This window comes from Lissotriton vulgaris, chromosome 4_1 (assembly GCF_964263255.1).
Source record: "Lissotriton vulgaris chromosome 4_1, aLisVul1.2, whole genome shotgun sequence".
In the NCBI taxonomy this organism is placed as follows: domain Eukaryota; kingdom Metazoa; phylum Chordata; class Amphibia; order Caudata; family Salamandridae; genus Lissotriton; species Lissotriton vulgaris.
The window spans coordinates 672,553,757-673,707,189 of NC_141691.1; the positions used below are offsets into that span (position 1 = coordinate 672,553,757).

Here is a 1,153,433-nt window from a genome sequence, read left to right on the forward strand (position 1 = left end):
GCTCAAAATGGTGGCTCTGCCAAGATTTCTGTACTATTTAGTCAATCTTCCCATCTATGTCCCTGCTTTCTTTTTTGCTGCTCTAGAGATGATACTCAGGGATTTCATCTGGGGTCCCAATCGGCACAGAGTGGCAATCAAAAAGCTATATTTACACACCGATCAAGAGGGCCTGGTGCTGCCCTGCTTTGAGCACTACTATCTGGCTGGCAGCCCAACTTCAATGGATTGCCAGATGGATGGCAGTCCACCAGCGTGATGACACAGCGACCAGACGCCCATCTTACACGCCCCCACAGATCCTTGTGCTCTTTCAACCTGGCGCGAGGGTGCGACCCCTGAACCCCTTTTTCTGAACATCGCATACAGATGTTACCGTAGAAGCCGAGACAGACCACCTTACGCCCCTGCACTTCCTCTGGAGGGAACCCCTGCAGGCCAAGCAACACTTACGTCTACCACACTGCAGCACTTGCATGATGCTGGTGTACAAACACTGGGAGATCTCTTTTGGGACGGCCCACTTATTCCGTACACTACACTGGTGTCTGGCGAGTGACTCCCAGCAGGACAATTCCTACTACACTTGCAACGAACTGGGGGGATCTTGCAATAGAACCGCAAACACATCTTACAGTGCAATATTTGCATGTCATGGGACGAGGTCGACACCTAATGCGGTAGTTTGCGGCTTCATTGCGACAGCACGCAGAGGTAAATTTAGCCCCCTCCGACAAAAATGGGAACATGACTTGGGCCGGCAACTCACAGAGAAAAACTGGGAGCAAGCACTGGCTAGCCCGGTGCAGATCCCTAGAAATGCTAGATTTAGAGAAATCCAATTCTACATTGTGCAGAGAGCGTACCTCACACCAGCCAACATCAATAGATATTTTCACCGGACTGACTCAGCCTGTCCCAGGTGTGCCACTGTAGAAGCGGACTTGGTGCACATGCTTTGGGGCTGCAGCACACTGGCTGCATACTGGGAGGGAGTGACGACCATTCTCCGTACCTGTACTGAAAGAGAAATACCTTTCGACTGGCCCACGTATTTGCTCCACATGTTCCATAGGAAGCGCAATACCAAAGTCACCTCCAAAATCCTGGAACTAGGCATGATAGCAGCTAAAAGATGAATTACTAAAAGGTGGAAAGCACCTGACCCCCCACACATACAGGCATGGAGGAGTTCCACTCTGGCGTGTGCTAGGGCAGAAGGTATAGCGATCCGGCATGAGGAAATCAAGGGCCTCAGGAAAATACCCATATCCACTAATTGGGAGGCAATCCTGACGTCGCTGCAATAAGATGTGGATCTGTCTGACCAGACCACAGATAGCTCTGCCCCGATAGTGACTCCCTGCATGCGACACACACACATACCACTGATGGAGCAAGTATTCGCACGTTACACGACTTGCTTGTATTCAAGAACCTCAAATAACCTTAACTTTGTAACCAATCAGTTTTGTCTTACTAATATTGCACATTTTACACTACACGGGGTGTCCCAGAGAAGCTTGCCTATGTGTTTATTAATTGTAATACGCTTGCCTTTAAATTGGTTGCTGCTTTGCGGGAATTTAGTCTGCGCATGCGTCGGTCATACCCATGTGATGTGACGCACTCGCAGTTCTGGAGGGAAATTGTTGCTCATGCGCAATGCATCTAAGATGGCCGCTTTGTTTTCTCATATGCTCCGAGCTTGCATTGCCACTTTTGCAAAGCTGTCTGTTCTGCTTAACTCCTAATGCTATAGTTATTATAAAGTAAGGGGTGTAGTATAGTCAATCATGGTATACAGTGTATTCATTTTTTCTGTGTTTCTAAATTGTTTTCGCTTGCTTTTTATATATCGCATTCTTTGGGCCTGAGAGGCGCTTGCTACTCCATATTTGAAGCTCATATGGTCCCAGTCACGTGATGGGGGAAGAGAAAGTCATGCAGCAGTGGAACTCAGCCAGCTGGCAGCCAAAGCCAAGATGCTCATGAGAATCGACCTGTAACCCAGCTGGACGAAGCCGAACTGTACCTGCAGTTTCAACAATTGTATTTAACTAATGTGTACCCCATTGTTCTCCGTAAAACATATGCCATGGGAAGTTAGAATTTAAGGGGTGGGTTAAAAAATGAATATTAGGCCTGAGAAAGTCTAAAATTTAGGTGATGTGATGACCTAACCTCCTCCTTTGACCAATCAGAATTTAGGGAACCTTCCACTTGCAACATTGGTGGGTGGTACACTGACCCAAAAAACAGTATAACTAGCCTAGGTTTAGCTAGAGAAATTGTCCGACTTGTCCGAATAGCTGACCTGTCACTGACCCAACGAACTCTATAGGTGATTGATACAGAGAGCTGCGGAGCACTCTGTCCGTAATTTTCATAGACCCAGTCGGGGTTTTGGGAACCTTAAGTGCTGGCGAAGCACTTTGCTGGGAGATTCGAAGCTGCAGGTGTTGGTCGTACCCTTTGGTGAGCCCGGTCCTGATCCAAATACTGGGGTTATCCTGTCCTGACTGTCCATGAGCTGTACCTGCTCGCCTACTGGCAGCCTAAGTCCTTGAGGGATGTATGACGTTACAACGCATACTTTTACTCCGCATACCATTACAACGCGGTATTCACAACGCATACCACTACAACGCATAGCGCTTTGGGGTGCTGGATAGTGGTAAGTATAATTTACTATTCTAACTCCAGTCCCCGTGGACCCTAGGGAAGGTGTTGGATAGTAAATTAAACTTACCTCTTATCCTAGAGCGCCCCCCAGCGCCATGCGTTGTAATGGTATGCGTTGTAATGCCTGCGTTGTAGTGGTAGTGCGTTGTAAAAAATGCGTTGTAACAGGTGAATACCGTCCTTGAGGGTCATTTCCCGCCTTTCCCAACTGACCCGTGGCCAGGGTTAGTCTTCAACCTATCCTAGGTAAATATAACTGAGTGTGGGTGTTTGTATAAAAAGTATAGGAATAGATAGGTATGGATAGGGAATATACAGCTCTAAAAATGGAGAAAAAATGTTACAAGTCTAAAATGTGCATACCTGGGGTAATTTGTGTCTTTTATTGCTATAGCAGGTAGTACAAAACCTAGATGACAACAACCATTCCAATCTGTTGGAAGCCATGTATAAGCCTTTTCTCCACAAATAAAATAAATTGAGTCACCTAAGTAAAGTGGAATGCTATTATTTCCGGCCGTCATTTCAAATGTCATGTTACAATTTGTACTATTGCCCACCTGATATGTCCCATTACTTTTAATACAAATACTCCCTATTGCGCTGTGTTTTCTTATTTTTAACTTCAAAAATGGTATATTCTTATTTGCCTCTTTTGATGGGCCTGCTATTCCAGTGCTTGTATTCTGAGCTGGAAAGAGTGGAGTAAAGATGTCAGACAGGGGGAATGTTGCATTCTGTTCTATTACTTCCGTGCAGTTCCCCAGTGTCAGGATATCTGCCATATATTTGTTATATAATGTTCCTGCAGGCGGAGCCATAGTTGTCCCTGCACCAGAAGTTCTTATCTTTAAATTCTGCAAAACAGCTATTAGCTCTATTTTTACTACTGTTATGTAAATGGCGTAACAGGATGCTGCAAAAGGCAATGGAACTTGAACCAGGGGCAAACTTTGGTCTACAGAAGCTGGGAATTGCAAACATATCCAGCAATTTCCCCTTGTTAATATCTTATTGGTATGATGCAACAATGTCACAAAGGAATTGTGGTGCATATCTTCTCTGTGGGCTATTTCTTCAGGTGACAAAGTGTATGCAAGTATGGTAGCAGGGGGTGTTGGTGTTGGGACCAACTGTTCCATGGGATAGAACACGTCCAATAGATATACAGTTATTAATGCTAGCAATAACAGACAGAATATCACCCCAGGTATGCACATTTTAGACTTGTAACATTTTTTCTCCATTTTTAGAGCTGTATATTCCCTATCCATACCTATCTATTCGTATACTTTCTTTAATTAGGTGTAGCGCTATTGATGACACTATGTTGTGAATTATCACTGTGAATCTTTACTATAATATAAGCTAAACACACAAAAAGCATGAACACATATAAGGTGAGGCTGTAGTACACAATATATTGCGCACAGCTATTCGTTAATATTTCAGATGGCCTCTGAGAATTTCTTGGTACTTCCCGCCTCCCAAAGATATGCATGTAATTCTTGTAATGCACGATCCTTTGATCATGTATATTAATTGTTAGTGCAGCCACACTTAATTTTACAGGAGTGTCCACTGTACCTCACCCCAAAAGTAGCTTTCTAAAGCTGGCTGTCTTGATGACCTGGAAAAAGTTCTTTGCTGGTGGCTGCAGCAGCACGGGTGCTCGCAGTGACAGAAGGACTCGCAAATACCTTCTGGATCAGTTCATCTACTAATTGCTACAGTGGCACGGGCACTTTGCAGTGGCAGGAGGACTCGCAAATACCTCCTGGATCAGTTCATCTACTAATTGCTGCAATGGCACACTCTTTGCTACTCAGCTTTCTTTCTAGACTAATCATTCCCTGATGACTTGTTGTAGACTCTTCTTGTTATGCAAACAGGCTATTACCCCTGGTGGTAGTGTGCAATATACCCTAGTTGAATTTTTCTCAGCCTGAAAGTACTCTACTCAAAGCTTCTTGTAATGCTATACTATTTAAATCTCGCATTAGTTGGTATTCTAGCTGATCAAATACTTCCTGAAGGTAAATTAGTGCGTCTTCGCTGACTTCTTCACTGCTATTCTCAAAGTCAAAAATTGTTGTCAAAATATCTGTTAGGATAATATCTAGTAGTAGTACTTCATCTATTTCCTGTAGAAGATCAGTTACCGGAATTACTGACATTTCATCTCATTCTTCTTTGTAGACCTCAAATTGTACCTTTTTTCCTCTTTGATCAGTTCTGGTGTTGGCATGTGCTGCTGACCTGGGTCTTGGCTGGATGCAGTCTCAGGAGGTGCCCTCTTGATGTGGCTGGCGTGGATCCAGGATTTGTTGTTGGTGCACTTCACTGTTGTCTTTGTGGTGTGGACCCTTCCAGCGAGCTTGGAGACAGTTAGACCTCTGGAATGATTTTATGAGCACCCAGTCACCGGGCTTGAACTTGTGCCCCTCGACCTGCAGTGGCTCTGGAAGGGTCCTCCTCACCTGCTGGTTGATAGAAGCAAGAGTACGTGTGAGTGACATGCAGTAATCATTCAACAATTCATTCGTCATCATAGGCAGAGCATTTTTGTCTGGAACTCCCCAAGCTACCATTGGCAACCCAGTGACTATTTCATGTGCACTGAGTTTTGTCTTGGCATCCGGTGTGCTCCTCATGCTCATTAGGGCAATTGGTAAGGCATCCATCCAGGTCAATTTTGTGTCAGCACATACTTTCGCTATTTTGTTCTTTAATACGCCATTTTTCCTTTCTACTGCACCAGCAGCCTCTGGATGATAGGCACAGTGCAATTTCTGCTGTATTCCCAGAGCCTTGCATGTTAGTTTTATTATTTCATTACAGAAGTGGCTGCCATTGTCTGAAAATATTGTTTTTGGGACCCCAAAACGTGGGATCAACTCTTTTATCAGGCACTTGGCTGTTGAGGTGGCATCGTTATGTTTTACTGGATATGCCTCTATCCATTTTATTTTTTTGTATGTACTTTTTACTTTGTAGAGTTTACGTGGCTGCTCCAGAAGAAGGCGCTGGTCGCCGAAACGCGCGTAGAAACTCATTGTGCCACTTATTCGTCAATTTTTAACCTGTGTTTATATAAAGTCTTTTGAATGTATTTTTTATTGGCAATGTATTATACAGGATTCTAATTTTGTCATTTCGTCGTTATTTTAAAAACTGTAATATGTCATTGATCTTTCAATTTTTAAATAATAAATAAAATACCCATTTTTTGTAGTAAGTTGTAGCCAATTGTCCTTCTATATTGTTTTATGTCCTAAATATCAGTTGCCTAGGTTGTTTTTTGTCAAATGCCTTGTTTTCCCTGACCTAGGAACTATTGTATCTATGTTTCCAGGGGGTCCTTGCTAAATATACGTCATCTATCCATTTTGAGTACATACACACTACCACCAGGATATACCTATACTTATTTGTAGGTGGCATCTACACATAGTCAATTTGCAGGGCTTCAAACGGCATTGTTGGTTTTTCAAAGTGGCCTTTAGGTACTGGAGCAGTCTTACCCACATTGTACTGTGCACATACCATACATGTTTGACATATCTCCTGTGCTGTTTTTCTTATGTTCTTGTTCACCCAGAATTTGTCCATACAATTCACTATGCCATCCCTGCATATGTGGGCCGGGCCATGCATGGCCAAACACATGGAGTAGACCATTTTGTCTGGCAACATGTACTTCTCCTTGGTCTCATTCATCCAGCATCCTTGAACAAATGACCCATTCTTTGACCAACTCATCTGTTCCTCTACTGTTGCTCCTTGCTGCATTAGTCTTACACCTTCAGTTGTTAGGTTTAGTGACTTCACTTCTAGAGGTAATTCTTGGGCTGTTAGTACTAATGCTGAATGACGTTGTGCTGGCTGTTTTGCTGTTGTATCAGCAAATGCATTTCCCTGGCCTACTTTGTCTGTAACCTTTTTGTGAGCACTGCATTTAACTATGGACAATTTCTTTGGAAGTGCCAAGGAGTTAAGTAATTTGGTGATAAGCACTCCGTGCTGTATCTTTGTGCCTTGTGAGGTAATAAAACCTCTTTCCTTCCAGAGTCTTCCAAAGGAATGTGCCACATTAAAGGCGTATTGACTGTCTGTGAATATGTTACACACCTTCCTACAGATAACTCGCAAGCTCGTGTGAGTGCCACAAGTTCTGCTGCTTGTGCAGACAACTCAGGTATCTTACAGGACTCAACCACATTTTTATTTGTTACAACTGCATAGGCTGCTGATGTATTGCCTTCCTCTGTTCTAAGGCAGGAACCATTCACCCACAATTCTCCTTCAGCATCTGCATAGGGTGTATCAGTCATATCTATTCTACCCTTTGTTTGCTCCTCAGTTAACAAAATACAATCATGGTCTGAGTCCACTAGATCATCAGTGGGAACAGGTAACAGAGTGGCAGGGTTAAGAACATTACACTTGTGAAGTGTTACATGTGCTGCAAATAAACAGATCTCATACTGCGTGAGCCTGGCATTTGTGAGGTGCTGAGTACGTGTCTTATTCAGTATCAGCTCCACGGCATGTGGAACATAGACATCAACTTCATGTCCCATTATTATGCTTTCTGCACGTTGTAATGATAAGGCAGTTGCTGCAACCGAACGTATACAGCAAGGTAAAGCCTTGGCTACAGTATCCAAGGTGGCAGAGAAATATGCGCATGGTCTTTTGTGGTCACCGAACCGCTGGCAGAGAACCCCAAGAGCACACCCGTCAGACTCATGAACATAGAGTTGGAAAGACTTAGAATAGTCTGGTACGCCTAAAGCAGGAGCAGAGCAGAGAGCTTGCCGAATGGCAAGGAAGCTTTGTTCATGTTCTGGCAACCACTGAAGGGGTTCGGGCGTGTCCTTGTGGGTCAGGGCCAATAAAGGTTTTGAAATCAAGGAAAAGTTAGCAATCCAATGTCGACAATAACTGGCCATACCTAGAAAGGCTCGCACCTGTTTTTGGGTGCGTGGCACTGGTGTCTGCAGAATCAATTTAATGCGCTTATCATCCAATCTTCTCTGCCCTTTTGACAGGATGTGTCCTAAATAGGACATTTCCTGATGAACAAATTGTATTTTCTCTGGTGAAACCTTGTGACCACGTTCAGCTAGGAAGTTTAACAAATTAACGGTGTCAGTTGTACAGTGTGTCTCAGAGGTGCTACCAATCAGCAGGTCATCTATGTACTGTATTAGCACAGAATTGGGTGATAAATTGAATGTGTCTAGTTCTCTTTTCAAGGCCTGATTGTAAATGCTTGGGCTCTCTGTGAACCCCTGAGGGACATGTTGGAAACAGTAACTTTTTCCGTTTACAGAGAATGAAAAGAGGTTCATGCTAGCCTCATCCACTGGAATTGAGAAGAAGGCATTTTTTAAATCTACTACTGAAAAATATGCCATTTCTGGTGACAATGTTGACAATATTGATACTACATTTGGGACAACCGGGAACTGTGGCACCGCTATTTTATTTATTTCTCTGAGATCAACTATGAATCTGTAATTCTTTTCATCAGTATTTCCATTCCCCTTTTTCAGGACCGGTAGAATTGGGCTGTTGCAAGGACTGCCTGTTATTTCTTTCACAATCCCTTCTTTTATTAAGTCAGCTACTATATCCTGCAACCCCTTTAGACCTTCTGGAGCTATTTTGTACTGTGGTATCCTTGGTAATTTCACATTCTTTTTGACTGTAATTGTTACAGGTGTGATGTTCATTCTCCCTGTGTCATTTTTATGTTTTGCCCATATTCTCGAATCTATCTGGTCAAATATTTGTGCTGGTATATTTTTTATTCCTATTGACAGTAAACAGTTCCCCATTTCCTCTGTCATCTGCCCATCTACTTCCAAGAAAACTCCATCTGCCCTACACTTAATTGTTGCATTCATTTTTTTTTAGCAAGTCCAATCCCAACAAATTAAATGCACATTTGTCTGATATTAGAAATGAATGGGTGTCCTGTATTGGGCCTATACTGTATTTCAAGGGTGCCGAAATTGGACTTGTTACAGGTATGTTGGTGAATCCCACTGACTTATTTACTTGTCCCGAGAGAGGAACATCTTGAAACTTTTTCTTTGTCAAGGAGGAATTGGTGGCCCCTGTATCTATTAATAATTCCACAGGTGTACCTTCAATCTTTGCCCTTACATATGGTCCAGTGGGATCTACAGGGATTACCATCCTCTGTATTACCTCTCTCGGGCCTCCCTATCGAACATAGTAGTCCCATTCTCCTTGGGGCCCTTCTTGATAGATCCCATCATAAGGGTGGTGCACCTGCATTTTTGGTATTTGTTCATTATCTATACTACTATTATAAAGTAAGAACTTTGAACCTTTGAGGCGGGTAAACTCGGGAACCACAGCGCCAATCCAAACACACGATACATCATTAGAATTGTCAGGGTCTGCAGAGTGACATAGGCTATATATACCCAAAAAATATAAGTTCTATAAAAAATATACATTCATAAAAAAGTAGTCCCTTGGAAGTAGCACCGGGCGTGTGCGCTAACGACGTGAACGTGCGTTCTGACATCATCTAGCGTGGGGGGAGCGGTGGACAGGAGCGCGAGGAGGTCGAGGAGCGGCGGACAGGAGCGTGGGGAGGAGCGAGGAACTCAGGCTGAGGTAGGTGAAGCGCGGGGAGGATCGGAACGTGTGCGGCTGAGTGAAGCGTGGGGAGGAGCGGAGGAAAGGACTCGGGCTGAGGTGGGTGAAGCAAGGGGAGGAGCGGCCCGTTAGCGCTCACACACGCCTGCGGGAAGTCTCCAATGTGCGGCTGACAGGAACGTGGGGAGGAGCGGAGGAAAGGACTCGGGCTGAGGTGGGTGAAGTAAGGGGAGAAGCGGCCCGTTAGCGCTCACACACGCCTGCGGGAAGTCTCCAATGTGGTACCACATTCACAATGGAAATAAAAGACTGAACGCAAAATAACATAATAATAAAGAGAGACATGTGTGCGTGTTTGCATAGGGCATTGGTCAGCCGGAGATGAGGTTTATTGCTAAGAGGTGGAACGCAAAATAACATGATAAAAAATAGAGACATGTGTGCGTGTTTGCACATGGCATTGGTCGCCGGAGATGAGGTTTATTGCTAAGAGGTGGGTGAAGCAAGGGGAGGAGCGGCCCGGCCCGTTAACGTGGGGAGGAGCGGTGAACTGTGTGCAGCTAATTAGGGGCCCTGAAGGTGGCGGGTGCGCAATGGGGGCCCCCCCCGGACAACGTCGGGACGGGCTGCTAGTCAAAGATATTTGTGTTGGGGGATACTCTGTTGGGCCAGGTTGTGAGTCACGTCCTTGTTGTTGATATCCAGCTCTTCCCATGCTCCTTCCCCGGCCTCTTGATCTCCCCATCCCACCCCCTCTTTGTGACTGTTTGACGGGGTGTGGGCATTGAGCTCTCCAATGATCATGTTCCCCACAATTATAGCATCCCTGTGTGTGTGTTTGTTCATTTGTAGTTGTATGCTGTGTTGGGGGAGCCGAAAATGACCTTTGTGGGCCCCCACGGCCCCTTCCTCTCACCCTGCCTCTTTGTCCTCGGCCGCTATACTGGTTTGCCTGCTGAATTAAAACTTTTGTTTATAACTCTTTTATTTTGTTATTTTTGCTTTCCAAGTCCTTTTTCCCTAGCATCTCGTAATACTGTGCTAATTGCAAAATCTCTGTCAAAGGTTTGCATGACCAAGTTGGATTGTACTCTAGAATCCCTTCCTTAATTGTAGGTTTTAAATTATTTACAAAACAGGAGACAAGTGCGCTTTGTGTTGCCTCTTTTTCACTGTCTAAATCACATAGGCTGTAAACACTTTCTGTATTCTAGCGAAAAACGCAGAGACAGTTTCTTCAGTATCTTGTATACATCCATTTAATTTTGACCAGTCAGTTTGTTTTCTTGTTACCAGTGTATTTACTTTAGCCATTATTTTGGCTGGTAGGTCTTTAATCTCATCCGATATATCCTCTCCTTGTTCCCTTTTTTCTGACGTTATATCTTCCCATTTTATCTTTAAACATTCATCATCCTCTCTCCTTATTTTTCCCCAAATGTCTGGTGGCAATATTATAGAAAACATTTGTTCTATGTCATCCAGGGTGAGAGTGCCAACTCTTAGTATTATTTCTGTCTGTCTATACCATTCTTCTCTGTCTTGTCTAATATCTGGAAACTGAAGCGCAAATCTGTGTAACTCAACGTTAGACCATGGTGTGTGCACTTTAATAGTAGTGTGTCCTGGCTGACTTCCTGGTACTTCTCTCAAAGGCATGGTATGATTAGGTGAAAGAACACAAGACTTAGCAGCGGCGGTTTTTCCATTTGGGCGGTGGGGCGTTGCCCCACTAATAATTATCAAGCAATTTATTCGAGCGGCGCGTTAATAAAAGTTTTATAAATTAACGCGCCGCTCGAATAAATTGCCCGATAATTATTGCCCTGCTGGCGGCCGTGGTGTCAAGCTTCACTCATGTGTGTCAGTATGCACTGTCTGACACTGGGTGGCGCTGGAGTGCCGGCACAGTGCGCACTGCGCATGTAGCGTTTGCCCGACTGCCTTTCTGCTGTTTGCAACTCAATGGATTTTAAAAAGCAAGCACTGCAGAGTACGGGGTTTGCCGTATGCAACATACCCCAGTGCTTGTACAATGAGCGGCGTTTTTTTCGTGCTCAGTCCAATCCTGATGCTGCTCTCTTTAGAGAGCAGTTCTCCTCTAAAGAGAGCAGCGTCAGGATTGGCTACACTGACTACGACTCACTGTTCTGTTCTTGACTTGTACCACAGTGACAGTCTAGTGTCTCACCGCGGGGGTGGGAGCATGTAACGTGGCAGGAAAGCAATGCCCAATCACTGTAGTGGCTTAGTGTTAAGCCATTCAGTGATTGGGCATTTCTTAGTTGCTGGGCAAATCGGGCCGGCTCCAGTCCTCGTGGTAGTCCTGACTCGTGTGCATGAGGGACTGACAGAGACTGTCTGGTCTGAGGCCTAGTCGTCGTCGAGTCTGCACCCACCTGCACTTGAATTATCGTCACCTTGCCTCCATTTGATGTGATCTCTTGGGTTTTGTTGCAGGTGAGTCGAGTCCGCAGAATTCCTCAAGTCACTCCAGCACAGGGTTCTGATTGATTCATATACCCCAGGCCAGCGCAGCGCTGGGGTATATGAATCAATCAGCAGCGCAGTTTTACATGAATCCGGCATGCTGGAAGAAATGACCAGGACCAAGCTGAAAAGTGTCTTGCGCACCTTCGAAAGAAATCAAGTGTTGAATTGATCCAGATATATATCCCACAGCTGCACCCCAAATCAGGCAAACCATCCGCTGGGGTCTGGGCCAAACTAGCAGGCTGACTTGCCGGGCTGCTCACTTTTCAACTTGTTCTTTTCTTTTTTTATTATTATTTGCGGTGATAAAAGCTCTCTGTGGTACTTTTCGCAGCAGAGAAACTTTATAAACTGAAAAGACAGTTTGTGATGTGACACTCCCACGTGGCAAGGGTGTGAGAAGTGTGGGGGTGAATGTATGGGGGGCTTGTAAAGCATCTGTGTCCGGCAAATGGTTCTATTATCACTTCTCCTGGGGGGCCTCTTGGGGAGATCTGAGGTCTGGGGGCCGCTGGCAGGGGTGAAGAGGGCCCCACCGGGCCAAGGCCCCCCCACCCCCCATGGGGGGCCGCCGTCCCTCCTGCAAGGAGATGTCACTGAATACGGGGTCAAAGGGGAGATAAGGAGACAGAGGGGGAGAGGGGTGTGGAGGGAGCGGGGCAGATAGAGAGAGAGAAAGGAAAGATGGACAAGAGAGGTGCAGAAAGCCGGGGGCGGATAGAGAGAGGAAGGAAAGATAGACAAGAGAGGTGTGGAGGGCGCGGGGCAGAAAGAGAGAGAGGAAGGAAAGTTGGAACAAGAGAGGTGTGGAGTGCGCGGGGCAGATAGAGAGAGGGAGGAAAGAAAGACAGGAGAAGTGTGGAAGCTGAATACTGAATTACTGTGGGAATCTCTAATTCTACTTTCATTTTCCCACTTAATATCTTAATTTCAACCGCTGGGGATGTCATAAGCTAGGGGAAATGTGACCGATCTCCTGCAACTTTACAGACCTCCTAATTCCCAAAGTGACTCGGAAAAGGATGGTAGTTGCATTAGGGCACTGCTTTCGAGTAGCCTTAATCACACTAAAAGTATTGTTTTTGGAGAATTGCTGCAAGGTGTTGTTTTTGCTACGTGTTTTCGCTGGCACACATAGTGGTTATATCAATCACACTCTCTAACCGACACTGTGCATCTGTGCAAGAAACTAATCACCACATTGTGCATTAAAAAATTCAGAGATTGCCTTAGACAATGGCTGCTGAAACAATGGCGGAGGGCGGGCCGGAGATGCCTCGATGGTAGAATAGGAAATTCACGTACTTTTGCTAATTATGTGCGGTCAAAAGTAACAAAATAATTGTAGAGCAAGGGAGATATGTCAGAACGTTTAGCTTTTCACTCAGCTTAGGTATGTTCTATGTATGGCATTGAGACCCGCACTTTGACCCGCTTGCGCATCTTAGTTTACGAACAAAAATAAATGACGGGTTGTTAAGCATGTATTGTATTGCATAATGAACTTCATCGCACAGTATAGTTTTACTGTATCTATCTTTCTCTTTAAAAAAGATTGCTGTTTTAAGAGTTCTGCCTGCGTATTTATTTAAAAAGTTACGATTGGACTAGCGCGATGCAGCGCGATTTATAGCTGCGTAGGTGGGCCTTTACAATAATAAGTAAACAGAATGCATCTTTTAAGTGTGTAGTGCGCCCGTGCAAAGCTTTAGCAAATGTGGTTAACGGTGCTTTTTGTTCATTCAGATAATGTAGTAAGTTACTATTATTCGAAGCTGAAATTTCAATGTTGTTTAATGAACCATGCATACAATAAAAAAATGCGTAATAGATCGCAAAGAATATTTCAATTGGTTTGGTGCTGAAACAATGCGTGAAGTAAATTGGACGCCTGTACGTGTGCAGCTTTGTGGATGCGCCTGTAGTTTGTCGCTGGCTGGCAGAGGCGCAGAGCCATCTGAGCTGCTAATGTGCGCCAGTAGAAGAGGCTCAATTAGTTGTAGCTGTCTGAGCAGCCTGTTTGCTTGTCTGTCGTCTGCAGTACGGTTTTCATTTTATGCCTCACCACTTTCAAATGTCACCAGCTGCCACTGAGACTTAGATGACTGTTGTAGTTCCCCCTCCTCTTTACTTTTCTTCAACCCTTGACATTTTCTTTCTATTATTATCTGTGCGTCCACCCATTCAGTTAATATCTTTAGTGCTTCTAATCTCTCTTTTTCTGTTGCCGCTGTGTCTTCTAGTACCGTTAGTAATTTGTTATGTATTTATTAGGCAAATTTTCAACACGTGGGTATCCGTCAGAAGAGGGCCAAAACCTCTCCCAATTCTTAAATCTGTGAAACGCCTTGTTGTCCAAATCTATCAAAGCAAAATGTTGAAATGCTGGTGTGTAATGTACTGGGAATTCGCACCTTTCATTCAACCACAATGAGGACCCTTTCTTCATAACTTCATCTATCCATGCCTGTACCTCACTCTGTTCTTTCTGTGAAAGTGCTAGTTGTGATCGCAGACCCCTTTTTCCTATAAGGTTAGAAGATGTCTCTTTCTGTTGTATAGTAGTTGTGTATTTTTGTATTTGTGATGCGTTTTGTGATGTTTGTGGGCTATATGGAGGATGAGTTGTTAATAATGCTTCTATTACAGGATCCTCTGTATCTTCCTGTTCTAAGGGAGCATTAGGTAGAGTGGGGTAAACATCTGGTATTGGTTTGTGAACTGTAAAGCATTTGTCTATTTCCATTTCTTTTTCCCTACAACTTGTTACACATCTTACTTGTGCCTTGTCCCTATCATGTGCCATAGCTTTTCCTATCGTTGTCCAAGGTTCCCCTGACAATCTATTAGCGGCATATGACCGCCATGCATGAAACGCATCACATTGTAATAAACGTACTTTCTTCCCTTTCTTTTCACGTTCCCTTAAACAATCTTCTAAATAAAGCATTTTAGCTCTATCAAGTGTGCCATATTCTGGCCATTGCAAATCAGGATTTTTCCTGGTATAATGAGTCCATTGATCTACATGAACAGCTGTAGAGTATCCTTTTCTACGTGCCACGTACCATGCTGGTGTGCCACGAGGAGGTGTCGGTTGAGTGACATCTAAGGCTGCCCTACGCCCTTTGGCGGTACTATGAAATAGTTTACTGAGCATTTTTTTTTTACTAGAAAAACACAGTTGTACAACCTATTTTAACCATATGCATGTATTTTTAGATGTCTTTCAGAGCTGAATGCATAGGCATGCTCTGTTTGGAGGCAACCACACTTTGTCCCTCCTGAGGCAACCACCCACGGCTCCTCTTCTGTCCTTGGGATCCTCACGATCTTTCACAGACTGGACAGCCTTCCTTAGGCACCTATGTTAAAGGCGCCCTCAGACCTCCCCTAGGGACCCCTAATGAATCCCAGTGTGTACCCTTTGAGGTATCATAAAAACAACATTCAATTTATAAAATTGAGTTCAGTGCATTAAGCACTGCCTACCTGATCATCAGACCAGTAACGCCATTGTATGCGTCCTTCTTGTTTTGGCAAAATCACCTGATGGCTCGAAGGGAGCTGCTGGTATCTGATGTCAAAGGCTTATCAACTGGAGCCTTTTTTTGTCTGGGCCTTGCAGGAAACCAAGTCCAATCAGCAGCTGCGCAGCATACACCGAGACTGGAAGGCCCCCGAAGAGTCCCGAGACCGCAGTTCTTTAACCCCTGCAGAGACCAACAGTCCCCAGCGAGTCACAGCACCATCTGTTAAAGCACTGCTTTTTAAGGGTAATTAAGATAGACACACACAAAGGCTTCAAGTGTGGCTCTTTATTGCCAATGAACTGCAGTTGAGACAATTTGCCAGTAGGACTGCAAAGAGATCTAGTTTTACAGAAAGGAAATCAGTCCTTATATACATTTTACAGAACCTGGATACATTAATCATTAACACCAACATCATGGTGTGAGCATTTCACAAATATGTCCACGTGTACATGGACACATTAATGATTAACAACAACATCATGGTGTGAGCATTTCACAAATAGTCCACGTGTGCATTTACCTTATACATGACGCACATGACCATGTTAATATTTAGCCAATCTCTTACGCTACTGCCTCCTGACCTAGAGCCTAAGTCTGTTATCTTGTTTTTGTCAAACATGCACTGTTTGAGATGGTCAGCAGCTGCTCGTGGTTTCTGCTTTCTACGCACAATTTCCACACACGATATCTGTCCTAAGCAAACACTTTACCCAAGCAGGGGCAGAGCAGATTGACACGTCCCAGTTCAGAGAGCCAGTTCTAGGAATTAACTCTCTGAACCGGCTTCTGTAAACAGGTGAAGGCCAGTGAATCATTACATGTGGTTGAGTTACACAAGAAGTGACACGTACTCTTTCATTTTCAATCCATTTGGTTTTAGCTGAATTTCAGACAATTTAGTGTAACCAACTGTGCATCATGGAGCTGCCTTTCATTATGATTAGTGGGCTCATAATATTTGTAAGCAGGTGAAACACAGAAATTAATGTAAAACTATGGTTCACTTTAATGTATCCCTTCATCAAAGGGCTAATTAATTTTTCATCTTTCACAGAATCGACCTGTAACCCAGCAGGACGAAGCTCAACTGTACCTGCAGTTTCAACAAATGTATTTAACTAATGTGTACCCAATTGTTCTCCGTAAAACATATGCCATGGGAAGTTAGAATTTAAGGGGTGGGTTAAAAAATGAATATTAAGCCTGAGAAAGTCTAAAATTTAGGTGATGTGATGACCTAACCTCCTCCTTTGACCAATCAGAATTTAGGGAACCTTCCACTTGCAACATTGGTGGGTGGTACACTGACCCGAAAAACAGTATAACTAGCCTAGGTTTAGCTAGAGAAATTGTCCGACTTGTCCGAATAGCTGACCTGTCACTGACCCAACGAACTCTATAGGTGATTGATACAGAGAGCTGCGGAGCACTCTGTCCGTAATTTCCACAGACCCAGTCGGGGTTTTGGGAACCTTAAGTGCTGGCGAAGCACTTTGCTGGGAGATTCGAAGCTGCAGGTGTTGGTCGAACCCTTTGGTGAGCCCAGTCCTGATCCAAATACTGGGGTTATCCTGTCCTGACTGTCCATGAGCTGTACCTGCTCGCCTACTGGCAGCCTAAGTCCTTGAGGGTCCTTTCCCGCCTTTCCCAACTGACCCGTGGCCAGGGTTAGTCTTCAACCTATCCTAGGTAAATATAACTGAGTGTGGGTGTTTGTCTATCTAAAAACTTCTCTCTCTTGTCCCGAATAAAGCATAATTGCCTACGTCCTTTCCCTGTCTCTCTATAAATAAGGTTTTCATGCAAACTTGTCTATTAGCATGTTCCACTTTTCTCCCTCCCTTTAGTCAAATATTGAATCGTTCGCACATATAGTATGTTCCATTCTTACCCTCCCTATAGAAAGTAAGCACATCTTGATAAGTCAAACTGCATATGTCAGGAGTTGCTCAATGCGCCTACGTAAGGAATCCGGACTACATCTCCCAGCATGCTCATAGTCTAGGGGAGGAGCACAAACGATAAAGGTCAGCAAGAGCGCTCAGGAAGTGCGCGTAATTCTGTTCTTTCTCAGAGGCTAGCAGGCTTGATTGTCTCCTGTTCTTCTTCTGCTGTTGTTCGCAGATTCCGCAACGCCCTCCGGTGTTGCTGGTTCCGATACTCTCGTCCTGTTCCTCTGTCCTTGTTGCGAACCGCGCTGCGGGAGGTGGCAGCTCTGGTCATGCGTCCATTTGATTTCTTCCTGACTATCTTCGCAAGGACTCTCTAGAGCCGCGTTGTTGCAGCGCTGTCTTCTGGACCCCGTTTCGGTTCCTCTCACGATGACGTAAGCGTTCGAGAGTTGAACTGAACGTGGGGTTTTTGTTTGTCTTGAAACTGACTTTGGATTTCCTCACGCTGAAGTAAGCCTCGAGGGTTGCGATTGACTGAGCCGAGTTGTGCTCAGGTAAGCTCTTTCTTCTTTTCCTGCTCGCGCTGGATACAAGGCACTGGACATTTACAAACTTGGCTATTCACGCGGGGCCTGGTGCTGGGAGTAAGAACCCTTGGTTTGCTCGCGCTATTGCCTGGCGCTGGGAGTATTCATCATTGGTGATTCTGAATGACTCTGAGTTTATTATTTTGTTATTACCGCTGGAACTTATTTGGAACTATTCCTGTTCGATCAATTATCAACTGCATCCCATGCATAATACCTCTTGATGCTGTCCCTACCTACCGTGGGGGTGTTTTTCCATTTGGAGTGAACCATTCCGAGTGGCATTTTGGTATGTATGAGTGTTTGGACTGAAAGACGTTGTGACCGTATGAATAACATCTTATGCCTTATTTGTTGTAGATTTGTCTTTTCGTGGTCTTGGAGAGAAGTATCTTCGTTGATGTTTATTAGTTGGTATCTTGAGGAGAGAAGGCTTCGGAAGTTAGACCACAGGTATTAGTTCCGACTTAGTGAGACATTACGAGAGTAGACTGTATATGCTGTGTATTTACACTGTGTTCTTTTTTGCAGGCATCCCCTTCCCAGCGGTTCCGGCCCTTACATCCTATTTTTCCCTCACCTGATTGCCTCATTACTCTGAGTTCCATCCAGAGTTGGGGACGTCGGGAGGTGCACCCCTTTGTGCATCATAACGAATCCAGGAAGCAAACGTGGATCTGACAGCATAAGTTTCGTTTCCCTGAACCGTTAGTGAATTTCAAAAGTCTACTTTGATTAGTATGTTCCCTTTCTCTACCCCGCCTTTAGTGAAATTGTGAAAGTCTGCAGATCTAAAATAGCGTGTTCCTTATTTTCCTGTTCCTTTATTTCTGAATTATAAATGTTTCTTACTCTCATTCATAGTTATACAATATTTCTTATTCTAGTTATAGATAGTTTGATTTTTGTAAACCTGTGGCTCATGGCATATGAAGAAGAAGATGATTAGATAAAGGTGTTTAAAACTTCTTGCGTCTGTGGTCATTATAAAGAGTATAAAAAACGTTATTTCAATGTTACATGGTATTTTGGTGTTGTCTACTTACTCCCACAGCTAGCTCCCTGATCCATTGTGATCATAGGTACCTGTTTCAAGGATTGGTAAGTCAAGTACACGGAAAATTAACAAAAGTGAACGGGATTACTGATAAGAGTGGTGACCTGCGCGCTCTATCAGTAATTTTCTGGTAGCAGTAGTATGCTTAGGGACTAGTTAAGATAGGTAGATAGGTTACTTGTTGATAAACTGTGAAAAATAATAAGTGCTGCTAAAAGTTTTTTTTGCTGCTAAATCGATCGATCAAATATAAAATTGCTTTGAAATTTTATGAAATGTTATGAAATGTTTTGATGAAATGCTGCTATATTATTATATGTATTAACAAACTCGTTAGTGATCGTTATATGTTTGTCTGGAATCTCCGGAGGCAGAATTGAGGGTGGTGAGTAGAATCCACCTCGCGCTGAGGTCAGTGGCTCGAGGAAAATTAGTGTATGGTTAAGCAGAACTGGAAGCGCTAATTAGGGTTTTTCTGTATGAATAGTTGAATGAATGATAGCAACAAGTTCGCTAATGAAACTTCCGTTCTGATATAACCTAGTAAGGGTCACACAAGAAGGAGTAGTAGGTTCGTCGGAGCTTGAGTGATAGCAAAAGAGTTCGCTAGTGAAACTTTACTTAGTGTGGTATCCCGAATTTTTACCTGATCCGAAATACTTAGGTTTGGTAAGGATCAGATGCTAAGAGGCAGACCTTATGATATGTACGGAAGTAAAAGAAAAATGACTCTCGTAGATAAAGTGAAAAATTACTTCAAGAAGGATAAACCCATCAAAACTAGAGAGGGAATAATCATTCCACCACCTAATACTCCCGCATCTTTCATGTTATTTGACAAAGGGTATCATACCTGTGTATGGTTGGAAAATTGGGTGGAGTATACCAAAGATGACGGGATTTTAGCATTTCCTTTAGATGGTACCTTTAATGGTAGAATATTGTTTAATTTAAGGACCCGAATGAATGATTTACATCCCAGACCAAGGTTGACGCAATATGAGGCTTTAGAAGAATGGGAGATTGAGGCCTTTGAGCGAGATAGACCTAGAATTGACAAAGGAATAAGTAAATGGTATCCGAAAATGAAGGGAGAAGCAAAAGAGAAAAAAATGAAACAGTGGAGACAGAACATGATGATAGAAGGACTATTACCAGTACGTACTGTAGACGAACCCGTAGGAGGAAAAAGGACAGAGAAAACCCAACACTTAATAACTGCGGGTGATTCAGAAGATGAATACCTGGAGGATTTATTAATGAAAAATCCACCGCCATATGATGAGGAGTCTAGGTCCTTGAGTTCGAAAAATTCATTCTTTAGGCCTTCCAGTAATAGAAGGGCCAGTGCATCTGATACGACAGGTCCAGGTTATAGGCCTAGTGGTAATGAGGGATTGAGCATGCCCGATACAACTGTTCCATGTTATAGACTGTCTTGTGGTGAGGGACCAAGTATGACAATTCCAACTGCACCAAATCTTTACCCTCCTTTAATTCCACAAGTAATACATGAAACCTCTGTGGAAAAGGTTTTACAGGAACGAGAAAGAGAAGCTCTAGTTAAGCAGAGAAATGAACTCATTCAGAAAACATCCCAGCTAAATTCAAGTCCTGAAGCTCTGACAATTCCAGTAACTATTGGCCCAGTTGTCCCTCTATATGGGGATAGACAGGCTAGTCCTGAAAAACCGGGTTTTAGAACCCAGCAGCGCCAGGGAAAACGCTTGAAGTCTTCGGATTCCCCTGCCTCAGCAAACAGAGACACGGGACACTTCTTGATGACGTCAAAGACCAAAGTTTATTGGCTGCAACCGGGAACAGAGGTCTACGAAGCACAACACAGGTGGTTCGCTAGAGACTGCACAATTTCAATGAGCGAATCATGGTCTTTTATGCCAAAAATCACATTCCAGAGTAGCATCAGTAACATACAAACTAACCAATCACAGTGTGACATTTCAGAAGTAGCGCATGACGACAATCCCATTTTCCGTTGTCCAGCCCACCAGAAATGACCAAGCACATTCCAATATCCTGTTGGATCAGGCCGGACAAACCCATTATAAAACCTCAACCCATATCAGTGATTATGTCGTAAAGGAAGGAGCAGAAACCGATTGGAAGCAAGATAGAAAGTTGGGTGCAGTGTACCATAAACTTCGGCATGTCCTGCTCTTTGATCTTTATCTGACCAGGTGCTTAACAAGGAAACTGGCTCAGCGAGGTCAGCCTCGGGCAAGGAAGTCAGTTCGGCCAGGTCATTCAGAAGTCAGCTAAGGTGTACGTGTCCCAAGGACTTGCTCGGCCGCAGTCATCGGCCTATGTGAGGGCAACCACACAAAATGGCTGCCGTACACAAAATGGAACCCGAGGGTCCAAACGAGATCCCTGAATATGTAGTGTTCTCATTGATCGATTAAGACGAAAACACTCGTACACACCGCACTCGTGATTTGCTGTCCGCTGACACCAAAATCGTCTATTTCCGACGACCTTTATGGAACGGGTTCGGAACCACCGAACCACAGACCCTCAAACCACGGAACTACACTCCAAACACTCCAGGTATTACTCCAGCTGTAGTGCAGCCAAGAAAAGAGCCCTTAATAGTTGATGATCAGGCAAGTGAATGCAAATCTGTGATTTCCCTAATGGATTTGCCCATAAGGGAACCAAAAGGCAGTGCATAGAGAAAGAACACTCAGACTAGTGCAAGAGAAGTCCTGATAGAGTCATCTGCAGGTACTCGAAGTGCCACGGTAGTGACTCCGGAAAAAAAAAATAGATCGATGGACCCGAGAATTAGAAAAGATAAATCCTCAGCCAAAACCATTAGATATTTACAAGTTAAGAATAGAATTGGAAGAACTGATGGCTGGGAATGTGGGACTAGACAGGCTGAACACCCTAGGGGCCAGATGTAGGTAATTTTTATTTTCCGACCTCTTAAATACCGAGTCATACCGACTCGGTATTTCAGAGGTCGGAAAATAAAAATACCGAGATGTAGGTAATTGCAGATGTGCAATTACCGAATCGGAAACAGTCGGTAATTTCCGATGCGGTAAATACCGACCAGTTGATGCCCATGCATTCCTATGGGCTTTGAAGCCCATAGGAATGAACGGGCATTTACCGGTCGGTATTTACCACATCGGTAAATACCGATAGCCACAAGGGAGCAGGGGGTGTCACTTTGACACCCTCTGGCACCCCCAAAAGAGGCTCGGGTGCCATGTGGCAGGCATACCTGCCCTAAGGGCAGGTCTGCCTGTCATATGGCATAGGTGTGCATGCACACATGTGCATGCACACCTGAAACGGTATTTTACCATCAAGTATTATTTGATGGTAAAATACCGATTTTGTACTGCTTGTGGGACTCAGAAGAGTCCCACCTACATACCAATTTACCGGTATCCATAATGTTACCGACTCGGTATTTTACATACTCGGTAAATTTACCTATCGGTAAATTTACCGAGTCTGTAAATTACAGGGACCTACATGTCAAATTGCTTTTACCGGGTGGTAACGGCCGAATTCGGCCGTTACCACCCGGTAAAAGCCTACCTACATCTGGCCCTTAGTGAGGAAGAGTTGCTGTTTATTTGTAAAAATATTACCAGAAACACCAGAGTGTTCCATGAGAAATTAATGGACACAGCAGCTAATATGGGAATAGATGTCAGCAGATCCAAAGTATTGCAAAAGCCCTACAGAGCAGAATTTTCTGACAAAGATTTAGAAAACATGAACGTGTCAGGGAAAAAGGTGCAGATAAGAGACTTGCTGAACCTGTTACAGAAATGGGGAGATTTAGAAAAATGGAAAGCCAGGTGGGCAAAGAAAAAGGAAGACAGTAGATCCAGACAAGTGTCTTCTGAATATGTCCTAAAAGAGGCTGACAAGGCAGAAACATTGTATCCTATGAGAGAAGTGCCAGGTGGAGGATATGTACATGTTCCATGGTCCAGACAGGATATTGTGTCATTTACCAATGATTTCCCAAAAATTACGAGAGAAACCTGTAGAGTGGTACAGACAGGTCGAGAGATTTGTAAAAGTGCAAAAATGCCTCCTGAAAGATCTAGATGGGTTATTTGACATTGTGGTTCCAGTAGATTTGTGGACAGAATGTAAAATTGCTGTTTATTGGCCAAGTGAAGAATATGCCAGAGACAAAAAGACAGGAGCTCCCTCAGAGGAGGTGATGAGAAAGTATGACCAGGTAATACTGTACTTGAAAGGGAAGGTGCCTGCTAAAGAAACTGATTGGACCCGCATAGATAGAACTACCCAAAATCGTGATGAAACTGTACATTCATACTATGAACGACTGTTACAGGTGTTCAAAACGTACAGTGGCCTAGATAACATTGAGATGAAGGATATGACCCATTTCATTTATCGATTCGTGTTAGGGCTGAGACCTGAAATTTCTCAATGGATCAAAGAAAATAAAATCTGTTGGCAAGCCAAGCCTATTGATGAGGTTCTGAAGTATGCTAAATATTGTGAAGATGAGCTGGAAAATAAACTAAAAGAATTAAAGGAAAAAGTTATGTGGGCGCAAGTAAAATTAGCAGAGCGCCAAGAACAGCAGTTAAGTAAAATAAACAATACCCAGAATCAAGGCCCTGGGGGTGGAGGAAAGCCCCGAGTAAAAATGAGCCGAGAAGAGGCTCGGAAAAAGTTTCCCTGTCATGAGTGCGGAAAGATAGGGCACTGGAACGACAAGTGTAAGGCTGTGCAGAATGATAATGTCCAAATTAATGATTTAAATCCGCAGGTGCAGAATGAGGGGCCACGAAAGACACAACAACAGGTAAAACAGCAACAGTTGCCTCGTGCACCTAGGTCAAACTATAGGAGCAAAGCACAACAGGGTGAGGAAGCAGAGGTTTGGGAAGGAAGGGAGGATAGAAATGCAGCTACTACGCAATTCCTGTTGAATGATACATTCCTCTGCGATGAACCTTACTGACGGTGCCTGAGGGGGGAGGACGAGGAGTGCGTGCTTGGCACCTCCTTGCCGGTAGCCCAGTCAGGGCCATAAATTGAAGGAAAGGTTGAAGGAAATGACGTCACCTTTCTGTTGGACACTAGTGCTACCCGTTCTACTGTGAGAACAGCAGATGTTCCAAACCTACCCCTCTCGGGAGAAGCAATCCAAGTAGTGGGTGTTTCTAATCAATTAATTAGTACCCCAGTTACCGAGCCCATGGAGATTGCAATAGGGAATTTTAAAGTAATACATAGATTCGTTGTCTGCGATTCAAGTCCTGTGAACTTACTAGGACGTGATTTGCTGTGCAAAATGAACTATACCATCTTTTTCACACCAAAAGACGTTGAAATTCATACCACAGATGTAGACGGAATTTATAAATTAATGCTATTAAGGCCTGACTCAGAAATCAAAAGACTGACAATACGAGACTTACCTGAAGAGTGTCAGAGACAGTGAAATCAGAGGTATGGGATTTCACTGGGAAAGAGGTAGGATTAATGGCAAATGTTGACCCAATTAAAATTTCCATAAAAGAAGATGCAGTTTACCCAAATACCAAATAGTACAAAATGAGTGCAGAAGTAAAAGTAGGGGTTGCCATCGAAATAAAAAGATTGTTAGAATCAAACATCATACAGGAGGTAATGAGCAGTCCTTGTAATTCGCCCATAATTGGAATCAAGAAACCGAGTGGTAAGTACAGGGTAGTGCAGGACCTGCGCAAGGTAAACAAAATTGTTGTTCCTTGCTGTCCTATTGTGCCAAACCCTGCAGTGATTTTGTACCAAATTCCATGGAATGCTGAATGATTTACCGTTATTGACCTATGTCACACATTCTTTTCAATCTCATTGCATCCAGACAGCAAATTTATTTTCTCATTTGAATTCGACAGTCATGTCTACGTCTGGAATCGAGTCCCTCAGGGGTACACAGAGAGTCCTTCGATCTTTAATCAGATTCTGAAAAAGTGCCTTGAATCATTGGTCTTACCTGGAGAATAAGTCCTTGTCCAATACATAGACGACCTCTTGGTGGCGTCTAAAAGTCGAAAAGACTGTGTTGTTGACACCATTGCCTTACTGAACCATTTAGGGGAAGGAGGGCATAAAGTATCACCAGACAAACTACAGTTCTGTACCTCTTCAGTGAAATATCTGGGGCACCAGATAGAGAAAGGTATCAGGAAAGTAACCACAGAAAGAATTAGGATAATTCGAAACATGTATCTACCCAATACTCAGAAAGAGATCAGAATGTTCCTTGGAGTTGTAGGATACATACTGTAGACAGTGGATTGTGGGATTTGCAGTTCTAGTAAAACCATTAATAAAAATGACAAAGAAAAGAGCAAAGGACCCAGTGGAGTGGGATGAAGAAAGCATGTCAGCTTTTACAAGATTACGAGAATGTCTGTGTACAGCTCCTGCATTAGGGATGCCTGATTATTCGAAAGAGTTTGCATTGTTTTGTGACACACAAGACAATTGTGCACTGTCAGTCCTAACCCAAGCGCATGGGTTGACTAGACGTCCGGTGGCATATTTTTCTGCTTATTTGGATCCAGTGGCTGCTGGATTGCCTGGATGCCTGAAAGCAGTAGCTGCAACTTGCATGAGTCTTGAGCAGAGTGAATCCATCATTATGGGACATCCTGTAACTGTGTATGTTCCACATTCAGTTGTAATCTAACTGACCCGAACTAAAACCCAGTTTCTCACACCTAGTCGGCTGACTAAATGTGAGAGAATTCTGGTGGGTGCAGCAAATGTAACCATTACTCAATGTAACATATTGAATCCAGCTACCATATTACCAAATTCACTCATTGCAGAAGTAAAGGGAGAGGTCGAGCATGATTGCATTGACCTGACCGAGTTCAGTACAAAACCACGCCCAGATATCAAGGAAATGCCCCTGCCTATTGAAGATTACGAACTGTTTGTAGATGGCTCGTGTCTAAGACATGAGGATGGAGGCCTAAGTGCTGCTTACGCTGTGCGTACATTAGAACGCTCAGTAGAAGCGTCCTATTTGTTTGGAGTCAAGTCTGCACAAGTAGCCGAATTGGTTGCATTGGCAAGAGCCTGTAAAATTGGGAAAAATAAGAGAATAACCATATACACGGATAGCCAGTATGGTTATGGGGTTGTGCATGACTTCGGCCAATTGTGGCTGCAAAGAGAGTTTCTGACTTCTTCAGGTACTCCTATCAGAAATGGGAAAGTTGTACAGGAGCTACTGGAAGCAATACAGTTACCAAAAGAATTGGCAGTGGTCAAGTGTGCTGCTCACAAATCTGGCAATGACGATGTGACAGTAGGTAATCGATATGCTGACCAATTGGCCCAACATTGTGCAAGACATAGAATGTCAGCCAATATCAAATTGGGGGGAATTGGAAACAGCTGCCAACTTATGGTGTTTGAAGATGTGCAAACATGGGAAGAACTAAGAGATTTGCAAAATGTAGCAGGACCAAAGGAAAAGAGAAGGTGGAGAAAGTTTGGTTGTCAGAAAAGGAATAAGGATGGTGTCGTTGTTTACACTGATGGTATGCCTGTATTGCCTGACAACTTGCTTGCTCCTATGGCCCGGCTAATTCACGGAGATGCACATATAGGCAGGGATGCAATGGTTCGTGTTTTTAGACAGACATGGTTCAATTCGAAATTCAGAAACATGGCAGAAGCACTCTGCCAGAGGTGCTTGACCTGTCAACAATACAATCCTAGAAAAGGAACAGTAGTTTTACCAGGTACAATTGGAAAAGCAGAAGGTCCTTTTATAAGATTACAAATTGACTTTATTCAGTTACCCCCCTGTAAAGGAATGAAGTACGTCCTTGTCATTGTTTGCCTATTTTCAAAATGGGTAGAAGCTTATCCTGCAAAGAAAAATGACAGCATCACTGTAGCTAAATTGTTACTGAGGGAACTAATACCTAGGTACGGTTTTCCAGTCACAATTGAATCAGACAGAGGTGGGCATTTTCAGAATGAAATCATAGGCCAAATCTGTGAAGCATTCAAAATTACACAAAAACTGCACTGTGCATAGCCCAGAGGCTTCTGGAGTGGTAGAACAACTGAATGGCACTATCAAGTCAAGATTGGGAAAGATGTGTGAATCTACTGGAATGAATTGGATAGACGCTTTGCCCCTTGTCCTGATGGGAATCAGAAGTATTCCAGATTGGAAGACAGGCCTGAGCCCCCATGAGATACTGATGGGAAGAGTAATGCGACAAGCATGGGTACCAGGACACAAACTGATAAACATTTCTGATGATTTGGTGCTAGAGTACTGCAAGCAACTGGGTGACCAAGTGCGTTCTATCTCTCACCAGATTGGGGAAGACGCCGTCGCCAGGCCAGCAACTCCAGCCCATAATCTGAACCCGGGTGATTGGGCTGTACTAAAGAAACACACCCGGTCGAGTTGCCTTGCACCGAAGTGGGGAAAACCGAGACAAGTGATTCTTGTTACCACAACAGCGGTGAAGTGTGCAGGTGTACCAAAGTGGATCCATGCCAGCCATACGAAAAAGGTGACAGAAGACGAAGAAACTAAGGCTGAAGTTTGTGCAGCTGAGGGGGTCTCCTGAAGTTGGTCCTGAAGTAGCTGATGACGAACAACTGAGCACCAGTCAAGATGAGTGGGTCCCAGTAATCGAACTGACGTTCGATCCAATAAGAACCAGAAGACAAACCTAATTAGATAGAGAGTGGGATAGTGAGGACGAGACAGGAATAGAAGAAGAGAATCAGATCATTGAAATCCATGTCAAATCTGATAATGAGGAAGGTCAGATAGGGACAGAACAGGTTATCAACACACCTCCAAGAACTCCTGAAATTGAAAAGGGACAAATAGAAAATAGGGCGGAAGTTCAAGCAGAAGAAAATCAAAGGTTCGAAGTGCTTGAACAGGATCAGATAGAAATAGATAAATGTGTTCAGGAAGAAGAAACTTAAATAAAACAAAGCCAAATTTAGCATATACCTGAACCAGGCCAGCTTAGGGACCAGGCAGAAGAAACTGACCCAAGACCCGGAACTAGTCAGACAGATAGGGAAGAAGAAACCATTGAAGCAGATGTGCCTGAACGAAAATAAAAGAGCATTAGAAGAAAGCCAAGTAACAGTACCAGTCAAAAGATTCAAGAAGAAGAATAGAGAACCAAGGTTCATAAAAAGACTGAGACTAAGACTAAAGACTGTAGAGGAGAAACGTGAGCAAAGGAAATAGGACTCCAGTAAAGCTGAACATTCTGGAGCAAAGCCTAAGAGAAGAAGTGCTCGAATAAAGAGACTGAACAGTAAATATCAGAATTCTGAATGGACTTATCTGGTGTTGGAGGAATTTGAGAATCTTGATATAAGTGACGAAAGTGATGAAGAATTGATTGCTGACCAGAGTACCGAAGAAGAAAGACCAACCTGAAGTTGCCCTGTGTAAGAAACCTGTACAAAGTTACAAAGAGGGGTTGAAAAACTTCTTTTGAGCCAAAATGTCTGATTACAATGTGAATGGAAGGCCTAGACGTAATTGTTGTAAAACATGCTGCCAAATATGTTAATGTAGTGTAGCACTATTGCTGATACTATGGATAGGACTGACAATAGCTATTCCGTCCATGATGAGTAAAAACCCGAGTCTGTACCCCAATAATAACCTACCGGATGACACTGCAGAATCACACACTAGAAGTACACCACAAAGTATAGACGTGCTAGACAGACCACTTAGCCTGAAACAAACAAAACTAGATTTAGAAGCACCAGATGAGGAAGAATTACACTTTAACAAGATTAAGAACAAAACTCATTTAAATGTTTTCGCAAACCTATTAGTACATTATGTAGAGACGATGGAAATAGATGACTGTTATGTCTGCATGAAGCTACCCACTTCAGTAGCTGAAGGTGTGACTTACCACCACTTGCCCTTTACCTATGGAATTTCCTGTAGTATACTAACTAGCTTATTTTACAGAAGAGGACCGTTACAATATTACTACTCAAATCTTGATGTGACATTTTCTGAAATTCCTATTCGAAGAAACCTGAACCCTGTACATACGACTCGAGATGTAGCTAAATACAAGGGTGATTATTTTCTAACTGTAGGAAAAATTAACATAGATGACGCACACAAAAATAACTTGACTTGTTCTTTACATGAAAAGGTGAAAGAATTTCTGGATATGGTAGAAAAGAGAAGAGAAAGTTTCCAAAAGAAAGCCAAAGACAAAACTGAGAAGGTTCCTAAATGGCCAGAAAGTATAGGGAGCACCTCAAATGGTGGAGCCAATGCTGCCATGTTGCTGGATTTCGAAAAGAAAGGGAAACTTTGTCTTCACAGAGAAAAGACTAGTTATTATAATAATATATTCATTGGTTCCAGTGAATGCGAACATAATTACAAGGTTATTGGGGGTTGGGGATTCAAAGATGGGTCAGAGCCAGTGTTTCCCGGAATTTATTTTATATGTGGAAACAAGGCTTATTTCAAATTGCCGGACCATTGGTACGGAAGCTGTTACTTTGGTATTGTCTTCCCAAAGATATACCATGTGGGGGAAAGCACTGGAAGCACTGAAAAGACTAATAAATTATCACGCACAAAAAGAGATAGTGCCGGAGAAATAGTGGGAGATATTTTTAGTGCATTGATACCTGCAGTGGGAGTGACTCTGAATACACACAGAATTTGCAAATTGTCAACAGTAGTGGATCGGTTATCTACTGACACTGCTGGAGGTTTCCTTGTGGTCAATACCGAAATGGTTGCGATCAGATCTATGGTTTTACAAAACAGGCTTGCTCTTGACACCTTATTAGCAAAAGAGGGCGGAGTCTGTAGAATGTTGAAAGCGCAACATTGTTGCACTTACATACCTGACAAAAGTGTGGAAATCAAAAGGTATGTGAAGAACATTACAAATTTGGAAAAAGAGCTCAAACCACTGGAGGTTGACAGTGCCTGGAAGAGACTAACTGATGGCCTCTCCTCTGTAGGTCATTGGTTTTCTAACTTAGGGAAACGTCTTTTGAGTAATATACTGATGCCAATCATGGGGATAAGTATAGCAGTGTTTATCATATTCATTTGTTGTAAATGTCGCAAACATCAGAAAAAGTACACTGTGAACAAGAGAGGAGTGAAGAGAAATGTGGATGAAATGGAATTGGAGGAACTGAATAATCAGATTTTTAAAAGGGTGAAAAATTCTCAACCTGATAAAGAAGCTAAAAAAAAATTGAATCGAATGTTTGAAGAAATTGAACTGGGAAAAATGTGAAAAGTTGGCATCTGGTTCCATTAATAGTGATGATAGTAAATATCATCAAAGAGGGGATTGATGGAGCAAGTATTCGCACGTTACGCGACTTGCTTGTATTCAAGAACCTCTAATAACCTTAACTTTGTAACCAATCCGTTTTGTCTTACTAATATTGCACATTTTACACTACACGGGGTGTCCCAGAGAAGCTTGCCTATGTGTTTATTAATTGGAATACACTAGCCTTTAAAATGGTTGCTGCTTTGCGGAAATTTAGTCTGCGCATGCGTCGGTCATACCCATGTGATGTGACGCACTCGCAGTTCTGGAGGGAAATTGTTGCTCATGCGCAATGCATCTAAGATGGCCGCTTTGTTTTCTCATATGCTCCGAGCTTGCATTGCCGCTTTTGCAAAGCTGTCTGTTCTGCTTAACTCCTAATGCTATAGTTATTATAAAGTAAGGGGTGTAATATAGTCAATCACGGTATATAGTGTACTCATTTTTTCTGTGTTTCTAAATTGTTTTCGCTTACTTTTTATATATCGCATTCTTTGGGCCTGAGAGGCGCTTGCTACTCCATATTTGAAGCTCATATGGTCCCAGTCACGTGATGGGGGAAGAGAAAGTCATGCAGCAGTGGAACTCAGCCAGCTGGCAGCCAAAGCCAAGATGCTCATGAGAATCGACCGGTAACCCAGCAGGATGAAGCCGAACTGTACCTGCAGTTGCAACAATTGTATTTAACTAATGTGTACCCCATTGTTCTCCGTAAAACATATGCCATGGGAAGTTAGAATTTAAGGGGTGGGTTCAAAAATGAATATTAGGCCTGATAAAGTCTAAAATTTAGATGATGTGATGACCTAACCTCCTCCTTTGACCAATCAGAATTTAGGGAACCTTCCACTTGCAACATTGGTGGGTGGTACACTGACCCGAAAAACAGTATAAATAGCCTAGGTTTAGCTAGAGAAATTGTCTGACTTGTCCGAATAGCTGACCTGTCACTGACCCAACGAACTCTATAGGTGATTGATACAGAGAGCTGCGGAGCACTCTGTCCGTAATTTCCACAGACCCAGTCGGGGTTTTGGGAACATTAAGTGCTGGCGAAGCACTTTGCTGGGAGATTCGAGAACCCACTCGGGGTTATTGGCAGATTCCTTGCAGAGAGGGAGTAGCACAGGCGTTGCAACCGAAGCTGCAGGTGTTGGCCCTACCCTTTGGTGAGCCCGGTCCTGATCCAAATCCTGGGGTTATCCTGTCCTGACTGTCCATGAGCTGTACTTGCTCGCCTACTGGCAGCATAAGTCCTTGAAGGTCCTTTCCCGCCTTTTCCAACTGACCCGTGGCCAGGGTTAGTCTTCAACCTATTCTAGGTAAATATAACTGAGTGTGGGTGTTTGTCTATCTAAAAACTTCTCTCTCTTGTCCCGAATAAAGCATAACAGCCTACGTCCTTTCCCTGTCTCTCTATAAATAAGGTTTTCATGCAAACTTGTCGATTAGCATGTTCCACTTTTCTCCCTACCGTTAGTCAAATATTGAATCGTTCGCACATATAATATGTTCCATTCTTACCCTCCCTATAGAAAATAAGCACATCTTGATAAGTCAAACTGCATAAGTTTTGTTTCCCTGAACCGTTAGTGAATTTCAAAAGTCTACTTTGATTAGTATGTTCCCTTTCTCTACCCCGCCTTTAGTGAAATTGTGAAAGTCTGCAGATCTAAAATAGCGTGTTCCTTATTTTCCCCTTCCTTTATTTCCGAATTCTAAATGTTTCTTACTCTCATTCATAGCTATACGATATTTCTAATTCTAGTTATAGATTTTTGTAAACCTGTGGCTCATGGCATATGAAGAAGAAGATGATTAGATAAAGGTGTTTAAAACTTCCTGCGTCTGTGGTCATTATAAAGAGTATAAAACCGTTATTTCAATGTTACATGGTATTTTGGTGTTGTCTACTTACTCCCACAGCTAGCTCCCTGATACATTGTGAGCATTGGTACCTGTTTCAAGGATTGGTAAGTCAGGTACACGGAAAATGAACAAAAGTGAACGGGATTACTGATAAGAGTGTGTAGGTTACCTGATTAAAGTGTATAGTGAAAATTATTACGTTTTATGGGCCCAAGTGTGCATTATCCGGTAACGAAGTTAGTCGGGTGATCTGCGCGCTCCATCACCCTCACAGTCCCTTACAGGTACTAGACACGTTGTCACCCGGCAGCGCATTGACACTCTGTGGTGACCATGTTTCGGTCACCAACCACCACGGCAACATATAAGGGCACAATAAACAACATGCAAACGTGCAGCAACTAACAGTTGCAGGACGCTACAAAGCACTATGATGCCTGATAGAATGTGTGGGTGCATCTTGGAAGGGACTAGCGGTTGGAGAGCTGTGTGTCGGAGTGGCTGTTCCCTGGCGCTCACCTGTATTTATTCTGCTTCTTAATAAACAAGCTATAATTTAATTCCCTGGTCTGCAAGCATCATTACAATTGGCGACGATGGAACGTGGAGGAGAATTCACGCACTGGTAAAGAAGTTATATTTTGTGGATTTACGGACTGTGACAAAAGAAGAATCGCTGTGTGGATTATCGTTTATCGTTTCACACGATTGGTAAAGGATAAAAAAAAGTCGGAAGCAAGATTGGACTTCAACAAATGAACGGCGGTAAGCGAATGTGGTGAGAAACTACATACCCCTAGTATAGAGAGTTGGGGAGATTGGCACAGTGTCCGTTGAGTCTCAGCTTGCTCGCATTGTTCAAACGAGTGGCAAGGTTCGGCACGGGCTGTGCGCGTGTTTGGAAGCTTACAGGAAGGCTGAAGAAGCTTTTGCGATGAAGGATATGATGCAATAGCGTAAGGTCACGCAACGCGACCTTACGCAGCGGCCATTTTGAAAAGCGGAAGGGATTAACTCGTATTTATCGGAAACCAAAAGAGGAATATTTTATAAGTGGTGTCATCGAAGGTGGATTGTTTGGAAATAAATCCAAAGATGTATGCTGTACAGGTGAGATCGTCGGGTGGTATTAATAAATAACAGAGAGGAATAAAGAGAAGAACTTTCAGGATGGAGAGAGGGGATTCAGGTGAAATCGTAGTCATTGACACAAGTGATAACGAAGGAAGTAAAATGGCTCAACAGAATTTTACAATAAGCACTCCTTCACCATTTTGGGCTACAGGTACTCATCCAGAAATAAAATGGATTGAGTGGAAGGAATACTTCATTAATTATATTGAGGCTATAGATGAAGAAAAGAAAATGAAACCTGAACAAAAAAAAAGAATTTTATTACATTCCTTAGGAGCAATTGGGTTGAAGACGCACTCTCGTATGAGTAAAGTGGAAGATGTGAATTTGGACGTCTTTGAAAATTGTATCAAGGATATGGATAAATACTTCGCACCTAAAGTGTGCATGGGTGTGACTAGGCACAAGTTCTTTCAAAGGAAGCAAAGCAAGACTGAGACGGTTGACGAGTGGATTGATGATTTGAGGAAACTTGCAATTGATTGTAAATTTGGAACCTTACACGATGAGTTGTTACGCGATAAGTTGGTGATGCACAATAATAACTCAACGCTACAGGATAGACTATGGGTGAATGGTGATGCACCATTGGATGATGTGTTGGCCATTATGAGTAAAGCGGAGATGTCTGGGAGGTGTTCTTCAGTAGTTAAAGAAACTGAACAGGAAAAAACTGCAGGTGCCGTTTGTAAATTACAATCACATAACAGACCACAGATGAAATATCAACAAGGTTCGCAGGGAAGATGGACTGGTCAACCGACAAGATTTCCTAGGAAAGATACTAGAGGAGAAGAAAGAAGATGTTATCGCTGCGATAGCAAAAAACACTTGGCGTTTAGTAGGACATGTCCTGCTGTTAATAAGAAATGTGGTATATGTGGAATGATTTGGACATTTTTCAAAAATGTGTTGCAAGCGTAGCGTGGTCAAGTATGTTTGGGATGAGGATGAAGTGGTGGTTGAGGAGGAGGAGGAGTATGTTAAGAGTGCGAGAGGTAACTATGTCATCAACATTTCGGATAAAGCATTGGAAGGGAAACCGTTATGTAAAGTGTCCTTAGGTGGTGTAGTTGTGGAAGTGTATGCGGATTCAGGATCACCTTGGACTATCGTGAATGAAGAGGTTTGGAAAAAAAAATTTGTGGGAAAAATTGGATATCAATTGGGGAAGTCAGATATTTGTCCCGTAGGCTATACGGGGGAGAGAATTGAGATGTTGGGTTATAGGTGGCTCACATTTATATTCAAAGGAAGGAGTACAAGAGGGAGGTTATATGTGTCTAAGGTGGGACCATCAGTTTTGGGATGGTTCGATCAAAAAAATGTAAATATAATTTTGGACCCCAACAGTGAAGAAAAAGTATTGGTTATGGATGAGGAGAGCAAGTTGAGTGACGTTTTGATGAAAGAATTCCCTGGAGTGTTTTGTGCTAAGCTAGGAACACTAAATGGGTTTGAGCATAGAATACTGCTAAAGGCTAATGCAGAACCTAAAGTGCATAAAGTTACACCCGTCCCAATGTTGATCAGAGAGGAGGTGAAAGGAGAGTTACAAGGCCTACTGGCAAAGGGTATCATAGAAGAGGTGGAAGCTTCTGAATGGATTAGTCCAATTGTCGTAGCACGAAAGCCTAATGGCAAGATTTGCCTATGCATAGACTGACGCCATTTAAATAATAATATCATCGTAGAAAAATTTCCCTTACCTAAGATCAACGAGATGGTTTCTTCATTTAAAGGTGCCACTTGGTTCTCTACTATAGATTTATCCGCCGCGTACCATCAGGTGCAGTTAGAACCAGAATCAAGATACCTAACAGCCTTTATCACACCGTTTGGGTGTTATCAATTTAGGCGAATGCCTTTTGGATTGGCGTCAGCTGCGGCTGTTTTTCAAAGGTTGATGTACAGGCTATTGGGAAGTATGGAAATGATTGCGTTCTTCCAGGATGATATTTTGGTAGCTGCAAAGGACAGGGGGGAACATGACTTTAAGTTAAGACAAGTTTTGGAGGTCCTAGAAAAGGCAGGACTTACAGTGGAATTATCGAAATGTAAGTTTTGCCAAAGAAATGTATCTTATTTGAGACACATCATAAGTGAGGAAGGGGTGAAACCTAAGCCGGCTTTGATTGAGAATATAGTGAATTCAAGTGTGCCAGGTACAAAAGAAGAGGTGAGAGCATTTCTTGGAATGGCGGAATATTGCGCAAAATTTTTAAGCAATTTTGCGTCAAAAGTATTTAATATTCGCAATTTGCTTATGAAAAATACGAAATTTGTTTGGACAAAGGAATGCCAAGATGAATTTGACATGGTGAAAGTGGATTTACAAAAAGTCAATGCACTAGCAAGTTTTGATCCTAACATTGAATGTTTGTTAACAACGGACACGAGTGATAAATGTATTGGTGCTGTGTTATCTCAGAAAGACGTGAAGGGGAAGGAGAAGATTATTCTTTTTGCATCTAGGGCACTTTCCCCAGCTGAAGTCAGGTATCCTATTATCGAAAGGGAGGCGTTGGCATGCGCATGGGCGCTGGAACATTTTAGAGCTTTTGTGTGGGGCAAACCAGTTACAGTCAGGACTGATCATCATCCATTAGTAAAAATGTTATCTTCTGATGGTATTGTGGGTGCTTCTGCGAGAATGGCAAGATTATCAATGCGCATGAAGGAATTTATTTATAAAATGGTGTATTTGCCAGGTAGAGACAATATAATTGCAGATTGCCTATCTAGGTTACCTTCTCCACTTGAGGAATGCTTAGATGACCCTTGAGGGACTGTTAGTATTGCCCTGGTTCATGATTCTGGTGCCCCTGTTATCAGCAACAAAGAGTGGTTGAAAGAGCAAGAGAAGGATGTAGAACTCAAAAAGATCAAGGAGTATATATGTGTTGGCTGGCCAAGACAGTGATTTTTGGGAGACAAGTTAAGAGCATTTTGGGAAGTTAGAATGGAGTTGTCCTTGGAGAAGGATATACTTTTCAGAGGTGACAGAGTTGTTCCTCCAGCGTCCTTGAGGAAGAAGGTCCTGGAGCTATGTCACGAAGGACATTTTGGTATTGGGAGGAACAAAATCATGGTGAAAAATGTGTTTTGGTGGCCAGGTGTTGATAAGGACACGGAGGTCTTTGTTAGGAGTTGTGAGATTTGTAATTCAGCAGATAAGTCACTCAGGACTCTGAAACCTTGCATGAGTGAGGGGTTGATTCCCGAACTTCTGTGGGAAACGATTGCGGTGGACATCATTGGGCCCATTGGGGAAATTAAAGAGTTTGGATTGGTGGCTATTGATTTATTGACAAAATGGCCAATTGTGAGATTTGTAGACAAAGCAGACACACAAAGTGTGTTAAAAATTTTGGACAAAATTTTTATTATGGAGGGTTTACCGGTTTGTATCCTTACTGACAATGGGGTGCAGTTTTTGTCTCACATGGCTGCTTGTTATTTTCAAAGATGTGGTGTTAAACATAAAACGACTGCATTATACAATCCAAGTGGTAATGGTACAGTTGAGAGATTCAATAGGGTGATCAAAGGTGTGAGTCAGGCGGCGGTCAGTAAAAAGATGGATTGGAAAGTTCAGGTACAAAAAGCAGTGTGGTCATACAGGACTACATCACAAGTTAGCACGGGATTGTCCCCTTTTGTTATGATGAGGGGAAGATTACCGAGAAGCAAAATCAATCCTGGTTGGTTAATGGAGGGCAAAGTTGCACAGTGGTCTCCTACTGCGGTGAAGAACGATTTAGAGTTACTGCATTCTAAGAGTAAGGAGTATTATGACAGCCACCATGGCACGAAAAATGTGGAAATTAAAGTTGGAGAGTGGGTGTGTGTAAGGTAACCTTATAAGGTACCCAAGGGTGAGAGTCAATTCGAGCCTAAAAAACAGGTCATTGAGGTCCTGAGGAATGCTGTGAGATTGAGTGATGGTAGAGTGTGGAACTTGAAAAGCATTGCTGTTGGTCGTGATCAGTGTGATGTGGTGGGGACAGAGTTGGAAAATAGTCAAAATATATTTGACTGGATTGATGACCATTTTGATGATAGTTGCATACATCCCCAATTGGCAGGTGTTGATGTGGACATGAGTGGAACTGTATGTGACTTACCTTCTTTGGGTCAGTCCTCCTGTGAGGGGCGGGGGAGGGTTGCCAATGGTTGCAACAATGATGTTTCTAACAATGACAATGGGGATTCCAATTGTGTTGAGAGGGGCTTGGGTAAAAGAACACATGCTTTACCCTCTCGGCTCAAAGACTATGTTATGGAATAATTTATTATCGACTTCAGTTGTGTCGGTACCTTTTGGTTTTGGTTTTGGTTTTTCTTTTCCCTTTTGTTTTTTTTATGGCTTATGGTTGTGTTCTTCTTCTCTTCCGTTGAAGAGAGGGGGATGTGTTGTGTATGTCTTTAAGGCTTGTGGTGTTGCTAGAACGCTATGATGCCTGATAGAATGTGTGGGTGCATCTTGGAAGGGACTAGCGGTTGGAGAGCTGTGTGTCGGAGTGGCTGTTCCCTGGCGCTCACCTGTATTCATTCTGCTTCTTAATAAACAAGCTATAATTTCATTCCCTGGTCTGCAAGCATCATTACACCCCGACATTTAAAAAGGATTGACTTATGGCACACTCCTACTCAAGAAGAGTGACCGGACTATGGACCTCCTTACCTCTAGACTTATGCACCACCACTTCGATTGTTGTCTTTAAATCTAAACTGACACTTTAGCTAAACCTCCTCCACAGTTTCAACCAATAATTGTACTTTTAATACGTTTCGAACTATTGCGTTAAGTCTAGGACTGCTGTTATACTAACTTTATTGCCATTCTCGTTGCCTAATGAAACTCTATGCCCCATGTAATAATAATCACGCACCCCATGTAATATTCCTGTCCTATGTAACGATAAACATGTACCTTATGTAATATTCATTTTCTATGGTAAAGCGATTTAACAACACCTTTTGGTAACATCCGTGCTACATAACAAAAATGCCTGAATAAATTCTACAAGATGAATGCAGCGGATTTTTGAGCGGGCCTAATCAAACAAAAAATACATAAAACTGCGTTGGCCTGGAGTCTGACAATTCTGTGAGTGGTGAAAACACACAAATGTCAGTGTAGAACAACCTTCCTCGCAAGTTATTTGCAAACTCATGCCCTGTGGTCATACAGGACTACATCACAAGTTAGCACGGGATTGTCCCCTTTTGTTATGATGAGGGGAAGATTACCGAGAAGCAAAATCAATCCTGGTTGGTTAATGGAGGGCAAAGTTGCACAGTGGTCTCCTACTGCGGTGAAGAACGATTTAGAGTTACTGCATTCTAAGAGTAAGGAGTATTATGACAGCCACCATGGCACGAAAAATGTGGAAATTAAAGTTGGAGAGTGGGTGTGTGTAAGGAAACCTTATAAGGTACCCAAGGGTGAGAGTCAATTCGAGCCTAAAAAACAGGTCATTGAGGTCCTGAGGAATGCTGTGAGATTGAGTGATGGTAGAGTGTGGAACTTGAAAAGCATTGCTGTTGGTCGTGATCAGTGTGATGTGGTGGGGACAGAGTTGGAAAATAGTCAAAATATATTTGACTGGATTGATGACCATTTTGATGATAGTTGCATACATCCCCAATTGGCAGGTGTTGATGTGGACATGAGTGGAACTGTATGTGACTTACCTTCTTTGGGTCAGTCCTCCTGTGAGGGGGGGGAGGGTTGCCAATGGTTGCAACAATGATGTTTCTAACAATGACAATGGGGATTCCAATTGTGTTGAGAGGGGCTTGGGTAAAAGAACACATGCTTTACCCTCTCGGCTCAAAGACTATGTTATGGAATAATTTATTATCGACTTCAGTTGTGTCGGTACCTTTTGGTTTTGGTTTTGGTTTTTCTTTTCCCTTTTGTTTTTTTTATGGCTTATGGTTGTGTTCTTCTTCTCTTCCGTTGAAGAGAGGGGGATGTGTTGTGTATGTCTTTAAGGCTTGTGGTGTTGCTAGAACGCTATGATGCCTGATAGAATGTGTGGGTGCATCTTGGAAGGGACTAGCGGTTGGAGAGCTGTGTGTCGGAGTGGCTGTTCCCTGGCGCTCACCTGTATTCATTCTGCTTCTTAATAAACAAGCTATAATTTCATTCCCTGTTCTGCAAGCATCATTACACCCCGACATTTAAAAAGGATTGACTTATGGCACACTCCTACTCAAGAAGAGTGACCGGACTATGGACCTCCTTACCTCTAGACTTATGCACCACCACTTCGATTGCTGTCTTTAAATCTAAACTGACACTTTAGCTAAACCTCCTCCACAGTTTCAACCAATAATTGTACTTTTAATACGTTTCTAACTATTGCGTTAAGTCTAGGACTACTGTTATACTAACTTTATTGCCATTCTCGTTGCCTAATGAAACTCTATGCCCCATGTAATAATAATCACGCACCCCATGTAATATTGCTGTCCTATGTAACGATAAACATGTACCTTATGTAATATTCATTTTCTATGGTAAAGCGATTTAACAACACCTTTTGGTAACATCCGTGCTACATAACAAAAATGCCTGAATAAATTCTACAAGATGAATGCAGCGGATTTTTGAGCGGGCCTAATCAAACAAAAAATACATAAAACTGCGTTGGCCTGGAGTCTGACAATTCCGTGAGTGGTGAAAACACACAAATGTCAGTGTAGAACAACCTTCCTCGCAAGTTATTTGCAAACTCATGCCCTCACTGTGTCCTATGTAAAACCAGCTGGTGATGCGTCAAAAAAGAAAGAGGAGGAGCCTCGAGAAGGCGGCCCTTGGCAGTGACAGAGAGGAAAGCCTCGCCCTCGCTGCACTTCTGGTTTGGAGGGTATCGGGAGTTGTAGTTCCTCGTCAGGCCGCTCATGGTCTCGTGTATTTCTTCCTGTTATTATGTAAAGATAAGTGGAGAGAAGGAAAGTTATCCTCTTGGTTAGTGTCTGAAGGGGCGATGAAATGTAATGAATTGTCTGTGAACTGCAACAGCCTCACAGCTATCTTAGGCGAAACGTGTCCTGCTCTGGGCAGCTGCCCGTGTGCTGTGCACTGGGGCTCTGCCTGCTGAGGTGGGGCAGCTCTTGAGAGCCATGTGAATAAAACATGCTGACCGCGGGGCCGTGCGTGTGCCCGCCTGTGCAGCGTGTGTTCACTGGGAGCAGGAGGCGGAGGCTGTGCCTGCGCGGGGCGGTGTGTGTCCGGTAGGGCTGTGCTGTTGGCTGCGAGGAGGAGCGCCCAGGCCCGGCCTCGTCAGCTGCAGCCGGAAGGAGCGCAGCGCGAGCGGCCGCAGCACCTCTTTCAGCTCCCGCCGGCATCCGCACGCAGCGCCGAAGCGGAGCCAATGTAGCGCCGGGCCTGGGGAGGGGACACAACAAGATGGCGGGTAGGTGGCTGACGGCTGGAAAGGGGGCCCCATGGCGCTGCTGCCTAACGCCCTCGGGTATTCGTAGTCGCCCCAATGATTTCCCTTGCCCATACAGACTCTGTTGCGCCCTGGCTGTAGTGCGGGAGTGTGTCCCTTCACTGGGCTGTGGGGTTACCTGCCTTCTGGCTGAGAGGGTGCTTGCTGGGCATGGATGGACTGTTGGAAACGTGTCTGCTTCTCCCCCTGGTCTGCCTGTGTGCATTCATGAGTGTCTCTCTTTTGTTCCTCGTTTCAGATTTGTCGTTGCTGCAGGAAGATCTGCAAGAGGATCTGGACGGATGTGAGTACTCTGTTTGTTGTGACAATGCTGTGTGTTTTGGGACGAAGGCTGTGATTTCATCTACCTCGACACCCTTTTTTGCTTTCCTCCTTTTACTTCCTTTCTGGAACCCTGACTGGTGTGCAATGACACCGGGTAACTCTTCTCTCTGCTTAGATTAAAGGTCTGCCTGCACCCCCCAGCTTGTTTGACGAGGCAAGCACTGCTCCTATCCTGTCAAAGTTAAAACAGTTGTACTTTGACATAGACGTTCTGGTGCCGCGTGACATTGAATAGTGTTTAAAACACTGTTGGATGGCTATTTGTCACAATTGTTTACTTTTTTGTTTTTTTAAATACTAGTGTCCGACCGCCTTTTCTAAGTATACATAATACTTTAGCTACTTTTTAAAATTATTGTAATTTCGTTGCTGCTAGCCCATGTTCTCCATCCTCCGTGGGTTGTGCCTTTAGCAGACAGTATTTGTTGCTTTACATATTCTGTTACCGCATTTTTATTTTGCACTATACTGCGCTTCAAACATCGCTGTCAACCAACCTCTTATGTTCGTGGTGTTGAAACGTTTTTGTACAATCCCACAGAGGTGCAGCTGTTCTACTCTGACCATCCAAAATAAATAGGTAGTGTACTCTACTGTATATTTCTGAAAATAGAAAGGATTGACACACTATACAAATGTTAAGTAACAGTTGTATAGTGTGTGCGATTGGAAATTGTCAGGTTTATTGCCCACTCCAGCAAGAAGCATATGTACATAGTTTTTTTTCTTTAGCAAATATTTAATACCCTGCTCTCCCCATACTTGTCTAAACCAGCGCATGTCACATCTTGCCCAGAAAGTGTACGTTTGTTCACTTGCTTTGACTTTTGGAGTCACTTGCAAGTAGTGTATGTCTGTGTATTAGAATTTTATCTTTAAGAGTCAGAAAATACTAGACCATTGCTCAATTGAGTTAGAAGTTTCGTAGTGCTTAAAGTTCGTGTTTATTTAGTTTCCCCTCCTTATCAAAATTAAGTTATGCATGTGCTGTTCTCATTGTAAGACTGGTAGTATTTCTTCATTTGAGACATGTTGAAGCAAAAATTAATATGCCTCCCATATTGGTGCCTCGTCTGACCTCAACTGGTGGACGGACTGGATTTCTTTCGTTGTTACCAGCACAATGAGAGTTAGGCGCATATGCTATTTTGAATTTGTTGTGCTGATTACTTTTATCTTCTTTTCTATTTGAAGATGATAGTCTCGAAATTTCTTTTCAGAGTCTCGGGTGCTAGACTTTTAGGAACAAATAATTCCCAAGGGCAACAAAAGTTTATGCAAACATGTAATTAATGCTGTTGACATTGAGAGCAGGCATTTGCTTGTGTATAGGGTGGAGGTTACTGATTTATGTTTAGGCGAGGTATGCTGTGTTGAGAAGGAAGCTATTTTGGTTTCATAAACATTGTGTTGATGTGCTACCTTTTTTTGGGGGGAAAGCTATCAGTCTGCTATTCTGTACACTGAGCGCAAAATCTTTTTGATGCACTGCAATACCCATGTCCGTAGGTTTGGCAGTTCATTTGTCCGCTGTGATATCCACTGTTTCGGTAAGGTTGCACCTCATTTTTCTACATTTAGGCAAGGGCAGAATATAACGGGAGGTACCAAAGGGTGTACAAAGTCAAGGGTAGATGTATAAACTTTTTCTTTCATGATTTGAAGCAATTTTTCCTTCACATCTAGATTGTAAATACTTTCTTGTTCCCTGTTGGAATCTAGGACTAATACAAACAATATAGTCACTCAAGTCACTTGTAATACACAGATGCTTGGTGATGGCAGTTCAATTTCAGTATTTCTTTTAGTCTTGTGTGAGACATGTATGCGTTATTCATAAACTGCCTCGGCATGTACTTTGTTTGCAACCAGAGAGGCAACACCAATGAAAGTCCATTCCACCTTTGGGCCACCAGGATCATCTGGTATGCCCAGTAGGGCCACCCTAGGGGTAAGAACCAGGGGTTAGTCAAGCAACCTGTGAGAGTTCTTATGTTACCTTCTGCCAGTAGCAAACCATCAAAGGGTAAGTCCAAACCACATGGTAAAAGACCGGGCACAGAAAAGCGAAAACAGGTGACCAGTTTGATTCTACCACCTCAATAGTCATATAGGGGGTCGTATAAATCCAGTTTAGATAATTCAGTTGTATCAGTCTAAGGCGCCTGGAGACATCCATCATTCGGGGACAATCCTAGCTTCCCATCCATTCTGTTGTTGATTACCCCGATCCATGCATCCCACCTGTGTTTGTGTGTCAAACCAATTCGCAGTATTAATGATTACAGAGCGGTACATCTGGGACATTGCACCCCAAGAAACTTTCCCGGTTAATAGTTTTGCTTTGAGGGGGCTGAACTCGGAGATGCCAGTGTCTGGAAGGATGTTGGGTGTGAGGGCATGGCTCAACTGCAGATACACACCATATTGAGTGTGGCTTGGGAATCTTATCGCTCTAGTTGCGCATAAAAGGGGCTTCACTCGACCCGGCACTCGATTCTGTGAGTGTCTGGGTCCCTCCTGAGGCGGAAGCCGGGAGGCTGTGTTGCTTGTGTCACTTGAATTTTAATTCTATTTGTTCCCAATTTGTTATTAACTTGAAAGCTTGTAAAAATCGGCAAATTCATTACTTAACAGCAACTGTACCTAAATAGCTTGACTGAAGAAGCTTTATCTGCTGACTCCTTTCCCCCTCCCTCCCGCAGCCCTGGGCCACTCCCAGCCGAGTATTGACGCTGTGGAGTTGGTCCCGGGCACAGAATAGAGGCGGCCATATTGAGTGTGGCTTCGCAAACTTCGCGGTCTAGTTGCGCATAAAAGGGGACGTCCATGCAGTGGACGCGTTCAGCGGACGTGCCCGAGTCGTGCCCGTCTGCGCCCGGACGGGTCCAGGGATGCTGCCGCTCCCCTCACTTATTCTCCTTCTACTCTAAGGAATTTACAATCCGCATACTGTGCTTTATCTCCCGCTTGCCTAGATCGTGTTTCATCACTCGGCATTGCGCGCAGAGCATCCCTTCCACGTCCCAGTGTCAAGACCTCCGCCTGTCCTAGTATTAGTGACACGCGCATACGTGTATTATACTTAAAAACAAGTTCATTCGTAAAACATCAGGCCAACCCTTTTCTTCTACTTACTGACGAAAGCCCCAATATCCTCCTACTCACCGAAACCTGGCTGACTGACAACTCTCTCCCTGATATCTTGGCAGCATTGCCCCCAGACTACTACATGCTTAACATTAATCGACCTTCTGGTCGCGCTGGTGGAGGGGTGGCAGCTGTCATACGAAAAGAGTTCAAATTTATCACTACATCTTCTCTCACTCTTGCTGACGTTGACAATCTTATCATCAGTCTGGAAACGGGGGAGGGAGCCCATACCCTCATTGTTGTTTATCGCCCCCCCTACTCTATGCCTCTGTTACCCGTCGCCTTTAGCGAACAGCTAGCTAACCTGATTACCTCACCTGCCCGAGTCGCTATTTTTGGCGACTTTAATTACTGGTACAATGATAGCAACGCTGGCCCCCATGCAGCGGAACTATTTGAAGTTCTTTCTAACTTCAACATGACCCAACTTGTCACCTCTCCTACCCATATTAGGGAACATATATTAGATCATATCTGGACCCATAACCTCACGTTCTCCTGTCCTGTAGTCACTCCTTGCATCTGGTCGGACCATCATATGATCGACACGGTGATCACAATCAGGGGTCGTGTCAAGGTTCCTCCCCTGGCAGGTGGGGTCGCTCGCAAATGGAGCGCCCTTGATTCTCAAGGCTTTCTCTCTTTTTTTGGCTGAGACCCACCCCCACCGCGTAATGTCGCAACTGTCCATACTCTGGAGGACGACTTCTCCAGCTGGATCACAAAAGCCAGTGACTTTTTTGCCCCCATCTCCAGATTCCCTCGTTCTCGTCACAGTAAATCACACAGGTGGTTTAACTCCTCCCTGAAAACCCAGCAGCTTGAACTACGCCAGACGGAACGTAAGTGGAGATGCAACTACTCGCCTATTGACAGAGAAGCATACGTCGCCGCACGAAAAAAATATAAAAGTGCAATTACAGCAGCAAAATCCTCACACATCTCTGAAAGGATCCTCGTTGCCCCTAACAAGTCCAAGGAGATCTTCAGAGTGATGAGTGAGCTCACGTCTGACGCTAGAACCCTCCCTTCCCAGGCCCCCACCCAAGAGTCCTGCAAAGCCTTAAATAGTTTTTTCATAGAAAAAAATTAAGATTAAGAATACCATCCCTTCCGTCTCTCCCGCTGTTAAATCTGCTTCCTCCCCTGAAAATCCATTCTCATTATCATGCTTCCAAACCCTTGATTCTCCCACCCTGGCAAAACTCGCTGGCTGAGTTAAATCCGGCTCACCTAACGATTGTTGCCCGCCCTCTGTTCTTGGCGACATCTGATTTGGCTCTGCTGGACTGCATTTTGCCTCTGTAAACACCTCCCTTGAAACTGGCTTGGTACCCAATTCCTTCGAAGAGGCTGTCTTAGTACCCCTACTGAAAAAGCCCGGAGCCGACCCGGAGGACCTCGCCAACTATCGGCCTATTTCTCTCCTGCTCTACCTATCCAAACTCCTGGAGGCACACGTCACCAGTTGCCTCTCTCACTTCATCGAGCGTATCAACTTCCTCGAACCTAATCAAGCCGGCTTTAGACCTGCCCACTCCACCGAGGCTGTGATCCTGGCAGTTATGGATTCTCTAAGGGGCAATGCAGATAAAGGGTCTCCTCAGGCGCTCGTCCTACTGGATTTGTCGGCGGCGTTCGACACGGTTGATCATAACATCCTTCTCCACCGTGTCGAACAAGCCGGCATCCGGGGTCTGGCTCTGGCCTGGATTAAATCTTTTTTGACAGGCAGAACCCAGACGGTACGTCTAGGCCCTTTCATGGCCGCTAAGGAGCTATCCATCTGTGGAGTGCCCCAGGGATCCTCCCTGTCCCCCCTGCTCTTCAACCTTTATCTCCAACCGCTCATCCATTCCTTGAAGAGGTGGGACATTACCGTCTTCAACTATGCAGACTGTGGTAAAGGAAGTAACAGAGTCCACTGTAGAGATAGGTTCCTTTATTGTAAGTTCCTTCCAAGATATTAAGTACAGAAGTAAGACCCCACCAGGAGCCAGCTGTTAGCAGCTCAGCCTGAGTTAACCAACTGCCACAGTCAGGTAAAGAGAGACACTGTGAGCCAGAGAGTCACCCAGGAATTCTATGATGTCACAGATGGCATAGTACAGTCTATCTAGTCAAGAACATTAGAGAGGACATTTACTACACAGACGATCTGCAAATCATCTTCCCCCTCAACTCTCCTAATGCAGCCCTTGACCGTCAAGCGGTTATGTTACACATCCAGCAATGGATGAACCTTAACCAGCTCAAGTTAAACCCGGGGAAAACAGAGCTAATCCTCCCGGGTAACAGCCCGACTTACTGGGGCCCACAGTTCTGGCCGGTGGAGCTTGGCTCCCCGCCTGTCCTGGAGAAGTCAGCTAAGAGTCTCGGGGTCATCATAGACACAGAGCTCTCCCTTAAGCCTCAGGTGGGTGCAGTTGTATCATCTTGCATGTTTCAGGTCAGAAAAATCAGGAAAGTCTCCCATCTCCTTACACCTGAGGCCCTGATACAAGTCTTGATTGCCCTGGTGCTCTCCCGCCTGGATTTTTCCAACTCTCGGTACCATGGCCTACCCAAATATCTTCTACATAGGCTCAAATTGTGCAGAACCAGGCGGCCAGACTGGCCTATAAAATCCCGAAGTGGCAGTCGGCGAAACCACTACTTCGCAAACTCCACTGGCTGCCGGTCGAACAGAGGGCTGCGTTCAAGATCGGCTGCCTCACCTTCAAAGCTATGTTTCGAACTTCCCCTGTCTGCCTCAAATCCTTAGTCACTCCCTACTGTCCGGTATGCAACTTACGGTCCTCTCATCGCCATCTCTTAGCTGCACCCCCAATTAAGCTCAAAAAATTTGGTGGCTGTAGATTTGCCCACTTGGCCCCCAAACTCTGGAATCTGCTGTCCCTTCCGCTTAAATCTTCCAACTTCCTTCTGGAATTCAGAAAACTCCTGAAAACCAGTCTTTTCACACAGTCTGGCTAGCTCCCCTCTTTTACATCTCTCAGCACCCAATCAGCGCCAGGAAACTTATGGTGACAGAGCGCTATACAAAACTCCATTAAGATAAGATATTTATGAAATTGGGTCCGAGTTGTGAGTGATCTTAAAACCACTGCACATGGCCCCCTCCACATACCTCCCCCAGCAGTGTGATGCCTATATTGTCCCATTTATGGAACCTCTCCAGGCCTGCTGTATGGCGCAGCCGTTTGCTTATCCACAGGGGGTCTGCAACATATATTTATGGTCCCAGGCAACAAATCAAAGTGAAGATCTCCAGCACAGAGATCACCCGGGTAATTTCTGGCAGGGACTGTGGGTTTGGCGCTCTGTACAATGCACCCATTATGTTGTCTAGGCTGAGCAGGGATAATTCTCAGCGATAGGTTGGGTTGTCCCATTCACTGCTAAGCCATTCGTTAACCCTAATCAGTTGTGAGACCGCATAGTAACAGGGAAGGTCTACCATCGTATGGGGAATGCCAACAGTTGGCAACTGTGATCCGGGTGCGACCTCCTGACCACAGGAAGGAGCGAATGGTGCAGTTGAGGTTTTGGAACCACTGGTTAGAAATCTGGAGTACGATGTTCTAAAACGTATATAGGAAGCTAGGCAGTAGCAACATCTTATAAGAGGCTATGTGTCGTAAAACATGAAGCAGAGGCACATCCACTTCTAGCAGTTTCTTTTCATAGCAGTCTCTAGAGGTACCAAGTTGAGGTGCTTTGTGAGTTCTGGGAGTAAAGATATGTGGATCCACGGGTATTGAAGGGTAGACGTCACATTGGGATATCCGATTGCCAGGACTAGACGCTCATGTTGCTGCTAATCTGCATCAGTAGGGATTTAGATCTTCTTTTTAGATCTGTTTATTCGCAGTCCCAGTGCCTTCTCGTACAGGTCAAGCTGCGTCAAACACTGAGAGCCTGAGGTTTGTGAGCCGGTGATGAAAAGCAGAAGATCATCTGCGTATAGTGCAGTTCTCTTCTTTGGCCTCCCAAGATCACCCATGAAATTGTGCGTCACAACATACAAATCTCACAAGGGGGTACATTTGTTCTTATTTAAGTAAATATACATGTCCTGAATTTGGTATGTGAATTATGGATGATTTAGGTTTGTGTTGTGCTAATCCACTGAGCTGAAATCTGATATTCTGCTTTTAGACTAATAGTAGGACTCTTTTGGTGAGAGGAAAAGAGTGGTAAAATACTTTTTTTCTACTCTAGAGTTCTTCTTAGTGCTGTCGACCTCCTAGATGATTTATTATCTTTCTTTTTACTTATGCATTTTGTTCTTGTTAAGATGCTGTGTGATCACCCATAACATTTTCTGTTCTAGTAGGGCAGAGCTAGCTTAGATGTGGAACTTTGATATGCTTAAACCCTCTCGCAAGGAAAAATTCAGATTGGCTTCCTTTGTAATTTAGACTCCCTTAGCCCAATTGATTTTCATTGATGTTAGCACGTAGAAGTATTGGGCTTTTACTAAGACCACGAGGTGTAAAATAAATATCCGGAGCTGTTAAAATTATGTCAAGAATAATTGCTAGAGCTTGGACATACTGCCAGATGAAAATAGTTTGTTAATTAAAATCTGCAAAAGAATTCTGGGCTTGATGGGTTCACATACCCAGAGGTGGGTCCCTTGCTCACTTTGCCACTGGATTCAAGCTAGCCTGGCTGATAAAGGGTGTTACCCAGAAACCGGTCCCAGGATGCTTGTTTCCAGTTCAGGGAAGACCTGGTTTGACGGTTCAGGCTGGACTGTTCCCATGAAGCACAGGGTCAAGACTGATTTGCATATAGCTGGGTCTGAACTGAGGTGGCGAAGTGACCTAAAGAATGATGAATTCAAACCAGATCTGTGACTGGGGGTGAGTGTCTGATAAGTTTCAGCGCTCCGTCCATCATCTCCTTGTTTACTTCACGTGTGGGGTGCCAGGGGTACAGTGGGGGTTATGATGCCTGGTACCAATATTGGATAACAGTTTGGGAGGAATTTGGAAGAGACTTTAGTTGTCATTTCTTTACTTTGCAAGAAAAAAAGTAAATGGGCTGATTATTGTGCTCCTTTTGACTATTAGAAATCGTGAATAAAAGCCCGAAACCATAGCTCTTTTCACACAGATTTGTTGCAGAGCTTCCAAATAATACACAATAGAAATGTGAACTCTCAAGAAGTGTTATAACCATCACAATGGTGATGTCTTAGTTCTTGCACTGAAGCTACTAATTGCGTAGTTTACTAGTTTGACTTGAACTGTTTTAATCCTATGGCAGTGATGGGATTCTCTTGGGCAAGGCTTTAGTCCGCTGCAGCTCAAAAGGAAGCATAGTGGAGGGCGTGGCTAAGATGGCGGCCTGACCAGACGTGTCCTGCGAGGCTCCCGGCCCTAAACCCCATATCGCCCCTTCATTAGCGTGCAATACCCCTAAAATTTACGGAAACCACGACCGGAGGGGCAGCACTTACCCCGGTGCTCTCTTGCTGCCGATCTGGGACGAAGCTGCCTGCGGGAGCGGTGGATGAATGGATGAGGCCCTTGCCAGCAAGAAGCAGCGTTATGGCGGCTGCGGGAGCCCGGCACCTGGTGTGAAATCTGCACCCTTGGGACTTGTGCGGCAATAAAGTTGGACCGCCCACAGCGGCCGAGAGCGGCGAAGCGCCTGCGGCGGCCCCCAGGACAGCGGCTGGGTGACCAAGACTCCTGACGGCTACGACGCGGTCTGCCCGGGCCGCAACTGTGTCTGGTGGCGGCTGGGCGGGCTGCCACAGCAATCGAGGCCCCGGCTTCGGGCCTGGTCCGCGGAGGGCAGTGACTGGGCGCCAGCTCCTGCACCCAGGGACATCGCAGGCACATCTACCGGAGGTCGCGACTCCGAGCCTGGTGAGTGGCGCATCTACCGGAGGTCGGGACTCCGAGCCTGGTGAGTGGCAGCGAGCCCCAACGCCTGGTGTGCCGGCCAGAGCGGGGACTGCGGAGGAGGCGGAGGACCCGGGTTCGGGCCCTGGGGAGCGCCGGGAGCCACCCGGAGGCCCGAAATTGCAGAGGCTGTTGTGTGCCGACGCCGGGTCCGCTAGGGTGCGTCCCGGAGACCGGCAAGTGAGGAGCGCACCCCCCGGCCCATGGGACTACCTGCCTCAGACCCTGAGCTCGGGACCACAAGGTCGGACCTGTAGAGGAGCACTACGGTTGGTTGCCCCACACAAGAAAGGAGAGCATTACCGGTCCTGCGCCGAGGTGGCAGTGGCCCGCTCCACTGGATCCCCAGCCGCGGCTGGCCCCTGGAACCTCGGCGGCTACACTCTGGGCCCCCTGTGCATACGGTGGACCCACCGCATGTCCCAACTGACCGGCACAGTGAGTCTCCTCGAGAGCCATGGCCAACCTACGGGAGGAGCTCCTGCCGCCTTACACCCCCGATCGGACGGAACTGCAGGGTCCCGGGCTATTACATCGGGAGCACGACGGATCTGGATCAGTGCTGGCCGACTCGGGGCCCTGTCGAACGGGAGATAGGGCCTGAAGACACCCCAGCGGCCTCGCTGCGCTGCCCCTCAGACCCCTGGCTGAGCTCATGGGCCTCACGGTCCTTGCCCACGGTTTTGCGGGGGTGTTATCTGCGGACTGGCGGGAGACCCCACTGGCCCTTCATTAACTCTAGAGCTCCGACACCATGGCCACCGCGGGACGCAAAGGGACCCGCAACATTGCGGACATGCTTCACAAAAATGCCCCAAAAGGGGAGTGCGCCCTAAGACACCAGTCAACACCTCCAGCCAGGACGATGAGTCTGCTCCCATCACGAAGGCCTTCCTGGCCTCCCTCTTCAACACCCTGAGGGACGACTTCCAGACCCTGAAGCAGGAACTGGCGGGAGAACAGCGGGAACTACGCAGGGACATAGACGGTCTGGGGGAGCGCGTGATGGTGGTGGACGAAGAGAACCAGATCCGCAACATGGAGGTGGAACGGCTGCAACAGGAGATCCTCCGCCTTCAAGACCAACAAGTGGACCTTCAGGCACACTTGGAGGATCTCGAGAATCGTTCCCGGAGAAACAACATACGGGTCCGGGGAGTTCCGTTGAAAAATGAGGGGAACAGCATCGTCACCTACCTGCATGAGTTATTCCGGGAGATCCTTGGGGAGCCTGGCGAGTTCGACATCCGTATTGACCGCGCGCACAGGGTCGGTCCAGCGCGCCGCGCACAAGCCCCCCCCTCCGGACATACTGGCTTTTCTCCCCGAGTTCCCACTGAAGGAGCGCATCTTGAGGGAGGCCCGATTGGTTGTTTCAATCACCTTCCGGGTAGACCCGGTGGCCCTCTTCCAGGATCTCTCCGCCATCACCCTGCAGAAGCGAAGGGTCTTCAGGGTGGCTACGGACTTCCTAAGAGACAAATGAGTGCCATACACATGGGGGCCACCCATTCTGCCTCATCTTTAAATGGAAAGGGACATTACATCAGCTCAGATCGCTCCGGGACACATGCACGGTGCTGGACATTGATCTCTCGGAGGAAGCTGGCTCAAAGGGGACATCCCCACATCGATCGCCGGAGGAGCCCACGCGAAGCTCCAGAGACAGTTGGCAGACCGTGTGACGACGACTATCCCCTAGGTTTTTTCCGAAGCCTGATCCTCTTGTGACTGCTCAGGAACGAGAGGCGGCTGTGCAGGAGGTAGCTGATAACACAGCGGCCAAACAGTAAGGTGTTTCTGTTAAGGGGTTTGCCCTCATGCTATAGCTCCATCTGGGGGGGAAGGGCCGTGGGGCCACTGAGTCGGCCGCTGCCATGTTCTCCACCACTTTGACACTCTACAGACCTGGACTCTGTTCCGATAGGCCCGAGACTATGGGAAAAGTTTTGCGGGATTGTTTGGGGGGGGGGGGGAATGTTGGGGGGGCAAGGGAGGTGGGGGGCATTGGTTACGATTGGGGCTGAGGGTTGGAGGGGGTCAAGTTGGGAGAGTTGGTTCGGTTGGGAGGCGGGAGGGAGGGGGGAGAGGAAGGTGTTCAAGGAGGGTTAGCTTGGGGGATACTCCCGGTGTGCTTCACCCGAGACAGATTGCATAGGTCCGAGAGGTTGGCGAACCTCTGACACGCATTACACTCCTTACATGTCCCGACTATGGCGGACTCCACGCTGAAAATTCTTACCTTGAATGTAAAGGGGCTTAACAACCCCATCAAACGCAGGGCCGTCCTGTCCTATTTGGAAAACTCTGGCGCAGAGGTGTGCCTACTCCAAGAAACACACCTGTTACCCAAAGACTGGCACAGAATGCGATCCAAGGCCTTCCCATTCCAATACTACTCTTCAACACCTGAGAAAAAGGCAGGGGTGGCCCTACTGGTGGCACGTCATTTCAAGGGACGGGTAGGGGATAAGGTAGCTGAAATTAAAGGTAGATTCTTGGCTTATAACCTTCAGATGGGTGGGATGACGCTGGTCATAGGCTCACTTTACGCTCCAAACTCCAAACAAGAACCATTTCTCAAAGGGGCCCTGGCAGACGCACTAACCCCTAACACGAAGTCCGTACTGGTGGGTGGGGACACCAACCTGGTAATGGACTCCAACACATACAGGTCAGGCCATCGATTCGGGTTTGCGTGAGCAATCTCAACTGAGGGGAGCCAGTGGCTATCGGACAGGGGATTTGTGGACCTATAGAGAAAACATCACCCTACCACCCCGGGTTACACTTTTTACTCCCACGTACACCACACATACGCTCGACTTGATCACTTTTTTTGGTAACATCGACTTGGCCCCCCTGGTAAACGACATAGAAGTCCTCCCGGCAGCACTTTCTGATCACGATGCACTCATGACACACTTTCGAGTCCCGAGAATCGCGATGCGGAAGGGTAGATGGCGCCTCAATGAAGCCCTCCTGCAGCATACAGGAAAGCTACAGCTCCATGATCGCATTATTGAATACCTACGCGTGAATGATACTCCTGAGGTCTCGCTGACCGTGGTGTGGGGAACACTTAAAGCGGTGGTGAGGGGGGACCTAATCGCTGTGGCCGCTTCGGAGGCCAAAGAGTGGAGGGATAAGCGGCAATCCCTGTCCAGCCAGGCGCTTGAACTAGAACGGGCTCATAGTCGAACCGGGGCCCCCAGGATTTGGCACCAACTCAAGGCAGTCGGGGACCAGCTCGCGAGTTTAGACCTGGACAGAGCAGAATATGCATCCCTTCGTTTACGCCACACGTACTATGTAGGCGGCGATCAAAACAGGGGGCTTGCTCGCGAGCAGCCTTAAGGGCAAGACTCTGCGCGCTAAAGTCTCCTCCATTCAAACCCGCGAGGGGCATACCACTCAGGAGGACGACCAGATCGCAGAGGCGTTCCGGGCATTTTATGCCTCCCTGTACACTGCAGAACAGCCCACCGGGCAGACGGCTGCCGAGTCCTATCTCAACGGGACGGCAATCGCGCCTCTCGATGAAGCCACTCTGGATTTTCTTGACGTGCCCATCAGGACGGATGAGGTTATCTCCGCGATCGCACGCCTCAAGCCGTTAAAGGCTCCTGGCCCGATGGCTTTTCGGCGGGCTTTTAGGTTTAAAGCATTTTATTAAGACAAAAGAATACGGGGAGAGGGAACAGGAGGTTAGAGTTACATACAGTACAATAAAGGAAGAATCGTCGTATCAGGAGCGTTTTCGTGGAACAGTTCGTTAGGCCAGAGGAGAAGCAATGGTAGATGAAAAAATGAAATGCAACTTATATCTCCACTCTGCGCATATCCAGCATCCCAAATCTAATCAGAGAAGGCAATGAAGTGAACACAGAAAAGCACAACCCGTCCCCCTCTAGAACCCCCGCCCCAAGGAGAAAAAAAAACGACTCCCCAACTCCCCCCAACCCCATCGTCCAATGGCCCATTACCAATACTACCCGCCCCAGAGCCACACCCCCCCCCACCAAGAACCCGCCCCCCACTTATCCTAGTCTGCCGGAGTCACCGGCGGTGTCAGCCTCAGAAGCCTGAGGTACCTCGGGCAGGTGAGTTCCCTGAATTCGGTGGTTAGCAGCGCAAGGAAGGGTTGCCACAGCTCATCAAATTGGTCTATCTCCCCCGCCACCGTAAACAACAGTTTCTCCATTCCCAGCACGTGCCAGAGTCTATGTAACCAACCCGTGATGGAGGGGACAGTGGTGGTTCGCCAATGGATAAGGATATTCTGGACCGCAGACCCCAGCGCGATTGCGATCTGCCTGCACCTGCGGGACTTCAGCGGATACATTAGGCCATTAGGGAGGCCCAGTAAAACATAGGCCGGAAAGCGCGGGAGCTCAATTTCAAAGTGCTTATCCACCTCATCCAGAACCTCCTTACAATAGGCGGTCAGCAAGGGACAATCCCAAATAATATGTGAGAGGGTCCCCACCTGTCCGCAACCTCTCCAGCACCCCTTATCAGTGTGCCTATGCATCTCATACAGTCTCTCCGGGGTGTAGTACCAGTACGTGGACACCTTGGTGAATGTCTCCGTAAGACCGGTATGGTACGCAGAGTGTCTTGCCCGGTGTGCGATCTGGTCCCATTCCTTGTGGCTGAGTGTCCTGCCTAGTTCCCTGTGCCATCGTTCCCTCCCCGGGTTATAATAGTGGAACGGTGGGGGCTGTAGATGCTTATAAAGATCAGTAATCAATTTAGCATCAGAGGTTCGGGTCACCAACCACCACTCATACGGTGTGATTGGACGATCAGCGGTGTCTCGCACTTGGGGCTGGAGGGCCCAAAGTCGGACCTGCATGTAGCGTAGTCTATCCAACTCTGTCAGGCCGAATTCCTGCCGAAGCTGCTGAAAGGGAACCACGCCATCCGGCCCATATACCTGAAAGAGCGCTCCGCAGCCCGCAGTCCTCCAATGGGAAAAAGCGCCCGGCTCCATCCCCGGGGAGAAGTCCGGATTACCCACAATGGGTGTAAATGGCGAAGGAAAGGTGGTAAGGTCCCGAGCCTCGCAGACTGCGTCCCACACCCTCAAGGGGACCCGCGTAACGAAGGAAGCGTAAAGGTTGGGGGGCCGGTGAGCACGGCGCAAGAATGGAACCTCTTGTAGGGTGCGGCCCGCCACCGCCTGGCCCTGAAAAAGCCAATGCTTGTCGGACTCCCACCTGCTCCACTCTACAAGGTATCGTAGCTGCGCCGCCTGAAAGTACTTACGGAGGTCCGGAATACCAAGGCCCCCTGCTTCCGGGGCAGGCGTGGAGAGGACCCTCTTCATCCGCGGCTTGCGGCCTTGCCAGACAAAGCGGGAGATATCAGCCTGCGTTTGTCGAATCCAGCCCACTGGAGGCTGGAGAGGCAAAGCTCGGAAAAGATATAAGATCTGGGGCAGTACCGTCATCTTAACCGCCGCGATCCTTCCCAGCCAGGATAGTAGGCCCTTACTCCAGCGGCCCAGCTCCTCCCTGATCTTTTTACTGAGAGAAGTGTAATTGGCCGCCACCATCGCTGGCAACGTGGGTGCCAATAAGATCCCCAAGTACGGTACAAGGGACGAAGACCACTGCATAGGGAAGAGTCGCTGAAGGTCCCTCCTAGTGTCCGCAGCCAAAGACACATCTAGAGCCACCGACTTGCTCATGTTCATTTTAAAGCCGGCCACACGTGCAAAGGCATCCAACTCGTGGATGCAGGCGGGTAAGGACCTCCTAGGGTCGTCCAAGGTCAGCAGGGCATCGTCCGCATAGAGGCTGACCGTGTGGACATACTGGCCCATCTTGATCCCAATAGCATCCGGATTGTGGCGGATCCTTTGGGCGAACGGCTCCATGTAGAGAGCAAAAAGGAGTGGAGAGAGGGGGCAGCCCCGCCTCGTGCCGCGCTCGATTGCAAAGCTGCGGGAACTACACCCGTTGACTCGCACCGACGCTGAGGGATATTTATAGCAGTTGAAGACCATAGTGCGGAATTTATCGCCAATTCCCAGTTTCCTGAGGACCAGCTCGAGATACGGCCAATGAACTCTATCAAAGGCCTTCTCAGGATCAACTGCTAGCAACATCCGCTCCCCCGGGATCCGCGAGGCCTTCTCTAAGATGTGCGTCACCCGCTTGGTATATTCAACCGTCTGCCTGCCGGGCACAAAGCCAGCTTGGTCCGCCTCAACCAAACCGGGGAGGTGCAGGGCCAGCCTGGATGCCAGAATCCCCGCGTACAGCTTGAGGTCGACATTTAGGAGCGAGATGGGCCTATACGAACTGCATAAAGCCCGGTCCTTCCCGGGTTTCGGAATCACCGAGACCGTCGCACTCAGGAGATCCGGTGGGATGGCTCCCGGGTCGGAGAAGGAGTTAAATAGTCGAGTTAAGACAGGGGTCACAACCGGGCAAAAGGTCTTATAAAACAGGGACGTGTAACCGTCCGGGGCCTTCCCGTGCTTCAACCGGGCTATAGCGGAAATCACCTCCTCAACGTGAATATCCCGCTCCAGATATTCCGCCTGAGCGGGATCCAGCGCCGGAAGGGGCACCGACTCTAAATATTCCTCGGTGTCCCGCGGCGAGGAGGGCTCCCCAGCGTACAGCGCCTCATAGAAACTGCTGAAGGTCTCCGCCACCTCCGCGTCTCCGGAAACGGCCACCCTGTCTGTACTCAAAAGTTCCTTCACTACATTACGCTGTTGCGCGACCCGAAGCCGATGTGCCAGGAGCTTGCCGCACCTGTCCCCCCCTGTGTAATAGGCATGTTTCAAGCGCAAGGCAGCGTATTCCGCCCTATCCAGGTCCAGCGCCGACAGAAGCTTCCTTGCCGCCTTCAGCTGCCTCCAAACCCTCGGAGCTCCCGTACGGCGGTGGACCTGCTCAAGCTCCCGAACCTGAATAGTCAGTTCATCCCTCTTCCGTTGCCGCTCCCTATTTTCCGCCGAGGAGATGGAGATGAACTCCCCCCGAAGAACCGCCTTCAATGCAGCCCACTGTGTCGCTAGTGAAGTGTCGGTATTACTATTGTGTGTCTGATAATCCTGTATGACCTCTTCAATACATTTCACCACTGTCTTCTTGTGTAAAAGGGTGTCCCTTAGGCGCCACATCCCCCAGAGGGGGAGGCCGCCGGCCACGCAAACGCGCCAGTAACCGGCGCATGGTCAGACAGAGTCAGGACCCCAATGTCCGCCGCTGTAGCAGCGGCACGCATCGGCCCACTAACCAGAAGATAATCCAACCGTGCGTAGGTTCGGTGCGCATGCGAAAAATAGGAGTAGTCCCTATCCGTGGGGTGCATGGAGCGCCAAAGGTCGTGTAAATCCATGTCTGCAATCCGGGCCTTCACAGCCTGGGAAAGTTCTCCAGTCTGTGGAAACCGCTGCGCCGATCTATCCGATGTGGAATCAAAGACGATATTAAGGTCCCCCCCTAGGATAACATGTCGATCAGGAGAGGCAGTGATATCCACCAGTACTGAATCCAAGAAGCGTTCCTGGTGGTCATTCGGGCTATAAACAGAGCCAACTGTAAACGCTATACCTCCCAGGCGGAGGCGAATTGCCAGAAGCCTCCCCTTCTGCTCAGCATATTTATATAGCACCTCCCCCCCTAAAGGAGCTCGCTATGAGAATGGCCACCCCAGCGTCTTGGTCGCTGCAGTGGAGAAAAACTGGGTGGGGAACTTAGCAGAGCGCAATCTATGGCAGTCACGGGACAATAAGTGGGTCTCCTGCAAAAGGCAAATGTCAGCTTGCATCCCCTCAAGCAGAGACAAAATCGCCCTGCGCTTAACAGGATTATTCAGTCCCTTAACGTTAAGGGTCACCACCTTCAGGGACGACATGTCTCCCAGGGACCAGGAACGCTATGCTGCGGGCAAGGAACCAGAGGGCGGGGGGCGGCCGCGCGGGACAGGCCAGAGCAGGCCAAGCGTGGGCATGGACAACATCGGACAGGACTTCCCCAACTCTAGAACAACACCCAACCCCACCCCAAACACATCCATGGCAACTAGCCAAATGCAAACTCAAACAACACATTGTCTCAGTCCAGTGCTTAATTTGTAAAATATGAAGTGCAGGTGCTCAAATCTTTGTCAGACGCCACACCTACTTTTCGATGGCTCCACCCACTTCATCAACTGGCCCCACCCACTTCCTCTATTAGCTCCACCCACATCCTCAACTGGCACTGCAAAAAGTCAGATGAATTTCAGCAAGGGACCTCTACTTCCTGGGATTGTCTTTTGATAAAACAGCTGAGTGTGTGTGACAATGCACCTGCCCCAACTCCAAGTCATCATTTGACAAGTTCAAATCCAAGCAAGGGTGACTCAGACTTGCATACTTATAAAATCAATAAAAACACACCGTTGGGTTATGCTATACATACAGCATGTCATCCTGGGGCCTGTTTTCATAAATGTCATCTGTACTGAGAGATGTGGAGCACAATGTGTTTGTGAATACGTTGTTTAAAGTGAAAGCGGTCACATTGTGCCAGTGGCAGCCTATCTCCACATGGAATGGAGGTGACACACAGCTTCTCCCTGGACACAGTGACATTTTTCTGACAGCCTCCACTGTCACAGCTGCAACAGATGTCCCAGGTACAGACGCATCTGTACTCTTCTGTACCTTTCATTGTCCCGACGTGCACTGGCCTTTACAAATTTGAAATGCATATTTATCCGAACCCTTTCCCCTCACACTGAGAGAGGGAAGTGTTGATTATTATGCACAACTGCACCAATAATGTGTCCCCTCGAGAATCATTTACCATAAGAGCCACCAAAACAAGTGTGCTGTGCATGAAAACCACACATGTGCAGTAAGACACCAACTTGTCTTCGTCTTATTAGTCAAGGAGCACATGTGATAGAAACACATTTGAAAAGGAGCAGGGGAAAAACATCAAAGTGAGTGTGGACATTACATGCTTGCGGGACGTAGCTATCATAAGCACTGCAGGCAAGGTCACAATGGGGCCCAGGGAGTTGACGAACCACTGAACTTCAGTTATGCCAATCCGTTACTAAAACTGGGGGTGGGGGAGGATCATTTTTCTTCTTGTGTTGGGGCCCATTGCCCCTTATCCACTCCACTGTAACTAAGCATCTTCAACTTGCACCAAAGCATACGTTCTGTGTTGCTAACGTGAATTATTCTGCACTGCTGTTTCTATCCTTGGGTGCACGAACATGGCAATGCTGGTTTATACAATGCCTGTGAAGTCCTCCAGGTATTTATGCAAGCTAGTACTACTGATGATCATACAAGGCAGTGCTGGCGAGGTAAATCCGTGGCACCCTACAGAGCATGCAGAGGATGCACACACGGAACCCCACAGGAGTAGCGAAGAGATGCACAATTTATGGGTAGGCGTTTCTAATTTACATGGAATGACAGCCAAAAGCAGCCAAGACTCGACCCTTGACAACTCGCCCAATGCAGAATGTTTCCCAAATGAGAAAGGCCTCCACTTCTTGAAATTCAACATTCATGTGAAAACGTTGTTAATTGGAAAGGCAGCGCACAACATCGAACAGAAATAGAGAAGCCTTGCCAATACACTTCTGAAAATTATACTTATTGCCAAGTAAAAAAAAGAAACAATGCGTTTGCCAGATTTGAAATTTGTAGCCTGCAGATTATGGTCTTTTACAATGAGTGCTGCTATTAATCTCAGATGGCTCGCGGACAAGTTATTCATTAGCCCCCAGCATACCCCCACCCCACCCCCCCAGCCCCTCCTGCCACCAGGACTAGGGCTGGAAGCCACTGCTCGTCGCGCAATATAACTAGCTTCAGATTAAATTAATGGAAGACATTTCAGGTGGTTGACGAACCTACTTCGGTAAGTAGTTTTTCATTTGCACATTGTCTTCTTAATCTGCATATATGGCACGATTACCACTTACTTTACATTAAAAGAACGAAAAACATGGCACGCTTGAAGAGCTCCTTTACCAGTGCATGTGCCCATATGTCAAAAAACGTGCCTAAGATACTAGAGTGGGTGGTATGATGAAGGGCGCACATAGGTCATTTAAATGATATATATGTTCTGAAAACAAATATTGAAAATATCGGTTGCAATAGTCTTATCTGCTTGGCTCTCTGTAGCTGCACTACTGTATTTTATGTATACACTGCGCAACAGGAAGTAACATCCCTTACCATTAATATTTTGACGGAGATATTTTGTGAAACATATATATTAAGTGTGTCGAATTAAGGATTTAAAATAGCTGAATAAACCAATGTTAACGATGTTGTACAATAGAAATGCTTTGTGGGAAAGTTGCGTAGGTTGTATGTAAGTCAAATTTTTACAGAGAACTTGAGATAAAGTGAGTTTTTTTTTCGCTTTCACCTGTACAATTGTTGTTTAGGAAGTATTCATTTGTGGTGATTAGGGCCAACTATCTCTCTCATGTTGACACGTGTGGCTCCTGTGGGATGGGCTCATTTATTAGGTATGGTCTGGTCTCGGCTGTTTTTGAAAGGAAATGGAGGATTCTTCAAGGGCAGGGGCAGGCCTTTAACTTCTCAACCCCGGCCGGTCCTGTCTATTGTGATGTATAATAATAAATGTGTAAGTGGCCCGGCGCCGGCAGACGCTACTAGGCCAGGGCAGGCACAGTGCGTCATTGAGTCTTGTGAAGCTGCTGCCGGAGCTACAGAGGATATATTACTACTTAATTCAAAGGCAGGGGCCGAGCAGGGCCTTTAACATTAACACCGGCCGTCCCGGCCCTATTGTGATAATAATGTGTGTAAAGCATCAGCAACCGCTACTAGGCCAAACAGCAGGCCAGGAACAGAACAGTGCATCATCGAATGGAGTCGGAGCTACCCCAGTGCACGCCGCCACGCCACCACTGACTGGGCATGTCACATGTGGCATGATGTCTGACTGACTGCTACAGTACTTACAGTTACACTCGCCGTGGTCGGACGGCCTGTGGGGCACTTCATTAACTGATAGGCGGCCTGGTGGTGGTGGTGCTGCCTTCCCTCAATGTGGTTGGAGTGGCTGTAACTCGTGGGGTGCGGGTGTGCGGGGGTGCCGGAGCGTGGCAAGCGGAAAAAAACAGCGTGCAGCGCGCACATCCAAAACTGAGTCTGACCCAATCAATGCCTGACTCCCGCCCAGTACTGCTCCAGAGTCCCTCCCACCACCGGAAACAGTTGTGAACTAAGGCTCCGTGCCTGCATGTGCGACGCCGTGGCCGTCATGATAACTTTATGAATATCATAATCATTATTATGATTAATGAATGCAGCCAGCAATTGCTTTTCTCCGGATCTCCGGCTTACATTCACACTGACTGAACCGAAGCACACTAGGATTCTCAGGAGACCCAGAACAACACTCCGAGTAACTGAGTCATCATACGTGACGACGTGCAGATGCGTGTAGACCCGGCCCTGAAAAGAAAGTGCCGGTGCTAAGCACCGGAAAGCACCGGCACAAATTAAGCGCTGTCTCAGTCAAGCCCCAAAGCGGGCAAGTCCGTAGAAATTAGAAAAGTGGACGTCCGGCCACTCACCTCCGGCCGCTCCCCCCCGTCCTTCCCAGCCCCAAACCTGGCATCGAAGAAGCTATGTTCATCTCCCCCCGGAGTGAGTCTAGGCCGTCAAGGCCACGCCGTTGGAGTCGGCTAAGTCCCTGGCTGCTGCCCTCAAGGCACCGGCCATGTCCGCCCTGATGGTAGGGGAATCAGGACGCCCAGCGCTCGCCGTCGATCGTCTCCTCGCTGATCTCCGTCGGCCCCTTCTCTCTGATCGCCTCCATGACGGTGTGGCTCCATCCTCCTCTGTGGCCGTGAGCCCCAGGACACCGCAAATGTCTTGCAAGGAGCGTAGCTGATGCAGCACACCGTTCCAGCGAAAGATCAAGCGGAAGGGGTGCCCCCAGGAGTACGGCGTCCCCTGTTCGCGCAAGAAGTCGGTGGCAATCCTGAAGGACCTGTGCTTCTGCAGTGTGATGGCGGACAGGTCCTGATAGAGCGCCACAGGCCGCTCCCGGAAAGTCAGTGGCAGTTTCCTACGGGCTTCAGACATGATGCGCTCCTTCAGTGGGAAGTCGGGCAGGAAAGCTAAGATGTCCGGCGGGGGCGCCGATGACTGGCTCTGTCGACCAACTCTGTGAGCTACATCAATGCGGATAGGGAAGTCCGCGGCCTCCCCCAGGATCTCCCGGAACAAGTCCTGTAGATAGCCCACCAGGTCAGTCCCCTCGTCCGCAGACTGCACACCACGCACTCGAATGTTATTTCTCCTTGACCTGTTCTCAAGATCCTCAGAGTGGGCCTGGAGTTCAACGCACTGCTCCCGGAGACGGAGAACGTCCTGTTGTAAGTGGACAATCTCATCGTCCCGGCGTTGGGCCACCGTCTCAACCCGTTCACCGAGGCCCTCCACCTCTCTGCGGACCTCACGGACCTCACTAGCCACTTCCCGCTTCAGTGTCTGGAAGTCCTCTCTAAGGGAACCGAACAGTTCTTCCATGAAAGATCTCGTGACAGGGGGTTCCCCCGTAGGCGCGTCCGCCGAGGCCCGGGAAGACCCCGGCGACGGCTGTGCTCTGTCCCGTAGCTGCTGGGCCCTGCCAAGCATATCCGGCAGGGTGCGGTCCCCCTTCTTCGAACCACCTCTTCCAGACATTCCAAGCGCCTCAACTGCAGAGTGGGCACAGGCCCGACGCTCCGGGGAATGTCCAACCACCAGCAAGCACTCGATATGGGGAGCTCCCGGCAGGACCGGGGAGCTGCGCCACAGACGACAAAATGGCGGGTCGATCCGGGCACTACAAGCCGCGGGCGCCCAGTCGGGATGGCATCTGGAACCGACACTGGGGGGGCCCCGGCCAGTTCGCTCCACAGGAAGATAGCTGTGCAGAGGCGGAGGGCGCAAGAATCCGCCGCCAAGGGACTCCGGAGGAGGCCAACGACACCAACCTCTCGAGGACAAAATGGCGGCTGGGTGGGGCCAAGCAGATCCCCCCCGAGCCCGGCGACACCACCGGGCCACACCAGAAACCGGGCAATCCGAAAAGTTCCACAGCCGGGGCCGCACGGTTACTTAGAGTCGGCAGATCTGGCCCCGGCCTCAAGCCGATCGCGCTCCGATCCCGAGACCGGAACCTTCGCCATGCAGGATGTCACCGCCTCAAGTCCAAGCGCCAGAGCGCGCATTCAGAGTCCTCTGCGTAGCGGGCCCCCCAGCCGGTAGCTCTCCTTTTGATCTCCGTCGATCGCCGGGACGGTCTCCACCCCGATCGCCAACTTTCAGCACTAGGCCCAGCCAAGGCGCATGGACAGCACTCCGATACGCTCCGCCTCTCGGGCGCTCCGTCGTCTCTCGATCTTCGATCGGTCTTTTGAGGCGCTTCCACCGGAGCGATTAGGGCCAAAGCGGCATCAATGCGTGCACCGGGTTCTCCGCCACACTCCTCTCATCCGCTGAGCATCAGCGGGGGGAGAAAAGCCGAAGAAAAGGGCTCGAGCCTAGTCGGGCTGGAGGAGCTGCGGGAAGAAGCGTCCGCTCACCCAGCCATCTTGGCCACGCCCCCTCGGCGGGCTTTTATAAAGCTTTCTGCCCCTACTGGCACCAATACTGACCAGGCTATTTAATTCCTTCCAGGGCAGGGGCTCTATTCCCAGGACATGCTGTAGGCTGACATCGTGGTCCTTCCCAAGCCGGGCAAGGACCTGTCTCATTGCGCAGCTTACAGACCCATCTTGCTCCTTAACCTCGACCTAAAACTATTCACTGGGGTGCTGGTGGCGCGATTGGGGCCCATGTTTGCCGGGTATCATCGAACCAGACCAGGCGGGTTTCATTCCGTACAGGCAGTGCGCAGACAATACCAAACGCCTGCTCCACATCATCGATAAGGCCCACTTCAATGACTCCAATGCAGTCCTGCTCTCTGTGGATGCCGAAAAGGCGTTTGACAGGGTGGACTGGGGGTATCTCGATGCAGTCCTGGTGCGGTTCGGGATGGGAGACCGGTTCCGCACGTGGGTCGCTAGCTGCTACGCGGCCCCGCAAGCCACGATTAATGTCAACGGGGTGCGCTCACGGCCATTTGACTTCCGGAGGGGCACCAGACAGGGGTGTCCGCTCTCACCCCTACTGTTTGCGTTGAACATCGAGCCGCTCGTGCAAAGGGCTGGAGATAACCCGGCCATTGTCGGTGTTCGGTTTGGCGGAGAACCACAGACCATAAGTCTTTACGCGGACGATGTCCTCGCTGCCCTGGAAGCTCCCTCGACATCTGTGCCGGCCTTCCTCACAGAGATGGAGGATTTTGGGAAAGTGTCGGGTTTTAAGATGAACTTCGAGAAATCGTTGATCTTGCCGCTGGGGTGTAACGTCCGTGCGACTGCACGAGACTCATGGCGATATGGGGGTCTTTCGTCCCGGATGTCGCTGCCGTACCTAGGCATCTCCCTGACACAGAGCACTTCCCAAACGGTCGAACAAAACTACACGACTCTGCTTGCTGAACTGCAAGGTGATCTGGCAAGGTGGCGCCGGCAGACACTCTCTTGGCTGGGGCGAGTGGAGGCAGTCAAAATGTCTCTTGCCGAAAGTCCTGTACTTGTTCCAGACCATCCCGGTGACTCCGCCAATAGGCATGCTCTGGAAACTGCAAGATAGCATCAGACATTTTGTTTGGGCTGGCAAATGCCCGCGAATTCGCAGAGACCTGAACACGCGTGTAACATCAGAGGGCGGCTTGGGGGTTCCTGATCGACGCCGCTACTTTCAAGCGACGCAACTCCGATACCTTTTAGAATGGAGCAGACCCGAATCGGAGAAAAGGTGGTTATTCCAAGAGCGAGCTATGGGCCAGATGTTCTTAGGGAAAGTTCCATTCCTGAAACGCACCGACAGGCCCTCGTACCTTAAAAAATCGCCCATCACGAGAACAGTGATGCAGGTATGGGACAAAGTGGCGGTCCCGTGTGGCCTAACCACCTTTCCGTCTCCGATGACGCCCCTGTTTGATAACCCGACCTTTCCACCGGGCATGATTCCCGGGTCGTTCCCGCAATGGCGGCTGTCGGAGTGCAATGTGGCTGGCGACCTCTTTGATCCCGAGGGTTTCCTGCAAATGCACACCCTACAAGACTATTACACGCTCCCTCAGATCAGGCACTGGCTAACGACGAGAAAGGTGCTGCCCCACGTGAGCAGACATCTCACACCTTACGAGAAATGGCTACACACGAAAACAACGGACAAACAGGCGATTACAGACATATACAAGATGCTCGGCCCTCCTCCTCCCGCCTTGCGGTCAGAGGGCCAAAAGCGATGGGAAAGAGAATTGGGCCGCTCCTTCACGGACAAAGAATGGCAGGACATTTACTTCAGAGCCCACCACACTGCCCGGAACGTAGCTAGCAGAGAATCTGCGGTGAAAATAGCATACTATTGGCACCTCACACCAGCACGGCTGCACCAGAGCAATCCACGTAGGGACCCGACATGCTGGAGAGGGTGTGGGCACACAGGGACACTTACTCATATATTGTGGGAATGTGCGGAAGTACTGGAGTATTGGGAGCAGGTGTTATGGGATATTGATAAACACTTTGAGACAGAGTTCCCCCGATTCCAGCATATGCACTTCTCGGTCTCCCCAACGCCATCATGTTCCCCCTCAAATCGCTCAGGGGGAGGCAGATGGGGCTGGCCATGGGGGCTGCCACTCAACATGTCCTATAATTATGGGGCACCAAGAGGAAACCCACACGCACGGGGTGGCTCCACAGGCTATGGTACATCATGGGTATGGAAAAGATACAAGCTTCCCCTCACTCAGACACGAGACCCATTCCTGGACACTTGGCAACCCCTAATTTCCCTTCTGTCCGGCGAATTTACCGAAATCACATGCCCAAAACACCTCAGGGTGCTCCGTCTACCGGATGACTTTAGGAAGAACACAGAGACCTCCAACTGAACCTCACACTATATGCATGCCTTAGATCGCTTGGTCCTCTTCCTCCACCGACCACACCGGGGGGAGGGATACGGGAGTTAAAGGGGGAGGAGGGTTGGGGGAATGGAGATTGTTAGATGTTGATGGTACTGTTTCATGACATTGTCTGTCAAATCTGGGCCCTCACCCACCTTCATGGACACATTCTTTTGCACAGAGGTGAGACTCGCCCCTGAGCGAGAGGGAGGGGCAGCCAGCTGGAAGGGCGGGAGGTCCTTCAAACTATTATCATGTCGTCTTGTCATGTGTTTGTTATTAAAACCTCAATAAAAATGATTTAAACCAAAAATAAACCTAGATACGTCCTCATTTTACTATATAGAAAAGTATTTTAACCAGTTTCTCTCCTCATGGGGAAAATAAGGTGGAGAAGAAGAATTTCTCTCACCATTAGGGAAACTCGATGCTTGCTGAAAAAGAATTCCCTACCTAGAGAACTCTTTCCATCCATTGGATTACCTGAGAGAAAGAACACTAGATCCCGCTCTAGGACTTTATCACTTCTGTTACTCAAACAGGTATGCTGCTCTTCGAGTTATCACTACATACAATTCCACAAGGGAAAAAGGGTTGTAGGGACAGTTTTACGACCAACTAGCAGATTTAATCCCCAATATCACTAGAATACATTAACAACAAAATATTATGGTCAAAGCAAAGAGTAAAGGCGCAACACCTGGTTTCTTAGCCCACAACTAGTGTATGTCAACAAATAACAACTCACCCATTAGGTTAGACTAATATATGAGAGTGACTTCTATGAACATAGTCACATTTCCTTCAACTGCCCTTAGTGGCCAGTGTCATCATCTGGATCTCCTTCTTTCCTACCACAGCACCTCTTATTCATAGAGGGGAATCATGTGGATTGGATTTCTTACCAGTCACTGAAATCTCGGCAGAAAAAAGGCTAGTGAAACCTAATGACCCACTTGGTCAATAGCTCACAAAACGTAAACCTAAGTTGTATATTAGAGTAGCTGATGGATAGTGTTGGTGCAGTGCAAAAAATGTGAAGATTTAAAAGGTAGTGGAAGAAAGACACCTTTTTATTCTATTATGTCTCCCAAACCGATTTAAAAAAAAAAAAAAAAAAAAAAAAGCACAGAAGCGGCTTGTAAGAAATACGCCGCTGATCTTTATCGGTCGACTGGTTTCAGCCAAATGGGCCTTTTGCCCTGGCTTTCTTCAGGACCTAAGCTTTACATAGCTACTGCATACGTATGGGTATGTTCTCAGAACACTTGTCTATGTCACTATCTCTTTCATGTGTGAAGATCACCCTGCCTGCATTGAGGTATTTTATTGGATAATTACATTGCACGATGGCATGTTTTCACGTATGCAGTAGCTATGTAAAGCTTAGGTCCTGAAGAAAGCCAGGGCAAAAGGCCCATTTGGCTGAAACCAGTCGACCAATAAAGATCAGCGGCGTATTTGTTACAAGCAGCTTCTGCACTTTTTTTGCACTTTTTTTATAGGTTTGGGAGACCTATTAGAATAAAAAGGGTTCATCCTTTTAAATCTTCACATTTTTTGCACTGCACCAACACTATCCATCAGCTGCTCTAATATATATCTTAGGTTTACGTTTTGTAGGCTATTGACCAAGTGGGTCATTAGGTTTCACTAGCCTTTTTTCTGCCGAGATTTCAGTGACCGGTATGAAATCCGATCCACATGATTCCCCTCTGTGAATAAGAGGTGCTGTGGTAGGAAAGAAGGATATCCAGATGACACTGGCCACTAAGCACAGTTGATGGAAATCCGACTATGTTCATAGAAGTCACTCTCATATATTAGTCTAACCTAATGGGTGAGTTTGTTGACACACACTAGTTGTGGGCTAAGAAAATAGCTGTTGAGCCTTTGCTCTTTGAATTCTGACTATAGTCGTCAAACCTTATTGGAGTTGTGACACATACTGAAAGTTCAGAAAAATCAGTAAGCCTTCGTGGTTTAATCTTCTGTAAGAGTCTGTTTCAGGGGAGAAGTTCTATTTTAGGCAGCGTCCCCCTGGTTTATTTCAAGGATTTGCCACCTACCTGCTCCAGATATATGTTGATGAAATGGTTCTTTAACTACCTGTTTATCAAATCGATCTGTAAGTGCAATCTTAAAAGACTAAAAGTAACCATGTTTAAAATAATTTCAACCGGTACAGATGTTTAAGGAGTAGGTATTTTCACGGCTTAGAACTAAAACTGTACTTTTCTGAACATATTTATAACTGTGGCTGCATAGATTGCTCACACAAAATTAAATTGTGCATGTTTGCAAAATGTTGATGCAATAAATCGGCTGTGAACTGGATCCCCTAACTATTCTATACTTAAAAATTGCTGTTTTCTACGAACTGGCTCTGTGGAAGACTTAAGCTAACTTTCACTGAAGAATTGGTCTCGCTGGAGTTATAAACTCTTCAAGGAAAGAAGGAAAAAAACAATGGAAAGTGAGGTACCAGTGAGAGGATATCAAAGCGAGGAAAAACAAACCCTTTAAACAAACACACACTAGCCATATATGTTACTCAATTGTAATGTCATTCAACCTTCTGTACGTAAATTCCAGTGTCATCTGGTAATGAATCCCTGGTGTGGTATATTTTTCTGGAATGAGAGTAAAGCAATTAGCTTGAAATGTAATAGTTTAACACCTATTTCTTGAACACACTATTTCTGTTTTGGCAGCAGCTCATCAAAGGTGCACACTTTGAATATTATTGCATTATGAACAACAGAGGAATCGCAGAGCGGCCTCTCCTTTATGCAAGCCAGCTTCTCTCAGCAACATTCAATATATCAAATCTAAAAAAAAAAAGCCTGACTTTACTTGGAAAGTTGCTCTTCGTGGAGGCTGTAAAGAGTAAGATAGAACTCCAAAGTCCCAGACCGTTATGGCGTGTAGAAGGAGCACTTGGCGTCAGTTAGCTGCTGACTGAGCCAGACAAGATTAAAGTTTGGGTGCAAATACACAGTTCGCTGCTAACTAATTTACTCTTGGACAAGGTCACCAATTTGATTCTCCATATCCACAGAAAATGATCAAACGTTTGTCATGCAAAATCTCGGTTGCTGGAGGGTGTGGATTCCATATCAAGATGGAGATGAGAATATTACATAAAAACATGGATGACCTAATCGTTACAAAAGTTTTTTAAAAGTTGTAAAATTTATAAGAGCCATCTGAGAGTAGAAAAGGCTCCTAAAAGATAATAGTTATTAGAATTTTTGGATGCCTGCTCTACCAAAAATCAAAGAAAACTTTAAAATGATAAACAGAAAAGAAAAAGAACAAACACAAACGCTTGGAAATAATGTGCCCCACAATGTGTAGGTGTCTCACATCGTTACATTAAATGAGTGCATCTTGCTTACATTTGGTGAAATTATTTCACTCCTTCAATCAAACTTTCTTCGCCATACTCATCTGTGTCCCTTCCAACAAAAAAGGATCCAATTATGAAAAGCAGATCCGACGGTGCTACGTGACCAAATGGTTTACCTAGCTCCCTGTATAAACATGCAATCGACTGCTTGGCTGCAAGCTTCTCGAGCCTATTTTCATATTGTGTGGCTCCAGAGTCCCTGCCGGATTCATGGAACTGCTCAATATTACAGCCATTATCTAATCTGGGCAGTTAAGGCCTATTTACCCTGCTAGACATTCAGTCAAAATATAAAGAACATAGTGTCTTTAAAACACTAATGTAATCGGTAAATTACTCAAAGTTATCCCTTTACATTTTTCATCTAGGAAGAAATGATTCTTGTGGAAAAGCACAATTGTAAAACTCCTGGTGCCTCATGCTGAACTCTGCCTTACCTTATGGCGTGTGGACTGTGGTAGTAAGAAATCCCCCTTTCTGTATTAAAAATATCAGTAAACATTAATTATAAATAAGTCTAATCTCAGCTGCATTAGTTTTAGCTCCTAATTTTGGATTTTCTTCCCAAATGGCCACTGCAGCCTGTCACTCTCTATTGCAGACTGTGCAGGTATAAAACAGAATCTTTTGCACTTGCCCATTTCTAAATATTGAACCCAGGAAATGGCTACGCGTTCTTATTTGTTTTAACAGCTGCATTTGTCATCACTCTTTATATTTTGCTTGAAAGGAGATAATCCGCAGTTGGTGACTAGATATATTAAAATACATGAATGATGCCACAGCCACCCTTAACCTAAACATTCTAAAGTAGTAGCAGTTTGTTGCACAGTTGCCCTAAACCTGCTAAACTCCACAACCGTCTGTAAGGGAATAGGGTTTTGCATCTTACACATTCTTACCCTATATTGGTTTAAGAAGCGCTGAATATTCCTCTAACATGGTAAATGTAAATGTAAATGTATTTGAGCTTATATAGCGCACAGCTACCCACAAAGGGTTTCCCGGCGCTTGCTTAGGGAACCCGTCCTGGTATTCCCCTGTGAGATAACCCCGGCAGGGTATCCACAAGGTGAAAGCCAGGCATCCCGCCGCGAGGGGCCGTTGTGGAGATTAAGCAAGCTATTGCCCAGAGTCGCAGAGTGTGAACCCGTGAGTAGAGAAGGCACCGGAGTGAGAATTATCGAGTCCGTGGAATTTTTGAGCCCAAGACCCGCCGAGGCGGGGAATTGAATATATATATATATATATATATATATATATATATATATATATATTCCCGAGTTCATATAACTTAATTCTTTACAGTTTAATTGCCGTCAGTAAAAAAAAATCTGAGTGCAGAGAAGTTTTAAAATTTTGCTCAGCTCTTTAAGTATGTTTTTAAATGTTTAATTGTCCTATTATAAACACTGTATAGTACGAGTATAATAGCTGGAAATGCAGACTTTCTTAGCCAACCTGTTCTCACAGTTAAAGGTCTTATGTTTATGGTTTTAATGTTCTTAGGCGCCTTTTTCCTTCATTCTACTGTAATGGTTTTTAAGAAACTATTAAATAAAACACTTGATTTGCTCCAGGCTGTACTGCTGGTCAGTTGTAGCTCTCAAACAAGTTTAGTTATGCAGCATTTTCCATGTTTTGTGCCTAGGAGGAAAATCTGGATTTCTCAGTAGTCCTTATGTACTATCTTAAAGCTGTATAATTTTGGTCGGGTGTGTGTGTGTGTGTGTTTGTTTGTGGCTAGCCCGCATACCTGGTTATGGTTTTGTATACATGCAGTGCCTGAAGGTAATCTCATTCAGAATCCAGGCTTGCTCTGATAATGTTAGACTGCACCTTACCATATTTCAATCCCTTTCGTCTTTAGTATGTGGTTACTTTCACTTTTTCCTCTAGATGCAGTGGTTGTGACTTCACTTGCTTTACAGTTTAGTAAGCATGAAAGCTCTTGCTTTCTAAAGCTACACTTATGTTAAAATACTCCTTTGAATACTTGCTCTATTTTGAAACCCTTTTCCTCGTTGTTTTGACACCTACACATGTTCTATCTTGGGAAAGGAGGTTGATGGAGATTACCTAATGTAGTTATAAGACTGGCATGATTGCATTGATATTTTTTGTGGTCTGGCATTATTATATGCAATTTCTGATCTTTATATGTTGGATAACAGTATGTTTAGGATCCAAGCGTGCTGGGTGATGGTCATAGAGATGTACTGTGCAAGGAGAAAGTCCTTTACTTCTGAAACTAGGAAATGATCAAAATGGATTTGTATGAATCAGTAAGTGCTCAGTACTTATTGTTTCAGTATTTAATGTTGTGAAATAACCGGTGCAAAATTCAAAGAATGTTTGTACTGCACCTTTTTAAAGTTAGGCATTTAACTTGAACATGTATGTGCTCCTGGGAATATGTGGTTCTGTTCAACTTCAATCCTCAAGGTGCACCACCGGTCTAGAAAAGAAAACATTGATGCCCAATGATTCTGCCATCATTCGTGTTTTTGCTTTGACTTTCATAAATTGACGCATTGAAGGACACCATGTGGATAAGCGTTTTGTGAAAAATTGGATTACAGTTTACAAGTTCTGCTTTTCACTCTAGCTGTGTATCTAAATCCGTATTTTTGTATGCAAGTTTGATTAAAAGCAGAAAAAGTGGAGTTAATATACTCTTTATATAGAGGGTCTGGTGGCTGTAACCATATCTATTTAACAACATTCTGAAAACATTGTCAACGTTAGTATAGCTTGTTTACTGGTAGATACAATTTAGCTTGTTAGTTCCAGCTGCATCACAGTGACTGGCCATGCCTGAACTGACACAGACAATTAAAATCTTCCTGTAATCGTCTTTCACATTCATTGCCAAGGTGTCCATGTATGGATCCGGGATAGAATGTGTTTTTGTACTTGGAAATGGAAGGCTGCGATCAGAGGTAAGATTTCTCCCACAGTAGTCCTGTGCTCAAGTACTTTTCTGTGGGTCAAATATGATCTCATTGCTTACTTTGAGGCAGTGTTTGCCAGGGTGAGCCTTAGAACTAATTTTTTAGTACTTGAATTTGAGGTGGTTGCGCTCATGATTGTGCTTATCATTGTCTCTATGTCCAGAGGTTGGACTATTTCATATTTTGCTTGAAAGTACTGCTAATGCTGAGTTTTGTCACTAATTGTAAAATACATGCACACTTTTATATTTCAAGAACGTCAGTGCTATCCACACACAGCAGCAGTGGCTCAAAGGACATCTCCAACACCCCTGAACCCCCCAAAGCCGGTAGAGCCATTCACACGCAAAGCTGCAGTTGTGCTGGTAGCACACGTGCTTCCTTCTAGACTCTTAACCACCTCCAAGGTGGTAGTCATTCACTCACCCATTGTTGGCAAATATGAGGCGTGCAAGTGCTATAATTCAGCATGCTTTTCACAGAATAGTTCAGGGAATAAACAAAAGTCTCCGAAGCTGATCTATGGCAAGCAAGTAACATATCCAGTACTGAGTTTCCTTAGAATTATTCTGATACTTGTAGCTTCTTCTCTATTTTATAAAGACTTGGATACACTTTCTAGAATGCAATGAGTAAGCTACTTGCCCAAGAAAAGAAACAAATCTGGATTAATCCAGCTCTAACTAAATTTGGCGCTTTGCATATTTGACACAAATTGGATGATGCAATGCGTGTTGGTATTACTGTAGTGCTTCTTTCAGTTGGAAATGTTGGTTGAAGTAGTGAAGCAGAGAGTAGTGCTGGCAGTGACTGATAAAGAATCTTTGCACCAAGTTTTATTTTGTTAATAATCTATATTATACATTACAAAAGTAATTAGTGATTATATTCCTTTTTATCTGGGTTTATCTGGGTCTTGACTCAAACTAGTGCTTGTTTAGTAAATTTTGACTTTGCTGATAGCAGGCATGGTCCATTTTGCATTTTGTACAACATGCTTACTACCTCGCTGTTGAGCATATACTGGCTTTGGTTTTGATTTGGGGAGGAGTGTAGCAGTTTTTCAAAGTAACATTGCATGCTTGGAACAAATGAGCTGAAATTGTGGAGAGCGATGAAGAATGACCTCTGTCTGATAGTAAAGAGAAACAATTTTTTGGGGGGAGGACCCAAGCCGGCGACCAAGATGGCTGCCTGAAGATCGGCTCCGGCCGGCTTCGCTCCTCCACCGGCTCGAGATCCTGACCATAATCCTGTCCCCCAACCCGTGAATCGGGCGGGGGAACTCAAGCGGAGCCCATAGCGGAGTCCCCGGTCTCTCCTGGTGCTGCGCCGTCCGCAAGTTTGCGGCCTACGGCGGCTGGGAGCCGGGGCCTCAATTTACAGCACCCCCCCGGCCGGAGTTTGTCAACATCGGCCGCCGGGACGGCCTTGTGCCGGTCCGGTTGGCGGTCGTGGGGGTTGCTGGCCGTTGCCCACTTGCTGCCTCGCCTGCTTTCTGGAGCCCCCACTGGAGGGGGGGGGCTCCCAGAATAACGTTGCTGGGTGTGTGGTGGTCCCCCTGCGAGCCTGAGGAGCCGGTTTGGTGGGGTTGTCAGCCCCTGTTGTGATTACTGTGGCCGGGCCCGGGGCTGCAATTATGCCTGCCTGCAGGTAGCTGGTGAGACGCCCTGAAGACGCCGCGGCCAAGGCGACCACGTCATTTTCGAAGTGGTGGAGGAGTGGGACGGTCGGTCTCGCCCGGTGTGCCGGCAGTCCAGGAGGTGTCCCACGAGCTGGTGGGGGTGCCCATTGGATCCCGGTGGGCAATTGTTGCACCACCAGGTCTCATGGATTGCTGAGGAGTGTTGCAGAGGCTGGAAACTGAACTGCAACTGACCTGCATTCCCGGTGAGCCTTTTCTTGGGTCGTCTGGAGGGGCTGGTCGTGGCGCAGGCGGTCCACGTGGACTTTCGCCCTTGGGGTCTCGGCAGCTGAGCACCTGATACTGGGGCGCTGGATTAGGTCAGGCCTTTTTTGGAAAGAAGGTATAATACCCGTTGTTCGGCTGGGTGCCCTCAGAGCTTCATTCCAGACGGTGATCTCCTGGAGTGCGATAAGATGGCGACAAAGACTGACTCGGACAAACGGTGGCCTAAGACCTCCAGGGGAGGAAGGCAGGTGCAATCTAACAAGCTGGATAGGTATACTATGCCTAGGGGATCGCCTCAGGAGTCAAAAAAGGGACTGGGTGGCGGCGCCGAAGATCGATCCACAGGGGCAGAGCCAACCTTAACAGACCTCATGGCAGCTATCCATGGACGTCCTTGGGCCAAAAGATGGAGACTCTGGAGACCAAGCTTGATACCGTGACGTTAGAAATGGGGCTGATCAGGGCTGACCTCTCTAAGGCGAATAAAAAGGTTAAATCACTGGAGGTGAAGACAGCGAGTCTCATAGACTATGTGAGCCAGTTGCAGCAGGAGGTACGTGATCTTTGGACATATAGAGAGAGTACCGATCGGCGGCTGGATGAGTACGAAGGGCGGGCCCGACGCAACAATGTTCGCATCCTTGGTGTCCCGGAGAAGGCGGAGGGGCAGGCTGCGGATCTTTTCGTGGAGAACCTTATCCTTAACCACCTTAAACCAAAGGGCCTCAGTAAGTTTTTCACGGTGGAACGGGCTCAAAGGGTGCCTGGTGGCAGGCCCCGCGTTGGGGCGAATCCTAGAACGATCATAGCCCGAGTCCTTAATTTTCGAGACAGAGATGCTATCCTGCAGGCGGCTTGTGCGGCTGATCCTTTGGAATTCGAAAATGCAACGCTCCTGTTCTTTCCGGACTTTACTCAGGCGGTGCTGAAACGGAGGCAGAGGTTTGTCTCGATCAAGAAGAAGCTGAGAGACAAAGGTATGAGATATGCCATGATGTTTCCTGCCCGTCTCAGAGTGGAACTGGAGGGTAAGGCCTGGTTCTTTGACAACCCGGAGGTGGTTGCGGACTGGTTGGAAAGTGTGCAGCGCCCGGATAAGGAGCCATGCGATCAGGAGGAACCTGAGGAACAATGACTTGGTGCAGCGTGAGTTCAGCGAGGGGCATTGGACAGTTGTTCCCATGGGTGTGTCGACGGGGTTCGAGTTTGGACTCCCTGCTTTGGATAACTGGCATAGAGAGAAGAGATACGGAGACGCTGATATTGGCTAAGCAGGGGGCATGTAGCATTATAGAGTGCTACTGCAGGCAATTGGCATGCGGGGAGTAGGTGTATAATGATCAAACTGGGCATAAGAGGGCAATAAGGAGTTAGGGCTGCTGACGTTGGGGAATGTGATGTGAACAGAGTGCAGAAGGGGTTTGTATGCTGTCATAGGGCGTAGAGAGCATGGGAAGTTTTGGAAGCAGCGGGTATTGAGCATGTTGGGAGTACTGTATCATTACAGTGCTAATGCTGCATGCTGACACTAGGCAGGCAGGGTCCAGGATGGGGGCCTGGGCAGGCATGGTCACATGGTGCTGACTCTGGACATGAAGAGTCACAGAGGTCGGTGTCAGGAGAATGGTTGGACTGGGGAAGGTTACTTACTGAGAGCTGATATTGGGTGTGAAGGGGGCAGGCACAGAGATGACACTGCGCACAAAGAGCTCAGTGAGGGAGATATTATTCTTCTGCCACTGGGTGGAGGTGCCAGTAGTACTGGCCACACAAGCAGCTGGGAATGTGCTGACACTGTGCATGGAGAGGGCATAGAGCACCGCTGGGTGATGAAAGTCCTACCACTGAGGCAGTAGACATGCCGAGGGGAGGTAAGATCACAAAGTGCAGTCACTAGACCTGTAAGGTTAAGGACTGCAGACAGTGTGCTCGGATACGGTAAGTGAAGTTTTCAGGGCGCTGACACTAGTCTTGAAGGGGACTGAGGATTTACTGGCCCCTCTGTTAACAAGCATTTGCAATGCAATAGGTCTCACATTTACGTGCGTTTGAGCTACTGACATTGCAAATAACAATGCCTTTAACTTTTGTTTTAATTTTTAAAACATAAATAAAAAGGCATTGTCATTTACAATGCCCATAGCTTAAACTTATGTAAATGCGAGACCTATTGCATTGCAAATGCTTGTTAACAATGAAGGCAGTGTGGATCACAGAATGTTATATTTTGTGTCAACAGTATGACCTCTGTGATTGGACTAACATCTGTAGTGCACCTAAGTACTTGTGTAGTACTTAAAGGTAATCAATTTATCATCCTTCATGCATGTTCTACCACTAGTATGCCAGACGGTTAGTTAGCTTGATACATATGTCATTGATTCAGAAATTGAGACATTTGATATTAGGCTGGAGATTCATGCATGGATTAAGGGAATGTATTGTGTTATGTCAACAGAATACATAGAAAGCCTGTATGAATTGGCTGATGGGCAGTGTAGGTTAAGCGCAGCTATGTTTCCGACCTTTTTTGAGTAGATCCACCTAGTTGTAAATTTGAGCAACGTTGTTTGACAACTCTGCTGAAGCCGTATTAAAACGGACTCAGTAGATTTCAGTGTTTTTTGTGTTTGTAAAAATAAATTACTGGGCAAGTGAATCTAGGAACGCTTGCCTCAAGTGGGATTTAGACTGCTGTCAAATGAAGCTGTTTCTGGGTGTGAAGATGTTTGTAAGATGGGCAAAAAAACAATACATGGAATAGCGTTTCTGGCCCCATGCGACAACCTGTACAGAGGAGGGCATCAACTGTGACAAATTCTTTTTGCCAATGCTTTTTAAACTCTTTTAAAGATGATGATCCATACCTAAATTGAAGGTATAGCTTCCTTGCTAGTGGGGGGACAATTTCATTGATGGCATTCTCATTCAGAGCCCTGGGTTTATAATCGACGAAGGCAGCAGATAACGATCCCTTGCTTTGCAGTGTTGCTTGTTGCGACAGTTTCCCAAAAGATGTCTCTGATATTAGCCTTTTGAGACTGATCATAGGGTCTCAGGTGAGAATCACTATGTATCTTGGCTCAACCACTGAAGTAATGCCCTTACCGTACAAAGCAATGGGCTGTTTTTTTTGTTTTTATTTTTTATTACAATGTAAACCGTTTACATAGCTATTTGCCTGCAACCCTGGGGCCAGCAGCACATACAATATAGATTTTAACTTGTATAACACAGCCGTCACGCCGACATCCCAGGGGACCGGGAGCGATTTTTAAATTTGTTGCGTTGGAATACAATATTGTGAAGAGGATCGCTGTTCTGATTCTATGTATTTTATCTTGTAAACTAACAATAAAAAAACAATACCCCCAGCCTCCTCCTGCCATCTCGCAAAGTACCAGTTCAATAATGCATACATTCAGGGACAATTTGCATGCGTCTGTTGTAAGCTCCGGCCACTACATTCCATACACATCATCACCATATTGCCTGTAGCAACATCACATTTGCCTCCCCTAGAACTATCCAGATGTACCGATCTCAACTCCTCAGTTAGATATGAGATTTTCACTCTGTGCGATCGCCCCGGAGGTCAGCACCCCCCGATTCTAGCCAGCTCACAAAAGGTCCCCAAATGTCTAAACGTCTAGATCTTCTAGGCATTAGTTCCCAATAATTTGTTAATTGATTCCTGCAGTATGTGGCCGCGTTTAGCCACTCTGCTATTGTGGGAGGATGTTGTTTCTTCCAGTGTATGGCCATCTGACGCTTTGCCAACAACAGCAGCATGGATGTGAGTTTAAGGGAACCTCTTGGGATGTCAACCACAAAGCCCAGCAGTGCCCCCAGTGGTGTAATTTGTAATTGATTTTCGGTGATGTTTCCAATGTGTCTAAAGACTTCCAACCAAAACTGTGCTATTGGTCTGCAGTAACAAGCCAGGTGTATGAATGTGGCGTCCTGTGTTCCACATCTCCAGCATCTCGTGTCAGGATGTATGCCCATGCGATGTAATTGAGGCGGTGTATGATACACTTAAATGTTTTGCACAGAGTGTATGAGCCGTAATCTATAGTTTGGTGAGAGATGTTCTAGTTGCAAACAGCAGAATTGCCATTGTTTATTAGTGATTAAAGTATCAGATTCTCTCTTCCAATTCGCTTTTGACGAACTTGAGATAATAGGGGATGTTTCCTGTGTTCTGCTGTAAATACGTGTTATCAATTTGCGAGGAGTCTGGTTTGACAATATGTTCTCTAAAGCTGGCAATGTGGGAGGTGCTTGGGGGAAGTCAGTATGCCCTACATGCAGCCCTAAGCTGGTGGTAAAACATGCCTGGGGCTGAAGGTGTTTGTTGTTTGCACATCTGTTGAAGGAACATAAATGTGTTGCCTGGAAACAAATCGCTGCCCTTCGCTAGATCATGAGCCCTCGCCCTCATTGTGGTAGCCTTATCTGTTAGCGGTGCTGTAAGTGGATTGCCTCCCAGTGGCATAGATGGAGCATACAATACACTTTGACCTGCCTTCTTTGGTATACTTCTCCATGCCCAGCGCGTTGTCCCCACAGTGTCTATTTCCAAGTAGGGTCTCCTGTAAGGTTGGAATACTGCCACATGAAGTTGGATAGGTGCAACCATATCTATTTCTATCGCCACGTGAGGTTGGTATGGAGTTGGGTGGTGCCAGAAGTGTAGGTATTGCACCTGTGCGCTATACACGTAAAGCTCTAAGTCTGGAGCTCCCAGGCCTCCCCGGGCAAACGGTGAAGTCAACAAGTTCCATGAGACCCGGGGTTGTCTGCCCACCCAGTCTAGCTCAAGATGCTCGTATGGAGTTGTTTAAAAAAAAAATGAGTTTTTAGTGGCATCGGTATATTTACAGACAAATATAAGAGTTTGGGTAGTATCACCATTTTTAGAGCTCTCCCCCTGCGTTGCACTGCGCAGCAGTGCTCGCGCAGGCGACAGTCCTTTTGTTCGGGATCTCAAAATGGACCCTGGAATCGCACACGCTCGTGCGTGTGCGATTCCTTTTGGGTTCCGTGATTGGGCTTTTCGTGAGTGTTATTTTCAAACCAAGCACGCAATAGGCCAAAGGCGGGGGCATTGCTCCGCCCATGGCCTATTGGTATCTGTTACGCTCAACAAAGCCCATATGTTTTCAATTATCGCGCCCAGACACGGACGCAATAATTGGAAACTTATGCCTCTCAGTGGGGCGCGCGCACCACTCGCAGGCATGGTTTCTTTCCTCAGAAAGGGACACATACTTGTGCAGAAAAGTGGGTTCATTTAATAGTGCGCTGCTGATATCTTTTTGAAGAGAAGAACAAACTAGAGCGTTTCACGGTCACCGGGCCGCCTCCGCTCGCTGGGGTTAATGAAGCGTAAGTGCCGCACAGACTGACGTACGAGCAGTGTTATTGTTTTATAAGTTATAATTGTACATCTAAGTGGCCGTTCATTCCTGCGGGAGCACATCGTTTCTGGAGCATCTCTGCAAACCTTTCCAGGATGTTTGTTTTCGGCAGAAGAAGAAAGCGGCAGCACGGAGTGAGTACCTTAGCGCGGGGCCGTCCTCCTCGACCCTTTAAATGGTCTGTCTGCTCAGGCTCCATTTCACTTTATGTTTGCATACTATTACTCTTGAATGTATTATTTCCGATATGCGTTGGCCCCCCCCCCCCCTTTCTGAATCGCAACAAGAACCTGGCCTCTCTTCCAGTGTTGGAGGCAGAAAGAGGGGCACAGTGGATCAGAATCGCTGCATATGGGGCGGAAAGCTTGTATTAAAAGCAGGAACATTGTTGCTACCTTTTTGATAAATGTTTTGAGCTGTGGGCAGCCAATGCTGTTACACCATGGGGCTGTAAAGTAGTCTTGTGTTCCTGTTGGTAGGGGCCAGATGACTGTTCGATACATTATACTATTATTTTTTTACTTAGTTTAGAAGTTGCACTCCTATATTCTTAAAGCATTTTTCCTCCATGTGGTGTCTATATTTGAAATTAAATGCAACTGCAGCCTTGCAAAGGTTATATAATAAAGATGACTATGGAGTCGCTACTGTTAGCATTGAAATTCCTCCTTGGTGCTGTGTCTGCTTTCTTTTCCCACACGAAATAAAATCAAATAAAATAAGGGTTTGAGTGAAAAGATCTTCAGTGATAATTTCTGACTCCTCATATAAAGAAAACATTGAAGGAGCCAACGCTATGGTGCAACGAATATTTATTGGTTTATTTGTTTTCGTTTCAACTCTGAAAGTGCGAACACTTTGCCGACTTTTCAGTTATAAAAATGCTTGCTATTATATCTTAGCCAGAGATCTTAAGCTCTACAGAGGTGAAAACATTTTGAAAGTGCCTCAATACTATGCAAGTCCCTTGGTGTGCATGGTTTGCCTGTCCCTTGGTGTGCATGGTTTGCCTGTCCCTCGGTGTGCATGGTTTGCCTGTCCCTCGGTGTGCAGGGTTTGCCTGTCCCTCGGTGTGCAGGGTTTGCCTGTCCCTCGGTGTGCAGGGTTTGCCTGTCCCTCGGTGTGCAGGGTTTGCCTGTCCCTCGGTGTGCAGGGTTTGCCTGTCCCTCGGTGTGCAGGGTTTGCCTGTCCCTCGGTGGGCAGGGTTTGCCTGTCCCTCGGTGGGCAGGGTTTGCCTGTCGCTCGGTGTGCAGGGTTTGCCTGTCGCTCGTCCTTCGGTGCGCAGGGTTCGACTGTCCTTCAGTGTGCGGCGTTATTCACGGGACGGCGGCCCTAATTTTGCTCCGTTGCATTATTGATGTTGTTTGTTAAAAAGCCCTAATGACATCACAAGGGTCGACGATTGTCCTACTGTTAGCTGCTTCTGGTTGAGCCCTGTGAATTAGGTGCCACTTAAAAATATGAAAATTACAGAAGTTCAGCAGATGCTGCATTGTAGTGAGATTTGAAATTGCTTAGTTGAGAATTAAAGGGGCCATGGTTCATCCAGTGGCGCATCACTAAAAATCACCAACAATAGGCATTCTACAATGTTTATTTGTTTGATGTAAAAACAAAGAGGAAACCAGCATTTGCAATGCAATAGGTCTCGCATTATTAAAGTTTGAGCTATTGGTGTTGCATTATTTAGCAATGCCAATAGCTCAAACTTTAATAATGCGAGACCTATTGCATTGCAAATGCTTGTTGTGGCTGTAATACGCCCTCTCAGGGATAACGGAAGCTGTTTCCAACGTTGTATCTTACTTTCAATCCAGTCAATCACTTTCCCATAGTTAGCTGACCATATTTCTTGTCTGGACCTACTAATCCAGATACCCAGGTAGTGTATTTCGCCTTCCGCCCACTGGATCAGTAACTCCGTTTCACATGGGGCAGTGTCATCTGTAAGTGGTAGGTAGCATCGTGGATTTTGCCCAGTTAATTTGTATCCCTGTTAACCTGCCAAATCGAAGCAGTTCCCTCATAACTACGTCAAAATTATCTCTGGGATTTACTAGATATATTGTGATGTCATCAACATACATGGATATCAGTAGACCTCTAGATGTAAAACCTATACTCCGTTGTGTGTGATGTTGTCAGAACCGAGCTGCCAGTGGTTCGGTGGCAATTGCGAATAATAATGGCGATAGAGGGCAGCTCTGCCTCGTCCCTCTCGTGATAACAGACGGGTTCCGGCACCTGCCCATTCACCCTCACTCTCGCCATCGGGTTAGTATATATTATTTGTATTTGTTTAATAAACATGGGGCTGAGTCCCATTCGGGTCAGTTGGGCGACTAGGAACTTCCATTCCAAAGAGTCAAATGCTTTTGTAGCGTCCAATAATGCAGCCACTGTCTGGGCATGAGGAGCCAAGTAGTGCCGGAGCCCGAATATTGTTCTTAGATTATGAGCGGTCGATCGACCCGGAATAAACTCAGATTGATCTGGCAAAGCAATCTGCGGGAGCATCGGTTGCAATCTGTTTGCAAGTAGTGTGGCATAAAGCTTGGCATCCAGATTGATTAACGACAGTGGTCGATATAATTCTGGTTTAGTGGGGTCTTTGTCAGGTTTCAATAAAGTGATTATCGTGGCCTACCTAAGAGTAGGGGGGAGGACACCCGTGTCCATTGCCTCCCAATATACCTGTAATAAACTGGGAGCAAGAACATCAATGTATTCCTTATAAAAGGTTGCAGTTAGTCCGTCCGCTCCTAGGGACTTGTCAGCTGGCATACCATTTATCACTTGCCTAACATAGTCCACCGTAATTGGCAGGTCCATATATTCTCGGGAGCCTCTGTTAAACCATTCCAGCGCCACGGTATCCAGGTAGTCAGTTATGCCTGCCTGGGCTGGGTTGGTATGGGAGGTGTACAGTTGATAAAATTGGGTCATGTGAAATGTCACCCGGAGTTCTAGCTACCTCGCAACCATCTGTACGCAATTCAGTGATATAATTAGATCCCCTCTGAGAACGGAGCAGTCCAGCCAGCGTTTTCCCGGCACGCTCTCCCTCTCCATATCTCCTTGCCTGTGTGTATTTGTACGTATATGTCGTTTCCCTCTCTGGCTCTTTCTGGAACTCCGTTAATTTTGACCTAAGTTGGGCTGTAACAGCAGGGAATGGAGTTAATTGGAGTGATCGTTCTAGCTCGCTAATTTCGCGTTCCAACCTGTTTAGCGTGTTTCGTATGTCCCCGAGTACCCCCGTTTTAAGTGCTATGCAGTTACCCCTAGTGACCACTTTGAATGCTTCCCACTGCGTCCCCGGCGAATCCACTGTCCCCTCATTTAATGTTAAGTATTAAAAAAAAAAATTCTCTTAATTCTTCGTGAAAAACCTGATCCAACAGTGCGCCTGTTGGAAAACACCAGGTAAAAGGTTGTAGATTTGGCGGTGGAATTTGCAATTTTATCTGAGTAGGCGCGTCATCAGAGCAGGTGCGTGAGTAGTGTGGCTTCTTTAACCCAGGAGTGCATGTCCCTAGATACCAGCCAGTAGTCCAGTCTGGACCATGTGTTTCTGTGTTGTCACGCATGTGCCTTTCCTAACCGTCGGATGAAGTGTTCTGCAGGAGTCAACCAAATTTAGATCCTCTATAATGCCCGCCAGCATCTCGGCTGCCTTCGGGTGGTGATCACGAGACGCTCCCTGTCTGTCTGCTATAGGTGAGAGATGAACATTAAAATCTCCTCCCCACAAAATCACTGTCGCCCAGAGCCTGGATTTTCTGCCATATATGTTGAAAAAAGACTGGGCTATCTGTGTTCGGCCCGTAAGTGTTTATGATCACCACAGGTGTGTTGTGTAGAGTACCTTGTAGCAGAATATACCTACCCTCCCTGTCTATCATAGTGTAATGTGTTTTCCATTGCAGTCCTCTAAGAATAAGGATTGCCACACCCCTAGAATAATTTGAATAGCCAGCTTCCACCACCTCCCCCCATCTTTTATGTCTGAGCGTGTTCGTAGCTGTGGTCGTTAAGTGAGTCTCCTCCAAAATGCGGACATCCTCTTTATGTCTCAAGAGATAAGAGCGGATCAGCCTGGCCTTCCTACAGTCATTTAAGCCCCTAACATTCCATGAAAGACACGTGAGGGCCATCGTGAGGAGTGTATGTGATGTGTATATATATGTGATGTATATATATGTGGTCCACATCCCTCTCACATGTGGCCAATGTATAGACGGAAGTATGCGGAGCAAAGACCGGATGCTGTGAGGCAGTCCCATGTCCTTTTTCGACCCATAAGAATGAACAAGTACGTACCAGACATTTTCGTCTCATGAGTTTTGGCATTTAACATGGCAGGTCAAATAAACAGAACATGTACCTACCCCCACCGACCCCCCCCCCCCCCCCCCCCCAATCAGGTTGTGAATCACCCTCCCCCTACACTAATAACTGTAAACTTATGCTCCACAGTAGTGAACACAAGGGAATCCTCCATGGGGGTAGAGTAGTCAACACACAACCCCGGTCCATGGAGCCAGTCTGTTCCACATATCAACATTCATCTATCAAGTCATCTAAATCAACATACAACTTAACCACCTGCATATATATAATTTATTTATGCAACACACTGTCGCGCAGCAAAGATTTCCCCAATAGTTGGCGGGGAGCAGAGATTGTCTTAATTTTTAAAAAAGGCGAAAGGTCGGATCCTTCGAACTATCGACCAATCAGCCTAATGGACATTCTCCAGAAAATCTACTCAAGACATATCTTTTTAAAAAAAAATTTTTTTTTTTAAAAACCTTTATTACAAGCAAAGTAATACAAATACAGACCTACAACCACAGGGGCCGGCCAGTAGCAGTAAATATCGAAATCAAAAATAGTACACAGCTCATCAGCCGACAACCCGGGGGTCCGGCAGCGATATAATATGCCCATGCGATGTTCTTGTGATGGTAAGAGGATAAATGAAAGGTTTCACATTTTACATTTTTAAAAACAAACCTACCAACAAAAATCTGAGGTGATATCTATAATATAAGTGGCTGTCTCCGATAGCAGGGGGAGCGACCCAGCTAACAAGCTGATGTGAGAAAGGATAAGGAATCTCAAGGAGGGAAGGAAGGGGTCGAGATTAGGCAAGCAATATACAATAGGATATAGACGTGCAGAATGCTCGGTCATGGGTACAGAGGAATATCATTGGTTTCTATAAAAGGGGGGGTGCAAATCTCCCCACGATACGAGTTCCATTGACCTCCTATCCTCCCCCATTTCTTGGGCCTACCACGGGCGTTGTATACAGTTTTTTCTCTAAACATGCACCAATCCATGTTGTCCTTCCAGGTTGAAACCAGAGGTTCCCTTTGAGACCCCCACAGCTGGGCTATGTCTCTTTTCGCTACCATGTTGCAGAGGGTGGCCCATTGAGTCTGCGCAACACTGTAATCATTCGGCTCCCAAACGTTCACCAGGCACCTTCTGGCCTCTGGCAATAATGAAACACCCGTAACCTCTTCCATAACCTCATGCACATGTCTCCAGTACACATAACGTCCGGACATTCCCACAAAATATGGAGAAAAGTAGCAAGCATACCGCAGCCTCGTCTGCACAACCCGTCCATAGAGTAACCCATACTCATCAGGCGTGGACCCGTGACATACATGCGGTGTAAAATCTTCAATTGCACCAGCCGGAGACACGCCGGAATCGCGACGTCCTTAGGGGATGATATCGCGGCCTGCCAATCTTCGTCATCCAACTCCAGCCCGTCACCGGTCCAGGCCCCACGAAGCTGCACAAGAAGATCTGAACAGTCATTGATGATTTTTTTTTTTTTTATAGATGAGAGAGATGGTACTATCAGGGACATACCCGTCAAGCACTCTGTCTTCCAGGGGAGAGGACTCTGGGATAGCGGTACCGGCCGGGAAGACTGATTCAAGTGCGTGACGAACCTGCATATACTGGAAGTGCTCCCTATCGCTCAGTGTATACTCTCGTTGGAGTTCCACGAAGGTTTTGATCCTATCCTTGACCCAGAGCTCCCCAACCCTACTTATGACAATAAGATCCCATTTGTCAAATCCCTTCATCGTCCAAAGACTACCCAGTCTCTCTGCCGCGTAAAGCGGGGTGGCTCTGGTCAACTTGTCTGTCCATCCCGTGGCAGCAGTCGCAGAGCCCCACACTCATACCGCAACCCTAGTGGGTCCGGTAAGATTTTTCCTAGCCGATCTAGAGTAGAGCGCCCTATTGTAATCGCCTCCTGGTAGCTGCCATTTATCCATCTCGAATGCCGGATTCGGGACCGTACCATACATTGCATGGTTGACTGCACTCAGTTGGGATGCCCAGTAGTATCGTTTTATATCGGGCAACGCTATGCCGCCGTCATACCAGGGCAAAGTCAATTTCGCCAGTGCAATGCGAGGTCGCCCGCCCCACACCAGCTTCCTCTGGAGGCCCTCAATCTCGCGGAAATAACTAGCAGGCACCAAGTCAAGCGTATTTTGGAGGGCGTACAGAAATCGGGGGAGGGACATCATCTTAAACAGGGCCGCTCTCCCTTCCGGGGACAGCGGCAAACCACACCACGCTGTGATGTCCGATCGAAGCCGGCAGAGTGGCGGAAGCAAATTCCTCTCATACCGTACGGCTGAGGCCAAGGAAATGTAAATCCCCAAATATTTAAAGCCGTCGCGCGATACCGGTATCGGACAGACACGGGGCAACAGGGGCAGTTCTTCAGTAAGCGGGTAGATGCAGGACTTGCCCAATTGATGGTCAAACCAGAGTTCCTCCCGAAGGAGCGTAACACGTCGAACAACACTCCTAGAGACTTACGAGGGGAAGTGAGGTATAACAAAATATCGGCGTACAACGATATACGGTCCTCGAAATCAGAGGACCAACTGATGCCTTTAAGCGATGGCTCCCACCGAAGCCACGCGGCAAGGGGTTCAAGAGCGAGCGCGAAGAGGAGCTGTGACAACGGGCAGCCCTGTCGTGTGCCTCTTCCGAGGACCAAAGGCTCCGAGGCCCTACCATTGACCACCACTTGGGCCAGTGGTTGTTCATAAAGAAGTCTGACCCATCCAATAAAATTGGGATCAAAACCAAATTTTGCGAGGGCCGCCCATAAATACGGCCATTCTATCGTGTCGAAGGCCATCGAGGCATCCAAAGAAATCAAGATGGCCGGCTCACGAAGTGACCCCGCCCTTGCCAGTACGCCGTGAAGGCGGCGAAGATTGAGAGCAGTATTCCGATGAGGAATGATCCCAGACTGTTCAGGGTGTATCAAATCACTGATCACCGTAATCGGACGATTTGCCAAAAGTTTTGCCAAAATTTTGGGCTCAACGCTCAAAAGCGAGATCGGCCTGTATGATGAACATTGGTCACGGGCTTCCCGTCTTTGTGGATGACTACAATGGGCGCCAATCTCTGATCCCGGGGAAGGGTTCCGAGATCTAGCGATTCCAGAAACATTCGGCGAAGGTGCGGCGCCATCTTGTCTGGACACAATTTGTACAGCTCTATCGGGATACCATTCGGGCCGGAGGCCTTCCCCGAGCGAAGGGAGCGGATAGCGAGCGCTATTTCATCAGTGGAGAAATCCACCTCCATAAGCTCCCTGTCTGACTCCGAAAGGTTAGGCAGCGCGATATCCCTAAGTAGCAAATGTGAATCCTCCTCCGGCCTGTCCGAGACCGGCGCGTAGACCCTCTGAAAGTGCTGAGCAAAGACCGTGACTATCTCAGCCGGGTCCACAACCCGTTCACCGTCCTCTCTTTCCACAACAGGCACCACACGATTCAACCTTTCTCTCTTATCCAACCACGCAATCAACTTCCCGGCTTTGTCACCAACATCATACAAACGCCCCTGCTGCTCACGACTCCTCATCCTTGCCGCATCTGTCACCAGCGCTCCGTAATCGGCCTGTTTAAGGGCCAAAACATGCAAACCCTCAGGTGTAACCCCAGATTCCAACTCTTCTTCCAAAGCTGTGTTTTTATTCTCCAAACACACCACTTCCTCATTCTTGATTTTCCTCGCGCAAACGATCAGGGACAGGGCTTGACCCCGGATAACCGTCTTATAGGCCTCCCACAAGGAAATGGAGGAGGACACAGATCCCACGTTCTCCGCAAAGTAATGATCCATACATTTGACCACCTCCGCCCTAGTTTTCGGATTACGTAGATGCCAGGGGTTATTTGGAGCAACCCGGCCCTCAGTTCCCAGCTGTACATCAATCGTAAGCCAAAGAGGGGAGTGATCCGAGATCCCCCGAGCTAGATGTCGAATTTCCCTCAGAGACCATCTGCACCGCTGGCACTAGGATATAATCAAGCCTCGAGAGACTCCCATGCACTCCCGAATAAAAGGTATATTGTGCCTGTCCAGGGTGCAGTTGCCTCCAGCAATCCACTAAACCCAGTATATCCAGGAAGTGGCTCAACCATAACTGTGATCTCAAGAGTCCTGGGGGGAATGCGATCCTCGCTGCCACAAACAACCGAGTTAAAGTCCCCACCAACAACCAACATGCCCTGAGGGAAGTTCAACACCACCCTACCCAAATCAGAAAAAGTGGTGGACTGTAAACCCGGTGGGATATACACAGAGAGTAAGGAGATAGTTTTCCCTTCCCAGCGACCCGTAATGGCCGCATACCGGCCTCTATCATCCAGCACAGTATCATCTATCTCAAAGGGGAGGGAACTCCTGACCAGGACGCCCGCCCCCCTCGACCCAGTAGTAAATCCTTAATGTGCCGCCAGACGGTATCCCCTTCTATTCAATGCATGGCAAGCATTCCCTATCAGATGTGTCTCCTGCAGCAACACTATATCCGATGAAAGACGTTTCAAATATTGTAAAACTATCCCCCGCTTGATCCTATCACCCAGACCATTAACATTCCAACTCAGCACCCTCAGCCCCCTACCCCCCATTCCAGAAACATGAACTGTGCTCCCCCCACATAGAAACAGGCATAATGGACAGAGTATGTAGCGAAATAGAGCCTCAGAATAAACAAGAAAACAACCCCCCCCCCACCTCCAGGAAAGTCCCTAGAACACCCCCCCCCCACCCTGCACCCCTGCGTTAGACCCGAGAGCCACCCCAACTTGCAGTGTGCCTGTCGCCCCATTTAACTAATCTACGAAAAGAGAGAAAGAACCCCTTAGAGGAGGAAGAATCCCGAGCCCTCCCACCCCCGTGTAATCAACAATTTATGCACATAGAAATAATTAATTCCCCGCCGTAAGTCCGTATAGTTGGCACACCGGTAGGGACTCACTCCACCCGTTCCTCCAGGCCACCTTCAGCGCCTTTTGATTGTTCCTGTCGATCACGGTGCGCCGGCAAAGTATCAAGCCAGTCACTGACAACCTCCGGGCGGTCAAAGAAAAGTGCACGCTCCTCTTATTCGATCCTCAATCGAGCCGGGAAAAGCATGGCGTACTTTAGTCCCATGTCTCTGAGGCGCCGTTTCACCCCGGTGAAGCCTGTGCGTTGTTTTTGCACCGCTTGCGTAAAGTCTGGATAAAAACTGATCGACGCATTGTCAAATTTTGTGGGTCCATTGGTGCGTGATGCTTGCAGGATAGCGTCTCTGTCCTGAAAGTTAAAAATCCTGGCTATAATAGGTCTTGGTGCGGCACCCAGTTTAGGCCTACCACCTGGGACTCTGTGGGCGCGCTCCACGGTGAAAAAGTTGCTGAGGCCCTTAGGCGCTAGATGATGCAGCACAAGGTCCTCCACCAAAAGATCCGTAGATAGTTCCGAGGAACTTTCCGGAACACCAATAATGCGAACGTTGTTGCGCCTGGCCCGGCTCTCTAAGTCATCCAGCCGACGGGCAAGCAAGTCATTCGATGTCCGGAGATTACGAACTTCCGCCTGTAGGTCCGAGACATCGGTCGTGCGACTTGCGGTCTTAATGTCCAGCGTCTTGACCCGTTCGTTGGTCTTTGCGAGATCCTTCCTGATGAGGTTGACTTCAATCGCCACAGTGTCTATCTTTGAAGTCAAGGTCTCATACTGCTGACCCATCAAGGTCTTCACACTGGCAATGCCGCCCATGACATCCTGCAATGTCAAGTCTTCCGTTGCAGGAGAGCCTTCCCCAGTCTCATCCAAGACTTTACCCACTCCACCAGGGGATCCCTTCGGGCGGGCGAAGCGATCCATAGGATTGGTTTGGGCGACACCCTCTCGGAATGTGCCCCTGGTGGCCCTCTTCTCACTCTCCGTCCTGCCCGCCATGTTGGGTAGCGAGCCCAGTCGGGCCGTTTGAGATCTGGTGAGAATGGCTCTCTGCAGAACCAACTTGTGAAGTCGGGGATTAGGGCGAGAGGCAGGAGATAGGCGCAGGGCCAGCAGCAAGGCACAGGCCAGCAGTCTCAACAGACAGCAAGTCGCAGTAGATGGTGACCAAAAACGAAACCGAAAGTACCACAGGGGCGACGCTAGGATGTCAATGACCGTTGTTGTTCAATTGCCACCTGGGGACATCGAAGACTCGTCCGCGGAGAATCGTCGATGTAGCCCTCAAAGTTCCAAGATGCAGAGAGTCCGGTTCCCAGCGGCCAAATCAATTTTTAAAAGAAGATATCGTGTCAGCAGGGCGCCAGCTAGTAGAACCCGTCGTCAGAATCAGGATATGTGGCAGGATAAATGCGGGAGGCGGAAAGGGTCTCGGGAGCCCTGTGCTCACGCGTCAATCTTGGATCCGCGCGAAGCCCTCCCTCCCTCCCTCCCTCCCTCCCTCCCTCCCTCCCTCCCTCCCTCCCTCCCTCCCTCCCTCCCTCCCTCCCTCCCTCCCTCCCTCCCTCCCTCCCTCCCTCCCTCCCTCCCTCCCTCCCTCCCTCCCTCCCTCCCTCCCTCCCTCCCTCCCTCCCTCCCTCCCTCCTCCCCTCCTCCCTTCCTCCTCTCCTCCCTTCCTCCTCCCTTCCTCCTCTCCTCCCTTCCTCCTCTCCTTCCTCTCCTCCTCCCTTCCTCTCCTCCTCCCTTCCTCTCCTCCTCCCTTCCTCCTCTCCTCCCTTCCTCTCCTCCTCCCTTCCTCCTCTCCTCCCTTCCTCCTCTCCTCCCTTCCTCCTCTCCTCCTCTCCTCCTCTCCTCCTCCCCTCCTCCCCTCCTCCCCCCTCAAGACATATCTTAACCCTAGTAAATGAGTGGCAAGAAAACAAGATGGTCCTTACAAAGTTCCAGGCCGGGTTTAGGAGCAAAGTGAGCACCATTGACCAATTCTTTAGGTTCTGCTGCCTCCATTGGAAATATGTACACATTAAAAAGGGCCATTTGTATGTCACCTTTGTAGATCTTAAAGTGGTATTCGATTTAGTACCGCAAGAACTGCTTTGGAGGTCCCTTTATAACACTGGATTACCCGGCTGTTTGTTAGCCCAGATAGTCGAGCTGCATGCCAGGAACTTCGCCAAAGTGAGGTGGGGCCCCAACGGTGAACTTACCAAGAACATACCAATTGAGCGTGGCGTCCGCCAAGACTGCGTTTTGGCCCAGACATTATTTTCGCTCTTTGTGAATGACATCCCTGAACATTTAGATGGTTGCTTGAATGGTTCACCAAAATTGAATGGAGAGAGGGTGCCTGCGTTACTTTTCGCGGATGACACCATTCTAATTTCGCAAACTAGGAAAGGTCTCCAGGCACTACTCCATTCGTTTTAGTGACTATTGTAGCAAGAAAGGGTTAGAAATTAACACAAATTAAACAAAATGCATGACTCTAAATCCCATTAAATCTGATAAAGGATCTCTATTCTTAAATAGCCTAAAGTTGCAATCAGTCCTATCTTTTTCTTACCTGGGGGTTTCGCTTGACTCCAAGTTCACGTGGAACCCACAGATTGAAAAAAGCAAGGTGATATTTGCACAGAATGCAAACCCATCCTCACAAAGCATAATTTAAGTACCAGTAAAGCGGTATCACCAGCTGTAGAGCTTTTTAAACATAAAGTACAACCAGCAGCTCTCTATGGCGCCGAAATCTGGGGGCCGATGTCAAACGATGCTTTTGATATTTTGGATAATAAATTTATGCGTAGCATCGTAAGGGCCCCGAAAGGCATGCCCTTGGTACCCCTCCAGTTAGACTTGGACTTCAAGAGGACTGATCATTACACTATTGTACAGCTGCTGATGTTCTGGGTCAGACTATGGCAGACTCCAGATCTGCTGGATTATAGGAATGGGCTAAAAGAGTTACTGTGCTTAGATGTATCCAACTCCAATGCTTGGCTAAAACATATCAGAATGTGGTTCAGTAAAATAGGTCTTCCTCAATTTTGGAAAAGCCCTGAAAGGTTGCCGCCGAATTCAAAAAATGTGGTAAAAAAGGCTTTTTGGGGTTTTATAAATAATCAAATATTCAATAGCAACAGTGGTGGGTCACTTGTTAGCAACTTCTTAACCTTCAAGGACGTACCCCTATTTGAGAGTTTCCTTGATGAAGTCGAGCCCCCACTTGCTAAAACCCTTTTCATGAAATTTAGATATGGCAACCTCATGACTAATTCAACTCTTGCACGCTGGTCTAGGAAAAACGCTAATGATATTCCAACTGCAGGAGATTTATGCACCTTGTGCGAGGGCAATCACAAGGAGGATGACATGCATATCCTTTTCTTCTGTCCAGCATATACGCTGGTGAGAAGAAAGTGGATTAAACCCTTGTGTAATCTTTTAGGAATTAGGTCATGTATGACGGCACTTAGAATAATCAAATCTGACACATCACAGACCATTGTATTCAGTGCCAGCAGATACCTCCATTCCATCTATTTTGTTCGTAGGAAAAAAGGCTTAAAGTTGTAATGTCATGGGGTGCTTACATGTATTTTAAGAGTTGGTTGAGTTGACTGAATTAGACCGCCATGCTGTAACATTTTATGATTCTTAACTTATTCATTTTATATATGATAATTATTATTGTTATTGTATGTAAACTGGATTTTGGATTGTTTTAAAATGAAATGTTTGCTGTTCAAATCTTTTATGGCAAAAGAACGCCAAAAAAAAGAAATAATGAATATGTTGGTCCAACATAACTGCTGCTGAGTAGCAGCAAAGTACAGTACCACAGTGACCTGTGGGTGACACTTATCTGCGTATCCAGCGTACGGGCTCAGGTTCATCAATCGTTATCGCTCAGATTATTTTAAGTCTGTGATTCGCTGGTCGCCGCTCGTTGTTTTTGCTCCTTCGCCATCTGTTTCGCGTAAGCTAGAGCAGCCTTCGCGTCTGTGAAAAAGGTGGGCTTTCCATGTCCTTGAAATCTTAGTTTAGCAGGGTATATCAAAGCGTACTTAGTTCCGAGCTGTTAAAAAAATTTCTTAGCAGGAATAAACTCCCTCCAGGCTGCCTGAACCTGGAGTGTGAAGTCTGGGTACAGTGCGATGTTATTACCTTTGTACTGTATATGTCCTTTCTCCCTGGCCATCTGGAGTATCCTGTCATGAACTCTATAATTAAGTACTCTTGCCAGGATTGGTCTTGCCTGCGCACCCGGTCTTGGTCCCAACGTGCGATGCACTTGCTCAATTAGAAACATGGCGGACAGGTCCTTGGGACATTGTCAGGTCTTAAGAGGTCTGTCATTGTCTCAATGTATTTCTCCATATTTTGGATATCTGTCGTTTCCGGAATTCCTGTCATTCGTATGTTCTTTCTCCTCGACCTGGCCTAAAAATCCTCATTCTTCTGTTGTATTGCATATAGTACACCATCCATGTCCCGCAGATTCTTCGTGTTGCAAATGGTAGGCCCCGTACTAGGTATCACTTCTTCTGTCCAGGGCGTTCCACCACCCTCTACATCCAGCCTGCGCACTACAACCTGGGGCGATGACAGTGCTACAATGACGAGTCTGTGTTATTGTTTATATTTGCATACAGACCTCCACTACATATGGGTTATATTTACCTCTTCTCGTTTCTGTTAATGTCCAATCTTATCCCCGTATATGAAGCCAGGAGTGCTGCTGCTGCCTGGTCGCACCACAGTCCACTCTCCAAAGTGTGGCTCGTTACCGCGCAGCTACGATGTCCACGCTGCTGCGATTCAACGTTCCTCAGCTCCCGCGTACTTCAATCTCTGATCCGAGGCAATCCGCTGTTAAGCAGGCTCCATACGCCACATCCAACATTTCAGGATATGCGGATTGGTTTTATGCCAAAAGCGCCCTCTCTCAGTAGTCAGAGTGGGCCCGTGTCCCAAACCGTCCGTCCCTGCGATTCCACGCCGAGCCCCACAAAATGGCAGCTCCGCGCACACTTCTCTTTTCGTGCCCCAAGTCAGTCGGGGGACAGGCAGCTGCTCCCCTCCACAGTAAATCTAGGGGCAGTGTAAGCTTTCTCTCTCAGTGCTGTCCTTACCCCGCACTGTCTGAGCCTCTTGACCTTACTCCGGGTCGGATGCCGCACCTCCGTCTGCTCGCAATCGAGCATCATTATTGTCTTGCACCGCAACCCGCTCCGTATGAGCTCAGGGCACTCCTTCCCCTGCTGCAAATTCACACATTTGCTCCCGAAGTCGCCCTTCTGTTAGTCCCCGGACCTCTCCGCCGACAGGACCTTCTCCGGCTTCCCGTCCTCCGATGCCTTCACTCCGAGCTTTGGGGCGGCACCAAACTCCAGGTCCTAGCTTTGCTCGGCGGTCTTGCGGGCAGGCCTCTCATCGTCTCTGTACCTCTGCTGTCCTGTACCTCTGCCGTGGCCATAAAAAAATTGTCTCCTGACTGCTGGCTTGTTCCTGTGACGGTCCCCAGTGGATGGACCACGGTGGTGCGTGTTATATACAAATTAATGTCGGATTAATTATTCAAGGCCGGCGGAGCCACTCTAATGTGCGGCCATCACGCTGCACAGCTAAGCCAACCCCCCAAAGCAATGGGATCTTGCATGTACTTTGTGGGGTCATAAGATTTTTTTAGTCCCACTCTATATGATTGTGGTGGACCAGAGCAATGCCAAAAAATAAGTCTCTATTCAGTCTTGTGAGTTATTTTGTTTTGTGCCACACATGGTTAGAGAAGGGTCAGTAGAGTACTCACAGGGAGGTTTACTAAAGATCTTAAAAGCTTGTATTCTACTATAGACCGACTCTGAGCTTTTGAACTACTCCATAGTTCCATACTGACCCTAATGCCTTAGCATTAAAGATCTCCAGAGCAGGGGCCACCATCCTGGATATAGTTTTTCTACACATTTTGCTTTGTTGGCCGTGTTTAACAAGGGACAATTGTGCCCTTTACACTTGCGGAGCCCAGCGTATGTGTTTTGTAAGTTTTATGCCTAGATAGTCCAATTCGGCAACCTCATCTAAGTGGGTATCACTGACCAGAATCCGTTTCTTACATAATGTTTCCTATTTTGGTAAAAACCCATACATTTGGTATTGAAGCTGTTAAGCTCCAAACTCAGATCAGCACAAAACAGGTGGCAGGCATTCAAAAGCTTTTGAAGTCTCTTTGGTGGTTTTGTAATCTATAAGGTATCATCGGTAAAAAGGAGGGCAGGGGCCCCTCTACCCTCCTGTTTTGGATGCATCACACTCCTCCTTCTCCGGCTACTCAACCACATCATTAATATAAAAGGTAAACCGAGTCAGTTCCAAAACACACCCTTGTTGTATTCCCCAATCAATACTAATGGGATCACCCAAATTTCACCTGGGCAAGAGTATCAGCATATAGCCTCACTAAGATATTCAATAAAGAGGCAGGAACACCCATTTCCTCAAACACCCTCCATATCTTATCTCGCGGGACTATGTCAAAAGCTGATCAGAGATCAACAAAAGCTAAAAAGTTTCCTCTTGCTGATGATCGCCTCCCTCCAGTAGATACAAATAAAACAAAAACCCTGGTCTAAAGTGCTCACATTAGATCTGAAGCCCACCTGACAGTCTGATAACACACACTCTTCACTGATCTAGTCTTGTAAATGTCCGTAAACCTGCTTACAAAAGATTTTCTGAATAGAATCGATCAGGCTAATGGGCCTATAATTGCCCGGTTTAGCCCTATCGCCTTTCTCAAATATTGTATACATTTTGGCTAACTTCCATAAAGAAGGGATATTGATACCAGTTAGAAAGGACTTGGAAAGTAAATTTATGTACAGCACCCAGATTTCCAGATTTTCCTTACAAATCATTTGGTAACCTATCTGGGCCGGGGCATGTCCTGAAGCGCAAGAATTAAGAGTTTGTGTCATTTAGCAAAAACTTTATGCAACTTGCAATGGGTGGAGCTCTAGTGCCCAACAGGTCGTCTTCCATTTCAGCATTGCACTTAACAGAATAAAGTTAGCTAAAGTTTGCAACTCACTCATGGGGTCGAATACAAAAGTCCAGTGTCAGTCTTTGGTCATTAATGCATTTCACAGCGGTTCTCCAGAAAGCCTTGGTGTTCTTGCTGGACAGGGCTTCATTCAGTTTCGTCCATAGTGCACTTTCCCACTCAGTCAGTCAGAAAACTTTATTTGGTTTTTGTTAATAAAACCATAAAAGTTACACAGATACAATACAGACAATAAATTGTAACACAAATTAAAAAACGACTACGTTACCACACAAAGAATCATCTAAAAACATATCTAGATAAAAAAAGACGCTACATGTCCATACAGTGCCTAGATTTCAGGGTTGCATTATTTTTATTGTAGGGTTTTTAAAGGCAATCATCCTTCAGCAGTTGGAGATACATTAGTGCAGGTCTAACCTGATTAAAATTACATTTCTTTAAAATAGGAGCTAAAAAATGCCTCCTGGGGACAGCATACACTTTGCAAAAAAACATAAAGTGCAGCAAATCCTGAGGAGACTTTCTGTCGCAGCCACAGGAATCTAGCACTTGACCTCTAGAAGCCCCCTTAGGTTTTGCTAGTAGGAGATGAAAGATTCATCCGGAACCTAGTTAAAAGAAATTTTTCATGAGACGTCAAGGACCCCATAAGATATGGTTCAGACAGTGGCGCATTTTACAAACTCCTACCTATATCGTGACCTGCACTTGGCTATCTCTACCATAGATTTAGATTTAATGGCCATAATAAGCTCACTTTAGCCAATCTGAAGTCACTGATATACCAGGCATCAGGTTTTGGAGCAGACCACCCTTTTCTTCTATCTGGGATTAATACCTTTCTTATCTGACCAAACAGCTTGTCATGACTGTTAGCAAATTCTCTCGACACAGGAGCTAATTGGGACAAATACTCATACTCCCTCGTAACACTCCCATTTGCTAAATATAAGGCCAACTGTTTGTACCACCCAGTCCCGCCTGATGGATTTTAGGTTGTTATTTAGCTACAAGTCTCCTGTATTTCTTCTTCCCTGTCACTTATGGACCGGAGATGGTTTACCACAAAGAGTCAGCGTGAGAGCATTATGGTCACTATCTATTCGCTCTAGCACTACCATATCTAAGATGGCAGGCCAGAGCTTGGCATCTGCTAAAAAGTAATTGATTCTCCTACTGTGACTCACCTATTAAATGTCATCTTACCCTGTCGGTCCGAGGGACATCTACCATTAGTAGCTCGCAAGTCATAGTTTAATGTTAGTGCCAGTAGTTGGCCAGCTTTTGGTGACCATTTTACTGTTGGGAGATCAATCTTTGGTATACCCCACTGGTCTTCTAATTCCTGGGTTAAGTCCAGGGTTGTGGCAACCATTGGTTCAAAAGTAGAATTTAAATCTCCTGCCACTAAGATCAAATCTTTCCCCACATTTTTCTGCAGCGCTTCTTCTCATAGACCGATTGCATTAGTCTCCTCACTCCGAGCCCCACGCTGTTGTAGATGTTCTATATCTTTAAGGATAGACCAGAGGGAAACACCAATCCGAAGTGCTAGGATATCTGGGGATTCAATGGGCGCTGGAGAGATTCTACACTGCTGTGCTGTTTTAACTCGTATTCCCATACCCTTTACAGATTTTACCGCATTTACGCAAAAGGTTGTATACCCATTCCTGTAGAAGGAACATATGCACCATGTCTCTTGAAAAGGGCATATATCAAACATATCAATAAACTGGCCTTTGCAATATCGGGGAAGTTCAAACGCATTCAGGGCTCCAGTCATCTAAAAAAAAAAGTAGAAAAGGCTCTTTAATGGCAGTTACTGCTCACGTTGCTTCTTACAGTCTGTCATGTCCTGCTCAGAGTCTGTGACGCTGCAGGTCTTCACTGCTAGGTGGCCATTCATTCACCAAAATGGGTACCTTGCCACTCCTGGTAGAAGCATGCTGGAGTGCCTACGTTTGCATCTCTAGTTCTGCAGTAAGTCCTGGTCTTTTATACTTTGTCTCTCTGTTTGACTAACATGTTCAGCCACAACCCTTTGGAGGGGAAACCGTGTTTTATCAGAGCATTAATAGTAGCTTTCTTCTTTCAGCATTTCTGGGTCAATATTTGTCCTTTTAGAGAAAGATAGTTTTTGTTTTATTTAGGCGGTGTTAGAAGGGAGCTGGTGCAAGTCTTGTCCCTTCTGTGTTGGGCCATCTTAAGAACTATGTATTTTTGAAATGGATGTAATGGAAACCCGTTTAAGTGGAGATGGTATGAAATATATTAGAAAATATGTTTTGGTTGAAAAGTGGAAGATAAGATGACAAGGGGAATGCTTTTGGGATAACTTCTTTTAAGATGGCTTATGTGGTCAAGGTGCCGAATTGACAAATATTGGGCTAGATTTTTGCAACCTCGGAGGATTAATAGAATCTTCAGTAATGCAGTGAAGTCCCCGGATGGAAGGGTGTGGAACCTGAATAGAATACTGTGCTAGTGGTGAGCACAGGGAACCTTGTCTTTTACAAAGATCAACAGGGGCTGCCAAGAAGGTTGCACAGAAGAATGTTAAGCCAAAATGTAGCAAAAGACGTATAATGAATCATTATTTCTTTTCTCTGTTGAATACTTTGAAGTTAATTAGCACATATTTTGTTTCAGTTTTTGAGTAATAATTTAGGCTGATATGTGTATGGAGTGTAGCATAGACTTATGATGTAAAGTAGCCCTGGTGCTTTGAAACATTTTATGGTGGAGACAAATGAGATATGGTATTGCAGATGAAGGTTATTTGCTGTTCTTTGTAAAGGAAATGCAGCCTGTTTATAGATTGCTATTAGATCCTAGGTATTGTAATTTCACGTCCTTCCACATTGTTTTGAATGTTTCAGTTGTTTACTGAGTGAAAAATGTGCTGATTTGCTCCTGATCATACGGACAAAAGAAATCCAGGGATTGTCAATAGTAATAAGTTTGCTTTGAAATTTGGGGTGTGTAGGAGCAATGTGGTGGTAGTTTTCATGTGGCAAATTTGCTAAGATGGCTTTGTGTGCTAGTTATCCTGGCTCTTTTTAGTTGGTGGCCCTGCAAACATAAATTTGGATTTGTTTATGAAGTACGCACAAATATGCTATAAGTTGGCAACTGTAGCTTGAAGGTACAAGTCCTCTGAATTTGACCGCCGCCCATAGTATCCCCCACACTTCCGTCGGCCGTCAGGTGGATGTGTATTTCTCATGGTTGATCCTGCAACCTCTGTCTCCCCAACTGGCCTCTCTGTGGGAGACCTGATCACTTGGTTAGTTATCCTTGCCAATATTCACTACATTTAGAGAATGGAGCTCTTGCTCTAAAACGCTTGTTCTTAAGTTAGTCAACACTGAAGCGCCAATTACTCTTAAAAAGAGTAGCAATGATTTTGAATGGTGTAAAGGATCAATTTAGACGTTTAGAGCCATCAATTCAGTGCATAACCAACTCAAGATTCTGCCCCTTTACCTTAGAGAGTACAAAAAAGAAATGAGAACTGGAGCACAATTAAGTGTTCGTAGCACTGGGAGCAGCTGCTAGTACTGCCGCTTGGGTAAAAACTGTATACTTTAGAAACCATGAGCTATGGCTCAATTAACATCCATCCCTAAGAAATTGTTAGTAGAGGGGAAAAACAACAACCATTCTAATAGCTGTTCTTGTATGACATAAATGATGTTTGATTTCAAGAGCCATCCCTGAGAAACTTTACAGTTTACTATTTATAATGGTGTGGTATAAGTGTTTCATTACAGCACAGTCTCCTCTATGATCTACTCCAGTGATACTCAAAGTACGGCCCGGAGGCCCCTTGCGGCCCTCCTCACCTTTACATGCGGCCCCCTGGACAACAGCAACACTGGGCTACTGTTTACTGTACTCTGCACTAACATTACATTAAAAAAAATAAACTGCAAGCCTTTATTTAAAGGTTTATTTCAGTTGAAGTAAGGAAGTAACTAGGGTGTACTCCACACCAGGTTGTCTAGTTCCACATCGTGCAGTTCAGTTCAGCTGCTAAATGAACATGCTTTGCTTCCCCTCCACCCACTTTACACCCCTCACCACCACCCTGCGGCCATTACTGCGGCCCTCGATCACACCAAAGATAATACTTTTTGGCCCCTGTGAAAATATTTGCGAGCAACCATGATCTACTCCAAAGTGATCTTTACCAAAAAAAGGCACTAACTATGTTTGTGTATTCGGCTTATTTTATAGGAAGACTATATACCCGGTTATATATCTGTATTTGTTTCTAATTAAATATATATTTTTCATTTAGTTACAAGGACAGTTTATCCTTAATTCATTTGCCAGGGACCTCTTCAAATTGGTCAAACTAACAAGTGAAAACAGCGGCATGGTTTCTTAAATATTGGGGTGAGAAATGCATATAGCTTTTAGGTTATCTACCAACATATTAAAAAATACTTTGACACAGACTAAATACAGTACGCAACTTGAAAAAATTTGAAATGCCTCAAGGTGATGTTATAGCAGATGTTTAAAGTTCGATCTAAAACATATTTTTCACCCACTGTGTTAGGTTTGTACTGACTTGTACCTCAGTTGAATGACAGCTTCTCCAGGTGTGCAGTTCTAAATGAAACCGTGGATAGAATAAAGAATACTGATTCCAACAGTCTCAGGCCTCGGCAGATCTACTCGCTGTGGCGGATCATAATTCATCAAGGCGAGCTATATTTAGGGCATGCTCGCCCCTTCTGGCGAGCTGACAAACAGGCATTCTGTTCAATCACAAAGTGAAGGAGGTTATAGATCTCTTTAAATCTTGTTTTTATCTTGTCACATTTATTCTGTTTCAGAGGCAGAGGTCAGAAGTCAGTTTACGTCTACAATTAATTACTTTTCTTTCTCCTACTACAAACTTCGAGAATTCAGTAAAGTGGATGTTCTGACAAACGGACTGTACAAAAAGTGTGAGATCAAAGGCATTAGGATGTCCTGTTTTATACTAACACATTTAGATAGCTAAAACGTGAACTGTACAAACATTTAAAAAATAATTTTAATATGAAAGCCCTTGTTTTGCAATTCTGTGTATTGAAAAAAAATATTTTCATAGGGTGAAAACAAATCGGAACGCTTTGTTTGGTGATGTGCAGATGATAAATGTTTGACATCCAATTTCCACAGATTATTTGTACACTGTATAGTTTTAGAATTGAAACTGCATGTTTATGAGAATGTTTTTGTTCATTTCAATGGAAAATGTGTGGCTAATAAATGACAGTGCACTACTACCTCATGCTTTAGTAATATATTTATTAAAAGCAAGTTTTGAAAATGAACTGAGAAACATTCCTGCCTCTGCCCTGATGGCAATGTTGTCAGTGAACTAAGAGGCAAGTCAGCGGTTATGTGTACCTTATATGTTAGCTAGATTCTTATTATGCATGGAGCAAACGTTTAGTCTACTAAATTAAAACCAAATTGTTTTTTTGCATGCAGCAGGAATGCTGAACTTGCATATTGGAAGGTGCTCTCATATCTGACAATGAAGAAAAACATGGCGGCGCAAAATAAAATATTTGCCTACGGTGACATAATGAGACCACTCTGAGTCAAGTACATTACAGTTAGGTCGAGTAGATTATTCTCGTTATTAGACCTGCAGGTCTAGTAACACATTTTAATGATTTTTCAAAGCTCATTATGACCGTTCTTCAGTGTCCTTTTTAGGTCTCGCCTAGCGATGCAGCACATGGCGCATCGCGAGACTATTGTCGCTGTGTAGCATGCGAAGTGGGACATGAGATGTGCACAAGCTTACCAAAGTCATTGCAGACAATGGCTGTGAAGGCGCGCTTTAGGAGACACGCGCTGTCAACACGCGCATCTCTTCTTGCGCTCTCCCACACTTTCACTTTCACAGCGCATGTCTCCTAAAGTGCGCGGTTACAGCCATTGTCTGCAATGGCTTTGGTAAGCTCGTCAGCAATGCGTCCCCTTGCCGGGCACAAGGTGGACGAAAGACGTCTGGGCCCGTTGCAGCAGCTCAAGACACCACTGCGCAAGCTCTACATAGGTTTGACGACACTTTCAGTAAAGGAGGCACCACAAGAGGCGTCGCAGCGTGGACTAGAAGCACATCATGGGCAAACTGGACACAAAGGTATTGGAGCGCTCTACACGAGCACTATTACATTACACAAGGACACGTTGATTTTACTTGTTTTATTTATGGTTCTGAAATTGACAAGCTCCCTCTCTGCTGGACACAGACGCTGTGTCTCGAGGCTCGGTTAATGAAGCGCGCCTTAGGTCGGGGAACTAGCAGGACTCTGACTCCGGAGCCAACCTTTGGTGACCTGGCTGTACATCAAGTGCCTCTGCCATGTCTTCACTCGTTATCACCCCGTAACCATGTCAACCCCTCTTTGTTTTCATTTCCTGTAGCCTCTTAGCGAGACTGCCGGGTGCTCTCTGGCCAGGGACAAGAAAGAAGGGGGAGGCAGTTACGTGCATTATGCCTTTTATGTGCGTGTATGCGTTTGTTTGCTTAAATCAATGGAAACTTTCTATAAAATACTTTTGAAACAAAAGCTAAACTCTATTTGTTTTCGAAAAAGTGCTTCACTCCCCCCGCCCAAGGCATGCTTTTATTGTCCAAACACAGTGGCTAGCGTTTGCAGTAATTTGAAGTGTTGGAGCCTGATTGACAGCAAAAAGCAGACTTAGTTTTACCTTGTGAATTTTACAGACCCTTTAGATTTCATAGCTACTTATACATGTTCATTAATGTGGAGGTGGCATAACGGCCAGAGCTGCCAACTTTGAAGCTGGGGAACCAGGTTAGAGTCGTGGGTCGGCCTAGCAGGACTCTGACTTCGGAGCCAACCTTTGGTGACCCGGCTGTACATCAAATTCCTCTGCCATGTCTCCCCTCATTATCGCCCCGTAACCATGTCAACCGCTCTTTGTTTTAATTTCCTGTAGCCTCTTTGCAAGACTTTCGGGTGCTCTCTGGCCAGGGACAAGAAAGAAGGGGGAAGCAGTCGCGTCATTCTGCCTTTTATGTGCCTGCGTTTGTTTGTTTAAATCAATGGAAACTTTCTATAAAATACTTTTGAAAAAAAAGATACTCTATTTGTTTTCGAAAATTAGCGTTGCTTCCCCCGCCCAAGGCATGCCTTTTAATGTCCAAACACAGTGGCCGTCTTCACGGACACTGCGCTATGCAATGCAATTGGTGTTGCTTTTGGTATTGTAAATGACAATGCCTTTTAATTTTTTAAAGACATTGCCATTTACAATGTCAATAGCTCAAAATAATGTAATTGCGAGACCTATTGCATTGCAAATGCTTGTTTTCCCTTCTTGGTAATAGTGCTTCTTCTGTGTGTTGAAAAAGTTATATTATGCTGCCTGTAAACTAAAGACGATTTTTGTGCCTTGTTTTTTGTCTGGGGTTGATATTATCCTGTAGGCCTCCATGTTTTGTTATGAAATGGAAGTAACTTCCTTAAAGGATCCGATGTCCTGAGGTCTCTCAAACCACAAGCACTGGCAAAGATCAAAGGTCTCTGTTAGACCTGGCATCTTTTGGCGTGTTAACCCCCTGTCTTTTTGCTTTCTGACCTCCTGGTTTAGATGGGGTGCTGGACTTGGTTTTTGCTAGTTTAGTGTCCCTACGCACTTTTTCACTGCTGTTCAGGGTTAACGCTCCTGATGTAAGTTGTGTTTGATTGCTGTTTTCATGATTGGGATATTTGATTTACTAGTACGGTGGTGGCTAGTAGTGACCACACAAATCGAAACGGAGACTTGCTTTGACCTGCTGCAATTTAATACTCCTACCCCCCTCAGTTCTAGTAAGTCCAAATTAACTCTCTTGTTTCTTAGCGCATATCTGTTTTTGTAACTATTATCCCTTACTGGTTCTTTTACTGCTGAGTTTCTGCCTCCTGACGTGAAAGTTTCCTCCTTTGACTTTTGTATATGGGGGCTGGTTGTGTAGCTGTCCCACTGGGCTTCTCTTTACTTCCCAATGTGCTCCCTGTGTCGGACTCCTAGGTTTCTGCAGCCCCTTTGAGCACCTTGTTGTACCCAGTCTTACAGAGTTGAGGGATTCACCTCCAGTCCTGAGTGCAGTCCCCAGTCAGTGCTGACGCTGCCCAGATAGTTTAGGAAGCCCACCAAGGCAGAGACTCTGTGATCTCTGCGGAGCCACGGTGCAGCGCACCACCAGGAATCCCCTCCGCCTACCGTGTGTCCGCCTGGCACTGCTGTCTATGCCAAAGTGCGGCTTGTTCATTCAGTAGCTGGGAATTAAGACGACTTTAGGAGAACAAAATGCCTAACTATCTGTAGGGATAAGAAAATACTATTGGTCGTTGGAGTAAGTCCATTACTCTGTGTTTATTCGACCTTGCTACAACCTCTGAGAGATGAGCTTGCGGCCAGCACGTTAGCTAGCAGGTGGGGGGGGGGGGGAGAGAGAGAGAGAGAGATTGTGTGTGTGTGTGTGTGTGTGTGTGTGTGTGTGTATATGTATGTATGTATATATATATATATATATATAGATATATAATATATATATCAATTCACTCAAGGAAAGCCTTTGTGGAGAGCCCTCCCGGAAGGTAAGTCTCTTGCAACTGAGGACCACAGCAGTACAACCATGCACATTACATCCAGTAAAAGCGTCTCAACGCGTTTCAGACAACAGTCCTTGATCACAAGCCTGATGAAAGGAAGACGGCAAACAATAAAATTGAATGCAGGCATTTTACATGCTGAGTCCCACCCTGATTGGGCGCGTGCCGCTGAGCACACTGGTACTTGCAGTTTTTACCTGAAATAGATACCACAGTGGGTGTTTGTCCATTACCTCATTATTTGTACAACATAAATCCCAAGTGGGTTGATGATTTTAGATTTTAGAGGTGACTTTTAAAAAGTTACCTCTGCTATGCCAGTAGTCCTGGGAAGCTAAATATTCAGTATGTTCTCCGACTTCTGCCACCTATTAATTAGCATTTAAGGGTGCATAAAGGGTGAACTTGCTGTCGAGACAGGAACTAAAGGTCTTGGGTGTGCAGGAGGTATTGTTGAATACTTAACAGGATGGCATGTGCCTAAGGACTTGATTAACTTCAAAGAGGCCTACCCTGTGACAAGCAGATGAGGCTAACATACAAGCCTGCCAACCATCAAAGAGTGCCTCTTGTTAACATCAGTGTCAAGACCTGCTTGTCAGGTCTGCTTGGAAGTTTCATATGACACTTGTGGTGCACTTCACAGGAAGGACTGAGATACTAAAACACTTTTTATATCTACTGTTTAGTTGCTACAAAATCAGCTTTGTTAAGCCTGACTTCTGTTCCGATGTTGTTAGCGATACAAAGGCTGCTTAAAACTGGATTTTGGTGTTCGATATGAAAAGACTACTACCCGCATAAACCCTCAGCCCTCAAACCCAGGTCTAGTGTGACAAAAGACTTTGGTCACCTTGTAATTACTCAAAGTGGGTAGGGTTAGCCCATTGAACCTTTACCCTGTTGGTTAGGGTGTCCCCTGGGGTCATTAACCAGCCAGTGCTAGGCATAAATGTGGTATCCCCAGGCATCCGCTTTAGAATCCTCCTGTTCCTGTGGAAGTTCAGATGAGAACTCTGTGAGAAGTTGGCCTGGCATATGATGTCCGCTCTTCTAGTGGGCACCTTGCACCAGTCCAAACGAATTTTATTGATGGTAGGTTTAAAGTCATCCTTTATAGAAAACTATCCTAGTGGTGGATGTGGAGAGCAGCCTTTAGGCTAAGACTTGAAGGCGAGTTAAGCTAGTTGTTTTATCAATTATATTCTCTTGAATGATCAAATGAAAGCACACCACACGAGGTATATATCAAATATATATGTATTTATTCTAAACACAACCCCTCTGGACTCTTTTATAAGGCCAGAGGTAAAAGTGCATTGCAAGGAACTTAATTAGCATACGATAAGTTGCACAGCATAAGATATGCACAAGGGGCCTCACAAACAATATACTAAAATAGTGGTATAAGAACCATGTGAGAGTTGAAAAGCAGGCCTATGGCCTGTAGAAACGCTGGGGCTACCTAGAACCACCCAAGGTTAGGATGGAGGAGGCCCACAGGGTATGCGTGCAGTGTCTAAACACAGCCGCGGATCACTATTGACTTTCTATGGAGATCAAACAAGTTACAATTTTAAAGGGCACTTAGAGGTGAACTACGATGGAACCCTTTTAGACTAGGACACTCCGAGAGTCCAGACCCACAGGAGCACCGGAGTTCTCGTGTTACCTCACCCAGGGAAGCCGGGTGCATAGGTGTCTTTTGGTGTCTGGTTTCGTCGTCGATTCCTATGGAGAGCTGCGAAGAAATGCTGCAGGCGACCAGAGCAAAAGTGTCCGGGTGGATCGGAGATGTGAAGAACCTGAAAGCAGAGGTGACAGTCTGGGTCACTAGCCAGTGACCAGGATGGCGAGGAGAAGATGCCAGCCGATGTCTGGTGATTTCAGGTGAAAGAGGTGAAGCTGGACTCTTATGCCACGAGCTCCAGGAGGCATTGATGACGACCAGGAGCTGGATTTGAGCTGCCCATGAAGAATCTAGTTGACTGCAGTATCGGAATCCGGATTGGACCCAACAAGCCTTGGCAACAGCAACCCACGTAAGATGACAAGATTGGCTTCGGTGCAGACCAGCAAGGTCTGAGGAACTCCTCCTTTGGAGAGGGGTGGGGGTGGTAGTATTCCAAAGTGTTTGACACCTTACACGACATGTTTTGATAAAGCCAAACCAAAGTTAGCATTAACCGTGAGGATTATAATGCACTTAATATGGTATGGTATATCATAGAACAGCTATAAGGAGATGGTTCCGAAAGCTGCAGAGGGGCTCAGCTCATGCTAGGGCACCCTCTCACACAAAATCACACACTCTGCCTTCAGGATTGTTAAGGCCTGCCATAGGAGTGACTTATAGGTTACAATGTGTCTATATATACGGTAGATATAGGTATACTGTATCTAAGTAAGGGGTGCTTACACCACCTTACCCAGGCTGCAAGTACAGACCGGTGGTGTCAGTTTGGAAGGCTAACTAGGGGTGGCACAATACATGCTGCAGCCCCTGGTAGGCCTCTGGGGTCCCTATGCCCTGGGTACCGAAGGTACCATATATAGGGGCTCACAAAGGTGACCCAGTAACCAATCTGGTATGTGCCTAAAGTACATGGTATCAATTTAGAGAAATCAGATAGACTGGGGCGCGAATACCAAGATCCCAGTCCAACTAAGTCGAAAACCAGCAAAACACCAGGCAAAAAGTGGGGGCAACCATATAGTCCGATTCCACCTTCTTACAAACTCTACCTGCTGCCGGCGACAATCCCTAAAAGACTGACCTTAGTCTTCTTGTACCCAGGGCAAAAAAGTGCACTCAATGGGTCATAAGCCTGACCTGTTAAAGCTGCTTTTTTTTCTTTCATGTGGGACAAAGTCTAACACTTTCATAACCTTCAATATCGCTGATCTTTCTGACATTAATGGGTGTCAATTCAAAATATTGACGCTCATTCTAGTTAAAGTGAACAGTCCTATATTTGTGTTACTCGTCTAAAATTCAAGCACTAAATGGCTCCAAGGGTGATCCACAATGTGAGCAAGTAGAAGGCAGTTCCACATAGAGAGGAAACCAAAAAGAGAATTTGATAAATAGAAAGCTGAACAGTATTATTCACTTTAGCTAAAAGCTGTCTGAGTTGTCACTGTGGTATGAGCCTCTTTGCGTGAACTGTTATGGTTCCTCTGAAGGGCTACCACGTATATTTTGCTGAAATCTGGTAGAAGGAGACCTGGGTACTACGTATAACAAACTTTTCATTTGAATACAAATTCAACAGACCTCTGGTTTCTGTGCATCAAGCACACAAAAGGTGAAGGGAGGAATTGTCGCATGAATTACCACTGACAGTCGCTGGGCAGCATTCCAACCAAATGTTCTTTTGCTCACCACGCTATCTCAGTTTGGACCCACCCACATGCAAAGCAGTGTGGCCCCAGCTCCAATAGTAACAGTCCATCCCAAACTGCCAGGGCAGGTCCTCCCTGAAACATAACACTAGCAACCCAAAGTCGATTTCCTCCTGATTGGGGCTCACCAGTCTGGTTTGGCTTGGTTTGATGGGTTAGAATGCTACCCCAAGATATCGTTCGTGGTTAGACAAATTGCAAGTATTCCTCCCTTCACCTTTTGTGTGTTTGAGGTTGTTTGTGTACTCTGGTCTTGTAATGCTCTAGGCACAAATTAGTTAAGAAAGGAATTTACATCTTTAAATGACCCATGAGCTAAATATAGGTCTTGTCTATTAAATGGCAAATGTTGAAAAGCTGCATTCATTTGTCTGAATAGAACTCCCCCTGTGCTGTTATTAATCAGTGGAAGTACAACATTGCAGTCTATGTTCAGACTCCTAAACCACAAAGGGAGCAAACATTAACTGTTTTTTTTTATTTACCAATATTTGCAAAGTTATTATAAAACAGTTGTAGTGGGCTGTAAGTCCCCCAAATGGAATTTTTTCCTCTTTTTCTCTTAATTGCTTTGTGCTGTGCTTGTTGGTTACTTCATCATTGGGTTGGTGGTTTCTGTGTCATTATCCACTGGCTATAGTGTTCATTATTCCCTTTTTTACTTGGCATGGGTGTAGGTTTCCTATTCCTAGCACTCATTGGTTCTATTGAGCCTGGTTCACTGAGCTGGCAGGCAGTAGACTCGAGTGAGAGAAACCAGGGTAATCTTGCCAGAGACCTGCTGCCTAGATGTCACGTTCTAGAGTGGCATGGTGGATCTTGCTATTCTACTACAGTGGAAATTTGGTCAGCAGTCTGACACGTGGAGACAACTGAGGGCCTCACAGGACTGGAAGCATATAAGTACTACAAGGGACTTTTTGATGAGTCTGGTAGTTGCATCTGCCACTGTACACAGTTGTCAGCCGTGACCTGTTGAGGCTTCAGTCCCTTGTCTTTTTCTTGGGCAGGAGCTCACCAAAGCCACTTCTGAGCGGATAATATTGGTTATACGTAACTAGACCGCCTCATTGTTGGTGGGTGTGCCAATGGGGTAAAGCAGCGCTCCTTGGGCAAAATGAGGGTGGTCCCAAAACCTCAGTGGTAACTTTGCCACCACAGTACAGAGGAGAGAATTCCCAAAGCACTTTGAGTGGGATGAACTCACAAACAAGATCCCAGTCGTACTGATAAATTTACTAATATGCAGTGAATTAGTAGTTCTAGAATAATGTTTCATAACTCTCAACTTGAGGTGCATACAATAAATAGGTGCCTGTATGATCTGTCTGACTAGTAGAGGTACAAACTATGCTTTGGGCTTCACGCCACATAGATGATATTTCTTGTGTGGTTAAATATTAACCCAACACCTGGATAATCAGGATTATGGGCAATGTGATTAAAAGATACAAGGTGCACTTCTATCTGGGTAGATACCTTGTAAACCTCATATGTCTGCCCGAAACACGGGATTAAAAAGGCATTAAGCTACAAAACGAGATGAATGGACTGTTTTATTAGCATACACATAGTATGTTTAGGGTCACTTCTGTAGATCTGACGGTGTGTCACTGGCGGTGTTTCAGAGCAGAGTCCATTCGGAAGGCAGGTATGTAATTAGAGGCAAAATTAGATGGCAAACCCACAGCGCTTGCCATCCTGTACTCCACTGCCACCTCACTGCTAGAATATTTAGATGTTTTGAAGGGTGCACAGACAAAATATCGACTCCAAAATATCGAATGGACAAAATATCGAGTTAAAAATATCGACAATAATAAAATATCGATAACAAAAATATCGTTGGTCAAAATATCGATTTAAAATAATGATAAAAAAATATTGAGTACAAAAATATCGACTCAAAAAAATTGACAAGACAAAATATATATAAATAGTCAAAGTAACAAATTTCGATATGTAGAAAAAAGGTTAAACATTTTTTTTTTTTTAATAGTAATATAAATTGTAGTTAATGTTTGGGAGCGGGATGTTGGGTTAATAGGGAATAAGGGTGGGGAGTTATTTAATATTAATTAATTAATTAATATGTGTTTGTAAATATTTTTAATTAATAATTAATTGGTAATTCATTAATATTAATTAATTAATATAATTTTGTACATTAATTAGCAATTAATTGGTAATTAAATACTATTAATTAGTTAATTACATTAGAGTAATTTATTTATATATATAATTTTTAGTTATTGTTAATTAATTGGGAAAAAATAATATTAAATTAATTACAGCTAATGTGCTAATATATTTACTTTGTTATTGTTAATTAATAATTAATTGGTAATTAAATAATATTAATTAATTTTGGGTAAAGGAGTTTTTTTAGGGTTCAGGGTCAGTTTTCAGTTTTTGGGTAAAGGGGTATTTTTAGGGTTCAGGGTCAGTTTTCAGTTCTTGGGTAAGGGGTATTTTTTGGGTTCAGGGTCAGTTTTCAGTTTTTGGGTAAAGGGGTATTTTTAGGGTTCAGGGTCAGTTTTCCCTACTGTTGCACCCACTGGAGTGGGAATAGTAATTTTAACCCCTACGCTATCCAACGCTTTCCCTACGCTTGCACTCTTTGGAGTGGGAATAGTATTTTTTACACTTATGGTATCGTACGGTAATATAATAGTATCTTATTTAATTATAGTATGTTACTATATATATATATATATATATATATATATATATTCAATGAAAAAACCATAGGTTATAGACCATATATAGTTAGGAATTCGCATTTACAAAACCTTATTTTACTCGCATAAAACCATTGAAATTCCATATATAGTTAGATGCGCTAACTATATATCGCGCACCCGCAATCCACTGCTGATGATGTCACATATTACATCATTCATGACATGGTCAGTGACATCACTGATGACAACTCAAATGACATCACTGATGACAACATCCAGTGACTGGAAGTTTCTGTAAAGTTAAAATATGTCTTACATATTGAAGAATGAGTGGATGTATAAATGTCTGGATGAAGGATTTAGTAGGTGCATGACTGACTGTATGAGGGAGTGATTAAATGTGTCTCACTGAGTGCATGGGTTAGTGATTAAACTGTATTAATTTGTGTATCATTATATCTGTTGTTCTGTAAACTGCTGCATGTGTTGATCAGTAGCTATATAAATAACTATATGGGTTATTGATTGGTTGCTCAAGTATTTGTATGGGAGACTGAGTGTGTGTGGGTGGCTGGGAGGTGTGTGACTCTGTGCATAGATGTGTAAGCAGTTGATTCACTAGGTGTATCAGTTCAAGAGTGCATGTGGAAACAGCTATATGGGCGGTTGACTGTGTGCATGAGTGTATTGGTGAGTGAATGGATATCTCAGTGCTACATGTCAAAGTAAGTACATATGTAAAACACAGTACATGTGAGAGTTAACATATATAAATAACTGTGCATAACAGCCAGTGAATGTGTGAGTGGCTGTATGGATCATTGTGAACATGTATCAAGGATTGTATAAGAGAGTAAATATGTATTAGAATATGTTTCAATAAGTAAGGTGTGTATAACTGTATAGTTGAGGAATTGGAGGTGTGTTTGATTCTTTGCATGACTGTCTAGGTGTATGAGTAACTCCATGGATGAGTGACAGTCTGTGAGTGTCTGTTTTCACTGAGTGTATCTAAGGATATATCAGTCTGTAGAGGTTCATCGTATTAACACATGAATGATGTCATCTGTGATGTTGTCAGTGATGTCATTTGAGTTGTCATCAGTGATGTCATCAGTGATGTCATTTGAGATGTCATCAGTGATGTCACTGACCATGTCATGAATGATGTAATATGTGACATCATCAGCAGTGGATTGCGGGTGCGCGATATATAGTTAGCGCATCTAACTATATATGGAATTTCAATGGTTTTATGCGAGTAAAATAAGATTTTGTAAATGCGAATTCCTAACTATATATGGTCTATAACCTATGGTTTTTTCATTGAATTTTCAAGGTTTTGTAAATGCAAATTCCTAACTATATATCGACTATAACCTATGGTTTTTTCAGTGAATTTCAATGGTTTTTTAATAGCAAATATGAAAAGCTTTAAAATGTCAAGTACGTGACAGATAAAAACATTTTCGTGTTTATGCACGCTCATGTGCTTTGAACGCTGCCCCCTCCCCTCTTTTCTCTTAGTAGTACTCTCTCTTTGCAGATAGTGAAGAGTAGTTAACGCAGGCCTTTACCCCCGTTGTAATCCGTCGTGCCTGCTTGTCTCTCCATTTGATTGATTGTTATCCAAGCATTTACTGTTTTACAATTGATTCTCTTTGGTTCATTCTCTATTTACAAACAAGCACAAAGTCGCAATACTCTGTTTAGTCTTTGCAGATAGTGAAAAATCGTGAAAAAAATAAAAGTAATCGAGCAAAATCAGTAGGCCACTAATTGGATCTCTTTTTGACCTCGCTAAAATAGAAATATTAGGAACAACCCTTCATGAGAAATACGAAAATAGTGAGATGAACTTAGCTCCACACCATGAGGGCTGCAAGACAGCTCGACTCCGTCACCCACCACGCCCAAAATAACGACAAACCCTATGCAAATATTAAAAATATAGACAACACACCAGCAAAGAAACAGGGTAAAACATTTTATTAAATAACTATTTACATAACTATTTTATACTTTTTATTGCCCGATCCGGCTAGCTCAATCGATCGAGCATGAAACTCATGTACTCTGATAGCAAGCGTTGCTACTGATGCTATGCAGACCAAAACTGGTTTTCAGTTTGTACATTTTTCTAGATTTTTCAATCCAAGGTTGGTTGACTTTGTAGAACGATGGCTTCAGATTTACAACATACGGTGTGGTGGCGCGGACTGGGAGGGGGCGCTTCGCTCCTGCCCCCTCCCCAAGTAAGATTTTCATACGTGAAAGTACGTTAATGGTTTTGGTCCCTGAGTTGCTTCAATGTCACTGCCATTCTCAAATGGCATAAGTTCTGGATGTTGGGTGCCATAGTTCAGAGTTCTGAGCAGCGCTTGTAACACTGTCTGAAGCTTATTTCCACCTACTGCAGCTTCACTATTCTCAAAGTAAGTGAGAGTCGTTTGTGGACCTGACTGCATTTGAAAACAATGTCATATGAAACCTTCCTAAACAGCTTGACGGAGGCCCCCGAGGGGCGGTGTGATGGCCATGGACTCGGAGAAGACACTTGGCTCCGACCCCCTCCCCAAGTCTTATAGCACCGGTGTAGCCTGAGATCGCCCCCGACATAGGCGGCCGGCTCTCGGGGTCCGGCGGAACTTTTTGCCTTTTGATGACTCTTCTATTCTGGACCTTGTCCCACAATCCGTTTGACCTGAAGACACGCTGTAGTGGGGCGCCCCTTTACCGTTTCAGTTGCCATTCCGCCCGCTTTTGCTACACTGTGCATCTTCCGCCATTCAGCTGTTTACCGCCCGCTCTTGCTACTACAGCGTCTCGCTCACCATGTAGTTAAGTTGCTCCCGCTCTTGCGGTGCAGCGATAGGCGGCTGCCACATGACTCTCAAAATGGCGGCCGGCTCTTCGGATTTGGGCCTGGTCCACTAAAATGGCCCTGGGACTCCTTGGAACTCGGACGCTTCCCTGATAGGGCTTGGGTCCCATTCTCGAAAACGTCCCCTCAGCCGTGAAGATTCTACAAAAGTCTTGGGGGCCCCCGACTCCCGCAGGCTTCTGGTGGGGAGCGGCTGCCATGTCTGCTCGTGAAATGGCCACGACGGACCTACGAGATGGTAGTGCTCTCATGCTGACGCCAGCTTTAGTCTGAAACATCCACAAACACTGTAGACTACCAATTCGATCAGTTCCGGTAGCGCCCCAACATGACCCGGAAGAGAAGAACTTGCCCTCCCCTCTTTGACTGATGGTTCTTGTTGCCTGTCCCCTCTGTTGTCATTTAACAGAACTTTTTGGACTGCTGAAAGGGGTTGTGTTCCGAACGCTGGTTGGTGGAGACATTTTGACTTTATTCTTGACCTACGTTGTCGCGTAATGCGTTATGACACGCCGCGTTAGCGCACCCGGAAGTGATCCGAGGCGCGGCGCGCAGCGCGTAACGTAAGCATAACAGGTCATGTGACTTGTTAATAAAACTTTTCATTGGTTCATTTTACTTTTGTTATTTTAATGATGAAAAGCTTGGTCATATGACCTAAAAATTACGCTTTTTATTGTTTTCGAACGCTATTTTTTTTTAAACATATGTTATAATATTCCAGGCTAATGTACTTTCCCGGAAAATTTACAACTGTCCTGCAAGTAAAATATATTCCTTTTTCGAGAAAAAGGGCGTTTCTTCGTTCCATGACGGAGCCGTTGAGTAAAAGAGACTCGGCCTGCTGTCTTAGTCGCCGATACGCCTGATTATCAGATTCTTATCGATCACTTTATGTTGCAGAAATAAAAAAAAAAAACTGCCCTTGACCATTTATCTTTACTGCGTTCCTACATATTATACCTTTTATCCGTCATGTAATTGGACTGCTTTATTTCACTTGCCTTTTACTGATTCGAAAACAGTGACTAAAAGTAAAAACTTTACCAATGTAAATACTACTACCGTGTTTTGTTTGAAAAACCTTTATTGTGAAAATGTCAGTATACAAATACGGGCCTATAACCACGTGGGCCGGCCACGGAGCAAACTGAAATCGTATATGATGAGGAGACATTTACACTGTAGAGGAACGTAACGAGCGGGCCATTAGGTTGGAAGAACTAAGGTGTCTAACAGTTGCGGAATCGGTAGACGTACATTTTGTAATTAAAATAAGACAGGGCCACTTACAATAACATTTTCTAGATATACATTTGCGGGCAAGGAGTTACGAGTCCCATTTATACCGGCGCCATTTTGGGCGAGCCCGGGCAGGTCCAAGATATAGTCAAAATGTCTCCACCAACCATCGGCCAGACCAGAACCCCTTTCGGCCCTGTATGCTACAAGATGGTGTCTTCCATTCAGAAAATATTGTTGGCAGCATTTTGAAAGGAAACAGAAACAGCCGTTCTCCTAGTGAGTTTCACATTGTTACATTTAGGAAGAATGTTGAAGAGTAGTATGTGGAAAATCTGAAGCCATTTTTCTACAAACTCTCAATCAGCCTTGGATGGAAAAAAAAATCCTGAAGAATGTACAAACTGAAAACCAATTTTTGTCTGTATAGCATCAACAGCAACGCTTGAGTCAGCTTTGTGTCAAGCCGCCATTTTCTTTCAATCAATAGCGTCCCCCTGCAAACATTCAGGGACCTGGTTGTGTCTTCAGATGAAACGGATTGTAGGAAAAGAAACAGAAAGGAAAAGGAAAAAAGTTCCGCCGGACCTCGGGAGCCGGCCGCCTATGTCATGTGCGACCTTTAGCCACATCAGGGCAATAGTGAAGCTGCAGCAGGTGCAAATAAGCTTCAGACAGTCTTACAAGCACTGCTCAGAACTCTCAACTGAGGCACTCAACATCCAGGACTTGCCATTCGGATCTTGGCGCCTTGTGCTGGTTCCGACCTATTCACACATCGGTCCACTACTGACATCACCTCATAAGCCAACGGGGCACCCCACGCCGACTTTCGGCACAGCATTGTAGGATGGCCACACCAGTGCGGCAACTTGCTGGACACCACCTCGGTGCCATCCGGATCTCGGCGCGTTCGATTCACTGTACCGCAAGAGTGACCGCAACTCAGCTGGACACGCCGTCTTTCGGCGCAGCATTGTAGGATAGCCACACCAGTGCGGCAACTTGCTGGATACCACCTCGGTGCCATCCGGATCTCGGCGCGTTCGATTCACTGTACCGCAAGAGTGACCGCAACTCAGCTGGACACGCCGTCTTTCGGCGCAGCATTGTAGGATGGCCACACCAGTGCGGCAATTTGCTGGACACCACCTCGGTGCCATCCGGATCTCGACGCGTTGTGCTGCCTTCGGCCTATTCGCACATCGGTCCGCTACTGACGCCGCCTCACGTGCCAACGGATTTTCTACGCTTTTTGTAGCCCTATGCCGCATAACAGGTCATGTGACTTGTTTATAAAACTTTTCATTGGTTCATTTTACTTTTGGTTTCCTAAAGATGGAAGGCTTGGTCATATGACCTTAAAATAACACTTTTCATTGGTTTAGAACATTTTTTATTCCCAAACGATGAAAGCCCCACCTTGTTTCTGGATCATTCAGACTGAAGCTGGCGTCAGCATGAGAGCACCACCATCTCGTGGCTCCGTCGTGGTCATTCCGCGAGCAATCATGGCAGCCGCTCCCCACCGGAAGCCTGCGGGAGTCGGGGGCCCCCAAGACTTTTGTAGAATCTTCACGGCTGAGGGGACGCTTTTCGAGAATGGAGCCCAAGCCCTAGCAGGCAAGCGTCCGAGTTCCAAGGTGTCCCAGGGCCATTTCAGTGGACCAGGCCCAAAACCGAAGAGCCGTCCGCCATTTTAAGAGTCATGTGGCAGCCGCCTATCGCTGCACTGCAAGAGTGGGAGCAACTCAACAACATGGTGAGCGAGACGCTGTAGCCGCAAGAGCGGGCGCAACTCAGCTGGATGGCCGCCACCTGGGGAGGCCCGTTCACGCCGCCTCCCCCACACCCCCCCCCCCCCCCCCCCCGGGCCGCCCCACGCCAATTTTTGGAGCAGCATTGTAGGATACCAAAACCAGTGCGGCAGTTTACTGGACATCACCTGGGTGCCATCAACATCTCAGCGCGTTCTGCTGCCTTGGGACTATTCGCACAACAGACCGCTACTGACGAGGCCTCCCCCCGCACCACCCGGGACGCCCCACGCCAATTTTCGGAGCAGCATTGTACGATCCCAAAACCAGTGCGGCACCCAGGCGACATCACCTGGGTGCCGTCCAGAACTCTGCACGTTGTGCTGCCTTGGGACTATTCGCACAAAAGACAGCTTCTGACCATTGTTGCTTTTTTGGGTGAAAAATGTTTAAATGTTTTTACAGTTTTTGTTCCGTTCATTATATTTAAAAGTTAATAAAGTTTTATAATGTTACTTTGTTGGAGTGTTATAATTTTTTTTTTAAAACGGGTGAATGGGGCCTTGAATCGGGTTATTGTCATGTGTGGGCTTTGCAAGTGTACTGCTACAGGATCGGACATTTCAAACTCAAATGCACGTTCTTTTTCTTACCTTTCCGAAGCATGGAGCGCAATAGCAGGCAGAGAAAGGGTGATGCACGTGTTGAACACTACCTGACCTGGCAAGTTGCTGGCAGTGCCCCCCCGCCCGCTCCTGAAAGAGGGCACACACACACCGCCGCCCCGAGTACTTCACAAATCTTTAAAAGACCATGCGCTTGTTCATGAGGCTTAAATGGTTTATCACCTCTTCTAGAACACCTGCATCGACCCTCTGACGTTTCCTGGAAAAAATACCACGTAACACAATACCAAGCCCTGTCAGCTGAAACCCCTGAGGAATCGTGGGGCATATTATCAAGGGGGTTTATCTCCGCTTTTTTGGCTTTAAAAGCCATGAAAGCGGAGATAAAATTATCTCCCTATTACCAAGCTGTCGCTAACACCAGTTAGTGACAGCTAAAAAGAGATAGCGACCATCTTGGGCCCCGCTTTGCATGTCAGTGATACTTATCACTAATGACATGCAAAGTGGGCGTGCCAAGATGTTAGCGACTGGAAACAGTCCCTAACATCGCTATCTCCTATTACCAACTTTTGGAGATATTCGCGCTAAACGCGAATATCTCCAAAAGCTAACACCTGCCCTGAGCAGTTCTTAGCCATGTTATCCAATGGGAGGTGGATAACATGGCTAAGAGCATTTGCTCGATAATACATAAATATCGCTGACTTTTCTGCGATAATAGCAAGGTTTATCTGCGATAAAAATCGCCGATGTGCGGCGAAAATTTTTGTCTCTAAACAAGTTAGAGACAAAAATTATCGCTAGTTGTTCGTAATATGCCCCCGGGTTTTTGCTTGCAGAAATCGGGAGGCGGGAGACTAGCACTGAAGTCAGTAGTCTCACGCCTGAATCGGGAGGGTTGACATGTCTGGATTCTCTTTAGCTGGGGCCATAAACTACATCCGCAGGGGTAGGTGATAGCCTGGGACCAGCCTGGCATCTAAAATGGCTGCCGTGCACGACAAAATTGTGGCATTGGAAAAAAGGCAAGATGGCGCAGACAATGTTTATCAATAAGGATTCATTTATAACAAAATATTTTATCGCAGTGACAAATTGGCGGTCCACATTTCCTGATTTCCATCGAATCGAACGTTAACAGACGTCACGCAGCAAAAAAAATAAAAAGCTCACGCACAGCCGCTGGAAGACATGTATCAACATATATGAGCCTCCTCAGCCACCCTCATGAAACATAGGGGATTAGGATACGTCTCCCGCACCCCCTTATACCTAGTAATTTAATTAAAACGAAGCACAAAATGGCGAATTCCCGTTTCGGTACCAGTTTGCGGCCCAGTTCGCGGCCCTGAAGCGCTTCTACCGTGAAAAATCTTTTTATTTTTATTTTCCCCACGGGACCCTTTAATAACCCCAACAACATTCCTAGGAGGTCAAGAGGGGTATACCTTGCCCCCTTTCATTAAATTCCCCCTTCGTTTTTCACCTCTTCTTCTCTCTCGATCCTACCGAGAGATAAGATGGCGGCCGCTCCGGACTGTCACGCAGCAAAAAAAAAAAAAGCTCACGCACAGAGCAGTTTTTAGACATGTTATCCAATGGAAGCTGGATAACATGGCTAAGAGCATTTGCTGGATAATGCATGAATATCGCTGACTTTTCAGCGATATTCATGCATTGTGGCCGATGTGCGGCGATAATTTTTGTCTCTAAACAATTAAAACGAAGCACAAAATGGCGAATTCCCGTTTCGCTACCAGTTTGCGGCCCAGTTCGCGGCCCGTGAAGCGCTTCTACCGTGAAAAATCATTTTTTTTTTATTTTCCCCACGGGACCCTTTAATAACCCCAACAACATTCCTAGGAGGTCAAGAGGGGTATACCTTGCCCCCTTTCATTAAATTCCCCCTTCGTTTTTCACCTCTTCTTCTCTCTCGATCCTACCGAGAGATAAGATGGCGGCCGCTCCGGACTGTCACGCAGCAAAAAAAAAAAAAGCTCACGCACAGAGCAGTTTTTAGACATGTTATCCAATGGAAGCTGGATAACATGGCTAAGAGCATTTGCTGGATAATGCATGAATATCGCTGACTTTTCAGCGATATTCATGCATTGAGGCCGATGTGCGGCGATAATTTTTGTCTCTAAACAATTAAAACGAAGCACAAAATGGCGAATTCCCGTTTCGCTACCAGTTTGCGGCCCAGTTCGCGGCCCGTGAAGCGCTTCTACCGTGAAAAATCTTTTTTTTTTTTATTTTCCCCACGGGAACCTTTAATAACCCCAACAACATTCCTAGGGGGTCAAGAGGGGTATACCTTGCCCCCTTTCAATAAATTCCCCCTTCGTTTTTCACCTCTTCTTCTCTCTCGATCCTACCGAGAGAAGATGGCGGCCGCTCCGGACTGTTTAGAATGTTGACAGACACCGGAGAGCCAATCAGCTTTCTGCGCGCAAAGTTCCGTTTCGCGAAAAGTAAGCGGACCGGAGCGCAGCCCGGAGCGCTGTTACAGATATATATCTTGTTTTAAACGTTAATTTCTCAAAAACTACTGGAGCACATATATTGAGACCTAGCAAAGGCACATCGGGCTAACAGTCCCTACAATTTTGCCAAGTTTCGTGGAAATCCATTCAGCCGTTCGGGCTAAAAGTGAGGCCAACCGCCCTATGGAAATTAACATGGGAAAAACGCGTTTTGGGACCCCCCTTTTTTCTCGGCCCCCCCTTGACGAACCACCCCCAAATTTTCAGGGGCTGCTCAGAAACAAAATGTTCCATTTTCCTGAAAATTTCAGCCAATTCCGTCCACAAACGCCAAAGTTATTAGACATAGAATTTTCAAAAATCCCATAGGGAAAAAATCCTAACTATATATACCTACTGGCGACCGCCAGTAGGTAATATATATATATATATATATATATATATATATATATATATATATATATATATATATATATATATATATATATATATATATATATATATATATATATATATAAACAAATAAGATTGTAAAAAATTATTTTTATTATTTTCATTTATTATTTAATTATCATAACTTTAAGTATTTTTAAGTATTTTTCAGTTATTAAATTTTAATATTTTAATTTAACACTGTTTTTAATTAAGTCGATATTTTTTTTACAACTATATTATTGTAAACGATATTTTGTACTCGATATTTTTGTACTTACCTGTTTGTAGATACAAACTCGATATTTTGACTGTCGATATTTTGTCCACGATATTATTTCAGTGATCCTTCTTGAAGTTGTGCCTGATTATATTATCACATGTATCTACTTTGTGGAGTGCCAGTTATAAATGTGTAAGGGGCATAATTCTGGATAGGTTATGACCACCACTACCGGGCACAATGGCAGCAAAGAATGGATCAGGCTTTACGCAGAGGCTGCGGAGCTGGGGGTCTACAGTACGCATAGCGCACTACACACCCAAACAAAGTAGATGTACATTTTACTCTTTCATACATAATGTGCATTTGAGACTGCACATGCAGGGGTTGTAGATGTATGAAGAACACATGGGCCGTCTGATATACAGCCACAATGTAGTACTTATAAGCCTGGCAAGAGCTAGGCACTTCACACGCATCCCAATATGGAAAGTGCAGGCCATTTCCCATGTAGACACTGCCTTTAAAGTTAGCATTAAGACTTGCATCACACACTTATTTCTAGACAACAGCGGCTTGACTGGGGACAAATTACAGCAGTGGTAAACCTTTTCTGTGGTGAAAGTTTGTACAGACATCCTAATGGATTAGGACATCTGTCACTAACAAAGTCACACGCCTTTAAACATAGATTAGGAACCTGAAAGTACAGGCTGCTTCAGACCTATGAACCAGAGGTACTCTTGCCAGTGTGACAATGGAATATAGGCGGCAACAAAAAAGACTGTGCTTGTTTTACTAAATGGAATGTATCACCCAACTGCACAGAGAGGATGACGGAATGGGCCATTTACTGCCCTGGCTGTTGAAAAACGTAGGTGTAGATTTCCAATCGTAGCATGTGGGGGACCTGCATGTGGGATACCTGCATGTGGGATGGCTAACCGACATCATAGCTTAGACATAGTTACTGTCCTTGAACCTTCAGCAACTTGAATAAAAACAGGTATGATTAGAACTGAACTGTTTTCTACACAGCATTGCACACACACCAGGGATGCCCCTTGTCCTTGCTTTTGTTGGCCCTTTCCTTGATGCAATTTTACTACAATGGTGCAATCTGGGGAATTATGCTGGGTTATGTGCTTGCATTATCGCTATCTGCAGGTGATAATCTTCTCTATCCGCGAAGCAAGAATTAATCATTAACCAGCACTGACCATCCTCAGTCTTTCAGGGAATTATTTCCAGGGAATTATTTCCAGGGAATTATTAGGCCTCAGGATGAAGTGTAGTGTAGTTCCTATTTTCCCTATAGGCTCTGCGCATTGGAATAACATAAACAGCAGTGTAGACGTAGGACGGAGGTCTTCTAGGTCTCTACTGACTATGTTAGACTTAATTTAGGTTTGCGCCAGTTAGCTCAGAGGTCACTGGAAAATTTCTTGACTGAATAGGAAGGGATCAGCTTCCCTGGCTCAGACCAGAAGGGATTCAGCTTCCGACAACCGCATAAACATGACAACTTTGCTCCCTTAGAATAAGAGTCAATCTCTAGAGTCGTGTGAAACAATAGACCGCTATTTCACTCAGTCAGATGTGCATTCTTAGTTTCACCAGGGTGCAGAGAATAGAGAGACGGGCGTTTTCAATAAAAGGTATTATTTATTGAGCAGTCTTCCTTCTGCAAGAGAAATGAATTGCCACAATTGCAATACTTAATGTAAAGTAAAGTACGTACAGTAAAAGGAGTATGATGAAATAATACTGTAAAAGCATTGATATGGTTTCTTAGCCATAAGACACTTTAAAATGGATAAAACATATATACATATATATACATTGGCTAACGTGCTCAACTGGTGCTTCTAAAATAAGCCTTACCCCGGTGTACCTGACCTAAGCCTAATACGTGGGAAGGAGTAAGTAAGTAGCAGTTTAAGTTAAGTGAGTTTTTGCCAAGAATCTGTTCAAGAATTCTCTCTAAGGGTTTAGTCAGCACTGTACCTTGGGAATAGAATGTAGGAGGTCTGGTATCTCTCTCTCAGGACTCGATATCCCAGTCACCCGCAAGGGTAGGCTGGAAACGCCAGAGCTGGATTTTCTCGGCAGGAGAAAAGACAGCGTCTTTCTCAGCGCGTCAAAGAGGAGGGGCAGCGTCCGTGGGCTCTCTGAGTCTGCTGGGCTCTCTGCAAGTAGATTAGCTGCTCTGCTCCGAAACCACCACCGTGTGTTTGCTTAAGGCAACGTTGGTATAATTATACCTGAAAGGTGCCGAGTTTTGGTGTAAGGTTTGGACATAAGACGTCAATAAAGATGTCACTAAGAACTGGCAGTTCTTACAGTGCTCGCAGGAGTTTTATTTCAAATCAAAACAAAGCAAGCAGGGATTTCCCAGGTTGCTGGAGGTTTGGTGTGTTGAAAGAACTCGTTGTGCTTTCTAGGAGTCTAAGGAAGTAGCTTTTGCCATGCCTTGGACTGCAAGGGCGATTTACTGAAATATGGATCTCATTCTTATGCCATTATAGGGATATTATTGATTATAGCCGTACAGGGGCATAAGGTCACAATATTGAATCGGGTTCCTAGATAAAACACATCAGAAGGAGGGCAAATCCTGTCTTTTTCTACTGCAAATAGTGACTGAGCCCAAAGCAGAAACTGCCTACTCTGCTGTTAGTCCAGCAGCACACCACATTTAAATACTTAGGGATCCAAATATACCATTCTTATGCGTACCTGATGAGTGTAATCTGCTGATGCCAGATAATCACCTATTTATCTTGAACAAATTGCCTATCTGCAATGGGGCAGGTTGGTCATTACTAAAATGGTTCTTCCTCTATCTTGCCTTTATTTATTTTTCTGGACATTGCCACAGGCTTTGCCCAGGCATTTCTTACAACGGCATAGACAACACTACACTAGCAAACTTAGTGTGGAGAAAAGAGGTACAGAGCATCGCTTGACAAGCTCCAGCTACTGAGCACTAGTTGGGTTGTTCAGTGTGCCTCACATGAAAATGTATTATTTAGCTATGCAGCTCCAATGGGTTGCAAGGTGGTTATTGTGACCTTTCAGAGAAACTCACAGGAACCGTTAGTGGGTTAAGACTGGGTTTTATTGATTTTAACACTCGTTTCTTTCTTATGGTGCTCCTATAGTAAGGAAGGGCCAGTTCCGCTTTTTTCTCCGGGGAACCGCGAAGCCTCCGTCGCTCAGGACCTCCTCTCCTCCACTCCAATGTGGCGTGTGCCGGGATACCCAGAAAGGAAAGGAAAGGAAACACCCCGATTAAGGCTTTTGTTCAGTATCTTGTAAGCTACAGGGGAATGAAGTGAGGATACATGCGGTGCTATACAGCTAGGCTCGAGTGACGGTAGAGTGCTCAGGGGGGGGGGGGGTGAATGTGCAGGAAACGAGGGTCGAGTGTGTTAAGGTGGCTCTAGCACCCTCCTTCGCGCCCACGCCGCTATACGAGCCCGTACCTGGTGAAGCCACACTTCCCTTGAAGTGTGGCTCAGGGATTCGCCTTGCCGTTGGCCTCCTGCCTTCACTCCTCGCTCTTCAACCCGTTTAGGTGCTTCTCCCACTTCCGACTGCTTGTCCGCCTCCGCTCTCACTCCTCCGTCGCCTGCCGGTGTAGAACATGCCGATTCTTCTTTGCTTCTGTCTTTTCCGTCCTCCCTGGAAGCCATGTCATCAGAGGGGGTGTGTCCTGGGTCAAAGTCAGCCCAGTTAAAGAAACAGGGCTCTGATTCTTCGTTTTCTCGGCACCGTGTTGTGATCTCGTCACTCCATGCCCCGCCTGGCTGCATAGGGAGAGACGAAAGGCTCATGTTCCGTGTCTCATCCGAGAGTGACCTCCTCACCCCGTCAGTTATCTACACCAAATAATTTTTAGGGTCAATATATTTACGAGTGGTTCTGGGGGGGTTCAGCACCCCTTATGTACATTCTTACACAGCCAAGTTGAAACTGTTTGCCTTCAGTGCTAGGTAAGGTTGAAATGGGACTCTCATCGTACCCGGTGGTCTATATCCCAGCATTGCTACTTTGGTGCATGCATGCCTTCACCTAGATAGCAGCAGTAATGGATAGTGTGGAACAAGGCTGAAGTGCCAGACGGATTTGTACCTACAAGCAGAACCCATGCCAGGAACCTTGGAATAAACATAGACCGCAAACTGGACTTGACAGCACAAGTAAACGATATCACTGCATCCTGCATCCACACTCTGAAGGTGCTTAGGAAGATCTGTATATGGCTCATAAGCAACACTGAAAAAACTGTCACTCAAGCCCTAGTCGCCAGCAAGTTGGCCTATGGGGACAACCTCTACACCGGGATCATCCAGCAACTCCCTAGAAGACTACACACCATTCAGAACTCTGCAGCCAGACTTATCCTCCGCCTCTTAACACAGAACTCTCTTCACACCACACCCCGGGTAACTACGTGGACTCATGATACACTAATTTGCTCAATTCAAACTCATCACGCAAACTTTCAAGGCACTACACAACTCGGGCTCCACTTACTTGAATGAACTCCTCTCCTTCCACCAACTACCTAGATGCCTCTGCTTCTCAGGACTCCTACTCGAACAGAATCCGATCATGAGGACGAGCGTTCTGACATTGCTGCTAATACATGAAACAACCTCCCACTCCATATCAGACCCTCCTCCTCTCTTATAGAATTCAGCAAGAAGCTGAAGGGTTGGCTTTTCAATTAACCAATCTTAACATAACCAGTAGTGACTATCGGGGACATATTTGAAGTGGAAACCACCACATACGTTTCAGACCCTGTGTCAGACTCAATCCGCCAGTCTCAAGCCGATTGTTAACCTTTTAATTCGACAGTTATAACACCTGGGACTGCAGAATGTCTACTTCTCAAATAAGCACCAATTATTTCGTACTTTGCACCGAGTGTAGAACGGTACTTAAACCTGATGGACATGTATGCCATCATCTTGCAGCTACTTAATTGCAGCTGAATTTGCAACTGGGCAGGATAATTGATGACCTTCGACTGGCATTCAATGATAGGCTATTCTAAAATCTGTGTCCAGAAGCGGCAGACTCTAACTGATGCATTTTTGTATCCTGCATCACACTTAATGGACGCCCAACTGACTTTACAGAATGTTTTCCTTGGTGCCCTATGCCTGCCCTAGAAGTTGCCCTTAAAACATTGATCTGATTCATATGTTCGGGTGCAGTGTGGCAATATTCAAGTACTAGGAAAACATCACCATGCGGTTGAAAGGCTTACAAGGAAGAAGGTGCTCTGTATCCTCAGGATATGTGTATTTGACCAGATGCCCTGGGTGTAAAATACTACGACTGAATGCAGATTTGTAGACTTGAAAATGATGCTGGCTAGCAGATTCTTGGCCATGGATGGAAATCTTGTGATGCAATATTAATAAAACTTGAAGAGTGCGCTTTTAAAGGAACTGTGAAGGACATTTCAGTGAGCTCCGCGTCTCTTAAAGCCAACAGAGTCTTGGAATGAACATGTGCTTGAGACTCAATTCTGTTGCAGTTTGCGAACCAATAATGACCGATCCCCTTAGACAATCATGGCGGACCTGATCATGTTTCTAGACTGTCTTCCCTAGTGCACTATACTGGGTTAGCCTGGGCCCTCGGCACACAACAGAAAAGTAACCTCTAAAATAGTGCAAGTCCAAACAATAAGTCTGTAATCAAGCTCCAGAGGCCAAGGATCACTCGCTTGTAAAAATCTTACTTTTTTTCGACCTTGGCCATCCACAGCCGTCTCTTTTGTAGAAATCAGTCTCCATTGCAAGAAATCATTCTGAAGAAGGGTCACCAATTGAATTACCGCAATAGCAGACTCACTTGGCAGCTATGGTTGTGCTGAAGAGCTGTGTCCTGCTACTGGTATCTGAGGCTCCTGCCATGTTCCTGCATTTGGAAGCCGGAGAAGGGCAGCAGTGGAACCCCACTCCTTTGCATCTCGGTGTTCTGGTCCTCAGTGGGTGTGTGGCGCTCCTGCCCTCTGCTGGAGGCCGTCGTTGGGCACCAGTGTGCTGACTGGGCGGTCTTGCAGCTGCCATCATTCTGCTCCTTCACTGTCAAGGGGACCCCACATCTCTCCGGTCCAGAAGAGGTACTGACACTCAGCACTTGGCACCACAGCAGTGATGATAGTGGACACAAGTTAACAGTGCAACAAGGACTGCAGGGTCACCAGATTGTGGGTTTGCCACTTTGCCTGTGTGCTTTTTGATCATCCTGTGGGTTGGAGGATCCGGAGATCTTGACCTGCTGAACTTGTCTCCTGACCTGGATGCGTCTGACACCTCGGAGTTATGTTAATGAGTATTTGTAAAAGCGCACTGTCACCATGAGTTTCCTGGCGCTGGTAGGAACACTGAGATTGAACAGAGGGATTTTAATGGGGGTGTGAAAACAGAGTTTTTAGGGGCTTCCTAAATGATATAAGAGAATGTGAGGATTTGAGTGAGAGCGGGAGGGAATTCCATAATTTGGGGGCCAGATGGGAAAAGCTGCGGCCGCCCAATTTAGTGAGTTTGAACCGGGGAGTGACTAAGAGCTGGAGATGAGTAGACCTCAGAGTTCGGGAAGGGCAGTAGGGAGTAACCAGGGACTTCAAGAAAGCGGGAGAAGGACCAGTCAAGGCTTTGAAGACCAGGCAGCCAACCTTAAAGGCAATTCTTTCGTTGACTGGTAGCCAGTGTAATTGATGTAGTAAAGGTTTGGCCGACTGCCATCTGGGGATTTTAAACGCCAGTCTGGCAGCCTGGTTTTGAATAATCTGTAGCCTAGACAGCAGGGATTTAGAGAGGCCGAGGTACAAAGAATTAGAAAAATCCAGACGGGACAGCACCAATGCTATTAAAACTTGTAGTAGGGCTACAGGGGTCAGTAGGTGGGCCGCTTTCCGAATCCTGTGCAGTTGGAACATGCAGGAAGATGTTACGGCGCTCACCTGAGCCTTGAGAGTGAGCTCCGAGTCAATTATGACGCCGAGACTGTTTACACAGCTGGCAGGGGAAGGGGATGAACCAAGCTCAGATGGCCAAAATTGCGGGCCCTAATGGGAAGCGCTTCTCCCAGGAAGGAGGAGCTCAGTTTTCCCAGGATTGAGCTTTAGCGGAGTGGAGTTGTGGTGTTTTATTTTTTTACTTAATCAACGCTGCACTTAAACTACATACTAGTGGTGGATGTCAAAATACTTCTGTAATCGTAGGGGCCTTGGCACCCCCCACCATCCTCAGAAAAGACCCTCATCACTTGAAAATATGGATGGTTTCACATCTGAGCCTGCGGCTCACTGTGCCCCCAAATGAATTCCTGGCCACCTTTTAGTCTACTAATGTGTATGTTTGCCTAAACTCTTGTATGAACCTGACACCCAGGCAGAGCAACCAGGCTCTTCTGCCAAGACTGTTACCCTTGCGTCTGTGACGCCTATCTCCTAAGGAACCCATTGTGCTCTTGGCTTTTCCTCTGTGGGAGATTTCCTGCTTGCTTTCTTGTATCCATCCAGCTCCAAGGCAGTGTAGCCAGAGAATTCACTTAATTGGTTAGCGCGGCCCGCAGATTAGCCCATATAAAGACCATTTATGCTACCTCGCTAAACTCCCTGGGAGAAAAGTTATCATGCTTGGATAAGGGTCTCACTTCAATTTGACATGTTTCACCTCTTGGGTCCTTTCCTCATATTCCTCCCCTTCAGTACTGGTTAGTCCTGCTGCCCCATCTTTTGAAGGAATGCAAACTACATGTGACCGATGACGACGTTACTGCAGTTAGAACCTTAATTAGCGCTCCATTGTAGGAAACCCCACTTCTCCGTTCTTGTATGCCTCTCCATCTGAGTCTCTACATTGTCTTGAAATCCTGCACTATTATTTCCACCAAATGTCCCAGTAGCTGCATAACTATGTCTAAGGCATAGGTCCATGTCTCCTGCCTCACACTAATATCTCGACTATGACATCTAGCCAGATGGTGACTTCTGACCGGGCTGAATCGGAGTTTTAGACTCACTGCATCTCCCTTTAGATTCCACATACCTGACCCAGTATATATAGACCTCCCAAATGAGTCATTATTGCTACTTGCAACTGATTAATGGGTCTCACCCCAGACTAGGCTCCAGAATGCAGGTCCAAAGTCATTCAAGATCTACCCACCCGATCTATCCAAATATATGCCCCTGAAAAATCTCAAACGCAGACTACGTAAGAAATTCCAAGAAGCCCTCATCCCATATTTCAATAGCTGCGTTAAAAATCAATGACCAAAAGGTCTTTTTTTTCTTTACTCAAACCACACCTCCTAGAATGAAAACTTTTCGTCAGTCACATTTACGTGACCAGCAATAACAGAATCCCTTATGGTCTTAAACTCGCCATCTTTCCCCATATCCAGTTTCGATATTCATGTTCAACAACGGAAACATTCTGATTCATACTCTGGACCATAGCCCCAATATTTTTTACACTCTTCTGTAATATTGTGGATTTCATAAGCTCAAACCAGAGTCCCGTGCTCTCCCCACCCCACACCAAGTCCTTAGCCCACAGTGGCTACCTACTCTACTGCCTCACCCCCACCGAAGTCCACATCCACTGGTGACTGCTACCTTTTCTGCCCCACTTAGCACCCAGACCCCGGAATCATCCCTACCATATCCACTTCCCCCCAACAATACTACTACCATTCCAATTTACTCTTGTCCCCACATTCACCCCTCATTCCCCCTGCATGCCTTTCCCTCTACCCCACCACTTGTACAGCACTTGTACAGTTTCCTCCCAACTCATGTCCTTCTCCCTCCACATTCTTTCTTCTCACATGCGTCACTGGCACGCTTTCCTATCTCCACCTGATCCTCTGGCATACCACCTGCTTAAGTTCCCCCGGCAGACTACCAGCTCAGGTGACCTCCCTCATACTTGTCTCGTACCCCATGAATGACATTGCAAACCACTCAGTTGCCCCTACAACTGACCCCCCCCCTCCTAAACACTTCCTTGGACTCCTTGCCTCTCATTCCATCAAACCACCTTCACACACCATATGCTCGAATACATATTAACTTGGCTAGTCCTCTAGTGCAAGCTGCACAAGTTTCTTCTGTTCTACCTGAAACACCAATTTGACAAATCCTGTATCCTTCTACACACACTATACTAAAACATACAATACCCTGGCTAGTCTGCTAGCACAAGTTGCTCCTGTTCTACCCAAAAACACCACCTTGACTAATCAAGTATCCTATCCAGCTACATTATTGCCCTCAGCCAGCAGGCACAATCTCCCGCATACAGACTCCTACCACCCTCACCAATGGCATATTAGACTCTGCCCTTGCTGACAAATCTTAAATGCTACTGCTGCTTCTCGCCATAGAAAATAAATTCGACAACCTAGCCAAGGAAGAGAAGTGGATATCAGAACGCCTGCAATCCAGTATTCACATTAGCCACAAATTCTGCACAATACTCTAGACACCATCCTACTCTAACCCTTCATCTTTCCGCCCCAGACTAATAAGGCCTACTACCCCTCCCAGCAATAAAAGCCTCCCCTCCCCCGAACCAGAAGGGCCGCCAAAAATCTGTCAGAATGACATTGACCTCCTCTTCTTGGCTTGCAAGCAATCTAATTTAAAACTTTTACACACAAACAATTGAACATAACCTGCTCATGGGCGCTAATCATTGTAATTGAGGCAGTCGGGAGAGGATACCTACCCTGAGCCACAACATCAAAGTTACAATCATTTCAGAGCAAACATCAAAGTCTACAAAAGCCACCCTACATGCACACTGCACAACTGTAGATCAGTGACAAATATAACACTGAACTAGCTGAATTGATCATAGCACAAGTTAGACATCTTTTTCCTCACTGAAACGTGGCTGTATAACCTCTACTCTTCACTGATCAATTTTCTGGTTCCTCTGTGCTTCTCCATTAAACGTCTAGAAAGAGTAGGACGAGTTGGGGGTGTGTTAGTCATTCACAGTAAGACCTTACAACTTAACCTGTTTTAATCTGGAGAGATGCTTCACCTTCAAATGTATAGCGGTGGATCTACTCTGCAGTCTCAAAGCCAACTTAACCAATGGCATTTTCCATCCACCACGTGACCATAACTCTTCAGAGATGAGATAATGGAACTTAACACTCTTCAAGCCCGCTTACCCACTTGCAAATTAATCCTTGTTGATTTGAAAATTCGTTGGAACGCCTGCAATACTCCGATATAACTTCTCTGACTTCTTGAACACCAGTGTCCTGCCACAATTCTGTAGAGGTCCAACTCACTCAAAAGGCTCCACACATGATCTTCTGATAGGCAATAGAAATTCCATCTTCATGAAATCCATGCTACTGGTAGACTGGTTGGAAGGTCATGTCATCCTACGGACTCTTAACTTTGGCAAAAGCAATAATCAAAGGACACATTAACAGCCTAAAAGCAGGGTCACAGACACCAAACCAATGTGAATTAGCGAACTATCATCAAAAGTACGGTCTCTCCTCCAAACTCTAAATGATCTGAACAGTAGATGACTTGACCAACTTCTGCTACACGGTCATGTGTGATATATTCCAAGAGGCTGCACCACCTAAACTAAAGAGGCAAATCAACCCTCCGGCCCATGGTTCAGTAAGGATCTCCAAGAAGGGAGGAGACTGCTCAGAGTGATGAAAAGAAGATGGTGACTTGACCCTGTGACGATCTATCCCTCCCTCCTGCAATGCAATGAAAATAAGAGAAAAACGAATTTTGAAAGCTAAATCCTCTGTCCTCGGTCCCCAACTAGACAAGGCAAAAAGCTGTTAAAGCAAACTTCTCAAGGTCGTCAGACAAACATTCTGCTACCAAACCTGCTAGACTAATCACCAGAGAGATGTGAGGCGGTCGCTAATTAATTTCTTCACTGACAAGAAGGTAGAACAGTCTTAGACCAATGACTCTACATTCTCCCTGTTTCCACATTACTGATGGCTCTCAACTATAACAAGAAACCAGTGAACTCTCCTCCTTCACCGATCAACACAAAAAAAAAATACCACCAGGAACTAATTTAATTTTGTTTGTTTATCTAATATCCTCCAGGTTATGAAGGCAAAGTAAATGCCATCAATAACATGGGAGTGAAATGTTGTTGGGAGAGGGTGCAAGAATCTTGGATGGTTTGGTGGCTGAAATATATGTCTGGCTTTTGCCTACCAAGAACAGCATCCCCTGCACAAGTACTCCTCGAATTTGGTCTGTTAGATCAAGTAATAGCCGGACAGCAAACATTTCTTATTTTGTGTCGCAAACGAAGAACCTCAAGACCTGGTACCCTGGAGAATCTCAACTAGAGAGAAATCGCAAGTAGTCCCAGCAATTGATTTATATCTTCACTTCCTCGAAAAGACTTTAGACACATTCCAGGTAAGCGAGTTGTGGAACCAGCAGGTCACTCATGTAGTGTTTAAAAAGTATATTTCCCTCAGTGTTCACAAGATAAGCAGATTAGAGGATAAACGCGTGTTAGCACTGCTAAGTCATGCCTTTGGTGGTAAACGCACATAATGTGAAAGGCCACAAGGCGTACCTAGGTACTGATTACTTTAAGTACACAAAACAAGGTTATGCTGCACTGATTTGGGGCTCTAACAACTCTGGATTTCCTGCCAAAGTGGTGCACACTGCTTATAGGCAATACCTTCACACTTAGCAACTTTGGGAAAGAAACCCTTGTGCAACTTTGGTAAAGAAACCCTTGTGCATGTTGTAAGCCTGTCTCCTACGCCCTATTTAGAACGCAGGGAGCTTTTGCATAGATCTTTTAACAAAGATGCAGACAGGCCGTTATAGCGGTGTTTAATCCTGCCAATATCTATTTGAACATTAGGCTGGTAAAGTTTCTGTCTAAGTTTCAGGAAAAGCTTTCACTAACATATATTGCATCCCTGAACTCTATTCTCCTTACTACCGTACACTTAACTAAATTTTTTATTCGTTTGTAGCACTGTATTAAATACACTTTGACTTACTTTGGTTTTATGACCACATACGTTTTTAGAGAAGTTTTTATCCTAGTTGGTTTCTTGCAAAGATTTTAATTAATCATGCAAATAAAGTAAAACTAGAATATAATGGATGACACTCTCTCCATTCTTGACAAATGGAATCTTGTCTGCTTGATATTTTCATTACCTTTGGCACAGTCAAGCAAAATATTTTTCTCCACATCCTAAAATCACACATGGGTATTGAAGGCACAGTCCTGAGCTGGTTTGCCTTCTATTTCACTAACCACAGCCAGCAAATTAAACTAAAGGAGTCTGTCAACCTCTGCCCTGGACTGTCTTGGGGTTCCTCGGGCTGCATACTTGACCCCATGCTCTTCAACCTCCACATGGAGCCTTAGATACTGATACTCAAACAAGCCAATATTGCATATCCTCTGTATGCAGATGACACTCCGCTTTATCTGAAAATTCCATCTCCAGATGATGTACATCACTTAAATGGTACCCTAAAGAATGTCAGATTATGGCTGCCGGTCAGTCGTTTAAAGCTATACCCTCTGAAGACCGAATTCCCTCATTTCTCATGGCTAAGATGCTGTGATGCACTCAGTTGCACTCCCAAAAACATTGACAAAACCGCCACCCCTTCGTATAACACTGCATAAAAACCTTAACTTGCTTAGCCATATCTGCTCCTTGGCTGAAAGCGCCTTATGCCAACACAGACTTCTAACAAAGGTCAAACCTTTAATCCCACCACTTGACTTCTAAAAGGCGCTTGTAACTTGTAGGCTTGAGTATTGTAACGCAATTCTTGTCTGCACGCTGTGCTCTCACCTGCATCCATGAAGGCCACGCTCCATGCGGCTGAAAGTCTAGTGTCGGGAGTCAGACTCTTTGACCACATTACTCCTTTACTGATCACTCTCAAGTGGCACCTGATTGGAACCTGATTAATTTTCAAAGTGGCTTGCATTACTTACAGATCACTCCATCTTTGGCACCTCTAAATACGTGGCCTGCAAACTCACCCTCTCCAGGAGCAACAGCTCCATACGTAGCTTGGCGATGCTACTCCTTGAGCCACCTAGATTCAAGAAAGCCAGGCCCACTTGTGCTCATTCACTGGAAATGCTCCAAGGAACTGGAACCCACTACCTCCTCCAATTTGCACAAACCCCTCTCTTGTTTCTTTCAAGAAGAGCATTTAATCCCCTTTGCTTTAAAGATATCTAATGAACTGGCCAGTCGTTAGCCTTGAACCCCACCAAGGTGTTGAACTTATTTGCTCCCCCCCCTCTCATGCGTCCAAACAATGTACATATTAACCCACTTTGTATTTATCTTTGACAGTGTTACCTGTAACATATTATTACCTTGTATAATGTAAAGTGCCCTGATAACCTCCGGTCTTATACTTGCTTTATAAAACGCTCAAAAAATAAGTATAGTCGTGTGATCGTAGTGTCAGCAGACAAAACCACTTGCACACCATAAATATTTTTCAAAACACTCTCCTCCATCTTCTTCCATAAACTCTCCCCATACCCCTCTCCTTGAACCACTAAGGCACAGCCAACTTGATATTACTGCAGCTCTGGAAGGGGGCCGCCAGAGAAAGGAGACCATGTTTCAGCCCCATTGGAACATCTCTGGTGGTATTAGTGGTATGCCACTGGCGAACTAAGAATCTCTTTTAAAAGAATGAAGTCCCAAAAGAATGGACAGTGTAGAAATATGTCCAATTTCAATAAGTACTCCTAGGGGTAAAACTATATCTACAAGACAGCATGCCATCAATTGGGCGGGAAAGGCAAAGGTACAATGTGGTGTGTTCAAATTGTAACGGTTTCTTAAAGCAAAGAAATAATGAATTATTCCCCCCGCTAGAGGGCTGCCATCATGGCACACTATCAGTGCACCTCCTGACAGCTACTTTGCCTCTGCGTCTGTAATACAGCGTGGGCTCAGAGGTAAAGGGGTTCCTTCATTTGAATGGGGCACGCCTCCATGCAAATGAGGAAACTCCCCCTGCAGATAGCGCTGGCACTTTTGTGCGGCAGCGCTATCTGTATTACAGAAGGGGCTGCACCAGTGTTTGTGACCCCTTCTGTAATGCCAAAGTGCCCCATGGGTGCGCAAAGCGGGCACAAACGCCTTTTGTGCCCCCATGGAACTTTCTTTAGTATGGCCCCATGTGTTTCTTTAATCTCTGCGCAGCTACTGTATTTTTATTATTTTTGCTGTTGTAATGAGCGGTTACCAGATCTAGGTCTGTCAGGGTGCTTTTCAGCACGGTTTTGTAGTTCTGTTATTTTCCTAGCCACAAAATAGTGATAGGGTTATTAGGTCTGGCCTGGCGACGCAGCGCGAAGCTCTGTCGCCAACGAGATTATTGTTTATTGAGTAGCCTCTCATGGGAGACAAGAGACGGCCGCGTGCAAGAGATGGACAGGAAATGTGGACGCGCTCGTGCTAGCATCCACTGTGAGCCGTTGCTGTTAATTGTGTTTCAGTTTCATTGTTCAAGATGTACAGCTTGCACGTGTACGCTGGTGCTTGTGAACACACACACTTACACACTTATCGCATTTACTTACGTTTGAGCTATTGGCATTGTAAATGACAATGCCTTTTTTTATGATTTGGTTTTTAAAACATGAATCAAAGGCATTACCATTTACAATGCCAATAGCTTAAACTTGCGTAAATGCGGGACCTATTGCATTGCAAATGCTTGTTTTTCGTTATATCGCTGATTGGTTATTTATGAGGACTGTATTATAGATGGTCGTGTGTAATATTTTTTTTGCATATTTTATGTGAGGCTCGAGTGACTTCTAGTGTTGGCAAAATATTCTCACTGTGAAGCTTTACCGAATTCTCATAAAAAGGATATCTTTATCGTTCGGTTAAATAAAACCATAACAATTACATATAAAAAACAAACTATGCATGATGACAGCATTTCAAATCACGTTACAAAATGAAGGTTGACAAGTTAAAAAAAGGGTAAGAAGGGATAGTGAACAGTAAAATGTAGATAGTATTAGGATCGAACACCTGAATAGGGTAACTGCGTCTCCTAGCAAAAACGAAAAGAAGTCCATAACCGAGACGGAAGGAGAAAGGTATCATAATAAGAGAAACTGCCATAACAATGCAAGCGTTTTTAAATCAACTAAAAAGTGACCTACAAAAGTGCTTTGGCAAAACCAAATATAATAATACACTTCACAGTTTAAAAAATGCTTTCTAGCATAACATCGAAGAAATCATGATTAAAAAGATGGAGTGCCTTGATTTCCAACAACTCCCCTCATTATCCCTGCTCTGAGAATACAAAGTGTAGCAGCAGCTGCAAATGATAGCCGGAATGCTGAATTAATCAAACTTTCACCCCCGTCACCACAATATCTGGGTTCAATCCATAGTTCTTGTGCTCACTACACCACCCCCATCCATCAGTCTCGACCTTATTCCTTATGGGAACAGTCCAGTCCAAACGGGCAAGCAAGGTTCTCCCTAAACCAGAAACAAGCATATTGGGACCGGTTTCAGGGCAACACCCCTTATCAGCCAGGCTAGCTTGAATCCAGTGGCACAGAGAGCAAGGGACCCACGTCTGGACATACTCATCCCACTTAGGGCAAAAAGTGTAGAAACAACAAATGGAGTGGTATTGTGAGCAAAAAAAAAATTGATTAAACCCAGATCTGTGACTGGAGGTGAGTGATTGGAAAGTTTTAGCATCTTGTTGTGTTTGCTGAGAATACAAAGGACACAGATTTTCACAAGGCTCAGCAAATGGTAGGTCATCCCATCCTGCCAAATGCACACTACACATAGTTCCAATGTTGGCTCAACACGGACTTGGTCTACCCCTGGCAGGTTCTGGGCAAAGGGAGTCATTCCTGCTATGCCTTGCGCACATTTACTCCTCATCTTTTTAGGTCTGGCGTAACATTGCACCTGGCTGTACGATATGGTTAACAATACTTAAACACATAGAGAGGGCTTTGGCCCCGACCAAGAGGTGTATTTCTTTCTATCCTCATGCTATTGTCTATTTAATGTATCATTCTACTTTGTAGAGAGTGATTACATTGCATTAAATGAGGGACTATTTTAGATCGCAAAAATATATGAATATTCAGACATTCAATTCTCTATCTCATACATACATTGTGCAAAGAAATCAATCCTTTTTAGTTCTTGCTTACAGAAGGTTTTTAGCTTTGTTTGGGAAAGACTTCTGGTCAAGAACAATACAAAAAACTAGCAGTGGGCTGACAGCCCTCTCTTTGCTCACCAGTATTTGCTTTTTCACTCATTTGCTCACTTCTTATTCCATGGCTCTTGACCATCAGTGTGATAGAGAGGCCTGCATCCTTCCACCGCTTACCTTTAGGAAACTACTTTTTTTTCTTTTTAGGTCGAGATAACGTTGCAGCGCTCATGCGCTGCTCGCTCTGCGAGGCATATTGTAGTAGGGTATGTTTTAGAATTGAAGTCGAAGCCCCGCCCATCTTTTTCATTGGCTGGCATCGTCTTTGGTAAATGCTAGCTTCCAATTGATAAGGCTTCTTTGTCCCTCCTTGTTTCCGCCCTGTCTCCTTTTGTAATGCCCGTCAGGACTGGATCTTTTACTTGCATCGTTATACGGTCTCCTTCAATTAGTTGGTAAGCACTTTTAATTTTTTCATTTCGGCTGCTAAACGCGATGCAAATATCAACAAGCGGCAACTGCTTTTTTTTAACACTAAATAAAGCCCAGCTCTCTAAAGTGCAGCAAACTTGTTATAGATTACATGCAGACATATTTAATGGCCCGCCTCCGCTCCCATCACATTTTATTTCTACCCACCAAATTATGCAACAAGAAAAGTCAAATTATGGGGCTTAATGCAGCACATTTTGTGAGAGTATTACCCTTTCTTTCATCATTTTTACACTGTCTGGGCATAGGTTGCATCTCAGGAATACCAGTTTAACACCAAAATATAGCAATAAGCAACAGAACGGTGGTCAGTCAACCTTTCAAAAGGGCCATCCCCTGCAGAGCAACACGGGTCACTGTGTTTTCAGTAACTTTTAAACCATTTGAGCTAGAAACAATGTTTTGTTGACATCAGCAGATTATGCAGTATATGATGGGTTATGTGGCAAAGGCAGCAAAGTCCTAATTATGTGAAAAATGCTGGGGCCGCGTTTCTTTATTTATTTACTTTAGCAGAGCGGTCTGCTTTAAGTATAGCGGCCACACTTCTTTATTTAATTTGGCAGCGCAGTCGATTAACTTCAGCGGCCGCAACACAAAACATTTTGCTTTAATTCAGTGAAAGCCCCCATATCATGCTTTCAATTGCATAGTGTGGTAGGTAATGACGGGGTAAACCCTTGATACTCACCGACCTGGGTCAAAGTGTAATTGCAAAGAAGTGGTCGGCTACATAACATTTCATAACACAAATTCAGCAATGAATGTTTAAAGTGGTACACAAGACTAAGGAAATTTATGAGGATTAATTTTAATTCAGTTGTATGCAATCATATCAATTATATTCACATATGTTAAATTTCTCATTTCATCAAATACAAAGTAATTACCACCATAGTTCATATAGTAAAATAGTATTGCATAGTGGCCGCACCCATTTCTTTAGACACTGCTGCCGTATTCAGGTTACATCGAGCCACATCTAAAGAAGGGGGTGTACACACCATTAACAAGAAAGCACGGTATGGGTACTTTTTACAACCCAAAAATGTTTGTTTAAGAACAATTTTATTTTTGGGGGTAAAAGCACCCCATGACATGCTATCACTCAAATAGTGGCCACACCTCTTTCTTCAGACGCGGCTCACTGCAACATGAATACGGCAGGCAGTGTCTAAAGAAAAGGGGTGCAGCCACTACGAAAGTGGGCTCACATTTGCAAGAGTTTGAGCTATTTGCATTAGAAATGACAATGCCTTTTATATATGTAATGGTTTTGGAAAACACATAAAAGGCATTGTCAATGTCAATTGCTTAAACTCTTGCAAATTCGAGACCTATTGCATTGCAAATGCTTGTTTATTAAGCACTCCCCAAAGTGCATCTTTTTCTAGCTCTCTCGAGCTGGTCTCCCCAATGCCCCAACCACCACATAGTTTTTCCTTTATCTGCAACTATACTTCTTGTGATCCATGAAATAAAATATTTTTTTTAAAAGTGTCTGAATTAAGACCCTCTGTGTCGCTCACAATGCCCTATAGGGAGCTGCCCCAGACTACCTAAAGAAAGATCTTACTTGGTATTACCCCAGCAGGCTACATCGATCTGCTAATACTAGAACAATAAATGTCCATAAAATTAGAAGCTCCAGCTGGGGGGGCAGAAGATTCATCCACACCACAGCCCATCTCTAGAACAACCTACCTGAACAGCTGAAAAGCCAATTCAACTTTCTGACTTTCAGAAAACACCTTAAAACCTGGCTGTTCTCCGGGCATTAAATTGACAGGCAAAAAATATGTTCCATCGGCAGGATTGCTATCAGCTAGTACGATCATATTAGCGCCAGGACGTCATCTGCATTTACCTGATTTAGAAAACATATCCATACTCTACAAGCTAAAGAAAAAGCACTGTATGGGACCTGCTTTTACCAATTTGCGGCAGTTGCCAGAGCCCTCTTCTGCGTAGACATGATCTCATTACATCGTAGAGAATGAACCTCATTGATTTGTTGATGCCTCAGGAGCTAATAAAAGTCCTATGCGGATGAATAGAACGGGCAAGCCTTGTGCCTTAGATTTAAGGGAGGCTGAGCAGTAACTTGTCGATTTGTAGAGCGAAAAGGTTGTGTTTCACATTTTTAGGGCATCAGGCTCATTCTTAAGGATTGCACATCATAAACTGTGCTTGAAAGATTGCTTTTCTTGTTAGGGCCATTACAGCCATGCTGTGAAATAGTTCTAAGCCAATCACTGAAGTTAAAGAACGGGAGACACCTGCAAGTGTAGTGTGTGCGCACTTTCAGATCTCTAGTCCCAAACCTTAGCTCATACAGTCTGTCAGATCAGGCGCAATGATTGGTGCAGCCGTACTCCGGGTCTGTAAGCTCTACTTGTATTGATGATGAATGCAGCCATTGTTACCCGTAAGTGCCTTTTGAGGAGTTGATTAGACCCCAAAATGCTTTGTTTTGGCTTCCTTCTGCAAGAATAGACATTTGAACAATGGGGGAGGGAAAGGTCCGGGACATAACTGTCCTCAGATGAGCACTGTCCACTACTGTATAACATTTTACCCCCTTTTGTCTGCTATTCAGACGCTTAAAAATCTCAAGCGCAACCCTGAACTGCAGAGCAGTGACCCTTCTAAAACTTAGCCGAGAACGTGGTAGTGTCACTAAGAATGATAATGTGGTTGGCGAGGGAATTGTGACGGCATGCAGATATCTCAAGTGCTACTTAACATTGCCCTCCCTACTGCAATTTCTAATGAAACACCTGTATTTCCATGGGAATGAACCGCCTGTGGCTGTGACTTTGTAAATGATTAAGTTGATTTCCTTGCTTGGATCCTGGGTACATGGCTCTCCTTGGTTTTCATTAAGTTGTTGTTTGCTTCTGTGTGCTTTGATGTCAAAATTGAGTTTGATTGTGAATTAGGCTAATCTTCATTTTACCGTTGAGCATGTATGCAAATCTCAAGCATTTATTAAAAATATTCTTCTATATCTGATAGTTGGTGTGGATGACTACAGCTCGGAATCTGACGTGATTATTATACCTTCAGCCCTGGACTTCGTCTCACAAGATGAGATGTTGACGCCCTTGGGGAGACTAGACAAGTACGCAGCAAGTGAGAACATCTTTAACAGGTATGCTTGTAATAGGTTTTGACTAAAATGCCTCTTAATATTCCTGCTGTAAGCTTTAAAGGAATGTGTGCTATGCCAAAGGGAGATTATCATCTTTCTATTAGCCCATTACAAATAGACTAATGTATAAAATGAGAAAACGAGCGAAAGTACTTTTTAGTTTACTACTGGAAGAACTCAATTTCACGAATATTCTGATGTTTTGGAAGTGTAGGCATGATTGACAGATCTACCTTCACCCCCAACTTATCCTTAGGCCAATTTTTTTAAAATTATTTTTATATAAGTTCTATCAAATGGATGTTTCGTTTAAAGCTATTCTTTGCTTTTGTTTTAGTTGCATACAACTCAGTAATATGCTGTATTAGTCAAGGTTTTAAATCCTATTGAGATGGCCGCCTGTACATGTGCACATTCATACAGGAACAGCTGCCATCTAAAATTAAGAATCTGTGCATCACCATCCAGTTCTGGATTCAGTATGAACACCACTCATTGAGAAATCATATAGTGCTTTGTGTGTGACATCTGAGCTACCACCAGTATAATTTTAGGGATGCCACAGTCTATTGTTAAAAAAGGTTTTCACAGTTTTGGTAAACGAAAACCCATTCATCTATCCGGTTTTGACTTTAATGCTTTAATGAAATTACCCATATGTTAAATTGCAGTATTGAAAAAAAACTAATGATAGAGAACATTCATTCAGTTAAGCTCTTTTCTGTAGAATACAATTTTGTTCTCCTTTGCCTGGTCCTGTAGGCCACTTAATTTGTTTAAATGCATATTAATTGTTGGAGTTGGCAGATACTACTTCATATTGATAAACCTAATCTTACTTGTTGTCTACAGTATTTTGGTAAACATTTTCTCCCTCATTGAGTAGAAACCTATGTAATAGACATAATGACCACTTAAATTTGTTTGAGAGGCTTGCAACAAGTATAAACAAAGCCCCAGGGTTGGGGTGCAGCAATATCATACTCGCATGTGAGGATACAAGCCAATTTTCGTTTGTTAACATAGAAAATTCAAAAACTAACCCTCCCCTCCCACCTCTCCCAGCACTTACATAATTTTTCATCATACGATTTTCGGATCCAAAAACCTTGTGAACACACATGAGTGAGAACCCATAAGAATTAGTTCAAAGTCCTAGAAGTCCTGGCCAGACACATGAGGGAAGATACCTTGGACATAAATAAGGCCTTGAGGCCTCAGGCAGCTCTTCCTCGTAAGCCTCCAGTTGTTCCCTACAATATATGAAGTCTCGTATCCATTTCTTCAGAGTGGGCATGGATTTTGCACCCCAGCATTGCGCCACAGCACGCTTAGCCAGCAGAGTTGAGACAGCGACTACCCGCCTGTTGCAGGGCTTAAGATACTTCGCGCTGCCTCTGGTACACATCGCACTCTCTCCATCACAACATCTGAAAGCACACTCGCAACCTATCCATCACACTGCCACGCCAGGTGCAAAAAATCGGCGTCAGCCTACCCGCACTGCATACAGTTAACTGTGTCCCACAGGCCAAATTTGCGTAATTGCACTTGAGTATAATATAACTGGTGCAAAAATGTTAAATGAATGATGCGTAAATTGTAGTTCGCCGTGAGGCTGTGCGTCAACTCGCAGCAAAATTTCCAGTGATCTAGCGGTAACTCAAACCCCAGCGTACTGTTCCACTTAAGAAATGAAGGGTCGTCCCCTGACTCCCTCTCCAGCTGTGACGCGTCATATAACCGAGTGATCAGACCCTTACGTTCTTTCCCAGCCAGCACCGCCGGCAGTGCCCGCAGTGTTTGTGGTTCAGTGGTATAATTAGGGTAAACGGCCCTGACCGCCTGCCGCACTCTCACATATGTAAATCCCAGCATCAATCCGGAATCCCGACCCGCCTGTACATCTTGAAGTGAGCGGTACTGACCCCGTTCATATAGGTCACCCATTTGCTTAACAGCAACAGTCTCCAGCGCTCGTAGAGTGGGTTGCTCCTGAGCTGCCAAGATGTCCGTATGTGCAGCGACAGGGAGCTTCGGGGCATATAGGTAAACCAGCTGTGCCCTCTTGGCAAGAGTCTGCCAGGTCCAAGCAATGCACTGTACCGGATTTGTTTCCGTCCTGGGGATGCAGTTCCCTCCAGAGAGTGTTGCTGCCACTAGAGGCATCGGGAGTGCCGCATCAGACTCAATTGCCGTATGAGGCAGGAATCTCGTTGCAGAAAGAACCAATAATGGGAAAACTGTGCCAGTGCACAAAGATAATATAAGTGCATATCAGGTGCCTCAAATCCTCCCCTGTCAAATGGCTGCATCAGAACATTCCAACTACATCGTGGCTTCTTACCCCCATACAAAGGACAGTAAGGCCAATTGCAGCATCTTGAACAGACAGATGATTAGCCGAATGGGGAATTCTCAAATATAACAATTTGGGTAATATAGACATTTTAGTAACTGCAATACGGTCAGCAAGAGACAGCGACAGCAGGGCCCACCGTTCCGTCCTATCCGAGAGCTGTGTAACAACATGTCTATAGTTCATGGAGATTACCTTGTCAAAATCCCTATGCAGCCATATCCCTAGATATTTCAACGGGTCCAAATCGGAGGGGAAGTCCAGCTCAATCTCACGCGTGCCAGCTGTCAGTGGGAACACCATCGACTTAGCCCAGTTAATCCATAACCCAGAGTAGCCCTTGAATTTAACGTACTCTCGGAGTAATTACGGCAGGTAGGTTGCTGGCTCGCGAACATAAAGTAGCATGTTGTCGGCATATAACGAGACCACAAGGGGTCGCTGCCGGAAACGCAGAGCAGCTGACGCATGCAGCTGTCGCAATTTGCAAGTCAAGGGCTCTAACGCGAAAAGCATCCAGCACCGCCACTGCCTGGAAGTCTGTGTCAAAGTAATGTAAGGTGCGAAAAGCGTGCGCAAATTATGAGTGGTAGACCTAGTGGACACAAACTCCGACTGGTCAAGGAGTACCAATAGGGGCACCAGCAGCTGCAATCGGATAGCAATCATCTTCGGTAGGATCTTGACATCGACATTAAGGATTGAAAGGGGCTGGTACGAATCACGATCAGCAGCCTTAAGAAGCATAACCAAAAGGGCCTCTTCATGGTTGGGTGAGGGGGGAGATGTCCAGCATCATAAGCCTCCACATAAACTTCTAGGAGCCTCGGGCCAGGAAATCAATGTAAGCATTATAAAACTCGCTGGGGAGCCCATCCAGCCCTGCAGCCTTGCATGAAGGGAGGGACATAATAGCAAGTTTTACATCCTCTTTGTCAAATGGTTGTGTAAGATATTCCCTGTGCTCTAGAGATAGACAGCCAAGGTCAACATCATCAAGGTAGGAGTGTATTTCGACCTCAAGGACTTTGTACCGCGGACGTCGTCGCAGGAGATGGGTCCTTCTCATAAGCCCGCTTGAGAGTAGAGATTTCCGCCGCTAATTTATGAATTCTAAGCCGGAGATCCCACAGCACACCAGCATGTGTCCCCATACATACCCCCCTGATAGTCACCTTGAATGCTTCCCAAAGGACTCTAGCGCTATCATCCAAACCCTCATTCTCCTTTTTTTTTTTTTTTTTTAGCGCGATTTCAGAAACTTTTATTGACTTTTTGCACAGTACATCAATGTAATAATGGAAAGATCACAATCTAAATAGGTGCTGTTGATGCATGCATGCAGTGCAGTTTCACATACAATTTTTTTATATATATATATATATATATATATATATATATATATATATATAATATATGTATGTATCTCAACTGAACATACCCCTTCCCCAACATACTACAAAACATATCAAGTGATATTGCAAGCAGTCTAGTCCGTTGAAGTACAGTCTAATAGCTTCAGTGAGTAAGTAACGATACATGATAGCCATCGCGAGGTACCAACAGATTCCAACCTAGAGCGCCACAAGTAAAAAATCATGCAGCATCCCTCCACTCTGTTATAGTGGTGCTAAGCCCAGCATCCGGACCTTGCCGGTGCTAGTCCAGAGCCAAGAGTGTCACAGAACTCCGCACCTCCATCTCATGTCTCATGTAGGACTTCCCGTGTAGGTTGGAGACAGGTCACACTCCCGGGTGTATCTTCCCCCTCCTCCTGCTCCGCGACCTGCGCGAGAAGATATGTTTTGAGTGGCCCCCAGATGTTTTCCGGACGCGATGTGGTGGGAAGTTTGTCTGCATAATGGTGCATATAATCTTGCCATGTGGACATAGTGTGAATCCAGTCCTTACATTTTGGAGCACGACCCCACCCCACCTGCACATCACTTGTTGTTTTGCCAAAAGTAATCCCATTGCTAGGAACTTTTTGTGCACCGTTTGGATTTCCTGGATCAAGCCCAAAAGGGCTATGAGTGGGCATGGCGTGATCTGGTTTCCTATCATGGTCGACAACCCCTGAAACGTCTGTACTCAATAGGCCATCACCTGAGGGCAGTCCCACACCAGGTGTAAAAATCGCGCTCCCTCCCGGTCGCATCGTGTACACGCATCACTATATCTGAGGCAAAACCTTTAAAGCCTAGCTGGAGTATGATGAAATGAAATGAAATGAAATGAAATGAAATGAAAAAGGTTCTTAATAGAGCGCACTGTGACCAAGCGGCTTCCTGGCGCTAGAGGTGGGGAGCTGAGGGAGACCGGGGAAGCCAAAACTGTTTAGCAGGAATAAGCAGTGGAGAACAGGTGGGTTTTTAAGGCCTTACGGAATTGGGAATAAATGGTAATGGATCTGATTGGTAGAGGGAGACTATTCCAGAAGGAGGGACCCAAAACAGAGAATCTGGTGCCTCCGGTTTTGGATTTACGGAATCGAGGTACATTGTAGAGGAACTGATTAGAGGAGCGGAGGGAACGGTTGGGGACATAGGGAGTGATGAGAGAGTTGATAAAGACTGGGCCGATGCGGGCTCGAGCCATGAAGACCAGACAGCCTATCTTAAAGAGGGATCTCTGGGAGATGGGGAGCCAATGAAGTGTTTTCAGGACAGGGGTGATGTGGGAGGACTTTGGGAGGTGGAAAATAAGGCGGGCGGCCTGATTCTGGACAGCCTGTAGGCGGCGAAGTTCGTACGCTGGAATGCCCACGTACAGGCTGTTCCCGTAATCGAGACGGGAAAGAATCATGGCCAAAATAATAAGCTTAAGGGCGTCTGAAGAAAAGAAACGGGACACCTTTCGGATGATTCGGAGGGAAAGGAAACAGGAGGATACAACCGAGCTGATCTGGGCATGCATAGAGAGGTCCCGACTGACTCTAATGCCCAAGGTCTTTGCCGAGGCCGCTGGTAGAGGTGGAGGGCCAGAGATGGAGGGCCAAAAGGCAGTCGACCAAGGGGAAGAGGAGGAGCCAGTCAGGACCAACTCCGTCTTGTCCAGATTAAGCTTCAGTTGATTCCGATTCATCCAATCTGAAATAAAGGCCAAGGTAGAGTGAAATTTGGGTGGGGAGTGCAAGGGAGAAGAAAGATCAAATACGAGCTGGAGGTCATCCGCGTAGTTATACACGGAGACCCCCATATCAAGAAGGGAAAGCGGTGAAAGAATTTGAAATGAATGAGACGTAATCTACTATTGCCTGTCACTGCTTCTGTGTTCCCACTGTTCATCTGTCAGGGTGACATTGAGATCCGCATCCCATTCCCACCTGGCGCGCACCGGGCTGGGCTTGTGCACAGTAGTAATACATTTCAAAGTTTGGGGCATCATATCCCCCCTTGTGATACGGTAGCATCAAAGTGGTCAGGTTTAGTTGTGCCAGCTTCACACCTCATATGAGCCTTGTTAGGAGAGTCGAGCGTCCAGAAGAAGAAAGTCCTTGGGTGATAAGGTATGTTAATGAAGAGGTATAATAGTTTGGGCAGCAAGATCATCTTAATCAAAGAGATTCGTTCCGCCATGGAAAGTGGAAGGCGTATCCACTTAGTAATGGTGTCTGTGATTTTGTCCACAGTTGTGCCATATTTCAGCTGCATGAGTGCATCCCTGCCCTAGTGTTGTGTATACCTAAGTATTTTATCTCATCCGCCTCCCAGAGCAAGGGATAGTCCAATTGGTGCGATGGAGTGTTGTCTGTAAGGGGAAATGCCGCAGATTTAGACCAGTTAATTTGTACCACGGAAATGGCCCAGAATTTGGTTATCTCACGAAGTATAGGGTTAAGATTATCTTGTTTTTTTTTTTAACATAAAGCGTCAGATCATCCATGTAGAAGGAGATGAGTAGTTGCCTAGTCGGGTAAACTAGTGCTCTATTATGATGTTGCCGAAGTTTGGCAGCTAAAGGCTCGAAGGCTAGGGCGAATAGGATGGGAGACAGCGGACATCCCTGCCTCATGCCTCTGGATACAGTAAAAGGGGAGGACTTGATCCCGTTGAGGAGCACCGAAGCTACAGGACGATTTATAACAGTTGGATCCATTGAAGGAAGGTAGTAGGCATTCCCATATATCCTAGCGTCCCCAAAAGGTAATCCCACTCCAGGGAGTCAAATGCTTTGGTAGCGTCAAGGAATTCAGCAACTGCCGAGCAGTTAAGATCAATATCCTGTAGTACCGCGGCCAGGGTTCAGAGATTATGTGCAGTAGCACGACTCTGGATGAATCCAGCCTGGTCAGGCAGCACCAACTGAACCCTCATTCTCACATAAATATTTCTGGATGGCCTCCCCAACAGTATGACTAAAGACAGAGTCTGTCAGCGAAGCGGCCTGCTACCGCCATGTAAATGGAGGTCTCTCACATGTAGGTATCCAAAGTTCCAGAAGCACCGGGGAATGGTTCAACAACGTTCGACCCATAGGGCTAATTTTGACTACCCTTGTATAAGCAACCTCAGTGGCAAGCCACAGATCCAGGCGTGTACACGTCCCATGCACAAAAGAAACAAACGTAGTCTCGCGCGCTCCAGGTTGTCTCAAACGCCATGTATCATGCAGCCCTCCTGCCGCCAACTTTCCCTGCAGAACCTCTGAAGAATGCTTAGGTCGCGCCAGACCCGGTCATACACGATCCATAACCATATCCAAACATACCTTGAAGTCACCACCCCAGAGAATCTCCACAGCAGGAAACCCCAAAATGCGGCGCCATACATCCACAAAAAAGGCGGTTCATCAATATTTGGGCCATACAGATATACCAAAAGTACAATCACTCCTCCCAGCTGGCTATGCACCATCTCCACTTGACAATGTTCATCCGTCTCGGCCCATTTAAGAGTAAAGGGAACACCACGTTTTACCAGGATCATCACACCACGTGAATAGGTAGAAAAAGACAACGCCACCCGCACCACAGCCCAACGTGCATCCACAGTCTTCTCAGAATGTTTGGTGAGGTGCCTCTCTTGCAGAAAAGCTATCTGCAAGTCCATCCTATCCAGATAGGCCAATACAGATCACATTTTTTGGGGGGTATTCAGGCCACGGACATTCCATGTTAGGAACTTTACATTACCACTCATTAAGTCTAATAGTCATGACAGGCTCCCTAAATGGATAAATCCGGAACATGTGCCCACATACATAGATAATAAAGTGAATGCATCAACATTGTAGAAAGAAGTGCCAGTTGTCACTACCTCAACTTCTGCCCCCCACCTACTTCAGCGTCCCCAACTCGCTAAAGCCTGCCAAGCAAAAACTAAAACAAAAAAAGTACAGATGGGGCACACCCATGTGGTGGGTGTTGCGGCGCTCCTAGCCCCCTATCAAGTAGGAGGTGGCCGAGCAGACCTGGTAGCTGTGCCTGTCACACTTAACACTGTCTACCTAATCACTGGCAAGAGAAATTCGTTAAGGCCGAGAGGCCCATAAATGACACCCTGAAATAAGAGGAACGGTTAGGAGCAAGATCACAACATTGCACAGAGACTGTCAACAGAGCTACATTACAAAGGACGGGCAATCCGGCAACCATGCAAGGTCCCTAATGTTCCTCATTGTCCGGCAATTGGGATTCTCGTTGTGCCCTCTTCAGGTGTTTAGCATGTCCTAGGGCAGCCTTGGGGTTGGTGAACATTTTCGATGTCCCTTCAGGACCAATATGCAGGCAAGCAGGCTATAGCATAGCATAGGGAACCCCTTTTGGAGTGTAAGAACTTTTTAACCGCATCAAACTCATTCCTTGCGGCCTGCACAGCGACTTTAAAATCAGGAAAGAACAAAAGTGGGTTGCCCTAATGTACAATAGTACCCTTGTCACGGGCAATACACAATATAACATCACAGTCCCTGTAATTTAACAGGCGCGCAATGATTGGACGGGGAGGAGCACTTGGGACCGGCCTCGCCGCAAGGGAGCAATGTGCTTGTTCGATGAACATGGTGGACAGCTGTACGGTGCCAAATATGTCCTTGATCAAGTTTTCCAAGAATAGCTCCATTTTGCCAACATTTGTGAATTCTGGCAGTCCCGTAATCCGAATTTTATTACTCCTGGAACGGGCCTCCAAATCCTTGATCTTGGCCTGGTTGAGATATGGGACCTTCTCCATGTTCAGTGTCTTCCTGGTGCCCTCACTCAGTCCATCCTCTGTCGCAGATGCACGCTGTTCTACCGCTCCCATACAGGTATTTTGTTTTTCAAGCTGTGTCGACATGTGGTCCAATCGATGGTTCAAGGCTGCCATTGTCCCCTCTATGTACTATAGACTACGCTGCATGGCCAACAGCTTCTTCTCAAGCGTAGGGGGTCCCGCAGCTGAGGCGTTGGCCTCCGAGTCCAAAGCTACCCTTTGCGAAGATTTTGAGTATTTACGCGCCTCAAACGTGAGGCGAGGTTGGCTTTTATCAGTTCTCCCCATGATGGTGGCAGCAAACCTAAATATGAGTCCACAGGCCTAATGCACCCATACATAACAATCCCCACAGTCTTAAGGGCTCAGAGATACGCAGCCTGCCAGTGACGATAAGCAAGGTGCAATTTAGCACTCCGAGCCACAATGAGGAAGGTGAAATCCGCCACAGCAGTAAGAACGCACTACAACTACTCCAGGTCGCGGTGATGCCAAATGCGTAGACCCCCTGCCACAGAGCTGTCCACAACAAGTGAAAGGCCCATGTATTGCTGTCTATATTAGGGATTCATAGAGGTGCACAGCCTTTCACGAGAAAATCTCCAGCAGAGTCAGCAGGTTAGGGGGGAGCCACGGACCACAGCTGATTCACTTCTGCGGTCAGTAATCCTAACAGTGGGCCCAAGGATACCAAGCAGCAGCACTGCACAAAGAACTTTGTCGCCCGCCCCAATCCAATGCCATATGCACTCCTCAGATGTCACCACGCAGGAGCATCGACAGCCATGCTGCCTCACAAGCCGCCGCAAAGTCAAGCCACCATCGGCCCGAATCCCAGCCGGCACCACCTCCGCAGTCACTCGCTTGGGCCGGACCATTCCCCACTCACCGCTGCGGGCGCTCGGCACACTGGGGTCTACGCGGTACCTCCTCTCAGCACAGTGCAGGCAAGGCAGGATCCAAAAGCCCTGACCCAGCAGGGGCACAGCTCTGTCACCTCCGGCAGCGGGGGCACAGCCGACCCCCCTCAGTTCAGCGGTTCGAGGAATGGGCCGCCATCATGCACCGATAATGCACCGCAATCCTAGCCAGCCCTGCAGACAGCAAGAGAATTCCCACCGGGTACAGGGAGACACAGCAGCTGCCGAGGTGCGCCGACCTCCTGGCTGAGCGGGAGCCGCCATTTTACAAGGAGGCAGCTGGGCCCAGCATACCTCGTCAACGGTCACTTTGGCAGTTTCAGGCGCCCAAATCGGCTCCCACTCAGGCAGGATTCCCCAAAGGTAAGAAGCGCTCGTCTTCAGCACATATGTGTCGTGAAATAGGTAGATATTGGGGGATGAAGGCTCAGCCGGGCCGAGCCTCTCTAACGATCGGTCATCTTGCAGTGCGCGCAAGCCACGCCCCCAGATGTAATGACCACTGTTGATGTTAGTAGTTATCAGGTCAGTCATTTGTATCCAAAATTTTCATCCCTGTTAGCCACTAGATCATACAGATTACATTGTTATTTGTATTTATCTTGGCCCTGTCGTTGGTATGGAGTGTGTGTTTTCACCAATTTCTTGTATCCTCCCATAACAATGTGTCTACATCAAATGAGTTTCAAGTATAGAACTGGTACATCCTTAATCTATTATTTTTATATAGATATATGTTGTATAGATATATGTTGTATAGGTTCTATAGATATGTTGTATAGATGGCTGTAGGTATCTTTTTTAATTGCGCTACTGCAGTAAGATTTTTAGTGTGGGTGAGATCTGGCTGGTGTTCTTTAACTTTTCCTAACCAGTGTTTTAGATGGTGGAAGACTGTTGGTGGGTGTTTAAGCTGTTTTGCTGCCCAGGTAGCATTTTTTGTGCTGGACATGCTTGCAATATTTTTTCGGATTTGTCCCCCTTTATTTGTGATCTGACTGTCTCCTAAGTTGTAAGTGCCATTGAAAACATGGTAACCTGGTATGTTAACTACTGTCGAAAGTCCTCTGTTGCATGAGTGAGTACAAAAAGTAACCTGTTATGTTAATGTGCAGCGTGTCATGACAGCTGCTGCACTTGGATGCAATGTGCTAACCATCCATTTAACATATCTGCATTGTTTTTTTATACCTGTGGGGTGTTCTGTCATGTTATTTGTTTTTCATTTGTGTGCCCTAACTTGGTGGCTATAACTTGAGGGAGCAAACCTATTCTAATGCACATCTCTGGGGGTGACCTAGTTGCGAACTGTAGTGTGTTGCTACTGTTGTATGTATGCAAGATCTAAATTTATTTTTTTGTGCAGCACTTCATAAGAAATGGCCACATAGTGTTGAATACATTTTCTGGTCTGGCAGAATAAAAGTATCTTATAACAGAGCTGTTGATATCCAAATAAGTTTGCCAGGAAGAGGACCGCACACACATCTCCCCCATAGCTGCTCCAGTGACAAACTTGCAGAGCCTGGAACCACCGTGAAGTAACCTCTATGCCAATGTTCTAAGGTTCTCAGCATGAGTTCCATAAAGGAATAAGGCACACGTATACATTCAAAACAGAACAATACCCTATATCCTTCTTAGTCGCTGAGCCTTCATTGATTTTGTAATAGTCAGTTATGTGATAATTTCTACTTTAAATGCCAAATGTAACAGCGACCTATTCACAGTCGGACACAGCCCTGACCGACCCCCCCACTCCCCCCTTTTCCGGCCTTCACACTGAATATTGCAGGGCATGTCTGCAGTGACACCATGCTGCACTCCACCCACGGCTCGGCCAACATATACACCCCATACATCATTGCACACAAACACTTGAAATCAAAGCACACCCAACTGATTCCAGCATCTACATTTATTGGGTGTGAGGTGACTTCAGTGTCTGGAGGATTGAAGAATGATCAAATGGCATCCTTGGAAATATTGCAGTGTCTTATTTAGTCTGTCTTACTGCGTGACAGTAACCCGAAATCTATCAGAACTTGAGTAATGGACCGAGAGTTTACGTGTGTATTGGGTTGTTGTAGGCCATAGGGATCTCCAGTTGCCAATTTTGCACTTCTTCTATTTGTAATTTGTCCATCTTCATTTGTGAGGAGCTGGCCCATCACAATTATGTACTTAGCTTGCCTGTCATCTTTACTGCTATGCTTTACAGAATTTAATACCTTAGACAACATCATTACTACTACCCTAGAATATGAATCCTATGAAGAAAAGAATCTCTGTGAGCCTAATTTGGCTGCAAATAACTTTACTTCCTCGCCTGGAGGCGAGTCTCTTGTCTCTTAATTTGAAACAATGCCATAACTTCATCCCTCCCCCACCGACTCTAATTATCAATGAAGATAACGTCCTCTTTTATCTTGAGATCAAAACGCACTCTTTTATCTTGAGATCAAAACGCCCCATCTCATCAGTGCTAAGCTTAAGCAGTGTGTGCTCCGTATGAGCAGAGTTGCAGACCTTAACGCTAAAAGTAGATGTATAGTCTAAAGTGAGTGACCTGATTCACTTACCCCCGGCATGAAAACGTAGGGTAGTGTTCATCATAATTGGGGATTACTGATCTTTGCTTTATGTTCTACCTAGTTTTCTAATTGTTTTCCTAGCACTCACATTTAATCTGAAGACTTATTGCTTTTTTATGTTAATCATTTTGCATTCATCATCTTGTGCTTGCAACTTGCAATTAATGATTAAAAACTTCTCTGACTGATGCAGCTATTGCACGTTAATTTCTGGTGAACATTGAAGCTGCTGTAACTGGCTGCCTTTTAACTTTGAGAAATAACAAGTGGAAACAGCGAGCTGAGGTTAGAAAAAGATACTTCTCTATTGGAATATACAAGGGATAAACCACAATGTATGAGAAAGGAAAACTATGCTATCTTAAAAACAAACCGACTTGCAGCCATTTAGACTTGGGGAGAAATCTCTGGGTTGTGTAAGCAAATCAAGAACTGCAGGGGCAAAATTAAATATGATTTTCTGTTTTGTATAAGATTTTCTCATATATTGTGTGAAGTGGCTGTGTGGTATTTTCAGTGGCTTCTCGATGCCACATCACAATGATCAGAAGAAGCATAAACATGACATATGGCAGTGACACTGTAAAGCCTCAAAGCTTACAATAGGAACATGACACTACAGTCCACGACAAGAATATATGGGACAATAAAGACACTTCAAAGGAAGAGGTAGACACGTACTCATCGGTTTACTCTCCCATCTCCCATAGCATAGCCCTGTTGGCATCCATAAATGAAACACTCCTGACAAGACTTCAGTTCCTACAGAATTCAGCGGCCAGACTAGTCCTTAAACTCTTCCACCCGCTCCCCCTGCTCCTCCCCCCCACCCCACCCCCAAGCCCTCCCTCTGCCCCCAGTCTGAAGACCCTCCACTGGCTTCCTATCAAAAAGATGATCAACTTTAAAATATGCTGTCTGGTACACAATACCCTAAACAGAAAGGGACCCCATTATCTTGCGCAGAAAGTAATCAAATATCAGTCAACAAGAAGCCCCCGTTCAGCCTGCAAACATCTTCTAACCATACCAAAGACCCGCACCGTCTGGTATGGCGGCAGATCATTCTCCAAAATTGCCCCTACTATCTGGAACAGGATGCCCATACACCTCAGCATGGAAACCGACCATAGGAAATTACGTAGGTTCCTCAAAACCATATTATTCTAATTCCCCACACCCGCAGTTCGTCCTCTCTGTTTCTCCCGGTGATTGCTCGTAACAGCGCTATGAGACCTAAGGGGGATATATGCGCTTAACAAATGTCAAATAACATAACAATGGTATGCACCTACCGAGTGCTATTACAATAAGAAAAGAGTCCTCTCTGATGGTTGAAGGAAAACATTTACTCCACCAGATAAAAACAGGAAAATACCTCTTACTGTGGTCAAAAAGATGTGAGGCCTTAACCGTACAAGGGAGAATAGCAAACTCGATTGCCCAAATATAAAGTAGACACTGACATCAATAGTGGGAGGAAATAGTGGAATTTATACAAAATGTACCACAGAAGTACAATAAGCTGCTAAGAGCATCTCCAGTTCTTGCTTCATGCCATCTATAGTTGCAGTTGATAGCCATCAGAAAGGTATGCACAGGCACAATAATCTTTTAGAGAGGTATGGTTCAGGGTTTAAGCCTAAAAGTCAAGGTAATTCTTTTTTTTGTTGTTTTTGGAAAACCTTTAATGATACTTCAACCAGTTACAAGTATGGGCCTACAACCACCAGGGCTGGCCGCTAATCAATATCATTTCAATCAAGCAATTAGAACCAAACTCTGGCTTCCGGGAGGCGAATACACCACGACTTCAATTAAAACTGGCAGCATAGCATACTATACGAATAGCAGGATAATAAAGGTTCCATTTTATAATATAAAGATAGAAGGATCAGGTGCCATACAATATCACAAAGGTGCATAAAGGGCGGGCAAAACAGTAGGAGGTCCCCAGTTAGGTCGATATCATTCAAAACAGTGGCGCTGAGGCATACGATTCAGGATCAACAAGCATACAATTAATTTTCGCACCAGTGGAGCGCCCGCCCGATGGTACTGAAGTACCGTGAAAGTATAGGCACAGATAAAAAGTCGACAATTGACAAAAGAATAGACCCACTATGCTGACCCGAAAATGAAGAAACAAAAGAAAAGGCGAAGAAAGATCAGAAGAAAAAAGGCCATAGAAACAAATAGGAAAAACAAAATTCCCCTCCCTCCAACCCCCCACCCTGCACCCCTGCAGATGACTACGGCCTACCCCCCTAGCAGCGTGCCTGTCGTCCCGTAAATGAACCCGAAATATAGAAGAACAAAGGGAAAAAAAGAAAAGGGAAAGAAAGAAGGGACTAAAACCCTGCCCAAAAAGGAGAAATGGAGGAGGGCTATGTCATACGCATTCCCGGACTCTTCCCCCCCCCCGTCTTAACGAAGAATCCCCTGCAATGTTAACACAATCAAGCAGACCACAATAAAACAGTACATCAGAGGAAACCAGAAATCCCGCCCCGGACTCCGTTAACCAAATAAAGCAGTCCCGTTACCGATAAATCAAATATTGTGAAACCTCAAACAACAGTCTCAGCCTTGGCCCCGTCGATCAAATTTGCTGATCCCCTCCGATAAAGAGCGCCCCACCGTAAAATTATCAAAGGTCAAACAGAAGTTGTCGAAACATAGTCTATTAGTCGAAGAAAGGATGGCAAGTCCCAAAGTAGACGCTCGAGACCAACGATGCCCCTTCCCGACTCTAAGACCAGGCACTATCCCATCCGCCATCTTGATGGACCAACTGGGAAGGGGGTGCGACACAGTCCTACACAGATCACAATTACGAGCAAACGTCTCCAAATCGGGAAAAGCAGTGAAATGTTCCGCCAATTGCAGTTCCAAAGATTCCGACTTTGTAGGTGCATCGCCAATCTCCACATGTTCGAACCGTTCCACTTCTGTAGGGGCATGGAAAGCTCCAAGCACCGGGTTAAATGGCATCGCTGGGGTAGCAATAGGGAAAGAAACAGGCCACCGGGTCTTGGGCAGCAAATCAGAGTCCGGTCCCGATCCTCTAATTCCGTCGGCCGCCAACATCAGATTCCAGGCCTGGGTCTTCATAGTCGCCTGAAGTGCCGCCATCACTGACCGCAATGACGGGCCGCACTGGACCTGCTCCACCGGGTTTCGTATAGCATCAAGCATATTGACCCCCACGGAGAGGCGCCTTCCCCGGGGTAAGATTAGGCGGAGCAGGAATGAACCGTGAGGGACTGATCGTCAGTAGGCGTTAGTGCACACCAAGTCTCCGATCCAACGGCACCGGCGCTACGAACGCCAGGCCCCCGGGTCTCGGACCCCCACACACACCACCTCGGGCATCACTCGTCTCCGCACCTCCGGTACAGTTCCAGGCAGCAGATCGGCAGCAAATCAATCATAAAGATGTCAGAAGTTCCGTGGAAGGACCCTGCCGCTCTCTCCGGCCGGCTGTTGTTCAACTAGGACCCGGCTAGACCAACACTTGAGACCCCGGCTTCCAGACTTGGCTAGGCCTCAAATTAAACCTCGACATAACTCCACTCCACCATGTCGGAAAATCCTCGGGATTGCACCATCAGTTCGCAGAGTAGTTCATGCACCCGGATATGGGGCGAGAAATCAGGATATACGACAGGATCTTCGAGCGAGAGACGGGGGTCAGCGGAGCCGGGAAGCTATGCGGCCATCTTGCTTGCTGTCGTAGCTCCTCCAGGTCATTCTTAATATGGCTATCTGTTTTGTTTGGAAGTTGGAGGTCTTCAGACAAGGTACTACAAACCTAAGAAGGGAGTGTACCCCGCCCCCATTTTCACACATCAGTAATTTCAACCACGCCAAACCATGAATGAATGGCAGAAGATTACCTCTGGGAAATGTGTGCTATATCATAAAGCATGGGTGTGGAATAATTTGTAGAGAACCCCAATAAGGAGTATTGGCATCACATCTACTTGTCAGTCCAGCCACATGTATTTCTATCCAGGCGTGTGATTGATAAAAGAAAATGTGTTCAAGCAATGCTAGATCACATATTGCGTGATGCAAACATTCAATTTGGTTTAGTGATAGACACATAAGCTACACACCTCTTTGAAAAGATGTTTTGTGGAACGAATTTAGACCAAATTACTGTGAAAGTAATTCCCGTGCGAAAGATGCTTTTAGCATTAAAGGAACACGCTCTGCTTTACCACTTTTCATTTTGGCGATCCAGTCTCTAACCAGCGGATTCTGGTTCCTGCCTTTCTTTGATGAAGTCAGTAAGAAATCGTACAATTAAACTCATGTGAGGGATGTCTCGTATGTATTTTTCAAATGAGGAAACTTGTAGTGAAGGCAGACAGCTGGCCATGCCAGCTGTTGTGGGTGCACACCTTTATTATTGCAGCAGTCTGTACTTGGGCATAAAAGTTCTCTTTTAGTCCAAACCCAGCAGATTCAAACCAAGCTGCCCACATGTTTGTATAATGCTCCTACACTTTCTCCCCTACTCCTCTCAAATCATCCCTGCACTGCCTGACTGAGAATGTCTATTTTCCAAGGTACTTTGCCTTATTTACTGGTCTATCTACAGCAGGGTGCGCCAATAAAGGTTTAATTACATTCTGTCCTGCCTGCGTTTGTGCGCTGACAAACGTATATTTTTAAATGTGCCAAGATTCTGCAGAGTGCGCCTGGGGGGCTGCTCATTTTCTTTGCTGGCTCAGTCTCTCTGAAATTCACTACCTACCAATCTAAAATGTAATCACTTTCATCTCCAGTTTAGGAAAGCCCTCATAGCCAAGCTAACTGCGCAATTGGCACAGCTTTCTGCTAGCTCAAATCTGATTTAACAGCTAGAGACATCTGTATTAGTGCTCTTTATAATTGTTTTTGAACATGCTCTATATTATATGGAATATGGTTGCTCTGTCCACTTGATAGAAGTTAAAACAATTTACAAAATGTTCTTCGGGAGAAGTGAAATCAATCCTATTGGTAGACTGTTGCTCCATTTTAGTGCTTATTAACAGCACATAATAGATCTGCTTCACAGGCAGATGGCACCATTGTCTACACTATATGCCTAAGGTTGCATACAGTTTGGGCAACTTTCTCCTCTTGTATTGCTAAAACCCTGCAGGGAAAATTGACCTTGTTTACAAATGTTCCCTCGCCTTGCCTGCTATTGAATGACTCTCAACAATACTTGTCGTCCGCTGTATACCCTATTCCTATCCTACCTAATCATATGTCCCTATGCCGTTATCTTATATTATGTACATTGGCGAACTGCTTACATCTCATTTCATAGATTATAACTTCTCCTTTGCTGAAACCCAATATTGCTTAATGTCTTTAAGCCCACCATTCATTCCGCTAATCATTTGCATTATGCCAAAAAGCTCCTGTGAATGATGCCATCTAACTCCTACTATGGTTTAAAACCTTTGGAGTAAAAGACTAGACCTAATAACCATAAGCTGCTCGATTTAACAACTACCTTAGGTTTTCAAAGAAGTGTGCTTTTAAATCGCTTTAACGGCTTGTCAGGGGAAATAAGTGTTAGATAAATAAAATCACAGTATAATAATATACAATGACTCTAAACTTTCATTAGATCTAGAGGTTTCAATGGTAATAAAATAAGTAATACCCTGCTTTTAATAAAGGAAGTAGTTGACATTCTACAGAATAAAAAAAAAATATATTTTTATTCTTTTTCAATAACTGAAATAGATTAAGAGAATTCACACAACGTAAATGAACACAATAGGTACATCTGTGCTTGTATATCAATAGTATCTTTATAGGTACATTTTGCCTGTGAGCCCTCAGTCCCACATACACTAGGAATACATTGTTCTTGTGGGGTTTGCCAATGGTGAAATTATTTACTAGGTACTTCGGTCTGAGTCCGTTTCCTCGAGGGGGGAGGGGGGAGGGGGGGGGGAGGTGCAAATTTTCCCTCTATAGGTATTACACTTGCCCCATATCCGACCGTATACAGAATTGATAGAATATGTAGTTCTTCAATGGGAACATATTTAGTTTGTCTTTATGATTATTTATGGTCTTTGAAACCCATATCCAACAGTGGATTTGAGGAACCTCGAGAGCATTCTAATGGATACATGGTGGGGCCATGTGGATCCAGTTGCGACTCCTACTTCCAGACCGGATATTACTCGAGTGTATTGGGCACCAAACCTCATTAACATTGTCTGGGCAAGTAAGTTTTATTAAGATAATAAAAACCATTACTATACAATGTAGGAGAGTAGGGTCTGCAATCCTATGGTCACCCCAGATTTTTACTTTTTGCTTCACTGGTTTACGACTTTCCCTGGCTGTGGGCCTGCTAATCAGACCCACAGCCTAGCTGTTCTCTCTCTAAATTGACACTCATGTACTTTAGGTGCATTTACCAATTGGTATTGGGTCACTCTTGTAAGTCCGTGTACAGTGTACCATAGGTACCCAGGGCATAAGTGCACCAAAGGCCTACCAGGGGCTGCAGCAAGTATTATGCCACCTCTGGCTGGCCATCTAAACAGTCACAACTGGCTGGTAACACAGCTGGTGCAAGGTGGTATAATCATACTTTGCTGTAGATATAGTATACCTATATCTAACCCCAAAATGGACACATATACTCCTATAAGTCACTCCTATGGCAGGCCTTATCAATCCTGAAGTCAGAGTGCTTGGAATTATGGATGGTCCTCTAGCATGAGCTCAGCCTGTCTGCGGCTTTCGGAACCATGTCCTTATAGCTGTTCCATGATAACGCTATACCATATATTCTTAAGTGCATTATAATCCTCGCGGTTATTGCTAACTTTGGCATAGCATTATCAAAACATGTCGTGTAAGGTGTCATACGCTTTGGAATACTACCCCCTCACCAGTTCTGGCGGCGGGGGTAGCATTCCACCCTTCTAGAGGGATAAGACCTGTATGTAACTAGAACCCCTGTTAAAGTTAACCCAAGCCTCAGTATCACAAAATGGATGCTGCTGCCACAGACCCAAGTCTGACCTCCTGCTGCTGGGAGTCCTTCCAGCAACGGAGGCCTGGACAAAGGGTTTCCTGCCTGGGGAGGTGCCAGCACCACCCCAGACAGGACTTTGTGTATCCAGATAGGCAGGGTTGAAAGGAATGAGACATGCCTGGGGCATACAAGGTGTCCCTGTGCATACTCCGGTTCAAACCAGTTGCTGGGGCACTCCAGCCCCAGCTCTGGCGCGAAACCGGACAAAGGATAGGGGGTGTAACCACCCCCCTTCCTGGTCCCATCCATGGGAGGGACCTAGTCACTAGTACATCCCCCTTTAGCAGAATAAAGGTAGGAGCTGGTCCCATTCCAAATTAGATTACCCTGAACAACTTTACAAGAAGAAACTCTGGACTTCGACGGTCTGCTCCACAGAAGACTGAAGAAGTCTCCCTTGTGGCCAAGGAGTGACCACCCTGCACAAGCAGGCACCATCAAGCGTCCTAGCGGTTAACTTTGTCATCCTTCCTGCCGGAACCAGACCTCAGAGCTCGACGAGACCTGGACTCCCAGACCTCTCCGACCTCAACCACATCTGCAGCACAGCTGAGACCCGTGGTTGCGACGACACGTGGGACCGGCCATCTTTGAAGAACTGCACTTCGCTTCCAGCACGACCTCTGAGGCACCCTCGAGAAAGTGCTTTGGGGATTGAGAAGCCCCCGCCCCGAGCAGCTCCTGCACCGAAGACCAGCCCCCCAGCATCCACGAGATCTGCTTGGGGCCCTTTTGCTTGATTGCTGCTCGACGCGTTGTCTGGATACTTGCCGGCTGGCCAGTGGCCTCCTAGACGACGATCCTTGAAATCTACACCGCTGGTCTGGTTGCTCCAGACTGGCCCTTGCTTCATTCCAAAAGAGAAGCACACCGGACCCTCCTGGTCCGCACCAGACGCCATCTTCACTCACCGCGTGGGTTGCCTTTGCCAAGGCCTGTTGGCTCCGATCTCGGAACAGACACCGCCGACAGCGAGAGCCTGCGTGGGACAGCTCGTGCCTCCATCCTGGTCGTCGAAGACACCTCCTGGTTCACGTGGCTGCAGAGTCAAGCGCCATCTCTTCACCTGATCGCGACAACATCATCTGGTTCCACTCCGGTCACTGGCTAGTGACTGTGAACATTGTCCCCTCTGCTTTCAGGTCTCCATCTTCCTTGATCCACCCTTGGATCACTCTTGACATCTTCCTCCTGGTCGCCTGCAGCATCTTTCTACAAGGCTCCATTGACTTCAACACGGAAACCCGCAGCCCGTGGGTGAGGTAACGAGAGCATTTCGGTGCTCATAGGTAGATTGACTCTCCTAGTGTCCAGGTATCCTGTAGTTTCAGTCTCAACCAGTCGGAACTGTCTTTACTTACCTATTTCGTAATTTGTTCATGCCCATTGACTTTGCATTGAAACCCGCGTGTGTGTTCTAACACTGCACACGCGTCCCGTGGGCCTCCTGCTCCTTACCTAAGGTTAGGGTAGTGTAGCCCCAGCGATTCTACAGCCTCTGGGCATCCTCATTTCTTCTATCGTTCTACTTGTACCATTTACTTATTATATGGTTTGTCGTGCCCCTAGGGCACCATTGTAATTTGTGCGACTTATTGTATTTTTCTTAAGAGTATTGTTATGTGCTTAGCACTCTGATCTCATAAAGAGTTCAGAGGTGTTTGTTAGTAATAAATATATTGTTTATTTTCATAACAACCTGTGTGTTGTCCTTTCATCTGGTGTTCAAGGGGTTATATGTGATAAAACAGCTGGCTTCACATGCCAAAAGAGTTTAGCCTAAGACTGCTTTGTCCATGCTACCATTAGGATAGCTGGTCTATAAGGTTGATTTGCAACCAATCACCATAAGGGTTGTTTGGACTGATACAAGGTGATCACTAGAACTAGTGAGCATCATATATCAGGCCAACTTCTCACATCCAAGATAACCACATCAAATCTGTTATATATTTGAAATATATTGTGTAATGAGCCAGTGTGCAAATCAGGTGAACAGACCAGGCACTATGTTTGTGATTGCCCCTTGACTTTGCCAGGTAGGTCGCTCCTTCCCCGCTGCAGCTCCTCCAGTGCCTGAGTGCCCTGTACCCTTTCTGGTTGTTACTTGCTGCCCATTCCTGGGCGCTGTTCCTCGCCCCCCTCCATGCCCCTGATCGCTCTTCCCACCCCTGCGGCCCCGGTCCTGCGCCCATTTGCTGCCTCCAGCCTCCCAGCTGCTCCTCCTTCCTAGCTCCCCTCAAATTGGTGGCAGCTGCGCGGTGAGGAGAGCGACCCTTGACCTTGCCAGGTAGGTCAGCCCCCCCCCCGCCCCCCGCTGCGGCTCCTTCAGTGCCTGAGTGCCTGTGCCCTTTCTGGTTGTTCCTTGCTGCCCATTCCTGGGCGCTGTTCCTCGTCCCCCTCCGTGCCCCTGATCGCTCTTCCCGCCGCTGCTGCCCCTGCGGCCCCGCCCCCTTCGCTCATTTGCCGACCCCTGCCTCCAGCCTCCCAGCTGCTCCTCCCTCCCAGCTCCCCTCAAAATGGCGGCAGCTACGCGGCCGCGCCGGTAGCGCGCCGAAGGCTTGCCTAAGGCAAGCCAGTCTGCGGCCGTCTGCGCCTGGACCGCCCCCAGCGCCAGTACCCCTGGCCCCTGCACCAGCCAGGAAGACTGCCTCTGATACGACGCCAGCACCCTCATCACTCTCAACCCAGGACGAACCCCCGCCTGCTGCAGAGTCATCCCGAAGCGCACCCACAGCCCCTTCGCCTGCCAGAACTGCTGCTTCTCCTGCATCGAAGACGCAGAGACACCCACCACGACAAAACACAACCAGCTCCGATGCATCCTGATCAACACCCGCTCCGCACGCAAACATGTCGTCGAGCTCTGGGACCTACTCTACACCGCATCTCCAGACGTCACCTTCCTGACCGAGACCTAGATGAACGAAGCCTCCTCCCCAGACATCGCGGTAGCCATCCCCGACGGATACAATATCGCCCGCAGAGACCGCACCAACTAAGTCAGAGGAGGAATCGTCCACAGGAAAAACATCAGGATCACAACCAACACCGACGACCCTCTCACCACCGCTGAACACATGCACTTCCAGATCCACACGGACCCCAAGACCACCCTAAGGGCCACCCTCATCTACAGACCACCACGAACGCACTGACCTCCACCGACTACATCCTCCTCAGAGACCTGAACTTCCACCTGGAGAACAACAACTACGACAGCAACTCCGCCACCCTGATAGTCAACCTCGCCAACCTCTGACTGGAACAGCTCGTCACATCGCCAACCCACATCGCTGGACACACGCTCGACGCCATCTTCTCCTCTAGCCCACAGTCTCCTTCAGCCACTTCTCCGAACCCACCTGGACCGACCACCACTGCATGCACTTCACCTTCCGGAAAACCGTCGCACATCACCGCACCCTACAGATCCCCGTCGCTGCTGGGGCAAAATCACCGAAGTACAACTACAGACAAACCTCTCACTCAACCCACCGACCAACCCCAACGATGGGGGGCGCACCCTCAGACGATCGATGGACGACTGCGCCAAGTTGGAGAACATTTGGCTCGGTGAGAAGTCGCCGCACAGCCCACAAGGACGCCATCCAGGAACCACCACCACCTCATCAGGACCGCCAAGAGAACCTCCTTCAAAGACCGCCTCGACAACAACGCACACAACAGCAAGGAGCTCTTCAACGTCGTGAAGGAACTCTCCAACCCCAGCTCCAACGCCAACGACACCCTACCGTCGCAAGCCCTGTGCGACTCCCTCGCCGCCTCCTTCTACCGCAAGATCGCCGACATCCACGATCGCTTCCATCCCCGGATGTCCCTAACAGGTCCCAACACGCCGGAACAACCACACCCCACCGGCAACGAACCCCTGACAACCTGGGCCAACGTGAGCATCGAAGACACAATCAAAACCATGGGCACAATCCACTCTGGCTCGCCGTCTGACCCTTTCCGACACCACATCTTCAACAAAGCCGGCAGCTCCATCGCACCCCACCTACGCAACATCATCAACCCTTCCTTCAAGATCGCGACTTTCCCTGAAAGCTGGAAACACGCCGGGATCAACGCCTTAATGAAGAAACCCGAGCGAACTGAAAAACATCCGGCCCATCTCCCTGCTTCAGTTCCCAGCTATGGTCATCGAGAAGATAGTCAACATACAACTCACCCGCGACCTCGTAGACAACAGCATCCTGGACACCTCCCAGTCAGGGTTCCGCAGCAACCACAGCACCAAGACCGCCCTCATCGCCGCCACAGACGACATCAGGATACTACTGGACGACGGCGGCCCTCCTCCTCCTGGACCTCTCCGCCGCCTTCGATACCATCTGTTATCGCACACTACGCACACGACTCCACAACGCAGGATTCCGAGACAAGGCCCTGGACTGGACCTCCTCCTTCCTCTCCGGCAGAATCCAGAGAGTCCGCCTCCCCCGTTCCATTCCGAAGCCTCCGAGATCCTCTGCGGAGTCCCACAAGGATCCTCCCTCAGCCCGACGCTGTTCAACGTCTACATGGCGCCTCTCGCACGCATCGCCCGACATCACGACCTCAACATAATCTCCTACGCCGACGACATGCAACTGATCCTCTCCTTCACAGGACCCCCTTACTGCCAAATCCATCCTACACCAGGGAATAAAGGCAGTCGCCGACTGGATGGAGGATAGCCGCCTTAAACTGAACACGGACAAGTCTGAGATCCTAATCCTCTGGCCCAATCCCTCAGCTTGGGATGATTCCTGGTGGCCTGCATCTCTGGGGACCCCTCCTCCCCCTGCACCCACCAACCACACACGCAACCTGGGAGTCATCCTCGACTCAACTCACCATGACCAAACAAGTCAACGCTGTCTCCTCCTCCTGCTTCAACACCCTCCGTATGCTCCGCAAAATCTACAGATGGATCCCAACTGACACAAGGAAAACAGTAACCCAGGCACTAGTTGGCAGCAGACTCGACTACGGAAACGCCCTCTACGCCGGAGCCCTGACCAAGCTCCTCAACAGACTGCAAAGAATCCAGAATGCCTCTGCACGCCTGATCCTAGACGTCCCGCGCTGCGACCACATCACCCCCCACCTGAGGAACCTGCACTTGCTCCCTGTCGACAGAAGAATCTCCTTCAATCTCCTGATCCACGCACACAAGGCACTCCACAAGACCGGCCCAGCCTATCTCAACAGTTGACTCTCTCCTTCTACGTACCCAACCGGAATCTCCGCTCCGCAGACCTCTCCCTGGCTACCATCCCACGCATCTGCAGAACCACAGCCGGAGGCAAATCCTTTTCCCACCGTGCCGCCAAGACCTGGAACACCCTCCCCCTCATCCTACGACAAACCAAAGACCTTCTAACCTTCTAACCTTCAGGAGACAACTCAAGACCTGGCTGTTCGACCAGTAGCAACAGCACCCCCTTCTTCCCTACCCAGTGCCTTGAAACCCTTGCGGGTATCTAGTGCGCTTTACAAATTATATGATTGATTGATTGATTCCTTGTGTAAAAGGTTATGTGCAATGAGGTGAGCAGACGATGTGTTCAGGAACAGTTCAGGCCTAAGATTAAAATAATTAAAATGTCTTGTACAATGAGCAAGTGTGCAAATCAGGTGAGAAGACAATGCACTATATTAAGGAACTCTGCAGAAAGGCAGTGTACAATAAGGTGAACAGTCAGTGCATTCAAGAACAGTTCAGGGTAAAGTAGAATAAACCAGCCCCAAATGCTGGGGCAAGCTAATTAACTCTTATCAAACAGTACCTGTACATCTTATTTGGTTATACCTTTTTGCCCTGCTTGTGAGCACTAACCACAGTTGGGAAACGTTTTTTTTTGACTGAGTATTTTGACAAATTTGGCACATCTCGCCGATGCCCAAGGGCCAATGTCCATAAAACAAATTGAGGAGGGTTCCTGGCACGTACTGACCTCCAAGGCCAAGCAGACTGGTCTGATCAATAATCTTCTCTGGTGTCCCAGAGCGGGCAGCAGCATAACAGATGTTACCATGACTTGTGTATAGTTAACTAAATTACAGTGCCTTTAGCATCCTCAGCCTGCCGAAAATGGATTAAAATCTTTTATTGGCTGCACTAGCAGTCGCATATACTGACTGTGTTTGCTCATTTCCGCATTTATGGCTTACAAAAGATATGGTTACAGTTTCCCAGAATGGTAGGTGTCATTTAGAGGTTGAACCACCAGTGCCTAGTGATCTGTTGATAGTAGATCCTACTCCTTTGAGGTCTCCTTCAATTGCTGCTTAATCTATTTTTCCAGGCATAATACGGGAGCCCCCCTGCCTAGAGGTTTGTTTTTTAGATTTGGAGAGTTGTCATGGCATTTCTTAATTGGTTCAACCGGGAATTTCCTGGAGATTCAAATAAATATTTTAATAGGCCCTTTAATGTACTTATTTGGACGTTCCTGGAATTAATATAACATTTCAGCATAGAGGCTTGACAATAAAGTGACTGGGACACAAGCCCCAGTTCTAGCCTTAATCTGGAACAGTGACTCCAAGATGTCGCTTTTGAATTTCCCATGATGAGTGTATGTGTGACTTGGGCCGGGACATGATGCCGCAGATTGCAGCTCTTGTGCCTTTATACATCAGATGCCTTCAGTGAGCAGGAGACAAATTTTTGTTGGCTAGGGCCCCAAAGAAATATTAGGGAACATTGTCCTATGCAATTTTCCCCAAAATCCCCAAAAGGGCCATTGAAGTTAAGTCCTCTTCTTTCTGGACTCACATTACTGCTACAAGTTTCTGTTACTTTCAATGCTAATTTCTTTGAGTGCAGGCAAACATCAGACGTCTAAGAAAGTGATAACAACAAAGAAAGGAGAATGACCACCCCATGCAGCACATTTTTGGATCCCTCCTAACATCAATAGGGCCATAGGACAAATACCCTTGTGCTTAAAAAAGGACTCTCACCCACATGAAACTCATGGAGGAAGTGTGGGACAAACCAGTACACTAGAATAACATATCTTTAGGGTTCAGACTGGTCCTGAAGAAAGCTGGGTGAGCCTAGGGGCAATTACATAAAGCTGGCTTAAGCAGGTCTGCCTTCACAAACATTGTGGAAGTAATATTCTCCAGGCACATCATCCTTTGTTTTTAATGTGGTCCTAAAACCCTGGGAGATTAAAGATTTTAGAAATGCCCTTGTATGCTATTTTAAACTATGGAGTAGGATCCGAACACAAAAATGAAACTAATAGGAGTTCCCCTCTCTAATCACAAAAGGACAAGGATTGAGCTCACCCAGGGGTACTAGATGACCGGATGAGGACTCAATGATGAAGTATGCCATGCTAGTTTTGTGTTGATGAGAGTCCTTTTTTTTTTTTAAACAGATTTTATTATTCTGCACAAATAGAAATGCATAGCCCGAGCTCCGGAGTCAATTGCACACAGCAATGAAGCAAGTATCACATCGTCAGACATTTTCATGAAATGCAAACACCCCCCCTCCACCCCACCCCCCAAGGTTGCGCTGCTACCTAAACACTAGATCACTAAAAAACAATAATATCATCAGTGAATACATGCCAGTTCCATCAGAGCACAGCCGACGTACTCCAGCAACCCCTTGCAGTTAAAGTGTCAGAATGGAATCACTCTCCGGTGGAGGGTCTAAGTCCAGCCCCCTGTAATCAGCCCACTTTTTCCAAATCCGAAAGTGCTTACGAGGACATCCCTTGGCCAGGAAGATGGGCTGCTCCAGCCCCATACAAAAGTCCATACCGTTCTTCCAAGCGGCCAGGGGTGCCTTCCAGGCTCTAGCAATATCACGTTTAGCCAAGGTTAGACAAGCAACAATAAATGACGTTTGTATGGATTTCCCCCAACCCCCTCCATAGCATGTAGTAATGCCAATTTTGGATCTCTAGGCAGCTCCCACGCCAGTACCTCTGACAGGCATCGGAAGACCCCAGTCCAGAGCCTATGCAACGCAGAGCATCCCCATGTGGTGTGTAACAGTGTGCCTACCTCTGCCCCGCATCGCAGGCAGTCCGGGGAACCAATCATACCTGCCCTCCATAGGCGCTCCCTGGTGAAGTATGTGCGGTGAAGGTATTTGATTTGTACGAGCCTCAGGCATGTGGAGATTGCCACCCCTCTTGGACTTGCCAGGGCCTCCATCCAGTCCTCCTCTGCTAGCTCCCCCACATCCCCCACCCACCCACGCGGCCCGCAGCCTCTGTAGGTCCGGGAAACAATGTCGCACCATGGACTGGTATATACGGGACAGTTTTTTGTCTGGCAGTTCCCCCATGAACAGTTGGTCCTCGAGGGGGCTAAAGTCTGGGAGAGTGTCAACGCCCGTCAGATATGGTGTCCGTGCATGTCTGAATTGGAGGAACCGAAGGAAATGAGAGCGGGGCATCCCAAATTCATTCTGCAGATCTTGGAAAGACTTCAAGGTAGCGCCCGACATTACATCTCCTAAGTAGGAGATACCCATTGCATCCCACCCACCGAAACCCCTGAGGGCCTCCAAGTGGGGCAAGTGGCTATTGTGCCAAAGGGGGGTTTCCCTAGTAAGTACATTCCACCATTTCATCCTGCGCAGTGCCTGCCGCCATATTGAGAAGAATACCTGCGTAGCAGATGGAAGACCCCGCCGAATCGGCGCAGAGTATAATAAGGTATGAATGGACGACGAGCCCATCAGGTGGCGCTCCACAGCATAAGCTGGATCACCCCTATCGCCGTACCACCAGTCATTGAGGGCCAAAAGATGCACTGCCTGGTAGTATGAAAGTATATCTGATGTGGCAAGGCCCCCTACGTACGTGGACAGGAAGCATATCCGTAGCGCGACCCTTACAGTCCCCCCCTCCCACAGAAACCCGCCCAACACCGAATTGACCTGCTGAAACCAACGGGGCGGAATAGGGTATGGATGGTTCTGCAGTTGGTACACAAGCCGTGGGAGCGTCACCATCTTGAATATGGCCGACCTCCCATAAATGGACAGAGGCATACAAGACCACACCTTCAGATCTTCCGTGCGCGATCCCAAACCGGAGTAAGGTTACAAGCTCGGGAGACACCCGCACTTTCGGACAAATAAACTCCCAGGTACTTCATCCCCCCAGAAGCCAACTGTATGTCCACCGCCCATTCACAGAGCGGCCGCCCCTCGCCCAGCACCCACAAGGTGGATTTACCCGGGTTCACATACAGTCTGGAGGATTCCCTGAAAATCTGCAGGATGCGCAGCAGCTGTGGCCCTGACCGATCTAGGTCCGTGACGAATAACAGCACATCATCTGCGTACACTATTTTATCTGTAAGACCTGGGGATCATCGAAAGCCCTAGAGCTGGGCGTCTATACGCACCGACGCCGCTAAAGGCTCCATAGCCAGCGCGAACAGGTACTGGGAGAGGACACCCCTGTCGCTTACCCCTCTGAGCCGAGAAACTGCCCCTCCAACACGCACGGAAGCAGTGAGGTCAGTGTACAACAGCTGTACGTAGGCCAGAAAGCGAGGACCCAAGTTGAGGCGCCGTAACAGGGCGAACAAATACGTCCAGCTTAATGAATCGAATGCACGATCCATAACCGCCAATAATAATGCAGCCTGCTCACCCAGATTCCTCCAGGCAGAGATCGCCACCTGGGCCCGCCTGATATTGTGCCGGGTCGCCCTCCAGGACATGAAGCCCGCCTGGTCCGGATGGACCAGATTAGCAATGTAGGGCTTAAGCCTGTTAGCTAGGGCTTTGGCCAAAACCTTGGCCTCCGAGTTAAGTAACGATATCGGGCGGTAAGATGCATGGCTCCCCGGGGGCCGGCCCGGCTTCAAAAAGACCACTATCTCGGTGTGTCTCCAGTCCGGCGGGAACACCCCACTCTCCCGCGCCTCCTCGATCACCGGACGCAGACGGGGACCCAGCTGCACATGAAATCTCTTAAAGAATTCGCAGGGGAACCCGTTGGGGCCCGGCGCCTTACCAGGGTTGAGTTCGCCCAAGGCCGTGCCCAGCTCCTCATCCGTTAGAGGCTTGTCCAGCAGGTCCCGTGCCTCGTCGGGGACCGACCGCGGTGGGAGATCTATGAACCGCTGAACGACCTCAGCCGACAGACACTCCTGAGGAGCGTATAACCCCCTGATAGTGTGTGGCTAAGCTCTCCGCGATAGCAGAGGGCTCAGAAATCTGCGATCCCGCCGACTCCAACAACTGGGGCAGCGGCTGGGCATGAAGAGCGCCCTGACATAGGCAGTGTATCATCTTACAGGATTTGTCCCCCATTGATACACCCGACTACGGGTAGCCATCCAGGCCTTTCGTGCCTCATCAAGTAGGACCGCTGCGTACTGCTGCTGGGCCAAGACCAACTGCCGCCCTATAGATCTACCACCCTCCTCCCTACTCCTGCGTTCAGCTCCGCCTCCTGCCGCACCAGCTCCTGCCTCCTCTCCGCCTGGGCTGCCGCGCACCAGGAGATATCAACCCCGCAGGGTAGGTTTAAGGGCCTCCCAAAGGGTCGTCGGGGAGTCAACTGAGTCATGGTTGGTAGTCAAGTAATGGTCAATTTCCCGAGACATATGCTCCCTATAGTCAGTCTGTAGCACGTGCCATCCAGACATGCGCCATCGAAATGGGTGCCTGGCAGGGCCTACACAAAAAGTAAGGGCCACTTGTGAATGATCGGACAGAGCCCTCGGTAGGATGTCCGAGGACACTATCCTCTGGGCCAGTCCCCTGGGGACAAATAAGTAATCTAGCCTGGAAAACGAGCCATGCACCGAGGAGAAATAAGTGTACTCTCTGCGCACGCCATGCCTATGCCTCCAGACGTCCACCCAGTCTAGTCCTGTGGCGAGGGCACGGAGCCTGGTGGGGGGGTCCTCCACGTCCTCGCCCACGTCAGTCACCCCCCTCCGCCACCGGTCCATACGTAGGTCCATCACGTCATTCCAATCCCCCCCCAACTATAGCAAGGGTATCCGGCATTAGTCTCCAGAGAGACATGACCTTCTCCACCTTGGACCACTGCAGCGGTGGTGGGGCGTATATGCTGCCAAGTGTCACCCCCGTCTCCCCCAACCCTCCCCTGGACAAAGATGTATCTGCCCTGAGGGTCGGACCAACTCTGTTTGTGTGTAAAGGAAATTCTGCGATGTATGAGGACAGCAACCCCCCGGGAGCCCCTTGTGAAACCTGCATGATAGGCATGTGTGTATCCATAACGTTGTAGGCAGAGCGCTTTTGTACCTAATAGGTGGGTCTCCTGAAGCAGCAGAGCATCTATCCTGGCCCTCTTGGCATACCGGAGGACCGCCCCCGCTTCACCTTATCTAGCACCCCCGCACATTCCAACTCAAGATACGTAGTGTGCCTGGAGCTACCCGCCCCCCATCCTGAACCATGGACATTTGAAGAAGGTACTGTATGGGCCGCGGAGGCCCCGACGCTCCAGCATGCAAACATCCTAGTATACAGGCAGAAACACATTAAGCGCAACCAAAGCCCCCCCTTCCCAAAACAACCACCAAAACCCCTTCCATCCCAAAACAACAACCAACACCCCCCACCCTGCACCTCCCAACACGGAAGCACCTTCCTCAGTCGGATCGCGGCCTGGCCCCCAACGGGGACCGAGAGCCACCCCTTCCAATGAATCCCCTGAACATACCCCATAACTAGGGAATCGCCATCCCTACCCACCCACTCTTAAAGGGCAGGTGTCCAGCCCAATACAGGGCACCTGAGCATTCCAAGAACAGATATAGGGTTCAGTGTGAAAGTCGCATTCTTCATTTCACCCCACTCTGCAGTCCCTGCTCCGGACCGGGTTGCGGAGACGCAGACCGCGCACGAGATGCATGGCCAGACCTCGACCTTCTACGACGCCTTTGTTGACTTCTCAGTCCCTCACGGACCACTCCACTTGAGGAAAGAGTCAGTCTCCTCCCAAGGGCGCATTAACCCTGATCTTCACTGTCTCGTCCGTCGATTGAAACACATCCTCCGGGGAGTCCAAGAACAGCGTGCAAGACTTGTAGATGACACGCAGCCTCGCGGGATAGAGCCAGGCGTACTAAAGTTTGAGGCCACAGAGACGTGCCTTGGCTGCTAGGAACGATTGCCACTGTTGTTGAACCATCCTCGTGCAGCCCGGGAAGATGAGGATAGTGGCATTGCCAAGCATAAGCGGGGCCCTCACTCTCGCTTGTCTAAGGATAGCGTCCCGGTCAGAGTATTTTAAGAATCTGGCGATGATCGGCTTTGGGCGCGAACCAACAGGAGGCTTCTACATGAGGGCCCGCTCCACAACAAAACAGCGGGAAAGAGTGTCCGGGGGGAGCCAGCCCTCCAGCCATTGGGCCAAGAAACGTTCCACATTGTCCCCCTCGCAACCCTCTGGAAAACCCACAAAGCGTAAGTTGTGGGTTTTCAGAGAGCAGAGGCAGGAGAAGAGTTGCTGGGCTAGGCGCCAGGCCACCCCTGCACCAGCCCAGGAAGGTGAATCCCCAAGGCCTCCTGCGAGCTCCTTGCACAGGACTCCACCGACCACCTCCCGGGCCCGACCTGACCCCGAGCCTCACAACCAGGGGGCAGAAAGCATAGTCTAGGTGGTAAAGCATAGGCCGGTCCGCCAGCGGGCAGTGCCCACACGGTCGATCCACAGGGCCCCCAATCCAAGTCACAGGCAAAGAGTGCCGCTGCTGACCACGGCGTAGCCCCAGAGGGGCCCCCAGCACGGACGCCACTCCGCTGGCCCTTGGGACCAGCACACGACTCCCACCGGGGCCTGATCCGGCCTCCGAGCTTCCCAACCTCTTGGGGGACTCAGCCCAGGAAGACCACACCGACCACGGCGGATACGGGGGTCCCCAAGCGCCCCTCTACCTCCTCCAGGCAGGCTCCACTCACCGCAATGGGCACGGTGGAAACAGCCACTCCTTATCACTCCTGCCCAGCCCGGTCAGATGCAGCGGGCCCCCGAACACCCCCTCATCCACGGGGCGGTCCCCACCGACCAGCAGAGCCCCAGGATCGTCTGTCCGCAGGCCCCCACTAAGGAGCCTGGAGGTCCCAAAATGGCGGCTGCTCCCGCTGACCGCCTCGGGAGCCGGTCACTCCGCTGCCCCGCCGGGCGCCGCGGCTCCTTTCTCCGCTCCCCGGGGGCCTTCACAGGCCCGCCAGCCCCAGGATGAAGGTGCGCTCAGCTCCGCTGCGCTGCGAGGGAGCCGCGCTCTGTCCACCACCGCCTCTCCAGCTCTCAGCCGCCACCAGCCAAACGCACCCCGCCCGGGGAGCGCCAAACTCGAGGCCCCGGTCCCAGGCCCAGCAGGGCCCAGTAGGCCCCTCCACCTCGTCGGGCTGGCGCTTGCCCTACGGAGCCGCCACAGCCGCTGCCGAATGATACCCCCGGAGCGGGGCAATGTGCTGCAACGCTGGGTGCCCTCGGGAATGCTCATGGCCAAGATATGCTGGTAGGATAATCGCCGGCTGGTCGGAGCTCACGCTCTACACGACCGCCATGATCGCTGGCTAAGCCACGCCCGAGAGTACTTTTTTTAAGCACAAAGGGTATTTGCCCTATGTTCTCAGTGATATAAATTGGGACCCAAGAATGTATTGCATATCTTCTCAGGACAACCTTGCAACCCTCTGAGTCACTCCCTGGGGATTTTGGGAGAACAGTGGAAAAAAATGTGGGTATTTTCTTTCTGTGGATCTGAGGCTTTTGGTTGCTCCAATTGCTATGCCTTCTGATGCAGCAACTTTACGTGCTTTGGCTCAGTGCCTAAGGTGAAGTATGTTTGTTCTCGTCCTTCCACTGAGTGGACACTGATGTTGATGGTGACATTGACCATGGAGTCGAAGGGAGAAGATATGCATGTGGCAAAGGAAAAAGTCAGGGCTAAATTCAATAATGAACAATTAGGTGAACACCTTTCAAGGTCCGAAATGTCTGTTTCAGGTGCCTTGGCTATGGAAGATAAGGGCTATGGATGCACAGAGAAGAAAGACTAAGAGTTATTCACCTCCTGCCTCCTTATAATATCAATGTGGGCATGTATTTGGGCTTACTTGCCAGTAGCCTAAATACTTGTTGAAGGGGACACATTTTCTACCACTCTGACCCTGCCTTTTGGCTGTCTCCTCTTTAATAGCAGCTGTTCACAAGGGGTGAAGGCCTTGGCTCTTACCTTGCCCACCTGTGAAATGAAGTCACACTTTGACAAATCTTACAGCGCTTCTCGGTTTTCAGCAAACCTTTGCTCCCATTTAACAAAACTTTCCTAGACCCCATAATTTCTGTATTGGAGAGACCCTCGTTGGCTGAGATAATCACTGGCAGTATGCCATAGGCAAATTCCAGGCGACCTGAACTTTTTGTCCTCCATCTAGTCACTGGATAGGCTGAAATTGAACAACTTTCCTACAGCCACTTCGGATGGGATACTGTGAACATCTACACACTGGGTTGCAAAGATTTGCTTCCTATATATACCTTTAGCCACCTGCCTTTGCGCTGCTCTGTCGCTACCTTACAGGGACTGGTGAAACCTGCACTCGTCAGCTTGCTAAAGGACTTTCAGTCCTTCTGTGACCTAGTGAGTGGTAGTCTGGGCCTCATAAAAAAAAGATCCTATAATGCGGCTTAGACTTTCCAGATACTGTTGCCATGTCTGTGGGTATGACTATCACTGTCATACTGTGCATATTTCCTTTATTGACATTGCCTAGGAGTTTTTGTTACTACGGCCGATTAGATTCACGGTAAAAGCCGTATCTGGATGAAAATTCCTGGGCTTGGATTGCGGGATCTCTAAACAGGAATAAGTTGGGCAAAGATTTGAAACTGCCTTTTTAGCGCTAGGCATGTTATTACGTCATGGAACATTGCGGGAAAGACAACTGAAAAATTGCTTTTTATTCTGGAACATCCACCGTCTATCATATTACTCCAAGAAACATGTTCCACGATAACTTTCGCGCAAAATGTGCTGCCTTCTCCCAAACTAAGTGTAATCAGGCGCTCGTTACAGAGGGTAACCCAGCTGGGGGGGGAGTCAACACTAATTTCGACCAGCGTATCACGGAGGCCCTAGACCGTGTGGCCCCGCTCAGCTTGGCGAGAGCGGGGGCCGTGTTCAGAGAACGGCGCCATGGTACAGTGAGGAGGTGCGAGCGGCTAAGGTCGCATGCAAACGCCCAGAGAGACAGTGGAGGATATGATAGCCTTCACCATTCAGAGTACGCAGCTAGCAGACGCATCTACCACAGATTGATTAGGAAGGCTAAAACAACGTATTTTGCCGCCAGGATTATAGAAGCAGAAAATTCCACAAAGGAACTGTTCTTAATCTATAAATCTCTCTCGGCTGGAAAGCCCATGTCAGTCCCTGAAGAACTTTGTTCGGTGGATAGCTGCAATCGAATAGCAGAGTTTTTCGCTAATAAGGTAGCTAAGATCTACTCTGCCGTCCCTAACCAAGCTAGCGAAAGCCTTGATCTCAAGGTGACAGCTGAGGTGAGGGGGGGATCAAAGGCTGACCACATTCATTACTCCGCCGACTGAGGCACTCATCCAATTCTGTGGATCCATAAAGTCAGGCTCTCCTAGGGACCCCACCACACCCAAACGGCTGATGGGCAGTCTGCCGGTACTAGAGCCCTACATTCGTCATCTACTGGACACCTCTTTTGAGACCCAGACTGTACCTATTGCCTGGAAACGGGCGGTGGTACTCCCCCCTGCAGAAAAAGCCCAATATCAGTTTTGAAAAAGTAGAAAATCTCCGTCCCATCTCTCTCCTGCCATATATGGCGAAGGTTGCGGAGAAAATTGCGAATCTTCAACTGATGAATTTCGTGGAAGAGGCCTCTCTGCTCCACGATTCTCAGTTTGGCTTCCGCCCGCGACATTCGACGGAGTCAGCAATTCTTATGGCAGTAGAGGCTTTACGACAGGGTGTGGATGAGGGCCAGACTACGGCCCTGATCCTTCTGGACCTAAGCGCAGCATTCGACACTGTAGCACATCCCATCTTGCTACAGTGTCTGAATGAAGGAGGGGTATCGGGAGCTGCGCTTGGATGGATCCAGTCCTTCCTGGCAAACAGATGTTTTCAAGTCCGTCTGGGAGACTGCTACTCCAGGGAGATAAGCTTGGGCCAGGGCGTGCCACAGGGCTCGTCCCTGAGCCCAACCTTGTTCAATCTTTGTCTCCCCGCTGGCGGCAATTGTTGAAAGACATGGTCTGCGCCTAGTGTCCTATGCCGACGACACGCAGTTGGTCATCTCCCTCTCACGTATGCCTGGTCTTGCGGCGGACATTTTCAGAGTTTGTATGCAAGAACTGGCAACCTGGATGTCCGCCAACTGTTTGAAGCTAAACGGTAGCAAGACCGAGGTACTCGTGGTGGGGGGTGGGCCATCGGTCTGGTCGTCGGCATGGTGGCCTCCTTGCCTGGGAGAAACCCCAGTCCCCTGTCAGGAAGCAAGGAATCTTGGAGTGTGGCTCGGCGTTGACCTGGCCTTTGGCCCCCAGATTGGCCGGGTGGCAGGGGTATGCTTCGGTGTCCTGAAAACCTTAAGGAAGGTCTTAGACCTACTTCCTATCACAGCGCGCCGAACGCTGGTGCATGCCCTAGTCACATCGCGCCTAGATTATGGCAACTTGCTGTATCTGGGGGCCACGGGAAAGGCCATAGGCCGCCTTCAGGTGCTGCAAAATGCAGCCGCTCGCTTAGTCCTGAGGCTCCCTAAGAGATCTCCCTCTAAAGCAGCGCTCCAGGCATTACACTGGCTCCCTGTTAAAAGAAGTGTGGAGTTTAAGGCTCTCTCTACGTGTCACCGCATCCTGAGCGGCAAAGCCCCTGCTCCGCTACAGAACTTGGTAACTCGCTATGAGCCTATGCGGGACCTACGCTCCTCCCGCACTGGGCTACTGAAGGTTCCAAAAATAAAGAAGGCCCGAATGGGGGGGCAGGTCTTTTAGATATCTGGCTGCCAAGCAATGGAATTCCCTACCTTTTGGAGTTACGTTTGGAGCCTTCGAAGTCCATTTTCAGGAAAAAACTTAACTCACTTATACGGGAGGTAGGCGACCATGAGGGCGGCTGGGACTGTTTACTCCACTTATCATAGCGCGGGGACACGCCTGTGCGCGTAACCAGGCGCTTTATAAACTTCCCTAATAATAATAATTCCGCTCTTTTTGCAAACTAAGACAAGAAGAAATAAGTAAATTGAAAAAACTATATCAACGGAAAAAGACGAAAGAAAGACAAGCTCTGAGAGATTGTGTCTGGGTAGACCTCCAACAAGCTGTAAAACACAATAACAAAGCATTCTGGAAAATAATCTCTGCGCAGATGGGGATACGTGAATCTGTCGAAGCGACTCCTGTATCCTCATCAGATTGGGAAAAGTATATCTTAAGGCTCTATAAATCCAACCGTCAAGACCTTTTATCCCCTGGACTGGATCGGGCGTCGATGAAACTTCTCAAACATAATACAATGGAAATCTCAGCCGCTCAGGTCTCTACTTGGATTTCCTCTGCCAGGTCCTCAGCTGCAATGGGTCCAGATAAGATTCCTATCAAAGTTTTACAAAAAAAACGCTGAAGACTGGGGAATATTTTTAGCCCCTCTTTTACAATATTGCCTGGAAAGTGGTGAAATTCCTGTATCTTGGCGAGGAAGCAAGGTTGTCCCTCTTTTAAAAAAAAAAAGGCGTCAGAACAAACCCTGCAAATTATAGACAAATAGCTCTCCTTGACGCCTCCGGTAAGATCTTTGCTGCCTGTATTTTGGAACACTTAAAAGACTGGGCTTTTTCCAGGAAAGTAGTCCCTATGTATCAGGCTGGGTTTCGCCCAAAACATTCTACATTGGACAATATTGCTGTGTTCCAAACTGTGCTTGATAAGTTTGTGAAGTCAAACGGCCACATTTTATATTGTGCTTTTATCGATTTCTCGACGGCGTTCGATAGTGTATATCGTCCGACACTATGGAGAAAATTGGCTAAATTAGGGATACCCAAAGATCTCTTAACAATAATAATCTCCCTTCATACATCTACGTGGTACAGAGTTCAATTGGGGCCCGAAAAAGGCCTAACCAAGCCCATCCCTTCGCGGAATGGGCTAAAACAAGGATGCTTACTAGCTCCCTTATTATTTTCTATTTACATCCGCGATCTCCCAGGGCGTCTCTCTCAAGTAAAAAATGTCCCCCCAAAATTAGCTCAAGTAGATATAATTTGCTTAATGTATGCACATGATATCGTAATTCTTGACCAGACCCTGATAGGTTTACAAAGATCTTTAAATGAACTAAATCTCTATGCAACCGAAAAATTCCTGATGCCAAATATTAATAAAACTAAAGCACTCCCCTTTAGTGGCAGAAGGAAGCCATCAACCTATACTTTGTCATTAGGAGACAAACCAATAGAGACTGCAAGTGAGTATGTGTATTTGGGTCGTACATTCACTTCTAACCTCCTAGATAAAGCCCACCTTTGCCATCTGAACCGGAAGGCAGATTCCCATGTTGGGGATTTACAGAGATTGTACCTTTCCACAGGAAGTAGTCACTTTACTTCAATGCTGGAAGTCTACAGTATGAAAATTTCTCCGATCTTATCATATGCCATGGAATATTCACAAATTAAAACATGGTAATCTCTAAAAGTAAAAGAAGGGATCATACTCCGTAAACTGATAAAAGTGGCACAGGCGGTCCAAGTTCAAGCCCTACGTCTCGAGCTATCAGTAACTGGAATCTTTGCCAGAGTAATAACTAACATTTTCAGGTGGGCCTACAATTTACTACATGCAGCCCCAGGTACCTTAAGATATTTGTTAAAATTGGAGACTTTTAGAGAGGAAGCATCTGGGTATACTTTTAATAAGAGTATGGTACAGGCCTTGGAGGTCTCGCAATGCACGGTTGCACTTTTACAAGAGTGGTCCCCAGCACACCTGAAATTGTTTTTAAAACATTTGGCCCCTAGAATCCGTTTTGAATCTGATAAAGATCACTGCTGTCAATTGAAGCATTATAAACGGTTTGCTGAACAAAAATAATTCAAAACTTCTGTCCCTTACTTGCTTTTTCAATGAGAGCACGGCGTAAGGCGGTGTATTTTACTTTTACGCTTGGGTATACTCCCTTTAGCCACTTTTTTAGCTAGCTGGGATGGTACTAATAACCCTAAAGGTTTATGTGAACTCTGCAAAGGTGGCCAACAAGACTTGTTCCACGTTTTTATTAATCTGTCCTAATGAGAGCATAGTTAAGGCCCGACGACGTTATATAATCACAATTCAATTAAAGTATAACGCTTTCTCTGCTCAAGATTTAATTACATTGTGTAACTTTCCGATTAATGAATATGTCTGTCATAATCTGTTTTTAAAAAGCTTTTTGAAGCTGTTTTAAGCAAGAAGTACAAATTCGAAGATTTTATTTTACCAAATTAATTCTAATGCTGTTTGAGTTGGTGGTTGAATATCGTCATTGACCGTTTCGTAGTGAGCCTAAAAAAGCAAAAGTGTTTAAACTAAGCATTTTTATGAGTATTTAAAATTATTCAAAATTTTGTAATTGTTGATCTCAGTTGAGGTCTGGATCAAATAAAGTTTACTGTACTTACTTATCACTGTGGCGACATGCTTGGATGTGTTTCATTGTTTTTTTTCTGGGAAAGACCATGCTAAGTTTATGGGCATGGCCTTTGACAAAGAACATCTATTCTAAAACAAAGCAGACTTTCAATGCTTCAAGAACAGCAGGACTTCAGGCCAAAACCTGGACTTCACCTCACTTTCCACCAACAATGTTAAATGTTTTGTGGTTAATCTAGGTCTGAGCTGTCCAAGACAGGTAACAGTCTTCGCTTGTCCAAATTCCTTGGCTCATATACATTTCTTTTCAAGGAATGAGTTAATCCACAAGACATTGGCCTCTGCCACGTCATCTCCTTTTGTATCCTATCACACTCTTTGTGTAAAAGAGACCAAACTTTTGTCAGGACCAATCAGAACAGCCTCACCCCCTAGAACCTTCCTGAGAGAGCGCAGAGCCTCAGATTTTTCTACCGCACGTTGTGCTAGGGAGTCTCCACTGAGCTCTGCTCAGTTTTCTCATTCTAACTGTTTATTTCTTCAAGTTTTCTACTTCAATCAGGACATGTCTGACAAGGAGAAGAAGGCCTTATTCAGGTCCTGTGCGTCTTGTGGAAAAAAGCGACTTTTTGTGGAAGATAAGCATGAAAGCTGTATCTATTGCTTATACCCTGACCACAAGGCCATAGACTGCAAAATTTGTAGAACCTTCTCTACTAAGACGCTTCGTGACAGAGACGGGCGACTTTTGACCTGGCTTCAAAAAATGAAGACTCGGAAGGAGGTTCTTTCATCGGATGAAGAGGATTCGACATCTCTGGCTTCCTCTCACAGATCCAAGAAGAGGGGTAGGTCTCTTCCTGGTTCTTATTCAGCTGAGCCCCCTTCTAAGGCCCCTCATAAGATCTCTGACAGGTCTGAGAGGGCTAGTCCCCTCAAATCTCCTCACGGAAGTGAAAAGGAGAGGCAGGGACAGGCTGCTGGATTAGTTACAGCCTCTTAGGACAAAAAGGAGGTTTCTATCACTTCTCCTCCGTCCAAAAAGGAAAGGACTGGTGACAAACACTCTACAGGTACTCCGGGGACCGTGCCTGAGAAAAAACAGCGTCCGTCGATGACAAAAACATCAGGTACTTCGACGACGATTACTTCTGTGAAAATTCCAGCTGCTTCCTTGGCTCCATCGACGGGCTCGTCGTCGCTAGCGGTTTCAGCGTCGAGGACTTCGTCGTCTTTCAAGGCTCCTGGTTCGTTGACGATAACTTCATCAACGTCGACGATGGTGGTCTCCGGAAAAGTGCTGTCGACGGCATCGTCGACGACGAAAACTACGTCGAAGACGACAACGACTTCGACGACAATGATGGTGACGACGACGAGTTCGTCTATGAGACCGTCGACGATCATCCCGTCGACGACGACCAAGACTCCGTCGACGAGGTCTTCTGTGCCGTCGACAATACCGTTGACGACCTCCGCACCGTCAACGACGGCTCCGTCGACGGGTCAAAAACTGTAATTTCCTCGGCAGAGAATGAAAATTACACCTGAAATGACATCTCCTCGACGAGTGTCGTCACATCTACCGACAATGCTTCTGGATGATGAGTCGGAGGAGGATGAGGAAAATGAAGGCCATTTTGGGGATGCCTACAGTCCCTCAGACTTAAATGTAAAATTGCAAGAGACTGACACAAAGGAATACTATGAGCAATGTGACCAACGAATGCATCAATATGTTCCACAAGGACTACGTCCACCTGGTTTAGGGCAGGACATGGTGGCTATGCCCGCCTCTTTAATTTCTGACCTGCAGTTGATGCTGCAGGACTATAGGAACAGGTTTCCTTCGGAACAGTCAATGCAATCTACGCAACCTCCACCTCAGGCGTTGCCGCAAGCGCAACCAGTTGTCGAACTTCCTCCGTCACAAGTGGTGTCTCTCACACCACCAAGGGTCATTTCCCGGACACCGGACACCGGATCCCGGACCCCCCAATACTGTTCAGCAGGATACATCTTCGGATGATGAGGTACAGGTGGATCCCTTGACTGATCCATTGCAGGACCCAGACTTGGATCAAGGGGACAGTGGGCTTCAAGATCCAGACGCCACTGGTCGGAATACTTCTATTTCCCCTCCAGTCGATATAGGGGGGTTCCATAACCTCATGGAGAGAGCTGCAAAGAGGTTTGGACTACCAATTTCGAAGGAAGAGTCTGAATGTTTCCTGTATGACTTTTAAGGATCAGTACAGAAGATCGGTCAAATCCATTCCTATTATTGAGCATGTGTGGGAGGAAGGTATGAAGATAATGCAAAATCTAGCCACTGTGATTCCGGGTCTCCCCAGGCTGGAAAAGAAGTATAAGGCTCCAGATGGCAGTCCAGCTTGTCTTCTTGGGCAGCCGAAGCCTGATTCGCTGATATCGCAGGCTGCTCAAAGCGAATCCAAGAACCCATCAACACCTTTGACTACGCCTCCGGACAAGGACGGTAGGTGCCTGGATAATGTGGGGAAGAGGTTTTCTTCCATGGCCAGCTTACTGGTTCGAGCAGCAAATGCTCTCGCCATTCTAGGCAGATACGATCGCCAGATGTGGTGTGACATGGAGCCGTTTGTGGAACAACTGCCAGAATCCGCGAGGGAAGAGGCACAGAGGGTGCTGATGGAGGGAGAAAAATCATCCTCCGAACTTATCGACTGTGCTATGGACATAGCGTCCACGGCTTTTCGAGCATTAGCAGGGTCAACTGTGCTACGTCGCCAAGGTTGGTTGAGAGCCACCTGGTTTCGTCAGGAGGTCCAAAATAAGATCCTGGACCTCCAATTTGATGGAGAGATGCTCTTTGGTAAGCATGTTGATGATGCCCTGCAGAATATAAAAAAGGATACGGACACGGCGAAGTCTTTGGGATCACTCAACTACCGTAAGGTCCCATTTAAAGGCGCTCGTGGCAGAGGTTTCTCTTCATATAGAGGCAACACCCAACAGAGAGATTCCTCTCAGTCTGCGCAATCTTATAAGACTCAATATTCAAATCAATGACACAGACAATCTGCGTCATACTCTCGCCAACCTCCGCGAGGACGTCGGAACCGTCAGGCACGTGACAATGCCAAGAGACAATAGCTGCCTCCTGGGTCTACCTACAGTTCCTCCCCTCCCAGTCACATCAGTGGGGGGCAGGATATCATTTTGTCTGAACAGCTGGAAGTGTATGAACAATATTCAGGACCCAATGGTCCGATGTTAGAGTGGCCATACGTTGGAATTCCAAGATCTTCCTCCAACAAGAGCTCCGGGCGCCACCCGCACAAAACATCTGGGACTGCTCCACCTCGAAGCCCACCAATTGTTCCTCAAGGGAGCAATAGAACCGGTACCTCTCTCTCAGAGGGGCAGAGGTTTTTTATTCCAGGTTCTTCCTGGTTCGGAAGACGACAGACTTGGCGCCCCATACTAGACCTACGAGAGCTCAACACTTCTCATCAAACTCTCTTTCAGTATGGTCACTCTACAAGAAATTCTTCCTCTTTTGAACCCAGGTGACTATTTGGCGTCTCTGGATTTAGAAGATGCGTATTTCCACATACCGATACACCCAGCTCACAGACCATATCTGCGATTCACAGTGGGCAAGAGCCAATTCCAATTCAAGGTGCTTCTGTTTGACCTTCGGTCTGCACCTCGGGTATTCACCAAAGTGTTGGCACCAGTAGCAGCTTTTCTACGAAAACAATCCCTGGAGGTTTACCCCTTATTTGGACGACTGGCTCGTCAAGGCTCCATCTTTCAAGGAAACCTCTCAAGCTGTTTCGACTTGCATTCAGTTGTTCAGTCACCTGGACCTTCAATTGAACAAACACAAGTCAGTTCTACGGCCCTCCAGATCCACAAGGTTCCTTGGGGCCATTTTAGACACGACGCAATGCACAGCTCGTCCTTCAGAAGAACGTCAACAGAAGTTGATCATATCGGCTCGCCAGCTGTTCCACAAGAAATGCCTTTCAGTCCGACAATACAAGTCCCTGCTCGGGTCAATGTCATCCTGCATACCATTAATACCACATTGCAGACTGCGAATGCATCCTCTGCAGGAAGAGCTAGACAAACAATGGTGCCAAGCAGAGGGATCATTCAACGACAAGGTGTTGGTGACACCAGAAATGAGAAAGGCATGCGAATGGTGGTAAGTTCAGGACAATATCGCACAGGGTCTGACGTTCAGAGCTTCACCATCCCCTCTGATCACGACAACGGATGCCTATTTGGAAGGCTGGGGAGTGGTGCTCCGAGAGCTTCAAGTCAGCGGGCACTGGAGTCCAGAGCAGAGTCAGTGCCATATAAATGTTTTGGAGCTAGCGGCCATTTGATTGGCTTTGCAGGCTTTCCTTCCCAGAGTCCGAAATCATACAGTGCTGGTCCGGACGGACAATACGACGGCCATGCACTACGTCAACAAGCAAGGAGGAACGAGATCGCAAACTCTGTCCAAAGAAGCTCAGAGGATCTGGGATTGCGCGATTCTATACATCAGCTTGAGAGCCGAACATCTGGCAGGCTCTCTCAATGTCAAGGCGGATGCCCTGAGTCGCCAGACAGAAGTGAATCACGAATGGGAGTTGAATCGGTCCATTCTGGAGAGTGTGTTCTCGGTCTGGGGGACACCAACCATCGATCTTTTTGCCTCTCCGGTGAACTCCAAATGCCGGTTTTACGCAAGCAAAGTTCACCATCAGGGATCTCTGGGGAACGCCCATTCGATGGCCTGGTACAGCGCATTCTTTTCCGCTTTTCCGCCAATTCCCCTCATTCCTCGAGTACTCGGGAAAATGAAAGCGGAACCATGCAAGATGATTCTCATTGCACCAGCTTGGCCCCGGCAATTTTGGTACACAGAACTCCTTCTGCTCTCCCAAACTCTTCCAATTCGCTTGCGACCAATTCCTTCCCTATTGTCGAGGAATCAAGGACAAGTTTACCATCCGGATCCGAAATCACTGCACTTGACAGCGTGGCTCCTGAACACAGAGAGTTCCGTCATTTGAATCTCTCCCAGGAATGTAGAGAAGTTTTGTCCCAAGCTCGAGCACCGAGCACTAATAAAACTTACAAGGCTAAATGGAAGAGGTTCTGCCTGTGGTGTCAAAGACAAGATCTCCATCCTTACAAATCTTTGCCTCATCAACTTTTGCCATATATACTATAATTGGCAAAGTCTGGGTTGGCGCATTCATCTGTGAAGGTACATCTTGCAGCCATATCGAGGTTTAGGCGCAGTTCTTCAGGCCCTTCCTTATGGTCCTCTAGGATTATTAAACAATTCTTAAAAGGCTTGTTTCGAATGTATCCTCCTGTTCGCCCTCCTCCACCAGTTTGGCAACTCAATCTTGTCCTGGCTCAACTCATGAAAGCTCCGTTTGAGCCGGTGCACAAGGCGGACTTGAAATTCCTGTCTTGGAAACTTGCCCTCCTCTTAGCTCTAACATCAGTGAGAAGAGTTAGTGAGCTTCAAGCCCTCTCCATAGTGCATCCATTCCTGCAATTCAAAAAAGATGTGCTTATCCTTCGCATCAATCCGAAATTTATTCCGAAGGTGCGTCCGAGTTCCACTTGAATGAACCTTTGATTTTAACCCCTTCGCTGCTAGGCCTTTTCCCCTCCTGTGCTGAGCCCTTTTTTGGCAATTTGGGGTAGTGCGCGCTTAGGCCCCTGTAACTTTTTGACCACATAAGGTATCCACGCCAAATTTGCGTCCTTTTCTTCCAACATCATGTGGATTCCAAAGGCGCCCAGGGTTCGTGGATTCCCTTGGAGGGGTCCCAGAAAGTAACCAAAACATAGTGATTTTTTTTGTTCTTTCAGAAAAATGGGAAAAACGGGCTGCAAATGAAAGCCTCTGGGTTTTTCCCTGAAAAAGTTATCAAAAAAGGGTTTGTGGGGCTGAAATCTCCATTTTCATAGCTTTTAGGGAATGACAGTCTTTTGTCAGACAACCGACATTTTTCACACAGTATTGGCATTTTTCTGTGACATAGCCTATTTTTGCTATTTTTAGAGCTTTCCACCTCCTTCCAGTTAATGGTAGAAAAGAGTTTGAAAGCAATAATGGATCCTGGAATGCTGTACATTTTCGAAAAGTAGACAAAATTCTGAATTCAGAAAGGGGTCATTTGTCTAAATCCATGAAGGTTTCTTTATAGAAACTAACAGTTAAATATTGGAATAATTGAAAATTTGTTTAAAAAAAACAGCTTCTGTCTTAACGTTTTCACCTATAACTTTTTCTAATTTTGAGAGCTCTTGGAAAGCAATATACCGTTACATCCGTTAGACCTTTCTGGTTGTGGGGGATATATAGGACTTGTAGTGTCACCAAGAACCCGACGAACCCAGATCCAAAAACTGAGCAGCAACTTGCAATGGCATTTTTTCATTTACCGGGTATAGAGCACTTTGTTTTGGAAAATGTATACATGGAAAAATCTGTATGAAAGACACCTATGTATTTCTGAATTGGGTACAAATTATAGAGTTCAGAAACAGTATATAATTGCTAATTTTCAAAATTGGGAATACTCATACTAGCATGAGAATTATTGGTCATTTTTCAAAAATATTTTTTTTTAAACACAATGTCTTTCATTGAAAGGGAGAAATGCATGAAAGCTCAATTGGTAATAACAGTTAATTTACAAATCTGAATTACCCCAATTCTCCCGATAAAAACGGTACCTCACTTGTGTGGGTCGGCCTTGTACCTGCGACAGGAAACGGCGCAAAATGCAACGTGGTCACACCTAAATTTTGCAGTTACAAATTGACCCTTTTTTGGCAAAGTGCCTACCTGTAGTTTTTGCACCCTAGCTCTGCCGGCACCTAGGGAAACCTAGCAAACCTATACATTTTTGAAAACTAGACACCCAGGGGAATTCAGGATGGGTGACTCCTCTGCCTACCCCCAGGTTTTGTTACCCAGAATCCCTTGCAAAGCTAAGATTTTGACAAAAAGAACACATTTGTGGTGGAAAGTTCTGGAATCTGCGTTGATCAACAAATTTCCACCCACCCAGCGTTCCCCCATGTCTCCCGTAAAAAATGGTACCTCACTTGCGTGGGTAGGCATAGCGGCTGCGACATGAAACAGCGCAAAACGCAACATGGTCGCACCTCAATTTCCTAGTAAAATTTTGCACTTTTTGGACAAAAAGACTACCTTTAGTTTTTGCACCCTAGCTCTGCCAGCACCTAGGGAAACCTAGCAAACCTATACATTTTTGAAAACTAGACACCCAGGGGAATTCAGGATGGGGTGACTCCTCTGCCTACCCCCAGGTTATGTTACCCAGAATCCCTTGCAAAGCTAAGATTTTGACAAAAAAACACATTTTCCTGACATTTCTGTGGTGGAAAGTTCTGGAATCTGCGTGGATCAACAAATTTCCACCCACCCAGCGTTCCCCCATGTCTCCTGGAAAAAATGGTACCTCACTTGCGTGGGTAGGCATAGTGGCTGCGACATGAAACAGCGCAAAACGCAACATGGTCGCACCTCAATTTTCCAGTGAAATTTTGCGCTTTTTGGACAAAAAGACTACCTTTAGTTTTTGCGCCCTAGCTCTGCCAGCACCTAGGGAAACCTAGCAAACCTATACATTTTTTAAAAGTAGACACCCAGGAGAATTCAGGATGGGGTAACTCCTCTGCCTACCCCCAGGTTTTGTTACCCAGAATCCCTTGCAAAGCTAAGATTTTGACAAAAAACACATTTTCCTGACATTTCTGTTGAATGTCAATACCACCAGCTTTTGCAAGAGGGGTTACCTGGGTTTTTGGCCCTGTGCTAGACGGCCATCTAGGGAAACCTACCAAACCCACACATTTCTGAAAAGTAGACATCCGGGGGCTTCCAAGGAGGTATGGCTTGCGTGGATCCTCCAACGTTCCTTTACCCAGAATCCCTTGCAAACCTCAATTTTTGTTGAAAAAATCAATTTTTTCACGCTTTTTTTGTGTGGGAAAGCGTGGCGTCACTGGGCTCACACAAATTTCCGCCCACCCAGCGTTCCCCCAGGTCTCCCGATAAAAATGGTACCTCACTTGCGTGGGTAGGCATAGTGGCTGCAACAGGAAACGGTTCAAATCGTACGGTGGTGAATTTACAATACCCAATTGCAAAACAACCATGATTTTGGGGGGGGGGGGGGGGGGGCACCTGAGTTTTTGGCCCAGGGCTCTGTGGTATTCTTTGGAAAGTACCAAACCCAAACTTGTGTGGGTACCCCAAAGCAGAACAGTCCGAAAATGACTTTTGAAAAAGTAGTATTTAAGTTTTACAAATTAAGCCCCCCTGCCTTAGACACAGGCCTTGGGCCCACCCACACAAGTGAGGTATCATTTTACTCGGGAGAACAAGGGGAACGCTGGGTGGTAGGACATTTGTGCCGACACGGAGATCCCACGCAAAAATGTATGGAAAACTGTTTTTTTAACCTAAAATTATGGTTTGCAGGGATTTCTGGGTAGGAAAACATTGGGGGACCCACGCATGCCATACCTCCCTGGACTCCCCCGGGTGTCTATTTTTCAGAACTGTTTGGGTTTGGTACTTTCCAAAGATGCCCGCCGAGCCCCGGTCCAAAAACTCAGCCCCCCCCCCCAAAAGAAGGTAATGTTGCTATTGGTTATTGTAAATTCAACACCGTACGATTTGAACGTCCTGTTGCAGCCACTATGCCTACCCACGCAAGTGAGGTACCATTTTTTTCGGGAGACCTTGGGGAACGCTGGGAGGGAGGAAATTTGGGTGAGCCCAGTGATGCCACGCTTTCCAACACAAACATTGATGAAAAAATTTCTTTTTTTAACTAATATTGAGGTTTGCAGGGGATTCTGGGTAAAGGAACGTTGGAGGATCCACACAAGCCATAGCTCCTTGAAAGCACCTAGGTGTCTACAATTCAAAAATGTATGGTTTTGGTAGGTTTCCCTAGTAGCCCATCAATTCCAGACACATACACACATACTGGTTGGATTTGGCACGAGGGCAAGTGATGGTTCAGTATATAAAAGAACATTAACAAGAGATTTCCCAAAAATGAAACGCACTGTCAATTAAATGGACAAAGAAAATGAACCAATGACTTGCAGCTCGTGAGCTGTAAAGCCAGCGTCAAGGCACCAACCGCTTTACAGGCCATTCACACTCCTTTCATACCTGAAAGAAAGAAAAACAATCACACCACCAGGCACAAAAGGAACACATCACAACATTTACCAAAAAAAAACCCAGAGCACCCTTAGTGAAAAATATAAAAATAAAAAAAAAAACACAGCAAACAAGTCCTCAAACACACACACACTGGTTGGATTTAGCACGAGGGTGAGTGAAGGTTCAGCATATACAATTCTATTAGCAAGCGAATTCACAAATAATGAAATGCACTGCTAATAATTGAAAGAACGAGAAACTGAACCATTGACTCACAGCTCGTGAGCTGTAAAGCCACGACAAGGCACCATCCTCTTTACAGGCCATTCATACACCTTTCATACATGTGACACATACAAAACATTCACACCGCCAGCCGCAGGCCCTTCACATCAAAACACTCACACCAACAGACAGCGCCATTCAAGGGCCCATCACATTCACAAGCCCACATTCCAGACACAGCAAATACGCAAATTGATGGACTGGGTGGAGTGGCACTCAGCTAGCACTGTGTGTAGTGACCATCAGAAAGTAAATACTCACACACCGCCAGCCAAGCGCAAGTCCACCAACACCACCAACCAAGCACTTGTCCACACACACCGCCAGCCAAGCACCTAACCTTGCACACAAACACCAAAGCACCATCCATTCACACCGCCAGCCGAGCACCAATCCTTGCACACAACCAGCAAAGCACTATCCACTCACACCGCCAGCCAAGCACCTAACCATGCACTCCGCCAGCCAAGCAAAAATCCACGCACCCCCCAAGCACAACTCCAATCCATGCACACCACCAGCCAAGCACCAGTCCACGCACACCACCAGCCAAGCGCCATCCACTCACACCACCAGCCAAGCACCTAACCATGCACTCCGCCAGCCAAGCAAAAATCCACGCACCCCCCCAACACAACTCCAATCCATGCACTATGCCAGCCAAGCACCAGACCACGCACACCACCAGCCAAGCGCCATCCACTCACACCACCAGCCAAGCACCTAACCATGCACTCCGCCAGCCAAGCAAAAATCCACTCACCCCCCCAGCACAACTCCAATCCATGCACTATGCCAGCCAAGCATCAGACTACGCACACCACCAGCCAAACGCCAGTCCACGCACACCGACAATCCAAGCACAATCCTGCACACACCACCATCGAAATTAGACTTTTTTAAAGAAATACCACAAATCAAATGAAGAAACCTACAAATCTGCTAACACAAATTCAAAAACTAAATGCTGTGCACTAATGCACACCTTGAAGCAGACTAAAAAATATTACAAAATACAGACCAAACAGTACACTTACAAGCTCAATGAAACTCCCAAAACTTCTTTTGTGTGTGGTACGATTTAAAACAAGCTGGCACACACAATCCAGGTTTTGAAGGACAGTCAGGGCAGTACAAACAAGACTCCCTCCGCACTTCTCTTCGCCAACAGACTCTACATCTTTTAGTGGGATTGTCTTTTGCAGTTGTGGGAGGAATGTATTCTGGAAAGTGGCGATCTTTCAGTCTAGCCACTTCCTCCACCACTCCAAATCTTGGGACACTTGCCTGTTCCACTAGTACAAGGCTGCCTATTATAGTCTCCTGAAACTTAACAAAAGGCATCTTTAACTCAGGACAAGATTTCTGGAACACAACGAAAGCATTAAAGGATGCCGAGTGGAAAAGATGAATAGCCAACTTCTTATACCAAATGTAAGACTTTCGAAGAGCAGCATAAGGTTCCAACCTCTAATCTACTCTGTCAACACCACCCATGTACTTATTGTACTGTAAAATGCACACAGGTTTACGCACTTCAGCACGCTCACCCCGAACAGGCAGAGCTTCAGTGCTTTCATCATGGATTGTAGTCAGCATGTACACATCTCTCCTGTCTGAATACTTCACAGCTAGAAGCTTCCCACATCGCAATGCAGTAGACTGTCCCCGCACAAGCCTTTTGCTAACGAGTTCTATTGGGAAACCTTTCCGGTTACTGCGCATTGTGCCACAAGCAACAGTGCCCACTTTGGCCAATTCCTTGAACAAACGCACACTAGTGTAGAAGTTATCTACATATAAATGGTGGCCTTTGTTAAATAATAGTCTACCTAGTTCCCACACAATTTTCTCAGTCACTCCAAAAGTGGGCGGACAAGCAGAAGTGTTAATGCTGGAATCCTTACCGGTGTACACCCTGAAATTATAAACCTATCCAGTCTCACTGTCACACAGCATATACAGTTTGATTCCATAGCGTGCCCTCTTACTAGGAATGTATTGCCTAAAAACCAAGCGGCCCTTGAACAATACCAAAGACTCATCCACAGCTATTTGTTTTCCAGGAGCAAAGATCTCAGAAAAACGATCAACAAAGGGATCAAGGACAGGCCGAATCTTAAAAAGACGGTCACAATCAGGGTTATCGCGTGGCAACGCTAAATCATTATCAACAAAATGCATCATGCGAAGGAGAAGCATATACCGATCACGAGTCATAACTGCTGGAAATATAGATGTTGCCATCAATGGACTAGTGGACCAATAAGAAGACATTGATGGCTTCCTTAGCAAGCCCGTCAAAAAAATTAATCCCAAAAACTTCTTCATCTCTTCAACATATGTGGGAGGCCAATGGGTAGCTCTAGAATGGGGCTTAAGGCTGGCACTGTGGTCCCTCAAATACTGCTCTGCATACAAATTAGTTTGCTCCACAATCTTTTGCAAAAACTCATCGTCAAAAAACAACTGAAAAAATTGAATTGGCAGAAAATTGTCAGTATTCACTCTACACCCTGGAACACCAGTGAAGTCTGGCAATTCCGGCTGCACCATGCCAGGGGCAACCCAGACGTCCTCCCTAACATCGGAAGAAGCCACCCTAGCCTGCAGCCCAGATGCCTCTTGCTGCACTACATCAACGGGAACACTAGCATCCCCAGCTGCCTCTTGCATCTCAACATCAACAGAAGAACTCGCCTCCCCAGATGCCACTTGCTGCTCAACAACAAGACTAGCAGCACCAGATGCCTCATGCTGCTCTACAACAGGAAGACTAGCAGCACCAGATAACCCTTGGCGAACCACAGCAATGTGAAACCTTTGGGCGCAGCCTTTATCACACTTGCCTCTACCCAACGAGAAAAAAGGGAAACCTTGAGGACCTAGGCTGCCGCTCAGATGGCTCTTGCCTCTCTACTGGCACATCAATGTCCCTCTCTACCACAGGCACTTCATCAGCACTAGAAGAATCATCATCCGATGATGATGATTCCATGCGAAGAGAAAACTCACTGCCTGAATCTTCTGCAGCTTCCTCATGCTCCGAATCGGAGTAAGTGTCTGGACCATGCTCAGAGGAAGACTCAAAAAGCAAACTAACAACGTGCTGAGCAGTCATCCTGCGAGCAGCCATTATCCATACAAAGCAAGAAGACTACACACACATGTGAACAACAAGCTACACTGTGCAAAGTAAGAAGTAAACAAGGTAGAGTCTTCACACAAAGATCAATACACTTTAAAAACAATTCAAATCTAACCAAATATAAGAACACTCACCAGCACCTACTCTGCTGAAACACAGCAAAAAGAAAGGAAATCCCACTAGAAAGAAAAAAAAGTATAGATTAGACAAAGTACACATCAAGCAGCAATACAAAAAAAAGTTAACAATCAAGAACCACAAAGCCACGCAAACAGCAATAACTAGACTTTTCATAAAAACACATTCATCTAGGGAAAGTAGTACAAAAAACATTTACTTACCAAGCACATGCAACTACACAAGCTGCAAAACCAGCAGTAACTGAACCACAACCTACACCAATACAAACAGCAAAAGCCTGGATCAAAAACAAAGAGGAAAAAAAAAAATAATACTACATTTCACAAACAACATAACAAATGAACAAACAACACACAAATTTACCCACAAAATCACATCCACACAGATGGGCCATCAAAAAGGGCAAAATGGACAAAAGTACCGGTTGATTTGCCCACCGGGGGGGGCAGAAAATCTAAGTTAAAAATCCAACCCACCAGGAAGCGACCCTTGCAAAAGGGGTCACTTCCTACAATCTAAAATAAAATCCCTGGTGCTAGTGGGGGCATTTCCACCGCACAATCGCAATGCTGTGCGCGACCGTGAGGCAGAAATGCCCTGGAAAGAGACATCAGGAGAGAGGAAAATCACTTGCCTCTCCCCTGATGCCTCTTTGTGGCCCCACACCCCCCCAAGACTCTAAAAAACAACTTAACACCTCCAGGCGCAGAAAGCAAATGGCTTCCCGACCGCCTGGGAATCCCTGAAGATGTTGGCGCGTGCTGTGCGCGCTGACGTCATCAGGGATTCTCATGGGGAGGGGGGCAGCAGAATTACTGTGGTTAACTGTGATGCTGGACAGAGGCACTTGCATCCTTGACTTTCACAAGCGAAATCCAAAAACAGTTCCTATCACCAGGAGCTTCTTTCTCCCCATCTGCTGCTCTCATCAGTCTGTGACCATTTATACACATAAGAGGCATGTGAACTCGCACAGAAGACCCCCGTTTGGCCCCGCCCACCAACTAGCGGAGTGCACCATCTTTCCTAAATTTACCCACTATGATGGACAGCTCACTCAAGGGACCTGTGCACACATCGGTGCGATGGCATAGTAACACACACGGTCACTGGAGACCAAGCAAGCGCTCGAGTTGCAGCACAAATTCAGGGAAACATTCATCAGCCCAAAAACATTTGTGAGCTTCCCACTATGATGAACAGCTCACTCAAGGGACCCCTGCGCACATCGGTGCAATGGCATAATAAAACACACAAAGGTCACTAGAGACAAAGCAGGTGATCGAGTTGCAGCAAAAATTCAGGAACACATTCATCAGCCCAAAAACATTTGTGACCTTTCCACTATGATGGACAGCTCACACAAGGGACCCCTGCGCACATCTGTGCGATTGCATAATAACGCACACATGGTCACTGGAGACAAAGATGGCAATCGAGTTGCAGCACAAATTCAGGAAAACAATCACCAGCCCAAAAACATTTGTGAGCTTCCCACTATGATGAACAGCTCACTCAAGGGACCCCTGCGCACATCGCTGCGATGGCATAGTAACACACACATGGTCACTGGAGACAAAGCATGTGTTCGAATTGCAGCACAAACACAAAAAAACATTCATCAGCCCAAAAACACTTGTGAGCTTTGCCTAGGCAGGACAGGTGTGTTTCTTAGCCACTTCAAATAAACACAAACTAAAAGTAATGAAGGACAGAGGCACTTGCATCCTTGATTACAATGAGCACTATAATGATGATTTCAAAATGACCCCCATCAGCATTTTTTTTTTTTTACAAAAAAGGGCCATTTACACACATAAGAGGCACGAAAACACTTCGAAGTTACAGTTCCCCCAAAAAGGGGAGCGACCCTTCCCCAAGGGGCCGCTCCCCGAACAACGAAATTGGCAAAAAAAAAAATTTAAAATCCCTAGCATTCCAGCTGCACGATCGCACAATCGTGCAGCAGGAATGCTCTAAAGTTGCATCGAGGGAAAGGAAAAGCCTTTCCTTTCCCTCGATGCAAGTTTCAAAACGACCCCCCCCGCCCCAGCCGCAAAACGAACCTCTTTATCCGAAGACGTGCAGGAAGCAAATGGCTTCCCTGCGCGTCGGTAAATAAAAGGAACCTCCAGTGACGTCAGCGCGCCTCGCGCGCTGACGTCATTGATGACGCGGGCGGGGAGGGTGGGGGGAGGCAGGGGAAGGTCTTCCCCTGCCATCCCCGCAGAAAAGAAGAAAATCGGGCAGACTCAGGGGGAGCGCTGGCGCTTCCCCCGAGGGTGGGGCTCATGATGAGCTGGGCTCGTCATCAGCGTGCGAGCGCCCTACTCCGTGACGAGCCCAGCTCGTCATCATCCCCGAAGGGGTTAAAGTCTTTCTTTCTGCGCCCTTCAACGCCTGCGGAACGCACATTACATTCTTTGGACGTTCAAAGATGCTTAAAATTCTACTTAGAGCGCACACGACCCTTTCGGAAATCATCCCAATTGTTTGTGTCCTACAGCGCACCACGGAAGGGGTTTCCTTTGGCAAAGAGTGGCATTTCCCGCTGGATCTCCAGTGCGATTCAATTCTGCCATCAGGAGACGGGCAAGCCTTTGGACAGAAAAGTCCGTGCACATTCCACAAGGTCTGTGGCATCGTCGGAGGCTCTTTTCTCCGGAGTCGCCATTAAGGACATATGCAGGGCAGCAACGTGGAGCAGTACACATACCTTCACGAAGCACTACTGCCTGGAGTCTGCAGGACGAGACGACGCAGCTGTTGGTCAAGCAGTTCTGCGGAATCTTTTCCATTGAGAGGTGAGCTTTCCCGACAAGCCCTCCATCCTGGTGAGCACATTTTGTTTCTTGTTTGCTATGCTATAAGTTTATATGCTTTATGGTTGTGATGCCATGTATCTCTAAAATGTCTTGGTTATTACTGCTAGCTACTCTGATACAAAGCATGGGAATCTATGAAAGTTCCAAAACTGGGGCAAGAAAACAAGTTACTTACCTGTAACTTTGGTTCCCCAGTATTGGTAACTTTCATAGATTCCCATGCGCCCACCCTCCTCCCCTGGGAAAGCCCAGTTTTTTGACAGAGATAGTGGCGGTTTGCACAACGGCTATGAAAATCTGAGGCTCTGAGCTCTCTCAGGAAGGTTCTAGGGGGTGAGGCTGCTCTTATTGGTCCTGACAAAAGTTTGGTCTCTTGTACACAAAGAGTGTTATAGGATACAAAAGGAGATGAGGCCTAGGCCTATATTTTCTCTTTTGTTTCTATGGTTGTGATACTACCGAGGCTCCCATTCCGACGACGGGGAATGATACAAAGCATGGGAATCTATGAAAGTTACCAATACTGGGGAACCAAAGTTACAGGTAAGTAACTTGTTTTCATGTCCAGCATCACGTTGAAGCAAGCGAGGCCTGCAAAATAGGTGGCAGCATACATTGCTTTGCTAGCTCAAAAACCTCCCTCATAGACTACCTTTCCTTCCATAACATACAGACCTAACACTAAAGTAAACACTTTAGGTTTACATTATTACATGAAGAAAACAAAAGTCTGGTCGTCTTTGAAGCCCTATACTTCTCTCTCCTATTGCATCTCTATTCGGAGTGTTTTCAGTAAAAAACGTTTTGAGAATGTCACTTATCTTCCATTAGCATTCATCTTTTGCCTTCAACGATTGCAAGCAAAAACTCAGAATAACATGTTATACCATGGTCCAGTGATTCCAAACATGATTATGCCTTTCTCCGAGATGCTTCAAATCACTGATGGGGCTTGCCCTACTAAGGAATTCTTAAGTAGCAGACAGTTGTTGACTCTTAGTGTCTGGTTCACAGCTTTGCAAAATCAATGATGTGTTGCTGCAATCTTAAGAGCACAAGCATTTGTTCTTGGGTTTCTATACTAACATTTGTATTAATTGACTATTTGGTGCTTTCTTTTCATGCCAACACGTATCACTAATTTCATATGACTCAAGTTGCTTTGCATAAATGAAAACGAAGGAAACTTCACTTCAAACATTTTGGTGGGTTGTTTTTCTTCGGTCTAGAGCATTTTATTGCTGACTTTGAGAGACCAGTCCTCACTTTCTGCTTCGCTGTTGAGGAAAGCGTGACTCATCTCTGAGCCTTGGAATAGGGAAAGGACTATTTCCAATGTATCTTGAAATGAGGCCAAGTAATGTACCAGATCATATAACACCAGAGCTTGTTCAAGATTGCACAGTTGGCCTGCAACTCCAAGTGCATGCCTCTAGGAGTTGTGCACATTTCTTTAGGAGCAACATTCAGAAGTAGAGCAGGTGTGAGGAACCGATTTAGTAGGTGATTGCAACCAGTTTTAGACTGAGGAGGGATGCGAGAGAATATAGAAAGTCATGAGGGGAGGCTAATGCCATTCCATTGCTACAGTGATCTCTTTCTTTGGAGTTAAGCGGAAGCCAAGATGTCAGAGAGGAAACTCAGATTAGACTAAATGAACTAATCTGTACTTTACTCTTGTCAAATCTTGGCTGACTCCTACTCTGGCTAAGATATACATGACACTTTACTATGTCAAGACACTCTCTTCCACTGGGGGGTGGGGGTGGTTGGGGGGGGTGGCACGACAAAGGGACCAGACAATGGCTCCCCTTCAGTTCCCCTTTGAAACTGGCACCAGTTATCTCTCTCTTTAGTGAAAATAGAGAAACCATTTATCTTTGTTAGCAAATGTAAATGGCTCACTTTTCTGTCCGTTTTCAAACTAGTTCTGGGGAAATGTTGTGAAATTTCTATTGCGGCTATGCCTTAAAAAATACATTCAATAATGTTTATAACAAACACAAAAGCCGGACGGGGGACCAATTAGCCTACCAAAGGCACCAACTCAGGTCTACCAAATGTTTTTTATCAAGGGAATTATAATAATATTTATTAGTTGAAATGGTGTGTTAGCTTTTTGTGCTATTTTTTTGGCTGCAAGAAAGCATTTCACGCTAATAAATAAACCAAAATTGCAAATGATGTGAACAATAGACACTGACTTTCTGTTTGTTCGCATTGTTTCCATCCTCCCACAAAAGGATTTTTACTCAAAGAAAATCTCTGGTTACACAGCGTGGTGTAATCTTGGCTATTTTGTGTAACAAGCATAAAGTGAAATGCCAGACATTGCTTCAGATTAGTCCCGTATAAAGAAAATTTGGCTGGGGGTGAAATAAAACCTTGGCTGTCTAATAATGGCTCTGAAAGTCTTCGTGTTGGTGTGACTTGTGCACCTCACTGTTAGGGGAATGATGAGGGACATAGACTGTCTCACATGGCCTTAGAAGAGCAACCAGGTTTGTGGCCACTTTGGATGCTAGTCAGTCTAACCGTGTCCGCACCGCCAGGGTGGCATGGGCCATTTTAAAGTGCCCTCAGTCAAAGTAGAACAACTCACAGGTAGCTTCCCAAGAACCTAGACCGAAAGGCAAAGTTCAGAGCCAGGAAAATTTCTTGCTGTTTCACTTAATCTTTACTGGCATGATGGGCTGCTCGTCTTAAAACGTCTATTGCTTTTCTGTTGACACAGGGCTATGGAAGAAAGCCTTCCACCATGTCCAGGAGTATAAGATACTGATACGGTTCATCTAAAGATGTTTAATCATTTACTTCGAGTTTACACAGACTACTGTGTTTACTATAACAATTTTTAAGTAATTTCCTAAATATTAGGTCGTGGTCTGTTCCTCATTAGAAATTACACTAGTGAAAAATACACTTTCGGTGATCTAACAATCGTTAGTTGTTTTATGACCTCTGCCACCTCCGTTGGTTCGGTCTTTCTCAAATTTTCCTCAATCCTCCTGGGAGAGAGGGACTGGTAGGTCCACCACAAATTGTGTTATCTCCTCCGCGGTCCAATCACATAGTGTGGTAGAGTTCAGTCAGGTAGTCAGCGTAGGTCTCTAATATCTTCAGTGGAGCGGACCATGGTGCACTGTGCAATATGTGCTCCATTTGTCTGTGTGCCAGACAGGCAAGGATTTTGCCCCGTTTGTTACCTACTTTATAGTTTGTTTTGGTGGGCACTTATCAGCATCTCATCAGCAACATATTATTAACCACAATAGGCTATTCTGGAGATCAATCCAAAGGAGAGCTGTTCTTCTGAAGTAGCCTGGCCATTAAAGCCTAGCTTTCAACCTTAAGGCCCAAGCTCCATTAACAGTTGGCTGGCATAAATGTGGTATCTCTGTTAAATCCTTAGCCACATCCTTTTACTTATTGCCTGCAAACGGTGGCCTTTGTGTCAGGGGCCAGTGCTGAGAGCCCAAGTATTAGCAGAAGTGGAGCTCTAGTTAAGACAGTGCCAGCCAAAAGGTAAAGGGTCATTTTAAGCACTTTATCAGCCATTGCACGTTCCACAGCTGTCAATTCAAAGCTGGCATACTCTTTTAGTTCTAATTTGGCAGAGACGAAAAACGAGACCCACAACACCCTAGTAAGCACATGTTGCAGCAGCTCCTGTGTTTTTGTTATTTTAATAAGTTGCAAGGGCACAAAGTTGACCTGATATTGTGACCTTCTTGAGATACCTTAAATTACCACGTTTCCCACAATATACCTCGGAACAGCCACAGGACATTTTAAACTGCAGTAATTTTACATCTCTTGAATATCATTACCGTATTGCAGAATATATTGTCCTCAAGCACTAGAATATTGGCTTTGGTTCACCCTTTTCAGGTCTGTGGAATAGTTTCAGAAAGATACTATGTTACAATCCTCTACAACAGAAAACAGCTCTCCGCTCTCAAGTAACTTTTTTCACCCATCTATCCATCTGATAGTTTGATAATTAATGCAGATGGACTGTTAAAGGTGATATAAAGTTCCAAATCTGCTGGAGTGCTGGACCTTAGTGGGCTGCCAACTGCTCCGGTAAAGCATGACTTTTAAGTTCTGGAGTATGTCTTTCCTTTATATGAAATGTTTTTGACCATGAGTCCATTCCAGATTCCGGTAGAAGATGTATTTTGTATTGTATTATATAAGAGAGGCTCTTAAACTCCTAGCTGCTGTTAGCTAATAGGCACTAAACAAAGAAGCTGCTGATTAAATTGAACTAATGGCTTGTTAAAAAAAACCAAAAAAACTTTTGCGCTCTTCCAAGCTGGTTTTAGGGTTTTTTGTCCCACCAAAAATATCATTGCTCTGTCTATGCTGGTCAGTAAGACCTTTTACTCCGGCCAGCTTTTAAATGCAATTTCATCAGCTCTCGATTGAATAGCTAGGACAATATTATGGACACACATACAATCGTGGCATTGACCAAGGCCACTTACAAGCCAGTCTGTCAACTCTGTGATAAAACCAGGGTTCACATACAAACAAATGGAACCGCAGTACTCTAAGAATAGACTCTAATAGGGACCTAAAGCAGAGATTCATTTTGATTCCTCTGCTTTTTAGGTCTCTGCTAGTAGCGCGCTGAAAGCGCGTTCTCGCCAGAGAACTATTGGTGGCGTCTCAGCAGTCTGAGAACACCGAAGTGAGACCAGACCTGGCCGTGTGCAGCGTTTCCCCATAGGATAACGTTGTGCGCGCGGCCAGGTCTTGTCTCCACAGCATGCCAATGCAGCCCGGATCGCAACGCGCGCCTGCTGGAATGCAGGGGGAGTCTGCGTACCAGCGCGCGACGCTGATAACACACACATGGCTGCCCCTTCAAGCAGGCTTCTTTAAGTAGCAGGACGTGCCTCCCCTTTCCCAACTAGTTTTTTTTCCAATTCCTGTCTCCTTCCGATCTCCTCGGTGTTTTGTTATCGGTCCCACTGCTATTCCTGGCCCCCTCCTTTCTATTCTTGGCCCCCTCCTGCCCAGGCATCGGAGCAGCAGCCACCTGGGTATGTATAACCACTGGAGTACTCCATAGCCTGCGCCGTAACTCACACGGAGTCTGACAGCATACGGGGTTACCTGGCAACGTGCACTGTCCTCCCCTTGTAAAACCTGGTAGCCTCCACTAGTATTCCCGTGAATACCTGACAGCGCGCACAGTTGCGCACATATAGTGTATGTAAAACAATGATTGATAGCCCCAGGGAGCAAATGACGCCATGCATTATTACCTCGGGCAGTACCTCACAGAATGCATTGTTGCCCATAGGGAATATGTGGAAGCATGCCACGTTAGCCCTGCACCGCCCCCGGTAGTAATAGCATACAGACTTTAATGCCTAGCCTACATTATTAGTCCCAGGGAGTACATGCAGTATGCTTTGTTGGGCACAGGAATATTCGACAGGATGCACTGTTACCGCTAGAGAGTATCTAACAGCAAGCAATGTTGCCGCTTCCCCCCCATATCTGACAGCATGTAGTTTTATCCCCAGCCTATCCGACGCCTGCATTGTTAGTCCCAGGTTGTACATGACAGCATGTACTGTTGGTATCAGACAGGGAATATCGGAGTGTGTGCAAATTTACAGCATGACAGCATAAACTGTTAGACCGAGGTGGTATTTGACAGCATGTTTTTTTTACCCTACAACATGTATTGTTATTTGCTCCATTATTATTCCCAGGGAGTATCTGACTGACAGCGTTCACTGTTGCGAACACAGAGATTCAGTAAACCTCCATTTTTATCCCACAGGGAGTAACTCACACCATGCATTGTTACCCCCAGGAGTAACCCTCAGAATACAATGTCATTTATTTAAGATTTAAAAAAATAAATAATGAGCAATGCCAATAGCTCTACCTTTAATGCTGCCGAGACATTGCATTTTAAATGCTTGTTCATGTTTGTGGTTGATCTGAGCAGTGATTTCACTAATGCGTCTTCCTGCCTCCAAAACTAACAAGATCTTTTACACCACTTCTCCAATATGTTGCTGATACTGTGCTCTGGGGTAGAAATAGCATTGGTCTACAGCATATGCTTTGTGCTCTTAATGTAGCATTTCAAGTGAATAGAATGACAAGATTAACTAAAACAATGTTTTAATTTTTGGAAGTACGATTAATAAAACCGAAAGATTGTATTTTAACTGTCAACTAGAGAAAGGGACAACCGCCTATACAAGTATCTTGGATTTGGCTAGTTGAGCGAGGCAAGGACCATTTACAGCTACTAAAATCGAAAAAAGCTGCCATAAAACAAAAATTTCGTAAATGTTTTAGAGAATAATCGAGTCTATCAGATACATCTTTGCTGAATGTGATTAGGACATATTGTCTTCCATCATTAACTTATGGGTATGAGGCCTTTCCTGGGAAGTTTGATAGATTTAGGGCATTGCAGACTTTTTCGTACTACATTGCCCCCTTTCCAATTCACTATCCTCTGTCTAGATGAAGCTGACGTTTTGTCTCCTTGGACAGTCTGACACCAGATGCTAGGTTTATTTGTATCTGGAACCCTTATGAGAATGCTGACCATGATTATTTGAAAGGACTTTTTTGGAAAGAGTACATTTGGAAGCTCAAAAGCACCGTACGTTGCAACACGTTTATTTAACTTATTCTTAAAAATGGCTACATTTTAAAATTATCTGGGATTTGAACTTCAGGTTAATTTCATGAAGACATTAGGGAAAAGTTAGCAATTTTATCTTAACTCTTTATTCTGTCATGACAGGGAGAATCAATCAATCAGGGAACTGTAGGCGCCTTGCTCATCCATGAGGGTCTCAAGACGCGGGGGGAGCGGTTTAAGCGAGCCAGGTCTTGAGTGTCTTCCTGAAGGTATTCAGGGAGGGGTCATGTCTAATGTCGATTGGGAGCTTGTTCTAGGTCTGTTCCTGTTCCAGGTCTCCGGCTTTGTGGATGCGTGGTGTCTCGGCGGGGGCGAGGATGGTGGATCTGAGGTTTCTTTTGGGTGCATGGAAGGAGATTCTCTCGTTGAGGTATTGGTGTCCGGTGTTGTGGAGGCATTTGTAGGCGTGGGTGAGTATCTTGAAAGTGACTCTCTTCTCGACGGGGATCCAGTGGAGGTTTTGTAGGTGTAGGGTGATGTGTTCGCGTCGAGGAATGCGAGGAAGAGTCTGGCTGCGGTGTTCAGTATTGTCTGGAGCTTGCAGAGTTGAGACTTGTAGATCCTGGCATAGAGGGTGTTTTTGTAGTCCAGTCTGCTGGTTATGAGCGCTTGGGTGAAGGGGTCTTGCTTTCGCCTCGCCGATAATACCGCTCCCACACGATGGCTCAACACTAAGCAAAGCAAAAGACTTTAACACAAAACAAATAACACCTTTAGAAAAGGGTTTTATTTTACAAAATAGAATAAGGTTTGGGGTTTTATTTTACACAATGCTTTTTAACAGAAAGGCTTTCCCAGATGCCAAATGCAGAACATTCAAATACACAAAGAGATATATGTTTATATGCAAGCAATAATAACACACATGGTAAATATAATGAATGAACAAGCAGCAGATAATAGGAAATAAGACTCAAGCAAATATACTGGACGGTCCTGCAAGAGATCAGAAAGTTTATATATATATATATATATATATATATATATATATATATATATATACACACACATCGTGAGTACTTTGGAGGTGCACCTTGACTCACTCACACATCACAAAGAAAACCCATCAAATGATCAAAGCCACTGGCCAAACATCACAATGGCAATAACCAAAACTTAACCATTCAAATGACCACTGCCACTGGAAACTCCAATCGCAATGGCACTAGTTAAAACTCGATACTTTACCTGGTGCAAACACTGCATCTCAGCCCACTCCTGACTGGGGAAGTTAAACAGCCGTGGTTGAGAGCCTCAGCAACCAGGGTTCCATGCTCCGAAGTAGACACATCCGTGCCCGTTCGGATTCCAAACTCCCGGTTTCTAAGTCAAAAACCTTCAGCTTTATAATCTCAAAACACTCTAGAAGGTTCGGGAGAGACCTCCCCCTGCGCCATAGGAATCTTACCAGAACTGGCCAGCTTCCAAGCAAGCATTCCCATGTTAGGAAGGAGTTCCCACGTCCCCTTCTCCAAATCTCATATGTTGCAGCCTTTATCTTGACAAAGCTCACAAATCCTTCCGGGTACATTAAACAATCCTTGAACTTGATTAACCCAAACAACTTGCAATCGCTGCTGTGCACGCAGAAAAGCTCGAGCAAGGCAGAGTCAGAATTCAGGATGATATGAGGCCATGTCAAAGCCAATAGTAAGAACTTCACAATTATGCACAACTGCTTATAGATTAACATACTTCATCTCTCAATGTACAACACCGAGCATGTGTGCAACACTGCCCATACCACTGCACTTCGAGACCAAAAAAGTACGTTCCACACCTCTCTCTCTCCCTCTCATTCTTTCAAATGCACATCCCACACCTTCTGTTCTTGGCAAGTCTGTCACACTCCATGACAGCTCCCACTGAAAGACAGCAAGATTAAAAGAAAGAAACTTTTAAGAGAAGCAAGACATATGCAGGAGGTTGTACATTCAGGCTAGGGTAAAATAAAACACCAAAGACAGTTAAAATAATGGTAGACTAAGGTCATCACAGGGTGTCTGACACAAGAGTGCCTCTAGCACTATAGACAGAGGGGGGGATCCATTGGAAGGTCTTTCGGAGGATACGGAGTGTGTTGAAGCAGTTGGAGATGACGGAGTTGACCTGTCTGTTCATGGAGAGGGAAGAGTCTAATACAATGCCGAAGTTTTGGGCGGTTATCTGTGGGGGAGGACAGGGGCTGCTGAGGGCAGTGGGCCCCCATGTGGTGTTTCATGCTGACTGGGATGTTCCAAGGATGAGGATGTCTGTCTTCTCCGAGTTGAGCTTCAGGCAGCTGTTGCTCATCCAGGATGCAACGTCCTGCATTCCTTCTTGGAAGAAGAGTCTGGTGATGGTGGGGTCCTTGGTGAGGGAGAGGATGTGCTGGGTGTCTTCACCGTAGGATACTATGCTGAGGCCATGCTGTCAGACGATGACGGCAAGGGGGGGCCATATAGATGTTAAAGAGGGTTGCATTGAGCGAAGATCCCTGGGGTACTCAGCAGTTGATTTCCGTGGGTTCGGAGAGGAAGGGTGACCGTCTGATTCTATGGGTTCTGCCGGTGAGGAATGAGCAGATCCTGCCGAGGGAGGTTTGTGTGCTGCCGTTGTGGATTCTGGCGGCAAGTGTGTGGTGGGCGACCGTGTTGAATGCTGCTGAGAGGTCGAGTAGGATCAGGGCAGCTGTGTGTCCTGGTCGAGGAGAGTTTGGATGCAGTCTGTGGCGGTGAGTAGGGCAGTCTTGGTGCTGTGGTTGCTGCGGAATCCGGATTGAGAGGGGTTGAGGATGAAGTTGTCTTTGATAAACCGTGTTAGTTGTGCATTGACTGTCTTCTCAGCGACTTTTGCCGCGGTGGGGAGGAGAGAGATGGGCCGGTAGTTCTTGAGGTCCGTGGGATCTGCTGCGGGCTTCTTGAGCAGAGGTCTGACTTCTGCGCGTTTCCACTTGTCGGGAAAGGTGCCGGTCTTGAAAGTGCCGTTAATGGAGCGTTGTAGTTCTGGCACGTTGGCGGCTTAGTGGTAGATGTACGGTGGGCATGGGTCTGTGGGGGCCCCCAAGTGGTTGCTTTTCTTGGTCCAGGTGGAATATTAGGTTATGACCAGTTCCCAGGAGGAGATGGTGGGCTGGCTGGCGTTGCCGGAGGAGGGAGTGGTTGCGGGGTACGGTGCCCGGTCTATGAATGACCCTTCTCACACAGGCAGGCAGTTGGTCTCAATTTGATACGTCCCAAACCACTTCCTTTACACACAGCTAAGCAATGAGGGTTAAAAAAGTTAAGTAGTCAGTGGTTTGGTCAGTTACATATTAATACATTCATATTAACCAAACATTTAGCATTGGGTGCTAAACCTATGCAAAATACTCATCCACCTAGAGTAATACACCTTTGGAACTACAAAGTAGACCCAATCCATCATTTTGGAATTAATAATTCTTTCTTTTCATATAATCAATCGGTCTATTATAGTGCATCAGTCATTGTTGCGATCATAGTTTTAAGATACCAGTATGAAATGCAATGCGTGGTGACTGATCCAATCACTGTCAATCCTAGTATATCAGTTCTGAGCTGTTATGAAGTGATAAGATCCTCACTCCTAGGACCATGTGAAGTCCTCACTGCTGTCCCACTTCCGGTCAGGAGGTCAAGGGTGATACCAATAACCTTGTTGGTAGTTGGGGACAGTAGTCTTGCTGAAGTTACTGGTAAGAAACTTTTCTTTTTTGACTTAATAAGTGAGACTAATGTATTCTACCTGGGTTATGTCTTTGATTTCTTATGAACTAGGCAAATGGTTGCCCGAAGTTTGTTGGACACACTGAAGGAAGTTCGGGAGGATGAGCGAGATTGTATTGCTGTATTAGAGAAGGTGAACAGGCTAGCAGATGATTCAGGTATGAAATATAGCTTTCATTTTGTGGTATCCAGATACATTTTGTGCTGTTGTATTTAACAAGTAAAAGTGCATTATTGCCCTATGTCATTGACTCATTATAATCTAATTGTCTCCAGCACACAGAAATTGATTTTATTGTTATTGTTCAGCTATTTTAGATGACTAGAGCCATTATAAACCCATCTGGGAAACGTGAGGCATATTACAAATTTATTTTTTATTGCATATTTTCATTTTAAATGTCACAATCACACAAGCGACTGCAACTTTTATACATGGGATATGCAGCCATCTTTCCCATCTGTCCCCTTCTCAGTTAATTGCCTTTTTCTTGCTAAGTAGCAAATGCTAAAACTTACAAAAATATTGTTTTCCTTTCCTTCAAACTTTACTTGTGGTGCTTTTTTAATGGTTTTCTTAATTTCTTGAAGGCCACACATTTCCACTCTGTGTGAATAATGGAAAGCATATTTTCTTTTGTCCTGTTGGCACCTTATATAATGTTTGCGGTTACAACCAAGCGTTATATTATGCTCTGTCTTCAACGTAAGTTGAGTTTAGTCTGAATGGTTGAGGGGTGTTGGTCAAGTTGTGGGACGAGCCTTTCAAAATCTGTTTCTATTGGATTCTGATATAGAGTACACTTAATTCCAGGTGTTTGTTGACCTGGTAGTGGCCACATACATAAAAGGTTGTAACTTTCCCTCTGCTGAGAAAAGAAATGTGATACTGATGTCAGAAAAAGTCAACACAATAATCTTTGTGATCTTTCTCCCGCGAGCTTCCCTCCTTCTCTTCTAGTTAGCATATAACGTGGCAGAAGGAGAAAACTAAAGGAAAGATGAAGGCACCCTACCTGATCTCCTGCAGAGTCATGCTTTTAGCTTCACCCAGTGCACTTACGTTTGTTGCTCTGCATTTGGAGTGGACAGGAACAACTCCTGTTGTAGATACTCCAAGTGGATGTTTTTTGATGCTGTATAGAGTCCAGTGACCTTTAAGGGGAATGTGCCAGTTCATTCTTCTTACCCTGGATTAGGAGTTTCAAGATTTGGAGACTCGCCGGATTATCCAAGCATGCAAATCGGACTCCTTAGGGGAATGACGTCTTTAATCCCTTCAGATGACATCAGACCTGTTGTCTGCGCCCTAGCCCTCTCCAGACTGGACTATAGTATTTTCCTTCTGAAAACTCACTCTGTTCATTTGAAAGCGTCTCTTACCTCTGCTGCATCACCCCAATTCTTCGGGAATTTAAGGTGCTCCTCACCTGGGAGGGAAGCTTATGTCAATCGCTTCCTTGAGACACAAATCCATTCATACGGACACCTGCCTGCTATCTTTCAAAGAAATTGGTTATTCCCTTGGAAGTACTGACACCTTCCTCTTGAAAATGCAAGCTTTCAAGAACATCAAAACACTGCCTCACTGCATACATCCTTCTCTGGAAGTGGCCCTAGAGTCTGGAACTTTTTATCCCCGCCATATGAAATAAACCTTTATATAGTGACTTAAATAGAGATCTCTTCCAAATACACTTGACTCTCTGAGCATCTGCTGCTGAACACCCTGCTCAAAATGACCTCCCTTAACAGATATTCTATTATTATATCGAACACCGCATCAACCAAATCCCAGCCTATACAGTCCCACAGTCACTTGACATGCTCCTTATTTACAGACCACCTTCGATTAACCCAGCACTCCCCCCCCCCCCCCTCCCCACACACACAAGTAAGCATCCTCAAACCTCCTCTTGCATGCTAAACTAACATTCACCAAGCCACTTCTTCCAAAAATGACATTTTCCTATCATCTACCATGAGAACTAGTTCTATTCATCCTCTCGCACTTCTCTTCTAGTCTGACGGTCCTCACTCAGCCAAGTAACATTTCTTCGTAACCTCAAAACAGGAAAGACAATACCCAGAAAGCCTCACCTGGATTCCCTATTGAAAAAGACCTCTCCTCAAAGAACACGTTCAGAAAACTGGTACAGACCTGCTATCTCTAAAAAAGAATGAAAAAAAAAGGAAAACAAAGGAAAGTGAATGTTAAACCGGTATCAGAACAACCATTCGAGTCTTGTTTCTCTTACCTAGGTAGTGGCAATGCCCTGGCTCCACACTGACACCGCTGAAAAGGCAGCTTATTAATGTCTGCGCTCCTTATGATGAGCTACAAATAATTCAGTCACATGCTGAAGAAAGTTCACTGGCGCTGCTCCAGCCCCCCTTCACTTTCAAAGCCTGGTGTATCATTTTCATAGTCCTCAGAAGCGGTATCCATGCATATGAGGTAATGCCCCGCAAGGAGCATACAACTCACCAGATTAGAGACCAGGAGAGGAGGGAAAAGGAAAAACGAGGAAAGGCTTTCCCTGTTTATGCACCAAAGATGTAGAACGGATCCCCTCCTCTATAAAATGGCTCTTAATCTCTTTTAATTTAGAAAGAAACAAACTTCATTTCACAGACGAATGCTGACAGGTAATGACTGACACAAAAAGCACTATCACGAGTTAGAGAGCTGTATTACTCCAATTTTTTTTATTCCTGATTCATAGCTGTAATCAGCGCTTTCATAAATGCATATGAAGTGCAAATAGTGACAGTGAAAAACAATGGATTTAAACCAGATCTTTGACTGTACATGAATGTTTGATTAGTTCAGCATTCCGTCCATCATCAATTCTTTTGGCATTTGTTACCTTAAGTGGGAAGGGTATGCCCAGACGTGGGTCCCATGCTAGCTATGCCACTGCAATCATCCTAGCCTTTCTGATGAGGGGTGATACCCTGAAAATGGTCCCAGGAAGCTTGTTTCCGGACCAGGAGGACCTGTTTGGGCTGGACTTTTCTCATGGGGAACTGGCTCAAGACTGATTTGCATATGGTTGGGTCCAAATTGGAATGGCGTGGCAAGCCCAAAAAATTAGCTATTTAACCCAGATCTGTGATTGGGGGTGAATGTTTGATTTTTTTTTCCCCACATTCCATCCAATATTTTCTTTTTGGAATTGAAAAGTGCTGCATTTCCCCCTGACTTGTTTGCCGGCTCTCTAAAATTTTCGAAGACAATCAGCAGTTTTGTATTCTTTTAAAAGTATACTTTGCTACTCATAATGCAGTGCAAAATACCACTAAAACCCAGTCTGAACTCCCAATCTGCATCTCATCAAAAGTGACAAGTAATACACATAAATATGGCATCAGATTTTATGCACAACCATATGTGCTGTCAGTGACGGCTGGAAAGTCCATCAATTAGAGGGGCGGAAAAAAGATTTAATGCATTTAAAAATGTAAAAAAGTACATAAATACAATTAAATACACTAAAAAATAAAAAGGTACCCATAATTTTTCTGACGCACATCCACCTGGCTCCAGTTGTCGTCGTCTTCTGACTGTCAGGTCACGTCCAGCTGGGCTTAACCAGTCCTGGCGCTGCATTAAAGCAGTGCCTGGATTGGAGGGATCAGCTTCTCTAGTTGCTAACGAGCACAGTAGAGGCCTGTATAGGCTCTCACCCGGCTGTCTAAGACAGCCGGGTTGAGCTGTTTATAGTGTGCATGTGAGGGCAAAGGGACGGACTTGCACACTATAAAGTGGTGCACAATCAGGCAGCCCACCACTGCTGGCACTCAACCTGCCTCGTCCTGAGACACTGTTCAGGACGGGTTGGCAGAAAATAAAATGGTAATAACTTAACTTTATTACCATTTCGTTATTCGTCTCTGGGGCAATTAAGTGGGGTGACGATCCTTCTCTCAAACGGAAGAGCAGCCCCTGCAGTAAAGACATAAGTCATACTGACCAGTGTTATAGAAATGCTTGAAACCATTCTTCTGGATCCCAGTCCTTGTTATACTGTTGTGTTTAGTAAGAATATCAGACGAGATCCCATTCTTCGTAACCTCAGTTCATGTTTACCTCTTCGTATATATGTACAGCTTCTCTATACAATCACATCACTTTAAATCTCTCAATATTATTATTGTTTATCTGCAAAATGAATGGCAACAGTTGGTATATGTGTGATGGCTTTTATGTGTTCAGAGACTCAAACTTTAATCTGGCGAATAGTATGAAGCACTGAAAGTCCACAGCGACAAATCAAAGAGGATACATCACAATCAGTCAAGCAGTTGAAGAAACCTATCTGAAACTTTCTCCCATTAAAGAAATTGGTTCATCTCAAACTGATGCATCTTGCATTTACTGCACACAAAATAATCCTTGTATCCTATCTGTTAAGCAATTACCACTTCTAGATCCCATGCCACCAGTAGATCTAGTTCTCATATATGTGACACTGGGAATCTTGTGAATCAAGATCCAGTTTCTGAGCTGGTCCTGCATTTGGTCTGTGCAAACTTAAAATTTCCTGAGTTCTCATCGACCATTTAGCAAATAGTAGACTTCAAGGAGGCCTTGCTGCAAATTTTCCAGATGCTACTGCCTCCCTATAGTGTGCCTTCTTGCTCCATGTAGCCACAGGGGCCAGGAAGCCCTCACCCACTTCCTTGGTTTCTTTTCCTGGGTCCATGCTGAAGTTGGTCCAGGGTCCTCACCAATTCCTTCCTTGCTGTTGAATCTGTAGGCTCTGCCAGTATCAAATCTAATTGGGATGCTGGTCTGATCTAAACCGTGTGTTCCTGTACCAGGCCTATGTCACAAAAAGAAATAACTTGGACACAACCAGCCTGTCTCTCTCTCTCTCTCTCTCAATGCTGGTTCTATCAGAGGCTATATTACCAATTTAGCTTAGACTGTGGTGCAGTCCGGGGGCACCTTAAGTCCCTCACAACACTGATGATGACTAGAGGGTGGATTATGTGCTCCTTCCTCATTACACGGATCAAGTGCTGTACTAAACCAGAAACTTAGCTGGAAACGCCACAGGTTTCAGTAAATAAAGTGCATCTTTTGCTGCAACAGGCCTAAGAGCAGCAGTGGTGCTTACTTTGTAATTGCCAAAGCCAATGTATTGACTAAAATTCTTTAACCATGTCCAACTTCACTTAAGCCACTATTACCTTTCAACGAGGTCCTTAAGGGACATTCATGGTCACTTGGGCTAAACCCATGCTCTGCCTCTCTGATCACCAGACCAGTGGCCAGACAGTACAGACCAGACCAATCCTTGTCATGCGACATCCGTAAAGTCAATTGAGATGATTTTATTTTTAACCCCTCGGAAAGCGAGTCGAAACATATCGATGCATTTGGTAAGGAAATGTTTTCTGAAACAAACCTAGCTTTACAACCTGCAAATGTGGTGTGTCTTCTGGGCAGGTACATTCTCGCTTTGTGTCTTCTGGCCAGTGAGCTTGTGAAACGCAGCGAGTCTTCTAAGACCCCCAAGGCTGCCCAGTGGCAGGGTCCCACCTCTAATTCACCTTGGGTTCGTTACCATAATAATGAGGCAAGCGCTGGAAACTGGACGACAAGAAAAAAGTTTATTTCTCATGAGGAGGCCATGTCAACTGCAGACACAGGGATGTCTGAGGGAGGTGTTCTGCTGGCAACTGCTTTGGCTCTTCCTTTTATACAGGTTTGACACAATGTATTTGTTTCATTTATTATGGTTACAAGCTTGGAGTCTCTGCCCCGGGCAGGTTGTCACACCAGCCCAACATTGTTTCAGCAACATGGCTACACAAGCCCAACATTAATTCTCCTCCCACCCAGGTCAAAACAGACAATTTAATCTTGCAGCTGGACCTTGCTTCAGAGTCTAAAACATGTGAGACCGGCCAGATCCAAGAGTCCGTTCTGTTGATAAAAACAGGTCCCATTGTTGGGAAAAACAAGTCTTGCTGTGTGCAGTGCAATAAACCATGTTTGCAAGAGTCTGTTTGGTATTTGGAACCTGTTTGTGTAGGACTATCCATGGGTTTGCCTGTAAACAGAAATGAGAGGAAAAACAAGTTTGTGGCAGCACGTGATCTTGATGTTTGTCGTGGCAATAGTTTATAGCCCCCAGCACACATTTCAGGTTTGGTCAGAGAGTCAGAAGGATGCTAGCAATGACAGGGTGAAACGAAGGTGACCAACAGAGTACAAAATGGCTGCGGTTGGTCAGAATGACTGCAGTTTATGTGCACCTAGGAACTTCCATCAGACAAGATGGCGCAGATAATGTTCATGATTGTCGTTTTGCTTTTAACAAGCTCTTGCTGCTTGTCCCGGAAGACCTCGGGGCTTCACTGGTCCAAGTGATAAAAGCCAGACAGGACACAACAAAATGTTACTTGAAGGACTGGACACCACTGACTGCATAGGCTGTGCTTTTGGCACCAGTGCAGTGCTTAGAAATCATGCCTGGATGCAGTCAACAGGATTTTTAGGGAATGTCCAAGTGATTCTTATAGACAGGCCTTTTGATGAATCCATACTATTTGGAGAAAAGCTGACTTTGCATTCAAGCCATTAATAGTAGTTGTGCTACAGCTCGATCTTTTGGGATTATTGCCCAGCAGCAATATAGAAATTTAGGAATATAGAAGAGGCCTATCTTTCTGGCTGTATCCACTTTCCCAACTGGTGCAGCAGATCTTTGCCCTTTCAGGCAGAAAGTGTGGTGACGGCTGAAGCCATTTACACCAGCGGGAACAGCAACCCTTCAACTCTTCCTACGCCTCTGCAGTGATTCCCAAGCCACATTGGTTTACTCTCTAAGAACCACAACCAAACAGCCAGTAGAGGGCAGATTTCTGCCTGGCAGGAAATTCATCACGTCAAATAGTTGGGCTTTATAGATTGTTTAAAGGGGCTACACCAGGTCTTAAACATTTCTTCCCCACCTTTTATTCTCCCTACAGCAGAGTGATATTTGACAGACCATCCCTCTATCTTGATGCAATAAGTACATTTCCTGTTGCCCAAAGATTCCATTGAGTGGGAACCTGGCTCTGAAGGGGCAATTAGTGTTTTGCGCTACTTCCTTATGCTGAAAAAAGATGGAGACCATGTTCCTTTGATTGCTTTCTGAAGTTTGACAAATTCAGAATCTTCATTAACTCAGATCCTCTCTTCTCTAGATGAAGTGTTCCTGGGCTTGCATGTTGCATATTTTCTTATCCCTGTCCCACAGATGCTACCTGCGGTTCACAGAGGAGGCGGAAAACTTCCAATTTGCCATTCTGTCCTTAGGCCTTAACTCTGTTAAAATGGTGTTCACAAAAGTAATGGTGGTGGTTGCTGTGCATCTTCAGAGGTAGAGGATACATGTATTACTTTACCTCAACAACTTGCATGATCAAGGCAGGCTCTTTGCAGCAAAGCCACCTCAGGAGAACGGCTACACTCTTTGATTTCCTTGGGTTTTCCATCAATGAGCCAAAGTAACACCAGAGCCCAATTCAGGGTATTCCCTTCATAGGTGCTGTTCTGAACACAGTAATGTTAAAGCCTTTCCACTACTACTGAGTCAAGGACATTCAGGATATGATCTTGACGTATTGGAATCCAACTTGCGTCTTAGTTGGAATTGTTTTGCGGCTTCTTGGGCTCCTTGCCTCATGGATCGACCAGTCACAGTAATATGCAACACTTCTGAACTAAATCAAATAATTATCTACTTTCTGACGTAATGTCATCAGATGCAACAGTAAAAATCTAGTTACACTCATTGATCTGTATTTCCTATGTATTACGTTTTCATTAACTTTCTCTATGGTCGAACATAAAGCAATATTTTGTATTTGATTTGATAAAAACGTTTTATTGATAACATCAAATAGCATTTTTTATCATATAAACACTTCTAGATCACCACAAAAATTCTAATACAGGAGTGTGACAAATGCCTAATTCAATACTCCCCTTAGCTGCGGTACAGCCTTAACATTTTATACTTCATCAAAGTAAAACAATAACCTGTTTGTTCCTCATTACAATCATTTACATATTCATACCTCAGACTCACACTCACATAAAAAAAAGCGATCCAATGTATAGCACCTGCCAAAGGTGACAACTATTAACACTTTCAGCGTCCTCCGGTTGTATGCTTTCTCAAAAGCGGCCTAGTCCACTAAATTCCTAAAACTCTGCATGCAAATTGACTTTGATCTATTGACAGATCTTTGTCCTTTCTATCAAGTCATCTTCTCCTTACCCCCATCATCTGCATGCCTGATTGTCTGAGTGTAGCTCATGCTGTCTCATTCATGTGTGGCTCTTTCTTGCTCTCTACTTTATTTCTGAAAACTGGCCATTCCTCTACTCTCATTGCAATTTAACAATATAGAACACATTCTATCCTATGTACTCATTTCACCATCCATTTGAAAGAGCTTATACTATTGCCCTCAATTACGTCCTTGGTTCAAGTAGGCTGGTCTGCAGTTGTGTAGGACCTTGTATGCATGGGCCAGGAGCTTGGATTGACTTTTTTTCTGTACAGGGAGCCAGTCGACTTCCCTTAGATAGGGGGTGATAAGGGTTTGTCTAGAGAGATCCAGGATGAGTCTGGCTGCCATAGTCCAGTCGACTGGCAATGAGCGCCTGGGTGATGGTGCGTCTTAAGTTTTGGGGTAGTCATTTTAATATCTTATTAAGCATGCAGAGGATGAAGAAGCAGGAGGAGGAGAAATAGTTGACCTGAGTCTTCATGGTTAGCTTATTGACCAGAATGATTCCTAGTTTCCTAGGAAGGTCATTGGTGGTAGGAGTAGGTCTTCTTTCTGAGGGCCACCAGGATGCTTCCCATCGGGAGCTTTTGTTTCCGAAAATCAGTGTCTTTTCCTTGATGAGCTTCGGGCAGTTGTCCATCATCCAATTGGCGACATCTGTCATAGAACTGTGGAAGTGGTGCCTTTAGAGAAGGAGAGGATGTTGGGTGTCATCGGAGTAGGATATGATGTTGAGTCTATGGGTTTTGGCGATGCTGGCTAGAGGTGTCATAAGTGTTGAAGGGGGTTTGGCTGAGCTATGATTGTAGGGGTACTCCACAGATGATTTCTTTGGGATCGAAGGTGTAGGGGGGAAGGCTGACTTTGTATTTTTCCAGTGAGGAAAGAGGCGAGCCATCTGAGAGACTCCTTGGATGCCTATGTTGTACAGCCTTGTGATCAGTGTGTGGTCGGAGACTGTATTGATGGCTGCCCAGAGGTCTAGGAGGATCGGAGCTGCAGTCTCTTCATTCAAGTAGGGCTCAGAAGTAGTTTGTAGCCTGGATGAGGGTAGTCTCTGTGCTGTGGTTGCTGAGGAGTCCGTACTGGGAGGAGATGAGTAAGAGGTTCCATTCCAGATGTGAGGAGAGGTGTTAGTTGATCACTTTTCCTAATAATTTGGCCAGCAGCAGGGAGATTGTTGGTAGTTGAGTTTTTGCTGGGGATATGCTGGTGGTTTCTTTTGTAGGGCATTGACTTCTGCATGTTTCCATGCTTGGGGGAGGGGGGGGAGGTGGCCATGGCAATTGAGGTGTTGAACAAGGTGGTGAGTATGCAGCTGATTCTGGCTTCACGCAGTTTGAAGATGTGTTGAGGGCATGGGTCGGTTGGGGTTCCTGAGTGGACTGACTTGATGATGGAGGCTGTGTCCTGTGGGATGAGTTGGCTTCATTCGGTTAGTCTGATGTCTGTGGTGGTAGTAGGGGTCGTTGTGTTGCTTGAAGTTAGTGGCCTTGGGCTGGGGTTCGACGTTTCTGTAGATGTTGGCATTCTTGTTGTGGAAGAAGTTTGCAAGGTTGTCGCAGAGTTCTTGTGAGGATATAATGTTTGTTGCAGCTGAAGGATTTGGAGAATTGTTTTTCTTTCATCTTATTAAACAGTTGCTCAGCATACACTGACTGGTTCGAACATGTAAAATCATGACTGACGGTGCAAGAATAGGAGCATATCACATTTTCAGTGTTCATTTAAGTTAAACAGCAAAGGCATACCATTGTACAATAGGCATCTTGCGCGCACAGTTCAAAACAATATTCAAGTCCCTTCCAGAGGTGTGGAATTTAATAAAATATCTACTAGTCCATTGGACAGGTTGCTTCACAAACCAACTTGTCCTGTAACAAAATCAACTTGTCCCCTTGGTTCCTTGTATTGTGGCGACACATTATGGCAGCCGTTTCACTATATATGAGCTGTGGTAATAGCCTCTCTGATTATGCTAGAGCTCACACCATGGTAGGGTCTGAATACTAGCAGTTCCTTTATCTTGCCACCTTCCCACAGATCTACATACAGTGTCTAGAGATAGTTGTAAGCAATAGTTCCCCCTGGTTGGAATGCCCTTTTGTGTCGGTGCAAACCTACCAACTTGCATGTGTTATGGGTTTTCATCAGCTTGTCTCTAATATTTTCCCATATAGAAAAATGTTGGAAATTTACTCCTGACTAGGTCAGAAGTAAAACTTTTTCTAGGGCTGTGGAAAAAGGGTTCGTGTTAAAGTTAACTTGTTAATGATCAACACATTTTCACATGAGGAAATCCACACATTATTATTTGAAAGTGCTAAAATGCAGTTCACAAATATTTACTAGGGGTACAGTTTCCTGACCTACTTCTGTAAATTCTTGTGAATTCATGAAAGCTGTAAATATGCATTACTACAATGAACTTGTACCATCGGTGCAATTTTATGACTTTCTTTAAGAATTGAGCCCCTTTTTTTTTAGGTTTGGAATTTTTTGTTTATTAAAATTCTATCTTCTGGCTGGCTTCTCTGTGAGTGACTGCCTTCTGTTCTTTCACAAGGACCATATTGGCACGCAAAGTAGTTTTGTTCAGTGCCAAGAGCTACTGTGGCAATGTGTGGTTTTTGAGACCAAAAATATTTTTGCTTTTGCTAATGTTTCTTATAATAATGAGGTCCAGGCAGTTCCCACAACAATACAGTTTTACAAAACAAGACTTAACACTGACATAATCAAAAGGCTGACCACCAGTCTAATCCCTGTTGGCTTTGCAAATGCTTGTTTATTTCCATGTTTTATATAATTCTGTTGCAATTGGTTACACTGATTTTCCATTATGAATATTTTTTGGAAATACTAGCATGCATCAACACATTTTGATATATGATGCTTCGAAGAAATGACACCTAAAATTTGACTGTAGCTTAGCAAAACGTTTTTTTCCCTAGTTGCCATTTATATGAACATTTTATTTTGAAAGCACAGAATCATCAATCTTTCATTCAAGCTTTTACATTTGCCCCAGTATTGGAACTTTCATAGATTCCCATGCTTTGTATCATTCCCCGTCGGAATGGGAGCCTCTGTAGTATCACAACCATAGAAACAAAAGAGAATAATAGGCCTAGGCCTCATCTCATTTTGTATCCTATCACTCTCTTTGTGTAGAAGACCAAAATTTTGCCAGGACCAATCAGAGCAGCCTCACCCCATAGAACCTTCCTGAGAGAGCTCAGAGCCTCAGATTTTTCTACCGCACATTGTGCTAGGGAGTCTCCACTGAGCTCTGCTCAGTTTTCTCATTCTTACTAGTTATTTCTTCAACTTTTCTACTACAATCAAGACATTTCTGACAAGGAGAAGAAGGCCTTATTCAGGTCCTGTGCCTCTTGTGGGAAAAAACGACTTTTTGTGGAAGATAAGCATGAAAACTGTATATATTGCTTATACCTGGACCATAAGGCCACTGACTGCAAGATTTGTAGAACCTTCTCTGCAAAAACGCTTCCGGACAGAGAGGGCCGGCTATTGACCTGGCTTCAGAAAATGAAGACTCGGAAGGAGGTGCTCTCATCAGATGAAGAGGATTCAACATCTATGGCTTCCTCTCACAGATCCATGAAGAGGGGTAGGTCTCCTCCTTCTTCAGCCGAGTCCCCTATCAAGACCCCTCATAAGATCTCTGACTGGTCTGAGAGGGCTAGTCCCATTAAATCTCCTCACGGAAGTGAAAAGGAGAGGCAGGGACAGGCTGCTGGATTGGTTGCAGCCACTAAGGACAAAAAGGAGGTTTCTATCACTTCTCCTCCATCCAAAAAGGAAAAGACTGGTGAAAAATACTCTACAGTCAATCCAGGGACCGTTCCTGAGAGAAATCAGTGTCCGTCAACGTCAAAAACATCAGGTACGTTGACGACGAGTGCTTCTATGAGAATTCCCGCTGTTTCCTTGGCTCTGTCGACGGGATCGTTGTCGGTGGCGGTTTCGACGTCGACGACTTCATCGTCGTTTAAGGTACCAGGTTCGTCGACTATGACAAAGATCTCCAGGAAGGTGCTGTCGACGGCCTTGTCGTCGACGAAGACTACGTCGACGATAACAACGACTTCGACGACGCTTATGGTGATGACGAGTTAGTCGACGAAAGCGTCGCCGATAATACCGTCGACTACGTCCAAGGCTCCGTCGACAAGGTCCACTGTACCGTTGACTATTCCATCGACGATGTCGACGACTGCCGCACTGTCGACGACTGCTCCGTCGACGAGGTCGTCGACGGGTCAAAAACTGCAATTTCCTATTCAAAAGCTGAAGATTACACCTGAAATGACGTCTTCAAGCCGGGTTTCAACGCTTCCACTTACACTGCTTCTGGATGACGAGTCGGATGAAGAAGAGGATGATGGAGGCCAATATGGGGATGCCTACAGTCCCTCAGATTTACATGTCAAATTGCAAGAGACTGACACAGAGGAATATTATGAGCATGCATATGATCAAGAGGTGCATCGCTATGTCCCTCAGGAGCGAAGTCACCTGGTTTAGTACAGGACATGGTGACCATGCCGGCCTCTCTAGTCTCTGATCTACAGATGATGCTGCAGGACTATAGAACCAGGTTTCCTTCGGAACCTTTATTGCAGCCTGCGCAACCTCCGCCTCAGGTGTTGCCGCAAGCGCAACCAGTGGTTGTGCAACCTCCTTCGCAAGTGGTACCTCTCACGCCAGTGATCATACCAACGGTCCTTTCCCTGACATCGGATCCCGAGCCCGCCAATACCGTTCAGTAGGATTCCTCTTCTGATGATGAAGTACAGGTGGATCCATTGACTGATCCATTGCAAGACCCAGACTTGGATCCAGGTGACAGTGGACTACAAGATCCAGACGCCACTGGTCGAGATACTTCTGTTTCCCCTCCAGTCGATATATGGAGATTCTATAACCTCATGGAGAGAGTGTCAAAGAGGTTTGGACTACCAATTACAAGGGAAGAGACTGAATGTTTCCTGTATGACTTCAAAGAACAATACAAAAAAACAGGCCAATCCATTCCCATAATTGAGCATGTGTGGGATGAAGGGATAAAAATCATGCAAAATCCAGCCACTGTTATCCCGGTTCTTCCCAGGCTGGAAAAGAAATATAAGGCTCCGGAGGGTAGTCCGGCTTGTCTTCTTGGTCAGCCGAAGCCTAATTCGGTGATCTCCCAGGCTGCTCAAAGCAAATCCAAAAACCCATCAACGCCTTTGACTATGCCTCCGGACAAGGACGGTAGGCGCCTGGATAACGTGGGAAAGAGGTTTTCTTCCATGGCCAGCTTGCTTGTTCGAGCAGCAAATGCTCTCGCCATTCTAGGCAGATACGATCGCCAGATGTGGTGTGACACGGAGCCATTTGTGGAACAACTGCCAGACTCCGCGAAGGAAGAGGCCAGGAGAGTCCTTATGGAGGGAGAAAAATCTTCCTCCAAACTAATCGACTGTGCTATGGATATTGCTTCCACGGCTTTTCGTGCCTTAGCAGGGTCAGCAGTACTACGTCGTCAGGGCTGGCTGAGAGCCACCTGGTTTCGTCAGGAGGTCCAAAATAAAATCCTGGACCTCCCATTTGATGGGGAGATGCTTTTTGGTAAACATGTTGATGATGCCCTGCAAAGTATAAAGAAAGATACGGTCACGGCGAAGTCATTGGGATCACTGTATCGTAAGGTCCCATTTATTTATTTATTTATTTGAAAGTTTTATATAGCGCGAACAAGATCTTTGCAGATATCAGAGCGCTTTACAAGGCAGGGTATGGAGTAATTGCATGTAATAGTTGAGGCAGTTAGGTACAAGGTGCATAGTTACATAAGAAGGTCAAAAAACCGGAGGTAGATAATAGGTGAGGTAGTACAGGGTGCATAGTCAAACAGTTGCGCCAATAATATAAAAGTGCAAAAAATAAGCATATACTTGTTTAAGCGTGCTACAAGTGTTTTTGGAGATAGCATCAAGGTGGGCATAGTTGAGGTAGAAGCGTGCAGGATGTAAAGTCACACAGGTGCATCAGTGGTACAAAAGTAGGGAAGGTAGAGGTGCATCAATAGTACAAAAAATAGGGATGGTTGAGGTGGTGTAGGTACAGTGTGCAAGGTCAGACAGGTGCATTAACAAAACATCAAAATACAAAGAGGGAACATATACAATCAAATAAGTCATGATACAAGTAGTACCGGTAGACCAAGGGGTCAGGCAGGTATTACGGAGCGGATTCATGAGCGCTACAGGATAATAGATCATGTGTATTTAGCCATGAGGATCGCTTTTACTTCTTTCTTAAACAGTTTGTTGGAGGAGATGAGCCTCGATTCCGGAGGGAGTGAGTTCCAGATCCTGGGTGCCATTCCTGAGAAGGATCGTTTATAGGTTTTTTCCTTCCTGAATCTTCGAGGTTTCAGCAAAAGATTGTTTGTGCTTCTAGTAGTTCTAGAGCCACCCGAGATAGTCAGCTTTTGAGAGAGGTAGGCGGGTGAGTTCATGTGTACAGCCTTGTGAGTCATGCAGGCGATTTTCAGATGTATTCTGGCTTCAAAAGGTAGCCAGTTCAGGGATTTAAAGTCAGGGGAAATATGCGAGTGCTTTTTTGAGCCAGTGATGAGTCTTGCTGCAGCGTTGAGGGACGCTCTTAGGGGTGCCGTTGTAGTTAGGGGGAGCCCGCAGAGGGCGGTGCTTCCGTATTCTATGTGCGGGATGACAATAGCTTGTACTGCAGTTTGGAAGTCTTTGGCTGGAAGGAAGGCTTTAAGTTTTCTCAGGGTATTGATTTGGAAGTTCGCCCCTTTGGTTGCCTTGCTGATGTGCTGCTGCATGTTGAGATTGGCGTCAAGTGTTATGCCTAAGGATTTTGCTGAGTCTACGACGGTAGGTTGTACATTTAAAGCCGTTAAGTGCTTAAGCCATGCTTGAGCCGTAGAGATTTTTGCAGGAGGTGAGATTAGGAGGAACTCAGTCTTCAGTGCATTGAGTTTGAGGTGATTCTCTGCAAGCCAGGATTGAGTGTTTCTGATCGTGGTGTTCAGAAGCACGATGTCCTTGGGGGATTGTATTTTGAGATAGAGTTGGGTGTCGTCGGCATACATGTGAAAGTAAATGTTGGATGTCTGTAACAGAGTAGTGAGCGGTTCCATAACTAGGTTGAACAGTGTTGGGGAGAGGGAGGATCCTTGGGGGACGCCTAGCGAAACAGGTACCGGGGAGGACATCAGGTTGTTGCTTTTGAATCTTTGTGAGCGGTTGTGTAGAAAGGAGGTGAACCACTTGAGAACAGTCCCTGATATGCCCATTCTTGTGTTTAGCAGTTCGAGTAAGTTCTCATGTTTAACTGTGTCGAATGCTGAGGAGAGATCCAGAAGTATGAGGTGCACGAGGCAGAGGCTTCTCTTCTTATAGAGGAAACACCCATCAGAGATATTCCTCAGTCTTCGCAGTTTTATAAGACTCAATATTCATATCAACGGCAGGGACAATCGGCGTCTTTCTCTCGCCAGCCTCAGCGAGAGCGTCGGAACCGCCAAGGACGCGACCATGCCAAGAGGCAATAGCGGCCTCCTGGCTCTACTTACTGTTCCTTCCCTCCCAGTAACATCAGTGGGGGGCAGGATATCCTTTTGTCTGAACAGCTGGAAGTGTATAACATCGGACCAGTGGGTCCTGAATATTGTTCAGAGTGGCCATACGTTGGAATTCCAAGATCTTCCTCCAACAAGAGCTCCGGGCGCCAACCGCACAAAACATCTGAGTCTGCTCCACCTCGAAGCCCACCAATTGTTCATCAAGGGGGCAGTAGAACCGGTACCGCTCTCTCAGAGGGGCAGAGGTTTTTATTCTAGGTTCTTCCTGGTTCGGAAGACAGCAGAGACTTGGCGCCCCATACTAGACCTACGAGAGCTCAACACTTATCTCATCAAACTCTCTTTCAGGATGGTCACTCTCCAAGATATTCTTCCTCTTTTGAACCCAGATGATTTTTTGGCGTCTCTGGATTTAGAAGATGCGTATTTCCACATACCGATACACCCAGCTCACAGACAATATATACGCTTCACAGTGGGCAAGAAACATTTCCAATTCAAGGTACATCCGTTTTGGCCTTCGGTCTGCACCACGGGTCTTCACCAAGGTGTTAGCACCAGTAGCAGCATTTCTACGAAAACAATCCCTGGAAGTTTTCCCTTACTTGGACGACTGGCTCGTCAAGGCTCCATCTTTCAAGGAAACTTCTCAAGCCGTTTCAACTTGCATCCAGTTGTTCAATCACCTGGGCCTTCAGCTAAACAAACACAAGTCAGTTCTGCAGCCCTCAAGATCCCCAAGGTTCCTTGGGGCCATTTTGGACACGACGCAATGCACAGCTCGTCCTTCGGAGGAACGTCAACAAAAGTTGATCGTCTCGGCTCGCCAGGTGCTCAACAAGAAATGCCTTTCAGTCCGACAATACAAGTCCCTGCTCGGGTCGATCATCCTGCATACCATTAATACCGCATTGCAGGTTGCGAATGCGTCCTCTGCAAGAAGAGCTAGACAAGCAATGGTGCCAGGCAGAGGGATCATTCAACGACAAGTTGTTTGTGACGCCACAAATGAGAACAGCATGCGAGTGGTGACTAGTAAAAGACAATATCGCGGAAGGTCTGACATTCAGGATTTCACCATCCCCCCTGATTATGACTACAGATGCCTCTTTGGAAGGCTGAGGAGCAGTGCTCCGAGAGCTTCAAGTCAACGGACACTGGAGTCCAGACCAGCGCCAGTGCCATATACATTTTTTGGAGCTAACGGCCATACGGTTGGCTTTGCAGGCTTTCGTTCCCAGAGTTCAAAATCAAACAGTGCTGGTCCGGACGGACAATACGACGGCCATGCACTACATCAACAAGCAAGGAGGAACGAAGTCACAAACTCTGTCCAAAGAAGCTCAGAGAATATGGGATCATGCGATTCTGCACGGGATCAATTTGAAGGCCGAACACCTGGCAGGGTCTCTCAATGTCATGGCGGATGCCCTGAGTTGCCAGACAGAGGTGAATCACGAATGGGAATTGAATCAGTCCATTCTGGAGAGTGTGTTCTCGGCCTGGGGGACACCGACCATCGACCTCTTTGCCTCTCCGGTGAACGCCAAATGCCGGTTCTACGCAAGCAAAGTTCACCATCGGGGATCTCTGGGGAACGCTCTTTCGATTGCCTGGTACGGCGCATTCTTTTACGCTTTCCAGCCAATTCCCCATATCCCACGAGTACTCAGGAAGATGAAGGCGGAAGCTTACAAGATGATTCTCATTGCACCGGCGTGGCCCCGGCAATTCTGGTACACAGAACTCCTTCTACTCTCCCAGGATCATCCAATTCGCTTGAGACCAATTCCATCCCTATTATCGAGGAATCAGGGGCAGGTGTTCCATCCGGATCCGAAATCGCTGCACTTGACAGCGTGGCTCCTGAACACAGAGTTCCGTCTTCTGAATCTCCCCAAGGAGTGTAGAGAAGTGTTATCCCAGGCTCGGGCACCAAGCACTAATAAAACTTACAAGGCGAAATGGAAGAGGTTCTGCCTGTGGTGTCAAAGACAAGGTGTCCATCCTTACAAATCTCTGCCTCATCAACTTTTGCCATATATACTATCATTGGCTAAGTCTGGGTTGGCGCATTCGTCTGTGAAGGTACATCTTGCAGCCATATCGAGGTTTCGGCGCAGTTCTTCAGGCCCGTCCTTATGGTCCTCTAGGATTGTTAAACAATTCTTGAAAGGCTTGTTTTTGATGTATCCTCCTGTTCGCCCTCCTCCGCCAGTTTGGCAGCTCAATCTTGTCCTGGCTCAACTCATGAAAGCTACATTTGAGCCGGTGCACAAGGCGGACTTGAAATACCCGTCTTGGAAACTTGCCCTCCTCTTAGCTCTAACATCAGCGAGAAGAGTTAGTGAGCTTCAAGCCCTATCCATAGTGCATCCATTCCTTCAATTCAAAAAGGATGTGCTTATACTTCGCACCAATCCGAAATTTATTCCGAAGGTGCCGTCTGAGTTCCACTTGAATGAACCTTTGATTTTAAAGTCTATCTTTCCGCGCCCTTCTACGCCTGCGGATCACACATTACATTTTTTGGACATTCAAAGATGCTTGAAATTCTACTTGGAACGCACACGACCCTTTCGAAAATCATCCCAATTGTTTGTGTCCTACAGCGCACCACGGAAGGGGTTTCCTTTGGCAAAGAGTGGCATTTCTCGCTGGATCTCAAGTGCGATTCAATTCTGCCATCAGGAGGCGGGCAAGCCACTGGATAGAAAGGTCCATGCACATTCCACAAGGTCTGTGGCATCGTCTGTGGCTCTTTTCTCTGGAGTCGCCATTAAGGACATAGGCAGGGCAGCAACGTGGAGCAGTACTCATACCTTCACAAAACACTACTGCCTGGAATCTGCAGGATGAGACGACGCGGCTGTTGGTCAAGCAGTTCTGCGGAATCTTTTTCATTGAGAGGTGAGCTTTCCCTACAGTTCCTCCTTCCTGGTGAGCACATTTTGTTTCTTGTTTTTGCTATGCTATAAGTATTGCTATGTGGTTATGTGATGCCATGTATCTACAAAATGTGTCTTGGTAATTTACTGCTAGCTACTCTGATACAAAGCATGGGAATCTATGAAAGTTCCATTACTGGGGCAAGAAAACAAGTTACTTACCTGTAACTTTGGTTCCCCAGTATTGGTATTTTTCATAGATTCCCATGCGCCCACCCTCCTCCCCTGGGAAAGCTCAGTCTTTTTACAGAGTTAGTGGCGGTTTGCACAACAGCTACGAAAATCTGAGGCTCTGAGCTCTCTCAGGAAGGTTCTATGGGGTGAGGCTGCTCTGATTGGTCCTGGCAAAATGTTGGTCTCTTTTACACAAAGAGAGTGATAGGATACAAAATGAGATGAGGCCTAGGCCTATTTTTCTCTTTTGTTTCTATGGTTGTAATACTACCGAGGCTCCCATTCCGACGACGGGGAATGATACAAAGCATGGGAATCTATGGAAGTTACCAATACTGGGGAAACAAAGTTACAGGTAAGTAACTTGTTTTCATATTTGCATCTATTCAGAGAGCATCCTATAAGCATTATACATATCCTTATATTAAACTTTGCAAACGTGTGTACACACTTTTATACTGGAACCACGGTCAGTATTGGAATCTGAACTTACAACATTTCCATAGGGCGTTCACCCTCATAATAAAGGCTTTGTATTAATGAACCATTAATACAAGTTCAAACAGCATTCACATATGAACACACATACGACCTTAACTGCAGACTGTGCCCTTCCCTGGTCCATAATGTGGTAGTGTAATCTGGCAGCCAAAGGGTTTGTGCTGCAGAAGGGTGGGCCTACTTCTCCCAAGGACAAAATAAACATGTAAACTTCTTGTCCTTGACCCCAAACAATGTCCTTGGCGTCGGGCTATAGGAGTGCCACATAGTCCTGCCCTTCATTAATCTTTTCCAATTTTCTCTGGCATACCTAGTTACGATAGACCAGCTTCTTGTTGAGACCAAGTCCACCACCCTTGTAGGATGATCTATTTCCCACGCCGTTGCTATGTTTCTTTTTTGCTAGTCCAGCTGCCAATAAAAACCATATTTTGTGGTGTTTGGGCCCTACCTCCTCCCCCATTAGACACAGATATACCACTGTGCCTCCATCTAGGCCTGTGACTCTGGTCATGACGCACAAGTACTTTGGGTAACGATATATCTGTAAGAAACATAGGTTAGTTATAGATTCCTTACCTTAGAATATCCCCCAGGCGTCACACTGGATCCGTAAAGTTTTTCGTCAGCAGTACCCCTGCGCGTTGGTAGGTGGTGTCGGTCGACTCTGCGTCCGTCAAGATGACGTCATTGAAGTTACATAGACTCTGCCCTTGCGCGCCGACGTCCGTTCTGTACACGACTTTCCACGATATGAACTCAGAGCCATGCAAGACACTGATCACTGGTGCACAAAACTAGGGCCTGAAAGGATGTCCTTAACCCTAGAAATCAGTTCGCAGAACGGGAAGGAAGGGTGGGGAGGTAAGTAATCTATAACTAACTTATGTTTCTTACAGTTATATCGTTACCGAAGATAAGTAACTTGTGCATCTGAAAGAAACAGTTAGTTATAGATTCCTTACCTTAGAATAGGTACTCCAGCAATACTGCGAACCAAGATCACACCAGAAAGTCCTGCAGAACAGATAAGCTGAAGAAGCCGTCTCTCCGGACCTGGCTGTCCAGGCATTAGTGTCTTGTAAACGTGGGCAGCGATGCCCATGTAGCTGCCTGGCAGATGTCATGTAAGGGGACTCCCCGTCCCAATGCAGTAGTAGCTGCAGTTGCCCAGGTAGAATGGGCATGCTACCCCACTGGAGGCTCCTTCTTAGCCAAAGAGTAACAGGCTTTCATGCACAAAACAACCCACCTGGAGTTTGTTTGTTTGTGCACAGCCCGACCTTTCATAGCACCCACGTACCCAACAAAGTGCTGGTCGTCCACCCGGAATTGTTTGGTGCGATCCAAATAGGAGAGCGCACGATTTGGATCCAGACGGTGGAGCCTCTCCTTCTTTTGAAGGATGCGGAAAAAGTGGGCAAAGTGATGCTTTGGCCAATATGAAAAGACAGTGACCACATTTGGAAGAAAGGAAGGTCAAGTTCTGAGGACTACCTTGTCCGGATGAACCGCAAGAAAAGGAGGCTTGAAAGACAAAGCTTGTAGCTCACTCACCCTGCACAGAGGTGATGACCACCAGAAAAGCAGTTTTGAGAGTTAAGAGCCTGAGAGGACAGTTATGTAGCGGCACAAAGGGAGCACACATAAAATGGTTGACACCAAGTTTGAGTCCCACTGAGGCATTACGAAGAGAACCGTAGGAAACAGATGATTAATGCCCTTAGGAAATCTATTTACAACAGGGGACTTGAAAAGAGAAGGCTGAAAAGGAAATGGCAGAGAGGTAGCCCTTTAGAGTGCCCAGAGCAGAGCCTTGCTGGGCCAAAGATAGAAGGAACAAAAGAACTTCAGAAAGAGGGGAAGAAAGGGGATCCACAGCCTTTGCTGTGCACCATGCCGCAAATTTGTTCCATCTGCAGGCGTATACCATCTCAGTGGAGGGACGTCTGGCTGCCAAGATTACATCACACATTCAGGAGGTAAGTCAAATGACGTCAACTGCCGCCGCTCGGTCTCCATGCAAGGAGGTGGAGCCTGGACAGGTTCGGGTGGAAGACTGTCCCCTGCTGCTGCGACCGAAGATCCTCCCGAAGAGGCAGTCAGATTGGAGGATCTATGGCCATGTTGAGCAGCTCGGGATACCAGAGTGTTCGTGCCCAATCCGGAGCCACAAGAATGACTTGGGCCCGGTCACGCTTTATCTTCTTCAGCACTCTGGGCGGAAGTGGTATAGGCAGAAAGGCGTATAGAAGACCGCAACTCCAGTCGCAACAAAATACGTCGCCTAGCGAGTGCTGCCTTGGAAATTCCAACGGGCAGAACTGCTGACATTGCGCGTTTTCTTCGGTGGCGAATAGATCTAACCAAAGCTCTCCCCACTGCAGGGCGACCTTGCACCACCGCTTAGTGAAGACTCCATTTGTGATCCATCATGCAGCCGCGGCTGAGTTTGTCCGCCCTGGTGTTCAGTGAACCTGCCAGGTGTTGAACCACCAGGGATATACCCTGATGTTCCAGCCATGTCCAGAGGCGTAGGGCCTCCTGACATAGTCCATGACCCCACCCCGCCTTGTTTGTTGCAGTACCACATGGAGGTAGTGTTGTCAGTGAACACCTGCACTACTCTTCCCTGGACAGAGGGAAGGAATGCCTTTAGTGCAAGACGGATCACCCGAAGCTCCAGAAGGTTGATGGGGAGCTCGGACTCCGCCCGAGACCAGAGGCCTCTGATCTCCACCTCCCCCAAGTGGCCGCCCCATCCCAGGGAGGCGTTCGTTACCACTGTGTGATCTGGCTGGGGAAGGGAGAGGGATCTGCCGTTGACCCGATCTGGTTTCGTGAGCCACCACTGCAATTGTCATGCAGTGCCCTCTGGGATCTTGATGCAATCTGATAGATTCCCCTCATGCTGCGCCCACTGGAACGTCCGTGCCACTGCAGAGCCAGCATATGCCACCTGGCATGATCGACCAGCAGGATGCTGGAGGTGAGGTCTAGCAGCCTCCGGGTCATCCTGACCGAAACCCAGCATAGAGGGTGAAAGATCTGGATCATAGCCCGAATATCCCGGACTCGCTGTTCAGGAGGATAAACCCGAAACTGCGCTGTGTCCAGAACCGCTCCGATAAAAAGAAGCTTCTGAGAGCGAATCAGGTGTGACTTCGGCCGTAGTCTGGAGGTGGGAGATGACTGCCTGGGGCAGTCCCGCCTTCAACAACCAGTCGTCGAGATAGGGTAAATGGAACCCCTGGTCTGCGCAGATGAGCTATGACCACCGCCATCACTTTCGTGAACACCCGAGGGGCACTGGTAAGGCCAAAGAGGAGCACAGTAAACTGAAAGTGCTCGTGGCCTACCGTGAACCGTAGGTAACGCCGGTGGGCCGGCAGGACGGGGATGTGAAAATAAGCGTCCCGTAAGTCCAGGGCTACCAGCCAGTCTCCAGGGTCGAGGGCAGAAAAGACCTGAGTGAGCATCAACATTTTGAACTTCTCCTTGAGGAAGTGGTTGACGTTCCTGAGATCCAAGATAGGACACAGGCCATTGTCCTTCTTGCAAAAAACACAGTTGATGGACAGAATGCAGAACAATGTCTTACATTCATTCCAGTACAAAGATCTGGGCCTAAATCCATTGTTTTTATTCACTCCACACCACCCTAGGTCAGACACTGGCTATATGCAAATCAGCCTTGACCCTGTGCCTCATGGGAACAGTCCAGCCCGAACTACCAAGCCATGTCTTTCCCAGACCGGAATCAAGCATCCAAGGACCGGTTTCTGGCGATCAGCCTTCTTCAGCCTGGATAGCTTGACTCTAGTGATGTGGAGAGCCTGGGACTCACGTCTGAGCATACCCAGCCCACTCGGGGTGAAAATTGCAAAAAACACAGTTGATGGACAGAATGCAGAACAATGTCTTACATTCACCCCAGTACAAAGATCTGGGCCTAAATCCATCGTTTTTTTGCACTCCACACCACCCTAGGTCAGACACTGGCTATATGCAAATCAGCCTTGACCCTGTGCCTCATGGGAACAGTCCAGCCCGAACTACCAAGCCTTCTTGGGCACCAGAAAGTAGTGGGACTAGCAACCACGACCTACTTCTGGGGCAGGAAGATGCTTGATGGCCCCCTTGGCGAAGAGGGATGAAACTTCCTGTTGGGAGTAGCCCCTTCGGACAATCTGCAAAACTCACCTGTCTGATATGAAGGAGTGCCAGTGTTGGGGGTTATGGTGGATCCTGCTGCCCACTGGCGTTTGGTGACCCTGGAATTTCGGACTAGAAGCGTTTGGAGGCTGTTGCAGAGGGGGCTGTGGTGGACTGGCCCTCTCGCTAGCCCCCAGAACCACGCCGGAGGTTCCCACGTCCCCAGCCGTAATGGGGATGAACAGCCAGCGCATCCTGTGGCTATGGGCGGTACATAGTGGGGCACCCTTTCCCTAGCCGCAAAAGGGGCGAAAGGCAGACTGCACAGGGCGGGTGGTGGAGAGGCCCAAGTACCTGGGTGTAGCCTAAGAGTCCTTAAAGCGATGGCCATCAAAGGGCATGCCCATAAGTGTGGATTGGACATCCCAGGATAAGCCAGTTGAACGCAACCAGGCGTAGCGCCGAAGGGCTACTAACGTGGCAATCGTCTTGCCAAGTGCGTTGGTGGTATCCAGCCCACAGCGGATGGTAAACTTCGCTGTGTCTCTCCCCTCAGCGAGTGCACAGGAGAGCATGGCCCAGGCCTCCTCTGGGCACTGAGGCAGGACTTGGGCCACTGTAACCCGCACAGAGTGAGAATAACGGCTCGACAAACATGCCATGTTTACCGATCACAGTCCCAAGCTGGAGGAAGAAAACATCTTCCCAAGTTGGTCCAGCTTCTTGGATTCCCTATCAGGTGGAGCTGTAGGGAAGGCGCCTGTGGACGTAGGGGCTTGGACCACCAAACTCTCAGGGGTAGGGAGTTGGGAGAAGAAAGTGGGGTCTCCCGGGGCCGGGCGGTGGTGTCTGGCAACCATCCTATCCACAGGAGCCTCTGTGTTGGGCCTGGACCTGGTGCCCAAAAGGATGTCTGTTAGGGCTTCCTTGAACAGCAGCACGGGCTCTGAAGAGCTCGCTGCTGGCTGAAGCACCTCTGTCAGGAGGTTAGTCCTGACTGCAACCATAGGAAGCTCGAGGTGGAGAGCATCTGCCGCCCTACACAACACCACTGTGTATGACGCTTCCTCCTCTGTAGCCACGGTAGGAGAAAACAGCATGCCTAAGTCTGGGGAGGTATTCAGACCACTGGCATCCCCCAGTTCCTCCCTCCAATCCGGCTCGTACTCCAGCTGGTCTGTCAAAGGGTCACCAGACCCCTTGCAGTCTTCTCTCCCTCCTCTGGCTGCCAACCTGGTTGGAAATGGCCAGGGCGGAACACTGGGACAAAAGTTCCCATCGGCGCCGGATCTGGCGTCAGTCGACGCTGGTCCGTCTCCTTGGCCACATCTGGGTGGAAGCCAGGGTTGACGCCGGCAGGGGGGCCCAGTTGGCTGCAATTGTGGTGCGGGAGCAATTGCCGCTGGTTGAGGTGTTACGAGGTCGACCGGCGCCGATATAGATCCAGTACTGGATCCAAGGGGGCTTGGGGAGCTGAGGTCGGAGTCACCGGCGCACCCTGCGTTGCGTCGGCCGATGGATGGAGGGGGAAGTCGATCAGCGATGATGCTTCTAAGACTTCTCCTTGTGGTGCGACTTACCTGACCCCGAGTGCGAAGACTTAGACGACAAGTGGTGGTGATGGCTCCGCGATCTCCCTCAGACCCGGATTTTGAGCGACGCAGAGCAGACTGCTGGGCCTAGAGGATCTTTCGGGACCGCTCCTGCAAAGACTTCAGGCCATGGTTCGGCAGTCGGAGCACAACTTGGGGTCGTGGTCACGCTCCAGACAGTAGAGGCACACACAGTGCGGATCTGTTACCGACATCAGTTGGGAACAGGAACCGCAAGCCTTGAAACCGGGCATCCCTCGTGTACCAGGAGTCGATGATAGACTCGTAAAAGAAGTCAGCAAAAGTTGCAAAAACTCAGTCAATAAGTGACTGGGAGTACCGCATTCGCTGGATCGGCGCTTGCTGGTGCGGAAAATAAAAAAAAACTGACAGCGCGCGAGGGTGGCCTCTAACTTTCTGCTACGTCATGTGAAGTCGACCAACGCCACCTACCGACGTGCAGGGATACTGCTGACGAAAAACTTTCCAAATCCACTCTGACGCCTGGGGGATATTCTAAGGTGAGGAATCTATAACTGTTTTTTTCAGATCTGTACTACGTCCCTCCAGTATTGTTGGATTTTGGGACAAACCCATAGTATACAGAAGAAAGCCTACTGCGCCGTACCCTCTAGCGCACAAGTTTGTGTCACATCTTCCAAGCGGGATCATGAGTGTTCTAGAGTAATAAGATCTGTTCAGTATCCTCTGCTGTATTAGGCGGAATTGGGCTTGAATAGCTATTTCTTGAGGACTCCGTATTGCCTCCACCCAGTTATCTTCCAGTAGCTCCAAATTCACCTCCCTCTCGTATGGTTCCCAAAGGATCTGGGGAGTTGTTCATTAGCTTCCTATGGGTTCGGGACTCTCATTGTCTGTCATCTGATACTCTGGCTGCAGGTCTTCAATTGTGATCCGAGCCTCACCTCTCCAGATAACCTCAAGGTAATCAATGCCCAGAAGGCCCCACTTATACAAATATTTGTTTGGGACTGCCAGCCCCCCCTCAAATTCCCCCTTCCGGAGCTTACATTGTTCTATTCACGAACTACCCCCATCCCAAAGGGCGTTGCATTGTTTATTGTCAACCATCTGGAAAAAGCCTCCTCCAACCTCCACAGTTTTTCCAGCTGTGGGAGTTAATTCTTAGCCAGGAATTAGTCTTCATTTCTCGTTAAATGGATGTCTAAATATTTGAACCCATCTTTCACAGTCTGTACACCTGAATGACAGAGCAGGAATATCTCCAGAAAGGGGAAGGATTAGTGACTTAGTGACTTCTCCCAATTAATTTGATATGAAGAATAGCTGCCAAACCGCTCTAAGATGTGCAGCAGCCTATCATCTGTTAGCTGGAGCGGTGCAGAGAATAGCAGTATGTCATCTTCGTATTGGGAAATTCGTTCTGCCCAGTCTCGCTCGTCTGCAGTGCTCTAAATGAGCGGGTTCTGACAGATCGAGGTTAGCACCATAATAGTTGCCAAACTCTGGTCTACCGGCAGGCAACCCTCCGTCCTGGCTACCTGAAACCTATTTAGCATAGTCTTTGCTACTTATCTGCGATGCAGGGGTGTGGAATTTTATGAAATATGTACTTGTCCATGGGACAAGTAGCTTCATAAAACTACATGTCCTGTAACAAAATCCACTTGTCCATTTGGTGCCATGTACAGCGCCGTCAAATAATGGCTACAATCTCTTTATAGAAGACCTCTGATAATATCCTCTCTGGTTATGTCAGGCTATTACTATAGAAGGATTTGAATTTTGGAGTTTTTCACCAGCTCTTCTCTAATCTTTTCACATACTGAGAAAGGTCGGAAATTTACCCCTGACAATGGCAGAAGTAAAGTTTCTTCCATGGCTGGGAAAAATGTGGTTGGAGAAAAAGTGAACTTGTAAACAGTCAACAGATTTCCGCTGGGGCATATTCATATTTGCTCATGCTAAGATGCAATTCACAAATATAGTCCAAGAGGCCTGCAAAAACTGTTAGACAGGTTTAGCCTGTTTTGCAATTCACGGGAGATATCCATTAATACCAGCAAAACAAAACTGATGACTCTATCCCCATCCTAACGATTCAGAAATGGCATCACACTCAATGGTACTCCCCTAGATACTGTAGAGTCCTTTGACTATTTGGGTATTCGGGTTAACAACTTGATGAAGTAGAATACCCATCTGGCCAAAATGCTTCTTAACCATAAGCGGGTGTCAGGGGAAATTTTAAGAGATCAGCAGCTTTTCGTCAGTAGACCAGTAGCTCCGGCCCTTGTCGTCTATGATGGTAAAGCATTGCCTTCAGCACTCTATGGGTCGGAACTATGGGGTTTTGAGAATACCATTGACCTAGAGAGATCAGAAAACGAGTTCTATAGAGGTCTGGCTTCTCTTCCATCCTCTACCCCACTGATACCACTGTAATGTAATGTAATGTAATGTAAAAATTACTTATAAAGCGCGGCATTCACCGGACGGTTTCTTGGCGCTGATCACTTGTTTGGTAGAGGCAGAGGGCGGGAGGGGGAAGGCTTATGTGTAGATGCTACGGAAGAGATGAGTTTTTAGGAGAGACCTAAAGTGAAGGTAGGAAGGAGAGAGTCTCAGTTCCAGCGGGAGAGAGTTCCAGAATGAGGGTGCCAGAAAGGAGAATCTGAGGCCTCCGTGTTTTTTGCGTCTAAAACGGGGAGTCTGGAGGAGCGCAAGATGAGAAGAGCGGAGGAGCCTAGAGGGAGCATAAGGATGCAGGAGAGAGGAAATAAAGGAGGGACCAATGCCGGCCAAAGATTTATGAGTCAGGCAGCCCAGTTTGAACTTACAGCGCTCTGAGACTGGAAGCCAGTGTAGGGCTATGAGGAGGGGACGGACGTGGTGGTGTTTAGGTTGGTGATAAATCAGGCGAGCTGCCTGATTCTGTATCAGTTGTAGTCTATTAATTTGATATTGTGGGATGCCAGCGTACAGGGCATTGGCGTAGTCAATCCGAGAGATGACTAATGCCAACAGTGCTAGGGTGAGGGCCTCAGAAGTCAGAAAGTGGGCGATTTTCCGGATCTTCCTAAGCTGGAAAAAACAGGAAGACACAGTGGCACTAACCTGGTGCTTCATTGATAGGTCCTGGGAGATGTAAACCCCCAGGCTTTTCACTTTGTCAGCAGGGAGGGGGGGGGGGACCAAGGGAAAGGGGCCAAAAAGTGGAGTTCCAGGGATTGGATGGGCCTCCGACAAGAACGAGCTCCGTCTTGTCGGGATTAAGTTTAAGATGATGAACGCCCATCCAATTACTGATGTGGCAAAGCGTGGACTGGAAATCTTGGGCCGCTTCATCCGAGGAGTCGAGATTGAAAACGAGCTGAATGTCGTCTGCATAGTTGAATGCAGTGACATTCCTGCCGCGGAGGGAGCGGATCAGGGGGGAAAGGTACAGGTTAAAAAGAAGGGGTGACAGGGACGAACCCTGTGGGACACCACAGGTGACCCTCGTCCTGCCTGCCGTAAACTGGGAAAGACGGACTGATTGGTGGCGGTCCGCCAGGAAGGAGCGAACCCAGTTAAGGGCCGTTCCAGTGATACCCGCCTCTTTGACACGGTCGACTAAGATGGTATGGTCGACCGTGTCAAAGGCCGCCGACAGATCTAGGAGCACCAGGGCTTGACTGATGTTGGAGTCAGCGCCTCTACGGAGTTCCTCCATGACAGAGAGGATAACCGCCTCTGTCGAATGGGCAGGTCTAAACCCGGCTTGCTGGGAGTCTAGAAAGTTGGAGTCCTCAATGAAGGAGCTGAGGACGCTGGTCACATGTGTCTCAAGTACCTTACTAAGGTAAGGAAGAAGGGAAATGGGACGAAAGTTACCCAATACCGAAGGGTCGGCATTGGGTTTTTTTAGTATGGGGACCACTTCTGCATTCTTGAACTGACTGGGGACCATGCCGAGCAGGAGGGAATTGTTCAAGAGAGTTAATGGAGGAGTAGGGCAGGCCGAAAAAGCGGCCCGGAGAATCGCCGGGGGGCAACAGTCAGTGGGGGAACCAGATGAAACTTTGTTTAGAAGGGAGAGGAAGTCTTCTTCGGGTATAGAGGGGAGCTGGGTCAAGGAGAGGGGATTAAGAAAGGGGGCAACCTCCGGGAGGGACAGCGCCGGGGGACCAGAGGAAATACTGTTTTTGATTTTGCTAATTTTGTCAACAAAAAAGCAGTTAAGAGAGTCGCAGAGTACCTGAGATGGGAGGGGTTTGATGGTCACCCTGTCCGGGTGAGAGAGCTCCTCCACAATAGCAAAAATATCCTTAGATTTTTGCGCAGAGTTGAGAATTTTTGTGGAGAAGTAGGCAGTTTTGGCGGCTGAAATTGCCTGTTTATATTCTCCGGATAATTTTAGGAAGTGAGATTTTTCTAAAGGATCGTAGTTTCTACGCCAGTGACGCTCGGCTTGGCGAAGTCCCAGCTTTAAGGTTTTAAGGCTGTCTGAGAACCAGCGATGTGCGTCGTGGGGGCGCTTAGTTCTAATTAACTTAAAAGGGGCGATCTTGTCGCTGGCGGACTCCAGCCATTTGGTGAGTGCGGCTTCCTGGGAGTCTAGAGAACCTGGGCCGGACGGGGCTGAAGATATTAGAGAGGAAAGAAAGAGGTCGAGGTCTGCTTTATTCCAGTTGCGGACCAGGAGGCTAGGGCCTTGGCTACGGGGGGGCGGCGGGGGGACCAAGAGAAGAAAGGAGATTAAGAAATGGTCCGACCAATGACAGGGAAGGATCGTGAGTGATTTAATTTCGAGGTTGTAGGTCCACACCTGATCTAAGGTGTGGCCTTTGGAATGAGTGGCTGTGTGAACATGTTGGAGGCCATTGAGCCCACTTAATAAATCAGTGAAAGCCAAGGAGTGAGGGCTTTCGTGCGGGTCCGACGGCCAGTAATTAAAATCTCCTAAAACCAGGAGTTTGGAGTTATTAATTGTGAGCTGAGATAGTAGATCGCAGAAAAGGGAGGGGAAGTTGGGCATGGGTTGAGGGGGGCGGTATACCAAAACGCAAGTAAGAGGGGACACCGAGGATTCGAGTCTGATAACCAGACAATCAGCCTGGGGGATGGTAAATAAAGAGAGGGAAGTGAATCTGAGGGAGAGTTTGATGATAGCGGCTACGCCACCTCCGGGTTTACTAGCTGGTCGGTTGGTTTGGAGGATGTAATACCCCGGAGGAATGGCTGCCAAGATATCAGGGGAGGAGTCCTCGTTCAGCCAAGTCTCAGTTAGGAGTAGGATATCAGGACGATCTGAATCGAGGAGATGGCAGATGTCATGTTGGTGACTGACTAGCGACCGGGTGTTAAGGTATGTGATAGTGAGTTCCATGTTAGCCGGTGACTGAGCAGGCTGTGTTGTGGGAGTAGGGAGGGGAACAATGTGCACGGAGGTGGAGGAGGATGGGAGGGCCCTAAGCTCTGGGAAAACACTACGGGCATTGAAGACGCCAAGGTGGCGTAGTTTTAAGTAGCTGGTGGATTCCAGCGGCCAAAGGGAGTGTAATGCAATCAAGTCCCTAGGGGCATAAGACGTAATTTGGGCAGAATGACGGGCCCCGGGTCCCAGCCGGCCGCGGACGGGCGCAGACGGGCTTGCCTTATGCGCGCCTTCGGCGCGCAATCGTCGCGCCCGCTGCGCTCGTCCGCTGCGCTTCCTAAATAAGCACATCTTTATAGGCTGGAGGTGAAGAGGGGGCGTGGCCTCGTAGTGGGCGTGTCCTACTCCTACCGAGGAGGATAGCGCTAAGGAAAAACGGCGATTTCCACCCTTAGCAGCGCTCGTTTTGGCTCAAGAACAGCAGCCTGCACACTGCAATCATGTACCAGGTAAAGGGGTGAGATAATTAAAAGAGCAAAATTTCCACGATTTTTTTTTAAAAAGTGACAGTTATACACAACATACAGCAACTCCCGGCTGAGCCTCAGGAGCAAGTGGTCATCAGCACTCTAGCAATCAGAGCGCCTTAAGTAGCGATGTGGACTTCGCAAGGACTTTGGGAAACACTCCATTAAAGACATCGCAAGGCTCCGCCCTTTACTTTTCTGGGTGTGCCTAAGAAGTACCCCTGAACTGGCCATCTATGCCGCTGCCCTTAGCGAAATCATCAAATTAGATACAGGTAATAAGATCAAATGGATCTGTAAGCTAAGACAGTTGGTAATAGATATTGGTTTTGGGGAGGCAGACCCCACCACCCAAACAAATAATTAAGAAATCATATTGGGAATGGGTCAAAGGGGAGGAGGTGCGCAGACCTAATGGGGGGGATCCTTACTGAGCAGTTCCTGGAGCATAAGCTTGTCGGAAAAGTAGAACCGTATCTCGACTTTATACAATCTCCAAGAGATAGAACGCTCTACTTGAAGTTGAGGTTAGGAACTCTCCCGCTCAATGATCTGGTAGCAGGCTGGAAAAAATGCAATTTAACATCTGCTTGTTGCCTTGGCCCCTATCGAGCCCATTCCCCACTTTTTCTTTTTGCTTGCCCAGCATATAGGCTCGCTAGGAAAAAATGGCTCAAACCTATCTGTAAAAATCTGGGCTTCAAGGATTATATGGTGGCGTTACGCACTTTCAAAACAGATACCTCTTCCCTTACCATGGTTTGTGGGGTAGCCAAGTATTTGTGATGTGCACCAAGTTGTTAAGGAATAACAAGAGCTAGGTCACTGTGGGCCCATTTCTGAGGTTTTGCTGTATCCCTAGTGTTTGTATAGGAGATGTGTTTTTATATTGTTCATATTGTAAATATTCTTTTTAATGTATATTTTTAGACAAGTGTATATTATCTACCAGTTGTATGCTACAATGGATTTTTAAATGATGATTTATGATATTTTTATATTGAATAAAGTATATACAACAACAACATTTGCTCATGCTAAGATACAATTCACAAATATTTTCTAGGACTACGGTTTCCTGGCCTACTTAAGGAAATTCATGTGAATTCATGAAAAACGTAAATCTGCATTAATACAAAGACATATATCATGGGTGCACTTTTGTGACTTTAACATTTGAGCCCGTAATTAAATCTGAGTTAACCAGGACCTTGTGTTTTTATTAAAATGCTATCTCTTCCTATCTGTGAGCTGGCTTCATTGTGTGTCACAGCATTCTGCTCTTTTAGAAAGTAGTTTTGTTCAGTGCCAGGAATTTCTATGGCAATATGGCCTTTATGAGACCAAATACTAGCGGTCTAGTAAGAACGCGCTGGCATACAGCACTACGCCTGCCTGATAATCCCAAGGTAGAGAAAGGAGCATAGTGTAGGCCAAGTGAGTAACCAGAAAATTAAAATACCCACCACGTTGATCAAAAGTTCTTATGACACCAAGCAAGCCAAAAAAGTCATTGGAATCCTCGCCAGAATAGCTCTCTAGTCTCTTCCATCTAAGCATCTATCCATTCATCCTTTCACCCACTGATATCTAGCATTTCGCCTTTACATTGGCACCCATTCATTCTTTTATCCATTAGCCTTTCACCAATCTGTTCGTCAGTCAGTCCATCCGCTCATCCAATTCCAAACCTACCCATCCATCTCCAAACCTATCCATTTCAACCATCCATCCATCCTTTTGCTCATCCATATACCCTCCCTTTCACTCACCCTTCCACCCACCCTTCGACCTATCCATCAATCCATCCTTCCACTCATCCATCCATTTATCCTTTACACTCATCCATCCTTTCGCTCTCTAATCCTTACACCCTGTAACCCATCCACCATCCTCGTCACTCAACCATCCCGGTCACTCCTTCATCCATCCATCTAGCCAGCCATACTTTCACTCACTCATCCTTTCACCCACACATCCATTCATCCTTTCACATTAATTACGAATCTTTGTCTGCCGAGCTGCAGACAGAAGAGGCCCATCAAGAGCTCCACCTCTACTGTAGCTGCTAAAGTGGGGCGTTCACGAACCCCCTGTTCAGACCTACCCTGCCATCTCCTAACCTATTGATCCAACTGATCCATCCCGCCTTCCTTTCACTCATCCATCCTTTTGCTCATCCATCCATCCTTTCACTCCACACATCCTCCTCTTCACTCATATTCATCCATCCTTTCACTCATCCATCCATCCATTCTCCTTTTCACTCATCTATCCACCTACCCTTTCACTTCCTCCATTTATGCTTTCGCTCGTCCATCCACTCTTTCACCCGTCTATCTTCTGTTTTGCTCATATATCCATCCACCCTTTCACTAATCCCTCCATCCACCTTTACACTCAACTATCCACCCATCCATCCATCAACCCTTGCACCCAGCCACCCACCCATCTATCCATCCCCGCCCACTCAGCCATCTATCCCCACCCACTCAGCCATCTATTCATCTACTCCCTCACCCATTAATCCACCGTTTCAATAAGCCGTCCATCCTTTCACTCATCAATCCACTTTCAACCTATCCATCCACTCACCCATCCCTTCATTCACCCTTGCACTTATCTTACCATTCTTTCAAACATCCATCCTTACATCCATCCACTCATTCATCCATGTATATACCCTTTCACTCAACTCATTCATCCATCCATCTATCCATCCAGCCTTTCACTCATTCATCCATGCATCTATCCATTCACCCTTTCACTCAATAATGTATGCATCTATCATTCACTCTTGCACGTATTCATCCATGCATCTATACATCCACCCTTTCACTTTTTCATACATGCATCTATCCACTCTTTCATCCATGCACCTATCCATCCACCCTTTCACTCATTCATTCATGCATCTAAACATCCACCCTTTCATTCCACTCATTCATCCAACTATCCATCCAGCCATTCACTTATTCATCCATGCATCTATCCATTCACTCATTCATTTATGCATCTATCATCTACTCTTGCATGTATTCATCCATGCATCTGTACATCCACCCTTTCACTTATTCATACATGCATCTATCCATCCACCCTTTAACTATTCATCCATGCATCTATTCATCCACCCATTCACTCACTCTCCTACCCACCCTTTCAAGTCCATTACAGGCCTTTGTCTGTAGACCTGCAGACTGAAGAGGCCCATCAAAAACTCTACAGCTGCTGTAGTTGCTACAGCGGTGTGTTAACAATGCCCCTGGTGCAGGCACAAAGTGAGATGGGAGGCCTAGTGCAAGGACAGAATTGGGGGTGGCCTTAGGCCTGCATGAAAGCCCATGGGGAAACCAATGAGCTTTAATGTAAGCCCTCGATGAAGTAAGATATTATTATTATTATTTATTTTTATAAAGCGCATAGTCACCCGGAAGTATCCCAGCGCTAGAGAACCCTAAAACAGTAAAACTGAGGACCGAGGCTGAGTTCCCGGGGAGGGCATAGGAACTAGGGAAAAAGATGTGTCTTTAACAACTTCCTGAAACGCAGATATTGAGATTCAAGACGGAGGTCACGAGGAAGGGAGTTCCAAAGCCGGGCCGCTTGTACCGAGAAGCGTCTTCTTCCTGAACGAACTTTCCTAAATCTTGGGGCGTTGATGAGATTTTCTGTGTTGGAACGGAGGGATCTAGTGGCTATGTAGGGGGTGATAAAATTGCGAAGGACTGGGGGGCCTTGGTTGTTCAAAGTTTTGTGCACAAGACACAGGGCTTTGAATTTGATTCTCTCCCTTATGGGGAGCCAGTGAAGAAGTTTGAGAGCGGGTTTTGCCGATGATCTGGCCGGGGTGTTGGTAATAATCCGGGCAGCAGTGTTCTGAATTCTCTGCAGTTTATTCAGAGTCGCTTCCGGTGCGCCCAAGTAAATCGCATTACTATAGTCTAGTCTTGATATAATAAGACCTTGGACTAATAGTTTTTGCGATTTAGGAGGGAGAAGGGGCAGGACTTTCCTCAAGGATTTTAGAAGACCAAAACAGGTCCCTACAACCTTCTTAGCTTGCGGGGCGAATGAGAGATCAGAATCTATCCATACACCCAGACTTTTCACCTCTGTCTTTGGGTCTGGGGGAGGACCTAGACAGGTTGGCCACATGTCCAGGGGAAGTGAGGTTCCTTTTGGGCCGAGTAAAAGGACCTCGGTTTTTGTCCCATTTAATTTAAGGGCTGATCTATTCTTCCAGTGATGGACCTGCGTGAGGCAGTTGAAAAGATCAGCTTTCTGTTGTTTGGGGTGGGAGAGAGACACCACTAATTGTGTGTCGTCAGCATAGCTGATGACACTCACTCCGAAAGGGGTGATAACCTCCTCCAATGTGGACATATAGATATTAAATAATGTAGGGCTCAGGGAGGAGCCCTGAGGCACACCACATTGGAGGGGCATTTCGGAGGAGCGGGCGTTCTTCTCCCAGATCTGATAAGATCGTTGTGCCAAGAAGGATGACAGCCAGGATAGGGCTGTGCCTTCCAGTCCGACTCTTGCCAGTCTTTCGATGAGGATTTGGTGGTCAACGGTATCGAACGCTGCGCTAAGGTCGAGGAGGATCACTGCCACTGATCCTCCCCCGTCCAATAGCGTTCTGGCTTCCTCTACCGCTGCCAGGAGGGCGATGTCCGTGCCCTGTCCGGCAGCGGGTCAGGGATGCCAGAGTGCAGCGGCGGGTGGAGTGGTGGGGTTAGCAGGTTCAGGCACCAGGTGTAACATAAGGTGTACAGGAAACACAAAGTGCCAAGGAGGGGGTGCATGAGAAGGGAAATCAAATTGAGTTGAAGATGAGCAGGGATATTGGAGCCCTGTGAGGCCCAGGAGTGGAGCAGAGAATACAAGGCAGGGGTCATACAGTTCAAGTCAGCGCAAGGGGCCAAGAGGCACAAAAAGCAGCCTCTTACATGTTATTGCTGTGAGTGTACTGGAGCTACAGAAGCTCGATGTGTGTCTCATGCTTGAAGAAAATAAAAGGACAAGGGGAGGGCCTGGAAGCCACACAAGCTTATCGAGTTGGCTCAAACTTTGAGCTCTGCTTTATCATTTTGTTGTTCTGCTCTAGGGAAATTTCACTGCCAATAAACTGCTTAGAGCACCGTATTTACTGACTGTGACCTACAGGGTTGAACAGCTGTGTATCGTATTACTATAAAACTGTCTACTTGTCCTCTGGACAAAATGCAAATTAAAACCTCTTGCCCTCCTAAGAAATCTAGATGTCTCGGGCGTCGGGAGATAGGAATTCCCCACCCCTGGCGATGCCCTTGTATAATTCTACTGGCAGGTCATTTATGCCCGCTGCCTTCCCATATTGCAAGTGTCTGATGGCCCGATCTATTTCTTCTACTGTCACATTTCACCCCTATCTTCAGCAGATAGAGTAGGGAGGGAGAGATCCCTAAGGAGGTCAACACAGTCGACTCCAGAGGTAGACTAGTATGCGGTCTCGTAATAAGGTACAAAAGCTTTTGCTATGTCCGTCCCCGTTGTGTGTGTGTGTGTGTGTAGGCCCACCAGGGTTGTGGATTTCTAGGACCCAGTTTCTCACTTTGTCCCTCTTTTGTAGCCAGGCTATAAGTCTGTTCACTTTGTCCCCAATGTCATAGAGTCTACATTGTGTCACTAGCCTGTGTCTTCAGGCTGTGTTTTCAGCTTGATCGCTCAGCTCTTGTTCTTTAAAGCAGAGTTGGTGACCCAGGGGCAAGCTGGTCATCCCCCTCCGTGGCACCCCAGGCTCTAGTAGAGCAATCTCCCTTTAGAGCTCTTCGCATCTCAGAGCCTGAGCATGACCCCATAATACCACCTTAAAGGCTTCCCAGAGGATGCACACAGTCAACCGTCCCCTTATTCTCCTTAAAATATTGATCTATCCATGCCCTTATCTTGTCCATGAATGTTTTGTATTTCAGATGCTCTTGCTGGAAGCTAAGGTGGTGTCCCTGGGAGGGCCCTGCAGCAGTACCTCTGCCAGGGAGTAGTCCACAATGCTGTGCGCTTTATATTATGCTGCAAACCAGGCCTGCGTGTGCGCAGTGGCTGAAAATCTAAGCAGGAGCAGCTGCCATGCACAGCAGAATGAAATGTAAACTGTTGCGCTTTGGGATTGTTTGTGCTACAAATCTACCAGCTCTGTCTCATCCCCAAAGGCCAATAGTGGGCGAGGGCGGCACCATAGGGAGATCCAGATATCCTATCCATTTCTGAGTACATTATAATGTTTGTCACCCCCAAATATAAGGCTGCCAGGTGGCATCTCGAGCAGTGGGGCGCATAGTGCCGGCAGTGCATCAGTGTGGAGCTTTGCCAGTACATACCCCGAGCATATACCGAGTGTGTGGCCTTCCCACATAACAGTTTACTCTACATATCTGCCAAGCGGGTAATTCCAGGTGCGACCTAGGGTGAATGGCGCCAGTGTTTTAATAAGTATGTCCGTGCCTCTGGATCCTGAAGTGAAACTTGCATGGGTGAAGAGAGTATATCTAAACCTATTGAGTGCCTTATAGTGGTTGCCTTTTAAATGAGTCTCCTGTAGGAGAACCAAGTCTGGGGCATGCCTCTGAAGATATTGCAGTATTATGGCATGTTTGATTTTATTACCGAGGCCATTGATGTTCCACATAACCTTCAAGGCTAAGCATGCTTGTGCTTCCATGTGATGCCTAATTTGAGGTGTGATCTACCCTCAAAACAGTTGGCCTACCTCATTCCCCCACCATCAAATGGCCATCCTCCCTGTGACCTATTGTCGGTGAGCTAATATCAAGTAGGACATGCATTCTAAACATTGTATAACAGCAAAACTGTCTATCCCTAAGAAACACCCCCCAACCTGTTGCCCTGCATTGTAGGTCTGGAAATGCCCACTTCCCTAATGTGCAGATCGCCTGCCGCTCAAACAAAATAATGGAATATATCTAGGGCTGGCTGGCACCACCATGTCCAGGCTAACAGTGTTGCATCATATTCCACTAGCACAGCATACTGTCTTTAGAAATGCATCACAAAAGTCTTGGTAGTCTTTTCCTTTCCTCTTCTCCCCCCCCCCCTCCCCCCCCCCACCCCCACCCAGGTTGGTCACACTAGACGAACACCATACTTGGGATACCGGAGTCCTATGTGTATTCACCAGAGGCTCTCACTGACTGGTCAGTACTCTCAACCATTATAGAAAGTTAGCAGCATAATAGGATTATTTCGAGGGGTTCATCGATCTGTTTTCTTGTGGGGCACTTTATCCCAGATGTTCATCACTGTGCGTTGGAAGGTCATCCTCTTGTTGTTAGCTAGGGTGCCCCTTCTTCTCTCGTTGTGCCTGCCGTCCTGGTGTGCAGCAGCCCTCGAGCCAATCTCAGGCCTCCTTCTGTCCAGTGAAGTGCCATGACTTTCCTGCTTCCACCACTCAGACTCACAGGATACAACATAATGTATTTGGTCTTTGGACCAAAGCACTTTTTAACGTCTCAAAGCTGCGGCGCTAGTGCTGTACCTGCAGTCTAAAATCTGTGAAGAAGCAAATCGTTGCATTTTTATAGGCAGGGGAATGAGCGGCTTATAGGATGGCATCGTGGTCGTGATGGTGGTATCAGTGCCTGATGTGTTCATTCGAAAAAATTTGAGAGGAGTTTGGGTCGCAAGATATTGACAATGAAGCCTGTAGAAAGATGCACACTGTGTCCTTCTGCCCCCTCGGGGACCCTGCCCTCCCTGATGATGATCCTACGAGCTCTACCTTCTTGGTCTTCAAGTTTTGCTGCCGTATGTTGTTTCGTCACGTACTGGACTTGCTCCTGCAGCTTTATGGATGTGGACGACTGTAGTTGGTTGATGTGGGTTTCTGCAAATTTTTTAAATCTGCCCTGAGGAGTGTTACGTCTGTCACAGCATCTATTTTCGGTTCCAGGGTGTTATTTAGGTCACAGATGTCTCCCATTATGGACCCAAGGTGGGAGCTACATCACTTCTGAATATTTGGCATCCGGCGCAGTCTCGTCCGCTGACTGTCTTGGCACTGGGTACTTCTTCATTTTGTTAGAGTGAGTGTGGGGCGTCCCTTTGGGCCTTACTACAGCCCCGAAGAAGAGGCAGCCTCTCCGTGTGGTCTATTGCGTCTCCACTAGTGCTTTGCACCATCGCAAGTCACCCCACTCAAGTGAGCGTTTTCGTGCTGGTATGTATCCCCTACGTTTGTAGGCCTCCCTAGGATTCAAGTCTGTTGGCCTAGGTCCGCCTGGTTCAAGACTGCCACACCAAAAACATATCAAAATTCCCCCATGGTCTGTTCTTACTTTCTTATGTGGCTCAGCTCACAGAGACTAGACAATTTGCCTTCAAATCAGTGCAAGGACAAGAAAATATTTTCTTTCATTAAATATTTTTTATTATTTAGTTTTTTTCATTCATTTATCAAAATTATTTAAAACTGTTTTTTTCTTCTTTTTTTGATCTTTTCTTGAGTGTGTACATCAATTCATCTTTATAGGTAATGATCCAATCAATTTGAAAGTGCAATAAAACATAACAAAATTATTCCAGACTTCAAAATAATTTTGTTATGTTTTATTGCACTTTCAAATTGATTGGATCATTACCTATAAAGATGAATTGATGTACACACTCAAGAAAAGATCAAAAAAAGAAGAAAAAAACAGTTTTAAATAATTTTGATAAATGAATGAAAAAAACTAAATAATAAAAAATATTTAATGAAAGAAAATATTTTCTTGTCCTTGCACTAATTTGAAGGCAAATTGTCTAGTCTCTGTGAGCTGAGCCACATAAGAAAGTAAGAACAGACCATGGGGGAATTTTGATATGTTTTTGTTTCTAAACCCCTCTTTTCCCTGGTCAATCAAATAGCTATAGAGGGGGTCCCAATTCTTATATTAGTCAAGACTGCCACACCTCCATGTACAGACGTGCAAGTGGCACTCCCTGTACCCCTCTGCCCCCAGCCCAGTATGTCTGTAGTCTTGGAGTTCTCTAGGGCCTGTTCTGGGTCAAGGGCTGTCCAGACTACCCTGTCGAATGCACAATGCTCTGTACTTTAGTGTTTCTGCGTTGCCTTTCCCACTGTGGGGTCGGACCCCACAACATTGCACTCATCTGCAGTGTATTTGGGCCCTCTGCCTTTTACTCCCAGTCTCTGGTCTCCCATTGGGCCTGCCCAGGTTGCATCTTGGGGTGGGGTTGTTGAGTGTTTCCACTTGGGGATCTGAGAGCCTGGTCCCACAGGCCTTCAAAGCCCCGGCTGCACCATGAAGGTAATTGGCATCTATCCCCCCTCTCCCTGAGGTGGCAGCTCAAATAGTTATATATGGTGACTCCTGTACAGTGTTTTCTGCCGGCAGAGGTCCCTCCATAACACAGGGCTCCTAAAACCTGCAGCGTGGCCTCCGGCGCTCTGGCCGCCTGCTGTGACTGGATAGATTCCCCCTGCAGAGCAGTACGAGAGGAGCCCTTGCCAGGAGCCATCAGTCCTGCAAAACCAGCGGTTGTTTATGGACTCCTCGAGCACCACCATTTACGTTGCAAGGGCATCTAGTCCTGGTATTCGCTGCATGCGCCTGTAGGCCCTTCGGAGCAGTGTACCCCTCCTACGTTGATTCAGCAGGGGCTGCTGATTTCAACGCAAGGCCTGCTTCTCATCTACAGGCCCCACACTTACCTCTGGGCCCAGGTTGCAATGCAAGGGGTGCATATGTGGTACTATAGGAGCTAGAACCAATGTTGTGGTCTAATCTGGTTGGGATACAGTCTGTAGTTTCCAATTCCTAGCGAAGGAGAGCACCTCATCTCTGCATGCCAACGCCAAACACTTAAGTCGTCCGCACCGCTGCAGTTGCAGCCCAGGACGGCAGCAATCTCTCTTCCCTGACAGCCTGCCACCCCAGTCATTCCATGAGGTACTTCAGTGCAAGTCTGGGTGGAGAATTAGGATGGATAGTTGGGGGTCAATTCAGCAGTCGCAGCGGAGCTCCTTTAAAGTGTGGCCATCTTGGCTGATGCCAAGGCATATCTCCCGGGTTTGAGATTTCTTTGACGATGTTGAAGAGTTCTTTGTTGTTATTGGAGCTTGATTCGATGCATGAGGCAAAGGCCTTTTTCTTCAATTCTCGCAACTGTCTGTGGTAGAGGTTGAGGGCTGTCCCGAAGGCAGTCTTGTCGGTTGTGTCCTTGCTGGTGTGCCATCTCCTTTGCAGTTGTTTACAGTGTTTAGTGGTGCTGAGGTAGTTGTTATATATAAATATAATTACAATAAAAATATATTCATGCAATACCTTTAGATCACTGAATCACTTAAAAGAATGTAGTGCAATGGCAGATCTACAAGCAGAATTTAAGGAATAATTCTTCAGTTAATGAGGTTCGGACACAATTCTATCATAGAACATAGATTACTTGGGTGCAATGTGTATCTGGGTCCGTGTTCTCTAGGTACAAAAGCAATGCCAACTGGTAGTGTATGCACTTTTGGAGCTTGATGCTGTGTTTGTGAATCTGGACCATTGAACTTTATACACTAGATTAGCCTACAAAGCCAAATTCTCAACGTGTGCGCCGCATGATTGCTTTTTTATTGGAAAAATAACAGGGCCAAAATATGAATTAAAACTGCCCTTTTTATCATGCCTGCCTCAAATTCCTTTGAACTATCTTTGCAGTGTGTTCAACGCGCCTTTTATGGCTTGTCCACTTTGCTTCCAATTTATGCTTTTTGGATTTCTTCTGGATCAGAAACTTTAATTTTTATATAAACTGGCCAGTGGGGTGCTTATCTAGAATAGGAAGGTTTTTGCAGTGCGTGTGTTAGGGTGAAATGACTTCATTCTTCAGAGCTAGATTGTTCTAGACTTGTGCCACATATGCTAAATACACATTGCCAAGCTTGCAAAGAATACTGCAATACTATTCATGTTGATGTTTTTCTTTCTTATTTAACAGAGCCGACTGTACGTGCAGAACTCATGGAACAGGTGCCTCACCTGGCAATGTTTTGTCATGAAAATAGACCTTCAATTCCACATGCGTTTTCCAAATACCTCTTGCCCATTGTAGTGCGATACCTTGCAGACCAGAATAACCAGGTGTGTATATGGCTTAGCAAATGCTGAAAAATCACAAAAGTAAAAATATTTTTTTCTTTTGCTGTTCATCCAACATTTGGAATTTTTTTTATCTTCCCAGTTATTATTTTTCGTGCCTGCCAGCTGCTTATTAGGTCTCGCCTAGGCACTGCACATGCGCTTCTCTTGGAGATTACCTTTTGGAATCGATCTGCACTTTTAGCATACTCGTGCATGCTACGATATCCACCTTGTGGGGGCGAGTAGTGGCGCGCAGGGGCCATTTGTTAGTAATTAGTGTGGCCGTGCTTGTTGCTTTTGCTGGGTAAACTCTCCATTTGCTTATTGGTACTAACTGGTAATACAAGTGCCATGCTCACCCGTTAAAGAAACTATGAAGGAGAATATCTAGTTGGGGACTTAGAATCACCACAAAATTCTAGTCTTTAAGTTTGAATAAGGATCCTTGTACCTGCAATCACAAGCTGCCTCGTGGGTCTATACAGTTATGAGGCCTTTTCGATTAGTCCAGTGGCAGTCTGCATGTACAGAGCCACGGTAGGTATTTGTTTTATTTTACCACTCTTATATGATGGCCCTATTTAACACCTTCAGCGTGGCGCGAATTCTCGCGCTGTGCTGAAGGTCTCATGACGGAACGGTTCCGTCATGAGCACAGGCCAACCGACGCTCATGACGGAACCGGTCCGTCATGAGCATCGAAGGGGTTAATTAGTAACACAAACTGGATAAACAAGGACTACATGTGTACATTTGATTCCATGGATTGCTAAATCTTTAAGTGAAAGCTTAAGCTAACTGTACATATCCAACCTAGTTTCAGCATCACATAATTGCACACAGTGAATTCAATGCTAAGGATAAACTATTGCTTTTACTTTAAAAAAGACACGTTTAAAAAAAAATGCTGGTCTTACTGTGAAAATAATATCACTCACAAAAGCAAGCAGCGCATAACGCCTTTTGGAACCATGAAGTTTTATGAGATTTGAGCACTTTTAACATACAAGACCGAAATTCTTCTGTGCACAGATTACACCAAGAACGTATCTTTGTGATTGCAGTTCTTCATTCTGGGCACTCCTCCAGTCTTAATAGGATGCCTTCCCAAACCCTACTTGATGTTCTTCTGACTTACTTTGTCTCTCCATGAGCAACTCGCATAGATTGTTGCTGAATACAGCTTGAATGGGAACATGATATCATGATTACTTACTCTTCAGAATATGGAGACACCCAGTCATGTAGCCACAGCCACGATCATGCCGCTTACATTCAGAGGCACATAAAGGGCTGTATGAATGAGGGAGATAGTAGATTATTGTAAGGGACACATTAGGCTGGTGGATGTTTACCTTGCAATTCAATATCGAGACTGACTGGTAGGCATATGCTGTAACATTGTTTACTGACTAATCAGCAGCCTTTTCTTTCAATAGGAGCATCTTATAAGAGTTAAAAACGTCACGTTTTGTGGGGGAAAAACGACATTACCTAATGGAAGCTTAGTACTGTTGTGTTTTCTGGTAGACTGCTTAATCAGGACTCATTTTCTACTCGGCAACCTCATGTTGGTGACCATTTGCATACTATCACTGTTGTTTTTCCTGTACTCTCAAATTGAATAGTGGGTGTTTAATTTGGATGTTTATTGTTCTACTGGGAGTTATTATTCTCGTTCCCACTTCTCTCTCACTCGGAACTTAGGGGTCCAAATCGAAGGGGTACCCTAGGAACCTGAGGGGCAATTTTATACTACTTGGTAATAGATCTACACCAAAAGGCACTTAATTCACCACACTGTGAAATGAACAGACTACTCACCTTGAGCACCCTATGGGTTGTGGACAGCTGGCATTAGCTGCTGACTGTGAGATTAACCCCATTAGGGAGCTTGGTGAAAGTGAAATTAAATACATATTACTTTGATGGTGTCAGCCTGTTAGGGAAAAGACCCTTAAGTTTCCAATAAAGCATAGTTGTAGGGTTCGAATGACCTTTGAGTTTGTGCACACCCATGAACTTAGTTGAACAGTATTCACCATGACCTCTCCACTCACTAAACAAGCATTTGCAATGCAATAGGACTTGTATTTGCCCGAGTTTAAGCTATTCGAATTGTAAATGACAATGCCTTTTATTTGTTTTCAAAACCAACACATAGATAAAATATTTGTCATTTACAATGCTATTCGCTCAATGTCTCGCAAATGCGAGACCTATTGCATTGCAAAGGCTTGTTTACTTTGCGTACAAATGGAGAATGAGCTTGAACATAGCTGGTTGATCATTATGCAATTATGAATTCTTACTGATGGTGCAGGCTGTTTTAAGCTGGGAAAGCCTTAAAAAGTATTTACATTTTGAACAATATCCTTGTACTAATTTAGCCATTGCTTCTTTGGTAGCTAGAGGTACGCATACTTGAACCTGCTTTTTTTTCTTTTACTAAAGCATTTCTTTAGTCCTGGTAAAATTAAAGTAGAGCACATGCTTGCTGCAGTAGGAGTTATTGATATGAAGTTATTGGGCTGTGTAAGTAGAGGTTTGTGTAGAGTTCAGAGTATCCTTAAAGTTTTTTTTCCCTTTGTGAATAGTTATGTGATAATAGGGAGCAAAGCAGGCTTATACTTAGTTTATTTGCTGGGCTGTCCATGCTTCTTGACCGTGAGAAGTGTGGCCTCTTCACTACCAGTATCCATTTATAGAAATCCTTGAACCTAGACTTACAAGTAACAAAGTAGGCCTAGAAAGAAAGTGCAATAGATGCTGAGTGAGTTTCCGGCTGGATAGAACTGAATTATGCGGATTAGGTAAAAGTCAGTGCCCACTCTGATTTGAGTAAAATAAACACAGGTTGTTGGACAGGAAATGGTCTGGCTGTGGTGATATGTTGCTGTATCACTCTGTATATATCTGCATTGATGGCAGCAGAACAATCTTTTGACTCAATCTTTCTTTGAATCTTCCACTTGTTACAGCTCACTATCTGTTGCTTGTTCTGCCACTCATATGACCTCTTTGTGTATACACTCCCTCCCCGAGGGCGCTGGCATTCCAGGAAAATTTCGCCAGTTTTTTGTGTTTCCCCTTCTCCCCAGTTGTTATTTCACCTCCTAATGTGGTTTGTCACATCCGTCTGGTTTTTGCCCCTCCCCCTTGTTAGTTTGTGTGTCCCCCTTGCTGGCTCCTTTTATTCCCCCTAGCTCGTGGTGTATAATTGACTAATTGTTGACCCCCTCGAGCCCTGTACCAGGTTCCTCAGCTTTTTAGCCCCCTAACCTCATTCTTCGTTTCCTCATGACCAGCTCCTACAAAAATCTGATTGTCTTCAACATCTGCCTTGCTTTAATCAACAAAAAAAATCCAATACGCCATGTCCAGTTATTCAACAATTTGAGACTGTACCTCCCCCTCACTACATTTTGAATTATAACGGATATTTGTGTCAACAGCTTTCTGTCAGGCTAACTCTTCTGCAGACAAACCCAACAAGCATTTGCAGTGCAATAGGTATCGCATTAGGAAAGTTTGAGCTATCGGTATTGTAAATGACACATTTTTTATTTATGTGTTGGTTTTAAAAATAGCGAAATTAATAGCTTTGTCATTTACAATGCCAATAGTTATAACTTTCGCAAATGTGACACCTATAGCATTTGTAATGCAATGTGTTGCATTTACGTGACTTAATGTATTGATATTACAAATAACAATGGCTTTTATTTTTTTTAATAATGAATACTTAAATAAAAGTTATTGTAATGTATAATGGCAATAACTTAAACTTTTGTAAATAACTTTTGTGAAGATTATGTTCAGTGTATTTTATTGTGACGAAAATCCAAGAACAGAAGTTAAATATTAACATCTTTTTGTGACATTTGTAATAAAGCTTGAAACATTGAGAGAACATATTTGAACCAGTTGTTGTTGAATGGTTGCACAGATTGATGCTGAGGTGGTGCTGAGTGATGTTGTGGTGGCGACGAGTGATGCTGTGGCATTCCGTGATGCTGTGGTAGCGCATAGTGATGTTTTGGTGCCCCTGAGTGAGGCTGTGGTGGTGCTGAGTGAGGCTGTGGTGGTGCTGAGTGAGGCTGTGGTGGTGCTGAGTGAGGCTGTGGTGGTGCTGAGTGAGGCTGTGTTGGTGCTGAGTGAGGCTGTGTTGGTGCTGAGTGAGGCTGTGTTGGTGCTGAGTGAGGCTGTGGTGGTGCTGAGTGAGGCTGTGGTGGTGCTGAGTGAGGCTGTGGTGGTGCTGAGTGAGGCTGTGGTGGTGCTGAGTGAGGCTGTGGTGGTGCTGAGTGAGGCTGTGGTGGTGCTGAGTGAGGCTGTGGTGGTGCTGAGTGAGGCTGTGGTGGTGCTGAGTGAGGCTGTGGTGGCGATAGATGGAGTGGTGGCGGTAGATGGAGTGGTGGCGGTAGATGGAGTGGTGGCGATAGATGGAGTGGTGGCGCTAGATGGAGTGGTGGCGCTAGATGGAGTGGTGGCGCTAGATGGAGTGGTGGCGATAGATGGAGGGAGGGCGATAGATGGAGGGAGGGCGACGGACGGATGGATGGATGGGTGGAGAGAGGGAGGGAGGGCGACGGACGGATGGATGGATGGATGGGTGGAGAGGGAGGGAGGGCGACGGATGGATGGGTGGAGAGAGAGAGGGAGGGAGGGCGACGGATGGATTCAGGGATGGACGGACGGATGGATTCAGGGATGGACGGATGGATGGAGAGAGAGAGAGAGACGGATGGATGGAGAGAGAGAGAGAGAGAGAGAGAGACGGACGGACGGAGAGAGAGAGAGAGAGAGAGACGGACGGATGGATGGAGAGAGAGAGAGAGACGGATGGATGGAGAGAGAGAGAGAGAGAGACGGATGGATGGAGAGAGAGAGAGAGAGAGAGAGAGAGACGGATGGATGGAGAGAGAGAGAGAGAGAGAGACGGATGGATGGAGAGAGAGAGAGAGAGACGGATGGATGGAGAGGGAGGGAGGGAGACGGATGGATGGAGAGGGAGGGAGGGAGGGAGACGGATGGACAGATGGATGGAGAGAGGGAGGGAGGGCGACGGATGAACAGATGGATGGAGAGAGGGAGGGAGGGCGATGGAGGGAGGGAGGGCAATGGATGGATGGAGGGAGGGCAATGGATGGATGGAACGAGGGAGGGCAATGGATGGATGGATGGATGGATGGAGGGAGGGCAATGGATGGATGGATGGAGGGAGGGAGGGCGATGGAGGGAGGGAGGGCAATGGATGGATGGATGGAGGGAGGGCAATGGATGGAGGGAGGGAGGGCAATGGATGGATGGAGGGAGGGAGGGAGGGAGGGCAATGGATGGATGGAGGGAGGGCAATGGATGGATGGAGGGAGGGCAATGGATGGATGGAGGGAGGGCAATGGATGGAGGGAGGGCAATGGATGGAGGGAGGGCAATGGATGGATGGATGGAGGGAGGGCAATGGATGGATGGAGGGAGGGCAATGGATGGATGGATGGAGGGAGGGCAATGGATGGATGGATGGAGGGAGGGCAATGGATGGATGGATGGAGGGAGGGCAATGGATGGATGGAGGGAGGGCAATGGATGGATGGAGGGAGGGCAATGGATAGAGGGAGGGAGGGCGATGGAGGGAGGGCGATGGAGGGAGGGCGGGCGAGGGAGGGAGGGAGGGAGGGCGGGCGAGGGAGGGAGGGAGGGAGGGCGAGGGAGGGAGGGAGGGATGGAGGGCGATGGATGGATGGATGGATGGAGGGAGGGCAATGGATAGAGGGAGGGAGGGCGATGGAGGGAGGGCGGGCGAGGGAGGGAGGGCGAGGGAGGGAGGGAGGGATGGAGGGCGATGGATGGATGGAGGCAGGGAGGGCGACGGATGGATGGAGGGCGACGGATGGATGGAGGCAGGGAGGGCGACGGATGGATGGAGGCAGGGAGGGCGACGGACGGATAGATGGATGGAGGCAGGGAGGTCGACGGATGGATGGATGGATGGGGGGCAACGGATGGATGGATGGATGGAGGGCGATGGATGGATGGAGGGCAACGGATGGATGGATGGATGGAGGGCGATGGATGGATGGAGGGCAACGGATGGATGGATGGAGGGAGGGGGGAGGGAGGGAGGGCGACGGACGGACGGACGGATGGATGGATGGATGGATGGATGGAGGGAAGGAGGGCGACAGATGGAGGGTGCCCAAGCGGATTTTGACACAGCACTATCTTCGCTGGCATTCTCATGGAGTCGCCAATAACATGGGCGTTCAGTTTGGTTGAAGTTGGATGCCACTGACAAGATTCCATTAAGTTTTTAGGATGCCCTGTGTCCTCACGCGTCAGTGCCAATACATAACGCTCAAGTAAACTGTGAGTCTTGAAGATAACCGCACAATAATATAGCGGTCGAAACGCTGTTGATGCTTTTTGTGGCCAAGATTGAATCAAGGACACATTATTTGTTTGTGTTGTTCCTTTACCGTAATATGTAATGGTTTCGTTTGCCACATGTCTGGTTTGTGATTTGTTTTTTTGTACAGCAGCACTTTTGTCTTGAGGGTAATTGTTTTTAGAAAAAAATTATTTCCTAATATGTATAATAAATAATGTTTTTGTGATATTTGAAATATTGTTTGAAGGGCTTCTTCAATTACTGTCTTATTTCTCATTGACTAACTGTTTTTCTCTATTGTTTGTAAACCGATAGTTAATGTGTTGGATCATATATAGTTTTTTGTGTGATCCCTTCCCTGAACCTACTGTTATGTGTATTAATTGACTGTCCCGGGTTCGGGTTGTTGGATAGCCCCTGTGGTTGTTAATGTGTAATTATGTGTCACTGAGTGGTATTTGGAGTGTATGTTGCGTTGAGCGCAGTGGTAATTATGTAGCATATAATTATGTTGCACTGAGTGATATTGTGTGGAGTGTATGTCGTATTCAGTAGAGTGGTATTGTTTGTAGTGTATGTTGCATTGAGTGCAGTGTAATTATGTAGCGGTATGCAGACAAAATATCGATTTAAATATCCATATACAATAATATCGAAGGTACATAATATAGAAGGTAAGTAATATCGATAGATTTAATATCGATATTAGTAATATCGAAGTGTTAAATATCGATGTTAGTAATATCGATGTTACTAATATCGATTTTTATATTATTTTTGTGTGTATTATGTATTTATAATGTTTTTAATTTATTTTTATGTAATTTTGTATTTTAGTACTGTGGCGGGTTGTGGGTTTATAGGGGAATAGGGTGGGAAGTAATTTAATTATGTTAAAATAATTAGTAGGAATTATAAATTAATTTGAATTAATTGGTAATTATTTTTAATTAATTGGTAATTAATTTTAAGTAATTGATAATTATGTTCTGTAGCGGATTATGGGTTTATTGGGGAATAGGGTGGGAAGTAATTTAATTATGTTAAATTAATTATTAGTAGGAATTATAAATTATTTTAATTAATTGGTAATTATGTTTAATTAATTGGTAATTAATTTTAATTAATTGATTAATTGATAATTATGTTCTGTAGCGGGTTGTGGGTTTATAGGGGAATAGGGTGGGAAGTAATGTAATTATGTTAAATTAATTATTAATTAGTAGGAATTATAAATTAATTTTAATTAATTGGTAATTATTTTTAATTAATTGATGTATTTTAATTAATTGATGATTAATTTCTGTAGCGGATTGTGGGTTTATAGGGGAATAGGGTGGGAAGTAATTTAAATGTAATTAAGGAAAAATGTGTTTTAATAAATTGTTTTGTTAATTATATAATTGTTAAATATTAATTGGTAATTAAATATTATTAAATGGTATTTTTAATATTTTTTTATTTAAATATATTTTGCTAATCATGTTTTTAATAATTATGTATTGGTATTTATAAATGGTTTATATTTATTTATTTAAGTTTTTTATTATTTAAAAAAAGACATTTATTTATAAGTATGTTATTTTTACCCCTACGCTATCCAACACTTTCCCTACTGTTGCACTCTGGAGTGGGAATAGTAATTGTTACCCCTACGCTATCCAACACTTTCCCTACTGTTGCACTCTCTGGAGTGGGAATAGGAATTTGTACCCGTACGCTATCCAAAATGTATTTAATTATTTTTATTTGTTTTATATTTTTATTAATTGTTATATTATTATTGGATGTATATACATTTATTTGTAATTTATTATATTTTCATTTATTTATAAGTTATTAAAATAATTTATTAGAGGTATTATTAATGAAGTATATACTATGCATTATCTTTATTATTAGTTTTTAGTACATTATTAGTTTTTAGTACATTATTAGTTTTAAATATTATAATATTTATTTAACTGTTTATTAATTTTATAAGTATTATTTTTGTTAATATTCCATGTTTTTTAATTTAAAAAACGATATCTAAAAAAAACGATATTTTTGACATCAATATTATTTTTTCGATATTTTTGTACTTGCCTTGTTAGAGATAGGATCTCAATATTTTTGTTGCGATATTTTGGTAGGTAGATATTTTTGTAGTAGATATTTTGTCATAGATTCTATGTAGCATATAATTATGTGCACTGAGTGTGTGGGTGCAGTGTGTGTGTGTGTGGGTGCAGTGTGTGTGTGTGTGTGGGTGCAGTGTGTGTGTGTGTGTGGGTGCAGTGTGTGTGTGTGTGGGTGCAGTGTGTGTGTGTGTGGGTGCAGTGTGTGTGTGTGTGTGTGTAGTGTGTGTGTGTGTGTGGGTGCAGTGTGTGTGAGGGTGCAGTGTGGGTGTGGGTGTGGGTGTGTGTGTGTGTGTGTGTGTGCAGTGTGTGTGAGGGTGCAGTGTGTGTGTGGGTGCAGTGTGTGTGTGGGTGCAGTGTGTGTGTGGGTGCAGTGTGTGTGTGGGTGCAGTGTGTGTGTGGGTGCAGTGTGTGTGAGGGTGCAGTGTGTGTGTGTGTGTGTGTGTGTGTGTGTGTGTGAGGGTGCAGTGTGTGTGTGAGGGTGCAGAGTGTGTGTATCCTAAAGTAGTGTCTATCCTAAAGTAGTGTGTGGGCGCAGTGTGTGCATCCTAAAGTCGTGTGTGGGTGCAGTGTGTGTATCCTAAAGTTGTGTGTGGGCGCAGTGTGTGTATACTAAAGTAGAGTATGGGCGCAGTGTGTAAGAGCGCAGTGTGTGTATCCTAAAGTTGTGTGTGGGCGCAGTGTGTGTATACTAAAGTAGAGTATGGGCGCAGTGTGTAAGAGCGCAGTGTGTGTATCCTAAAGTAGAGTGTGGGCGCAGTGTGTGTATCCTAAAGTAGAGTATGGGCGCAGTGTGTGAGGGCGCAGTGTGTGTATCCTAAAGTAGAGTGTGGGCACAGTGTGTGAGGGCACAGTGCGTGTATCCTAAAGTAGAGTGTGGGCGCAGTGTGTGTAAGATGGAAAGACAAGTTGTACTAAAAAATATATAGTTCCATAAACATTGGGGCAAAAAGTGATCACCCCCCTCATTGCATGGGTGCTGTGCACTTTTCTCGGATATTTCCAGAGCTCGAGCCCTGTTGGGCCAGAAGAATACAAGCTACAGCATGTGTCCGAAGTCAGCAAACCCATTGGTTGGAAGCCTGCGTATACATCACAAATAACCACACCCCGACCCACCCACAAGGTACCTGGGAAGGGGTGGGCTCAGTGGGCACTTGTTTGCTTTCTTCCATCTAGCACCACTGTGTAATTATGAGATAAAGTTGGCAGGGGGAGGGATAACTTAGGACAGAGTTAAGCGAATGCTAAAGACGAGTTATAAGATTTAATGTTTGTAAAGCCTCGCCAGCAGGGACCCTATGCAGCACTCGGAGCTCACCTGCGCACCAATTAAAGAAATTCGGTATTGTACAGCACAAAAGACCCCAAGGGGAAAGGAACGTTTTACAGGACGTGGAAATAGAAATACAAAGTACGAAAATAAACAGAAATGCAAAACCACTGGGAGGGCATGAATATATTAAAAGACACTGCTGGTGAAACAACTGAAGAAAAATATGCCCAACAAGTACAGGTGTTTGGACTTGGAACAGCTGGTGAGCATCAGAGAGCGCTCTAGCTGAACAGGAAAGAAACGACAGAAATAACCAGCCCAACAGTCGAAAAACTGTGCACGAGTTTCCATAAGAGCAACGCCCCCTTTCAAAAACGCATCATCACGTGACAAATACGTCACGTAAATTGCTTCCTATTTCTGTGCAGTTTAGGTAAAAGGGGATTGGCCGTCGTACTCTTATCCAAGAGAGGCAGATTATCTGCATAGCTATGCGGACAGTTGAAAGAGGGGTTTTGTTCAAGGAGCTGCAAAGCGGCGTGGCTGTCTTCAGAACGAGCTGGTGGTCTTGGCGGACTCAGTGGGCTAGGCTGGGGCGGGGGGAGGGAGCTAAAGGAAGGCTGGCAGGAAGTCAGTCACATGGGCAAGGTCACCAGAGGAAGCAACGTTTTTACTTAAAACAATAGAGAATCACCAATGAGTTTTCCAGCAAGGACATTTGCAGTGGAGTGCAATAAATAGAAAAAAGAAATAACAAGCTGTCTGCATTGCGGGGGCGGGGGAGCGGAGCCTGTGAGATCAAAGGAAAGGCCAGCGAGCGAGCATATGGAGAGTGAGGGGGTGTGCAGCCTGGTAACCTGAAGTGGCAGCAGAGGCGGCCGCGCCCACGAGCGCCTGGTTGTGGTCACATGTACTGTTCCCGATCCGCAGTTTGGGTAGACTTTTGAAAGCCTTACTATAATCTCGTCAAACAAGCACTGCTAAAACAATGCCGTAGGCGAGACCTAAAAGCCAAACCCTACTGAGTCAAATCCTCTTCCTCAAACTCTGAATTCGTTTTACTAACCTTAACAAAAGAAAAAGCAAATCTTACTAATTGTTCTTGAAAAAGTGCAGTATTTGAGGAGATGTTACATTGTAGATGATTTATTTGTCACTTTGAGCATGTTAAACATGGTATATTCCGTTAAAGGAAAAATAAACCAGCATGCTCAAAACAGGAGGTCAGTGCGGGCTTTGAGTTGAGCACTCCTTGTTTTGGTTTCATTAGATCTGCACTCTGACTCACAGGAACAAGGCACTATTTAATATTTTTTCTTCAAAAGTGTGATGTTCTGTACCTTATTCAGAAGTGAATGTTTTGCTGACAACCGGGACTCTTCGAGCTGATAGGCTTGAAAACAGATTGTTTAGATCATTTATTTACAGCTTTCAATTCTTGCAAGCCTATGGTCAATAGCTCTCGAAAACCTACATTAAGCAAACAGTAAAGTTTAGGAAGGACATTTTGAATAAGAATGTTGACTTCGTAGTAGAAGCCCATTGTGATATTGTGACTTAAAAGTCACTGTGAAAACGGATACCTGCCCTTGTTTCTGCAAATGCCGGAAGTAATTAACCTCATTTAATACAAATTCCACATTTAACCACTCGGCACAGTGCTTCGTGAATAGAAGTCCGAATGCGTAATGCTAATTAATCTCTGTAAGTGCAAAGAACCGCAGTGTTTTTGCGGCAATCATTTTCCTGCTCCAATTATGTGTTTTATATGCTGACATTTATGTAATAATACAAGCTGGTCTTTAATGGTTATGAACAGAACTCATTGTTTCAATTTTGAATTCAATTTGCAAATAAATCGGCTATGTGAGCGGATGTGTCAAAGAAGAATACAGTCCTTTTCCAGACCTGAAGTGCAGTATCACAACCAGTGTTTTTTTTAGGTCTCTATTTTGGATTGCTTTCTTTGTAGTTGATATTGTTAAAATACTTCGAATGAGTGATCTCACTGACATGTCTTTTGCAGAAGGTTGCAAGACTCATCCTCCATCTCAGAACCACTGCACACTTATCAAGTAATTATCCATGAACACGCACGACTCCTTCTCACCACCACCTCCTCCTCCTCCTCCTCATAATGATTCTTCACAAATGACCTACAGACTTGCTGATCACACTCATTACGAGTTTGGTGGACATACTTTAGTTGGCTCTTTATTGGGACTGCTCAATGAATATACCCCCTTTATATAGGTTAGAAGGTGGCACTAGCAGATATCCTATTCATTGCCCCTTCATTCAAGAAAAGCTATAACATGCATAACCCAATATGCACCCTATTACTCCAGTCAATGGCAAAAGGTCAGGAAATTGGCAAAGTTGGGCTATACAAAATAATCCACCTTGGTTTTGTGTGGTATTGTCTGCCATTCAGCTGTTAGTTTGAGTTTACAGATGTTAAGCCCTTCCTTTCTAAATGTTAAAGTTTGTTAAATATGTTTTGAATATAAATGTTATATTGAAAGAATACTACCACCACATTTTCTAACTTTTTGTAGCCACCTAAATGGGCAGTTGCCTCGGGGTTGGGTAACATTTGAGCCTGCCTTTTTAAAATAAGTACAATATTGCAATCAAATTATGTTTGAACCTTAAAAACCGTCCCCTCTCAATAACTTAACCGTTTTCGTTGAGTGTGCCAACTTCCTGCCTGAGCCAAGCCTGAATATCTATATTTTCAATCTTTCCAAGGAATTTCCACATAGGCGCCAGTTAATAGATTTTACCTGCATGCATTTGAGTCAGGATGGTTTCTTAAGTTGCGGACTATATTAGAAAAGGGTATGAGAGGGTACTAAATCAGGATGTATGAACATTAGGCTAGGATATATAAGTGTTTATTTGTTGAAAATGCACCTAAAAAGGGATTGTATGTGCCTAGGTCGTAGTCTCATTCAGGTGATGGAATTTTTTTTTTTTTTTTAAAACGTAACAAAAACTGAGCAAATGTGTTAATTTTCAGTAAATAACGTTGTCCAAATAACTTTTTAGTGATAATAACAAGGATGAAATGCAAGAAACTAAACAGCTAGTTGGCATAGCTGCACAGTGTAACCTCCACTGTCTCTTTAAGACTCTGGGGCTGATTTGCCTCCACAGTGTATTGGGAGGTTTGTCGTTTACCTGATTTGAGTTAGAATTTCACTTTAGGCTCGGCCCATTTTTCAGTTATTTTGACTATTTACTTTAAGCCTTTTAAAAGGTACATCTTTTGAAGTCCTTAATTATTTTTCTCCAGAATAATTTGCTCAGCCCTATAATTTCTTCATCCTTTATGAAGTGCAATTTCTCTTAAAGAAAATTCTGAAATCCTGTGCATGCCTTTTGTGGTTTGCATTCCTGACCATGTCTGTCCATTACCCATATTGAAAAACAATGTTCGGGGGGGGGGGGGGGGCGTTGAAAGACCGAGAAGGAAACTGTCTTGCAGGTAGTGAACCTTTTAGTGGGACCTGCTCATTCTCTACTATAGGATTTCAACTTTCTAAAAGGCAAAAGGCATCTGTAGCTGCTATTTTCGTGCTTTCTATATTACCTAAAGAGCCACACCTTAGGGAGGTTTAAGAAAATAGAAGCATGAAAAGTGTTCCTATCCTTAAAGATCTGTGCTGACAGCTCAATGTTTGATATTAAGACATTAGACACCTATGTGTGCGAACCTGAAGTAGCAGACATTGTCACTTACTTTAAAAAGGAATGCTGTGAATCACCTTGAAGAGTGGTTATACCTCACTAAGAACATCAACATTGTTGGGCTTCAGCTACTCCCCAAAGCTAGTGCTGCTTCTCTGGTCCAATCAGGAAGCAACTACAAGTGGAAGATCTTAAAGACCTCAACTTTGAGAAGGTGCATCATATGCAAACACCCTGTGCTGTATACAATTTCAGATAGAGATCTCATGCAGTACTCAAGGCTTCCAAGTGGTTCATTTGGCCTCTCATGGAGCACCTCATACACTAAAAAGAAGGAGCACCTCTGAAGCCTCGTGACAATTACATTTTGCTAGTGGATGACATTTCTGTAAAAGAGAAGTATTTGGTTCTAAATTATCCTTTATTTATAATGAAAAAGAAATGTAGATGCCGTGATATGAAAGAGTTGAGTCATCAAGAGAGCTATATCATTTTTTTGATGGCTTGAAGTTCCAGCCTTTGGCAGTAAGTCGTTTTCATGTGTTGTAAAAAAACGTTCCCCCCCACCCCCCGTGATCCTTCTGGGTGATCCCTGGGTCTCCCCCCCCCCTTATAGCTCCCACAAACAAATTTTCTGTCTCTTGAATGCAGTCATGATATCCATGGCACATATATGGAAACCAGACATTACTCCACCTTGGGCGAATGGATGGGTGTAAGATTTAGAACATTTATGCTATCCAAAATTCATCCATTATATACAATAAGCAATCCCATTTTTCACACCGCCTAGAAAGTGTTTAAAACTGACATGAAAAGAGATCGTGCCTACGACTCACTCATCATCTCTCCACCAGAACATATATGCACAGCACGCCTTCAGACAGTATCTCCATCTGCCTCGGAAGTTTCAAACTGTAAATGATTTGAATATAGAGAATTATATCTAATTAAAGTTAATGACAACAGCACGAAAAGTGCTGGTACGCAGCACTTTCATTATGTGGAACAATGTTGCTGTAAGAATGTGTGTAATTTGTTTTGTTTTTTACCAGTGTTATCAATGTACCTCTTGTGCAGACCAAAAATGTACAAATAGTGTATTGAAAAGAAAAACAAAAAAGTGTTACCAGGGTTTCTCATGGGGGAAAGTTTAGCCTAGGAAACTCTAGAGTATGCAGGTTTTCCTCTAAGCACATCAGTTCAGTTTTCAGGAAGCACATAAGTACAGCCTTGACATCCTCATGTTCCTGCACCCTAAGAGCTCCTTGTCCCTTATAAGTACCCTGTGGGGGAGGCAACAGGTGTGTGTCTGCTTTCTGCGACCCTCCCTCCCTCCTCCATCCTCTCTGTAGTAAAGGAAGTAACAGAGTCCACTGTATAGATAGGTTCCTTTATTGTAAGTTCCTTCCAAGATATTAGGTACAGAAGTAAGATAGATAAAACCCCACCAGGAGCCAGCTCTCATCAGCTCAGCCTGAGTAGATCAACTGACGTTAAGAGCCAGAGAGTCACCCCAGGCATTCTATGATTGTCATCAACATTCTAATCAGTAGAGCACCACAGAGAAGTAGTTTCCTACACATCCTCTATCCTTAGAGAATGAGAAAAGAAAGAAGAAAACATAGACAAAGATACCTCAAGTGTGACATTTGCATAAAAGTACAAAAATGAGGTACACAAATAAATAATGTACAACAAGTACTGCATGAGGTATGATTAGCATGAACAGAAATACTATAATCATAAGTATGAGCAGAAATAGAATAACATGCTAAATTGTAGATGGAAAGAAACCACTAAATGCTACTATATGCCACATCCCCTTCCCTTAGAGTAAAAGCATGGCATAGATGAATAAAGTTAGACAAGAGAGAGAGTTTTCCCAAACAAACCCAGAAAGGACTGGGAAATATAGCAACAAAAGGGGGAATTGGTTCCTTTCTGTGGTTCCTAAATCAAAGCACGGGATACTTAATAAGATTTGACACCAAAAACTTTTCTAACCTCAATGATGTGTATCCTAATTTGTCCCACAATTATTACATAAACATATTATTCTTAAAATTCATATTTATTAAAAAGCTTGAGATAGCAGCATGGTATAGGTAACAGTTTTACATATAAGCAACATATAAAAAACACAATCACATTGCATTAAAGTTCAACACATTTACATATAAACAATGATCAAAAGTAGCCAAATTGTCGACGCGTTTCGGTGTTTAAGGTAGATGGTACACCTTCCTCAGGACTACAGTAAATTCTTCAATCTAAAAAGTATATGGAACAATCAATTAGTGTACATTCAGAGAGGATTTTAATTTACAGAAAGTTTTTTTAAAGAATTTGTGGTGTCTAAAATAAATCAATTCTTACATAATACGCAGTATTCAATGTGCGATGACAGCATAAATCCTGGGGATAGATAAGTCTTATCCACTGTTATAATTCGATTTCTTCCCTTTAAGTGACCTGTGTGCACACAATGATTTGGTGTACAATTAGTTTATTCATTTGAAGCACCGAGCTATCAGCAAGCCCTTTACAAGACTAGAAACATACAAGCTTACTTTGTACTTAATAGTTGGGGCGTTGGTTATCCTTCTTTGTATCAATTTTAGAAGGCTCAGGATATTCATAAGATGGGGCGTCCTTCCGTTCCTCACCCTTGTTTTAACCTGATGTAAACGAAGTGCTTCTTTTTTGTATTTGAAGCAGGTTCCTTTTATCTAAACAGACAAAACGTGTGGAGTACAGTCGTTACACATTACTGTCTCCTCCATTTTATATTGGAAACACTATTGATAAGTTATTCAAGATGCACTGAGTTACATCGAAAAATTAATGCAAATTTAATTCGGAATAAAGTATGTTTTACAAAAAAGCACAGTGAAATTCAGGTTTATTTTATTTGGAACAAAAGCATGTTAACATTGTTCCAAAAGTACTTAGGGAATAAAGTATGTTTTTAAAAAAAAGCATAGTGGAATTCAAATTTATTTTATTTGGAACAAAAGCATGTTAACATTGTTCCAAAAGTACTCAGGGATTGATTGGTCAGTCAGATTTCCACAGCAACTAACTTACTACACCTGTGCCGATCATTTAGAATGAGCGCATTTTGTCCGCCATTTTAGTAGTTTTTCCTTGTGCGTGTAAATGCCTACACAAGAGGAAGGACTAATCCATGAAGGGGACTGTTTCCAAAGCGGAATTCAGATGTGTTAGTTAATCAAACTACTCCGCCACACCATATAAAAAGATCCGTCCCGTCCAGCTCACTATCTGACGCTGGAGACCGGGTTACCAGGGAGGCGGCGTGTGGCTGTAATTACGGAGGTAAGAAACCTAGGCAGAACGAGCGCGCTGCTTCTTAACGTCTCTCTGATATGAGAGGTTATGACCGACTCGGCAGAAACCCCCTTTGATGTTTCATTGTTTTCCGAGCTGGGATAAATTTGCACCACAACGCAGCTGTGGAAATCTATCTGTGGACTTATCTATCCCCAGGATTTATGCTGTCATCGCACATTGAATACTGCGTATTATGTAAGAATTGATTTATTTTAGACACCACAAATTCTTTAAAAAAACTTTCTGTAAATTAAAATCCTCTCTGAATGTACACTAATTGATTGTTCCATATACTTTTTAGATTGAAGAATTTACTGTAGTCCTGAGGAAGGTGTACCATCTACCTTAAACACCGAAACGCGTCGACAATTTGGCTACTTTTAATCATTGTTTATATGTGTTGAACTTTAATGCAATGTGATTGTGTTTTTTATATGTTGCTTATATGTAAAACTGTTACCTATACCATGCTGCTATCTCAAGCTTTTTAATAAATATGAATTTTAAGAATAATATGTTTATGTAATAATTGTGGGACAAATTAGGATACACATCATTGAGGTTAGAAAAGTTTTTGGTGTCAAATCTTATTAAGTATCCCGTGCTTTGATTTAGGAACCACAGAAAGGAACCAATTCCCCCTTTTGTTGCTATAGATGAATAAAGAGCAGAGTAGCAAAGAAAAATGGTCACGCTCCCAACTGGGTATACCAGAGAGAAAACACCCTGAAAAACAAAGGCGAGCGTAGACACAGACCCTTTACAAGCTCCCCTAACAAAACAATCTGACAGAGAAAAATAAAAACTCCTCACCCAAAGTCCCACCGACATGAAACCCTTGGCCACGAATCTCCGGCAGGTAGACTCTGACGGAAGCAGAGTGTCGAAAAGCAACGATGTTAAACAATCTCCACCAAAAATAGGGAACACAGGGTACGAATACTTAAAAATCACAACCTCCCCAAAGTAGGGTACACCGCAGGAAAATCAACCTGGGAACTGAAATAGGGCATTGACTACCCACAAATCAACTACCTCCCCTCAAAAGGGTACACCGCAGGGTAGTGAACCTGGGGCATGGGCTACACGCACACACCACTACCACAAAAAGCTAAAAGAAATGGGCTTTGACTACCCACAGACACAACCTCCCCTAAGTTGGGTACACCGCAGGACAATACCTGGGAACCAAAATGGGGCATGGACTACCCACACAGACAACTTCCCCCATGTAGGGTACACCACAGGACAATACCTGGGAACCAAAATGGGGCAAGGACTACCCACACAGACCACTACCACAGGAAACAAATAGAAATGGCATTGACTACCCACTCAAACACACAACCTCCCCTAAGTAGGGTACACCGCAGAACTATATTCCTGGGAACAAATGGCGCATGGACTACCACCAAGCATATGGGACCAACGATGGGGCACGGACTCCCACCCAAGGAAGAGTACACCAAGGGTTTGAAAGTGTAATCCTAGAAAACAAACTTCAAAAAACAAAGTGCTCAAAAATAGTGTACACGTTAAAGTACTAAACATCCTAGAGAGAATCCATAGAACTCTAGATCAGATTAGCCCCCAAAGCACACAAGACACTTTCCACATGTTTCCCAAAGTAAAAACCAACAGCATCTACAAAACAGAATTGAAACTCCCCGCCCACACACACAATGAACAAACAACATGAGCTCCGGTGAGCGATCTCTCACCCGGGATCTGTGCACAGGAGATCGCGGTCATCGCTGAATGTTCCCACAGGATGAGAAGACCGAAGAAGGAAGATGAGGACCTCGCCGGTTTACAAATCGTGATGATAGTTCAAGCATAGCGTCACAAAACCGATAATAATTAACTCAAATGTCATGTGTGTGTTGATGCAAGATGCAAGAAGAAACGTTGCAGAGAAATATCAGAAGAAACATTAACAGAGAAGTAGTTTACTACACTCTCCCCAGGGCACTTATGTATTACTGAAGCAGCTGCTTTTGCATCCCATTGTGTAATACGGATCTTGTCTAAGAACATGTAGTGCCTTGGGATCCTCTTGAAAACACCACTGCGTATGGGCTCCCAACTGTAAGGCCAAGCCACTGACCAACTAGAAAACTAAACTATTGCCAATACTGTTCTCTTCAATCCTTCTTTTTTGACCATAGCACATTAGAATTAAATTCTAATGTGCTATGGTCAAAAAAGGATTGAAGAGAATAGTATTGGCAATTGTTTAGTTTTCTAATCTATTCGGATCCTCTTGGGACGTTTGCTTATTTATGAGGGTGTGGCCCAGTAGAAGTAAGGGGACACTTTGCCTCTGCTGCTGTACCATGTTTCAGATGTGGACGTTGATGCAAAGGCGCTGTCATGGGTTAGTTGCATTGACAAAGTGCCACAAAGAGGTGACACACCATCAATTCACCCCCTGAGGCTGCTTTTGAAAGAGGGGAAAACCGTGCCAGAGCACCTCCAGATCCATCTGGAGGCTTTTGTAGTCCGTCTCACCACCCTGGCTTGCAGCAGGATCTCTAATCCCCCCCCCCCCACCAAATGCAGGCCTGTTGCTATCTGCACAGCACTGGATGGACCGGCTCCTGTAGACCGCATTTCACTAATGCGGTGCCCCTACTCATCCTCCCTCCTTGTGTTGTCTGTGATACTGCTCTCACCTTCTCTCTCTTCCTCTATTGTCTGTTTTGCCCCTCCACTTGTCATAATGAAAGAAGCGATATGACTCGCACACCGCTGGTTGGGTCATAGCACTTTTTCTCTTACACGGTCCATTGTCCACGTTGAGCAACACCCAAACTCTGATGCTTTCCAACTTCAATACAAAAAAAGTGCAGTGGCGCAGTCAGCGCGGACACTGTCCAGTGTCCTAGTGCTTTTTTGCAAACGGATTGTGTTGCCCGCACCACCCTTCCTCCCATCAGCGGTTTAAAAAAAACAGATGTGACCAGCACTGCCATGTCATTACTTCCTACCTCTCACCCCCTTTTTTTTTTTTTTTAAACGTTCAACCATGCTCCTGTAAAACATGGCTAGAAAACATTGTCATAGCCAATACCATCCATAGGCTAGTTCTATTGGCTTTATCGGTGTTTGTTAGGAATGTTGCATTCTGTTGAGCAACAACCCAGAGATCAATTAATGTTTTCAAGACTTCACAGCCAGTACTCATTCCAGAATAAACGCCCAAATAGCCCAGGGCTCTTAATGGCACCTTTTTGGTGAGCTAGCTATTATCCCTTAGCTCTCCCCCCTAAACCTCTTGTTTGCCTCTCCCACTGTGGTATATAGGGGATCAGATTTCTCTTCTTGTCAGAGTTCATGAACCTGCTAAACATTAATGGCTTATCTGTGTTTCCCATCAGCGAATCTTCACGGAATTTATGAAGAACTGACTGCTTTCCAAGCTAGTCTTGTGAGAAGGTTTGGTGGTCCATTTTCAAGCTACTGATCTACATTCTGGGCTCGAAATGAACCACCCCATATCTGCTAAATCAGTGTCCTCTGCTATAGGTTGGCCAACTGGCTTAAGGAAACAAAGATGTTTTGTTTGTAAGGTTAAACTGCCTCTGCTCGCTGTCATTGTTTCCCTTTTTGAAAAGGAACCATAAAGGGTAGGTATATCTGTTATAGTCTTTGCTAGAGTTTCTGCCTTTTATTTTAAAGCAAAACGATGGGTACATGCATTTTTTTTACTCTTCCTTGGTAATGCGCATACATGAAACTGTGTTTAACGGAGATTCACATGAAGAACTATGATAACAAGTAAATGTTTTTCCCTTCTCATTCTACTCTTGCACTTCGATAATTTTACAGTGTTTCATTCTAGGTCAGGAAGACAAGTCAGGCCGCACTTTTAGTGCTGCTGGAACAGGACCTTATTGAAAGGCATGATATTGAGACCAAAGTGTGTCCAGTTCTCATAGATTTAACTGCTCCAGACAGCAATGATGATACGAAGACAGAAGCTGTGGCAGTAAGTAAACTGACTGAAATGATTATTAAATCATTTTTTCTGTAATAATTAGATTTTTATGTATTGTGATCCAGTTCAAAGTGGCAATAATGTGTCCCAACACACTATGAAACAGTTAAATCTCTTTTGTTACTCTTACATTCATATATGACCATAGTAAATCAGAAATCCGTATACTACAATGCCATAAATATACATTTGCATCTTGTATTTAAATGAATTGGAGTGACAGTACTTGGACCACGATATGCAGTATGAAGTTCAGCAAATTTATTAGCTATTGTATTTGAGTCGCTGTAAAGTAGGAAGACGTGAACCTGAACAGTTTATAGAGCGTAGGTGGTTTTATGTCGGATGTTTTACACTTTTAATGTGAGTCAAATACAGTATTATTCCGGAATGCAAGGATGGCCTTTATAAGGAAATCCTTGTGATCATGGCATCAAGTTAAGAGTATTTGGGAATCCCTAACCCTGTTTTACCTGATTTATCTTAATGTGCCTGACCCCTGCAAAACCCTTCTCTCTCTCTTTCTTTCTCTCTCTCTCTGTCTTTCTTTGTCTCTCTGTCTCTCTGTCTCTCTGTCTCTCTGTCTCTCTGTCTCTCTGTCTCTCTGTCTCTCTGTCTCTCTGTCTCTCTGTCTCTCTGTCTCTCTGTCTCTCTGTCTCTCTGTCTCTCTGTCTCTCTGTCTCTCTGTCTCTCTGTCTCTCTGTCTCTCTGTCTCTCTGTCTCTCTGTCTCTCTGTCTCTCTCTCTCTCTCTCTCTGTCTCTCTGTCTCTCTGTCTCTCTCTCCCTCTCTCGCTCTCTCTCGCTCTCTCTCGCTCTCTCGCTCTCTCGCTCTCTCGCTCTCTCGCTCTCTCGCTCTCTCGCTCTCTCGCTCTCTCGCTCTCTCGCTCTCTCGCTCTCTCGCTCTCTCGCTCTCTCTCTTTCTATGTTCCTGTCCTGTTTATATTCTACTTGAAAATGTAATATGCCATTGCTCTTCACCTTTACCATTCCATCAAACAATCATAGCATTTGTAAAGCGCACTACATACCCGTGAGGGTCTCAAGGCGCTTGGGGGGTGGGGTGGCGCTGCTACTGTTCGAAGAGCCAGGTCTTGAGGAGTCTCCTGAAGGTCAAGAGGTATTCGGTCTGCCGTAGGCGGGTGGGGAGCGTGTTCCACGTCTTGGCAGTGATGTGGCTGTGGCGGGGGATGTCGAGGATCAGGCGTGCGGAGGCGTTCTGGATGCGTTGGAGTTGTTTCAGGAGTTTGGCCGGGGCTCCTGCGTAGAGTGCGTTGCCGTAGTCCAGTCTACTGCTGATGAGGGCCTGGATGACCGTCCTTCTACTTTCGGTGGAGATCCACTTCAAGATCCTGCGAAGCATGTGTAGGGTGTAGAAGCAGGAGGAGGAGACTGCGTTGACCTGTTTTATCATGGAGAGTGTAGAGTCGAGGATGACGCCTAGGTTGCATGCGTAGTTGGTGGGTATTGAGGGTGTTCCTAGTGCAGACTGCCACCAGGAGTTGTCCCATGCCGAGGGGGTGGATCCGAGGATGAGGACCTCCATCTTGTCAGAGTTCAGCTTCAGTCGGCTGTTCCTCATCCAGTCGGAGACGGCCTTCATGCCCTAGTGGAGGTTGGTATTGGCGGTGTGGGGGTCCTTGGTGAGGGAGAGGATCAGCTGGGTGTCATCTGCGTGGGAGATGATGTTTAGGTCGTACTGTCGGGCGACGTGGGCGAGGGGTGCCATGTGGACGTTGAAAAACGTTGGCCTGAGGGATGAGCCTTGGGGTACACCGCAGATGATCTTGGTGGCTTCGGAGCGGAAGGGGGGGAGGCGGACGCTCTGGGTTCTCCCGGTGAGGAAGGAGGTGGCCCAGTCCAGGGCCTTCTCTTGGATTCTGGCGTTGTGGAGGCGTGCTCTTGGTGTGCGGTGGCAGACTGTGCCGAAAGCGGCGGACAGGTCCAGGAGGATGAGGGCTGCGGTTTCTCCATTGTCGAGCAGGATCCTGTCGTCGTCGTGGTGGCGATGAGGGCAGTTTCGGTGCTGTGGTTGCTGTAAAACCCGGACTAGGACGGGTCCAGGATGTTCTCTTCGAGGAAGCTGGCCAAATGTTTTGTTGACTGCCTTTTCGATGACCTTCGCTGGGAACGGGAGCAGGGAGATGGGTTGGAAGTCCTTGTGTCCGCCTTGGGCTTCTTTAGTAGGGCGTTTATCTCTGCGTGCTTCCGGAAAGGTCGCTGTCTCGAAGGAGATGTTGAGGATTTTCCGGAGGTGGGGTGCGATGGTGCTGCTGGCTTTGTTGAAGATGTGGTGTGGGCAGGGTCTTCCGGGGATCCAGAGTAGACGTTGTTCATTGTCTTGATGGTGTCGTAGTTGATGTTGGTCAAGGCGAGCAGGTGGTTGGTGCGGGTGTCGGCGGTGGGAGAGGGGGTGTCAGCAGTTGCATGGTTGGTGGCGGCATCGAAGCTGTCATGGATGTCTGCTATCTTGCGATGGAAGAAGGTGGCCAGTGAGTCGCACAGGTCTTGTGACGGCGGGATGTCGTTGGTGTTGGAGATGGGGTTGGAGACATGGGTGTCCGCAGGGGGGGGGGGCAAGGGTGGGTGCTCCCCCGCCCCACCCCTTGGAGCGCCCTCATTGCCCCCCTGCCGGGGCCTGCTCTAGGGCGGTGTGACCGTTGCCATTGCACCAGGTGCTGGCTTCCTGGGGGCGCCGTGTTTACATCTTAATTATGATTTTAAAAGCACCTGCTGCGCGTTCCTTTCCCCCTGCAATTACGGGGCCTCACAAAAATGTCAATATAACTCCTGTGATTAATATTCTTCCTGGCCAGAGATCAGAGTTTTGTGTAGTTGAGGTTTTTGACTTATGTAAAGGTAGTACAGAGGGTTAATATGCCTGCTGCAAAGAACGTGTACCAAGTAGATTTAAAGAGGGCATTTAATGTAAATAGATCAGCAGGTTACCACTTTTAAAAGAGCTATCCTTTTCTTACTTGCAATTTATAGCTAAGTCTTAATATAGAATAGTGATGTATTAACTTTCATCATAGAAGTGCATACACTCTGCTAAGTATAGAACATTGATTAATGTTGCAAAAAGGGTTAATTTGGGTAAGAATGGATTCTTATTATTAAAGAAAACTTCCAACTATGCTGTTTCTTTTTCGACTGAGTTTGTGCTTCTCCACACCAAGCACTCCTAAACTATACTGCCTACCAATATGGATGACATGTGACTCCTACACTTTTAGGGGCATATCATCAACGGCCAGCGATAATTATTGCTAGCCGTGTGTAGCGTGCAAAAAATTAACTCCGCATGTCGCCTTATTCTATCGCCTTGGGAGCGCACTATCAGCAAGGCACATCGCCCAGGCGATAGAAATTCAGGCAAAAGCGGCGGAAAGAGTCGAAATCACTGGAATTCCAGTGATAGAAAACCGCGTTAGGGAAAACCTAATCTATAATGGGAGACGTGGACTCAGCATAACAATCCATATCCCATTATAGATATGGCTTAGTAAGGAAAATAGCAGGCGTTATAAACCGGCGAAAAATCCGGTTAGCGCTGATTATATCGCTATGTATATTATTTGACTGAATTACTGTACTTGCATCAGTTGCACATACAGTGATCGGAGTGTTTTTAGGCTCATGTGTGACTCCGAGCACAACTAGAGGACATGTTTTTCAGTCAATCAAAGTATTTTGCGGACAGGATAGTTCTTCTTTTCAGTGTACTATACCCTGATTCCCTGCCTGTGTATTTTCCTACCAGGGGCCCTCTCTTTTTTTGTACTTACTAATGAGACTTCAGTAGTTACGGTGTCAATCTTCCCTGCCAGGTCCAAGCATGCAGCTTGTAGTGCTCTAATTGTATTCTACAGAGTGAGGTCTGCAGCCACTGCTGGGGATTGTAGTTTAGAGTCAGAATCTACCTGCATTGGATGTTTGGCCGCCATCTCTCGATTGAGTAGACCTATCTGGTTTTGTTTGATGCCTACTGCGGATTCCTTTGTTTCCCGGCTTGCTGCGTCGTTTTGATTCCACCAGTCCTTTCTGTGCCAGTCTCTGGTGGGAGGAAAACCACATGGATGCTTCTACACGCCAGTGATGTTTCCCAGGCACCAGTCACCTTAGTACCACCTCCACCTCGCAAATCCCCTTTCCAAATTTTACTGTTGCTGGAAGAGCATCTCTTCTGACAAATGGGTGTTACACATAATCCAGCATGGTCACACACTGAAATTTGTTCAAAAGCATCAGTTTTCCTCCGCACAGACTATCTCATCATAAGCAGCCTTTGCTGAAGTAGGAAATGTGTTTACTTCTCACCAAGGATGCGATAGAGGAGGCACTGTTGTCTCAGTGGCTCATGGGTTTTAACTTCAACTTCTTACTCATCAAAAACAAGTCAGGAAAATGGATTAAGGGTCTCCCATTTCCTTAATCTAGAAAGTCTACTGTGACCTGTCTGCTACTGTTCAAGACATGAGGTCTCAAGCTAGACAGTGAAAAATCGTTCTTACTCCATCCAGAATGGCAGTCTGTCAAGGAGCAGTACTAGATACAAAGGTCCACTTCTGTACGTTAGTACAAGTCAGTATTGGTAATGATGTCTTCTTGCATCCCGTTGATACCAAACTGAAACTCCGCAAATCTGGGAGTGGTTGATTCACCACAAGATCACTCAAAGTGGAACATGTTCCGCAAATGGAGAACAAATGTGAGGATTCCTTAAGCAGAACAGACAAATATTGGCACAAGTGGGAACTGAATCAGTTGCAATTGCTGCAGGTGTTTCATCATTGAGGTACTCCAAATCTGAACTTGGATTTCTTCGCCACCTTTAAAAACAAGAAGTGCAGGAGGTACACCAGCAGAATTCCACAGACGTCTTAGGGAAATGCGTTACATTTCACTTGGACAGGAATGTTTGCTTATGCTTTCCCTCCTTTTCCGCTGATCAAGATGTAGCAAGAACCTTGCCATCTGATTCTGATTGCTCCTGTGTGGCCATGGTAGTACTGGTTCACAGAGCTGCTTCTCCTTTGAGTGTCTGCATTTTCAATTCCAGCCGAGGGTGTCTATCCGAAGAGGTTCGCTAAGCTTGTCAACTTGACTCCTCAGATCAATGAATTTGGGAACCTAAATTTGAAAGCTGATTTCAAGTCTATTCTCCAGTGCTCTCATGCAGACACCACCTGCAAGAGTTATGCTGCAAAAAGTATTTTGTTCTTGTTGTAGCTCTCATTCACTACATCCGCTTTCTGCTACTCCAGAGCAGATACTCCCTTATCTGTTACACCTAGCGGAATCAGTTCTTGCCCATTCCTTTATACAGGTTCATTTGGCTGCTGTTTCCTGTTTTCAAAGACTTGTAGGAGAACTATTGTTATGGTCCAACTGATTTTTTTTTTTAATAGTGCACTGACTTTGCCACACATGGTGAGGGAAAATTGAATTTAAGCAGTTTGCACTGTTCCTGCAGTGTACAGTGGCAAGGAAGCCTGTGTTCAGTAGTTAACTTGGGCCACTCGGTGGCACAAACAGTGCTTTAGGCCCTGGTGACCCCATGACACCCATGTCCTGGGTACCACTGGGACCATATTCTAGGGACTTAGAAGGGTAAGTCCTTCCCAAATGGGGGTACTAATTTATACATAAGTTTTAGAGAGAGAGTGCTGGGGCCAGATTAGCAGGCTAGTGCACTGTTAGTCGAAAGCCAGCTTCTAGTGGTCCAAAATGGGGGCACAAAAGTAGGTGCACACCTGCAAAAAGGCCTGTTTTCTTACAAGATCATTGGGAAATGGTCAAACTACCAGACCTTCTGGACCTAAACAGTTGTACAACAATGCAAATTACCTTTTTGTTGTTTTTTCTCCTTCAGTTGCCTCCATAATAATTATCAAGCATGTGAAGCCACTTCCAATCCTTTGGTGGGGATTAAGGAAAGTTTACTCCCTCTGTCTCCCTACTCACAGATGTCACAATAAATGGAAAAAATCAAGTGGCTAATAAAAGGAAAAAATCTTAATAGGTATAGCTAAAAATGTAACTCTATGTGAATGCAGTATTTTAGACCAATTCAAAATAGTCAGATCCAGTCAGTAGGTTGATATAGAAGAAATCATGAAACAAATACAAAATGTTTAAGTTCTTGCTTTAAAAATGACTTTAACAGAGCCATATTCAGCCTGCCTAGTTGGTTCCTGGTTGAGCTCATGTGATAGCAGATCCTTATTCTTGCATACACTAGATTCCTTACTCAGGTGTATGTGCTTACTCCTTCCTACAGGTAAATCCATGAGGACAGCGCAAGCGTGGTTTGAATCTCAAGTGCAAGTAAGCACAAAGCTTCCTCTTTTACTGTACAAACCTACCGCATTGTAGAGCTACACAAGGTTACAGCAGTGCCAACATCCCAATCCTACCTCTTGGATCATGATGGTTATTAATTGGGTGGCAAACGTTTTATATGTACATTCATTGGTAAAAGAAAATTAGGAAAATACTCATCTCACAACACTTGTGCATCAAAAACTCCAAAGTGGATGAGTGAACTAGTCTTTTCATAATTTGTTTCATTTGCCAAAGTTGTGGTCCTATGGCCTGACATCCTAGTTTGTTTTTGTGCTGAAACGGTATATTCAATTCATAGATGGTATGTAGAGATGATGTAATAAGTAGCTTGCCCTGAGGTGTTATTTATAATTACTTCTGTATCTAATAATTTTGGTTATACTTCCTGTTTCTACTAAGTTGGATGAATCGGTAGATTCTTATTTCCTTATGTAGGGTGAAATTGTTTGTATTTGTGTGCATGTATCTATATCTATCATTCTGAAGCTCTTTGCGACTTCTTCAGGTGTTTGAAGCACTGCAAGACATGTTAAAATAGTGACCCAGTATTATTTGTGACTTTCGGACAGAGCAACATCCTTGGGTACACATTTACTTTTATTGCTCTCATGTGCAGAAGTCCCTCAAAATATATATGGCAAACTGAGACATTGTTTATATATGTTTGGATGCGAACAAACTGGTTTAGACTTTGTATAAACCTTCCGTGATGAAAGTTCAAGTCCATTTTGGAACAAACCAAGCTGGCCACCTCAACAGGGAGATTAAAGGCGGTGGGCAGAGCTTATAGACCCTTAATTATACGACGTTGAAGGCATTTAGGCCCCACTTAGGCGGTTATGTCATTCTTACACAGACGAGAGGGGTTGGAGTGGTTCTGAACAGGGCGATCATACAAGTAGAAGATCTAATTAAAGAACTAAAGTGGAAGGATGCATCATGCATAATTAGACAATTTGGTACAGAGGAGGGACACATTTAATCAGTTCTAGAGAAGATTAAGTCAATTTAAATTATGAGGAATATGTCAAAAACTAGATTATGATGAAGGGTTTAAGGCGGGAGTGTTCAACAGTGGTCAGGGATTGACAAATCTATACAGATTTCCAGAAACTCTAAATAAGATTTATATTTATGTACAATAATGGAACTAATTTATAACATCATTCTTGCCATGAAAGTCTGGCATGGATTCAGCACTCATCGTTTAAGTTAAGAATAGCAATAATAAGGTTAATTTCCAGTTCAACTGCCGAGGAGGCAACCATGCACATTAGAATTGATGGAGTAATTTTTATGATCCTGGCATTCATAAATGCTTAATTCTATAGGAGCTATGGCAGGGAAGAGACTTTGGTGAGTATAATGCAAATACAAGCCAAGCAACATTAACTTTCCACACCTTCGGCAAGAAGAGAACGGATTTAGGGAGCCCCGAAAAATAAGTAACATATGAATGCATCTAAATAACTGGGTGGTTCAAAGCTCATCAAAACATTTGTCTTACAGTCAAATTTTGCAAAGAAACCTGGATATACTGTTTGTTGCAGTGCATATTGAAGCGCTGGCAAACAATATAAATTATGATTTCACGCTTAGTGAAATTCAATATGCAAGAGGAAATGTGTGTTCGGTTGACCACGGTCAATCATTAATGATTAGAGTTTCAAGTTTTCAATTAACTGTTTTTTTTCTTTTTTTTAAATCCGAATTCTGGTAGTGTTCACCAATGTTTCCCCAATTTGTGAAATAAAATGGTTATTGGTGTTACCCAAAATAAGTGCTGCAGATTTTGTTTTCCCTGTGTTTATATAAAAAAAGTTTTTTATTACATATTCCCTTTGAAGACTATAAAGTACGTATATCTAACTGTGTGTGTATGTATGCATGTATTGGCACAGCTTCAGCCCACCTCAGCGAGCAATCGAAGTAAGGGCTGCTGCCTTGTGCAGTCCGTCACTGTACGAAGAGTTGGATTTACTGATTTCCAGCTCATGGCCATACGGAAACCTTCTCAAGAGGCTGGAACGCATGCGGGGACCAGAGGGAACACCACGGACACTTACCTGACCGGTCTCCTATCACCAGGACACATCGCGTTCAGTCCCGCACAGCACACGTCCATGGAGACATTTATTTCCAACGAGGGTTCCCCGCGCAGCATCCTCCCATCAAGGTGAACTCTGGGAGTTGTAGTCACCACCTGGCTACAGCAGATGGGCGATCACATGACCAGGGGCTAAGAGTGCTGGCACCAATGGGAGCAGAGCGGGACTATTTTAAACGTGGGTGTGGTAACAATCGGACATTAACGGCATCTGAGGAAGGCTTATTTTAGCCGAAATGCATCATCATTCCCAGCTAATTGTCCAATTAAGTGTTTCCTGATGGAATTTCCCCGTGTGGCCGCTTCCTTCGTGAATGGAGGGTTTGTTGCACATATATATATATATATATATATATATATATATATATATATATATATATATATAACAGCACGAAACAACTTCATCAAATTGCAAAAATGGTCAGCACGCTGGTTTCCGATTTCCAAAATTATTTATTGCAAACCCCTCTCGCCCAGACAGACGCGTTTCGCTCTACTAGCTTCGTCAGTGTCAGTGTTTTTAATCATCTTTTATACTGTGAATATGTAAATATTATTGATCGATGATTTCTGTAATTCCTCATGAATTTGTATTGCCCTTTTCTCTTTGTGATTGTAGAATGCTTTTATGATTTTTAACTAAATCGAATAAAGTGGTTTTGACTTGACTGGACTTGACTCGTCAGTGTCAAAAAAAAAAAAAAAATATATATATATATATATATACATACACAGTGAGAGAGAATTGTGTTAAAGTATAAATTACGAGATACACATTTTGAGTAGGAACAAATACTATTCTGCACAATAATTTGTCATTTTGACTCGTTTAATTTATACACGGTTTTGTCTCGAAAGTATGGCATTTACATACCTAAACATCAAATGTGCTGTAATAAAACGTGAATTGGATTTTAGTTCCTTTCTGCTCCTCGTGGCTCTGTTTTGAACGTTTTGACCTGTGAGAAGGACTTCTTGATATTTGTATTGGATAACAGCTCTGCAAGAATACTCGAAACAATGGAAAACCCTCCAGCAATGCCCAAGTCCTCTAAAGCGTCTCCCCGCTCTTTCTGATACAGACGTTTTGTCTTGCACACATTTCATGGTACACTGTGTAGACGAGCCTGTTTTTAGTCTGTAATTTGTTTTTTTTATATTGGTCAGGATCCCTGCACATCTCTGGAGTTCCATCGACATTGACAGAAATGTTTATGGCATAATAGAGTGTAATACCTTGGTATATTACAGATCTGTTTGATTGTTTGTTAAAGTTTCACAATTTAGCAGCCTGCCTTATTCGATATAGTGCCAGGCTGCACTAAAGCATACGCGAATTCATGGACATCTTTTTTCTTTTACGTTTTACAAAGCGTGTAATTTTATCTGTGTGAATTTTGTGTTACCGCTCAAAGTATGGGGGACAATCCGCCTCCTATTTCAAGGCCTAATGCCAGACACAAAGCTTCTGTGCGCACTCCCACTATTAAACCAACTGCTATTGATGAAATGTTACGGCAGGCGATAGGAGCTGTCTCTAATGAGATAGGTTAAAGTCAAAATGTGCTACAAGGGGTTTAATTCAAACAACGATTAGACTTAGTTGTGAGTTGTACTAGTGTAACACACTCAAAGAAATCCACAGGATATCATACTAAAATACAGTCGAAATAAATCAATGGAAGGATAACAATAGAGCACACAGAGATGGAAATTCGAAGAAATTTATATTTACTCAAAAAACATATTATTGGGGAGATAAATACAAAAAAGCAAATAGTTGTGAACAGAGATGAACAATAATTTATCTACAGTTCACAACTAAGAACATCAACTCCTGGTGGATTAAATAAACAACCAAAATTAATCAATAAAGAATGGTCGTATATTAGTGCCAAAGCAACGTGACTGGAGATGATGGAAGTGTCGACGTTTCGGTCTAAAGGGTAGTGGTCATGTAGACCATCTCAAGAAGCACTTGATTGAGGCGACGTAATGCACTCGTTTTCTAAGCGATTACATGGATAACGTCCTAAGTCCGTCCGAAAGGTTATTCTGACGAACCTGCGGACGGACTTAGGGCGTTATCCACGTAATCGCTTAGAAAACGAGTGCATCACATCGCCTTAATCAAGTGCTTCTTGAGATTCGGTCAACGGGAGTGGCCCTATTTCTTTTAACTAATGATTTCATTCCAATACTGTGCCTTACGTTAATCCATCATATTAAGTCAACCCATGTGGCCGTTATTCCTCTAAATTTAGGATTTTGTTCTGCATCTACCCACTGTCCAAGGCCACCACGCTAAAGCACATTCTTATATATTTCAGGGAGTATCTTCAGCAATGAAATATTCTGTCCTGATGATGGTCTACATGACAACTGCCCTTTAGACCGAAACGTCGACACTAGAGAGACAGTTAGAGAGACAGTACTTGCATGGCACGGTGGGCTTTTAAATGTCCTGCTAATTTGTATTTGAAAATCGTTTTAATGATCTGCATTTAAAAATCGTTTTTATATATTTGGAAAGCGTTTTAATAACTTGTACTGCAAAGTCGTTTTTACCAATTGAATTGAAGGTGTAGGCTGCTCAGCATACTTTAAACAACTTTAGCGCTAACGCGGCCTCCAGGAAGTGGAGCCGCCTGAAGAGTAGCGCTCTAGTTGTGGCTGCAGCAAAGGAGCTAACGAGGTCCCTCCCCCCTACATCACTTCCTATATTAAGGCAGATGCACCGACCGCGCAGCGGGCGCGCCAAAGGCGTGCCAGTCTGCGCCCGTCTGCGCCCGGACCGTGCCGAGGGCCATAGGTTCTGCCCAAATTCCCAGGCTCATGTATTCCAAGGAACAATTACTCCAATTAGAGTTGAATACATGCACCCCTCACAACATTACAGGAAACTCACATGGCACTATCAAATGTGACCACTGTAAATGGAGGGTAGATCAAGAAAGTAGCCCTGGTGAAGATGATGTGACAAATGGAAAGTCACTTTTAAGCTGCATTTTGCTAAATACTAGATCGATCGGGAAGCATAAATTTCAATTGAAATGCCTGATTCAAGTAGAAAGACCCGATTTGGTCTTTCTTATAGAAACATGGGCAAACGAAAATAGCGACCCTGATTGGCAGATCATAGTCCCAACGGGATATTTTGTTACTACCCATGATCGAGTAGGATCTAAAGGTGGAGGAATAGCCATATATATATATTGGGATGCTCTTGAGGTCAAAACCAGGGCTGAGACCATAACTGATGCCGAGGCTATATCCTTCTCTGTAAAATTGAACAAGGAAGAGATATTCCCTGGCCTCTTAATCTACAGGCCCCCGGGATCTAAAGTGGGATTTCTAAAGGCAATTCATACTTTCATGGAATCATGCCTGGATACCCCGTACTTTACAATATTGGGTGATCTTAACTTCCATTTAGAAGATATAAAAAACCCTGACACCAGCTGCCTACTGGACAAATTAGCCAGTCTGGATTTCTATCAGATTATTGACGAGCCCACACATATAGCAGGGCATACGTTAGACGGGATATGCACTAATAATTCTGGCATATCCATCAGGAAAATCTGCATTCTACCATGGACCGATCACTCTGCGATTTATTTTGACGTATCTTATCTATCAGCCAAGAGAAGATATATCCCGCAGACTCCAGACAATAAGTACAGAATCTGGAAGTCAGTGAATGAAGCACAGATTGTATCAGTCCTTGCAAATAGGCCGGTAATATCTCACGAGTTAAATCAAACCATAGATAGCTTTCATAGCTGGATCATCACAGCGGCAGACAAAGTAGCACCAGAAGTGTCGAAAAAATCCACAATTAAAAAAGCCTCCTCACCATGGTATTCACCTGAATTAAAACTAATTAAGATTAAGTGCAGGCAGAAAGAAAGAATTTGGAGATCCCAATACAGTCCTACTCATAAGAAAGACTACTGTGCAGCCCTGGAGGAAAACAAAGCTGCCATCATATCAGCAAAGGCCGCATATTATACAAACAAAATCCAAAATGCTTCAAATTCCTCTAAGGAACTATTCCAGACAGTCAATGCCCTGATGAGATGCCCTCGAGATAGCATGTTCATACCGGAACAATCATTTGTAGACAAAATTGCCACTTTTTTTCAGAATAAGGTTCAATTAGTGTACGATAACTTAGAAAAAGCAATACACAATACAGAGGGGCAAACTGCAGTTCACTCCGAAGCCAGAGTGGAATATGAAGCTCTGTCATCCTTCACATTACTAACAGAAAAGAAGGTAGAGGAACTGATATTCAGTATAAAATCGGGCTCCCCGCTAGACCCATGCCCACCGCATATAATACATCTGACATCAGAAGTCATAAGCTCTGTGCTATCTCCTCTAATCAACAAAATTCTGTTGGATGGAGTGTTCCCTGTAACATGGAAGAAAGCATGTATACGCCCACTTCTAAAAAAGCTCAAACTGGTCCCACAGGCTGAGTCGAATTACAGACCCATCTCCTGTCTACCCTTCACAGCAAAGGTGTTGGAAAAGGCTTTAAACATTGAACTCATGTCCTTTTGTGAGAAAAACAACTTATTGGACATCACTCAACATGGATTCCGACCCAAACATTCCACAGAAACTGCCTTAGTCTTAGCAATAGACGAAATCCGTAGGGCTACAGATGAATGTGGGAGTGCTGTAATGGTCCTACTTGACTTAACAGCAGCTTTTGATACGGTAAATCATACTGTGTTGAAACAAAGGCTGCAGTAGGCAGGTGTCAAGGGGACGGCACTCTCTCTCCTGTCATCCTTTCTGGCAGACAGGAAACAACTGGTCTATTGGAATGGTCTGAGATCGGAAGAATTCATCCTGCCGGGAGGAGTTCCCCAGGGATCGGCCTTATCGCCAACGCTGTTTAATATTTATGTAGCCCCATTAGCTAGCCTGATAAAGAGCTATGGATTTAAGCTGGTATCATATGCAGATGATACACAGCTTATAGTATCGATAGACAAGGGTGAGACTCCAGAGCCTTGGACTTCTGTAGCTGCATGTCATCCGTGATGAATTGGATGAATGCTAACTTTTTAAAGTTAAACGCAATCAAGACAGAGGTCATTGAATTTGGCTCAAAAGATCAGATCTGGAATCAGTCATGGTGGCCGAGCACGGCCGGAACACCTCCGACACCAGTTGCAAAGGCAAGGAATCTGGGAGTAATTGTGGAAAAAAATCTTACCTGGGCAGCACAGATCAATCAGGTAACATCAGCCTGTTTCTTTACCCTTAAAGGGTTGAGAAAGATCCTCCTATATATACCATTTGCCTTAAGGAAAACTGTTGTCGTGTCAACCATACTCTCCAGAATTGACTACTGCAATGCTCTCTATCTTGGACTGGGTGTAGCCCAACTAAACAAACTCCAGGCCATCCAAAATGCTGCGGCCAGAGTATTGCTTGGGCTGCCAAGACATCATCCCACCTCGGCAGCTATAAAAAATCTTCACTGGCTTCCAGTGTATAGACGGATCGAATTCAAATCACTCTGTCTAGTCCATAAAGCTTTATTTGGAGAGGGCGCGGAAGAAGTGCGGAATCTCTTCACAATGTACGTTCCTGCGCGGACTCTTACATCCTCGTCCTTGGGCCTGCTACAAGTTCCAAAGATACAGAAAGCACGCTGTGGAGGAAAGCGCTTCTCATTTCTGGCGTCAAAACTCTGGAACAAACTTCCACTGCACATCAGAAGTATGCCCAGTAGACATACATTCCGCAAGGCTCTTCCCCTAAAGTCATCCGCACTTCTGCACAGTTGATGTCTCGTTCCTAACACAGCGCCAAGACGCCTCGGCAATAGCGCGCTTTACAAGTAAAATCAGTCAGTCAGTCAATAATATGTTTTTTGAGTAAATATAAATTTCTTCGAATTTCCATCTCTGTGTTCTATTGTTATCCTTCCATTGATTTATTTCGACTGTATTTTAGTATGATATCCTGTGGATTTCTTTGAGTGTGTTACACTAGTACAACTCACAACTAAGTCTAATTGTTGTTTGAATTAAACCCCTTGTAGCACATTTTGACTTAAACCACACACTGCCCAAGCCTACAAGGGTCAATTTGGTTTCCCCTGCTTACAACTTTTTCTAATAAGATAGAGCGCACAGAACGTAGGCTCTCCTTGACGCCAAGAATTCCATGCCCATCCTTGACCTTGGGAACGGAGTCTCGGACTCATCTCAGATTTGTCGGTTACTCCTGACCCAACGCCACTTTTGGAAAGGACACCTCCTGTTACTGGTCCCAAATCTGGTGTGGGGGGGGGGGGCAACTAGGAAAGGTGTCCAAAGGAAACAAAAGGCAAATAAGGGGGGGAAGCAAGGGAACCCTCCTTAAAAGTAGCACCTAAGATTTCGAGTAACACACCTGGTGGAAATAGTCACCAAGTACTAGAGCCCCCGCCATGGGCTACAAATATGCACTTGGAAAACTACATCCACAGTGAGATAGAAGCTCTTAGACAACACTTAGAGAAGCTTACACTGCTGGTCGACTCATGGGGGAGCAAAATCGATGCTCTCTAACACAGTGGGTAATCTGAAGATTTCTGAACAGGCCCCTATACAACAGAGCAACCAAGTGACCATATCCCCCTATACTGCCTACAGAGAACCTAAAACTGTAATAGAGCCCCTCTCTTTAGCTAACCACTCTACGGCCTTGAGGGGGTCTTGACCAGGGGCATCAAAGGAGAGGGTGGACGGCCAAGGCCCGATGACAATGATAACAACTACGGGCACGCCAGCGGAATCTAATTCTTCCAGTAAAAGTAGGAGTCTATGGGAATAATGATGACTCTAGTAGACCCAGACCTAAACCCAATCTCTCTCATGTATAGACCTGCCTCGTGCATCGGCTGGCATTCTATCACTGTATAGATGTTATGTATTATGAAAAGTGAGTGGTCGCTTTTTAGAAACAAAGTTTAATTGAAACCTTTCACATATTGCTTCACAAATGCTATTTCTATGTTTTTGGTTCATAATTTCACTTGGGACACATTACACAACTGTAAATATTTCATGTACAATCTCCTTCACTGTGTATTCAAATTTCAATACCTTCATTGAAAACCATAATCAGTGTTTCTGGCTTGTTTTCTATCTGACATCTCACCAAATACCTGAAAATATATATATATATATATATATATATATATATATATATATATATATATATACACAACCAAACAAGTCGCTGTAGACCCCTGCCGCTTGTCAAAGGCGGGCCTCGGATGGGATAGCGAGTCCCAATGTATCCAACCAAAACCTTCTCCAGTAAAGAAAAGAGATCCGGGCCACTTGGAAGTGCAAAGCGTGATTTTATTCAATGGCTTTCTCGACGCGTTTCGCAGTCAGTTCTGCTTTTTCACGAGACCGAAACCAAACAGGAAGTGCTGAATGTTCGAGGCATGTGGGCTGCTGAATTCATATCTGTGCATAGTCCGCCACCTAGTGTTGGGTCCGGATGATTGCACATTGTTGTCCTGGAAGAGTCTTCGAAGTATCACGAGATAGGTGGCTCCTCCCCTGGACTACAGTGCGCATGGGCATCGCCTCCATCCCCAGATTGTTTTTTTCCGCCATCGGGTTCGGATGTGTTTCGGTACCCTCTCTCGGGACCGATAGTTTGTTCTACTTTTCTCGAGACCAAAAGGTCTTTAGGCTGGGCGTCGGTATTGTTGCGTTTCGGTTTTCCTTACTGACTCTCAGCTCCGATCTCCTACTGCCCCTCCACGTGCTTCGACGCGGACGGGCCTACACTACACTCTTGCTATGGAGCGGACGCCATTCAAAAAGTGTCCGCTGTGTCACTCAAAGTATTCTCACCTTGACGTGCACCCCGTGTGCAATACATGCTTGTCACCGGATCATCGTGAGGACACTTGCATGGCGTGTTCGAAATTTAGGAGCAAGAAAACTTTGAAGATTCGCCGGGCCAATCGGCTCCAGGCTCAATTGTCGGCTTCGGCACCCCCACCTGATGATATCTTCCAGGAATCGGTTGAGGGAGAGGACGACGTACAGGAATCGGACTCCGGCCCCGCGTCCGAAGAAGAGACCGGCGACGCGGGTGATGAGGCCTATGACGAAGTCTCCGACGAGGTAGGGGACGACGACCGGGCTTGTCCCGCAATGGGTGATAGCTCGGACGAAGAGCATCCCCAACAAGACTCCGGGGTTACTCCCCGTTATACGGCCCAGGTCGAGGGATCGCCTTCGGGCCTTACCCGAGATCTAACGACCAGTCCTACGTCCCCGCCTCCGGGCCCGGTCACGGACATTTCTCACAAGAAACCGAAAGTGAAGCCAACTGGTCTCGCACCCTCGGATGCGAAAACGAAACCAAAAGTGGCGCTGGTGAAGAAGGTTCTGGAGGCGTCAACTTCCACGAAACCCAAAATGGCCGACTTGAAGAGCCACGCCAAAATGGCTGACCAGAGGAGCCGCGCAAAGGTGGCCGACCCAAAGCCATCTGGGTCGGCGCCGAAGGTGAAGGCATCCGACGCGGCTGCGTCGGCACCGAAAGGGGTCGCGGACCCGAAGACGGCTTCTAAAAAGCGTCACGCCGACAGTGCGCCAGGCCATGGGGCGTCGGCGCCGAAGAAGAGGCTTACCGTCGAACACGCTCTCGAAGACGAAGAATCGCTCGAGTCGTTTGAGCCCTCGGCGTCCCTTACCAAGAAGGTGGGAGAATCCTTACAGCGGATCCAGCAGTCTGTGGTTCCCAGCCAGGACCCTGCGGGGCCTAGGCCCTCGACGAAGCCTGCCAAGGGGCAAACGCCAATTCGTTTTACCCTTCCTCCCAAGTCGGCGCCGAAAGCCTTCGCGCCTAAGCAGAGCGGACACTCTCAGGACATCTTGTCGCCGAAGGCTGCCTTGGTGGTGTCAAAGCTTCGGCTCCAGCCGCTCGCGGCGGAAGAACGTCGTGCGGTGCACATCGACGCCAACACGGGAAAATTGTCGCTCCTCAAGAGGAAGATTACATCGGAGCCGACCTTGGAACCTTTTAAGATTCCACTCAAGAGCAAAAAGTACTCTGCGGACTCTTCGGCTCTGATGGAACCACTGTCTCCACAAGCCCTGGAACACTCGCCGGCCCATTCCCCCGTGCCTGACGTCGACGAGGAAGAGGCCGAGTACACCTATCCTGCGTACTCGGATCCGGACGAGGAGCAGGTGCCCTGGACAGCAGGCGACGACGCAAACGACCCGCAGTCGGGGCAGGACACTCAACTTTTTGCCGCAAAGACGTCCCCGACGGAGGACTCGGCGGCATTCAATGCACTGATAGAGAGAGCTGCGGCGAACCATGACGTCGAGCTCCACTCGGATCCAGTGGATGCGGACTTTTTGGTCGACACCTTCTCAGTCGCCGAGAAGCAAGTCAAGACGCTTCCAATGCTTAAAGGAGTGCTGAAGCATGCACAGGAGGTGTTCAAGGAGCCCACCCGGGCGCGGGTGGTCAATCCTCGCATCGACAGGAAGTATAAAGCGGCGCCCACGGATCCCACTTATATTAAGGGACACTTGCCATTGGACTCCCTGGTGGTTTCCAACGCTCGAAAGAGGGCAAATTCGCAAACGACTGGTGACGCTCCTCCCCCTGACAAAGAGTCCAAAATCTTTGAGGCATCAGGCAAACGCATTGCTGCACAGGCAGCAAACATCTGGAGGATCTCTAACACTCAAGCCCTGCTCGCACGTTATGATAGGGCCCATTATGACACATTAGAGGCCATCCTTCAACACTTGCCTGACCAGTATAAGGAGGCGGGGGAGATGCTCATTCAGGAGGGTAAACTCATTACAAATGCGTCCATCAAGTGTGCCCTAGATGTAGCTGACACTGCCTCAAGGGCCATCAATACAAGTGTTTTACTTAGACGTCATGCCTGGCTTCGTATTTCAGGGTTCAAACCCGACATACAGACCACAATATTGGGGCAGACAGTGAATCCTGACCATCTGTTCGGCCCAGAGGTGGATGCCTCCCTAGAAAAAATGAAAAAAGATACTGAAACTGCCAAATCTATGGGAGCTTTACAAAGCCAGCAGTTTCGGGGTGGTTCTTTTCGACGCTCCAACTCAAGAGGCACCTCAAGGGGCCAGGCATCCCAATCCTCGCAATACTATAAGGGTGGCTCCCAGTCCTCGTATAACAACAACAAGGGCAGGGGTGGCTACAGAGGCAACAATATCAAAGGCAGGGGACGTGGAAACAATGCATCCAGGTCCACCACCACCAACAAGCAGTGACGTCTTGTCACTTCCCCCCGATCACACGACACCTGTCGGGGGGAGACTCCAACAGTTCCTGCCGGCGTGGAGATCCATCACCACGGACAGGTGGGTGAGGTCTCTTATCCAGTACGGGTACTGTCTAGAACTTACATCTATTCCACCAGACATACCGCCAAGAAGCCGTGCTATGTCCGACGAGCACTTGACCTTGTTGCAGCAAGAAGTTCTGGTCATGCTGCAAAAAGGGGCTATAGAGCTCGTTCCATTGCAAGAACGGGGAACGGGGGTTTACTCCCTGTATTTCCTAATCCCCAAGAAGGACGGATCACTCAGGCCGATCCTGGACCTCAGGCCGCTGAACTGGTACATCAACTCGGAGCACTTCCATATGCTCACATTGCAGCAGGTGCTTCCCCTGCTTCAACAGGGGGACTTCCTAGCGACGCTGGATCTGAAGGATGCCTATTTTCATATTCCCCTGCATCCTTCCCACAGAAGGTTTCTCAGATTCAAGATTTTAGACCAGCACTACCAGTTCAGGGTCCTGCCGTTCGGGGTCACCACGGCACCAAGAGTTTTTACAAAATGCCTAGCGACGGTGGCGGCGCATCTCCGTCGCCAGCACGTCCATGTCTTTCCATACCTGGACGATTGGCTTATTCAGGCAAAGACGGAACAGCAGTGCGTAGACCACGTGTCACGCACCATTCACCTCCTGCACGATCTGGGATTCTCTCTGAACTACCCAAAGTCCCATCTCCAGCCCGCCCACGTGCGACAATATCTGGGCGCGACTATCGACACTCTGGCAGCCACTGCGCAGCCAATATCAGTGAGAATCGCCAGTATCCAGGCGCTGATCCAACGATTCAGACCCCAACACTCGCTTCCAGCGAGGGTGTTCATGCAGTTGATAGGCATGATGGCCTCCTGCATCTCCATTGTCCCGCACGCGAGACTACATATGCGTCCGCTTCAGGAGTGCCTTGCACGTCAGTGGACTCAGGCTCTTGGGCGACTGACAGACCTAGTGTTGGTGAGCGGTCGGGCATACAACTCTCTGCATTGGTGGAATCCACAAAACCTTTGCAAGGGCCGACCATTCCAGGAGCCTGTCCCACAGATCATCCTGACGACGGACGCCTCTCTCCAGGGATGGGGAGCGCATGTACTCCACTACACTGTGCAGGGACTGTGGACACTTCAGCAAAGGAAGATGCACATCAATGTGTTGGAACTGATGGCAATCTTCATGGCCCTAAAGGCGTTCAAAGTACATCTGTGCAACAAGGTCGTGTTGATCCGGACGGACAACATGACGGCCATGTACTACATCCAGAAGCAGGGAGGTACACACTCTCCACAGCTGTCTCACCTGGCTCAGAGCATGTGGAAGTGGGCCATTCAGAGGAACATCTTCCTCATGGCAGAGCATCTCCCGGGCAAGGACAATCAAATGGCAGATCTGCTCAGCAGGCACAGCCATCAGATGCACGAGTGGGAGATGCATCCATCAGTACTCCAACCGTACTTCCAAAGGTGGGGTCATCCAGAGATAGACCTGTTCGCCACAAAGGAGAACGCAAAATGCCAAAGCTTCGCCGCCAGGTTCCCACACCCCCAATCACAGGGCAATGCGATGTGGATGAACTGGTCAGGCAGATTTGCGTACGCTTTTCCACCAGCGCCTCTGATACCGCTGGTGGCACGCAAGCTCAGGCAACACTCGATGACGCTCATCCTGGTTGCTCCAACGTGGGCTCGCCAACCATGGTACACCACGTTTCTGGAACTCTCCGTGGTACCGCATCAGAGGCTTCATCTCACTCCCAGCCTTCTGACGCAGAGCCATGGCGACATTCAGCACCCAGATCCGCAACAGCTCAACCTGGCGATCTGGCTCCTGAAGTCCTAGAGTTTGGCTACCTCAATCTTCCCCCCGATTGTATGGACATCATTCGGGAGGCAAGGAAGCCCACTACGAGAGCTTGTTATGCGGCTAAATGGAAGAGGTTTGTCATCTACTGTGCGAACCACAGCATTGACCCGCTAGATGCTTCCATTCAGAACATCATATGTTACCTCCTTCACCTGTATCGATGTAATCTAGCGTACTCTTCCATCCGCATTCACCTGTCTGCCATGGCAGCATACCTCCAAAATAGGCAGCACCTGTCACTCTTTAAGGTCCCTGCTATCAAGGCCTTTCTGGAAGGACTCAAAAGGGTCATTCCACCAAGGACCCCACCAGCTCCAGAATGGAACCTCAATGTGGTTCTTACAAGGCTGATGGGTCCTCCCTTTGAGCCACTGCACTCTTGTGAGCTCCAGTTCTTGACTTGGAAGGTTGCGTTCCTAGTAGCAATTACATCGCTGCGGAGGGTGAGCGAGCTGCAGGCGCTCACTATCCAAGAACCTTTCTTCCAAATACATGCTAACAGGGTGGTGCTCCGCACTAACCCTAAATTCTTACCCAAAGTAGTCTCACAGTTCCACATGAACCAGACAATTGAATTGCCAGTGTTTTTCCAAAACCCAGAGACGCTGGCGGAGCGCATGCTCCACACTCTTGATGTGAAAAGGGCCTTGATGTATTATGTGGACAGGACAAAAGATTTCCGCAAAACCAAACAACTCTTTGTTGCTTTTGCCACACAACACAAGGGAAATGCAATATCCAAAGCGGGGATTGCTAGATGGATAGTCAAGTGCATTCAGATCTGTTATGCTAAAGCTAAGCGCACTCTTACTATCCCACCAAGGGCCCACTCCACTAGGAAGTTGGGGGCCTCTATGGCCTTCCTAGGTAACATTCCCTTGGAAGACATCTGTAGAGCAGCCACATGGTCTACCACACATACCTTCACTAAGCACTACTGTGTAGACGTGCATTCCAGACAGCAGGCAGCTGTTGGTCAGGCTGTTCTAAAAACGCTTTTTCAAACTGCTGCACCTGGCACGGGCGGCCGCCGTTAATGGAGGGACTGCTATGTATTCTATGCACAGATATGAATTCAGCAGCCCACATGCCTCGAACTGCAAATGCTACTTACCAGTATGCATCTGTTCTTGGCATGTAGGGCTGCTGATATTCATATCGCCCACCCTCCTCCCCGGCGCCTGTAGCAGCTGCAGTATTCATTCATATACACATATGCTCATAGCATGGTCATCACTCACTTTCTTCACTCCATCTCTGCCAATGGCTAAAAACAATCTGGGGATGGAGGCGATGCCCATGCGCACTGTAGTCCAGGGGAGGAGCCACCTATCTCGTGATACTTCGAAGACTCTTCCAGGACAACAATGTGCAATCATCCGGACCCAACACTAGGTGGCGGACTATGCACAGATATGAATATCAGCAGCCCTACATGCCAAGAACAGATGCATACTGGTAAGTAGCATTTGCAATATACAGTCACATGGTATTGAAATCATACTCATGGAAAACAGACTACAGGTAAATTTACGGGCTGAGACCGGTGTAGATAAAGGCTCATTGTGCAAACAGAATGGACACATTGAAGCTATAGTGCATACGAAACAAAGCAAAGGTAGCAGATTTGCAATCATACGAGATAATACATTGTATTTAGCTTGCATTGAGAACTGCTCATAAAGCCCCAGAAGGCACCACATTTGCACATATTAACGTGAATGGGTTCCAGTTTAACTAAGGGCTAAAGGCGGTGTGATCATCATTGAGTTGATGAGTAATTGTGCCCCAGTGGGCACCAGGACATCCATGAATTAGGTCATTCATACTGTCGGACTTCTTCAAGCATGCAAAGCCAGTTATAAATACTGTGATTACGCCCAAGTGGGCAAAAGCAAATTGTTCCAAAATTTCACTGATTCAGCGAGGTCCATTCATACATTTCATGCTCCTCAGAGGCTCTTAATAATCGGACAGATTCCCAAAATTCGTTCATCAGGTAACTCTGTAAACCAAAAGTGAGAAATATGCAATCAGTGACTGTGATAAGTGATAAAGAAAACAGTATTGGTTAAAAAACGGCAGAATTATACACAGACAAACCGACCAGTTAACCTAAATGCACACTCAGTTCCTCATGCAAATTGTGGCCGTTAGGTTGGGTCGTCCTATATCTGATAAGTCTAGATTCTAGTCTCCTCATCTCCTTGATACGGTCTCCTCCTCTTTCCCTTAAAGGGACTGTCTCCAGTACACAGAATGATAGCAAGTTCGCATTGCTCTTATGGTGCGTATCGAAATGCCTGGCAATGGGGTATTGCTTATCTCCGTTGGTTATGGCTCGCATATTCAGCACTTCCTGTTTGGTTTCGGTCTCGTGAAAAAGCAGAACTGACTGCGAAACGCGTCGAGAAAGCCATTGAATAAAATCACGCTTTGCACTTCCAAGTGGCCCGGATCTCTTTTCTTTACTGGAGAAGGTTTTGGTTGGATATATATATATATATATATATATATATATATATATATATATATATATATATATATATATATATATATATATATATATATATATATATATATATATATATTAGTGTTTTATTTCAAGCCTACAACCAGATTTCTCTACTTTGTGAACCCTGTAGTAATGGGTTACAACTTGAAGCTTTATCATGATGACAGGAAATTTGTCAGTAGGCTGTTGGTCGGAAGGATCTCCGGTAATAATCTGCCTAGTGGTAGCATTTGCTGTGGCACTCGGCAGGGACGAAGACTCCCCAGACTGCTATTTGCAAGAATGGTTGAACCCTTAGCCATGATGCTATGTGAAAGATTGGGTATGCATCACATGGTACATGTATTTTTGAACATAGACAATATTGCTAAACATATGAACAGACCAATGGATTATATAGCCTATAAGCTGGAAACTGCTGAAGGTTTTGGTATCCTTGTGGACTACAGCAAAATATTATATCCAGTTTGTTTGCTACCATTATATGATAAAGGTAAGTATAAGTGTACTTTTACATTTTACATAGAGCCTACCGTACCCCAATGAAACTTAAGAAATACTTTGATAAAGGCTCAGATACTTGCCTGTGCTGCCGTAGGAAGCACGGCGCTGACTTTTGCAACATGGTCTGGGGATGCCCACAATTGGACGTATATTGGCCTGAAGTGGTGGCATTCCTTAACACAATCACTGACCAGGAATTTGAATCAGCCATAGGACCGTGTATGTTGCATTGGTTTCCTCAAGCGGCCAAAAATAAAATCACTAGCAAGTTCATAGAGCTGGGTCTCCTGCAAGCTAAACGGGACATCTCTATGCATTGGAAAGCGGAGAAGGGCCTCAACATAGATCATTGGAAGAAAGAATTCATTAAATGGGCAGAATGTGAGGAAATAGTTCGGATGCAGTTGGCCAGGAGGGCAGGGTCCAAGGGAAACATTGGTAGTGCTCCTCAAGATCCCTGACGGCGACTGATGAAGAACCTGGTGCATCGGCCCCTGAATTGGAAGGCTAGACAGATTGTGCCAGAGTCTGACCGATTATGGGAATTCCAATATTGTTAGGCACCATGGATCTGCAACTGCTGTGCATTACTCTTTGCTCTGCTAATGTTGGCATATTAAAGTACAACGTAACATCAACACACTGCAATTTGTACGAGAACTAGAAGTGACATGCCTAGGAGGGGAGGGGGTAGTTCTGGGAAGTTAGAATAGAGTAACATTTTGACAATGACCACAGCGAATGTTGTGAGAATGACATACAATGTGGAATTAATTTCTATAGTCTCCGTTTATTCTTTGACCTAGAGGGTGGGAGGGAGAGACGCTACCATGCATAGAACGCTTCAAATGATTACATGTTGGTTCCATTACTCTCTCTGTTTTTTTGCATCTTACTATGGAAATTGACGTGTGTTTGAACAGACTTGTAAACTTCAATAAACTTTGTTTAAAAAAAGAAATGATAACTAAGTATAAGTGAGTTTAATATTTTGTTTTTACATTTTTAACTCATCTGTTCATTTTGACGGTAAATGCAACTTCAAGGTACATAGATGGGGAGTTAAGGGTAGTTAGTCTGTACTTGCCTATAATTCTGTGCTCTCTTAATCTTTTATTACTAGACGCCTATATATAGATATATTTTGGCATACCGACATATTGTCAGTGGGCCGGGGCTGAAGAGGCTAAAAACACTCAGATGAGAAAGCTGCAGACGCCTTGCTGGCCTAGATCCCTATTACTGGAACCTCCAGAGGAGGATAACGTACTGGAGAATGTTGAGATGGTGGATGAGGGCGAGAGATTCACGAAACCTAGAGCTATATTTCTAGTCTAGATGTAGTTCATGGCGTTTTGTTTGACTTTGTGGAATGGCACGGTGATCTCATTGAGCACATATCCTAGTACTATATTTCTGTATTTGATTGGAAGCCGGGTGGGATCAGTGTTTCTCTATAAAAAAAAACTTGGTGAATGTAGGAAATGAAAGTAATGTAGAATCTCATCCACAAGCTGTTGCAGCTGGGGGAAATTGGTGCATCATTGGGGTATGATGTGATATGTGAATTCAGCGAAGTGGTCCTTTGGAGTAACCAGAAGCATGTCATTGTAATAGGTAGCAGCTGGAAACTCTTGTTTGGGAACTTCTAGGTAAAAGAAGCAACCTATGTTGAGAATCGAGCTAGATAATAGAAGTAGCAAGTTCTGAATGGAATGGCTCTGTTGGTTTTGGAAGCTTGAGAAGTTATTGAGCGTGAACTCCTAGTTTGGGTTGCAGTATTAACACTGGGATACCTTGCACTCTGGTGCCTAGTTGAGAGCTGTACGGTGGGTTATTGGTTATCTTGTGTTAAGGAATCCCAGAGTAGTTGTCGAACATTTTGACACTTGTTTCAAATTTAGGTTACACTTGGTGATTTGCAAATGTCACATTAGTTGTTGTGTCCTGGCATTTCTCTGTTTTCTGAGGAGTGAACTTCGTATCAAAATTATGGAGCCAATGGAACCTGCTCTGTATTGTAGCCACCAATGCATATGTTTGTGGTAGGATCAGAAGCAAAATGGTGCCAGCTTGTAGAAACATGTCAGAAACATTAAGCCGCCTTGGAGTTGGATACCTTCTAAGATGACATTCAAATGTCTTTGAAAAGTTGCACCCCTATTTACCAACGTGTGCTGCACCACACTAACAACAACTTGCTCTGGGATTGTCAGAATACTTTGCAAGTAATTTGTTTGCCCTGCGTGTGACCAGGGATACTAATAGTTGCCTGAGGCAGTATCAGGGCTCGAAAGACTAGCAAGTTTGGCAGGCCGGGCAGCCTAAGAAGTTTCTTTGACACAACCCTTCCCCGTCTCTTGCGGTATATATGTATTTCTTTAGTGCCTTACAACATCCATTAACAACATGCTTGTCCAGCCCGTGGCTGTCTGGGCTTGTTAAGACCCCAACTAGTGGTTGGTAGTTGATGAATGGAGATGTGAAATGTGTAGTATTTTGACAGAACTCATGGGAGGGGTTGCACTCCAGGTTTAGGCACTGCATTTAGAATGTTGGCACTTATTCTTATTTTCACTACTGCCTCAGATGCAACACTATGTTTCTGAATAGAAAAAGCGTAGTCTTAACGATATTGAAGTCACAACAGTAGACAATCACTTTGACGTCTGGCTGCCTATTGCTTTAGCGGTGTATCGCAAATGAGATCAATGCAGACAACTTAATGTGGATGATTACATTGTACCATTGATTTTATATTATGTTAGCGGTGATGTGGTGCTAATTAGTTCCTGTAGTCCTTTGCTACTTCACTATTTCACACGCCTATGAATAATAGTGCCACCCTGTGACTGCTGTGTTTTATTGGAGGCATACATTCCTTTTGAGCTCATGTGAAATGCATACAATGCAAGTGAGCATTGTTGGCACTGCCAGTGCTTTTTGGGTGGTGGTGTTGAAGCAAAATTTGCTAGTTTTAAATTAATGAAACATTTCCTTCTCTTGATAGCCAGCATGATGGCTGAGTGAGTTAATGTTCACTACCAACATCTGTTGTGAGTAGCAGGTTACCCCCATTAATTCGGCATTGCCATCGTCCCAAGATGAAGAAACTGAATACCATTGCAACTGGAAAATAGCAGTACTTTCTATAGCACTTCGGAACATTAGCAAGGCAGTATGAAGCATCCTTAAAGTGTGCATTTGTAACAGATGCATTTTATGTTGCCATGATAATGCTTAATGTTTCTAAATTAATGTTCTTAAAGATAGAGTAATTCATTTTTACACTGTATAGATAAAATATATATATATATTTTTGTTGCTAGATAATGTGTAAGATGGCTCCCACAGTCGGTAAAGACATAACCGAAAGGCTTTTCCTTCCACGTTTTTGCGAAATGTGCTGCGACTGTAGAATGTTCCATGTTCGAAAGGTGAGTTTCTATTTTTTGTTGTTTCTGTAAACCATATATGTGCATGTGTAATATTAACAAATAGCCTGACCTTGCTTTGTTTAAAAAATACATTCTTAGAAATGAGTGAGTAGCGGAAAATGACATCAACCTTGAGAAGTAAATGCATGGGGAGATAGGTACCTAGGAGTGCAAATAGTGAAAGTTATTTAACACTTTGTTACTAACATCTTGAAATGTATCTTTTGATTTTTCCGGGTTTCTTAGATAAATTATTAAAAACAAAAAAGTTTTAAGGGTAGTGTGGTGAGTGTGCAATGCTTTTATTTTGTGGCACACCGGAGCTACAGCATGTTCCTTGGAGTTGTTTACCCCTACCAACCATTTCTGCATTATTGCATGAGTTTAAGGGCTATTCAAGAGGAATGGCATATAAGCAAACCAAGATTTCCCAGCCAGTGATGCTCCAGAGACCCTAGTACTCTTGAGATCATGGACAAGGGTCGTGCAGGCATTGTGCGGGTTAGCCGGGGTATTAGTCTTTTATTCTCCCATGCTACAGCCCCCATCACATTGGTTTAGTCTGCCCTTAGCGGCTCATGTCCAACTAGTGGTAGGAAGAGGGAGGGATAAGTTGGAGGGTTGGGGGGCAGGGCAGGATTCCTTCTAGGTTGGTGATTCATCACGTCCAACCAATGTGGTTTGCAGATTGTCCAAAATGTCTGCCCACCTTTTCTCTCCTCTTCGCCCACTAGTCCTTCCACCGCATAACGAATTTCGGAGAAGCGCATGGCCACCCTGTTATAGGAAGTACTCGTGTAGCGCTCTCCAAGGTTGCAATCAAGGAAGAACTGGGCTCAGAAAGGAGGCGGGGGGATTTACTCTCGCTACTTCCTCATCCTGAAAAAGGTTGTTAACCTAACGCCTATCCTTGACCGATGACCACAAATTCAAAATGCTCTGGCTGGCCCTGGTACTCTCTGCTCTAGACCGGATACTCTCTGCTCTGGACCTGAGTGACTAGATGGTTCATTGGACTTGCAAGACACATATTTTGATATTCCAGTCTTCTATCCCCACAGTTGGGAGAGGGACATTTTCAATTTACCGTGCTCCTCTTCGGGTTCATCAGCGCCCCCTTGGTGTGTGGACAAAAGTGGTGGTGGTGGTCACTAACCCATCTTTGGAGGTTGGGTATACATATATTCCTGTACCTTGACAACTGGCTGCTGAAGGTGGGCTTGCCAAAGTCAATTAAGATCACCTCTGGACAACGGCAGACGTTGTAACCTCGCTGGGGTTGACTATATATGACCCAGAGTCAGACCTGATTTTTTCTTAGTGTTCCATTCATTGGGGTGCTTCTGGGCACACCAGAGTTCAGGGCTTTTCCTCTGCCACTGCGAGTTAAGGACATTTGGGCAACAATCTTGCATTGAATCATGGTGCGATGCATTGGATTATGGTGAGAGTGTCTCTGGGGCTTCTTGTCCTTGTGTACCCTCCAAGTGAACTATGTTGGGTGTCACATGAATGCTCTACTTTGGAGTGTGAAGTTCTAGTGGGCCCAGCCTTAGGGAAATCTTGTCTTTAGCATCCATGTCTCAGAAGAGATGGATTGAGGCTTTCAGTGGTGTCTGCTCAAACAGAGTTGGTGCTGGGGCAGGCCACTCTCCCTTTCACACCCAGAGCTGATGGTGATGACAGATTCATAACTGATGGGTCGGGAAGGTCATATGGGTCAGGTGGAGATGGGATGAGTGGTCTCCAGCTGAGGGCTAGCTCCACATCAGACCATTAGTATGGCTCTAAAGGCCTTCATGTCTTCATTCAAGAGGTGGCTGGTGTAGTTTCTCATTGACAAGACCACTGTGATGTGGTACTCCAACAAGCTGGGTAGAGTAGGGTCCCGAGCAAGGAGGCTTCACATTTCTGGAAGGGATTGGTGCGCCAGGGCATCTTCCTGATCGCAAATCACCTAGTTGAATCTTTGAATGCCAGAGCGGATGAACTGAGCAGGGGCCACCTGGCAGATCATCAGTGGTGTATACATCTGGGGTTGTCCAGTGTGTAAACTAACAGTAGTAAGAACCTGGTGAGATCTTTTAGCCACTATCAAGAATGCTTAATGTCAAAACGTTTTATGTTGGAGTTTCCACAAGAAAGTTTGTTTGAGACTTTTCCTTCTTGAATGGAACACGGGACTCATGTATGCCTTCGTCCCTTTACCTCAAGTTCTTAAGATCTAGAACAATCAGGCCCAAGCCATCATAGTTGCTCCAGATTGGGCTACGAGAGGGAGGTATCTGGAACTACTGAGCTTGAGCATCTGTCCTCCGATCAGACTTCCACTTCACGAGGATCTTTTGTCTCCGCCACTGGGCGGAGTCCCTCACATGAATCTGCACTGCACAAAATACATCTACATGTGTGGTGAGTGAGCAACACCAATAACTGGGTTTGATTTGCCGTCTTCAGTAATAAATGTCATCTTTGCCACCAAACGCCCTTCCATAAAATCCTTGCATGTCGTGCACTGGGATAAGTTTGTAACCTAGTGCAGTGTTCTCAACACTGTTCCTTTACAGGCGAAGTTGCAGAGCGTCTTTTTTTTGTCTTTGGAAAAAAATAATCTTGCAATGGCCATTACAAAAGGTTATTTGTATGCCTTGTCACACTTTCTACACTCTTCACACCAACCATCCTTGTTCAGATCACATACTGTGTGTGATGACACTTATCAAAGGTTTGACCCTTGTTCGCTCCAAAACCATTTGTGGCGCTGCGTCTGGAACTTAAATTGATCTAGACATAATTCACGTGTATGCCCTCTGAGCCGATTCATAGCATTGCGCTATCTCTCCTGATCTTAAAGACTGTATGCCTCATTGAGATTACATCAGTTAATTATGTAAATTAAGTTTTGGTGCTTTCACTGCAATCACCCTACACTCTTTCCAGGACCAGTTGGTGCTGCAAACTTTGGTTGCCTTCCATCTAACTGTCTTGAATCCTTCACACTTTGCTCAGCCACCTCCCTGAAAAGAGAGGAATAGCCTGTGTTGGTTGGGCCCCAAAAGTGTTTTAATCTTAATATTAACTGTACCAAGTACCATCGAGTGGCTCAGCTTGTTGTGGAATTCACTGAAACGAAGGTAAGGTGGTGCAGAGAAGGACCTTGTTGGGGTGGATACATCTTTCATTATGGCTTTGCATGTGGAGTGCCTGTCCTTCACACCTGCCAGGGTGTGACATGGGCATCTGCATATCCAATCACTGGTACCTTGACTGTCAGGCCCAGCCAGAAGGATATTTCACCCTCTCAGTCCTGCAAGTCATTTTAATCGGAGCCCACTAGACAGACCCTCCACCTGAAGAGATACTGCTTTGGTATCTATTTGAAGGTCCAGTCTACGTTTAGAATGTAGCAATTAGAAGACTAAGTAACTTACCTTCGGTAACACTCCTTCTGGTTAGTACTCTTTCTAAACGTTGATTTGTATCTGCCCTCACGCCTCCCAGTTCTATGGATTGGTCACTTTTTAACATCTAAATAAGCCCCAAGTTAATATCCAGCACACTTAAAGAACAATTGTTTGCCCTCCATGCGCTGGGCACGGAAAGGGTGAATATTAAAGTAATCTGAGCGTTCAGTGGTAATGCTTCTCTACGGCTCTGCTCCGTCACTTCCATGCGGTATGGAGCCAACACGAGGGTGCAAAATGCGGCACCCGGGAGCACTCCTATGAAACAATCTTCGGTTTCAGTCTGGCACCTGGAGAATATTCTAAGGTGAGGAATCTGCCTTTAGAGTATCCACCAATAAGCACATTAATGAAGGTAAGTAAGATGCTCTTCTAATCTAGGCCAATATATGCAGACAAATGTGGGGGGCACTAAGGCAGGATCAGTTTATTTCCGGATACTAGTAAATAACATAAATGGCTGTATTTAGGAGCGTCATTTTGTTCTCACTCTTTGTGTAAATTTGCTTCTCCAACAACCTTTAAAAGGTTTTGAAGCTTTTGAAAGTGGAAGAATATGTGGTCCTTAACGCTTGTGGTCCTTGAGGTAGCTCGGGCCTTGGTCGTGTAGGGCTTTGTGTGCGTGGGTGAGGAGACGGAAGGTGATTCTTTTGTTGACGGGGAGCCAATGCAGGTCTCTCAGATGTCCGGAGATGTGGCTGTGTCGTGGGACGTCGAGGATGAGTCTGGCTGAGGCGTTCTGGATCCGCTGGAGTCATTTCTGGAGCTTGGCGGTGGTTCCGGCGTAGAGGGCGTTGCCGTAGTCCAGTCGGCTGGTGACGAGGGCCTGGGTGACCGTCTTCCTGGTCTCGGTGGGGATCCACCGGAAGATCTTCCGTAGCATGCGCAGGATGTTGAAGCATGACGAGGATACGGCGTTGACTTGTCTGGTCATGGTGAGGGAGGAGTCCAGGATGAAGCCCAGGTTGCGTGCGTGGTCTGTCGGTTTGGGTGCGGTGCCCAGGGCGGGGGGCCACCAGGAGTCGTCCCAGGCGGAGGGCGAGGAGCCCAGGATGAGGACTTCCGTCTTGTCTGAGTTCAGTTTCAGGCGGCTGGTCGTCATCCAGTCGGCTACGTCTTTCATCCCTTCGTGAAGGTTGGCTCTGGCGGCGGCGGGGTCGTTGGTCAGGGAGAGGATCAGCTGGGTGTCGTCGGCGTAGGAGATGATGTTGAGGTTGTGTTGGCGTGCGATGGCCGCGAGGGGGCTCATGTAGACGTTGAAGAGGGTGGGGCTCAGCGAGGATCCTTGAGGGACGCCGCAGATGACTTCGGTGGCCTCAGACTTGTACGGTGGTAGACGGACTCTCTGTGTTCTTCCGTCGAGGAAGGAGATGATCCATTCCAGTGCCTTCTCCTGGATTCCGACGTTGCTGAGGCGCTGCACTAGGGTGCGGTGGCAGACAGTGTCGAATGCCGCGGAGAGGTCTAGGAGGATGAGGGCCGCTGTTTCTCCGTTGTCCATCAGGGCTCGGATGTCGTCGGTGGCAGCGATGAGGGCGGTCTCGGTGCTGTGGTTGGCTTGGAAGCCAGACTGTGAGGGGTCGAGGGATCCATTCGTCTCGAGGAAGGCGGCCAGCTGTTTGTTGACGGTCTTCTCGATGACTTTGGCTGGGAACGGGAGGAGCGAGATGGGGCGGTAATTCTTGAGTTCGGTGGGGTCCACTGTGGGTTTCTTTAGTAGGGCGCTGAGTTCGGCGTGCTTCCAGCTCTCGGGGAAGGTGGCGGTGTCGAAGGAGGTGTTGATGATGTCCCGCAGGTGGGGTGCGATGACAGCGTCGGCCTTGTTGAAGACGTGGTGAGGGCAGGGGTCGGTTGGAGATCCGGAGTGGATGGAGTTCATCATGTGGACGGTGTCTTCGGTGCTGCTCCGAGTCCAGGCGCGGATGGTGGTGGTGGGCGGTGGTTCGGTCTTGGCGTGCGTCGGTTGAGTGCTGAAGCTGTTGTGTATGTCCTTATAGTCAAGCTCTATATGACATTTTGTTGGGTGGATCAGTCTATTTTGCATAGACACCATCCTGCTACAGAGGATCTGGCCTGTCTCCTCCTGAACCCTTCTCATCACAGTTGTGTGCCACAGGCTGCTTCTACCTCCCATGATTCTAACTCTTGCAAATGTTCCTCATGACACAGATTCCAGGGGACTAGACACTAGAGGCAGACATATTTTCTTCACCAGCTCTGCACTACGATCCATCAAAACGTCCTGCGTTCTGACGCTTTTCCCATGCATTGTAGTTGTCATTGTCACGCCTGCTGCCTGCGTTTCTGGGGGAAAACCTCCTTTACGACGCAACTTTTACCATGCAGTACCTTTACAACGCAGGTTTTGCAATGCAAGTCATTACAACGAATTGCGCTGGGGGGCGCTCTAGGATAGGTAATAGTTTAATTTACTATCCAACACCTTCCCTACTATCCACGGGGACTGGAGTTGGAATAGTAAATTAAACTATTCACTATCCAGCACCCCCCAACGCAAGTCGTTGTAACGACTTGCATTGAAAAACCTGCGTTGTAAAGGCATGCGTGGTAAAAGCATGCGTTGTAACAATGTACCTCCGTTTCTGGATGTTACATGGGACGAACTTGCCCAATTAATGAGCAAAATGTATAATTCGGTGTGGATATCACTGATACAGTGGGCCTGGTCTCTTCTGTTGCGTTAACATCGTCACGCCTCTGGTTTTTCGGTGGCTGTTCAAGCTACTTTGATTGATATGCCTTTTGATGGCGCCCGTCTTTTCAGTGCTCATCCCATCTCTGCTTTTTTGGGCAATTTCTAGATAGTCGGGATGGAGCAGCCTCCTAACTCTGTCTGAATCCCTAGTTCTCCTGTCTTAGGTTTGTATGGGGGAGAAGTGTCTTTTTGATTCACATGTGTGCCATTCCGGGGCTGATCCCATTGGCTTTTCTTTTCAAACTCTCTATTACCGGTGACATCCGGTGAGGTGTTGTTGCCTTCTGCAGGTACTTTAGTCTTCTTATACTGTCAATGACCGGTTATTGTTCCCGTTATCAGGGAGGTATATTATTTTGTGGCCCAATGTGCTGCTGTTACTACAAGCTTCTTTCTGAAGCTAGTTTTCTACCCCAGTTCTACAGAGGGTATTTTGCTTGCATTGTGTGGATACACTGTTGCCTTGTTCCGTCTTCTACTGGGACCATCTACTGTATGCCTTATAGGCATTTTGAGATCTGTTTCTCGCATTTAGTACCACTTGTAGAGTCTTTCGTTTTACTGCATCTGAAATCCTAGTGCTTGAGCCTTTTGCCTTGCACCAAAACAGCCCCCCAACCCTTGATGGTAACTTTGTTTGTCAGTAGCGTTGTTTCAAGGGCTGAGCCATTATTTTCAGGAGTATGTGGTGCACTCCACTCCCTCTCTCATCTTATTTGATATCCTGTTGTTGATTCTCCAGCTTGATACTAATATCTTTTTATCTATAATTTTCACTCATTGGTTGTCTCAACTTTGGTCTATTGACAATGTGTGTGTGTGTGTGTGACTATATGCATCTTTCGATAGATGCCTCTATTCTCTAGGTGTTCCTCATTCCCCCACTTGTTTTTATCCTAGCTTGTCACAGGAGACGGCAGGTTATCCTTTTAGTGTATTTATGATATACTTGGGTGTATATGTATCTATATATATATATATATATATATATATATATATATATATATATATATATATATATATATATATATATATATATATATATATTGTGTGTATCTATGTGTATATATGTGTTCACACATATACGGGTATATATTGCAAATATGGTTCTGCCGGACTTCTTCCACAGGGCGTATGGATCTGCTTTTGTAACTATACCTTTCTCAGTGCTCTAGAATGACCTTAACTTGGTTGTTAAATATGCATTTCTTTTTCCTTACTTCTCTGGGTCTCTGTTACATATTCCTGGAGGGTTGCCTTCTCTCTTGGAGGGTTTACTCGATTGAGAGTGGTCTCTGCCGAAATTTTGTTGTTGCTCTTCTCTTGATGCTTTTGTTGCAGCATTGATTGGTTTTCTCTGTTTCTCCATCGTGGATTGCTCTAAGATTCCCTTTTTCTCTCTGTTTCTGCGGGAAAAATTAGCTCACATACTAGTTTCCCCGGCACAGAGCTAGAGCTCTAACTCAAAGGAATGGATTGTTGTCCTTGACCAATCCTGGTTGGAATTCCTTCGGCAGGGCTTCATAGTATAATTTTTTTCTGGAAAGTGTTCCCTCCAAAACACTTTCTTAACCCTCCTTTTCCACATGCTTTTCACAGTCTCTCAGATTTTAGCTCCCTACGGGATTCCCTCAGTCATTCTGGTGGAGCTTCTCCATTTCCATTTCTATTATCTTAAAACAGCCTGGCCACTCTATCCCATTTCAGACCGACTAGTCCTGTTCAGGGGTCTTTCTTGGGATCCGTTCGCAGACCCTGCTCTTTTGTGATGGTATTGCTAAGGAATCTGATGCTAGATGTCTCTATTAGATGAATAAGTTACTTAACTTCAGTTACGCCTTAACTGGCAGAGACAGAATCTAGCCGCAGATTTTTTAACCAACCCCCAAGATTCCTGCTTTGTGAACTTCTTGCCTTGTTTCCTCCAAGATCCCGTTCTTGGCATTCTGATGCCTTTCTTTAGTACTTCGTAATTGTTTGACACAAAGATGTTTCTTTTTTTGGCACACTATCTACATAGCAGTTTCTAGAAGTAGCTCCTCAATTAATGGCGTGAAAAATAGTCACAGAAGAAACTGGTGTCAGGGGAGCGCGTATTTGGATTCAGTTGACGTCCCATCTGGCGGATGATGTCTCTACGGAGTCTCCAACGCCCTCTACTGACGCACAGAGGTACTGCTGTGTATTTCCTCATCCAGTATGGTGCCTCTGTAGAATTCTTTTGTAAGGAATCTGCTGCTAGAACCTGTCCTTACCAGATAAGGCGTTACCGAAGGTAAGTAACTTAATCGTCAGTGAGCACTGATACCAGCCCACGAGAGGGTATGTAGGTGGTCTCATGGACACTTCACCCCACCTCCCCTAGACATCCCCTTGCAGGTGGGTGCAATCACTCACTGCACCTGCCTGCAAAGGATCTCTAATTCTCCCTCAATGTGCAGGACTTGCATAGTGAAACACTGGGTGGGTTTAAAGAAGCCTCCAGGGTAGCACGAGTTTGCAGCTGCCTTGGGGGGCTGCACATACTCTGTAGAAGGGCCCATTTACACGGTTTGCGTACGGTGCACCTATTTAAAGATGCGCAATGGTGCAAACTGGTAAAATGCACCTTATGTGTATTAAGGGCCCAGGAGAGGTCACTAGATAGGTAAGCAATGAACGCTAGTGGATTGTGCACACAGCCCACCACCATGGTAGGGACACAAATCTGCGTCACAAATGGCAGTTATACAATATATGGGTAAACTCAAGCAGTCACTGGGACCTTGGTGAAATGCGGTACAATAAAGGGTGTGGGCCCAGTGGAAACACAACAATTGTATCAATATCAACATCACCGTATAAATTAATTACAGACAATATTTATGCATATTCAGAATATTTAATAATACTGAACATATAATGCATCTTGTTCTAAGCATAGTAAATTAGTCAAAACAATTTAGTGTGTAGGTGCCCCCTGGGAATTGGGGGAAGGGGCCGGAAAGGGTTTGGTGCATCAAGGTGCAGAAATGATAGTGAGTGATGGGAGGGCAGTGGAAAGTGCATGCATCCAACAACATAAAAAGGCCTATCCAGCCTTAACCAAGGCTTAATTATTTACAAAGACCGAATGTCAAACGAGGGGAACACCGTGAAACCATCAATGTTGTCCACATTCAGTAAAAAACATAAAAGATTGCTGGTGTTTCGACCCAAGATTGGTGTAGGAAAATTCTGCTCCTTACAGGCGGGTCTTCATCAGGACCAGGGGGGTCACCTACAAATGAATTAGGAACAGTCTTTAGTACATTGGGTGATGAATAAGGACATGATTGAGACCATAAGACAAATGGGCATAATAATTACCCTAAATGCACCTAGAACTGTGGTGGCAAGGACGGGCCCGGAGGCTCCAGTCTCAAGAGAGGGAGAAAAAACAATTCTGCATCTCTTCCAGAGTAAAAGGGTAGAGAATCCTAGTGTCCCCTATTCTTGAAAGATTGAAAGAAAAAGACCATAAAATGGCAAAATAACATTCAAAAGTAATAAACAAAGGTCATGTATATAACAATATGACTCGAGTAACTGGAGGAGAATGTGGGAAAGGGGCACATTGGAATGCATGTATAAGTTAACCTTAGTCATGACATCACATTTCATGTTGTATTAGGCTTATTTTTTCCTATTTTTAAGTTTTACTTTTTGTGATAAATAAGCTCTTTATTTCCTTAACCAGACCCAGCAGGACTGGCTTGCAGCTGCATGATTTTGAATAGAGCTTTATTCAGGCTTGTGTGACGATATGGAACTGTTCAACTTGCAATGAGAGGGGTACAGTGCAGACCAAAGCGACATAAAAGATCCTTGTTAATGAACAAATCGGTTACTCCCACACCATGTTCATTTCTGTGATTATTAGCATGAAGAAGGCATGACTTATTGGATGGCATTGTGTTTGACAAATGTTTTTTTTACATTATATAAGTATTCATTTGTATTAATTTCATAGAAACTCCAGTTTTAATCATATGAGCACTCAAACACAATACCAAAGCATGAATACAAATCAAAGTATAAAACTCTGCGAGAAAGTCAGTTATCTAAACAAGACAAATATGAGATGCCACATTGTTTGACTTTGTTAAAAACAGGTCATAAACTTTTTTAAGCTTGACTATACAGAGTGAAGTTTTTTGTTAACCCTCTTCACCGTACAAGGTACTTTGGGTATTGTGTTGCAAATGTATTTTTTTTTTGTAGCTGGACAAATTTCAATATTATTGCTTTTTTTTTTTATAATCAACTTTATTGCTTTAATAAGAACAGAAAAATTCATTGGTTGCAGTTCAATACACAATAAAGGGAAGATGACCGGGATGATTGATGACAAAAATAAGGTTGGTCCATCAGAGTATATATAACACAGCAGTCTGTACAATGGTTACAGTGTAACATAGATTAAAAGGAAGACAGATCGTCATGGTGATCGCATATTAAACCATTTACCCCACACCTTGTTGAATAAATCAGGACATCACCGAGCCTCAAATATGGCCTCCTCCTGGATCCCGCACCAGTCCACTCCCCTCCTCCATCTCTGCACCTTAGGTGCCTTAGCCTGTGATCAGTGCACTGCTATGTCACTTTTGGCCACCGCCACTGCTGTCCCCAAGAGACGTTTGTCCATCCTAGAGCCATCCAGGCCATCAAAGACCCCCAGCAGCATATGCATTGGATCCTGGGGCACCTCCCATCCCAAGGCCTGCGTAAGCTGAAGCTCCACCCCACTCCAAAACGGTGCCAGCACCGGACAACACCACACCATGTGATAGAAATCGGCAGGGTCTGAGGCACATTGCGGGCATGCTGAAGAGGGCCTTAGCCGGGCCTGGAATAAACGTGCCGGGTGAGGTATGCCGCATGGAGGTAGTATAATTGGATCAGGCGCAGCTTGAAGGATGTGGTAAAGGTTTTGGGTGCCATGAGGGCATCCCTCCAGTCTGCCTCCTCTAGGGGGCCAAACCAACCCTCCCAGCAGGTCCTAAGCCGATCTAGGGAAGCGGGACCATTATTCACCAGGGACCGATGTTTGTGGGACACCCCCCCCTCTGCCCAGGTCCCCCATCATCACTTGAGCCTCCAACGGGCTGAATTCTGGAAGGGAGACAGGAGGTGAGACATGCGTGTAGAGAGCGTGTCTTAATTGCAAGTATTGATAATGTTGGGAGTGGGGAAGAGCGTGGTGCTGCTGCAGATCTGCGAAGGAACGGATGTGATCCCCCACCCAGTCATCCCCGATCCCTGAAACTCCAATGAGGTCCCACCTACGGAACCCATGCAGGGACGAGACCTTCCACAACCAGGACCCATGCCAGAGCGGCGTCTGTCGAATGAGTTTTCGGTTCCATCCCACGTGCCGTAGGGCCCTGCGCCAGGCCAGAAACACTGTCCTGGTGACCGGGGCCATCGCCTGTGGAACTGGACTATCATACAGGAGCGCCTGGACCTGTGTGAAGTCTAACGCCGTGAGCTCCACACGATAGGCCAGGTTCGGACCAGCCGCCCGCATACAAATCGTGGAGGACGATAAGTTTTGTGGCCAGATAGTAGAGATGGAGATTGATCACCCCCATACGCCTGTCGAAGGGGGGAATGCGACCGTGTGCAAGAGATACGTGTGGTCTCCCGCCTCTCCAGAGAAATCGGGTGAGGGCTCAGTCAAGCTCGCGAAACCAACTACCCGGAAGGTGGACCGTGATGTTCTGCAGTATATCAAGGAAACTGGGGGAGGACCATCATTTTGAAGAACGCACTTCTGCCTAGGGGGTTTAGGGGAAGGGTCTGCCACTTCTTGAGGTCCGCCTTCATCCTGACAACCAAGGGCGTGACGTTCAGGGCCCACTGAAGCTCCGGTAGAAGAACTACCCAGACGCCAAGGTATTTGACAGAGTTCCTCTAAGGGGGATTACCGACTTCGCCGCGTTAAGACGAAGTCCAGAGACCCTCTCGAAATCAGAGAGGACCTTCAAGCACCTGGGACCAGAACTTATGGGATCCGCCAGGTAGAGCAGCATGTCGTCCGTGTATAGGGTTATCTTGTCCACTTGGCTCGAGTCTCAGGTCCAGCCTCGAATAAGTGGGAAATGTCGGATGAGCGATGCAGGGGCTCCATCGCCAACGCAAATAGGAGTGGTGAGAGAGGGCACCCCTGACGCATGCCCCTTCGGATTGCAGTGGCGGGTGCCTCTAGCCGGCATGAACCCGCATTGGTCGGGGTGGACCAGGTCCTGCAGGAGGGGTCGGAGTCTCTAAGCCAATACGGTGGCGAAGAGCTTAATCTCCATGTTAATCAGCGAAATCGGACGGTAGTCCGCACAACTCAGGGAAGGCTGCTGCGTCTTCGGAATAACCACTATCGTGTCCAAATCCGACTCGGGTGGGAATGTGCCCGTCTAGGCCACATGGCGGAAAAGATCCAGCAGGTGGGGGGCCAGAATATCTCGGAAGGCCGCATAGTATTCCTGAGGGTACCCGTCGGGCCCAGGCATTTTACCGTGGTGTAGGAGGGAGATGGCGTCCTGGACCTCTTCCAGGGTGAAGGGGCGGTCCACGTGTCCGCAGTCTCCTGAGAGAGAGAAGGCAGTCTGGTACCAATTTCGTCCATCAGAGCGGCCAGAGGAGCGCCCGAGGGTCGCTCAGCGTAGAGGTGCGCATAGAAGGTAGCAAAAGTTTGTGCTATGGTCGCGGAGGTCATTTGGGGGGTTCCATCGTTTGAGCGGACCTCAAGAATAATACGGCTGACTTTGGGATACGACACAAGGTTGTAGAGGAGCTTGCCGTTCTTATCCCCCACCCATAAACGCAAGCTACCGACGAGCGCCAGAGCATTTTGACCGATTCCAGCGAGATTCGGCGGTTCTCTTCTCGAACCGCTGCCAATTGCCAGGGAAGAATCCTCCCGTCCGTCAGAGTTGGGCAGCTTCCAGCTATATCGCTCTGGATTCCAGCTGTGCGAGCTGGGCCGTCTGTGCCGCTCGCTTCGCGTGGACCAGTCCCCTGGCCACTCCCAGGACAACGGCCTTGCCTGCATCCCACAGCGTTCCTGGTGAGGGAACCGATCCCGCATTGGTGGAGAAATAGTGAATGAGTTCCTGGCCGAGTGACTCCACTAATTCGGAGTCCTGCAAGAACCAGGCGTTCATTCGCCAGACCGCTCGTGGACCCTTCAGAGGAACCCCCAGCTGGAGGGAGACGGGAGAATGATCTGAAATCCCTCTGGGCAGGATCGCAGCGCCTGAGGCCAGCTGGCAGTTGGTGGTCGGCAGCAGGAGAAGGTCAATGCGGGAATGAGTATGGTGGGACGCCGATGTATGGGTGTACTTATCTTCGCGGGGGTGCCAAACCCGCCACGCGTCGCAGTGACCCAGGGCGAGGTCCAGCTTGACGGGGATTTAGCGGAGGTGAGGCGGGCCTCAGACGGAGTCCCCGTCGTATCACTCAGGGGCTGCAGAACGGCATTAAAGTCTCTCCCAACCACCATAAGACCCTGCGGAAGGGAGGAAATCACTTGTGTGAGGTGGCAGAGCGTTGGAGGCAGGAGGGCAGGGCGAATGTAAAGGCTCAGGAGGTTTAGTGGGCGTCCTTCCATAGTACCCGAAACCACCACGTATCGGTCCTGTACAACTGTCTCGGCGGCAGCCAGGGTAAAGGGAAGGCCTTTCCTAAGTAAGATAGCCACCCCCGGGAGCCTCTTGTGAAGCTGGAGTGCCAGACTCTGTCAAAGCCGTAACGGGCTAGGAAGTTACATTGTGTACCCAGGAGGTGTGTCTCTTGAAGGAAGAGGATGTCCGGTGTGTGTCGGTGGGCAGCGCGGAGAACAGCTGTACGTTTGATGCGGTCCAAGAGGCCATTGACATTCAAGGAAAGGATGTGGATGGGCCTAGTGAGAGTGTATGTCATCGGAAGGAATGGGGTGGGGTGGGGAGGGACGGATAACCACAGGGGACCACATCCAGCTGGAGGGGGGGACCCACCCAAATGTATGCTCAGAGAGGAGGCAACAGAAATTATGATCTGTGCGCCACTGGTGAAGGCCCTAAGAGGGGAGGGGGAATGACTGCCAGCAGCCGTTTCGGATGGCGGCCCGTAGGCGGCCAAAAATAACAAAGTGGTGGAGGCATTAAGCTGTGTGTCAGCTGTGGACCTGCCCGTGAGAGAAGGCTATTATGGAGAACTGCAACCAGCGGCCCGTATGCTGCTAAAAATAACAAACTGTAGAGACAATTGTCTCTCCCCCCCCCACCCCACCCCCCACCAACCCACATCCCCCCAACTTCCCCACCCTACACTTCTGAAGCGGAATCATCTGTCGTCCTGTAAAGCCCCTAACCACCAACTACCCCTCTAAGAGGCGATTCACTAATCTAAAACGGTTAGCAAGAAGAAAAAAAAAACAGGAGCATGGCTAGAATAGACCCCCCTCCATGTATACGGATGAATGGCAACAGCTGAAAAGACAAAATGCAAAAAGCGATAAGCATCAGGTGAACACAATGAAGCAGTCCCTGCACTGCATTGGAAGGATGGACCTTCGATCGGGCCATCCAGTGGATCCAGGTAGCACCCCGCTCACAGGGTCAAGAGCAAACCCGCTGTAGAAAGTAGTGACATGTGGAGTGTTAATTGTCAGGTCTGGAGCGTCGGTTACACTCCATCCTCTCCACCAGATCTACGGATCACAGGACTCACAGACCGGTCTGAGTTCAATAAGGCCTTTCGCAGATTCACGCCGACCCAGGGATACTTCCCATATCAATGAAGGAGGAGGCCAAGGTGGAGGAAGAGGCTCCCTGATTCGTGGGCTGAGTCTGGGATCGCCGGGGCTGCACCCCCGGTGAATGGGAACCTCCTTCCCGGCGCCGGCCCCGTGTTCGAGATCTAGTTCGGGGCCTCTGAGCCTTGGGTGCCCCGTGGGTCTACTGCACCGACTATCTCCGGGGAGGGGGCTACGCCAGGCAGGAGGGGACGTTCCTCTGTGAGCCAGGTCCATGCAGCCTGGGGGGTGTCAAAAAAGAATGTCGTATCCTTGAAGACCTTGAGACGTGCTGGGAAGATGAGGCCTTAGCGAAGTCCCTTAGCCCTGAGTTTTTGCTTGACCTCGTTGTAGGACCGGCGCTGAGTCTGAACCTCTCTGGAATAATCCGGGAATACCATGATTTTGGAGTTCTGGAAGAGCAATGGACCCAGTTCCCTGGCCATCCCAAGAATTGCGTCCCTGTCCCGGAAGTTGAAGATTCGAGGAATGCTGGGAAAAGCCGGGGCTCCAGGAGGGGGTTTAGGAGCAAGAGAGCGGTGAGCCCGTTCCACCGCAAACCAGGGGGAGAGTTTCTCTTTGGGCATCCAGGAGCGGACCCAGGCCTCAATGAAGGTGTTGGTGCGGCTCTTCTCCACCCCCTCCGGAAATCTCAGGAGGCGCAGGTTGTTTCTCCGGGCCCTGTTTTCAGCACCCTCGGCCCTGCGGTGTAACTCCAAAGACTGCGTCTGAAGGCGGGCCACCTGGGACTTGAGGGCGCCCACGTCGTCCTCCACCGTGGAGATGCGGGATTCCGCTTCGGCAATGCGTGCCGTGGCATTCCGGAGGTCTTGCCGAATCAGGACCATGTCCACTCTCACTTCCCTGGTCTTGCTTTCCACCGAGGCCTCGGACGCCCTTTTTTTTTTTTAACTCTTTATTGTCGACTGCACAATATTCCAAACCGCATATCACTTTCACTTAATACATAGTACAGTCATTTTTACTTTTTCTCCCCAACAAAACACGTCAGTCATTAGTAGTAGCATCATGGCAAGTACTATATCTAAAAGAAAAACAAGAAAGCTTAATAGCCCACATTCTTTTTTTGATATTCTATGTTACTGTATCATTTGCGTAAACGTCATTATGCATTACAGCATGTTATTAACAAGCCTAATCCCATTAGGAATAGAATGGACCAAGCCCCCGGTCCTTCCCTCCCTCCCCAACATTCCCACCCCTACCCTGTACATCTCCTGGTCATAGTAAATCCAAAAAGTGCCACTCCTTAACGATGATGTTGAGCTAACTCGGTACAATGCAAGGGTTACAAAAAAAACCAAATCCTGTGTGTTTTGTGGGCTCTTGTACTCCTAGACTACACACACAGACACACAATGTATTCTCCTTCAGTTTACATCCCATCTGCCTGCGACGGTGACAATTCCATCTCTTCCAGTTCTAACAGCATAATTTCCCAATCTTGTACCACGCGATGTTTCCGTTGCTCACTCTCCTCTTCCCGTCTCAACACTGCACCTACCGCCCGACCCCACCTCAGCATGTCAGACTGCCACAATGCTATTCCAGGGGATCTGGGGGACTTCCATCTCATTGTTAAAGCTCTGTTTGCCAATAACTGAGCCAGGTCTAGGAATTTCAATTTAGCCTTTTCTTGTTTGAGGCATTTATGAAACCCCACCAAACAATACAGAGCATCCTCTGGCACCAGCAGGGCAGTGACTGTACGCAGTACCTGTCGGATTCCTGCCCAATAACTTTGCAGTTGCGGGCATGCTCATAGCATGTGAAGAAAGCCAGCCTCGTCCTCCTTACAACGTGGGCAACAGTAGGGAAGAGTCTGGTAACATTCTATGCAGCCTTTGGGGGGTAAGGTACGCCCTATGTAACACCATAGCCTGTATGAATTTAAATTTGACGTTCCTTGATACCTTCCTGGGATGTTCAAGAACAGTTTGCCAAGCCCTATCCGACAGTACCTCTCCTGTGTCCTGTGCCCAGATGTCTCTAAGTTTGGTAAGTGGAGTAGCTGCATGTCCTCTGATCCCTGTGTAAAGCCACCGTACCAAATGGCCACCCGCTCCCATATAGTAGAGTAAGTGAACCAATTTGTGTTACGTAGGTTTAAGCCTCTGTGGAGCCCAGGTATGTCTTATGTAGTGTGATACTGTAGCGTGGAGTAGGTATAACCTCTGGGGAGCACCCGTGGCCTGCATAAAGGAGTTGTGATCCAATAAGGCATCGTCCCCAAAAAAGGCACCCACATCCTCCACCCCTGCTTCTGTTCAGGGCTGTAGTCTGCGCTGAGTAAGTCTACCCTGTGTTGTTAGAATGCCTAATAGAGGAACGTACTCCGCAAAGGGCACTGTCGCTGATGTATATGCTAGTGCCATCCTCCAGCACACCAGGGCTGTGCGCAGGAGAGGATGGCAATCCGGAGGGAGCCTGCTTCTGGGCAATAACAGGGAATGCAGTTCTCCCCGTGCCAGCCGGTGCCGTAAAATCAATCTCCTGCAGATTCCTGCCTGCTACCCATCGCGCCAGCCACTAGAGTTGACTGGCATAGTAATATCCGTGCAGGTCTGGCACCTGAGGCCCCCCAGTCTAGTCCCTAGTTGAAGCTTTCGGAGGCTGATACGTCTCCGGCCAGATCCCCAGATGAGATTTATCAATATCGTATTCAATGTATTAAATATCTGTTGTGGGAGAATGACAGGCAAATTAACAAAATAATATAGCATGCGGGGGAGCATGACCATCTTTGAGATGGCGATTCTACCCATGACGGATAGGGGCAAGGAGGTCCAAACCCCACACTGCTGCGGAGGCTAGTAATGGCTCTTCTAACATTACCCTCAATCTGGTCCTCAGGCAATCTATATACTTGTATACCCAGATATCTGAACGTGGTCTGTGCTACCGGGATCTGGTATCCCAAATTGAAGGAGAGGGGGGTGTGTCAGGTCTCTGAAATAAAAGGCAGTGGATTTTCCAGGGTTAATGGCTAGGCCGGACACCTCCTCAAAACAGCAAAAAATGTCAGATATAGTCGAGTGATCTTCTTCTAGGTCACAAAGGTACAATAAGATATCATCTGCGTATATTGATATCAGTTTGTGTGTTCCTCCAATCGAGATACCCATCTGTTCCCCATGAGCCCGGAGGGCTATAGCTAGGGGCTCCAGTGTTATTACAAACAAAATGGGCGAATGGGGGCAGCCCTGCCGAGTGCCTCTGTATACTGGGTAGCTGTCTGAAATGTACCGGCCTGTACGTGCTCGGGCCGAGGGATCTGTTTATAGCCGTCTCCCCATTTTAGTAAGTCTCACCCATTTTAGTAAGGAATCCGGGAAACCGAAGCGCCTCAAGGTTTCAAACATAAACGTCCATGACAGAGAGTTGATCGCTTGTTTGAGGTCCAGTGCTATACAGCCTGCCTGGGAGAGCTCCTGTAGTGTGGCAGTCATAAGGGCATGGAGTCTTCGCGTATTCTGGGATGTACTCCTACCTGGGAGAAAGCCGCATTGATCCGGGTGTAACAGGGCGGGAAGATGGGGTTGTATCCTTAAAGCATTGGCCTTACTGAGTATCTTGTACTCTGTTGAGAGCATTGAGAGGGGACTATAATTAGTCAATTCAAGCGTATCCCTTCCGGGTTTGAGTTTGGATGTGACCAGGGCTTGCATTGTTGATGTGGGCAAGTGACCCTCCTCAAATGCCGCCTTATAGACCTTTTCTAGGATGGGCACCAGGATTTCGGAGTATGTCTGGAGCCCGTCCATGCCCGGTGTCTTATTTCAATTAACCCCTTCGACGCTCATGACGAGCTGAGCTCGTCATGTAACGCGGGTTTTTAAAAAACTCAGCGCACTGCGGGAAAACCGCTAGCGCGCATGGAGATAAGGGACCGGATGGCAGGGCAAATTTCCTGTTGTGTGATGGGGCCATCAGCCTCCTTCTGTACGTCATTTGACAGGGTTGGGAAGGGCAGGTCTTGGAGGAACTCTGCCAAACGGTCTGGGACTTCTGTGGGGAAAGGAGCATATAACACTCGCAAGTGGTCGTGGAACGTCCTATTAATCTCTGACTGCGTATGGACTATGCCGCCCGACATGTCACAAATCTGGGTAATCACCGGGCAGTCCGGACTATCCCGTACCAGTCGGGCCAGTAAGGTGCCCGACCTGTCTGCTTCAGCATGTTGACGGCGTAAATCTTTATAGTCAATGGTCCTCAGAGTTTCTAGTAGCTCTGCATGATCGATGTTTCCTGCTTGCGATTCCCCTTTCTTCCCTGGGTCTACACGTGCCTCCCTCTCCAATATTTTCAGTCGGTTCTCGACTTCGCAGAGTCTCTTATGAATTTCCTGTCGGGCCCCCACCAACTGACCAATAGCGACACCCCGTATTACTACTTTCATGGCATCCCATACCACCAGGTTGGACGTTGCAGAGTCCCAGTTGTCGAGAAAGTAATTATTTAAGTTGTCAGACAGGGATGTACGAAAGGGGCCATCTTCCAAAAGCAATGGATTAAGTCTCCAAGTGGGCACCGGGGACGGCACCCTACCCCAGAGAAAGTCAAGTGTCAGAGGTCTATGATCGGAGAAAACTTTGGCTAGATATTCTGAGGTACTAATCTTCGTCATTAGGGATCTGGAACATAAAAATCTATCAATTTGTGTGTGTAGGTTATGTACTGGGGAATAATAGGAATACTCCTGGTGGGTCAGGTTTAATTCTCGCCAGGTGTCAACTAGTCCCCAGCCCGTAGCCCAGGCCGTAAACGTCTCAGCCAATTTAGCTACCCCAGTCAACTGGAGATGGGGGTGCGATCTATCCAGGCCCACATCTAATACCATGTTCCAATCACCGCCCAGAATCCAGGGGATATCCACCCAGTCCGATAACCCGACCCACCTTACAAAGAAATGTATCTTGGTCAAAATTCGGGGCATATATGCTGCAGATAACCAGTAATGTGCCATCTAGCGTACCTTTCACCATGATGTACCTCCCCTGATCATCCACCTTCCTCTCTATCTCCACAAAGGGTGTCCCGTGTCGGACCCATATGGTCGCCCCTCTGGAAAAGGCAGAGTAAGACATGGAATAAATAGTTCCCCTCCACCACTTTCTCAGTGTCTGAGCTTCGGATGCCGTTAGGTGGGATTCCTGCAAAAACGTAATCTGTGTGTGTTGCCGCAATAAAAACGCATGAATCCGATGCCTTTTCTGTATCGCACCGAGCCCACGCACATTCCAGGTAGCCATTCTATAGGACCCTATTACGTCAGCCATAATCCCCCTCGGCCTGATCTTGGAGTGTTAGTATGACCTTCCCAAAGCATAGTATGAATAGCAACCAGGAGACATCTTCATTCCTTTCCAAAACCAGAACTAACTTGGCGCAGCAAAGTAACAGTGCTGAGCCGAACAGAAAAATCATGAACACAATAATCCAAACACAGGTGCATACGCCATTGGGGGGGTGGCCAAGCACTATTCTAGTCATCTTAACTGTCCTACCGGGTGCCGCTGGCTCAACGTTAAGCCAATCTAGGGGTACTATTATCAGGAGCTTATTCTTAGTTACCTTCTGGAGGTCCCTAACAGGGCGACATAAAGATCTATCGGGGTACAGCAAACCAAGGTGGCCCTGCCCCCAACTCCCACTCTGCAGGGGAGCAAAATCCCCCCCCCCCCCCCCCCATGAGACCAAAATAAATACAGTTCCCCAGCCCCTCCCCGCGTGCCAAAGTTACAAGTAACAACTAGGTGTCACAAAAAGGATACCAAAAGCTGTCAAGTGGTCGAACTGCTCCAGGCCGGGCCTTATGTCCTCTTAATTGTCCAGCATATCGTCTGCCGCTCTGGGTGTGACAGTTGGGAATAAAATCCCGCTGTGGTCCGAGTCAGAATGAATTGTGCTGTCGTCTGTGTCCGTGCTAATGTTCTCCTGATCCTCCTGAAAGTTGCCCACCATAGCGATGGCTCCCAGCTGATCATCCTTCTGTTGTTCCCCGCGACGAGTCGCGTCGTCCTGATCTGCTCCCTGGGACAGGAGAGTCTCTGTCGTCTTGTCCTGAACCTCTCCTCGAATCCACCGGTAGATGTGCCCTGGGTAGCCTCCTGGCTACAGTCAATGCCCATCACTTCCAGCCACTCCTCTACATCCGTGGGACTCTCAAAGAAATTCGTTTTTTTTATCATACACGATCTTTAGTCGAGCAGGGAACAGTAACGCGTATTTCAACTTCGCCTTTTGGAGTATCTTTTTTACCTCCAGGTATGAAGAAAGTTGTTTTTGCACCACATTGGTATAGTCCGGATACAGGGATATTCGTCGGTTCTCATATTGTATAAGGGATTTCTCTCCCGCCTTTTGGAGGAGGACATCCCTGTCCCGATAGTTTAGTATCCTTACGAGCAGGGGTCGAGGCTGGCGGCCTGGTCTAGGCCTTCCAGTGGGGATGCGGTGTGCTCTTTCCACAAAGAAGTGTGATGACAGGCCTTCTGCAGTGACATGGTCCCGGAACCATTGTTCCATGAAATCTGCTGCGTTAGTCCCCTTGCAGCGCTCCGGAAGGCCAATGACGCGGATGTTATTGCGTCGATTGTGGCCTTCCGCATCCTCCACGCAGTCCATCAAGGAGGCAACCTGCTGCTGTAACTGCTAGATAGAGGTAGTATGGTCCGCCACCGTCTGGGTGAGGTCTGCAACCGCAAGGCCCTGATCCTTAACCTTGTCAGCCAGTTGATTGTGGTCTGCCTTAAGCAGGGATAGGTTGGTGGTGAGGGCCCCAGCTCCAACTCCATTGCCGACCTGGAATCCCTGTTCTCTTTCAGGATCAAATCCAGGTTCTCCAGCAGGGGTCGACGCAGTAGCCCTTGACAGAGCCCTTCCCTCCTCAGCGTCTTGGGTCTGCTGCACAGCAGCCGGGTCCTCCCTGCCCTCCGATGCCCTTGCCCCTTTTCGGACCATGGTAAGGTAGGTCAGCGACTGTCCAACTTTCTGTGTGTGTGCGCTACCCAACCCGGACATTATAGCAAAGGGTATTTCCGTGGGGCCCGACACCTCCTCACGCCACTCCGACTCACCGGAATACAGGTCACAGCGCGACGCTCTGGGGCGGAGAGGGTGGTATTCTGGCTGGCCCAAGAGGGCAGGGAGGCGCACCCACCTCAGTCGTCTAATGAGAACTGTCCACCAGTCGTCCTGCCACTGCTGGCCACTCCACGCATTCACTCTGGGCCACTCCGGGTCCTCCACTCCCCACGTCCGGGCCGGGACTAGTATGGCAGTTTTCAGCGAAGGCGCAGCGATAAAGGCCCTTCACCCCTCTCCGATTATGATCCCAAGTGTCCGAGGCCCAGCAGCCACTCTCCACCGCCCAAGGCCCACCTACTTGCTCTCCAGTTATTGTCCGGCAATAGGTATATCCTGCATCAGTAACTTAGTAACTTTGCCACTCCATCCCCCCCCCCCCTTTCGAGTAGATCCTTAGCATCCACCTCACACCCCCCCCAGGTCGATACTGGAGTCCGTCGGGGGGTGGGGGAGAGGCCGCGTGGCAGAAATACGGGGGGAGAGAGGCAGGGCAATCCCCTTAATAGTGCCCCGGCCTCCACACCGCCCACCTCCCGACTCAGGGTCCGTGAGCGATGTGGCGCGCGTGGGGGGGGAGGCGGGTGGGTGGGCGGGGGGGGGGGGGGGAGGGGGTGTCTCCATCCTCACCTCCAGGTCCAGCACCCCTGGTCTCAAGGTAGTCCAATGGGGACTCGAGTCACCACCGTTCCTGGGAAGCCGGCAGCTCGGGTCCCCCCCCTCGGCCCTCCGGGACCAACCGTCCAGTACCGCCGCCTTCTCCTTCAATGTCTGGCCGGTGCAGGTGTTCCGTGCAGCAACGGCTCACGAAGTCAGCTCTCGGACGAGCTGAGCACTGTCAAGGGGCCTCGAGGACCGAGACCAGGCACTTCCGGTCTTGCTCACCCGGGCCAGTCCGGGCCCAGCACTCACTCCAGCCCCCGGCTTCTATCCCGGGTAAGGCCGCAACAGGCCTGAGCCTCCACGTAAGAGTTCCACGGTCATCGGCGTTTCTGGCAGCGCTGAAGTCTCGCCACTGTTAAAAAAGGGGACCCTCCAGATGCTCCAGACAAGACGATTACCCCCAGGCGGCCCCAGAGCTCTAGCTACAGCCGACCGACATCGTGGCTGGCTAGCCACGCCCCCCGGCCTGGGACACCCTTATCGCCTGCAGGGTAGTGGAGAGGTCTCCCTCGGTGGCCTTGGGGGCAGGAGGCCACCGGGATCTCGGCAGGACATGGTGAATTGGTCCATCTTTGTTTGAGTCAGGGGGGTGGGGGTCTGTGAGTTGTGATTCCTGCCCATTGCCCCGGAGAGGAAGAGAAGGGGGGGGGAACCAATGCGTGTGTGCCACCCGACAGTGGCCGATACGCGTAGCGCAGTCCCTTGTCCTCCGACAGCGGAGAGGTGCAGGCCCTCACAGCAGCGAGCCCGGGGCCGGTCGAGGAGCCCCCGTGACTATGAGAGTCAGTGTGCTTCGCAGGTCAGGTAGCAGTTCAGGAAGTGAGGGGGCCGCGTTGGTCAAGGTTCCCGCGACTTACCCCCAGAAACTGCAAGACAGTCGCGGGCCAGCAGTCCCGCGCAACCCAATGTAGGCAACAGCGCTGCATACCTCCAATCCGGCGTGTCTCGGGGCACACAACAGCAGGTGAGAGGGCACCCAGCAATGGTTCCACACAAGGGCGGGGCGCGCAGGCTGCACCTCAGTTCGCGCAGGGCCTCCTGTCCCAGGGAGCAGGACAGCAGCAGCCGCCTGGGGATGGCGTGGGGCCAGCCAGGACACAGGTAAAGTCATGGAGCCAGGCCGTCCACCACCCCTAGAAGAAATCTTAGAAACCTCATGGATGAGGCCCTCGCCTCTCTTGTTCCTTCCCCTGAGGCTCTCTTCCCAAAAGACGCGGATGAGGCAGCCCAAGATCTGAAGGATTCCATCACCAATGCAGTAGAAAAACTTGCCCCAGCATCCCTGCGATATGTAGCCCGACTTAAACCATCAGCACCATGGTTTTCGAACCATCTTAGATTATTAAGACAGGGTTGCAGAAGCAGTGAGAGGAGGTGGAGGAAATCTTGGGATCCTATGGACCGGGAGGCTCATAAGTCTGCTCTACGGGAGTATAAGCAGAAAGTGATTATGGAGAAGCAGGAATACTTTTCCAACCTTACTAGCTCACTCACTTCCTCTAGGGAGCTTTTCAAAATTGCGGACTCGCTATGCTCCCTTCAACTCCCAGATCCCGTAGTCAGTTCTCAACGTCTCTGCGACGACATTGCAGACTTTTTTCACAAAAAAATCTTCGATATTCATACTTCATTAGAAGTACAACGTCTCTCTCTGGGCGAGAATATTCCTTCAGGCATAAGCTCTCTTGAGTCACTGGATATAGCCCCTTCTAGCCTTCTTTCGGATTTTCCATCTCTGTCTCTGGAAGGATTGAATCTTCTACTCGACAGGACGAAATCCTCCTCTCCATTGGACCCATTACCTCTTAAAAAGCTGAAAGAGTGTAGGAGCAGTCTCCTTCCCTCCTTGCTTGAGGTGATGAACAAGGCGATTGCCCAAGGCTCTTTTCCATCGGTATGGAAGAAGGCCATCGTGAAGCCGCTCCTCAAGAAACCTTCACTTGACCCCGGCCTCCTGAAAAATTTTAGGCCCATTTCCCTGCTCCCTGCTCCTGCGAAAATTTTAGAAGCACATCTGAATCGCCATTTATCTTCTTTTCTTGAGGCCTCTGAGTATCTTGACATCACCCAACATGGATTTCGAAAACATCATAGCACAGAATCTGCTCTCACCTTTGTAGTCGATAACATCCGACGCAAAGTTGATGCTGGACAAACTACTGTTCTAGTGCTATTGGACCTCACGGCCGCATTCGACACCTTGTCTCCTGCCATCTTAACATCTCGGCTTAGGGAGTCAGGTGTCACTGGGTCGGCCCTGAGCCTCCTCAACTCCTTTCTCCTTGATAGGGAACAAAGAGTGATGCTCGGAAACCACCTCTCCCCAGCGAAGTCTCTGCAATGCGGGGTGCCACAGGGGTCAGCATTAAGTCCGACCCTGTTTAACATCTACGTGGCCCCCCCTTGCTAGGCTTGTAAGATCGCAGGGGATGGAGGTGGTATCATACGCCGATGACACCCAGATTATGGTGTCATTCACTCATTCCTCTGTCATAACATCTGCCTCTAGCTTCAGGTCCTGTATGCAACATGTTGCAGACTGGATGGTTATCAACTCCCTGAAGCTAAATGGCGACAAGACTGAGGTTCTGGTCTTTGGGAAGGACCAAGATGTCTGGTCGAGTGAGTGGTGGCCTTCCTCTCTTGGCACCTGCCCCACTCCCTCTCAATCTGCCAGAAATCTAGGTGTGGTGTTTGATACTTCACTCTCGATGTCCCTTCAGGTGAATCGGACTGTTGCAACCTGTTGGGGCGTGATCAGGACACTCAATAGAATTCGCAGCTATCTGTCTCTTCAAGCACGTAAGCAGATTGCAGTCGCCCTTGTTGGTTCCAGGTTAGATTACTGCAACTCTCTCTACATGGAGTCCAACAAGGGCCTCATACATCGGCTGCAAACCGTGCAGAATGCTGCTGCACGTTTTGTCCTAGACCTTCCTATGGCATCTTCTGCCACTACTGCGAGGAGAGACCTTCATTGGCTGCCTATCCAGCACAGAATTTACTTTAAAATTTTGTGCCTGACCTATAGAGCTCTCGAGGATGGACCTAAAGGCGCTATCAGCTCCCTGCTTATCCGTTACCATCCCACAAGGTGTCTCCGCTCTTCGGGACTATTCCAGCTTGTTGTCCCTCGTTTCAAGCTTACCAGATGGGGAGCCAGGGCCTTCTCTGTCGCTGCCCCCCAGCTCTGGAACATCTTGCCTATGGAGATCAAGACTCTACCCTCTCTAGTTTTGTTTAAAAAGGCCTTAAAAACGTGGTGCTTTTCAAGAGCCTACACAGGTTGAACTGCAGGGTTTTTGTTATGAGCTGGTTCTGGAATTAGGCGCCTTGGCGCCCATTGGGCTAAGTTTGCGCACAATAAGACTCCTTTATTATTATTATTATTATTATTATTATTATTATTATTATTATTATTATTAAGCGGAGGGGTAGGCGTCACAACAGCATAAGCTAGTTCCAGCCCTCTGACACCCCGGTCGTCCTCCCGGCCACACCAGCAGTCCCCACACCGGTTCCCCCCCACCCCCACCCCCACCCCCTCACACCGCAGCTAGCATGAATGGATAGGAGCCCCACTCACCGGTGGGCCGTCAGGGGTTCAGGCCGCCATCCGCTCCGTAGACCACCTCAAACGTCTGACCTCAGGCAGTGCCCGTGGTACATACAGGTTGCAGCCATCTTCGGAGGCCTCCCAGGGCGGGAGCCGGAGCCGCGCTCTACAGGGGTCCGCTGCGGCAGCGCTTCAGGTCAGCGCGGGCCTCTCACCTCTCGGGGCCAAGGAAGAGACCTGAGGGCCAACCCCTCCGGCCGCCGGCACAATACTCATGGGGCCCACTCATCGGGCTGCCACCAGGGATCAGGGCCGCCACTCTCCTCAGAGGCCGCCCCAGCGCCGGGCCTCAGACAGCGCCCGCAGCTCCTTCAGGCCGTGCCCGTCTCACAATGCCCCTTGGGTCCCGATCACAGGAGCGGGGCCATCCACCTTCGCCGACGTCTCTGGTCGTTCGGCTGTCCCAGGGCGGCCACACAAAGCGCTTCAGAGACCCCAGGCGGAATTTGCAGGCCTAAGGACGAGGGTCGCCACCTTAGGCACGCCAGGCCTCAGGAAGGGGGGCAGTCTGCCAGAGCACAGAGCGATCGGGCGGCCACTCAGGAGGAAACCGGAGCAGGGCAGGACAGTCAGGGAGCCGCAGCAGGTTTACACAGGGTCCGATGGCAGCTGTGGTGGGGCTGGTGAAAGGCGGATGACGGAGGTGGTCCGGAGCACTCTTAGAGTGCGACCGCCACCTTGACGCCTCAAGCCACGCCCTCAATATTATTGCTTACCGCCTTAATCTCACTGCTCGCCCAAGTTCAAAAGGAAATGTCATTTTCGAGGGGGCACCTTTAAAGTGCACATTTAATCCTGACTTGCCTCATGAGGCGATGCCCTTGACACCCAAGTGGGTGTTATAGCCTTGCAGTGTTTCTTTGTTTCTTTGTCTGTGAAGCTTCTATCAGAGGCATGCATGCTTTTGGTCCTAAAATGGGATGTGCCTGGTATATGTCCCCACCTCCACCTTTGTACACACAAGACTTAAGAGGATACTCGTCAAGCATATCCTACGGATGCAGGTGTTCCTTTCCGAGAGTCTGACTGCAACAGTTCTTTCACTGTCTCTGTTTCCATGTTGAACACTTAAGGTTTGATATCTTATACTGGACTTACTGAAACATAACTATGGTACATTTAGTTTGTTTTCTGATTTATGCTGCAGCATTAAAGGCCAAGGTTGTGTGCAATTAAATTTAGTACATGTATGGTGTTCCCTTTTACTATTCAAGCTAAGGGAGCGTGATTGCCTAACCGGAGTTGACCGTTATTTTGCCATAACAGACATACGTTGAGGAATTTTCGACTCCCTCAATACCTCCAAGAGGTGTTGAAAGCTATGCCATGTTCTAGGAGCAGATGTATATCTTAACTGACTTGAAAGGCATCATTCAAGATTTTGAGATCTGATACGTTTTCTTATGTATTTTTCACTGTGAACTATTTCAGTTAAAAATATTGTAGTGCTTTTTCGCTCTAACAATCTTATTTCTGTGTTAGCTTTAAATACTTAGCTAAAAATGGATCGCTGTGGCATCAAAAACTTTGTGTAAAAAGGTGTGTTGTTTACACTCCAGTAATGTTAAACATAGTTCACCATTCTTCAAGAATCTTGGTTCGCATCCTGAGGTTTATCGGTCTTACCAGCCTCTTAAATTTAATTGTCCCTCTGCTTTACAACAGACTTGTCAACCAAGAAACGGGTTTTGTGTGGACTAGCATGATCTGGGCAATAAATTTCAGTCAACACCTACTCTCACTTGGCTACTCTCCACACAGTGTTACACACCAGCACTCACTTTGATATTAGTGATTGGACTAGGCCCCTATGGACTACTCAGAGGGGCAATCTGAAAACATAACCCACCAAAAACATAGATACTCTGGTGTTAAAGATCCACTTTTCCTCCCCACAAGGGCTTTCCATGCTAAAATCCACATCTCGTCTGATGTCCCAGTGATCACCCCTTCTTTGGTGTTGAAGATCCGAAGCCTTTGCAGGTTCTACCTTGGGGGAATCATGATCTTCGTTGATTGATTTCATGGTCTACTAGGCACACCTTCTTGGATGTTTGATTGTTCACAAAACTTGATCCCTCCCCCATAAGACTAGAGCCCGGCAACCTGCCAACAGCATTGCATTGTGTGTGGCTCAACACCACCTAAAGCCTGTGTACATTTCAACTGTCTGACTTGTAGAGCTGTGTGGCACATTCTAAAACACATTTATTGTGTCTTGGTACATGATTGTTTGGCTTAACTTGTGTTAGTTTACAAGCGGTGATATCTGACAGAGACTTATTTGTCCTTAACATCAAAGCATTTGCAACATGTTTAGCTGTAGATCACATGCTTTGCACACTCATAAAACATGCAAAGTGCATTTTTGAAGGTACACCTTAACAGTTTAACTCTCCTAAAATAATGGTCTACAGATGTCTCCACAGAACCTGTGATAAACAGTCTTTTCTCTGATGAATAGATGGTTCTTTCCATAAGTAAAAAGCTTATTTTGCTAAATGTCCAATATGAAATTAATGTGCATAAATATTTGTTACCAGGTGTGTGCAGCCAATTTTGGAGATATCTGCAGCGTAGTTGGGCAGGATGCCACTGAAGGAATGCTGGTAAGTAATTATTTTATAGTTATTTGTTCTTTTTGTAACGACCTACAGTTATCTGCTGTCAACATTTGCAGCATAAGATGGTGAGTGTGGACAGAGAAAGCGTCTTGAGTATATAGGAAGTTTACGGAGTGGGCACTGACTGCACTAAACTAACTAGGGTATGTATAATGTTGCAGGGATCAAGATTGGCAAGTCTTGTAATATGGTCCTAACTCGAAATATGGGTTGTGGGAAGGTCCAGATGTGAGGATGAGATAACTGGACACCTCAGTATACATAGGTGAATTAACCTCAAAGAGTTAAATCCCGGGGGGAGAGAGACTGCTTTATACCATTAACCCAATATTTTCCATAATGAGTATATACAACTACATGTACATTTGATGTTTTTGTAACAAGTAGTGTGTGGAGACGCAATATATCTATTAACACATAAAATACATAGCAACAAAGTGGTGTAAAAGGAGTTGAAGTGTGACACACCTTTCCTGCATCAGTGTACAAAATGCAATGGGCAGCTCCCGCAATAAGGAATAAGGGCTGTAGGGGGGGGGGAGGGGGAGGGGGAGGGGGGGGGGGGGGGGTTAGAGGCAAAACAAAGACTACTTTTGTTGCTGAAAGAGAAATTATCAATGCATTATCGCTCGTTATTGTTTGATGTACGCCACAGACCACAAACTGGATCTCCAAGGCATTAAGGGACTCTCTGGCTGTAGTGGAACTTTAGGAACGGCTGAGGAGGTAAAGCGTGATTCATGAAAACTATCTAATGAATATACTGAATAAGATTTGAGTCCAGAGCTTGGCAGCATGGAGGAAAGGCCCAGCTAAAAATGTAGCAGGAGGAAGAGCATGGACACAACTAGTCAATAGTGTGGAAGGATGAGAAGATCTCTTAGGTCCAAAAGTGTGAGCAATCTTATTTTATTTATTTATTTTATTTTTGCGATTTTTAAAGCGCGCAAATACCCATACGGGTGTCTCGGCGCTAATGTTTACAGAACTCACTTATGTATGACGGGGGAGTTAGGAGGAGGAGAACAGCCATCTTGGAGTTATGACTAAGGGCCAGATGTAGGTAAATATATTTATTGATTCTTAAATACCGAATTTTATCGTTTCGGTATTTAAGATTAGGTAAATAGTATGTAGGTAATCATTCAGTACATTTTACAGAATCTGTAAAATTCGGTAAATACCGAATCTGTATTTACTGATTTGGTAATTCCAATTCATTCCTATGGGCCTAGAGGCCCATTGGAATGAATGGGAAGCCATTCACTATTACCGATTCGTTAAATACCGAATCGGTAATAGGGGGAACATTCTCAAGGGTGTCACATTGACACCCTGTTGCAACCCTGAATAGTGCATGGGTGCACATGTGGCACACTTACATGCCCTATGTCTGCCATATGGCACCTTTGAAAAAGCACAAATTTGCATTTTTAAAGGTTTTCGATATTTACCACCAACTTTTATTTGGTGGTAAATACCGAATCCTTAACTGTGCAATGCACTAATTTGAGTGCTCCCTACATTTCAGATCCGGTAATTTACCGATTCGGTATTTTAAGAAATCGGTAATTAACCGATTCTTAAATTACCGATTTAGTAAATTACCGAATCTGAAATCTAGCCAACTACATCTCAATAGCCTAAAACCGGTCGGAAACGGCCGAAATTTGGTCATTTCGGCCGTTACCGACCGGTATTGGGCTACCTACATCTGGCCCTAAGTGGCTATTAGGCCCAATAAAGCAACTAGACATTTGCTACTGTAACTCCATGTGCCATGCCCACTGGCAAAAGGAATCAAACACAGCAAGACAAGATAGACTTGTAAGAAGCTGGGTTTCTGTTGCAGTAACCCCTTCACTTCTTGGCAGATTTCTGATGCACTTTGACTTGATGTGCCCTGGGTCCCTACCAATCAGGTTCCCAGGGCCTGTGTTTTTTCACAAAACTGTACCTTTTTACCCCCAATTGGAACACCTCTGGCCACATGTAAGTCCCTTGTAAAAGGTACCATGGTACCAAGGGCACTGTGACCAGGGAGCGCCTCTAAGGCCATCCTTTGAGGTTCTGTACCTTAACACACACACACTGTCATTGCAGGCTGCGTGTTTTGGTGCAGAGAAAGTTGAAGAGTCGACATGGCACACGGTGTGCCATGCCTTCAACCTCCTGACTATGGTATAGGTAAGACACACCTCTAGCTGGGTGCACTATACCACTGCTGCTACCACTGCTGCGGGTACAGTTGCATGAGCCATGTATCCCTACAGCGTCTAAGTCCATTCTTAGGCATTGTAAGTGCAGTAAAGCTATCGAGAGTATATGGTCTGAGCGTTTTTATTACGAACTCGCCAGCACCATAATGGCTTTACTGAATTCTGGGAAGATTGGTATCAATGTCTCAGCATAATAAACCCACACTGATGCCAGTGTGGGATTTATTATACCAGGCACTCAGAGGGCATCTTAGAAATGCCCCCTGAAAAACAACCAGCCTCTGGTGGGATCCTGACTGATAAATACCAGCCTGCCACCACAAGACAAGTTTCTGGACTCCAGAGGTTGGAGCCTTAGTTCCCTGAGCCCAGAAAAAAAGCAAAGATTCATCGCCTTTTATTTAATTGAGCGCATTTCACCATACAAAGGCTTCTTCAGGGCAATAAAATCCATCCACTAGTGTTATAGGAAATCTTTTCGGTGAGGTGCAAAGAACAAGTTCACTGTAAGAGTAATGTAACTTTGAATGCCCGTAGCAGTTAACAATCAAACTTCAGTCAGCAGGTTTCTCTGTGACAGCCCTGGCGCCTCAAAGTCAAAGTAATGCAGTGAATCACCGTCCCGTGGCCCAACCCACAGCCAATTCTCACAAACTTTGCCCAGAGCAGGTTTCCCAACAAACTAAACCCGCAACTGCAGGTGCCTCGCTCAGAGGCTCAAGGGGGTTATCTATTTTGAGCGCGAGGAACCTACTGATCAAAGTTTGATTAACTGCCACGAGAGTTTAAAGTTACATTACTGTTACAGTGGACTTTGTTCTTTGGGCCTAACATTTCTTATAACACCAGTGGATCGATTTTTTAGCCCTGAGGAAGCCAACACTCTAGATCAAATAGCAGAGTACTCCTTTGATCCCAGTGGTAGCAGAAAGATGGATATGCCTGGTTGAGGAACAAGCTGGAGTCAGACCTATTTTGTTTTGGGCAGGACTGTGACTCTTTATGAATGCACCAAGCAGCAGGGTTTCAAATGAGTGCACTTCCAAGACTAGTCAGTTTTTTATACAGTATATTGCCCACCTCAAGTGGCCTGCTGCTGATAAACCACAAAACAAAATATCACAAATGTATTTGGATGAGAGGCAACATCTATACAGCAAAACAGGGTAGTAGTTTCCAATGGCACAACGCAATCATATATCCTTTTTCGTCTTTTTTATTTTCAGTTTTGCAATATGTGTAGATGAAGCGAAACAGCCACCTCGTTTCACCCAGACATGAGCTTCTTGAGGGCTGAAATTGTATACAACATTAAACAGACTGTTCGAGGCATGTGGGCTGCTAAATTCATATCTTAGCATTAGATCGCCGCCTAGTGTTGGGTCCGGATGATCGCACATTGTTGTCCTGGAAGAGTCTTCGAAGTGTCCTGAGATAGGTGGCTCCTCCCCTGGACTACAGTGCGCATGGGCATCGGCTCCATCCCCAGATTGTTTTTTTCCGCCATTGGGTTCGGATGCGGTCTCGACGTCTCTCTGTCGGAACCGAGAAAACATAACTTTATTCGGCCAAAAGGCCTTGTATTTCTTACGTCGGTATTGTTTGCGTGCGGTCTCGAGTTCTTCCGTCTCTCGGAGCCGGAATCAGCGGAGTTTTTGCTCTTCGGACTTCGAGGCCTTCTCATCGCGACTCGACAGCAACTTTTCCGGCATGGAGCGGAGTCCTTTTAAACTCTGTCCGCTCTGTGGGGCCAAATACCCACATATAGACGCGCACCCGGTCTGTAACAAATGCCTTTCACCAGACCATAACGAAGGAAACTGCAGAGCCTGTGCAAGTTTCAGGTCCAAGAAGACACTCAAGATTCGGCGCGCGGTGCGCCTGGAGGCCCACCAAACGGCCCCGGAACCGGACGACATCTTCGACGACCAAGAAGAAGAGGACCTGAGCCGTCATCTTCAAATCTCCCCGCCCGAGACGGAGGTCGAGGCGGATCCGGAGGACGACGACGGAGTCGTGGATCAAGGCCTTGAAAACGTCGACGAGGTAGGGGACGTCGAACAAGTTTATGGGGCCGTGGAAGATAGCTCAGGGGATGAGCTATGCCCCGAAGTTTACGGACATATGGAACGGGATCGCCTGTCGGCCTTACCCAAGACCCCGTCGCGCAAGCCACGGCCCCGCCTTTAGGCCCGGCCACGGACTTACTTGCTGCACAGACGGTATCGAAACCGAAACTGAAACATACGGTATCGACTACACCTAAGATGGCCGAACCGAAACCGAAACTGAAACTTAAGGACTCCAGCGTCCCTAAGATGGCGGCCGTACCACCTAAGTCAAATAAAAACGCTGCTTCATCGACTCCCTCGACCTCCGGTCCACAGAGATCGAAGAAGTCTGTCGATTCCACCGTGTCAAAATCGGTGCCAGAGGAGGGATCCTCTAAAAAGGGTGGAACGCACAGGTCAACCGCTACGACGCCGGCAAAGCCCGCCAAGGACAGCGGCATGGCTCCGACGCCAACTGGGACGTTGGTCGGACGCGTGGTAGAAACGGAGCCGTCGAAATCGCACGGATCGAAAGCTGCCACATCTGCGCATCGATCCAGGGCCTCTGGGGCGGCGGACGCTGCATCATCGTCCAAGACTCAAAAGGGCCAACAGAACGTCGGATCCGAAGGCAAGATCAAGGATTCCTCGTCGGGGCCAAAGGCAACTGCGAATGAAGCGTCCCTCGTCGCTGCTTCACTACAGAGAATTAGGGAGAAAGCCGCTGCTTCGTCGGCGCCGACGCCATCGCCACAGAAGGCGATAGACGTTCCGGTCAAATCTGCCAGTAAACTCCTCTACCTTCTGCCGCCAAAAGAGGCGCCGAAAGCCTTCGCAACAAAATCGGCACCGAAGAAGTCGGATTCTTCAACGGCAGGGGCACTTTCGGGTCGAGGAATCGACTCAGAAGAGGATTCGGAGTGTTTTATCGACGCTAATACAGGCAAATTGACCCTTTACAAAAGGAAAATAACTTCGCAGCCGGTGGACTCCTATGTCATCCCCCTGAAGAAGAAAAAGTATCCACAGGACGCCTCAGGCCTCATGGAACCTATCCAGTCCCCTCCAAGAGGGAGCCCAACTCAGTCTCCAGACCCCTCTGACGGTGAGGGATATGGTGAAGATGACCAGTACACTTTCCCAGCTAATGAACCCGATGCACAGCCGGATTCATTTGATGACTTTGGGGACCAAGACACCCATAATGTGGGACAAGACCCACAGCCTTTCACTGCACGTGCATCCCCAACTGAGGATTCTGCAGGTTTCCATGCACTCATTGAAAGGGCAGCTGCTAATCATGATGTGGACATGCATGCTGACCCTGTTGAAGAGGACTTTCTATTTGACACTTTTGCAGTTTCAGAAAGAAATGTAAAGACACTGCCTATGCTCAAGGGGGTCCTCAAGCATGCGGCGGACATCTTTAAAGAACCTACCAGGGCGAGGGTGGTCAATCCACGTATTGAAAAAAAGTACAGACCAGCACCTGCAGACCCTGCATACATTCGGGGACAGTTGCCTCTTGACTCCCTGGTGGTCGCAAATGCCCGAAAGAGGGCCAACTCCCAAACAACGGGTGAAGCTCCTCCCCCGGATAAAGAGTCCAAGGTGCTAGAGGCAGGAGGCAAAAGGGTAGCTGCGCAGGCTGCCAATTTCTGGCGTATTGCAAATACACAGGCACTATTGGCACGTTATGATAGGTCGCATTACGACACCCTAGAGCAAATTGTGCAACACCTGCCTCCACAGTTTCAAGAGGGCACCAAGATGATTATACAGGAGGGACAACTGATCTCCAACGCAGCCATAAAGTGTGCACTGGATGCCGCAGACACAGCCGCTAGAACCATTAACACTAGCGTCATGCTGAGACGACAGGCGTGGCTCCGCATATCGGGGTTTAAACCTGACATTCAAACAACCATACTTAATCAACCAGTCAATCCTGATAGACTGTTTGGTCCAGATGTTGACACCACCCTAGAAAAAATTAAAAAAGACACCGAAACTGCCAAATCTATGGGGGCCCTTCAATCACAACAGTTTCGTGGCAATACTTTTCGTCGCTCAGGTGCACGTGGAGTCACCAGAGGACAAATGGGTCAGCAGTCACAATTCTCTAGAGGTGGAGCACAATCCTCGTACCCCAAACAGAACAAGGGGGGCTACAGAGGAAACAGCACCAGAGGACGCGGCAAAGGGAACAACAACTCACGCGCCTCTACCCCAAGCAAACAGTGACTCTCTGTCACTGCCCCCCGACCACTTAACACCTGTCGGGGGGAGACTACAACAGTTCCTGCCCGTCTGGTTCAACATCACCACAGACAGGTGGGTGCGACAACTTGTTCAGTACGGTTATTGTCTAGAGTTAAAATCCACTCCACCCAACATTCCACCAAGGCAAAGGCCTATGTCCGCAGAGCACTTGCACTTATTGCAGCAGGAAGTGGTGGTGATGCTGCAAAAAGGAGCAATCGAGCTCGTACCAGTGGGGGAGGAAGGCACAGGGGTATATTCCCTGTACTTCCTTGTTCCAAAGAAGGACGGTTCTCTCAGACCAATTCTGGATCTCCGTCCCCTCAATCTGTATATACTGTCAGAACATTTCCATATGCTTACACTGCAACAGATTCTTCCCTTGTTAAACCAAGGGGACTTCTTAGCAACCTTAGACCTCAAGGATGCTTATTTCCACATTCCACTTCACCCGTCCCACAGAAAATACCTCAGATTCACAATCCAAGGCAGGCATTATCAGTTCAAGGTCCTACCCTTCGGAGTCACCACGGCCCCAAGGGTGTTTACCAAGTGCCTGGCGACAGTGGCAGCGCACCTCAGGAGGCAGAACATCTATGTCTACCCCTACCTGGACGACTGGCTCGTTCAAGCCAAGTCGGAACAGCAGTGCGCCGCAGACATGTCAACCACCATTCACCTCCTTCACGACTTGGGTTTCTCGTTGAATTACCCAAAGTCGCATCTTCAGCCGGCACATGTCCGGCAGTTTCTAGGTGCGACAATCAATACCCTGACGGCCACAGCTCAACCAAACCAAGTCAGGATAGAGAGCATGCAATCTCTAATCCGAAAGTTCAGACCACAACACTCACTTCCAGCGAGAGTGTTCATGCAGTTGATAGGCATGATGGCCTCCTGCATCTTCATAGTCCCTCACGCACGGTTGCATATGCGCCCGCTCCAGGAGTGCTTAGCGAATCAGTGGACACAGGCTCAGGGACAATTAACAGACCTAGTGTTGGTTACCAGTCGGGCATACGACTCTCTGCATTGGTGGACTCCACACAACCTTTGCAAGGGCCGACTGTTCCAGGAGCCAGTGCCACAGATTGTCCTAACAACGGACGCATCTCTCCAGGGATGGGGAGCTCATCTGCTCAATTTCACAGTGCAGGGACTATGGACAACGCAGCAACAGAAGATGCACATCAACTATCTAGAACTGATGGCGATCTTCATGGCGCTCAAGTCCTTCATTGTACATCTGTGCAACAAAGTGGTGTTGGTCCGGACGGACAACATGACCGCGATGTACTACATCCAGAAGCAGGGGGGCACCCACTCACCGCAGCTGTCTCATCTGGCTCAGAGCATGTGGAAGTGGGCCATTCAGAGGAACATCTTCCTCATGGCGGAGCACCTCCCAGGGAAGGACAATCAGATGGCGGATCTGCTCAGCAGATACAGCCATCAAATGCACGAGTGGGAGATACATCCATCAGTACTCCAGCCGTACTTCCAAAGGTGGGGTCATCCAGAGATAGACCTGTTCGCCACAAGGGAGAACGCAAAATGCCAAAGCTTCGCCGCCAGGTTCCCACACCCGCAATCGCAGGGCAATGCGATATGGATGAACTGGTCAGGCAAATTTGCGTACGCTTTTCCGCCGACACCTCTGATACCACTGGTGGCGAAAAAACTAAGGCAGCACTCGATGACACTCATCCTAGTTGCTCCAACGTGGGCGCGCCAGGCCTGGTACACCACGTTCCTCGAACTCTCAGTGGTTCCGCATCAAAGACTGCGCCTCACGCCCAGGTTTTTGACGCAGAACCATGGAGAAATTCAGCATCCAGATCCGCAACAGCTCAACCTGGCGATCTGGCTCCTGAAGTCTTAGAGTTTGGGTACCTCAACCTACCTCCTGAATGCATGAACATCATCAAGGAGGCAAGGAAACCAACAACCAGAGCATGCTATGCGGCAAAATGGAAGCGTTTTGTCATTTACTGCACCACCAATGACATCAACCCGCTAGATGCATCTATCCCTAACATCATTTGCTACCTGCTGCATCTTTACAAGTGCAAGCTAGCGTTCACTTCGATTCGGATACATCTATCCGCCATCGCAGCTTACCTTCAAAATAGGCAGCATCTCTCTCTCTTCAGAGTGCCTGCCATTAAAGCTTTCCTTGAAGGTCTGAAACGAGTCATTCCCCCAAGAACACCGCCAGCTCCGGTGTGGAACCTCAATGTGGTCCTCACCAGACTGATGGGACCACCATTTGAGCCACTACACTCATGTGAACTACAATTCCTAACGTGGAAAGTAGCTTTCCTGATTGCTATTACGTCACTGAGGCGTGTCAGTGAGCTACAAGCGCTCACAATACAAGAGCCATTCATTCAAATTCATCCAAATAGGGTAGTGCTACGTACTAACCCCAAATTCCTTCCAAAGGTGGTGTCACAGTTTCATCTCAACCAAACTATAGACTTGCCGGCATTCTTCCAAAACCCGCAAACGGTAGCGGAAAGAATGCTCCATACGTTAGACGTACGGAGGGCGTTGATGTACTACATAGACAGGACACAACACTTTAGGAAAACAAAACAGCTTTTTGTTGCCTTCTCACCACAACACAAAGGCAACCCGATTTCCAAAGCAGGAATAGCCAGATGGATTGTTAAGTGCATCCAAATTTGTTATCACAAGGCCAAGTGCACTTTAACAATACCCCCAAGGGCGCACTCCATACGCAAATTGGGGGCATCCATGGCTTTCCTAGGGAACATTCCTTTAGAGGACATTTGCAGAGCAGCCACGTGGATTACACCACATACCTTTACAAAACACTACTGTGTTGACGTGCATTCCAAGCAGCAAGCTGCTGTAGGACAGGCTGTTCTCAAAACACTTTTTCAGGTTTCTGCAGCTGGCACGGGCAACCGCCGCTGATGGAGGGACTGCTATATATTCTATGCTAAGATATGAATTTAGCAGCCCACATGCCTCGAACTGAATATGCTACTTACCAGTATGCATCTGTTCTTGGCATGTAGGGCTGCTAACATTCATATCGCCCACCCTCCTCCCCGGTGCCTGTCGCAGCTGCAGATATACTATTGTATTCAGTCATTAGCATGGACATCATTTACACTTTACACTCCATCTTCTGCCACAATGGCGAAAAACAATCTGGGGATGGAGCCGATGCCCATGCGCACTGTAGTCCAGGGGAGGAGCCACCTATCTCAGGACACTTCGAAGACTCTTCCAGGACAACAATGTGCGATCATCCGGACCCAACACTAGGCGGCGATCTAATGCTAAGATATGAATGTTAGCAGCCCTACATGCCAAGAACAGATGCATACTGGTAAGTAGCATATTCATTATTATATTGACACTACAATACATCTAGACAATTATACAATACACATTACGGTTTAAGACCCATGTGAAGAGACAAACCAAAAAACCACAAGAACAAAAAGAGCGAGAGAAAAGCAGAAACGAAATTCCAAAATAGAAAAAGTGAAGCAATTAAGCATAAACACTCCATATCATTATGAACAGAGAAATCTATACCGAAAGATCAGAAAAAAGATCCACAAGTGAAGAATGTATCAGAAATGACGTGTATAGTAAGTAGTTTTCCTTAAGAGAGTAAGAAAAAAGAGAATGAAAATTGCGATCCTATAGTAAAAGATCTGTGAATTTAACCAGAATAACAATGTTGCACCACACCCAGTGTTCAAACAAGGATAAGACTAAGGGTATGTCAACTCATGGCTTACCAGGAATAATTAAATTTCTAGTAAGAAAATGATCCATCAGATAAATCGAAAAAATGGTAGCAAAAGAACGTTTGATCTCTAATAATGAAGAGAAAATGAATAGGCAATCATCAGTATACAGCTTCTCAGACTAGATATGCAAATCTCTGTGTCATATCTTTTGAATTACCGGAATAAAAGAGAAGCTGTACTCTAGAGTAGGAGAGGGGAATTTCTCACTGGGAATCCCTAAAAATTGAAAGGGTAAATGATTAAGCTTTGACAAAATGTGACCTAAAAAGCAAGCATCCGCACAGGCAGGTAACTGATGCAAATACCAGGAGTTATCAGGCAAGAAAAATTAATCAATCAGGACGGTGCCTGGTTTGTAAGTGCCATTTGCCACAGATATTCCTGTCACTATGTGCAGCGGTAAAAACGTTCAAAAAGTCACCCATGAAAGGCACGCGATCACAAAAGTGGAGAAGACAGTCCCTTCATTGTATGTAATATCTAAAGCTCATTAACCAAAATACGGAAAAGCACTCGAAAAGGAAGCCCAACTGTAGACCACTGACTCATTGTAGACCACTGACTCATTGTCAGTGAAATTGCTCTCCCACCCTCGCAGCTCCACCATTAAGTGAGGTGCCCCTGCCCTTGCACTCTTGAGTGTTAGTGATCGAGGCCCTCCTACACCCGCAGGTTTCCCTGCGCCTCATCCCTGGTGGTCCAGTGGACCTCTGTCTTCTTTCTCTCACTCTGCTCCTTCACTCGTTTCTCTACCCTTTCTATCTTTCACCCTTCTGCACCTTTCTGCATCTCTGCTCTTTTGTGCCTTATTTTTGCCCATTTTCCCTTTCTCTCCCTCTGCTCCTTCACTCCTTTTCACTCGTTTTTCTACCCTTTCTATCTTTCACCTTTCTGCACCTCTGCTCTTTTTTGCCTTATTTCTGCCAATTTTCCCTTTCTCTCCCTCTGCTCCTTCACTCGTTTTCACTCGTTTTTCTACCCTTTCCATCTTTCACCTTTCTGCTCTTTTCTGCATCTCTGCTCTTTTGTGCCTTATTTTCGCTTATTTTCCCTTTTTTTCTTTATCCCTTCTTTCCTCCCTTTACCTTTCCCCGCCGCTGCTGCCCCCGCGGCCCCACCCCCTCACCCCCCCAGCGCAACCGGCCCAATCCAGCTCCTCTCCCCGCTCCAGCCTCCCAGCTGTCCAGCCCTCCCCGACCCCTACTTAATGGCGTCTGCGGGCTGCGCGCGCGCCGCTGGTGCACCGAAGGTGCGTCAAAGGCAAGCACGTCTGCGCCCGTCCGCGACCAGCACCAGGAACCCTGGACCTCCGCCCGCCAACGCTACGACCCAGCAGCACTCCACGCACTCAACTCAGGCTGCAACAACAACTGCAAGCTAGCATCACCAGCCGACACCCATGGACCCTTCAGCTGTCACCGCTGCCGGCACACCTGCAGCACCGCCAAGAACAAGGATCCAGCACAACCCGCCCACAAGAACACAACCGAACTGAAGACCCTGCAATGCATCCTCCTCAACGTCCGATCCCTCCACAAACACGCCACAGAAATCTGGGACCTCCTCGACCGCACCACCCCGGACGTAGCATTCTTCACCGAAACCTGGACGAACGCCACCTCAGGACCGGATATCGCCATCGCCAGCCCCCAAGGATACAAGATCTACAGGAAGGACCGCCCCACCCACCCAGGAGGAGGAATCGCCATCGTCCACAAATCCAGCCTCCGCCTGAGCACACTCCCTGACGAGTCCACAGAACTGATGGAACACCTTTATTTCAAGATACTGGACAGCCCCACTGCCGCCCTCCGAGGAACCCTCATCTACCTACCCCCTGGACCCCGCGGACCCTTCGCCAACTCCATCACGGACATTATCTCCCCGCAGGGCATCGCATCCACCAACTACACCCTGCTGGGAGACCTCAACTTCCACCTCGGCAATCAACTGGACCCCAACACCACATGCCTCCTGGACAACCTCCACAACATTGGACTCTGCCAGATCGTGACTGAGCCCACGCACTCAGCAGGACACACCCTCGACCCCCTCTTCACTACAAGAAACTCCATCACCTTCAGCCACACCACCGAACTCCCATGGACCGACCATCGTTGCGTACACTTCACCTTCAGAACACCCACCATCCACAGACACCAGCACCTGCTTCCACAAAGAAACTGGACCAAAATCACAGACGACCAGCTCATCTCCTCACTCAACAACTCCACCCCAACCATCGCAGAAAACGACGACCCCAACACCACAGCCCGAACCCTGCATAGATGGATCTCGGACAGCACCAACACCATAGCCCCCCTCCAGAAAAACAACAATACCCGTGCCAAGAAAGCCAGACGGTTTACCACCGAACTTCGAGAGTCCAGGCGCACATGCCGCCGCCTCGAAAAGGCCTGGAGAAACACCAAATCCGCAGAAGCCCACAACAACTTCAGAGCCGCCACCAACGCTCACCATCAACTAATCAGAGAAACGAGGAAAAAAGCGATTGAAGACAGAATCCTCACCCACGCACACAACAGCAAGGAACTCTTCAGCATCATCAAGGAGTTCGCCCAACCCACCAGCGAGTCTACCGACATCCCTCCCTCACAAGACCTCTGTGACGAACTCAGCACCTTTTCCACCACAAAATCAAGAGCATCTATGACCACTTCGACGAAGACAACCAACACACTGAACCCTCACCAACCGCCCCCGACACTCGGAAACCAGCGATTGATGACTGGACAGCCCTCACCACCAAAGACACACTGAAGACAATGAAGTCAATCCACTCAGGGGCCCCCACGGACCCCTGCCCCCACCACATCTTCAACAGAGCCGCTGACACTATCGCACCCATGCTCTGCCACATCATCAACCGCTCCCTGGCGACCGCCTCGTTCCCCGACGACTGGAAACATGCCGAGGTCAACCCCCTCCTGAAGAAACCCTCAGCGGACCCCACCGACCTCAAAAACTACAGACCCATCTCCCTGCTCCCTTTCCCAGCGAAAGTAATCGAGAAAGCCATCAACAGCCAATTCGCCACATTCATTGAAGAACACAACATCCTCGACTCCTCCCAATCCGGCCTCAGAAAAAAACACAGTACAGAAACCGCCCTCCTCGCCGCAACAGACGACATCCGCACCCTACTGGACAAAGGAGAAACAGTAGCCCTCATCCTCCTAGACCTATCAGCGGCGTTTGACACAGTCTCCCACCGCACCATAATACGCAGACTCTACGACGCAGGAATCCAGGACAAGGCCCTAGACTGGATCTGCTCCTTCCTCTCCGGCAGGACGCAATGGGTCAGACTCCCCCTTTCCTCTCAGACCCCACACCTACCACCTGCAGAGTCCCCCAGGGCTCCTCCCTCAGCCCGACGCTCTTCAATGTCTACATGGCTCCACTTGCCCCCATCGTCAGAACCCACGGACTCAACATCGTGTCTTACGCAGACGACACCCAGCTCATCCTCTCCCTATCCAACGAGCCCAACACCGGCAGACGCAACTTTCGAGAAGGCATGAAAGCCATCGCCAAATGGATGAAAAACAGCTGCCTACAACTAAACCCCAACAAAACAGAAGTACTCATCATGGGCCCAAACCCCGATGCCTGGAGCGACACCTGGTGGCCCACCGCCCTCGGAAACCCGCCAACCCCCACAGACCACGCACGCAACCTGGGAATCATCCTGGACTCCGAGCTCAAAATGGACCGCCAGATCAACTCTGTCTCATCTTCCTGCTTCCACACCCTCCGCCTCCTTCGTAAGACCTTCAAATGGATCCCCCTTGAACACCGAAAGACAGTCACTTAGGCCCTCGTCACCAGCAGACTCGACTACGGCAATGCACTCTACGCCGGAATAAACAAAAACCTCATCCGCAAGCTACAGAACATCCAGAACGCCGCCGCAAGACTGGTCCTCAACCTGCCAAAACACTGCCACATCTCCCAGCACCTGCGCACACTCCACTGGCTCCCCGTCGAGGCAAGAATCACCTTTAAGATGCTCACCCACGCACACAAGGCACTCCACGGCACCGGACCAGCATACCTGAACAGCCGGCTCAAATTCCACGCATCCCAAAGGACCCTACAATCAGCCCAGCTCTTCTACGCCGAGGTCCCCCACACCAGAAAGACTAGATCGGGAGGCCGCTCCTTCTCCTTCCTCGCGGCCAAAGCATGAAACGCCCTTCCGCTACACCTCGGACAGACAATATCGCTCCCCATCTTCGCAAGAAACCTCAAAACCTGGCTCTTCGACAGACCCCCTCCTTGATGGAATGGAACCTGCACCCCCCCCCCCCACCCCTAGCACCTTGAGACCCTTACGGGTGAGTAGTTGCGCTTTAACAAACTCCTGATTGATTGATTGATAGTAGTGACTAAGGAAACTGACTAATTTAAAACTGAACGATAAACATGAATTTATCAAACATGAGAAAGGGAAGAAACCATATTAATTAAAGTTAGACAGAAAAACGTACAAAATTGTCCAAGATTAGGAACAAAGGTAAGAAAGTTTAATTAACGGAAAGCCTCCGGTATATTTGGAGACTCGGCAAGTATTAGCAGACCATAGTAACCAACCCCCAGAGTACAGAGGGCGCTAGTACTGTATATTAAATGCTCATAAGTTTAAGCGGAATACCTCAGGTATGTTTAGCAACTCGTCAGGAATTGAAAAACCATAGTCACCACCCCCCAGAGTAAACAAGGGGGCGCTAGCACTATGTTTAAGTACTCGATCGTTACTAAAAAACACCCTTAGTCACCACCCCCCCCAAACTTGAAAAGGGGCCACTGTAAGTGGCAACACTTGTAACAGGACCACCAATCTAAAGCTTACCAGAATTCCGTCATAGTAGCAGTGTGTACACGGAGCCGTGTCCGGAGGCTGTCTTTCAGGCAGTGAAGTTAACGTGCCTCTGGGTGAGCCCTCCTTTTAAGCAGAAAGAAGACCATTAAAGGTTGCGCAAGCGGTAACCATTTCCGGGTTAATGATCACGTGAGCCTACTCTGGACCACTAGAATGCGCCAGATTACAATGTGGCGCGATGCTTGATTCTGGGGCAGAAACCAAGGTATGCTTCCGGTCACATGTTGCCTAATCTCGTGGACTAGAGCGCGTCTTGAGTGAAGAAACGAACTGTGAGCGAAAATTGTCTGTTCCGGTCACATGTTACCTAATCGGGCAGACTAAAGCGCGTCTTGAGTGAAAAAACGAGCTGTAAGCGAAAATTGCCTATGGAACGTCATCAGTTTTCGGATCTTATATAGCATATGAGGTGCAAAAAACGGGTTTGACCGAGTAATAGTCAAATTGCTTATATACATTTAAAAGACATATTAAAATACAGGCCAAATGCCACTAAGCGAAAGTTAGTGAAGAATGTTATTTGGAAAAAAAAATGTCCTTGCTACCACAAAAGAATAAGTCTAAAGGACACCTCACTGTACATTAATTGAGCAGGTGCACGAATACATTATCAAGCATATACAATACATAGAGGTAGAATTTATTAGAAAAACACGAGAGGTCAGATCTAAGGTATATCTTTTAGGGGAGAAAGAGGAGAATATAACGAAACACAAAAAGGAGAAAGAGGATACTAGACCAGCAAACAAAAACAGTTAAACAGCACCAGAAATAGAAATTCCATATTTTATCTATTATGATAGGCTCAAAACATTTTCTTGTAAGGATAGTTATTCCCATTACAATGGGGTCACTTGTGTTTTAACAGAAGACAGAGTACAAAAAGGCATTTACATTTCGTATATGTATAAACATAGCAAAGTATACATTTATAGAGAAGACATGCATTATATCTAGGAGGGATTGACTTTTGTATTACTTTGTCAACAATAGAATACCTATCAAAACCACATGACAAAACCATATTGTTATGGGTTGACGAACGATAGATACAGTTGATTTGACCGTTACAATGCTAGCTCCGTCCAAGAAAGGCCCCCATATTGCAACTTACTTTGTGACATTGTAAGAAAGAGAGGCATTGATGTACTAATTACTTTTTGAAAATGGTATGTAATCACTAAACATCTAGACGGGTAATAGAGAAAGGATATTAAAGGAAAAAATGCATTTCCCTATCAGCGTTTAGCCCTAAGCTGGATAAACGTAGGTCACAACATACCTAAACATACCTGAGGAATTCCGCTTAAACTATCGAGCATTTAATATACAGTACTAGCGCCCTCTGTACTCCGGGGGTTGGTTACTATGGTCTGCTAATACTTGCAGAGTCTCCAAATATACCGGAGCCTTTCCGTTAATTAAACTTTCTCTTACCTTTTGTTCCTAATCTTGGACAATTTTGTATGTTTTTCTGCCTAACTTTAGTTAATATGGTTTCTTCGCTTTCTCATGTTCGATAAATTCACGTTTATCGTTCAGTTTTAAATTAGTCAGTTTCCTTTGTCACTACTACAGTTGGGCTTCCTTTTCGAGTGCTTTTCCGTATTTTGGTTAATAAGCTTTAGATATTACATACTATGAAGAGACTGTCTATTCCACTTTTGTGATCTCGTGCCTTTCATGGTTGACTTTTTTAACATTTTTACCGCTGCACATAGTGACAGGAATATCTGTGGCAAATGGCACTTAAAAACCATGCACCGTCCTGATTGAATAATATTTCTTGCCCAATAACTCCTGTTATTTGCTTCAATTACCTGCCTGTGTGGATGCTTGCTTTTTAGGTCACATTTTGTCAGCTTAATCATTGGCCCTCTCGGTTTTTAGGGATTCCCAGTGAGAAATTCCCCTCTCCTACTCGAGAGTACAGCTTCTCTTTTATTCCGGTAATTCAATAGATATGACACCGAGATTTGCATCTCTAGTCTGAGAAGCTATATACTGATGATTGCCTATTCATTTTCTCTTCATTTTTAGAGATCAAACATTCTTTTGCTACCATTTTGTCGATTTATCTGATGGATCATTTCCTTATTAGAATTTTAAGTTTTCCTGGTAAGCCATATCCTTAGTCTTATCCTTGATAGAACAATGGGTGTGGTGCAACATTGTTATTATGGTTAAATTCACAGATCTTTCTTTAAGGGATCGCAATTTTCTTTCTCTTTTTTTCTTACTCTCTAAAGGAAAACTCTAATTACTATACACGTCATTTCTGATACATTCTTCACTTGTGGATCTTTTTTCTGATCTTTCGGTATAGATTTCTCTGTTCATAATGATATGGAGTGTTTATGCTTAATTGCTTCACTTTTTCTATTTTGGAATTTCGTTTCTGCTTTTCTCTCTTTTTGTTCTTGTGGCTTTTTGGTTTGTCTCTTCACATGGGTCTTTAACCGTAATGTGTATTGTATAATTGTCTATATGTATTGTAGTGTCAATATAATAAAGTCTGTTTAATGTTGTATACAATTTTAGCCCTGAAGAAGCCCATGTCTGGGTGCAACACGTTGGCTGTTTTGCTTCATCTACACATATTGCACAACTGAAAATAAAAGACTAGGGGGGCGTGGCTAGCGGCCGAACATGGCGGCAGCATAGAGGACTAGCTCCGGCAGGGAAGCGGCCTCTCCAACTATCCGTACTCTAATCCGTGGCTGAATCACACCTCAGACGGAGGCACCGAACGCCCGAGACCGGGCGGAACTGGCAGCGAGTACCCGGCCGAAAATCGGAGGCCGGATGGCGGAGTTATCGTCGAGTGTCGAGGCGATCGAAACACAGGCCTGACTCCGGGGGACCCAGTGGCGAGTGAAGCCGACCGGAAGTGTGTCTTACCCGGCTGCGACAGACCGGAAGTGGTCGGGACTGGAGAAGCGCCCCGCGACACGACCAGCGGACAGGGTCTCTGTCCTGGGAAACGAAGTGTGCCATAACTGAGAGCGGTGCGCCGAAGGAGGTGCCCGAAGACAGTCTGGAATACCGGGGAGATAATATTCGGCCGGCAGACCGTCTGACACGACACGAACATTGGGGCATTCACCCCCATTCCTACAGGAGCTTCTCCTTGGATCGGACGGTGGGCCGCGTTGTAGCGGCGACTGATCCTTCTGCTCCCCTCGCTCCGAAGGCCTGCGTAATTACCACGAACACACTATGGCAGGGAAGGGTACTAAAGGTGGTACGACTCAGACGCGTATTGAACGGTACACTAATGACAAAACCGCGTCCCCTCCAGCGGATGGACGACACTCGTCCGCGATAAAAGTGGACAATGTGGGAACTAAGAAGGCGACACTGGACGATGTCATGAGGGCTCTCACGCAGGTCCAGACCACGGTGGGCTCCATCTCGGCCGAAATAACCCTCATTCGGGCGGATCTCCACAAAATGGCCGAGAAGGTAGGGTCGCTGGAACTAGTTACGAAGTCGCTGGTAGAGGATGTGTCGGAGCTACAGACGGCTATGGAGGCAGTAATGGCGAAGAACAAAATCCTAAAGGACAAACTGGACGACCAAGAAGGACGCTCCAGACGGAACAATGTACGTATTCTTGGTGTTCCGGAATCGGAGGGCACGAGAGCAACGGATCTATACGTGGAGGACCTCATCAAAACACACCTCCAACCTAAAGGGCTGTCGGCCTTCTTTTCGGTCGAGAGGGCACACAGAGTCCCGGGCGGACAGCCTAAACCAGGGGCATCCCCCAGACCGATCCTGGCGAGACTGTTTAATTTCCGTGATCGGGATGTCATCCTTCAAGCAGCACGGGTCTCCCCGCCTGTGAAGATTCAGAACTCAAAAGAACAATACGGTAGAGGAGGACCTAGGGGAAGTTTAAAGACCAAGCTCTGGGTACTATCCCCCAAAGGAACTAGTATACAACAAAAGTACCAGAGGGTCTAAGAAAATGTGCCCAAAAGTACAGAAAACTAACCAGGGGCCCTCTATTTCTCACAGGTTGTGTCACAGAAAGCTCTCCAAGGATAGGAAAAAATACCCATCAGTCACCATTCGGATCCGCCCTTCATCATTTGGGATTTTATCCGTACCACCCGTCAGAGATTATAAGTGCTCTACCTGGAGGTTAACCCGGTGGTAGGGGGTACCTTCTGTCGGTATAAGAGACGACAGTGTGGTATGCCACTTGATGTTGGTGAGTGGCTGTCAAGGTGGGACTGGGGTGTGCAGTGCAGAAAAGGTGTGGGGAGAAAAGAAACCAAGAAAAAAGTGTGTTTTAAAATTGGTTTAGAAAAAGCACTAGATAATAGTTTATTCCAGGTGTGCTTAACATACCAATGTTAAAAACAGTGCAACCACAAGCTGTCCATTTATGTAGACAGCCTGTGGTAAGTGTGGTCATCTAGTTTCAGCAATATGAGGACTATTGCGTCCTAGCTTTCATCAGGACCAAATTCGCAACAAGTACTACTGCACCAAAAGAGAAGTGAATAGAAATAAACTTGACACCAAAGAAACATAAACAAGTGCACTCGGTCACCTGAATGCTCTGGGTGCCCTTACAGTCTGTGCATGTCACTAAATCTGTAAGGCAGGCTAGCCTCACCCCACCTGGCAGAGGCTCAGGGAAAGATGGAGCACCGCTCTGACCGTCGGTACTCCAAACCGGCGTCCTAGAACTCTACATTGGCGTTTTTCCCGGACTACACGGCAGAGGTGGCCAGACGGCGGATAACTTTTTTGGACGTTAAAAAGGAGCTCAGGAAACGAGAGATTCAATATTCCATGATCTTTCCGGCCATGCTCCGGGTAGTGGAAGAGAACAGGACTTGGTTTTTTGATAATCCAGAAACTGCACGAGACTGGCTGGACGGCTGGCGTCCTGCCTCTCAATCTCACCGCCCTGGTCGAACTAAAAATGGCCAACACTCGAAAGACCGCGACGACGTCGGAGATGCTGACCTGAACAGTGGCAGAAGCTCGCCGATGAGAGACAATGTTGATGCAACCCAGGAGGTGGAAATATGAACACTCGGCAGGTACGAGACATTCTTGCTTGGGACTGTCGCCGGAACCGCCATGGACACTGGGCCGAGGGCCACTGCAGAGGGTATGAGGGGTCGCTAATTCCGGAGTACTCCTCACCCCCAACGAGCAAGTAACTGTGTTTTTCTCAGGGTGGGTTTAAGCACTCTGCTAAATTGGGGTGGCGGGCAGTTTTGAGTCCGTATGGCAGGGAAGCAGGGCGGGTGGGAGTTTGGGGCACGGGGGCGTTTCTACGGTTTGTTAGTTTGTATTGTTTGGCTCTACTGATCATATTGCCGTTTCTCTTAGTCACACTGTGCCGAATTTCATACCCCGGGTGTACCAATATTGATCTGATAGCACTGTAATTGTTCCAACATGCGATTAGACGCACATGGGGGGAGGAACCGCCATCGAACACAGTTTTGTCCTACCCCATGGGTTCTCGGTCTGCATGCACGGTCTCACAATGGCAGAACAACCACGACCAAATAACGTAACAGCTGTTCCCGAGGTGGGGCCTGTGCCGCCGATGCAGATAATGTCATGGAATGTCAGGGGTTTGGGGGACAAAGTGAAGAGAGGGCTGGTTCTCCAGTGTATCAGAAGGTTAAACTGCGACCTTGTTATGCTTCAGGAAACACATTTAGTGGGTGCAGCTAGCAGGGCTTTGAATAGGCCAGGTTACCGCATGGTCACACACTCAGATTTCACTTCTGGGTCCCGCGGGACGGGTATTTGAGTGAAAAAGACGTCTCGATTCATACAACAGTCTACCAAAACGGATAATCATGGCCGCTTCGCCGCGGTGTGTGGGCAGTGGGAAGGCGTGCCCATTAATGTGGTGTCTGTGTATATCCCGCCAGCACTACATTCATTGGCGCTTCCGGACCTGGGCAAATTCCTTCTAGAACTCCCGGACGGGGACTTACTGGTGGGCAGAGACTTCAATGCACTGGCCCATAGTGAACAGGATAGGTTCCCGAATCGCACACTCTCCACAGGCCCAACAAGATTCAAGGACTTTCTGGAGGCGCAGGGACTGGTCGATATATGGCGGCAGCTCCACCTCGAAGATCGGCAGTACTCTTATTACTCAGCTACACATGACTGCCTATCCCGTATTGATTATTTCCTTACACTGGGGGGTGGCAGACTCACAATCAACGACGTGCAGATTAGGCCCCGGGGTATATCGGATCATTCCCCCTTGACCATCACTATGTCATGCACAGCAACAGCGCGCAAGCAAATTTATCCCATCTACCCTGGTTATCTCAAAATTCCTCCGATCCGCAAAACCTTAAAAACAACCACTAAACACTACTTTCATGAGAATGCCGGCTCGGTGTCTTCCCCGACACGCTGTGGGAAGCATACAAGACGGTATTACGAGGACAGGCGATTGCGTCTATCACCAACCATAAACGCACGCAGAAACAGGAACTACTAGCGTTAGAACTGAAACTGGAACAGGCGAATGCGGCCCACATGGCACATCCGTCGGATGACACTCGCCACTCACTACACCTCTGCCAACCGCAGCATGACGACCTTCTCAGACGAAGGACGTTAGAGAATATAGAGACGACAGCGCATAGGGTCTACGATATAGGCGATAAAGCCAACAAATTGCTGGCCTGGCTGGACAGGAAAAAAGACGGCAGTAGGCACATTCTACAATTGCAGGACCCGGAGGGGACCTGTCACACGCGCCCCTCTGAAATCGTCGACATCTTAGCAAACCACTTCCAGGCAGTATACACCCCGAGGGAGGTGGTCACGGCTGAAGCGGCAGTGTTGGCGCTCCAAGGGGTAGAGGTAGAGACGTTTTCACCGGAGGCAGTGTCTGAATTGGAAGGAGACCTCACGGTGGAGGAGCTCCGTATGGCGATAGGTGCGCTGCATACGGGTAAGGCACTGGGCCCTAACGGGATACCGATTGAGTGGTTTCAAGCAATGTCGGATACCCTGAGCTCACCGCTGTTAGCCATGTTCGAGGAATGTCGAGAAACTGGGGCTCTGCCATTGGACCAGCGCTTAGCGACTATAGTGGCCATTCCGAAGCCGGGCAAACCGCCCGCAGATTGTGCGTCGTATCGCCCAATCTCGCTCCTCAACGCAGAGGCGAAGATTCTGGCGAAACTGATCGCAAATAGACTGACCCCGCACCTACGACACTTGATCCACCCGGATCAGTCAGGCTTCATGCCACATAGGAGCACGGCGTTAAATCTCCGGCGTGTACATGGAGCATTGGCTCGCGCACGTTTGCTGAAGGAGCCGGCGGCCATTTTGTCACTGGATGCCAGAATGGCTTTCGATATGGTAGAGTGGCAATACCTATTCGCAGTCCTGGCTCGGATGGGCTTTGGTCCAAAATTTCTATCCTGGGTTAGACTCCTATACACGGACCTGGTTGCCCATGTGGCGGCCAATGGCCACATCTCTCGAGCGATCCCTCTAGCGCGAGGGACACGTCAGGGCTGACCCTTATCCCCTCTACTATTTGCGCTGGTATTAGAACCGCTCACTACTGTTATTAGGACCACGCCGCTGCTGAAGGGTATAACGTGGGGTGACGCCTGGGAAGATAGAGTATCTCTATATGCTGACGATATGCTGGTTTACCTATCTGACCCTGAGATGAATGTCCCGGTATTGTTAGCACTTTGTGATAAACATGGCTTGACCTCTGGGTATACAATCAATTGGACAAAGTCAGTCCTTTACGTACTGAAAGGCCCTGTACCGATCCTTCCTGAACAGTGCCCATTGGTAGTGACCGATACCTCCTTTAAATACCTGGGCATACACGTCTCCGGTGACCCGGGCGTATTCTACGATCAGAATCTGGCACCCCCACTCCTCCGCCTGAAGGCGGATGTCCGTCACTGGACAACCCTGCCTCTTACGCTGCTGGGGCGTGCCGCATTATTTAAGATGATGCCACTCCCGCGCCTCTTATATGTTCTGGAAAACACCCCAGATGTGATCCCGCCCTCTTACTTTCAAAAAGTGACTGCAGTAGTGACCAACCTGCTGTGGGGAGACCGGCCACCGAGGATAGCCCACGTTAAACTTAATCGCGGGTGGTACGATGGAGGAATAGTATTACCAAATATGCAACTTTATTATTGGGCATCCCAGCTCAAAGTAATTAATCAGTGGATCCACGCCCCACACGATGACCCGGCATATCTGGCGGATAGGACCCAACTGGGAACGCATAGTCTGTGGGCCCTGCTATATAATCCAAGTCTCCTTAAGGGACTACTCGGCCCAACCAAGCACACAGTTACATTGTGGTACAAGGCGCTCACACGGTTAAAATGGAAGGGGGTCATCACAAAGCTGACTTCACTTTGGGACACTAAAAAGTTAGGCTGCCTCAGATCCAGTAAGGGGTTTACCCAATGGGACAATATTGGAATTTCGACGGTGGGGGATCTCTGGACCTCTGCAGGGGTACTCCCTTTCTCGCAACTGCAACAACAATACGCACTAGGCCCCACTGAAACTTATAGGTACATCCAGATAAGACACGCACTGCTGGCAGTACTTGAACCAGGGTCCCCTATCCCAGAATCCTCACCCTTAGAAGACCGGCTTCTCACAGACTTCATGCAAACACGTGCCACCTCACTTACATACCGCAAATTACTAAACAACCTCCCGGACCCCTTACAACGTTTGAGAGAGAAGTGGGAAACTGAATTGGGAGCTATGGACGAGACAGATTGGAATGCTGCAATGGCGTCGCCAAGGGAGGCGGGGGTCTCTGCCCGGTTCAGGCTCGTACAGCTGAAAGTACTACATAGTGTACTACACTAGAACCGCTCTTTATAAAATGCACAGGGCTGAAACCCCATACTGTCTTAGGGGATGTGGGGAGGAAGGAACGCTACTGCATACATTGTGGGACTGCCCGGCCATAAGGAGTTACTGGTAACAAGTCATGCGGACCATTTCCCAGACCCTCGACACTTCCCTAACACCAGAACCACGCATGTGCCTGCTGAATATTTGGGAAGGGACTGATTTGAATCTCAGGCAACAGCAATGGGTCACTATTGGGACAATGGTAGCCAAACGCGACACGGCGCAGAGGTGGGGGGTGCCAGAGGTACCTACTTTAGCATTGTGGTGCAGAACGATGGACAAACTGATGTTAACTGAACGCACAGTGTATAAAATGAGAGCTAACCCCAAAAAGTGGAACACGGTGTGGGAGGCATGGAATAGATACAGGGGAGATATATGTGAACCACTGCCAGAGGATGAGGACGACGGTTCGGAAGATGAGGAGGGGATGGATGAATGAATCGGGAGGGAAACATGGGGATGGATGAAGGGGCACTAATTATCTGACAGGGATTTCAATTTTATTCGGTGCTTGGAGAGGGAAGGGTATCTACCTGGGACATTGGAATCGGCAATTTCCACTGCAATTGTCTTATACTTTGTGACTATATATCAAAGATGAGCCATCTAATTTTGTTCTGTTAACTTTCTACAAAAATAACATAAAAAAGTAAGATTTTATTTATTCAATCATTATATCCTTACTGCATTTCGCATCGTGTCAAGTATTCGCTGCCGGACCGGAAGGTTGTCGGCTGAATAGCTGTGTAATAGTACGAGCCGGTGATTTATTATGTAACATTTACTAATGACAAGATGTACTGCTGATGTCTTGATGGCACTTTTCAATAAAAATCTTACACCCAAAAAATAAAATAAATAAATAAATAAAAATAAAAGACGAAAAACAAGATATATGATTGCGTTGTGTCATTGGAAGCTTACTACCCTGTTTTGCTGTATATATGTTGCCTCTCATACAAATGAACTTGTGATAAGACTTTGACTCTGCAGCTTTTGTTTCAGGTAGTTTTTGTAAGTCACAAATTGACCTTAGCTTGTGACCGCCCAGGTTCTGTTATAATGTTGGATCTAGTAAAAAATCAAGCTCCTTTACAGTGACTTACAAAGGAACATGTCCCTGGTCAAGGTAGTTCATTGTTCCTGGCAAATGGCTTAGTTTGAAAACAGACCTTGTCGGACATAATGGCTATACATTTCAGCCCTATATCCACTGATCCCTAGTAAAATGTACACCATGTTACATATGGACAAGCTTTCCCTCAACATCAAGGTAGGTTTTTGGAATAGGCTATCTTTATGCGTATAGGAATTGGTAATCGCAGACGGTAAAATATTATTTGTTTTGCCCTCTTAAAATTCAATGTGAAGGACTTCAACAACATAGGTTTTAACAACTAAGCGTGTGCGGTCAGTTTTTGAAGAAATTGCTAAATCACTAGGTACAGATAAACCTAGAAGTAGGCTTTGCATTGGCCCAGCTCTTCAATAGGACATATAAGCATAGGTCAAGTTACGTAGAGACCTACAGCATTTTCAACTCTTTTATAGATGCTTTGTCTTGATTTTTGAAGCTGTCCATGTGAGCTGAATAGAGGTGTTTAATGGTGGCCACTCCAAATGCTGATTTTATGGTTTTAAAATGTTTTCATTTCAGCCATTGCTTTTTTTTATTTGATTGTATTTTTTTTATAGTTATGAGTCTCAAATAATATCAAAATTGTGAAACTGATTGATTGAAGTATTCAAGAGCCCTGCCACTCAAGGTTCCACATTAAGCAACTGACTTTCTGGATCTTGGGATATTAGAGCATTTATCTGTTGTTATTCCACTAGATTGCACAAAGGTGTTAAAATGTTGTACTTCCACAAAGATGTAGAGGTTGTAGTTTTGCATGTTCCCAAACACTGTACGCCCTTTATGTGTTTCCAGAGCACTTTTATTTTTAAGGCAGTTATCTACTGGTGTGCATTGTTTAGCGGTAAAGCAGTCCGGAGTTAGAACTGATAGTCTCTGCTCCTTTAATGATGGGCTTTCTTGCAGATTATACTTTTTATGATGATCTGATCAGACTTGGGAGATGATGAATACAAAGCTCATGTCTGCTTCATTACAATCCCATGTAAATCGCATCAAGTACCTCTAATTTAAGACCACCTGTTGGTGACTTGCGAGCTTGTTCTTGCTGTGATTGTTTCACCAGAACTCACCGACGTTATCAGAGTAGTTAAATATTTTCCTCTCAACTATCAGGTATCATTGCCACTGTAGCCTCCCAGTTAAATTTCAGCTGAGCTCAAAAAAGTACATCACCGTACAAGGAATTCATATCCTTGAGACAATGCTGGCTTTTGTTGTCACTTAAGAATACAACCTGTTCAGAAATGGGATAGTTAAGTAGATTGTTTGAAGGGTTAAAGTATAGGAAACCAACAGTGTTTTTCAAGAGTTAGTTCTTGCTGTTCCATGGGTTTTGACAATCCGCAGGCCCTCGAGTGAACACATCGGTGCTGTAGCCCTAACTTAGAGTGCATTACACACTTTCATCAGCAATGTATTTTGCAGAGCATGGAGTAGCCACAGGTGGAATAGGCTGTATTGCAGACACTGTCCCATGTATGCCCGATCATCCCAAGTAATCACTGCTTTATATCATTTTAAAATAATAAATCGGCAAAGGATTCAGTGGTGGGTATGAAAAGCATTTACCTTTAACTATGGCTCTTCCGATTTGTCAACCATCATTGGCTTGCTTGAAAATAATTATTTGATCAGCTGAAGAAAAGGATTGTGTATGCGGTACTTCCTTTGTAACTAGAATGCTATATGTCAAATACCTTTAGGTCATTCATTTCATTGACAGGAAAGAACATAATCCACATTAGGTAAATGAGCTATAGTTGTAACAGTTTACAAGTTCTTTATGCCACTCCACACTGCTGGTTATGCCAAGCCTCTGCATCTTGCCTGGTGTCTGCTAATTGTTCAGCTTGATGCTCACGTCACGTGGTGCCAGCCAAACATCACCTCTTGTTGTTGTGCCTCCTAAACACCTTGCAGGCTTACTGTACCTATATAAAGCACTGTAATCCGTTGCATATCATACTGGTGACCACCCTTCTTGTAACAACTTCTGCTGGCTTCATGATCCTCCTGTGGGGTGTGTGGTATTCATTTCACATTCACTAGGAAATCCACTCTAATTGCAGGCTAAGTGATCCCTCTGTCCCCATTGCTGCAGCTTCACTGCCAGAGGAGCTGCTTGTTGGAGTTCTGAGGCAGCTGTCACCCTGGTCCTTGTTTGCCTTTGTCATTCTGCCCATTCACTGCTATCTCTCCCTTCTACCCCCCAAATTATTTTAAAACCTTAAATGTGGTGGTAACATGCCGTCATACTATGCAAAGTAAACGTGTTTCCTTCACCTTAACACCTGCTGAAGCTGCCTCAAAATGAAGGTTCCTTTACAAATGTTTGATTATTGCAAGACCTTTTAAAAAAAAAATAGAAGTCAAAATAACAAAGTTTTTGTATCATGGAATGGCCTCATGTAATGGTTTGCCACGGACCTCTAAAAAGCATACCAAGGCACATGTTTGCTTAAGTCATGACTACCCTCCAGAGAAGAAGTAATTTCATTTTCGAACCTTGCTTGCCTTTACATTGGTTGAGATATTTCCTGCATAGACCCACTTCTAGATCACACATAGAGAGCAATACAGGGGTTGTGGTTGTTAATAACCCAGTTAAAAAAAGTACAATTTAAAAATAATTTTCACTTGCATCTGCAGGTAGACAATATCAGATTTCCTTAAAGGTTTGGAGACTTCCTTTCAATGTAGTGCTATTGACCTTTGAACTAGAACTCAATCATCATCATTTTTTAAAACTATTAAGTATCTACACTTATCTACTTGCCATTTGAAGAATATAAACTTGATCATTTCTTTAACCGCTTTGCTGCTGATGACGAGCTCAGCTCGTCATCAGCCACGGTAGTCGTGTGCGGATGATGAGCTGAGCTCGTCATGTAACGCGGCTTTTCATAAATTGCCGCACACAGCGGGAAAAGCCGCCGCAGCGATGCGGTTAAAAAGAAAAATCCCTACTCCAAAGTGTGTACTCCAAATACTGCCTTGTATAAAATTAATTTTAGCGGATTCTTCACATATTTCTCTGCAACAAATGTAGTACAAGATTAGGAAGTTAGCATTCATAATGCGGAGTTCCTATTTAGCCCAAAATAATTCCCTGTAGTTAATTGAGTGAGCTTACTCTTGTGTCCTTGTACACTGTGCTATTGTAACACCTCTGAGTTTCATAGTGGATGACCGTTAACATTTTAAATGTGACGCAGTCTGATAGACTTCTAACAGCTGACTCCTTACCTTAGACTTCTAACATCTGATTCCTTACCTTAAAATTATCCTCGGGCGTCTGACGACATCTGGATATTTTTGAGCAGTACCTCTGCGTAGGTTCGTGGTGGTGTTCGGTTCTGCGTCGGCATCGTCCGCACCGGAAGTGACGTGTGCAGTATCTATATAGACACCACCACAGCACGCTGATGTGCCTTCGTTTACTTTCCACACCAGATAGTGATGATCCATAAAGAACTACCCCCTCAGTCACTTTTTGACTGGCTTTTTTCAATGTTTTAGAGACATTGCTAAAACACCCAGGCATTTCCCTGGTGGTTCCACACCTGGCAAGCTCTCTTACCGCTTGGGCGGACAAACTCAGCTGTTGATGCCTAGTGGATTGCGAATGGCGTCTTCAACTGGAGGTGGCGCACTATCTCTTCAAGAGTGTGGGGAGTCTTGGTTACATCTATATGCCACCGCCGATAACGCGTAATGTCAGGAGTTCTACACACTTGTATTTCCAAGGTGGCTCTTGCTCTGAGACTGTTTTTGTCTCGAATGGAGATCCAGCCTCTTCTATGGCTTTTTCACAATGTCATGAGTTCTTAAAAAGATCAGAAACTACCGGGCCCAAGTAATTTTTGCTGCTCTGGATGTGGCATGGAAAGTCTGGTATCCTGAGCTGTTAAGCATGAGCACTGGTCCTCCGATCAAGCTGCCTCTTCAGGAGAATCTTCTGACGCAGAAACAGGGGGAGGGTTCTGCACCTGAACCTACATACTCTTCGCCATCACGCATGGAGATTGAACAGTAACAGTTTACAGCCTTCTTCCAGAAGTCTGTGATGTCATTCTGGCACCCAGGCCTCCATCCACTAAATTGGTATACCCTGCAGATGGGACAAATTTGTGGCATGGTGTTTATCAAAAAGCATTGATTTGCTATCTTCTCCTCTTTCTCAGGGCCTATTATTTGTTATTTCTAGGCCCAGTAGGACTCTGCTCTGGGCACATGGGCTCTCTTTCAGCCGTTTCTGCATTTTTGCGGTTGCAGAACCAGCCTTCCCGATTAAGTCTCCCGTTGTGACCAGATTCCTCAACCTGCCCCAGTGGAACTTGGACCTGGTCCTTATTGGAAGAAGCTGGCTTTTTATGTAGTATATCAAAACGAGGTATACTATATAGAAATCCAAATGCCCTTATAGGGGTAATGGGCTTACTTTAATAATCCCAAATGCTCTTTTGTGTGAGTGAACAGTTGAAGCTTATCAGGAGGTAGTGTTAATGCATTTGTGGAACACGCCTAGCCAACAAATGAGGCATGCACTCAAACTTTATACCAATTTTAGAAAAATAACAGGTATTTTTATATTTATTTTAATGCCAAAAACTTTGTAATTGGGCAAGTGCTTTTCAGTTTATCCGTTCTTCCAGGTAAGTAAAAACATCACTCAAAAGCTTTTTTTTTCTCACAGTAATGCTTTCCTATGGGGAAAGAAACATATGCTGCATATTTGTAAACTAATCTCAGCGGTACCCTTAGGACTTAGGGTGATAAGTACAGCCATCAGTTCGAGTTTACCTGCCCTGGAAAGTCTGTGTGCAGAGGTGATGTACGGGTTGGTAGCTTTAAGCGCTACACCTTTGAAAAAGAGTGGGGCCACCAAGAAAGAGGCTGCAGAGGTGGACTTGGGAACAAGTTCGGGAGCTCCCAATAGAATGCTCGGTTGATGGGGGTACTGGGAGAAGGGGACCGCCATTGGTTGTGGTGGACCCAGGTAAGTCCCAGGCACTTTGCTACACGTACTTTCCTGATGTGCGTCACTTTTGAGCTGTTACATAACTGCCCCCTTCAGTTATAAACCATCAAAACCACCTTTCTGATGGGCGTTACATCGGCCAGGAGGGTCAGCAATTTGCAGGCTCTCTGCACCTGCTTGACACTACTTTTTATCCTAACAAACTGGTCCTCCGATCACGTGCCTCCTTCCTTCCAAAGGTATTAAATCCTTCCTATGTAGAACAGACTATCATGGGCTTACCTTTTTTCACCCCCACATCATCGTTCTAAAGATGTTACCCCACCCTCTGTATCCAAAATGAACTTTGTAGTTCTACCCTGACTTCACTAAAGAACTTGGGTGGATGACCAACTCTTCATAGGGTACGTTGGGGCCAAGAAAGGGAAGGTTGTGCAGAAACTAGCCATCTCCTGATAGATTGTGCTCTGCATAAAAATCTGCGGCGCATTTGCCAAAAAGCAGCCACCTGAGGGTTTGTGCACTCATCTACCAGAGCCAAAGCTGTGACCACCGCATTGGCTCACGATGTTTCAGTCCTGAACATCTGTCAGACTACAATGGGTATTCTTAGTTTTTTGCCCTGAGCTGCGCCTTCAGGGCAGCACTTTCTACATTTCAGAAGTACTATTTTTCAACCCTTCCTAAAAATACTTTGAGAATGTGACTTTTCCCAAAATATTCCAGGACAGGAGCTAGAATAGTAAATGATCCTCCAGGAATATTAGAGGGAACGTTGCTCTTAAACCAGATATTCTAGGACTAGTTAGAATAGTAAATTGAACCACTCCTGCTTGCAGTATCCCCATCAAGATTCCCTGTATGCACCAGTGGAGAATAAAATGTATTTCAGCAGTCTTCTTTCAAATAATCCATGCCCATGTAGTGTTTTTAAATTTGTATTTCATTTCAAAACCTTATCGTCAAATCCTCTTTATTGTAGCACTGGACCCAGCACGTTAATTCATACTTCAGTTCTTCCTAGAGGATTCCTGGAGGAATCGTGGTAGGCACTGTAACAGTTGTATGTTTCCCACTGAAATTTGGAGAAGAGAGGAAACTCAAAACTAAGCTGCTAATTGAAGCCTAGAGAGGTCCCATGAGTTCTGAAGATCTGTCTGAATAACCTTAAATTGTGATGGTGGATGCCAGTGTTTCTGGATTCCCTTGCCCCTAGTTCCATGTCACATTTTCATTATAATTGATTATCAAATCTGGCGTGCAAAATGAGCTATGTGTCACCTTTTGATATCTAATTAATTAACTCTGTCCCTAAATTCAAAAGATTGATAGTAATATTTTAAACATGATTAGGTTCACACCATTTGTATTACTTGGTCTTTTTAAACATGTGATCATCTCAATGAGCTATTTTCCCATTAAAGTGCGAGTAATGGAGGAAATCTATAGTTCACAACTAAGAGGTCACATCCATAGCACTAGCGTGGTTCATTTTAACCGTGTAATAGAAGGTTTAAAGGGTGGCATGTCCTTTTTATGATTTAATTACCTGGGGATACATAAATCTGGAAATCAAAAATAATGCTAGAAAACCCATATGGAAGTGTGCAGGTAAGTAAAAAAGGGTAAGAGTTAATACCAAGGCAAAGGTATATCTTACGGGAAAAGTTTACTTTCAAATGCAATTGGAAATGGATAGGTTAAGTGAAAGGAAGGTTGCAGAGCAATCTTGCCCTTGAAGGGGTAAACATGTGAAGGCTGAAGTTAAATATTAAAGGTAATGGTTGAAAGAGCAAAAGAGTAAGGTTGTACGTAAAGGGATGGAGTGGTTACAGGGCGGCCTTCTCTTCAGTAAATAAAATGAGGAGGAAAACTATAATTCTGAAATTTACCTCCGAATTCCTTTAAAAAACAAGAGAAATACATAATTAATAGCAAATACAAATGCGTGTGGTCACTCACCTGTGATCTCATTTTGGTTAATCAACTTCACAAAAACAGGTAGTACTGGTATAGATTATGAATTCATAGCAGTGTATGGGAAATTAATAATAGAATTTTTATGACTCATTGTTCCAGAGTTATGCATGCTTGTCAGTTGATAACAGTAAACGTTGTTTGGCATGTGGCTCGGCTTGGTGTGTGGCTTTAGCTATAGTAATTAGGAATATGACCTTAGAGAAGGACACACAAGCACATTGTACCAACACCCATGTCCTTTTGTGATTATGGCCGATATCACCCAATTTTTCCATGTTTTTACACAGCTCCCAAGGTTTTTCCAGCTTTGTTCGGATAATGTCTGGGGAGTCAGGAAAGCTTGTGCTGAATGCTTCATGGCTGTCTCGTGTGCAACGTCCCAGGAACTCCGTCGGACAAAATTATCTACGCTTTTTATTAATTTGATAAGTGACCCTTCAAGATGGGTAAGAGTGCAGTGGTTGCTTTGATGTGTGCATTGTTATTAACATAGTGAAAAGTCACGCTTGTTCTTGCATCAAATGTGCACAGTTAAAATGTGTCCTCCATGATATGGACTGTAAGATCCCTGCTTTGAAAAGATAGCCATTTACAGAATAGTTTTTAACTGTTTTAATCTGCTCTCAACTACAACTCTAATCATCATTCTCAATGAATATTTTTAATTGATCATTCCGGAATTTGATTTTAAACCTGACGAGTATTGCTAAGACTGCTGTGCCTGAAAACACGTATACATCACTATAATATTCTGGCTTATTACCCGTGTGTTGTTTTGTCGCAGTATATGTGCAAAGAAGTATTGTTAAACAACTGTTTTATAGAGTATGCATATGTATTGTAGAGTTAAGGATGTTATTTTTCAATATCATTTTCCTCTTAAAGGCAAGTTTTTTAGACTTCCAGTCACTTTTCCTCTGTTTTACAAATCTGCATGAAACATTCCCCAGTATTAAAAGTGTGGTTTTGGCAAATGACTTGCAGATTTTCAAGAGAGCAAAATTGGAGAGCTTGACACCAAGTTATTTATCTCATTCCAAATTCAAAATGGAAACCATTGTCACTAGCATAGCAAAAAAAGGCTCTCTATATACTGTTTGTGATTTTTAGATCAACATTAATTCAGAAGTTAAAAAAAAAAACCTTAAAAGACCTGATCAAACATGGGGCTGTATTGGCTGTCAACCTTCATAGTCTCATATTTAGAAACTGAGCTGGTATTACCTTACAGAAATGCACAGGCAGATTTGGAAAATGAATTGTGAGGTTACGCAATAGCAGGGTGAAAACAAATCACCAATAGGGAAACCAGGGCACATCCCAAAGAGATTGTAAAAACAGCATATATTTAACAAAAAAAATTAAAATCAGTCAGTGGACGTTGGTGTCGGGTTTATGGAAATCTTAGGCCGTCTTATTACACAATCATTTACAAAGAAAAAGGGGATATAATTTGTCAAACAGTAATTTCAAGAATGGGAGAAAATCACACAAGGTGGGTAGTTTTGAAGAGTGTTTTCTATTTTAGATGTTACATGATTTTTTTAAAATTCTGAAGCAAAAACTGTTTAATGCAATTGGCGGCTAGAATCTTTGAGAAGATCAATATCTGAATAAATGAAGAGATGAAGACTACTACACTTGTGACTTATTTGAGAGACTTTATTGATTGTTGCTATTAGCTCGGGATATATCTTGATTGTGAATTATATGTGGTATTGATTTATCATTACCATTCTGGTTGTTGGTGGATGGCCATCACCTCATCATTGGAGCTTGCTATATTGTGTACACAGATTTTGTCATAACTCTGCACAATTATCACTCAGCCATCCTACGTTCATTGTATTGTGACGTTGGTGTCGGATTTATGGAAATCTTAGGCCGTCTTATTACACAATCATTTGGCAAAAAAAATTGGCATATCATTTGTCAAACAGTACTTTCAAGAATGGGAGAAAATCACACAAGGTGGGTAGTTCTGAAGAGTGTTTTCTATTTTAGATGTTACATGAATTTTTTGAATTCTGAAGCAAAAACTGTTTAATGCAATTGCACCAAACTCGGCATGAAACAAGAGCTTTACATAGAATCAACCAAACAGGACATTTACAGCAAGGCTAATAACCCTGAGGGAGTCCAGGCGATGTGAACTTGCTGCTTAGGGAGGGTTCCGTTGAACAGCCTCCTCAGCCCCTGACATCGCCATCGCCATCCCTGATGGATACAAGATCATCAGGAGGGACCTCGTCAACCAGACCGGAGGAGGCATCGCCATCATCCACAAGAATACCATCCGCATCACGACCGACGCCGACGACCCCTTCGCCACCGCCGAACACCTCCACTTCCAGATTCACACCGACCCAAAGACGACCCTCAGAGGCACCCTCATCTACAGACCCCTGGGACCATGCACACAATTCATCGAAGACATCACAGACTTCATCAGCCCACACGCCCTCCCCTCCGCCGACTACATCCTCCTAGGGGACCTCAACTTCCACCTGGAGAACAACAAGGACCGCAACACCGTCACCCTGCTGGACAACCTCGCCAACCTTGGACTCAAGCAATTGGTCAACACCCCCACCCACTACGCCGGCCACACGCTTGATCCCGTCTAATCATCCAGCAAGCACATCACCTTCAGCCACTCCACCGGACTCCACTGGACCGACCACAGCTGCGTCCACTTCAGCTTCAGAAAAACCACAACCCACCACCACCCGCAACAGGTTCCTCGCTGGAGCAAGATCACCGCCGACCAGCTCACCACTTCCCTCAGCCAGAACCCACCTGCCAGCACATCGGACCCCAACGAAGCTGCCCGCAACTTCACGCAGTGGCTGACTGCCTGCGCCGACGACCTCGCACCACTGAAGAACCCTCCCAGCAGACCCAGAAGCAAGAAAGCCCCCTGGTTCACCGACTAGCTCAAGGACTCCAAGAAGACCTGCCGGACCCTCGAGAAAGCCTGGCTCCTCGACCAGACCACTGACAACATGACCGCCCTCAAACACGCCACCCGCAAGCACCACCAGCTCATCCGCACCACCAAGAAGAAATCACTGAAGGAGCGACTGGACAACAACGCCCACGACAGCAAGGAACTCTTCAGCATCGTCAAGGAGTTCTCCAACCCCAGCACCAACGACATCACTCCTTCACAAGATCTCTGCGACTCCCTCGCCTCGTTCTTCCACCGCAAGATTGCCGACATCCACAACAGTTTCGGCGCACCATCCACGCACCCAACCACCGAACCAACACACCCCACTGCCACCCTCCGCACCTGGACCACGGTGACCACCGAAGACACAGCCCGCACGATGAACACCATCCACTCCGGTTCTCCAACCGACCCCTGCCCCCACCACGTCTTCAACAAGGCCGACTCCACCATCGCACCCCAACTCCGGGACGTCATCAACACCTCCTTCAACACTGCCACCTTCCCGGAGAGCTGGAAGCATGCCGAGCTCAGCGCCCTACTGAAGAAACCAACAGCGGACCCCACCGACCTCAAAAACTTTCGCCCCATCTCGCTCCTCCCTTTTCCTGTCAAAGTCATCGAGAAGATCGCCAACAGACAGCTTGCCGCCTTCCTCGAGACGTACGGATCCCTCGACCCCTCGCAGTCCGGTTTCAGTGCCAACCACAGCACCGAGACCGCCCTCATCGCAGCCACCGACGACATCCGAGCCCTGCTCGACAACGGGGAAACAGCGGCACTCATCCTCCTGGACCTCTCCGCAGCATTCGACATGGTCTGCCACCGCACCCTAGTCCAACGCCTTAGCAACACCGGCATCCAAGAGAAGGCACTGAAGTGGATCATCTCGTTCCTCGCCGGAAGAACACAGAGAGTCCGCCTCCCCCCGTTTCGATCCAAGGCCACCGAAGTCCTCTGCGGCGTCCCGCAAGGATCATCACTCATCCCCACCCTCTTCAACGTCTACATGAGACCTCTCGCTGCATCGCACGCCAACACAACCTCAACATCATCTCCTACGCCGACGACACCCAGCTGATCCTCTCCCTCACCAGAGACCCCGACACCGCCAGAACCAGCCTCCACGAAGGGATGAAAGACGTCGCCGAGTGGATGAAGAACAGCCGCCTGAAACTGAACTCCGACAAGACGGAAGTACTCATCCTGGGACCATCACCCTCCGCCTGGGACGACTCCTGGTGACCCCCAGCCCTGGGCACCGCCCCCAAGCCAACAGACCACGCACGCAACCTGGGCTTCATCCTGGACTCCTCCCTCTCGATAACCAGACAAGTCAACGCCGTATCCTCATCATGCTTCCACACCCTTCGCATGCTTCGCAAGATCTTCCGATGGATCCCGACCGAAACCAGGAAGACGGTCACCCAGGCCCTCGTCACCAGCCGACTGGACTACGGAAATACCCTCTACGCCGGAACCACAGCCAAGCTACAGAAAAGACTCCAACGCATCCAGAACGCCTCCGCCCAACTCATTCTGGACATCCCCCATCGCAGCCACATCTCCGGCCACCTGAGGGACCTACACTGGCTCCCCGTCGACAAGAGGATCCCGTTCAGGCTCCTCAGTACCCCAAGTACCTCAACGACCGCCTGACCTTCTACACGCCCACCCGCCAGCTACGGTCTACCAGCCTCGCCCTCGCCACCGTACCACGCATCCGAAGAGCCACCGCCGGAGGCAGATCCTTCTCCTACCTGGCGGCTAAGACATGGATCTCCCTCCCCCTCCACCTTCGGCTGACCCAGGACCACCTCGCCTTCAGGAGACAACTCAAGACCTGGCTGTTCGAGCAGTAGCGGACCCCTTCCCCCAAACGCCTTGAGACCCTTCCGGGTGAGTAGCGCGCGATTGATTGATTGATTGAACAGCCAGGTCTTGAGTGTCTTCCTGAATTCAAACCGAGAGGATGAGGTAAGGAGGTGAAGGGGGAGGTTGTTCCATGACTTCGTAGCTAGGTAGGAAAAGGAGCGTCTTCCACTGTTGCTTAGGCAGATGCTGGAGTGTGAGGGAGGGAGAGAGAGGTGAAGTACAGGTATCTGGAGGGCGGGTGGAACTTTAGGCAGTGGTTGATGTATGCTGGTTCTTGGTTGTGTATGGCTTTGTAGGTGTGGAGCAGCATTTTGAATTGACGTCTCTTCTGAATGGGAAGCCATTGGAGCTTCTTGAGGTGGGAGGTGATGTGGGTTCACTTTGGGAGGTCGAGGATAAGTCAGGATGTTGAATTCTGTATGGTTTGCAGTATCTTCAGGAGCTGCATGGTGATTCCTACGTAGTGTGTGTTGTCGTAGTCCATACGACTGAGACTAGGGCTTGATTGACGGTTCGTCTGGTGTTGATGGGGAGCCATTTGAAGATGTTATGAAGCATGCGAAGAGTGAGGAAGCAGGTGGAGAAGACTGCATTAGTCTGTTTTTTCACGGTGAGCTTGCTGTCAAGGATGATACCAAAGTTGCGGGCGTTATCTGTTAGAGTAGATGAGGTCCTAGTTCGGAAGGCCACCAGGTGTCACTCCACGGGTATGTGTTGTTCCCAAAGATAAGCATTTCCATTATGTCTGTTGACTTTTAAGCAGTTGTCTTCATCCAGTTGGCGACAATCTTCTTGCACCTGCGGAAGTTTGCTTTCTTGGTGGATGGGTCTACTGATAGCGAGAGAATGAGCTGGGGATCGTCAACGTAGAATATGATGTTTAATCCGTGGGTTCTGACAATTTGGACCATAGGGGTTTTGTAGATGTTGAACAGTGAAGGGCTAAGGACGAGCCTTGAGAGACACTGCACATGATGACCTTAGGTTCCGTGGCCCCTTCCATTGTGACTGTCAGCTCCGTCTGTGAGCCAGAAGGAGAAGATCTTGACAGCCTGTTCTAGGTTGGTTGCGGTGTCTGGGTGGGAGGTATTGAGTATGTTGGTCCGCTGGCTCTCTCATAGTTTGTTCTAGCTGCAGTGTGAGGTGCTGGTTGGCTTGGTGGTGGTTCAGGGGGGATCCTGTGATTGTGAAGTGGACAAAGACGTATTCTGTCCAGGTGAGCTCTGTGATATGGCTGTACTTGACTGTCGCTGGCCGTGAAGATGGGGTTGAGGGTGTGTCCTGTGATGTGTGTGGAGTTGGTGACAAGTTGGGTGTGGCTGATCATGCTTTTGAGGAGGTTGGCGATGTTGGTGTCATTAAGGCAAAAATTGAGGTCTCTGAGTAAGATATATTGTTTGGAGTCAATTGCGAGTGGGCCGATTAATTTTGGTGAAGCTGGAGTGAGGTTCTGGAGGTCTGTAGTCAATGGTGCCTCTGATGGTAGTTTTGTCGTTGGGCGTGACTTGAAAGTTGTGGTGTTCAATGATCAGGTTGGTGTCATCTGCGGTGTTGGTGCAGTGGATGGTTTCGTTGTGGATGATGGCTATTCCATCTCCGTGTCTCGGTGTTCTATCTTGTAGCCATCAGGCATTGCGGAGAGGACGATAGGATGTGGGGTTGAGCCAGGTCTCGATGAGGAAGATGACGTCAAGGGTGAGGAAGGTGATGGTGTCCCAGATCTCGGTAAAGTTTTTGCAGAGTGATCATGTGTTGAGCAGGAGGGAGTGAAGTTATTCTGAAGTGTCGTGGTGGTGGTGGTGGTAGTGCATGCGGGTGCTCCAGTTTTGCATAAGGGCAGTGCCAGCAGGCAAAATGTCCCACCGTTGATCGTGGAGAGGTGCTGCAGCAGTTGTTGCTTAGTCTGGTGTCCAGGGCTCAGAGCCTGGTGTTGGTATATCTGACAGTATCGGTAGCGCCAGGATTCCTGGTGCTGGGGGCCAACGGGCGTGCCTTTGGCAAGCCATTGGCGCAGCACTGTGTGGCTGCCATGCAGCCTCCATTAAATTGGTCTTGGGAGAAGGGAGGGGTCCTGGGATGTGATGGCCAGGGCCATTGAGGGCGGGAAGCGGAAGGGAGATGTGGCAGTTAAAAACATCAGGAAAGTAAGCAGGCGGAAAAACTGAAATTAAAACAAAGGCATTACAAAATGAAACACGTTGAACAAAATTGAACAAAGAGGGGTTTAACAGCGTTGAGTACAATAACAAGTAAACAATTCAGAAACCAGGGAAGCAGCGGTGCAGCAAGAGGGGAGCTGTCACAAACGACCATGAATAGACACTTTTTGTGTTTCGGTGTAAATCCACTGGTAGGTTTAAAGATAATTGCATTGCAAAAAGGTTTTGGGTGGTCTTTGAATGGCTAAACCTGAAAATATCTCAATAGTTGAGAAGTAAACACTTTTCTACTTTGCTCCTGGCTGTAGTGCAGTGTGATGAATCTGCACTAAATTTGGCAGGCACCGTGTCTTCTACAGATATGCTGGCAGGGAGTGTCAAATAAGTGTTTATTTGCTATTCATTTTCCTGAGCTTTGACGAATCTGAATGAAGTTTTGCTGACAATTACTGCGTCAAGTTTAGTGCTAGCATTTTACTTTTCATGCATATCCATCAAGAAACTTGTTGGGGCAAGTAGCGGGTTGAGTTAAAGATAGTGTCCTCATTTGCTGATAAGTTTATCTCCATTTGACACTTCTGCCTGAATCCTGATAAGCCAAACGTTTTGGTGGATACTGATATTAACTGCAGTTTCCTCACCTTGTAAATACCCGAGGTGCCAGACAGGATGTGGAGAATTTTTGCCAGCAATTTCATTGTGCATCAGTAGGTGGAGTCTTTCTGAACTCTGTCCGTGATGTGTGGCACATAGCCATCGGCTGATCAGGTTTTGCAGTGTGCAGATCTCTAAATTGGGAGAATTTTAAGATGAAGAAAAGAGTCCATTCAACCGAATGGAGAGCTGGAGGGGGGAGATAAGAGGTCTGCAGTTAGATAGTATCCACCAGAAAAATTGTAAGCAATGGTAAGTAACTTGTTCTTCTGATGGATACTTCTAACCGCTGATTCCTCACTACCTTGTGAGGAGATACCAGAGCAGTATACCTCCCAAGGTTGTGGGTCTATGGAACGGGCAAAATGTATCAGCCGACAGACCTGGCTATCAAAGCAGTGATGCTTCATTAATGTATGCACTGGCAGCCAGTCTCTGTGCCAATGCAGTGGTAGCATCCTTTGCTCGGATGGAATGAGCTATCAAGCCCCCTATGGGGCTTCCTCTTGGCCAGTGTGTATCAGATATTGATGCAGAAGACTGTCCACTTTAACCCATGCCAAAGGAGCCATCCTTGACTCTTTCATTACCAGCAAGGATCTAGCCCTCCTATCCAACATCATTCCCATAGACTGGTCCGACCATCACCTCATCCGGTTCTCCGTAACTACCCATACCTTTCCCCCGCCCACCAAAACTATTAAACCCATGAAACTGACCAGAACTCTTAGCCACATTCCTCCCGGCGTACTTGAATTTAACCTCCATGCCCAACTTCTCACCATCCCCCCCTCCCTTAATGCGAACGAGCTAACCGAACACTATAACAAAGCGGTCATTGATACCCTTGACATATTAGCCCCGCTCAAACTCAAAAACCAAAGAAATATCCCCTCAAACTCTTGGTTTAACACAGAGCTAAATAAGGAAAGACGCACATTCAGACAGACGGAGAGATCATGGCGACAGCACCCCTCCCCTTCCAACCTTGCCCGCCTCAGACTTGCTAGGTCGTCATACAAAAAACACATCTGGAGACAAAAAGCTTCCTTCTTCAGGACTCAACTAGATCGAGCTAAGAACAGGCTTAGCGAACTTTTCAACATCGTACGCAATCAAACTGCTTCTGTTCCCCCTGTCCCACCTGCCTCGATGACTAGATGTGAGGAAATAGCTCTCTTTTTCTCTGACAAAATTAAAAAGATTGAGCAATCCTTCCTTCCTACTGTGATCCCTACCACCACTCCTGACATCTTATTACCCCCCCCCCCCCCTCCATCATAACTCCCCTTACTCCTGCTACTACCCACCGTAACTCTGATCACCCTTCCCTGCCCCACATTCTCCTGGACCCTAAGCTACCTAACTCTCTCCCTAAAAATAATGCTGAATGGCTTAATTTCCAGCCAGTCACTGAAAGAGACGTCTTCAACATTATCACCAAACTTAAGCCTTCCTCCCACACCAAAGACCCACTCCCCTCCAAACTTGTCCAAAACCTCAAACATATCATCACCCCTCCCTGGACCGCCATTATCAACACCTCCCTTGCCACCGGCTGTGTCCCCTCTTCCTTGCAACTTGGACAAATCACCCCCATCATAAAAAATCCACTGGCGGACCAAAATGACCTCCACAATCTCCGTCCCATCTCCTACCTTCCCCTTCTCTCTAAAGCCCTGGAAAAATGCGTCCTTTCCCAACTAGACAGACACATTGAACACTTTAACTTACTTGACCCCTTCCAATCTGGCTTTAGGAGAGGATGCAGTACGGAAACCGCCATGCTCAACATTGTAGACGACATCCACCACTCACTCGACAATGGCGAATCTAGCCTTCTGATCCTCCTAGATCTCTCCGCAGCGTTTGATACTGTTAATCACTCTGCTCTGCTTAATGTTCTTAGAGATAGATTCAGCCTAAATGGTATGATACACAAATGGTTTGTCTCTTACCTTCAACGCCGCACTCAACCAATCAAAGTCCATAACTGCCTATCTAACCCTACCCCCACCTCCTTAGGAGTTCCTCAAGGATCTATCCTCTCTCCCTCTCTTTAACCTCTTCATGGAACCCCTTACACTCATTCTCAAACAAGCCGGGATCAACCACCATCTCTACGCCGACGACACCCAACTCTACTATAAGATTAAAACTCATGCCGATATCATTCACCTTAACAACACCCACATCAAGATTCAAGCTTGGTTCCACATGAACCACCTCAAACTTAATCCCCAAAAAACCGAAATTATTCTTTTTTCCCCAAAAAACAACCAGCTCCCCATTCAGAACTGGATCACAGACCTTAATGCCCTCAGCTGCTCCTTATCCCTGTCCGCCTCAGTCAAACCACTAGGGATCTCCCTTGCCAACCTCCTCACCCTTAAGGTCCACATCAACAAATCTGCTAAAGGGGCCCTCTTCACTCTCCGCCACTTTAAGAAAATCAAGCCCTTCATCCCAAGAGATGACTTCAAACTAGCTGTCCAATCCCTTGTCCTCTCTCGAATTGACTATGGCAATGCCATTCTTACTGGAATTCCCAAGATCCAACTAGCACCTCTAAAATCTGTTCTCTACCTTGCAGCGAGGCTTATCACTGACTGCAAACGATTCGACCACATTTCCCCTGCCCTCAAAACCCTTAAATGGCTCCCCATTGAAGGTAGGTCCACTTACAAAACGGCCTGCATTACTCACAAAACTCCATCAGAACACACCATCCTACCTCACTAACAAACTTAGTAAAGCCGGCTGCTCCCGTTCCCTGAGAAGCACTAACTCCTTCCTTCTTATCCACCCCCTTCTGAAAAAGAAAACCACTGAGTCTAGATCCTTTTCCGGCAATGCTCCCTGCATATGGAATGCCCTTCCCACTAACCTTCGATGCAATCCTTCCTATTCTAGCTTCAAAAAAGAACTCAAACTACATCTCCTCAATAAATACTTGGGACCCTAACCCCTATCTGCTCCCCTTCACCGGCCACTTCTGTCCGACCGTAGATGCTTCCGCCCCCCCCCCCCCCGCGACCAGCCCCAAACGCCCTTTCCTCTCATCACATCCGCTCCCTGTCTACCACCCTCGCATTCCCTTGCACACCCCGTCCGTCGTCAACCCTCCGCCCTCATCATCCCTCTCCAACCCCCTCCACTTACTGCCCTGCCCTCCCTTTCCTTATCACCCTTACTGACCACTATCTTCCCTTTCCTGACTGCCCAATTTTCCCAGCGCTCTTCTTAATCTTGTGCCTTATGTAATTATAATTATCACTTTCTCCACAGTATGGTGTTATTTGTCTTCCCATATTTATCTTCCTGAAGTCCCCCATATGTTGACTTATATGTTGTGCATATACTATACTGTTATATCTGAAAGAAACACGTTAGTGTTAGATTCCTTACCTTAGAATATCCCCAGGCGTCAGTCTGGATCCGGAAACTTTTGCGTAGCAGTACCCTTGCGCGTCGCTAGGCGTCGTCTGCAGGCGTCCCCTGCGGCTCCGCGTCCGTCGTCTGCGTCCTGCGCCGTGATGACGTCGCTGGAGTACATAGACGCCGCCTCCGCGCGCTGACGTCAGTTCTTCTTTTTTCCGCGCCAGTGGACGCAGATCTGAAGAGCGGTACCCGGTCTTTGACCAAGTTTATTTCAACTATATCTATCTTTTGTGCCTGGTAGGATGCCCGGTTTCAAAAACTGTGATGGTTGTGACCGCACGATGTCGGTCACGGACCATCACCGACTCTGTCTCCGGTGCCTGGGCCCCGACCACGACGTCGATTCCTGTGTCGATTGCCGGGCTCTGACTAATAAAGCTAGGCGGGAGCGGTCCCGCAAGCTACTCGAGCTCCGGGTGTCGGCGCCACGTCGAGAACGGTCTTGGTCCGGCCGGAGGTCCAGGGAGAGTTCGAGGGAGCGGTCGCGGAGCCGCGCCGGGCGCTCCGGAAGTCGACATCACTCGTCGAGCTCGTCAGGTAAGAAACACAAGAAGTCGGGGCGTCGTCATCGTACCCCCGACTCCCCCCGACGCTCGCGCGATGCGGCCGGGGGTTGTCGGGGCGTCGTCATCGTACCCCCCGACTCCCCCCCGATGCGGCCGGGGGTTCGGGTGACCCCAACCCTGCGACTCCACGGGAGTTGCTGGCGCGGCCTGCCCCATACCCTCAGGTCCCTGGGCAAGGTGCGACGCCTGAGGAGATAGAGGCGTTCCTCATGGCCATGAGGGCCCTGTCTCCTCCGGCGGGTTCCACGGCGCCTACGGGCCCAGTGAACCCGTCCGGGGGCCCTAGCGGTTCAGCTGACCCTGCCTCGACGCTGTCGGATGCTCCGGCACCGGCGCCGCCGACGGCGGCGATCCCGGCGCCGCTAGGGCCTTTGGGGTCGACGCCGGATGGACGTCCAACCACCCCGGCGCCGATTCCATCGGGGTTGCCCCCGACGCCGTCCCCACGCGACGCCGGTTCCTCTGTGCCGGCTTCGGGCGGCACCGGGGCTCTGGCGCCGGCCCCGGGCGGCGCCGTCCCCATACCCTCACCGAATCTGGACGCGGAGTCGGACCGGCGTCGCTCGACGCCGATGGTGCCTGTCGACCCCGTGGAGCCGGTCTACATGGTTGACACCGACTATGGTGATGATGTGGAGTACGGTGAGGGCTGGGAGGGGTCTGAGGACCCTCTGTCACATGAGTGCCAGGATGACATGGACTGGACAGGTGATTTGGGGGACGCCAGTGGTATGGATGACTCTCCTAACCCTGGTTTTCTCTCTCCTCCTTCCGTGGCGTCGGAGGAGGGAGCTGCTTATTCAGTGGTGTTGATGAGGGCTGCCAAGGCCTTATACCTTGAGCTCCCCGTCGCGGCCGTGAGGCCTAACATCCTCACTGAGGTCTTCAAACCGCGGTCATGCCCACAGGAGCCTCTGCTGCCGTTTAACGAAGCCTTGTCAGACGTTCTGTTGGGCACGTGGTCCAGGCCCTCTTCAGGTGCACCTGTTGATCGGAACGTGGCCAGACGCCACCGTCCTTGTCCGGGCGACCCCAAGTTCCTGTCCACCCACCCCACCCCTGAGAGTCTGGTGATCCAGGCCTCTACCTCCCAATCCGCATTCCCGTCGGCCCCGCCCGACCGGGAATCCAAGAGGTATGACCAGTATGGCAAGAAGGTCTTCTCGTCCCTGAGTTTAGGACTGCGGTCTTGCAACACCGCTTGCCTCTTGGGCAGCTACACCCACTCTGTGTGGGATACGGTCGCGGACCTGCTGCCAGAATGCCCCATGGAGGTGCGGGCAAAACTCGGCAAAGCTGTAGCGGCAGGCCGAGATGCAGCTAGGTATTCTATCCGATGTGGTCTTGATACGACCGACTCGCTAGGCAGAGCGATGTCCACGACGGTGGCGATTCGTCGCCACGCCTGGTTGAGATCTGCCAACTTTTCAGCAGATGTCCAGAATACCTTGATGGACATGCCGTTCGATGGCTGTCACCTGTTTGGTGACAAGGCGGACCACGCGCTGGAACGCTTCAAGGACTCCAGGGTCACGGCAAAGTCCTTGGGTCTCTCGACCCAGCGCCAGCAAACGGGTTCGTTTCGCTCCTTTCGTGGCCACGGAAGGGGCGTCCCCACACGTGCTGCCAGCCACGCACCGCAGCAATCATTTCAACGCGGTGGCGGCCGTGGAAACCGCCGTGGAGGCGGTCGGGGTCAACGGCGGGGTCAGGCCACATCTCCCCCCGCAGCATCTGCCTCAAAATCCTCCTAGTCCGTGCTTTCAGGCCCACGTGACGCCAGTGGGTGGCAGGGTTCGCCATCACCACGCCCGCTGGCGCACGATCACTTCGGACAGGTGGGTGCTGCAAATCGTCCGAAGGGGCTACTCCCTCCCCTTCGAGACCACTCCTCCAGCCATGCCACCGCAGAACCACCGTGTGTCGGGGGACCACTTGCAACTTCTGCAGGAGGAAGTTACGGCCCTCTTGGCCAAGGGGGCCATCGAGCGCGTTCCTGGGCCAGAAGTAGGACGTGGTTGCTATTCCCACTACTTTCTGGTACCCAAGAAGGACAAAGGGGGCCTGCGTCCTATCTTGGATCTAAGGAACGTCAACGGCTTCCTCCGGAAGGAGAAGTTCAAGATGTTGACTTTGGCTCAGGTCTTGGCTGCTCTAGACCCGCAAGACTGGATGGTAGCGTTGGACTTGCAGGATGCGTATTTTCACATCCCTGTCCTGCCGGCCCACCGGCGTTACCTGCGGTTCACGGTAGGCCAGGAGCACTTTCAGTTTATCGTGCTCCCCTTCGGCCTTACCAGCGCCCCACGGGTGTTAACAAAGGTGTTGGCGGTGGTCGCAGCCCATCTGCGCAGGTTAGGGGTTTCAGTCTTCCCCTACCTAGACGACTGGTTGTTGAAGGCGGGCTCGCCCCAGACAGTTGTCCACCACCTCCAGATGACGGCAGACCTCTTGCACGGCCTGGGGTTCTCCATCAATGTGCCGAAATCACACCTGTGTCCCTCTCAAAAGCTCCTTTTCATCGGAGCGGTTCTGGACTCAGCGCAGTTTCGGGTTTATCCTCCGGAACGGCGGGTCCGGGATATTCAGGCTTTGATTCCCATCTTTCAGCCGCTATCCCGGGTTTTGGTCAGGTTGACGCTGCGGCTGCTGGGACTGATGGCTTCCTGCATCCTTCTGGTGCATCACGCCCGGTGGCGGATGCGGGCTCTGCAGTGGGACCTGAAGTTTCAGTGGGCCCAGCATCAGGGCAACTTGTCCGACCACGTCTTGATCTCGGAGGGCACTGCGAGACAACTGCAGTGGTGGCTTACGGACCGCGATTGGGTCAGAGGCAGATCCCTCTCCCTTCCCCAACCGGCGCACGTTGTCGTGACGGACGCGTCCCTCCAGGGCTGGGGTGGCCACTTGGGAGAGGCAGAGATCAGAGGCATCTGGTCTCCGGCAGAGTCCCGGCTCCATATCAACCTGTTGGAGCTACGGGCGATTCGTCTAGCACTGAAGGCATTCCTCCCCTTTGTCAACGGGAGTGTAGTGCAGGTGTTCACCGACAACACCACCGCCATGTGGTACTGCAACAAACAGGGCGGAGTGGGGTCGTGGACCCTTTGCCAGGAGGCTCTGCGCCTCTGGCAGTGGCTGGAACGTCAGGGCGTGACTCTGACGGTTCAACACCTGGCAGGTTCTCTGAACGCCAGGGCGGACGAACTCAGCCGTCGGTGCTCGATGGATCACGAATGGCGTCTGAACTCGGACGTGGCGCACGGCCTCTTTCAGAAATGGGGAGAGCCTTGGTTAGATCTATTCGCCACAGAAGAGAACGCGCAATGTCATCAGTTCTGCGCGTTGGAGTTTCCAAGACGGCACTCGCACGGCGACGCCTTTCGGCGCGAGTGGAGTTGCGGTCTGTTATACGCCTTTCCGCCTATACCACTTCTGCCCAGAGTGCTGAAGAAGATCAGGCGCGACCGGGCCCAAGTTATCCTTGTGGCTCCGGACTGGGCTCGAAGGTACTGGTATCCCGAGCTACTCAGAATGTCAGTCGGTCCCCCGATCCGCCTGCCCCTTCAGGAGGACCTTCTGTCGCAGCAGCAGGGAACGGTCCTCCACCCGAACCTGTCCAGTCTCCACCTCCATGCTTGGAGATTGAGCGGCGGCTGTTGAGGCCATTTGACTTGCCTCCTGAAGTCTGTGATGTGATTCTGGCAGCCAGGCGTCCCTCCACAAAGTCGGTATACGCCTGTCGGTGGAACAGATTTGTGGCATGGTGCACAGCAAAGGCTGTGGATCCTCTCTCTGCCCCTCTTTCCGAGGTTCTTCTGTTTCTTCTCTCTCTTGCCCAGCAGGGCTCTGCTCTGGGCACTGTCAAGGGCTACCTTTCGGCCCTTTCAGCCTTTCTCAGGCTTCCTGATCAGCCTTCTTTGTTCAAGTCCCCTATTGTAACGAGATTCTTAAAGGGCATCACACACATGTATCCTCCTGTTCCGTTTGTGATGCCTCAGTGGGACTTGAACCTGGTTCTAACCTTTTTGATGTGTGCTCCCTTTGAGCCCCTTCATTCTTGCCCTCTCCGTCTTCTGACTTTAAAGACGGCTTTCCTGGTTGCCATCACCTCTGCCAGGAGAGTGAGTGAGCTCCAGGCTCTTTCTGTCCAACCTCCTTTCTTGTCCATCCATCCTGACAAGGTGGTTCTGAGGACTAGACCTTCTTTCCTGCCCAAAGTAGTTTCTGCTTTCCACATCGGGCAGTCCATCACCCTCCCTTCCTTCTTCCCGCCTCCGCATCCTTCAAAGGATGAAGAGCGGCTCCATCGTCTGGACCCAAAACGTGCGCTTTCATTTTACATGGATCGCACAGCCAGTTCCGGGTGGATGACCAACTGTTTGTTGGCTACGTGAGTGCGAAGAAGGGACGGTCGGTCTGTAAACGGACCATCTCTCGATGGGTCGTTCTCTGCATCAAAGCGTGCTACTCTTTGGCTCGGAAGGAGCCTCCTGTTGGGCTGAGGGCCCATTCCACTCGGGCCACGGCGGCTACTACTGCCCTGGGCCGGGGAGTCCCCTTGCATGACATTTGCCAAGCGGCTACGTGGGCCTCGCTGCACACCTTTGCGAGGCACTACTGCCTGGACAGTCAAGTCCGGAGGGATGGCTTCTTTGGCCGTTCTGTCCTCCGGGACTTTCTGGTGTAGTATTGTATTGGTTCACAGACCCACCACCGGGGTTGGTATTGCTGGGGTATCTATTCTAAGGTAAGGAATCTAACACTAACGTGTTTCTTTCAGATGAACAAGTTACTTACCTTCGGTAACGAGTGTTAGATTCCTTACCGAACCCACCCATCCTCCCCGTTCTGCGAACTGATACCTAGGGTTAAGGACATCCCTTTCAGGGCCCTAGTTTCAAATGGCACCAGTGTTGGTTCTCTCATGGCTCTGCGTCTTCTGGCGCGGAAAAGATGTGTACAAAGAACTGACGTCAGCGCGCGGAGGCGGCGTCTATGTACTCCAGCGACGTCATCACGGCGCACGACGCCGACGACGGACGCGGAGCCGCAGGGGACGCCTGCAGACGACGCCTACCGACGCGCAAGGGTACTGCTACGCAAAAGTTTCCGGATTCAGACTGACGCCTGGGGATATTCTAAGGTAAGGAATCTAACACTAATGTTTCTTACAGATATATCGTTACCGAAGGTAAGTAACTTGTTCGTTTTGGGGTCCCTGTTTTTTGACCGTCTGGCTCACAAAATGTAAAGCGCTCTGATGCCCCCGGGTCCAGCCAGCGCTATATAAAACCTACAATAAATAAATAAATGAAATAAATAAAAAGTTCATGGCAGGTGGGTGGTTACCAGGGATATGCTTTTGCAGCTCAGCCACTTGCAGAGGCATAGTGCCTCCTGGCACAGCACCCCACTCTGTCCTGTTTGTTGGAATACCACATGGCAATGGTGTTGTACATGAGAACCTGAACCAGTCTACCATTGATGGTTGGGAGGAAGGCCTTTTGGGCCAAGCGAATCATCTGCAACGTCATTTGATTTATGTGGCGATGGATCTCCGCCAGAGACCAGAATCCTCTGATATCCCCCTCTCCCAGATGGCCTACCCAAACCAGTAGCAATGCATCCGCCACAGCCAACAACTCTGCCACTGGTCTAATTTCAGTTGAGTGCAAGTTTTTCACCTTCTCATTGGAAACCTGGATGGGGTTAGACAGGTTTCCTTAGTGATGGGCCCACTAAGACTACAGATCTTACAGCAGAGCCAGCATATGAATCTGCATGTGCCACAAACAGGGAGGCAAGAAGGCCAAGCAACCTCAGAGGTGCTCTCACCAAAACCCAGAATAGAATCTGAAACATCTGCATAATAGCCTGAATGTCCTGCACTTGCAGAGGCGGTGGAAAGGCTTGAAGCATTTGGAGAGGTTAATTGTCAATGTATCGAAACACTGGCAGTACCAATCTCCAGAGATGTGCTGTGTCTTCTGTTCTTCCCTTTGGACTCATTCGATGGTGAGGCCGAAAGAAAGCACAGATAACTGACAATGCTTGTCTCCCACCTTGATCCAAAGGGTATGCCTGTGGGACTGCAGGATGGGGATGTGAAAACAGGTGCCTTGCCTTGCAAATCCAACGCCCCCATTTAGTCTCCTGGAACCAGGGCAGATAGATCTTTGGCCAGCGTGAGTATCTTCAATTTGTCCTTCTTGAGATACAAGTTGAGAAACCGAAGATCTAAAATAAGATGAAGGCCTCTGTCTTTCACAGCACCAGGAAATAACAGGAGTAACATTCATTCTGTATTTCTGACACTAGGACCCACTTGAGCTTCCTTTTTTGAAAAGAGCCTGTTCTTCTTTCTATAGGATGGATAAGTTGTCCGCTGACATCCGTTCGGTGTACGTGGTAAATGCAGTGGAATGGAAAGAAATGCTAATGCGTATCTATACTGAACAAATTTAAGTACCCATCTGTTGGATGTGATACTCTGCCACTGATGAAGATAATTCCTTATGCTGCCTCCAACAAGATGACCATGTACTATCCCAGCACAAGCTAAAGTGGTTTTTTGGTGGTGGCGGGAGAGGTGGGGGATTGACCTATATGTCACCTATGTTGGTCTGCACATTGGCTGCTGGATCCCTGACCATCCTTGAACGATTTGGGGGAGGTCTGTTGTTCTGGAAGTGGACCTTGATGTTGTCATTGCACCAGGCCTCTTCCGAAACCTTGAAAGGGGCGAAACAGCTGGGAAGTCTGTTGCACCTGTTCATAGAGACCGAGGGAGCACACTATAGCACTGCTGTCTTTGAAGCATTTCAGGCTCAAGTCTACCTTTTTTTCAAAGACACTGGTGCCAGCAAATCGCATGTTTAGTAGTGATTCCTGCTAGTCACTTGGGAAGTCATTGGATCTCATCTACATGTGGCGCTGAAGCACCATGCTGGTACCTACTGCCATGCCCAAGCAGACGGTTGTGCCCAACTCAGAGTTGATGAAATATTTTGCTGTATCTTGGCCATCCTGTATAACCTGTTGAAGATTGGTGCAGAACTCTTCAGGGACTGTGCGCAAGATCCGCTGCCCATGTCCCTTAATGCATGCAAATTGCGTCCCATGAGGGAACAAGCATTCAGTGAGTGGAGTGCGAAACTGGCAGTAAAGGACACTTACTTTCTGAATACCTCCATTTCTTTATATTCCGTACCATGAGGCGTAGTAGAGAATTAATGCAGGACTGAGCTTGCTTGTCAGCTGTACCACTAGGCTTTCAGAGTCTGAGGAAAGGTGGGTCTACAGGAGCAGGTTGTGCTTGAATCACTTCTGAGTTTGAAAGAACAATTGGTTCCTCTGCCGGCGCCTGCAGCATCAGAGCCTATGTAGATGCGAGTGGGACCAGTGCAGGTCTCTGCGCTGGGTAAGAAGTTGCGATAAGCATCAGCCTGTAGTCAAGGCAAGCTCCACTGTGGGGTCAAGAGGCACAGATGGTATCGAGGACTGGTCTTCCAGATCAAGGTCCCCTTGAGTCCTTGTGATTCAGAGGTACTACAGGGAGTCCAAAGGGTGTTAAAGAGACCTAACATGGCCGCCTTGATGGCCTCACTTTTTGCAGTGTCGCTGATGGGCCCAGAATTTGTGTTGTATCTGGATAAGTTGTGGTATTGGCTCTTGGGTAGGATACCAGGACCAAAATCAAGAGGCACCCTGATGTCCACACAACTTCTCCTGACGAGAGCAGCAGAATATTAGAGAATTATGCTAAACTTCTTATATTTTTTCATTGGCTTAACTGTTGACTATGAATGAATGTGAGGAGGACTTTTCCTGAGAACGCCCTCGAGAGCGAGAAAGGCTCTGGGTCCTCAGCTTCGAAACTTTGATCATGACCTGCCCGTATGCGCATTGAGACAGCGATCAGCAATGTAGAGTTTGGCTTTGTGGCCCGTCACCTTTGGATTCGTTCTGGCGCAGTCACCGCAAGACTTAAAATAATATGGCAGACCCATGCACTAGAGACAAACCTGGTGTCGGGCTCTAACAGATATCTGTTTAACAGTACCTGTAGGGTTAAAATTCTGTAGTTTTTAGAGGGAACATGTCAGTCAATCGATTTTTTTTTTTTTTTTTTTTTTTTTTTTTTTTTTTTTTTTTAGCAAACTATTAGTTTCCACAGAAGTTACATGGGGCATTATGCCATCAAGATATTGAACAGTATCATATGTATTGGACAGTGCAGGTTACAATTAGCACCTCAAGTGCCCCATATAGCACTGACCGATTGATGTATTCTAGTAGCTCAATAGCGATGTACATTGCTGGTCCCCTGCAGTAATGCAGCTCCAGGTATAAAACTCCTTCCCACAACTACCCTCCCTACCCAGAAATCCCCCTATCCCTCCCCCGTCCCCTCAGGCGTGTCACGTACATTCAGGGCTTCAGTCTATAGCAGTGCAAGTCTCTAGTGTGTGTGCGGGCATAATCTAGGTAGTACCATAGGGGATCCCTAGCCTACTAGGGTGAAGGGCATCTTTCCTGGTGTCCATGTGTCTGTCTCCAATCCTACCACCTCTGTCTATTACTTAGCCTACTACCTTTGGGGAGAAGCCCACCCCGTCTTCATGCTCCTAGTTCATGGGAGAGAGATTTCAGTTCTGCAACTAGTCTTTCCCAAGCTCTTGCTGCCTCTAGCGCCCTCTCATTTCCTAGTCTTGTAGCCATCTGCAGCCGGACTAAACTTTTACACTCAGCCCATTTAAGTAGCTCTGCCTTCCATTGTGCAGTACTTGGACCCTTCTTCTCCTTCCAGTTAATGGAACCAGCTTGACCAATTTTGACTTGCCTGACGAGGTGGTGGGTATCATCTTGGTTACTTGCCACCAATCCAAGTTGATCTATTCTGGGCACGGTTTATGACCGGGTACAAGGATAGTCTAGTCCATCAATCCAAAATTTCCAATCTACTTCTGTTTTTATTGTCATTGGCCAGCAAGGTGTCCCATTGGCACTATTAAGGGTTATTATCAGCCTCCTTGGCTTGTCTACATTTTCTTGATCAGCCCTCTCTTCAAGTCTATGCATTTTTAAAAGGGCTTACTTATTTCCTCCCCCAACATAGTCCTCTGAGAATGCTAACCATTAAGATAATTTTCCTTATTGTGATGACATCTGTGCACCATGTCAGTGAGCTGCAGGCGCTGTCGGTACAGCCACTATATACCACCAGTGGTATTTCCTACTGTTACGTCCTTTTTGCCAAAAGTATTGTCTCCCTTCTATGTAGCAGCCCATCAGGCTACCTGTTTTCTTTTCTCCACTATATGCCCCTAAGGAGGAGGACAGGCCTCGTTGGCTGTACCTTAATTGCGCTCTTACTTTTAATATAGGCCGCTCTAATGAGCATTTGGTGGACAACCAACTCTTTGTTAGATTCACCAGTGCATTGAAAAGTGGACGCAGTCCAGAAACAAACCCTATCTTGATGACTGGTCCTCTGAATAAAGATGTTCTACACCTTGGCCAACAAGGAGCTCTCGTGGAGTTATCAGGCTCCCTCCACCAGCGTCAAATCTGCTTTAGCTAAGCGTGTTCTTGTTATATAGATCTGCCACGCTGCTCCCTGAGTGTCTGTCCACAGTTTCACCAGGGACTACTGCATCAAGACTCAGGTGCTTAGTGAGGGCAATTTTGGCTCTTCAGTCCTGCAGTAGAGCCCACTTCTCAGACCCACCACCTTTTGGAGAATACTGCATTGGAATCTGTTCAAAAGGTGAGGAATCTGTTGTTGGAAGTATCAATTAGAAGAAGCAGTTACTTAACTTTGGAAACACTCCTGGTGACTACTATGTTTAACAGATTTCTTACTGCCCTCCGTCCATCCTGTTCTGGGAACTGTATTTCTAGGTGTTCAGTCTGTGTACTGTCACGTATTTTGATTTGTCACTGTATCTCCAAATCTAAAGGTGTGGAATGCTTTATTGTAAACCTTCACAAGGTTAGTGCCAATATCCAGCTTTGTTCCATCACTTCTGGAGACGTTGTGAAGCTGCTTTGGAGTCTGATGACACAACCTTTCAGTGTGCAGGAGCAATTGCTGGCAGAGTTGGTGGATCCAACTTGGCACCTTGTAGAATTAAAATGGGTCGAATCTATGGTTGGAGTTTCCACCGGAAAGAGCAAAGGTGAGTAAGTAGTTCATAGCCACCCTCATCCCTCCCTCCTTGCCTTCCCTCCCTTGAAGCAATGTGGCTCCCTGAAGGTATCTCGTCAAACTATATGGTGTACTTCTTCAACTTAATATGAACTTACAAACTTTTGAACTATTAAAACTAGCCATGGGTCATATTTAATACTTTTCTCCAGGTACGCCAAGCTGCCTTCCAGTCCTTGGGCCCTTTCATATCAACATTTGCTAACCCATCCAGCTCTGGTCAGATTTCCAAAGAGGATGAAGCTAAAAGCCCAGAGAATGAAAACTTGACAAGTGGCTGCAAAAGGTACCATATGCAACTTCAGTTTGGTGAATATTTGTGTGCTTTTTGTTCGATTGCTTAACTTTATCCTGCTGTATTTTAAAAGAGAGGACTAATGTACAAGGAGAGCTCTCCATGAGAAGGTGTACACATCAAAGGATAATCTGTGACTTTTGAGTGTTTGAAATTGGCAAAGACTTCTCATGTAGTCAGCAGCTTGTTTGTTTTTTTTAGATTAGATAAGCGAAGCCGTAATGTTTTTGGTAAAGAAATGTTCGCGTTAGGGTCTGCTGATAATGGTTTTCAGAAACTGAACCAAAAGACTTAAGAATATGGTAATGTAGGGCGTAAGGTATTAACAGAGTATGACCTATGCTGTTTTTGGTAAGGGCCGGGCTACTACAGCTCCCTGAGAACCCAGTGTGAATGTGCCCATGGCACCTCTTCTCGATTATCTGCGCAGCCCCTTGTTTAATACGTGCGGGTGCATATTTAGCAACATTGCAATGTTGGTTTAGAGTTCCATAATTTACATTGGGGTGTAAATGAGGGAGCACCTTTGTAGTTGGGATGGGCTTAGAGACAAAGAGGCTCATCTAACAAGTGGCCCGCAGTTAGTGCGCCCCTCTCTCTAAGAGAGCCATTATGGAATAGTTAATAGGGGCGTTTCCCTGATTTTCGTTCTTTCTACTGCCCAGGTAAAGTCATACCCCGTTGTTTGAAAGTGCTGCTCTGTCTTTAACTATTGTACTTTATCCAGTAGAGATGCTGACTATTTTTGATCTTTACTCTAATACAACATCTTGGTCTAGGGGTGCACCAAAATGAGGGCTACCATAATATGATGCTAGAACAGGATAGCTGTGCTCTAAATAGTTTTTTAGGGATTGTAATATAATGGGAAAAGTGAATGACCAGGACAACAAGCATTTGCAATGCAATAGGTCTCGCATTAATTAAGTTTGAGCTATTGGCATTGCTAAATATTTCAACATCAATTGCAACAAAAGTCTATAAATTGTAGGACAAAAAAATGTGAATTTATTTTTGTAGCAATGTTTAAAAGTAATGTGCGCCATACTGCGATTGCTACAATAGTTAATTGTGGATGCGTTAACAATTGATGTGTGCACTGATGGCTTGTGGTGTATGTGCCTGTAGAAATTATACACTGATGGCGTGTGGGCCTGGTGGAAGTGTGCACTGACGGCTGCTGGTGTGTGTGTGTGTGTGTGTGTGTGTGTGCGCCTGGAGAAAGCGTGCACAGACGGCTGGTGGTGTGTGTGTGTGCCTGGTGAAAGCGTGCACTGGCCTTTAGTGGTTTGTGCCTGGTGGAAGTGTGCACTGACGGCTGGTGGTGTTTGTGCCCGGTGAAAGCGTGCACTGACGGCTGGTGGTGTTTGTGCCCGGTGAAAACTTATACTGACCGCTGGTGGTGTTTGTGCCCTGTGAAAGCTTGCACTGACGACAGATGGTGTCTGTGCCTGGTGAAAGTGTGCACTGATGGTGCGGTTGCATGGGTGGTTGTGTGTGGGTGGGTGGTTGTGTGTGGGTGGGTGGTTGTGTGTGGGTGGGTGGTTGTGTGTGGGTGGGTGGTTGTGTGTGGGGGGGTGGTTGTGTGTGGGTGGGTGGTTGTGTGTGTGTGTGTGGTTGTGTGTGTGTGTGGTTGTGTGTGTGTGGTTTGTGGTGGTTGCGTGTCTGGGTGGTTGGTTGAGGTTGTGTGCGTGTGGTTGTTGGGGTGTGTGTGTGTGTGTGTGTGTGTGTGTGTGTGTGTGTGTGTGTGTGTCTCTGTAGGTGTGGTTGTGTGTGTGGTGCATGCCAGTGCACATTGCCGGTGCTTGAGGGTAAAAACTTTGCAGTAACTGATCCTACTTTAGCCAACTTTTTCCACTTAAAAATCAGGAAATGAAGTTAGCAGCAAAAGTGGCGTATTTTATAGTCAGTCAAAACAAACTTTATTTGGTTTGTTACAACCATAAAAGTACAATTTACCTCTTATCTTACTAAAACAGGGAAAAATAAAAGCAACAATAAATACATAGCACGGCGGTATCAATAAAACTATTACATCTTGATATACGTATACTTTAACTATCACTTAATTCATACCTGTACAACACCTCCTTAATCATGCAGCACTATTTTAAACACTAATTGTTTCACACTTATTTAATGTCAAGGACTTATATTATTAGATCTTACTCTGTACAGCTGAGGAACACCTTAACTTTTTCCATATATTTCCCCAAAGCACAGGCTATATCTAAGTTCTCCTTTTCCATCAACAATTTAGAGGACTTGCATCCTATTTACAATATTATAATTTTTAAAAATCGGACATAAAAACTCCTTTCGTAAATCTAAAAACCACATACAATCTAGTAAAATGTGTATAATATTACAGGTAGTGCCTAAAGTGAAAGTGCAGATCCCGTTACATCTTATCATTTGATTTCGAGCTCCATTATTAGCGTAACATGGGTTTATTTCAATTCTCATTTTTAGGACTTCCCGCCTTAAGTTATGACTTGGTAGCAGGTCCACATACGGAAAATGTTGGTCAAGCTCCCAGGCAGATGTCATGTGGGCTAACGAGTTTTTTGGTGAAAGGTACTCCCGGTCATAAGTGCGGGACATATTGGTTCCTTGAAGCCTTAGTTCTTTCTTACCTATTATTATATGATCTTGCAGAGGGCAGACCTTCAGATCGAGCACCCTGTATGCATTCCTTATTGATGCTCTAGACTCTTTTGCCCAGGGTAGGTCGCTCTTTGTAATTTCCTCTTTGGCCCACTGGGAGATTTTGAGGAGCTCATCTGTTCCCAATCGCTGCCAGAATCGTACAAGGGCCATACAGGCGGTTATCGCCCACGAGGTAATTCCCAACTCAAGTCTGGCCGCCTGTGCCATAGAAGATTTGGGCAGTGCAAATAGGCTTTTTAATATATTTCCCTCCTCTCTATCCCAGGAGGTCTTACTGCTTAAGTAAATAACTTTGGCTCCATACAAGAATTGAGGGGGCACCATTGCTTGATAGGCTTTCAGGACTGGTCTGTCCGACATTTCTCGAAGTATTGTTGAATCTTTTTAAATCTTTCACGGAAGCCAATGCACTCATTTTTAATGCTTGTAAATGAGTATACCATTTCAGGGTACCAGAAAACCACATTCCCAGATATCTATAGTCAGCTACTCTCTCAAGCAATACTGTGCCCAGGTACCAAGAGAACTTTGTTTTTCTCCTACCAAAGCAAACAATTTTTGTTTTCTCCATGTTTACTACTAGTTTTTTGGTAGTACAGTATTCTTTGAATCGATTTAATTTTCTTTGGAGCCCAATCTCCGTCTGATCAATGATTACAAGATCATCAGCATAGAGGAGGCATGATATCTGGTTTCCTCCCAGTTTTGGGTTTGCCCCTCTAACCTCTCTTAATTTTTGGGGCAGGTCTGCTAAGAACAGAGAGAATAGTAGGGGGGCAAGTACACAACCCTGCCTTAGACCGTTCCCAATTGGGATTCTCTTCGTCAATCCTCCCTCCTTATCCAGAATTATCTGTGCCCAGTTTTCTGTGTGCAGTTCTTGGATTAAAGCTAGCAGGTCATCCTGTATTTCATACCCAACCAGTGATGACCACAGCTGCTCCCGGTCCACCCGATCGAAAGCTGCACGGAAGTCCATGAAACAGGCAAATAATTTCCCCCCCTGATCGATCGACTTCCGTGCAATGGACCAAAGAGCGAAACAGTGGTCAACCGTTGAGTGGCCTTCTTTGAACCCTCTCTGTTCTGGTGGTACTATCTGTTTGATGTCCACCCAGTCCTTTAATATACCCAAAATTGCTTTAGAAAAGACCTTTTCGCCTATATCCAATAGGTTTATTAGGCGATAGTTTTTTGGGGAGTTTACATCGCCTTTCTTATGTATTGGCCTGACAATTGCCCCTTCCCAATTATCTGGGAACTTGCCTGTGTTTAGGATCTCTTGAAACATATTAGAAAAAACTCTGCCCACCAATCTATATTCGTTTTTATTATAATTGCTGGTAAATTATCAGGTCCTGGAGCCTGTGTTAGGTTTAATCTCTTTATTATACCTCTAATGGCATCTGGGGAGAAGTGTACTTTAATTTCTTCCCTTATTCTAGGCCAATCATTGGCCGTTCTTCCCTCCCTGTGTCTGGCCATATACCATAGATTTTTATAGACAACATAAGCAGCAGACACTGTACCTATCAAGAACAGTGCTCTTTGGAGGAAGTAACATCACAATACTACGGTTTAAGATCTGTTCAGTCCTTAGCAAGGAAAGGCGTTACACCTCTGTAACTTAGACTTCCAATGTCTACAGGTATTTTAATCTACTACTCTCCTTTGCCATTTTTTAACCACATTGCTGCTGTGGTTATTTTTCCCCTGTGCTGGAAATTGCCATTTTGCTGGTGTCATGACGAGCTCAGCTCGTCATCAGCACAGCTCAACTGTGCCTCATGACGAGCTGAGCTCGTCATGAGCATGGAAGGGGTTAAAGGGGGTCCCTAGTATAAGTTAAGTGACTAAAATTCAGACTAGCCAGATTTATAAAACATCAGAAGCACAATCCCTATCCAGCCCCACTTCATTCATTCCATTTACAACGTAAGAGTCACTGGAACTGCTTCCAACTTGTCATACAGCTCTCTTGGAGTTAGAATAACACATTGTAGGACAAGAAAGACAACTGAAAATGGCTCTGAAAAGCAAGAGTATACAGGGCTAATTTGAGCAAACCACAAACTGTGGGTCAATTGTTACTGGCAACAATAAGTTATTCGCCACACTGCTTAAGCAGGATAACTATATGTAAGTTCAGTAACAGCCTTTCCTGTGGGACCCTTCAGCGACACTGACAGAAAATGCTCTGTAGAGGTAATGTACCTGCATAGAGCTTCATGACGATGGGTTGTGAAAGTATTCACAGACTTCCACGGGGGCTCTTGTAGCTCCGAACCATGCATTAGTGAGACTAGGTATAAGAGTATTGCACTTCCTATAATGTGCTCTTAATCCTCTTATGGTTCTATGACCTTCACAGAACAGAAAAGCACAGTGCAGTACAATCATTTGTTTAGTTTTTTAAAAACATTGCCCTCAAGTAACTTAACTTACTGTAAGCTGGTAACGATCTTTCTCATTGCCAACTTCTCCCCATACGAATATAAAAACCACAAACAATTTCAAACAAAGTTTTCTTCCTACTTCACAAAAAACAGGTTTGCAGAGCTGAACTGAAGGCCTAATGTTGACAGTTGGTAACATATTTTAGAATTAATGGCACTTTGCAAGCAGGAGGAGCAAAGTTATATCCGTTGAGACCATCTGGACATTTTTGTCCTAAGTGTGAACATGTCAACCCAGCAGATAAACTTTATTCAGCATTAACCCCTCTGCTGTCAGATGAGTTGTATAAAGTCAGGTCTACAGATTTATAGTATCTGGTGGAGAATAAAGAGTTTGACGGAGAGGAGAAGTGTTTGGATACCGGGAAAAATCAATACTAGTCATGTTAACAGCTCATCTTTTTGGGTGCAAAGTGAACACTTATTGTTCTGGGCCTTGCCAGCACTGCCCGTAGTAGGGAGTCTGTAACAAGCCAAGAGTCGCTTGCTGTTTGTTGTCGCAAACCTCACAAGCTTTTTCCAAGTAATTCTATTAAAGGCTTGAAGGTCAATTAGGGTTATGTCCATTCTGCTGCAGTCCGATAATATTTAGCCACTCTGTTCTCGAACCATGTGCACTCTTGTACTCACAATATTGCCAGAGCTAAGCCTCTACTGCCGAGTTCAGGGCCCTGCATACAGACAAAGGCATACAATGGGCGCAAACCTCTATAACCGGACCTGCCAGCGCGAATCTCGTTCCTGCACCTAACTGTTGTTGATAGACAGTATTTCGTAACAGTGTCATATTTACAGCAAATTTGGAATGTTGCGCGGCTCGTCACAGTACACCGTTTAAAACAAGCTATTTCAGAATACAACACGCTAGAAATCTCTAGGATCAAATCAGGTTTATGTCATGCCACCACTGCTCGCTACTATAAGATCAGCTGATCCTAAAATAAGGGGGTTCAATGAATACTAGCTCTGCTCATTTATTGTAATGCACTGCTGGATTGCACGTGAAGATGTGGCCTAACTTCCAGAGTGTGGAACTGGGGAACCAGGGCGACTCAACATCCTGTGATCCTGCGCAAATAAGTCAAATATCTTCCGTGCCTTAAAAAAAAATTTAAAGCTTACCTTGTTTAGTGTAACCAGGCGCTAAATAAAGCTGCATAAAAAATAAATTCCTTTTTTTTAAAAAGGAAGGGCACTGAGAACACGCACTTGCTGAATTTGAATATCAGCACTTGTCAGCAGGGCTGCAGTACTTTTAATTTTGGAGTACCTGCACTTTTGACAAGCAAACAGGAACTCTGGCAGGAACATATACTTCCGTTTTTGCATTTCAAGCACTGTTACTGCTCATGAGGCCATTAACACACAAAACGGTGAAACACACAAGGGCAGAGTTCACAATTAAGTCATCGACCCGTTGTGCAAAAAGGATCCTAAATGTGCTAATGTGGTTTGGACCCCTCTATCAACAGAGTCTCAATTATGTGTGCGGGTGTGGTCAAGGGGCAGGAAGGAGCCCGCAAAACCCTTCATGGCTGACACTATCAGCCCGAGTAAAACGCTGAACAGAGTTCTAGTGGTGGAACAGGACCCGCACTGTGATGAGGCTAGGCCCGTTTATAGGGAGGAAGACGAGCTGGGAGAAGGGTGCAGGGAGGTGGAGGCAGAAGCAGCACGACAGATGGCGAACCAAGGACGGAGGACCGAGATCACAAGTTGCCGTTAAGAGAAGACAGACGGAGCAGCTTCGTCGGGCAAAAAACGTGAGAACACCAGGAAGTCTGAAGGGGCGGCGAGAGTAGGAGACACAACCCCCATCGAGACTGGAAGAGGTGCCAGAGAATGAGGCGTGCCGGGGAGCCAAAACAATTACCAAAACAATAAATAAAACATTAGCGAAAAGAAATAAACCGGAATACAGGGGAAAGGTATAAAGAAACAAGCAGTGGCTGCAAAATCAAATAATAAAAAAAAACGGGAGTTGTGAGAGAGAGAGGAATTAACAAAACAATAATTAAAACATTAGTAAAAGGAAATAAACCGGGATACAGGGGAGAGGTATAAAGAAAGATGCGGTGGCTGTGAATTGAAATAATAAAAAATAAAAACAAGAGGACAAGTGGAGGTAGCGGGAAATCAATGAGGGATTTACAGAATGGCTGCAAAAGAAGCAACAATGAGCGAGGGGAGGACACTCTGGGAGAGAGAGGGGTGGCAGGGATGGGGACAGAGAGTGGGAGGAAACAGAGAGAGACAGGCAGAGATAGAAAATGGGAGGGATTGAGAGATGAAGAGAAAAGGAGAGAACAGGCAGAGAGAGACAGGAGGTAAGCCAAGGGAGTCTGCGAAAGAGAGAGTCAAAACGAGAAGGAATTAACAAGGGGGAGCGGCATGCATAATCCTGATCTAGGAAGAAGCTCAGGGGAGCTTTGAAGCTCTCGGAGAATGCGAGTCACATCCTGGCGGCCGTGAAGTGTGAAGCAGTGGGCGGGGAAGCACAGGAGCAAATGGTAAGGGGAGGAGAAATGCTGCTGGCAGGAGGAAGGCTCGGGCAAGCTCGTGCACTAGAGCACATGCACTCGTGGAAATCCTCTTTGGGAGAGTTCACTTTCATGTGTAACTTTTTGGTTTCACCGCAATAGGTCTCTCTACGAGACCTAAAAACAGGGCTTTCTTCCGCATAATTACATTGATGATAATTTGTACATAATTTTGTAGTTTGTAGTGCAAGAAAACTTTTTCTTATTACAAAAGTGCTGTAATAAATGAAAACCCATATTATATAATGCTCGCGAATCAATATTCTTGTCAGGTCTGTAAGAAATAATTTATAATTGTGGTTTGGAATGTGTTTCTAACAGTAAATGAGTTGTGTACATGGAATAGCATCATATCCATTGGCACATAGTGTCAAATGGGGCCATAATCTGAGCTCAGCAAAGTCTTTATGGTAGAATGGCTTAAATAGAAGATTAATTTGTCTCGATGTCTGTGCATTTTTGCCTGGTGCAACTAGTCCTCATTGTGCACCAGGTAGCAAAGTCCCAGGTAAGGGTTGCAAGATCCACAATTCCTCAACCTTTATGACTTACTCCTGAGCAAGACCATTTCCACTTATCTTGGTGGTCCTCGTGTTTGTGTTGGTTTTTAGGTTTAATCATCAGACAACTCTTAAGAAATGTATAGATCTTCACCATACCATTCCTGCCACCACCTCTCTAATGGCTTCCACCACTCCACATTTTTTTCGAGAGTGAGTGTTACAATCAAGTTTACTAACTCCCTGGACCGAAAGTGCCCACTCAGTGAAGGTCTGAGAGAAAGAGGATACTCCATTTCGTGCAAATCTCCCTTCTTGCCAATAAAATTAATACAAAAGGGAGTAATCTCCGTTTCTTGGTTTAATGATAGCCCTTTCATACTCTAAAATGCCAAAAATCAACAGGGCCAGGCTTACCTTTTTCTTTTTTACGTAGATCTCAGATAGGACCTTAGCCACTTGTCAGAAAAGCTGAATGGCGGGACACTGCATGAACACATGCACATCATCAGCCAGAGGAGGCAGGTCTTCACTACTGTTTCCCAGATTTTATAGCTTTTTTGGGGTCCAGTAAGCTCTGTATAGTGTAAATAGTTGTTTTTTCATAAGATATGCAAGCTACACTGACTCATAAAGCGTTGGCATAGATACTTGCCAGAAATACGTTAACTCCAGCGTTGGCATTTTTCAGATCTACTCTGGCAATGTAAAGGCACCGTTGGTGCCTTGCACTATCATCCAATACTACTTGGGTACCTCTTTCTTTATGGAGGAACCTCCCTGCTACAGTTCTGCCCATTGTGTTCCCGCTTTGTTCCTGCCACAACCCACATGCCGAGCAAACTTGTTGGTAATACTTGATTTGATTTTGAGTTTTATAAAGGTCAAACAATTACCCGGAGGTGTCTCGGCGCTAAGGAGGGAGGACAGAAGGAAGGAGATTACATTTTAGTAAAAAGCCATGTCTTTAGAAGCTTGCTGAAACTCCAGAGAGGGGGCTGATTGAATTATCAAAGGAAGCTTGTTCCAATTTTGGGTTGTGCAGACCAGAAAACTCCTTCGTCCCCAAGAAGGTTTATAGGGAGGCAACACCAAATTCATTGCTTAACTCTAAGTGTCCTGTTGGGCACATACCTGCTGAGTTTTCCCCTTAGGAAGGCTGGCCCTTGACTCTGAGGTGCTTTATGGGTTATAGAAGCCCATAAAGAGAATTCCTTGCCGAACAGGCAGCCAATGCAGCCTTACTAGAGTATGTGAGGCCAACTGGAATCTTGGAATTTTCATCAGCAGTCTAGCTGCTGTGTTTTGTAAAATGTGTAATTTCTTTCAGCTGAACCGTGGGTAGGTTAACATAGAGGCTGTTGCAATAGTCAGTCCTGGAGATTACAAGGCAGAGGATCACGGTGGACAATAAATTGGTAGGAAGAAACTATTTTCCTGATCTTGCGCAGCATGAAGGAGGTGGAGATTATCTTATGAACCTGTTCCTTATGTGTAAGCTTAACATCGACCAGGATGCCCATATTTTTTACCCTGATCACAGGGACCGGGAGAGAGCCCAATTCCTCCATCCACCATAAGGGCTTCCAAAAGGAGTGTTGTTACCAAAAAGAATAACTTCGGTTTTTGTGGAATTCAGTTTGAGACTGTTCACATCTTTACAGCTACTAACCTCTTGCCTGCATGCCCGGAATGATTCTCTCCTGTCCGGGCCCTTTTGGATTGAGACCCAACAATCTGGGTGTCATCTGCATACGAGACCGTGGAAAACCCAAATACTTCACCAAGGCAGCCAGCAGTGTAACATACATGTGAAAATGAGTTGGTCTCATAGCCGAGCCCTGAGGTATACTGCAGGGCAGAGAAAAGGATTTGGAGGTGAAGTCACCCAAGGATATTGTCTGGGTTCGCTCAGTCAAAAAAGATCTGAAGAGGGCTAGGAGAGCACCATCTACACCTAAATCCACCAACCGGTGTATCAGTAAGTCATGACTGACGGTGTCAAAAGCTGCAGTCAACTCGATAATGAGGGCAGCATTGCCCCCACCGTCAACTGTAGCCCTGATCCTTTCAGTGGCTACAATCTGAGCTGATTCTGTAGAGTGCCTGCTGCGGAATCCAAATTGCGAGCTGTCCAGCAATTGGTTACAGTTCAGGAAAGCCGATAATTGTAATTTCTTTCTCTAATATCTTTGCAACGGTAGGCAGTCTGGTTATTGGTCTAAAGCTGTTAAGGTCAAGGGAGCTCAATTTGTCTTTCTTAGACAGAGTAAGAATAGAGACTGTTTTCTATGCTTTAGGGAAGGCACCGGTCTTAAGTATTGTGTTCAAGATGGGCGTCAGTTGGGCAGCAACCAGGTCCAGTATGAGATATAAGATTTTTGTAGGACAAGGACCATGGTGGGTGCCTGATTTGGTTGAAAGAATCAATTCTCTAACTCTGTTTACTGAAAGAGAAGTACATTTTGAGAACAACTGGTATAGACTTCCGTAGGACAGTTATTGTACCCAGAAGGTAGTGTTGTTGCAGTGATTGAGGTGAACCTATTAAAGATGACTTCCACTTTACTCAGAAAGGAAAATGCCATGGAGTCACAGAAATTCTGGTTAATAAATTCCAGAGTCAGAGCTGCTGGTGAAGAGAGTTTGGAGACCACTAGGACGAGGGCCTTGGACAAGCAGCTGACTGTAGATCCGTTCTTGTTTCCTTGAGAATTTCTTAAATCTGGATAAACCTGCCTCCAGTAATCCAAGATCTATCCTCCCAGCTAATCAAACTACCAACCTTAATGATCTGACCCAACTATTTAGTTCTGCATCTTTCAGAAGTCTAGCGAAGCTGTCGTGCAAACCTTCCTGGTACCAGACGAGTTCCAGATTGGGGCAAATTCACTATAGCAGGGTATCCCCCAAATCCATCTAACCAGTACCCATATCCTACAGGCCACAAAGCAGAGAGGTTATGATAGTGTATTCTCATGCAGACAGCTAGGAGTTGTTATCTGGCGCACTTCAAGAAAGTGCTCCATTGCCTGCATCGATTATGTTTATTAGAGAGATGTGGTTAGTTTCAAACTTATGGGGTAATTTGGTTCCAACACTTTGATTTTTTGTTGTTATTTTTACTTTTTTCATCTTTTCTGCAGATGTAATTTAGATTACTTCACTTGTTTCCTCTGAAATATACTTGGGAGGTATGCATAAAAAATAGAATCACTTTTGGGAGTGTAAAATCTAAATATGAATATAGCAGTGCTGACCGCATGGAAAATATGGTAGCTCCATCAATCTATAAATAGGATATTGTGTTATGCAGTTAGTTCTGCATGTTGGCAGTGGGGAAAACCAGCAAGAAGATTTAGATATTTGGGATCAAGAAAAATAGGGACTAGTTCATTTAGTTTAATTTCTGATGGATACTTGTAACCGCTGATTCCTCACATCTAGAATATCCCCAGGCTCCAGACTGGAACTCAGGAATTTTACAGCAGTGGATATTCTGAAGGTGAGCAATCTGCAGTTTGAGTATCTACAAGAAAGAGCATTATCAAAGGTAAGTAACTTGTTACTTTGGTACTTTTAGATTAGAGGATGCAGCAAGCTAATGGTTACGTTTGAGTGTGCAGCCTAATGTTTTTGCATGTTAAAACTGAAGTGTTCTTTGTGTAAAGAAGATGGATTAGAAGTCCAACATTATAAAAATGTTGTCCTCTACCATCTTTCAAGAACTGCATTTCTTATATCTGATAGAGACTTAGTCTGTGGCAGAAGTGGTGTGCGCAGTACCTATATAGACACCCACCCCGTTGCGTTGACGTCATTTCTTTCCTTTCTGCGCCAGATGGCGCTTATGCACTGAGCGCTACCCTCCGTAAATTTTTGACTGCCTTTTCCGACTTTATCTCTTCTCCTGATGTTAGGATGTTACCTAGGAAACGGTCTGGTTTCAAATCATAGGGTGCATGTCACACAGATGTCTGAGGCAGACCCCCACTCTGTGTCCTTATGGTGCTTGACGTGTGACCACTACTATAAGACCTGTGAGGAATATTCGCCATGCATCCAAAGGCGCTCAAGGTCCTCTTCACCCGATGTCAGACAACCTCACGACGCTGAAGATCCCGCTCGTGTGGAAGGTCCTGCTTGCGTGGGTCGTTCATGGAGGTGCACCCAGCGATCGTTATTGCATTCAAAGTCATTGGGAAACTAAGGTAAGTCCCACAAGCATAAGAAAACAAAGAAGTCAAAAAGTTCTACGACTTCGCCATGCACGTCAAAGTTTTCCAGCCAGGCATGGAAGAATCAGCACTCCAGGCCTCGCTGAGAACAGCTGGTTTTTCAGGGGATGTTCAAGCCTCCCTTATGACAATGTCTTTTGATATGACTCGTCTTTTTGGAGAGAAGGTGTACTCAGCGCTGGAGCACTTTTAAGGACAGCAAAGCTACAGCCAGATCCCTGGGCCTATCCAATGCCCCACGCCATACCCACTCTGCCTTTTGCCCTTTCCATGGCTACGAAGGGGGGCTACCTACTGCGTCCTTTACCGCCCAGCCACCAACGCCAAAAAGCTTCCCAGCCGTTATGTGGTTGCGGATGAAATTCCCACAAAACATGTGGTACGACCAGCCAAAGGTTTTGCCAGTCCAACACCCACCCCCATGCTGCCACAGCCTCTAAATCCCTTTAGTTGACCCTTATACCTGCACGGGCACCCAGTGGGAGGCAGGATCCGCCATCACTTGCTCCGTTGGTCCCTCGTCACACCCAGTCCACTTTCTACTCCTTTCATGGCCATGAAAGGGATCTCCAATCGCTTCCATATCCTCCCAGCCACCACAGTCAACACGCTTCCCAGCCTTTTCGTGGCCGAGAACACTGTTCCCATAGTCCATGTGGGACAGGTAGCCAGAGGTCAGGTCATTTCCCCATGCCCCCAGCAGCCTCCAAACCACTTTAGTTTGTCCTCTGACCATCATGGGCACCCAGTGAGGGGTAGGATATGTCTTCACCTGAAATACTGGCGGTCAGTAACATCGGACCAAATCTTACTAAGGGGCTACTCGCTCCCCTTTACTACCCCTCGACCCATCCCACCCACTTAGGACCGGCTGCTGACCGAGGACCACCTCACCTTGTTCCGTCAGGAAGTGCTGGCTCTCTTATCCAAGGGAGCCATAGAGAGGGTGCAGGTATCGGTAGTAGGTTGTGGTTGCTATTCCTACTACTTTCTGGTGCCCAAAAGGACGTCCTATCCCAGACATATGCCTTCTAAATCTCTTCCTGAAAAAGGAGAAATTCAAGATATTCATGCTTGCCCAAGTTCCATCTGCGCTGGACCACGAAGACTGGATGGTAGCATTGGACTTGCAGGAAGAATATTTCCACATAATCCATGCTACCTGCCCACATACTTTACCTGCGGTTTACATTAGGCCAAGAAGACTTCCGGTTTGCCTTGCTCCTCTTCAGCTTTACCATTGCCCCTCTGGTGTTCACGAAAGTGATGGCAGTGGTTTAATTTAATATGTGGAGTCCTCCCCCTACCTTGATTGGCTGTTGAAGGCCAATCAACCCCAGGCAAAATTCTCCCACCTCCAGACTACTGCAATTCTTCTGCCCTCGCTAGGGTTCACTAGCAACATTGCAAAGTCACACCCGACTCCCTCTCAGACACTCCCTTTCATCAGAGCTCTTGGGCCTATTCTCCTGAGCAGCGAGTCCAGGATCCTCAGGCTATGATACAGATTTTTCAGCCTCCATACTGGATTTCAGTGAGACTGCCCATGAGGATATTGGATTTCATGGACTCCAACATCCTGCTTTTTACTCATGCTCGCTGGCATATGTGGATTTTGCAGTGGGGCCTGAAGTCACATTGGGACCAGCATCCACCGAATATTTTTGACATGATCTAGATCTTGGTGGGAGCTGTAAAAAATTTGCAGTGGTAAATGTTGAACTGCAATTGGGTCAGTGACAGACCCCTCTCCCTCCCCCAACCATAGCTGACTGGTGCAGATCTGTCACTTCTGGGATGAGGTGGCCATCTAGGAGAGGTGGAGATCCGAGGACTCTGGTCTCTGGCAGTCGACATCTGTCTGTTGGAGCTTTGGGTGATTTGCTTGGCATTGAAAGACTTTCTTTATTCGATCAGGGGAAGCCTGGTGCAGGTGTTCACGGGTAACACCACTGCCACCTGGTTCTGCAATAAACAGAGCTGGGTGAGGTTGCAGACCCTTTGTCATAAGGTGCTGCGTCTCTGGATATGAGGTTCAGCACCTGGCGGGCTCTTTGAACACCAGGCAGACAAACTCCACTGAAGATGCCTAGCGGATCACAAATAACGTCTCTATCATAGGTGGTGCAAGGACTCTTTCAGTACCGCAGAGAGCCTTGGTTAGATCTGTTCACCACTGGCAATGTCTGCAGTTTTGTGAGCTGGAGTTTCCAAGCCAACTTTTGCTAAGAGACGCATTTTTTTCTCCAGTGTAACTCCAGCCTCCTATATGCCTTTCTGTTAATACCACTTTTACCAAGGGTCCTCAAGAAGATCAGGAATGACCAGGCCCAAATTATTCTCATGGCTTTATATTTGGCACGTAGAGTGTGGTATCCTGATCTGTTGAGCATGACCAATGGTCCTCTGGACAGATTGCCTCTTCGAGAGGATTCTCTGCCATAGCAACAGGGGAGGGTTCTCTTCCCGAACCTGCGCATCCTTCACCTTCATGCTTGGAGATTGAGCAATAACAGTTGACAGCTTTTGACCATCCTCCCATAGTTTGTGATGGTATTCTGATAGCCAGGCATTCCTCCATCTATTCGGGATATGCCTGCTGATGGAATAAGTTTGTGATATGGTGTGAATCCCACAACTCAACCCCCTTTCTGAACCTCTATCCAAGGTTCTTTTGTTTGCTCTGTTAGCCCAGAAGAGCTCTGCTCTGGGCACAGTTAAAAGTTCTGTTTCAGCAAGTTTGGCATTTTTGTGGCTGCCAGAGGAACCTTCTTTATTTAAGTCACCAGTAAGGTCTAGGTTTCTTAAGCGCTTACTCCGTATTTCTCTCCAGGCCATTTATTATGGCCCAGTTGAATATGAATATGGTTCTCACCTTGATGTGTGCATGATTTGAGCCTATGCACAATAGCCCTCTTAGGCTATTGACCATACCAACTGCCTTTCTATTGGCCATAGCTTCCCCTAGGAGGTTCGGGGAATTGCAGGCACTCAGCACACCCTCTCTACACTACTTTCTATCCAGACAAGCTGGCCCTTTGGACTCTTGCCTCCTTCCTTATGAAGGTTGTGACTCTTGTCCATGTAGGCCAGACCATCACCCTGCCTACCTTCTTTGTTCCGACTCACCTCTCCAAACAGGAGGAGAGACTCCACTGTCTGGACCCAAAAAGAATGTTGTCCAACTCTGTTGTCCAACCTTGATCACACAGAAGTGTACCGTGTGGACTATCAACTCTTCGTCAAGAACGTAGGAGCATAGAAAGGGAAAGCTGTGCAGACCCAGTCAGTAGCAAGATGAATAGTGCTTTGCATCGCGATATACTACACAGTGCCCAAGAAGCAATCCAGAGGGTTTGCGTGCTCATTCTACCAGAGCTGATGCTGCTACTGTTGCATTAGCCAGCAGACTCCCTGTCTGGAGATCTGTAAGGCCGCAACCTGGGCCTCCTTGCATGCATTTACCATGCACTACTACCTGTACAGTCAGGTCAGTCGCGATGGCCACTTTAACTGTTCGGTCTTGCTGGACTTCCTGGTTTAAATTGGCTTTGCAGACCCCAGCATAGCTTTGGTTTTTATTCTAAGGTAATAAATCTGTGGCCAGAAGTCTTTCACATTAACAAGTTGCCACAGATTCTCTACCAACTTTGCTCTGCGAGCCAGTTGCCTTGTAAGTGACACCCTTCTCAGAGCCCTTGTTTTTCACACCAATGCTCATTTCTCATTGTGGCTTTGTGCTCTTGGAGTGTAAAGTCTGGTAAGTAACTGACATCAATGCGTTGGGATGGCGCCTATATAGGTACCGTGCATCTTACTTCCAGCATGGCCACCTACGCAAAGATAAATTATGCCACCTACCGACGAACAGGGGTACTCCTCAAGAAACCTCTGGATCTAGTCTGATGCCGGGGAATTATCGTAAGGTAAGGAAAGGAATCTGCGGCTAGATAGGCTCTACTAGATAAGGTGTTATTGATGGCAGGTAACCTGTTTTGTTGCATGTCTTTGAAATGTCTAGATCCTGTCAACTAAAATAATCCAGAGTGTTTGCTTTTAAATGGACAGTATTTGTCACTGGTTGCAGGATTGTGTTCATTGATGGTCCCCAGTTATCAGAAGTTTCTCCATGTTGCATCTTGGGTGGTCATGATTTGACTATCGGTTGTAGCTTGATTTGGGCCCGGACAAAGAAGCTGTTTGCTTTGACTCAGTCATAGAATTCTGATATGGCAGTCAATTATGTGATTGTCATAATAATCAGTGCAGCTTAATGTAGCCCAAAGTACGAAGCTCAAACTACTAGACTGTGGATGCTTAGAAGTTTCCCTTTCCCAGTAAAATTCTTCTTAGAGTTCAGAGGATATAGAATATGTAACATAAATACGTAAAATTCAGATATCTTTAACTTTAAAATTCATGTAGGGTAGGAATAATAATTTACAGTCTGTTCACGTATTAACGTTGCTACCTTTTGGTTTAGAGTATCTAATCTGTGATATAATATATTCTACATTATTGTAGTTTGATGTTTATCACAGTTATGATAATGACAGGTGTGGAAGTCTACCAATAAGTAGATGACATTCAAGTTTATTTAAAGCTCTCATCTGTCCAAAAAATATAGCTTAATGATGCTCCAGAGCTGGATGCCAGTAAAGATTCTAAAACTTGATCTTGATAAAGCAGAATATATATATTACTCCGTCGCCCACCAAATTAGAATTTTAAAACAGAATCGGAATTTCACAGAGCAGGCGCCACATGTTCTTTGTTCAAAGAGGTAACTTCTCTGGGGCTTTGGGTAGATTTTCACTGGACTGCGGTAACTCAGCTAGAGCTTTGCTGCTCTGTGTCAAGAAAATAAAGTCGTTTTTCTTTTAACTGGCTTCCGCCTCATGGTCTGGGCTTGACTAGTCTCCAGAATTAAATATGAAAAAGCTCTTCCTGTGGCTACATCAGTCGCACCACTCACCCATATTAAAGCTGTTCTCCTTTCGGTGACCAGGGTGTTACCAAGTACAGAAAAATATGACCACATTTCTCTACTGTTAAAGCAAGGATTCAATTCAGGATAAGCCTACATTACGTTTAAAGCTTTCAATCTCCAACAACCCAGTTAACTTCCTGCTGCCCCCAAGATATCAGGGGAAAGTAGAAGCCAGCAGACGTAGCTCTGGAATATAAGAAGCATAACAATCAAAGCATGTCAGAGCAATAATTTTCAAGTGGAGCACCAACATTCAGGAACACACTTCTGGTTGATTTGAGATGTTCAGAAACCCTACTTCAATTTCGAGAAAAAAAACTGCTTGTTCAAACTACATCTGGAATAGTGGTTGTGCTCTCTAGCTATCCATATTCCTTTTCCTCTCCTCTTTTGCGTAATCAGCCTCTTACCTATACTGCCTAATGATCATTTTTTTCCACCTCATCTCATGTGTAAGGACATGCCTTTTTACGTATGGTCACCACCAATGTTTTGGACAGATGCTGCTGATTTTTCGACTGTGAGAGTGCACTGAGGCCTGCTACCCAGACCTCTGTGCCATTGCCCTGACCCTTAAACTAGTCTATTTGATTGGCTTAACCTCAGTTGGCACAGGCTAACTTACTGCTAAGTCCTTAGTACAGTGGTTCCCAAACTTTTTTGACCTGTGGCTCCCTTGACCTGATTGACAGTTGGCCGTGGCTCCCCACCATTTTTTTTTACCGGTGGGGGGGATGTAAGCCTGACCTCGGGAGTACTTCCACTTGTCTTCCTGAAATTAATTGGGATGCGATTAATGTATTCTGATCATATTTGTTACAACATACAAATATAACAGTTGTTCAATAGGAACTCATTAAGTGAGAAACAATACAATCACCTGTTGACTTTATTTCATTTTTCAAATTGTTGTCGAATATGTTCTTTCTTAATTTGGAAACAGGGTAAAATCAGTAATAAATCATTTATTTCAAGGAAAGACTAGGAAATAGAGAGCACTAACTTTTTTGTTCAGCTGGCAAGTGAATATTTCTGTGAGTACGCTTTTGGATTTTTCAATTGATGACAAGCAGAGGAAGTCATGTTTTGGGGCATTTTATGATCGTTAAAGGTTCCCTGGCAAGCCAAAACAGCGCATGCCATGTCACTGTGCACGGGCAGAGTCAGTCACCTAGTAAAGTTAGTACAGTAGGGATGGGGCAGTCAGTTGGATGGCAGACTGGGAGGGCTGGTGAACAGCAAGTAATATACTGTCAGTGGGGTCAGGTCAGCGCGCATTGGCAGAGTTAGTAGGCACACTGTAGGTCACAGGGGCTGAGGCAGAGCAGGACAGTAAGGTTGGGGGCAGAACGAGATGAATGGCAGAAGACAGGGCTGCATAAGATCCAGCCAGCTCAGTGGGGCTGGGGTAGAGCCAGTCTCATGGCAGGAAGAATGGACGGGCAAGAGGCAGTTTTGCAGCATGTTGGTATGGATACGGTAGAGTCAGTTGCACATGGTGGAGGTGGTAGACCCAGTTACATCCCAGGTCAGTGGTGGCCAGGTTAAGATATGCATGGAATGCCAGTTGGACTGAGACTGAGACCGAGACCGATTGCATGACAAGCAAGAAGGATTTGGCCAAAGTCAGTTGGAAGGCGAATAAGGGGGACCAAGCTAATTCTGTTTACAGGTCAGACATGTAGGTCTGGGTTACAGCCAGGCACAAAGCAAGTTCATGTGGCGAGCAAGTTACATGCCAAGCCTGCTGGATGGTGGGAGAGAAAGTCACTTTGCACACCGTCCAGTACATCTTAACCGAGCAAGTCACATGGCAAGACAGCAGGGCAGCAGAAGAACAAGTGGCATGAGAGGCTAGTACAGTAGTAGTGGATGCAAGCCTGGGCTTCTGCCAGTTGCTTCCGGGAGAAGAACCAGCCTAATTGTGCATTATATCAAGCAATGCAAGGGCCCTAATTAAAGAATATTCATTACAATCCACATCCACATCTCTGGATTGCTCTGTACTCATGTGCATTGGATACGGAGGGCACTGATCTATCCCTGTCTTTTTAATCAGAGAGGCATGTGTCCTTCAATTCTGAGTCGCAGGCTGCTCCGATACATACAAGACACAGTGCGTGCCTGTTAACAGCAGGGAAACAATCCTTTTACCCTCCTTGAGTGGGGAGAATGATTGTCTCTAGGTTAGTCAAGTGTAAGAAATAGGGACGTGTAGAACCAGTCTCAGAAAAAGTTTTGAAGCATGGAAAAATGTACGGAGGGTCAGACTGGGGCCAGGACTGGGGCTGGGAAATGAATCCTGGCTGCAATGTGGCGTATTTCCACAGCCACGAGTTTGTCCACTGGAATTTTGATTTTATAAAATGAGGCGTAGTGTTTTAAGTTTACATAAAGTGCGGAACAGCAGACAGCATGTAATTATACATGGGCTGTGTGAAGTAGCAATATTTGAAATCTTTAAAGTTTATCTTGCTCTGCGTGGAGCCTGCCTGTTCTTTAAATGTTGTCCTGTTTCCCTACGAGACTGTGGGCCACTGCACAGACAATTATTTCTCGTCACTTCCAAACTTGACTTGACAAAATAAAAGAGTTAACCATGAGCGAGCCCTGACTCCCGCTTATGTCGCGCTGCGGCTAGAATAACCTTCAATTGCTGGCTGCATTCAGGCCCTGGTAGAGAGTCTCTTGCTCGGGACATGGCCAGACACTATTTTCCCACATCGTGCGCGGGTTCCCGGGGCACCGGGGCGCACAGTTTGGGAACTGCTGCCTTAGTATATGGTACCGGGGGTATCCTAGGCATGGAAGTTAGTGTCCCTTTAGGGACTACAGCACTTACTGTTCCACCCTAAGCGGGACAAGGTAAAACATGGCTCAGTCTGCCACTGCAGACCAGAATAGCGGTTTAAAACTGCTTACTTGACTTTGCCACACTAACGCATGGCGAAGCCCAAACTCCCTTTTTTTAATGTGTGTAAGTCACCCCTACAGCAGGCCTACTGAGCCCTAAGGCAGGGTTCGACATATTACAAAAAGACGCGCACTTAACATGTTCTAGCAATAAAAACCTGCAATTGTTGTTTTTACTGGGGGCGGAGTGGGGCAGAGACTGGTAGCATCATTGGCAAGTGTACAGTTACATGCTTGACAGCTCAGCTGTGCGAACTTCTGAATTGGACTACCTAGGTTGGTACTTCAAGGTGTCCAACCACTCGTTACATTAAGCCTGACCTGATGCCCAAGTCGAAATTAATGTACCTGGTTACCACATGCAACTTCTAGAAAGTTGCCACTCTTTGCCTAGTGTTCCAGTGGCCATTTACTGAGGCTGGTTACAAGACTGCCTTCTCCAGCTTGAGTAGCCGTGCCAATGACTCCCAGGACAGGCAACAACAGATGCGTGCTGCTGAAGGCAGGGTTACCTCCTTCTGGCAGGAAGCCATGCTGAGTGTTAGCCAAAAGGTAAGCTTCAAATGGGAGGCCCACTTTAAAGGGCAATTGGTGAACACCCACAAGAGGGGCTGCTTTTTTGTCTGGGTTAACATTTTGGCGTTTGGGTCAGAGAGGAAAACACTTGCTATACCAATTTTACCATGGGTGTGTAACCCCTCAGTAACCACACTTCTAAGGAGGGCTACCAAGCTCCACAGAAGGCACCCTTGGAACCCAGAATTTAGATCTCACGTGACTGGAGAAAAGGATCGAATGAGGATTGTCATGCTGACCCTGGAACTGGTGAAGATGAGACCGCACCAAAATTGGGCTGCACCTGGTGCTACTTGGGCTAGCAAAGGAAAAGACCATGCCTGCTGTGTTCTGCTTGTCCCCCAAGCCAAGCCAGAAATAGAGTATCCAAGAGTCAGTTGGCTGACCTCCTATTCGCTGGACAGGGCCACAAAAGCTGAATAAGTCTGCTGGAGCGAGTTGGTACTCCAGATCACCGGATCACTATTCGTCTCTTCCATGCAGCCTACAAGACCACGATCTGATGCTCAAAACTGCACTCGAATTTGCTGAATCAAGAAGAATTGTCAGAGTGCAGACCAATGTACTGGGCAACTGGTAGTCCAGTGGCGCTAGGACTTCCGCTGACCCTGAGAATACTTGGAGGGTCATTCTGGCCACAGGGGTCAAAAACCTCATCAGGACCATGGACTGAGGATTAGCCTCTGGAATACCCCCAGCGACAACACAGCATCTTCAGCATCCTGCATCCCTTGCATCAGGGCCATTTCATAGAAGTCAATGGCAAGGGGCCATTGACTCTGGACTGAAGACTGCTTTCCTTAAGGAGGTAATTGTTTCTTTGGACTTTGCTAGTCCCCTTGACGGACTCCCTGTTGGAGTTGGTCGTCCAAAGTAGCTTTAAGATAACTCATTCCAATTTGTAAAAGTTTTCCTTCAAACAGTTTCTAAGTATAACATTCCTTGAATTTGCCAGTGCTTGTTCGTGGTTAAATGAAAAGGCCTGATTCATTGTTTCTTGTAAAATCTATACTTCTGAAACGCTCCAGTGGACCCTTTTCACTTTGGTGTCCATAAAGTTATAAAAATATAATCCGGTTTTATAAATTGATGTTGGATTTCTTAAGAGTCATGTTTAATCGTTTAGTTGTTTTGTACTGCTCCTTCCCCGTCACTAACTGCTAGGAATCTTGGAGCCATTTTTGACTCAGACCTTTACTTTGCTCACCAAGTAAAAAAAGTTTCAGCCAGCTGTTTTGTACCCTTTGAGACTAAGAAGAATGATTCACCTTGTCCTGATACACTCAAAAGACCATTGTTTATGCCTTAGTGGCGTCCAAACTAAACTATGCAGATAGGCTTTACTTGTGGTTGCCAGCCTACTTGCCTCATTGCCTGCAGATCGTACAAAAAGCAGCTGCCAGACTGATTCTGAAAATTCCCATTTCCCAATCTGACACCTCAGACCCCTCTCCCTCACCTTCACCTGTGCCTATGGTGAAGTAAGCCCAATTTAAGGCACTCACCTTTAGAGCCTTGCAGCTTAGTGGACCCACGTATCTAAGAAGAAGAATGAGCCTACTCCAAATCCTGTGCTTTGAGATCCGGCAGCCAAATGCTACTTCTCGTTCCTCAATCCTGGTCTCTGAAATGCCCTTCTTGCTAGCCTTAGGCTGACTCCTTCTGAAACTAACTTTACAAAAAGTCTGAAAACCTTTATCTTCACACCTGCATTCTTACTCTTTGTTTTTGGCCTAGACCACTAACGCCTGGGCACCTCTTCGGAGGTAGCTGTGCACTTTAGGAATTGCTTTTATTATTTATTATCATTACTATTACTAAAGGCTTTACACATGTTCCTTTGTATAAGCCTGACTATTCGGAGTCCAGCTACCCATGTTTGAGCTAATATTTGACAAATGAAACCTGTCTGACCCTAAAGAGGTTGGTAGTGTATTATGGTGAGATCACACAACCACACCATAGCATACGCCCCATTTTCAGCACATCCTGTTACGCCCATCACCAACATTGCCTGTAATGCTTTTTCACTGTGCGGCAATAAAGGATCTTTGTGCACTGCAGCCAAACCTATGTGCACATGCAGCAACTCACTGTGCAAGTGAGTGCAGCACGGTGTAGTGTAGTTCCTATATCCCTTATTAGGCTCTGCGCATTGGAATAATATACACTATAGATTAGACATAGGAATGAGGTCAGTATGTCTCTATCGAGTATATTAAACTTAATTGTGTGTGCGCCAGCTAACTCAGAGGTCACTAGAAACTTTCTCGAATGAACAAGAAGGGATTTGTCTCTGGCAACCGCATAAACAAGACAACTTTGTTTCCCACAGAGTCGGAACAATATCTTCAGAGTCGTGAAAACAATAGATAACTATTTCACTCAATCGTGCATGCTTCTTTTCTACAGAGTTGCATTGAAATAGAGAGACAGGCGTTTCAATAAAAAGGGGTTTATTTTACAGTCTTTTTCATGCAAGAGATATGAACTGCTACAATCGTTAGACAGAATGCAAATTATAATGCGTACAGCGTAAACAGTAATATAAAATAATACTGTAATAGCCTTGTCTGTTGCTATGACATATATACAACTACATACATAAACAGGTTAAAATACTCAACTGTTGTTTCGAAAATGCGCCTACCCCAGTCTACCTAACCTAGGTCTAGTATGAGGGAAGAAGTAGGTGGTGCTTTAGCATAACGTTTTGTTTTGCCAAGAATTGCCAAAGGTTTCTCAGGTTCTAATCAGCTCCATACCTTAGAATGAGAGAGGTTGATATCTCTTTCCTGGGACTCTATGGGGCACATGCATCATTGTAGGAATTTGCATTTCCTAAATTGCGAAAATTAAGGAATCGCAATTTAGGAATTGCAAAATCCTATGCATCAAGAAATCCTAAAAATTTTTAGGATTTCTTAATCTTCGGAATTTGCGATTCCTTAATTGCGAATCGCAATTAAGGAATGGCATTACATTGATTCCTATGGGCCTAGAGGCCCATAGGACTCAATGCCGTTTTGCATTTCTTTTTTTTGGAATTCGCAATTTGTTGATGCATTGCAAGGGTGCAGAGGGGGGTCCAAAGGACCCCCACTGCACCCCTGAAAAGTATTTTAAAGTGCATGTTTCACATACACATGTCCTAAGGACATGTGTGTCTGTAACATGACACTTTCCAAAATGCATTTTTGTGCTTTTTTAAAGAATTTCGCAAATTAACCTGAGGGTCAACCTCGTGTTAATTAGCACTTCCTATTTCAAAATTCACATTTTTTTTTAAATTGATGCATTGCATTTAAGGAATCGCACAAATGCGATTCCTTAAATGCATTTGCATTTTTAGGAAATGCAAAAAAAAGCGCATTTTGAAAAATTGTTTCATGTATCCCAAAAACGTATTTAGGAAGTGCAAACGGCCGAATTTACCGATTCGCACCTTTTGCACTTCCTAAATAGGTTGATGCATGTGCCCCCATTTCCCAACACCCTGCAAGGGGAGTCAGAAACACTGGAGCTGGATTCTCGGCAGGAGGAGGACCACGTCTAGTCAGTGCCTCAGCTTGGGATAGGACTTCCTTCTGAACTTGCTGTGGCGAGCTGCGTTGTGCAAGTAGGTAGTAGAGTTGCACCGAACCACACCGTGCTTTGCCAAAGCAAGTGAAGGTATATGTTCGAGGCATGTGGGCTGCTGAATTCATATCTGTGCATAGATCGCCGCCTAGTGTTGGGTCCGGATGATTGCACATTGTTGTCCTGGAAGAGTCTTCGAAGTATCACAAGATAGGTGGCTCCTCCCCTGGACTACAGTGCGCATGGGCATCCTCTCCATCTTCAGATTGTTTTTGTCCGCCATTGGGTTTGGATGTTACTATCTTAGCTCAAGTTAGGAAAACTGTCTACAAAGCCAAAAGGCTTTCGATAGCGTCTGTATCGTTTCGTTCGGTATCGGTGCCTTTCTTTCTAGAGGACATCGAGGACTCAACAGGTTTTCTTTCCATACTCGACCCGATCTTCGATCTCATATGGAAAGGAGTCCATTCAAGAGGTGTCCCCTTTGCAACGCAAAATACCCGCACATCGATGTCCACCCGGTGTGCAACAAGTGCCTGTCCCCAGACCACAACGAGGCCAACTGTATGGCCTGTGGCCGGTTCAGGTCGAAGAAAACTCCCAAGATTCGACGCGCGACTCGATTGGAGTCGAAGAAGTCAGCGCCTGTTCCAGAAAACATCTTCGGGACCGAAGACGAAGAGGTCGTTGATCTGGAGGATCAGGAACACTGCTCCGATCCGGCTTCGGGCCATGAGTATGACGCCGAAGACGAGGAGGTGCAGGACGAAAACGTCGTCTGAGGTAGGAGACGACGTGGAGGCCCTTGGGGCCGTAGAAGATAGCTCGGGCGAAGAGCTAGGCCAAACCGGCTATACGGGGGCAGAAGATGACGCACTCAATAAGGTTCAGGTCGAGGGATCGCCACTAGGCCTTACCCAAGATCTACAATCTCGTTCTACAGCCCAGCATAAAGGCCCGGCTTCGAACATTACCAAAGAGCCTTCGGTTTCTAAACCGCCATCGGTCGATACAAAGAAATTGAAACCAACAGCATCTTTGCTGAAACCGAAACCGAAAGTGCAAGTGACTCTAGTCGGCACCAAGGCCTCAAACCCCTCGGAGCCGAAGAAAATTAAAATGGCCGTCGAGGCCAGAAAGCTCAAGAAGGTCGTCGAGCCGATGGTTGGGGCACCGAAGACCAAGGTCAAGGCCGTCGAACCACCAAAGCCGGCGGCGAAGGGAGTCGATTCGTACAAAAGGCTCGAACCGAAAGACTGGATCGATCCTCGGTCGAGGCCTACGGACAAGTCAAAGACTGGCTCCAAGGACCCTGCCTTGTCGACGCGCCCCAGTCCGTTCATAGCCAAAGAAGTGTCGGAGTCGCTCCAACGCATCAAGGAAAAGGCTACATCGGTCGGACCGAAGAAGGCCCCGACGCCGAAGCTGGTCGGACAAGTTCAGACCGCGTCGACACCTATCAAATTCGGGTTACCACCCTCGGTGCGTCCGAAGATGTTCGAGCTGAAACAGTCTATCGGCGCCAATAAACATGTGTCGACGGACATGGAGGCTGCAGAAGAGCCTGAAGACCAGGAGCCGAGACAATTCATCGACTCAGACACTGGTAGACTGTCCATATACAAAAGAAAATTAATGCCAGAAACTCCCATGGAATCATACAAGATTCCCTTGAAGAAGATAGTTTCTACAACTTCTCCAGCTCTTGTGGAACCCCTCCATCACTATGGACAGGAACCTCAAAATATTTCCCCAACATACTCGGATGTGGAGGCAGTGGATCGTGAACATGAGGATGACCTCGATCATGTGGACACTGATCCTGATGATCAAGACCAACAATGGATGGACCCTGCTGACTCAAGGGATCCGCAAACTGCCCCGGACACTCATGTCTACAGTGTGAAAACGTCCCCCGCTGAGGACACTACTGCCTTTAACGCCCTTATTGAAAGGGCAGCCAGTAATCAGGACGTCGAGCTACATGCTGACCCTGTGGATGAAGACTTTCTGGTCGACACTTTTTCCACTTCAGAAAGGGCAGTCAAAACCCTACCCATGCTCAAAGGGGTCCTCAAGCATGCTGGTGAAATCTTTAAAGACACCACTAGAGCCAGGGTGTTAAACCCAAGGATTGAGAAGAAATATAGGCCGGCACCTGTGGACCCTCCTTATATAAGGGGACAGTTGCCATTGGACTCATTGGTTGTTTCTAATGCACGTAAGAGAGCAAACTCCCAGACTACAGATGATGCTCCTCCTCCGGACAAAGAGTCAAAAGTTATGGACACTTCAGGAAAGAGAGTAGCTGCGCAGGCGGCTAACATCTGGCGCATTGCCAACACTCAGGCACTCTTGGCCAGATATGACAGGTCACATTATTATACCCTTGAGACACTGTTGCAACACCTACCTGGTCAGTACAAGGAGGGGGCAGAACTTCTCATCCAGGAGGGGAAACTAATAACCAATGCTTCCATCAAGTGCGCTCTAGACGCAGCTGACACTGCAGCCAGGGCCATCAACACTAGCGTTATGTTAAGGAGACACGCCTGGTTGAGAATTTCACGATTCAAACCTGAAATTCAAACTTCTATCCTCAATCAGCCAGTTAACCCAGACTTCTTATAAAGACCTGAGGTTGACACCACCCTTGAAAAACTTAAAAAAGACACAGAGACTGCAAAGTCTATGGGAGCTCTGCAGTCACAGCAGTTTCGGGGTGGCTCCTTTCGTCGCTCCAATACTAGGGGCCCCTCAAGAGGACAGTCAACACAACAGACACAATACAATAAGGGAGGTACACAATCCACCTACAATAAGAACAACCGGGGTGGATATCGTGGAAACAACATCAAGGGCAGAAGCAGAGGAAACACCAGTTCCAGATCCTCTGCCAATACCAAACAGTGACGCCCTGTCACTGCCCCCGACCATATAACACCTGTCGGGGGGAGACTACAACAGTTCCTGCCAGTCTGGAAGTCCATCACCACAGATAGGTGGGTGAGAGACATTGTACAGTACGGGTATTGTCTGGAATTAACGTCCACTCCGCCCACCAAGACACCGTCCTATGTCCGCAGAGCACTTACACTTATTGCAGCAGGAGGTCGTCAGCATGCTGCAAAAAGGGGCCATAGAGCTCGTGCCTGTAGAAGACCAAGGGTCAGGGGTGTACTCTCTGTACTTTTTAATACCCAAAAAGGACGGGTCTCTCAGACCTATACTGGACCTCAGGCCTCTAAACAGTTACATTCTGTCAGAGCATTTTCATATGCTCACCTTACAGCAAGTTCTGCCGTTACTCAGTCAGGGAGACTTCCTCGCAACACTGCATCTAAAAGATGCGTATTTCCATATACCTATACACCCATCACACAGACAGTATCTCAGGTTCACTATTCAAAATCAACATTATCAGTTCCAAGTTCTCCCTTTCGGAGTAACAACAGCACTCGGAGTGTTCACAAAGTGCCTAGCGACAGTGGCAGCACACCTCAGGAGACGGCACATACACGTCTATCCTTATCTGGACGACTGGCTTATTCAAGCAAAGACGGCCCAGCAGTGTGCCAGCCACATGTCCCACACCATTCATCTTCTTCACAGTCTGGGATTCTCACTGAATTATCCAAAATCACATCTTCAGCCCGCCCACGTGCGACAGTACCTGGGCGCGACAATAAACACTCTGGCAGCCAAAGCTTAGCCCAATTCAGCGAGAATAAACCGCATGCAATTGCTAATACAAAAATTCAGACCTCAACACTCGCTTCCAGCGAAAGTGTTCATGCAGTTGATAGGCATGATGGCCTCCTGCATTTTCATAGTCCCGCATGCGAGACTACACATGCGACCGCTTCAGGAGTGCTTAGCACGTCAGTGGAATCAGGCTCAAGGACAGCTAAAAGACCTAGTGTTGGTGAGCGGTCGGGCAATCAACTCTCAGCATTGGTGGAACCCACAAAACCTTTGCAAGGGCCGACCGTTCCAAGAGCCTGTGCCACAAATTGCACTGACTGCGGACGCGTCTCTCCAGGGATGGGGAGCTCATGTACTCCACTACACAGTGCAGGGACTATGGACAGCAAAAGAAGATGCACATCAACCTTCTGGAACTGATGGCAATCTTCATGGCGATGAAAGCTTTCAAGGTACACTTGTGCAACAAGGTTGTGTTGATCCGGATGGACAACATGACTGCCATGTACTCCATACAGAAGCAGGGAGGAACACACTCTCCACAGTTGTCTCATCTGGCTCAGAGCATGTGGAAGTGGGCCATTCAAAGGAACATCTTCCTCATGGCGGAACACCTCCCGGGCAAGGACAACCAGATGGCGGATCTGCTCAGTAGACACAGCCACCAAATGCACGAGTGGGAGATACATCCATCAGTGCTCCAACCATACGTCCAGCAGTTGGGTCATCCACAGATAGACCTGTTCGCTACAAGGGAAAACGCAAAATGCCAAAGCTTCGCAAGCAGGTTCCCACATCCACAGTCGCAGGGCAATGCGATATGGATGAACTGGTCAGGCAAATTTGCGTACGCTTTTCCCCCAGCACCTTTGATACCGCTGGTGGCACGCAAACTACAGCAACACTCGATGACCCTCGTCCTGGTTGCTCCGATTTGGGCACGCCAACCATGGTACACCACTTTTCTAGAACTATCCGTGGTACTGCATCAAAGACTACGCCTCACACCCAGGCTTTTGACGCAGAGCCATGGCGACATTCAGCATCCAGATCCGCAACAGCTCAACCTGGCGATCTGGCTCCTGAAGTCCTAGAATTTGGCTACCTCAACTTGCCGTCAGAATGTATGAATATCATCAAGAAGGCAAGACGGCCCACAACCAGAGCATGCTATGCGGCTAAATGGAAAAGGTTTGTCATATATTGTACCAACAATGACACTAACACATTGGATGCATCTATTCAAAACATCTGTTATTTGTTGCATTTATACAGATGTAATCTAGCGTACAGTTCCATTTGTATCCATTTATTCGCCATAGCAGCCTATCTTCAGAACAGGCAGCACCTCTCATTATTCAGAGTGCCTGCCTTTAAAGCTTTTCTGGAGGGACTTAAGAGTGATCCCTCCCAGACACCCACCGTCACCAGTCTGGAACCTGAATGTGGTTCTCACCAGATTGATGGGACCACCTTTTGAACCTCTACACTCTAGTGAGATTCAATTTCTGACCTGGAAAGTTGCTTTCCTAGTAGCCATTACCTCACTAAGGAGAGTTAGTGAACTCCAGGCACTAACCATTCAAGAGCAGTTCATACAGGTCCACGCAAATAGGATTGTATTACGCACCAACCCTACCTTTATGCCTAAGGTGATTTCGCAGTTCCACATGAACCAGACCATAGAACTGCCAGTTTTCTTTCCTAATCCAGAAAATGTCGCAGAGAGATCCCTACATACGTTAGATGTCAAAAGGGCTCTAATGTACTATATAGACAGAACAAAGGATTTCAGAAAAACAAAACAGCTTTTTGTTGCCTTTTCCCCACAACACAAAGGCAACCCCATTTCCAAAGCAGGGATAGCCCGGTGGATCGTTAAGTGTATACAGATTTGCTATGTTAAGGCTAAACGCACACTAACCATTCCACCACGAGCACACTCCACACGTAAGTTAGGAGCGTCCATGGCTTTCCTGGGGAATATTCCTTTAGAAGAGATATGTAAGGCAGCCACTTGGTCCACCACACATACATTTACGAAACACTACTGCGTAGATGTGCATTCTAAACAGCAGGCAGCTGTAGGACAGGCTGTTCTCAAAACTCTTTTTCAGACTGCTGCAGCTGGCACGGGCAGCCGCCGCTAACAGGAGGGACTGCTATGTAATCTATGCACAGATATGAATTCAGCAGCCCACATGCCTCGAACCGAATATGCTACTTACCAGTATGCATCTGTTCTTGGCATGTAGGGCTGCTGACATTCATATCGCCCACCCTCCTCCCCGGTGCCTGTAGCAGCTGTAGCATTCAGAATTACTATGTAGCATGGACATCACTCACTGTATTACACTCCATCTCTGCCACAATGGCGAAAAACAATCTGAAGATGGAGAGGATGCCCATGCGCACTGTAGTCCAGGGGAGGAGCCACCTATCTTGTGATACTTCGAAGACTCTTCCAGGACAACAATGTGCAATCATCCGGACCCAACACTAGGCGGCGATCTATACACAGATATGAATGTGAGCAGCCCTACATGCCAAGAACAGATGCATACTGGTAAGTAGCATATTTGTTATACTATGAAGGTGTTTGGGATTGCCAGTATTGACGTTAAAGTCAGGCATATGAACGTCATAAATGAACCCCTAAGAAATAGTTGTTCATGCATAATAAATGAGTTCTTGGAGAAATCAATATTAAAGCAAGGGGAAGTACCCAAGAGCTTAAGAGTATGGTTTTCCAGGAACTCGTAACGTAGATGAACAGATGTACGTAGCCATCCCTGTATTTGAGTAGCATGGACTATGCCTAAATAAGGACTGGATTTCTATGCCTATATAAGGGTAATGTGAATTGTACCTATATAAGGCCATGAATCGGGAAATTCATACGGAATTTAAATCGATACACAACAACGGAAGCTACCAAAATCATTGTTGTTTATCACTCCAAATAAGGCCAGTGAGCAATTGTCACTGGGAGTGCAATCAGTTACATCAAAGATTCTTAACATGCAAATATAAAACAAGTAATACTTTTCGAATAATGTTCAGCAGCTCTCATAGGTGGCAGGGTACACTGTTCTGGTATGTCCCAGACAATTCCCAGAGAGCTCACCTGCGCCAGCTACTGTGCAAGAAAAAACAGAAACTGACTTGTACACCCATTCCTTTAACAGCTGTGCATCCCAAGTGACCTCTCCACTCCTAATGTGTATATTCTTAAACTCCAGAATGGATCAGATAGCGGCATGCCAAGGACTTTCACTAATTTGCATGTTTTGCCGTGCACATCTTACCAAAAGTCTCTGGAACTGGATTATCTCCCAACATTTCTATGAACATTCAAAGCTTCATTCACTGACATGTAGATCAAATCCACTACTTTCTGTTCTAAAACACATATTAACATAGACATAACATGACCTGCTTGTTACAGGTGGGAATCCGGTAAATATAAGTATAAGAGGGAGGTAAAAGCGCACAGCCTTATCTATATGGAGCAAGATTACTTAGTTTCAAAGAAAAGTTTCATCAAATTCGAGCGTGCTTCCCGGGTGGCGCCTCTTGTCTTTGGCGTCTTGAATTATAACATGAGAGTAGTGCTTGCAACACAAGTGAAAGCATCCCCTGGCGCACTTCTCAATGTGCTCCTGGACATGCCAGGATTCCGTATGTAAATGATTCAAAAGGTCAACAGTTCCAGTCATCCAATCATCTTATTTAATTCATAAAATATTCGGATATCAAATTCCCATCCATTTGACTTTGGATTTGCATTTCATATCAATTCACAAATTACATCATCAGTCCAATGCATTTCGGGCATCTTGGCCCTTCATCTGGGACATTAAGCTGAAACCAAGGTGCAGTAAAAGTATCATCAATAACTATATCACAATAACATAATTCAAAAACAGTACATAATGCATGTTCGGTGTTAAAACATAGTGTATACTCGTGAAGACCCCAAGTGACCATGTGCAACAGTGTAAACAAAAAGATAGCTCTCAGACACTCACGGTAAATATCTCCTTTGTTCTAACTACAGCACCTTGGTGCATGCCTACTAACTACAAGTTAATTCCCTCCTATCTGAAATCCTTTTAACTTGAGTAGTTTCCCTTTGTGGGATGCCACCCTCTGGCCCGTATCTATGAAAACGTAGCCTTCATTCCGCTGACAGTCAGGACAGTGGAAGTCTTTGTTGACTCCGGTCTCTCTTTCGTTTTCTTGGAATTTCTGTCCTTTTTATGCATTTTTACTACTTTGCTTCTATGCAGTACTTCAGAAACTATATTTTTCATGATCTTGAACACCTTGGTTGCTAGGGGTTTTCCCCTCCTGTGCTAATCCTTGGTGAACTTCATTGTTCATGACGAGCTCAGCTCGTCATAAGCACAGCTCAACTGTGCCTCATGACGAGCTCAGCTCGTCATGAGCATCGAAGGGGTTAAGCACCTCTCAACATATTTCAAAATCTGAAGTGTGAGAGCTTGAAAAGTTTGAATAATTTGCCATGGTGCTCCATTGACGTCAGCCTCCAGCACACTCAGTTCAATCCTTGTGTATGGTCTATAAAAAAAACAAATGCCTCTTTTTCTCTTGATTCTTCTGGAATACTCGCCACATCTTGGTTGTCTCGCCATGAGACCACTCCAAATCAATTCGGTAGCTAAACATCATTTTGACATTTCAAAGCATAGATAAAATTGTGCCTCAAAATATTGGTTCATGTTGTGGCACCACAGAGATACTTCTTAATCTGGCTTGCAACTTGTAATTTCAATTGACCGCCGCCTTATAGACAAAAAAAGAAAATATGCCACTGCCTAAACATGGTGGCTACCGGCTTGAATCAAAAAAGTTAAATTAAAGAAAAATAACCATGACCATAAAACTTTAATAGAAAAATTTAGATGTTTCATAGTAGTCGCACGCACTAGGAATAGGTATGAAACACGCTTTCCGTTTTAATGCATGTAAAAGGAAGATAGGATTCCTATTGATTCAAGTATTGTCACCAGCATTGGCAATGAAGTGTACTTCTTTTTAGGTGGGTCTACCAATGCAATCAGGTAAAAAGTTGTTATAGTGTAAGAGAGATAGTGGCTCAAATGGGCTGACAACTGCCCCATGCTCTATACTGTGATGAGCGAAAGCAAAATGTGAATGGCAGCTGAACAGACCAATAGATGAGGTTAGCAAACAGAGCTCTATTTATGCACTTCTTGTGTTTTTAATAATTAATTATCTTGATGTGATCCTTGCAAGACACTAAAGGGGTCTCTAGACCCAACCTAAAAACAGAAGGCAGAGGGTTTTTATCAGGCTCCTCCTCCTTCTAATGTTATTGACATTTATAGACTTCTAAAACAATGCAGCGTCTCACATAAAGTGAGGAATTCTGTGTCTTGGATTCACAAACTGTTAATGGGAGTGTAGCTTAGAATATCCTGTGTGATTGAACAGTTTACCTAAAAAAAGAAGTAATGAGTAAGCAACTGAGACAGTCCGAGCAAAATAAAAGCGATACTCTCACTTAAGGGAGCAAGAAAGAAAGATGTCACATTACCCAAAGAATATGTCAAGCTTGAGTTAAGCTCAGTTCAATCAAGCTTTATTTGGTGTGTGCAAACAACCATAAAAGCAATTACAGTAATAAAAGTTCATTACAGTAATAGAAACAATCCTATTAAGAAGAATTTGCTGTTGAATTACATAATACCAATTCCTTGTCAATTATGGCATGTTATCTTTTAAAAGTTAATGCTTTTCCAGATATTTATTACTTTTAAAATGAACAAGCCAACATTAAACCAGATCCCAATATCATTAAAATCAACCCAAAGGTTTCATAGCAGCTTTATGCGTTCTCACGTTTTGTTTTAAAAACAGTGGTTTTAAATAATGCATACAATTAGAGTAAATATCATAAAATGGCATACAGTGGATTGTGCTTTTCTTGGACTGTCCATCACAGGCAACTAGTGATGTAGAATTCCAAGTTCATGTGTGGTTAATTCGAAACGATGTGATGGGTTTGTAACCCGCGTTAAATAGCTTTGAAAAGCTTTCTCAGACTGGATTGTTTGCCGAAATAAAATTGCTGATTTTTCCCCTGCGTAACCCATTTGAGATTCCATTTTGTGATTCATAAAATTAACCTTGATTGACAGTTTAGTTAAGTCACCTGTGCAGGATTAGACTGAATTGACCAATTAAACAACTTGCTGTCTGAATTAAGTAAGAGGAGCGTATGTCCTAAGAACAACTTCCCCAGAGATGACTAGTTCAAAGCTCTGTTCTAAACTGTTTCTCTTTTGGAAGTAAAACAAAATACAGCTTCAGTTAAGGTATGTGAAGGGTAGAACCCTTGCTGTTTAGGGTCTGCCAGGCGTGTCCATTAAGGAGTTTCTATTCAAATTAGTGGTAAATGCTGTATGTAGGTTGACCACGACACATATCAACTCTGTATAGGAACTGTGAAAACAATGTTTCTAACAAATAATGGCATGCACCAGGTGTCGGAAGCTGGTGGCTGGATAAGAGCTCGAACAGTAACTCAGATTGCTGCATTGCTGGGCAGCAAGCTGGTGTAGATTAGTACTTACTAACCATTTTCTGTTAGAGATGTCCACCTACGCACTCATAACCAGCAGACTGAACTACGGCAACAACCTCTACGCTGGAATCAACATAACTCTTCTACACAAACTCCAAACCATCCAGAACACTGCAGCCAGACTCTTCATCGGGACACCACGTCACGAACACATGACCCAACACCTATGAGACCTCCACTGGCTCCCAGTCGAGAAGAGGGTTACCTTCAAGCTCCTCACCCACGCCTACAAATCCCACCACATCGGACCCAAATAACTCGACGAGAGAGTCTCCTTACACTTACCCAAGAGGAACCTCCGCTCCGCCGACCTTGCCCTGGCAGTGGTCCCCCGCATCCACAGAAACAGAGCAGGCGGGACAGCGTTCTCCTACATCGCAGCCAAGACCTGGAACGAGCTCCCTGTGAATATCAGACGCTCCCCGATCCTGCACACGTTCAGGAAGGACCTCAAGACCTGGCTCTTTGACTGATCCAGAGCTGCATCCCGCCCACCTGAGCACCTTGAGACCCTCATAGGTGAGTAGCGCGCTTTACAACCCCCTGATTGATTGATTTGATTGAGATGTAAGTGCAGCTCACTGATTTGGCAGCTATTCAAAACGTTTGCAAGTTATTTCTCTATGATAGTGTGTTCTCCAGACATTGAGAAACACACATGCAGTCATGTTTGCTTTTGAAATACATAATATGCAGAGCCAATACGGGTCTTCTCAACTTTTTTTATTTCATTCTCCCCAGGGTTTGTTAATTCTTCCTCTAAGTGTTCTGCACATCCCTTTGCCTTGTTTATACTTTTCTAAAGGCTCTCTTTTCTATTTTAGCTGGACTGCAAATGAGCTCCATTTAGCAACTCCTTTTCTAAACATGTAGAAGTGTTTTGTAATGATTCCTAGCACTGTAGACTTTTTGGGTAAGCGGGGAAGTAGAAAGGTTAAGGTAACATGATTAACAGCCACATTTCATGGCTTCCTCAACCAGGCCGGATGTTTCATCCAAAAGTTCCAAGTCTGATGCAACTTGTAATTTGAGTTTTTCAACTATAAGTATTGATCTACAAGTTACAGAATGCTTAGTGCTGCTGGCTCAAAAAGTAAAAAAGGCAAAAAAAAACCTTAATAATATAGTGGAAGTTGTCGGTGGGAAATGTTAAATAAGCTCCTTTTGTGGGTTTTAGGGGAACACATGGATGTGCATGTTTTCGTCAAATTGAGTTTTCTTTCGGGTTATCATTGTAATTTAATGCTTCTACAATCACTGTAATCCCAACCAAGGTATAGATAATAAAGACTCCAAACAATATATTTTCCTGGAGATAGAGTACTGTGCCAGGCAGTTTACATCAGTTACACACAAAGATTAAAAAAAGAAACAAAAAGGGAAGGACTGACTGCCTGCTGTGGCACATCTATTTGCAGAATGTTATACAGGGGAAAAGGGTTACAATTGAGGAAAAAAGACAGCAAAGCATAATTTATTGGCATTCAGCTTTTCATTGTAGTCTCTGGTAGTGGTATTGCACAAGGCACTCACTACCAAAGGAATAGCCAGGAATCTAAAATATCCTTCCACTCCCACCACTTTGAACCAACTCACTTATGGCACCAAGCAAGTGAGCCTGACCCTCCCTGGAAGAGCTCCTTTGTCTCTTCCATCCAAGCATTTATACCTTAATCCTTTCAAATGCAACAATTGAGGGACAGAATGCTGATCAATGTCAAACATTCACCCCAGTACAGAGATATGGGCCTAAATCCATAATTCTTTTGCTCTCCATGTCATCATGTCATCCACCTGCTATCCACTGTTTCACCTCTACATTGTCATCCATACATTCTTTCATTCACCATTCAGTGTTTCATTATTCCATCATCTATTTTTACATCTTATTTTATGGCAACTATTTCACCTTTAAATTCTGTCATCCATGTATTCTTTCATCCATCCCATTCACTCTTTCACCATTCCATCCATCCATTTGAAATTCCATCCATTTACATATCCATCTACTCATTCATCCATCCTTCTATACATCTCCTTAGCCTTTGACTTATCCATCTATTCTTGCAAGGAGATAATTGTGTACTTTTTCAGGTAGGTGTTTAGGCCCATATCTGAGAATTTATCTCCTAAGCCGTTAATGTTCCATGAGCATAAGCTTAGGGTACTGAATTAATCTATTAATAAAGCCTACCATACATCAATTGAACCCTTGTCCATTCATCCAGATTTCCATTTACTATGCCATCCATTTACCTATAAATTAGCTATTTATCCACTCTTTCTCCCAGCCATGCATTCACCCACTCATCTATCCACATCTATCCACCTTCTCTGTTCAATACTTGCTATTACCCTTTCTACCTTTTTCACCATCACTTCTCCCTTTTCTTACTCTATATATATATCATTCAAGTTGCCCTGAGCAGTGGCAGAAACTCCCTTTGAAAAAGCGGCTAGGCGCCGCGAAACGCGTCAGGGAAAAGAGAAATTGACTCGAGGTGTCAGAAGGTTTGGCAAATAAAAGTTCAGTGAACTGTTTCCCGAGGAGTGGCGTCCTTGAGCTCAGGGCAACTTGAATGATATATATATATATATATATATATATATATATATATATATATATATATATATATATATATATATATATATATATATATATATATATTATTTTGTGTTGGTTTTATTGGCATTTATATTGTCTTTGATACAATCAATGCAAGCTCAAAACCACAGTAGTAATACAATTCTTAAAACCATGTCCCCTATTAATCTCAGTTACATATTATATAAGTACAAATTAAACTGATTTCAACATCATGTTTCCCTGTGGTTCTCTCCAGTGTGGTGTTTATCGTCCAGGTTTACAATAATGTTTATTAAATCCGTGATGCAGCGGGTTGCATTGTATGGAGTATCTAGGTCAGCTGTCAGCATTGATTGTCACATATTTATATGCTCTGAACAATGTTCGTAAAGCTGCCTTACAATAACTCCTTAAATAGGAAAAAAAAGAAAAAATTAAATCTAAAACACAATTTAGAGACTCGACTAAAACTTATGTAAATCCACCAAGGGTCCTCTGTCAATAGGTATGTCTGAAACTGCTCGGCTGATTCTTCTATTGGGCTGGGGCTGCAAGGTTGGTAGATGAGAGGGGAAAGCAATGCGGGCCCACGGAACGCTGTGGTAAGCACCAGTACTAAATAAACCGAATAAAACGACTGTGTCATCTGTGTGTTATGGTGCCTGGTGGCTAAGCTTACCCTCTTCCCAGGATCCCAGAGTGTCCCAAGCATTCTGCAATAACTGTCATGTATTTAGTGGGCATGTGTCTCTCCTATTCCCTCAGGATCTGATTAGCGCCTCTGTGAGCCTCAGTTAGGTGTATCAGGTATGTCCCATGTCCTCAGTATGTCAGCCCATGGTTCCGCCAGGGGTTTGTGCCATTTCGTGAACTTATCCTGCCGGATCATACCTTTTTCTTCTGCCCTGGCCCTACAGGAAACATCATTTTCCCAGTCTACTATTAAAGGGGTTATCTCTGCCTTCCACCTAAGCGCTATTCTCCTTTTAGCCAGGAGGCAAAGGCAGATCTACAAACCTATGACCCATTCTTTTGGATTTGGGTCTCAGGAAAAGGCCCAGAAGGCACACCTCTGGGGAGCATGTCATTTTACGAGCCAAAACCTCATTTACGGTATGTAAAATTTTGGTCCAGTTATTTCTGAGCCCAGGACAAGCCCATATCATATGGTCGAAGTCAGAGTGTTTGCGAGCATCTGGCACAGACCTGGTCTTCTCTGCCCTATACTACGTTCAGCCTATGAGGGGTGAGCTAAGTTTTATGGAGTACTTTGAATTGTATGAGTTTAAAGGCAGCGTTCCTGGACACTTTTTTGGGGTTTTCCAGGACCTTCTTCCACTCCCTCTGTCAGCTGCCTAGTCAGTATGCCCTCCCATCTCTCTTGTAGTCTGGGCAAAGGCCAATGAGTAATTTCAGTTATGGCCTGGTACAGCCATTTTACTAGGTGTCCTGCCGAGCCCAAAGTTACCATCGCCTGGAAGGCCGTATGAGTGGGAGGTTCTTTAATGTCCACTCCCCATAACGCTGCCAAAGCCCCCGTATCTTATGATAATTCAGAAACTGTCCTGGCCGCAAGTCTTGGTATTCTAGAAACTCACTCTTGCCTCCTCCCAACCCTGTAGTTGCCATTCCTGACTGTGGTAGTCCCATGAGTGGTAAATTTGGTGTATAAAGCGGCGCATCTCTAATTCTTTCTGTACATCTATCCCAACACGTTTCCTCCACTGAAGGTAGTATCCCCATGTGTTTGATCTTCTGGCGAGGGCTGAGCATCCTTGGAAATAAAGCCCCTTGTGCAGTGCTAGCTGGAAGTGGTAGAGTCTCAAGTTCCCTTCCATCTGGAAGTGGAGTGGAGTGGCTCACTGGTTAGAGGCGGCAGACCCGAGAGCGGAGAACGGCCCGGGACTAGGGTTCGATTCCCGACGCGGCAGGGTCTTGGACCAGGATCAGCGGACTCGATAATTCTCGCATCGGTGCCTACTTCAACCAGAGATCACACTCGGCAACTCTGGGCATTAGCTTGCCTCATCTCCACAACGGCCCCTCACAAACGCCGGGGATGCCTGGTTTCACCTTGGAGACTCCCAGGAGGGACTATCTCACAGGGAAAGCCAGGATGGATTCCCCAGCGGTCTATAGCGCTACGAGGCCTGCGGTGCGGGTAGCAGTGCGCTTTACAAGACACACAATTTACAATCTGGCCATTCACTGAAGCTGTTTCGCCAAATAGTAGGCTTCAAAATCAGGAGCACCCGGCCCTCCCCCCGGCAAGTTGCAGTCAGTATTTGTAGGGATACCCTATTACGTCCCTCATCCCACACCAAGTCTCTCAATGTACCCAGGGTCTTAAACCAGCTTTTCAGGATCACTACTGGCAGGTTAACAAAGAAATACAAGAGTCTTGGTAATATCACAAACTCTGGCCATTACCGGCAGCTTGAGCGAACAACAGAAGGACACATTTGCCCCTAGCGCTCTAAGAGACCCTCCGAGGTTCCCTTCTGACATGTCTACCTGACGGTGATGACCTGTATTCCCAAGTATCTGAAAGAGCTCAGCATCCATTCCAGGTCTTTTTGTTTACACGCACTCCCTTGAGCTCAGCAAATTCTTCTAGGCCGCTTAGCAATGTCGGGATCCCATGCTATCCATTACAGAAATAGATCAGTATGTCGTCCGCATACAACAAAACTATATGGTCAGTCCCGTCAAGAGCCAATCTGAGGTTTTCACCCTCTTACCTGAGCCATTCTGCAAGGGCTCCATTGCCAGAGCAAAGAGCAATGGTGACGGGACATCCTTGGCGAGTTCCTCTGTAAATAGAAAAGGGGCAGATACTGTGCTACATGTGCGTACTCTAGCTCTAGGACTCTCTTATAAAAAATGGACCCGCTCCGCCAACCGTCTCCCATTCCCATCTTTCCCATTACTGCCAGTAAAAAATCCCATCTCAAGGAATCAAAGACCTTTTCCAGGTCTACAGACTCTACTGCTGCTTCAGGGTACCCTTCCAGGTCTCTGTGGGAGAAAGCATTATATAATCTCCGCAAATTATTAGAGGTGGAACATGAAGGGATAAATCCACACTTGTCAGTGTGGACCAATGCAGGCATCTGCGGCAATAACCTAAACGCCAGTGCTTTGCTCAAAACCTTAAAGTCACGGTTTAGCATTGACAATGGTCATAATTCTGTCACGTCTGCTACCTCCTTCTTTGTTTTTGGTAAGGGAATCACTAATGCCTCTCTGACGGTGGTAGTTGTTTTTCCCCTAATACCGTTGCATATAACTGTTCCTGCCTCGGGCCAAAAAATCCACGAAGGAGTAAAATTTGGCTGGGAGGACCGGTGTTTTCCCCGTGCCATTTCTTTAATGGGCGCTCTGAGTTCCCCCGCTTTTACCGGCAGCACCAGAGTATCCCGAGTGTCCTGGTCTAATTCTTGTAGTCTCAATCCTTCTAGATATTCCGTTAATCTGTCTTCCTGTATGTCTCCTGGTTTCCCGTATAGGTTCTCATAATATTCCCGGAACGAGTCATTAATGACCCTCGGAGAGCAAATTGCACCCCCCGCACCACGTATGCTTGGGATTGGAGCTCCCCTGCTTTCCGGTCTGATCAACCAGGCCAATAGCCTCCCTGCCCTACTTCCCTCCACATGTTGAAGTTCTTGGTTTACCCGATAATCCAGTGCCCTCAGCCTATCCCATGTGGAGTTATGAGTACTCTTCACGTCTGCATGTCGTCTCTGCGCATCAGTCCCACCCTCAGTCTCTCGGTCCAGTGCCAGAATCTGGGTCTCCAGGGCTTCTCCATTCTAGCTCCCACTACTTGTCCCAGACGCTGTCCTCTGATTACCATTTTAAATGCATCCCATTCTAATAAGAGGGAGCTAGCAGTCCCCTGGTTGTTCTCAAAGTAAGCGGCAATAGCATCCGAGAGACACTGTTTAAAGCTTTTGTCCTCTAATAGGGTGGGGTGTAGTTTCCACAATGGGATGGGAGCTCTCTCGGGAGTAGGAGCGAATCGCATTAGCAGGGGGCTGTGGTCAGAGATGGATCTCCCTAGGTATTCAGCATTGGATAACAGGACATTGTACTCGAACAAAGGAACATGTCCAGTCTGATGTGCAGGTCATATAGGGAGGAGTAGTAGGACTATTCTCTTTTCTGCGTGTTTTGCACTCTCCAAAACTATATCGGTTCCCACCCACCAATCCAGCTCCTTAATCCCTTGGCCATAGTGGCTGCTATGGTTCCCGTTCAAAGGAAAAGTAGATCAGTCCCATCCTTAATCACATACACAATTAAAATCACCTCCCAAAATCAGATCCTCTGCCACCATCCCAGAGAGTTTACCAGAGAACTGCTCTAGGAAGGAAATCTTGTCACTGTTTGGTGCATAAACAGTCCCCAGTGTGATTTCCTTGCCCTTCAACTTACCCCTAACCACAACAAATCTCCTCTCTGCATCAATTATTTTCCAGGACACCGGGAAGGGGACCCCAGGTCTGATCCACACCAGCACCCGGTGCAAAAGCCAAATATGCAGTGCAAATAATTGCCCCCGCCATCTGTCGGAGCCTGGCCATTTCCACCTCTTTGAGATGGGTCTCCTGCAGCAACACTATGTGGGCTCCCCTTCGCCGTATATAGTTTAGGATACTGTAGCGTTTTGGAGGGAGAGCCCATTCCCCATACGTTCCAAGTCAGAAGTTTAAACTCATCGACAGACCTGGAGACACCAGCCATCCCTCAGCATAAACACCCCTCTCAGAACCCCTCGCCCAGAGCTCCTACTCAAATGACTATTGTGGACCCCGTGGAAGAAAACCTCAAACCCCAACAGCAAGACTCCCCAACCCACGAGCGGACTGACAATGGTCAACTGCCCAAACCTGTAAGAGAACTTCATTTAGATCAGTACGCCGCCCTCAGCTCCGATGGCGGTGCACTCTCGTGGTGGGTGGAAGGAAAGTCAAGAGTGCTTGAAATGGCATGATAACTGTCTGGTCCCATCGATGGAGGGGTCCCCCCCCCCTCCCTATTCGCTTCTTAGCGATTTTGAGTCTTTCTACCACCCAACATCTCCATGCATCCTACTTTGAGTATCCACGTCTCCGTTTCATCGGGCGATGTCATCAGCAGTATGTGGAGTAAGTTTTGGCAATCCTGCATTATTTCCTGAATAGTCCTCCGAGTTAGACAAATGATTCGCTGGATCTGAAGAGGAGTATCCACTGCTATCTTTGACTTCAGTTGACATCAGCTGCGCCACCGCCTTCAGAGCGGGTTCCTGTTCCTGCTACGTCTGGGAAACCATTGGCCTCTGCAGTGCTTTTGGTTTCCTGGGGCGGCGGGACCTGGCCCTAGCACCTTTTTTCTCGCCTTTTGAGCCCGGCTTAGATCTGGGCAAAGGAGCCCCTTTCCCATTTACCTCCCGCCATGTCCATGCTTCATCTGGGGAACATTAAGGAGTACTGCAATCCGGCTTCGCGTAGTGCCTTTTTTACTGCCACAAAGGAGGCCCTCTGTGCCTGCACCTTAGCAGTAAAGTCCGGCTACATGGAAACGCTACTGTTATTCATAGTGTATGGGCTGTGAGATATGGACTGCTGTAAGATAGTATCCCTGCCCCTATAATGAAGTAGCTTGGCTACCACCGGTCTGGGAGGCATGCCCGGTGCTGGCGGTCTTCCTGGCACTCTGAACTCTCTCCAAGGCAAAGAATCTGGATAGTGTACCAGCTGGTATCACGTCAGCAAGCCACTATTCGAGAAACAACAGCATGTCTGCTACCTTCGGAATCCCCACAAATCTAAAATTATTGCGGCGGTTTCTACCTTCGGCATCCTCTGCCCTCCGTTCCAGTTCCGTCACCCTAGAAGTGAGGTCCTTAAGTCTTGACGCCCCCTGCATATGTTCCGGCACCAATTCTGTTAGTGTGTTTTCGGTATCATTGACTCTGTCCACCAATTTTTGGTGTTCAGCCTGTATGAGAACAAGACCCACCGACACTGCCCCGATATCTTGCTGCAGTGCCGTCCTGGTGTCAGAGATTGCCTTCAACATCTTGTCTAGATGAAGGTGTAAGGAAAGGTCCTTATCCGCTGTGTCCCCAGCTTCCTGACCACTGTTTTGGGGGGAGGGATCACAGGTACCCCCTTTTCTTGTTTTCTGCCGTTTTGACTCGCTCGTCCCCCTCCCGGACATCTTTACAGGTAGCAAAAGGCGTGGGTACCTTGTGTGTTAGTTGTAATTTGATCCGCCTAGAGCACCCAGACTCCGCAGCACCCTCCCCTTCTGGTATCAGTCCATTGACTCCGTCCCGCAGGGGCATCACGGGGCCCAACAGGGTATTCGTCCACTATTAGTCTTCACTACTGATATTCTGGCACCAGCGATACCAAGCTACGTATACCCACACCCACAGGAGGAGGGTGGAATCAGTGGAACAATTGTGTAGTAGTAAGTTCTGGGGCATGTGTACCCACTGAATTGTTCCCCAGCTGAGCGACCCAGCACAGTGTCCAAGTGTCAACCCCCTGCTACTGGTGTCTCTCAGCACCTGGCGTTGGGGCCTGGCCTGTCTGTTATGGGCTACTGCCTCTCTGGTTGCTACCAGTCCTGGCACCCAGACCAGGGCCAACTGCAGAATATTCCCCCGCCTCTGCTCAGGTGTTAAGAGCTTGTTGCACCTCCTAGCTCTCCTCACCTTTAGGTTCACACTGCAGGTCTATGTGTCCTGCTGTCTCTTCCGGACTTCCAGTTGTTTGTCCAGGCCACTTCCAGCCTGTCAACACGGGACTGCTCCCGTTCGTGTCCGGCCTCTAGGAATCAGTTACTTACACTGCTGCTTATCGGTTGCCTTCACTGCAGACTTCAGCAGTCCCGGCCTGCCGCGCTGATCCTCAAAATAAACTCCACTCTGTCACACCTCCTGGTGTAACTGCGCAGCAACTTCAAGCTAGAGTCTCCCTTCTTCATGTGCTGTGCTCTTCTTTAGGGTGTTTACTATGTCCCCAGCCAAACTCTGCTGCACAATCCCTGGACATCCACATGGGCCTCCGGCCGCGCAGCACCTCCGGTGCCCGTGCCCGATCTTTCAGTGCAGCGGCACTGCCACCCCAGTCGCTGCAGTTTATTGTGCCCGTACCTGAGGGCCTGCTGCAGCACGCGCCCCCGTCCCCGCGGGCCAGCTGCAGCACGCGCCCCCGTCCCCGCACTGAGAGAACGAACACGTCGTGGTCCAATCTTCCTGTGGATGCAGTGTCTCCGCTTCTGGTGAGTGCGGGGTGCCGGTCGCTACAGTAGGACTGTGACCTCTGGCCTGGGTTCTGTGAGAAGGTGGCCTGATATGCAGTGCTCACTATTCTAGTGAACACTATGTATCAGTCCAGCAACCCTTATTGATGATTGGTTGTAAGTCAACCTTATAGACCAGCTATCCTAGTAGCGTGGATACGAGCAGTCTAAGGCTAAAGACTCGAGAGGGCGTGTTAAGCCAGCTGTTTACCACACATATACCCCTTGAATACCCAGTGAAAGGACACCACACAAGTGTTATGAAAATAAACAGTTATTTATTAAGAATCACAACAGCCCTGTACTCTTTATGAGGACAGGGTACTAAGCACAAACCAAAACTCTTGCAAAAATACTTAAGTTAGCACAGTATATACAAATGCCCGAGGGGCACGGAAAACCATATACTTGAAAAGTGGAATGCGAAATTACTAGCAGGTAAGTACAATACTAATAGGCTTTGGAATCGCTAGGACTTGACTATAGAATCGTTAGATTACTTCTAGGAGACCCAGGGGACTCGGGTGCAGTGTGTGTACTCTCACGCGAGATGCGGGACAAAGTCTATGGTAGCTAGAAATTGCAAAGTTAGTGTTCTCGGGCGAACCCGACCTGGTAGGGAGAAAACGAAAGTGGATCCTGACCCTTGGATAGTGAGGCTATGCTGGGGCACCGAAATGCCGAAGTTACCTAGCCCAGGGGCTGCAGCTGCATAGGACTCAAAAGACATCGGGAATCCTCGTTGCCGGACCAGGAGCCTGGAAGAAAGAAGTTGCTGGCAGGCGACCAGTGAAGAAAGTTCGGTGGATCCAAGCCTGGATCGATGGAAGATGACACCTGAAAGCAGAGGGGACCAAGTTCGAGACTACTAGCCAGTAGTCAGTGGGCACCAGGAGGGCACCGGATGGTAGCCACCTCGACTAGGCGAGTGGGTGACGCTGTGCTCGGAGATCTCACAGACCAGGAGGCGTTGTCGGCGACCAGGAAGGAGGATCGAGCTGTCCCACGAAGATAGAAGCTGTCGGCGTCGCTGGACCCAGGATTGGGCAACAAAGCCTTGGCAAATTCAAGCCCACGCGGTGGACCTAAAATGGCGTCTGGAGTGGACCAGGAGGGTCCGGGGTGCCTCTCTTGAAGAAGGAAGCAAGAGCCAGTCTGGAGCAACCAGACCAGCAGCAGTGATGTCGTCGGGCGTCGTTCAGAAGGCCACAAGCCAGCCGGCTAGTAGCCAAACAACGCGGTGCACAGCAAACAGCAGAAGGGCCCCACGCAGATCGTGGAGATGCAGGGGGGCTGATCTTGGGTGCTGGAGCTGCGCAGGGTTGGGGCTTCTCGGACCCCAAAGCACTCACCAGTGGAAGACTCGGTGGGCTTGTTACAAAGAAGTCGTGCAGTCTTGGCGATCGTCGGTCCCTCGAGGTCTCGTCGCACTCACGGTTCTCAGCTTTGCTGTAGAGGTGAGTAGAGGTCAGAGGTGCCAGGGAAGCCGGGTCTCGTCGAGCTGGGTCGTCGGATTCGTGAAGAAGGACTTGCAGCAGACCGCAGTGTTCTTAGGATGGTGCCCGCTTGATGCAGGGTGACTACTCCTTAGCCACAAGGGAGAATCTTGAGGAAGAAATCTTGATGTCCTTTCGAAGAAAGTCGTGTCTTGATTCCAAAGATGATCTAATTTGAACAGGGGGCCCGCTCCCATCTTTATACTAAAAAAGGGGGCTGACCCGGTGACTAGGTCCTGCCTATGGGTGGGACTAGGAGGGGGGTGGTTACACCCCTCTGCCATGCCGGACTTCCCCAGGCCAGGGGCTGGTGTGCCCCTGGAACTGGTTCAGACTGGCCTATGCGTAGTGAGCACCGGGGTGCCACTCAGCAGTCACCTTCCTGAAAAGCCCTGCCTACCCAGGATACACAAAACCATGTCTGGGACGGTGCTAGCACCGCCCCTGACAGGAAACCCTTTGTCCAGGCTCCCCTCGCTGGAAGGACTCCCAGCTGCAGGGGGTCAGACTCGTGTCTGTGGTGGCAGCATCCATTTTGTGGAGCTGAGGCTTTAGTTAACTTTAACCGGGGTTCACAGTTACATACATGTCGTGTCCCTCTAGAAGGGTGGAATGCTAACCCCGTCGCCAGAATTGACGAGGGGTTAGTATTCCAATTCGTATGACACCTTACTCGACATGTTTTGATAAAGCAATACCAAAGTTAGCATTTAACCGCGAGTATTATAATGCACTTAAGAGTATATGGTATGCGATATCATGGAACAGCTATTAGGACTTGGTTCCGCAAGCTGCAGACAGGCTCAGCTCATGCCAGAGCACCATCTCACACGATTCCAAGCACTCTGCCTTCAGGATTGTCAAGGCCTGCCATAGGAGTGACTGATAGGAATCTGTGTGTCCATTTTAGGGTTAGGTATAGGTATACTACACCTACAGCAAAGGGTGATTACACGACTTTGCCCCAGCTGTCATGCAGCCAGTTGTGTCAAATTTAGGAGGCCAGCCAGGGGTGGCATAATACATGCTGCAGCCCCTGGCAGCCCTGGGTACACCCATGCCCTGAGTTACAGGGTCTGATAGGGTGGCCCAGTACCAATTGGAAATGCACCTAGGGTACATGGAATCCATTTTAAAGAGAGAGCAGTAGGCCTGGGGTCCTGATTGGCAGGATCCCAGGTCGACTATGTCAAAAACCAGCTAAAACACAGGGCAAAAAGTTGGGGGCAACCATAGTCAGGATGTACCTTCCTACAGGTTCAATCTCTCCCCGCTGCAGCTCTGCTACACCTATGCCTCACTGCAGTGCTGAGCCCTCCTCCTGGCCTGGGTTCAAGGCTGCAGGCCGACGCCTGCCTCCATCAGAGCCGCGACTGTCTCTGCCTGCCTGGTGCCTCTAATTTTCTGTTTCCCTGCCTATTCCTTCCTCTCACAGTAGCCCCTTATTTTAATTTAAATATTTTATTTTATTCCCCCCGCTGCTGCCCCTGTGTCCCCTCCCCCTGCATCCCAACCTCTCGTACCGCCCCCTCCCCTACTTAATGGTGGCTGCTGCACAGTCGAACAGTGTTCACGTCAGCCACACAATGCAACACCCATGGACTGACCACTACTGTGTACATTTCACTGTTGACAAATTCAGGGCACCCAAACCAGCCCCACGCCCACCACGAAAAAACTGGAGTATGGTAACAGTCGACCAACTCAACTCCGCCCTCACCTGAAACAACCTCACTTCGGCATCTGACGCCAACATCGCAGCCAGAGAACTCCACACCTGGATCTCCAAATGCGCGGATGAGCTCGCCCCGCTACACAACCCTGACAACCAGCGCCCCATGAAACCCGCCTGGTTCACCACCGATCTTTAAGAAGCCAGACGCACATGCAGACGCCTGGAGAATAACTGGAGAAATACCAAGACCCCGAAAAACCACACCACCTACAAGGATGCCATGACAGACTACCACAACCAAATCAGAACCCCCAAGAGGACCTTCATACAAACCAAAATCCTTGCAAACTCCACCAACCCCAAGAAACGCTTCACTGTCATCCAGGAATTTACCAACCCTCGCAGCGAAGCCACAGATATCACTCCGTCCCAAGACCTCTGCAACACGCTTGGAACCTACTTAAACCTTAAGATCAAAAACCTCTACGACAACTTCGACATCCCACCTGACTCCACAGCCGGCCAAACGCACCAGCCAGCCCACCATCTCCACCTGGACGCTGATCACAGCTGAAGACACCACCTCAACCATGAAAAGCATCCACTCAGCGGCCCCTACCAAACCCTGCCCCCTCACATCTACCACAGAGCCGCCATCGCACCCGAACCACAACGCACCATCAACACGAGCCTCGAAACAGGCACCTTCCCAGGCGCCTGGAAACACGCAGAAGTCAGGCCCCTGCTCAAGAAGCAGACAGCTGACCCCACTGACCTCAATAACTACAGGCCCATCGTGCTCCTCCCGTTCGCGGCCAAAGTTGCAGAGAAAATAGTCAACTGGAAACTGACATGATTCATCGAAAACAATCCTCAACCCTTCCCAATCCGGATTCCGAAGCAACCACAGCACATAGACCACCCTACTCGCCGCCACAGATGACATCCGCACCCTCCTGAACCAAGGTCACTCCGCAGCCATTATCATACTCAACCTATCAGCATACTTCGACACAGTCTCCCACCGCACACTAATCGCCAGACTACACCACACCGGCATACAAGGAACAGCCCTAGACTGGATCCGATCATTCCTCACCGGAAGAAGCCAAAGAATCAGACTGCCGCATCTCTCCCATCCCACTGAAATAACCTGCGGAGTCCCACAGGGATCATCACTGAGCCCGACCCTCTTCAACATCTACATGGCCCCCTCGCCGCCATCGTCCAACAACAAGGCCTCAACATAGTCTCCTGCGCCCACAACACCCAGCTCATTCTCTCCCTCACCAAAGACCCTGCCACCGCCAGACTCAACATCCAGAAAGGAATGCAGGAGGTCGCAGTCTGGATGACCAACAGCTGCCCTAAGCTCAACACCGATGAGACAGAAGTCATTGTCCTCAGAACCACCCCTTCAGTATGGGACACCTGGTGGCCGACCTCAAGTCCCTACTCCAAAAACTCCAGACGATACGGAACACTGCCGCCAGACTCGTCCTCTGCATCCCCCGGCACGAACACATCAGCTAACACTTACGAAGACTCCACTGGCTCCCTGTGGAGAAAAGCGTCACCTTCAAAACCCTCACCCACGCCTACAAATGCCTACACAACATTGGACCCAAATACCTCCACGACAGAATCAACTTCCACGTACCCAAAAGAAACAGAGCAGGAGGAAGATCCTTCTCACACACTGCAGCCAAAACCTGGAACGAGCTTCCGATAGACATCAGACTAGCCCCCTCCCTGAAAATCTTCAAGAAGGCCCTTAAGACCTGGCTCATTGGCTAACGGATCTGCGAACGCAAACTTCCCGCATCCCCCCCCCCCTCCACCCCCCCTCAGCACCTTGAAACCCTCATGGCCGAGTGGTGCGCTTTAAAAAAACCCTGATTGATTGAATACAGCGGTCTGCTCTAGGCCTCCTTTGATCTGCTGGCCTGGGCCTGGAATCATCTACACCAGACGTTCATCAGTCTAATGCCCCAGCTGCCCTCTCAGGCGCGGCGCGGACCACTGTCTTCTCCTCTTAAGGTGCTCACTTCCGGCACCCATGGCGCCCACTACTCAGCCATGACCTCGCGGCTCTCGGACAGGCCACGGCCCTGCTGCAACTCCGAAGGCGCTCTCCCCAGGCTCCCGCCGCGGCAACATGTCTACCATTCCGTTGCAGTGCCAAGCTCCGGCCACAGCTCGGATCAGCGTCTGTGACCGGCCTGTCCCCCTCTCCAGCAAGTGTCAGGCATTGGGGATCTCCCACACTAATTTTGGCCATGATTCATGCAGGACCAGGACAGAGCTTCATAGTCGAGTGTCCGCCATGATCGTGATCCAAGCCACCTTCCACCTTTTCTTACTTCCACCTTTAAACTTTCTTTCCTTTTTATCAATCCATTTTTTTTCTTTGTCTTAATTATGAACTTTTGCCTATCCTTTCCCATTGTAGCTACTCTGCCAAGGGGGCGGATGGGAACGGGGTCTAGTCACAACACCATGTCCACTACCACTTCAGTAATTCGAGACTATAAAAATACAATATTGACTCTTCTTGGGCCTATTTATGCAATGCAGCATGATGGCAGCAGAAGCTTTAGTCTAGATCGATGTGCTCTTTTGGCCTCTCCTCCTACCATTTGGGTGATATTCTGATCCCCAGAGTTTCCAAGAAGGAATTACTCCCTTTTCCATGAAGCAGTTGGACTCTCTTGGTAATGATCATGGCTCTAGTCTGCTCTGTTCACCCCTGTCATTTTCGTTTGTCAACTCTCGGTTGGGGTGGAGAGTGGGGGGCTTGGGAATTGTCTACCAGGAGTCTGTTGCAGCCTCCCCTTGGGGAGTCGCAAGGGTCTCTCATCAATCCAAGCACAGGCCTCCTCCACAGTCTTGAAGTTTGTTTTCCCCGGGTGAATATCTTTGAGCCTGACTGGTCATAGAAGCATATTGTGGCATGCATTGCTTTCATTTTGGCCTTGACTGCTTCAAATGTTTTCCTCTGCTGCTGGATTATTGCTGTGTTTTTAGGGAAGATTATGATTCTTGATTGTTGGGAAAAGGATTGTTTGGTACGGGCCGCTCATAATATAGCTTCCCTGTTGAGTTTAGCCATCTGAGTGTCACTGGGCAGGGTGGCGGGGCTTTTAAACAAGTACTTTGTGCCCTCTCGATGAAAAAGCATGGTGGTAATTCCTGTGTAGGGACACCGGTCCTGTACCAATCATAGAAGTAAGTTACAGGGTGGGTCTCCTCTACTCCCTTCAGTCCCCCACCAGGCGCAGGTTGTTGTGGTGGGACCGGCCCTCCGCATCCTTGACTAGTCGCTTCCGCTGGAACACCACACTGCAGAGTTTAGTGAAGTCCTTTTTGAGCACACTGAGTTTGTTTTCCATAGTGGAGACTTGTTGGAAGCTGGTACATTCCGGAGATCCTGCCTCAGCAGATTGATCTGAGCCCACTTCTATCTTGGCTTCTAGGTACTCTCTAAAGTCCTTTATTACTTGCAGGATAACAGCGCCGAGACGCCTCCGGGCATTTGTTCGCGCTATACTAAATGTTAAAATAAATAAATAAAAAAATAAATATCAGTGGAGCAAGGGTTCAACCATCTGGGTCAGCTGTGACTTGTTCACATCTGTGGGGGCTTCAGTCTGAACCCCCCCTTCTCTGGCTGTTTTTCACAGTTACCTTCCCTCCGAGGTCCCTAGAGTCCCACCACCTTTGTCTGAGCGCTGGCTGGTGCTTTGCCTGCTTCTCCACATGGAGAGGTGTAGACGGAGAGGGCAGTGGCCGTGTCGTCCTAGCGATGTTAAGTGGCCCGCCTCAACTCAGAAAAGAAAAAAATGTCTGTAATGAGGCTCTGTCCGAATGCTCTGCATCCCTCCTAGAGTTGACATCACTCTGGCTCTGGGTGTCCTGCAGTGTCCTAAAGCCCCTGCCGAGGCCCCTGGGTCTCCGCTTCTCTTTTGGACCGCTGTGACTCCATCAAACCAAGCTGTATTTCCACAAAGAGGTCCAAGCATAATCGTGCCCAGCATGCGGCCATCACAGGCAACACCTCACCTCTGGGGGGACTGAGGGGGCATCAGTGGACACAAGTCCAGGTGTGGAGTAGCCTGGGGCCCAGGAGAAGAGCAGGTAGCCGTGATGAGGCCTCCAGGCCCAAAGCTCTGCTGCCTTCTCCGAGCCGACTTGACTCTGGGCACCTCCCCGCTCCCTTTCTGTCAGTCCTGTAATGAGCCCAAGAAGTCCGGACAAGGCCTTCTAGTCTCTGCCTCTCTTCTAGGGCAGAAGGGAGGGCACTGTCATGAGTCTGCCAGGCTGCGTCAAATTCTTACGAGGACGCCCAAGCACATCACGGTGCTGCCACAGACTGTGCTGCCACGACCTGCATTTCCCCCCTGCTCCTGCGTTTAGGGCCACCATCTTGTCTCCTGGGGCCTCAGAGTCTATTGCCTGCTTGATTGTGTCATCAGTGGCTTAAATCTCATCGGATGCCTGGGGCTTATGCAGATCCTCCGACATGTCCGCCATGTTTGCTTCCAGGTCACGCCCTGTCATAATCTTATTTTGATGCTTAGATGCACATAAACGTTCTTGTGACATGTTTAATTTGGTTATATGTGACAATGCTATGAATTAAAGGGCTGTTCTATGTATAGGGGCTGATACTTTTTGAGCTGAGTGTGCTATATAAAAATGGACAAATAAATAACATGCATTTGAAACATTGATCTTTGTTGCATGAAAAGGTGTTTAATATTTCTGTCCATACTTAATTTTGTGTAAGTTCATAGTTATTGTGTTAAGCATTTGCTTTTCATCGTTCTACATTCTACTACTAAATTTGCTACGCTTACATTCTATTCCATGATCTTTCCAACATGGTTGTTACCTTTGCTTTCATTGGTCAAGCATTGTTGTTGTTTGTCACGTTCCAAGTTCTTCACAGAGGGCCGTTGATAGTTGGATCATGCTGTTGCAGTGCTTGGATGCTCCATTAAACAGCTACCATTGCTGCATCTTTGCCTCATTAATCTAACATATTTGGTGACGATTTGAGAAGAACCCAGAGGGAGCATCCAGGTATTGTTCACTACGGACATTGCTTCGTTGTGTATGATGACTGAGAAAGCAATGGCAGATCCCCTCCAATTGAGTAGGAGACGAGTGCCAAGAAGTATATGCAATTTGTGGGGACCTTTCAGAAATATTGGCACTTTGTGAGTTTTGGTATTTTAACCAAGATCACTTTTACAGATAAGAGGAGTAGGTATATTTAGCTCGCAAGCATCTTAACATCATTGGACATTCAACAGAGTGTTGGAGGTTTATTGGAAGAAACATTGCCAGTCTAGTTCTGATCTCGGCACCATATTCGAAGTAAGGTACTATCAGCAGCGTTCACATTATAACGCACGTCATCACGACAGGCGCCATCTTGGGGGTAATTTTATCTGCACGTGTGTGCTTTACACATAATTAGCAGGCAGACATCCCACCAGCATTTATTTGTTTTCACTGCGCATTTGCATAGAGTTGAACAGGAAAACAGTGGTGATGCGCAAACCTAAATTTGTAAGTTTCACAATGTTTGATTTCTGAGTTTACCAACGTGGATGTGCACAACTTTTCTGCATATAAAACAGATCTGTTTTCTTGTGTATTCTTTTCACCGACTGTGATGCTCACAATGTTTTAACTTGTGTACAAATAGTTTGTATTTTCATTTCAACTATATTTAACAACGTTGTTTCAATTTTAAAGTTGAATATTGTGACGTACAAGCATGACTACTGCATATGGAAATCCACCTCCTGCATTTTTCAGCCATCTAAATCAACTTAGCATGAAGTGGGAAAAATGGCTTAGGCATTTTTAAAAATATGTTGGCCCTTAATGGTACTGCATTTCCACCGGAAAGCAAAAAAAGCTTTGCTCTTAAATGTTATGGACATGGATGCTGAAGATATTTTTGAGCACCCACCAGCAATGGCACCACCACCACCACCACCACCACCACAAGGAGTGGAATCTTGTGATTACGATTGTTTTTCGGAAACATTATATAGACTTAAAAAAGGTTTATACTGGTTATCAACTGTTGGATGAATCTGTGGATTCCTATGTATCTTTTCTACAAATTCTTGCTGCTGATTGTGTGCTTGGTTTATCCAAAAAGGGGTTACGTCCTTTATGGGGGCAGGGTGGGACGTGGAGTAATTGTGACAAAAAAGGTTACCCTGCCACCAGTTTGATAGGCTGTTATGTATTCCTACAGACTACATAGCAATGCATTTAGTCATTGTACAATGCTTTACATTTAGCATTTAATCATGTCAGTTTTATGCACTCATTTAATTTTTTGAAAAACATAAGGCATTCAAAGATACACCTCAACATTTAAATAGAATAGCTGTGACATATAAAGTATACAAATCAATGTGACTGTACAAATAATTGTGAACAACATATAACTAAATCAAACAAAAAAGATAGTGCGCCAAAAAAGAATACACCAGTACATTTCAACATATTTAGTTATACAAAAACGCTCTCTGTAAACCACCTTGTACTTGGCTAAAACAATAATTGTAATAGAGAAAACTTCCAGGGGTGAATATCTAGGTTTCTGTGGGGGTTTATAAATTGCCTAGACCCTCTCCAGAACTATGGATTGATTCATACACCCTTCTGGATTTAAAGGAAAAGCGGACACGTTTCCAATCCCATAGCAATTTTAGGGTTTTTCATCAGGGCTGATAAGTACAAGGTGTAATCTGGGATTAATGGAGCTTGCATTCCCTCTGCACGAGCGTACAAAATGGCATTTTGAATTTGTTTATAGACTTTTATTTACACCAAGATTTTACTGCATTCACTCGGTGTCCTTTCTAAAATAGTTTCCGAATTATGTTGGTCATCAGCGAATCTGGTTTGTAGTCCAATTCAAGGGTTTATTATTTGTGTAAACCATCGTCGTGGTTTCAGGTTAAACTGCTGTTTGCATAACATTCAGCGCTGGAGTGAGGAACTCAGTGTTTGGGTTAGATTGAATGAGGTTGATTTGCTACCAATTTCTAAAGAAATGAAGGAAAACCAGAGCAACATTAAATCTCTCGGCGTTGTTTAACTTCTTTTCTTATCAGGCAGTAGCTATATTTGCAGATGTTGACTGTGCGTTTGGAGCACAGGTTGACAAATGCATTAGGGATCAGTTAATTATATTGTGCTCAAATAAGAAAATTCTACAACAAATTTTATGTCGGCGCAGTCTGACACTACAGAAGTAATTGACATCCAGCAATTCTTCTAAAACTACTAATGTTGATAGTACGTCTTTGTAGGTGGCTACTTGACAATGAAGAATGTAAACAAGTCAATGGTTTATAAAGGCAGATGTAGAAAAACACGTACGCTCTATAGTTTGTATGAACACTAGAGTACAGTGCAACCTCTGTGGATAAGAAATGTATTCTGCCTAATTTGAAGCCTGTCCAGCTAAATGAAGAGACTGATTTAAGTGTGGGAAAGTTGAGATTTTGGTGTGATGTGTCAGAGTGTTTCCAAGAGCGTTTCAAATGTGCAAGAGGATTGTATGGAGGATGTTGGTGCTGTGTTAGCGAACATAGTGCCATGTTATTTCTGATGATGCTGTGAAAGAAGATGGTAATGGTATAAATGTAGAGCCATGTTCCAGGGATTTGTAGTAGTGAGGTTAAGAAAGTTCACAAGGTTGTCAGCAATAAGGTAACGAGTGACGAAGTGGACACAGAACCATATGCACCACCTATGTGTGAAATTAATAATGCTGGCAGGATAAGAACGGTAATGGCTGATTCTGGACCCCCCCCCCCCCCCATATACCATAATTTCCAATTCATTTCTTAATAAGAATTGGCAAAATAAAAGTTTAGAACACATGAATGTAGAGTGTTTGGATTTGGTGGAAAACAGATTAACATGATTGGCTATTTTATGAATGAAATAAGTTTCAAACAATACACCACTATTGACAAAGTGCATGCAACAGTTGACGGACTGCAAGTATTGTTTTAGAGACATCAAGGGTAGTTTGATATTACACTTAATCCCAATGCTAAACTGCAGGTATGTTTGTCAGAGGAAATGATGAGAGTACAACGTGTATTGAATGGGGAAAACAGCTTGGAAAGTATTCTAGAAAAGCATTAGTATATTTAGAAAAGAACTCGGAAAAGTGAAAAATTGTTCTTATTGTATGCATTTGAAAAAAGATGCTGTTCCTACAAAACACAAATTGTGACATGTACCATAATCGGATCACAATAAATTATCTCAAATGTGAAGGAAAATGTGTGTCCTTTTGTTTTGGTTAAAAAAAATGGTGAACTTAGACTATGCGTTGACTTTAGATCATTTAATAAGCACATTTTGGTTAATTGGCATCTTATGCCCAAGGTACAGGAGTTGTTTGCTAAATTAGAAGTAGCAAAGTACTTCACAATTGATCTGAAAGCGGGCTATCATCAAGTCGAATTGACTTGTGAGTCTAGACCTATTACTACATTTATTACATCTGATGGGGCGTTCAGATACATCAGACTGTCATTTGGACTCGCATCTGCCGCATCGATTTTCCAGAAATGTATATTTTGTCTATTTAGGGATATTGATGATGCAGTGGTGTTTCAGGCAGATATTTTGGTGTATTCTGAAAAGTCCCATCAACGTTTTAATATTTTGAGCAAAGTGTTAAACACAGAGGGAAATGTTTTTTGTTCAGGAAGTAAAATATTTGGGGCACACAATTACCAAAGGTGGTAGTTATCCCAGGAAGGATTTATTAGAAATGATTAGAAACACCTAGATTCCTGTTGACCAAGAACTCCGTCATTTTTGTGTTTATTCAAATACTATTCTAGGTTTGTACAAAGATTTGCTGATAAAGTGTATTATTTGTGGTCATTACTAAAAAAAAAAACACAATTTGAGTGGGGTTTAAGACATACCTCCGCTTTCAGTAGTTTTAAAGAGGCAATTATTCAGTCCAAACCATTGTCCCCGTTTGCATACAATGCAATGTTGTGAATGTGATTACTGTGGATGGCAGTGCCAACGGTCTGGGTGCTCTTTTGAGTCAATTCAAAGATGGTGTTGAACGCTCCATTGCTTTTGCTTTCAGAACATTGTCAGTTGCTGAATCTAGATATTCCACTAGAGAACAAGAGAAATTAGGGTGAACCTGATTAGCAGAACATTTTAAAATGATAATGCGGGGCTAGGCTTTTCACCTAAAAATTGATCATAAACCTTTGATTTCTTGACTTTTTTAAAGCATGGAATGAGCAAAGCATCGTCTAGGTTGATGAGGTTACTGGTCAAATTGGGTGGGTAAACGTTTACACTTATATATTTACCAGGAGCGCAAAATGTGAGAGCTGATTTTTAGCCTAAGTTGTCAAGTGAAGTTCAAGCTTCCAGTGATGAACAGTCACAGGAAGAATGTGTAATGGCTACTTTTGAAGATGTTGTGTTGACAGTAGGGCAAAATTATCAAAAAAAGAATGGTTGACTGCAGTTTCTATGGATGACACTTTGAAAGAACTTAGAGAATATTCTGAAGGCATAGCCTTTGGAGAGGTAATTATTCAAACAACTTTTTTTTTGTAAAGTCAGGGATGAGCTGTTCTTGGAAAATGTGATTGTTAAATGCGGATGTTTTGTTCCACCTGCAGGAGTTAGAAACAAACTTGTTTCTATAGCGCACTTGAGTAAAATGGGCAAAACAGTCCCATTAAACAAAGTTAAGGAATTGTTCTGATGGCCTTACATGCATGGTGATATTGAGTTTATATAAAATTGTCCAATATGTTTAAATTCTTACAAAGTGTTGAAAACACAGCAATCTGCGCATATACAGACTTTCTTTTCCAGAGAAACCTTGGTCAAAGTTAGCTATTGATTTGTTGGGGCTTTATCAACGTATTGAGTCTAGAACAACTTTCGTTTTGTTCATGGAGAAAACTGTCTCTCTGGTCTGTCTTAGTTTGTCACATTACCTTACAGCACATTTGGATGAAGATCCTTGCAAGTGACTGTCCATCTTTGTACACAATGTTGTTTGGAGTTCACATTTCTCTGCCTGTTTTCCTGCAAGTGTAGATTTTCATGTCCGTCTGTACTAAGAAATGAGGACTACAAAGCCCACTATAGAATTTAAATCTATTCCATCTTCCAGACGTTCACTCTTTTGATAGTAGATTATTCGTTTTCATCTATTGCTGCATTTTCTTTTTTCCTCTATACTTTAATATGTTATGCTCTGTTAAATGACAACTGCTACTTGTTTCTTCGTGAACTTGTTTTTTTAATTCTTCTGTGCCCCTTTCTCCTGGATTTTCCCATCTTGTCTTGTATTCTTTTTGTCTTTATAAATATTTTATGTACCATTTCATTAATATTTGCACAGTAGTGTGGTTAAAAATGCTATTAAAGCACCATAAGATAATATTCATAGTAACCAAACACGAAGAACAGGGTTGGGCCTCTTGGGTGTCATTTTGTAATTCAGAAAAAACTTTATTTTACCCAGTGGAATAAACATGCCCGCTTCTGCCTTTCTAATGAATTAAATATTTATTTTAATAATTAGGTAATGAAGTTCCAAAGTAGCAATCAGATTATCATGTCTGTACTGTCATTAAATAGTTTTAACTTGATAACCGTTTTGTTTTCACATATATTAATTACGGTTTCATTTTCTTCTCACTCAACAGTGATGTTTCAGCAGACCACTGTGATGTTGTACTAGAAGATCACAGCTACTTTGCAAGGGTGCAAAATAGTTATGTTATAGAGGAGCTTGAAAGAAATGTAACATCGGAGCATTCAGATGAAGTTCTTGTGGAGGATGCCGTGGATCTCTTGGATGATCTGGCGCAATATGCTGGAGAGGTGGCACTGGAGGATGATCATGATGTAATTGATGTAGATAGTGATGAAGTCCTACTGGAGTATTCCTCAAATGACATAGCTGAATATGCAGCCGAGGTCATTGTTGAAGATGCTTGTGAGGACATTACATGTGCTGAGAGTACTGTGGAAGTGCCTTCCAATGATTTTAATGTTAATTTCACTGTCCAGTTGGCAGATACTTCACAAGATCCCTTAACATCAAGTCAAACAGCAAGTGAAACTAAAGATGACATTATTATATCATCACATTGCTCTTCTGTGTTTTCTACAGAAACTTTTGAAAGTTGTAATCAAAGCTCCAGTTCTTGTAAGCTATCCCTCTTGTCCGGGTCAAAGAACCACTCTGTTTCAGAGCAGGAATTGTTCAATTCTTTCCATTTCTGGAGGACTCCTATTCCCGAAATAGATCTTGATCAAGAACTCCTTCAAGCTCAGACCTCAAAGACAAAGGCCAAGTTGGAATGTCATGAAAATACACCTGAGGTTTCTGTATCCAATACTCCAAACAGAAGTATGGCTACTAGGAAAGAGTTGGAAGAAATGATTGAAAATCTGGAACCTCATGTCGATGACCCAGACGTTAAAGGTACAAGCATTAAAGAAAAGAAGATTCTCAGCTAATTAACTGGTCTCCATTCTGGAATAGTAAATAATTCTTGTGCATGGATGACTTAGAAAAAAGGGAAAGTGCTTTCATAAAATGAACTGTTTCTCATGAATTGCTTTTCATGTATGTACAAATAGTTTTTTTATCTTAAGTCCCAGCCAAATTTTAACTATAATTTTACTTTTTTTTTTTTTTTTTTTTTACTGTTTTTCTAACTATTAATATCGACCAAAGCTTTGCTTCTAGCGAGCCAAGTTAGTGTAAACACAGGCACTTATTCTTGAAATAGGCATCTGCAGCTTTGTTTATATAATCTGTTATTTTTGCAGTAATGCGCAGACTTCTTCAAATGTATTAGGTAAGTCATTTACATTCTCAAGGATTGAACATTTCCCCCACCCGCCCAGACTCTCAATAGTATGCCCCCAGGGTGAGCAGACTGTCCCAAAAGTGGAGGCTCATCTATACCAGGTTGGGCCACAGCATTTGTGCGTCACTGTGATTTCCCAATAGCCATCCCAATGGTCCAGCATCCATGTCTCCAACATATCTGCAGCTTGTCTTGCATCTCTTTCTAATGAAACTTGTAGCCTTTGTTGGTTACTTATAGGTGTCTCAGCAGATTGGTTAAGAAGCCAGTCCAATCAGAATTTCCACAGTTGTGCGAATGTGGCTCTTTTGCTTTATGGCTAGATGCCACTAATTTGTTGAGGTAATTTGTACATTGATCCAGTTGTATTGTTTTAATTGATACTCCTGACCTGTGATTCCTCGTTTGTCTAAAACAAGCATTGTAACAACTGTCCTGGTTATTTTATCTTGTTTCTTAGGTGTATGTCCTAGTTAACAGTTGTGGTGGACTTGTAATCCTCTTTTCCCAGTGAGCTTCACTGCTAGTCAACCACCATTGACCAAAATAGTTTGACTATTACACTTGAGCCCCCGTTGAAGTGTAGAAGTTGGTATGGCAGAAACTGAAAAAATAAATATATTTTATGCAGCATGGGTGGCTGAAGATATACATGCATTCTCTTGATATCAAGTGTCCGCCTGAAACATTACAACTTGTATTTCTTCAATGAGGTTTTAAATTGTGGGATGTGGTGTCACTCCTCCTTAGTCCACCAATGCTCATGGGCACAAGCTGCACCCTAGAATCTTTTTTTTGTTTTACTCACCAGGGAGTTCGGTGACTGGCGCAATCCTGGCTGCTTTTGCAAGCCTGATTGCTCCACTCTTTGAGACTGATGACTCCGATAACCATCACAGCCTGGTTGGCACCTTTCCCGTGGTTACACTGCTCGATCTCCACCGACAGTGACTACTTCCCCTTGACTTCCAAGCACCTTAGTCGCTTTAATTATTTCGGTGGAATCCACTTCCATCTTCACTTTGCTTACCCAGGAGAATGTATAGAGCAAGGGGGTGATGGAACACACACCCTTCCAGTTTTATCCAAGGTGAAATATAATATACCCATTGACAGACCATTATATAGTTTTCAACCTTTCTCTCTCCTGTGACCGCAAGATCTCCTGTGGTTTCTGCCTCAACTTCTGGTGTAAGAAGACCTTAAGGTCCGAAAGGGAATGGCGTTGGATGTGTCTCAAAATACAGCACCATTCTTTTTCCATACTCCAACATTTTCGGCAAACAAGACCCTCTGTGCTTCGAGGGGGAAGAGGCACGTCAACCATTGTCCAACTTCGAAACCTTGTCGTCCAGTGCTTCTAAGGAAGAACAACAAGGCTGGGTATCCTTGGCACTTAAACAGACAGGGCCCGAATCGGGAAGACACCAAGAGATGAGTATTTCTCCCGAGTAGCAACGCCAAGTGATAAAAGCCCGCTCCTTTAAGTGGCCCCATGCTGTGGCAGTGCACTGCTCCCTCAGGAATCTGACGTAAAGCACCAGCGTGGCAGAAAGAAACTCCCAGCCCCCTACTGCCCTCTTGCTCAGGTCTGCAGCGAGCAAAGACTTTGGAGCCAAGCAAGTTCCCATTGAAGAGCAGAAGGACATTGAGCCACAACAGTCATTGATTTTTCCCCCCTCCCTACACCCCATCTTGATCCAAAGGCACCAAACGTTCGACTTCAGAGTTGAAATCGACCCAAGTTCTCTACAGAGACATCTTAGGCCCCCTTCCTGGTAAGACTGTGCGGGGGATCTCCACGCCAGGCATAAATAACTCTTAATTTACCCAGATAATGGAAAGAATTCTGCTAATCTGTATCCATCCCCCCCCCCCCAACCCATGACAGCCATCAGTCACTCTGCTGCAGGTTCCGAGGAGCTGAGGCTGTACTTCGAGAAGGAGCTCGCCTTCGATGCACCAAAAGATTCGGTGCCCAAGATGTACAGAGAGATTCAAGCCCTCCACCCCTACCTCCCACATCCAGGCAATTACCACCATCACTACGCCCATTCTCCTTTCACCCTCCACCAGTAACAGAATTTCCAGATAGGTTATTGCAGTCATCCTCCGACCCATGCAGCCCTTACGAAGAGGTAGACCCTTACAACCAGCTATTGGGGCAAGGATTAGAGACGATCCCTCTGACAATTCTAATGTTGACCCTATGGACAACACAGATCTGGAGACACACCTAGCTAAACGTTTCTCGATGGATGAAACCACTGCGTATAAAACAGTCATTCAGAGGCTGGCCAGGCAAGATAAAGTCAACATGCATATCTTACAGGAGGAGGATAAGTGTTAGTTGAGAACCACTCCAAGACAGAACATACTGTTCAGTTCCTCAGAATTTCAAAGACCCTGTCAAGGCAAAGGTAGTCATGCAACAATTCAAGAAGTTCAAAGTTACTCCGAGCAATCCATTTTTACATCCATGGACGGGTGCCACAAACTCCCTAATGGTGCATACAACAAGAAATCATGCCTCAGTTCAAGCCATCGGCTGTCCCTTCCTCCGCTGAACAAGGATAATAAGCGGTACACCGCTGCGGACTAGCACGTGGTGGTTGGAGCACCAACTTGGTTGGATTGTTTCTTGTCAACACCAGTCTGATTCCACTGGGAGGAGATGGTGGCGTTGGGACTTTACACTCTGCTCTGTACACCGCCTTCCGCAGTGTTAACACTCGTATCCCGTTCTACTGCTATGAATGGCTACATGTCTGGGTACAAGCCAGCAGTCCTACAACACCAACCCAACATCCTATTCAATGGAGGACATTTCTGGGGGCCCCAAGTGGGTGAAATGTTGGAAAAGATTTTTATAAAAAGGGCACAGTTTGCAAAGTCATTTGGTGCACTGCAGTCTTTCACTTCGAGGAGCCCCTTTCGTGGGTGTGACCAAGACTGCACCCACTGGACAGGCGCAAACATACTAGTACCAATAGTAGGCCGAGAATACACAAAGGATTGGATTGGGGTCGAGGTAATAATAGCTAGGGCAGGACTAAAGGCAGCTCGGACAAGGTGCTTCAGCTTTCAAACCTTGGCCCGCAACACCTGCTTGGGGTCGCCTAAAGGATATCCACCATCACTGGGAGGAACTCGACCTCAGACCAATGGGTTTTGGCAGTAGTTCAGCAGGGCTACTGCCTGGACTTTCATTTCACTCCCAAACTTACCATAGCGTTGCCACTTTCTCTGCCAAGGCCACCTCACTCTCCTTGAAGAAGAGGATCAAGCGTTTCTCTTGATAGGCACATTTCAGCTCATGCCCCCACACCAAAAGGGCAAAAGAGTCTGGTTGCTGTGCTTCCTCACACCCGAGAAAGACTATTCCCTTTGGTCCTTTTTGCATCTGAGACTGCTAAGCAGTTCATCCTTTCATATGACAAGCCTGCAGAATATCGTTCCAATCCTTTGCAAAGGGCATTAGACCTGAACAACTCCTCATTCCAAATCCTCACTAACCCTGCCCATCACCAGTGCCTTTGGTTAGTGGTATGTGGACAGCAATGCCAGTAAAAAGCGCTCGAACAGCTGTAAACCTACCTCATAGCTTAATGTGCACCATAAACGCAAAGAAGTCCAAACACCAACCACAGCCTATCCAGCCCTTCCTGGGCTCAATGTTAAAAGCTGCCACAGGGAAAGCTCATCCTATCCAGCAGAGGGTGATAGCATTTCAGCAGCTGCTGTCTTTTTCAGTTCTCATCCCCCATCGGTAAGAGCTGTCATGAAGCTCTTGAGTATGATGGCATCCTATATATTTGTGCTGCAAGCCAGATTACACATGTGCTTACTCATGCAGTGTCTTGCTAGGCATTGGTCACAAATGGAGGGTCTTTAGAAAGATCTAGTGTTGATGAGATCTGGCAAGCAGCACTGTCAGCAAGGGTGGGTTATCAACTGCTTGTTGCTCCGAAGGTCTTTCTTGGATCCACTTCCACATACCAACAGATTTCGAAGCATCAGCTACCTAGAACTGCTTGCCTTTCGCCTTGCCCTCAAATCCTTTTACAAACTTGTTCATGGTAAAATGGTCCTTGTAACGGCAGGCAACATGACTGCCTTGTATTGCATACAGAAGCAGAGGTAGGGGAATGGAGGACGTCTTAGTTCTCCCAGCTGCCTGCATTAGCCCTGGAGACCCGGCACTTGGCAGTCCACAACAAGGTCCACCTTTTACCAGAACTCCTGCCAGGGTGGACAATTATTTGCATACCTGTTAATCTGAAAGAAACACGTTAGATTCCTTACCACTCCCACCTAGCCTTCGACGTCAGGGCCCGGCAGTCGGGGCACGACTTGTCGTCGTGGTCGGCCCCTAAACAGTAGAGACACCGCAGGTTGGGGTCGGTAACCGACATCAGTCGGTGGCAGACGTCACACGGCTTGAAACCGGGCATCCCTACCTGCACCAGGAGTCGATTCGAAAAAGGTACACCAAAAAAGTCCAAAGGTTAGTCAAAAAATGACTAAGGGTACGCTCTTCCGGGCACGGAAAAAAGAACTAACGTTCGCGCGCTAGTGCGGCGTCTAAGTACTTTGACGTCATCCTGGCGATCACGACGGACGCGGAGCCGCGGACTACGCCTACCGACACGCTGATAAAAACTTTCAGGATCCAGTCTGACGCCTGGAGGTTATTCTAAGGTAAGGAATCGAACTAACTAATGTTTCTTACAGATATATCATTACCGAAGGTAAGTAACTTGTGCAGTAGGACACATCAACAAGGGATAAGTGGAAACTCAACTCTCAAGTCCTGAACAGGTGCTTCCAACAGTGTGGAACTCCAGCCATTGACCTCGCCACCCTGGAAAACGCACAATTTGAAGCTTCAGATCCAGGTAACAACAGTTCATGGCAATGCACTATGCAGGAACTAGTCAGGGATGTTTGCTTTCAGGAAACTTGTCAACAGGCTATGGTTGGCCAAACCGTTTTATCTTCATCATTTGCCCTCTAGTCACGACTTGGGAGGAATCTGCTTTACAGTTAATGCAGAGCATGTATATCCACAGCCCCAAATGCTAAGAACGAAAAATGTTGCTTAGTCTGGAAGCATCTGTTCGTAGTATGTAGTGCTGCAGGATCTACAAGTGGATCCCCACCGAAACGAGAAGAACGGTCACCCAGGCCCTCGTCACCAGCAGGCTGGACTACGGAAATGCCCTCTACGCAGGAACTTGGGCCGTACTCCTGAGACGGCTTCAACACATCCAGAACTCCCCTGCACGTCGGATCCTCAACATCCCCCGCCGCAGCCACATCACACCCCACCTGAGACCTGCACTGGCTCTCCGTCAACAAGAGGATAACTTTCAAGTTCCTCATCCACGCACACAAAGCACTCCACAACACCGGACCAGCATACCTCAACAGACTACTCCGCTTCTGCACCCCCACCCGCCAGCCTCGCCCGCGCCGCAGTCCCCCATCCAAAGAACAACTGTCGGCAGTAGATCCTTCTCCCACCTCGCCTCCAAGACCTGGAACACCCTGCCCACCCACCTACGGCAGACCCAAGACCTGCTGTCCTTCAGAAGACAACTCAAGACCTGGCTCTTCGAGCAGTAGCAGCACCCCCCCTACCCCAGGGCCTTTATAAGTGGCATGATTGATTGATTGGTTGATGTATTCATGTGTCTACCCTTCAACCCTTAAGCTGAAAATGATGTTGCATGTTTTACTTTTTTCACATTTTACTTCTTTAACAACTTACGATGTACTCAGCACATCACTGAAGTCTTACTCTAGATCCACTTTCACCTCTCACCCGCTGAGCATAAAAAAATCCAGCTCATAATCAGTACCTCTGTTGTTGTAATATCAGAGCCCAGCACCAGTTGACAGGACTACAGAGAGCATGTGAATCTACTATGTATGACCAGATGCTTACATGGTTAGGAACACAATGTTCGAAGCATGTGTGCTGTAGACACACATGCTTTGCATACTCCTGCCATCTAGTGTTGGGTCCGGATGTTTGCAAGTTGTTTTTTCTTTGAAGAAGCCTTTCGAGTCACAAGGTAGGGTGACTCCTCCTTTCGGTGATAGTACGCATGGGCATCGACTCCATTGTTAGATTGTTTTTTCTGCCATCGTGTTCGGACGTGTATTGCTGCGCTCCGGTTCAAAACTGTTCTTCGGTTCCCCTCGGTGTGCAATCCACTCTAACCTTGACGATATTGTTTTGTACGCATTTCCTACTTCTCCGCCATTGCTTCGGTCAATGAATCCTTGATTTTCGATCGAAAAGTTCATGGGCGGCCTTCAGGCCTGACCACGTCGGTCTGGTCTTCTGACGATGGAACGGACTCAGTTTAAATTCTGCCCTAGGTGCCACGCTAAGAACCTTTGCACCGATTCACATAAAGTGTGTAACTTGTGTTTGTCCCTGTAGCACAAAGAAGACTACTGCAACACTTGTAAAGCGTTTCGATCCAAAAAGACACTTCAGTCTCGATGGGCTCGACGTTGTGAAATGCAACAGCAGAATATTCAACACACTCCAGATATCTTCGGTGAAGAATCTGAGCATGAGGATGTCTAAGCAGCAGAACAAGAGGCCATCTCGATTCCAGAGTCCGATTCGGAACTTGAGATAGACTTGAAGTCTGAAGAGGTGCCTCTGGGACAGGGTGCCATGAGTACCCATGACCCCTTGCCCCTTAAGCCTATACCCAAAATTCATAAGGTTTCAGCACCACCTCTGCCTTCTGGCCAAGGTCGGCACCGAGACGATGTTTCTGACGCCCCACCTTCTGGCTCGGTACCCAAACAGATAGTCAAGCCTGCCGGCTCGGGACTGAGTCAACCCTAATCTTCTTCGGATACAAAACCTTCCAGTTCGAATCCCAAATCCGGTTCGGAGCCGAAATCCTCCATTCCTAAAGGAAAGCTTGTTTCGGAACCAAAATCATCCCCTCCTAAAAGAAAGTCCATCCTGTCGAAGAATCGTTCAGTGCCGAAATCAAAAGACATCAGTTCTGAGCCTTCTAACTCTAATTTGGACATTGTTCATCCCAAGCAGGCTCCCAAACAAAAGAACATTTATATCCATCCGGACATATTCATGCTACATCAACAGTTAAATGCAAGCTTCCTTCTGAGGACTTTTAAGATTCCTTTAAAGAAGAAGAAGGATGTGGCTACCAGCCCTGTTTAGCCTGCTCCACCATCACCTCCTTTTCCACCGTCTTCTCCACATTTAGATTCTTTACACATTTCGTCTCTGGGGTCTCCACTTTCAAAACCTGAAGAGGGAGATCTTGATGAGGAATATATTAATTTGCCTTTAAACTCATGGAAGGATTTCACCTTTGACCCTTCATTAAACAATGACCCAGACATTTATCCTGTAAAGCCCTCCCCACCTGATAATAATGAGGCTTACCAGGAACTCACTGCTAGAGCAGCAGAGTATCATGGAGTGGAGTTACATAAAGAGTTGTTAGAAGAGGACTTTTTATCTTAGACACTATGTGCTACACACTCCCTATGCTTAAAGGCATGATGAGGCATGCAAATGATATTTTCAAAGACCCAGTGCGAGCATGCATTCTGACTCCTATAGTCGATAAAAAATACAAACCTTTACCTTGCAAAAGAGCTAATTCACAAACTTTTGGTGATGCTTCTCTCCCAGATAAAAAAAATGTAGGCTCATAGATGCTTCAGGCTAACTGGTAGCCGCTCAAGCTGCTAATCACTGGTGCATCGCAAATAAACAAGAGCTGCTAGCTAGGTATGACAGAGCACACTGGGATGAGATGGAGCAACTGCTCCAATATCTCCCAGAAGAACACAAAAACAAAGCAAAAGAGTTAGTTCAAGAGGGTAAACCTATTTCTCACTCTTCTATTAGATGCGCCCTAGATGCTGCTGGCACTGCTGTTAGGGAGATAAATACCAGCATTCTCCTCAGAAAGCATACTTAACTTAGGAGTTCAGGTTTTAAACCGGAGGTACAACAATCTATTTTAAACACCCCTTTTAACAAGGAACACATGTTTGGATCTGCAGTCGACCAATCCCTAGAAAAAATGAAAAAGATACCAAAGTGGCAAAGTCCATGGGAGCGCTTCAGTCCCCATGAGGTAAAGGCTCCTTTTGTCGCTCTTTTTACAGAGGAGGGTCCAAAGTTACATTGTCGCTTCCACTTACAAAAGCCATATCCAATCCTCTCCCTGTAGAGATTTTTATAGAGGAAATATTTCCATTGGGTAGGTGTAGAGGCGTTTGAACACGCAACACTCCTTCCCCTAACAAACAGTGACTTGCCCCTACTTTTCCCCGATCACTTAACACCTGTCGGGTGAAGACTTCAACAGTTTCTCCCCATTTGGCAATCCATAATAACCGACAAATGGGTGATCGACATTATCCGTCATGATTATTGCCTGGAGCTTACCACCAATACTCCAAACATTCCACCTCGCACCTACAAACTGTCGTCCGAACACTTACAGTTACTCATTCAAAAGGTGCTATCCCTTTTACAGAAAGGAGCCATAGAAGCAGTACTGTTCACTACCAAGGTTCAGGGGTTTGTTCTCTGTTTCCAAATTCCCAAAAAGGACGGATCCTTAAGACTCATTCTAGATCTGAGTGTTAAACCAGTACATACTCTAAGAACATGTTCATATGGTAACACTTCAACAGGTGCTTCCAGTTTTAGAGCAAGGCCATTTTAAGTCCACACTGGACTTAAAAGACGCATACTTTGACATTCCCAAACATCCAGCTCATTGAAAATTCCTCCGATTAGTGATAGCAGGCAAACCCAGTTAAAAGTACTTCCATTCAGAGTAACTACTGCCCTAAGAGTGTTCACCAAATGTCTAGCAGTAGTGGCAGCTCATCTCAGAAGGCAACAGATCCACTCCTTCCTGTACCTAGATGACTGGCTCATCAAAGCCAGCACACAACAAAGTGTCTACAACACACTCAGGTCACGCCAGACTTAGACCACCAATTGGGCTTCATGGTAAACACATCGAAGTCTCACCGGCAGCCGTCACAGACAGTCTTATCTGGGAGCCACTCTTGACAATCAAAAAGCTCTAGCCTCTCACAATACAGCCAGAATTTACAATATTCAGGCTCTGTTACTTCAGTTTCAGGTCAACCAAAAATTACCAGCCAGAAACTTCATGCAATTGCTAGGGATGATAGCGTCATGCATATCAACAGTGCCTCATGTAAAACTACACATGCGTCCCGTACAAGAATGCCTGGAACGTCAGTGGAAGCAATCACAGGGTCAATTGACAGATCTAGTGTTGGTAGACAGCCACACCCATCGCTCTCTGCGATGGTGGAATCCACAAAATGTATCAAAAGGGCGGCCCTTCATTGACCCTATTCCTCAGATTGTGCTAACAGCAGATGCATCTCTATCAAGTTGGGGTGCCCGTCTCCAAGATTAGGCAATCCAGGGTCTCTGGGACACCAAGCATAACATCTACACATCCACTTTCTAGAGCTTCTAGCAGTACTTCTAGCTCTCAAAGCTTTTCAATCTCGCCTCATAAGCAAAGTTGTCTTGGTCACACTCCAACTGTCACGTCTCTCTCCGACCATTTGGACTTGGGCCGTCCATCACAGAGATCATAGTCTGTCAGAACACCGCCCAGGGGCGAACAATCAGATTGCCGACCTCCTCAGCAGAATGAGGCAGCAAATACACAAGCAGAAACTTCATCCCCAAGTTCTCGTTCCATATTTGGGAGAATGCGGTTTTCCACAAATAGATCTGTTCTCCACATGGGACAACGCAAAACGCCCAAACTTCGCCTCCAAGTTCCCACACCCTTTCTCCAAGGGTAATGTCCAATGGATGAATTGGTCAAGGATATTTGCCTACGCCTTTCCTCCTCTCTCACTCCTTCCATTTCTGGTTCGAAAGCTCAGGCAAAAGGAGAAGTGTGGCTCACTCGTTAGAAGCGGCAGACCCTGAAGCAGAAGTCGGCCCGGGACCAGGGTTCAATTCCCGACGCGGCAGGGTCTTGGGTCAATGTCCGCGGACTCTATAATTCTCGCCTAGGTGCCTACGCTAACCATGGGTCCCACTCTGCAACTCTGGGCAATAGCTTGCTTAATCTCCACAACTGCCCCAGCAGCGCCGGGGATTCCTGGCTTCACCTTGGGGGTGCCCTCTCACAGGGAAAGCCGGGACGGGTTCCCCAGCGGTATACAGCGCCAGGACGCCACGTAACGAGGTAACAGTGCGCTTTACAAGTATACATACATTACATTACATTACATTACATCTCTCCCGGATTCTAGTAGCCCCCACATGGGCTCGTTAGCCTTGGTTCACCACACTGTTCGAACTATCAGTTGTTCCACATCAAAAGCTGCATCACAACTCCAGCCTTCTCACACACAGCCATGGAGAAATCTGGCACCTAAACCCAAAGGAGCTCAATTTAGCGATTTGGCTCCTGAAATCATAGAGTTTGGATATTTAAGTCTGCCACCAGACACTATGCATATCTTAAGAGAAGCAAAAAAGCCTACCACCGGAGCTTGTTATGCAGCAAAGTGGAAGAGGGTTGTTATCTATTGTGATGATAACAAAATTAATCCTTTAGATGCATCCGTTCAAAACATTGTTACCTTCTGCATCTACAATGATCTGGGCTAGCTTACACATCTATAAGCTTGCACCTTGCAACAGTCCCTGCTTATTTGCAAAACAGACAGCATTTATCCTGGTTCAAAGATCCTGTGATTAAAGCCTTTATGGAAGGCTTAAAGAGTCATTCCACCCAGAATACCTCCGGCATCTTAACATTGTACTTGTGGAATCTTGACATTGTACTTACAAGACTCATGAGTCCACCCTTTGAGCCTTACACAAATGTTCTTTGCAGTTCCTTTCATGGAAGGTTGCCTTCCTCATTGCAATCACGTCATTAAGGAGATTTGGTGACCTACAGGCACTAACTTTAGAAGACCCCTTCTCTCAGCTTCATAAAGATAGGGTAGTTCTTCGCACTAATCCTAAATTTCTCCCTAAAGTAATTCCTGCTTTTCACATTTATCAATAGGTTGAGTTACCTGTGATCTTCCCACAACCAGATTCTGTAGCACACTTGATGTCAGAAGAGTGTTATTGTATTATATTGCTAGAACAAAACATTTTCGTAAAAAAAAAAAAAACTTTTTGTTGCATTTGCTCCACCTCACAAAGGCAATGCTATCTCTAAAATCTGGCATTTCCAGATGGATTGTTAAATGCATTCAAACCTGCTATGCAAAAGCAAAAAAAGTTATACCCCCTAGAGCGCATTCCACGAGCAAAACAAGGGCATCTATGGCTTTTTTAAGGTAACATTTCTATTGCTGATCTCTCTAAAACAGCAATATGGTCTACACCACACACATTTAGTAAACACTATTGTGTGGATGTGTTAGCACGCCAACAAGCCAATGTAGGACCAGCATTGCTAAAGATACTTTTTAAGACCACTGCAACATCTACTGGTTAAACACTGCTTTGGGAGAACACTGCTATATAGTCTATGCAAAGCAAGTGTATCTGCAGCACACATGCCTCGAATGGATTATGTTACTTACCCAGTGAGCATCTGTTATTGGCATGTAGAGCTGTAGATTCGCATGCGCCATCCCACCTCCCCGTACACCTGTAGTTATTGCAGTGTTCTTTATTTACATTGCATATACATGGACATCTCTTTACTACACTCACTTCATTCTCACCCTTTTGCGGGAAAACAATCTAACAATGGAGTTGATGCCCATGGCCACTATCACTGGAAGGAGGAGTCCCCTTACGTCGTGACTCGAAAGACTTCTTCAAAGAAAAACAACTTGCAAACATCCAAACCCAACACTAGATGGCAGGAGTATGCAAAGCATGTGAATCTACAGCTCTACATGCCAAGAACAGATGCTTACTGGGTAAGTAACATAATCCATATGTGTGTGTGTGTGTGTGTGTGAATTCTCTTTCCTGGATATAGTGTCTTGGTAGTCAGAAATAATGGGATTAAAATACCAATTACCCTTTGTTGTCACTTTGCAGGAGCTAATCATGCATTTTTTTCTGCCCACCATCAATGTATGTGGTATTTCTATAGCACAAACCTAGCCAGGGAGTCCTGAACAGGATCCCAGACTAGCACAGGCTTCTCTAACAAGTGGCTTGTGAGCTGGTGCTCGCTTGCCAGCACCTCGAAGTAGCTATCCTATATTCAGTCCACCCCACTAAGTTAGAAGCTTTCGCTTGGCTGAATTCAGACATGTATAATAACACTGAGAGTGTGTTTTTTTTAAAGAATTCATAAGCTAACATTTAGAGAAAATGGCTCAATTTCCAAAATATATTTATAGCTGTGATAAATCTTGTGGCATTGGGCATAAATATAACTGCTACAGTAAGCTAGCTGCGAATGGCATTGTTATCTATTACCCATGTAGCGGCATTTAAGATTGACAAAACCCTGCTATTAATCTTGCATATGATGTAATCTTGTCTGGTGTTGTCACTATTACAACACTAATATGATTAGTGGCTCTCGGTGATTTTCATTGAATAAAAGTAGCTCTTGTTATAGAAAAGGCTTGAGACCCCTGGACTAGCATAAAGTCAGCGAGTGATAAGTGAGGTAGCTGGTTTGTTGACACATTGTGATGTTCTGTAAAAAGGGGCATCTTAAAAGCATGTTTCTTTTTGTATCTGGCCAATGGAGTTTGCTTTTTCAATTATAGAGTGATACATATATCGAGGCGATGTGTCCACTGTACTTCAATGGTGTCTTGAGTCAGCTGATGGTGTGTTATTAAGATGCTGTCTGTCGCAGGTTGGATTGGTGTAAGTTCAATGAGGACTTTTTCTTGAAGGAAGAAGTAGTATATGAGAGAGTCTGAACTGTCTCCCAGCAAAGATTACATCTCAGAAGAAACATGGGGACCCACATTTGCTTACTTATTCTTTAAGCCACGGTATTTCACTAGTTTCTCACTTGCCTTCAAGGAGGAATAGTTGGCTCTTGGGAATATTTGTGCAAAGTACATGTTTTGGGACATTGTATCATATTGTGTTTCTTTTAGTGGTCTGGTTAGGTCAGAACTCTTTCACTGCAACGTAAAGTGACTGTAAGAGAAAATAGCTCATCTGGCAGTGTGTTCTCTGGTTAGTAGAGAACACTTATTTGGAGAAGTACTGCCAACAAGCCTCCAACATTTGCTATAGAAAAAATCAAATCCTCTTTGTCTGTGCAATGTGAGTATTTTTCCTCCAAGCCAACTTTTGAAGCCCTGGAGTGAAGTAATTCAAACCTATGAAATGTAGAACTAAAATGTCTTCTTTATTAGTGTTTTAATGTTGGCACTTTAGTTAGATGTGGCAGTGCTTTACATTGGCCAAAATATTTTAAACTTAAAAAGTACCAGTGCCGTGGTTTGACTGTGCTGGAGTACAAAGACACCCCATTAAACCTGGGAATGGATAGGGGCATGCCTTCGCTGTTGCACATACTTGGCATCTATGATCTTGGTTCTCAATTGATTAAGATTACTGTAGACGTGACTGACTTTAGAACAGCCTCCATTAAAATATTGTTGCAGTCATGGCTTGGATTTGCATCTTTTTATGCAAATTACTGGAAACCCAAGGACCTATTCATTAACATTACTGATTATTTTATCATGATGTTGAAGTTGTGCAATTTTCAGAACCGCATTGATTTTCGATTGATTCTTCAAAGAACGAATGAGACAGAAATACGTTTTGAAAATTGTTTAAGTATGAATATGTCAATCGTTATTGACTGCTTCAATTTGAGAGCACCTCCAGGGAAATATCCAACTAAGAGTGTCAGAATATGTAGATTCAGTATGTATATTTGGTTGAAAGGAATAGTCTGGTAAACTATGTTCATGACGAAAAAAAGCTCACCATGGATTCACAACGTGGCCGTTAAAATGACCGCGTTGTGATTCCGCATACTATTACTCCGCAAGTCAGAATAACGACTTGGGGAGTGGGGAGATGTTGGATTTAAAATCCAACACCTTGCCTAGTGTCAGCACAAACTGGAGTTGGAATAGTAAATTATACTGTTCCAACATCCAGTGCCCCCTCCGTAATGGTATGCGGAATCACAACGCAGTCATTGTAACAACCGCGTTGATTCAATGCTTGAAAAAAGTCTGCGGGATAAAGAGATATATTCATAGTCTAAATGTACAAAATGCAGCACATTTATAATGGAAACTATTAAATAATGTAGGAGGTGGGCAGCGGACAGGGTGGGGGTGCTCAAACTGTAGAATTATGTTAAAATGCATACTAATAGGTAAATTCCACTGCTGTACACTCATATTGACATTATTGCATGTTGCTTCATATTTTGATGCAGCACAAGTGGATGTATTGTCAGCTGCACTCAGGGCCACCAGTCTTGAATCTCAGGAAGAACTGTCTTCAAATGTAAACAAAGAAATCAACAGCCACAATAACTTGATCCGACAAGACCGACTGACCTGTAAACGGATTCAGGATAATGCTGTGCCTTTGATAAGCGATGCAATTGAGGTAATTCCTTTGATGTGCCTTTGGGTTAATTTATAGATAATTAACAACAGTCAAATTGATGCATTCCTTAAATAGTTTTGTAGGCTTTAGCAACTATCTTTTGAGAACATTTTGTGCCCCATGCAAGTTAAAATTCTGAGCTGAAGATAGTCACCCATTATAAGGAACAGACATCAAGTGGCGGATACGGCGTGCTGCAAGCAGGCTTCAAGAAATTTGAGGACATAATTTTTCAATACAATGCTGAAAGCTTCAAGCACTCCCCTTCTCACTTTTCCTTTTCTGGTAATACGTATTTGTAACAGAACTACGTGGTCCACATCTGCAATAACTCATATTCTGCACTAAGGAGTCATGGAGGAGATCACTACCCTTGTCTGCATCCTAAGGCTGTGCCCATCCTTCACTTTTCAGAACTCCTTACTACTGCCTCTCATAGGAGTGTGATGATCGATTTAATGAGCTATCTCGGTGAGCAGAGACAGGCGCTAATGTTGTATACCAGGGCACATAGCCCATTGCTGTTCCAATATATTGATAGAGAAGATAGCATGTTAAAATTAGGCATTCTTGATTGCTTTCATGGCCTGTAACACCTGTTAATTGCCTACTATCAGTCATAAACCAGCAACAGATAGGAAGAATATTGACACGTACCTTTGCTATCTCCTTTGCTCAATGGTATATCCTTCCCATTTCTTCCTGTCCCCAAATTTTCCTTACCCATAGTGCAAATTCCTCACTTCTCTGAAAGTATGTTCCACAGTGGCTCCTCCATTCTGGTGGATGTACATCACTACTTCCCATGCAAGTACATCAAGGGTCACTACTTTGGGAATACCACTGCTTTTTAGGTAAATTAATTAATTATATAAATAGATGGCTAGAAACACACTGGAGGTCAGTCATCCTTGCAGAGCTGTGGCCTGACAGTGGGCTTCCAAATCCTACTAGTCTTATCTCTCGGAGCAAAGAAGGGGACACTGTGTTGAATGAAAGTATTTATATAGACAATCAATTGCTGCTGAAAATGCATTGTTGACGGCAGAGAACATGACCTGTTTGAACCCAGCTGGGTTTTGTTCAAATCACTTCCAGTTCAGAGTGCATATAAATAAAGACAAACATAAATGATGAACTAAGCTAAGCATCTTGTGATTAAAAAAAAAAAAGTGCAAAATGAAATAGGAAGCCAACATGTTATTTGACTTTTACAGTTAATCTCTAATAAAAAAGGCATGATCACAGGAACCCTGATGTTGCTGTGATCCAGCCATCAGAATGCATAAAAGTTTTATTAATCTTCCTTTTTTGTTTTTACAGTGTCCTGTGTCAATACGTAAAATAGTGGCAAAATCCCTTTCAGAGGGTCACGGGGCAAGCCTGCTCTCCTGGGCCGAACTGTGTGGGTCAAAGCATTTTAGTGCTGATGTCCTGTAGCCCAACATACAATGGATCCTGAGCAACTGGGCCAAGTACCTCTTCAGCACTTGACTCTCAGTGGTAGTGTGGGTGGAGCAGCCAAGGCTTCTCTGGGAGGAGCAGGGTGGTAGACGCAGGGTGGTGAGCATGGCTCACCACTAAATATAGGTTCAGCAGCAGCATTAACACCTTCAGCGCGGCACGAATTCTCGCGCTGTGCTGACGGTTCTAAGAAACGGGCGTGGCCGTGACGGAACGGTTCCGTCATAAGCACAGCCCAACCGGCGCTCCTGACTGAACCGTTCCGTCACAAGCATCGAACGGGTTAAATAATTGTGCAGTCATTTTCTGTTTCATCAATTTATGCACTTTATTTTGCTTATAGACCATAAAAGCGATGAATCAAGATACATAACAAATATATTGCATCAAATCAGATTTACAAACATTAAATTAAAACAAATTTAAACATGCACAATAATAATTTAAAACTATAAAATCTCATGGTTCAGTATTCTAAAACACAAAATCTGATGTTTTCCAGTATTGTATCTTTTATAGATTCACACATCGTCATGCTGGGCTTTCCACAGTAACAAAATAGTGAAATAAAAGCGAAAAGGACAATCTCCCTTGAGAATCAATAGTATTTATTACCCAGTTATCCTAATTAAAGAACATCCAAACTCCAGCCCAGTGCATCGCAGACCCTTGAGTATCCATCCCATGTAGGGCCACCATACCTCCGATTTCTTACCGCATGTCGTGTGTTAGGGAGTCTCCCTGAGCTTTGCTCACAGTGTTTGTACATTGAACTTTTTAACTTTCAACTAGCAGTTCCTTTTCCTCCACCTTCTCTTCAACTAAGACGCTGCTAGAAAGTGAGTTTAGCCTTTATTTCTGTATTTACTGCAGAATGTCAGTCTAAAAAAGGGCTGTTTTGGCCCTGTAAGACTTGTGAAAAATCCAGGCTTTTTTCAGAAGACTCTCATAAAGAGTGCTTATACTGCCTTTTCCCAGATCACAAACCTAAAGACTGTAAGCACTGCCGACTTTTTAATAAAAAACCCTCAAAGATCGTGACAGAAGACTTCTCATTTGGCTTCCGAAGAGAAAATCTATGAGGGAATCTGACTCCGAGAGTGAGAAGAGACCTTATACCTCCTCTAAGAAAAGGAAGGAAGAGGATCTGTCTTCTGGTCAGAGAGATCCTAAGAAACAAAGATCTCCGAGCAAGGAGTCTTAGGTGGAAGTTGTCGCCGTTATGGGGAGAAGTATAGCCCCCATGACCTGTGGTTGCGGGGGAGCCAAATCTCTTGCCAAATGTAAAGTACTCTGACAGTTTGGTCCATAAATGACCAGTGTTTCCCCGAGAGGGGGAGATTCCTTTCCAGTATGAAGCGTAATTGTGAGGCCTGAAAGTATCATTGAGATGACCAGACCCCAGTCCCCCGCAGTTTTGGATTTTGTTATCTGTGTATAGCTAAGTTGCAGTTGTTTCCCACCCCAAATAAAGCGATTGATAACACGCTGAAGATTCTGCAATGTGGCTGGAGGTGGGGTTAGGGGAATAGTTTGAAAGATGTAAAGTATTATACGCTGCAAGATTGTCATCTTGACTGCGGCAATACGACCTGCCCAAGAAAGACCCGCCCGTGTGGCTAGAGTTTTGTTAGTCTGCTCTAGAAGTGGACCGTAGTTTGCTTTCAGTGTTTTAGCCGGCGTGCACGCTAAGAAAATCCCCAGGTATGTTATGTGATTGCTAGCCCATGAGAATGGGATTGTCCGGCCAGGGCCTCCACAGTAGCAGGGGAAGTAGATGGGTTTAATATTTGTGACTTGTGCAGGTTTACCTTGAATCCAGACACCTCGCTGAAGCGGGAGCACTCACCCACCAAGGCCGAGAGTGAGGTTGCGGGGTTCATCAGGGACAGTATCGCATCCTCAGCCTATAGACTGATAGTATGTGTATCACCCCCCAAGCGAATCCCAGACATCAATGCATTATCTCTAACTCTGGGCCATTGGCTTAATATATAGAGCGAAGATAAGGGGGGGAGAGTGGGCTCCCCCTGTCAAGTTACCCTGCTTATAGGGAAAAGTCTGGAGGAGTATCCATTGACCCTATCCGAGGCCCTGGACGTTTTATATATACAACACAAAAATCCATATATGATGGATCGTGGGAACCTAGCAAGAGAAATTTTGGGTTTCCCCAAATTTGGGTCTACCTTATCAGAAAAGAAAAATTATTTTCTTGAGTCCCCTCACTCACCCAGGGTTGCCCCTAGGTGACATGCTGCATCATTGGGGCCATCCCAAGCATCTACTGCAGCAAGGGCAGCCTTTTTGTTCAGAAACTCATGACTACTTCAGTGCACTTGGTCTTCCTCTTCAAGGCACAAAGAATTTGCCCTTGTTTTTAATAAAAGTTAGATATTTAAAATAAATCCTAAAGATGTCCACCAATGAGAAGAAAATATTGACATGGATTTGCAATGCACCTCCTCATGGCTCCAGAATTGCTAGTAGCCCTCTACTGCTAAAAGACATTGATATCACGCTTGTAGGAATCAGAAAGAGTTTGCTAAAAGTATCTTTTTTTCATTGCCCTAAAATCTATGCACTCCTGGAGTTGGATCCCGATTCTGACCCTTGTGCAATTCCTTTTGTCCTTTGCTCCTTCTGCCTCCATCCAGAATTTCTCATAATATCCCTCCTGAGGGCCCCTCCTCAGCGATTCACTGTCCCAGTTAATTAAATGCTCTCCAATGTATCAATGGTATCAGGTAGTCCTCTTTTCTTAATGCACTGTGCTTCGCCGTTGATGATCTAATTATATCAGAAACGTTTAGAATGCAATTATTTTATGAGACTACAAAGCATCCAGTTTTTTTTTCCTTTTGAAGAGTTTGCTTCTTTCTCCTTTGTGTCTTGATCTTTGCGTTATAATCACAGACTGCTTTTCTGTGTAGAATATTTACTTTTTCTTGTAGTTGCACAATTCATATTGATTAGTTTTGTTGTGCTCGAGTGTCTCATAATGCTTACTCTCGAGTTTTCTTTATTTCACTTCTACTTAGTCTTTGGGATCTTACTACATCGATGCTCGATAAATTGACTGATAGGAGGTGTTATCTGGTGATTGTGTTTTCCTTTAATCTGCTGGTGATAACCATAATCAACCTGATCCTGGTTTCAGGCAAGGAGGTGGAGCCACTACTATAAAATTGAGGAAAAAATTGGGTCCAGTTTTATTTCAGTCAATATTTGCATATTTTAAGGTTTTGCCAAAACCCATTTCTAAACATATTCCTTGTCTTATTTTTATATATCCCTTTTCACTTGCAATGGGGCATGCAGTGTTCAGTTCTTTCCACACTCAGACTTAAACGCCTTGGTGTGACCATTTTTTCGCCATGAGTGTCAGCCTTCAATTATCTAACAACCAAGGACTTTGACCATGGCCTGCAGGCTTCCCAGTTCACCTCCATGCTGTTGTGACGAAGCCAACATGTAGGAGTCATAATAAATCTTTTGTCTAAAAACATACTTTATGGAAAGTCATGTTTTAGAGAAAACTCTTCATTGCTTAGTCAGGCCAAGCTTATATGAATGACAAAATATATATTTGAAAAAATATGCAATAACCTCATCTCTCCGAATAGGATGCGCAATTAAAGGCAGCCAGGTTAGAGAGAAAGCCAGTCTCTATTGTGTCAGCGGTTTACAACTCCTTCATTTGTTCTTCTGCACCAAATAGTTTGTGGGCCCTATTAACAATATCCTGTGCCTTGAGTTGTAGACTACTTTTGAAGCAAAGTAAATCTGTTTCTTGTCGTTTATTTTGAATGCAAAGGTAAAACCACCCGGATTAGATCATCCCGTCCTGCTAGCTTTGTTTATAGCCCATAGGTGCCGCCAGCAGGATAGAGAGGCGAATGACTGGTACCTGTAGAATTTTTCATCACATATGTTTCTGATGGGACAGAAGACCTTCCTAAGAACCCTGATAATTAAGTAGCACCATTTGAACTTAAATGAGGATCTCTTGCCTTACATCATGTCCCTGCTTTTGCATCAATCTCATCCTTTAAAATGTAATTTTTATCATGTGCAAACTAGTCTTCCAGTCACTGGTAGGATGCTTCGACTCATTGATAAAATTGCTAAAGACCATTTACAACCTATTGAGTACTGGGATCTTATGCCAAATTAGTTCCGCACAAAAAAGAAATGGCAGGTATATTTATGTTGCTTCCTCTTTCAGATGTGAGCGTTTTGGATTGCAGTAATGGATTCTGTCAGGAGCCAAAGAAACAAATGCATTGATGGAGAATATTAGTGATGTGGGGAGTTTGCATCTCAAGATGGATATGCATGCATTTAGTGGTGATACAAAATGAGTACCTCTGTGAGGATGCAGCGGCGGGTGGGGGAGGGGAGATAGTGATCGACAGCTGCTAACCTCTTAACAGCCATCAATCTTGCCTAGTGTTAGTGGGATCGATGTGTAGCATTTCAGATTGTACTAGCCCCTTAGTTATCTTTTAGATAAAATTATTGAAGAGTGGCAAAGGTTACTGAGAGGGCCTAGTGCCATATTGGGAATAAAGCTTTTACTTAAATGAAATGTACTTTGTATCTTTGGAAGTTCATTTCATTTTTCTGTACAGATTCTTTTCTATAGACTTACCTCAATACGAAGGGAACCATGCATTATTCGTCATCTCACCTCCTTTTTTTTTTTTTTTTTACAAGAGCCCACAATATCAGTTCCATCTCGAGCACAAAGTGATATAATGCATTTCAAAGTATGCCATTTTCACTAATTTAACTCATCAATAGCAATCCATTTGTTGATGCGTTTTAGCATTTAATTTGCCATGAGATGGCTCCCATTTCTTCAGAAAAGGTGAGCAAAAAGTAGATAAAGAAGTAACGAGAATTTCCGTTTCCAAACAGAGCACAGAATCTGCCTTTCGCTACATACATAATGACACAGACTTCAGTACCAGTAGTAGCTTCAGCCCTGAAGAAGAAAGAAAATCCAAACTACAGGTACTTTATTTAGATTGTCTTCAATTTCTGCCTGCATCTCCACACACATGTATTGCTTGCTAGTTGATGTTGAACTTGTCAAAATGTTGCCAAAACTTGCATTCCCTCTCTTTTCAGCCTTAAGAAATTTCACATAAATATTTTCCCTTCAGATGTATTTGTGTTATAGTATGAATTTTCAATACAGGTGTCAAATTATAAAGAAAGTTGAATCACATAATTGACACTTTACAATTTCCTCAAGTGGAGACCAGAGTTTATCAAATTTGTCATTTTCATTTTCAGGATGATACAAAAGAAACCTTTTTCCCCTACAGATTGACTGCCTCCTATTTTTCAACAAATGGCACTATTAAAAACTGCTTTTGAAGATGCTGAAAATAAAAGCTATGTGTAATCTGTTACACAGGTCAGCTGTACATGATTTTAAGACTATACCCATGCACAGCAATGGCCCATGTTCTGATCCCAGTTTTTGCCAGATCATTTAGACTCACCTGCATCATGCTTGCATTCTGATGTTTATTTCTTTGACATGTGCTTGTCCTCTCCTGTTTTCTCAGTGTTCAGTTGCTTTTTCCTCAATCACTTTGCTACACAAGCTTTTTGTGACACTGGCGGAATGCATGCGATGACCCACACAGGTGCTTTTACCAGCCTGTGAAAGCACCATTCAATCCAAATTAGGCGTTGTGGTCCTAGCATTGTGCCAAGATCCAAAATTTGTCATTTGTCACAGATGCTAATCAGAGGCATCTCTTCTGTTGTGCGTGAGCCGGTCCTCTATTCACTCCTTCACCCTTTTGCAACTAAAGACTGGTAAATATAAGAGGCCTCCATGTGTCCTACTAAGCAGTCAGGCCCCTGATGTGGAATTCGTATAAGTACACCTTTCTCTTGAGCTTTCCCAGCCTGTACTTCAGATTACATTTAAGTATAACAATGCTAGACGTTGGAGCTTTCTCACGCTTCTGCTACCAAATTGGTACTAGATTGTTACATGTTCCTTTGATACATCCGATTGCTCATTAGGTGCAAGGCACCCTGACGCATTATGCCATAGTATTCCACAAGACTTCTTCACACTCTAAACCACACATGCACACCATTCGTTCCCTCTATTTTCTGAAGGTCCCAGCCCTACATGCCCCTTTATCATAGCAAACATTCCCCAGACACTTATTTTCTCTAGTGATGTACCCTTTAAGGCTATAGAAGTCTTGCAGTAACACACTTCCTAGTCTTTCTTGGCCCTCCGCATGTTCTACTGTTTCCACCTACGTTGAAATGTTTTCCTCCGGTATAATCTTCTGGGCAACTCCTTTAAGAGCTGTCTCCCTCTGGAGTACTGTAACTCACTGAAAGTATCCTGCCTTTTGAGCTGCTTCATCTATTTAACTGAGATGGTGCTGTTGAGCTTCAACTCAAGTCTAGCTGTTTGGCTGGCAGCTCACTCAATCTTTCACTTGTAAGATTTTACATATCATGCATGACCTAAGAATCAACCTTGCCTGCAATGAAATTCTCCTCTAGATTTTTATATTCTCCAGTATTGTATCTTTCATAGATTAACATGCTTGTATCTTCCCCGTCGTCATGGTGGGAGTCTCCCGGTAAAAAGAATAACCATAGCAGTAGAAGAAAAAACTGCCTGGAAACCATAGAGAAGTATACCAATAGGTAACCTCTCCTCCTCATTATGTGGTCCAAACCACAGCCAATCAGCTGCCAGCACCAACATACACCATCCCCAGCAGAGCCACCATTCCTCAGATTTCCAACCACCTTCGTGTGAGAAGGAGTCTCCCTGAGCTGAGCTCAGTTCATTCTCTACTGAACTTTTTACCTTCTACAGTTGAAAGTAAGTTACTGATTTTCAATCTTATTTCTTGAAAATGTCTGAAGGCTCCAAGAAGAGACTCTTCAGATCTTGCAGATCCTGTGGCAAAGCCAGATTATTTTCTGAAGACCCACATAAGGAATGCTTGTACTGCATGTATCCCAAGCATGTTCCTAAGGACTGCAAACATTGTCGTACCTTCTCTGCTAAAACACTCAGACAGAGAAGCTCGCCTATTGCTATGGCTTCAAAAGAAGAAAGCTACAGACTCTGAGTCTGAGGGTGAAGCCAATGGACATTCCTCGAAAAAGCATAAGAGAGAGTCCTCTGAGGAAAAAGGAGATCAAAAGAGACAAAAATCAAGTAAAACCAAAGAAGGTGAAACTTCTTCTCTTCCTCCAACTCCTTTCAAGCCTACCTTAGAAAAGAAGACTCAGTCGTCGTTGCTGCCGTCGAAAACTAAGGAAATTCCTGTCAGATCGCCGACGAAGCCGACGACGACCATCTCTATGACAATTGCGTCGTCGACAACGGTGACTATGACGACTCCGTCAAAGGTGAGTGTCAAACCTTCGTCGATGGCAAGAGCTTCGTCGACGACTATCCCGTTGACGATCCAGTCATTGGTCCCGTCGACCGTGAGAAAATAGTCGACGATGACAGCTGTTGGATCTCTGACAATGATGACTTCAACATTCATATCCATTAAGAGAATCATCCCGTCGACGGACTCGTCGATGAGTAAGAAAGGAGAGTTTTCCACTCCTAAAATTTCCCCGCTGCTTCCATCCACTATTCTAGATTGCCAGGAATCTGAAGATGATGGCTCTTATGGAGCTGCCTATAGCCCCTCGCAGCTACATATTAAAAGTCAGGAATCGGAGGATGAGGATTTCCAAGAGGTTCAAGAACAATTATCTTTTAGGGATCGGCCAGTAAGAGGCCCTAAACGTTATGAGTCATTTCATCAGGCTTAAAATTATGAAGAGGAGGAGGAAGTAAGTCCCCATGTTCAGGAGGAGTCTTTTTCGGTGCCTGCATCTTTAATTTCTAACTCAAGGCCCATGATATACCGTTATTACCGCCGTTTTCCGGAAGATAACGCCTCCGTCCCTGCTCCTGCTCCTACTCCTGCAAGTATTCCTCAATATGTGAAGGAAACACCAGTGGTTCAGTCTCCTCCTCCAGTCCAAAGAGTTGACGCTCCGAAAATAATAACAATTCGGGATGACTTAATGGATTCTGATCATGAAGATCAAGCTGAGGAAGGAGAGATTCCCCAGGATGATGTAGTTGGGGATGAATGGGACCAATACATCGTTCCAACTTCCCCTTCGTCACCATTACCTCAAGCGAGTTCTCCACCGGAGGATATAGCCAGCTTTCATGACTTGATTGAAAGAGCCGCAAAAAGATTTGAGCTTACTATGCCTGTAAAAGAAAGTGAATGTTTCCTTTATGACTTCAAAGAGTCATCTTGAAAGTCAGTAAGGGCTATCCCGATAATCCAGCACATCTGGGATGAAGGAATTAAAATGATGAGAAATTTGGCATCAGTTCCAGCATCAATTCCTAAACTTGATAAGAAATACTGTGCTCCAGAGACAGCTCCAGCATGCCTAATTGGGCATCCTCGTCCGGAGTCTGTTACCCAAGCGGCGCAGAGATGCTCCAAAAATCCGGTGACAGCCTGTTAGGCGCCTCCTGATAAGGAAGGTAAACGAATGGACAGTATTGGAAAGCGCTTTGCAGTTATGGCGGCAGCGTCTATCAAGGCAGCAAATGCAATGGCGCTTATCAGTAGATTTAACAGACAGATGTGGTCAGACATCGCACCAATCCTGTCCTATCTCCCAGATGACAAAAAGGAGGAAGCAAATACAATTTTGCAAGATGGAGCCAGAGCAGCATCTGAGTCCATAGATGTAGCGATGGACATAGTGTCTGTAGGTTTTCGTCAAATGGCTGGAGCGGTTGCTCTTCGTAGGCAGGGATGGCTGAAATCAACATCTTTAAGGCCTGAGGTCCAATCAAAAATCATGGACATGCCTTTTGATGGAGAAAGCCTGTTTGGGAAGCACATTGACGAGGTGCTTCAAGAAATAAAAGCAGACACTGATACTGCTAGAGCTTTGGGATCTTTACAACAAGGTCGCTACAAGTCTTTTCGTGGCAGAGGATCGAGAGGACAGTTCCAGTAACGTTCCTCTTTTCAGTCGAACAGGTACCAGCCGTATCATCAACAGGGGTACTGTCAGTTCTCCACCAATCAACAGTATCGGTCCTCTAATACATCATTTCAGCAGAAAGGAAGGAGAAAATCTGCTGCAAGAGGAAAGGCGGAAGATTCTGGTCGAAGACAGTTATATTCTTCAGACGCCTCCGGCCCGTCTCATCTCAAACAGTTCCATTACCTTTCTCAATTTTTAAATTATTGGCAATCAATAACATCGGACAAATGGGTGTTAGACATCATAACACAGGGTCACACCCTGGAATTCTCACAAAAACCTCTGAATCGCCCACCTCTCTACAGAAATCAAAATCATCTCTCAGCCCTCAAGACAGAAATTTTAATTCTCCTAATGAAAGGGCAATAGAATAGGTACCACCAGATCAACAGGGGATAGGATTTTATTCGGACTTTTTCCTCATAAAGAAAAAGCAGTCTTCCAAATGGAGACAGGTAATGGACCTCAGGGATCTTAACAAATACATAAAGAAAATCTCGTTCCTCATGCTGTCATTACAGGAAATCCTCCTTTTACTTCGCAGAGGAGATTACATGGTCTCTCTAGACCTTTTGGATGCATATTTCCATATCCCAATCCACAAGAAGCACAAACGGTATCTGCGGTTCATGGTGGCGGGGGTGCTATTACCTAAAATCTTCCCCAAGGGTTTTCACAAAATGTATGGCACCGATCGCAGCACATCTAAGGCAAAAAGGTCTCCAAATTTTCCCATATTTGGACGACTGGCTGATAAAAGGAACATCGTGCCAGGAGACACAGCAGTCTTTACTAATCTGTATGGCTCTTTTCCAGAAATTAGGCCTTCGAATAAACAGAGAGAAGTCCTTCTTTACTCCGACACAGTTGCTCCAATTCCTCGGAGCACTATTAAAAACTCAGGAAGCGAAAACGTTTCCCTCAGAGGAACGCATAATAAAGATTTTAAATCTGACTGCATCAATAAGATCAAAAAAGTCCACTTCCGTCAGGATCTTCAAATCTTTACTGGGAATGATGTCATCCTGTATCCCATTGATTCCAAACTGCCGTTTGCATATGAGACCACTACAAGAATCCCTAGACAAACAATGGGTTCAAGCTCTAGGTTCATTCGAAGACACACTAGTCATCAACTCTCAGATCAAATGGGCAATGTCATGGTGGGGTATCAGGAGCAACGTGACAAAGGGCCTACTATTTGAACCTCAATCTCCAAGTTACATCATGACATCAGACGCTTCATTGCAAGGTTGGGGAGCGCACCTGCAAGACCTAGAGATTCAAGGCCATTGGTCACCTCAAGAGGCAAAACTTCACATCAATCTCTTGGAATTAAAAGCAGTTTTCCTGGGTCTTCAAGCCTTTCTGCCCAGAATTTGTGGTTCATCGGTCCTGGTAAGGACCGACAGCACAACAACGATGTTCTATCTGCTGAAACAGGGTGGCACAAGGTCAAAGCCCCTGTCTGCCTAGGCACAAACAATTTTGAATTGGCTTCTACATCACATGCAGGTGGCAGCGCGGCCATTATCCTTCTGGACCTCAGCGCAGCCTTCGACACGGTAAGTCATCATCTGCTGCTGTCTCGACTCCGGAACATCGGGGTAACCGGGAAAGCCATGGAGTTGTTGAGATCTTTTCTCGAGGAAAGATATTTTCAGGTGTTTGAGAGGAACAACTGCTCTCGCCTGTTAGCGTTACAGTGTGGGGTACCACAGGGGTCGTCCCTTAGCACCACACTGTTTAATGTCTACATGGCCCCGTTGGCGGAACTAGTTGCTCAGTTAGGCATCCAGTTAATAAGCTAGGCGGATGACACCCAGCTGGTGTTTTCCCTGAAACAAACAGACGCTCCCCCGAACAATCTGGCTAATTGTTTGGAGGTGGTATTAAACTGGATGAATTTGTCTCAGCTCAGACTTAACGGAGGAAAAACCGAGCTGATGCTCTTAGGAAAGCAGGATATCCCCGACTGTCTAGCTTGGCCCACTTGTATGGGTGCCATACCACCACCCAAACCAGAAATAAAAAGTTTAGGCTTCTGGCTCGACAACGCTTTGTCCTTCGAAACACAAGCCAGAAAGACCTCTGCAGTTTGTCATGGGATACTCAAATCCCTGCGCAAAATCCTGCCCCAACTCCCTGAAAAAGCAAAGAAGACCGTAGTCCAATCCTTGGTTTTATCACGAATTGACTACGGGAATGCTTTATACCTTGGGGCACCGGCATCCACTTTTAAAACCTTGCAAGTGGCTCAGAATTATGCCGCCAGGATTTTGACTGGAACTAGTCGATATATATATGTCGGCGAAGCCAGCTCTAAGATCACTACATTGGCTCCCTGTGAAGGAACGGGTGCGATTTAAATCCCTATGCATCACATACAAGATCATGCATGGAGAAGGCCCTTCCATTTTGGAAAATATGATAAGTCCTTACAAGCCCCAACTTAATCTCCGCTTGAGTGACCACAACCTGGCAATCATTCATTCCCAGGATAAAGCGAGCCCGCTCAGGCGGCCGGCTTTTTTCTCTGCAAGCAGCAAGAGAATGGAATGCCCTCCCATATAATTTGAGGAAGGAACAGACCTTCCTTCAGTTTAGGAAGAAACTTAAAACCTTCCTATTCCCCAGAAATTAGCTTGCAGTAGGAATGTAGATCGGACTAGCATAGGGTCACCGTTGCCAAGAGCGCTGGGATGCCTACGGGTAGCCATGCGCTATATAAGTGATTTTACAATTACAATTACAACAGCATAGCTCTACAGGTGGAACATGTTCTTGGGGTAGACAACACAAGGGCAGATTTGTTAACCAGATCATCTGCCATTTGCCACGAGTGGGAACTGAATCAAAACCAACTTCGTCAAATATTCAATCTATGGGGCAAACCAAATTTGGACTTGTTTGCGACTCAAAACAACAAAAAATGCAAACGTTACGCAAGTAGATTACCACAGAAAGGATCAAGGAGAAATGCTCTACAGCTCCGATGGACAGGGATGTTTGCCTATGCTTTCCCTCCATTTCCTCTAATTCCGAAGATATTGAGAAAAATGAGATCAGAACCATGCCACAATCTTAATAGCCCCAGCCTGACCGAGACAGTTTTGGTACACAGAACTTCTCCAATTATCAGTGGAACCCAGGATACAGTTTCCAATGATACAGACTCTGATTTCCATGAACAAGGGCCAAGTTCTTCACCCACAATTGACCTCTCTAAAATTGTCAGCTTGGAACCTTTCGAGCATAAATTTCAGTCACTAGATATTCCCCAAGAATGTTGTGAAATTCTGGAAAATTCTACGGCAATGTCTACTAACAATACATACGCAGCAAAATGGAGAAGATTCTGTAACTGATGTATTTCAAATAATGTTCATCCTTTTAATTCCTCACCGGAGCAAATTCTTCCATAAATGCTTCAACTAGCCAGATCGGGACTTTCTCATTCTTCAATAAAAGTCCATTTAGCGGCGATCTCCAGGGACCGGAGATCTCCAGGAGGTCCATCACTTTGGTCTCCGAGACTAATTAAAGAATTCCTAAAAGGTTTATTCAGGACATTTCCTCCAATTAAACGTCCTCCGCCTCCTTGGTCGCTTAACATAGTCTTGTCACAACTCATGAGAGAGCCTTTTGAACCAATTCACAAAGCCGAGTTGCAATTTCTCTCATGGAAGGTAGCTTTGCTTCTTGCTCTCACTTCAGAGAGGAGAGTTGGCGAAATTCAAGCTTTCTCAAGTCTGGAACCCTTCATGCAGTTCAGATCAGATAAGGTGCTTCTCAGAACAAATCCGAAATTTGTCCCTAAAATACCTTCTTCTTTTCATCTAAATGAACCTGTGATCCTACCTACATATTTCAAGAATCCTTCCACTATGGCAGAAAAGGCTCTACACACTTTGGACATTGGGAGATGTCTGACGTTTTACATAGAAAAGACAAAATCATTTAGTAAATCAGATCAATTATTTATAGCTTATTCAGGACCAAGAAAAGGGTTGGCTCTTTCAAGAAACTCCATTTCCAGATGGATTGCATCCGCCATTGTCTTCTGTCATGAAAAAGCGGGAAAACCTCTGTGCACAAGAGTACGTGCTCATGATACATGGAAGATGGCAACTTCAACTGCCTTGCTAGCAGGCGTATCGCTTCCAGACATCTGCAGAGCAGCAACTTGGTCAAATTTCCATACATTTACCAAACATTATTGTCTGGACACAGAATGGAAAGCAGATTCAGCAGTGGGACAAGCAGTTCTGCGACACCTATTTAACTAAGGTACATGTTTTTTTCTCTTTACAATTACTTTTTTCTGTAATGGTGTGTATACCCAAATGTTGTTTCAATGGCAAAAAAAAAAAAGTTGCATGATTTCTTAATGAGTCCTTTCTTTAAAAAAAAAAAAAAAGTTATGGCGCAGAGCCCTGAGACAAAGGGGGTCTAGCCTAGAAACGCTATTGGAAAAGGACTGCTATCTATTCTGATACAAGCATGTGAATCTATGAAAGATACAATACTGGAGAAAAAAACTAGTTACTTACCTATGCACTATGGTTCTCCAGTATTATCTTTCATAGATTCACATGCGCCCACCCACCTCCCCGGTTTCTTCTAGGTAGACCGCCTTTATCTCTGCTTTCTTACATAGCTCACTCTTGAGCTGTTGGAAATTCGAGGTATGGTGGCTCTGCTGGGGATGGTGTATGTTGGTGCTGGTAGCTGATTGGCTGTGGTTTGGACCACATAATGGGGAGGAGAGGTTACCTATTGTTATACTTCTCTATGGTTTCCAGGCAGTTTTTTCTTCTACTGCTATGGTTATTCTTTTTACCGGGAGACTCCCACCATGAAGACGGGGAAGATACAAGCATGTGAATCTATGAAAGGTAATACTGGAGAACCATAGTGTACAGGTACGTAACTAGTTTTTCTTCATCCTCTGAGCTTGACATCATCAATGTGAATGTCTTCTTGTTACTCAAGAACCCAAACCTTCCTATATTCTACTCCTTCATTCTCTGCTTCCTTTCTATTTACACTTTCACCAAATGTTTTGGCCTTTCCCTACCCTTCAGATCTTTGACATTGCTGCCATTATATCGCTACTAGCTTCACCTCTCAATTCCTTATTGTGCTGCCATTATCCTCTGCAGAGGATTGCAGAGGTAGTCAGGGAGAGGAGACAGTAAGGCGGACAGCTTAGACTATTTAAATCAGCGGATTGCTGGCACTTGTGCACCAGAGTTTATGGATGCATAGCTCTGCTGGCGAATGTAGTTCTGTGAGAGGCATGTAAGCACCTTATCGAAGGTTTGTGCTATATTATGGTAATTCCATATCGGAACTTTCCAGACCATTTTCCCTGTTTTGAGGATTGACACACTTCTTTAGGTTTCTTGCAGTAGAGAAAAGGGTAATCTAAGAGATCAAGTACCCACAGAGGCTTGTTATATTGATTCTAGCCTAAAATAATGTTCTGTTCATTTTTACTTTCCATTTAGACTGAAAAATATTACACGTGTTAGTCCAGTTGTGTGCCTATATATAGGATCTCCCCAGCCCTGTTTGTCAGCTAAGGCTTGAGTTAAGGTTTAACACAACATTTTGTGGGTGAGCATAACTGATTTGATCTTTGATGCACTATTTTTACTCATAGGTTTGGGTGGGTCACATTACTCATGATCATTCTACACATTGCGTATTGTGTTGTATTGTATCAAACATTTATATAGCGCAAAGCTGTCACCCTACGGGTATCCTGGCGCTTGAACTTTAGTTGGTACGACAATTGAACAAATCCACAATGGCAGCAGAGGAACGAGATATCCCCTTTAGGGAATAGCCAGGTTTTCACAAGCTTTCTAAAAAAGGTTAACGAGTTAGCCTGTCTAATGGTCTGGGGAAGGTCATTCCAGAGTTGTGCAGCGGCCACGTCAAAGGCTCTGCCGCCCATCCTGACTCTCTTAAAGCCAATGGTCTTTACCAAGCTTACATGGGAAGAGCGGAGCTGCCTTTTCGGATTGTACCAAGAGTATCTCTCCCGTAGTGGGATAGGACCCACGCCATGTGCCGCTTTTGTACACAATACATAGGGACTTAAAACTGACTCTCTCTTTAATAGGCAACCAGTGTAGATCTCTCAGGGCAGCGGTCGTAGAGGTCCTGCATTGCCTATTCAGAGCCAGTTTAGCTGACAGAATGGACTCTCTGTAATCTCTGTATGATGTACTGTGGTGCTCCCAAATACAGAGGATTACAGTAGTCCAGTCTGCTAAGAATTACACTCTGTACCACAAGTGAGTGAGTATCCTTAGGCAGAAGCGGGAGGATCTATTGTAGCATCCGCAGCAGCAAGAAGCATTCATTGGCAGTTTTTATTTACCTGGGATTCCATTTGGAGACTATCCTCCAATTGTACCCCCAGATTGCGCACAGTTTTGGCCGGAAGCAAGGGGGTCATCCTCTGGGGTGAGCTTAAACTCTGGTATTAACGATTGATGCACACTATGGGATGGACAAAAAAGCACCTCGGTTTTCCCCCCATTGAATTCTGCCTGAGCCAGCCTACTGTCTGGCGCATGCACTCTTGAAACTTGTCCATCGATACCACCTGTTTCCCTTTAGGAAAAACACCAATTGGGTGTCGTCCGTGTAGTTAACCAAGTCGATGTTGTAAGACTTGATCAAAGAGAGTAGGGGGCGCAAGTAGATATTAAAGAGGATTGGGCTTATCGCCAACCCCTGCGGAACCTCATACGGTACTAGAGACTGGCTCGACTCATATGGAGGCAGTGACATTACCTGTTGCCTTCCAGTTCGATAAGAACGTATCCACTGCCGGGCACGTCCTTTTATCCCCATCGTTTTTAATATCTCCATAAGTACTGTATGGCTCACCATGTCTAATGCGGCCGACATATCTAGTAATACTAGAATAGTATTGAGCGAGTAAACTTTGCCTTTGAACCACTGTGCAACACTCAGTATTTGCCCTTATGAGAACACTTTTATCTCGATTCTGCAACTCCTCCCACAGGTGATGATGACAGTGGATCTACACCACACAATTGTGGGCCAGCTTCTTTGAAGTCAGAAATAACTATGCATTTCTATTTTCAGTTTATTTGGCTCTTGTTAGCAAAGTAACTGCCTATACATTGACCTAAACAAATGCCCTGAACCTCCTGAGAGGGTCATGAAATTAGCAAAAACATGTGGACCTTGTTGTATTGATTGGGTTGAAGAGTTTCACTCCCCTCCAAGTTTAAATTTGCCTATTGGGGTCATTTAATAAAGTTTCGTATTAGTCCACCATGAAGTAGCTTTATCCTACTTTTCCCATTCACCTTCTACACGTTACCCTTACTTGGCTCTCAAAGGGATATTATCTCTAGCAAAAAACGCTCCTAAGTGATCCTCCCTTTTCCTGCTTTTTGCTCTGAGAAGGCAGTTGTGTCCCACACCATAGAATCTACATTCATGGCCCTATGAAGCATGCTAACCTATGGTGGATGAGGGTCTTCATCCTAAAAAGGATACATTTTTGTTATTAGTTACAGTGACTAGCTAATCATACAACTGATAATCTGCGCTGGTCATATTAACCAAGTGCATCTCGGTGTTTTGCATAGTTTCTTTGGGAATGACACTAATTTTGGTCCTTGAAACTTTCCCCTTCGTCCCATTTGTGACTAATTGTGTATAAAGATACTGAAGCTTACATAAAAAATCAAGCTTGGGAATAGCTGCTCAAGACCAGAGTTGACAAGGATATGACCACCTTCTGGAGAACTATTGTCATAATACTTCAGAAGAATCTGTCAAGTAAATTTGGATGCATTTATCAATGATAAATAATGTGGTTGCTCATTTCTCAAACATGTACTGTTTCTTATTATAATCAACTGCCTGATACTACTTTCAAATTGATCTAAGTGATTCAAGCTATACATTGCAGTCCCTTGGGTAAATATTGACCTTCTCAAATATGATGTAGACCGATTGGCACAACTTGCGATTCATTTTTTTAATGCGGCTTGTCCTACCTCATGGACTGAATCAGTTATTGTTCCAATGTACAAAAGAAGATAATAAGGGAGACCTTAAGTGCTACAGTCCAATTTCTGTTGTGAAGGTACTGGGAATAATTATTTTGAAAGAGATTTAGACTTGGTGTTTAAGATAGAGTTATTTTAGGAGACACTCGTTTTGGGTTTAGTTCTGTCTTGGTCCATTGAACAAAGTTTAAATTTAAGGGTACAGATGAATAAATATACATCTGTCTTTGGAGGGAGCCTGTGTATAGCCTTCATGGGCATCTGTACTGCTTTTGAGTGTTAGTCACTTTAGATTTTGGTCCACCTTGCATAAGATGGCATTGAATCAGATATTGGTGTTTTAATAGGTTAATAGGTTTACATCTAAATTTGATGCAATGGTCAGATATGGCCTATGGGACTGCACAAGAGACCATTCTTATTAAAATAGAAATAAATCCAGGCTGATTTTAGCACCTTTGTGGTTTTATATTTTAGACTAATAACGTGGAGACTTATTTGAGGGGCAAGAGAAGGATACACCTAGATAAGGTAGAAAGACCATTCCTATCCTACTCCTTGCTTACTGTATTAATGTCAGGGACTTTGGTTGGGCTTGAAAAATTAACTTCTGGATGATTTGAAGCATGAACGTAACTTAAATAAGACATATATTTTTACTGTTGGCACTAAACCTTCTATTTCAGAAACTCTTCTTAAGGTCTGGGTTTTGTAGAAAATTTTAGCTTTCTGTTTTAACCGGAACATTTGACAATGATGGCAGGTGGTATCATTAAATGTCAGAAGACTAATATTCTTTTATACCTTGGGATCAGTATTTAACTTTTTCTGTCTCTCTAGGGAACAAACCTATAAAGGACATGTTTGCCACTAGAACATCAAATGTAACCATGCAATTGTCTAGGGTGCTGGCTTGTGGGGATTTGCAGATGTTACATCTTTACAAACCGAGAAAAATTGAGTTTGTAGGCACTTATTAGGCTTGTCTCAAGTTGGCACCCATCTGCTATGCCATGAACATCTTGGTTTAAATTATATTATTGGTGAAATGGAGTTGCCCCCATTTTAGCAGCACAGCTAAATCTCAAAATCATACTTGTCTGTTTAAACTTGGATGCTTCCCATAAATGTCGGTGGATGGACTGTTTTAAGGATTCATATCTGGAGCTAGGTCAATCCGAGCTGTATGAGACTGTGTGAAACATTGAGGGTGGACAAATTCTGGGTAAAAAATACATTTGTTTCAAAGAGGTTTATTAAGCGAGGAACCAGAAAATGTTAAATCCCAGTCATGACATTAATGATTAATAAAACCAATTCAGAAATGGAACTCTTATTTAGGTCTGGTTTACACTTTTTGCAAACTCAACTACTTGACAAAGTTTATTGCAGATATTTTGCATCACTGGTTGGCTGTACCCAAGGGGTTACCTTTTCCAGATTTGTTTACCCAATGCCATTGTGGTAATGGAACAGATCATGTATCAACAAGAAGAGAGGTAGGGAGCAAGCAACACTCTTATTCCCCACTCGACGACATGAACAACAATGAAAGAGTGTTATTAACTATAGAACAAAGGAGTATTCAAGCACAAACGAAAACAACACCTATTTGGTGTGTCTAGAAAGCCCTCACTCACCACCTGGTCTGTGACATGCTTCATCATTGGGCCCCACTGGGAGTGACCGAGTGCCACCCCAGTGTGCTTCAACGTCAGATTTACTGGGGAGCGGGTAATGTGAAGATGTGGGAGCTAAGTGATGGTGTCAGTGATAAACGTGTGAATAGTGAGTTTAAAAATGCCTTAGTTGTATCAAAAAAAAAATTATTAGCTGATTAATAAGACATATTAAAAATGTGTTGGAAAACTAGACCAACTAAGTTGATTGGTCTGTTTCCAGTAATATTAAGTGATGGTCAACATGTTTCGGTTTCATTTACCTGGCATTTGTCAGGACCTAAAGTGGGCTATACCCCGGCGGTATGGACACGCTAAGGTCCCACCCTACCAAGGGACGTGAAAGTAAAAACCGTTGGAAAAAGTGCAAGTGAAAAGGGAAAACAAAAGAAAAATTCCCTTCAGGGTCTCTCTATTCTGGAGACCGAAAAAAATTAAAATGCACTTGTAAGGTGAGGCACTGTCACCTCATAGACCTCGGGAGGGGGGTGGTAGCATATTTGGCACACCGCCCGCGACGCTAGGCACCCGCTAGTAGACCTGCATGCTCCCTCTGAACCGGGTCTCGTTTCCTTTGTGCTTGAATACTCCTTTGTTCTATAGTTAATGGAACAGATCAGCCAATGATTTTTTTTTTGTGTGCTTGTATTAAATGCTTTGAACTTTTATTGATACAGAAAAAAATTGTAGCCCAGCAGTTTTTATTTGTTCATATATTATCTACCACAAAGGTCTGGTTTGCTGTTGCTCATTTTTTAGTCGGTGCTGTTAAAAGGCCCTCGCCAATTGCTGACAAAGCTGTAAGTTTTAAGTTTGTTTTTCTTTCCTAAAACTGAATTAAAGTAGATCTCCCAAAAAGACATTTGTTTGAGTCAAGAAATCCAAAAGCCTAGTATGTTGATCCTTGTGAATGGTGCCTGATCTTCCTGGCCCTTAGTGAAGCTCCTCGAAGCCCAAGGGAGGAACTACACTGATACATCTATTCACTTTCCAGGCAAAAAGAATAATATTGGTTAATACTTGATTAGGGCAAAATTAATGTATTTAAATTCATGATGTCAGTGGCTATATTGTTGTGCTGTGACAACATGGGTTTCTTTTGCGCTGTTTGGCATGAATGCTTTCTTAAATTCTCTTGTATGGTTGCTAACACACCCCTTGATAACTTCAACATGTTTTACTTATTCCAGTTAATATGCAGCGGTTGTTTTTATAGCGGAAAGCTGTGTCCTTCATTGTAACTGCTGCACCACCGACCTGACCTCTGAAGTCTTTCCAGATGACTCCAGGTTTAAGACCTTTAGGGTCTACATTCAAAGGCTTCTGCAGAATCTCCTAATCCTTTCTATCAGTTATTTTTAGACAGGGGGTTTACTGTGCCAGACCTCATCAATTCTGCTAGCCCTGGTAAACCAAGAGTGACAGCCATCTATCTCATTTTCTAATTGGTGGAAAACACCACAAGTGGGAGAAACAATGTCAGCATGTTATCCTCTGGTCCTGTATCTAAACCTTTATCTTCAGCCAGGCTTCCAGGAACCCAGAAATGCTGCTACTGGTTCAAATAGACAAGGGTTTAAATTTTGATTACTCGTCAAAATGTAGTGGCTTGCATCCAAAAAAAGTTTCGCTTATTTCATCTATTTATTTGTGTATCAGAGCATTTTCTGTGGTGGGTGGTAATAAGAAAGTTGATTTAGAGATGTTTGATGGAGCACAATAGCATGACTCGAACGTGTTCCAAGAGGATTTAGGGGGTGGCCACTCCCATGTGTCTCTAAAGAGTAACTTGGGGTTCATGAGAACTGGATCCTATGATCTTATATAAACTGATGTAAAAATGTTATGATACCAGCTTATCTTTGGTGTCCAAGCATCTTGATGATTACCTAGTTTTTACTTAAAACTTGCCAGAATGCCAAAGGAGAGGAAATCTCTTTGCAACAGGCAAAGCAGAGAAGTTAAATTTGTAGCCCTTTCTGAAAATTCTGGTGGTGTATGAATCTTAGATGTACAGTGAAATGTGTGAATTAATTTAATGTTGATAGGAAGTCAGTCCCTAGATCTTATGTACTTGAGTGTTATAATAGCAAGTAGTTTTTTGTAGCTGTTTTTGGTTATCTGAAGGGCTGGCAAGGCTGGAAGATCTTTGAGGTATCCCGTGGTGTGGCCGACTCCATATTGTGGCTAGATAGTCTAAAATTATCTTTCCTTGATTAGTAGCCATTATAGATCCTTCAAGAGGTGTGGTGTAGTTAAGGCATCTCTGATGAGTTGAGTCAACGTCTTGTGTAGATGTTTAGGCAGAAGTTCAAGTGGAATTCAATCGAAGAACCATGTGATTGTGTTGGTAAGTTGCAGTAAGGCAACTGTTACATAGCTGGTGCAGTTGGTATAATGCTGAATGGATAGCTTTGTAAACCTGGAGAGGGAAGAAGCTGCTACGGTTCATGTTCTGGGTTCCATATATTTAGCATGAGTGGTAGAGTTAAAATTCAGTCATTCCAGTTGAGAGGCCAATATAATGCATCCGCTGTTGTATTGGACCAACCATGTCTCCGTAAGGCCCTTATTTGTTTATCACATATGAACTTTGTATATAGGTTGCTGTAACTGATGTATTGTAGCAAAGATTGTCCTGCATGTATCAATAGATGTGTAGGAATTCTGGAGACTGACTCTTTGTAGGGAATGGCAGGGGTTGGTCTTGTGCACTTGGTTGAAGTAGGGGTTAAGTGGATTCTGAGTTAGATTTTGAGAGGCAGTTGAGTGAAGGGGAACAATAAAATGTGCACTGTAGTTTTAAGAAGTGAGAAGGCCCTACTTAATGGAGAAGTCCCAACGAATTGGTTTGGCTATGCTCTAAACATGGATTGAAGTCACTTCAGATTGTCAAGCCCTGTACTCTTAAAGAACCTGCCCCAGTGTTTTTACGATTTGAAATTTGGATCTGCATTTCCTTTGATGAAGTTTAATGGTTCAATAGCTTAGTTAGATATTTTGGGACCTTGCTTCAAAATTCAGTTTTCACATAACAGCAGATTTGAATGTTATTTTGCACTCTCACAAGAGTTAATTGCAAGTGTCGGTTTTGGTGCGTTGTTGGCAGCTGTCCAACTTTTTGGGAAGGCCTGTGTAGAATATGCTGTAATAGCCCATGTTTAATTATAGTAGAATTCTGACTATCTTCTCTCAGTAGCTTGTTCAAAGAAACCATATTATTTTCTGCGAAATAAGCAGTCAAAGGTTTAGCACCCTTGACTAGTAGGTTAGGAGGTGGGTGCTTTAAGAGCCAGTGCTTTTATGCATATTCTTTGTTTTTGCATTGTTCAGCCTGTGCCTAGAAAATTGAGCCACATGAATTGTTTTCACCCATATGTAGCATATATGTTTTGGAGAGGTGCTTCTTAATTGTTTGAGAAAAAGGGCTGATTAGTGCAGCATGTCATGTTTCTCAAGCCCCAAGGCTTACATTGTACAAGGATGGACCTATCATCTGAACACATTTGGAATAGTAGGTAATTGTCCTAGATTAACTGTGTTGTGTGATGAAAGGGGGGGGGAGTAAAATAATCCCTGAAGTAATGCCACACCATAGATATTAATTTCAGCTGGTGGCCCTGCAGCAGAGAGATTGGATGTGTTCTGTGTATCCGAATGATTCCCACTTTCTCATCCTCGCCCCTAGAGAAAGATGGGAATTGCCTCCATTTCATAGTATCAGAGTAATGTTTAGCTTCACCACAGCTCAGTGTGGGTACTTATCATAGTATTCAACACATTTATTGCCAACCTTTTTGTAACCTTGTCTAAAGCAACGACTAGTACCATACCCTCCTTGAGAGGTGAGCTGCTACAGCTTTCAATCAGTCCTGCTTGCCATTCAGGATTAACATTTCATAATCCTATCTTATCACAGCCTAGAGGTGCCATTGTATGTCTTAACTTCCCCTCTCACACCTCCTCGGAGTCCCATTCAATAAGGATTCAGACACTTGTGGCTCATCATAGAATCATGGCCTTTTTATTCAAGAGGATTCTGGGAAGTATTTGATACAAATGAGTCCATTCTCAAAACCACATATGTAGCTTAATTAACTACATATCATTCTGGGATGTGTATCTTTGTATATTAGTATAGTTTCTTACAAGTGGTCTGCATGAGGCTTTTTCAGCTATATTTGCCTGAGGATTTGGGATCGGCTGAACAGAGTAAACTGAGAAAATGTAAGCGATACTTTTGACTACGAGAATAACTTGGTGTGTAATTGGGCAGAAACAAGCCGCAAATTTCAAAACCAAGTACATCAGAGGATTATAAAGATGATTCAGCTCAGAGTGGAGCAGAGGACACGCTTGAACAGATAAACCCTGAAATAAGTACAGCAGGTGAAAAGAGCAGAGCGTTTAATCTTTTAGGGAAAACAGACTCCAAAATAGTTTGTACCCACTCAACCACTTTGGAAACAAAAAATCAGCTAAATAAATTCATCAGAAAACTTCAATGGAGAGCTTTTTTTCTACTGAATTCCCAGCCAAATACTCAAAAACAAATCTCCTTTTTTTAAACCACACAACTATGACTAATAAAACAATTGGACTATCTATCTTAAAATGGTTGTTAACTACTTGGGTAAAAATAAATTTCATTCTAAGAAACACCACTTTATTTCCATAAAGTAAGTGCTATTCAGAAGTTGGCAAGAAAGCTTGATATCATAAATAATAACTCCGATAAAGGTGGAGTGGTTCCGTTAATGGATATACAATGACACCAGATAAAAATGCAACAACTCATCGAAGAACATTTCTAAGTGAAACTTGGCATTGATCCGAGCCCGAAATCCGGGACCACGTTGTCCATGTACAGGAGAACTGGGACCAGACGGTAGCCTATCTGATGCATTTACTTCACCTTCAGCCTAAAATGTTCCATCAGCTAGTTAATGTAAAGTGTAAAACAAAAGGGGGCCAGAACAACCCCTTCCTATCCCAAAAGAGTTTGAACACCCTCCTGATGCATCGTAGTGCACACAGACCAAAATGTTATTGTAGAGCTGTGCAAGAAAATAAACAATAGCAGAGTCCAAACTCATAGTTAACATCTTCAACCACAACTTAGAACTATTAACCAGATCAAAAGCGAATGTGAAGTCCATAAAGGCCAGGTGCATGGCCCCAGTCTTAGCCACTGTATATTTTAATGTCCATAAATAAAGGTTTAGGCACTGCTCTATTGTTCCTGTACCTTGTTGGAAGTCATACTGGACCTCGGAGTCTTGAAGTTTCTTGTGCCTAGGTTTGTACTTTTGCATGCAGGACCCTAACTCCCACTTTTAGGAATTAATCCAACAGCGATATCACCCTGTAACACCCTCTTTTCCTCTATTTAAACATAGGACCAATACTTGAGCATGACCAAGATCTTGATAGTTTGGACTCTGCAGCAACCTTGAGAACATCTGTGACTAATGGAGACAAAAGAGCTAAGTTATCTTTAAACAAGTCAGTTGGGACCCTGATCAGCCCTAGTACTTTCCCATTAGGACGTTTAATTATAGTGATTCTCGCTTTTGCCAATTGAAGAGACCAGATTAGAGTGCTTTTCACATTTGGGTAATATCGTCTCCAATATTGTTGGTCTTAAGGATATTACTCTAATGGTCTACCCATTCACGAGCTGGAATGACAGTCAATATGGAAGTTGGTGTATTATCCCTAAAATAGGGAGCTATAACCCCTTTCATTGCAGTTTTGTACACCAACCTGTAAGAGTGCATGTCTGGTTGAACACGGGGTTCTTTATCAAGGCAGCTTTAAGAGTATTGTGAGCACTAGAACATGCGTTGGCATACCAAAATAAGCCTAAACTTTATGACTATTAGCTGACAGTGTCGTCAAATTCTTAAACTTGACAGATCACATCAAACTAATTTAGAATAGTTAGGGGGTCACTATGGTCCTTCAAACAGATCATATCAGTTGTATTCCGTATCAACTCATAAAAGATTTTTGAGGAATCTATTTTGGCCAATTTAGTTAAAACACCCTTTTTTTATTTTTTCCCCTTAATAACACATTCTGCGAATATACAGGTTGAGTTATTTTCCTTTCCAAACTTCAAAATAAAAATGTAGGTTTTGATTGCTGGCACAGTGTGAGTGGACTTAAATATGCATCAAAGGGCAAAGATCGGAAAGGGCAATAACATCTATATATGAAGCACAAACTCTACCAGTAAACGTAGAAACACCCTGTGAGAAAGTTCACGCACACCTAGAGAAAAAACAGTTCCATTTCACAATTATTTTATTTAAAGCGTCTTCCAAAGCACCATGCTCAAAGTGCTCAAAGTAATCACCTTCATATTCAATCAGCCCACACATCCTAGTTGATTGAAAATTGACAAGCAATTAAGTCCCCCATACAAATTAGTGACCAGTAATATGAAAACTAAATTTAGATAAATCATGACCTAAAGCATGAATCCCTTCTGGGGCTATATGGCTAATATTATTATAACTGCACACCAAGGGAGTTTTATTATGACCTAGACCCTCCACATAAACAAGGTTGAAGAGTCCATAACAAAGATAGACACTGACTTGGACTGCAGGCATTGTATAACCATCAACGAAAAAGGCTTGCCTTGCTCCGGTTTCCTCTAAGCACATCGAATCATACTGTTTGATAAGATTAAACCAACCCGGGTTCATTAGCTTTCAGTTTACACCAGCCAAATTCCAGGAAATACACAGGCGAGTATTAGGAAGAAAAAGAGCCTGGGTTAATTGAAACAGGCATCAATCTAGAAGAGTAATGTGGTTGCATCCTAACTTCCTCTACCCGCATAAATGTTTTCTGTGGCTGGGAGTCCCCGAGATCGACCTCACTCCTCAAAATGCCTGGTCAGTCCTTCCCTTCAAGTGACTCAAGAGGGGTAAATGAATTTAATAGAAGAACATTGTAAGTGACACAATGTTACTTGTGATAAAGAGGATTCTGGTTTGAACTATTCAGACATAGAAGAAATCGAAATACCCTTTAGGGAGTGCTATAAAGCAACCTGAATTACACAGGAATCTGGAAAACTCACGTAAGGCTTTGTGATCACCTACACACTACCTGAAATCAGTACAGTGGAGTCGCCGTACGTTTCCTTTCGGCCGTTTTCTACCCAAGAGACTCATCTAGCCATGATATCGCGATAGCAAGCCACCAGCTTCTTCCTTAACCAATAAAAAATCGTATGCTCGATGGCATTTGTGGCTGTAGATATTCATGCTGTGCATACTCCTGTCATCTAGTGTTCAGTCCGGAGTTGTGCAAGTTATTTTTCTTCGAAGAAGTCTTTCAAGTCACGAGACTGAGTGACTCCTCCTTTCGGTTATATTACGCATGGGCATCTACTCCTCTGTTAGATTGTTTTCTCTATGCCATCGGGTTCATACGTTTGTGCCTCTGCTCGGTTTCAACTCCAGTACAATTCTTTGGTTTCTTTATAGTCTTAGACTGTATTGTTTTCGATTGTGCTTTTCCACTTCTGCGCTACACTCTTAAGTTTATCGGTTCAGGCTTTGACTGACCAGCCTTACTGGCACCGCCCGTCTTGGGTCTTATCTTCAGCGTGTCACCGTCTCCATTGAAGATGTGCTTCTAATTAAACAAACACCTTTTAGATTCTGCCCCGTTGTCGCACAAAAGCACCTTGTGCAATTTCAGCCTTTTCCCCTAACCATAGAGAAGCTGACTGCGACACGTGTAATTTGTTTTGGTCTAAAAAGACCCTCTGGGATCGAAAATCCAGTTGATTAGAAATGTTTCGAAAGAGGGGAGATGAGACTCCTCGCCCACCAGCACCTCCATCCTCCCCTCCCATCCCCACCTCCCCATCCTCCACCTGTATCTCCAACACATGACCCACTTGATACATTACCTCAAGGGTCACCACATTCAGAGAATGGGGGTTTAGAAGGGCCATAAGGGGATCCTGACCCATAGGACATGTATGACACTGATCCACTACTCCCAACGATCCAGATAAATATCCAGCTAGTCCCTACCCTCCGGAAGATGCCTCTCCTTTTTACCAGCTTATCGCTAGTGCAGCCACTTTACAAAATATTGAGCTACATAGGGAACCCCTAGAGCAGGATCTTCTGTTCGTCACCATCTCTTCCACTCACAAGGAAACCCAGTATTAGCCCATGCTTCCTGGCATGATGAGACCTGCTGAGGACATTTTTAAAGAGCAGGTCTGTGCCCGTGTCATCACCCCAAGGGCGGACATTAAATTTGAAAAAGCAGCTCCATCTGACCCCTTCTTTATCCAAAGTCTGGTTCCACCAGACTCTATTGTTGCAACAGCTACTCGTAAAAGGGCAAACAGTCAGGCTACTGGGGACACTCCACCTCTTGAGAAGGAAAGTAAAAGCATAGACACAGCTGGCGAAAGGTTGGAAGCATAAGCAGTCAATCATTAGCGTATTGCCAATTCACAAGCCCTTCTAGCCTGCTCAGATAGAGCCCATTGGGATTGCAAGGGAAGAATTTCTGCACTACCTCTCCAAGGAATACCGCAAAAGAGGCCAAAAGGTTGTCAAAGAAGCGTAGGCCATTACTTACAATTCAATTTGTTGCGCCGTAGACGAAGCAGATACAGTGACTAGACATATCAATACCAGCTTGCTTCTTATGAGACACGCATGGCTTAGCTATTTTGGATTCAAGCCAAAAGTCCAGCAGGCAGCCTTAAATATGCATTTTGATAAAGGGCACCCTTTTCCACTGCAGGTAGATACGACCCTTGATAAAATAAAAAGGACACGGACACAGCTAAGGCCATGTGAAGTTGCAAACTGCTATTCCTAGAGGATCCTTTCATCGCTCAGGTTGCAGAGGTGCTTATAAATCCACCTCCACAGACACATCCACTTCTCAACAAAAATAAACCCATTCCAACTACAGTAAGGATTATTTTAGAGCGTCCATTAGAGGAGGGAACAAAGGAAGGGTTAGGGATGCCTCTGCATGTGGAGCCTCTCCCACTGCAAAGCAGTGACTTCCTAGTTATCCCCCCTACCACAGAACACCTGTTGGAGGAAGACTTCAGTTCTTTTGCCCAGTCTGAGATTCAATCACCACAGACAAGTGGGTACTAGCCATCATCCAGCATGGCTATTGTCTGGAGGTCAATACCACACCCCCCAACAATCTGCCTTGTACTGACAAGTTATCACAGGAACATCTAACACTTCTCAAACAAAACTTCCAAACCCTTCTTCTCAAAGGGGCCATATAACTTGTCCCTCTTCAACAAGCTCAGGGGTATATTCTCTATACTTTCTGATCCCCAAAAAGGACGGATCGCTAAGACCAATATTCGTTCTCAGGCCTCTCAACCACTTCATCTTATCAGTGCACTTCCATATGGTCACTCTAGAGGATGTTATTCCAGTTCTCCAACAGGGTGACTTTATGGCAAAGTTAGATCTAAAGGATGCCTACTTTTATATATCAATACACCCTGCTCATCGCAAATACCTCCGGTTTGTCATAGCAGGCAAGAACTATCAATTCAAAGTACTTCCGTTCGGGTAACTACCACACCTCGGGTTTTCACAAACTACTTGGCAGTGGTCGCAGCACATCTGCGAAGACAAAAAAACAACGTATTTTCATACCTGGCTCATCAAAGCCAACACTTGCCAGCAATGGCAACAGCACATTCAGTTGACAGTGGATCTACTTCACAAACTAGGGTTTACGATCAATGGCCCCAAGTCTTACCTTCAACCTTTTGGAGGTTCAACCTTACTTGGGAGCAATCCTAAACGACTGTTAGGATTAGCCTACCCCAGTCCCACTCTAATTTAGAACTTTCAGGTAACTCTACCCCAGTTCCAGCCAAACATAGCACTCCCAGTAAGGACTGTCATGCGGCTGGTAGGAATGATGGCTTATTGCATTGCCATTCCCCATGCAATGTTTCACATGTGCCCTCTACAGCAATGTCTAGCCCACAAATAGTCTCAATCACAGGGTCACCTGGAAGATCTAGTGTTGATAGACTGCCACACTCCCCATTCTCTGCAATGGTGGAACACTAACAACCTGTTAAAGGGACGGCCCTGTTCCTCACATCACTCTCCCCACAGATGCATCAGAGACTGGTTGGGGGTGCCCATCTCCAAGACTTCACAGTACAAGGCCTTTGGGATGCCAGACATCAATATCTACACATCAGCTATCTGTAACTTCAGAGACTCTACCCAACACTCAAAGCGTTCCTTCCTCACTTGTCACATCCTGCAAATCCCCGTTAGTTTATGGGGTACCGCAGGGCTCTGCTATTAGCCCCATTCTCTTTAATATTTATCTGCAGCCTTTCTTACCCATCATTAAATCGTTCGGGGTTGACCTGGTCAACTATGCGGACGATATGCAACTGGCGTTTTCCATTGAAGGGAAACAGGCAGTTTCCATGGATACGTTTCAAGAGTGCATGCGTGCAGGGTGGTTATGGAGGAACTCCCTGCAGTTTAATGGAGGGAAAACTGAGGTGCTGTATTGCTCCTCTGCGAAGTTGCTCACACATATACTGGTGGAGTTCAGGCTTACCCCTGAGGAGGGACCGTTGGTTCCTGCCAGCTCGGTACGTAATTTAGGGGTCCTGATAGATAAGAATCTCCAAATGGAATCGCTGGCAAACAAGACAGCCAGCGTGTGCTTTGGTCTGATGCGTATGCTGTGTCGGATACTTCCAATACTACCTAGGGACTCGATCTCCCTTGTAGTAAGAAGCACAGTGTTGAGCAGACTGGACTAATGCAACTCCTTTTATTTGGGGTCTCCACAGTATATCTTTCAGGGGTTGCACAGAGTCCAGTCGGCAGCGGCAAAATTGGGGCTAAATAGGCAACGCGGCTCCTCTACTACTCTCGCTTTAAGAGATCTCCACTGGCTGCCTATCAAGGAAAGGGTTCATTTTAAATCACTCTGTTTGGTGCATAGAGCGGTACACGAACTGGGCCCAGCCCCATTACAAGAAAGGTTTGCTTGGTATCTCCCTAAAAGGCAGCTTTGTTCCTCTAGTGCTAGCCGACTGGTAATTCCTAGATTCAAGCGTTCTAGGGTGGGGGCGGGGGGCCTTCAGTGTGGCTGCTGCTCATCTTTGGAATGAGCTGCCACAGAGCATCAGACAGATTAATTCCCTAACCGAGTTCAGAAAGAGCCTAAAAACATGGCTCTTTCCTAAAGTATGACTGTTTAGTCTCTTCGGCCCTTTCACTTGACGGTTGTGTCCTTATAGCTGAGCGCCAGGATACTGGTAGGGTGGCAGTTTGCGCTATATAAGAACTCCTACAATACAATACAAGGTTGTCCTAGTCCGACAGACAACTTAATAGCCATGTATTATCTACAAAAACGTGGGGGTACACAGACTTCACAGCTGTCTCAGATCATTTTAAACTGGGCTCTTCACCACAACATTCACCTATTGACGGAAAATCTGCCAGAAGCAGACAACAATTTTGCAGACGTGCTTAGCAGGATTCAGCAACAGACGCATAAGGTGGGGGTTTCCTCAGATCGACCTTCTTGCCACATCAGAAAACGTTAAATGTCCAAACTTCACCTCCAGGTACCAACACCCACTATCCAAGGGCATCGCATTATGGATGAGTTGGTCAGAGATATTTTCATACGTTTTTCCACTTCTCTTTCTCTCTCATTTCCTTTCTGTTTTGGAAACTCAGGGAAACATCTCTCACCTTGATCCTTGTAGCTCCCATATGGACGCGTCAGCCCTGGTTCATGGCACTACTAGATCTCTCATTAGTTCCACACGAGAAGCTCCCCAGCAGGCCGGACCTTCTCACTCAGAATCAAGGACAAATCGGACACCAAGACCCCAAAATGCTAAATCGAGCAATTTGGTTCCTGAGGTCATAAAGTTTGGCTGCCTTAACTTACCACCAAAATGCACTGACATTCTCAGAGAAGCACGCAGAGCCACAACTAGAGTCTGTTATACCTCAATATTCAAAAAATTTCTTTGTTACGGTCAGTCAAAACAAATTGATCCTATGAAAGCCACAGTGCAAGACATCTGCTACCTACTTCATTTGCAAAAGGCAAATTCAGCCTACACTTCCATATGGTTACACCTTGCTGCAATGGCTGCCTATCTTCAAAATAGACAGCATCTTTCACTGTTCAAAATGAGTCATCAAGGCATTCATGGAAGGACTTAAACAACATTTTCCACCTCATGTTCCTCCTACACCCACTTGGAGCCACAACATTGTTCTCACTAGACTCATGGGCACCCTGTTGCGCCTATAGGCCAACATGGCAAGTCGTGATAAAGGCTTCTCACAATATCATTATTTTTTTTTGGCAGAGGTGGTCTAGAAGAGCGCAAATTCAGAGCAGTCAATAGAAAGAGTAGTATTTATTACTCCAATTGTACTGGTCAAAAAATTTGCAGTTGAAGTGGGAGGTGTATTAGTCTTACCTTTAGTATTCATGAAAGCCTTGTGGCACCACCCCACTACTTTTTCCTGTGTAAATAAAGAAAAAATAAAATGATAATAACTTGATGTTAAAATGTTATGTTCGAGGCATATGAGCTCTAGATTGTATACCGTGTGGTGTTAGGTTCGGATGTTTGCACTTTCTTTTTGTCTTGGAAGAATTCTTTGTAGTCACGAGGTAGTTGACTCCTCCTCCTGACGATAATGCGCATGGGCAACAACTCCCTCTCCAGATTGTTTTTTCCGCCATGGGGTTCGGATGTAATATGCTGCGCTCCGGGTCGACATCAGTTTCGAACCCCACTTCGACGCGCGATTCCTCTCCACTCAACGGTATCGTCTCTATTACGCTTCCCTTTTGACGCGCATCTTTAAAAACAAACACCTCGATCTTCGACGCGGCCCGTTTGGCCTGTCCGCGCCGACCAGGCCTGCAGTCCATGGAAAGGACTCCTTTTAAAAAAATGCCCCGGGTGTGGTGCTCAGTTCCCACACCCAGACTTGCACGAGGTTTGTAATTTCTGCCTCTCCCCGAAGTTCGAAGACATAAACTGCGAGGCCTGTGCATCATTCAGGTAGAGGAAAACCATCTGTGATTGTCGGGCTCGACGATCCGAAATGTCACACGGAAGCAGCTCGATTCCGGACATCTTCGAAGCAGATCCCAATGTACAGCCGGATCATCAAGATGATGAAGGCATCTCCGTCTCCGAGGCCGACGACTCAGGCGGCGAAGAGGAGACAATCACCCAGGCTCAGTGGTCCGTGAGTACCGAAACGCCTCACCCAAAACCCAAATCTAAGTCTCCAGTAGCGACCTCGGGCTCGGGTAAACACCAGCACCATGTGTCAGACGTCCCGCCCTCGGGCCCGGCTTTCACACCTAAAGACAAGCCTTCGGACTTGAGCCAGCCCCATTCGGTGCCGAAAAGTCACCTTTGGCAACGAAGCACAAGACCAAAGATGTGCCACACCCTGCTTCGTCGGCACCGAAGAAAGCCCCAATGCCGACAACTTTGGCGCCGAAACATACCAAAGACAAACAGTTGGAATCTAAAAAATCTTCGGAGCCCAAAAAATAGTTGGAGCAGAAAAAATCGTCAGAGCAGAAAAAAGTCTTGGAGCCACAAACTCCTATAAAACCTAAGGAACTAAGCATAAAGCCTTGGACTTGGTCCAAAGAACATTCTGAACCAAAATCTTCGGCACAGAAAAGACATTTTACCCTTAGTCTCTACCTGACTTTTCAGATCCAAAACAAAAAACTCTTTTCATCAATCCAGAGACTGGCAAAGTCCTCGCCAAACCTCCAAAAATGGGAAAACTGGACACTTCAGAGTAACCTGAAATACCTCTGAAACGAAAGGAGATGAGTACTAACACCTCTCCACCTCCTTCTCCTCCTCCATCTGATCCAAATCTTTCAATTTCTCCACCACACTCCCCACAACATACTTTTTAACCACAAACACCAGATGATGAGTATACCGATGGGGGTAGGAATATAGATACCGATGGGGATGATGATGATCATACCATCTCACACGAAGTAGACCCTTGGGATGACTACAACACAGATCCCGACCCATATAATGACCCGGACCTCTATCCATCAAGGCCATCACCACCTGATGACAATATTGGTTTGTGCAACTAATCAATAGGGCTGCCCAATACCACGGGGTACAGTTACATTCTGATCCCTTAGAGGAAGATTTTTTACTTGAAACTTTTGCACCCTCACAAAAATCCACGCACACCCTGCCAATGCTAAAGGGCATGTTCAAACATGCTCCAGAAGTGTTTAAAGACCCTGTCAGGGCCAGAATTCTCAACTCCAGGGTAGACAAAAAGTATAAGGCCGCTCCCAATGACCCAATTTAGATTAAAGGTCAGATCCCTTTAGATTCTCTTGTGGTTGTCTAATGTCGCAAGAGGGCAAACTCGTATGGTACAGGCAGCACCCGCTCCTGATAAGGAGTCCGAACTAATAGACGCATCAGGTAAACATATTGCGTCACAGGCTGCGAATCATTGGTGGATTGCCAATGCCCAAGCTTTGTTGGCCAGGTACGACAGGGCGTACTATGATGAGCTTGAAATGTTCATGGAACACCTTCCTGACCAGTACAAACAAAAAGCCAATAACCTTATGCAAGAGGGAAAATTTATCACAAACACCTCATTTAAATGGGCCCTCTACGAGGTTGATACCGCATCTCATGCCATTAGCACTAGCGTTTTGTTGCTCAGGCATGCTTGGCTCCAGGTCTCCGGATTCAAACAAAAGGTGCAATCGGCTATTCTTAATCAGCCCGTTGATCAAGAGCATCTTTTCGGACCCTCAGTTGACACATCTTTAGAAAAGATTAAAAAAGAGACGGATACTGCTAAGTCCATGGGGGGCCTTACAAATCCCTTCCCCTAGAGGTTCTTTTCACCGCTCCTTCTACAGGTCTGGCTCCAAAACCATTGGCTCAGAACATCCCTCTTCTTCCTAGAAGAGCCCCACTCAAATGTCCTCCAAAGGATACTTTTGCGGAGGCTACATGGGCAACAATGGTAAGGGTAGAGGTCGCGGCAACAACAACTGCAACTCCTCTACCACCAAACAGTGACTTCCCTGCACTTCACCCCGATCATCCCACTCCTGTCTTGGGACATCTCTCACAGTTACTACCTGTCTGGAATTCAATCACAACAGACAAGTGGGTGAGACAAAATATCCAGTATGGTTATTGCCTGGAACTCACCTCTACTCCTCCAGATATTCCTCCCAGACAATGTCCAATGTCCTCAGAACATTTGACACTTCTCAAACAAGAGGTTCTCTCTCTATTACAAGAATATGCAATAGAACCAGTCCCCTTGCCTCATCAAGGCACAGGGGTTTACTCCCACTATTTACTAATTCCAAAAAAGAACGGCTCTCTCAGGCCCATATTGGACCTCAGGCCCCTAAACCTCTACATTCAGTCTGATCACTTCCACATGGTCACTCTCCAACAAGTGCTCCCACTGCTTCAACAGGGCGACTTTCTCTCCACTCTGGACTTAAAGGACGCCGACTTTCATATTCACATTCACCCCGCTCACCGATAATATCTCAGGTTCGTCATAGACAGACAACACTACCAATTCAAAGTCTTCCCATTCGGGGTAACTACATCACCCAGAGTCTTCACCAAGTGTCTAGCAGTAGTTGCTGCCCACTTACGATGGCAGCACATTCATGTCTTCCCTTATCTGGACGACTGGCTCATAAAAGCCAGGTCACACAGCAGCTGTGTGCAACACATACACAAACAATCCAACTGCTTCACGACTCGAGATTCATGGTAAACCATACCAAATCCCACCTCCAACCGTCCATCATACAACAATATCTAGGGGCTACCAAAGACACTTCAAAAGCTCTAACATACCCCAGCCCAGTCAGGATAACCGTCATACAAGCTCTATTCACAACATTTCAGCCTCAACACTCACTGCCAGCTCGAGTGTTCATGCAGCTAATCAGGATGATGGCCTCTTGCCTTCTCATCGTCCCATATGCAAGACTCCAAATGCGTCCTTTGCAGGATTGTTTGGCACGTCAGTGGAACCAGGCTCAAGGTCAGCTAACAGATCTGGTGTTGGTAGACAACCGCACCCATTGTTCTCTGCAGTGGTGGAACACACAAAACCTTTCCAAAGGGCGGCCGTTCCTCGACCCAGTTCCACAGATAGTGCTAACAGCAGACGCATCGCTCACCGGCTCGGGAGCTCATCTTCAAACCCATACCATTCAAGGCATGTGGACCTCTTAACATAAACAATTCCACTTAAATTACCTGGAAATGTTGGCGATCTTCCTAGCGTTAAAATATTTTCAACTCCACCTCGTAGGCAAAGCTGTGCATAAGTATATGATCTTTAGCCCATATGCCTCGAACGGAAATTGCTACATACCAGTATGCACTCCTGTGTTCACGCTCTGCTTTGCCCATATTCACCTTCAAATCACCCGACTCCTTTCTGTAGGGGGAGGCCTCATATTCATCCTCCACCCATCGCTAGAATAATAAAGGATGGATAAGTGTTGTGCAAGGACGACTGGCAGTGTTTTCAGTGCGCTCAACTGCCGCCAGCCCTAAGCCTCCGCAGTATCTCTCCAAATTCTCAGGGCTCCGTGCTGTTCGGATCACCTGAAAGCAGTGTGAGCGGTCATAGTGGAGGACTTTTACGGGTCCTGCCTGTGCCCTGAGACTGTCAAAGACACAAACCACAAGCTGCTGAGGCACCGCAACTCCTGTATCACGGACAGTTGTATCGGTGCGGCCAGCCCCCTACAGCTGCTTCCACCTGTCTGCAGATCTCTCCACCTGACCTTCGATCAACTCCTCAACTCTTATTTCTCCCTCGCACAGTCCTCGGATCCAGCACCGTGCAGAATAGAGGCTGAGACTGAGATAGAGGCAGGAGGGGCCCAGAAGGCCAAGAGGGAAGAAAAAAATCACATAATAGGCCATCAGCAGGCCCTAGAAAGTCCAGAGAGCCTCAGGGGCTTAGGAGGCTATTCAGGGGATTACACAGGTGGTGTTGTGCCCCAGTCACAGCCTATTGCTTTTTGTAAGCAGGCAAACAAACCTCTTCAACTTCCTCTCTGACTCACTCGAAAAGGCTGGCTGGCACATGGAATTCCAAGCGGCCATGCAAACAAGGACACCTCCTTGGAGAAAAGTCACCACTCTGAGCTGATACCACACTGGTTCCGTCCGGGGAGCCCCAGCTGCTGCAGCTAGTTTCATCTGTACCCGGAGGTCAGCTTTCACAGGTGCGGATCAGTGAATTTTTCAGCAAGGCATCACCCAAAATCGAGACCCGGACTTGCTCACCTCAATCTGCTGTCCTGCAATGTGGCCCAGGAGCACAGGTCCACGCACAGCCTCACACCCCTAGCTGCATTTCCCTGTCGTACCCTGTTTCCCCCTGACCCTGCTTGCCCAAGCCCCAGGCAACACTGGAATCTCCTCATCAGCCTAGGCCATCTCCTGGGGCTCCACTACGACCGTGGACAATGTCTTTGACATAAAGAGATCACTCCCCCAGCCCTAGAGAACCCGCTGACATAGATTCTATAACGCGTACCCTAAAGTTAAACTTTTTAAGCCTAGCTAATCTTCAAGCTCAATTAATCATTCCGTCTGCTACTTCAAACTTCTTTGAATGCTGGGGCAGTCTAGAAGCAGCCCATACCTCCCTTGAGTCCACGGCTGGCTGTAACCCGGGTTCCTATTGAACTGAGCTAACTGACCCCCGATGCCAAAAAAAGGAGAACAAAGCCCTCTTGAATCAGGGAATATATCTCACCGGTTCCTAGCCTCTCTGGAAGCCCAAATTGAGACCTCCCTGGCCCAAACACCGTGCCTCAGCACAGAGGCCCATTATAACCTTTACAGTACAACACAAACTGATAAGGATCCATTTACGGCAATGGGCCCCATGAGTCCTACTTCGGTCTCATTGACCGCTTTACATATAAAACAAGACGTTATTGCCACATTGCATATGCTCCTGAGGAGAGAGTGACATATATTGCCTTACAAAAAAGTTACAAAGATTCTATTCTTAAGGCTAAATCTGCCTACTTCTCCCAAAAAATTACGAACTCCACCACAAAGGTTAAAGATATTTTTTCGATAGTCAACGAGCTAGCCCAACCTGATAGGGTCACTCAACAATCTGTGCCCTCACAAACTCTCTGCGACTCCTTAAATTCATTTTTCATTGATAAAATCACCCTTATAAAAAAAATAACCCTACTCCTGCCTCCCCCTCCACCTTTCCACTTATATATAAAAATCCCTTCACTCTTGATCAAATTCCTCTGATCTCTAGAGAAGAATTTCTGATCCTACTTAACAGAGTAGGATCTGGCTCCCCCAAAGACTGCTGCCCCTCCCCCCCATATTTTGAAAGAAGCTTTCACCACCTGCTTGGACCCGCTGCGTTCGCTCCTGAACAATTCTCTTAAAACAGGCATCGTCCCAGATCTCTTTAAATGCACTACTGTGGTCCCCATATTGAAAAAGCCCAACGCAGATCCTTCGGTGTTAAGCAACTTTCGTCCCATCTCTCTGCTCCCCTACCTCAGTAAAATCTTAGAGGCTCATGTTACTAACTGCCTCAGCCAATTCATTGAGCAGTCTCAATTCCTTGATCCCCGACAAGCGGGGTTCAGGCCTGCTCACTCCACAGAATCCGTTATTTTGGCAGTTATGGTGAACTTAGGTAGGGAGCCGACAACATCCCCCCAGGCCCTGGTACTCCTGGACCTTTCTGCGGCTTTTGACACAGTCGATCATGAACTTCTGATCAACCGTGTCACCAACGCCGGTGTCCAGGGCACGGCACTAAGGTGGGTCACCTCCTTCCTCCACGGGCGCTCTCAGGCAGTCCGCCTAAACAACCTTGTGGCGAGTAAAACCAATTTGACCTGTGGGGTTCCGCAGGGCTCCGCCCTCTCGCCCCTCCTCTTTAATATTTACATGCAACCTCTGATTGTATCCTTGCGCAACAGCCCTGTCATAATTTTTAACTGTGCAGATGACCTTCTGTTGGTCTTTAACATAGATTCCTCTCACACATCCATCAGCAACTTTCAATCCACATTGAAATTCATCAGTGATTGAATGTATTCTAGCCAACTCAAACTCAACCCCGATAAAACTGAGCTGGCCTTACTGGAGGCTCCACCAATCCCTGGAACCCTAGTTTTTAGCCGTCCTCATTAGGCACGGCCCCCTACCCAGTAAAATCCGTAAAGAGCCTCGGAGTCATCATTTGTAGTGATCTGTCCCTGAAGCTCCAAATTAATGCTGTTGTCTCTTGTTTTTTCCATCTTCTGATTGATTTAAATCAAACTATGGTCTCAACTCGAGCCGATTTGGGCACTAGGCTAAGCACAATTGAAAGGACCATCAGCATACCGGACGGCATTAAGACCTGTTCCAGCGCTCCTCTAAACCACAACCTTTAATCCCTACACACGCTTCTGGAGAGCGTTAAGATCCACACCCAGGGTTGAGGCAAACCTACTCAAAACTTACCAACTGGGATTTCCTCGAAACAGTCATTGTGCACCATATTAATGACACATCGCCTTCCCTCCGAGGAATCCTCTCCACCTCGAGAACCAGGATCTAATAATAATAAGCCAGCTTCCTCTAATTGCCAGACATTAGGCATATATCGTCCCGGAAATCAGCCCGGAAATGTTGACCCAGCCTCATCAAGTGCTCATCTATCGTTCATCCATCTCCCAACAAAATCAAATACATCCAGAAGAGACAAAAATAAACTAAAAAAACAAACCAAAAAACATATTGCAAACAGGAGATCCTGGCTCGCAGGGGACGGGGATCTCACTAAGGTTGCCCCAGATGAGAAAGGTAACCCATTTTTCAATCTTTAATCTGGTTCCAAAAACGGAAACTTCCAACTTCAAGTAGCCATTCACTAATATCTACGTTCTCCTCTAAAACTTTTTGACAATTACACAGGTAGCACCCAAGGTCAACGCCATCGATCCCAGTGCCCGGGCATTGTATACTACTATAGCCAAGGTCAGTACCTTGTGTACTCCACTCACGGGGCTACCCTTACAACTCTGAAGTTCGGTCTCTCAAGATATCAACACACAATCTCCAGGAGGTGCTCCAAATGCATGGAGTGGACCCAACAAGTGTATGGCAAATGCAAGAAATAACAAGCCTGTGTGTTTCAGAACAGATAGTGGCCTGTTAGGCCTGTACGTGCAACAGCCGACATGCAATTGCTTTCACAGTCTCTACAGGCCACAAACCGGCAAAGACGTATGGGGGAGAACAGTTTTCCTCTTGATTTCCCATCTCTTCACTTTAAAGCCCCTCCACTACCCTTTGTAGACTTTGGGGAGTGGAATCATCAAAGCCCTGACAATCATTCAGCATTCATCACGCACCATGCCCATAAGGTCCCACATGAAGTTCTCAACAGGAACAATCTCCTACACCTATTCATGCACGTCTCGGCCCTCAGAAAGATAATCTCCTCTGACTTAGCAGTAAAGTTCACCCTAATACCGGGCTAAGGAGCTTCGGAAGCGACCATTACAACATGATCAAGCGAGACTCTAAGGGACTCCATTCTCAGGTATGCCAGATCTTTCGCAGACTGGGGCATTGAACTCTGGTCTCCCCGCCAACAAAAATAACTGCTTGTACTTCAGGAAGATTTGGTAGGGTCTCATGTAAGTGTTCTCAGAGGGACATGGGAAGCAACTCACAATTGTCTCCCAGGCACTTTGAAAGCCTAAAATTCTTCAAAAATGTCATATAACAACTACCAACGTTGGTGGGATGCAAATCAAATCCCACAGTCCTGTACAACAGTCAGAGACGCCAGGGGTTACCTCATTGAGACCAGTCTGTGGCCCGCTTCAGCAGGAGCCCTCCAATTCCCCCGTCACAGCCCACCCAAGCTGGCAGACTCCAAATTGACTCGTAAAAACAATACGACCGACAGTGGATCCCTTTAATAGACAGCACCTGAATGGCTATCCCTCCTCTATTCTGACCTTATCTATATTCATGAGGGTATGTGTGCACACTGTATCACACCCACTGTCACAATGCTACTCCTAACGGAACTCAACAAATTGACCATCACTTCCTAGATCGTGGCTGGGCTCAAGTTAACACTCTCATCCAAATCCGCTGTGGAGTATCTGAGCAAAAGTGACATCCTTTGCTTACAAGAGACCTGGGCTCTACCCCCATCAGTCCTCTACTGGTCCTCTACTGGTCCTCTACGGCTACTATGAACTTTTTCAATCGGCATCCCGGCCTAATCTTTTTGGAAGACCTTCAGGGTGTGTAAGATCGCAGCTACACCCCTTTATTGAAACTTCCCGGTTGGGCAAGTTGTTTTAATTACAGGATTTTCAACCCAAACAGCGGACTTCCATCTTATTTTAACCCCTTCTATAGTCATGACAGAATGGTACCGTTATGAGCACAAGTGCCACGACGGCACACATTAATAAAAATCCCTCTGTTGTAAACAGCAGAGGGATTTCCTTTTTTTTTTTTTTGCTTTGGGAGGTGGGGAAGCTACCTCAACCTCCAGAATCATACTGGCGGTTTTCACTGAAATGACGCTCGCATGGCGCGGTGTCATTACAAAGAGAACAGTTTTGGTGCTTGTAGGGCTATTTCAGCCCCCCGAGCACCGAAAAACATGAGGTATCGTTGGAAAGGGGAGAATCTCTTCCTAGTGGATCCCTGCTTGGGGGTCACCCAAGCAGGGATCCACCCTTTCGCCACCAGGGAGTGGCCCCTTGGGCAATGGCCTTTGCTCCCCCTATGCAATTATGGCATACAGCCTTTTTGACGCCCCTGGGCGGCATATGGGGGCAGTAGCCCCCAATCTGCCCCCCAGGGGGGGGGGGGGGCAGAAAGCACCCTAGGCAACAGGGATTTTCTTTTTATGCCAGGGTGGGGGCTGCCCAGAATGGGCATGCCAATTCCTAAATGGTAGTCTTTCTGCCCCGCCCCCACCCCCCCCCCAGTAGGCAGATGGGGCAATAGCCCCTTATATGCCCCCTCTAGGATTTGTCAAAGTTCGGGGTGGGGGCTGCCCAGAATGGGTTTGCCAATGCCCCTACCCCCCCAAACAAAAGCCGCAGTTAGTCTGCCCCCTCCCCCGGAGGCAGATAGGGGCAAAAAACCCTTATCTGCCTCCTGGGGGTGGTTGGTGGGGCAGAAAGACCAATAGGCATCAGGGAATATATTTTTTTTTATTCAGGGGTGTGGGCTGCCCAGAATGGGCAATCCAATGCCCCCACCATGCCCGACAAAATGCCAAAGTCTTTTTGCCCCCCCCTAGGAGACATCAGAGCACACTAGGCACCAGCGATTACGCTATCTTTTTCCCAATCTCTCCTGCTCTGTTTATTTCCAGAATTGCAGCTCCTCATCCCCAGAGAACGCCTGTAGAACGGGTCTACCCCGCCATAGGGCAGTGCTTCTGATTAGGTTATGTTTGGTTTTATCTTACAGTGGACGGTATTTATGTCCCACACATTAGTAAAGCCATCTCAGGAGCATACAGGGCCGCTGCCAGCGCTCTCTCTGCTTGAGTTATCCCAGATTCTTGAGGCCTTCATTGGTGACACATTAACCCTTTTCATCCAGTAGAGATCACTTGGCCACCTTGGGGGTGTCCTACTATAGACAACATTCTTGGAAAGAGGCCATTGCAGCTTGGCAGGCATCGAGTGTCAAACATTATTTCTGATTTCTAGCACAGTTAGTCCTTACTGGTCAGCATCTTCGGGTAGTAAAACACAATAATATCACTAATCAGGTACATTTATCACCTGGGCACCATATCTAATGTTATCTAATGAGTGTCAGCTTTTCTTGGAAATTCAATTTATTTTTTGCTGCAGTCTGTGTTTCTACAACTGTTCAAAGGGGGCATAGGTGGGTGCTACAATGTATAGAAATTATCTTGTTTCCTAGCTTGCTGCCCCTGAACATTACCTCTGCTTCATAGACCAGTCTGAAGTTGGATCATCAGTTCTGGTTGGCAAGTACCCTATGGGTTCTGGATGGCTCATTTATTTGTGACAATCTCATGTAGGCTGCAGTCCACAAGCCTTCCGTTCTGGATCTTGGCAGATAGGGCCCTCTGTTTCTTCACACTGGTCCATAGAGCTACCTCCTTCAAGGTTACTGTAGAGGCTATTTTTCCAGTATTTAGGTCTGGTCCTTGCAGATAAAATCCATTTGAAACATCTCTCTGGGCACAGCTTCCTTCTAAGTCCAGATGAAGTACATCTATTGGCCAGATGGGGCTTTGGGAGACTGGTTGGATCTTGGGGCCAGACAGAACCCAGGCAGTCTTTAAAATATGTACACTTTCCTTATCTGGGCCCAGTGCATGTTTTCTGGCTTGCTTCCAAGACACTCTGGAAGGCAGGTTTTGAGGCTGGCATTGATTCCTAAAGTTACGTGAGTTAGATTGACCTAAACCGGATACTCTCCGCCATGGACTCAGGTTGCTAGATTATGGCCAACACTAAACAAAGGGGGTGGGGTTGCGCAGAGCTTGTTTGCAGGTGCAGGGCAGCTCAGTGTTTTCAGTTTTAAAAGTGAACTGACGAGCACGAAAATGTTATATGCATTTGGTTAAAACGCTATTCTGACTGGAAAAGTAAAACGTGACCGAAAAAACTTGGCAAATAATGTGGTCTTCTAGAGGTGGATGGAAGTAAAGGTCTGTGCCAGTACCTTTTTTTTTAAAATAATAGTAAATGTGCAAATCCTAATCCAAAAATGCATAACCGCGTGTGTGCCATCAGGCCTGAGCATAATCTTTACTGCAGAGCTGGCTCCTCGCCTTGCTCAGAAGAAAGTGTTCTGAAAGTGTCATGTCAGTGAGACTATGCTATCAGCCTAGCTGAGAAAGAGTGCCTCCCCCGCCCCGCTTTCTAATGCAGCCCTGCTTACAGCTCATGTGGTCAGCGCCAATCGAGTGAGTCTGCGAGTCGCTCATCTGATTATAATAAATTATGAACGTCTTCCAGACTGCTTGATCTATTTTCCGCAATTTTGGGTACTGTCTGATAAGAGTTGCTTAACAATTGTTTCTTATGCTTTGAAGCAGTAAACTTAGCCTGTCTTGTTGCTCAAATTGATGTAATTTCTGATAATTATGTTTCTCTCCTCTTCATTGCTTTAATTTGCTTGTGAGCAAATTTCACTCAGTCGCTGAAATGTCACTCATAATTACACTGTAGTTATGACAATGTCACACATAGCAATCTGAAACCTTGGCAGCTATTATTTAGCAGCAGCCTTTCTATGATTCTTCTCGTGTGTGACGAGTGATCAGCTTGTGTGCTAGTGGCAGTAACATGGTTTATTCCCGCCGTCAGGGTTGGTTTCATGAATAGTGTGGCTGCAAGTGTAGTCCAAATTATTGCATTGATTTTAAAATGGTTTATTTTAAAATGGTTTCTTCATGGCACATTATGCAATCAGTGTTTGTAATGATGTAATGATAATCCTCATTCTGAAAACTCTATTTACCCAAAGCAGGTGCAGCGTGATTGTCATAACAATGTCACATCATACACTGAGTACTTTCCCCCCGCAGGACACACAGCCCTGCCTTGATGAAATATGCATATGTTAAAAGCGTGTGCACGCATTTAAAAAGCATTTCCTTTTTGTTATCAGCCTCATGGAAGTAAAAGAGAACAGCGCAAAACAATTGATGGACAGAATGCAGAATAATGTCATACATTCACCCCAGTACAGAGATCTGGGCCTAAATCCGTTGTTTTTTTTTGCTCACCATGCCATTCCAGTTTGGACCCATTCATATGCAAATTGGTCCAAACTGGGTGGCGAAGTGAGCTAAAGAACGATGATGGATTCAACCCAGATCTGTGACTGGTGGGGGGAGTGTCCAAAAAGTTTCAGCACTCTGTCCATCATCTCCTTGTGTTAGTTATGGCTGAGAGCAGAAGCCTTGTACTGCTAAATACACCACTGCAGTCATACATTCCAAAAGACCTGATTCAGGCGGTCTCCCGCCTGAAATTGCTTCTTCAATAGATGTAAATGAAGGAAATGCTTTCTCCCAAGTATAGTTTTTAAATAACCCGCTTTCCTCTTCTAAAATGTTGGCATGTATTTGTATGATTTGATTTAACTATACTCTGTCACATCAGCTGCTCATGCCATGTCTGCCAGCAAGCCACATAGGAAACGTCTGTGACATCCTGGTTTGAATTTAATCTCAACCTCAACACAGTTACGGCCAGTGTGTAGCAGACAAAATGACTTTCTGAAGTGTTCTCGCTTAACTCCAACCCTGCTCATATTTTCCCATACTATCGTGTGAATCTCTCTGTGCAATCAACAATGGACTGCTTCCACAGTGAATGAGCTATGTTTAATTAAACTGAGCAAATGGAATTATCTTGAAGCAGCAATACAAAAAATTGTCATATCCGTGCATATGATTCGCTAGTGTCCTGTCTTTTCCTTGAAAGCAGTGCTCATACAGTGTTAAAATCTTCTTACAGGCGCTGCTTCATCTCTCAACGTCAAAGCATATGTAGTCTGGAAACATCTGATGAGGGCAGCCTGTAGTAGGTAAAGTAGTGAAGGTCTAATACGTGCTTTACCAAATAGCTTTGTTACCAAATAGCTTTGCTAGAAAATTATTCTACATAACCGAATGTTTCAATAGACTTGTCAGCTGTGGGTATCTTAAACGAAAATCCACTGAAGAAATCAATGATGGGCCATCCTGCTCGAAACCAAGGGAGTTAAGTGAAAAGAAAAGGAAGTTTTGCAAGTACGATGGTGAATATTTATCATTGGGTTTCACATGTTCAGGTCCAGAACATGAACAGCAATGCTATGAAATTTTGTCAAATGAGGCCATGAAACCTTCAAAATTACAAAGACACTTTGAAACTAAGCATAAAGAGCATGCAACTAAATCCATAAAATTCTTCAAGAATAAGGAGCAAGAGCTCCTAAAAAGTAGAAAAAAATTAAGAAAACTGTTACAGGATCTGTTAATGAAAATGCTCTGAAAGCTTCATATGAAGTGTTCATGCTCATAGCAAAAGCTGGAAAACAGCATACAATTGACAACATGAGGAACAGTTGATCGAAAGAATTTCTAAAAGTTTGCATTATAGCCTACAAGTAGATGAAAGTAGGGACATAGCAAATAAATCTCATCTCCTGTGTTACGTTAGATACGATTTTGAGGGGAAAATTTGTGAAGTGTGAAGATTTACTGTACTGCCGCTATATGATGCATACCACTGCTGAAGAGGTCTTCAGCAGTTTCAATGACTTTCTGACATCAAATGGAATTTAGTGGTCCAAATGCATAGGAATCAGCACAGATGGGGCATGTGCCATGTCTGGGAGACTAACTGGATTTGTAGCACGAATAAGGGAAATTAACCCTTCAGTTGTATGGCATCATTGTTGCATTCATCGAGAAACATTAGCCACTAAGAATATACCAGAGGAATTAAAAAAGATCTTGAATTAGTCAGTCAAAATTGTACATTCTAACAATGCTAGGTCAGTAAATTCAAGGCTTTTTGAACAGCTTTGTCAGTCCATGGATAGTGATCATCATCAGCTTTTGCTGCATACAGAAGTCAGATGGCTGTCACGTGGTAGAGTTTTGTCTCAGCTTTTTGAATTAAGAGATGAAATCAGAGTTTTCTTCACTGAACTTGATTCTCCATTTGCACTTGATGAGCGCTTACATGACCATACTTGGTTAGCTATGCTGGCATATGTGGCAGACATCTTCACCCATTTAAATGCACTCAATTTGAGTATGCATCGAGTAGGTATCACAATTTTTACTGTTGAAGACAAGATTGAGGCAATGATAAAAAAGTTAGACTTATGGGCTCGACGCTTAACACAAAGAAATATTGATTCTTTTCAGAACCTGAAGACATTCTTGGAATCTGCACATGATGAATTATCGAACAAAGTCTTAGAAATGTTTATCCAGCAACTCCAAGATATGCGGTGTAGTTTCCGTCAGTACTTTCCACTTCCGGATGAAAGCAAAAACTGGATTAAACATCCTTTTAATGTAGATATTGACAATTTAATGGGGCTGACAGCATCTGAAGAACACGGTTTGATTGAAATCTCTACAGATAGTGCACTTTCACTTCAATTCAAGGAAACGTCTCTGAGTCGGACAAATTTTTGGCTGCAAGTACAAACTGATTATCATACAAGGCACTTAAGGTTTTACTTCCTTTCCCCACCACATGTTTATGTGAGAAGGCTTTCTCAAATCTTATGTACCTTAAAAATAAGAATAGAAATTTGTTTGGTGTGTACTTGTTTGTGTATTTTTTGTGAATTACTGTTTTGATTTTTTGAAATTCAAATTGTAAAAATTGCTTGGGGGTCCCCGGCCTCCAGGAGTGATTCAGTGGGGGTCCTCAGGAGTCAAAAGTTTGGGAACCACTGGTCTAGGAGTATTATGCTTTCAAAATACTAAGCTTGACTTTCGGGGCTCAGAATCTCCATGGCCCTGCACACAACTGGGCTGTTTTGGACCATGTTCAGAGATAGTAAGTGTATCATTTTGATAAATGTTTTTGTTTATTTTTTAGGTTACTGTGCAGATGAAGGCAATAGGTACATTTACCTAAACTAGTCCTATTTAACAAGTACTTCCAGCTCTCTGACTGTGATCCTAGCCTCCACACAGGAAGGATGGAGTTTTGTGCAGTGCACCTATATGAACCCCCACTCCTTATACTGATGTGGTGATTGCCAATGTTGAGAGCACAAGATCCTTCCCTCTGGTTTTCACTAAGGATTTTAGTGACCGAGGATCTCTCCAGCTTTAATTTGTCAAATAGATATGGGTATCCTCGATTTTTTAGTAGTATGTTCCAGTAGCCTGCTTCTGGTCCTGGAGACTCACCAGATATAGATGTTTTCTTTCCATGAGTCAACGGGAACTTCAGTCATTACAAAGGCTTCAATTTGTTGAGCTGTCCTAGTAACTAAATAAGTAATTGCTTGACTTCTGCAGGGACTTCTAGTGCCCTCCAGGCCATTTAGGCCCCCCTTCCGAACAATCAGACCAGTGTGGTCTGAATGCCTCCTGCATACTGATGGTAAAACTTGTGCTGGGAGTATAGCTATGAGATGAGAAAACGAAGAGCATTTATTTAGTTCCCGTCGTTCAGTTTTTCAGGGCGGTGAGGGTCTATAAAGGAAACCTGCACAAAAAGGTCACTTTCAGATCCCTAAGCCCAAAATCTCAATTACTTTCAGCTTATCTGAGTTCTTGTAAGATGCCATCACTAGTCAGTTCACACGTCACTGATTCTTATGAAGGATATTTGAATCAACAACCTAATGTTGTCTTCCTCAAGTTTTTCTCTGGCTAAATCAGAGAACGGTGCTTCTGGTAAACATTAAACGTTGGTACAGTGTTCTTCCTGAACAAGCCAAGGGATCACCTTCTCTCAGATGTACCAGTCAGAAAATACCGGATGTTGGCAGTCACTCCTATCTTCTGTTTTGAGAAAACAATGTTCTTAGAATAGCAGGCATCACATGACGCACCCATTTCAAATTCTGCCTTTTGCCACCATTCACACTCATAAAGTGTCTACCTGTCTTCACCATCTCAACAGTGCATAGTCCTTAGACTCGGCTGTACTTGCAACACAAGGTTTCTTTTAACATTTCTTTTCCAGTCTGACACCAATTCTGCAGCAGTGGGCATTAACTATGAACAATATTTTTGATCACGTCAAAGTAGTCTTGGTAATTTCCTTTCTATTAAATATCCAATCTTTTTTTTACCAGTTTTGTGTTTGGTTTTTTTAAAGTTCTGGCAGTGCAAGACCCAGGGTTAATATGTTGTAATACCTGCATCTACCAGTCTGTTTGTATTGACACATTTTTTATTTCTTCAACTAATTTAAACTTTGGCAGAATTTTGATATTGATACCACTTGCCAAATATTCATTGGCATTTTTTAACACACTTCTCTCAAAGTGATATTTTCCAATTTATTAAAATAAAGAAACACTTATTTTCATCTATCTTGAATCCATAAATCGATTTATCATCTTGGAGTGTGGTTGCACCTTTGCAGCAGCGGAATAAATGGTGAATCGGTCTTAGGAAAATATTGTAAACGTAGGCAAGACAAAAAGGATTTTACTGGTTACTAAATGAATTATCTGATGCATCAAATCAGCAAAATATTAGTGCACAGATATGTCAGACATTTTATTGATTGTTAAGTAGGATGACAACATAAATATTTTTGTTTAAAGGTCGCAGGTCGGTGTAAAATCCTGGTTCCCCATGCCTCTTGTTTGCTAACACAACCATCAAGACCCAGGGTACATTTTTTATAGGTACTATAATGTTCTCTTTGCACATTTTGTTCAGGATAGTGCTCGTCTCGTGACATGCTGAAAAACTAATGTTAGGCACCTTGTGTTGTACAGAAAGCACTCTACTTTTCAATTTAGCTTCATGGTATTACCATTTCTGCTTTCCTAGAAATTCGCGACACACCTCTTGTACTATTTTAAAATATCATCAAGCGACTTGACATGCAAAATAGACACTACTCAAGGATTAGTTTAAGCGACCTACCTCTTAGTTTACTACCTTTAATGTTTCTGCCTCCGTAGGTTATTCCCACCTTTATCCGCCCCACATAGTTTTCCTTTAGCACGTGCACCTTTAATTTAATATGTCTCGTAAATATCCATTCATGAGTTTGGTATTCTCATGATGCTCTACTTGTTTAAAATATGCTTCCCTTAATTTGACTTTACTCGCTTACCTAACTGTTTTACTTGAAAAGTTGATAATCTGAGAACCAGAACCATCATATACCTAATATTTCTGTTCCGTATAGTGATGGTGCAGACAGTCTGATCACCATCAAGTGCCAACACCAAATTGTCTAAATTCCTCCTCTGCTCTCTACATTGCAACATTATATAAACTTTGTTCTTTTTCGATCTGCACTCCTTGGCAAAACTTTCTGCACGCCTTACTTCCTGCAAGACATTTTTATTTCGTGTTACGCTATGGTTACCATATCATCATATTTGGACATTGTCCAGCTGTAGAAAAATGATTTTCCTTCATTCCTTCTGCCAGGATATACCTACTTTAATCTCTTTTGCTAAAAGAAAATAGTATTTTCCCCATCTTCACTATTGCTACTATGACTCCTCTTTAAAATGCTCCATGAATTGTTCCATCACTCAAGCAATAGAGACTATTTGGTCCGTAGAGAGGTTTTTGCAGCCCAGAACACATTCCTCTACTGGAGGGCTGTATCCGTAAACATTTATGTGTCTAACTAATTTGTAAAATTTTAAACTAGTGCCCAGAACTTTTAAACCCCATTATATGCCTTTACTGGTTCATGCATTTGTTATTACCTGGTGTATTATACTAGGTCTGGCTACACGATGGCTTTGCATAGTTGCCACAGCTTCCTCCTACACGCTTAACCTAGCACCAGGATCTTGTTGAAATTATGGCAAGTTATCAGATATTTTCTGTCCTTCCGTAACTAGCAAACAAAATAAAAAGGTAATTCCAACTTTCAGTTTTTAACAAATAAGTGCTGACATTTCTATGCCACTTTTATGAAGACTAAAATGTCTGTGCAGTCCATGAGTCCAAAGTATTGTGTAAGTAAATCGCTCTGACTGTTTTTACCGTCCGACGAGTCATTTTTCATGCATCTGAGGAATTGCTAACGCACACCATTAACGGTGAGTCAATGGGAATGCATTGTTAGGTAGCAGGTAGGCGCCCTGCATTAGGTGAATGCAAAGACCGCCACTGCTAATTACCACAGCAGATGAATGTGTGCTGTTGACCACCATTAATGTTCACACAAGGTGCACATTCAGTGACACTCCTATAAAGCCAATGAAAGGAAGAGGAGCTGGCAGTGGCATTACTTTGAGTGTCATACACCTTTAAGGACTTGCACGTCTTCGATGATATTTTAGTAAACAAAAGTCATCATAACCTTGACTTCTACCTTAGGAACACATAATCCGTTTGCAATCATGCCATATTGGAACATTTTACCTTCAGCGGAAAGTGGCTCTTTATGTACTTGGCACTTCTCTCTGGGCTTCTCATGCTCGCTTGCTGTTGGTCACAAATGTTTGCTGCTCTCTTGCGAGTGGTACGACCTTTGCTGTGGTGACAGCCGTGCAATAGCACCTTCTTACCACCCATTTTAGGGCTCATAATCAGTTACTGACTGAAACACGTGGAAACTTGGCTGTTTTTTCTCCAGTTATAGTTTTTCTTTGCTTTTACCTCAGGCAATTTCTTTCAGAGTTCTGTTCTTGGACTTGTCCTATCTGCCTTATTTTGCACAAGGACACCTTTTAAATGAATACATTGTGAGCACATAATCGGTTTCCTCTAGTCCAGGCTTCTTCGAGTAGCTTGTGACCTACTAGTAACTCGCTGGCTCCTTGTAAGTAGCTCTCCTGTGTGCAGCCCAGCCTACTAACTATGGAGCTTTTGCTTGGTTGAATTAGCACATGTATACCAACATTGAAAAGCATGTATTCTGGAAGAATCCATATCCTCATTAAATCGATGTTTTCAGAAAAATGAATTTCCAAAGTCTATTTAAAGCTGATATTTGAGTAATAAACTGTGCAGCATTGGGGAGACTTATTGCAAATATTACCTTGGTGTCAGGGGAAATACAGTTGTGGCTTTCAGGTATAACTTATGTAGAGGTCAGGGATAACTTATGTAGAGGAATTCCAAATTGATAAAGATTTTTTTTTTTACATTACAGCTTGCAAATCTACCTGATGCACAGAGGTGGACACTACCAGTACTCTTGCATAGGGTGGCCACTGATGTAATAGTGTGTAACCTAGTCACTATTTCAACACTAATAATATTAGGTCCGAAAGATTTTCATAAAACATAAGTAGCTCCTATTACAGAAAAGGGTGGAGACCCCTGCTCTAGTCCTTTGTCTTTATCAATGGGCACATGTTTTGACTACTTTTGTTTCACCCAAAATACTCTCTGCCACTATACCTCTCGTAGTGTTTTGGCACTTCTATACCATTACCACCCTCTTGTATATCCGAGACAACTTAGGTACTGCTGTTAGATCAGAATAAAAACATCGGGCCAGAACACTTGCATTCCCCTTCTGCTTTCGTCCTGGTCATGCCCTATAATATGCCCGTTGATGGCCTATTTAACATAGTGGCAACTCTTTTACCTCGGCCTTCTTTCCTACTCATTTGATATTAGTCCCCTGAACATGGACACCAGATACTCGCTGCCATCATGGTTACTTCCAGCCTATACTTTTACGATTTTATAACACATTACACAACATCTTTGACAGTTTTTATTTACATACATAAGCCTCCGTCTTGGCCTCTATATGCACATGCCAATCAGGTTTTAAAAATTGCATGCACTTAATTATATACGAAAATGGTAAAATCTAACGTCTGACTTCCATGTCTGTAAATGGTTGTACCCCGAGTACTTTCTTTTGCTATACAGCTAAACCTTCATATTTAAACTACCTCACTATTTGATTCTCTTTCTATAACCTGCAAAAAGCTCAGGACCCTGCATTTTCACCTTGCCATCCCATTATCGTGGTGTTAGATACAAAGTTCGAAGTCCTCTCTAAAAATCCCTATTTCTACTAAGACAAATTACCAGCTCTACCTGATTTTTCTCTTGTCCAACTTAATTAATCACAGTATTACTTTGAGTGAACACTTCCTGCATCTCCAACGCACTCTTCCCCAAATCATGACCCTGTCACTGGTTACAAGTCTATATTAGAACTTCAAGATAGAATTAATCACTGGCACCTATCATAGCAGTTCAGTCTCTGCTGTTGCTGTCGTCCTATTAAGAAGCTCTTTCCTCTCATCTTAAATATTATCTGCAGGATGTCGCCCACCACACTTTCAACGCCTAGCAATCTGTCGTCTGCCAAAGGCACCCCACTGACTGAGCTCTTATGCGTATCTCACAACTAATCCACAATGTCTTCCATGTTTCCATCACACTCTTTGATCTCTTGAGTTCCTTCAGTATTGTTTACCATAGCATCTTCTCACATGCTCTATGCACCGCTGGCCTGGCTTTCGACTGGTTTTCTTCTTGTCTAGCATCTGGACTTAATAAATGGTCTAATGCTCCGTGCTAAACACCCACCCTTCTCATGTCCTTCTCCCTCACCAACACTAAAGCTCTGCAAATGTTTTTTCCAATCTATTGTTTATCTCGGCACAATTCTAAAGAAAATTTGATAATAAAAGTAGTTTGGGTTACGTTGATCCGAAATTTAGTGTCAACACTTCTATGGTTTCCCCTCCCCACACCATTTGCAATATAGCAAGTGTACTCTTGTTTTAATTTTAAACTGTACAGCGGGGGGCGTGGCCAAGATGGCGAGGTGAGCGGACGCACTCTCCGCGAGCTCCCCCGAACCTAAGCCCCTAGACCGTGAAATCACGCAGATCTCCCCCCGATCTGCGGTGGAGCTGTAGCGGAATCGAAGAAGCTACCGACAGTCTGTCGCTGGACCCTCGTTCTGCGCGGGGTTCGCCACCGGAGGGCTCCGGGGAGCGGCGGCGGCCGGAGCGAGGCTGAGGTGGAGCTACGTGCAGAGGGCCGCCGGAGGGAGGAGAGGCGTTGAGACCGGCACGAGCAAAAGCGGGTGCTGCACACTACCCGACAGTGGGGGCCAGAATGCAGTGGAGCCACAAGCAAGACACGAAACAGAGGGACGCCCGGAGGCAGCCGGCTGCGACGCCGGAGTGTCTCGGCTGGCCGGAAGTCCTCACGCAAGGCCGGGGACGCGGCCTACTAACGGGGCGGCGCAGGCCCCTACCACGGACCGAGCCGTTGCAGGACTGCGGCGGACGGCGGGAGGGCGAGACGCCGGGAGAGGTGAGGAGTGCTCCGGCGGCTGGTTCCCTGGAGCGATACTGCAGAGCAACCAGCGGAGGGGGTAGGCCGCGAGTCGGCCCCACCACAGCAACGAGGCATCTCGGGAAGCGCCCAGGAAGGCGGCCAACCCCGCGCTGGAGGATACATATAGATAACAAGCCCTCACAGACCCGGCCAGACTCCGAGTGGCAGTGCGGCGCCGAAGGCGGAGGGAACTTTGAATAGAGACGGCCGCTGAGAGACGAGGCCTAGGGTACGGGGAGTGGCGGTCGGCCTCCCCCCTCCCACCCCCAGTTAGCGGGAGCCGGATTGCGAAGCCTGGCCTAGACCTGGGAGACCCCGGGACCGGCGTGGTGCCCGAGCCCCATTAGAAGAAGAGCCCGCCAAGGCACTAGACTGTAGAGCGAAGCAACCAGAGGACCGAGCCCGCTCTCCGTCGCCTTCCTGAATACGCTGATACGAAGAACGCTGGGACTGCCGAGGGTGACTCCACTGGGGAGTGGAAGCATACCGAGGCAGGCCTGTGGATGAACGCGCCCTGGGTGCCCACGACGAATAGAACAACGACGGCCTGCAGATGTGGCCTGGGGCCTGAGAGGGGTACAGTGGTGCGTCGCTCGGTGGCCGCAGCCCGGAGGTACGGAGAAGACCATGGTCCGGACCAAACCTGCACGGCCTCCTAAACGGCATCGAACTATAGCGGAGAAGGTCAGTCTACAGCTCCCACCAGGGGAGGTGGGCTGAATATCGGAGTCCAGTGAGGCGGTCCCCCCCGGTCAGACGCTAACCCGCATGCTGCAGATCCTCGCAACAGACTTGACACCCAAGTGAGCTCGCTTAAGCACCTCTGCAATGGCTGGCAACAGAGGGAACAAGAAAGGGGAGTGGACACTACCCGAAATGTTGAATAGAGGGACATCGAAACAAGACAAAGGGCAACACTCGCCGGGCCCCTCGAGAAGCCCGCTGGAGGCGGAGGAGAGGGAACCACCAGTCACCAGGTCCTTCCTGGAGTCTCTCTTCAGTTCCCTACGGGAAGATTTCCAGACGCTGAAGCAGGAAGTAGCCGGAGAAGTCAGAGAAGTGCGGAGAGAAGTCGATAGCCTGGGCGAAAGAGTGGCTACCATGGAAGGGGCCGGACATTGGTGAGATGAATAGATCGGGCAACTGCAGCAGGAAGTGCTCCGCCTGCGAGATCAACAATTGGACCTCCAGGCGCACAATGAAGACCTCGAACCTGTCTCGCCGGAACAATATCCGGGTCCGAGGAGTGCCATCCAAGGAAGAAAGGGAGGACACTGCTGAGTACCTACAGAGCATGTTCAGGGAGATATTGGGTGAACCAGAGGACTTTCCCATCAGAATAGACAGAGCGCAGAGAGTGGGCTTGGCGCGCCGGGCCTCGGCACCGCCACCGGATATCCTGGCCTTCCTACCGGACTTCCCGCTTAAGGAGCAAATCCTCCGTGAAGCAAGGAAACAGCAGTTGTTGCAATTTCGAGGGCACCCAGTTGCTCTCTTCCAGGACTTATCGGCGATCACGCTCCAGAAACGCAGGACATTTAAAATAGCGACTGACTTTTTGAGAGACCATGGGACACAGTACTCATGGGGACACCCTTTCCGGCTTATCTTCCGGTGGAACGGCACCCTGCACCAGCTCCGCTCCCTCCAGGACACGTGTGGGGTACTGGGCATCACCGCGACGGACGAAGAAGCACACACACCACGTCGCAGACGCACCACCAGAGACGGTTGGCAGCGAGTCTCGGCGCGCCGGTCTTCTGCCTCTTCCGCCCGACCAGATTCACCCACCATCCGGGCCGGAATGGACAATGCGGTACGAGAAGCGGCCAGGGACACAGCCTCGAATGATGTCGCGCTGACAGGCTAAGATGACTCCGGGGGGAGATCAACGTAGCCTCTGTATAATGCAGGTTTGGGGGGGATGGGGGTGGCGGACGGGAGTGCAGTGGCTGGACGTCCACTTCAGTAACTAACCAGACTTGTCCCTGGAGGACCGGACTGGGACTATGAGGTTCTGGAACTTTCTACGGGAGGGGGGGGGGGGGGGGGGGGGGGGGATTGTTGGGGTCGTTTTGAGTGTTGGTCAGGGAGGGGGGGGTTGTGCTCAGGGAGTTATGGTTGGGGACAAGGGAACCGGGAGGGGAGGGCGGGTCGTCCAGTGCGTGACACGAAGCTCAATCACTTGTGGGGTGCTCATGTGCCCTATTTCGCTCAGGCAGGGATTCTACGCACTCATTTCCACCATCCCACATGCCACCTACAACCCTTAAGATTGTAACCCTTAATGTCAGGGGTCTGAATAACTCGATCAAGAGACGGGCGGTGTTGTCCCTATTGGAAAATACCCAGGCAGATATTTGTCTCCTTCAGGAAACCCACTTATTGCCCAGCGATTGCCATAGGCTCCGCTCCCATAAATTCCCGACACAATTTTTCTCTTCCAGCAACACCATGTCCGCCGGGGTGGCGATTCTGGTGGCCCGACACTTCAGAGGAGAGATCCTTCACAAACAGGCAGAACATAAAGGCAGACTACTGGCCTATGGGTTTAGGATTGGGGGTATTGCCTTCACGATTGGGTCCCTGTATAGCCCTAACGAACAGCAGGAACGCTTCCTTCGGTCAGCGCTGGTAGACATTATGGCTACGCAAGACAGGCATGTTGTCATCGGTGGCGACTTTAATATGGTCTTTGACTCATCCCTCGACAGGTCCGCAGAACGTTTCCCACAGGCCGGAGAGTTCTCGGCCGGATGCAGGACACAGCTGGCGGAGGTGGACCTCCATGATCTTTTTAGGTGCGAACATCCCACGGGAAGGGAGTATTCATATTACTCCCACGCACACAAAACATACGCGAGGCTAGACCATCTCTTGGTCACGGCCCCGGTGCGCGATATGGCCTCGACAACGGAGATGGGAGTAATCTCCCTTTCGGACCATGCCCCGGTCATCACCACGCTCTGTCTACCACCGGAGTCCCGCCCTCCCAGGGTTTGGCGCCTCAGAGATACCTTATTACACAGGAAGGCAGTGGTGAAACAAATTACAGACACTATTAAGGACTACCTGTCCCACAATGACAACGCCGACTCCACTCTTGCGACGCAATGGGCGGCTCTGAAGGCTGTGCTTAGGGGGGAGTTCCTGTCCATCTCCTCGGCTGAAAATAAAGAACGGCAGAGTAAGAGGGACGAACTTACCCAACGGGTCCGCAAACTTGAACACATACACCGTCGGACGGGAGCTCCTCTAATTTGGAGGCAGCTCATGGCGGCAAGGAAACTTCTGACGGCCCTAGATATGGACCGAGCGGGATACGCCGCGCTGCGACTCCGCCATACCTATTACACTGGGGGGGGACCGCTGTGGCCGGCTGTTGGCGGGTCGCCTCAGGGTGACACACCAGCGGCAGATGGTGAAAGGGGTCTCTGGCCCCACGGAAATGATGGTCACGGAAGATGCCCGAATTGCTGAAACCTTTTGCGAGTTCTTTGCCAATGTCTACGCTGGGGATCCCCCGGATGGGCAAGCGACGGAGGCATACCTAGCCTCGGTCAACCTCCCCTCCTTGGCTCCCACGCAGGCAGAACACCTAGACAGAGATATCCGAATCGAGGAGGTGATCTCTGCCATTGCCAAACTCAAGCACGGTAAAGCTCCGGGACCGGACGGATACACATCCCTTTTCTATAAAACATTTTGCGCATCATTGGCCCCGCTCCTCACCCGTCTGTTCAACTCGTTCGCGAACCCCGGAGCCATTCCACCAGACCTCTTGCGAGCCTCTCTTACGGTTATTCCCAAACCCGGGAAGGACCCCACGCAATGCGGCTCATACAGGCCGATATCCCTTCTGAATGTGGATCTTAAAATATACACCGGGATCCTTGCGGCCCGATTAGCCCCCCCATCCGCCCGGTCTTATAGAGCCAGATCAGGCGGGTTTCATCCCCGGGCGGCAGACGGTAGACAACACGAAAAGGATAGCGCACCTCATTGAGAAGGCCTCCCGGATCCCCGGGGAGAGAATGATGGCGGTGGATGCCGAAAAGGCGTTCGACCGAGTACACTGGCCCTATCTAGAGCAAGTCTTGCTGAAAGTAGGTATAGGCGAGAAATTCCGTTACATGATTTTTAATTGCTACAAGCTCCCGACTGCAACAGTATGAGGGAACGGATATAGCTCGCGGAGTTTTGACATCGAAAGGGGCACTAGGCAGGGTTGCCCGCTCTCGCCACTAATATTCGCACTCTATATGGAACCTTTTGCCCAACGGATACGCTCAACACGGCAATAACGGGAGTGAGGCTTGGGGGCTTCACTCATACCATAAGCCTTTATGCAGACGACGTTCTTCTGTCGCTGGACGACCCCCGTACCTCCCTCCCGGCATGCATGTAAGAGATGGGTTTTTTTGCCGCGGTGGCAGGCTTCAAGATGAATGTGGGGAAGTCAGTAGCCTTGGACTTGTCGCTTGGGACGGCCACTAGATCTTATCTGCAGGGCCTATACCCATTGCTCTGGTCATCAGATCTGGTGCCTTATCTAGGGATCCAGCTGGCCCCCACCCTACCGGCTATGGTGGCTGCTAATTACGCTACCCTGAGCACCAAGATCCGAGAGGCACTGGGACGATGGACACGTAGCACTCTTTCTTGACTGGGCAGAATAGCGGCAGTCAAAATGACAGTCCTGCCCCAGATTCTGTACCTATTCCGGGCCTTGCCACTCCAGCCACCCACAGGATTGATCCAACAAACGCAAGCGGAGCTGGCGCGCTTTATTTGGAAGGGCAAAAAAAAAAACAGAATGAAAAGGGCACTCTCCGTGTTGGCCCCAGAGGCTGGGGGTCTGGGGATACCGGATCTACGCAAGTACTTCCAAGCGGCACAACTACGTTACCTGGTGGAGTGGAGCAGGTGGGAATCGGACAAACACTGGCTCTTCCAGGATCAGGCGGTAGCGGGCCGACCCTTGCAGGAGGTGCCATTCCTGCGCCGAGCTCATCGCCCTGCGAATTTGTATGCTTCTTCTATCACCAGGATGATCCTACGGGTTTGGGATGCCATCAACCTAACTCATAATCTTACTTCATTTCCGTCACCACTCACGCTGTTGGTCGACAACCCGGACTTTACCCCGGGGATGGAGAGAGGGGCTTTTGCCCATTGGCGAGATGCCGGGTGCCGAGCACTGTGCCATGTATACGACACGGAGGGAGTAATTCCCTTCCCACGCTTTCGACAGGAATACTCACTCCCGGAGACTGAAAGGCTTCGGTATATGCAAGTCCGCCACTGGGCGTTGCACCCACAAGTACGGGAGGCGGCTGACAGGCGACTCCTCCCTTATGAGAAGTGGCTCTTATCCCGCACGTCAGACACGAAACTGATTACTGACCTTTATAAGCTACTGCAACCGCCCTCCATACCCCTCTACAATCCCGGGAGGGAGCGTTGGAATAAGGAACTAGGTAGGACACTGAGCCATAAGGAATGGGAGCAGATATCATACAGGGCAAGGCACTCCGCATATCACATGGGACTCACCGAAACAATGAAATGAAATGAAATGAAATGAAAGAAGAGACTTGCTAAAGCGCACTGCGGCCAAGCGGCTTCCTGGCGCTGAGAACTGGGGCCTGACTCTACAGAGAATCCGATGGGACTAGCAAGGGAAAGCCTGGGCGAACAAACGTTTTCAGGGCTTTACGGAAAGAAGTATAAGTAGGAATAGAGCGAATAAAGAGAGGGAGACTATTCCAGAACTGGGGGGCAAGAACCGAAAAACGGGTGCCCCCTGTTCTGGATTTACGGAAGCGGGGAACTTGGAGAAGAAAAAGAGAAGAAGAGCGGAGAGTGCGAGCTGGAGTATAGGGAGTAATCAAGGAAACAATAAAGAGGGGAGCGGAGTGGGTGTAGGCCCGAAAGGCCAGGCAGGCCAATTTAAAGAAGGATCTGAAGTGAACAGGGAGCCAATGGAGGGACTTGAGTACAGGCGTGATGTGGGAAAATTTGGGAAGGCGAAGAATGAGACGGGCTGCCTGATTTTGGATGGCCTGAAGACGTCGAGTTTCGGAAGCAGGTATGCCCACGTAGAGGCCGTTCCCATAGTCAAGGCGAGAGGTGATAAGGGCCATGACTATGGATTTGAGGGCATCCGTGGAAAAATACCGGGAGACTTTCCGGATGAGACGGAGGGATAAGAAGCAAGAGGATACGACGGAGCTAACTTGGGCATGCATGGTGAGGTCGTGACTGACCTTGATGCCCAAGGTTCGGACAGAGGAAACCGGTGAGGGAGGGGAACCAAAGGATGGGGGCCAATGAGTCGGGAACCAAGGATTGGAGGGGCCACCCGTGAGGACAAGCTCCGTCTTGTCCGGGTTGAGCTTTAGATGGTTAGTGCTCATCCATTCAGAAATAAAAACTAAGGTAGAACTAAGAAAGAGAGGGGAATCCGAAAAAGTAGAAAGGTCATAAACGAGCTGGAGGTCATCCGCGTAATTGTACACGGAGACCCCCTGCTCGGGGAGAGAAAGAATAAGAGAATAGATGTAGAGATTAAAGAGAAGAGGGGAAAGGGAAGAGCCTTGGGGCACCCCGCACACGACTGATCGGGGAGGAGCGGAGAAGCCGGAAAGATGGACCGCTTGGGACCTGCCTTGGAGGAAGGACGCTAGCCAAGAGAGTGCTGTTCCCCTGATGCCCACTGCGCTGACACGGTTGAGAAGAATGGCATGGTCGACCGTGTCAAACGCAGCTGACAAGTCGAGGCGCATCAGAGCTTGGGGAAGATTGATGTCCGCTTTCCCCTTAAGTTCGTCCAGAACAGCGATGATCACAGTCTCCGTAGAGTGTCCCGATCGGAAGCCATCCTGATGGGGGGCCAGGAGGCAATTTTCCTCGATATACGAGGACAGGCAAGATGTTACATACCTTTCAAGAATCTTCCCCAAGTAGGGAAGAAGAGAGATAGGCCTGAAATTGGAGGGGAGAGAAGGGTCAAGACCTGGTTTTTTAAGAATGGGGAGAACCATAGCGGTTTTAAAAGAAGTAGGAACAGAGCCAAGAGCCAGAGAAGTGTTAAGCAGAATAAGGGGGGGGAACAGGGCAGCTAGTGAAGAGAACTTTAAGAAACCGAGCCGGAGCACAGTCCGCCGGGGAGCCAGACTTGACTTTTGAAAGCAAGTTAAGAAATCTGTCAGTGGAAATAGAAGGAAAGTGATCCAGAGAAGAAGAGGGCAGAGGAAGGGGTGGAGTGGCACAGGGTTGACAAACTACGGGAATGTTAGCTTTAATATTGGCAATCTTGTCAATGAAGTAATCGTTGAGTGCAGAGCAGAGGGACTGAGTGGGGGCAGGACTAGTGCTAGTGCGATCGGAGGTGGCAAGTTGCTGGACAAGGGAGAAGATTTCCCGGGATTTGTTTGCAGAGAGGGCAACTCTCTCCGTGAAAAAAATTGTTTTTGCCGTCAAGATTGCCTTTTTATAGCTATTGAGAAGAAGTTTGTATTTAGCCCGAAGTTTAGGGCAATAATTACGTCTCCAGTGGCGTTCCGAACGCCTGAGATTAAGTTTAAGATCTTTAAGCTCCCTCGTAAACCATCTATGTGCATCATGCGGGCGGACAGATTTGACTCTCTTGAGTGGAGTTCCCTGATCACAGGAAAAAGAGAGCCAAATACTGATGGCATTAGTCTGTGAATCAAGGGAAAGGTCGGTAAGGTCAGGCACTGAGGAGGCCAGAGAAGATGAAAGGAGAGTGAGGTCCGTGTTGTTCCAGCTACGGGCTAACACGTTCTTAGGTAGGGGGGGTTTGACAGAAGAGGCGGAAAGAATACTGAACGAAATAATGAGATGATCGGACCAAATGTACGGAGATATAGAAGGGGGAGAAACCTCATGGTGCAGTGACCAAATTTGGTCCAGAGTGTGACCCTTAACGTGGGTCGGGGCTGCGATATGGGACGTGAAATTTAAACACTGAAGAGGGGCAGAGAAATCTTTAGAAGTGGAATTTTCCCTTGGGTCGTCAGGCCAATAGTTAAAGTCTCCGAGTAGGATGACCGATGAATTATTGACCGCCAGGGTGGCCAGGAGATCCTGCAGGGAGGCTACAAATAGGGGCATAGGTTGGGGAGGGCGATACATTAGGACAAAGGTAAGGGGATCTGGAAGGTTAAGGGATCGAGCTACCAGGTAGTCCACATTGGGTATGGGAGGATGGTCGAGAAGCTGAAATTTTAGGGTGGAATGAATAATCATCGCCACACCACCCCCGGCCTTTCCGGCCGGGCGATCCGCTCAGAGAGCATAATAAGTGTCGGGAAGGATGGCCAGAAGGTCCGGAAGTGAGTCGATGGAGAACCAGGTTTCGGTGAGGAATAGGTAGTCAGGAGAATCCGAATTTAAGAGGTTAAAGAGTTCAATTTGGTGCTTGACTGCCGAACGAGTGTTGAGCAGGCAAGCTGAGGCTGTGGAGGGGGGGGGGTGGGGGAGAGGATACTGCTAGAGGGACGGGAGAGGAAGAAGTGAAGCTGTGAGAGAAAGAATGTGACCGGGAGAGATGGGGCGCGAGAATACCAGAGGTGTCGAGGCGTTGCACCAATGGAGGGGGAAGCGAGTAGGGATACCCCCTTAGATCTCGTAGAGTCAGACAGATAGCTATTGCATTAGGCTCGGCTATACAGAACATTATTCTACACTGGCGCACCCCCACGCTTCCCTCTGTCACCGGGTGGCTCCATAGACTGGGGCATGTGTTGGGAATGGAGAAAATGTCACTTACACTGGCAGGGGATATAGAACAATTCGAAGAACTCTGGCAGCCGTTCCGGTCCCTACTACTCACTGAATTCAAGGAAATCACTTGCCCAAGATACCTCCGCCTTCTAAGGCTTACGACACCTGAAGAACCGACCTCTTGATGAACACCGCGCTACACCCCTACACGAAAGGGTGGCAGAGGTGGATGACAAGGGACTGGCTGTGCACTGGACGATGGGGAGGCGGGTGTGGGGGGGATGGGGGTTTGGGAGTTCGGGAGTTTGGGGGGAAATTTGAAAGGGGGAATGGTTTGTTAACTGCAACACTGCTTATTTCTATATGTCGCGGCAGTCTAATCCCCAGTTGGGATACCATTCAGAGACACTAACGCCAGAAGTGCGGCGCTAGCCGCGGGGACATGCCGCTCCATTTGCTAAAGAAAACCTGTCTTCCTTTCCTTTTGTGTTATATCAATAAAATGCTTTAAACCTAAACTGTACAGCGTTTTTTGTCTAAACATCTTGCTAATAGATACAAATGGATATTTCTATCCAGTAGAGCAGCTAGGATGATCTGTAAATTAGATGCTTTCGTAATAGGCAAGCCATTCACGTTGCTCCATAGAAATAAGGTGGCATTGCCACAGCTAATTTTCAACTATAATGTACATCAAATGAATGAGATTGTAGTGTCCTCCTGGAGACCATAGTTACCAATAAAAGGTTTACTAGCCATTTGTCAGAAAGGTGTTCCGCTATTACTCTGAAGTTGCAGGCCTCCATTTCTAGTTTGTTGAAGTCGGGCTAGCGCTAAATTGAAGCATGAGTTTCGATTAAAATTATCAAAATGGATGGCTTCATTCATTTCATTTGAATTTGCTAAAACTCGTGGAAGAGGTAATAAATAAGTATGTCTTCAATATAGTCTGTGAAAATGTCTTAATAAATCAGTAGCTGGCTTTTGTGTAAAAAAAACCAAGAAATGTTTATAAAAAATAGAGGATGACCTCAATAATCAAATCGGGTGCGAGGAAGAAAAGCTCAATACTGTTGATCTTTCACAGGGGCAATCCATGCTTTTAACACAGATTGTTGTTTTTCTTCCTTAGGATGTTATACCTCAGGCCTTATTGGATCAGTATATATCCATGACTGATCCATCTCGTGCACAGACTGTTGACACAGAGATTGCTAAACACTGTGCCTACAGCCTTCCAGGTGTGGCACTGACACTCGGAAGGCAAAATTGGCACTGTCTGCGAGATACCTACGAGACACTGGCTTCAGACATGCAGGTATGTCAGTTTGTTGAAATGTATTCCATATAAACAATCACTAAACCTTTTAGTTTCAACTGTGCTTTTTCTTTTGCTACTTTGTTAAGGCCAGTGTTATATGCTAGAACTTGAAACGTGTTGCATAGTCTTGTCACGGATGATGCATTGTTTGAATCAATCATCCACAAAGGACAGCATTCAGAGCACTAAAGACTATCCGGTAGCTGCCTTTTCCCTCTGGCAGACCTAGAACATTTACCTCAATGCCCCTGAATTGAAGAAACACAGGGGCATTAAGGGGATATCATATATCCCGCGCGGAGGCGGAGTGGCCTCGAAACGCTTTGGGGTATGGAAATAATGAAAGGAGTACATGCACGGAAGCTGCAAGAGGCCAGAAAACCGGATAGTGGGGATGTCAGTGTGTGCCCCTCGAAAGTGCAAGCACCTTGTTCACTCACATATCCTACAAGGCTATCCTTGGCCGTGCGGTGGAGCACCATCTCCGGTTGCAGAGGCAGATCTATTACGCGGAGAAGCCGTGGTGAAGTACGGGACTTTGCTATGCGGCTCGACAATCCATTTTTAACCAAGACAGCTTCATTGCACAGTATCCATCCTACTCAAGGATTATTACAATTTCGGATAATGTCGTGAAAAAGCATGCTACCTACTTAAGGATCACTGTACTCACCCCACAGGACTAAGTTAACCATCAGGCAAATGTGAAGCCACGCCCACTAAGGGCGATGTCAAGCGAATAAAACGATCGCTAGCAGGGGTGTGTTTATGCGTGCTTCTTCACACAGACCCCATGATGAAGAGGCGGAGTGGCCTCGAAACGCGTCGGGATATGGAAATAATGAAAAGAGTACATGCACAGAAGCTGCAAGAGGCCAGAAAACCGGATGGTGGGGATATATATGACGCATCACTCATGACCTCTATAATGACATATATTAGAGATATAGATAGATATAGAGATACATACATAGCATTCTTAATTGTTGTCTCAAGGGAGTCTTTTATTTCCAAGACAAAAGGTAATGGGAAAATCACAATACAAAATGAAGAGTAATAATTTGATGTTGCCCAATCAGAAGAATTGCAAGCGGGGATCAGTTAGTAACCAGAGCAAGAAGTGAGGAAATTTAAGCACCCTCGTCCATTTCAACTTTGCCCCTCATGGTTATGCAGTAAAAATTACTGTGATAATTCAGATGGCAGTTAAACAAGGACATTTACACCTAAAAAAGAACGTAGTAAAGTAGATGTTCTTGTTTATTAAGCACAATATACTGTCCAGAGCATTCAAGGTAATTCCGATTTGGAAGCTCATTTGGATATCAAGCTTCCTATCAACAAAAGATCGTTCTCTACTCCTTTAAAACCAGTTTCTCTAAACCGTTAGAAAAAAAATCAAGTCTGTTCCTTGATTCACCTCTTTCTTTTTTTATAATTGGGAGCACTGGCAATAACGCAGTCTGAAAGTGTGTGTGGGGGGGGGGGGGGGGGGGGGCTGGTAATGTAGAGCAATCCAGAAAGAAAATAAAGTATTGTATTGCAGTTGCTTTTATGTAGCACTTCATACCCTTGATGAGGTCCTGGAAAATGTTATGGACTGGTAGCATGCTAGTCTATTGTGGTGCTATGGCTAGAATGTTGTTGAGGACCAGAGTTTCACTCTTAACGTGTTTTGTCTTAAAAGCAAAACCAGTCTAATAGGGAGCATTTAAGTTTTAGATTCTGGTGTATGGATGGGTAGAAGTTCATGAATGCACCACAACTGTCTAGCTTGGTTTATGTGGGAAGAGTTTTTGTGTCATGTGTTTATGGTAGAGACTTCTCAAACCATGTTGTAAAGAAGCATCCAGCTGCTACAATGTGGGGAGGCAAGAGAAAAGTGCAGATGCCTACTGTCTTTAAAGCGATCTCTAATTACAGATGAAACCACATTGAATATGGGCCTAGGACAGTGTTCAACGATGAAGGTTCTCTCCTTGGGTGGTGGATTCGTGCATGAACTCTGTGTCTTAAAATGCACACAGTAGCAGCTGTTGGACAATCTTTCATAAGGAGCATTCTCCAGGGGAATCCTCATCGACTTCAGAAGCACTGAAATGTCCTGCCTCTGTTTCAGATTTATGAAATGGTTATAAAAGTGCTGGATTGCGTAAAATATATATATGTATACATATATATATATATATATATATATATATATATATATATATATATATATATATATATATATATATATATATATATATATCCACAACACCCTCCAGCAAGCAAAAGGAAGATATATATACATCTCACAACATTAGGGAGCACTCGCGGGGTAAGTAATCTCTTTAATTGTAACAGACGTGTTTCAGCGGTAATGCTTTCCTTAGTGCTTTTCAATTTGAATACAAATGGCACGCACAACTCACAATCTTTTAATTGTCACAACTATTGCGCTCATTGGAGGATTTCTCATTGTAACTAGCAACGAAGGACTACTGCCGTCTTTCACTAGTTGTTTCTGTCTTTGGATGCCATATTTGCATAGTGTTATTCCACTAGGTGAATGGTGCCAGTGGAATAACACTACGCAAATATGGCAGCCAAAGACAGCAACATCTAGTGAAAGACAGCTGTAGTCCTACGATGCTAGTTACAATGAGAAATCCTCAAATGGAGCAATAGTTGTAACATTTATAAGATCGTGAGTTGTGTGTGCCATTTGTATTTTAATTGAAAAGCACTGAGGAAACCATTACAGTTGAAACGTGTATGCTATAATTAAAGATATTACCTACCCCGTGAGTGATCCGAAACTTTTTGGAAAATGCTTTCTATGTGAGACCCACCCTCACGATTTCATGGATGCACCCGCCTTGGGTTCGGCACTGGAGGTGGCACATGGTCTACTGCAATATTCGTGAGAGTGCCTGAACCGCCGCATTTGAAATCATTCCCACGCCCATGTGCAAGTTAATCAAACTGAAGGAGGCCTAGTTTTTTTAACTCACACCTGCAGGTAGTATTTTCATGTTGGGCGGCTGTGGCAAATAGTAATTGGCACACAAAGAAGCACGGATTACTTAACCCATGGGTGCTCCATAACTTTTTGGAAAGTGCATTGTTCTTGAGACCTACCCTCGCGATTTCACGGATGCACCCACCCTGGGTTCGGCACTGGAGTTTCTCCACTGAAAACACAAAGGGTAAACTTAGGAAAAAATGTCAGTTTAAACGTAACTTTTTAAACAATTTTTTTTTTTTAATTTAATAGTCATAATTATTTCAACAAACTATAGCTCACACCCCCGCCATTCACCCTATATTTTTTAATTGGCTGTAGAACTCTGTGCACTTTACCCCTGCTAAACAGTGCCTATGCTTCCCCTTTCAACATGGTGAAATTGGCATACACCTAATTGGCATATTCAATTTTTCTTTAACCCCTAGTATATGGTACTAAGTGTACTCGGGCCTGTCGGTTAAATGTCACTAGTGAACTGCAGCCTCTATTGTGTCATTCAAAAGAATGACAGTGCACACATGATTACAGGCCTAACATTTGTAGCCTGGCTCTTACAGTTTTAGACAGCAAATTCGGCTTGTGAAATATTTAACAGGCCAAACCTTCCTTTTAATGATCAGTTTTACCTCTTTTGAGGCTTCTGAAGAGGATACCAGTAGAATTGTGAGATCGTGCCTCAACAGTAGCAACCCTCCTGAGCCTTTCGAGGCAGAATCAGTAGATCTGGCCAACAGCGTGCAAACCCATAGAGGCAACACTCTATCCAGTCCCCCCCCCTGTCGAACTTTTCCAGTCTTCTGAAGACAGGCTCACATCAACCAATCAAAAACCTCGTCCAAGTAACAGCTGACCTGTTGACATTCTTAGGCTTTTCCTTGATGGTGCTAAAGTCACACTTGACTGCTTCACAGCAACTACCCTTTATTAAAGCTGTCCTTGACACAGTGCTTTTCAGAGCCTTCCCTCTGGCTCAGAGTCCAGGAAATTTAGGCTATGAGCCCGATGTTTCAATCCGTGACCTGGGTTTCAGTGAGAGCGGCTCCGAGGCTTTATGGCCTCCTGCATCCTGCTTGCGGACGACGCCAGGTGGCACAAACTGGCTCTGTAGTTGGAACTGGAGTCTCAGTGAGCTCAGCACAAAGGGAACCTTTCAGATTCCACTGAAGAGTCAAAGGAGACTGCGAAAAACCTGCAGTGGTGGCTGCTACACTGCAATTTGACCAGTGGCATATCCCTTCTTCCTACCCCACACAGAGCTAACAGTTGTGACAGATATTGCTAGGTTAGAGATGTCATCTGGGGGAGGTGGAGATCAGAGGAGTTTGGAGGAAGCCTGCTTCCACATCATCTTGGAATTACAGGCGATTTTCTTGGCATGGAAAGTGTTGTTCTGACTTTCAAGGGGGAATAGGTGCACGTTCTCACACCACCACCCCTTTGTGGTCCTGCACCAAACAAGGCAGAGTGGACATTGCTTCTCTAGAAGTGGCTGATTGTTCAAGGCATCTCCCTGGTTGTACAGCACTTGACAGGATCTTTAAACACCAGAACAGACAAATTTAGACTATTTTTCCAAACGGATCACAAATGGTGGCTACACTCAGAGGTGGCACCAGGGTCTTCCAGCAATGGAGTAAACAGTCACTCGATTTTTTTCGCCACCTCAGAAAACATGCAATGCTCATGTTTTTGGGTGTTTGACTTCCCAAGACAATTCTTGCTCTGAAAGGCCATTCGCCTGCATTTGAGTCTGGGACTCCTGTTTGCCTTCCCACCCCTATCTCTTCTGCACAGAGTTCTGAAGGAGGTCTGGAATAACCAGGCCCTATCCGTCCTTGTGGCTCTGGACTGGGTGAGGAAAGTGTGGTACCTGGAACTTCTGGCCATGAGCATCTGTATGCTGATCAGACTGCCCCGTCAGGAGAACCACCTGTCACAGCAGCAGGTCATAGTCCTCTACCAGGGCCTGCACAACCTACACTTCCATGCTTGGAGATAGTGCAGCAAAAGTTGATGACTGTCAGTTTTCCACCCAGAGTAGTTGGTTATACTGGCAATCCGGCGTCCCGCAGCTAAAACTGTTAATGGGGGCCTCTGGGAGAAGTTTGTTGTATGCATTTTCTCCCACAAAATTCAGCCTTTGCAGGCATGGTTAGCGGATACAGTGCTGTTCAGCCAAGCAAGGCCTTTCTGGGGCAGAAGTTAAAGGTTATTTGTCTGCCCTTTCGGCCTTTTTATGTCTAACCGATTAACCATGTCCTTTCAAATCAGCCATTGCAGTACGTTTTTTTAAAAGGCTTATTTGCATGTGACTCGCAACACCTTTTGTGTTGCCACAATGGCATCTTAACTTGGTTCTGATATTCCTGATGTGTGCCCCATTTGAACAAGTGCACAGCAGTTCTTTGCCATGATTGACACTAAAAACCGCATTCCTCATTTCTGCTCATCGTGTGAACGAACTTCAGGGTTTGACTGTCCTTCTGCCAAATTCTAACTTTTTTCTAGTCAAAAAGGTTCTTCGAACAAAGGATGATTTTCTTCTGAGGGTGGTCATGCCCTTTCACAGAGGGCAACAACATCACCGTACCAGCTTTCTTTCCCCCATCTCATTCCACCAAAGAGTAGGAATCATTTTATTGGCTTGACCCAATGAAGAGCTAAACTTATACATTGATAGTACCAGAGAGCTCAGGGGTGCAATCCGCTGTTTGTGGGCTTCTCTTCTGCAAAGAAGGGGAAAGCGGTACTGAAGAGGACCATCTCCAGATTGATTATCTTATGTATAGAGATCTGTCATGGGCTGGCTAGCAAACAGCCACCGCAGGGTTTACATGCTCATTCCACTACAGCGAAGGCTGCTTCCACGGCGCTGGCACATGGTGTGCCAGTATTGAGCAACTGCCAGGCAGCTACATGGGTCTCAGTCCTTACACTCACGAAGGACTGCTGCTCAGAAAACCAGGGTCTGCAGGTGGGGCATTTTGCCTGATCGGTCTTTCAGGATTTCTTGTTCTGACCCATCTGACCCATTCCATCGACCCACCACGTGTAGGGGTATTACTTTGGTATTTATTCACAAGTTGAGTAATCTGCAGTTAGACGTATTCTTTAGAAGAAACATTTACTTAATCTTTGGTAATGGTCTTTTCGCTGGATACTCTATCTAACTACAGATTCCTCACCAACCAGCCCTCCTCCTTGTTCTGTCAAATGGACTCTTCTAATCCAGACTAACAAAAGGTGCCAATGTAGAGATCTGCAGGCATGGGTAGAGATCATAAAGAAACGGACTACAGCATGGGGAGTTGGCATAGATATGGTGGCCCAACATCACATCAAGGATGGGATAGAATGGACTTTACACGGAGCTGCACAATGTCACCTACTAATATACACAAGCGTTACTATAAAAAAATCTTCCAGATCCAGTCTGGGGCCTTGGAAAATTTGCAAGTTGAGTAATCTACAGTTTGATGGAGTTTCCACCAGAAAAAGCTTTACCAGAGGTGAGTAACTTTTTCTTCACTATAGCAAGGCTGGCTGTTTTATAGGAAACACTGGGTTACATTATTACATTTAGCAATGCTGATTTCAGTTGGGAAGCAGAAAAATAATTAAACTATTTTAATTAGTTATTAAAAATACAATTTAATGACTAAGTCCGATTTTTTTATTAATGTTAAGGAAACGTTAATCGAAGTATGTTACCTGTTCCTTGCCTAAAGCTTCTGGAGGAACATTTGCATTTGTTCTCCCACTTCTGCCAGCTAGGAAGTACCATTTGGAGAGATGAAAACTGCTTCCAGAGCAGAGAACAAAGGCTTGGGTGTGAGGAGATGATGTTCCCTCAACAGGATTTCCAGGGGAATTGGGCCCTGCAACTCTGTTAACGTCGGAGGTCTCCCCTGTCACAGGCAAATGTTAGTTGACACGTGGGCCGGACCCTTCCTTTGTCCCTGAGCCAAGCTGTCTCCCGTCACAGTGGGCCTCATTTTGACATTACAGTGTCAAATCCTGCTTGACATGCCTGATGGGGTTTTACATATAAAACTTGGGGCACAGTTCAAAGGACAAAAAAAGGATGCCAAAAGAATTCTTGTGTATTCACTGACTGGCTGCCGGAAAACCCTGCTTTGTTTTTCCAGACTTTTGTCTCTGGATTTATTCGGGGGTACAGTGACTTCTCCAACCTGGATTAGGTGTGGGAGGACACTTGGTTTACAATACTTTATATCCCTAACCCAGGTTTAATGTGGCAGAATGTTTCTGCCATCTTGAAAATGCCCAAAGTGGGTAGGCTTGGCCCCTGAACCCTCTACTCCATTAATTAGCAAGTGCCAAGGGGTCCTTAAAACCCACTAGCTTGTGCCAGGCGTAAATGTGGCATCCCCAGGTGCCCACTTCAGAACACTCCTGAACCGGAGGACAGTCAGAGAGTTGTTTCGCATTTGGACTTTATTACTGTTTTGGTGCTGAACAGATTCTTTGCACATTGCCCTAAGTTAAGCCTGTCTGATGTGTGCCATAGCTACCAGGAGGTTGAACTCATGTTAGTTTAGTGACTTTGAAGCTTCACCCTTACAAGGGTTTTGATTGTCCCTTAAGGTGTGTAGTCGCCTACCCAAATAATCCAATTTCTTACAGTGATGTATAGTTCTAGCCACAGATTCCTCGCCTTGGATTCTTTAACTTTTGAATTCCAACAGTCTCCAGACTGATTCTGGAAGATTTTCCAGCAGTTGCTCCCATCCGCCAATAGGTAGTACCATCAGACTCCACAGCTGCTTCATGCTGTCTCCCGAATTGATAGTCTTATTTAGGTTGTCAACCCAGTTCACTGACATTGGTTCTTTTTTGTCCCCACCTTCAGGGATCCTGCATATAACTCGCAAACATTGCCTATGCGTCACTAACCTCCAGATCGTTTTTTTTCTCTTAACCACATTGTGCAAGTGATGTGTCCCTCAAAAACCTTCAGGCTTCATGCCGTTATCTGCTGGAAGCAGATGGCTTTCATGGACCCACACAGCGTCGGATTTTTGGTGTTTTGGATCCAATTCAATGCATAATTTAAGTTGGTGGTTTCTGGTGCTCTGCACCAACACTTAATTCTCAACATCAGCGCTTGTGACAGCTGCCACAAGGTGCGCTGGCTGGCTAATTTGAAGATGACCACAGCAGCAGGTAATTATTCATTACATAAACATTAAAAATGACTTATCTGCCACCTAAGCCATTCTTAGGGGCCTGAAATAGTCTGTATTTTCACACTTGTAGGAGTTTGATGGTTAGTAGGTGTGATGTTACTGTGGTTGGCAACATGGCAAGGGCAATGTGTGATGCAAGCTGCAGTGGCCTCCCGACTAGAGCACTGGTACTTATTTTTTTTTTACAAATTAGGCACCGATCTAACCATGGTTTGAAGTCATGCACAAGTGCTCCCTCATGCATCCAAAATGGAATCAATGGGTGGGAGGCAAAGCTTTACCTTGCCATGCTTATGAAGGGAGGCCGATTCCACCCCAGGTCCTAATCAAAGTTTCCATCCTCGAGTATGGACAAGTCCTGGCAAAAACACAAAATTATGTTGGAGGCCGCCTGATGTATCTTGAGTTTCCTTGGCCAACTGCGACTCCACAGTAGGTAGAGGCTTCAAAGAGGCTGTGCTGCAAATGGTCCAACTGATTCCTGGTCCCTCTAGGGCTTTCTTGCCCCCTAGACTCTTCAGGGCCCTCAGTCCGACTTCCACCAGTGGGCATTTTCCCCCACACTGACTGACTAATTTTGGCCTCATGTCAGTGCTAGTACTCTTTGTTGATGACCACGTTAGTTGCTATGGCACCGACTCTGGCTTCAAAGGATCCAGGTCCAGATCAGACTTGGTTGCTGATCTCGGATTCAGAGCAGCGTTCAACTAGATCTCACCCAGTGTCTCGCTTCAAGATTACCAAGGTTAAGGCAGTGGTGATTGAGGATGCTCCTGCAGTGCTTTTGCCTCAGTATCTTCAGTGCTCCAAGACTCAGTTGTACAGGAAATTCACAAAACTTATGGAGAGTATGAGAAAGGGACTGACCAGTTGTCCCTGAATTGTGCAGATTATGGGCTTTACCAAGATCTCTGGGATACAAGTGATCTTGGTTGCTCACCTAAAGCTGAATTCCCCGGTCTGGCCCTCTACCAAGGAAAGTGCTCCCTGTGCTGTGTTTTTAGGAAGGTCAATAGAGATCTTGCGCTAACTAAGGTTGATGTATTGATTTAAATTTTACAGCCTGGCCCTTCCTTCATCTTTGGATCTGTTGCTGGCCTTCATTGAAGCCCTGACATGCACTTTGGCTGGGGTGTGGTAAAATCCTTCCTTGGCACTACTAGTTAGCCATCCCATAGTGAAGCCCCACAGATCTTCTGTTGGTGACCCAGCTTCTTTTTACTCTGTGTTCGTCATTGGAAAGTCTTGTGGTGGAGGTTTCAGCCAGTGCAGTAAATCTAAATGCATTTCTTGTTGCTCCACCTGATAGAGATTCTAAATACATTGACACACTTGACAACAGGACATTTCTTCTCCCCAACTTAGCCTTATGCTGTTTGAATGCAGTCTGTCTGCTAGGCAGATACACAAAACCCCTTCTGCATATGGCACAGAAGATCTTGCCCGCTCCCCCCAACGAGTTTCGAAACCCTTTCAGTCGAGATGATACATGGTTGACAGGATGCAATCAAATAATTCTTACGTGCCGGTCTTTACACCATAGACTGTGTAGGTCACGCTACGGACAATAGTGTGGTCAATCGCCATCTCGCCTAGAAATATTCCATTGGTTTTTCCGAGGATGTGGAGGCATCTCTCATAGACATGACCTATGATGACTCCTGGCTGTATTCGGGACAAGGCGGATTCGACTGTAGGACAGTTAGTAGATAGCTGGGCTAAGGCTCCTTGGGCCTGCAATTCTGGGATTTAAGGGGTTACTCCTTGGGCCTGGCTGATCTCCAAAGGCAGGCTTCCCAGCGTGATGGGGCTTCCCAGCGTGATGGGACTTACAGCAACATGCCACCAAGCTGTTGTAATTCCGTTTTAGGCAGTCACTTGCAGCCAAGGGAAGATAGAGGTAGTATATATTTTTACCTGCCCAACTGGCACACAGTCCTTAGACCAATGGATCCTACATGTTGCCTGTCAAGGATTTGCCCTTTCCTTTTTATTGATTTACCACCATCGCCACCAATTCCTCCTGTTGTTTCTGAGACTTTGGCAGAACATGCCTCCATTTTTGCCAAAGAGGTCAGACATTAGTGGCAAGTGAAAAGATGCCCAAGGAGAAGAAAAACAGCAGATGGTACTTATACGGTTTACTGATGCCCAAAAAGGATGGCGGCTTTAGGACTATTTAAGAACCTAAATTCCTGGACACTTTCCTTCTGAAGAACAAATTCAGAATGCGAACGCTGACCCAATTCAGCGAGGAAACTGTAACAGTAGTAATATATATTAAGTTAAAGCAGTTCTCCTGGTGTGGCATTTGGCCTGTGTATTTTCTTGGTTTGCAAGAGCAATCAAGTAGCTTAGGCAACACTAGAGTCAGCCAAAAAAGCAACAAAAAACTGCAAAAATACTCTTAAGCTTAGGTATGCTTACACAGCAAAACAGTACATTCCATCACTTAAGCACTGTACAGTTCATTGAGGTTGGCTTTGGCAAGTTCGGATTACAGAAGGAAAAAGTGCTGGCTACATTATGAACTTTGTATCTTTTATCTATTTCCCAAGCATTTTGTGGGTAGTGCTAATGACTTTAAGGCCGGAGGCCCTTGTGCATCCCTTTCATAACTATGTTTAGAATGAGAATGCAGCCTCTATTACTGAGTCATCTAAATTTATCTAGAGGACACTAGTCCCAATAGAACAGTGAAGTCAAATTCTGACTATTTAGATTTACAGCATGGATAGAAATATCTGTGTGTTTAACTCTAGATAAAAAATATATTGGTGGGGGGGGGAGGGGGGGGGGGGGAGGAGAACACCCTGTGCCAAAAAAACAAAATAGCTGCAACCCTACTGCTCCTTTTAGAAACATCAAATGATTGTGTGTTGCACAAATAATTTTTACGTGATTTATGCCCCTTTTAAATAGATCCTTTTTAGGTTGAACCTAGAGCAGCGCATGTGCTGTTCTCTGGCGAGACTTTTAGTAAGTGATTCAGAAAATGCTACCACTGTGGCCTAGAGCTTGCATGCATGTGCGAGCGCGATCGCTTTCGAGCAGACGCGCCCTATTGCTTTCCTCTCTTGTCATGGGTCATCAGCTTTCAAGATACGAGAGATTTCTTTCACCGAACTGTTAGTACAATTGCTCACAAGGTGGTGGTGTTCCCACATTGTATATGGAAGCTACTTAATATAGATAACATAGAATTTAATACGGCATAGTGTTGCATCCTGAGGACAGAGACCGCTGGCGTTTTGTTCCTGCGGTGCCCCCTGTCATTGTCTCGCACCATGTTATAAGTAAGTATTACTATATATTTATGGGTTTTTTCAACTCAAGATGCCTCCACTCCATGTGTACGATTAGGAGTCCTTTGTGAACAAGAAGATGATGTTCGTCTGATCGTTCTAAGTTTGTTCTTGTTACTGGTTTTCTTGTGTATACCTCACCGATTTTCCAACTGGTCTGCTGCATCCCAACCCATCCCAACTGTGGGGGGTGAAAAAGGCTGCTTTCTACAGAGTTACACTGGCATTTGGTGTTCCTACTGCCCTGGTTTCTTGTTGTCTTTCTCCAAAGCCTGATGGGAAGTGTAATTTTCATTCCTCTGGCTGATTGCAAGCACAATACTTGCCTCCATGTCCTCAATAAAACCAGAACTTCCTTTACTATTTAGGAAAGTCGACAGGTTTCACGGTTATTGTAGGAGTGGATGGATTGCTTAGGACTAACGTCGCAATTTCAAATGTTTTCAAAGAAGTGATTCGGAATGTAAAGCTTTTGGTTTGTGAAGAAGATGAAGAAACAGTTGAAGACATTGGCGCACCACTGGACAATTGTCGTGAACTTCTGGATACAAAAGTAAAGACATCAGCAGTGCATGATTCCACCAGGCACACACACCACCAGCCATCAGTGCACGCTTCCACCAGGCACACACCACCAGCCGTTAGTGCACACTTCCACCAGGCACACACACCATCAGCCGTCAGTGCACGCTTCCACCAGGCACATACACCACCAGCTGTCAGTGCACGCTTTCACCAGGCATGCACACCACCAACTGTCAATGCCACCAGCCATCAGTGCACGCTTCCAACAGGCATACACACCACCAGCCATCAGTGCATGCTTCCACCAGGCATACACACCACCAGCCATCAGTGCACGCTTCCACCAGGCATGCACACCACCAGCCATCAGTGCACGCTTCCACCAGGCATACACACCACCAGCCGTCAGTGCACGCTTCCACCAGGCACACACACCACCAGCCGTAAGTCCACGCTTCCACCAGGCACACACACCACCAGACGTCAGTCATGCTTCCGGCAGGCATACACACCACCAGACCACCAGCCGTCGGTACACGCTTCCACCAGGCACACACACCACCAGCCGTCAGTACATGCTTTCACTGGGCACACAAACCACCAGCTGTCAGTACATGCTTCCACCAGGCACACACACCACCAGCCATCAGTGCTCGCTTCCACCAGGCACACACACCACCAGCCATCAGTGCATGATTCCACCAGGCACACACCACCAGCCGTCCGTGCACTCTATCACCAGGGACACACACCACCAGCCATCAGTGCACGCTTCCAACAGGCATACACACCACCAGCCGTCAGTGCATGATTCCACCTGGGGCACACACCACCACCAGCAGTCAGTGCACGCTTCCACCAGGCACACACCACCAGCCGTCAGTGCACGCTTCCACCAGGCGCACACACCACCAGCCGTCAGTGAACGCTTCCACCAGGCACACACACCACCAGCCGTCAGTGCACGCTTCCAATGGGCACACACACCACCAGCCGTCCGTGCACGCTTCCAATGGGCGCACACACCACCAGCCGTCAGTGCATGCTTCCACCGGGCGCACACACCACCAGCCGTCAGTGCACGCTTCCACCGGGCACACACACCACCAGCCGTCAGTTCATGCTTCCACCAGGCATACACACCACCAGCCATAAGTGCACGCTTCCACCAGGCACACACACACCACCAGCCGTCAGTGCATGCTTTCACCAGGCATACACACCACCAGGCATCAGTGCATGCTTACACCAGGCACACACCACCAGCCGTCAGTGCATGCTTACACCAGGCACACACACACACCACCAGCAGTCAGTGTACTCTTTCACCAGGCACACACACCACCACCCGTCAGTGCAGATTCCACCAGGCACACACCACCAGCCGTCAGTGCATGCTTTCACCAGGCACACACACACCACCAGCAGTCGGTGCACGCTTCCGCCAGGCACACACACCACCAGCCGTCAGTACACCCTTTCACCAGGCACACACCACCAGCCGGCAGTGCACGCTTACACCGGGCACACACACCACCACCAGCAGTCAGTGCACGCTTCCACCAGGCACACACCACCAGCCGTCCGTGCACGCTTTCACTAGGCACACACACGACCAGCCATCAGTGCACGCTTCCACCAGGCATACACACCACCAGCCATCAGTGCATGATCCCACCAGGCACACACACCACCAGCAGTCAGTGCACAATCCCACCAGGCACACACACCACCAGCAGTCAGTGCACGCTTCCACCGGGCACACACAACACCAGCCATCAGTGCACGGTTTCACCAGGCAAACACAACACCAGCCGTCAGTGCACGCTTCCACCAGGCACACGCACCACCAGCCATCAGTGCACGCTTCTAATGGGCGCACACACCACCAGCCGTCAGTGCACGCTTCCACCGGGCACACCACCACCAGGCGCACACACCACCAGCCGTAAGTGCACGCTTCCACCAGGCACACACACCATCAGCCGTCAGTTCATGCTTCCATCAGGCACACACACCACCAGCCATCAGTGCACGCTTCCACCAGGCACACACACCACCACCAGTCAGTGCAGATTCCACCAGGCACACACACCACCAGCTGTCAGTGCACGCTTCCACCAGGCACACACACCACCAGCTGTCAGTGCACGCTTCCACCAGGCATACACACCACCAGCTGTCAATGCACGCTTCCACCAGGCATACACACCACCAGCTGTCAGTGCACGCTTCCACCAGGCATACACACCACCAGCTGTCAGTGCACGCTTCCGCCAGGCACACACACCATCAGTCGTCAGTGCACGCTTACACCGGGCACACACACCACCAGCTGTCAGTGCACGCTTCCACCAGGCACACACACCACCAGCTGTCAATGCACGCTTCCACCAGGCATACACACCACCAGCTGTCAGTGCACGCTTCCACCAGGCATACACACCACCAGCCGTCAGTGCAGCAGGCAAGCTCCTCTCAGTTTCTTGGTAAATATGTGTTCGATGCCTGGGAGGGAGTGGGTCGAGTTTCCTTAAACCATACGGAGTATGCAGGTGCAGTGTATAAATTCCTGTGTGACTGAGTCACGCTGCCTGGGGCTCACTCACTCCACCCTTGTAAATTGCATCTGAAAGAGACACGTTAGTGATAGATTCCTTACCTTAGAATATCCCCAGGCGTCAGACTGGATCCGGAAATTTTTGCGTAGCAATACCCCTGCGCGTCGGTAGGCGTCATCTGCGGCTCCGCGTCAGTCGTCGGCGTCGTTAGCGCCGGAATGACATCGTCGGAGTACTTAGACGCCGCCCATGCGCACTGACGTCAGTTCTTCTTTTTTCCGTGCCAGCTAGCGCAGATCTGGTGAAGCTCTACCCCCAGTCAATTTTTGACTGAACTTTTTGATCACTCTTTTTCTTCGAGTCTTCGACTCTATCGGTGCCGGTAGGGATGCCCGGGTTCAAGCCCTGCTCGAAGTGCGATCGACTGATGTCTGTCACGGACCCCCATCGCTGGTGCCTGAAGTGCTTAGGCCTCGACCATGACGATCGAACCTGCTCCGACTGCCGGGCCCTGACGTCGAAGGCTAGGCGGGAGTGGTCCCGCAAGCGACTCGAGCTGAGGCAGTCAGCGCCGCTCCAGGTCCCGGTCCCACGGGAGGTCGAGGGACAGGTCGCGAGGTCGGAGTCATCGAAGCTCCAGGAGTGGACACCGGTCGTCAGGTTCCAAGTCCTCAGGTAAGAGGCATGAGAGGTCGGAGCGAGGTCATCGTTCCTCCGACCCACCCCGACGCTCGCACGATGCAGCCGGGGGCTCGGGCGACACCGCCCACGCAGCTCCGCGGGAGTCGCAAGCGTCTCCGCCTGCCCCACACCTTCGGGTACCTGGGTACGGCGCGACGCCGGAGGAGATCGAGCGGTACCTCATGGCCATGAGGACCCTCCCTCCTCAGTCTGTTCCCGTGACGCCTTCGGGCCCAACGGTTCCGTCTGGAGGTCCTAACGGGTCGTGTGCTTCGGCCCCGACGCCGTCGGGTGCTTCGGCCCCAGCGCCGCCGGCGACTTCGGTCTCGGCGCCGCAGGACCTCACCGGATCCGGCTCCGGATCCGGGGTGTCACCGGTCGACCTTACGACCTCACCGGCGCCGTCCCCACAGGTGTCGTCCCCGGCGCCCATTGTGGGTGCCGTCCCCAATGTTTCCTGCGGTCTGACTCAGGCGTCGGAACGGCGCCGCTGGGCGCCGATTCCGTCGGCCTTTGGAGATTTTTATCTCCATGAGAAGGCCCTGTCTACTAATCCTGGTTTGCAGGACACAGGTGACGAGGAGGATTGGGAGGGGTCCGAGGACCCTCTGGCACAGGAGTGCCAGTCTCAACAGGACTGGACATATGAGCTTGGGGAGGCCAGTGGTATTGACACATCGCCAGACACTGGATTTGTCTCCCCTCTGACTGTGGCTTCGGAGGAGGGATCTAGATATAGCGTAGTGTTGACGAAGGCAGCCAAGGCCTTAAACCTTGAGCTCCCTGTCGCAGCCGTGAGGACTAACCTCCTCACTGAGGTCCTCAAACCGCAGTCAAGCTCGGCCGAGCCTCTGCTGCCGTTCAATGAGGCCTTGTGTGACGTTATTGTGGGCACTTGGTCCAAGCCTGCCACAGGTCCGCCTGTGGATAGGAACGTGGCCAGACGCTACCGCCCCGCCCCGGGCGACCCATGCTTTTTGTCCACCCATCCCACCCCCAAGAGCCTGGTCATCCAGGCCTCCAATTCCCAGACCGCATTCCCGTCGGTCCCGCCCGACAGGGAATCCAAGAGATATGTTCGGGAAGAAGGTGTTCTCTTCTGTTAGCCAAGGGCTGCGGTCTGTTAATACCGCCTGTCTCTTGGGCCACTACACCCACACTTTGTGGGACACGGTTGCGGACGTGCTGCCACAATGCCCGGAGGCGGTCCGGGCTAAACTCGCCCAAACCCTTGCGGAGGAACGAGATGCGGCGCGTTATTCCATTCGGTGTGGGCTGGATACAACGGACTCACTGGGCAGGGCGATGGCAACGACGGTGGCGGTTCGACGCCACGCCTGGTTGAGGTCCGCCAACTTCTCGGCCGATGTCCAGGCCACTCTTCTGGACATGCCGTTCGATGGCCGTCGCCTCTTCGGCGACAAGGCAGACCATGCGCTGGAACGTTTCAAAGACTCCAGGGCTACGGCCAAGTCCTTGGGCCTCTCGGCCCCACGCCAGCAATCGGGTGCCTTTCGCTCCTTTCGTGGCCACGGAAGGGGTGTCCCCACACGTGCTGCCAGCCACGCGCCCCAGAATGTCCAACAGCGCGGTGGCAGCCGTGGGAACCGCCGTGGCGGCAGTCGGGGACAGCGGCGAGGCCAGTCCACACCTCCCTCCACAGCACCCGCCTCAAAAACTTCCTAGTCCGAGTTTTCAGGCCCATGTGACGCCTGTGGGAGGCAGGCTTCGCCATCACCTCTCCCACTGGCGCACTATCACATCGGACAGGTGGGTGCTGCAGATCGTCCGAAGAGGCTACTCCCTCCCCTTCGAGGCGACCCCTCCATCCATGCCACCGCGTGTCGAGGGATCACTTGCAACTTCTGCAAGAGGAAGTCACGGCTCTCTTGGCCAAGGGTGCCATCGAGCGCGTTCCTGGGCCAGAAGTAGGGTGTGGATGTTACTCCAACTACTTTCTGGTACCCAAGAAGGGCAAAGGGGGCCTACGCCCTATCTTGGACCTGCGAAACGTCAACGGCTTCCTCCGGAAGGAGAAGTTCAAGATGCTGACTTTGGCTCAGGTCCTAGCTGCCCTGGACCCGGAAGACTGGCTGGTAGCGTTGGACTTGCAGGACGCTTATTTCCACATCCCCGTCCTGCCGGCCCACCAGCGTTACCTGCGGTTCACGGTAGGCCAAGAGCACTTTCAGTTTACCGTGCTCCCCTTCGGCCTTACCAGCGCCCCACGGGTGTTCACGAAGGTGATGGCGGTGGTTGCAGCTCATCTGCGCAGGTTAGGGGTGTCCGTCTTTCCTTACCTAGACGACTGGTTGTTGAAGGCGGGCTCGCCCCAGACAGTCGTCAACCACCTCCAGACTACGGCCGACCTCCTGCACTTGCAGGGGTTCTCCATCAATGTGCCAAAGTCACACCTTTGTCCCTCTCAGAAGCTCCTCTTCATCGGAGCGGTTCTCGACTCGGCGCAGTTTCCGGTTTACCCGCCCAAACAGCGGGTTCGGGATATACAGGCTCTGATTCCCATCTTCCAGCCGTTATCCCGAGTCTCGGTCAGGTTGACGTTGCGGCTTCTGGGGCTGATGGCCTCCTGCATCCTTCTGGTGCATCACGCCATGTGGCACATGCGGGCTCTGCAGTGGGACCTGAAGGTTCAGTGGGCCCAGCATCAGGGCAACCTGTCCGATCATGTCTTGATCTCGGAGGGCACTGCGAAACAACTGCAGTGGTGGCTTAAGGACCGCGACTGGGTCAGTGGCAGATCCCTCTCCCTACCCCACCCGGAGCACGTGGTTGTGACGGACGAGTCCCTCCAGGGCTGGGGAGGCCATATGGGAGAGGCGGAGATCAGAGGCCTCTGGTCTCCGGCGGAGTCCCGAGGCCTCTGGTCTCCGGCGGAGTCCCGGCTCCATATCAACATGTTGGAGCTGCGGGCGATTCGTCTAGCACTGAAGGCATTCCTCCCCTCTGTCCGGGGGAGTGTAGTGCAAGTGTTCGCCGACAACACCACTGCCATGTGGTACTGCAACAAACAAGGCGGGGTGGGGTCGTGGACCCTATGCCAGGAGGCTCTGCACCTCTGGCAATGGCTGGAACATCAGGGCGTGACCCTGGTGGTTCAACACCTGGCAGGCTCTCTGAATGCCAGGGCAGACAAACTCAGCCGTCAGTGAATGATGGATCATGAATGGCGTTTGAACTCGGACGTGGCGCAAGGTCTCTTTCAGCAATGGGGAGAGCCTTGGTTAGATCTATTCGCCACAGAAGAGAACGCGCAATGTCATCAGTTCTGCCCGTTGGAATTTCCATGGCGGCACTCGCTCGGAGACGCTTTTCGTCGCGAGTGGAGTTGCGGTCTATTGTACGCCTTTCCGCCTATACCACTTCTGCCTAGAGTGCTGAAGAAGATAAGGCGCGACTGGGCCCAGGTTATCCTTGTGGCTCCGGACTGGGCACGAAGATACGGGTATCCCGAGCTACTCAGCATGTCAGTCGATTACCCCGAGTCGTCTGCCTCTTCGGGAGGACCTTCTGTCGCAGCAGCAGGGGACGGTGCTGCACCCGAACCTGTCCAGTCTCCACCTACAAGCTTGGAGATTGAGCGGCGACAGTTGAGGCCGTTTGACTTGCCTCCTGAAGTCTGTGATATCATTCTGGCAACCAGGCGTCCCTCCACTAAGTCGGTATACGCCTGCAGGTGGAACAGATTTGTGGCATGGTGCACAGCAAAGGCTGTGGATCCTCTCTGCACCCCTTTCTGAAGTGCTGCTCTTCCTTCTTTCCCTTGCCCAGCAGGGCTCTGCTCTGGGCACTCTTAAAGGGTACCTTTCTGCTCTTTCCGCCTTCTTAAGGCTACCTGATCAGCCTTCCTTATTCAAGTCCCACATTGTAAATAGATTTCTGAAGGGCATCACACACATGTTCCCTCCTATTCCCTTTGTGATGCCCCAGTGGGACTTGAATCTTGTTCTCACTTATCTGATGTGTGCTCCCTTTGAGCTGCTCCATAACTGTCCTCTCCGTCTTCTCACATTGAAGACTGCTTTCCTGGTCGCCATCACCTCTGCCAGGAGGGTGAGTGAGCTCCAGGCTCTTTCTTCTACTCCACCTTTCCTATCTGTTCATCCAGACAAGGTGGTGTTGCGTACACGGCCTTCCTTTCTGCCCAAGGTTGTCACGGCCTTCCGAATCGGGCAGTCCATTACTTTGCCCACCTTCTTTCCGCCTCCGCATCCCTCAAGAGTATTCAGGCATGTTACTCCATGGCGAAAAAGGAGCCCCCTGCTGCTCATTCCACTCGTGCCACGGCAACAACTGCCCTGGGCCGAGGAGTCCCTTTACAGGACATTTGCCAGGCAGCAACGTGGGCCTCGCTGCACACGTTCGCAAGACACTACTGCCTGGACAGTCAAGTCCGGAGGGATGGCTTCTTTGGCCGTTCCGTCCTCCAGGACTTTCTGGTGTGATATTGGTTCGCAGACCCACCACCGGGGTTGGTATTGCTGGGGTATCTATTCTAAGGTAAGGAATCTATCACTAACGTGTCTCTTTCAGATACACAAGTTACTACTTGTGTAACGATATATCTGTAAGAGACATTAGATAGTGATAGATTCCTTACCGACCCACCCATCCTCCCAGTTCTGCGAACGATATCTAGGGTTAAGGTCATCCCCTTTCAGGGCCCTAGTTTCATGGCACCAGTGTTGGTTCTATAATGGCTCTGCGTATCTGGCGCGGAAAAGCTGTGTATCAGAACTGACGTCTAAGTACTCCAACGTCATTCCGGCGATAACGACGGACGCGTAGCCGCAGACGACGCCTACCGACGTGCAGGGGTATTGCTACGCAAAAATTTCCGGATCCAGTCTGACGCCTGGGGATATTCTAAGGTAAGGAATCTATCACTAACTAATGTCTCTTACAGATATATTGTTACACAAGTAGTAACTTGTGCTCCTGCACCAGGCATTTTCTCATTTGCAAAGTTCGGCGCACAGCTAGGCAGCCCCCACACCCCTGGGAATGACTGCTGAATTCATATCTGTGCATAGATCGCCGCCTAGTGTTGGGTCCGGATGATTGCACATTCTTGTCCTGGAAGAGTTTTCGAAGTATCACGAGATAGGTGGCTCCTCCCTTGGACTACAGTGCGCATGGGCATCCTCTCCATCCTCAGATTGTTTTTTTCCGCCATTGGGTGCGTATGTAATTTCTTAACTCTGAGTTCGGAATCGGTTAAAAACTTTCTAAAAGGCCTTCGGGTCGTAGGTATTGTTATTCGATCGGTGCCGACAACTTTATTCCTGTTGTTTTCTACTCAGGAGGTCGAATCGGGCCGCGTGGCCTTTTCGACACCAAGGGACCGATCGTCGATGGAACGAAGTCCATTCAAAAGATGCCCCAACTGTAACTCGAAATATCCACACATAGATAAACACCCTGTGTGTAACAAGTGTTTATCTCCAGAACACAATGAAGCAGACTGCTTAGCTTGTCCACAATTTCGATCAAAGAAGACACTTCGGATTCGAAGAGCAGCGAGGCAGACGATGCAGAAGCCAGCGCCTGACCCGGACAATATCTTTGAAGATGACGAAGAGGTTGTCGAAGCTGTAGACTCAGATCAGCAGTCAGATCAGGGGTCAGAACATGACTCCAACTACTACGTCGACGAAGAAGAAGACATTGTCGAGGTAGGGGACGGAGCCGTCGAGGACGACTCCGGCGAGGACACTGGGCCAACCGGGAGTACGGAGCCCAGTACATTTACTGATACGCTTCCAGAGGCTCAGGTCGAGGCTTAGCCAAGATCATAACATCGATTCTATAGCCCCGCAATTCAGCCCGGCTAAGAATATAAGACAAGAGCCATCGGTGCAGCATTACCATAGCTTGGTCAAAACGAAACCGAAAGTAATGGAACTAAAACATAAACCGAAACTGATAGACTTTACAGTCTTCGGACCGAGAGGTGTGGATCCATCGGAGCCGACCAAAAACAAAATGGTTGTCGACCCGGCTGGGTCGCATATAAGGGTTGTCGAGCCGAGAGCCTGTACTCCCATGGCCAAGCTAAAGGCTGTCGAACCGACGAGATCGATGTCGACGCCAAGCAACACAAACAAAGGACTTCAGCAGAATACGGTTGTCGAACCGAAACAGAAAGTCGACAAACCAAGGCCGGTGCACACAAAGACACTCGAGCCGAAGGCAAGGATCGAACCGAAGGGGTCGGTCGAGCCGAGGCAGCAAAACATCGCTCCGAAGCAGCAAGCTCCGAAGACGACACAAGGCCAAAAAGTGGTTATCGAACAAACGAGAACAGTCGGGTCGATAACAATTACGGCTCCGAAGAAGTTCATACAGACTAAAAAGACTGTTGATACACAGAAGTCCCTCGGACCTATAAAATTTGGACTTCCAACACACGTGAAGCCAAGAGCGGTCGAACCAACAACCGAAATTGAACCGACACAAACAAAAAAGACGATAACGGGGAAAAGAGCTAAAGCACCTGAAGAGCAAGAGCCCTCAACAGATGAACAGTCCAAACTGTATGTTGACCCCGATACTGGCAGAGTTACCCTATATAAGAGGAAAATCAGACCAGACACTTACGCTGAGACCTATAAGATACCACTCAAAAAGAAAAGAGACACTTCTACATCTCCAACTCTCTTTGAGCCTATCAGACCACATGTGCAAGAGACTTATACATATTCTCCTACACGCACAGATGACGATGTGGAATATGAGGATAATGAACTGTACAATTATCCGGTGGACAATGACCAGGACAACCAGAATCAACATTGGTCTGACCCTGTAGATCCTGCAGACTCTCAGCCCATTCCAGAAAATACTGCATACCCTGTTAAGACTTCGCCTACAGAGGACACAGCTGCTTTCAATGCATTGATAGAAAGAGCAGCATACAATCACCACGTGGAAATGCATGCAGACCCCATTGAGGAAGACTTCCTCTTTGACACTTTCAACACTTCTGAAAGATCAGTCAAAACATTGCCAATGTTAAAAGGGGTGCTTAAACACGCAGGGGACATATTTAAGGAAACAACCAGGGCACGGGTCATTAACCCCAGAATGGAGAGGAAATATAGGCCAGCACCAGTGGACCCCTCATACATTAAGGGACACCTGCCTTTATTATTATTATTATTATTATTATTAAGGAAATTTCTAAAGCGCCTGGTTACGCGCACCTGCGTGTCCCCGCGCTATGGTGAGGGACAGTGAGGAGGCCAACAAAGCCACTAATCAAGTGTAGAGCGGAACAAACGGGTTTTAAGAGCTCTACGGAACTTAGTCTCTGAAGGTTCAAGACGCAGCTCCATCGGGAGCCTGTTCCAGCTCTTAGCTGCAAGGTGTCTAAATGATCTGCCCCCCATTCGCGCCTTCTTAATTTTGGGAACAACTACCAAGCCAACACCAGTGGATCTGAGTATCCGTAGACTCTTTGGTAGTATCCAATGCAGGTAAACGTGCTAATTCTCAGACTACTGGCGAGGCTCCACCTCCAGACAAGGAGTCTAAAATTCTGGAGGCTTCAGGCAAAAGGGTAGCTGCTCAAGCAGCTAACATATGGAGAATTTCAAACACACATGCCCTGTTAGCCAGGTATGACAGGGCACACTATGACACACTAGAGCAAATTCTCCAGCATCTACCTGACCTTTATAAGGAACAGGCAGAGTTCCTTATACAAGAGGGAAAGCTAATATCTAACGCCTCCATCAAATGTGCGCTAGATGCGGGAGACACAGCAGCCAGGACTATCAATACCAGTGTCATGCTCAGAAGACATGCGTGGCTCTGCATCTCTGGGTTTAAAAATGAGGTTCAGAGCACTTTACTCAATCAACCTGTAAACCCTGATTATTTATTTGGTCCTAATGTGGACACAATATTAGACAAAAGGAAGAAGGATACCGAGACAGCCAAGTCTATGGGAGCCTTGCAGTCACAACAATTCAGAGGCGGCTCCTTTCGTCGCTCCGGCAACAGAGGAGCTGCAAGAGGAGGCTTAACACAGCAAACCTCATACAACAAAGGGAACACGCAAAACACCTACAACAAAAACAGTAGCAGTGGATACCGTGGCAATAACAACAAGGGTAGAGGGCGAGGGAATAACACCACCAGATCCTCTACCAATACCAAACAGTGACTTCTTGTCACTACCCCCAGACCATGTAACACCGGTCGGGGGAAGATTACAGCAGTTCCTGCCAGTCTGGGAAAACATTACTACAGACAGGTGAGTGAGGCAAATTATCCAGCATGGCTATTGCCTAGAATTAACCTCCACACCACCCAACATACCTCCAAGACACCGTCCTATGTCCGCAGAACACCTACACTTATTGCAGCAAGAAGTCATCAGCATGCTACAAAAAGGGGCCATAGAACTAGTACACTTAGAACACCAGGGTACAGGGGTGTACTCACTGTACTTCCTAATCCCCAAGAAGGACGGGTCTCTCAGACCAATTTTGGACATCAGGCCCCTAAACCAATACATCTTATCAGAGCATTTCCACATGCTCACTCTACAGCAGGTATTACCACTGTTGCGTCAAGGAGACTTCCTCGCAACACTAGACCTCAAAGACGCATATTTCCATATACAGATACACCCAGCACACAGGAAATATCTCAGGTTTACAATAAAATATCAGCACTACCAATTCAAAGTCCTTTCTTTTGGGGTGACAACAGCCCCGAGAGTATTCACTAAGTGCCTAGCGACAGTAGCTGCACATCTGAGAAGACAGCATATTCATGTCTATCCATATCTGGACGACTGGCTAATACAAGCACAGTCAGCCCAGCAATGTGCCAGCCACATGTCACGCACTATACACCTCCTGCACAGTTTAGGTTTCTCGCTGAACTACCCAAAGTCCCATCTTCAGCCTGCCCACGTACAACAGTACCAGGGAGCGACTATAGACACTCTGGCAGCAAAAGCACAGCCAAATTCTGCCAGAATAAACAGCATTCAGACGCTGATCCAAAGGTTCAGGCCCCAACACTCGCTCCCAGCCAGAGTGTTTATGCAACTAATAGGCATGATGGCCTCATGCATTTTCATAGTCCCTCACGCGAGACTACACATGCGTCCGCTGCAGGAGTCCCTAGCACGTCAGTGGAACCAGGCTCAAGGACAATTAAACGACCTAGTGTTGGTGACCAGTCGTGTATACAACTCTGCATTGGTGGAATCCACAAAACCTTTGCAAGGGACGACTGTTCCAAGAGCCTGTACCACAAATAGTGTTGACGACGAACGCATCCCTGATAGTTTGGGGAGCCCATGTCCTCCACCACACAGTGCAGGGCTTATGGACCACGCAGCAAAAGAAAATGCACATCAACCTACTGGAGCTGATGGCAATTTTTATGGCAATAAAAGCGTTCAAAGTACATCTGTGCAACAAGACCGTGTTGATCCGGACGGGCAACATGACTGCAATGTACTACATACAGAAACAGGGAGGAACACACTCTCCACAGCTGTCACATCTAGCTCAGAGCGTGTGTAAGTGGGCCATTCAGAGAAACATTTTTCTCATGGCGGAACACCTCCCAGGCAAGGACAATCAAATAGCGGATCTGCTCAGCAGACACAGCCAACAGGTGCACGAGTGGGAGATTCATCCCACAGTGCTACAACGATACTTACAACAGTGGGGACAACCAGAGATCGACCTGTTCGCCACAAAACAAAACGCAAAAGGCCAGTACTTCGCCTCAAGGTTCCCACACCTGCAGTCTCAGGGCAATGCGATATGGATGAACTGGTCCGGCAAATTTGCCTACGCTTTTCCACCAGCACCGTTGATACCGCTAGTGGCACGCAAACTGCGCCAGCATTCCATAACGCTAATCCTGGTTGCTCCAACATGGGCAAGGCAACCTTGGAACACCACGTTCCTAGAACGTTCCTTTGTGCCTCATCAAAGACTACGACTAACACCCAGTCTCTTAACGCAGAGCCATGGAGACATTCAGCACCCAGATCCGCAGCAGCTGAACCTTGCAATCTGGCTCCTGAAGTCCTAGAGTTTGGCTACCTAAACTTACCTCCTGACTGCATGAACATTATCAAAGAGGCAAGGAGACCTACGACAAGAGCATGCTATGCGGCAAAGTGGAAACGTTTTGTCATTTATTGTAACAACAATGACATAAACACACTAGACGGGTTAACCCAAAATATCATATGCTATCTTTTGCACCTACACCGCTGCAATCTAGCCTATACATCCATAAGGATACACTTAGCTGCCAAAGCAGCTTACCTTCAGAACAGGCAGCACCTTTCGCTATTCAGAGTGCCTGCAATTAAAGCATTCATGGAGGGGCTCCAACAAGTGATCCCCCCCAAGACACCCACCTTCACCTGTCTGGAACCTAAACGTTGTTTTAACCAGACTAATGGGACCACCTTTTGAACCTTTAAACTCGTGTGAAATACAATTTTTAAGATGGAAGTGGCTTTTCTCGTAGCGATAACTTCGCTTAGAAGAGTTAGCGAGCTGCAAGCCCTAACTATTCAAGAGCCATTCTTCCAAATTCACGCAAATAGGGTCGTGCTTAGGACAAACCCTAAATTCATGCCAAAAGTGGTATCCCACTTCCACATCAATCAAACAATAGAACTGCCAGTGTTCTTCCCAAATCCACAGTCAGTACCTGAAAGGGCTCTACACACACTAGATGTTAAGAGGGCTCTCCTATATTACATAGACAGGACAAAAGATTTCAGGAAGACAAAACAGTTTTTTGTTGCCTTTTCTCCACAGCACAAAGGCAACCCCATTTCCAAAAATGGTTTAGCGAGATGGATAGTTAAGTGCATCCAAATATGTTACATTAAAGCTAAACGCACTTTAACAGTTCCCCAAAGAGCGCATTCCACACGCAAACTGGGGGCATCCATGGCTTTCCTAGGAAACATTCCTCTAGAGGAGATATGTAAAGCAGCCATATGGTCTACCTTACATACATTTACCAAACACTACTGCGTAGATGTACACTCCAAGCGGCTGTAGGACAGGCTGTTCTCAAAACTCTTTTTCAGACTGCTGCAGCTGGCACAGGCAACCACCGCTAGGAGAGAGACTGCTATACATTCTATGCACAGATATGAATTCAGCAGCCCACATGCCTCGAACGGAATATGCTTCTTACCAGTATGCATCTGTTCTTGGCATGTAGGGCTGCTGACATTCATATCGCCCACCCTCCTCACCGGTGCCTGTCGCAGCTGTAGCATTCACTATTACTTTCTAGCATTGACATCACTTACTGTATCATACCCCATCTCTGCCACAATGGCGAAAAACAATCTGAGGATGGGGAGGATGCCCATGCGCACTGTAGTCCAGGGGAGGAGCCACCTATCTCGTTATACTTCGAAGACTCTTCCAGGACAACAATGTGCAATCATCCGGACCCAACACTAGGCGGCGATCTATGCACAGATATGAATGTCAGCAGCCCTACATGCCAATAACAGATGCATACTGGTAAGTAGCATATTCCTTTCCTACAATCAGAATGGAAACAACATTCAGAGCTATGCTCATTTGATTAAAAGAACTGTTAACAAAAACCATGTCCAGCTTTTGTAGATCTGGCAACTTAAACAAAACAGCAACAAAAAACAAGCAAGCATTGGTATAGCCAATAGTTCTCGCTTTTTGGACCGTATAAGTATTTAGTTATGCAGCAGAATATCCTTGGTGCAACAACACCAACTGTTGCATGGCTAAACACTTATAAGGTCCCAAATGCGAGACCTATAGGCTATGCCAATGCTTGTTGTAGATGGGATCTGCAGATCTGTTTGGAGTCTTACTATTTCTGCTGTATGTACCCAGTCACAGTCCCCTCTGCTGTGTTGCCCCTCTGCTGCTGTGATGCCCCTCTGCCACCGTGGTGCCCCCCTCTCTGCCGCCGTGGTGCCCCCCTCTCTGCTGCCGTGGTGCCCCCCTCTCTGCTGCCGTGATGCCCCCTCTCTGCTGCTGTTGTGCCCCCCATCTTCAGCAGTGGTGCCTTCCTACCACCCCCTCCCCCCCCCCCCCCCCCCAGTGGTGCCTCCTCCCTTAATCCGATTTTTTTTTCTCCTGTTCCCCTATTTTCCCTGGACACTGTTTCTTTATTCTTGTTCCGCTCTCCACCAGTTCTCTCCATCAAACATTGACGGAAAATAAGCATGGGATGCACTATAGTTTGAAACCCTAGCATAAATGGGATAGCAAGTCTTTCCCACATCCCTGTCCTTACTGCCCTGCTAAAGTCAGGTCTTGCTCCCTATTGCTTAACCCTAGAAATATTGCTCACTGTACATTATTCACACAATCTTCCTTTTCTGATATTTGTATATTTCGGTCATTGCCATCTTTACATATAATGTCCCACTTTGATTCCAATTTTCCAAGGACATGGTACTCTTGCTTGAGGTGGGGTGGGTTGATGGCGTGTGTGTGTGTTTTTGTGCTGCCGTTGGCTGTACTGTGCCTCTTTATGTGGCGATGGGGAGTGTGCACTGTTGCTACTCCTGCTGTGCGTTTACTCTGTGTAAATTACACATACGACTTTTGTGATTGAAACTGAAAACATACACTCAAAACACATTTTAAATACAACTTCGAATTTACTTTTATTAACTCAGTAATACAAAGCTACTAATTACTGTCGAAAAGGGGAGTTTATAAATCTGTTTTACCGTTTACCCTTAATACTAAAGCATATACTTTTGTCGTTTCAGTGGAAAGTTCGGAGAACGCTAGCCTTCTCTATCCATGAGATCGCTGTGGTTCTTGGAGATAAACTCACGGCTGCAGATCTGGTTCCAGTCTTCAACGGGTTTTTAAAAGATTTAGATGAAGTTAGGATTGGTGTTCTTAAACACTTGTATGATTTTTTAAAGGTAAGCATTGCATGCATACGTATGTGGGGTTCATTATCAGATGAGTTTTGAACATTGGATTTTTCACTACTCTTTACAGATGGGTTTTGTACACCAATAAGTACAGTTACATATGTTGCTGTCATATTTGAAACCTAAATTGCAGTTGTAAATTAATATAGTGAACTATTGCTTAGTAATGTTTTTTTTTTTATATGGAACCTTCCCATATTAGCGGATAAATTCACAATGAGTTGACCTATCTGCAGAATACGTTGTGAACTGTATGGATAAGCTATGTGTAGATGGAAACGGGTTTTAGTGAACATGAAGTTATGGCGCTCTGGCACTATTGACGTAAACTCAGTGTTTCTGAACAAAGGTAGGGATGGTGCAGTCAGGAAGGGGAGACCCTCAAACCTCTCAATCTGTACAGAAAAACCACACAATCCCAAATTAACAAAAGTCCTGCGCACTCCTAATCAATCAAAAAATCATGTAGATGAGTATGTAGAATTAAAGGAACCAATCCAACGATGAAGTCTTTGCTTTTGTCTTTTCTTTTAATCGATCATCAGGCATGAATTACAAACAGCCAGCCGACACGTGTTTTGTTGTAGAATATATGTGTTATACAACTCTTCAGGGCTCCATGGCTGTATCCAAAATCGGAGAGCCCACATCCGGTGATAATTCCAACCCGGCGGGTAACTAAATTCTTGGCAATTAATGTTCGGAAAAGATGAATACAGGCCAGTAGGCCGAACGGAATTATCAATGACGCCAAAACAAATTAATGCCTCTCTGGGACTTGAACATGGTTCTAATATATCTAATGTGCTCTCCCTTTGAGCCACTTCACAACTGTCCTCTTAGTCTTCTCACTTTAAAGACTGCTTTCCTGGTTGCCATCACCTCTGCCAGAAGAGTGAGTGAGCTCCAGGCTCTTTCCTCTAAACCTCCTTCTCTCTCTGTCCATCCGGACAATGTTGTTCTAAGGACTCGTCCATCTTTTCTGCGAAAGGTTGTCACTGCCTTTCACATCAGGCAGACCATCACTTTGCCCACCGTCTTTCCGCCTCCACATCCCTCAAAAGAGGAAAGACATGCTCCACCGTCTAGACCCAAAATGGGCGCTCTCATTCTACCTGAACAGTCCCGGGTGGATGACAGGCTCTTTGTTGGCTTTGTGGGCGCCAATAAAGGTTGGGCCGTGCACAAGCGGACCATCTCTCAGTGGGTTGTTCTATGCATAAAGGCTTGTTATCCTTTGGCTAAAAAGTATGCGCCCATTTTACCAGGGCAACGTCAGCCACTACTGCTTTGGGATGAGAAGTTCCCTTGCATGACATCTGTCAGGCAGCTACGTGGGGCTTGCTGCACACTTTGACCAAGCACTACTGCCTGGACAGCTAAGTCCGGGGAGACCGATTCGGAGAGACAGATTCGTTGGCCGTTCTGTTCTCCAGGATTTTCTGGTGTGATCTTGGTTCGCAGACCCACCACCGTGGTTGGTATTGCTGGGGTATCTATCACTACATGTTTCTTTCATATTCACATGTTACCTTCGGTAACGATAAATCTGTAAGAAACATTAGTAGTGATAGATTCCTTACCAACACACCCATCCTCCCCGTTCTGCGAACTGATGTCTAGGGTTAAGTGTGAGAAGTTGGCCTGGCATATGCTGTTCACTATTCTAGTGGGCACCTTGCACCAGTCCAAACGACCCTTATTGATGGTAGGTTTAAAGACAGCCTATATAGAAAGCATTCCTAGTGGTAGCTGTGGACAGCAGCCTTCAGGCTACGTCTTGAAGGAATGTAAAGCAACATGTTTTACCAGTCTATAATCTCATGAATGGCCAAATGAAAAGAGAACCACACCAGATATGTATATAAAATATATGCATTTATTCTAAACACATCGTCTAAGCTCTCTTTTTGAGGGTATAGGCAAAAGTACATACAGTAAACTTTTTTAGCACACAGTAAATTAGCACAATATACGTTGAGCCCTAGTGGCATACCAAGCCATATATTAAGAAAGTGGTATAAGAACCACAACTGACATAGATACTAGGCCTAGAGCCTTTAGAACCTCTGGGGCCACCAAGAACCACCCAAGGGTGTCACACAAGGGACCCACGGGGGACGCGTGCAGCGTCTAAACACAGCCGCAAATCACCATTAACTTCTATGGGGAAAGTCGTGGTTGGAATTTTAAAGTTTAGAGACACTTGGAAGAGGACTTGGAGCAAACCACTTTAGAACTAGGCAGTTCTAGAGTCTATACCCCAGGGAGCACCGAAGTACTTGAGTTCTCACCCAGGGAAGCCGGCTGCATAGGTGTCTTTTGGTGTCTGGTTTTGTCGTCGTTTTCAATGGCGATCTGCTGCAAAGTGCTGCTGGAGACCAAGTCGAAAGTGTCCGAGTGGATCCAAGTGTGGATCGAAGCTGTGAAGAACCTGGGAGCAGAGTCTGGATCACTTGCCAGTGACCAGAAAGGAGATGAGAAGATGCCAACCGAAGGTGGGGTGATTTCAGGTGAGGAAGGTGAAGGTGGACTCTTCAGCCACGAGGACCAAGAGGCGTCGACTATGACCAGGAGCTGGATTCGAGCAGTCCCACGAAGGATGTAGAGTGCTGCGGTTTCGGTATCCGGATTAGACCCAACAAGCCTTGCCAACAGCAACCCACGCAGAAAGCAAAGATTGGCTTCAGTGCAGACCAGCAAGGTCTGAGGGTCTCACCACTCGGTGGGGAGTCAGGGCATGTCTGGAGCAACCAGGAAAGCCCAAGAAACAGGAGTTACCTTCGTGGGGACCCACCAGTCAACGGACCATGGATCGCGAAGGAGCCTCGAGCGGAAATGCTAGAAGCGGGCCCACGGAACACTCGTGGAGTGTAGGCCCACAATCTTCGGTGTAAATGGTGCTCGGGGCTTGGACTACAAGTAGCCTAATGCACAACTTCAGGAAAGCTCGGGAAGTGGGTGCACTTGCAAATGTGCACAGTGTCCAGGAGTTCCACGTCACTCTGGGGGCTGCGGGTCTCAGCTTTGCTGGGATCTCGTGTCGGCCTCTGAGAAGTCTGGCAGTCCGTGTCCTGATTCACAAATCCGTCGGGAGCCTTGGAATTGCAGACCGGCAAGATGCTTCGTTGGTGCCTGTTTGAACAGGGGAGTCACTCCTTGGCCCCAAGGGAGATTCTTCTGTCTTCTAGTCGAAATAGAATGTTGAAGTTCCAGGATATGTTGCAGAGTTTCGGCCATGTGTAATTTATTTATGAATTTTGTAAAGCGCACGGCTACCCCCAACGGAGGTGTCCCGGCGCTGAGGACAGCAGCGGTAGAGAGTATGGGCGCTAATAGCTGGAGAACAGCCATGTCTTCAATTTTCCCCTGAATTGAGATTCTGATTCGATCAGTCTGAGATTTAATGGAAGGGCATTCGATAGCTTGGCAGTGACCACCGCAAAAGCTCTGCCACCTTTTCTAGAACGATGGAAGTGGGGAGGGAGCAGTAGGCGGAGGTGGTTGGATCTGAGGGCTCGTGATGAGTGAACTAGCTTGATCCTGTGTCTAAGATAGCCAGGTCCCTTCCCATTCAGGGCCCTGAAGGTCAAGGCCAGGGCTTTGAACTGAGTGCGGTAAACTATCGGGAGCCAGTGCAAGTTCTTTAAGTGCGGCGAGATAGTGGCGATATGGGGTGTTGCAAATCAATCTAGCCGCCGCATTCTGAACAATCTGTAACCGATGTAGAAGATACGCTGGGGCCCCCACATATAGGCTATTGGCATAGTCCAGATGGGAGGTGATGAGTGTGTGCATGATAGTTCTCAGCATCCATGGGCAAGTAAGAAGAGTTTTTTTATCATGCGCAAATTGCCAAAGCATGCGGAGGTGACTTTTTGGATATGGGTCTTGCATGATAGCTCATTGTCTATTTGAAAACCCAGATTCCGGGCGGATGTAACGGGCAACGGGGGTGGGTTCAGCTCGGTCGGGCACAACAGAGATGGTGGGGTCGGGGATTTTTGGTTGAAGAACAGCACTTCCGTTTTATCGGTGTTCAACTTGAGGGTATTTGAGGTCATCCAAGATACAATATTAGAGAGGCAAGCGTTGAATTTAGCTAGACCCTTGTCAGAGTAGTCTCTAAACGAAAATATTAGCTGAGTGTCATCAGCATAAGAGACCACTCTGACTCCATAGGCCTCTATTATCCTTGCTAGTGGAGACAGCTAGACATTGAAGAAGAGGGGGCTAAGAGCTGACCCTTGCGGGACTCCACAACTTAGGGGTTTCTTGTCCATGGATTGGAAGGTCGGCACCACACCTGTTGAGTTTTATCCCTTAAGAAATATTTTATCCATGCCAGGGGGGTGTCCCGAATCCCAATATTGTGGAGCCTATCCAACAATATGGAATGGGAGACGGTATCAAACGCCGCGGACAGATCAAGGAGCACTAACATGGCTTCCTCTCCTCTGTCCACGGACTCCCTGATCGTCTCCGTGACTTCTAATAGCGCCATCTCCGTGCTATAACCGGCTCTAAATCCGGATTGAGAATCATTCAGAAGTTTACCACATTCTAGATAGTCGGCCAGCTGTTCTTGCACGACTTTTTCCAGAATTTTGGCGGGTTTAGGGAGAAGTGATATGGGTCTGTAGTTGCTGTGAAGCGACGGGTCAGCTTCTGCCTTTTTCAAAATAGGAAACAGCATGGCCTGTTTCCATATTGTAGGAAATTGGCCAGAAGACAGGGAGGAATTCCTCATGGACAGAAGAGGGGATATATTAAGTGGGGCCAGGGAAGTGAGCACCTGGGCGGGAGCTGGATCGAGAGGTGAGCCAGATTTACACTGTTGAATTTTTAAAAGGGCAATGTCCCTTGAGATGGGTTTGAATGCATTTAAGATCTTTTTGCTCGAGGGGGTGGCGTGTTGAGCGGAGGAGTCTTCTTCTCTAGGCCCCGTGGTGGGAGTAAAGGAGGAGAAAATGTTGACAATTTTATTGTGAAAAAAGTCTGAGAGGCCATCACAAAGTTCCTGACTAGGTTTCATAGAGCAGGTAAGGGCTGGTGGTTTAGCGAAATCTTTCACAATTTGATAAAGGGTTTTGGCCTGAGGACTGGGGTCCAATACGTATACTAAGTTAGGGGGTTGGACATACTCTGGGGATCCACTTATGGAAGGGTCTAGGAAGAGGGGTGGTTACACCCATTCCCTTTGTCCAGGTTCGCGCCAGAGCAGGGTCTGAGTGCCCCTGCAACTGATTTGAACTGGGGTATGCACAGGTACACCAAGTGTGCCCCAGCACTGCCTGAAAAGCATTCTATGAATGCACCAACCCAGCCCCAATACACTAAAGCCTGTCTGGGAGGTGGTTACACCTCCCTGTGACAGGAAACCTATTGTCCAGGCCTCCCCTGCCGGAGTTTCGTCCAGCAGCAGGAGGTCAGACTCGTGTCTGTGGCTGCAGCATCTAATTTGTGATGCTGGGGCTTTTTTAAACTATTAGCGGTTAGGTTAGTGTGCGCATGTCTTCTCCCTCTAGAAGGGTGGAATTCTAACCCCGCCCCCAGGACTGGCGGGGTAGGATTCCAAAGTGTTTCACACCAAACACAACATGTTTCCATGCAGCTATTTCAAAGTTAGCATTTGCTGTAATGTTATAATGCACTTAAGAGTATATGGTCTGGCTGCATCACAGAACAGCCTTAGAGAATAGATTCCGAAAGCTGCAGAGGGGTCCTGCTCATGCATGGGTACCCTCTCACACAAAGCCAAGCACTCTGCCTTCAGGATTGATAAGGCCTGTCATAGGAGTGACTTATAGTTTTATATGTGTTGGTGATTAAAGGTAGATATAGGTAACCTATATCTTAGTAAGGGGTGCATGCACCACCTTTCCCAGGCTGCAGTAGCAGACCTGTGGTGCCATTTTGGAATGCTCCCCAGGGGTGGCATAGTACATGCTTCAGCCCCTAGTAGGCCTCTGGGGTACCTATGCCCTTCGTACCTAAGGTACCATATACTAGGGACTCACAAGGGTAACCCAGTAACCAATCTGGAGTGTACCTAATGTACAAGCAATCAATTTTAGAGAGGAAGCAGCTAGGCTGGGGTCCTGGATAGCAGGAACCCAGCCAAACTAAGTAAAAAACCATCAAAACACCAGAAAAAAAATGGGGCAACCATGTAGTCAGATTCCAACTTACTACATTAAGGTCATCCCTTTCAGGGCCCTAGTTTCAAGGCACCAGTGGTCAGTATCTTGCATGGCTTTGCTTCCTGGCGCAAAAAGTCGTGTACAGAATGGACGTCCACGCGTGAGGGTGGCATTTAAGTAGCTGCAGCGACATCATCTCCCCGACCTCGACGCCAACGACGGCAGCGGAGCTGCACAACGCCACCTTCTGGCACACTGGGGTACTGCTGTCAAAGTTTCTGGATCCAGTCTGACGACTGGGGGTAATTCTAAGGTAAGGAATCTATCACTACTAATGTTTCTTACAGAAGGTAAGTAACTTGTGCTTCAGGCCTTTAGCGTTTGTTTTTGGCTTCCGTACAACCTTTGGCCCTGTGACTCCCTTTACACTATGTTCTTTAAACCTTTAGCTTCTGAGATATTCTATCTGATTAGTCCATTGTCCTAGTCTCGATTTTCCCGAATTACTAATCTCCATCTTTTCTGTCTTCTTTATACCTTCTACTCTCAGGGGTTCTTTAGGGCATTACATTTATAGTCTGTGCAGCCACGTCAATATGGTGTTTGAGTAAAAATTAATTATTTTATTTTTGAGTTTATGAAAGCTGTATTATCTATCTAGGTAACCTGATTATTTCTAGGGCCGTGATTGGGTGAGGGAGCTGCTGGGATTGAGTGAAACTGACCTGGACGGTTTGATCTTTGATCGTTTGGGACATTGGAATGCTTCATTACCTAGCCAAAGTGATTTTTGCTACCTTTTCTCTATAAGTAGATGTCTGGGCCAAGACACTGGCCTGGTAAACCCCATACCATGTGCATAGAGCTCTTGAGAAAGACATTGTAAGGGCTAAAAAGGACAATCATGTCATTTGCAGTTTTACTTTTGAATAGTATGAATTGACTGGAATTTTTTTGACTGTATTCCTCATGAAATGTTTTTGATTTATTTTTGTTCTGAGGTAACTTGAAGTTTAATTGATTAGTCTGATTTGGAGATATCCGTTATAAACTTTATGTGCATACATTGTGTATGAGTGAGTGGAAGAAGTAGCTTCATAGATTTCTGAAGAGCGGCAGCTCTGAGCAAGATGCTCTGAGGTCAAACACCTCGAGTGTTTCATAAGGTGATACTCATCAGTTGTTAGTACAGGAAAAGAATGTATTATTCACAAGTATGAGACTAGGATTTCACAGGATCAGGTCAGGGGAAGGATGCTCAAGCCTCTGGAAAGTTTAGGTAACTGCTTGGATGAGTTTGTTCCAACTTCCTAGTGCTCAGTCCTCTTGCGCCAAACCTGGGAGAAACTGTCATTACGATCTGACAATCACTCGGGGAAGCATTCTAACCCATCATACTTTTGACCACATTAGATTAGACCCAGCCATATGCAAATCAGCCTCGGTCCTGTTCCAATAGGAACAGTTCAGCCCGAACTGCCAAGCCATATCTTCTCTGAACAGGAACATAAGCTACTCAAGACTAGTTTCACCCTGATTTTGGGGCTCGACAGTCTTTTGCAACTTGGTTCCAGTGGCACAGTGAGCACATATCCCATATCCGAGCTTACCCTTGACCATGTGATGCGTGCATCAAGCACACAAAGGTGATGGTAGGAGTGCTTGCAACAAGTCTAACCACTGGCAATTACTCTGGAATGAAGGGTTGGAATGCTACCTCGACTGGGCATGTTCTAATTGGGAAATCCTCAGTCAGCAAATCTTTGCTATTTGTTTGAAGACTAGAGGTGCAATAAGGTTTAAAATAACATTTTATCTGCAACAATCAAATCTTAATAGAGTGCAACCACAACTCTATTCATGCACATCCTTGCTATGGGATGGGGCTATGCTGCTTGAAAGAAAGATTTGAGTATTGTGAAATTATGCAGACAGAGAGTTGAGAATAAACAATGAAAGGTTACTTGAAAAAACAGATTCAGTGAAGGGGCGTGAGGAAGCTAATTAAGAGCAGGAACACATGTAGAAGAAATTAACAATAGGAATGAGTGATGAGAAAGAAGGAAATGAAAACAAATGTATTTGTAAACACTGAAAAACACCGTCCCCATGTGTGTTCTGCACAAAAAGAATAAACCACAGATTTATACAATTTTTTTACAATACTGGAAAACACTTGGGAAAAACACATTAGAGTTCACAAGAAATAGAAACTGGAAATTGGGGTATTTAATAAAGCACCAGGAATTTAATACAGTATTGAAGGTGGCGGCTTAGTATTTTTTATCGAATTTGATTTTAATTTAGATTTTTTTTAATTGAATTCTCAGACTAATGAAAGCTGAATTTTGTACAGGCCAATGTACTAGACAAATGGAAACATCAATAGTAAGAAGGGGTTGTGGTGTTTTATCTGATAGACTTCTAGCTGTAGATTCCTTACCTTAGAATTATCCCCAAGAGTCCGAGTGGATACGGAAATTTATCTTGAGCAGTACCCCTGCACCCCAGTAGGTGGCATCGTTCTGCTCCACGTGGCGTCTGCGCCTGAAGTGACAAGCGTGCTGCCACAATAGGTGCCACCCCAGCCTGCTGACATCAATTCTTTTCTTTTAGCGGCAGTCAGTGAAGAGCCGGAGAGAGCTGTACCACCAGTTAGTTTATGACTGACTTTTGTTAGATTTTGACAGTCTTTTTGAGATTGGCTACTGGTGTGGCCAGTTAGCAACTAGTAAGGCGGGCTTCAAGCCCTGTGGCGCTTGTCAGCTGCAGATGTCAGTGATAGACTTGCACATTGTTTTCCTTGGTGCCTTGAGCGCGAGCACGACGCGAATACCTGTGCCGACTGCCATGCTAGGCATCCCAAGGCCTTGATGAAGGGCTCCCTCGAGCTACTTGCCGTCTGATGTGCAACACCTCAACTGTCTCGATCCTGGTTGAGAGGAAGGTCCTGAGATTGTTCGTGGAGCCCAAGATTTTCACAGCACTCAGAGCGTCTTCCGGTAAGTCCTATAAGAGTTAGAAGTAAAAGAGGTCTTCGACTTAACCTCGTCCGTCGAAGTCATCTGACAAGATGAGAAAGTGTTGTCATTCAAGAGCTGGCTCAGTTGAGTCTGGGCTGCTTCAACCTCTTTGAATTTTTACCTCCTTGAATTTACTGGGGCGACACTTGCCCAATTTTGCGAGTTCTATGAGGCCATGCATCTCATATTTGGTGGCACGTTACAGCTGGCGTGCCTTCGGCGCCTCTGGTTCTGGGCCCGTGGTTCCGTCCCTGGCTCCAATCGAGCCCCTTGGTACCACCTCAATGACGTCGGTCCTGCCACCCCTATTTTCATCCCAGACCCGACATGTAGCTGGATATACATTGTCCAACATCAACTCTGGCATTGACTGGAGCCATGTCTTCCTGGAAGGAGCCCGAACCCTATTATCGGCTAGGACTTTTGGAGGGGTTGCTGGACCCTGTTAAATACCAGCTGCTAGACCCCCACATGGCCTGGTAAGGAATTGATCAACGCCAGTAGACTGGATAATTCTCCAGATACTGGTATGCTTTCACCTCCCACCGTGGCTACGAAGGAGGTGGCGTATTTTGCTATGGTGGTAAGAAGGGCAGCCAAGGTCCTGGACCTTAGCCTTCCCTCAATGGCAGTCAAGACGAACGTCGTAAAAGAGGTGCTTCAGCTGAGAGCGACCCCCTCAAAACCACTTCTCCCTTGTAATGAAGCTCTCATGAACCTCCTGTTAGGGACTTGGTCCAAACCCTGCACAGGGGCTCCTGTGAACAGGACTATTTCCTGCCGCCACCGCCCCACTCCAGGAGACCTCCATTTCCTCACACAACCCCCTCCCCCGGAGAGCTTGGTGGTCCAAGCCTCCACCTCCTGTGTAAATCCTGGTGCATTCTCTACCTCTCTACTGGATAGGGAATCCTCATACAACAATAAAAACGTCAAGATAACTCTAGTGATTAATGTTCTTCCTGGAGAGAGAAGGAATTTTGTCTAATGGAGGTAATATGCCTGCTGCAAATAATGTGTACCATGCAGATCAGAAAGTGCATATACTTTAAATAGGTCAGTGCTTTTGTTAGAGAGATCCTTTTGTTGCTAGCAGCGTAGATGTTAAAATTCTAACATAGAACAGTGAGCTACTAACTGTCATCAAAGAGCTGCATGCAAACTGCAAAGTATAGATTAAAGCATTCGGATTTTTTCCTCCATCTTTCATTATTCTAATGCTTCATAAAGGGTTCATTTCGTTAAAAAAAAAACTCCTTATTAAATGTGATCCCCAAACTCTGAAACATGAGTGCAAAGTTCTGGAGAGGGCTTGGCGTTCCAGCTGCTATTGCCCTCTGGTGAAACTTACTTTGAGAGCCAAACAAAAAAGTTACTACGCCGCTATTGCCCTCTGGTGAAACTTACTTTGAGAGCCAAACAAAAAAGTTACAACGCCGCTATAGCCCTCTGGTGAAACTTACTTTGAGAGCCAAACAAAAAAGTTACTACGCCGCTGTCGCGGCAGCAAAAAAACAATACTTTACATCGCTTATTGACCAGGCTAACAACAACTCTAAAGGCATGTTCGAGGGAAATGAGCTGCAGATTGCACACTGTGCATAGATCGCCACCTAGTGTTGGGCCCGGGTGTTTGCACTTGTTTTTGTCCTGAAAAGTTCTTCGGAAGTCACGAGATAGGTGACTCCTCCTTTGGAACACATTGCGCATGGACATCAGCTCCATCCGCGGATTGTTTTTTTCCGCCATCAGGCTCTGATGTGTTTCCTGCGCTCCAGTTGGAACCGAGTTTTCGTTCGGCGCGTAATCCCTCACCTGTTTCCAACAGTATTGTCTCGAACGCGTTCCCCATCTCCATGCGATCTCGATAATCTCAAAGTCTTCGATTCCGGTCGTCCACGAAGGCCTTCGGGCCTACCTAGGCCTCATCTTCTGGCTCATGGAAAGGACGCCATTCAAGAAGTGTCCTCGATGTGGGTCGAAGTTTCCCCACACCGATCTCCATGAGGTGTGCAATCTGTGCCTATCACCGGAGCACAAGACCAGAGACTGTTCAGCGTGTGCCTCTTTCCGTTCCAAGAAGGCAATTCAGGATCGACGAGCTCGAAGAACCATGGCTCGCTCGTCAGCTTCGATCCCAGACAACATCTTTGAAGAGGGTGTCGACGTTCCAGAGCAGCAGCGGGCCGAAAAAAGCGCCAGCTCCTCCGATGCGGAGATTCAGACGTTGAGGACATCTCTCCAGCTCAGCGGGTCGTAAGTACACACGGCCACGACCCTTCCTCGACACCTCAAAAAAGGCTTCCGTCACACCCTCTCCTTCGGGCCCGGGTGCACACCGAGAGACTGCTTCCCACGGCCTGCCTTGGGGCTCGGCAAAGAAGCCTATTAAGCCTTCAGGCGTCTCGGGCTCGAGTCGGCCTACCCCCGGTGCTGATACCTCACAGACACCGAAAAAGAAGCCATCTTCCTCAGCCACACCGACTGCTGCTTCGACACCCAAGCACTGGGCCCTGAATACTGGCACCGGCTCATCGACGCCAAAACCGCACTTGGAACCAAGCAAAAAACTACCTAAAGGCCCGGACTCCCATGCTTCGGAGCCGAAAAGGCCCCCGGAACCGAAAAAGCACATTCCGGCCAAGGACACTGCAAAAGATCACGGTTCCCAGCCAAAAGACCCTAGAACATCTACCGAGTCGGTGCCGAAAAAGCCTCCGGAACCAAGAACTTCGACACCGAAGGATCTGCCTTCGACAGAAGAGCTTTTTACACCAGATCCTACTCAAAAGACTCTCGTAAAGGATCCCAAAACTGGTCAACTGGTTCTTAGTTCCAAGAAAATACCACTAGAGGTGCCTGCCCCTCCTTCTCCACCTAAGAAGAGACATTGCAACCTCTCCAGTAAGGGTTCCTTCTCCACCACCTCCACCTCCTCCTATTCCTACTCCTCCACCACATCATTCTCCTACACCATCCCCTAATCCAGATGATGTAGATACAGACACTGACGATACAAGTGGAGGTGCAGATGACCCAACAGGAAACAATAGTCCCCCTCAGTCACCTAACCCATGCGACGATTAGAACACCCCTGATGTCCCTTACATTCCTCAGGATGATATATATCCCTCCAGGCCTTCCCCACCAGAGGACACTATAGGTTTTAACCTTCTTGTCCATAGGGCTGCCCAAACCCATGGGGTTGACCTACACACAGACACAGTTGAGGAAGATTTCTTAATGGTCACTTTTCACACCACACAAAGGTCCACTTCTATCCTGCCAATGCAAGGCTAGTGGACACAACAACAAAAGTTACTCCATATCAACCACCTGGAGTTATTAGTCATATTCCTAGCATTAAAACCATTCCAAAAGCAAATATCAAACCAGGCTCTGTTAGTCCGCACAGACAACATGACAGCCATGTATTACATACATAAACAGGGCGGAACACACTCCCTGCAACTCTCTCGACTAGCCCAGGACATATGACGATGGGCTATACCTCAACAGATTTTCTTCTTAGCCCAGCATGTTCCAGGAGTACAAAACACCATGGCAGATCTGTTAAGTCGTCGGACACAACAGATCCACAAGTGGGAACTTCATCCGCAAGTTCTTCAACCATTCTTTCAGACGTGGGGACAACCTCAGATAGACCTCTTTGCCACCCACGAAAACGCCAAATGCCCAAGCTTCGCCTCCACATATCCACACCCACTGTCTAAAGGCAATGCGATATGGATGAACTGGTCAGGCAGATTTGCGTACGCTTTTCCGCCTCTACCACTCATGCCACTAGTAGTACGCAAACTACAGCAGCATTCTCTAAGCCTCATCCTAGTTGCTCCAATGTGGGCCAGACAGCCGTGGTACACCACACTGCTACAACTGTCTGTAGTACCACACCAAAAACTATACCTATCTCCACAACTTTTAACCCAGAACCGTGGAGAGATCAGACACCCAGACCCAGCTCAGCTCAACCTTGCGATCTGGCTCCTGAAATCCTAGAATTTGGATATCTTAACCTTCCTCCTGACTGCATGAACGTTATAAAAGAAGCTAGACGTCCAACCACTAGAGCATGCTATGCAGCAAAGTGGAAACGCTTTGTAAAATATTGTCACAACAACAATATTAATCTCTTAAATGTGTCTATTCAACACATCATAGCATACTTATTACACCTCCAAAGATGTAACTTAGCCTACACGCCTATTAGACTGCATCTAGCTGCCATAGCATATCTACAAAATAGACAGCCCCTATCTCTGTTCAGAGTGCCTTCTATTAAAGCCTTTATGGAAGGCGATACGCATCGCTTATGTGGGCTTCAATCGGTGTGTCTCCCAACATTCCCAGTCTCGTCAGGTTTTCCATATGTATTTTTGTGTGCATGCATCTTTACTTTATCTGACAAATGCTTCAAGTCTTTTACTCCTTTTTTTTGTCCAAGGAATTTCACCACCAAACAGCAAGCAGGGGAAGCAGAACAGAGAATTTGTAGAAGTACACCCTGTCAGCCAATCAACTTTTGTGTACCAGGTGTTTGAGAACAAACGTGTGTAAATCTTCCCTCTGTCTTGGGAACTTTGCTGTAGGTTTAGGTCTGGCCGATGAGGTCCTAATTGTTTTACAATTAGTTTCTCTTCACGTTTCAGTCCAATGAACGGCTTTGCAAGTAGTTGCTCCACTGTATTCTTGGTGTCTTATCAATATTAAAGTTACCTGTGAATAATCAAAGTACAACATAGAAGGTTCGGTGTATGTGATGTGGTCGCTTCTCTTACCTTATTCTGACTGGCGGTACCCAAAGGGATCGCGCTGACTCACCTGTTCTTTATGTATTGTGGGAAGTTGATTGGTTAATTGGGGGGTGGGGTTTTGTTTGAAATAAAAGGGTCCTGGTGTGGCCAGGACAACAAACAGTCTAACCTGTGTGTGGTGATCATTGCTTCTGACTTCCGACAATACAGTGTAAATACATCATATTTCTGTATAAATGCATATCTTGTGTTTGTGCATTATTGCAATATATCTCCAACAGTTCCCCTTTGCACAATATGACTGATAGAAATATATCCTTATAGCCTGCTCCCTTGGTGTGCCACATTGGTTGCGAAGGCACTCAAGCAGACATATGTCCTAAGCAAGCCACAGGTAAGGGCCTATTACAAGGCAAGAGAGAGGGCCTTTAACAACCGGTATCGCCAGAGGCAGGTGGGTGGTAAAAGGCTATTATTACATTCCATCCAATCAATGATGGTAGAATGTTTCAAATTAAAAAGAGGGAAACAAAGTCAAGCATTAGGAACACAAGGCTTACACCAGCCGTTATCCCTGAGCTAATTCATTGTCTTCAATCGAGCGCTCAACATTCAAATCGATCTTTAATACTGATTACACAGTTATATGCCTCAAATAAAATTGATGCTGATGTGAATGTAGACACCACCCACCATGTAGACAACATACATAGCCCTTAACAATAATGTAAAAAATATAGCATCATTTTCCTTACCTTAAGCGCTGGGGTTGTTGATTGTGTTGTAGAGGCGCAGGAGCAGCAAAGGAGGTTGGTGCCTCTTCTTGTTTGTCCAAAAATTAGGTAACGTAAATTTAGTGTTAGTCTTTCCCAGTATTTACACAAAGCAAATTGCATTTATGTAGAGCTTACTTCCCCTGAGGAGGCGTTTAAATAATTTAAGTACCCCATTATTTTTTCTTGTGTAGCCAGACTCATTCACGTGCAGGGTGTCAGAGCGCTTTACATCATATTACATGTACAATAAATTATATGTTTGTAATTGAATGTACAGGATGTGTTACATAAAACTGGGGGATTGCAAGGTGTGGAAGTCACATATCTTCCATAGCTCACTGTGCTATTATCCTCGCAATGTGCTCAAACATACACGATAGACCTGCTAAACATATATGTGAAGGCTTTAGATCTGATGTCACTTCTTGGGATGCAACTTCCTGTAAAGTCGTGGCTTGTGATGCCACTTTCTATATCAATTCCTGTGATGCCATGTGTTGATGTTGTGCGCCGTGATGTTGCGCCCCGTGATGTCACTAGCATACTGCCTAACTAGGTTAATCCCCCCCAGTTCTTCTTTTTAGGGCTTGTGCCCTGCTTGTTCCTCTGCACTTCATTCAGTAGTGCAAAGATAGCTGAGTGGCTAGTGTGCCAGCAGCTGAGATCTGTGCGCAGTTCACAGGCACAAGCCCGGTGTGATCCTGGTCCCCTCGACCTCGTGATCCCACTGAAGCCTTCTCTTCAGGTGGTTAATAATGCCACCTGGAGTCGGTGTGTGTTGAGTGCTCCAGTAGTGAGTATTATTACTGTCATCATCTGGACCTCCCACCTCTCCCGAAGCGTTTCAAGTAGCTCAAGGCATTGATTTTTCTCATGAAAGTTAAACAATTAGGCTCAGAAAAAAAGGCTGCAGGCCTACACCAATTGTTAAAGATAAAGAACTGAGAATGTTTTTCTGCTTGTAAATGGCCCTTCGGCGGGCCTGGCCCACCTGGTCCCCTGCTAGAATCGGGCCTTATGGGCAGGGATTTGCTACAAATGACGTGAAGGTGGGAGTGCCACTAAAGGTACGAGCCTACTTCGAGCCAAGTATCTGGTTGTGGCTCGGCCCGAGGTCCTCCAGGATTCTCGGGCCAAAACCAGTTTTGTTGAAATTCTCCAGCATAAGTTTTTTAAACCTTAATGGTCCTGCTTCCAGGGATGGAAGAAGAAGTGCGATAGAAAAAAGAAACTGGAGGCTGAAAGTAGTACTTGAAAGGGGAAAGAAGCACACAGTATCAAATCAACAGGCTAAAGAATCCCAGAAGAGGAAAGGAACAATGAAGGGAAAGGGTCCAGAAAAAAAGAAGCAGATAGCATTGCACGACTCCGCGAGGGTACAGAGGCAAAAGAGAGTATGAGAGAAGACCAGAGCAATGAAGCAGTGAAAGAAAAAAGAGAGAGCAGTGATCCAAAGTCGGAGAGCGTGGCGATGGGAAAGAGAAAATGAGACAAAACGAGGTCAAGAGCAACAAATAGAACGTGTGTTTGAGAGGAAATAGAGGTAAATGAATGTGAGCAAAGGGGGGAAAAGTTGCACCCTTACAGCATTATTAGTGATAGACTGCGCATAATGTGTAACAACCTTTTGGGGGGGGGGGGGGGCAGTTCATGTTTGGCTCTTAGAGCCAAGCCAGACTTCTGGCTGAGCTCTCCCCTTAAATTGTCTGGCTCATCTACAAATAAAATGAAGTTTGACAACGTCAGGGCCAACGGTCTCACAGCTTCAAAAGTGAGTGAAAAAGCTGGGAATCTTCAAGTTTAAAAGCAGACCTAGAACTAAAGGACAGCCTGTCAGGCTTAAGAGTGCTGGCAGTGAAATCAGAAGAGAGCTGTACAACTAGCCTGTAAAGTGCATCGCAGCTGTGGTGGGAGAGACTAAAACGGGTGAGAATGCATGTTTGTCATGCGAGGCTTGGAGACTCCCACACAGACAGCACCCAGGCTCGTGAAGCGGCCTGCCTCTTCGAAGCAGGTGCCTTGAGTGAAATGAGGCCTCAGCCTCTGGCATCCTTCGTGTTTAGCCTTGCAGTCTGCTAGGCTAAATTGTGCTTCATTCTCCTAGGTCTTTTTTATGATATGTTGGGTCAGGCTAACGGCAAATAAAAGAACATTTCTGATAGAACGAACAATGCTTCTAAGTGTTTTTACCAGTTTGCCACAAAAAACTCCCTGCCATCTTCTCTCCGTGCCCTCCAAGACCTGTTCGAGATCGATGGAAAGTGATTCTTGACTGGAGCACACTGGCTCATGGAATAAGTGTGGATCGGCCATTCCTTAAGCATGACATTACTGGGGGGGGTCAGCAGTTTGTGTCCCGCTGGGCCGGCTACGAATGCAGAAGCTTTTCACGTCTGACTCGCTGCCGGAACAGACTTCTGTAAGGCGATAACGCGCTATTGCCTATGAGTGACGGCCGGAGTGAACAAAAGTCACAACCTCTCCTGCAAGCAGTTTTCCATGTTGTGTTATGTGGTTTTAAAGACTCAATGTGTTTTACAATGAAGGCACAAGTACAGTAACAAGAGGGTTGCCTAAGATCACACAGTGTGCCGAATGTTCAAAGGAGAATTCGAATACTGGTCTCGTAATTCAGATGTGATTTTATTATATGAACCAACACTACAAGCCACCTGTCTAGCCATTCAGAGTCGGACTCGCCTTGAGAGAAAGTTTCTCGATTTCCTGAAAGATGGGCAGAGTGGGAGGAAATTAAGTCAAAAAAACACTAAGGATACCCGAAGCTGAGGCCTCCATGTTTGTACACGGACAAGAACACACCGTGCATCGTAAAGGGAATGACTCCTGACGGGGTTAATCTTAGCAGCCGTTATCTAAGGACTGACGTAATTAACCAACATTTCGTCTGCACATTAACCCCCGGCGCCTTCTATATGGCTTATTGGCTTGTCCAATTTGCTCAGCTTTTCTCACTCTGGGAGCGCGTGTTTTTAAAAGCAGCATACTAATAAGCAATCGGAGACCCTCCATGCGAACAGTACCAGCCACAGCACCTGTTAATATTATGAACTGCCACAACAAACCTGAGTGCTAACTTACTTAGGCAATAAAAATGGGGACTGGAGCACTGACTTGAGTGAGTAGTAGTACACTACTATCTGTACGAAATGCTGAGATCTGACGATCAAGTTCCCGGTGATGATGATGACTCGTGTCGTGTCGTGTCACGGACCCGTGCCTCACAGTTAGCCTGTCTGAGTCTCTCCTCTCTCCCATCTCGTCTAGACTAGACTACTCGTGTGTGCCCAGGGCAGACTAGACTAGGGTCAAGAACGACTTCTGATTTGCCCAGCATTAACGGAAGAAATTGCAGAACGACCAGTCACTGCATGGCTTAACACGAAGCCATTCGTTATTGGCTGTCTGTTGTTATGTTTGGCAGGCCCTCCCCGCGGTGCCCACTGGCTGTGTATCTACACGAGCAGCGGCAGCTAATACAGACGCTAGAGAGCGCCCGGATTGGCATGTGTGAGCAGGCAAACTCGCTGCTCATTTTCTGACTAATAGGGACGGCGATTTCGGCCCAGCCCCCTGTCACAATATGTTTCTTGCAGAAAAGCATTGCTGCGCATTTGGGTTCCTGGCAGCCGGTCAAACCCAACATGCGCACTGATGTCGTTCCGCAGCCGCAATCACTCATTTCTTTCAGATTGTGACGTGACGCGACTTAGCCATGGGACTCGCCCGAGCAAAATAAATAAATAATTTATGAATTTGGCATTATTTTCAGCTTTCAAACTTTTAAAATATGTTCTTATTTTAAAAAGTTTGAAGTTGAAATGGTACCAATAATAATAGGTGGAGCAACGCCCCACCACCCTAATGGTAAAACGGCCACTGCTATCTCAGTCTCTCAGGACTTCTCAAAGCTTGCAGACCTACTACCTATGCGCGTTGTGCCGCAAAGTGGAACGATTTCATCCCTAATAGCGGGACCTTCTAAAGCCCACCGTCCTGGACATCGTCTGCTACCTCTTGCACATGCAAGATTTAGGGCTCTCCTAAAACTCTTTACAGGACTACAGCTAACTGCTACTGCTGCCTACATGGAAAACAGGCAAGAAAGTATCATTATTTAGGATCCCTGTGATCAAGGCATTCATGTAATGATTCAGGAGGATAACCTCCAACCCCAAACCTCCATGGGACCTTAATATTGTGCTCACCAAGAATCATGGTCCCTCCCAGCCTTTTGAATTCTGCACTCTTGCCCTTTACAGTTCCTCTCATGTATGGAGGCTTTCCTTATGGCCATAGCTTCCCTCAGGCAAATCAGTAAACTGCAGTTATTTCCCCTTTCAAGTTCACTAGGACAAGGTTTTTCTCAGAACGAATTTAAAGGTACTCCCTCCCCACCTCAGTCAGACTATAGAACTTCAAGTCTTTGTTTCTGCAGCTAGATTCTAGTGGAGACCTCCCGTCACACTCTAGACATTAAATGGGGTCTCATGAAGTATTGATATGACACAGCTTAAACAAGTTTGACCAGCTCTTTGTATCCTTTGCAAACCACTCGAAGTGGCATTCCATCTTGAAAGGCTGGCATACCAAAGTGGGTAGGTAAGTTCATCCAGCCCTGCTATCGCAAAACCAAAAAAACCCTCCTATCTTGGCAGCTGAAATATGCAAAACAGCAACCTTTCACAAACATTTACCAAGCACTATTTGAATATCTTGGCCCATCAAAAGGCTATGGGTGGGCAGACATTACTAAGAACTTTGTTCCCCACATTTGGATCATCCACCTGCTAACCATTTATAGAAGGTACTGCTCTACACTAGGTGCAGAGCATGTGTATCTACAGCCATAAATTAAACGTACAGAAAATGTTATTTATGCAGTACGGTTTTGTTTGTAGCATGTTTACATGGCCCAACCTCTTCAATGGAGCCGGTCTGTTTCAGATCTCTCCTCTTACCGGTTTTTAATTTATTACTCTCTCAATGCACATTGTCACAAGGCACATTCACTCTCCACTCCTTACATACGGTCACACTCTGTGCGGAAAAACAATCTAACATGGACTCAGTGGCTGTGCGCATTTCCCACTAAGGAAGGAGTCACAGTGCATATTGTGAAGCAAGAGACTTTATTAATGAAAAACCACTTGCAAACGTCCATGCGCAGCACTAAATAGTAATGTGTGCAGAGCATGTGAATCTACAGCATAATTCACTAGGAACAGATGCTTACAGGATAAGTACATTTTCCTTTGTGACCTTGTTGTTTGTCTTCTTTCAGCTCCTCCACTTAGACAAAAGAAGAGAATATCTTTACCAACTGCAAGAATTCTTAGTGACCGATAACAGCCGGAATTGGCGCTTTCGAGCAGAACTGGCAGAGTATGTATTTACCTCTGATAAGTGGAGTGTTTGTTTTTTTCTTTATTGAATGCACAGCCATTTCACATTATTTGTAATGGATACTTCTCTACTTTTCCCTGAGATCTTACTCTCCAGATGGTCACCCCTCGCCACTAATGTATAATTGTTGATTGCTAATATTAAGTTCTGATGATTGTTTTTGTATTAAGTGCCTATCAATATAATAAACAATTCACTTACCAGTATTTCTAAATCAACAGGCTGGTTTCCTGGCTGAATTTACAAAGAAAGTCACAAACTAGATCACAGCATTTTTTATCAAATTAGAACTAGGCTACCCTCTCTATGCAACATTTCAAAATAAAAATGCCAAGACTTTGTGTTCAGAATACTGGAACCAGGTTTATTGAGCAAGGACCTTTGGTTGAACTTACTAAGGGCATTACATTTCCTTTGATGCTCACTGTTCTACAGAAACTTTGGAATTGCTTAAACCTTCCTTTTTAATACATACACATCATCCCTAAGGAAGGCCATAAACCGCCCATAGGACAGTTTGCATTGTATTTAAAAAGTAGGATTTCTTTTTAGTTTTACGTGTTCTGGTAGTGGAAAGACTCCTAAATTCGTTTTTCACTAGTGTAAGGCCTACTTCCCCATAGGCTAACATTGGCTTACCATATTATGTTTAATAGGTGCTAACGTTTAATTAAGAACAGGTGGAAATATCAGGTTTGGACTCAAATGGATTGTATATTAAAATCCTTTTTAATGGTCAAGTCAGATTTAAGCCAGAGTTCTAAAAATGCTGCTTTTTAAAGTTAAGTAACAAAAGGGGTTAGGCCCAATGACTGTAGCAAGCTAGGGCCATTTAGTGTAGTGCACAAAAGAAACCTAGATACTCATTTGTAATACTGCGATCTGTTCTAAGCAGACACAAGGATCAATGTTAGCATTTCATTAAACCTGGTTATTTAACCTTCTCTTTGTGTATTTCATAAAGGTTTTTTCTTATTAAAAAAATACTGAAATGAGACAAACACTTATTCATTCCAAACAGATAAACAAAACAAATGAATACTGTACATTACAAACCACGTGTGCAAAAATATGACATAAATACGTACAACACATATAAAAGAATGATAATACACAATAGTCATGAAGAAAAAGCAACCCCTTTAAGTATAATTCATTGCATTTTCAAAACGGGGTGCTTAAGCATTGGGGTGCTTAGCAATGAGGAACGCTCATTTGATATTTGATATTTATTGGGATTTATATAGCGCAACTATCGCTCCGGAAGGAGCATCTTGGCGCTGAGCATACAGAAGTACCAGCTTGGTGAAGCATAGATCAGATGGCTGCGAGAACCGATAGATCAGACTGTGGGAATATCCAGGTCTTCAGGAGTTTCCTGAAAAGGCTTTCTGTGGGAGCGTGCCTGAGGTTAAAGGGGAGGCCGTTCCATGCCTTAGCCGCTAGGAATGAAAAGGTTTTTCCACCTTTCGTTTTTAGCTTGATTCTGGGAACACTAACCAGATTGGCTCCTGATGACCTCAAGTCGCGCGATGGGGTGTAGCGCAAAAAGCGCTTAGCCAGGTAAAAAAGGGCCTGTATTCCTGGTGGCTTTGAAAACCGTGACAAGGAGTTTGAAGAGGATTCTTTTGTGGAGGGGCAGCCAATGAAGAGTGTTAAGGGCTGCAGAGGCCGAGGACCTTCTTGGGAGTTTAAGTACAAGCCTAGCCGGCGCGTGTTGGACGCTTTGTAGTTTCTTAAGGGTAGACTTCCTTATTCCTGCCAAGAGGCCATTACAATAATCCAGCCGGGAAAGGATTAGAGCCACCGCAACTGATTTCCTGGCTGAGATGGGAAGAAAGTCAAAGTATTTCTTCAACTGTCTGATGAGACTGAAACAGCACCCCGCAGTGATGCGCACATGATCGTCAAAACTAAGAGACGAATCAAATTGGACACCCCGATTGCGGGCCGAGGAAACCGCACTCGGCGGAGCTTCAGAGTTTTGGGGCCACCAATCTTTTGGGGAAAAGAGGATGTCTTTACCTAAGGGTATGATTTCCGTTTTGGCACTATTGCACTTGAGATGGTTATTGTTAAGCCAAGAAAAGACTTGGGAGAGGCAATTCTGAAATCTGAGGGCGGCATCGGAGTGTTTTTTATCTATGGTGACGACAAGCTGGGTGTCGTCAGCATAAGATGTTACGAGGATACCGTGGGATTCAATCAATGTGAGAAGGGGGGCCATATAGATATTAAAAAAGAGTGGGCTCAGTATGGACCCCTGGGGCACACCTGATGTAGTGGGTCTTTCGCCAGAGAGGAAGGGGCCTAGTGAAACTGTTTGAGATCTGTTGGAAAGGAATGATGTTATCCATGTTAATGCAGTGCCCGTTACACCAATCTCGCGCATTCTGTTGATAAGGATGGCATGTGAGATGGTGTCGAATGCTGCGGTTAGGTCGAGCAGGATGAGTACAGCTTGTTTCCCCTCATCCTGCAGGAACTTAATGGTGTCTGATAACTCAATCAATGCAGTTTCAGTGGAATGGCCAGGGCGGAAACCTGATTGCTGTGGGTGCAGGATATGATTGTTTTCCACAAAGGCTTTTAGCTCCTCGTGTACTAGCTGCTCTGTAATTTTGCCTAGTGCCGGAAGTAAGGAGATTGGGCGCATATTGGATAAGTCTGTCTGGGATTTGTTTTGTTTTTTCATTAGGGGCTTGACAATGGTTATGATATATGGTTATGATAACAGTTTGAGGGAGTAGTATCTTTGATTCTACCCCACCTGTTTAACAATTAGTTCCCAATGCTTAAGCACTCTGTTTTGATGTCGCAATGAATCATGTATAAAGGGGTTGCTTTTTCTTGTTGATGAATATTGGTGTACCATCATTCATTTATAAGTGTTGTTATACGTATTTGTTGTAATTTTGCACACGTTGTTTGTAATGTACAGTATTCATTTGTTTTGTTTATCTGTTTGGAATGAATAAGTGTCTCTCATTTCAGTCTTTTTTAATAAGAAAAAAGCTTACACAAAGAGAAGTTTAAATAAATAACCAGGTTTAATTAAATGAAAACATTGATCCTTGTGTCTGCTTAGAACAGATAGCAGTATTACAAATGAGTTGCTAAGTTTCTTTTGTGCACTGGTTTTATATAGTTGGCATTGTCTAGCCCTAACCATTTGTTGCTTGCTATCATTGTCACATGGCTGTGAATGGTTTAGCTGTTGGACTTTGTGTTTTGCCCCCAGACAGTGAGACAACCGGGGGCTAGCTGTGGACAGGATGGCAGAGGGCAGAGCTGTCCCTGCCTCACTTACACTTTAAATGACTGCCTCCAGTACAATATTAACTTAATGTGCCACTAGCCTTTTGTAATCCCAGATGTCTTGTAGCCTTGGCAAGGGAAGGATGGAACTTTCCAGAACCAGATTTGGCGGTAGTCTAGAAGATTCCCCCACTTAAGAGGCTGGCATCAGGTATAAATATTGGACCCTCTGAACCCTTCTTCAGTACACTCCTTGACCAGCGTACGACTTCAGAAGGGACTGCCTTGGACCACCAGAGGACTGCCCTGCTTGAGGCTTGCCTTGCCTCCTAGAGGACTGCATTGTTACTTGAGGCCTGTCTTGCTGCTCGAATCCAGGACTACCAGACATACTTGAAGAGCTAGGATGCTTGCCTCCTGTGTGAGCTACAAGGACAAAAGCTCCAGAGACCATGCTCCTGGCTTCTGCTGGAGTGAGTCTTAACTTCCCAAGTGGTGGTGTTGGACCCATGTTTGTAGAGTTAAAGTTGCTGCTCCTGCCTAACCCTAAAAGTTGCCATTTGGAAAACTTTTCACCAAAAAGTGACTAAGAACTGATGGAAGACCAGGACTGCACTGGTCACCGATTTCCCCCCCCACCCCAAGCTGCATCGCTGATCGACCTGGCTTTGTGATAGCTCCAACTACTTTTTTCTCCACTGCTGCAAATTCTGTTCATCAGGACCTCACGTGAAAGTATCACACTTTGTGGAGTCCTCGTCAGCTACAGCCTGCAGTTTTGTCCTGCTGAAGATTTGGACTTCCAAAAAAGTAACAGTCTAAAGGTAAAAATCTTGACAGCGACTCCAGTGGCACCCTGATGCCGCCTCCTCGGACACCGTCCGCTGCCTTGCCCTACTTGACTTTTCCTTCTCAGGAACTTTTTTTCAGCATTTCTTCTAAATCCAAAGGTAAGCCTAGACCAGGCCCAATCCACATTGTGTATCCGTCGCAGTCGACCTTTCAAATTTGGCACTTTTTCTCTCAACTAGATACCTGCTACTTGTCTCTAAAAACTTTAACTCTGGTTCTGCTGATTGAATTTAATTTGTTTTGGTTTCATTTTATTGAATAAACTGTTCTCTATTTTTCTAAAGTGGTTTGGGATTTTTCTTGTGTTGTGTTTTGACTTTATTACTATTAGTATGCTGCCTAAATTCTTTTCATATTGTCTCTGCTCAGCCTGACTGCTTTTGTGGCAAGCTACCAGAGAGTTAAGCACCGGTTAATTTAGTGACTTTTGTAGATCACCTTAACAAGAATTGTGTTTGTTGCTTGAGTAGGGTTAACACCCTCCCTCGACCAATAACACAATTTCTTACAGGGTACCTTTCCCAATCCCGAGGTCTTGGTGCCAATTGGGTATTGTTTCTGAACCCCATGTTTGAAATTGTCAGATGTGCAACAGTCCCTAAAAACATTGGACCAATGAGTCCTTCAAATTGTAGTATATCCTACTTTTCCAAGAGATTCCTCTACACTCCCCCCCCCCCCCTTTTCTTTCCTTCCAGTCTGAAGACCATGTTAGGCTATTGCAGCAAGAGATGGCTGTCCTGCCGCATAAAGGAGCAGTGGAGTTGGTGCTAGAGCAGGAATTTGGGGTGCTACTCATTACTTCATGGTCACCAAGAAGGATGACTGTCTGTATCAAATCCTAATCCTCAGGAACTTGAATTGATTCCTCTGCAATGAGTGGTTCTAAATGCTGTCCCTTGCTCTGGTTCTTTTGAAAGTGGTAGTGTGATACTGGATTGTGTCACTAAACTTACAGGATATGTATTTCCACGGAACAATCCTGTTGTCTCACAGGAAGTACTGCATTTTGTGATAGTCCACCGCCTATCGGTTTGATGTCCCCCAGTTAAGAATAACATCACACACCAAGTCTTCACACAGGTAATTGTAGTGTTTGCCGAACATCTCAGTTGATCAGGAATCCGTGTTTCAGTATCTGAACGTCTGGCTGCTCAAAGCCAGTTCACTGAAGATGGTGTCACACCACCTGCAGGCAAACATCAACTCTGCAATTCAGCCTGAGTTTTTCAATTAGCGTACCCAAATCTCATGTACAGCACTCTCAACTCCTCTTGTTCATAGGGGTAGTACTTGATACAAGATTGTTCTGATCCTCCCCTCATCTGCAGAGGATCTGGGGCATTCTGGATCGTATTCTGATGTTTCGGGAAGAAGCTTGTATTCCAATCCTGATAGTGCTTCACCTGCTAGACCGGCTGGCTTCTTGCATCCTCTTGGTCATGCATGTGCATTAGCACATTTGTACTCCCAATGGTGCCTATGTAATCCGTGGTTCAGCATGAGAGAGATCCAGCATACACCACCTGGCACACTGCGGCGGACCTGACTTAATGGTCAGTGGAGGCGCACGTCTTCTAGGGGATGTCCTTATGCCTTGGCTAGGCTGGTGATGGATGGGGTGTTCATGGGAAGTACAAGAGATTAGAGGCCACTGATCTCGAGAGGAGCAAGTTCTGCACATTGGCCTTCTCAAAATCAGGGCTATTCAGCGGGCGCTCAAGGCCTTCCTATCCTCCGACTGTCTGTTCATAACTTAATGGACAACATGACCCCAGTGTGCTTTTTCAGCAATCAAGGAGAATGGAAGACTTTCAAGGTGGAGAGGTTCTGGGCACGGGTGCACCAGAATAGTACCTGGCTGGTCACTAACCATTGGGAAGGCTCTCTAAACTTCAGAGCCAACAGCCTTGGTCATCACGCTGATCACAAGTGGAGTGTCCATCAAGAGGTAGTGTGGAACATCTTTGTCCTGTAGGGCACGCCTCAAGTTGATCTGTTCACAACTTGTAGCAATCCCCATTGTCTGCAGTTCTGTGCCCTCCTGGATCAGCTGCAGCAAGCCTTCGGGTACATGTTTCGGTTGAAGTGGAATTTTCCATTTCACTATGTATGTCTCTCCATTCCTGTAATTGCTCGGTTTCTGAGGAGGAATTGCCAAGACTGGGCCAGTGTCCCCTTCGCCCCCTGATTAGCCAAGAAGGGTGTGGGATGCAGAGCTCTTTTACTTCTCCCTGTGTCTCTTGGTCTGTCTTACTCTCAGAGCGCACCTTACACCAAGCCAGAGAACCAGATTCTCCATCCCAATCTCCAGAGCCTCCACATTCCTGCTTGGAGATTGAGTGGTGCATTCAAGTTCTTTCAGCTGCCACCAGAGGCTGTACTTTCTGCTTAATGTCCCTCTACCAAAAAGGTATACTCTGGAAGGTGGACTATATTTGCCACAGAGCATGATGTATTTCTCTCGAAGGTCTGGCTGTTTGAGGTCCTTCACTTCACACTTTCACTAACCAAACAGTTTTGTATGGTGGGGACTGTTAAGGGATACATTGCAGGCTTTTATGCATTTATCTGCCTCCCAGATCTGTCATACTTATTCAGATCCTCAACTGTGATGAGATTTTTTAAAGGACTGCCACACCTTTTCCTCCCACCCACTTTGTTATGCCCCAGTGGGATCTGAATATTATGTTGTTTTCTTTAATGGTACTCCCTTTGAGCCCCTTCGCCAATTGAAATGAACTCTTATAACAAGTTGGTGACATCCTTTCCATCTGGTGTAATTAGTTATCCTTCATTATTTTTGCCCCATGCCCCATTCCACCAAAGAGGAGGAGAGGCTCCACTGACTTGGCCCCGGAATGGTAGCCAGTTACTGCATCAATTACACTAAAGGAATATTGTCCAAATGACAGCTGTTTGTGGGGGGAGATGGGCAACAGGAAGTTGACAGCTGCCCAAAGCCATATTGATAATTTTGTTCTTAAAGATGTACTATGCTCTTGCAAAAATGGTGCTGCCAAAGGGAACACAGGCCCATTTGCTTTACTGAGATCTGTCTGAAAGTCGGACGGGGTTCTATTTGCACTTCATAAAGCATTATTTTATAGAGCAAGAGTTTACAAGGTATGGCCATTATGCATGCTCTGTGCTCCAATATTTCCTTATTTGACCATTCCTTCAGACTCATCGCTTGGGAGGGAGGGGGCAGCTAAATCTGTTCCACCGGTGAGGAATCTGCTGGTAGAAGTAGCCATCAGAAGAAACTTACCTTCAGTAATGGTCTTTCTGGTGGATACTAACCAACCTGAAGATTCCTCACCAATGCCACCCTCCTACTCATTCTGAAGGATGGTCCTATATAGGACAGGTAAAAAGGTTTGTATTAGATTGCTGCTCTGCTTCTATTGTAGTTTCTCATCTTCCTCTAACGGCATGGAAAAAATGGACGCTAAACTAGCGCTGATGTGCCTAGGTGGATGCTTCATAGCTCCAGTAACATCACCAGTGAGTCACAAGACCAGGGAGTCATTACTGGATGCTGGGGTCCTGCATTTTGATGATTTGAACTGTAAAACAATACACAAAAATACAGACACAAGCATTCAAACAAATACAGTGTTCGGGAATCATAGCCATTTGTTGGTGGTTCACAAACTTTATTAATATGTGAGGAAATCTCTTTTTATGAACTACAGAGCAGGTGATTTATACTCCTGGGTCCTTCACAAGTTTGTATTGGGGTTTCAAATCAGTCCTGACGAAGCTGAACCCCCAATAATTGATAGGGGTCAACATTTTGATATGTAGACTGCCCTTTATTGATATTTTCCTGAATATAGCTATAACTAAAATACATTTTATGAATAGGTCTACATAGTTTACTACTTTGTTCAATTTTTCTTTTTAGCACAACTAGTCGGGTGTCACTTTTACTGTCCCATAACTGGAGCACTTACTATTAGATATTTGTCTAAATGTATTCCAGTCATCTAAATGACAGTAAATTCTGTCAATAGCAGGTTTATGTGTATGCTTTTTATGACAAGGAATCGCCTGCTTGAGGCATCCTCTGAAGGAACCCTTGACCTCTAAAATTACACCAATGAACTAGCAGGCTAAGGTGAGATCTCCATTTGCTTCACTGAGGCGCTAATCTCTTTGAAGCTAGGGCATCTGTGGCCACCACCCGCGATCATTCTGCTGGAGGAGGACACAGTTCCCTCCAACGGTTCTTTTTTTTTTCTCAGTTATTTGGAGCTCTTCACACTTCCTAGCAGGGGAGCAGCCTGTTGTCTCAGGGATCAGCTGCAGATAGTCTGAAAGGGCTAACAGAGGTTTAGGCAACAAATTGGTCACTTTCTAAAGTTAACTTTCTATTATAAGTTACCTTAAATGCAACCCCAGCAATGAATCTGGTCTCGTGGATTAATATCTTTGGTGGCCTCAAATGGAAATTAACACTTAGCACGTTGGCTAGAGAAACTCTGTGTTAGTCAATGGGAATATCAGCCTTGCTACAGTGAAAACAGCAATCTTGTGTTCTCAGTCGCAGGGCCTGTTAAACCCAAAAGGAACATGACTTCTTAAAAATATTTAGCACCCTGCCTGGTGGGACACCGAGTCCTTCCCTAGCGGTGGCTATAATATTAATATTAAAAAGGAAGGTTTTGACTTTGCAAAAGGGTTTATTTTGCCAATTAGCCAATTGTACTCATACTTTGAGGGGTCCGAGCACATGGCTTGGACAGCAGGGCCCAGTGGACTACATAGTTGAGAAAACAATCACCTATGTCATCCAAAAATGGGGGTGAGCCTGCAAAAGCTATTTCTTTGCTCATGGATTTTCTAAGGAAGGTTAAACACCCCTAGACTGGGACGTGCTGTTCTTCCAAATGGTAGAGGTTTTGCTTGTGGTGTCAACAGAAAGACTACAAACCTATTACCTTCCATGGAAGTGATTTTTTTCCATACCTATTACATCTGATCCAATCATAATTAGCCTTTCATCAAAGTCCACCTTGCTGCTACTACAGCTTACTGGGAAGCTCAAAATCAGATAGCCTTCTTAATCATTCCTCTTACTAAAGACTTTTGTAGATGCTGGATTAAAGTATTCTCTCCCGTAAAGACACACTCCTCCTTGGAAAGTCAATTTGGTTTTGTCAAAGTTCTTTTTTTTTTGTATCTTTTTTTTCTCCAGATTTTGAACACAACAACGTAGAGCAATGTATAAAGTGTAAGACGCATGTCTTTCCAAGCAAATTACGACAGAGTACATTAACAGGTAATTGTCAATCACACAGTGTGCAATCACCCAGCTAGGGGGCCTTACCTATCCCACATTTCCATACCTCAATCCAGATCGTATCCCGGCATTTTAGTCTCTGCTTTCGCATAAAATAGAGCATCAAACACATAAAGTGAAACAATATGACTGACCCCTCCCAGTGGTATGCCCCATGCCTGTATATCTCGGTGCACCCAAATAGCTATTGGCTCCATTGCAATTGCGAACAATAGCGGCAAGAGAGGGCAGCCCTGTCTCCTCTCCCATCCCAGTGTCTACTTCGCTGAGCCAGTACTCCTCACTCTGACTCTCGCCCTCAGATCCGTATAAAGTAAGCAAGCCCCCACCACACTCAGTTTCTGAAGCAAGCATATTTCCCCCTCTCTCATGGTTGTTGGCAGTACGTCCTTGTCTCTTGCTTTCAGGAACACCTCTAATAGCTTCTGTGCTAGTGCCTCTGAGAATGCCTGGTAGAATTCATTTGGGAAGCCATCTTCCTCCGGGGTCCTTGAATGCGGGAGCGCATTCAGAGCTGACCTAAGCTCTTCCAGGTTGAGGGCGACCTCTAAAGATTCTACTGCCACTGGATTAGGCTTTGGGATGGCCTGCCCTTCTTGGAACCTTAAATATTGTTGTGGTTGAACACCCTGGTCAGCACTATACACCTTGTTGCAGTTGTCGAGCAAAGGTTTGCTCTATGTACGCCATTGATGTACTCTCTGTCCCTCAGGAGTCATTAAGTGTGGACCAGTGGCGGAGCAATCTCCCTGAGCAGAATCCAGGCTAAGAGTTTACCTGATTTGTCAACCTCCTGGTATATCCGCTGCCGGTATTGTTGTATGGTATACTTGCAATCAGACCCTCCCCATGCAATCCTGCAACTAACTGGGGAGTGATCAGATGGGAATCGTGCCAAGTGGGTAATCTCGACATCCTCCAAACGCGGAAACCTGCAAATCAAAATTCTGTCCAGTTGGCTGTATGTGTTGTTAGCAAGTGATGCATATATACCGCCTGGGTGGAGTGTTTCAGTTTCTGAACATCTTGTAGCCCAATATTTTGTCACAGCATGACGAGCCTTGGTCATTTGAGGCTTCGTACAACCCCTTGTCCTGTCTAGGTAGGGATCTATTTATAAACAATATATCCCGAGCAGTTGCAATCCGCGTAAGGAAAAGCAATAAAGGAGAAAAAGTCTTTCAATTTCAGTGTCAATCTTCTTCTTTAATGTTCTCATAAAGGCATTTCTTCAGATCTTTAGCCAACACGTGTTTCGTCTACAGCAGTCTATGCTGTTAGACTTCGTCAGGGCTAGAACATACAATGAAATGTAATTACAACTACAAGTATATTTCAAATCGCATACTTGAGACCAAGTAATTAACATTTACAAGTTACATCAACATTCATATTATGTTGATTGTATACAAAATGACAAGAGTCCATTTAGAGTCTAATCTCACTATTTACTTTGTGAATACCACCAAAACGTGCATCCAATAGTAAAAACAAGAATAACCATAAGTGCAAAAGGAAGAGAAAGAAACGATAAGAGTAGTGCAAAGTAAGATCCAAAAGACCCTCATTCTACTTATTGCGTAAAAGTATACTGTTGTAAGATACTCATGATCAAAGAACACCCGTGAAACAGCGTAAAGGATCAGAACGCAATGAAACCGTACTAGTATAAGAAAAGAGAGAAATTTCAGGCCAGTACTCTAAAGTTTCCATAGGCGTGTTGTATAATAAGTCATGCCATAGTTAATCTAACCGCTCACCTGTCTGTCAGTTTAGAAATGAGTCAGTATTTCTGATTAAATTTCTCCCATTGACAATTTCAATGTATCTCGCTGTGGCAGAAAAATAGAAATGACCAATGACACTCTATTAAAGTATTTGAAATCAATTTGTCTAAATGAAAGACTAAAATAATAAATACTCACTAAAATCTTAAAAGGACTATCCAGTCCGATGAAGTGGCAGAATGAAATTAATGTTCTTGAACACAAACCCACGTCTGGGCTGGTCAATTTCCACAACTAAGTAGAAGGAAACAATATTTCAAACCTTAATTAAGCCTAAACTGAGTACCTCGTGATTCAAAAGTTACATTTCATGTCGGTAAGAACCAGTTGTTTGAGAACTTATTCTAAGTTTAAACAATGTAAGTCTATCATGGACTAACCATCTAATTAATATAATCTTTATTCCCTAACAGTTAATTAAGAAAGATACCTCAAGGTCTAATAATGTGAAGGTCACTCGAAATGAGATAACGCGAGAAATATTTAAACACCCACGTATTTTCCTGTTTATATTGCCAAACAGCAATCTTAATACTAAAAATATTGCACAAATGATAGTGCAAAGGTTAAACTCGAACATGCGTTCTCTTCATGGTCTTACCTGTGTGCAGTAGGGTGTAAATCTCACGAGTGTAATCCGAGCGCGGCGTTTAGCACCTGCGCCATCTTTGAGTTCCCATTTATACACGGTCTCAAAGATAGAAGAAGGACCAAGTATTGGTCGATTATCTTCCTTATCCAAGATGGCGCTTAATCAAAGCGCCATCTCATGTTGACGAAATAATATAAGGGAAACTTTAATTGTTTATCTATAGGAGGTATTATATAGCAATCCACGCTATTTACTTAAAATCTAGGTTCACTTATAAAATTATTTTATATTATTGAAAATAATTTTTTATATATAAACGATACGAGTTTTGAACACCGAAAGAGAGAATAAGAATGAAATTTAGAGATTCCACATACCCAGATAATAGCATTGTGTCACAAAAGACTTATCCAGTGTATTGATGCCATATGAATAGACTTCGTAACACACTTGACTTATTCACATTTTAACATAAGCAAAAAGCGATAACACTCAACAACCAAAATCTAAATCAACATTTACATATACAGTATTATAACAGTGCAAATTCCATGCACTGTTATAATACTGTATATGTAAATGTTGATTTAGATTTTGGTACCGAAAAGCACTTACCTACAACACAACCGTATCCCAACATAGACACAGTACCTACTAAACTGGATCCAAAACAGAAAAGGCTGTATATTCACCCTGACACGGGCCATATCCAGGCTAAAACACCATGTAAGCACAAGCTTTCTGAGGATCATAGCCCATACAAAATCCCTCTCAAAAAGAGTGTAGGCACTAGTCCTTTCCATACACTCCCATCTTCTCCTCCTCCCTCTCCTCCACAGCTTGATCCATTACAAATTACACCTAGTCATTCTCCTCTACTTATTGTCACACATGACACTGATGATTACGATGCACAGTTAAAAGATCCTCGGACGGACTACACAACTGATCCTCCACAGGACACGGACCCAGATCTTTATTCTGCCAGACCATCTCCATCTGTCTTACCAACAACTTATTGAGAGAGCAGCTGAATACCATGGGGTGGACCTACATATAGTCTTTAGAGAAAGATTTTCTCTTTGACACTATAGGCCTGTTAGACACTGCCAATACTCAAGGGTATGTTAAGGCACACAGATTATATTTTCAAAGATCCTGTCTGTGCCAGAATTCTTACCCTAGAGTAAATAAAAAATATAAATGTTCTCCCACAGAGCCTATATTTATTAAAGGGCAGTTACCACTTGACTCTTTAGTGGTATCAAATGCTAGAAAGAGGGCTAACTCTCAAGCAACTGGGAATGACCCTCCCCCAGATAAAAAAAATCAAAGTTTATCCTCCCTTCATGTAAACTGGTCGCTGTCCAAGCAACTAACCAATGGCGTATCTCTAATACGAAGGGTTTATTGGCAAGATATGATCGAGCCCACTGGGACAAAATGGAACAATTACTCCAGTTTCTCCCAGACGAACATAAGGCAAAGGCTCAGGATTTAATCCAGGAAGGCAAACTAATTTCTAATGCCTCAATCAGATGTGCTCTAAATGCCGCTGCCACAGCAGCTAGAGAAGTAAATACGAGCATTGTACGACAACATGCATGGTTGAGGATAACAGGGTTCAAACCTGAAGTCCAGCAGTCCATTATAGCTTTACCCTGTGATAAAAAAACATATTTTTGCCCCTGAAGTCGATCTAGCACTAGAAAAAAGTAAAAAGGATTCCGATGTAGCGAAATCAATGAGAACGCTTCAATCTCCCTCTGGCAGAGGGTTCTTTTGGCGCTCTTTTTATAGGGGAGGGTCCAAGTCCACAGGCACGGACCAAAACACTTCCTCCTACAAAGGCAATTCCCAATCATCTTTTACTGGAGGATTTTTCAGAGGTGGTTATAGAGCAAAGAGTCGCTGGGCTAGAGGTAAAAAAAAAAAACATACCTCGCACTTCCCCTCCTCAAGCAAACAGTGACTTCCCACACTTCCCTCCGACTATTCCACTGCTGTCAGAGGAAGATTTCAAATATTTCTCCCCATTTGGGAATCAATACCAACAGACAAATGGGTGCTTGGAATTATCGAACATGGTTATTGCCTGGAGCTTATCAACAATCCCCCAAACATTCCTTCTCAATCTCACAAAATATCACCAGACCACCAGCACTTAGTGCAGTTTGTAAACTGGACACCTAGAGATTGGTCCACATTTCTTGTAAGCATTATGCTTTGGGTTACTACTCTGAATCTGGTACCCAAGAGGGTCAGACCACTCTGTGCTATCTTTTTGAGTATTCTTTTGCTTATACATTTTTTAATACCCCCATTGAAATGCATTCCTTCAAGTATTGTGGGTAATTTTGCTGTGCTCAATGTTTCACTGTCAATGAGGATCGGTTGGAGAAGGAAAAGTGAACTAGATGCAATCAAAAAGATCTTAATTGAAGGCATATCACCATCTCATTTGAATCAATGGTATTGTGCATTATTGCATGACAAGGATCATCTTTAAAAAAAAGTAAAAATAAACAGATGGTCAGCTTCCACAGCGCAATGGGTAACTGAGCTCATAGCTTGCATACAGGAGCAGTGTTCTATTTCAGTTCTATTAAGTCTGTCTCAGTAGAGCCATTTTACTTCATTTTATGTTCAAAATGCAATTATAAACCGCTATAATTTTTTCCTCAACATAGACATGTACAAAAATAAAACCAGATTATTAATTTTTTTTGTGAGTGCATCACAAGTGGGCAGAGCAAGATGATGCTTTGAGTGGATATTCCCATAATGTAAAGCTAGAATACAAGTAACTTGTCCATGTCTTTTTCAGTTGTTATTCAGTGTTGTGTTTGGGGGTTTCTTCTGGGTTAACTGTTAAGCAAGTAGGTTAGATTTGACTAGTGTGAGCCATATTTTGGTGTGTATGTTTTCCCACGATCTATAATGTCTAAAATGTGTGAAGTTTAATTTCCTATACAAATCTGTGTGTAATACTTTGCTCTACTGAGATATGGCTTGACCTAAAACAAATAATGTATGCTATTCCACATTTCATGACTCCTTGTTTACTTCTAGGCAGCTGATTCTGCTATTAGAGCTGTATACTCCAAGGGATATATATGATTACTTGCGGCCAATTGCACTTAACCTCTGTGCAGACAAAGTATCTGCTGTCCGATGGATATCCTACAGACTGGTAAGCATAAGTTACTAGGAGAAAAGCTTGTTTTTAAATTCACCACTCATTTGACTAGTTGCAGAAATTGTACAACCTGTAAAGGATTTAATAAAACATTGTTTTTCTAATTTGTTTTTATTTTTCATCAAGGTAAGCGAGATGTTAAAGAAGCTTTATTTAGCTACAACACCTATGTTTGCATTAGACCTCATGTCTGAACTTGTTGAGCGATTTTGTCATTGTCCTAAGTGGTCTGGCCGGCAAACATTTGTCTACATCTGCCAGGTGAGTTTGTGTCAGTTGTTTTGTTAATGATTAAAAATGAAATAATTATATAGTGATAGTTTCTGCTTGGTTTTTTCCTCACATTTTTGTATGGATTTTCCATTCTTTGATCTTACCTAGATTCAGATACTTGAATTATCCCTGTTTTTGAGTTGGGAGCCCCACAGTAACACTAGAGAGCAGTGCAGAGTTAAACCTAGGCAGAAAAGCTTTAACATGGTCACAGAAGTAGCATATTCACATAATTGTAAAAGATCCAAACTTCAGCTAGTTAGCATACAAAACAGAATCCACCCTTTTCACTCATGTCAATATTGCTTTAAGATTTCTACTGCACATAGTGTGGACAGTCCCTGGAAATCTGCTCAGTCCGTCTCAGAGAAGTTGACTATTTTTGCCTATTTCTTAATTTCAGAGAGAATATCCACCATCTCTAAGACTTACTTAACCTGACAAGACTCAAACATGTCTCGGTCTCTGTGAGAAGCTGGCTTGGTATATGGTGTACACTTATGCAAGTGGGCACCTTGCACCAATCCAGACAACCCTTATGGTGTTTTTAGTGGTCTTAGTCAACCTTAGAAAGCTCTCTAAGTAGTAGCTGTGGAGAGCAGCCTTCAGGCTTAGTCCAGAAGGAGTGTAAAGCAGCTTGTTTTACCAAAACATAATCTTATTGATGTAGATTAAGTAAAAAAGAATCACAAAGTGTATTTATAAAGATATGTATTTATTATAGAACCCTCACTAACTCATACAGGTATCTCCTAGCCGGAGATGCACACAATACTTTTAAATAGAAACTGGTAAGTAGCACATAATACACAGTGGTCACCAGGGGGAGACCAAACCATATACAAAAATAGTAGTATGCGAACCACGACTCAAGTCCAGGCTATACCCAGGAGACGTAGAAGTGCAGGGTGACCCAAGGTAAGTAACCAGGAGCCCCACGGAGGCCGTGTGCAGAGTGGGAACACGACCGTGGGATCAATGCAAGTCAGTGGCTAAGTCGCAATTGCAGTTTTAAAGGAGGACCCTTCCCAGTGGACCCTGAAGAACCCTGTGGAAGGCAGAAGGTTGGAGAGCCACCCCACCAGTGGATACCTTAGGAACCAGGATACCTACCCCAGGGGAGCCGGGTGCATAGGTATGAAGTGGCGTCGGAAACCACCGTTGAGGACTTAAGGAAGATGCCACTGCTGGAGAAGGTGAAAGTGTCCGGTGGAACGCAAAGGTGGATTCAAGTCGAGAAGTACCTGAAAGCAGAGGGGACAGAGTCTCTGCCACTTGGGAGTGACCAGGAGGCACGGAAGACGAATGCCCACTAATGTCAGCTGCTTCAGGAGAGTTGACTGTGACCTTAGATCTGCAGCTGTGAGGACCAGTCGATGCTGTGGAATACCAGGAGCCTTTCACGAGCTGTCTCACGTCTGATGTCGAGAGTTGAGGGGTCGATGTCCGTCAGGAGCACCATCAAGCCTTGGCAACTGCAAACAACGTGGAACGAAAAAACGTGCAGTGTCGGGACCAGCAGGGTCCAGGTGACTCACCACAAGCAGGGGAGTCAGGCAGGCCCGAGAAATCAGGGGAACCCAAAAAATTCAAAGATGACCCTCAAAAGGACCCACAGGCCGGGGGCACTGAAGTCGGGAGAGGACCTAGCGCAGCTCACTAAAGAAGCAGGCCCAAGATGCAAGTGATGCTATGAGGACGAAGCTCTTGGGAGATGCTTGAGGTTGGGGCTACTTGAAGCCCGAAGATCTTGGTTGAAGGAAGCCAACAAGCTTTTGCAACTGCAAGTCGACAAGGTGAACAGGGGTTCGGTTCCTGCGGCTCCGACGAGGGAAACTGGCAGAAAACTTGGTGAATGGACAGGGCAGGCCTCGATGGATGTGAAGAACCACCACCTGTGTGGCTAAGCCTTTCGGAGTCCGTGGGAGCCCAGGATCAGCAGACTGGTCAGCTTAGTTGCGGTGCCTGTAGATGCAGGGAAGTGACTCCTTCACATCAAGGGAGATTCCTTCAGGCTTCCTGGATGCCCACAGACCATGGAAGGTTCCTGTATGGTGCACAGGCATGTGTGCTGCAGTAGACGAGCAGAGCGAGGAGTTCAGGGGCAGGAGGAGTCTTCTCTGTTGCAGCCTTGATTCCCAGAGCGAAGTCCAGAGTGCCCAGACGGTTGAAGAAGTAGTGTCTGAAATGAATCTTATCTCACAGATTAATCTAGGAACCCACCCTCAGGAAAGCCCTTAAGTAAACTAAAGAAAGGGTTGGGACGATTCAGGGGTCCCTCTCTCAGGAGGGGCTGGACAAGGGGGCGGATAGTCCCCTGTCCAGTATTGCGCCAGAGTGGGAGCCATGGGCTCCCTGAACTGGTTTGGACTGGACTATAAATGGAGGGCACCAAGTGTGCCCTGCGCACAGACTATGTGGCGCTGGCAAGCGCGCCCACCCTGCCCCAATACACTAAGCCCTGTCTGGGAGGTGGTCACACCTCCCTGTGACAAGATACCTATTGTTCTGACTTCCCCTACCCGAGCTTGACTCAGCAGCAAGAGGGCAGAAATGTGTCTCTGGCCAGCAGCTGCCCTAGCTTGCTGTCTGGGTCTAGAAGACTGGTACCGGGGGTCTCCCAAAGGAGCTTTACGGTGCATGAAATCATACCTCCCACACCGTTTACGTTGTGGGGTATGATTCCAACATAATTGATACCAAACATAGGATTCGTTACAGCCAGTTTTGAGATGGTCATTGCGTTATGACACGGTGCCCTTCTATATATTATATGGCTGTCTCACCTACAACCCGGGAGAATGGACTCCGTAGGTTGTAGGGGTGTCCTGCTCATGCATGAGCGCTCTCACACTTAGAACCGAGCAGCCTGCCTTCAGGATTATAAGGCCTGCCTTAGGGGTGACTTATAGGGTTTAAGTGCAGTGACCTTAGATATAGTGAAACCTATATCTTTCGTAAGTGGTGCTAGCACCAGCTTACACAGACTGCAATGGCAGGCCTGTTACAAATTGAGTGGTCTCTCATGGGTGGAATAATAAATGGTTCAGCGCATTGGGGACCCCTGGTGGACCTATGCCCTGGTACGTTAGTACTATATAGCCACCACTTGACCTGCATCCAAGGTCAGCTCTGGTAACAAGGCTGGTGCTGCTTGGTCCCACCCCAGAGCAGCATTCAAAGCCCCCTACAGCACCGAGATAGACTTCAGAGGCCTGAGCCTGAAAGCTGTCAGATGTTGAACCCTGATCCGTTAGTTTGCAGATTCAGAATTTCAGCTCATCCCTGAACAGCCGCTTTGCAGTTTCTCAAACCCGGAACAGCATGGTGGTGATGATGACAATGACAACTTTGATGAGTAACCTAATATTTCTGAGGACCTACAAGAAGCCAGTGGCTTGGGCACCTCCCCTGACATTGGCCTGAAGTCGCCACAGTGCAAGCTGATGAGCATGTTTCTTTTGTGTCGGTCACCAGAAGTGCAGCGGAAGTTCATTATCTAATATTGCCTGTGCAGGAGGCTAAAGCCAAAGTACTGTCTGAAATCTTCAGCCCCACAACCACCACCCAGGAACCTCTGCTCGTTTTTAATGAGGCTCTTACCAATATACCAGTAAGCACAATGAGCAAAGCCAGGACCTTGTCCTCCGCTGGACAGACAAGGTGGCAAGGCCTGCTCCTGGGGACCCAGATTTTTCTCCAGCATCCTATCCCTGAGAGTCTGTTGATTCAGGCATCATCCAGCCTCCTCAACCCAAACTTATTCTCTACCATTCCACCTGACACGAAATCGAAGACAATAGAACATTTTGTTAAACGTATCTTTTACAGTACCAGCCTTGCCTTACGATCCATCAATGCCTCCAGTCTCTTGAGACAGTATTCACACACCTTGTGAGACAGTGGATATCTTGCCAGTTGTCCCAGAGAATGCTCCCACGGCTGATTCTTGACAGCCAAGATACTTCGAAATACACCATCCATTCCGACCTTTATAGAACAGATTGCCTAGGTAGGACACCCGGTATCAGCGCAGTGCTTAGACGCCAGGCTTGGCTTCACTCCATGGGCTTCTCATTGAATGTACAACAGTCCCTCATGGATATGCACTTTGACGGCTTGAAACTTTTCAGAGCAAAGGCCGACTCGTCCTTAGAAAAGTTTAACTACAGCAACGCCACCGATCGTTCTCTGGGCTTAGCTCAGCCTGTTAGTTTCCCTAACAGCTCACCTTTCGAAGTTTTGGTAGGGGATACCTGCAGATGTGGTACCAATACGACCTCCGCTTCGACAGGCTTCCCGGCCCTTTTGTGAGCGAAACCAAGGAGCTGGCCAACAGCATGCAGGCCAGGCCCCCAAAGGGCAGCATACTACCCCAATACCTCCACCTGCTTCAACCGCAAAACCACTTTAAATTGTCCTTGACGGCACACAATCTCCCAGTAGGATGTCATTTTTTTTTTTGAAACGTTTTTTATTGCAGAACCAAATGCACAGTACATCATTCAATATGGGATCTATTTGTGCAGATTCATCGCCCTCTTATCTCTGCCCACATGCATTATACACAGCCATTCAGCCCACATCCCGAAGGCCGGGCGGCGTCATTTGTTTCCGTGGTGCCTCTGTACATTGTCTATCAGTTATGGTCACTGAATGAGGCAATCCGCTGTCTGCGTTTCAAGTTTTTCTCCCCTTCCCCCTCTACCATTGAGCAATGTTCGTCCAGTTTCGTCTGGTTATATCAGGTAAACCTTCCCTCCCTCTTCCCTCCCAAGTATCATCGCCTACGCCTATCGCTGAGAAGTACCTCTATGTGGTGGTGGACAGAAGCATCTTACTATTTATTGGGTGTGTGTGTCTGGTGAGGGTACCAGCACCGTGGCAATCCCAGTTAGGCCCTCTGGTACCTCTGGCTCCTCCTCTCCTTCCTCCTCCACTGAGCTATCCCGCAGTGCCTGCACTAACATCTCCCAAGCCATCGCTGCTTCCTGGGCTCGCTCATCCGATCTGCGACGGGCCAGTTGGTACCTGACCGTACTCTCGCCCGCCCCCCATTTTAGAAATTCGTTCAGCCATCTCCGGTATGTCGGGCCCGTTTTTGACTTCCATCCCTTGGTCAGTTCCCTCTTAGCGAAGAGTAGGCCCATGTCAATGAATTTGCTCGATAGTTTATTTTTGGGCGTGTGTGGGAACCAGTGCAGTATACTGACCGCCTTGTCGTACTGCAAGTCCCTATCCGCCACTTCATTTAATGTGTTGCCTTTCTCTCTCCAAGAAACCTGTAGGTGAGGGCAGTCCCTCAGCATATGCACTAGGTCCGCTCCTATCTTATTGCATCTGGGGCACGCCGCGTCCTCAACTCCAAAATATTTCGCAATTTTGCTCGGGGTAAGGTAGGCCCTGTGAATAATGTAGAAGTGAATCAATTCTAGCCCTCCGCACCAGTTGGGACCACGTGGTGTCTGGGATTTCCATCTGCAGGTCTGTTTCCCACTTGGCCTTCAGTGTCGCCAGAGGCTGTAGGGTCTCGCTCAGCATTCTTGAGTAGAGGCACGTCACTGCCTTGAAGGTACCCGCCGCCATAATAGTATACTGGCAAGCCAGTGTTGTAGTTGGTTCGATCAGTCCTTCTCCCCAATGCGCCTGAATGGCTCTCACCACCGCCGCGTGCAGTAAGTAATCCCCCCTCGGGAGGTCGTAGCACTCCTGCAGAGTCTGATACGGGGTCATTACACCGTCATCGTATAAATCCCCCACCATCTGCAACCCTGCTTCCTCCCATAACTGTAGTCTCGACCAATCTCCGCCGTGTGGGAGTGCTGTCACCATGCCCAGTGGGATTTCAGGCGCATACGGGTGCCTGACACCCGCTCATTTTTGCGAGCGGTTCCAGCATAATCGGAACGTCCGTTCCTCTTGGGACAGATCTCTGAGCACTAATCTTTGCTGCAGGGCAATGTAAGCCAGCACATGGCGAGGGGTGCCGTTGTCCCTCTCCTGATCCGGCCCGCGGTAAACTCTCGCAATTTCTGGCGTAAAGGTCTGTAGTTGGGCAGCCAGATAATAGAGCTCGAAATTGGGACCGCTAGGCCACCCTCGTCTTTTGGGCGGGTCAGCGTTGCTAACGCAATTCTGCGTCTGCCCTTTCCCATAAGAAGGATGTAATCGTCGATCTCAACTGCCGAAAAATCGCCCCAGGCACCCAAATGGGAAGAGCCCTGAAGTAGTATAACAAACGAGGCAAGGCTACCATTTTCAGGAGAGATATACGACCCGCCACCGACAGAGGCAGGGTCGCCCAAAAGGACATACTGCTCTGCAGAGCACGGATAGAGCGACCTATATTACCGTCCAGCATGTCCGCTGTCTCGTGGTATATATGTACTCCCAGGTAGGTCAGGCAGCCAGGTTCCCATCTAAGCAGCGGACGGGTCGGGGGCTGCTCCTCTTCCTTCCGTAGGGGGAAGAGACCGGTTTTAGGCCAATTAACTCTTAGGCCTGACAAGTCGCCGAATCGCGCCAGCAGTCTCTCTGCACCTTTCACGGCTCCCTCGGCATCCTCCAAGAATAGGAGAATGTCATCTGCATATAGTGAGATAAAGTGCTGGGCCCCCTCCCAGTAGGATGTCATGCTAACTTTCACCTTGAATGGCGGAGCATCAGACAATACCAGTTGGTACTCCAGATTCAGGTATACCAGTAAAGAGATCGAGTAAGAGGATACACTGGGTTTAGCCTCCTTTACAAATAAGTGGTTCCAACAAAAAAGAAACCCAATTCAGTTATGTGGAGAGTTATCTTTACACATGACTGTACTGGGTTTTTTTTTTGTTGGAGCTCCAGATTCAGTAACATGAATTCTCCCAACCTTTCCTGTCCTCTGGACAGATCACCCACAACTCAACACCTTCCGGAGAACCACTTGTCCTTACTCTGCAGACATGTCTAGCCTAACATGGCCAAAGGAGCAATAGAGGGTGCCTGCTTCAGGGATTGGGACTGGTTGTCAGTCCCATTTTTTCTGGTGCTGAAAAGACAGAGACCTTTAACAAATTCTAGATCATCACCCTCTTAACTTCTTCCACCGAAAGTACATGTTCATAGTGCTCACCTTGGCCCACGTTCTGTCTGATCCTGTGTGCATTAGACTGGATTGTAGTGCTGGATTTGCAGGTTGCATGCTTCCACATTCCTGTCCTGCAGTCCTACGGGTGTTACCTGTAGTTTCAAGTAGGCCACAAGCACTTTGCTTTCTGTGCTCCTCCTTAGCCTTACCAGTGCACTTCCTATGTTCAGCAAAGCCATGATGATGGTGGCCAAAGCTCAACTGCGAAGGTTGGGAGTACCAATCTTCCCATTCCTCTGCAACTGATTATTGAAGACAGCCTCATCCCAAACAGTCATAAGCCACAATAAGGTGACAGCTGACCTGTTGACAGCGTTGGTTTCTCCATCAGCATGCCAAAATCACACCTGCCTCCTTCACAAGCCATCCCTCCTCAATGAAACCAGAGCACTCTGACTATGATCCGGATATTTCAACCTTTGACCTGGGTCTCATTGAGAGGTGCTCTTTGGCTTCTGGGCTTCTTGGCCTTCGGCATCCTTCTTGTAGACCATGCCAGGTGGCAAATTCTGGCTCTGCAGTGGAATCTGAAGTCCCAGTAGACTCAGCACCAAGGCAACATCATAGACTCAATTCAGGTGTTGAAGGGGAGTGTGAAACACCTGCAATGGAGCCTGCTTGATTTCAATTGGATAAGCAGCAGATCCCACCGAGAGCAAACAGTTGTGACTGATGCATCGTTGCTGGGTTGGGGAGGACATCTAGGAGAGGTAAAGAGCATAGGGCACTGGTTTCTGGAAGAGCCTCTCCTCCACATCAACTTGATGAAGTTGCACACTATTTGCTTGGCACTGAAAGCTTTCCTCCTTATAATCAAAGGAATGTGGTATAGCAGCAAGCAAAGGGGGTTGGGGTCGTGGGTTCCGTGCCAGGAGGCCCTATGCCTCTGGAAGGGGCAGAACTTTTAAGGGGCCTCCCTTATCTGGCAGGATCTTTTATGCCAGAACAAATTAACTCAGCCGACATTGCCTAGAGGATCACAAATGGCTATTGCATTCTGAGGCGGCATCTTCCAGCAATGAGGAGAAGCCTGTCACAATCTGTTTGCCACTGTAGAGAATGTGCAATGTTTGGATGTTGGAGTTCCTTAGAGAGTCTTCCATCAGAGATGCCTTATGCCAGCTTTGGGGGTTGGGACTCCTGTAAACCTTTCCACCACTCCCTCTCCTCGCCCAACTATTCAAGAAGATCAGGGGAGACTGAACCCAAATCCTCTTGGAGGCCCTGGAAGTAGGAGAATGTGGCACCCGGAACTTTTGGCCATGAGTGTATGTCTTCCAGTCGGGCTGACCATTTCAAAAACTGCCTGTGGCAGCAGCTGGGTCTAGTCTTCCACTGGAGCCTGCACAATCTAGACATCCATGCATGAAGAGTGAGTGGCTTTTGGTATTCCTCCATTGTAGTAGCTAGGTGCCCATCACCAAATTGATTTATGCTGGATGCTGGGAGACGTTTATTCTATGGTGCTCTTCCCAAAAATACAACCTCTGAATGCACAGTTGTCAGATGTTCTCTTGTTCAGTTTGTCATTGACCCAGCAAGGCCTTGCTGTGACAACAGTTAAAGGTTACTTCTCAACCCATTCGGCCTTTTTATGTTTATCTGATCAGCCGTTTCTCTTCAAGTTGCCTGTTGTGATGCTGTGTTTTTTGAAGGGGCTTGTCCATATTTTCTTATCGATTCAATTTGTCATGCGGATGTGGAGCCTTAATTTGGTATTTACCTATTTGGTACCCCCCAAAAATGGCACGTTTTAAGCACTGTCGGGACTGTCACAAATGTCTGTCACGGATCCCCATTGGGTGTTCCGTTTGGTGCCTAGGTTCAAGTCACTGCTATGGGGACTGCTCGCTGATTGACCCAAAGCCCATCCGCAACCACAAGGCAAAGCTTTAAATCGCAAAGCACAAGACAATGCTGTATCAAGATTGATCTAAGTCGTGGTACAATGTTTCGTTCCCGGTCCAAGAGTCACCAAAGGCATTCGAGGGGCAGGTCATCGAGATCTAAACATTCAGATAAGTCGAAGTAGAAGCATAAAAAAACATCACCGGCCTCTGCACCCTTTCGCCACTCGCGGGTGGCGCCATGTCTGTATATCACAGTCCCTGAATCGCCAGACTTTGGAGCCAATCCTGCAACTTCCACATTCTGAATTTCTGCGACAGTCTGCTACTCCACAACCGATCTGCTTGACTATGCTCTTTGGACGTTTGCCAACTCCATTTGGCGTGCCCTCTGGGTCCAAAGGAGCCAAGAGGTCTTCCACCTGGAGTACCTCAGCTGGGTTTGCCCTCAGCGTTCTGTTGGTCTTTCTGAGCCCATCGCAGTACCTCTGGCTGCAACCCCACCTCTGATGCCATGGTCCATGCTGGTCCCTGGAATTTAGACATTGGTGCTGAATTAATCTGTCAGCCGGGGAGCTATCCATAGTACTCTCCGACTTCGAGCCAGTGCTGGCCTACCCTGACTGAAGCCATGCACAACAATAATTGAGGCGCGACTTCCCCCACTTGATCTATCGCCTGCACAAGAGAGAACGCAGACCATACACTTCCTTTTCGGCACAGACTCGTATAATGATAATGCTGCAGGTGATGAGTTTGCTGAGCCCTATCATGACCTCATTTGATACCATGATTTGCAGGAGGCTAGTGGTCTTGATACCTCCTCTAAAATGGGTCTTCTCTCACCCCCTGGTCCAGCCAGCCTGTAATCCGCTTCCTACTTCTTGATAATGGTTAGGGTTGCCCAAGTCATTGAGCAACAGCTCCCCACCTTGGCAGTCAAGACTAATGTATTGACTGAAGTCTTTGACATGGGGCAATGCCAGCTGCCTCCTGAGTCGCTGTTTCCACGCCCGTTGGGACTCTGTGATTCAAGTCCTCCTTGGTGTCCCTGACTATCTCTGACCTGTCATTGCCCAGGCTATCCAAGACTGTCATGATGTGGTCCAGTTCACAATTTGTTGTGCCTTGGACACCACCTGTTCAATCAGGAGATCCATTGGCACTGGGATTACCATACATGACTGTGATCAACTTGCTTCTCTGGTGAAGTTCAGTCCACACTTCTGGACATGCCCTTCGACAGGACTCTCCTTTTGGTGGACTAGGCTAATTCCACTTTAGAGTGATTTAAAGATAGCCGAGCTACTGCACTGTCCCTGAATTTATCTGCCCTGCCTCGCCAACCTCACCAGCCTTAGCATTCCTTTTGCAGATTTGGGAGAGCTGCCCAAGCCACCAGCCCCAGCAAGGAACCCAGCAGCTTTGACATTGAAGTTGTGGGGCCCACCGCCGAGGTCCAAAGATTCTTCCAAAGTTGGGAAGCCATAACATCAGACAGGTAGGCCCTGCAGATTGTTTGCAGGGGATATGCCTTCTCCTTCCTTTCTTCTCCGCCACACATTCCACTGTCCTCCCAGTGACTGATGGGCAACAATCTCTCTATTTTACCACAGGACGTAAAAGCCCTTTCAGTCTAAGGGGTTTGGAGAGGGTGCTAGTGGCGGAAGTAGTACATGGTGGTTGTTCCTGCTACTTTCTGGTGCCCAAGAAGGACGGATGTCTTTGTCCTCTTTTAGACAGCACCCTCTCAACACTTTCCTTCAAGAGGATAAAATAAAAAAGCTCACCCTGGCTTCAATCTTGTCTACCCTCGACTGGATGGTGGCGCTCGACCTGCAGGATGCCTATTTCCACATACCTTTTCTGCCAGCCAATTGATGCTACCTTTGGTTTGTGGCGAGACCAGAAGCATTTCTAGTTTGCTGTGCTCGCCTATGGTCTCACTATTGTCACATGGGTGTTCCCAAAAGTGATATCGGTGGTGGCAGCACACCTTCAGAGGTCAAGTGTGTCGGCCTTCCTCTATCTTGGTGATTGGCTGTTGACAGCAGCCCCACTCTCCCGGCAGTTGTCAACCACCTCCAGACTCTGGCGAACCTCCTGTCATCTTTAGGGTTCACTATCAACATGCCGAAGTCCGATCTGACACCTTCTCAGGCACTCTGCATCATCAGAGCAATTCTGCACATGGTTCAGTTCTGTGACTTTCCCTCCGGAAAGAGTCCAGGACATTCAGGCTATGATCCTGAACTTTCAGCCTCGGTCCTGGATTTTAGTGAGGTGGACTCTGAGGCTGCTAGCACTGATGGCCTCCTCTATTCTGCTGGTCAAGTTCGCCAGGTGACATATGCAAGTGGAACTGAAGTATCAGTGGGCTCAATATCAAGGAGGCCTCTACAACCAGCTTTTGATTTCGAAGGAGACTGCTCAAGTTCTGCAGTGGCGGTTACTGGACCGTGACTGGGTTTGCATCATACCCCTTTCCTTTCCCCCACCCAAAGCTGACAGTGGTGGCTGATGCATCACTTCTGGATTGGGACTGCCATCTGGTAGAGGTGTATATCTGAGGACTCTGGTGTCCGGTGGAATCCTGGCTCCATATCAAACTTCTGGAGATGAGGGGGCATACACTTGGCATTGAAAGCCTTACTTCCTTCCATCCATCAAGGTTAAGTTGATTCAGATGTTCATGGACAAAACCACAGCCTTGTGGTAGTGCAACAAACAGGGCGGGGTAGGGTCATGGACCCTTTACCAGGAGGCATTGCGACCTCTGCAAATGGTTGGACCGCTGAAGGATCTTTATGCTGGTGAACCACCTGGCAGGTTCTCTGAATGCCAGAGCAAATTAACTCTGCGGGCGATGCCTAGCGGATCATTAGTGGCAATTACATCCAGAGATAGTTCATGGTACCTTCCACAAATGGGTAGAACTCTGGCCCAATCTCTTCTCCACCGCTGAGAAAGCACAATGTCACTGACTCATTGTCAGTGAAATTGCTCTCCCACCCTCGCAGCTCCACCATTAAGTGAGGTGCCCCTGCCCCTGCACTCTTGAGTGTTAGTGATCGAGGCCCTCCTCCACCCGCAGGTTTCCCTGCGCCTCATCCCTGGTGGTCCAGTGGACCTCTGTCTCCTTTCTCTCACTCTGCTCCTTCACTCGTTTTTCTACCCTTTCTATCTTTTACCCTTCTGCACCTCTGCTCTTTTGTGCCTTATTTCTGCCCATTTTCCCTTTCTCTCCCTCTGCTCCTTCACTCGTTTTCACTCGTTTTTCTACCCTTTCTATCTTTCACCTTTCTGCACCTCTGCTCTTTTTTGCCTTATTTCTGCCCATTTTCCCTTTCTCTCCCTCTGCTCCTTCACTCGTTTTTCTACCCTTTCCATCTTTCACCTTTCTGCCCTTTTCTGCATTTCTGCTCTTTTGTGCCTTATTTCTGCTTATTTTCCCTTTTTTCTTTATCCCTTCTTTCCTCCCTTTACCTTTCCCCGCCGCTACTGCCCCCGCGGCCACTCCACCCCCAGCGCGACCGGCCCAATCCAGCTCCTCTCCCCGCTCCCGCCTCCAAGCTGTCCAGCCCTCCCCGACCCCTACTTAATGGCGGCCACTGCGCGGCCGCGGGCTGCGGGCGCGCCGCTGGTGCACCGCTGGTGCACCGAAGGCGCGTCAAAGGCAAGCACGTCTGAGCCCGTCCGCGACCCGTCTGCGACCAGCACCAGGAACCCTGGACCTCCGCCCAAAAACGCTACAACCCAACAGCACTCCACGCACTCATCTCAGGCTGCAACAACAACTGCAAGCTAGCATCAACAGCCGACACCAATGGACCCTTCAGCTGTCACCGCTGCCGGCACACCTGCATCACCGCCAAGAACAGGGATCCAGCACAACCCGCCCACAAGAACACAACCGAACCGAAGACCCTGCAATGCATCCTCCTCAACGTCCGATCCTTCCACAAACACGCCACAGAAATCTGGGACCTCCTCGACAGCACCACCCCGGACGTAGCAATCTTCACCGAAACCTGGACCAACGCCACCTCAGGACCGGCCATCGCCATCACCCAAGGATACAAGATCTACAGGAAGGACCGCCCCACCCACCCAGGAGGAGGAATCGCCATCGTCCACCAATCCAGCCTCCACCTGAGCACACTCCCTGACGAGTCCACAGAACTGATGGAACACCTTCACTTCAAGATACTGGCCAGCCCCACTGCCGCCCTCCGAGGAACCCTCATCTACCGACCCCCCCCCCCCCCCGGACCCCGCGGACCCTTCGCCAACTCCATCACGGACATTATCTCCCCGCAGGCCATCGCATCCACCAACTACACCCTGCTGGGAGACCTCAACTTCCACCTCGACAATCAACTGGACCCCAACACCACATGCCTCCTGGACAACCTCCACAACATTGGACTCTGCCAGATCGTGACCGAGCCCACGCACTCAGCAGGACACACCCTCGACCCCCCTCTTCACTACAGGAAACTCCATCACCTTCAGCCACACCACCGAACTCCCATGGACCGACCATCGTTGCGTCCACTTCACCTTCAGAACACCCACCATCCACAGACACCAGCACCTGCTTCCACAAAGAAACTGGACCAAAATCACCGACGACCAGCTCATCTCCTCACTCAACAACTCCACCCCAACCATCGCGGAAAATGACGGCCCCAACACCGCAGCCCGAACCCTGTATAGATGGATCTCGGACAGCACCAACACCATAGCCCCCCTCAAGAAAAACAACAATACCCGTGCCAAGAAAGCCAGATGGTTTACCACCGAACTTCGAGAGTCCAGGCGCACATGCCGCTGCCTCGAAAAGGCCTGGAGAAACACCAAATCCTCAGAAGCCCACCACAACTTCAGAGCCGCCAACAACGCTCACCATCAACTCATCAGAGAAACGAGGAAAAAAGCGATTGAAGACAGAATCTCCACCCACGCACACAACAGCAAGGAACTCTTCAGCATCATCAAGGAGTTCGCCCAACCCACCAGCGAGTCTACCGACAGCCCTCCCTCACAAGACCTCTGCGACAAACTCAGCACCTTTTTCCACCACAAAATCAAGAGCATCTACGACAACTTTGACGAAGACAACTAACACACTGAACCCTCACCAACCACCCCCGACACCAGGAAACCAGCGATTGATGACTGGACAGCCCTCACCACCAAAGACACACTGAAGACAATGAAGTCAATCCACTCAGGGGCCCCCACGGACCCCTGCCCCCACCACATCTTCAACAGAACTGCTGACACCATCGCACCCATGCTCTGCCACACCATCAACCGCTCCCTGGCGACCCCGACGACTGGAAACACGCCGAGGTCAACCCCCTCCTGAAGAAACCCTCAGCGGACCCCACCGACCTCAAAAACTACAGAACCATCTCCCTGCTCCCTTTCCCAGCGAAAGTCATTGAGAAAGCCATCAACAGCCAACTCGCCACATTCATTGAAGAACACAACATCCTCGACTCCTCCCAATCCGGCTTCAGAAAAAACAACAGTACGGAAACCGCCCTCCTCGCCGCAACAGACGACATCCGCACCCTACTGGACAAAGGAGAAACAGTAGCCCTCATCCTCCTAGACCTATCAGCGGCGTTCGACACAGTCTCCCACCGCACCCTAATACGCAGACTCTACGACGCAGGAATCCAGGACAAGGCCCTTGACTGGATCTGCTCCTTCCTCTCCGGCAGGACGCAACGGGTCAGACTCCCCCCTTTCCTCTCAGACCCCACACCTAACACCTGCGGAGTCCCCCAGGGCTCCTCCCTCAGCCCGACGCTCTTCAACGTCTACATGGCTCCACTTGCCCCCATCGTCAGAACCTACGGACTCAACATCGTGTCATACGCAGACGACACCCAGCTCATCCTCTCCCTATCCAACGAGCCCAACACCGCCAGACGCAACTTTCGAGAAGGCATGGAAGCAGTCGCCAAATGGATGAAAAACAGCTGCCTACAACTAAACACCAACAAAACAGAAGTACTCATCATGGGCCCAAACCCCGACACCTGGAGCGACACCCGGTGGCCCACGCCCTCGGACACCCGCCAACCCCCACAGACCACGCACGCAACCTGGGAATCATTCTGGACTCCGAGCTCAAAATGGACCGCCAGATCAACTCTCTCATCTTCCTGCTTCCACACCCTCCGCCTCCTTCGTAAGACCTTCAAATGGATCCCCCTCGAACACCGAAAGACAGCCCCTCACGCCCTGGTCACCAGCAGACTCTACTACGGCTACGCACTCTACGCCGGAATAAACAAAAACCTCATCCGCAAGCTACAGAACATCCAGAACGCCGCCGCAAGACTGGTCCTCAACCTGCCAAAACACTACCACATCTCACAGCACCTGCGCACACTCCACTGGCTCCCCTTCGAGGCGAGAATCACCTTTAAGATGCTCACCCACGCACACAAGGCCTTCCACGGCACCGGACCAGCATATCTGAACAGCCGGCTCAAATTCCAAGCACCCCAAAGGACCCTACGATCAGCCCAGCTCTCCTACGCCGAGGTCCCTCGCACCGGAAAGACCAGATCGGGAGGCTGCTCCTTCTCCTTCCTCGCGGCCAAAGCATGGGACGCCCTTCCGCTCCACCTCAGACAGACAACAACGCTCCCCATCTTCGCAAGAAACCTCAAAACCTGGCTCTTCGACAGACCCCCTCCTTGATGGAATGGAACCTGCACCCCTAGCTCCTTGAGACCCTTACGGGTGAGTAGTTGCGCTTTAACAAACTCCTGATTGATTGATTGTGTGTTGGGGTTTTTTCATGGCATCTCTTGCTCAAAGATGCATTCTGTTTCTGGACTCCTGTATGCCTTACCATTGATACCACTCCTGACCTTGAGCGCAAGCGATCCTAGTGGCTTTAGATTGGGCAGGAAGAGTATTGTATCCAGAACTCCTGGATTTGAGCATCTGTCCTCCGATCAGGCTGCTCCTCTTGGAGGATCCTCTATCACAGCAGTAGGGCCAGGTGCTGCAACCGGGACTTCTGTGTCCACCTTCATGCTTGGAAATTGAGCGGCAAGGTGGCATGGCTGACAGCCGAAGATGGCGGACACTAGGGGAGATAGCCCCCACGGTGGCCTTGGTCTGTTAAGGAGAGTGATGAGTGGCCCAGCCATGGCTGTGGAGGGAGTCGCGGCCAGCTGGGCTCCGGCTGTAAAGACTGATAACCTGTGGCCCAGTTCGGCTCTTACCCTAAAGCAACAATGTCTGAGTGCGGGAGGCATTGCGACTGATCCCGCGCTCGGATGTGAGTTGGACTGAGCCGGCCTGAGCGTGCTGATCCGGCGAACTGGGCGGCGCAGCCGGAGTGCGCGGCTCATGGGCACGGTGAACCTGATAGGCCGTGCGGAGGTCCGAGTGAATGCAGCGGCTCTCCAAACAGTGCGGGCTGCGTGTAACTGAGGACTGCCTCCAATGGAGCAGTGACGTTGAGACCACCCTACAGGACTCTGGCTCTACTCTGGTAATGGCTTTGGGGGAGTTTGAACCAGGACAGTGGACAGTATTCCCTCACATTGGCATGCACCTTGCACTGTGCAGGAGCAGTGTCTGGGAAGGGGGGGGCTGCTGTGGGTGGGCCCCACGAAAATAGTGGAGCTGCATTTCACTGAATTTCCCAACACACCTGCAACCCCAGAGCCTGGCTTGGGCCAGCCACACGGTGCGCATTACATGGTGAAGTACTGGAAAAGGGCTACTGAAGTGGGGATGCATACACCTCCCCCTCTTCGTTTTCCCTGCATATGTGGTGAGGATGAGACCAATTCAAAATGCAAATACCCCTCCCCCCCCGACTACAATTGATATTGTGCCCCCTACTCAGGACCTCCCCCACTCCTGATTAACAAGACATTATCCTCAAGGACATTAGGGAGTCCCAGAGAGTACTGAAACAACAATTAGGAGCGCTCACCACAGATGTCCGCCTTCTCAAAGCTGAACATAAGTAATTGGCAGGAAAAGACACAACACTTTTTTTTTATAACCCCATGGCGCATGGAACAAACAGAAGTGGTTGCTCTGCTTCAGACACAAGTTGGAGAACTGCAGGACCGGGTCGAAGATGCCGAAGGACTGTCCTGCAGGAATAATGTCAGATTACTTGGGCTTCCTGAAAACTGCGGAGGTAACAACCCCACCCAACTTATAGAGCATTGGTGCTCACTGTGGTGGCTACGGGAGACCTAACCGAGCTGTTTAGTATGAAGAAGGCTCAGAGTTCCCACCAGGTGTCGAGCGCAGGGAGCACTGCCCAGGCCAATCCTGGCCCGGATCCTCACTTACAAAGATAGGGATACCCTTCTCCGAAACACACAGGAAAACGCTTCCATCCAGCACAAGAATGCCAAAATCTCTCTATTTCTGGATTATGCTATACATGTCCACTGTTTACGAGCCTCCTACCAAGGGGTCATGAAACACTTGCAACAGCTCAACCTTAAGTATGCCCTCCTGTTCCCTGCCGGGTGTAAAATCATTTATGAACACACAGGTCATTTCTTCGAGGACCCGGAGGCGGCTTGGGACTGGATTGAAAATACTTTTCTAGGATACACACAGGCGCCCACCTCACACCGGACTAGGCAGAGGCACACTAAACAGCGACACAGAGTGTGCACTAGCCAAGATGGAGAATCCATTCCTACCCAGGAACAAGTGCTGAAGGGGCAGTGCGTGTTGCTTCAGACAGCGACCATCCTACGAGATACAAGGACATTACTTGACAATGAGACTTCATCAGGCGGCACAACCCTATGGATTCTGAAAGCAGCCTGTTACTATTCCCAACCATAACTAAACAATCTGACAACGAACTACTAGGCTGAGAAAAGGTAATAGCTGTGTGCAGATAAAAGGAAGTGCTCATGCCTAGTTCTATAAAATACATTGTACATTACCTAGTGGGTTTATTGGAGGCGGCGACTGTACCTGTTGGCTGCTCACGTGCACTGGCACCTGTGCCACACAACACAGCTGGACCTTGATGCTTGTATATCACTAGGATTGCAAGGTCTGGTTTTCTTTCATTTCACTCTGTGTGATACCATTATCCTGTGTGGGGCGGGAAGGGGGACCAGGACCCAAGCCCGAAAGGCACTCAATATGGGATACGTTCTAAGGCCACATGAGTGGATGCAGCTGATCAGTGTCCAGTACGACCCCATGGGCATACGCACAGAACTCTTCCAGTGGTTGAATCATGATGTTTTTTTGTTTGGTTGAACAATTTACGAGTTGGACCGTATCGTTGTAAAATTGCTGTTAATTGTTTGGGGAAGCAAAATCTTGCATTTGCATAAGTGTTGTGTTGGGTTTGTGCACTGTATGCATTGCATCTAGCTTCAATGGCTGCATTACCTCACTATAATTTCACAACCTGGAATGTAAGGGTAAGTGTTCTGTCCATAAACCTCATTGAATCTATGCCCAACTGTGCAGACGCAATTCACAGATAGTGTTTCTACGGGAGACACAATGACGTCATCAGAGGCCCACAACCTCTGTAAGAAATGATGGGGGCAGATATTCAATACCTCATACTTTGCGTTTGCAGGGGAGCTGCTGTTTGGCTCCAGGTGGGGGTTCCCTTTGAGGCACTAGATACCCGCATTGACACAAATGGTAGATACGCATCAATCCGGGGCAGGCTGGATGGTTCTCCGGTAGTACTGTGCAGCCTTTATTCTCCAAATATTTAACTGGAGGCTTTCTTGGCCCAAGTCAGCGCAGCGCCGTCGGACTGGGCAATGTATCCTTGGATACTTGGGGATGACTACAATGCTGTACTAGACTTAAATCTAGACGATTTGCACCCCCCACTGCCAGGGGCCTCAGTAGTCCGACAGGCAAAGGCCCTTTCATCATGGGTGCAGGGTTGGACACTGGCAGATGTATAGCGTAGTAGGATGGTGGGAATGCAAGAATATTCATTCTACTCAGCAATGCATGTCCTGCATACACAAATAGATTGCATACTATCTTCTCCTACACTGCTGGCTCAAATCACACACACTACCTATCTGCATAAGTCTCTGTCAGATCACAGCTCCTTATAGCTTACACTGTCTTGGGGATGTGCACCTACCCCGGTCACAACATGGAAACTTAACCCCCTCCTACTGGAAGATGGGGCTTTCCGTGCACATATGGTAACCACTATAGATACATATTTTACGACCAATGCAAATACAGCGTCCACACAATTAGTGGAGTGGGAGGCCTTCTAAGTTATGTCAAATGGGGGCAACAATAAGCTCAGTATTTGGGGTGCGACCTAAAGAGGGTAGAAGTGAGCCTGGGCACTTTAGAACAGGAAGTGGGGATCAATTAGTACACAGGATTACTGGAGCTCTTACGAGTGCTGGGCTATCGTGCGTACATTCAGAAAATTTATACAGAGGCTGACTGAACCAGCGCATTGCTCTGCCCGCCTGATTAATGCTCCGTGGGATATCCATGTGGTCCAGCTAATTGGACTGAATGAGGTTTCCCAAGAATATTATGAACTGTACAAAGCTCTCCAAGCAGCGGGATCGCAAGCAATTGATACCCTCTTGGAGGCTGTACAGCTGCCGAGAGTGACCGCAACAGATGGGAGAACACTTGAGGCACCAATTATTGCATGGAGATCTGACAGGCTATTAGAGACCTGCCGTGAAACAAAACCCCGGGACGGGATGGCCTGCCTGTGGAACTCTGTGCCACCTTTACATCGCAATTACTGCCCCGGCTGGAGCGCCTATATTGTGCCTCACTGGAAGAAGGCACTCTACCCTGGTACCACAGCACAGGTCCTCATTATGTCTCTACCGAAATCGAGCTGATATCACGGCATACAGGCCTCTGTCACTATTGAACACGGAGTACAAAATCGTGGCTGGCAGGCTTCTCCCCTTTTGTCCAAAACTCATTCATGCGGATCAATGTGGCTTCGTGCCCCGGAACACATTGTTGAACATAAGCAGACTTTTATCAAGTAATGTGGACAACAACTGACAATCTTCCCAGGACAGGGTGCCTCTCCTTGAATCTCCATGAAGCTTTTGACACACTTAGCTGGAAGTACATGCTGGCGGCTCTTACGCGGTATGGGATCCCATGTGAGCTTGTCCGTTGGGTCAAATTACTGTACACCTTCCCACCACACATGTGCCCATATCTCAGGCCCCTACTAGATACAGCTTGGCACAAGACAGGAATGTCCATTATCCCTTAAACTCTGTGTTGGCCCTGGTACCCCTAGCCCACATTTTAACGTTGAGATGCAGCAAACTGGGGTATCCCGATGGGTAACGTGGCCCATGCAACAATATTAAACTACATACCAGGGACCTTCACTGTAATCTACTAACTGTGGTTTAAATCTTCCCTCCATTCCAGTTAGTTTTGGGACTTGCCTTTAATGTAGGTAAATCACACGCATTTTCATTTAGGGAGGGGTTCCAACAACGTGTAATCCCCTTTAGGGTTGCTGAGATGGCCGTAGCCACTGCCGTTCAAAAACCTGGGAATCCATGTGTATAGAATGCAGCTGGACCTACTTGATGGGAACCTACAACGGGTGAGCACCTCCATACAATCCTAGGTCACATATTGAGTTTCTCTCCCCTCTCTGTAGAGGGCACTTAGCTATTGCAAAAATGGTAATGCTCCTGCAAATCTACTTTTTCACGAACTTACCTGTGGTTATCCCAGCTGTAGTGTTCAAAACGCTGTATACATTACTGCCCAACCTAATATGGGGTACAGGCCAACGCTGAGTCAGTCTGACAAAACTGCAACTGCCGTCGGAGGCTGGAGGCATGGGAGCTTCCGATTTCAGAGCTTACTGCCTGGCAAGACAATTAAAATGGGTTCTTACTGGATAGCGGGCCGTAACCTACAAGATATAGCATACACCTCTGGGATGACTACACAAGGGATGTTGAATACACTGCTGTGTCCTGGGATGAGCGTCCCGACCCGTATAATACTGAAACTTGCACTTACATACGGGAGGATGGCTCTAAAATACACTCCACACGCCACACCATATGCCCCCAATATCCCACTACTGGGAGTGCCTACCCCTGCTGGGACTCTAACGCACCAAAGATGTTCCAAATGGGAACAAGCTGGAGTAACTAATATAGGTGCACTATTTAGTAACGCCTCCCTACTTTACCATGGAGATTTTATACATATATAGGGGCTCACAGACACATTTCTTCTGTACACCACCCTTCCACATTATGTCAAGCAATGGTGGGCCCCCGATGGGACTGAACCACCAAATCATGAACTAGCGCACTCAATATATCTAATGGGCACTGATAGACACCTGACATAGTGGCTGTACCAGGGCATACAGGCCCACTCACCCTAGCCTTTACTACTGTTCCAGACTAAGTGGAGCACAGACTTGAGAAGGTTTCTATCTGATAAAGAATGGGCCTCCATGCTTGCTTACCCGAATGGGGTTCTTTAACTCCTGACTCAAGTTTGTACAATATATGATAGATCAGAGGGCGTGTCTCACCCTGCATCAGTTACACACCATGTTCCCTTAAGTGGCAGTGAATTGTTGAAGATGTCCCAGGCAGGACGCTGGCCTACTACATATGTTATGGTCCTGTCCTGCCCTCTACACAAACTGGACACAGATATTGGCCACTCTTCGGGAGGTTGTGGGTGGGAGCACAAAGCGGAGAGTTGCCTACTGGACCTGTATCCTTGCACGAAAGGCTACGGGATGCAGGTGAAATTTGCCAACCTGGCGCTCAGACTTACGAAACACCCTATAACTCGATGCTGCAAGTCAGTGGTCCCACCCACCCTGCTTGCTTGGGGAGAGGAAATGGGAGGTGGGGTAGGGCTGAAAGTGGGGCGCTGCACAGGAAAGAATACCGTTGAGTGCAGGAAAAATCCATCACTTTGACCTGGGACCTTCTAATACAGACCTTAAAGGCGCAGGAGACTGCTGCGACCTAATCCAACGAAAGCACATTACAGATAAACACTTTTGACCCCTGCGCAACATATAGCCCCAGGTAGAGTTGAAGTACAGATGAATCTAAGAACACAGGTTAAGATGACAACAGGGGATGTGAGCTCTCCTGCCTCCTCCACAACACCAAATGCGGAAAATAGAAGTTCTCCCGATGAGTCTGCCAGTCTAGTCAGTAGCGCTGTATCTAGCTACCTTCATGCGGCAATGAATATCCGGCTTCTCCGCGTGGTCAGGATTCGCATAGACCACGCGGAGACTCCGGATATTCTTGGCCGCATGAAGGTAGCTAGATACAGTGCTACTGACTAGACTGGCAGACTCATCGGGAGAACTTCTATTTTCCGTATTTGGACACTGCACGCATATACGCAACTGAATTAATAACACCTAATTGAGAATGTCTTTCGACTTATTTGTCCAGCCATATTTAGGCTAGGACGGAATTACAACCAGCCAGAAGGCGGAATTGATACTGTGCATTTCTTTAAGCTCTGAAGAAGTCGCAGGTAAATCTTCCCGAACGACGAAACACGTGTCGGCTGGAACCTGAACAACCTAAATATATTAAAATGATACAGGTTGTCAATGCTCATGTTTAATTTTGGAGATTACTTAACCTATTGAGATATGTATTGTGGTGTGCTAGGATTTGGTTTCAAGTTATAGGATCTGCTGATCTGTATGTTGAGGTATTGGATGACTGCCTCTACCCTAAGCACCCACTAACTAGAAATATCTGAAGATCCAATACTGACTGTAACAGGTGAAGCGCCAACATAGCCCAGGGTAAAATTCATACCAATCCCTTACTCCTCCACAACACCACACCCGAATAGCCTTAAATTTTGTCATTAAACGCTGGCACTTAGTACCAACTTAGCTCACTCTTTCATACTCATCTTTCTTTATATAGGGCACACCTGTTGGTTTGAGCGGGTGGGGTTTTGAAATGCTATTTCGTAGTACATAACACTGTCTCTTTAATAATGCTTTGTTGCTAGGAAATGTAATGTTAGACACTTCTTTCTTGCTCCATACTCTAACCTAAACATGAACAGAAATGTACATATGGGTACTGTACAACTGAGTAACTTGCCATCTTATTGCATAACTGAAATGTACTGGACACATTGCTTTATAAGAGTTATTATTGGCAAAACCCAATAGTTTCTTACACAAAAAAGAATTCAACCTTCCTCAGGAGTAGTTGGATGGCATCTCGTCAGTGAGGTGTCACTCGACTAAAACTGAATATGCCACTCTGCCGATAGAGACTTCTAACTGCAGATTCCTCACCTTCTTATATTCCCCAGGCGTCAGAATGTATCCAGAAAATCCTATGAAGTACATCTGCACACTGTTAAGTGGCATTGTTCTGCTAATCATCAATTTCGTCTGCTTCGGAAGTGATGTCGCGTGCCTATAAAGTTACCACCCTGGCGCGATGACATCCGTTCCAGAGAGCTGCCTCATTAAATTTTTGACTAACTTTTTAAAACTTTTTGTCAACTCTTGAGCTTTTAGCTCCAAATGTGCTAGGGAATGCCCCCTGCAAAACCCATTGGATTCTAGCCTTGAGTGGAATGCCACAAGTATGTCTGTGTCAGATCCCCACTTGGTGTGTCTCTGATGCCTGGAGTCATGTCACAACCTCAAGGCCTGCGCAGAGTGCAAGTGGATGTACCCGAAGGCGATCCGAGCGTGGTCAATGAAGCTCTTGGCAGCACAGTAAAAGAAGGCTCTGTACTGCTCCCATTCTCAGTGCTGCAGTAGATCTCGGAGCTGATCTCACGATTGTTGGTCTTCCCATTACAAGACTGCTTCTTTAAAGTCTGGTAAATTAAAAATAATAAACACAAAAAGAACTCGAAGCGCTCCTAGGCTTCTCCTTCTTGCCATCGTGCTTCCTGACCCGCACTCCACCTATGGAGCCACCATCAGGGCTCACTCCGCGCTATCCTGAGTTTCGCGGCGCTGTAGCGACTCCCGCAAAGCTCAAGGAGTTTTGATGCCATGCATGCCATCTGTTGGCCACCAACTACCTCTGGAGTACCTTCAGACCCCACAGAGCCGAGAGGTGCCCCTACTGGGTTACCATTGGTGAATTCACCCTTGACTTCAATTGGGCCCTCTAGATCCGCCCCCAAATCCACCATTGGTGCCTCTGTATCTTTTGGCACCATACCAGGCGCTGTCTGACTTCAAAACGAATAATATCTATGATGCTGACTCTGTCACTCGACCTCGTTGCTGTGGCTGTCCAGGCCTTAACACTCACCTGGACTTTTCATCCCTTGACATGCCCTACCCTCCTGACAGGGGTGATAAGGAGGAGGTTTATGGTCCCCTAGAGGACCCTGATGCTGACGACCACTGGTACAAGGAGCTCAGTTGACGTCAGTGGCCTGTGTACCTCTCCAGACCCCACCATGCTTTTCCCTCCGGGCGAGGTTACAGAGGAAGGCAAATCCATTGCCACGTTGATCGGTGGAGTGGCACAGGGCCTTGACCTCCTGCTGCCAAATGCATTTGCTAGGATTCACTGTCGACATGCCAAAGTCACACTAGACTCCTCTCGGATGCTCCCTTTCATCTGAGTCATTCTGGACACAGTTCAGTCCCACACTTGTCTGCGGAGTGGCAAGTCCAGGATGTTTAGGCTATGATTCCGATGTTTCGGCCTCTATCCTGAATTTTGGTAAGACTGACTCAGAGGCTGCTGCGACTCGTGGCCTCCTGCATCCTGCTGGTACAACATGCCTGATGGAATATGCGACCTATGCAGTGGGACCTGACGTCCCAGAGGGCCCAGCATCAGGAAAATCTTCCCATCCTGTTCCAGATATTGGAGGGAACTGCATAGGACCTGCAATGGTGGCTGATAAACGGCAATTTGGTCAACGACAGATCTCTCTCCATTCCCCACCCAGAGCTCACAATGGTGACAGATGAGGTGGCCATCTGGGAGGTGGTGGCGATCAGAAAGCTCTGGTCTCTGTATAATCTATGCTCCGTATCAACTTGTTTTAGTTTAAAGCAGGGGTCTCCAAACCGGTCCTGGAGGGCCGGATCCATGCCAGATTTTTGGGATATCCCCATTGAGATACATGTAGTAATTTTAAAAATCTGGCATGGATCTGGCCCTCCAGGACCGGTTTGGAGACCCCTGGTTTAAAGCAATTCGCTTGGCATTGAATGCCTTTCATCCATCCATCAAAGGAAGGCTTGTCCCAGTGTTCATGGACAACACCACCATGGTACTGCAACAAACGGGCGGGTGGAGTTGCTGGACATAGCTGGAATGTTGGGACATTTTCCTTGTTGTACAACCCCTTGCGGGATATCTGAAGGCCAGGGCAGACAATCTCAGTTGTTGCTGCCTCGAGGATCACAGATCTAATCCACATCCGGAGGTGGTGCAAGGTATTGTGTGAGATTGGGGCAACCTTGACTTGATCTTTTTGCCACCACTGAGAACACTGTGTCGGCCACTGCGCACTAGTGTTTCTAAAGCTGCTCTCACTCAGACTCGTTCTGCCTAGAGTTTAATTTTGGACTCCTGTACGCCTTTCCGCCCATACCACTCTTGGCCAGAGAGAGCAAAAAGAGCAGGACTGACCAGGCCCAAGTCATCCTGGTGGTTCCGTAATGGCTACGGAGACTATGGTATCCAGAACCATTGACCTATTGTGCATCAGTTCTCCACTCAGGCTGCCCCTTCCGAAGGATCTCCTTATGCAGCAACTGGGCAGGATTCTACATCTGAACCTGCATACTCTCCACCTTTATACATGTAGAGAGAGCAGTGACAGCTGAGAGTTTTCAATCTCTCCCGAAGTTTGTGATGGTTCTTCGAATGACCCCAACGGGGCTGCTCATTCTCCCACCTGGACCCACGACCTAGCACCTTGAGATCCTCTCGGGTGAGTAGTGCACTTTACAAACCCTGATTGATTGATCCTGTTTGCCCGCTTGTCTGTTGGCGACGTGCCATCCCACCTGTGACCTGTCAATCATTTACCACAGGCCTGGCCTGCAGAACCTGCCTGATCACGTATTTTTGAGTCTGGTTGATGGTGAGTTTACAATCGGCGAATTTGATAAGTGTTGTGATTTAGTTTGTGTATGTGAGTGTACCAATATAAGCATTGGTATCATTTTTATCAAAAGCAACAATCCCTTTGTGATGCCTTATTGGGGCATGCTCTTTGCAGCTCTTGACTCTAAAAACTGTGTTACTGGTGGTTATTACATCGCCCAGAAGGGTCAGCGAACTTCAGGCTCTGGCGGTCCAACCTCCAGTTTCTTCCCTGACAAATTGGTCCTCCAGACTCATGTCTCTATAATGCTAAAGGTGGTCACCCCTTTTCAGTTGGCCAGAGGATTACTCTGCCTGTGTTCTACGCTCCGCCTCATCTGTCCAAGTAGGAGGAGGGACTCAATTCTTGAAACTGTAAAAGAGCTCAGTCTTTTTAAATCGTGCACACTAAAGATAATCAGGTGGACGATAAGCCCTCCATTGGGTGCCCAGAGCGAGGAAAGGCAAGGTGGTGTAGAAACTAACCCTCTCCAGTTTGATGCTTTTTTGCATAAAAATCAGCTACCCTGTGGCAAAGAAGCAACCCCCCAGAGGGCTCACTTCCCTTGTGGAAAGCTGCCACGTGGACATCCCCTCATACAGTCATTATGCACTACTTCTTGGATGTGATGGGCATTTCTACCATTGGTTTATTAATGATTTTTTGGTTTAAGCCAGTTTGCAGAACCACATCTAGGGAGGTATTGCTTGGGTTTCTATTCTAAGGTGACTATGTGGTTAGAAGTCTCTATCAGAAGAACAGGTTACTTATCTTCAGTAATACTTTTACTGGTAGAGTCTCTTATCTAACCGCAGTTTTCTCACAGAACCTCCCCTCTTCCTTGACCAGCTAACCGTGCTTTTTTGCCCAAAATGATCTCTTAGGTGCTGTCCACATTTTGTTTCGGAACTAGTTATGAAAAATTATCAGCTCCTAGATAGGCATCACAATGTCACTTCTTAAGCGGACAATTCTACCAACTGGTGCTTGGAGGTACTGCTCAAGATTTTCTGGATCCAGTCTGACTCCTGGGAAATATTCTAAGGAGAGGAATCTGCTGTTAAAATCTCTACCAGAAAAATCATTTTCCAAAGGTAAGTAACTTGTTCATTAGGACAAATTTGTGGTTTGGTGTGGTACTTGAATAGACCCTCTACAGGCAACGTTGTTTGATGTTTTATTATTCATCTTACCCCTAGTTTGGCACAGCTTTGCTCTGGGCACAGTTAAAGGGTATAGCCCGGCTCCTTTGCAGTTGCCGGATCAGCCTTCACTGTTTAAGTCTCCAGTTGTTGTTATGCTTTTTTTTAAAAGGTTACAACACTTGTTTTCTCCCTTCCCCATTGTAATTCCACAGTGGGAACTTAATTTGGTCCTTATGGTTCTGATGTGCTCTCCATACGAGGCACTTCACAGTGGCCCTTTATGGCTTCTTACCCTAAAGACAGTGTTCCTCGTCGCCATTACATCAGCGCAACAGATGAGTGAGCTTCAACCTCTGTGTCAACCTGTCATAAACTACTTTCTTAGCAGATAAACTGGTTATATGGATGAGAGCATCCTTTTTACTAAAAGGTTTGACACAGTTCCATGTCATTGAAACCATCAACTGTGCTAGCGTTCTATGCTCCGCCTTATCCATCTACTTAGGAGGAGACACTATCCCTTGGACTCCAAGTGTGCGCGGAGTTTTTACATAGATCGTACCAAAGAACACCAGGTGAACAAACAGGTCTTTCCAGGGTTTTCTGGTGCGAAAAAAGGCATAGCAGTGCAGAAGAGAACCATCTCCCACTGGATCATGCTCTGCATTAATGTCTGATACACATTGGTTAAAAAAGAACCCCCCCACCCCCGCCCCCCCCCCGCGGGGCTGCAGGCTCTCATCCTACAAGGGTCAAAGCTGATACCACTGTATAGTCCCTGCCCTGGACATTTGCCAGGCGGCTAAGTGGGAGTCCCTCCATGCTTTCACAAGCACGATATATTCATAGTCTGGTTCGTCGAGGGGGGCATTTTGCTTGCTCAGTGGGAATCTAGGACCCTAGTGTAATTTTCCTGATTCATGCCCATATATAGTTATAATTCACCCAATCCTTATATAGGCATAGGAATCATTACTTTATTTATTCTTAGCCCATGCAGCCCAAATACGGCATGGCTACTTCCACTACACTCCGAGAATCCACAACGATTTCTTGTAGAAACCCGCCGTCAGCAGTCAAGGGACTTCCCCCTGCTTGAATATACATTTATCCAAGAACTCCTGGAGTTTTCAAGGATCTGAGGCACTAGTGACGATATTATGTCCAATCTTACGTCAAACTCTGCACCTTCAAAGTATAAATATGCCTACATTTGCCCAGTCAAACACGCAGTGGTTTAGGAGCAGATCGACTAACTACTTGCCCGACGCCCTGCTGCTGCAAGTGCCGAAGGAAGCTGACCCTCCAACTGACGCATTGAGAAGACGCTGTCTTTTCTCTTGCTGAGAAATTCAGCTCCGGTGTTTCCAGGCTGCCCTTGGGGGTTGCTGGGAGATCGAGTCCTGAGAGAGAGATAATGACCTCTATCATTCTAAAACCAAGGTACGGAGCTGATTAGACCCTTCGAGAATTCTTGGAACAGATTCTTGACAGAAAATTACTAGACTTAAGCTACACCACACTTACTCCTCCCTCATACTAGGCTTAGGTTAGGTACACCGGGGTAGGCGTATTTTAGAAGCACCAGTTGAGTACTTTTAGCCACTGTTTTATCACTGTATGTATTTTATGCATTTTATGTATTCTATGTTTATGGCTTAGAAACCATATCATACTTTTACAGTACTATTTTAGAATACTCTTCGTATTATATGCATTGTACTTCTTAACCAGCATTTCAGTTGTAGCAGTATTTCTTATGCTTAAGAAATAAGACTCCTCAATAAATACTTTTATTGAAAACGCCCGTCTCTCTATTTCTGAGCAACTCTGGTGAAACGAAGCATGCACATCTGACTGAGTGAAATAGCCGTCTATTGTTTCCACGACTCTAGAGATACGTTTCATTCTGGGGAAACACAGTTGTCATGTTATATGGTTGCCAGAAACTAATCCCTTCTTGTACTTTCGAGAAAGTTTCTAGTGACCTCTGATTTAGCTGGCACTCACAATTAAGTCTAATATATTCGTCAGAGACCTAGTCGACTTAAGTCCTATGTCTAAGCTGCAGGATATATTATTCGAATGCGCAGAGCCTATTGAGAAGATAGGAACTACACTACATGGCGCCCAACATTTGGTAAGGCGATAATTTAAAGCTAGATACTAGAGTAACTCAGTCGTGCTTTTCACACAGACCCCTTTTCCCCCGTAAAAACTCCAAAAGACGTATGGAGTGGGTGAAAGGATAATATCTGCCAAAACGGAATAGGACGAAAATCCTATATATTAGTTTTTGGTTTGTACAACGTTGAAGGATACAGTGTTCCAAAATAGTGTGCACCTAATCTTTGTTTCCTTGAAACTTGTTCTGCAAACTCTTCAAACAGTAAAAATAATGGTTACTGACGAAGAATTAGCTGCAGCAGCAGTAAAAGCAGATTTAGGTGACAGAAATAGGCTACAGAATGACCCGTATGCTGTAATCATCCCGGTAAACATAAGAAAAACTATAACTTACAGACTCATAAATAATGGAGTATCTCCTAGAGGTGGTAAATTAATATTTGTTATAGAGGCTCATGAATATCGGCAGACAGAGGTATTCTATTAATGGATTCATTTTCCTCCAGCAGATGGTGGAACACACGAGTTTCACTACTACAAAGTAGAGGAACCTCCCGAGGAATACGTTCCTTACGAGTACGTTGAAATTCCATTAACTTACCAAGAGCATCAGCTCTGGTTTTAAGGCGCCCTAAAACATGAAAATCACATTACCAGGCTCGGTCCACTAGGTAGACCAGGAGCAACATGGCAAGTACTAGCCAGCTATACACCACATCCAGACATTGAAAGGATGTCAGATGCAGAATTGTTAGCTCAGCTAAAACAGTTAATTAAAATACATAGACAATTGGTTCATTATGTCATGCGGACATTAACAGTCCAACCAGCTGTAAGAATTCCACAGCACACCCCTCACCAGGGGAACACAAACAAAATAACACCACAGACTATACAGTCAGTCATTGGAAAACTACCAGCAAAACGAGAACAAATTCCGTTCTGGTTAGCACAAAAAATGACTCAAATAGAGGCAGTATTTCCTGATAATACGCCTCATGAGAAACACAGGATCTGACAATCTGTTTACCTGTGGGGATTGCACCACACGTAGAGGATTGTGACACTTGGGGCACGGTCTTTGCTTCAATCTACACTAAAACACATTGTCTTCCGTCCATGGCGGTAATACCAGACGTTCTAAGACCGATTCAAAATGAATACGGTCCAGAACCGGCTTTAAATCTAGGTATGAAATTACTGAAAGATTTCAAGCAGGTCTCGGCTATACTATTAGCAAACATTAAAGGTGAAGCAGCATCAGTGGCAATCCGCCAGAAACTAAAAGAAACAGATATTACTGAGCAACCATATGAGCTTGCCAGAATTATTGGAAAATCCTATGAAGAACTAGGTAGAGATAGTTTGGGTGGGAAACCTCTAAAACCACAACTAACAGAGAATCTTGAAAAAACTTTTATTAAATATAATCTCACTACTCCTAAAAAGAAGTGGGAGAACACTAAACAAATGCTTCCTAGAGAGAAGCATTCCCAGTCCAGTGGAAGATCTCCTAAACGTGGAGGTAGGTCCCCCCAAAGGGAGCCCTCAGAAAAGAGGTACAACCTCAGAAATAGGGATACTTTAAGAAAACCTGATAGATATCAAGATAATGATACACGTTCCTCTCGTACTTTTCAGACTTCACCACGGAAATAAGAAAGAAGAGGACTGTCAGAACAGAAAGAAGAACGTGTGAAGTCCAAAGACGAACAGCACGTTCCAAAAAATACGAAAACTCAATTTACTAAGAAGGTAGCAAGTGTAAAGATCAGACATGCCGAGGATTCTGAGGACACAACTCAAGAACGGGGAATGGGCTCAGACAATATTAGACAGCGCAGCAGAAGTAACCATAGTTCGCAAGATCCTGAAGGATCATCTGGAGACAGTGGACTTGAATGAATGCATTCAAGTGGAAACTGCAGACACCAGAGTTAGTGTACCCCACAAGTTATATGAAGTAACACTCCGGATGGAGGGGGACATAACTAGAAAAATAAAAGCTCTCTTTTGGGACAAGCTTTCCAAGGGTTATGACATACTTCTAGCTGAAAGAGACTGTCCATCTACAGTTGTTAGGGAGTGCTCTCACGGCGAAGAGATAATTATGCCAGCCTTCTCAAATCACATTCCAATACATAAATAATATACATATGCCAGGAAATGGGCAGTAGCTCAGGCTCCAGCATTATATAAAAATCACGTAGGATGGGATGAAGACTCTCCTCACCACAAAATCCAGTTAAAAAATCAACCTACTGCTCACAGGCAGTATCCAGTCAAGCAAAAAGCTAAAAAAACAAGTCAGGGAGATCTTAGATCAACTTAAATATCAAGGGGTGATTGAAACATGCACCTCATCTATGAACAATCCTTTGTTTCCTATCTCCAAGCCAGACAATTCATATCGTCTAGTTTTGGATTACAGACATCTAAACTCTTGTTGCAAAACTTTTGCAGTACAAAATTCACATAGTGCAGCAATGATGAATAACATTGTGCGCAAAAAATATAAAACCACATTAGACATTTCAAACGGGTTTTTCGGTCAAAACATTGCACCTGAAAGCAGGCATTTGACCACTTTCTCAATAATGGGGACACAGCAACAATGTTGCCCTCTCCCCGAGGGATTCAAGAATAGTCCAGGGTAATGGAGTTACTACAAATGTACGATGATGAGGCATTATCTTATGTCGATGGCATATATCTTACAGATGACGACTTGGACGTGCACTTGAAAAGAGTGAACACCATAATACTTGGGTTCGAATCTGAAGGGTACAAATTACATTTTGAGAAATCATGAATTGCCCACCTCAAAGTCCTATTCTTAGGGTATGAGTTGTCAAGTGAAGGCAAAAGCCTGGCAGCAATCTTTCCTGAGAAATGTGCGCTGCTCCAACCTCCAAAAACGCTGAAAAACGTAGTCCATTCTAGGTTTCCGGTATTTTGGAAGAACCTATGTTCTGAATTACGCAGAAAGGGTTAAACCTCTCTATGAACTAATCAAACCTGATTTCAAACCAACAAATTGGACTCGGAAACATACAGAAATTTTGCGTTCAGTACAACCAGACATGTTATCAAAAACACAATTACAGACACGCGAAAACGTGCGCAATCTTGTGATCCGAATCATCCCAGGGAGAAGCGGATTCACATACCTGACCTTTAATGAAGGTGAAAAGGTACCAACTGCATACAAATCACACTTGTACACACAAGCTGAAATGAAATTCACTCCTACAGAAAAAATTCTGACAGCGGTTCAAACTGCAGTAGCAAAGGAGAGAGCTCTCGCGCAGGGAAAACGCATAATGATTGTTACACCTGTACCTGCCTTAGAGGCAGTGACAAAAGCGAGCATTCCAAATGCAAAAGCTTTACATCCGAGATGGATACAATGGGTTAACTCTCTTGCTGCAACAGATGTTGAATACGTGTTTGACCCCTACTTAAAAACACAAGAATTCCTACAATACGAGTACGAATGTCCCCTGCCGACCGAGATTCTGCCTCTAGAACATTACGGATGTATAATCTATACAGACGGATCAGCGCAGCCTGCAGTTGGGGGTTAACAAGCCTATAGTGCTGCGTGCGCGATCGTTAAAGGTTGTTGGTGCGAAGGTAAATTCAGACCTATGGTCACTAAAACTCATTCACTTGGAGACTGTACAGCTCAGCGAGCTGAAGTACAAGCTTTCAAAATGGCGCTTGAAAATACCGATCGCGAATTCCCCACACTAATAGTGTGCGATTCGTATTTCTGCGTTGAATCTTAGAACAAACACTTGCAGAACTGGGTTCAAAACGGTTTCAAAAATTCAAAAGGTGGCACAATTAAGCATAAAAGGCTTTGGGAACAAGTAGTTCTTTTGCAGAAAGAACTACAAAAGACTCACGTGATTCATACACTGAGTCATCAACGTGATGGCTTTCACGTTGCAGGGAATTCATTGGCTGATGAAGCCGCGAAGGCAGCTCTGCAAACTGCTTCTGTAGCTACAATTACTCGTTCGAAAAAGAGTAATAGACGGTGAAACGTTACTAGCAGTAAAAGCCTCAATGGAAGGCAGCTATGCAGCGTTACCTCTAAACTATCCACTCACAAATACATACATAATTGATGCAAACTCTGTTCCTTTTGCTCAAATCCCTGAAGTGAGGGGCAGAGTAATTCCAAACAGGAATCGGAGAGCTGCTTTGGTACACGAAGCACATATGGGAGAGGGTCTGAGACATCAAGGGATCTTAAAATCTCTAATAGAATTAGAAAAGATGTACTGGTGGCCGGGACTGGGAGTTCATGTGTGTAATTTCGCAATTCATTGCCCGAACTGCAACAGAAATCGCAGCAGCGAAAGTCACCAGATACCCGACTACAGAGTAGCCAGCCCAGTTCAGATACCATTGCTAGACAGCATTAGACTATCTACACGGAAACGTTATATTGAACGGATGCGGTCCCACAACTACTAGGACAAGATTTATTTGGATGTGGCCCCAGCGCTCGGCTGACGCCAGAACTGTTATAAAGGATTTGTGAGTCTTTATCAGCACATACGCAATTGGCACGCTACATTCTGACCAGGGTCCTGCGTTTAGCTCTCGAGCTTACAAGGAGGCCATGGCTAGCTTGGGCGTTGCATTGCGGTATTCTAGTCCCTTTCATCCTGAGGGTAATGCGGTAGTGGAAAGAAAAAACGTGACCTAAAGCGATCCATAACAGCTAAGGTATTAGGTTCGGGTGATGGGTGGGTCAAACAGCTAATAAGTGTCCAACGTAGTCTTAACAATCTGCCAAGAAATTCTCTGGGTGGAGTCACTCCGTATGAACTAATGTTTGGTACTAGAATGATAATCGAAGACCTCGATTGTCAGACTTCAGTGGTGGAACAAAAACCCTTTGATGTCAAAGATCGTTTGACTGTTTTACAGGACTTAAATGAAACAAGATGAAGTCTGAGTAATACAATACAGAAGCAAACGCCCACTGAAGAAAAACCACCTGTCCCAGCAAGGCCTGTCTGGATTCCAAAGATTGTGGATCTGGTCAGGGAGAAAATCGCGGTGAAGAAGGAATTTGGGCCTTCTTACAGAAAAGCAGTACCTGTCTTGGCAATCCACGGAACAAGATCTGTAGTACTACGGCCCCTTGCTGGTAAAAGGGAGAACAGAGTTGTATCCATCGAACTGGTCAAACCACAACATGTGGCCGATAATAAGTAGTAGGCCCAGTGGACTCCCAAGAAGTAGCAGACGACCAAATCTTGCTACAATCCAAGAGGTTCTAACTGAAAGACTTATCACTTTTGATAAACCTGCAGTAAGAAAAGAAGGACCATGCAACAAAGCCATGGAACTTGTACCTCTGGAAACCCAAATAACAGTTCGTCAAGACACGCCTGTCAACAATGATGTGACATCTGACTATACAAACATGGTGAAACGAGAAACAGCTCCAGTGATTTCAAGTAACCCTGATGCAATCCCAACAATTAAACTTCAATGACTTTTCTGAGGATCCCAGTGAACCTGAAGATAAGCCAGCAAAGAAAAACTTCAAGGAAAAAGTAACAACTCCTTCATCTACTGGAAAAAACATATCTGGTTTCACCATAGGTTGAATTTTGGATTGGTTTAGGTATATTTTTCCTCCTGCTCTGGCTCGTAGTAGTGTTAAGCCTGGGATGGATGATTGATGGAAAATATATTACTATGGACACAGCAAGTAAGAAAATCAACTTGGTCCTGAAACCTTACAAATCATCTCATCGTCAAAGAAGAGGCATGTCAGCAGTTAACATCACAGCCGTTCCTATACCTGGGGGTATAGCATCGGACAGAACTGATTATGACATCTATGATCCGGTGGAATTATTAAAGATTTCACATCAGTTTAAGGTTTCTTTGAGTGACTTTGTCGCACCCAGTAAATTTTCTGATGATTGGGACTTTGAGACTGTTAACAACATGATGAAAGATTTAGAAATGTCAGCTAAATTTACAGAACATGACTACTTAGAAGGGTCATCAGATTATGAACAAATGTATTGTTTTAATCATTATGGTCACCATTATATGCATAAATCTGCAAGACCTAGAAATGTGTCATTTCAATCAATGGGAACATTGTCCTACTCCGCCGAAAGGCAGCTATAAAACATTTCAAGAAAAGTTTTCGTACTTCTCAAGGTATAATGTTACCAATCCAGAAACGTTTTATTTTAAAAATCTAAATAAGACTGGAATGAAAACAATGTTGACCAATACCAAACAAATGTATTCTGCAAACTTTCATGCTCAATTGTCTGAATTAGGTTTTAACTTTTGGAAAGACAACATTGAGACGAAAATCGTCTGGGGCACTAAAGATTGGCAGGTACAAGGTATAGAAGCCTTATTTAGAGTCTGCATCATCCCAGAACAAATTATGTTTTTAAATGACACTGTTCAACAGATGTCTTGTCTTGGCCTGGCTAAGATTAAAGATTTAAACAAACCGTCTATACCTAAACCCACAAGTGACATTAATAGCACTTCAGATGAGGAAGTAGACGTACCCTATATCATTAAACAGAACAGAACTAATCCTGATTGGGAAAAAAGGGTTAATCTGGCAAACAGACACTAATAACTGTCAAGATAGATTCCTGAGCAAGACACGAGGGTTCACAGTGAATAGCCAGATCCAAGATATTCCCAGAGACAACATCCGGGGGTAGTATCCACTTACAGTGTATGGAAGCTGTGCCTTGAGTGGCTTCAAAAATCTACACTTCCAGAAATTAAACAACACTTATCTTTACTTTAAGAAAGCAATGATTTGCGAGATTTCTTAATGGGGCCTCACAAACCACGGCAAAAACGTTTCATAAACTCCGGAATATACGCGGCATATAACTAAATATGGAAATGGACGCAAATGGAAACTGCAGAAAAAATACGAGAAATTGATCGTATTAATTTTGAAAAAAGCCTCTCTGTAGTGGACAGCATTGTGTCATCTGCCATTGACATCATAGAACAAGACTTGTTAATGTTACAACATGGCCAGTCTCAATTACGTTCTATCATGCTGCTAGGCTGGACGTTGCAAAATCTGCGTTCAGGCTATGTGACATGGCATCTAATCAATACCACGTCATTGTTTGCTGTATTTAACCTTACAGATAAACAAATCTCTTTGGCACAAAGAAGAGCAGACTATACGGTGCTGAGCATTGAAAAACTTGAAAGATTACAATTAACAGTTTCTGAGAAACCTGTCATTGAATGGATAATTCATGGCACCATTACGATACCAGTGACGTCTTTCCTATATCAGTATTGTCTGGAGCATACACCAGTGGGCCTGTATGAAAGGTTGGGTAAAGAATACATTAGGTCGACCTGGGTTTTACCATACACGCACAAATGTGGGAATGGGGGACATGAAGTATTCCTTAGTGGTAAGAATTGTAAAAACTCACTGAGTGGTACACTTTGTGCCAGGGTATTAATTTGCACAGAGCCTGCGACGGTTCTGCAATGTCCTCTCTTGCCACCGGCACGGTTCACCCTCCACAGCGATAGTACTGATTTTCAGGCAGCTATCAAATGGCAGCTACGTTATGCTCAATGATCACAGCTGTTGTGGCATGTTGCCAGGAAAACGTTATCTCGTAACTGTGTTCCTCCTCGGTCACTTGTTGTATGCAAGTATTGTATCCAAAAAGTGAGACAGGAAGGGAGACTGCTTTATGGCCTTCACTGAATATCTCTTCTATATGAATTGATACTTTAAGCAGAATGAAAGCCATTCTTTTACAAAAGAATTTGCCACTGACCTCGTCTAGAGAAACGTATGATCTGCAAGTAGCAAGGTCTTCTGCAGAGATACATGCATTATTATCAACAAACTGCCCAGTAAACTTCGCAGATATGTTAAGTCAAATCTTAAACATGTCTGATACCAGCGGCATCGCACATGTATTTAAGACGATTTTTTCGGGACTGTTGAAGCAGTCCTCGGCATTTTTCCAAATTTCGTGCACTCTGTGTTCGGCGGCCTACCTCTCATCTTGGGACTAGTAGCAGGAATTCTATTTTTATTCCTTCTGCTCCGATATGGCAAGTCCGGTCACCAGCAACACCGAAATTACCATGGGACAATGCTCCTTGCCATGAGGTATCGTGAGAGAATTTCAAAGATTCTTGGCTTGGCTCGTTTAAGAGATCTGAACACAACCTGGTTTTTATCGTTCAGACCAATCTGGCAAGATTGCATCTTACCTGTTCTTCGATGTCAGCTTTGCGGACAGGAATGCGTGTTGGACATTTGTCTTACACTTCCATCAGTACTGCCATCGGATGTTGACGCTTTGCTAGGTCCAGTAACGGCTCATGCATCGTGTTTCCCCCAACGGCTGCCAATTCTGATGGCATTCATTGAGGTCTCACTGACAAGTCTAACTGAGGGTGAGATACGAGAAACTACAGGCGTACATGTTCCATCTACTACGGACTTTGCTAATGCATCAAACGCTGACGGTGATGATCCACACTTCTGCACTTTTGATCTGCTAACTGAAGTGGTTCCACTTTCACCTACTACGGTAGACGGTTTCTTTGCGAGCCTAGATAATCGGATGTTTTCACCTGACACTGCTGAGAATAACTTTTGATTATTTCACACAGCGTTCCCTGAACTCTACAATTTGGGCTTCATTTTTCAAAACTATCTACTAATTTGAACTTTTTACAAAATAGAACTTTTGGCACAGAGTAATCTGCTTAAAGTAGAACTATTCTTAGAGAACAAGATTTCGTATTTGAACTTCCTAAATGACAATATGTGGCTTCAACCTCGAAAACAAACAGTTAAAAACTTATGCTATGGGACAGATTTCAGGTATCAAATGATGAATGTACTTTTGTTTTATTTAATGAGAGAATATATGCTTATGATTTATGCTTGATTTCAGATGAGGCCTATAACTTTTGCATACAGTATATACTCATTTCATGTGAACAAGCCTATTCAAATGCATTTTTGTATTTTGGGGTGGGATTGTGAACACTTTGCTTTAGATATGTTCAGTGCTTAGGTATTATTGAACTTAATAATCGTGGAGTGGGTGAATCTAGTTTAGGCCTCCTCATTGTCTCACCATAGCACGGGGACACGCCGGTGCGCGTAACCAGACGCTTTAGAAATTTCCATAATAATTTGGGAATCTAGGACCCTAGTGTAATTTTCCCGATTCATGCCCATATATGGGTATAATTCACCCAATCATTATATAGGCATAGGAATCATTACCTTATTTAGTCTTAGCCTATGCAGCCCAAATACGGCATGGCTTCTTCCACTAAACTCCGAGAATCCACAACGATTTCTTGGAAAAACCCGCCTTCAGCTGTCAGGGACTTCCCCCTGCTTGAATATCAATTTATCCAAAAACTCCTGGAGTTTTCAAGGAACTGAGGCACTAGTGACGATATTATGTCCAATCTTACGTCAAACTCGGCACCTTCAAAGTATAAATATGCCTACATTTGCCCAGTCAAACACGCAGTGGTTTAGGAGCAGATCGACTAACTACTTGCCCGACACCCTGCTGCTGCAAGTGCCGAAGGGAGCCGACCCTCCAACTGACGCACTGAGAAGACTCTGTCTTTTCTCTTGCCGAGAAATCCAGCTCCGGTGTTTCCAGGCTGCCCTTGCGGGTGGCTGGGAGATCGAGTCCTGAGAGAGAGATACAAGACCTCTATCATTCTAAAACCAAGGTACGGAGCTGATTAGACCCTTCGAGAATTCTTGGAACAGATTCTTGGCAGAAAATTACTAGACTTTAGCTACACCACACTTACTCCTCCCTCGTACTAGACTTAGGTTAGGTACACCGGGGTAGGCGTACTTTAGAAGCACCAGTTGAGTACTTTTAGCCACTATTTTACCACTGTATGTATTTTATACATTTTATGTATTCTATGTTTATGGCTTTGAAACCATATCATGCTTTTACAGTACTATTTTATAATACTATTCGTATTATATGCATTGTACTTCTTAACCAGCATTTCAATTGTAGCAGTGCATTTCTTATGCTTAAGAAATAAAACTGTTCAATAAATACTTTTATTGAAAACGCCTGTCTCTCTATTTCTGAGCAACTGGTGAAACGAAGCATGCACATCTGACTGAGTGAAATAGCCGTCTATTGTTTCTGCGACTCTAGAGATAAGTTTCATTCAGGGGAAACAAAGTTGTCATGTTATATGGTTGTCAGAAACTAATCCCTTCTTGTACTTTCGAGAAAGTTTCTAGTGACCTCTGAGTTAGCTGGCACTCACAATTAAGTCTAATATATTCGGCAGAGACCTAGTCGACTTAAGTCCTACGTCTAAGCTGCAGGATATATATTATTCCAATGCGCAGAGCCTATTGGGAATATAGGAAATACACTACAAGTCCTGCATGACTTAGTCCATCCAGAGACCCACCTCCAATTGGGTACTGTTTTAGTATCCATTCAAAACAGTAGGTCTCTATCAGAAAAACAAGTTACATGTGCTCTTTCTGCTAGAAACTCGATGTAGCCACAGATTCCTCACCGACCCTCCCATTCTCTGCGTTCTGTGTTTAAACTCTTTCCTTTAATAAAATTCGGAGTCTAGGAATCTGCACACAGGTCAAAACAATTGCTTTTGGGACTCTACGGCTGGATGCATGGACAGTCTCGAAAGCAACGGACATCAGTGAGGGGTGCTTATATAGGCTCCGCACGTCTGTTCCGAAGTAGAACTGTCAGTGCGGATGCGCACAGCATCGTCAATGGCTGGCAGTGGTTCTGCTGAGAAGTTTCCGAGTCCAGTCTGACACTTGAAGAATATTCAAAAGATGAGGAATCTAAGGCTAGATAGAGTATCAAAAAGAGCATTGGGGAAGGTAAATAACTTGTTTTTCTGATACTCATTTTACCTTCACATTCCTCACTGACCCACGCTCCACCCTGTTCAGTAAAATTGACTCATACTTCGCATAATAAGATGTCTGATTTCTATAGTTCCACCTCTGATGGCACAGACCGAGATCAAAGGCAAACTGACAGTGCGTAGAGGTGGCGTTTATATGGATGCCGCAACGTCCTACCCACAGCTGCCGCATCAGATGCGGAGCCACATAGTGCCACCTGTCAGCATGCAAGGGAATTGCTTTAAAGTTTCCAGGTTGTCTGGCACCTGGTGGAAATTCACATGGTGAGGAGTTTGCAGTTAGATGGTTTCTACCAGAAAGGGCGTTATCGAAGGTTATTGACTTGTTCATTTGGAAAGAAGGCTTGAAAGTCAGGAAAAATCCAGCCACAATAGTTAGTGATCCCCAGGTTTGACAAGAAATATAAGGCACCAAAAAATTCCCTAGCTTACCTCATTGGTGACCGCTGTGCAGATTCGGTGTTGATGCAGGCAGCCCAGCGATTGTCAAGAAACCTGACCGTGCCTCCTGAGAGGGCACACTGGCAATCCTTGCCCAATATGATTGTTAGGTGTGCTAAAATATTGGACATTATATTAGTTAACAGACCATATAAAGGATACATTAAATGCAATACTCAATGAGGGGGACAGCATTTCTGCATTAACTGGTATGGCAAGGGACATTGCAACAGCTGCATTTAGGCAGTTAGCAGGTGCAACTGTCTTACCCAGGCAGGGTTGGGTGCGTTCCGCCTCTTTCAGACCGCATGTACGCAGTAGGATCCTAGACATGCCATACAATCTCAAATCCTTGTTTGGATGACATGTAGGTAAAGCTCTCCAGTCTATTAAATCTGATACAGTGAATCAGGACCGGTGATACATGCAAAATTGCAAAACAAATGTTTAACAACACTATGAAATGGCAGCACTGGACAGGATTATCATTCTCAGCTTAATTGATAGAACAAGGTGTTCTTAAATAATTCACCTGGTTGCCCTGGAGTGGTTTTACCATATCATCTTTGCATTGGGCTATATCCTGATGATTTGTGATGTCATCCCCGTGTGATAGAAAGACCACCATTTATCTCCTGATGAGCTCAAAGAGTGGTATGAATTAAATATGAAGCTGGCTGTGAAAAAGCGGAGTCCAGGAGAGCCCATAGTACCTTAGTAAAGGAACAGAAAGACCTTGCAACCTTCCTAGTAGGCTTCTGAACAGCAATCCCGATCCTCCTGCATCAAAATTAGTTTTACTGAGATAGAAATTCGATTGGATCATGGGGGAGTTGTAAATGATCCAGAGAAAACAGAAAATGGAAGTGGAAGGGTTAAATTGCGACAGACCAAGGACCCCCAAGAAAAGGACAAAAAAAATGACATACCAGTAACCCAATGAACACTGCATTGACAAATGAACTAAAGCAGTGGCATTTGTATGGAAAAGTGTTGTGTATTGCATCATTTAAAGCACAGGTTATAGTAAGTCTGCTACCGATAAGTTGTGCATATTTTGAAATGCTGTCCCTTTTTTAACCATGTTGGCAGAGAGGCAAATGTTTAAATAAATTCTTGTCTGGCAGTGGATTTCTCTGGTTAATTTATCTGCTTCTAGAACACTGATGAAACAACGATTGAGTCTTATTTAATGACTGAAATAACTGCAGCAATGCCATAAGTTGCGTTATTGGTGTATATTTACTGATCTTCAATTTTGCACTTGCAGGCTATCATTGAAGACGATTGCCTTCCCATAGACCAGTTTGCTCTCCATCTGTTGGTGCACCTGCTCCATTTGGCATCGGATACTGTTCCAAATGTTCGAGTTCTTCTTGCAAAAACGTTAAAGCAAACACTTTTAGAAAAAGGTACGGTAACGCTGTTATGTATTGTTTCTTTTTGACACATGGTGAGTTCTATTTTTTAATTTGGTTATACTCCTGCAAGACTTCGTACTAATAATATTTACATCCATAAGTGGACCTTTAGAAATCCTTTTCTAAGGTCCACTTTAGGGGAAGTATTCTATTCCTTGCTCTGCTAAATCGGACAAAGTCTGAAGTGTTAAACCTCGCTACAGACACAAACAAGCCTTCAAAAGGCAATAGGTATCGCATTTATTTTTTAGTTGGAGCTATTGGCATTGTAAATGGCAATGTCTTTTATTATGTGTTATGGAGTGTATGTGTGTAGTTGAATTTTGTGGGTCAAATTGGATTAGTTAGTTGCGGAATTGTTTGGGGGGGATTTGTGTAGTGGAATAATGTATTTTTTTTGTAAAACATATGAAACTTCTCCTGTGCACCTTACAATGAGATCCTGTGGTGGAACAGTAATTGAATGGAGTGGTGGCACTAGACCAGTATGCTGATTTCATGTTATTAACCAGCCTGTGGGAAATAAAAGCAGCGGAAAACTCCCCCACACAAAATGGGCTGTGCAGGAAGGCGTGCAAATGGAACACTGCTAAATTGTACACCCATTATGGACATGTTTGTTGGAGGCCCCCAGTTACAGTAACTAGTTAAAAACAATCCACACCGTAAAAATCTATTCACATTGTACTCAGACTTCTTTCCTTGCGTACGGTGGCAGAAGCATTGCCCGAACTGTATTCTTGCAATGGCGTTTGTCACACTCCCCAATTAAAGGCAGTCGGAAGCCTGTTAAAAAACAAACAATGCAGACAGATGCTGATCTGAAAAAGGGAAATATAACAACGTAAGTTTATTAGCACTGTGGCATTTGAGACAGGTGAACATGTGCAGAGTTTGTGTAGGGTGCCCTGCCTGGACGATGTTTGTAAATTGGATTGCTCATCTTAATTTGAAAGGGCCTACCACAATAACCCTGCTCTTTCCAAATGCTGTTTTAGTGCATGTCTGGGGCGTACCCAAGTACCGATTTAAAAAGGCTGGGGAAAGAACAGGCAAATGCAGGGCAATAAACCGTTCACTCAGTCTTACCACATGTCAGAAGAAAATACTATAAAACACCCTGAGGAGATAAAGGAAACCCAGTGCTGCAACCGGGTTTTTTCCTCTCTTGCCAACAGTGTGTGCTTCTGGCACCATGTCTGTGCCAAAAAAATTAAAAAACACAAAAAACAAGGAGAAATGGGCGGGGAGATTAAGTGCAATGAATACAACACTCGTGCACGGGGGGGATGTGAAGCATCGCACAGACTGAGCAAACCAAATGCCATCAGCTAACTTTTACCTCTGAAGAGAGATGATGGGTCTACCTTGTTCAATTTCCTGGTATCTATATCAAAAATCGTCAGTGCTAATCCACCAGTTGGCAATGTTCACATACTCTGATAATTGTCTGCAGAATCCTTCGAGGGACATGACCCATTTGCACTCAACTATCGCTGCTGGTAAAACAGAGCCAATGCCTGCCTCCCCTATGGCAGACGCTCAGTGTTATGCGGGTACCATGCAACCAAGCTTGGGCACACCCGAGCTGCAGTCCACATTGCACTCAACCAGCTGCTCCTACTGTCGCCATCACTACCACCGCACATGCCGGGTATACAACAGTAATGTGTGAGGTATTCGCAAGGGTCAAACGGCAAAGCATGATGAGAGATCAAGTCCTCCAATCCCTGACAAGCGTTTAATCTGCGGATCATGAGGCTAACATCAACGTGATGTTTATTTTTTCAAAAAACATCATCCAACAAGCAAATTTCTTGGCACTGGCATGGGCCGCCTCTTTCAGCGGTTAGCAAAAAATTGCCGTTTTATGCCGAATGCAAACATGGTAGCCTCTCACATGATTTGGCGAGCTGCCCCCATTTTTATTGCTGTAGACTTGGCAGAGTCTGGCGCCTGTTGGTTTACTGAAAGAGACCCTCATCTCAATAAAAAGGCTCATCAGATAGATACTACTAGCCGCAGATTCCTTAACGTAGAATTATCCCCAGGCGTAAGACTGTATCCGGAATTTTGTTGCCCAGCATCCCTGCACGCTGGAGGGACGGCATCACGAGACTCCGCCCAGGCGACGTCCGCGAGGTCACATAAGTCCCACCTCGGCGTGCCTACGTCAGTTTTTGCCATTTCCGCATGCAACGCGCATCCGGTTCGTGCTCCAGGCCTGTTTAGGCCTTTCCCTTTCGCTATTGTGCGTGTTTGTGGGAACAGTGTGCAAATGCCTACGGGCTTTAAGACGTGCTAGTCTTATGGACGTCTGATGTCGGCGACGGACCCTCACCTGACTTGCATGTGGTTTATGGGGGAAGATCACGGCTCCACTGATTACGAGGCGTGCCAACAGTTGAAGCCTAAGTCGCGGCGGGAGCACCGGATGAAACTTCTCTAGGGTTGCATGTCTAGATCGACTTTGCCACCTCGATCACATTCTGCGGAAGGTTTTCGACACGGTCGTCGTCCTCCTCATCCTTCTCCTAAGCCGCAAGAGCGTGGCTCCTCTGTTAGTGTCGCAGTTTGTCCCCGAGGGCTGGTTTCCGGCCTGTTAGGGGTGTTGGCTCTCCGCGGATGATCAATCAATCAAAACATTTATAGAGCACGCTACTCACCCGTAAGGGTCTCAAGGCGCCGAGGGGGTGGGGGGTGCTGCTACTGCTTAAAAATCCAGGTCTTTAGGTGTTTCCTGAAGGTGAGATGGTCCTGGATCATTCGTAGGTGTGCGGGGAGGGAGTTCCATGTTTTGGTTGCCAGGTAGGAGAATGATCTTCCGGCAGTGGTTCTGCAATCTGTGGGACGGTGGCGGGGCGAGGCTGGCGGAGCGGAGCTGGCGGGTTGGAGAACGAGAGGCGGTTGTTGAGGTATTCGGGCCCATGACGTGGAGCGCTTTGTGTGCATGGGTGAGGAGCCTGAATGTGATCCTCTTGTTGACGGGGAGCTAGTGCAGGTTTCTCAGGTGGGCGGATGTGTGGCTGTGGCGAGGGATGTCAAGGATGAGTCTCGCAGAGGCGTTCTGTATGCGTTGTCGTAGTTTCTGAAGTCTGGCGGTGGTTCCGGCATATAGGGCGTTTCCATAGTCTAGTCGGCTGGTTACTAGGGCCTGGGTGACCGTCTTTCTGGTTTCGGTGGGGATCCACCGGAAGATCTTTCGGAGCATTCGGAGGGGGTTGAAACATGATGATGAGACGGCGTTGACCTGCCTGGACATTGTGAGGGAGGAGTCCAGGATGAATCCCAGGTTGCCTGCGTGGTCCGAGGGTGTTGGCCCGGAGCCCAGTGCTGAGGGCCACCAGGAGTCGTCCCAGGCGGATGGGGAATGTCCGAGGATGAGGACCTCCGTCTTTTCTGAGTTCAGCTTCAGGCGGCTGAGCTTCATCCATTCTGCGACGTCTTTCATTCCTTCCTGCAGGTTGGTCCTGGCGGTGGCTGGGTCTTTGGTGAGGGAGAGTATCAGCTGGGTGTCGTCGGCATAGGAGATTATGTTGATGTGTTTGCGTGCGATGGCGGCGAGGGGGCTCATGTAGATATTGAAGAGGGTCTGGCTGAGCGAGGAGCCTTGGGGTACGCCGCAGAAGATCTCGGTGGCTTCTGAGCGGAAGGGAGGGAGGCGGACTCTCTGGGTTCTGTCCGAGAGGAGCGAGGTGATCCAGTCCAGGGCCTTTCCTTGGATCCCAGTGTTGAAGATGCGGGTTATTAGGGTGCGATGGCATACGGTATCGAAGGCTGCGGAGAGGTCCAGGAGGATGAGGGTGGTTGTTTCTCCGTTGTCCATCAGGGTCCTGATATCGTCGGTGGCTGCGATGAGGGCAGTCTTGGTGCTGTGGTTGGCTCGAAACCCAGACTAGGATGGGTCGAGCAAGTTGTTTGCCTCGAGGAAAGCAGTCAGCTGTTTATTGACGGTCTTCTCGATGACTTTGGCCGGGCAGGGAAGAAGAGAGATGGGGCGGAAGTTCTTGAGGTCTTTGAGGTCAGCTGTGGGTTTCTTCAGTAGGGTGTTGATTTCTGCGTGCTTCCAGCTCTCAGGGAAGGTGGCTGACGTGGAGAAGTTGTTAATGACGTACCGGAGATGAGGTGCGATGATGGTGTCGGCTTTATTGAAGATATGATGGGGGTATGGGTCAGAGGGGGAGCCGGAGTGGATGGAGTTCATGAAGTTGTTGGTGTCTTCAGTGCTGATGTGGGTTCAAGCTCTGAGGGTGGTGGTAGGGGTCGTCGGTTTAGTGACAGGAGGCGGAGTCTGGGGTCCGAAGCTGTCGTGTATATCTGCGATCTTTCGGTGGAAGAACGTGGCGAGGGAGTTGCAGAGTTCTTGTGACTGTGTGATGTCGTTGTTGCTGGCGTTGGGGTTGGAGAGCTCCTTGACGATGTTGAAGAGTTCCTTGCTGTTGTTTGTGTTGTTGTCTAGTCCCTCTTTGAATGATGTCCTTTTGGTGGTCCGGATCGGCTGGTGGTGTTCGCGGGTGGCGATCTTGAGGGCTGTCCTGTTTCCTGTAGTTCGTTCGTGGCGCCAGGTTTTTTCGAGTGTTCGACAGGATTTATTTGATTCTTTGATGGTGTCTGCGAACCACAAGATTTTCCTGTTGCCGGACATGCCTGGGGGGTTCTTCAGTGGTGCGAGGTCGTCCGCGCAGTTGGTGATCCACAGTTCGAGGTTGTGGGCTGCGTTGTTGGTGTCAGCGGTGTGGGCTGGCGGGTTCTGGCGGGTTCTGGCTCAGCGATGAGGAGCTGGTCTGTGGTGAATTTTGCTCCAGCATCTGCGGGGGATTTGTTGCGTGCGGTGGTGGGATGTAGTCTTTTGAAGGTGAAGTGGATGGATCTGTGGTCGGTCCAGTGTAGTCCGGTGGAGTGGCTGAAGGAGACTTGGTTGCTGGCGGAGAAGATGGGGTTGAGCATGTGGCCAGCGATGTGGGTGGGGGTGTTAACCAGTTGCTTGAGTCAGAGGTTGTCGAGTAGGGTGGTGGTGGTGTTGTCGCTGTTTTTCTCCAGGTGGAAGTTCAGGTCCCCAAGGAGGATGTATTCTGGTGAGGCTAGGGTGTGCGGGCTGATGAAGTTTCGATGGTTTCGCTGAATTGTGTGCCTGGGCCCGGGGGTCTGTAGATGAGCGTTCCTCTAAGGGTGGTTTTGGGGTCGGTGAGAATCTGGAAGTGTAGGTGTTCGGCAGCGGGGAGTGTGTCTTCGGTGATGGTCGTGATGTTGATGGTGTTTCTGTGGATGATGGCGATTCCTCCTCCGGTTTGGTTGTAGCGGTCCTTCCCGGTGATCTTGTAGCTGTCCGGATGGCTATGGCGATGTCGGGGGCCGAGGAGGCGTTCATCCAGGTTTCCGTGAGGAAGGCGACGTCCGGTGCTGTTGTATCGAGGAGGTCCCATAGTTCGACGGCGTGCTTGTGAACGGAGCGTGTGTTGAGGAGGATGCATTTGAGGTGGTGGTTGTTGTTGTGGGGTCCGGTGGGTGGTCTGCAGGATCGGAGGCAGGTGTATTTGCAGGCTTGGCAGGTGAAGGGTCCGCCGGTTCGCTTCGGGGTGGCTCGGTAGCAGGCGGGTGTTCGTCCGGTGTTGAGTGCAATGAGGGCGGCGGAGTTGTATCTCAGTCGGGTGCGGCGGGGGCCAGGGGTCCTGGCGCTGGGCGCGGTCCTGACGCGGACGGGCTCAGACGGGCTTGCCTTAGGCGCGCCAGTTGCGTGCCCCCTGCGCGCTTCCGCTTCGCGGTCTCCATATGAAGGGCTGTGGGAGGGAGGAGCAGCTGGGAGGCGGGATCGGGGTGGCGAATCAGAACGGCGGGGGCGGGGCCGCAGGGAGCAGCGGCTGGAAATAAACAGAGGGCTAGGACGGGGAAAACAACAAGGTAATACGCAGGAAAGGGGCACAAAATGTAAAGAAGGTAAAGGGGAACCAGGGGGCACAAAGGGCAGAAGACACAGGGATATGCAGAGGAGAGTACAGCAGATACAGCAAAAACAATCAGTCACAAAGGCAGCAGTGACTGGGACAAGGCCTGAGGGCAGGGGACTCACGCAATCAGGCGGCGAAGCGAGGTGGCACCAAGAGCGGGGATGCACACAGCACAGGGAGGACCGTGTGGTGGCAAGGGGGGCGACCTACCTGGTGACAGGGTCAAGGGTGATGTGGCTCCGCGTATCATCCCCCTATCCACCGTTTCCCGGTGAGGGTGCGTCGAGAGCCCAGATGGAGGATTATGCGGCGGCTTTGCAGGCCTCACTGGCTTCTCCTCCTTTCCCTCCTGGGACATAGACTGATCCCTTGTGTTCTGCGGGGCTCTCCGCGGCATCGCCGACTGGCTCGGAGGATGTGGTGTCGTTGGGGTGCAGCCGTTCGGGGTTCCCTCCTTCGGACCACGGCGCCTCTGCTTAGCAGCAAACTCCTGCGGGAGTCCCTCTGGTGTCACGGGAGGTCGCCGGGCCTCGGGTCGCATCCCCGAGCCCCTCTCGTCTCTATGGACAGGCAGCGATCTTGTCTGAGGCCGCGGTGACACCGCTACGGCGGCGCCACCGAGTCGTCGGACTCCCCTTGCCCCATCATGGTTTGAAGCTGGCGGGGGGACCTTGCGTCCCTCCCCAGGCCCCTCTCTTCCCTCCACGCAGGCGGCTGCCTCATTGGAGGTCGAGTCGGCCTTGGTGGGGCCACTGGCTTGTCACTCCCCGTGACCCTCTCGTCCCTCCACGCAAGCGGCTGCCTCGTCAGAGGTAGAGTCAGAGCCGTCCCTTAGCTGCCTCGGCTCCAGCCCAGCACTGGTCTCCTGCGCCGTGTGGTGTGGAGACGATCTGTCCGGCGTCTTCTTTGGCGCTGGAAGACAATGACCTCCTGCCTCAGGTTGCGGACTCTACGGCACCGGACAGGCGTCGGGTCGTGGACTCGTCCTCGGACACACCCTCTTCCCCGGAGGTTGGGTGCCTGCTGGTGCCATCCTCGCCGGTGACTGGCCGCCGCGTCGTGGTTTTTCCCCCAACTTTATCAAAGGATGGCTCCTCGCCGTTGCGACGGCTGTGGTTTTTGCCGGAGGAGCCACAGGTCCCCCACTCCTCGGTCCCTCTCTCCTTTCCGGACCTGGCCCTTCCCCACTCCGATTGCCTTAGACAGCCGCCTTAGTTTGAAGCAGTCGCCTACGGAGGAGCTACTTTCCCCACCACGGGGCCCTACGGAGGCATGTGCGGTCTTCGCTCGCGCTGTTTCCACGGTGGGTATTTTGCGCATGGGTGATCCGGCTGCACATTTCCCTGCGGATCATCTTCTGGAAGTTCTCCACCAGAGCTCTGGTGGGAGGGAGAAGCTGCTTTCCTTTGAGGGTTCGCTCCATTCTTCTCTGGCTGGGACTTGGGGGCGCCCTGCCACCGGGGATCCGGTGTCCCAACACCTTCTGCACCTGCACCTTCCAGCACCGCGTGACCCGGTGTGTCTTTCCCTCCACCCTGAGTCCCCTTTTGCCTTTCCATGCCTGCCTCCACCATCAGGGGAGGCCCACTTTCTGGACTCTTGGGGGCGCAATATGTTCGCTTTGACCACTGCGGGCCCTTAACCCTTTTTGTGTTGGCTAGGGCCACCTCTTGCTTGTGGGACTCGGTCGAGTCTCTTGGATCTGCTGCTTCTCAGGAGGATGCTGGAGTTGATTTTTGGCACCATGCGCTGGATGGCCGGGAGCTGGCTGCGTTTATTCTTCACTCCGATCTGGACATCTCGGAGGTGCTTGATCGTGCCATGGCTTCTTCAGTTGCCCTTCGCTTCCATGCTTGGCTTCGGGAGGCTCGGCCATCCGGAGGTTCTTGGTGGTGTTTCGGCCTCCTCCTCCTTCTTCTCCCTCGTCAGTGACTGTGAGTTGATCTGGTCTTTGGGTGCTCTTCTTTCGTTTGGGCGGGTCGTCCCAGTTGTGTCATCTGTGTGCTTCATGTGCATTCGAGTCCTCTTGTTGGGACTGTGGTTCTGTTGGCTGCTGGCCGGCCCTTCTTCACTGTGTGTTTTTGTTCTGGGTTATCTACACCAGGTTGGCCCTGAGATTAGGCCGTATGGTTTTTTTCTCTTTGGCTGCTTGACAAGCATTCCGCTGGGGTTTTTACCCGCAGCTCTTTGTTGTCCTCTGCTGCGGAAGTTTCTTCCTAAGAGGGTTCCCATGTCTTGGGACATAACATACCCTATGTGGGGTAATGGTAGCTGTTATATAGCTTGTTCTAGGCTGGGGAGTTGTGGTTGCCTTCGTGCCTCTGCTCTCCATGGCGTTTATGTACTTTGCAGGTGCAATTCCCTTATTGCTGATTTGGAAAGCTTTTGAGATGCCACAGGGTGTCCTTCTCCTGGGTTGTTGCGCTGTTCGCCTGGTCTGTCTGCGGCCTGGCATCGTGGCTCTGGTTCTACTTCTTTTTGGGTCGTCAGTGCGGGCCCCTCTCTGAGGTGTGCACGGGCCCTTCTTCACCTTCATGTTCTCTGTCCTGGGGGCTGAGATGGATTTTGTGATCATCCCTCTTTCAGGCGCAGCCTGCCCGGTTTTCCTGGGTGCCCCGGGCTACTCTTTCTGCATCCGACTACTTATTGCTGTTGGTGCCGTTCTGTCCGGTCTCTTGACTTCTGGCCGTGGTGTGCTCAGCCGCCCTCTTCGCAGGGTGTGTCCCCGGTGGGGGGGGGGGGGGCTTGCCTTCTTTTTCACTTGTCTCCTCTGAGCCTCTAGGTTGATCTTCCGCTTCCTTGCCGTGGATGGAGGGTCTGTTGCCTTGTATGGGCGTGGGGTGCTTCGGCTTCCCCTTTTGCCTTGCCCTTATTTCCTCGGTTGAGTGTGAACAGGCTTCCTCTTCTTTCTTCTTCCCACCCACACCCCCCCCACCCCCTCCACCCCCCTCGGGTTGGTGGTGTTCTGCTTGTAGGGGTACTCCTTGCCTGGGGGGGATGGAGCTCCTCACCCTGTCCGTTGGACTAGTCCCCGGTGGGACCCTCTGTTATGTCCAGGCTGGGGGGGTTCCTCTCGCAGACCCTCCTTCCCAGTGGGTGTGGCTAGCGTAATTAGCATAAAGTGCTCAGTTTTGAGTAACTAGGTGTAGAGTACAGTGGCGTAGCGTGGGGCAAGGTAGATTACAGTGCCATAGAGTAGATTGTTTCAGAGTGGAGTGTTGCATGGCATAGTGAAGTGCTGCCACATTAAGTACAGAGTTGTACAGTGTACTGGTGTGATGTAGAGTGCAATGGTGCAGAATAGATTAGAATGGAGTGGAGTGATGCAGAGCAGAGTACAGTAGTGTGGGAATAGATGAATGGTACTGACTAGATTGGTGCAGAGAGCAGTGGTGTAGAGTGCAGTGGTGCAGAGTAGAATCGAGTGGAGAGCAGTGACATAGAGCGCAATGGTGTAGAATGGCGTAGCATGCAGTGGTGGAGAGTGCAGTGGAGTGGCTTAGACTGCGGTGGCATAGTGTTTCAGAGTAGAGTGTAGTGGCATAGAGTAGAGTGGTGCTGGGTTTAGTGCAGTGCCTTAGAGCGCAATGGCATAGAGTGGATTGGCTTAGAGTGTACTGGCAGAGAGTAGATTGTTTCGCAGTAAAGTGAAGTTGCCTAGATTTAAATGATGCAGGGTAGACTGCAGTAGTGTAGAGTGCAGTTGTGTTTAGTAGAGTGCACTGGCATAGAGTAGAGTGGTGCAGAGTATAGGTGTAGAGTGTATTGGCATAGAGTGTAGTAGAGTGGTGCAGATTAAAGTGCAGTGGCATAGAGTGCAGTAGTGCAGAGTAAAGCGGTGTGGAGTGGCATAGAGTTCATTGACGGAGAGTGCAGTGTTGCAAAGTAGAGTGGTGCAGAGTAAAGTGACATGAAGTTCAATGGTGTAGAGTGGCTTAGATTAATACTTAGAAGTAATTCATTGATTGGTGCACCCTCGGAGAGAGAAATCAACAAGCTTAAGTCTGTTTTTTAGAAAACTTTCATTTATTTAAATCCAACTTTAAAATGTAAGATTCACAAACTAAAGTAGCCAGCCAACACGTTTCGTTCAAGTTCTGTTGAACTTCATCAGGGTTCATCAGTGTCTTTCCAATAGTTCCTAAAGCTGTGGAGAAGGGGAAGAGGGGTACAGGTTGTAGTCCTTCTTTTATTCCCTGTTGGAATCCCTGTAATAATGAAGGCTCAGCCAGTGTACGTGTAATCAACTCCTTTCCTTGTGGCCTAGAGTGTATTGGTTTTGGGTGCAGAGGTGTATAGTGCAGTGGCTTAGAGTGCAGCAGTGTAGAATAGTGGTGTGGTGCAGTGTAGATTGCAGTGGACGGAGTGGCATAGTGTACTGACGTAGAGTGGAGTGGTACAGAGTACAGTGCAGTGTTGCAGAGTAGAGTGGGGTAGAGTTTTACTGATAAAAGTAAATAGCGCACAAACGATAATCTTTTTGGAATTGTCATCACCTAGCATATTGAGGCGTTATAATCATACTAAAATATTTGTTTCCACCACACTTCAGAGTCATCAAAAATGTTTTTCATTTGTGCTTTTCTAATTCTGAAATATCTGCACAGTTCCTTTACAGACATTTTTGTATGCTAGAAAAACAAATAGCAACATACAGCATTCCTCAAGCACACGCCTATTAGCCAGCATGATTCACACAAATCCTCTCACTTTGAAGTCGGAGAAAGAAAAGTAAACATAAACCTCCCTTGTAAGACAGAGCCTTATGATTGACCTGTCTTTGACTGCTCAGCAAATGTGACAAAATAAGAACAAGGTTTAACCTGTTCCATGCGTCGTACACCCCCCGGCCAGCTGACGTCACAGTGGGCGTGTGTGGAGGAGAGCCGGGGGCCGTCCGAACCCCGCCCACTCATTTTATCAACAGCACTGCGGTGGAATTTGCGCCGCGGTCAAGGTGTTAAAGGCCTCTATACAGAAATCGAGCACTGGTGGAAGAACACAGTAAATAGGGTTTGGGCAATGGAAAGAATGAACTCCAGTTGGGCAGCCAAAAACAAGTAGCCAGCAAATGTGAAAAGCAAACAGAAAGCAAGAAAATATGAGTTAAAAACCACAAAGCCAATGGTAAGCATTGCATGTCACAACGGCCCCTCGCGGCAGGATGCCTGGCTTTCACCTTGTGGATACCCTGCCGGGGTATCTCACAGGGGAATACCAGGACGGGTTCCATAAGCAAGCGCATAGATGCCTGCGATGTGGGCGATTTGCGCTATATAAATACATGTACATTTACATTTACATGTCTTCTGTGTTCCCAATGGCTACTTCGGCTTGCCCTAGATGTGCAGCTGATGATGCAGGCTTCTTTCATATGGTAAAGGAATATCCATTGCTAGTGCCTTTCTGTACCACGGTCCTTCAGGTGGTTAATGTAGCTACTGATAATGGGTTCGTTCCTAGCCCCAGCCTGTGCTGTTGGTCCTCCATGAACATGCAGTGGCTAGTAAGGCAACGGACCGTTTTATGGATTTGGCATTGATTCTTGCGAGTCGGCAGATAACTATGTGCTGGAAGTCAGCTTATTGACCAGACTTGTGCAGGTGGGGGTCTGAGCTGCTAAATTAGGCGGATAACAAGAGGGGAACTATTCGCAAGTAGGTCGTCTGGTTTGTTAGAATGCTTATATTACCGAATGAGATGCGTTCTTACTTGCGTGCCCTCTCAACTAGATCAGACAGGCACCATTGTTGTGAACATGCCCCCTCGCCATTACATGTATGAGGGATGTCCAATTGCATTGTTAAGGAGTGTGCACCTCTCCAGATTCACCCACGGACCAATAACATCTCCCTAGAGACGCTCCTTTCCATTTGAGGCCCATCCTTCAACTTGACCAGTCCATTTACTGCCTTTCTATTATACGTTCTTGCCCTTAGGTAGCATAATGGCTGACATTGCAGAGGGCTGGGTAGTTAATAGGGGAGCAAAAGAGAAGACGACTCTCATGAAATGTGCAAATAACAAAGCCACCTTCTCTCCCCTCCCTCCTCCCCCCGCCCCACCCCTCCAATCAAACACCATACACGGGTACCAGCGCTTGAAAATTGAGATCTAATTTATAGTGCCCGCAACGGGAGCTGGGGCATTGCTAGTCCCCAAAGCTGACAATGCCCGATATTAAATCACAAGACAGTGAAAGACACCCTTATATTGCACAAGCTGAATGCTTCAGTGAGTGAGTGCTGCCTGTCTATTCTACTATCTTTGAGAAGTGCAAGACAGAGAAGGACGTAATCATGGGAAAAGAAGCCTAGGCTAAGAACAGTGGGTAGGGACTGGCAAATATGTGGACTTCACCATCCGTCTTTTAGTCTCACACATACATTAGCAATCTTTTGTGTTCCAGTAGTGACCGATCATATCAGGGAGTGCTGATGTTTCTCAATCATGACTGCATCAGAACCAAGAGAAGGGGAATTGAGAAGTGCTCTGGAAAGCTGGCAACCGATGTAAGCCAACCACTCACCCTAATAATACTCCAACAACCCTGTCTACCCTAATAATACTCCAACAACCCTGTCTACCCTAAGTGCCAAGTATTTGAAAAGTTCGATTGGCTGGAGAGCAAGGTGGCGATCTGGTCCAAATTGCCGATCTCCACTGCGGGAAAGGTGGCTTTAGCTAAGATGGTGGTTCTCCCCAAGTTCCTATACTTATTCGGAAATAAACCGATTCCGCTCACTAAACACTTCTTTACATGTCTCCGCACCCACCTGCTTTCCTTGGTGTGGGTGGGGGGTCAAGTCAGAGTATCTTGGGCTTTGATGACCCTGCCATTAAGACAGGGCGCGTTGGGGACCCCGGACATGCTTCTATATGCTCTTTGTGCACAAGCTCAATTCCTGCACTTCTGGGCCTAGCCGGCGCCTTATCAGCCACACGTGGCGGTGGAGCTAGACTCATTGGCACCCACGCCCCTGGCGGTGGCCCTTTACCAAAAGCACGTTCATCCCAAGACAGAGGTGGATTCCGCTAATACTTTATGCTGGGCGTGGCGCGAACTGCAAAGGCGAGCCAGACTCCCACTTCTGTATGCGCCTGCTATCTCCTTGAAGCATAACCCGATGCTGGCCTGCTTGGAGGCTCGTGGTGGCGAGAACCCTGGGAGGCGCCCAAATTCGCACCTTCGCTGATCTATACCCAGATGGCGTGTTCCGAGATCCACAGGTGGAGGAAGAGGGGAGGGGGCCCCCATTTCAGGAGGTCTTCCTTTACCACCAATTGAGGTTGTATAAAGATGCAGAATTAATGGGATTGACGTCTGCGAGATTGGTTGGCGCTTGTATGTGGCTGCAGCCATCATTTTCGGAGCAGAATTGAGTCTGTGTGGAACCACACGACTCCAACTAATGGTGCACCGAAGCTATGCTGAATTCACTTCAGAATCCAGTCTGGTGATAATCTTAAGGTTAGAAGTATCCATCAGAATTCTTTATTTACACCTGTAAAGCCTATTGTCGTCCCTCAGCACCAAGTCCATAGGTAGAAAACCAAAAATAAATGAACCCGGACACCCTCTAATGAAGAGCTTTTGTGTTTGTCCATTCTCTGATTATTACTCATGGCAAGCCATTTTTAGGTCGAGCCTGGCGTAAGCGCTGTCTCCAGCGAACTCTATTGTTAGGGACTTGCCTTGGAAGTGGGACAGGAGATGGGCACGCGCAGAGCTATCCAGCGATTTCAGCAGGTGTACGCGCACGTACAGCCATGCGCTGTGCACATCTCCTGTCCCGCTTGCAAGTCAGCCTCCTGCAATAGCGAGCAGACACACACACACACACACACACACACACACACACACACACACACACACACACACACACACACACACACACACACACACACACACACACACACACACACACACACACACACACACACACACACACACACACACACACACACACACACACACACACACACACACACACACACACACACACACACACACACACACACACACACACACACACACACACACACACACACACACACACACACACACACACACACACACACACACACACACACACACACACACACACACACACACACACACACACACACACACACACACACACACACACACACACACACACACACACACACACACACACACACACACACACACACACACACACACACACACACACACACACACACACACACACACACACCCCTTTTTGTCACTGCTCTGGTGTAATCTCCTCCGCATCACCTGGCACATGCGGGGCTTCCTTCACTCATGGGAGCCCCGCACTTGCATTGGCGGCCTCAGCCGCCACTTCTGCTTGCTCCTCCTTACGTCTGATTTCACCGCGGGGCTCCTGCTCCTCTTGGCCACGCACTCCGTGGGCGCGGGCTTCCCGCAGAAGGCTGAAGTCCCGCCCCACGACAAGCGTGACGCTACCAAACTTCCGGTTTTCAGGCCGGCGGCGGTGATACCCTAACTACTCTTGTTTAATATGTGTTTGCAAGGGTTAGGGGGATTGGAGTTCAGCACGTTGCTCGTTTAAAAAGTGAATCCTGACACGTATGTACTAATTGATAGATAGTAATAGCTGTAAAGACACAATGGCATGTTTCTATCCTAGCCATATTTGGACGAGCTGAAAGATTGGATATGTAAAATCAAGTATCCCTATTGTTGAACATATACTTATCAAAGCATATACTGTACGGCAAGTATAAATACCTTAAAACTGAATAAAATATGTGTTAAAAAATAGAAAGATTACAAAGAGCAATCTGCTGGCTTCAAGGGCCGCTGCAGCACCCTGGAGTGGTGCACAAGAGGACAGAGTCTCTGTAACACCAGACTAAACCTGAGCAGACTGCGCGTCTCATGAGCTGAGCCGGATCATGTGGCCTGCAGAAGAAGGCCCGCGCAAACGCCTGCACATCGTGAGAGCAGCAGTACCTGGGTAGTGTGTACACCAAAGTATGCCTGTGTGTATGTATGTTGTTGTGTCGTCTGGTGCGCGCAGTGCGCAAATGCCCGCACGCATGAGAGCAGCAGTACCTGGGTGGTCCTGTGGATGAAGCGGCGGACGATCTCCCGCTGGCTGTTGGCCTTATCGCCCTGGAAGTAGACGGTGGTGGAGGACTTGTCCTTCAGGTAGGGCTTCTCGTCCGCCCCATAGCGGTGCAGCAGCGCCTGCTCGCTGCCCTTCTCAGGTTGTTCATGGGGTAGCGGGTGCCCTCAGGGCGTCGGCCGCCCCCGCGCCTCCTCGGCCCCCGGGACCTCGCCACAGCCGGGCTCCCGGGCGTGCTCCGCGATGTAGGCGGCCTCGGCGGGGGACAGGAAGATCACCTCTCCCTCCTCCTGCAGCGCGCGGCGGCACCACGCAACCTACATGCACACAGGCATACATTGCTGCACACACCTCACGATATCTGCGCAAATGTTTGCGCTGTGAAAGCACCACACTGCACGCACCAGACAGGGACTCTGCTGCACATATACACATGGGCATACCCTGTTGCACAGTCACACACCAGTGACCACCCGACACCTGTTGCTTTCATCCCACAGACAGACTCACACCTGCTATTGGTCAAACCCTACTTGTGTTTACGCACTGGACACGCCACACAGGAAAACTCTGTTGAACTTACCACACAGCCTTATCCTGTTGCGCACACCATCCAGGTACCGGCTGCTTCTCACATCATGCAGAGGTGTGCGCTGTGAATGCGTAAACAGAAGGACTTACTGCTGCACATAGATATCGCCCCAAAATACCCTGCCACTGGGTCACAGACACCATCAGACAGAACAGACACGACAGTTGCTCACGCCACACAGGTGCCTGCGCACACCGCGCAGGAACTCCTTGTTGAACATACCAAAAATTAATAAATACCTGGGATGCACACACCAACCACCCACATGGGATAGATCTCGGCTGTTGCGGACACCACCCTAATAGACACCGGATACTACAAACATCACGCAGCTGGAGGCCCCGCACTGCAGAAAGGCCCCAGAGGATCCACACTGCACACAGCATACAAAACACCTTACTTAAGCACCACACAGGGACTCGTTTCTGCACACATATAAGTACCCCAGCTGCAAATACCACTTTTGAACGAGCTGCGGCATCCTCCATACAGGGCCCCCCACTGCACGCGCAGCCCCAGGGGCTGTCACTGAACACCTTTGGCAGAGATCTGTGAGCAGCACACACAAGTCAGGGTCTGCTACTACACTCAGCAGGGGCAGACCTCGCCCATCACACACACATCCCATGGACCGATTCCTGCACACACCTGGTAAAGTACGCGCTATATAAAAAAAAAAAGCATGCATAAATAAATAGATCAAAACACCCTGCCACCAAAACCGGATTATTCATTTGGAGTTACTTTAAATGCTTAAAGTCAATGCGCTAAGGCATTTATGACAGGAGCGCTATCTGGTGGTTGGATTCGAACCGGTGTCTTACAGGTGAAGCACAGATCTGCACAACGGGTGCATAAACCCGCTGAGCTCTTTTACCATCACTCACATATGATAAACATCAGGCGTCAACGGCAGACAATGTGGACGTGACGCGCGGACAGAGGGGATCCCAAGGGCTTTGTGGAAGCACGATGCGAGCGATCACTGCCAGTTTCCCGGCGAGGCTTTAGCAGGCACACACGCCCTCTGACCGGGCAGAGTGAAGGCCGTGAACTCCTCACACGGAGCTGCCGCCGCCTCGGGGGCCGCATTGTCGCCCATTCTGAGCCAAACGAGCTCGGCCACTCCACCGCCATGACTCACTGAAAGCAAACAGAAAATGCGACAACCGTCACGCTGGGACTTTTTCATCCACAGGTTAACATCTTGTGTTGTTTGATGTCCCGCACACGGAGGCGTGAGAATGTTGAATACCCACATTTACGAGTGTGAAGTGACTCCTAGGCCCTAGCAGCAGACGAAAGCAGGGTCATCTAAAGTTTTGGTGGGCCCTGTTCAGAACAGGTTTGAACTTGTGATTTAGTTTAACCTCTCATTCCATCTTTGGCCAGGTCTCAGAGTGTACATGCACACTCGACCAAATTCGAAATGTGTTTCCATCTAATATTCAGGAACAGTGAAGTGTGTTTTCAACATTGTACCACAGCAGCAGCGCACTGACATTACTGTAAGTAATCTCTGTGACGCTCTTCCATTTCTCATAGTTGAGGTCCTGTTGTGATAGAAAAACTTTTTTATGGGTGTTGCATACAACAAACACCACATTTTGCTGCAAAATGTGTGTAATAGACTCTCACACTTCAATCACATAATTTTTTTTAAAACGGTATTTAAAACCATCTGTTTAAGCATTATTCAAGATCATCAGTGCAAGGACAGAGCTGGCTCTATCAAGGCCCACCTGAAAGTCTGGGGCCCTGGGCCAGATCCCACTTTGCCCATGCCTTAAAACGTCTCTGGCGAAAAGATGTAGTCTAAACTGTCCAATATATCAATGCATACCAATGCTAACTTAGCGACATTGTGTTATCTTGCGCTAATTGCTTTATTCATTACAAAATTTTAGCAATAATAGTGTGACCTTGCCCGAGGAGCATTTAGTGCGCTCAATGGCGTAACACGGGTGGGCTGCCCCGAGCGGCACAAGTTTTGGGGGCGGTGGCCGCTTTTACCTGTGGCCGTCATGGCAAACGCAGGGATTGCCAGAACCCCACCCCTTCTCCTATCTGTGGCCATCACAAGGGATCGCCAGCAGCCCCGCTCTTACCTGCAGCCGTCGCAGGCCTGCAAACACCGGGGCCGCCACGGGCAGCCAAAGGTCTACCTACGCCACTGAGGGCGCTTTATGCAGAACTTTGTTTTTGGCTGCAGAGGGAGATCTCAATCCCGAGGTCCAGCACAGGGTGCGAAGAAGGAGATTTATCTAGTGCGGTACCAGCCAACACAATGATTCCAGCCCATCATTTTTTGACCCTAGACTACTCCACTCAGAGACTAGCCATATGCAAGTCAAAGTTGTGCTGCTTCAAGAGGGGCGTCGCTCCTAAACTACCAGGCCAGGTCCCCTCCAGAGGGGGATGCTACCTAGTTTCAGACTATTTTGACCTCACAAGTGAGGTAAAGTTTGAGTCCTACACACAGTGAGCACAGGACCGCTGTCTGAGCATACCTGTTGTTCTTAGAGCATCTGTGAGAAAACTAAGAGCCTGATTTATGTAATGGTGGCATTTATACTCCTTTGCAATGACGACAAAGTCGACATACCACCAATATGAAGATCTGCCCGTCCCATTTAAATGTGGGAGGACATTCAATTTGGCCACAGTGGAGACTACTCTGTCTTAGCCAAATGTTTTCCAACTTTCAGTGACACTTCCCTCAATAAATCAGGCAGATGCTCAGGAAGGGAGACTGCGAGGGTCAGGGCAAGGAACAGCAAGGCATGTGCAAACGTGGCACTGCCAGTGGGCGAACAAACATTTGCAATGCAATAGGTCTCGCATTATTAAAGTTTGAGCGAATGTTTGAGCTATTGGTGTTGCATTATTATTAGCAATGCCAATAGCTCAAACTTTAATAATGCGAGACCTATTGCATTGCAAATGCTTGTTTTAGGCTGCTACAGAAACCTGAGGCAGGGACAAAGCCATGCATTGGGGAGAGGTAAGAGGAGACAAACTAGAGAATAACACTTTGTTATACACGTCCCATTTTTGGCCTTAAACCGCACCCCAGACCTAAACAATCCTCAGAGGCTGCAAAGAAGACAGAAGAAGGGGTTGTGGGTGCAGGACTGCTTAATGTTTTTCTTTTTATGAAAATAAGTTGTTGTCCCAGCTCAGGCACAAGTTGTTCTTTTTGTGTGGGAAATGAGAGCCAGTGGAAGGAGGCATAATGTCTTTGTCCAGAGATTGGGGCCACTTACTACCTGCACACCTGTACCACTGCAAGGGCCTGGGCCTAGTGCAGGTGCATGCCAGCCACACTAGTGACCAGCCAGTGGTGCAACCCTAGATCCACAAGGCCCAATCTCCAACTAGACAAAGCAGAGCTCACTTAGACAAGAGAGGGGTAAGCTGGTAGATAATGAGGTGAAAGGGTGCACTAGAAGTACCAATAACAGAGTTGCAATATTGAATATCCTAATTTGATTGGTATGCGCAGGCCCCTTTCCTTCTCTACAAATGAAAAGCAAGCATTTGCAATGCAATAGGTCTCGCATTTACGCGAGTTTGAGCTATGGGCATTATAAATAACAATGCCTTGTATTTGTTTTGTTTTTTAAAACGTATATAAAAGCCATTGTCATTTACAATGCCAATAGCTGAAACTTGCGTAAATGCGAAACCTATTGCATTGCAAATGCTTGTTTGTAAGGAGGCCTGGTGTTCCTTCTGGAAGAGTAGAACATCGTGAGTTTTCTCTGCTGACAGCTGCAATTTTACCTTTAATATTTGTACTGAAGTTTTGTCTTTATAAACTTTTGTTTTTTTAGACTGCTTCCTGAACTCTGCGAACTCTCATCAGGAAGCTGTGGAACAAACCATCATGGCTTTGCAGATGGATCAGGACAATGACGTGAAATATTTTGCGAGTATCCACCCTGCCACAACCAGAATTGCAGACGACACTATGAGCACTGCCTCTTCCACATATTAAGTCATGGTTAACTGTTGCTGTTACACCATCTTTCTTCGAATGCGCGTCGTGAATTGGTCTTCTTTAGAAGGGTGCACAACCTGCGACAAGAGGGAGGAGTGTGGTCGCCTGGCAAACAAGGGCTTTGAAAACTGTAATAAAACTTTGTGAATAAGACTTTATAAGAACAATTAAAACACTCAGAGGATTATTTTTGCCGCTGAAGCCTTAAATCTTCTGTCTTCCTGAACTGTAGAAACCATGAATTCTTGGCGGAGGAGTGTTTTCAGTCTTCAAAGGGAGTTGCTTACGAAGGCCTGCATCATTATTCTATCCAACGGACACAACTTTTTACGGTATTTTTTGGATCGTAGGGGGTGCGGACAGTTTAAAATCTATATATAGTTTTAAGTTACCAAGGCAAACAACAAGTGCAAATGAGGAGACTTCCAGTATTAACTGTAAAAGGATTTTAGGCAAGTGGAGATGTTTGTTTTCACTTGCTGCAAATTGAAATTGTCCCATCCTTAAATGCGGGCAATATCCGAGGTGCAAGTATGGGGTTTGGGGGGTTGTAGGAATATGGATTTATCATAAGGGCTCATTGCTAACACTACGCTAGGATCTGGTTTTAAACATTAAATACAGCATATTGCTGTACATGTTAGTGAGCAACTTTGCTGCGAGTACCTGTGTCCTAATTGTTTTCATGCTGGTCATGACCTGAAGGAAATTTATTAGCACATGTACTTTGAAAAGTCAGGTATTTTTAACTTGATTGTGATCAGCTCTGAAGTGCATCTTTCTTTTTTCTTATACTGTACATATCTGTGAACACTCTTGGGGAGTGTTGCAGTCTTTAATCATGCTGTTAAAAGCTCTACTGGGAACCAAGTTCTACTTGTCCAAATAAAATTTATTAATGAGATTCAATAAACTTTTCCCATGCTTGTTGGTGTATGTGTGTATAAATGGCCTGTATCTTCTGCTTGAGGAGATTGAGGCATCAGTGGCCATTGTCAGTGTGCATTGTGAAATTTTCTAAAGATCTATATTTTGAGGGTTGCAGGTGAGAAAATTGTGCAATGATTGAAATGTAAATTGTCATAATTTGCTGTGTTTGCAAAAGTAACACAGGTGTGTTATGTTTTAAGCATCGCTCCATTTTTATATCAATTATACTAATCAGATTTGTTGTGGATAAAACAATGCATTGCAATCTGCAAGGAAAAATAAGGGTAGGCAAATTCAGGTGTCGGGCACGTTTCCTGCATGTTTCTTTCCTTAACCTTTTATAAGCTTTAATGACCCTATACAACAGATCAAATGTTTTGGTATTGTTAGTGTAGGTGAATTAATAATTTATTGGCTGATCAGAGAAAACCTTCACACTTACTGACTTGGAGGTGATGAAATAGCATTAAGTAAGGCTGAATGAAAACATGTATGCTTTGATTAGTAATAGCACATTTAAGAAAGTTACTTCTGAATCAAAAGGGATGCTTATTTGGAATTTGCGTAGAAAAGAACGTGGACTTGACGAAGTTGAGACTTGTTAAAGCTCTCGGCGCGGGTAAACCGATTCCACCAAATATTCTGTTAAATGTTTAGCATTATAAGTTTATCCAGTAGATGACTCAGAGGAAGAACACATATTAGCATATTATGAATGGAAGTGCCCTGATTGCATGGATACAGATCTGTAGCCCTCGCTCACTGCAGTGCAACAAAATAGCCAGCGGTGATTTAAAGAAACCCAATTACAGAGTCTCAGTATGCTGTGCCAAACAGCTGCCCCGACTCTGATTGAGCCTACTGTCCATTGATGGTGTGGTGTGGCATCGGTGAGCTCCTAGAGTGAAAGCAGTGCTAGAATGAGGAGTGACATTGTGGAGAAGTGTGGCTCAATGGTTAGAGCGGCAGACCCTGATGCAGAGGTCTAGCCCGAGACCAGGGTTCAATTCCCTGCCTCGGCGGGTCTTGGGCTAAAAAATTCCACGGACCTGATAATTCTCGCCTCGGTGCCTATTCCAATCATGGAGTCCCACTCTGCAACTCTGGGCAATAGCTTGCTTAATCTCCACAACGGCCCCCACAACGCTAAGGATGCCTTGGGGGTGCCCAGGAGTGGACGCCTAACAGGGAAAGCCAGGATGGGTTCCACAGCGGTATTCGTACAAGCGCCTTGAGACCCTTGCGGGTGAGTAGTGCGCTATACAAGTATCCATTTTTTTTTTTACATTGGTGTTACTGAGGAGCGCATGCCAGGCCTCAGTGGAGGTGTGGCCTAACAGTCTGTGACCACCTCATCGCTTTCACGTCCATGGGGGCTGGTGCGGAAGATGGAGTATGTGATTCTTGACAGAAAAATTATCCACTGACGACCAGAGGAGCCAATGTGCATGGGATTCATCCACCTCCATATCCCCTGCTGCCTATTGCCCATTTGTGCCTTGTTAGGCAGGGAGGTGCAATAGAGGCACCGATGTCTTGTGGGGTTGGGGAAATATAGAACCTGTGCGTGGACTGTGAGGGATTTTGACTCTGTGAGATGTCCTTGTGCCTGGGCTTAATATGCCTGATCTACAGTGGTACCTGTGAACAGTGGGTATGGGAAAGTTGGTATGAGGGTTATGAATTAGAAGGATGTTAAAGTGTTCCATAAACCCTATGTGAATGGCTATTGATTAACTGTGCTAAAACTAAGAAGGGTCAAAGTTGACAGGCAACAAGGGGAATACAGAACTACTTGAACCCTGCCATGTGATAGGCGCCAATGAATAACCTTTCCTGGTCATTTTAAACGTATTCCTCTGCCTCTTGAGAGAATGAACAAGTAGTTGAGTATGCTGGGAGAGAGGGGAATTGTTTTACATTAATAGGGCTATGCGAAGACTGCTAGGTTATAAGATGGAACAAGACAGGGCTACCAAGACAACGTGGCACATCAGAATGGATAACTATAGCATTTCTGCCCTGCAACAAGTCTGAGGCCGCAGACAGTTGCCCCCTGCTGCAGTAGTGATGCTGTATCCACTTAGGACACGGATCCTACTCTCAAATATTGTATATTGGCTGTCAGATAAAAATAACCTGGAGTCTATAACTGATTCAGTATCTATTGAAGTTAATTAGCCACAAACCATATAAAAGATAATAGAGTGAAGAAAACATAATGCTCACTCATGAAAAAAGAGATGGCAACTCTCTGTTCTACAGTTAATGCCCTGACAAAAGATGCAGTTATGCCACAGGACATAAAGATGCAAAGGGAAGATAATGGCAGGTCAACATCTTGGTAATTGGAGTGCCAGAAATTACAAAAGGCCCATACATTGAAGGGTTTTGGAGAGCTGGATACTCCACCATCTTAAAACTAAAGATCTTTCAACTTCTCGTCTGAAGAAAAGGTGCAAGGAGCACGTATGCCCCGCCAACACATGGTAAACCACCGCAAAGAGCCCATATCTTGAATCACCAGGATCACTACAAGGAGACCTAAAATATGAGAACATATCTTCAAATGTTCACAGATTTAGTTTACCTTTTTTGATGAGGTCAAGAGGCAACTAAGTGAAAATGTGATGTTATTTCCAGCAGAGATCCGAGTAATAGTGCCAGAGAAGTTGTGAAACTTTACTACATCGGAAGAAGCCTGGGAGTGGATTTAAGGATGGCAACCTGTCACCAGGTGACCCTGTGGCACTGACGGAGGGGTGGACAAGGGTGCAATTATATAGTGATGAGGGCTATGCAGGTTAGAGAGGAAACAGGATGGAAACAAGATGGGGACATGTATGTGTTTGTGGGTGTAATGCATGTGTAATGCTAATTTTATGTGTAAAATCAAAAATATTTTTATTAAAGGGTGCAAGCATAACAAACATGGTAGTTGAAAATGGAACTGTTAAAGAATTGCAGTTGACAGAGGACAAGTAAGTCTCACCCATTGGATAAACAGGGGCCACGAATGAACACTCCACAGCATACCCATCCTTGAATGCCACTGAAGAAGGAGAATAATGAAACATAGAGATGTATGTCATCTGTATATGATCTATATATTGCTGATAGCTGGCAGGTTGATTCTTTTTGAAGGAAATTACATTTCCTCGTCATATGGCAGCGGCGGCCCTTTGGTGTGAGGGGACGAATGGTCTGATGCAGATTGGTGCACCTAAAGATAATATTTCATACTTACTCTTCGTATGCAATACATTTTATCACAGATGGGGTGGATAGGGATATATGGCCTACTGGAAATAAGTACCCATTGCTGTGAATATTAAATGTTGCTAACGTGTTGAAGTATGGGGTGATAGCCTACCATTGAATTGGGGAAGCAGGTAGGTGTGGTGTTCATGTGGGGAAGAATGAAGTAGCAGGACTACAGGTGATTACGGAAGTTCATTGGTATTTCCAATTATGTTTCCTTTGGGTATTGCCACAGATGTGTAGTGGCATGGCCAATCAGGGAGGGCAATATCATAAAGTTTGGTTTATATCTGCTGAGATGGGGAAGCACATGACAGCAAGACCCAACTAAATGGGACGGTAAGTTTGTATCTTGTAATGTGAATGGGATAGGTAACAAAATAAAGTGGATAACAGTGAACTAATTCTTCAGAAGGCAGAACCCATTTTCTAATGGATTCTTCTGACTACAGATTCCTCACCTTTAGAATATCCCCAGGCGTCAGATTAGATCTGGATGATTTTCAGACAGATTATTATAGCCCGTGTACGCAAGTAGGTAGAATTGTGCAAATACTTGACCACTCTCTGCACCGGAAGTGATAGCTGAAGCCACATGCACTGTAAGAACACACCTTTTAGTGAAGGTGGTTTTTTAAATTGTGTGTTTGAAAGTCACAATTTTAGAAAGTGGGCATTTTCTTGTTTACCCATCCCGTGTTTCTACCTGCCTGTGGAATCAACGTCTGGTTTATATTGACAGCGGCATGTTTGTGTATTCACTCTAGACAGTCACAGAAAGGGAGTTGAGGTGTGCCCTGCATATCCTGATGGCCCATCACCAGACTGATGGGCCTTCCTGAGCTAGAGTGTTGGGAGGAGTTGTCACTGACACTTGAATAGGGCTGTGCCTGGCCTCTCACAATGCTGTCTCCACCCCCCTGGAGTGTCTCTGGAGCCAAGACAAGGCAAGGCAAGGCAAGAACTTATGCACTACAAAGACAATCCTTTGCAGAATGCCTACTCCAAAGGCATAAAGGGGTTTAAGTATTGGACCTAAAACCCCACACTTTTAGAACACATCTAGATCAATAGACTGCCAAGGAGAAGAGCTGGAAGGAGCAGTGCTTCCCTGTTGCTGTGTGTTGCTTTTCTAGATTGGTCTGCAGTTGCTGCTTCTGCTATGTAGAGGGAAAGGACTGGACTTTGCTGTGTATCCTGTTTGTGAAGTTTCTTCAAGGGCTTGTGTGTGCTTGCCTCCTATAAAGAAGTATCCGGGCCATCAACAACTTCACCTGCAGAATCCCTGAACTCAGTTCTGACCTTCCAAGTGGTGCCAATTCCAGTTCTGAGCCCTTGGAGGTGATTCCTGCTGTTTATGCTTCGTCCTTCCAGCTTGTTTTTCTGACGCAGGACCACAGTGTGGGAAAAGTTTCAAAGTGCCGCCTTGCGGTAGAAAAAAAATAGATACAGCGCCTGCCTGCGGCCAAAGAGTCGACTGCAGACTGATTTCAGCACACCTTGTCTCAAAAAGTCCGAGACCCGTGCACTGACTCAGACGCAGACCCTGTTGTTTGGCACAATGCATCGTGGGATTGCAGCTGAAGAAATAGACGCTTCAGAAAAGGGGGTGGTGATGAACAGAGTGTCTGAATTAAGCAGACCACTCTTACCCAGTCCAAAGATCAGGGCTTGATCCATCACCGTTATTTATCTCACTGCACCATCCCAGCTCAGAACCTGGCTATATGCAAATCAGTCTGTCCCTGGCCCAGTGCATCATGGGAACAGGGCAGACTAAACTACCAAGCCAATTCTTCACCAGAAAGGAGACAAGCTACCGGGGACCGGTTTCTGGCATTTCAGCCGTCTTCGGCCCGGCTTGCTTGAATCCTGATGGTGCAGTGAGAAAGGGACTCATGTCTGAGTATACCCTGCCACACCTATAGTGGCCAAAAACGATTCAGAAAAGGGGGTGGTGATGAACAGAGTGTCTGAATTAAGCAGACCACTCTTACCCAGTCCAAAGATCAGGGCTTGATCCATCACCGTTATTTATCTCACTGCACCATCCCAGCTCAGAACCTGGCTATATGCAAATCAGTCTGTCCCTGGCCCAGTGCATCATGGGAACAGGGCAGACTAAACTACCAAGCCAATTCTTCACCAGAAAGGAGTCAAGCTAGCCGGGCTGATGAGAGGTGTTACCTCGAAACCGGTCCGGTCCTCGGATGCTTGATTCCGGTCTGGGAAAGATATGGCTGTTGTAGTTCGGACTGGACTGTTCCCATGGGGCACAGGGTCAGAGCTGATTTGCATAAAGCCATTATCTGACCCAGGGTGGTGTGGAGTGCAAAAAACGATGGATTTAGGCCCAGATCCTTGTACTGGGGTGAATGTAAGACATTGATCTACATTCTGTCCATCAAATTGTTTTTTGTAATTTTCCCCCGAAGAAATAGACGCAGCACCTGTTTGCCGCAGTCTCATCGATCGCCAGCGTGCCCTGATTTCCACAGATCGCAATTGTGCGCCAAGGTTTTCCACCACATCACCCTGCTGGATTTTTATCATTTACTAATCTTTGAGAATAAAGAAAATAATTTGGAATATATATTGGAATTGGACTCCTTTCTGGTGCACCTTCTTTTCTTTTCATATGACTTAATTTAGTTCACTGTTTGCCACTACTAGATCAGGCTCCCCTTGACCCCTGTCCTACCTCGATACTGGGCAGGCTTGTTACTAGTTATGTAGACATTTACTCAACTATTTGATTCCTCCTTGACAGAAGGCATTGTTACGCTAGCAAGGAAGCTTGCTCTGGTTACACCTTTTTAAAAAACACTAAAAAATTTGGACCCTCTTCTACATTGATCCCTTGCCATCGAACTTCTTCAATGAGATCAGATAATCCATACTCCCTCTTTGGATGAAGATAGTTAGTCTCCCCGCTTCAAGGTTCAATTCCAGATTGCCTAAAGTCGGGGCAGGTCACTCCTATCCTTAAAAAGACGACTGCAGATCATACTAACCTTCACAATTTTCATACAATTTCCAACATTCCTACTCTGGCAAATCTCCTGGAGAAATGTGTCCACACCCAGCTATGCAGCCACATTGAACAATTCCAACTGCTAGACAAATTCCAATCTGGCTTTCATCAGGGTCATAAGCGGTACAAAAGGGGGTGGTGATGGACGGAGCATCTGAATCAATCAAACACTCACACCCAGTCAAAAGATCTGGGTTTAATCCATCACCATTCTTTAGCCCACTCTGCCACCCCAGTTCAGACATGGCTATATGCAAATCAGTCTGACCCTGTGCCTCATGGGAACAGTCCAGCCCGAACTGCCAAGCCATGTCTTCCCTGGACCGGAAACAAGCTTCAGAGGACCGGTTTCTGGCATTCCAGCCGTCTTCAGCCCGGCTTGCTTGAATCCAGTGGCAAAGTGAGCAAGGGACTCACGTCTGAGCATACCCTGCCACACTTATGGCGGCCAAAAGCGGTACAAAAGTGGGTGGTGATGGACGTAGCATCTGAATCAATCAAACACTCACACCCAGTCAAAAGATCTGGGTTTAATCCATCACCGTCAGGGTCATAGCACAGAATCCGCTCTCACTCACATTGTTGATGATGCGCTACAAATGCTGAACCAAAATTAATCTCGCCTTTTGATCCTCCTTGACCTATTGTCTACTTTTGATACGGTCATACATGACACCCTTATTGATCTACTGGAGCATAGGATGGGGCTATCAGGGACTATACTAAACTGTTCCTCCTCATTCCTACACAATAGAACACAAAGACTCTAGGTATATCAGTCCTTGTCTAATCATTCTCTGCTCACTCTGGTGGTGCCACAGGGGTCCACGCTCACACCCACTCTCTTCATCCTGTTAATGGAGCCTCTAACAGAAATCCTGAAACATCCACTATCGCATGTATGCTGATGACACTGAACTGTACCTGAAAGTCTCCTCCCCAGAGGACCACAGGTCCCTCAACTCAGCACTTCAGAAAATGCAAAGTTGGTTGGCATGTAATCACCTGAAATTAAACGCTCTCGAAACAGGATTCCTCCTCATCTCCCCAGCCAAACAGTCTCCAGACATCGAAGAATGGATGCAACAACTAACACCTTTCAACTGCACTCCAAAAATCATTGATTACACAAGCTCTCTGGGAATAATGCTAGATAAGCGACTGAACATGCAGAAGCACATTAGTGCTGTCACCAAAGGGGCGAACTTCTAATTGAGCATCCTAATTAAAATAAAACCATTCCTACACCACGACAACTGAAAGACTGCGGTGTAAGCCCTAGCGATCTCTAAACTGGATTATGGAATCTCAACCCTCTGTGGCCTTCCCTGATCGAAGAAGGCACTACTTAGGTCCTCCCTCAACTCCGTTGCAAGGCTCATTACATGCTCAAAACATTCATCACAGCGCGCATGAGTTGAAATCACTAAATTGACTACCGTATGAAGCAAGGATACATCTAAAAATTACATGCATGACCCACAAAGCTTTACATTTCAACCCCCCTCCCCCCAATTTACCTTGTTCAAAAACCTGAGCACTCTGGGGGCTCCAGATCCTATAGGGGCTCCAACACTTTACTGCTCAAGCCACAGAAATTTCTTAAAAAGAAAACTTACAATCAATCATTCTCGGGTATTGCACCAGGAATGTGGAATCCTCCTCACCCACCCCCCTCACCCCCTTCCCCCCCATCCACCCATCCACCCACCTGAAATAAGACTGATGATTCCCTGGCTTCCTTCAAAAGGGAAGTTCAAGCGATACTGCTGAAGAAATTTCTGAACTAGGCCGCCAGGCACCTTAGGACTCTCTAGTTTAAACTTGTCTTTATTGAACTGTTATGTTTGTTTCTTGTGCAGTTCTGTTGTTACCACTTCCTGTACCTTCGTTAACTGCATTCCTGGTCATAGTAAATACAGCTTGTAGCATGAGTGAACTCCAAACTCTCTCGGTGCCTCTGCCTTAAGCCACCTTTTTTCCTGATAAAGTGGTGTTGAGGACCAGTGCAGCCTTTTTTATATTGATCTCATCAAACGCCATCGGGTGAAAAATCTGCTTCCATTGGGATTCTCTCAGACAAAGGAAGGCAAGGAAATGCAAAAATGACAAGGTCGATAGGTCCTCTGCATTAAGCTCTGCTACACACTGGCCAAGAAACTGCCTCAACAAGGACTCAGGCCCCATTCCTCCAAGGCCAAGGCTTCTCCCACTATTCTGGCATGTGGCGCGCCTCTCGTCCATATTGGGAGGACAGATGAAACAAGTCAAAGAAAATTTGTAGAGTTTAGAGTACAATGTTATTTAATCACAGAGTACTCAACCACATCATTGGTATACATTACATGAGAAATATCCATTGATATTCAGTAGTACCCAGACGGAAAAGGGGTGATGTGGTAGGAAGTGAAGTAGGATAGGGAGCTTGGTGCAGGTCAAAAATGCATTATTTACAAATGAGAGAATTACATGGCTTCCCATGGGAGCCAAACATAAGTATCATACATGGTCATATAGTTTTTCAAACAACCAGACTTCCGACGTAAGCTGTATTATTCTTGCTGGGGATGGAAGCTGGTGGGGGGATAGTTGTCTACGGTTCGACCCTAACAGGTGTAGGGTGATTATTCCCTTATAAACGAGTCTTCAGGACGGGAAACGAGGGGTGGGCAGGGTTCCTAGAGGGTGGTATAAAAACAGTAGTTATTGAGGGTCCTAAAGGGATCACGCGAATATGGTACAAAGAGGATCATGACATGTTGGCTGAGTCAGTTCAAAACAAAACAAATGTAAAAATAATTATAAAAATAGCTGGTGGGGACTAAATACAATAAAGTTAGATGCTTCAAAAACGTCCAAATAAGCACAGTAAAAATGTCGCCAAATCTCAGAAACATGATCGTAAATACAGTGGCCCCCCGTAGTGGCATTGGCTATCACACGGAGGCACTTACTATACACGAGGTGTGCCTTCATTTTAGCATAACTGATGTAAACTCTAAGTGAAAACCTGATGTTACACAATACCAACATTAACAATCATTGTGAGCACGTGCCGCTTGCAAAAAGAAATGCGATTAGACCATGGAGACCTCTTAACAGAACCTGGTGGTATGAAATATCACCATAAGGTGCTAGAACTTACTGCTTTTAAACATGGACTTCAAAATGCAAGGTCGGACCATCGGGAAAAGTTATCGAAGGGCGCGAACCTCCAAGGAGGTAGAGAAACTCTCTAGTTTGAAAAAAGGTTTTCAAACTAGAGATCTGCATTACTTGATTGTTGGTGTGTGCTGCAGGAAACGTATAGGTACAATGGAATTGAATTGCTGTAGCAGGGTGAGCTGGGGATTTCTTAATTTTCTTTTCTGTATCAGCTGGTTAGAATGCGGAATGATGTCAGATCTTTGTTACAACAAAATGCCAATAAAGTTCTTTTAAAAAAAACGAGATCTGCACACTAGTACCTCTGAATATTGTTGGGCTGTGCGTCCAAAGCCGCTTACAGGGTCACGATGAGTGGAGTTTCTAAAGCTGAGGAATCTGGGGTTAGAGTATACACCAGAAAGAGTTATCAAAGGTAAGTAACTTGTTCTTTAGTACATCATGACCAGTCTGGTTTTGTCTGGAAAGAAGTGCCAGGCTAAATCTCAGGCAACTGTTTGGATGCATGCCGAACATAGCATGGCATGCCAACGGCGAGGATCTCCTTCAATGCCTCCAAAGTATTTGCCTTCCTGGAGATGAAATATATGTTTGGATTGTTAGAAAGGGTGAAGTTTCGACCAAGAGGATTTTTGAGCCCTGTTCCCTGAAAAAGGGTCTTTAGATGTTTGCAAGGTAGTCACTCCCTTGCTTATCCTGTGCCTAAGGACACATGCATTGAAGAAATAAAGCTCAAAAGGAGAATAGGCTTTTGACTGCGCCTCTCTAGAGGAAAGATTTAAGAAAATAATTTTCAACATGCTGGATGGTCTCCCTGGGTTAAGAGACCATTGGGAAATGGACTTGGGGAAAACTAAGAAAAGAGAACTGGGAACAAGGCGGGAAAAGTGCCCAAGAAGGTAGACATTAGAGCTGAGTTTCAGATGCCATAAAAATACTGCATAGAAGCTATTTCACTAGCGTATATGGTTCGGATAAGACGAATCAGAAGAGATGGCTGTCTCGGGGGATGCATGTGGCTAGGAGAATTTATACACACCTTTTGGGATTGCCCACCATGTAACAAATTACTGGGAGTATGTGATGAACTGTCTGGCCGAGGTCTCCAGCATCTCCATGAACTCCAACAGAAAACTGTCTTCAGGGAATTTCAGGGCATAAATACAGCACTCCCGTACCCAAAATCATTCTGTAATCTGGAGATTGTTATTGTCCAGGGTAACTATGTCCAGCTGTGGAGTGCAAATGCGAAACTAGCATTTGAGCAGGGGTGCAAGGATTTGTTTTTGAAGGTTTAGATTTCCCCAAAGCTTTTGGGAAAGTTTGGAGATCTTGGAAGAGGTACAAATGTTATCAGTGATTCAGTATTAAAGCAATGTTAAACAAAACAACTATATGGATATTGGCCCTATGATAGTCTGCCTAATGTTATCATGTACACTAAACCTATTTTTTTCAGAATGTGGTAACGCCATCGTATGAAGTTGTTTACATATGTTGAATGTTTCATACTGTAATATGCTACTATGTCTTCTTTAAATTTAAATAGCAATAAAAAGTTGTTTTACAAAATAAGAAATTGACATCATGAAAGGTTTGCAAGACTATTTGTCAACAGTGGATCCTAAGTGTGGGTAAGGTCCATGTTATGACCTACAGAGTAGGTCAAATATGCAACCATTGGATTATAATCATTCACTGCTGCTCACCATCGCTCAGCACATACAGACGATCTACGAAGTATGTATTTCTTGAAGGTCTACAACAAAAGCGTAAGGTTTAAGGATCGGATCTCGAGGATTTCCCATGCTCTTCCATAGATATAAGATAATTATATGCTGAAAATAGTGGAAACAATTTGGGTAATAGGTACTGAAAATATTCAATGAACACTCATTAGTGATTTTTGGATACTGGAGGACAAAATCTATTCAGTTACGGAAATAACATAGGTTTCCTTTTAAAGTAGTGAGGGACATGTTAGAAAGTTATAAATTACAGCAGGACCAAAATAAAGCAACATCTGCATTTTAATATTCTCTCCAGTGCCTTGGAATCTTAATAACCTATCCATAATATACAAGCCTTTTCAATTAAATGAGTGTTAAAAACTGTTAAACATCAATCAACATTCTACTTTAGTATCTATAGGAGTTTGAAATGTCATTATTTATTCCTTATAAGCAACTATTTACAATGCCAATCAATTTTTTACATTTTGAACATTGCTTAGGATAGTTGACAAATACATTTTTTCATTACGTTTGGGCAAAGCCATGTTGATTGCATGGTTGCTCAACGGACTCTTCAAGGCGGTTTGCCACGGATGATTCAATCACACATGCAATGGGCTCTTTGGTATCTCTTCACCAGAGTGCACGGCTAAAACCATCAGGCTTCTGCAACATTATCCAAGCTACCTTGACCGATTTTCCATTTTAAAGAGCCATGCTGTTTGGAGACCAGGCTGGGTCAGCACTAGAACTCTAAAGGAGAGCAGGGCTATAGTTTGTCGTCTTAAGAATCGATCATTTTTATTGTGTGGTGGTAAATGCACAATACACAGCTAAACTGCCTACATCCAATCGCCGGCAGAGCGAAAACTAGAGAGCAATACACCGCGTGTAAGGTCTACATCCCTGGGGATGACCTCGCGGCAATGCAACCTCATTGAAATCTTAAGGCACTATGGCCAAGAAACCACTTTTTAAAAAACACAATAAACAGAAAAGGAACCCTCCCCCTCCCCTCCCTCCGCATCAGTTCAAGACCTCTCCGCCACCGATCCCTGGAGCTAACCACTGGATGTTACTTATCAGGGCAAACCGCTCCTGTACCAGGTGGGTCTAAGGGTTTGAGTTGTAAGATATGCAGGTATTTTGGACATGTGACTTCCCTCAAATCTTTTGAAAGGAGCTGTAAAAATGGGGCCCAAAGTTTCACAAATTCTTTGCCACTGCCCTCCACACTAAGAGAAAGACGATCCATTGCTAGTATCTCCCAAAGTCTCTATCCAATCTCACGGGTCCGGGACTAACTGAGAACCCCATTGCCCCAGCAGTACCTGCCTTGCCGGCAACAGTGCCAGCGCTATCTGCTTGCCCCTCAATGACATCAGTGGAAAAGACCCAGGATGGGGTAGGCCAAGAAGGGTGTGTTCAGGCATTCACGGCATTGTAATCTGACATGCGGCATCGATGTTGTCGAGGATTGCTGTCCAATAGCGCACTAATTTTGTACAGCAAGTGGACCAGGGTACCAGTAAGGCCACACCCCTGCCAGTAGAGGTCTGATTTAGATTTTTCCCTAGACTTAATGCCCTCTGGTGTATACTACTAATAATGGACCGCCTTATAGGCCGATTCCGCACCGGTTGTATTGGAAGCAGTATGGTGTGTGCGATTAAAAAATGTGCCTCCAGTCCTTATGTGTAAGGGGTCTCCAACTCAGTCTCCCATCTAACTTGCGTCTTTGTACGATGCTTCTTGGAGTGCGCAGTGATCATAGCATATAATTCAGATACGAGTTTGCGATCATTTTTTTTTTACAAAGCAGACCTCGTTCAAAGGCCGTCATGGGGCGGGACATGTGACTAAAATTCTCCGGGCGCGTGACCCAATGAGCGAGTAGTGGAAGGCATCAGAAGCCGGCAAATCGTAATCTTTACACAGCTGAGGAAAGGGAATCAACTTGTCCAGATCAAAGAGGGAGCCTACTCATTTACAACCCTCCTCCCTCCACCGATGAAACGTCGGAGACGCGCAGCCGGGTTGGAAGTCGGGGTTGTCTTCAATAGAGGACAGTGGAGAGGGAAACAAGGTCCACCCCTTCTGCCGCGCAAGTTGATACCCGGCCTTGAGTGTCGGGGAGGTGACTGGAGAAGAGTACAAACCCCATGCCCTATGTTTGCGGGGCAACCACAATTCACGCCAGATGTTGCGTCCAGCCACTGTCTGAACCATAAAATTCCAATGCTTGCTGGACAGGGGCCTAATCCATTCGACGATATAGCGGAGGCAAGCCGCTTGGTGAAAAGCACCTACTAGCGGGAATCACAGCCCTCCCTTCTCTTTCGAGGCGGTGACCAATGCTGACACAAGACAAGGTTTTTTATTATCCCACAGAAACTTATTCAAGAGTTGTAGTTTTCGAAGGACGCCTGGCGGAGGGCTAGCAGATAGCATCTGAAAAAGGTAAAGGATACGTGAGAGCACAGTCCTCTTTACAGCTGCCAACCTCCCGAACCACGCCAACTTAAGACGTGCCCAGGTGGAGAGTGCCTTGGTGATTTGCTCCAGTAACAGTCATAATTGAGGGCGACTGTCTTAGAGATGGATGGAGTCAACCGGACGCCTAGGTAAGTAATGTCCGTATGGACCCATGGAAAAGCGTAATCTTGCCGCAAGTCCTGAATGTCACCCTCCGGAATAGAGATGTTAATAATGTGAGATTTTGAAAAGTTGACTTTAAACCCCGCAACATCGCCAAAAGTAAGCTCCTTGGACAGATGCTGCAGCATTGTCCGAGGCTGTGCGAGCGATAAAATGACATCATCAGCATACATACTGAGTTTATGTGTGTCTTTCCCGGGTTTAGGGATTACCAAGATAACCGCCTCAGACAAAGACTGAGTCACCGCTCCAGTACCAAGGAAGGAGTTAAAAAGCTTTGTTAAAAAGGGAGCCAGCTCCACACAAAATGACTTATAAAACAGTGCTGAAAAGCCACCCGGGCCTTGCGACTTTGCTACCTTTAATCGTGCTATCGGCGAGATGACCTCCTCGATGTGTATGGCTGAGTCCAAATCCTCCGCTGAGGATTTAAACAAGGGATTGATACCGCAAGACTTTAAATATTCCCCCGGGTCGCATAAATGGGTATCTTCTTTCGCATAGAGGCGTTGATAAAATTGACGAAAGGCGTCCGCAAAGAAGCATCCGTGGTATGCTGTACTACATGGATATCCCGGATAGATAGGTTGGCCGACCTCTGAGCCTGCCCCCGAAACGATGTGCGAGCATATGCCCACATTTACCCCCACTAAGATAGAATTTGTGCTGCAATCGTAGGAGAGCATGCTCTGCTTTAACTAGATCCAAATGTTTTAGCATGCGCCGCTTCGTCTCTAATTGTCTCCAGACTCTCGGGCCCCAGTTCACTAAAGAATTGCTTCCAAGTCACCCACTTCCCTCTCTAATTCCATGTGTTTCTCTTTGCGCAACCGCGCATAGGATACCGCAATCGCAATAAATTCACCTCGCACCACAAGTTTTAGAGCTTCCCAGGTCGCGGAAAGAGGAGTGACCTCTTGATCGTTCTCCAAAAAATAATGCACTATAGTATCTCTAATTTGCGTAGTGACATCCTCAGAGTGAAGAAGGGAGTCGTGGAGGCGCCAACAGGACGGCATCGGGCGCACACTCTTCGTCATGAGTAAGACAGAGATGACTGCATGGTCGGAAAGGGAGCGCGGGGCAATGTCTGCAGAATTCAGGTAAGGGAGGAGAGAGGAAGAGGCCAAAAAGTGATCCAGGCGCGGATATGTTCTGTGCGCCGTTGAGAAATAAGTGTAGTCGCGCTCGCTAGGGTATTGGACACTCCATACGTCATTCAGGCCACATTCACTCACTGCTTCCCCCCCCCCCCCTGTGACAATGTGCCTGTGTGGGCAGACCTCTGAACTGACCTATCCATCTCCGGATCCATCACTACATTAAAATCTCCTCCCACCAGGAGTGCTACATCTGGCGAGGCAAGGACCTCCGCTAGTGCTAGGCGCAGAAAGGGCTCTTGCCACTCATTCGGGGCGTATAAGGACCCTTTCGTCAGTTGAGTGTCACTCATCTGCACCCTTATCGCCAAAAACCTGCCCTTTAGGCCTACCACTGCGGAGAGGACTTTGCATTGCGACCGCGCGCTGAATTGTATGGCTACCCCATCCTTCTTAGATGCCCCGGAGGACCACAGTTGCAACGGGAAGCGCCCGTCTCATCTGCTTGCTGTCTCTGGCTAAAAGATGGGTTTCTGGAAGCAAACATATAGCGCTCTCAGCGTTTTCTAAGAGGAAAAGAATGGCAGACCGCTTAACTGGAATTTTTAACCCCTGGACATTCAGGCTCACCACCTTAAGCACTCTACCCAGGACGATCTACCGGAATAGAAAGGCTGGATGTTGGCCCATTCTCCCCAGGAGAACGAGCAGAGCAGGTCGACTCATCTACACTAACCCATTGCCTGTCATACCCTAGAACTGATGCGGAGCCCCAACTAAAATCCCCAAAACCCTGAAGACCCCCACCCAAAAGTGGGCCGAAACAAAAACAAAACAGCAAAACTAGGAAGTTGAAAAACGTGACCACAGTTCGTCTCAATGACCAAATGTTCAAGGGGGCGAGGACCATACTCCGGCCGAACCATATCGATCCGCTTGACCTCCTGTTAACAGCGAACAAAGTTACAGTCACTGTCGGACTCCTCCCTCCCTCCAGCGCCACTGATTAAGTCCACCAAGATGCCAGAGTTGCGCAAATCACGGAGTGTCAGTGAACTGTAACACCGACGCAAGGACAGCCTCTCTCTCGCGCTGACTAGCCGAGGTGTCCGGATTGGAGCTAAGCGACGATCTCCCATACGGATGAGCGACGGCGACGCCGGGGAAGAGGATGGTCTTTCTCAGACGATGTGGAGGGCCGTTCCAGACAGCATAGGCGTCTTCTAGGGAGCGGATTTGCAGGAGTTTGCCATTGAGCTTGAAGATGAGGCAAAAGGGTGGTGCCAAACGTAAGGGATGTTCCGGTCCCGCAGGTGACTAGTGATTGGCTTAAACGCTCTACGCTTAACTAGAGTGGAAGCAGCCAAGTCCTGGTAGAGAGCAGGTTGCTGACCCCGGAACTGCACCGGCTGTAAGTCCCCGGCCTTGCGGGTGATCCTTTCCTTGAATTGAAAGTCGTGCACACATACTAAGATATCGGGTGGGGGGCGCCTTGGGGCCCCGCGGCAACCCCACCCGATGCACCCGGTCTATCTGAATCTCCTGGGTCTCGTCCTCTCCGAGGATCTGCTGAAATAGGGCAGTAACGTAAGCCCGAAGCTCATCACCCACCTCTCACCATGGAACTGCCCGGATCCGTATGTTACGTCTGGAGTGGTTTTCCAGGTCCTCCGCATGCGCCTGAAGGTCCAGATTTTGATCTTTGAGCCGTATCACCTCTTGTTGAAGCTGATGCAGGTCGTCCTCTCTCCCCAGATCATGTTCCTCTAAGGTTGCAACCCTTTCATCTATGGCGTCGACATCCTGTCTAACCTCCCTGAGATCCGAGGTGAACTGGGAGCGCAGCTCTTGAATATCTTTCTTAATAGCCGCTAACAACTCAACCATAAAAGCTTTGGTCACCGGCGCATCTTCGTCTTCTGCCCGTCGAGCCCTAGGGTCTGACTGGGAGGCAGAGCAGTCTGTTCCTTTGTGCAGGAAGTCTTTCGGTGGCTTGTCTTTCCGGCCTCTGGCTGACATGGCCAGGCCGGATTCTTGGGGCCTGCTATCTCCGAGCGAAGCACAGTGGTGGGACTTCTTTGATTGTGACGCAAAGTGTTCCCCACCAGAGAGTTGCATACCAGCCTAGGCAGACGGAAAAGCGCACGTTAACTGCTGCGGCGAGTCGCCGCGAGGCCCTGGCGCCTAGGCTCCAAAGCCGGGCAGGTGCGCCAGCCACTAGGATCTTGACCACCTGGACGTCCTGCTTGATTAAAAAAGGGAAAGGCTATCAGCAGGGCCACCAAACAAAGGCGGAACAAAGAGTTCAGTACCCCAAGCTGGGAGGGAGAGAAACCACCAGCAGTATTCAATGAAGCAGCACCTCGGGGCCCACGGAGGAAGCGTAGGGGTCTCCACGCCGCCAAACACAGGGTGGTGCAGGGTCCAGGCTGTGGTCAAAGCGTTCTGATAGGAGGGGGGCTGGTTGCTACTGGGTGGCTATACCGACTCCTCCAACACCACACACCTCCCCACCCGCCAAGCTCAGGTCAGAAGGCAAAGGGCAGCAAACTGACTCTGAAGTCTACCAAAGACCAAATGCTGGCTAAGTAGAAGAAGACAATTCCTCCAGCTGAATGCCCCACAAGCGCCAAGGGTGCGCGTCCGAACTGTCCAATATAGGCGGGGGGAAGGGAGTGGAACCGCCCTAGACCACCTGGTAAGGCCCCAGTCTCAGCAGTAACCCCACCGCCCGTTGTCCCACGGGCTGAGTACAGGCCACACAACAACCAAAGCGCAGGAGTCAAGGCAGCAGAGTCTCTCAATTCACAGAATGGGTATTGCCGACGGGAGTCTCTACACCAACGGGCTCAGTCATGCGGGAAGAGCACGATGCAGCAGCCGCTCCCGCTCGCCGCCGCACCAGGCCCTCGCACTGCCATCTGGAGGCAGGGGAGGGGACCCGCAGACAGCCACCGATCCGCCACCCGCCCTCCGCCGGCATGCACACCGTCCGCTGATACACGGACCGAGCGCCACTCAGGGGTAACAGCACCCCGCCCCTCCACTCCTCACCACGGAGGGGTGGCCATCTCGACCGGCAGGATAACGCAGGCCTCCTTGATGCCGGGCTCACTTGTCGGCCTGTTCTGCCGCACCAGCGTCCCCCCTTATTCTCTGGCCACCCACACCAGCGACGTGGTCAGGGCCAGTCGCACATCTGGCTCACGGCAGGAGCCTGCAGGGTCGCGGGCAATCTGATCCGGGAGGGACAAAATAGCAGGCGCCACACGATGGACTTCAGCTCTAGCCCACCGTAGACCCAGGGCTTTAGAGTACCGCCTCTTCACAGGGCACTTGGAAGGGTGTCCAACACCAACCTCCTAAATTCGCCGTTGCCCACGCCCAACAGCCCCTCCGACCACCACTGTCAGAGGCCCCGGTTAGATCTACTGGGCTGCCGCAAGTCCGGAGCCGAGCAGACTGCTTCTGGGGTCGGGATCACCGCTGGGATCAAAAGAAGCCCGCAGCATTCCTGTCTTCGGTAAGAGCGGATGGGCATCAGGGTGGGCGATATTGAAAGGCTGTTTGCTGGCAGCGCCATAACTCCAGTCACCCGGTCAGACCACCACTTGCTTGCCTTCCAACATAAAACAACGCTAACCGACTCACATAAAACTACCTTACATCCATCCACCTATCGGCCGTGGAACAAACTCAATTTGGAACACTTGGAAACACAACCAACATCCAGTACAAATCTGGAAACCATAAATTCTGTTCAAAATCTATATGAGTGGCTACAGGAAGCTTTTAAGATCCGGATACCACTCAAAACCACACCACACCACACCACACCACACAACAGAACAAAAGAAAAAAAGCGTCTTGGAGAAACATAGAAATAAAAGACATAAAACAACAAATTAGAAAGCTGCAATGTACCTGGCTCAAAACAAACACCAAACTAGACAAACTTCACCTACAGAAAATTAACAGATTATACAAGTCTGCTATCAAAAAAACTAAGAAAAGGTACTATTGAGACAGAATTCAAAATGCTAAATGTGCAAATAAAGAATTCTATAAAATACTCAATGAATTTCGCAAACCAAATTGCCTAGATCGAACTTATCCTGTTACTCAAGATTTCACAGACAAAATGGCAAATCATTACATGGACAAAGCAGACCCGTTGGAATCTTACTTAAAACAGAAACAAGAGGGAGGAGCCAAGCTGCCGACCAAGATAGCCGCTTAGGCTCCCGGCTCCGCAGACCTTCGCATCCTGCTACAAGATCCTGCCAGTTATCCTGTGCCAATGCAACTCTCCCGGGTAGACGAAAAGAAATAACGCTACACTGAGTGACCCCAAAAGTTCCACCTGCTTCGAGAACGGAGAAACCTTGCCTTGAAGTTTGCGGCCTACATCAGCATTGAAGCTGGGGCCACGAGTAAGAATGCAGCCGGCTTCTAGTTGAACAACATCAGCCATAAGAGTTCGGGAGGAGCCGGTCCACCGGAATGGAAGTAAATGTTGTCCGATTTCAACATCAAAGAACCGTATGGATTAGCGCCGAAGTGGGGCACCTCAATGATACTGCGGATGCGAGCTGAATATTTGGTTGTCGGAGCCTGGAATATAAACGGCTTGGTACCGTCCAAAACTGCGACCCGATGGTTTCGGACATATCCTGATGACAGCTCCGCAATATCCTTGCATGCAGAGGGGTTGGAACGGGTGTCTTCGCTTCTGATTCTACTGGGTCTACCCCGAAGGGCCCAAAGATAGACCGTGAACGAAACGCGCGAAATGGCGCTCAATTTCGGCCTTCGTGTGAATCCTCCGAGAGGTCTGGGAAAAATCGAACGGATTACCTGGGGCGACATATCCTATCTAAGGGATCTCGGAGACCAGACCAGAATTTCCCTATCGAGGGGGACCAACTAGTTCTGACCAGGGTTGAACCTACGCTTGGAGCTATAATGGCGACGATCGAGGGTCTTCATCTCTCCCTGAATTGGAAAGCCCAAGCCTTGGAGCACAAATTGGACACCGTAGCTTTTGGACTGGGAAATAGTGACATTGCTTTTGTTCAATTCAATGACACTGCGGAAGTAACGACATCACATCACCTGAACTGATTGCGGCCAGCAACCCCATAAAACGAGTGATGCGAGAGACCCTGGATTGCAAATTAGCTAATGCCCGTGTATGGAGTTCCCGGTCGTGTCAGTGCTCACAATATTATTATCGACTGAGGGTAAATCGCACCAGGCAATGTATCTGATGACTCCTGTGATGACTCAGGAGTGGCTCGACAGGATGGCACCTTTTCCCTTTCCCAACTCAGTGTACCTCGACTTTAAACAACATCTGTGGTTCTTATCTACACAGATGGGACCCAGTGACAATGAGACTGAGAAAGCCCAGCTATTTCCGGCTCGCTACTGTTCTTTCAAATTTGTCAAGATGGCGGCTGTTCAGTTGAAGAACATTTGTGTACCTGATCGAGCGGGTCAAGGCTGAGAACGGCCTATCGTTTCAAGACTTTTATTCAAATGGTGGCAGTGTGGGATTCACTCTATGATGTTGGTACCAGGAGGCAGTGTAGGCGAGTAATGTATCCCCCGATTTTCGCTTGATAGTGAAATGATAATATATCCGTAATAGGGGGAGGCTTAGAACTAGCGGGGGAGCGGCCGGGAGCCTGTACGAATGGCCCTCCTCCACTTATTTCTTTTAGTATTTGTAGATTAGATGGGGCGACAGGCACACTTCTAGTTGGGGTCAGGCGTAAGCTACATGGAGGGGTGCAGGGTGGGGGGTGGGATGTTTCGCATGTTGCGTTTTTTTTATTTTACTTTATTTTCTTTCTTTACTTACTGGATATCCTGACTTTGTTTTCAGTATTAAGGTGCCGATGCGAGCTCTATTATTTTGATTTGTCCATTTTTGCATACAAGTGTCTGTACTTTATCCTGTTTACGATTTTAGTATCGAGGGGCGCAATGATCATTGATATCCTGATTTTGTGGGTGGAGGGGCCTGTGGGCAGCACGCATTGATATAGGCTAACTCAACTAGTTTTATAATCTTGATTCGTCAAATGTGTGTTAGTCTCAGTGTCCTGCTTCAACGGCTGCCGACATTGTGACCTTTCAATTGTTTGATTCCTTGTATGTTTTGGACTGCATTGCACTTGATACGCTCTTATTGTTTTTCGTTTTTTTTATAACAATAAAAAGATTTACAAAAAAAAAACAGAAACAAAGCACCAGAACTAACCCTTGGACAAAACATCAATGCAAGAATGCTCTAATCAAGCCTCTCCGTTCCTTCCAACACATCTCACAAGATGAATTTCTGACCCTTGTCGGCCACAAACTTTCAAGACAATTCTTTTAACAACCTCTGCTGCCACTCCAGTAAGAAGAATCATCAACGATTCCTTAACTACTGAAATATTTCCAGAAGAACTCCAAAAGTCATACATACGTCCTTTTCTGAAGAAAACAAACTTGGACCCGCTTAACCCTGACAACTACAGACCCATTACAAATGCACCGTTCCTTGGCAAACTGATAGAAAGAGTAGCGTTCGCCCAGATGTCACAATTCATTGAAGAGAATGACATACTTTCAGACATCCAAACAGGATTCCGTCCGGGAAGAGGCACTGAATCTGCCCTCCTTGCCCACTGGGATGACCTAAAGCAGGGATCTCCAAACCGGTCCTGGAGGGCCGGATCCATGCCAGATATTTTGGATATCCCCATTGAGATACATGTAGTAATTTTAAAAATCTGGCATGGATCCGGCCCTCCAGAACCGGTTTGGAGACCCCTGATACAGTTGACTGCAACGGGGTTGCTGCGCTACTCCTCTTGGACCTCTCAGCTGCCTTTGAAACGGTTGACCAGGACACTCTGAAACAAAGACTATGAAGCCGGCATAGAGGGAACTGCTCTGGACTGGATCGCGTCCTACCTTTGAAACAGAACTAATGTCCTCCATACCCCCCCTTTCTCTTCCAAACCGTACTCCACAAAAGCAGGGGTCCCTCAAGGTTCTATCATCTCGCCCATGCTTTTCAACATCTACATGAAGTCATTACCAGTTCTGATCAATAAATTTCACCTTACGTGCTATAACTATGCAGATGACATGCAAATACTCCTTCAACTGGAATACCCCAAAGACATTGGAAAATCACCAATTTTCAGCAGTCTCAGAGCCGTGGATTAGTGGATGACCTGGAGCCATCTCAAATTGAATGCTTCAAAAACTGAAACACTCATGTGTGGCGATTGGAAACATTAAAACCTGCTTGCCGCATGCCTGATGAACTGGGATCACTGCCTAAAGTATCGAAGGATGTAAGAAACCTAGGAATGACCATGGACTCCAAGCTTTCGATGAATGCCCAAGTGGATAAACTAGCAAGATCAAGCTTTGCTACTATAAAAACGCTGCAATTAATTTTCCCTCCTTTAGGATTTCCACACAAGGTCTATAGCCAATAACCAATAGCCTCTACCACGGATCACCTTTAACGACCATGAAAAGACTACAACGGATTCAGAACTCGGCTGCCAGACTACTCTTGCATATCAAACCACAAGACCACATCTCCCCTGCCTTGAAATCCCTGCATTGGTTATCAGTTGCCAGAAGATCCACGTTTAAGCTGCTTTGTATCACCCACAAAGCAATACCTGGAATGGGACCACTCTTCATCAGGAAGCATCTTGCCTCAAAATCCCACCATGCAAGAAAAAAACCATGGGTGACACATCCTTCTCTGTTCAAGCAGCCAAACTATGGAACTCTTTACCCTCCAACATAAGGTCCACCGACAACCACCTTATCTTCAGAAAACGACTCAAGATTTGGCTCTTCCCCACATAAGCACCATACGCAAACAGAAATTTACAGCATATCCCTCTGTATACAAGCATTTTTTTCACTATAGATCTGTACCTATCTCTGTGTATTACGTAGTATAAACATGTAAAATAATTGTTGTTGAGAGAAAAAAATAATAATAAATAAATAAATAATCATCTTTGGTGTACATATTTCCATTGTGCATCTATGTACCTTCCATGTACTTGGATCTGTGTGTCTGTTACTTTTCTCCTGAAAAAGCATATCCAATGCACTACTCTATTTATCATCCTGTGCCTCTATCAATATCTTTAATTTACATATACTTACCTCCTTTATGTATCTATATACTTTCAATGTAATTATGGATCTATATATTTGTCACTTTCTTCTAATATAGCATTTCCAATGCACTACCCTATTTCACAGCCTATACTTTGCTCAATATATCTTCTAGCCCAACCTTCTGACTCATCTCAAATTTCTTCTACTACTCCTTCCAATGCACTACCCTCTCTCATCCTATACATCTATTAATATAATCTCTACATCCACTCTCTCATTTATCCCAAACCCCATACCACTACTATGATTGCCAAAATAACCCTTTCTAGACTCTCTCCTACTCTACCCCTCCTTGCATCATCTGACACCTCTTTTACTATACCGATCCCCTAAAACAAACCTTTCTAAACTCTTCCCTCTGAGTCCTCCTTTCCAAAACTCCTTTTTACTCATCCAAAAGCCTCCTCCTACTGCTAAGGCCTACAAGAAACAAAAAAAACTTCACTCTTTTATCCCTCCACTATCCTTTTCAATCGAAATTAACAGACTAACATGTTCACTTCTCAAATTCCATATTAATCTATACTCGTACTCTACCCAAATAACTGAATAACATATCCACTACTCCAATTACTTAATATTTTTTTACTATACTAATTTTCAACAGTAATCCTTTATGGGTTCCGGAGTGGCGTGCTACTCACCAGAAAAGCACTTCAACACCATTCAGGGGTAACAAGTGTTATATGAATGCAAATCTTTCTTCCCCTTTTATCCCTCCGCTATCCTTCTCACTCCAAGTACCTGACTAATATCCACCACTGAAATTACTTCATATTTCTCCATATTAATTCACCACTAATCCTTTGTAGGCTTCCTGAATAGCTTGCGTCAACAAGAGCTATATAAATACAAACCTTTGTCCTCTTCTATCCTTCTGCTATTCCAAATCCAATTAACTGACTAACCTATCCACCACTTAAAATGTACTTGCATGTTTCACTATACTAATTCAACACTAATCCTCTATGGGTCCCGGAGTAGTGTGCTACTCGCCGAAAAAGCGCTTCGATGCCTCGTCGGGGGTAGTAAGCGCTATATATAAATGCAATTACAATACAATACACTATTGGAACTAGAGACAAGCCATTCAGCACTAGCAGCAAACACAAAACTCACTGTTTCAAAAGTATAGGGCTAGAGACAAGGGTTAATTCCCTCTACAGGGAGCCTTTTCATCCTCCTCCTCTTCCACCCTAGGAAAGCAGCTCTAATCCTTGTTGGTGCAGTGAGGTTCATGGGAGGGCAAGTGTTCTCTTGTCTACATGCCTGAAAACCAATAACTTTGGATGGAGAGGGGGGGGGCTTCATATTGTCGAAAGGGAGTTTGCCTTACCCTTTCCACAGATCCCATCCAAGCAGTCTGTTCACACAAAAGACCATCTCCGCATCTGCAGAAGGAGGTGCAAGTCCTAGCACAAAGGAGTAGTGGAGTTGGAGTGGAGCAACAAGCTGGCCAGAGTTGTTACTCTTGATACTGCCTAGTTCCTAAACAGGATGGTGGTCTTCGCCCAATCCTAGATCTCAGGGTTTTTGAACCTCTACCTTCACAAGGTAAAATTCAAGATGCTGTCTCTTTTGGCACTGGAGCAGGTCCTTCACATAAAATTACTCGAACTGGGGACAATTTGGCTGGCCCTCAAGGTCTTCCTCCCTTCCATTTGCTGTCAGTCCAGCTCTTAACTGACACTATGGCTGCAATGTGGTATTTCAGCAAACTGGGAGGAGTGGAGTTGAATCTTCTCAATCGATCAGTGTTGAGACTCTTGGCCAACCAGCATGTTGTTTCGCTGGTCACCAGCCATCTGGCTAGTTCTATTACAGAATCAACAACCTGAGTCAACAACATCTTCCCAACCACGAGTGGCAGATTCACCAGCAGGTGAATCTGCCACTCTTTGCCACATCTTTGCCCTGTGTGGCACACCTCCAGTGTATCTTTGTGCCACACTTTACAATGCTTATTGTCAACAGTTGTGCATTTTCCACTATCTTCTGCAGACAGCATGGGGGTAGCCTTTGAGTTGCTGCAGAATGTTGTATTTCATTGTGTTGCCTCCCATACTGTTGTCATGAAGATTATTTGCTGTTACCAGGCCCAAGTAATCCTAATCTCCCTCGGTTGGCCTAGAAAGAAGTGCTATGCCGTCCTCCTGTTGTTCCCTGCTGCATCTGCCTCGTAGTGCAGACCTCATCTCCCAGTTGGTTGAGTCAGTTTTCACTCCAACCACATTTCGGCTGCCACTGAAGGCAATGGATGTCATCTCATCTGCTCACAGTGTATTCTAGAAGATGTGACAGACTTGTAATTTGGTGAACCATTAACAACATGGATTCCATGAGGTCTCTGCTGTCAGATATCCTCAAGTTTGCGCTGTTGCTTTCCTCTCAGAGTTGAGCCACACGTACAGTACCTGGCAGCTTCTCTGCCTTGTAGATCAGCCATCCTTGTTTAAGTTGCCTATTGCCTGCTTTCTGACATTTAAAATGTTGGGGCAACAGATGTACCATGAATTGGGGAGTCGGCCAATTTGAAGACAGTGTCGAGGTAGGGTGGGTGGGGAGCTGGGACCGGGTTAAAATGTCTACACACATGACACATCATACATTACTGAGGGAGAAAAGACCACCCTGGGGGTAGACCAAGGGATTACACACCTGGAAACTAAGGGGGAAGGGTGACTGGAGAATGGTGACATGGCACCTCCAACCCGAAGGAGGTAATTCAGGATACCACCAAGCACTACCTCCAAGAAAACAACAAAACATTAAGGGAGGCGTCCTCGCTCTGAGAAGCCTGTAAGGCCACAATATGTGGCAAGGTAATATCATAGGAGATAGGGAGGCACAACACAATGAAATGGAGGAGGAACTCCTCACACTAAAAAGAGCCATGTCGTGCAATCCTCATTGGCACAAAAAGCCTGCATTGCACTGAAGCAGGAGTACTGAACACTGTCCATTGCACCAGTGAAGTGGTTCTATATTGCACAGCAGAAACAAATTTATGAAGTAGGCAACAAAGCAAACAAGCTCTTAGCACGGTTTAGCACCGGGGAACGAGAAAGGAACTACATACCTACAATAATAGCCCCAGAAGGCAATAATAGACCCAGATGGCAAGGACATAAGTAGTAGCGAGGCTATAGCCGATCTTTTGGTCACCTACTTCCAGGACTTCTACACTGCAAAATCACAGCAGCCCAACAGAGCCCTTAGGGCAATCGTTGCAGACCACTGATGGGGTTTAGGGCCAGGAAACTAGATGACGAGCTAACAAAGAACGGACTACAGCTGGCCCTCACACAAATGCAATCTCGAAAAAATTCCGGGCACTAACGGGCTCCCTGCGGGCTTCTTCAAACGAAAGGCTAGAGAGATATTACCCCCAATACACAATACATTTATTGACGCTCTCCAGAAAGGAGTTCTCCCCGCAGGGTTTAGACATGGCAGCGATAGTGGTCATACCCAAGCCAGGGAAGCCCAGAGCGTGCTGATGGGTGGAGTGGCACGCGTTAAAATGATTACTAAACCCAGGTTCACATGCAGTCTATAAAACAGCCACATTAACTACCATCTACTTTCTTCAAGATGCTAAATTGACTCGTGTGATCCCTGTTACAGCAGGACAGCCTGCCGCGAATAACACTGTCACGTGGTCCGGATAGGCCTAGCAGAAATAGCACCATTTACATACTCCTGTTTATTAAGTTGACTCCTCTTTTACACACAAAGACTTTCAACATATATTTTAGACACTTTCAGAAAACCTTGAACATTCAGTACGAGGGATAACGTTCACTGCGCAAACGGCATTATTTGTCCATCAGTGACACTGCTATCCAACTAGAATAAACAACTACAGCCCAAACAGGGTTTGAGACATGGCCACATGGGTTCTGTTGTCATGAATACACAGCTACATCCTTGTTTAGCAGAGTACCACTAAGCTGACACTGCAGAGTTACCACATGTTGGAATTCCAGCTCGGCTGACTCCTGCATACCAACGCAAGGGATGTCCAGCTCTAAACCAAAACGGACAACCTGAAGACTAACTCCCTGCTGGTTGGGGAGTTAGTCCACCCAGTATGGATTTGACAGGTGACCCAACCTAGGCAAGACTAGGTTAGGGAGCGCTTGTTAATACTTATATGCCTACTATATATATATATATATATATATACACTGTTGTAGTGTAGTTCCTATATTCCCAAAAGGCTCTGCACATTGGAATAATATATCCTATAGATTTGACGTAGGACTGAGGTCAACTAGATCTCTAGCGAATATACTAAACTTAATTGTGAGTGCCAGCTAGCTCAGAGGTCACTAGAAACTTTCTCGAATTCACAAGAAAGGATTAGTTTCTGACAACTGCTTAAACATGACAACTTTGTTTCCCAAGAATAAGAATATATCTCTGAGTCGCGGAAACAATAGATAAGTATTTCTCTCAGTCAATCGTGCATGCTTCGTTTCTACAGAGTTGCAGAGAAATAGAGAGACGGGCGTTTTCAATAAAAAGGTTTATTGAAGTGTCTTCTTTCTCATGCAAGAGAAGTGAACTGCTACAATTGTTAGGCAGACTGTAAAGTATAATGCGTACAGCGTAAACAGTAATATGAAAAAATACTGTAGGAGCATTGTATGGTTTCTAAGCCATATAAAAATACATACATAAATACACAGGCTAAACTACTCAACTGGGGCTTCGAAAATACACCTACCCCAATGTACTTAACGTAAGTCTAGTACGCCCGAAGAGGTAAGTATTGTGTAGCATAGGTTTTAGTTTTCTTTTCCAAGAATCTACCAAAGGTTTCTCTAGGTTCTAATCAGCTCCATACCTTAGTTAGAATGAAGGAGGTCTGGTGTCTCAGTCTCGGGACTTGATTTCTCAACACCCCGCAAGGGGAGCCGGAAACACTGGAGCTGGATTCTTGGCAGGAGAAGGGCAGCTTCCTGATCAGTGCGTCAGCTGGAGAGTCGGCTTCCTTCGGCACTTGCTGTAGCGAGCTCCGTCGGGCAAGTATATAGTCAAACTGCCTCGAACCACCGTAGTTTGCTATAGCAAGTGAAGGTATATTTATACCTTGAAGGTGTTTAGGAATGCCATAGTTTGACGTAAAGTCAGGCATATGAACGTCACAATGAATCCCTGTGTAATAGTTGTTCATTGTAAAAGTAACTGAGTTCTTGGAGAAATCAATAATTAGGTAAGGGGAAGTCCCTGACTGCTTACGCTGGTTTTCCAAGAAATTGTTGTGACGTTTGGTACGGGTGGAAGTAGCCATGCCTGTATTTGGGTAGCAAGGGCTATGCCTAAATAAGGGCTGGATTGCTATGCCTATATAAGGGCAATGTGATTTGTGCCTATATAAGGGCATGAATCGGGTAAATTCACTCAGAGCCTAAAACGCCAAACAACACTGCCTTGGCACAATGGTAGAAATGTTTATTCTTTTCACTGCTCATGTAGCACAAGTTACTACTTGTATAACGATATATCTGTAAGAGACATTAGTTAGTGATAGATTCCTTACCTTAGAATATCCCCAGGCGTCAGACTGGATCCGGAAAGTTTTGCTTAGCAGTACCCCTGCGCGTCAGTAGGTGGTGTCCTGCGGCTTCGCGTCCGTCACTGGCGTCGTAAGCGCCAGGATGACGTCACAGAGAGTACTTAGGCGCCATCCATGTGCGCTGACGTCAGTTCTGTACACGACTTTCCGCGCCAGGAACACAGAGCCATGCGAGATACTGACCATTGGTGCATAAGACTAGGGCCCTAAAAGGGGGTGACCTTAACCCTAGTAATCAGTTCGCTGAATGGGGAGGATGGGTGGGGCGGTAAAGAATCTATCACTAACTAATGTCTCTTACAGATATATCGTTACACAAGTAGTAACTTGTGCATCTGTAAGAGACACGTTAGTGATAGATTCCTTACCTTAGAATAGATACCCCAGTAATACCAACCCCAGTGGTGGGTCTGCGAATAAGATTACACCAGGAAGTCACGGAGAACAGAGCGGCCAAAGAAGCTGTCTCTCTGGACTTGACTGTAAAGGCAGTAATGTTTTGTAAACGTGTGCGGCGAGGCCCAAGTAGCTGACTGACAAATGTCCTGCAAGGAAACGCCACGTCCCAAGGCAGTAGTGGCTGTAGTTGCCCTGGTCGAATGGGCACGCAGCCCACAGGAGGCTCCTTCTTAGACAAGGAGTAACATGCTTTGATGCACACCGGGAGATGGTCCACTTGTGCACAGCCTGACCTTTTTTAGCGCCCACGTAGCCAACGAAGAGCTGATCATCCACCCTGAACAGTTGTGTACACTGCAGATATAATGCGAGCGCACATTTTGGGTCCAGACGATGGAGCCTCTCCTCCCTGGAAGGATGCAGAGACGGAAAGAAGGTGGGCATAGTGATGGTCTGCCCGATGTGGAAGGGCGTGACAACCTTTGGCAAGAAAGAAGGACGGGTCCTGAGAACCACCGTGTCCGGATGAACTGAAAGGAAAGGAGGTTTGGAAGAAAGTGCCTGGAGCTCACTCACTCTTCTGGCAGAGGTGATAGCTACCAGGAAAGCTGTCTTTAAGGTGAGAAGACATAAGGGACAGTTATGAAGGGGCTCAATGGGAGTGCACATCAAATAAGTCAAGACAAGATTCAAGTCGCACTGAGGCATTATGAAAGGCACGGGAGGAAACGTGTATGTAATGCCTTTGAGGAAGGGGTTAGCAACTGGGGACTTAAAAAGAGAAGGCTGATCAGGAAGCCTCAGAAATGCGAAGATAGCAGAAAGATAACCCTTGATAGGGCCCAGAGCAGAGTCCTGCTGGGCCAAAGACGGGAGAAACAAAAGAACCTCAGAAAGAGGGGCAGAAATGGGATCCGCAGCCTTTGCTGTGCACCATGCCGCACATTTGTCCAATCGGCAGCCGTATACTGTTTTAGTGGAGGGACGCCTGGCTGCTAGAATGACATTACAGACCTCGAGAGGAAGGTCGAAAGCCGTCAACTGTCGCCCCTCAATCTCTAAGCATGGAGGTGGAGGCTAGACAGGTTCAGGTGGAGGACCTGCTGCTGTGACAGAAGATCGTCCCTAAGAGGCTGACTGATCGGGGGATCGATGCACATACTGAGTAGCTCGGGATACCATACTCTTCGAGCACAATCCGGAGCCACCAGAATGACTTGGTCCCGGATGCGCCTGATCTTCTTCAGCACTGTGGAAAGAAGTGGTATAGGCGGAAAGGCGTACAACAGACCGCAGCTCCACTCGTAACGAAAGCGTCTCCGAGCGAGCGCCGCCTTGGAAATTCCAGCGCGCAGAACTTGACATTGCGCGTTCTCTTCGGTGGCGAACAGATCTAACCAAGGCTCTCCCCACTGCAAAAAGAGACCTTGCACCACGTCCGAGTTCAGATGCCATTCGTGATCCATCAAGCACCGGCGGCCGACTTCGTCCGCCCTGGCGTTCAGAGAACCTGCCAGGGTTAAACCACCAAGGTAATGCCTTGATGTTCCAGTCATGTCCAGAGGCGCAGAGCCTCCTGACAGAGGGTCCAGGACCACACCCCGCCCCGTTTGTTGCAATACCACATGGCGGTGGTGATGTCCGTGAACGCCAGCACAACACTTCTCCGGACAGAGGGAAGGAATGCCTTCAGTGCAAGTCGGATCCCCTGCAGCTCCAAAAGGTTGATATGGAGCCGGGACTCCGCCGGATTTCTAGAGGCCTGTGATCTCTGCCTCCCCCAAGTAGCCCCCCCCATCCCAGGAGGGACGCATCCATCACCACTGTGTGCTCCGGTTGGGGAAGGAAGAGAGATCTGCCATGGACCCAATCGCAATTCGTGAGCCACCACTGCAGTTGTCGTTCCCGAGAACTGAATGTGATCGAACAGGTTGCCCTGATGTTGCGCCCACTAGAACTTCAGGTCCCACTGCAGAGCCCGCATATACCATCAGGCCCAGAAGCCGGAGTGTCATATAGATGCTTCTTTTCTATATACTGTGTTAAGTTAGCATGAGTTTATTAAAAGTTTAAACGCCATTTTTTCCTTCGGCTTCAGTTTGCACACGACACATACTTGTTATTGTAGCTTTCAACCTAGAAGACGATGTGATTTATTTGAGAATAATATGTTATTACTCTATCAGTTTTGCTTGGTACACTGTCTGCACAGTGAGTGCTGAAACCTTTAAGAATAACTCGAACACAAGGTTGCTGTGAGTCTGATCTTCGCACCACTTTAGACATAACACAAATACAGTTGCTGCCAACATTGGGCTCTAAGCGGGTTAAAGATAGAGTTACTGGAAATGCAAATACACACTTGATGATGCTTCGCATGCTGAGAGCTGGTGGAAGATGATGTGATCTGCTTCCACTGAGATGTAGAGGTATGGGCCCGCCCTGCTAAAAACCCAAAAGAGACCTTCATAGATATAATATTATACTAAATAGGGAGGGTAAGAAATAGTTGTTATTAATTCCTATTCATTTCAGCATTATAATATGCTATCACCGTTTGCTTACTATGGACTAGTGACTATGCTGATAACTTTGATTCTTATAATATGTTTTCTTGTATTATATAAGATACTGCGTTTGAGAACCTTGCATTAGTAAATAAATATTTCAAATATGCATGTGTCCTCTTTTACTCCACGTTCTGGTTTGAAATAATTATAGAGCGAAAGAGTGTTCATGTGTTCCACGATACCTGAGGTAACCTAAGTTCATGTTCTGGTTTGTCTAAGCATTGGGAGTTTGTTATGACCAATGAGACACTGTAGCTAGCTCGGTAAGGGGATTTTGGGTACTGAGGTGAGTTTTGGGTCATTCCAGATCTCTATGCACAGTTCTGTAGGAGAACGGAATCCCTCCTACATGGTGCCCATACGTTGGTGGTCTTATATCATGACACTCGAGTAGTATATCATTCAATTCTTAACCACTTCATTGCCGTTTCCGGAAAGCGGTGGTGTCGGAAAACCTACCTATTTTTGTAATAGGTCCTTTCAAGCTTGAGTCTATCTAAAACGGTTTCCTTGAATTACTACCCAGTTGTGCTACAAAGTAATCTTTGTTTTTTCACACTCTTGTGCTGTCATGGCCCAAGCCGTGGACATTCCGCAGCATAGTCGCATTGCGGTGCGTGATCATTTGCGGGCTTATAATGTTCCTTTGGAGGGCTTGGCTGTGATAATGGTGGTGAGTGCGGAACATGCTTATCCTTACAAACTGTTTTATTCGTGTGTGACGTTTCCGGCGGTGGACGCAAATGCTGGTGTGTTCCACACGTACACTCCCACTCCTGTACCTAATGAGTATACTCCGTACAGAGCGCAGGAGGTTCCTATTGATGTTTGGCAGCATGGAGTTTGGTGGCGCCCTACCCCATTCTTTAACAACTTCGAGGTTGGGTCCTTTGTCCATTCCAGGCGCTAGTTGGCCTGTTTTGGCTGGATTTACTCCTCATCCTCTACACGGCAATTGTAACGTGGGTGAACTCAGATGACCACATGTAGTTGCGATTGCCGTGATTAGAGCCTTAGTGCATTACATGGGCCGTAATCTTCCGGGTGGAACCCCGGGGGGGGGGTGCGACGCTTCCGGCCGGACAGGGTGGTTTGAAAATCAGTCCTGTCATGGTCAATTCAGTAATGGGCAAGAAGCCCCAAGATAAGGATGATTTTCCTTTCTGGCTTGCCGAGAAATTTGACCAGCTGGAAGCTGCATTTCCTAATACGACTCCTGGTGAGAAACACCGGATTCTTACGCTTAGTTTGCCGAAAGATTTGGCCCCTGAGCTCGTTGACTGTGAGACCTGGGGTAAGACTTTTGCGGCGGTCTATGCTCGGTGCTACGGCACCCCGTCTATGTCCGTGCTGTCTTCGGTCCTTAAACGTGTTCAAGATGATCACGGACCGGAATCTGCGGTCGAGTTGGGCATGCGCCTGTGTGGCACCTTTGATGTAGTTTGCGATCTAATCCTTGGTAATGTCAAGGGGGATGCAGTGAACTTTCAGGTTGCTAACGCGTTAGCGGCGCTTCCCGATGCCGAGAAACCCCGACAGTTAGCGAAGATTTTTGTGGCGGCTTATAAAACCGTGGGTCGCAATAGTAAGGGACTTAAGCCTTTTTCTGTTAAAGAGAAAAAGCTGCCCCAGGGACAAGCTTCGGACACTGGCATTCAACCCAAGTCCAAAAAACAGAATTGGCCTAAAAAACAGAAACCGGGAAAGCAACAGCAACAACAGACGCAAAATTCTCGCCCTGCGTCTCCGTTGCCTGCGCAGTCGGAACGTGTTTATGATTTGCGCAATCGCGCGATGATTAAGCCTCCTGATCGTTTTCAGGCTTCTGACCAACGCTCTCCTCGTTCCTTTCAGGACTCATTGGCCCCGGCAACCGGTGGAGGAGGGGGCGGCAGGGGACGGGGTGGCCAGCAAGGACATGACCAGCCCCGCCCGAGGAACGGTGCAGACAAGCAGGAGGGCTCTACGCCTAAGAGACCGCAGTTTGCCAAGAAGAAAGTCGCAGCCTTAACCGCGCATCTTTATGCCCCAGATAGTGAGAACGCGGCTTCGGAATCTGACGTGGGCTCTGACCTTGCTGGACAGCGCGGCGGAGATTACCGTAGTGAGAGAGCCCTCCGTCCACTACTGAAGGTGACAGCGACTGATACTTATGTTGTGATTGAAACAGCTGATACCAGAGTTGCTCTCCCTGATAGACTTTTTTGAAATTGTCCTGTTAATTTAAGGTGACATACAGCGAACCATAAAAGGGGTATTTTGGGAAAATCTTTCGTCTACGTATGACATATTGCTTTCGGAGGCTGACTGGCCCCCACCTTTTGTGCTCGCAACTCCGCGAGGGGAGGAGGTGATCCTCCCCAGTTTCGCGAACACTGTCTCGAAAGTGGAAGCGCTGCATTTTGCAGAAGAGTGGGCTCTGGCGCTTGCACTGGCTGTGTACCGCAATCAATGTGGTTGGGATAAATTGTCTCCGAGCCACGAGATTCCTTTACGGTCTCAGCCGCAGCCTCAACCTCAATATCCCATACGACGTGAAGCCAAAGCTTCAGTCGCGGCTATCCTTGAACAATTGGAATATCAAGGTGTAATTGGAACGTGTGTGTCACCGATGAATAACCCTCTATTTACTGTGAACAAGCCAGATGGCTCGTATCGTTTGGTTTTGGATTACCGGCATTTAAACTCTCATTGCCGTAACTGTGCAGTACAGAATACTCACGGCTCTGCCCTAGTGAATAGTCTTGTGCGTAAGCGGTTCAAAACCACGCTTGACATTTCCAATGGTTCTTATGCCCACAGATTGGACGGTCTAAGTTCCCAATGGACCTCCTTTACATGCGCAGTGTGCAAAAAAAGTTTTGGCGTCTCCCTATGGGCAATAAGAATAGTCCTGGGGTTTTTTCCGCCTGCGTTGTCTCTTTTGGAGAGAATCAACCCGGATGCTTGTTCGTATGTGGATGACATATATCTCACAGACGACGAACTTTGGGAGCATCTGTGTCGAGTCAGCAGTATAATATGTAACTTTGCAGTTAATTATGGTGATTTGTTTTGCTTTCAACATTTTGGTAATCATTTTCTGCATAAAACAAGTTCCAGGAGGGTTACTGTAAATTACACTCAGTGGGAACATTGCCCAGCACCGCCACGAGGCAGCTCTGGTACTTTTTTTGAAGAAGTACTCTTATTTTACTGACTTTAATCAATCAAGTCCTGAGTCCTTTTATTTTAAAATGACACAAAAACCCATGTCCAAGGTTAGACTTACCGATACTAAATTATTGTATTCGAAGTCCTTTCTAGATAAATTAGCTGTTGAGGGCTATGAACTATGGAAGGAACCCATTGACCTTAAATCGGTTTGGGGTTCTAAAAGTTGGCAGGTACAAGGCACTGAGGCTTTGCACCGTGCATGTCTCATCCCGAATCATATGTTGTTTTTAAATTCAACTATTTCACAGACAACATGCTTTGGCTACTTCAAAAAAATTGAATACCCCTATTATACCTTATTTGGAAGAATATTCCGGTTGGGATAATTACACTAAATTATCCATTTGAGATTTGCAGACATTGTTGCATAATTCATCCTTTAACATTTCCAGTTTGGATTCTAAGGGTTGGCTGTTGTGGCACAGGAGCTCTGATTCTTGCCAACATTGCTTTCTGGGTTTGACTGAAGGTTTTACACAAGTCAGACCTGATCCTCGTTTTGATACTGATCACGCTGTTACCACTTACTCAGTAGGCAAATTGTGTCAGAATTGGCTACAGCATTCAACATTAGCTGCAGTTAAACTACATCTATCCCAGTTAAATGATAATGTAGATTTAAATGATTTTATAAAAGGCCCGGCTAATGGTAGATCTAAAAGATGGATTTATGCAATTTACAATGAAATCTGAAAGTTTTCTCAAATTGAGGCTGCTAAACGCCTAAGGGCAATTGACCAAGCTAATTTGGAAAAGGCGCTTGCAGTTGCCGATAACAGTATTAACATGCTTTCTTCCCGAATTTACACGTTGAATAATATTGTTTCTTCTGTTGTTGACATTGTGAATGATGAGGTGTCTGTATTATACCATGGTCAAAATCAATTGCGTTCTGTAATGCAGTTTGCATGGACACTACAGACACTTAAGGCTGGTCGTGTGCCCTGGAGTTACATGAACGTGTCCTCCCTCTTTGCCCCATTTAATTTGACTGACAAACAACGCGTGCTTTCAATGCGTGGCGCATCATTTTCTATGTTACATATTGAAAGGTTAGAATCTTTACCGTTCTCTGTAGCTGAGGCCACTGCTGCTACGTGGCTTATCCATGGATTAATCACATTACCTTTCGCATTATACAAATGTACTAATTGTATGCAGTATATTGCAATAGGGCGATATGAACCACTAGGTAGTTCGTTCCTCCATGAGGCATGGTCTCTACCATACACATACAGATGCCTGAAGGATGGAAAGGAAGTGAATCTTAATGGAGAAGAATGCACACAGTCGCCTGACCATTCATTAATATGCAGACACATCCAGTTACACGGTTCTTGTAACCAGGACCGGCCTAATTTAGCCCGTGTTTAAAGGGCACACCGGTTCCTGCAATAGTTCCCACATTCACATTATTGACAAATGGTAGTTATTTGCTTTTAAATAACGAAGAGTGTTGTGGTTTAATTATCGGTATCGCTTATGTGGTAACAGTATCTGAACGTGTAGTCTGTTGCAAAAATGTTCTGTATCCTCCTACACATGGGAGTTCAGATGTTTCCATCTGGCCGCGCATCCCAACCTTGAAGGCAGAGTTCAATGGTATGAGTAGAATAAGAGCCCTTTTGTCTCAAAAAGAAGTGGCCCTGAGCTCGGCCCGAGAAACTTTTGTCCTTCACATAGCTAACACACGCACAGAGGTGCAGGCACTTTTAAATACTGATTTGCCGTTTCATTTTTGCGAGCTGGTTCATCAAATCTTTAATGCCTCCGCCACGTCTGGCCTCGCTCACTTTTTTAAATTGGTTAGCAGTGGTCTCGTGACTTCCTTTGAGAAAATATTTAGTGTCATCCCCGCATTTTTTCATTCTATATTTTCAAGCCTGTTTGGCGGATTCCCTGTTTTGCTAGCATTAGCTGCAGGCGTTTTGATAATATTTTGTTTTATTAACCATGGATGCCCATCCTGCGCTAGGAGACGCTCAGCCCCTCCTGACACTATTTCGTAACCGGATGCTTGATTACTATGGCACTCTGCCACTTGCGACTTTAAGCACGGCATTTGGATTATCATTTCGTTTCATATTTCACATGTGTCCAGCCTGTGTTTCATTGCCTGAGCTGCGATTTCGACTGGGCCCTTGATTTGTGTCTCTGCTTGACGGTGTCTCCTGACGTCGATTTTAATCATCTGATGAGCCCCGTAGTTGCTTTCCCATTACTTAATTGGATGGCTGAACTGTTTTCGGATGATGACAGTGATTTCATATTGGGGGCTGTTGCTGCATATTTTGCATATTCTGTCCAATCATGAGATGCCTTGGAGACTTTTTATAAAGGCACGTGACTGTTTGTATTTTGGGAGGTGCCTTTTTCTTACGAACATTTGGTTTTATACGCCCCAGGCCTATTACCTTGTCCTGCAGAGGCCTTGCGTTGAAGAATTTTTGATAACTTTGTTTGGCCACTATAGGCATTCATATATATTTTTAAATTTTAGCTTGGCTCAATATTGTTGAACTCTGCTTTCATGTTGTTATGCCTCTATTCTAGTGTTGGCTTTCCTTATTTTTGACCGTGCTCGGATCATTGGGGGGGTGTCGTATAGATGCTTCTTTTCTATATACTGTGTTAAGTTAGCATGAGTTTATTAAATGTTTAAATGTCATTTTTTCCTTCGGCTTCAGTTTGCACACGACACATACTTGTTATTGTAGCTTTCAACCTAGAAGAACGAAGTGATTTATTTCAGAATAATATGTTATTACTCTAATATCAGTTTTGCTTGGTACACTGTCTGCACAGTGAGTGCTGAAACCTTTAAGAATAACTCGAACACAAGGTTGCTGTGAGTCTGATCTTCGCACCACTTTAGACATAACACAAATACAGTTGCTGCCAACATTGGGCTCTAAGCGGGTTTAAGATAGAGTTACTGGGAATGCAAAGACACAATTGATGATGCTTCGCATGCTGAGAGCTGGTGGAAGATGATGTGATCCGCTTCCACTGAGATTTAGAGGTATGGGCCCGGCCTGCTAAAAACCCAAAAGAGACCTTCACAGATATAATATTATTCTAAATAGGGAGGGTGAGAAATAGGTGTTATTAATTCCTATTCATTTCAGCATTATAATATGCTATCACCGTTTGTATACTATGGACTAGTGACTATGCTGATAACTTTGATTCCTATAATATGTTTTCTTGTATTATATAAGATACTGCGTTTGAGAACCTTGCATTAGTAAATAAATATTTCAAATATGCATGTGTCCTCTTTTACTCCACGTTCTGGTTTGAAATGATTATAGAGCGAAAGAGTGTTCATGTGTTCCACGATACCTGAGGTAACCTAAGTTCATGTTCTGGTTTGTCTAAGCATTGGGAGTTTGTTATGACCAATGAGACACTGTAGCTAGCTCTGTAAGGGGATTTTGGGTACTGAGGTGAGTTTTGAGTCATCCTAATTCACTGAGGTTCCAGATCTCTTTGCACAGTTCTGTAGGAGAACGGAATCCCTGCTACAGGAGGGTCATCCTGACCGAAACCATAGGATAGAGTCTGAAAGATCATATTCATAGCCTGAATATCCCGGACTCGTTGCTCGGGAGGATAAACCTAAAACAACGCCGAATCCAGAACTGCTCCCACGAAGGGAAGCTTCTGAGAGGGACTCAGGAGCGCCTTCGGCACTTTGATGGAGAACTCCAGCAAGTGAAAGAGGTCGGCCTTAGTCTGGAGGTGGTGGACAACTGCCTGGGGCGAGCCCGCCTTCAACAACCAGTCGTCGAGGTGGGAGAAGGCTGATACTCCGGACCTGCGCAGATGAGCCACAACCACCGCCATCACCTTTATGAACACCTGTGGGGCACTGGTAAGGCCAAAAGGGAGCACAGCAAACAAAAAATGCTCCCGTCCTACCGTGAACCACAGGTAGCGCCGGTGGGCCCGGCAGGATGGGGATGTGTAAATAAGCGTCCTGCAAGTCCAATGCCACCATCCAGTCTCCAGGGTCTATAGCAGTAAGGACCTGACCCAGAGTTAGCATCTTGAACTTCTCCTTCCGGAGGAATCGTTTGACGTCCCGGAGGTCCAAGATGGGGCGCAGACCCCCCTTGTCCTTCTTGGGGGCCAGAAAGTAGTGGAAATAACAACCACTCCCTACTTACTGCCTGGGAATGCACTCGATGGCCCCCTTGGCCAGGAGGGCCGTGACTTCCTGCTGGAGAAGAACCAAATGATCCCCCAACATGCGGTGGCACCGAGGTGGCATGGCTGGAGGGGAGGACTGAAAGGGAAGGGAGCAACCTTGGCAGATTATCTGCAGCACCTACTTGTCCAATGTAATTTCGCGCTAGTGGGGAGGTGGTGGCGAATCCTGACACCCACAGGTGTGGGGTGCTCCACGAAGCTCAGATTAGAAAGGTTTGGAGGAGGAAGCGGCAGGGGTGGAGGTGGACGGACCCGCATGCTGGTTCCGCGACCCTCCCCTGCGGAAACCATGACCACGGCCACGCTGAGGCTGGTTCTGCTCAGACTTGGTGGATGAGGTGCCTGGGTGCCTCTACCTTGGCCACAAAAGGAACGAAAATCAGGAGCGGCCTCAAGACCTAAGGACTTGGCCGCAGCCCTTGATTCCTTAAAGCGCTCCAGGGCACTGTCAGCCTTGTCGCCAAACAGGCGGGTGCCATCAAAAGGCATGTCCATGAATGAGCTCTGAACATCGGGCAAAAACCCAGTCGAAAGCAACCAGGCGTGGTGCCGCAACGCCACAGTCGCAGAAACCGCCCTGCCCAATGAGTGAGGGGTGTCCAACCCACACCGAATGGTGAACTTAGCCGCATCCTTACCACCAACAATCACCTGAGAAAGGATAGCCTGCACCTCCTCAGGACACTGAGGCAACACCTGAGCAATGGCATCCCACACCACGTGGGAGTAGCGGCCCAACAAGCAGGCGGTGTTCACCGACCGCAGACCCAAGCTGGCTGAAGAGCACAACTGCTTCCCAAACTGGTCTAGTCTTTTAGAATCCTAATCCAGCGGGCCGTGGGAAAGGCACTCTGAGACATCGAGGCCTGAATGACCAGGCTCTCAGGCGTAGGGTGAGTGGTCAAGAAGGCCGGGTCACCGGTCGGTGGCGCCTGCTGACGTTTTTATCCACCGGGCCCCCGTGGCTGGCCTCGACCAAGTAGCCAAGAGGACATCTGTAAGGATGTCATTGAAGAGGAGCAATGGCTCCGACGAAGTAGACGCCATCTGGAGCACCTCGGCGAAAAGGTTGGTCTTGAGGGCCACTGTGGGGAGGTCAAGGTTGAGGGCAGCAGGAGGAACTACGACATCAACCAAGATGGCCGCATAGTCTCCCGGCTCCGCTGACCTCCGTCCTACACTCTACTATCCTGTCATCTATCCTGATCTCCGGCCCCGGATCCGTGTGTGTGTCCCGATTTGCACTCCGATGAATTGATCCCGGAGTTTCTCCGACATCGTGGAGCGGAGTAACGTCGAGGACCGATTCGAGGCCTAACCCAGCCGAGAAGCCGGGGTCTCGAGTGCTGGCCTAGCCGGGTCCGAGTTGAACAACAACGGACTGTTGGGAGTTTTGTTTTTTCTTTGTTTCTATGGCCTTTTTTCTCTTCTTATCTTTCTTTGGCCTTTTCTTTTCTCTTTTTCCGGGTCAGCGTAGTGGGTTCATTGTTCGGTCCATCTTTGCTTTGACATCTGTGCCTCAACTCTCGCGATGTTTCGGGGCCACGGGGCGGGCATAAATGTTGGCGTGAACCGTAATAGTATGCTTGTTTATCTGGGTGTTGTCTGCTTTAACGCCACTGACCTACATGCAAACGAATTAACTGTGGACACTTTGGTTTTTCGCTCGCCCCCTCTTCATAGCTTGAGATATTGTATGGCATCTGATCCTTCTATTTTATATTATAAAATGAAACCTTTTGTATCCTGTTCCCAATTTGATATGTCATCCAACCAGTGCGCATTGTGGATGTAGCGACTATGTTCCCCGGGAGGCTGGGTCTGAAGATTTGATCGTAATATTGTGTTGCAATTGCTTAGCGGCCAGCCCTGGGGGTTGTAGGCCCGTGTTTGTATCTGGTTGAAAATGTCAAATAAAGGTTTCCAAAAAAAAAAAAAAAAAAGGTTGAGGGCAGCCCGACGGAGTACCATTGTGTAGGAGGCACCTTCCTCCATCGTAGGCAGGGGAGAGGTAAACCCCGGTTCAGAGAATACATTGAGGTCGCCTGCATCCTCCAAGTCATCCACCCAATCTTGCTCCGAGTCACAGCGCCGGGTAAGAGGGTCCTCGGACCCTTCCCAGTCTTTGTCCACCCCTTGCGTAGAGGGGGGCGGTCGCAGCAGCAGAGCCGGAGCCAAAAAAGGGACGAACGGCACCGAGAACGGGCGGGTCTGGCGCCGCCTCCCAATGTGGATCCCAGGGCGGAACGAAATGGTCCTGGAACCGGGGCAAGTGAGGGAGAAACAGCACCCAGTGTGGCGCTTAGGGTGGAGCCGAGAGCGGCGCCGGGGACGGAGCCAGCAACGCTGCACCTCGTGGTGCCGGGGCCACAGCCAACGGCGCAGTTTCCTGTGGCACCGGAGCTGGAGCCAGTGGCAGAGCCACCGGGCCAACAGGATGTGGACACGGGATCGCGGGCCGAGGCCTAAAACGGCAGTCTATGGCAGCAAGGAACTCTTGCATTTGTTCGGGAGCCGCCGACGGACCCGGGTATGGCGGGTAGGTAGCGGGACTCACAGGCTCCATAGGAGCAGCAGGGGCAAAGCCCATGTCCCCCTCGTCAGCCTTCGAGGAGCGATGGGGGGGGACTGTTTAATTGTACTCCTAATCGCAGTGCACACATTTTATGCAAGAATCACAATACTACAATAAATATTGTAAAGCCTTGCTGAGTATTCAATTCAATTCAATTATAAACTTTATTCGGTTAATCAATAATAACCATGAAAGTACATACAGGAAATACATTAAAATGAAGTATATAAAATACGTCCTAGGATAAAAAATATCATTTTTTTTAAGTTAATCATCAGAGGTCATTAACAATTTTAAAATATAGAATTTCTTACAGACAAATTGATTTTCGTAATCTAAAAACATGTTTAAAAAATTCTGAAATAGATGCCACTGTTAAAACAGTATCTAGTTTCTGCATTTCTAAAAAGGCTGTTTGGCAGTGTTTTGCATTCATTTTCTTTATAATTGGGAATATCAGTTTCCTCCGGTGCAATATATAAAATTTACAAAAAAATAAAATGTGAATATCCGATTGAACTGATATATCGTCGCACGGGCACTTAATTAAATCATATGACCAGGAATTCATAACAGGGAAACTGAGAGCTCTAAAAAGAATGTTTAATTTAAAACGTGTCAGGACAAACCTCTCATAGTTACTCATATTTAAGGATAGATACGGCTGTAATTTATCCTGACTCAATATCAATTGGTGTGAGCTTACAGTCTTTTTCTTTGTTTCCTCACTAGCTCTTTTGGCCCCCAGATACTCCATACATTGTTTTTTCAGTACCTTTCTGGGGATATTACACATTGAGGTGGGATCAACAAAATATTTCTGGCAGTCCATTTTCACTAAAAAGTCTTTCACATAGACAAGCCATTTAATCCTACTCACATGTTCTAAATTTAAAACATCCATCATAACGGTTCGGTTCAGTGTACATTCTTCAGTAGTCCATACCCTATGCCAAAGGAGTATAGGCTGGACTTTAACTATATCTTCGATGTATGGCTGACCTAATTCCATGTGACAAACATAACTTGAGACACTCTCAGGTACCGCTAGGATGTATCTCAGGAACATGTTTTCCATTATTTGGATAGATTTTATATTTGCATATCCCCAGATTCCTGAGCCATGAATAGCAATTGATATGCAGGTAGCATTAAAAAAAAATGAAGAGTTCCCTAATTGGCTTTTTCCCCATTTTTTTGTGAAATTTTTCAAGGTCATTATCGATTTTGAAAACATAAGGCTTCTCGCTTTTATAGCACTTGCCCATGTACCAGACTCATGGAACAAAATGCCTAAATGAGAGAAAATAGGGGTGCAATCCAGGGGTCTCTCCTCAATAAACATAGTTTTTCTCCGTCGATTATTGCCAGGGCCACGTTACATTGTAAAAGTTTTTGTGCAATTAATTTTCAGATCTAGGTTTAACATGAAGGTGTTAAAACATGTTAGCAGGCCCTGGAGGGCGAGAGGGGTCAGTGCCATTATGACCGCATCATCTGCGTATAAGAGTGCGGGGATTGATCTTTTATCCACCATGGGCATATCCCTGCACTATTGCAGTAGGGTTCTTTCAAGGTCATTAATGTAGACTAAAAATAAAAAAGGTGCCAAAACGCACCCCTGGCGTACCCCACGGCCTATCCCAAAGGATCTGGAGCACTCTCCATTCTTCCCATAGCGAACGGATGCGGTGGCACCTGAATACAGTTCCCTTAGGAAGCAAATAATAGGTTCTTCCACCCCCAGAGATTCTAATATCGCCCATAGTTTACTATGGGAAACGCAATCGAATGCGGACGTTAAGTCAACAAATGTAAAATATATGCATTCTCCCCTTACCCTAGTATATTTCTGTTGTAAAATATATAAGTTTAGGCCCTGCTCTATCGTTCCCACCCCTTTCTGGAAACCATATTGCAGATCGCTGATTATCCTGTTATCTTCAGCCCAGCTTTGAAGTCACCCTAAAATAACTCTTCCAAGGATCTTTATGGATAAATCTAATAGGGAGATGGGTCGGTAACACTTATAATTGTGCCTATCTCCCTTCTTAAATATAGGCACAATTACAGAGGTAAACCACAAGGCAATAAGGCCCTTCTCCGTGGTAGCATTAAAAACTTGTACCAAAATAGGCCCCCAGAGCTCAATATTAGTTTTGAACAAATCTGCCGGGACGCCGTCTGGACCTGCAGCTTTTCCTCCCCGAGTTGCTTTAAGGCTCAGCATTACTTCTTTCAGGGTGACATCCAGTTTCATGTCCTTTGCCCTTTCTTGTCCAGAAGTAAGCAATAGCTTCTTATATTCTCCGTGTGTAGTACTATAGAGCTCGGAAAAATGGTTTACCCAATCATCCTCTGTGATCGCTATTTCTATGAGTGCCTTAGTGTTGTCATAGAGGAAAGGAGCATTCACCGCTTTCCAGAAGGCAGCTGAATCTCTACTGTGCGAAGCCTCGCACAGTGTCTCCCAGGCATCCCTTTTTATTACAGCCTTTCTTTGTTTCAGCGCCTCATTATAAGTTTTCCGCAATCTTCTAACCAGCAGGAAGTCGCGAGGAGTCCCATGTATAGCATTCTTGAGCTCCGAAAGTGCCCTTGTGCAGGGTTGATCAAACCAGTTCCTTTTTATTTCTCTACGATTCTTTAGTTCAACCCATAAACAATCCTTAATACAGGAGGTTATAATATAAAAGTTTTTAATTATCTGCTGACTATCAGCATCCCCATCCAGACAGATCAGAACGCTGTTAAAACATTTTATCAACAATTTGTCTAAAACATTTTGCGGGACCAGTTTGTTCCACTTAAGGGAGTAACCATTTTGTCTTCCAAGCAACACATCTGGGGCTAGTTGACCTGGTAACTGCTCTCGATCTAAATCCCGAAACGGGTTTACGATCTCTATAATCAGTGGCCAGTGATCGCTAAACGCAATATTAAGAGTCTTAAAAGTTTTAATTTGGCATCTATACCTAACAGAAAATAAGATAAAATCAATTGTAGTGGACGCACCCCCACTGAAAAAAGTCGGAGCAAAAGGGGTCTCTATTTGACTAATCTCATTTGCATATCCCAGATCGCAAGAGAACAGAATATCATTCAAGAAGTCCCCGAATACAGAATGTTCAAAATGTGTTAAGGTAGTATCCACAAATTCCTTGTTGGCCCCTCCTACATAGGGCACAGTTAAAATCCCCCCTCTCCCCCCAAATGACCAATACTACATTCCTAGATATATCCATTTCATGTTTTAAACCATTACCCAACTTTTTTAACGTTGTTTGAGTATCAGTAGCTGGGATGTTATTGTAAAAATTAATAATTATGACACAGCCCGCTTTATTAATCCCTAACTTAACTAGTTGGTAATAACAATTATGGGAAAGCAGTTGGACTTTCTCGTATTTAAGCTGGTTTGACAAATATAAACACAAACCTCCCTTAGCCCTTCCACGTAACCCCCCAACGGCTGGTGTAAAAATGGTTTTATACCCGCTAAGGTGTAAGGGCTCTGTTATCCATGTCTCCTGAAATCCTAGAATGTCATACATATTTATAATATTTTCCCATAAGATATTTATTTTCGATTTTAAACCTGCTACATTCCAGAACATGAGGCGTCACAGTTCCCCGTTTTCAATGGTACTAACAGAATTCCCAGAAATATTAACTGCAGCAGAGACCCCTCCCCTTGCCAGGTCACCCGCTGTAACCCCATTTCTAGGTAATTCGTCTTGTCCAACATTATCTGTCACAGCTTGAGGTATGGGATTTAATAGTTCCCCTTCTTCTAAAAGACCTTTCTCTAGTGAGTCCTGTAGAACATGATATGACTCAACCAACCCCTCATGCGGCACACTTATTATCATTTGTACCTCTTCAGTTAGACTTTCCGGGGGAATTCGTTTTCCATTAGACTTAAAAGTATCTCTGGTGAGTCAGTCAACAGCTTCCAAGCCTGAAAACATATCAAACCGGTTAAAAGTTGGAACACTATAACCATTTAGGCTCGGACCTGCCGGTCCTCCCAGGTAAGGATTTCTTATTTGTCTCCCAAAGGGGATGCGTGGAGGGCTGGGATAGAAATATCCCAGGTCCCACGGGGCTATAGATCCATCTCCTCCTTGAGGTTGCCAAGTTTGGAGGTAAGGAATCACGCGTCTGTACTTGAAGTTAACAATAACCAGATCACCTGGAACGTCCTTTACCCTGTGTCCTAGCCATCCCATCCGCCTAAAATAAAGAATTTCCCCATCAATGCTAGGTGGAAGTCGTCTGTTTGTACATAGCCAAAAAATTACTTTGTTTTTTAGCTCCTGATACCCTTCTACTACTCCATCTGCTAGTTCCGGCACCCCAGACAGGACAGTAACATAAGGAGCTGCCTCTGGGGGTAGATCAATGCGAGGTTGAGGTCTCTTAGGCCTAACTAAATTCCTGCCTTCCTTATCTGCACTTTTCGGTTTAGTTGTCTGCCCTCCTTTTCCTAACTCAGTATGTAATAAAACGTTTCTAGGGGTTAGTGATGGGTCCTGTAGGTCTAATGGTGGTAATATCAAGGGAGGCGGCTCACTCGAATTATTGATTTTAACCACCTCATTAATTTTGCCCATCTTTTTCTGTATGGGAATGTGGGATTGTGAATGGTCCACTAGTTTCTTTAAGAGTACTGTATTAGACTTAATTGCTTCCTCTATGGTTCCCACTTTCTCCCCTATTCTTTTCACTCTTTCAACCAAGGGCAAAATCAGAGATTTTACTAATAGTTCGATTTTGCCCAATATGTCTTGAGGTTGAGTTTGAAGAGGCATTTGTGGGGGTAAGTCAGCCTTAGTTTTGGGGTTTCGGATACTAGTCTTGAGAGGGCCTATATGTAGTTTTGGAGCCTTCGCTGAACTTCACCTGTGTTTAATCCCCCCACGTTTCCTTTTGGAGGATGGGCCCTGACCATGAGGGATCGATTGTAAGCTATCTTTAATTATTAAGGTCGGTGTTAAGGCTAGAAAACTCTCTTCTGATATAACTTCCAAACAGGGCTCTATACTCAAATCTTCCCGTGTAGATTCCCTACTCGGGCCCTAACGATTTCTTGGACCATGTGTGGTGAAGTGCTCGTAGTATTACTTGGATCCTTATCGTCCCCAGCTACAGGTGGTGTCAGAGCTAGTTCAATTAATCCCAATGAAGAACGTTTATTACATATAGATTCTAGGGATAAGCGGCACTCGGCCCGAACGATCTCGCGTTCTATGGCCGTAGTAGCCCATGTAAGGAACTGATCTAAAGTCCCCTTGAGTGTTCCTCCTTCTGGGAATTTTTTTTGAATACCTGCTTTTGTAGTCATTTTTACATATACTGTTATATATTTGACCCAGTACCTATTAATACAAATGTGTATCTCCTATATGTTAAGTAGTCATTTAGCTATCTTGTAAATACTTTGTCCATAAAAAAGTCAATATAGCAATATGTGGTACAATCTTACGTCTAGAATCCTTGATCACAGCCTTAGAGGGAGGGCCCAGCCCGGCCTCTATCGGCCCCGGACGGCACAGACGGCCCGCCCTTTGCCCGGGCTTAGCCCGGCGGGGGCTGTGCTTGATTTTATGGGCCTCCATGCGCGATGGTGACGATAACGACTTCCGCTGCTGGGGAGGCTGGGAGTTGTAGCCCAGGGTCCCCCTCCACACTGCAGCCGCGATAAGGTGGTGACGGCGGCCGGAGGGAGACAACCAGCGGGAACTGCGGCGGGAAAGGGCAAAGCAGCAACACTCAAATACCCGGAGCAAAGGCAGCAGCAGGTAAGGAAATCCAAAAAGCGTCGCCTTTTGAGTATTTCTTGTGTACTTCAAGCATGCACAAGAGTCCAAACTATAAGGTTGTCGATCTGTTACCACAATTTCCTTGGGGGATCAGGGTTATCATGTTCTGAAGTTGCACACACATTTGTTACCGAGTAAGGTTAGGGGTTCAGATGGTGCACTGTGAGCTAGCGGGACTGTAAGCCAACATCTCATGAGGGGTTCAGGGAATCAGATTCGCACATCCCAACTTTTATGTTGTCCGACAAACGCAATTTTACCTCTCTTAGTACAAGTTGTACGACACACTACACTACTCAACTTAGACCACTAAAATGGGTTGTAGCATGTACCAAACCTATTTTGCAAGTCGGTAACCTGTTATGGACTCACAAAATAGGTTTTGCGAGTCGCTATTAGGAAGGGACGTGCCAAGGGTATCCCTTCCAAATAACGAGTTGCAAGGGGCTGTAAGATTGTTTTGCTACCTCATCGCATTTACCACCAATTTCAAATTGGAAGTCTGTCACAATCGGAAAGAGGACCCCTTGCCCTTTTTGATTAGCAGCAACAATGTTTTTAAGAGCAGGCAGTGGTTTCATTTTTCCTTTTTTAAATGCATCCCTTTTTCTTTTAAGCAAGACGCGCTACATTAAAACAAATACTGCTTTATTGAAAAAGCTGTCACAGACATGGTGGTCTGCTGACCCCAGCAGGTCACCATACCTGTGAGTGCCAGCCATTCCCAATGGGTCGCAAAATGCTACCTGCTTCGTGAATATTATTGAGGCTGGTCCTTTGCAACCTATTTTGGAATCGCAAATAGTGTCTCAGATGCAAACTGCGAGTCACAAACACTGAGGGTTGTACATCTGGCCCTTAGTTTCTTGCGACCGTCTCTGGATGAGACCCGTTCAGGAACAGCTGGACAGTCAATGGCTTCAAGTTACCAGATCATTAACAATCTTGTTCGAATCACACCAACTATAAAAAAGGTGCTTCTTTGGTGGCAGTCCTCCAAGAATCTCTCTTTAGGGCTAACTATCCTCTCTGCAGTTCCAGATTTCATTATCACCACGGATGCTTCTCTGGAGGGTTGGGGAGTACATCTTCAGAATCTTCAAATAAGGCAGATTGAGTGCGTCGCTATCAAAAATGCACATCATTTTAATGGAATTAAGAGCTATTTTTCTGATGCTTCGGTCATTCTTCTCAAGGATCTTCCATTCTTAACAAACAGACGACATAACCTGTATGCATTACCTCAACTAGCAGGGAGGTACAAGATTCCACATTTTGTCTCTAGAAGCTCAAAAGATATGGAAATGTTTCTCACTGCATAACCATTAAGGCGGAATATCTGCCAGGGATAAAGTCCAAATTTATGGATGCTATGGGCAGGACCACTAAAACCTGTCACGAGTGGGAGCTCATTCAATCGATCTCAACTCAATATTCCAATGACGTGGCAAACAAAACCTGGATCTCTTCGCCTCTCTGGAGAATCGGAAATGCTGGTTCTTCGCAAGCTGGGACCCTAGAGAGGGTCATGGCGGAATACATTTTCAATTAGATGGTCAGGGACCTTTGCTTACGCTCTTCCCCCATGCTCTCTCATTCCCAGGATTCTCATGATGATATAGAGAGAACCTTGCAGGTTAATTCTCATTGGCCCTCGCTGGCCTCGCAAGCACTTGTTTATGGAGCTTCTTCTGCTCTCGGAAACCCAACTCTATCGCCTCCCACTAACAACGAATCTGTTGACCATGAACAAAGAACAGGTCCATCATCCATACCCGTCTCTTTCCAATTGCATGCATGGCTCCTGAATTAATCGAATTCAAGTATCTAGACATTCCTCCAGACTGCAGGGAAGTATTATCCAGAGCAAGGGCTGATTCCACAAATAAAACCTATCAACTGAAGTGGAAACACTTCTGTTCATGGTGTTCACAAAGCATTGTCCATCCTATTGACTCATCACCAGAGCAAATTTTACCTTACCTTCTCTCTCTTGCTAGATCAAGGTTGCTGCATGCTTCTATCAAGGTTCTTCTAGCTGCCATTTCCCGTTACAGATGCTCTTACAATTCATTGTCCCTTGTGAATTGGTTGATGAAGGGATTGTTCAGAGAATTTCCCCCAATTCAGGCTCTTTCTCCTGAGTGGCGTCTAACATCGTTCTAGCACAACTTATGGAACCACCATTTACTTGGAAAGTTGCTTCATTGTTAGCTCTCACCACCGCTAGGAGAGTTAGCGAAATTCACGCCCTCATAATCAAAGATCCCTATCTGCACTTCACTGATGATTATGTTCTTCTCAGGGCTAATCCACAATTTAATTCTAAGGTTCTGTTTCATTTCCACCTCAACAAATATTATTGTCATACCTTTTTTCCAAACCCATCTAGGCCTAGGGAAAAATCTGGGCACACTCTAGACATCAAGCGATGTCTTATACTGACCAGTTACTTGCATCTTATGGTCCATTTAAGCAAGGTACTTCAGTCACTAATACCACCATTGCACGTTGAATCACTGCTACCATCTAGCTCTAGCATCTTAAAGCAGGCAAAATGCTTCAAAGCAGAACTAAAGCATACTCTACAAGGGCAGATTCCACCTCTGCTGCCCTGTTTGCTGGTGTTCCTTTGGATAAGATATGCTGTGCTGCTGCATGAAAGAACACCCACTATCTGATAGAGACTACTAGCCGCAGATTCCTTCACGTAAAATTATCCCCAGGCGTGAGACTGGATCTGGAAACTTTTTGCCACAGCATCCCTGCGCCCTGGGGCGACATCACTCGACTCCGCCCAGGCATCATCCGCGCATGTGACGTCAGCGAGGTCACACACGCCCCACCCCGGTGTGCCTACGTCAGTTTTTTTCTTTTCCTCATGCAACACTGATCCAGTCTTGCTGCGGGCCTGTTTGGGGCCCATTTTTCTTCACCAATTGTCTTTTTTCTGGTGGAACAGTGTGCTAATGCCTTTGGGCTTCAAAACTTGCACGTTGTGTGGGCGTTTTATGTCGATTACGGACCCTCAGCTTATTTGTATGTGGTGTTTGGGGGAGGATCATGGCACCACTGATTGTGAGGCGTGTCAGCAGTTGAAGCCGAAGTTGCGGCGGAAGAGCCGAATGAAACCTCTGTTGGCACGTCTCTCCAGATCGATCTCCTCCCCTCGATCTGCTTCGGCGGACGGCTTCAGATACGGCCGTGGTGGTTGTCTTCGTCCTTCCCCGATGTGGCGCGAGCTTCGCTCCCCGGTGGGTAAGTGTTGCAGTTTGTCCCCAGGGGCTGGTGTTTGGCCTTCCGGGGTCGTGGGCTCTCTGCGGTCGATGCGGCCCGGCGTGTTGTCCTCCTATCCACCGTTTCCCGGTGAGGGGGCATCGAGAGTCCAGATGGAGACATATGTGGTGGCTTTGTGGGCCTCGCTGGTGTCTCCTCCTCCTTCCCCTCCTGGGGCATCGGCGGATCCCTTGCCTCGTGTGGAGCCCTCCGCGGCGCCCCCGTTGGCTCCGGCGCCGACTGGTTCGGATCCAGGCTTGGAGGATGTGGTGCTGTTAGGGTGCAGCACCTCTGGGGTCCCCCCTGCAGGCTACGGCGTATCTGCCTCACCGCAAACTCCAGCTGGAGTCCCTGTGGTGTTGCGGGAGGTCGCCGGGGCTCGGGTCGCATCCCGAGTCCCGCTGGGCCCTCTGGCCAGGCGAAGACCTCTTCCAAGGCTGAGCTGACGCCGCCACGGCACCGGTGTCTGCTTCAGGCAGCGCCAAAGGGGTTGGTGACCTCTCCTCCTCCCACTCTGGGTCGAGGTGGGGTGGGGACTCCACGTCCCCCCTGGTCTTTCTCGTCCCTCTCCGCGGGCGGCTGCCTTATTGGAGGGCGAGTGGGAGGTTGATTCGTCCCTGGCGCCACTGCATGGGCTGCTGAACTGCCTCTGCAATATTCTGGGCCGAGGCTGGCAGAGGACTTCGGGTCACTCCCCCGGTCTCTCTCGTCCTGCCACGCAGGTGGCTGCCTCGGTGGAGGTCGAGTCAGCGCCGTTCCGGCGCCGCCCCTTGGCCACTTCTGCTCAGGCCCCACTCTGGTCCCCACTCCCATCCCCGGTGCGGTGTGACTTGGAGGAGCCCTCTCCGGTCTCTTCTTCGGCGCCGGATGGTGCTGGCGTCCTACCTCAGGGTGTGGACTCCACGTCTCCATGTAGAGGTCGTGCTGCGGATTAGTCTTTGGACGCTCCCTCTTCTCTGGAGGCTGGCTGCATATTGGTGTCGTCCTTCCCGCTGTGTGATTTCTTTTTCGCTGGCATCGTCGATAGGTGGCTCTCCGCCGTTTCTGATGCCGAGGTGTTCATCGGAGGAGTGGCAGGTCCCTCATTCTTCAGTGCCTTCTGGCTTCCCGGTTTGACCTTTGCCTTTCCCGCTTGGCTTCGGGGACGGCAGACTTAGTCTGCAGACGTCACACACGGAGGAACTGCTTTCTTCTCCGCGGGGCCCTACGGAGGTGGGTGCGGCCTTCGCTCATGCGGTATCCACGCCTCTGGGCATTCTGCGCATGGGAGACCCAATTGCTCATTTTCTGGCGGACCATCTCTTGGAGGCTCTCCACCAGGGCTCTGGTTGGAGGGAAATCTTGCTCACCTTTGACGGTTCGCTCCTTTCTTTCCTGACGGGGGCTTGGAGGCGTCCTTCCTCAGGGGAACCGGTGCCTCAACACCTTCTGAACTGACACCTTCCAGCGCCACATGACCCAGCGTGCCTCTACCTCCACCCCTCTGCTGCCAGTCCACTTTTGAGGACCGCTTTTCCCTCCCTGCCGCCACTGTTGACTCCGCCGTCCCGGGAGGCCCGTTGGCTGGACTCTTGGGGGCACAACATGTTCGCCTCAACCAGTGCTGCCCTGCAGGCCATTAACACCTTGTGAGTATTGGCGAGGGCCTCCTCTTGTTTGTGGGACTCGGCTGAGTCTCTGGGTTCCGCAGCTTCCCAGGACAATGTTCAGGTGGACTTATGGCATCAGGCTTTGGATGGCCGGGCGCTAGCGGCGTTTATTCTCCGCTCAGCTCTGGACATCTCGGAGGTGCTGGGCCGGGCCATGGTTTCCTCAGTCTCCCTCCGTCGCCATGCTTGGCTTCGAGACGGCGTGTTCCCTGAGGATATATGGGAGCGGCTCATTGATCTTCTGTTTGATGGCAGCTTGTTGTTCCATGCTCCAGCTGATTCTGCCATCTAGAGGTTCCCTGCGGGGCTCCCTCCTCCACCACATCCTACTCCTTCTCCTCCTCCGCCTTATTCTCCTCCTCCTCCTCCTTCCCCTCCTCAGTGACTGCTGAGTTGAGCTAGGTTTGAGCTTTTGGAATGCCCTGGCTGTAGATGGTAGTTGTTGGCCATTGAGTCCTCCTTGCTTGGACTTTGGCATTGTTGGCTACTGGATGGCCCTTGTTGCCTGTGTGTGTGTATGTTTTGCTGGACTGAGTACACAGACTTGGCCCTGAGATTAGTCCTTCTGTTTTCTTTGGGCTGATGTCAAGCCTTCTTCTGGGTTGTTTTTCCTGTGGCGCTTTGCTTTCTCCTCTGCTGCGGAAGTTCTTCCAAAGAGGGTTCCCGTGTTTTGGGACTGGCCATACCCTATGTGGGGTAGTGGTAGCTGTTATATAGCTATGCTTTGCTGGGGAGTATTGGTTGCCTTCGGGTACCTGTTCTCCATGGCGTTTCAGTATGTTGCAAAACTTCTTGCGGTTCTGTGCGCGGCCCTTTGTAGTAGTGATCCGGCCATTTCCTCTCCTTCCTGCTCTTCTGCTGAGCACTGGGATGCTTCAGTGTCCTTCATGCTTCTGGCGGTTTATGGTTATAGCTACCGTTCTGGCTGGCCTGTTGCCTTCCCTCTGGGTGGGCTCGCCTCTTTCCTTGGTTTCCTTAGACCCTCTGGGCTTTTTTCTTGTTTCTCTGCCTGTCCTGGCGTTGGGTGGAAGCTCTGTTGCCTGGGGGTGGAGTAGTGTGCTTCGGCCTCTCCGGCCTTGCCCTAGGTTCCTCTGTTGTGAGTGTGTGGGCCCCACTCTCCTTCATCCTCCTACATCCCTTCTGGGGCTGCTGGTGTTGACTTGTGTGGGTCCTCTTGCCGGGTAGGGATGAGGTTGCCTCCCTGGTCTACAGGTCTGGCCCCTGTGGGCCTTCTGTTCTGTCCAGACTGATGGGGTCCTTTCGCAAACCTTTCTTTCCCATGGGTATTGCTAGGGTATCTATTGTATGTGAAGGAATCTGCGGCTAGTAGTCGGTAACGATGTATCTGGTAGAGACGATTCTAGCCGCAGATTCCTTCATGGCCCGCCCTTCCTCCCCGTTCTGAGAGGACCCCTGGGCTGGTCCTTGGTACCTGTTCCCGGTGGGAGACCATGTTTTCTGTGCGTACCTTCTTTGCTCTTGACGGTGGCACCGTCCAGTTGCTTTCTTCCTTCCTCTTAGTTCTAGGAAGGTAGGGTTCTAGTGCTCCTATGCCCTGCTGCTCTGGCTGCTCCAGGTTGGGGAGGTTTGCCTCCAGTTTTTCCCTTCCCTCCCTTCCTCTTGCTACTATGGGCTGGCCCCTCTACCTCCTCTGAGTTGGTGCCCTCTAGTCGTGCCTTACCCTTGTTTCTTTGAGGGGTGGATGTCCTTTAGGTTGGGGTGGCTGGATGTTGGCTGTTCCTGCCTGTTGTGGTTGTCTCCCCTTCCTTGTTTCGGGGTGTGATTGTGAGCCTGATACATGTGTCATGTCTTGACACAGGTTCCCTATCTCCAGGGGTGATGTCGGGGGTTGCTGTCTATGTATTGGTGGGGTGGCTGCTCAGGGCTCTGCTCTTTTCTTTCTCTCTCTCCGTCCTTGGACACTGCGGTGTTGCACTATTCTTTATGGGGTTCTATTTTGTATACACCTTCGCACACTGTTCCCATGCTCCTACAGTCTTTTGTTTGTTGGTTCCGCGTTGTGGTGCGGAAAAGTTCTCCGAAGAAAACTGACGTAGGCGCGCCGGGGTGGGGCTTATGGGACCTCGCTGACGTCACGTGGGCGGACGACGCCTGGGCGGAGTCGCTTGATGTCGCCCCGCCCCCCGGCGTGCAGGGATGCTGTGGCAAAAAGTTTCCGGATCCAGTCTCACGCCTGGGGATAATTCTCGTGAACGAATCTGCGGCTAGAATCGTCTCTACCAGATACATCATTACTGAAGGTAAGTAACTCGTACTTCACTTATCATTACTTCCTGGATTTAGCAAGCTACAGTGACTCCGCTGTAGGACAAGTGGTTATACGCCATATTTTTAATTAAGGTAAGCCACTACACGTAGGGGTACTTTTCGTCTTAATATATATTTCTCTATTTGTGTATATATATGCATTTTATTTCATGCCATGTTATATATTTATATTACTTTTCGCTTTTATATACATACAGCTGTTACAATATAAAGATGCTAATATGGATCAAATTGTACCTGCCATCCTCTAACGGAATGTATAACACAAATGCTGCTTGCTATTCTGATTCAAGCATGTGGAGCCATGATAGATCCAATACTGGATAAGAAAATGAGTTACTTACCTGTAACTATGGTTCTCCAGTATTGGAATCTTTCATAGATTCACATGCTACAACCTTCCTCCCCTGAAAGGCTTCCCTTATTTTCTCTAGAAAAACTCTCATTTCACTTGAGCTGGAAAATCTGAGGGAATGAGCCTCTCTTGGGAGTGTTCTACAGTGTGCTGGCATTTGATTGGTTATAGTTCAACTTTGGTTCTTTTTTTTACAAAATATTGTAGATAGGCTATTTCAGTGACTATTCATTGCATGGTAGCCTATCGTATAGCATTTACTGCTTTTGTAATCATACCATGGGATTGCCAATTTGACTGTGATGATTCAAGCATGTGAATCTATGTTAAGATATCAATAATGGAGAACCGTAGTTATAGGTAAGTAACTCATTTTCTTTCTTAATATTGTCATGAGGCCCAATAAGTAGCCTGACTGATGTGCATCTATTAGCAGGGGCAGCATTTTATCCGGTCTGTTTGCCCAAACATTTGTGAAGATTTTTGCATTGAACTGGAGATCATTTGTGTGGTAAGAGGTGTACTTATCGATATTTATGAGGACTGCTTATCTCGCTGAAGGAGTTGCACATCACAGTGCTATACCTGGCTTAAATAGATCTAATAATGGCAAAGCTATGATTTCCATAAACACTTTGTACAAATGTAGTCACCTCCAAGGAATGGGTTCGAGCAGATGTCTTGTAGGAAAAGCAAAACTGAGAGTGTGCCGAGGCAGCGTGCACTGCAGTGGAATTTTTGCTTTGTGACTTCAGAAACTATATTCAAAATATATTGAGAAGGTATCTTGCATGATGTGTGTGATCTCATACCTCCTGCCAGTTTTCACACAAATGACTGCCAAGTGTGTTTGGGTACTCAGCACAATTTGCATGAAAATGTGTTTGGAAATACTTACGGCCATCCCAAGTTAAGAACTCTCCTGTCCACAGATGCCACATGCACCATGACAGAGTAATTCTAAGATATTCAACAACGCCATTTACTATTCCACCTGTATCCCAAGAGTTTCCCTTTGCATTCCTCTTGAAACTGATAATAAAGAATGTTAGAATGAATTACAAAAAACAATTCAAGATGTCAGTAATGGCGAATTAGAGCTCTGCCGCTTGACCTGCTTCCTAAACTAACTGTAACTATTTGGTAGGTTTGTGGGGTAACATAAGTAGGATAACTATTCTTTCTGATACTCATCTGGTAGTCTTTATTAAGAAACAAAAAAGGAAAGAACCTGGGCAGGCAACCCATCTTTTATTATTCTCCCAACCGACCACTTTGTCTAGATCTCTCAACTTACTGACGCCAGCTATTTCTGCTTGCATAAGTATGGAAATACCTTATTAATGTGTACTGTAACTCCTGAAGGTTGTTCCACGTAGTAAGTAGCTCGTAATATAGCAGAACAAGTCTCTCGAAAAACGTCCAGCTTCTCTTCCCTGTACTGTGAAATCTCATTCAATTTTCCAGTGTTACAATGATATTTACTGTCTGTCTGTCTAATAAGACAAAAGAAAAGTAGATACCAAAGAACCGTCAATGCTACTACTCCCCTCTTCTCATACGTTTTGCATCGTTGTTCAACTTAGATAACACGTAGGGCTCCCATTCACAGACTGCATTTTTGAAGTATGTAAAGTGCAACTGCAATAATACCTTTTGCTTAATACAAAATGCAATTCCTAAACCTATGGGTGGAGATTTCCACCTCTTCTTTCTTTTCTGTAGGAGATCTCGGTAGTGGATATCCCGGCACAAGTAGGTACACATTTTTTAAGGAAATGTGGGAGGAGCCAAAGGGAATGCGTAATTGCTTCAAAATGTGAGGCTTTAAGGAAAAATTGAGAAGCTGTTTAGGGACGGACATGCTATAACAAAACTCATCCAGAAACGACTAACACGACTGCAATTCACAAAATGCACTTCTAAGTTTATTATAGCTATAACAGTGTCCAAACCGGCTTAAATGGGCTGCAGTCAAGCCTTGAAGTAAGACAAGCAACACACATAGTCAACCACGGGTACTGCAACATGCTTCCCTTGAAAACAATAAAGGCAGTGAAGGGGTATACACCCTTCCAATCTGCTTGCCAGCACCTTCATGAAGATTGTGTAGTCTGCTAAGTGGAGCAGAAACTAGGCCTCGAAGAGTCATTGTCCCTTGGTTTTTTCTTGCTTGTGAATTAAGAATATACCAGCCTCATCCATATAATCTGTCGCTCTGACTGTACTTTGGAATGTATTGAATCGCTGAGGGACATGATTGTAAAAAATCAAATATAAAATCCATTTGAAGGCTATCAGGGCTTGGGGCATTGTTTGATGGCAAGTTTCTAATTTCAATTCTCTAAATTCTATCCACCCTTACTGGAAGATCTCAATGGGGTAGCTTTAAGTATTAAATCTGCACTTCCACAGATCCAGCTACACCGAAGATCATGAGAGAAGGCCTGGAGATAATAATGCCTTACATACGGCATTTTCTTGATCTATCCTTTTCTGGTGGCATGGTAGCAAATATATGGATATAACCAAAAAACTTAGGGGTCCAAATTAGAAATCCTTTGGTGATTCTTTGTTATTGTACCTATGACAACTACTGTGCGTAGGAACAGAAGACAAGCTAAACTAACAAACCATATCAATAGAATGCGAAACACCAGCAACTGTTAGTCAAACTTAGTTGAGGATTCCCATCAAAGTCTTGTATTAATCAATATTCTCATCTGGTAATCCTTCCAGGGTATTATGTCTCTTGATTATTGAGACACCCAGCATACCCTGATGACCGGTTCGGGGTGACGACCCACAGTCACTCGGTTGTACCACATGGTGTTGATATGATGGGAAGGTGCAGTGCAAAAATAATTGTGTGGTGGTTAAAAAAGGATAGGGAACTTAACAAAGACCTATTTAATAAACGTAAGCCCCTTCCAATTTAAAAGCAAGAACAGTATAACACAATCATCGCAGTACACACAAATAGCTGAGAAAAGACCAACATGTTTCAGCCTCAAACGGAAATGTCCCAGGCTTTCATCAGGGTCTCTGTTCTATTATAGTGCTACTGCCTATCAGTGAATAAATGTTTGAAAAACTATATAAAAAAAAACACACAAGTGAAACAACAACAGTAAAGGATATAATGTTCCCTCATCTGTCTAGAATCCTCTCTTCGGCACCTGGTGTCTTAGTAGTGTCTGTTGAAGACAAACGTGCAAGTGAGTCACATACATCTACCATGGTCTGTTAGAAACATTCATAGTTCGTGAATATATACAAATTGATGACTCACCCAGTGTGTCCGGGGAGTGGACCTCACCTCTTCCTGGACCTTGCTCAGGATATGTAAGACCCCGCTCTGCAAGAACAGAAACCGACTACGTGACTATCGTGAGCAGAGAGATCAGAAACTGATCTGCTCTGACAATTCACAATCTACGAGGTCGCATGGTCTTCTGCACGCAGAGTTAACTAGCATATAGCAACTAGTCCCTAATAAAAACCTCACATCCACTCTCTCATTAACTATAAATTAAAGATGTTGCCAAGTATTGCCACACGGTCAGAAGTAAACAAAAATGATGATAAAACTGGAAAACACGTATATCCAGACTCACTATCTCTATTAATTATCCAAGTAATAATGGTAGAACCAGATTCCACACAGCAAGCCTCTAGAGCTGTGCTCCTACCTGTCCATCGTTGTCTCGAACAGTGACTGAGTCAGGGGGAGGCACTGGGCTCTCATCGTCACTCCCATTTCAATAATCCTGTCGTCACTAATGCTACCAATCCGTGACTCCGAAGGGAGGGGCTGAAAGAAAAGACCATTGTGGGGAACCCTGCCGCCTTGCAAATATTAATTATACATGCTTAGAATATTTTGGATGTTAAGCGTATCGAGTTTGTGTCTCAATGTGCACTGGATGAAGACTGGAATCAGGAAAATGCTCTTGCGTGTAGTCCCGCGAGGCCAACGTGCCGAGAACTACAAAATGATGTCATGCGTGAAAAGTATGTAGTTCACTGGCTCAGCCTTTGCTAGGAATAGCGCTGTTGTCCGCTCGCTCATCAAGAACTACAACAAGAAATCATACACTCGATGCGTGTAGTTCAGATTGAGCGCCTTTTAAGTATGAGCCCTTCGTGGCTCGAGAGGGAAGTTTGTTAGACGAAATTCCGTTAGAAGAAATTCGCGCATTTTTAGTAACTGGATACAAAAGGGGTGGGTTGAGCCTCTGTTTTGGATTCTAACCATATGATCACGGCGACGAGAGTTCGTATACATCGCGTGATCTCGCGAGATAGTACCCAGGACTACCAAATGACGTGGTGTTTCCAAAGTTGGTAGTTCAAACCTACATTGATGTGAGGTTTTTATTAGGGACTAGTTGCTATATGCTAGTTAACTCTGCGTGCAGAAGACCATGCGACCTCGTAGATTGTGAATTGTCAGAGCAGATCAGTTTCTGATCTCTCTGCTCACGATAGTCACGTAGTCGGTTTCTGTTCTTGCAGAGCGGGGTCTCACATATCCTGAGCCAGGTCCAGGAAGAGGTTAGGTCCACTCCCCGGACACACTGGGTGAGTCATCAATTTGTATATATTCACGAACTATGAATGTTTCTAACAGACCATGGTAGATGTATGTGACTCACTTGCACGTTTGTCTTCAACAGACACTACTAAGACACCAGGTGCCGAAGAGAGGATTCTAGACAGATGAGGGAACATTATATCCTTTACTGTTGTTGTTTCACTTGTGTGTTTTTTTATATATTTTTTTTATATATAGTTTTTCAAACATTTATTCACTGATAGGCAGTAGCACTATAATAGAACAGAGACCCTGATGAAAGCCTGGGACATTTCCGTTTGAGGCTGAAACATGTTGGTCCTTTCGCAGCTATTTGTGTGTACTGCGATGATTGTGTTATACTGTTCTTGCTTTTAAATTGGAGGGGGCTTATGTTTATTAAATAGGTCTTTGTTAAGTTCCCTATCCTTTTTTAACCACCACACAATTATTTTTGCACTGCACCTTCCCATCATATCAACACCATGTGGTACAACCGAGTGACTGTGGGTCGTCACCCCGAACCGGTCATCAGGGTATGCTGGGTGTCTCAATAATCAAGAGACATAATACCCTGGAAGGATTACCAGATGAGAATATTGATTAATACAAGACTTTGATGGGAATCCTCAACTAAGTTTGACTAACAGTTGCTGGTGTTTCGCATTCTATTGATATGGTTTGTTAGTTTAGCTTGTCTTCTGTTCCTACGCACTTTAGTTGGCATAGGTACAATAACAAAGAATCACCAAAGGATTTCTAATGTAGACCCCTAAGTTTTTTGGTTATAGCTGTAGTTTCCCTGGGGGATAATACTTAGGCAGGTCTCTAAACATCCCTCGAGCTCTATACTACCGTTTGTTTTTTTGTGAGCAAATATATGGAACCAAGCAATTGTCTTCCCTCTAAAGAAAAAGCCAGGAGCTGACTCGAGTCAGCTAGAGAACTTGCACCCTATTTCGCTTCTGCCCTATTTTTCTAAAATAGCAGAAAGGGTGATGAATACACGACTAGTTGCACACATTAATCGGCAAAATCTACTCCATCCCACACAATCCAGCTTCAGACCCACATACTCTACGGAGTCAGCACTGCTCCTTGCTACAGAGACAATACGCGGAAGCGTGGATGAAGGTCAGACTGTTGCTTTGGTCCTATTGGACCTTAGTGCTGCTTTTGAGATGGTATCCCACAAACTGCTTTCACAATGTCTCCAATCTGGAGGGCTGGAAGAAGCCGCACTAAAATGATTGGCTTCCTTGTTGCAAGACCAGAGCTTCCAGGTTATACAACACCTATATATTTCCAAAAGCATAGCTCTGTCTCAGGGGATTCCTCAAGGCTCCATTTTGAGCCCAACTCTTTTTAATCTTTGCATTGCTCCCTTGGCAGAGAATGCGGAAAGGCAGGGTGTCACCATTGTGTCATATGCGGATGACACGCAACTTGTTGTCACTTTGTCACACGATACTGACATAGCAGCCACCAAGTTTTCTCCCTGCCTGCAGGACTTGGCGTCCTGGATAACAAATAACTGCATTAAATGGTAGTAAAACAGAGATCTTAGTGGTGGGGAAATCCCCCTCCATTTGGTCATCGGCATCGTGGCCACAGACTCTGGGTCCCACCCCTACAACAAGAAAACAGGTTAAAAACCTAGGTGTCTGGTTGGACTCCACTCTTACTTTTGAGGCACATACCAGAAAGGTGGCAGTTAAGTGCTTTGGAATCCTTAGAATGTTAAGGAAAACTCTGGGCATTCTCCCCACCCCAGCTAGGGAAACTCTGGTCCACGCCCTAGTAACCTCACAATTGGACTACGGAAATGTTCTATATCTGGGAGCAACTAAAAATGCCTTCACAGACTGTTCTGATTCAGAAGGCGGTGGCTCGCTTAGTTCTGAAGCTCCATAGGAGAGCGTCCACTAAGAAGGCATTGTCTGCCGGTTAAGAACAGAATTATTTTTAAAGACTTATGCATTAGTCATTGTAGCTTGCAGGGCAAAGGTCCAGTTATCTTCATGACTTACTTGTTCCTTATAGCCCTACTCGCCATCTCAGATAGACTGGAACTTAACTGGTCACTGTTCCTAAAGTACAAAAAGTAAGAATGGGGGCACGTTCGTTCAGTTATCTGGCAGCCAAAAATTGGAACGCTCTCTCTCTCCATGCTGAACCATTGTAGACTCTCTTCCGAAAAAAACTGAAAACATGGCTTTTCCAGCTATAGGCCCCTTATTCTTTCTCCTCTTCCAAACAATTAGTCTTAGCCCGGGGACACACCAGTAGGTGTAACAAGGCGCTTTATAAGAGGATATTATTATTATTTATCATAATAAATTCTAAAGTCTTCTGGTCAGATCGAAATATTTTATTTGCTCTTTTAGCTCCTACTATATACCGAACCCAAGCTTTAGCTGTGGCAAAAAAAGGTGTAGACTATGTTCTGAGTGCCAATGATCTTGTGTTTTTCAGCACATGGTTGGTTTCTTGCAAACAGACCACATCAGGTAATTCTCTGTTTATAGCTATCCACACCTTGTCTCTCGTAACTGGGGTACTGAAAACCCTCACATTCCAAGTTATAAATCAAACCATTGGCTATAGTCTAGGCTTTTTAGTTGACTTCTGGCGTTTGATTATATTATTGTGATGTTGTAAGACAATGAAGGAGCTTGACTTTGCCACCTTTTCTTTATTTCCCGAGCCCTCCTCGCTTCTCAACATCGAAACAACTGTTTAAAGAATAAACATACCAGTCATGGATAGACAAAGCGTATGGTGGGTTAGAGCTTTCACATGTAGCCAATGAACCCTGGACGCTTCTTATTAAGGTTGTAATGATGATCCTTACTGCATTTCATATATATTTCATGTGATACACTGTTAATTATTACAAAATACCTAACAATCAAAAAGTTCACACTTCACCATGTGTTTCCCCTTTCCTTCTCCTGTGGTCTGCCATGTTTTCTTCTACCATCTTCAATTTCGACTCTGTTGGGGAATCTTGCCCAAAGGGAAGGCTGGTTGTGAAATTGTATTCAATATTTAATTTGTAAAAGAATGAGCGCTGGTGCCGAAGCTCTGCTCAGAACCTCGCAGCATGTGCAATTAAACATTGGTGTGTGGAATGCCAACGCTAGTAGTCTTTAATTCACTGCCAGACACTCCCTGCCCCTTATTCTAGCTCTTGCAGGTTGCTGCTTTCTGTTTGTGACAGCTTTGCCCTCATCTTTTGCTTTGTTTTTATTCCTCCTTGCTGATCTTTGTGTTTTTTCCTCTCTTGCACTCAGTAAATATCTGATATGGAAAAATAAGTGCTGATGCCCTAAAATAAGTGCAACCATAGGCTCAAATTAAGCACTGGCTTGCGTTCTCCACCTACTTCCACCAGTTTGATTGATCTAGTTTCCCCATCAGTTGTGTAGGTCAAAGCGAAGGGAAAAGCCCATCACTATCACATTTTTTTCTGAACTCCATCGTAATTTGTGCTAGGGAGTTCCTTCTGGCCAGTGTTACCGGGGATATGTCCTGTTATATTTGCATTGTGCATTCGCCGTTAACAATAGCCTCACGCTGTTGAGCTGCAAGTAGGATCTTGCCTTTGCCCAGAGGAGCTATGTTTTGCCAGGACATCTCTCAGTCCTAATCCTGGTTCTGGGCGTAGTGTACCCTGAACGCTTTCACTTTTTCTATTTTGTGGAGAACATCATGCTCGAGGATGTATCTGAAAAGGCAATTGTAAAAGGAACCCAAGCTTTTTCCTTTTATAGTCTATCTGGTATTTCATATCTTTGTGTTAATTTTTTGCGATCTGTCCTCGAGATCTTTGCATTTCCTCTTCAGATCTACTTCTTCTGCCATTACCCTCAATGTTGCTGGAGTTTCCTCTGCACTGGGCTGCCGCATTCATAGCTGCTCCTACTACGCGGACATCCTTTCTCAGTTCTACTGCGGTTTGCAAGTCTGTTCTAATGGCATGGATTTGCTCCATGGCTTTTTGTTAATCTTCTCTTGCAGGTTCGTTAGACAAAGTTGCATACCATGTTGTGTCAGAGATTGTACCTTGGACACAACGAAGATAGAAAATGTAAGTTGCAGTGTGTTAACTTGCCTGGTGTTCCAGCAGGTTCTGACATCTCGCAGGGAATTGGGGGTTCTATTCACTTCATAAGCCAGCCATCAAGCCAAACAGCCAGCCAGCCAGCCAGCGACTCGTTCAAAGTTTGCTGTTTGAAATGCTGTATGACCTGTGAGTTGATGAGTGATGTTTACATTTTAAGAGCACATGGCATCAGACTCTGAGAGGGCTGGATGTGGGCTAGACTAGAATTCCGAAGCCTTCTAGGATATATTCTTGCTTCTCAGTTAATATTGTAGGTCCATTAAAGGAGTCTATTGAGACTCATTACATGGAATGTGGTGCTATGTCATTTCACTGCTGGAACTCCTAAACTGGGACAGTTTTAACATCCCTGGAGAGGTGAAATACGGGGGTGCTTCTTGTTATGACTACTCAGTTGTGAATAAACCTGATTTCATACTACTTACTGGGAGACGTGATCTTTTCATTATTAGCGACAATCTGGAGTCACCGCATCAGAGCCGGCAAAGCGATTGGCAGTTTGCCTACATCGAGCATCCTCAGTATGTGCTGGTCTGCTGATCTGTTCTGGCCAAGACATTGGGGGTAAGTGGCGCCCTATCCGTACAGCTTAGCACACCATACACCACAGCACAATTCTCTCCAGTGGGACGCTGTGCATATTTCAGTCAGCACTTGTGTTTAAAGCTGATATTGACCTGCTACGTTTCTAGAGCCTCCTGTCAACTGTTCACTGAGGCCCACTATCATTGATTGTTTCCCGCAGTCTTGAATTATACAGCCGGCCTGCTACTAGTTGTATCCGCGCGCATAAACTGCATGCCTGCTGCTAGATGTATCTGGCTGCATAACCCGTCAGCCTACCGCTAGCTGTATCTGCTGCAAAACCCACCTGTCTGCCTATTAAGGAGTTAAATGCCCAAACTGCAGCAAAATAAACTGCAAGTTCAAACTATGGGAATCAGCAAAATAAGAGAGATGTTAAGACACCTGAGAAGAGGTTTTTTTAGGGGACCAAACATTTGTTTTAGGTTTGAGAATTATCTGCATGGTAGCGGAGGAAGAGGTTGTCCTGCAAGAATGGTAACATGACGCTAATGCTCGAAAGTGGTAAGTGCTAAGGTGTGTCAGAGCAAATTGACACCAAGTGCGAAGAGGAGTTGTGTGGTAGAAGAGGAATTCAAGTTTGGGAATGATGACCTGATTGTGAAGGCAGTTTAAGATCTGATTTTTGTGGTCATGAAAGACAAATAAAAAGGGCAGAAAGATAGAGTTAGAAGGATTTCTTGCGGACACATTGGAGTTCGGAGGCCGGAAAATATTTGGTAAAGTATACATAGCTAAGAAGGGTTTCAAGGGCATATTTACAATAAGTGGCGCATCCCTGCATATCAGCAGGGATGTGCCACTTATTGTGCGCCATGCCTCCGCCACCAAGGATGCGCCGCATTTACAATGTGGCGCACCATGGGGCAAAAACGGCACAGATGCGTCACACATCTGTGCCGTAAAAGTGGCGCATTGCTGGAGTTCCGTCGCAAGCGCGATGCAGCTCCAGCTATGTTCAGGGGGAGCCCTATCTTGTTAATGTTGCGTCAATTCTTACGCCTGCTTCAAGCAGGCTCAGGGTTTTGACGCAGCACGGGCCTCAAAGTGACTGAGTGAAATCTTGTAGATTTCACTCAGCCACTTTTAGGAGGCGTTCCTGCACCGGAACGCCCCCCCTGTGCAGGAACGCCTCCTTCTGGCACAGGGCTTTACAACGTGACGCATCTCCCAGATGCATCACGTTGTAAATACCCCGCACCATGGCGCATCTTTTGCGCCACCGCTGCATCACAAAAGTATTTACAAAAGTGACGCAACAGCAGCGTAAAAGAGGCGCAAGGGGCTTGTAAATCTGCCTCTAAATATTTTAGGATGGTATCATCAGGGGTTGTTCTGTTTGATTCTCAGGCTAGGCACAAAGGAGCCTGTTTTAGTGGTAAAGGATGTGTCTTTGTCAGATTCTATTGAACAAAAATTCCCAGGTATTTGTATAAAAAGTTGGGACAAATGTTTGGCTTCAAACACAAGATTAAAGTGAAACAGGAACCTATACCTGTGAAACACAAGATTGAATTCATTCAATTTTGTTTAAGAGATGATTTGGACAAAGAATTGAGAAGTTAAAAAGTTCTGGGGACATAGAACCTACAGAGTCAAGTTTATGGTTGTCACCGTTAGTGGTGGCTAAAAAACACAGTGGACGTATTCGGGTATGTGTTGACTTGAGTAGTCTCAATAGGGAGATATGGGTTGATTCCTACCCTTTGCGGAAGATTAATGATTTGTTGAGAATGCTGGATGAAGCTGAGTGGTTTTTGAAAAGTGACCTGGTCTCGGCATATCATCGGGTTGAATTGAAGGAATCATCTAGGCACTACACCGCTTTCAATTATCCTGCTGGCAAAACGCAATTTTGGTGCATGCTGTTTTGGCTGCCATTAGCTGCATCAGTCTTCCAGCGTGTCATGCACTAGCTGTTAGGCAACATGAAGGGAGTCGCAGTTTTTCAGGACACTGTATTGATTTTTGCGAAGAGGTTGGAAGATCATGACTCCATTTTACGGAAGGTTATCCAGATTTTTCTGATAAAGGAATTGATGTTAAGAAGGAAAAGTGAGTTTTGGAACGAGAACGTTTTTGGACCACGTTATTTCAGGTGAGGGCATGTACCAGAGACCTGGTTTGCTAAAAGCAGTTGTAGATTGTCCCCCAAAGATGGGGTGCGCTCATTTATCAGGCAATGTGAGTTCTATGCCAGATTCATTCTGAGGTATGCGTCTAAAATGAAAAATCTTACAAATATGGTAAAAAGAAATCTACAGTTTGAAGGGGATGACAGTTGTCAAGAGACTTTCAACATGGTAAAAGATGAAATGACAGGGGCAAGGGCGTTACATTCCTATGATCTGGAGTTTTCATGCACTATTACAGTAGGTGCGAGCAAGTATGATCTGGGGGCTGTTCTAACTCAAGATGAGGGGTATGAGTCTGTCACAATAAGTTATGCGTCAAGGGTTTTTTGTGAACCAGAGCTCAATTACTCTGTAATTGAGTAAGAGTTGCAAGCCTGCCATTGAACACAGAAATGTAGGTCATATGTGTGGGCTAGAAGATTTTGCCTCCAAATAGACCTTAAGCCTTTGGTGAACATTCTGAGTAGTGAGAGAGTCAACTATAACACTCGCAATATAGATCGTCTTACTATGAAGGTTTTACAGAATTACTTTTCCAATTTCAAATGTTCCTGGAAAAGATAATGTAACTTAAGATATGTGGTCTATGTTGCCCATGTGCGATCAAAAAATGATAGATCCGGAAGAAGACGTTGAGAGTTGTTTTGTAGCTGCAATGGATATGCCTGAGTATGAAGAGGGTTCAGAAAAAGATCGGAAACAAGCAAGTGAGGTTGATGCTGTGCTGAAAAAGGTCCAAGAATATGTTATTAAGGGCTGGCCAAAAGACAGGCAAGTACACTCAGAGATTCAACCTTACTGCAAAATTGCTGGGGAACTGTCTATTGAGCGTGGTGCTGTGTTGAGAGGTGACAAGTGTGTTCCCCCAGTGCCATTCCATCAAACACCGGTTAAAATGTCTCATGAGGGGCAACAATGACAGAAAGAAGAGCCCGAGCTTGCTATTGGTGGCCTTCAATGGACAAGGATATTGACTTTGAAGTCAAAGAATATGTAACATAACATAGGTATTTGTAAAGCACATGTTCACCCCTGACGAGGCATCTTGGTGCTGAATATCAGATGTTTATTGTTACCCAACTCAATGGAACTCGTTTTATCGACCTCAGATGGATGAAAGGCTGAGTGGACCCGCCGGAATTTGAACTTGTGACCATGAGGTTGAACACAGGCCCCTGCAGTGGTGGATGCATTAGTCCACTGAGCCACCAGACCTGGCTAGTTGTGTGCAGTAATTAATAGAAAGGCCTTAGAGTGGGGTCCCACTTTTGCAACCTATTCAAATATCCTGACGACTATGGCCAAAGTGGAAATTGATATGGTTGTACCATTCAGTTTTCTGCTGCATCATTTGCACTACACATTTTTCCTAGTGGACTATTACAGCAAATGGCCAGAAATATGTTTTGTTTTCCACACCTTCTGCAAAGGACACTGTATCATTTAAGTAGGAGGTCTTTTCTAGAAAAGGGTTTTCTGAACATCTGATCTCTGACAATGGTGTCCAATTCATAAATGCTGAAATGGGAATTTATTTGAAAGCTTCAGGAGTCAAGTATTTAAAAAGTGCCTTCTATCATCTCCAGTCCAACAGGCTAGTAGAGAGGATGAACAGGATTGTGGGTGATTGCTTTAAGTGAGCCAGACAAAACAACAATGTGGAAGAAGCTGTCAAATCCATGTTTTGGTTTTATCGTACAAAACCCTATACAGCCTATTTCTTTTTTTTTTAAACATATTTTATTGAGTTTTTATAGTATCAAACCATACAATATAGTTGTTGTAGGATCTTCGTTACATTACCATGTATAACAAGGCATTACATCACAAAATCCTCGGTTTGCACAGGTATGTACATGAACTTCCAGCTTTACAGTACTCACTATACATTCAGTCATATCATGTCTTACCATCAGTGTATATAAGGCAATACCCACAATAAAACCCAAAACAACATCCCAACTGCCCCCCTCCCCTAAGGTCACAGTCTCTGTCCACCTATTACACACTGCACCAAAAAAATCAGTGGGCAGCTTCATCATGAAAAATGTCTGATCCGCACACTCAGCATTGCATTAAGTCCCAACCTTGCTCTACTGCACCCACATTGCCTGAGTTTTACCATACCAAACATCCATTTCCTAGGTCATAGAATCCAAATCATGTGATCGCATCCCCTCTAGCATAACTTCCCATTCGAGGGAGATCGGGGTTTTACACAGGCCTCTGGTTTCTGCCCCAGCGTAATAATTCTGTGTGCCAGGCACGCACTTCCGGGGATTTACGAGATTTCTACCTCATAGTTATATTTCTAATAGCCAATATAAAGGCAAGGTTTACAAATCGGTATTGCACTTTATGGGTAGTGGCATGAGTATGGAGTCCCAAAATGCACTCACCCAGTGTATCAGTAATGGCAAGCTGCGTAGCCGACTCTGTCATGTGTCTTACTGTATCCCAATATCTCTGTAACTTTGGGCATTCCCATCTCATGTGTATAAAGCCCGCTCCTTCTAAAAGACATCTCGGACATAAGTGCTGTGTTTGGGGAAACATCTTATTTAGTCTGTTCGGGGTTAAATATGCTCAATGTAGCACCATTGTTTGGATACATTTGAATTTGGCATTGCGGGGGATCTTTCTGGGGTGTTCCAGCACTATCAACCCTTCCTTCTCCGACAATTCTTTTCCCATATCCTTTTTTTTTTTTTTTTTGGGAATATAAGTGCAGTTACAATTAATAGAAAACATTATTATAAAATCCGGAGATAAAAGCAGCAGTTCTTAAAAAAGGACACTAACGAATCACGACTAGACAATACAATAAGTTATGTGACATTAAATATAAGCTCAAGTTATACAATACGACTAAAACAAATTCATAATAATTACATCTTATTGCCAATTCATAATACTTAATCTTCTGCAGGTAATCAAATGCTAATAGGCTCTAAAAGACAATATTTCAATTATATTGTTACAACTTTGATTTCCTCCGGTCTGTGACTGGGGCCCAGAGTCTTCTTCCAAAGTCCTGAGTTCTTATTCCCTTTAGTTCATACAGTGCAGACTCAATATTATGAATTCCAAGCAACCTAGTGAGCCACATTTGGAAAGAGGGGGCCGCACTATCCTTCCAACCGGCCGAAATCAAAAGCCTAAGCACGGCCACAGATATAAAGATCAAAGCTTCTTCCTCTTTCCCAAGTTTTAGATTGGAATCCGTGCCCACGATCATTAGGGTAGGAGATAGATCGATCCTATGACCTAGCAGCCCCTCCCAAAATGTTTCGATCTCTTTCTTTACCGGTGTTAGGAGATTGCAATTACAATACATATGAAGTAGGTCTGCTTGACTATTCCCGCATCTTGGACACGAATCATTCGTCCTTACCCCCCATGCAAATAGTTTCGCCGGTGTGTAATACAGATTAAATACTGTCTTATAGTGCTGGGCCCTTAACTTTGTCGCTCTGAAGATCTTCTTATTCAGTAATAGGGCCTTATTAACATCTATATCTGGGTTTCCCAATTTTCTTGCCCAGGCTACCTCGGTCTTATCAACATCATCTTTGATCTCTGATATAAGAAGATTATATATGATCTTAATTTTGCTGCACCCTCTAGTAAGCACCTCCAATAAGGGACAGACATCAGGAGGTAACAATTTTGGTCTCTGAGCCTTCATTATACGAATTATTTGTGTATAAACAAACCAGTGATTATCTGGGATTCCATATCTGCTTTGTATAATATCAAAACTTACTACTGCCTCTCCATCCATTAATTGCCCCAGGGTTTTAATACCCAGCTCTCCCCATATTTTAAGGGTCCTGTCAGCTTCGATTGCTGAGAGGAGGCTGGATCTATAAATATGTAAATATGGATTGTTTTTTGGGATGTTGCAGTGCTTTCTACAAGCCGTCCAAACTCTCCAGACACCATCAATAATCTTATATCTTGCCTTCTTGAAGAATTTATGATTAGTTTCACATACCATTAGCCCCTGTGCCTTTCTGCCTAACAGTAATTCAAATATGGGAGGAGGACGTTCTATTTCTACAGTTAGGTCGTTGCCATATGTCTCAGACCGGAAGAGCACTGTCATTTGTGTCAGCAGACAAGTCCAATGATAAATCTTTAAATTAGGGAGCGCCAGACCTCCTCTATCTTTCGGGAGGGACAGCAAATTGGTGGATCGTCTTATCTTCCCAAATTGCCAGATACATTTAATGAAAATTGATTCCAGATTTGCAATAATTTTCTCCTCCAGAAATAAAGGGATGGCTCGAAATAGATACAAAATCTTAGGGAACATTGTCATTTTGACTGCGTTAACCCTCCCAATCAAGGACAAATGCAGCCCATCCCACCTTTTCAGCTCAGATTTAATTGATTTGATAAGTGGGGTATAATTTTCCTCCACAATTTTATCAACCGAGGCATTAATAGTCACCCCAAGATAAACTGCTGCTTCTACAAATCTGGGATCAACCTTCACGATCTTTTTTGTGCAAATGATCTGGGTCTTAGATTCATTTAATAAGTATCTAGACCTAGCGCCAAATTTTTTCGTCAAATCTGACAAGACTTCTATTGCCTGCCGGGGCTCAGAGGAGAACACCGCAATGTGGTCCGCGTAAGCTAGGGCTTTGTTCTCGTACCCATTAAAGATTACAGGTCTTAACCTTGGGCATCCTAGTATAGCCTGGATTAGCGGATCAATATATAGGGAGAAGAGGATCGGAGAGCACGGGCATCCCTGACGGGTTCCCCTCTTTATAGGAAACAAGGTCGATTTCTCCCCCATAACCGTCACACTGGCGACTGGTTCTTGATACATCGCCCTTAGTGCCCTAATGATTTTCTGTCCAAACCCTCTTCCTGCTAAAATATCCCACAGATAACTCCAGACCACCCGGTCAAATGCCTTCTCTGCGTCGAGCAAGATCATGGCCATCTCCCCTCCCGTAGCAGCATGGGCATCAAATAGAGCTATAGCTCTGCTGGTGTGATCCGTTGTGCCACGTCCGTGGACAAACCCATGTTGCCAAGGGGAAACAAGACCGCCTTTGATCCTGCCCAACCTCCCAGCCCAGATCTTCGAGTAAAGCTTGGTGTCGGAGTTAATCAGCGAGATAGGTCTATATGACCCCGGGTTCTCACTAGGTTTCCCTTTTTTATGGAAAATGATAATATTTGTCTCCTTCCATGAGTCTGGGGTTTGACCTGAGCATACTATCCCAGTAAAGAGATCAACAAGTAGGGAGACATGAACTGTATGTTCGAGCCTCTGGGCTCGGATGTTGCCTTAGACCAGGATGAGGAGGACGCCAAGATAGGGATCCCAGCCCTGGAAATTCCACCCATTAGGAGATGGTCAGAGGTGGCGTTGCAGTTATACACCCTGAGTATCGAACTAAATCTAAGGGCAGTGAATGGGAGGACAAATTCAGATAGGGGGGGGCTCATACTTATAATAGACCAGGACACACTTCTAGAATTGACTATATCTTATTAGATATATGTCTGTGGAGCCAGGTGAGGGACATGGTTGTGGTCCCGACGGTCGAAAGCGATCACAACCCACTTTCCTTGACCTTGGCCCAGTGGTGGAGTTTTTCTAAGAAGGGTCCCATTAACCCCACATTAGCTCTCCCTGACGAGTCGGTACTCTCACTCTGTGGAAGGCGTCTAAAATGGGCAAAATTGGTCCTCTCGGAGGAAAAGGTTGGAGAAATATCAACCCTTTTAGATCACGCACTGTTAAACCTGGGGTCCCTCCCGGAAGGGGTGGGTAGGGATTGCGGGGTTTTTGTCTCCCTAACAGAGGCTCTAACAAATGTGTTTACCATCCCCCCGAGTAAGGTAGGGAAGAAAGGAGGTGTAAAGCAAGGTAACGGATGGTACACACATTTATGTAGGGTACACAAATCAAGACTTGTAGAGGCAGTGAAACTCAAATCCCACCCTGATATATTGGAAGCAAGGAAGGCTTATAATAGATCTCTTAAATTTGCTAAGAAGGAGTGGGAAGAGAAATTTTGGGAGGACCTACTTCTGGCCAGCAAAAGTAAAGACTCAAGGGGGTTTTGGAACCTTGTAGGCTCCCGGAACAGGCCAGACGAAGCTATGAGACCCTGTAATATCCCCCCACAAAGCTGGGTAAAACACTTTGGGGCTTTATACCTCCCGGCGGATGGGGCACTAAATGTCAGGGTGCTCCCCCCATTAGTATCTGAACCTCACGGCTACAATCTCTTTACAGCTCTAGAGATTGAAAAGGTAATTGGGTGGGTAGCCCCCCAAGAGGCAGCAGGCCCAGATGGCTTACCGGGGGATCTCATGCGGGCATATCCAGTGGCATGCGGAAGGGTTATTGCAGCACTCCTAAATGATATTATGAAGGGGGGGCCAGTGCCCGATTCCTGGAAAGGGGCGGTGGTGGTCCCAATTTATAAAAAAGGATGTAGAGAAATTCCGGGGAACTATCGGCCCATAAGTCTTATTGACTCCACCCAAAAGATAGCAGGCAAAGCTATACTTGGTAGGATTCTTCATTGGGTGGAGGAAAATAAAATACTATCAGACTTCCAGGCAGGGTTCCGGGCAGGAACAGGGACGATAGAGCAGGTGTTTAGGCTAGCACTCCTTGGCTGGAAGGTGGTGGAGCTAGGCAAGGGCAGTCTATACTTGGCTTTTATAGATCTGAGGACTGCCTTTGACCTAGTTCCTCGGGAGGAGTTATGGAGGGTGCTTTATGGGTTGGGACCGCCTCCTTACATCTTGTCCCTCCTTATTAGCCTTCACGCCCATACCTTTGCTCATGTTCGCTGGGGGAGAAACGGAGAGTTAACTGAGAAAATCCCAGTGTCTAGGGGTGTGAGACAGGGATGCGTCCTAGCGCCCACCCTCTTTTCACTATACGTTAATGGGGTGGTGGAATATCTCCAGCAAGAACCAGCCGACACTCCTTGTCTCGGGGGAGTGCGGATTCCAACCCTACTTTTTGAGGACGATACGCTCTTGATTTCCAAGACTCCGCAAGGCCTCCAGAAGTTGCTAACCCGTTTCCAGAACTTTTGCGTTTCAAGGGGCTTGGTAATCAACGTGGACAAAACCAAGTTTTTAATTCTAAACCCTCCAAGGAAACTGGGCCGCCCACCTATTCTCAACTCTGTTCCCTTGGAGAAAGTATCCGAATTTGATTACCTTGGAATACGGATTACGGATAGCATGAACTGGTCACCTCACATTGCCAAGATGGTCTTGAACCACAAGAGAGTAGGAGGTGCCCTGCTGAGGGAATTCCGGGCATCACTGAGGAGGTCGCTTGCCCCAGCAATTGACATTTACAAGGCTAAGGGAGTAACATCAGCCTTGTATGGGGCAGAGCTGTGGGGGCATTGCTGCCTAGATTCCCTGGCAACAGCAGAGAGCAAGCTTTTGAAATCTTTAATCGCCCTCCCTCCGAGCACTCCAACAGTGCCTGTGCTGTTGGACACAGGCTGTAAGAATATCAAAGACCAAGCCCGGCTTCGTCCGCTCCTTCTATGGGCACGTATCTGGAGGGGTGAAGAGCTAAAATCATATGCTGAAGGGTTGGCTGAGATAATGAGCCTGGGCGGTTGGGCGAAGATTAAGTGGTTGAGAGACACCAAAAAGCTTCTGGGGGAACTTGGGCTGGGTGGCTGTTGGTCATCAAGAACGGCTCCACCAAAAGATGTTCTGAAAAGATTATACTGGAACTGGGTTGCGGATCAGCTAGTTATAAATTCTAGTCATTGTAAATCTACAGTTGCCTTTTTAACAATAAAAGATGTAGTAGTTTACGAACCTTACCTGGACCTAATTACCCTTCCAGCTGATTGAGCATTGTATTTTAAATTCAGAGTGGGCTCCCTTCCAGTTGGGGCCCTGGTGTCAAAGTGGAAATCAGGTGCCCACACGTCACCCTTTTGTGCCCGTTGTACCACTAGGACAGAGTCTATACCGCATATCCTGTTCGAATGTCCGGACTATGCTAAACCCAGGAGTTTTTGGCTCAAACCCCTTTGTTGCAATATGGGTACGCGTAGTTATCTGGTAGCCCTTCGCATCCTAATGACGGACACTTCCCCCCCCATTGTTTGTGGTGTAGCCAAATTTTTAAAGCATTTCTGGCTGATTCGTTGCAAGAGATTGTCAATAGCGGTTTAATTCGTTTTTTAGCTAATTTATTCTGGCATCATATGGCTTTTTATCTTTCTTAAATGTACATTCAATATTGCTTCTTAAAAATGTTTTTTCTAGTTTTGTAAATGCTGTATTCTGTGTACGCTTTCAAGATATCTTGCATATCGAATAAAAGCTTCAACCAACCAACAAGTAGGATAATAATTTCGGATTCTATACTCTTATAGACTTCTAGAGGAATGCCATTGGGTCCTGCTGCCTTCCCCGAGGCCAGCTCATGTAAAGCAGATATAACCTCCAATTGGGTGATGTCTTTATCTAGTTCTTCCTGTAATAATGTATCTAGAAGCGGTCCTTGATCTTCAATACTATCCTGTTGTTCATCATCTCTATTCTCTTCATCGTAAAGTCTTTGATAGAAGTCTCTAAAGACATGTAAAATATCATTAGTTTCTGTATATTCGTTACCATTATCCACAATCTTTGAGATTACATTTTTGGACCTCTCTTGTCTCAGGAGGAGAGCGAGGGCTCTACCCCCATGTTCGCCTGTTTCGTAACGGTTGGCCCTTGTAGCTTGATACTCCCCTAATGCCTTTTGTGTGATCAATTTCTTTTCCCATATCCAATTCCCACAGGGTCTTCAACGTTTTTGCAGGGAAACCCTCGTATGTGTACTAATACCAGCATACAGCAATTTAATCAGATGACGTCCACCGCCCATGTAATATACCATCTTAACCAATTCGTTCTCGGGGGGGGGCTGTTCTCTGTAGAGCCCAATGCGTCTTAATAAATCTAATCAGTGCTGTATGCATTAAGTACAAATGTGCTGGGGCGCTAGTCTGATTTATAAACGTGTTATGGTCCATTAGTGTCTCTTCCCCGAACAAATCTGCCACCGTACTTATACCCGCATCTAGCCTGGGCATCAATTTGCGTTTCGTTAGCCTACCACTTGCTAGCGTAATTCCTAATAATGGTATATTCCCTGCGTATCTTTGTGCCGTGTGTGTATATTGCAACGCCGCTCTCCAGCACCGTAGTGCAATCTGCAGTAGTGGGGGAAGGTCTGTTGGGGTCCTACTACTCGGCAGTAAAAAAGCGTGTAGTCACCCACTATCCAAGTCTGCGTCGGTATAGTCGATTTCTTGCAGGTTACGGCCCACCGTCCAATACGACAACCATTGCAGCTGACGGGCATAATAATAAGCACGAAAATCTGGTACACCTAGGCCACCCGCCCGGGTCCCGACTTGTAGTTTTTTTAGGCTAATACGTCTCCTGCCCTTACTCCATATGAGATCTGTAACCAGGGTGTTGAGTAAACTAAAGGTATGTTGTGGGACGAGCAATGGCAAATTCGTGAAATAATATAGCAATCGTGGCAACACAACCATTTTAGCAATAGCTGCCATGCCCGTTATAGCGAGCGGCAACGCACTCCAGAAAGCGACGCTAGCCCTCAATGCTCTGATCGCTTTATTCGGATTGCCCTCCAACATGTCCTTGTGTTTTCTATATATTTGTATGCCTAGATATTTAAACGTCGACTGTGTGACCTGGATACCAGGGCCTCCGATATCTATCTCTGCAATGCCCTCCTGTTCCACAAAGAAGAATGCATGTGTTTTTGTGGTGTTCAGAGCCAGTCCCGATATACGTTTGAAACTGTGAAACGTCTCAAATAACGTGACCAATGGTTTGTTGAGATCAGATATGTACATGAGGATATCATCGGCGTATGCCGAAAATAAATGAGTCGTGTTACCTATTCGCATCCCCCAATCTAGAAAATCCTGTCGTAACTTTAGTGCCAACGGCTCTAATCCTAATATAAAAAGGAGGGGGGACAGCGGACAGCCCTGTCTCGTCCCTTTATATATGGTATATTCCTCTGATATATGTCCTCCCGTTCTAATTCGTGCAGTGGGGGCGCTGTATAATATCCGTATCCACGTTATGTATTCTATCGGGATTCCAAATTTTTGCAGTGCCTGGAACATATATTCCCAGTGTATGGAGTTGAAAGCCTGTCTTAGGTCCAGCGAAAGACAGGCAGCATGTGGATAGCGCTTCGGGGCCTCTGTTAGCAGATAATGTAATTTCCGTATGTTAAGGGAAGTGCGAGCAGGCCAAAAAACGGTTTGGTCTATGTGTATCAACTTTGACAGATGTGGGAGCAGTCTGTTTGCTAGTACTTTACTCAATATTTTATATTTCGTGGACAACAACGACAATGGCCGGTAGTTTGCCATATCCGTGTGTTCTCTGCCCGGCTTCGGAAGTGTAATGACCAGGGCTTGGGCCGTCGTAGTAGGCAGAGAGCCCTTCTCCCATACCTCTTTATATAGGTCTACTAAAAGGGGCACCAGAGCCTCTACATATGTGTCATAGAACTCAATGGGGAGCCCATCAAGGCCAGGTGTTTTGTTTCGCGGCAGCCCCTTCATTGCCACCCTGATCTCCTGTGGTGTAATGTGTCCTATAAGTCCATTACACACCGGTTCTGGAATTGTCGGATAGGTTAGGGTGGATAGAAAATCCACTGTTTGGTTCCCAGTGGAGTAATCAGGAACCCCATATAATGTGGCATAATAGTCGCGGAACGCCGCATTAATCTCCCCTTGAGTGGTAACTATGTCCCCATTGTCTTTAATAATTCGAGGTATGACCACCGATGTAGGGTCGTCACGTATAATGCGAGCCAATAATGCTCCCGCCTTGGCGGCCTCGCTGTGAGTACGTTGTGTGAATGCCGTATAGTCTGTGACCCTCAGGGATTCCAACAATTCCCCATGACTGATTCGCACCTCTTGTAGAGGGCCTTTTTGCTCCGCATCCGTAATTGCCTCTTTTTCTAGCTTGCCCAATGTCTCCTCCACCTCCACTAGCGATTTATGCAATTCCTGCCTTGCACCCACCGTCGTTCCAATAGCCTTCCCATGTACCACCACCTTAAAAGCATCCCATTCTATCAATTTATTCAAGGCTGTATTACTGTTCCCATTCAGCCTATTAAGGGGAGCATCCTTGCCGCAAAGCTGTATCCTTCTTGGCCGCTTACGTTAGTTAAGCACAATGTTATCAATATTGATGGTCAGAGTACCTTATGTCAAAGAGGTAGAGAGAACCAAAAGAAATAAAAGGAAAGGTATTGTTAGAATTGGGGGTCTCTAGTTGGCACAGGTAGGTACTTGTGACAAATAGGGACCCTCTCCTCTAGTCAGAATAAGGGGGATTACACTCCTAAAATAACCCCTACTCACTCTCTAGGTTGCGTGGCGCAAGCAGTCAAGACTTATTTCAGAGGCGGTGTAAGTTAAGAATATGTGACCACATACAGTAACTCAGTGACAACACTACAAATGGACACCACACAAGGTTTTATATCAAAGATAGGTATACTTTATTTAGAGTTCCCACAAGACCAATAAATGACAAAAAGAATCCACAGTACTATTAACTTTCAAGAGTTCTTGTTAAAAAGGCTTAAATCAAGGTTCTGTGCGAGTAGGTAGCCCGGGCGGACTACAGCGTCTTTGAGAATAACAGAATCTAGCAAATACAATGGACGGCGTCGGTACGGACCCACTCAAATGTCGACAGACTCAGTCACAGTACCTTTTATTTGGGGCGGCCGGCACGGATGTGCAAGCCGGTTCCGGTGATTGTCGCGGTGCAGAAAGGAAGCGTTGCAAAACGCAGTGTCCCTCGATGCGGTGCAGGCAGCGGCCCATTGGCAGAGTCGGTGGCGCTAGAGAGACGGGACGAGAGAGGCGAGCATTCCGCTCCACTTCGGATCTTCAGACGGTTTGCTGTGGTCGCAGTGAGCAGAGCGGCCGAAAATAGAGCTCTTCTCAAGCTTTCCTGCACTTCTGTGCCGAGTGAGCAGCAAAGCCATGCGGGAGTGAGAGCCAAGTGGGACTTTGTCACTGCGAGCCGTGGTCATACCGGCACCCGCACCCGCACCCGCACCCGCGAGCAAAAAACGCCCCAAGGACCAGGGCGGACTGGACGGACGAACGGGAGGCGGCAGCAGGAGGCGGTGGCATGAAGCGAGAGGTGAGGCCGGTGAAGCTGTGCAGCAGCGCGGTAAGCTAGAGCGATTAGAGATTGAGAGGGCGGCATCCTCTTTTCAGAGCTCGGAAAAAGCGTGCCCTAAGTCCCTTTCTCTCTACCGCCGCTCACTAGTAGCCGCCAACCTCTTGCAGCCGCTAATCTCCTGTTCCCGCTTGGTGCAGCTTGCCGTGCCCCCCCCCCCCCTCTCCTCACTTCTCCTCACTTCAGGACACGAGCTCGAGCACGAAACACGGACTGAGCAAAACCTGGTCAAAATCTGTTCCCCTCACTCTTACTTCCTGCAGCAGACTTGGCAGCACCTAAGAAAACCTCGACAGCTCTGCATCAGCTCAGCACCTTCAACAGCCCAGCTTTGCTGCTAAATGGTAGCTTAGCAGCAACAGCAGCACGGAAATCCCGGCGCCTCAGCCTGCATTATTGCTCGCATCATACTATCATAAGACCACCACCAATTCACCAGGGGGAGTCAAGGGGCAGCCGAAGGATGCCAAGAGTGGTAGAAATACCCACTAATACCCACTAAGCTACCAATTAAGCATCCACCTGCCCGCCTATCTAACTATCTACCATCTATCCACCAAACCCGCCAACCTTAAAAATCAACTCTAAAAATCTATTGGATCTGAAACAGCGGGTGGGCGGCAAATCGTGAGCGGCAAAACGTGAGCGCAAGAGCGGAGAGAACAGTGCACCTCCTGCTTTCAGTCTCACAGCCATCGGCAGTCAACGATACCAAGGGAGCCGAGGGAGCAGTACATAGGACGCAGGCAGCCCACCATGAGGTCTGGAAGGGTAAGAAAACCTCCAGTGACCCAGCCCAACAAAAGAAAACGGAACAACACAAGTACATCAACAAGCCCAGACCAGCCCGCCATGACCAAGCTGACCGAGCAGACTAAGCTGATTAAGAGGACCGAATCGACCCCCCGGGAAAAAAATGCGTCCGAAAACACGAAAGGTCATGAGACCTCGCTGGAAAGCACCGAAGAGGGACCCAGCATCGACTCGGCTGACGGGCAGGCCAAAGGGCCAAGTCTAGGAGCTGAGAGCAGCCTTGCCCCAGCATTTGAAACATCTAGGGCCAACAAAATAAACAGCAGTCCATCTACAAAACAAGGGAGTTGCAAGGGTCAGAAGCGAAAAAACAACCAGGAACTAATTAAATTAACAGGACAACAAATAAAACACAATTTCCAGCCCAAAATCTACACAAAATTCAATTTTTTTAAAAACCCGGGAAACGTAATCTACTCCTCTAATAACTCTATAACTGGTCTTCAATCCCCTTTGCAACCAGCCAGCGAGCCCAATGCCTGCCCCACGAATACAGGCCTCACCACGGCAGAGATCCATATGACACCAACACCAGAAGAAACAACTACCCCAACCGGATACGGAGCAGAAAATAAGACCAAGCCGGACCATCAACAAGCTAGAACACCTCCAAAGGATGGCCATATCACTCAGCCATCCCTACACGAGGGACACATAGAGGAGACGCAACTAACTAACCCGACACAGGCATCAGTTCCAGTGAGCGAGCAACCGAAAAGTCGTGACGGGAACTTAGGGCCACACAGAAGCAATCAGTGCAGTAAGCCCACTACAACAACCCAACCTATTTCCGCTGAAGAAACAGTTCTAGAGGACGAAAAAATTCCCTGAAAACGTAAGCCATCTACACCAAACTTCTCAAGTAAACTCTGAATCAAAGACTAACACCAACATAAGGACCCCCGATCACCTAGAGCTAAAATCAGATCACGCAGTCCTCGTACCAACTTCATCCCCAACCAAAGATATGACCTTCCTGACCTCGGAAGAATGGATTGACCTGGAGACAGCATACATCGGCAGGCAGCCAATTAACAACATCAGTGAAGAAAGCTCGCATTTGCTTCCCGAGAGGACTACGGAATCAGTCAATACTTTTTGGATCACTCTCCTTAACACAATACAACTATCCTCAACGGCCCTACAATACCAATCCGATAAGATGGACTTACAACTATCTATTCTGCAAAACCTAGCAGAAGCAACAATGGGAATAGACAGGAAACTAGCCGACCTGAACTGACTTATAAAAAGAGGACAAGATTCCGTAAAACTAACTGAAATAGATAGAACTAGCTGTACGTGTCCCTTAATAATAGACAAGCTATCATCTCTACCTACGATGTTGAGCAATCTTCTGGAAGAAATAAAACGAAATTCCTCAACACTTCCCCAAGCAGAAACTAAGTTAGAGAGGCCCGACCCAAAAACAAATGTAGCAAAGTCACCTCCTACAAAGAGAGGTCCTCGAGAAAATATTTCAGACAAGGAAAAACTTAATTCCCCAGTGAGCCAAATTAATTATGCCATCTTTACAGAGAAAAAGACCATCCAGAACACCTCTACAACTGGACAATCAAATGAACCAGGGGGTATGACGAATGCAAGGGCGCGCCGTAAACAAAAAAGGAAAGGGCGCAACAGAAAGGTCATCGTGGATGACCACGGAAAAAAATGGAACTCTATAGTACAGGACGGCAAGGGGCAATCAGTTATGACCGATAACTTCGATCCTCAAAGGAACGACAACACCCCTCAACAGAAACCAGAAATCCCATTGTCAACAAATGAGTTAGAATCCGCTACTATGTGGTAAATAAAATTACCCGGACATAATTTCTATACATTAATAAAGAATAAGGATAGCTCATAAAAATGAGAGGCAGAGTCCGTGGTGTCCGAGTTAAAAGGGCTTTATTCCAATGGCTCGAGCCAGGGGAGAATCGGGTTCCATCACCACTAAGGTTCAGGAAGGGATATCACACCTTTTATTAACATCACACATTATATATAGTAAAACCATACAATTGTAATGAATACAGTAGGCGGAACACTCCAGGCGGAGCAAGTGAAAAGAGAGAGAGATAAGAACATATGGGCGTAAAAGAAGGCGTGTAAGGAGGCGTACACGTAGGTGTGCACTTGATGAGTCATAGGTGTGTCATAAGTGGGTGGATGCATAGAGGAGGTCTGCAGGGTCAGCAGAAACCTTTACCCTACATGTGCGCGCAACTGGTCATGACGTGGAATTGACGTGTAATTGGGGAAAGCTGGGGGGCTGACTTTAGCACTAGTAGAGGAGTCTGAAGTCTGGGATGTCAGAACGACCTGTACCTTTGGCACGTCTGATATCTTGTGTTTGGAGGATGTATTGTCTGAAGTAAAGGTCTCTCGAGTAAAGGCTGTTCATCACTAAATGCTAGTGTGCGCATATATTTCTTCGTGCATTACGTGGGGGCCATGGGCCTACTATGGCAACGGGTTCAGTAAATCACTTGCATGGAGACAGGAAGGCTAGGCCCTATGCTCTGCAGGCGGAAAATGTTTACCTCTTTCACTAGACTGGAATGTGTTTTTGCGGAGGCTGAGCAGATAACTATAGGCAAAATACCCTCTTGGCAGGCAGGCCAGGCCGGGGCACCTCTCGGCTGAGCAGGGAGTAAGGGAGAGGTCAGGGATGCATAACTAAACTGCAGCTTTCAGAGACAGAAGAGGCTCTGAGCCTGAATTCAGGGCCTGGCTCAGCTGGGCCACAAAAACGTGTGCTTCTCGACATTTAAACGTGTGCCATGTAAATGCATTGGCAACATAGGCCACAGTGCAGAATTAACGTTTCATTCATGGAGGGCCTAATAACTGACATGCCAACATTAGACGGAAATGCAGGGACAATATTATTACAAGCACGGGAAGGGAATTACATGATAACATGAACATACATGGGGCATAGGTACATGGATAGGGTGCGAGTGGGGGGACACACTGACCACATAAAATTTCTGTTTCCTCATTCCCTCCTTGTCCCCTACTGCGCCCTTTATGATACATCTATCTTCATGAGACCATCTATCTGTTCATAAAGCATCATTTGCTCGTCTTTATTCATACGTGCATGGGAACGGGAACGTGGACGGGGAATACAAGCAGTGGCACACAAGCCGCAAATCGCTGGGCCACATTGCAGACAGAGACAACAACTGAATACTATGAGCAGGATTATTCCTAGGAAGGACAGTACTTTCCATCTCCAGGCTGATATCACACTCCAGAGCCAGCCGGACCAAGTCCAGGTGCCTGGATTCTGGTGTATCTGGTGAGCTATCTTATGGAGCCTTGTTATCGCTGCATACACTGATGGTGCGTTATTAGGAATAAACACACAACAACTGGAGCCGATCACTCTACAAGCTCCGCCCCCATTGGCCAGGATGACGTCAAGAACAAGGCGGTTCTGAAGAACAACAAGTCTCATAGCAGACTGCTCTTCGGTCAGGTTACCTAAGGCAGAAGTAGTCTCATTCACTACTGCCTCCAGTGTTCTTGTTAATCTGCGTATTAATTTACTGTTTTGGATGGGACCTACGAAGAAAAAGAATCCTTTATTGAAATCTGTATATTGCTCCCATGTTGTTTCAGTCTGATCGACAATTGGGGATTCGATCTCCCTCTTGTGTCTTACATGTACGAGTTGGGAATCTCGGTGATAATGGGATGGAGCTAGGAAAACAGGTGGCAGTAGGAACGCAATGTAACACATTCCACCCCAATCTAATGGCAGACGGACATAAGCTGTCTGACCACAAATGAAATAGGAATGGCGGGAAGCTTTGAAAGTAGACTTTCCTTTATCATTGAATTCGACCACAGTATTACAATCACTGTGTCCTAGATGTACTGAACCATTCTTTCTAACGCATAATTCACCTTTTACTGGTAGGACTGTTATAAACGGTGAACCTGTATTGGTCTCGGACTGGACGTCCAGAATCATAAAGTTAAGGGAAGCATTTCCTTGTTCATACACTTTGTTTTCTAGATCGGTCCCTTTCCTTTGGGGAAGACCGTCCTCGTCTGGGAAACATGCTTTATTCATAACTGTATTCAGGTCTCCCCATATCCAATCGCCCTGGGAAACTGCGGACTTACTGTCTAGTGATGACATTAAAGCAAACCATGCTCCGCACGAACCATTGTGCGAAAACGGATAAGGAAAAAGGGGCAGAACTCCCTTCATTTTCTGATACGGTGGGAGTCGGCCACATACCCAGCAATTCGTTACATTGCTGGTCTGGTGAGTATGGTGCAACATACGAATAAAAGTGTTGTTGCGCAGTGCTAGTCGATATGACAATTCATGGGGTGGCAGGTCGCTGAATGTGTGCTCTATAGTGTCATTGAAGGAAGAATGTACATGTGAACCAAGAGGAGGAAAGAAAACATGTAACGTCAAGCTTATACATATAATCGATATACTTAGAAAAAACATAATGATCAGGGTTACTATGCATCTGCTGGGTAAGTTCTTGCAGTATTTCTCTTTCATTTTTCTCTGTCTATCTCTCTGACTATTTGGGTCTACGATCTTATACATGTCAGGAACCTGTCTAACCGCTTCACCCGAGGGGGACTTAAACAATTAAACGCTGTCTGACTTACTAGATCGTAATTTTTGCTTATAGATTTGTTGCGGAGTCTTTTCTAGCAAAGAGAGTTTAGAGTCTATATTCTCAGAACAGTTCTCATAGTCTTTTACTGGACCAAGTCCATGGAAACGCTTCACGTGATGGGCGTGGAGCCATCCCTTGCGCCCCTCGACCTTGACAGCAATCCTCGTTGTTAGCAACACCAACTTGGGAGCACGCCAGCGGGGCTCCAGAGGGCTTGAACGGTCGAAGTTGCGTATAAATACAAGATCTCCCGGAACAATTTCGTGCGTTTTCACCTGGGTGTTGTCGGGGAAGGCAGCTGCAACCTGTGAACAACAAGAAAGGAGTGCAGACATCAAGGAAGCCAGGTAATCTGTCAGCATAGAACTGTCAACATCTGTGATTTTACGTGGCATAGGCGTACCCCACATATTCGGCGGTCTACCAAAAACCACCTCGTACGGGGATAGTCCGGTTCTAGAATGAGCTACCATACGCATGTAAAAGAGGGCAACCGGCAAGGCTACCATCCAATCCACGCCTTTTTCTGCACAGACCTTCGCTAACTTAGTCTTGAGAGTCTGGTTGTGTCTCTCTACGAGGCCTGCTGCCTTGGGGTGTCGTACGCAATGGAATTTCCACTGGTACCCTAACAGGAGAGATACTTGTTTCATAAGTTCAGAAGAGAATGGCTGTCCATTATCTGAGTACACGACACGGGGCAAGCCGTATCGTGGGAAGAATTCTCGGACCAACTGCTTGGCAGTGGTCACAGCAGTGTAATCTGGGACTGGGTACGCTTCTGTCCATCTAGATAGGGCACATACAACTACGAGGACATACTTGAAACCTCGACATCTGTCCATCTGAATATAATCCATCTGGAGGACTTAAAAAGGGTGGTCAGGAGGATGAAATCCACCTTGTTCCACGGGAATGCCTTTGCCTGGATTGAACTGACAACAGATCATGCAGGTACGCACTTTCTGTTTCGCTGCTGCACGTAAATGCTTGTTAAACCAAATGTTCTGTATACTATCTAACATGGCTTTTTCCCCTAAGTGTGCTGGACTATGTGCTGTATTTATAATAGCTTGAACCATGGAGTCGGGGAGAAACCATGTGGCTTTGCCCTTTGTCATCCATCCCTGATCTGTCTGGACCCCTCCTTGTTCCGTCCATTTCTTGATTTCGTCTGGAGGGGCATGTGTCTGTATGTCGAGTACATCTTGTGAGGGATCCCTGACTGTCATGCAATTTGTCAGTGATGGTACTTCCGTCTTTGTCGTGTCAACTGGAATGTCTGTTTGAGTCTGAGCTGTAAGTTTAGCTGTTCGATCTGCCAGGTCGTTACCCTGGGAAATAGTATCTGTGACTTTAGTATGTGCTTTGCACTTCATGATGGCTATTGTTGTAGGCAAGTGTATTGCATCTAACAGAGCTTGAATGAGGGGACCGTGCTGTATCTTGGCTCCATGGGAGGTCAGAAAACCTCTCTCTTGCCAAAGGACTCCGAAGTCGTGAACGACTCCGAATGCGTACTGTGAATCTGTGTATATGTTTACTTTCAGGTTCTTGGCTCGTATGCAGGCTTGGGTCAGAGCGATGAGCTCTGCTGCTTGGGCTGACAGAGTGTCAATTCGTTGTGTCTCTATGACTTCAGTATCAGTGGTCACTGCATATGCGGCCACTAACTCTCCTGTGCTTGTTCTCATGCATGAACCATCCACATAAAGTGTCAGGTCTGGGTCTGGTAATGCGATGTCTGTCAAGTCTTGTCTTGGCTTCGTCACTGTGTTAATTACTTCCACACAGTCATGTGGTGCAGGGTCTACTGTACTCGAGGGTAAAAGTGTAGCAGGGTTCAGGATATTGCAACGTCTGATTTCTATGTGTGGCTGGAACAATGTCAGTTCATATCCTGTCAGTCTCGCTATAGTCAGGTGCTGTGTCTGTGTCCTGTTCAAGAGAACTTCCACTGAGTGTGGAACATGTACTGTCAGGGGATGTCCTAACACTATGGAGTCGCTTTGTCTGATTGCTAGAGCTGTTGCTGCAACTGATTTGAGGCACGCAGGCAGAGCCTGGGTCACTGGATCCAATGTACTGGAAAAGTAAGCACAAGGCTTGTGCTTTCCTGCCTGGTCTTGTGTGAGAACAGATAATGCTGTGCCATCACGTTCAGTGACAAAAAGTGTAAAAGGTTTGCTGTAACATGGTGTCGCTAAAACTGGTGCTCGACATAGAGCTTTCTTCAATTCATCAAATGCAAGTGTATGTTCCTGAGTCCAAGGGAGGCAGTCGAAGTCGCTGCCTCCTGTGTTGTCAACTGTATGAGTGGTTTGGCTAGATATGCGTACTGAGGAATCCATTGTCTGCAGTAAGAAGTGAGGCCAATGAAGGCCCGTACTTCCTTTTGTGTCTTGGGCTGTGGAAGATGTGCAATTAACTGAATGCGGTCAGGTGTCAACTGTCTACCCCTCTTGGACAGCAAGTGTCCAAGGTATACCACTTGCTGGGCACAGAATTGTAACTTTGAAGGGGACACTTTGTGTCCCTTTTCTGCCAGGAAGTATAAGACTGTTAGTGATGCACGTTCACAGTCTCGTTCTGTCCGTGCTGTGATCAAAAGATCATCAACGTATTGGAGCAGTGCGGTGTCAGTAGGCATGTGAATACTGTCTAGTTGTCTTTTCAATGCTTGACTGTAAATACTAGGACTTTCTGTGAACCCTTGAGGAGCTCTCGTAAATTTGAAGCTTCGTCCATTTAAACAGAATCCGAAGAGATATTGGCTTTCTGGATGGATCGGGACACTAAAGAAGGCGTTCTTGAGATCAATTACAGTAAAGAACGTCGCTTCGGAATCAATGGCAGTCAATAATGAAGAAATGTCTGGGACTACTGGGTACTGTGGTATTATGCATTTGTTCAATTCTCGGAGGTCAATCACTAGTCTGTAGACCGGTGGTGCATTCGGGTCAGTTCGTTTAAGAATCGGAATGATAGGAGAATTACACACATTGGAGTCAGTTTCTACAACCACTCCTTGTGCAATGAGTTCGTCAACAATTTTCAGTAATGCAACTACAGCATCAGGGGGTAACTTGTATTGTCGGATTCGTGGCAGTACAACTCCTTGCTTGAGTGTGACACGATATGGTGTAATGTGCATGTAACCTACATCAGTTGGACCTTGCGCCCATAAATGCTGTGGTACATTCTGTAGTCTGGGGTCAAAATCTCTCAACACATAATGTCCTTTAAAATCACGTAAAAACAATCTCACTCCTTCCGGAGAACAACAAATCACTGCTCCTAGTTCTTTCAATGTTTTTATACCAAGCAAGTTTTCTGGACATGAATTCGTAAGCAACAAATCTGTAGTGCGGGACAATGGACCAACTTCTAGGGAAACTGGCTTTGACACTTCGCTAACAATAGGCTTTCCTGAAAATCCCAGGGAAATATTCTGTGAGCCTGAGAGGGGTGCCCCTGGAACCTTGTCATGACTGATGGTAGTTCTGCTCGCCCCTGTATCAATCAGAAATTTTCTGTCCTTTCCCAATACACGACTATGTACATAGGGACCCTCTTGATCTACAGGAACCTCAATAAGGGGCAAGCCAACCTCCCTCTCTAGGCTGTTTCATGAGTACTGTTGATAATCTGGGTAGTCTGACTGTGCATACTGGTACATTTGTTGTGTGACATGTTGTGTGGCAGCAATGGGTTGAGGTACAGCTACTGTCTGTGGCTGGTTCTGTGGCGGTTGTGTATTTTGTGGAACGTTATCCTGTCTAGGAGGACGCGGTCTTTCTTTCGTCTTGCCTGTAGCTATATTGTGTTTCAGGACAGCACATTCATTTATATAGTGACCTGGCTGTTTACAGTAGTTACAATTCCCTTTGACAGGTGCCGCGCCCTTTTTATGGCCGTCGGCTGGAACTGATTGAGCAACTAGTACTTTCATTTTCGTATCTTTCATGCGTCTCTTTTCGTGTTCCTGTTCTTCTCTAATTCGATTCTGATGATACTGTAACATTTTGTAACATTTGGGAAGGGCTATTTGCTTGCCAAGTACTCTCAACCTTCAGTACTCTATTTTTGATCTGGGGTGAGGAATTTTCTACTAATTTGGTTACAAAAAGATGTGGGTATGATTCACTACTTGTCTTTAGGCCACTATTAATAAGGAAACATTTTTCGAATCTAGAATAAAAATCACTAGTGTCTTCATCTTGTTTCTGTTTACAGGCTGAAATAGCGTCCCAATCTTCCTTTTTAGTAGTCAATAATCTCGGCAGGACCTGTATCAATAGCTCGGGTAATTCTTTAGCTTTTTCCGAAAGACCAATACCAGGGGCTCATGTTTTATCTTCGTCTTCTAATTCTGTCCAGTTAATCTTTTTCTCACCCACCTCCCATTCTTTCTCTTTAAGTTTTTCGTAAATACCTGCCGGTAATAGTACTTTCAGCATTTTGATGATATCAGCGTATGTATACTCCCCCATACGGAGCATGTCTTTTAATTCACGGTGAAACCCTGCTGGATCTTTATCATGACAGGGCAGTAATTTCTTCATTTCCAATAATTCCATTTTAGTCAATGGGGTGTAAACGAATACTCGTTGAAGCACACCTGCTCCAGTCTTAACGGGATGAACCTCTCGTAGGGGGTTCTGTCTGTCTATGTAAAAGGTCTTTCTTTCTCGATGTGGGGCAGGAACCAAGTGCGGGGCCAGAAAAGTCAAGTACTTATGTCGTTGATCTAGAATAACATTAATTAATTCAGTACCTAGGCCTCCCCATCTTTCCAGGAGTAAATTGTCCAATATTTTATACAAGGGACCTGGATCAGAATGCTGACTCTCATACAAAGTGATGAGATGTTGGATCATGTAAATACCAGCTAAACGCTGTTCTTCCGGAGGAAGACTCAAAAAGGTTTGCGCTACTATGTCATCTTTATATATAGTAGAATTACAAGCCCATTGAACTGCTGACCGGGCTAGTTCCTGTTCATGCATAGTACTAAGTTCACTATGACCTACTCGTTTTTTCAGTGCTTGCTCAGTAGCTTGGAATAAGTGCTCAAGAGAGTATCTTTCTGGTATTGGAGAGAGGGAACGTTTATTGTAATCTAGACGGATGGGTCTATCAAGCGGTCTTGCCCTACCTACATAATGTATTTTACTTGTTTCCCCTGTTACTATATCATCGTCCTCTGAGACTTCATCATCCTCTTTCTCTGCTTCTTTTTCGGCTTGTTCTTTCTTGTGTATATCTAGAATTTCTTTGCGAATTTTCCTGTACATGCTTTCTACTGACTTCTGTGAATCATGTTTACCTACAGCTATATTGTCACTCCAGTTCATCATACCTTTAGGTACCTCTTTATCTGGCTGGTCTTGTTCCCTGATCAAGCAATTAACCAAAAACTGTAAGAGCATGCGTTGAAGCTCCACTTTTCTGTATGCCATGGCCTCTTGGATACTTTCTGGTCCCTCCCCCGTTCTAATGAAATGGTAGATTTTGTCTAAGTGGTCTTTCATGTTTGGTAAAGTAATCAAATAGTCTGCAACACGTCTTAAACGTATTGAATATATCAGCATTGTACCCTCACCCGGTACTGGATCATATATACAATCAGTGAGGGACTGTCTAAGGGTTGCTAATGTCGTTGGTTTTGGCGTGTGTTGTAGTGCTAAATCTCGTAGTGTTCGTTTCGTTGGTGGTGGGGTGTGCGGTACACTAGAGGGCCCCCCTCCCGCTGCTCCTAGACTTGAGTCGCCTTGACTTGAGTCGGCTTTTACTGCCAGCGCTGCCGCTGGTAATACGGGTTGATCTTGTACTACGGGTTGTGCGCGAAAAGGATTGGTAGGGACGGTGGCAGGAGCATTAACCGGGTTGGGAGGAGGGTCTTTATTTACATATTCTGGAGCAGCGTCATCTAAATAGGAGGAAAGGAAAATGTCCGCTGCGGTCTGTTTATGATTACGGAGTTTAGTCGGGATCAGTGGTGGCGGCAAGTTACTGGGCACTTCCGGGGTCACTCTAGGTAGGCCCTCGGCGAGGAGGGGATACATGCCTTTAATAAGGGCATTTCTTTGTCTGTCTAATTGTTCTGCCTTAACCCGTTCACCTTCTTCCTTGAGCTCTTTTTCTTTGGTTTTTTCTGATGCTTCTCTACTTCTTTCTGCTTTGTGCATTTCTTTCTCTGTTCTTCTATGCGCTTCTTTACGCCACAACTCTATGGCATCTTTCTGGGATTGTCTAGCTTTCTTTTTCCATAGTGCTTCCTCTACTCTCATGATGCAATCAGCATCCCATGTCCCTGAGACAGGCCATCTATATTTCTCCTCCAGATCCTTAGTATAATCTACCCATAAATCTAAGTACAGTATGGCATCTAAGCCATGCTTGTGGTACATAAAGTGTCCAGGAGTGTCCCTAGGCGAGACGGGAACTGCCTCTTCGAGTATCCCTTTCCTGGTTCCTATCTGACGTAATTTCGAAAACAACGGCATGTTTGAACTAGTTTGAACAAAAACACAATGAGCACAATAATAGACTGTAAACAATCATTCACACCACGACATTAAAACATTAAGAACAGATACATAGAAAAAACACAATCCTGAGAATCCTAAAATAAACCTCGTTTACTCGTTTACTGGATGCACTGCTAGAACAGTACAGTCATACCGGTCTCATAAAGAGACACGTCTTTACCGCATCCACCTAAATGGACACGTCTGTACCGGATCTGTGTACCCAGACCCGTCTTGACCGGGCTCAAATAAATGAACCCGTCTATATGCGTTCCCAACAACGGTACTCACCGGGAAGCAAAACTGAAGGCCTCGGAAACTCGATACTGGACTGCTACTGGACTGCTACGGCTTCTTGCTGCGCATGCGCCTCGGAACAGGAGGGCCTCGGGATACCTCGGACCTTGCTCTCTCGGCTTGGGCTCTGGTCGGGATGGTCCGCAATCCTCACCGCCTCGTGTGGATGCCTCGTGTGGATGCCTCGTCGCAGTCTCCATCTCCTCCGTGGGCCTGAGGGAGTTAGCAGGAAATCCCACGGATGTGCACAGAATAGTCCGTCACGGCTATAGAAGGGGTCAGGGGGCTGCGCTTACATCGCCGGCGCGTGGGGAAGGGGACTAGTCCCTATTCGGGCGCCAGATTTATGTGGTAAATAAAATTACCCGGACATAATTTCTATACATTAATAAAGAATAAGGATAGTTCATAAAAATGAGAGGCAGAGTCCGTGGTGTCCGAGTTAAAAGGGCTTTATTCCAATAGCTCGAGCCAGGGGAGAATCGGGTTCCATCACCACTAAGGTTCAGGAAGGGATATCACACCTTTTATTAACATCACACATTATATATAGTAAAACCATACAATTGTAATGAATACAGTAGGCGGAACACTCCAGGCGGAGCAAGTGAAAAGAGAGAGAGATAAGAACATATGGGCGTAAAAGAAGGCGTGTAAGGAGGCGTACACGTAGGTGTGCACTTGATGAGTCATAGGTGTGTCATAAGTGGGTGGATGCATAGAGGAGGTCTGCAGGGTCAGCAGAAACCTTTACCCTACATGTGCACGCAACTGGTCATGACGTGGAATTGACGTGTAACTGGGGAAAGCTGGGGGGCTGACTTTAGCACTAGTAGAGGAGTCTGAAGTCTGGGATGTCAGAACGACCTGTACCTTTGGCACGTCTGATATCTTGTGTTTGGAGGATGTATTGTCTGAAGTAAAGGTCTCTCGAGTAAAGGCTGTTCATCACTAAATGCTATTGTGCGCATATATTTCTTCGTGCATTACGTGGGGGCCATGGGCCTACTATGGCAACGGGTTCAGTAAATCACTTGCATGGAGACAGGAAGGCTAGGCCCTATGCTCTGCAGGCGGAAAATGTTTACCTCTTTCACTAGACTGGAATGTTTTTTTGCGGAGGCTGAGCAGATAACTATAGGCAAAATACCGTCTTGGCAGGCAGGCCAGGCCGGGGCACCTCTCGGCTGAGCAGGGAGTAAGTGAGAGGTCAGGGATGCATACCTAAACTGCAGCTTTCAGAGACAGAAGAGGCTCGGAGCCTGAATTCAGGGCCTGGCTCGGCTGGGCCACAAAAACGTGTGCTTCTCGACATTTAAACGTGTGCCATGTAAATGCATTGGCAACATAGGCCACAGTGCAGAATTAACGTTTCATTCATGGAGGGCCTAATAACTGACATGCCAACATTAGACGGAAATGCAGGGACAATATTATTACAAGCACGGGAAGGGAATTACATGATAACATGAACATACATGGGGCATAGGTACATGGATAGGGTGCGAGTGGGGGGACACACTGACCACATAAAATTTCTGTTTCCTCAACTACCTGTATGGGCCCAACAGACCAATCAAAGAAAAAACTGGTAGAGAGCACAACCGAGATTGCAGGCCAAAATCAAACTGAGTCGGGATTAGGGCCATCGGATGACCACTCAAAGGTAAAGAAAAAAAATCCGGAGGATGAAAGAGATGACCAGGAATGACAAAACTCCACCAAAAACGAAACGATCCTGAATAACTGTATACCACAGTGTCCCTGTAATAAGGCAAAGACAACACCGACTAAACCAAATTTCCAAATCTCACGTAATGCAAATATCGGTGATACGCTTCCCAGTGATCAATCCCATCAGGGCATCTCACAGCCCACATCAAACGAACAGAACATCAAACACTCAGAGCGGAAAAACGTAACTCAGGAGCAGTCTCTTGAGATAACGCAGCCCATAAGGGATACAGACTGAGAAACAATCTTTTTCATACCCGAATATAAATCCAAGGGGAGAGTTGACATCTTAAATAGGAGCAACATATTAAAATTAATTAATACAATAGAAGAACTAAAGTCCATAAACACCTCTGACTTGCTATCAATTGAATTCCATCCAGCAACAAATTCACAATGGAACGAGAAAACAAGGGCAACGTGGAAAACTAAAGAGATAGCAAAATCGATTATGAAGCACGTACCTAGTTTCTCCCAGTGGGGAATTCAGCTTGAACCGGAAATAAAACCAGCCTACCCCACTCCACTACTCGAAGACCGGAAGGAAAAACGACCTCTATTAGCTACATCAGTACTCAAAGGAGCACAAAGCTACTCCCCAGAACGGGAAAAACATCAGAGGAAACCGCAAACTCCAACGTTCCAACGAACAGCCTCCTTCAAAGAAACAATTACTCGGACAATAAACGGAAGGGCCACAAACTGACAAATCGAGCCAGTTATAGTGGACAAAACTGCAGGTCCCTACAAAAGAAAAGACAAATTAAAAATTTGTAGTTGGAATATAAACGGCTTAGGAGACAAACTGGAGGATCCTGAAACACTGAACTACCTGCAATCTTTCGATCTGATTCTCCTCCAGGAAACATGGGAGCCCAATGAAATAACTCTGCAAGGATTTACAGCTTGGACACACCTGGCCCGCAAAGAATCACATTATGGCCGCTGCTCCGGCGGTCTGGCAATCTTCACCTCAATACCAGTAATAGGAGAAATTAAATTACTAACTACAAACCTTACTCCGCCGAATGCAATTCAGGCGATATCAATCAGAATAGGAAAAAATCAGGAAAGTCAACAGCTACTCGTAGTCAATACCTACATTCATCCTAAGAACAAGCTGTCTGGGTCAAATGAATTAGTCCGAGAATTAACAAGACTCATGGAGGACGAACAAAACGGGAAACATACTAGTGGGAGGCGACTTCAACCTCCAGTTATTCGGTGAACCGACAACCGATGAGATGACGCAAGAAATGGACACAGTATGGAAAATTCCTCCTCAAAAAAATCCCTACAGTTACATACACAGCAACACTGCATCCAGGCTATTAAAATCTCTAGGGAAACTGAACCTGCGCGCCCTTAATGGACGTTTCAAAGAGGACATTCCTCTAGTACCAACATTTCACTCGTCATTGGCATCATCCTATTTAGACTTTATTCTAGTTACACTCCGGTTGTATGACCATGTACAAGATTTTAAGATAGGCGACAGAGCCCAGAGCGACCACTTGCCGCTAGAAGCCAACCTAGCACAAACCTGCAAGAACGAAGCAATCGAAATCAGAAGTATGTGCACAGAACATACTACCGACTATAAACGAATACGATGCAAGATCTCGGACATAGAAACTCTTACAAACAGTGCAAAAACAATAATACAGGAAACACACAATACACCCGACAACCCCATTACCTTATGGGAAAAATTTACAACGGTACTAGGAGAAAAGCACGCCATAAGGAAGAAAGACCAAAAAGGGAACACTACTAGGCATACGTTTGGCAAAGTAACAACAGTAGAAATAAAAAATATCAAGCTCGAAATAAAGAAGATCCTCAAAAAGCTCCGGCAAGCTCCAAATAACCCGGAAATTCAACTGCAGTTACGTAGGTCAAAAGCACTGCTACAAAAGAAAACTTGGCAAAGGAAGCGGGAACTGAACGAAGATCTTTGGGCAAAAATTTTACACAACTCAAAGCAGAAGAACAGCTCTAGCTTTTGGAAGATGATTCACAGGCTCCAACAGCCAAACCACAGAGGTATTACTTCTGAAATACCGGAATCGGTTTGGGCCAACTACTTAACAACTCACTTTAACACAACTGATCCCGCAAAAAAGAAAGCTGAGGGGACAAACTCGGAAGAGGGAGCTTCCCTCCAACCAGGAAAAAATTATACTCTAGCCAAAAAAGAAAACCAAGCATCAAACATGGAAACAACTGGGCCACGCATGCTTGCAGTGAACGATGCCATCTGTAAGATAGTCGATTCTAGTAAAACAGAACCCGGACTATCGCTCCAAGAAACAACAAACATGATCCTCAAACAAATTTCAAAGGGAAAACTTGAGGGGGCGCCAGGACCAAACGGGATCCCTCCAATATTATATAAACAGGATCCGGCCTTTTGGTGCTCCACATTGATCCCAATATTCTATGAAGCAAGGGAAATAGGAAAAATACCAGCATCTTGGAGCGGCTCGATAATAAGCCCAATTTATAAAAAAGGCGCAAGGATCGACCCAAGTAGCTACCGGTTGATTGCCCTGTTAGATGTAGAAGCGAAGTACTACGCAAGCCTCATTTTGAAGGATCTAATAACATGGGCAACAAAAGAGAACATCATCCCAGCTACTCAGACGGGCTTTCGGACGGGTCAGGGAACCCTAACCAACATCATGGCATTAACCCTACTGTCCGACGCAGCAAAAACTGCAAAAAGCTCTCTGTTTGTATGTTTCATTGACTACAGTGCTGCATTCGACCATGTAGACCGACACAAACTATGGCGGAAGCTGAGCTCATGGGGAATTCTACAGCAGCTGGAAATGCTGCATACCGATACATGGGTCCAAATAAAACTGGGATCCGGCACACATCTATCGAGGAAAATAAAGACCAGCAAAGGCCTAAAGCAGGGCTGCGTCCTAGCACCAACACTGTTCAACCTCTTCCTTGCGGACCTTCCTGAAGAGTTAGAAACAGTCACATCACACGCACCCCGGCTAGGAAATATCACGCTCTCAAATCTGCTTTACGCAGACGACCTGGTCCTTATCAGCCGGTCTCCCATCGGCCTTCAAAACCTTCTAGATAAAACAAATACATTTTCCAAAGCAAACTCCTTAACAATAAATCTGGACAAAACCAAGGTCATGCCAATGAACTACAATAAAAAACAGAAGCCCGCATGGTATCTGGACAAACAAAGACTAGAACTGGTAGCCTCTTATAAATATCTAGGAGTCATAATAGAGGGCAACGGCTCCTCCAAGCACCAACTAGATGCCATCCGTAGGAAGGGTATGACCTTTCAAATATCAATAAGACCCCTGCAGAAAGTCCTTCCCGACAGGACACTAGCGCCACTTCTACAGGTAATAAAAGCTTGCCTACTGCCAATGCTCTCCTACGGCTGCGAATCGATGGGGGGTAATGTCGCAAGCACTTTGGACAAAACTATCGTGCATATAGGGCAATTTTCCACCTCCCTAAAAATTCCTCGCCTGCCCAAATTCGTCTTGAATTCGGACTATTGAAACAATCGGTGGAGAGGAAAGGACAATATGTAAAAAGTTGGCGCAAAATCAAAGAATCGGAGCAGGGATCGCTAAAAGGCAAAGAAATCTCCCTAGCAAGGGCCTACTTAACAAACTCATTGGAGAGCCTAGGATTAAATACGCTCTGGGAAACAAGTACGGACTTTGGGACTTTTAAGAAAACGGTGACAAAGGTCACAAAACTGGTCTCCTCACTCGAGGATAGAGCCACCCTGACCAGGAGAGCACACGGATGGGTAGTGCTCGAAGGGTATGGAGCCATCAAGCCACAAGAATATCTATCAAGGGGCCTTACACAAAAAATAAAAAGCAAGTTCTTAAACATGCGCTTAGGCAACATACCCATAGCACATCACCTGGAACCTTGGAAAAGGCCCGATCCGTCTAACACATGTCTCCTTTGCCAATCTGCAACGGAGGACCTTATACATATTATATGCATCTGTAAAGCTTTTGAGGATATAAGGCGGTCAATGCTCTGGCCCCTATGGAACCAGAAGGGTGTAAGATCATGTAGGCAAGCAGTGATGCTCTGCTTCAACCCCAACGAGACCCAGTTAAACTGTAGAACAGTTAAATATTTCGAAATAGTGGCCAAAAAATTAAATGAAACAGAACAAGGACGCGAAAAACTAACCGCACTGGGACAAAGGTAGCCTTCTCAAACGACCCTTAATAAAACTATAAAGACTGCTGAGCGAAAATTAATTAAATCAGGGGAACAGAGATCCTGCAATTGTCTTATAACTACAAGAACTACAACTAACTATAGCAGTGATCAACGGGAAGATCCACTTAACCGATCACAGACTCTTCGAGACTTTATTTATGTGCAACATCCTTTTCGTTAGGAAAAGTTTTACATAGTCAAAAGACTTTTAATTTTTATTTTAATCTTTGTGTAAAATTGTGAGTTTTTATTAACTGTGCAATAAACAAATTCAAATTCATTGGCAGAGTCGGTGGATCCAAGGCTTGCGTTGCGGGGCGAGACGGTGCTTCGATGCGGTGCTTGCAGCTTGCGGTGTGGCGAACAAGCCTGAGTTCGGGAGCTGGCGTTGATCAGTCCGGACAGCAGTGCGAGTCGGGCGGTGCGTCTTGGAGCGTGCGAGGCGGTGCCCAACTCCGGTGCAGTCACAGGACTCGAAGTCAGCAGCAGTGACCGCGTCGGTCAGACCACTTCGATTCGGTGTTGCTAGGCGTTGCACGTCGCGGTGCCTACCAGTCGCGGTGCAGGCTACGGCTCGGTGACGGCATTAGGATGGAGTCGGTGAGCGCAGAGCTTGCGTTGTTCGAGGTGGACGTTGCTTGATGCGGTGCCTACAGGACACCAGGCTTGTCGGGAGAGTCGGTCACAGCTCCCTGCCTCTGTAGCCACTTGTTTCCAGCAGTAATTCACAAAGGCTGGTCAAGTCCACTGGTCCTGGGACTTCGGTCAGGGGAAAGCTCTCTTCCAAGCCCTTGGAGATCTTTGCACAAGTTGAAATAAAAGTTCACAAAGTTCTTTCTCCTCTCTTTGGCAATCAGGCAACCACTGCAGGCCAATCCCCCAAGCAGCACCTCAGCTTGGGAATACTCTCTCCTCAGTTTCTTCAGGTTCCTTCTCCTCAGCAGAGATTTCGTCTTGTAAGTCCAGAAGTGATCTAATTTCTTGGGCTCAGGGTCACAATACTTATACCCCAAAATCCTTTGTTCTCTAAGGGGAGCGAGGCCTGTGCCCAGTTCAAGCCAGTTCTGAAGCACTCTGTTTACCAGACTTCTCCTTTCCTTTCACAGCGCAGGGCAGGCACATCAGACGCCCCACAGGTGGTGGGGTCAGCATTGTGGAAGGCAAGTACAGTCCTGAAGCACTTTGTTGACAGTCTTCCTTCTCTTCTTTCAGTGTGCAGGGCAGAGACATCAGACACACCACAGGGGGTGGAGCCAGCATTGTAGAGGGAAGGCCCAGCCCTATTCAGGTCCCATGTGCAACTCCTCCCTCCCTTCTAGATGCAGATCTCCCTATTCACCACTGGGCTGCCCCAGCCTGTCTCTTGAAATCCCCCAGCCATGTCACTCACAAAACCAGACAAAGGAATACACAACCTCGCAGCGGCAGGCTCAAATGGTTAGGCAAGCAAATACCTACTTCCTAAAAGTGGTATTTACAAACACAGAAAATTTAAATAAATTTCACTAAAAGATGTATTTTATTATTCTGAGTCCAGGCATACTTAACTCGAATTTCTACCATGTTCTCTGAGTCTGCTAGGATTATGAACATGTAACAAACCAGCAGCCCATTCTGGCCTATGGAGAACAGGTAGCCTTGCAATAGTGAAAAACGAAAATGGCTGTAATTCACTATTAGGATATGCCACACACATCAGGGATTGTCCTACCTTATACTTACAATGCACCCTGCCCTTGGGCCTACCATAGGGGTGACTAATATGAAGAAAAGGGAAGGTTTAGGGACTGGCAAATGGGTGCACTTGCCCAGTCAGCATGACAGTACCAGACTGCACGCAGGCTCTGCAATGGCAGACCTTAGACACATGTTACCAGGCCGCTTCTGTGGGTGGAACAACCAGTGCTGCAAGCCCACTAGCATCATTTGGATTTGCACGCCCTGGGCACACTCAGTGCACTGCACTAGGGTCTGACAAGTAAACCAAATATCCAATCAGGGAACCAGTAATCAATACATCAATTTACAGTAGGGAGCACTCGCACTGTGGCACTGGACAGCAGTGGCACAGTGCCCAAAGCATCTAACACCAGAAAAAACACATGAGGCAACAGTAAAAATGGAAGGGAGGTCCACACCAATGGTGCCGGGTCTAAAAGGCATGATGCTAGAAGCTGTGTAAAGCGTGTGCTTTTTCAGGTGGGTGACTTGGTGCGAGTTAAAAAACAGGTTTTGTGAAAGAAGGAGAATCCAAATATGGTCCTCCAGTTAAGATTGAAAGGGTCTGTGGAAGTGCTGTAAGTGTGGAACGGAGACATTGGTGGAATGTCGGAAAGATCGTCAAGGTTACTGATTTGAGATGTTTCTTAGAGGCTGAGTTCAAGCAAAATAAAGAGGGAAAGGTTGGTCAAGATGATGGTTCTCAGGAGCGATATCCCAGTCAAAGTTTTATTCAAGGGTCTTCTGGGTTATAAGGGGTTGAGTTAAGGAGATCTAACTGCAAGAGATTTGTGCCTATGAGATTAAGATGATCATATACTTTCATGCTGCATGATGTTATATTCACTGTATGAAAAATTGTGAGACACCGGGCAGTCCCGTTGTCTAGATGGTAATGTTCTGCACACTTTTACTGGAACCACCTTGGTTCTCTTCAGGTATACTCATAAACAATAATAATCCATTCAATGAAATGATCCTTATTTCAAACTTTCGTGTTTATTTCATCATTTTAGTTAATGTGAATCCTTTTGTTTCCAGGACATTTCATATTAACATCTCCCATTTACCCAATGCATTTCGGGTCTATGGTGACCCTTCCTCGGGGGTCTTAAATGACATTCGTCTCTGCGTCTTTTTTCCTTCCGTTACTGAAGCCACAGCACAGTGACGAATGATGAAATAAACACGAAAGTTTGAAATAAGGATCATTTCATTGAATGGATTATTATTGTTTATGAGTATACCTGAAGAGAACCAAGGTGGTTCCAGTAAAAGTGTGCAGAACATTACCATCTAGACAACGGGACTGCCCGGTGTCTCACAATTTTTCATATACTTATAAAGTGTTTTCAGACTAAAACACTGGGGTAATGTTGCACAACAACGAATGGATTACATTGAAAAGAATATTAAAAACCTGAGTGCTGGATGGACTCTATCAAAAGTTATATTCACTGTGTCATTTGAATGTTTATTATGCCAGTCTGTAATAGAGATGTATCATTTGTTTTCATAGTGAATTTACTATTATTTGGTGTTTTGTTTATTTGGTATAGTTATAATATTTTGTGTTAGTTATTTTTTACATTCTTTCTGTTAGTGTTCTTATGTTGTTTACTGTAAAAAAAAAAAAAGAGATAATATGTTGTGACTCATGGCATGGAATGTGGTGCCATGACATCAATTCACTGCTGGTGCTGTTAAGGCTGTGTTGCAACTGTGACCCCTGGAACTGCCCTGGATAGGTGAAATACAGCGGTGGCTCTTGTTGACTACGTAGTTGTGAATAAAACTGATGTTATACTACTTACAGGAAGACATGATCTTTACAGCGTCTGCTTCTCTATCAAGCGGCCCTACATTTGTAGGAGTGCTGTTTTCCACTAGGACGTAATATCTTGTCCTATTGGTAACCTGCACATAATTGTCTCTGCTTTGTGATGGACTCCTAAGTATTTATTGTGCTTTATTTTAAACTATCATTTCTAGTTTCCTAAGCCCAGCCCAGATGATGCCTCCCTACTCCATTGCAGGGTCATTGGCACTCCTTTCTCACGTCTAAGGAGATGTGCCTTGTCATCTCTTATGCACTTTGTTATATGAGAGCACTCTTCGGCGCTTTGTTGTATGAGAGTAAAAACATAGCAGACGTTTCTATGATTGCAACTTGTGGCAGTGTACACTTTGAAACGTCCCCTCTAACCCATTGGCTGTATTGATGACACCAAAAGAAAAATCTTTTTATCTGTCAGTGGTTTAATACGAGTCGCCGAAGCCATGTGGGGGTACCACATGCTGCTAGTTTTCCTTCTCCCTTACTTTGGTTGCGTTGAGTCCACAAGGCCACTGTTTTTCAGACATCTTCATCTTACAGGGATACAAGACGGCCACTCCCCTGGCACTGCATGCTGTTGGCATACTTCGAAACTGCTCATTATTGGTGAATAGAAATGGGTCAGAGTGCACTGTGGACGTGGTTATGGCATTGTCTGTGCGGCTACTCACAGTGAGGTCGATTTTAAGATATTATTGAAGGCCAGTCTGGGAGCTCTCCACTAGCAAGTCCACATTGCGCTAGCACTTGCCACACTCCTACAGTAAAAGTGTATTTCTGACATTAATAAAGCTGGAGGGAGGAGACTTAGACACTGAGGTGGGAAAAGAGGAGACAGGGCTCCCGTTCGAAATACAATTGTGTCTTTTGATGTAGGGAGCTGCGGATTAATCTTCCTGATCAATGCAATTTGGTAGATGATTGGGGTCAAGGGTAGGGCTGCAGTCTGTGTTCTTCAGAGTGTATAGGGCACTTTAGAGAAGGCCAGCCTTTTACCTTTCTTTGGATCACTTTTAAGAGTGGTGCAGAAAGCGCACATCTCTTCGGACCTCTGGTGTAGATGCTCCACACTGGAGACGGCCCTTCTGTGAGGAGCATCACTCGACACAAAGGCTGTGTCTGGAAGACAGCTTCTAAAGTGCACATGAGAGAAGGCCAACCCAAATCCGTTTTGAGAGTAGAAACAGAGAATCCACATTGCCATTCTCCCTTATCTGTATAAAAGTGGGAGCTGCTGACCCAGTTGTTGTTTAAGTTCCAAGTTCCCTTTGACCAGGAAAAGGGGTAAGCTGAGTACCCAGAAAACTGCTGTGAAGCCAGACCTGGTTCCTGACTGAACACCAGATTCCAGGTGGGGACAGCATCTGAAGTCTGAGTGGAAGGAACAGTTGTCCGGAGCACCTGGACGCTGACCTACCTAAGAAGAAGAGAGAAGGAGAGTGCCAACCTTGTAGGACGTGCTTCCTACCAGCAGCGGCCTGTACATAGGGGCTAAGAAACTACATTACATTACACGCCCCACACCAGAAAGAAGAGTGTCTGTCATGCAGAACATAGGTCAGCCTGACAGACACTGTTGTTTTTCAGGTCAGGTAGCCAGGAACTGGACATGTGCAAAATGTGCATAATGTGCATGCTCCTGGCTGCCTGAGCTGAACTTTACCAGTCTGAAGATTTCACAGCCCTGTGGAAGTGACCTCAACCTGGCAAAAGTGCCTCAAGGCCCTTCTCCTCGTGATGAGGGGTAGCGTCACCCATTGCCTTGGTCCGGGGTGCTTCAGTGTTGAGCACAGAAGTGCCAGGGGCCTCATTTCCATCAGTGACACCTCGTCAACGAATGGGGTCAGGTCAGCAGTCTCACTGACCCCATCCTGCTCTGTGACAGGTTGCGATTGCTGTCTTCCCTCACTGTCTGACGTAAGGTCAGCCAATGAGGGATGGCAGTAGTCCCAACCCTTCTGGGACCTCCAAAGCTTGGGACTGCCGGCTTCCATCATTGATGGACCTAAAGTAAGTCAATGAGGGAAGCCAGCAGTCCCAATCCTCCTGGAAGCTCTGAGGCTTTTCTCTTGGAGATGTAAGGTAAGTTTTATGTTTTTTTTGTGTTAGGTGCGTGCGTGTATGTATGTGTGTTTGATAGTGAGTGTTGAAAATGGGTGTGTGTGTAAATGCATGGGTGTGAGTGTAAATGCATGGGTGTGAGTGATGTGTATATTTTACTCCCTCAGCTCCCTCCGGTGCCAATGCTTTCAACCATAGTGAGCAAAAGTGCTAAAGTTTGTCTGAGCGAATTGTGCCACTGTGACCCTGAATCAGTTGTATTGTGGCACTGCCAAAGTGTGCCTGAGCAGACTACGCTGCAATGGCTCAGCAAGTGGTGTGTACGTGGCACTGTCATGAAGTGTGCCTGAGCAGACTGTGCTGCTGTTACCCTGAACATTTGTGCCCAAAGAATATTTTCTCTTTGCACAGAGGAAAATCTGGTCAAAGTGGACTGCCCCGCCCTCACAACAGAATAGACGTGCATGGACGAAGCTGCTGTCCCATCGCTGTGAGTGGTATTGGAGCTGCGCCTCAACCCTGAAAAGTACCTTATGCCTCATGATATCTGATCCCTTTGTGGCTACTGGATCGCTCCCCACGCGCACAGAGACACCCAGCTCTCCTTGTGTCTCCCCTCCCCGCCGCTTCCTGCTGATTATCCGTCCCCTTTCCCCGCCGCTGCAACCTTGCGGCCCACCCCCCTTGAGCCCCCATTCACCCCGCCTCCCAGCTGCTCCTCCCTCCTACCTCCCCTTCTTAATGGCGGTCGCTGAGCGACCACGCCGCTGGAGCACCGGAGGCGCGCCCGTCTGCGCATGGACCGCGCACAGCGCCACCTCCTGGTCCGCAGGACCCCCGCACCTCCAGACGCCGCGCTGCCAGCGACCTCAACGCCCTCAATCCTGGCCGAACCACAGTCCTCACCGAGGAACACCCAAGTACCCTTCTCCTGCCACACCTGCCGCTTCACCTGCGACAGACCCACCAAACCCCCAAAGACCAGAACCAACACCTCCACTGCATACTCCTCAGCACCGGCTCCGCACGCAAACACGTCATCGAGCTCTGGGACTTGCTCGACGCCGCCGCCCCAGACGTAGCCTTCCTGACCGAAACCTGGTGGAACGACTCCTCGGCGCCCGACATCGCAGTAGACATCCCGGAGGGCTACAAGATCACCCGCAGGGATCGCACCAACAGAACCGGAGGAGGAATTTCTAGCCTTTGGTGGACATGGTGGAAGGACTAATACTATGGACTGTTGCAGTAGACTGATGGAAACTGTAGTTTGTTGCTGAACGCACTGTGGTTTTTGTCTCTTTTAAATGCTTTTTGCCTGTGTTTGGGGACATAAGCATTTCATTTGAGCTTATCCAAGGCTGCTGTGTTTTGTATTTGATTAAAGTAGCGAAGAGAGAAAAGCATAATCCTCGCCTCCTTGTCCTTAATAGAGTCGAAAATTCTTGGCGCGAATGCCAGCAAATGTTTTATCCTATCTTATACGCGAGCGACGTCCGTGAGGACGCAGCATCGCACGTTTTCACGTTGGTAATTATCGTGGCAGGGACAGCACAAGGACATCCACGGGGCATATGTAGTATTTGAAAACATTGGAAAAAGCATCCACAGGGTCCTACAAAGTAATATATGTTCCGTATGTAGTGTGGATATCGCGTGATTAATATCTAGGTGTATATAAGGGCCACCACTCATATAATCATTATGGAATATGCAGAATTGAAAGATACACGTGTTCATAAAATCATTCAAAAAAAGGTAAACCGTACATATTCACATATAACACAAAGTGTCCTCATGACATATGTGTCTGACATTAACATGCATCAAAATACTGTATGTTTTTGTAACCAACAACATGGGCGGCCAGATGGGGATGTTATTTACATTTACTTCAGTTTCATAAGGCATATATTATCTATGCCAAAAATTTTCTTATATCAAGCAACAAAGGGAGCCTGATGGGGAAAATCATGTGTATGGTACAGACTGGATTCAAATCGCCCCTAATAAATCTACATACAAATGTACTCAAGATATCTGGATAAGGTGTCTAATCATTTATTAAGTTCAAATGTAATAGATCAAGTGATATATTAGAAATACAGAGCATGAAACATGTTAATTATCAAGGGGGAAAAATGCGGTTGGTTCGACCCCCTCATTCTGTTGTAAGACCTGCCAATTGTGCATTGTTGCCTTCTAATTAATTTAGTCCATTAACAGTGTCCAACAAGAACATCATCTTGCATTCTCTGATGTTGAGAAGTGACCCTATGTCGCCACCCCGTGGTCCCAGCGATACCTTCTCCAGGACTAACCATTTAATGGAGTCTGGAGAGTGGGAGTGTTGAATGAAGTGTTCTACTAGTGGTGCACCTGGGGTGTTGCATCGAATTTGGCTACAGTGCTGCAGTATCCTTGTCTTCACCTTTTGTTGAGTTTGGCCCACATACAATAGATTACAGGGACACAGGATAGCATAAATGACATCCTTGGTGTTACAATTACTGTGTGTTTTGATTTGGATGTCGTGGTTTCTATATGAAAATTTCTTAGTCTCTATTGTCATTTTGCAGGCTTTACACTGTTTACATTTGAAATGGCCTACTATGCTAGGAAGGTTACACATTGATTGAATGGTAGGGCTTGGTGGGGATTCAAGTAGGGAGCGTACAACATGATCCCGTATGTTTTTAGCCTTTTTGAAAGCATGCATGGGTGGTTCATGGATTCCTAGTTCATCAGATATGAGCTTCCAGTGGCCAATAATGATTTTCTTAAAGACGTTGCTGTGTTTGCAGAATGTTGTTACACAGATCATTCTGTCAGTATTCTGTCGTGATGTCTTAGGTAACAATAGAGTTTCCCGGTTTTGATACCAGGCTCTTTTTCTGGCTCGAGTGACAAGTCTATTAGGATAACCCCTTTCAAGTAAGCGAGTGATCAGGTCGTCAGACTCCCTAAAGTAGTCTTCTTTCCAGGTACAGTTCCTGCGAATGCACAGGAACTGCCCGAATAGAAGATTGTCTCTCAGGCTCCTGTTATGATGACTGGTGTATCTTAGTAGGGAGTTCCTTTCGGCCGGTTTTCTATAGTGTAGTATATAGGTGGTCTTCAGAGACCCTTATCGAGATGTCTAAGAAGTCTATGGTATTTCTGTTCCAAGTGATCGTGAATTTAATGTCTTCCGAACAGGTATTCAACCATTCAAAGAAATCTTGTAAACCAACTTCATCCTCTGACCATATCAACAAGGTATCGTCTATGTACCTTCGCCATTTGGTAATGATGAGTCTGTATGGGTTCTTATCAGACAGGATATGTTGTTCCTCATAGTTGCTCATGTACAGGATGGCTAAATCTGGGGCGAAGGCCGCCCCCATTGCTACCCCCTTAGTTTGGATGTGGAATTTTTTGGGGAAGATGAAGTAATTATGCATAATTGCCACTTTGATTAATTTCACTATGAATTCAGTTGATTCATCGACCGGTTGAGGTCTTTTTTCAAGAGCTTCACTCATGACCACAAGTGCCTGTTGTTGTGGAATGCTCGTGTATAAAGATGTGATGTCTAAGGTTGCCAGTATTTGTGTATTGGGGTTGAAATCACATCCATCCACCAAGTTGATCACTTCCATCGTGTCGCGAGGGGAAAGCACTGACCCCTGTGACACCTGCATATTAGATGCTTTATTTCTGACATATATGGACCCATCAAAACCTGAAAATGTTAGATCCATATAAGGACAGTGACACCATAACTCTGCAGGCGTTCTAACAGCACTGGATGGTCAACCGTATCTAAAGCAGTCAAGAACTCCAGCGAGATCGATGCTGCTGGTGTAGGCTGGCCTGCATATCGGTGAAGATCGTCTGGCACTGCAGTCACCACACCTTTGGTGCTACAGCCCACACAAAAAACAGCCTGCCATCGATGAAGCATCTTCTGAGATCCCAGGGAAAGAATTGATTGAAGACCAAGCATTCTAATATCCTAGCAAAAAAAGGTCATTGTGACCATGGCCTGAAGTTCTTAATGCATTCTAGATCCAGTGTTGGTTGTTTGATTAATGGCACAATCAAGATCGTACAATACAAATGTAACAATAAAATAGCACAATAACATCTTTACAGCAGCAAATTCAGTTGTAGGAGGCTCCACCCTCTCTTTGGAGGGGATGGAGATGTGTACGTAAACACCTTAGTATATGTTTCCAGTCAGAGCTTCTGAACAGGAAAACGTGGGGAATTGCACCTATGTGACATGAGGCCTTAGAGTTCTGATTACACTTCGCCACAATGTGTAACATGATGTCGGGCCCTGCCAATGTTGGGGGTTCAAAGGTGACCATGGCAGCAACGTTCTCGACAGTCTATTGCTAGTTAGTTAGAAGAATGCATCTCTGCCTTCCGAAACCGTACTCCATCGATATCTCTTTCTCCATATCCCAGGTCCACAATATTTTCTGCAGTCAATAGTTCCCTAAGGTGGAAAACATTTCCATATTTCCCAAATATGACTTGCGTCTTTACCATTAGGAGTGTGCCCATTTGTTTTTTTAGCATAGCAGGCAGGTAGGCAGTCTTGGAAGGAGAGCCTCGCAGAACGATTTTAGATACGTTGTCAACTGTTACCCTTTGACTGCCTGAGTGACTCCTAAAATCATTCTCTAGCACTCTAGTTTAGGGTGGGGTATAATGAGAGTCATCATGCCTTTCACCCTAACTAAGAAGAAGGGTCCCTACTTGGACAAAGGTGAAAACCATTGCCAACTAGAGACCCCCCATTTCTAACACAGTCCAAGTCATTGTTCAAGGTGCGGGCGCGTCGGCACTCTAGGCCTCGACATGCCAAAGAGCTTGGTGTTCCAAGCCTCCACTTCCAGGGTCAATACCGGGCATACCGTACCACTTAACCGGATAGGGACTCAAAACAACTGGATCCCTTTGGCAAGAGGAACTTCTATTTCGCCAGCCTAGCACTGCAGTCAGTGAACACCACGTGGCTTTTGGAAGGATAAACCCACACAGTGTGGGATTCGGTTGAGCAAGTGCTGCCTATGGTCTCCGAGGAGGCCCGAGTCATACTCTCTCAAGCTATTGATGGGCGACATGCAGCACAATGCACCATTAGATGTGGACTTAGCACAACCAACTAGCTGGGCAGAGCGATTTCATCGTCAGTGATACATGATGCCACACTGACTGAGAACCACTGCCTTGTTGGGGGATTTCCAAGTTTCACTCATGTACATGTGCTTTGATGGCTTTCACTTCTTTGGTCAGAAGGTAGACACAGCACTTGAGTGCTTTACAGACAGCAGAGCTACCACCGGGTCATTGAGTCTAACCATGACCCCACTCCAATCCCAGTCTGCCTTTCACCCTTTCTGTGGCTACAGTAGGGGTTACCAACCGTGTCCCTTCCAGACCAGCCAACTAAACCAAAAGGCTTCCCAGTCTTTTCATGGCCACAGATGTGATTCCCACAAACTACATAGGACCACCTGCCAGAGGTCGAGTCAGTCCACCACCCCAATAGCAGCAGTCCATAACATCAGACAAGTGGGTTTTTACAAACAGTCCAGAAAGGCTACTCTTCCCCTTTCTGAAGACTCCCTCACTCATGCCTTCCACTTATGACCCGCAGACGGAGAACCATCTCTCCTTGTTCAGCCAGAGAGTGTCAACCTTTTTGGCCAAAGGGGCTCAAGAGTGGGTGGCAGCATCAGAAGTAGGTCATGGTTGTTATTCCCATTTCTTTCTGGTGCCCATAAAGGACAGAGGCCTCCTTCCAATCCTAGACCTGCGGTTCCCAACTTCTTGCTGGAAAAAAAGAAGTTGAAGTTTCTCACCTTAGCTCAGGTTCTGTCTACCCTGGAGACTGGATGGTAGTGCTGGACTTTGAGGACGCATATTTTCACATCCCCATCCTGCCTTCCCACAGATGCGACCTGTGATACACAGTGGGCCAAGAGCACTTTCAGTTTGCTGTGCTCCTGATTTTCCACACCAGCACCTCTCAGATGTTCACCAAGGTGACGGCGATGGTTGCAGCACATCTGCTGCGGTCCTCTTGCATTTGCTGGGGTCACTATCAACGTGTGAAAGTCACATCTGACTCCTTCTCAGATGCTCCCTTTCATTGGGGCCATTTTGGACACAGTGCAATTTCGGGCCTATTTTCCAGAACGGCGAGTCCAGGATATTTGGGCTATGATACCGATGTTTCAGCCTCTATCCTGGATTTTGATGAGACTAACTCTGAGGCTGTTCGGCATCATGGCCTTCTGAATCCTTCTAATTACACATGTCATGTTGGTATATCAGGGCTGCATCAGGGAAATGTCTCCGACCTAATCCAGATGTTGGAGGGAACTACAAAGACCTGCAGTGGGGGCTCACAAACTGCGATTGAGTCAGCGGCAGACCCCTCTCCCTTCCCCAAACAGAGCTGACTATAGCGACAGATGTATCATTCATCGGTTTGGGTGGCCATTTTGGAGAGGTGGAGTTCAGAATACTATGCTTTCTGGCGCAGTCCGAACTTCCCATTGAAAGCTTTTTGTCCCTTGAGCAAGGGAAGGCTGCTTCAGGTGTCCACAGACAATAACATCGCCATGTGGTACTGCAAGAAACAGGGTAAATTGGGGTTGTGGACTCTTTTTCAACAGGCCCTGTATGTACACAGCTGAAAAGTCAGTGCTTTTCCCTGGTGATACAACACCTAGCGGGCTCTCTGAACAGCAGGGTATACAAACTCAGCCATCGATACCTAGCGGATTACAAGTTGTATCTCCTTCTGGAGATGGTGCAAGGTGTCTTTCAAGAGTGGTGAGAGCCTTGGTTAGGTGTTTGACACCATCGAGAATGCGCAATGTCAGCAGGTTTGAGTGTTGGAGTTTCCAAAGCGCCTCTTGCTTGGAGACGCTTATCGCCTCGAGTGGAGCTCAGGCCTCCGTACGCCCTTCTGCCGATACCACTCCTGATCAACGTTCTCAGGAAGTTCAGGAGCAACTGGGATAAAGTGATTCTTGAGGCTCCAGATTGGGAAAGGAAAGTCTGGTATCCCAAGCTCCAGAGCTTGACCATCGGTCCTCCATTTAGACTGCTCCTTCAGGAATATCTTCTGTCACAGCAGCATGGTCCTGCACCTGAACCTGTTCACACGGCACCTTATACTTGGAGATTGAGTGGTGACAGTTAACAGCTTTAAGCAATGCTCCCAAAGTCTGCTATGGTATTCTGACAGCCAGGCGCCCCTCCACTAAGAAGGCATATGCCTCCTGTTGGGACAAGTTTGTGGCATGGTAGTCATCCTCTTTCTGCACCCTTATACTAAGTTTGATTGATTGTTCTTTCTCTGGCCCAGCAGGGCTCTGCTGTGGGCACTTTTAAAAGTTACTTGTCCGCCATTTTGGCATACTTGTGGTTGCCAGATCAACCTTCTGTGTTCACATTGCCTTCTGTGACTACATTCTACAAAGGTCTCCAACACATTATCTTCCAGGCCATTCATCATGCCCCAAAGGGATCTTAACCTTGTACTGACTTTTCATATGTGTGCACCTTTTGAGCTGCTGCACAACCAGCCACTTTGCACGCTTACCATCACAATGGCTTTTGTAGTGTCCATGGGATCGGCCAGGGGGGTAAGTGCACCCTCCGTATGCCATGGGGTTTTGAGAACCCATGCTTCCTTTCACCCGCGGGTTGCGACACATTTTCGTGTCTGTCAAAAATCACCTTGCCTGCCTTCTTTGCACTGCCTATCTCTTCTAAAGAAGGGGAGAGACTCCATCGTCAGGACCAAAAAGAGCATTGTCATTCTACCTAAATCGCACACAAAAGAGTTGTGGGTGGATGATCAAATCTTTGTAGGGTATGTCAAGGCTAAGAAAGAGAAGGCTGTGCAGAAAAATATATTTTCTTGATAGTTCTCTGCATAAAGATCCCCTACACACTGGCCAAAAACCAACCCCATGAGGGCTTGTATGCTCATTCTACCAGCCAAGGCTGCGACCATTGCTTTAGTCTGCAAATCCCTGGCCTGGACATCTGTCAAGCTGCCATATGGGCATCGTTGCACATGTTCACCCAACCTCACTGTCTGGATCGTCATGTTCCCTGTGGCAGGCACTTTGCTCATTTGGCCTTGCAGGACTTCTTGGTTTAATTTAGGGTATCTATTCTGAGATAAGGCATCTATGGCTGGAAGTCTCTATCAGTAGAACAAGTTACTTAGAAACTATATCTAGCCGCATATTCCTTACTGATCCTCCCGCTCACCTACTGATTTCATTGAGTCACCCTTCTTAGGACCTAAGTAATACACATCAGTTTGTCAGCATTCTTCTTGGCACGGCGTTTCTGCCATGGAAAGTTGCAAAAAGAAACTGACAACAGCACGCTGGGGTGGGACCTATATAGGCACCTCACACATCGCTTCTGGAGAATATCCGAACAGCACCACCTACGGGTCGCAGGGGTACTGCTCAAAAATATTCTGATCTAGTCTGACGCCTTGGGAATATTCTAAGGTAAGAAATCTACAGCTAGATAGTCTCTACCAGATAAGGCATTACAGACGGTAAGTAAATTTGTCAAGTCAAAATCATCTCTCACCTATTAGAATAACTTCATCTACTCCTCTTTAAATATATCACGTAAAGTTAGACCTCCAACATCTCATCAGACTGCAAAGGTCTTTATCTCTAGACTGGGGGTGAAGCCTGTGTTTCCCTAAGTGGCATGACAAGGTTTGGCTAAGTTGTAAAGATTTAGTAGAAATTAACGTTATCCTAGACCCGCAAGGTTCCTCTTGGGGCATGTGAAGTGTAAATCTTATGGGATCTTATACTACTCCCAAGAGCCTACCATTGATAATGTGATCAATCATACCAAATTGTGTTGGATCCTGTTGTATAGATAATGTAGAAGCCCCGCCCTTTGTACTTAGACACCCAGTCCCCGGTTCCTGAGATGCAGTACATGTTGGGATATTCTCAATTTAGCCTTTTTGCCTTGCTAAATGAATTCTGAACAGTAACTCAGAGGTTTCATCATAACATCCGTGTGAGACCCCAAAGGGATTGATTGACACAAAAAAAACTATTGGAGGCAAGATGGACATCATAGGTGCTGCTCTTCTGCTTATCCATGAGAGACTGCATGGATTCCACCTCACCAGATCCATCCTGACTAGCCTCTGTAAGACCAAAGCATTAGTAACTCTACTTGCTGCCACAGTGGGGGTCATTTAGATCCCCAAATATTTTACCTACATCTTTGGACCCTCTGAAGGGTACTTGGCTTCCCTATTGGCAGTGAAAGGTTCAGGCTCTCTGATTTATTAATTAATGTTTACTCTGAAGTCGGAGACCCTACCATAGGCCTAAAGCTATTATAAGATCAAAGAGGTCTCTGGATCCGCAACCATTAGCAGTACAGCATAAGCAAACTCAGCAAGCTTAAATTCATCACCCACAAATATTATGCCATTAATCCAAGTATTAGGTCAGGTGTGATGCACTAATGGCTCTAGTGCTAGCACGAACGGTAGCAGGGAAAGTGTAGATCCCTGCCTGGTGCCTCTCTTTATTGAAATCCACACTGAAAGGGTACTGTTCCCTCACATTTGTACCTTATGAGCCCGCTGTCCTGCCAGAACTGAACCAGGAAAGATTCTTGAAATCCCATCACCCTCAGTATATCACTTATGAACTCCCAGTCGACTCAGTCAAATGCTTTCTCAGCATCGTGTGAGAAACGCAGCTACTTGTGTCACCCCCCTTCAAGGACTGTCGTACAGATACATTGCCTTTTTAATATTGTCTACAATCAGTCTTCACAGTTAAAACCTGACAATCTGGTATGAAGACTCAATCACCCATTGTTTCCTGTATGACAGTATAGATGACCGGGCCTTAGCAATACACACCAGTGCGTCAGCATTCTTTCCACACATTTAGGGGCAGTTTTACAAGAAACTGACGCATCTGTAGAGATGCCTCAGTTCACCTGCGCCAGCCTGTAATACTCTTGCGCCACCATGGATGCATCAGAAATTCTGAGGCATCTGTTGGACCAAAAGTCACACATTGTTGGAGTTGTGTCACAAGCACGACGCAACTCCAGCAATGCACGGGAAGGCCTATTCCCAATACATTGCGTCACTCCTTACACCTGCTCCAAGCAGGCGTAGGGTTTTGACGCAGTGACGCACTAGAAGTGGCGAAGTGAAATCTTGTAGATTTCACGGCGTCACTTCTACAAGGCCTTTCTGCATCAGAACGCCGACCATGCATACATTATACCTGACGCAGGTATATTGTGATGCAGGGCTTTACAAAGTGACGCATCTACCTAGATGCATTATGTTGTAAATTGGCAGCATTGTTTATGCTGCCGCTGCTTCACAAAATTGACGCATCTGTGGTGCAAAAGTGTCTCAAGGGACCTGTATATCTGCGCCCAAGTGTCCACACAGCAAGGAAACTGGTCTATAGGATGCTCACTCAGTGGGTTACCATCGCCAACTGAGGATGACCTTGAGGAGAATCTGTAGCATTTGTGACCTAAAGCTTGCATTAAAGCAGGCTATAAAGTCACCTGGGACTGGTGTTTCAGCAGACTTCAGGCTCTTGGTTGATAGCAAGATTTCTTCCTTGGAGAACAGCACCTCTGATCTTTCCTGCTCACCATCAGACAGTTGCAGAAGAACTGCATGCTGCAGGTGAGCATCTCTCTATGTGTAGGTTTCTCTGTGTAGAGAACTCTAGAAGCCGTTCTGCTTTCCGCATCGCTATTACACAGCCTACACTCTCTAATTCTAATTTCAGCTATAAAACAGCAAAGCTGTTTTGCTCTGACTAGGATTCCTGAAAGCCCTCCTAGCTTGTTCTCATTTCAAAGGAGTGCTTCTCTAACCTCACTCTCACCTAATTAACTATGTATTTTAAATGTCCGCATTTACTCCCTCAAAACAACTAAGTTTCTACAAATGCCCTTAATTAACATTTCAGGGCTCTCCCTTCCTCCTCCAACTCAATTTTTAACAGCATCAATAAGGACTCTCATCTTTTCTATATGAAACGCCTCCCCTAAAAAATGGCCCTTCCCTTCTGATTATAGGGCTTTCTGTAGGATTGCTGTAGGTATTTAGGTATTTCCTCACTGTCATTAGCAGAGAGATAGTCTCAGATGTTTTGATCTAGAATCTTAACCATAAATTGGTCTTTCACTAAAGGATCATTTAAACACTATGCACTAAGTATGGGCGGAAAATCCGCTCCGCTTGCGGATTTTCGGTAAATTCGCAATCCGCGAACGCTCGCGAATTTACAGAAAATCCGCAAATTCGCACGCAGCGGATTTTTTTTCTTGGTGATACAATTTTGCGGCGTGCGGTGTAAGTTCGCAATTGCGAACATGTAGGTGCAGCGGGCAGCAACAATCTCGCACTCGCGAAATTACAAAAATTGCAATTCTGCACAAGAAATCTACTAGCAAGCAGCATAGACCTTCTGAAAATGATGATTTTTATCAGAATAACTCCTCAGGTTGACATTTGCCTGCACTTTTTTGGATTTGAGGCCTTTTGATTTTCTTTGGATAACTTTTGGATTAGAAATCAACTTTCTCATATAAGCTTGTTTGGGGCATTACAGTTGCTGTAATGCTGTTCTGCAGAAAAACGAGTTTTGCAATAGTGAAAGCATTCAGCAGGTTCAAAAGTTCAAACTCATCATTAGTAACCATTCCCTGTAGTGCTTCCTGACAAGGGCCCCTCCAGAGTTCAGTTGCTAGTTGCAACAATTGTATGACCCTGCTCTGACCCTCACACCAGGCTCATAGAATAGCTACAAGTAGGTCACAAAGGTCCTGGAAAAAAAATTGCACTGCAACAGAAAGCAAATTACAGATAAGGAAGCAGGTGCCAGACTGGAATTTTAAAACAGTGACACATTAATAAATCAACCCCAAATTAATTCATGTCAGTTGAAGCAGGCAGGTGTGCTTGCTTTTTCCCCCCCATAATCTACAGTGATGATGAACCAGAGGGTGGCATTGATGTACCAGAGGGTGGCATGGGTGAACCAGAGGGTGGCATGGGTGAACCAGAGGGTGGCATGGGTGAAACAGAGGGTGGCATGGGTGAAACAGAGGGTGCTGGGAACCTGTGATGATGAACCAGACGTAGAAACAACATAATCGTGACCGTTGCGAGCCGACATGTAAGTTCGCAATTGCGAACTGGTACAAAACCCTCGCGAACTGGCAGAAATCCTTCCGAACTGGCAGAAATCCTTGCGAACACAAAAAAAATCCGAGAATTTGCGGATTTTGCGGATTGCGAGTTCGCAAATTCGCGAACGCCAGATTCGCAAAAATTCACCCATGCTTACTATGCACCCCCTTCCCCTTCCAGGCTAGGATGGTGCACACAACCAGAACTCGATCAGACAAGGTTCTTGGACCCTGGTCAACTTCCTGCATCTTCATTGCTAGACTTTTACCCAAGAGGAAGGAATCCAGTCTGCCATTATGTTTCTGTGACGCTGAGCAGCGAAAATAGTCAATTTTCAGCAGAGATCTGTGATGTTACCCATCAATTATCACTAGATGTTCTAAAGATTATTTCTCCTCCCGTGATATCACTGCCACTACTTTGAATCTATTCTGTCTTGTACGCTGTGCCTTACATGACTAAGGTTAGGTCATCCACATCAGTAGTACTGTGTGCACTGTGCACCTAAGAAGACTTTCTGACCCTGGTTCAGGCATAGATAGATGTGCTGGGCATGATCCGCAGGATTCATTGTGCTGCAACCTGCCCTCTTTGTCCCTGTAGTCTGAGACCATATAACTAGCACTCTTGTTTATTTGCATCCTCCTTCATTCATGCGATTTCCTTATATGCTGACAAACATACTTCATGATATATTTCCTGGAGTTCAGCCATTTCTGGTCATCTCCAAGGAGATGAGTCTCCTATATCACCCACTTCCAGTAATTTGAATTTGTTCAGGAGGACCAGGCGTTTACCTCACGTTATGGACTCTGACTATAGATTTGATTTGACCACTAACGTAACCTGTTTATAGTATGCAATTATACTCTCCTTCCAACTTCCTATTATCCCTCTTGCTCAAGGCAATTTTCTCTATCATTAGGGAATGCAGACCATCTAATACCTCAACTCCCAACTTCTCCATTAGCCAAATCTGGCTGTAAACCTAATTTAACAGAATCCCTATCCAAATCTCTTCCACCTTTCGGGAGCATTCTGGGCCCAAACAAATAAGAGCAAAGAAACAAAAGCTTACCACAGGTAACAATCTGTCACTCAAGGACATAAGTGTTTGAAGGAACTATTTGGAATCTTCCTTATCCTCTCCTTTGCTGTGAGTGCCCTAATGTGATCCCATCGGCCCCACATTCTCTCGCCTCACCATGGCCTGTCTTGTTAAACCTTGTCCTCCATGGTTGCACTGATGCTTTGCAGCTGTTCTATTGCTTCTCATTGTCCTTATTTGTTGGTCTCTTGCGCCTTTCCTATTTCGCTCTCTGCCTTTCGGAGTCCAGCTGCAGCTATTCCTTGACCAAGCCTTCCTCTGATGTTTGCACTTGTCTCTTCTCGAGTGCCAGTATCTCCTGAATTGTTTCCAGTGACTACATGGACCACTGGAGGTCCTTCCAACTGAATATGATCTGGAAAGGCTTATACCATTTTGATTTCACTCCTTGGCTTACAGGAAAGCTGTAACTAGTGGGAAGCCCTGCCTTTTCTGCAGTGTGGCCCATGACAGATCTTGAAAGATGTGCAGGGTGATACTTTTTCAGATGTTGCTGCCACCATGCGCTTTCACCATGATCCCCTTCTTGTCCTCAAAGGAATGAACACGTGTTTGAATATTTGGTGCAAAGGATTTTATATCAGTCCAGGAAGCTGCTCTGTGGGTCCTCTCAATTAAAAGAGTTTTTTTCCAGTATGGCTTTGAAAAGGTCCAGAGATATTTCTTTAAGTCTTTCCCTTTCAGCACTTCCCAGATTAGGATATTATTCCTGCAGGATCAATTCTATAAATCCTCCTCTTTCTCATGTGGGATTAAGCTTTGTTCTTCTGGTAACAATAGCCAGCCCTGAATGCTTCTTGGACCATAGTCCTATCATCTAGTGTCTCCTTTAAGAAGTTGCTCCGGGTGAGCCACCAATTTGATTACATATGGAACTGTAACACCTATTAACTGTTAACATTCCTTAGAGTGACACAATAACACCTATTGTGGTTCTGTGCTGCTGCCCATTGTCAATTGTGTGCTATCCACTCTGAAGGGGGTACCCCATTGCTTAATTAGCCAGTGTGTCAGAGCTTTCAGTCTTGCCCAGAGATCTGCCTATTAAGTCGCCCATTCAAGTCTACATGGCTTTTTGCATGGGAACACCCACCCTGCATACATTATACATGACGCAGGTATATTGTGAAGCAGGGCTTTACAACATGACGCATCTCCCTAGATGCATCACGCAAATTGGCCGCATTGTTTGCACCACCATTGTGTAAAAAAAAAAACTGACGCAAGGGGCTTGTAAATCTGGCCCTTGGGGTGGTAGCTTGGTGGTGAGAATTAGCCCTCTGAAGGTGAGTGAGAGCTGGGTGGGGTGAGGTAGGGAATGGAAGTGGTCTCCTGGGTTTGAGTGTAAAACAGCTGCTGTAGGAGACTACTTGTTTATTTGACATTGGGGGAAAGATGCCACTCATAGCTGGACTTGATCTGTGTGGAATTATGTTTATGTTTGTTAAATACATGTTCTGTGACCTCTAACGTTGGCTTAGACAGGTGTTCTCCATCGCTAAGCTACTATTAGTAGTGCAAAGATGGATCAAATTTCTTAGATTAATGGATCATGTGGAGATGGCACAGGCTGAGATCACGCATTGGGCCAAGGTTGCTGGATTGGGTGTCATACACTGTTACTGTAACTTCCTTCTTAAGGTATTAATGTGGTATCAGCTTTCCTCTAAATTGTATGTGAATGTGTCTCAATGAAGTGAAGTTCTGGAATATCAGGGGGCTCAATAATTTTTACAAGCCTAAAAATTCCCTCTTATATGCACTAAGTGGCACAGACGGAATGCCCAAATTTTGCAAAAGTTTCACCTAGTAACTCGGACTGCAGAAGCAGCTAGGCTCTTCAAAGATTGTATTCCTTGTACTCTAGTGGTCCGACAATACTCCTATTTATAGGTACAGTAAAATCAGGGGTTGTCATTTCAACATCATCTGATATGGTTCACTGGATCGAACTGATACAACCCATCTGAGACTGAGACTGTGAATTAATAGGCTATTATAACTTGATAGGAACTTGACACCACTTCCTCCTTGAGGCTACACCATTTAGGCATGTGTTCATGAAATGCACTCCAGGATTAGGCTAACCCTCATGAAAAAAATGTTTAGAGGGTTTTTTTATCCAGCCTTCATATCCTACTTCGGACTTTGACTGATCAACCTCCAGTAGACTCTGGCCCATGTCCGACAAGTGGGATCTGAAGATTCAAAAGCAAGCTACCGACTGCTGTGGCGTTTGAAAATCAGGTGAGATCAAATGGGAAGACCTTTTTTTATGTAATGTGGAATCGGTTGAGAGTGCTTTTATGCTTTGGGAGGCCTCTAAGGTGTATGAAAGAGGAGTCTGTATGTCTTGTGAGTGCTGTGTCCTCAAACAGGGCATCTGAATAGAATGGAGGGCACATAAAGCAGTCCCTGGGGATAAAGTAATGCAGCAGCAAATCAGGGGCATGCTGGTGAAGATTTGCCAGACAGTCAATTCCAAGACTTGGACCAAGAATTACAAAGGGCTTGTGTTTCCCTTGACACGAGGAAAATGCAAGCTTTCAACTCAGATTCACTAAGCCATGCAAAGCCGCTGTGGGTTCCTTTATGTGGCTTAGTAAATGTAGCCCCAGATTTACCAAGGGCATGTGCCGCTCTTGCATCACCAAAGGTGATGTCAGCCCTTAAGTCAAATTTACTAAGCCAAGCAAAGCCACCTTGCGTAGCTCAGTGTTGATTAGTAAAGCTACAATAAAGTCACAGTCTTGCGTTACTCCCGCTTCCCGCCAGTGCGACCCCGCCCCCGCTCTCATTCGTCTGCTACCCCCTCCCAGCTGCTCCTCCCTCCCACCTCCCCTTCTTATGGCAGCCGTGTGGAGCGGACGCGCCGCTGGCGCGCCTAAGGCAAGCCCATCCGTGCCTGGACAGGCGCAGATCAGCGACAGAACCCCTGGCCCCCACGAACACCACAACGCCCGACTCCGCTACGACGCCAGCACCCTCCACGCACTCAACACCGGACGAGACCACACCTGCGTCCAGGCCGCCCCCAAGCGCATCCAAGGACCCTTCTCCTGCCGGAACTGCAGCTTCACCAGTGTCGCCAACCAGGACCGAACCCAACCACCTCCGCTGCATACTCCTGAACACCCCCTCCGCACGCAAACACACCGTCAAACTCTGGGACCTGCTCGACACGTCCACCCCAGACGTCGCCTTCTTGACAGAGACATGGCTGAATGACACCTCGGCACCCGACATCGCCATAGCCATCCCGGAGGGCTACAAGTGCACCCACAGAGACCGCACAAATGGAGTGGGAGGAGGTATCGCCATCGCCCACAAGTCCACCCTCAAGGTCTCCACCAACTCCGACGACACCATCAACACCGCCGAACATCTGCACTTCCAGATCCACACCGACCACCCTCAGAAGAACCTTGATCTACAGACCCCCCGCGACGACGACCACAGTTCAGCGACTCCATCGCCGACTTCATCAGCACGCACGCCCTCATATAAACAGACTAAGTCCTCCCAGGAGACCTGAACTTCCACCTCGAGAACAACGACGACACCAACTCCGTCACCGTGATGGACAACTTCGGACTCAGACAGCTCGTAACAACGCCCACCCACTCCGCCGGCCGCACGCTAGACCCCATCTTCTCTACAAGCTCCCACATATCCTTCAGCCACACCACCGAACTCCACTGGTCCGACCATCGCTGAATCCACTTCACCTTCCGGAAACCCACCACGCACCATGGCACCCAACCAATTCCCCGCCGCTGCTGGAGCAAAGTCACGAAGACCTGCTAACTACCACCCTCGCCCGGAGCCCTCCCACGAACCCGCTGCCATAAACCTCAGACGCTGGATCGAGGACTGCGCCTACACCCTCGCCCCGGTCAAGAACCCCTCCAGTAGACGCACCAACAGGAACGCCTGCTGGTTCACCACAGACCTCCAGACCTCTAAGCAACACTGCTGGAAATTGGAGAAAAAAATGGCACCACAAACCAACAGTAAAACACAAACAATTGAAGAAGGGTCTGAGGGAAATTTAAAGACCTGCCCAGTTCGTATCCCCCTAACTGTAATCCTAACAACAAAAGAACCGGGGGTATATAACGGAGCTTCAAGTACTCCGAGCTGCTGCAAAACTCCTACATAAGTGAGTTAGGCGCTAATAGAGCTATATAAGTCTCTATATCAGAATGTGTGCCAGGACAAACCTGTCGAAGGACCTACTGAGATTGTTGGTAAGACCCGTACAGAGATGTGTTGGATTCCCATCAAATAGGTATGTAGATCAAGTGTTCTCATTTGGTCATCCAAAAATGGGGTGGTATGTCTCTTGATCAATGAGACCCATCCATCTCCCTTACTCAATTGGGTAGCACCATCAATCGCTAAGGTACCCATGAACAAATGATAAAGATGGGATTGAGTGCAGTGCAAAAATCAAAAGATGTGTGAGTTAAAAACAAGGGGTAAAAGGATCAATAGGCGAAAACCTCTAATATAATTTGTCCTTTCCCTCAAACAAACAAGAACAATGCAGAGGAAGCAGTCTAAACATATAACTGCATTTACAAGGCCAACATGTTTCAGCCGGTAGGGACAAGATCCCATGGCTTTCTTCAGGGCCAGAGCTCTAAGCATTCGCTACTGCATGCATAAAGTGAACGTAACGACAATCTGTAAAGGATATACATAAATAGTCCAAAATCGTGTTCCTCTGTACCAAACGGTGTCTCTTACATCTGTTAACAAGAAACAAGAAATAAATTGTAGTAAGTCCTATCAAAACAGGAAAGACCTGGCACTGGCTTCTACTAATTAAGCCAATTTATTTTACTAATGTTACTCACCTGAATAGTACAGGGAGTGTACCTCACCTCTCCTGGAACCCAGCTCAGGAAAAAGGAGGCCCCGCTCTGTGAAGGCAAGGAAGGGGTAATGAACGGAAGGGTGGACAGTACTACTCTATCTCTCCCTCCAATACATAATATAGCCCCTATAACAGTCAAGCTTCACAGAGCCACAAAAAATCATAAGGGTGAAATAAGTCACAGAGCCCATAAAAGTCCCAGGTTCCCAAGATCCATCACTTAATGTAAAAAGATTTCCTCTAAATATGAGTGTCCTCAATAGGATGGAGCTAAACTGTAGCAGGTTTAGATCTGGGCTAGCAAACGTTTGACAGACCAAGCCTGGTCTCATATCCCAGAAACATAGGTGAACCAGTCTATGCCACCCCAAAAGAAAAAAGGCCAAAAATAAATCCTAATGAGCCACTAACCTGTCCGGCGTTGTCTCATTACAGGACCCGAGATTCGTGGGAGGCAAAAATGGCTGCCCACAGGAAGCTTATAAAGGAGATAGGGGCGGAGTATCACGTACTCTCGCGGGATTCGATTGAACTACAGAGTGATGTCACAATCCACTGTGTTGTAGTTCACCCAAGAACTACAAGATGACATCATTACGGCCATCTTTGTAGTTTGAACTAGTTAAAAAATAAAGGTGCTTTATTTAACCAAAGCGCAAGTGTTTGCAAGCGCGAAATAGTCGACCGAGCTGATGTCTATTTATAAAGATCCATCAAAGTGGTCTCTGATAATGATCCCCAAATGAACCCACAGAAAAGGTAGCTAATGGTGGGAAGGAGGGAGGAGGAGGAGGGGGCTGAATCATCCGCCCCTCACTTCAAAAACTGAAGTGGTAGAGGGCTGTCAAAACAGTACAATATCGTGCTGTGCCTGCCATATCAGAATAATGATGTTGCTTGTTAGTTCAAACTCACATATAGGCAAACAGTGTGCCACGGGTACAACTGTAGAGAGCCCTAAAGGACCAAAGTGAAGGTGGGTGACCCTAGACTCAAAGGAAACTGAACCTAATACCTCCCCAGAAGATGCAGTGGTGCAGACTAGAGCACAGTGTCCCTAGCGAAAGAACTACCTCCATAAAGTGTAGTCTAAGAGAAAGACCCGCAGCTGGCAGCTGCTCTAAACAGTAAAACACAAACAATTGAAACCTTCAATTGTTTGTGTTTTACTGTTTAGAGCAGCTGCCAGCTGCGGGTCTTTCTCTTAGACTACACTTTATGGAGGTAGTTCTTTCGCTAGGGACACTGTGCTCTAGTCTGCACCACTGCATCTTCTGGGGAGGTATTAGGTTCAGTTTCCTTTGAGTCTAGGGTCACCCACCTTCACTTTGGTACTTTAGGGCTCTCTACAGATGTACCCTTGGCACACTGTTTGCCTATATGTGAGTTTGAACTAACAAGCAACATCATTATTCTGATATGGCAGGCACAGCACGATATTGTACTGTTTTGACAGCCCTCTACCACTTCAGTTTTTGAAGTGAGGGGCGGATGATTCAGCCCCCTCCTCCTCCTCCCCCCTTCCCACCATTGGCTACCTTTTCTGTGGGTTCATTTGGGGATCATTATCAGAGACCACTTTGATGGATCTTTATAAATAGACATCAGCTCGGTCGACTATTTCGCGCTTGCAAACACTTGCGCTTTGGTTAAATAAAGCACCTTTATTTTTGAACTAGTTCAAACTACAAAGATGGCCGTAATGATGTCATCTTGTAGTTCTTGGGTGAACTACAACACAGTGGATTGTGACATCACTCTGTAGTTCAATCGAATCCCGCGAGAGTACGTGATACTCTGCCCCTATCTCCTTTATAAGCTTCCTGTGGGCAGCTATTTTTGCCTCCCACGAAGCTCGGGTCCTGTAATGAGACAACGCCGGACAGGTTAGTGGCTCATTAGGATTTATTTTTGGCCTTTTTTCTTTTGGGGTGGCATAGACTGGTTCACCTATGTTTCTGGGATATGAGACCAGGCTTGGTCTGTCAAACTTTTGCTAGCCCAGATCTAAACCTGCTACAGTTTAGCTCCATCCTATTGAGGACACTCATATTTAGAGGAAAGGTTTTTACATTAAGTGATGGATCTTGGGAACCTGGGACTTTTATGGGCTCTGTGACTTATTCCACCCTTAGGATTTTTTGTGGCTCTGTGAAGCTTGACTGTTATAGGGGCTATATTATGTATTGGAGGGAGATAGAGTAGTACTGTCCACCCTTCCGTTCATTACCCCTTCCTTGCCTTCACAGAGCGGGCCTCCTTTTTCCTGAGCTGGGTTCCAGGAGAGGTGAGGTACACTCCCTGTACTATTCAGGTGAGTAACATTAGTAAAATAAATTGGCTTAATTAGTAGAAGCCAGTGCCAGGTCTTTCCTGTTTTGATAGGACTTACTACAATTTATTTCTTGTTTCTTGTTAACAGATGTAAGAGACACCATTTGATACAGAGGAACACGATTTTGGACTATTTATGTATATCCTTTACAGATTGTCGTTACGTTCACTTTATGCATGCAGTAGCGAATGCTTAGAACTCTGGCCCTGAAGAAAGCCATGGGATCTTGTCCCTACCGGCTGAAACATGTTGGCCTTGTAAATGCAGTTATATGTTTAGACTGCTTCCTCTGCATTGTTCTTGTTTGTTTGAGGGAAAGGACAAATTACATTAGAGGTTTTCGCCTATTGATCCTTTTACCCCTTGTTTTTAACTCGCACATCTTTTGATTTTTGCACTGCACTCAATCCCATCTTTATCATTTGTTCATGGGTACCTTAGCGATTGATGGTGCTACCCAATTGAGTAAGGGCGATGGATGGGTCTCATTGATCAAGAGACATACCACCCCATTTTTGGATGACCAAATGAGAACACTTGATCTACATACCTATTTGATGGGAATCCAACACATCTCTGTACGGGTCTTACCAACAATCTCAGTAGGTCCTTCGACAGGTTTGTCCTGGCACACATTCTGATATAGAGACTTATATAGCTCTATTAGCACCTAACTCACTTATGTAGGAGTTTTGCAGCAGCTCGGAGTACTTGAAGCTCCGTTATATACCCCCGGTTCTTTTGTTGTTAGGACCACAAACCAACACCAGAGAACCTAGCGGCCCACAGGAACGCCATGCGACATTACCTGATTAGAGCCTCTAAAAGGACCTCCTTCAAGGACCGCCTCGACAACAACGCACACAACAGCAAAGAGCTCTTCAGCATTGTGAAAGAACTCTCCAATCCCAGCTCCAACACCAAAGACATCCCACCATCGCAAGACCTGTGAAACTCCCTGGCCACCTTCTTCCATCACAAGATCACTGACATCCATGACAGCTTCGACAACCTGACCACCAGGGCACCCAACACCACCACCCCGGACTCAACCCACAGCAACTCCCTGCTCACCTGGACGAACATTAACGATGACGACACCATCAAAATCATGAGCACCATCCACTCCAGCTCCCCGTCAGACCCGTGCCCTAACCAAATCCGCAACAAAGCCAACGCCACCGTCGCACCCCACCTCCGCAAGGCCATCAACCTCTCCTTCGAGACCGGGACCTTCTCGGAGAGCTGGAAGCACGCCGAAATCAACGCCCTGCTCAAGAAACCCAAGGCAGACCCGAGGGACATCAAGAATTTCCAGCCCATCTCTCTCTGCTCCCGATCCCAGCGAAGGTCATCGAGAAGACGTCAACAACCAGCTGACCCACTATCTTGAGGAAAACATCATCCTGGACCCTTACCAGTATGGATTCAGCAGCAACTACAGCACCAAAATGGCCCTTATCGCCGCCACCGATGACATCAGGGCGCTGCTGGACAACGGCGAGATCGCGGCCCTCATCCTCCTGGACCTCTCAGCCGCTTTCGGTATGGTCTGCCACCGCATTTTACGCACTCGCCTCCATGACGCAGGAATTCGCGGCAGGGCACTGGACTGGACATCCTCCTTTCTCTCAAACAGAACACAGAGCGTCAAACTCCCCCCCCCCCCCCCTTCCGATCCGAAGCCTCCAAGATCATCTGCGGCGTACCCCAAGGATCATCTCTCAGCCCAACCCTGTTCAAAATCTACATGGCCCGCTCGCCCGCGTTGCCAGACTGCACAACCTCAACATCATCTCAAACGCCGACGACACACAGCTGATCCTCTCCCTCATCAAAGACCCTGGCACCGCCAAAACCAACCTACATGAAGGAATGACAGCCATTGCAGAGTAGATGAAGGACAGCCATCTGAAACTGAACTCGGACAAGACGGAGGTCTTCATCCTCTGCTCCACCCCCTCAGCCTGGGACGACTCCTGGTGGCCCACTGCCCTGGGGGCAGCCCCACCTGGGGTTCATCCTCCACTCTACTCTCTCCATGACCAAGCAAGTCAACGCCATATCATCCTCCTGCTTCAACACCCTCCGCATGCTCCAGAATATCTACAGGTGGATCCCCACAGACACAAGAACAACGGTCGCCCAGGCACTTGTCAGCAGCAGATTGGACTACGGAAACAGCTTCTACGCGGGAGCCCGGCCAAACTACTGAAACGCATACAGAACGCCTGATCCTCGACATCCCTCGCCACAGCCACATCACACCCTACCTGAAAGACCTGCACTGGCTTCCCATCAACAAGAGGATCACCTTCAAGCTCCTCACCCACGCACACAAGGCACTCCACAACACCGGACTGACATACCACAACAGACGTCTCACCTTCTACACCCCGAACCGCCAGCTCCGCTCCGCCGCCCTCACCATCGTCCCCCGCATCCGAGGAATGGCAACCGGTGGCAGATCTTTCGTCTACCTCGCCGCCAAATCCTAAAACGCCCTCCTCATCCTCCTACGGCAAACCGAAGACCTTCTAACCTTCAGGAGGCTACTCAAGACCTGGCTGATCGAGCAGTAGCAGCCCCCCCCCCCCCCCCCCCCCAAGCGCCTTGAGACCCTCACGGGTGAGTAGCAGGCTCTATAAATGCCTGATTGATTGACTCTGTGTTCGGAAGGCGTTCCATGGGTGGAGTGTGGGTGTTCCAATGCATCCACCCAAGGAGAAATATGTACATTTTATCTCGTTATTTCCTCTTTATAAATGTGCTGCATTCTGCAGTACACATAGAAAGAGGAAAACAACTATGAAGATTGGTTTTGTACAGCGTAAACAATCCTGCCTGTAATGCAGGCACCTTTGTACAGGGTGCCTGCGTTGGTGCTTAGCAGCCACAAGTTCGCCAGCGCAGAAAGAGATCAGGAATGCACCATGTGGTAGTAATTAAGGTGCATTCCTGCTCTCGCCTTTGATACAGTGCAGCAAGTTGTCTTGGTGCGTTGCACCGCATCAAATCTTAGTAAATTGTGCCTAAATTCTATGGCAGGACCGGAGGCTCAGATTATGCTTTTCTCTCTTCGCTACTTTAATCAAATACAAAACACAGCAGCCTTGGAAAAGCTCAAACGAAATGCTTATGTCCCCAAACACAGGAAAAAAGCATTTAAAAGAGACAAAAACCACAGTGTGTTCAGCAACAAACTACAGTTCCCATCAGTCCACTGCAACAGTCCATAGTATTAGTCCTTCCAACATGTCCACCAAAGGCTAGAAAGCGAGTCCTTCCTTGGTCTTCCTCCTCTTTCTTCGCTGCTCACGCAGCCAGTTAAGTTGTATTTTCTTCTCTCCCTCATATGTTTCTAGGCATGGTTTGAAGGGACTGTTTATGGTGGGTGGTTAATGCGGGGGTATGCGCTGTGTTTTTTCCTTCCGTAGAGCACCTGCTGATCGCGGGAACGCTTTTGTTCCTAACACGATTCTGGTCCCTGGTTGTTAGGTGCGGTGCATAATCACCCACCAGGGGGCGCTGTGCCAACTCGTTGCTCCTCAGCGCGGTTCTCTTCACAGAGAGGAGCCGCACTGAGGAGATTGCCGAGTCGGAGCCTTGCCCTGCCGCCTCTTGCTACGCCCGGTCTCCCGGGTCTGTATTTGCCCCAATTTGTTGCAAGACGCCCCCTTGAGGGTCAGTATTGCGGTGTGAACCGCAAAAATCGCCTGAGGGCAGTTTTAGCACTGTGGAACTTGTGTGTGGTGGTGCGCTGAGAGGCGATAGGACCCGGTCTTCTTAACCCTTTCGATGCTGATGACGAGCTCAGCTCGTCATCACCCACGGGTGTCGTGTGCTGATGACGAGCTGAGCTCGTCATGGTGCCACTAAATTAGCTTTTTCCAGCACAGGGGGGGGGGGGAAAACGCCCAGCAGCCATGTGGTTAAAGAGGGTCAGCGCGCTTTTTGAGGCATAGTGCGGCCTTATTCTGCTGGTTTCACCGGCCGCAAAGAGTGTTGCAGTCCTTGGGTCTGCCTAAAAGTTACCTGACCCCCACAACAGTTTGGACAGTAGCTAAGAATTACCCGACTCCCACAACAGTTTGTGCAGTAATTAAGGGGGTGTGTTATACTTACCTGACATGGAGCAAGACGCCTACTATGAGGATGAGTCCCAGTCCTACTTGAATGATGAAGAATTCTATAATGCGGTTGACAGCTCCATTTACCGCTGTGTAACCAAAGTGGTAGGCCCCATAGAAGAGCGCCTGTCTAATCGCATTGTCGAGGAGTGCGCAAAGCTTGCGCAAGCCCATTTAGGAGCCCCAACAGGTCTCCCGGGCCCCTCAGGAGAGGGTCCCCCGGGCCCCAAGAAGCCCTGCAGGGAACAGATGCCTGAGGGAGAACAGGGAGTGGATAGGGGCACCTTTGAGCGTCTGCGTGACGCCTTCTTGGCAAAGGCGACCACCACCATCCCGGTACCCCCCTCGGCCCCTGAACCCTCGGTAACTACGGGTACGGCTCCTCCATCACCAGGTGGGGACTCCCCGGATACAAAGGATGACGAGGAGTCGGGGCGGTCTTGGTGTCTGTCGAGCTCCACCGCGGAGTTACCCGGGGACAACTCAGGCATGCTGGATCCAGATGAGATCATCCATATGCGCTCCGCAGTCTGGGCCCCGGGGGACAAAGTGGTGAAGTTTGTGGCGAGTCGCCTCCGCAAGCCCTTGGAGAAGGAAGCCAGAGGATGTCTGCGGGGGGAATGCCCGAGGCCCACAATAGAGGGCAAGGTGGCCTTGACACCAGAGTTAGATGCAATAATGGCCACTTTCCTCGCAAAATTCATGAAGGTCCCCCACAAAGGCATTGACCGCTCCTGGCGATCATGCCAAGATAAGTTATTGGACGCAGTGGGCCCTATCACGAAAATTCTAGATATGGCGGAGGAGGCAAAGGTGTCGGGGTCTGTCATTTCTCCCGACGTCCTGTCGAATTGGGCACAAAGGGTGATCATCTTTCTTGGAAACGCCAATTGTGCCCTATCAACGGAACGCCGGAGATCACTTTTGATTAAACTGGACCCGAAGTTAGGGGACTTGGCCTCCTCGGAGGCAGGAGCAGTGGCCCAAGGGGGTCTCTTCGGGAAACCTTTTATAAAGGAATTGGGCAAATTTGTGTCTACCTTTACTTCCCTGGACACAAGGCCCAGTCCAGCATAAAGAGGGTCTTCCAGCAACTTTTCTCCCAAGGGACCGCGCGACCGGCCGTGGTGGTCAAAATGCCAGCAATAGAGGGCAAGGCTCCGGGCGAGGCCAGTATAATACCTCAGCCAACTTCAACAATTTTTACCCCACAAGAGGGCAACGCTTCGGTGGGCGAGGCTTCAGGAAGAACGCGGGACCCAACAATTCTAACGGTGAGTGTTATTCCTGCAGACCAGGTTACGATTGGTGGTCGCTTAGAGGCTTTTCAAAACCAATGGGCACCGATCACCGCAGACGCTTGGGTTTTACAGAGGATACGCGGATTCCGCATAGAATTTTATGATCATCCCAGACAGACAGGGGCTCCGCGCCCTATAGTTTTTTCAGCATCCAACGCGCAGTTGATCGACCAAGAGGTCTCAGAGCTTCTGCGCAAAGGTGCCATTCGTCAGTCACATCTACACCCCGCGGGTTTCCTCAGCAATATATTCCTGGTGGACAAAACCGATGGGGGCAGACGGCCGGTGACCAATCTCAAGGAGTTCAACGAGTGGTTGATCTATCGGCATTTCAAGATGGAGGGGATACATCTCCTCAGAGACGTCCTCCTCCCACACGACTGGATGGTTCGTTTGGACCTCAAGGACGCTTAACTTGTGGTTCCCATTCACCCTCCTCACCGTCGTTTCTTGCAGTTTCTCTGGAAGGATCGAGTGTTCGAATTCACTGCCCTTCCGTTCGGTCTTTCCTCAGCCCCGTGGTGTTTTACAAAAGTATTGCACCCGGCCGTGGAATGCCTGAGAAGTCAGGGTATCAGGATGATCGTCTGTTTAGACGACATCTTGCTGATGGCCCAATGTCCCGAGAAACTGAACTCCCAACTTCAGCAGACAGTTTCCCTCTTTCAGGGGCTTGGTTTTATCATCAACAGGGACAAGTCCGTCCTCGTTCCGTGTCAGAAGTTGGTATTCCTGGGTTTTGGCATAGATTTGGTCCAAGCCTCTCTGAGTCTTCCGTTGCGGAAGATGTCCAAGATCCGACATGTTCTGCGGCAAACACTTGCCAAGGCCCAGACTTCCCTGCGGCAGATTGCCAGAGTGGTGGGGCTTCTTTCCTCTTCCATTCAGGCAATCTTCCAGGGGCCCCTTCATTACAGGGCACTCCAGCGCCTCAAGGCTCACCATCTCAGGAAGGGAATGACCTACGATCAGATGGTTCCACTCTCAGAAGAGGTGAAGGAAGAAATGTCATGGTGGCTATCCCACATGGAGGCCTGGAACGGTCGGGGGATCTTTGGGTCAGTCCCGGACCTGCTTATAGAATCCGTCGCCAGCAGGTCGGGTTGGGACGCACGCTGTGGGGAATTCTCCACAGGCGGCGCCTGGTCGTCAGAAGAACAGAAGTTGCATATCAACTGTTTGGAACTTCTAGCGGGCTCTTTCACAGTGCGCTGCTGGACCAGAGATTCAGTGAGTTCATGTGTTCAGTTGAAAATAGACAATGTCTCAGCGGTTCGTTACGTCAACCATCTGGGTGGTCCTCGGTCCAGAGCTTTAGCAGATCTTGCAAAAGAGTTCTGGGATTACTGTCTGGCTCACCATGTGTCCGTCACGGCAGAGTACCTGCCGGGACAAGCCAATCTAGTGGCGGACTGGCACTCCAGGTACCTTCGGGACTCCAGTCTGTGGAAGTCGGACGTTCAGGTTTTCCAGTGGCTGAACCCCCTATGGGGTCCTTTCTCAGTGGACCTGTTTGCATCTCGCTTGGATCATCAGCTTCCGCAGTTCTTCAGTTGGAGGCCGGACCCTCTAGCGGAAGCTACAGATGCATTCCTCCAGGATTGGAGTCAGGAGAGGCCTTACGCGTTTCCCCCTTTCTCAATGGTGGTACGAACGGCGGCTCAGGCCCGCCGTCAGAAGGTGGAGCTGGTACTGGTGACACCGCTCTGGAGGTCCCTAGTCTGGTTTCCGGTTCTTCTGGAACTTTCTTGGGATTCTCCAATCCTACTCCCCCGGTTTCCTCACCTTCTGCTCAATCCAGACCAGGAACCGCATCATCTCATCACTCAGGGTTCTCTCCACCTCATTGCATAGAGGCTTTCCGGCGACGCTGGTCACTCCCGGGCCTTTCGAGATCAGCTGAGGGTCTTTTGTCAAGAGACTGGTCGACCAGCACCGCGAAGCGCTATAGATCCGCTTGGTCCAAGTGGGTGCGTTGGTGTCTTCGACGGGACTTGGATTCCCTGGTCGCAGGAGTCGTTCCCATTCTGAACATTTTGGCAGATTTGGCTACGGATGGCTTAGCGTACCGAACCATTAACGCAATGCGTTCGGCTATTTCAGCGGCTCATCATCTGGTGGAGGGGGCACCGGTAGGGGAACACCCCTTTGTTTGTAGACTCTTGCGAGGCATTCGTCTTTCGTTGCCTCCTGAGCTTCGTTATTCAGTCCTTTGGGCCGTTAATATTGTTTTGAATCTTTTCCTATCATGGCAACCTAACACTTACCTGTCTTTGAAGGAACTTTCAGCCAAACTAGCTATACTTCTGTGGTTGGTGTCTTGCCGTAGAGTGTCGGATGTCCGTGCTCTGGATGTTTCAGCAAGAGTTTTTTCCCCAGACGGAGTTACGTTCACAGTGGGATGTCGCACGAAGTCTGCGTCAAGAACTATTTCATACCCAGCCTTTGTGGATGTCCCCAAGTTGTGTGTTGTCCAATGTCTGAAAGCATACGAAGAGATGACAGTCGACATTCGCCCTCCGGGCGAACGACAATTGCTGATTGCCTTGCGTAAACCACACAAAGCAGACTCTTCCCCCACCATTGCCAGGTGGGTGCGCTGGGTCATGCAGGAGGCGGGTATAGATACCAAAAGGTTCGGAGCTCACTCGGCCAGAGGGGCCATGGCCTCTAAGGCTTTTTCTGTAGGGGCTCGTTTGGAGGACTTGATGCGAGCCGCGGATTGGTCCTCAGATTCCACGTTAAAAAGGTTTTACTTTAAACCGGTAGTGGATATTGCCCATTTAGTGGTTAATAAGCTTTGAACTAGCATAATCTGAGCCTCCGGTCCTGCCATAGAATCGAAATTTGCCTAGCCAAGGGTAACGGTAAATTTCAATTCTATTAAGGACACGGAGGCGAGGATTATCCCTCCCAGGTCATTTCGTGTGAGATCCCACCCGTATGGCAGTAAGTAATCGGGTTTACCATTTGAAACTGAAATGTGTTACTACTATATAATGCTGTTTGCTTGAGTGATTATCGTAAGTGTGTAGTAATTTTTACGCTTACGCTGTCGTGTATTTCTACTAGGGAATGACGGTTCGAAACAGGACCAGTGAGATGTGGGCGTAATTTGCGCGAAGAAAGAGGAGGAAGACAGAGGAAGGATTCGCTTTCAAGCCTTTAGTGGACATGGTGGAAGGACTAATACTATGGACTGTTGCAGTGGACTGATGGGAACTGTAGTTTGTTGCTGAACGCACTGTGGTTTTTGTCTCTTTTAAATGTCCAAGGCTGCTGTGTTTTGTATTTGATTAAAGTAGCGAAGAGAGAAAAGCATAATCCTCGCCTCCGTGTCCTTAATAGAATTGAAACTTACAGTTACCCTTGGCTAGGCAAATTTCGATTCATTCATCACAATATCTCAGAGAGGTGATATGGTGAGGGGGATTGTCCTGGATGCTTCTTAGTCTGGCTCTGAATAACAAAAGTGGGCATGCTGAAATGCTAGAAGTTGTGAATAACGTAGAGAAAGCTTTTAGAACTCCTTGCTTAATAGCCTAGGTCAGGGTTCTTCAATCTGTGGGGCACGACCCCCAGGGGGGTCGTGGAGTCCTGGGAAGGGGGTCGCAGATTGTCAGTTTGCCTTAGATGGCGTCGGGCTGATTGAGGGTGCTCACGGCGGAGGCCTAATTCACACCAAGGGGTGAAAAACAACAAAGCCTCATTAACAAGTAAAAGGTCTTTTAAAGACCTGTGAAGTACTGGGGTGCGGCTTTGTGTGTGTCCCTGAAGGTGTTTAAGCCCAGCTCACATACACAAGGAGGGGAAGGGATTTGGGGCAGGGGAGGAGGCTGTATCCCTTTGAGTTCAATGGACGTTGCACGCCTGGAGCTGTGGGTCCTGCCTGCAAAGCACAAAGCACAAACCCTCATACTTGGCGCCTGTGCAGGAGAAATGTGCCTGAGAGTCTGTTCTTCAGGTGAGATGTTGTTACAGCCTGTCCGCCCCCAGCAGGGAGGCACAGAGATGCCCTCCCATGAGAGAGGAAGAAGACGCAGAGAGATACTGCCCCCCGCCCCGCCCCCCCATGAGAGAGGCACAGAAAAGGTGGGTGGATGAATGGATGAAATGGTGGATGGATGAAGGATGGATGTATAAAAGGTTGCATGGATCATGATAGATGGATGTGTGAAAAGGTGGGTGCATGAATGATGGGTGAATGGATGGATGAAAGGGTGGATGGATGAATGTATGGATGAAAGGGTGGATGGATGAAGGATGGATGGATATGTGAAAAGGTGGGTGCATGAATGATGAGAGGATGGATGGGTGAAGGATGGATGGATGGATGAAACGGTAGATGGGTGAAGGATGGATGGATAAAAGGTTGCATGGATGAATGATGGATGGATGGAAAACATGGGTGGATGAATGATGGGTGAATGGATGGATGAAAGTGTGGATAGATGAAGGATGTATGGATGGATGGAAGGAAGGATGAAACGGTAGATGGATGAAGGATGTATGGATGGATAAAAGGTTGCATGGATGAATGATGGATGGATGTGTGAAAAGGGGGTGGATGGATGAAAGTGTGGATAGATGAAGTATGTATAGATGGAAGGAAGGATGAAATGGCAGATGGATGAAGGATGGATGTATGGATGGATAAAAGGTTGCATGGATCATGATGGATGGATGGATGTATGTATGAAAAGGTGGGTGGATGAATGGTGGATGAAGGATGGATGTATGGATGAAAGGGTGGATGGATGAAGGGTCGATGGATGGAAGGATTAAAAGGTGGATGAAGGATGGATGTATGGATGGATAAAAGGTTGCCTTGATGAATGATGGATGGACGTGTGAAAAGGTGGGTGGAGGAAAGATGGATGGAAGGGTGGATGGGTAAACAATGGATGTAAGGATGAAAGGGTGGATGGATGGTGGATGGATGTATAGATGGAAGGATGAAAGGGTGGATGGATGGACGGAAGGATGAAAGGGTGGATGGATGAAGGATGGATGGATGAAAGTGTGGGTGGATGGATGAATGTGATGAGGTCTAACAGGCACATTTATGGTTGTCGATAGTTGTTGATGATGAGTACCAGTTTCTAGAAACTTTTGATGGAAGGGGGTCCTTAAGCCTAAAAAAGTTTTACAAGGGGGTCTCAGCATCAAAAAGTTTGAAGACCTCTGGCCTATGTGCTTGAGAAGAATTGCTCTTACACCAGATGATCTTAGTGTGGATCAAGGATAAAGAGCAGGAAAGTCAGAGTGTGCCACTCACAACTGAGGAACTTAAAGCAGCTACTTGACACTTAGCTAGTAGTAAGGTCCAAGGCCTTGACTGTATTAAATCTTATATGGAGGTTCTTGACCTGATTTTACTGCACCTTTTCTGAACACGAGTTGTTTCTTTTGGCAAGGCAGTTGCCAGATTACTAGGGTAATCACGAAGAGTGCACCAGTGCCATTCTTTGTGGCTTAGTCTCTTCGTTAAGTAAAAGTAAGGCCCTCACTAACCATTTTCCTCAGTGTTGTCTTTTCACTGTCGTACTTCGGCTCAATTCCATCATCATTGAGATTTCCTCTGTCAGGAGGTTGAGTCTCCATCCCAGGAGACATGGTGGGATCTGTGCGAAAAAAAGGTGAACTAAAATTGCTTACTGTCCCCTGGAAGTACTACTTTAATTATAAACATATAAAGAGAACAGTAGCAAAATAAAAAATTTGGTGGGATGTGGAAAGGACCATAAGGTCGTCCTGGACATCCTATGGGTGATTAAGAAAAGGAGGGGGTCAACATGTTTCCGCCAACAATGTGCCCGCAAGGGTCGGTGGCTTTCTTCAGGACCAATTTCATCTGTCAGATCTCTACTATACCTGGTGGGATGCTTGTTTTGGTGCTTTTTGCACGATGATCTAGGGTCATTTCATGAAATCCTCTTGCCATAAAAATTATGTGGCCCCTCGTAATGCGAGGAGACGGAACAGCAGTATGATAAATGTGAAAATACACATCCGTGTCACGCTGTCAATCGTGGTAGAATCAACTGCGTTGTCTGCTTTTAGAGCGATAACGTGGCCCCTCTGATGCAGGGTGACGGCTCGTTACGTCAGATTTAATCTCTGGTGCTTCCGGGTTGGGTCGAATTGCCAGATTACAACTGTGATGTATTTGTTATGCTGCAACAGAAACCCAGTAAATCGGCAACAGAATGTTCCTTGTGTATGCCACTTTCATTGTTCAAAGTTGATAATAAACATTAGCAAAACTATTGCTTGTTGGCTATTTACATACATGCCTCTTTTGGTCCTTGCAGATCCGTCTGGTTTTATACTGTTAAGTTCCACATAGAGTGTTGGTTCCCAAAACTCTACCCAGAAGCCAGCGCAAATCTACCTCATGCCTCCTTAACCCACTACCAGACCCGCGTTGCCCCTTTATCTCACTGTTGCAGGTTCCTGCTTTCTCCTTTTGTGACGGTTTTGCAGTCTTTTTCTTTCTTCGTCTTTCCAATTCTTTTTTTTTTCTTTCTTTTGCACTATGTAAATATCTGGAGTGGAAAAAATAAGTGAGGCCCCCCCGGCTCAAATTAAGCATTGAAATTATATTCTTCTCCATTTACCATAATATTGATCCAGACATTCAGAAATCACATTAGTTGTATCAGCTCTCGATGCAGAGAAGGCCTTTTATTCATTTAAATGACCTTTCCTGTTTGAATTTTGAACGATCAGGAGCTACTTTCTTTCATTAGTCAGCTTCCTGTACACTGCCCCTGTAGCTAAGATATCGGTCAATAGAGAACTCGACAAGACATTGCCTAGAGTAGAATGAGGCAGGGATTTCTGCAGTCTTCCCTACATTTTACCCTGCCTTGCTATATCTGGGAATTACATGCCAACAGAGGGATCAAAATATTTGTGCTTAAGCACTTTGGGGCATATTTAGAACAGAATGGCAAAGCATGGTATTAAGAAAAAATTGCTAACACCAAGCTACGCCATTCTAAAAAATGCACGAATGCTCCATATTTAAAAGAATGTGGAGAACCCCTGCGTTTACCCTAGCGCTGTCGCTAAACCTAGCTGCCTAGCGCCAATGCAGGCTCTGTGCCTGCGTTGGGAGCAATGATTGTATCCCTTCCTGTACAAAAACAATCCAATGCCGATTTGTAAATCCTATGTGTGCTGCATTGTGCAGCACACATAGAAGTTGCAAATCGTCATTTTTTTTATAAAGATTTCTCCTCGTTTGGCCATGTTATGACCAGGTTTTTCCCTGGTCTTAATTTTGGCACTGCTTCCGATGTATGCTACCCTTGTAAATAGGGGGCAGTGTCAAAATCACTGGGTGTTCAGACGAACCGTCCACTGCAACACCCAAGGCGTTACACTGGGTTTTTCAACTCGACACCCATTGATTTTGACACTTCTCCAGCTATACAAGAGCATGTACACCCCGAAAGCGCCAAAACATTACACCTCCCAAAGTGAGGCAGAACAAGGAGAAATATGTTTATTTCTCCTGTTTTTCCTCTTTCTATTTGTGCTGCATTCTGTAGCACACATAGCAGGAAAACGCCTCTTAGGATTTTTCCTGTGCAGTAAGGTACTTCTACCTGCACAAAATCATTCTTGCCAGCAACACAGGCTGGTAAAGAGTGTCTGCGTGGCGCCAGGCTGCAGAAACGGCGCCAGCACACGGGGAAAGGATAGGAATTCACTGCATTGCACATAATACGATGCATTCCTGCCCCTTCACTTTGGTGTAGGGCAGTACAGCAAGCTGACATGCTCTGCTGCTCTACTCCAAATCCCCATAAATGGGGGACTTATTTCCTGTGTTGACTGCCATTACTGTCCATGGAAACTAATCTGGGTTGTGGATTAACTGGAACAAATTGGCAGTGATGCCACTTTATTCCTGCAACCAAGCATGTGCAACACAGATCTCCGCTTCAAAGGTCGCCTTCATTTATACAGTATTTAGAAATTATCATTTTAGGTGACACAGGCCCCCCCTTATGAAAGGAATAATATAGTGGAGCTGACTGAATTCTGAATTGGAAGCAAGGAAGAACTGGATATGGCGGTCGCTGTCTATAACAGACCAAATTTCTCACATCAAGAGGGTAGCGTTAGCTAAGCTGCTTAATATCATTGGGAATCTTGCCATTATTGTTCCGAAGCTGATTTGTAAACACCTATGGCCTGCAATGATAGGTTTGATCTGAACAAGGCACACACATTGGGTGAGATAGGAGTGCTTGCTTGAGTTGTATAAAGCGATGGGTTCCTGACTTAGAAGGACATTTTCTCATTGCATAGCCTCAATATGCATACTATTGATGGCATTCAGGTATAGATCTCCCACAATTTGGTGTAGAAATGGAAACTAATCCCTTACCGTTAGATATATTACCGTTTAGGGCCTATATGGCCCTATGGAAACCCCCTTGTTGTCTTCACTCTTCCCACTCTAAAAAATACAGGAACTCAAGATGACGACTTAAAGTAAGCTCACTAGAGAATTTAAAGCACTCGGAATCTAAAATCTTGGCAATTTAATAAATATTGAGAAGAGCCTGACTTTGGATCAGTTAAGAAAAAATATCACTATTAACTAGGTTTTAATATTTTTCTTACATTATTCATTTAATGAGATATTCAATATCTTCCATAATTTTCCAAATTGGTGCACCATTGTATGCCTTCTGAACAAATACATTATTTTTGCTGTCTTGACCCATCATGTTTGGGGGTCTGCTAATTTGTGTCGGAACAGTGGTCCCAGGCTTGCTTACAGACCAAAAATGTGTCCTTGAATCATAACTGAAAATGAGTGCATTCAAAATCTGTGCACCAAGTTTAAGTAACCCCGTTTGGTATGCACCAGATGGATTTCGCCACCCCCAGAATATGTCCTAGGTACAGAGAGGTTGGGATAGGTTTTCTGCCCCTATTGTGGGGATGCCTTGCAATAAAAGAAATACTGGCAAGATATTTAAAACTGCCCATTTGAGATAATTAATACCATTTAGGCAAGACATCTGAAATATGACTTTTAGGGTTGTTTAAGGTATAGCCTTCCAACAGCAAAACAATGTTCTGTGCTATACAGGAAATATTGCTGAGATAGACAGCTAGGAGTTACCTTTGAAGTTCGGTCCCTTAATACTCAAGACAGGCTTTTGGATAGAATCCATTTGAGTAACATTACTGTATGTTGATTGTACATGTGGCTGAGCCCAAAATAATTGGTCACGCTTTTTCTGCACATCTTTTAAAGACCCATTCGAAATATATGATGATCTGATCAGCCTAACTGATATGGAGGGCCATTCCGTTTTTTAACATCCCTATAGTAAACAGATTTGATATCCTTGCAGGCATCGATTGATGTTTGCCTGGGGTTAATGCTCCTGGTGATTTTAGTAACTAAGGGTTACTTGGCCCCATGATAGGAGCAGTAGTTGGGCAGAAGGTGGAGGGTGGTTATTCAATCTTAAGCTGGAACGTTGCAGGGCTCAGAGAGAAAGTAGATAACCCAGACTGGCAATCTTTTATCAATAGGTACGATATCATTGCTTTACAAGAGACCTGGGCTTCTATTCCCTATGTTCTTGATGGCTATGCATGTTATTCCTGTGAAGCTTTACCTTTTCTTCGGGGTTGGCTTTAGGAGATCTTGCAATTTGGGTCCGGGTTAATTTATGTGTAGATGTAAACCCTACTGAATCAGGGTCCACAGCTTTCCAAGTCATTAAGGTCCAGGAGGGATTCTCCTGTCTTTATTTTTACATAATTCGTTTTTATAACAATGATTTTATTAATTCTTATTGTACACTTTTGAACAGTTTTTAACTTCTTCCCTAGTTTAAAGATTCTCACGGATAGGATCGCGGCCCAACCACGGTATATTTTGTCTGGGGATTTTAATGCTAAAATAGTCACAGCCCATCGGAACTGCAGCTGAACAACACATTCCTGGCCACCAACTACTACTGTGGCTTTCTGGGGACCACCCACACACTCACCATACCATCAAGCAGTAGGCTTTCTTTAATTTCATTGTATACATGTGATATTGTATAACACAAAATAGTGAAAAGCGGAAAGGCAGTGGAAAGCGGTTTAGGGTCAGCGTTAGAAGAAGACTTACAATCAGAGTAATTCTAGGCTGGGTTCTGGGAGTGGACTAATTACTGCACTGCAGATTTTTTTAAACTGGTGCATCTTCAGCGCTTTCCTAAATTGAAGGGTAGAGAAGGTCCTGAAGAATAGATCTTAGGTGGCTTGATGGAGGCCTTTTGCCAAGTTTTTGTTTGTTTCTAGCATTTCATTTAAAGTCTGGTGATACCCAGAGTACAGGTGTTGCAAGAGCCACCAGAGATGGTGAGCTCATCTGCTAGATTGGCATGGGTGTTGGTCGCAATGGCTTTGTAAATGATGCAGCTGGCTTTCAAGGTGATGATGTTAATTAATGGAGGCCAGCAGCGTTCCATCCGGCTGGGGGTGATGAGGTTCTTTAGGTCCTTGAGGAGATATTTGAAGGTTGTGGGGTGGATTCTGGGAAGCCACAGAGCAGGGCACTTCCACCATTCAGAGTTAAGAGGCTTAAGGCTTGAACAGAAGTTCTGAAGTAGCTTTAAGGGAGGAACAGTTTTCATTTATTTTAGTAGACAACCAAGTAGAATTTAGTAGAGTACAAGAATGTCCTGGGTTTTTCTTGGTAATGTGCTCCTCGAGAATGAGGTTGGTGTTAAAGGGGAAACAGAGCGATTTGGCGTCGATTGAAAGTTGGTCTTTGAACCGGTTTAGGTCAGTGAGAGAGGGTTGAACTATTTGTTGCGCAATTGGCAAATAGGAGGAATTTCGTTTTGATCAAGTCAGTTTCAGTGAGGTCCTCTACATCCAAGTAGGTATGAGCTGAAGTCAGTGTTAGGCACTGGATGTCTACAGCAGTGTAGACCTCCATGTACAGTTGCATGTAGTTAGTGTATTGATTTTGATGCTATTAGTGGTAAGCATAGTCCCATGGGCACAATGTATGGGTTGAAGATGGCAACGTACAAGATGGACCCTTGGGGAACTGTGGAGGTATTTCGGAGATTCTGGGATTTACAGAAAAAGATGGAGAATTAATTTTGAGACGCAGCTGAAAATGTATGACTGTTTTCTGGCCCTGTAACCGTGATAGGACATACTCCCTCTGTTTGAAACCCTATGAATGGAGATATTTTAATTTCTCTATATAGTTCTATGGTACTAGTGCATACATAAAAGTGTTTTGGCCCTTGGACAAATGGATGCCTTACTCTTCCTTTCTTTTCCTTCTTAGATATTTTGGTTATTTTTGTTTCAACCATGGGATCCGTCACACATAAATCCCTGCAATATTTTATTTGTTATGGTGAGAAACACTGTACGTTGTACAGCTTACTCATTTTTCAATATAAACATATTTGTTTCAAAAGTACTACTGTGCTTTGCCAGAAAAGGACTGAAAAACAAACAGATTGTTATTCTGGCATCACTAAAAATGAGTGTCTGCTTCAAATAAGCAGCATCAGGTATTTCTGAACATTTGGCTATAGGGTAGACACACTAATAACGCTATTCAAATGGCTCCTGGATTTATTTGTTGTATGTGATTTTGCCCAGACACTAATCAATGATAATGATACATGGATACAAACACATTAGTAGCATAGAAATTGTCAATTACAGATACTAAACGTTCAATCAAAAATATTAGCAGTAAACATAAAATGCATTTAACAAGTTGGGATGCCAAAAAAAGGCTTTCCTCGTAAAACAGGTAAATAATACTATGCCCTTAGCTACATCGGCAGTTTGCTCCCAATTTAACACAAAACAGTACACAATTCACTTGGAAGAAAAAACATCCAAGATTTGTAACAGGTCTAAGATAGATCCGACTCCAAAAGTTGCTCAGAATAACTAGCCAACCGTGTCAACACCCCAACAAGGAAAAGTCTCTTCCATGGTTATATCATATAGTCCAGAGATCTTAAGTTGCCAAAGTAGGGTGTGATGTGCTTTGCAAGCCTTGGCATTTCAGCTGCTGTGACTTTACATTCTGATGTGTGTTTTACTTCTCTCTGCATGAATACAGGATTATAACGGCTAGAAAACAAAATGATGTGAGGTAACACAAAGACTAGCACATCTCTCACAATTAATGATTGCCGGCATACTTTAGTCACAAAATTTATTCTACGAGTAGCTGTGTCTTATGCCAAGCTTCTGTGTGACTTACTAATACACTTCCTGGACATGCTTATTTTTGGAAGAAATTCCCTATTTTACCCCTGTTAGAAAGCATGTCTTGCACCTGTAAATTTATAAACAATTTACCCCTGATACTGAAGTAAGACACAATTGCACAGTGATAACGCTTTACAAATCAAACCTTCATAGTCCGATAAAATGCACTTCCCAGGTGACAATAAGACTAAGCTACTCATAGAAAATGTTCTGTGAATATCTGAAATATTTATTCAATGTGCTAAATAGGGACACCAAAGGTAGTAAAGGAAAGGTAAAAATTAAAGCAAACCGGTTTAAAATATTTAGTGGTGCAAACAAGTGTGTAATTAATTTCTAAGGCAGGAGTTCCATTTAGCTTCTAAACGTGAAGATTACTTACCAGTAGCCACATTGCAGCTGGTCCATAGAGCTCTCTTCTAATGCCAACTTGGGGATATGGTGCACCATGTGACCATCAGCAAGTCTTTTTAATTTAACTTTATAGAAGGAAGGCCAAGGAATCAGATGATTGCCCCAATCATGAAGGTCCTGCTAGCCAATTCTGCCCTCCATCCACCATGCTTGGCCCACCTTCAGTACCAAATAATTACAAGGTGGCAGGCAGTAAGCCGGTCTCCAAAGTTAAAAAAGGAATGCAAGAGTAAACAGATAGAAGGAGAATCCTGCTGTGCTATGGTTACTGACCAAAGGCAAAAACAGTTTGTTCAAGAGAGGCAACTGTTGTATAAACGGGACCCATGAACTATCCATATAATTGAACTCAACATCTCCGAAATATGCACAGTATCAAGAGGAGCAAACACTTCTGTTATACCCATTGATTGAACTAAAACCAACTATATATGAAAGAAGCCATTGCATTTCATAATTTTGAGATGGAAGAAATGGTTCAATTAGCAATAGCAAAGATTAAATTTTGTCGATGCTGTCTTTTTTTCTTGGGTAACAAACCTCTCTTGCAGCACTTCTCACCCACGTTCTAATATCCAGATTGTGAAGGGTTTATGAATTCGAACAAGAATGAAGTGGAAAATGAAAGGTTGCTGGAAATAAAAGATCAATAATCCCATTTAAAAACATGAAAAAATGAAGCACTGTATTCAAAGTTCGGCCCTTCCAACAAAGTCAAACCCATATTCTGATCCCACTATGGCTTTCGGCTGTTTACAGAACCACATATATGTTTGTAAACAGAGCACACCCATGCCTCACATGAATCAATTGCTGCCCACCCAGAAATAATAATGTCAGAACGTACCTAGTTGCTCAGCTGATGATCTGGGGGAGACATCAGATTCAAGGAACAGAGTGACAGCTCCCCTCACTTAAGGGCAGGGGTATCTAGCATACGTTTCGTTTAAAATGCCCAAATTAATGCCACATTGTCAGGATAAACAGCTACTCCAAAAGGGGTACGAGTTACTTATATACATTTATCTTACATTGACATTACAAAAATTTGGCAGGGAGACACTCCTTCAGTACCTACTTTGAACACTGTGCCTCTAGAGCATGGTGTCTTACAAATTTGTGTCTTGCACACAAACTGCAAAGCCTTTCAAGCTGAACAACATTGCATAAAGAAAAATAAGCGCCAATCACAGATAAAAAAATGGCAGACCTACAGGGAAAAAAGATTGAGGAATTAACATTTGAGGTGGGATATCAATTCTGGGACCATTCAACTGTTCCATTCCTTACGTTCTTACACTTGTAAGAACGTGTTCAGATAACAGAGTGCTCTAGGCATACCACACAGAGTTTCTTATTTTCACTGTCTTAACTTTGAAAACAAAACAGTGGATGTCACAGTCACCAGGAAGCTTCAGTCCCAAGGTTTATAATTTGTATAGAGAACAAAGTCAGACAACAATGCTAAGATCTTGAGGCTAAAGGACAAATAAGTCAAATTAAGTGTGCATTTTATATGACATCATTTTAAATACATCATTTTGGAAATATACTGATGGGATCAGCATGGCCCATACGATAGCCTAACCAATATTAATTGTGAAAGTTACCAACTTCAAACCGTTTAGCTTGCATCCCACCCAAAAAACTGCTTCACAAAGTTAAGTTAGAGCAAGAATAATCCTTTGATTTTCTCTTTTTTGAGACAAAAAAAACCCTATGGTAGAAACATAGGTTTTTAGAAACAAACATGTAACAGAAGGATTTTGAAGATCAGCAATTTACAAAAAGTCACACCTCGCTTGAAGCAAACAGGCGAACACTGAAAGGAGTGTGGCTGGTCCACGCCTAAATGTGGCGTAGACAAGCTTTAAAATTGCTTTCTATTTATCCAGGACATTTAGTGTCAAGCAAGCTATAGGAGGAAAGAGCACGGCAAACAGGCTGGTTAGGAATATGCTGCAATCTAACTTTTCAGCTAAAAAATAACCCCATCTGCATCTGGAAGGTGTAAAAGGCACGAGAAAATGACTCTAAGGTCGAAAGATATAGGAGGGGTAGGGAAACTCAAACAGGCAAGTTGTCAGTCCTGTGAGCAGGGAAAGAGATGCTACTCCTGCGGTAATCCAGATGAATGGGCTTAGTGTCAAAATTAAATTGTCCTAAAGGTTTCTAGAGAAAACAGTCTGCATGTAAATGCAAATGACTGAAGCCTCCAAATATCCCATCATGGAGCTGTGCAGATCTTTCCCTCACCCGAAGTCCAAGCTAGTCTGAACTGGAAGCCTAACTGTCATGCCACAGCGTAAGGGCGAGCTGATCAACATTTTTTACAGAATGTACAAAAAGCAATGATTGTGCGGTTTTATTCGGGGGCACTACAGTATGTTGCACGGTTCTCCCAGGCCAGCTGCCCCTTCAGATTGGCGTTTCCTTCCGGTCTTTGTTTGGCGAGGGCCTGACTGGTTCTTTGGCACCCTTTGGCTGCTCCTTCGCGGCCCTCGTGTCGGGGACAGAGTCTCTTTGCTGCAGGGCCAGGACGCCGCGCTTGGCGGGCTCTTCGTCTTCCTGCAGCTGCTCGGACTTCGCGCGCTGCCTCTGTAACAGTCGGAGCTGGACTCGCAGCTCGATGATCGCCTCGCGCTCCTCGTGCACTGCTTGGTTCAGGTGGTTGTTCTTGATCTTTGACAAGTGGGAGAAGGAAGAATGTCACTAATTCATTCAAAGTAACACACGACATACCCATCGAGTCTATTCCGTTGCGTTTGCTTATCAAAGAAGTGGAGTCAGAGAGCGAATACTCACCAGCTCCCCTCTTACCAAACAATGACATGCTTAAATAACGCATTTGCAGAGAGCAAATAAAGGGGTGTACGGTACTCAATATTTTAACCACTCTTCACACTAGCAACACTCTAGATTTAAGAGAAGAAATACAAAAATTAATCCAATTATGGCTGACTGTGTAATGCCGCTCACATTAATTTGTGTATTTTTTCCACCATGTCTTTAAATAAAATATGTGCAAAGAAATGTGAAAAATATTCACAAAAAAATTAGAAAAACCCACAAGAGCGCTGGGAAAGACTATTGCTTCACACGAAAGTTCCTGGTTCTGTACTCCATACTGCGCTTAGCAAGGTAGTGCTCAGAATCCTAATCTATACCCCTTTCATATTCTGAAAACATTTTAGAGTTATGGCTATCACATTTCATTTATTTTTGCGTGCAGGCACTATAAAAAGGATTATTAAAAGAAGAACAAATGTATCTAAAGATGTCAAGAGCAGCATTACTCCATAAATAATAAGCAAGGAAAATGTTACCTACCTCTTAAGCATTCGTTCGCAGAATGTAATGCTGTAGATTCACATGCCATGCATACCCCTGCCATCTAGTAATGGGCTTAGACATTTGAAAGTTATTTTTCTTTAAAGAAGTCTTTTAATTTCAAATGTGTTTTATTAATTTTTAAAGCAGAGTTAGGCATCACAGTACAATGGAGAGGCATCAGGCATATAAGGCGAATGGGACAGACAGGCACGTCTTCCCTGTAAATTGAGTAGAAGGCGGAGTACATATGCCAAAAGAGAATGATACCAAGGTGATAAATGATAAGCAGCATAAGAGTACAGAACTTGAGAAATAAAAAAACAACCCCCCGCCCCCCCTTTCCCAATCCATCCCCCCCCCCCCCCGCCCCCCCCCACCCCAACCAGTGTGCCATTCGGAGGAAGCATTTTCAGAAGTAATCAAATAGTGGATATTGCGAGCATGCATGGGATCACAGAGGTTCGCGCAGAGCTTCAGTAAGTCGCAGAATACGAAGATACCTGGGACACGTAATCTCATTAAATTCTTTGGACAAAAGGGATAGCAACGGAAGCCAGACCTTTGGAAATGTAGCAGTGGTATGTGTAAGTGTAGCCTGGATGCGTTCCATCCCCAAAGTGAACCAGAGCTTGTGGAGCCATCCCACGTGTGTGGGCTTGGTGGTGGAGCCCCAGAGTGATAAGACATGCTGTGTAGCTGCTTGCATAGCGAGACCCATTTGGCGACCCCGGATAGATTTCAAGGGAAAGGTGAGTGCGTTGGGCAGGCCCAGGACAGTGTAGGCAGGGAATCTCGGGATTTCGGTGTCAAAGGTGGAGTCAATGTCATCCAGAACTGCTTCCCAGTAGCTCCGGATCTCACAACAGTCCCAGAGGAGATGAGTTAATGTGCCTAGCTCCCCACATCCCCTCCAACACAATGCTCTGCGGGTCAGGTTCCCTTTATGAAGTCGGGCCGGTGTGAGGTGCCAATACATTGCCAACTTTTTAATTTAAAAGACCTTTGTTATCAAGAATCCAAGTTTGCCTTATATTCACATACATGTACATATTTGTGGTACTTGCGCACCGCCAACACTGAACAACATGATGAAATACACAGCCTTTCAGCCGGCATCCCGGAGGCCCGGCGGCGAGATGGACATGCACCAGCCTTGGGAAACAGATAGTATTAACAGCCCGAAAACAGTGTGAGGTGCGCCGTGACATCTTGTAATCATCTGCAGAGCACTTGTGTCTAAGGTCTTGGGAACAAGGAAAGAACAAGAACTAAAAAAAACCCAGCCCCAACGCCCCCCACCCACCCACGAGTGTGCTTACTGAAATACCCATGTGTGCAAGTTCAGATGGAATACAGTAGTGTGCCTAAATGTTGCTATACGTAGCCCCCAACCCTGGAAAGCCCACCCGCCCCCGGAGACTGTCTTATCCCAACCCCAGAGGAGCAGAGGGTAACGTGCTGACCCTGTCCAACCCCTCCACCCCCACCCAGCCACCCCCCCCTCAAAATATACTCTGTGGCTGCCCCAGCACCTAATCCATCGTGTGATCTGGGAGGTCCACCACTTCTGAGGTATCCGAACACTCCTCCTCCCCTTTCTGTAGGTATTCTTGGTAAAGACCGCAGAGGTTTTTCGGTCTACTCCTGGGAGGGAGTAGTTCACTATATAGTTCAGTTTGAGTACTGCAGTGAAGTAAATCCCCCGACCATCTTTTCTTGGTGGGGATGGGCCCCCTCATCCAGCGTCTTGCCACCAACCTTCTGGCTAACAGCAGTGCCATGTCAACTAGACGACGCTGAGAGGGAGGGAGCGGCTTAGAGTAATCCAGAAGGGCTAATTCCGGACTGCGAGGTAGTTCCACTCCCAGAATCTGGTCAAGCTCAGAGAAAACTTCCACCCCGAAAGCCTGTATACCCGGGCAGTGCCATGCCATATGGATAAAGTCAGCTACAGACGTACGGCAGCGTTCGCACTGCGCCGACTGCCGCAGGCCGTATCGGTGAAGCCTTTCGGGAGTGTAGTAAACCCGCTGGAGGAACTTAAAATGCACCAACCTGTGTCTGCCATTGAGGGAGATTTTACGCGTACTGGAGCAGCAGTATCGCCACATGCTGTCGTCTATGGGCGACTGTATATCATCCTGCCAGGCTTCCCTGGCTTTAGAATGGAACAGCTGCTGATCCAAGGGGGTCCAGCCAGAGAGCCCAGTCGATTTGCATTAGGGGGAATACAAAATAGTACAGCCACGTGCGCGAGCCAGCGCGTGCCAGGCGTGGTTAGTCGATTTAAGGGAGTCCAATTGACCGACAGAGCGATCCACTGGGAGGCAAATCGTGGCCGGCAGGGGGAGCGGGTCCGCAAACAACCGCTCTAGGATCACATGTGGCATGCGTGCATCCCCGTGAATCCATGAGTGTAAGTGAGATGCCTGTGCTATCCGGTAATATCGTTCCATATCGGGAGCCCCCAGACCCCCCATCTCACAGGGGAGGATCAGCGTCGCCCAATGTATCCTGGGTTGCCTGCCGCCCCATGCCAGTCTGACTAGTACTTGTGTGAGCTGTTTAAAGAAGGCCCTCGACAGAACCACGGGGATGTTCATAAATAGGAACAGAAACCTAGGCAGCAAAATCATTTTCATAATGGCTATCCTACCTAGGAGAGATAGCGGGAGTTTACACCAAGTTTCAACGTGGTCAACAAGCTTATTGAAAGCCACACCATAATTGTCCCTGACCAAGATCTCCGGGTCTGTGTGTAATTGTATACCTAGATACCTGACCGAATCTGTGGACCACTTAAGGGGATATTCCATGTCGAAAGGTTGCGTCACTGGCGTGAGAGGGAAGGCAATAGATTTATCCCAATTCACTTGAAGCCCAGAAAGTGAGCCAAAGCGGACCACCTCTGTGAGGACTGCAGACAAGTTCGACTCCGGATTACGGATATACAGCAAAGTATCGTCGGCATACGTAGAGATGCCTATTTTATAAGTGGGAAAGCTCATCCCCTCTAGGCTGTGGTACTCCCTTATAGCGCAGGCCAGAGGCTCCGCTACCAGCGCATACAGTAGGGGTGAGAGGGGGCAACCCTGCCTGGTGCCCCTGCTGATGTGAAACGGTTCCGACACACTGTCCCCCAATTTCAGCCTGGCCGACGGCTGGTGGTACAGGGTGCCGATCATCTGCAGGAACGGTTCACCCAGACAGAGTTTCCGGAGCACCCTGATCATAAAAGGCCACTCCACCGAGTCAAAGGCTTTCTCCATGTCGAGGAAAACCGCTAGCGCAGTATTTTCTTGGCGGACATGTTGCATCGTTCCCAACACAGTGCGAATATTGTACGTTAGGTTTCTGTTGGGGACAAAGCCGGACTGTTCAGGCGCGACGAGTTCGGGGATCAAGAGGGCCAGCCGATTGGCCAACACCTTGGCGTCAACGTTCAGTAAACTGAGGGGCCTGTGGGAGCTGCAGTATTCCGGGGGCTTCCCCGGTTTCAAAATGGTGACCAGCAAAGCCTCCCTCATAGTGAGGGGCATCTCTCCGTCCTCGCATATAACATCGAAGAGGGAGATCAGATGCGGAACCAGTATGTCCTTGAAGGCTTTGTAAAAGCTCACAGTCAGACCATCGGAGCCCGGAGCACTGCCCGATCTCATGCCGGAGAGGGCTTCCAGAATCTCGTCCTCCTGTATGGGGGACATCAGAAATTCCCTGTCCGAGTTCGGCAGATAGGGCATGGCGATGTGGCCGAGGTAATCATCCATTTCGCCCTCAACGCCCAGCCACCTGGACTTATAGAGTTCGGCGTAGTAACGCCGGAAAGTATGGAGGATCTGCTCCTCGTCAGTGACCACATCACCCTCCGGCGTGTGCAACTCGTCGACCACGAGTGGTCGTCTAGAGCCGCGTACCATTCGGGCCAGAAGGGCGCCCGGTCTTTGCCCCTCCCCGTAAACTCGAGCCATCGCATATTTCCCCATGTGGAGGATCTCCCTGTCAGCCAGTTTCTGATACTCAGACAGTAAGGGGTTAAGTCGAGAGTGAGTGTCAGGCCCCGGGTCATGCAGCTGCCGGCCCTCCAGATCTGCTAGTTGAGTCTCCAGCGCCGCTAGTTCTCGTCTGATAGTGCGCAGTATACTAGAGTGTTTGGACATAGCCATGCCTCTTATGTAGGCCTTGAACGCCTCCCACAGTGTGGAAAAGTTGTCTACCGTGCCTAAATTGGTAGCAAAGAACGTGTCAATGTCTTCAGCCAATTCTCCCCGAAATGCGTCGTCCAGCAGGGAGTAGGGGGGGAACCTCCAGGTAAAGGGGGGGATACCTCTCCTAGCGGTGGCCACATGCAGCAGAATGGGAGAGTGGTCCGAGAGGGTGCGTGGGAGTACCTCACAGACGCGAATACTGCTCATTACAGATTGTGATGCCAACCAATAGTCGATTCTGGTATGGATATTGTGGTATGCAGAATAATGTGTAAAACCACCTTTCGTGGGGTGCTTACTTCTCCATACATCGACCAAATCTAGGTTAATCAGTTCCGCTTTCATGTAGGTGGCCGATGCTACCGGCCTGCGGGCGGGGCCGGCGGAGCGGTCCAGAACAGGGTCAAAAACAAAGTTAAAATCACCTCCCCACAACACCCCGGAGTTGGCGTGTGACCTACAGTGTGCCGATAGAGTGGCATAGAAGTCTGGGTTATCGTAGTTAGGGCCATAAACGTTGACAATCAGCAAGTGAATCCCCTTACCCACACACCTAGCGAGAACAAACCGACCCTCTGTGTCTGCTACCACAGGGACCAATTTTAGTTGTGAGGTTGGGCTGACCCAGGTTAGAACCCCCCGGGAGTGTGTTGTGAATCCTGCTGCCACTGCGTTACCCACAAGCCCACGGGACTGCAACATCCTGCTATTAATGGGCAAGTGCGTTTCCTGCAGGAGGGCCAGATCGACATGATGTCTATGTAAGTAGCTAAGGACCTTTCGCAGTTTGCGGTAGTCGTTCAGGCCCGCACATTCCAGGACATCATCTTCAGAGTGTGAGGGGTATGTGTAGTGTTACTCACAGCATTATTAGACATAGCAACAACAGGTTATCAAGTGAGCAGTCAGCAACATCGGCAGCTCTGGTTCCAGAGCTGGGAGCAACCACCGGCAGCACCGTATATCATTTCCACATCATTAAAGTGCACAGGCAGCCAGTCGCCGCCTCTACAAAAGAGCATTTCAATCCAAGCACAACCTCAAGCAGCAACTCACTCGATGCAGCGTGCAACTCCCCGCAAACAAGGAAACAAGAACATCCCTCAGCTACCCCCCCCAATTTGGTCTCCCACCTCCCTACCCACCCACAGCCGACCACCCCTAACCAGGTCAGACAGGCCCCAATACCACCCCCCATCAACCCAAAATTAACAAAATCAAAGTAGTTCTGAAACTGGCTCGCAGTGGAGCCACACAGCCAAAAGCACCGGGGCAGAGAACGCCTATCAGGGGCAGTACCTCCTACTGCTCTGCTACACAAATCAAGTTCGTCCCACAGGCCTGCCCCAGCTGGTAACTCAGTGTCATTAGCAAATCACCCCAAAATGCCCCTCCAACCCACCGACCTCCTCAAGGCATACCGCCGGCTAGTACCGGCTCAGTATTAGGTGGTGCCTACCCCCCCCCGGCAGCGCCCAACCATATGAGACAAATCTGTCAGCCGGCATCTAGCTGAGCGTCCGCAGAACTCGTCCTTCGTACCACACCATTGGGACTGCCAATATCATTCAAACCGTCACTTACCGCCCCCTGGGGTGTTCAGCGTCTCCGAGTGAGGAGCAGCCCCACTCCGTAGGGAGCAAGATAGTGTACCCAACGGACTCCCAATCAGTCCTGCTCATCCATGTGAGAAGCGGAGCCGGAATCATCATCATGGTGCTTCTGGGCTTCCTTGCGTTCCCTAGTCCATTCTTTCAGGGACTTCTGAAGGTCTCTGGGGTCCGTGAAGAAGTGAGAGTGCCCCTGCTTGTTGATTCGGAGCTTGGCAGGATATAACATAGCGTAATCTAGGCCAAGGGCACGTAGCTGCTTCTTGTACGGTGCAAATTGTCTCCTTTCCTCCTGGACCTTGGCAGTGAAATCCGGGTAGAGGGAGATGTCCATGCCCTCGTTTTACAACTTGCCTTTGTCTCTCGCCAGGCGCAGCGCCGTGTCCCTGTCTCGGTAGTTGAGAAGCTTCGCGATGATAGGGCAAGGGGGCGCGCCTGGCTTCGGCTGCGGGCCCAGAGTGCGGTGCGCCCTTTCGACAATGAACATGGGTGAAAAGGCCTCCTCTCCCAACAAAACCTTCAAGAGTTTCTCAACATAGAGTTCCATTTTGCCGGTTTGGGTGGTTTCCGCCACCCCCGTGATGCGGATGTTAGATCTGCGCGACCTCGCCTCTAAGTCTTCCGACTTGTCCTGTATGACCTGGAGGAGCCTGCCAAATTGTTTCCTATCTTTGTCCCATTCAGTTTGTGCCTCCTCTGCCTCAGTGAGCCGCCGTTCCGCCATGTCCAGGCGCTCAGCATGTTTGTCCAGGCGCTCAGCATGTTTGTCGACGCGCTCCGCCATGCGGTCCATACGATATGACAATGCGTCAATTTTGGTACCAACAGACGCAATACTGTCCTGTATCCCTTTCTCCATGGACATAAGCATGTCACGCAGTTCCGTGCCCGCCGGGCTAGTCGCTGTGGCACCCTTTGGGGACGCCTCGGTTGCCGGCATCTCCGTCCCCTTAGGCCGCCGCCGATCAAAGGAGAGTTTGGCCTGCGTGGAGTCATTCTTCCCCATGGCAGTCCTGGTTGGGGGATAGACAAGTGAGCGGTGAGCGCCACGCTCCTCTCCAGGGGTCCGAGGCAGTGGTCGATGAACTCTGGGAGGCGAACTGCTACCGCCGGCCGCAAGGACCGCTAGGCCAGTCTCACCGTCACGAGGGTCCCAAAATGGCGCCCGTAGAAGAATCACTTCGTTTTCGCTCAGCTCCGGCGGGAACTCTTCTGACACTGGCCGTCGCCGCTGCGGCCGCGCCATCCCTTAACACACAGCACGAAGGAGGAGAGGCCCGCAGGTCCGTCAGTGCACGCTGGTCCGGCTGCGCACTCACTCCGACTCCGCCGGAGCAGGGCCACCGTTAGGAAACAGATGATACAGTTACTGCACTGCCGGGGAGCCGCTCCCCGCAGGGACGAGGGTCCTAGAAGGGGGCCAGCGGCCAAGGGGGGGAGGGCGCACCCGCGCCGGTCCGCTCAAATATCGGGTCTCGCCCCGTCGGACCAAGACTCCGGTCACTGGGGTTTGCTGCAGCCGCACGCCGGGTGACGTCGCTCGGCCCGCTCTTCAGGATAGTCCGCCGCTTCAGGCCCGGTCCACGGCCGCTGAGGCGACACTGGCCTCCGCGCGGAGATCGTAGCTTTCCAGGGCCCCCGACCCTCCCGCTAGTGACCAGGGGTCTCAGGTGGAGGAATAGGGCCAAATGTAGAAGTCTGGACACTGTGCCGGATAAGTTAGCAGGATTTTGCAGGGGCTAAGGCGAGGAGCCGAAGGCTCACGCGTCCACCATCGACGGCGGCTAGCTCCGCCCCCAATACATTGCCAACTCACCGCAGCTTCCCTGCCCGCTGTGTTACGTGTAGTGTGTGAGGCCCTGAAGTAAATGTGACTCCATTCTTTAGGAGTTAGGGTCCTGCCAAGTTCAGCCTCCCATTGTTTCTGACCCGCTGTCTTGCCTGAAATGGGTGGAGGTGCGAGCATTTTGTAGATGTCGGAGATAAGATGTTTATCTGTATCTTTTGTCAATAGCCATTTCTCAAAAGCTGTCATCGGTCGACCCGCTTGAGTGGCGGTGACCGGGTTGGTGAGCCAGTGACAGAGTTGGAAGTATTGGAAAATATGAGGGTTTGCTACCTTATAGCCCTGCTTGATGTCAGAGAGGAAGAAAGCCCAGTAGGTCGAAAAGGTCGCCGGCAGAACGGCAGGCGGAGTCACGCCATTGCGAAAAGGCATGAGAGTCGTTGCCCGGCGGGAACTCCGGGTTGTCCAGGATGGGAGTAAACGGGGAGGGAAAGGTCGTCAGTCCTTTCTTGACGGCGACCATGTCCCAGACCCGCATGGTAGTACGAGTGATAGGTGAATTCAAGATGTATCGCGACCGGTGCTGCCGGGCGAGTAAAGGGACTCTCCAGAGAGGTGTCTGAGCCATAGCTCGATCCTGGACGAGCCATCTCTTCTCGGATTCCGGGCTGTACCATTCCACCAAATAGCGGAGTTGAGAGGCTTGGAAATATTGCAATAGGTTGGGAACTCTGAGGCCCCCTTCATCCATGCTCCTGTTTGCCAACTGCTTATGTAAACGTGCTCGTTTCCCCTTCCCAAATGAAATGATGGAGTGCGGTTGCAGGTCCGTGATGGTGCCTGTGGGGGGCGCAACCGGGAGGGTCTGAAAGAGATATAAGATCTTAGGTAGGACTGACATTTTCACAGCTGCAACTCTACCGAATGGGGAGAGGGGTTGCTTAGACCAACGCGCGAGATCCGTCCGTATCTGGGCGGTGATGGTCTTATAGTTGAGAGCCATCGTTGACTGTCGAAGAAGTAAGAGGGACTCCCAGATACGGGAGTTGTGTGGTGGACCGAAGATCGCTCCCATATGTAGAGGCAGACCTGTCGGGGTGGGTGTTTTTGCCCAGAGGTAATATCAGGGATTTCCCTCTATTGATTCGAAAGCCCGAGACCACCCCAAAGGAGTCTAACTCCTCCAAGACGGCGGGTATAGAGCGGGCAGGTTGGTCGAGAGCGGCTATGATATCGTCAGCGTAGAGGCTGACCGTATGTGGTTCTCGGCCGAAAGTGATCCCTCGGATGTCAGGGTTGTCCCGAATTTTCTGCACTAGGGGCTCTATGTACAGGGCGAACAAGAGGGGGGAAAGGGGACACCCCTGTCTCGTGCCGCGTTGGATTTCAAACGGGTGCGATCGAAGACCACCCAGGCGGACTCGAGCTTGGGGATGGTGGCAGCAGCAGGCGATCTAGGACTGGAAGCGCTCCCCCAGCCGAAAACGCGTCAGAACCCGCTGGAGAAAGGTCCAATCGACACCGTCGAACGCCTTCTCAGCGTCGATGGACACCAGTGCGGAGTCTGAGTTCTGAAAGTGTGTTTTGTCTATCAGGTGGAGCACCCGCTTGGTGTTGTCGCTGCACTGACGGGTAGGCACCAAGCCCGATTGGTCGGGCTCCAGGATTCCAGGCAGGCATGGGCCAAGGCGCGCCGCTAAAATTCCGGTGAAGAGTTTCAGGTCTAGGTTCAGCAATGAAATTGGGCGGAACGCAGAGCAGTGTGTGGGTTTTTTACCCGGTTTAGGCAACACCACCACTTCGGCCGCTAACATATCCGGGGGAATAGAGCTTGGGCCCTCTAAGGAGTTGAAGAGCCGGGTGAGGACAGGAGCCAGCAGCTGACCAAAGGTCTTCTAGAAACCGTCCGAGAAGCCGTCCGGTCCTGGGGATTTAAGCGGGCGGAGGCGAGATATTGCGGCCAGCACCTCCTCCAGCCGGATGGGGGCGTCTAAAGCGTCTGCGTTGGCCCGAGACAGTTCGGTGATCGCCGCAGTATTTAACACTTTGGCTGCTAGAGGCTTTCCCCTCCTGTGCTGCAAAGTGGGATTTATCATTGTTCATGACGAGCTCAGCTCGTCATAAGCACAGCTCCACTGTGCCTCATGACGAGCTGAGCTCGTCATGAGCAGGGAAGGGGTTAAGTAGGCGGCAACCTCCTTGAGGGACACCGCCTCGGCTCCGTACAGTGAGGCATAATAGGTTCGAAATGCCTCCGCAATCTGAGACTCCTCCGTGAGAACAACGCCCGAATCGTCCATGAGGCCGGTGATTTTGGAGAATTGGGTCTTAGCTTTCAGAGCACTGGCAAGTAAGCGGCCAGTTTTGTTACCCCCAACGTAGTACGCATGACGAAGGCGGAGCGTCGCAAATTCTGCCCTGTCAGTATCTAGGCTGGCCAGTTGGGCCCTAGCTGCCTTCAACTGTCTCCAAACCCGCGGAGCACAAGTCCGGCTGTGGACTCTCTCTAGTTCAGCAACCTGAGCGGTGAGGTCGTCCCTTTTCTTCTTTCGGTCCTTGGCCTCTGCCGCGGAGATCGCAATGAGTTCACCGCGGGCCACTGATTTCAGGGCCCCCCCATAGGGCTGACAACGATATCCCTGGTGTATAATTAATGGCTAAGTAGTCAACAAGGCATTTGTGAAGCTGTTTGGTGACCCCCGGCCTCTGTAGGAGGGTTTCGCGGAGGCGCCATGACCCCCGGGGACGACGGGACGCAGGGAGTTTGAGCGACAGCTCCACCGCGTCATGGTCTGAGAGGGCCACAGGTACCGCGCCTATCTCACTGAGGATCGGAAGTAACTCAAGAAATAGTCTAGCCTGGCGTAGGTGCGGTGCACATGGAAGTAGAAGGTGAATTGCGTTCAATTAGGGTGTTTGGACCTCCAGAGGTCCATTAGGCCTCTCTCCCTCAGCCATTCCAGTCCGGTGTCCGTGATAGCACCAGAGTCCCCGTATCGACGCCCTGACCTGTCTTTGTTCGTGCCCATAACTAAGTTGAGGTCCCCGCCTACAAGCAGGAGCGAGCTAGAGGGCTGAAGTGCCTCTGAGACTGCGCCTTTCAAAAATGTTTCCTGTCCCGCATTCGGGGCATAGATAAAACCGATCGTCAGGTGTTGGTCACCTATCAGAAAAGTATAGGCCAAGAGGCGACCCTTGATCTCTCCTGCTTTGTCCCCCACTTTTCCCCGGAAATGCCTAGAGACCAAAATAGCCACCCCCGCCCTCTTCGTAGGGAGAGAGGAAAAGAACTGCTATGGGAAGGCACAGGAGCGCATTCTGTGCCAGTCTTTGGGCAAAAGGTGAGTTTCTTGTAATAAACAAATGTCGGCCCTGGAGTTGTCTAGGTAGGAAATTACGGCCCGTCGTTTGATAGGGTTATTCAACCCTTTCATATTAAGGGATAGCACTTTCAAAGGTGAATCAGCCATAGTAAGGAGGACAAATGAGATATTGCAAAGCAGAGGCATGCATTCGTGGCGTATAGGAATGTAATGAATTAGTCAGTAGTAGGGATCTCCCTGAAACCCAGGCCCGAAGGGGAATATGCATGAAGTGTTGTGTATGGCTAAGGACACGTCTAGAGGTGGGCGGTAGTGGGCAAATGAATAGGCTAAGCAATGCGAGACACATGTAAATTATAGCAAGACCATCATTGACAAATCCCTTTTGGCACACCGGTTCCCACCCACAGTCCCTCCCGCTGTCCCAAACCATCCCTCCCCTCCCCTCCCCTCCCCCCCCCCCCCCAACACCCCAACTCCCAATTCAACCTCCCCGAACCAAGACTCAAAATTTATCCAACCTGAATGGTCAGCACCCCCACCCACCGCCCACTCCTTAACCCCCAAACCATTAGAACACATAGCCCCAGTCCTGTCAGTCCACACAGGGCTGTGGTAGAGTTATTTACGAGGGTCATATCCTATGGCGACCGCCGCGGCCCCCCACCCGACACGCCCCCAGCCCATGGGTAAAGTATGTGCTATGAGCCATCTCCCGGTCAATGGAAAGATCATTTAGAGGGAGAGGTTTCTCTGGCTACTTCCGCCACTGCGGTTGCCCTCTCCTGTGTTATGACGTGGGCGTCTGGCTTCAAGCGTTGCGGTGTTTATCGCCTGCGGCCTACAGTTTGCCAGTCACTTCTGGAGGACACTTGCGACAGTTTCACCGTAGGGGCGTCTTCTTCCAAGTCAAGTCCTAGGAGAGCACAAGTGTCTTTGAGCGAGCGCATTTGATGTAGGGACCCGTTCCATTTAAATATCAGCCTAAACGGGTGGCCCCATGAGTATGGAATTTCTTGCTGTCGGAGAAAGTCCGTCGCAACTTTAAACCACTTCCGTTTTTGTAGTGTGATAGCCGAGCGATCTTGGTACAAGGCGATGGTGTGGCCTTGAAACTGAAGAGGTTGTGCTCGTCTAGCCTCCCGGAGGATCCTTTCTTTTAGCGGGAAGTCAGGGAGAAAGGCCAGGATGTCCGGCGGCGGGGCGGAAGCGCGTCTAGGAAGCCCGACTGTGAGCCCGATCAATGCGAATGGTAAAGTCAGCAGGCTCCCACAAGATGTTTCGGAAAAAGTCCTGTAGATAGCCAGCGACATCCGTCCCCTCGGCTTTCTGAGGGACCCACCGGACCCGTATGTTACGTCGCGAGCGGTTTTAAGGTCCTCCGCGTGGGCTTGGAGGTCCAGTTGTTGGTCCGTGAGTCGCAGGACCTCCTGTTGAATCTGTTCGATTTCGTCACTTCTAGCCTGGTCCGCCTCCTCGATGGCGACCACTCGCTCCCCAAGGCCCTCTACATCTCGCTTGAGTTCCCGGACCTCCCCTGCCACCTCCTGCTTCAAGGTTTTGAAATCATCCCTGAGGGAGTTAAAAAGTGTTTCTAGAAAGGACCTGGTGATGGGCGTTTGGTCGCCAGAGGGGTCTGGAGATGTTCTTGCGATCTCAGGTGATGGTGGATCTTTGCCGGCTCTATGTTGGGATTTTGCGAACAGCTCCGGGAGTGTCTGGTTCGCATTCGTCCCCCGGAGACCCGCCATGTCGCGGCTGGCCTCTGGATCAGTCCGCCCGACGGCCCGCAGGAAGCCGGAGGCACGCTCAGAGGCCCGACAGTTCCAAGAATAGATGCGATCTGTGCTGTGGGGAGGGTAAACCCTCTGTGCAGCGTCGGGGGCGCCAACAAGGAGCTAAGCAGCCAACCGCCGCTCCCCTCACCGCCCGGTCAAAGTTATTCTTCTATGGATCGGCCAGGGTCCAGGGTGCAACGGTGCGGCGGTGGCTCCCGCAACACCAAGGGGCGCTTCAGCAACGGGCGGCGCCACCAAGGAGCCGGCCCGAGACCACCAGCAGGTAGGCCAAGGCAATCAGGTAGGCTGCGTGCAGGGGCAGGCCTCTCTCTCCCGCCGTAAACAGTGGATGGGGTCCGAGTGTCCGACAATGCCACTGAAATGACGCTGTCTCACCCCCTCCTCGCCGGCTTCACGCTGCTATAGGCCTGACTCTTCCTCCCCCTGGGGAACTCGATTATGCCCCCCGAGCGTGGTCTGGAGCACCCACCTCCACTCTCCTCACCTCAGCCCACAGGTCTGGTGTGCTCAGGTGTGTTCAGGCCGCTCCTCGCCGCAGCTCCAGCCTCCGACCTCGTCCGCCAGTCCGACTCCGCCGGGTCCTGCCAGCGAGTTGCGATGTCATAGACCTCTCGTGGTCAGATAGTCGTGCAGCCGATCAGCTCGGGTCAGGGGCAGCAGATCTTGCTTGGTGGTTCGATTGCTGCCTCCGCCTTTACAGGGAGATCCGGCAGAGTCGTGATTCAGTTCGCAGCCGCTACGCCCAGCAGGCCCAAAGCTGGGGCCTCAATTCTTGCGACTCCCGGCCCGGGCTCTCCTTCGCCACCGGCCGGGTCGCGATGGCGGCGGTCAGCGCCTTGTGCGAGAATCGGGTTCAGGGCCGGGGGCAGTGAGCCGCCTCCGTAGGCTCAGCAGGCAAGCAGGCAGCCGGCTCCTTCGCTATCCGGGGGCCGGGGCAGAGAGCGGGCAAGTGGGTTACTGCTTCGAGGCAGCCGCCATTTTAGGAGACGCAGCAGGGTCGGCCCCCCACTCGCGGAGCCCCGCCGTGCCGTGCCGAGTCGGGTCCCTGGATGCAACAGCTAAACTCAGCACCCGGTACCCAGCGTGTTCAGTGCTGTTAGGGAGAGTAGGCGATGCTTTTATAAGGGCTTCAGAAGAGATCGGGGCAGGGAGCCGCGGAGACCTGCGTCCGATCAGGTCGCCATCTTGGACACACCCCCTAAAGAAGTCTTTTGAGTCACAAGGTATAGTGAAGCCTCTCTTAGCTGGTAACGCACGAGGGTTTCGACTCCACATAAGATTGTTTTCGGCACAGCGGCTGAGAGGAGAATGTGGTAGTGAGTGAACTATATACGATACAAGTGTATTACAAGGAGAAGATGAGTGTAAAAGAGTGAAGAGATCAGTAATCAGAGCCACATGTGTCAAGGAAGGAGGGTAGGCACACCTGAATCTACTGTACTACAAGCTACAAACAGATGCTTATAGGGTAATTAACATGCTACATTCATGGCATGTGTTGCTGCAGATACAAATGCTCTGTGTAGACTGGAAAGCAGTATTGTCCTATAAGCGGTGGCTAGCTTGTAGATGATGCTAAGACTATTTGACCAACCATAGCTTGTTGTCTGGCTAGGACATCCACACAATAGTGTTCAGTAAACGTATGTGAGGTTGACCATGTGGCTGCCCACATAAGATGGCAAGGGAAATGTTCTGCAAGAAGGCTGTGAATATAGGAATCGCACAGGTAGAGTTTACCCTAGGTGTAATTGGGAGGGCACTTTTGGCTTTGTGATAAGTCTGCAAACATTAAATTATCAATCTAGGTCCAACCTGCACCCCCTGCCGCCCTGTCTGCTCTTGACCAAAAGACCTGCCTCCTCCCAGGCAACAACAGCGGCGCCTGCAGTCCTGCAAGAGACGGGGTCGGCGGGGAGGGGGGACGGCGTAGCCAGACTCGAGGGCCCGCATGCTCGAGACTAGCGAGGCCCCCCAACTCTCCATGACCGGAGCTGAGCCAGATCCTTGGACGATCTAAGCCGCGGCCTCGTCCCATTCTGTGTTCTACACCCCGCGACGTCCGATTCTGACATTTCTAGAAGCCCAATACTCCAGGGCCTCAGTGGGGAGGCTGGGGTCTGACTTGCAGAAGCCCTACCTGACTAGTGTGGGAGCAGAAATCCCACGAACATTGCTCACTTAAAGGCATGCTGATGACTAACATATCCGTCATTATGGAGGGTCCACCATTGCCACGCATTGCCCAACTAAGCATTTCAGTTTAGCCTATTGTTATTGTTAATTATCTTTTTGCTGGGGGGGGGGGGGGGGGGGGGGGGGGGGGGGGGGGAAGGTTTGGGGGGGGGGGGGGAAGGTTTGGGTGGGGGGGGGGGGTACGGGAGGAGACCGTTGTCCCCAGGGTTGTTTTCAACCTGGCTCCATTTGAGCCATTGCCTTTTGTTGTTCACAGCACCTCGACACCTGCACACCACACCGCCAACGTCAAACAGTACGTCACCTTGCGCGAGCCACACCTACATGCCCTGGCTGCAGAGCATCAGTCCCCTTTGGGCCTAGGACCCTTCGGCCCACCCAGTCTAGGCGCCACGTACGACCCAGATGTTTGCCAACAATAGATCTCTCCACGTTCTGTCCTGGAACATGAACAGATTATTAGATCGAATCAAACGCACAGCGGTCCTTAAATATGCCCAGCGCCATGCGCCCAACGTTCTCCTACTTCAGGAGACCCTCCTCCTGGGAATTCATTGCCCCTTTCTGGCGAGATTTGGTTTGACAGGGTGTGGCACTCTGGCTTCATGCGGGCCTCTCGGTGGGGGAGGTTGTGGGTGAGCGGCTATTCGACTGCAACGAGGGCTCTCCTTCACCCATAAACACGTAACAACAGACAAACAGTGCCGCTGCGTGACTGTGTCTGGGAAGCTTGAGGGGCATTCCTTGAACCTGGTCTCTGTTTACGTCCCACCTGCGACACTTCCCTCTACGCTTCATCACCTCACAACCATAATCTCCGCCCTGCCCCTGGGTCAGACTATTATTGGGGGTGACTTCAGCGTGGTTATGCAACCGTCACTTGACGCAACTGGCGTGCCCTCCCCAGCAAGACTAGCCCACGTCCAGAAGTTGTCGGATTGGTCAGCCGCTCTCGGCTTATGAGACATCTGGAGGGTTTGGAACCCCCAGGGGGTCACAAAACACCCATACCTCGGCAGCTCATCACACACACACTTGCACTGCCACTGATTGCCGAAGTGTCTCCAGTATTTCTATTCTCCCCCACACGGCCCTGTCACTGCACCTGGGTGGTGCCACAGGTTGGTCTCGGACAGTCTGGCGTCTGAACACATGGTTCTTACAGGACAAGGAGGTCAAGGACGCAATTGAGGTGGAATTGTGGCACTATTTTCTTACTAATAAGGATTCTGTCCCCTCCCTGGGCACGCTATATGAAGCCGGTAAAGCCACTATCCATGGTGTGGCTAGGGGCCTGGTGCACACAAAGCGAGCGGCACGGTCCGATCACCTGTCTCAGCTCGAGACTGAGGCTACACAGCTGGAAATGACACCCCCCCTGGCACCGCCGAAGCCCAACATGACAGACAGCTAGTAGCAATTCAAGAAGATATCAGACAGATTTCCCTCCATTCAGCCAAGATGCTGTGGCTCTCCCCCGTGCCCCGAGTTTACGGTTGGGGGGACAACAGCAGGAAGCTCCTGCACAACCTGATCTCCTAACCCCTGGCTAACCAGATCATCCCTGAAATCCGGGATGCTGCCCGAGCCCACCCCCACACCTCTCGGGCTATTGCGCAGGGGTTTGCGGACTATTATACTCAGCTATACTCCGCTCGCCCCCGAGGCTACTCTTACAGAATTGCTGGGCCGGACTGCAGTCCAACTCCCCTGCCTCACCAGGGCCGTTTCCTTGCTGAACTCAGGGAAGACACCCGGTGCGGACGGCTTCCCGCAAGAGTACTACGCGGCCTACAGGGATTTGTTGGTGCCCCACCTTGTGGAACTCTTTCAACATATTACAAAGATGGGCTCCTTTCCCTCAGAGACCGACGTGGCCACTATCGTAGTAATCCCTAAGACCCAACGCCCTCTGCCACCTGTGCGGACTACCGCCCAATCTCATTAATTAATACTGAAATGAAGATCTTTGCTACAGCCCTGGCCCAACGTCTCCATTCTCTCTTGTACAAGCTGGTCCATCCGGGTCAGTGCGGCTTCATGCGGGCGCGCCGTACCAGACACTGCATATGGCGCCTCCATCTCACCGTAGCCCACCACCACCTTCTTACACCGTACCTGGAACTCTTACTTATAGACTTCAAGAAGGCCTTCGACATGGTGGACTGGAGGTACCTAGAGGATGTCCTCATGGCGATGGGTTTTGGCCACCATTTCAGACACCTTGTCCAAGTCTTGTACTCAAATCCCAAACCCAGGGCCCTCACCAATGGTGCCATCTCGAAGACATTCCCAATCCGGAGAGGTACGCTCTGGGGTGCCCCCTCTCACTTCTTTTGTTCACGCTGGCGATGAAGCCCCTGGCTTGACTCATTCGAAATGACCCCCGGGTCCGGGGTTGGGACTCCCGCCACGTGGACAAAATCGCCTTATACGAGGACGATATTCTACTCTTCTTGGTGGACCCAGAAAGCTTTGGTCCTCGCTGAATGGGGGTGCTCAAAGCTTCGAGAACGTTTCAGGCCTGCGACCCAACCCGGCTAAATGTACCCTGGTCCCCCTCCATCTTTTTAGCGCGTGCTTTGACTGGAAATCAATTATCCCCATCAGGAGACAGTCGTTCTAATACCTCGGGACTTGGGTGACTCTGATCCCGGAGCTGGAATGGACCCTCAACATTACCCCCTGGTCCCGAAAGCTAAAAACGACCTTAAGCGCTGGCAAACCCTACCACTTAATCCCCTCAGGAGATGGACACTTTTTAAAATGATAGTCCTCCCCGCTTCCTATATATCATTTAGAATACCACCTTTCACTCCCCGGGCAGTTTGTTCCGAGAATTTGATGGGGTGATCACGAGGTTTCTGTGTGTGTGTGTGTGTGTGTGTGGAGGGGAGTGGGGTGGTGGGGGGCGGGGAGGGGGGGGAAGGCAAGGGAGGCCACGCATCGCCCTGGCCCGATACAAGATCCCGCACTTTGATGGAGGCATGGGTATGAAGGATCTCCACCTATACTATTTACCCATGAGACTCTTTGTCATATATGACTGGTTCACTGGGGGTGGTCTAACCCAGCCGACCTGACTGAACTCGGGGACCTGGACTTCCCACAAATCCAAACATACTTGTACGGGGCCCCAATACCACAGGTGATACCACCAATCACTAGGGCGGTCCTGGTGGCCTGGTGCTCTGCCTGGCGACATATGCGCTGGGACAAACAACTCACTCAGCACACACCGCTTTGGCAGGGCACATGATTGCGAGAGGTGGGGACCCTCACAGACTTCCGGCAGTGTGACCGCATCAGGATTTCCCTCCTGGGGGATGTGTGGGTGGGGGATCCTATCAGGGCGTTCCCTGATTTACAGCAGCGGTACACCCTCCACACCTCCCAATTCTATAAGTATTTGCAGTTCTGTCAAGCCCTCGCTGCGTACATCCCAGTGGGCACGTCACTCCCAAGTTTAGTCCGCTGGAGGCACAGGTCATGATTAGGAATTTGAGAAGAGTAGGGTGTCCCGGATATACCGCTCCCAGGTGAACAATGGTCCAACCACTCTTGCTGCGGGCTAGCTGGGAGGGATAGCTGGGTCCCCTGGAGGAGGCGGACTGGCGAGACGCCCTTATGGCTCCCAAATCGTCTATGACCTCCTCTAAACACCACCTCATTCAAGTCTACTACTGACACATGGCCTATCTCACACCGGCATGTCTACATAGGGCGGGGCTGCGGCCCGCCCTGAATTGTACACAATGTGGCTGCGCTCCGGCTGACTTCTACCATATGGTCTGGTTGTGCCCTAATCTTGCTCCGTTCTGGTCAAGGGTGGAGTCTGAACTTACACAGACCTTGGGTTGGCAGGTTCACCACGACGCCCTGCCTCTCCTCCTGGGCATGTTTGATGGCTTGGATGGTTCCAGAGAGGATATGCAATTTCTAGGAACGGCGGTTGCTTTGGCTAAACAAGATATTGGGGCGGCCTGGGCTCAGGCCAGTCCCCCTAGCTTACGAAAATGGCGCCGAGGGGTAGATTGGTGCGCTGCTCAGGAGGAACCCCTATTCGAGGCACGTGGCTGCCCAGCGACGTTCCACAGGGTCTAGGGCAAATGGCTAAATCTATTGCTTTAAATCTACCCCACTTGCATTCCAATGTATCTATGTACTGCTTTCCAGCTTCTGTGGCTCGCCTGACTATTTCTACCATGACTGTGGTTCATACTGCCTTTTGGAGGCAGATTTTGCATCACTTTGTAATGTATTTGTTGTCACTTTGTTTGCTTTTCAAAATGATAATAAAAATTGATTATCAATTATTTTTTTTATCCATCTAGCAACTGGATTTGGGTTGTCCCTTGTGGGCCTTTGCAATGGCTTTGAACAGTTTGTCTGCCTAGTGGAAAGGGTCAAGGAAGTACATTAGAGTGTACTTTATGTCTAAGGAATGCAGCACTCGCTCTGCAATCGAGGCTGAATGCAGGAAAAAGACTTGGAGCTCTGTGGTCTGGTTAAGGAAGAATGGGGAAACCACCTTGGGGAGGAACGTAGAGTTTGTCCCAAGTACTACCTTGGCTGTATGAACTTGTATGAAAGAGTTCCTGCAGAGTGAGAGCCTGTAGCTTACTAATGCAGCATAAAACGGCTATAGCTGCGAGGTAGGCTACTTTCCCGGAAAAGTACTGAAGCAGGTAAAAGTGTAGGGATTCAAATGGGGGACTAATGAGTCAGGCAAGTACAATGTTAATGTTCCCTAGGAACCCTAGGAGAAATTACTCCTGAGGCCTTCCATGAACGCCTTAACTACAGGGACGCGAAAGAGGGAGGAATGCTTCCTGTTTTGCTACTATAGCCACAAAGTGAAAGCCTATAAAAGTGTAAGCTTGGTCTGACGTCTGGAGGTGGAGCAGTTAGCCGCTGATGTTTTGGACAGCAGGTGTTAAGATTGTCTACCTTGTTAGCATTGCAGTAGTGGACAATTTGTTTCCACTTTAGAGCATAACATGAACATTGGGTAGGTCTATGGGACTCATGCAGGATGTCTATGCATTTCCAGGGGAGGACCAAGTAACCAAATTCTAGGACCTCAGGTGCCAGATCCCTAGATTGAGTTGTTTAGAATCTGGCTGCCTCATATGACCTTGTTTTCTGGTGAGAAGATACAGCATGTTGGGAAGCTCCTTGTGGGCAGCCTGACAGAAATCTCTCATAGGGCTGAATACCAGGGCTCTCTGCCCAGGTCGGGCTACCAGGATGAGAGCCTGTGATATTTGCCACATTTTCAATACCACCGGTGGCAGGAGTGGAAGAGGCAGAAAAACATAGGCAAACATCGCTGACCAACTGATCCATGGACTAATAGTGTGGATACCTAGAGGTGAAGTTTGAGCATTTTTTGTTCCCAGGAGTGGTGAAAAGGTCATTCTCAAGAGTGCTCCAGTGTTCGAAGTATTGGTACAGGACCTGTGGGTAGAGTTTACACTTTTGGGCTTGCTGCTAATGCGTCCTGCTTGGCGGACCCACCAGGTCTTTGTCTACCCAGAGGTACTCAGTCATAATGTGAATGTGGTGATGAATGGCCGAATACCAAATTGGCTGAGTTGGGAGTGAGTGTTCTCCTGCTCCAGATGGCAGTATAGGGCAGGCATGTTGTCTGTCCTGACAGGACTACTTTGCCTCGAATAAGTAGTAAAAAGGCTTTAAGGACCAGATGTTCCAGGGAACGGATGTGGTGGCTCTGCTGACGTGGATTCCACACCCCCTGTACAGAGTTGTGGTTGAGGTGAGCTCCCCATCCAGCTTGGCAGACATACGTGGTAATGGTGCTTGCGGAACATCGTGTAGGAAAGGCCTGACCCATAGCAGGTTGACGCTGTCCCAACACTTCAGACAGCGCAAATGAGGGGTTAGTTCTGATGTGGGGATGTATAGAGTTCCATATTTTGGGCGCGTTTCCTGCAAATGATCTGGCCGCTGTTTTTTGTTTACAAGCTTTCAGTGGAATGAGTAGAAGGGTGTTTGAGCTTCCTGCTCCCTTTCCGCTGAGAGAGGACGTCGCCACACGGCCCCTACGGAACCCGAGGATTCAGGCCCCCCGTATCCTTCCCCTCTGGGAATTGGTTTGCGCTCGACCCACTACAGGATCAGACCATCGCACCGGACGCTCACAAGACCCCGACCTGCCGATAGTGTGCTCTAACACGCTTCCCTGAGGGGTCACCTACCAATTCTTAGCTCTATGACCCGGAACGAACTTGATCTGGACGGGAAACCTGCCCTGGCTCCCGTTATTGCCCTTTATGAAACGCCTCTCTCTTACCACGTCTGGGAACCCGGAGTTGCCCCAGTGGAATCCCTGTTCTCGTCTAAACTGCAGTATTTAGGTGCAGTAACCCCCATCACTCTAAGCGGTTCCTTTTTTGCACGAGATTCCCTCTATGTAGCCTATACCTTTCAAGGGGAGCTTAAATACAACGACCTACTAGGAACATCCAGGGCTTGTAGTGCAGTGAACCTCCTAACGCTCCGAATTCTTATTCCTGAACTCCAAGAACCTATCTTGACTTTGCAGAAGTACAGAAAAGCCCCATTCTTCATCCATAAAGAGTGTGTTTGTCCCCACCCATTGGTCCTCTTTGCCCTGATGAAGGTGCAGCCTAAATAGGCTTCGCATCGAAACGCGCGTTGGCGTGACCTACATGGATGGCCTCCAATGTAGCGGTTATCAATTCATCTTATCATGTTTGGCCTCCATGTTGCTAATTTAGTCCTAGCAGTTTCAAAAACCATCCCCTGCAGGCTATCATGTACCTCCATCATTGTATGTGTGTGACTGTATTATTCAATTCAAAGAATCTTTATTCGGTGATTAAAAAACACCATAAAAGCACACACATATATACATAATAAAAAGTCATTAAACATTTCCATGATCCTTTGTACAAGTATTAACAAAGCATAAAATACAATCAGTGAAACAGTGTATAACACTTAAAAGGGATAAAATTAGAAACATTTCAGTCTTCTCCCCTAGTAAGCCTTAAACGAACCGCTACCTTAATGAAATTCATGATGCTACACAATGTTAAGGGTTCAGAAGCTTTCTGTAAAAATACTAGTGCCTCCCTAGTGTGAATCAATTTAGCTCTTTTTAAGAGGTTTACAAGAAATCTGCGCCTAGGCATTGAGTAAAAGGGGCAGAGTAAGACAAAGTGAAGGGAGTCCTGCGGAGACCTGTTGTCGCAGCCGCAGGGCCCCTACTGTTCAATTGATGTAGCAAATCCTGCTGGTGATGCCAACATAAATGGGAGTAGGTTCAGTCTAAAACGGCACATCAAGAACCTAAACTGTGCGTTATACATGAGGTACAAGTATGGCTCCATACCCTCCACGCTCTTCACTAGGTTATGGGCCCTCACTGTCTTTTTACACCCTTCAGCCTCAGCTCTGCATAGGTTTTTCCGCTCTAGAAAAATTTTCCCTACTTGCAACTTATTCTGGGCTACAATTGTTGCAAGGTTAGTAAAGAGGGTCCCAAAGCCTAGCTCCTCTAGGGTGTTCTTCACATAATGGAGCCAGGGGATGCGCATACATTTGTCCCTCCCTAAACAATCCGATAAGATTTCTCTACTGAGAGCCGCATCAGGATTGACCCAGATTTTTAGCCAGGCTACAATGGGCCTCAGTTTTACCAGGTCTTCTATATATGGCCTCCCTAACTCCCTGTGGGCAATCAATCCAGCAGTACTTTGGGGTGCCCTCAGGATTGATTTCAAATATTTGTTTTCTTCCCGTTGGATTCTAGTGGTATTGACAAAGCCCCATACTTCTGCTCCATAAATTACTTTGGAGCAGGATACAGAGCTATACAAGTTCATCACCTGTTCCGGGGACCATCTTCCTAGCCTCCTGCCATAGCTAGCTATTGCCCCGTTAGATGCAATCATTTTACCACAACGCTCCTCCACCAAGGAATCAAACTGTAAGGCACCATCAAATGTACTGTATTATTATAGTGAGTGAGCTTATGAGTGAGTGTATGCTTTAGTGAATGACTGTGGTAGTGTGTGGGACTCGAATAAATGTTGTGCTTCGGTGAAGCCCTATTGTAAATTATTGTTGCCCATTTTTGTTTCTCACCCAATACATGTATCTAGATATGAATTAGTTGTTTTATTAATAAATCAACTCTATTTTCCATAAAATTGTGTATTCTATTTGTGTGATGTATTGTTGACTCTGATACGATTTGCTGTGTCACCACCCCCGTACCACTAGGATCCCCTTTTTGGGACCTATTAATTAATATTGGCAGGGTCTTTCCGTTCTATTCAGCCGTTTTCTCCCCTTCTTCCTGCCTATATTTGAATCATTACTCTGGGGAACCCCCTTCTATTCTGCTGTTGAGCTTCCTGTTCTGACCTGCTTTTTTGAGTTTGGCAGCCAGGTATTCAGGTTTTAGTTATTTATTTATTTTCGGTTCTTGTATAGCGCTGGAATTCGATCTCCGAGGAGATATCTTGCGCTTTGTTCTTTCCGAAAGCAGGACTAGACAGTAAGATCGAGGTAGCAATACTGGAGTTACTGAGTGGAGAATAGGTACGTCTTCAGACATTTCCTAAATGCGGATAGATTGGAATTTAGCCTAAGAGTGAGGAGTAATGAGTTCCAGAGAGTAGGGCCTTTATATGAAAGGGCTCGGCCTCCCTGTCTCTCTCTTTTGAACCTGGGGATCTGGAGCAAGGCTTGGTTTTCTGAGCGTAGGGTTCGACCTGGTTGATAGGGTTTAAAAATTTCAGTTAGATATCTGGGGCCAATTCCAAACAAACATTTATGGATAGTACAGCAGATCTTCAATTTTACTCTCTGGCGAATGGGGAGCCAGTGTAGCTTGTTTAGCAGGGGACGAGAGGAGGATCTGGCAGGGGCATTTAGAATCAGCCTAGCGGCGGTATTCTGGGCTACTTGTAGCCTCCCCAGCTGTTCCTCGTTAGCAGATATGTGTAGCCCATTGCAGTAATCCAGCCTGCTAATTACTAGGGTCTGCACCAGTGTTTTCCTATGGTGATCTGCTAAGTAGGGGAAGACTCTCCTAAGTAAGCCAATCACCCTCATACAAGTTCCTGTGACCTGAATGGCATGGTCTTTAAGCACCAAGGGTTGATCAAGCTTAACACCTAGATTTTTTACGTTTTCTTTTGGGCATGGGGCCATACCTAATTCAGGAGGCCACCACTCAGGTGACCAAAGGAGTGGGGCATCTCCAAAGAGCATGACCTCCGTCTTACCTACGTTACACTGTAGGCAATTGGAGGTCATCCATCCGGCTATCGCTCTCATTCCTGCAGCAAAATAACTTTTTACTGCTGAGGTCATGTTCTGGAAAGAGAATAATAGCTGGGTGTCATCAGCATAGGATATTGGTGTGAACCCATGTTCCCTCACGATATTCGCCAGGGGGGCCACATACACATTAAATAATGTGGGGCTTAGGCATGAGCCCTGTGGAACCCCCTTTGTGAGCTCTCTAGAGATGGAATAGTGGGAGCCCAGCGGAACACTTTGTGAGCGGTTGGAAATAAAACTTTTTAACCATGATAGGGCCGTTCCATCCACTCCTACCCCCTCCAGACGACTGATGAGGATGTCATGAGACACCGTGTCGAAAGCAGCAGACAAATCTAATAGCACCAGAATCATGGATCCTCCTCTATCCTGTGCCATCCGGATGGTATTGGTCAAGGAGAGGAGAGCTGATTCTGTGCTATGATTTGGTCTGAACCCAGATTGAGAAGGGTCCAGGCCGTCCGATGCCTCGATAAATTTAGAGAGATGAAAGTTGACAAGTCTCTCAGTCATCTTACTCAGGTGGGGTAGGAGGGATATGGGGCGGAGGTTGTTGAGGTCAGACCATGGTAACGCGGTGTTTTTGCGGACAGGGTTCACTACTGCCTTTTTCCAGTCATTAGGAATCTTTCCTTCTTTAAGGGAGAGATTGATCAATGATTCAAAGCTCGGGGCTAATAGGCTGCCTAGAGGAGCTATCATCTTAGCAGGTAGCAAGTCTGTGGGAGAGCCTGATTTGATTAGGTTAAGTAGGGTGGTAACTTCTGTAAGGCTGATCTCTGGAATCATGGTCATAGTAAGCCTGCTATTTTCGCTCTTAATTAACTCTGGACTGGGGGAGTCAGTTGTATCCCTAATGTTTGATGCCTTAGTGATTTTTTCATAGATTAAATCAATTTTATTCTCAAAGAATGCTGAAACCTCATCACATACGGTTTGACTGAAATCATCCGGGCTTTCGCAGGCTGTGGGCTTAACAAATGATTGCAGGATTTTATAGAGTTCTCTAGTAGAATTCCCTGCCTCTGTTATTTGTAACTCAAGTCTATGTCTCCTGGCTTTTTTTATGTTTTTAAAGTAGTTAGATTGTGCCTCTAGATAGTATATTTTACTGGTAGGTGTGTGTGTTTTCCTCCACTTTTTCTCCAAACTCCTACATTTTTGTTTCTCAACCCTTAGTTCTTCTGTATACCATGTTTCTTGCTTAATTTTAGAACATTGCCTGTGTGTAGGGCGTTGTGAGTAAGGCGAGCTGTTCTGAAATTAGCCCTCATTTCGACAGGGAGCCATTTGAGTTCTCCGAGTGCCGCTGAGATGTGCTTGTATTTCTTGAGTCCAGTGACCGTTCTGGCAGCCGCGTTGAGAGTGGTTTTAAGGGAAGCAAGAAGTGCTTCTGGAATTCCTGTGAGGGCTGCATTACCGTAGTCTAGTCATGACAGCACCAAAGGTTGAGTGGCTTGTTTGAGATCTTTGGGCGAGATGAAAGGTTTAATTTTGTTCAATAACTTTAGGTTGAATAAGGCGCTTTTAGCTGAGTTCTTAGTTTCGGGTCTAGCGCGATACCTAGTGATTTAACAGAGTCCGCCGGGGTGAGGTTTCCATTGAGTGCATCTATAGGTTTTAGCCAATCTACCATATGGGGGTTCTCTGCTTTGTTTGATATGAGGAGTAGTTCAGTTTTGTCAGTGTTCAGTGTTAGGTGATTGCTAGTCAACCAAAGTTGCACTTCCTTCAGTATGCCATTGAGTCTTTGAATGTCCTTTGCAGATATGATTTCTAAGTAGATCTGCGTATCATCGGAATACAGATGGAAGGGTATGTTGGCTTCTTTGAGTAGGGTAGTGAGGGGTTGCATGTAGATGTTGAATAGTTGAGGGGAGAGCACTGACCCTTGAGGGACTCCCCTGTTGATTGGGCGTAGGTCCGATTCAAAGTTGTTGATTTTGATTCTCTGGGAGCGATTGTGAAGGTAGGAGGAGAGCCATTTGAGGACTGTCTCATCGAGCCCCGCCCTCTCTTGCAGAGCTTTGATGAGGAGTTCGTGATCTACAGTGTCAAATGCAGCCGATAGGTCGAGGAGAATGAGGAGGCAGCATTGTCCAGAGATGTGTGGATGTCGTCGATGATGTTGAGGATCGCGGTTTCTGTGCTGCAGACTTTCCTGAAGCCAGATTGGTGAGAGTCAAAAAAGTTGATACTCTCCATGTGTTTCGTTAGTTGTTGTAGTACACATCTTTCTAGAGTTTTGGCTAGAAGAGGGAGGTTGGAGACGGGTCTGAAGTTGTTCAGATCAGATGTCTCAAGTCCAGGTTTTTTCAGCAGAGGGGTGACTTGACCTACTTTGAGGCAGTCTGGGACAATTCTGCTATTTAGGGAACTGTTTATAATCTTGCACCAAAGTGGGGATAGGGGGCATTTCAGTTTCTTTGTCATTTGCGCAGGAAAAGGGTCTAAGACGTGCCCGGAGGGCTTGGCGTTGGAGATCAAGTTGATTATCTCCGCTTCAGGGATGGGGTGGAAGAGTAACCAGGGTTTGGTGAGGGGTGTTGGAGCAGTGTCGAGGGATCCGGTCGTGTCGCTATTGAGAAGGGGGGACTGTTATGTACCAGAGAGAGCTTGATCTTGGAAATCTTATCATTGAAGAAGTTGGCGAAGTTATAACAGAGCTCTTTGGATGCCTGAATGGTGAACATGGCTGGTTTGGATGTTTGTTGTCTGATGATATTGAAGAGCTCCTTGGGTCTGTTCTTTGCATTGTCCGGAGCGGAGCGGAAGACCGTGGATTTTTGTTCTTTGATGTGGTTGTTGTACTTCTTCCGGACTGATCTGAGTTGATCGCGGTGGATAATAGTAGGATTATTCCTCCAGCGTCTTTCATAAGCTCTTAATTTTCTCCTCTATGCAACGCTGGAATAGATTATTGTCGCATAGAAGATTGTTTAGGGTTTGAATTATCGTGTTGCTCGATTCATTCCATCTTAGGCTTAGATCACCCAAGATTAAGTTGTTGGCGTCTCCGAGAGCGCAGTGTAAAATCAGGTCGGAGAATTGTTTCCAGATTGTGGTAGTGTTACCTGGAGGGTGGTAGAGAAGGTGACAGATTATTGGATCATTGGCCTTGGTTTTGATGTTCACAGTAAGGCAATCAAAGGAGTTGTTTTTACAAACGTCCATTTCCATGATGTCGATGTGGTCCTTGTAAATGATAGCTAGACCTCCACCACGTTGATCTTTCCTATCTTTGTTTATGATAGTGAAACCAGGTGGCACGAGCATATCTAAGCAAGGTGGGGAGGTCTCATTTAGCCAAGTCTCCGTGATAAACGCAATGTCTATGTCTTGCGATAGGATGGCTTCTGCTAATTCTGTTGCATGTTTAGTGGCTGATCTGCAATTGATGAGCAGGCAGTTGGTGAGAGCCCTGATTTGCTGAGATTATTTCCCGGAGGGGCCCTAGGTATGGAGGTGAGGAGGGGCGGGGGTCTGGGGTTTTTTGGGAGGGGGTAGTCTCTTCTGACGCCAATGATTACTTGGATTTTAGAGTTAGGGGAGGGTGTGGGAGGAGGGTTGTAAGTGGAGGCTAGAGCTCCTGCATCTTCTTCAGACATTGCAGCTATGGGTCTGGTAAGTCTACGTGTCTGGGTCTTTTCAGACGGTACATCAGTGGTTCCAGTAAGTCTGCGTGACTGGGTCTCAACCTCTTTTCTTGGGAGACTTTGTTTCTGGGAAGCCGGGTCTATTGTTTTTTATGCGTCTCAGTGGCAGCGTCTCTACGTAGGATCTAATGGGACGCTGTAGCTGGGACTCGTGGGTGGTTGAAGCCCCTATCCGGTGCTTTTGAAGGATGAGGTTGGTTAGAGTAGGAGACCTAGGTTGGAGTTGCTGGGGTTTGGGGGATTTATCGAGGTTGGTTAGGATTTCATTTAGGCCCAGTACTAATATTTCTAGCTGGCTTTCTAAGAGGTTCAGCCGGTGCGCCATGTTTTCCAGGGCTGGGGAGATGGTGGCTGGGTTAGGACCTTCCTGAGGAGTAGGGGGCTAGACTGAGTAATGTTGTTTTTTGCTGTTTGTGTCTCTTGCTGTTTGTGTTGTTTTGTTGCCTTTCTTATCTGCCCTTGCTGAGGGGTGCCAGGGGTCATAACGGGAATTCAGCCTCGTGGTTTCTGCAGGAGTGGCGTAGTGGGTGGGGAACGTGAGTTCTACAGGGGTGTGATCAAGGTCTGGAGCCAGAGCCCACGGTGTATGGTTCGTGTGTTCTTGCTGGTGCGACTGGGGGAGCCGTTGGGCTTGATGGTCATTGCAGGGTAGGGGGATGCGCTTTGCAGGGGCGCAGGAGTGACTAGTGGTTCGGGAGGGGAGTGCAAGGGTACTGGGAATGAAAGTTTGCTCTATCTGGAGGGACAGGTTGTCTGGGGAAGGGAGTTGGACCGAGGAAGGATGGAGTTTGTGGAGATGAGCGGTTCAGAGTGGAGGGAAGAGAGGGTGTCAAAGGCCTCTAAGTTCTCATTGTTTGTCTGGATCAGGATTGTGCCATTTGAGTAAATGGTCACTGAAGTGTTCCCTTTCCTAGTTGAGTGATTGGTGAGAGAGGTTGACAGTTTGCAACTGTGTGAGGTGGTCGTCAATTTGGAGATGCTGAGTTGTGTTCTTAGAGTGATGTTCCAGTTATCCGGGTTACCTGCGTGACAGATGAGATCCATCTTTATCTAACCTTTGAGGGGCAGTGGTAAGTGTCAACGAATAGAGTATCTGGGTGTTGTCTGATTAGTCTATGCTTAAAGTTTATTTACGCTTTAGGGGAGAGGTTCGGGGGGAAGATAATTGCGAAGGCGTTCGTGCCTTGCGGTTTCAAGTTGGTTGAAATAGAGGGTTTGTTGTAAATTTGAGTGCTCATAGATTGCTATTCACAGAGTGAGGGGCCGTACTTCTGTTATGGTGCAGGAGTTGCCTTGATCAGGGAGAGCACCTGGGGAGGCTGGCCACTCTGGGGGAAGTTGGGCACTCTGGGAGGTGCAACAGCGCACCGAGAGCCTTGCTTGGATAGGGTCTGTGAGGTTAGATTAAGGGAGAGTCGCGGCACATGAAGGAGGGGATAGGTGTTAGTGGTTTTATCCCCTGTGCTGGATTGTAGGAGGACCCAGCGCGTGAAGGGGGGATAGGTGTCAGAGGGTAACATGATTTCAAATCTATCTGGCTCTCATATTTATAAATGTACTAAACTGTAGTCATTCTTGTCATCAAAACCATATTAGCATGACAGAATTAAGGAGTGTCTGGTACATTTGCACTTTGGAATAAACTCCTCAAATCACCATTTGTAAGTCACAGAAATAAACAGAGGACTGTGTCCCCATTCAGCATTCCTTTCTGCTCACTATCTCAAGGGCCATAAACTATTATTGTGCTTCCAGTTTCCATAGGGGGCGCAAGTTATAGTTAGCTCAGGTAACTATTACAGCTGAATTTCTAAGGTTTTATTATTTCTATTTCCTAACTACAACATCCCTGTAACCTTTTTTTTTTCCAGTGAATTTCTACATATTTGTAAATTCTATTTCCTAAATAGAACGTCCATGTAACCTTTGGCTTTTAAAGTGAATTCACAAGGTTTTTTATTTCCAAACTGTAACCTTTGAGTGCGAGTGTGTGACTGAGTGCATGAATGTGTGAGTGAGTCTGAGAGAGGGTGCGTGAGCATCCAAGTGGGTCTGTGAGTGACTGCGTAAGTTTCTGAGAGCGTCTGTGAGCATGTCACCAAATGGAGGAGGAGGGCCGCGCAACCCAGCCCCCTCCCCGGGCCGATTTCGGCCCCTGGAACCCTATCCACTGGGGCCCAGCCATATACAAAGGAAGGAGAGGGGTTACCTCCCAAGGCCAATTTCGGCCCTGGCGACCCCATTCCCAAGCGCCCGACCTTTAAACTTTTTTATTTTTAATACTGGAGGGGGCTGCGTGGCACCCCTTTCTGGGCCATATTCAACCCCAGGGACCCCATCCCGGAGACATTATCAAATGGCAGAGGTGGGCCACTATACCCCCTCCCCGATTTCAGCCCTAGTGACCCCATTGCCTGGCATTTTATTTTATTAGGTGAGGGAGGGCCACTTGGTATCCCTCCCGGGCGGATTTCAGCCCAAGAGAACCCATCCCCTTGGGGCGCGGCCATTAACAAATGGAATGAGGGGGCACGTGCCCCCTCCAAGTGCTGATTTCGGCCCGGGGACCCCACTGCCCGGTGCATGGCCATGTTTTCCTGGGTGCCCTAGGGCACCCAGTGTGCAATGGGACCGCGGGGGAGCCTGAAGGCCTCCGTGGTCCCTGCCGGCTCCATGGCTCTTGCGGGAGCCGGCATTGATTTCACACTTAGGGAACTGCCGAACATGCTGGTCCCTGTGTGTGAAAGCAACCTGTTTGTCTGTTTCTCTGCCCGCTTGACAGCATTTCGCTGCTCTCGCTTGCTGGAAGCCGAGTGTTTGTTGTAGCTTGGGGGTAACTGTCAAAGCTCCCGCCAAGCAAAAGCAAAAAGCTATGTTCAGGGGTGGGCACCCTGGGACATAGTAGGAACCCGCCCTGGGGGGTGGATGCCCCCAGTGCCATTGGCTCCAGGAGGGGGCCCAAACGGTCCACTACTTTCACGGGCATGCCCCAGGGAGGTGGCGGTCCACCCAGGGGCCGAGAACGGCCCAGGAGGTGGGGGGCTAGCATGGCCCTTCCTTCTTAAAAACAATCAACTACCATGAGGCCAAGGGTCTTTGCAGACCCCCTCTTGAATACGTGAATTTTGCCCCAGGGTGGTTGCGGTCCCTGGGGCGGAGCGAAGGGGATCTTAGCACCTTCTCCCCTATAACTTCATAAGCCTATGGAGGTGGTGGTCCCAGGGGCATAATTAAGTCCCAGGAGGGGAGCCCCATGTGCCCCTCCTCCTTTTAATTCCAACATGCCCCCGGGACCTGGCCCACCCAGGGCTAAACAGCAGAGAAGCAGAGGAGCCTGAGCTTTTTTTTTGTTTTCGTTGTTCCTACATAGGGAGGACAGCCTGGGAGGACATTGAATTCAATGTAAAATATTGTTAATACAAGACAAAAAGAAATCTGGATACAAGAGCAAAATGAAATGGCCTTAGGCAATGCTTGTCCAAGCTTTTTCTTAGCTATTATTTGATTGCGGGAAACCAGGCAGCTTGAGCTTAGGGATGTTTTTCCTGCCCTTGTTTTTGAAAGTTTCACATATATTTCAGTTCGGTTTGGCATTATAATACCTTGAATTAAATGAAAATGTGTGATAAAAGTTAGCCCTGGAGTAGGACTAGATTTTCCCCCAAAAATCCTTACATTGAACCAAGCAAAATCATCCAGAAACCCTGCTTGTAAATGTGGTAGTGCCGTTAGAGACCGATTTCTTTTTTAAATCACTTTAAACAAAACCAAGGATAAAAGACAAAGTAAATTAAATATTTTGTTTCCCCCTTAACAAAGCAATTTTGTCCAAGATACAATGAAAATGAAAAGTTGACAACCTACTATAGTCTTAAAATTCAGAATTTGAAGTAAATTGTTCATTAAAACTAATGTTCATTTCAAAACTCACCTCTAAATCTTCATTCTGTCTTTGTAAATCCTCCAAAATGATCTGCAGTTCCTCCTCATCTTCACTTTCACTCTCACTCTCGGAAGAATACTCTTCTGTTTCACTACGGCCATGTTGCTGGCGACTAAAAAAAAATATGTATGGTATTTAGTGGCACAGCAAACTAATTCATTTTGAACTTTAGAAAAAAGAAAGATTTCAATTGTTATGTTCTTCATTTTAGAGTAAATAATGGAGGTCCATGTTACATGTATTTTAACAAATCTGTCAGGCTCTCATAAACTTTATATATTAATTAAATAAAGGCATTTTTAACAATTTGAAATATGCACTTTACTTTTGCAATAAAAATTCTAAAAAATGTTTTATTTCTGACAACTCAATTGTTTTTAGGCTGATGATGTCCACTAGTATGTAAAGGATCAAACTTTATGTCACATTGCATGCCACAGAGTTTAGGGAAAACTAAAGAATTTCAAAAACATGCAAAGTGTAGTTCTGCATTAGCAAAGATAAACTGTTCCACAGAATTCACTTGCTCATATGCAACTATGAGCAAGGGATGCAATTTAAATAGGCGCTGCTTAAGCCCATCAGCAACAAACCGTCTCAACAGTGACCCTGATTTCAAGCATAATGGCTAATTGGAAGTTGGGCATCTCTGAGGTACTTTATTAATTCTTCTTAATTGTAATGAAAACCCACATCAGACCTACTAAATGCAATATGATAGGTAAACAAATTAATACCTTTAACCCGTCTGGATCTTCCGTGGCTAACATGAAGAAAGCCAAAGACTTGTTGGATATGTTGCTTTGTGACCATTCTTATTGGTAAGAGCATTTAGACCATTCTTATTGGTAAGAGCTTTTAATGACAACAAGAGCGGGCACTTTATTTGTGGGTGCAACAGAATGTATGCCTGGGTCAAGGCACAGCTATTTTCCTAATTTATATTTTTTAATCTATTTTATTGGCATTTTCAAAATAAACAACCATCACAATCATTGGCATTAAATATCAGTAGTACATATATAGACTGTGTTCATAAAAACGATGTTCGGAATTCATTGAAAAAAAACATCACTTATACATAACAAAAGTTCAGGACCACAATATCGCTGAACAGGGCGCCGCTAGCTGACAACCTCCCTACTGTCCGGGGGAGCCCACTACTGGGCATTCCGCCAAAGTTAATCTTCCTTCCAGCCCATAGCATGTCAGTGTTGGTCAATGCGTGCGTTGGCATCTACGTCCCCAGTCAGGACTGCTCTATTCGTCTGACTATGTGCGTCTTCATCATCCGCAGCATCGCGTACATGTCATCTATCTTGGAACAGTGTCCAAAAGTTTTTGAGCCTATTTCGAGGGGGTAGTAATTTGCTATAGAGCTCCGTCTGCGTACCACAATAGATCATTTCCCTGGTCCACTGTGCTAGTGTAAGAGCTGGGCCCGCATCCACCTGAGGGCAACACATCGTCTAGCAAGAAGGAAGGCCATATCGCCCAATCTTTTGCGCGCCTGGCGTAAGGGTTTGGAATACCCCAGTATGGCCAACAATGGGTCAGGTGTCAGTGTCAGCTGCGTAATCTCGTTCACTTCTTTGTATACGGAGTGCCAAAATGTTAGTATGTGCGGGCAAGACCAGGCAACGTGTAAAAAATCAGCGAGTTGGTCCCCACATCTCTCCAAATTAGGGTTGTCCCTCAGTCCATATCCATGTAATCTTTCAGGGGTATAGTATGTCCTGTTTAGGCATGGAATGTGAAGTAGTCTATGGAGGCCATTCAGAGATACTCTTCTTGTACTCCTGCAGCAGTACTGCCATGTCTCTTTCCCTAGGTCGATTTGTAAGTCAGCTTGCCACGCTAGTCTCGGCTTGGCGTATTCCGCTGTCCTCTCAGAAAGGGCTATTCTGTACAAGTTGGTTATCAATTTAGTAGGGGTCTTAGCATTGACAACATATTCGAAAGCTGCTACTACCATGGGCTCTTCCAAGTCTTCTCCTGAAAGGTCCCTGAGAGCGTGTCTCACTCTGTAGAACTGAAAGTGCGATAACAGTGAATGGGGATTATCAACAGTGTCGATCTCACTCCAGCTGTGGGCCCTGCCCTCTGTAAACAAATCGCCCATGGTGTGTATTTGCACTCAGCGCTTCTATGACTCCCTTATCCATGCACGGGGGAGCCAGGCGCACCAAGCTATGGGCGCCTTTGGGACGTACAGTAGACTGCACCCTTGTGTGTCCATCATGTGGCGCCACGCGTGAGTAATTGCGTTCAGGGAATCGACTAGACCCGTTCTTCGGTCTCGAGGTCTAGCCAGCAACGCAGGCAGGGGTGTCGGGTCTGCCACAATCGATTCAATACGTCTGTGTGGAATAGCTACTGGGTCATGGACCCAATGATAAGCGTGTGCACTTTGTGTCGCACGATAATAAAGCTCCTGGTCAGGTGCATTCAGTCCTCCCGCCGCTTACGGGCCCACCAGTATTTTCCATGCCACTCTAGTCTGTTTCCCCGCCCATGCTAGCCGGACCATTAACGATTGCAGTTGTCGGCAAAAGTGACTCGATAACACCATCGGTATATTGCTGAATAAGAACAAAAAACGTGGCAGTACGATCATTTTCATAAGTGAGATCCGCCCCAGAGGCGAATGTGACAGGGCAATCCATTTATTGACATCCTCCTCTAGCTTAGAGACAGCCACCCCATAGTTCTCCCGTAGGACTACCTCAGAGTCCGTGTGTAGCTGGATCCCCAGGTACCGTACCGCGTCCGTAGTCCATTGGATAGGGTATTCCGGATCAAAGGGTCCCATACCTGGCATAAGCGGGAAAATTAGGGACTTCTTCCAATTAACATGGACGCCAGAGAGAGAGCTGAATAAGACCACCTCGCGAAGCACCGCTGTCCAGTGTACCTCCCGGTCTATGACATATAAAAGGGAGTCGTCCGCGTACGTAGACACAATCAAATTATAAGTGGGGGATCGACTGCCCCTATGGCTGTGGTACTCACGCAGAGCGCAGGCAAGTGGTTCTGCTGCCAATGCGTATAGGATAGGAAAGAGGGGGCACCCCTGCCTCGTGCCTCTCCCTATCTGTATTAGGTCCGTGATGAGAGATCCTATTCGTATACGAGCCGTCGCGGAGGTGTACAGTGTGGCCAGCAGCTGTAAAAACAGCTCTCCTACACCCATGCAGCTTAAGACCAGTCTCAGGAAAGGCCATTCAACAGAGTCGAAGGCCTTTTCTATATCTAGGAAGACCGCAATCGCAGGGACTACCGGGCGTGTATGCTGAAACGCCGCAAAGACCGTCCTCAGGTTGTACTTGAGATTACGGGTAGGGACAAATCCTGCCTGTTCTGGGGCCACTAGCGAAGCTACCATGGGGCTGAGGCGGTTGGAGATCAACTTAGCGAAGATCTTCGCGTCTACGTTTAATAGCGACAGAGGGCGGTACGAAGCCTAGTCTCCTGGGTCATTTCCTGATTTGAGAATAGCAACCAGTATTGCCTCTCGCAGAGTAGGCATCATAGTGCCCATATCTGCCATATCCTCACAAAGGGTTACCAGATGGGGTATCAGTAGATCTGAGTATGCCTTGTAAAAGGCAACAGTGAGGCTGTCACTTACCGGCGCGCTACCAGCCTTCATCGCTGACAATGCCCACACTATTTCCTCCCGTTCGATAGGGCACACCAAGAACTTGCAGTGTATGTTTGATAGCCAGGGAAACTCTATATGGGTTAGGTAATCAAGTATGCGTTCCTCTGGAGCGGGGCCTCGCAAAGCATATAGTGTTGTATAATACTCCCGAAAACACTCCGCAACTTGTGCGTACGAAAGCTGTTCACCAGTCGTTGGTGACCTCATTACGGGTGTCGTCATTCTACCTCGGCTCCTCTTAGCCAATTGCGCAAGTACCGGGCTGGGTCGCTCCCCCTCGCCATACAATCTAGCTATCGCATACGTTCCTAAGTGCTTGACTTCAGAGTCAGCCTCCTGATGGTATTCCTGTAGAGTCAGAGCTAATTCTAGTGCGAGGGTCTTGCTACTATCGTGCAAGCGTTTCTGCTCTAGATCCGCGAGTTTGGCCTCCAAAGTACTCAGCCTGCCCCTGATCGACTTGAGGACTCCTGAATGTTTTGAGATAGCGATCCCCCTGATGTACACCTTGAACGTCTCCCATATAGTCTGAAAAGAATCCACAGAGCCCACACTGGTGTTGAAGAATAACTCAATGGCCGCCGCCAGCTCCTCCCTGAAAGAGGCGTCTAGCAAGGAGTATGGAGGGAAGCGCCAGGCAAAAGGCGGGATACGCCGTGTCGGCGCAGCAATCGTCAGTAATATAGGTGAATGGTCGGAATACGAAAGTGGTAGTATAGTGCATTTCTGAATCGCCTGGGTTAGATGTATAGTGCCAAGCCAATAGTCCTAGTGTGTATGTCATGTGGGGCCGAGTAATGTGTATAGCCCCCTCGGGTAGGGTGTCTGTGCATCCATACGTCGCATAAGTCCAGCCTAATCATTTGTGTCTCCAGCGCTCTAGCAGAAGCCGATGGACGGCGTTCTGGACCATCTGATCTGTCAATGTGTGGTTGCCTGGTCATGTTAAAATCGCCCCCAGAGTATATCTCCACCCGAGTGCGCCGTGACCTTGGCCGCTAACTCTAAGTAGAAGTCCGGGTGATCATAATTGGGGCCATAGGTGTTCACTATGCAGAGATCCATACCCTTATCGCAACACCTCGTGATCGTGTAACGTCCGTCTCTATCAGTCTCCAGCGGTGTTCTCCTCAAGAGTGACTTCGGGTTGACCCAAGTAAGCACTCCCCTAGAGTGTGATGTAAACCCAGCTGCATGTATATTACCCATAAATCCCCTGTAGCGAAGTATGTGGCTGTCTGGGTGTAAATGTGTCTCCTGTAACAATGCAACATCAACGCCATGTCTCGCAAAGTATTGCAGAACCTTCCGGACCTTTCTATGGTCATTAAGACCCCGAACATTCCAAGTTAGTAGCGTCAAAGAGTCCACATTGTCTCTAGGAGCGGTCATCCTACCTGTAGTGGTCTGTTTACGTGTTTCAGTAAAAATGTCTGAACGAACATCCCAACATCGTATCTTGCCTTGGTCATGTGTGGTAGCTTGCAATAAACACCCTCCAACTGAAAACATTCCCCTCGCCGCCATTGCGGATCACTACAACACCGCCCCCCCCCCCCACACCCACCCACGCCTGCTCATCCCCAACTAGGCCGCGAACAACCCCTCTCCCCATAAAAACTACCCCAGTCACCCAACCTCTCCCCAAAACTTCAGAAGACAAACAAAACCTTTGTCCAATCTTAGTGGGATGCACTCGAGGGCAAAGGTAGTCCAAAATAAGCAAGCTCTCTGTCGGGCCTAATCCTATAGCCGCCCCCCGCGTCTCAATAAAAAGTCGTCATGTGCGTAACCGTAAGCACAATCACGGAGCACTCCAGATTGGGCAGCAGGTATCATGTACTCATAGCATACTCCACTAATCAACATAGTCTGCTAAAATGACCTCTGACCAACAGTGATTTAAAACAACAGCGCATGGCTGTAATTAAATAAGGCGGGTCATCGACCAACTTGTAAAAAATAACGTACATCTTAGTGCCATGACTCGCCCGCTAGGGCACCCCCATGCCCATGCAGCGCACCTAGCACCCAACTGCGCATCCCTCCCGTAGTCAACTATCCAAAGCACATAAGCCCTACAAGGAAGCAAAGGAGCGTTATGACCGTTGACTTACCCAGTACCTGTTTCCCCTTCGTACCCACACCACCTGCACAATACAATGTAAACCATGGTTCTTATCTGCTAGAGTCACATTCAGTCCTGATCGTCCATTGAGCCTCCCGCAGCTTCATCCGCCCTGTTCGGGGATGATCGAATTCCTTTGCGCCAGTCCTTGAGGGCTCTCTGGAGGGCCTTTGGGGCCGTAAAAATCATGGATTTACCCTGTCTGTATATTCTCAACTTTGCAGGATACAACATCGCATAGTCTGCGTTCATCTCTCGGAGCTGACGTTTCACCGGTATACACCCCTCACAGTAAAGTCTGGGAACAGCGAGAGGGTCGATCCCTCGTATTGAAGTGGTTCTTTTTCCCTCGCCAGTCGTAATGCCACATCACGGTCCCTGTAGTTGAGTAGCTTAGCAATCATAGGCCTCGGTGGCGCCCCTGGCTTTGGTCTCGGGCCCAGAGAACGATGTGCCCTTTCAACTACAAACATTGCTGAGCAGGCAGTGTCGCCGAGGAGGTTCTTTAGGAGATTTTCGATGAAGACCTCCATTTTTCTGGTCTCCGGCAGGCCAGGGATGCGGAGGTTGCACCGCCAAGAGCGGTCCTCCAAGTCCTCTGTCTTGTCCTGGAGAATCTACATCGCTCTGCTCAGCTGTTTGTTTTCAGTGTCCAAGGAGGTCTGTGCCTCTTCCACCTCAGTGAGTCTGCGCTCAGACATATCAATGCGCTCCGCTTGTTTGTCGAGTCTCTCTGCCATGCGGTCCATGCGGTAGGTGAGCGCATCAATTTTGGTGCCTAACGATGCTATCCCCCCCTGCAGGCCCTTTTCCATAGATAGTAATAATCCGCGGCTATCTTGCTGTGGGAGTTCTTCCGTCGGCTCCAGCTCCCCCCGGTCCTTCCCCGATGTATAATTGCCAGGCTTGGTTCCTTCAGAAACAAAGGACAACCTGGTTTGTGTCTTATCTGTGCGCCCCATCTTGACTGGACCCTGTGGCCAACCACAGTCCGATGTGGGAAGGGGCTCTCGGTTTGTTGTGTGCTTCACGGCCTCAAAAATTGGAAGTAGCGCCGTTGGCATCAACTCGGACCTGAGATACCCCAGATCGTCCTGGCCGTGGTCTAATGTTCTTCTATTCCGAGGCTTCAGCCAGCAAGGCCTCCACGTAGCTCCTCTGAATACCGCTGCCACCCTCCAGTCTCGCCGGGGCAGTAAGTGGGCGTGCTGTTGCCGCGCCTTCGGCCCCTCTCAGTGCCCCTGCCCCCCAATGGTAGAATGCAAAGTCCCTTACATGTGGAGGTGGGGGGAGGCAATCAGCCACTCTAAGGGCTACAAACTGACCCAGGGGCCGTAGCAGGGTACCAAGGTCCCATGGGGTACACCCCAGCCGCTGCGTCTCTATGTGCGGCAAACACTCTGTCGCCTCGCACCAACCGTCAATATGGCCACCGGAGCTGTATCTTCGCAGTCCTCGTGTGATATCGCCGCGCCAGGCACCCAGCACTGCTCAAGTTTCCGATATATGGCCCATGGGCCACAGCCCGGTCCTTACTCCTCGCCTCTGTCCGAGGCCCACACGGCGCTCGTATGCCCCCAGCACCGCCTCTCGTAGTCACTGCTAAAGTTCTAGGGCTCCCGTAGGCGTGGGGGGCCCGTGCAGATTGGGGCCGAGGCGCCCCTTCCAGGTTCCCAGGCCGCGCAGCGCCGCTTCCCACCACTGCTCTCGCGCCCAGGCTCTCCGGTGCCGTGCGTGGCTGTCGGGAGGGGGAATACAGGATGCCTCCGATCACTGGTAGGGGCCACTGTCCAAGTCTCCACGCCAGATAGGTCACTCCAGGCCTCGGGTTCACGTACCTCGCTACCCAGTGCAGGAGGCGTCTACCACCCCAGTGTCACTCGCTTCGGCGCCCAAACAGGCTTTTGTTCCAGTTGTTCGCAGCGGCGTGTACTTCGTCGGGTGGCGCGGGGAGAAAGTCGCTCCGAGGCCCTCCAACTGCCGGGATGCCCTCTGGTTACCTCAGTCAATCGCGGCCGAGTCTCAGACCGCGGCCCGCCTCCTTCATCCAAGGTGCAGTCCACTTACGCGCCACCAGGCCCCAGGGCCCACAACCAGGCTAGCAGTGAGGCTCAGGGGTCAGACTCGCTCCCCTCGAGGTCCGCCTGAGTCCAGCGCCGCAGGGACGCGACCAGGGGTCCTGTGATGCAGGTAGACACGCAGGATTATTTAAGGATAGATGGTGAGACGGGGGAGCTCTCGGCTCAAGAAGCCATCTTGGTTGCGAGCTAGCTCCGCCCCCCTTTTTCCTAATTTATAATTTATAATAGTAAAATTATCATTTGCCCTTATGTCAGGAAATAGCTTGTTAGAAAAGCAACATGAGCTTTGATTTAACATCCAGAGAATTTCTTTGATTATGTACTGTTTTGCACTATTCAATTATTTACCATACATTTGTAAAATTAAGCACATGATGCACAAATCAAGACACTTGGATAAAATATATTCAACATCCACAGTATGACTTCTACCTTTGAATTTCTGCAATTTCTGCTCGAAGACGATCAATTTCCTCCTTTTCTGTGGCAATCTGTCTTCTGAGAAATTGCTCCATATTCACCAGTTCTTCCTGTTCCGTTAAAATCTCATTCTCCTACAATTACCAATTGAGAAAAAGAAATAAGGCAACGGGATTATAAACTGCAATCTTGTTACTAAATGGAAACATGAATTTGACTGGGTGTGGCAGACAGAAAACAAATGCTAGATCTGCTAGATTATGGTCATAATCAGACATGGCACTTTGACCACATTGCCTTTCAGACAAATGCTTAATAACAGAAAGAATATGACCCGTAAAAGTGACAAATAATGCTGTCAGATCAAAGGCTGACCTGACTATATCAAAATCAACTTGTGCTCAGGTAAGAAGTTTAATAACAGCAGAGCAGAGTTTAAAGGGAATTTGACAAAAAGCTCCAGCATTTCCCATCATAGGTTGCGCAGACCATCATTTGAGTAAGTTTGAATTAATGAAACGCGTCATGCCGATGGTCTACAATAAAGGGCAGCTTACCTGGAAACATGTGTGTGCTCTACTTTCTTCACACAGTAAGGGAGTGTGGTTTGGATGTTGTGGTGAGGCCACGAGCACCTTAAAGGAGTACCCACCCGAAGTGTTTCGGTGGCCTTTGTGGCAACTCTGGACTTTTAAAAACTTGTTGGAACCGCCAAAACCACCACATACCTAAAACTGTGCCTGTCCGTTATCTAATGGACTGCAACTATGTTGAAAGTTACCGCTAACTTAAGCAGTGCTTGCAGGCTGAAATCAGAATTTCTAGCAGTGGGGTGAGGGACCAGGAGAGCTGCTCACCGTCCACAAAAAGATCAAGGCACGCACTGGGGGAAGGAGCAGACACCGCCCACTGGGGTCAGTACTTACGTTAAGGTGTCTGCTCCGCACAAACTTAGATTCCTGAGTTCGGGCCATTCCCTATGTGAGTGTGTCAGTGATGCCTCAGCTAATCGTAGAGGGGCATTTTGCTTCAAAAGGTGGGCTGGAGAACGGATTGCAAATTTTGCGGCATCGGAGGAAGTTTGAATTAACGAAACGCACCATGCCGATGGTCTACATTAAAGGGCAGCTTACCTGGAAACCTGTGTGTGCTCTACATTCCTCAAAAAGTAAGGGAGTGGGAGATATATATATATATATATATATATATATATACACATACAAATACATACATACACACACATATACATACAATCCTACCACGTAAGTGTTTTCTTAGGAGCATCGAAAACAGGTTTAAAACTTCTTTATAAGAATAACCATTATGTATATAAAATATTCCTTGCAATGGACTTTGATGCAAGAATAAGAACTATGAGGACGGATTCAGATGAAGTGATAGCACTGCCAGTCTCAAGTTATGAAAATAGGTTAGAAACAGTGAGAAGTGCTCTGCTTCAAATAATTGATTTGTTTAATTTGATTAAGGCTAGTACTTATTTTTCAGATATTTCAATAAAAGCTACTGTAACAGTCAATGGTGTCACCAGTATTATTAGATTGTGATCACAGCAGACCTCTTGCAGTGTGTAAAAGGTTTTGAAACCAGTTCTAGTAGTTGGAGTGATCACTATCCCCTGCCCAGGTTTACATTTTCCACTCAATACACCTCATACAGGATATTATCTTTCTAGGAGAGAAGTCCCAATTGTAAAGATACATGTTTGAAATGAGAGAAAATACATCCTATTTTTTTTCACTTAGAAGATTGTTGAGACTGCTCTGATTTGTACGGATATTTGTCTGGGTGGTAGCACCAGGACAGCCATGCTGTTAGTCTTCACTAATCTAGAATGTAACTTAACTTTAGTTTTTATGTCTCTTAAGTGAAAACAACCAAAATGTCCATTCAAGAATGGTTAGAAAAGAAATGCTGTAATGTGAATAAGTCAAGCAAAACAGTGGTCACTTTGAATTAATTAATTCACAAAATCACCACAGCTTATGTACATGAAGAAAAGTGAATTTTCCTCAATGTGCCACACAGGTATGTGTATATAGATGCAAGGATATAAAATACAATTCAATTATTCAAAAGGTAAATCACACACAGTGGATGCAGAACAAAAGAGAACCAGAAAAGCAAAGTATAAACAGGCATTTATATAATCATTCACATGAATATGTAAAAGGTGCCAGGATGTATTAATACCTTGGATCATATAGATATAAGGGGTCATCCCATTTTTGCCTGCAATAACGCTTGGGTTTACATTTTGCTCTTGGATAAACTCCCAATAATTTGGACGAAATCTCTCTACAAATCAATTATAAATAGCGTATTTAGGTAAGAAAGAATACTAAATACAAAGCTGGGGAAGAACTGATTGAAGCTTGTTCATCTCAGTATGAGATGTAAATAAGTCCCCCAGTCTCAATATGAAGACATAACGTTGGATACTATTACTGCTGCAAAACATGGATGAAGCTTTTTTTAATTCTATGTCAGGACCAAAGGCAAGGATTATGCTTACTTTCTTTGCTTTATTTTTATAGGCACCCATTTCACAATATCATCAAAAAACGATCATTCCCATGAACCTTAGTGAAAGAGAAACAACATAACATAGTTCAATCAACACAAGTTAGGTCCGTTTATAATCCTTTCACTGTGTTCATGCCCCCTCTTTCTTGGCAGCCAGAGTTAAGTGCCTCCCCCGCTTTCTGCATGTTTATCTGACATTATACTGCATTGGGAGTATTGTTGGATTTTTCAACCTCTGTCTACCAATTACTAACAGTAAAGGGTGCAGCAGGATTGTGTTTCAACATCATGCGGCGCCGGTATTACATTTTAATTGCGGACATATATGCATGCGAGGAGGTCCTCCACACACTAGAGGGCACTGTCTGGTGCATTAGAACCACTGAGTCAACAATAAACGCTGCATTCACTGCGCGCAATTCTATGTCAGGACAGGAGGCTCCGATTATGCTTTTCTCATTTCTTTAACCCTTTCGATGCTCATGACGAGCTCAGCTCGTCATGATGCACAGTTGAGCTGTGCTGATGACGAGCTGAGCTCGTCATGACACCAGCAAAATGGTAATTTTCAGCACAGGAGGGGGAAAACGCCTAGCAGCCAAGGTGTTAATGAAATGCTCAGCAGCCAATAAACAATAAAAAAAAACTACAATACCCATGAACACCAGGGTAACAACCATAGAGACCAAAGTATAAAAGGCCGTATAGACAGTCTCTCTTCCTCTTTCTTTGCTGCTCCGCAGCCAGTTAAGTGCTTATTTGCTTCCTTACCTGTTTATGCTCTGGATTGCTTGCATATTTTTTGCCTTATTGTTGTTATATGCTTGGTGCTTCCTCCGCGCTTTTTGGCACGTCTTCGTAGCATTTTCCCACAAGCTTATCTTCGTTGTCGGCTCCGGTTGCCGTTCTGATTTTCCTGCCGTTTTTGGCGTGCAGTTACCGGGGAGCGTGTGCTCACCTCCCATGTGGCCAGGCGCTTGTTGCCCGTGTCCCTGACCTTGTGGAGTGGGAGAAGAGGGGTTTGGAAGGCTCGCGGTGGGTGTGCGAGCCCTTCTGTGTGTTTCTCGAGGCAGCTGTATCTGCGCATGTGCCACAGCCATTTCCGGGCAATTTCCGTGTTTAAACGGCGCTGGTTGAGTGAAAGGTCTTCTTGAGCGTCCATGCCCACAGCCTCTGAGGAAATTAACCCCGTGTGACGCCTTTTGCTTCCAGAGTGCATTAGGCAGTAGAATTTGCATAGGCTTTGCCTAGAGTGTGGTTTTTTCGTTACCAGCAAGCCCTCCCTCCACTTTTGAACTATATTGTGCAGGTTTGGACTGTGCTATTGGCTTGCTGTAGGGTTGTTGCACTCCCCCTGCATTGTGCCTTTGGCATTCTTATATAAATTTATACAGTCATCTTGTGGGCAGTAAATTACACGCAGTGTAACATGGAAGAATATTATGATGATGATGATGACTACTATGGGGGGGATGATTCTGGCTCATTGGAGCAAGATTTATTTGAGGCATTAGACCAGGGAGTGCAGCACTCCGTGAATAAGGTGCTTGTGCGTGCCATTAATCCACTGAAGCGTCATTTAAATCAATATGCGCAACAACAAGGTTGGTTGCCTGCTTCCCGCAAGTCCTCTAAGTCTCCTGTAAATCCCCATAGGTCTGACTTTCAAAAGTTGGCTAAGAGCTTTGCGGCTGACAAGCTCAAAGCCACTTTGAGTGCGTCGACATCCGCTCCTTCACCTACTGATTCAGACAACACTCATTCCTCTTCTTCTTCGGATCATGACGATCCTCCACCTAGGAAGAAGGTGTGCAAGGAACATTTTGTGGATGCCCCCACGCATCCACTGGTCCTGACTTTTGATCCTTCGGATATTGTTCACCCCCACTCCACTTCCTGGCTGCCTTCTCCAGCTGTTGCAGAGTATGTCCAGACGCACATCCGTCAACCTTTCGAAAAGGATATTAGGGCCAGGCTTTGTTCTGAATGCCCTAGGCCGGATCCTGCAGACCATCTAGTGGAAACTCCTGAGGTTGACCAAACAATGGTCACCTATCTAATCTAATCCTGGATCTTGGATTCCTGGCTAAGGAGTTGTCGGCCCTTGTGGACCCAGACGAGCTTATTGAGTGGGCGCAGAGGGCCATTTGCCAGTTGGGTAATGCCAACTGTGCAATTTCATGTGAGAGACGCCGTTCCATCCTTCTAAAACTTGATCCGAAGTTGGCTGAGCGCTCTACCTCGAAATCTGGTCCTGCTGCACAAGGTCTGCTATTTGGTCAGCCCTTTTTAAAGGAACTAACAAACAAAGTTTGTTGCCGCCTTCAGTGGTTTAGACAAAGCGCAGACTTCGCTGCGGCGAGCGATGCGTCTGGTTTTTGCCAGGGCCGGACGACATAGAGGACGCACGTTCGGCCGTGGTTCCCAGCAGCAGTCCCAAAGAGGGTATAAAACCCAGAGAGGAGGAGGCCAAGACGCCGGTTATAACACCAGATCCAATTTCTACCCCTCTCGCAAGGGGAGAGGCCAGTACAAAAAGGGATGTTCCGGAGGAAACCAAGGTGGTTACCAGGATTCCAACACTTCAGGTAAGCCTGATTCCAGCGTGCGATGTGGTTCTGGGGGCAGGATAAGATTTTTTCGAAACAATTGGCGTATGATCTCCAGCGATGCCTGGGTGCTGGAAACTGTCCAGGGTTACAAAATAGAGTTTTACCAGCGCCTGCATCAAACCCACCCTCCCACACCTCTATTTTTTTCCCTTCAAGATCAGGAATTCATTTCTACAGAAATAAACGTTCTCCTCAAGAAAGGGGCAATAATCCCAACTGTCCGTCATCCTAAGGGGTTCGTCAGCACAGTGTTTCTGGTCGACAAGAAAGGGGGCGGATCCCGCCTAGTTCTCAATCTAAAAGAATTCAACTGAGGGGTCGTTTACAGACATTTGAAGATGGAGGGAATCCATTTGTTACGGGATCTTCTTCGAGAGGGGGACTGGATGGTTCGGCTCAATCTCAAGGACGCGTATTTGTCGATTCCCGTCTCCGGTCCTCATCGTCGGTTCCTTCAATTCCTTTGGAAGGGAACTTGGTTCGAGTACCAAGTTCTCCCGTTCGGCCTCTCGTCAGCACCTTGGTGCTTCACGAAGCTTCTGAGGCCTGCCGTGGAACACCTACGCGCTCGAGGTGTTCGCCTGATTATTTACTTAGACGACATTCTGATTATGGCAGACTGTCCGCACAAACTCCTAACGCACCTGTAGTGGTCCGTCGACCTCTTACAATCTCTGGGGTTTCTGGTGAACATTCAGAAATCCGTCTTGACTCCAACGCAAGTGATAGATTTTCTGGGCTTCAAGGTCAATTCACTTTCGTGTCAACTTCTGTTACCCTATCAGAAGATTCGATATATCAAGAGGGAATGGACTTCGATTATTTCCAAACAGACTGTATCATTGAGATCTTTAGCACGAGTTGTAGGTCTGTTGGCGTCTTCCATTCAAGGGATCTTACCAGGTCTTCTGCATTACAGGGCTCTGCAACGCCTGAAGATCCGTCATCTCCAGAGAGGCCTCCGTTACTCAGATCAGATTCCTCTATCAGAGGAAGCGAGGTGGGAGATGCAATGGTGGTTGGACCACATGGACGCTTGGAATGGTCGAGCCCTGTTCGGTGTGTCCACGGATCTTGTGATAGAGTCAGATGCCAGCCTGTGGGTTTGGGGAGCCCGATGCGGGCCTGTCTCGACGGGCGGTCGTTGGTCCTCCCAGGAATTGTCTCTCCACATCAATTGCCTGGAACTCCAGGCGGGGTCCTTTGCGATACGATGTTTCAATCCCCTTCAGTCCAGTTGCTGCATACTTCTCCGTATGAGGGTAATCAAGGGAGGGAGGAGGAATACATGTCCATTTATTTCCCCAGGTAGTATCAAGGTTAATCAAGTGAAAAAATGGACACTTGTGACAATTCTAGACCATTGGTTAGAAAAACTATGGTATCCTCAAAAGACCCAATGTGAACAGGTTGTGCGGTATATATCGTTCATCCGCCCCTACATTGTGGTTTGTCGGCAGTTATCATTGGATACCATAGAAAGTGTGGGTGCCTGCCTCATCCAGAGGCTCCTCTGGTCTAGGTTGCAGTGTCCAGAGATGAAAAAACTAGTGCAAAGAAAGGTCAAAAACTGTTAAAAATAAGGTCAACACCAATAAAGATTTAAATGAAATGGTGGTGATCTTATATTAAAAACAAGTGGGTACTTGTCCTAGATCGAGTTATGGAATCTAGAAGTGCAAATTTACAAGAATGTCGACATGTTTCAGCCCCCTTCGGCTCAACGGAGTCTATGGGGCTTTCGTCAGGACATAAGGACAGACAAATATAGATAATCTACTCACACTTATTATGTGGAGTTCAATGGAAGTAGTGAGGGTCAACTTTAGCCACTCAAGTCTTAATAACCTGGAAAAGACAATACATACAAATATGTTGTGCAGAGGTGATATATATTCTCACAATATTGCTGGAGCGAAGGTAGGCACTGTAGTAAGCATTAGTCTCAACTACCACGTTAATGCATGTTAGCAAAAAATGTTAGCAAAAAATTACACGTTAATTCTAAACAGTGGAGCATCCCCTGGTAGGGTAGAGGAGAGAGGGAGAGGCAAAAGTGAGTAAGAAGGCTGCAAGGTTGTGTTGTACAGCATCATGTCTAAAATTTTGTATGAAATCTTCATGCAAGTGGACCCCAGGGGTACCGGTCATTCGTACTGAGTCTAGGTATAGGTAAATGGACTCCGTAATGACTATAAAACAATCCCAATATCTATAGAGGGCGGACGAGTGATTCGTGATAAAAGAGGATTCATGAAAAAAAGGTTATTGCGCTTGTGGAGAGAAACGCGGAGTAACTGACCCCAACGCGATAATAAGATGTAGAGGAAACACATTCACAGTCTCGTATTGAACTTACCCCCTAATGTGGAGTCTTAAGGTGTCATCGGGGAGGCCCAGAGCTGTGGGGAAGAGGTAGGAAATGTCAGAATCACCTTACCTCACGGGAAGAGAAAACTTCCCTGAGAGACACGTTCCGCCATTACCCGCGTGTGAGGGATCCTGCGCCGCTTGTGCTGACTCTGCCCCCGGATGTCGAGCCAATGTCCGGGGGAGTGTATTTAATGGGGTTTTTTTTTTTTTTTTAAAAAGCCAACTTTATTTGGATGTGACACGGAGACCTGAACGCTAGGATACTCAATTGTGTAAACATACCTTACGCTAGTTTAGTATAAAGTTTTTTTAGATTGAAGCAACACGGTGAGGATATGATGTCGGTTATGGTCTGTTTAACAATTTAGTTGTCATGGAGTACGGAAGCTACCAGACAAAGTAGGGTAGGGACAAATATAGTTACCTCATTGTGAGAAGTATACATTCAAACTGGTGAGAAAGAATGTTGTAATTTAGCAGTTTCTAGAGTACTTTTCACGGGGTGCGAGGGATATCAAACTAAGTTGAAATACAGTAACCTCATTGTATTGGAATAAGGGTAAACACTTGCATGAAGATTTCATACAAAATTTTAGACATGATGCTGTACAACACAACCTTCTTACTCACTTATGCCTCTCCCTCTCTCCTCTACCCTACCAGGGAATGCTCCACTGTTTAGAATTAACGTGTAATTTTTTGCTAACATTTTTTGCTAACATGCATTAACGTGGTAGTTGAGACTAATGCTTACTACAGTGCCTACCTTCGCTCCAGCAATATTGTGAGAATGTATATCACCTCTGCACAACATATTTGTATGTATTGTCTTTTCCAGGTTATTAAGACTTGAGTGGCTAAAGTTGACCCTCACTACTTCCATTGAACTCCACATAATAAGTGTGAGATTATCTATATTTGTCTGTCCTTATGTCCTGACGAAAGCCCCATAGACTCCGTTGAGCCGAAGGGGGCTGAAACATGTCGACATTCTTGTAAATTTGCACTTCTACATTCCATAACTCGATCTAGGACAAGTACCCACTAGTTTTTAATATAAGATCACCACCATTTCATTAAAATCTTTATTGGTGTTGACCTTATTTTTAACAGTTTTTGACCTTTCTTTGCACTAGTTTTTTCATCTCTGGACACTGCAACCTAGACCAGAGGAGCCTCTGGATGAGGCAGGCACCCACACTTTCTATGGTATCCAATGATAACTGCCGACAAACCACAATGTAGGGGCGGATGAACGATATATACCGCACAATCTGTTCACATTGGGTCTTTTGAGGATACCATAGTTTTACTTCTCCGTATGGACAACGTATCGGCAGACCTCTATATCAACAGACTGGGCGGAACACGGTCGATGTTATTGGCGGAGATAGCCAAAGATTTTTGGCATTATTGTCTGCAACAAAAGATCACTGTTATTGCAGAATACCTTCCCGGCCGCAACAATCAGATTGCGGATTGGAATTCGAGGCATCTTCGGGACTTCAGCGACTGGAGGCTACATCCTCGCGTTTTCCGTTCTCTCCTCCGGACCTGGGGCCAGTGTCAGATCAACCTGTTTGCCTCTCGCCTTAACACCCAGCTCCCGCTGTTCTTCAGTTGGAGGCTGGACCCGGAAGACTTGGCCACGGATGCCTTTCTTCAGACTTGGCCGTCGGGTCTGTGCTATGCCTTTCCCCCGTTCATGATGATTCCCAGGGTCCTGGCTTACACGAAACGTTTTCAATCGGAATTGATTCGGATTGCCCCTCTATGGAGGGCGAAAGCGTGGTTCCCGGTTCTCCTGGAGATGTGTTGTGCGGTGCCTCTCCTTCTTCCCCAGAAGTGGAATCTCCTGCTGGATCCTCTCGACGATCCACATCCCCTGATTCTGTCCGGCAATCTACATCTACTGGCGTGGCGAATTTCGGGGATCGCTGGTCGGGTCTTGGAAGCGATGGTGTGACGGGTGTGTTCAACAGGAAGTTGATCCCACTTCAGCAGATGTCTCCATGATCATTATTTTTTTGGCATCTCTTGCTTCCTCCGGTTGGCTTACCGGACTGTGAACAATTTTCGTTCTGCCATTTCAGCGGGCCATCTTCATCTTGATGGGAAGCCTGCAGGTGAGCACCCTTTGATTGCCAAGTTGCTTAAGGGTATTCGTCTAGCGAAGCCTCCCTGTCCTAAGTACGTCTCGTTATGGGATGTTTCCATTGTTCTACGGTTTCTGGAAGCTTGACCTTCCAATTCTTTATTATCCCGTAAACAACTGTCGGCCAAATTGACTATGTTGTTGTGCCTTGTCTCCTGCAAACGGGTGTCGGATGTTCGTGCTTTGGACATGGCAGGTCGCAGCTTTACGCCCAAAGGTGTTACGTTTCTCCTTTCCAGATGTACCAAAACGAACACTTCTTCGATTACCTACCCTTCCTTTCCCACACACCCCAACCTGTGTGTTGTTCAGTGTGTCAAGGATCATGAAGTAAGTACTGCTCCTTTCCGATCAGATATGCAGGGTCAATTGCTGATTGCTTTGCAGAAACCTTTCCGCCCCATTACCCCAGCTACATTGGCTCGCTGGGTACGATGGCTCATGTCAGAGGCTGGCATTGATGTTTTCTGTTTATGGTGCTCACTCAGCACGAGGGGCGATGGCTTCCAAAGCATTCACGATGGGTGTCACTCTTTTTGACATTATGAAGGCCGCAGATTAATCTTCTGATTCTGTTTTCAAAACCTTTTATTATAAATCAATTGATCATATTGCTTCGTGTGTCTAGATGCACGAAGTGTAACTCATGGCAAATCTCTTACAAGGCATTTTATGCGAGTTGGCAAGTTGTGAGGTGTATTAAAGCACACGAGGCCGTGACAGAGGAGTTCAGGCCTCATGGTGAACGACAACTTCGCATTGCCTTGATAAAGCCATTCCATGTAGTCTCCTCCCCTAACATTGCTAGATGGACTCAATGGGTGATGCAGGAGGCTGGAATTGACCTTTCAAAATTTGGTGCGCATTCTGCTCGAGGGGCCATGGCATTGTAAAACTTCTCCATGGGGCTAGATTGGAGGACATTTTGAATTCGGCAGATTGGTCCTCAGATTCTACCTTTAAAAGGTTTTATTTTAAACCAGCGGTAGATATGGCCTTCCTCGTGGTCGGGAAGTTTTGAATATTCATAATCCTCACCTCTGGTCCCGACATAAAATATAAACTTTCCAAGCTATTGTAATGGAAAGTTTAAATTCTATTAATGACTCCAAGGCAATGATTATCCCTTCCAGGAGTTACTCCAGATCCCACCCAAAACTTGGGGGGGTTTAGTATGGTAGTTAGTATAAGTTATACTGGTTAATACTTTTCCATATACTTGTAATGGGATTTCTTGGAGATCAGTTTCATTTTTGGACACATGATTTTTCCAGGGAACGAATAAAGCAAACAGGAATAACTTCGGAAGAAGACTGGACCTTGCTCGCACCAAGAAAGAGGGGGCGAGACCACAGTGAAACAACTATAAATGGACTTATCTTGTGTAGATTGGACAATGATCTATTTCCCTAAGATTCATTGGAAAGATAGTTTCTTGATGATATTTTGAAATGGCTGCTGTAAAAATAAAGCAAAGAAAGTAAACATAATCCTTGCCTCGGAGTCCTTAATAGAATTAAACGTTTCCGTTACGTAGCTAGGACATTTTTCATTCTATATAGCTCTAAATTTGATCAATATGCCAAAAAATTACTTATAGTCAACCATTGATCTTTTGTCTTGAAGTGACATAATGAATTATCGCAAGCCCGTCAAACAAAGCACCAAGTCGAGAAACGGGAACCATGATCTTTTTAAATTTGATATTGAACTTTAAAGTCCCTCAATAACAGCGATGTAAACTCTGTCACTGGGAGTTCAATCCCAGATTCTGTGTTTGAATCATCAATCATTGTACACATTTTTAAAAAGAGCAATGGGGTGATCAGAACTCACACATGATGTGACAGTTGAGATCAAAAATGAAATGACATCAGTGGCTTCACTGGTGATATTACATATTACTTCAGCCTTGACATTATGGTTAATGACACTATGGAAATGGTACAATTTCTTTGTTGGGGGAGGGGTTACTTAATGTTATGAGGTTGCACATTTCTGTTATATCTGTATAAATATTGACATTGTAAACAGTGTGCAAAGCTGGGCATAATATATAATTTTTAACTAATCATAAGTGGAAAATTTTAGGGCTTGCTTTTTTTGTTTCATAGCTCCAACTGCAGTTTAATTGTTTTTTAATTGATCTGACTTTTTTTTAATTTCCATGGTTTTTGAAGATATTTTATATACATCTGATGTAAAAGTCAGAACATGGCTAATTTGCAAGTGTAATTTTATGTTTAGCAGACACAAAACTTAAAATTACACCTCTAAATCAATCTACTCACACCTACTATTACACATATTTGGCGCAATATGATGTGAGAGTAAACCGGCTCCCATGAGCAAACAGACTTTCCAGGGTTGAGTATAATGTGGATAGTGTGTGCAGACTCACAATAAGCCCATTCCCACCCTGGACACGGTTTGAGATTTTCTCAGGTGACAAGCAAGAGCACATCATTTTCTAGAGTGGGTATGGGCAAAACAACCCTAAATGTGGTGGAGGGTCTAAAAGAAAGGGTTTCTCCACAAGAAAAAATACACTGCGAAGAAAACAAAAAATTAAGTTGAAACATGCATTTGCTGACAGTCCGAGATGTCCAGATGAGTGCATGCACAAGTTTAATTGAACAGGAGCAAGTGGAAATCCCAAATCATTCCAAGAATAATCCTGGGAAGCTGTGAACCAATAACACCTTCCCAGGTGGGTGGCTGTAAACTGTTGCCAGTTCCAAAACATTAGAAAATGTACCCCCCCCCCCAAAAAAAAGAGGAAGAGACCCTGGACAGTATTTTTCAAAATTTTTGGAGAATCAATCTCTAGGTTTTTAAGTTTATTTAAATACAATAGGTTTCCGATAGGCCAAATGATCTTTAGAAACCACCCTGGAGCTTAGTTTATGTGTAGGGGATAAGAGTGTTCTCATAATCAATGGTGAATTTATTTCCTTCTTGAAATATTGGCATAAACAGACTTGATGTCGCTTATCTATATATATAAAAACGAATGTATGTCTGTGTGTCTGTTTGTCCTTTATGCATTACTACACCATTCATCCGATCGCCATGAAACTTTGGGAAGTTGTTGAGTACACTCCCGCAAAGGTTTCTGGCATGATTTTTTTGAAAATATCGACCCCCCAGGGCCCTCATAATCTTTCAAATACTGATGTACGCACCCTTTATGCATTACTACACCATTCATCCTATCGCCATGAAACTTTGGGAAGTTGTTGAGTACACTCACGCGAAGGTTTCTGACATAACATTTTTTTAAATATCGCCCCCCCCAGGGCCCTCATAATCTTTCGAATACTGATTTACGCATCAGACGGAAAAACAACAAATCGTGTATCCACAAGCACTCAAATAAATAAATAGAATTAAAATACCATTCATCCGATCGCTATAAAACTTTGGGAAGTTGTTGAGTACACTCCCGCGAAGGTTTCTGGCATAACATTTTTGTAAATATCGGCACCCCAGGGCCCTCATAATCTTTCGAATACTGATGTACGCACAAGACGGAAAAACAAATGAAATTGTGTATCCACCAGCACTCGAACAAATAAATAGAATTAAAACAGCATTCATCTGATCGCCAGGAAACTTTGGGAAGTTGTTGAGTACACTCCAGCGAAGGTTTCTGGCATACTTTTTTTAAAATATCGGCCCCCCAGGGCCCTCATAATCTTTCGAATACTGATGTACGCACAAGACGGAAAAACATAAAAATCGTGTATCCACAAGCACTCGAATAAATAGAATTAAAAAAGCATTCATCCGATCGCCAGGAAACTTTGGGAAGTTGTTGAGTACACTCCCTCGAAGGTTTCTGTCATAATTTTTTTTTAAATATTGTGACCCCCCCAGGGCCCTCATAATCTTTCTAATACTGTGGGTGTACTTGTAAAGCGCACTGCAACTCCATGGAGTATCCTGGCGCTGAAGACCGCTGGGGAACCCGTCCTGGTTTTCCCTGTGTGATGGTCCCTTTCTGGGTATCTCCAAGGTGAAACCAGGCATCCCCGGCGTCTGTGAGGGGCCGTTGTAGAGATGAGCCAAGCTTAATGCCCAGAGTTGCCGAGTGTGTTCCCTGGTTAGAGTAGGCACCGAGGCGAGAATTATCGAGTCCGTTTTTGACCCTGGTCCACGACCCTGCCGTGTCGGGAATTGAACCCTGGTCCCGGGCCAGACCTCTGCCTCAGGGTCTGCCGCTCTAGTCGGTGAGCCACACTTATCCTGATAAACACACCGGACGGAAAAACAAAAAATCGCATATCCACAAAAACTCGAATAAATAAATAGAATTAAGACACTTTGAAATGTTTTCCATATTAAAATGAATAAGTTTCAATAAAAATGACACAATGTAATTTGAATGTTATAACGAGTTTCCTTGAATTTCCTTTCTTCGGAGATCCAGCAACGCGCGACGGGTTAGCTAGTAGGAGATATAGCATACACAGAACTCCCAAGTTTCCAATGTACATGGCATGAGTAGCTAATCAAAGTAAAAAAAACACTTCTTTGCATTCTTGAAGTTCTGTTTAATCTATTATGCATTGAAAGCTGCAAGTACGGGAACGTAGCGAGAAAATATGGACTGGAGTACTAACTAATGCACCTGGGAAACCTAGAAGCTCTGCACATCAGCTGCATATTGCTGCTACCAAATCAACATTTCAGCAGCCATCAGGCTTTTGAAATTACTTCTTGCCTCCCATGATACGAGGGGATACCATACTTTCTACAGCAATATCTGAACTGGACCATATCATTTCAGAACTCTAGGAAGATTTTAGCATATGCACGGTACATGCCTCGCCTTGGTAGAAGAACAATGCCTCAGTCCTTAGATCTCAAACAATAGGCTTGTTGACTACAACATTTACATGATAGACAGAAACTGACAAATGCTCTTATAAAACAGTACAGAGTTTGCCATCTTTAAACATCTGAGAGTTTAAATATACAAAGGAAATATTAATAATGCAGGGAGAGAATGAACTAGACCTGAGCGAGAAGAATATTAATAACTTCCTCTTCATTTTCATTCATTTCTTCTTTGGAGACATCCTCCTTTGAAAGGCTGGCAATCTCCTGAGCAATCTTTGACTCACATTCCTACAGAGAGAAGACATATCTTAACATACTTCCATTACATTGACAAGAGTAATAGGAGCAAGCACACAAGCATGACAGGATTCATCATATCATCAGTGGTGCATGTACATCCAATGTAAAATGCATACCTAATTACATTAATGCAGAATTTGTTTTTTCAAATGTAGTAGCCTCGACAAAATTGTAACAATAACATTAATACTGAATGGGCAATATTGCACTTCATTCACGGTCCCTTATTAAACAATAAAGCTGCATTGCAATCAAGAGTAAGTTTCATCCTGTGTCCAATCCATAGAAAGTATGAGGTGGTGTTTTTTTCCAAAAGAATGTTATTTATTTCAGTAAGACATTGCATAATATAGTAGATAATCAAATAATGACAGCAATGCATGCAAGTTATGCAGCAATCAATAACACGGACATAAGATGGAATCCAGTGTTTCTAGAAGCCACATGTGGGTTGTTGGACTCCAAGAGGTTAATGAGCGTGTAGACGGATCGTCACAAGAAAAAGAAACCAGCTGGATTCAGATATAGTTTTAGAAGTAATATAAGCGGATATTCTGAGCTTTCCGGTGGTACTACTGTGGGTGATGCAGTCAGGGCAGTGGATCTGACCATGTCACAATGTGCTAGATAAGTTTTGATTTGGCCCCTAATTTATCTTCAGGTCTGGATGCGATAGGTTGAAGGGATGCATACAATTGAGAGCGATCATTACAAGTAATTAAATCTCCTTGCTATTCGTCCTTCATCTGTACAAGCACATGGCCACCCTCTGCTTGGCCAGTAAGAATGCCACAGCAATATAACTATAGAAATGGGGAGGGACGATTTTAACAAACGAGGAGGGCTAACTCTGGATCTGTTGCAAGTCTGCTGCCTGCCATATCAGTGAGCGTGCAGAAGATCTTGTGCCAATACTGATTGATAGAAGGGCACAGCCAGGCAAGATGGAACAGATCTTCCCAGTTCACTCCAAAATCTCGGGCAGCAATGAGATCAAGAATGATCTATCCTCTGTTGTTTAGCAGATGTGATAGAGGCTTGGTGTAAGAACTTAAAACGTAGAAGTTTATGGCAATGAATAATTCATATTCATCAGCAATATGTGCAACAAGTAGTATGTCCATTTAGTTGCTGGCATTTCACCCCTAGATCTCTTTCCCAGGCTCGTTTATGAAAAAGTGAGTCGAAACCCACCTTGCTGCATCAAGGGGCTTAATTATCTGTTTAAATGGGGCTCTATCCTGTGTTCTTTTTGGTAACTCCGGTATTTTCTCCTGAGCCATGTGTAGGTGGTGGTGGTGAGGGGTAACCGGTCGATGTTATATAGGAACTGATCATGAGACAAAAAAGTCTCATTGGCATATAAGTGGCAGAGTTCTGTGAGCCTGTGCTTAGAGAGGATGTTGAGCGCTGAGCTTTCGTCAAGGGGAGGAGGGATTATATGCAAGTCGAATGGCTGGGGAGTGCGAAAAACGGGGCCCTGCCATAAATGTAATTCTCCTACAGATCCAGGATGTGGTAGCAGGGGTGACTTTCTCAATTCTGTGGTGTATAACAAGCCAAGAACACCAAGCAGGTTCCCATATGTTGCTCTTTCTCCAGGATAATATATGGTAGTCTTCAATCTGGGAGGTAGCAGCATTGACTAAAATGTCCTTGGGCAGCTACATAATATGTCTCCAAATCTTGGACTTTAAAACCTCCCCTTCCTTATTGTGGGATTAGAGCCTCCTAAAGTACCCTGTCCATCCAAATCAATCTAATAAGAAGTGTCCACAAGGAGCAAATAAAGGTTTTGTTAAAAATGATGGGAATGCTTAGGAACAATATAGATATCTGCGGACAATCATTTTAATGAGTGCCACTTGCCAGGCCAGGGATAAAGGCAGTTTTATCCAAGGATCAACTTGCTGTAATTTGAACACTGCTGGGCCGTAGTTTAGTCGAACAATCTCCTCCCTATTCATACGTAGGGATAGTCCCAGATGCTTAACAGAATCAGTGACCCAATGGATAGGGAAACTCCAGCTCTGGAGCCTAAATGCTGTCCGTCAGTGGGAATAGCTCAATCGTGTCCCAACTGATATGAATTCCAGAGTATTCACCATAGCGTTGGATCTCTGGGATGAATGGGGACAAATGTTCAATTGGGTGGCAGACAAATAGAAGAACGGCATTAGTGTGCATAGATAGCAGCATACGGCCCAATCGGAAAGCCATTTCCCTCTGTAGACGAGAAGCATGCAGTTTCCTGCCAAAGGATCCATGGCAAGTATGAACAGTAAGGGTGAAAAAGGACACTCCTACCTTTAACCGTGATGACCAGGAAGGAATCTGATGTCAAGCCATTGGCCCGACTCAGGCTGTTGGAAGGTATCAAGGCTAGAAACCTATTTAGAATACTGAAGCGTCTCAGCACTGGGATCAGGAAGGCCCGTTCTAAGGAATCAAAGCCTTTTTGGCATCTAGAAAGGCTGCCCCAACTTTTGACTCCGGGTTGAGCAGGTGCAAAAGTGCGAACACTGTCCATAGGTTTATGGCAGTGAATCTAAGAGGAACGAATACGGACTCTGCTGGGGATACCATCACCTCCATCAATAGGGATAAAATCGTAGCAATTACCTTGCCAGTATTTTATTGTCTAGGTTCAACAGCTACGGGTGTGGATTTATGCAAATTTAGAGCTGTCTCTATCAGGTTTAGGAGGTATGGTGATGGTCGCCCCGCAGTGTTGGTGGCAGTGCACCCTTCCTCAGCGCCTCTTCATACACTAGTAGGAGGTATTGTGGGGATCATTCTACCACGTGGGGTAGTCTTACCGTACCAGGAGCCTCATTACTGATATTTATGTTCTCTGTGACCCATTTTTAGACTTTATTTATATCGATATATATTGCTTTTTGTTCAGGCTATAGAAAAGTGTGGTAGAAAGAGTAACCTGAAGGGATGTATCAAATATGCAGTGTACTAGACTATCATATAAGTGAGGCAACTGTAAACAGGGCAGTATGGATAACATATCGTACACTGATGACACTCGGCTTGTATTCTCCTTTAGGGGACACTCAGAGGCTGCATTTATAAACTTCAAGCAGTGTCTGCTGAAAGTGGCGACATGGATGACTGATAGCTGCATGAAGCTAAACGCAGATAAAACAGAGGTCCTTTTTTTTTTTAATCAATCTTCTCCTCCCAAGCCTGACCTTTGGTGGCCTTCGGAGTTAATCCTCCAGCTCTTCCGGCAAAATCGGCTAGGAACCTTGGGTTTAGGTTTGATTCCAATCTAACTGGCAAATCTCAGATCTGCCAGGTCTCTTCCACATGTTTTTGGAAGTTGAAATCCCTGAGAAGATTTTTACATCTCCTGCCGATGAATTGTAGAAAGTCAGTGGTCCCTGCATTAGTCATCTCACAGCTTGACAATGCAAATAGTCTGTATTTGGGTATGCCAGATTATCTAATCAGGTAACTGCAGACTATACAAAATGCGGCAGCAAGGCTAATTAAGAATGTGCCACTCTGCCACCATATCTCATCAAATCTCCGAAGCCTACATTGGCTGCCGGTCAAGAGACAAATTGAGTTTAAGGCGTTGACTGTTGCTTACAGAGCAATTAGAGGTTCTGGTCCACAATACCTTATGTAAAGACTTCAGAAATACCATCAAAGGAAGGCTCTACGGTCAAACCACCAGGAGTTATTGGTTACTCCGCGCTTTAGGAAAGCTAGGATTGGTGGACGAGCTTTCTCTGTAAGAACAGCCTTGCTTTGGAACTCCATGTCAGAACACCTTCGGAAGGCCAAGTCGGAACGCATGTTCAGGAAAGCACTGAAAACATGGTTGTTTGACCGGTCTTAAAGCCCCCTTAGCTACCTGGTCATTATGCTGCTACTGCTGTTAGTGCCGGGACACCTCCGTTGTCCCGGCACTAACAGCACAAGTATAAGCACAAGTTACTACTTGTGTAACGATATATCTGCAAGAGATATTAGTTAGTGATAGATTCCTTACCTTAGAATATCCCCAGGCGTCAGACTCGATCCGGAATTTTTTGCGTAGCAATACCCCTGTGCGTCGGTAGGCTTCGTCCGCGGCTCCGCGTCCTTCGTCGTTAGCGCCGGAATGACGTCGTCAGAGTACTTAGACGTCGCCCATGCGCGCTGACGTCAGTTCTGAAAACACAGCTTTTCCGCGCCAGATACGCAGAGCCATGATAGAACCAACACTGGTGCCATGAAACTAGGGCCCTGAAAGGGGATGACCTTAACCCTAGATATCGGTTCGCAGAACGGGGAGGATGGGTGGGTCGGTAAGGAATCTATCACTAACTAATGTCTCTTACAGATATATCGTTACACAAGTAGTAACTTGTGCATCTGAAAGACACACGTTAGTGATGGATTCCTTACCTCAGAATAGATACCCCAGCAATAACAACCCCGGTGGTGGGTCTGCGAACCAATAATCACACCAGAAAGTCCTGGAGGACGGAACGGCCAAAGAAGCCATCTCTCCGGACTTGGCTGTCCAGGCAGTAGTGTCGTGCAAACGTGTGCAGCGAGGCCCACGTAGCTGCCTGGCAAATGTCCTGCAAGGGCACTCCTCGGCCCAGAGCAGTTGTAGTCGCCGTGGCCCGAGTAGAACTAGCCCGCAATCCAGCAGGGGGCTCCTTTTTAGCCATGGAGTAACATGCCTGGATACACAAGATGATTCACCGCGAGATGGTCCTCTTGTGCACCGCCTTTCCCTTCTTAGCGCCCACGTAACCAACGAAGAGTTGGTCATCCACCCGGAACTGGCGTGTGCGATCTAGATAATAAGTGAGCACACGTTTTGGGTCCAGACGGTGGAGCCTCTCTTCCTCTTTCGAGGGATGCGGAGGCGGAAAGAAGGTGGGCAAAGTAATGGACTGCCCGATGTGGAAGGCTGTGACAACCTTGGGCAAGAAGGAAGGTCTTGTTCTCAACACAACCTTGTCCGGATGAACAGAGAGGAAAGGAGGTGTAGAAGAAAGAGCCTGGAGCTCACTCACTCTCCTGGCAGAGGTGATGGCAACCAGGAAAGCAGTCTTCAGAGTAAGAAGACGGAGAGGACAGTTATGGAGCGGCTCAAAGGGAGCACACATGAGGTAAGTAAGCACAAGATTAAAGTCCCACTGGGGCATCAGGGAACAGGAGGGAACATGTGTGTGATGTCCTTCAAAAGGAATATGCTACTTACCAGTATGCATCTGTTCTTGGCATGTAGGGCTGCTGACATTCATATCTGTGGATAGATCGCCGCCTAGTGTTGGGTCCGGATGATTGCACGTTGTTGTCCTGGAAGAGTCTTCGAAGTATCACGAGATAGGTGGCTCCTCCCCTGGACTACAGTGCGCATGGGCATCCTCTCCATCCTCAGATTGTTTTTCGCCATTGTGGCAGAGATGGAGTATGATTCAGTAAGTGATGTCCATGCTTGAGATTAATTCTGAGTGCTACAGCTGCGACAGGCACTTGGGAGGAGGGCGGACGATATGAATGTCAGCAGCCCTACATGCCAAGAACAAATGCATACTGGTAAGTAGCATATTCCGTTCGAGGCATGTGGGCTGCTGAATTCATATCCGTGCATAGAATAAATAGCAGTCTCCTCCTTAGCGGTGGTTGCCGTTGCCAGCTGCAGCAGTCTGAAAAAGAGTCCTGAGAACAGCCTGTCCTACAGCAGCTTGCTGTTTGGAGTGTACATCCACGCAGTAGTGTTTGGTTAATGTATGTATGGTGGACCATGTGGCTGCTCTACATATATCCTCTAGAGGAATGTTACCTAGGAAAGCCATGGATGCCCCTAACTTGCGTGTGGAATGCGCTCTTGGGGGAACTGTTAAGGTGCGTTTAGCTTTTTGATAACAGATCTGTATGCACTTAACAAGCCATCTGGCTATACCTGATTTGGAAATGGGGTTGCCTTTGTGCTGTGGAGAAAAGGCAACAAACAGTTGCTTAGTCTTTCTGAAATCTTTTGTCCTGTCCATGTAATACAGGAGAGCTCTTTTAACATCTAGTGTGTGCAGAGCTCGGTCTGCCACTGAATCTGGATTTGGGAAGAATACTGGCAGTTCTATCGTTTGGTTAATGTGGAACTGTGATACCACCTTAGGCATAAATTTAGGGTTGGTACGTAGCACCACCCTATTAGCATGAATCTGAATGAAAGGCTCTTGAATAGTTAGGACTTGAAGCTCACTAACTCTCCTTAGCGATGTGATGGCTACTAGAAAGGCCACCTTCCATGTAAGAAATTGTATCTCACAAGAGTGTAGAGGTTCAAAAGGTGGTCCCATCAGTCTGGTCAGAACTATGTTCAGATTCCAGACAGGTGAAGGCGGGTGTCTGGGAGGAATTACTCTTTTGAGTCCCTTCATAAAAGCTTTAATGGCTGGCACTCTGAAAAGGGAAAGGTGCTGCCTTTTTTTTTATTTCAATAAGTTTTTATTGGTTGTTTCAGCATCAACATACAATGAGTAGATCTAGTAGCATAATTAGAGTCAGAATTTCACGGTTTAAAATTACTGTACGCTACTTTATATCAATAGTAAATGTCAATACAAAAGTACATAGCTGATATCTTGCCTAAAGCAGCAGAGCATGTATCTTATACTCAATAACATTTTAGTAACAGACATTTTATTCCAACAGCATTTTACTCATTCAGAAAGAAAAACATGTACCATGATAAATAATACAATGATGGGAGTCTGCAAACACATGTTAATGGATCATGAATGGTGTGGGACCATTTTAAGGTGGCTTATGTGTCGTGAAATAGTTGTCAAGAGTCGACCACAGTTTTCTCGTGGGAGGGCGCCACGGTGTCTGTTGGAGTGCAATATTATCTGCACCACGTAAGCTGATTATCCAATTCAGCCACCCTGCGAAGTTGGCTTTGCTGGTATTTTTCCAGTTACTAAGGACTGTCTTGACCGCCGCTGTGAGAAGGAGGTCAAGTAATGCCTTATCGTCTGCGTCAAGGGAAGGGTCCTGGGTGAATCCGAAAACTAAGTAAGGGAGCTCTTTTGCTGGTGTAATGTGGAATAGTTTTGAGATAAACTTGAATATCCTCTCCCAAAAATGTGCTACACAGTAGCATTCTAGGATAATGTGTGATAAGTCACCTTCCGCACGTTTGCAGCTCCAGCAAAAGGTGTCTGGGGTGATGTGTGCAAATAATCGCGCCGGGGTCCAGAAGGCCTTATGAAGGAGCCAGTATTTTGTCTGAGATAGTGTAGGGCTGATTTTGTGTCTCGTGCAAGATACCCATGTACTGGTCCAATCTAATTCTGTGATTGGCCTGGACGAAAGGTTATTCCAGAATTGTGTGATTGGGGCAGTGAGGCTAGATTGGTGGGGACGACTGAGTCTATAGAGGAAGGAAACCTGGTGTCCTAGTCTGTTTAATCTGGCAAGGTATGATGGGAGGGAGGGTGGTGTCAGGGAGAGTTTGGTTTTGGACAGTGCTGTTTTTACGTTTAGGAAGTTATAAAATTCAATTGGTTCAAGATCGTATTTGATTTGCAAGTCGCTGAATGGAATAGAGTATGACCCCGCAAATAGTTGATATGGGAACAGTATGCCTTTTTTGATCCATGACGCATTGTGCAGAGGTTTACCCTTGTACAAAATGTTACGGTTGTCCCATAAGGATTCCCATTGTGAGCCCCGAATGCTGTTTTCTAGGATTCTGTCAAACTTCAGAAGAGCAGATTTGGCGTTATGAAATATTGATTTAGAGTGGGTTAGTTTGTTTAGATTAGACGAGAGAGCCGCGCTAGGGGCAATACCATCTAGAATTTCTTTCTCGATTTCTAGCCACACTGGAGTATAGTCAGGTGAAGGTGCGAACCAGTGGGCTCCCTGCTTGGCTAGGAAGGCGGCTTCATACCTTTTAAAATCTGGCAAATTGACCCCACCAGCGGTTTTGTCTAAGCGGAGCTTTTTTATGCTGATTCTAGCACTTTTCCCTTTCCAAAGGAAATTTGAGATAGCCATGTCTAATTTGTGGTAGAAGTCTGGTGTAAGGGTTAGAGGGAGCATAGATATGAGGTAATTAACTAGAGGTGATATCATCATCTTGATGGTCTCCACTCTGCCCCACCAAGTAATGAAGCGAGGGGACCAACCCTCTAGTTGGGTCTTGATTTTGTTTAAAGTTATCTTTTCATTCCGTTGGAGGGTCTCCATAAGGGAGTCACCAAATTCAATACCTAGGTATTTCACAAACTCTGGTTGCCAGCAGAGCCCTGAGTTTCCCAGCACTTCTTTGGGCGTTAAAATATTGAGTGGCTTGACCTCTGACTTATCCCGATTGAGTTTGTACCCTGAATGGGTGGAGTAAGTGTCAATGGTAGTCATTAGTGCAGGGATGGAGGAGTCTGGTGATTCTGTTACAATCAGGATATTGTCCGCATAGGCGGCCAGTTTGACGCACTTATCCCCGAATTTCACACCTTTGATGTTTTCATTTTTTTTTATATTAGCAATTAGGGGTTCCATTGCCAAGAGGAAGAGTGAAGGGGAGAGGGGGCAACCCTGCCTCGTCCCTTGTTCCAGAGAAAAGGGGTCCGACAATGAACCATTTATAGCAATGCGTGCGGATGGTGAAAGGTATAGGGCCATCACCAAATCAGTGAATGTTTCCCCAAGGTTAAAGACGGACATACAGCTCTTAAGGAAATGCCAGGAGACTCTGTCGAACAGCTTCTCTGCGTCGAGAGTAATAGCTACGGCGGGGCTGCGAGTAGTCTGGCTTTTTCAATGATGTGACAGAGGATCCTTGTATTATCATTAGACATGCGCTGTTTCATGAAACCTACTTGTGATGTACTAATTAGCTTTGGGAGTTGTGAGTTTAGTCGTGTGGCGAGAATCTTTGCGTATATTTTGCAATCTAAGTTAATTAGGGAGATTGGCCTGTAATTTTTGGTCAGCAGTGGGTCTTTACCTTCTTTAGGGATGACTATAATGGTAGCTTCACTCATCGATTTGGTTATACCTTTCGTTACGCTAAAGGATTGGAATAGTTTTAGAAGAGTCGGGCTCAGGGAGTTCGTGAGTTCTTGTAAAAGCTGGACGAGAATCCATCAGGGCCCGGTGCTTTCTTACATTTAAGTGTTTTAATGGACGCTGATACTTCCTGTAGGGTAAGTGGAGAGTTCAGTGTGGCCTTGTCAGCATCGTTGAGTTTAGGGAGGCCCAGTGAGTTTAGGTACCTGTTACACTCTTCCGAGTTAAAGTCTAGATTATTTTTGTACAGGTCTTGGTAAAATGATCTAAAGGTATGGAGAATTAGGTCCTGCTACTATCTTTAACTGAGGCGATGTTGAATTGCTTTTTTTTATGTTTTAGATATGACGCCAAAATCTTTCCAGCTCTGTTGCCCTCACAAGTCCTTAGAGCCTTGAACTTATTGACCCAGACCCCCGCCCTTCTACTGAGTATCGAGTTGTATTCATATTTCAGTTTAGTGAGGTCGTTTAAAATCAGAGAATTTTGGGGATCTGCCATATGCGCGGTTTCTAGGTTTTTAATGTTATCTTCCAGAGTGGACAAATCCTTGTTTAATTTTTTGTTAGCTTGTGCTCGAATGCCTATGATTACTCCTCTCAGAGTGGCCTTGAGTGCCTCCCATACAGTCGCAATGTCCGATTCAGGGGTGTCATTTAGTTTGAGGTAGGCTAGGATGGCAGCCTCGATCTTTTGCTTGTTTTCCGGCTCAGAAAATATTTCGTCATTGAATCTCCATCTTTTAGGGGGGAGAATGGAACTGGAGCCCAGTAGTTTGGTCTGAATGCTTGAGTGGTCAGAAATCAATTTGGGGGCAATACTGGTTTCCTCGATGAGGTGTGTGAAGGGGCTATTAATGAGGATATAATCTATCCTCGAGTAGGATTTGTGAGGAGGCGAGTAGAAGGTGTAATCTCGGCCGTAAGGATGTTGAAGTCTCCACGAGTCGTGTAGATTGAATCTGGAGCATAGGCGGTGTAAACTACTATGCGATCGTGTAGGGTGGTAGGAGCAATTCGAGTGACGGTCGGTGATTGGGTCTAGTGGCAGGTTGAAGTCACCTCCCATAATTAGTAATTCTCCCCGAGGTACGCATTCTAGGGTCGGGGCTAATGAATCCCAGAACTCTGGATCGTCATTATTGGGGCCATATATGTTCATGACGTGGATATGATCTTCGTTTCTCTGAAGGTGTGCCATGATGAAGCGGCCGTCATCATCGTGAGTGTGTGAAACTACGGAAAGGTTGGATTTCTTAGCTATTAGTGTGAGGACCCCCCTCTTTTTGCTAACTGCTGGAGAGCAAAGATTGTGAGAGATCCAATGTTGGTTTTTTATTCAGCGTCATCCTTTGACAGTTTAGTCTCCTGCAGAAGGAGGATGTTGCCCTTGGATTTGGACAGGTACTCCAGAACTTTTCTCCTTTTGACCGGGTGGTTGAGGCCTTTAACGTTGAAGGAAACAATATTAAGGCCCTGCGAAATAGAGGTATTACGAGTCATTGGTTACTAGGCTGTCGCTCTTGTTCAGGTGGTATATTGGTAAAGAATAAGCTAGAGAGTAGTAAGTGAGTGTTGAGTATGAATGAGTAAGCTGCTTCGCTGGGTAGGCTCTGTCTCGCATGTGCAGCTGTTACAGTGGTGTCGGTTGAGCTAACGTATTTTGAGTTTGTGTTGAGTATGTTACTGTGGACTATTTCTGGGAATAGGCTGATAGTATGGTTAGTTAGACCGCCATGAGTGTTCTGTGGGGGCCCCTTTGAAATATCGGTAAGTAGTACTTTTGTAGACATATAGGTGAGAGAAAGCATTAACCATAAACACAGAAAGCATGCTGAAACAATCCAGATTTTCTTCTTCCCCGTTCCCCCCTTCCCTCCCCCCCCCTCCTCCCTTCATTACTCCCTCTCCTTCCCTCCCCCCTCCCCTCTCAAAAGAACTTAGGAACTGCGACGCAGGAAGGGTTTAGAATGGTAGATGTAACAGGGAACAATAACCAACTCTTTAATGTAATTTGCTAAGCGTCGTGAAGGACCAGTTGGATATAGTAAGCTGTATATAGTAAGTTGTGAGACAGTGATCATTTTATAAACTTCTTAATTAAAAGTATTAATTAAAAGTTTGCTAACCATGTCTGTTCAGTCATGCATACTGTATAGACTTTGCATGTGTAAGACATGCGTAATCGAAAACAAGATAACATGAGGGGACTTTCTATAGGTACAGACATAATCTCTGAAAATCCCTAAAACCCTGGTAAGGTAATGGTGCTAAAGACTATGGAACAGAGCATTTGCTCCTTTTTCGGTTTAAAGAACACAAAGCGAGTCATATGCTATGGCACGTGATAAAAAAATTAATGGATGTGTCAGGTGACCTTGGGTATGTACACTGAGTGGTCTTACCTGACGGAGTCAAACAGTTCAATTCAAAACATCAACAATAACTGAGTCGGAAGAGGCAGCAGGATGTTCGACTGCTAATAGATGAATACTAGTTTGACTTTCTATCTACGGGAATAGAACCTGATCAATAAATTATCACTAGATACATCAAGATTGAGGCTTAAGGATATTATGATGGAGTCACCCTTGACCAGAATCCGAGTTTATATTTTCTTGCGAGTTTGTCTTCCGTTTGTTTGATGTGCTATTGGACGAGTCCATGCTCTGCGGTGGAGAGTCTGCCTGTTTTGAAGATAAGCTGCCATTGTAGCTAAATGTATCCGGATGGAACTATATGCCAGATTGCATCTGTGTAGATGTAACAAATAACATATGATGTTTAGAGTTGATGCATCTAGCGGATTTATGTCATTATTGGAATAATAAATGACAAATCGCTTCCACTTTGCCGCATAGCATGCCCTGGTGGTAGGTCTTCTTGCCTCCTTGATAATATTCATACAGTCAGGGGGCAGGTTGAGGTGGCCAAACTCTATGACCTCAGGAGCCATATTGCAAGGCTCAACTGTTGCTGATCTGGGTGCTGAATGTCTCCATGGCTCTGAGTGAGGAGACTGGGTGTGAGTCGCAGACGTTGATGAGGCACCACGGAAAGTTCTAGGAACGTGGTGTACCATGCCTGCCTTGCCCATGTTGGAGCAACTAGGATGAGAGTCATTGAGTGCTGTCGCAGTTTGCACGCCACTAGTGGTATGAGCAGTGCCGGAGGAATAGCGTACGCAAATCTGCCTGACCAGTTCATCCATATCGCATTGCCCTGAGACTGCGGGTGTGGGAACCTGGTGGCGAAGGTTTGGCATTTTGCGTTTTCCTTTGTGGCGAACAGGTCTATCTCTGGATGACCCCACTGCTGGAAATACGGTTGTAGCACCGAGGGATGTATCTCCCACTCGTGCATTTGATGGCTGTGCCTGCTGAGCAGATTCGCCATCTGGTTGTCTTTGCCTGGGAGGTGTTCTGCCATGAGGAACATGTTTCTTTGAATGGCCCACTTCCACATGCTCTGAGCTAGGTGTGACAACTGTGGAGAGTGTGTCCCTCCCTGCTTCTGGATGTAGTTAATGTAAATGTGGGTGTACTTGTAAAGCGCACTGCGACTCCATGGAGTATCCTGGCGCTGAAGACCGCTGGGGAACCCGCCTGGTTTTCCCTGTGAGATGATCCCTTTCTGGGTATCTCCAAGGTGAAACCAGGCATCCCCGGCGTTTGTGGGGGGCCGCTGTAGAGATGAGGCAAGCTTAATGCCCACAGTTGCCGAGTGTGTTCCCTGGTTAGAGTAGGCACCGAGGCGAGAATTATCGAGTCCGTTTTGACCCTGGTCCACGACCCTGCCGCATCGGGAATTGAACCCTGGTCCCGGGCCGTTCTCTGCTTATGGGTCTGCCGCCTCTAACCAGTGAGCCACACCAATCCACCTACATGGCAGTCATGTTGTCCGTCCGGATCAGCACGACTTTGTTGCACAGATGCACTTTGAATGCCTTCATCGCCATGAAGATTGCCATCAGTTCCAGCAGGTTGATGTGCATCTTCTTTTGCTGCGTCGTCAATAGTCCCTGCGCTGTGTAATGGAGGACATGCGCTCCCCAGCCCTGGAGAGATGCGTCCGCCGTCAGCACTATCTGTGGTACAGGCTCCTGGAACGGTCGTCCCCTGCAAAGTTTTTGTGTGTTCCACCAATGCAGAGAGTTGTATGCATGACCGGTCACCAACACTAGGACTTTCAACTGTCCTTGAGTCTGGTTCCACTGTCGTGCTAAGCACTCCTGAAGCGGACGCATGTGTAGCCTCGCGAGAGGGACTATGAAGATGCAGGAGGCCTTCATACCTATCAGCTGCATAAACACTTGCGCTGGGAGTGAGTGTTGGGGTCTGAATCTCTGAATCAGCAATTGCATGCTATTGATTCTCGCTGAGTTTGGCTTTGCTTTTGCTACCAGAGTGTCTATTGTCGCTCCCAGGTACTGTTGTACATGTGCGGGTTGAAGATGAGACTTTGGATAATTCAGTGAAAAACCTAGACTGTGTAAGAGGTGAATTGTGCGGTACATGTGGCTGGAACATTGCTGGGCTGACTTTGCTTGGATAAGCCAGCCGTCCAGATAAGGATAGACATGGATGTGTTGTCTCCGAAGGTGCGCAGCCACTGTCGCCAAGCACTTGGTAAACACTCGGGGGGGGGGGCTGTTGTGACCCCGAAAGGCAGGACCTTGAACTGGTAATGCTGGTTGTTTATGGTGAACCTGAGGTATTTCCTGTGTCCCGGGTGAATCGGAATGTGGAAATATGCGTCCTTCAGGTCTAGTGTTGCTAGGAAATCTCCCTGACTGAGTAATGGTAGAATTTGCTGCAAAGTGAGCATGTGAAAATGTTCTGACAAGATGTATTGGTTCAGGGGTCTGAGGTCCAGGATGGGCCTGAGAGACCCGTCCTTTTTTTGGGGATTAAGAAGTACACCGAGTACACCCCTGTACCCTGTTCTAAAGGCACGAGTTCTATGGCCCCTTTTTGCAGCATGCAGATGACCTCTTGCTGCAATAATTGCATGTGCTCTGCGGACATAGGACGGTGCCTTGGGGGTATGTTGGGTGGAGTGGAGGTCAGTTCTAGACAATAGCCGTATTGGATAAGTTGTCTCACCCACCTGTCTGTGGTAATGCCTTCCCAGACTGGCAGGAACTGATGAAGTCTTCCCCCGACCGGTGTTACATGGTCTGGGGGCAGTGACAAGACGTCACTATTTAGTGTTGGCGGAGGATCTGGCATTATTATTTCCTCGTCCTCTGCCTTTGGTGCTGTTGCCACGGTATCCACCCCTGTTGTTCTTGTTATAGGTGGTCTGTGTGCCTCCTTTTTGTATTGGGCTTGCTGTGATGCTTGACCTCTAGAGGCTCCCCTGTTACTGGAGCGACGAAAGGAACCTCCCCTGAACTGTTTTGACTGCAGAGCTCCCATGGATTTGTCTGTCTCAGTGTCTTTCTTAATTTTTTCTAGGATTGTGTCCACATCAGGACCAAATAAAAAATCAGGGTTAACAGGCTGATTTAGCAATGTGGTTTGAATCTCAGGCTTGAATCCAGAGATGCGTAACCAGGCATGCCGTCTGAGCATCACACTTGTATTGATGGCCCTAGCTGCTGTGTCTGCTGCATCTAGCGCACATTTAATGGATGCATTTGATATCAGTTTCCCCTCCTGTATCAGCATTTCTGCTCCCTCCTTATAAGCATCAGGCAAGTGTTGTAGTAGTTGCTCTAATGTGTCGTAATGAGCCCCATCTTATCTGGCTAATAGGGCCTGTGTATTTGAAATCCTCCAAATATTTGCTGCTTGAGCCGCTACTCTTTTTCCAGAAGCTTCCAAGATTTTGGATTCTTTGTCCGGAGGAGGACCATGAGAGTTCGCTCTCTTACGTGCATTTGCCACTACCAAGGAGTCCAATGGCAGCTGGTCTTTGATATACGTAGGGTCTACCGGCGCAGGCCGATATTTCCTGTCAATTCTTGGGTTTACAACCCTTGCCTTGTGGTTTCTTTGAAAATGTCACCAGCGTGTTTAAGGACACCCTTCAGCATAGGCAATGTCTTTACTCTATTGGGTCAGCATGCATTTGTACTTCATGATTATTTGCTGCCCTTTCAATTAATGTGTTAAACGTAGCTGTATCTTCAGTTGGTGAGGTTTTGACCGTATAGGATTGAGGGTCAGGCGTGGTGTGTGGCTCACCCGGGTCAGTCCAGGGTTGAGACTCCTCTTGATCTGTGTCAATAGGATAATTAAATTCCTCCTCATTGTAGCCTTCCCCCACATCCTCATTAGTACGTGTGGGCGAATAGGTATATTCCTGTTCATAGGGCTCCACAGGCTCAAAAAGAACAGGTGAGGTGGAAGAGTCCCTCTTCTTTTTGAGTGGGATCTTGTATGACTCCATAGGATTTTCTGGAATGATCTTTCTTTTATAAATAGTGAGTCTGCCAGAGTCCGAGTCGATGAACAGTTTCGACTGGTTATCATAGGAGGGCGCTTGGAACACAATGCCCTCTTCTATGGGCTGAGTCCTTTTTACTACTGACACCTTTTTGGACGTTTCGATGTTTTGTTGTGACTCGAACGCCTTAGGTCTTGCGGTCGGGGGCAGTCCGAATTTACTCGGTGGCGTAAGCATTGGAGACGGACTGACCTTCTTCGAGGGCGGCGCCGTCTTCGATCCGACCGACTTAGTTTTATCACCAGGTTGTTTTAGGCCTAGCGTCGACTCGAGCTCTTGGTGCGCAGCAGGCACGCTCTTTTGCTTCGGCTTGACGTGCTCTTTCGAGCCGATCTTGGTCTTCGACTCGAAGGTCTTGACTACCAGTGGTTTGGAGGCTGGAAGCTTCGGATCGAGGGTCTTCTGAGACATGAGTCCTTTGATAGTGTCGCCATCTTTTGACGTCGACGTTGATGGCGTCAGTGCGATGTGCTTGACCTTAGTCACAGGCATCAGCGCCCCGATCTTCGGGCCGACACCCCCCTGTGACCCCGAAGGGCCGATGACACTCTTCAGTTTGATCGGATCCGATGAATCCGAAGTCGTCGATCCCAGGACTGTCTTTAGCAGTTTCGGTTTTGATTCTGTCGGTTTCGGTTTTACCATCGACTGTGGTTGATCGACCGATGGCTCCTTAGAAATATTCTTAGCCGGGCCTTGACGCAGGGCTATCGAATGTTGTTGAAGATCTTGGTTAATGCCTTAGGGCGATGCCTCGACCTGAGCCTTTGAAAGTACAGTGTCATCATCGGCCCCCGCAACTGCGGTTGGGCCTTGCTCGTCGCTCGAGTCGTCATCGACGGCTCCGATGGCCTGTGCGTCGTCTCCTACCTCGACGACGTCGTCATCTTGGACGTAGTCTTCTTCCTCGTCCTCATCATAGTTAGAGTTCTGCTCCGAAGGTCCTGCCGAAGAGGCAGACGAATCGGGGGATCGTCTGACATGCTGAGTAGCTCGGGATACCAGTATCTTCGTGCCCAGTCCGGAGCCACAAGGATAACCTGGGCCCGGTCGCGCCTGATCTTCTTCAGCACTCTGGGCAGAAGTGGTATAGGCGGAAAGGCGCACAATAGACCGCAACTACACTCGCGACGAAAAGCGTCTCCGAGCGAGTGCCGCCTTGGAAATTCCAACACGCAGAACTGATGACATTGCGCGTTCTCTTCTGTGGCGAATAGATCTAATCAAGGCTCTCCACTTTGCTGAAAGAGGCCTTGCGCCACGTCCGAGTTCAGACGCCATTCGTGATCCATCATGCACCGATGGCTGAGTTTGTCCGCCCTGGCATTCAGAGAGCCTGCCAGGTGTTGAACCACCAGGGTCACGCCCTGATGTTCCAGCCACTGCCACAGGCACAGAGCCTCCTGGCATAGGGTCCACGACCCCACCCGCCCTGTTTGTTGCAGTACCACATGGCGGTGGTGTTGTCTGTGAACACCTGCACTACACTCCCCCGGACAGAGGGGAGGAATGCCTTCAGTGCTAGACGAATCACCCGCAGCTCCAAAAGGTTGATATGGAGCCGGGACTCCGCCGGTGACCAGAGGCCTCTGATCTCCGCCTCTCCCATGTGGCCTCCCCAGCCCCGGAGGGACGCATCCGTCACAACCATGTGATCCGGGTGGGGTAGGGAGAGGGTTCTGCCACTGACCCAATCACGGTCCGTGAGCCACCACTGCAGTTGTCTCGCAGTGCCCTCTGAGATCAAGACATGATCGGACAAGTTGCCCTGATGTTGGGCCCACTGAAATTTCAGGTCCCACTGCAGAGCCCGCATCCGCCACCGGGCGTGATGCACCAGAAGGATGCAGGAGGCCATCAGCCCCAGAAGCCGCAGCGTCAACCTGACCGAGACTCGGGATAAAGGCTAGAAGATTGGAATCAGACCCTCTATATCCCAAACCCGCTGTTCGCGTGGGTAAACCCGAAACTGCGCCGAGTCGAGAACCGCTCCGATGAAGAGGAGCTTCTGAGAGGGACACAGGTGCGACTTCGGCACGTTGATGGAGAACCCCAGCAAGTGCAGGAGGTCGGCCGTAGTCTGGAGGTGGCTGACGACTGTCTGGGCCGAGCCCGCCTTCAACAACCAGTCGTCGAGGTAGGGAAAGACTGACACCCCTAACCTGCACAGATGAGCTGCGACCACCGCCATCACCTTCGTGAACACCCGTGGGGCGCTGGTAAGGCCGAAGGGGAGCACGGTAAACTGAAAGTGCTCGTGGCCTACCGTGAACCGCAGGTAACGCCGGTGGGCCGGCAGGACGGGGATGTGAAAATAAGCGTCCTGCAAGTCCAACGCTACCAGCCAGTCAACAGGGTCTAGGGCAGCTAAGACCTGAGCCAAAGTCAGCATCTTGAACTTCTCCTTCCGGAGGAAGCTGTTGACTTTCCGCAGGTCCAAGATAGGGCGTAGGCCCCCTTTGCCCTTCTTGGGTACCAGAAAGTAGTGGGAGTAACAACCACACCCTACTACCGGCCCAGGAACGCGCTCGATGGCCCCCTTGGCCAAGAGGGCCGTGACTTCCTCTTGCAGAAGTTGCAAGTGATCCCCCGAGACGCGGTGGAATTGCGGTGGCATGGCTGGAGGGGTCGCCTCGAAGGGGAGGGAGTAGCCCCTTCGGACATTTTGCAGCACCCACCTGTCCGACGTGAGAGTGCGCCAGTGGGAGAGGTGATGGCGAACCCTGCCTCCCACCAGCATCACATGGGCATGAAAACTCGGACTAGGAAGGTTTTGAGGCGGGTGCTGCGGAGGGAGGTGTGGACTGGCCTTGCCGTTATCCCCGAACGCCGCCACGTCGGTTTCCACGGCCGCCACCGCGCTGTTGAACATTCTACGGCGTGGGGGCGCCCCTTCCTTGGCCACGAAAGGAGCGAAAGGCACCCAATTGATGGCGTGTGGCCCAGAGGCCCAAAGACTTGGCTGTAGCCCTGGAGTCCTTAAAACGCTCAAGCGCATGGTCTGCCTTGTCGCCAAAGAGGCGACGGCCATCAAACGGCATGTCCAGAAGTGTGGCCTGGACATCGGCCGAAAAGTTGGCGGACCTCAACCAGGCGTGGCGTCGAACCGCCACCGTCGTTGCCATCGCCCTGCCCAGTGAGTCCGTGGTATCCAGCCCACACCGGATGGAATATGGCGCTGCATCTCAGCCCTCCACAAGGGTTTGGGCGAGTTTAGCCCGGACCTCCTCCGGACATTGAGGCAGCACGTCCGCGACCGCATCCCACAGGGTGTGGGTGTAGCGGCCCAAGAGACAGGCGTTATTGACAAACTGCAGCCCTAAGCTTAGGGACGAGAACACCTTCTTCCCGAACTGCTCATATCTCTTGGATTCCCGATCGGGCAGAGCCGACAGGAATGTGGTCTGGGAAGTGGAGGCCTGGATAACCAGACTCTCGGGGGTGGAATGGGTGGACAAAAAGCAAGGGTCGCCCGGGGCCGGGCGGTAGCGTATGGCCACGTTCCTATCCACAGGCGGACCTGTGGCGGGCTTGGACCAAGTGCCCACAAGAACGTCACATAAGGACTCATTGAACAGCAGCAGAGGCTCGCTGGAGCTTGTCTGCGGTTTGAGGACCTCAGTGAGGAGGTTAGTCCTCACGGCCGCGACAGGGAGCTCAAGGTTTAAGGCCTTGGCCGCCCTTGTCAACACTACACTATAAGAAGACCCCTCCTCCGAAGCCACGGTCGGAGGGGAGACAAATCCAGTGTCTGGCGAAGTGTCAATACCACTGGCCTCCCCAAGCTCATATGTCCAGTCCTGTTGAGACTGGCACTCCAGTGCCATAGGGTCCTCAGACCCCTCCCAATCTCTCTCGTCACCCATTTCCTGTAAAGCAGGATTAACAGACGGGCCTCATGGAAATAAAAATCCCAAAAGGCCGTCGGAAGGGCGCTCAGCGGCGCCGTTCCGGCACCAGAGTCGGACCGAAGGGAACATTGGGAGCGACGTCCACAGTGGGCGCGACACCCGGTCGTGAGGTCGACCGGCGACGACCCGGAAGCGGATCCGGTGAGGTCCTGCGCCGCCGGTACCGAGGTCGCCGGCGGCGTCGGGGCCAAAGCGCCCGACCCGCTAGGGCCTCCAGCCAGGACCGTTTGGCCCGGAGGCGCCACGGAACCCGACTGAGGAGGGAGGGACCTCATGGCCATGAGGTACCGCTTGATCTCCTCCGGCGTCGCGCCGTGCCCAGGGACCCGAAGGTGTGGGGCAGGCGGCGACACTTGAGACTCCCTCCGAGCCGTGTGGGCGGTGTCGCCCGAACCCCCGGCCGCATCGTGCGAGCGTTGGGGTGGGTCGGAGGAGCGAAGACGTCTCTCCGACCTCTCATGCCTCTTACCTGAGGACTTGGATCCTGACGACCGATGTCCACTCCTGGAGCTGCGATGACTCCGACCCCGCGACCGGTCCCTCGACCTCCCGTGGGACCGGGAACGGCGCGGGGCTGATTGCCGGAGCTCGAGTCACTTGCGGGACCGCTCCCGCCTAGCTTTAGACGTCAGGGCCCGGCAGTCAGAGCGGGTGCGGTCGTCGTGGTCTAGGCCTAAACACTTCAGGCACCGGCGATGGGGGTCCGTAACCGACATCAGTCGGTCGCACTTCGTACAGGGTTTGAACCCAGGCATCCCTACCGGCACCGATAGAGTCGAAGACTCGAAGAAAGAAATGATCAAAAAGTTTAGTCAAAAAATGACTAGGGGTAGAGCTTCTCCGGATCTGCGCTAGCTGGCGCGAAAAAAAAAACTGACGTCAGCATGCATGGGCGGCGTCTAAGTACTCCGACGTCGTCATTCCGGCGCTAACGACGCAGACGACGGACGCGGAGACGCGGAGGGGTATTGCTACGCAAAAATTTCCGGATCCAGTCTGACACCTGGGGATATTCTAAGGTAAGGAATCTATCACTAACGTATCTCTTTCAGATACTGCATTTATCATAATAATTATAAATATGCAAAAGAAAAAATTTAAATTTAAGTTCATGGTTAAGAAAGGATACGGCAAGAGAGAGCAGACACAGACATTGGAAGGAAAAAGAAAGATATGCATTAGAAATACACTTGGACTGTCTTGGAGATGCATAGGGGTGAATTCACAGACTGCACTTTGTAGCACTACTCATGTACAATAAAACGCTATTCACTAACCTGTGGGCAGAGTTCTATGCCTCTGCTGTTCCTATCTTTTCTATGTGACGATCTCAGCACAAGTATGCCTATGTTTCAGTATTATATGTGGGAGGGATGGGAGAGTGGCTGGAAAAGGTGAAATACTTACTACAAAATGGGATGGGTCAATGGAGATGTAAGGATGGGTTAAGTGATGATATGTTTAGGGAGGTACAAACACCAACCCACTAAAGAGTAAGCCCAGTTCTATTCACAAACTGCACTTCTAAAGTTACTGCAGTCAAAAAGGAACCAAAACATTAGCAAATGTACTCCAGCTCAGAAATAGAATAAGTCGAGCACCACACATGGCTTTTCACTGGAACTGCAACACCCTTCCGTAGAAAGTAATGGAAGTGGAGACTTTAAAAACTACTCGATAAATAATGTTAAAATAAATTAACACATTTTTAATTTTAAAAATTGAGAAACATTTTATTTAATGGTAAAAAAGTATATATAATTAAACAAAATAATATGCTATCATATTTTTAATACTTTAAAAAACTTAAAGGTAAATGTACCTTAATTTTTTTTACATAAATTTCTACTAGCAAGGTATTACCATAGTCAGTGCATGAGATGACCAATAATAGTGCTGCAAGTTTAAAGCCAGATCTGGAAACAAATGGGTCAGCTGTTCCTTGGAAATTTTAACTGAAATCCAGAGTTTTTTGGCTATTGTTTTTATTTTTATCCTATTTGTAGCCTTGAGTCTAAGATGTAACCTATATAATTTGCTCATGTGACCAGAATAGGAATTAACTAGAGAATGTAATTTCTCAAACCATTCATTTTGGAGTTCTGAGTACAGAACTATTTAAAAATAAATTTCAAAATATAAAAAAATTATATTATTTGTAATGAATACCACGTGTACTTTTTCCACAAAGAATAGATGTTTGTTTGGTGATCAATAGAGGTCGAAACGCATGGACGACAACCAGGAAAGTACATATAACAACCAAACAGGGACTTGAGCCTTGAGACTCCAGATGGAAATGAGATTAATTAAAAAATGTGGGTTTTTTCCCCATAAAAAAAGTTTTTCCTATTGTACCTCTAGGAGTTTTCAGCTGGAACATTACTGATTGGGTCTCAATGAGATGAAATTTGTTGAAAAATGTCAAGATATATCTGTTTTATTGCCTAGTTACAATTTTCCATGGTAATGGTGCGGGGGAGAGGGGGGGGGGGGGAGGGAGGGGTCAATGTCCTAACATGCTGAAATTTTGTTTCTTCATAAGGTTATCTTTAGCCCTGTAGGTTGATATCTACAAGAGACTAGATCTTTTCTGAGAATCAAGTTCTACAGAGTAATAAAAGCGGTTGGGTGCAATGAGGCATGGCCAAGATGGCAATCACAGAGCGAAACTGCTCCCAACCTTCTCCGCCATCCGACTTACACCTGGCTGCTCGGGCTACTGTCTCTGGGCCCAATTTCCTCCCCAACCTCCTCAAAGGATCTGCATTGCAACTGCCTTATCTGGGCAGGAACTCCGGGAAGAGCTGTGGTGCTTGGTGTAGTCATGTCGTGGCCTGTTGGGGGCCTGCCCTGCTTGTGAGCAGCAATGCACCCTTCGAAGAGCCCACCCTGCTTGTGCGCGGCAATGCGCCCTTCAGAGAGCTGGCATTTCCATGGAAGGAAGCGTGGACACTGAGGCCCAAGGCATATCACCATGTGTGCTGGGGGTCGGTGCCTGATTTGAGAGGAGGCGAGAGTCGCCTACCCAGCCTCCTTCCCCCGAAGATGCGGCACTAGAGATCCCCTCTGCCACTGCCCTGGAGAGACGCTTTGCTGTACAGAGGCTCTGGTGGCAACTGCCCTTTTCGACTGGGACCTACCACCCCTATCCCTCCTCAGTGACCTTTCACAGACAACTCTTCTTGCCCTACAGCAGCCCGAAGATCGGGGCAAGGAAGACTCCTGCTGCCTAATCCCATAGCTCTGCACCGGTAACGGGGGATGGGGTGGGGGGGGGGTAGGTGGGGGGGAGGGGAGGTGGGGTCTGTGGTGGCCAGTGTGGTGGCAGTGCCTCTCAGCTCGTGACTTGTGGGTGGTCCTCCCCTCATTCCTCTTGATGTACTCATTGATCGGTGCCTAAGAGCTATCCGCTGACCCCAACACTGGTTCTGGTCCTGGCCCTGGGGCTATTCTGGCTGCTCATGCTGCCTGAGGGACAGAGTGGGGTTCCACTTACAACTTCAGCTCCCGACCCCGGCCCTGAGGCAACTACGATGGGCAAAGATAAGGGCCCCACACAGACCCAGACAAAGATTGAATGATTTACCACAGTGCTACCAGGGCTTAGGAACTTGTCTTGCTCCACCTGGAGTGGCGACCCACGTGGAACATACCTAGTCTGACCTAGCTACCAATATAAACGCCATACAGGACTTGAAATCCATCCTGAAAAACAGAGTGGTTGAAGTTCAGATGGATGATGTGCTCTTCCACGAAGAACTTAAAAACGTTGCCACTCGAGTGTAAGAAAGTGGCTCTGTGTATACTGCACCAAAGTAAGGTACAGTGCACACTGAGTCCACAGTCCCCTGAGGTTTGGCAGAGGTTAAAGTTAGATATAACCTTCCTCTCTAAAGTGGTAGCTTGGTTGAGCAGTAAGACAGTAGCAGAGGACCGTGTAAAGCATTTGTTGAACACACTCAGTCATCAAATGGTCCAACACACTCAAGAACTGAACTCTAGGCCAATTGTTTTGTATATACAAATATATGGTTGTTTTATTTTAGAACCACAAGTAGGTATAAAATTATTTCTCAGAATGAGATGCTACAGTTGAATACTTTCAAATTGCAATATACTTTTCAATGCCGTAGATACAGTTGTTGCAATATGCAACACAAGTTAAACACAATTATAACATTGAGCTCAATGGTAATTTTAAGTAAAATACAATATCAGTTACTTTACGTATGTTTTTCTTACTCCGGGCTGGATCCTGGATTCAGCACTGGTGCATCTCCTGTAAACAGCTGAAAGAAATCGTTTTTGTTATACAGGCGATTTTTAAGGAATATTTGTATGTTTCAAAAACCAGCCAATGTTATCCTATGGAGGAAAATCAGGTTATCGGAAAATCACTGTTGTAATTAATTCCAAGGGTCAGTGCTGGGCACAAAGATCCAGCACTGGTATCTCTCCTAGTAACAGGTGAGTAATTTCGTTTTCGTTGATCGGATCATTTTTAATTAATATTTCAAAGTTTCAAAACTCAACACTTAAAAGAATTTCCAAGTGAAAACCAGTCAATGTTACCCTATGGAGAAAATGTAGGTTATCGGTTTTCAGGTAAGTACTCGAGTGGCAGAGTTAAGGTTCTGGGGATAGACTCAGGGGTCTCCCAGAATCAGGAAGGTACAGTAGTTACATCCTCAGCGGACAGGGACAGCCAGGTGCAGAGAGAGTAGGCCCAATGTTAGCCTATGGCAGGTAGGGGGCCTTTGGTTGGTGGCTGCTAGCAGGCAGGCCCACGTGACTGTGGGAGATAAGCTCCTGGTCACTTACACAGGGCGAGTGGAGAGCTAGAATAGAAAAGATGCTGCAGTTCCAGTGGCACTCAGGCGGCTGGGTGCAGTGTGCTTTTTTGGCCGGCAGACGCCCAATGGATTTCAATGGGAAAGCTGCAAGACTAACAAAGGCTGCAAACTCAGGGATGGAGATTCTTCAGGTGCGACCGCCACTTCGAGAGGTAAGTTGGTGACCTGTAGGTTAGGTATACACCCAGGAGTTGGGCACAGGGAGCGCCGGGTGCAGGGGTGTCTTTTGGTGCCTGGCGCGTCTTTTGGTGTAGGGAAATCTTTCCCTCTGCTGGTCGCAGTTGGAGGGGTCCCTTGTTGTGAGGCTGCAGGCGTCATCAGGAGCGTCGAGGACGGTCCTTGGGTGCTGGATTCAGGGACATGTCAGCTGTGTGGCAGCGTAGGCAGCCTCTCAGTCAGGCCACTGGTCGTTTGTTAGTTTCAGGGGGCATCTCTAAGATGCCCTCTGTCTTGCATTTTACATTAAATCCCACACTGGCATCAGTGTGAGTTTAATGTGCTGAGAAGTTTGAAACCAAACTTCCTAGTCTTCAGAGTAGTCATTATGGTGCGGTGGAGTTCGTAATGACAAACTCCCAGCACCATATACTCTTAATGGCAGCACTGCACTTACAGTGCCCAGGAATGGACCTGGGTACTTTAGGGGTACAGGGCTCATGCACCTGTACACTCACCACTGGCCTAGGGCACCCAGCTAGAGGGGTGACTGATGTATGTTAGGGCAGTGTTTTGTGGGCTTGGCACACAGGGATGTGTGCCATGTCGACTATTCACTTAGTTTTGCATAAAGGCAGCCTGCCAAGGCAGTGTGTGAGTGTCAGGGTACAGGGCCTCTAAGGGTGGCACAATAAGTGCTGCAGCCCTTAGAGGTCTTCCCTGGTCACAGTGCCCTGGGTAGCTGTGGTACCATTTACCAGGGGCTGACCTGTGACCAGAGATGCCAATTGGGTTAGTTTTGGGGGAAGGACAGAGGACCTGGCAGCTTCATTGGCAGGAACCCAGGGCACACCAAGGAAAAGTGCATCAGTAGTCTGGCAAAAAGTGGGGGGGTTACTGCAACAGAAACCCACTTTCCTACATCGAGTCACTGAAGCCAAACGTTCTGTGTACTTGGAAGAGGAGGAGGAGGACATGACTGCCCTGAAGCAGCAGGATCCTGGTTTGCTTTCCTCTACCGCGGCCCTTGAGGAGAGGGCTGAAGATGCACAGAACAGCTCCGCCGCAATAGTCTGTGAATAGTGGGTTGTAACGGAAGGGTCTGGGACGCCGGAAGTTGCAAAATTACTTGATATTTGTTTTGCCCATGGGTCCTGGAGACAATGCTCTCACTATGGTTTGTGGCATAGGCCCACAGATCATTGGCCCAGCATCACCCATTTGGGGCACAGGCTCGCCCACTGATCGCTAAAATACAACGTTTCCAAGACAGGGACGATGTTCTCAGATAGGCCAACTTGACCTTTGATATCAAAACGCATGCCTAATGATCTTCCCTACTATACTGAGACAGTCCAACAAGTTGTTGCTCCTTCACGGAGTTCAAGCAAAAGCTCAGAATTCAACTCCAATACATGCTAATCTTCCCTGTGAAACTGAACGTCCTGAGCAGGCCAGAGAGTGGGTTGAGGAGAGGAGAGACTTGTATGTGCTGCAGGATCAGGTAAAACCTGGTGGCGGGCTGTACCAAGGTACTGTCCGCCGATACCCAAAGTCATAGAGGATGAGGCGGACTAGTCCTAAAGAAAACGTGCCAGAGATGGCGGCCGAATGGCCCTTCAGGCTTCAACTCAGATCCTCCTGCAACACAACTCAGCAGCGCATAAAGCGGAATCCCAGATTGATCTCTTCCTGTTACTAGCCACTGATGTCGGTCAGGTAACTGCATGGCCATCCTCCCATAGGTGATCTTGGACCATGATCCCCTAACCATGACAGTCAGTTCTGCGGACCCGACCCAGAGGTCTAGGTGGTGTCTGTAGGAGAGTGGGGTCTGCAATCCTATGGTCACCCACAATTTTTGCTTTTTGCTTCACTGGTTTACGACTTTCCCTGACAGTGGGCCTGCTAATCAGACCCACAGCCTAGCTGTCTCTCTCTAAATTGACAACCATGTACCTTAGGTGCATATCTAATTGGATACTGAGTCACCTTATCAGTCCCTGTACAGTGTACCTTAGGTACCCAGGGCATAGGTGCACTCAGGGCCTACCAGGGGCTGCAGCATGTATTATGCCACCCCTGGCTGACCATCCAAATCTGACACAACTGGCTGATCAATCAGCTGGGGCAAGGTGGTGTAATCACCCTTTGCTTTAGATATAGTATCCCTATATCTAACCCTAAAATGGACACATATCCTCCTATCAGTCACTCCCATGGCAGGCCTTATCAATCCTGAAGGCAGAGGGCTTGGAATTATGTGAGATGGTGCTCTAGCATGAGCTGAGCCTGTCTGCAGCTTTCGGAACCAGGTCCTTTAGCTGTTTCCATGATAACGCTATACCATATACTCTTAAGTGCATTATAATCCTTGCGGTTATTACTAACTTTGGTATAGCATTATCAAAACATGTCGAGTAAGGTGTCATACGAATTGGAATACTACCCCCTTGCCAATTCTGGCAACGGGGGTAGCATTCCACCCTTCTAGAGGGACACGACATGTATGTAACTGTGAACCCCGGTTAAAGTTAACTCGAGCCTCAGCATCACAAAATGGATGCTGCCACCACAGACACAAGTCTGACCTCTTGCTGCTGGGAGTCCTTTCAGCGAGGGAGGCTTGGACAAAGGGTTTCCTGCCTTGGGAGGTGCTAGCATCACCCCAGACAGGATTTTGTGTATTAGGTAGGAGAGGGCTGAAAGGAATGAGACATGCCTGGGGCACACAAGGTGTCCCTGTGCATACACCGGTCTAAACCAGTTCCTGGGGCTCTCCAGCCCCCAGCACTGGCGCAAGACCAAACAAAGGATAGGGGGTGTAACTACCCCACTTCCTGGTCCCACCCAGAGGAGGGAACTAGTCGTAGTACCGCCCCCTTTAGCCGGATAAAGGTAGGAGCTGGTCCCATTCCAAATTAGATTATCCTGAACAACTTTACAAGAAGAAACTCTGGACTTCGACGTTCTGCTCCACAGAAGACTGAAGAAATCTCCCTTGTGGGCAAGGAGTGTCCACCCTGCACAAGCAGGCACCATCAGAGTCCAGCGGCTTCCCTTTGTCGTCTTCCCTCGAGGATCCAGACTTCAGAGCCCGACGAGACCCGGATTCCCAGACCTCTCCCTACATCTGCAGCACAGCTGAGATCCGTGGGTGCGACGAGACACGTGGGACCGGCCATCTTGAAAGAAGCAGCACTTCGCTCCAGCACGACTTCTGAGGTAACCTCGTCCAAGTGCTTTGGTGATTGAGAAGCCCCGAGCAGCTCCTGCACCGAAGAGCAGCCCTCCAGCATCCACGAGATCTGCGTGGGGGCCTTCTGCCTGTTTGCTGCTCGATGCGTTGTCTGGTCACTTGCCGGCTGGCTAGTGACCTCCTAGATGACGAATCTTGAAATCTTCACTGCTGGTCTGGTTGCTCCAGACTGGCCCTTGCTCCCTTCCAAAAGAGGAGCACCCCGGACCCTCCTGGTCCACTCCAGACGCCGTTTCCACTCACCGCGTGGGTTGCGTTTGCCAAGGCCTGTTGACTCCAAATCCGGATCCGACACCGCCGACAGCGAGAGCCTGCGTGGGACAGCTCGTGCCTCCATCCTGGTCGTCGAAGACACCACCTGGTCCACGTGGCTGCAGAGACAAGCGTCCACTCTCACCTGATCACGACGACGACATCTGGTTCCACTCCTGGTTCCACTCCAGTCACTGGCTAGTGACTTTGAACATTGTCCCCTCTGCTTTCAGGTTCTCCTCTTCACTGATCCACCCTTGGATCACACCGGACATCTTCCTCCTGATCGCCTGCAGCATCTTTTCTTACAGGCTCCATAGACTTCAACGCCGGAACCCGACACGACTTTGCACCTATGCACCCGCAGCCTGTGGGTGAGGTAACACGAGCATTTCGGTGCTCAAGGGTAGATTGACTCTCCTAGTGTCCAGTTCCACAGTCGGTTTAGTTCTACATAGTCAGGATTGTCCGTACTCACCTTTTACTTGAACTGTACTGTCCAAAGACACTGTTACGCATCTCGCCTGTGAGTTCACACTCTGCACACGCGTTCCGTGGGCGTCCTATTACTTACCTTGAGTTAGTGTAGCGTGGTCCCAGCGATCCTACAGCCTCTGGACAGCTCCATTCCTTTTATCGACTTTCACATTCCATTTACTTAGTATATGGTTTGTCGTGCCCCTAGGGCACCATTGTAATTTGTGCAACTTAAACGTATTTTTCCTAAGAGATCGTCATGTGCTTAGCCCTCTGATCTCATAAAGAGTTCAGAGGTGTATGTTAGTTAATAAATATCTTGTTTATTTTCATAACTACCTGTGTGGTGTCCTTTCATTTGGTATTCAAGGGGTTATATGTGGTAAAACAGCTGGCTTCACATGCCAAAAGAGTTTAGCCTAAGACTTTGTCCATGCTACCATTAGGATAGCTGGTCTATAAGGTTGACTTTACAACCAATCACCATAAGGGTTGTTTGGACTGATACAAGGTGATCACTAGAACTAGTGAGCATCATATCAGGCCAACTTCTCACAGTGTCTTCAAAGCTTGGTACCTTGCTGACCCTCACTTTGAGGCATATCTGGAGGCCGAGATACACTCTTATTTTCTGATTAATAAAGAGTCGGTGAAATCGGCGGGTACCCTTTTGGAGGCCAGTAAGCTAACAATCAGGGGCCTAGTGAAGGGGTTCATCAACAGTAGGGAGAAAGAGAGGTTAGCGCAGATCAGAGCCCTTGACACTAAGATCCATACCCTGGAGTGTCAGGTCCTGGAATGCTCCGCCCATGCCCTCTGACGGACTATGGCCAGTTGCACCAGCTCTCCCTTGAAGAGGCTAGATAGTGTTTGAGGGGGGGGGGCAAGAACTATATATATATCTATATATATATCTATATATATATATATCTATATATATATATATCTATATATATCTATATATCTCACAAACACGTCACGCACGGGGCACCATCCAGCAAGGACAACGTTCAGGTTATGAATTTTCTATTTGCTTTTTTTTTTTTGTTCCAATAATTTACGTGCAAGGAATGATACATCCTGCTACATAGTATCTCTTAGACCGACGTGTTTCGGCTGACGGGAAACTTCTTTATTGACTCACTGCCCATGATATTGCTTCAAGGATAGTTCCCAAGTTGGTGGACACAGAGGGCCAATGCCTGACATGCACCCCCAACATTCTGCAAGCTTTTGCAACCTTCTACCAAGATCTGTATGCTTGAAGGCCTGACTTCCTAGGAGGTAGAACGCCCTCTACTGGCTGACATTCTGCTATCCTCAATACGCCGTGGTCCGGTAATTAGACCAACCCAACAGTGCAGACAAAATTGAATTGGACTTGTACGACTTGTCATCAGGCAAAACATCCAGCCCGATGGCTTCCCCGCTGGGTACTACCTTAGTTCGGCACTGAACTGACCCCTTTCCTGCTCAAGTTTTACATTGAGGTGGCTGAGCGGGGAGCCTTTTAACCTGGGCTATATCTGGCCTGAGGGGTCATCCATAAGCCGGACCATTCTCCTCAACAATGCACATCGTACAAGCCCATCTCCCAGATCAACACTGAAATCAAACTCTTTGCCAAGATCCTGGCCAACTGGCTGCAAACTGCTCTTCCCTATTTAATCATCTGTGACTAATGTGGATTAATGTTGGGGTGAAGAACACAACACTGCATTAGAAGGGTCCAGGTGGCACTATCTTGAATAAATACTCCTGATCTTCATGCAGCGCTGCTTCTAATACACTTTGAAAAAACCTTCGATACCATGGATCGGTTCTTCCTTCAGACTGTTCTAGATCGTGCTGGACTAAGGACGTACATACGTCGCCTCATTGGAGCTTTTCCTCATTAACCTTCTGCACAGAATCGGGTCAACAGATCGCTCTTCGCTCAGTTCCCTGTACCCTTATATAATTGGGAACCTTTACTGGTGTACCGTAATTACATCGAGGTATGTTCTCCCTATTTAGCAATCTATTCCAAAGGATTCCTAAGGCACGAGTATCAGTAGCCTGAAGGGACACACAGAATTAACCGCCCCCCTCTCTGTTTGGAATCTCTGACACTGCACAAATTAGCGGTGCGAATTCTTAAAGACATTTTGAAGTACGACACACACTAGCATCATTTTGCTGAAGGGATAAACAGGATTTTTATTATCCTACACCACTGATCACAACAGGGATTCACATGCATTGAAAAATCCCTGAGTGATTCCTCCTGGTGGCATATAATTAATAAGGAGGACCTTCCATTAATTGATCAAGAGTAAGGAAAATATAAGGAAAATACATTAGAATCACCTCCGCCGTTAGGGGTCATCCAACGATATATGGTTGCCCACCGTAGTCCTGATGAAGACTCGTACGGCCCAGGCTTAACTCACCGTGAGGCCCGAAGTCGAGTCGAAACGTCGACGCTCATTTGATCTTTGACCTGGACCAATATACTGTTACTTTCTTGTGCATTGTAATCATTAGATATATAGGTTTCTAAATGAATTAAAATTATGGATGAATTGATTTATGGCCAGGTCCCAGAATAGGATGATTACTGATCCTTTTGTGTAAAGAAAAATAACTGTGTTTTTATGTCACGAATCTTTGCAATCCTTTGCTATTCCTTTCTTCTCTTTATCACTGAACTCTATCACATCTTTCTATTTTGCAAGCTCCCCTTGGGGCAACCAATTATGACCCATATGTATTGCAGACAATTACTTTCAATAGTGGTAAAAAATGAATAAATCACCACGGTTTATTTGCTTTGCTGTTGCGTTGTGAGATTGTTCAACTTATTGATGAAGAGTAGATTATAATACTTCACCAATTGAATTCTGAAGTGTTGACTAACTGTGACATTGTGAAATATTAGTCTTTGGACCATTGTCTTATAATACTGTTCAATACCCAGGTCCTAGACCGTTTTGGGTTACCCCATTTCATTAATGGTTACCCTATACGCAGAGGCACATGTCCTGGCTGCCCTCTATCCCCCCTTTACTATTTGCTCTCGCGATCGAGGCCCCCACGCTGCTCCTTCGCTGTGATGTCATATTTCCCAGATGGTCCTGGGATGGAGGCCCAGAGGAGAGGATCGCTCTTTATGGGGACAGCTTCCTACTTTTCCTGGCTGACCCATAGACCTCGGTGTCTTGACCTCCTTGCCCTGTATGACAAAGCCTACGGTTTCCACGTGAACAGATACAAACATTTACTGGTCCCGGTACAGGGCGATCCTTTCCTGGAAATTTGGCTTAGTAGGTATCTGGTGGTTCATAACTCCCTTCTACCAGAACATATGTAACACCTTAACTCCTCTAGTGTCTAAAATAAAGCGCACTATCCAGAGATGGGCGCAGCTTCTACTTAATGTCATGGTTTGCATAAACCTTTTAAAAATGATGGTCCTCCCTCGCTTTCTGTACGTCTTCCGACATTTCCCGCTCCCAATCCCCACTCAGTGGTTCCATGCTCTCAACTCCATCCTCTGAGCGTTTCTTTGGTCTGGTGGCCATTCATGCATTGCCGCACTCCTCCATGACAGAGGGCTGGGGATGGTGGACCTCCAGTACTACTATCGAGCCTCACAATTGATTGTCAATGATTGGTTCAATGGCGGCTGGGATGACCCAACTGGATGAGTTGGGGAGCGGGCAGGGACCGCGGAGGTCTTCAGACCCCCGCGTCCTATTGCACATTGGGGGCACCCAGGGAAACATGGCCAGGCCCAGAGGGATGAGGTCCCTGGGGCCGAAATCGGCCCGCGGAGGAGGGGTGGGGGCACCAGGCCCCCTTCCCTTCATAAAAAAATAAATAAAAGGCCGGGGACAGGGTGCCTAGGGTAAAAATTGCCTTGGGGGAGGGGGGCCAGACTGCCTCACTCGCCTCCATCTAACCCAGCTAAATTACCTTCACATGACATACCTAACCATGATACGATTGCAACAAGCTGGCAAAATCCCTAAACACTCCTGTTTCAGGTGCTCCACTCTACATGCTAACTTCTATCACATGGTCTTTGCCTGCCCTATCTTGACACCCCACTGGCATCAGATAAAACATGAACTCTCAAAGGTACTGGGGCAGCCCTCGAGCTGACCCACAGGGTGGCCCTGCTGGGCAGGATGGATGACCTTGGAGACCCCAGACGGACCCGTATGTTTATAGAGATTGCCTCTTTAATTACTAAGTGAGACATTGCCCAAAGGTGGAACTCCCCAGGCCCCCTACCCTGGCGGAATGAAAGGAGATGTAGACCGGTGTGCCCAACTAGAGAAACGTATTTATGGTGCACGGGATTGCCCACAAAAGCATAAGATTTGGGGAAAATTGGGAGTTTACGACAGATTGGGTTTGTGATTCTTAATTCTGACATTTGTACTTTGGTGCTGCTATGCAAATGTAGATGTGCTTTTACTGGTGTGGTTAAAAAAGTAAATACCATTTGTTATATAAAAAAAAAAGCAGATGGGTGAATTTCTCGAATGCTGTTCATTTCATTTACGCTTATATGAGATTTAAGAGACATAGCGTCACTATTTTGATGTTCCATGACTCAGTTTCTACTTTTTGTACTGTTGCATCACAGCCTGAAGAATGAAGGTTTATCTAAAAAGGCAGAAAAATGTGGTCGACCAGTCAATGCAGAGCTTGATGGAAGTTTTCCTTTGCAACAATTAAACAGAGAAACGTTGTTGTTGGTAAGCAGTGCTTCAGTTATCCATTTTCATAAAGGAAGTATTTTAAAGTCAGAGCAGCAATGTCATCCTTTTCTCAGCCGATATTAAATCACTAAGAATAACTTTTGTAAGGGGAGACAAATGGAGCACAGAGTAAATGATGGAACTACTGATCCATATAAACCCCAAGAGCATGGATGAAGGAGAAAGTTTGCTAAGTAAAGGCACCTACATTTCTAATCTGTGTAGAACATGACAACTGGTCTCAAAATAGAAGCATGGAGAGAAAACACTGACTTTGGAGCAAAACATGTTCATGCATTTTAATTATTTAATTTTATATATGGTTAGTATTCTTAAAGGGGAAATATTCTGCCAACCTGCATCAAAAGAATCAAATCAAGGAAGATTTGAAGAGAAACAAAGGCTAACTTCCAGTGATAAAATGTATGGATGGGTCAGCACTAGTGCAATTTCTGAATATACAGATGAATTCACATAGAAGGAATACACTAGATAAAGCCACTTATCTATAATCATACTAAGTGGATAATATAGAAAATACAGAGACATGCTACACTAACCAATACATGGTTATGGTTTACTGCATTACGAGAGATAGCGAAGGCCTACATAAATGCGTCATGGTAAGCACACAATTAAACACGTCTTTGATATTAAGATAGACAAAGAAGAGCAGGAATTAAATAGTTTTAGTGTTTGTATATGCTACCTAAATTAATGTGATTAGTAGAGAAATGTAAAAATGTGTGCATACGAATTGAATAGCATGCATAGAAATGAAATGGAAATGTGTGGGCGGTATCATCCACACAGAAGGTTACAATCACAAGCAAGTATGTATATTCACAATATAGGTACATTCACATTATCTTTGTATCAAAATTTGGTTCAATTTCTGAACTCTAGAAACTGGATTTCGTTCCCAGAATGTACAACTGTACACAATCTAAAATTGTGAAATGAAAAAGTCAGCAATAAACGTGGAATGTAAAAGGTGCATTTGTAAAGTTACAATAAGAATGTGGTTCAGAAACAAATATGTGTCTTGAATGAGAAATGAGTTGTATTGTGATGCGCATAAAATCTCTATAATTAAGACATAAAACAGTCTCTGCATACTTAAAGCTGGTGGAAGTGTGTAGAGGGAAATGTGTCTTCAGTTTGATTTGGTTCCTTTGGCAGGACGTGCATCTCTGTCTCGCCGACAATGAATAGGACACTGAGCTACTTGTGACAAAATGTAGACACTGAGGCTTAGAACCATGATCAATTCTTGTGAAGGGGAACTCAGCTGGACATCCAGCTTATTAGAAAGGTAGAAAGGTGTCTTGTTACTGCCACCAGGTTTTAGTGGACAGGGGGGGAGGGCACCACACCCATGCAAATATCTACTTATGAGGGCAAAAGTGGCCCATCCTTTACAGTAACTTGAATCTGAGAGCTTTAGCTACCCACATATTAAATGTCATGGAGCTTTTTCAGCAGGAGTTTCTCAGAGGCTAGGTGGTAGAGATATATTTGCTCCTCTCTAGGGAAAAGTCATTCAAGTCCTAGTCTAAACTAAACCCTGTTTTGTTTGGGTCCTGCAGAACCATATAAGCAGTATCACTTAGTTGTGAAGTTTAATTTCTCGCTGAAGCTACACAAAACGGATGTGTTTTAGTGAGGAGTTTGTCACTGGAGATTTATAAAGCTTTGGTCTAAGGTTACGTGAAAGAAAAACTTGATGCCAAGGCACAAAATGAGGATGCTAACCTCATTCCAAAATTACAATTCTGGGCTTCAACTTGGAGAGGCTGGAGTATATCAGGTATTGATAGAAATAAAATAAGCACAGTTAAATAAGATTCTTTGCAATACAGCCTACATTATGCAAATCACATACTGGAGTAACGAATGATCGAAAATAGTAAGTGCCACACAAAGGCATGCACATCATTTAACTTGGCAGATATAATTAGTACTCTGAATGTATAGCTTCTTTTATGAATGCCACTTGGTGATAGGTGAACATGGCCATCTTGGCTGGCCTTGGAGAAGGATGGTATTTGTTATCAAAAATAGCTTAGAGATCTTTACATTTACATTCCAGCCGGTTTGCCTTCAGTTATCAGGGAAAATTCTTGTTCCGGTCCAGGGAAGACCTGGCTTGACAATTCTGGACTTGACAGGCTGGACTGTTCCCATGAGTAACAGGGTCCAGACTGATTTGCATATGGCTAGGTCTGAACTGAGGTGGTAGAGTGAGCTAAAGAACGATGATGGACTCAGCCAAGATCTTTGACTGGAGGTGAGTGTCTGAAAAGTTTCAGCGCTTCGTCCATCATCTCCTTGTGTTTGCTTCCATCTTGGGAACAGACAATTGTGTAGTAGTGTGCCACGAAGATATTCAAATCATGTCCGATTTGCTGCTGTTAACTCTGCTGCATGTATTCAATGCAAAACAAATACTCGCCTGTCTTTTAGCTTCTCGTAACTTTCTTTTCAGTGCAGTTAAAATTCTTTGCACTTCCCAGAGCCTTTCTTCTTTCGATAAGTCCTTTATGCCCGCCTGAAGGTCACGATGTAAACAGTTCAAAAGAAATTCCTGCACCAACAAAAAAGACAAACTTCATGAACTCTTGAGGCGCTTACGTATTTCATGCAAAAAAAAAATAACAGCAATTATGATCATACTCAGATTGAGGACAAACACTACTAATTTAAACTAAAATTGAAAACAAAATGAACACAGGCTTCCTTTAAGCCCACTCACCGGACACAGCTTCACAAAAAAAATGAAAATAAGGAGACGAACCTGTCGCCTAATTTCCTCCTTGATGTTTTCTTGTGTTTCAGGCAGTGCTGGCATGGTTGCCATATTAGACCAACGGAGGGGTTTTATCACTTGCTTAAGCTTTATGCCTCCAAATAGGTCTTGCACGTGTGTAAAAAACACATACAAGACACGGTTACTAATCTAGGAAGAAAAACAAAACCAGAATGTAACATTTCAGAATTATATAGTCGCAATTAAAAGATGCAGACTAAGACAACGAATGACACACTCAATCAATAATGGGAAACACAAACGTTACAATTAAACTGCATTTCAAGGAAAAAAATCGCTTTCCCTTCTCTCCCAAGCCTTTCCAGGAACTAAATATAGTGAATGAACGCTGTTTACATTTATTTAATGCTAAGAAGTCAGTGGCAGTTTCACCTTTCCCGAAGGTAACTTCGGAGTGTGGTTCATTGTTTATGTGGGAGTTTCCTTTTGCATGTTTAGTTTAAACTACTAGGTGGGAGACTTCCATTTTACCTCCTTATTGTTTTTTATGCATTCTTCTTACTTATTTCCTAATTCTAAAATTGCTCTATTTTCTCCAGAATCATTTTCGTCATATCTAACTTCGCTATAATGCATAACTTGATGCCTTTTGCTATTATGCCTAACTTGATGCCCTGCTTATCCAACTCTTACAGCATAGCCAATAAAATGATAAATATTCTCAAAATGTTTAAAGCATTTACGTATTTACATCTTTATGCTAAATGACTGAGCCAGATTTATAATGTACCATTTATTGTCATATCATTAAGCAAGGTAACCAAGCTTCCCTTCCCATTCACTGACCACCAGAGTAACACCTTCCAATTGTACTAGACCAGAGGTCTTCAAACGTTTTGATGACAGAACCCCGTCACAATATATTATGCATAAGGACCCCCTCCTGGCAAAAAGTTCTAGAACCTTGTACTCATCATTATCGACTACTATTAACAACCATAAACGCCCCCAATTCCCTCATCAAATCATTTTATCGGTGGGTAAATATTATCAAACAGTGTTTAGCAAACCAAAAGGGCAGTGAGGGTGGTCAAAGGTGTGGCTAAAAACAACGGGGCTCATTTATGATGAATTAGCATAGGGCAGCGCTGTAAGTCTTCTTGCAGCCCTGCCCCACGCCAATGTTAAAGGGCAGGAATGCACCGTATTTATGCAATATGGTGCATTCCTGTCATTTACCCCTGAGTTATCACACAAATTACTGTCTTACAATAACGTAGGTATGATTGTTTTGTGCTGGAAGAGGTACATTCCTGCACAAAAACAATCCAGAGATGTGTTTTCCTCTTTCTATATGTGCTACAGAATGCAGCACACACAAAGAGAGGAAAGAATTTGGAGAAATGAAAACATTTCTCCTTGTTACGCCTGAAGTGGCCTCAGGTTTAAGGGATTTTGTGAACCTGGGGCAGCGTCAAAATCCATGGGTGTGGCGAGTGAACACCCAGTGCAATGCCAATGAAGGGCCTACTTGACGCGGAAATAAGGCAACGCTTGCGCTGCTTTGTCTTACTCCATATCTATGAGGACATGCAAAGCTATGCAGGGTAAATTTGCGTTGCCTCATAGATATGATTGGGATGCTTGTGCTGCCGGAGCATCAAAAAAAGTGATGCTCCAGCGGCACAAGCTCTCATAAACCAGCCCCAAAATATTTTGTTCATTGTTTAGGTCTTTCAACATCAGACAGCTACATATAAAATATTGGGTAGCTTAAATGAAAAATACATTTAAAAAAGTTGTTACTCAGTGGGTAATGCTCTATAATACATTATGAAACCTCTATTAGTAAATGCAGTGCACAGGTGTGTGTGTAACCAGAGAGCCACAGAATTATATTTGGTTGCTGCAGTGAAGAATTGGGACTTGTGCATTTTTAGTGCTAAGAGGTCACAGCTTGTGACAGAAAGCACTGTGAACGTGTGATTCATTACTTTACACTTGTATTACATACAGTATAAGATAAACAAGAATACCCCTGCACACTCTCAGTAATAACAAACAGTCAAAAAGTGTTGACTACTGGTGAGCACGGACAAAGCTTAGCAATTAAACAATTGATAATTGATATATTAGGAGTCTCTCGGTTGTTGGGTGGTGTCATTAATGTTCATAACAGATAAACCAGCCGATACATGTTTCGTCGCGTTAAGGGACAATAATCCTGCGACTCCTCAGGGCTACGCAAGCTGTGGGCAAGAATAGGAAGTTGCTCTATTGGTGATAATTCCAACCAGACAGGGCTATAGACAGCTCTAGTTTGGATGGTGCAGATGGGCACGTTTGGAAGTGAGCGATCACAGTAGTGGCACTACCGGGTACACAGAGTAAGAGAACACTTGGGACACACACGTCCGAAAGAACAATTTAGAGAACATTCTATGAGTATTCCCTTTACCTGGGATCGCTCACTTCCAAACGTGCCCATCCGCACCATCCAAACTAGAGCTGCAACTCACCACTTTTTGGATGAAATACTACCTATTTCACTCTGTGTATCTAATCTGGATACAGGCACTCCATAAATTGACATTCGACTACACTACCTTCACTTAAAAGTCCAGAGCCCTGTCGGGTTGGAATTATTACCGATAGAGCGACTTCCTTTTCCTAACAACCGAGAGACTCATAATGTATCAATTATCAATTGTTTAATTGCTAAGCTTTATCCGTGCTCACCAGTAGTCAACACTTTTTGACTGTTTGTTTTTACTAAGAGTGTGCAGGGGTATTCTTGTTTTTCTGTACGCAGTGTTAACCCAGGTTGACACTTCTTGGAGGGGTATAGGGTTTTCCCCTCAGCCCCTTTTTGCACCTCACATCCAACTGTTTATGAACTTTATCAATTGCATCAAATGCTAAGCAGTGTGCCCCTTCCAAATAAATAACCCTTTCCAAGCCACTATACAGTATATGATAGACTGCTACAAAACGTGCAAATAAAATGGTGCTTCCAAAATGTAGATTTTGGTAATTCCAGACCGCAAGTAATGCAATTTTTTTTTCTTCATAACAGCCCATTCAAAACCTCCTCAGGTGTACCAAGCGCTGTGTACGTACAATTACGATTAAAAACACTCACTTCACAGCCCAGTTGTTAACTCTTTGCACTACCCTGCCAAAAACAAATATTTGCCATCACAATGCTTGGATTGATTCGAGCAATTAAAACCAGAACCGGCGAGGAGGAGGAGCTTCGCGCGCAACCAAGATGGCCGCGTGAGCACAGGGCTCCCGAGACCCTCGCAACCTCCCGCATCTATCCTGAAAATTATCCTGACCACATTGATGGGTTATCAAAGACGAGCCATAGCTTTGGCGGACGCCGTTGTCCAAATTTAAATCGGACTTCGGGAACCGGAATAACAACGATTTGAATATTGCGGCCTGCCCCTCGGAGTTGCCCGGAGCTCGAGTTGGTATGGTGCCCGGGCAGTAGTTGAACAACAGCGGCCTGAGGAGACGCTGACTTGAACTTTCACTTTCGTTTTCGAGGCTCCAGTCTGATCCTATCTGAGAGCGAGCCTACTACTAGCAGAAGCTGTTTGACGGCTCCGCGATCATAGGGGATGTCCTGACTGCGTATACTGGGCCTGGACGGACTGTGTCCTCTGGTCGCCGCTGATGGTTTGATTGCAGTTCCTGATGCGGCCATTTTCTCTCGTTGCCCGCCACTTTGGAAGGCCTCCTTGTCCGTGATGGCGACCAAACCTGATGCCGACAAGCAAAAGTCCAAGATCACTCGGCGAGGTGGCTACACCCAAGCAAACAATATGGATTGATAAGCCCAATCTAAAGGATCCCCTGGTGGACCGAGTAGATCACTTGATGGTACTAAGGAGGGCCGGCCTCATCGGCAGAATTGACTTTACAAGACGTCATGGGCGCCCTTGATGGGATGAAGGCATCCATTGGCCAACAGTTTGAGACTGTCGCCCATAAGCTGGACACCGTTTCGATCGATGTTAATTTGATCCGTACGGATTTATCAAAAACCAATGAAAAGGTAAAATCTTTAAATCTGAAAACTTCCAGCCTAACGGGTGATGTGTCCGACTTGCAGACAGAGGTCCGCAACCTGCGGACCTCTAGTGATCTTTTTGCCCGCCTGTTGGAGGACTTTGAAAGTACGGCCCGGCGTAACAACGTACGCATTATTGGGGTCCTGGAAAAATCGGAGGATCCGCTGCTGATCTTTTTGTGGAAGATCTTATCACCAAACACCTCGCTCCTAAGGGTCTGAGCAAGTTCTACGCGGTTGAACGAGCCCACAGAGTACCAGGTGGTAAACCGAAGTTGGGTGCCCCGCCAAGACCTCTCGTCGCCAGAATCTTTAACTTCCGGGATAGAGACGCTATCCTGCAGGCCTCACGGATGAGTGGACCCACGAAATACGAAAATACCACTGTAAGTTTCTACCCGGACTTTACACAGGCAGTCCAAAAGCAAAGACTTGGATTTCTGGGCGTCAAACGACGACTAAGGGAGATGGAACTGAAATACGCAATCCTTTTTCCAGCCAGGCTGCGCGTTGAATTCGAGGAACAAACATATTTTTTTGATCGTCCAGAGATGGCGGGAGACTGGCTCAACACTTTGCCACAACAAGGAGGACCATTGTGGAGGAGCGGAAGGCGGCCCGACGGAACAGGAATAGGAGCATGGTTTCCGGTCCCTGAACTTTACTGATAACCCGGACTATGGTTCGATGACTTTTATTGTATGATTTGATGTGTCATACCCAGGGGTGGCGGGGTGATTGGTGGACTCTTTCCTCCTCTGGGGTTTCTTTTTGTAGACTAGTTTGATATCAGGGAGACAGGCACACTGCAAGTTGGTGTGGATATTTAGTCTTACGCAGGGGTGCAGGGTGGGGGGATTTGTAACGGGTTTCTGGTTGGAGGGTGGGGGGGTGTTCAAGTGGGTGTGTTTTGGTTCAGTGCAAGGCAACATATTGTTCTATCATTTGATTTGGATGCTGAGTTCCGAGGAGGGGTGGATCTGCTTTCACTTTTGAAATGGGGGGTAGGGGATTGAGACTAATGAGTTGGAATGTGAATGGGTTGGGGGACAGGATAAAACGAGGGGTTGTGTTACAATTGTTGAAGCGACTTTCCCCTGATGTGGTATTGTTGCAGGAAACACATTTGATCTGTAACACTTGTCATGCCATGAACCGGAGAGGGTACCGCTTGTTTGCCCATGCGGGGTTCTCCTCTGGATCCAGAGGGGTGGGTATCCTAGTTAGGAATTCTCTCCCCTTAGAAATAGATGCAACAGTCCTGGATGATAGGGGGCGCTACGTAGCTCTTATTGGACGATGGGAGGGTAGAACTATATCCTTGATCTCTGTTTACGTCCCCCCAGGTCTGCAGTCGACAACTTTTGCTGACCTGGGGCGAGTAGTATTGGGACTTCCTGAGGGGACTCTGGTCATGAGCGGAGATTTTAACTCAGTTGTCTCTGGCAGGGAGGATCAACACCCATCCAGGGACCTCACAGGGTCACAGAATTGGCTTAGTGGCTTTATAGACACACTAGGGTTGGTTGACTGTTGGAGACTGCTGCACCCGGCCCAGAATCAATACACTTTCCACTCGGGTGCACACGGTAGCCTTTCCACGATTGATTACATTCTGATGCCAGCTGTGCAGGCCTCCTCCGTTACTGAGGTCCGACATCTAGCTCGGGGAATATCCAACCACTCTCCACTGTGGCTTCGGATAGAGTTGCGTGAAGGTGCGGAGGGGTGAGTAGCACCAATCAATCTGTGGTATCTCCGTAACCCTAAGACCCGTGCGGCGTTGGTCAAATCCCTTGACCAGTATTTTGTTGAGGATCTGGGATCGGTGTCTTCTGCAGTGTCGCTCTGGGAGGCTTTTAAGACGGTCATCCGAGGTCAGGCGTTGTCATTGATTGCTGGTGCAAAGAAGAGTAGAAATGAGGAGGTAGTTAGACTCGAGACAGAGATCACCGAGCTGGAGCGTGATCTGGAACTGGGCGTCACCCGTGAGAAGATGCATGTTCCCAGTCTTAAACAACTTGACTATAGGGCGCTGGTTACGGATGCCGCGAAAGTCATGGGCAGGGAGCAGCAGGGTCGATTGTATGATGTCGGGGATAAAGCTGGCAAACTGATAGCATGGTTAGATAAAAAAAGAGCAGGCTAGTCGTGTGGTTTCTGTGATTGAGAGAGTGAATGGAATGCGTGTGACTGAACCCGAGGAGATCGTCCAGAGTTTTGCGCAACATTTCCAGGAAGTGTATTCCCCCATATCTGATAAGCCGGAGGAAGACTCCCATTTATTGTTGCGCGACATTGCATTGCCCAGCTTATCTTATTCTGATAGAGAGTTGCTAAATGCCGTAATAACCGCGGATGAGGTGGCTCTCGCTATTCGCTCCATTCGTTCTAGGAAGATGATGGGCCCTAATGGTCTCCCCATTGAACTTTATAAACTGCGCCCCGATAAAATGGCGCCATATCTTCGTGACGTGTTCTTGGAATCGCGAGATGGTGGCTCCCTTCCCCGTGATCAGCGGCTTGCGACCATAGTGGTGATTCATAAGGAAGGGAAGCCAAGAGACCGCTGCGCCTCTTATAGGCCAATATCACTTCTTAACGCGGAACCCAAGATTCTTGCTAAATTATTGGCCAATCGTATAATAAAGGTGATTAGTGACTTGATTCATCCAGACCAATCCGGTTTTATCCCGCATCAGAATACGGTCCTGAATCTGCGACGTTTGCATGGTGTTCTCGCAAGGACTACGTCATTGCATGACCCGGCCATCTTGGCCTCCTTGGATGCCACGATGGCTTTTGATACTGTGGAGTGGCCGTATTTGTGGGCCGCACTTGCCAAGTTTGGTTTTGGTCCTGGCTTCATTAGCTGGGTCAGGCTCCTCTATGAGGACGCGTTGGCGCAGGTTGTGGTAAATGGTCGGTGTCTCTGAGCCTTTCGTTCTCGGAAGGGGTACAAGACAGGGTTGTCCATTGTCTCCACTCTTATTTGCCCTTGCTCTTGAGCCCCTTGCTGCCTGGATTAGATGGGAACCGTCGGCGAAGGGTATTCAGTGGGCCCCAGACCTCGAAGATCGTATTTCGCTTCACGCGGACGATATACTGTTGTACCTGACATCGCCCTGGAAGTCGTTAATTGTTTTGTTCTGTTCTATGTCCTCACCTCTTTTGGTAGGAATTCAGGCCTAGTCCTCAACTGGACTAAATCTTACTTACACGTCCCCTCGGGAGATGTGCCTCTTTTGCCACGCGATTGTCCCATCCAGGTTACACAGACGGGTTTTAAGTATCTTGGGGTTTATGTATCGTTGAACCCGGCTGCCTGATATGAACAAAATTTGCTCCCGCCATTAAACCGGTTGAAGCTGGATGTGGTGCGCTGGCACAAGCTGCCGCTTTCGCCGCTCGGCCGTGCAGCGCTTTTTAAGATGATGTCGTTGCTACTCTTTCTATATGCTCTTCGGAACACCTTTGATGTAATTCCCGCAAGCTATTTTCGGACTATTGAGGGTCTCCAGAGGAAGTTGATCTGGGATGGGTGTTTGCGTATCGCCCTCGCCAAGCTGACGCTTCCATGGTATGATGGTGGTATCACTCTCCCTGACATCAAACGGTATTACTGGGCGTCTCAATTGGGGGCCATTAATCATGGCATGTATGGTCCCGAATTGAACCCTGCGTTTGCAATGGACAGGTGGCTGTTGCCGGGGGGCGATTATTAAAGAGCGCTTTATTCTAGATTAGATGGAGGGAGGCTCTCCGAGCCCACAAAGATTGCGGTAAGGGTATGGAACTGCGCCAACAATGCAATGGGTTGGAAAGATCGACTGACCCGAGCGACCCCGCTTTTTGCTTCTGAGAAGCTGGGTAACTTGTGGAAAACGAAAAGATTTGAGAAATGGGATATGAGCGGTATCAGTAAAATGAGTGACCTCTGGGTAAAAGGCAAGTTTAAAACTTTTGAGGAATTGAAAGCCGAGTTCCAACTTAGCGACAGGGAATATTTTCGATATGCTCAGGTCCGCCATGCCTTGCATTCGGTTTTTACTGTGAGTGCGGATATTCCGGAGTCCTCTCCGCTTGAGGATAGAATACTGGATGGTCATGTGCCAGATAGTACTATCTCTTTGATCTATAAAAAGCTGATAAATGGTAGGACTGACCTGTTGGTGCTCCTCCGGGACGTATGGACCTGAGACGGTCTTGAATTAGACGATGAGGATTGGCAGTCTGTGATCTCTTCTCCCAAGGAGGTCGCGATTCCGGCCCGTCTCCGGTTGGTGCAACTTAAAATCCTGCATAGAGTCTATGTGACTGGCCCCGCTTGATTAGAATGGGTTATTCAGAAGATGGTCTTTGTAAGCGTGGTTGTGGGCTGCTCAGGACGTTTCTGCATATAATTTGGGAGTGTCCTGCAGTAGCTGCTTTTTGGACCGGGATACATAATAAGATGGAGGAGGCTGCCGGTGTTGCTCTACTGCCCGAGGCTAGACGTTGTCTCCTGAATATTTGGGAACCAACTGACTATAATGTTGCGCAGCCGCAGTGGGCAACCCTGGGAAATATGGTGGCTAAGAGAGACATAGCTCAGTTGTGGGGTTCCCAGAGGCCGCCCACGGTCGAGGCTTGGATGGAAAACATGGATTGGTGCATGTTTAGGGAGAAGACTGTCTATGTGGCACGGGGGCGACCCAGGAAATGGGGTAAGATTTGGGGTCATTGGAACACTTACAGTGGAGATATTTGCACTCCTCCTCTTATGGATGTCCCTGAAGTTACACTTTTCCCCTGACCTGCCATTCCTTGTAATGTAATATATATAACTGGTCTCGAGCTCGTCTCTCCCCTGTTTCCCTCCCCTAATATGATTTGTATACCTTATTGTATGGTCTTTTTTGTTCCTCCTTCCTCATTCGGACTGCTATCCTATTGTATTGTGTTTATTGCCTTGTTTGTTTTTTACTTTCAATAAAAAGATTTATTAAAAAAAACAGAAAAAAAAACAGAACCGGCCCCCAAGCATCCTTTACATGTACAGATTAACTCATTGCACACATTTGCATGGAATGAATGTTTAGCTGTCTGTCCTGCTTCTTCCTTTCACAGCACAGCGGATTCAATTAATTTAAGTTCAGCTGAAGCACTTTAAGGAATGGAATAAACCGTCCAGGGACTATTGTCTGTTGTCTTTTTCCAAAACCAAACGTTTTGGATTCCAGGCAGAAGTGAGGCCTGGAAATGCACGCACCCCTTCTCAGAATGACACGCCCCCCCTCCCATGTCCACGACCCCTACACGGAAGAACTGGCCTACGCTACAACGCCTAGAAAATCTTCCAATCTTTTACCTCCATCACTGCCCACCCTCCACACTACCCCGAGATGTCTCCCCTCAGGCTACACTCCACACCACTTGGAAGGTATAGCATTATATTACGTAGGACTACGGGAATACGAGTGAGTTAAGACTACGAGGAGAATTATATATTCAGATTAGACAGTAGACGTACTGCCTGGAATTAATGGTGTTTTCTTTTACATGTGTTATGTCCATTTCCTTGACACTGTTTTGCCATGTTTCATTTTTTGATTACACCAAAATGCTAATAAAACACAAGGTTTAAAAAAATAGAGGGTATTGCTGAAAACCTTGCTTCCATGATCATTTAACAGAACACATCTCATTGTGTTACATCCTAATTTGAAAATCTTTTTCAGCTAAATCGACACTGGCACAAGACACAAGCAGATTTTCTACTGTTCCACCACGAGGAAGCCTGAAGAAGGACTTTCACAGCACTGCTTTACAACTGGAATGAGCAGGAGAATAAGCAACTACCAAAACCGGAGCACTATTAACATCCATACATGCCATTTTCTGCAGGATTACCTCAAGGGACACAATTAATGCCTGCCAAACAGCTTAGTGAATCTCACCAGTGCCAGCGTTGCAGCCTTTGCTTTACTTTCATTACCTAAAATATGGCAATTCAAATTGAGTGTTCCTTCATCAAAGGTAATCCCCAGGTACAATATATTAACTAGATTAAACAGCTGATCATTGACATACAACCTCTGATTGCATGCTTTCTACCTAGGGGAATAATAATGGTGTTCATTGTATTTCAACACAGAGTTCAAACAAGCATGGCGGATAGAATTATAGCATTTTGCTCAAGGTCCAACTCTCCCTTCCTGTTTAGTAATGCCCATTATCCAGTGTGGGTAGTCCACTAAGTGAGGTTTAGACCTACTTGGCCTCTATTTATTTTTTATTTTTTTTTAAAACCTTTATTGCAACGTTCTGAAAGTACAAGTATGGGCCTACAACCGCAGGGGCTGGCCGCTAGTCATAAGTGAAACCAATCATAGCACAGTGTAACACAGCTCATCAGCCGACAGCCCTGAGAACCGGCAGCGATTCAGGATGAAACTTGTATTGGAACGCATGAATAGGTCACAGGATATATTAAAGGTTTCATTTTATATTACATAAATAGACGGATCAGGTGCCATACAATCAAACAAAAGGAGACGGGGACAGGCCAAGAAACAGGATATACGTTTAGAAACAACAATATGAGGAACCCTGGCGCCAATGCTTATGGATCGAAGTGAACAACAATACAGTATACAGTTTCGTAAGCGCCGGTTCCCAGAGCCTGCCCACCCGGAAGTTCGATTAACATAGGAAGCGTGAGTACAAAATTCCAGAACACAGAGTAATTAGAATAAAGCACAGACGATACTGACCCGAAAGGAAAGAAAGGGAAGGGAGAAAAAGGCCATAGAAAATAAGAAAGGCAAAATAACCCCCCCCCCCCTCAAACCCCCCACCCTGCACCCCTGCCGATGACTATAGCCTAACCCCACTAGCAGCGTGCCTGTCGCCCTAAATAACTAAAACCCTAAAAGAAGGGAAAAGAAGAAGAAGAGTGGAGGAGGGCCTAGTAGTACGTGCCCCCAGCCCCATAGTCCCCCCGCCAGAAACAGACACCCCCTATCGCAAAGAGACGGATGTGGAGCGACCCTTATAAGAGAAATTAGGGGGCACCGTGATACACCGCCCAGCCTCTTAAATCAAACCATTGCAAATCGAACAGTCATAATACCATTTCAAACCGTCCCGAGTTGATTGATCTCAACCCTGACCCTTCCGAACCAGCACACGAACCCTCCCCAGCGAGACCCAAAGGCATACAAGCAAGTCATAGAGGAGAGGGAAGTCATCGAGAGTCAATCCGTTACCACTTGCAGCAAGTAAGTCCACGAGAGCTTCAGGCGCAGGAAGTCTCCCTCTCCCAACAAGACAGTCCTGATGTTTCTTGCCCCGGGGTCGTAACGTTTCCAAAAAGGGGGGAGACGACCACAAGATGAAAGAAGAGTCTACAACACAAGTCTCCGGGGGTAGGACGCCAGTCAATACCTCCAAAGTCAATAACGGTGGAAGGTGCGGTAGCACACTCACGATTTCTGGGACACCATCTTCTAGGGCTTCATCCGATGGTTCCAATACTCGCTTCCCCACGGGGTCCTCGCAGTGGGTCAAAATGGCCGCGACTTGAATGGCTACAGATGGCAGTTCCAATAGTGGGGCAGGGTCCGGTACAATAAGCAGCATACCAGATAGGCTTGCATCCATTTTATTCATTGAGACAGTCACTTGTGAGTGAAACGCCCAGAGTTCTGCCAACAATGACCCCAGCAATGGCTCAGACACATTTCGGTCCATAGTCTCACGCCCGAGACCGATCACAATCACCTCCCGAGTGAATTGGTGTCTCCGGGGGGGACAGACGGGGATCACGAGAGGGCAAGCGTGGACGGTGACCCGACGTTCTCCACAGCCACGATCACCCGACTTAACGCCGCGGGCCCTGACCCGCCGAACCCCGGAGGGAGCCGGCACCGGGTCCACGGGACGGGAACCCCCACCAGTAGCAAGCAAGGTCACCTCTCCATCAGTGCTGAGCAAAAAGAACAATCAAAGCCAATTTCGGGCGAAAAAAGAAGCCTCCACTACGATCGAACGGACACTGCCTGGGTCTCTCAGCCGTTGTTGTTGCACTACCACCCGGCCATGCAGATATTCGAGGCCCCTGCTTCACTGCTGGAGTAGGCCACAATCTTCAACTCTGTGTAACTCCGTGAAACCGGACGATAAAAATTCCCAGATTTCACCATCGGAGTGAGGAACTGTTCATGCAAGCAGGGGCTGGGCGTAAAATCAGGATATTGTGCAGGATCTTGCGGCGGGATACGGAGGTCGGCGGAGCCGGAAGCCTAAGCAGCCATCTTGTTTGCCGTCGTAGCTCCTCCTCTCCTTGGCCTCTATTTTAATTGACTTGTATAAGGGGTTTGGTGCATCTACCCAAAGTTGAAAGATGCTAAGAAGCCTTTGTTATTCATTTTGAAATTTCCGTTTTATTTGCAGTTAGAAATTCAGAATGTGATCCAACGTAAATTGTTCCAACAAATATTAACACACATTAATGGTATTATGTAGGCAGCCCACACATGTTTTGCCCTCTGAACGGCTCCACGGCCTGGGGCTTACTCAAGGCTGCAAATGGTATGGATGAGATTAGTCATTTTAATAGGGGAGCATGTGCCAACACCACAGGTGTGATAAAGAAGTGAGAAAAAGGTAACCTATCCAGACCGAGTAAAGTGGAATTTACGTTAGAGAAATAGGTGCTTAAGCTGCATCTCAGTCGCTGAAACCGTAGTCTCCATTCATGCTCATGGAGTCTCCTTGTTAGGGAGGTTCAATTGCAATGTAGTATGCATGATTAAGGTAAGTAGTCCCCTTGCGTGTTTTACTAGTGCTTGCTCCTGGCATGTGGCTAAAAGTGAAGTGAGCTGGGTGACTAAAAGGGGTGTGGCGAGATGAGAAAATAAACAGACTTCAAATATGAAACCCGAGACGTGTGGTCCTTGTGTGTGTGCCTTGTCTATGACCTGACCGTCCTCACTGGTTTTTCTTTTTTCCTTGTAGCTTCTCGGTACCTTAATCGTGGTATGGTGATCCCTCACTTGCTAAACAATGAATACAAAATGGATGAAACTCCTATACTCCACAACTTTCCAAAGAGTACCAAAATAAATCAATTAATGAAATTATATAATATGAAAATATGCAACAAGTCACGTATAATATAATACCATACTGCTATCTTTGGGTTCAGGTTATATATACCAGGTATTTAGGGGGAGGCTTTAATACAGGATTTGCAGGCTCCCCTGTAATCAAAATATATCTTAATTACAGGGGAGCCTGAGATCTCTCTATATATATATATGTATATATACATCCAAAAGCCAGGGTCAGGAATATCAAATCAAGCACGACTCACACTCCACTGATCAGATCAGATCTCCAAAGGGTTTTATTCAGCAACACATTTCACCCACACTTGGGCTTAGTACAGGCTGTGACGAAGCTCCCATGTGGTGTGGGTGAAACGCGTCGCCAAATAAACACTGGGAGATCTGAAATGTGGAGAGCAAAATCACACTTCAAGTCAATAATTCAGACTCTGGCTTTTGGACATACAATAATGGGCCCTGAACCTATCTCACACCAGCCCCGCCCTGCCCAGGTTGAAGTGACCTGGATGCTTGCAGGATTACCATTTTATAAGGCAAAAGACTTTGTCCCTTTCTTTCTATGGGTGGATGGCACTGTGCCAATCATGTGCTTAAAGATTTTGATAGAAGGGCAGACATTTGAGGTGAGCAAATTTAGAGTGTCACTGGTGATGAGCTTGCTCTATACAGGAGCTGCTTTCCACCTAAACTTGAGAACTACCCAGAGTTCTCTGCTTTATTGCATAATGTATGCATCACTCTATGCCTGAAAGGGTATTGTTTTGACTTATACTCGGTGCTCCCTTGTGTCTGGACAAAGCTATACCTCTCTGAAGAGCTCTAATGAGAGCTAAACACGTGTCCGGGGTTGCTTTCATTCATTTCAGGTTGGCTTGGATGGTATTTTACCAATCCAAAGCTGTAATACTGTGCCTGGAGTGGTAAAAGGCTTTGGTCATTTTACAGCCTGGCATGGATAGCACTGTGCTAATTCTATGCTTAAAGAGTTTGCTGTAGGAATTACAAAAGACTTTGTCCCTTTCTAACTCGCCGTGGATGGCACGGTGCTAAACCTATGGTTAAAGACTTTGATAGAATAGCAGACATTTGAGGTGAGCAAAGGTTGCTTTTATTCATTTTAGGTTGGCCTGGATGGTATTTTGCCAATCCAAAGCTGTAATACTGTATCTGGAGTGGTAAAAGGCTTTGGTAATTTTACAGCTCTGCATGGATAGCACTGTGCCAATCATATACTTAAAGACTTTAATGTAGAAATGGCAAAAGACTTTGTCCCTTTCTATGTCGGCGCAGATGACACTGTGCCAATCCTATGCTTAACGACTGATAGAAAAGCAGACAGTAGATATTTGAGGGGAGCAAATTTAGAGTGTTGTGAGTGCTGTGTCTGGAGCTACTTTCCACCTAAATTTGGGAACTACCCAGAGTGTGTATGTATGTATGTATATATTATATATATATATTATATATATTATATATATATATATATATATATATATATATATATATATATATATATATATATATATTATATATATATATATATATATATATATATATATATATATATATATATATATATACAACCAAACACCTCCTCTCGAAGAAAGAAGCAGGAGCCTCGGTGGGGATAAGAAGCGGCAGCACCTTTATTCCAAACAATAGGCGTATGCATTTCAGCCGGTGTGGCCTCGTCAGCGCCTGCGGTAGTGAATGCGGAAGTCCTGGCGTTCTGCAGCTTGATAAGGCACCCAGCCCCACTATGATAGGTGCAGTGTCACAGCTCCGCCCCTCAGCAAACGAAAGTCCTCAATATGACGGGTCCGTGTAAATCAACGGACTCCATGTCCCAGGATGCACCAGTGGCTCCCAGGTGAGTATGGCTGTGGAGCGGTCTTGAAAAATACAAGAAAATAGCGAAGGGAAAGGTGCGCTGCAAAGCGTTCATGGAAACCGCAGATTGAAACACGGGGTGCAGCCTCAAGTCCCCAGAGCCTCATCGACCTTCGGTCCAAGCCCCTAATGTAGCGTTGAGCAGGGAGGAGTAAACCCAGCCCAAAATGGAGAAGAAATGTCTCACAGTGATGCTTCAGGTGCGAGGTCCGCCGGCGGGTCAGGAGAGATTCAATAACTTGAAGAAACAAAAGATGCCAAAGCAGGTTCCAGAGTCTCCGGGCCACTTGAGATGAGGGAGCTCCTGAACCGCGCTTCTGGAAAGCGCGCAGAAATATAAACAAACACCTCCTCTCCTGCCGGCGGAAAGCCGCGACCTGCCGCATCACAATAACCGGGCGGAAGTGAGAGGAGACCGGATGCCGCGGAACCAGAAGGACCCCTACTCTGGACTTTCGGTGCGCGTCCGCCTACAAAATCAAGTCATACACAGTAATTGAACACTCGCTGCCTCCGAAATACATAGTGAGGCGTATGTGTACTAAATTCGGCTGCAGGAGGCACTGGGCACTGGCGTGGGTACTGCCGGCCGGCATCAACAACGCTCTACACGACACCTTACCAGATGGCATTTCCTCCCCCTACCTCGACAGCGCGGTGATGCCGATCAGAGTCACGGAGTCAACTCTGCCAACGGCCCGACACGCTGCACTGTACACGCGGCACCACACACTCCAAAGGTGCGAACTGACAGCAGTAACTGCGGGGAAGACCAATCCATCCGCAAGTGCAGGAAGCGGGACACACAGTGAACATAGCAAGCAGATGGAAAGCCTGATTGGGAGTCTAGGGGCTTGTGGTGTGGTGCACTTGCAGACTAATGATGAGAATGATGAAGAAGTAATCCGGACCCCCCCCTTCAGTTCTTAAACCCCAGATGCCATATCAGTCAAGGCGGCCTGGACTGCATTGCGCACTGGGCGACTCCAACGTGGCTCCTACCTGCAATGTCGAGACTACCACTACACTAGGATATGGACGGACGCCTGCAGTGAGGCCTGCGGCCCTTCCACGCCCTCCAGTAAGCAGACTCTCTCGCTGAGTGTTACTGGTGCGCCGCTGCTGTGACCACAGCTCCACTACTACTCCTCGTCAAAGATTGACTTGCCATCCGGTTGCCCCCCACGCCAACCTTGCCGCAGAGACCCTCTCGGTGGAAACAATATGTTGGGTAGGGGTCCAAGAAACCAGTCAACCCAGGCAAAATTGGATAAATATGCCTATGAGAAAAGCAGCTCACAACAATCGGAAGGGCGAACATCCACGAGGAAGACGCCGGAAGGAGATGGGGAGAAAAAGGTCACCTTGGAGGACATTATGAAAGCGCTGTCAGCGGTCCAGACGACGGTAGGAACGATATCGACGGATGTCTCCTTATTAAGAGCAGACTTCCACAAAATGTCTGAACGGGTCAAAGAAGTCGAAATAGTTGCGAAATCACTAGTGGAGAACACATCGGAATTGCAGAGAGCGAAGGCGCGGATCGAAACAGAAAATAAACTTCTGAAAGAAAAGCTGTATGACCAGGAAGGGCGATCAAGACGGAACAACGTACGAATTCTTGGTCTTCCCGAAACAGAAGGAACTCAGGCGATGGACCTATATGTGGAGGTATTAATTAAAACCAAATTACAACCTAAGGGACTATCTCACTTCTTCTCACTTAAAAGAGCCCATAGAGTCCCGGGAGGTAAACCAAAGCCAGGGACGCCCCCAAGACTGGTGCTGGCCAGACTGTTCAACTTTCGCGATAGGGACGCAATCCTAAAAGCAGCAAGAACGTCCCAGCCGATCCGTGTGCACAACTCCACACTTGCGTTCTTCCCGGACTAGTAAAACTATACAAAAGGGCTTATGGTCACAAGAGAGGTGCACTGCCGTAACAATCAACACACTGGATAAATAGTAAGCAAAAATAGGGTGGTGCAGAGGGTGAGTGGAAAGCCCTTAGAACCACTCCAAGTGAGTAGTCGAACTACTAACTGCAGAAAAAAAGGGGTTACCCAATGCACTCAGACAGTAACAATTTAGTTAAGTAACAAATCACGATTCTTTACAGTAAGAACAAAGCAACAGAAGGTATCTAGGAATCTCCAGAGGGAGAGTTATCCATCGGAGTCCTTTATTGCTTCAAACAGCCAGCCATCTTCCCGGACTACACGGCAGAGGTGGCCCGTCGCAGGAGAAGTTTCCTGGAAGTCAAAAAGGAAATGAGGGCACGTGACCTGCCCTACTCCATGCTGTTATCGGCTCGGCTCCGAGTGGTAGCAGACGGTAAAACGTGGTTCTTTGACACACCGGACATGGCGTACGACTGGTTGGAGGGGTGGCGGCAGGTGGGAGCACAGCGGCGCACCAACAGGAATCAGTGACAGCAACACGAAGGCAACCACGTTGGAACTCAGAGGTGCGGGCGAGAAGGGCCGGGCCGCTCACCAAGACTGGGGACAGATGAAGATGGACTGGAACAAGAACATTAACCTCTCGGCTCCAGCCGGCTCCAAACACTGCACCGCGTATTCGAAATGGCCTGACTCCAGCTTCTGGACTGAGGCATGCCCAGGGGATATGCAAGGGGGGGCGCTTCTACGGACCTTGAACCCCGACAAGCAAGTACTATGGTTTGGGTTTGGGTAAAGCACTCTGCCAAGTTGGGGTGGCGGGCGGTTCTAAGTCCATTGAGCAGGGAAGCAGGGAGGGGGAGGGGAGGGACTGGAACGTTTTGGCTACTCTATGTTTTAATGTTGAGGCAGGAATGGATGGCAGGCACACGCTACAATCACGAAGGGAGAACAGTTGCAACATGACTGAGATAGTAGGAGCACATGCGGTGGGACCGCGACAACACCGCAGACGTTTAGATGTCAGCACAAGGCAGCGCATCCCCAACATCCGATAGGCATTCCCTGGCGCACAGTCCACGAGGTAACATCCGTTGCGATGCGACACATGAGTCCCCCGCACCGCCCCTGAGAATACTGACATGGAATGAGAGAGGTCTGGGTGACAAAATAAAGAGGGGTCTGGTACTGCAAGCTCTGAAAAGGGATAGCCCAACAATAGTCCTTCTACAGGAGACTCATCTCACATGCAAAGCTTGCCAAGCGTTAGACAGACGGGGTTACAAGATGGCGGCGCAAGCCGAGTTCACTTCAGGCTCGAGAAGGACAGGTATCCTCCTTAAAAAGACCTCATCGTTTATACCACTACAGACTAAGACAGATGACCAGAGTCGCTTCGCAGCGATCCAAGGCCAATGGGAAGGAAAACTTCTCAACATAGTCTTGGTGTACGTACCTCTGGCACTACAATCGGTGGCATTGCCTGCACTGGGGGCATTTCTCCTAACCCTACCGGAAGGGGACCTCATTCTGGGGCGTGACTTCAACACTACCATGAACACAACAATAGACAGATTCCCAGCGCAGCCACAGGTGTCGGGTTGCTCTCGCTTCCAGGGCTTTACAGAGGCAATGGGATTAATAGACGTTTGGCACCATACACACCCAGCAGCGACCCAGTGCACATACCACTCCACAGTACACAATAGTTTATCAAGGATTGACTACTTTCTAATGGTGGGGTCGAGGTTACAAAATGTCGAAGATGTAGAAATCAAACCCAGAGGCATCTCAGATCACTCGCCTGTATTACTGACCCTCTCTTGCAGGGAGAAATCACGCAGGCGAATTTACCCCATCTACCCTAATTATCTGCAAATCCCAGGCATACGGAAAGAACTTAAAAACACCACTAAACATTTCTTTGCTGAAAATCTCGACTCAGTAGATTCGCCGTCCACATTGTGGGAGGCGTATAAGACGGTCCTCCGAGGGCAGGCTATAGCCTCCATCACGGGGCATAAACGATTACAAGAAAAAGGAGCTCGCCCTACACACTGCACATATGGCGGATCCCTCCTTAGACTCGGCCCATGACCTGCAGCTGCAGCAGCAGCGCTACCGGGACCATTCGAAACACCGGACCATAAACTACATCACTGCGACAGCACACAGAGTGTACGACATAGGGGATAAAGCGGGGAAAATGTTGGCATGGCTGGAAAGCAAACAAGCTGGGCCTAGAGGGATACAACAGTTGTACTCAAAGGCAGGTGTCCTACAGACGCACCCGGAGGAGATAGTGCATACCCTGGCGGACCACTTTGAAGGCGTCTACACCCCAGAACGGGAAATAACAGAGCCCGAGGCGATTGCCTCACTTAGCCACATAGAAACCCACACCCTCCCACCCCAGGCAGTCACGGAACTTGAAGCTGACCTTACGGCCGACGAACTGCAGTCTGCTATAGGAACCATACAATCTGGGAAAGCCATGGGCCCCAACGGGATCCCCATAGAATGGTATAAGCTCATGTCTGACACGCTCAGTGCGCCGCTGCTGGCAATGTAGAACGATAGCCTGAAGGTAACTATGCTCCTGCTTGACCAGCGCACAGCAACGATTGTGGCGATTCCCAAGTCAGGTAAACCCCCAACAGAGTGCGCCTCATATCTCCCAATATCACTCCTTAATGCGGAAGCCAACCTTTTGGCTAAAGTACTGGCGAATCGACTAATGCCCCACCTCCCTCAGCTGATCCACCCGGATCAATCAGGCTTTATGCCACACCGAAACACCGCTCTTAACCTCCGGCGGGTACATGGGATACTGGTGCGTGCTCTGACACTTTCGGAGCCTACAGTGATAATGTCAGTGGACGCCAAAATGGCTTTCGACCTGGTGGAATGACGATACCTCTTCGCGGTCCTAGGATATATGGGCTTCGGCCCTAAATTTCAGGCCTGAATACGACTCCTCTACGCTGAACCGGTGGCCCGGGTAGCAGCAATGGTCACATATCGTGTACTATATGGCTTGCCAGGAAACGCCCAGGGCTGCCCGCTGTCGCCGTTGTTTGCATTGGCACTGGAACCATTGGCCACTTTAATCAGAGCGACCCCATTATTAAAAGGCATTCGTTGGACGGCGGGATGGGAAGATCGTGTCTCCCTCTACGCCGACGACATGCTGCTCCACCTGACGGACCCTGATCATAGTATACCTGAACTTCTTGAACTCTGTAATACACATGGGTGCACATCAGGATACACGATAAACTGGTCCAAAGCGGTGCTATTCATCTTACAAGGTCCAGATCCTTTGCTCCCCGCCGACTGCCCGATAATAATAGCCAGCGACTGCTTTAAATACCTGGGCATACATGTCACTAGGGAAGCCGCAGACTTCATTAAAAAAAATCTGACACCTCCTCTAGAGCGCCTAAAGCGCGACGTCAAACACTGGGCGTCTCTGTGTCTCACATTACTGGGTAGAGCAGCCTTATATAAAATGATGGCTCTACCAAGGTTACTCTACACTCTCGATAACACCCCATTTCCGATACCGCCACGGTATTTTAAGCAAGCTGCGGCACAGGTTTCGGCCCTATTATGGGGCAACTTGCCGCCACGCATAGCCCAAATTAAACTGAATCGGAGCTGGTATGACGGAGGAATTGCACTACCGAACCTACAATTGTATTACTGGGCAGCACAACTTAAAACCATCAACCAGTGGATTCATGCACCCCAAGATGCAGAGGAATACCGAGCAGACAGAATACAATTTGGCACGAACAACATGCTGGTGGTACTATACAATAGAAGTCAGGCCGCGAGACTAATAGGACCCACGAAGCAGACGGTGGCGTTATGGTATGCGGCACATGCGAAATTGGGGTGGAAGGGAACCATTACCAAACTCACTCGCTTTGGGACACCAGGGCATTGGGGCAACTAAGAAACAGTAAAGGCTTCACACAATGGGATAATATTGGAATTTCCACGGTGGGTGACATGTGGGATAAGAGGACGGTGGTTCCTTTTGCACAACTACAACAACAATATGATTTAGGACCAGCTGAAACGTATAGATATGTGCAAATTAGGCATGCTTTACTAACAGAGCTCCCAGCGGATACAGACGTCCCAGAGGCTTCGCCATTGGAGGACCGTCTGCTCACAGACTTCATGCAGCAGCGTGCTACATCCCTCACTTACTGGAAACTCCTTAACAATATGCCCGACCCTACACTTAAACTCCGAGACCGGTGGGTGTGAGAGGTGGGAGATATGGATGAATCGGAGTGGCTAGCAGCCCTGGCATCCCCTAAGGAGGTGGGCATTTAGGCCCTGTTCCGACTTGTACAACTAAACATAATAAATCGTGTGTATTACACCGGGACCACCTTACATAAGATACACCGCGCGACACACCCGTTCTGCCTCAGGGGGTGCGTGGAGGAGGGCACAGTTCACCATACCCTGTGGGATTGTCCTATTATTGTAGAATACTGGCGACAGGTCCTGCGCACCATTTCACAAACATTAGAAATCTCCCTTATGCCCGAGCCACAAAAATGTCTCCTCAATGTCTGGGACCCCACTGACCTAACTCGCTATGGCCAAACCTGGTGTACCCTTGGGTGCATTGTAGCGAAGAGAGACATAGCGCAGAGATGGGGCGCGGCAGACCCCCCCACATTAGCATTATGGTTCAGGAACATGGACTTAATCATGGTAACCGAACGCATAGTATATGAATGCAGGGAAGTCTGCGTAAATGGAACAAAATTTGGACACCATGGAACACTTTCAGGGGGGACTTATGTGAACCACTGCCAGAGGAAGATCTAGAAAGCTCAGATGACGACGACGACGAGGTTTAGAGAGGTGATGCACTTAGGATAAAGACTAACTAGACGTAAATCAGGAGAGATAACTTATCTTAATTCTTAATACACTGCCTAATTCTTTTATGTTCCACTGCACATGCTCTAATGCAAGATAGTTGATGGCGCAATTGCTATTGGTCTACTATAACGTGATTGTATGCCTACTGTCATGGATGCAAATGATGTATTATGCAAACGCTTTAATAAAAACATGTTTTAAAAAAAAATGTATATTGGAAAATAAAACGTTTAAAAAGAAAGTCTGACATGGGTCTTTAGCCGAAGGCTGTGCATGGCAAGGGAGCAACCGCTCACTGAGGACAGCAGAGGAGTTGGTCACAAACTTATCATAATAAGATATTACTTTGTTTAAAAAAGGCATCGAAATTCATTGACAAAACCGAATGTTAACGTAGAGTCATACAGGAGGAAGGTAGAAGGATTTTAACTTATGTTAAAAAACCTTACAAACTTAATGAATAAAACAAGTAAAAAACCATAAAATTAGGGAAATTCTGTCAGGACCAGAGGCTCAGGTTATGCTCATCTCTTCCTTTATTTAGAGTCAATCATTTTTATTATGCGGGAAAGCATCTTGGTTCACAGCCCAGCTGCCTACATCAACTTGCCGGCAGGGCGTACTCTCACAGCAATGACACAGCGTCTGGGCCTAGACCCCAGAGGGCGACCCGCGTAGATAAATAAGCTCGAAGAGCAGCCCAATCGGAGCTATAACCACCGCTTTTTGTAAGAGAACAAACAAGAGAAACAAAGACCCCCCCCATACCCACCCCAGAAATTTAGCTATTGCTATAACTAATGGCAAACAAGTACTGGTGCAGATAATTCTCAGAGCTACTGAGCCACTAGAGGTGCCTAGATTTTTACAGACAGGTATTAACCAAATTCGCCTTGGGACGACATAGGCTCGACAAGAAAATAATAAGTGCCCAATAGTTTCCTTTGGAGTTCCACAGGCAGGGCAGGTAGTATTGGATGAACCCCTCCACCTGCCAGTTAGGGACCTGAGAGGGAGAGCACCTATCCTCATTTGAAAAAAGAAGCTTCCTGTCCCCTGGCTTGGTTATGTTGTCCCAGTAGAGTTCTCGGTTAGGGGAGATTTTAGCTTCCAAAAAACGACCCGTCATAGATCCGGCATCAGTTTTTCTCCAGTCCCGCTTGGCCACATAATCCTAATACAACTCCTTTATTGTTTTTTTACTAGGAAAAAGTACACCTGATGGGTTGTCCCAAAGGGGTTGGAGGCCAAGCACACATAACATGGTTCTGAGATCTTTTAACCATTTTTTCCTGTGGAATACATCAGCTTCAATCGTTGCTAGAAAGCCCTCGGCATAACGTTTAAGTTTTGGGGAATTCCAGAGCCACTTCCAATATAAAATCGGGCGAAGTTTCGCCAGGTCTTCTACAGCCTTTCTGCCCAACTCGTATCTAAGGGGGAGCAACGGGGTACTTTTCGGAAGACCAGTAATAGCCCTAAAAAACTTATTTTCGGACTTCTGCATTAAATGAAGCTTCCCAAAACCCCATAGCTCAGCCCCATACAATGCTGAACCGAGGGCTTTTGCTGCGTATACCTGTAGTGCTGGCGTAGTTGGTTTAGACTTTGATTTTCTATGCTCTGCCCCAAGGGCTCCAGCTAATTGTCTGTGCCTTAGTGCCGCAAGATCGATATGCTGAGACCATCTTAGATCGCTAGTTACATAGATACCAAGATAGGTAAAAGCTTTGACTACCTCTAAAGGACGATGGTTCATGAACACCTTAGATCAAAAACTACAATGGGAGTTAAAAATCATTAGCTTGGTTTTAGCCACATTAACTTCTAAACCATGCTCCCCACAAAATTCATCAAAAATATAGAGAGCACGTTGCAGGCCACTCGGGGTTTTTGATAAATTAAGGGTGTCATCTGCGAACATTAAAATTGGTACCTTAATGTCCGCCAACGAGGGTGCATCTAGATTAACAGACAGCATTCTTGCTACTACCCCGTTGATAAATAATAAAAAGAGCAAGGGGGCCATCGCACACCCTTGCCGAACGCCCCGCTCGACCGGGAAGTCGGAGGTGACCTCACCTTGCCTACCCCACTGGATCTTAGCAAAGTTCACCTCGTGCAACCTCATAACCAATGTCAGTAGTTCCTCCGGTAGACCCAGGCTCCTCAGCACTAACCACAGCTTAGTCCTGGGGACCAGGTCGAAGGCAGCCCGCAGATCCACAAAAGCTGCATACAGGCTGCCTTCGCCTAGCACCACAGTTCACCACCGTAATAAAGTAAAGCGGAACACCTGATCCACCGTACTAGTGGCCTTCCGAAACCCGGCCTGATAGGGGGATAATGCATTGTGCTCATCAACCCAGTCCATAAGCTTGTTCACCACCATCCTCCCCACCACCTTTTGAATGGTGGCAATCAAGCTTATGGGTCTGTAATTACCCGGCAACCCCCGATCGCATTTCTTGTATACAGGAATAATAATTGCACCCTTCCAGGATGACGGTACCAATGCTCCCTGGGCAACAGCGTTAACAAAAAGAAAAATATATTTACCCCAGCGTTCCCTATCGTTAATAAAAAGATCCGCTGGGACCCCACCAAGCCAGGTGCTCTGCCTCTAGACACTACACTTAGGGCCAGCAACACCTCTCTGCAACTAAAGAAGTTATCTTTGGGGTACACAGCCTTGAACCCATCCATCTCTGTGCCAGGGAGAATTTCGGCATATTGTGGCTTAAAATAATTGACCCAATCCTCCTCCGGGACATCCATGCCTAGCGAAAGCCGTTCCATGCTCTTCCTTTATTTATCGTTCAGCAGCATTGACAATATATTAAATAAGAAAGCCTACAAATCAGATGAGTCTTTGTAATGATGAGAAAAAAGGAAAATGCTACTTGCCAGTATGCATCTGTTCTTGGCATGTAGAGCTGCAGAGTTAAACACTGTTGCATAGATTGCCATCTAGTGTTGGGACCGGATGTTTGCACTTGTTTTTGTCCTGAAAAGTTCTTTGGTAGTCGCGAGATAGGGGACTCCTCCTTTGGATCACATTGGGCATGGGCATCGGCTCCATCCTTAGATTGTTTTTAGCTATTGGGGAAATGGAGCTTTTCAAGAAAAAAGGAAGGATGTCCATGTAAGCTGTATCTAATTAAGATAATACGGGAACAGGGGATGTGGCTACAGCGCAAAGCGTAATAGCTGCCTATTGAGGGAGCTCCGTCAGCCAGACTGTACCATTCGGCAAATACCACCGTTTCGGCACACATGGGGTGTCAAAAATTGCATGTGGGGGTTGTGACTCCCGTCTGAAGCGTTTGTTGCACTTTTTGAGACGTATTGACCGGCGTATCCCCCCCGGAGCCGTGCCAGACTTGCAGATCGGCCGCTGGCAAGATGGCAGCTGCCCGCCGCTGAGAGTGGAAAGCAGACTACTGCAAGCTGAGGGTACGCGGTGCTTGGCATTGGAGTGCCGGTACCTGATTACATCGAACTGCTGCCCCGCCGGGCTGTTTGTGGCTATCGGCGTTGGGAACCTGCAACGGCGCTGTGTCTGGGGTGGCTGCGGCTGAGAGGACGACACTGGGGGCCTGATTTTTTGCCGCTTGCGCACTGAAGGAACTTTGCCGATCGTCCGCTGGCGGGATGGCGGCCGCCCATGGCTAGGAGTGGAAAGACGGCCGCTGGGAAGCGGTGGGTGCGCGGCACTTGGTGCTGGAACGCCGGTACCTGCTGACATCGTACTGCTGACCCCGCTGGGCTGCTTGCGGCCTTCAGCGCTGGGCCTCTACGGCGGTGCTGTGAATATCGTGGCTGGAGGGGCTGTGGAGCGAGCGCCAGGAGCCCGCACTGGCCGCTTGAACATTGGAAATGCTTTGCTGTGGACTAATCATCGACCTGGCCTGAGACGGAGCCCAGTACGCCGGAGGCATTGTCGGAGGTGCAGTGAGTGGAGTAGGCACTCTGTGTAGTGCTGGGGGCGGGTTGGGCTGCGTGGCCTCACCTGGGCGCCTGTGGTATTCTTAGCACTGGCGTCCTGGGAGGGGGGGGCAGAGCGGGCTGACCGGCCTGGGCGCTGTGTGGGGGTGGGGGAGGTCGCTGCCGTTTCACCAGTGGGGAGATTGCCTCAGCCTGGTGGCCCGGGGAGTGGTGGTGCAAGCTTGTGGCCCTGACTCACGACCTGGCCTGCTATTGCGGGCGGGGTCCGACTGGTGCCCCTAGACCACGCGTGTGGGTGCTGGCGTGATGCTGGAGTTCCCGGAGAGACTGGGGTTGTGTCGCTGAATGGAGGACCTTATAGTGCGATACAGCTGGGCCCCTAGCAGGCGGAGTGGGCGTGTGGTTCTGGAGCCATTTGAATCTGGCTGTGGCACTGTAGAACATATCTAAGTGACATTATCAGCCTTGGGGCTACCTGAAGCTACACGTAGGGCCACATTTGCCAGCAGAGACTTGAGACCCTACTGGCCCGCTGAACTTCTGAACCACACTAAGGAGCACATGCTCACTGTTGGCTTCATCAGCTGGCTTGTCGCGGGGTATTGACCCCTTGCTGTTCTGCTCGTGTGCTGGTTGGCGGAAGTCGCAGTTCCAAATATTTGAAGTCTGAGCACGAGGAGTGGTACTGCTGAAGGGGAATCCTGCACCTGGCTTGCATAACCTTTCATTATGGGGAAAACTGACCCTAAGCAGCCGAAGCTTCCGTTTGAAACTAAACGCAGTACGCGTGCCAATGAGACTGTGGGAGACCAGCCGTCGACGCTGGGCGCAACGGAGATGGCGGAGGATTCGGAGGATGACACCAGGACTATCCTGCTCGAACGGCGCTCTGGAATGAAATCCATAGACAGTAAAATAGATGCCCTTGCGAGTAGCCTAGATGCGGTGAATAAGAAAGTGGATACTCATGAACATAGGCTGGATGTTTTGGAGAACAGACTTTCTGATACACAGGACTTGCAGGAGGAATCCCGGACTCATATTCTGCAAATGGAAAAGGTGTTGGAGGTAATTAAAGCAAAGAACGAGGATTTGGAGGCGCGATCCAGACGCAATAACCTTCGTATAATTGGCCTGCCAGAGTCCACCGCCATAGCCAAAATGGAGACTTTTGTAGAACTGTTTGGTCCTGTATTATCATCCGTCATGATCGTGGAGAAAGCAGCGCGAGACCTAAGCCGGGCGTGCCGCCCCGTCCGATACTTGCGCGCCTACTGAACTATGCGGACAGGGATGCCATTTCGCAAGAGGCCAGGGCTAAGAATCCCATACACTACAAAGGTGACAACCTGTCTTTTTTCCAGACTACACCCCCTGGTGCGGGCGGCACGCAAGGAGTTTGTGCCAGTTAAGAAGTTGCTTCAGACTGCCTCTGTGCCATATGCTATGCTGTATCCGGCCAAATTGAAACTCTCTCATGAGGGGCAAGTGCATTTCTTTACAGATTCGAAGTCTGCTTTGAAGTTCTCAAGGCATATCGGGAAGGTTAAGCCCCGACGAGGCGGACCGGAGAGCCCGTCTACTTCATTGACTCCTGAGGACACAGTTTGATGTTGATGCCATTATACTTTTGATGATCGGGGGTGGTTTGTGTCGGGACTGAGATATTTTTTTGCTAAGGAATTTGGATGGGAGGTTCCGCCCCTTCTTTAACATTAAGTATTTTGCATGTAGATTTTGTTTGATATTTGATCAGCATATTGCATGCTGTTTGATTTAACGGTTACAGGCACACAGGTGTGCCACACGTTTAACGTCTGGCAATCTCACCACAGATTGAGTGTTCGCTGCTGTTCCCTCCCCCCGAGCTGGAGTTCCCCTCATGACAAGTTGGATGGATGTTGGGGTAAATGTGTGAGAGGGGGTAGGAGATGGTCTCGACCTAATTGGGAGGTTGGAGTGGGAGGGGGGTGGGGTGTTGGGGAAAGGTATTATTTTGTATGTGTGTGATTGTTGTGTTTGTCGTCTGGAATGAGAGCCTCGGTTGGAGTGAGAGCTGTACGGTATGGCGAGGTGGCTGTGCGCTGCATTGTTATTACTCTTCTGCCGTTGCTCGCGGTAATTATTTTGTGGTTGATAGACTTTCAGTTCCGCGATAGGTGAACAATACCGATTGTGGTCCTGGAATGTGAGGGGCCTCAATTCTCCTAAAAAAGTAAAACAAGTTTAGCCTATTTGACTCGCCATGACGTACATATAGCTTTGCTGCAGGAAACACACTTGACCAAGCACACAGAGCGAGGCATTGCTGGTAGATTGGCAGGATTTAAGCTGGCGGCTTCATTTTCATCATATGCCAGAGGTACAATGATTTTGATTAAACGGGGTGTGGCATTTACACTGGCTCGAACTTATGTTGATGAGGATGGTAGATGTGCGATGGTGGAGGGGACATTGGGAGGTTCGTTGGTAACAACAGTTAGCATGTATGGGCCTATGCAGACGACCCAGGGTGTTTCTTGTGTTTCTTGCGAATGTATGCTAAACTGAGGATCTGGCCAGAAGCTCATTTTGTGGGGAGGGGACTTGGAACACCTATTTAAATCCTGAGTTAGATAAGTCCAATCCAATGTCGCACCAAACTCCCAAAGTAGCCCACTGTATTAAGAGTGCCATGGTGGAATTTGGTCTGAGTGATGTGTGGAGGGTGAGAAACCCCCTGATGAAAGAGGGTACACATGCAACGCCGTCACACAACAGTTGGTCGCGGCTAGACTACTGGCTGCTGGGTGGGGATGCGATAGAAAAGGTACTGGAGGTTGTGAACTTGCCGGGTACACTTTCAGATCATAATCCGATACAGTTAGAAATAAAGATCCCGACGGCCGTACGTCACCCATTTACGTGACTGCTGCGATCAGAGGCATTACTCGATCCGGTGTACGAAGCAACAGTGCGGGGCTATTGAACAATACTTTGTACTCAATAAAGGGTCAGTGGATGAGGCTTCCACGATGTGGGAAGCTTTTAAGGCTACAATCAGGGGGGTGTGCAACGGTACCGTGGCAGGCATCCTGAAAGATATTCGAGCACAACTTCAAAAGGCTGAAACCAAGCTTTAGGAATTGGAGCGTGACTACACAGTAGCTCCGTCGGCTGATACCCTAGCCAGCATACACGAGCTGATCTTAGAACATGATACTTTGGCTGAGTCTGAAATACGATACCTTTCACGTAGACACACAGCGCGTCAATACGGAGAGGGAGGGAGACATGGGCGTACGCTAGTAGGCAAGATTAGGGATTGCATGGAGCAACCTCATATAGATAGGATCACTGACCCGCGTGGGGGGATCACTAATACCCACTCGCCATTACTGAGCAATTTTGCACCTTATACGCTGATCTATATACGTGCAGAGGGGAGGCGACAACGGCCGAGTTTGAAGGGTACCTGGAAGTCGAGGCGTGCGCTTGGCTATCAGCTGTACATAGAGAATATTTAAGTCTACAATTAAGGTGGCTATACTATCTCTTTCCAATGGGAAGGCGCCTGGGCCAGAGGGCCTCACAGTTGAATTTGATGAAACATATGCTGATTTGGTTGCTCCATATCTACTGGAGGTATATGCTGAGGCACACGAGTTCGGGAAATTACCGCCATTGTTGAGGCAGGCACTGATAATAACTTTGCTCAAGAAAGACAAGCCCCCTAGCAAAAAGTTTAGCAATTAAATTGCAACCCTGATGCCGTGCCTGGTACTGCCTGACCAGTTGGGTTTTATACCCGACAGACCCACATCCCATAACCTTCAGACTATCTTCTCCATGTTTCATATATTGGAATAAAGCATGTCGGCCGCGGCAGTCCTGCTGGATGCAGCGAAGGCGTTCGATTCGGTCGAGTGGAAGTATATGTTTTTTATCCTTTAGAGTATGGGGTTCCCGTCTATATTTACACAGTGGATAAAGGTGCTGTACGCGGATCCATCAGCCAGGGTTCGAGTTGGGGGGTTGACGTCAGACTCATTTGATATAAAGAGGGGCACTCGGCAAGGCTGCCCGCTGTCTCCGCTGCTTTTTGCGTTTGTATTGGAACCACTAGAGTGTGTCATTAGGCAGAGATATAGGGAAACAGCACCTAACTTTAATTACCGTCCGGTTGCCATTTCGCTTTATGCGGATGACATGGTGCTTTTAGCCCTCCCGGTATCTGGCGCGGTTACTATGGGAGTATGTGATCTTTAGTCGTTTGTCGGGTCTATTAGTCAATTGGGAAAAATCCATTGATATTCCTCCGACGGAATCCACTGACCAGCCGTACATGGATTTCCTGCTGGTATGGTCTGTGGACCCAATAAAATAGCTCGGGTCTGGATCCACAGGGACCCGGATAGAGTGATACGTGAGAACTATGGTAGAGCTTACACCAAAGTGGAGCAGCAGGTGGATGTGTGGGTGGCTTTGAGGCTTTCCCTGGCGGATTGTATTGCGCTCATTAAATGGTAGTCTTGCCGCGATTCCTATATTTGTTTACTAATATCCAGATTGCGATGTCAAAGGTTTTTTTTAGCACTCTCCGAAGGGCCCTGTTACGACAGGTCTGGTGAGGCAAGAGTGCCCGAGTAAAATGGTCGGTTCTCACAAGTGACTACGACAGGGGTGGATTTGGGGCGCCGGACTTTCATGTATATTATTTGAGGGCCCAAGCTCAATATGCGTTTTATTGGGTGAGACCGAATGGGTTTACTCCACATATCGCAGTAGAGGAGGGGGATGCATATCCAGTACTATTACACAGCATGTTGACACACGGGGCACGAGGAGCACAATGCGGACCGGATAACGCTGATTTTCTGCATCTAGCTTGGGGATGTAGGAGGGTGACTGAGTTCTGGAAATCTGCGGTGAGAGAAATAAAGACCATGGCAGCTGTAGAGCTGCAGTGCACTCCGCTTATTTGTCTCCTATGCTGTGTGCCCCACGTTAGGGGAGTGAGTGGTAGATTTGTACGATTAGCCTTACTCATGGCTACGCAGAGAATGGCGATTACATGGGGTGGGAGATGTAACCTGAAAGTGGAACACTGGATAAAGGACCTGGTCTATTGCAAAGATAACATGGAAGAGTACGCAGTAGAATTACCAACAATTTCGAGAGCAAAAGATATTTGGGAGCCCCTGCGACTCTTTCTTCGGAACAGGGCAGCTGAAACTGAGCAGAGAGATGCGAACTACATGTTGCAAGGGGGAGTAATGTGAGGCGCAGATGTGTGATGTGAGTGAATGGATGGGAGGTGCTTTATCATTCCAACACGACTTCGTAAATGATGTACAGGAAGGATGTGAGGATTTTTTTTTTGTCTTTATTTTATAATTTAGTGTCTTTAGGTTTCTTTTTGTTGGATATGCGGGGAAATCTGTGATTATGATTATTCATGCTAAGTATCAACATGTCATGGAATTATTTTTATGTTTTGTCGTGGATGTATTGTGATGCCACCTTTTTGAGAAAGAAAGAAATAAATAAAAGGAATATGCTACTTATCAGTATGCATCTGTTCTTGGCATGTAGGGCTGCTGACATTCATATCTGTGCATAGATCGCCGCCTAGTGTTGGGTCCGGATGATTGCACCTTGTCGCCCTGGAAGAGTCTTCGAAGTATCACGAGAAAGGTGACTCCTCCCCTGGACTACAGTGCACATGGGCATCCTCTCCATCCTCAGATTGTTTTTCGCCATTGTGGCAGAGATGGAAATTGTAAAGTAAGAGATGGCCATGCAAAAGATAATGCTGCAGCTGCTACAGGCACACGGGAGGAGGGCGGGCGATATGAATGTCAGCAGCCCTACATGCCAAGAACAGATGCATACTGGTAAGTAGCATATTCCGTTCGAGGCATGTGGGCTGCTGAATTCATATCTGTGCATAGACTGAATAGCAGTATCTCCTCTAGCGGTGGTTACCTGTGCCAGCTGCAGCAGTTTGAAAAAAGAGTTGTGAGGACAGCCTGGCCTACAGCAGCTTGCTGCTTTGCTTGCAAGTCTACACAGTAGTGTTTTGTGAAGGTGTGTATGGTAGTCCATGTGGCTGCTCTACATAGGTCTTCAAGAGGAATATTCCCTAGGAAAGCCATGGATGCCCCCATTTTTCGCGTAGAGTGTACTCTCGGGGGGACAGTTAAAGTGCGTTTAGCCTTTTGATAGCATATTTGAATGCATTTAACGATCCATCTGGCTATTCCTGACTTTGATATTGGATTTCCTTTATGTTGTGGTGAAAAAGGAACAAATAATTGCTTTGTTTTCCTAAATGATTTTGGTCTGTCCACATAATAAAGCAGAGCTCTCTTTACATCCAGTGGGTGTAGTACTCTTTCAGCTACAGACTGTGGATTTTGGAAGAACACTAGCAGTTCTATTGATTGGTTAATATGGAAGTTGGATATGACCTTTGGATAAACTTAGGGTTTGTTCTAAGAACCACCCTGTTGGCGTGTACTTGCATGAAGGGTTCCTGAATGGTTAGTTCTTGTAACTCGCTAACTCGCCTGAGTGAGGCAATGGCAATTAAGAATGCCACCTTCCACGTTAAGAATTGCAGTTCACATGAGTGTAGAGGTTCGAAAGGCGGTCCCATAAGTCTGGTAAGTACTATATTTAGATTCCAGACTGGGGAAGGTGGGTGTCTTGGAGGGATCACTCTTTTAAGACCCTCCATAAAAGCTTTTATTGCTGGTACTCTAAACAGTGAAAGGTGTTGCCTGTTTTGAAGGTATGCTGCTATAGCCGCTAGGTGTAGTCTTATGGAAGAGTACGCCAAGTTGCATCTTTGAAGATGCAGCAGGTAACATATAATGTTCTGTATGGAAGCGTCTAAAGGGTTGATTTGGTTATTGTTGCAGTAAATAACAAATCTCTTCCATTTAGCTGCATAGCATGCTCTCGTAGTTTGTCGCTGTGCCTCTTTAATGATGTTCATACAGTCTGGAGGCAAGTTAAGGTATCCAAATTCTAAGACTTCAGGAGCCAGATCGCTAGGTTCATCTGATTGGGATCTGGGTGTCTGATTTCTCCATGGTTCTGAGAGATGGGGTGCGAGGCGCAGCCTTTGATGAGGAACTACTGAAAGTTCCAGGAACGTTGTGTACCATGGCTGTCTCGCCCATGTGGGAGCAACTAGGATCAGTGTGAGTTACTGTTGCCGCAGTTTGCGTGCCACCAGCGGAATCAGTGGTGCTGGGGGAAAAGCGTACGCAAATCTGCCTGACCAGTTCATCCATATCGCATTGCCTTGTGACAACGGATGAGGGAACCAGGCGGCAAAGTACTGGCATTTTGAGTTTTCGTTTGTGGCAAACAAGTTTATCTCTGGGTGCCCCCACTGCCTGAAGAATGGTTGGAGAACTTGGGGGTGAATCTCCCATTTGTGTAGTTGCTGGCTGTGCCTGCTGAGCAGGTCTGCAATCTGATTGTCTTTCCCTGGGAGGTGTTCTGCCAGGAGAAAGATATCCTTTGGAATTGCCCACTTCCATATGCTCTGTGCTAAGTGGGACAGTTGTGGAGCTTGTGTTCCTCCCTGTTTTTGGATATAGAACATTGCTGTCATGTTGTCCGTCCAGATCAACACAGTCTTGCTGTACAAGTATTTTTGGAATGCTTTCAGGGCTAGGAATATCGCTAGCAACTCTAGTTGGTTCATATGCAGTTTCTTTTGTTTGTTTGTCTAGAGCCCTTGTACTGTGTAGTGAAGTAGGTGGGCTCCCCAGCCTGCCAGTGATGTGTCGGCTGTTAGTACTAGTTGTGGAACCGGCTCTTGGAACAGTCGCTCCTTGGAAAGGCTTTGTGGGTTCCACCACTGCAGAGAGTTGTGAGCGCGACTGTCTACCAACACTAGGTCTTTTAGTTGTCCTTGAGTCTGGTTCCACTGCCGTGCTAGGCATTCTTGCAATGGACGCATTTGAAGTCTGGCAAGGGGGACAATGAATAAGCAGGAGGCCATCATGCCTATGAGCTGCATGATGACTCGAGCTGGAAGAGAGTGTTGTGGCAGAAATTTGCGAATGAGCATCTGCATGCTGGTTATCCTCGCTGAGTTTGGGTATGCCTTTGCCACTGAGGTATCTATAGTCGCTCCCAGATATTGTTGTATGTGGGATGGTTGTAGGTTTTGGGTAGTTTATGGAAAACCCTAGTCTGTGTAACAGCTGGAGTGTTTGAGATGTGTATTTTGCACACTGTTGGTACGATGTTGCTTGTATGAGCCAATCGTCTAGGTACGGGAACACATGGATGTGTTGCCTCCTGAGATATGCAGCTACTGTGGCTAAGCATTTTGTAAACACTCTTGGAGCAGTGGTCACCCCGAAGGGGAGAACCTTGAATTGGTAGTGTTGATCTTCTATTGTGAACCTGAGATATTTCCTGTGAGCTGGATGGATGGGTATGTGAAAATACGTGTCCTTGAGGTCCAATGTTGCCAGGAAGTCTCCTTGCTGTAGCAACGGGAGCACTCGCTGTAGTGTGATCATATGGAAGTGCTCCAACAGTATGTATTGATTTAGGGGTTTGAGGTCCAATATTGATCTGAGGGAACCGTCCTTCTTGGGAATAAGGAAGTATAGGGAGTTTACCCCCGTCCCTTGGTGTTGGAAAGGGACTGGCTCTATGGCCCCTTTTTCCAGCATGCATTTCACCTCTTGTTGTAGCAGGGTGATGTGTTCTTTGGACATAGGACGGTGTCTGGGTGGTATGTTTGGGGGGTAGAAGTGAGTTCTAGGCAATAACCATACTGGATAATTTGTCTCACCCACCTGTCCGTGGTAATTGTGTTCCAGACAGGTAGGAATTGTTGGAGTCTGCCTCCGACCGGTGTTAGGTGGTCTGGAGGTAGCGTGATGAAGTCACTGTTTTGTGGCAGTGGAGGATCTGGTGTTATTGCCTCCACGTCCTCTTCCCTTATTATTGTTGCCCCTATAACCTCCTCTGTTGGAGTTTTTGTTAAAGTAACCTTGTGTGTTGCCTTTGTATGAAGATGAGGTCTGTGAAGTATTGCCTCGTGTAGCTGCTCTGTATGAGGAGCGTCAAAGGGAACCTCTGTGTTGCTGAAACTGCAATGCACCCATTGATTTAGCAGTTTCTGTGTCTTTCTTCATTTTATCTAAAATGGTGTCGACTGCGGGGCCAAAAAGGAAGTCTTGATTGACTGGCTGGTTAAGAATGGTGGACTGCACCTCTTTCTTAAAGCCCGAAATACGCAGCCAAGCATGTCGTCGTAGTAAAACTCTTGTGCTAATAGACCTGGCTGCGGTGTCGGTTGCATTAGGCGCACATTTGATGGAGGCGTTTGTAATAAATTTTCCCTCCTGTATGAGGTCATTAGCTTGGGCTTTAAAAGGCTCAGGCAGGTGTTGCATTAGCTTTCAAGCTGGTCATAGTGCGCCCTGTCGTAACGAGCTAGCAGAGCTTGTGTATTAGCAATCCTCCATGAATTGGAGGCCTGTGATGCTACCCTTTTACCTGAGACCTCTAGTGTTTTTGACTCCGTATCAGGAGGAGGAGCTTCCCCTTTTGTCTGTGAGTTGGCCCTTTTGCGTGAATTAGCCACTACCATTGAGTCTAATGGTAACTGACCTCTGATGTACATAGGGTCGGTAGGGGCTGCTCTATACTTCTTCTCAATCCTAAGATTGATTACAAGTGCCCTGGCTGTATCTTTAAATATATCAGGCGCGTGTTTTAACACTCCCTTTAGCATAGGAAGTGTTCTGACGCTTTTTTCTGAAGTAGGGAAGGTGTCAAATAAGAAGACTTCTTCTACAGGGTCATTGTGCAGGTCTACGTTGTGGTACTGCGCTGCCCTGTATCTGTTGGTTGAAGACAATGGTGTTGTCAGTAGGTGACGGCTTAGTTGGGTATGAGGAGACGTCAGGGATAGGATGGGAGTCATATGGGTCAGTTGCCTCCCCTGTGGTTCATCTTGAGGGTTAGGATAATCATAATCATGCTGTGGATCCTCCCCTGTGTTTCCCTCATTGTCCCCATAGTGAGAAGGAGAGGAAGGAGCAAAAGGTGAAGTACGCATAGTGGGATAGAAAGGACTGAAGGGTCTAGAGGGAGAAGTCCCAAAGTATTTCTTCTTTAGTGGAATGGGGGAATGAGAGTCAGTGTTCAGTGGCCTCTTCTTCCTGTGCAGTATTGGGACTTTACCAGTCTCGGGATTAATATATATTTTTGCCTGGTCGTCTGATGGATCAGGATGGAAGAGTTCTTCCTCCACTGTCCTTGGTTGTGTCTTTGACTTATTGGGCTTTGGGTCGATAACACCTTCTGTTTCGACGACTTTTAGTGCCTTTTTGCTCTTCTTCGGCTCGGGCCCTTTCTTCGGGCCGACGAGTGATTTTGGGTCGACCGGGTCTTTCGGTTCGACACCTTTCTTGTGCTCGACAGATTTTTTCGGTTGACTGTCTTTTGCCGAGTTGATTGCTTTTTTGGGATCGACTGGTGTTTTTGGAGCGCTCGTTTTTGGTTCGATAGCCTTCTCTGGCCGGATTACAGGCTCGATACGGCACCCTTTCCGTTGGCGACCTTCAGTTCGGCGACTTTCGGCACAGCCGGGTTTTTTGGGTCAACGTCTTTCTTCGTGTCGGCACCCTTCGGCTTGGCGTCCTTTGGCTCAACGGCCTCTTTGGGGTCGGCGCCCTTCGGCTCGAGGGCCTTTTTCGGCCTAACGGTTTTCTTTGGGTCGACTCCTTTAGGCTGTACGGCCTTCTTCGGGTCGACTGTTTTCTTTGGGTCGACGCCTTTAGATTGTACGGTCTTTTTCGGGTCGACGCCCTTCGGGTCGATGACCTTTTTGGGCTCTGGAATCTTCTTTGGGATCACGTTACTTGGCCCTGGGGTCTCTGAAGGCTTCGGTTTCGGAGCCGAGCCAGACGGCGGGGCTGGCAAATGTTTTTTTGGATCTTGGCTAAGGCCTTTTGGCGATGCCTCGACCGGAGCCTTCGGTAACGGGGTAATTGGTGTCGGGGGCAGTGTTCTCAGGATTTGCCCCGGTGGGATCTCGTCGTCGGAGTCAGAGTAGTCCTCGACGGTGACGATCTCTAGGTCCGAATCCGGAGCTTCTGGAAGTTCTTGGTCATCATCTAAGATGTTGTCTGGTTCCGGTGCCTGTCGCTGCATCTCTTGCCTAGCGGCCCGTCGAATCCGTATGGTTGTCTTCGACCGGAATTGGGCACAGGCTGCGCAGGTTTTTTACTTATGGTCTGGAGAAAGGCACTTGTTGCATACTGAGTGCTTGTCAGTATGCGGGAACTTTGAGTGGCATTGTGGGCACCTTTTGAACGACTGGGGATGCTGCAGATCTTTGGACTGGGGTGAATGTGTGACATTGATCCACATTCTGTCCATCATCTGTTTTGTTTGCAAATTCCGCCATAAGTGCGCTGGGGATGCTCAGACGTGGGTCCCAGGCACTCCACACCACTGGAGGCAAGCTAGCCGGGCTGATGAGAGGTGTTACCTCGAAACCGGTCCGGTCCTCGGATGCTTGATTCCGTTCTGGGAAGGACATGGCTTTTGTAGTTCGGACTGGACTGTTCCCATGGGGCACAGGGTCAGAGCTGATTTGCATATCGCCATTGTCTAACCCAGGGTGGTGTGGAGTGCAAAAAAACGATGGATAAGGGCCCAGATCTTTGGACTGGGGTGAATGTGTGACATTGATCCACATTCTGTCCATCACCTGTTTTGTTTGCACCTTTTGAACGATAGCAGGCCCACGTTGCGTCGAAAAGGCCCAACGGCCCGCGTCGACAACCGGTTCGAGATGGAAAGCTTGATCGAGTCGAGGATGGAGAGGATGCCCATGCGCACTGTAGTCCAGGGGAGGAGTCACCTATCTCGTGATACTTCGAAGACTCTTCCAGGACAACAAGGTGCAATCATCCGGACCAAACAGTAGGCGGTGATCTATGCACAGATATGAATTCAGCAGCCCACATGCCTCGAACAGATAATACGGAACAGATAAAGGTAGGCGGGTGGGCGTGTGTAACTCTGCAGCTCTACATGCCAAGAACAGATGCATACAGGTAAGTAGCATTTTCCGTTCGAGGCATATGAGCTGCAGATTACACACTGTTGCATAGATTATATAGTAGTCCCCTCCGTTAGCGGCAACCACCAGTATCTGTTGCAGTAGTTTAAATAGTGTTTTGAGTACAGCTTGGCCCACAGTAGCTTGTTTAGTTTGCACATCTACACAATAGTATTTTGTGAATGTGTGAGGTGTAGACCATGTAGCTGCTTTCAGATGTCATCTAAGGGAATGAGCCCTAAAAATGCCATTGAAGCCCCAATCTTTCTTTTAGAGTGGGCTTTAGAAGGAACATATAACGTACGTATAGCTTTCTGGTTGCAAATTTGTATACATTTGACAATCCACCTAGCTATCCCAGATTTTGATATAGGGTTGCCTTTGTGTGGTGGTGTGAAAGACACAAAAAGTTGTTCCGTCTTACGAAAGAGTTGTGGTCTCAATGTAGTATAGCAATGCTCTTTTGACATCTAAGGTATGAAGTGCTCTTTCTGAGACTATTTGTGGCTGTGAGAAAAATACGGGCAGTTCCACAGATTGATTGAGGTGGAAGGGAGAAACGACTTTAGGAAGGAATTTAGGATAATTTCGGAGAACAACCTTATTATGATACATCTGCAGGAAAGGTTCCTGAATGGTTAGTGCTTATAATTCACTAACTCTTCGTAGAGAAGTAATAGCTACTAGGAAAGCAACTTTCCATGATAAGAATTGCAGCTCACATTTATGTAAAGGTTCAAAGAGAGGTCCCATTAGCCGTGTGAGAACAATGTTTAAATTCCACACAGGTGTAGGTGGTGCTCTGGGAGGAATTATTTTTTTATGGCCTTCCATAAAGGCTTTTATAGCAGGTACTCTGAAAAGTGATGGATGCTATCTATTTTGTAGATATGCTGCCAAGGCAGCAAGATGCAGTCTAATAGATGTGTAGGCTAAGTTACATATTTGGCGGTGTAGTAAGTAGCCTATGATGTGTTGAAAAGACACATCTAGGGGATTGATATTGCTGTTGTGGCAATATATTACAAAGCGTTTCCACTTGGCTGCAGAGCACGCTCTAGTGGTTGGATGTCTAGCTTCTTTAATGATGTTCATACAGTCAGGAGGAAGGTTAGGGTAACCGAATTCCAGGACCTCAGGAGCCAGATTGCAAGGTTGAGCTGAGCGGGGTACTCTCCATGGTTTTGGGTTAAGAGGCGTGGAGATAGGTATAGCTTTTAGTGCGGTACTACGGAAAGTTTCAGCAATGTGGTGTAACACGATTGTCTGGCCCAAGTCGAAGGAACTAGAATGAGGGTTGGGGAATATTGCTGTTTGCGCACTACTAGAGGAATGAGTGGGAGAGGCGGAAAAGCATACGCAAATCTGCCTGACCAGTTTTCCATATCGCATTGCCTTTGGACAGTGGGTGTGGATATCTGGCGGCTAGGCTTGGGCATTTGGCATTTTTGTGGGTGGCAAAGAGGTCTATCTGAGGTTGTCCTCACATCTGAAAGAATGGTTGAAGAACTTATGGATTAAGTTCCCACTCGTGGATCTATTGTGTCTGGCGGCTTAACAGATCTGCCATGGTGTTTTGTACCCCTGGAACATGTTGGGCTAAGAGGAAAATGTTCTGAGGTATCGCCCACCGCCATATGCTCTGTGCTAGCTGAGAGAGTTGCAGAGTGTGTGTCCAGTCTTCTTTCTATATGTAGTACATGGCTGTCATGTTGTCTGTGCGGACTAATACAGTCTTGCCAGACATTTGCTAATGGAATGCTTTTAAGGCTAGGAATATGGCTAGTAACTCCAGGTGGTTGATGTGGAGTAACTTGTGGTGTCTACCTGCCCTGCATGGTGTGTTGCAGTAGGTGAGCTCCCCAGCCGGAGAGCGATGCGTCCGCTGTCAAGACTATCTGAGGAACTGACTCTAGGAACGGTCGCCCATTGGAAAGGTTTTTGGTGTTCCACCACTGCAGAGTGCGGGGAGAACGACCGTTCACCAACACTAGATCTGTTGACTGACCTTGAGCCTGGTTCCATTGTCGTGCTAAGCACTCTTGAAGGTCACGCATTTGGAGTCTTGCATGAGGCAGTATGAATATGCAGAGGCCATAATCCCTATGAGTTGCATGAACACTCAAGCTGGAAGGGAGTGTTCTGGTCTAAATTTTGTGAGAAGAGCTTGCATGTTTGCTATTCTGACAGGAGAGGGATAAGCTTCTGAGGTGTTTATTGTGGCGCCAAGGTATTGTTGTATATTGGACAGTTGCAGATGAGACTTGGTGTGGTTTACTGTGAACCCCAGGTCGTCTAGAAGTTTGATAGTGGCATGAGTGTGTTGTACACACTGGCTGTATGAGCTGGCTTTTATGAGACAGTCGTCGATATATGGAAAGATGTGAATGTGCTGTCTTCTTAAGTGTGTTGCCACTACTGTTAGGCACTTGGTAAACACTTGTGGTGCTGTTGTGGCTCCGAATGGGAGTACTTTGAATTGATAGGGCTGTCTGTCTATTACAAACCTTAGATACTCCCTGTGAGCGTTGTAAATGGGAACGTGGAAGTAGGCGTCCTTGAGATCTAGGGTAGCAAGGAAGTCGTTTTGTGAAAGGAGAGGAAGGACCTGTTGAAGTGTGACCAAATGGTCTGACTGTATGTATATGTTTAGGGGTCTGATGTCTAGAATAGGCCTTAGAGAGCAGCCCTTCTTTGATATAAGAAAGTACAGGTAGTAAACTCCCTTGTTTTGTTGGTGCAGGGGAACTGGTTCAATTGCATTATTTTGTAAGAGGGATAGTACCTCCTGCTTTAGCAGTAACAAATGCTCCTGTGATATTGGACGCTGTTTGGGCGGTATGTTTGTGGGGGTAGATGTTAGTTCGAGACAGTAACCTGCTTGAATTATTTGTCGCACCGACCTGTCTGATGTGATGTTGGTCCAGACAGGAAGGAATTGTTGAAGTCTTCCCCCAACTGGAGTGGAATGGTGTGCGGGAAGTGGAGGGAAGTCATTGGGTAGGGGTGGAGGCAGATCTGGAGTTGTTAGTTTTACCTCTGCCTTTGTTATTGTTACCCCTTTGACCACCTCTTTAATAGCCCCTAGTAAAGGTGAATTGGCTAGGGGGTTTGTAAGAAGTGGAGGGGCTATCTGAGGAGTAGCCTCTGGTGGTGGCTCTGTAGGATGAGCGACGAAAGGAGCATCTAGAAGCTTGCTCCCATAGATTTAGCTGTGCCTGTATCCTTTTTCATTTTCTCAAGGGATATGTCAACATTAGGGCCAAATAGTGTGAGAAGTTAGCCTGGCATATGATGTCCACTAGTTCTAGTGGGCACCTTGTACCAGTCTACTCGACCCTCATTGATGGTGGTTGTAAAGTCAACCTTATAGAAAGCTATTCTAGTGGTAGCATGAACCAGCAGTCTTCAGGCTAAGACTTCAGTAGGCGAGTTAAGCAAGTTGTTTTACCATATATAATCCCTTGAATACCGAATGAAAGGACACCACACAAGGAATATAGCAAATATATATGTATTTAATCTAAACACAACCCCTCTGCACTCTTTATGAGGTCAGAGGTAAAAATACAATACAAGTCACACAGTTAATATACAATAAGTTGCACAGTATACGTTATGCCCTAGGGGCCTCACAAACCATATACTAAGAAAGTGGTATAAGTACCACATTAGAGAGTTAGAAAGCCAACCTAAGGCCTGTAGAATCGCTGGGGCTACACTAAACAACCAAAGGTTAGGAAGTAGGAGACCCACAGGAGCCGCGTGCAGTGTCTAAACACAAAGTTCCCATTGACTTTCTATGGAGTTCGTAAAAGTTACAAAGTTATAGTTTAAGGACACTTCCGGATGGACTAGGATGGAACCCTTTTAAACTAGGACAGTTTGAGAGTCAAGACCCACGGGAGCACCGGAGTACTCGTGTTACCTCACCCAGGGAAGCCGGGTGCATAGGTACCTTTTCGTGTCTGGTTTCGTCGTCATTTTCTATGGAGAGCTGCAAAGAAGTGCTGCAGGCGACCAGAGGAAAAGTGTCCAGGTGGATCCAAGGGTGGATCAGAGATGTAAAGAACCTGAAAGCAGAGGGGACAGAGTCTGGGTCACTAGCCAGTGACCAGGAAGGTACCAGGAAGAAACCAGGCGATGTCAGGTATTTGAAGGTGAAGAAGGTGAGTTTATCTCTTCAGCCACGAGGTCCAGGAGGCATCGACGATGACCAGGAGCTGGATTCGAGCTGTCCCACGATGGATCTAGATGACTGCAGCGCTGGTATCCGGATTGGACCCAACAAGCCTTGGCAACCGCAACCCACGCAGGAAGTCGAGATTGGCTCCGTTGCAGACCAGCAAGGTCTGTGGCGCTTCTCCTCTTTAGGGAAGCTGGAGCAAGCCTGGAGCAACCAGGATCGCAAGTTAGATTCAAGATGGCGTCTTCAGGGGGCTCACTAGCCAACAGGCAAGGAGCCGGGAAGACGGGTCGAGCACAAATGTAAAGGCGGGGCCCACAGGACACTCGCGGAGTGTGGGGGCCTGAGCTTCGGTTCAAATTATGCTCGGGGCTGGGGCTTCTCGTACCCCAATGCACAACTTACTGAGGCTTCAGGAAAGGAGTGCAGGTAGCAAAATGCAGGATATCCAAGATGTCTGATCCCACGTCTCTCGTGTCCGCCACGGGTCTCAGCTTTGCTGTGGATCGGGTCAGAGAAGTCTGGAAGTCCAGTTCTTGAGTCGCCGAGTCTTTGGGTTCCGACAGGAGCCTTGAAACTGCAGACCGGCAAAGTTGCTGTTGGTGCCTGTTTGCACAGGGTGGTCACTCCTTGACCACAAGGGAAATGTCTTCCGTCTTCCAATCAGAATGGAATGTCGAAGGTCCAAGATGTGTCTTACTAAGATTTGTCCAGGATAATCCAAAGTCCCAGGGACACAGCTCCTATACTTATACTAAGAAAGGGGGCTGGATTACCTGACTAGGTCCTTCCTATGGGTGGACCTGAGAAGGGGGTGGTTACACCCCTTTCCCTTTGTACAGTTTCGCGCCAGAGCTGGGGCTTGAGTGCCCCAGCAACTGGTTTGAACCGGGCTATGCATGGAGCACCTTGTGTGCCCCAGGCAGTGTCTAGATGCATTCACTGAATGCAGCCCTCCCTGCCCAAATACACAAAACCCCTGTCTGGGGAGGTGCTGGCACCTCCCTGGACAGGAAACCTAATGTCCAGGCTGCCCTTGCTGGAGTTTCCCCCAGCAAAAGGAGGTCAGACTCGTGTCTGTGGCAGCAGCATCTATTTTGTGATGCTGAGGCTCTGTTTAACTTTAACCGGGTAACGCAGTAACTTATATGTCTGTTCCATCTAAAAGGGTGGAATGCTACCCCCTGCCGCCAGAATTGGCAGAGGGGGGTAGTATTCCAAAGTGTTTGACACCTTACACAACATGTTTTGATAAAGCCAAACCAAAGTTAGCATTAAACGCGAGGATTATAATGCACTTAAGAGTATATGGTATGGCTATATCATAGAACAGGTGTAAGGAGATGGTTCCGAAAGCTGCAGAGGGGCTCAGCTCATGCTAGGGCACTCTCTCACATAAAACCAAGCACTCTGCCTCCAGGATTGTCGAGGCCTACCATAGGAGTGGCTTATAGGTGTATATGTGTCTATATGTAAAGGTAGATATAGGTATACTATATCTAAGTAAGGGGTGATTACACCACCTTACCCAGGCTGTGTGAACAGACCTGTGGTGTCAGTTTGGAAGGCAAACCAGGGATGGCACAATACATGCTGCAGCCCCTGGTAGGCCTAGGATGCACCTATGCCCTGGGTACCTATGGTACACTATACAGGGGCTCACAAGGATGACCCAGTAACCAATCTGGTATGTACCTAAGGTACATGGAGTCCATTTTATAGAGAAAGCAGATAGTCTGGGGCCCTGAAGAGCAGGGTACTAGGCCAATTAAGTTGAAAACCAGCAAAACACCAGGAAAAAAGTTGGGGTAACCATATAGTCAGATTCCACCTTCCTACAAATAGGTGTTGCTCATAAAATGGTTGATTGAGGATGGAACTCTGAACTTCAGGTTTGAAACCTGAAATACATAGCCAGGCATGCTTACGCAAAAGGACAGTGGTGTTAATTGTCCTTGAAGCAGTATCTGCTGCATCTAGGGCACAACGGATGGAGGTATTGGTGATAGTTTTACCTTCCTGTATGAGTTAATTGGCCCTATTTTTTGTATTTGTCTGGGAGGTGCTGCATTATGGATTCCAGCTCAACATAATGTGCCCCGTCATACCTTGCTAACAGTGCTTGAGTATTGGTGATGCGCAATATGTTTGCAGCCTGTGACCCTGTTTGTTTGCCAGAGGCGTGAAGGAGTTTAGACAAGGGAGTCTAGTGGTGCGGGGCCTCTAATGTAGACTGGATCTGTAGGGGCAGCCTTATACTTTTTCTCGATCCGGGGGTTGAGGACTCGAGCCCTGACTGGATCTTTAAATACTTCTGGTGCATGCTTAATGACCCCGTTAAGCATGGGTAGAATGGAAGTGGACCTTTGTGTGGTGTCGAAAGTGTCCGGGGGTCGGCTGACTCGAGCCCGAATCGCCTGAAGGGTTAGTAGGCTTCTTTACCGAGCCCGAAGGCGGGATATGGGAAGCAGTCTCTCGGTGTGCACCCGGGCTCGAAGGCGAAGGTGTGACCGAAGCCTTTTTCGAGGGTGTCGAGGTCGACGTGTGTACTTACGACCCGCTGTGCCGGAGTGATGTCCTCGATGTCTGAGTCCTCGACTTCGGAGTCGCTGACGCCTTCACCGGCCCGTTCCTGTTCTGGGACGTCGGCGCCCTCTTGAAAGATGTCGTTGGGGATCGAAGATGACGATCGAGCCATGGTCCGACGAGCTCGTCGGTCCGAATTGTCTTTTTGGAGCAGAAGGAGGCGCAAGCTGAACAGTCCCTGGCCTCGTGCTCCGGCGAGATGCAAAGATTGCACACCTCATGGAGATCGGTGTGGGGAAACTTCGACCCACATTGAGGACACTTCTTGAATGGCGTCCTTTCCATGAGCTAGAAGATGAGGCCTAGGAAGGTCAGAAGGCCTTCGTTGGCGCCCGGAATCGAAGACGTCAAAGTTGTTGAGACTTGCATTGATAGGGGAACACGTTTGAGACAATACCATCGAAATGGGTGAAGGATTGTGCGCCAAAAGTAGAATCGTTTCACACTAGAGCGCAGGAAACACATCCTAGCCCGATGGCGGAAAAAAACTATCTGAGGATGGAGCCGATGCCCATGCCCATGCGCAATGTGATCCAAAGGAGGAGTCACCTATCTGGTGACTTCCAAAGAACTTTTCAGGACAAAAACAAGTGCAAACATAGGGGCCCAACACTAGATGGCGATCTATGCAACAGTGTGCAATCTGCAGCTCATATGCCTCGAATACAACCTTAGAGGCGGTCCCATATAAACAACATCAAGGAAAAGCACTTCCTCTTTCTTCGCTGCTCAGCAGCCAGATAAGTGCTTTTTCTTGATATAGTTTTACCTACTCTTGTAAGCTTACTTAGCTGGCCTTGTATTATCACACTTATTTAAGTGGCTTTGGTTTTATAGACTATGGGTCCGACTGTGCTTGCTTGTGAGCCGCTTGCAGGAGCTCCGGATCGATAACCAGGCGGCTGGCGCAGTCGACCTCCTCCTCTGTACAGCCGTAATCACGGTGCATTAGCTATAAGGAGACACGCCTGGCTGATATCAGGGGTGGTCTCCCTCCAGCAGCGCTCTAAACTCTTCAATTGCGCAGGAGAGCCCGTGTGGTGCACCATGGTCCCAGATAGGGGGCAGGGCACGTGCGTGCAGCTCTGAGGAAGGAGGGGGTTTCCCCTCTCACATTCCTCGGCGCGTCGCATAATTTCCTTCAGAGGCAGTGATCATTTCAGCACGTGTTTGAGGCAATGCGGTTGTTTTTTCCTGTAATGTCAGCAGTTAGGGTTGCTTTTCCTGGCATTAGCTCTAGTACGTGGTTAGACTGTGGACAAGTTTTTTTAGTGTGTGCAGTGCCTAGTTTTACGGGAGACAACAGGCCTTGATCCATTCAACAAACAAGCCTTGGTATATTCAATTGCACTCCCATTCAGTGTCTGTGGCTCAATATCATTTTTATCCGTTTCCTACCTGAACATGGCAGGTGAGTTTGGTGATTGGGAACCAGTGGATGAGGAGCGTTCGTTTGTCCTCGTCTACGTGGAATTGATGGATGCCATTGACGCATCCCTGGAGAGGGCGGTCTCCTCTGCTCTAGAACCCTTGAGCCATTGCATTATAGAGCTCAGTCAGGCGAACCGTGATACCAATTTCAGAAGAAGACTGGACAGTACCCAGTTCTGGCGCAAAATGGTCCTCCGAGGGCAGAGGCAAAGCCAAGGTATGTGCCAGTGTCCCTAAGACCGCTACCTATTCAGATGCCTTGGAGAAGCTGCGCCAGTCCTTTCTCAAGCAGCGCCTGGATGAGGCCGCACAAGAGGATTCCCAGCTGGGTGATACCCCTGAGAACGATGTCTGCCCCCAGAAAGGAGCGGAGGACAATACAGGGAATATCAAAGACCCAAATGGGGAGTTTGATAATGACCCAGGCACCCGGAAGGTGGCGCCAAGATCCCCGGCTGGATGCTCCTCAGAACCACGACTCCCCAGATATCTCAGGTATGCTTAACCCTGAAAACATACCTCTCCCACTCTGCGGATTGGATATGGGTGCCTGCTGTGGCGTCTTACGTGGCCAGCCACATTAGGAAGCCTATGGATCATAAGGTGCGCGGCTACCTAAAGATAGAATCAACGGCCCATCCCTGGCGAATAAAGTGGCTTATACCCCAGAGATTGAAGCCAGTATGGCAACATTCATCACAAAATGTATCAAAGACCCTAAAAAAGGTTTGGGCCACTCTTGGCGGTCTTACCAGGATAAAGTCCTGGACATCCTGGGGCCTCTTACCAAATTCTGGATATGGCAGTGGATGCCAGGGAGACAGGCCACATGATTGTGCCCAACCCGAGAGAATCACAGGGTCAAAGTGCCCTCTGTTTTCTTGGAAATACCAATTGTGCATTATATACTGAGCATTGACGCTTCTTGTTGATTAAGGTGGAGCCCAGACATGGAGAATTAGCCACCATGGAGGCTGGTCCAGTGGCAAAAGGGGGCCTCTTTTGAGAGCAGGTCATAAAATATTGTGCCTGTTTTGTCAACACCTTCTCCTCCCCAGGTGAAGCACAGCAATCTATTAAGAAAGTATTCAGCCAACAACGTTGAGGGGGGGCCGGTAGAGGGCGCTCCTCCGGCTGTTCATTAAACTCCAACCCCACAGGCTCCAGACAAAGCGTTCCATGCAATGGCAGGACCCGAGAAGCTTGGAGAGTTCTATCCCTCACGAAGCCGTGAAAGAGGACGTGGCTGAAAAGGCAACTTCACGGAGCCAGCAACGCACCAGGTGGATCCCCCAGAAAAGAATATCCCTTCTTTTTTTCAAACCAGAGGGGGAAGTGGGGGGGGGGGGGTGAAGGGGGGCGAGGGGAGGGAACGCGGTGGTTCGGCCACCAATGGGCATCCATTACACTTGATGCATGGGTACTACAAACTGAAACCCGATTTCATGTAGAGTATAGAGTTCCACAGGACACCACACCAACTTTCATGACACCGTCGAATAGTTTTCTCACAGAAGGGAACACAGGTGGTGGACAGGGAGGTGCCAGGCCTTATATGAAAAGGGCAGTAAAATCGTATGATCCTTCACCCCAAAGGGTTTCTCAACAACATCTTTCTAGTCGATAAGAAAGACAGGTTCAGACCAGTGAGCAACGTGGGAGATTTCAATCAACAGGTGGTGTACCGCTATTTCAAAATTGAGTCTGTGCATATTTTACGAGATGTTTTACTGCCAGACGACTGGATGGTACAGCTCGATTTAAAGGACGCCTAACTGACAAAAACAATATTTCCCTCCCTACAGACTGTTTCTCCAGTTTCAGTGCGAAGGGCACATTTACGAGTTCACCTGTCTGTCGTTCAGTCTGTCTTCGGCGCCTTGGTGCTTCATCAAGCTGCTGAAGCCAGCCATGGAATGGCTCCGAGCACAGGGCATTTATCTCAAAGTTAGTCAACTCCAAATGACTCAATCCCCATTGCAGGAATTAGGCTTCATCTTGAGCGATCTGAAGTCAGAATACGTGCCAGCACAACGCATGAAGTTCCTAGGGTTCGAAGTCAATAGCGTGCGGCAATGCCTGCGGTTATCCCAACAGGAGATACATTTGATGCGCAGAGAACTATGGTTGCACGTAGGCGAGAGAAACCTTTTCCCTACACTACCTGGCTCCGATCGTGGGACTTCGGTCGTACTCGATTCCTGCAATCTTTCCAGGCCTGTTGCATAACTTGGCTCTATAGTGCCTGAAGACAACACACCCACATCGGGGAACGACATATACGCAGGAGATTTCCCTTTCCTCGGAAGCTACCACAGAACTCCTTCGGTGGCTCAAACATATGCAAGCTTGGAATGGGAGCGCCATTTTCGGTCAGCTACAGATCTGGTGATCGAATTGGATGCCAGTTGATTCGTTTGGGGTGCCCATTGCAGGGATATCACCACAGGCAGTCATGGGTCAGCATACAAGGAGTCTCTCCACATCAATTGCTTGGAACTCCTGGCCTGATCCTTCGAGATTCGGAGCCTGCAGCCAACAGGGTGTCCTGCGCCATTTTGCTATCTGACTGCAGAGACATTATCTCTGCAGTCAGATATTTAAATAAGTTGGGGGGCATTGCATCCAAGATATTGGCAGATTTGGCCAAAGATTTCTGGAATTATTGCCTGACTCACAACATATCTGTCACAGCGGAATACCTGCCAGGGAGTCTCAATCAGACTGTGGAATGGCAATCCAGACCTCTTCAGGACTACGGTGCCTGGAAACTGGATCCCTCGTTTTTGTGAGTCTGATGGCTCGATGGGGCCCATGTCAGGTGGACCACTTTGTGTTGCCCCTCAACTACTAGATTTCTTGGTTTTTCAGTTGGCATCGGATCCCCTTGCGCAAGTGACAGGTGCCTTTTTGCAAGAGCCTGTTTCCAGGATATGCGTTTTCCCCATTTTCCATGATACTTAGACTCACAGCATTTGTCAGGCAGCAGATGGCGTTAGCGATCTTTTTGACGCCCTGTTGAAAATTTCAAGTTTGGTTTCCAGTTTTTCAGGAACTTTTTATGGATTTTCCTATCCAGCTTCCCTTGACCACCCCATCTGCTGACTAACTCGAGCGGCGGGTTGCACCCTCTGGTTCAGGAGGGAACCCTCAATCTCATGGGGTGGAAGATTACAGGGTATGCTGGTAAATGCCAGGCTTTTCGGCGAGTGATTCCTCCCTTATTAGGAAAGCGTAGGCAGAATCTACGGTCAAACGATATAGATCTGCATGTTATCAGTGGTCGCATTGGGGTTTGTGACAGGGTTTGGATCCCGTGGGGGCAGATATAGTGCACAGAGCCCATTATCTGTTAGAATTAGTCGACAAAGGGTTGGCTCATCAGTCTACAAGGTCCTTACAAGGTCTATCCACTCTCTCTCAGGCCACTGCTATGGAGCAATGGCTTTCTTCAGGTTGTGACTCCATTGCCCCACTGAAGCGGGTCACTTCTAAGCGGGAGAAGGATGCCAACTTGTGGTTCAACGAGGATCTCAAGACTACCAAACTAACAGTGCGCTTAGCGTGCCTGGAGGAGGAACTACTGTCCCTTACTCCGATCTGAGTTTATTAATATTCTGGCTCAATATAAAAAGGCTATCTTGGCTGCCAAAACAGCCTACTTTTCCTCAAAGGTTCTTGCAGCTGAGAATCAACCAAGGGAAATTTTCTCGATTGTGCATAATCTGGCATTCTCCGACAGGACATCTCTGAAGCCCACCCCCTCCCAGGAACTTTGCCATTCCTTAAATAATTACTTCATTGAGAAGATTGCTATTATCAAAGCCAACATTCCCCCACCTCCCCCTACTTTTGTTGACCCTCAGTGTCCTCCCCTAAGGGACAACTCGATGCCCTCCTTCCCTTGACCAAGGAATCTCTGACTTCGATAATTCCCCTTGTCAAATCTGGTTCCCCATTAGACTCTTGCCCTGCGCACATCCTCCGCCATATTTTTACTACTTGTCCAGACCCCCCTCTCCACTTCCTTAACAGTTCTCTTTCTCAGGGGGTTGTAACCAATTCACTGAAAACAGCAGTCATTGTTCCCATCCTAAAGAAGCCTGGCGCTGACCCCTCGGTCCCCGCCAATTATCGCCCCATCTCCCTCCTGCCATTTCTGGCCAAAGTGCTCGAACGTCATGTCACCTGTTCTTTGAGCTCTTTTGTGGAGGAGTATGGGGTCCTGGCCCCTCGCCAGGCCGGTTTCCGCCCCGCACACTCTACGGAGTCCGTAGTACTCTCAGTCCTTGACAACCTCAGGGAGGGAATGGATACTAATCAGACCCAGGCTTTGGTCCTCCTCGATCTCTCAGCCGCCTTTGACACGGTTGACCACACCATCTTGCTTTCATGTCAAGGCGGCGGGGATCGGGGGTACCGCCCTGGTATGGTTGTCCTCCTTCCTGAGGGACCGCACCCAGGCTGTTCGCCTGGGTGACTTTTCTGCGGACTTCCGGAGAGTTCAGTGCGGGGTCCCCCAAGGTTCCTGCCTCTCACCTCTTTTATTTAACCTTTATATTGCCCCTCTTATTTTTTCACTGCAGCAAATGGAGGTCAGCGTATACAATTATGCGGATGACCTCCAACTTGTCTTCAATCTGTCTTCTTCCCCTGCTTTTATCCTAAATTTCCAGTCTATTATGATTTATATCCGGGACTGGATGAACCACAACCATCTGAAACTCAACCCAGACAAGACTGAGCTGGTGTTGACGGGTGGTTCATCCAGTCCCTGGTCCTCACTTTTTTGGCCCCCATCCCTAGGTCCCCCACCGGTCCCTTCTACCTCAGTTAAAACATTAGGCATTAAACTCAATTCCCAGCTCACATTTCACTCCCAAGTTAGTTCTGTGGTGTCCTCTTCCTTTTTGTCACTACGCACCATTCGCAAGGTATCCCGCTTCTTTTCCTTTGATGCCTTGAAATTTATCACCTTGGCAATGGTTATCTCCCGCCTGGATTATGGCAACGCTCTATATGCAGGTATACCTGCGTATAGTTTAAGGCGTCTGCAGTTGATCCAGAACCAGGCGGCGCGCCTGGTGTTCAATTTGCCAAAATCTCACCACGTAACTCCCCTCCTCAAGTCCCTACATTGGCTCCCTGTCTGTGAACGTGTCCAGTTTAAGCTTGCTTCCATCATCTTTCAAGCTCGACTGGGCACGGCTCCGGCTTTCATTTCATCAGAGATCATTCCCTATGTCCCTACTAGGGAACTGCGCTCATCTACTCAATCCCTTCTTACAGTCTCTCGTTTCCGGAGGAAGAAATGGGGAGGATCGAAATTCGCGACCCTCGCACCAGTCCTCTGGAATTCCCTACCTCTAGAGCTTAGAGCCTCACCTCTCTACCCTCAATTCCGAAAACAGCTCAAAGCTTATTTATTTACTAAATCCTTTAACTAGTTCACTTGCTGTTTCTGTCTTCCTTCCTACTTAATTTCTGTCATTCCCACCCAGGGGGTCTGTCTGTTGCAGCGCCATGAAACCGCTGGTTAAAGTGCGCTATACAAATAATTTTAAACTCAAACTATCAATGCAAGTAGGTCAGCAATTTTGGAGTGACAAATACCCATACATGAGGTTCTCGTAGGAGAACATCCATTGGTCTGTAGATTGTTGGTGTATCCAGCTTTTTTTTCCTTCAGGGGCAGTTAATGTAGTACTAAGAATATTGCAATCTACGCAAGATAATTCTTACTTTTCACAGAAGGAACTCAAAGGTAAGCTAGCGGTCCTTCTTTGTCTTCTTTTGTAAACGGTTGTCAGATGTACGAGCCCTGGAAATCTCTTTGCAGCCCTGGAAATCTCTTTGCGCAAGTTCACCTCAGAGGGGGGTGTCATTTACAATTACTCAAAGAACAAAGTCTAACACCAGAGTAGTCCATGATCTGTCTTTTACAGGTCACCCTGAATTATGCGTGGTCCGATGTCTCCGGGCGTACGAGTCAATGACTGAAGAATATCGCCCTCCTGGTGTGTCAGATCTCATTCCACCAGGGGAGCTATGACTTTGAAAGCGTTTACCTTAGGGATTCATCCGGGGGACATTCTCAGAGCAGCAGATTGGTCCTCAAACTCCACTTTTAAGGCTTTCTACTTCATGCCTGTCACGGCATGGTTTCTCTGGTTGTTGATCAGCTTTGAACTAGCATAATCTGAGCCTCCTGTCCGGACATAGAATATTACATTTCCTATCTACCTTGAAGGAAAGTTTCAATTCTATTAAGGACACAGAGGCAAGGATTATGCCCCCCCCCCCGGTTTGGTCATAGACTTCCTTACCCTATCAGGACTTACAGGAGTCTATATGTTGGGAAAGTATATCGGGTTTCAGAGAGTTATCAGTAAGACTTACTATGAGCTACAAATGTCTTGATAATTGATTGGTTGGCTATCAATGTTAAACTTGACTTCTCTTTAACTTGTGTTACTGCCCAAAAATTGTTGAATGTGGTCATAGATTATGTCTGACACGGAATACTTTCGTTGTTTCACAGGGTCGGATCATAAGCAAGACTATTGATAGAAAAGCGGGATGATGCGTATTTCGCCCAAAGGAAGAGGAAGTGGTGTTCCTTGATGTTTTTTATATGACGCTGCCTATATGGTTGTTTTTTTCTCCTCATTACAAAGACTCATGGGATTTGTAGTCATTTTTATTTAATATGTTGTTAAGGCTGCTGAGCAGTAATTAAAGGAAGAGATGAGCATAGTCATCAGTGATTAAATATGCAACCTCATAAGCAGTGCACCACGGCGGTGCAAGTTACATTTAGGTAATTTACATATAACTAGTGATTTTCCGGTGTTTGCATTTTTAAAACAGCAGGTTTTTATTATTAGAAAACCTGTGTATAGCTCCACTTTAAACTTAGTTTTCCTCAGTGTATATACATACACACATTCCATTAAAAAAAAAGTTTGAGGACTTACAGATGCATTTCAAACTCGCATATACTCAATTTTTTATTTTTTTTTTTTTTTTTTTTTTGAAACATTTGTAAAGCGCGAACGAAGGCCCGAGGGCATCTCGGCGCTAAAAAACTGCTATGTTTAACCCAGGGAGCCAGAAAGTACGAAGGTTAAAGAGGATCAGAGGTTAAAAAGCCAGGTTTTAAGATTTTTTCGAAAGGACCTGAGAGAGGTGCTGGCCTTAATTGAATATGGAAGTGTATTCCACAATTTCGGTGCGGCTACTAGGAACCGCCTATCACCCCAATTGACAGTTTTGGTTCGGGGTACCGCCAGATCAGAAGAATTGGAGGAGCGCAGTGTTCTTGATGGGCAGTAGGGAATTAAATTTTGAGTGAAGAACACTGGTCCGACATTATGTAAGGCCTTGTATGTCAAACATAGTGCCTTGAACTTTATCCTCTTTTTCACTGGGAGCCAGTGAAGTCGCCTTAAAGTTGGTGAGACCGATTGGTATTTAGTGATACGCCCTAGGAGCCTTGCAGCGGCATTCTGGATGGCCTGCATTTTAGCTAGCACTCTCTCCTGGGCACCTAGAAACAGGGCGTTACAGTAATCTAGGGTGGAGAGAACCAGGGCGCTTACCAATGTTTTGGCATGATGCTCAGGTAAAAAGGGCAGAATTTTTTTTTATAAGCCGGAGTTTGTAAAAGGCAGAGGAAGAGATCTGGTTAGCATGAGGCAGGAAGTTCAGACGGTTGTCAAACAGTACACCCAAGTTCCTGACCTTGTCGACCGGATCTGGAGGCTGGCCCATAGACGACGGCCACCATAAGGGGGACCAGTCTGGGGAAAGATTGCCGAAAATTACAACCTCTGATTTTTCAGAGTTCAATTTCAGGCAATTATGGCCCATCCAACTGCCTATTGCCTGCATACCTTGGTTAAGCATGTTCGCTTTTTGTGGCCCATCGTTCTTAACAGCTAGGATCAATTGGGTGTCATCTGCGTAGGACGTTAGGCTCATCCCAAATGCCCTGATGACTTTGGCAAGGTCCGACACATAAATGTTAAAAAGTGTCGGACTAAGGGATGAGCCCTGAGGAACTCCACATGGTAAAGACAGTGGGGAAGACTCGAAAGGTCCCACAGTGACAACCTGGGTCCTATTAGCCAGGAAGGAGGCAATCAGATTTTTTGCGTTGCCTCGAAAACCTATGCTCTCGACACGGTCGACCAAGGTGGTATGGTCGACCGTGTCGAAGGCCGCCGATAGGTCCAGTAGGATCAGGATGGCAGAGCCCCCTGCATCCCGGATAGATCTAATATCATCTGCCGCCTTGACCAGAGCGGTCTCTGTCCCATGGCATCGGCGGAAACCAAACTGCGATTCGTCGAGCCTTTTGTTCTCCTCGATAAAGAGGGAGAGTTGGGTGTTCATGATTTTTTCCACCACTTTCGCTAAAAATGGCAGACTGGCAATGGGCCGGTAGCTTTTAAGTTCCTCTTTATCGAGGGAAGGTTTCTTCAGAAGCGGTTTTATGAGTGTTTTCTTTAGGGTGTCCGGGTAGATGCCTGTGGAAAACATGGAGTTACAGATCTCGGTTATGAATGGGAGAACTGTGTCCATCATAGGCCGCAGAACCTTCAGAGGACATGGGTCCAAAGCTGACCCAGATTTAATAGAGGATATGATGTTGAGTACCTGAAGGCAGGTCACCTCTCTGAACTGCTGAAAAATTGGTCCTTCAGGCTGGGTAAAGGCCTCATGGGCGCTAATTGCGGTGTTAGCAAAGTTTCGATAAATGTCATCCACTTTGCTGAAAAAAAAACTAGACAATGCGTCACAGAGGGTTTGGGAAGGGGGGGGTGTAAGATCCACAGAAGAGCCAGCTAACTGTCTGGTAGTCTCAAATAGACATTTATTTGAGTTCTGTGCATTTTCTATTCTGTAACAATAATATCTTTTCTTAGCGTCTGTAATAAGATTTTTGTATATTGTTACCGACTCTTTGTAGAGAGATTTGGACTCCTGGGAATAATCCTTACGCCAGTGTCTCTCTCTGTTCCGGCACTGTTGTTTTTGGGTGCGTAGTTCATCCGTGTACCATGGGGCCGAGGGGGTCACTCTATTGCGTGACCGCTGTTTGACTTGAACCAGATCTCTGGCTGCTGAACTGACCCAGTGGTAAAATTGAGAGGTGGCGGTATTAGGGTCAGTGGATAACAAAGGAGTTGTATCTGTGAGCAGATTTTTTAAGCTGCATTCATCTATGTTATCCCAAGCCAAGTATGTTTGATGAGGGTTACCGTTAGATTTATTAATCGGGAGATCATAAATTTGTAGCGATGAAAGAATAAGATGGTGGTCAGACCATGTTAGAGGCAGTATTTTTGTAACTTGAAAGCCAGTGGCATTTGAAAAAATGCCATCTAACATATGTACTTCATACATATTTACAAGTCCGACATGCAGCTGGCATCTTATTGATCGGAACTCTTGGATCTACTTAATATAGTCCGCTGGAGGCCCAGCTGATGGTGTGGTGTACCTAAGCCAGGCTTCTTCTTTGAATAGCTCGGGAGCTACTAGTAGCTCTCCAGCTACCTGGAAGTAGCTCACCTGTGTGCAGCTAAGCCCACTAAATCAGAACATTTTGCTTGGTTGATTTCATAAAAGTATTTTGAAACTTTAAAAAGGTGTATTCAAGGCGGGGGGCGTGGCTTGACGGGCGATGATGGCGGTCGCAGCTTAGTAGAGCACCCGCCGGCCCGAACTTACTTTAGACATTTATCCTGGCCCCCGAGCCCGCAGAAGATCCCTGGTGAGTCTTGCTGACCCCGGAGTGTGTCCTGTTCTCTCCGGTGACGGGATCCCGCGATTCTGTCTCCGCCGGGACCCTGAGGCGCCGACGGCGGAGTGTGGCCTGGTGGCTGGCCGCGAGCCGGGGACCTCGATTTTGGTGACGCCGTGTGGCGGCTGTCGGAGCGCGGCTGAGGGTGCCATCTGTGGTGCGGATCCCGGACGTCCCTGCAGCGCTTGGACCCTGAGCCCGTGGTTGGTGCCGGGCGGGCGCCGTCGGTCCGTGAGTGGGCCCTGATTCCTCCGGTGCCGGGTTCTAGCGGCTCCATTCCCTCTGGGACCCTGCGGCGCTGACGGCGGTCGGCGGCCTGGTAGCTGGCTGTGGGCCGGGGACCTCGATTCTGGGACAGCCGAGAGGTGGCAGTGGGCGCGCCGCTGCGAGTGGCGTCGACACTGGTGGCCAGGTGGGTTTTGGGGTACTGGGTGTTCGGGTTGGGAGGGTGGGACCACACATGTCTTTGGCTTTTGATTTTGTTGCTTTGTGGGGTGCGCCAGGGTGGGGCGGGGGCCGGATGCTGGACACTGTCTTGATTATGGCTGATACTACGACTGTACCTCCTCAAAAGACCCTGCGTGTTGTGACGTGGAATGTGAGGGGTATTCTGGACAAAATCAAGCGTGGGGCTGTGCTGCGTTGGGGGAAAAGAGAGATGGTAGATGTGCTGCTGCTTCAAGAGACTCACATGCTGGGCTCTAAGGCCCTTAGCCTCCAGAGGTTCGGGTTTCAGCAGGTGTACCATGCGGGTTTTACAAGGGGTTCTAGGGGGGTGGCTATCTTAGTACACCGCAGGTTGGCTTATGTGCATGACAAGCAGTGGATTGATCCTCAGGGCCGATATATCTTCATCAAAGGCCGGTTGGGTACTGAACAGGTGGTTTTTGGTAGCGTATATGCCCCCCCCCTCTGCAGTGGGCTTTGTCTGAGCGGCTATTCGCGCTGTGGGATGAGATTCCGGAGGTCCTAACCATGGTGGGGGGTGACTGGAACGAGGTTATGGATGTAGGCCTGGATCGTCTGAGGCGGGTGCCTGTGGTGTCGGATCCCCCCCCCACTATTGCTCCCACCAAATTGCGTGCGACTGCGAGTGGCCTGGGCTGGGTTGATGTATGGCGGCACTTTCATCCTGCTGTGCGTGAATTCACATATGTGTCGGCGGTGCATGGGTCCTTCTCGAGACTGGACTATCTGTTTGTGCCGGGTGCCTGTCTGAGTCGGGTCAAAGATGCTATGATACTCCCCAGAGGCCTGTCTGATCACTCCCCCGTCCTAGCTACCATGACCCTCCCCTCCACGAGACAGCCGTTTCGATGGCGGATGTCCTCTTGGCAGTTGCAGCGGCCTGAGTATGTGCATCACCTGCGTGAGGCGATTGATCATTTCTGGCGCGAGAACTTGGTTGGAGATGTGAGTGCAGTGGTGGTGTGGGAGGCGCTGAAACCCACGATTCGGGGCGTGGATATAGCTTGGTGCGTGGCTGCTCGACGAAAACATCGGGAGGCCATTGTGACCGCCGCGGCCCGCGTGGAGGAGCTGGAGCAGCGTGGCCGGCTTGGGAGCGACGAGGGCATTGTGAGGCAGCTCTTGCAGGCCCAGCAAGCATACGCCTCTGTTCTTTATGAGGAAGCCCGGCAGGCGTGGCTCGCCACGCGCAGCAGGGTGTATCAGTGGGGCGACAAGTCCTGTACTATGCTGCACAGATTGTGCCAGGCGACCTTCCAGCCCCTAGTGTTGCCGGGCCTTACGGCAGATGACGGTTCGGTCATGACCGACCCGGACTTGCTGGCGGCTAGCTTTGCCCGTTATTACGAGGCGCAATACGCTCCCCGGGATCATTTAGAGGCGAGCGAGATTTCCGCGTATCTTGACGACCTACTACCGCAAGCCGTCCCCGATGAGACCAGAACCGCACTGGACGCCCCGCTTACGGCTGAGGAGCTCGGAGAGGCCCTTGGTCAACTGAATACGGGTAAGGCGCCCGGCCCGAGTGGCTACCCAAGTGAATTCTACAAAAAGTTTCACGTCCAGCTGGGGCCCCACTATCGCTGTGCTCTGGAGGAGGCGCGGGCTCGGGGAGAGCTGCCACCAGATTGGCGACATGCGGAAATCGTGGTATTTTTGAAGCCGGGCAGGGCACCGGACCGGCATGACTCGTACAGGCCGATTTCCCTCCTCAACATTGAGGCCAAGGTTCTGGCTAAGGCCTTGGCAAACCGCCTCCTGCCCCACGTTGCTGACCTAGTCCACCCCGATCAGGCTGGATTCATGCCTCGCAGGGCCACTCGACATAATATTCGGCGGGCGCAGGCGGCGGTGGATGCTATGGGTGCTAGAGATGAACAGGCGGCACTCCTCCTAGCGGACATGGACCGGGCCTTTGATTCGGTGAGCTGGGCATATCTGTTCACACTGTTGGCCCGCCTCAACCTGGGGCCGGTCTTCCTGTCGTACATTCGTCTCCTCTACACCAACGTTACGGCCTCGGTCCGCGTGGCCGGTGCTACCTCTGGGCGCTTCCATGTGGGTCGTGGTACTCGGCAGGGTTGCCCGCTGTCCCCGTACCTGTTTGCCCTCGCCATGGAACCTCTGGCGTCGCGGATACGTGCGGATGACCGGTTGCGCGGTTTCGTCTGGAATGAGGATCTGGTGGATAGGATTGCACTGTATGCGGATGACGTCCTCCTCTTCCTTACGGATCTACGGCGATCAGGTCCCCGAGTTCTGGAAATCATGCGGGAGTTTGGCGGGGTCTCGGGCCTTCACCTTAACCTGAATAAATCGACCCTGTGGGTGCTGGGCGGTGGTGTGGTTGCTGACCCCTGGGCCGCTGAGCTGCGAGTGGCCTCGGATGGCCTAAAGTATCTAGGAGTTTTTCTCTCGGAGTCGCGGGCCGTGGCCTGGGCGCGTGGAGTCTTGCCGGTGTGGGAGCGGGTTCAGGCGGATGTCAAGACATGGGCTAGAATGCCGCTTACTATCTTTGGGAGATCGGCCATCTTCAAGATGGTGGCGCTTCCGCGGCTCCTGTACCAAATCCAGAACTTCCCATACCCCATTGGCCTGGAGTGGTTCCGTCAGGTTAACTCAGTGCTGGGCCGCTTCCTGTGGGGTGGTGGTGCGGCCAGAGTGGCGTTGAAGACGTGCTTTCTGTCCACATACAGTGGTGGCCTGGCCACCTCGGACCTCCTCTCTTACTACCAGGCTTCCCACCTGCTGGTCCTAAATGAATGGTGGTATGGTGATAGAAGAGATCCGGCTTATGCCCTGGAACGGTTGCTCATGGGCGACCGCACGCTCCACACAATTCTTTATTCCGCTCGCTTACGCCGTGCATTGCCATCGGTCACCGGAGTGGTCTTTGCGGTGTGGCGACAGTCATTGCGCCGCATGGGATGGTGGGGCAGGTTGACGGCTGAGACGCCGCTTTGGCACAATGGTTTGCTCCCGGAGCTGGCGGCCCTAACCGGGTTTGAGGGTTGGGAGACCATTGGGATTACTCAGCTGGGCCAGGTTGTGTCGGGCACCACCCTCAAATCCTTCGAGGAGCTCCGTGCAGAGTTCCAAATGCCTCAGTCCCAGTTCTTCCGCTACCTACAGCTGCGGCATGCCCTCGCCCCGAGCATCGCCGGTCTCGACTCCCTGCCGGAATTTAGTCCAGTAGAGGCCAAGGTATTTATGGGGGACCTGGGGGACAGGAAGGTCTCTAGGATCTACCAGACACTTGTAATTCATTGCTCCTCCACCCTACACTCCCTTCGGGAGGCGTGGGAGGTGGATGTGGGCCCCCTTGATGAAGACGATTGGAGGGAGGCACTGGAATCCCCACGTGGAACCGCCATTGCGATCCGGCTCCGGCTAATTCAATTCAAATATCTGCATCGTGCCTATTATACCCGTGAGCGGTTGTGGAAGGCTGGGTTGATTGCGTCCTCGGAATGCCTGCGCTGTGGAGTGGTGCCTGCCTCTCTGGTGCATATGGTGTGGTCGTGTGGCCGATTGACTGGGTTCTGGAGGGGCGTGTGGAGTTGTCTGGCTGAGGTCCTGGGCTGGGATCTTCCCCGTACCCACCGGCTGGGCCTCTTGCATATCATGGAAGGGATTGGTGGTAATGTTTATAAGCGCCACATGTTGCTATTGGGGCTGGTCGTGGCTAAGCGGGACCTGGCCCGAGCGTGGAAGTCAGTGAGGGCTCCCCCCTTGTCGGCGTGGAAGGCTGGGCTGGATTATTTCATGGGTCTGGAGGGGCCGATCTTTGAGGCGAGGGGGTGCCCGCGCAAACACTACAAAATTTGGAAGCGTTGGGCCGACTACCGTGGTCTGTACTTGGACCCCCCGGCGGAGCAGGAGGAGGACATTTGATCGCAGTGACAATCTTGGCCCGCAGCAGTAACGCCCTGGTGGAATTACACCCACATATTTCTCTTCCCTGTTGCTATATTTACACGTGTGGTAGGGGGGGTTGGGGGGGGTTCTTAGAATGGGGGGGGGGGTAGCGTTGGGGGTTAGGGTAGGGTGTTGGGGAATTTCTATACTAAGCCTATTCCGAATCTGCTTTATTATTTGCTGCCTGTGTAATTGCTATATTGATTTTGTTGTGGTGTTCTCGATGTGTGGAGATGCCACATTTGTGATGATCATTTGCTTAATAAAATTGGTTGTGAAAAAAAAAAAGGTGTATTCAAGATGAAAATGTGGGTATTTCAGAACTCATAAGCTAATGTTTGGAGAAAAATTAGATTTCCAAAATGTATCTGATTTACATCAGTGTTGGTAAACCTGCCTGCAGCACTGAGGTGATTACTGCTGGCCTTCTTGCATGTGGGGCCTCACTAATGTAAACTTGTCTGACGTGATCATCCTTACAACACAGTAGTTCGGGATGATTAACCAAAAAGGTTAGAGATCCCTGACCTAAGCTGTACCATCGCTCAAACAATGCGCCTGAGAGGTTAGCACCCCTGAATCAAAAAGGGGAGGGATGGTTAGAACCTCTGGATGATGTTGACAGGAGGAAAGTGTATATGGCCCCACATAAAAAAGCAATATCCACTAGGCTCCTGCTAATTCAGTTGCGCTACCTACACATGACTTACCTCACATTACGACACTTGTGGCGTTCTGGAAAGCTTCCTGATCCCAGATGCTTTCAGTGAAACCACCCAGACGCAAACTTGTTTCATATGACATAACTCTGCCCTAACATTGATCAATGCTGGGCCTAGTGTTCGCAACAGGAGGAACCTGTTTACTCGGCCAGAGGGGGACGCAAGGAGCATGTTAGTATATGGGGCAAGTGGTGGGAGTATTTTGTTCTGATTACGGTGGGTGGTGCAGTTTCGTGGCTGGGAATATGGCAATGGGAAAGGGCTAGGGGCAGGGGATGGCTGCAGTCAAAGCAGTTCTTGTATACAAGTCTGTTTGCAACAATAAAAAAATTAAAAATTGGTTATAAATAAAACGAAATTGAAGTGAGTTAAGATTGTTTTATGCCTTTAAAGTGGCTTCGTCATAAAAACTAAAATATCAGTTTGTAAAGTTATGAAATTCCAAAGCTAAGGGGCTACTTTCATCCACTGTCCCAAACCCACCATAGCAAGTGAGCCATTACTGCCTTTTACCTTTAATTTCTCTAGACATTGCGGATTGAGATGTGTTTGAGAAATATTCATTATGTTTATTAGCGTGCAAAAGGTATGATGGTCTCCTTAATTATCAGAACTGACACAACGGAGCAGAGCATCTAACTACAGGTGTTCAACTCAACACCCAAAGTATTAAATGGTTGCTGTAATTTCTTCTCCACTGTCTCATTCGTAAAAGGCACCTCTCTCCTTAATTTAAATGAGTATCGGGAAACATATCAAACATGCCTTTCAGAAAGCATGACTCCACTGTTGAGCTCAGATTTGCCTTCAAAATGTGCCACTAAAGACTAAATTATTGCTAAATGAAAAATCATTTAAAAGCGACATATCCTTTACAGCAAGTGCCACCGCTTTCTCGTTTGCATCCAAGACCTGAATTTTCCATTTTAATCAGTCATGTTTCCGGTTAACGGATTGCCACTTGTGATTGAGCAGGACCCCTATGGTTTCTCGCCAGGAAGATATAAATAAATGACTGTACAGGTGAACTGTAAAATATGTCTTGAAAACCTGTCTTGACTTCTCCGAGATACACTCCACACAACAGCAAAATAACGTACCTGAACTGTGGGACTCAGCACAATAGAAATATTCTGGATGTTCATTTTGGTTTCCAGTTCTTTTGCGATTACGTGGTCCATGTGCACAATGAGCCAGGACACAAGATAGTAATTGCACTCAGGTAAGTCCTTCAGTAGGCGTTGGCACTCCTGCACCCTCTCGCTGTCGGTGCTTTTCCCACAAGCCTCCTCGAAGCGCGGCATCAGCTCTTTGGTCAGCACGTTCTCTGGCAGCTCCCGCAAGTACTGCTTCAGCAAACTCGCCACCGTGTTGGGTTCATAGTCATCGAGGTTTGGGGACTCTTCTCGATCATAGCTTGCTTTCAACTCATCCACCTTAGATTTTATACCTTGAAATGAAAGTTTGACCATTGTATGAATTAAGCAGTAGAAATAATTCAAAAGAGCAATGGCCTATTTATGGTCATTTAAGCATGCACTGGCCACCAAAGACACCTTCCAATTTTCATTCCTACCTTCCCTACAAAGGCAATTAATCAATAATAAAGGTTCGGGGACAGTAAACAAACAGTGATATATCATTAGTATCCTGCAATATTCAGGAGATTCAAGCACAAGAATAAAAACAGACAGATTATTTTAAAAGGCCCCATTTTGGGTCATAGTTTCAAACTTTGCTCACCATTAGTACGACGGAAACTTTGAGCTAAAAGAAGAGTGGGAGTTGTATTCCAAGCAAAACTAAACGTTTATTTTGTGCAGGATTAATGTAGTTGCAACAAACCAGAAACAGACTACACCAACATAACATCTACATATAGAAGCTACATTGAAACAGGAGAATCTCCAATCAAATTTCCACAGAGAAATTTGAAGGCAGGCACTTAAATTTCTCTACCAGACACATTTAATTATCACTTACTCCCCCCATACATTTCATTATCACTTACAAGGTAGAAACTCAACGTTTTTTGGGCCATCTGTACACATTTAAATAAAAAAATAAAATAGAAAAATCACTGTTGTACTTGGCAGACAGTATATGCAAATTCGAGCTTCTTCAAGTCAGTACATAACATACCCGTCATAATTCTTCACTACAGTGAAATTCGAAACAAATACATGACCCAACCATTCAGAATATAATTAAATGCATAGGATAATTAACTGTCCGCAACAAGAAGCCATTTCTTAAAGTTTTATCGGAATGAGAATATAACATTTTCAGTTTCTTCGTGACTTGAGAATACCACAAAACCTTACTGTTAGCAATGTAAGAGAATAGGTCTGAGAAATCATATTTACACTCATAAAAGTGACAAGGTAAACAATTTCAAATTATGTTGATCAGAAAGAGAGGTCTATTCCTCTTCTTCAAAAAACACATAACTATCCAGACACCCAATAGAAACAAGCAATTGCAATACGGTAGACCTGATGTTAATGAGACAATGTATGCAAAAACTGGCATACAGATATGTATTTCCATACAATACCACATCAAATCTACACATTTTGGGTTGACCAATGCTTGCTTGCTGTAGTGTTGTGTGTGTAGGGATTGCGGGACCTCTTTGGTCCCTGACAGACTCCGTAGAACAGTGACGCAAGTGATTGGGTGTGCTTAAGAAAATTCATTATGTACGTTCAGTTAAGGGTTAGACTCTGAACAAAAAAGACGTGTAATACCAAGCTCCGTGTGTGGTGTGATCGTTTACATGTACAATGCACATGTAGCTACCTCCCCAGCATGATATGCTGGGGAGGATGTTACAACTGGTAACTAGATAGGGGATTACATAAACCTGCAACCCGAAGAACAGAGAGGTGCTCTTCTGGAGAGTTTGACATAGCTCAGCAAACTGCTGGAGTGTGCCACTTCAGCCTCAGTCAAGATGAAAAATAGACGGTTGGCGTCTGTGAAGTCAAAGCACCACTCAAGCTGGTGAGTGAAGGCCTTACAGAAAGTGTGTACGTTGTTGACTAGTAATTTGCTGGTAAAGTAGAGAGAGAAGAGATATGGAGCCACAGCCTAACACAGAACCGTCATTCATACAGCACGATAATTCCAAAGGCAGCGATAACCAGCTATAGGGAAGCGCCAAAGGCTGCGATTGCCAAGAACGAGGAAGCACTAAAAGTGGAAACATGTCTGATACAAAGAAACCTTAAAGGCAGTGGAAACCAAGTACAATGCAAAGAGGTGAGAGTGGTGAAGATCCAGTGCAAGAAACAAAGCCACTACTCACCCCAAAAGAAGAAGACAGCGCTTCACAACCAGAGAGCGGGCGCGCCAAACGAAATGTTAGCATACAGGTAGTGCTAAACGAAGGTGCCGGCCCTCGTGGGCAGCAGACGCTGCCAGAGCGGACTCCTTCCTCGACAGCAGAAAGTCCCACAGGTTATGCTGCTGCCACATTCCTGAAACCACCGCCTCCATTCAATACTAGCAAAAAGCTGAATATTGGTGACCGATGGACTGCCTGGATCGAAACCTTCGATGATTCCATTGACGCGCTGGAAGAAGCAAATGACAAAAAGATCATTAAATAGATAAAGAATTTGGCAGGTGAAGGAGCAAAAGAAGTAATAAAGAAAATACCACGCAGTGAAAAAGTGACTTATTGTCAAATCAAAGAGGTATTAAGCAACAAGTTCAATCCAATGCCAAATGTCGATTATGAAAGGGGCATTTTCAGTCAAGAAAGACAGAAAGACGGTAAAACCATGAATACGTTTGTAGAAAGACTTGATTGCGAGTTCAATGATGAAGAGGGCATGCACCTCAGAATAGCAGATGGTTGTCTCTCCGATTCCCTCAGACAACGAATGCTGAGACACCCAGTTTAGAGTGAGTACTCATGGCAGCTGGATGGAAGAAAGAGCCGACAGACAAGACGCTAGCATGGAAGCCTGAACGGCCCAAAAATTAATCCACGTGGAGTGTGTAAAGTAAGCCGAAACACAAGGAAGAAGGAGACAAAGTAATGTCTCTTAAGAAAAAGAAGTAGTGTTTTTGATGTGGATTTTCCTTTCCACATGAAGGTAAATGTCAGGATAGATATGTAAAGCCTGCAGGAAAGAGAACCATTTTTTAACGGGTTACAAGGTAAAGGAAAGATCAAGTGTGCCATGTCGAGAAAAAAAAATGGATGCCAGAAAGTTGCAGAGATGTTCCCACGACCCTCAAGGCCACACGCCAACACCAGTTGAGGCGAGTAGAAACTGAGCAATGTTGATCCTCGTCTAAAGGTTTGTCACCATCATTGCCAAGTGACAGTCAGGTAGATGGATGTGCAATTTTAGTGGTGATCACTGAACATCGTGCACATGTAGGATTATTTTCATGTAAGGAAGAATACTGGTTGAAGCGAGATCTACAAGTAAAATTTCACAATGTATTTGGACACTGTCCCAAAATCACAGTGAAGATGAATGGGTGCTCCATACATTTTATCATGGACAGTGGTGCGTTGATAAACATTCTGCCAGTGGAAAACTACCATGAACTGTCTCCAGTGTAACCACGACGAAAACCAAAGTGTATATACATGGGCTGCTTTGAAAGTTAGTTCATAGCAACCGTGGAGCATAAAAAGATGGAAGTACGAGCACCAATTCATGTCCTGCAAAGCACTTCAACAAATGCATGTTTACTCCGTTTCAGCACGGTTGCGAAATGGGGCTGATTTTTGTCAACTACAATGTCAGTGCCTATCATGAGATAGTGAATCGGTTTCCATCCTTGTCACTTGAATTAGGAAGACTTAAGACAATGAAAATGCAACTTCACATTAATGAGGAAATCCATCCTGTTGCTCAATGACAGTCGAATTGCATTTTATTTAAAAGAGGCTGTTGAGAAAGAACTTGAGACACTATTAAAGCATGACATAATTGCGCGATGCACTGGTCCCACGCCATGGGTGTCACCCATAGTGGTAGTGCCTAACGACAGTGGAGGAGCCGTGCACATCTGCGTTGATATCCGCCAAGCCAACAAGGCAATTGAAAGGGAACAACGTCCAGGTCCACATATTGCTGACATGATTGCACAGCTGAATGGAGCCAAAGTATTTTCCCGTCTTTATTTGAAAAAAGGTATCCCAACTCGAAATGGAAGAAAATTGCAGGTACATTACTATCTTTTTGACTTATGTTGGTTAATTTAGATATAAAAAGCTATGTTTAAGAGTGTTATCAACTGCAAAATTATTTCACGATGTCATTCATCGCATAATACAGCCAGTCACAAATGCTTTCAATTAGAGTGATGACATACTGGTTTTTGGGGCCACACGAAAGGATACGATTAAGCTCTTACACAAGTGTGTTGTAGAAGCAGGTCTCACTTTAAATGCATCAAAGCGTGAACTTCATAAAACAAAACAAGTTCTTCGATCATATCTTTTCTGATGGGGGAATGACTCCAGATCCAAATAAAGATCAACCTTTGTCATCCACTTCTCCCCCACAAGATGTAACTATGCTGCGATGCATCCTTGGTATGGCCAGTTACTATTCAAGTTACATGTGTGACTTTGCCACTGTAAGCTCCCCACTGAGAGACTTAGCAAAACAAAATGCTCCCTTTTCAATGACATGTGATTGTGCACAAAGCTTCAAGAAAATTAAACATGAGATTGAGAATGCCACTGATATGGCATACCTTGATCCAAAACTACAAATGGAGATTGTTGTTGATGCCACCCCAGTGGGGTTAGGTGCCGTACTTGCCCAGCACAATGGACTTTCCAGTGCACCAAAAACACATTGTGGCCTATGCCAGCAGGTGTTTCTTACCATCAGAAAGTGTGTATTCACAATCTGAAAAAGAAATCCTTGCTGTGGTGTGGGCTTGTGAGCATTTTCATGTGTTTCTGTATCGAAAGCACTTTACAGTTGTCACCGATCACCAAGCATTGCTCACCATTTTCGGCAATCCTAAAGCCAAGATGCCTCCTCGCATTGAGAGGTGGGGGTTGTGATCAGAGGAGTATGATTATATGATTGTGCATCATCCAGGAATGGATCAAAACCCCACTGACTACTTCTCATGCGTACCAATACCGTGTCATGGCAACACTTCTAAAGCGGCTGATGCTTATGGTAACTACAGCATAAAATCCAGTACCCTTGCTGCCATATCCGTGGAACAATTTATTGCTACCACAAGCACTTAGGGAGATTTGCTAATACTCAAAGACATTACACATAAATCTTGGAGAAAACATACTGGACCTCTTCATGATGACCTTTAATACCAGAAATTCAAAAATGTGCAGGAAGAACTTTCAGTTATACCAGAAGGCATTAAATAACAAGGGTCATAAATTGTCGTGCCTGAGACACAAGTCATTGAACTGACACATGAGGGACATGGTTGAGTTCTTGCTACTAAACAAGCTCTACAGGACTGAGTGTGTTTCTCTTGTCTTGATGAAAAAAGTTGAAAAGGAATTAAGAGCATTCCATTTGTTGCAACTGCTTATCATCCAAAACAATCCTGCATCTGTTAAACATGTCTAATCTTCCAAAGTATGCATGTGAGAAGATTTTCTTGGACCCCTAGACCATGGATGTTATCTACAATTATTTGTCGATGGAGACTATTGTTTTACCCCTGTGTAAGATCTGTCAACTACAGAAGGAGCAGACCAGGTCTGAACAAGTGGTGTGTAGCTATACAGGCATCCGTGAAAAAGTTAGGTGCATGCGTAAACTATTACTGTTGAATCGCAACGGCTAGAGCAAATCCCATCCGCCCACCCTTCTGGTGGAGTTTCGGCATGTGGGGATTGCTAAACATTCAGAGCCCGACCATGTGATGCCGGGATAAATTGTCAAAACTCTAGCCTTGTTGTTCCTCAGACAATAATTTTGTTAAAGTGCAGTGCTGAAATGACGGTGACAGATAAAAAAGACTACTAAGACTCTAAGAACGTACAAAGGGAAGTCTTATGTGCCAAAAATTAAAAACACGCCGAGTAGTTTAACACTAAAGCTACTCAGTGGCGCTTTGCAGGGCGGTCGACATGTTTCAGCCTAAGGGGAATTGCCCCGGCTTTCTTCAGGACCCATGGAATGAAATAACTACTGCAACTGGAAAAAAGTGGGTGACAGAGGAATAACAAAAATTGTACTTAATAAAAGTTACATATCTACCAGGGACGTTGTATTCCAATGTCCACTGGAGGGAGAGACATATCTTCTTCCTATCAAGCGACAAAGAAAGTTTTTTGTTCTTATTACAACAGTACAAAGTGACCACATGCAACCACACAATTTCCACAAAACCACGTAGAAAGACACACCTGCGCGAATAATTTGCATTCCGCATTAATAAAGAAGCACAATAGCTTCATCACAAAGAGGCATTTCCTCATAGTGATACTCACCCAGCTTTGTGTGGGTGACAAGCCTCACCCGGCAACCGCTCGGGAGAATGAGGCCCCGCTCTGTAGTGTAAAAAAAGGACGTGGTAAGTTCAAAACTTTACTATGTCCAGCTAAATTGCTCTACACAAGTAACCCAACAGAAGTGTGATAGTGAACCAAAAATCTGACCACAGTGGTCCTCATGGCAATAACTATACATATTTTTAGCCATGACGGGTCCTGCTCGTATGGACCCTCAATGATAGTTAGATCTTTATCACTATCTCATGCTCCTCCAGAAGAGTTAAGTCACTACCATTATATAGTGCCCCATCCTGACGGATTGTTTTCCCCACGGAATCAGTCTTGCCATTTAAAAATAATAATTGAATTCTAACAAAGACGTGTTCCGATATCAATCGGGATCTCCCTAACAGTAGCACCTTTTTGCACCCATTTTTTAAGGTTTAACATGTAACCTTATAGGCAGGGGCTTTTGTTTGCATAACCCATCGGGTTTTCATTATGGCCGCGTCTTAGATTGCACACACGCATAGAAATAGTGATTACCACCTTGCGGCCCCGTTGAGACTGCGCAAGCGCGTTAGAATAGTATCTTCTGCCACACACGTACGCAGTCACCCTTTTGGCTTTCAGCCACTAGGAAGCAGCGATACTCCTACCCTTAGCCACTAGGAAGTAGTGATCCTACTATCCCATTGTTTTGCCTCGGTACAATCGGCTCACGAGACACGCTGGTTCGTGACCGTTCGCCCCATGAGGCTTACCGTCCAATTTATATAAAAAGGAGGTGGGCGGCACCATCAGCACCTCCACTTCCGCTTGGCCCTAAACTAGAGGTACCGACAGACAGGTGAGTCGCCGAAGTCCCTTGGCGTTTTCATTTGACCTATATTGAGTTCACCAGACTGGGACTAACTTATATCGAGTCTACTAGATTGGGAATAGCCCACATGGTCTCTAAACTCTACAGACCGTGTTTAGATGTAGGACCTTATCCTCTTACGACTTTGTAAATATTTTTAGGGTATTAACAGTGGGTTGTGATAAAATGCTACGTAGGGATTATTACCAAAGTAACAACAATCTTACTAAATTAAGGGACTATGGTCCCTAGTCAGGGTCTAGCCCCTATACATTCCTGGTCACTTTATGAGCCTTCCGAGTGGTTGTCGAAAACAGCTATTTAGATATACTAACCAGTGCAAAGTCTGCGCACTGAGTGATGTGTTTACATCCCAATTTGATCATTGTGAGTCGATGTGTAGGCTAACTGTGGTCAGATTTTTGGTTCACTATCACACTTCTGTTGGGTTACTTGTGTAGAGCAATTTAGCTGGACATAGTAAAGTTTTGAGCTTACCACGTCCTTTTTTTACACTACAGAGCGGGGCCTCATTCTCCCGAGCGGTTGCCGGGTGAGGTGAGGCTTGTCACCCACACAAAGCTGGGTGAGTATCACTATGAGGAAATGCCTCTTTGTGATGAAGCTATTGTGCTTCTTTATTAATGCGGAATGCAAATTATTCGCGCAGGTGTGTCTTTCTACGTGGTTTTGTGGAAATTGTGTGGTTGCATGTGGTCACTTTGTACTGTTGTAATAAGAACAAAAAACTTTCTTTGTCGCTTGATAGGAAGAAGATATGTCTCTCCCTCCAGTGGACATTGGAATACAACGTCCCTGGTAGATATGTAACTTTTATTAAGTACAATTTTTGTTATTCCTCTGTCACCCACTTTTTTCCAGTTGCAGTAGTTATTCCATTCCATGGGTCCTGAAGAAAGCCGGGGCAATTCCCCTTAGGCTGAAACATGTCGACCGCCCTGCAAAGCGCCACTGAGTAGCTTTAGTGTTAAACTACTCGGCGTGTTTTTAATTTTTGGCACATAAGACTTCCCTTTGTACGTTCTTTGAGTCTTAGTAGTCATTTTTATCTGTCACCGTCACTTGAGCACTGCACTTTAACAAAATTATTGTCTGAGGAACAACAAGGCTAGAGTTTTGACAATTTATCCCGGCATCACATGGTCGGGCTCTGAATGTTTAGCAATCCCCACATGACGAAACTCCACCAGAAGGGTGGCCGGATGGGATTTGCTCTAGCCGTTGCGATTCAACAGTAATAGTTTACGCATGCACCTAACTTTTTCACGGATGCCTGTATAGCTACACACCACTTGTTCAGACCTGGTCTGCTCCTTCTGTTTGACATGTATCTTGACACTAGGGGCATGGGCAGACAGGTCGGTAAATATTCCCCTTGACCCTTCACACATATGTTCTTTTGAAGATCTGTCAACTACTCATGCCAGAGTAATTGAGAGATTAGAAAATATTTTTGCAAGACGGGGTGTTCGTTTGATTTTAAAATACGACAATGGCCCACCTTTCAATAGTTAAGAATTTAAAGACTTTCTCACTCACCTAAATGTCAAGCATCAGAAAAGCACACCTTTCTGGCCCTAGGCGAATGGTGTTGTCGAGCGATTTATGAGCACCCGCAAGAAGACCGTTCAGCATGCTCAAGTCAGTTCTTCAATCTACTCTTCGTGCATACTGGTCAACTCCCCATTCTGCCACAGGTGTAAGCCCTGTCACCTTGATGTTTGGGATAGCCATGGGAACCAAATTGCCACAATGGACCACTGAAGATCTATTAACATTTTTAAACTTTGCACTACTGATTACGTCTCACAAACTCAAAATGAAGACCTATACGGATAGACGCAGCTGTGCTCAAAAGTGAAGACCAAGTCATTGTCACGCAGAAACAGAAACGCACGTCTGAAGCTCCTTTTGATGCTGACCCACTGAGGGATTGACTAGTAAAGGAAACATTGGACTGCGCATTGCATTGGGCAGTCCATCACAAGAGATTCTTCTCAACTCCTGCCTGGAGGTTCGCTGATTCCAGATGGTCAGAGTGAGACCCTTCCATTGAGAGTCAGGAGAGCCAACAGACTGCACCTGTGTCTATGTCACTGGAACCTGCAGTGGATGCCTCTCCTACGTCTCCTCAACCACACTCAATAAGATCTGGAAGAATATTTCAAGCAACTCAACATTTCATTGAGGAGTTATGATGTATATGGATCATGTTACTTACCCTGTAAGAGTTTCTTCTTGGCATGTAGAGCTGCAGATTCACATGTTTTTCATACTTCTGCCATCTAGTGTTGGATTTGGATGTTTGACATTTGGTTTTTCTTCATATAAGTCTTTTACATTCACAAGGTAAGGTGTTAGATTGTTTTCCCGCAAGACGGTGAGAATGGAGTAAATAAGTGTAGTACAGAGATGTCCATGCTTGCATAGTTTGAATAATAATTATATAACTGCAACAACCATACATGTACAGGAAGGAGGGAGGCCGTATGTGAATTTACAGTTCTACATGCCAAGAACAGATGCTTATAGGGTAAGTGGCATAATCTGTTCGAGGAATGTGTGCCGTAGAATCACATGCTTTGTATAGACTGTATAGTAGTAGTCCCCCAAAGCGGTGGCTAACCAGTGGGTGTTGAAGTTGTTTGAAAAAGTGTTCTTAGGACAGCCTGTCCTACATTAGCTTGTTGACGTGCGAATACATCCACAGAATAGTGTTTAGTGAATGTGCATGGTGTCGGCCATGTAGCTGCTTTACAAAGGTTAGCTATAAGAATGTTACCAAAAAAAAAGGACACAGAGGCTCCTGTTTTACGAGTAGAATGTGCTCCCAGAAGTATAGACAAAGTTCTTTTGGCTTTAATATAACATGTTTGAAAACATTTAACAATCCATCTAGAAATATCAGATTTAGATAGGTATTCACTTAGGAGAGTGAGCAAAGGCAACAAAAAGTTGTTTTGCGAAAATCTTTTGTTCTATCAATATAATACAATAAAGCTCTTTTGAGATCCAATGTATGTAAAGCTCTTTCTGCTACAGAATCAGATTGAGGAAAGAACACAGGTAGCTTAACCGATTGGTTAATATGAAAAGCAGAAACTACTTTTGGAAGAAACTTTGGGCTAGTGTGAAGAACTATTCTGTCTCAAAGGAGTTTTTAAATGGTACTTTTAATATTAAGGCCTGAATCGCACGAACACGCCTCAGTGAAGTGATAGCAATCAGGAAAGCAACCATCCAAGAAAGGAATTGCAGTGGGCAATAGTGTAGCGGTTCAAAAGGTCTTCTTAGAACAGTATTAAGGTTCCATGCAGGTGGACTTTTGGGTGGTATCACTCTTTTAAGACATCCCATACAGGATTTAATTACTGGCACTTTAAAGAGAGATAAGAGTGGTCTGTTTTGAAGATATGCAGCTACTGCTGAAATGTGTAGTCTTATGGATGTGTATGCAAGGCTTGCACGTTGCAGATGCAACAGATACATTTGTTGTATAGAGGCATCTAGTAGTTCAATTGTTAGGTTATTACAATATATAGCATGCTCTAGTGATAGGTTTTCTTGCTTCTTTAAGAATTTTCATGCAATCAGATGGTAGATTTGGGTATACAAACTTCAGGACTTCAGAAGCCAAATCGCTTGGGTGAGTTCCTTGGGATTTAGATGTCCGATTTCTTCATGTTCTGCGTGAGAAGGTTTGATGAGTGGAACTACTGAAAGTTCCATTAGTGTGGTGAACCATGGTTGACGAGCCCATGAGGGAGCTGTCAAAATGAGGTGAAGATATATTTGTATGAGCTACCGAACCAGAAATGGAAAAGAAGGAGCGGCGGAAAAGTGTAAACAAATATCCCTAACCAGTTCATCCGTAGGGCATTGCCCTTGCTTAGCCAATGTGGGAACCTGAAGGCGAAGTTTGGGCATTTTGAGTACTTAGCTGTTGCAAAGAGATCTATTTGTGGAGATCCCATTTGTGGAAATAAGGGAGGAGGACTTGGGTGTGTAGTTCCCATTTGTGGACTTGCTGCCACATCCTGCTGAGGTTGGCAAATGCGTTCCTGGAAGGTGTTTTGCTAGCAGTTGGATTTTGTGATGTATTGCCAAATGGTCTGAAAGAGGCATGATAACTGTAGTGTGTGTCCCCCTCCCTCTCCCCTGTTTTTGTACATAGTACATAGCTGTCATATTGTCCCTCCAGTCTAAAACAACTTTCCCTATCAGGTGAGGTAGAAATGCTTTGGTGCTAGGTGAACAGCTAGAAGCTATAGGTAGTTGATGTGGAGACTCTTGTGTTTGGTGTCCAATGAACTGTTTGATGTTGTAGATGTGTAGCCCACCCTGTAGGGGATGCGTCCGCAGTGAGAATGATCTGTGGAACAGGGTCGATAAAGGGCCACCCTTCTGAGGCTTTGTGTTTCCCACCACTGCAGAGAGCCAACACTAAATCCTTTAATTGACCCTGTGATTGATTCCATTGACGTACTATGCATTCCTGTAGAGGACGTATATTTAACCTTGCGTGAGGTACTATGGCAAATGCATGATGCCATAACCCCAAAGGTTTCATGAAAGTTCTCACTGTTAGATACTGGTTGCTTTGGAATTGTAGTAGCAGTGTTTGAAAATTGTGAATTCCTGGTTGCATTGGGATAGGCTAAACCCGTTTGAGCGTTTAGCATAGCTCCTAAAAAAGGTTGCAGTTACGCGAGTTGGAGATGAGAGTTTTGCACATTGAGTGTAAATCACAATTGTTGAAGAAGATTTATTGTAGTTGAAGTGTGTTGTAAACACTTGAGATGTCTGTTGGCTTTAATGAGCCAATTGTCTAAAGACATGAATTTGTTGTCTTCTTAGATGAACTACTACTACTGCTAGATATTTGGTAAATACTCTGGGTGCAATAGTTACTCCAAATGGGAGTACTTTGAATTGATATTGTTTTCCTGATACCACAAATCTGAGGTATTTGTGATGTGCTGGGTGAATAGGCAAGTGAAAGTACGCATCCTTTAAGTCTAGTGTTCAACATAAAGTCGCCTTGCTGTAAGAGGGGAAGCACCTGTTGAAGTGTGCCCATATGGAAGTTTTCTAACAGTATATACAAGTTTAGAGGTCTGAAATGGAATATTGGTCACAGAGAACCGTCCTTTTTAGGTCGAAGCCTCCATTGCAGGGCATGGCCCTGTTGGAGGCAAAGACTTATTGTGAACAGGAGAATTTCAGTACTGCGTGAAAACACACCCCCTTTTTCCATTGGCAGGCCTCTGGAAACGGAGGCCTGCCATTGGAAAAAACTCCTGTTTAGCAGATTTGTCTGCTCTGGATCCCACCTCTCGAGGACTCCATGACCTGCCTTACGGTAGCAAGACAACATTTTAAGAAATATTGCCTTGGCAACCATGAGGCAGGGCAGGGAGTCCTGGAGGGGCGGGATTCAGTATTCTGTTCCCGCCCGTTTTTTTTTGTTGTTTGTTGTCCTTTGTGCCGTCATTCCTGTGAGTTCCTGGGCGGTGGAGGAGGTAGGAGAGTGGGGGTGCTGGTTATGTTTGTTGCAGGATGACTTTTTTTTAATATGCAGATGATCCTTTCACGGCCGTGCAGCTTTACAGCTGCGCGTCCAATGCTTGTTTACCCAATTAATTAAAATCAAGTTTCATGAAAATATAGCTGCATGCCAAAGGTGCATAAAATGACTACGGAAGTTTTAATCAATTGCGCTTTGTAATCGTTAAGTATGGGTTCAAGACGTGTGACCTTTGCGAATGTGCAAGTGTTCCACTTGTTTTCTAATAGCAAAACTAAAACTAGTAAAAGCAACTCCACATCGTTCCAATATGGCGACTAGCAGCAGTAGTGACGTACTGGACATGAAACCCTTTTGCCATTACTTGCGATTGTGATGTAATCTTTGTGCGTTCTAGTAAGACCTCTTGTGGTTGGAGATATTGGAAGCCAGGTTGTTGCTGTAGCTGCGAGGCTCCCTGGTGTCCGAGATGGAGGACTGCAGGTTTGTTACCGAGGATGGTGAGGAAGGTAAACTCACAGGAGAGAATCTGATAAGGAATGGTACCCCTTCGTTTCACATAGAAAGTTGACATTTAACTCCCAGGGAGAGATATAATTGATAACTACAGCTTTTCGTCCCTCACTATTTCGGTTTGACACAGCATGAGGGGGCTGTGCCTTCCCTCGCGCCAGACAAGTCGGAGAGGGCTGGCTACCCCTACACTGGGACAAAGAACCATAGGAATGACACAACTCTTTAGAGATACATTAATATTTTGCATCATGTTTATTCAGTGTTTTCCTGATGTTGCAGACCAAAATCCACAAATCTCGTAAACTTTGATGGACCACGTGACCTTAAAGCAGTGTTGTTGAGACAAGTGTTATATCCTTGTCTGGCTTACCAATATAATTTTTCTAGTTCTGGTACTTACTTGAATGACTGTCGTTCTCCGTACAAAATGTAATTTTAAATAAACACCTTGACATCAACGTACTAGCTTTTTCACTATCGAGACACGCTATGTCACTGGTAAAATATGGATTTACAGCAGCACAGAATTCTGCCAACGTTCCATTTGCACTTACCTGGTGAGACTTTCATATACAGGTGATTAATCGTGATACATGTTAAGACGTTACTCTGCTATTGTCGCTTGATTTAAATGTTGAGGTGAAAAATATCTTTCAGTTCAAATTACACCTGAATTAACATTCAAATACATTTTTTACAGTGTATACCTGATTAGAAATGCACCAAGAATGAGAGCTTCCTTTTTTTAATATATATTCAGTCACTTTACTCCATAGTTCCTAAAATTGGGAGTGACATACGCACAGTTGACGAGCCTGCCTATTGACTGCCAATGCCCTCTTGCTTTAACTAGTATGCCTGAAGCTTAGCTGGTGGTTGTGAAAGAGGATGTGAGTTTCAGCGTGTTCCTGGCGGTATTTGTGTCCTTGCTTTCCATGGCTGCTCATATGCAGCCGGCTATGAGGTGGGGAAGTAAACGTTAAGCGTCAGTTTCCCCAATTTACTCTTATCCTCCGAGTTCCCAACGTACGCTGCATGCCTTTCCCGTTCCTCCACTATGCAGCCGTGGCACGCTGTTTGCATATGCAAGCCATCTCAACAACAAGGCAACATTGTAAATGGCTGGCTTACAACTCTGGCTATGACTACTTGATCCATGTAGGTTAAAGGGGGAAAAGTGCATGACTGTGATGGACCTATTCACGATTTTCATTAAATCCTCCGCATTTTCAGAGGCTAGCTAAAAACACATTTTCCCAAATCTAATGTGTAGCTTACAAATCTTGTATGGTCATTTTAACATGTCAAACATGTTAGACTGTCCTTTGAACGTTTTATGGTTCATAGTTAAGGTATGCAGGTGGTGAAACAAAGAATGGCAGCACATGGTCTTTACCTCTTCATACCTTCCTTCAGATTGCACAGCTGCAGGTGACACAGTTGTGGCAGAAATATCTGAGAACATCAAGATGGAAGAGTCTATGGAAGGGGGTGTTCCCACAGACGAGTCCGCACAGATAGGCGAGTTAATGTACATGTGCCTTTTATTTTATTCCCACTAACATAAACTATCCTGTAGTCTGACTTTTACTGAAGAGTAAAACTTGTCCAGTTTGACAAAAGCCCAGAAATCGATGCTTGTGTTGCATGACTTGAAGTAGCACATAGGTTACCAGGCAAGGAGTCCAGGAGCAGGTTCATACTGCTTTCTTTATCCGTGAATATGTGCATTTATATGGTGACAATAAAATAACTTTTTTTTAAAGACTATTGTGTTTAAGAAAACTTAACCAATAGCAAGACTATTGTCAGTGAAATTGCTCTCCCTCCCTCGCAGCTACACCATTAAGTGAGGCCTTCCCCCCCGAGCCCCTGCACTCTTGTGTTGGTGTTCGAGGCCCTCCTTCACCCGCAGGTTTCGCCTGCGCCTCATCCCTGGTGGGATGAAATCATCTAAAATGGTACGTCATCTACTGACTTTGTTAGGCTACTAGGGTGAATTAAGTGTTGTAAATATTTAAACAAATTAGAATAATTAGCCAGCATGAAATGTGTTCACATGTCGCATGGCAGTGCATTTTCACAAAACTAAACGTTTGTATTTACAAGCCTGTTTCTTTTTATAGTCATGTAAATACAACACATATTACATTACAAATGCAATAGGTGTCACGTTTGCGCAAAGTTAAAACTATTGGCATTGTAAATGACAAAGCTATAAATTTTGCTATTTTCAAGACCAACACATAAAAAAATTGTCATTTACAAAACCAATAGCTCCAACTTTTCTAATGCGAGACCTATTGCATTTCCAATGCTTGTTTAGAATTAAGAAGTAAAGTGAGTAAACTCCTTGGTGTTGCATTAGAACTGGTTCTATAGCTCCTTTTGTTAGAAGAACTTGTACTTCCTGTTTGAGCAGTTGTTGGTGCTCTAGAGAGAGTTTGTAAGTGTAACCTAGAATATTGGGAGGATAGCTGGCGAGCGCCAAGCAATAACCATGGAGGATAATGTCCAACACTCATTTGTCTGTTATTGATTGCCAAATGGGAAGAAAGTGATGCCGATTCCCCCCCCCCACCCAACAGCTGTATGATGATCGGAGGGAATTGCCGTGAAGTCATTGCTTGCTGGGAGATGGAGAGGTGCGTGTTTACATACCTCTACCTTTAAAATAGTTTATTCTGTAACCACCTTTGTAAAATTCTTTAGAGGGGAAGAATTGGTTTTATATTATCATCAACCCTGGGTGTTATTATCTGTGCCCTCACTGGATTTAAAAGTGTCTTCAGCATGCCTCATCATACCCTTTAACATAGCTAACAACTGCGTTGCCTCATGTGTGGACCCTAATGTTTCAAATAAGAAATCTTCTTACAAAGATTCCTTGTTTAAAGTGACTCCATGGTATGTGGCTGCCCTGGTAATTAACTCCTGATATTAAGTGTTGTCATCGGGAGGGGGAGGTTTTGCAGGCTAAAGATCGGGGTCTGTAGGAGGTTCTATATTAAAATCATCGCATGGATCTGGTGGGTGTTGTTCGTAAGTGTCATTCCAAGACCTTATATCAGGATCTGTACAAGAAGAGCCCTGAGTTGTGATGTCTAGAAGGTCTGAACACCTTATAACTGGTACTGGTGAAGATGGTGAAGGGGTATGAGGAATGGGAGTGAAGAGGGCTAGTAGCCATATCTTCCCCCTTTTAGAGAGGGAATGTATACCCTGTGTCCATTTTCTGGATGATGGTATCAATGGCTTTGCTGGAATAGGTCCAGTGTCTGAATTTATACAGATTTTCTTTTGTTTTGGATCCAGCTTTTGTTGCGTTTCCAGAATTTGCTCCAGAGGTTTTTGAGGAGCATCTTCCTGTTTTGGCACCGAAATGGTCTCGATTTGTCCTTTGTGCTTTTCAGAACCGATGTTTTAGGTGCCGAAGGTGTGGTATCTCAACTCAAGCCCAAGCCAGCAGGCTTGACGTACACTTTCGGTGCCAAGCTGGAGGAAGGGAGTTGGAAGCAGAGTCTTGGTGCCTACATGGCCGAATGGCTCTGTTGGCCCGAAAGCCTTACGTTTAGCGGGAGCAGTTTGTGTGGGCAAAGGGGCTTGCAGCACATTGACCAGCTGGTACATCATGGGTCTCCAGTTCTATCTCCAGCTCATAGTCTGAGTTGCAGTCTGGGAAGGAGAAGGCCTCTTCTGATAGCTGAAAACATAGATTGGACAAATGCCCACTACACTAGAGGGCAACGTACTGGTGATAACCAGCAAAAAAAATGTGCAGATCTAATGTACCATCATTAATAACGCACCCTGTACCCTGAAGAAGCTCAGAATAACGTGGGAGGTGGATGGGGGAACTTTTAGAATATATAGATTGGGAAGTAACTGATGCATCCCATGAAGGTTGCCAACAAAGCCAGACCTAGATTAATTCAACTTCAAATCTTATTAAGGATCTTTTACAATAAAAGTAAACTTTTCAGGAAGGGTAGACTTCAAACTCCCACGTGCAACAGATGCAATTGAGCTGAAGCCATTTTATACACACATTATAGGGATTCCCTGCAATTAATGCCTTTCGGAGGGATACAGTTTAGAATTAGGTACAATATTGGATTTGAATATACCATTCACCCCTAAATTCGTTATACTCAGCAAACCGATCGGGTACACTATTGGCCTGTATGATACGTCCAGACCTCAGCCTCACACCAATTTTAGCTGTACATACTCCGACTGGAATAATGAAAATGCAGCTAGAGATTAACAAGGCCTTTCTGGACTAACGGAAATATACTCAGCCTACACTACTCCCAACCCCAAAGAGCTCTTGAAGGTCCTGTGTCAAGCACATATACCCAGATTATTCGCCGTGGATAGGGAAGATCTTTCTGCACCTATTACTGTGAATGAAATTAGAGGGGTCCTGAAGGAATTAGATGCCAGCATATGATGGTAGCTCGTTCCAGGTCTTGGTTGCGATTTGAGAGAATGATCTTCCGCCAGCTCTGGATCTGTGAATGAGAGGGGTTTTAGCCAGTGCAAGGTTGGCCGATCAGAGGTTTCTTTTGGGTACGTGGAAGTTTAAGTCGTTGAGGTATATGGGTCCAATGTTGTGTAGGCATTTGTTGGTGTGAGTGAGGATTTTGAAGGTGATTCTTTTCTCTTCGGGGAGCCAATGGAGTCTCTGTAGGTGTTGGCTGATGTGTTTGTGCCGGGGATGCCGAGGACGAGTCTGGCTGCGGTGTTCTGTATTGTCTGGAGTTTGCGGAGGAAGGGACTTGTTCATGCCGGTGTAGAGAGTATTTCCGTAGTCTAGTCTGCTGGTGAGGAGTACGTGGGTGACTGTCTTCCTGTCTCCGGAGGATGCGGAGGGTGTTGAAGCAGCTGGATGTGACAGCGTCAACCTGTCGGTTCATGGTGAGTGAGTAGTCGAGTACGATGGTGAAGTTTTTGCCGTGGTCTGAGGGGGTAGGTGGGTTTCCGAGAGCAGTGGGCCACCACATGCTGTCCCAAGCTGAGGGGGTGGTGACGAGGACTTCTGTTTTCTCTGTGTTTAGTTTTAGGCAGCTGTTGGTCATCCAGACTGTGACTTCTTGCATTCCCTTCTGGAAGTTGAGTTTTTGGGGTGGTGGGGTTTCTAGTGAGGGAGAGGATGAGCTGGATGTCGTCAGCGTAGGATACGATGTTGAGGTTGTGTTGTCGGACAATGGCTGCGAGGGGGGCAATGTAGATGTTGAAGAGGGTCGGGCTCAGTGATGATCTCTGTGGGACTCCGCAGGTGATTTCCGTGAGGGTGGAGAGGAAGAGGGGGGGGGGGGAGGCTGATCCTTTGACTTCTTCCGGAGAGGAATGGTCGGATCCAGTCCAGGGCAGATCCTTGTATGCCTGCTTGGTGTAGTCTGGGGACTAGAGTGCGGTGGGAGATGGTGTCTTAGGCCACATGTTGTGGGCCTGTCACCAATTATCAGATTACTGGGCAGGAGTAAGGAAACCACTGAACGAGGTCACAAGCTGCTCCTGCTGGGACACTATGGAGAGTTGTATCCTGGGATTGCTCAAGGGTCCTGGGGTTTCCAAGGTGGGGTGCACTTTGGAAATCTGGCACTTTTACTGGCAAAGCTCCTTCTCACTAGGCGCTGGAAATCACCAGGAGTCCCAAGATTGCTGGACTGCCAGGAGGACATCTGCCAATGGGCCTTCTCGAAAGCATAGCCCTTAGGCTTGAAGAACATAGGGGACTCCGCAAAACCCAATCTCTATGGTATGGAATTTGTTATTCAAGAGCTTTAAAGCACAGGCTTTGGACCCCATGGTGGCAGTTGGTTCCCAATGAGAGTGTACCACTGGTTTAGTAATACTGTTCTCCTGATACACAATAGGATATGTCCACTGTTCTCACCAGTGTTCGCTAGATTCATACACTCATTACACAACACCCACATAGGAGCTCACATTCTCTCTCTCCCCCTCCTCTCTTCTTTTTCTTAGAATGAAGACTCTCAAGTGGCACAGATGTTTTTTTGTTGTTGTTTTTTTGGGGTTGGGGTCCGGTAATTGATTTACTCATCCATTAATACTGTAAACACATGATTTGGCAAATCTTGTATAATGTACTCCAATGATTAATGTGTCACGGTTGGCACACACTTATGGATACAGCTCAGATCAACATCATTTTCTTGTAATATGGTCTGCTTTACTAGAACCAAAAATGCAATGAAGTTTGTGTTAAAAAAAATGTGTGTAGAGGAGGAGAGAGCAGTGTGGGAGGGAGGAGGCTGTTGATGGAAATTCGGGATAGTGTGGAGCAGATGGAGGGTGCATTATAGACTGAACTTAACAGCTAGCGCAACTTTGGATAGCAAGCCTGCCTTTACATAGCAAAGCACTTGAATCATTGAGGGGACGAGACTTGTAATACGGGGGATGCCGGACCTATTAGACAGGAGAAATCGGGCAGAAGAGGTTCTGCAAAAACAATTTCTGAATTGCTTCACCCGGAGCCTGTAACAAGTCATTAAACCAATGTGAGACGGCATGAGTCCTAAAAGGGATTTTTGTACATCTTGTTTGCTTGGAGCAAAATGCTTTTGCCATGGTCTGAACTTTTGAGGGGAAAGCCTTTTCCAGTTGAGTGCCTAAGACTGTCCTTAGAAACTTGTCAGAGGATAAATGGAGGATTTTTGTGTGTTCAGGGTGAGTCCTAACTATTGGAAGAGGCTTATGCTGACTACTATTGAGGCATGAGCCTCTACCTTCGATGGAGCTTTGCTGAGCCTGTCGGCCACGTACAATGTCTTCAAAGTAAGGCAGCTACTGATACTAGGCACTCTGTATGGATCCACAGCGCAGACTTAAGATCAAATGTACACTCCCTGAAATGACAGTGCTGGCCCTGCAATGAAAATCAGAGGTATTGCCTGTGAATTGGTTACGTAGCAATATGAAAATACACTCCCTGAAGATAATCGATGTGAGGTACTCTACTTCCTGAAGAACCAAAAGGACTTCTTGGAATGTTATTATTTGGAAAGATTGTTTTTTTCAGGAATGTTTTCAAATTTCAAAGGTCCAGTATTGGTTTCCATTGGCCTGACTTTCTGAATCAGAAAAAAATCTGGATTCGAAAGCTTGACTCCTATGTTGCTCTGTAACCTTTTCCATGGTGCCTTGTAGGAGAAGGAGGAGAATCTCTAACTGTATCTCGCAAAACCTGGTGATCTATTACATACCAAGCAGAGGCAGAAGCAGAGATTCTTCCAATGTGTGTGAGGGCTGTGGACTGTGATTGGGTTTAGCGGGTGAAAGTCAAGCTCACTCTGGTTGTTTTGGGAGTTTGGCTGTGAAACTCCCTTGTTCTTCGACGATGTTCTATCATAGCCTCAGCACCGTCCGCTACTTGAAGAGTAGCCTTGATTATACCTCGATTGTCTTGGATTGAAATACGCTGAGCTGCTGCCACAATGATGGAGTCAGGTTTCAGGTGGACAGTAAAGCATGCTGAAGTAGATTCTGGCACCCTGTGCTTCTCTAGGTAGGTATGACTGGCTGAACTGTGCCTGGGGTATGCAATAGTTTGAGGTCTGGTCACACATTATCCAGGTTCAGGACAGATTTAGTAGATTTCTGAGGATGTTCTTCAAAACCATGTAGACAAAATTGCACTCCTGAGACATTACGGGGAAGTCAAACTTTTTTTCTACTCTTTCTATCAGGGCATGAAAGAGGGCGATACCATGTGGCGGTACATTAGGTTGTGAAGGTGATGGTCACTTTCTTTACGATGTATGTAGTTCTCTCACTCTTTATCATGTCCATCATCATCCTGTACTTTCCCAAAATGTTTGCTTATGACTTCCCCATCTGACATGCAATTTGAGTCAGATGTGCCCTGTTCTTCCATGTCCCATGGTGTCCGTGGGACAGGACCTGGAACTGGGACTGGCGTCATGGGAATAAGCAGAGGTGCAGAGAAATGTACTGGAGGAAGTGGTGGTGGGGGTGTTGGCACCCAGGGAGAAGAAATTGGCATTAGTGGGATTGGTGCTACCGACGTACGTACCCAACAAAGTGTTTCGGGAACTGGAGGTCCTACTTCGTGGCCTTGTCTGGAATACTCCCTGGAGTAGCCGTGCGCTATAAAAGAAATAAAGTAACATAACATAACATAACATACAGGTCGACCCAGAGTGGCGCTGACTAAACTGTACATGACCACTGAATCGGGAGGTCTGGCGGTTCCCAACATGGAGCTATACTACCAAGCGGAGCAGCTGCAATGGGTGTCGGGATGGCTCTGCGGCAAGAACCTGGGGTACACTGCTTCGGATACTACTGTCTGGACCCAGACGCAAGTATGCACACTGTTCCATCCTATGACCCGCTCCCCCTGTCCCCCACAATTACACCTGGCGGTGGCACGCAGATGCTTTCTGCGATGTCAACGGCTTACCCGTGCCACAAAGCCGTATGCCCCGATACTCCCTCTCCTGGGCACTCCCGGAACGGCGGGAGCACTGACGGAGGCTCTTTTGGCCAGCTGGATGCGTGCTGGGGTGGAAACACTAGGCGACCTCTATGCAAATGGTGCGCTGCTTTCTTTTGCGGATCTCACCACTAGCACGGACCTCCCTGCTGGACAATTTCTATTACACGCATCCCTTATCCACACACTAACTGCCTCTTGGGGCGATATATCGGAGGAACTGCCGATGCACTATTTTATGCAGTATCTGCATGTCATGGGCAACGGCTCACATATTATACATTGGCTAGCACAGGCCCTACTACTACACACGCAGCCTTCCACACTGCCACTTAGAAAAAGTGGGCGATCGACAGAGGGAGGGATTGGACTGACCAGGAGTGGGCAATGATACTAGTTGGACCGACTAATATCCCACGCAAACCCCGTTTCAGACTTATCCAATTCTATATTTTGCACGAGCCTACCTCAGACCCGACAAGATAAACAGATACTTCTCGGCCACTGACACTGCTTGCCAACGATGTTCTTTGATAGGGGCGGATCTTCTGCACATGCTTTGGCACTGCCCTGCCATACAAATATACTGGGACGAGGTCACGACAATACTCACGCAGTGCACGGACGAACATGTGCCGCGGACGTAGGAAGCCTGCATTTTGGGGCTTTATAAGCGCACAAAACTCAACAAGGTACAGGCAAGATTCTGGGATATGGGCCTAATCACAGCTAAGCGCGTACTTACCAAGCATTGGAAGGCCAATACCCCCCCACACCCGACATTGGCACACATCCTTCATTAATTGGGCACGGGCAGAGGGTACGGTGCTCCTCCGAGAGGAAACAGCTGGACTCCGGAAATTCTCCATTGCGCAGCTCTGGGGCGATCTCCTTATGTCCTTCCAGCAAGCCTGTCAGGAACAGGGGATAACCTGAGCTAGCATGACCCTATTCCACCGCGACGACGAGGAGCATTGCGGAAAACTACCACACTCGCCCCCTTTTCCACCCCCTTGTCGACACGCTGCCCCAACGGCTGCTGGCGCTTCGACCCTCCTTTTCCACATAATACATGCTCACGCAGCGCCAAAACCGCACTCATGCACTCGCTCCTACCCGCTTGCTGCACACGCCCTGCCACAGATAGAGGTCTGGCGTGTCTGATGCGTCAAATGGCGTCTCCCACACGACAGATCCTGCCCATACCCTTCGGAGAAGGATCCCTCCGATAGCTGCACTCTGGAGAAATCAAGAGTGCGCCTCCACTCGACCCCCCCACGCCCAAATAGCCGTCCCGCCACACCCCGCCCCAGAACCGAAGACCCCTAACCAAGGCTGCAGCTACCCCCCCTAACGCGCCGATGGACGCAACTGGTTCCTTACCCCCCTTCCCTAGTTCTTTCATCATTGTGTTGGTTCCGGTAATTGTTTATTTACTGGTCACGTTCCCTGACCAAGCCCTTTGTTGTTACTGACGAAGACACCCTACACGCTGTGACAATGTCGCGGAATGACACGTACCTATAGATACATTGCACCTCTGTTGCCATGAAATGCCACAACACAACACATACACGGGACGCGAGCCACACCCGAGATAATTGCCCTGTGACACCGGCCGAACGAGCCTACACGCGAACCTCCACCTCTGGCAACCATACATATATCGCAGACGCCGGAGGGTTCAGTTTACACTGGGACAACGAACACCTGGGATTCCGCTGTGGCAGCCGTAACCTGTCGTCGTTGACTATATGCAACTAACACTTTGCATTAGTGAGCTATACCACTATACGCCAGCCCACAGCATGGTGGCATCACAAGCGCAAGATCTTCGGTACCTTTATTCCCAGTCCACACACTACCTGGTAGTTGTTGCCGCCTTTTGTTTACATTGTGGACTTAGACTACAGCTCACATAGTGCAGATGCTAGAAATGCAATGATGTGTTTAAACCGACACAAATTACAAAACCTACAGACCTAATTGTTACCGTACTAAATAATGTCTCCGAGTTCTTTCTGAGTTACGCCGCTGGACCCCAGGGTTGCCGGCTAATTGGCTGAGTTACCTTACCAGTATTCCATTTGCATGTTCTTCTTTGATGCCAGCCCCTGCGGATTGCAGGCTATGTGACATGTGCAAATGCGTTTTCTTTGAACAATAAAGGTCTTTTAAAAATAAAAAAAAATAAAAAAAATAAAAATTGTGGGATTGGTGCTTGAAGCCGGAGTTGCTTTGGAAATAACCTCTGGGATGTGTCTATAATCTATTTATCACGAGTGCCACATACTCTGTAGGAAAGGTTGGTCATAAATGCTTGACTGGCCTTCTTTCTCATAACGCTGAGGCTGATGATTATAGTCCTGCAGGTATTCTTCTTCCTCATAAGGATCCGCATCAGAATCAGGCATTTAGTGCCCAAGGGGGTGCACAGAAACCATATGTGGTAAAAGCAGGAAAGTCCAGGGCAGATCCTTGTATGCCTGCTTGGTGTAGTCAGGGGACTAGAGAGTGCGGTGGGAGATGGTGTCTTAGGCCACATGTTGTGGGCCTGTCACCAATTATCAGATTACTGGGCAGGAGTAAGGAAAGCACTGAACGAGGTCACAAGCCGCTCCTGCTGGGACACTATGGAGAGTTGTATCCTGGGATTGCTCAAGGGTCCTGGGGTTTCCAAGGTGGGGTGCACTTTGGAAATCTGGCACTATTACTGGCAAAGCTCCTTCTCACTAGGCGCTGGAAATCACCAGGAGTCCCAAGATTGCTGGACTGCCAGGAGGACATCTGCCAATGGGCCTTCTCGAAAGCATGGGCCTTCTCGAAAGCATAGCCCTTAGGCTTGAAGAACATAGGGGACTCCGCAAAACCCAATCTCTATGGTATGGAATTTGTTATTCAACAGCTTTAAAGCACAGGCTTTGGACCCCATGGTGGCAGTTGGTTCCCAATGAGAGTGTATCCACTGGTTTAGTAATTCTGTTCTCCTGATACACAATAGGATATGTCCACTGTTCTCACCAGTGTTCGCTAGATTCATACACTCATTACACAACACCCACATAGGAGCTCACGTTCTCTCTCTCCCCTCCTCTCTTATTTTTCTTAGAATGAAAACTCTCAAGTGGCACAGATGTTTTTTTTGTTGTTGTTTTTTTGGGGTTGGGGTCCGGTAATTGATTTACTCATCCATTAATACTATAAACACATGATTTGGCAAATCTTGTATAATGTACTCCAATGATTAATGTGTCACGGTTGGCACACACTTATGGATACAGCTCAGATCAACATCATTTTCTTGTAATATGCTCTGCTTTACTAGAACCAAAAATGCAATGAAGTTTGTGTTAAAAAAAATGTGTGTAGAGGATGAGAGAGCAGTGTGGGAGGGAGGAGGCTGTTGATGGAAATTCGGGATAGTGTGGGGCAGATGGAGGGTGCATAATAGACTGAACTTAACAGCTAGCGCTTTTTTCCTTAGGCAAAGAGCACTGGATGAAAAATTAAATGTCATTTCATGAACCACACTGCCCGCTTGCCTGTCTCAGTCTAATCATCTTCCCGCTGATATTCAGACCGTGTTGGTATTTCAGGAAGGCCTCCTGCTTCCCTTTTTGTTCAAGCAGGGTCTCCAGTTTTGTGCCTGGTTGCTGCGGCTGCCTCACCAGCAGCGCTGATTTTCACTAGGGGCAGGGGTCACGATTGTACACTTTCTACTAAGATGAAAAGAGGACTGGAGTCCTCCATGAAAATTAAGACTTGTTGTCTCGCAACGCTGTGTAATGAGAGCACGTTACAAGGCAACTTTACCAACACCTGAATGGAGCCACTAAAAACGTACTTGAGTAAGGCATCACTAGGAAATAGGCATTCCATGAGGCTACTTTGTAACTGTAAACAGGAGTTTTACAGTCTTGCTATCGTGTTCAACTAAGCCCTTTTGGAAAGCTCATTTTTCCGAAATCGAAGCCCTTTAGTAGAAGCTGGGTTCCCTCAACTGGCCTTTTGAGGGCACTACGAAATACGATTGTGGGGATAGAAATCTTGCCTATCCTTTGGCCTGACTGAGATATATAATTCATTAAGAATTGACTGATAACTCAATTTAAACTGATTGAATTAGGCTACTGACTAGCACAGTTACAGTTGCTCTTGCCCTTAGGGGTTCAAACTTGCCTTTTTGTTGTCAAGTTCGAAGACTACATTACTTTGGAGCCTACCAATCCCCAGGTCCTCAGTGAGAGAGGCGGTGGATGCCGCACTTGCAAAGAGGAAGAGGGACAACCTCTCAGAGGGAAAGGGACAAGCGAGACTACCTCTCAGAGGGAGAGGGACAACCTATCAGAGGAAAATTATTTTTCCTTCTCTGACTAGGACTTCGCTTCTACCTCAGATGTAAAAAAAGATGGGTAGGGCTTCCCAAAAGAGGACAAATATTGAGAAGGCTACTGTCCAGGTAGCCAGCGCGCTGCAATGGAGAATGGTGCTCATAGCAGCACAAAAGGAAGAGGACCCCTGAAAGAGACCGTGTGCCACCTCCGTTTATAAACACCATTCATGATACATTAGGCAGCAACGGCTGAGTTTGTCCGTCCTGGTGTCAGAGAACCTGCCAGCCATTGAACCACCATGGTCATGCTCTGCTTCCAGAACCGTAGAGCCTCTTGACAAACGGTCCAGGACCCCACCCTGCCCTGCTTGTTGCAGTACAACATAGCGGTCGTGTTGTCCATGAACACCTGCACCAACATCCCTTTGACAGATGGAAGAAATGCTTTCAATGCTAGCCCGATCACCCGAAGCTTCAACAAGTTGATGTGGAGCCCGACTCGGCCAGAGACCAGTGTCTCCTGAACTTCAACTCTCCCAGATGCCCACCCCATCGCAGGAGTGATGCATCTGTCACTACTGGGTGATCTGGTTGGGGAAGGGAGAGGGGTCTGCCTCTGATCTAATTATAGATCGTCAACCACCACGGCAGTCCTTTGCAGTTCCCTTTGGGATCCAAACCATGCCAGAGAGATTCCACTTATGCTGCGCCCACTGGAAGGTCAGGTCCCACTGCAGAGCCGCATATACCAGCTGGCATGATTTACCAACATGATGGAGGAGGCCACGAGTCCCAGCAGCCTCAGAGTCATTCTCACTGAAATCTAGGGTAAAGGCTGAAACATTGGTATCATAACCAGAATATCCTGGACTCACTGTTCAAGAGGATAAGCCTGGAACTCCACTGTGTCCAGAACGGCTTGGATAAAAGGGAGAATCGGAGAAGGACTCTTTGGCACGTTTATAGAGAACCCCAGAGCATGCAGGAGGTCCGCCATAGTCTAGAGGTTGGAGATGACAGCCTGGGGCAAAGGTGCCTTCAAAAGCTAGTCGTTGAGGTAGGGGAAGACTGATACCCCTAACCTGCTGCAACCACCGTCATCACTTTGGTGAACAGCTGAAGAGACGCTGGTAAGGCCAAAGGGGAGCACAGGGAACTAAATGTGCTCATGGCCCACCTTTAAACGCTGGTATTGCCTGTGGGCCGGCAAGATGGGGATGTGAAAATATGAATCCTGCAAGTCCATCGCCACCAGCCAGTTTCCCTGGTCTAAGGCAAACAAGACCTGTTCCAACATGGGCATCTTGTGTTTTTCCTTTTTGAGAAAAAGATTGGCAGTCCGGAGGGCCAGAAAAGGACGCAGACTACCTTTGTTCTTTTTCGGTATTTGAAAGTGATGGGAGTAACAACCACTTCCCACTTCTGAAATCTGAACCTTCTCTATAGCCCCCATGGTCAAGAGAGCTGAAACTTCTTCCCAAACGAATAATAGATGATCCTACGCTAGACATTTTTGAGTTGGCTGTAAAGGAGGAGGAAAAAAGAGAATAGCCATCCGAATAATCATTAAGATCCATTTGTCTGAGCGGAGGAGATGATGTTGAATTCCTCCCCCCAACTTGAGTAGTATGGTCTTGCAAAACCAAACTAGGAATACATGGAACTGTGGCTGCCAGTGGCTGGGTGGCAGACTACATCTGGCTATCATTCCCACAAGGTCGGAATGTACCGATTCCACGTCCTCGCACAACTTGGGGAGTATGCGCAGGACGGTGGTTGGGGTATGGCAGATGTGGTTGATAACCCCTTCCACTGCTGTGAAAGGGGCGAAAGGTAGACCGGCCACAAGCTGTTTCTGAGAAGTCCAAGGACCTGCCTGTAGCTTGAGATTCCTTGAAGCGCTCCAATGCAGAGTCTGCCTTCTCTGCAAAGGGACGAGTTACATCAAAGGGCATATCCATGAAGTTAGCCCGGCCATCACCTGAGAAGCCAAATGTTCTCAACCAGGCATGGAGCAGTAACGGCACAGTTGGTTAAACCAATCTACTCAGCAAGTCAGTTGTATCTTAGCCACACAACATATGGTGAACTTTGCTTCATTTCTCCCAGCCTTCACTGCCTGGGAGAGCACGGCCAGGGACTCCTCCGGGACCTGTGGCAGTACTTGCACAGCTGTTTCCCATAAGGAAAGCGAGAAACAGCCCAATAAGCATGCAGTGTTCACCAACCTCAATGCAAGTTTGTTGGAAGAAAACATCATCTTCCCAAGTGCATCCACCCTCTTTGATTCCCTATCTGGGGGAGCAGAAGAAAATGCGCCATGGACGTTGAAGCCTGAACTACCAAACTCTCAGGGGTGGGGTATTGGTTGAGGAAACCTGAATCACCCGGTGCAGGGCAATGGTGGCGTTCCATAGTCCTGTTCACAGGAGTCCCTGTGCTAGGCTTGGACCAAGTGCCTACCTAGAAGGACATCCCCAAGTGCCTCTTTAAAGGGCAAAAAGGACAAAGATGAGGAAGCCCCAGGCTAAAGCACTTCGGTCAAGAGATTAGTCTTGACCTGCACAGAGGGTAGCACCAAGTAAAGGACCTTCACTGCCCTCCTCACCACCATATTTACAACAAGGGGTGGTGAGGGACAGAGTCTCTGAATTAAGCAGAAAGCTCTCACCCAGTCAAGAGATCAGGGCTAGATCCAACACCGTTTTTTAGCTCACTGCACCATCCCAGTTTCAGAACCTGGCTGTATGCAAATTAGTCTGTTCCTGTCCCAGTTCATGATGGGAACAGGGCAAACCAAACTACAAAAGCCAATTCTTACACTGGGAAGGAAACAAGCTCCCGGGGACCGGTTTCTGGCATTACAGCCGTCTTCGGCCCGGTTTGCTTGAATCCTGATGGTGCAATGAGCAAGGGTCTCACATCTGAGAATACCCTTCCACGCTTAGGGTGGACAAAAATATTTACAACAAGGGGTGGTGAGGGACAGAGTCTCTGAATTAAGCAGAAAGCTCTCACCCAGTCAAGAGATCAGGGCTAGATCCAACACCGTTTTTTAGCTCACTGCACCATCCCAGTTTCAGAACCTGGCTGTATGCAAATTAGTCTGTTCCTGTCCCAGTTCATGATGGGAACAGGGCAAACCAAACTACAAAAGCCAATTCTTACACTGGGAAGGAAACAAGCTCCCGGGGACCGGTTTCTGGCATTACAGCCGTCTTCGGCCCGGTTTGCTTGAATCCTGATGGTGCAATGAGCAAGGGTCTCACATCTGAGAATACCCTTCCACGCTTAGGGTGGACAAAAATATTTACAACAAGGGGTGGTGAGGGACAGAGTCTCTGAATTAAGCAGAAAGCTCTCACCCAGTCAAGAGATCAGGGCTAGATCCAACACCGTTTTTTAGCTCACTGCACCATCCCAGTTTCAGAACCTGGCTGTATGCAAATTAGTCTGTTCCTGTCCCAGTTCATGATGGGAACAGGGCAAACCAAACTACAAAAGCCAATTCTTACACTGGGAAGGAAACAAGCTCCCGGGGACCGGTTTCTGGCATTACAGCCGTCTTCGGCCCGGTTTGCTTGAATCCTGATGGTGCAATGAGCAAGGGTCTCACATCTGGAATACCCTTCCACACTTAGGGTGGACAAAAATATTTACAACAAGGGGTGGTGAGGGACAGAGTCTCTGAATTAAGCAGAAAGCTCTCACCCAGTCAAGAGATCAGGGCTAGATCCAACACCGTTTTTTAGCTCACTGCACCATCCCAGTTTCAGAACCTGGCCGTATGCAAATTAGTCTGTTCCTGTCCCAGTTCATGATGGGAACAGGGCAAACTTGGGGAGTATGCGCAGGACGGTGGTTGGGGTATGGCAGATGTGGTTGATAACCCCTTCCACTGCTGTGAAAGGGGCGAAAGGTAGACCGGCCACGAGCTGTTTCTGAGAAGTCCAAGGACCTGCCTGTAGCTTGAGATTCCTTGAAGCGCTCCAATGCAGAGTCTGCCTTCTCTGCAAAGGGACGAGTTACATCAAAGGGCATATCCATGAAGTTAGCCCGGCCATCACCTGAGAAGCCAAATGTTCTCAACCAGGCATGGAGCAGTAACGGCACAGTTGGTTAAACCAATCTACTCAGCAAGTCAGTTGTATCTTAGCCACACAACATATGGTGAACTTTGCTTCATTTCTCCCAGCCTTCACTGCCTGGGAGAGCACGGCCAGGGACTCCTCCGGGACCTGTGGCAGTACTTGCACAGCTGTTTCCCATAAGGAAAGCGAGAAACAGCCCAATAAGCATGCAGTGTTCACCAACCTCAATGCAAGTTTGTTGGAAGAAAACATCATCTTCCCAAGTGCATCCACCCTCTTTGATTCCCTATCTGGGGGAGCAGAAGAAAATGCGCCATGGACGTTGAAGCCTGAACTACCAAACTCTCAGGGGTGGGGTATTGGTTGAGGAAACCTGAATCACCCGGTGCAGGGCAATGGTGGCGTTCCATAGTCCTGTTCACAGGAGTCCCTGTGCTAGGCTTGGACCAAGTGCCTACCTAGAAGGACATCCCCAAGTGCCTCTTTAAAGGGCAAAAAGGACAAAGATGAGGAAGCCCCAGGCTAAAGCACTTCGGTCAAGAGATTAGTCTTGACCTGCACAGAGGGTAGCACCAGGTAAAGGACCTTCACTGCCCTCCTCACCACCATGGCATAAGATGGCCCCTCTTGGAGAGGTGTCCTGGCCACTGCCCTCCCCAAGTTTCTCATACTAATCCAATGCCTCAACAGGAGCGTCCAATTGGTTTTCTAAAGGGTCCAGAGATCCCTCCCATTCTTCTCCCAAGCCTGAAACCTCTTCAAAATGAACAGGAAATGACATAGAACCTCTGGGCTCCGTCGCCACCGGAGTCTAAGTCAATCCCACTCCCAGTCGTCGGGTATCAGAACGGGGCTGGCGGCCCTAGAAAGGCCTCTTCCAATCCCCCCTGCAGGGCCAGATGGTGCACCAGAGGGGTCAGCTCGCTCAAATACATGGCGCATGGCCTTGTAAAATTCTTTCACTTGTTCGGGGGACACTACGGCTCCTGGAAACCGTGGGAGGCACGCAGTCGGACCCCGCAACGATTCTGCGGAACTGTGCTGGGAGTGTTAATGCTTCCTACATGTCTCGTCGACAGATGACAGACAAGGTTAAGTCGAACTCAGTTTGGACATATTCTTCTTATGCCTCTTCCCTGAGTGTCCCCAGGACCTCAAGTGCAACACAGAGGACTTGGGGCTCCTGGGGCGCTTCCACAACCTTCTATTCCTCGTTCGGGACCGGGACCTCCGATGAGGTGCACTGGATGTCGACTGCCAGGACACAAGGAGCATCATGGATCGTTCCCACAGGGCCTTCGGAGACATGGCCAAGCAGTTTTAGCACAATGCTGAGTCGTGGTCGTTGCTGAGACACCACAAATAGACAAGTTGGGGGCCTGTTACCAACATTGGGTGGTGACAGGCGCCACACGGCTTGAAACCTACCCATCTAGAGGTCATCTCTCGAGACACAAAAATAATCTATTGACAAAATGTTGAAAAAAAAGCCTGTTAAAAAGAGACAGAGGGTAACTTCTCAAGATCAGGGTTAACTGGCAAGGAAAGAAAAGAACTGACACTGCTTGCTGCTTATATAGGCGACAGCGAATGACGCCGGTGACATCACGCGGAGGCGGACAGAGCCACCGGAGAGCTCACACAAAAGTTTCTGGATCCAGTCTGACACTTGGAAAATTCAAAAGGTAAAGAATATGCAGTTAGAAGTCTTTATCAGATAAAATGTTATTCCACGTTATCCTCCATTGTCTTTCATGTAATCAAGATTCTCTTTGCATGTTAATAGGAGAATCACCATTTCTGTTGAAAGGGTTACCACATGGCGATTGGGTGTGAGGTTCAAGCTCTCCTTCGCTCAACCCCATGCAGAGATGGCAGTATTCCTTGAACTGTGCTGCAAATATATTCAGGTTTCATAAAGAGAACCCTAATGTAAAAATCACATGGAATACATTCTGAGCATGTACAGTAATGAATCTATTTAGCAGTGTGGTCTTGTCCTCTGTATGGCATCAAGGATAACAAAGCAAGTGAAATCTTTACGAGATAAAGTATTCGGTACCAGACGCTGTTCTTACTCCAGTTCTTCCATTCACAAGAAAGCCAACTAATACAAAATCTAGTTCCAGAAAACACAAACACACTAACAAAAAGGCAGTTTTTATGCTAAATACATAATGTTTTAAACTGTACCTGAAACTCGGTAAATGCCTTCACATTTCATTCCATGTTTCTCCACATAATCTATACATTCACGAAAAACAGCAGGTAGGCGAATTCCATCGTATATCATGGTCCTTTCAGCTGCTTCAATAAGAGGGATTCCAAACACTGGCCTTACACTTGGGACCTCCACTGGAAGTACCTCGGGCTCAGGTGTTGGCTTCTTCTTTTTCTTCTTCTCCTTCCACTGTTTTACAACATCAGCTGCAGTCAAGTCCTTTGATTTCTTCTCTTTGTGTTTTTCTTCTTTGTGTTTCTCTTCCTTATGCTTCTCTTCTTTGGGTTTCTCCTTAACTTTAAATTCCTTTTCTTTTTTTTTCGAAAAACTGGGCTTCTTAAAAACATGGATGCCTTTGGATCTTTTCATCTTAGATGGACTCTCGGCTTCATCACCTGAGCTGTCTTCTTGAAAAGCGGCATAACCTTCCGCTGTAAAGGTGAAAAAGAAAAACTCTTACTCATTGCTACAAAAACAACCCAGCAATTGTGCTATTATGATACACTAGGACTGCTGACGTACGAAGCATTTGGCAATCTCATCACACTACAGTCTAAGACACACACGAGCAAAGCTGGCATTTGTTTTCAAGAGTCCCCTCAATACACACCTCAGACCTTCTCCTCCTGGCCTTGTGACCACCTCTTCATGCCCCAGCTCATCAACTGTCTTCATCTCACCCAAAGTTCTTCCTTCAAAACACACGGTCCTTTTACTCAGTACTCTACCGTAGACGAACCAATACAATACTGACATAATTACAGTTAAAGTCTTCTTCTTCTTCATCCATCACGGGTACCAAAAATCAGGATTAGGCATTCACAAATCGATAAAACTTATTTCTGGTTGATTCTTTTGTTTGGTTCTTATGTAGGACTCCCAGATCTGTGACGGATAGGAACAGCGAGCAGGACTCCATCACAGATGAGTTTTTATTGTCATGTTTTTGTGTGTTATGATTGATGGTATGTGTGATGAGAATGAAAGGTGAGAATGGAAGGATGATGGTGTTATTTGGCGGATACTATAACTTGTATCAAAACTGAGAGAACCTATCTCTGGTTTTTCTTTAAGTTGAAATGTTGATATGAATTTGTCTTATCTGTAAATGTTTTTATGAGCATATCAGTCTAATATAATTTTTTTTAAAGTACATAAAAATATAGAAATAAAAATGTTTTTGATTAATAAAACTAGAAAGAAAGTAGTTTTTGTGCTGATACTTTTTTTCATGAGGAAATGTTCATTTTGAGTATCTACCACTTTTGAAATTAGATAGGCCAGATAAGAGGATGTTCTTATTGTACCTAACAACACGAAGACCACAGCTCATCTTGTTCATGGTAACAAACATGACACGGTTAAGCTATTTCCCTATTTCGGAATTATTTTTGATCCCTCTCTTAGCTGGACCCCATTGGTTAACGCCAGATGGCTTGTATTCACTAGAAGCGTTGCCACAGTATTTGATTTTGCTTCCAAGCTAGGACGTAGATATGGATCAGCAATGTTAAAAAAAAATTAAAGCCAAGTGTCTAACAGCTTTATCCTATGGCGCAGAGATTTGGGGGTATTCTAATTTGACGCATTTACAAATAATTGAGATCAGGTTTGTCAAACGTTTTCTCTCATTGCCCTAAAGTAGGTCTACCTTTAATGTGCATAAAGAATTAGCGGTTTCTGATTGAATCCAACTTCGACCCCTTATCTTATGGCTGGCTGCTTGGCTCCAGAAGGCACTCAAAGTTAACCAAGTAATTATCAAGGACGGTTTAAAGCTTGACTATGCTTATAAGATTCTGTGGCTTAAATATGTCAAGGACTGTTTCTCAAGCAAGGTTGACCCAGTTTGGTTTTTCAAACAAACTATTGTTAAGGGTTACACACTATGGCACATACTGTTATAATACGATATGTAAAGAGACACTGGGCTCCTGCCAGAGAAGAACCCCCAACACACGAATTAGTGCAGGCAATGTATTTAATGGGAGAAGGGCATCATCTCATAAAATGGCTATATAAAGAAACTAGGGCACATGCTGAGATATCCCTTGCTGGTTTCATAGCATATGGTCCAGGGACATAGAGAAGGAATTATTCGACAAGAAGTGGGCTGGCATTTTAGAATACCCCAAGAAAGTGTCACAAATGCAAAATTTAAATACATACAATACATGGTTTCACATAGGCCCTACCTTACATCACGCCGCCTTCAGCATATGTTCCTGAACACACAGCACCACTGCCCTGATGTAAAGTAGAAGGAGCCGAAATTGTTCACATGTTATGGTCCTGCCCAAACCTTAGTGTATACTGGGCGGAAGTACGGCACAACATAGAAACAGTGACAAATCTTCAAATTGTAGAAACAGTCTAAAAGTGCTTATTAGGGCTCCACCGACGCCCCAAGTCACAAAAAGTACAGCTACGTTTCCTAGACCTAGCTTTACTTATAGCTAAACGATCCATAACAATGAGATGGAAATCGGTCAAACCTCCAACAATGCACAATTGGCACAGTGAAGTAGTGCATTGGGGTGGAGCAGAGAGCGCATCTATCAGGCGGGAAGAGGCCCGAGGATTGCGAAAGAACCAGATCTCTATGGAATGAGATCCCATGTTAGAGGCCTTCAAAGAACCAGAACTCGACTCCTCAACTAGCGCCCCAAGAACATAGAAGGTGTATTTAGACTTCACACCGTATAGATGAGCCCAGCCCAGGCACAGATCGGATGTGCAACCACACAGTAAATACAATAATACCACACACCTGACACAAAGGTGACAGATGCAACAACATAGTAGTGAATAAACCAGACAGAGCCAGAACAGGGGGAATTGGTAGTTAATATACCACATATGCAATAAACCTTGATATTTAAGGTTTGTCATAAACCAAACTGTAGAATATGAATACATGGCATAAACACTGCAAACCCAGTATAAATTGCCGGCTGTAACGCATTGTAACCAACAACCGTATGATAATTTGCTGCTCAACAAAATGATGTATAAAATGAATTTATCATGGTTCAAAGCAAAATAAAAGTGTGTTTTAAAAAAAAGGGGGTGACACTGCTTGGCTCAAAAACGCACTTTTAACTTCTATGTCCGATGAAAGGGAAACTAGAGCACTGTTCTAGCCCTCTGAAAGAGCCTACATTTTGGTTCAAACCACTTTGTTACTGGAACCTTATTTAAATGACAGTTAGTCAAATTCTCATTGCTTTTTGTTACACCCATTTTAGGTACAATTTAATTCAGAGCCTGTGTGTGTACCAAATAGTGGGAACGCAAAGGACATTGATACGCTCTGCCTATTTGAGGGCTGCTCTGTTCAAGACAATGCATTTTTTTTTGTCCTTTATATTCTAACATGCACAGATTTTTTAAGCCATTTTTTATGGGGATTAATTTTAGGCGGGTCAGGCTAGTCCTGCCACATTTAAGATGTTGACTGGTTTTTGAACCTGCCTTCAGGTTGCCTGTTTCTTAAATTGTGCTGTTAGAATGAGGAACACTATTATTTTAGACAGACAATGATTTTATTGCCGTTTTTAGCACCTGATTATTTGCTTGTCCATGATCATACATGTGCTCAATATGCACCAGATTGTCGTTTTTGCTAATACATTATACTGTACAGTATTGTATTTACTTGTTTTAAACCAAATAAAGAATTATTTATTATTATATACCAACTTCAAAGGTAGAGTTAGAACAAGGAAGATAATCTCGACATATATTCATATAGGGCGAGGCACACACCAAGGATGAACGCTGACCCAATATGGTGTTCACTGGCAATGGTAGCCTGGAAACAACATTTCGAAGCACAAACCCAAATCACAGCATACCTTTGGGGAGAGCGATTCATACAATCTCTCTTTATGCAGAGGATGTACCTTTGTACTATTGTGACTAGATGGCCAACTTGGAGAGAGATCTGGAGCTGCTGCCTCTGGTCTGTATATAAACAAAGCTAAGGCCGGTTTCTTTCCACAGAAATCCTTGTATGAGATGGGCAGCGTACAGCTCCCTTAGCTACTGCCAAAATGAGAATAAGAAACTTTTTGGTACCTGGGGTTTGGATTTACCACTAGAGACCTGATCTGATCTGAGAGACAGCAACCTAATAAGAAATGTGTTAATGCCCGGGCTGTCAGTTAATAGAACAGACTGCCCATGTCTACTATGAGCAGGGAGGCCTTTGCCAAGATGGTACTGTTGCCAAGCTTCCTGTTATTATTTGCAACAAAACTAGCACATATTCCAGTTAAGTTCTTTCAAGACTCATGAGACTCAGTTTTAGGGGGCCTGATATATGGCAGAGAGAGAGAAAATGGCCCATTGGCGGAGGCAGTTCCCAAAATGGATAACTCTTATGTGCCAGCCCAGCTTCAAAGAGTGGCGCCTTGAGCTGCAACCCCCTCCACCTTTTCCCCAGAGAAAAAAACCTGTGCATGAGCTCCAGACAGATAGATCACTCCTGGCTCCATTTATTTCTACTCAAGATCTTATGCTAAAAACCAATCTATTGCAGTGGTAGCTAACATATACTAGGCTAGAGTGTTAGGCAAATCCATAACAAAAGTGGCTTTTGCCTCAGTACTCCCTTTATGTTGCATACCCGAATTAAGTAAAATAGTATCACACTCTAATGTACGAATATGGACTGTAGATTGTATCAGTAGCATGGGTGACCTACCTAATACAACCAATTTCCACACCTTCCACACTTTGCAGCTGGAGTTCCCGATCTCAACAGGGCACTTGTTAAATTATAATAAAGTAACACACAGCTATCAAATATGGCCATTACAAAATGACCGATTTAGGACACACATGTAGTACTAGAATGGTTGCTAGGCATAGGCAATGCCAAGAAAGCAGTTACAAGAGTACAAACAGCACTAACACAAATGATTAAATCCGACTTACAGCCCCTAAGGGAGCACTGGGTGATGAAACTGAACCTAAACATATCTGATCAGGAATGGCTACAGGTCCAGATATACCCGAAAAGGGTCTCTCAGAATGTAAAATTCAAGCTAATCCAGCACAACATAATCCCTCACACTTACCTAACCCCCAAACATTTACCTTCATGTTCGCCCAGTAGCAAAATAAAATCTGAACTTCAAAGGGCAAAATAGCTATTTATGTTTACTACAGAATGTTTTATTTAATGACGACAAAAGACTGTACAAGAAAATTGCAAACTGAAGAGACCAACTTACTTCTTTTTTCCTTTTTCTTAAACTTCCCTTTCTTTTTTCCATGCTCTTTCTCATCATCAGACACAATATCGGGGGGCTCGTGTAGGATTTCATGAGGTGACGAAGGCTCTCCAGCGCGGTACAATCCAGGGAACTTGGTAGGGCTGATTTCTTCAGAGCTTGGGGTGCGAGCAAGCCCCCCACTGTGCTCCGCCCTTCGATGCTCGCTAGGGCTACTGGTGGGAGGCAGGAAGCACTCCGTCATTTTGTCTGATGCACAACAGATGATACTGTGCCTCTGCTACCTATTCATTGTACCTGAAATAAGGACAAAACAGACTGGTCATGTATTTTTTAAAGTTCTTTACAGAGGCATGTATATTTAAGTATGTTCAGGAGTCAAACGCCTCATTATGCTTATTAAACAAACAACACACAATTCATTAAGGGAATGCAGAACAAATCAAAACATTCACCCCCAGTCAAGAGATCTAGGTTAAATCCATCATTCTTTTGCTCTCCATGCCACCCCAGTTTAGACCTGGCTATATGCTCATCAGCAAAGATAGCTTGAATCCAGGGGCACAGTGAGCCCGGGACCAACGTCTAGGCATACCCACTTAGGGCTAGAAAGCAAAAGACACAATTGATGGACGGAATGCAGAACAAATCAAAACATTCACCCCTAGTCAAGAGATTTGGCTCCATGCCACTGGAGTCAAGCTATCCTGACTGATGAGGGGTGAAACCCCGAAACCGGTCCGAAGATGCTCGTGTCCAGTCCAGGGAGGACCTGGCCTGGAAGTTCGGGCTGGACTGTTCCCATTGGGCGCAGGATCAAGACTGATTTGGATATGGCTGGGTTCAAACTGGAATGTCATGGGGAGAAAAAAAACTATTAATTTAGGCCCAGATCTGTGTATTGGGGTGAATGTATGTCATTGTTCTGTATTCTGTCAATCAATTTTTTTTGCATTTATTAAACAAACGGCAGCTTATAAACAATAAAAAAAATCCTGGTAAAAAGAAATGGAATAAATATACTAGTCTGGAGACACATGAATCAGAATGAACATCTGCAACTTAATTTCCAAGAATAAACAATATATGTTAACCTAATACACATTTCTATAATTGTTGCACAGGTCAGCTTTTGATTTCTAAACAAATAAAAAAACAAAGGCAACAGTAACACTAGAGGTGCGAAGAGGAATGCAAATAAAAAGAAAACTGGAAAAGAAACATCAGCATCACAGTATCAGTCATGCTCATAGTTAAGAGTTCCTTTCTACCTCATTATTTGTACCGAACTATTGGTAGTTTTTATTAGGTCACAGCCTACCAGACAGCACAGCTGACTGGTTTACTAAATACATCTTGGGGACATTCATAAAGTTGACTTAGGAATGCATTTTGCCCGTTGCTTACCATTTGCTTTGTGACTCACATTTTCTGTCTATTTGCAGTCTTTTTTGCTTTAGACTCTTCAGGATCAGTTCACCCCTCCCCTTTCCTAAACCGTGTTTACTGTATTCTTTCACGAACTCACATTCTGTTAACAGGCTTTTGCTCTTATCTGGTCACATTTGCTGAGCATTAAAAAACAGAGGTCAAAAGTCAAGCTGTCAGCTGACTTCAAAGTAGCCCGTTCCTGCCCTTCCTATGTTCCATTTACAAGTCTGTAAAATATCTATTAAACAGTACATGATGCAAAATGTGGATGACAGATTTTTTGGAGCCTGTTGTGTCCCCCGTCCACAACATTGGCTACCTGAAACACAATGAAGCCTTTACAGTTATTGGCGCACCCAGTCATGTCGAGGCGCTGTTTTGTGTCAGCCTATTAATTGTATCTGTAAGGGTAATATTCTGAATTAAGCTCTCCCAGCCACGTTCTCTTTTTGTGCCCGTTACAATTTTGGAATTCTTTGTTCAGCCTAGCCTCTCACCTAGGCCTTAAAGACAGTGTTCTCTATGGTATTCGCTCCATTTCATATCGCTGTACAGGGCCCATTTCTACAATGTGCCGCGCATTCCATGTCCAACATCTGTAGTTAGCACAGTTCAATATTTTACCATTCAGCCCTGCCTAAACTTTCTAGTAAGAAAAGTTCTACACCATCCCATTCAGTTTCTTTGGGCACAGATTATTAAAGCACTCTTTTAGAAGTCCTTGCTTCCTTTTACAAATTCACACAAATTGCACAGAGTCTGTGACTTTGTTTTAGAATTGACAACTTCCTTTTAGAGAACCATGTTACTCTTCAAATGTTTGCATAAAATATAACATTGTTCCTTTTGTTACACTATATAAATTAAACGATACGACCTAAAGAATACAGGCGGTAAAGACTCACCTCTTTGACAGTGGTTTTTTTTGGGCACAGTCTGTGCTTTCAGGCAGCTGGGAGTGGAGAGCAGCCGGGAAAGTGATACGAGTAAAGGCACTCCCCCAATCACCATCACACCCCAAATACGACCAGTAACTAATCCCCAAACAAACACACACACACTCTCCTACCAGCAAGGCCACCCTGATGGTCACACACATACTCTGCCCAAAACGATCACTGTTTCCAGTGACTCGAAAGTTCAACAACAAGCATTTACAATGCAATAGGTCTCGCATTAGGAAAGTTTGAGCTATTGGTATTGTGAATGGCAATGTTTTTATTTATGTGTTGGTTTTGAAAATAGCGAAATTAATAGCTTTGGCATTTACAATGGCAATAGTTTTAACTTTTGCAAATGTGACACCTATAGCATTTGTAATGCAATATGTGTTGTATTTACGTGACTTGGATGTATTGATATTACAAATAACAATGGCTTTTATTTTTTTTTTTTATTTTTTATTTTTTATTCCATTAAGGTAAGAGAGAAAACATCACATTACCTCTGTCAGACGTGGTTAAGACGCCATAAGGCCAACTACTTTGACTTTTTAGGAAGCACATCAGTATAGAGCCATGGAATAGGCTGTCTTACAATACACTTCCCACGCTCATGGTAATGTGATCAGCCTGAAAAGAACTGGTTGGACTTAAGCGCCATTGTTCACACAAGTTGCCACTACCCCACCCAGCCCCTCAATACCACCCTTCAATAGTAACCCTCAAGTTTTCATAACCATTCTCTCTCACATGATTTTCTTTTGTTTTATAGCGCTACTCATACCAGTGTGGGGTTTCAAAGCACTTTACATCGCACACGTTACACAGAGACAATGAATCACACGTGTGTAAATCAGTGTATAAGAAATGTGTAGTATTCTGTGTTTGTGCCCTTATGGCACTGGTAGTTGGAACCCTGAGTGTTGGGAGTTCTGAGGCTGGGAGTGGAATGCTGACAGTTGGTCAGTTGGATGCTGTACTATGATCCTGTCGCTGTGCTGCTCTTGAGCCGAATAAACTTGTTCACAGCTTCCTGCGTCTGTGACCCTTCTTTTACACTACAGAAACGTTGGCGACGATGCTCAAGAGCATGAAACGGACCTGCAGTCTCACCTCGTGAATGTTGGAGTATCGAGAGAGAAGGTCGGAGTGCCTCAGCGCCGGCGAGGAAGAGGAGTCGCGTTGAGGGAGAAGAGCGGAACCCCACAGAAGGAATCTGTCCTGAGCGGCGCGCACGACGACAGACACTTCCAGATAAGTGTTCCGTATTGTTTTCTTTGCGCGTCCATCTGGGGGCGGAGAGCTGGTGCGCAACGGTCGTGGTTGGCGCTGAGTGGAGCGTGTGGTTGGCAGCGTTAGGCACGCTGTTTACGACCCGTCGGCCATTTTTACAGTGACGTCTGTGGTTGGCAACGCGGGACCACGCACGCAGCGGCCATTTTGACTTATGTAATCAAACGTGGTTGGCAAACCACGAACAATCTGCAATACTGTTGTGCGCTACACGCTGTGGGGCAAATTTCAATGAAAAAGCGCCAAACAAGATTAAACAGGATATACTGTTGTGCGTTACACGCTGTGGGTCAAGGAACAATAAAAACACAAACAACGTTCTCCTCCATAACGCTCTACTCCTACATAAACAGTTAGTAGAACCAAAAAGGAAATTTAATTTAAGCAAAACGAGTTTTCACTGCTGCACCCTGTTTTGCTACTTTACTAGCCAGCATCCAGTACGTTCAAAGGAAAAAATTATTCTTCAGTTGGCCCAGCGACATCACAAGACCTGTTTTCCTTTTGGTTTCTTTTTCACTCAAATTTACTTTATCTTGCAATGCAATCAGTTTCGCCTCCACCGCCTTTCCTGGAGACTCCAGGGAATCCGCCGATAATTTGGAGGAAGTGGTTTGACGCCTTCGAAACCTATCTAGGTGCAATAGGCGCTTCTAGATACCGCGCAGAAAGAAAGAAGTGTCTTCTGTTGCATTCTTTGGGTTTCGAGGGTAGGGAAATCTTTAAACACTTACCTCCTATTGCAAGAAACAATGAAGATGACATCGATGACTATGTCGAGACAAGGATGAAATTGGAGTTGAGGTTTGACGTGAAACCTAGTCTCGTTGTGATCAGACATAAGTTTTTCAAAAGGGACCAACTCCCAGGCGAAGATGTGGAAACCTATGTCTCCACCCTGAGACAATTGAGTGCTGAGTGCGAGTTTGAAGGATTCAGAGAACAATTGATTAGGGATCAGTACATCTGCAAGTGCACTGACAAGTCGATACAACAGAAGTTGCTCACGTTAGGGAATCCTACTCTGGAAGAAGTAATCCGCACAGCCAAAAGTATTGAATTATCGAAGAAAGAGGTTAAAGAACTTGAAAAAAAGAACGAAGAGACAGTCTCCATTGTGAGGTCCAAAGAGAACAGAGAAACCAGAACTGGTCCTGGTCAACAACCTTTTGAGAAGAACTTTCCTTCTTATCCACAACGCAACGATAGGAATATGTTTTCTAGACGTGACATATGTTATAGATGTGGGAATCCCTCTCACAATAAGGATAATAAGTTCTGTCCGGCTAGGAGTGCCACTTGCCGCACCTGTGGGAAATATGGTCATTTTGCAAAAATTTGCCAAAATCCAAGGCAGGGGAATATGAGTTTTGGCAATAAGTCTCAGAGTCAGGTTAACACTACTGGGGTAGGATGTGTTGCTGAATCCAATGAAAACACCAGCAGGGGGGAAGATCACATTAGTACCATCCAAGATGATCTTAGAGATATGGTTGTTGTAGTTCGTGAGGGGGAGAATTCCGTTGATGTGCCTACCAAAGTCGACAAAGACATGGTCATAGTTGTGCGTGATGATGGAGTCATTGTTGGAGACCCTTCGGATTGTGTTGATCCTTATGAAAATTTTGGTGTGGGTGATAAAGTCATTTCCTTATTAGTAGACTCAGGAGCAAAGGTCACTATGATCACCCAAGAGCTTTTTGATGAGACTTGGCCAGGAAGGAAGCTAGAACCTCCCGACAGAGCTCCTGTATCCTTTGAGGGGCGCAGAATAGCATTGGATGGGTATTTTGAGGATATCATTCAATTCAGGGGGAGGAAGATTTTTGGGAAAATTTATGTGGCTTGCAAGGGTCTTAACATTTTGGGTTGGTTCCATGGTGGATTGTTTCGGTTAATATTAAGACCAGGTGCTAAAGAACAGGTTGGGATGGAAGAGGATGTTTCAATTTTAGAGAGTTTGGCAGTTGTTGAAACTGATGACTATGTGGTAGGTTTGGCCATTAAGTTTCCTTCTGTTTTCAGTAAAGGGCTTGGAACGATTAGAGGTTTCGAACACGAAATCAGAGTTAAGGAAGGGGCCATTCCAGTCAAGCATAAGGTAAGGGGTGTCCCTTTTAGTGTCAGGGATAGTCTTGAAAAGGAACTCATGGATTTGTGCAAAAAAGGAATTATCGAACCTATCGAGTCATCGTTGTGGTTGTCTCCCCTTGTTGTTGCAAGGAAAAGGAATGGAGATTTGCGCGTCTGTGTTGACTTACGCAGCCTTAACAGAAACATCTGGGTTGACTCTCACCCTTTGCCTAAGATCAACGACTTATTGTCTCTTACCAGGGGCGCTAGGTGGTTCACCAAGTTGGATCTAGCATCTGCATACCACCAGGTGGTGTTGAGTGAGTCTTCTAGGCATTTAACTGCTTTCGTTTCGCCTTTTGGCAGCTTCCAATACTGTAGAATGCCCTTTGGTCTTGCCTCTGCGGCAGCAGTTTTCCAGAGGTTAATGAGTCAGATGTTCAAGGACACTCCCGGAGTGATCGTTTTCCAAGACGATGTCTTAATTTTTGGGCAAAGCAAAGGGGAACATGATGTTTCTTTGAGTCAGGTGTTAGGCATTATGCAAAGTAAAGGTGTTGTTCTTAAAAGGGAGAAATGTGTTTTTCTCAAAGAGAAAATGGAATTCCTTGGTCATGTAGTCTCTCACAAGGGGGTTGAACCACGTCCAGGGTTAGTAAAAGCCATTGTCGATGCCTCTCCTCCCCTGGATAAACCTGGTTTAAAATCCTTTATAGGTTTGAGTGAATTCTACTCTAGATTCATCAAAGGTTACGCGTCTAAAATTCAACCTTTAACCAACATGCTCAAAAAAAATGTACCTTTTGTGTGGAATGAGAACTGTGATGAAATTTTTCGCTGGATCAAGTCTCAGCTTGTGAGTGACAGTGTACTTAGAGCTTTTGACCCTAATAAGGAATGTGTGGTGACTGTTGATGCTAGCGGGTTTGGTCTAGGGGCTGTGCTCACCCAGAAGAATGGTCAGGTTGATAACACCATAGCTTATGCGTCAATAGTTTTGCGTGGTGCAGAGATGAATTTCTCGGTCATCGAGAAAGAGTTGTTGGCCTGCTGGTGGGCAGTCAGAAAATTCAATTCCTTTCTCTGGGGCAGTCATTTCACTATACGCACGGATCATAGTCCTTTGGTCTCAATTTTGTCTGGTGAAAAGATTAAGGAGCACACCCCTAGGATTGCAAGGTTGTCGACCAAGCTTCTACAGTATGATTTTGACATAACCTATTTGCCTGGAGCAAAAAATGTCAGGGCAGACTATTTCTCACGTTTTCCTATCTCTGGTAACGACTCCGAGGTTGAGAGGGAAGATGATCAGGAGGATTGTTTTGTAGCGGCATTAGACTTAGAAGGCATGTGTGCTGTGAATGAAACTGAATGGAGAGGAGAATTGGCCAAGGATGTTATCCTTGCTCGTGTCATTGAATTTTTGAAGTCTGGTTGGCCGAGGGAGAAGTATGTCTCTGGACCTTTTCAGACGTATGTTAAGGTTGCCGAAGAACTCACTGTAGAGGATGGTATTCTTTTGCGATGTGGTAGGCTGATTCCTCCGGAGAGTTTGAGGGAACGGCTTATGGATGGTGCGCATGAAGGCCACTTAGGGAAAACTTTCATCAAACGCAGGTTGCGAGATGTTTTTTGGTGGCCACAAATGGATGCGTGTGTAGATTCAATGATTGATGGTTGTGTTATATGCAACTATTCTGACAAAAGTCTTAAAGTGAGGACGCCCCCCCTGGAACCGGTTCAACTTCCAGAAAGAGCTTGGGAAAAGATTGGAGTTGACCTGGTCGGACCTTTTAACCTCTTACCTCCCACCTCACGATATGCAATCGTGGCCATTGATTACTATTCCAAATGGCCTGAGGTTCGGTTCATCAATGAGCCCTCCTCCGCAAATGTCATTCTGTTCCTGAAGGATATCTTTCTTAGAGAGGGTTTTCCTTCATGCATCATGACCGACAATGGGGTACAGTTTGTTAGTTCTGATTTCGAGTCTTTTCTCAGACAAAGTGGCGTCTCTCACAAGAAGAGTTCCTTGTACCATCCCCAGTCCAATGGTCTTGTCGAGAGAATGAACCGTGTGTTGAATAACTGTGTGCAATGGGCCATTGCCAGTAAGTGTGTGTTGGCGAACGCTGTTCGCTCCATGTTATGGTTCTACCGTACGACCGCACATTCTTCCACTGGTTTCTCCCCTTTCGAGCTTCTAAGAGGGAGGAAACCGTCGACTAAGATTTGTCCAGGTTGGATGTCCAAGTGGGTCAAGATGAATGTCATAGATGGCATTGATGGTCTTGTGAGAGAAAATGTTAACAAAGCACAGGCTAGGCAGAAAAGTCATTTTGATGGGATGAAAAGGGTGGTGTCTCATGGTTTCTGTGTTGGTGATGTTGTCCGCATTAAGAATCCTGCTCATGTCACCAAAGGCAGGAGTAAATTCTCTGAACCGTTTGTTGTCAACAAGGTTTGTGGCAATGCTGTGCGAGTTAACAACAACCATTGGTGGAATGTCTGTAAGGTTGTCAAAGTTAAAATTGCCTCCTCTGAATCCACCAACTCTGGCGACAATTGTTGTAAAGAAGATTTGTCGCCCACACTTCGCAGGAGTTTGAGGGTACCCAGGATTCCTGTCAGGTTCAGATAGTTCTGCTTTTCTTCCCTGTCCTGCTATGTTAGGTGCTTACCTCGTTTTGTGTTTTGTCAGGCTTTCTTTCTTCGTTTTCTTCCTTCTTTCGTTTCTCTTTTCGTTTTTCTGTTTTTTCTGTGTATCCCTTTTCTCTTTTCTTTTCTTCCTTTTGTTTGCAGAAATGAGGATAATGTAGTATTCTGTGTTTGTGCCCTTATGGCACTGGTAGTTGGAACCCTGAGTGTTGGGAGTTCTGAGGCTGGGAGTGGAATGCTGACAGTTGGTCAGTTGGATGCTGTACTATGATCCTGTCGCTGTGCTGCTCTTGAGCCGAATAAACTTGTTCACAGCTTCCTGCGTCTGTGACCCTTCTTTTACACTACAAAATGTTACATAAGAAAGAGGACTACAGGTGTAGGAGTCACATGTCTTCCATACTGGTAGGCAGTATAGTTTGAGTGCTTGATCTAGAGTAGCAAAAACTCAGAATTTAAAACGTACCACCGTGGTTGGGATTGCCTCTACTAATAAGAATTTATTTCTAGCCAAATGACTCCTTTTTGCTACATCAGGATAATGAAATACAGGGGAAGAAATCATAACGCTCTAACCTATATACCTTGCAGTTTTCACGCAGCTCTTTGATGACAGTTAATAACCAACAGTTCTATATGGATATTAATTCATAAATTGCAAGTAACAAAAAGGATCTCCCCGACCAAAGCAGTAACCCACTGAACTATTTAAAGTACATGCACTTTTGTGATCTGCATGGTACGAGTTCTTTGGAGTCGGCATGTTCACCCTCGGCACTACTTTATGATGAGTCAAAACTTCTAGTAGACAAAACACGATCTGTGTCCAGCAGGTCCATTAATCCCCAGAGTTACCTGGACATTTTTATTGTTGCCTGAAATTGCTGGAGACAAAGAACGCTGCAGCAGGTGCATTTAAATCCACAATATATTTGACAATACAGCCCCACCTGAAGTCAGCGCCCGGTGCAGCAGCACCATCTCACCCTGACAGCCAGTCAGGCCAGTATGATGACGTGTTCTGTTTGGCTCGTTGTGGAGTGCTGATTCGTATGAAGTGGTTGGCAGTGACGCATGCTCTCATACCGCTATCGTTGGCCCACACCAAGAAACGTTCTCTCTCTCTTTTTTTTCCCCTCTCGCTGTATTTCTTATTGATTGGCCTTACGTTTTCTACCGTCACTCTTTTTTCATTTTCACTTTTATAATTTCTCCCCCTTTCATTGTCCCGGTTAAGCTAATAACATCGTTACTTTTCTAGTCCTCTTTATTTCTTCCTTATTGCATTAGTTTCTTTGCGCATCTCGGAAGCTTTTTCCCGCTACACCTGTAGTTACTCTACGCAGTTGTACCTCCTATTTTTGAATCTGCTCCGTTGTCCTTTAATATTGACCCAGCGTCCCCCTGCCTCGCGCTTGTACTAACTAGTTCTATCGCTTGGTTTGCCGCATCCGTTTTGTATAGGGCAGCTGGGGACATTGTAGAGGGGGAGACCAAGGGAGGAGGTTATGAGTGAACGGAATTCCATAGGTGCACGGGAGTTAGGAGTGCGGGGATTGCCTGTTGAAGGACGGGCGTGTAATGTATTAAGGGTGAGAGGACGATATTCGTGTAAGTCTGAAATAATAATCTGTGTGCAATTTGTTAATAAAATACCCATAGGCGAACGGTACTGTCCAAACGCCAGTGTCGTTAAAATTATTTCCCCCCTTTTGAATTACAACTGCTCTCCCCGTGGAACTCCCATTACCCCCCCTCGTGCTCCATCCAACTCTCTTCATGGCCATCTTCCCTTCCCTCTCCGAGTTGTCTGCCTTTACCTTGTTACCTCGCCAGTGGAGGCTCCGGTCCTCCGGGTGTGGGAGCGGCGCGCGAGTGATGAGGAGCACTGGCAAAGCCCGCCCTCCGCAGGCACCTCCTCCGTAAGCAGACCGGTGCCGGCGAGGCTCAGGACCTCCCTGCAGATGCGGGCTGAGAGCATTAATACTTTTAAATAGTGCGTCCCGTGAAAAAAAACGCCTTTAGGTGTCCGCGAGTTCAGGTTGTGAGTAGTTGTACCGGGGTTGTGTCCCCAAATAAATTATCATCGCCGACGGGCCCGGGATTCCAGAGGAAACGCTGTGCCCGCCTCCCTGCTCGGGGCCGCGCTGCCATTGGCGGACCCCTGAGGCAGGAAGCCAGGCAACGGGAGAGAAGACGTAGGCCGGGCCAGAAGAAAGAAGGAAGTCCCGCCTGCTGCTGGGCTATGATTGGCTGCCCGCCGGGATGGAGCAAACAAGCTGAGTCCTCCCACGGCCCGGGGCTCCCGTGAGCTACGGAGAGCCCCGGGGCCAACCCAGAGAAGAGAAATCCTGCGTAGCCAGTGAGTGGGGTCCGGTGCTGGTGTGTGTGTGTGTGTGTGTGTGTGTGTGTGTATGTGTACGATTGCGGCGGCGGAGGGGAGGGGGGGTCTTTGTATGTGTGCGTGCGTGTGTGTAGGTGCGCTGGTGTGTGTGGGGGGGGTCTCTGTGTGTGCGTGTAGGTGCGCTAGTGTGTGTGTAGGTGCGGGGGCGGGGGGGTGTGTGCCTGTGTATGCGTGTGGCTGTGTATGCGTGTGGCTGTGATGTGTGTATGCGTGTGGCTGTGATGTGCGCATGCGTGAGTGTGGGTGCGCGTGCACGCAGCTGAATCCAGCCGAGGAAAAGCTCGTGGCAGTTTCTTGTCCTTCATTCCCCCGAGTCAGCTAGCTATAAGTCTCCAACCTGGACGCATCCTTCGGATGCGATTTTCAGGCGAGACCTAAAAAGGAAATGCAGGCGGACCTCTTTTGTAACGTCAGAAACAACCCTCCTCCCCACTCTCAGTATGTGCCCGTCTCTACCAGCATGCCCCTTTCCTACCCGCTTTAATAGTCACACAGAAGAGCTGGGGGTTCTCCTAAATCACTATTAGTGGTTGGGTCTCGCACTAAACAACACCTGAACTGTTACTCGGGCAAATCTGTCTGTGTGTGTGTGTTTGTACAGTGCCTGTTTAAAGCTTCCTGGCTATCTGCAAATGTGCTCGGAGATGCCTTCATTCAAAGTCGGTCAGAACTCCAGTAAAGAGTTGGGGGGGTGGGGGGGGGGGGGGGGAGAAGTTATAAGTAAATGCATAGGGTAACTGCGTAGCATAAATTGGATAATGGCAGCATGTGTTATTTTTAGCTCCAAGAAGCCTAGAAGTACGGCATGAGGCGCTTTATAAAAGAAGTTTAATTTAAAGCAGACATGTATAACAGAGGAAAATGTACATATCTGAGAGTTTGATGCCTTTTTGGGCTACATTAGCTCTGGGTGTCACTGCTTCCTGTCTGTGGGTTCACACTTATATGTGAGTGTCTGCGTCCTCCTGTCCGTGGCCTCACACAGTCTATGTGAGTGTGTGTGCTTCAACATGACTGTCAGCGGACACCATTTGTGAATGCCTAACTTTCTCCTATGTGCCCACACTGTTTATGGATGTTTTTTCCCTGCCTGTTGCTTATACAATCTGCGGCTAAAAAAAGACACATTGGTGATGAAGCACAATTTTAAAAATCATAATGCGGGGGGAGGAGCCAAGCCGGAGACCAAGATGGCCGCTTAGGGACTCTGCTCCGCCGACCGCCGTTCCCTACCCACCTATCCAGGCCCACACCTGATCCCCGACCCCGGAGCGGAAGCGGTGCCCAACGCTGCCTCCGCGGGCCGGCTCCGAGGATTTGCGGCGAAGCAGCATCGTCCTCAAGTGAGAGGCCTGGTTCGGCGTGGAAGCCGGGCACCTCGAGTAGTTGCGTGACCGGCGGCAAGTGAGGCAACACCCGGGACACGGACGGCCTCTCACCGGTCCGACCGAAGGCCCAGAAATACTTTCCCTGTGCTCCCCTCTTGGTCACGCTGCAGGCACAGGGGCAGCGTGGGTAATTGGAGTGGGTGCAGGTACATTTGATGCCCCGGAGTGCCCTGAGTGACTGGCAGTGGAGGCTGCCCGGCGCCATTACAGCCTGGGATTGCACTGCACAGGGGCCGAGTGAAGCCTGCCACCGGCCCGACTCTGGAGATGAGGCATCCTGGAGATCACCTGGTGCCAGGGAGGTGAGGGGGACTGTCCTGCGCTGGAGGAGGGATGCGGGAATAGACGTTGTCCCTATCTGAAAGGTGCCCTGAGAGAGACAGAGAGTGGAGAGTGGCAACCACATTGGTGACCAGAGTGGCCGTGAGGGTAAGAGGATACATCGGTGGCTGACTGAGGGGGAGCCCTGCCTGAGCCGTCTTGGAAGCGCCGCAAACGGCTGAAGTGCGTTGCCACTGTTTTTTTTAAATAGCGTCAGTGACATTTGAGGAGTCCCTGCTGGTGCTGACACCCATATGGAGTTGGGGGAAAAAGCAACAAGGTGGTGGGGTGACCTGAGGGGCGGTGACGGACTCTTGGCCTCACTGGAGGGCGCAGCGGTGGACGTTCGCAGTTTTAGGGGCGTAACAGAGGGGGGCCTCTGTGAGATATAAGATCGTATACAACGTTGAGAGGGTCAAAAGAGACTTTGGTGCGGTGTCCAGCCCAGGTAATCGTTGTGTGGACTGAGGTTCGGCCGTGATACCCCTGGGGGGAGGCGTGGCTCTGGGGACACCGCTCGCCTCCCAGAATTGGTGCAGATTGCCGCACTCAGCCTGGACTGGATGGTCGTGATGGAGCAAGGTGAAGAACAAGATTTTGTTCAAACTTGTGAAGTTAATCTCTCATAATAAAGTAACCACATTAATAAACTTGTGGTGAAATTATTAATCACCTCAGTTTAAAAATGCATTTATCATTACACGCGGGATAAACTAATATGCTCTATGTTGCAAACGCAAAGAAAGAATAATAAACTAACCTTGTCTATTGTCTTTGTCAGTATTAAATGCGGCAGTTAAATTGATGGCATGTCCCTTTTTTATGTGCTTATGTTATGTCTTTCGTGATAAAAGCTCATGGAGTTCCTGCTGTACGAAAAGGAGAAGTAATTATGATGCTGCCTATTTGTGCTTTAGCTAGGTAATATAATTAACAGGATTCATTAGTAATGGGGGAGGGTAACAGAATGAGTCTCAATTCTTTAATTAATTGATGTCTTGTGTTTGTTTAATAATAGTTTCCGAAGTGAGGCCTAAAAGATGGTTCAGAAAATATGGCTGACAGAGTTGCAGATGCAAAAGCTTGTCCAGAGTAACATCTTTACGCATGCGCAGCTGTGAAGATTTTTGCTGCATTGTCATCGTGAATTAAAAAGCAGTTCTTTGGTCGCGTTGAACGTGCTCATGGAGAGATGGGCCAAGGACAGGAACTTGATTTGTCTGCCAAGGTTAGGAAGTGAATGTTCAGAACTCGAGGAAAAGTTACTTTCTTGAGGAAGCTGAATTAAAAGACAATAGGGCTTATGTAAAGCCTGGACTTGGTCAAGAGTCGGAGATGACCTAATAATTTTATCATGGACTGACACAGGACAGCCAATGAAAAGCTTGGACTCGTATGAAAGAATGTAAAATGTAGAAAGTTTAGCTAGAGAGAAAGGTATAAAGTCTGACACAATGAGCAAGAAAAAAACTCTTACTTTCCGATTCCCGAGTGTCGTGACATGCTGATGGACCTTTGGCGCATGTAAGGACAGCAGACTTTAAATGATTTTTCCTTTTCAGGTGAAGTGAGAAATAGACAGGGAAATAGATTTTGGGAATGGGAAACTTATTTTGCTAATAATTCATGTTTCTGAGCTTGCTTTAATATGTCAGTCTTAATTTCATTTCTTTATTAAATGCTGCTTTCTTATTTGCAAACAAAATAAAGATTCTAAAACGTAAATGCTTTTTCCTTATGAAAAATAAAGATAATAAAATTAGATTTGAAAAGACAAGCTGGTCTTGTTTATTCATGGTCTAGTTTCCATCAGTTGATCAAATCGCCTTAAGTGATTTGATTTATAGGTAATAATACGTTTAAAACTATGGTAAAGATTAATGAACTGCAGTTGTATATAATAATATAAATATTATGAGACTAGATTTATTAATCAAATCACCTGATTCAGTTGCTCAAAAATTGTCTCATTGGTGTTATGGGCCTGAATATGTGTCTGATGTTTAATGGTGAGTATTGAGGTGATAGGTAGCGTTTGTGAGACAGTTTTTCAATCAGAGCGCTGGATCAATTACTTGGTAGCAGAGGTACGGTTACTATGGTAACTAGCATGTTACATGGTAACATATAGGATTAATGTCTAAAACATGTTAAGTTTGTTTAGTTGTTATATGTAGTGGAAAGGTTTTTTCCAGCAGTGTGAAAATTCCTAGTCTGTGCCGGCACAAGTAGTGTGACAGGTGAAGTTACACAATGCATTTGTTCTGTTTCAAAATAGTGGTATCGTCGTATATCACAAGTGTTGTGGTCGTACAGCACAAGTTTAGGGATTTTAGGTGTGTAAGGTAGAATATATAGTGAGGATTGTCTATGAAATCGTAGCTTTCGAGTATAGGGACATCTGTCCTGTTTTAAAACTCACTGTGAAAAGAGTAGTAGAATTTATCTAAGCTTGAGTGAAGGGTGAGAAAGCGTCGTCTATCTTACTGGCGAGTGTGGATTTCTATTGGTGGGTTAAAGTCCTACTAAAGATTTATGTATGAATGGTTAGGGATTTTTCCGTATGAAAGTGCGTAAATGAATTTGTAATGTACGATTGAGTGAAACTCTAAATTGTCTCTAAGGAGGTGTAAAAATCTCTGTATGTGCATTTAGAGAGAAAAGAGTTCGTTATTTCCTGCTAAAAGGGTAAAGTAGACTTACTTTATCGACAAATTTTAATATTCTGTGAAAATAGCGTTGTCTATTTCATGTAAAAGAATACTTGAATGTTTGGGAAAGCTAACACTTTATTTAGCGAAACAGACAAGTGGTTTGTTTTTTGTGGAGTTATTAACTGAATTCAATTGAAAGTTTTGTAGATATGGCGCTGTGAAAACATTTTGTAAAGGAGGGGTCAGTGTAAGGAGTGAGAGACAGAGTAGCTGCAGCGGTAGCATACGTCACAAGAGTCGCGCTGTGATTGGCTAACATACGTCACAGTATTCGCGCACAGATTGGTTCACGTGACAAGGCAAGCTTACAGCTGATTGGCTCATCCTGAAAAACAGTAATTCTATTGGTTGAGCAAAATAGTGATGAAGCTTAACCTGATTGGTTTATTGGTAAGTTTTGCGCACGGATTGGTTGGTGTTGCGGAATAACAAGGAAGTTGTTACAATCTTTTCTGAAGTAAGGGAAATCGTTTAAAAACATGGATTATTATTACATGAAGGAGAAAAAGAAGCTTTCATGGTTTCAAAAATTGAAAAACAAAATTAAACTTGACAAGAAAATTTCGACGCGAGGTGGTAGATTAATTCATAAGTATAAGACACCAGCAGGTTATGTGTTAGGTGAATATGGTTATCATACTTGTCTTTGGATTGAGAATTGGATGAAGTATACTGAAAATGATGGTGTGTTAGCATGGCCAGAAGATGGATCATTTAACATAGCGGTTTTGAAAAATTTGAGAGAAAGAATGATGAAACTTGTACCAAGGCCTAGACCTACTCAATTTGAAGCTTTAGTTGAATGGGAAGACGAAATGCATGAATTACAAAGAGTGTAGTGGAATACAAAGGGGAACAAGATTAGGTCTTGATAGAGAAACACATCAGGATAGAATGTGTCGATGGAGAAGTGCAGACATGTGTGATGGCTTGTACCCAGTGAGATTAATTGATGAGGTAACTGGTAAAAAGCAAAAAGCATACCCAAAAGAAAAATAATATTAGTGAAGAAAGTGATTCAGACGATGCGGTATTAGAAGAAATGTATACTAAAAAGCCGCCACCTTATCAACCAGTTCGTACATGGACTTCTCCAAGTGCCCCACAAAGAGAAATAATTGATGAGACATCTCCTGAAACAAACCAGAATAAGAAAAGAACACCTGAAAGAGTAGAGATATCTCCTGAAACAAACCATAATAATAGAAAAACACCTGAAAGAGTAGAAACAGGATGTAATTCAAATATATCAGGAGAACATAGTAATTTTACTGAAACTCCAGTTCAAAGATATGAAACCCCCAAGAAATGGAAATAGAACAGAAAGGTAGGAGGGATTACCAGATACTGCAGAATATATTCGTTCTGCGAATGAATTAATACAGCAGTTAACTAAAAGCATGGAAGCAGTAACCGTGCCTGTAACTATTGGACCGGTTCTTCCAGTATTTGATCCAAAGGAAATTAGACATTCAGCTTTAACTGTTCCATTAAATTCAGAAATACATAAAGTGACTGAAAAATTCTATTCAGACTTAACTGAAATACATCGAGAAAAAATGATGATGCCTGATTTAACTTTTAATCAAAGTTTATCATGTAAAACCCCAACTGGTGCAGATTCTGACTCTGGATCTCCGGTAAAGAGTCTGAGTAAAATAGATTTAACACAAACTCCGGAATGCAAATTACTTGATGTTGGAAAGTTGAAAGCAGATTTAGAGGAATTAATAATTGGTACAATTGGAACTGACAGTTTGAAAGCATATCAGGATGATGAATTATTATTTATTTGTGAAAGCATAACATGGAAAACGAAAAACAAATATGATCAATTGGAAGATATAGCTGCTGAATTTGAAGTAAATTTAAGCAAGCAGAAGAATTTGCAGAAAAAGTATAGAGTGGATTTCTCTGAAAAAGACATTGAAAATATGAATCTCTCAGGAAGAATTACTAATATAAAAGATTTAATTGTGATTTTGAGAAAATGGGGTGAATTAAGTAAATGGAGAGAAAAATGGACAAAGAAAAGAGATGAAGACAGAATAAGTTTAGCTTTTCCTGTCCGAGAAAAGGAAAAAGTAGTAAATGAGTTTCCAATGGGAGAAATAGCAGGAGGAGGGTATGTGCATGTCCCTTGGACAAGACAGGACATTTTACTGTTCACAAATGATTTTCCCCAATTAACAGAAAAGCATGTAGAATGGTATCGATTTAGAAAGATGTGAAAGTTTCAAAGGTTTTGTGGGTTGATCTTGATGGATTATTTGACATAGTTGTCCCATCAGATCTTTGGACAGAATGTAAAACTACTATAGGCTGGCCTAGTGAAGAATATGAACGATATAAAGGAACAGGTGCTCCTTCTCCAGAGGTAATGAGAAAGTACGAACAAGTAATTGTGTTTTTGAAAAACAAGATTTCCCCCAAAAGAGATAGATTGGGTTAAAATAGATAGAACAATTCAAGAGTCAAAAGAATCAGTACATTCATTTTATGAAAGATTACTGCTGGTATTTAAACAATACAGTGGTTATGAGCATCTAAGTGAAAAGGATATGAGCCATTTTATATACAGATTTGTATATGGCTTGAGACCTGAAATTAGTGAAATGGTAAGAACTGGTATAGTTGGTTGGCAGTCACACACAGTAGATGATATTTTGAGAAAAGCAAAATACTGTAGTGATGAGACAGAAGCTAAACAAAAGAAGCTGAAAGAAAAAGCAATGTGGGCACAGGTGAAAGTGGCTGAACAACAAATAGCAACTTTGGGAAATAAAAATGTTGATCAGAATCAAGGAAAATTTAAAGGTAATTATAATAAACCAAAATTGATGGGAAATATAGAAGAGTTAAAACAGAAACTCCCATGTTTTATTTGTGGCGAAATTGGACACTGGAAGCGAGAGTGTAAGAATCCGCCCAGAACCTTTTTTAAAAATACATCATTAAATTCACAGATGCAGAGTGAGATAAATGAGCAGCAACAGCTACAGCGACAGGTAGTGAATCAGCAAAGTCAGTTACCACAACCGCCACTTCCAAACTGTGTAAATTTGCAGAGATACAGTACAGAAACAGGATTCAGCGGAGGTGAACAGGTAAACAGATCACCGAGAGTGAATTTGTCGAATGTGTCTCAACAATTTTGGATGAAAGAAGATGGAGGGAGTGAATCTGAGGATTACTTCTGACGGTGCCTGAGAGAGGAGGAAGAGTGTGTGCTTGGAGCCACTCTTGAGGTAGATCAATCTGGTCCATTTGTAAATGGTAAAGTGAATGATGTAGAAATTACTTTCCTAGTGGATACAGGTGCTACCCGTTCTACTGTTAGATCAGTAGAAATAGAAAACCTTCCTCTCTCTGGAGAAAAGATCCAAGTAGTAGGTGTAGCTAATCAGCAAATTAAAACAGATTTAACTGAACCAGTTGAAGTTGAAATAGGTAAATTCAAAGACATGCACAGATTTGTAGTTTGTGATAGCAGTCCTGTAAATCTATTAGGTAGGGATATTCTCTGTAAAATTAACTGAGCAATATATTGCTCACCGGATGGTATAGAGCTTCAAACTCCAGAAGAAGATGGGCTTTACAAATTAACAATGTCAATGGTTGAGGCAGAAGAAAGTAAATTATTTCCTGTGTTTGATAAAAATAATTTACCTGAAGAATTAAAAGACACAGTGAATGTAAAAATGTGGGATTTCACTGGAGATGAAATGGGTTTGATGAAAAACGTAGACCCAGTACAAATATCAGTAAAACAAGGAGCAGATTATCCAAACATTCCTCAGTATAAAATGAAAGTTGAAGTGATTGAAGGAGTAACTCCTGTAATAGATAAATTAATAAGGTGTTCTAAAAGAAATCGAGAGTAGCCCGTGTAACTCACAGATTATGGGGATTAAAAAGCCAAATGGAACTTTCAGAATTGTTCAGAACCTGAGAAAGGTTAATAAAATTGTTGTTCCATGTTGCCCAGTCGTACCAAACCCAGCGGTAATTTTATATCAGATTCCGCATGATGCAGAATGGTATACAGTTATTGATTTATGTAACGCATTCTTCACTGTTCCATTGCATCCAGTAAGTCAACAAATTTTTGCGTTCCGGTTCAAAAAGCGTATTTTAGCATGGTGTAGAATCCCTCAAGGGTACACCGAAAGTCCATCTATTTTTAATCAGTTGCTAAAGAAATCATTGGAAAATCTGGATTTACCTGGAAAATCTACATTAGTGCAGTATATTGATGACTTCCTTATAGCTGCAAAAACAAGAGATAATTGTGTAACAGATACCATTACTCTTTCAAATCATTTGGCAGATGAGGGGCATAAAGTATCTCCTGCGAAATTTGAGTTTTGCAAACAAGAAGTGAAATATCTTGGTCACAGAATTGCAAAAGGAATCAGACAAGTGACAACAGAAAGAATAAAAATGATTCAAGCAATGCAACCTCCAAAAACACAGAGACAGGTTAGAATGTTTCTAGGAATGGTAGGTTATTGTCGCCAATGGATTAGTGGATTTTCAGTAATTGCAAAACCACTGCAGAGACTAACAAAAGCAGACATAAAAGACCCGATTAGCTTAACAAAAACGGAATTAGAAGCTTTTGAGCAGCTAAGGAAAAGTTTGTGTGAAGCTCCTCAGAAGCGGCCGCTCCTCACGCTGCTCCCTGCCCTGATACTGGTATCGTAGCGCTATACTGGCAGACTGCTATTCACCTCTGAAAACAATTGCGCTTTTGCTCACACTGCTCCTGCAATAATTATCTGTGCCTGATTGTAACTGTATCGTAGCGCTTCACTACTGAGCTGCGCTTTCATTCATACTCGATTGTGCATTGCTGCCTTACCTGCGTGATTAATTTGAGCCCGATTGTGACGGTGACGCTTCCCTTTGCATAGCGATTATTGGGGTCACTGTAAAGTCTTGTTTGGCTTTTTGTTCGCTGCCATTTTGTTGTTGTTGACTGTGCCTCCCAGCCCGGCCCTCCACCCCGCTCCCGCCTCCCAGCTGCCCCTCCCTCGCCCCACCCTCTCCACTATCCACTTATGACAGATGCTTTTGCGCGCAGCGGACGCGCCCCATGTGCGCCAAAGGTAAGCCAGTCTACGCCCGTCCACGCGAGCTCCAACACTTACCACCTGAAATGCATTCTGCTCAACACCCTCTCGGTCCACAGACACGCTATTGACCTTTGGAACCTACTCGACACTACATCGCCGGATGTCGCCTTCCTTACAGAAACCTGGATGAATGCCTCATCAGCTCCCGACATCGCCATAGCCATCCCGGACGGCCACAAGATCATCCGAAAGGACCGCACCAACCAAACAGGAGGAGGCCCTCCATAAGAACACCATCCGCATCTCGACCAGCTCAGACGACAACCTCACCACCGCCGAACACCTTCACTTCCAGATCCACACCGACCACAAAACCACACTCAGAGGCACCCTCCTCTACAGGCCACCAGGACCCCGCACACAATTCAGCGAAGACATCACTGACTTCATCAGCCCACACGCCCTCTCCTCCGAAGACTACATTCTACTGGGAGACCTCAACTTCCACCTGGAAAAGAAAAACGACAGCAACACCACCACCCTTATGGACAACCTGTTGATACCCCCACACACTATGCCGGGCACATGCTCGACCCAATCTTCACCTCCAGCAAGCACATCTCCTTCAACCACACCACAGCTCTCCATTGGACGGACCACAGCTGCGTTCACTTCAACTACAAAAAGACTACGACCCACAACCACCCACATCCAATTCCCTGAAGAAACTGGACCAAAATCACCACCGACCAACTCTTTACATCGCTTCACCAAAACCCTCCTGCCAAATCATCGGACCCAAACCAAGCAGCCACCAACCTCACACAATGGATCACGCACAGCGCCGACGAACTAGCACCCCTGAAAAACCATCAAATCAAGCAAGGTAGCAAAAATGCCCCCTGGTTCAACGATGACCTTAAGAAATCCAAGAAGTTCTGTAGCACCCTCGAGAAAGCCTGGAGAAAAAACCCAACCACTGACAACCTGGCCGCCTTCAAGAACGCCACCCGCAAACACCACCAACTAATCCGATCCACCAAGAAATCAGCATTCAAGGATCGACTTGACAACAACGCCCACAACAGCAAGGAACTATTCAACATCGTCAAAGAAATTACCAACCCTACCGCCGGCACCAACGACATCACTCCCTCCCAAGACCTCTGCGACTCCCTAGCCTCATTCTTCCACAACAAAATCGCCGACATACATAACAGCTTTGAAAACCAGTCCGGAGACCAGTCCATCCTACCCACCTCCGAACCAAAACCCCCCTCTAACTACCTTTGCGCATGGGACCCTATCACCACTGAAGACACCATCCGCCTGATGAACTCCATCCACTCAGGATCGCCAACCGACCCATGTCCCCACCACATCTTCAACAAAGCAGACTCCATTATCGCACCCCATCTCCGAGACGTCATCAACTGCTCCCTCAACGCCGCTACCTTCCGGGAAAGCTGGAAACATGCCGAACTCAGCGCCCTTCTGAAGAAACCCACAGCAGACCCCACTAAACTTAAGAACTACCGCCCCATCTCGCTCCTCCCATTCCCTGCCAAAGTCATTGAGAAGCCGTCAACAGTCAGCTCGCCGCCTTCCTCGAATTCCAACAAATCCCTCGACCCTCCACAGTCCGGCTTCCGAGCCAAACATAGCACTGAGACCGCCCTCATCGCAGCAACTGACGACATTCGAACACTACTGGACAACGGAGAAACAGTTGCCCTCATCCTACTTGACCCCTCCGCAGCCTTCGACACAGTCTGTCATAGCACCCTCATACAACGCCTCAACAACTTCGGTATACAAGGAAAAGCATTGAACTGGATCATCTCGTTCCTCGCCGGAAGAACCCAGAGAGTCCGCCTCCCCCCTTTCAGATCAGAGGCCTCCGAAGTCATCTGCGGCGTACCACAAGGATCTTCACTCAGTCCCACCCTCTTCAACGTATACATGAGTCCCCTCGCATCCATCGCGCACCAACACAACCTCAACATCATCTCCTACGCAGACGACACCCAGCTGATCCTCTCCCTCACCAAAGACCCAAACACCACCAAAACCAACTTACACGACGGAATGAAAGAAGTTGCGGAATGGATGAAGAACAGCCGTTTAAAACTGAACTCGGACAAAACGGAGGTCCTCATCTTAGGTTCATCCCCCTCTGCTTGGGACGACTCATGGTGGCCACCGGCCCTGGGAACAGCACCCATACCTACGGACCACGCACGTAACCTGGGCTTCATCCTAGACTCCTCCCTCTCGATGACCAGACAAGTCAACGTTGTCTCATCATCATGCTTCAACATCCTACGCATGCTCAAAAAAATCTTCCATTGGATCCCCACCGAAACAAGAAAAACGGTCACCCACGCACTGGTCACAAGCCGACTGGATTACGGAAACACCCTTTACGCCGGAACCACAGCCAAACTACAGAAGAAACTCCAACGCATCCAAAACGCCTCAGCCAGACTCCTACTAGACATCCCCCGCCAAGCTCACATTTCTGGTCACCTGAAAGACCTCCACTGGCTCCCCGTCAACAAGAGAATAATATTCCGTCTCCTCACCCACGCACACAAGGCCCTCTACGACCTAGGACCCGAATGCCTCAACACGCGCCTGTCCTTCTACACCCACACCCTCCAACTACGATCGTCCAATCAAGCCCTCGCCGCAATTACGCGCATCCATAGATCCACCATGGGGGGGAAGATCCTTCTCCTACCTAGCGGCCAAAACCTGGAATTCTCTCCCCACCCACCTCCACCTTACACAGAACCACCTGTCCTTCAGAAAGCAACTAAAAACTTGGATATTCGATAAGTAAAGTACACCCCCCTCCTCAAGCGCCTCTGGGTGAGTAGTGCGCTATACAAATTTTGAACTTGAACTTGGGAATGCCTGATTATGAAAAAGAGTTTGAGCTGTATTGCAGTGAAAGACAAGGATATGCATTATCAGTTTTTATTCAAAGACATGGAAGACTGAGAAAGCATATTTCTCAGCTGTTCTTGGCCCTGTTGCAAAAGCATTACCAGGTTGCTTAAAAGCAGTAGCTGCAACAAGTGTGAGTTTGGAACAGAGTGAAGGAATAATAACGGGATTTCCTGTAAAAGTATATGTGTATGTATGTATGTATAAACCATTTTGTAGCGCGCTCCGTTACTTGAGAGTATCCTGGCGCGATAGGGAAAGACAGAAAACAGAACAGCAGAGGGGCAAACTAAATTGTACTCTTAAATAGATGTGTTTTTAGATTCTTCTTTGTGTGGAACGCAGATGGAAAGGGAGGGCGTTCCAGGCCCGGGCCGCGATCACAGAGATTGATTGGCCACCGAGCCTAACTCGCTTAAAGCGAGGAAGGGATAATTTAAACAGAGTAGATGATCTGAGGGTACGAGCAGGGGCATAACGGGAGAATCTCTTTCTCAGATACAAGGGGCCCTGATCATGGGTAGCTCTAAACGCCAGCACCAAAGATTTAAACAAGATGCGCTGAGCAACAGGAAGCCAATGGAGGGTGCGCATTTCCGCGCGTACGCTCTTCCATCTAGGAATGTTAAGAATCAGACGGACCGCCGCATACTGAATGATTTGCAGGCGTTTCACCAGGTAGGCCGGAATGCCACTAAACAATGCATTCGCATAATCAAGCCTAGCCAGTATAAGAGCCCGGGCAACCGTCTCCTTGGCCTCTCTGGGGAGCAGAGGGAAGAATTTGCGGAGCATTTTCAGCGTGGCAAAACAGGTGCCTGTCAGCTTCCTTATGTGGTCTTCAAATCTGAGGTCCTCTGCAAACCAGATACCAAGGTTTTTTGCCGGTCTACCCATCTCTTTCGGGCTGGGAATGTTGGGGGGCCACAAAGTTGTCTTAAATGAAGGGGGGAAGGAACCATAAAAAAGCACCTCCGATTTGTCCTCATTGCATTTCAGCTGGGCCTGGGTTAGCCAGCGAAATACAGAGGACAAACACCGATGTACTGCCGATGTATCCAGATTGTCATCAGGCCAGGTAAACAGCAGTTGGGTATCATCTGCATACCCTATAATCTTAGCCCCATACTGTTCCGCTAGATAAACCAGGGGGGTGATGTAAACATTGAACAGTAGGGGACAGAGTGGATCCCTGAGGGACCCCCGTGAGGAGAGGTTTGGGCTCAGATGCATGGGGAGGCATCCAGACCTGCTGAGACCTGTCAGAAAGGAACGAAGACAGCCAAGCCAACGCCACTCCCCCGATACCAATAGCAGACAACCTGGCGAGGAGGAGTTCGTAGGGGACGGTATCGAACGCGGCAGAGAGGTCCAATAAAATTAGGACCGCTCTGCCGCCTCCGTCCGTCCAAACAGTCCCGAATCGCCTCGGACATCTCCACCAGCGCAGTCTCGGTGCTATATGCGGCTCTAAAGCCCGATTGGGCAGGATGGAGGGCATTGGAGGTTTCTACAAAGTTCTCCAATTGTTGAAGTACCACCTTCTCACAGATTTTCGTGAGCGCCGGCAAAAGAGAAATGGGACGGTAGTTCCCAGGTACCGCCGCGTCCAGTCCCGGTTTCTTCAAAAGCGGCAGAAGTTTGGCTCGTTTCCAACCTAAGGGCACCTCACCTGAAGCCAAGGAGAGATTCATAATCTGCGTAATCTCAGTGCAGACCATTTCTGCCACCTCCGAGAGTACCCGAGCTGGACACGGATCGGCGGGGGATCCCGATTTCAAGGATTGAAGGAGAGGCATAATAGCACATTCAGCGACTTGCACAAATTTCAAAAACTGTTGTCCAGAGCAAGGACATAGTGTGGGACATATGTCAGCTGCTAAACAGTCGGCAGGCAGAGCCGCTGCAAGGTCCTGCTGGATCCTCGCTATTTTGCTGATAAAAAAGGTAGACAGATCCTCGCACCATTGCGCAGAGGACGGGAGAGTAGCTGCATCCGCAACAGGCGTGACAAAGCTCTTGACAATAGCAAAAATCTCTCTGCTATTGTTGTCTGCTTTTGCAATACGCCCTGCGTAGTAGTTACCTTTTGCTACCTTAATATCTGCATAGTATTTTTTTTGTGCTAAACGTAGGGCGGCTTAGCCTCAGAGCTATAGCTACGCCTCCACGCTCGTTCTAATTTTTTACAGCCAAGTTTCTTCGCCCTCAGCTCAGGAGAGAACCAAGGTTGGGAGGGAGAGCGTCGTGACCTCGACACCGTAGTATGTTTCGTAGAGGCAGAAGCCGCCTGCTGCACCCACTCATTAAACTCGCAGACCGCCTCGTCCAGAAGCATCGAAGGTTTAGGGCGAGCTCTGGACAGGGCCTGTCTGAACACGGGTAGATTGATCTTTTGGGTGTGACGTAAGGGGGGTGAGTGACCTGGTTCCTCCATAGCCCACGCGAACCTGACAAGATCGTGGTCTGACCAAGTTGTTTTTTCCGCGATCACAGATTGAATTGGAAAGTTGGAGCAAACCAGGTCAAGCAGATGACCTCCCTCAGGAGTAGGAACAGTCACCCATTGTTTGAGCTGTGCCAGGGTAAAAATTTCCCCAAGCCTGCGGGCTTCCGGCAGGTCAGGAGCATCTGCATGAAGATTTAGGTCACCGACCAAAAGAAACTTAGGGAAACTTAAAGCGCGTGGCACTATATATTCCTCTAGGGAGTCAAGAAAATGATTAGCCTGGCCCGGGGGCCTATAAATCAGGGAGCCACCTAAGGTGAAATGAGGGGAAAGTATTATAGAGAAGTGGAGGACCTCGCCACCAGCACCCGCAATTGGAGGCTCAGAGGCGAAGCACCACCCATCCCTGAAAATAACGGCCAAGCCGCCCCCCCTCCCCAGAGGTCTGTCTAACCTCGCAATCTTAAAGCCCCTTGGGACAGCCAGTTCCACACTCGGAGCGGATGTGCTAGTCATCCATGTCTCCGTGACGAACAGCACATCCAACTGGCCATCCACCAGTAGCTCAAAAATATCTGCAGCATGTTTTACCGCGGATCTAGCATTAATCAGTCCTGCTCTAACGGTTGAAGCACCACCATTCCTAACTAAACGTGGGGGAACCACACTTTGGGGGACAAAACCACAACTAGGGCACTTAACCCAAGTGCTACCTGGGTCCACACGTGGACACGATAATTCTACCCTAGGGGAGGCAAGTTGTAAAAGGTTGTGGCGGGAATACTTGCGTTTCTCTAAACAGGACCTCTCAGAGGGTAATCGGGCAGAATGGCTGGCCCTCGGCCCGTCCGGGACACGGACGGGCACAGACGGGCCCTCCTTTGGCGCTCCTTCGGCGCGCCCGCTACGCGAGACCGCTGCGCGCTCAAGGACACATCGCTATTTAAAGCCCAAGCCCCTCCCCGAGCTGGACCGCTAACTCGAGTCCAGCCGGGATCCGGGACTACCAAGATGGCGCCCGACCTGGCCCTCCACTTCAATCGGCACAGGCAAGCCGCGGTGGAACGGGGCCCAGGGGGACCGGCAAGCAGCGCATGCACACAGCGGTACACAGAGGTAAAGTTAAAAACACATACAACACAATTTGTAGTCAATTGGGAGTGTTTAAAAAATTATTAAAAAAGGTGCCACACTCAGTTGAAATTCTTCTCACTAGAAGCAAAACACAGAATTTGACAAACAATAGGCTGACAAAATATGAAAAAGTTATCCTTGGATCAGACAATGTTTCAATTGCGAGATGAACCCCTTAGGCGTGTGCCGGGGGCATAGACTGTTACCTAGCGAATTGTACAATTTTAAAACTGCATTTGACTAAATTTTAAAAAATCGTTTATAACATCGTGCTTATACCTATTTTACTTGTAGTAAATATTGCTGCTTCACACTTTGCACTTGCACTTCATTGTTTGTATTGACAGCTCTTACCCCCACCAGGAGGAATCGCCGCATACGCGATTGCCAAAAGGGTACCGCTATCTTGGGCGAATACCAGGGCAGCGCTCTAGTTGTTAGTAGTCCCCTGCACATTGTAGTATTTAAATCGCGCATTTCTCTCGCGCACTCAGTTAGTGTGTTCCCGAACCCCTTAGGCGTGTGCCGGGGGCATAGACTGCTACCTAGCGAATTGTACAATTTTAAAACTGCATTTGACTAAATTTAAAAAAATCTTTTTATAACATCGTGCTTATACCTATTTTACTTGTAGTAAATATTGCTGCTTCACACTTTGCACTTGCACTTCATTGTTTGTATTGACAGCTCTTACCCCCACCAGGAGGAATCGCCGCATACGCGCTTGCCAAAAGGGCACCGCCATCTTGGGCGAAAACCAGGGCAGCGCTCTAGTTGTTAGTATCTAGAAACTATAGAGCCACCCAATTATCCCCCAGGGACTGGGTATTTTCAATAACAAAATTCTAATGTCCCTAAAGGAATTATTCAATTAAATTCATTTTTTCGGTTAATGTCACAAACGTGATCAGTATTTAGCAAAGCAGGAAGCAGTTAACCAATTCAAACAGCCAACTGTATCAAAACACAAGTTTTATTCTCGTGATTTCATTTATATTGTTATACTTTTTTCTTCTTTGGCAACAAAAACAAAACTGAGAAAATTACATTTGGTTACAGTCTTGCGACATCACCATTTGCCAACAATATGGAATTCTGAAATACCATAATATGTGACACAATCACAAATGATATAACAATTTGTCTGTATCTAAATTACAACAAAATAAGCAGAGTGGTGATATTATGTCGACGTTTCGGTCCTCCCTTTGGTCGAACAGATCCTTAGGACCATCATCAGGACGATGTAGTTGCACATATGTATCTGATTCAAAATAGTTCCATCTATCAGGAGAGCGAAATTCCTTGTCTCTATCCTATTTTTTGAATAGCGTATTGGCAATTTGAAATACGACCATAACTAGATGAAGAGTGTCGGCTGTCGATCACTTAAGTAGATTGTCGGAAGCGTCTTAATGATCACCCAGTCGGCTCAGCTATCCAAAGACCGAGTGGTTGTTAGTAGTCTCCTACACCTCTCTACTGTTATAAAATGAACACCTGGGACCGACGGCGCAGCGGGCGGGCGCAGCGGGCGCGCCGGCGGCGCACCAAAGGCGCGCCAAAGGCAAGCCCGTCTGCGCCCGTCCGCGCCACGACCGCGACAGGCGCCGGACACGATGGACATGTCCTCCCCATTCTCAAGTATAGCGGCATTGAACTATTAGCACACCGGCCCAAGGTAAATAGTGTATGTGCATGCTGCTACCCCATGGAACAGCTATGGGGCCCGTTCTCCTGCTTACACTGTAAATGGTCTTCCTCCTGGCCATTCTCTGACTCTGATTTGGCAGTAAATGCAGTCTCTCTAAGGTCAAGCTGTTCCAATTTTAAGGGTGGATTAATAAATGCCCGTTCCATGTGTTGCCATAGTCAGGATATCCGTGACCTGATTCTAGATTTAGATCTTGATTTTCTCTTTGTGACAGAAACCTGGCTCAACGACTCCACAAATCCCGATCTTGCCACCGCCCTTCCTTCCAACTTTAACATCTTTAGGCAGGATAGACCTAAGGGACGTGGGGGAGGAGTGGCCTTCATTATCAAAAAATCCTTTCAATGTCACAAATTCGGTCTCGGCTCTCTAAAAGGAGCAGAGAGTATCGGATTTTCAATTATGCTGAATGCTTCCACCTCATTCACTGGTGGCTTGGTATATCGTCCTCCTGGCAATGCCACTTCATTTCTAGACTCTCTCAGGGATAATCTGGGTCAGCTTTTGCTACGCTACCCTCATTTCACCCTCATGGGGGATTTTAACCTTCAATTAGAATCCATGAATGATGTTTCAAGCCACTTGTTTCCATCAGACCTTGGCTATTTATGGATTAAAACAATTAGTGAAACTACCTACTCATTCTGCCGGGCATACATTGGATGGTATTTGTTCCAATTTCTCGGCAGTGACCACCCTTACTCCAACTCCACAAATCTGGACAGATCATCGTCTGGTTCCTTTCATGGTCTGCCGACCTGAACAAGCTAAAACACCCAAGAGGGGACTGCAACCTATCCCCGATATAAACTGGAGAAAAGTGATTGACAACATTAAGCTCAATGCCCCCTTATTATCACAAGCCCCAAATTGTCGGGAGATACGTCCCAAGACTCTCGTAACTTTCACTCTTGGATGCATCAAATTATCACAGAAAATGCACCATCCAAAGGACACCACCATAAGGACATAAGGAGGAAATCAAATGCCCCTTGGTTCTCACAGGCGTTAGCAGACAGTCACTTGCTCTGTAGACAAAAAGAAAGAAAATGGAGAAAAACCTACGATGACTCAGCTAAAATCCTCTATGTTCAACAGAGGAAAGCCTATATGGCCAGTATTAAACTAGCAAAGAAACAATATTATATTAAGGCTATTTATGAGGCTCAACAGAAGCAAAGCAAGGTCTTTTCCATTGTAAAATCGTTTACTCATCCTAAAGTACTTCAGCCAGAAATCCCTCCTTCCGCAACTTTGTGTAATCAAATTGCTGATTTCTTCGAGGAGAAGATTATACTTATCCAGAGGGATTTTCCCACACCTTTATCTCCCTCCGTCTTAGAGCAGCCAGTTCGGAGAATGAACAACCAACATACCCTGAATGTCTTTCAAGCGGCCTCCCTGCATCAGACCAGAGAGGTGATTCTGGCTTGCAAATCAGGAGCCCCTACAGATTCATGTCCCCCCTTTATACTCCACCAGTTAATTGATGCTGTCAACCCTAGCATTAATGCGATTGTAAATGCGTCTTTATGCTCAGGGGAGGTCCCCCTGGACTGGAAAAAGGTGGTTGTTAAGCCCTTAATGAAAAAACTTAATAAACCTTCCACTGATCTGTCGAATCTCCGCCCAATATCACTTCTTCCTGTATTGGGAAAAATCACTGAACAAATAGTACACCATGAACTGAAAGATTTCGTAGACAGGCATAATATCCTCCATTCTCAACAATCAGGTTTCCGTCCTAAGCATTCAACGGAAACCGCCCTTATTGAGCTCACTGACTCTATTAAGTTTTTGCAAGATGAGGGTAGAAATGCTGTCCTCATCTTGTTAGATCTCACAGCAGCATTCGACATCATCTCTCACGATATCCTGATCAAAAGGTTGAGAGATATAGGTGTGACAGATATGGCTTTGGCCTGGATAAAATCCTTCCTGACAAATAGAACCCAAACGGTCTCTTTGGGCCCTTACCTATCCAGCGAAAAAAAGATCACATCAGGCGTCCCCCATGGGTCCATTTTAAGTCCATTACTTTTCAATATCTATATGGTCCCCTTAATAGCGGTGATAGAGTCTCATGGGATTCTAGTTACATCATACGCTGACGACACCCAACTTGTTGTCTCGATAGACAAAAACTCCACCGATGCGGAACAGAAGTTTAAGATCTGCCTGACGGAGGTTTTCCAGTGGATGAGTAATAACCACTTAAGATGCAACACCTACAAAACTGAAATCCTTCCGTTAGGTAAAGGTCATCAGTTCTGTCCCAAAGACTGGTGGCCTGATGATTCACCTGCCCCGCCTAGTTCGGTGGATTCTGCAAGAAACTTAGGAGTCCTATTTGATTCAGCCCTTTCTTTTGACCAGCACGTAAGGAACACAGCAGGATGCTGTTTCAGCATAATCAAGTCCCTCAAAAATGTTTTTCGATTTCCTACCCATTGAATCCAGAAAGTCAGTTGTGGTAGCGTTAGTACTATCACGGTTAGATTACTGCAATGGCCTGATAACAGGAGTGAGAAAAGCCACCCTGAGGAAACTGCAGAGCGTGCAGCATGCGGCAGCAAGACTGGTATTGAAATTACCAAGAAGATCTTCTGCCTCTGCCGCTCTTCAGACCCTACACTGGTTACCTCTTCATTACAGGATCCTGTACAAACTTTTACTGACCTCTTTCAGAGCTCTTAATAACATAGGCCTAAAGTACCTTAGGAAGCGTCTTGTACGCTATGACCCTCCACGTTGCCTGAGGTCTTCCGGAGGCAACCTAATTAACATTCCCAGATACAAGTACAAAACTAAGGGAGGTAAAACACTTACGGTACTGGCTTCGAGGGCATGGAACACTATGCCCAAGGACCTCAGAATGCTTGACAAAGAAAGTGCTTTCAGGACATCTTAAAACCTGGGTTTATAATTTATCAGACAGTATCGCAATGGCAGCAATCTAGATATTCATCGTTATGGGACACTTCTGCATAGCGCCAAGATGCTCCTTTCGGAGCGATAGGTTGCGCTCTACAAATATCCAAATACAATACAATACAATACAATGTGTGAATTTAAATCCTTCCGCATTATTACCTGACACTACTGAAACAGAAATCAGAGATGAGGTTGATCATAAATGCCTGGATGTTTTAGAATATTGCACAAAACCGAGACAAGATATTAAAGATGTCCCGTTGCCTGAATCAGATTATGTTTTGTTTGTTGCTGGTTCATGCTTAAGAACAGATGAAGGTGTTCTGAGTGCAGCATACTCGGTGTGCACAGTTGCAGAGGCGATTGAAGCTTCCAGTCTCAAAGGAATTCTTTCAGCTCAAGTAGCAGAATTAATTGCTTTGATTTGTGCATGTGAATTGGGAAAAGGTCAAAAAATTACCATAGTGACTGATAGTCAATATGGTTATGGTTAGTCCATGACTATGGCCAGCTCTGGTCTCAAAGAGGTTATTTAACTTCTGATGGATCACCAATAAGAATTGCTCAGTTGATCAAAAGATTGATCGATGGAATTCAATTACCAGAAAAAATTGCAGTAGTTAAATGCACAGCACATAAGAGAGGAGAAGACTGATTCAATAGCAAAATTCTGTGCAAAACAGAATGTGTCAGTCAATCGAAAAAAAGATAATGAACATGTTTTGAACTCACTTATGCTAATATCTGTAGTTGAGACTTGGCAAGGAGTAAAACAGTTGCAAGATGAGGCGAGTGATGAAGAAAAAGACACATGGTTAAAAGCAGGATGCAGACAAAGAGAAGAAGATGAGATTTGGGTTTACAAAGATGACAGAGCAGTAATGCCAGACAGTATGATTTCTGACATGGCACGCATGTACCATGGTCCAGGACATATTGGAAGAGACTCAATGATTAGATTATTTAGGCAAATATGGTACAATCCAAAATTCAGAATAATTGCAGAATCCTTTTGTCAAAGATGTCTTATCTGTCAACAGATCAACCCAAACAGAAAAAACTGTTGTAAGCATGGGAACCATAGGACGGGAGGGTGGTCCATTTACCAGAATACAGCTTGACTTCATTGAAATGCCACCTCACAACAAACTCAGATATGTTTTGGTGATAATCTGTTTGTTTTCAAGATGGGTGGAAGCATTTCCAACACGTCACAATGATTCAATTACTGTGGCAAAATTGCTTTTGAGAGAATTCATACCAAGGTATGGATTTCCAGTGTCGATCGAGACAGATCGCGGCACACATTTTGAAAACAGATTGCTAAAATTGATTTGTGAAGCACTGGGAATAAAGCAAAAATTACATTGTGCTTACAGACCAGAAGCATCAGGAGTTGTTGAGCAAGTAAATGGTACGATAAAAAACAGGATAGCTAAAATGTGCTTAGCAACAAGAATGAAGTGGAGAGACGCACTTCCACTTGTTTTGATGTCCTTGAGAAGCATTCCAGATAGAAAAACAGGATTGAGCCCTCACGAGATTCTAATGGGCAGGGTCATGAGGCAAGCATTTGTTCCAGTTGATAAACTGTTGACCATTAATGATAGCATCATTATGGATTACTGCAAAAATCTATCTGACGTGGTGACTTCTGTGTTCCATCAGGTAGGAACTGAAGTATTTACAAAAGAGAAAGAACAAGCTCATGATCTGTTTCCAGGAGATTGGGTAAGGACAAAAGGTACATCGAAGAAGGAATTGCCTAGTAACAAGGTGGCAGAAGGCAAGACAGGTGATATTGGTCACAACATATGCAGTGAAGTGTAAGGGATTGAAGAGATGGATTCACGCTAGCCATACCATACGTGTGCCTACACCTGAGAATCACGACGACGAAGGTGATACAACAGCTGATTCAGATTCAGAAGAAGAACCTGAAAGAAATCCAGATTCTGAAGATCGACAAGAAAGTCGAGATCTGGAAGATTCAAATGCGAATGAGGCATTGAATTAAGAAAATGAAGAAGTTGTAATACAAAATTCTGAAGAAGAAAATGATAAAGATTTGCTAGATCAAGTAGCAGAAGAGGAAACTAAACAAGAAGTGATTCAAGATCAAGATCAGGAGAGTATTGAAAAGCAGATTGGAAACTTTGGAAGAAGGAACGAAAATTCTGAAACTAGTGAACTGGAAGTAATTGAAGAAGAAATTCCAAGTACCAGCTATGAGGGTGTTGTTCCTAACAAAGTGAAACTGCCGAGTAAAGAAGTACCTGAATCTGAAGAAGAATCTGACACAATAAAACTGATTATTAATGAATCAGCTGATAATACAGAAAGTGAAACAGATGACAGTGAAGATGAATCAAAATTGAAAAGATCAAGGAAAAGAGCTTGGAGAGTGGAGTATAATTTGGCGGAACCGAAAAGGAGATTAACAAGAAAAGGAGATAATTGGCCAAATGAAAACGAAGGCTTAAAATTTAAATTGGTGAATAAAGCAAAAGAACAGGTGAATGAGATCTCTCGGCTCTATTGGTAGTTAAAAGGGCTATATCATCTAATTGAATCTTGTTGTTTTGGTGCACACAGGGATGGGGCAGACTGAGTTTAACAATGAAAAAGTTTGTTATCCCTGTGCACTCGCTTGGTTTAAACTGGTTCTTCTGTGCTTGTGACAGCGGAAGCTGCCAAAGAAATTTATGGGCTAATACAGGAGACCAGAAAATTTACTGGCAACCACAGCAGCAACCGCAAAAATCTGGTACAGCATCTTCGCAAGAAAGTGTTGTTTCTGACTCTGAGATAGCTCAATCAAGACCACCTGTGAACACAGCCAGCAAAACCATTGCTAAACCTTCTACCAGCCAAATCACCCAACAACAACCGGCTTTTTTAGATAGAAGTCCGGCAGCAAATGCTCCTCCAACAACAGGAATACAACAAGAAGGGGCAAAAGAAACCGAAGAGGAGGTAGCCAAAAAGACAAGGAGCCAGATGTCAAAAGCAACCTAATTATCATCAATATCTCATCAAAGAATCTCACAAAGGCACAAACTAAACTCCTTAACAAAGGAACTACATTCGTACCTACATATCGGTCAAACCCAGCGGAGACTGAAATTTCATTATTCAAATTTTTCAGAAACTAGAAACTAGAAATTAAGATTTTTCTTTAAAGACATTCAAGAAACACAAACAACTGATACATGGGATAAAGATTTCAAACCTCATAGTACCTTCTGTGCACTATTTTTGCGCAAAACAATTGAAGCCTTTGAAAGGTCTGTATTATCGGAAGTTCAAAAAATTCCCTTCAACAAGTCAAACAAGAGTAACCTATCACCAAAAGAATGGAATACCCTAAAAAACTTGAGTCATGATAAGAGTCTTACGTTTCAGAAAGCAGATAAGGGCGGCGCACTTATCCTGATGGACACAGAATTTTACTTAAATAGCGTGAACAACCATGTTCACAACCAAGACATTTATCTACCACTTGAGGGGGATCCCACTTAAGAGTATCAACGAATCCTACAACAAATATTGGATCGTGCACTGGAAATTAAGTGGATCAGTCAGAAAACTCATGCTTTCTTCATCATGAAGTATCCCAGAAGACCGCAACTGTGTATGTTGCCAAAAATTCATAAGGATCCCATCAATCCTCCCTTCAGACCCATAGTCTCAGCTTGTGGGTCTATCTCGGAACCTATCGGCAAGTTTGTAGATACATTTCTAAAACCCATAATGCAGAAGGGTGTTACATACATCAAGGATACCACAACATTCCTTAATCTACTCAGAACCGTGTCATTGCGGCAAGACCTTACATATTGGTTGTGCACAATAGACGTCATTCAAGGAAGAGAATGTGAATTGGAGAGGAATGTTAAAATGTCAAAATTGCATCCACTGCAATAATGTCATAACGGGAAAAATCTTTACCCATCCCACTAAAGGTAATCCCATTGAACTACACCATACTAGCACTTGTGACACCACCAATTGCATTTATGCAATCAAATGCCCCTGTGGCAAAGTATACGTGGGACAAACAGAATGCAAAATAAAAGTGCGTATCACCGAACATAAAAGTAGCATTCGACTTGCAAATATGAAATCTACCATAGCATGCCATTGGAAAGAAGCTGGGCATCGGATAGCTCAATTAAGATTCATTGTTCGAGACTACCCCACAACGCCAAGACATGGATCCTTTGAAACAAAGACAAAGAGCTGAATTTCACTGGATTAAAAAACTTAATTCTGCTCATCCAGTCGGGATGAATGATCGTATAGAACATTCTTGTTTTCTATGATTCACCATTTAAGTATGGCATTGACTTTTGAACAACACTGTTCCCCTTCAGCAATTCATACTTTCTCATGCTAATCGTTTTTGATTTGCAACATTTTGTTTCGAATCATTATGCTTGTTTTCACATAGTCCGTTTCACATTGTATGTTACTTTGGGCATTGGAGTCTTTATCACACAACTTTATTATCCGGCACATCGATACTTCCTTATTGTGAAGTGTCGATACTCATATCACGTGGTGGGTGCGGTAGAGTACTTCTGTCTTTTAATTGGTTGGATCAACCCGATCACGTGACCCGCGGTTCACTTATCACATTTGATCTTGTTGAACTTCGTAAACTCTTCAGAGTTCACTGAGATGCGGCGTTGTCCGATCCTTTCGTGAGTGTTCATTCTTATTTACTTGTACTCTTTACCCCAGGCACGATTTCTGCGATATTCATAATGCACTGTGACACATCAGTCTGTCCCGGTCTTATCTCTCGTATTCTTAACTTCTACACACTTATCACCATTCTATTCTATCTGTTGCACTTTATCTGCTTTTTAGTACCACATACGTTACGATTTGATTACACTGCGGTGGGTAGTTAACGGCAGCACATTCGTTCACTAGCATGCTTAACATTTGTTAACATCGTGAACACATTGACGGAGTAACTGATTTGGTCCTGTTTTACCCCTTGTTACAGACCCCTGACGAAGGGTCGTGGTTCACAGACCCGAAATGCATTGGGTGGATGTAAAACTATGATGAACTTTGATATTGCGACATAAGATCGACATTATGCACGCAAGGAACTATTGTTCGTTATTTGTTCTTTAAAATGAATTGAAGAATCCACAAGGTTTGAATAAAAATAAACCGAACTTGGATAGGAAACCGACGTGTTTCGTTGTTTACCGAGCGCATAGTCTAGAGGGCAGGTCATCCTACCCACAACACTCCACACTCCGAGTTTACCTCATGTTCCAAGGTGTAGGCATGCTGGTTCGTAAACAATTCCCACTTATTGTTAAACAAACATGGACGGATGATCATGGGCAGTTTAAAGCCCTCTCATGCAAATGGGAGGGACGAGCATATAATATAGTTTCGGTATACATCCATCCTACACTCCACAGCACTCCCAGCGTTCAGCGCACTCCAACTCAAACTCCCAGAAGGGGGAACTCCTCATGGGTGGAGACTTTAATGCCACCAGAGACGATATGCTCGACCCCAAGCCCCCCCAGAGACCAACGTAGCACGAACTCTAGATTCGCAAAATTTCTAGAGGCGATAGGCTTTATAGCTGTTTGGCGTTTTCGATTTCCCTTAGAATAACAATACACTTTCCATTCTGAAGCACATAATAGCCTCTCGAGAATAGATTACATACTCACGCTGGCAGATAGTTTAGGGTAGCTATCCTCAACCCACCTACCTAGAAGCAATCTCAGATCACTCCCCTGTGTTGGTTAAATATGTACGTCGGAATGTAGCCCAGCGGTGAGTCTTCCCACTTTATCCTGGATTTAAAAAAAAAAAAACAAGATCTGGAAAGGACTGGCCAAAACCACAAAACAGTATTTCACAGAAAATGAACATTCGGTTGCCTCCCCAGTAACTCTCTGGGAAGCATATAAGACCGTCCTTTGAAGCCAGGCCATTTCATCGATTGCAGGCCATAAAAAAGAAAAGGAGAAGCAAGTAGAAGCTCTAGAACAAGAAGTGAGCAGAGCGGAGAAGACACACGCTCTAAATCCCACGGCAGACACAGCTTATGATCTTAACTTTAAAAAGCAGGGCTATAGAGAGTACTTGTGGGAAGACGCTAAAACTAGACTCCTAGCCACCCAACATAAATTATATGTGGTCGGGGATAAGGCGGGAAACCTTCTGGCCTGGCTAGACAAGAGTGAATGAGTTAATCAGTGGGTGGCGCATTTACAACTAGATGATGGAAACCTAATAACAGACCCGCAAAGGAAAGTAAATGCACTAGCGAAGCACTATGAGAAAATCTACACCCCAACGAACATAACCACGATCGAGGTGGCACAATCACTCTTCAAAGATATCCGTATGCCCACACTTGCACAGGAAGACGCCCAAGCTCTTGCGATGGACCTCACAGCAGACGAATTAGCATTAGCCATAGGTGCTGTGCAGCCAGGGAAAGCTCTAGGGCCTAACGGCATACCCATCGAGTTTTAAAAAATAAAAAGTAACTACGCTCACACTGCATTTACTAAATATGTTCTTAGCAAGCCTAGAGGCGGAAGAACTCCCAAGAAGACCAGCGACTGGTGACAATAAAGGCTATACACAAGCCTGGAAAGCCTCCCAGGACTGTATATCATACCTGCCCATATCACTGCTTAATGCAGAGGCAAAGACACTAGCAACCAGACTGACACCCTATCTTACCAAATAAGTATATCCGGATCAATCCGGATTCATGCCGGGAAGGAACACAGCGCTCCATCTGAAACGCCTAAACAGTGTAATGGTCCGTAGACCCACAATCAAGGAATCAGCCGTTATCCTCTCATAAGACGCGCCTATGGCTTTCGATATGGTTGAGTAGCCCTTCCTGTTTGCCGTCATCAAACATATGGGCTTTGGCCCCAAATTCCGTGCCCGGGTCCAGTTACTCTATACAAAACTCTTAGCTCAGGTAGTAGTAAACGATCGAATCTCTGCAGACTTTCCCCTTGGGCGCGGGACTGCCCCCCATCACTGCTCCTATTTGCCCTAGTGCTGGAGCAGCTGGCAGCCTGGATAAAAAGAGACCCAGTCATCCGCTGACTCAGATGGGCAGAGGAATGGGAAGAACGCATATCCCTATATGCGGATGATATACTACTGTATATGGCATCCCCCAGGCGCTCCATCATTAGTCTCCTAGACATTTGTGAAATATATGGCAAGTTCTCCGGGTATAAAATAAAATGGACTAAATCGATTCTATATGTCTGACACTGTCCCCCTTGCAACTACCGAAGGGATGTAGTCTACAAATTGCAGAAGGGGGTTTAAAATATTTGGGAATTTACATTACACCAATACCAGGGGAACTTAAGGGGAAAAAAACTCCTAGCACCTCTGAAAAGACTCCACCAAGAGCTAAACATTGGCGATCACTACCATTGACGCTGCTCTGAAGAGCCTCTCTTTTTAAGATGATGGCGCTTCCCAGATTCCTCTATGCTCTTCAAAATATCCCGCTTCCAGTTGTCTTAACCTACTTCAAGGCAATTGAGAAAGAAGTGGGTAGCCTGCTCTGGGACATTGCCATGAACAAACTGGTAAAGGGATGGTATGATGGCTGCATTGCTCTCCTGAATGTGCAAATGTACTACTGGGCCTCCCAGTTGAGGGTACTCTATCAGTGGCTTCACGCTCCCCAAACAGAACCGGCGTTCTGCTCAGATAGGTATAGCCTGGGTGAGGGAGGAGTAATGAGAGCACTTTATAATAAAACTCGTAAAACACAATCAATAGGACCAACATCGCACACAGTTCAAATTTGGCACATGGAACAAAAAAAGCTAGGATGGGATGGAGTCCTAACAACTGACCCCGCTCTAGGAGACTCAAAGGCTGGGCAGACGCTGAACTAGTAAAGAATTCAAACTATGGGATTCCATCAGAATTTCAACAGCAGGAGAAAAAAGGAGAGGTAGTTACCTTTACCCACCTCCAAGACCAGTATGAGATGGCACCCACTTAAATATTTAGGTATACCCAGATTACACATGCCCTCAAGAAAGCCATCCCAGCAGGCACTATACTTCCAGAGGCCTCCCTACTAGAAGATAGACTCCTAATAGAAAGTATGGACAAGAAGGGCACTTCACTGATCATCAATATTCAGCCGGATTCCACAAAACTCCTTCACGATAGATGGCAGACTGAGGTGAGGGATCTAGATGAGACAGATTAGCAAGAGGCACTTACGCCCCCGTGAGAAGTGGCGATATTATCAAAATTAAGATTAATACAGTTGAAGATACTTCACTGTATCTACTACACAAGAGTAACCCTGCATAAGATAGGAAAGGCTATGACCCACTTTGTTTGAGACAATGCGGGGCAATCGGTACCTTACTCTTTGGGAATGCCCAGTGATAATGACCAACTGGGAAACAATAATGCAGGCAATTACATAAGTTGGCGGAGTAACTGTCACACCAGAGCCCAAGAGGTGTCTCCTAAATATATGGAAGCCAACAGATCTCAACCACGCGGCTCAAGATTGGGCAACGTTGGGTATGATGTTGGCCAAACGCAACATAGCCAAACACTGGGGGCCACAAACCTCACTGATGTACCGAGAGTGGTGTGGAGATATGGACAGAGCTATGGTGGCACATAGGGCGGTATATATACACAGAGGGTGCCCTAAAAAATGGGAACAGATATGAGGCAAATGGCACACCTATCGAGGGAACATCTGTACTCCAACAAGGAGTGAGCCAGAATCGGTCTCCAGTTGAATCAAAGGGTAAAGAGCTATGCCACCTAACTTAACATACTATCACGGAAGTAAATATGTATCTTTAAAGGGAAAATCAAGTGTAATGTGAAGCGTAATTTCTACAACAATATGCTACTCTGTAACTGTAATGATTAAAAGTTTTATCCTGCAACCAATAAAAAGATTTTTTTTTAATAAATACATTAATAAAATAATGACGGGAATAAGTAAAATTAGTTGAACAGGTGCATTTGTCCCATTGAGAGGCTGGAACATGTCATCTCCCTCTAGGCCGATGATATTCTCTTTTACCTGCAGGATGGGCCCATGGGTTCTGCAACATCGTGGGATCTTTTGTTGGAGTTCGAGAGAGTATCAAGCCTCTGGGTTAATAATGCCAAGATCCATGAGTAACCTATGTCTCCGGATGCCCTGAGACAGCTAGATCTTCCTCCGGGTCTGGCTTGGTCGCCTTCCTCTTTCCGCTACTTAGGTGTCCAGATCTTCCACTCTCCAGAGGATCTAAGGGAAGGCAATTTGGGGAAGGCGCTCTGATCCCGAAGGTCCTGTGTCCCCTTTTGACGCTCTATTAAGTTGTCGGTTATATCTCAGATTTCGGTGTCTAAGATGGTCATGCTCTCGAGGCAGCTCTATTTTAGTTTTTACCATCCTTCCTGTTGGAATACTGGTCTCTTGGTTCAAACAGCTGGATACTTTGCTGCACAAATTTATCTGGGATGGAGAGCGGGCACAGAGCGTCTCTGGAGCTCCTTCGACACCCTTCCGCAGAAGGGGCCTTGGGTTCCCATGATTTTGAACTGTATTTTTTGGCCTCTCAGCTTCAGTAGATCACACAATGGCTCGATGGAGCTCGCCTGGAGGAGCTGGGGATGGTATGGCATTCTACACATCTGGGCGCTCTACTGGCAAAACTGCGCTGCCCGACAGTGGTAACTTCGCATCCGGGTGTGCTATTGTCAGCGACACTGAAATGTTGGAGACGCTTTGTGTCGACAACAGCAGGAACCCCATTGAATGTATTGGCGCTACCGCTGGTGGATCTTCCGCATGGTGACCCCCTTTCCTTTTTCGCAGCAGGCCATTGTCGGCCTAGGATTGTTACCAGCAGGGCACACTGTTGCTGCTGTAGGACCTGGTGACTCACTACGATTTACCCACTGGGCAATTCCTTATTTACGAGGCACTGACTCTGACGTTCCAGGACCTGAGGGCCAGTGGACGGGAAGAACCCACGACCCATGCAGTACTGCAACAATTGGTTTCCCTGGGCACCGCCAGACATTTCGTAATGTGGTTTTATCTCTCACTCTCAGAAACGTTCTGCAGACACCTGTCTCTGTTGCGGAGGCAATGGGAGGGAACCTTGGATGGTGACATTACAGACTCAGAATGGTGAAACATATTGGCATATCCCAAAAACGTCTCTAGAAATATGGGGTTGAAATACACCCTATTTAATTATGTTCACATGACATACATGAACCTACACAGAATCCAGGTGGTCTACGGGGGAGAACCACGCCCTTGCCCGAGATGTAGACACTTGGATGCAGATTTTGTCCATATGGTCTTGTAATGTGCCCGATTAGGCGCTTTTTGGGACACTGATTGATGCCTTGAACGCCTCACTGGGACGTTCCCCTCCCTGCTCATTAGAGGCCTGTATACTAGGGCTTTTTCCGAGGCCACGACACACGCAAGGTAGGCACTAGATTTGTGGACCTGACTTTGGTGTAGGCCAAACGGCGCATAGCGGTGGCTTGGAAATCAGTTGCCAGTCTAGGGGTGGGAACCTGGAGGGCAGATGTGACCAGGTGGGCAAGAGCGGAGGAGGGGCCCCTGTTCAGGGAAGATGCTGGGATGGGGGGGACTGTGGAAAAAGGCCTTGGCGAGTTGGGAGAGGGCTAACCTGGTCTGATTGTGGAGGCGGCAACCCTTCCACACACTCACCCACCCAGGAACAAAGGCACGTATTGGCTTGTGCAGATGCCCCGGTGGGCAATGCCATAGGCCCATCGTGTTGTGAATGGGTTGGTCCCTGTTGAAGGGGTTCCTCACTAATAGACCAGTGTTGGCCGCCTGGCCGATTGTGCACACACACCCCCCACCCCCCCCCCCCCCCCCCCCCCCCCCCCACCGTCTATCCCTATCCCATCACCCATGTTTGTGGTTAAGATCCTCCTGCACTGACAACTGGAAGAGATTACTTGCTGGTGTTAGCAAACCTGTGCTTTTTATAGTTTGTTTGTTTCTTCTCCTATTTCTATTTTCTGTTATGACATTGGACACTTATTAGATATCACAATTCTCCTTTCACCTTTTATTGTTTGAAGCACCCCTCATTTAGATAAGTGGAATTATCCTGTCAATAACAGAGTTGTCGATTACATATGGATGGTGAATGAAGATCTGGATGGATGACCACTTTTTTGCTTCACATTGGACATTCAGAATTTAAATTAACTTAATTGGTGCCGTTATTTATTGCGATTGTTTGCACCCTCGGGGTCTATTCTAAATGCCAATAAACAGATGTTTAAAATTAGGAAGAGATTTATTTGTAGGTGGGTAAATCCACCAATTAAATCTTTAGAATTTCGAGGGAGGTATGAACCCAAGGGTTTATTGATGGAAAAACAATATTTTACATGTGAATTTTTTCCATGCACTTTTCAGTCACATTTCCACATATAGAAATGTATACACTGTACAATTTTTGTAGAAGATTTTATACAAAAAGAAAAAGATCTCTGCAACAGACTAGGATTCCCAGAAATACTTCTAGAATACTCCTCCAATCCGAAAAAGTAAAACAAGCACGCTCAAAATGTAGGCATAAACTTACAGGGGTAGATTTGTACTTTTTTCATAGCTGTGTTGTGAATTGGCCCCATATTTAGAAGCTACCAATTTGAATTAAAAATGAACCATCTCAGTTGATATGAGCTACATTGTAAAAGAATGAGGTTACATTAATTAAATACTGAGAAACTGTAATGATGTGCCTTGTTGGTTTCCAGCAAACAGAGACTCAAAGAAATACTAAGGATGATCACGGTCTCCACAGAATCAGAGAAACTGTATATCAATCAATCATAAAAGGCTTAATAAATAAATACTAAGTCCCCTTGCCCTTCTCCTAGGGGTTATGGAGGGTCTGGATGGGTCCCAGACCAATAAACTGTTCCTGGGGGTGGCCCTCATGGTGGCTAAAAGAGACATTGCAGCAGCCTAGACAGACCCTGCCTCCCCTTCAACCATAAAATGGAGGAAAGGAATGAACTGATGTGCCATGCAGGTGAAACCAGTATACAAGGCACGAGGCTGTCCTGCCAAATATGAGCGTATATGGAGAAAATGGCTGGGTTTTATGAAATAAGGATGTGTAAGAAGGAGGGGGTAACCTGGGTACATGTCCTGGGGCCAAATCGACCTTGTGAGTATTGAGTATTCGCTGAAGTAACAATCCACATGTTGTATGCCAATGTATAGCACTGTTGTGTTTACTATGTTAAAAACAAAAAACTTGATTGTCAAAAAAATAATAAATAAAAAGACAGGATCCGCACCTAAATACATTAAACACATTTATTGTTATGACTAACCAACATTATTAATTTGATTAAGATGGTGGTGTTTTTTCAGCACTCGTCTAATTTAATTAGCAGATTGGGCACAATGGCTTATCAGTACGTTTGTTAAGTGAGGCAGAGATGCTTCAAATACGATTGACTCGAATGTCATTGTGTCTGATTCACACACCAGTCAGGAGATAAGTTTGTTCAGAAACAGATATAGAACGTGCAAACCTGCACCACTGAACAGCCCATTTTCACCGAATAATTAACGTGCGGATAAACATGAGCTTCTCCACACAATCGTTAGGGTGTTACAGCAAGCTGGACCTTGATTTGGTCAACCCTGGCCTGAAGGAATGCATCGGCCTCTATGACAAGACTGCAGAAAACTGAAGCACAGGGTCTACAGGGCTAGTGCGGGAGCTTCTTAATGGCAACACAAATTTGGATTATCCTGGCCCTGGTGAGCAATGAGTATATGAGTGCTGCAAGCTCCTCCACAGTACTACTTTTTGCGGTTAAATAAAACTTGCTCCTTCTAGGTGGGGGTGGAGTGGGGGTTAAGGGTGCTCAAAAATAATTTAAAAACCTGGATTTGTTCTAAAATAGTGATTCTGTAACTATCGGAAACCGAAAACCGTGCCCTCCAACAATCCAATGTAACACGGTGCACATTAAAAATGTGTTAGGGCTTAAAAAGAAAAAAAAGATGATCAATAACCAGCAGAGGATATATAGAAGGGGACACAGAGAGATTTTATTCCTCCATTAGGTAAAATCTTTACAATCATGACCAGCTTCTGCAATTGAAAGAAGAATAACAACAAAATCAAAAGAAAAGTAAGATGTTTGACATTTTAAAATAGGTAGCTTTCGTTGAGTCAGCGTTTCACGTTATAATGATCTGCAAAGAACAAGATGTAGTAATGCGTATTTGCAACAATATGTGAAGGCAGTGTTCCCAGTCCTGTATTTGGTCATTCCGTAGACATGCTTTTAACAACAAGCAACATACATTTCAGAACAATTCTGATTAAATTGTGTCTTCTGCATTTACGAACTCAATTCTGCATTTAAAAACGTTACTGCATTTTGGCATTTGCGCATTTTTAATTTTTAGATTATTTGGCTTACCCTCTGTTTTCTCAATTACATTTTTTACCGGAGATTATGACGGCCAATAGACACTTTGTGGCTGCTTTACATAACGTTAATATACAAAATGGTGAGCAACCCAATATACCCTTGCGGGCTTGGGCAAGGTTTGTAGAAAAAATGGCCAGCAAGGGATTTTGTTTTTTCTAAGATTTTTACAGCACCGTTAGGACTTGTTAAGGTTTAATCACAGTACCTAAGCAAGAATTCAATTCTTGCTTAGGTACTGTGATTAAACCTTAACAAGTCCTAACGGTGCTGTAAAAATCTTAGAAAAAACAAAATCCCTTGCTGGCCATTTTTGCTTTACATAACGGGCATGTGTGGTACAATTCACCGAGAAAATAACGTGCTGACGCGAGTCACTAAAGTGGAATAAGCCCGACACATGCTCATATTAAATCTCTTTTCTTTTTTAAGGTCAGCACTGCTGATCCAAGTATTTTTGTTTTGACAACCTTTAAAAGCATTTGAACACCATCCACATATAGGATCTCTTCCCAAAGTCGACCATTTCTTAATCTAAGGACATCTATTTAGCTAGTTTGAACAAATTTGATAGCTGTATTGTTGGCCATCTCTTCTCCCATATTTAAGTAAAGCTTAAATCTCTTAGAGTTTATGTTATAAGCACAACATGGAGTTTCTTGTGATACCGCTTGCCATACCAGTGCTTTCAAGGATTTGAGGGGGGCATACGTCGGACTCGAACAGTATACCACATACATGGCATGCATCAGCTTGTGGACTAGCAGCGGTCACGTCTGAACACTAATTGTCCAATAGTCATTACACCGTTCTATATCGGCCAACAGGGATCCATTCATAAGATTATTCCGATTAGGGAATGTTTTCCATTGTAAACCGTGAATCAGATCCATTGCCTCCTGCGAGCCAATAGGTTTTGACCATTTGTCCCTGAAAAAGTTATGACTGAATAAATAGCATGTTGTGGGAAATGGTCACTTCCTAATACTTGGATTCATTTATAAACTCAATTCAAAATCTTTATTCGGGTACAAAAAATATCCATAAAAGCACAAATCCAGAATCTCCAATATCAACATTTTTAGATAAAACAAGATACTGCAATTTCATCATATGTACAAATACAATGAAACGAACACTACAAAAGATGTCGATTGTATATACAAATGAATTTGACAAGAGGTAAAAATCAATAGGTACACATGGAATAGCGGGCAGTACTGCCACTTTCAAAAAGGATCCTACTCGGAATGTTAGCACCTCATCTTCCAGAGTGATGATATGCCCATATGCTGGCTTATAATGAATCATCGGGATGGTCTTAAAAAAAATGGTATTAAAAACTGTTTTGTATATTATAAATAAAAACTGCAGAAGAATAAAAAGTGCATCGTTGTTTGTTTACATTGGGCATTACAAGGGCAGGGGAGTTGGTCGAGATTGGAGTTAAACCCCAGAGGAAAGCAAAGCAACAATTTCACAGTATTGGCCCTTAGTCTAAAAAGCAGGCTTCTCTCCCATCTACCAATTGGTTTTGAAAGATAACTACAGTGTAGGTGGGTTCTATTCTCAATCATCATGTATCTGGCTACTAAGGGCTTTTGTGCTTCGGTTTCATATCTAGTTTTGCTGTATGCCGCGTAAAGTGATTTCATTAGGCTTTTTTTTACTTATGCCGTCTTTGTCTGTTGGGTTTAAAAATAACCGCTCAAGATTTACGCTGGTCAGGATATTCCTGACAGCGGCAAGCCAGTATATATCCCTTTCTTTATCGCAGCTGAGACAGTCTGTAATTATTTCCCTAGTCAGCTGCGCCGCGGGTTCTTTCAAACCGCAAGCCAGAATAGAGCGGGTCGAGCTTTGATATAATCTTCTATGTAAGGGAGTTTCAATTTACTGTAGCAAGCGTACTGTGATGTAGAAATAGGGGCGCCCAGTATTTTACGACAAAATCTGTTTTCTTTCCTCTGTATGCTGTCACATTACCTGAAACCCCAAACTTCTGCTCCATAGGTGGCAGTGGGGATGCATTGTAGTTTAACATTTTTAGAGATGGCTGAAACGACCTGTGTCTTTCCAGGCTGGGGTAAGCAGAGTATGCTGTTGATCGCTCTAGAAAACCTTTTACCCCAGTATGCTACATGCTCCGCCCACAGACCATTCCCTGCAAAGACCAGTCCCAAATAAGGAAAAGTGCTTGTACTCTGTAAACAATCGGAACCCAAAGCAATGGTATTATTTAGGTACTTTTTCGATCCACACGCCATTAAGAACGATTTCTTTAAATTAGTGCATTGGTCCAAGCTTGCCATAAAATCTACAAAGCCCCGCACCAATGTGCGTAGGGCATTTGTGGGGCGTGCCATTAAAACAGCATCATCAGCGTAGAGAAGGGCCGGAAGAGTGTTGTCATTAATGATGGGAACAGCAGGGGTGAGCGATACCAATGATCCGCTCAAATCACTGATATAAAGAATGAAAAGCAGGGGGGCCAAGACGCAACCCTGCCTGACCCCTCGCCCAACACTGATGGCCTTTGATACCTCACAGCCCTTTCCATACTGCACCCTGGCATGCAGGTCCTTACGTAAATAAAGCTAAAAAGTGTACTAAATCTTCATCCAAACCGTATTTTAAGAGGATGGACCAAAGCAGAGACCTGTTAACAAAATCAAAGGCCGAGGTCAGATCCATGAATGCCAGGAAAATAGGAGATCTTTTAGCTATTGTGTATTTACCTATAATCAGGTTGAGGCACTGCTCAACGGTGCCAACTTTGCTATGCAAACCCCAACTGGCATGGATGGAGGGTGTGACCCTCCTCGGCCCATGCCCTGATCTTGTTAAACAAAATCCTCCCTAAGATTTTCGATCAGGGAGATCAGCCTGTACCAACTTGGATTAGAGCGTTCACCCTTTTTAAAAATTGGCACAATGGTACTGATAAACCTCATTTTGGGGATTAGTGAGACTGATACATTGTAAAAAAACATTCAATAAAAGAGGCGCCCGCAATTCAGGCTGGTGTTTATTAAGATCAATTGGAAAGCCATCTGGGCGTGGCGCCTTATTGCCCACACTGAGGTGTATTGATTTCTCAACTTCAGTGAGGGTTATCTGGACCCTGGTAGCTACCAGATTCTAATCCAGAGCTGTGTGTTGGCCTGCGGCTAAATAAATCTTAGAAAAATGATTCTCCCATGACTCGCTACTAATGCTACAACTGATGGGGGATAACGGGTGACCTATAGACCTCATGGCTTTAACAGCCTGCCAGAAGCCTTTCCTGTCTTTTAATGTAGCAGCACGTGCTAATTTATCCCAATGTTCTTTTACTAGGTCGACTTTTCTTTGTTTAATGACAGCCCTATATCGCTGTCTGTACAGTTTAATGGCCACCTGGTCCCTGGGGATTTTTTGTTATTGCCCTTCTAAGATCTTTATTTGCAGCAGAGCAAGCACTGTCAAACCATCTGGGCCCTAAGTGTGCTTCCTTAACGGGTCTTGATAGCATATGTTTGATGCCCTCACATAGTTGCATAAAGGCACCGACCGACTACAGCTGTGTCAGGGCTTGAAAAATTCCAAAAATGGTACTAGTCCTGCAGGACTAGTACCTTGAAAAATCTCCTCGACCTAACTGCAAACTACTTGACATCCGTCTCTGAAAGCGGAGCAAATGTGACAAGATAACAAGATTTAAAGGCATCTTTATTGCTCATTAACTTTGTGAGCAATAAAAATGCCTTTAAATCTGGTTATCTTGTCATTTTTACTCCGTTTTCACAGACAGAGGACAAAAGTTAGTTTGTCTTCCTACTCGCCAGAAAGGGCGAGTAGGACCTAAAAACAGCTCGACCTTGTTAAATTTAGCTCGCATATGCGAGCGGTCGAGTGAATTTGTCGAGCCCTGTGTGTTGTGTTCTTTAAAAGTCAAACAGGTATCTACAAGATCCGAATGCGCATTAACCACCTTGCCCAGTAAAGCTGTGTTATCGATACCCCACCAGACCAGTCTGAGATTATCTGTAGAGGCGGACAGATCTCTTGCACCACACTCTTTACTAAAAATTGGTCATGGGGCAGAGTCTCAGGGTTACATTTACCGGGTTGTGATCTCTGTGAATGGTATCACCACCTCAGCTTTAAGGAGACAGTTTTCCAGTAAGGGCGATATGAAGATGTAGTCGATGGTAGAAGCGTTGCCCCTACCTCTGTATCTAGGTATAATATGTTTAGCACATTCAGGGTCCATAACAATTTCCATTACATCCACGAGGTTGTGTATGCATAGATAATTAGTTAATTAGATCCTCCTATTGCATGTAGGCGCATTACTAGATTGGGAAGTGGTAGTATGGCTACCGTTGTGAATTTTAACGTTAAAATCACCCCTAGGCAGATTCCTGCCAAGTTGGGGAAGTTATTTGAGTTCTGTATAGTGCTTATAAATTTGAATAAATTATCAAAGTTAATATTTGGTAGATTCTAAAAATCATTATTATAAAAATGTATAAAAATATATGGAAACCCCTCTTTTATACATAATTGCCAGGAATTTATCATTATTGGTGTCCAAGACCTTTACACTCCCACCTGCAAGGATGTTTATCCAGATTGACAGGCCTCCTGAGGGGCGACCCAGGTTTGGAATGGAAGCCAGAGATTTGAAACACTCAAACCCCTCCAGAAATAGTTCTCTGGTTGCCCATGTCTCCTGAAACATTAAGATGTTGTGTTTTGAACAAATTCTATCCAGTCTGGCAAATTGGTTTTGGAAGCCAGGCCGGCAACGTTCCAACGTAATATTTTCAAGTCGGGATCAGGGGTAAGCGTGGACACAGATGGGAGGCAAGGGCCCGGGGTCATGGTCAAGGGTAGGCCCAGTGGGAATGCGAAGGCCAACATCTGGAGGTTCATAGGATAAAGGAAGGACACAGCAATGGGAAGTAGTCAAGCCTGGTTGTCAAAGTCAGACAGGGAAGAAAACCTATTGAAGGTGGGGGGACAGGGGCTGCAGTGTTTGGGATGCCCATATATGGTTTGTAAAAATAGCCCAAAGGCAGAGCCCAGATCTGGGTTGGAACATTGGGGTGGGACTCCTGGGCCATTACTATAGATTCCACCAAGGATGGGTTTCGGAAGTTGAGAATTACACAGTCCCCCTCGATGTTTTTTGGGGACTTGCCCACCCATCCCACTCTGCGCGTTAGGATAATATTATTAGTTAGCGATGCCCTAAATCCCTTATGTTTTGACAGCCAGTCAACGCTTTTGTTGCGTAACTGGTCCCATGTTTCAACCTGATTTCTTTGAGTGGTGGAACTCCTGTCAGGACCACTACATACGGACAAGCTGCTGGTGGTAGGTCCAAAAACTCCTGACTGCACTTTGGGTTTTGAGTGAGCTTTGGGACTAAACTATCCTCTCCTAATTTGATTTCTTTGCGAGTGTCAAGGGCTAGGGCACCAATGGAGCTGTTATTAGGGGGATCACAAGTTGGTTGGGCATTTTTCTCCAACTGATTGTGGCCGCGACTAACAGCACGACCAGGGTTGATGATATTTTTTGCCCTACTACGCTCTGGTACATAGCAATTTTGTACTTTATTACAGGTTGCGCAAGTACAAGTCATTGAGACAGTTATTGGTGCGATAATCGCGATATCAGAGTTAGGTACATTAGGTACATTAGTCAATGGCGCCATCGTGGTATCACCCAGCTCAATACACTGTGTATTTATATTAGCACTAAGCAGGTTCAAGCGTTCCAATCCTTTCCACAAAACATTAAATTTACTGTCCGGTAAGTCTCTGATGCGTTCATACACTGTATCTGTGACAGAAGTGATAAATTGGTCTCCTTGTTTTTTATGGCCTTCTAAACAGGGGTGGCCTGCATCCGTCTGTGTTCCGATGGATTTACCCTGCTCTTTATTTAAGGTTTGAGTAGGTGCTTCAGAAGACTTGGTCGAATTTGAGGTGTGTATCCAGGAGCTCAAAGTGGCACAGGATGAGCTAACACAGTTTGGCTGTTTCCTCTTTGCAGTAACCACTTTCGCTGGTTTCCTCTTTTGTTTTGCCCCTAATGCTACCTCAGTCTCCACCGGAGAGGAATTGGCAGCCGGTTTTTCGGAGTGGGCTGCAGTATCAACACCTTCAGTAGTCTGTAGGATAATAAATAATGCAGCCATTATGCAATCGGGCACTAGAAATACAAGGATTACAAGGGGGCGGGGTGATAACATGATCTCCTGGTGTGGGGCCTGCCAACAGAGGGACTCCAATACCAAGCGAAAGCTGCCTCTCAGTTAGTTCAATCTCATTGGCTACAATACTTACAGCCCTTTCCAGCATGCTGTCTATGCTGAAGGTGACAGGTCGTAATGGGGGTACTCACCCTCGCTTCCCCATATTGTCTGGTGCACCGCAAAGAGTATGCGTTCACTCACCTTGAGGGCAGATGATCGTTTGGTGGAGGAAACAAGATGTCAGAGTTTGTCCAGCCCAGTCTCTTCAGCTCCTTGACGGGCATAGACGGGCTCGCCCTTGGCCCGGCCGGCGCGCTGCGGGAGGCAGTAGATGGTTTTATGCGCCTCCGGCGCACTCTACCGCGTTGCTGCAGTCGCAGGGGTGGGTGGGAGGTGTAGCACGGTATAGTTAGGCGTTTTCTCCTTCATGCTGGCCGTTGCTCTCACAGCGATGGTGCAAGGATGTTGGACCCCCTTGCGGCTGCCGGTAAGTGTAACCCCATTCATTTATAAAATGGTCCATTGAGCGCAGAGTGTAATCTAATGTCACTATTCTTTGTGAAAATACAGGAGTGTACATGGCAGGGTGACCTGATCCTCTTTTGATAGTTTCAGGTTCAAGTTCTCTAAAGATATTATCAGGGCTTCTCCTTTGGGATCTCGGGCAATGTTTATATTGGTGGGATTCCGCAATATGTGTAGCCACTTTCTGAAACATTAAAATATCTGGAAGAGATAGTACAGTTTCCTGCTCTAAAGCTGATTTGGGATAATTTACACCAATGATAATTATTTTATTATCTTGTTGCCTTTTTGGAGAAAGTCAAGTTTAACCATTAGCAGGAACAGTGTCGTTTTAAAAATATTTTTTTTTGCAATTAACAACTTTATACTACGTAACATCAACTCCGGCACTTTCCAAAGGAAATTAACACCCATTCATTACCGTCATATTACAGACATCAATAATCTGATTTCACCATTCATATTCATTGCACGAAGCAAGTGACAAAAATCAATCCTGCATACATATATCTGTCCATTTTGCAATGACATGCTGAACAGTTTGTCACCTGTTGCTAACAGTATTATGAGAGGAACATCATACAGTATCATCAGGGAAAATAGATTGTGAACATTCAGCTTGTCATTTTGGGAATGCATAAAACACAATCTCAATGGAACTTATAAGTCTTTGAGTCTAGGAACAGTTTGTCTCCGCAGGATTTTGGTAGCATCATATGCGATCAGGTTTTGTACATAGATTGCTAGTCAGACCCCCTTTCCCACCCGCTTCTTCCCCCAAAGCATGTACAGCTTGCTGTAATTTTGTCACCAGGTAAATAAAATAAGTCTGCTGTAATTCAGCAGGGGTTTTCAGTTAGGAGTCCTAGGAATATTATGTCATTTTTGCAGATGGCTGAACGTTTCCAGATTAGATCTTATTGTGTGAATTCCTCTAAAATTCCATAAACAGACAATTATTAAGTTATGGATATGGTCATAAAATCGATCAGGACTGGTGATTTAGTCCTGATGGTATATAGGACCAGCCTGCTCCCTCTTTACTTTGCGGTTTACAAAACCTTCTGTCTTTATATGTTGGGTTACGGACAATCATTAGGCCATCATTCTCCATATTTTTTTTGCTGGTTTGTCTTTAGCCCCAAAAAGGACCGATGAATTTTCTTAGTATTTGATTTGGGGGTGTATCTCCTAAAGCCATCTTGTTGGTGGTTTTCTTACGCTTGTTTCAAAAGATGTGTTGATACCATTTGAGTTCCAGTGTTAATATTCTAATTCCCCATTCAGAAAACTGCTTTATATTTTCAAACAATTTTACAGGTGCACTGTTTGCAAAAGTTACTTTTGTTGATTCATGGTTTTCTCCAGTTTTTGGAGGTTTAAAGGCTATTGCCCCTATGTCTTTAGAGTCAATGTGAGAAGGTATTGAGAAGGCTTTGACGGTTTGATTATGTTGCCCCCGAACTCAGGAATGATATTCAGGGTAGAGAATACATCGGTTGTCTTTCTTTGCATTATAAGGTGCTTGACAGTTTGCTATATTGTCTGTTTGCGCCTGTAAAACATCCACATTTTCTGCAGGATTCTTTATATGCAAGTGGAGAAGTGTGGCTCACTGGTTAGAGCAGCAGACCCTGATGCAGAGATCTGACCCGGGACCAGGGTTCAATTCCCGTCGCAGCAGGGTCTTGGGCTCAATGTCCGCGGACCCGATAATTCTCGCCACGGTGCCTACTCTAATCATGGGTCCCACTCTGCAACTCTGGGCAATAGCTTGCTTAATCTCCACACTGGCCCTAATCACTAAGGAAGCCTGGCTTCACCTTGGGGTGCCCAGGAGTGGGCGCCTCATAGGAACAGGCCAGGATGGGTTCCTCAGCGGTACAGCGCGGGGACACACTGGCTAGTGTAACCAGGCGCTTTATAAGCTCAGTTACTTTACATCACGCTCCATGTTTACCGTCTAATCTGATAACCATTAATGATCTCTGCCTTGCTTTCACGGGCTTCGCAACTATAGCGGGGAATTAACATTTTGCTGGTGTTTCTTATGATCTTTCACTACAGTCATCGACTTAGATTCTTAGATGCAACATTGATTGAGCCTCCTTGGTGGTATGCGGCTATTGAGATAAGGCATCAGCTATTCCCCCCCCTTTCTAAAACAATCATTAATATTATCCAAAGAGGTAATCTAATCTTTGGCAGAGAAAGTTATCCACTGGCCGTGGAGAGGTGATCAGGGCCAGGGCCTTTAATTGGTATCTTTGGACTTCTGTAGCAAGGTTGTGCCGTCATCATCTGTTCTTAGTTTGGTTGGCTCGCTGTGAACATTTCTTGATTTATGGTTGTTGGCCATGCTGTTCTGGAAAGCTTCTGGTTTTAAATCCTAGATGAGCACAACATTACTTCTTGTTGGACGTGATTTTATTCAGTGGTGGGTCACATCTGCACTCTTCACTTGTTTTTAAAATTTATTTCTGTGTGTTGTTCAGTTTGTCCAATTTGGAGTCTATTGCCATTATGTAGGATGCCAGTGACTTCAGTATATAGTAATTTGGATTTCCTCTCCGTCTGTGTGCTGGCAGGCAGCTTAAACTATCACATCATGGAAACTATCCATTGCTTCCATCCATGCTGGACTACCACCCTTTTATCTAGTGATTTATCACTAATGGATCTGGTAATTGGGAAAGGAGTATGCTATTTTCAAGTTCTCATCTGAATACCTCCAGTTGGGGTTCTGGGCTCTTTTAGAATGGAGCATATGTTCCCCCTCCTCCAGCTTGCACTGCGTTGCTTGCTCGGTGGCAATTTCGTCTTTGTGTTCAATCAATGTTACTTGTGCATTTGCGTTGTCTGGGCGACGTGTTTCTGTTTGTTGTATGTTATCTGCTGGAGCAGCTAATGGCGCTTCAGTTTGGTTGCCAATTACTATTACCATGAGGGATCACGAGGCTCCCCGTTTGTAAACTGGACTCAACCATGTTTCTTGGAATATGCTACAGCCTATGTTTTTGTAAAGGCTGGTTCTTCCCCAAAATATTTTAAAGCTGAATTTGTGGTTTCTCTCCCCCGATATTGTTAACAGTAGTACACTTTCATGACACTTCCTCAAGTTAGGGCTTTCCTTGTGTAAATGAGCAGCTTTTACTGCATGTATTGCTTTAAAGCAGTCGTTTAGTGACCCACATTTTACATTGGCTTTCTGGTTTTAAGCTGGTGTCAACTTTTGACTGTCGAGAGCCATGGTTTGCTGAAGCGCTGTTGAGCAAGTAGAATCAAGACGCTACTCTTCTCGTTTTTATCTGCTTAAGATATAGCAGCTTTCCCCCTTAAGGTTTACTTTTGGGAGGTGTCCTTGATGGCATCTGATGTTGCAGTGTAAAGGGCACAGAAAAGCCTTTTATTTTAAATTTTCTTTTTTCCAAAGATTGCAGGCAGTTGGTTCATCATCGGCATTGTCGCGCTCATTATTGACTTGGAAAATGTCAACTTAACTAGCAGAGAATTTAGATTTTTTTTTAAAGGTTTCAATAATCTGGTTCTGAACCTTTCTCCAAAGAGGCTGGACTCTAAATCACTTATTTGCTGCGTGTGTACTCTTTGTGGTGCAAGGGATTGATAGGGGAAAAGATATAGACTGGTCAAGCAGTGGAACTTTCGCCTTTCTCGTTAGGAACACACTATACTGCTGAGGGCTATCTATTCAGGCTCAACTCCTGCAAGAGGTACCTGGGTCAGAGATCTGGCATGCAAGATCACCTAAGAACAACAGGGCTGCTAGTGTACTCCCAGTTCTTCGGGGCCTGGGGAACTCTGGGGGCAATTAAGCAATTCTGATAAGAAGTATTGTCAATTGTTCTTTACATTTCAGTGTGAGCTCGCCGAACTGCCAAAAACTCTTTAAAATTGGACTCCAAATGTTTCGAAAGGGCAAGTAGCAAATAAAACTCCTGGAAAGGGATGTAGATTTAGAGGTTCGGGTATACGTAAATGACATAGAATAATATGAGCATCCCTGTGGCATAATTATTCACTTAAATGTTCAAAAGCAAAATAAAATACGTATAGATTTGCAGAACAATTTTTTACCCCCAAAATAACTTGAGGGCACAACCTAGACTCTTCTAGGATTGCAGCAAGTCAATTTACACTTACTAGCGATGCAATGCAAGGAGCAGCAGGTAGTTCAGGGCTTGTTGCTAAGGGATTAGGCACGGGGTATACTAAAAGTGTGCAGGGCAATTTGCCACACTTTCCTTCTGCGTGACAGCTACAGAGCTACTTTGGTCTCAACTCTGGTTGAGACTACAAGAGGGTAGGCAGTTTTTTTGCTCTTTAAGTCAAAGGTGAAAATGAAGACCTGGCTCACATAGGCAGATTATATCCACAAATAGTGGCAGTTGCTGTCAGGCAATTCAGACATTGTGTGGAGCCTGAAATTTGGAGGACCCAATCAAATCCAAATGCATCTTCCTTAATGCACTGTTCAGTCCCACTGTAACTACCATAATGAAGTGTCTCCAATTCCAAAGTGATGACATGCATCCATTAATACCAACTGGGAATGTACATCTCTCTCAAGAAGTCTAAGGTACTTTAAGGACTAATACTTGGCTCAAACTCGGACTGCAGGACTGGCCACTGAAAGTGGGGGATGCGCAGGCAACAAATCAGTTTCAAGTTGAGATCGACCGGCATGCTCTGTCAACATTCTGTAAGGTGTATGTTTCTTGCAAGACTCTACCTGACCAATCACACAGTGGATGGGTCCAGTGAGATAAACACGAACTGTCATTCCCTATTCAAATTAGTTTTTTGTTGATCTGAAGCAGGCACAAACCAGGGGCACAACTACACTCACACTTCGGAGAAGGCTAACACTTTGAACATAAGGGCAGGGGGCCCATATTCAGGACATGGGTCAAAATGTCTTGTAGGGGCTCTCTTGCCTGTTAAATGCTGGATAATATGGGATAGATTTTCCTGGACAATATACAGCCACTAGTGCATTTTGAAGCATACTTCTCCAAAAGCAATGGTCTCAAGTTACTATTCTTTAGTGGGTTTTAGGGTTCTCGGTCAAGGAATTTTAGCGGAATTAACATTGAAAGTTACAGTTAAATGCACATTTGGCCAGTAGGATGTGCAATTTCAGGACAACAAACTGTAAATAGTGAATTCTAAAATGCACTGGACCAGTTGAATTGGTCTTAACCTATTGGGACTTTAAAAAAATATAAAATATTAGGCATACAAAGGAGATTTTTCAAAATTTGTAGCAAATGGTGCAGTTTAAACACATTTGTTTTTTCATTGTTCTGTTCGTAGCGCATTTGTCAGCACACAATAGGTTTTCGTTAGAATACAGCAACTTCCTGTTTCTTAGAAGGATACCTCATGCCCATGCGATGTAACATACAAAATAGTGAATCTATATTCAGTGCTAGAGCATGGTAATTTTGGGTTCCATCTCTCATCAAGTATTTATCATCTTAATACACTTGGCTAGTGCCACTACCTGAAATGCATTTATCCATTGGAAAGAATTTGGTATTAACAGCACATGGAGTACAGAAACGGAGCATAAAGTGTGATAGTCAATGGTGCTTCTAGCATTATAAATTAGACTTAACTAGAATATCAACAGGTAAACCTTTTTAGGCCTTTTGCAGTGGCACTGTCCTGCCAGCTGCTGGTTTTGGGGTTAATCAATACATGGCAAGATGAGAAATTAACCTCGGTTTAAAGGTTCTTTGGTTCACACTCCTTTTCTTCCATCTAGAGGAGTCTATGAGAGTCTTGCGAGGAACTCAATGTGGGGCAAGGTGTCAACTATGGAATAGCCATTTGTGATGAACGTGTTTGATGTCACTTCCACCTTGGTATTTAAGTCATTTGAAGTCCTATTGCAGCACAGGCTAACACTTAAGCATATATCACATACATGAATATTATCAGGAGAGGGTTGAATAATAATACTTACTAGAATTGTGCAGGAATAGTGCATGAAGAAGAAAATGCTACAACTTACAATCTTACATCTGGAATTTAACCTAATGTCTTACTCATAGTATGGTGTATATATTTAATTGGAATCCTTCTGTGGGGCCAATGGATCATGAAATAGGACGTCTCGGGGTAATGTTTAGTAGAAGCATAAAAATGTATGTTTAGAACAATGGTAGATAGGTTTATAACAGCAGTGATGTGTGGAAATTCAGAACATTTAAGAAAACAATTTTTGATAAACATGACTAATGATCACTGCTTCTCCACTTAATCTAAGTCATTCGCTCAGACCTCTTAAACAACTGCAAAACGGCCTAATACCTAACATTGATGCCTTTTCTGTCCATCTATGGCGTCAGTTATTCTTCCAAACTTTACTCCATCTTCAGCAATGGGCATATAGTGAAATGTTACTACTGGAGGAGGAACATGAGAGGCCAGCCTTTAGATATTGCAGGGCAGCTGAGCAGTTTTCTGCCTCAATGGAACACTTTCTGACCTACCTTAGCATCACTAATAGTACACCATGTTTTCCAAAGCAATGTCACTATCCGATTATTCTCACTGTCTCCCCAAAAACCTACTTCTCACTCATCATCCCTTATGCCACTCATGCATCTCCTTTTCATCACTCCCTACTTGTTGTAAAATGGGTAAAGTTGGTAACCTATAAATCACTATTGCCTATACAGTGAGATACCAATGTCTTGGGTAATACCTGATTCGCCCACAAGTATCCTTTCATATTGGTTCTGCCTTGCCTTTGTTTTCTCGCCCACACTTTGTGCTTTTTGGATGATATTGTCACAGCTTAAAAAGATATACAAATAAGCATTGTAACATCTTAAGACAGAGGGCAACATCTGAAGAACCTTTGTTCTAAAAGATATAAGTTAACAGTTTCTTTACTTTGAACCACTAATATGTTTCTCTTCCCTTTTGTTACCCTTTGAGTATCTCTCTTACCAACCAAAAATGTCCCTTGGTCTTAGCGAATTGCCTACTCATACTTTCTGCTTCAGATCTACCACAGAGATTTTGCTCCTCCTTCTTCGCTTAGCCATGCTCATCCTTTCAATGCCCTCATACTTTACTCTTACATGCTTTCCATCTTCCTGAAAGTCCCTTCTACTAGTCTCTCTTCTGACCTTCCTCCAACCTTATTCTCCACTGGAAAATATTTTTGACCTCTTCATCAATCTTACATCTACCATCTCCTCAGTCCTCCACCACACTGCATTGCAAGGCCTGTTACAAAAAAAATATTAGAAAAGGAGATCTCTAGGCTGTAGTGCCAGTGGTATTTACATCAAACGCAGATCGCACAAAGTCAGAAACGTAACCACCAAACTGGAGGGAATGCTTGCCGCAAGAGGATCACCATGTTTCCTGCCACCAGTCTTTTACAGCTGCATGGCTTTTTGGCTGGTGAGACTCATTAACCACAGAGTTTCTCAATGGCCTGTCTACCTCTTTGGCAATGCTGTTCCAAAAGCATGTGAATGTGTTTAAAGTGGCAAGGGCACACATTTTAATGCAGTGGTTTTCAAACTTTTTGTACAGAGCCACCCTTGAGTTAAAATATTTTGGTACTCCCTGCTCTTATATGACATATCCTGCTAAAATGTTTAACAATGAACACTGAATACTTATGGAATTAGATGTTTCACATTTGAAATGTAGGGTACTTGATTGGACTAAAATCAAAGATAGGAGAACAAACATTATATTCTTCAGTGCCTTATTCTACTTCACCCTCCCGACATGCCAAAGACTGGGATGTCACATTGATGGAGCTGGGATTCGCGTGCAAGCGCCCTACTCTCATGCAAAACCCTTGTCTAAATTGCATAATCGTATTAACACTATTGTTCGTCATTTATAAAGTGTTTTTCCCAACACGCGGGTGTCCCCAGGATGCTTGCTTGTATGTCTTTTCTCATACTAACGAAGCTTGCACTAAAAGCGGCTGCTTCGCTGAAATTCAGTCTGCGCATGCGTCGGTCATACCCATGTGATGTGACGCACTCGCATTCTGGAGGGAGTTTTGTGCTCATGCGCACGGTTGCAAATATGGCTGCTTGACTCTCACCACGCTCTCCGCTTGTTGCTGCTGCTTTTGCTTATCTGTCCTTTCGCACTAAACAATAATGCTATAGTCATTATAAAGTAAGGGTTGCTTAATATCTCATCATGGTATACAGTGTGATCATTTTATATATGATTTTAATTTGTTCTAGCTTACTTTTCATGTACCGCGTCTTTGTGGGCTGGGGCATACGTGAGCAACGCCATACTGAGGCTCCTCTGAACCCTGTCAGCTGACCAGGGAAAGTCCTAACTGCGCAGAAGCTAAAACTAGCCAGCTGGCTCCTGAAGCACAATGCGCCTGGGAACCCATCCCGAAGATGCAAGATTGTACCTTGAACTGTCATACACTGTTGCTATATACTGTACTCTTGTATTGTATTCTGTATTCCTATGCCTGGGAAAGTGAACCCGAGGGGCGGGTGTGGAAAATTGAATATTTAGTATGGGAAAGCTGAATTTAGGAGGTGGTAATGATCACACCACCTCTCTTGACCAATCATAATATGGGAAGCTGTCACTTGCAACATTAGTGGGTGGTCTGAGAGCCCCCAAAACTGTATAATTGCCCTAGTTTAGCTTAGGAAAATTGTCCGACTTGTCCGAGTAGCAGACCTGTCACTGACCCTACGAACTCTATAGGTGCTCAATCTGAAGTGCTGCGGAGCACTCTGTCCATACTTTCCACAAACTCCTAAGGGGTGGAAAATCCTAAGTGCTGGCGAAGCACTTTGCTGGGGAATTCGAAACCCAAATCGGGGTTATTGGCGGATTACTTGCAGAGAGGGGTAACGCTGGCGTTGCTTCTAAAGCTGTGGGAGTTGGTCGTACCTTGGTGAGCCCAGTCCTGATCCCAAAGCCTGAGGGGTATCCTGTCCTTACTGTCCGTGAGCTGTACCTGCTCGCATTCTGGCATTCCTTCCTGAGGGTCCTTGTCCCCGTCTTCCCATCTGACCCGTGGCCAGGGTTAGACTTCAATCTGAATTTAGGTAATTATTAGACCGAGGGTTTGCATCTCTCTCTCTCTCATTCTCTCTCTCTCTTAAAATTCTTTCGGTAAAGCATTACTTGCCAATGATATTGCTCTATTCTCTTTTATGCGAACTATATGTGATTTGTTTAATAGGCTTGTTCCACTTCTCTCCCCACCCTTAGCAAATTGTCAATCCGTTATATTAATAGTATGTTCCCGTTTTTCCCTTACCTTTAGTTGGTTGCAGTGAATTTAGTAAGAATAGTTTGAGGATAAGTACATGTTTTAGGTCCCAACCTTAAACGCGTGTCCTAGTATAAAGTTGCAGTAATTAGTTCTGTTCTAAAATTCCTACCCTTAGTCTTCCCATATATTCTAATGGTTATAATTCTAATACAAAGTTACATATTGGTGTTGATGTTGATGTTTGATATATTATTCTGCATATCGCTTATTGTCTTGGCATCTTCTCTTTGAATCTTTATATAAAGTTTTAAAACTTCATCAGGTGTCTGTGGTCATTTTACAGAAATTGTGGATAAGTATGGTAATAATGGTAGAGAGTATTTGATCTAGACCTGTCTGCTCTTTTCCCTGCTAAGCTCCAGATCTGTCGTAGGAATTGTGCCTGTGGTAAGTCAGGTACATGGTAAGCAGAGGTGAAACCAACCTTAATTACTCATAAGAGCGTGTAGCAGAAGCCAAATCACCCAGTTCACCCCGAAAGTAAATGGTGTATTAAATCTTGTGCACGCCGGGGCCCAGTGCGTGTAAGAAATAGGTGAATTCGGTGACCCGGGTGAACTGCGCGCTCTATCAGTAATTTTCTGGCAGCCAGAGGATGGTTTGGACTAGTTAGATTAGGTAGACAGGATAAGTCATAAACAAACCGTAAAAATAAAATGTGCTGCTGATTTGCTACTGTATTAGGTTCAAATATTTTGAAATGTTTTAAGGATTTATATGTAAATGTATATGATTTTTCCATTGCTGATATAAATGTTATATTAACCCGAAAATTGTTTGTGAATGTTCAGTGTAGTCCGAATCCCCGGGGAAGTATTTTAGCTAATGGTGAGCAGAATCCGGTTAGCTGTTGAAGTCACTAGGGTTTGAATCATTAGTGCAGGGTTAGGATAACTGGAAGCACTAATTAGGACCTTTGTTTTCTAGAGTGAATGATAGCTACGAGTCCTTTATAAAACTTTCATTGCGATATCACCTAGTAAGGGTCGCATACGGGAGGAGTAGTAGGGTCTCCGAGGCTTGTCTGGTAAGTAAGATAGTTCGCTGGTGAAATCCTGGCTCAGTACATATCCCCGACTAAGGTGGATGAGTCAGAAGAATAACGGGTTCTATGTTGCTAGTGTGAAGGGACAGGCAAAGAAGTCTATCCAGAGTGAATGAAAAGTAGACAGAAGTGGTTTACTTGTAGCGAGAGAAAGTTTTTCTATCTTTTTAGAACACTCAGACATAGTGGCAAACGTTGCGTGTTGGTAAATAAACTCTGTATTCGCACTTTAGGGAGAGTAAAAAGTTTCCGTTACCTTGTGAAGGAGGGAGTCAGTCGGAGAGCTGCTCTGACGTCACTCCGTGCCGCGCTGGTATTGGTCAGAACAGCGGGTGTGTAGCGGAGCTGAATTTGTGAAGGAGGGGTGAGTGCCGAAGCGTGAGACTCTGTCTCGCGAAAAGGCCGCGCACCCATTGGACAAGGGAATTTGTAATCACTGACCTGATTGGGTATTGTGAAATAAAAGTCGCATTAGCATTGGAAGCACAAAGGTAAACAAAATTAATCAAGCCGAGTTAGAAGAGAGTCTGGAAAATTATATGTGGTATCCAGATTTTATACCGAATCCAAAGCACCTAGGATTTTACAAGGATCAGCTTATACGAGGTAGACCGCACATGATGTATGGAGTAAAGAGGAAAATGTCTCTTTCCGATAAAATCAAGAATTTTTTCAAGTCCGACAAGCCCATTAGAACAAGGGAAGGCGTGCTCATTCCCCCGCCGAATACCCCTGCTTCTTTTATGTTGTTTGATAAAGGGTATCACACTTGTGTCTGGTTAGAAAATTGGGCAAAGTATACTGTAGATGACGGAGTCCTAGCATTCCCTGTTGAAGGTACATTTAATGGTCGGATCCTGTTTAACCTAAGGACCCGCATGAATGAATTACACCCCAGACCTAGGTTGACCCAGTACGAAGCTCTAGAGGAATGGGAGATTGAGGCTGCAGAGCGAGATAAACCCAGGATGGATAAGGGAGTGAGTAAATGGTATCCCAGGCTTCCTACACCAACCAAAGAGCAGAAAATGAAACAGTGGAGGCAATCCATGTTGACGGAAGGATTGTTTCCCATGATGGGGGTATTAGAAGAAAAAGGAGGTAAATGTAAAGAAAAGACCCATCACCTAATGGCTGTAGGGGACTCAGAAGATGAGCACCTGGAAGATTTGTTAATGAAAAATCCACCTCCCTATGTTGCAGAGTCAGAACCTGTGCATTCTCCAAATCCCTTTTCAAAATATCCCAGATGTAGGAGGGATAGTGATACAGATGGAACAGGTACAGACAGTAAAACCAGTGACGGGGATGGGTTTTGCAGACCTAAATCTGCGGTCCCAAATTATCAGCCGTTCGGAGAAGGTCCACCTCGAGTGGTCACTCCGACTGCCCCGAGTATTTATCCGTCCTTAGTACCACAGGTATTGCATGACAATTCTGCCGAAAAAGCATTGCGGGAAAAAGAGAAAGAAGCCCTGGCTAGACAGCGGGAAGATTTAGTTCGAACTATTGCCCAGATACATCCCCATCCTGATTCTCTGACTATTCCAGTAACTATTGGCCCAGCTATTCCACTGTATAGAAATGACCTGACTAGTCCCCATCCTCCTGTTATCCCCCCAATGCCGCCTACTCCTAGTGTCCCTTCCTCGAAGAAAGAAGTATTCATAGATGAGGACCAGGAAAGTGAATGTGAGTCTGTGGTGCTGATGGATTTGCCCATTAGAGAACCTAGGACTAGCACAGTAGGGGCAAGAAGTCAGCCTAGAATAAGAGAGGTGTCGATTGAAGGCGCAACTGGAATTAGGAGTGCTACTGTAGTAACCCCAGAAGAATTAGACAGATGGTCAAAGGAGCTGGAGAAGGAGACTACCCCCCAACCCAAAGCATTAGAGATATATAAATTAAGAATAGAAATAGAAGAAATGATGGCTGGAAATGTAGGAGTTGAACGCCTAAGCTCGTACAATGAAGAAGAGTTACTGTTCATCAGCAAAAATCTTACCCGGAGTGCTAGGTTGCTCCATGAAAGGATAATGGATACAGCCACAGAAATGGGAATTGATGTCAGTCGCTCCAAAATTCTTCAGAAACCCTACAGAGTAGACTTTTCAGACAAAGATTTAGAAAGCCTGAATGTGATGGGAAAACAGATCCAAGTAAAAGAGTTGTTGAAGCTCCTGCAAAAGTGGGGAGAGGTGGGAAAATGGAGAACCCGGTGGGCAAAGAAAAGGGAAGACAGCAGGGCAAAGTCTCAGGCTTCAGAATTTATGTTAAAGGAAGTAACGCCAACAGAAAAATTGTGCCCCATGAGAGAGGTCCCGGGAGGGAAATATGTCCATGTCCCTTGGTCCCGACAGGATATTGTGTCATTTACAAATGACTTCCCGAAATTACGAGAAAAGCCAGTTGACTGGTACAGGCAGGTAGAACGCTTCATAAAGGTTCAGAAATGCCTCTTGAAAGACCTGGATGGGTTTTTCGACATTGTTGTCCCTGTAGACCTATGGACTGAATGTAAAATAGAAATTGATTGGCCTAATGATGAATATCCCAGAGATGAGAAAACGGGAGCCCCTTCACCTGATGTAATGAGGAAATATGACCAGGTCATACAGTACCTTAAGAAAAAAGTGCCAGCAAAGGAGACAGATTGGACCCGAATAGATAGAACCACACAGGAACGTGATGAAACGGTGCATTCATTTTATGAAAGGCTGTTGCAGGTATTTAAAACTTACAGTGGTATTGATAACGTAGACATGAAAGACATGACTCACTTTAGCTACAGATTCGTGCTAGGATTGAGACCTGAAATCTCACAATGGATTCGAGATAACAAAATCAGTTGGCAGGGAAAGCCCATAGATGATGTCCTAAAATATGCTAAGTACTGCGAAGATGAAATCGAAAATAAAAAGAAGGCCCTCAAGGAAAAGGTCATGTGGGCACAGGTAAAATTAGCTGAACAACAAGAAAAACAGTTAAGTCAATTGACCTCTGGTAACAATGCTCAGAATGCCAATGCTGGGGGAGGAGGGAAGCCCCGCACTAAAATGAGTAGGGAAGAGGCCATGAAGAAATTTCCGTGCCATGGGTGCGGCCAGATGGGGCATTGGCGAGACGAGTGTCCACACCTGCAGGCCGGTAATGCCCCTGTAAATGGTTTAAATCCACAGGTGCCGAAAGAGGGGACAAGAAAGAATCAGCAACAGGTAAAACTACCTCCAGTACCTCGCGCTCCAAGACAGAATTTTAAGAATCAGGGTCAGCAGAATGAGAGGGCGGAAGTATGGGAAGTCGAGAGTGAAAGAAACGCAGTCATTCCACAGTATTTGTTAAATGATACCTTCCTCTGTGAAGATCAAGATTGACGGGGCCTGAGGGGGGAGGATGAGGAGTGCGTGCTTGGCGCCTCCTTACCGGTAGACCAGACTGGACCATACATTGAAGGACAGGTTGAAGGAAAAGATGTCACCTTTCTGTTGGACACTGGTGCTACCAGATCTACTGTAAGAACAGTGGATGTTCCTAACCTACCCCTCTCGGGAGAAGCGATCCAAGTAGTGGGCGTCTCAAATCAAATAATAAGTACTCCAGTAACTGAACCAATGGAAATTTCTATAGGAAATTTCAAAGAAATGCACAGATTTGTGGTCTGTGATTCCAGTCCTGTAAACCTGCTAGGACGTGATTTGTTGTGCAAGATGCGTTGTACCATTTTCTGCACACCAAATGGCGTCGAAATTTAGACCCCTGATGAAGATGGCCTGTACAAACTGATGTTAGTCAGACAAGATTCTGATATTAAGCCTTTGACAATTGAGGATTTACCTGAAGAGCTCCAAGTAAGAGTAGTTCCAGAAGTATGGGATTTCACAGGAAAAGATGTAGGCTTAATGGCAAATGTGGACCCAGTTAAAATAGCAATAAAAACAAATGCTATATACCCGAAAACCAGACAGTACAAAATGAGTGCAGAAGTAAAAGCTGGAGTGGCGACTGAAATTACCAGGCTGCTCGAAGCAGAAATAATAGAGGAAGTGATGAGCAGTCCCTGTAATTCACCAATCATTGGGATCAAAAAGCCTAGTGGAAAGTACAGGGTAGTGCAAGATTTGCGCAAGGTAAACCAAATTGTTGTGCCTTGCTGTCCTGTTGTGCCCAACCCTGCAGTGATTCTATATCAGATTCCCTGGAATGCAGAATGGTTCACTGTCATCGACCTGTGCCATGCGTTCTTTTCCATCCCATTGCATCCAGAAAGCAAATTCCTTTTCAGTTTTGAATTTGACAGCCATATCTATGTCTGGAATCGTGTCCCCCAGGGGTACACCGAAAGTCCATCGATTTTCAATCAGATACTAAAAAAGTGCCTTGAATCCCTAGTGCTGCCAAGAGAGTCTGTTTTAGTGCAGTACATAGATGACCTGTTGGTGGCGTCTAAAACCCAGACTGACTGTGTCACTGACACAATTGCCTTGCTGAATCATTTAGGAAAGGGAGGACATAAAGTGTCGCCTGACAAGTTACAATTCTGTAAAAACTCAGTAAAATATCTGGGGCACCAGATAGAAAAAGGAATCAGGAAAGTCACTTCTGAAAGGATTAAAATAATTAAAGCAATGGAACTGCCCAGAACTCAGAAAGAGGTAAGAATGTTCTTGGGAGTCGTGGGTTACTGCAGACAATGGATCGTAGGATTTGCGGCTCTAGCAAGACCCCTGATAAAAATGACAAAGAAAGGAGTAGAAGACCCCGTCAGCTGGGACAATGAAAGCATGAATGCTTGGGTAACTTTGAGAAACTGTCTATGTACCGCTCCTGCATTGGGTATGCCTGATTACACCAAGCCTTTTGAACTATTCTGTGACACAAGAGAGAGTTGCGCTCTTTCAGTCCTGACCCAGGAGCACGGGCTGGTTAGAAGGCCAGTGGCCTATTTTTCAGCCACTCTAGATCCGGTGGCTGCTGTATTACCTGGATGCTTGAAGGCAGTGGCTGCTACTTGCGTCAGCCTGGAACAGAGTGAGAACATTGTCATGGGACATCACGTCACTGTATATGTTCCTCATTCTGTTGTAATTCTACTGACCAGAACTAAGACCCAGTACCTCACTCCTAGTCGGCTGACTAGGTATGAGAGAATTTTAATTGGCGCCGAAAATATAACTATTTCTCGGTGCAACGTCCTGAACCCTGCAACCCTGTTACCGGTCCCTCTGGATGTAGAAATCGAAGAGGGAGGGGAACATAATTGCATCGATTTAACTGAGTACAGTACAAAGCCCCGTCCGGATATCCGTGAAATAGCATTACTTGATGGGGATAAAACAATGTTCGTGGATGGCTCGTGTTTAAGACATGAGAGTGGGAGTCTGAGTGCTGCCTATGCTGTGGTTACATTGACAGAAACGATAGAAGCATCTTACCTGAGCGAGGTGAAATCTGCACAAGTGGCGGAGCTCATCGCGTTAACTCGAGCATGTAAGAGGGGAAAGAACAAAAGAATTACTGTTTACACAGACAGTCAGTACTGTTTCGGGGTTGTTCATGACTTCGGCCAATTGTGGCTGCAAAGAGAATTCATGACTTCCTCAGGCACTCCTATCAGAAACGGAAAGGTGGTGCATAACTTACTGGAAGCTATTCAATTGCCCAAAGAATTGGCTGTGGTCAAGTGTGCGGCTCACAGATCTGGAAATGATGATGTGACTGCCGGTAATAGGTACGCTGACCAAATTGCACAATTTTGTGCCCGACACCAGATGTCACTCCAAATTGCCTTGTGGAGTGGAACCAGCTGCCAACTTATGTTGTTTGAGAATGTGTCAACGTGGGAAGAATTGAAAGAGTTGCAACAGGCTACAGACAGACAAGAGAAGGGAAAATGGGCAGAAGAAGGATGCAAATTGAGAGATGATGGTGTGGTGGTAAACCCGACTGGTGTGCCCGTACTGCCTGATAGCTTGATTGACCCCATGATCAGAATGATACATGAACCCACACATATGGGAAGGGACGCAATGTGCCGAGTGTTTGACAAGGTGTTCTGTAACTCAAAGTTCAGGAACCAGGCGGAAAGGCTGTGCCAGAGGTGCCTAGTGTGTCAGCAATTCAATGCAGGAAAGAGGACTGTAGTAGAGCAAAGTACTGTTGGAAAGGCAGTAGGTCCCTTTGTTAGAATGCAGGCAGACTTTGTAACCATGCCCAAATGCAAAGGATATAGATATATCCTAGTCATAGTTTGCCTGTTCTCCAGGTGGGTGGAGGCTTACCCAGCAAAGAAAAATGATGCCCTAACTACTGCCAAGCTATTGCTCAGGGAATTGATACCTAGGTATGGAATCCCAGAGACTATCGAAACGGACCAAGGTGGGCATTTTGCCAACAATGTCCTAGAAGAACTCTGTAAAGCATTCAAAATGAAGCAAAGACTGCATTGTGCCTACCGTCCAGAGGCTTCTGGGGTAGTGGAACAAATAAATGGCACCCTGAAATCCAGATTGGGAAAAATGTGTGATTCCACAAAGATGAACTGGATAGAGGCTTTACCCCTTGTGCTGATGAGTCTGAGGAGTATCCCGAACAGAAAAACTGGCCTAAGTCCCCATGAAGTGTTGATGGGAAGAGTGATGCGACAGGCATGGGTACCCGGACACAAACTGCTAAGCATTTCTGATGATATGGTATTAGAATACTGCAAGCAGCTGGGTGACCAAGTGCGTTCTCTCTCTCAGCAGATTGGAGAGACAGAAGACGAGTGGCCAAAGACTCCAGCACATAAACTGCAACCCGGAGATTGGGTGGCGTTAAAGAAACACACCCGGAGCAGTTGCCTGAAGCCAAGGTGGGGAAAGCCACGACAAGTGATCCTCGTCACTACTACTGCTGTAAAGTGTGCTGGTGTACCGAAGTGGATCCACGCCAGCCACACGAAGCGGGTATCTGGAGAAAGCGCGACTGGAGCTGAAGGCAGCACAGCTGAAGAAGCTTCTGAGGAAGAGAGTCCGGAGCTAGCTGACATTGAACTGCCGAGCACAAGTCGAGACGTTGAATGGTACCCCGCCGACGAACAGGTTCATGATCCAATACGAACCAGGAAATATTCCTACTTAGACAGTGAGTGGGATAGTCCAGGTGAGCTAGAACTAGAAGAAGAAGGTCAGGTCAACGAGAATCACATCACACCTGATCAGGAAGTAGGCCAAGTAGGGTCAGATCGAGACCTCGAGAACTCTCCTGAGACTCCAGAAAGTGGAGAGGGACAGTTAGAAATTAGAGCTGACGTTCATGCAGAAGAAAGCGAAGAGATCGAAGAGCATGAACAGGAACAGATAGAACTAGATCAAAGGGCTCAGACAACGGAAACAACAGAAACCAAAAATAAAAAGAAAGTGCGATTTGAATCTGAGCAAGGTCAGAATAGGGACCAGGCAGAAGAAGTAGATGAAAGACCTGGAACTAGTCAGACAGGCAGGAAAACAGAGGTGCCACAACAAAAAGTGAAAAGAGTGCACGAAGAAGGCCAAGTCTCCTCAACCACTGGGAGGCACGGAGGAAGAAGTGCACCCCGATACGTAAAGAGACTAAGGCTCAGACTAAAGACAGTCGAAGAAAACGATAAGGACCGAAAAAGGGCTCAAAGTGAAAGAAATGCAGCCCAAGGCAAATCGCTAAGAAAAAGCGACAGACTAAAGAAACAGAACAGACTGTATCGGAGCCCTGAGTGGACTTACTTTGTGTTGGAAGAAATAGACGAACCACACCACAGTGGCAACAGTGACGAAGAGTCCATTGCTGATCGGAGCTCTGACGAAGACCCTCCTTGAGAAAGCCCAGAAGTGAGCCTTTGGTGCAAAGAAACGAAGAGGGGTAGCGAAAGCCACCTGTAAGCTAAAAATGTCTGATCCGAGTGTCTCTGGGAGATCCCGGTGTGGGTGTCTCAAAACCTGTTGTAAGATATGCTTGTGTAGTATAGCCATGCTAATAGTAATGTGGATAGGACTAACAGTTTTTCTACCTTTTATGATAAGTAGAAATCCTAACTTGTCCCCCAGTGAACCCGAAGCAGTAGACGTAGGAGATGTACAGACTGCAGAAACACCACGAAGCTTAGAAAGACGCGACAACCAAATCGGACTGACACACACACGACCTAAATTAGAAGCATCAGATGAGGATGGACTACATTTTCACAAAATGAGAAACAGGACGCATCTAAATGTTTTTGCTAACTTATTAGTGCATTACGTAGAAGCTATGGAAATAGAGGACTGTTATGTCTGCATGAAGCTGCCAACTTCAGTGGCTGAAGGCGTGACATACCACCATCTACCTTTAACCTATGGAATCTCCTGTAGTATATTAGCTAGCTTGTTCTATAGAAGCACCTTGCAGTACTATTATTCAAATGATGACGTAGTATTTTCCGAACTGCCTATTAGAGGACACTTGAACCGTGTACATACTACAAGTGACGTGACCCGTTATATGGGAGAATATTTTCTGACTATAGGTAACATAGATTTAGATGAAGCTAGAGAATCTAATCTGACCTGTTCTCTGCAAGAGCAGGAAAAGATGTTCATTAAGATGGCAGACAGAAGGAGAGAAAAGTTTCAGAAGAAGGCGAATGACGAAAAGGATAGAGTCCCTAGGTGGGCTGAGCACATGGATAACACCTCGCAAGGCGAAGTTAATCCTGCCTTGTTGCTGGATTTTGAACGAAAGGGGAAACTTTGTATCCATAGGGAAAAGACAGAGTACTATAACAATGTATTCATCGGTTCCAGCGAGTGTGAACATAATTACAAGGTAATTGGAGGTTGGGGTTTCAAAAATGGGTCGGAACCGGTGTTTCCCGGAATATATTATATATGTGGGAACAAGGCTTATTTCAAATTGCCGGATCACTGGTATGGAAGCTGCTACTTTGGCATTGTTTTCCCGAAAATATACCATGTGAATAATGCAGCTGGAAGCGATGAAGGTACTAATGGCTTAGTGCGTAGTAGACGTGAAAGTGTAGGTGAAATTATAGGTGATATTTTTAGTGCACTGATACCTGGAATGGGGGTAGTTCTGAACACCCATAGAATCTGCAAATTGTCTACAGTAGTGGACCGGTTATCAACGGACACTGCTGCAGGATTCCTGATGGTCAATACCGAAATGGTTGCGATCAGATCAATGGTTTTACAAAACCGTCTTGCCCTTGACACCCTATTAGCAAAAGAGGGCGGAGTCTGTAGAATGCTGAAAGCGCAACATTGTTGCACTTACATTCCAGATAAAAGTATCGAATTAAAACAATATGTGAAGAACATAACTAATTTGGAAAAAGAACTCAAACCATTGGAGGTTGACAGTGCCTGGACGAGACTGACTGGAGGTCTCTCCTCTATAGGTAGTTGGTTTGCTAACCTAGGTAGAAATCTTTTGTGGAAAATACTGATGCCAATAGTTGTAATAGGTGTAATTGTATTGATCATTTTTATCTGCTGCAAATGCCAGAAGTGTAAAAAGAAATATACAGTAAATAAGAGGGGGGTGAAAAGAAATATTGATGATTTAGAATTGGAAGAATTGAAGAGTGAAATTTACAAGAAGGTGAAAAATCACCACTCTCATAGAGAAGCTGCAAGGAAACTCAACGATAAATTTGTTGAGATCCCGATGAGTGATATGGATGAGTGAGAAAAGTTGGCATCTGTTTCCTTCTGTGTGGTGATGATAGTAAATATCATCAAAGAGGGGATTGATGGAGCTGGGATTCGCGTGCAAGCGCCCTACTCTCATGCAAAACCCTTGTCTAAATTGCATAATCGTATTAACACTATTGTTCGTCATTTATAAAGTGTTTTTCCCAACACGCGGGTGTCCCCAGGATGCTTGCTTGTATGTCTTTTCTCATACTAACGAAGCTTGCACTAAAAGCGGCTGCTTCGCTGAAATTCAGTCTGCGCATGCGTCGGTCATACCCATGTGATGTGACGCACTCGCATTCTGGAGGGAGTTTTGTGCTCATGCGCACGGTTGCAAATATGGCTGCTTGACTCTCACCACGCTCTCCGCTTGTTGCTGCTGCTTTTGCTTATCTGTCCTTTCGCACTAAACAATAATGCTATAGTCATTATAAAGTAAGGGTTGCTTAATATCTCATCATGGTATACAGTGTGATCATTTTATATATGATTTTAATTTGTTCTCGCTTACTTTTCATGTACCGCGTCTTTGTGGGCTGGGGCATACGTGAGCAACGCCATACTGAGGCTCCTCTGAACCCTGTCAGCTGACCAGGGAAAGTCCTAACTGCGCAGAAGCTAAAACTAGCCAGCTGGCTCCTGAAGCACAATGCGCCTGGGAACCCATCCCGAAGATGCAAGATTGTACCTTGAACTGTCATACACTGTTGCTATATACTGTACTCTTGTATTGTATTCTGTATTCCTATGCCTGGGAAAGTGAACCCGAGGGGCGGGTGTGGAAAATTGAATATTTAGTATGGGAAAGCTGAATTTAGGAGGTGGTAATGATCACACCACCTCTCTTGACCAATCATAATATGGGAAGCTGTCACTTGCAACATTAGTGGGTGGTCTGAGAGCCCCCAAAACTGTATAATTGCCCTAGTTTAGCTTAGGAAAATTGTCCGACTTGTCCGAGTAGCAGACCTGTCACTGACCCTACGAACTCTATAGGTGCTCAATCTGAAGTGCTGCGGAGCACTCTGTCCATACTTTCCACAAACTCCTAAGGGGTGGAAAATCCTAAGTGCTGGCGAAGCACTTTGCTGGGGAATTCGAAACCCAAATCGGGGTTATTGGCGGATTACTTGCAGAGAGGGGTAACGCTGGCGTTGCTTCTAAAGCTGTGGGAGTTGGTCGTACCTTGGTGAGCCCAGTCCTGATCCCAAAGCCTGAGGGGTATCCTGTCCTTACTGTCCGTGAGCTGTACCTGCTCGCATTCTGGCATTCCTTCCTGAGGGTCCTTGTCCCCGTCTTCCCATCTGACCCGTGGCCAGGGTTAGACTTCAATCTGAATTTAGGTAATTATTAGACCGAGGGTTTGCATCTCTCTCTCTCTCATTCTCTCTCTCTCTTAAAATTCTTTCGGTAAAGCATTACTTGCCAATGATATTGCTCTATTCTCTTTTATGCAAACTATATGTGATTTGTTTAATAGGCTTGTTCCACTTCTCTCCCCACCCTTAGCAAATTGTCAATCCGTTATATTAATAGTATGTTCCCGTTTTTCCCTTACCTTTAGTTGGTTGCAGTGAATTTAGTAAGAATAGTTTGAGGATAAGTACATGTTTTAGGTCCCAACCTTAAACGCGTGTCCTAGTATAAAGTTGCAGTAATTAGTTCTGTTCTAAAATTCCTACCCTTAGTCTTCCCATATATTCTAATGGTTATAATTCTAATACAAAGTTACATATTGGTGTTGATGTTGATGTTTGATATATTATTCTGCATATCGCTTATTGTCTTGGCATCTTCTCTTTGAATCTTTATATAAAGTTTTAAAACTTCATCAGGTGTCTGTGGTCATTTTACAGAAATTGTGGATAAGTATGGTAATAATGGTAGAGAGTATTTGATCTAGACCTGTCTGCTCTTTTCCCTGCTAAGCTCCAGATCTGTCGTAGGAATTGTGCCTGTGGTAAGTCAGGTACATGGTAAGCAGAGGTGAAACCAACCTTAATTACTCATAAGAGCGTGTAGCAGAAGCCAAATCACCCAGTTCACCCCGAAAGTAATAGGTGTATTAAATCTTGTGCACGCCGGGGCCCAGTGCGTGTAAGAAATAGGTGAATTCGGTGACCCGGGTGAACTGCGCGCTCTATCAACAGCATTTCCAAAAGCACCAGACAGACCAGGATGCAAACTCCAACAACATCCATGGAACCTTTTTTCATTTCACAAATATATGAGGTTGCTTGCTGTTGCAGATTTTGCAGAAAGCAAAAAAGTGATGGGTAGAATGCTTGAATTATATCAGTCGCTTGTAATTACTGAGGCCCATGTTCCAGTCCATTGTTTTTATTTTTTGCACACCATGCCATCTCAAACAGGAACAAGAAATATGCATATCAGCCTTGGTCCTACTGAAACAGGAATAGCCTAGGCACAACTACCACAACAGGAACCCTATGAATAGGAACACAAGAAACTCTAAAGCAGGTTTGGCCTATTGGGGCCTCATCAATAGGGTACAGCTCTAGTGCAAAAGCACACTGAACACAGGACCTAGGTCTGAGCACACCCAATGCTCTTACAGTGTCACACCGAAGAAAGCAAAAAATTGATGGATGGAATGCTTTAATTAATCTCAGCCACAGGTAATTACTTTGGGACGCATTCTAGTCCATTGTTTTTTGCCCACCATGTGACCTCAGACTGGAACCAGCAATATGCAAATCAGCCTTGGTCCTGCTCTAATTTTGCATTGCTGCAAATGATGTGTCCTGACCTTAACTAAGTCGTGTTCTTTTTATCAATCCCAGAAAGATGAAAGTTTGAGACACCCTACTGGAATTCAACTTTTATGCACGTTGTGTGTAGATGCCCGCAGAAGGCACAGTAATGGCACATATGACTACCGATATGCAGCTGCATGTAATGTGCATTATAATGAATGGAGCATTACTTTTTTCCTCGATACCAAAAATAAATATATCTTGTGTGCACTTTAATGGCACATTATGTTTAATTAGTGTTACAATATCGATGCCTCCAGAGCACTGAGAAAACATGACAAAACGCTACTAAAATGTATATTATACTTTAATACACGAGGCTAACTTTATAGACTGTTATGGAAGGAAAACATTATTTAGGGAAAAATGGTCTATCTTTTAACTGCCATTTGATGGATAACTCATTATAGGACTTTGGTTAGAGTGAGGGTGCTGCTGGGTACCCCTGCTATTATTTGGTGTGGGGTGCGATAATTGCAGCTTTGACTCATTTCACCCGTTCACTTTAAATAGCGAGTCACAGCCCTTAATTGCAGAAAGAAACAATCATGTTATATAATGATAACATGGCTTTGTATTTCGATTGTCAAAGCAATAAAGGCACACACACGACTGCCAGAGCAGTAACTTTCCTCGTAAACATAACTTGTTGTGGCTGAAGGTCAGACCAGCAGCTCCAGCCCAGCCAGCCTATCCCAGGGAACCTGACTTGGGGGATGCGGGGGCTAAAGCCCTCTCAGCACAAAAGGTAGTTGCGCACCTGGGACACACCAACAAATGTACAATGGCATGTTCATTCGAAGAAAGAGAATCGGTGGCTTTTAAGGGTGGCAAGGAACACACTTACCTAAAGGTCTATGCTGTCTAACATGGCAACAGCTTCAAGAGAAACATATACGTAGTGGCAAGAAGTCTGAGATAAAACTAACTCTCATGTATGCCAGCAGATGCCACACAGCTCTCTTTTCCTCCAAGATAGGAGGGCACCAGGTAAGAAAACAAGACTTTTCCGGAAAGATCCAGTAAGCATCCTTTTCAAACTAAAGTGCAAGGCAAACATGTGTACCCCATGGCTATCAAACCAAGGAGTCACCAAAGAAAAAAAGGCTCACTTTCAGGTGAATACATTCATACCAGAGTCCAATATTACATTGACGGAGGAACTTGCACCACAAATCCCATAAAGTACATAAGCTTCCAGCGACCCAAAATCTATCCAGTTAGTCTCACATGTTGAAACAAAGCACAGAAAGCCACAAAGGGACTGAGACTTCATGCCCTTACGTGGCGTTGTTTATAAAAAAAAGAAAAACGTTAGGCATGCATACATACATGATAACACCAACTGATATAGGCAATTCACTATGCCAGATCTTAAAGGACTACAAAAGGAGCAGAAAGCGATCCAAAAACATCCGACGTTACTGAGCCTAGTGTGCATATGGCAGTGGCAATTCCTTCCACTAGTGAATTTTGTGAGAATGAGGCCAACAATCAGAAGCCTAAACTGCACGCAAATCACTTCTGAGTTATGCACCAGGGAGGAATGCTACAGGTTGCTGGCCAAATAAATTAACAGAGCTCCAACATAACTATAGGGGTGCATTTAGGAATGATAAAGTGGCGTGAGATAATAAAAGAGTAGTACCCACCTCACCACGTTATTCCTGAGATTACCACGTAAACTGAAGTATGTTACATGTCAGACGAGCATGTACTGTAGCGTGATCCTGTCTAACATGTCTGTTAGGACTGTTTAATACGAATTCGTAATTTGCTACCTATACCCGGGATTATCATTTACTGAATGGAGCCCGCACTGATTCAATTTGTCCATTTAGTTTTGAAAATAAAATACCAGATTCCTGCTGCCAACCATCAAAATCTTCGCAGTTCAATAGGCAGCTTGTCGGATTAGCATCCTACGACAAGGAAACGACCTCCCTGCAGGTTTGACAGGATGAAAGCTCAACGAACCAGGACATGTTTTAAATGAAAACGCAAGACTCTACTATTACAGTCCACATGACCAGCAGTACCGCAAACGGACCTGGCGACTTAAAAGCAAAGATCAGTCCCATATCGTAGGATAAGGAAGACACCCCCGAGTGCCCTGATAATAATTGTATATGACTCCATACGTCTTCAAATTATAGAGGTATAGTGGGAGGGGCAGCCGAAAGATAAACATGCCCCTGTGCGTGCAACCAGTGTTGTGCACCTTGTCACATAAGCTCAGAGAGAACCTTAAAGGGGTCAGGCAGAGACCTTGGGTCACGTGACACTGACCTGCTGTCCCCGGGCACCACGGGCTCCTTCTCTCTACCACCTCCAAAACTTCCCTCTTGAGCTCAGCCGCTGCCGCTTCCTCTTCCGCTCAGAGAGGGAAGGATGCAGGGAGGGGCGCGGCCAGAGCCGCCAGGTTGGACGTCCGAAACAAGCCCAATCTCTCCTAAAACGAAGCCCAAAACAACCCAAATATTACCAAAAGAAGCCCAACACACGCTAGAAAGTCGACATCCAAAACTGCCAAAATACTGAAATAAGGGTGGATATTACATTCATTGCTGAGTCTCCGATGTAGTGACAGAGTCAGATAGCTTTAAATACCTTTATTGGTATGATAAAGTAAGTTAATAGATACAACAGGTGAGTGCTAGGGAAAGCAGCATACAGTCTTGAGGCACATAGATAACTGACCACCAGATCTAGAATGGTACATCACCTTACATTCCATAGCCCTAACATCACGAGCATTTAAAGGAACATTGTAGAGATTTATAATCAAACATAACAACATAAAAACATTTCCAAGTTTGTACTGCGATTTGCACATCTGCTTTTATTATTAATTGTGCCTTTTCTTTATTTGGGTAATTTCATTTTGCCATCATGGCTTCAAACATCGTCATGCCTCCAATGTTTTTATCCTCTCCAGGTATACATTTGATAGAGTGGGAGGACTGGGTTGAAATGTTGGATAATTATTGTCGCCCTGGATGGAAAGAATTTTCACCCTGAAAGAAAGAAGGCACTTTTACTGAGTACTCTTGGAAATGAAGGTCAGAGAGTTTTTAAATACTTACCAGTTGCTCTTGGTCCCAATGGTCAACCTATGGATGACGCTTATAAAGAGGCACTGAAAAGGCTTGAAACTAGATTTGCAAAAGAAGTTAACTTAGTCATGGCAAGATACCGTTTTTATACTCATCCTCAAGCTGAGAATGAGAGTATTGACGATTTTGTTTCTAGGTTACGTGAACATTCTATCAAGTGTCGGTTTGGTAACATGGCCGATGAGCTTATTCGTGTTCAGCTCATCGTTCAATGTCGACACAGAAAAATCCAAGAAAGGCTGTGGGCTGCCAAAGACCCTTCCCTAAAAGATGCAATAGATTTGGCCAAAGTTATTGAAGAGTCACAGAAGTGTATTAAAGAGTTGGAACGCAGGGAAAAGATTTCTTCACAGATTGGGAATGTTGAAATTGATGATCGTGAAGAGGGTTGTGAAGTTAATGTAGTTTCGAAACATTTTAACAAAAATAATCCAAATAATTTTCTTTCCAAAGTCAAGGGTAAAGAGTGTTGGCGTTGTGGAAGTCAATTTCATTTGGGGGGATTTAAAAAAATGCTATGCTTTAGACCAGACATGTAGGAAATGTGGTCGCAAAGGTCACTATCTCAGGATGTGTAAACATGGTGAGAGTGGTGATAAAAATAAATCTGTTGATAGTCTTGAAAAACTCAAATCTAAAGTAAATGTGATAAGCAATAGAGTTTTAATGATTCAACAAGTTGAGTATGGTGTTGTTAACGTAACTTGTGATTCTCCTAGATTAACAAGACCCTCCGCTCTTTTCACTGTTTGTGGTCAAAATGTTTCACTCATGGTTGACTCTGGCTCTTTGTTTACAATAATTCCCGAATCTACATTTTCTTCTTTATGGCATGATATTTCCTTAACTGAAAAAGACATTAGTCCAGTTGGGTACCAAGGTAAACCCATTGATGTTTTGGGTTACATGTTTGGTGCTATTGCTTTCAAATCCAGGAGTATTAACGGCAAGGTTTATATTGCCAGAAAGGGTCCTCCAATTTTGGGTTGGATGCACCAGTTCGATTTAAACATCGTAATTAATCCTAATTCACCTGATGTTGTCATGGTAATTGAAAATGATATTCAGGTAAAAGACATTTTAAATGCTGCCCATAGAGTGTTCGAAGATAAATTGGGTTGTGTCAAAAACTATGTTCACAAAATCGTTTTGAAGCCCAATGCTTTGCCTGTGCAACACAAGCTCAGGAGGGTACCTTTATCAGTTAGGCAGGGTTTGAAGGAATTATTACATGACATGTTGGTCTCAAAGGTTATTGAACCTGTTGAAGCTTCTCCCTGGATTTCTCCAGTGGTAATAACTCTGAAATCCGATGGTCGTTTGAGATTTTGCATCGATCTCAGGTCACTCAATCAGGAAATTATAACTGATACCTTTCCTCTTCCCAATATCAATGAGTTGTTGCAATCAGTGGGTGGGGGAAAATTTTTCTCTAAAATCGATTTAAGAAGCGTGTACCAACAAATTAGATTACATCCTGACTCCAAATCTCTGACTGCCTTTATTACGACCGAAGGTACGTTCCAATTCACTCGTATGCCGTTTGGCCTTGCCTCGGCTGCGAGTGTTTTTCAACGTATGATGTCCAACATGCTAAAGGGTTTGTCAGGAGTTGTCTATTTTCAGGACGACATTCTTGTTTCAGGGAAAACTGTTAATGACCACAACCTGGCTTTGCGCCAAGTGATAAATGTGTCTTTTTAACTGAAAGCATTGAGTATTTGGGTTATACCATTTCCTCTGGTGGAATTGCTCCCAAGAAGAATCTTTTAGTTGCCATTAGTCAACCTCCAGCCCCTAAAGATAGGGATCAGCTCTGATCCTTTTTAGGATTAGTCGAATACTATTCGAAATTTGTCAAGGGTTTTGCGAATTTGTCTGAACCTCTGAGAGTATTGTTGAGGAAGGGCAATAGGTTTATCTGGGAACAACTGCAAGAGAATTCTTTTCAACAAATTAAGGACAATATTTGCAGTGCTGGGATTCTAGCCCCTTTTGATCCGGCGTGTAAGTCTTATTTGACTGTGGATGCTAGCTTGACTGGTATTGGGGTGGTGTTTTCGCAGCTTCAACATGGTGTTGAAAAAACCATCGCATTTGCATCAAGGACTTTAACTCAAGCCGAGAGGAATTACTCTGTCATAGAACGAGAAGCTTTGGCTGCTGCGTGGAGTGTTGAGTATTTTCGAGTATATTTGTGGGGGGTGAAGTTTGTTTTGGGGACTGATCACTAGCCCTTGTTAAAGATTTTGTCAGGTGGTGGTGCTGGCAAGGGTTCAGCACGACTTGCTAGATTTGCTGCCAGAATGCAAGAGTATTTATATGAAATTGTTTTTATTCAAGGCTGGAAAAATGTTCAGGCAGATTGTTTATCTCGTTTGTCTGTTGATTTGAAATTGGTTGATCAAGATCTCGAGAAATCTAATACTGATGAGGCTGTTGCTGCGGTTGGTGATGTGTGTGAGTTTTCCTTGGGTGCGTTTTCCAAAGATCAATGGTTGATTGAGATGGAGAAGGATTCAACCTTGAAAGAAGTGGTTCTTTTGATTAAGAGAGGTGCTTCCAGAGAGAGTATGTTGCCTGTTCCTGTTAGACCTTATTGGAAACTCTTGGATGAATTGTCTCTTTCTGGTTCAAAATTATAATGAGAGGAGATCGCTTTGTACCAACTTTTGGTTTAAGGTTGCATATTTTCAAATTAGCCCATGAGGGACATCTTGGGCAAGAATTTTGGTGGCCTGGCATGGATGATGAGATCCGAGGTTGGGTGGAAAACTGTAAATGTTGTAAGGAGAGTGAAAAGAGGTTAAGAGTTGGTCTTCAAAGTAGTAAAGGACACATTACAGATCCAGGGAAACCTTGCTATAACCTTTGTTTGGATTTCATTGGCCCTCTTTCGGGTTTAGCTGCGGATATGCGTTTTGCTGCAGTTGTTGTTGATGTACACTCGAAGTGGCTTTGTGTTGATTTTCTTAAAGATATCACCACTAAGTCCACTATTGAGGTGTTAGAGAGGCTCTTTTCGCAAGAGGGTTTTCCTAATATGATTTTAACTGACAATGGCACTCAGTTAACCTCTAACGAGATGAAATGTTTTTTTGAGAAATGTGGTGTCAAGCATTCTTGTACTTCATTGTACAACCCAATGGGCAATGGTATGGTCGAAAGGTCCAATAGACTCATCAAAGGTACCATCCAACTTGCTTTAGCCAACAATTTAGATCCCAAACGGTTGGTTCAGGATATGATTTGGTCGTACAGGACCACTCTCCACAGTGTCACTCATCAATCTCCTTTTCAGATTATGCGTGGGCGGTCTCCTGGTTCTAGAATGGTTCCAGCTTGGTTGAAGGATTGGGTACTAACTGATGGTGAGAGTTTTCCGCAGGTTGTTGCTGGAAAGATTGCAGTTGGTGATTGGGTCAAAATAAAGTCTGGTAAAACTAAAGCTGGTTTTGGAGATCCTGCTCCCGACAGCGATCCAGGTCTAGTACAGCCTCAGGGACGGCGACGGGAGCGGCCGAGAATCCAAAGAGGGGCACGTGAGGGCGCCTAAAGCCAAAATGGTGGACAATTTAACTTGACTTTCTCCTTGCCGGAGTGAGTGCTCGCAGTGTGAGCGGGGTGACTGTGTCAGGTGCGAGACCGAGTGAGCGCTCGGGGGTGAATGCTGATGGGGAGGAGTTCACGGGGGGCAGGGGGGGGGGGTTCCTCTCAGGTGACGGTGGCGAGGAGCAGGTGTTGAGTGAGTTAATTTCGGTTATGGGGATCCATTGGTGGGGTGGGTTGTTGGCCTCATGTTGGGGGCTGAAACTGCGCTGCACCGCAACAGATACTTCATTGTTTCTTGAGGTATGGGGTGGGGGTTGGGGGGGGGAGTTTTGAGGAGTTAGTGGGGGTTGGATCGGGGGGGGCTGCACGACTGTGAAGCAATTGCAATGGAGGCCTAAATTGCACATAGGTGGCGAGTGGCGTGGATGCTGGATGCAATGGATCAATGATGTCGAGCCAGGATAAAGGGGCGGCTGGGCCAGGGGTAACGCTTCGGGTCCTGAGCTGGAATGTGAGAGGAGTACTGGACAAGATTAAGCGGGGAGCGGTCCTAAAACAGGCCAAAAGAGTGGGGGCGGATGTCGTTATGCTGCAAGAAACGCATCTCCTGGGGACCAAGCCGTTATGCCTTCAGCGCTTTGGCTATGGTCAGATTTTCCATGCAGGGTTTGCCAGGGGGTCCAGGGGCGTAGCAATCCTGGTGCTTCGCAGGGTCACATACGTACACTCTATGCACTGGTTAGACCCGCAGGGTCGATACATATTTATCCAGGGAAAGCAGGGGGATGAGGATGTTGTGTTTGGCAGTGTATATGCCCCGCCCCCCCTGCAGTGGTCCTCGGTGGAAAAAATCTTCACGGTATGGGCGGTTATCCTGAATGTCTTGGCTGTCATTGGAGGTGACTGGAATGATGTCATGGATCAGGCGCGCGACAGATACAGACCTGGGGGGGGGGTGGTAGCATCCGGGGACACCAAGTTGCAAGACATGTCCAGGAATTTGGGTTGGGTGGATACATGGAGATACATGCATGGTACACAGCGAGAATACACCTTCCTCTCAGCGGTCCATCACTCGTTCTCCAGGCTGGACTACCTCTTTGTCCCCCTAGCAGCTCAGGTTAGGGTGGAGGCTGCAGATATCCTGCCGCGGGGATTATCGGACCATTCCCCGGTGGCGGTCTGGTTGAGACTGGATCGGAGGAGGCAGCAATTTCGTTGGCGCCTGTCGGTCTGGCACTTACAGCTAGGAGATTATCAAGCCCACATGCGGACAGCTATAGCACACTACTTGGCGGAGAATGCTGGGACAGTGGAGAATAAAGCGACGCTCCGGGAGGCCATGAAGCCCACATTGAGAGGCATAGACCTAGCATGGTGTGTGGCTGCCAAAAGGCAGCGTAAGGAGACTCTGGTACAAGCGGAGGCGACCATACGGGATCTAGAGCGGCGGTGTGGTCCAGGGTGGGAGGATCGGGCGCTAGAGCAGCTGCTGCTGGAGCAACAGTCTTACGCCTCACTGCTCCAAGATGAGGCACGGCTGGCGCGGCTGGCGACCCGCAGCAGGGTGTACCAATGGGGGGACAAATCCGGAACGATGCTGCATAGACTGTGCCAGGGCCAGCTTCATGCACAGACCCCTCCGGGAATACAGGATGAGTCCGGTGTCCCGATAACTGATCCGGTGTTGCTTTCGGAAGGCTTTGCGGCCTATTATGCCGACCTCTACTCCCCACATGAATGCATTGGAGAGGATTTAATTGATAAGTTCATAGCGGACCTACCGCCACGGGCGCTCTCAGACGAAGCCCGCGATAGCCTCGATAAACCCTTAACTGAGGATGAGCTTGGAACCGCACTTGGGGAACTGAATACGGGAAAGGCTCCCGGCCCAAACGGCTTCCCTAGTGAGTTCTTTAAGAAATTCCATCTTCAGCTGGGCACCCACTACAAAGCTGTGGTAGAAGAGGCACGGGAGCTGGGATGCCTGCCCCAGGATTGGAGACATGCGAGGTTGTAGTTTTTCACAAACCCGGTCGGCCCCCTGAGCAATACGCGCCGTATCGCCCGATCTCTTTATTAAATGTAGAGGCCAAAGTCCTAGCTAAGGCCCTGGCCAATAGACTGTTGCCATACATTTTAGATCTCATTCATCCAGACCAGGCCGGCTTTATGCCCAAACGGGCGACACAGCATAATATCAGGCGGGCCAATGTCGCGGTAGCGGCGATACAGTCGTCCAGGGTGCAGGCTGCGCTATTCCTGGCAGACATGGATAGGGCATTTGATTCCCTCAGCTGGACTTATCTCTTCTCGTTACTGCCGCGGCTGAACATAGGACCGGTATTTTTGTCATATGTGAAATTGCTCTATACTGGCCTCACAGCCTCAGTTCGGGTGGCGGGAGCGGTGTGAACGGCCTTTCCTATCCAGAGGGGCACCAGACAGGGTTGTCCCCTCTCGCCCTACTTGTTTGCCTTAGCCATGGAGCCCCTGGCTGCCTGGGTTCGCATCGACGCACAGATGAGAGGCTTTGAGTGGACTAATGACCTGTCTGACCGCATCGCACTCTATGCGGATGACATCTTATTTTTCCTCATTCACCTTTACAAGTGTGGACTGTGCCTCATGCGCATCCTGCAGATTTTTGGGGAGACGTCGGGCTTATATATGAACCCTCGTAAGTCCACCCTCTGGGTGCTAGGACAGGGTCCACAGGTTGGTGATTGGGCGGCGGAGGTCCAACAGGCCACAGGAGGAATTAAATACCTAGGGGTTTTCCTTACCAGAGTCCCAGCCATTGCTTGGGAGCGCAATGTAGTGCCAGTTTGGGAACGGACACAAGCGGATCTTAAGGTGTGGTCTCGTATGCCGTTGACCATACATGGCAGGTCGGCGATATTTAAGATGGTGGCCCTACCCAGGCTGGTATACCAATTGCAGAACCATCAATACCCGATCCAACCCGCATGGTTTAAGCGAGTAAACGCGGTCTTGGGTCGGTTCCTTTGGGAGGGCGGCTCCATCAGGGTGGCGCTGCGCACATGCTTTCGTTCTACATACGGAGGGGGACTGGCGACCTCGGACGTCCTTTCCTATTATCAGGCATCCCATCTTCTGGTTCTAAATGGGTGGTGGTATGGAGATAGGAGTGACCCGGCCTATGCGCTAGAGAGACTACTGATGGAGCCACACACACTGCACACGCAGTTGTGCGCACCAAAGAAGCGAAGGGCCTTGCCGATGGCGACGCAGGTCGTTTTTGATGTCTGGCGGCGAGCACTGAAGCGAATGGGGTGGTGGCAGACCCTGACGGAGGAGACTCCCCTCTGGCACAACGGCCGCCTCCAGGGGCTGGCTACCCTAGCGGGATTTGCGGGTTGGGATGCCATTGGCATATCTAAACTGGGAGATGTTATGGCCGGGACGACGCTTAAGTCGTTCCAGGAGTTGAGAATTGAATTTGACATGCCTCATACACAGTTTTTTTCGGTATTTACAATTTCTTCATGCCCTGGCTCCGGATCTGGAGGGTCTGAGATCCCTTCCTAAGTTTAGCCCGCTGGAGGCCCGCGTCTTTATGGGGGAATTAGACACCAAACAAATATCTCGCATATATCAATCTTTGATCATACACTGCTCCTCTGATTTATGCTCCCTTAAGGAGAAGTGGGAGGAAGATGTGGGACCGCTGGAGGAGGAAGATTGGAATGAGGCTCTGGCGAGTTCTAGAGGCGCGGCCATTTCGATTCGCCTCCGGCTCATCCAATTTAAATATTTTCATAGGGTGTACTACACGCGGCAGAGGCTATGGAGAGCGAGACTCATTGCGTCCCCGGAGTGCACTAGATGTGGGAGTGAGGAAGGTACCTTCCTCCATACAGTGTGGAGTTGTGGACGCCTGGACAGATTCTGGTGCGGTGTCTGGAATGGCCTGGATGAGGCGTTGAGTTGGGTGCTCCCGCGCACGCCGCGCTTGGGACTGCTGCATGTACTGGAGGGAGTGGGGGGCAACACGTACAAGAGGCATTTGCTACTATTGGGACTGACGATAGCCAAACGAGACATAGCAAGGGCCTGGAAGGACCCACAGCCCAGTCACTTCTCGCTTGGAAGAGGGGCCTAGATTTCTGCATGGGGATGGAAAAGCCCATATTCCTGGCTCGTGGTTGCCCCAGTAAACATTATAAGATATGGAAGAGATGGGCAGATTACAGGGGTATATGGCTGGAGCCTCCAGTAGAGCAGGATCCGGATCTGGACATATGAGAGAACTTGCCGACCGGATGAGTGTGTGCGAGTGGCTTGAACAGTCGATTGTCGTGCGGGTGGGAGGGAACTGGATAGGAGGGGAGGGGGCGGTTGTTGGGGGGGGGACTCGGGGGGGTCGAGGAGGGAGCCTGGTTCACTCAAACTGTTTTCATTGTTTAGACTACAAAAGAAATGACTGAAAGTGTTATTGTACAAATGTGACGATTCTTGGCAGATACCTCTGGGTTACAGAGATCTGTGGCTGCCCATGTGACCAGTCAATAAAATCTGTTTTGAAAAAAAACTAAAGCTGGTTTGCATAAGTTTAGAGGGCCATTCCGTGTTGTTGCTGTTAGCAAGTACTACCTAATTATTGAAGGTGGTGAGAGGTGGAATTTGAGGAATGTTGCTCTTTATCAGAAAGGTGGTTCACTCCATGTTCCAGCTTCCAAGGTCGAGGGTTGTTCTGGTGCGATGTTCATGCCTGACTCTGATTTCAGTGATTCTGGTGCTCGACAGTCCGTTTTTGAACACGATGTTCTTCCCTCTCGTGTTATGCATGAGGCTGAGAAGGTGGGTGATGAGAGTTTGTGTGCTGGACGTAGGGTTTGTAAACCACCAATGTTTCTTAAAGATTATGTTACTTTTTAGGTTTCTTTTTTTTTCCTCTTAGAAGAAGGATGGACTCTGTGTTAATTTATTTTACCTTGTTTTTTTAATTTTGTTATTTTGTTATATTTTGTTCTCTAGGAAGGAGGATGTGTTATGTTGGAATCTTACCTGTTTTAACATGCTGTGCACGCTCTGTACGCTCTGTTCATGTTCTGTATTCTTTGCTAGAATGTCAGACATACGACACTCGATAGTCGGCAGTTGTCCTGCGCTGTCGAGGTGATCGAATGCCAAAAAATGTTTTGATTCTTCTTGGTGGAGGAAAGGAAAAACGCCAACAAAGTAGGTCTTTCGGTATGATAAAGTAAGTTAATAGATACAACAGGTGAGTGCCAGGAAAGCAGCATACAGTCTTGAGGCACATAGATAACTGACCACCAGATCTAGAATGGTACATCACCTTACATTCCATAGCCCTAACATCACGAGCATTTAAAGGAACATTGTAGAGATTTATAATCAAACATAACAACATAAGAACACAACATAACACATCCCCCTCCTTATTACAAAGACGAAAATAATAATAATAATAATGTTGTAAATAACTTTCTCCAGTCAATAAGTAGAAAACAAGGAGATTTATTTAGGAGCTCAGCAGAATAGGACCCAGCGCCTGCTGACCAGTCAACCAACTGTCCAAGCAGAACCTGGAGACACAAAACTAACATGCTAATTCTAGAATGAATGAAAGAGCATAGAGTAGGATAAAGATCATAGAGAAACCAGGGAAAAACAAGGCAATACGTTTACAGCACATCTTCCATCTTTATAAACAAAAAACCAAGAAATCAATTGCAAAAATAATCATTAAGATAAGCAGGTGGTTTACGATACCTTGAAACTTTAGGACTGGGAAGAGAGGAAGATAAAGGAGGAGAAGAAGAATCAATGATGGTGCTTCGAAAACTAGGAAAACCAGAATCCGAGACATCACCACCCCCATCACAAATCCTGTCAGAAGAAAAAATAACATTTTCTTGAGACATAAGCATATAACCTCTACCCTTCTCTTCACAAGAAACACCAACAGAATTGTCATGAGAAACAACAGCAGAATTATCACACACAAATTCAGGAGACATTTGAATATTTTTCTGATAAAGAGCAACCCTCCTCAAGTTCCATTTCTCACCATTTTCAAGGAGAACATAGTTGGGGAACACCTTCTTAACCATAAAAGGTCCCCTAAACTTTGTTAAACCCTTAGCAAATCTTCCGGGTTTAACCTTAACAAGGTCACCTTTTGAAATGTGTTTACCCTTACTCACAGAAGGAGAAGCTGTGTCTGTCCCCACGCCATCACTTCTTGACAGAAGTCCTTACACCCAAGAAGGAACAAGCTTAGTACCGGGAACCCTACCTCGCATGATTTCAAAGGGAGATTTAGTGCTACTACCATGAACAGTAATCCGATGAGCACATAACATATCCTGAACAAGTTCAGAAACATTACCACCTTTGGATAAGGCCAATTGAATCGTTCCCTTCACTAACCTGTTAGCCCTCTCGCAGATGCCATTCCCCTGTGGATTATACAGTGAGGTTCTATGATAAGACACACCACAGTGAGACAAAAAGGATCGCATATTCTGGGAAACTAATTGTGTCCCATTGTCCGTGACAATAACACTAGGAAAACCCTCCCATTAAAAAAGAGATTTAAAAAAATTAATTGTTGTCTCTGTAGTGATTTCCATCACAAATTCAACATTTATCCATTTTGAGAAGACATCAACACACACAATAGTAAATCGTTGATGCACACTAAGCTCAGACATGTGTCCAATAAAATCCATGCATATGGTATGCCAAGGCACATCAGAGCAGAAAATTTCACCCATGCTAGAACTAACCGCTACCTTCAATCTCTTTTCACCCTCCTTGCACGTACCACACTGTTCAACCCACAACGCAACCTGAGCATCCATACCAGGCCACCAAAAATAAGATTTAAGTCTTTATTGAGTCATGGTCTGTCCAAGATGCCCCTCATGAGCAATGTTAAAAAGTTTGCATCTGAGACCACAAGGCGGAATAAACTTGTCATTGCGCAATAGAATATCTTCACCACAGGTAGACAATTCATCCAATATCTTGACAAAGGAGCAAACAGGAACTTGCAGACAACTTTCTCTCCTTGAACCTTCCCTAATCATCTTAATGACTTCCTTCAACACATCATCATTTCTCATAGCATCAATCCATTCCTGATGCGAGAAAGAACCCTCACCAAAGCAAACCACATCCTGTACCCAAGCAACACTCTCATCCAACAAATCCTCATTCATACCTCAATCATCAGACTTGATAGGCAATCTTGAAAAACAATCAGCTTGGAGATTTCTCCAGCCCTGAATATGCTGAACCTCAAACTGAAAATTCTGTAGTTTAGCTGCTAATCTCGCCAATCTAGGCGATCCTCTAATAGCACCACCGAAGCCAAAATTCTGACCAAAGGTTTATGGTCTGTTTTGAGTACAAAATGGACTCCCCATAAATAAGTGCGTTAATAATGCGCACCCCAGACAGCCGCCAAGGCCTCTTTTTCAATGACACTGTAACTCCTCTCAGAATCAGTCAAAGTTTTGGACGCAAATGCAATGGGACGTTCAATTTGACCATGTTTTTGAAGAAGAACAGCACCCAAACCAGATGCACTTGCGTCAACTATGAGAATCGGAAGAAGTCTGGTGTCAAAGGGTGCTAGAACACCAGCTTGACAAATTTCATCCTGCACTAGATTGAAAGCTGACTCCTGCTCTGACCCCCACACAAACTTGCACCCTTTCTTAAGCAAGGCCCTTAAACCAAAAGTTTTCTCTGAAAAATTTCTGACAAATTTAGAGTAATACTCTATAAGCCCCATAAAGGACCTAAGTTGATCCTTATCAACAGGTTGAGGAGCCAACCTTATGGCCAACAACAAATTCTTCTTTGGTTTAATACCAGAGACTGAAATCTCATGTCCTAAATATTCAATCTGTTGCACTAGGAAAGCACATTTCTCTTTGCGCAATGTGAGCCCTGCATCACTGATTCTGTGCAACACTTGTCTGAGAACTTGATTGTGTTCACACACTGAACCACCAAATACAAGAATATCATCTTGAAAGTAGACCACTTTTTTCAACCACTCATCAACCATGCATTGGAAAACACTAGCTGCTGAAATTAGCCCGAATGGTAGACGTGTAAACTGAAAGATACCCTCAGTAGTAATAAAGGAAGTGATATGCTTGCAGCTGTCATGTAATCTCACCTGATGATATGCACTCTTGAGGTCGAGTTTAGAAAAATATTTTGCACCCTCAAGAGTTGACACTAATTCACCAATGTTGGGAAGGGGAAACGTGTCAGCAATCACACATTTATTAACAGACCTGAGGTCAACACAGAAACGCAACTTTCCATCAGATTTCTTCGAAATGACCATCGGAGAAACCCATGGGGACCCTTCCACCGGTTCAATGACCCCACTTTGCAACATTTCCTCCAACAAATCTTTCACATCACTCCTGATGGCAAGAGGAATCCTCCTCAACTTGTGTTGTATCGGTAAACATCCATCTTTCATTTTTATCATGTGAGAATACCCCTTTATCTCCCCCAACTAATCAAACTCACTCAAAATTAAGTCAATAGAATCATCCTCCAACACCATAACTTGGTCAGGGGCCCTAGGATTTATAATGATGTACAAATCATATTGGTGGACACACCCCAAAATGGGTGGACCATCAATAGATACATACATTTTCCCCACTGTGGATCTGTTTTTAAATACAAAATTGGACTCAAAATATCCCACAATGTCTATAGTCTCTTCCTGAAACCCCTTTGGAGAAATGTCACTTTTGAGCAAAGACTTGTCCACCCACAACATTTTAAATGTTGACTGAGGAATGATAGTGTAACAGGATCCAGTATCCACCATAAGTGAAACTTCACGCCCGTCTATATCAAACATAGCTTTAGGTCTGTTCTGTCTACAATCCTGAACACTCCCAACATCAGTGTCATTTACTACTAACAATCTGTTTCCTAAAGATGAATTGTCACAAGAGTACTCTTCCACAACAGCAACCTTTTGCTTGTTCTTAGCTTTGCACATCTTTGAAAAATGTCCAATCCTGCCACATTTCAAGCATTCTTTATTTGCTGCGAAACAAAACCTCGCCTCGGAGGTGTGTGAGTTGCTACCACATCTGTTGCAAAATTTGCTTGAAGAAAAATTCTTCTTAACATTTGACCTGAATTTATTTTTGATGACTGCAACAGACTCATCCATTGAACATTCAGAATCAAATTCCCCACTTTTATCTGAAACATCTGACACTTCTTGATCAAAATGCTTCTTTTTAGAATTCTCAATAACCTTGATGCACTTTTCTGACTCTTTGATGACTTGCGCAAGTTCAATGGCAACTTTAGGTGTAGGATTCTTGGCCGCCCATAGCCTTTCTTGAATCTTGCGGTTACTACACTGTACTATCAGCTGATCACGTATAAGCTCATCCGACATTGCCCCAAACTTGCATTTTATGGACAACTCCTGCAAACGAGTAACAAAATCATCGATTGCTTCCTCAGATCTTTGCTTTTGGGTATAACATTTATATCGGTGCATGACAAGATTCTCCTCTTTGGCAAACCTAACCTCCAACCTTGAGATTGCCTCTTTATACTTATCAGGCATCGCTTGACCATTTGCCTGTAGAGCAATGGGCAAAAACCTAAAAATTCCTGGTCCTTCTTTGCCCAATGTACTTAATAAGATTGCCTTCTTCCTCTTCGCAGAAAACTCTTGTCCATCAAGTGCCTCTAAATAAATATCGAACATGATGAAGCAGTCCTCCCACTGAAAAGAAGGATTGCCAGGTTCACTTAAGAATGGTGGAGGAAGTGTCACATTAATGTTTTGAGCCATGTCGAAATAAATATTTAGAAGAGTCAAAAGGCAAAGGAAAACTATAAATTTTAAACAATAAATACCTCGAAAATTGAGAATGAGTCACAAGAACCACAGTAGCCTTCGCTCCCCAAATTAAGTAAAAATCGTCAATAACGGAGTTACTCACTTCGTGGCATGAAAACGAGGCTTGGACGAAATCCCTTATGCGAAAGTGAGGTTTGAGATACAGTTGTAGACACTACCGATGATTTCTTTTACCCAAAATGGCCGCAATATGAAAGCGAGGCTTGACAAGCACGTTGCACACAAACGTGAAACATCATACGCCCGCTCACACTAGTTCCAGGAGCAAAGAAATGGATGCCGATAGAACGCCGGCTTGTTGCTAAGTAGCCAGAAGCACGTACTCACAGGTAAACCGTTGAACACTTTCCTCTTGCTAAAGTACGTGATAAAACTTCAGATTACACCGAGTTTGTTTCCGATGCCTCAACCATCATCAATGAACTTTGAGAGACATCATTCGGTTCAATGTAGCCAGGTCCGACTGCTGAAAACGCTGCTCTCGCAGCAGACTGCTCGTAGGTCCCGTAGACGACAGCAGGACTCACCAATCAGCAGGCTAAAGTCGCCAAAATGTTGTAAATAACTTTCTCCAGTCAATAAGTAGGAAACAAGGAGATTTATTTAGGAGCTCAGCAGAATAGGACCCAGCGCCTGCTGACCAGTCAACCAACTGTCCAAGCAGAACCTGGAGACACAAAACTAACATGCTAAATCTCGAATGAATGAAAGAGCATAGAGTAGGATAAAGATCATAGAGAAACCAGGGAAAAACAAGGCAATAAGTTTACAACAAATAACAATTTGATGATACCCGAATCTGTAAACACATAAGAAGAAAAGGAACATGGCAAAACTCTTGTTCTTTAACCCCTTCCATGCTCATGACAAGGTCAGCTCGTCATGGGTGTTACCTGCGCTGTGCTTATGACGAGTTGGCCTTGTCATGAAACTATAGTATTCAAACATCATCAGCACAGGAGGGGAAAAACCCCTAGCAGCCAAGGTGTTAATCAGGTATAGTATCAACAGGAAGAGGATACAGACCCCGAAGGAAGGTTGTCTGTCTGTTCAGATGCATGTACATTATACATATCATTAGCTAGTTGAGATTGCCGATAACCAATCTCAAAGTGATCTTCAATCCATCCAAAGTCACTTTGACTATTCTGTTCTTGAGAATCTATAATCCTATTTTGTTCAGGATTAATGGCAATGTTTTTAAGACAAAAACAACATACATTCAAGGAGGGTCAAAGGGGATTTTAAAGACCAAGCTCTGATGCGGCCCCTACATATACTTGAAAGACAAAGAGTATCAGAGGGTCTAGGATTAACAAGAACAAGAGCGCCGGATATGTACCTGCAGAGGGCTCTAATACCATGCCATGTGTGTACTTTAGAGATAAAGGTCAGCCTTAAATTGAACCCACCAAGTGATCAGATAAGGATGCCCATCAGTCACCAGTTCCAGGGTACATCTAGACGATCCAAAAATATTTTGGTTGTCTCTGACTACTTTTTAACATTGGTAGAGAGGGTAGCAACAGAATAAAGTTTATGTCCAGTACCCCCTCATCCAATTTTATTTCACACACTTTCTCCTTTGTTTTTTCACCATTTTTTGCACTGCGACATCAGTCCCTTCTTTCAACACTCAAGCATCCTCCTAGTGGAGAAGTAAGGCCACGGAAAATCCATCTGATCATGTGATGGTTTTTAACAACCATAGCCCTCCATGTGAAAGATAATAGATAACACCAAGAGTGGTCTAAAGAGGAACCCAAATGATGAAGGGCGGTTCCGTGTGGTGACTGATGGGCTTCCTTATCTGATCACTTGGTGGGTTCGATTTAAGGCTGACCTTTATCTCTAAAGTACACACATGGCATGGTATTCGAGCCCTCTGCAGGTACATATCAGGCCCTGAATCAACAACTTCCTAGATGTTGCAGGTAAGAGGGGGAAACTTTTGCGAGCGGACCGTAACAGGGCGAAGCAAACTCCTGCAGTTTTCTTAGCTTGGGTCCGAAATGACAAGTCTTGCTCTAGCCAGACTCCCAAGCTCTTGATCACCTCTTTAGGGTCTGGGAGGTCTCCCATACAACTCGGCCAGCTGGTCAAAGGGAGAAAAGACGATGAAGGACATGATATGCATGCCCATTGGGAATTAATCAGAGGATCGTATTCGCAAGATGAACTGCAACCAGTGCCCCGTAGGCGGCTAAACAAAACAAACTGTCAAGGGACAACAGTCCCCCGTCCCACCCAGCTCCCCCCACCCTACACTTCTGAAGTGGAAGCATCTGTCGCCAAAAAACCCCAACTATTAACTACACCACAAAAGGTGATACGCTACTCTAAAACGGTTAGCTACAGTCAATCAGGAGCATGGCTGAGTCGGACCCCCCTCCATATATACGGATACATGCCCACAGTAAGAAGTATGGATTGGACAACAAAAACATAAGATGGATCAAATCTAGGATAACAATGTAAATGTAGAGGAGGAGCTACGACGGCAAGCAAGATGGCCGCTTGATCTCCTGACTCCGCTGACCTCTGTCTTTCGCTCGATGATCCTGTCATCTATCCTGATTTCCCGCCCCATATCCGTGTGCGGGAATCACTTTGCAGTCTGATGGAGCAATCCCGAGAATTTTCCAACATTGTGGAGTGGAGTAATGTTGTGGTATGAATTGAGGCCTAACTCAGCCTGGAAGCCGGGGTCTCGAGTGCTGATCTAGCCGGGCCCGAGTTGAACAGCAACGGATTGGTAAGGGCGGCAGGGTCCGGTCCATGGAACTTCTGTCATCTTTTGGACTGCTTAGCTACTGATCGGCTGCCTAACACTGTACCGAAGGAGAGGGGACGAGCGACGACCGAGGCAGTGTGGTGGGGGTCCTTGACCCGGAGACCTGGCGTTCGTATTGCTGGTTCCGTGGAGTTGGAGACTTGGCGCGCACTAGCGCCTGTTGACGATCTGTCCCTCGCGGCCCATTCCCGCTCCGACTAATCTTACCCCGGGGAAGGCGCCTCTCCGTGGGGATAATGATGCCGGATGTCATGCGAAACCTGGTGGAGCGGGCTGAGTGCGACCCGACATTGCGGTCAGTGCTAGCAGCCCTTGAGGTGCTTCGGGCGACTATGGAGGCCCAGGCCAGTAACCTGATGACGGCAACGGACGGAATTGGTGGATCGAGACCGGACCCTGCCTTGCTGCCCGAGACCCGGTGGCCAGTTCCCTTCTCGACAACTACCTCAGCGGCGCATTTGGACCCGGTGCTTGGAGCTGTCCCTGCCCCCACAGAAGTGGAACGACTTGAACGTGCGAAGATCGGCGTTTCCACTATATTGTCGGAATCTTTGGTTATTCAACTGGCGGAACATTTAACTGCTGTTCCTGATTTGGAGACTTTTGGTCGACATGGTGAACTGTGTTGGACAGTATTGCACCCCCTTCCCAACTGGTCCATCAAGATGGCGGATGAGGCAGTGCTTGGCCTTGGAGTCAGGGAGAGGCATCGTTGGAACCGATCGTCTGCTTTGGGTTTTGTCATCATCTATACATCTACCAGACCATGTTTCGGCAACATTTGTGTAACTTTGGACAACTTGATGATGGGGCTCTATTCGACGGAGGGAATTAGTAAAATTGATCGACGGGGCCAAGGCTGAGACTGTTGTCTGGGGCTGCACATTATGGTTTCACTGGTAACGAGATTGCTTCATTTGATTAACGGCGACCGGGGCGGGGGTCATAGTTTCCTCCGGTGTACTTTTATTGTGCTCTGTTCTATCGTGTTAGCTTCGTGGGGGATTCTTCGTTAAGGCGGAGGGGAGAGACCGGATTTGTTTATGATATAGCCCTCCTCCACTTTTCCTTTTAGGTAGGGGTTTAGTCCCTTCTTTCTTTCCCTGTATTTCTTCCTATATTTCGGGTTTCCGTTTTGGGGCGACAGGCACGCTGCTAGGGGGGTAGGCCATAGTCATCTGCAGGGGTGCATGGTGGGGGGTTGGGGAAGGGAATTTTGTTTTTCTGTTTGTTTCTATGGCCGTTTTTCTCTTTCTTATCCTTTCTCGCTTTCTCTTTCGTTTCTCCCTTTTTCGGGTCAGCGTAGTGGGTCTATTCTTCTGTCAACTGCGACTTTATATCTGTGCCTATACTTTTCGCGGTATGTTAGTATTAATGGGCGGGTGCTTATTTGGTGCGAACGGTGTTTCTTTGCTTGTTTATCCTGAATTGTATGCATTTGCGCCACTGTCGCAAGTGAGATAGAGTTAATTGTGGACCTCCTATTATCTTGCCCGCCCTCTATGCGCTTTTGTGATATTGTATGGCACCTGATCCTTCTATATTATATTATAAAATGGAACCTTGAATATCCTGTTATTCGCATTGTATGTTCTACAACCATTGTTAATTGAAGTAGTGATGCATTCGCTCTCCGAGAGACTGTGTTTGGTCCCAACTAACTAACTTGCTATGATGACACTGATTAGCGTCCGGCCCTGGTGGTTGTAGGCCCTTATTTGTAACTGGTTGACGTATCAATAAAGGTTTAAAAAAAAAAAACAATGTAAATGTAACCCTTGGCTAATTCGGCCATCAGAGCCAAGGGAAATCACCGGTCATGGGGTCAGGCGTACGGTCTCCCCTTCAGGTCCAGAACAGGTGGGCGAAGGCATACCAACAGGAATCCTGATCACACCCCCTCCTCCCCGCCAGAGCCACGGATTACAGGGCTCCCAGATAGATCCGAGTCCGACATGGCCCGCCGCCGGGTAACCTCCGGCCCAGGGGCACTGCCCATGTCGATAAGGGAAGACACCACAGCAGGGGAGGCAGCCCTCTGGCTCAGGACCTGACTCTGGGAGAGCCGGGATTGCGTCCCCGGTGACCGAGAGCTCGGCCCCCGATGGGCGCCCGACGTCTGGATCCAGTTTGGCGTTGGTGCACCTAGGGCACCTTCTGGCAGGATCGGCCCGCCGGTTTCAGGACAGGTGCCGGGGCTGCCCCAAGAAGGAGGGGCCGTTTCTCTGTAAGCCAGGTCCATGCCGCCTGTGGGGTGTCAAAGAAGAAGGTTTTGTCCTGAAAAAACACCTTAAGGCGGGATGGGAAGAGGAGTCTGTAGCGAAGACCCATGGCCCGGAGTTTCTGCTTTACTTCATTGTAGGACCCGCGCTGTGACTGAACCTCCCCAGAGTAGTCCGGGAAGACGAGGATCCTGGAATTTTGGAAGTGCACTGGACCCTGAATCCTGGCGGCCTCTAGGATCACGTCCCTATCTCGGAAGTTAAGGACCCGCAGGATGATGGGACAAGCGGGAGCTACAGGAGGGGGTTTAAGAGCAAAGGAACGGTGGGCTCGCTCTATCGCGAACCAGGTGGAGAGTTTCTCCTTGGGGATCCAGGACGTGATCCACGCCTCGATGAAGGTATCAGTGCGTCCCTTTTCCACTCCCTCCGGAAAACCCAGGAGGCGCAGGTTGTTTCTCCGGGCCCTATTTTCTGCGTCCTCTGCCCTATGGTGCAACTCCGCGGTCTGTGCCTGTAGACGAGTCACCTGGGATTTAAGAGTGCCCACATCGTCCTCCACCGTGGAGAGGCGGGACTCTGCTTCAGTAATCCGGGCCTTGGCATTACGCAGGTCCTGTCGGATCAATGCCACATCCATCCGCACTTCCCCGATCTTGGCCTCCACTGACGCCTGCGATGCACTGATCGCCTGTAGGATAGCGGAGAGGTCTCCCCCGGTCGCTTCAGGGGCTACGATCAGACTTGGTGAACTGGTCAATTGTAGTTTGAGTGAAGGGCCCAGGGACCTGAGAGGCGTGGTTTTTGCCCATGCTCCTGGAGGTTCAAGTGTGGGTGCTCAGCCTGGGGCGGAGGGGGTTCCAAAATGGCGCCCGTCGGACTTAGCGGCTGACTTTGGGAGAGAGGAGAGTTGCATCCCAACACTAGAGCACTCTATCCACTGTGTAGAGGTGTGCTGCCGTGCCCCCGTGACAACCGCTGCCCCTGGTGGGAGGGGCATCGCATCCCAACATGTGCCAAGTTGCTACATTATCTCTCGAACATGCCTGGCTTTAAAATGACGGCTGCACGCCTGTGCTGGATCTGCGCACCCCCTCCCAGAAGCAATTGGTGCGGTTATTATCTAAAACAGCAGGGATCTTAGCGGGGAGAGCATTGACCGCCCCCTTGTTAACCTTTGCGGACTCTGCCTACTTGGTTCGGCCCAGCACAACCTGTATCCAGCATGCTGCTTCCCTCACCAAAAATCCTGAGAAAATCTATTTGTGTATATATATGTATATAGAGATAACTCTAACCACTAGTATATGTAGTAGACCCTTGTACTCACTACCATTCCTATGTGATTCTTAGAGTTTATCCATTTGTATCTCTTCCTTGTGTGACTTTACAACTTGTTTGTATCTTTTATGTAACTCATTTAATCCTAAATCCTTATGAATCGCAACTGGTTCTTTTGTAAAGCGCTATGACAACTTCGGGTAATGTTCACGCTATCTAAAATCGCATTAAATAAATAAATTAAATAAATATATAAGAGATATGCTTGCACTGTAAGAATACAAGATGTATCTGTTTGTATGAGTAATTACAATTAAATGACACCTAATTTATTTTATTTATTTTATAGGGCTACTCATCCCAGTGTAAGGTGACAGAGTGCTTCACATCATACGCACAGGCACAACAAATCATGCAACTGTGTAAAGCACATGAAATGATACATAAGACAATGATGGTTATATGGTGTAGGAATCAGATATCATATACTTGTAGTCAGGCCATAAAGTTCTGAATAAAGTCAGAATATAAAACATAACCCAGTGTTTGTGTTTGTCTGTACTAACACGACTTTACTTCCCAAAGGAACCCTTCTTTGCAATCTTAGAATAACAACAGATGAGGAAAAAATCAAAGGATCTAAACCCATGACTTACAGTGTGTATGCAGCTCATTGATTCCGGTAAATAGATCACTGTGATGTATTAGAAGGCTTGCAACTTATGAGCTGGAAGCAACACAAAAATCTCAGTGTCAAAACAATAGCCTATTATCTATATAAATAAAATACAAATCTATGATCTGCACGTTACACAATATGTTATGCGTTAAAACCCTGACTGGACAAAGCACAGAACTTTCCCTGTACTCCAGTACCCACTAGTCTTATCATACCACTATTATAATCTCTTCTAAATCATTGGGCACACAATCTCTGCAGTAGGTGTCTAAACTCTCTAAGATATTTTAGAATGCAGCCTCATTGTGACCAATTAAGTAATCTAGGACAGATTTACTGTCACATGTCCTTGTTTCCAATTTCATTGCAGCAGATAAAAAAATATATATATTATATCTATATATATAAAAAACAAAGTATGTCCGTTTGTCCTTTATGCATTGCTACACCATTCATCCGATCCGCATGAAACTTTGGGAAGTTGTTGAGTACACTCCCGCGAAGGTTTCTGGCAACAAAAAAAAAGAAAAATGTGTTGAATATCGGCCACCCAGGGCCCTCATAATCTTTCCAATACTGAACGTTTACACTTTCCGATGCGACTCGCTTTTGCAATGACGATCAACAAAGCACAAGGACAATCGCTGCAAGTGTGTGGACTAGATTTGGAGAATCCGTGCTTCTCACATGGACAACTGTATGTGGCCAGCTCACACGTCGGAAAACCTTCTGATTTATTCGTCTACGCACCAAACGGAAAACCAAAAAATATCGTGTATCCACAAGCACTTGAATAAAAAAACAGAATTAAAACAACACTTTGAATAAGTTTCAATAAAAATGACACAATGTAAATTGAATGTTATCATAGCAAGTTTCCTTAAATTTCCTTTTTTCTGAGATCGCAGCAACGAGCGACGGGTCCGGTCCTCATGACTCCATACCCTTTCGTCAGCCACAATTTAACCCCCGAAGTATAGTTTCCCAGAGTAAATCCCTTTCGTCAGCCACAATTTAACCCCCAAAGTATAGTTTCCCAGAGTAAATTGTTTCTAATTCCAGCACTGGTGTAGCACCAAGCCTGGCTGGCACATCCCCCGGTGCACCTTCACTCAAAACATTTTTCTTAGAGGTTGGCAACAGTCTGCCTGGGTATGACATAGTTATTAACACTGTGGTAAGGTTGCACCAAATAATAATGACCTACTAGATAATAGCTATTTCCGAGTCCATGTCACACAAAACAATGAACACAAACAGCATGAATTTCAGGATGCTGACTTGGAATATCACTGAAGCAAGAATGGAATCAAACTTGCATGTTCACTCAGTCATCTACCTATACATTCACTTCAGTAACTTAAACACCCACTTCAGAGACCTGTATGTAACCTACACGTCACTCATGCCTTAACTGTACATATTTTGTGACCAGTTAATGTTCGTACTAGTCTGCCCTACTGGATCTGCTCTGCGAGAAATGGAACACTGCATGTATTGCTTTCTGTGAGGGTGGAACCTTGCTTTGCTACAGCCATATTTCCCTGGTTCTCTGAGGAAGTAAAAGTTTGCACTGCTGCTGCCCAGTTTGTACCTGCCCTTTGATGGAAAAGGCTTGTGCTGACGCTATCCGAGCTATACATTCTCAGTAGTTGGGAAGCTTGCACTGTTTCTTCCCAATGTGTACCTGTTCTATGAAGAAGGGTGTGTACAATGCTGTTAGTAAATCTTATAAAATTACAAAGGATATTTTCAATGCAGTTGCATACCATGCCCCAGACAGTTAGAAGCTGCTGGACCAAGGGCAACAACTAGTTAAGGGGGTCTGACCCAGAGACCCTTATTTCAATCACAGCTTCCCAGCTTGACCTAACTGTGATCCTTGAGAATTACTTTACTTCTCTCTGCCTCATTTTCGAGATCATCACATTTGACAGCAGCTTGAAAAATATCAGTTCAGGATGTGTACTTTACAAATCATATATTGTTTAATTGGCAATAATAATTTTTCATCTATAACAGCAATAAAGGCCTTGTATAGGTGGCACAAGATAACTGACTTGCCCCTTGGGTCACTAATAAAATCAGGCCAGAAGGGGGAAAGAGTGTGATACCCATTCAGGGTTGGTATTGCACAATGTATTCAGTAAACCAGGTTGCAGCCCTGGCTTCCAAGCTTGACCACACAGCATGGCCCTAGGCAATTCATTTTCTTCCCTGTGCTTCAGTTTCCTAGATCATCACATTTGAAAAAACTTTCAAATAGTTCAGTTCAGGATATGCATTGTACAACCATCTCTCTTGTGTGTGGTGCAAAAGACTATAATGTTGCTCCATCTATAAAAATCTTATATAGGAGAAGCACTACATATGACTTGTCTCTTCAGTTATTAATAAAACTGTCACAGCAGCAAGTTTGCAGTTCACTAATTTTAATAAAGGCCACACAGCTCAGTGATATAATCTAAGGTGTTAAGTGAAACAATCCCAAACAAACTTTTTGTGTAAATGTTTATCCTTCAGCCAATAGGTTTAGCCTATGCAAGACTTATTGGCGTTGTCAATGCTTTTTTATAGATTTTGCACATCAGAACAAGCCTTTGTGCAACAAAGTAAATAAAAGCCAAGTGCTATGGTGTGGCCAGCATTGACGGCGTCATAGCACTTTGCTCTTATTTACTTTTAGCCATGTTACAAAGCAGTCAATGCTGCTCTGCAACATTAAAAACACATTAACAAAGCCAAATAGCACTGCGTGAGCTTTATGCTTGTGTTAATGTTTTCTAAAGATGGCTCAAAGTAAGTAAACACAAAGCACATCCAGCGCCGGTCGTCATAGAGCTTTTTATTTTGAGGTGGAGAGAGGGTGTGTGGGCTCAAAATAAGGACGCAAGAGGGGGTGCGAAGACAGCAACAAGCTACAATGAAGCAGGAGGGACAGGCAAACAACAAGAATGAGAGTCGGGTGGGGAGGGATAGAGAGGGCCTGCAAACACATGCACTCTCAAGGAGTACTAGAATAAAAATAGAAAAATAAATCCTCTAGAAACGACAGCCAGTGGAAGGTCACTGGCTACAGACACAAGAAACAACTTGGTCCACGCTCCATGGAAGCTCAGAGGACTAACACAAGAGAAGAGAAAGTGGAAGAAGTTAGTGACACTTACAATAGGGTAGTAGGTCCAGAATTAGCTAAGTGTGTTCTTCTCAGCCTCCATGTGCTGCTTTTCAAGACTGGATGCAGCAAAGACAAGGCTTCTCAGAATTATGACACCCATCCGTCACCACCTTACTACCACTGCCCTACTGGCACTGGGAGCAAAACAGGAGGATGCTTGGTGTCAGACGTGTGGTTAGCAGTCGCAAGGCATATGCACTTCCTCTTCCCACACTCGGTGAGCTGCGAGTGGGGCTTGGCACTGTGAACATCTCTTTAATCATATCCCAGACTACGATTAAGTGACTCACCATGCAAAACATGCTGATGTGCTGACAGTCTTGCCGATAGCATGTAGCAGGGCCTCTTAAAGGTGTGGGGCCAAAGGAAAGTGGTCCAAATGCCCCCATCCTCACCGCACCCTGTTTGAGGCTGGTGAAATGCCCTATGAAGCAGAGACTGTTTCACAATATTTGGTGTTAGATACCTATATTCCTAGGAGAGGTGCCTGACCCACAGGGGCAATATCCAAGCACCAAATATGCAGATGTCCATTCCGCATCCCTCCTATTTGTAATCTTCTGGCGAGGTGACACGTGTAAAAAGCATTGCAGCTCCCCCACATACAATTTTAATATAGGTCTGACAGTTTAACAAAAGATAGAACATAAATGTTGACATAAGTGACATAGCAGCACTCAAACTAGGGAACCCATAACTAGGAGACTTACAGTCAGTGAACAGTAGTACTCTTGAATGCTTCTCAGTGAAGAATATAGAACCCACTAATGAAGCCTACCACATTAGGTAGGTGAGTGTTGATATGTCTATAGGGTTTTAGTGACTCAGGGATATAGGCACACAGCTCTGTAAACGTGCTATAATTAATGGTAGTGTGAGTAGGAAAATGTACAGGGAATATTCCCTAAAACCCCTTACCTGGAAGCACCGTACATTTACCTACTCACACTATCATTACTTATAGCATATTTACAGAGCAGTGCACATATATCCCTGAGTCACTAAAAACCCTATAAACATATCAATACCCAAGGTATCAGGGAATGCAGCCTCAACATTTACACTTTAAGTACATATCTCACACCTACTGTGGGAAAAATGGATAGATACAAAGCGGCAGAGGACCTTTTTGAAAACGTGCCTAGAGGTGTGCCCACAAGTATGGCAACCACAAGTGGAAATCCGTTATGAAGAGAGGGATTGAGGGACACATTTATGAAACGAGAGAGACTTAAGAAGCAAGAAAATTCAAAATTGTGGGATGGAGCCACACTTAAGCAATATCTAAGACTCAACAGAGTACCTCGGGGGCTTAGATCTCAGATCTTTCCTACATACGACTATCTGGACAGGGATCTCTTAGCCAAATGGGAGGAATCCGTAATGGTTAATTCAAATACATTGATGAATGTACTAATAGAAAGTGACTAGACTCCAAATAGAGACCTCTAACTCTTGAACAAGAAATCTAAGACCTCAACATCCAAGAGGCAACTGAGGAAAATTACATTATCTTAAATGACATTTTGGTTAAACATCAGAATGAGATCAAGAATATAAAAGCAGACCATTCAAAAGAGATGAAATAGACCACAGGGAAGGTTGAGTTTTTACGTATGCCAGAAAATACGATAAATTGGTACATAATAATCAACAAACTGACAGATCGACTAGAATAGGGACAACATATGTTTCTTCGAGCTCCACTTCCCTAAGCGCCCCACCAACCAGCGAAAGTGAGGTCGATAGGATAACAGGCACAGATCATACTAAATCATCTTTTTTAAGGGCGGTCCAAAGGATAAGGAAAGGGAACAGAACACAACCTACCAGGGGAGGACAAGACACAAGACCCACAGAGGGAAGAGAGCAGGACAAAGACGATTACAAAAAGAAGTTGAGGTCAGGGGATGCGAAGAACAAATAGAGGCCACTGACAGCGAAGTACAGGTAGTCAACCTATCATCCAAGCACCCGACATGATTTCCCTTCTTAGCAAAGGTTTGAGTTTTAATCCATCTGAACCCGGTGATATTTGTCAACTTAAAATTGACCTTTTCAAATTTATCAAAAGTCTCAAACTAAAAAAACATTTTTCTTGTAACTATTCTACTTAGAACATTTCTTGTGACTATGTGTCAAATGTCTCAACTATACAAGATGTACAGGCCACTGTACTACTCTTATCACTCACAGATCACAAGGAATCTTTATATGATATGAAACTCCTTCTACAGAAATTAAATATAGATACGGACTACACTCTAGCGAGCGGTCTGAAAAACAAATCTAGATGAACTGAACCAATCAAACACTCACACCCAGTCAAAAGATCTGGGTTTAATCCATCACCGTTCTTTAGCCCACGCTGCCACCCGAGGACCAGTTTCTGCCGTCTTCAGCCCGGCTTGCTTGAATCCAGTGGCAAAGTGAGCAAGGGACTCACGTCTGAGCATACCCTGCCACACTTATGGCGGCTGAAAGCGGTACAAAAGGGGGTGTTAATGGACGGAGCATCTGAACCAATCAAACACTCACACCCAGTCAAAAGATCTGGGTTTAATCCATCATCGTTCTTTAGCCCACTCTGCCACCCCAGTTCAGACATGGCTATATGCAAATCAGTCTGACCCTGTGCCTCATGGGAACAGTCCAGCCCGAACTGCCAAGCCATGCCTTCCCTGGACCGGAAACAAGCTTCCGAGGACCGGTTTCTGTGGCATTCCAGCCGTCTTCAGCCCGGCTTGCTTGAGTCCAGTGGCAAAGTGAGCAAGGGACTCACGTCTGAGCATACCCTGCCACACTTATGGTGGACAAAAGCGGTACAAAAGGGGGTGGTAATGGACGGAGCATCTGAACCAATCAAACACTCACACCCAGTCAAAAGATCTGGGTTTAATCCATCACCGTTCTTTAGCCCACTCTGCCACCCCAGTTCAGACATGGCTATATGCAAATCAGTCTGACCCTGTGCTTCATGGGAACAGTCCAGCCCGAACTGCCAAGCCATGCCCTCCATGGACAGGAAACAAGCTTCCGAGGACCAGTTTCTGGCATTCCAGCCGTCTTCAGCACGGCTTGCTTGAATCCAGTGGCAAAGTGAGCAAGGGACTCACGTCTGAGCATACCCTGCCACACTTATGGCGGCCAAAAGCGGTACAAAAGGGGGTGTTAATGGACGGAGCATCTGAACCAATCAAACACTCACACCCAGTCAAAAGATCTGGGTTTAATCCATCACCGTTCTTTAGCCCACTCTGCCACCCCAGTTCAGACATGGCTATATGCAAATCAGTCTGACCCTGTGACTCATGGGAGCAGTCCAGCCCGAACTGCCAAGCCATGTCTTCCATGGACTGGAAACAAGCTTCCGAGGACCGGTTTCTGGCATTCCAGCCGTCTTCAGCCCGGCTTGCTTGAATCCAGTGGCAAAGTGAGCAAAGGACTCACGTCTGTTCTACATTCTGTCCATCAACTGTGGTTTTTGCAATTTTCACCCCGAGTGGGCTGGGTATGCTCAGACGTGAGTCCCAGGCTCTCCACATCACTGGAGTCAAGCTATCCAGGCTGAAGAAGGCTGATAGCCAGAAACCGGACCTTGGATGCTTGATTCCGGTCTAAGAAAGACATGGCTTGGTAGTTCGGGCTGGACTGTTCCCATGAGGCACAGGGTCGAGGCTGATTTGCATATAGCCATTGTCTGACCTAGGGTCGTGTGGAGTGCAAAAAAAAAAACAATGGATTTAGGCCCAGATCTTTGTACTGGGGTGAATGTAAGACATTGTTCTACATTCTGTCCATCAACTGTGGTTTTTGCAATTTTCACCCTGAGTGGGCTGGGTATGCTTAGACGTGAGTCCCAGGCTCTCCACATCACTGGAGTCAAGCTATCCAGGCTGAAGAAGGCTGATAGCCAGAAACCGGTTCTTGGATGCTTGATTCCGGTCTAGGAAAGACATGGCTTGGTAGTTCGGGCTGGACTGTTCCCATGAGGCACAGGGTCGAGGCTGATTTGCATATAGCCATTGTCTGACCTAGGGTGGTGTGGAGTGCAAAAAACAATGGATTTAGGCCCAGATCTTTGTACTGGGGTGAAGGTAAGACATTGTTCTACATTCTGTCCATCAACTGTGGTTTTTGCAGTCATCTTTTGTGTGACACGGAACTTGAAATGCAGCTATCTAGTGGACAGAACCTCTGGAGGATTAGTTGACTATGCCTGGTGTTCAAATAGCTAATTATCATTGCCTGCTGTTTTCCTACATGCCTCTCCATGATGTATGTCATCCTCCACCTTGTGCGTTTCACGATATGCCTCGTACTAGTTTATGTAAGGCATTGTACATAGGCCTGGCCTTGTGTGCCACTTGCACACACCCTGCTCATTTGTGTTTTACTGTTTATGTGATCCTCAGTGCTCTACACTCCAGTACGGATGATCCAGGAGGCAGTGGACATGATGATTGGACATGTAAGATCCTCTGGTGCTTACAAGGACATGCTCCGTTTCTGTGCCACACTCTACTTTTCTTTTCCTGTACTGTGATTCGTGGCTACATGGCGTTCAGGTTGTCCTTCCTGGGTTTGTTCAGAGAGATCTGGTAACACGCTCACACTTATCTCCTTCAGTCAGCTAATTAAATATTTGCGTATTTCATTATGCATGCACTTTGCCACCGCCTGTACACATGCATTGAGTACACATCTGCACATAGGTTCATTATTTCACGTTCTAGGACATTGGGTACACTCCTTCTGGGGTTTATTTCACACGTGTACTCCTACATCTCTTCCTTCCCTACTTAGGGATGGTGATGGGTGCTAGCCCCATTTGCCTACATACAATTACCCTCCTGGGCTACATATGGTCTTGACCCTTACACAGGGCACCGTTTCATAGGTTACAGTCCCATTTACATTAACCATCACCTTCACACAGGGCGCGGCTTATGGGTGTTAGTCCCATTACAACATATCACTACATGTTACCTCTACATGGGGGTTGTCCTTTCACGGGCTTTCACATTTTGGGTCACAGTCCCATTCACAGTGCTCCTCACCCTTTTGCATAGGAGTAGAGGACCGTCATGGGTTTCATTCCCATTGGCTGATATTGTCTTTCTACATTAGTTACTTTGCTGTTTTGTATACCGCAATGTTACTCTTATATTGTATTGTTATTGTCTAACTGAAAATGGGGGGAAGTATTAGTTATACTGTATGTATCTACTTTGCCTCTTTGTTTTCTCCTATCTCCAGCTTTCCTCATGATGTTATACATAATTTTCATCCTTGGTATCTGGATCTACATTGCTTGTTGTCGTCCTTTGTCTCCAGCCTTCCCTCGTTCGTATTTTCATTTTTTCTCTTCCCTGTTCAGAAGGAGATCCGTTATTCCCTATTCTTTGTATCTGTGTGTAGGCTGGTGTCTGGTTTGCGTCTTGCCATGTTCTTCCTTCCTTTCTTAGGTTGAGAACGGTCTATAGTCAAGTAAGTGTACAGAACCATAAAAACTATATGTAACAATCACCATAAATTTTTATAATAGCATCCAGTAATAAGTTAATTCATCACCCACATGAACAGTAAATTAAATTGTTTCTTTTATTTATTCTGAAATATATATTTTTATTATATATATATATATATCTTTTTTTCATTTTATGTATTCGTTTATCATAAGACTGATTTACATTTCATAGACATAAGATTTTAAAAACAGTTACAGACAGACATTTGGTGAAAAACGGACAATTGGTGTAGGCAATACGGTAAGATAGTTCACAACGTGCGTTTCGGCCAATTAGCCTTCCTCAGGTGGCCGTGTATTGCTCTGAAATTGTTAAACACAATACGGGTGAGAGTTAGACACTTTTGGACACTGGACACACATTATACATTTAATTCTATACAGTGGATCAACACAACCAACAGTTTATATACAATTTAAAAAAACAGTTATGAATAATCGACAGATTAAATGCATTTGATATAGTATATGACAGCCACATATATAAAACAAATTATTATATGCATCATCATATGATATTTATTCTGGTTTCATGGTAATGAATATTTCTTCAAGTTTCGCCACCATTGTTTCTATACATTTTATATAAAAATATAGCCACATATTTAAACAGGTCTTTGTCACATGTTGTACGTTTAGCTGTCGCTTTATACTGTAGTTTTATTTCAAAAGACGTAGGAAGAATAATTTCTGGCAGATACTTGAATAAAAACCTATAATGAGACGGGGTGATACAAAAACGGGAATAATCATCAACCGCAACTGGTTTCAATACTGCAGTTGCCAAAGAAAGTTAGATTGCTCTGATTATCTAGGCATAACGTTTATCAATGCGTCTACCGAAGTTAGGTTGCTGTGATTACCTGGGCTTGACGCTTGTCAATGCACCGAGAGTCAGGGTTCACAGTTAGTTATCTTGTTATAATTCTAAAAAAGGATAACAAACTAGAGTTAGGTTATTTAATGTCATATACTCTATTTCCTTCACTAATGGACCGACCAACGGAACTGTACGCTTACCGTTAAAAGAAGAATGATTCCCGGCTATGACTCTCGTTATCGGAGGAACATCACGAAGAGAACCGACGTGACGGATGGCTGTACAAACAGTACCCCGCTGTTGTACGCTATCTTTATATACGCGGTGCTAACAAGCGACGGGTTTTGGTCATAGAAAACAGACTACGAACGCTAGACAGAGAAATAGGACAGCGAGTTTTTAGAATAAAGCTTCGCAGTGATCTAGGTAAATTTTGACCATAGAAAAGAGACTATTACCATGTATTGAGAAAACTAGATGTGAAAATAGGACAACGGGTTTTAAAATGTAACCTAGTTGCAGTCCGGGTTAATTTTAGCTATAGAAAAGGGACTATACTCGGGTATTGAAAAAGCTAGATGTAGAAAGAGGACAGCGAGTTTTTGACTATACACTTGTTGTAGTTTAAGTGAGTGTTATAAACATCAAACTGGACATATAGATAGATGGCATGTAAAAATGTCCTAATATAGTCCCGACTTAATTATGAGTCGATGCAAACCCTTTGCCTGTAAAGTGTGTACATAGAAACCCAACATATACGCTAATTATAGTATTGCAGCTGAAAGAAAATGCACATTGATACCTTGGTTTTATCCACCGAGTTAACCATAGGGGTAGATATATTTTTGTCTCAGTTCCCATGATTCTCAGGACACAGATATACAGTCATAATACATTTCATTTAGATGTTCGAAATGAATGATGACACCACATAATAAATAGCTGTGCTCATGATAGATCGCAGTAGGACAGTTTTGATACACGGTCCTTGCTTTCTTGCCTGCCTGGCCAGTGGGTATGTTTGGGGGTAGACTTTGGTGCGTCTATGTCTCTCCGTTCTCTGGTTGTCTACTTCGCTTTATCTCTGCTTCCTTCTCCTTTCTACTCCTTTCTGGAGGGTATTCGTCCTTTCCTTTTGTGCACATTTTCTCTTCGCTTCTTTCACCTATCTCTTTGCTATGCTTTGCTTAGTCTTTTCCTTTACGTTTATTCTGCCACACCATTGTTTCTCCCTTGCATTCTGGTCTTGGTTTACTCTTGATATATTTTATTCATATATTGCATTTATGTTTCTGTTGGAAGGAAAGGGGATATGTAGTATCCTGCATTTGTAATGAAATGTATTTTACACCTCCTGCTCAGCCAGTGCCTGAGCTCTGTGTCCAATAGAATGTTGGAGTCATGATGTGCCTCGGAATGTTGGGACACAGGGAGGTGAAGGGGCAGTTGGTCATGGGCTGAGCAGCTGACTAGCTTCTCCTGGTGGGGCTCTCCTACAGAACTAAACTACTTCTTACCTACTTGAATAAAGCATCTTTAAATACTAACTTTATGCGTGGACCTCCTCACTACACACTTCCACCGACATCCTAATCAGGGAAGCTGACAAAGGGGGAAATGTTGTAGTGATTAATCATGAAGACTATAACAAAGAAATCTTGACCCAACTGAAAGAAAATACCTGTTATAAATTACTACTCAAAAACCCTGTGGGTCCACTTATATTTAAGATTAACAAACTTCTGTCGGAATGGCACACAGCAGGGCTATTAAATGATGATGAACAAGGTTATATAAAAGTATTTAGACCAACCTTTCCTTGGCTGTACACCTTGCCGAAAATTCCTAAACACCTTCGCTTTCCTCTGGGTAGACCAATCGTATCTGCGATAGGGGGCCCCACCGAAAAGTTAGCCGAATATGTTGATCTTTTTATTGGACCAATGGTATGTAACTTACCATCTTATATTCAGGACACAAAACATATCTTGAGTATTTTAGCTGATTTACAGTGGCAACCAGGGATGATCTTAGTAACATTAGATGTGGTGTCCAGCATCAAACCTGATCATGGTCTAAGGGCAGTAACCCAATTGCTACACAAAAGGCCAGCTACTAAATGGCAGCACACTTCAATGCTGATTACCATGATGAAACTTAGCCTAGAAAAACATTTCTTCATGTTTGACAATAGATGGTACAAACAAATCAGGGGAGTCGCTATGGGTTCAAAATGTTCTCAGTGTTTTGCAAACCTGTTCATGGGCACACTGGAGGCAGATTGGATCTGGGGGGTTCAGGGAGCACCATGGATTGACTTCATCATCTATTGGGGGCGCTACATAGATGATTGTCTGTTGCTTTGGTCGGGCACACAGGAGAAATTGGAAGAATTTTACAGGCACCTAAACAAGAACTCCTCCAATATGAAGTTTACTATGGAATCTAGCACATCAAGGATCACATTCTTGGATGTATAACTTTTCACCGGGGAAGATAAACTACATAACAAACTTTTCTGTAAAGAAACTTCATGTAACTCATTATTACAACTTGTTTGTATCTTTTATGTAACTCATTTAATCCTAAATCCTTATGAATCGCAACTGGTTCTTTTGTAAAGCGCTATGACAACTTCGGGTAATGTTCACGCTATCTAAAATCGCATTAAATAAATAAATTAAATAAATATATAAGAGATATGCTTGCACTGTAAGAATACAAGATGTATCTGTTTGTATGAGTAATTACAATTAAATGACACCTAATTTATTTTATTTATGTTATAGGGCTACTCAACCCAGTGTAAGGTGACAGAGTGCTTCACATCATACGCACAGGCACAACAAATCATGCAACTGTGTAAAGTACATGAAATGATACATAAGACAATGATGGTTATATGGTGTAGGAATCAGATATCATATACTTGTAGTCAGGCCATAAAGTTCTGAATAAAGTCAGAATATAAAACATAACCCAGTGTTTGTGTTTGTCTGTACTAACACGACTTTACTTCCCAAAGGAACCCTTCTTTGCAATCTTAGAATAACAACAGATGAGGAAAAAATCAAAGGATCTAAACCCATGACTTACAGTGTGTATGCAGCTCATTGATTCCGGTAAATAGATCACTGTGATGTATTAGAAGGCTTGCAACTTATGAGCTGGAAGCAACACAAAAATCTCAGTGTCAAAACAGTAGCCTATTATCTATATAAATAAAATACAAATCTATGATCTGCACGTTACACAATATGTTATGCGTTAAAACCCTGACTGGACAAAGCACAGAACTTTCCCTGTACTCCAGTACCCACTAGTCTTATCATACCACTATTATAATCTCTTCTAAATCATTGGGCACACAATCTCTGCAGTAGGTGTCTAAACTCTCTAAGATATTTTAGAATGCAGCCTCATTGTGACCAATTAAGTAATCTAGGACAGATTTACTGTCACATGTCCTTGTTTCCAATTTCATTGCAGCAGATAAAAAAATATATATATTATATCTATATATATAAAAAACAAAGTATGTCCGTTTGTCCTTTATGCATTGCTACACCATTCATCCGATCCGCATGAAACTTTGGGAAGTTGTTGAGTACACTCCCGCGAAGGTTTCTGGCAACAAAAAAAAAGAAAAATGTGTTGAATATCGGCCACCCAGGGCCCTCATAATCTTTCCAATACTGAACGTTTACACTTTCCGATGCGACTCGCTTTTGCAATGACGATCAACAAAGCACAAGGACAATCGCTGCAAGTGTGTGGACTAGATTTGGAGAATCCGTGCTTCTCACATGGACAACTGTATGTGGCCAGCTCACACGTCGGAAAACCTTCTGATTTATTCGTCTACGCACCAAACGGAAAACCAAAAAATATCGTGTATCCACAAGCACTTGAATAAAAAAACAGAATTAAAACAACACTTTGAATAAGTTTCAATAAAAATGACACAATGTAAATTGAATGTTATCATAGCAAGTTTCCTTAAATTTCCTTTTTTCTGAGATCGCAGCAACGAGCGACGGGTAAGCTGGTATATATATATATATATATATATATATATATATATATATATATATATATATATATATATATATTTACAAACACATGCGCCATGAAACTGGTTCCGTGAATAACTGGCCTTTATTGAGATTAGCGCAGGGTACAGCTGAAGTGGAGCACCTGACGCGTTTCAGCGAATAGCTTTCCTCAGAGGTACACCACGTGAGCAATGTCCCAGAAATCGTTGGTAGATACCTGCCGGACTGCCACCATACTTCAAGTCCCATAATGCATCAGGAGTTGGCGTGGAATACTATTGTGCAGTCCAAAGTGTTGTTAGTTGCCACACCAAGTTCCGGCTAGATGTTAAGGTGAGTATGGTTGCTGGCAATAACTGGTGCTCACCCAAACGTAGCTGTAGCGAAATAACAAATGACGCCAGGTCTGGAGCCTGCTCTCCGAAGGAAATGTCCCTTTCGTGTCGCTCCCTTTCTCATCAGCACCGGAGAGCAGGCTCCAGACCTGGCGTCATTTGTTATTTCGCTACAGCTACGTTTGGGTGAGCACCAGTTATTGCCAGCAACCATACTCACCTTAACATCTAGCCGGAACTTGGTGTGGCAACTAACAACACTTTGGACTGCACAATAGTATTCCACGCCAACTCCTGATGCATTATGGGACTTGAAGTATGGTGGCAGTCCGGCAGGTATCTACCAACGATTTCTGGGACATTGCTCACGTGGTGTACCTCTGAGGAAAGCTATTCGCTGAAACACGTCAGGTGCTCCACTTCAGCTGTACCCTGCGCTAATCTCAATAAAGGCCAGTTATTCACGGAACCAGTTTCATGGCGCATGTGTTTGTAAATGGATGTTAAGGGCGGGAAGCGCTGTCTCCCGCTGTTAGCCATGAACGCCCTGCATGGGTCGGGGGCCCCCGACGGCAGCGAACTTTGTTTGTAATATATATATATATATATATATATATATATATATATATATATATATATATATATATATAAAAATATATAAAGTGATTGTCAGACTTTGCTTTTAAAGCTCCGGTCCTCATGACTCCATACCCTTTCGTCAGCCACAATTTAACCCCCGAAGTATAGTTTCCCAGAGTAAATCCCTTTCGTCAGCCACAATTTAACCCCCAAAGTATAGTTTCCCAGAGTAAATTGTTTCTAATTCCAGCACTGGTGTAGCACCAAGCCTGGCTGGCACATCCCCCGGTGCACCTTCACTCAAAACATTTTTCTTAGAGGTTGGCAACAGTCTGCCTGGGTATGACATAGTTATTAACACTGTGGTAAGGTTGCACCAAATAATAATGACCTACTAGATAATAGCTATTTCCGAGTCCATGTCACACAAAACAATGAACACAAACAGCATGAATTTCAGGATGCTGACTTGGAATATCACTGAAGCAAGAATGGAATCAAACTTGCATGTTCACTCAGTCATCTACCTATACATTCACTTCAGTAACTTAAACACCCACTTCAGAGACCTGTATGTAACCTACACGTCACTCATGCCTTAACTGTACATATTTTGTGACCAGTTAATGTTCGTACTAGTCTGCCCTACTGGATCTGCTCTGCGAGAAATGGAACACTGCATGTATTGCTTTCTGTGAGGGTGGAACCTTGCTTTGCTACAGCCATATTGCCCTGGTTCTCTGAGGAAGTAAAAGTTTGCACTGCTGCTGCCCAGTTTGTACCTGCCCTTTGATGGAAAAGGCTTGTGCTGACGCTATCCGAGCTATACATTCTCAGTAGTTGGGAAGCTTGCACTGTTTCTTCCCAATGTGTACCTGTTCTATGAAGAAGGGTGTGTACAATGCTGTTAGTAAATCTTATAAAATTACAAAGGATATTTTCAATGCAGTTGCATATCATGCCCCAGACAGTTAGAAGCTGCTGGACCAAGGGCAACAACTAGTTAAGGGGGTCTGACCCAGAGACCCTTATTTCAATCACAGCTTCCCAGCTTGACCTAACTGTGATCCTTGAGAATTACTTTACTTCTCTCTGCCTCATTTTCGAGATCATCACATTTGACAGCAGCTTGAAAAATATCAGTTCAGGATGTGTACTTTACAAATCATATATTGTTTAATTGGCAATAATAATTTTTCATCTATAACAGCAATAAAGGCCTTGTATAGGTGGCACAAGATAACTGACTTGCCCCTTGGGTCACTAATAAAATCAGGCCAGAAGGGGGAAAGAGTGTGATACCCATTCAGGGTTGGTATTGCACAATGTATTCAGTAAACCAGGTTGCAGCCCTGGCTTCCAAGCTTGACCACACAGCATGGCCCTAGGCAATTCATTTTCTTCCCTGTGCTTCAGTTTCCTAGATCATCACATTTGAAAAAACTTTCAAATAGTTCAGTTCAGGATATGCATTGTACAACCATCTCTCTTGTGTGTGGTGCAAAAGACTATAATGTTGCTCCATCTATAAAAATCTTATATAGGAGAAGCACTACATATGACTTGTCTCTTCAGTTATTAATAAAACTGTCACAGCAGCAAGTTTGCAGTTCACTAATTTTAATAAAGGCCACACAGCTCAGTGATATAATCTAAGGTGTTAAGTGAAACAATCCCAAACAAACTTTTTGTGTAAATGTTTATCCTTCAGCCAATAGGTTTAGCCTATGCAAGACTTATTGGCGTTGTCAATGCTTTTTTATAGATTTTGCACATCAGAACAAGCCTTTGTGCAACAAAGTAAATAAAAGCCAAGTGCTATGGTGTGGCCAGCATTGACGGCGTCATAGCACTTTGCTCTTATTTACTTTTAGCCATGTTACAAAGCAGTCAATGCTGCTCTGCAACATTAAAAACACATTAACAAAGCCAAATAGCACTGCGTGAGCTTTATGCTTGTGTTAATGTTTTCTAAAGATGGCTCAAAGTAAGTAAACACAAAGCACATCCAGCGCCGGTCGTCATAGAGCTTTTTATTTTGAGGTGGAGAGAGGGTGTGTGGGCTCAAAATAAGGACGCAAGAGGGGGTGCGAAGACAGCAACAAGCTACAATGAAGCAGGAGGGACAGGCAAACAACAAGAATGAGAGTCGGGTGGGGAGGGATAGAGAGGGCCTGCAAACACATGCACTCTCAAGGAGTACTAGAATAAAAATAGAAAAATAAATCCTCTAGAAACGACAGCCAGTGGAAGGTCACTGGCTACAGACACAAGAAACAACTTGGTCCACGCTCCATGGAAGCTCAGAGGACTAACACAAGAGAAGAGAAAGTGGAAGAAGCAGGAGGCCCTGACCAATGAGAAGCAAGTAAATGAGAGTGACGTGGGAGCTAACCAATGGTAAGTAAGGGTAAGTTTTGGGTGGGCTCTAAGAATGTTACTAGGTATGTTTTTGTTTTAAAAATATTTCACAATGACAGCGCATGTACTTCAAAGCAAAACCTAAAAAGGGGCAGTTAGTGACACTTACAATAGGGTAGTAGGTCCAGAATTAGCTAAGTGTGTTCTTCTCAGCCTCCATGTGCTGCTTTTCAAGACTGGATGCAGCAAAGACAAGGCTTCTCAGAATTATGACACCCATCCGTCACCACCTTACTACCACTGCCCTACTGGCACTGGGAGCAAAACAGGAGGATGCTTTGGTGTCAGACGTGTGGTTAGCAGTCGCAAGGCATATGCACTTCCTCTTCCCACACTCGGTGAGCTGCGAGTGGGGCTTGGCACTGTGAACATCTCTTTAATCATATCCCAGACTACGATTAAGTGACTCACCATGCAAAACATGCTGATGTGCTGACAGTCTTGCCGATAGCATGTAGCAGGGCCTCTTAAAGGTGTGGGGCCAAAGGAAAGTGGTCCAAATGCCCCCATCCTCACCGCACCCTGTTTGAGGCTGGTGAAATGCCCTATGAAGCAGAGACTGTTTCACAATATTTGGTGTTAGATACCTATATTCCTAGGAGAGGTGCCTGACCCACAGGGGCAATATCCAAGCACCAAATATGCAGATGTCCATTCCGCATCCCTCCTATTTGTAATCTTCTGGCGAGGTGACACGTGTAAAAAGCATTGCAGCTCCCCCACATACAATTTTAATATAGGTCTGACAGTTTAACAAAAGATAGAACATAAATGTTGACATAAGTGACATAGCAGCACTCAAACTAGGGAACCCATAACTAGGAGACTTACAGTCAGTGAACAGTAGTACTCTTGAATGCTTCTCAGTGAAGAATATAGAACCCACTAATGAAGCCTACCACATTAGGTAGGTGAGTGTTGATATGTCTATAGGGTTTTAGTGACTCAGGGATATAGGCACACAGCTCTGTAAACGTGCTATAATTAATGGTAGTGTGAGTAGGAAAATGTACAGGGAATATTCCCTAAAACCCCTTACCTGGAAGCACCGTACATTTACCTACTCACACTATCATTACTTATAGCATATTTACAGAGCAGTGCACATATATCCCTGAGTCACTAAAAACCCTATAAACATATCAATACCCAAGGTATCAGGGAATGCAGCCTCAACATTTACACTTTAAGTACATATCTCACACCTACTGTGGGAAAAATGGATAGATACAAAGCGGCAGAGGACCTTTTTGAAAACGTGCCTAGAGGTGTGCCCACAAGTATGGCAACCACAAGTGGAAATCCGTTATGAAGAGAGGGATTGAGGGACACATTTATGAAACGAGAGAGACTTAAGAAGCAAGAAAATTCAAAATTGTGGGATGGAGCCACACTTAAGCAATATCTAAGACTCAACAGAGTACCTCGGGGGCTTAGATCTCAGATCTTTCCTACATACGACGATCTGGACAGGGATCTCTTAGCCAAATGGGAGGAATCCGTAATGGTTAATTCAAATACATTGATGAATGTACTAATAGAAAGTGACTAGACTCCAAATAGAGACCTCTAACTCTTGAACAAGAAATCTAAGACCTCAACATCCAAGAGGCAACTGAGGAAAATTACATTATCTTAAATGACATTTTGGTTAAACATCAGAATGAGATCAAGAATATAAAAGCAGACCATTCAAAAGAGATGAAATAGACCACAGGGAAGGTTGAGTTTTTACGTATGCCAGAAAATACGATAAATTGGTACATAATAATCAACAAACTGACAGATCGACTAGAATAGGGACAACATATGTTTCTTCGAGCTCCACTTCCCTAAGCGCCCCACCAACCAGCGAAAGTGAGGTCGATAGGATAACAGGCACAGATCATACTAAATCATCTTTTTTAAGGGCGGTCCAAAGGATAAGGAAAGGGAACAGAACACAACCTACCAGGGGAGGACAAGACACAAGACCCACAGAGGGAAGAGAGCAGGACAAAGACGATTACAAAAAGAAGTTGAGGTCAGGGGATGCGAAGAACAAATAGAGGCCACTGACAGCGAAGTACAGGTAGTCAACCTATCATCCAAGCACCCGACATGATTTCCCTTCTTAGCAAAGGTTTGAGTTTTAATCCATCTGAACCCGGTGATATTTGTCAACTTAAAATTGACCTTTTCAAATTTATCAAAAGTCTCAAACTAAAAAAACATTTTTCTTGTAACTATTCTACTTAGAACATTTCTTGTGACTATGTGTCAAATGTCTCAACTATACAAGATGTACAGGCCACTGTACTACTCTTATCACTCACAGATCACAAGGAATCTTTATATGATATGAAACTCCTTCTACAGAAATTAAATATAGATACGGACTACACTCTAGCGAGCGGTCTGAAAAACAAATCTAGATGAACTGAACCAATCAAACACTCACACCCAGTCAAAAGATCTGGGTTTAATCCATCACCGTTCTTTAGCCCACGCTGCCACCCGAGGACCAGTTTCTGCCGTCTTCAGCCCGGCTTGCTTGAATCCAGTGGCAAAGTGAGCAAGGGACTCACGTCTGAGCATACCCTGCCACACTTATGGCGGCTGAAAGCGGTACAAAAGGGGGTGTTAATGGACGGAGCATCTGAACCAATCAAACACTCACACCCAGTCAAAAGATCTGGGTTTAATCCATCATCGTTCTTTAGCCCACTCTGCCACCCCAGTTCAGACATGGCTATATGCAAATCAGTCTGACCCTGTGCCTCATGGGAACAGTCCAGCCCGAACTGCCAAGCCATGCCTTCCCTGGACCGGAAACAAGCTTCCGAGGACCGGTTTCTGTGGCATTCCAGCCGTCTTCAGCCCGGCTTGCTTGAGTCCAGTGGCAAAGTGAGCAAGGGACTCACGTCTGAGCATACCCTGCCACACTTATGGTGGCCAAAAGCGGTACAAAAGGGGGTGGTAATGGACGGAGCATCTGAACCAATCAAACACTCACACCCAGTCAAAAGATCTGGGTTTAATCCATCACCGTTCTTTAGCCCACTCTGCCACCCCAGTTCAGACATGGCTATATGCAAATCAGTCTGACCCTGTGCTTCATGGGAACAGTCCAGCCCGAACTGCCAAGCCATGCCCTCCATGGACAGGAAACAAGCTTCTGAGGACCAGTTTCTGGCATTCCAGCCGTCTTCAGCACGGCTTGCTTGAATCCAGTGGCAAAGTGAGCAAGGGACTCACGTCTGAGCATACCCTGCCACACTTATGGCGGCCAAAAGCGGTACAAAAGGGGGTGTTAATGGACGGAGCATCTGAACCAATCAAACACTCACACCCAGTCAAAAGATCTGGGTTTAATCCATCACCGTTCTTTAGCCCACTCTGCCACCCCAGTTCAGACATGGCTATATGCAAATCAGTCTGACCCTGTGACTCATGGGAGCAGTCCAGCCCGAACTGCCAAGCCATGTCTTCCATGGACTGGAAACAAGCTTCCGAGGACCGGTTTCTGGCATTCCAGCCGTCTTCAGCCCGGCTTGCTTGAATCCAGTGGCAAAGTGAGCAAAGGACTCACGTCTGTTCTACATTCTGTCCATCAACTGTGGTTTTTGCAATTTTCACCCCGAGTGGGCTGGGTATGCTCAGACGTGAGTCCCAGGCTCTCCACATCACTGGAGTCAAGCTATCCAGGCTGAAGAAGGCTGATAGCCAGAAACCGGACCTTGGATGCTTGATTCCGGTCTAAGAAAGACATGGCTTGGTAGTTCGGGCTGGACTGTTCCCATGAGGCACAGGGTCGAGGCTGATTTGCATATAGCCATTGTCTGACCTAGGGTCGTGTGGAGTGCAAAAAAAAAAACAATGGATTTAGGCCCAGATCTTTGTACTGGGGTGAATGTAAGACATTGTTCTACATTCTGTCCATCAACTGTGGTTTTTGCAATTTTCACCCTGAGTGGGCTGGGTATGCTTAGACGTGAGTCCCAGGCTCTCCACATCACTGGAGTCAAGCTATCCAGGCTGAAGAAGGCTGATAGCCAGAAACCGGTCCTTGGATGCTTGATTCCGGTCTAGGAAAGACATGGCTTGGTAGTTCGGGCTGGACTGTTCCCATGAGGCACAGGGTCGAGGCTGATTTGCATATAGCCATTGTCTGACCTAGGGTGGTGTGGAGTGCAAAAAACAATGGATTTAGGCCCAGATCTTTGTACTGGGGTGAAGGTAAGACATTGTTCTACATTCTGTCCATCAACTGTGGTTTTTGCAGTCATCTTTTGTGTGACACGGAACTTGAAATGCAGCTATCTAGTGGACAGAACCTCTGGAGGATTAGTTGACTATGCCTGGTGTTCAAATAGCTAATTATCATTGCCTGCTGTTTTCCTACATGCCTCTCCATGATGTATGTCATCCTCCACCTTGTGCGTTTCACGATATGCCTCGTACTAGTTTATGTAAGGCATTGTACATAGGCCTGGCCTTGTGTGCCACTTGCACACACCCTGCTCATTTGTGTTTTACTGTTTATGTGATCCTCAGTGCTCTACACTCCAGTACGGATGATCCAGGAGGCAGTGGACATGATGATTGGACATGTAAGATCCTCTGGTGCTTACAAGGACATGCTCCGTTTCTGTGCCACACTCTACTTTTCTTTTCCTGTACTGTGATTCGTGGCTACATGGCGTTCAGGTTGTCCTTCCTGGGTTTGTTCAGAGAGATCTGGTAACACGCTCACACTTATCTCCTTCAGTCAGCTAATTAAATATTTGCGTATTTCATTATGCATGCACTTTGCCACCGCCTGTACACATGCATTGAGTACACATCTGCACATAGGTTCATTATTTCACGTTCTAGGACATTGGGTACACTCCTTCTGGGGTTTATTTCACACGTGTACTCCTACATCTCTTCCTTCCCTACTTAGGGATGGTGATGGGTGCTAGCCCCATTTGCCTACATACAATTACCCTCCTGGGCTACATATGGTCTTGACCCTTACACAGGGCACCGTTTCATAGGTTACAGTCCCATTTACATTAACCATCACCTTCACACAGGGCGCGGCTTATGGGTGTTAGTCCCATTACAACATATCACTACATGTTACCTCTACATGGGGGTTGTCCTTTCACGGGCTTTCACATTTTGGGTCACAGTCCCATTCACAGTGCTCCTCACCCTTTTGCATAGGAGTAGAGGACCGTCATGGGTTTCATTCCCATTGGCTGATATTGTCTTTCTACATTAGTTACTTTGCTGTTTTGTATACCGCAATGTTACTCTTATATTGTATTGTTATTGTCTAACTGAAAATGGGGGGAAGTATTAGTTATACTGTATGTATCTACTTTGCCTCTTTGTTTTCTCCTATCTCCAGCTTTCCTCATGATGTTATACATAATTTTCATCCTTGGTATCTGGATCTACATTGCTTGTTGTCGTCCTTTGTCTCCAGCCTTCCCTCGTTCGTATTTTCATTTTTTCTCTTCCCTGTTCAGAAGGAGATCCGTTATTCCCTATTCTTTGTATCTGTGTGTAGGCTGGTGTCTGGTTTGCGTCTTGCCATGTTCTTCCTTCCTTTCTTAGGTTGAGAACGGTCTATAGTCAAGTAAGTGTACAGAACCATAAAAACTATATGTAACAATCACCATAAATTTTTATAATAGCATCCAGTAATAAGTTAATTCATCACCCACATGAACAGTAAATTAAATTGTTTCTTTTATTTATTCTGAAATTATTATAAATATTTGATCTTTTTGTAGCATTTTTATTATATATATATATATATCTTTTTTTCATTTTATGTATTCGTTTATCATAAGACTGATTTACATTTCATAGACATAAGATTTTAAAAACAGTTACAGACAGACATTTGGTGAAAAACGGACAATTGGTGTAGGCAATACGGTAAGATAGTTCACAACGTGCGTTTCGGCCAATTAGCCTTCCTCAGGTGGCCGTGTATTGCTCTGAAATTGTTAAACACAATACGGGTGAGAGTTAGACACTTTTGGACACTGGACACACATTATACATTTAATTCTATACAGTGGATCAACACAACCAACAGTTTATATACAATTTAAAAAAACAGTTATGAATAATCGACAGATTAAATGCATTTGATATAGTATATGACAGCCACATATATAAAACAAATTATTATATGCATCATCATATGATATTTATTCTGGTTTCATGGTAATGAATATTTCTTCAAGTTTCGCCACCATTGTTTCTATACATTTTATATAAAAATATAGCCACATATTTAAACAGGTCTTTGTCACATGTTGTACGTTTAGCTGTCGCTTTATACTGTAGTTTTATTTCAAAAGACGTAGGAAGAATAATTTCTGGCAGATACTTGAATAAAAACCTATAATGAGACGGGGTGATACAAAAACGGGAATAATCATCAACCGCAACTGGTTTCAATACTGCAGTTGCCAAAGAAAGTTAGATTGCTCTGATTATCTAGGCATAACGTTTATCAATGCGTCTACCGAAGTTAGGTTGCTGTGATTACCTGGGCTTGACGCTTGTCAATGCACCGAGAGTCAGGGTTCACAGTTAGTTATCTTGTTATAATTCTAAAAAAGGATAACAAACTAGAGTTAGGTTATTTAATGTCATATACTCTATTTCCTTCACTAATGGACCGACCAACGGAACTGTACGCTTACCGTTAAAAGAAGAATGATTCCCGGCTATGACTCTCGTTATCGGAGGAACATCACGAAGAGAACCGACGTGACGGATGGCTGTACAAACAGTACCCCGCTGTTGTACGCTATCTTTATATACGCGGTGCTAACAAGCGACGGGTTTTGGTCATAGAAAACAGACTACGAACGCTAGACAGAGAAATAGGACAGCGAGTTTTTAGAATAAAGCTTCGCAGTGATCTAGGTAAATTTTGACCATAGAAAAGAGACTATTACCATGTATTGAGAAAACTAGATGTGAAAATAGGACAACGGGTTTTAAAATGTAACCTAGTTGCAGTCCAGGTTAATTTTAGCTATAGAAAAGGGACTATACTCGGGTATTGAAAAAGCTAGATGTAGAAAGAGGACAGCGAGTTTTTGACTATACACTTGTTGTAGTTTAAGTGAGTGTTATAAACATCAAACTGGACATATAGATAGATGGCATGTAAAAATGTCCTAATATAGTCCCGACTTAATTATGAGTCGATGCAAACCCTTTGCCTGTAAAGTGTGTACATAGAAACCCAACATATACGCTAATTATAGTATTGCAGCTGAAAGAAAATGCACATTGATACCTTGGTTTTATCCACCGAGTTAACCATAGGGGTAGATATATTTTTGTCTCAGTTCCCATGATTCTCAGGACACAGATATACAGTCATAATACATTTCATTTAGATGTTCGAAATGAATGATGACACCACATAATAAATAGCTGTGCTCATGATAGATCGCAGTAGGACAGTTTTGATACACGGTCCTTGCTTTCTTGCCTGCCTGGCCAGTGGGTATGTTTGGGGGTAGACTTTGGTGCGTCTATGTCTCTCCGTTCTCTGGTTGTCTACTTCGCTTTATCTCTGCTTCCTTCTCCTTTCTACTCCTTTCTGGAGGGTATTCGTCCTTTCCTTTTGTGCACATTTTCTCTTCGCTTCTTTCACCTATCTCTTTGCTATGCTTTGCTTAGTCTTTTCCTTTACGTTTATTCTGCCACACCATTGTTTCTCCCTTGCATTCTGGTCTTGGTTTACTCTTGATATATTTTATTCATATATTGCATTTATGTTTCTGTTGGAAGGAAAGGGGATATGTAGTATCCTGCATTTGTAATGAAATGTATTTTACACCTCCTGCTCAGCCAGTGCCTGAGCTCTGTGTCCAATAGAATGTTGGAGTCATGATGTGCCTCGGAATGTTGGGACACAGGGAGGTGAAGGGGCAGTTGGTCATGGGCTGAGCAGCTGACTAGCTTCTCCTGGTGGGGCTCTCCTACAGAACTAAACTACTTCTTACCTACTTGAATAAAGCATCTTTAAATACTAACTTTATGCGTGGACCTCCTCACTACACACTTCCACCGACATCCTAATCAGGGAAGCTGACAAAGGGGGAAATGTTGTAGTGATGAATCATGAAGACTATAACAAAGAAATCTTGACCCAACTGAAAGAAAATACCTGTTATAAATTACTACTCAAAAACCCTGTGGGTCCACTTATATTTAAGATTAACAAACTTCTGTCGGAATGGCACACAGCAGGGCTATTAAATGATGATGAACAAGGTTATATAAAAGTATTTAGACCAACCTTTCCTTGGCTGTACACCTTGCCGAAAATTCCTAAACACCTTCGCTTTCCTCTGGGTAGACCAATCGTATCTGCGATAGGGGGCCCCACCGAAAAGTTAGCCGAATATGTTGATCTTTTTATTGGACCAATGGTATGTAACTTACCATCTTATATTCAGGACACAAAACATATCTTGAGTATTTTAGCTGATTTACAGTGGCAACCAGGGATGATCTTAGTAACATTAGATGTGGTGTCCAGCATCAAACCTGATCATGGTCTAAGGGCAGTAACCCAATTGCTACACAAAAGGCCAGCTACTAAATGGCAGCACACTTCAATGCTGATTACCATGATGAAACTTAGCCTAGAAAAACATTTCTTCATGTTTGACAATAGATGGTACAAACAAATCAGGGGAGTCGCTATGGGTTCAAAATGTTCTCAGTGTTTTGCAAACCTGTTCATGGGCACACTGGAGGCAGATTGGATCTGGGGGGTTCAGGGAGCACCATGGATTGACTTCATCATCTATTGGGGGCGCTACATAGATGATTGTCTGTTGCTTTGGTCGGGCACACAGGAGAAATTGGAAGAATTTTACAGGCACCTAAACAAGAACTCCTCCCATATGAAGTTTACTATGGAATCTAGCACATCAAGGATCACATTCTTGGATGTATAACTTTTCACCGGGGAAGATAAACTACATAACAAACTTTTCTGTAAAGAAACTTCATGTAACTCATTATTACACGCAGACAGCTCCCGTCCTGCACATCAAATTCAGACAACACCTTTTGGTGAGTTTGTAAGGGCGAAAAGAAACTATAGTGACGAATCAGACTTTCAGACATGTTTCACTGACATGAAATACAGATTTCGGAAGAGAGGATACACCACACAAGTAATCAAAAAAGCAGACCACAGAATAGAACAAATCACAAGAGCAGAAACGTTACAAACTAAAACACCAAAATCAAGTTCGAAACAACCGGTACGACCCATCACTGAGTTCAATAGTTTGAGCCATGTAATCAGAAAAAGCCTAGTTAAACATCGGGGGATTTTACAGGCTGACACAGCTTTAAATGACCACATTACATCGTACCCACAAAAAACATTTAGAAGAGGCAGGACCCTTAGAAAAAAGCTCAGCCACACAGTCCCACGCAACGCCAGATAGTCCACCTGGCTGTTGCAACACACTATGGGTTTTTACAAATGTGGTTGCTGTGGGGTCTGCAAATGGGCAAAACATTGCGCCTGTAACTTTGAGAGTATGGACTGAAGGAAATACTGCATCAAACAGAACATCAATTGTCAAACAAAATAGGTTGTGTACATCATAGAATGTGCCTGCAAAAAACAGTATGTAGGTAGTACTATTCGGCCTCAAGGACAGAATCAGTAAACATGCAAGAGCGATACATCAACAGGATGCTAGATACCCAGTGGCATTTCATGCTTCAATATGTCCTTCTCAAGGAACACACAAAAGCTTTTCCTTTTTTGGGATACAAATTTTCCAGCCCAATGTATGTGGAGTTAACAGACAACTGAAACTAAACGCACGGAGGCCAACCGGATAATGCGCCTCTAGACAATGGAGCATGGCCTGAATTGCGACCAGGAGTTGCAGAGTTTCAGTATTTCCTAGGAGACTAGTCACTTCTTGTAACAGTGTAATTTTGAATAGATTAAGACCCTTTGAATGTTACAAATGCTTAGCACCTAACATGTCTATAAAAGGCCAACAGTAACATTGACCTTCAACAAATAGATAATATCCTGTTTATGTGATTTTCTCGAATGGTGATCTATGCATATTTACAAATTAATATATTAGGTGACAGTTGACTAAAAGGGAACCAGTTCCTTTTATTGAAACTCTTATTTGTGTGTAAATCCACGGGTGTCCCAATCGATTGTTTCAGATTTTTGTTCGGAACAACTATCCCCTACTTGTAAAGATTGTATCATCTCATACTTCACTTATATATTTTCTTACATTCTTTCCCTTCCCATCTAACCACATTTATTCATATTCTTGTTTCCAAGTTTGAATGATTTGCATTATGTGACTTCTTGGAGGTATGTACCTATTTATTTTTGGTACTCGTGATGGATTAATATGACATTAATTTTTGGATACTGCCGCACTGATAATACTTGCTAGATTAGAAAGGTTTTCATAGGTAATAAGTTCGACATATAGTTTCCCCTCGAATGAGTAATATGAAAATGTTCTCATTAGAGACTGCAGTGCAACTTGTAAGCATTGGCAGATTCATGTGGGATTTTTTGAATTGATCAAGAGGCCTTGTTCTGCAGACTTTAGGCACGCAACTAGCGTCTTTTGATGTTCCACTCATAAGCATTGGCATATTTATTGTGTTATTTTTAAATTCATCATGAGGCTTTGTCTTGCAGACTTCAGGCACGCAATTAGCGTCTTTCGATTTATCCCCGTTTATATATAGTTCTTGTTCCATCATTAATACTGAGTTTTCTTTTCTTATACCACAATTGTGCGGATAACCTCTTTCTGTTCCTGGCCTGGGGAAACATTGCGTTTACTTTTTGTCAATAAAGTTCTGCAGCGCATAGCTGGGTAGGCGCTCTAGTTTTTCTGCATGCAGAATGCTTATCCCAGGTCAGACCGGCTTGTCAGTACCCGAGCATCTTTGGAAGAAACATGTTGTGCACCATACATTGCACACCCCCTGTAAGGTAAGAAAATGGGCTCCTTTTTTGATTTAGACCCGAGGACACCCCCTTGGTCTTTTGCGGACCCAGGGGGATCGCGGCATTAGCTGGTGTCCCCCTGGGGATTTTTGCGCGGTGGAACAGTCCACACAGCACGTGAGGGTTTCCAGTCAGGCGGTGGGCGGTGTTTGGTAGCTTCAGGCTTAGCAGGCAGCGGTTGAGGTAAAGGGTGAGCTATTTGAGGAGAGTGGTAGGCGGTCGTTTTTGTGACCCAAGCCTCTTCATTTTCCACTTAGTTTCTGTCAAGTCTGGTAGCATCGCGAGGATGGCAGAGTCAGGGGCAGTAAAGGAGGCGCTCCACATTATTTATGATGCGGGCCGAGAGGATTTATTGACGCCTAGCGTCTTAACTGTGTTAGCGGTGGCCGGATGATGCCCAAAGCGTGTGGCCGCCCAAGGTGTTTCAGAGGAGGGGGCATCCTGTTTGCCTGCGAGGAGCCAGTCGCAAGTGCCTGAGGGTCGCGATGAGGTGGTGCCCCTGATGCTGCAACACAGAGGTTGTGCGTCTCGTCGTAGCGGAGGCAGCAGGTAACAGGCTCCCAGATGTCACTCGCTCCCTGACAGGAATTCAGGTCAGTTGGGGGCGGCAATTTCTCATCGTGTGGGACACTCTAGGAGAAGAGTACAGGGCAGGGGTGGTACCCGCCTCTATGAGCCTTATTTCAGCAAGTTCCCTGTCAAGCAGGTGGAGGGGGGTTGCTATGCCAATGGGGTGAATGACAATTTTGTTTTGCCGGCCTCTCCTTTGGCAGCTAAGAAAGCACACATCAGTGGCAAGGTGCTCAAACACAATACTAATTTTGATGGGATGTCTTCCATTAATATTGCGCCTCCAGTGTCTATTGAGGGACGCTTTGCTGTTTTGGTGGATTATTCCAGCGACAGTGGTGAAGACAGTGATGGGGTGCAACTTTTGTCATCTGGAATTAACAATATCCTGAACGATAACGGTGCTCAGGTGCTGGGTCCTGTAGGGGAGGGAGCTGTTTCTGAGGTGTTTTTGTCTCCGGTTCCTAGGGGCCGCCTGGGAAAAATGTCAACTTATATTTACAAGACAATATGACTACCTCATTTTTTGATTTAACAGAGTCAGCAGTGGGTGATGAGGTTCAGAATTTGGATGATGTTGATTTACTGTCTCACAACATATACCCTTCTTCACGTTTAGAACCTGTTGGTTATTCTTCGGGCTTTGAAGATATTTTTCGGGAATCTCGTTCTCCTCCTTGTTTCTCACAGATTTCTTTTGACTCTGCATTAGGGCCACGTCGAGGGCAATGGGTTTGGGTGGATCATGCCACTCCTTCATCTTCGGCACCGGGCAGTTCAACGCAGGTTCAGGATGGTGGTAAGTCAATAGCGTCTTCTGGCATGAGCAGCTGGATTCTTCATCATAAAAGGTCCAGCAGATGGCGGCGGGGGTTTCCAAGTTCATGAAGGCGAAGCAGGGTGCGGCTTTTGATACACAGAGCGGATTAAATGCGGATTTTGCTGTGATCAATTGGGATTTTTATGATGGTGGGGTGGGAGACAGCGAAATGCTGAGTGGTAGTAATACAGATTTGGTTATACCTGATGACTATCCTGATCATGGGTTGGTGGCTGAAAATATAAATGAAGGTTTTCTGTTTGATAATATGAATATGGATTCAAGAGCTATGGGTCAAGAACAAGTGGTGTCAAAAAAGGGGTCGGGTCAACTTTAGTTGGTAGTATTTTATAGAGGTCACGAGCGGACAATACAGCGGAGCAAGAACGGCTTCATGGTCAGCAACGGCGAGAGGATCCAAAGGAGTTGCAGAAGCGGGCTACTCAATTGACATCAGGTAGGCCTCAGTAGTGGTCTTCGTGGCCGCAACCTTTGACGGGCAAACACAGTGTACGTTCAGTGAGGATGGGCGATGAATCAGTGAATGAAGTTTGGGGTTTTGGGGTGGAGGAGAATATGCAGACCAGGTGAAAGTGGGTACAGGTGCTTTGGATTCAAATAAGGTTGCAAATACTGATAAACAGGTTTTGGATGGGTCAAAATCCTCATCGGGGCAAGATTCGGGTGCCATTCACCCCATACATAAGAGATTACCTTACATGGGTTTGGCCATGCCCCTAGGAACACATCTGGCTGAGAATTTGGGACCATGAGTTTGTTGACGTTTTCAAGCTCCTTCACAGGGACATTCAAGCGAAGGAGGGGTCCAAAGAGGAGGAGTCGGAGCTTTCGAGACGTCCCAGGGTTCCTAAAAATATCCAAAATTGGACAACAGCATTTTTAATCTATGCAAGCGTCTATTGTGAAAAACATCAGGACAGGGCTGTGGCCATGTTTAAGTACATGGATATTATACGCAAAGCACAATTACATTTTGGGGGGTTCGCATGGCTCAGCTATGACAAAGAGTTCAGGGCTAGAGTCAGTCTTTTTCATGATGAGCCTTGGGGGAGGTTGATCAGGAACTGTGGCTCCAGTGGATGTCCTCGACTCAGCGACCCGCAACGACTCATACTGCAAGCGGGCTTCCAATGACTTATCGGCCCTTTCTGCCACGCCACGCCCGATTTGGGGCAGGTGGGTTGGGTAAAGGACAATTGCCAGTTGCGGGATCCTGCTGGAACTTTAATGGAGGTTCATGTATCAGGCAATTTTGCAGGTTCAAACACGAAGGTTTGCAGTGCGGTGGGAAACATGCCATCATACAGCCAACCAAAGGTTCGAGGATCAAGGGAAATCACCAGGAGGTAGGGGAACATTTCCACAGTTTATTCCAAAGGGCTCATACGCAAATTAAGCTATCGGTCATGACACAGTGGTTGGAAGGGTACCCTGATATGGAATCCACTTCAAAACTCTTTGGGGGTTTTTACGGAGGGTTTTAAGATAGGTTACCAGGGTCCACATTCCAAAAGATGGTCTGACAATTTAAAATCGGCTAAGGAATTGCCTCAGGTGGTTCAGAAGAAACTGGATTCAGAGATACAGGAGGGCAGGATAGCAGGCCCTTTTAAGCACTGTTCCTTGAAGACTTTGATGATATCCCCGTTGGGTTTTGTTCCCCAAAAAATGGCAGGTGAATTTAGATTAATCCATCATTTATCGTGGCCGGAGGGCCAATCTATTAATGACTTCATTTCCCCGACAGACTCAAATGTAACATATAGGTCTGTTGATGATGCATTACGGATGGTACGCATAGCTGGGTGTGGTGCGGAATTTGCTAAATGCGATATCCAGTCAGCGTTTCGTTTACTGCCAATTCACCGTCTGATTTTGAGCTGCTTGGCATGTTTTTCAATGATTCTATTTACATTGACAGAGTCCTCCCAATGGGTTGTTCAGTGTCATGTGCACTGTTTGAAATGTTCAGTACTTTTCTTCAGTGGTCTTTTACAGAAAAAAGTGGTCACAAACAATGATTTCTTTTTTATTGGTGAGGCCCAGTCAGATCAGTGCCACAGAGGCCTAAACATTTTCCAGGATTTGGCTGAGGAGGTCGGTGTTCCACTGACTCCAGGGAAAACTGAGGGTTCATGTACCAAACTTACATTCTTAGGCATTGAAATTGACACAGAACACACAATGGATAGGTTGCCGGCGTCTTAGGTGAGTGAGATTAGGTCCTTTTTATTGGATATCATCGACAGGAAAAAAATTCAGCTCAGGCAGGTTCAGAGTTTATTGGGCTACTTAAATATCGCTTGCCTTGTGGTACGTGCTAGCAGAAGCTTTTGTTAGCGTTTGGGGATGGCGATGTCTGCGGCATTCCTTCCTCATCACAGGATTAGGCTCACCAAGCATATTAAGGAAGATTTATTAATTTGGCTGCAATTTTTTAAGGATTTTAATGGAGTCTCTCTATATTTTGTGGAGAATTCTACCATCTGGCATTTTCAAATCTTTTCAGACTCTTCTGGGACACACGGTTTTGGCATTTTTTGGGAGCCTCGTTGGTGTGCGGAGAAATGGCCTCCACATTGCTACAGCAAGGCCGAAGCATAGCTTTTCTTGAATTGTTTCCTCTCATTGTTGCTTTGTTGGTTTGCGGGGAGGAGTTTAAGGACAGGAGTGTTATTTTTCATACTGACAATATGGCCGTTGTGGAGCTAATTAACAAGCAAAAGGCAAAGGATGTGCGTGTATTACACCTTTCACGTTTTGTATTGCTGCAGAGTCTTAGATTAAACATTGTGTTTAGAGCAGGATACATTCCAGGTATTAATAATTCAATTGCGGATGCTCTGTCTCTATTCAATTGGCAGAAATTCCGCAGTTTGGCGCCAGGGGCGGACAGCTGCAAAACTTCAATCCCAAAAGACATCTGGGTGCTGGGGGAATGAGAATCGTTGATCTGGTGGAAAAATCTATAGCCCCTTCTACTAGACGCAGTTATCGTCAGGCCTGGACGGAATTTTTAAGTTATGTTAAGTTACACAGAATTGCTCTTTCTACAAAGGGTATCAAAAAGGTTATTTTACGGTTTATTTTGAATTTGGTTAATTTGGGTTTATCTCATACAACAATTTCAGGAAAATTGGCTGGCATTTATTTTTATAGTCAGTTGTGATGGGGACAGGAGTTGACGGGGGATGTTTTATTAAGGCGCATGTTGAAGGGTCTTGGGAGAGAGCGTTCTGTTTCTTCGCAGTTACGTGAGCCAATCACTTTCCCCCTTTTGCAACAAATTTTAAGGCAGTTAACAGTTTGCTGCTATGATTTGCGGGAGGTTGCACGTTTTAGACTTTGCATAATTTGGTTGTTTTTCGGCTCTTTTAGAGTTTGAGTTTTTGGGTTTGCGGGATCAGAAGGGTATGCAGGTAGAGGATATTCAGGTGCAACGAGGGAAGCTTAGGATTCTTTTGAGGAAGTTAAAAACCGACCAGCTGGGTAAAGGCACTTGGATCTATTTGAAGGGTAGTGGAGTTCATGACTGTTGTCCGTTAAGGGAATGGGAGTCATTTTCTGTTTCATTAGGTTTGCAACATGGAGACATATTCACTCATAGTAATGGGAGCAAAATTACTAGTGCACATTTATTGGCAGTTTTACGTAAAGCTTTGATGTTGCTGGGAAAAAACTCTCACTTTTTGGGACTCACTCTTTTCGGAGCGGGGCAGCGACTGAAGCGTGTAGATTGTGATGGGGCTGGGATGACATTAAAAAGATTGGGAGATGGAAATTTTATTGCTGCACACTTTATGTGAGTAAATGAGATGTTTTATTTAATATGTGGACTAATTTTTTTTTTCCCGCTTAGGTGGTGTTGAAAGTACTGTATCATGAAAGAGGCGGACATGTATAGTGGGCCATTCTTTGGTAAAATGGTCAGCCAGCTTCGCCCAACAGCAGATTTATGGCAGAGCTCTTGGTTTGCCTAGCAGGGGACATGAAGTTTTGTGGCTAGGGAAATGGGGTATGAGGTGGGATGCATTATTTCCCATGCTCTCTGAGCTGTCTTCTGCTAGAGGTTTCCCAGATTTATTAATTATTCATTTGGGGGAAATGATCTTGTATCATTGTCTGGTTTATCCCTTTTGAAGAAAATGAAATTGGACTTTGCGGTGATCAGGAATAACTGGGTAGGTACAACTCTAGTTTGGACTGAATTTATTTACAGGCACCATTGCAGGGTAGCTCCCAACCACACGACAATGGAAAGGGCTCGCAGGAAACTCAATCGGGAAATTAAAATCTTTTGTTCTGCAATGGGTATAAAGTTTTTAGCTCATGATAATATGACAGGTGCGGAATATCATCTTTTCAGGGAAGATGGGGTACACTTGTCACAAATGGGCCAGGCATACTATTTAATGGAGCTGAGGGATCTATTGGCTGATTTTTGGTGTGAAAATCTTTGGTGTTCGCTTAATACTAGATAATTTTTGTTGCAGCAAAAAACTGCCTTTCGGGGGGTGGGGTTGTTTCTTGGGGGGTTGGATAGTCTGGAGCGGGCTTATCCTTCCCTCTGGGGTGGGGGAGGGGGGTTGGAAAGATTGATTGGGATTGTGCATTTCATGGGGTATTTTGAGGAGAAGTCTTGTGGGGAATATTAGGTTGTATATTAAAAGTTTTAAAGAGTAATGACAATGGGGTATTTGTATTCAATAATTGTTATTATAGCAAAATGCTAATTTCTGTTGCCTGGCTTAATTAAGTGACCTTTTCTGCTAAGTGAAAATAATGGTGTGGTTGTTCTTATTGCGTGATGGGACCCAGGGGGATCGCGGCATGAGCAGGTGTCCCCCTGGGGATTTTCGCGCAGTGAAACAGTCCACACAGCGGGTGAGGGTTTCCAGTCAGGCGGTGGGCGGGGCTTGGTAGCGTTAGGCTTAGCGGGCGGCGGTTGAGGTAAACAGTGATTTATTTGAGGAGATTGGTAGGCTGTCATTTTTGTGGCCCACCCACCCTCCCAAATTTTTTTGTGTTGTTTTACTGTAAAAAAAAAATAAGGGTCAGGTAACAGTTTTTCCTTCAATTGTTGATTTTCCTTTGGAGGCGTTTTTTCTTGGGGGGGGGGGGGAAGTTGGATAGTCTGGAGCGGGCTTATGGGATTGTGCATTTCATAGGGTATTTTGAGGAGAAGTTTTGTATGGAATATTTGGTTGTATATCAAAAGTTTCAAAGAGTAATGACAATGTGGTATTTGTATTCAATAATTGTTATGCTTAATAAAGTGACCTTTTCTGCTAAGTGAAAATAATGGTGTGGTTGTTCTTATTGCGCGGTGCCAATATTTGTTGTTTTCAATCGAAAACTTACTATGTTTACATTTATTTTTGTACAGATCCACGGACGATGCTCCGTGCCCTTTATGCACATAGCACGCATTCTGAAGTGTCTGTGCGCTCGGCATATCCGACGCTTACCACCTCAGCTTATCTGCTGAAGGTAAGAATGGTGTCAGACTTATAGTTGTTCAGCATTTTACATTAGAATGGGCGTTGTGCGCACTTTTACGTTTTTTCTAAGTACGTTTTTGAGAAATATTGTTTTTTGACTCACTGTTCATATATTTTGTCCTAGCATTACAGATTATTTGCTGTGTAGCGTTTTTGCCATAGCACGCCGTTTTTGAGCAATAACGCCCGATTATACTTCTGAGAGATTACACAGTTTACAAGCTATAGGTAAGGATTTGGTTGAATTTCTTTGGCCTTGCACTTTAGAATTGTGTATTCTCTGCCTCAGAGTCCTATTAGCAGCCTTAGAATACGGGCTATTTTTGTTTTAAGTAATCACATCTTTTACTGGATAGCGCCCATGTTGCCATTCTTATTATGATTTTCTTGAAATTATACTTGAGCCATACATTGGGTGATAATTGTTATAACCCCTGGTTAATTAATCACGTTATACCCTATTTTGTCTCTTTTTCTTCTTATGTCCAGATGTAACTTACTGTTATATCCTTTTATCTGCTTCATGAACAACATTACGTTGTTATCATCACCGACAGCTTGATGAGTGCTCCTTCTACCAATATCTTTCTGGTGACACTTGTCATGTTGTGTGCCGATGTAGCTAGCACTTTGATGCTAATTAAATTAAGTTATCCTTTTACTCTTCTGTTCAGAGTTTTGCTTATTTGCTATCTACGTTTGGATCTTGGACATTGTTCATATTTTATCCTTGAAATACCCTCACCACCGGGTTGGACTTATCACCGGCAGAGCCAAAAGTGCTCTTGAATATTTGTAGTGAGTATGTCCCCATGTTGCACCTAACAGGACTTTCATAAATGCTATTATTTTTTCATCTTTCTTTTTCTGGTGTAGTTCGTACAATTACTAATACTGCTATCCTACAGGTACTTTGCGCGCCGTTTAGACCTAGCGGGTCTCTCTCTGTCTTTTACATGATACTTTACCTTTTTTCGTACCTCCTTATACTTTTTCCTTTTTGACCACCCTCACTGTATCTCTCAGGTTAATTCTAGTGTGGAAGGTTTTCACTAAAAAGCAGATAATTTTTTTAATTTTCACAATGTCACTGCATATAATGTTTTCAAACTTCTTGAAAAAAGTCACATTGTCACGGTATTCAGCACCAGGTTGTCACCAGTGGATAGACAGATTTTTAAAAAATAATTTTTATTTTTTTTGCTTTAAATTACAGAGTCACCATGACTATTTTATGTATGTCTCAAACTGTTGCATGCTGCACCAGGATTTCCACTTTAAAAGTGATAAGTCACCAATTTGTGAACATTTATATTAATCTCCAGTACATTAGTCATTACTCATAGTGTTACTTGTATTTTTCCCAGCCCTGAGGAAGTCGCGGGATCACTCCCATGGGACAAAACTGGTGTCGGGCTGGTTTTTGCTTGTTCGTTTGAATAATAAAAACAAGATTCAACCCACTGGAGATGAACATTGACATTTCTTTGAACTTTCTAAACACTATCACTTGATCGACACCTTGCTAACGTGTGCCCAGGACTTGTTTTGTAGGTAGGTGAGCGTTCATGGTCCTATATGAGCACCTGAATGTATGTTAATTCCATAAGAGGTTTGGCTGTTTCTTCCAGGAGTTTTGTACTTCTCATATGTCTATGGAAATCGCACAACAGTCTTTAACTCCTCTCATTCCCTCTTTAGTGTGTTAGCTATCTGTATTTTACTTGTCTTGTATGTGTAAGAGAATTGTGCTCTGTTCCTTCTGTCACTTCTATCTGACATATTACTTGTGTTATGGTAGGTTACACTGCTGCAATACATTGTGTACCTTGTATTGTGTTGTGAAGCTCGTTATAAAACCTCTACTACACAAAAGACAAAATTATTTGACTCTCAAAATATGTGTGCAGAGTTTACTTTTGTATTTACGGGTGAAACAAGCAATTTTTTAAATGGAGTTATCGACGTTGTAAAGTTTTAAAACATATCTAATTCTGTCATTTTAGCCAATACATTGAATGCTGAGGTTTGAGTCCATGATGAAACTGTTAAGAGCAATAATACAAGTCCACAATGAAACATTCCAGTTGTTGGAGAAAAAAAAAACCAGATGATCGTACCATAGATCCTCTCACCAATGGACAGAGTTGTGAAAGGCAAAATAACATTTAGATCCTGGCTATCTGGTTTTTGTCTTGCACACAATCAGGGGTTAAACAGTCCAGCAGGTAAGAGATAGCCTTTCTGATGCAAATGCCAGCATCTCTCTGCTAATGAGATAACATTAACACTCCTTAAACTTTTTCCAGAACGCATCTTCGAAATAAAACTTGGTGCAATTTTAGGAGAGCTCTTAGAACACACTGTGAGGCGCCATGTGCTAAAATAAAAGTGTAGCCTAGGCTGAAGGTGCTGCCCCGTGAGAGCCGTTAATGTGACCAAGTCAATAAATTGAAATGTAGAGTCAAGCCCAGGATCTAGCCTGGCTTTAGACTAGAGTATGTAAATCTATGAGTTGCATGCAACCTAACATTTTAGAACAGGAAAGTAGGCGAGTTTGAAAACAAAATCGGGGGAATGCATTTTCTCCATTGAGGTCTATTAATGGAGGAGTTTCAAGTGGGGCGTTTTTTTGTTCATAAGGCCATTCCAGTTTAGACCCAGCCATATGCAAATAAGTCTTAAGCCTGCTCCCCATGGTGACAGTCAAGCCCGAACTTCCCGGCCAGGTCCTCCTTGGACTGGAAACAAGCATCTTGGGACCGGTTTCAGGGTATCAACCTGGCTGATGAGGGGTGATACCCTGAAACAAGTATTCTGCTTTGAATTCTATGGGTTCTATTTACAAAAAACATTAAAAAGTATTGGCAGGGATTTACATCTCCACTTCAATATTCTTTCTATTCAAAAACATTCCTAGAACACCTTCTGAAAAGTTGAGCCACAGGTTTCTAGGCGTACTTCAGGGAATTTCAAGTGACTTTTCCTAAAGGCTTCTATTCCACTTGCGCTTAATTACCAAGGGAGAGAACTCTGCATAGGGGGAATGGAACCTCCTGTGCAAATGTGCATTGTTTTTCTCCATGAGGGAAGAAAGCCCTTTCCCTGCAACATCACCAAAGCTTAGACCCTGGACCCCAGGATGGAAAGAGGTTGAAGACTAGAATCTGTCAAGTTTGGGGGGGGGGGGGGGGGGGGGGGGGGAGTAGGTGGGGGGGGGGGGGGGGGGTTGTGGTCTACAACCTGGCCAAACGGACATGAGTTAAAGCAGCTCCATCAAGCTTGTAACACTATCCTGCACAGGCATCCAGTAGACTGAACTACAGAATAAGACTCCCCATGACCTGCTGAGTCAAATAGGCTGCCAAGTGGTGACAGCGAAAGGATGATAACATTCAAACTGGTGGTAAAGGGTCCGATAAGGCCTGAACTTGCCTGGGCCTAAGATGGTGTTGGAAACGCAGCAGTTATGTTACATTATGTTAGGGGGCTCTTCTATAGCGCACAACTCACCCCGGGGCATCTCGGCGCTTACTTAGCAAAAAAGAGGCAAGAAAGTGGAGAGCAGGTGATGCAGAGAGGTTAAAACTGAAAAGCTTTTCATTGTTTACTAAAGACCAGGTAGGAGATGCATTTACGTAAGGCCTCTGGTAGCTGGTTCCAGTACTTGGGGGCAACATACGAAAAGGCTCTGCCTCCGGAGCGGGTAAGATGGATACGAGGGATCTTTAGTAATACTAACGATTTGGACCTAAGATTGTGGCCCACGACCTGTTTAAAGAGCATCTTTTGTAAGTAACAGGGACCCTTTCCATTCATAGCATTGAATGTGAGGCAACAGATCTTGAAGAAGGACTTTTTTTCCCTGGAAGCCAGTGAAGCTCTCTGAGCAGAGGAAGTGAAGGAGAGCCGGGAGGAGAATTTAATATCATCCTTGCAGCAGTGTTTTGAATCACTTGTAGCTTAGCTAACAGTGTCTCGCCCACTTCCGCAAATAGCGCATTTCCGTAGTCGAGGCGACTCATGACCATCGCCTGAACCACAGTTCTGCAGTGTTCCAGCGGCAAGTAAGGTAGTATCTTACGCAGAAGACGGAGACTATAGTAGCAGGAGCCAATAGTAGTTGTGATGTGGTCCTTCATCGTGAGAGTTTGGTCTAATGTCAGTCCCAAGCTTTATACGGAGTGGGTTGGGGTGGGAGCCACTCCCAACCGAGGAGGCCCCCAGTCAGCCGTCCAAATGTTAGATGCTTTACCCAGGAGCATAAGCTCGGTTTTTCTGTAGGGTGTAGGGCTAAGACATGAGTCCTGAGACACACCCTTATCTAGCTAGAATTTTTGGGACAAGTGAGGACCTAACATTATGGTTTGCCATCTGTCTGATAGAAAATCAGTAAGCCATTTTAAGGCTAGATCCCGAATACCACAATCATATAATCTCTTCACAAGCAGTCGATGGGAAATAGTACCAAATGCTGCGGAGAGATCCAGGAGGATCAATATCATTGATCCTCCTGCATCCAAGGTCTGTCTCAGGGAATCGGTGATAGCCAGAATGGCTGTCTCCGTGCTAAAGCCTGGACGAAAGGCAATTTGTGAAGGGTCTAGGATCTTGTTAGATTCTAGATAGGAGCTTAGTTGTTTATTTATTGAGGTTTCCAATAGCTTACCAAGCAGAGGCAGCCAGGATATGGGTCTATAATTGCTGAGGACCTGGGGGTCAGCTGTAGGTTTCTTGAGAATTGGCCGGACATAAGCTTCTTTCCAGGCAGAGGGGATTGAGCCGGATAGAATGGAACAGTACAAAATGTTTTGAATTTCCGGTGCACACACAGGGGAAAGAAGGGCCATGATTTTTGGTGAGCATGGGTCACCTGGCGAGCCAGATTTAGCGGCTGACAATAATCTGTTAATCTCATCCAGTGGAATTAAATCAACCTGGTCCAGAAGACAGGCAGATGACAGTGCCGATTCCTCAGGATCAGTGATACGTCCTACATTATTTGTGGCTGTATTAGGAAAGTTATCATATATCAAGGAGATTTTGTCATGGAACAAATTCACTATTGAATCACAAAGTTCCTGAGACTCAACTGGTGACTGTTTACAGGCTTGGGGTGACACAAAATCTTTAACGATATTAAACAGAGCTTTAGAAGAGTTGCTAGATTGTTCTATTTGATTCAGGATATAAATGTGTCTGGCCACTTTTATTTTTTGGTGGTAGCTAAATAGAGCTCATTTATAGGTTTGTCTATCTGCAAGGTTTTTTGTGCTTCTCCAGCGTCTCCCTCTAACGCTTTATGGTTTGATTTATCCATTTTCCGTTTGCCTGAGTACTAGGGGGCAGAGTGCCGCCGCTGGACTGGGCTCTGGTTACTTTGAGGAATGACAGAATCTAGTGCCGTCACTAAAGCCAAGTTGAAACTCACCAACAAATCAGAGGCATCATGGTCATTGTGGTCATGATCCTTTCTGTGGTGGGGGAACGCCTCCTTAAAAGACTCCAAGGTGAGTTTATGCCAGGACCTATGCAATTCTCTCTGTGTCTCTTTTAGATGAACCGTAGGAGTTGAACCAGTTGGGGCCAGATAAGTGAACATGATTATACAATGATCGGTCCACGTGAGTGGAAATGGGGGATAGCTCCTAAGATGGTCCATGTTAGTAAAAATAAGATCCAAAGTGTGCCCTGCTCGATGAGTAGGCACGAGCACCCTTTGTGAGAAACCAATATGATTAAAACTGGAGATAAGCTTGTTTACCGTAGGGTTTGCAGGGTCCTCCCCATAGAAATTAAAGTAATCTAATAGGATAAACTTACTGGAAGCCAGAACATGCATAGCGATTAGTTCAGTCGGATGGTTGGCAAAATTAGTTTTTGGGCATGGTGGTCGATAAATCAAGGCTCCGTTCCAGGTATCCAAGGAGGACATAGTGATTTTAAAGATGCCCAATTGCCGACAGAGGACAACCATTGCACCTTTAGATGGGTTTTAAGGGCAATCGCAATACCTCCCCCTGTTTTCTCCACTCTATCAAGATGAATAAATTTGTAGTCCTCCGGTATTGCTAGGTTGATCGAGGGATGATTAGTTGGAGTCAGCCAGGTTTCTGTAATAAAACAGAGCTCCGGAGAGTGGAAAGAGATCATATACCATATCTTGATTGGATGTTTGGCTAAAGATCGAACATTACACAAAATGTACTTGGGACTGTTGGAAATTTGGGCTGATTCATTTAGTAAGTCATCAGGGCCTATAATACTAGGGTCACTCTGAAACATTGCAAGTCCTGCAATTTACAGGACCTTCAAGCGTTGAGGGAAACTTAATAGAACAGCAACTCTCATGTACCTGGTCAGCACTTAGTCGGCTGAGAGGGTAAGAGCGTGCTCGTGAAATTTACAATGATCCAAGTGCAGATTTTTCAAAAACAGGCGCAGAGTAAAAACAAGCTTTACCGCGACTCCCGGCTTTCTGCCTCAAGAATCACTAAGTATGCGTGCTAGCGCTGAATTCATGCTGGCAGGTAAGGCGAAAACAACTGGCCAGCAAACAGTAGTTCCCCCAAGATGGCGGCTCGAGGAAAGAATGAACGTCTTTCCCTTGTCCCCGGCCAGCACCTAGTCGGCTGAGAGGGTAAGAGCGTGCTCGTGAAATTTATAATGAACCAAAGTGCAGATTTTTTAAAACAGATGCAGAGTAAAAACAAGCTTTACTGCGATTCCCTGCTTTCTGCCTCAAGAATCACTAAGTATGCACGCGTGCACCCTGGTGATGAATTTATGCTGCCAGGGCAGGTAGGGCGAAAACAACTGGCACGCAAACAGTAGTTCCCCCAAGATGGCGGCTAGAGGAAAGAGTGAACGCCTTTCCCTTGTCCCCGGTCAGCACCTAGTCGGCTGAGAGGGTAAGAGCGTGCTTGTGAAATTTAAAATGAACCAAAGTGCACATTTTTTTAAAATACAGGCGCAGAGTAAAAACAAGGTTTACCGCGATTCCCGGCTTTCTGCCTCAAGAACCACTAAGTATGCACGCTGGCGCTGAATTTATGCTGGCAGGGCATGTAGGGCGAAAGCAACTGGCCCGCGAACAGTAGTTCCCCCAAGATGGCGGCTCGAGGAAAGAGTGAACGTCTTTCCCTTGTCCCCGGTCAGCACCTAGTCGGCTGAGAGGGTAAGAGCGTGCTCGTGAAATTTACAATGAACCAAAGTGCTGATTTTTTTAAAACAGGCGCAGAGTAAAAACAAGCTTTACCGTGATTCCTGGCTTTCCGCCTCAAGAATCACTAAGCAGTGTATCAACTAATGCCAGACACTGAGTTTCAAGAAGCAGAGGACCTCCTCAGGCTCCCAATGGAGTGCAGAAGAAATCAGCATTGGTGGGTAAAGATTGAGAATGATATTACCAGAGCGGTAAGGCCCACACCAGATGAACAATGGAGGATTGGACTAAGGGCCAGATGTAGGTAAATACCGATTCGGTATTTAAGAATAGGTAAATAGTATGTAGGTAATCTTTCAGTAAATGTTACAGAATCTGTAAAATTCGGTATTTACCAAATCGGTATTTACCGATTCGGTAATTGACACTCATTCCTATTGGCCTGGAGGCCCATAGGAATGAATGTCAATTACCGAATCGGTAAATACCGATTCGGTAACCAGGCCCGATTCAGTAAAAGGGGGAAAACATTGAAGGGTGGCATGGTGTCACTTTGACACCCTGTTGCACCCCTCAATTGTGTATGGGTGCACATGTTGCAGACATACATGCCCTGAGGGCTTGTATGTCTGCAACATGGCACTGTTGAAAAAGCAAAAAAAATGCCTTTTCAAAGGTTTTCATTATTTACCACCAACTTGTAGTTGGTGGTAAATAACGAATCCTTAACTGAGGAATGCACTAACTTGAGTGCTCCCTACATCCTGGATTCAGTAATTTACCGAATCGGCATGTTAAGAATTCGGTATTTTACCAAATCCTTAAATTACAGATTCGGTAAAATACCGAATCCTACAAAAATGGCACCTATATCTAAAAAGCCCAATACCGGTCGGTAACGGCCGAAATTCGGTAATTTCGGCCGTTACTGACCGGTATTAGGCGACCTACATCTGGCCCTAAGAGCCTTCCCGCGCACATCCCCAATATCCCCTCTGCTCTCTAACACTCAGCTCTGTGACACTCATTTCCTGTGTATAGTAGGTGCAGCCTGAGAAGTTCCCTGATGTCTTACAGATGGGAGGTACTTGGCATTAGTGATTTTATAGTTAGGTTCAGATTTTACACACACAGAACCATAGAAATTCAGAAATTATAATTATCTTAAGTAACTGTAACTTGTGCCTTAAGGTAACTGTAACACGTGCCCCCGCCATGCACAGTTTTCTCATCAATAACTTCACTTTCAATGTTGCAGTGTTATTATCAATGATGCCATAGAAGATGTCATGACTGATGTAATAAGTGGGGTAATTACCAGTGCATGGCGAGGGCACGAGTTATAGTTACCTTAGGGCACAAGTTATAGTTACCTGAGTCAACTAGAACTACTGAATTTCTATGGTTTTGTGTGTGTAAAATCAGAACCTAACTATAACATTATTACATTTCTCAGATTTTTGAATTCTATTTCCTGACTATAAAGTACCTGTAACCTTTGTTTTTTTCAGTGAATGTCTATGGTTTTTACTGTTATTCCCTAACTATAACATGCCTGTAACCTTTGTTTGTATCAGTGAATCTCTATGTTTTATAAAAATGTAAAGTAATATTTAATTACCATTTGTTAATCCAACCGCTGAGGTGCATGGCCTCTGGTTGTGTGCGACTGGAGATTGGCCACAGGGCCTGGCCTGTGGCCAGGCCTAGCAACCAACCCCACGCTGCGAACAGCCTTTGACCAGGCATAGTGTGGGGTTGGCCACAATGTCTGGCTTGTGGCAAAGCCCTGTGACCAACCCCCCCCCACATTCAATCAACCCATGCTGCGCACAGCCTATGGCCAGCACCCTAAAGGCAGCCAACCCTACAGTGCACATGGCCTTTAGGGTTGAGGATTGGATGCCATGAGGATTGGTCACAGGTCCTGGGGACCCCCCGGCCTTTTTTTATATAAACTGGAGAGAGCTGCAAAGCCTCTCCCTTAGCTTTGTAGGGACCTGGGGACCTCATCCCCCAAGGCCTCTAATTATTATTTAGAGGATTTCGGCACGCAGTCCCCATTCCTGGGCTGAATTCGGCCCCAGGGACTCCATCCACCCGCACCCAGTGCATTTTTTAGGGGGAGGAGGACATTGGGCCCCAGCTCCAGCCCACTTTTGACCCCAGTAATCTCATACCCTGGATCCCAGTGTATTGTTTAGCGAGAGGGGGCACAGGCTCTCCTCTCTGGGCTGCTTTTGGTTCAGGGGACACCATACCCACGGGGTACGGCAAGATACCCGATAGGGAGAAGGGCACCCACCCCCCCTTTTTGACCAATTTCAGACCCGGAGACACATGGCCCACCTCCCTGGGCCGGTTTTAGCTCTGGGGACCTCATCCCCCAAGGCTGGCACTATATTTGTAGGGGGAAGGGGGCATGCAGCCGCCGTCCCAGGTTGATTTCAGCCCCAGGAACCCCATACCCAGCCAACAAAGGGTAGCCCTGTTGTTGGGGGAAGCCCCAAGGCCCCAGCTGTGTCCAGGAATCCAGCAGGAGCTGGCATTGCTCCTGCATGCAAGGAGTAGCTAAAATTGTGACTTCTGCCCACAGGGAGTAATCTTTTCATCTGTTTCCAGCAGTGAAGCAGGCAGGAAAACAGATGAAAAGTCTACTCCCAATGGGCATAAGCATTTTTCAAGCTGTAGGTGAACACGTTGTTTGCTCCCGCTTGGTGAGAGATTTGAAATTGCTTGCGCCTAGCGAGAACAAACACAGATTTCCCTGCCCACACCATGGACAACTTTATGTACAGGGGATGGATTCCCCAGGACATAGCCTGAGCAGGCCCTAGGGTATGACTCGGGGAGGGGGTTGCGCACCGCCCATCCCCTGTACAGCTGTTTCTGGGGCCAAAATTGGTCTGGCAGGGGGCCACGTGCACCCCTCATCCTTAACAAGGCGGCCTGGCCCCAGGGGATGGGGTCCCAGGGACAGAAAATGACCTTGGGTGGGAGAACTTATACCCTTCTTCCCATCAACACAGCCAAGCATCGGGGGTTGGGTTCCCGGGGCGAAAATTGCCTGGGGAGAAAGGCAGGTGCACCCTCATCCCAAAATTTAAATATTTGTACCCCCCCAGAACTGGCTCACCTGGGGGGCACTAAAATAAGACAAATGCGGGAGGACACACTTGTTTTGTTTAAAAAAAAAAAAAAAGATTGCCCGGATTTGCAAATACTCCACAATTTCACAGCAAATGAAAAAATAACCATTATAGCCCAATGACCAGGCCTAGGGACTTAGGATATTCCTACTCTGCCACGTTGTGCCATTTTTTGTTTTTTTATAAGAACTCGGACTAGAGTCCTAAGATGACTGCCACCACTTCCTGGTTGAGGTGGTGGTAGCCAATCAGATCTCAGTTTGAAATCTGTCAGATCCATGACCCTCTGAGTCTCTAGACATACATAAATATGTTTTCTTTAATAACTCCAAAACTACTGAATGGATTTGCATCAAATTACAAAAAAACACTGTTTCTGGACCAAGATGGAAAATAGATCCTAACTATAAATTCCTACTGGCTACTGTATAGTATACTGTATATACAGTACACACCTGAGTTCAGCTGCTGTCCGGAAAGTTATTGGGGTGACTCATGAAGTGGGGGCTGAGAAAAAGGGGGGTCCCTAAACGCATTCATCCCATGCAGTCTCCCATAGGGATTTTAGGCACACCTACAGCCCGAACCCCCGAACGGAATTACGCTAAATTTGGCAGAAAGCAAGATCTTGGTCCAGAAAGGGTGCTTTTTGTAATTTGGTGTAATTCTGTTTAGTAGTTACTGAAATATTAAATACATTTGTATATCTAAAGGTGCAAATTCTTTGCAAAATCATTGCAGTACTTCACAAATCCACACTCCAACAGCAATGCAGTGGCTGCAACCTAAGTAGAAAATTGCAGTTGCCTTTTTCTAAATTCTGAGAATGGTTGCTGGAGGTGAAAATAAATTAACCAAAAAAAAAAGTAATAGAAGGTAAAGGTACCCTGACCCCATTTGTGCAATATAGGGGTCTGTAAGGGAATCCTGATGGAATGCCCAGAAATGTTTTTTTCCATGTGCGAAGATTTGAGAATCCACCACGACACTCAGTACGCTCCACCCCCTCGGGTACCACCACGGCAGATTCGGGAATTTGGCAGAAATTTAAAAAAATTCACTCACTCAGACACTCAAGGCACCCACTCAGAAACCCACTCAGACACTCTCGCACTCAAATACAGACTACCTCAGGCACTCACACACCACACACCACTCACAGATCCACTAAGACACTTATGCATCCACTCACAGACTCACTCAGACACTCATGCACCCACTCACAGACCCACCCAGACACTCTCACTCCCACTGACAGACCCACTCACACACCCACTCGGAAACACACTGAGACAGGCGCCCACTCGCAAAACCACTCAGACACTCATGCACACACCCATTCAGACAGTCTCACACCCACTGACATACCTACTCACACACACACACACACTTGCCGACCCACTCAGATACTCTCACAACTACTTACAGAATCATCCAGACACTCACGCACCCAATCAGAGACTCCAGCAGACACTCTCACACCCACTCAGACACCAACTCAGATACTCATGCACCCACTCACAGACCCACTCAGACACTCACAAACTCACTCATAGACTCACTCAGACACGTATGCACCCACTCACAGATCCACTCAGACACTCATGCACCCACTCACAGACATAATCAGACAGCCACACAACCATTCACAGATCTACTCAGACACTCTGACAACCACTCACAGATCTACACAGGCATTGACACACCGACTCACAGACCCACTCAGACACTAAGACACCCACTCACAGATCTACACAGGCATTGACACACCAACTCACAGACCCACTCAGACACTAAGACACCCACTCACAGACCCACTCAGACACTCCGTCACCCATTCACAACCTCATTCAGACATGTACACACCGACATATAGACCCACTCAGGCACTCATGCACCCACTCAGTCAGTCTCACACCCAATCACAGACCCACTGAGGCACTCACACTTCTACTGGCAGACTCATTCAGACACTCACACCCACTTACAGACCCACTGAGCTACTCATGCACCTGCACAGTGATTCACACAGACATTCTCACACCTACTAACAGACCCACTAAGACACTCACACACCAACTCAGATACTCACACACCCACCCAGGCACTCACACCTCCCCACTGGCAGACCCACTAAGACACTCTCACACCCACTCACAGATCAACACAGACACTAAGACACCCATCACAGACCCACTCAGGCAAGCAGACACTAACTCACAGACACACTCAGACACTCACACCCACCCACTCAGAGACTCACGCAGACACCCACGCCCACTCACAGATCCACTCAGACACTCTCAAACCCACTCACAGACCCACTCAGACACTCATGCACCCACTCACAGACCCACTCAGACACTCATGCACCCATTCACAGACCCACTCAGACACTAGGACACCCACTCACAGACTCATTCAGGCATGCAGGCACCAACTCACAATCACACACAGACACTAAGACACCCACTCACAAACCCACTCAGATACTTACACACCCACATATAGACCCACTCAAACATTCATGCACCCACTCAGACAGTCTCACACCCACTCAGACACTCACACCCACATACAGACCCACTGAGCTACTTATACACCTGCTCAGAGACTCACACAGACATTCACATCCCACTCACAGACCCACTCAGACACCTACTCACATACCCACTCAGACACTCACATACACCTACTGGCAGACCAACTCAGACACTCTCACACCAACTCACACAGACACTCACACAACCACTCACTCACAGACCCACTCACAACAGTCATCTTCGCTCTGACCCAAGCCACTTCACAACGGCGGTTCGCAGTGGGGTAGCGAGCCCCTATGTATCCAGAAAAAGCGTTGTTTATTCCTCAAACTAAAACAACACACCGCTTGCAAAGCGTGTTTATTTTTGGCAAGACAACTCTGCGTTTCAGAGAACGAAGCTCCTTGCTCACGAGGATATAAATATAACCGACCTAGGTAGTTATAGTTAGGACCAATTTTCCATAGGAAAAGCGATTTTGACTTGCTTGTAACATTGTTGCTGTTTGACAAATCTTCACAAAATATTCGTAAAAAAGTAGCACTGAATGTCTTGTTCTGCATGGAAACTTTTGGAGTGCTCCGTCTTGCGAGCACCAAAAAAAAAGGGTGGTGTCAACAAATATGCGTTTCCCATACAATTTTCCATAGGGATTTAGAACATGACTACAGCCCGAACTAAGAAATGGAATTACACCAGTTTTAGTAGAAAAGGTAGCTCTTAGTCCAGAAAGAGACCTTTTTGTGATTTGGTTTATTTGTTCAATAGTTGCAGAGTTATTAATGGAAAACCAAATTTGTATCTCTAGGAATGCAGATTGGGGTGAGGAGTCGGCCTATTGGCTAGGGCGGTCATCCTCAAATCTGGGGAACCGGGTTCGAATCTCGGCAAGGACGCGCAACATCCTGTGATTGTGGGCAAATCACTTAATCTCCGCATGTAACGCAACTGGTGCTTGTGTAAAGCGCTCTGATACCCAATACCTTTGGGTCAAGTTTGCGCTATAAAAAACTGTAAAAAAAATAATAATATTTGTCTGCGGATCCAACAGATGTCATGCTGAGATCTAATTGACTGCCAACACTTCAACTAGGAAGTGTTGGAAGCCATTTGGAACTCAAACTTAGCCGAGTCCCAAAACAAAAGTTAAAAAAGAGAAGGGGGAAGGGTAGGAATACCCTGACACCCTAGACCTGGTGGTGGGGTCCCACTGAGACCACGCTGGGGCCCAAAATTGTTTTTGTTCAAATTTGCCCTAAAATCATAGGTAAATCCATGAATGTGTGGTCTCCAGCACTTTTTTAAACATCGGCCCCTGGGTGGGCCAGGTTCCGGGGGCAAATACTACCATTTTATGTTGGGGAGGGGGGTGCACTTCCAATGGCCGATCTCAGAAGAGGAGGCCTCCTGGAACCATTTTTGGCCCTGGAGACCACCAGACCTATGTCCCGAAGAACCCACCATCGTGACATAATTGTTACTTTCCCTTGGCAGGAGCTTTGACAGATCCCGCAAAGCAAGAGCAAACAGTGAGTCCACTTCCTGTGGGCCGGAAGAGGAAAACTGCTCCCACCCGCTGGGAGCGGATTTTTCATCTGTCAGGAAAACAGATACAAAAAATGCTCTCATACATGTTTTGCTGTTCCCTCCAGGCGGTAGCAATGCTGGCTTCTAATAGAGGCAGGGAGCCAGCAGGGATCACCAGGGGATTGGGGTCCCCCCGCGGTCCCCAACAGTACACACTCGGTGCCCTGGGTAGGCTCCAGGACACTCAGCATCAAGTAGCTGGGCTCCCCGGTGACAAAATCTGCCTAGGGAGGGGGCCCACACATTCCCCTCCCCTTCTGAAAAGAACTATATCCTAACTTCCTGGGCTTGGTGAAGGATAATCAAGTGTGTTTTTTCCATAATGCCCAGGTTGAAAAATGATCTGCAATGCTTGGTGCGGGTGAATGCATTGTTTATCTAATCAATTGGAGTGCAATCTGTAGTGACTGTGACAAGTGGGTTCTTTTTTGTCCTATCTTGGTGGGACCAAAGCCCATAGTTCTCCCTTTAAATTACTACCAGTATGCAAATGTGCAAAATCACCTAGAAGCCTTACCTGTTTGGCCCCGCCCCATCCACCTTCGTAGTATGCAACGGTCTTCCCGTCTTTTGCCAGGATGATGAACAGCTTACTAAAATACCCCCCAGCACATTTCCCATCAATTTTGGTGACTCGTTCTTGACGCTGAAGCATATGAGGACATCTCCACTAAACAACGAAGCACTTGATTTATATAGTTAAGAGGAAGTACCCTTGTTTGGCAGAGATTTGCTTCTATGTAGTCTTGCCATCTTCTCTACAGGAGAATTCATGTTATCAGAAAACAACTCACAAACTCATTCATAGGCCCAGTGACAGAGCTATTCAGCCACTCACACACCCATACAGCCACTCAGCCACTGGTACAGTCACACTGCCATACAGATGGCATATGTTAGAAATAGTATCACTCATTAGTAGTACATAAAGAATAGTAATTTAACTTATACAGTAGCTTAGTATATTTCTTTAAGACTCAGAAATCTTTTCAAAACAATTACACTGACTGGATGATGTCATCAGTGATGTAATTTGAGATTGTGAGGAGGACCCCGAGAAGATATCGATGAACCTCTGTTACCTACACTGGCGATCGTCCCAGAGAACACATAGATCGTGTCATCAGGGGGATGAAAGGGTTAATCAATCACTCCCGACCTCTCCCCTACAGGAAGAAGGAGGTGATGACCAGGAGAGGAACCAATCAGGAGGAATAGCCGTGGGGGAAAAGGCGGAAGAGGAGCGGGCCCGCAACGAGAAAGACACCGGAGAAGGGACGCGGTAGAGAAGCAGGACGCAGAGGAAGCCAAGTGAGAAGATTTACAGGGAGACCAGGACTACAAAGGAATCGAGGCCGAAGAGGACGGAGAGGTGTAGAGCGAGGTGTAGTGGATTCTTCCTCCCCCAGGAGGTGCTAAAACACCACCGTAGCTCAGGAGAGCTGTGGCTAGGAAGGTGAGTGAACCGGGTGAAGTGCGGGCAGGGAAGGGGGCTTTAAAAGACATGGGGGAAGAGGCTAAAAGGGAAATAGGGGTCGCACTGCTGCAAAGTGGACCACCTGAATTATACTGGCATTTGTCCTCAAATATGTGCACGCTAAAGATTGGGGCACATATTGTGAGTTTTTGTTTTTGTTTTTGTTTTCATCCTACCTAATTTTTCCTCTTACTGGTTGGCTACAGTCTTGGGGGGGGTGAGTTATTGGCTAAACAGTGGTCACTTTCATGTAGGCAATAAACCTTTCCCATTTTTAAAGTGGTGTGCAGACGGACCTGAACGTACTCTTCTCTGACCACCTTAGCTTGGGACCCACTTCCACTCTCTTTTTACCTTCAAAGCAATATGGTGAAGGAAACTATCTAACCTATAAAATAGATTACCACATCAAGGAATCTGAGTCTCACCGTCCTGTTTTCCTTCCGTTTCGAGACAACTGGGGGACGAACTACAGAAGGGTCCCACCAAGAGACTGAGAGAACCCAATAAGACCTCCCAACTCCCACCAGGCGAACCCCTATAGAAGACTGTTGTTGTTTTTTATCTAGAACTTTTAAATCAACCAGGACCATTGAGAAACATATAAAGCCTCCTAGCTTCTATTTCCGCCCATCCCTCCCTCAAGTGGTGGTAGAAGTTGGATCTAAGGAAATGGAGGCAGTCGTACATAAGATGGTGGAAAACCAAGAAAAACTAGGAAAGATAATGGAGAAGTTCCTGGCCATAGCAGAGGAAGATCTTGAAAAATTACATAAAACCCTTACAGAACAAGGACAAATCCAAGAGTCTGATTTTGGGAAATTGGCTGACATCCTTGGCCAACAGAGGGTGCATACCACCCTTCCTTCGGTAGTTATGCAGAAATATGTTAAGTGAGAAGTTCCAGACTTCTATTTCTCAAATTTCAAAAGAATAGTAAGAGCCGCAGCTTGGCCGATAGATAATTGGGGACAATATTTGGAACCCCTGCTCTCAGGGGATCTACAAGCAGCTTATCAGGCTGCAAATCCACTTGGTTTGACCCCCTATGGTGATGTAAAAAGAAGTATCCTGGAACGCCTGGGTGTAGATGAAGAAACATACTGGATCAGGTTGAGACAGATAAGAGAAGGCCCTCAAGAAACTCAGAGAGCACTATATTACAGGGTGAGGGATATGACGGACCCAACACGTCGTCCAAAGAAGAAATTATGGCGAATAGTATCTGACATCCCTACATCCACCCATACAAAAATGGGTACGGCAACACACACACACCTAACCTTGGAAAGAGCTATGGAGATCTCTAGTGAATTTAGTGTTGCCCAGGATATACAAAAGGGACATGAAGAAAGCTCATGGAAGCAGCAAGAAAGAGAGAATTATCCTAGAACCCTTAGACCACCTTCCCAAAGGAAGGCAGACACAGTAACTCTCCTACCAGGTCCTATGCCAGTAGTTCCATGACCCCCAACTAATCCAGGACCACAGTGTTTTCATTGTGGAATGTTTGGCCATATAGCACGAATATGCCCTCAAAAGGAGGAACCCATGGAGGTGGGAGTAACTAAAACTTTTAATTGTGCGCCCGAAGTAATTGAAACACCCCCTTATCATCGACAAATAATGGTTAATGGGGAACCCCTAGAAGCCCTGATAGACACCAGGTGTCTTCAAAGTGTAATGCGACCACAGGCCATACCAGGCGGTGTACAAAACACTACGGGCCTTGTAAACATACAATGCATACATGGCGACAATAAAGCATATCCCACCACGGAAGTAAGTGTTCAACAAGAGTCTACTACAAAACCAGTAACCCTTAATGTTGGACTCATCCTGAAGCTACCTGAAAACCTAGTGATAGGCAATGATTACCCATATCTGGATGAATTGATAAGGACAACCAAGAATGAAGAAGAATTGTGGAGGGAAACTGCTCCATTTTCCCAGATCGACAATCAAGAATGGCCCATGGCCAAACCTAAGAAGAAAAAAGGGACAGAAAAAAAGAAAGAAAAAAGAGTGGATTTGAGTGGCTGTAACCCATAACAGTGGGACCTCCATATGGGAAACAAATCGAAGCTTTCACACAGCCCAAAGGGAGGATCCTACACCCCAGGAGGCGCGGAGAAGAGCAACAGATAGCGAAGACCCCCAACATGTAGGTCCCCAATTCTTTAGGAAATAGGGTTTATTATACTGGGGGTGGGGATCAGACACCCCAATTGTTAGTTCCTAGGGGTTTCAAGAAGAAGATTCTGTTCCTGGCATATAGCCATCTTTTAGGGGGTCATTTTGGAGGAGTAAACACGGGGAAAACTATTTTAGAACAATTCTATTGGCCTGGCATCTATCATCAGGTCCGGAAATATTGCAGGGAATGTTCAATCTGCCAAAAAAACTGTTGTATATTCCCCCCAAAGTACCTTTACACCCTCTTCCAATAATTGAAGAACCCTTTTCGCGGGTAGGAATGGACCTGATTAGACCACTTCTTCCCTCTCATAGTGAATACCGTTGCATGTTAGTAATGGTCGATTATGCGACTCGATTTCCTGAAGCAGTCGCCTTGAGACATCCCACTACAACTCACATAGCAAAAGCTATGATTAACATCTTTTTAAGAGTAGGATTCCTGAAAGAAATTATCACGGATCAAGGAACCCCTTTTGTGTCTAAGTTAATGAACCAGGTATGCCAACAATTGAAAATGAAACAAATACGCACAGCTGACTACCATCCTCAAACAGATGGTCGGGTAGAAAGATGTAACAGCACCCTAAAAACCACATTGAAAAAACTGCTAGATTTAGAGACCGGTAAATGGGAGGACATGTTACTCCTAGCTCTTTTTGCAGTATGATGTAAGCAACAAAAGAGTACAGGATATTCTCCTTTTGAACTTCTGTATGGGAGGCAACCCCATACTCTACTAGACATGGTAAAAGAAGAATGGGAAGAGGAAGAGGATGGAGCTAAACCCCTTCCGGAGTATGTATGGAACCTAAAAGGAGGCAGGCATAGGGAAAGCTGCAAACGCTTTCGCTGGTACCCTACCACCTTGTTTTTTAAAATTGAAATGTTTTCACTAAACTGCTTTTAAAATACCGCACTTGGGCGATTTGGGATCAAACAACAGCAATGTGTTTTACCTAGCACTTGTCACTCACCCGCACACCTCTTGCACCCTTGGACACCCGGCTCCCGCGCCTCTCCGGTCCACCACAGGATTTGTTTCCCGATTGTTGTGGAGGGAGGAGCGGAGCTCACAGCACTTCCGGGCCAGAGGGGAGGAGGGGGCGGACCTCACCGGCAGCACCCTACTTAGACTGCCACTCCGCAGTCACGCAGCGGAGGCAGGCATAGGGAGAGCTGCGAACGCTTTTGCTGGTACCCCACCACTTTGTTTTTTAAACTTGAAATGTTTTGACTAAACTGCTTTTAAAATAACGCACTTGGGCGATTTGGGCTCAAACAACAGCATTGTGTTTTAACTAGCACTTGTCACTCACCCGCACACCTCTTGCACCCTTGGACACCCGGCTCCCGCTCCTCCCCGGTCCACCACGGGATTTGTTTCCTGATTGTTGTGGAGGGAGGAGCGGAGCTCACAGCACTTACGGGCCAGAGGGGAGGAGGGGGCGACACCCCATTTAACGGGATGCCTTTCAACCGCCGGCACGCCAAAGGCAAGCCCGTCTGCGCCCGGCCGGGGCAAGGGGCCACCCCCCCTGGCCGGTCGCACACCCGTGTCAGGCAATGTAGTTCACGCTTCCTCCACCAACTAAGGAGCGAGACTGCTCCACCATGTCTCCACTCCTGGGATCTTTCCAAACAACACACTACCTGCAGTCACTGCAGGTTTCAAGTATCACCGAACCCAAAAAAAGACCCTCCCCAATACTCCATGTTCCTGCTGAACTGCAGGTCCCTTCCCAAACACACCGTGGAAATCTCCTTACTGATAGAGGATGCAAATCCGGACATCCTCTTCCTTACAGAGACTTGGCTGCGCGAACAATCAGAACCTGACCTGGTGCAAACCCTCCCTCAAGGATACCAAATATTACGCAATGACCGCAAAACAGGAATAGGAGGTGGACTAGCACTAATCCACAAGACATGCTATGAAATCACTAGCATCCCCGCTCTAGTCCCAGATAGTGAATGCCTACCTTTCACTATAAAATTTAGTCCCACAAATACATTCTCAGGCATGCTGGTGTATCGCCCTCCTGGGACACAAGTGCAATTCCTTCCTAATCTGGCGCCAATCGTTGCAAACCTCGCCTTTAGCCCTGCAAACTTCACTCTCCTAGGAGATTTTACCACCCACCTTGATGACCTCAATGACCCGAATACCAGAGAATTATCCTCCAGTCTAGATGCCCTCGAACTAGAGCAACTAGTCCCTGGGCCCACCCATCAAAAAGGCCACCTTCTGGACCCTATATTCAGCAACTGTCCTAGCCTGCAAGTCGGAAACCCCTCCCCCCTCCCCTGGACAGACCACTTTCTCATCCCTTTTACGTGGACCCCCCCAACCACCATTCAACAAAATTCTCGACAGCCCAAAAATCCCGGAACTGGTCCAAACTTCCCCAGCAACAGTGGCTGGAGAAACTTGAATCGACCAAACCTACCAAAGCCTCCAACCCTACAGAGGGCAACAATAATTATAACACCTGGATCACCAAATCTCTTGATTTGGTGCTCCCACTAAAAAGTACCAACCCCAAATGAGGGAACGCGACCGCCCCGTGGTACACCGCTGACCTCCGAGACGCCAAACGAAACTGCAAAATAATTGAGAGGAAATGGCGCCTCGATTATTCGCCTACTGGAAAAACAGCCTACAGGGCAGCAATCAAAAGCTACAAAACTAGTATTAAACGAGCGCAGGCAAAGTACTTTGAGGAAAAAATTGATAAAGCAGCCTCAAAGCCTAAGGAGATTTATCAAATAGCAAAATCTCTCCTTCAACTGCCAGAGACACCAAAGGAGCACCGCAACACTCACTGCGACGAGCTAGCGGAATTCTTTTACCAAAAATAGAAATTATTAATTCCTCCTTCCCGTTACACCCCCCCCCCGACCGGCTGCTCTCTAGACCTAGACCCTGTGTTACCATCCCCCGCCACACTTTCACACCTCCCACCCCTGGATCTCAGTAATCTAGAGAAAATCATGCAGCAGGTCAAATCAGGCTCACCCAAGGACCCGGCCCCTCCGCGAGCTCTCATCCCGGTCACTAGTCAGATCTCGCCCACTGTTCTGGACCTACTCAACACCTCCCTCCACGTTGGCACCATCCCGACCCCATGGAAACAAGCCATGGTCAAGGCCCTTCTAAAGAAACAGCGCCTGGATCAAAACAACCCCTCCAACTACAGACCCATTTCCCTGTTACCCTGGCTCAGCAAACTGCTAGAAAAGCATGTCAACTCAGTCGTGACAAACTTTCTAGAATCTAATGCCATACTTGACCCCTCACTGACGGGCTTTCGGCCCCTCCACGGGACATAAACGGCTTTGGTCGCAGTGACGGAGGAGGCAAGAAAGATCTTGGACAATGGTGGGTCGACTGCCATCCTTCTCCTCGACCTTAGTGCCGCCTTCGACACTGTGAACCACAATCACCTGGTTGAGATCTTTTCTCACAGACCGCTCATTTCAGGTATTTGAGAAAGAATACACCTCCCCCAGCAAACCCCTGAACTGTGGGGTGCCCCAGGGCTCTTCCCTAAGCCCCACCCTTTTTAATGTTTACCTAAGCCCAATAGCCAAGGTCGTCCGGCCCTTTGAGTGAAAATTATCACCTATGCGGACGACACGCAGCTAGTGGTAGCTCTGGACCCCCCATTCAACTCTCACCATAGCTTACACAAATGTCTGGAAGCAGTCGCCGCATGGATGACTGCATCCTGCTTAAAGCTAAACGGGGAGAAAACAGAGATTATGCTCTTGGGAAACACCATCGACAAGCCCATTGAATTAATCTGGCCCCTCTGTCTAGGCTGTCCCCCCATACCCAACGAACAAATCAAAAGCCTCGGCATATGGCTGGACAGAGCACTCAATTTCAACTACCAGGCAACTAAGCTATCTACCATCTGTTTCGGGCTCCTGAGACTACTACCCAAGATCCTCCCCCTCCTCCCCTTCCACGCAAGACGGATCATGGTACAAGGGCTTATCCTATCTCGCCTGGACTGCGGGAATGCCCTATACCTTGGGGCTCCACAGTCCACACTGAACAAACTCCAAATTATTCAAAATTGTGCCGCCAGGACCCTTCTCGAGATCCCCCGACGAGTCTCGGTCAAAGCCCGACTAAAAGACCTCCATTGGCTCCCTGTAAAATCCAGGATTGTATTCAAGGCCATGTGCATCGCCCACCGGTCCTATTGGGGAACAGGGCCCTCTATTAACCGTCCTCTTGTAAAGGCCTACCACCCCAGGAGACACCTTAGATCCAGGGCCTCCTACCTTACCACAGTGCCTCAAATCAAGAAAGCGAGATGTGGAGGCCGCTCACTCTCCTACAACCTGGCCAAAATCTGGAACATGCTCCCCCTCGCAATCAGATCGGAGCCTAAACTGCTGACATTCCAAAAACTCCTTAAAACCTGGCTTTTTAATAAACCGGTATAAGTCCCAGCAACTCTGCTTTAGCCCTAAACCTCTGCAGCGCTGGGACGCCTCAGGGTAGCCATCGCGCTATATAAATTGTCTTTTCATTTCATTTCATTCATTCATAAAAGCTCATCTACATCAGATAAGGAAGATAGTCAAAACCCATCTCGAACAGGCACAGGAAGCACAGAAATAACAGTATGATAAAAAAAAGTGCAGAAAGATCTCTGAAGGTTGGAGACTTGGCTCTCTTGATGATGCCTACCTCTGACCACAAATTATTGGGACAATGGTAGGGTCCTTTTAGAATCCTTGAAAAGGTAACTCCCGATCACATATCGTTTGGAGTTAGATCCGCAGAATAAAAACAATACCCAAATATACCATATTAACTTGTTGAAGAAATTGGAAGGAGCCAGGCCAGCACTGTTGGGACAGACACCGAGACAATCCCCTTCCTTTCATGCCAGTATTGACTCAGACTTACCAGACACCCTCCGGCAAGAATTACAGGAAAGATTGACATCTTTTCAAGAAGTATTTTCCTTGACACCAGGGAGAACCTCCCATATTTAAAATGCTATACATACCACCCAAGGGAACAAGCATTGGAAATGCAATAGGTATCGCATTAGGAAAGTTTGAGCGATTGGTATTGTAAATGACACTTTTTTTATTTATGTGTTGGTTTTGAAAATAGCAAAATTAATAGCTTTGTCAGTTACAATGTCAATAGTTTTAACTTTCGCAAATGTGACACCTATAGCATTTGTAATGCAATGTGTGTTATATTTACGTGACTTAGATGTATTGATATTACAAATAACAATGGCTTTTAATTTTGTAAATAATTAATACTTAAATAAAAGTTATTGTAATTTCTAATGGCAATAGCCTAAACGTTTGTAAATAACTTTTGTGAAGATTATGTTCAGTGTATTTTATTGTGACGAAAATCCAAGAACATTGCATTTGCACCTACACACACATATGTGTTGTAGCACTGAGTGGTGTGAGGGTGAGGGGTGTGAGTGTGAGGGTGAGGGGGATTGAGGGTGAGTGTGTGTGTGTGAGTGTGTGAGGGTGAGTGAGGGGGTGTGAGGGTGAGGGTGTGTGAGGGTTAGGGTGTGAGGCTGAGTGAGGGTGAGAGGGTTGTGAGGGGGTGAGAGGGTTGTGAGGGGGGTGAGGGTGTGAGGGTGAGTGAGGGTGTGTGAGGATGAGGGGGTGAGGATGAGTGAGGGTGTGAGGGTGAGGGGGTGTGAGGGTGGGGGTTTGTGAGGGTGAGAGGATGTTAGGGTGTGTGATGGTGAAGAAGTGTGAGTGTGAGGGTGACTGCGGGTGTGTGAGGGTGAGGGGGTGAGGGTAAGGGTGTGTGAGGGTGAGTGGGTGTGTGAGGGGGTGTGAAGGTGTGTGAGGGTAGGTGAGGGGTGTGAGGGTGAGTGAGGGGGTGTGAGGGTGAGTGAGGGGGTGTGAGGGCGAGTGAGGGGGTGTGAGGGTGAGTGAGGGGTGTGAGGGTGAGTGAGGGGTGTGAGGGTGAGGTGGTGAGGGTGGTGAGGGTGAGGGGGTGTGAGGGTGGGGGTGTGAGGGTGGGGGTGTGAGGGAGAGGGTGTGAGGGTGACAGGGTGTGTCAGGGTGAGGGGGTGAGGGTAAGGTGTGTGAGGGTGAGGGGGTGTGAGGGTGAGTGAGGGTGAGAGGGTTGTGAGGGGCGTTGAGGGTGTGAGGGTGAGTGAGGGTGTTTGAGGATGAGTGGGTGAGGGGTGAAATGGCCTTGGTACTGCGTGAAGCAACATCTAGGTCCCTTTTAGGTAAAATTCTATACTTTAACAACAAACATTTATGGTTTGAAATCATCACTCCGTCGTTTTTGAAGAACCAAATGGCTTTCGCAATACCTTTAAGGATCGGATATGATCCCCCCCCTGCTGAAAACCAACAGTATATTCGGCAACTGAGATTGAGTAATGTACACGAGACTCGTTAGGAGCAGAAAAGTGCGCTCTATCACTACTTTAAAATGGGTTCATATTGAACTGAAGAGGGGGAATATCTGCGATCAAATTTGGATACACAATGAAACTTTTTACACGTGTATGAATTCAATTCATATTTTTTTAAGCAGTAATTTACGTAGCATGATGTACATACTGTTATGCTTTTGTATTTTTCCCCTCCGAGGATTACATTCTTTTGGGAGACCTCAACTTTCACCTGGAAAAGAACAACGACCGCAGCGCCACCACCCTTCTGGACAATCTCGCCAACCTCAGACTCAAACAACTTGTCACTACCCCCACCCACACCGCAGGTCACACACTCGACCCTATCTTCACCTCCAGCAAACATGTCTCCTTCAGCCACACCACAGCTCTCCTTTGGACGGACCACAGCTGCGTTCACTTTACCCACAATAAGACCACAACCAACAACCATCCTCAACCCACTCTGCGAAGAAACTGGAACAAAATCACCATTGACCAGATCTCTTCATCTCTTCTTCAAAACCCCCACGCCCACTCCTCAAACCCCGACCAAGTAGCCATTAACCTCACCCAATGGCTATCCAACAGCGCCGACATCCTAGCACCGTTGAAAAAACGTCAAATAAAACTAGGCAGCAAGAAGACCTCCTGGTTCAACGATGATCTTAAGAAATCTAAGAAAGTCTGTCGCTCCCTTGAGAAGGCCTGGAAAAAAGACCCAAACACCAGCACCAAGGACGCCTTCAAAAACGCCACCCATATACACCACCAACTGATCCGGAACGCCAAGAAAGCCGCTTTCAAGGACCGACTAGATAACAACACCCACAACAGCAAGGAATTATTCAACATCGTCAAGGAATTTACCAACCCCTCAGCCAACTCCAACGACATCACCCCCTCTCAAGCCCTCTGCAACTCCCTAGCCTCATTCTTCCACAACAAGATCGCAGACATCCACAACAGCTTCGACAACCGACCCGAAGACCAACCCACCCAACCCTCTGCAGGACCCCCACCCCCCTTGAACATCCTCAATGACTGGAACCCAATCTCCACTGAGGACACCATCCGCCTGATGAACTCTATCCACTCAGGATCCCCCACAGACCCATGCCCTCACCACATCTTCAACAAAGCAGACTCCATTATGGCACCGCACCTCCGAGACGTCATCAACTGCTCCCTCAACTCCGCCACCTTCCTGGAAAGCTGGAAACATGCCGAACTCAGCGCCCTTCTGAAGAAACCCACAGCTGACCCCACCGAACTCAAAAACTACCACCCCATCTCGCTCCTTCCATTCCCGGCCAAAGTCATCGAGAAAGCTGTCAACAACCAGCTTGCCGCCTTCCTCGAAACCAACAAATCCCTCGACTCCTCACAGTCCGGCTTCCGAGCCAAACACAGCACTGAGACCGCACTCATCGCAGCAACAGACGACATTCGAACTCTGCTAGACAACGGAGACACAGTTGCCCTCATCCTCCTCGACCTCTCCGCAGCCTTTGACACAGTTTGTCATAGCACCTTAATACAACGCCTCAGAAACATCGGAATCCAAGGAAAAGCACTGGAATGGATCACCTCGTTCCTTGCCGGAAGAACTCAGAGAGTCCGCCTTCCACCATTCAAATCAGAAGCTACCGAAGTCATCTGCGGCGTGCCACAAGGATCTTCACTCAGCCCCACCCTCTTCAACGTATACATGAGCCCCCTCGCGGCCATCGCACGCCAACACAACCTCAACATCATCTCCTACGCTGATGACACTCAACTGATACTATCACTCACCAAAGACCCTAACACCGCCAAAACCAACCTACATGAAGGAATGAAAGAAGTAGCCGAGTGGATGAAGCACAGCCGTCTAAAACTGAACTCAGACAAAACAGAAGTCCTTATCCTAGGTACCTCCCCCTCCGCCTGGGATGACTCTTGGTGGCCAGAGGCCCTTGGAAAAGCACCCATCCCGACGGACCACGCACGGAACTTAGGTGTCATCCTGGACTCCTCACTCTCTATGAACAGAAAAGTCAACGCCGTCTCATCATCTTGCTTCAATATTCTTCGCATGCTCAAAAAAAAATTTCGCTGGATCCCCATCGAAACTAGAAAAACGGTCACCCACGCACTGGTCACGAGCCGCCTGGACTACGGAAACACCCTATACGCCGGTACCACCGCAAAACTCCAGAAAAAACTCCAACGCATCCAGAACGCCTCAGCCAGACTCATACTAGACATCCCGCGTAAAGACCACATCTCTGGACACCTGAAAAACCTCCACTGGCTCCCCGTTAACAAGAGGATTACTTTCCGCCTCCTAACCCACGCACACAAAGCACTCTACGAACTTGGACCCGAATGCCTCAACTCATGACTTTCCTTCTACACCCCCTCCCGCCAGCTACGATCCTCCAACCAAGCCCTTGCAACTGTACCTCGCATCAACAAAACCACCATGGGAGGCAGATCCTTCTCCTACCTGGCAGCTAAAACCTGGAACTCACTTCCCACTCACCTTCGCCTCACTCAGAACCACCTAACATTTAGAAAGCAACTTAAAACCTGGATATTCAACAAGTAATTCCCCACCCTTCTTCAAGCGCCTTGAGACCCTCTGGGTATGTAGCGCGCTATATAAATCATTTGACTTGACTTGACTTGACTATGTTGTACGGGCTGCACCAACTTCCTTTAAAGAAAATGGAAAGAATTTGAAAAAATACACGATTTAAAAGCCGTTTCTATAATATTCCGATTAAAAATAAAAGGCTTTAAAGGGCTCGGCAGGGCTCAAATGTGTGACCTTCAGGTTACGGACGGACAGGTTGCTGGTGTAGAAATAACACGTTGAACCCATATCACGGAGTACGGGGTGTATGAAAAGACGCTGCATTAAACAGATGGAATTCAGTGAAATCTCACATCGGTAAACAGTTCTACTTTTACCCAATAGATGGCCCCCTTGACTTCTTCAGGAAACCAGTGCTGGGAAAGCACATTTAGCTGTGAATATAACGAGAGCACAAGAAAATAAATAAAAACTGCTGGTTTACTTTTCGGATTTATTAGAGTGTGGTTATACTGTACAGCGCACCGTACCAGCACGTGCTCAGCAAATGCCTCAGGGGCCTCACAAATTCTAGCGCTATTAAAAGCAGAGAAAGTTTCACAGACTTTTGGATGGTGTCCATGCCTTTGTTTCGTTTACGTCTGCAGGCCTGTGTGTGGAAAAGCAGCTTTTTATTCAAGATTCAAAGTCGACGATTTACCAATGATGTAACTGGATGAGTTTGAGAGGAACATGTTACAAACGTGATTGCCGTGACGATGCTACTGAAAAGAAGCAGAAACATTCAGCATTTAAATCCATGGATTATAAAGAATTGCTTTTTATTATTTGTTAAGCGTTAGTTGTCCACTGTCACTCTTCGTCCTCCATTAGCAATGTGCTAGCAATACAAAAGAGTTTTAAATTATACAGATGAAACAGTTTAGCTTGTAGCTTCCTGCAAAACAAGCAAAAATAAAAGGAGACATGGCCTGAAAGTAAATACATTTTGGTTATCCATTTGTTGTGGGCAGGAGATGGGGAGATTACCAGTGACAGAGGGCGGACGGACGGCACAACAGGGGCAGAAAAAAAACAAGAAACAAGTTAAGAGAAAGCGAGACACGGCCGGCCGGCCGTGAAACTGAAAGCACGGCCGGCCGGTCGTGAAAGCCTTTGATGCCGCAGGGTGTGGAGCGGCACCAAGCTGGGCAACAGATGGCTGACGATTTGATGCTGTGCACGCACATTTTAGGTCAATGCGCTTGCGCATTGATCTAAAAGCGCACAGGCACAGCATCAAATCGCCAGTTAGTTAAAGTCTGTTTAAGCCCCTATAGTCTCGCTCCGCTCAATGCGCATGCGCATTGAGCGGCGAGACCTAAAAAGGTACGGTTACGACCTTATATAATACCTGAGTCCCGACGGGATGCCATAGAGAAGGAAGTACAGAACATGCTACAAATGGGAATCATTGAACCTTCCAATAGTGAATGGTGTTCCCCATTGTAATAGTGCCGAAACCAGACGGTTCCATAAGATTCTGTATAGGTTTCAGGGAGGTCAACAAAATATCCTAGTTTGATGCATACCCTTTACCACGGGTAGATGAAATGATTGAGAGGTTAGAGCTCAATACATCAGTACCCTAGACCTGTGTAAGGGATACTGGCAGGTACCTCTGCAAACAGAAGATAAGGAAAAAACAGCCTTTGCTACCCTAGGGGGCCTCTATAATTTTACCATGCTTCCGTTTGGATTGCATGGAACCCCAGCCACCTTTCAGAGATGGATGAACCAAATACTTAAACCTTGTCAGAAGTTCTCAGCCGCCTACATTGACGATATAATCATCTATAGTGATTCCTGGGAAGAACACCTAGATCACCTATGCAGAGTAATCCAAGCCTTAAAAGAAGGAGACATGACTATAAATCCCTCCAAGAGCCATCTAGCAGGTAGATTCGTGAAGTATCTGGGGTATCTCTTAGGAGAGTGATACATTAAACCCCAAGAAGAAAAAGTAGCAGCCATCACCAACCTGCCAACCTGCCCTTCCCTACCACAAAAAAGGACCTTCTGGCCTTCCTGGGTATTTTGGGGTACTATAGGAGATTTATACCCTCTTTCTCCCAAATAGCAGCTCCTTTAATGGACCTTCTTAAAAAAGAAGTAAGAGAGCTCATACAACCCTCACCACAGGCAGTGCAATCATTCCTTAACTTAAAGCAGGCTCTGACAACCCGACCAGTACTACTTAGACCAATTTATACCAAACCATTCATCCTGCAAACAGACGCCTCAGAGTATGGTGTGGGAGCTGTCCTATCCCAACGTGATTCCCAAGGAAACAAGAAGCCCATAATCTACATAAGTCAAAAACTGTTTCCTCAAGAGAAAAACTATGCTGTGATAGAAAAAGAGGCTCTAGCCATCAAATGAGTTATTGAATCTCTAAGATACTACCTAGACGGAAGAGAGTTTACCCAATATAGAGACCATGCACCATTGGAGTGGCTTGCCCGAAATAAAGGACATAACGATTGAATCCTACTTTGGTTCCTGTCCTTACAGCCTTTCAGGTTTACTAAGTATCATAAAAAAGGAAAGGAACAGACCAACGCAGATTATCTCTCTAGGTATCCCCTGGAAAGTTAGGGAAGGAGGATGTGAGGAGGACCCCAAGAAGATATTGATGAACCCCCGTTACCTACCCTGGCGATCGTCCCAGAGAACACGGAGATCGGGTCATCAGTGGGATGAAAGGGTTAATCAATCACTCCCTACCTTTCCCCTAAAGATTGCGGCACATATTGTGAGTTTTTTTTTATTTTTCATCCTACCTTATTTTTCCTCTTACTGGTTGGCTACAGTCTTGGAGGGGGTGAGTGATTGGCTAAACAGTGGTCACTTTCATGTAGGCATTAAACCTTTCCCATACACAAAGTGGTGTGGTGACGGACCTGAACATATTCTGCTCTGACCACCTTAGCTTGAGACCCACGTCCACTCTTTTTACTTTCAAAGCGGTATGGTGAAGGATACTATCTAGCCTATAAAATAGATTACCACATCAAGGAATCTGAGTCTCACTGTCCTGTTTTCCTTTCTTTTCGAGACAACTGGGGGATGAACTGCAGAAGGGAACCACCAAGAGACTGAGAACACCCAAGAAGAAGACCTCCCACCACCCACCAGGCGAACCCCTACAGAATACTGTTGTTGGTTTTTCCCTTGAACTTTTAAATAAACCAGAAACATTGGGAAACATAAAGCCTCCTAGCTTCTATTTCCGCCCATCCCTCCCAAAGAGATGTCATCAGTGATGTCACTGACCACGGCGTGAGTGATGTAATATGTTAGGTCATAAGTAGTGCATTGTGGGGGTGTAAGTTATAGTAGTTAGCTCAGGGAACATTGACTTCCACATTTCTATGGTTTTGTGTGTGTGAAATCTGACCCTAACTAAAACATCCCTGCAACCTCTGCTTTTTCAGTGAAAAAAAATAAATATATAAAGTATATATATATATATATATATTCACTGAAAAAAACACCACGTTATAGTTCGGAATTAGCATTTAAAAAACCTTAGAAATTCACTGAAAAAACCATAGGTTTCACAAATGTTATAGTTAGCTGGACATTTCACTCATACAAAACAATTGAAATTCCCCCGTTATAGTTAGTTCAGCTAACTATAACTCGCGCGCCCGCAATGCACTGCTGATGACGTCACATATTACATCACTCATGACATAGTCAGTGACATCACTCATGACATCACTGATGACATCTCAAATTACATCACTCATGACATCACTGATGACATAATCCTGTGAATGTCTTTCTGAAAAATAAATATTTTCTATATATGTATATCTAAAGGTCGATTGATGAATAAATGGGTAAATAAGTGTCTAAATGGATGTGTTTTTTCTATAAATAATTGCACAACTGACTTATTAACTGTATTTTAGGGAATACATGTATTAGCGAGTAATGTTTAACCCCTTGGGCGCGGCCGCGATTCTGCGCCTGTGTGGCGTTTTCCTTAGTGGGCGGGTTTATGACGGCCCCCAGCGGTCATCAGCACACGCCCACCGCGGTGCATGATGGACAGGGGCCGTCATCAGCACCCAAGGGGTTAAATATGTAAATATCTGCATCAGTGTCTCACTTTGTCTATAAGTGGATGCATGGGTTGGTGAGTAGCTACATGAGTGTCTACATGGGTTATTAGTTGGTTTATTTGAGTATCAGTATGAGAGTCTGTATGGTTCGGTGGGGGTATTACTTAGCACATAGATGCATGAATGAGTGACTCACTGTTTGTATGTGTTTTGAAGACAGCATGTGTGAAGTACTGTATGAGTGGATGAGTGTGTGTATGGGTGTGTTAGTGAGTGAATGACTGTCTCAATAGTATCTTTATGAGTAACTACATATGTTTTAATCTAGTATATGTGATTATTGATGTATATAAGTGATTATATGTGAGAGTGAGAGTTTGGAAGAGTTCCTGTATAAATAAGTATGTGTTTCTATGAGTGATTGTTTAAGAGAGTAAATATGTGTACGTTTCTGTAAAAGAAAGTGTAGTGGTGTGTGTATAGCTGAATATGCAAATAAATGGATGTTTGATAGTTTATTTGCATGTGTGAGTAACTCTATGGATGAGTGTCGATGTGTAACAGGATGTATAGGTGTATGAGTACATATGATGAGTGAGTACATGTATGAGTGACTATATAGAACTATTGGTGAATGAGTGGATGTGCATGTAAATGGTGGAATTACTGAATAGGTTGTTGTAACTGGTATTGGTATCTCCATTTTTTGTAAATTTTAGTTTCTATTTTTGAATGTGTGTATCAAAGATAATATTACGCTGAGAGGAGATCTGCCACTCTTTCACAAGGAGGATGTCATCAGTGATGTCATTTGAGATGTCATCAGTGATGTCATGAGTAGGTCACTGATCATGTCATGAGTGATGTAATATGTGACGTCATTAGCAGTGCATTGCGGGCGCGCAAGTTATAGTTAGCTGAACTAACTATAACGGGGGAATTTCAATGGTTTTGTATAAGTGAAATGTCCAGCTAACTATAACATGTGTGAAACCTATGGTTTTTTCAGTGAATTTCTAAGGTTTTTTAAATGCTAATTCCTAACTATAACGTGGCTGAAACCTATGTTTTTTCAGTGAATTTCAAAGGTTTTTTAAATGCTAATTCCTAACTATAACGTGACTGAAACCTATGGTTTTTTCAGTGAATTTCAAAGGTTTTGTAAATGATAATTTTTAAATGTATGAATTGTTATATTTTTTTTATACTAATTTACTACATTGTTTTAAAGTATTTATTTTTAGATCTTTTATTTTTTAAATTACATTACATATGTTTAATACAAATTGAATTTTTTTTTAAATATTGAAATTGTAATATATATATCTTTTTTTAATTTATATATATTTTATACAGCAGCCAATGATATCCTATGGAAGGAAATTCAAGTTACTGGTAAGTAAAGTTACATTTATTTTTCAGGAATAGTAGAGAGCTGAAAGATGCAGCACTGAGGTCTCTCCTGATAACAGGTGAGTAAATCGGAATTCGTGGTTCGGCTGATTTTAGAGGAATTTTTTAAAGTTCCAAAACTCCACACTTAAAAAAAAAAATTCCAAGTGAAACCAGTCAATGTTAGCCTATGGAAGAAAATTCAAGTTACTGTAACTATGATTAGAATTACTTTTCAGGATCAGTAGTGGGCTGAAAGATGCAGCACTGAGGTCTCTCCTGATAACAGGTGAGTAAATCGGAATTCGTAGTTCAGCTGATTTTAGAGGAATTTTTTAAAGTTCCAAAACTCCACATTTAGAAATAGAAACATTTCCAAGTGAAACCAGTCAATGTTAGCCTATGGAAGGAAATTCAACTTACTGTAAGTATGGTTCGAATTACTTTTCAGGATCAGTAGTGCGCTCAAAGATGCAGCACTGACATCTCTTGTGATAACAGGTGAGTAAATCGGAATTCGTAGTTCGGCTGATTTTACAGGAATATTTTGCACAATAGTGAAGGAAGGGGGCGGGGCCTGAGGTAACGTGTGCAAACACTCCCTGTGGCGCATTTTAGGTTGGGGAATTAATTCCCCAACTCAAAATGCGCCACAAGGCATGTTTGCACTCACATCACCTCAAACCCCGCCCCCTACCTTCACCACTGTGCAAACGTGCCCTGTAGCGTGTTCTAAGTTGGGTGATTAAGTCCTCTTGCATACTGGGGATTCCTGGGGGCCAACTAACCCACCAGGAACCTCCAGTATGCGCCAGAGGCTGTGTTGCAGAGAGGTGTAAAAAGGGGCGTGGCCTCATTACACCTCTCTGCAACGCAGCCCCCTGGCACATTTGCAGAGGGGGAACTAATTCCCCTTGCATACTGGAGGTCCCAGGGGGCCAGCTAGCCCACCTGGAACCTCCAGTATGCACCAGGGGGCTGCGTTGCAGAGTGGTGTAATGAGGCCATGCCCCTTTTTACACCTCTCTGCAACACAGCCCCCTGGCACTTTCCAGAGGGGGAACTAATTCCCCTGGCATACTGGGGGTCCCTGGGGGCCAACTAGCCCACCAGGAACCTCCAGTATGCACCAGGGGGCTGCGTTGCAGAGAGGTGTAATGAGGCCATGCCCCTTTTTACACCTCTCTGCAATGCAGCCGCCTGGTGCTTTTTCAGAGGGGGAACTAATTCCCCTTGCATACTGGAGGTCCCAGGGGGCCAGCTAGCCCACCTGGAACCTCCAGTATGCACCAGGGGGCTGCGTTGCAGAGAGGTGTAATGAGGCTATGCCCCTTTTACACCTCTCTGCAACGCAGCCCCCTGGCGCATTTGTAGAGGGGGAACTAAGTCCCCTTGCATACTGGGGGTCCCTGGGGGCCAACTAGCCCAACAGGAAACTCCAGTATGTGCCAGGGGGCTGCGTTGCAGAGAGCTGAAATGAGGCTGCGCCCTTTTACACCTCTCTGCAACGCAGCCCCCTGGCGCGTTTGCAGAGGGGGAACTAATTCCCCTTGCATACTGGGGGTCCCTGGGAGCCAACTAACCCACCAGGAACCTCCAGTATGCTCCAGGGGGCTGCGTTGCAGAGAGGTGTAATGAGGCCATACCCCTTTTTACACCTCTCTGCAACACAGCCCCCTGGCGCTTTTTCAGAGGGGGAACTAATTCCCCTGGCATACTAGGGGTCCACGGGGGCCAACTAGCCCACCAGTAACCTCCAGTATGCACCAGGGTGCTGCGTTGCAGAGAGGTGTAATGAGGCCATGCCCCTTTTTACACCTCTCTGCAACGCAGCCGCCTGGCGCTGTTTCAGAGGGGGAACTAATTCCCCTTGCACACTGGGGTCCCTGGGGGCCAACTAGCCCACCAGGAACCTCCAGTATGCGCCAGGGGGCTGCATTGCAGAGAGGTGTAATGAGGCCATGCCCCTTTTTACACCTCTCTGCAACGCAGCCCCCTGGTGCTTTTTCAGAGGTGGAACTACTTCCACTTGCATACTGGGAGTCCCTGGGGGCCAACTAGCCCACCAGCAACCTCCAGTATGCGCCAGGGGGCTGCTTTGCAGAGAGGTGTAAAAAGGGGCGTGGCCTCATTACACCTCTCTGCAAGGGAGCCCCGTGGCCCATACTGGAGGCTCCTGGGGGGCTAGTTGGCCCCCAGGGACTCCCAGTATGCAAGTGGAAGTAGTTCCACCTCTGCAAACGCGCCAGGGGGCGCGTTTGCAGAGAGGTGCAGAGAGGGGGCGTAGCCTCCTCCCGATCCCGTTTTTATTTAAAAAAAAAATACTTTTAAGAAGGAGGGCTGTGTAGCCCCCCTTCTTTTTCTTTTTTTTTGGGCCTGGGGACCCCATCCCCCAGGGCCTGCCCCCAAATAATTTTTTTAATTGTTTTTACGGGAAGGGGGCCGCGTGGCCCCCTCCCGTGGCCAATTCCGGCCCCATGGACCCCATCACCCAGGGCATGGCCAACTTTTCCCTCCTATGCCCCCTTAAGACCCCGGGGACCCCATCCCACGGAGCCTGACTTTTTTTGTTGTTTTTTTGGGAGGGGGCCGCATGGCCTGTTCTGGCCCCGGGGACCCCATCACCCGGGGCCTGGCCCTCCTCGTTGGGGGCCGTGGGGGGTCCCCAAGCCCCCCACGGTCCCTGGAGGCTCCCCGCATCCTGCGGGAGCCGGCATTGCTTTTCTGCATGGGGAGCAGCTAACATGCTGCTCCCCATGCAGAAAAGCAATCCGCTTTGATTTTTGAAAGAGAGAGCATTTTTCCTGCTCTCTCTTTAAAAAATCAAAGCAGTTTGCTGTGGTAGGGTGGGAGCTGCGAGGCTCCCGCCCTACCATAGCAAATAACAGTATCCCGGGGGTGGGCACCCTGGGACACTGCAGGAGCCGGCCCTGGGGGATGGCGGTCCCCAGGGCCATCAAGGGCTCCAGGAGGGGGGACGTGCGGCCCCCCTCCCACCTGTTAAAAGCCCCGGGGGGTGGTGGTCCCCGGGGTTGGGGAGGCCGTGAGCCCCCTGCATACTTAGTAAGAAAGCCCCGGGGGTGGCGGTCTCTGGGGGTCGGGGGTCTTAGAGGCCCCCCATCATTAATATCAAAGCCCCGGGGGGTGGCGGTCCCCGGGGCTGCGGGGGGGCCATGTGCCCCCTGCTATCATAATTACTTTGCCCCGGGGGTGGCGGTCCCCAATCCCCCCCAAACTTTTTTTACATTATGCCCCCGGGATTTGGTCCCCACCGGAGCAGACCGGGTTTTTTTTTTTTCACGGGGTACACGTACCTACGCGTACCCCACAATTTTTTTTTGGGCCTTGGGGGTCCTTGTGGGACCCCCTGAGCAGGCCGAGGGGGTCAGGGTGTTTCTACCCTGCCCCCTTTGCGTGTTTTGCACGTTTGTTTCACTGCTTTCTTGTGCCTCGGTTCTCACAAGATGGCTGCCAACACTTCCTGGTTTGGAGTGTTGACAGCCGATTAGCATTCAGCTCGTGCTCGGGAAGGTACGCGTTACGGTACTCGCCTATAGATATATCTATGATTTTACTTTTGATTTTCTCAGGAACTACTGAATGGATTTACACCATTCAACAAAAAGGGTAATCTGCGAACGGAACTCTACCTTTTTGCAAAATTTGGTGTAATTCCGTTCAGCTGCTCGGGCTGTAGCCCTGGCTAAAGGTCCTATGGAAAATTGCATGGGGAAAACACGTTTTCGGACACCCCTTTTTTCTCAGCCCCCGCTTGACGGATCAACCCCAAACTTTCAGGAAGGAGCGGAGCGGAGCAGGCCATTTTCTCAGAGAATTTCACGAAGATTCATCGACCGGCGCCAAAGTTATTCCAAATAGAATGTTGTGGATTTCCTATGAAAACTAGGTCCTAACTATAACTACCTACTGGCGATCAGGTAATATATATATATTTATATTGACAAAGGCCTCGTTGCAGGCCAAAATGCATCTCTTGTGCCTAGGATTGAGGGCAACATGATTCATTAAATTGATGCCGAATCCTGAACCACTTCGTGCCTGTGCCTTCTTCCATGGGAACTGGATGTTTTGTATGTGTATTTATATGTATATATATATATTCAAGATAGGATATCTGCTCCAATTTACCAGTAGAAATCATCCGGCACTCTCACACGGGTATTCTAGGTTTCAGGCTTTATTTATTTCAAGTTACATCAACGCGTTTCGGGAGTCAAGCTCCCTTGATCACAATATTTTGCATCGCCATTGAACCCTTCTATTAGTACATGGATAGGGTAGTAGACATTGTAAAAGGACATATAGAGACCTGTTCAGTTATTTACAAATCTGGCGGCCATTTTAGCACTTGCAAGTTAATGGGACTTTGGTACAGCAGCAATTCAAAAACACTTATTGTTTAGCATAAAAGCCGATACAAAAGTGAAAAAATATTAAAATCCCAATGACATGTTTTACATGATATTAAAACTGATAAAAAACATTTTTCCAATTATATGCAAGTGCATAAACAATTCATTTTTTAAAACACATACATAAACAGAGGTTCCTCAATTATTTGGGCAAGTGCCTATTCAAACGAATGAAACCTTTTGGAAATATTTGGGATTATATCTTGCTGTACCATCCTATTTCCCAATTAATTGCCTTTAAATTTGACCTTTGAACAACTGATTCGATAACTCAACTTAGTTCATCACGTGGCTATACCAGTCTATTCTAGTTTGAAATGGGAATTTCACAATTGGTAACGCTATTTTAATCAAGTTAACCTTATTATTCCATCATAAAGTGCAAGTGCTTTTGTAAACAATAATACTCTTTTACTGTAAACAACTACTCTATAAGATACACATAAATCCAAAGAAGATAATAAAGTGATAGTGCTTAAGTGCGTTACATTTTCCAAAAGTGCTAATGCTTATATTCCAACAATAGTACCTCGTACTCAATATGTAAACAATCCACTCATATTGGACTTCAACAAAGAATTATCTAAAGTGTCCGTGCATAGAATAGTTTAAAACGCATTACTCATTCCATTTCATTTCTCACTAAGCCACCTCAATTTTACACAACATACTCCCACCCATGCAGTTAAAAGAAGGGAAGCAAAAAATACAACTATTAAAATTGAAACTCTTTGTCAATTAAAAGCATTAACAGATCAAAATTTCAAAAATACAGTTTCGGTATACTCGAGGTTGTTGAATCAATTAATCGTATTTACAAATAATCAGTTTAAACATGTATAAAGTTCCTCATCCACGTTCAAACCCTGTAGCTCTTTGCAATTGAACTCTAGAATAAAATAGGTCTCTAATCTTCTGAGTTCACTTTTCCTATCTCCCCCTCTCCTTTTCTTTGGGACCTCTGCAATACATGAATATTGCAGGCCTACGGGGTTACTCTGATGATGTAATTCAAAGTGTCGAGCCACAGGGTAGGACCTGTCCTGATTAACAATTGCTCGTCTGTGCTGAAGGATTCGCTGATGCACTGGTAAAATAGTGCTTCTGATATAGATCTTAGGACATGGGCACTGTAGTAAATACACTACATATTCACTCTTGCAAGTGATGGCACTTCTAAGTTTAATGGTCTTATTAAAAGAGGTTTTAAAATCCGTGCGATTCATTCCATGCTGGCACGCTTTGCATTTAAAACATCTCTTTAATCCAGGTTTAGGTTTAAACCAGTCGGTGTTATTTTTTTTTTGTCTACGAACTCACTTTTCACAACTAAATCTTTCAAGGATTTAGACTTTCTGTACGTTATTTCAGGATTCCTTTTTACCTTTGAACCTAACACTGGATCGTTTCTTATTAAATACCAGTGTTTTCTAAGGATTGCTCTTATTTCTTTGTGCTTGATGTTAAATGTCATTATAAATCTCGAATATATATATATATATCAATTCAAAATTCTGTCGCTTAATTCTGTCGCTCAGCAGCAGAAAACACACAAACTCCTCTTTTGCGAAAGGTAGCCTTTATTCCAATTCAAAAGGCAAACACTCTAAGCGTTTCGGGAATTCTCCTCCCTTGCTCACGAGTAATAGTGAATACTTAGTGATAGGCTTTTGAATAAACATGTGACCAGTTGCACCAAACAAAATGGAAAGCAGACTCAGGCTGCTGTGACATAATGTAAACAAAATTAAACAAACATAACATTGCTGGGGATTTCGTGAAATATTTACATTTAGCAATTCTTCTATTCAAAGGAGAATAATTAATTTGTAAATAATATTTATCATGTTTCTCTGACGATTCCGTAACTTTTATCACATCACCTCTTTCTTTTCAACTCTTACACTCGCAAAACTTTATCAAACAGGGCTATATTGTGACAATCGGCCAGTGTATTCAGCTCTTGCAAAACATTATCAAACAGTGTTTTCATTTACGATTCATCATTTATAACGAAGTAAAGGTGACCGACGCCTCTATCGATAGCCTGGGTAACGCACTAGGAATCAACACAGAAGAAGAGGAGTGCGGGGAGATTCAACGGGGAGCAACCAGCGGTGAGTATTGTATTGTACTGTATTGGGTATTTGTAGAGCGCAAACTGTTGCTCCGAAAGGAGCCTCCTGGCGCTAAAATAATGTACTGTAAAGTTATGGGAACTAGATGGAAGCCATTACAAAGACATCAGATAGATTAAAAATTCAAGTTTTCAGTTGTTTCCTAAAAGCCTTCTCATGGGCTAGGTATCTAAGTTCTTTAGGCATGACATTCCAAGCCTTTGATGCCAACACGGAGAGGGTCTTTCCCCCCTTCGTTTTATAATGGAATCTGGGGATGGTAATCAGGTTTCCGCCTGAGGATCTCAGACTTCTTGGGGGATCATACTGGGTTAAGCGTCTTGAGAGGTACTTAGGGCCTATCTTATTAAGGGCTATGAAAGTTGTCAGCAAGATTTTGAATAGTATCCTCTTTTGCATAGGCAACCAATGTAGAATCCTGAGTGCAGCCGAGGCAGAGGACCTCCTTGGTAATTTGAGTACCAATCTGGCCACTGCATGTTGCACACTCTGTAATTTTTTCAACGTGGATTTTTTAATCCCGGCCATCAGGCCGTTACAGTAATCGAAACGTGAAAGAATAAGGGCCACGGCCACCATCTTCCTCAAATCAGTGGGCAGGAAGTCAAAAAATTTCTTTAAGGATTTGATAATACTAAAACAACTTCCTGCCACATTCCTTACATCTTGGTCAAAGGAGAGTGCGGAGTCAAACAAGACTCCCAGGTTTCTAGCTGTTTCTACTGAGTGAGGCGGTGTAGGCGAATCCTCCGGCCACCACTCCTTAGGGCAAAAATGGAAATCTTTACCAAGGGGTAGAATCTCGGTCTTATTGGCATTGCACTTCAGGTGGTTATTGTCCATCCATTTAAAGACTTCTGTCAGACAACTCTTTAGATTTTGTTCTGCGTTGGTAGAGTTCTTGTCCATAGAGACAATCATATGATGTCACAAGTATGCCGTATGACTCTATCAATGCAATCAGGGGTACCATATAAATGTTGACCAATAACGGACTCAAAATAGAGCCCTGTGGAACCCCAGATGACACCCTTTTTTCCCTAGAGCGAAAAGGACCCAGTGAAACCGTTTGGGATCTGTCTGACAAAAATGACATTATCCAGGCCAAGGCAGTTCCTGTTATGCCTATATGTCTCAACCTTTCAATCAAGATTTCATGTGAGATGGTATCGAACGCTGCTGTGAGGTCCAATA

General features: G+C 46.2%; 2 protein-coding genes and 1 pseudogene across 3 annotated transcripts; 2 read left to right on the forward strand and 1 right to left on the reverse strand.

Moving 5' to 3' along the window:
* The first annotated feature begins 40,142 nt into the window (after positions 1-40,142).
* PPP4R1 (protein phosphatase 4 regulatory subunit 1) lies at positions 40,143-644,449 on the forward strand. 2 transcript variants are annotated; one of them, XM_086964940.1, is made up of 20 exons: positions 40,143-40,246; positions 40,972-41,016; positions 140,409-140,544; positions 205,422-205,528; positions 247,526-247,668; positions 268,347-268,493; positions 295,543-295,650; positions 324,557-324,622; positions 357,196-357,354; positions 378,922-379,055; positions 437,683-438,467; positions 453,303-453,478; positions 459,866-459,961; positions 517,800-517,985; positions 546,080-546,241; positions 566,273-566,373; positions 581,264-581,384; positions 581,517-581,651; positions 623,748-623,889; positions 643,370-644,449. In XM_086964940.1, the coding sequence occupies exons 1-20, from the start codon at positions 40,180-40,182 to the stop codon at positions 643,531-643,533; spliced, it is 3,180 nt and encodes a 1,059-aa protein (XP_086821066.1). In that variant the 5' UTR covers positions 40,143-40,179; the 3' UTR covers positions 643,534-644,449. The 2 variants fall into 2 exon arrangements, with proteins under 2 accessions (XP_086821066.1, XP_086821067.1); XM_086964941.1 differs by lacking the exon at positions 40,143-40,246 and adding an exon at positions 40,297-40,694.
* On the forward strand, positions 179,907-182,476 carry LOC147722424 (uncharacterized; annotated as a pseudogene).
* Positions 644,450-784,810: 140,361 nt separating the features above from the next.
* Positions 784,811-1,057,002, reverse strand: RALBP1 (ralA binding protein 1). The gene is made up of 10 exons (XM_086964942.1): positions 1,056,897-1,057,002; positions 979,965-980,261; positions 974,697-975,155; positions 942,304-942,653; positions 880,165-880,326; positions 879,823-879,954; positions 844,089-844,199; positions 829,395-829,516; positions 821,078-821,201; positions 784,811-788,578 (listed from the first exon to the last, which is right to left on the reverse strand). Exons 2-10 carry the CDS (start codon positions 980,206-980,208, stop codon positions 788,315-788,317), a joined length of 1,968 nt encoding a protein of 655 aa, XP_086821068.1. The 5' UTR covers positions 980,209-980,261; positions 1,056,897-1,057,002; the 3' UTR covers positions 784,811-788,314.
* Between the last annotated feature and the right edge of the window lie 96,431 nt (positions 1,057,003-1,153,433).

Coding starts and splice junctions, on each gene's coding strand:
- PPP4R1 (XM_086964940.1), top strand. CDS start 40,180: ATGGTCTCGTGTATTTCTTCCTGTTATTATGTAAAGATAAGTGGAGAG. Junction 40,247..40,971: donor GAAGGAAAGTTATCCTCTTG/GTTAGTGTCTGA, acceptor TCCTCGTTTCAG/ATTTGTCGTTGCTGCAGGAA. Junction 581,385..581,516: donor GATGGATATCCTACAGACTG/GTAAGCATAAGT, acceptor TTTTTCATCAAG/GTAAGCGAGATGTTAAAGAA.
- RALBP1 (XM_086964942.1), bottom strand. CDS start 980,208: ATGACGGAGTGCTTCCTGCCTCCCACCAGTAGCCCTAGCGAGCATCGA. Junction 975,156..979,964: donor TAAGAAAAAGGAAAAAAGAA/GTAAGTTGGTCT, acceptor TCACCTTTACAG/CGGAAGGTTATGCCGCTTTT. Junction 821,202..829,394: donor GAAATTGCAGAAATTCAAAG/GTAGAAGTCATA, acceptor ATTTTTTTTTAG/TCGCCAGCAACATGGCCGTA.